The sequence below is a fragment of the Myotis daubentonii genome, chromosome 20 (assembly GCF_963259705.1).
Source record: "Myotis daubentonii chromosome 20, mMyoDau2.1, whole genome shotgun sequence".
NCBI classification, from domain to species: domain Eukaryota; kingdom Metazoa; phylum Chordata; class Mammalia; order Chiroptera; family Vespertilionidae; genus Myotis; species Myotis daubentonii.
The window spans coordinates 14,046,154-15,041,727 of NC_081859.1; the positions used below are offsets into that span (position 1 = coordinate 14,046,154).

At 46.7% G+C, this 995,574-nt stretch overlaps 8 protein-coding genes, 1 non-coding gene and 3 pseudogenes across 27 annotated transcripts in view; 9 read left to right on the top strand and 3 right to left on the bottom strand.

Annotated features, from left to right (window-relative positions):
* The window catches only part of KIF26B (kinesin family member 26B), a 366,533-nt gene extending 309,757 nt beyond the window's left edge, over window positions 1–56,776 (top strand). For both annotated transcript variants that reach the window (XM_059677744.1, XM_059677743.1), the window contains 10 exons: window positions 1,572–1,778; window positions 6,456–6,549; window positions 7,597–7,859; window positions 11,186–11,369; window positions 20,645–20,804; window positions 47,898–48,060; window positions 48,917–52,265; window positions 54,705–54,907; window positions 55,356–55,506; window positions 56,506–56,776. In XM_059677744.1, the coding sequence (XP_059533727.1) occupies window positions 1,572–1,778; window positions 6,456–6,549; window positions 7,597–7,859; window positions 11,186–11,369; window positions 20,645–20,804; window positions 47,898–48,060; window positions 48,917–52,265; window positions 54,705–54,907; window positions 55,356–55,506; window positions 56,506–56,654 (4,923 nt within the window). In that variant the 3' untranslated portion in view covers window positions 56,655–56,776. The remainder of the gene's footprint in view (window positions 1–1,571; window positions 1,779–6,455; window positions 6,550–7,596; window positions 7,860–11,185; window positions 11,370–20,644; window positions 20,805–47,897; window positions 48,061–48,916; window positions 52,266–54,704; window positions 54,908–55,355; window positions 55,507–56,505) is intronic.
* Window positions 56,777–78,995: 22,219 nt separating this feature from the next.
* SMYD3 (SET and MYND domain containing 3) lies at window positions 78,996–599,776 on the bottom strand. Of its 6 annotated transcripts, none has more exons than XM_059677624.1 (12): window positions 599,531–599,776; window positions 483,315–483,378; window positions 466,498–466,605; window positions 463,958–464,015; window positions 460,490–460,626; window positions 177,391–177,458; window positions 175,568–175,670; window positions 166,563–166,673; window positions 140,220–140,307; window positions 135,167–135,341; window positions 90,164–90,272; window positions 78,996–79,289 (listed from the first exon to the last, which is right to left on the bottom strand). In XM_059677624.1, exons 1-12 carry the CDS (start codon window positions 599,692–599,694, stop codon window positions 79,188–79,190), a joined length of 1,287 nt encoding a protein of 428 aa, XP_059533607.1. In that variant the 5' UTR covers window positions 599,695–599,776; the 3' UTR covers window positions 78,996–79,187. The 6 variants fall into 6 exon arrangements, with proteins under 6 accessions (XP_059533607.1, XP_059533608.1, XP_059533612.1 ...); XM_059677625.1 differs by having other exon boundaries at window positions 599,578–599,706; XM_059677629.1 differs by lacking the exons at window positions 460,490–460,626; window positions 463,958–464,015; window positions 466,498–466,605; window positions 483,315–483,378 and having other exon boundaries at window positions 599,531–599,552.
* Window positions 344,914–345,549, top strand: LOC132222588 (enhancer of rudimentary homolog; annotated as a pseudogene).
* On the top strand, window positions 514,591–515,676 carry LOC132222542 (V-type proton ATPase subunit G 1-like; annotated as a pseudogene).
* LOC132222365 (histone H3.3-like) lies at window positions 583,743–584,321 on the top strand. The gene has a single exon (XM_059677260.1). It carries the CDS (start codon window positions 583,868–583,870, stop codon window positions 584,276–584,278), a length of 411 nt encoding a protein of 136 aa, XP_059533243.1. The 5' UTR covers window positions 583,743–583,867; the 3' UTR covers window positions 584,279–584,321.
* A 6,108-nt stretch (window positions 599,777–605,884) lies between the features above and the next one.
* Window positions 605,885–628,516, bottom strand: TFB2M (transcription factor B2, mitochondrial). The gene is made up of 8 exons (XM_059677631.1): window positions 628,071–628,516; window positions 627,083–627,171; window positions 618,980–619,130; window positions 618,224–618,372; window positions 615,879–615,968; window positions 612,421–612,483; window positions 609,103–609,266; window positions 605,885–606,743 (listed from the first exon to the last, which is right to left on the bottom strand). Exons 1-8 carry the CDS (start codon window positions 628,375–628,377, stop codon window positions 606,566–606,568), a joined length of 1,191 nt encoding a protein of 396 aa, XP_059533614.1. The 5' UTR covers window positions 628,378–628,516; the 3' UTR covers window positions 605,885–606,565.
* Window positions 623,783–624,076, top strand: LOC132222624 (non-histone chromosomal protein HMG-17-like; annotated as a pseudogene).
* A 174-nt stretch (window positions 628,517–628,690) lies between the features above and the next one.
* CNST (consortin, connexin sorting protein) lies at window positions 628,691–709,902 on the top strand. Of its 2 annotated transcripts, XM_059677611.1 has the most exons (12): window positions 628,691–628,846; window positions 657,100–657,528; window positions 675,276–675,484; window positions 683,028–683,058; window positions 685,321–685,407; window positions 685,862–685,976; window positions 687,127–687,148; window positions 687,307–687,403; window positions 694,165–694,539; window positions 694,576–694,925; window positions 702,236–702,371; window positions 707,307–709,902. In XM_059677611.1, exons 2-12 carry the CDS (start codon window positions 657,150–657,152, stop codon window positions 707,510–707,512), a joined length of 2,007 nt encoding a protein of 668 aa, XP_059533594.1. In that variant the 5' UTR covers window positions 628,691–628,846; window positions 657,100–657,149; the 3' UTR covers window positions 707,513–709,902. The 2 variants fall into 2 exon arrangements, with proteins under 2 accessions (XP_059533594.1, XP_059533593.1); XM_059677610.1 differs by having other exon boundaries at window positions 694,165–694,925.
* Window positions 709,903–741,025: 31,123 nt separating this feature from the next.
* Window positions 741,026–769,096, top strand: SCCPDH (saccharopine dehydrogenase (putative)). Of its 5 annotated transcripts, XM_059677619.1 has the most exons (12): window positions 741,029–741,375; window positions 742,964–743,076; window positions 747,982–748,062; window positions 750,806–750,935; window positions 757,830–757,879; window positions 761,302–761,432; window positions 762,492–762,609; window positions 763,349–763,468; window positions 763,557–763,613; window positions 764,254–764,365; window positions 767,489–767,570; window positions 768,474–769,096. In XM_059677619.1, the coding sequence occupies exons 1-12, from the start codon at window positions 741,186–741,188 to the stop codon at window positions 768,577–768,579; spliced, it is 1,290 nt and encodes a 429-aa protein (XP_059533602.1). In that variant the 5' UTR covers window positions 741,029–741,185; the 3' UTR covers window positions 768,580–769,096. The 5 variants fall into 5 exon arrangements, with proteins under 5 accessions (XP_059533605.1, XP_059533606.1, XP_059533603.1 ...); XM_059677622.1 differs by lacking the exon at window positions 761,302–761,432 and having other exon boundaries at window positions 741,026–741,375; window positions 762,475–762,609; XM_059677620.1 differs by lacking the exon at window positions 763,557–763,613 and having other exon boundaries at window positions 741,027–741,375.
* A 31,680-nt stretch (window positions 769,097–800,776) lies between these two features.
* Window positions 800,777–875,320, bottom strand: AHCTF1 (AT-hook containing transcription factor 1). 8 transcript variants are annotated; one of them, XM_059677588.1, is made up of 36 exons: window positions 874,997–875,320; window positions 864,630–864,757; window positions 862,359–862,612; window positions 857,759–857,939; window positions 851,926–852,133; window positions 850,365–850,481; window positions 848,284–848,368; window positions 846,953–847,103; window positions 846,294–846,426; window positions 846,036–846,217; window positions 845,578–845,639; window positions 844,706–844,834; window positions 843,863–843,953; window positions 842,541–842,630; window positions 840,349–840,489; window positions 839,608–839,712; window positions 837,765–837,858; window positions 837,069–837,192; window positions 836,703–836,759; window positions 835,287–835,433; window positions 834,568–834,755; window positions 830,602–830,746; window positions 830,393–830,524; window positions 829,580–829,730; window positions 828,743–828,893; window positions 827,392–827,499; window positions 824,282–824,474; window positions 822,145–822,348; window positions 821,133–821,526; window positions 819,304–819,427; window positions 816,688–816,767; window positions 814,153–814,361; window positions 810,892–812,692; window positions 805,050–805,183; window positions 802,722–802,789; window positions 800,777–802,093 (listed from the first exon to the last, which is right to left on the bottom strand). In XM_059677588.1, exons 2-36 carry the CDS (start codon window positions 864,748–864,750, stop codon window positions 801,904–801,906), a joined length of 6,744 nt encoding a protein of 2,247 aa, XP_059533571.1. In that variant the 5' UTR covers window positions 864,751–864,757; window positions 874,997–875,320; the 3' UTR covers window positions 800,777–801,903. The 8 variants fall into 8 exon arrangements, 7 of the variants coding, with proteins under 7 accessions (XP_059533571.1, XP_059533570.1, XP_059533573.1 ...); XM_059677587.1 differs by lacking the exon at window positions 874,997–875,320 and adding an exon at window positions 874,613–874,633; XM_059677590.1 differs by lacking the exons at window positions 827,392–827,499; window positions 874,997–875,320 and adding an exon at window positions 874,613–874,633.
* LOC132222543 (bolA-like protein 2) lies at window positions 836,178–836,599 on the top strand. Its single transcript, XM_059677632.1, has one exon. The coding sequence runs from the start codon at window positions 836,247–836,249 to the stop codon at window positions 836,505–836,507; it is 261 nt and encodes an 86-aa protein (XP_059533615.1). The 5' UTR covers window positions 836,178–836,246; the 3' UTR covers window positions 836,508–836,599.
* Window positions 853,075–853,180, top strand: LOC132222705 (U6 spliceosomal RNA). Its single transcript, XR_009450277.1, has one exon. It is a non-coding gene; the product is annotated as a U6 spliceosomal RNA (small nuclear RNA).
* Window positions 875,321–995,574: the final 120,254 nt, after the last annotated feature.

The following is a 995,574-nucleotide window of genomic DNA, read 5'->3' on the forward strand; positions in this document are numbered from 1 at the left end:
AGCGCACACTCACGTGAGGACACCCGCATCCCGTCGCTGCTCCGGCCCCGGGGGAGGGAAGCAGGCCCCGGACGGGTGTCGGTGGCGAGTGTGCTCTGCAGGCCGGCTGCTCCGTCCCAGCAGGTGGAGGGCTCCTTACGATGTGGAGCCCCTCTGGCAGCCTCACTACTACTCTCCCCACCCGCCTCCGGCTGGTGGGTTCTGAGGAACCTTCTTTTTGGCCCTGACTTGCCTGGGAGACACGTTTCAGGAACTTAATAGACACGGAAGGCTTAAAGGTAATCCCAGGACTGCTGGGATGGAGGCAAAAATGATGCCAAGTGGACTTTCTGGTTAGGTGATCTGACCTTGCCTTGACCAGTTTCTACTAAGCTGTTTGTTAAAAAATTGGTGAACTTTGCCCGGCCAGCGTGGCTCAGTGGTTGAGCACCAACCTATGAACCAGGAGGTCACGGTTCGATTCCCAGTCAGGGCACGTGCCCGGGTTGTGGGCTCGATCCCCAGTGGGGGGTATGCAGGAGGCAGCCGATCGATGATTCTTTCTCATCATTGATGTTTCTCTATCTCTCTCCCCCTCTCCCTTCCTCTCTTTGAAATGAATGACAACATATTTAAAAAAATTAAAAATCGGTAAACTTAGACATCAGTGCACAGGCTCAGAATGGGCCCCATCCTGTCATAGAAATGGTCTGTCTGCCCTGCCACCTTAGGTATCGCGTGTCTTTGCAGCCCTCATGCCTAGGCTGGTGCCTGGCACATAGTAGGTGCTCAACACCGTTGGGCTGAACTGGCAGCATCATAACAGAGAGCTGGTCAGGGCGTCAGCGCTGTCCCTGTCCCAGGACCCGGGTCTCCAGAGCTGCGTGTGTGGCTTCAGCTCCACCCCGCTCAGCTCAGGCCCAGGGCAGGCGGGCGTTCCCATAGGCAGCACCTTTGGCCGTGGGGAGGGGGCCGGTCATGAGCCCTGGCGACGTCCATGTGCCGTTCCAGGCGTGGATCAGTCCCCCACCGAGATGTGCCTTTGTGCCCTGACGAGGCGACTTCCATGCGCTCACTTAATGGGACCCCAAATACCAGCTCAACAAACCTCTCCTCGCGGCTCCCTTGGAACACACGTCAAACGCTGCCATGAAAGGCCGGTCACTGCACAGGCCCTTAACGATGACACTAATCATGTGGGTTTTCCTCCGAGGCCCGACGCGCGGAGGCGAGGAGCAAATCGCGGCGCTCACTTTCATGTCCGGGCTCATTGATCTGTGCGCTTCGGGGACGACGCCAGCCCCGAGAGGTGGCGGTCGGGCTACCTTCTCTTCTACGTAATGGGGCCACCAGGGTGCCGCTCTTCCCGCTTCATATGAATAGGGGGGCAGAGAGCCTGCCGTGCCACTTCTGTAATAAAGCCCAGGGCACGCCGAGTAGGCCACCTGGCAACTGTAAAGGCACCTGTTCCCCCACGGCCCACGGAGACGCGTGCTGCGGTCATCGGGCACATCGTCATTTATCGCGTGAAGGGCCTGTGCGTGTTCCATGCACCTCAGTCCACGCCTGTCCCGTTCCCTGTTCCCTAACAGGTGAAGGTCATGCTGCGCATCTGCTCCACGCTGGCCCGCGACACCTCGGAGTCCAGCTCCTTCCTGAAGGTGGACCCCCGCAAGAAGCAGGTCACGCTGTACGACCCCCTGGCATGCGGAGGCCAAAGCGCCTTCCAAAAGAGGGGCAGCCAGGTGCCTCCCAAGATGTTCGCCTTTGACGCGGTTTTCCCACAGGACGCTTCTCAGGTGGGTGCGGACCCCCCTCTCTCTCCCCCCTCCCCCAGGGCCAGGCAGTGCCCAGTCAGTTCCCGGACCCATGTGCTGGAGGTGGCGCCCAGAGCGCCCTCCACCTACGAGAGCCCATGTGGGCTCCATTGGACAGTCGGTTCTTTTGAGTGACTGGAGTTACACTGTGGGCAGGACCACTGTGCCAGGATTTCAACAAGACAGATCTCTGGGGAGAAGGAGGGGCGAGCCAGCCAGTGGGTGCCACCCGGAAGCAGGTGGTGGTGGAGAGAGTTGGAAGTTTCAGAACCACGACCTGGAGACCTATTAGGACCCCGCTCCCGCCCCCACCTCTGGGAGTGGGTGTGTAAGAGGGGAAAAGCATTTCCGGGAGCTGGGTTAGATTTAGGCAGGGATCCTAGAAGCTATAGGAGACCGGTCTAAAGTCCTGACGGGGAACTGGAGCACAGGCAGGGAAACTGAGGCTGGCATGCAGTCCTGTGGCCTGGACCGTGGAGTGGACGGGGAAGAGGGGAGAAGAGGGGGTAGGGGTAGCTGTTGAACCAGTCAGCTACTGCTGCGTTACGAACCACCCTAAGATTCAGTGGCTTAAAGCGATAAGTGTTTACTACTGCTCATGAGTCGGTGGGTGCACTGAGCGTCCTCCTGCTCCCCGCTTGGCTCACTTGTGTGTCTGTGATCAGCTCTGCTGGGCTAGGCTGGATGCTGTCACATGCTTGGGGGGGCTCTGGAACGGCCTTGGCTGGTCACCTGGTCTCCCTCCACATCGTCTCGTCTTGGACTTACTCTCGTGGCCGTGGCATGGCCCCAGCCTGCAGCCCTTAGGCCCAGGTTCAGAACGCAAGCACCAGCTCTTGTGCGTGTCCCATGGGCCCAGGTTCGAGGGGTGGGGAAGAGACTCCGCCTCTTGATTGGAGGGGCTGCAAAGTCACATTGCCAGGGGCATGCGCGCACGGACGGGTCGGGAATTGTGGCCATTTTTGTTTATCGGCTCTGACTATAATCTTGGGAGCTCAGGGTGCCAGGATTCCCAGACCCACGCTCCTGGAGCCCATCCCGGCAGGAGCAGATGTCTGATGGGAGATTAGCTGCACCATCTGGGGCCGTTCTTGTGCAATGAGTTGGAGCAACTGAACCTTCTCGTAGAGACTGCACCCAGGCTGTAGGGATGCAGTGGCCTGCTGAGCCTACATTTTCACACCAGACACCTGCTCCTCCCTGATAAACGCCCAGCGCTGTCCAACACTTACACACGACAGTGTGCAGGAGGGGGGCCGATAGCCTCTAGCAGCGGGAACGTTCCAGCCGCCATTCGCACCCCCGTTACTTTCCTCTGCGTGCGTCTTGGTGCCGGAAGACGTGACGTCCACACGGGCGTCGGCGGGTGGCCCGCGCTGCGGGCTCCGTTCGTCCACACGCCGAGCCTGTGCTTTCCCCAAAGCGTTTGCCACGAAGAGACAACGTGCTCCGTGAAGAAGTTCTACGGTTTCCCGTCTTCTTTGCGTAGGTTGTGTTTTGTACCCCCCCCCGGACTCCCCCATCTAGACCCGACAGTGGGTCCAACAAATGCCCCACATATCATTTCATTAACGCAGTGAACACTTCCCAAGCAGATCTCCCCAAGTTGTAAGAATTCTAACGCAAACCCTGAACTCAGCTCGGACTACGAGTGCCCGTCAGATTCATTCCAGGGCAAGGAGGCGCCTTTCTTGCCAGCCTTTAATTACACTTCAAGCTCGGTTCAGAGCTCGTGTGCTCAATGGGACAGAGCATTCTCTTTAGATTCTTAATGTTTGCTAACATTGCCCACATTAGCATCGGTGACAGTTCGAAAAAATCCAGTGTCAAGAGTTTCCTCTAACTTGACCCACTCATCTTCCCAGAAGGCTCTGGTGTCGGAAGGGAGGCACTGGGACTCAGATCTGACGTCTTGTTCATGACCCCTTCCCTGCGCGGGCGTCTTTCCCAGCCCCTTCCCCTGGACCTCTGTGTGTCCTGCTCCCTCGGGGGTTTATCTGTGACCGCCTGTCACTTCACCCACGTTTCCCAGCAGCGTGTCCGTGGACAGTCACAGTGTCCCCATCTGAGGATGGAGACAGACCCGAAGTGCACCTCCTTCAGGCTGTGGTGGTTCGTGGAATTAATGCACAGGGGGGACTTAGAACCTAGTCAGTGCCCAGCACACGTGAGCTGTTGTTGCTATTCAGTCATCACTGTTGCCACTGACGTCGCGCTGCTGGCTGTGGCCAGCCCCAGCCTCCCGGGCGAGCGCCCTTCGAGCCCCCACAGCAGGGAAGCCGGGGTGCAGGAGGCGGGCTCTGCAGAGGCCTGGCTGTCGGCCTGTGGGTCTGCAGGGCCCTGAGCGGCCCAGACAGCGATGAATTGCGCTTTCTCTCCTCTCTAAGGACATTAGCTTTTTTCAAACAAAATATTTTAACTATTTTTGTGTTGATTTCCGAGAGAGGGAGATGGAGAGAAACATCCATGATGAGAGAGAATCATTGATCGGCTGCCTCCTGCAGGCCCCACACTGGGGATCCAGCCTGCAACCCAGGCCTGTGCCCTGACCAGGAATCGAATTATGACCTCTTGGTTCAAGGGTCAACGCTCAACCACTGAGCCACCCCGGCCGGGCAGGACACCAGCTTCTTGACGCTAAGCAGTGACAGAACCTTCTTGCTCCTGTTGCCTTTATTGGCATCCTGGGTCCTTCAGTGGCCGTGGCTGTCGCCAGCTGCCTGCAGCGGGGCAGCCCTGCTGGTCTGGCTTCGCGGAGGTGACCTAGTCCCTCTGGGTGGCTCAGAACAACAGAAATGCATTTCTCACGTTCGGGAGGCTGGAAGCCTGAGCTTAGAGTGTCTGGCCAGAGCCCCTTCCTGGTTCATAGACAGCGGCTGGCTGTGACCTCACAGGGTGGAAGGGACCCAGAGCCTGGGGCCTTCTCTCCTCATCCCATTCACGAGGCTCCACCCCATGACCTCATCGTCTCCCAGAGTGCCCGCCTCCTGACACCATCATAGGTGACTGGAGGGGACAGATCCAGGCCTGCAGGAGGGTGGGGGAGGGCTCCCCTGTGGGAGAGCAGGGCTGCCTGGGGCCTGGGCCCTCCCTGCTCTGGGATCAGGAGGGACGCCTGTGTCTCTCGGCCCCAGGAAAGCAGCCTGTGGCCCCAGGGGCTGCGGGCAGCTCCTAACAAACCCCAGGTGGACGGTCACCCGCCACACTCCTCGGTGGACACAGGGCAAGGACTCGGCCTGTCCTGTGCGTGGAGGCGTCTCCTGCCTCCTCTATGGCGCAGGCGACTCGCTGATGGCCCTGTGGTCCACACGCAGCCTGCGTGCTCCCTGCTGACCTCGCGTCCGTGCTGTTGATCTGGGGGACGGATGGGGGGGCTCTCAGCCTCCAGCCTCTGTCTCCCCCATGTCCCAGGAAGGCAGAGTCGCTCAGCCTCTGGCAAATTCCACCGAGATTCTACAGCCCCAGGCTCGCGGGGCCCAGGTCCCGGGGGTGTGATGGATCCTGGGGTCCCCACCCCGCGTCAGCCCCGTCCGGCCCTCCTCCCCTGGCAGTGCCCCCAGCCGGGCTGCTCTGGCGACACTGGGACAGTCCACAGCTGCTGGGGGTGTGGCTTTGCATTTTGGTCTGGGAGAGCAGGTTGCTTTCTGAACACTTGGTTCTCGGTGCCGCAGCGACCTGGCGCTGAACAGCCCATTCATTGCGAGGCCGCGGTTCCCGGATGCCACCGGAGGCCATGGCACTGGCTGCAGAGCCGCCTTTGGTTCGCACAGTCCCCGGATGCTCCCGATAGATCTGGCTCCGCGCTGAGATGGAGAGGAAGGCGGCGGGCGCAGTGAATCACTCTGTTCCCAGGCTGCTGTGAGCTCGGCCCGGCCAGGGCGTGTCCCGGGGCTCCTCTGTGGTCCCCAGAATGGACCGAGGCCCTAGGGTTGACAGGAGTGTTAGTGGGAAATGCACAGGGTCTTCAGGAGCCTGCCCCCCTGCTGCCCCCCCCCCCCGCCCCATCTCAGGATTAGCGTGTTTTATTTGTGGGGGCATTGTATACGTTGACCATATCGGTGCAGAAAGAAAGCAAAGAAGGATTGAGAAAGAGGAGGGAGATGGGGAGAGAACACAGACAGCACCAACCGCCTGCTTAGACTGGAATGGCAGTGATTCTCAAGGTCACCTTCCTGAAGTGGCGGGTCACCCTCCCCTCTAAAAGGCTGGCCCGGTTTATAAGGGGTGTGTGCGCGTGTGAACGTGAACGTGTGTGTGTGTGTGTGTGTGTGTGTGTGAGCGTGTGCATGTGTGTGTGTGTGTGAGCGTGTGTGTGTGTAAGGATGGATCTGCTTAGCAGAGAGCAAATGGAAAGTTTAAATGCCTCGTCCGGAGGCCAGAATAGCGGCAGGGGCGGGCGTGAGGTCCATGACGGCTCCTGTCCCCTCCGCGGCTCCTGCCTGGTCTGCAGGCAGCGCTGAGATGCACCGGGAGGGAGCAGAGGGACTCGCAGTGACTGCGTGTGACGCCCGCGGGATGGGCAGGAGGCACCGAGGGCTGAGCCTCTCCAGAACCTGTCAGCGTCCCATCCGGGAGGTCCGTGACCCCAGCCCGGGAGAGCCGGCTCCTTTACGTCCGCCAGCGAGGCCCACTCACCGCGCTCTCCTCCCGTGTCCGCAGGCGGAGGTGTGCGCTGGGACCGTGGCGGAGGTGATCCAGTCCGTGGTCAACGGGGCGGACGGCTGCGTGTTCTGCTTCGGCCACGCCAAGCTGGGTGAGTGCGGCTGAGCGCCCCGCGTGCTGCTCCTGGGGTCCCGTCACCCCGCTCCTCCTGCTGCCCCGTCCGGTCCTCAGGGGAGAGGAGAGGCTGTCCCCTGGGTGCCGAGTTACAGGACCCCGAACAAGCATCTCGCTTCCGAGATGAGATTTCCATTCTGCGTGGATCCCCGTCATCTGGGAAAGCCCTCGAGTTCGGGAGACGAGCAGGGGAGCCGTGGGTGTTCCCAGTGGCCCAGGTCAGGGTCACGCCCAGAAAGCCAGAGGACAACGTACCCGCCCTGAGCGGGGGGCACCGGGAGGGTGGGGGCTGGAGGTGGAGCCGACGTGACAGTCAGAGGAGCAGCTCCAAGCGGAGCCCAGGCCACGGCTGCCCCGTCGGCGGTTCTGGCGGCCTCGCTTCCCCCTCCAGCCCAGCACAGCCCGCCAGGCACCTGGGAGGGAGGCAGCTGAACGCCAAGCTGCCTCCTCCACCCTGACCCGTGGCCGCCGGCTCACAGGCCGCCCCTCAGGCTGGGGGTTAGTTAGAAGTGTCCCTTGGCCGAGATGCCGCCAGAGGCCCCGGTGCTGGAGGGCAGTGCAGCCGGAGCGGAGAGCCCCTTCCACCGCCCCCTTCTCTTCTCCATCTCTGGTCAGAGCCGTGACCAGGTTGAATGGGCTTTCCTCACGCTGTAAAGAGACGCAGGGCATTGAGCCTGCGGGGGGATGTAGTGTGAGGAGGTGGGCGGTGAGATGACGCACAGGAATAGCGAGGAGTCCCTGCCTCCCGCTCTGGGTCAGACAGTGCAGAGCTGGGGGGCCTGTGGCCTTGGGGTCCTCCTGGAGGTACCTGGTGACTCAGTCTCGTCCCCTGCCAGGGCTCTGCGGTCTTCACTGTAGCCGTTTCATCAGAAGCGCCAGGCAGTGGCCTTTTGTCACTGTCGCCAGTGCTGACTATCTCGTCCACCGTCATCTCTCTCCCTCCCCTCCCGCCTCCGTGCCTCCCCGGCACCCATCCTGAGACTGTGGTGACGCCTGGACACTCACACGCCATCTCCCCCCCCAGGCAAGTCCTACACCATGATCGGGAGAGACGACTCCACGCAGAGCCTGGGCATCATCCCCTGCGCCATCGCCTGGCTCTTCAAGCTCATCAACGAGCGCAAGGAGAAGACCGGCGCCCGCTTCTCCGTCCGCATCTCGGCCGTGGAGGTGTGGGGCAAGGAGGAGAAGCTGCGGGACCTGCTGTCCGAGGTGGCCACGGGCAGCCTGCAGGACGGCCAGTCCCCGGGCGTGTACCTGTGCGAGGACCCCATCTGCGGCACGCAGGTGACTGACAGCTCGGGGCCCGGGGCTCCGGGGGCTCTGCCCACCTCCGAGGCTGGGGCCGCCCAGGCGGACTCCCGGGTGCGGGAACAGGGCGGCTCACGCGTGTTTATGCCCACGTGGCCTGGAGCTTCACGGGCGCCAGCTGCGGGGCCGTCTGCTCGCCCCACCTAAATGTTTGTACCTCGGACCTAATTGACAGTGAGCAGGACTCACCACTGTGGTTGCATTTGGAGGAAATTGAATTTACATCCTTTACACCCCTTTCAGGCGGGGAGGGAAAAAGTGCCATCTTTCTTTTATTTAACAGCAAACGGAAATGTTTGCTGCTCTGCAGCCATGGCTGCGGCCACGGCGGGGCTGTTTACGGCTCTGTGCGGCCCTCCTGGCCCGGCTCGCCGCGGGCGAGTCCTGCTGCCGTCACACGCGTGACCGCGGTGCGGTTAGAACCGCGATGAGAGTGCTGGGACCGTGGGAGCCAGGAGAAGCTGCCGCGCTCTGTCAGGCTGCGCTCCTGTCCAGTGCTTCTCTCTTGCTGTTCGATGAGAGATGGCACAAGGCTGGGCAGCCTGACTCACGTCCAGGCACCATCCTCCAGGCTCCAGCAGTTGGCTCTCTTGCCTGGTCCTCCCCAATGCCTCCTTGTTCAGACAGGCGTTCAGGCGAAGGTTAGGACCCCCCTCCTCTCACCCAACCGCGTTCTTCCATTCCTGTTAGGAGTCCTCCATCCCCAAGCTCTTCATGACCCACAAGGCCCTACATGGACCTTCCTAGCATCATCTCTTACCTCCCCTCTCGCCGCTCGTAATGAATTACCTAGAAAGCGGTGGCTGCACACTTCAGTGGCCGATGAATCACTGGGGATCTTGTTACAAATGCAGACGCTGGTTCAGCAGGTCTGGATGGTTATGCCTCTCCCATGAGCTTCCCAATGATGCCCACACTTTCAGCAGCAGAGCTCCAAGGCACCAGCGTTGCTCCCTGTGACCCCAGGGCCTTTGCACGCTCTATTCCTTGTGCACGGATATCCCTCTCCCCTCCGCTCTTCATCTGGCGAACTCCTCATCCTTCAGGTTTCAGCTAGCTGTCGCTTCTTCCAGGAAGCCCTCCCAGATGCTTCTCCTGTCACTAGAACACGCGTAGCAGTTGTATTGTGATGGCCGGCAAGTTCTCGGCAACTCCCAGAGGGCGGGCACCACGTCTGACCAGGATTGGCCGCTCATAGTTGTAACAGATGCATCCGACGCCATTTGGATGGGGAACCTAATTAGGATGCAAACCAGTTGGTCGGGGAAGCTCTAATGCAGTGGTTCTCAAACGTGAGTCTTCATAGGAGCCCCCGGGGGACCTGTTAACACAGACACCTGGGCTCTGCCTGCAGCTTCCCCCAGTCAGTGGTCCTTGGTCAGAGCTCCAAAGTGTGGGTTTCTAGAGAGTTCCTGGTACTGTTGCTGGTCCAGGGACCCACTTTGAGGACCACCCTTCTGTAGCAGAGGACATGCTCAGATGGCACCTACCCGGCGCCTACGATGGAGATCAGCCCCCCTCCCCGCCCCACTCCTGCTCCAAGAATTACCTGCACCCTCAACTATGCTCTGGGGTCCACCCACTGTGCCTTAATGCAGGTCCCTGGAGGTGAAGGTACAGGTTAGCTGAAGGTGAAGAGAGAGACCAAAATGCTCTTTATGTTCACTCTTGGTGAGAAATCTTAAAGAGTCTTTGGCTTATTTTGTCAAACTGAGTACAAAACAACGAACACGACAGTCTCTCTTTGAAGCCTGAGGATGTTTATGGTCTCAGATTCCAGATAGCAGCCTCACAGTTCAGAGTGATAGGGATTGCTACCGTCAGAGCAGAACGTTTTCAGAATCTGTACCGACCCTAAGACATCTCCTGCAGATCATTTCTTTGGAAAAATCAGGAATAATGAATTTCCTTTTCTCTCCCCAGAAAGGGCGCCGTTGTTCTGTGGAGGGTTTACTGTGATTGCCAGGGCGTCCCGGGGCTCAGACACGTTGCCTACGATGCTGCCTTTAGCCCATTAATGAGGATGCCAAGCACATGGATTGAGTGACTGCAGATAAAAATAGACGCCCCTTAAATAGCGTAGAGGAGGCATCCAAGCATCCTGGGTGTTTTCATTCGTCTTCGACACTTACGTCTTGCTTATCACCGTGCCAGGAAATGTGGTCTAGAATTGGCTTTAATTAAACGGCTGAGGAAAACAGAGAGTTGAGCTAAGCTACCCAAGTTCTTCCTCTTCTCTGGGGCGCCGTGAGTAAATCACAGAAGCGGAATCACACTTCGAGGCCTGCCTGCCTGCAGCCATCTCACCTGTGAGGTCAGGCGCAGGCCCCTCTCCGGGGTTCCCTTAGGTCAGTGGTCGGCAAACTGCGGCTCGCGAGCCACATGCGGCTCTTTGGCCCCTTGACTGTGGCTCTTCCACAAAATACCGACTTCTGCGCATGGGCCACGAAGTTTCAATCACACTGTACGTGGGCGCCCGCCTGTGGTATTTGGTGGAAGAGCCACACTCAAGGGGCCAAAGAGCCGCATGTGGCTCGCGAGCCGCGGTTTGCCGACCACGGCCTTAGGTGAATGGACTCCCCCGCGTGTTGGTGGGCTGTCCTCTGGGGCCTTCTGCTCCCACTCAGATACACCCATTTGCTTTTTTATTTATTTTTGTTTTTTTTTATATTTTTATTGATTTCAGAGAGGAAGGGAGAGGGAGAGAGATAGAAACATCAATGATGAGAGAGACTCATTGGTTGGCTGCCTCCTGCATGCCACCCACTGGGGACTGAGCCCACAACCTGGGCATGTGCCCTTTACTGGAATCAAACCTGGGACCCTTCAGTCCACAGGCCGATGCTCTATCCACTGAGCCAAACCAGCTAGGGCTGCTTTTATATATATAATTATTGATTTTAGAAAGGAAGGAGAGAGAGAGAGAAAACCATTGATGAGCTGCCTCCTGCCCGCCCCACTGGGGATCGAGCCTGCAACCCGGGCATGTGCCCCAACCAGGAATCGAATGGTGACCTCCTGGTTCGCAGGTCGACGGTTGGGCCATCCACTTGCTTTTCACACCTGCTGTTTACAGATGCGACTTAAATTGTAAAATGGGGAAAAGCCCTCCAGTAAGTCTGCCCAACGGGAATCGTCAGCAATAAATGAATGAAGCTGAGAGCTGCACGTGTGTGTGGCCCGTGTTCTGGAAGGACTTGGGGCCGTGGACGGGCACGCAGCTTGGCTGTGCTGAGCAGACAGCCGTGGGAGGGCAGGCCGGTCCCCCGCACGGGCGTCAGCTCTTGGCTTGTGTCTTCCAGCTGCAGAACCAGAGCGAGCTGCGGGCGCCCACGGCCGAGAAGGCCGCCTTCTTCCTGGACGCCGCCCTGGCCGCACGCCGGGGCCACCGGCAGGACTGCGACGAGGACGACCTGCGCAACTCGCACATGCTCTTCACGCTGCACATCTACCAGTACCGCATGGAGAAGAGCGGGAAGGGCGGCAGTAAGTCCCTCCCCCGTGCCCCGGGCGGCCGTGACCTGGTCCACGCGGTCGGGTTCCCCAGCCCGGCGCCCCCTGGCCCCCCGTGTGATTCACGGTGGCTGTGAGTCCGGGCTGACGCCTACCTTTGACCTGGCCGAGGTGAAGGGTGCTCCTGGTGAAGAGAACTTGTGAGTGTCCCTGCCATGGGCGTGGAGAGAACAGAGTTAAAAGGCCAAGCAGCTGCTTCGTGGTATCGTTTCGCTCCCAAACCCTGAAGGTGCTCATCATAAAAGACCAGCGTTTGTCCGCCAGGCACCTGGCAGTGTGATTAATCGTGAGCTTGAGTCTGCTGTATGGCCTGGAAGGAAGCAGGTCCTGCTTTGTAAGTGGCCTGTGATCAGGCGATGGAATAGCCAGGCGATGGAATATTCTGGCTGCCCCCCTCCCCAGGCCCCGCCCCTCGTGGGGGTTCCCTGTGAGCCCCTCCGAGGTCCCTGTGGCAGCTGCAGGGCCAGGACCCGCCCGGGGGGAGGCTCAGGCCCTCGGGCTGTCTACAGTGCGCGCTGACCGTGGCCGTGCTCTGGCCTGTACTGCCAGGCGTGTCTGTCCAGGCTCCGTGGCTGGTGCCAGCCCTCCGCCCAGTTCCTCAGGGGGACCTGGGACCAGGGCAGGGCGGCCCGCTGCCTCACGGCAGGTGCGGGCCATGGCGGGGCTGGCGGCGGCAGCTTTCCCCGGCTCTCAGCGTCCGCCTCTGTAGGGCTTTCCCCAGGCAGCTGGGCCCAGTGCCCCCGGAAGGATTGACTCGGGTGCTTAATGCCAGTGGCCCTGCCTGAGGAGGCACCCTCGGGCTGGAAACGTGAGCTCAGTGACTAACACGGAGGCAGTCAACTCACCTGGTTGGAGTGGAGCCTGGAATTCAGACAGCCCCCTGGGATCTGGGGATGGGCTCCCCAACTCCTCCCAAGTCTCCTTGTTGCCCTGGGGGTAGCGCTAAGGGGTGCCTGTTGCCCCCACGTGGCAGCTCTTCCCTTCCCCCGTCTCAGCCTCTGTTGACCCAGTCGTTCCTCCTTTGTTCCTGCTCCTTGGTCGCTGTTTTAATTCCGCTTTGATGAGGCACGGTTTACACTCAGTAACACCCTTGCTGTGTGTCCTTGGTGATTTTGGGAAATCTGTGCGGTGGTGTGACCAGCACCGCTATTGAGATCTAGAGCAAAGCCCCCCACATCCAGCCCCCTGGGGTTCCTGTCGTCCGCCCCCTGTGCGGCCCCGGGCAACACAGATCTGATAGTTCTGCCTCCATCCGGAATGTCAGACACGTGGGATCGCGTGGCCCAGGGGTGGCCTGGGGTCTGGCTCTTTCATGGGGCTTCTGCGATCCATCCACGTTGTTGCCTGTACAGATCGTCCGCTTGTCCTTGCTGCCACTCACTCAGCTTTGACTGGGCCTGAGGTCGCGTCCCGTACCCGGGTCCCTGGGACTGAAGTCTCAGCGAGCGTGGGCCTGACCTGGGCTGGAGTCCCTTTCCCTGAGGCTGGTTTCGTGGCTCCGACCGACCATCAGCCTCAGCCCCCGACGCTGGCCGTCCCTTTCATTCATGCCCTGGGCACCGGGGGGTGGGCCATCGGGGTCTCTCTTGGCAACCAGCAGGGGTTGAGGGTCGGGGGGGGGGGTCGAGGAGAAAGGTCAGCTGGTGCGAGCAGGAATCTTTCAGGGAAATGCGTTCTCAAGGAGCTCGCACTGGGTACACCAGGGGTGGGGAGCCTTTCCTGCCCAGGGCCATGTGGGTGTTTATAACGTCATTCTCGGGCCAAACACAGTTATCAGCTTAAACATTAGCCTGCTGATTGGTCAGACATTGAGTTCACTCACCCAATGAGTTTGCAGCCTTATATGGCCCACAGGCAGATGTTCCCCACTCCTATGTACAGCAACTTTCTTTCTTTTTTCATATATATTTTTATTGATTTCAGAGAGGAAGAGAGAGGGAGAGAGAGATAGAAACATCAATGAAGAGAGAGAATCATTGATTAGCTGCCTCCCGCATGCCCCCCACTGGGGATCGAGCCCACAACCCAGGCATTGAACCGGGGACCTGTCAGTACGCAGGCCGACCCTCTATCCATTGAGCCAACCCGGCTCGGGCTAGAATCACTTTCTTAAAGAAGGAACCGACGAGAGATGAGGAGGGAGGTGAGAGGATCCAGACCTGAGCATCAGGACAGACCTTATCCTGACACTCAGAGCTGCTGTCAGTCCTGCCCTCGCTGCGCTTCTGGCCGGTGTCTCAGCCGCGTGCGCGTGGGAGTCTGAAAAGTGGTGATTTATTCTTTTAAGCTGTTGGTAATAATAATAATAATAATAATGGTCAGAGCCTGCAGTGAATCGGGGTCCTCTCAGCAAAGGGTGGCTCGCCAGAGGCCTGAGTCTCGGGCCAATGGCTGCCACACGCCCGAGGGGAGCACTCGGGGCGGGTCCCCTCCCGGGGGCTGCAGACCTCGCTGCGGCAGGTCTGCTGCTGGCTTCTCACCCTGTGCTGCCTGGTTCTGCTCTCAGTTCGGAATCAGAAAGTCGGGAGGACTCTTGAAAGCAAAGAAGCCGTTAATGAAATTATTTCAACTGTCAGAACTTAAAACTTGGCCTCCACAGAAGTGCCAGCTAGGACCTTCCCTAACCTGACAGTCCACCCTGTCAGCACTTACCCAACCGTGGGTGCTCGCTGAATACTTAACCTCTACCTCATCTTCTTCCTATTGATAAGCCGTGGGCGTGAGTTGCTCTTAAATAATAAATTCAGGGTAAAGGGAAAGGCACGGGCCGTTAATGGCTTCCCACACTTCTTCGGCGTTTCTAACCATGTGCAGGTGAGAACAAGGAAGGGGGGGGCCAGGCGCCCGTGGGCGAGCCCGGAGGCCCTGGAGGCGCCCCTGCCGGCCACGCGCCTGGCTGTGGGAAGGGGTCAGGCCAGAATGCACGCCCCCAGCCCAGGGCTCGTGGGACCTCTGTGCGTGGAATCCGTTTAACATGTAAGGAGGAGGTTTGGAGTGTTGGTCCAAATGGAAATGTCGTTTGCTTGTATGTAGGGAATAACCCCTGTCGGCCTGGCATTCGGACTCCGTGACGGGAACGGTTATTGATTCGCCACCTGCCCGGGGGCAGAGAGCCGTGGGTCGCTGTCCACTGGCCATGGGAAGCGGAGATGACGGGTTCAGCGAGGTCTCCGGGGCAAGGGCTAAGCCCCCGTGAGCACGCGCCTGCATCTTACACGCATGCGTGCGTGCTATACACACACGGACCCACACAGATCGACATGTGTTAGACGTGTCCAGTCAGGATGGGAAGGACAGTTCCATGTGGGCGTGCACTGCTCTGCAGATGCACTAGGTTACGCTTAGAATGTTTCCTGGTTTACAAAGTCTGTGGAGCATTAGTGGGACCGACTCTTCACCCGACATGGACCCCCCCACCCCCCGCTTTGCTAATCTGTCCAGGCTGCGGACCCCCTGGGAAGCCCAGCTCTGCCCTCAGAGTCTAAAGCAAGACGGTGCTAGTCACGCCTCCTGGGAGTATGTCCCTGGTCCAGAGACTTAGAGTCCAGATGACAAAGGTGCTGTTTGAAAGCCTCGCTTGGTTGAGCGACCGCAGCTTGCAAGCCACGTGGTCCAGGGCCAAGGGTGGCACCGTGTCTCCGACCCTTTCATTCCCCTCACTGCCCCCGGGAGCCTCCAGGCCAAGGGCTGGGCCTGCTGGGCCTCGGGCGGGGGTGTGTGCACGTGGGCACCCAGCTGTTGACAAGTCTGATCAGACGGTGTCCCAGACCTCAGCTTTGTTTTCACGCAGCCACTCCTTCCTCATGTGGCGGGAATGGCTGGCTCACTCGTGCCCTGTCCGGCTGTGCGTCGCTTGGGTGGTGGATGTGGGCGTGGGGCGAGATCTGGGAAAGAATGTGGCTTCCAAGGGAGGCACAGCCGGACCTGCTGTCCGTGCGGGAGGGACACCACACACGCAGGTTTGCCACCAGCTCTCACGGCCCCTTGGTCAGGAATGAAATGTCAGTTTTAAAAAAATACATATTTTTATTGATCACAGAGAGGAAGGGGGGGGGAAGAGAGAGAGAGAAACATCAATAAGGACAGAGAATCATTGATTGGCTGCCTCCTGCAGGCCCGACACTGGGGATTGAGCCCACAACCCGGGCCTGTGCCCTGACAGGGAATCGAACCCTGACCTCCTGGTTCCTAGGCTGAGCCTCGCCGGCCGGGTGAAGTGTCAGTTTTAGATTTTTAGGTTTCTGTAGTGCGATTGTCCTATTCCTCAGCCAGGAGACAGCATTGCAGACACTGCAGCCTGGAATCCCCACACTCGTCCACATGGCCTCCCGTCACCCTCAGGAGAGCGGCAAACCCTCGAACCTCGCACCCGGCACCAGCACAGAGCCGACTTCCGCACAAGGGACGCACGCTGAGCTGGTGTCGCCTCGGCCGCTCTCCTCTCGGACTCAGAATCCCTCCTCCTGTGCCCGGTCCCGGCTCCTTTCCTGTGGGCCAGGCTGCCCCGTCCCCTGGACCCCGATCCTGCCCCTTGGCCTCTCTGGGACCCGCCAATGGGGTCCCCATCAACCGTCTTTTCAGGCTTTCATCTTCCACCTCCCCTCCCAGCAAGGTCAGGGCTGCCTCCTTTTGGAAAGAAGGGAAGGGACGGTGACATCAACAATGAAAACAAGCAGCTTGTCTGTGTCTCACTCCCCCCTGAGCTGCCCCCTCCACGAAGCGCTGCAGACTCCCGGGCCATGCGCCATCTTTCTCCTCTGGTCCCGGGCCAGGCTGGGTGGAGCCGGAGCCTTCGTCCACCTTGCGGTTCAGTCATCTGTGGGCGCGTCTAAGTCTCCGGAGACTCCCCGTCCCCTGAGGACAGGACCTTTGTCCGCCTGCCCGTCCTCCACGGGCCTGCTGTGTGCCCGCACGTCAGCGCTCGGTCCTCACGGTAAATCGCAGGAGCGTGTGCGTGTTGTGAACAATGAGTGACTTTCTCTGTCGTCTAGTTCAGCTGCGTTTCTGAGAGAGAAGGACCAACCTGTCACCCTGTGATTCAGAGACACGCCCGTCTGCAGCACAGTCAGGAGCCGGGCAGTAATTGAGGGAATGAGTTTAAAAAGGGAAATCATATAAAATGGCCCATGCATGTCATCCACATGTGATTCCCACTTACGACACGGGCGCCGCAGGCAGCGGTCTCCGGTCCAGGGCGGGGCCTGCTCTCTGAGGTGCTTGTTCCGATTGAGGTCCTGCCCCTCGTAGACCACGATGCGCATCGTCTGGACCGCGCTTTACATTCATTCTAGGTGACTCGGGGACTTCAGATGCCCTGTGCAGCCAGCGGGAGAGAGACTTGCTCTAGATTCCTACCATGTTTTCCACTCTGTAATTTTCCATTCGCACCTATTTAGCATCTTTCTAAAAAACAACAGTTCATTTTTATCACATCTTTCCAAAGCGCTGGATTTAGTCTAGAAACATTAGTCTTCACATAATCTTGTTACTGCTTTTCATATTAGATAGAGGCCGGGTGCATGACATTTGTGCACTGGGGGGGGGGCGGGGGGGGGAGTCCCTCCACCCAGCCTGCACCCGCCTCTCGCAGTCCGGCAAGCCGGACATCCCCCAGGGTCCTTAGCGCTGCCGCAGAGGCAGGAGAGGCTCCCACCACCGCCGCTGTGCTCGCCGGCCGTGAGGGACCGCACTGACCACCAGGGGGCAGCTCCTGCATTGAGTGTCTGCCCCCGGTGGTCAGTGTGCGTCATAGCTACCTGTCGTTCCGCTGTTTGGTCGATGTGCATGTTAGCCTTTTGTTATATAGGATGATTGTATTCTATCTCTAATGCCAGTGAAAGAGCCATGATTAGACTTAGGGAGACGCCCCGCTGACCTAGAGCTCACTTGTGGGGGGAAGAAGTGCGCATGCTCAGTGGGGGACACGGCCTCAGCGAGCGGGGTCGCCGTGGAGAGCGCTGGTGCACCTGGCCAGGTGACAAGGTGGTGGTTCCCACACTTTGCCGCCATGAGAAGCGTGTGAGGAGCTGTTCAGTGACTCCCAGTGCCCGGGTCACACCTGGTCAGTCACACTGAAGGCGTGGGATGGGGGCCAGGCGTCCGGGTTATTCTTTTTTTTTTTTTTAAATATAAAGAGGCTAAGACTCCGTGTCTAATTCTAATAGCACTTCTTTTAAAAATATATGTTTTTATTGATTTCAGAGAGAAAGGGAGAGGGGGAGAGGAAGGGAGGGGCAGAGAGAGATAGAAACATCAATGATGAGAGAATCATGGATGGGCTGCCTCCTGCTCGCCCCACACTGGGAATGGAGCCCACAGCCCAGGCACGTGCCCTGACCTGGAATCGAACCATAACCTCCTGGTTCACAGGTCGAAGCCCAACCACTGAGCCACGCTGGCCGTGCCCTACGTGTTATTCTTAAAGGTTCCAAGGTGATGCCAATGGGGGGGCAGCAAAGGTTGAGAACCACTGGGTTAGGGGGAGGGAGGTAAAGGGTTAGGGGGAGGGAGGTAAAGGGTCCCATTGCTGTATAGACAGCTCTGGGCGTTCGTCTCACGCTCAGCATTCATCTTCTGTGCGACTCAGGCCATTTACGTAGCATCTGTGCGCCTCACCTTCCTCATCGGTACCCTGGAGCCGGTTCTGGCATGGCCGGTCGTTGTAGGGATTGAGTGACAGCAGGAGAATTTCGCGTTTCCTGGCACCTGCGGGCGGTCAGTGAGCCCCCGGGACAGTGGTGGGGGTGGGCAGGGTTGTAGGTTGCTCTGCGGGGCGAGTACAGCCGGTGAGGAATTTGGTTCGGCCAAAGACGACTTAAAATACCCACACTGGACGACAGACAGAGGGTTCCTCAGGGAAGACTGAGCTATGTTCCTGTCACCCGCACTGCGACCCCCAAATCGCAGAAGTCTGAGGAACCTGCCGCTAGGCGCCACCTGTTCCGTTCACGGCGCCCAGAGCTGCCCTCTCGGCCGCTATAGTGACGCGATTCTTGCTCACAGCGATGGCCCTCTCGCTCACCTCGCGCCTTCCAGTGGAAATGCCGCGTGTGAGGTTCAGACCCTGCGGTGGGTGGAGCCGCGCCCTTTCCCGTGTCGGCCTGGCCTGTCCGTCGAGTCATGCAGGTATAATTACCGGCGTTTCGTAACGTCCCTCAGCACAGCCCACACTGCGCATTTGTTCTCTGTTCACTGCCTGTGCGTCAGGCACTCGATTCCATTACCTCAGACGGCCCGTCTCTGCCCTTTAATCTGCAGTGCACGTGGGATAGCTGAGCTTCTCCTGTCTATATAATTACATTGCAAAACAGATGATATTTTGCTTTAAAAATAGCTATTTTCCTTGCGCGGTGCCGTGACCTGACCTGGCAGGATAGGAAATGGGATAAAGAGAAGGAGCATAGGGCATCTTCCCTTTGAAGGACGTGCTGCTGGACACACTGGGAGGTAAACAAAGCATCGCGTGCTGAGTGTGAAGCGTTCTCTGCCGTAGATGCGCCGGGTAGCGAGGGCCGGAGGGAACGCCTGCGGCCAGCATTCACCTCCTTCCCCTTCTCAGCGCGAGAGCTGGGAACTGAGGGGGGGTGGAGGGGGAGCCGAGGTTAGGGCTAGGACCCAGGTCCCCGGATGTCTTGCCCTGCAGCATGAACCCTCCCTCTCCAGTCAGCCCTGTCATGTGGCCCCACCTGCAGATCCAAGGATGCCCAGACACTGCACTACCCCCCCTCCCCCCGCCCTGCACATCCACCAGGACCCAGACGGCCACACCCACCCTGCGTCGGCTTTCTCTACCAACCGCGTCCCCCCTGCCCCCACCGGCCGGTGCCCACAGGAAGCTTCCATGCCACCTCTGCCGTGTCCGTGTCCCTTCCACACAGAGGAGGGGAAGGCGGTGGAAACAGGAAGCTATGGGCGTGGGCAGGTGGGAGGTGTGAGCTGGGCACCTGGACGGGTGGGGATGCAGAGGCCGAGGGAATGAGAGGGGGACGGGCGGGTGTATAATCTGGTAAGGTTTGTTAGATGTGTGCACCCACAAACCAGCACACAGCCCGGAGTGCACATACCCATCACCCCAAAGTCCCTGGGGCCTTTGCGGTCACTCCCTCCAGCTCCCCTCCCCTCTCCCTTCCCACCCGCGGGCACCCACTAACCGGCTTTAGCTCCTCTACATTCGTTTGCATTTCCCAGGATCTTACACGAATGGAATCTAATCTTTGAGTCTGTCCTCTGTGTGTTTCGTCACTTTGCATACTTACTTTGCGGTCATTCTGTGGCACTTGTCCGTAGTTCATTTATGTATATCTCTGAGGGACAGCCCATCGTCTAGGCCTGTGGTTGGCAAACCACAGCTCGCGAGCCACATGCGGCTCTTTGGCCCCTTGAGTGTGGCTCTTCCACAAAATACAATGTGCGGGTGCACGTACAGTATGATTGAAACTTCGTGGCCCATGCGCAGAAGTCGGTATTTTGTGGAAGAGCCACATTCAAGGGGCCAAAGAGCCGCATGTGGCTTGCGAGCCGCAGTTTGCCGGCCACGGGTCTAGGCAGATGGGCCACCGTTTGCCTGTCCACCTGCTGATGGACACTTGGGCTGTTTCACTAGTGGGTTCAGAGAGGATGTGTCCGGTCCCTGTCACTTCCTCTGGGCCTGGCGCAGAAGTACCTGTGGGCAAGTTTCTGAACTTTCCTAAACATCTGTGTTCTCATCTATGAAGAGGACGAGGGTGTCTGGCCTGCGGTCTTACCGCGGGAATCACAAGCGGCTGGCGCGTGGCAGACACTCGCTCACACGTGGGCTCTTCCTTCTGGGCACCGGCCTGGCCTCTGCCTGCTGTGACCCTGAGTTACACCCCGATGACCCGAGCTCCGGTCGGGGCCTCTGTGATGGCAACCAACGCAGATGGTCACCCCTGGGTCATTCAGGTTCCAACTCGATCAGTTCCAGGATCCTGCCGCCCACGGACACACCTGTTCTCCTTTCACTGGGAATTTCCTCCCTGCGGTCCCATCCAGCCCCACCCTCAGGCATTCCTAGGACAAATCGGTGCACGTTAGAGACCGGCGACGTGCTGGACGGAATGTCAGGGAACCATGGCGTCTGTCACCCGGCGGGATTTCGTTGCGTTTTCTACTAAACCTTCTGCGTTCTCTTCTCTTTTCCCAAAACCTCAGATTCCCCGAGGAGCTACCGAAGGACAGGGGAGTGTCTGCCAGGCCCTAACCCTTCTCTGGTCCTCTCTCCCCGACAGTGTCCGGGGGCCGCAGCCGCCTGCACCTCATCGACCTGGGCAGCTGCGTGAAAGCGCTCAGCAAGAACCGCGAGGGCGGCGCCGGGCTGTGCCTGTCCCTGTCCGCGCTGGGCAACGTCATCCTGGCCCTCGTCAACGGCAGCAAGCACGTCCCCTACAGGTAAGCGACGCTCCCGCGGACGGGGGGCCGGTGTGGTGCCAGGCGGGGGTGGTGCCGGGCCGGTGGATGGTCGGGACCGCGTGTTCAGTGCCAGAAACCAGCCTTCGCTGACAGCCGTGTGCCGCGTGATCCTCCAAGTTCAACCACAATGGGAATGCTGACGCCCACCCCGGCCTGGCTTTAGGCTGCTCAAGTCAGAGGGAACAGGAAGGCGCCTGAGTTGAGGTCTCCAGTCGCCACGGCCCTTGGTGGGTGTGTACCCGTCGCACGGATGTCCCTGTCTCATGGTGATGAGCAAGGGGCAGACGATGGGCCGGCCCACCCCTTAGGAGGAGGGCGGCCAGATTTAACCAAGGACACTACTGGCTGCCAAGTTAAGTTTCAGATAAACAGCAGATCACCTGTAGTATAATTGTGCTGCCCAGAATTGCAGGAGGTGTGTGGGAACCCTGCATTTTATCTAAGAACCCTACAGAGCAGAGCTTAGAGAGCTGGGGGACAACCACCCATCGTCTGTGCGAATGCGTTTCCCACTGTGAGGGCTCCTTCCCTCCTTCTGAACCTTCGCTCGGTGTGAACTGGGGTTGTAGCTGCACATCCCAGGATGTGTCTCGGGCTGATACAATGCGTGGGGAAGGTTTTGTAAGGTTCAGAACACCGCGACCAGTAACCAACGAGACTAACCGGGTGCCGTCCTCGTCTGTTTAAACGGAAATGACGCCTGCCTGACGTCGTTGCCATGAGGGTTAAGCAGATATACCTGGGGTCATGGTTTCCATCTGTAACAGCCTCCAACTGTGAGGTGCTGTGTGTGTGGGGGGGGGGGGGAGGTGGGCCAGGCAGCGTATTCCAATGACTGAGACCCGGGCCGTCCTCAAGTCCTCTCGCTCCTCTGCCCTGAGTAGAGGCCAGCACCGTCTCATTCCCACCAGGATCACGGTGGACTGGCAGGAGGAGCTTAACCGGCAATCTTGATTCTTGAAATTTGGAATCCTACTTGGATAAACCTAGAAATGGTTCCCCCAACCCTTTTCTATGAGAAAAAATCCAACTTGAAGGTTTATGAAGTTTCATCCAATATTATTTCTGCAGTTGAATATGTGCAACTTGTAATAAAGGGAGAGAGAGAGGGAAGGGAGGAGGGAGGGGGGAGGGAAGGAGGGAGGAAGGGAGGGAGGGGGAAAAGGAAGGCTGTTTGGTACTGTCCGGGTGGAGACCTTAGAAAGAGAGTTACCCTGGTTGGTTTCCCCGTCCATACAAATGGAAACGTGCCTGTTACTATGGTAACATAAATGATAATAATGCAGATAAAATTCCAGATACCACCCTAAGAGGTCACGGATTAAGTGTTTTACCTATTTCTCTCCCCCACTGTTTCTTCAGAGTGACATGATTTTATGAGTTCAGTAAGTATTTGTTGAATCGATGCTGGGAAGGATGGATGGATATGAGCCTATGCAGTCACTTTTACTTTTCAGCGGTTCTCAACCTGTGGGTCGCGACCCCTTTGGCGGTTGAACGACCCTTTCACAGGGGTCGCCTAAGACCATCCTGCAGATCAGATATTTACATGACGATTCATCACAGTAGCAACAGTACAGTTGTGAAGTAGCGACGAAAATAATGTTATGGTTGGGTCACAGCATGAGGAACTGTATTTAAAGGGCCAGAAGGTTGAGAACCACTGGCTTAGATGAAGGAAAAAACAAGCAGAGGCAATAAAAGGATTCCCATCCCCAAAGCCAGCACCAGAGCCGGTCCCCAGCGGGACCACCCACAGGTCTGTCCAGGCCAAACCAGCTGTGGCTGACGTCCTGTCTCTGCTGTCTTCAGACTCGGACATTTTGTTGTTGTTAATCCTCACAGGAGGGTATTTTCCCATTGAGTTTTAGAGAGAGTGGAAGGGAGAGGAGACACAGAGAGAGACATCGATGAGAGAGAGGCATCGATCGGTTGCTCCCTGCACGCGCCCTGACCAGGGTGGGGTATCGAGTCTGCAACCGAGGTAGGTGCCCTTGACCGGAATCGAACCCGGACCCTTCAGTCTGTGGGCCGCGGCTCTACCCACTGAGCACACCGGCCAGGGCAGACACGTGGGCATTTTCACCACCACCCGGTTCTCTCAAAATAGGGTTTTGGTCCCTTGGGGAGGTTAGGGGACAGACCCCGAGGACGCACAGCTGCCCTCAGGACACCTGAGCCCTGACGCAGCCCCTCCGTTGGGGATGGCTGCTCAGGGGGGAGGGGGAGGCGTGAACGTCTGTTTGCCTGTTTGCCGCCCGGTGCTTGCACTCTGGTTCTGGGCAACAGGCACTTCCACGCGTCAGGCCTGCGTGCCGCAGGAGGTCATGGAGGCTCCATCCCCCCGTGACCCTGCCGTGCTGCGTGGGCCCCAGGCGCTCGCCCACCGCGTCACGGCTGGGTATGCGGCCCCATGCGGGGCGCTCGGTGCCTCCTTTAGGCATGGCCTGTGGTCGAGACCCGGACCTGGTCCTGTCGGTTGGACTCAGTCGCTGCCTTCCTGCTGCCCCTTCTCCCTGGGGCCGGTCTCCCCGAGGAGCGGGTGGAGCCGGGCTGTGGGTGTCAGTCCTGGTGAGGAGTCGGGAGCCCAGGTCAGGAGCCCAGGTCATTTCTGGGGACGTAGCCGCCTCGGGGCCCAGCCGTCATCCACACCAGCCAGCAGCCTGGAAACGCACATTCAGGTCAGCGATGGTGGAGAAATGGCAGCTTTAACACGGAGGCGGCTTTTTACAGGGTTACGTTCTCCTTGCGGTGTGCGCAGTGCAGGCAGGACGGGCGGCCGGAGGGCAGGAGGGGCTGGGCGCGGGCAGCGCTGCGGACACACACATTCCCGTCCTCGCTCCGAGAGGTGCCTTCTCCCGGGGCCGGTTATTTTGATTTTTACAATTTTTATTTATTGATTTTTTAGAGAGAGAGGGGAAGGGAGAGAGAAACACCGATTTGTTGGGCCATTTATTTTTAAATATTTTTATTGATTTCAGAGAGGAAGGGAGAGGGCGAGAGAGAGAAAAACATCGATGATGAAAGAGAATCTTGACCGGCCGCCTCCTGCACGCCCCCCACTGGGGGTGGAGCCCGCAAACCAGGCCTGTGCCCTGACCGGGAGTCCATTGTGCCTTTCTGGTTCATAGGTCGACGCTCAACCACTGAGCCCGCCGGCCGGGCTGTGCCACTCCCTTTGCATCCATTAGTTGCCTCTGGCATGGGCCCTGACTGGCGATCGAACCCGCAACCTTGTCCTATGGGGACAACGCTCTGACCAACTGAGCTACCCGGCCCGGGTCCCGGTAGCCAGAGAGGGAGGTAGAGGGAGGAGCTCATGGTTGGCATCAGCCTCAATATGCAGCTCCCGGCTCGGTGGGAGTGAAAGGTGTGAGCCCCAGGACCTGATGTGTGTCATTTATGCTTAACATGGGGTCAAACAGATACTTTCCTGGAAAAATGAAAAGGAATATTCGTGCTTCAGATTTGCATAAGACGGCGGGTAAAGGAGAGAGCTCTGTATAAGGCGTGTGTGCGTGTGAGTGTGTGTGTGCACGCATGTGCGTGATGTGAGACACGCCCACACACGTAGGTGCATTTAGCGGCCTTTACATGCACACGGATGCTGTGTTATCTCGATTTACGGGGAGAGCGTCAATTTGGAACTATTTGCACAAGCTCCAGGTCCCAGTTTGTAGCATTCCCTGTTTAGAAATAAAATAACCAAAGTCTCCGGTTGCCAAGCAACAGCCTCAATGCTAATTCTCAGTGCGGCTGCTTCAAAAATACTCGTCTTTATACATTTTAATGGCCGTAAGGAAGGATGCGGAGGAAGTGGGTCCGGGCCGTTGTCCGGACACAGACAGCCCTGTGGTCCCTCCCTTCGTCCTCTGCCTCCATGCACTTCCTGCCCAGCAGCATCTCCACATTCAATCACGGAAAATCCCAGAGGCGGGCCTTGTTTCCCTGGGAGCGGCGCCCGTGAGGGGACTACGGGCACGACGTCTGCCAGCTCCATCACGGAGCCACCATGTCCTGGGAGAGACGGGCCGTCGGGGACCCGCTGGGGTCACCACCCGGGTCCTTCGCTGCTGGGTGGACACGCAGACCCCGCCCGCCACCCTTTCTGTGCCCGAGAGCCACGCTCTGGCCTCCGAATGGGAGCCGCTGCTGGGCCGCCCCCCTCACCGCTCGGCAGCCACCGCCTGCGCCAGTCCCTCTGGGCTCAGGGGCCGTCGGTTTGGGGCAGGAGCCTTCCTCCCTGGCCTTTCGCTTTCCAAGGTTTCTCCCTTGACTACCAGTCAAACGCTTCTCTGCAGATGCCGAACCGACCGGCAGATCGATACAGGAGTCTGGCTGGGACTCGAACCCCCGTCTGCTCAGTCCTGGCAGGTGGAGGGGGACCCCGGGGCTCAGGGGTGGGCAGGTGTCGGCAGAGCAGCCACTGACCTGGAGAGTCTCGGGGCGCAAGTGGAGGACTGTGTGTGACCGGCAGGGAGACAGACAGACGGACAGACAGCCCCCGGCTGTCCGTGCCCAGGTCACCTTCCCAGCTCCCAGCAGACCCTCTCCTCCCACGGGGAGAGGAAGCTAAAAGGGCGGGAGGAGGAGTGGGGCCTTTTTCTCTTGCTTCCAGGGGGCGCGGTTCCTGGTTCATAGACTTGCTGGGTCGTGGGGAGGAGGAGAATGTCGCCCCGATATCCACCGTCCACGTTCACCTGCGCTCCTGGCAGTTCGCACGGCGCAGCCAGGAGCTCGGACGGCGGCCGTCTCCCGCTGACCGCGAGCAGCACCGGAACCGCTCACGGTTGTGGCTCTCTCCCGGGGCAGGAGCTGTTCTGAGATCTTTATGGGCCTTTAACTTACTTAACAACGTGGGTCCTGTGATGCTCATCCTCGAGTTACAGATGGGGAAACTGAGGCAGGGGGGAGGGGCTTGTCCACGTGGACACAGCTAGGAAGTGCCATCCCCGTGTGTCTCGCGTCCTCACGCGGCGTCTGCAGGGTCATGGTGTGCAGTCAGCGTTTGCTGACACACATGAGGCAAGACCAGGTCCCAGTGTCTGCAAACCTTCCATGTGTGTCGCTGGCTGTGGGGAAGGGGGGCCACGGGGCGGCCGGCTGCGGCCGGGTGACATTCAGGGTGGTCTCCCCGTCTCCCCGCCTCTGTGATGGCTAGGCTGACGGTCTGGACACTGGCAGCGAGGACAGTGGGACTAAAATGGGGAGACAGAGGAGAACAAATCTCCCTCTCAGAACCTAAGCTGCTCACGGGGCTGGATCAGAAATGCCAGGGGGCCCGGCCGAGTGGCTCAGGGGTTGAGCGTCGACCTGCGAACCAGGAGGTGGTGGTTCGATTCCCGGTCAGGCCACATGCCAGGTTGCGGGCTCGATCCCCGGTGTGGGGCGAGCAGAAGGCAGCGATCATCGATGTTTCTCTCTCTCCCTCCCCCTCCCTCTCTGATATCAATAGGAACATCTAAAAAGAGAGACTAAATGAGAAAGTGAAAATCGCGGAGGCTCTTTGCTCAGAGCCTGTGTGCAGGGCCCGAGAGCAGGTGGGAGGCGGGACATGGGCTCCTGCGTTCAGGGGCTCTCGGGGGGGGGGGGGGTGCGGGGACCCACCAGGCTGAACCTCACCTTCTGGGCACCCCCAGCGGCCGACCTCAGCCACTCAGCTAGTTCCCGAGTCTCTTCTTTCTTCATTGCTGTCCCCTTCCTCACCTCAGACCTGGGAGTCTGTGGGGACCTTTCAGGCCCGCCCCCCCCCCCGGCCCCGGTTGGTGGGAAAAGCGTAGGGTACTCCGGGCTCCCCTGGGTGCGGCAGCAGCCCGGCCTCGCTGGGTGGGCCCAGCCCGGAAGGCTGGCCGTTCCCACAGCCTCCCGATAAGACGGGGTTCGGAGCCCCCTCCCTGCGCAGTGCCCAGCAGGCTCATGGAGGCATTCCTGAGAGAGGAGACGTCTGCCAGGAGAGCAGAGGCTATCGCCCGTCTGTGGCTGGACATTTGGCCGAGAACAAGGAAGTTCAGGGAGGGGTGGGCGGGAGGTGAGCGTGATGGCAGGGCTGTCAGAGGGGAGATAACGAGCTTCCAGGACATCTGCCCCCACCCCCAGGGCCGGGGTTCCCCCCCCCCGCCCCCCCCAAAGCGGCAGATAAGATAGTCGCCTGTCGCCGGGTGTGAGGAGGCTCTCCAGGCCGGGCTCCCACAGAAATGCGTGCGTCCAGCTGGTGGCTTTGCCCTGGACGGCGTGCTTAGTGGTTAGCGCGCCAGCCCTGGACTGACGGGTCTCGGGTTTGATTCCGGTCAAGGGCATGTACCTCCGTGGCAGGCTTGATCCTCGGGCCTGGTCAGGGCTCGTGTGCGAGGCCACCAGTCGATGTGGCTGTTTCTCCTTGGCCAAGCGAACAGGGTTCCTGTCCTGGAGGCGAGGCCTCGGCGGTTCTCACCAGGGACTCGTGTGCCTGATGCACAGACACCAAGGGCCCCCAGTGAGGCCGCCCATGGGCAGAGCGGGGCAGACGCTGCACCCCCAGTCCTATCTGCGTCCCCGCGGACTAGCGCTCGATTCAGGTACTTGAAGATACGACTTTTTCATGGTTTGGCCTTTAAGTGCAACCAGGTACGCCTGGCTCAGCAGGCAGGGCGAGGCCCGCGCTGACGCAGCCTGGGCCGGGCTGGGCTTGGGGAGAAGGTTCTCTTTCCCGTTGATTTTCACGGCTGACAGCCCTGATGGTGCGTTTCACCTTGTGCTTCAGCCCCAAGGGACACAGGCGTTCAGCTCGGCTATTCGAGGCGCGCGGTGCCGTCTGATCCGCCGGCGGCCCTGGCTGGGAGTGTGAGCGGCTGGTTTGTTGCAGGTCTGACAGAGGATAGCGAACGTATCCAGGAACTAATTTGGGAGACACACAGCAGAATGCCTGTTCCTTTACCGATTTGGTAATTCATTCCCTCACTCATTCATTCATTCATTCATTCATTCATTCATTCATTCATTCAAAAATGCTGCTGGGACGCCTGCGTGTGCTCACGGCCCTGGGGTGGAACAGAGAGTCACGCAGTCTGTCCCACTCTGGGAGGACTTGCCGTCCAGCGGAGATGCAGCCATGACAACCAAGTCTGACGCCTGGTGTCCCCAGGGCTGCCCACCCCGAGGACAGAGGCCCAGGGAAGGCTGGCCGCACGGAGCTGCTGATTCTGACACCTCTCCCCCTCCCCTCCGCTCCTGCTCCATCCCCGCTCGTCCGTGTTTCCCAGACGCCCACAGTCCATCCTTCAACCGCCGAGCCCTTCACAGCTGGCCCGCCATTGGCTAGGATGATGTAGCTCCTGGGCCAGGGGCAAGTCCGAGTCCGTGGCTGAGTGTTATCTTTGACGATAACCAATCATCGTCTCGCGAGTCCTGTTGCTACCAGAGGAGAACAGCCACGGGAGGGAGGGCTCTGGGGGAGGGAGGCCGGGGTCAGGGCGCCCGCGGGGCTCCGGCTGCTCCGGGAGAGCCTGCTTAGGCACAGCGAGGCCGCCGAGGGAGTGGTGTGTACAAATGAGTCGGGGCTTAATTCATTAAAAAACCGCCTTGAACGTTCATAGAGCGTTCGTGGGAGCATCCAGCCATAAACTCTCACCCGCTTCACAACTGGGTCGGGCTCAATTGAGCATTAATAGATTTTCGGGGCCATGCAAATGAGGTGCTAATTCATTTCACGTGTCATCGCACAATTGTCAAACAGTCCTATCCGTGCAGCAGCTACGTTGTTCCAAGTTGCCTAGCGTACCTAGTAATTCTCTAGCTGAAGCTGAGCTGGTTTTATTTGGGCTCAATAGAGAACTGAAGAGACGGAGACGCTGACGGTGAACGGGGTACCGGTTTGAAGAGCCGGGGGCTGTAGAGACTTTGCGACAGTCACGCCTTTGGGGCGACAACCCCAACAATCGCTGGTTTCGTTTGTCCTTATCACTCTTTCTCATCCTCCCAGTGAAGTCGGTCACAACTGTCGGGGGGTCCCGGTTTGAGTTAAGGAAGGGGTCGGAGGCCCCATTACCCGCATGCGTCTCCTGGCTGCGCCCTGACATCCGTGTTGAACAGGCCTGTCCTGAGGCCCAGAGAGGCCCTTCCCTCAAAGCCCTTCCCCGGCCTCATGTCTCCCAGGAACCCCGCCCTCCCCGAGCACGAACCCCCTCTCGAGGACTCACTGCGATTGCCCTGTGTATTGCGAGCATTTTAAAGCTCCTTCCCTGCCCTCTTTCCCACGGGAGAGCGAGCAGGAGAGCGCCGTAGCCGCTTCTGTTGTTTCTTCTGGGTGAAGCAGAGACTATTGTGGCTTCTTGCCCTCCACAGGGCGGCCAGGATGCCCTTTGAGAATGCAATCCCATGTCCCCTTCCCTACTCCCTGCAGGGGCGCGTTGTTGGTTACAGGACAGGGTTCAGACCCTTTCTGGGCCCCTGAAGCCCTTCAGAATGTAGGCCCCACCCACCGTCTGACCAGGAGACGGGGCCCAGCCTCCTGACCCCTCCCCGCTCACACCCCCCTGCTTGAAGGAGGTGCCACTCAGGCTGACGGTCATGGTGTGCTCCTCCGTGTCCTTCAGTGGTGGCGACCAGAACACGCGCCCCAGGGCTGTCCTGGCTCCCCGTGAGCGAGCGCCTTCCCGCTCCTCTTACATGTGTCAGCTGTGAACGTGTCGCAGATACAGATAGAGACGCCCTGCCCAGTGCTCACCTGCCCCCAGGTGAGCACCTGGGCATCTCAGTGCCTTCGAGACCTGGGGCTCCGCCTTCCCGGGGGCCACCTGCTGCTTGTGTGTTGACAGGCCCCTGGCTTGCTTTCCGGTTTTACCACCTACGTTTATGCCCGTGAAATACGTTGTCTAGTTTTGTCTGTTTTTGGCCTTTCGTAAAGGGAATCACACTCTCTTCCTGGCCCTTCTGTGACTTGCGTTTTAAAACCGATATTTCCTTTTTGACGCCAGATTGATGTTGATTAATTCCCATTGATCATCACTTCCCATTGTGGGGAGGTTATCACAGGTACTTGTTCTTCTGTTGACGAATTGCTAAGAGATTTTAAAAAACTGATTGTTGAATTCTGTCGAGCCCATTTCTGCATCTAATGAGATGATCACGTGGTTTCCCTCCTTCAGTCCTTCAGTACGGCGAATTGCAGTCATCAGTTTCCTAACATTAAAAACCCTCGCATTCCTGCCTGCTCACTGGTGTTCTTCACGGCTTCCTCCTCGAGCCGTTCCTGCTCTCCTTGCTCCTCTGCTGACTTTCCGCTCCAGCAAAGTCACTTCCCGGCTCTAACCCGTGTCGTTCTGCGGGGTTTATTGCAGCCACTGGTGTCAAATTCTGTTTATTTGTTCACTCACTTTCTCTCCCACAGTACGAGCTCGTCAGGATAACGACGGAGGCGTTTTCTTCAGGTGCCTTATTATCTTGCACTAATTTGAATCGAACCAACCTGCTCTAACGCTACGTCCTTAGGCGCAGATAGGAATCCGACATCCGCCTTCGCCTCTGTGATGGCAGCCTCAGGCCTGGAGGCACCTCTGGGCCAGGAGACCTGCTTTGTGGCTGTCAGAACCCCTTCCCAACGAGCACACCGGGCGCCCTTTCGTGGTGTAGGTGATGCAGGCGTTCTGGGGGCCTGTGGGTTCTGGGCTTCCCGCAGGAGGAATTCCCACCTGAGCCAGCGGAGCAAGTGAGAGTGAGTTACTGGTGAAGCAGGGAGGGGGGGAGAGGGGTCCACAGGCTGAGCAGCCCCTTCAGTGCAATTTGCTTCCTTTATTGAGGCTCCTTCGTTGGGGGAGGGGACAGGGCGTTCCTGGGGGGCGGGATACCAGAATCTCTCCGGGCAAGGGGCGGAGACTCTCAGAAGAGCTGCTGGCCGTTTTGTGTCCTCCTGTGGCTTCCCGTTTCCGATCACGGTGGCCGGGGCGTGTCGGTAGGTGCTCACCTATTACAGTGAGTGTACAGGGAGGCTGGGGTTGCCCGAGGCGGGCCAGCCACCATGTTGGATCGAGTGGGTCTCTGCCAGTTTTAAGCCATGAGTTCGCTGGGGGGTGGTCCTCCTTCCTGGTTCTGTAGCTTTTTTCAGTGGCAGCCATTTCGCCACGTGCCCATCTCAGTGTGGCGGGCGAGGCTCTGAGGTTCTAGTGTTACTTCCTGAATCAGATAGCAAATACGTCCGCTCTGCCGGGTTGTTATGACGATTCATCCAGCCCCTGTGAGGGGGGAATTCCAAACAGGAGGGTGCCAGGCACGTTGTAAAGTACGTTCTAGGGCAGTGGTTCTCAACCGTGGCTGCACATTAGAATCACCTGGGAATCGTTCTAAAATCCTGATTCCTGGGCCTCGTCCTCCGGAAATTCTGTTTCTTTGTGATGGGGTGGGGCCACAACATGAGTCACAAAGAAACAGAATTTCCGGAGGACGAGGCCCAGGAATCAGGATTTTAAAAAGATTCCCAGGTGATTCTAATGTGCAGCCAAGGTTGAGAACCACTGCTCTAGGGAGAGGTAAGGATTTCAGGAAGTGTCTGTGAAGGTGTTTCCTATGCAATAATAAATGGCGCTGGATACAGGCTGCAGGTCCTTATTTATCGCCGCGGCTCTCCAGGTGTCTAGGATCTGTTCGGAACCAGTAAGTCTTCACGTTCATTGAAGAGGGTTACTCACTCAGACTTCCTCGTGGTGACATGGCTGCTTGCAGGCTCCGGAGCTGGTGCCCGAGGGCTGGTGGGAGGAGGTCCCGGACCCCGTGTGTCTAAGGCGAGGCTGCCATGACCCATGTCCCCAGATGTGGGTGGCAGCCCCCCTCTCATAAGACCATCCATTCTGAGCTGCACCTGGAAGGCCACGCGCCCTGGTTCCCGGACACCCCGGCGAGGCAGGGAGGGCTCCGTCCGCTCACCGTGAACTTTCTTAATAAGCGAGATGGGGTCTCCCTTGGTGAAAGCCCAGGCGGCTTGCGGGCCCTCTCACTCCTGGTTCATTTAGCTCCCGTCCACTCCAGGGAAGCGGACACACCCACAGCCCAGCGCCCTCCCCACCGTGACGACCGAACTCTCAGAAAGGAAACCTCCCTGCCTGATTTCTTGCTGGGATCCTGGGAACCAGCGGGGCCCCTGCTTGACAATCTCCTTTGGAAAAGGGGAAAGGCCACCTTTCAAAATCATGCAATTTGACTCCCCAAACCCCAAGGTCCTTTCCTCACCAAAGTCACTGGTGTGACCTGTACTTTGTAAATAAGAGAAGCCGTGTGATGGTTCCTCTGAAAGCCTTTCCAACGGAGCCGGACCCTCCCCGGGTTCTGGCCTCCGCTCAGGGACCATCTCACAGGCCTGGGCCCCGTGCCCTGTTCACAGGCGGCAGGAGGAGCAGAGCAGCCGCTCTGGGAGGCGAGGGCCTTGCTGAGTGTGGGCCTCCCTCTTCGGCAGGGAGCCGGCGCACTGCTCAGCACTGCCTGCTCCCTTCTCCCAATGTCGCCTTTCTCTGCTGCGGCTGCCCCGTCTCCACACCCGTCCTCTCTAATCTCTCTCTCGTTTGCTAGTTATTTAGTCTGGAAAGTACATCTAGTGTCTGTGTTTCCAGCATGGCCAGGAGCAGAAAGTGGTCATTCCTGATATTGTTTTATTTCCTTAGACATCTTAGTTTACTTAAACAAGCCCATCGACTTCCTGCTGTTTATCTGTGATCTACGTAGGAACGTCTCCTGCCGCCCCGGCTGCCCGGCTGGGTCATTGTCGAGGTGCCCGTTTCTCCTGGCTTATTTCCGTGGGGCGTTCGCGCCTCACTGGACTTTCACGTGTGCGGTTCCGTGGGACCTGGGTGGCCAGGGCTTGCCTTCGTCTTCGCGTTTGCTCTGCCCGCTGCCTGGCATCTCCAGCAGCTGAGGGTCATCTGCATGACGTCCTCAGCCTGAAATACTTCGCACCACCCAGCTATTGAGAATGAAAGCTACAGACCTGCATTAATCTGGCCTGTGGTCCCAACTCTCGCGATAATTTCTGTCTTTTTTGCTCAGGGCTGAATTCCCAGACAGTTGTGTCTTGTAGACGTGAGTGGGAGGAGGTTGTGGAGGGGAATTTTCTCTTAAAACTCTCACGTTGGGCAGGCTGTGGGCTCTGTTTCCATGCCTTTTAAGGCTCCATGAAATTAAGCCAGATATTACCTGGTTTGGCAAATGTCTTCAGGGTAAGAGCAAGCCTCCGTGTTTTGCTGGCTTCTCTGAGTTGCCAATTCATTTATTTTTTTGGCCCCAGAATTCCTTACTCTCTTACGAGCCCAGCAATGCATTTAATAAGATTTGTGAGAATATCTTACCCACAATGTTTAATTGTACTTGGTGCTTAAAGGACTTCTTAGCTAAGGAGGCTACAGTATTGCTTTGTGCTACTTTTCTGTACTCATCCCTGTTCTAAATTATAACTAAGAGAACCACAGAATTTACTATCCAAACCTGGATACTTTTGAGAGTGAAAAGTGGTCATCAATATTATTAATTTTCTGAAATATTTTCTGACAAGTCCATTTATATGAGTGGACTTATAAAATAGTTCTGTTCAAAAATTACCTTCAAAAATAAAATAATTATTTTATTTTTTTTGGTTAATCCTCACCTGAGGATATTTTTCCATTGATTTTTAGAGAGAGTGGAAGGGAGGGAGACAGAGAGAGAGAAACATCGATGTGAGAGAGACACATCAATTGGTTGCCTCCTGGATGCACCCTAAACTGTGGCCAGGGCCTAACCCTGTACCCAAGGTACATGCCCTTGGCCAGAATCGAACCCGGGACCCTTTGGTCTGCGGGCCAACACGCTATTCACTGAGCAACTGGCCAGGGCAATAAAATAACTTCTTACAAAAAAATCCACATGCGTCAAAGTAAAACAATTAAAACTTTCTTTATACTGTTTGTTAGAACATTAGAACAAGTAGAATGATTTTTCTTGAGACGCCTTTGTGTGTTGTCATTGTTTTCACCACACCTGTACCCGGTACATGTGAATGGTATTTTCCTTAAGAAGAATTTCTTTCTATTATTGTCTTAGAGCCTCAGCATTTTCTTCTTCGTTTACCTAACTGCCTACCTGTGTATTTGTGTATGTGTACGTGCATGTGTGTTAACATACAAAATGATCTATTTCTCCTGATAGAATTAGCGTAGTCTGGTGGAAAATGATTTAGAATTTACGTGCGCCACAACCAACCGACGTTCATTTCAGTGGGACAGGTTTCTCAATTCATAAGACTGTTATGCGTTAAAGTTTCCAAAGACCAGCCCGGCTGGCGTGGCTCAGTGGTTGAGCGCCGACCTATGAACCAGGTGGTCACGGTTCGATTCCCGGTCATGTGTGTGCAGGAGGCAGCTGATCGATGATTCTCTCTCATCACTGATGTTTCTATCTCTCTCTCCCTCTCCCTTCCTCTCTGAAATCAATGAAAATATATTTTAAAAAAAGATTCCAAAGATCTTCCCCCAAGTCAGTTTCAGGAGCACAGTCGTGGAATTTCCCCTTTTCTCCTGTGGGTTTGTGTCTGACCCTCCCCCGTTGCCCCGGCCTCTGCAGGGTGCAGGTAGCTCTCCCTGTCGGCAGTTCTGTTCCGTTTAGGAACTGCAGCTCAGTTCAAGCTCTGGGGGCCGAGGTGTTTGTGTTTGACCTCATTCCGGGTTGGCAACTTCTTTGGAACGAAATGGACTCAAAATTTAGTTGGTTTCCAGCGCTCCAGTGCGTGTCTGCAGGCCACTCAGGCAGACGCATAAACCATGTCTTACAGTGAAAGCTGTCTGGCTTTGTTGACGGCTTCCTTCTCTGTGAAAAATCTAAAAAAACCAAAAGTTAAAGACTGTCATCTGTCGGCTTTTAATTTTATGTGATTTAAACTGGTTTTAAAGTCTCAAATATTTCTCAAACCCACTGGTGACAGACAGCGAGAGACCCGCTCACTCCCTGAGGGGCCTGGTTTTCATGTCCCGTGAGCTTCATCACAGAACGTCCGCGGCTCCGTCTCTCTCAGTCTGTGTAGACGGGGCAGATTTTGGCGACAGCTGGTATCTCTCGGGCAGAAATAGCTGCGTTTCGGCAGTTACGGAGCGTGTGTGCGGCCACCAACTCCCATGCGCTTCGGCACAAGTTTCTCCGTTGGGCGGGAACGCTGTGTCCGGAAGTGTGAGCCGTCCACGGCTCCTCTGCCTGTGCCGCTCAGCGAGACCGTGAAATAGACAGTGAGAGTCAGCCTACGTCTCCCCATCTTCTTTTTTTAAGTCTTCATAATAACACATTATTTTTAAAAGTGGAAGATTCAGGACAAAGTACATCAGACAGGATGCAGTATAACAGGCATAAACTGAGACCTTTCAGGGCAAAACATGACCTCTGCCTCGACAAACTGCAAGCCCTCGGCAGCCGGGCCGTGTCTCATTTGTGCTGGTAACCCCAGGGCTCGCAGCGGGCCCGCCTCTATCCTAGGTCCCTACCATCGCAGCGGGCCGCCTCTCTCCGAGGTCCCTAACATCGCAGCGGGCCCGCCTCTATCCGAGGTCCCTACCACGGCCTGTTGGGTGAGCCACCCACGTGGATGCTTGCTAGTGCGAAGGACAGAGGATGGGCGCCTTCTGGTTTTGCCATGAGGCCCTCCCAGGCCCCACCTCACAGGGAGTGGCTTTCGGACCATCTTTTCCTCACGCCGAAGGGACTGAGCTGGACCCCACAAACTGGCCGACAGCCCTCGGAACCCACACACCCGCTGGAACCAAACGGTTTGCACTGAAGACCTCCGGACCCACGTGGTCTCATGTGAGGAGCGCCGGTCGTCGCAGACGGCCCTGCCTGACGTGGCCACGGTGACTCACATGCCAACGGTTCTGCTTCCTCCTCTTTGGGGACCGTGGCTGCACAGGTGCCTGAAGGGGGCCTGGCAATGGCCTCGGCGTGAGTGTCCCTGTGATCTGTCCTTGAAGATTGTGGGCTGTGCACCCGAGTGGCCATGCGTGTCCTCCGGACACTCAGGGAGGCTGAAGGGGTGCCCGTATGTGGGGGAGACCGACCGAGCCTGGCCGCTGGCGCTGCTTCCAGCCCAAGGCAGTGGATCCGCCTTGGTTTCATTCTAACAATGGCTGCGATGAGGACGAAGAAAGGATGATGTTTGGGAAGCTACGGAGTTAGGAAGCTGGGAAAGACTTAAATGCCCATTAGGTGTGGGTTTAAATATTTACAGAAAGACACCCCCATTCCTAATTGGTGCGCCGTGCCACTGGCGGGATTTTGAGAAATTACAGTGAAGTACTTACAGGGGAAACCGTCATGAGGCTCTAAAACCAAACCACCGTCACCCAGGTGAGAAGTGAGTTTGGGATTGAACTTACCGCCGTAAAAGATGCGAACAAATGTGCCACAAGCCTATCTTTTTGTCAAACAAAATGAACCTCACTGGGAAGCAAGTCTTTCTTCATTTTTTTTTTTTTCCAGAAATGCATGATTCCTTCGTGTCCCTGCCCGTCACAGTTCCCTGGGCTCCGTTGTAAGTTATTAAACGAACAAAACGTGCCTTCGTGCGACATCTGCCCCCAGACTCGTACGAGTCACGGAACCCACTCTCTAACGTCACTGCCTTTAATTCTTTCTAGTCTCTAAACACCGGTCTTTGTGCCAAAAGCCAACCCGATCGGTGCCTTTGTGGAAGAGCGTGAAGTCATGTTTTTCAAACCACACGTGACGCCCAGAGGGCACGGAGCTGCCCTCATCACCCTCCTTGGAGTTGGTTACACGTGATTTCAAAAGAGGTTTATCCCCAGGCAGCGCAGGGCACGTGTGCTTAACAAGCGTCTTTTAAGGTTTCCCAGCTGCGGACTGGCTGGTGGTCAGCAAGTAATGACCACGCTGGACAAGCATCTTCAGCACTGAGAGCATCGGCAATCTGCGGTCACGCCATGGACAAGCCTACCACGGGAAAGCCAACAGGGGAAGGCCATGGGCCCCCGATGCTCGAAATGCTGGTTATAATCTAAAACTCTGCAAGTGTTACCAAAAGATGAAATGGTGCGTTTGGGCACGAAGGACACTATCAAGAGATTGAAAATCAGCCCTCAGACTGTGAGCTAATGTTTGCAAATCGTATATTGAATATATGATTCCTATCCAGGATATATGAAGAATTCCTACTGTTCAACAACTGCCAAATTCAGTTCAATTACAAAATGGACAAAGGCCCTGGCCAGTCTGGCTCAGTGGATAGAGCATTGGCCTGCGGACCAAACGGTCCCAGGTTCGATTCCAGTCAAGGGCATGGACCTTGGTTGCAGGGTCCTCCCTGGCCTGGGCCCTGGTCGGGGCTCATGCAGGCGGCAACCAATCAATGAGTCTCTCTCCCATCAATGTTTCTCTCTGTCTTTCCCTCTCTCTTCCACTCTCCCTAAAAATCAATGGGAAAATATCCTCGGGTGAGGATTAACAACAGAAAATGGACAAAGGACTTGAATAGACATTTCTCCAAAGAAGATGTACAAAATGGCTAATAATCACGTGAAAAGGGGCACCCCGTCGTGAGAGAAGTACCAATAAAACCACAGTGAAGACCACTTCCCAACGTTAGGAAGACTGTTGTAAAGAGAGAGAGAGGAAGTGTCGGCAAGGAGGTGGGACGCGGAGCCCTGTGCTTGGCGCTGAGAACGCCAGAGGCTCCGGCTGCGATGTGCAATCACGTGGCAGCGCCTCAAGCGCCGGACGAGAATCGCCGTGTTACCCAGCACCTCCCCTCCTGGGTGCCCACCCAAGACAACGAAAGCAGCACCTCGACCAGGTATGTGGGCACCCGCACTCACAGCAGCTGCCCTAGGACAGGGGTGGGTGGCTCAGTGCCGTGCCCTCAGGCAGGTGAATGGAAGACAGAAGGCGGCGTGTCCGCACCTGGAAAGTCACTCAGCGGAACCAAACACGGAACAGCGTTAAAACAGGGCATTTATGTTGTGCCTGTTTCCGACAATAAAGACGGGGAGGAAGGGCGGGTGATTTCCTGGGGCTTGGGTCCCTAGGAGTGGCTGGGACTGTTCCCTCGTTTTTCCTGGGCCCGTGGATCGCGCTGGGGGTGGGTGAGCTCCCACAGAGACATTTCCGGGAAGGGCCTTCGGGGCTGAGCGCCAGGGTGAACACAGGCAGGGGAGGCACGAGGCCGCCTCGGTCAAGGAGCCGCGAGGGGAGGTGCAGCTGGAGTCCCAGGTGCCTGAGCGATGTCGGTATTCTGCGGCTTCTCTCCCCTGCCCCCTCCCTGTGACCCCTCCCCCCAGGCTGCCCCGAACCCAGTCCAAGGCCACGAACTCACCTTTACTGTCACCCACGTGCAGGGGGAGGCCTCCCAGACCCAGTCAGTGAGGTAACGAGGGGGTCAGAGCCGTGGCCGTGCTGGTCGGCAGCCCATCGGGCGGCACCGAGGCGACGTCATGGTGAATAGCGGACTGGGTGGCGATGGTGCGTCCCCGGGCCTCTAGGACCGCGGTTTCCCCTAGGACCACGGCATTAGCCCCAGGGCCTTGGGAAGGACACTGGCTGGGGGCAGGGCCACGGCCGGAAGAGGGAGCATGAGTGGCTCGTCCTGACCTTGACAGTCAGACCCCGTGTTAAGCTCCACGTGGCTTAACTGACTTCAGAGAAAGGCCATCGCGCAGGGAGATGAGCTCGAGATCACAGGACGGGACACGGTTCGTCATCTCATCCGTCCAGCTGACGGGCCCTCTGTATCCCGCTGGCCTCGCCTGATACGCCAGTGATGTCTTCTCTCTGGAGATTGTCTCACACACGAGGGCGCCCCGGACACGGACACGCAGGCCGACTGAGCAGAGATCAGGACACGGTCACGTGGATGCAAATGAAGGGACTGCTCCAGCTCATCTCTGCATTTTCTCTGTTTTATTTTGAAAGAGAGAAAGCCTGGAATCGGCCAAATGGACCCTGGAGACTGGAATAGTCCCGATTGCAATGCAGCGTGAGCATCAATGCCGTTTAACCCCTTGTTAGCCTGTCCCTGGGACGTGGCGCCAGGCGGCTGGCCGAGTGTCTGGAGCGGGAGGAGAAATGCCCTCTTGTGCACCCGGCACCCAGGCTGCTCTGTCATCCTCAGGTTTTCCTTAGAGAGACGGTGGGAAAGTAGATGAGCCCCTTCCAGATGTTTTCCTGCCCTTTGTTTTGTAAACACATTTCTTTAGAAAGAACTTGACAGAAGCTTGCAGATTCCCAAAGCCCGACTCCACCGAGGTCTGATGTCACCTCGAAGGAGACCACAGACCGAGCTATGGAAGAGGCACCCTCAAGCCACATCAGTCCTGAGCTTCACCTGAAACAGACAGTAAAACTCACGGGAAAGCACAGGAATGTTCTACAAATACAAGTCGATCACTGCGGTGACACGGGGTAGGGGATGGGGGGAGGGCGAGAACTGAGAGAAGGCACTAGGCAAGAGGGTTTCATTATATCAAGCATTCCGCTTACGATCTTCACGTTCTTTCATCTGGAGAATTCTTCAAACACCCACAGGAAAGGACAGGAGTGAGCGGAAATCAGGGGGGAAGCTCTGGTTACCATGACAACATGGCTCCGGAGTCCATCTGTGTCCCCCACCGGTGCCCAGCTCCCTTTCGGGGTCCCGCAGCGACCTCCGACACTGGAACGAAAACAAGCTCTTAACCCTGAGGATGAGCTGAAGCTGAAGAGCAGCTAAGTTCCCAATAGCACAGTGAGCTGATCCTTACTCAGATACGCGTGCTGGGGAGGACGCACCATAATCAAGCTGCTTCCTTGTCCTCCCCCAGCAGAGCGCTCACAAACCACCAGGAAGGCGCTACGCCAGCGGTTCTCAACCTGTGGGTCGCGACCCCTTTGGCGGTCGAACGACCCTTTCACAGGGGCCGCCTAAGACCATCCTGCATATCAGATATTTACATGATGATTCATCACAGGAGCAACATGACAGCGATGAAGTAGCAACGAAAATAATGTTATGGTTGGGTCACCACCTGAGGAGCTGTGTTTCAAGGGCCAGAAGGTTGAGAACCGCTGCTCTAGGCGAAGCCGCAGGGCCAGGCGGGCGTCTGGCAGAGCGCCGTAAGTCCTGGCGATGGCTGGGGCCAGGTGAACGTGGAGAAGGAAGTGAGACTTCGGATAATGTGGCAAATGAAAGAGCAGTGTTCACATTGTAAACTGCATCCTGTCGAAAGTTATGACTGCTAACCTGGTCCTGCAGGTCGGCTAACGAACGCGCTAACCAATGAGCTAACCAACGAGCCTGCGTCTGTTACAGACCTGCCTGCAGGCTCAGTAAGCAGAGAGGGTCTGCTGCTAAATCATTAAACACCCTTTATAGCATCTCAGACGTCATTAGCATGTGCGATTTTTAGCATTCTATTCATTCAGGGGAAATGTATGTTTTTAACGCTTTCTGTTTGTCTGTGAGGTCTACTAATTCGCCTTCTAAGTTATTGGGGGTTTGTAGCTTTGTTTTTCATCAGTGATGACGTTCCTCACTCCTGATTATGTGAAACTAAGTAGAAATAAGTACAGGATCCCTTCCCTTCTTTCCTAGGACTAGTAAGTCATAAACTTTTCCAAAGTTACTGTAAAGAAAGTGCTGGGGTCCAACCCCAGCAGGTCCAGGGGTCCCCAAAGGTGTAGATGGAGTCGGCGAAGAAGGAATGACACGGAGACAGCGTTCAGTTGATCAGCAGCCTAGCCAGGATCTCCAGCGAAGTTCTGGTTAGGATCTCCAGCCAGGTTCTGTGTTCATGTTCTCATGCTAGGTTCTCCAGGTTCTCCAGCCAGGTTCTGTAGCCAGGTTCTGTCCAGGTTCTCCAGCCAGGTTCAGTCACCAGGTTCTAGTCAGGTTCTCTTGCCATGTTCTATCCAGGTTCTTCAGCCAGGTTCTGTATCTAGGTTCTGTCTCTAGGTTCTGTGGCCAGTTTCTGTCCAGGATCTTTTGCCATGTTCTCTCCAGCGAAGTTCTTCTGTCTCTAGGTTCTGTGTAGGTTCTGTGTCTAGGTTCTGTGTCCTGTTGTCTTGTTACATCTGTATTTATACCAGTTGATTCCAATCCTATCAATCTCTATTCCAAAGGTTAGGGTGTTTCTTATCTCCATTCCAGGGAGTAAAGATTATGTAGCTTAAGCATGATTGTTCGTAGTTAAAGTGATTAATTACCCGCCTGGCACTTAGTTAAGGGGTTTTATTCCCTCCCTAACTTCAGGGGAAAATTCCTACCTGGGGAAACAACCTTTCTCAGAGAGGTGACCTTGGTTAAAACACATAGTGCCAAGAAGGTGAGCAAACATATTAAGAACAGTATGCCATATATGCCAGGTCCCTTGAAACAGCAAGGATGGACCGGCTCCCAGCAAGAAAGGTCAGAATTAAAGATCAAGAAGCACAGCTCCTGCCTCAGGGCCTTAGGATCCTGTTGGAAGAGGAAGCTGTGGGCTCCTCCGCTCCCTCCTGCTTCTCACCAGCACCGCCCCAAGCTCAGGGTCACGGAGGCACCAGGTCTAGATAACCACGCGCGAGGAAGAAGGCAGCTGCTGTCTGTGTCAGGGGCACCTCCACATCCAAAGGGGGGCCGTTTGCTCCTCGGGGTCTGCAGTGAGAGAATATTACTGTGCATCGGTTATTGTTAGAGAACAGTAGGTACACTTGTCACTCTGAGTGGCGATGGTTTCGGGACCTCTCCAACAGGTGGGCTTGGTAGAGCAAGGCATGAGCTCACGCCAGGTGACGGGATGGCCGGCCACCAAGCTGGTCCTCCAGCCGGAGCGGGTGCGCTCTGCAGGTCCTCTTCTCAGCTCTCGTCTGCGGGGCGAACTCGTCATCTCGCACCCCGAACGCCAGTGTCGGCAGGGGCACCTCCGGCCCACCCGCCGGGCCCAGGAAACTGCTGTTGCCAAAGCTTACTCTCCAGGCCCGACAGAGTCTGTGCTTGTCTATCGAGGTTGCTGACAGCAGGCCCTCCCCTCCCAGCACCCCGAGGGGCCTGCCTGAGCTGCCGTGCAAGTGGGGCAGGAGCTGAAACTGGCCGCAAGCTCTTTCAGTTCAGGCGACTCCCGGGGAAGTGCCCATGGGACGGCTGGGCCAGGGCCAAGCTCTCGGTACCTCTCTACTACCAGAAACCAGATCACCTGTGCCTTCAACTGTTGGCGTCCTCGCAGGGGATTGCGAGGAAAAGGCCACTCCTGCCCCTCAGGTGGCTTCCCCGGAGGGAAGGTGTATAAAGTCTTCTCCCAAAGACGCGAATGTCCATGAAGCCATCATGACCGGGGCTCACCGAGTCCCGTACAAACACATAAGCCCAAGGGAAGTGGCTTTCCCCTGTGGAGCCATGGCTTTCAGTCTGTTGCGACTTAACAGTGTCACTTAGGGGCTTGCCTGGGACCCAGAAGGTAAGCCGGCTCAAGGATCGCCCTCACCCAGTGGACTGTGGCACCATGCGTCCTCGGCACAGCCTCTCTGATGGGCAAGGACCTGTGGGTGGTCCCACCTTGGCCAGAGCGCTGGGCCCAGGTGTGCTGGGCTTCAGGAGGTCACCGGTGGCCCTTCAGGTGCCAGTAGAAAAGGACGCTCGCAGACCAACAGCAAGTGAACGGGAAGGAGGTAGGAGGGAGGGTGCCAGGTGCCACTCGAGGAGCCAGAGACGATGTCAAGTTCGTGACTTTATCCCACCTCCCGTCTGTCTGCTTCTCCTCTCCTCTCCTGACGGCCAGCGGGTGGGGGCAGGGCCCGGGGCTTGGGGCTCAGGGCTGGGAACTCCTGCCCAGCATCTCGTCCCTGTGACGCTCCACGACGCACCCTGGCAGTTGATGGGTAGCGGGGCTGAGACGGGACGGTTCCTGGGATGCAGAGTGGCTTCACATCCTCCAGGACGTGAGGGGTACGGGGGTCACCTTGACATTTAATGTTAGTTGTCACCTTGACACCTGGGCATGTGTGCGCATGGTTACGGTTTCTATGTCTGCCTCAGGTCTTGCTGACCACAGGAGTTTTCCTCTTGCAAATTCTTCTGGAGCTGAGTTCGTTTCTGGGTTAACTCAGCTCCTTTGTTTCAGTGTATTAGGAACTGACTAAGGGGAGAGGCTGGCCTCTGCTTGTCGGTGTTTGTACTGAAGGGCACTGTGTCTGCTGTAAGTGGCAACCTTGGCGACCACCTTAGAGATGCGCTCCTCCAGGGAGAAGCAGGCCCTGGCGGAGGGGCTGTCCGTGGTGCTGAAGCAGGGCCGCCCTGGTGCTCCCCGCCCCGCGCTCGTCCTGCTGCAGGAGCCGTGGCTACCCCTGCTCATCTTCTCCCTCCAAGTCCGCCACCTCCTTTCTGGAGAAGTGGACTCAGCACTGTCATGAGAGGAATGGCCTCTTTCTTGTGGAATTACCTGGCCACCATGGCAGCCTGACCTCTTACGTCACGGCAGCCTGCCAGCTCAGCAGCTGCCCCTTTAGAAAGGAGGTGAGTTCCGTTGGGTGTTGTAGGGGCCTCAGCAGATAAAGGGTCTCCCTCCAGCCTTGGATCCTGCCGTGTGGGAGACCCTGGGCAGAAGACAGGACTGCCCGGTACCCCTGAGGCCTGGGTGTTCTCCAGCAGGGAGGAACAGTGACGGGGTGGGGGGACACCTCCAGCCTCAAGGCGTCTTTCCTTATCGTGTGCTGCGGTTTGAGCCCTGGCTGGTTGTGCTCAGTGGTTAGAGCACCAGCCCGCAGACTGAAGGATCGCAGGTTCCATTCCGGTCAAGGGCACGTACCTTAGTTGCAGGCTCGATCCCCAGCCCCAGTTGGGGTGCGTGCAGGAGGCAACCAGTCAATGTGTCTCTCACACCGATGTTTCTCTCTCTCTGTCTCCCCCTCCCTCCCACTCTCTCTAAAAATCAAGGGGAATATATATCCTCGGGTGAGGATTAACCACCACAACAAAACGTCATCCTGAAAAACTGTGCGGTAGGGTGGGAGGGAGGAATGTGTGCGGATAGAACGTGGCTGTTTGAAGAATGGCGCTGTTCTCCTGCCCCCAGCGTCTCTGCTCGGGCCCCTGCTGCCCTGCCCAGCCAGGACCCGCCCCCAGCCAGGACCTCCCCCAGCCCAGGTCTCTAAGTCCCTCCCCCAGCACGGCCAGTGGGGCTGGGAAACGGCAGCTCTGCACCCGTTCCCCTCCTCTGGCCTCACTCTTGGTGCAAAGGTGCGGACTGAGTTTGTGCTGACCGTTGCCCTAGAAGCTCTTTAAACCCTTCTATTTTCCCACAAAGACACCGAGTTAAACCTGCCCTTTGCAGCCTCCATCCCCCGCCCCGCCTTTCACCCCGTCCCCAGCGCCATCATCGGAGTTACAGGGTCAGGGTGATGAGGGGAACCGCACTTTATCGCCACCATCTCTCACTCCCGTGACGGTGTGTGCTCTGGAGTCTGGAGGCCCAGGTGAGCACGTTGCCAGCAGCTTCCCTGGCTTCCCGTGAGGGGAGCCAAGCTGCTGGTTGCCAAGCAACGCACATCCCTGGCTTCTTCCCGCAACGTGGACCTAAAACATGTCCTGGTTGCTCACGAATGGGGATCACGTGGGAAACACGGGGCAAACCGTTCGCTCTGACGGCATCGCCCGCTCTCTTCTGTCCTCGGTGTCTTCCCGAGAACGCACGGGGTCACGCGGGAAAAACGCACCCCTTACAGAGCTTGTCATGAGAAGCTTCATGGCGGCCGCGTCATGTCACTTACGGAGCCCGTGTGGCAAACCCGCCGACTCGCTAAGATGCATTTGTAACCCGAATCGCGACGCCTGTCGCTTCCCGCCTCTCACCAATGTGCGCGGTGCTGAGGCTGAGTTGCCGATGGGTGTGTTCCCAGCCGGGCTGGACGAGGCCTCGCACTGCCCTCTCACCCCCTTCGGCCTGGGAACAGCGTCCTCTTACAGTCTGTGCAGTGGTGCCCGTGTTCTGCATGTGTGAGCTTTCCGCTGGCGGTTTCCCTGTTTAAATTGCCCTCCCCCGCCCCCGCCCCATGTGGCCTGCGGTGCTGTGGAGAGTCCTGTCGGAAGAAGGCTGGGCGTGCCTTCCGGAGGACACCCCTGGTTACCGAAGCTCCCCCGTTCGCTGTTGGTGTGAATCTAATGTTCATGAACCAACAATGTGGTGCATCCGGGAAAAGGAAGAGGATTCGTGGATCTGGAGTCAGGCTGGAATGGAAAGTCTTAGGTTACATCTGAAGTGCACGATGGATGGGTCAGGCCGGGTGGCTCGGTTGGTTGGAGCGTCGTCCTGTACACCAAAAGGTTGTGGGTTCGATCCCCAGTCCAGATACGTGCAGGAGGCAATTGATCGGTGTTTCTTTCTCACATCAGTAAAAACATAACCCTCAGGTGAGGTTAAAAATAATAATACATTTAAGAATTAAAGTGCATGATGAAGCTGTGGGAAAGTGCTGGCGGTATCTGTAGGCTCACAGACGAGGACTGATTAAATAAGGAGGTGTAGCGGGCAGGATCGCTGTGAGCTGGAGGCCACAGGAACGTATGTCCTGCCCAGGGTCAGGCGGGTTACGCCCTCCTCAGCCAGTGTTTCGTGAGAAGGAAGTCAGTGCCTCTAATTCTTCTTTGTGAGAAATACCCATTCGATAATAAGGTGTCTTGAAACAGAAACACATATGCAGCCAGGTTACGTATTGACCCTGTGACCGAGGCCTCCGGGACCTCATCGTGTGTTCCCGGGAGCAGCGTGCCGTGTGCACCGATTCAGTGTTAGCAGAACTGCTGTCATGAGAACTGAGAACTGGCTGTATGTGCGCACAGCTGACCCCATGGACGCCGTCTCCACTGCCCCCCCCCAACCCCGCCCCAGGGCCCGTCACGGCTCAGCCAGGTACAGCGCCTCCGAGCCTGTCTGCCCGGAGCGGAGCAGGCGTGACTTCCCCTCGGTCATCAGCACTGCTGGTGGCTGTGAAAGGTGTTAGACGTTTGCCGCCAGGCCGGCTCCTCCTCTCCACACCTCATACTTTTCACTGAGTCTGGGCTCCTGTGACAACTACCACAGACGGGGTGGCTTCAACCACAGAAGTTTATTTTGCACATTCGGGGGTTTGGGTCCAAGTTCAAGGCACCGCAGGTTCAGGGTCTGGAGAGGTCCCACCTCGCGGTTCCTGGATGGCGTCTTGTTGCCATAACCTCACGAGGTGGGAGGAGTGAGGGGGCTTCTGGGGCCTCGTTCACAAGGGCACTAACCAGTTCATGGGGGCCCCACCCTCCTGACCTAGTCACCTCTCAGAGGCCCACCTCCTAACACCATCACGTGAATTTGGGGAGGACACACATTCAGCCCCTCTCCTTCCTCACTCTGTCACTGGTTATTTTGCTTGAAAGGAAACCCTGGTATATTTTTAAATTGCCCTGGAACTGAGCCCAGGTGAGCCCAGCAGCCCCGAACTGGCACCTGATTGGTCCCAGATGGAAAGGAAAAACGATTGTCCTCACACCGTCTCTCCTCCCCGAAGGCGGATGCAGGCCACGTGAGAAATGTCTTCCCATTTCCCAGGTCTCATCTCTGAGGACGGTGCCTGCGTCTCACACTGAGTCAGCCGAGTGGGCCCGTCCCCCTCAGGGAGCTGGGCAGGGGGGCTGACAGGGGCACTGAGGGGAGGACAAACCCCTCAGATGACGCTGTGAACACACACAGGAGTGTGAGCACACACGGTGTGAGCTGAGCGTGCACAGGGCTGTGAGATGAGTGTGCACAGGGCTGTGAGATGAGCGTGCAAAGGTCTGTGAGCTGAGCGTGCACAGGGACGTGAGCTGAGTGTGTACAGGGCGCCTGGGAAGTGGGCTGCCTCCCGAGGTGAGATGAGGCGGCAGCAGCTGAGCAGACCTGTGGCTGGAGATGTGAGCTGCCCTCTGGAAGCCAGGCAGGGAGGAGGGGGACAAGAACAGGGAGGAACCGGAGCCGCCTGCAGGCCCATGTTTAAGGATCCTGGAGACCGTGTAATCGCCTGGGCCCCGTCTCACGGCTCAGGGCCTGCCCCTCAGCCCCGCAGAGTCCCTGAGGAGGCTTTTCTAGGAAGCTCTGTGTTCTGTTGCTGACCGAGTGCTCGGGCTGTGTCTGTGTTTCGTCACTTTTAGGAACAGGAATTCCTTTATTACCACTCCGTGCAAATATGAGTTACATGACAACAGCAAGAAACAGGGTGCGACTCCACGGCAAAGGGCCTTTGTGTGTTTTATAGACACCCAGATCTTCAATGCAAGTTCCCAGCGGGGGGGCTGCCTTTTTTGGCAGGGGTGGCCCGTGAGCAGGGGTGGCCCGAGACAGGTGGCCCGTGAGCAGGGGTGGCCCGAGACAGGTGGCCCGAGACAGGTGGCCTGTGAGCAGGGGTGGCCCGAGACGGGTGGCCCGTGAGCAGGGGTGGGCCGTGAGCAGGGGTGGCCCGAGACGGGTGGCCCGTGAGCAGGGGTGGCCCGTGAGCAGGGGTGGCCCGAGACAGGTGGCCCGAGACAGGTGGCCTGTGAGCAGGGGTGGCCCGAGACGGGTGGCCCATGAGCAGGGGTGGGCCGAGACAGGTGGCCCGAGACGGGTGGCCCGTGAGCAGGGGTGGCCCGAGACGGGTGGCCCGTGAGCAGGGGTGGCCCGAGACGGGTGGCCCGTGAGCAGGGGTGGCCCGAGACAGGTGGCCCGAGACGGGTGGCCCGTGAGCAGGGGTGGGCCGTGAGCAGGGGTGGCCCGAGACAGGTGGCCTGTGAGCAGGGGTGGCCCATGAGCAGGGGTGGCCCGAGACGGGTGGCCCGTGAGCAGGGGTGGGCCGTGTGTGCAGCCAGCGGCGGCATCCCTGGCCACAGCCGTCCTCCCGCTCTGTTCCCAGGCCTCTGTGTGCCATCTGGGTACAGACACAGGGTGCCCGTCACGGCTGGGCGCAGGGGCCAGGGGAGGCGCTTGCATGAGCTCTGTCCTTGGGGTGAGAATCTCTTGCCCAGCTGCCAAGTGCGCAGAGCCTCGTGCTAGAGAGTGAGCTGACCAGTCCGCCATGAAAACCCACGGCCCCCAAGCGGCAGCCTGCAGAGGCCCGAGCCTGGGGGGCGCCCCTAACGCAGCCCCGTGCCCGCAGGGACAGCAAGCTCACCATGCTGCTGCGCGAGTCCCTGGGGAACGTCAACTGCCGCACCACCATGATCGCGCACATCTCGGCCGCCGCCGGCAGCTACGCCGAGACCTTGTCCACCATCCAGATCGCCTCCCGAGTCCTGAGGATGAAGAAGAAGAAAACAAAGGTGGGAGCTGGCGGGTGGGGGAGGGGTGTGGGAGCCGCTCGGAAAAACCAGCTCAGCAGCCTCCCCGCCCACCTGGGGCAGGAGCATCTGTCGCTCCTGGGCCCCACCGTCGCTGCCTTTTGGGGTCACCCAGCCCGGACCCCTGACTGGGGTGCACGTCCACATGGGAGGGATGGAAGGATTCACTCACAGCGGCTCCCATCGGCCTTGGTCCGACGGAGACCAAGACCGTGTCCCGTGTCCCTCAGTGGCTGGCCATGGACGACTGCTCATCCCTCGCTCAGGTGGCCCTCCCCTTGCGTGTCCAGGAGGCCTTTTCAGGCTGCTGGGCTCTGCCCTGTGGGGTCAGGGGTTGCTGGTTGGTGCTCAGAGTCCGCGACACACCCCTGGGCTCACCTGGCGAGGCAGAGGCCAAGTCAGCCAGCGGGGGCGTGAGACGACCGTGTGAGGAAGTGACCAATGGTGGTCGCTCTGATTCAGGGCCAGCTGGTGATGTGGGCTTTCCCCTCCTTTCTGTAGCCTTTCATAAATAATAACAAGCAAGTCTTTCAAGCCAGTGTTTCGTGGGACAAGGTGCCACAGTGACTGGGGGGCCAAGTTCATGAGCCCCCGCCCTGGGGAGCTCAGCCCGGCCCGGCTGGTCACCCCTTCAGGAGCGGACTCTGTCTTGTGTGCCACACACGGGCTGCCCTTGGCACAGGAGGTGCACTGGCCGGGCACAGCCAGGCAACTGCCCACATGCAGGGCAGCCAGCCCGCAGCCGGGAGCCTAGAGCCACCCGGCATCCCTGGGGGTCCCGGGGCGGCTCCTGGGGGGGCCCTGGGGCAGCCCATGCTGACTGTCCTCTCGCCCACAGTACACGTCGAGCTCGTCGGGGGGCGAGAGCTCCTGCGAGGAAGGCAGGATGCGCAGGCCGACGCAGCTGCGGCCCTTCCAGGCCAGGGCCGCCGGGGACCCCGACTTCCCCGTCCCGCAGCTGTCCAGCGACCCCGACTACTCGTCCAGCAGCGAGCAGTCCTGCGACACGGTCATCTACATCGGGCCCAGCGGCACGGCGCTCTCCGACAAGGAGCTCACGGACAACGAGGGCCCCCCCGACTTCGTGCCCATCGTGCCGGCCCTGCAGAAGCCCAGGGGTGACAGCCGGCCCCCCGAGGCCGGGGCGGCCGCGGCCCGCAAGCCCGAGAGGGACTGCCTCAAGTGCAACACGTTCGCGGAGCTGCAGGAGCGGCTGGACTGCATCGACGGCCGCGAGGAGCCCAGCCTTTTCCCGTTCCCGGAGCTGCCTGCCCAGGGCGGGGCGGAGCAGGCGGGCAAGGGCCCCCCGTTGAGCCCCGCCACCCGGGCCAGCCTGCTCTGTGAGTCTGACAAGGAAGACGCGGGGTCCGACGGCCAGCTGACCGACAGAGGAGGTGCCGACGCCCCGGCCTCCGGGACGCCCAGGGGTCACTCGCCTGTCCCGGCCGCCACCCCGGCCTCGCCCCGGAGCATCCCTGGCGGCACCAGCCAGCAGGGCGCCTCCCAGCTCGTGCGCAGCCCCAGCCTGCAGAGCAGCCGAGAGAGCCTGACCTCCTGCGGGTTCGTGGAAGGCAAGCCCCGGCCCCTGGGCTCCCCGCGGCTGGGCGTCGCCAGCCTGTCCAAGACGGCCGAGTACCGGCCGGCCAGCTCGCCCTCGCAGCGGTGCAAAGTCCACACCCAGAAGGGCGTCCTGCCGGGCCCCGCGCCCCCGTCCCCCCTGACCACGGACTCGGGCATGGTGTCCGGGGAGGCCCCGCCGCCCGAGGGGCGCACCCCCCCGGTGGGCATGAGCCCCCAGGTCCTGAAGAAGTCCCTGTCTGCCGGGAGCCAGGGCCCCCCCCACAGCCCCTCCGATGACACGCGCCAGGCGGCGTCTCCGGGCTCCAAGGGGGTCGTGAGCACCACGACGGTGACGGTGCAGCAGCCGCTGGAGCTGAACGGCGAGGACGAGCTGGTGTTCACGCTGGTGGAGGAGCTGACCATCAGCGGGGCCCTGGGCGGCCGCCCCGCCAGCATCATCAGCTTCAACAGCGACTGCTCGGTGCAGGCGCTGGCCTCGGGCTCGCGGCCCGTCAGCATCATCGGCAGCGTCAGCGAGGACCTGGAGCGCTGCCCGGGCGCGGCCCCCGTCTCCGAGGTCAGCATCACCCAGTTCCTGCCCCTCCCGACGCTGGGCCTGGAGGAGAAGGGCCGGGAGGCGGGCAGCCGGCGGTCCTCCATCAGCTCCTGGCTGAGCGAGACCAGCGCGGGCAGCGACGGCGAGCAGTCCTGCCACAGCTTCATCGCGCAGACCTGCTTCGGGCACGGGGAGGCGCTGGCGGACCCTCCGGCCTCGGAGCTCCTGGGCGGCGTCCAGAAGGCCGCCGTGTGCCGAGAGAAGCCGGGGGCGGGCCCCGACAGCGTGCTCATCCTGTCCGAGCTGGGGGAGGGCTCTCTCCCCCAAGCCACCGCCCCCCAAGGCTGCAAGGTCTCCACCCTGGGCAAGGCCATGGTCACCATCTCCAACACGGCACACCTGGGCGGCGGCGGAGGGTGCGTCCCCGTGAAGACCAACATCACCGTCTACCCCTGCATCGCCCTGAGCCCCCGGCGCGGCCCGGAGCCTGAGGCGATCGGCGCCACCGTCCCCAGGGCAGCCCCGCCCCAGGAGAGCAAGGAGGCCAGCACCAGGAAGGAGATGACGTTCGAGGACCCGTGGCTGAGACGAGAGGAGGAGGCCAAGAAAGAGACTGCGCCTCCCAGGGAGGACGGGGTGAGGTCCGAGGCGGCCACGGGCCCCGCACAGCCCGAGGCGGGAGCCGAGCGGGACCAGCCCAGGCAGACCAGCCCCGGCCACAGGCTGAGCGGCGACGTGGCCGCCTCCCCCGGGACCGACAGCGTCAGGAGGGTGGTGGACGGCTGTGAGACGGCCCAGCCCAGCGGGGCTGCCCAGAGCCCCGTGCCCCCCAGCAGGAGCCTGCAGTCCGGCAGCCTGCCCCGGGCTTTCCAGAAAGGCGGCCGGCAGGAGCTCGACGGCCTCTGCTCCCACTGCGCCCCCGAGACCAACGGCGTCGCTCTGGGCGGCCAGGCCTCCCGGGCGACCCTGGAGAGGAAGGTGGCGTCGCCCAAGCACAGCGTCCTGGCTCGGCCCAAAGGCACCCCGCCGCTGCCCCCCGTCCGCAAGTCCAGCTTGGACCAGAAGAACCGGGCCAGCCCCCAGCACAGCGCCGGCAGCAGCGGCACCAGCAGCCCCTCGAACCAGCCCCCACCCTTCCTGGCCAGCTTCCCGGACGAGCCGGGCGGCAGGACGAGCGCCAGCAGCAGCAGCAAGCTCTTCAGCGCCAAGCTCGAGCAGCTGGCCAGCAGGACCAACTCTCTGGGCCGGGCGACCGCCAGCCACTACGAATGCCTCTCGCTGGAGCGCGCCGAGAGCCTGGCCTCCATGAGCGCGCGGCTGCAGGCGGGCAAGGACAGCACCATGCCCCGCGCAGGCCGGAGCCTGGGCCGCAGCGCCGGGGCCTCGCCCACCCACCCCGGCCCCCCGCCCTCGGCCGGGGCCTCGCCCAAGGCCGGCCAGTCCAAGATCTCGGCCGTGAGCAAGCTGCTGCTGGCCAGCCCCAAAGCGCGCAGCCTGTCCACGCCCCCCACCAAGACGCTCAGCTTCTCCACCAAGTCCCTGCCCCAGTCCATGGGCCAGAGCTGCGCCCCGGCCGCCGGCGGGAGGCACATGTCCTGGTCCACGCAGTCGCTGAGCCGCAGCCGGGGCGCCGGCCTGGCCGCCAAGCTGCCGCTGCGGGCCGTGAACGGGCGCATCTCGGAGCTGCTCCAGGGCGGCGCGGGGCCCAGGGCCCTGCCATCGCGAGCCGGGCCCGAGGAGGAGCGCGCCGGGGTCCCCGAGGACAAGCTGGCGGCCGCGCCCCTGCTGCCCTCGCCCTACAGCAAGGTCACGCCACCCCGGAAGCCGCACCGCTGCAGCAGCGGCCACGGCAGCGACAACAGCAGCGTGCTGAGCGGGGAGCTGCCGCCCGCCATGGGCAAGACGGCGCTGTTCTACCACAGCGGGGGCAGCAGCGGCTACGAGAGCATGATGCGCGACAGCGAGGCCACGGGCAGCGCGTCCTCCGCCCAGGACTCCATGAGCGAGAACAGCAGCTCCGTGGGCGGGCGGTGCCGGAGCCTCAAGACCCCAAAGAAACGCTCCAATTCAGGTAGGCACCTGGGCCCGGTGTGCAGGGGGGCCATGGGGGCACAGGGGGCAATGGGAGGTGCAGGGCCGGACCCCATGCTGCCTGCCCTGCGGGTGGTGAGGGCGCCCAGGCAGGTGGCACCAACACCTGGTCTCCTCTTCCCCAAGCCTGTCCCCTGCCGGCCGCGCCTGGGACAGCATGGAGGGTTCACTGTGAATCAGACCTACTGTTGTGGCGTGACGAGCCCTCAAGGCTGTGACTGCCCCTGGGTCAGCAGCCTGGTGAAAGGCGGGAGCTGGGGCAACCAGAGGTGCCCCCTACACTCACCCCTGTGGGCACAGGCTGCCTGTCCCTCCCTGGCTCTCCCACCCAGCGCCCAGGCCCAGAGATGTGGCTGCTGGTGCCCCAGGGAGCAGTCGGAGCCGCTGCGCTCTGACCTGTGGCTGCAGAAGCTGATGTGGGGCTGGTGGCCCCGAGTCTCTGGGACTGGGGTGAGTCACTGTGTGCCATGGAACGTGCAGTCTGGTGGTCAGAGCCCTGCGTGGCGTTGGTCACGTGGCCGTGGGTGTGGGCACTGAGTGTGGGAGACGCTTTGTGCTGTCACTGGCCTGATGTGGTGGCGCGGCTCATGCTCCGTGCGATCACTCAGACGGACTCCTCTGTCCTCTTACCTCTGACGTCTGTGGTTCCTTCCCTCGCTGGGGCCTCATGCTTTTTGATTCGTGTCTTCCTAGCCCCACACCTGAGTCAGAGGGAAGATGGGGAGCTGAGGAGGGGGCTCTCGGGGCCCGGACCGACGAGCGTTCCCCAGTGCTGTGAGGCCTCGCGCCCAGGTGCCGTGTTCCCGACATTTGAATAAGAGGCCAAGTTTTCAGACTCCGCGTGGCTCTTCTGTCCGGACTCTGATGTTGAACATGTCAGACTTCTCCCGGGGCCGCGTGCTGCCGGGGAGAGAGCGGCTGTGAGCGGTCAGGGCCCCTCCGTGCATGTGGTCAGCCACCAGGGCTGTGGGGACTCAGTCCCTGTTGGGGAGCGGGCTTTCTCAGGTCAGATCTGGGCCATTTGAGGCAGCAACAGCTCACGCAGTTAGTGATCAGCCTGCACGCCTTCCCTACCTGCCCTCTGCGCTGGGCGGGCTGGGCAGATGAGCAGGGAGGGACGGAGGAGGAGGAACCCAGCAGCCGGAGGCTGGCTCAGGCTGTGGCCGGGCCCCACGCCGTTGGCGGCCGAACTGCTTCCCTTGACCTTCTGGCAACTGGAAGGCAGTGGTCGTTGGCAGAGACTGAGGTCTGCAGCGGGGGTGGCGCGTGCAGTAGCCCGAGAAGTCACATCCGTGCGGGACCCAGACCCAGGCCTGTGGTCAGTGCTCTCCCAGGAGGGCGCAGCCTGTGGCCCGTCCCGCCCTCTGGCACTCACAGTTCCTGGGGTCCCTGCCCCCCCAGCACACACCCCCTACACTAGGCTCCCAGTACCTGTGGGGGAGGCGAGAGGGCAGGGAGGCCCCGCAGTGGTTGGTGGGTGCCCCCAGTTCGTTCTCGGAATGGATTTACTGGTAACCGAATCCGAACCGCTCAGGAAGTCCAAGGTACCCGGGTGCACACGAGTGCCCTTTATGTTCAAGGTTATTTGGCACTAGAGGCCTGGTGCATGAATCTCAGGGGAGGGGTGGGGAGAGGGGGGCCCTCAGCCCACCTGCGCCCTCTCGCAGTCCAGGAGCCCTCGGGCATCCTTGGCGCTGCCCGGCTTCTGGCTGAGCGGCGCTCCCCCCTGTGGGAGCGCACTATGTTGAGCGTCTGCCCCCTGGTGGTCAGTGTGCGTCATAGCGACCAGTCGTTCCGCAGTTCAGTCAATTTGCATGTTTGCCTTTTATTATACAGGAGAGGGTTAGTTTCAGGTGATCAGACATTTACATAATTTACGAAGGGGTCCCCCTGTCTTCCAGTGCCACCTGGCAGCGCCCGCGGTTCTTGCCGTGTGATTGCGTGTGAGTGACTGCTCCTCACCTGCACTTGGCCTCCCTGGGCTGTTGTGTCACTGCACTTGCACTTCTAGCTCCTGCCCCGATGTTACCATCATCATTAGAGTGTTGCGGGGCCTCCCATCGCTCCACGGCCAAGCACCAGGCCTCTGACCCCTAGAACAACCCTGTTAACCCCACTGCAGCCCGTCCCAGCCCAGGTGCCCGGGGGGCGGGGCTGTGATGAGGCGCATGTGGGTGTGTGCGCATCTCAGGTGGGACGAGGTGGTTCTACGGTGAGGCGGGGCTCCCCCAGCCTCGGAGGCAAAGCCCAGCCCGTTCGAGGGGTCAGTGCTGAGTCGCTCAGTGAGGGGCGTCGGGGCGTTTCAGGCTCACCTCTGCCGCAGGTTCCGGGCCCTGGCACGGCCCCACCCCGTGCATCTCAGAGAATCTGCTTAAAAGATGGGAATTCACAAGATGAACTTTGGGCTCAACCCCTCCAGGTTCCCAGAGACGGAGGCTCATCCCCGCGCTGTCCCTGGACACGCCCTCGCCCGCGAGGAAGCCGGCCCCGGGCGCGGGGCTCCGCTGGGTGGACGGGCCCCTGCGCGGCGCCCAGAGGGGCCTCGGGGAGCCTTTCGAGATTAAAGTCTACGAGATCGACGACGTGGAGCGGCTGCAGCGGCGGCGGGGGGGCGGCGGCAAGGTGAGCGCCTCCTCCCCCCCGGCAGGTCCCTGGGGCAGGGATGGGGCAGCGCCCTTGGGGGGCTCGGGCCATGGGACTCCCCAGCCGGCTTCCCGGGGGTGGGGCTCAGTCCCAGCACAGGACCCGGGAGGGCTCCATGTTTCCAGGCTCCAGGGCTGGGAGGCCGTGGTGCTGGGGGCTTTTCTGGCTCCAGCTCCCAATGCAGCTGCTTTAAATGTAACAGATGCCTGTGGTGGCCCTGCCCGCGGTGGGGTGTCTGAGCTGAGAGTGGGCTCGGGTGTCCCCGGCCCCCCACATTCCCTGTGACCAGTCCTTTCCTCCTCCCCACTCACTTCTCCCCGCCACCTCCCGCCTCTCCCCCCACCTCTCCCCCCCACCTCCCTCCTCCCGCCTCTCCCCCCACCTCCCGCCTCTCCCCCCACCTCCCGCCTCTCCCCCACCTGCCCAGGAGGGCGTGGGCTTCAACGTCAAGCTGAGGACCCTGGAGCGCCGCCAGCAGAGGATCGCCGAGGTCCGGGCCAAGTATGAGTGGCTGATGCAGGAGCTGGAGGCGACCAAGCAGCACCTGATGCTGGACCCCGACCAGTGGCTCAGCGAGTGTAAGGCCCGGGTCGCAGGTCGCGATGTTATCCTCCTCATGAGAGTGTTGCCAGGCCTCCTGTCACCCCACGGCCAAGCACCAGGCCTCTGACCCCTAGGACGACCCTGATAACCTCACTGGAGCCGGGGTCGCCGCCGAACAGCCTGGCCTGTGAGCGGGGTGAGCCCGTGTCTAGTCCGAATCCCAGGGCCTCGGTGCCCATCCCATGGAGACGGTCGCCCCCTCATAGGGGGCGGGGGCAGCGGGGAGGGGGGTGAGCATCGCTCTTGCAAGATGACTGCTCTGGGTCTCAGTCCAGAGCCCCTGCCAATGAGGGTGCCCTCCTAGAAGGGCGCCCACACGGGCGGCATGGCACGCCTGCTCCCGGCCACAGAAGCACGCGGGCCTCTGGCCTGAAACTGACAAGGGTTACGGCTCCGCGCAGGGTAGAACCGCGGCCTGGGGAGCCCGCAGACCGTGCAGAAGCAAGACGAGCATTCTGAGCGAAACAGTCACACGCAGTGAGATTTCCCCTGGGCAGGCAGGCCAGGATGAGTGACACCTATAGCAAGTCTGTCTTTGAGGGACGGATTCCCTGGTCTCCTATGTATTTGTTCCCTTTACCACAAAATGAAGCCCAAATCTGGTCCCGAACGGCTGCACGGATCGGGGACCCAATGCGGGAAGACAGCGTGTGGGGCAAACGCATCTCTGCCCTTACAGCTCCTTTCCCGTGGCCTCCCAGTTCCACCCCAGCCCTCAGCCCCGGGCCTCCCCCTGCACACGCCACCCGCTCACCCGTGGGCCCTGCCCGTGGGGGAGGCACAGCGGGCAGAGTGTGGCCCCGAGGCTGAGGGAGGAAGGGGTCACAGGGGGTGGGGGAAGCAGCAAGGGGCAGAGCCAGTCCTCACCTGCTCGGGGGCAGCCGCATGCGAGGGCGGGGCCCACGGGAGGGGGACGGGTGCAGCTCCGACCGGGCCCTGCGGGCGCCTTTCCCACCAGCCTCTCTCGTTCGCAGTTGACCTGGAGCAGGTGTGGGAGCTGGATTCCCTGGAGTACCTGGAGGCGCTCGAGTGCGTGACGGAGCGGCTGGAGAGCCGCGTCAACTTCTGCAAGGCCCACCTCATGATGATCACCTGCTTCGACATCACCTCCCGGCGCCGGTGAAACCAACGCTGCCCCCTCACCCCGACCCCTGGGACCCGCAGCCAGGCCCACGCTCCAGGCCCCCAGGACCAGCAGCCAGGCCCACGCTGCAGGCCCCCGGGACCCGCAGCCAGGCCCGTGCTCGAGGCCCCTTGGGACCCGCAGCCAGGCCCCCGGGACCCGCAGCCAGGCCCCCGGGACCCACAGCCAGGCCCACGCTGCAGGCCCCCGGGACCCACAGCCAGGCCCATGCTTGAGGCCCCGTGCAGGTGGCGCTGAGCCCACGGAAGGAGGATGAAGGTTGGTGGCAAGTCTGCGGTGGCGTTGAGCAGTGCTGTTTCTGGAGGAGAGGTGCCAACACCGGACACACGTGGGAGGAGAGAACGATGGGAGGACAAGGGACGTGGAAGCCCCGTGAGACTGGAAAAGCACTTTGAGGAACTTTCTAGAACTTGTTTGTCCACAAGGACCGCTGGCAAAAGACCCCCCTCGGGCCCTGGGCTGCTGAGGAAGGGCAGGTGGGCGTGGGCTGCCGTGGAGGCCGAGACCACGCCGGATCGTCACCCCGACGACTGATTAAGTGCCTTGCAAATCTTCACTGTCAGCCACACACTCACGTCCCCCTCCGTTGTGCGCAGATGGTGCTAGTCAAGACGCAAACCACAAAACAGCGCGAAGCGAGCCGTCGGACTGTCCCCGCAGCTGCTCCGGGCGCTGCGCCCTGTTCCGACTTGTGTCTGAGTCACTGTGTGTAGAGCTGTTTCCTCGTCGGTGTTGCGTGTGAATAAATGTTACCCGTCTCTCACGGCTCTTCTGCTGAGGCCCCACGGCCCAGCCGCTGTTTCTCCCACAGAGGGGGTAGCGGCAGGGGGTCCAGGCGGGCACCTGAGCTGGAGCGATGAGAGGACAGGGCTTCCCTAAGGGGAGGGGCCTCTGCGCCAGCCCCGCGTGTCCTGGGGGCGGGGCGTGTCCACACCGCACCCCTCCACGTCCCGCATGTTCAGGTTCCGTTACCGATCGTCCGGGTGTTCAGGGCCCTGCAACATTCTCATGTCATTCCAAAGACTCTGGACTGGAAGCTTGAGCCCACACCAGCGCCATCGCCTCTGTGCTCTGGGTTTGTGCGTGGATCGGAGCCAGGAGTCTGCCGGTTCCGAGGCCTGCGGGGCGTGGATGCGCTCGGGGGGCGCCAGCCGTGCCGCTGGAGACTCGCAGGCTGGGGAACGGCTGGGCCGAGGGCGGTACGTCATGTGGTCTGGCCCTGCCAAGGCATGAGGGGTGAGTTAAATATTTGGCCAAGTCGAGCAGGCTGATTTTTAAGTTGATTTTTTTGTGTGGCCCACAGATGATGTGATAAGTATCTAAATGGTGGGGGAAAGGTTCCGCACCTCCGCCGGAGAGCAAGAAGGGACGGGGGGTTGCACACACGTCCTGCTGTCCAGAGTGCTGCTCAGACATCGCCGGCCCAGGTCCCCCGGCCCACAGCCCCTGCCGGGGTGCCCAAGCGTTCCCATCACATCTGAGCACAGCCCTTCGGGCAGACGGGCAGACAGGGCTTGGCTCCGGGAACTCAGCCTTGTTCTCAGATGAGGACACTCATCCTGCCACACTCCCTGAGGTTGTTACTGTGCCCATTTTAGCGAAGAGAACCGTGGCCCAGAGCGTGGGGGGACTGTCTCATGATACCAGCGGGGAGCAGGGCATCCCCTGCCTTCTGCTCGCTCCCCCTCCTGCCCTCGCCCACTGGGAGGTGCCAGGGTTTTGCAGAAATGTGTACCCTCCAGCTCAGCATACCTATGAGCCTGCTTCCTGCTCCCCAGCCCCCGCACCGGCCCGCAGCCCGGGCCCCGGGGAAGCCTGTGTGCTCCTCGTCCATGTGCCCCTGGGTACAGGTGCCCAGCCGCTCGGCCCCAGAAGCCGAGATCTGGGAGTTCTCAGTCCCTGATCTTCCTGCCGGACAGGGTTCCTCCAAACGGACATTTCCCCTTGTTTCCCAGGCGTCCGTCCCCTTGGGGGGCGGGTCTCCCCATCCCCTGGCCTCCCCACCTGCAGGCTCTGCCCACCTGGTCGCGGCATGTGGTGAGCCAGCCTGTCTGACAGCAACGTCGTGGAAGTGCCTGGGCCCCAGGGGACCCCAGTCTGGGTCTGAGTTTCTATGTGGCGCCCTTCGGTGGCGGTTTGAAAGGAGAGCCTCTCGCGGGGCACCCATGGTGAGGGGCCTGGTCTTCGCTGGGAACAAATCCAGGTCAGCAGGCAGCGCCCCTGGCCTTTCCCTGGGCACATCCCGGGTCCCTCGCTGGGCAGACGCCTCGGGCCTGGCACCTTGCCTGGAGGGTCACGTGGCGGAAACAGCACAGACTTCGCTCTTCCCAGATTTCCGCACCTGCCTCCTGCCACCCGGCCCGGTCTTCGTGGCCTCCGCGAGGTCAGAGGGTTGCGTGAACCAGGAGCTGCCTTCCGCCCGCCTGGCTGTCCCCGACGCCGCCCGTGAGCCGACCCCCAGGGCGCCGGGAGCAGGAGCAGCGGGTGGAGGCCGTTGTCGGTGCTGCCACCTCAGGGCACTGCGGCCGCCGTAGGATGTCCTGTGAACACGGACGAAACACGAATCTGGGCTGCGATGGTGTGTCCTGGCCCCACCTGTGCGTGGGCCACACAGAAGCCGGTCGGTCCTCAGGCCCGAGGAGCAAGGCTGGGGCTGGGGCAGGGGCTGGGGCTGCTCTGCAGCCGCTACAGTGACAGCGCGAGGCGGCCCCGCCTCCTTTCCGTCTGAGCCAGAGGGATGTCATCACCCACACGTGACAGGACAGAAACTGGGACTCGAAATGAGCACCTAGAGGCAGAGCCTGATCCCCTGCCTGAAACCCGCATTCGCAGCAGAACACGCTGGGATCCCAGAACCGAGCGCGATGCCGTCGCCCGGGAGTGAGGCCACGCGTTCACGATGGTGTTTCGTGCGGAGGCGACGTCGCTTTCTCCCGGGAAGCCTGTCCCCGACCGCGAGCTGCGTGTTCGATCTGGTCCTTGAATTCCCCCCACGTTCGTCTCCTCCAGGTTCATCTCCGGCTGCTGTTCCGGGCGCGGGGCCTTGTGTGAAGGCAGAGGTCGGCCCCATGTCGACAGGCTGGGAGGAGACCCAGGCCACGGCGCAGCGTGGGGACAGGAGGCAGGAATCGGCCGTCGTCATGTCAGCTGGAGCCGAAGGGTGTGCTCCGGCAGGTGGCCCTGGCCCCACGCGCCCGCACCGCCCAGGGCGGCGGCTCCAGCGTCGGACACGCAGGCACCGGTGCTGGTTCTGATTCCCCTTCACACTGAGCAAGAAGCCCGGCTTTGGGCTGCGGTTCTCACGCTGATCTGGGTTGGTTTACCCGTCACTTTTCTCTGGCGTTCGATGGGAAAGCAGCCGTCGGCCCGGGCAGCTGTCTGTCCTGGGCCACCCCAACCCCTCGCTTCCAAAATACCGATTAGTGAATGTTCTTCAGTTCCTTGCTCTAAGAGGGATCTTAGCCTGAGAGACATGACTGAAGAGGAGTCCTCTTCCCGCTGAGACCAGAGGGTTCACGGACTTCCTGGCCCTGCTTTCCTGCGGGACACTGGCCCAGCCTCGAGCGCATCCAGAGGGGTTTCCACGCGGTCAAAGGCCATGAAACGGCCAGGAAGAAGCACATGGAAAGTTCTGTCCCCGACCAGCTGATGCTGGATAAACTGTCTACGCCCCTGTCCCTGGAGCCTGTCCACGGCGGAGGGTGCAACTCTGCAAGCCGCACGGAGCCCCGTCTGCCCGAGGGCCGGCCCTGCCCGCTGTCCTCTGGGCCGGGTGGAGCAGCATAGGACACCGCGCTGCCAGGGCACTGAGGGCTCTGCCCTGGGGGACGGGCACGCACAGGAGGTGGAAGCAGTTTGCGTGCGTTGTCATAGCTCTTCCTCCTCCTCCAGCAAATCCGTCAACACCCATAAAAACCCACAAACTGCGTCGCTCGGCAGTCTTCCTGACAAACACATATTTTTTCTGTTATAAACGGCTTATCATTTCCAGATAAAAACACGGTTCCAATCCATGAGACGTGCTTACCATTCAAACTCATATTCTCCCGAAAAAGCTCTTTGAAGATTCTTAGAAGCTGCTTTAATCCACCTCGAAACAAACACATCTGCCTTTGGGCGGCCCAACTCAGAACCGATGGGGTCACAGTGGGGGGCAGGTGGAGCTGGAGGCGGTCAAGCCTTGCTTGCACGTAGCCGACACCCCCCCCCACCCCCCGTAGAGCCGTCCACGTCCACACGGAGGGGTGAGGCCCCGCGTGCGCCCCCTCGCGTGGACACAGAAATGACCTCCGCAGCGAAAAAGGGTCATTTCTTGCATCCTCCCTTCTGCTGCCCGACAACCCCTCGTCGCCTCCGACTAACGAGGCTGCAATTTACGTGTAAATCAGGATGTGGCTCCGGAGCGTCGCCTGCGACTTATCACCTACCTGTGCGTCAGGGTGGGCGCTGCCGTCTGCGCCTCCACGTCCGCATGTGTTCGGTGGGTCTGCGGGGGCTCTTCCCCTCCCTCTGGCGAGTCGGGGGCCGGGGAGGGAAGAGAAAGAAAGAAGCCAGGAGAACAGGGGTGAGGGCCCAGTCCTGCCAGCACAGGGCCAGCTCCAGGCTGAGCTGTTTCTATGTGAGCAGCTGACGGGGAAGGGGTACCTTCCTTCTGCGTTTGATGATGAGGGGCTTGGAAATCTGCCTCCGTGGGCCTGGGCGGGGGGCCGGGGGGCGGTGGAGAGGACCCGGCTGGTTCGAGGCTGAAATCTGAAAAACAATGGCACAGGGGTTCGGCTCCTGCGTTCCCCTAAGCCCGCCCGCTGCCCCTGAGGGGTGTGGAAAAGCAGCCTGGCTCCTTACTTGGGACACACAGCACCGCCTTTTCCTGGAGAAACCAAAGCACTTTAGTGAGTCTTACGGCCCGAAATGCGTGGGGGGTCCGGTCCCCTCCCCTGGCGGGAGCGGGAGGGCTGGGGTCCCTGGCTCATGGCAAGGCAGGTGAGCAGGAGGGACGCCTTGCGCTCGCGGAGTGAGGACACCTGCTGTGCAGCCTGGACGGGTCGCTGGACTGTGCTGAGCCTCGGGCTCCCCATGGAGGGTCGGGGTCCCGAGAGCTGCCCTCTGGGGTCGTGTGGAGAGAAGGCGGGTAGCGGAGGGGTAACGGGCTTTGAAGAAGTGGGAGCCGCGGCGGGAGACAGGGCGCTGAGTCAGCAGGTGGCCGTGCACCGCGGGGTTCCTGGCAGGACGGGCTCCAGCCTGCGTGCGTCTGGGGCTCCTCCACGAGCTGCTGCGGCACCAGGCGCGTGTCCGGTGACGCACCACACAGAGGCGCTGACGTGTGTGCATGGGGCGGGGCGGGTGCATGTGTGCGAAGGTCTGCGGCGTGGTGAGGAGGCAGGACAGGAGCCCGGCTCCGACCCAGTTCTGACCCTGGTCCTGTGGCTTTGGGGGGTGGCCTGACTTCCCTGGAACTCTCTGGTCTGTAAAACGGGACGTTGTGGTAAACGCCTCTGTGGCTCCTCCAGCTCCGTCACGTATGTACGTGTATGTAAATATGCTTCGCGTAGCCACGGGCCCGCTGGACGTTGGCGACAAGGCCTGCCCAAGTGCATTTATCGTGTCTGAAACAGAACATTCACCAAGTTCATGAAATCCTGTTGGCAAAGTCAATGGTTGTATTTAATGTCATTGTTTGAAATTCACTGTTTAACTGGATAAAAGATTGGTGCCGTTTTGAACATGGAGTTCTTAGCTTACGAGTGTTTGCTGTTAAAAATGTTTAATAAAGTTCATCTGTTAAAGTCAGAAATGCAGCGACTCTGTCGGTGGGCAGGGCCCGGCAGCCCGTTAGAAGGAGGCTGGTCTGCGCCTGGGCCTGCGCACGGCCGGGCGGCCAGTCAGCCGTCCCCACGGGCAGGCGACCGGAGGACCCCCTGCGCCGGGAGCGATGGTCGCGTAGACTGGGGCCGCGAGCCACGAGCTGCTGCCATTTCCGTGTAGACACTGTCTGCGGCATACGAGGTGCACAGTGCTGTCAAAGGAGACCCTGGTGTTTAAGAAGATCAAATGGTGCATTAAATGTTCACTTTCATTCTGCCGAGTCATGAATTCCTCCTTATCCAATGTCTGAGTGTGTGTGTGTGTGTGTGTCTGTGTGTGTGTGGGGGGGAGGGGGGTTGGCAGGGAGCAAGTCCAGACCAGGGAACAGGTGGTCTCAGGAGCAGTGCCCCCCAGGCCTCAGGCCCTCCTAGAAGAGGCCTGTCCAGTTCCCGGGGGGACGGGCCTCCCGCAAGTGCAGGAGCTCACGCGGGGGGGTGGCCATTCCGTGTCCAATAGAGTCAGGCCCTGGGCTGTGGTCACACAGGGCAAGTGTCAAACAGCGTGGTGTCGATGTGGTGAGAATATGTATCTATCCTTACCCCAGGAAATGTTTACTGATTTGGGGGGGGGGGGTGTCGGCGGGGCAGGGAGGGGGGGAGAGAGAGAAACATGGATGTGAGAAATATCAATCAGTTGCCTCCCATACATGCCCCGACTTGGGGTCGAACCGCAGCCTAGGGATGTGTCATGACTGGGAATCGAACCTGCAACCTTTTTGGTGCACAGACGACAGTCCACCAGCTGAGCCACTGGCCAGGGCTTCACTGTGGTGACATTCGTGTTGGCCTAGCGACACGCCCTCCGCCCATGTCTTAGGGGCCCCACGAGTAGAGGCAGCGCTCTGGGCCCGGACTCGCGGCCCTGTCCCCTCGGACTCTCGGCCCTGTCCCCTCGGCGCCGGTCTCAGCTGTGGCTCAGGTGGGAACGTGAAAGCAGATCGGAGGCGGGAGAGGCCTCGCTGCCTCCCGGACACGCTCCGCCCGCCCCCCACTGCCTGTCCCCGTAGCACGAGGCACTTTCCAAGGCGCTGGCAGCACATCCACCCCCTGACTCACAGCCCAGGACAGGGCCAGGGCCTCAGAGCAAACACGCCCTCCTCCTGGCCTGACCTGCCCAGGCCCCGCCCCCTCCTGCCCCCCAATCCTGGACAGGACCCTCCTGGGCTCTCCTTGAGCCACTGCAGCAGAAGCACAGGGTTTCCTGGAAATAATTCCTTCACCGAGGAGCAGTGGAGGCCCGCCTCCCTGGCCACACCCCGGGGGGGACATCCAGGCAGCAGCTGGAAGGGTCCCCACCCCCCCTCTCCCTTAGGAACAACCGTCCACATCTATGACCCGAGCTGTACTTGTCCCTTAAGCCACGAAGTTCTCAAAATTGTTAGTAGTATTATCTTTAGTCTTTTCACCCTTTCAATCCTGTCTTTGCCTCCGGGGGACATGGGCACCGCCCACGGGCACTCCCTCCAGCGGCCCCTGGGCATGCAGAGGACAGAACCTCGGCCGGTGACGCCGTCCCCACCCTCAGTGGCCGACCCGTCCCCGCTCCTGGTGAGGAGGTGTGCGAGCCTCCCGCGGCCGGCAGACCCGACGCCAGCACTTGCCGGGCTGCTTCTAGGACACCCGTGTGCGCTGCAGAGAACTGGGCTCAGGACACACGTGTGCGCTGCAGAGAACTGGGCTCAGGACACCCGTGTGCGCTGCAGAGAACTGGGCTCAGGACACCCGTGTGCGCTGCAGAGAACTGGGCTCAGGACACCCGTGTGCGCTGCAGAGAACTGGGCTCAGGACACACGTGTGTGCTGCAGAGAACTGGGCTCAGGGCACCCGTGTGCGCTGCAGAGAACTGGGCTCAGGACACCCGTGTGTGCTGCAGAGAACTGGGCTCAGGACACGCGTGTGCGCTGCAGAGAACTGGGCTCAGGACACGCGTGTGCGCTGCAGAGAACTGGGCTCAGGACACGCGTGTGTGCTGCAGAGAACTGGGCTCAGGGCCCGCTTGTCGGGGCTGCGTGCTCCTGGCACCATGGGGCCTTGTTCCTCTAGATCGCTGGCCTCGGGAACAGAGCGGGACCATTAGCTGAATGAACGCCTGACTGACTGACTGACTGACTGAATGACTGGATGAATGTGGGAGAAGAACAGGAACAGGAATCCTGCCAGGACCGCAGATTCCCGTAACGAAAGGGCTGAGGGTCTGCGCGGGCAGGTGCCCAGCTGGGCTGGAGCCCTAGTGCACAGGGGAGCAGGGGCGCCACGCCCCACGGGTCCAGCCCACGCCCTTGGCTTGTTACACACACAGCCACTGGCCGGCCTTGGCCTTCTGCCTCCGAAAGCATCTCTCTGTCCACGAGACGAGAAAGAGTCGTGTCCAAGCCCTTGGATTCCTCGCCGACAACCTAACGCCATCGCTGGACCAGCGGCCGCGAGCCCTCGCTCTGTCCCAGACCCTGCCGGCCGGAGACGAGGAGACAGACTCGGCCTCAAGAACTCAGGGACGTTGGCAAGACTGGCACCCGGACACCCCATGACCAACAGGCAAACACACTCCCCTGCGTGTAGGGTGAAGGCTTCTCCCCACAACCCCTTCCCTCTCACAGGGCCCTGGCCAGGCCTCACCTGCAGAACAGTCTCCCTGAGGCTGGAGGGCAAGGACGGGGAGGGACTGCAGCCTCGCCCCCATGGAACGCCTCCTCCCCCGCCCCCGTGGAGCCCCCTTCCCCTGGGCCCTCAGCGGGCCTTCCAGCCCTGGCCCAGGCTCTCTCTGCCTCTGCCGAGAGCTGGGGGGTAAGGCAGGTGGCCGAGGCTACGGGAGGGAGGGGACCCGGATGCCGCCGGGTGCTGGGCACAGCGCTGCTGCCCCGTCTGACACTCATCCCAGAGCCCTCGCTCAGCCACCGTCCTCCCCGCTTCGGCCCAGGCACCAGCGTGAGGTCACCTGCCTGCGCTCAGGAGAAAACTCAAAATAAAGGCTTTCCGCCAGACCCCTCCTCCCCCCGGGGCCTGGAGCCCTGGCCAGAAAAAGGCCTTTCCCCCCTTTTCAACCAGACTTTTGAAAAGCTGGAAATGGAAAATAAAGATGACCTTTAAATCTCACTCCAGGGAGGCCGCTCTTGTTATTTTACACACGCACACGCGCACACACACACGTGCCTCTACAAATCCCGGCCCCAGAACAAGCCCTGTGGAACCTGCTCTCCCCCTTAGCAGCCCCGGAGCGCACTGCTCCCCGCCCGTCACGCACCCCCGCGGCCTCTCACGGCTGCGGGAAGTCCGCCAGGTAGACAGGCCGTCACCGAGGCACTATTTACCCCCTGCTGTTGGACCTTAAAATTGTTTCCACTTTTCCGCTGTGATAAATTGCATTGTAGTAAACACGCTGCACATAAATCTCCTTTTTGCCCCGTGACAAGCCCCTCCGGAGAGTCCTGGCAGAAGCAGCTGTAACAGGAGGCATGAAGCCCGGAGGCACTTCCCGCGCCCAGCGGGGCCCCGCTCACCCGTCCGCCTGAGTAGCGGCCTCCCCTCTAACCCCATGGAGCCTCGCTCCCCTCACCCAGGCCCTCGGTCCCGCAAACAGAGCTGCGGAGCTCCAGGAGGATGGACACTCGCGTTCTGCACACCAGTCCTGTGTGTCATCATGTCAGAGGCGTGTGGTCCCGGGACACTCCGTGTTCTGAGCACTAGTCCCGTGCGTCTTCATGTCAGAGGCATGTGGTCCAGGGACACTCTGTGTTCTGAGCACCAGTCCCGTGTATCATGTCAGAGGCATGTGGTCCTGGGATGCTCTGTGTTCTGAGCACCGGTCCTGCGTGTCCTCATATTGGAGGCATGTGGTCCCAGGATTTGCGTTCTGCACACCTGGTACTGTATGTCATCATGTTGGAGGCGTGTGGTCCCGTGACACTCTGTGTTCTGAGCACCTGATCCTGTGTGTCCTCATGTTGGAGGTGTGTGCTCCTGGGACTCTCATGTTCTGAGCACCGGTCCTGTGTGTCTTCATGTTGGAAGCTTGTCATCCCATGACGCTCTGTGTTCTGCACACCTGGTCCTATGTGCCTTCATGTTGGAGGCATGTGGTCCTGGGACTCTTATGTTCTGAACACCGGTCCTATGTGTCAGCATGTCAGAAGCATGTGGTCCCGGGATGCTCTGTGTTCTGAGCACTAGTCCCGTGTGTCATCATGTCAGAGGTGTGTGGTCCCGGGATGCTCTGTGTTCTGCATACCAGCCCCGTGTGTCATTATGTCAGAAGCATGTGGTCCTGGGACGCTCCGTGTTCTGAGCACCGGTCCTGCGTGTCCTCATATTGGAGGCATGTGGTCCCAGGATTTGCGTTCTGCACACCTGGTACTGTATGTCATCATGTTGGAGGCGTGTGGTCCCGTGACACTCTGTGTTCTGAGCACCTGATCCTGTGTGTCCTCATGTTGGAGGTGTGTGCTCCTGGGACTCTCATGTTCTGAGCACCGGTCCTGTGTGTCTTCATGTTGGAAGCTTGTCATCCCATGACGCTCTGTGTTCTGCACACCTGGTCCTATGTGCCTTCATGTTGGAGGCATGTGGTCCTGGGACTCTTATGTTCTGAACACCGGTCCTATGTGTCAGCATGTCAGAAGCATGTGGTCCCGGGATGCTCTGTGTTCTGAGCACTAGTCCCGTGTGTCATCATGTCAGAGGTGTGTGGTCCCGGGATGCTCTGTGTTCTGCATACCAGCCCCGTGTGTCATTATGTCAGAAGCATGTGGTCCTGGGACGCTCCGTGTTCTGAGCACCGGTCCTGCGTGTCCTCATGTTGGAGGCATGTGGTCCCGGGACTTGCGTTCTGCACACCTGGTACTGTATGTCATCATGTTGGAGGCGTGTGGTCCCATGACACTCTGTGTTCTGAGCAGCTGATCCTGTGTGTCCTCATGTTGGAGGTGTGTGCTCCTGGGACTCTCGTGATCTGAGCACCGGTCCTGTGTGTCTTCATGTTGGAAGCTTGTCATCCCATGATGCTCTGTGTTCTGCACACCTGGTCCTATGTGCCTTCATGTTGGAGGCGTGTGGTCCTGGGACTCTTATGTTCTGAACACCGGTCCTGTGTGTCAGCATGTCAGAAGCGTGTGGTCCCAGGGTTAGGGCATGTCACCAGATGCCATCCTTAGGGCTGCCCCTGACCCTCAGCGCCGCCCCCATGAGGTGAGGGTGAGCTCTCACCTTTGGACCAGGAGGACCCACCCAGCGAGGGGGAGGCGAGGAGGGAGGCGAGGAGGGCATTTGACGGGACGGGCAGGAGGCCTGGCGGTTGTCACTCCCGCTTCATCGCACAGGTATTCACTGGCCACCACAGCCTGTCTGCTGCAGTGAGCGAGGCGGACACGGTCCAGACCTGATGGAGCTCACGGCCCACAAACCCTTCTGCAGGGCAGGCCCTGCCAGGCACCGCGGGCAGGTCCCAGTGGGCGGTGGCCCGCTGGACGGAAGGCTTGGCAGCTTGGAAAGATGCCCTCCCGTGAGCCCCTGACCCCCAAGCTCACCACCGTCACGGTCTCGCTCACTCTCCCTGACACGGCAAGTGCCCGTGTTCCTCTCCATCTGCCCCTGTTGGCCTGGGGCCTCCCCAAGGGCAGGCCCTGCTCCTCCCGCCCTGCTCAGCGCCTGCCACATCCTGCGGCAGATTTAGCCAAGGAGGACCCACCGTGAGCCGGGGTGGTGTCAGCAGCTGAGGCCACAGAGAGGAAGAGAGCGGATCGGGAGTTTTGGGGAGAGAAAGATAAACAAAGAAGCACTTATTTGAAGTGATAGGTTTCAGGGCGTCCGGCAGCGCAGAGGACGAAACGCTCGCAAGGTCAGGGGAAAGGGCAGAATGCTCCCGGGCCTCGGGGAGAGAGCGAAGGGCACTGGAACAGAGAAGCAGCATGAGCACAGGCAGGAGAGCGAGGGCCCCGGGCGTGGGGCGTGGCATGGCTGGAGGGCAGGAGGCCGGCAGGGGGACCTGCTGAAGAACTCGGCTGGCAGGCACAGGGTCAAGGCTGGCAAGGCGTTCGGCACTGGTGGGCAGGACCCCAGAGCTCTGCCCTTGCACCTCAGGGTGGAAAAAACGCCACCCGGACATAAAAGGACCAAATGCGTGTGTGGGAGTAACTCAGAGGCTATTCGTTTGGTCCCGAGGTCAGTGTATGGAGGTGATTTCTCCCAGGTCACAAAGCTTCTGGGAGAGACGACACGAGACGTCTCCTTTCTCCCTACCTCACCCCCCAGCCCGGGGATCGCCTGCATTTTCATCTTTGCAGAAAGAGCTTTCAATAACCCTTTGTTTTCCTAAGATGCTAATCAGTCCAGCTCACTTAGAATCTTCGCCTCCTTTATAGAAAACTCCCCGGCCTCAGTGCACATGACCCTAGTAATCAAAACAGCATGGCACTGGCATAAACAGACATATAGATCAATGGATCAGAATCGAGAGCCCAGAAACACGCCCATGCCTTTAGAGTCAATTAGCATCTGACAAAGGAGGCGAAAACATACAAAGACAGTCTAGTCAATAAGTGGTATTGGGGAAATTGGACCGAACATGCAAAGAAATTGAACTAGATCACCTCCTTACACCACGCAGAAGGATAGACGCGAAATGGATTAAAGACTTAACGTTAGCGTGGAAACCATAAAATTCCAGACAAAAGCATAGGCAGTAAAATCTCAGACATTTCTTGTAGCAATATTTCCTTTTTGATATCTCTCCTCAGGCAAGGGAAACAAAAGAAAAATAAGCAAATGGGACTATATCCACCTACAGTTTCTGCACAGCCAAGGACATAAACCATCAACAAGATGAAAAGACAGCCCATTGAATGGGAGGACATATTTGCCAATGATACATCTGATAAGGGGTTAATATCCAAAATTTATAAAGAATTTATAAAACTCAACACCAAAACAACAAACCATCCAATTAAAAAATGGGCAAAAGACCTGAATAGACACTTCTCCAAAGAGGACATATGAATGGCCAATAGACACATGAGAAGATGCTTAACATCACTAATCATCAGAGAAATGCTAAAGCCGTGGTTCCCAGTGTGGGGCACACACCCACAGGGGGGCAATTCGAGAATGAGTTATCAACAGTGAACTTTTTACATTTCTTACGGTCCTAGGGGTCTCATCTACAGTATATAAATATATAGTGTGCCATATTTATACATTTCCGTTCTCTATTATATGTTTTGAAATTTTATTTACTATTTTTTCATATCACTTCATATGATTATTATTTTTTTAACAATTTCTTAGTGATTTCTTCCTCAGCACTTCAACTGTCCTTTTGTTCTTTCATTTTTCTCTCTCATGGATGTCATGTTCTTTGGAAGCTGGTTTAGACCAAGTGAATGGCCTGGTAGGCTTCCTCCATGTGAATAGGAGTCACTTTTTGAATCATGAGACTTGGATGTCACAGGATTTTAGAGATGCTGAGGTGGGGCGTGGCCAAAAAAAAAGGCTGGGAACCACTGTGCTAAAGCCACCATGAGATATTAGCTCACACCGATCAGAATGGCCGTCATCCATAAATCAGCAAAGAACAGGTGCTGGAGAGAACGTGGAGGAAAGGGAGCCCTCATGCTCTGCTGGTGGGAATGCTGATGTATTCCCTGTGCGAAGCAGCAGGGAGTCGTCTCAAAAAATTAGACATGGGACCGCGTATGACCCAGCAATCCCGTTTCTGGGCACTTATCTGAAGAAACCCAGAACACGAATTCGAAAAAATACGTGTACTCCTATGCTCACTGCATCGTTATTTACCACAGCCAGGATCTGGAAGCAGCCCAAGTGTCCACCAGTAGATGAGTGGATAAAACAGCGATGGTACATTCACACCATGGAATACTACTCGGCCATAAAAAGGAAGGAAATCTTACCTTTGCAACAGCATGGATGGACCTGGAGAGCATTATGCTACGCTACATAAGCCTGTCAGAGAAAGACAAGTACCACATGGTTTCACTCATATGTGCAATTTAATGAACTGAACTACCAAACAAAATCTAGACCAGGGGTGGGCAAACTTTTTGACTCGAGGGCCACAATGGGTTCTTAAACTGGACCGGAGGGCCGGAACAAAAGCATGGATGGAGTGATTGTGTGAACTAATATAAATTCAAAGTAAACATCATTACATAAAAGGGTACGGTCTTTTTTTTCAATAGTTTTATTCATTTCAAACGGGCCGGATCCGGCCCGCGGGCCGTAGTTTGCCCACGGCTGATCTAGACAGACCCATAGATAGAAAGCAGGCAGACAGCTCTGGGGATTGGGGGATGAAGGGGGAGGGATTGAGCAAAAAATAAAAAAAAGAGAACTCATGGACATGGACGACAGTGTGGTGACGGGGGGCGGGTGTGGAGAGAGGTGGGTAGAGGTGGAAGAGGACGGAGAGCAGTGGTTTTCAACCTTGGCTGCACATTAGAATCACCTGGGAATCTTTTTAAAATCCTGATTTCTGGGCCTCATCCTCCGGAAATTCTGTTTCTTTGTTACTAATGTTGTGGCCTCACCCCATCACGAAGAAACAGAATTTCCGGAGGATGAGGCCCAGAAATCAGGATTTTAAAAAGATTCCCAGGTGATTCTAATGTGCAGCCAAGGTTGAGAACCACTGACATAGAGGGATAAATGGTGATGGAAAAATAAAATTAGATTAAAAAAAACCACCTCTTGGGAACTTTCTGGCATGTCAGCCACTTAATTTCAAATAGTCCAGAGAAACAATTTTTTTTGGCCTGTAACTGGAACTTTTCTGGAATACTGAGATTGTTTCTAAAAAATCCCAATAGGAGTAAGATTAACGTATTCGCTTGCTAGGGAGGCAATAACAAAATACCACAAACTGGGCGTCTTACACAACGGAAATGTATGTTCTCACAGTTCCGGAGGCTGGAGGTCCAAGGCCAGGGTGTCGCTGGGGTTGGATCCTCTGAGGCCTCTCTCCTTGGTTTGCAGACGGCCGCCTTCTTGCTGTCTCTTCGAACGGTCTCTTCTCTGTGGACGCGTGTCCCTGGTGTTTCCTGTGTGTCTAAATTTCCTCTTTTCCTAAGTACATCATATTAGGGCCCACCCTAACTCAATCACCTCTGTAAAGGCTCTTTCCAAATCAGAGTCCTATTCTGAGGAATTGGAGGGGGTTAGGACTTCAACATATGAAGTTGGGGGCAGGGACACAATTCAGCCCCTACAATTAATTTCCTCATTTTCCCATCTCCTCTCTCTTGCAAGCCAGTGATCTCCATCTTCCGGGGGTGAGCGACAGAGAGTCTGGCAAGGCCCACCCCTTGTCTTGAGCACCAGGCACGGGGTCACCCATCACTGCTGTTCATGCTCAGACGAGTCTTCACTATTAGACAGTAAGCTCCTGGTTGTGCACAACCGGCTCTGCTTCCTTCAACGCCTAGCACCGGGCTTTGGAGGGTAGAAATATTGTCAATGGTGAACGGGCTCAATCGTCACACACCAGGGAATCTGAAGTCTTTAAAGAAAAGCGGAGGAGCAAAGAAGTGGGTAAGAGTTAATCCTGTAGATTAGTTAGAAATGTATACTTTACGTATAGAAAGTCCTCACCCACAGAGGGAAGTCCCAGAGCAGGGCTGTCACACGTCTGTGGAATGTGGTAAGTCACTGTTCCCTCAAATCTCCTAAGAACCCAGTAACTGTCCAATATTTAATGTATGAAAAAAACGATTCAAATCTCCAGGTAATGTTTCTTCCCAGGCAAATCAATTTCTTATCTAATTCTTATTTTTATTTCACATGCGTGACTGCAAATGCATGTTCAGCCACGTGAACATCGATGTCAATATCTGGTCTCTACAGTAGATTCTCAAAAGGCAGGAACCTACGACCTGCCTCACCAGCCAGCATCGCACAGAACTGGGCGCACTGCCACGCCCAGGTGCCCTCAGACCCTGACACCCACCCCCGCAGGCCAGCATTCCAGCGCAGGGGCTTGCTACCTTTACCGGCTGTGCTTGGAGCTACCAGTCACTCTTCCTCAAACTCTGTGATCCCAGAGCACTGGTGTCTCACAGATAAGCAGGATAATGCCCACAGGAGAGAGGAAACAATCAGAGGGGGTGATGCTCTGGGGGGAAAAAGGGAAAGTCATTCCAATGCCCTCAGAGCAGGTCATGCTTCCTAACTCAGCTACGGCAAACCCCAACTCCTGCAAAAATAAGTCTGTCTTCATTACTCCTCAACCCAGCGTGTCTCGGTGATCGCAGAGCTCCTTTTTGAAAGGAGAAGACCAGAGCATGTGTCTTAATGACGCGTTCGTCCTGGTCCTGCTGAAACGGTGCATTAGTAACCGCATTTGATTGCATCGCAACCTGGCGCCCAGGCCCCTGCTGAGTGGTTACGGACCATTATTAATGCGCACCCCTTCAGGGGCTGTAATTTGGGACTCAATTTGCCATGAAATTGTCCTAAGTGTCACCTTAGTCATCGGAGACCATGTGACCCGTGATGCACATTGCGCTCAAAGATGGCACCTCTCAGAAATGAATGTCAAATTGTCCCCAGCAGTAAAGAGGAACCAGTCACCGTATGTGAAGTGCATGTCGCTGTGCCTCGCAGACAAAGACGGTGAAGTGGCGATGAGGTGCTCCACCCACAGGCCCGGGGCAGAGCCCTCCCCCACCAAGGCCCCAGGCTCCGCTCACACTGCTCAGCCCAGCACAGCCCCAGAGTGATTGCGATGGCGCTTTTCTTTTTGACCCCAAATCCATGTAGGTCCCAGCAGAGGACTTTTATTCTGATTCCAGATGGTAGAGGCAGTTTCCATGTCAAGTCTGATCAAACAGAAGCAGTTTGGCTGATCATTAGAATACAAATCAAGATTACAATGAGCTGCCACCTCACACCAGTCAGAATGGCTATTTTCACAAAGTCAACAAACAACAAGTGTTGGGGAGAACGTGGAGAGAAGGGAAGCCTTGTGCTCGGCTGGTGGGAGTGCAGACCAGAGTGGCCACTACGGAAACATCTGGAGGCTCCTCAGAAGCTAAAGCTAGAGCGGCCACACAGCCACCTGGGCTCTCCACGCCTCGGAAGGAGCCGGGGAGGAGGCAGATGCCGCTGTGGTTGGGCTGATTGGTCCCAACAGCAAACTGTCGCCAGACACCGGAGGAAGGAGGGCCTTCACTGAGCCCGGGGCATTCCCTGAAGAGCACTTAGTAGCTGTCTGTCTAGTTTAAACCGCGATCCAAAAAGGCAAGAACGCTCAGCACCCAGGCAGTTCAAGATTAAAATCCGAATCGTTCCACCAGGAAAAGGGCCTCCACCAGGCCAGATGCTGGCGGAAGACGAGGAGACCGCAGCCTGGCTGGGGAAGACGGAACTTTTGAATATCAACTCGACTCGTGAACTTAACAATCAGGAACCAAAGGGGAGGCTGGCCGTGCTCAACGTTACAGCCGGGCCCCGGGTTACCACGGAGCGGAGTTCTCATGACTTGTTTTAAAAACGTCATCCGAAGGCACGCAGGGCAACAGGTTAAAGCGAAGTCAGAAAACAAATGACAAACTGCGAGATTACATATGACAAATGGAAAATCTTCCTAATGTAGAAAAAACAAAGATGAAGAAGGACGTAACAAAGCCACAGAAAATGGACAGGGGACATGTAAAGGTAGTCCACGAACGGACAGACAGAGGGCCTTTCAACATCTGAAGACATCCAGCTTCACTCATAAGAGAAATGCCAATTTAAACTAGACTGCGATACTGTTTTTTATCAATGAACTCAGCAAAAAATCCAGAAGTTAAACAACCCCCTCTGTTGACAAGGCTGCGGGACACAGGCAGGCACTGCCACACCGCCCTCCTCCGGGCCAACATGGCCACACCTAATACAACGACATGCACACTGGCCCTCTGGCTCAGCAATTCCACTCCCGGGGAGTTACCCCGAAGATACAGCTCCCGCACTACGCAAACAGCCAGCAGCCAAAACACATCTGCACGAGGGTCTTCACTGTGTCATTGTTTGCAACAGCGAAATTTATATTGACGTTCGCCTAGCAGCATAAAGCAATAATGGGGCAAACCCTAAAGCTGAATAAAAACAGAAACAAACAGCCCTGACCGGTGTGGCTCAGTGGATAGAGCGTCGGCCTGCGGACTGAAGGGTCCCAGGTTCGATTCCGGTCAAGAGCATGTACCTTGGTTGCAGGCACATGCCCAGTAGGGGGTGTGCAGGAGGCAGCTGATCGATGTTTCTCTCTCGTCGATGTTTCTAACTCTCTTTCCCTCACCTTTCCTCTCTGTAAAAAATCAATAAAATATATTATTTAAAAAAACAACAGAAACAAATAAACCCAATTGGATATCAAATGGATTACATGTAATCACACAGAAAAGAACAACACAGGTCAGTCCCTTTTAAACATGGTACTCTGACAATACAACTTTTTTGCCTCAGAACCGAAAGCTCTGGAAAGGAATCCTAACTTTTACTGGGCAGGTAGTGGTTACAGTAGTAACGTCAAAGCTACTTTGTGTGTCTGGGGGAAGGACAACTATGGAAGGAGGAAGATGAGAAGCAACATGGAGGTTGTTGCCTTTTAATTGGTGGTATCGGTGTGAACTACTGATTTTAATAAGGCCTAGAAGCAATGACAGCCTCGTGGCAACAAGCAAACATAGTGCCCGGATCAGGGTGTCTCCCCGGGCTCCCGGGACCACGGCTGTTCCAATGTAAGGTGCCCCGGAGTGAAAGTGTTTCCAGCCGAAACCGGTTTGGCTCAGTGGATAGAGGGTCGGCCTGCGGACTGAAAGGTCCCGGGTTCGATTCCGGTCAAGGGCATGTACCTGGGTTGCGGGCACATCCCCAGTAGGAGATGTGCAGGAGGCGGCTGATCGATGTTTCTCTCTCATCGATGTTTCTAACTCTCTATCTCTCTCCCTTCTTCTCTGTAAAAAATCAATAAAATATATTTAAAAAAAAAAAAGTGTTTCCAAACTGACAGGAACACATAGGACACAGGACCCAACTTGAAAAGATCCTAACAGCCAAAGTAATAATAGTTATGGCTATGTACACATTTGAATGTTTTTGAAGAAAAAAGGAAGAGGCTAGCGCTAGACCTTTGCGAATGGATGGGTAGATTTACCGAGATGCAGAAGGAATTTGGTCGTCATGAACTCAACAAGGAGCCAATGAGGAAGAGGCTGTGAATCAGGAGATGAGGGGTGGGGGGCGGGGCGCAGAGCTGCTGGTGAGCTGGAGTGGGGGGCTCGCGTGGGGATCCCCTGAGCATACGACTCGGCAGTTCAAGACCGTCAGTGCCAGTCTGAAGACTGACCATGCGCAGGGTGGCCGTGGGGAGCCACTGTAAGTCTGGGAGCAGCGAGAGGGGAGCTGTAAGGGGAGGTGACGCAACAGGGATGTGGGGACCTGACTGGCGGCTCTGAGGAGGGGCAGGGAAGAGAGGGGCCCTGCTCCCCTGCAGCCAGATCGGGGAGGAGGTCTTGGCAGTGGCTGAGGAGTGAGGTGCTGGGGGCCTGCGAAGAGCCTGGGAATCGACAGGGAATAGAAAAAGGGCTGAAACGGTTAAAAGCACTTCCGAGGAGCAGGACAGCGCATTCGCTGAGGAGGAGGAGGGGGCGTCGGGGCGGTTCTGTGCTGCGGGGAGCGTGGAGGGTGAGCTGCACACGGGCCGGCGCTGGTGTTGAACAGCTGTCTGTGCGCCCACAGCGTCCTGGCGCTTACAGGTCCCACCAGGCCACGCGGCATCTCCCGCGGGGTGGCGTGGCTGGTCCATCGGCCACTCCGAGCTCCCCCAGACCTCAGGCCCCAGGAGGCTCGGTTTTCCTGACGCGTCCAGCAGTGACCACGTGCCCAGGGTTTCACACGCTCCACGCACAGGGCCCAGGACCCCTCCCCGGGGAGCCCGTGGCTGCCCCCTGGGTGGACCATCACTCCCAATCGGGCCAGAAGGATGTCAGGACAGAACGAGGAGCGGCGCCCACAGGGGCAGCCCTCTGGGCCTGCAGTGCAGCCTGACCGGGCGCCGCGGGGTGGGGCTGGCCCATCAGGGGAGGCCGTGCTGCCCGCGGTGAGCGGTCTCCCAGGCAGCTCCCTCCCGGCATAGGGCGGCACGGCTGTAAATTAGGCCCAGTGTGTTCATTTTCAGTTTAAATGTGTTCTCATCCCAGAGGAGCGACTGATGGCGTCAGGTTACTGATGTGAGAAGCGCCCGCCGCTGCGATGACTCTGGATTAATGAAACGGCCGGCGTGGAGGCTGGGGCGCAATAAATCGCCAGCCGCGGTGACACGCACGTTAAATCACGTCTCCTCCCCTCCCCAGGACCCTGCTGCAGGGCCGCCGGGAGATGTTTCCGCTGCTGACACGTCTGCTTTCTGTCGGATGCGGGGGCACCGGGGCCCCTCCCTCAGAAGGGCCCTTTCTCCGAAAGAGGAGGCGGCTGAGAGGGGTCCAAAGCCTGTCACGCCTTCTCCAGGAGGCACGGGGGCCGATCCCGTCATCCAGGTTCATCCCTGACTCTGGATTTCACCCAGAAAGCTGGCCAGCACACCTGGCAGGTGAGGCTACCCCGCCTCCTGTGAGGACTTCTCATTTCCTGACGGGGCTAAAACGAGGAACAGGACAACGGCCTCCCATGTATCGAAGGGCAGCAGGTCTGTGTTTCATCGGATGAAGGACCCAGGGAGCCACGGATGGGAGCTCCAGCACCCCGATGCTGAAGGCACACTGTTCGTCGGGAGATGTGTTTCTAGAAAGAAGGTCTATGGATTCCATCACATTCCCTAATGTTCCATGACGCCAGTGTCGCTTCAGAGCTGCGGTGGTGAGCTGCAGATGGCACACTCCCTCCTCCGCGGGTCCACGCTCTGGCCGGGGGACTGTGCGAGGGCGTGGCTGGCAGAGCCTGAGCCAAGCCAGACTCTCCCGCCGACCGCCGGCAGACCGCGCTGTGAATGGAGCTCATGCATGCTGTGCGGGCGTTGCTGGCCACGCATGGAAAGCCACGGACACAAGCGCTCTGCCCCACAGTGTGCGTCTGAGGACGAGGGGCAGGTCTGATTCAGCCTCTGGTTCCTTTGTCCTAAACACACAGTCACCTTCATATGCATTCGCGGAATTGTGGAGCTGGCCTGACAATCCAGGTCACCTGGTAAATCAGGAGGCACCCGCAGCACCTGGCCCCAGGCCTGTGTCCTTACTTATCAAATGGGCTTCTCCATCCCGCCCTCGCTGTGCTCCCGGGTTATTGGCACTGTGTGCCTGACGGTGCCCGGTCCCCGACGGGCCTGGTTCGAGAAGTGGCGAGGAGGCAGCGGGGCGAGCGCGTCGGCAAGCGGCCTGAGTGACCACCAGGTGAGCAGCCAGGAGACTGCTGCTTCCTGGCCGCTTCCTCGGCTGCAGAACGAGGCTGGCCTCTGGCCGACCCCACGCCCAGGTGCTGGCACTGGGCAGCCGCGTGGCTGGAGGACTCGCCACGCCCGTGAGGGCGGGGGGCCGGTGGAGGGGCCAGGAGGGGCCGCTCTGGGTTCTGCCATGAGCCCCCGATCTCGCTGCCTCGCTCTGTGCGTGAACAGTGAGGTGCGGGAGGCGGCTCGCTGAGAATCCCCACGCTGCAGGCAGGCGTCGGGTTCCTGTTGTGACTACAGACCCAGGGGCTGTTCCTCCGGCCGGCCGACGCCCAGTGCTGGCACTCGGCAGCCGCGTGGCTGGAGAGTGAGGGCTGTGGCTGTCGTCACGGCGTCCCGTCTCAGCAGAGGGAGTGAGCTGCTCGTGCAGTCACAGGCCCAGAAGAGAGTTTACCCTTTCCCGGGAGGAGGAGAGAAGGTTCTCTGTGCTTGTCTGCAGCCGAAGGCGGGAAAGCAGGCCACAGAATAGGAAGGCGAGGGGGACAGGGAAGAAAGAGGCGGGTTTGAGCTGGCAGGCTGGGACCCTGCTCCCTGCAGGGCAAGGGCGCTTCGTGCTGAGCACGTCACATGCTGGGACCACAGGCCTAGAAGTGGGGAAACTCATGAGAACGGGCGTGACACACACAGGCTTACAAAGTGCCGAGAATGCGAGAGCTCCCACAGAGCCACAGACACCAGGAAACACAGTCTCCTTGGCACTGGGACTCCCTCATCCTTTCTAGCAACTAACATGACCCCTTCCTGGGACTCAGGATGGAACGTCCTGTGTTGAGTCGCCTTTGGAAACGCGTCACGGACACAGAGCCCTGTAACACACACAGGGAAGACAACGCCTGAACACTGCTCCGGCCCAGAGGGACGGGCCTGCGGGGAGCAAGTGGGGGAAACGCCGATTCTTACTTATTACCCCGAAGCACATCCAGGAGAACGCTAACACTTATTCTGCTCTGCTTTCAACGTGACTTTCCATCATTAACGCCCAGTCTTAAATGTTACAATTACCTGTGAGTAAGCAAAGGAAACAATGACCAGGTGGCATTTGCAACCAAGTTTCTTGTGTTTATTATAATCGTGCTTCTCTACGGCTACTGATGCGTGCGGCCCGCACACCGCGTGTTGGCCTTGTTTACCTACACACACGGAGAGCGCTGCCGGCGGGAGGCCGCACAGCAGGCGTGCGGAGCGTGCGGCGCGGGAAGGCGGGGCAGGAGCCTCCTTCCTGCGGCCTCAGGATGCTCTGATGTTGGCGTCGCACTCTTCCAAGAGCAGAATCAGGTCTTCAATCAGCCTGTGCTCCCGGCCGTGCGTCACTCTCATGATATCGAACGCCTGAGGGACGAGAAAGGAGGTTAGATCCCTGAGCAGGCGGCCCCTGCCCACTCCTCATTGTAACCCTGGGACGCCAGGGCCTGGAGACCCCGCAGGCCCACAGCGGGCACGGCACCGGGGTTCTCCAAGCCAGAAGGCAGGGACCAGGTGCTTGGAAAGCAAACCCGCTAATCGGGTCACGCAGGGCCGCTATCCAGCCACGCTCCGGGGATTGGCAGTGCCAGGCTGCGTGAGCTGTGTGAGGTGTAAGAGGGGTGAGCACAATGACTAGGATGCAGATGAAGGATGAAATGCCATGCTCCCACCGCCTGCACAGAAAGTTCCACGTTTGCAGGCTGCATCGAGCCCTTGCCTACACGCACGGTGATAATGACGCACATGGCATTTTTCTGTTTTTGTTTTTTTTATGTCACATGACACATAGCACTGGCATCGCAACAATCCCTGCCTTTGCTGTCTGTGTTCAGTCCATCGCTGAATCGTGTCAACTCTACCTGCCACACCGTTCTGGAACCTGGGTGGGCCTGTGCCCATGTCAGCGAGAGCCCAAGGGAAGCGATGCCCCCGCGTTCCAAGGCCCTGCAGCCTCCGCCTGGCGCTGAGGAGGATGGGCCATGGGCAGGCACGGGCAGGGCTCTGGGGGACAGGCCTGCGTGACCATCTGTCCGGCCAGCCTGCCCCAGGCACCAGAGATGCAGACAGAGAAGCCACCAGCCAGAGAGCAGCCAGACCCCGGTCTGCCCGACAGCCACCCCAAATGAGTCGCTCCCACTGCGACCCGTTACCACTGTGACCCGTTCACACTCCTGCCCCACCAGCCGTGCGCTCACCTGGCGGGTGAGCCCTGCCGCATTGGGGCGTTTTGCTTTTGAGCAGTAAGAACCACAATACCCTCCAAACTGTTTTTGCAAGAAATAAACTGGAGACAAAAGTATCACCCTAACCTGCCCCAACGGGGGTGGGGCCAAAGGGACACCAGATCCACTGGGCTCCGTGCACGTGCCTCCGGGAGGCGGAGCGCGGCCCCTGGCACGCAGCACCGGCTCAGCCTCCGCTGAAAGTGCCATCAACCCAGAGCTTTGAGAGGCACCGATGCCCAGACCCCACTGGTGGCCGCTAACCCTGCTCCCTGGCGAGGCCTGGGCTCTGGCAGCCACGGTGCCCTCGGGGCTGGGAGCAGCTGACCCTGCGCCCCAACGGGGAGCAGCTGACCATGAGCCCCAACGGGGAGCAGCAGCTGTCTGTTTTCAGCTGATCTCAGGCAGCACAGCTGCCCCTTTACTGGCGGGCGGACATGCCCTCTGGCTTGCAGGCCCCATTCGCTCAGCCGCTCTTGGGAATTTCTGCGCCTTCAACATTTTCCGTTATGAGAAGAGGGGAGGAGAGGGGAGGAGAGACGAAGCCCCCCTCCACCCCCTGACCCTGGCCCCAGCAGGGAGGAGCCTGCTCCGGGAACCTGGCTGTAACCCCATGGGACCATCCGGCTGGAAACCCAGCAGGTGCGGGGACAGACCCTGGTGGTGGGATGTGCGCTGGTGACTCCCGCGGCTGCCCTGGGGGCGCACAGTGTCTGTGAGAAAGGCCAGGAGTGGGTGTCTGGACAGGGAGAGGAGGAGCTGGGAGCAGCCCCCACTCTGCAGGCAGCCAAGCTCTGTGAGACCCTCTGGGCTACAGATACAAACAGATGTGGGGTGCCACGCGGGGGACAGTGCTTATGTGTGACTCCTCCCTGCCCCTCCCCCAGGGCACCGCGGGCCCTCCATCGCCTGCGCATGAAGGTCCGAGGCAGAGGCCTGCATGAAAGCACGACGTGAAGGGCAGAGAAATCCCTTCCTGGGAAAGTCTCTCACTTGGAGTCATCCTGTGCCCTGCCTTCCGCCACAGAGGCCGGGACTCGTGACCTGGTGGGAAAGATGCGCAGGCCACAGGCACTGCCTGCAAAGCTCTTCGCAGGAAGAGTAAGAACCGCTCCCCTTCCCCCTCCCCCCCCTCCCACACACGCACAGGCAGGTCCGCCCCTCCACAGGCTGGTCCACCCCACCCTGCAGGCCGGCCAGTGACAGTCCTTCGCTCGCTGGCCGTCAGGCTGGTCTGTGTTTTCAACATTGTAGGCTCTCGTCTTCCTTCCAGCCACGTTTCACTCTCCCAAGCGCCAGGTTAGCCGTGGCTCCCAGGCCTTCCTGCACCAGAGGCGCAGACCTGCTCACCCCCAGCAGCGGGGCTTGGCTCAGCAGGAGGCTCCCTGCAGCCGCCTGGAGCTGCGGGCCAGGCTGGAGGGGAGCTGCAGGCTCCCAGGCCTCTTCCCCAGGAGGGGCCAGCACGACCCTCTGGTCCCCGTCCTCACGTTGGCCCAAGAGGCCAAGGAGGTGACTCACCTGGTGTTCCCTCCGTGACTGCTGTGCAGCCTCCCCTTCCAACGGCCCGCAGTGGCCACGGGGCGGGGCTGGGGTCCCCTGGGTGTGACGGAGACGCCCGAGAGGCCCTGGGCTTCCAGTAGCGATGCCGCTGTGGGTCCTGCCTTCTCCGTTGGGTGGTGACTGTGGTCCCGGAAGCAGGGATGGCCAGGACGCAAGCCCTGGATGAGTGTCGGGCCTGAGATGGTAAGACTACAAGATCACACCCACAGGGGCGGCTAGAGCAGGGGGAAGGGAGTGCCGCTGGGGCCGAGGACTAACGAAGAAGTCCCCACCGCTTGTGGGGAAGGTACACCTCCATGCAGGTGCCACGAGCAGACAAACACTGTCGTTCCCTCTGCGTGACGGGCCGGCGGGTAGGAGAGAAGGAGAGGAAGAGGTGGGTTTAGTGATGAGCAAAATGCGTCAGTGGCTGTCTTCTGGGTGTGAGAGACACGCGGCGTGGAGGGCACAGTGAGCTGGAACCCCTGCTGACGGAGCACCTCTGGCCTGGGGCCTGGCCGTCCTGGGGCCACAGCTCAGTGATGTCAGGAGAGAGCCTACATGGCCGCCAGCCCGGGGGGCTGTCCGTGAGGCCCCAGATCTTCATCCCGGGGGACAATGAGGGCCGATCTTCCCCCCAGATGAAGAGTTTACAAGAAACCCCTGGCCGCCCAGCACTGCTCCCTGGGGCTCTGTGTCCTCCTCGGCCTCCCACCTGCGCAGGCGCCCTGCAGAGAGGACGACGGTGGCTTCATTTCCTGCAGTCCTAAACAAACCCGATCAGGGGATGTAAAGCCGGCGCCGCCTGTGCGGGGAAAGCTATCTCTTTCCACGGAATTTTCTTTTCAGTGGGAGCAGTTAGGAGGACCTGCACGCCATCGGCCACAGAGGGCTCATCCGAGGCCCGGGAGGGGGCGCTGACTCCAGCGTCGCCGGGAAATGGCAGCCGAGATCGGCTGCGCATGACGGGCAGGGCGCACAAAGGGACACAGAAGCCCCTGACCTGATTTCAAGCTCATCACAGCTTCCTCTTTAAAAAAGTAATTTTAGAATTATGTCTGTATGTTAAGTAAAATGAATTAAATCAAATTATGATTTAACGTTGCAAACAATATAGCTTTCTTATTAATTTTTAATACAAATATATTAAGCTTATCCGGGATCTCATATGCTCTCCACTGGGAGCCTGGGGGGCCCAATAAATGGCTTCCTCAAGCCTGATTTAAATATGGATGCGAAGTCAGAGGGAGGAAATACATGCGCAATGAGACCCTCTGGAGTCAGATCACAAGAGGGAAAGGCACAAGCATGCTTTCTCATTCTGCCTGTCTCAGGATGAGAGTAGGAGGCAACGGGGGGACAAGGGGGTTGGGGTGGGGGTGGAGGGAGGGCAGGGGCACCCACAGTCCCACAGCCACTGAGCAGCTCCAGGCCACAACCAGCTCCTTACAGTGGCGGCAGAACCTAGAGCCTTCGCTGCACAGGGTGGGCCCTCAGGGAGATCTGGGACACGGGGACCGAATCCCAGCAGGACCCTGTGTGACAGGGAGAGGTGGGCTGGGGTGCCAGGGGTGGGAGGGGACCCAGGAAGGGGCTACAGGCCCATCCGTGCCTTCTCCTGGGGGGCTGTGCTGTGTTGCTGTGCTCAACTCATCCATCGATCCCGTGAATATGTCATGAGCCCCTGAGGAGCCCCGAGGAAGCCCTGTCTCCTCCCTGAGACTCAGTGTCCTCAACTGAGTAATGAAAATTAGACTCAAGAAATTCTAGGGGCCAACAGGTCCCAGACACAGAGCTGGGGGGCGTCCACGTGGCTTGTTTCCAAATATTGTTCCTGATTTCGGATTTAATTAGACTGTGGTCAGGAAATTCCCGTGAGTGACATGGATCCGTGCACGTGCGCGGAGACCTGCCTCTGGCCCAGAAGGTGGCCTGTTGGGGTCTGCGTTGGGGGCACCTGAGAAGAAGGTGATGGTGCTACGGTGGGCGGGGCTTACACACGTCAGCGAGGTCCTGCGGCGGATGGCGGTGTGAACTCTCCGACATCCTGCTGGTTTCCTGTCTAGTTCTGTCCATTGCGGACAGAGGGGTACGCGTGTCCCTGTTATAGCTGTACGGCCAGGCCGCTGTCCGATTCCCTTCCGTTCTGAGGGTTTTTCCCGACATTTTGCCACTGTTTGGTGCGGACACATCGACTGCTATGTCTTCTGGGGAGGCTGACCCTGTTTTCATCACATAACATCCTCTCTCTCTCCAGTGAAATGCTCTTTGCTCTGCACTGACGTTATCTGATATTCATGCGGCCACTCCAGCTCTCTTTGGATTACATTGTTCATCTCCTTTTCCATCCTTCCAACCTGCCCATATCACTTACATTTGAAGTGACTTTCCTATAGACAGCAGAGTTAGGACGTTAAAAAATCCATCCTCATCTCTTTCAATTGGTGCATCAGACAATTTACTCTTTTTATGAAGGCCACTTAATCATCATGCATACGTCGTTATTAACATGTGAGGGTTTACGTTTGCCATTTTGCTTTTGGTTCATTCTAGGTTTTTCTTTTCCGTGCATTTTCCTGTGGGTTACTTATGTTGTTGTTTTTTAAATTTATTTTTGTTTTGTTTTTTGGAATTCCATCTTATGTTGCTTTTGAATGTACTCCTTTGTTTAGCTTGTTTTAGGGGCTGCTCTAGGTCTGACATTATATATGCAGAACTTGCCACACTCTATGGTGTCATCGTTCTACCAGTTCAGAAACCTCTTTCCCGTCTGTCCTTCACCTGCCCTGTTTGGAAGAGAATCGTCCTCAATGCGTCCACTGTGTCCAGCTAAAGCCACAGCAGAGCGCGCTGTGACTTCTGCTCCATGAGTCAAACACAATCCAGGAAACTCAAGAGGAGAAGACAGCCCACTCACGTCCCCGGATTTCTGCACCCACGTTCTCTCCTCCTCCCTCATGTCCCGGGATTGCTCCCCTGATCATCTCATTTCCGCTCAGAGAATCCCTAGCATTCTCTTAGCACAGGCCTGCTGGCTACACGTCTCTTACTTTCCCCTCCTCTGTCAAGGCCTGCCTTTCCCTTCAGTCCTGAAGGATGTCTTTGCTGAGTGTAGGTTTGGGGTTAGCAGTTCTTTTCTTTCAGTCCTTGTAACAGGTGCCGTCTGTCTGGCCTCCACGGCTTCTGAACACCACTGCCCTTCAAACTGTCCTTCCCCTACAGGCAAGATGCCATTTTTCCTCCTGCTGCTTTAAGCCATTGCTTGTGTCTTCAGCGTTCAGAAGTCGGGCTGTGATGCATTGCAGGTGGATTCTTTGGTTTTCCTTGTTTGGGATTCACTCAGCTTCTTGAATCTGCAGTTTATTCTGGGAGTTGTCTACCATTCTTCCTTCCATAAAAAAGTCGCACTGCAGTGAAATCTACCCTGTGCATGTCCAGGACTTCTGCCTCACCCCGCGGAAGCTGTGCTCACTGGACAGTCACCCCGCCAGCCTCTGCCCCAGTCCCTCAGCGCAGTAGCCACTCTCCCACTCGCTGTCTCTCTGTGCTTGGCCAGGAGCTTCATGGAAGTGGAATCATCAACATGGGTCCTTCGTGTCTGGCTATTCCTTCACTTAGCACACGCTCACCCAGGTTGCAGTGTGTGTCAGGATTCCTTTCCTTTCTAGGCCGAATAACATTCCATCGACTGTACCTCACATTTCGCTTATCCATCCTCCATCCATGAGCATCTATGTCTGTGCTGAGCCTATTACTTCTGCATGTGTCTTGAGGCTGTTTGTACTTGCTCATTGAGGCCTTTTAGGATGGCTGCCTTCGAATCTTCGTCAGGTCCTCCTAATGCCTGTTATTTTGGAGTTGGCACATTATCAATTCTTTTTCTTTTTTTTTTCATTAAAACTGCCCCTTTCCGCCCTGATTCAGCAAATGTGTGTGTGTGTGTTTGTAGATTTTTCTCTGGTGAGTCAGCAGTTCTTGTCAGATTCTGAGACAAGAACATGACCACAGAGGCAAGCAGAGCGGCAGCAGGTCAGGAACAGGGACAAACTGCCTGCTCGAGGCCGCTCTGAGGGGCTGGAGACCGGGTGCTGCTGAGCCCACAGCGCCCAGCACGCTGCGCTCAGAGTCCCCGCAGGCGCTGGGATCCCGCTAACTGTGCAGGAGCAGGAGGGACAATGCCCAGGGCTGCGGCCTGTGCTCCCTGGTCAGGCCCAGGAGAGAGATCAACCTGGCCCGGGGAGGGGTGGCAGCAGGCAGAGCGCACAGGAAAGAAACAGGCTCACCAACGAGACAGCAGGACGGGACGCCTGCCCCGGAGGCCCAAGAGGTCAGATGGTGGCTGACAGAATCCTCCGAGAAATAAATGGGAAGAAGGGGAAGCAGAGCAGAGACAGGAGGAAGCGGGAGGGGGCCCTGCGAGGGGCCCAGGACGCCCCCAGCCGCAGTCACAGGCTCTCTGAGGTGGGGGGCGGGGGGCAGCGGAGGTCTACACCGGGGGCTGGGCCTAATGGAATCTGCCACACATCTCTGATTCTGCAGCTTTTCTGATCCTGTTCCAACCTTCAACCCAGCCTCTGGAACCCCAATTCAAGCTGTTTCGGCCCATTACTTCCAGAGTTTCGGAGACAAGAGAGAGTACCTACGGGTGCAGCCTAGAGAACATCGTGTCAAAGGGCAAATTATCTTCCCGTCTCCTCTCCGCTGACCTGAGCCCCGAGACGGCTCGGCGGGGCAGCTGTGAAGGACACACTGACCTTCAGGGTGCACGAGCTTGTGAGGAGAGGAGAGGGACGTGTTCGGGCCAAGCCCCTGCCAGCAAGCGGACCAAAGGCCTTGAGCAGACCTGGCCACCAACCAAATACAGCTGAAAACGTGGGGCGCAAAAGCCCTCCATTTAATCAAGTCCACTCCTGCTCGCACAGCCTGGCTGGACCTGCTGCGCCCGGGGCAGGCGTGTCTGTTCGCGGCAACAGGCGACGCACAGGTACATCGTGGGTCCCTGAGGAATTCCCGCTCACCTCGGGGAAACAGCCGTGTCCCTGTGAGCCGCGAGGGAGTGGGCACATAGCCTCGCAGTTTAAAAGGGGAAGGCCAGTGAGAGTGCCCGGGAGGGCTGGGATGTTAGCACCCCCTGTGCTCCCCCAGTGCTAAGCGACCAGGTCGCTGGAGATCATCAGAGTGAGAGTTTCTATAAGATAATAACCCGTTAGAGAACCAGGATGCTTGGAGCTTGTCAAAACGCACTCACAATAGCATACACAGTGAGGCCTTGACTTACGAGTGTCCCGACTAACAAGTTTTTCGAGATACGAGCCGTCTCTCGGCCGATTTTTTGCTTTGAGTTGCGAGCTAAAATTTGGGTTACGAGCCAGCTTCAGATACCCCACCGCTAGTTGGCGCAGCGAACGTCACAGTGAACGTCACATCAGCCCAGCATCACGTGTCTCACTCGTTCACTTTAAGATTTGACATACGAGTAATTTGAGTTACAAGCTCCGTCACGGAACGAATTAAACTCGTAAGTCAAGGCCCCACTGTACTATACTTCTCAAAGCAACACTATGGTATAGGTTGTATTCTTTCTTTCTTTCTCTCTCTTTTTTGGTTTTGGAGAGAATGGGGAGAGAGAGAGAGAGAAACATACCTCGCACATGGGGATCAAGCTTGCAACCGAGGTATGTGCCCTCGACCGGAATGGAACCTGGGACCCCTCAGTCTGTGGGCTGACGCTCTATCCACTGAGCTGAACTGGCTAGGACTGCTATTCTCATGTTTCAAATAAGAAAAATATATTCAAAGGGATTAAAAGACTTGCCTCAAGTCAGCAAACTAGTAAACCGAGTGCTCTCTCCACCACGCAGCACGCGGGGATGCGCGTTTGCCTTTTGGTGGATAATCAGTGACTCGTCAGAGGCAAACGGACGTCTGGGCTAAGGCCAACCCCGTCCTCCCGGCCGGCTCCCTGCTGCTGCCCCCAGACCTCCCACTGGGCAGCCAGCAGGTGCACGTGGGCTTATCTCCGGCGCCAGGAGCAGAAGCGGCCAAGCTGGTCACCAGGGGTGTCCTGGAGAGGGGAGGCAGCCTCACCAGGCCGCGAGGAGGACAGGACGGAACTGGGCACGAGGGGGTGAAGGCCAGTGAGCGTGCCCGGGAGGGCTGGGGTGCCAGCACCCCCTGGCCCATGTGCCCCCCCCCCCCAGTGAGCATCTGGACGTCGGTCGGGGCTCCTTCAAGTTCCATCTGCGCTGAGGCTGTTGGGTGCCTCCTGCACCAGCCGTGCACACACGGCTGCGATGGAGCCTCACAGGAGGGGAGAGATGCGAATACCGTCGGAGGCCTCTGGGGCGGCATCGGGAGCTCAGGAGCCCGAGGGGACCCGCACGCCGAGCCCCACCACAGACCCCCGTCTCCCTGGGCGAGTCTAGCGCGGAAGCCTAGGTTCCTGCCTGGAGTCACTGACCGGCTCACCTGTCTGACAACACTGATCTTATTCGGTTAACAGGAGCATTTAATCAACACAAGTTGCATCAAATGGAACAAACCAGACCAGCTCTGCCTCCGACTGACTTTAGCCGCAGCTCCTCATTCCCAGCGGGAGGGACGCTGCCTGGCCGCTGACCTCCCCGCGCCAGCCGTCACGGGGCCAGGCCGATGGCGCGTGTCTGAGCCGCAGGGCACTTCCCGTCCCCGTGAACATGAAGGAGCCTGTGACCACCTACAAACACCACTTGCTGGGCTGGGCACGCCCCACGCCTGGGAAATCTCCACATTATTTTTCTGTCAAAACTTGACAAAATAGACCCTGAAGAAGTATTTCTGTCTGAGCTGACTGGCCGGTAAGTGTCCGCCAGACCAGAAGGGAGGTTTTCCCTGAGACGGCGAGAGAGCGAGGCGGTCCCCGGTCGGGGCAAGGAGGGCAGACGGTTTAAAGGACGTAGGAGCGTGTGCCTTCGGAACCCGTGTGCCTCCTGCTGATCATGGCTGACTCCACTCAGGATCAGGCAGGCAGGCAGCAGCAACAGGCGCTGGGGCATCTCATGTTTGAGAATCCCTGGGGTGTCGTTTTTCTCATCTAAATGTGGTAACTGCCCCGTTATGGGACCGGCCTACCACCTGGACACCCCTGAGAGGTTAATGCAGAGCCGGACTACTCCCTGCAGACAAGGGCCCGGTGGCCCCGAAGACCCCACGCGAGGGTCCGGTGCTCCCTGTGCCACCAGACAGCAGGTCACTGCACGACAAGCCAGCCCGGCCGGATGGGCAGGTGGGCTCTCCCGTGGAGGCCGTGGTGTGGGTGGGAGGGGCTGTGCCTGGGTGGGAGGGGCTGTGCCTGGGTGGGAGGGGCTCTGCCTGGGTGGGAAGGCCAGCACAGCGGAGGCCTGGGCCTGGGGCAGGGGAGGCTCACTGGGCGGCGACGAACAAATGTCACTCTAACAACATGTGCCAACACTGACCCAGCTCCCATGTAGTTTCTGGGCACTTGTTAGCACTGCATTGACCGAACTCCCTCCCTCCCTCCCTCCTTCCCAAATCTCAACTCTCTCCTCCCTTCCTCCTCCAACAACAAGGACCGCTGCCTGAGCTCCAGGCACCTTGCATGGCATGGAGCTGGTGACAATGATGCCCGCAAGGACCTCAGCGTCCTGGGGGCTGTGGGCATCAGGTGCTCCCATGGGACACGCACTCTACGGGTAGAGTGAACAGAGCGGTAGGACCACAGGGAGAAGACAACATTGGAGCTGGGCCTTAAAGGAACAGCAGCGCTCGGCCTGGCCTGGGGTGGGTGCGGGCACAGTCACTTAAGGCAGAGGAAGTAGCTTCGCCAAGACTTCGTGTGGGCGGTTCAGGGTGTGGTAGCGCCAAGCGGCCCAGCGCACACTGGCTGTGCAGACAGGGAGGCCTGGAGGGGGAGGCTGCAGAGGGGACTGCAGACAGACGGCCGGTCAAGGGCTGGCCTGACAGGCAGCGGTTAATTATGGTCTTTGAACTTTACACCACAAGACAAAACCTAAAATTCAATGATCCTTCCACCACATTCAAATTTTCCAGTCTTCTCGGGTATTTCCCAACTATTGCTCCCGACCTAATAAATCTATCAGCAAGTCAAAGATCGGTGTCCCTTCTACTACACCCAGTTTGACTAGAAAAGGTGGTAGAAAGAGAGAAAGTGTGATTTAATTAGGCCTTTCTGATCGGACACTGGTGCTGAGGTGTGCAGCTGAAAGTGGGAGCTGGTTGATTTTACGTCAGCAGCTTAAATGCAACCATAACGGGCATGTTTATAGCACAGCCACCAGCAAACATCACAAAGATGTTGTTTTCAGAGCTGGTTGCCAGACATTTACGGGCACGTGTGTGTGTGCGCACATGTGTGAGTGTGTGCACGCAGACACATGGAAGGAGAGCTGCTGAAATTCACACGGCCTGGCCGCAGCCAGCAAAGGGCATCCGGGCAGAGGACGCGCGATGGGCACTCACCAGCCTCAGGTTCTTCATCGCCTGCGGGAACATGCCTTGATGCAACTGCAATTTGCCAACTTTCATTACCTGCACGCCTCTGACGGGGTGGCAGCCCGGGAAGAAGATCCTGGAAGAAACCACAGGGCACACGGTCAGCGGCTCCCTCCTCTGAAGCCAGCATCGCACAGGAGCCCACGTGAGCCGGAACCACGCAAGCCGGAACCACATGAATAGGGGCCACGCAGGGCGTGGCTGCTCAGGAGCCCCCGGAGGAAATGAGTGGCCCTGAGGGCACAGGCGCAGGGCGGCCTCCTGCCCCCAGGATGCTGTGCATTCGGAACAAAAGGCCTGTGCCGGGCGCCTCCCCAGTGAGCACCACATGCCCCTCACCCTCCACGCGCTCTGAAACCCAGCACCCGGCAGCGTGGACCAGCGGGGCCTCTGTAGGTATCTGTTCAGCGAATGAATGGACGTGTCCGGGCTCCCCATCTGGACGCCCCACACCCTCGTTTTCTGGAAGCCTTCGCACGCCAGGCTAGCGCTCCTCGCCACCCGCCTCTCTTGCAGGTCCGGGGTGTTGATTTTACCGCCCCCCCCGGGTCGCAGAGGCTGTGTGTGCCATGGCGCCCTGCATGTAGGGGAACTCGAGACACGCGTGACCTGTTTCACCCGTAACGAATAGAGAGCGTGTGGCCGTGCAGCAAGGACTGGAGATGCAGGGCCGTGTCTCAGACCCGACACTATTTCAGTCGGTTCAAAAGCATTTTTGTAACAGATTCAACAGAAGTGTGCAGTTTGGGCTCCTTTGCCCTCCCCACCCCCACCCCCACCCCCGCTATTTGTAGGGACTGTGCTCCCGCCACCGGTGCAGGGCCATCCTGGGGCTGGGGGCACACGGCAGCATATGCACATCAAGGCCCAATCACCCCACCAGACACCAGGCATCCATACAGTGGTTTAAAAATATTACAAAACCGGGTACGACTTAGGGCTCCGACGGGGCCCCCAATCAGTACATGGCCATGCTCAACATGCCAGCAGCCTGCATCGCCCCGTCACCAGACACGGACAGGTGACCCAGACTCATCACCGCACCGAGGGAAAAAGTGTTAGAAACTCGTTAAACCAGCGACTCTCCAGGTTGTTTCTCATAGAAAACCTGGGCTCCAGCCTCCACACACACAGCAGAAGACTCGCCACCAGCTGGGTTTCACTTCAGAGCCATTTGTGGGAAATACTTATCACAGTCTTCCGTCTTCTCTGTGCAAAATCACAGAAAATTGAGAAGTGGCGAATGACACTGTCTTCAGAACTCCTGTCACAGAGTAAGCCCGCTCTCAGGGCTGCTCCCTGAAGTCATTCCTGGCGTCCCACCACGTGGATAAAGGAATGTAATTTGCCAGCAGCACTGTGGGCGTTGGAGCAGGGTCTTTACAAAGCCTCATTCCATTGCTTCTCCAGATGGCACGGCGTGTCCCAGGGCAGAGCGGCCACCTTGCTCTGCGCTGGACAGTCAGTGCTTTGCAGTTGGAAGTGCACTGTTAACACCTGCAGATTACAGCTGCTCGGCCGGAGAGGGCTCACTCGCCTACGGGGGGAGGGCTCTCGCGGAGGCCCCGTGGCCTCAGTCTACTTGCAGCTGCCCTTACTGTGGGTCCCAGTTCCTGGGGGGCCATCTCCTCCACAGGGATTCACCCAGCCAGGCCCGTGCTGCACCGGCTCACAGCAAAGTGTTCTAGGAAGTACCATTTGTCTCCACTCGCGTCCATCTGGCCTGGGTCCTCTCCTCCAGGCTGAGGACCTCACCAGCGATTTTCCCAGGGGTGCCTCACAGCTGCTGCCCCCCATCCAGTGCAGTTCCCCCCAGGGTCCTGTTTTGTCCAATCAAAATGCCCACGCTCCGTTAGGAAAAGCCCGATCTCATCAAGGCATTAAAAGAAAGCAGCCGTGTGCGATTAAATGATAGCTGTGAGCGGCTGGTGATTTCAAGGAGGCATGTGCATGTTGCAGAAGAAATTCTTACTAATTCACGAGAATTTCTAATGGATAAAATTTAAAACAATGTGACTACGTGATGAGTTTTCATCGGTGGCGAGGAAAACTGTGGGGCACAAGTACCGCCCCGGCTTTAAGGGACCATGGTGGGCTGAGGTGCATGTGTGGGAGCTGACAGCTGAGCGCGGGGCAGCCACGGTCAGCCATGGGCTGGCCACACCCTCGGCCGGGCTCTGAAATGCCCATTACATTGCTCAGTCCGGGCAGCAAACGCGAGCTGTCTGGAGGTGCCCGAAACCACGTGACCAGACTCCAGCGCAGCCACAGCCAGAGGGAAGGTGCCCAGGCACCAGGAGGCGCGTCCTTCTCAGCGGTGGGTATGTGAGAGGATTGGATGCCATGAACCCTGAGTCGGCACCCCTCTCCTCCCTCCCACAGATCCTTCACGTGATCAGGCACCAGAGGACGCTGCTGGTCCTGCCTGTGGGAGTCAAGGGGTGAGAGGTGCTCCGCTTGCAACTGCCACAACGAGTGACAGGCTGTGTGGGGCAGGCGGGGTCACAGATCCCTGCTTCAGCCCCTCCCAGGTACAGATGACAGAACAGTCCAGAAAAGGTGCTCTCGGCCACGGATGGGCCTGTGCCATGGGCACGTGCTTACGCTATCTGTCAGGAACTGAGTGCCGGTTAAAGGTTAAAGCATGGCTCCTGCTAGAGATGTGTTCACAGGCAGCTCCCTACTGAGGCCAACGCCCATCACTGCTCCCTTAGGAACGCAGCGCTGCTGCGCAGAGGGCACGAGGCCTCGCTGTCCAAACCGAACAAGCTAGCACCGAACTGGAACTACCCGTAGTTTGCAACATGCAAGACACGGGTAAGCGAGAATTCCAATAAAAATAGAGCTCTCCATTTTACCTGTTTCCCCCAATTCCAACCCCAGTCAATGCCGATCACTGACTTCTCTTAGCTGCTCTCAAAATATTACTGGCCAGGACTTCCCTGCTCTGGGGTTCACATTTCCTGGCTGGAAAGCAAAGTTCCTTATATATTTTAATGAAAAAAATCACCGTCTTTGATGACATTCACTCTTGGGGAACACATAGGAGGAGAATCCATTTACATGCTAATTTGTTCATTTGTTCATTCATTCATCCATTCATTCACCCACATAGACATTCAACATTGACTGAGCACCTCTATGTGCCAAACACCACAGAGATGAAGTGGGGAGCGAGCCAGCAGCGGCTCCTGTCCCGGTGCAGCTCACATCCCTCTGGACGGGCCAGACGCAGAAGAGCATGAATAAGTCTGGAGCAACAGGGAGCTTCCTAGGGCCCATGGGGGTCCATGGCGGGGCCCACGCTACCTGCAGGGTCAGGAAACGTGTCCCAGAAGAGGAGACATTTCAGTTGGGGGCTGACAGGTGAGTAAAATCAGACACTCTGGGCAGAAGGGACAGTAGGTGCAAAGGTCCTGGGCACAAAACAACAGGAAGTACTTGAGTATGGTGCCCAGCCCAGCATGTCCTGGATGGAGTGAGGGTTATGACTGAGGTGCAGTGAGGAAGGATGCACACACCGCCCCACCCTCCAGATTGGCTGGAGCCGCCCAACCCTGTTACCCACACGTCACCCCTTACCCACACGTCACCACTCCTCACCCGCAGGGGTTCTGTATGAATGGCCGCCTCACCCCTGCCTCACCAGCAGGGACTCCATTAAAGGCTCTGAGCGCTGCGTGGGGAGTGGGATCGTGGAGAAAGCCCGTGATGCCGCCAGCACAGAGGTCAGCGAGCGCGAGTGGCCCCCCAAGTCCCTCCTGGGCGCCAAGCATCACTGGCAACACACATTACTGTGAGGGGCCGGGTTATCCCGCTCGGCCAGTGCCGCCGCGACACAGCACGTGGACACGCAGGAGTCCCAGGCCTGGGGCACCGATGCTGAGTCTCCGCCGGTACTGAGGGTTGTGTGCTGACTGTTGGGGTTCCCCACGAGCAGGGCTGCGGAGGAGGCGCTGCCCAACGGATTATCATTTTCTATCGCTAATGAGTTCATCCGTCCTTTAGGAAAGATAAGGAGAGGAGGAGGAGGAGGAGGAAGCGGAGGGAGGGAACAGGACATGAGTGTGGCTCCTAGAGCATCAGTGGGGTTTGCGCTGTAGAAGTTCAACTTATTAAACAGAAATGCTGGTCTTTCCCAGCCTCCAGTCAGACTGCTTCCGATACCAGAGGTCACGCGTGCTCGCAAGCTGCTGAAGAAGTGGCACGGAGCAGCTCGCGCAGGACAGCGGCGCCCTCCAGCCCTCTCTTCCTTCTCATCTCTCTCTGATCCCCGCCTGCCTCTCTCTTCTGAGCCACACCCTCCTCCCAGCATCAGCTCTCATGCTTTCGGATCAGTGCTCCCTGTCAGGACCCATGACGCAGAAGCATCTGATTAGATGCTGTTTAAACATTCTAATCGTAACCACCGTGTGTGTGTGTGTGTGTGTGTGTGTGTGTGTGTGTGAGTGGTATGTGTACATCTTTTCCCAAAGGCTGTTCTAAGGAATTCTGTTTACGTCACTGTTCTTGGCTTGCTCTCAAATACGGATGGAAGAGTGCTATGTGCATAGGGGCGTTACAACCCTCCCTCTCCCTCCAAGCATCCTCCCCTCCCCTGCCCTCTCTCACGGGAATATTTGTCGAGCACCTACAATTAGCCAGCTCTGTTCCAGGCGCTGGGTGCTGTTCCAGGTAAGTGTTACCTCAGTTAATCCTTAGAACAATGTGAGGTAAACATTATTATCTCCATTTTATATGAGAAAACTGCAGCTCATAGAAGTTAAATAAATGTCCTACGTCACACAGCTCGTGCAGTGCAAGACTGGGCCGTCTTTAACACAACATCTCTTTTATGGCCATTAGCCGTTAGCAGAGAGGAACTCCTCTGCAATCAGACTTGGTAAATGCATATGCCTAATTCTTCACCCGGAGCAGACTCCAAAAATCGGCTTACTAAAAATGACCAACAGGCAAGATCCTGACCCCTTTGGGGAAGAGTCCAGAGAAGGAATTCCTATCTCCACTTCTCAGCGAGCGTGGAATTTTGACGTTTCACTTGTTTTTCCTTTTGGGTACCAGGCTCACGAGGAAACAGCGTGAGTCTACAAAATGACCCGCAGCAGGACTGGGTACCTTGGTCTTTGTGGTGAGAAAGGGCGCGTGGAGAGGACTCTCCTTCTGTGATGTGCGTTGCCTACCACAAGCAAGTCTCTCAGCGAGCTCCCCGCTCTTCCGAGATCCATCTTTACTCTGTTCTTACTCGGGGAGGACAGTTTAGCTGCAGACAGAATTCCTTCCTGACAAGGATGCCCTCCACCCACTGGAGCTGTCACCGCACGTGCTCGGGCTCAGGGGCTGCTGAGGAGGGTTCTGTCGGCCTGACTGGAACCCGGCTCCCAGACCTCTGGTCCTGGGTGTTTGGAGTTCTTTGCTTGGTCCTCCTCAGATCTGGGGAGTATGCCTTGAATTAGAGGACCCATATCTTTGTAAAGTTCTGGCAAATTACAATTTTGCTGGCCATTTGCCCTATTCTTTTGTATAGAGCCTCTTATTAGAAGTTCATTGGAGCATCTCAAACGATCTTCGTGCCTCTTAGCGGCTTTTCCATATTTTTAAACATTTCTTTTTTCTCTCTGAGAGACTTCCTAACTACTGTCTCTAAGTTCAATACCTCTGTATTGGTTTCTTTTCAATGACTGTAGCTTTCACTTCCTGGATTTCTAACTGGTTCTCTGCCTAGGCTCCTGTCCCCCCTGCACCCCCAACCTGGTAGATGCTATTGTTCTCTTTAAGGACTTAAAATACATACAAACTTTTATTCTATAATTTTATTTCCATGTGGAGTGGATTTATCTTCTGACCATAGATTTCACTGGTTCTTTTTCTTGATGTTATGTTTCCTCATGTGTTTTAAAATTGTGGTTTGCAAGCTCATTTTCAGTGGAATGTCCTCTCTCATCTGTCTCTTCTCTGTCCCCGCCAGTGTCTGGGCCCGTCTCGTATACAGTCTTAGATGGCGTCTCAGGGATCCTACCCCCGTGACGGGAATAATGCACATCCAGGCACGGAGCCGGGGGAGGGGGGGTCTGGCTCGGTGCTGGTCAGGACTGGGTCTGGGTCCTGTACCTCCATACAGGCTTTACAGAGCCATCCTGCCAGGCACTGCTCAGCAGTCACTTCCATCAGGCCCCTGTCATAGTCAGGGCGGCCTCTCTCACTGACAAACAGCCCTGGATGTGAGCAGCAAGCCGGACCCCACTGCTGCCTCCGGAGAGCACACGTCTGGGACGAGCCGGGGGCGAGAGCCAGATCCGGCCCCTCTGCCTGCGTTGCCCAGAGCCGGGCAGTGGCTTCAGCTCCGGCGGCTTGCGTTTCCCTTCTTTTTCAGACCCACAGACGGGGCATCTCGCTCTCACCCTGGCTCCAGCTTTAAATGTTTCAGTTATGTTTTCTCTGTGGCTTAAAGCACAATCCGACAGTGCCATCTTTCCAAGACATTCCCTGACGGCCTTTGCAGGCTCATCACGTGCCACTGGCCCGTGTGCCCGGCACCTACCGTGGCATCTCCTCAGTTATCTGCCAACCACAGCTTCTCCCACCTGCGGGCCAGACACGCCGGGAGGAGGGCAGAGCACCGAGCTCTCCATGCTCCCCTCTCCCCGAACGCCCTCTCCGTCCTCACTCCCAGCCCCCTCAGTCCCCGCCGGCACATCTCAGCTCTGCTCAGAGTCCTGTTCTGACCCCCATCTCAGCAGCCCCCCCCTGAGCATTTATCATGGCACCCAGTTCGCTGTCTTCAGAGCCACGTGGCAAACAGCCACGCCATCGCCACGGCAGCAGCCACGGGCCGCTGTCTTTCCGGCAAAACTTCCCTGCACAGCTCACCTGACATCAGTGCTGCCCACAACACACAGGTCGGGAGCACAGGGGGACGACTCAGTGTGAGAGGAAGCGTACTTCTTGGGTTGGAAATTCTGATTTTCTTGTCAAAACGTAGATGATGGACTTACTCTGTGAGAGTTGGTAATCTGTTCAAGAAGCAAAGATTCTGGCGAAGACGGGACCAGGAAACGGGAGCCTGATCCCGGTCCTACTTGTGACTCTGGACAAAGTTGTTAACCCACTGGGACCGGACAGTCTCACCCGCACTGAGGAGCTGCAGCCAGATCACCCCTAGGACCCCGTCCAGCTCAGAAGCTCTGTGACCGGCACCTGCCCCGGCACACAGGTAGGCTGGCCTTTGGGATTTGTGGCCTCTCGGCCTCCCCGCCCCTCCCAGCAGTGGCAGACATGCGTTAAAAGCCTGAATGCTCAGGGCTCCCAGGGCTGGCAGAGAAGCTGTATGGCTTATAAAAACGTCTCCTCTCTCCTCATTATCTGATCCACGGACCCTAATTTAATGGTGAAATTCCGGAACGGCATGCCAGAACCTCCAGCTGCGACATGAAGGATGGTCATCCGGGCACCGCTCCGCTATGAATGGCTCGCCATATGCTCGAGCGCTCTGTCACGCGCCTCCGGCTGCTTCTACATCGCGCCGAGCGGGGAAGCGATGCCAGTAACAAAGCATCAACAGCAAAACAATCCCAAGCCACGCGAGGCTCTCAGACCCAGCTGCCGGGGCTGCTGCTTAGGCTGACCACGTGAACTCGCCAATCTAAAGGTCGAAAGTGGTCGTACCACTTGGGTCCTGTGGGGGGATCTGCAGGAAGGTCCCTGGCGGCTGGGGTGGCCCTACAGGTCTTCCTCCGAGTGCGGGGATGATACACAGAAGACAGATGTCGACCCAAACACCACACCTGGACACATGCAGGCCAAGTGGTCCTTATCTAACCACAGGACAACTATGGAACCTCCTGGAAGTACTAGGATTTGGTGAGGATTCTAAAAAACTGACTCATTTTTTCTAGAGCTAACGAAGATTGATGGAAAGATGACAAACTCACACAAACCCATCAGTTTAAAAAGTTTTCCAAAATTTGATGTGCCTGATGTGAAGCCAACACAAGAGAAGCAGGGGAAGAGGGGGAGGGAGACGAGGTCCTGTTGTGCCCTCTGAGTCCTGGAGCCAGCTGTGCCTGAAGCTGGAACTCCTGGACCTTCCAGTTACATGAGCCCATGGATTTCTTCCTATCGAAACACGCTCTGACACACACACACACACACACACACACACACACACACACTCATACACTCACACACACACACACACTCACACTCACACACACACACACTCACACACACACTCACACACTCACACACACACACACACACTCACACACACACACACACACACACACACACTCACACACACGGTGACAGTTATGCTATACGAACAAGCCTACGACGCTGGACAAACTGTCTTCAAATGCTCAACTGAAGCATGAGAGGCAGGACCCGTTTCCCATGAAAAATACCCAAAAGCTTAGGTTTCTAGTCTGATTCCCAAATCCAAGGCGTCGAGGTCCAGGCAGCTACAGAGATGAGCTGTTTATCTAAGATTCTGGGGGAAAAGAACGTGTTTCCCATCCAAAGAGGAGGGATGAAGGAGAACCTCCCCGTTCTCATAGATCTGTCCAGCGCGCTGGTGCCCAGCAGAGCTGAGGACGGAGGACTCAGCCAGTGCAGAACCACGTCCTCAGCATGTGAGCCAGCGGGAGCTTACTTGTCACAGGCAAGACCCGGAGGCCAGGTGAGTGCCGTAAAACTGCACCATCCGAGAGACAAGACTGAACTAAAATGATCACATGGTATTAGACTAAAATTACTAGAATCTTCTCCTGTTATTTCAATAGTAGAAACCTCAGACTTGGATTCAGTGTTTCCAATCGGCGCTGCCTGTTCTCCGAGCTGGTAGACAGTTGCTGACGGGCAATGCACAGAGCAGTGGCCATCTGCTCATCTGTGGCTCGAGTCTCCTGCCTACATTCTGCTCTTCTAATGGATCTGTTTGGGGCAAATAGAGATTGATTGTAATTTCCTGCCAAAATCTATGGCGTGGACAAAGGAGAAGTCGGAACCAAACAATATGTTGCTTTTTCCATATTTTTATCTGAAAATCAATATTCAGTGTTCACCGCCTCCGTGGCTGCAGACAACCGAAGGAACATTGCGTGCCATTCCCGACTCAGTGATGATGCATCGCGCATTATCCGGGAGTTAACGTGAGATGGAGTAGCTGCCGTCTTACCTGACAAATGTCTTCAGCACCCAGGCGCGGGCACAGTGCTTAAGGAACCTGCAGCTGGGATTTTAACCTCATTTACCGCCTGTGTGTGCAGCACAGCGCTGAGACAGAGGATAAAGAACCAGAAGGACTATCCTTCCCTGCCCCTCACTCACTGGCTCTGGGCGTTCCTTCCACCCGGCAGCCGTCTATCAGATGCTGAGTGCCCACCCCGTGCCCTGGAACAGCTCGCTGAGAGGGAGATGGTGGTGAATAAGACAGTCTTTCAAGTTGTTCAATGTCTTTGCTCTTCATAGAGCAGATCACAGAAAGGGAACGAGAAGAGGAGAAATCCTAGTCCAGGAGGTACTAGGAAGTATTCTAAAGGTACTCTGAGTGGGGAAATAAAATTAAATTCTAGCAAAACAGAGAATGCTATAAACATTACTATAAACATTGTAGTAATTATAGATCAATACTCTAAACATTAGCAGCTAGTGCTTGCTGAGTGCTTGCTTTGTGCCAGGCATCTTGCTAAGACTTATCTCCTTTGATCCTTATTACAATCCTACGAGACTGGCACTGCTAATCAACCCACTTCAGAGATGGGAAAATGGAGGCTCCTCTAGAGGAATGAAAAATCTCCAGTCTAGAACAAGGGGCCTCAGCGCGATGGAGCTGCAGCACAGACCTCGCGCTAATATGGCCCTAAACTTACACCCTCCGATGTGGGCCATGTGGTATTTCTCGAGACGAATTTTCAAAATGGGTTAAGAAAGAAAAGGAAAACAGTTAGAAATGGATCTGACTGATGGCAGGGCCGCTGCTACCAATCCAGAGGGAGGTGTGGTCCAGCCGTGGCTGCCGGAGGTGGGCCCCTCCCACTGGCATCCGAGTGCCTGGTGGCTGCGGGGAAGTGGGACGGGCTCTGCTCCACGGGCACCGCAGTGGGCAGCGGGCCCCGCCGTGTCCGGCCAGGGCCACTGAGCACAGAGACGCTGGAGCTGACCACTCTCTGTGGGGACACTGGCCTGAGATCAAAGTCAAGAAATGACTGACCAGCACAGCTCAAAATGCAACAAAGCGGGGGGGAAAGTAGGAGAGCACGGAAGAGGGAGAGAAAACATTTGGCAAAGGCCTAAAGGGCCAACCGAGGAAGCCTCCCGATTTCCAGCCACATGCTGACCCCTGGTTCCCTGGTGACAGCCCGGAACGCACCCTAAGTCGGTACTTGAGGGGAGCAAGCCCAGCAGTAGGTACAGGTCCCGGCACACAGCAGCGAGAGCAATGACAGGCAACTCAGAAACGGCCAGTTATTTCCTGGTCGCGAAGAAACCAAATGAAACTGAAATGCACCACTAACAACAGAATAATGCTTTACAGTCTCCCCTTCCCTCGCGGACACCCGTCGGTGGCTGCATCAGATCAAAGGCGCGTTATTAAATGTCTATAGACGAATCCCACAACTCTCAGGGGCCTGGGGTTCGTTCTTTCCCTGCAAAAACAGGCCCGATCGACACCGTGAGCAATTTAATTGCAGTTTAATTACCAGTTAGGCTGAATAGCATGAGATATGGGTGCCTTCAATTTTTAATAGTCATTATGATTCCCAGAGAATGTTGGAGGGGATAATTGATTCTCCTGGGAGTCTGCTCCTCTCCCACTATTGCCAAAATCAAAATGAAAACAGAACGAAATGTACAGGGCGACTCCGGTTCTCCCAGATCGGAACCCGGGCCGGCCCCAGCCATGTCGGCGGCCGTGCCGGCAGCTGCGCGGCACATTCGCGAGATATGCCAATACAAACAGGTTCCCGCAGTTGGGTTCTGGTACATTAACCAGATAAAGGCTCTTGGTCCGGGTGCTGCTTTCTTTCCTAGAATCAGATCCAAAGATGCCACACTTGTTTCTTTGTTTCTCAGCGCTGGGCACCGGGATAGACATGTGTGCCCCAAACACATATGCACGCACGCTCACACATGCACAGATACACACACATCCCCTGTCTGTTGTTTGTTTCTTTCTTTTTTTCTTTTTTAAACATCAATGATGGGAGAGAATCATTGATCACCTGCCTTCTGCACGCCCCCTACTGGGGAGCGAGCCCACAACCCGGGCATGTGCCCTTGACAGGAATTGAACCCGGGACCCTTCAGTCCGCAGGCCGACGCTCTATCTACTGAGCCAAACCCGCTAGGGCCCTGCCTGTTTCCATGATGATTCAAAAGCGTCGCTGCAGAGGGACCATGGGAACAATCTCACAAGTGTCCGCAAGGATGGCAATGAGAGGTCTTGGGGAGAATTCAGAAGGAACAGCAAGTGTAGCCTCTAGACCAGCGATGGCGAACCTTTTGAGCTCAGCGTGTCAGCATTTTGAAAAATCCTAACTTAACTCTGGTGCCGTGAAATTTTTTGATCTTTGGAACCATAGTAAAACAAAGACTTATATTTTTGATATTTATTTTATATATTTAAATGCCATTTAACAAAGAAAAATCAACCAAAAAAATGAGTTCGTGTGTCACCTCTGACACGCGTGTCATAGGTTCGCCATCACTGCTCTCGACGCTGTCACATGATCAGAGAACCGGATGACTCAGGCAGGAGCAGTCCCCGCGAGAGTTGGTGTTGGGGGGCGGGAGTTTGACCCCTTCTCCTCTCCGTCAAGCACACGCTGGCCTCCTAAGCTTCCCAAGCTTCTTGAGGGGTGGGGTGTGTGTGTGTGTGGGTGTGTGTGTGGGTGTGGGTGTGGGTGTGTGTGCGTGTGTGTGTGTGTGGGGGGGTGTGTGTGTGTGTGTCTCTCTCTCCATCCATCAGGCCTCAGCCTCCTCTTGGGGATGCTGTTGTGCCCCAGCACAGGATGGGGTCAAAACAAGACCTTTCCTGGGGTCCCCACACAGCAGGGAGCTCTGGACGGCCCTGCCCTACTGCTCACCACGCCCACACTCGCCACGCGTGCACTGAGTCTGAGCGATTACTGGGTCTGAGCGATCACTGGGTCTGAGCGATCAGGTGGTAACTGGACTATGATCTTGTCTGCCAGGCAAATGAGAGAAGGAAGCCCTAGCTGGTTTGGTTCAGTGGACAGAGCGTAGGCCCTTGGGCGGAAGGGTCCTGTGTTCAGTTCTGGTCGAGGGCACGCAACTCGGTTAAGGCTCGATCCCCGGCCCTGTTCGGGGTGCGTGAAGGAGGCAACCAAAGGACGTGTCTCTCTCACATCAATGTTTCTCTCTGTCTGTATCTCCCCCTCCCTTCCACTCTCTCTTAAAAAAAAAACCAATGGAAAATAACCCTGGGTGAGGATTATCAAAACTAATAATAATAATAATAATGATAATAATAATACGAAGAGGAAGAAACACTGTGCCGAGCATCTGCCACCTCCTCCTCTCCTCCCCCCCCCCCCAGCCCTCCGGAGCACACTGCACCCACATACCCGCACCCACACAGCGCCCCCTCTGGAGCACCCCGCACCCACACACCGCACCCACACAGCGCCCCCTCTGGATCACACCGCACCCACACACCGCACCCACACAGCGCCCCCTCTGGATCACACCGTACCCACACACCGCACCCACACACCGCACCCACACAGCGCCCCCTCTGGATCACACCGCACCCACACACCGCACCCACACAGCGCCCCCTCTGGAGCACACCGCACCCACACACCGCACCCACACACCGCACCCACACACCCGCACCCACACAGCGCCCCCTCTGGAGCACCCCGCACCCACACCCCGCACCCACACACCGCACCCACACAGCGCCCCCTCTGGAGCACCCCGCACCCACACACCGCACCCACACACAGCCCCCTCTGGAGCACACCACACCCACACACCCGCACCCACACACCGCACCCACACACCGCACCCACACAGCGCCCCCTCTGGATCACACCGCACCCACACACCGCACCCACACACCGCACCCACACAGCGCCCCCTCTGGATCACACCGCACCCACACACCGCACCCACACAGCGCCCCCTCTGGATCACACCGCACCCACACACCGCACCCACACACCCGCACCCACACAGCGCCCCCTCTGGAGCACCCCGCACCCACACACCGCACCCACACACCGCACCCACACACCGCACCCACACAGCGCCCCCTCTGGAGCACACCGCACCCACACACCGCACCCACACACCGCACCCACACACCCGCACCCACACAGCGCCCCCTCTGGAGCACCCCGCACCCACACACCGCACCCACACACCGCACCCACACAGCGCCCCCTCTGGAGCACCCCGCACCCACACACCGCACCCACACACCGCCCCCTCTGGAGCACACCACACCCACACAGCACCCACTCTGGATCACACCGCACCCACACACCCGCACCCACACACCCGCACCCACACACCGCACCCACACAGCGCCCCCTCTGGATCACACCGCAACCACACACCCGCACCCACACACCGCACCCACACACCGCACCCACACAGCGCCCCCTCTGGATCACACCGCACCCACACACCGCACCCACACAGCGCCCCCTCTGGATCACACCGCACCCACACACCGCACCCACACAGCGCCCCCTCTGGAGCACCCCGCACCCACACACCGCACCCACACACCGCACCCACACACCGCACCCACACAGCGCCCCCTCTGGAGCACCCCGCACCCACACACCGCACCCACACACCCGCACCCACACACCGCACCCACACACCGCACCCACACAGCGCCCCCTCTGGATCACACGGCACCCATACACCGCACCCACACGGCACCCCCTCTGGAGCACCCCGCACCCACACAGCGCCGGGCTGGGCTTGAGGACACTCATGTGTCTCCTCAGGGACCCAGTGGCCGGTCAGTGGCTCCCGTCCAGCCACGCGGGGCCCGGCCCACAGAGGGAGCAGCCAGGCCCTTTCCTGCTGAGCCCACGGGTGCCGCGGGGAAGGAAGAGGGTTCAACTTTGGGCACAGTACTTAGAGGGGCCCCTTCTTGGGGTGCCTGCTGCTGACGTCCATGGCGTGGCCGCTAGTCCCGCAGGCACAGTCTACTCGGGTTATGGAGGAAGAGGGGCCCCGCCAGGATTCGACTCTCCAGGTGACCAAGTGAAGACAATGAGGTTAGGAAGCGAGCAGAGCAGACATCCCAGCTCGGGACGCAGCCAGGAGGAGCCAGCCAGACCCACAGAGGCTGCCCCAGAGCCTGGGGTGCAGGGACAGCCCGCAGGAGAGGGGACGCTCAGCAGGAGAGGGGACACTCAGCAGGAGCCCTCTACACCTCGGCGACTCCCTGTCAGAGCGCGTGGGGTAGTCAGCCATGCGTCTGCATTACAGATGCGCGTTCACCGCCGCCCCCGCAGAGCCCCAGGGAAAGAGGCGCTGGGCGTCAGAGGGACCCAGGCGAGCACCTCTGGGCGCCGCCCCTCGCCCAACAGAGGCCATTCCCCGAGGGTGACAGGTCTCCCTGCGGCTGGGAGAGGCACACGCCTCCGTGGGGCCATGCCCGGGGTTCAGGCCGGGACTGCACAGCTCCCTGGCTGGGGCCGCGGAGCACCCTCCCCGACAGGCTGCAGGGGCTGCGCGGATGGTGGATGCGCGGACTGTTGTTCAGAGAACCCGGCACCGCGTGTCTAGAAGCCCAGCCGGACTCCTCCACTGAGACGCGCTCACTGCACAGCACCCGTCCCGGGAATGGCACCGGCCACGCGGGCATCCCCTCTATCTGCCCGTCCTCCTTCCCCTTCCAGAACCGTCACGGTCCTCATGCAGATGGGATGGGGCACATGACCACCTCCCTGTTATTCACCCAAAGGTGTCTCCACTTCAGCGTCTCCTCCTCGGCCAGCAGGCCGATGCGAGAACAGTGAGCCCTGCACGGCGCTGCTGATGGCGTGGTCTCCAGGAGCACCGAGGGGCTTCGGCCTGGGCCGCCCTTTGGGGTTTGAGGAGGTCGGGAGAGAGAGGGCCCTCCCAGCTGAGTGTCCAGCCTGGAGGAGCCTGGGACCAGCATCACAAGGCTGCCATTTAAATGACCGGATGGACAGGGAACTGGAGAAGGACCGGTTTCCAAAGAATTTCGCAACGGATGCCTGGACGAGGGCGGTGCTGAAGCTGAAGCCAGGCGGCCGGGAGCCTGAGGAAATGCAGGTGCCCATTGAGGCAGCAAAACAAAAACACTGGGGGTGGGGGGAGAGATCTCACAGAGACCAGGTCATCACATATCCCGGCCGAAGTCCCCAGTGCCCCTCACTCCTCGGCTTATTTCTCGCCCTCTGACAGGTGCACCCTCCAGTGCGCCAGGGCCTCCTGCCTCTGCAAAGAGAAGGGTCCCTCCCCCTCGGCGGCCAGATGTGTGAAGGCTGCATCTCAGCTATCACACGGGGGCCGTCCCTGGTGCACGCTCTACGGCCTGTCCCGCTTCCCGGAGGGATGCAAATGAGCACGGCGTGGCAGGTAAACAGGGCGCTAACAGCTCTTATTATAGATCACACACCTGCCAGCCATTCAAACAGTAGTTATCCGACTTGAAAGTGGAGCCAGAGACTCAGTGCCCCTTGAAGCAAGTAATTTGGAAGCAGAAGTTCGTGCAGACAGATGTGTTTAAAGCCTACTTCGGGATGCTGTAATTATCATCAAAAAGACAGATTCCATTAAATATCGGTTATGCTTTTAGGATCTGTCCTTCCAGACGCATCTGAAATGTTGGGAGTCGAAGGTTTCTCAACACTATACTTTTGACATTACTTCTTTAAAGGGCTGGGGCTTAGGGTCGTCGGAACTGGGAACCCATCTCCTTGGAGGTTTTAAGAGGAGTTAGTGACACAATTTGGCGGTTCCTGTCATTTTGCCTTTTCAGCCACAGGTCCAAGTCCAGCCCCTCCCCTTCCAGGTACAGAGCAAGCCGTGTTTGGAGAAAGCTGGCTTCCTAAATGTCAGCCAGCAACGCGAGAGCCCCACTCCAGCGACAAGCGACGGATCACCATCATTTCCTGAAGGTTAAGATCAGGTGACATGCGGCACAGTGCTCTGGGGATATTACTGCACTGATACTTCTGATGGACTCTTGAAGGTCAATGTTATCATCATTTTAAAAATGAAGGTTAAGCCTGGCAGGTGTTGCTCAGTGGTTGAGTGTTGTCCTGGTCAGGGCACATGCCTGGGTTGTGGGTTCGATCCCAAGTGGGTAGAACACAGGAGGCAGCCAATCAATGATTCTCTCTCATCACTGATCTCTCTCTCTCTCTTCTCCCTCCCTCCCTCCTGCTCTGAAATCAATAAAAAGAATTTTTTTAAAGGTTAAGTCCACTGAGAGGTTAACTAACTGCCTGAGGTCACCAGCTGGTCAATGGCAGAACTTGGAACGTGGGTGGCCTGGCTCCTAAGCCCCGGCTCTGTCTAGTCCGCTCTCCGAGGCTAGGAAATGCCCTTCTGTGCACAGGCTGCCTCGACACTGACTTTCTGTTTACAGAGAAACGGAATGCCTCCTGGAGGCAGGTGATAGCTATGTTGGGGGCTGGAGATGGACGTGAGCTCTGGGACACGAGTCAGCCCAGGACAGGATGTGGCCGCAGGCCCCTCCGTCAGACACGTGTGAGGGCAGGTCGCTGACCTCAATGGCGCTCTTCTCCTCCAGAAAGCCCCAAGGATGGATGAGAGGACTTTCACAAGTTCCTTTTAATTCCAAATGTCTGCGCCCCTCGGGGCCTGTGACTGCTTCCCCTGTGAGGCCGAGGCCAGGCCTGAGCTCAGGGGGCCTGCGCTGTCCCGTTCCCTCCGCAGGCGCCCGGCGCTGTCTGACGGACGGACGGGGCAGCCAGTGACCACAGGCCTGCTCGGAGGGAGGCTGTGCCGCACCCTCACTGACCTTATGACAGCACAGCACTGCGGGCAGGAAAGGTTCCAGGAAAGTGACCTCACAGGGAGAACTGGTCCTAAGTGCCCGCCTGGGCAGGTGGTGGGCAGCCTGCCCGCCTACAACTGCCTCGGTGAAAGCCTATCTGAGCCTCCAGCAAGCCCCACCGCTGTTCCTGTGCATCTAGGTTCACACACTGAGATGCCCTTTTCCAGGTCCCCGCCCCTTACCGTGTGGCCACCCTCAGGAGGGCACATCGTCTTCACTGCCCTACAGTCCCCCCTCCTTGCTCTTCCCACCTCATGGAACCTTCCGGTCCCTCCCTGGACTCCCAGTGCACAGAGGACACTCGAACATCCCCTTCCTGGAACATCCTTCTGTCTATTGCCATCCTGCATCCTCTGTTTGGCCCAAACAAACTAGTACAGAAATTCTCTACAGGTTTGGATGTTCTTATGTCGACAACACCTCCAGCCCAGTTCAACTCCGAGTGAGGGAGGCGTGCTTTCTGGGAAAACAAGCTGGGGGCAGGGCTGGGACCGAGGAACCCAGCAGAGAGCCTTCCCACTCATGGACGTGGATGGGAAACTCACCCAACCGTAGTAGAGAGAGAGAGAGAAGCTCACCCACAGGGCGGGGGAGAGAGAAGCGCTGTGAGCTCGTCTCTCTAACACGGCCCCCCTCCCTTCTTTCCATCTGACTCGCACTGGCCACACCCAGCACCTGACTCGGCCACCTTCCCCTGCAGGCCCACTCTCCTAAGCGCTGGGCCCGTGGGACCATGAGGTTCTGATCAGCATCCAATCCTCTTAGGAGGGAAGCCTCGGGTCTGTGGACCCCAGACACGGGGGCGGGCAAACTAGAGCAGCATCTAGGCCTCAGCGGTGGTTCAGTGCGGAGCCAGATGAGCCGCGAGCCGACAGAGCGATGCGGGGCTGACCTCAGGACCAGCGGCATGAGCAGCCACCTCTACCCTGACGCCGACCAATCAGGAGACCACGACCTTGACCTGACTCCCTTACTCACCACGATTATCCATTTCCCCTGATAGCCCATCCCCTACCACCCGTCCGGGCCAGGCCTTCGAGCCTTAGCTCACCTGTGGCTCCGGGCGTGGACCCATCCCAGAAAACAAACCCTTACTTCACTACACGATCCTTCTCGTGTCTCATTGGGCTTCGATGCGCGCGGGCAAACGAACCCCTTTATTCCGGTAACGGCACTACGTCATTTACGGGGATACAATCATCACTACCTCTTCTTCTTCTTTGGTGAAAACTACCGTGAATGAGTGACTGTCAGTGTCAGACCACGATGGTGAATTGGTGACACGCGAACTCATTTTTTAGGTTGATTTTTCTTTGTTGAACGGCATTTAAATATAAAAAATAAATATCAAAAATACAAGTTTTTGTTTTACTGTGGTTGCAAATATCAAAAAATTTCTATATGTGACACGGCACCGGAGTTAAGTTAGGGTTTTTCAAAATGCTGACAGGCCGAGCTCAAAAGGTTCGCCATCACTGGTCTAGACAGAGAGTTTGATTTGAGCCAGGAATAGGAGGTGAGGAGGGAGAGGAGGGTGCGGAGGGTGAGAGTCACACGGCTGCTGCTTTCCTTTGAAAAGGAAAAGTGCGAGGGTCAGCACGCAACCTGAGGGGCAAACCCCCTCGTCTGTGAACGCTGGCTCGGGTCAGAGTGAGGCGCTCGCCCTCTGAATGGGGGAGGCTGCCGTGCGGGTGGGGGACCCCACCTGTCAGCAGGCACGGGAGCCATGCCTGGCCCAGGGCTTGGGGAGACAGGGAGGAAGAGCCATGGCCTGAAAGGAGATGAGCAGCTGAGGTTCGGAAGGGCCAGCCCACGTCTAACTGAGCCAAGCTGGTGGGCAGTGGCTCTGCGTGTCCAAGGGCTTATTCACTGTGGTTTCCAGAGGCTCCGAGGGCCTCCCGGTGAGGCCAGGAGGTGGGAAGGCTCTGCCAACCACAGACGTGGGGCCGGTGGGAAGCTGCCCGAGAGAAAGGCAGACTCAGAGCGGAGACGCCAGCAGAGTCGGCCCTAAGAGTGCCTGCATCGGGGCTGCTCCACGGCCGCCTCTGTGCCTGGGACCCGCTGCTGTGACAGGAGCGGAGCTGTGAACTGGAGCTGCGTTCAGGTGTGTGGGTTTCCACACGGCTTACGTGGTTGTACATGTTTTAAAAACAGTATGACAGCGTGACTTGTAATCAGGAAAGAGGGGAATTAAACAGGCCGATTGGATTCCTTAAATGCTGTAGGCCAGTGGTTCTCCACCTTCCTAATGCCGCGACCCTTTAATACAGTTCCTCATGTGGTGGGGACCCCCAACCATAAAGTCATTTTCGTTGCTACTTCATAACTGTAATGTTGCTACTGTTATGAATCGTCATGTAAATATCTGATATGCAGGATGTATTTTCATTGTTACAAGTTGAACATAATGAAAGCATAGTGATTCATCACAAAAACAATATGTAATTATATATGTGTTTTCCGACGGTTTTAGGCGACGCCGGTGAAAGGGTCGTTCGATCCCCAAAGGGGTCGCGACCCACAGGTTGAGAACCGCTGCTGTAGGCGCTGCCACAAGGAACCTCAGTCACCGCTCTCGCACTTCCTGTCTCACCAAGGTGCACTCGGCCACTAGGTGGACCGCCAACTAGGGCTGGCACTGCCGTTCCGAGGACAAGAACCACCGCGACCCGGGGACCCTCCTGCTCGAACAGAAACAGTTGAAGGCCACTGCCAGCTGCGCCAACCATCCGGCCACCATCTTCACAGAAATGTCAGGAAATGAAGGCGGGAAACTGAGGGGCAGCAGCAAGGGCAAGGACAGATCCTATTCTTCTTTCTAAAAGAAGGTTCCTTCTCTCCCCCTCTGCTCAGCTACTGGAGGGGGGAGAGAGCTCGGTTAACGGCGCACGTGCTGCAAAGGCGTGTCCGTGGCGCTGAGCGTGGGCCCAGTGAGCCGGACGCTGCAGCGTTTCACGTCCACACCTGGTCTGACCTCCTGCCCGTGTGCCTGGCCTTGCTGAGGCCCTGAGCCTGTGCTGGCTCTGCTAGGAGCTCCCTAGGGGAAGCTCTGGACAGAATTTGGGATTCTAGCAGGTATGTTCTCCTCGGGTCCAGGCCCCGGGAATGAGCGTGTGCCGGGGACTCCATCACTCTCCTCACCGCGGCTCCCCAGACCTCCCCTGGCAATGGCCTCGGGTGAGTGCTGGGGAGGAAGCAGGGCAAACAGCTCCCAGAAGCCTCCAGGCTGGGGAGGGCCAGGCCGGACTGTGGTCTTGGTCCCCCTACATTTCCAGGCACAAGCCCCAGGGAACAGGACTTGAAGGCCAGCCAGGCAACTGTTGCTACAAACAGCGGGGTCTTCAGTGAGACACAGAAGCAGCTCTCACATCCTACCCGCCCCCCACCCCCACCTCCACGCTGCACAGGTGCCCACTGTGCCCACTGTGTGTGCGGCTCAGCGTTCCCCCGGCTGCCAGGTGCTCGAGCCCCGTTCTGGGATGTGCTCCAGCCCCCCCTCGAGTTATAAATAGCTCAGAACTTGGCCGCAGAAACCTGGGAGCCCAGCGCTGCTCCTTACCCACAGCTACAAGCAGCCACATCCCCCCAGAAAAGGCAGCACACACAGAGGGCACCACTGTTAGCCGATGGCACCAGGGCCAAGCCAGAGGCTGCTGCGCGCTCGGCAGGACGCCTCCCGCCACCCAGGGGGCGTGTGGGCCTCACTGCTGCCCCCAGCACCCCCTCTCCAGGTCACCAGCCCAGCAGTGCACGCTCCTTTTTCTCGAGGTGGAGCTTGGGGATAACGGCATCAGAATTGTGGGGGGCCAGTTACTCGTGGATGCCAGACCCACCGAGATGTCAGAGGGCGAGACTAGGGAGTCTGTGTTGAACCCCCAGTGATCCCGATGCACGTAGGTCTGAGCATCGCCCCCAAGTCCTGAGGCCCCATGTGGGCCTGATGGCGGCAGGAGCACCCTGTCCCTGCAGCCCCTCCTCCGTGGCCGCCGTGCTGTCCGCTCGGAGGTGGTGGAACGCCCTTCGTAGAGAAGGTGACAAAGGGCAGCTCCTTCAGCACGTCACAGGCTACGCCAGGGCCGCTGTGTTAGGCATCAGAACCCCAATCCCACGATAAGAGATCGCGTGCCCTAAAATCGCCGCCCAGCCTGCGGGTCACTGAGGAGGCCCCGGCCTAGGGCTGGGCGATCCCCAATCCTGTGACCCTCCTGCTCATGGAACTGCCCTCCGCGTGTCCATGGGGGCGGCCCACATGTTCACCCTCTGGGCACGTGCGCACGTGGAGGCCCCCGATTCCTTAAGAAGCGCCGCGCACATCCGTGGATGTCCTGGCCGCGCCCGGGGAGCAGGGAGGAGCCAGCGTGTCCACTGGGGCTCAGAGGGGACGAAGACTGGACCCAGGAGCTCCCGCCCCGAGGCAGCCTTTCCGAAATCCCGATCCCAGGAAATGGGGTTTCCTCCAAGGGGAGACAGCTGAGCTACTCGGGAGAAGAGAACGGCGTCTGTTTCAGCGCAGGGAGCAGGGTCACGCCCACAGGGAGCTCCTGGGGACACGGCGCGGGCCCTCCCTGGAGACAGACCCAGGGGAGTGGGCCGTGCAGGGCCGGCGGCCACGGAGCTCATGACACAGGATCCTCACATGTTCACGACGGAAACCTGAGCAACGCAGTCTTCAGCTGAGCCACTGCGAGGAGGGAACCCAACCCAAGGCCACCCCTACCAGGAGAGGGGGCGACCCCTACCAGGAGCGGAGGCCGCCCCTACCAGGAGCGGAGGCCGCCCCTACCAGGGGAGGCCTCTTCACCTCCGTGGGAGAAGCTGACCCAGGTGCCAGCAGCTGTGGCCTCACCCCGGGCTCAGCTGCCTGGCGGTTGCTATTGTTTGGTTGAAGCATCTTGCAGGAAGCTCACTTCCCGGTGAGCACCGGACCCACCCCATTCAGGACCCACCCCATTCTCTGCAGCGACCCCACTGACCGCCTGCCATGGCTGCCGAGCGGCTCCGCGGGGCTCCCCACCCGCCCCTTGAACTTGGCTCCCTTCCTCTCCATCTAAGACCTTTACACGTGCAGCATACAGCCCATTAGAAAACCCTCCGATGAAAGCCGCCTTCAAATCTGAGGACGGGGCTGGGGGAAAGTGAGCGCCTCAGAACGGGTTGGGGGGAGAGGGGCAGCCATGAAGAGGTGTCCCGCTGGTCCCTGCCAGTCAGGCGGGTGCACAGTGCTCAGAAGCTGGGAGCAGAGGGTCCCTCCTCCTCTGCCTCCCTCATTACCAAGGTTCCTGCCGCCTTCCAGGGCCCGGCAGGAGGGCCTGATGAAGGAGAGGGGCCTTTGGTGTGAGACACGGGGCGCCATGCTTTGGAGAATGGGAGGACGAGTCAGGGCAAAGCGAACAGTGAGCTGAAGGAAAAGCGTCTGGAGGATCCGACTCACAGCTTCCTCCTTTTCCAGCTTCTTTAGGACCATTCCGAACCCAGGTGGTCTCCCTCCCGCCCTCCCTCCCCCCCTCCCTCCCTGCCTCTTCTCTGAGCTTCCTTCCATGTGCTAGCGCTCCCTCCCGCGCTTGCTTACACGGCTCTGGAGCTCTCTCTCTCACATGTGTGTATGCGCGCGCGCACACACACACACACACACACACACACAGAAGTACGTCTTAGGAGTCCATGAAGTCAGGGGAGATGGGAGCCTGTGTCGTTTAAAACTCCAGCATCTGACCCAGGGCTGCCCGTGACTGCAGTTCCCTGGGCGCATGTCCACAGCCTCGCTAGCGTGGATCCGGTCGGCCACGTGGAGCTCTCATAGACGTGGGCCCCAGGAGCTCTCCTGTCCCCCCTAGGGGTGGCCTCTCCCGCTCTGCGGACTCCCTCTCTCTCTCCACGTCATTCACTCCCGTTGTGGGGTAACCTTTTGAGGCGCCTATGAGACAGGGGTTCTGTTCTGTCCGCGGAAGAGGGGACGGGCAACGTAGCAAGTGCCAAAGGGGAAGGAAGCTGGAGGAGCGCCGGCTCAGTGCCAGTCTCACTGCAGGACACACCCGGCACCGAGCCTCTGGCGGCCCCGCCTCCGCTCTCGCAGCCGCTACACGGGACAGCAGTGCCCTGGAGCCCGGAGCGGCCGGCATCGCCCAGCGGCAGCAGGACGTCGGCGGTCAGCACCCAGGGGCCCGAAGGCCAGGGCACGTTCTTCCTTACACGGCAGCTCCCTCTCCCACTGGGGACCACAGCCTCCTGGGAGCAGAGAAGGGAAGCAGGCCAGGCAGCTGGCAGTGCTCCTGAAGCGGTGAGGACGGGCTGCCCGCCAGGCGTGGCACGAGGGTCTCCTCACCGCCCCCTGCGCCCTGCACAGCGGCAGGAGGTCCGGGCACCAGCACCGCTCAGGCACGCGGCAGGGGAGGAGCTCCCCTGGCAGAACCTCTCGCCCATGCTGGCGCCACGAAAGGCTGTTGTAAGAACGAGTGGGAGGATGGATGGATGAGGGACAGACAAACAGGAGGCGCTGCTCTCTCAAGCACGGCGAGCGTTAACTGAGATTCTTAAAATATGTATATTTGTATTGATTTCAGAGAGGAAGGGAAGAGATAGAGACAGTGATGAGAGAGAATCATTGATCGGCTGCCCCCTGAATGTGCCCCCAATGGGGACTGAACCCGAAACCCAGGCCTGTGCCGACATCAAACTGTGACCTCCTGGTTCACAGGTGAACCACTGAACCACACTGGCCAGGCCTACCTGAGCATCTCTGAGGATAAAGACCCACCAGATGGTCAGCAGGGGCCTGGACCTGTCACCTGAGGGAGCCCAGAAAAGCCACCGAGACGTGGACACAGCTTTCCCTTCAGACAGAGAAACTGCCACCCCGGAGCCGCTTCCATTTCCCTACTCGCTCCGAGGCCTGCACGCCCACAGCAGCCCCGGCGACTCCTCCAAAAGGCTCCGCACCTTCCCAGCTGTCCTGCCCCCCCAGGCCCAGATCTGGGAGGAGAATGTACCGCTGCGGAGTCACGGATGAGACCTACCAGCGGCCGAGTCAGTCCGCTCAGGCTGCTGGGACAGCACGTCCTAACCTGGCAGCGTAGGCGCCAGGTGCTGCCCACGTTCTGGAGGCTGGAAGCACAGGACAAAGGCCCTGCCCGCTCACCTGCCCGCCTCACCAGCCGACCCCTTGGGGTGACCTGTGCGTGTGACTCTCACTCAGGCCAACGCCTCCTTTCCTCCAGGTCCAGATCAAGACGCACTTCTTTCCGACCAGCGCACGCTCCGCAGACACCCGTGTGCTGTGCTCTGCTCCGTGCTCTGCGAACGGAATCCAGGCGGGTGCACACTCACAGGCGCATGACCTATGGTCCTCAAGGAGGGCTGGCCGCTGCCCTTCCCTCCACACACCTGAGCGCGTCCTGCAGGCGTGGCCAGCACTGGGTGAGGCTTTTCACTGGACCCACCACAGGCCTACCCAATGCAAAAGCTGGGCGGGCCCTGAGGGCGCATCGGCCCCAACACCCGTTTTCCAGATGAGAAAGTGGGGCCCAGAGATGGGCAGTGACTTGTGTGATTTCAGAGCTTGTCAGTGAAGGCCGGGCCGGGAAGGGAGGGGGGTTAGGGTAAGCCAGTCTCCTGGCTGGTCCTCGCCAGCTGCTGGGGCACTGGGCCCATCGAACCAGGCACTTGAGGACAGCCAGCATCGCATGCGCCCTGAGGCCTTACGTGGGCACAGGAAAGACAGGTTAACCCCACATTCAGTCGTTGTAAGAAGATATGGACGCACCACTTCTTTATTTCTACAGGGAAAAGCAGATGAAAGGGAATACTGAACAGAAAGACATGAGAAAGGGCGGTGCAACCCCCAGTCCTTATCCAGGTATAAAGAGCGGAAAGGCAGGGCAGTCCTTAGGTCCCTCTTCCTCTGCCCCCCACACCCCAACATTGCTTGCTCTTAAGGAAGGCCAGGGAGAACACAATGCTCTCCAGGGTGAAGTGTGAAAATCCAGAGGGGAATTAACACGTATAACCTCAAAGTTCTTTTATAAATTAACTTCACTGAAGGGTCGCTGGGTCTTCAGTACCTTGGAAATGAAATCCACCTTCCAGAAAAAAGAGTCACCTAATTTGCAGGTTTGCTGCAGGTACAGCTACCCACGTGTCTCTTTCCACCACAAAGAAAGGAAATCGTCCATCCCTGTAGCATGTCATAGTTTATGGCACACTTGAAGATGTTTTTTTAAAAATACCTATCCTTATAAGAATCCTGGGAGATTGTATAATGGAGGTATTATTTATTCAATCAACAGTGGTGACTGAGGGCCTACTGTGTGCTGGCGCTATCCTCGGCCCTAGAAACACGAGATTAAACACAGCAGAGGAAGTGCCTGCTCGTCTGAGTTTATGTCCAGTGCGCCCTTTGCACAGGTGGGACAGCTGAGCCTGAGACCGGGGGTTGAGCAAGGGGCTGGGGTCGGGCCAGGGCTCACGCTGCAGCTGCAGCTCCTCCAGCCAGCTGCCGTGAGCAGGTGTTTTCTCTGAAGTCCAGCGTGTCCACATTCGACACCTGCCCCTCACCTGCGGACACAGCCCTGCCGAGTACTGGCCCCAACACAACCCAGAGTGACCGCCCCGAAAAGGCATCTGTTTTCCTCCCTTAAGAGAAGACAGGCAAGAACTGGATATCCACATGGGGTAGGGTTAGACCCCTACCTCATCCCACATAGAAAAATTAACCCCAAATGGGTTGAAGACCGAAATAGTTTAGCCTCTCAGAGATAAAACTCTTAGAAGAAAATGTCGGCATAAATCTTCATGGCTCTGTATTAGGCAATGGTTTCTTAGGTGGCATAAAAGCACAAGCAACAAAAACCACAAATAAATTGGACACCATTAAAATGAAAAACTTTTGTGCTACAAAAAAGTAAAAACATAACCCACAGACTGGAAGAAATACTGATCATATATGTGGTAAGGGACTTGTCTCTAGACGAAATAAGGAACTACTACAACTCAATAATGTAAAGACAAATGACTCAACTATGGGCGAAGGATGGAACAGAGGTTGCTCTAAAGAAGAAAAACAAATGGCAATAAAACTAATCAAGACCCCAGCGAGATGCCACTCCCCACTCACTAGGATGGCTAGAATCAAGCAGTGGTGGTGAGGGGGTGGGGGAATCGGAGCTCTCACGTATGACCGGTGGGGATGTGACCCTCCACACCCATGATGGAGAAGAGTCTGGCAGCTCCTCAGATGTTAAACACAGAGTTCCCACGCGCTCTAGCAATTCCAACCCTAGGTCTACACTTGAAATGAAAACACACGTCTACATAAAAATGTGTGCACAGTGTTCTTAGTCAAAAAGCAAAGAGCTCAAATGTCCATCAACCAAGTGTGTGAATGGATACATACATTTAGTATATCCTCATAATGGAATATTATTTTCCAATGGAAAGAAAAGGAGGACTGATGCCTGCTGCAGCATGGCGAGCCCTGAAACTAGGCGAGGTGAAGGGAGAGTCACAAAGGCCAGAGTGTGGATCCCTCTACATACAGAGTCCGGAACAGGCTGCGCTGGAAAGACAGAGGGCGGATGACTAGCTGCCTGGGGATGAATTGAGGCTGTTGGTGTGTGACTACTAATGGGTAAGGCGATTCTCTTAGTAATGAAAGTGTTCTAACATTCACTGCATGAAAAGATGGTTGCATAGTTCCGTAAGTACAGTGAAAGTACTGAGCGGTCCACTTTACGTGGGTGAAACGTGCAGTGTGTGAATGGCACCTCAGGGAGCCTGTGAGAAGGTGCTGCGGACCCGCATATGGAGACACCGAGAGGGAGTGAGCAAGGACCCACTCGCTCCGAGAGTAAGTGAGCCGCCCCTTTGGCCTGGGCACCAACTTGCCTTTAGCTTCTGTGAACCTACAGAGAACACTCCTCTGGGAAATTTCTGGGCCAGAACGTTTGTGGCAGAGAGAAATCAGCAAATACTGCCCAGACCACCATGGAAACAGGAGGCTCGCCGCCGACTGGCTTTCTGGCAACATCCAGCCACTGGCATAGTCACTGCTCCGACAGGGGCCCGTGTGTGCGGGCTCTCCGACCCCGCATCTGACACAGCCGTGCCTGTCTTTACCTGGAAGAGACAGAGAGGCTTTCTCCCTCCTCTCCCAACGCCGCCCGCCCTCAATGCCTGCTCTGAGTCCAGACTAGGCAGGCTGTCGCTCCCGGTGGGTGGCCTGGGAGCACCGCCCTGCCTCCCTCCCTGCCTGGGCCTGGTTTCTCTCAGCACGAAGAGCAGGCTCCCCGACCCGTCCAAATCCCACACTCTGCTAACCACACTTGAGCTGATCCCGAGTAAACATACTTGAACTTCACGAGTCGGGGCCCACGCCTGTGTGAGGGACACACTCCGCGATGTTCCAGGGGGGCCGCCCACGGTCACTGTTCCCCATGCTGACGGCTCTCTACCTTATGGCGCGAGTAAACGATTGTCCTTCCCAGAGAGCTACACACAGGCCCGCCAGCGACCAACGGGCGAGGGCAGCTCTCCGCACACAGCGACGGACTCCCGCCAGGACCCACGCAGGGCGAGGAGCCAAGTGCTTCCCTCCTGCACCTGGGTCCCCTGGGGAGCAGCCAGCGTCGCGGGGACATCTACCTTGTCAGCGGCCCGGCTCCTCGCAGACCCTCCAGCCCAGGCTGTTTTGGGGCGAAGCCTGCGCCCCCGTAACTTCCTTGCCCATTTCTTACTCAGCCTCAGCAGGGGCCAGCTCTGCCCACAGCCTCCTCCCAGGAGGGCCACTGACAACCCGACTTTCCGCCAACGGAAAGGTACCTGCGACCCCATGGCAAGGCCGCATCACTCACGCAAAGGCGCCCACGTGTGGACTCACTTGGTCGAAGCTGATTTCATGTTTTCTTGTTTCCCAGTGATTGAAGGTCAAGTCTGGGGCAGGGGGTTGGATTAATAGAGCTCTGGGGAGGGGAACAGCTGAAATGACACTTGAACCCTCACAGACCAGGGAACAGAAAGTGCCACCTCTTGTGTGTAGGGGGGGGCACCTTGGCACATCTACATCCTCTGAGGGGCCAGGCAGGTCATTCTGAGCAGGGCAGGGAGGAGGGGGAGGCAGGGAGGCACCGGCACACTCCTTCTCAGGGTCCCACCTGCGTGACCTTTAGCGTGAGGCCCCCTTAAAGCTTGTACTTTCCATGCTGCACCCCAGGCTCGGACCTGCTTCTGACTCCGACCCCGAGACTCCCTCTACGTCAGAAACACGAACGGTAAGGAGATGTGCTCCTAACTGTAGGACAGAGTGCACTGCAGAGGCGCTGGGCTGACCCGAGTGCCTCCTGTGGCCCTGCCTCTCGAGTCCGTTTGGTCACAGCGCCCTTCTCTCACGGAAGAGCCCTCCCTTCACCTAAACTTGCTAATACTCTGGGAAAACGAGCAGAGGGCCAGGCCCTGAATCTGCCCCTTGTCCAGCGCCGATCATGGCTGAGCTCCTTAGAAAGGCTGCCCTTCAGCCCCTGCGCCTCAGCCGGCTCTGTTGCGCCTAAATGGATTTCCCTGGCCTCTCACACGCCCTGGCGGCTGGGCCTGCAGGACTGTGAGCTGTCGACGGACGGGCTGACAGACCTCTGGGAGTGACCGACCCTCACGGCATCCAGGACTAAAAACTATCTGCAGGGGCCCAGCCCCAGACACTGCCCCCTGCTGGAATCAGAGCAGAACTGCTCCCTGGGCCACAGTGGAGGACAGGCTGCAGCCACGCCCCGCTCCTGCGCCCCAGGCCCCGCTAACCTTCCTGTCCCCTCACTGCCAGGACTCCCGCAGGACCCTAACAGAACGGGCCTCTCTCTGGTACAGGATCGCCACTGCCCTGCAGGCTGGCACGCCGCGGATTTAGGAAGAAATGACAGACACCCTCGCCCCCCTCCCATCACAGTGAGCGCCCCACGGAGCACCCTCCCAGGCCAGGAGGTCACACACATGCTGGGCATCACCGTGCCAGCCCACACAGGAGAGCCAGGGGCATCCGATGTCACGCAGACACAGGCTCTGCCTCGGCTACGGGCAAGGTCTGTCAGGACACGGTTACACTTTTCCTGCTAAGTGACAGGAGCACCGTGGGTCACACGCAGACACAGGCGCAGGGGCCGCTCGTCAAATGAGCAGCTCCACGGGGAGTCCTGGGGCTTCCCCAGGCCTGACAAGGTGACCTCAGATCAGTGAGAACGCAACTCATTTTATTTAAAAACATCTGTCATCTTTTATCAGGAGTGGCCTCGCAGAGAATGAGCGAGACTCCGAGTGGGTGAGTCGAGGCTCCTGGGGCAAGGCTCTTACTTCCTTTGAGCTCCCTTTTCTCACCAGTGAAACAGGGATAACAGCACCTACTTTTACTGTAACATTTTATTTCCATGCAGTTGACCTACAATATTATAGCAGCTTCAGATCCTGACAGTGTGAGACATTTACGTTTCTATGAAGCGTCACCCTGACAAGCCTAGTGCCCATCGATGGACAGGGGTGGCGTCAGAATCAGATGGATCACAAGTCTACGGCCTTCTAGCCAGCGCCTGGCACGGAGAAGGTGGCCGCTCCACATGGGACGCCCTTTCCCCACAGGCCTCCTCTTCACGGTGGGCGGTCTCATGGCTGACCCGTATGGCTGGCCCCAGCGTGGCCCTCCAACGCCACAGCACGGGCAGCCTCGGGAGCCATCTGGAGAGGCAGGAGGCCTTTCCAGGCTGTCCCTGGACTGCCCGGCATCGTCAGGAACACAGACCTTCAGGCCGAAGGGAGTCCACCTGAACCACCACCGTCACCGGGAGACTCAGGTGTCTCGCTCTCTTGGCATCATCAGGATGGACTTTCTCCGCCCCCCCCCCCCCAATCCTGTCCTCTCTCTGCCCGTCTGGCTGGTCAGCATGTATGCTGCTGTGGACAGGAACTAAGGGAGCAGCTAAAACGTGCTTTGCCACTGGAGGCATGTCCAGACTGACAGGGCAGGAGGAAAGAAGTAAAACCCAGGTGGGGTGTAGGACAGGGGGCCAGGTTAACAGGCACAGCGCTCGAGGCCTGAGACGGCCCACGGGCCACTGTCTGCTTGGCCTGGTGCTGCACGTGGCCATCAGGGCCCAGCACTGCAGCTCAGGGCTTCACTTCCTGTAAAACACACGTCCTCGGGGAAGTCGAGAGACGCCCATGGGACCCAGAGATCTGGGAGTGGGTTAGAAGGCTCTATGCCAGTGATGGCGAACCTTTGGAGCTCGGCGTGTCAGCATTTTGAAAAACCCTAACGTAACTCTGGTGCCGTGTCACAGATAGAAATTTTTTGATATTTGCAACCATAGTAAAACAAAAACTTACATTTTTGATATTTATTTTATATATTTAAATGCCATTGAACAAAGAAAAATCAACCAAAAAAATGAGTTTGCGTGTCACCTCTGACATGCGTGTCATAGGTTTGCCATCACTGCACTAATCCCTACATCACCTTCTGGGGAAGTGGCGTCCTCATCCGTTCTTCTCTCCCTGACCATGGCTGTACGTGGGCTCCTGTTGGGCACAGAGAGCTCTGTTTCCAATGGCTGGATCCGCTACGTGGGTTGCAGCACACCTGACACTGGCCAGGCTCTTTCGGCCAGAACCAGGAGGCCAGCTCCCAGGCAGCAGCCCCCTGCAGGTGGGCCAGCACCGGGGTCTCCACACACCGGGAGAAGACCCACAGGCAGAGACCGACCTGGCCGGCGTGGTTACCTTAAATCCTGCCGTGGCCAGGATGACACTATTTGGGTTAGATAGAAACAAAAGAAGGAGGTTTCAGAGGATGAGGTGATGGAGCCAGAGCCAGGGTTCAGGCCAGGAGAGCCAGCTCAAGTAGGGGTTGGGGGGGGTGTGTGAGGTGGGGAGGGGGAGCAAGGCTGACTCTGTATGCCTACCCTTCCCCTAGCCGCCCTGGACCGGCCACACACACACGCTACAGTGCTAGAGGCCGCTGTGGGAGGGGCCGGCCAAGGGAGACGTCTGTGTTTATGAAGGCTCATTCCAGGCCCAGGCAGCAGCCCCTGAAGGCGCAAACACTGCGGCAGGGTTTTACACGTCCCACCTGCGGCTGAGAATGGAGCGAACTGCAGTCCACGGACCATCCAGACATTCTGAGCTGCTGACAGATGGGGCTGGCCTTGCCGGGACTCACAGGCCTCGGTTTGTGCACATGCTCTTATAAGGAAGTGGACTCGGCGAGCATTCGCTCACTTCCAGCAGATGGGGGCGGGGTGGGGGGAGCTGGTACTGAGCTCACAGGATGCTCCGCTGCACTCAGGGAGGGCTCCACTCTGCGTCGGTACTGTCACCATGCGGATGAGAGCTCGACAAGGAAAAGCCAGGAGACACGTGCCCTGAGAGGGCCCTGTGAGCTCACCCCTGAAATGCACTTTGCTTCTAGTCAGCCATTTCCCCTCCCCGGAGCGATCAGACTTCGCTAGGGGTAAGTGTGATTTGTATGAATTTGTATTAACAGCCTGCAATGCGGCACCGTCACTGAGTAACCGGAAGGGGCGCAGCCACAGCCAGGGGCAGGGTCCCAGGCGTCTCCTGCAGGGACCCCTGGTCGGGTTCCTGGATGGTGGGCAAGTCCCAGGAGAGGAGCCTGAGCAGCTGGCGGAGTGGGGCCGTGGCTGTGTAAGCTGGGAGGGAAGTGTTCTACTGCTGTAAAGAGCAGGTGTCGGCGCTGCGTCTGGGTGACGCTCAGTCCAGTCCTACTGGGGGTCGGGGTGAAGGTCGGGCATAGGGCAGGGGGGAAGGGGGGAAGCACAGAAGATGGGAGCCTCTGTAACCTTTGCCTTTTTTAAGCATTTTTTTAAAGATAATTTTTATTGATTTTTAGAGAGAGGGAGAGAGGAACATTGATGTGAGAGTGGAACATTGATCGGCTACCTCATGCATAACTTCTAACAGGGATTGAGCCCACAAAATGGGCATGTGCCCTGACTGGGAATCGAACCGGCGACCCTTCAATGCATGGGAGGACGCCCAACCAACTGAGCCACACCAGCCAGGCTGTGCGCTTTGCCTTTTTGACCAGACCATGTTAAAACCCAAGAGAGTTTGGCTCCGATATTGCTACTGGATCGGTAAGTTCAGAATAAAAACATCCTAATAGGAACAAAACTCACCCTAGCCGGTTTAGCTTAGTGGACAGAGCGTTGGCCTCCAGACCAAAGGGTCCTGAGTTCGATTCTGGTTAAGGGCATGGTCCTTCGTGGCAGGCTCCTCCCCAGCCCGGGGCCCTGGTCAGGGCTTATGAAGGAGGCAACCAATCAATGTAATTCTCTCACATCGATGTTTCTCTCTGTCTCTCCCTCTCTCTTCCACTCTTCCTAAAAATCAATGGAAAAATATCCTCGGGTGAGGAGTAACAAAAAAAAAACAAAAAAAGAACAAAACTTCCCCCAAGCCGAGTTCTTCCTGGGCCTGGGGCTGGCAGGCCTGCCACACAGACCTGAGATGTTCCCAGGTTTCTGGTCTAACTCCGGCGAATCCAGCGCAATCCTCTCACGGCCGCCTGGGACCCTCTCCTCCCGGCAATGCTGGCCCAGATTTCCACTCAGAACACATACCCTGCGCCAGGGGACAGGCAAGCATGACATGCACTTCGCTAGGAGCTGAAAAGCATGGAGGGCGAGTTAATTTTCGAAGAAGAAAGCCGGCGGCGCTGTACGGGAGCGGATTCGCTCTGCGGGGCCGACATTGATTTTCCCGCGGGGAGAACCACCAGATGAGCTGGCAGTTGAAAACATGATCTCCGACTTTCCCCGCCTTTCCCCTCAGATCTTACACTTCATTTTAAGACCAGGAAACAGCATGAGATTAAAAGCCTCACCCGGAAGCAGAAGTGGAAAGGAGGGTCCTGGAGTTGCTTTGCTCAGAGAACACACTGATCGAAGGCTTTGCATAACCCAGTGCGAACGATGGGGGGGGGGGGCGAGGAGCGGGGCTCCCCTTGCTTGGTTCTTGTTGGACAGAGGCAGGCTGAGAGCTCAGGGGGGACAGAAACCCCCCACTTCCGGTCACCAGCAGGGCCGCCCTGGGCCCAGCCTTGCAGACACCCAGGTCCTGCCCCGCTTCCCTGGCTGGCGAGCCAGGCACAGGCCTGGGTCGGAAGCAGAAGCCACACGTCCTTCTGGGGCGGCGCGGGCAAGCAGGAGAAATCACTCAGGCAGGAAACGTGCTGCCACCCAGAAGGTGAGCTTGGGCAGGGCACGCAGCTCTGAGCCACACTCGCAGGGTTCTGCGCGGAGGCCACAGCTCTGCTCTTATGCAGAGGGGAGAGCTAAGCTCAGGCGCTCTGATGCCTGGCATTCCAGAACACAATTCGGTAGGCCTTAAGAAGAAAAAAAAAAAAAAGCAAAGCTGATAAATATGGAATTGGGAACGAGATTGCAGACCTGGCTCAGGCAGGTGGAGGGTCCGACAGGCTAAGCCTCATCAGCGCCATAGGAAATCCACGTTTGCACACCTGCCTATGTCAAATGAGATCAGAGCTGAGTACACAGAAGTGCTTTGTGAACTGTAAGGCATATGTAAACGTGTGGCACTGAGCCGCGTAAATACATAGCACCTACTGTGTGCCCCAAATCTCCCAGGCGCAGCTGTGAACAGGACATGTTCTCCACTCTCTCTCCGGCCCTCCTGCCGCCATCTCTGGAGGAGTGAGCCCTGAGTCCTGCTACAGGGGGAGCTCACCACAGGGATGGTCCCACTGCTCACCTGCGCCCCGCCCTCAGGGCTCTCCAAGGTCCTGATGCCCAGCCCTGGCTCTCAGGACCCTAGTGCTCTCCAGTCTCCACCTCTGCTCCCCTCCTTCCTGTCCGCTGTCTTCTTACCAGCTCCATTCAGAAACCCCCAGAGCGACAGGCCAGCCTTTTTTTTTTTAATCCTCACCAGACGGTATTTTTCCGCTGATTTTTAGAGAGAGTGGAAGAGAGAAGGAAAGACAGAGAACTATCGATGTGAGAGAAACACATGGACTGGATACCTCCTGTACAAGCCCCGACCAGGGCCCGGGCAGGAAGGAGCCTGCAGCTGAGGTGCATGCCCTTGACCAGAATTGAAGCCGGGACCCTTTGGTCCACAGGCCGATGCTCTATCCACTGAGCCAACCTGGCCAGGGCAAGCCAGCCTTTCTAATCGCTCATTTTCAAAAATGAATGGACAGTGGCTGCCTAGGGCAGGGGTGGGGATGGATGAAAAGATTAGGGGATAACAGCTAAGGGACTGTTCTCTAAGGGGAAGATGATAAAGAGGCTCTGAAATTCATTGTGATACTTGTACAACTCTGAATATACTAAAGCCACTGAATTGCAAACTTTAAAAGGGTAAATTATGTGGTGTGTGAATAATATCTGAATAAAGTTGTTAGATAATGTGGACAATCAAAAAGCATCTAAACTTCACGAGAAAATTATAGCAAGAAAAATACTAGAATCAATAAGCTGAAAAAATGAACTTAACGAAAACCTGGTTAATTCAAAAAATAGAAGAGAATTTTTTAAAAGACCAATTATCCATAGAGAGATTTGAGATATGTACAAAAAATAAGACTAGGGAGGACAAAAAAGGCATCATTCAAGTTCTTGTAAATTTAAAAACTAAAAATCTGCTGAAATACAAAAATTCGATTACAGATCTAGAAGATAAAGGATAACTAACGCTCAGAACTTAGAGCTAAAGGCCCAAGACATTGGAAACAGACGTTTCACATCTGACTACCCCAACTTTCAGAATCAAAGAACAGAGAAAATCAAATTAAAAAGGGGGAAATAAAGAAAAATTCCCCCCGAGATGAAAGAAGACCAGAGCCTTTCTAACGAAAGGGTCTGGCATGAATAAAAAGCACCTATGTGAGGACACAGCGCTGGGAACTCTCAGAATATCAAGGTGAGGAGCAGGGCCTGACCACAGGAAGAGATAGTGGGGGGTCGACAAAGAAACCCCAGTCCCACCGGCACCAGCAACAATGGGTCTCGGAAGGCAGGGTCCCAGGCTCCTAAATCGTCGCTGGAAATGACTTTGAATTGAGACTTTTATACCCCAGGTCTCCATCAAGAACGAGCGAGCTGAATCTCCATCTAAGGAAGTGGAACATCATCTGTCTGAAGTTGGCGTGGGAAGGAAAATAAATGTCAGCATATCGCTTGAAGTTGCACAGGAAGCCATTCAAAGAATTAAACAATCAGTTTTGTTCTTAATGGAAAGGGAGACGAGGGATAGAGAAAAGCGGATAGATGAGCTAAGTATGTTTTTTATAGCTAGGATAGGTCATTTTATTAGGTGACACAGAAGAAACACATATCTGAAAACACTGGGAGATATAAAAATAACGACTGGAAGTACGGAAAACAGAAACGGTTTTTAAAAGTTGCTGCTCGGAAGCAGGCCTGGAAGGGAGGAGGTGCTTTTCATTTTAAGAATGAGACGCAGGTTTTTTCAAGTTTTAAAAACAATAGTGTGGTCAAGGCCTGGGGAGCGGGGCGGAGGGGGGCCCATGGGGAGGGGGGGACATCTGTAATACCTACAAGGGAATACCCATACGACTGTCAGCTGATTTCTCAACAGAAACTTTGCAGGCCAGAAGGGAGTGGCAAGAAATATTCAAAGTGATGAATACCAAGAACCTACAACCAAGATTACTTTATCCAGCAAAGCTATCATTCAGAATTGAAGGTCAGATAAAGAGCTTCACAGATAAGGAAAAGCTAAAGGAGTTCATCACCACCAAACCAGGATTATATGAAATGCTGAAAGGTATCCTTTAAGAAGAGGAAGAGGAAGAAAAAGGTAAAGATACAAATTATGAACAACAAATATGCATCTATCAACAAGTGAATCTAAGAATCAAGTGAATAAATAATCTGATGAACAGAATGAACTGTTGATTATAATAGAATCAGGGACATAGAAAGGGAATGGACTGACTATTCTTGGGGGGGGGGGGAAAGGGGTGTGGGAGATGTGGGAAGAGACTGGACAATAATCGTGCACCTATGGATGAGGACAGTGGGTGGGGAGTGAGGGCGGAGGGTGGTGCGGGAACTGGGAGGAGGGGAGTTATGGGGGGGAAAAAAAAAGAGGAACAAATGTAATAATCTGAACAATAAAGATTTAATTAAAAAAAAATTAAAAAAAAATAAAAATAAAAACAATAGTGTGGTCAAGGCCTGGGGAGCGGGGCGGAGGGGGCCCACGGGGAGGGGGGACATCTGTAATACTTTCAACAATAAAGGTAACATTTTAAAATAAGGAAAGGCTCATACAGCAGGAAAAGCCTCTGATTGACGGGGCTTCTCAATCGCACAGAAGCCGAGAGAGCCCCGCCCGACGCCCAGCAGCTCCCCGAGGGGGGCTCCCTCCTCCGCGAGCCGGCACGTACAGTTGTTTGGGAAATTAATTTACTGAACACTCTGAGCGGGTTGGCAGAACAGAGACCAGCTTAACCTCGATGGAAGGCAAGTCAACTCATTGAAAGATCAATTTGATAAATTATTTGCTGATGTTAATAAATTTACCACCTTTTTTCCTTCAAGACTTATTACTCGTGATGGAGACGTTTCCGAAGCGCTAACACAGTGGTTCTCAACCTTCCTAATGCCGCGACCCTTTAATACAGTTCCCCGTGTGGTGGTGACCCCCAATTTCATTGTTACAGATTGAACATAATGAAAGCATCGTGATGAATCACAAAAACAATATGTAATTATTTATGTGTTTTCCGATGGTCTTAGGCGACCCCTGTGAAAGGGTCGTTCGACCCCTAAAGGGGTCGCAACCCACAGGTTGAGAACCGTTGCTAACAGGAAGGTGCAAGTGGCAGAAAGCACTAAATGTGCCGAAAGCCAGGGAAGCATCAAGTAAGCGGGTCATTTGCCACGCGTGAGGCTGTGCAGGCCGCCTCTGGTTCCTTGTGGATGCTTCTGAGTGTTCTTTCTAAACTTCACTTAAAATATCAAAATTTAGGTTTTTCTTTCCATAATTCCTCCAGTGGCCCATCAGCATTAATTTAGTATTTCTAGCAATTAAACATTTAAATGAAATGTAAATTCAAAAGCATCCCAAAGATATCAAAATTTTAAATTAATTTAAATTTAATTTAAATCCCAAATTCAAAATTAAGGCTAATAAGCTCTTTAGGAATTGGTGAAAGAACAGTCAAATGATTAAATGAAAAAAAAAAAGCATAGAAATCAAATGTAGCTGAGACCAGCCTGTCACAATGAAATGGGAATCCTTTATATATAGAGAGATATATATCTATCTCAAGATACATATTATCTTACTCCACTGCCTACTAAGTTATAGAACAAAATTACCAGCTCTGAAAGCTGTACTCATGCCTCAGGACCAGGCAGAGAGAGGGAAAGGTGTGTATCATCCGTAACTTAAGGATAGACAAGGAACCGAGAATTAGAGTGGAGTTGGTTTGTTTGTGTACTTTGTGGTTGAAATGGAAGAGGCATTAGAGGTTTTGAAACCCAGAATCTCAGCCAGAAGGGACAGTACGCCTCATTTGGACAAGCCTCCCAGCCAATAAAATATTAATTTTTATGAAATCCAATAAATGGTTATGTATTGCGTAAATACTTTCAACAATGGGGAATTCACTACTCTTCAAAACGGAATGGTCCATTTTCAGGTACTTGATTTGCTATAATGTCTCTTCCTAGTATCCTGGCCTGGACTGTGTCTTCCTTCTTATTCCAAGCCATACCTCCCGTCCCTCCCCCTCTAGCCACCAGGAGGGGGCCACTCCTGTCCAACGCCACAGCCCCAAGACCGGAAAACTCGCTGCAGGTCCCCTGCCCCGTCACAAAGTCTTTTCCTCTAGTCACCAGCCATTGCTCATGTAACGTGGCCTCCAGATTCCTCTCCTCCTGGTTGGTCACGCTCAGCTAGAAACTCTCTAGACATCGTGTGAGGGACACGTGTACCCAACCCCTTGATGTGGACACTATGCTGAAAATAACGGAAGTTGTGTTGGCTTTCTTGGCCACCACATGACACTCATCTCCCTCGACCCCCTATATGTGTCAGTTAGGATTCTTTATGTTGTATCAGCCAAGAAATCGAATTTGAATTGGCCGACAAAACGTGACATTTACCAGCCTGAGTGTTCATGTCACTCAACAGCACAGGGCGAGCTTAGATTCAAGCGATGCTTGAATGTGGCCAGAATCTCCCCATTCCTCACCTCTGCCTTCCAGTCTGGTCTCTCTTCTCTCTTTGTGGACCAAACAGCCTCAATCGGGAGCCACGGGAAAGGAGAAGGGAAGCCTGCTTTCTCAGTATCTCAGATGCAGATCCAGGAGTGGACCATCACTGGCCCCCGGGTCTGACTTGGCTCAGGTGGCCAGGAAAACTCGATTCTCTAGCTTGAGCTAATCAGGGTCCACCCTGTGGTCCATCCCAGACAAACCAGGGCCAGGACATCTGAGGTCCTTTTAGGAAAGACAATGGAGGAATTAACACTAATGGAGCGACCATCTTGTTGATATCAACCAATGTTTCAGTTAAGGAGATAACTTGGCAGTTTGATGTAGTCCCCCAAAGTATTAGTCCTCTCAGCTTTGCATCCCTGAAAATTTGAAATACGTAACTTCCATGTATCTACCTCCTGAGGCCTTTGATAAAAATGCTGACCTAGAACTCAAAAGACGGAACTCTGTGGCATCAGACCTGTACGTCCCGAAGGAGGCCACCGCTCCGTGAATGGCCAGGGCTAAAGGGGCCTTTAGAGTATGAATGAGCCTCACAGCCCCGCCCCCCTCAGCAGGAAGCGCGCCAGGAGGCAGGGTCAGGCCCGGGCGGAAGGCGGGTGCGCTCCCTCGGCAGCACTTCCCACGGTGCAGCCTCTGACCTCGCTCCTCAGTGCTGAAGCCGGAACAGGGCACATCCACCAGGACCGAAGCTCCTTCACGGAACATGTCACCTGCGCCAGGTACCCGGTCCTCACGCACCTGCTCCGCCTCAGGGAGCGCCTCCCGGCCGTGCACCCATCGTCCTCCTCAGCCCTGGACTTCGTCCTACCCAGCGCTGTGCTCCGGCCTGAGTGGGCCCCGCTGCTCCCTCTGAAGTTCTAGGACCTGCCCTTGTGGAATGGACTCCTGGTGTCCGCCCTGATGGTGCCCGATGGCCCAGGGCTACGGGCCCGTCCTCTCTCAGCCACAGTCTTAGTTATCAGCCCTGGGACTGTCTTCGCCACCTTCCCATCCTTTTCCTTCTGAAATCCTTACTGGACTCTTTCTGAGTGGAGTAGTGCAGTGGGCATCCATCTTTCTGGTTTGTCCAGCATCTCCCCTCCCCGAGCTTCCGTCCTGTCCCAAACCTGGGCTTGCAGTGGGGCTGCGAGCACGCATCTCCCCTGGGCCAGGCAGGGTGGACGTGAGGCCCAGAGAAGCAAAGATACCCGTTTAAAATGCACACTCCTAAACGGGCGCTCGGGGGAACTGAGCCTTGTCACAGAGCTGGAAACTGTGGATGGAGGCTGCTGGGAGGCACCCTCCACACTGTGGGGGAGGCTGTCCATGTGGGTACAGACGGGGCAGTGTAGATGGGGCAGTGTAGATGGGGAAGTGTAGACAAGGCAGTGTAGAGGAATGAGCAGGGCAGGGTGGGGCTGATGCCGGGCCGTGGGTCCGGGCAGAGAATGTGCACAAGCCAGAATGGCAGGTGTCCGAGGCCCCGATGGGAAACCATGGGTAACTACACCCGTGGCAGGTGCCACGGCAGAGGGGATGCCCTCTGGGCTTGGGGCCCTGAGCTCACGTGTGCGCCCCGAGAACAAGACCTTCCAGGCCAGAGCGCTGCCTTCCCGGGGTCTACAGTCATGGAAGGTCAGTGCAGGGATGGCCCCTGGGACGGGTGCTCCGGGAAGGAGTCGGGAGGCCATGCGTGGGCTGGAGGCTACGGGCTGAGTGTCCCTCGAGCCCGTGTGTGGAAGCCCTCACCCCAGCACCTAGGAATGTGGATGTTTTGGAGACAGGCCTCCGAGGAGGGAATGGCGGTCAGTGCGGTCCTCAGGGCGGCCCCAATAGGACTGGTGTCCTTGTAAGAAGACACTTGGAGGCACAGGAAACACCCGTGAGGGCACAGCCAGGCAGCGGCGGCCGTGCAAGCCCAGGGGAGGGGCCTCAAAGGAACCAAATGTGCTGGCACCTTGGTCTCAGCTCCCGCCTCCAGAACGGGAGGAAACAGACGGCGGTCAGAGCATGAGGCCTAGAGCCACCTGGAGAGTTCAGTTACGCACGGACTGCAGGAAACCAGGCTCCAGCAACTCCGTGGGGCTTCAAGGCAGTCGATTAAAGAATGAAGTCTTAACTCAACCCGTGAGCCCCAGGAGGGTCGCCAGCTCCAGCCGCACAGTGGGTGGTGCTAACCATAGGGCTGTCTGACACTGTGAACATGAAGGGAAACGCAGGGCAGGTCTACCAACCATGGAGTCATCCTGAGACGACACACTGTGCGTCCCTTATGCAGAACGAGGCGGACGCTGAGGACCTGCTTTGGACAGACGTCCACATTTGCTGTCAGGTGAAGAGGGGACAGAGAGTGACCCTGCTTCTTCCTCTCTGCCCACTAAGGAGAAGTCTCGTCTTCTCCCCCCATCGTCCCCCGCCCCCCACCCCTCCACTAGGCATATTTAACAGACGAGGCCTGGGACTGAGTGTCTCCCCAGGGCAGACAAGAAGGGAGACAGGAGGGAAAGGAAAGGAGGAGGAAGTGGGGAGCCCATGGGAACAGTTTTGAGCATAAAGAGTTGAGAGTGAGGGAAGGTGAGTCTCTGAGGGGTGAGGGTAGCTGGGAAAACAGTAAAGAACGGAGACGGTAAAGGACTATGGAGTGTACCTTGGATGGAGGCGGGTGATGTTCCCTGAAATCTCCAGGAAAGAAACTTGCCACGCCTATCTTCAGGGCGTGGGACAGGAGTTTGAAAGATGCAGGTTTTCACCTTTGTGTTCTTTGTGAAAATGTCCTTTTTAAAGAAAATATGTTTTCATTGATTTCAGAGAGAGGAAAGGAGAGGGAGCGAGAGAGAGAATCATGGATTGGCTGCCTCCTGAATGCCCCACACTGTGGATCGAGCTTGCAACCTGGGCATGTGCCCTGACCGGGACTTGAACTGTGAGCTCTTGGTTCATAGGCTGATGCTCAACCACTGAGCCACACCGGCCAGGCTTAAATATTCTTTCCTAGAAGCGTATACTATTCTTACAACAAGAATTAAGCTAAGAGAACATTATGATATACTGAAAGTCCCTGACAGCCTAAAAAAGCCTCCTAAAGAAAAGCAAGTTTAACTTGTATTCAACATAATTTAAATCAATTTTAAAACTATGTTCCATTTTATTTATGTATCTCTTTCCCTTTCTAAATGTATAGCCTACCTCTGTGATACCATGGGCCACAGGTGACCTCACTGCAATCTGTACTCCTGCCTGAGCAGGGACATGCTGCCAAGTTCTCAACCACCGACAGGCAAACTAACGTGGAACTCAATTCGTCCTGTGGTTAAGATCTGACTGAATATAAACTGGAAATAAATTATATGCAATATTTTAAGGTTACTTTCACTCCGCTTAACGTTTATAATGCTAAGGGGCAGAAGGCTATGCATACGCACCCACAGATACGCACACAGAAGAGATGTTATGAGCTGAGGACGACACATGTTGTACGTGAATGAATTCCTACCTGCTTCATGGAACAGAAAGAACTCGGTATGGTGCTGCGTCATAAAAGAACTTTACTGAGTGAAAGTAGATGACGGCGGAGCCAGGGAGCTGGGGCAGCAGGGGCTCTGGATGAAACTGGAACGTGGACACCGTCTCCTCCAAGGTCAGCGTTACAGCGTGGCCAAGGTCAGGAGCGATGAAGTCATCACCTGGCCTCACTGGTTGTTCAAACGGGGCATTAACATGCAAACCTGTCGGTGCAGGTGGCAATCCGGGCACCGCTGGGTAGCTCATGCCCAGGTAACTGCCCACGTCCTGGCTAACGGTAGCTGAGAGGCCCCGAGCATTAGCAGGGGACCACGTGGAAGGCCCACAGCGTGGATCCCCTCGTGTCCCCTGGGGCGAAGGCCCTGCCCCCTCCCAGATCCCCGCCTCTCCTGCTAAGTCTGTGAAAGGGCTCACAGGGCATCGGAGTCATCTGTTCCTCAGTGTCACTTGTGTCGGCGATAAAGGGAAGAGGCGCAAAGTGTGACAGCACCATCCTCTCGCTTCTCGTCACGTGGCTGGTTCAGGATGAGCGTGGCCCTTGCCTCCACTACACGGGGGCAAGCGAACGGCTCAGTGCCACTCACGTGAGGTGGCCCATGTGCACCGCGGAGAGACCTGTCACCCAGGGTCAGAGGAGAGCGCTCATGACAGGGACATGGTGACCTGCCACACACCGGGGCGAGGGGACCCACGGATCCAAACACTAGGGGCTCTGCGCTGGCGGCCTGGCCTTGCTCACAACAAGAGCCTTTATGTTCGACTCAAGGTTAAGTCAGTAACACATCCATTTAATGAGGGACAGTTCGCTCTTCAAAGAGCCTCCTCGGTAGAGAGGAGGAAACGATGACTCAACAATGTGCGCAGGAGAGGCACCCTCGAAGGCGGTGCCTTCTCGATGGAGGGTGGACCCACACAGCCTGTGCCAGAGGGGCCTGGGCATCAGAGGAAGGGGATGGAGCAGAAAGATGGGGCAGGCAGGGGAGGATGGGGCAGGCAGGGGAGGATGGGGCAGGCAGGGGAGATGGGGCAGGCAGGGGGGATGGGGTGGGAAGATGGGGCAGGAGGATGGGGCAGGCAGGGGGGATGGGGCAGGCAGGGGGGATGGGGCAGGCAGGAGGATGGGGCAGGCAGGGGGGATGGGGCAGGCAGGGGGGATGGGGCAGGCAGGAGGATGGGGCAGGCAGGGGGGATGGGGTGGGAAGATGGGGCAGGAGGATGGGGCAGGCAGGGGGGATGGGGCAGGCAGGGGGGATGGGGCAGGCAGGGGGGATGGGGTGGGAAGATGGGGCAGGAGGATGGGGCAGGCAGGGGAGGATGGGGCAGGCAGGGGGGATGGGGCAGGCAGGGGAGGATGGGGCAGGCAGGAGGATGGGGCAGGCAGGGGGGGATGGGGCAGGCAGGAGGATGGGGCAGGCAGGGGAGATGGGGCAGGCAGGGGGGTGGGGCAGGCAGGGGAGATGGGGCAGGCAGGGGGATGGGGCAGGCAGGGGAGATGGGGCAGGCTGGGGGATGGGGCAGGCAGGGGAGATGGGGCAGGCAGGGGGTGGAGGTGGGGGATGGATAGGTGGGGTCAGCGCCTTGGCCTCAGGAGGCCTAGGAGATAGGAGGCTCTTCTCAGTCTGCACCTCCTGGCTGGAACCCTCCCTCACCCAGCAGCCTACGGTGTGGCTCCGAGACCAAGCGCCAACCGCCCGCACCTGCCTCTCATTGCAACACTGAGGCTCCGAGAAGGAAGGCTTATCTCTGCATTCAATTCATATTTTCTGAAAACCCACAAGGTTCGAGCAGTGGCTGCACTGAGGGCCCTGGGAAAGCGCCGGCTGGGCCTCCAGGCCCTCTCTCACGAGTCTGATGAAAGCTGACTCACAGTCTGGATTCCAAAGCTGTTCCACCACCAGGAGTGAAGAAACCACCGACAGGCGTTCTGGAAACACCCACAGGGTCACCCTGGGGTCACGGCCAGCCCGGGGCCGCTGCCATCCACCTGGTGCTGGCTCCGCGCCACCCTCCCATTCCTCTGCCCGGACCGCGCTCCGGGCCTGCCCGGCTTCCCACGCTCTTCGCCTGAACTGACACCCTCGCTCCAGACCTGCCCTCGCCCTGCTGATCCTGGGAGCGTCCCCGCTCGCTCGGGTCTCCTGAGGCTCTTGCTCAGGCGGGGACAGGCCCCTGCAGCCTGGCCGCCTCCACCCTCCTTCACCTGCAGCCACCCCCCCACCCCCATCAGTGCTGCAGCTTTAGACCCGGATCCTCCGCTGCGAGCCCCCAGCCCTGACATCACGCTGCATGGTCTTCGGAGCTCCCCAGAATGTGCCCCTGCTCCCCATGGACCCCCCTCACCTCCCCCTGACAAACACACACTCCCCTGGTCCCAGATGCTCGGGGAGCCTTGTGAGCAGTGAGTGCCTGTGCTGTGCTGGAGATGGCACGCCAGCCTCACGTGATGGTATGCGGGTCCCTGCGCCCTTCCCCTCGGCTGCTCCCTCTCGGCTTCCGACCATGCTCTCAGCTCGCTGCACACCAGGCCCACGCCGCCGGCAGCGCCCTCTCAGCTCAGACTGCGCAGCCCCAGCGCCTCTGAGCTACAGGAGCACCTGGGACAGAGCACCCCCAGGCGGAAGCAGCGGGGGCCGGACACGAAACAGCTACCAACAGTGCCTTCCCTGCCGCAGCCCGCAGCAGGCTGTGGCCCTGCTCTCCCCTGGCATCTAGGGAGGTCATGAGGTCAAATGGTTAGCGTGAAGGCGCCCTGGGAACCAGAGAGCCCTGACGAGTGGGAGACGCATCACTGCCACCCACCAAACTGGGGGTCCCGCTCGCCTCGGTCAGCTGAGGCTAAGCCACCGCCTCCCCAGCCAGGCCTGGGCCCTGTGCTCCTCTGCCCACCCCCTCCCCGCCTGCCGGGCACTGCTTGCTGTCAATGTGAGCAGCACCCCATCATCTGCGGCCCCGCATCTAGAAGGCACCTCAGTGGTTCCCGCGCCACAAGGCTCGACACCCGGAAGGGCCTCACCAATGATGAACGAAGGACAAAGGAGTGAACAGAACAAGGCCCGACCGAGACGCAGATGGGCCTCGAGGGAAAGGGGCCATCGAATGGCTTCAGGGCGTCAAGCCTCTGGCCCAGCCACGCTGCCTCGACCTCCCCCTCAGCCCCAGCCTCACCTGTAGGGCTCCATGGTCCGGATGCCGTAGAACAGCGCCTCCTCCAGCAGCCCCAGGCTGATGCAGGCGTCCATGGCGCAGTCCAGCACCTTCAGCTGGTAGATGTTGATGTCGGGCAGCCGCTCCGAGTTGCTGCTGATGATGGCCTGGCACAGGGCCAGCACCTGCTCCCACTCTGTGATTAGCCTGAGTCAAGGAGGCATCGTCTTCACCAAGAAAACAAATGTCAAATGAGACTCCACAGGCTGGAGAGCTCGGGGGGGGGGGGGGGGGAGGACCCATTACTTTGCACAGAGGAGCTGGCGGAGAGCGCACACTTGAGACACAAAGCAGGCAGGTGCCCCCGGAGAAGTGCATTCTGCTCCACCAACAAACCCTCTCCCAGCCGCCGGTGCCCTGGGGATTAAGATTCCCAAAGAACCGTCCTCTGTTCATGTCCCTAGATGTGGTCTCTCTTGTCTCCATCGTGAAATGATGGGAACAACCGGGAACAGAACCTGCACGCTTTTGGAGCGCGGGATGCTGCCCTAACCGAGCCGCCCGCCAGGCCCGCCTGGTTCTCCCTCACGTGTGCGGTGAGCTGGAGGCCGCGGAGGGTGCTGGGAGGGGCAGGCCCTTCTCCCCCTCCCCCACCTTCAACGTGTGCAGCTCCCAATTCACCTGCTTTTATGTTGGGATTCCTGGGGTGAAAGGTTTGCCTTCCAGATGCTGCAGAAGTGGCGGAGCCTTTGACTGTGGATAAAGCTGGGTTCAGATCTAAGTAGGGGTTGCCATTGGCCTGATTTGAGGTTCAGCACATCTAATCTACGCACGCGGAGGTAGGCCAGGAATAAAAACGCCCGATGTCACTGAAAAATGAAAGACTGTATGCAAACATTTAAAAACCCTGATGTGTCCCACTGTGAACAGCAAGCTCTGGGCGCCAGCCACGTGGGGAAGTGTTCAGTGGGAGGCACCCAATACACCCGGCACCCACACCACTGCTCTCCCTCCCTTTACTGGGTCACGACCTCCGAGAGACGAGGCTGAAGGAACATGGTTCAGTGGACGGAGTCTGATTGAATGTCCTCCCCCCGCCGGCCCCTCCGCACCCCACACTATCAGTCTCTTCACCATCCAGTGCTCCCCTAGCCCCCCACCCCCAACTCTAAGCCTCGTCTCTGGGTCCGACCCAGCAAGGCCCGCCCTGGACAGAAGGCGGGCTCCCAGGCTCCTTCCTCCCTCCTTCCAGCAACATCGGCCTCCCTGGCATCCAGAGTCTCAGGGCATTGCTTCGCCAACCGCTGGCAGACACTTCCAATAAACCCATCAGCTGCTGCGATCGGGGGCACTAATCTCTCCGCTAACCCTCATGGGCAATACATGCTTCTCCCAGTGGGGGCCTCCCGGAGGTATAATCCTCGCCCCGAGGCCCACACACGGAGGCTGGCACACATCCCTTCCGTACGTCGCACTCTGTTTCAGGAGAGTCCCGGCTCGGGGAGCTGACTAGTCTCGGAAGAGGTGCACTGACTGAAGAGCGAGTTGGCGACTGTCCTTTGTGTTCGTCTGTGCGTGTTTCAGGTTTGCGGAGCGAGTCTCCGGAGGCTGGGCATCGAGGCAGCGTGCGATTCTGTAACAGATGCTGGGCTGACCTCTGTGGCTTTCATTCCAGGATCAGGCGTCCGTGCGAACGGGGACATGCCTGCCTCTTACACCACGCTCGACTTTTCTGTGGCAAGACTGCCCGGATTTGAACGGCGTGGGGTCTGACCCCTGTTATTTGCCTGTTCCGTTCTACGCGCTCCAACTCATTTTAGAGAGCTTGGAAGTTGACCAGCCTCAGAAGCGGAAGCCGGAGGAGATACGCTGCAGCCCCTGATAGGAACACATCTGCCTTCTCCCTGGCGAGCGGGAAGGAACCACGTGCCAATTCCCCTCGCAGCCCTGGCAACCGTCTCTTGGCAAACAGGCCAGCCTTCCCTGTAAACACCCCAGTGAGCAAAAAAAAGGAATAATTTTAACTAAGAGGCTTTTCCCCAGCCCGTGCCGATGTGTTTGCTCAAGTCCCTGGCGTGGGCTTGGTGTTGTCTCCGCTCCCGCTGCTCCCAGAGGCGCCCTGGACCCACACAGGCTGCCCAACAGCAGACCCTCCATGGACAGAGCAGACTCCCGTCCCCCTGAAAACCTTTAAATCGCCGAGGATTAGGGGGAACGAGAGAGGGGGGCAAAGTGGACCCATGTGGGAATTCCTCAGCTCCTTGAGACAAAGACGTGGACCACAGGGCTTCTACTCACCTGCTCATCTTACTCTACTGCTTAACCCCCACCCCCCGCCATCTCACTTATAAAGCCCACCTGCTCGCGTGGCCCTTAAAGCCTCTCCACATCCCTCCTCTCACCCTGAACAGCTGGTTGGTTCCTGGCAGCGGCTAGTGCGCCCACGGGCCTTCGCACAGGGCCCTCCCTCTGTGGGCTCCAAGCTAACCCCCCAGCACAGCTCAGCGTGGCCTCCTCTGTGACCCTGCTGTGACCTCCCACACTGACAATCCGTGGATGCCCCTGCCACATGCAGGCAGCCCTCAGGGAGCCTGCGGGTTGGGCCCAGACCACTGCAATAGGGTGAGCTGTAATCCCTTTGCAGGCAGAGGGTCCTGCCTCCAGTTTGTAAAAAATACACCACCTGTCGCCCCAGCTGGTTTGGCTCAGTGGATAGAGCGTGGCCCATGGCCTGAAAGGTCGCGAGTTTGATTCCAGTCAAGGGCATGTACCTGGGGTGCAGGCTCGATCCATGTGTGCAAGAGGCAACCAATCGATGTGTCTCTCTCTGTCTGGCCCCTCCCTTCCACTCTCTCTAAAAATCATGGAAACGTATCCTCAGGGGAGGGTTGACAACAACAAAAATACAACACCTGTGAAGTTCATAAAGCAAAGTGCAATAAAATGCGTGACACCTACATTTTACCTAAATACGTATTAATTTACGGACTTACTGACCCCGTGTGTGCGAGTGGTGATTCCAGGGTTGTGCCTTACTCCTGCCTGAACTGCAAGGTGGGTGACAGCCGGCAAGGCCCCCGGCAGTCACAGTCCAGTAAAGCCTCGTCCAGTCAGACTGAGCACTGCTGGGTGATCCATGGGCCCTAATTCCGCTGCTGGGCCCACGGAACAAGTCTGTTCTCTGCAGGGTAACAGCTCCTTGAGCCCAAGAATGGCTCTCTCGCTCACACATCTGCCTGTTTCCCAATATTCTGGTTCCACTCCTCAAAACTTATTTCAATTTTTCTATATCCCTCTTAATATGTCCTCGCCAAAACCGAGTAAAAAATTCCAGGTGTGATCAGACTACCACGATCACCTTTCTCATATTCTAGTCTTTTTTAAAAAACTATATACATATTTTATTGATTTTTTACAGAGAGGAAGGGAGAGGGATAGAGAGTTAGAAACATCAGTGAGAGAGAAACATCGATCAGCTGCCTCCTGCACAACCCCTACTGGGCATGTGCCCGCAACCAAGGTACATGCCTTTGACCAGAATCGAACCTGGGACCCTTCAGTCCGCAGGCCGACGCTTTATCCACTGAGCCAAACCAGTCAGGGCATCATTTTCTAGTCTTTAAGGCTACTAATGTGGCCCAAGATCACAGTGGTCTGTTGGGAAGTTAAATTATACTCTTACATTTTATTATATTTTGTTGTTTACTAAAACCCTCAAATTCTTCCCTCTGTTTCGCTGCTCATCTTTGTGTATATTTATACACCTCAACTTTTTTGCCCAAATAGGTTTTATATACACTCCTGTTGAATTTAAGCTGTTTATACTCAGGACTATTTCCAGCCTCTTCGAACACCTGATTCGGTCACCAGCCTCCCCGTCTACACAGTGGGGTTGTGAGTGGCCTGTGCTCTGTGTCTTCATTCACAGAACAGAATCAGAGGTGGGAGAGGACTGAGGTGGAGCAAGGCACCCAAGTGACAGTGGTCCAATTCGCATCATTTCTCCAGTGTAGCTGGTCAACCATTCGGTAAGGCGTCTGGTCATGCTAGCATCTAGCATACATTGCCTGGCCTTTTTTTTTTTTTTTCAATCTAAACTCCTTCCAAAATCTACAAACTCTACCAAAGTAAACCATGATTCTCTGGACTCACTTGCTCTTAATGAACCAAGCGGCATCCTGGGGATGGCAGCTTCCTTTTCCATTCCTTCAGTAACCAGTTCTAGATTCTTTACCAAAACCACACACACACATACACACACACACACACACACACACACACACATACACACAGGCATACACATCAAAAAAGCTTCGCTGGGCTATAGATTTCAGAAATTACTCTTTCTGAGTAAGTAATCTGAACAACAGGAACCTTGTGTGACGCCCTCTCCTGTCGTTGACAATTCTGTAAAGAACAGTGTCTGTAGAGCAGGACCCTCCGTTGCAGGTTGTCTTGGGGCCTGGGACGCATTTATGCAAAGCATCTGAAAGCCCGTTGGACTCTTTCCCATCAGCCGTGTCTCTTTCTTCTTACCCTGTGATTTCCCTTCGTCACGTTTTTTGCTCAAGTGAACTCTTCCACCGGAAGCGACCCCTCTGGGCCTCTGCCTCTGTCAATCCTGACCCCCGCGACACCTCCTGTGCAGTCTGGCCTCGGGGGAGCCTGCCCAGGTGCCCTCCTAAAGGGGTCTGTCCTTACACTGCACTTTGGCCCACGCCCTCCTGGTCCTCCCTGTTTGTGCCAAGAACGTTTACTGCACAGGAACTCCCACCGCCACGGTAGTCTTGCTGATTTGACATGAAGCTTCTAGATCTGAGGGTCAAGGGCACTGGAATGGAAGAATTTTAAGCTGCTCTTTCCTGGAGATGTAGGTTATGAGCGGAAGGGAACCCAGGAGTTGTACCTTTTACATATAAAGAGGCCACTACTTCCTGACCTGCTATTCCTGGACCAGGGAACAGGATAAAGCCCCCTGAGAAGGCAAACCCTGGCCTTGGCTTCACCCACATCCGGCTCCTACCCATACGGAAGCCATCCCAACAGCACACCCCAACCCACAGGGAAAGGATACTCCACTCTGCCTTCAGTTCTTCGATTTTTTTCAAGGATTCTTGAACTTCCTTCCACACTTTCTCATCACCAGTCAGCATATCAGCATCCTGCACAGGCCAAATTAAAAGAAGACAAATTACTCAATTGAAAAACGGGCCAAGGACCTAAACAGACACTTCTCCGAAGAAGATATTCAAATGGCCAATGAGCACATGAAACAATTCTCAAAGCATTAGCCATTAGGGAAACGCAAATGAAAACCACAATGAGGGGTCACTTTACACCCAGAAGAATGGCTGTAGTGAAAAATACAGAAAATAACCAGTGACGATGAGGCTGTGGAAAAACTGGAACTCCCAGGTGCTACTGAAAGGAATGGAAAATGGGGCAATCATGTTGAAAAACAGTCGGGCAGTTTCTCAAAAGATTAAGCATAGACTTGCCATAGCATTTAACAATTCCACTCCTTAGGCATATACCCAAGGGGAATGATAATATATGTTCACACACAAACTTGTGCGTAAGTGTTCATAGCAGCATTACTCATAAGAGCACAAAAGTGGATACAAGCCAAATGCTCATCAACTAATGAATGAATAAAATGTGGCACATCCATACGATGGACTATTAGTTGGCGATAAAGAAGTACTGATACATGCTGAAACATGGCCGAACCTTGCAAACACGCCTCCACATGAAAGAAGCCAGTCACAAAGGCCTACCTATTACATGGTTCCGCTCATATAAAATGTTCACAGTGGGCAAATCCACACACACAAAGTGGGTTAGTAATCGGCTAAGGTGGTGGGAGAGCTTGGAGAGAACTGGGGAGTAACGGCTAATGAGAACGGGGCTTACTTTGGGGGTGAAGGTAATGTCCTAAGATTCACTGTGATGATGGTTCCACAACGAATGCACTAAAAGCGATTAAACTGTACACTTTCATGCCTGAATGGTATGGTATGACACATAAATAGAAACACATCTCTATCTCTGTATCTAAAAGACAGGACGGGGGAGAGGGAGAAGAACCATTTGTTGGGAGACCTAGAGAGACACTGTAATCAATACGGAGCATCAGTCAAAATGCGGCCAGGGAAGGAAGACGAGTACAATCACACCCACGCCTGTGAACCAATTTTGACTTTTGCGAAAACTAAAAATCAATCAATCAATTGAAAAAAATTTACAAAGCAATTCAAGACAAAACTACAAGTTAATCTGCTAAAGGTCTGTCCTCCTGTTTAGCAAGCAGGCCCCTATTTTTCCTCTGTGTGCCCCCCATCTCCTGCCCCCCCGCAACACACACAGAGTCCCCAGCCATATGTGGCTGTGGCAACCACATTGGCAGCGGTAAACGCCAGATTCTGTCACCACAGCCAGTTTCTGTTGGAGAGATGCAGAGTGAAGCCGATCAAAGGGTAAGGAGCTCTCTCGGACCCCACTGAAAACCAGGCGTTCGAGATCCACACTGCTCCTCAATGGGTGTAGAGAGAAGAGCTTCCCAGGAAGTTGTATCAAATCACAACAGGTGGGGGCGATGGCGAGGCGAGGAGGGCAGCCGGTGCAAACTGTACACCTCTCCCTGCAGAGTGTCACTTGCCAGTAGGGTTGGTTATGAAATGACCCCTGTGAGAGCCATTGTCAGAGCAAGCCTCTGTTACTGCGGAAAGAAACGCATCTCTCAGGTGTGCCAGGGCAGAAAAAACGCGGGGACCACGGAGAAGCGCAGAAAAGAGGCCCCAGGACAGGGTGAGGCAGTGGCGTGCAGATGAGAACAGCGTGTGCTGGTGAGTATGCTCTGTAACAGGCTTTTGGGTCTCTATGTGTATATGCTGTGCATACGTGTGGTACAATAGGGTTGTTTTTAAAAGGCTCCGTACGAGCACGCTACATCTTTCAGAAAATTCAAGTTAAGTACCTAGCTTTCTGTAAATAGATGAGGGAAATAAAGTAAGTTCTTTTAAAAAAGCTAAATACCAATCTTCCTTCAAATACCTGCTCCGAGTCCATGTTCATCTCCACAAGCCCCCGTTCCATCGCCTCCCTCCAAAGCCCTTAGCAGCCTCCTGGCACCTCCCAGATGATGAAGTGCCTCATCTTACACCTGGACAGTCACAGCCGCTCACGACTCATTTTCCCATTTTATACGGCACGACTGGCAGCTCAAGTCAGTCTCTGGGCAAGCGTCTCACTTGTTGGACTCTGTGAAGCAGAATAACGGGCCCCCCTGCGTATCAGAAGATGTGCAGGTCCTGCTCCTGTGACGCCCAGAGCCTGACTGTGCCAGGTGACACGGCCAGGGAATCAAGTTGAAAGTGGGTTAAGGCTGCTCGTCAACTGACCTTAAGAGAAAGAGATGGTCCCGGACAGCCCAGTGGCCCCAGAGGAATCGCAAGGGCCCCTAAGGGCGGGAGGGGAGGAGAGGGGACCAGGTGCTGTGGTGTGAGGAGGGATCCTGTCATCACAGCCAGAATCTAACCTGCACCGCTGGCTTTGAAGAGGGAGGAAGGGACCCATGGACAGAGGAGGACTGGCCGCCTCCAGAGGCTGGAGAAGGCGAGGAGACGATTCCTCCAGGACCTTCACTTCAGCCCAGGGAGACCCACGTCAGGCTCCCGGCCTGCAGAACCGGACGATGAGGGACTTGCGCTCTTTTAAGCCACTGTTTGTGATAATGTGTTACCACAGCCAGAGGGAGCGAATGCAGACCCTCCATCCCTTCAGTGCTTCTGGCCACTGGAACCTGGCACATGCCCCTCCCTTTCTCTAAAATCAATCCATCTGACCACTCACCTTTTCAGTGAACACTTAGGAGTGCCCTGCAGGCACCGCTCTAGGCACTGAGCATAGAGCAGTAAAGCGATCAGACACGCGGTGCTCACACCGAAGAGGTAGGAGAGGTATGGAATGGCAGGGAACACACGCATGGAAAATATGTACTTGTCACGGGCAGAACAAATGAACAGGGAGAGAGGACCCCCTGGGTGGGAGTCCTGGCCTCAGGGAGGTCCGTTTTGAGCCAGTAGCCAGGGAAGGCCCCACTGAGAAGGTGACGGATGAGGAGAGATCTGAAGGGGGAGGAGGAGGAGGAGATACGAGTCCAGGGAGAGGGGGCAGCAGGTGCCACCGCGGGGAGGCAGGAGATGCCCAGCTGCTCCAGGAATACAAGGAGGCCGGCGCAATCGAGCTCCCGGGCTGTGCCTGTCCCATCTCCCCGATTTTATTATTTATTTTATATTTTTAATAGTTTGTTGATTGACTTTTACCGAAAGAAGAAAGGAGAGAGAGAGAAACATCAAGGTGAGAGGGCAATATTGACCAGTCGCCTCCTGTACTACACCCCCCGCACCCAACCCCGCCCCCCTGCACTGGATGGAGCCTGCAACCAGGCACATGCCCTGGACTGGGAATTGAACGGCAACCTCCTGGTGCAGGGGAGACACTGGGCCACTGAGCCACCCTGGCCAGGGCACATCTTCCCCATTTCAGAGCTAAACGAAGGTCTTCTTCTTCTTCTTTGTTCCCGCCTCTCCCAAATACCTCGCACAGAATCTTTTATGTCGCAAATGCTCAGATAACGGTCTGTAGGATGGACCTGAAGAAGGAAACTGACGTTTATTTGGTAATGATCTGGATGTCTCCTGTCTTTCAATGATTCCTCACAGCCTCCTGGTAATCAATATCTACAATCTACAAATGTGGCACAGACAGCCCTAAGCCATAGTAACTGCGGGGAGCAGCCTTCTGTCCCTAATTGCCATGCGTAAGACTCAAATCCACGTCTGACTCCAGGGCCTATGCTCTTCCCCGTGTCTTGATGTTTGATCTGAATCTGTTTTTCTCCTGGGCTGCTTAAAGGTGAAACTCATGTGTGGGAGGCAGTTAATTCAAAGTATCTTCAAGCCGTGGGTCCTACCATATTCCTCGCACTCGCACTTGGAAAAGGGCAGTCAAATGCTCCAGCATGGATCTCACATGGGGCTCTTGTATTCTCCCACCAAGCAGGGTGAGACTACGGGTCCAGGCAGAGCAGCTGAACTACCATCATCTCCACAGCAATCCCCACATAATCGGATCAGCTGTCCCTCGGGTTGCGCCATAGACTTTATTTACTTATCAGAAGAGCAGGCAAGCTTTGACAGTGCTTTCCGACATCCAGGAACAAGAGCTCTCGAGAGCTCTTCATCTCGGAGCTGGACAAAGCTCGATTCTCTGAGAGCTGGCTACTGACTCCCCGGAGGGTTCCCCGGTGGGGAAAGTCTACTCTCAGGTTCCCGGTTCACTCACGCACTCCCCCCTCCTGGCCCGCTCTGCTCCACTGGATTCCCACTTCCATTCACTTCTTTGGCTTCCTTCCCATGAATCCCTTTAGGACGCAGCCTCAAATGTGCCCTATCAGGAAACCCGCCCTCTCTCTGCCCTCTGGGCCACCACAGCCATCTGCCACCTGTCTCGTACATCAAGTGCCATTAATGATCGACTTTACCATCTCCCCAGCGCACCGCAGAGCTCCTGGAGGGACCATGACCTCATCGTCTCTGCATTCCCAGCGCCTACTCGGTAAATGTTGGTGACAGAGTGAATGAATGGAGAGAGAGCAGCGATCGTCTACCATCCCGGGGAGCAGTATTCTAAGAATAAGATACCTCAATTCCACAACAAGGAGGAGAATTCCAACCTAGGAAACAGAAGGTGGTTCTTTTCACACCACCCTTCCATCTCGCCTTGTTTCTACTACTGACTTCGACATCGTGATTACGTGAGAAAAGGGTGAGTCCCTATTGTCGCTGTCAGCATGCCCAAGGCCAGGACACTGGTGTGGGACCCAACTGGGACTCTCCCCAGCATGCCAAATCCCACTTCAGCTCAGCCTCTGAGAGCAGCATCGATGTTATTAGAGAGCGGGGTCTGCTGACTCTCCTGGCTCCTACCTCCAGCATCATCCTGAGCCTCCCGCTGCTCACCTGGCCCGCACATCCCTGCCCCGCACATCCCGCCCCGTCTCTCCCGGGACGAGTCAGTGAGGCCATCTATGTTCCCGGAGACACAGCTGATAAATCAGTTCTCTAGCATCACCCCCTTAACTGCGAGAAATAGGTACCAGATGATATGAGATCATCTCCCCACTACATCAAAGGGTGCCACTCAGCACAATTACATCCAATTGGGCAGGAGCGCTTCCTTGGGTTTCAGGTGCCAGTGGCTGCAGCGCATGGGAAACCTGTGTTGCTTCAATAGAACAAGGCAGGAGTCCGGCAAGCCTGGCTGAGCGTGTCTGGGGGAGTGACCACTGGCTCCGGCGGGTCAAACAGGAGACGCAGCCGTCACGCTGCATCTGGAACGCTCAGACAGATGTGTGCTCTTGGCGCGCAAGCGTTTGATGTTGAAACTCCCGCGCCGGACTGGCTTCAGATGGTTCGCATTAGGAAAGGGGATGCAATGTGCTTTGCAGCTTCCTGTTATCCAGGCCTCACGCAAACTCTAATTAGATTGGACTGGAGAGAGAGGAGCAGAGGACGGGAAATAAAATTATGAAATACTGAAAACTTTTCCAGTAATTCAATAATCCTTGTGTTTTAAAAGAAGAGTTTTTTTTCCCCCCCCTGTTTTGTTTTTAAAGCAGAATGAGGTTCAAGGACAGTGTGTGCACTTAGGAGAGAGATTAAGAATCTCTGAAATCAGAATCCCGAGGGAAACGGAGTTTAATTGCAGCGCCCTGATGGAGGGAATCTGGTTCGTGGAGAATGTTCTGGGACTAGTAGATGACACACAGCAGCATCTGAAATCTTCAGATTCACCGGAAACACCTCCGCTGGAACCAATTTCCACCTCCTCTGGCACAAACAACAGAAAGCCGCTCAGATGGAACTTGAGGGGAAAGAGGCTCATCCATGAAGTGGAAAAAGAGCGGTTAAAAATAGAGCATTCGCTATCATCCTATCAACCGCGAGGCAGTGCAGGAGCTGACGGACGCTGAAGACGGGAAAAGAAGGAATGTTCTCGACTCCAAGCAGCTCGGCGAGAACGATCTAATGAGAAATTAACAAGCTACTGAACACAGTCCTCAGGACTCAAGAAAAGGACACCAGAGTGAGGGCCATGCCGTGTGGGTGTGAGTTCCTGCTCCATCGCTACGGGACCCTGGCAGGGGATGGCCCCTCCTGAGGCTCAGGGACGATAATTCTCTGCGGAGACACACCTTCTAGCCTTTCCTGTCACCTTCTAGAAGTTCTACTGTACATGGCACAGCGGCCTGAGTGTTCCATCCCCCCCTGGAGACCAGGGCCACCAGGGGCCTGGCTAGTCTAACCCTAACGGAGGAGAGCCCAGGTGACCATGTAATGGGGGACCAGCGGCGCCACGCCCCATCTCTGCATCCCCCTCCCTCTGCCTGGAAGGCCGCCCTCCACTCAGTCCTCCAGACAACGACTCTCCATCCACGAAGAACCAGACCTAATGGCCGCCAACATCCGCAGGCACAGTCGTCCGTGCACTTCCCAGCGGGGCCCATGATGACGGCAGCGAGGCGCAGACTGTGATGAGGACGGGAGGACGCCACGCAGTGCGGTTACCGGGGCACGGCTCACCGCTGCAGCCCGATGTCACTCACTGCGCTTCACAGAGCGTGCGGCCTCAGTGCCATGGGTGCCGTGCACAGGAGGGTGCGGCAGGGTCTCAACTCTGTCCTCTAGGAGCTCGGAGCTCCAGCCTCCCCCCTCCCTGGCCCCTGAGCTGGCTGACCCCAGGAGAGAGGTCCCCTTCTTGGGTGGCAAGCCCTCTCAGCCAGCCAGTCACGCCAATGCCACTGAGGAGCAGCTGGGCAACGAGGAGCACCAAGTCCAGCCCAAGCAAGTGCTGCTCTAGGACGCCCCGCGGAGCCTCCAGCAGCGCCATTCCGTTTAACTGCCATTGAACTTGATGTTCCCACGGTCGCTGCCAGCATTTGCCAATGCCCATGAGCTTTACTTTGCAGGCAAAAGCAGGACCCTATGGCAACTACCAATCTGCACGAGGCCACGCAGGTTCAGGTGGGCTCTCAGGTCCACAGGACGCGGAAGGCGCGGGAACGTGCTCTTCAGGCTGCGCGGAAAGTGACCACGGCCTCGGTGGGGGCGGCTGGGGCATCTAGAACCACCAAGGCCGCTTCCAGCTGCAACCTCACGCCTCCCTCCCCCTGAGCGGGGCACTCCCAGCCCAGCGGCTCACGCCTCAGAGAGAGAAGCGCATTTGCTTAGATCAGCGGTTCTCAACCTGTGGGCTACGACCCCTTTGGCGGTCGAACGACCCTTTCACAGGGGTTGCCTAAGACCATCCTGCAGATCAGATATTTACATGACGATACATCACAGTAGCAACATTACAGTGATGAAGTAGCAAAGGAAATAATTTTATGGTTGGGTCACAACATGAGGAACTGCATTTAAAGGGCCAGAAGGTTGACAACCACTGGCTTAGATCAAGTCAAGTACATCTCAAGGACATTTTTAAATGGCATCCACACAGGGCTGTGGAGAGCCTGCCGCGTCAGAGGTGCACGCAGACACTGCCTCTCCTGCCACATGTGGGGGAGCCAGCAGGACCGGCTGGTAGACAAGGCAGATCACGGTGATGGGTGATGGGCGTTTAGGGAAGAGACACTCCCTGCCCTCCTCCCCACTGGAGATAAGTTCCCCAGAATCCTGACGAGGTTACAGAGCAGAAGGCTGCTGGCTCAGCCTGCACATTCTTCTCGCACTGTCCACAGACAATCATATGGCCGGCCAGCATGGCTCTGACCCTGTGTTCCCAGCTCCTAGCAGAGGCCCGCCAAGCTCACTGTGTAAACACCACAAGGTGGGAGGTTTGAGAAGGGGAAGATGCAAAGACTTCACAGGAAAAACGGTCCTCATGGCAACAGGCGTTAGGAGAAAGCACCCCCAAGTGTCAGGGCAGGTTTTGTTTTCAGAGAGACCTGAGCCACAGCCCTCGCCTGGCCTCCGTCCGACCGGCCACACCGCCGTATCTCCCATTCCTTCCCCAGGAAGAGCTGCTCCCACTCTCCTCGCACAGGGAAGAGGCTGGAACCGCAGCAGAACGATGAAGTCGGGTCTAAGGGGCAATAGCGAAGGTCAGAGAATCTGGACGTGGTTTCGGCAGAGACATTGAAAAATAGGATGAACCCAGCATGGGGGCCCCGTGCTCCTGGCGTGGGGGAGTGTGCGGAAGAGGGGGCTGCACCACCACCCCCAGCTCTGCCACTGGCCAGCTGGGACGCCTGGATGCTAACCGCCTCCTGGCTCAGCTTCCCCAGGTGAGAACTTGAGGAAGGTTGCCATGGAGACGGGAGCTAAGCATTCCACACCACCAGTCACCTGTGTATACGGTGCCTGGTGCGCATGAGAGGGACCTGAGCTTCTGGCAGGAGACTCTGGAGTTTGTGGGTGTGCAACCACCTTCGCTCTACCTGCAGCAGAGTTTCCTCGCGTCCAAAATCCCCCCCCCCCGCCCCCGGCAGAGCCGGGAGTGTGCAGGCTACCCAGCCAGTGCCGCTCTCTGCCAACCCGGAAGCGGACGATTATTTAATTCACCCGCTCTCGCTCCCATGTGTACGTACAGTGACTGTAGTGGGCAACGCTCCAAACTCAGTGAGCGTGGGGTCTGCTTATCGGCCGCAGCAAGCACATCAGGTTCTCTCACCTGCGGCCCCCAAGCGGGGGGACGGTGGGGGTGGGGTCCACACTCACTTTAGGTATCGAGTCCTGGACAGGAGTCTAGACGTGCTTTCACAGGGCGATCGATAAGGAAGCTATTTAATTACCTCGACGTCAGGACCTGTCCCTGCGCCTGGTGGGTGCCTTCCCTGAGCTCCCCCCCGTCTGCGGGGCTCGCCGGCTCCAGCTCACAGGTCCCCACTGCCTCCTGGCCAGGCGGCTCCGAGATGCTCCCACCACAGGCCAAACAGGCAGAAAGTTCAAAGGCGCACGTCCCGGGCTGAGGAGGAGGAGGAGGATTTTTAACGGCTCAGTCATATTTTCAAAAAGAAAGAGCCCGGAATTGCATTTGTCTCCCAGTGGAGAAAAGCCAGCGTTCCTCCATCTATTCGAAAACCATCCTGCGGTGAATCAATCCAGGCTGAGCTCCATTCCTGGAAGCTGGGGGCTGGGTCACCCCAGAGGGCGATCGCTGGGGGGCTGAGGGCCTGGCTGGAGGCTGCTCCTAAGGGCTGGGAGGGGCTGGAGGGGAGGGGACTGGATTCCATGGTTCAGCACTTTTTGCCCCACTTCACACTCCTGAGGGCCCCGCAGGAAAGCTCCGAACTCAGACCCTCTGCCTGGCGACTCTGCCCATGGCAGCGAGTGCCAGCTGAACGCAGGGCGAGCCCCCTACGCCCCCCACCAGCAAGCCCACGCCTGCACTTCATATTCCAGTGCACTCGGTCTGGCCCGCAGCCAGGGGACCTCTTTTCTAATGTCAGAGATAAAAGGCCTGGCCATGTCTGGCACGCTGCCCTCCTCCATTCTCCTGTAACCGTCTCATAAACCAAGTATGCATCGCTCTCACAGAGCCTTCCAGACGGAGGTCTGGTGGAGCCGCATAAACATTTCCAGATGATGGTCGAGGTGTCCCCACCGCGCAGGAGGAGAAGGGCGCACGGCGGGGGGGGGGGGGGGGGGCGAGCTCACGGAAGCCACGGGGAGAACTGGAAACATGCACGCAGTGTACACTCAGGGGCTCCCGCTGGTGGAGGCTGCTCACTGCGCCACGGCATCTTGCAGGAGGACCTGGCATGGTGGCAGCACCGAATCTCAAATCTGCCCCCAACAGCACCGGTATGGATCCTGTGCACTGATGTCTGATGGGTCCTTATCAAATCCCGGGTTCCAAAATGGCACCAGGGGCTGCAAGGTGGCACCGTCCTCTCTCCTCATGCACTTGCCCTGGAAATGCCATGATGCCGGCCGCAGAGGATTCATAAAGCCACTACCTCCTGACCAGCTTTCATCTGCTTCTTGAGTCCTATCCGGGGGACAAGAGTACACCTCTCCCCGATCACAACCTAATCCCGAGCCTTAAACACTGCCCGTTAACGTGCACTTCACTCTCTGACTTCCTAGAGGGCTGAGCAGTAAGAGTCCAGTACCAGTAAACGTGCAGCATCCACTAGACTAGGCGCGGGCCTTCCTTCTGCAAGTAAACAATGTGAGACTCTTCCTCACTCTGTCCAGCCGTAGAAAGAACTTCAGAGAGTGTGTTCAACATGAGAAAACCTGTCCTTATCCCCAGTGGGAGCTGAACTATTGGGGATATGCCCATGTTAAAGAACATGTCAGAGGCTTTAATTCACTCTGGGAGGCTACAGAGTGCAACTTCCTCCTCACCCTCGCAATAACGCACACACACACAGGTACCCAGACACGCCCACCCCCGCCCCACACCCCATCCATGCCAGGCGTGCCTTAGGGATACTGCAGTCTCCAACTCCCCTTCAAACCCAGCTTCTCTTCCCTGCTGGCAGGGCCTCACGCAGTGGGTATATATTTAGAGTCACCTGACAGCTGACTAACTATAGGCCCCACCTGGGCAAGCGACAGCAGCGTCTCTCGCAGGCGAGCAGGGGTCTGCATTCTTTACGATCGGCCCGGTTATTCTAACGCCCAGGCAGGACCAAAGCCCTGGCCTCTGCTGCCTCCTCATGCTTCCCATCTCTGTGACCGCACTGTCACTTTCCATGCCACACCGTTAAGATCTGCTGCAAGTTCCCAATGGGTGAGCCTTTCTCCTTTGTCTGCTGCGTCTACAATGGCACCACCCTGTTCTCCACTTTTGATTTATAACAGACACAAAGAGACCCAGTCCACAGCTATGAGTAACAATGTGCCCTTTAGACGTACGTCTTCAGTTCAACACCTGCCAACATTTCCCAGATGAACACTAGAGCGAGGCATTGATAAGGTGTGGAGAGGGGGAGAGAGAGAGAGAGAAAGAGAGAGAAAGAGAGAGAGAGAGAGAGAGCGCTCCTGGGTCTATGGCAGCACAGAGAGAGGGCCTTTGCCCAGCCTGGTTGAGGGAAGTGTCCTGGAGATGCCTGAGCTGGGAGGCTGGGGAGGTGTCAGCCAAGAGCAGGCACGCAGGAGGGACCAGGCTGGGAGCAGAGGGGCAGACGCGCAGGGCCTGGGAGGAGACAGAGCCATGTGGTCCTATTCCAAGTTCAGGAGGTGGCGGGAGGGTGGTGGCACCCCGGTCCACTATTGGCTCCTGGGTCTGCGTGGAGGCTATTTGTTCCAGGTGTGGGGTGTCTCACTCAGGGACCTCCTTCAGCATACGTCCACAGACCTGAAAACGCGAGGCTGGATTGCACAGTTAATGGAGGGAAAGGGGAGCAAGAAGAGGGTTAGAGATGCGATGGAGAGCAGCCTGGATGAGAAGGTGGATTTGGTCCCATGCATGCCCACTCCCTTAAGCATCAAGTCCTCTGGACAATGAGGATCTGATCAGCATCAGATAATCTTAGGAACAAAGCCGCTGGTCTATTGACCAGAGACAGAGTTTAGAGCTAACATCTAGGCCTCAGTTGTAGACTCAGAAAAGCAGCAAAACCAGACCAATCGACACCATGGCTGGCATCGGGACCGGATGCAATGACCAATGACCTCTTCTCCTGGCACGGACCAATCAGTAGACCATGACCCTGACCCTCTATGCTCATTTGATGAATCAGCATATTAAAGAAAATACCCGGAAAGCTGATGAATGTGCTCTTGACAGCCTCCCCTGAGAACGCCCCTAAAATCCCTGCCTTTAGAAAACAGAGAAAACCCTTAAGACAAAGAACCCAGAGTGCCCTCTCTGTCTAGAGCACACCTGCGCCTTCTCTCTTCAGGAATGCACCTTAACTTTCCTTCTCCCAAGTCAAAGGGTCCCCACAAGACTTGCAACCAGCGCAGCAGCAGGCAGTGGCAGCGTGTCCTGGGCCAACCCCCGAACCTCCAAGGGCCCTTCTTCTGCCTCTGGAACTTGTTTCCTGAGTCCACGCAGTCCAACTGGCTCGCTTCTCCTGCCTCTGAGATTCTCCTTGTAAGAGGCCACGGCAGCTCTCTGCACAGCCCCCGGAATCCTCTCTTCCAGTGTCCTTAAGCTTTGCATACTCAATACACTTCCTCTCGTGCTAGAGCTCTTGGCTCTGAATTCTTTCTCGGCTGAACTCAAGAACCGGGAGCCCTCATCGCTGGTAACAATAGCAAAGCATACTTAATCGAAAGGCTAGATGGCAGGAGCAGTGATGCTCCTGGGTAAAAGGACTGAGATGAGCTTATGGTAGCACGAGGACTCCATCAATGCAGGGACAAACTTTCCCAGAGCACAAACTTCATGAAAAAGGTGGGTGCGCTTCTCTAATTGCCCACATAGCAGCACTGTTACTGCTAGGGAGAGAGGCTTATCCCCAGTAAGTGCCTGTAATTGTTGATATTAGTGATTTTCCATTTAACCCTGCCTGTCCCATCTTTACGGTCTGAAATAACAAATGCAAAGAGGGTATAAACAAGCCCCTGAAGCTCTGCTGTTAACGTCAAAAACCCTTCTGCTCGTCATTTGGTAACTAGACACAAACCAAGAGCATTACGGAAAGTTTGTTTTTCCCAAACTCTACAGTGGTGTTCCGTTACCTCGGAAAGGGCCAGATAGCATCTCAGCAGGCTCTCCGCACCGCAACGGAGGGCACACTGAACACTTGACAGGAGTGTCTTGTTCAAGCCCCGAAACCACCCACAGAAAAACCTGAAGCCCAGGCCACCCCGAAATCACACGGCTATTCTCCACTTATTGTGGGGTGAAGAACAGGTCTACCAGCTTGCTTTCATTTTTAAACTCTCTCTTCCGACTTCCACTGTGTTGCTTAAAAAAATAATAAAAAATGAAAACAAACAAAAAATATTGGGACTGAAGTCAAGCAGTAAACTCTATTTCCTGTGCAATAATGTGTTTCTTCTTGGGGTGCTCACGCTAGAGGGCCTGGGGGGAAGTATGACTTCTTTCTGACCACTCCACACCCTGTGCCTCGCTGCCCCAAAGCAGCCTTTCTCCATAGACTCGGAAGAATCCCACGACATGTAGATGGGCCAATGCTGTAAGGATTTAAGCACAAACCTACTAGCTTAGCCTGTTCCCATTTTTGCCTGTTTTGCTTGCTTTTCAGGGGCTTCAGTTACCAGGTCTTCGCCTAGGCCAGTGGTCAGCAAACTCATTAGTCAACAGAGCCAAATGTCAACAGTACAATGATTGAAATTTCTTTTGAGAGCCAAATTTTTTAAACTTACACTATATAGGTAGGTACATTGTTATTAACTTAATTAGGGTCCTCCTAAGGCTTAGGAAGAGCCGCATGTGGCTCGCGAGCCACAGTTTGCCGACCATGGGCCTAGGCCTTTGGATACACAGCAGGTACTCAGCGAATGTCTGCCACATGACATCTGTCATTTCTGTTGGTTCTGCCACAGGAACCAACAGAAAAAGATAAACCTGACCCAAACCCAGAGTGGCTGATTTTTCAAAAAATCTATTTTTACAGGTAAAAGCATTTTTTAATGGTAAAACGTGTGAATTTCCTTAACCCCAAAGTATGGAACTGAGTCCAGGGATTTATCCAAGTCCAAGGGTCCCAGCACTTGAGGACGGAGGACAAGGAGGCGCCTGGGAAGGCGGGGATCAAGCAGGGGAACGGCCTCGTGCTCAGGAGGAGTCCAGAGGCCAGGACACCCACCCACAGCCTGCGGTGGACTCCCGAGCTCAGTGGAGACTCAGAAGCGCACGCCGGGCCTGGGTGCCCTTCTGGGCTGCGGCCCGTGCCTCTGAGCCTCCCTGACTCGTGAGCCTGGCTTCCGGTGGTGCCTCTCCTGCACTCAGAGGTTCTCCTTGGCCCTTCGGAAGCCTCGGGCCTGCTGGGCAGCGTGAAATAGAGCTCAGGCATGGCCCTGGCCGGGGCTCAGTGGAGCTCCGTTGGTTAGAGCATCGCCTGATACGCCAAGGATGCAGCTCCATCGTCAGGGCGCGTACAAGAATCAACCAATGAAGGCGGAAGTAAGTGGGACAACAAATCCATGTCTGTGTCTCTCTCTCTCTCTCTCTCTCTCTCTCTCTCTCTCTCTCTCTCTCTCTCTCTCTCTCGTCAATAATTTTTTAAAAGGCCCAGGAGAGCGTTGCTCTGGGTCTCTGTTGAGCTGAAAGACAATGGTATGAAATTGGGGAGGTTTGTACTCATGACTTTTACAATTATTTTCATTGACCTCATTCGTATCAGGAAGCAGTTGTAAGAAGTAGAGGTGCATTGATATGATGTCTAAGGAGGCTGTTTTGTTATCCCCACCGAGGAGCTCCCCCATGCTGAATGCGCCTAATTGTTCAGAAATAATTAACATGTTTTCACTTCAGTTGTAGAAAACTTAATTTATTAATTGGCTGCCACTTTATGTGTTCCATTTTAAGATATACAATAAATAAGGAAATTAGCCTAAGAAGGCATTGAAAAATGCCAAAATTGACTAAATTCTGAAACTAGCAAGATGATTCTACATTAAGAATTTATTGCATAGAGGGGTTTAATGACAAAGGTACAGACAACTGTTTTTATGGGCCTTAAGCTTCAGCTTTTGAATTTTAATTTTATAGACAGGACAGCATTATCAATGCTTTAATAATTAATTCCAGGATTCAATTTACTTATCTCAACAAGCCACAGAGAAAGCCCACATCGCCCCTTTCTTTGTGAGGTTCTCGGGGTCTGAAATGATTTGGGAATAACCGGGGGGGGGGGGGGGGAGAAGAGTTGCTGAATCTGCAAATGAAGCAACTCCCTTCCTAACTGCTGTTCCAAGTCCCAGAGGAAGTGATTCAGAGAACCCCCCGCGCTCCGCACCATGACTGTCAGCAGGAATGGCCAGCAGCCTCACCTTTCACTGGCGCACCCAGGAGCCGGCTGCAAGCAGAGGAGTGTCTGAAGCAAACCATTCGCCACACCCCCAGGTAATAACGGGACCCAACAGCGCCCATTCTAAGTGGGGGCGGGAGAGAGGCCCCACAGACACGCAGAAGCCGCTCTCGCCAAGCCCTCCTTCAGAGGTGACCGTGTGAGAACCACGCTGGTTTCACGGCTTGTTTCAGAATTGTTTAAAAATTGATTTCAGAGAGGAGGGAGGGAGGGAGAGGGAGAGAGAGAGAAACATCCCTGATGAGAGAATCATTGGCCAGCCGCCTCCTGCACGCCCCTACTGGGGATCCAGCCTGCAGCCCAGGACAGAACAGGGACCTCCTGGTTCATAGGCCGACACTCAGCCCCTGAGCCCACGGGCCGGCTTTTGGGATTTTGTGTTCTCCTTCCTTGTGGAGTAACAGTTTCTGACTGGTTTCTGCGCCTCCTGTTTTGTTTTTCTGGCTGTTGCTGGTCAAAAGCCCACCTTCGCTTTCTTCAGCGGCTTCCCTTCCCTCCCTGGCGAAATCCAGACTCTGCCAGCAGACCATCCCTCTCCCCATCACCAGCCCCACCGCCTGTGCCCCCAGGAACACGGAACCACATACAGTGCCCTCAGCACTCCACGCTCCACACCGCCTGTGCCCCCAGGAACACGGAACCACATACAGTGCCCTCAGCACTACACGCTCCACACCGCCTGTGCCCCCAGGAACACGGAACCACATACAGTGCCCTCAGCACTACACACTCCACACCGCCCATACTGCACAGGGGCCCAGTCTACAGCGCTCCCCCTGAAGCCAGCCCACTGACACTCCTGCACACGCAGCCTCTACATCTCAGGCCCAGTGCCTCCTCTGCCTGGGAGTCTTCCCTGACTGACTAGGCAGATATTTTCCTGCCTCTGCTCCCACTGCCCTGCAAGCCGGCGTCCATGAGGTAACTGTCACACTGAACTGCGTATCTGCTGTCCGTCTCTCCCTATCCCCCTCCGGACTTCGGGGACATCCTTCCTGTTGCCACTGCAGGGCCAGCTACAGGTGAGGCAGAGCCCTCCGCCGCCTCCGCTGCTGTCCCACCCCCACCCCCACCCCCACCCTCACCCCCATCCCTACCCCCACCCCCACCCCCACTCCCACCCCCACAGAGCGGGCCCACCCCACCAGGAGCCCTGAAGCTGCTGTGGCCTTCCAGAGGCCCCTGTTCAGGCTGAGGGCTGAGGGGTGCGGGCGGCCCTCCCTGCACGTCATGAATGAAGAGCAATGGTGAGGGAACTCGCCTGGTGTGGCCCCTGCATCTCACGTTTCTGCTTCACTGCGAGCAAGAGTCTGAGCGTGGTCTTGCTGGCAGAGCGGAACAATCCTACGTGGCCAACCCTACGGGAGGCAGCATCTCACGGAGAGAGCGTGAGCAGAGAGGGAGTGCGGGACGACCTCCACGCTGCCCGGGGTCGGGGCGGGAGAAACACCTCATGCCACGCTGGGCAGTGCCAGGCACGCTGCCTGTGCTGTCTCCTCAGCCTGAAGCCCGCCCAGCACAGCCCCCACCCCACACCCCTACAGAGAGCGCCCCCCACCCCCTCAGGACAGCAAGGGCAGGACCTGCAGGAGCGAACAGCAGCATGAGTAGTGACAACGGGCAGTCATGCACCCCAAAGTCTGGACCACGGTCAGCTCACTTCTCGGGAGGGAGAGCCAGGCTGAGAGAGGGGTACGCCCTGGAGAAAACAGGGGCGAAGAGCACCCACCACCCCACCCAGTGCCTGCTGGAGCCCAGAGAAGGCCCAAGAACCAGAGAGGGGAGGAGGCAGAGGTTACTGAACCCTGGAGCAGGAAGGTGAGGTGAGCAATTCAGGGGCCTGGTCAGCACGTGCCGGGACGGAGGACGCTGGGACTCCTGGGACCTTCCTGTAGGCCCTGTGCTCACGTCGTTCACTAGCAGTAACGGCTGCGTTCCTGAGTGCCTGCCACCTCCCAACCTACACGCACACAGCTAACGGCCCTCAGAGCAGCCTGGCCAGGTACAGGATACTCTCATTTCACAGGAGAACACCCCGCAGAGGGGGACGCTGCCAGCGTGGGCGGGTTAGTGAGCAGCAGAGTCGGGCTGTTTGACCCTTGCGTGCACTCTCCCACGGTACCGGCGGCCCTGCTGCCCCTCAGCCCTGGTCTCTGCTGGGCCCACCCTGTGACGGCAGATGGTCAGGACCAGGACCTCCATGTCCAATTCTGCACTTTCTATCCTATCCCTCTGTCATAGAGAAGACACCGATTCCACAAATGGCGCTCCATGGGCAGTCACCTGCAAAAAACTAACCTGTACCAAATACAGGAAGTTCAAAGCGGATCAAAGATCTAAATGCAAAGCCTAAAACTATAAAACCATTGACAGAAAACATGGAAGAAAAATCTTTATTCTCTTGGATTTGGCAAAGATTTCTTACACGTGGCATCAAAAGACCGATCCATAAGAAATAAATATTAAAAACTGTATTACATCAAACGTTAAAATGTCTGCTCTTAAAAGACTCTGTCAAGAAAATAAAGACAAGCCACAGATAGAGAAAAAAATATAGGCACATATCTGATGAAAGACTTGTACACATAAGAATAAAGAACCTTCAAAATGAAGAAAATACCGGATTTTTAAAATAGGCAAAGGATTTGAACAACTGTATCATCAAATAGGATATACAGATGGTACATTAAGCCCATGGAAAAAAATACATCAATATTCATTAGGAAATGCAAATTAAAACCACAATGTGATATCATCACACATCTATTGGAATGATAAAAAACAAACAAAACAAAAGCAAAACTGACAAAATCAAGGACATGGAGTAATTGGAATGCTCATTCATTGTCGTTAGGAATTCAAAATGGTACAGTCACTTCGGAAAACACGGCTAATTTTTCATAAAGTCAAGCACAGATTCGCCACACAACCCAGCAATTCTCCGACTCTTAGGTGAAATGAAAATTTATCTTCACACAAAAACCTGTATGTAAATGAATATTGATAACCACCAAAAACTGGAAAGGAACTAAATGTCCTTAATTGGTGAATGGATAAACAAACTGGGGATACAGAATACTGCCTGGCAACAAAGGGAACCAAACACCGAGATTACATATTCATAAAACCGTGGAAAAGAGAGCATGGCTGGATACCAAATGCATCACGCCAAGTGAAGGAAGACAGAGTCAAGTGAGTTTGGAGCAATTTCCATGGCATTCTGGAAAAGGTAAAGCGATAGGGACAGAAAGCAGAGCAGGGTTAGCGGGGCTGGAAGTGGGGGGTAGGGCTTGACTACACAGCGGTGGGAGGGAACTTGGGGGTGACAGGCTGTTGTGTGTCTTGGGGTGGTGGTTGCCGATGGCATGGATTTATCAAAGCTCACAGAACTGTACACTCAGGAGAGTAAATTTTACCAAATGCCAATTATATGTCAACATTTAAATAGTAAGATGGGGAAAGTGTATCTGTTATTTATAAAATTACTAGAGGCCCAGTGCATGAAATTCGTGCACTTGGGGGGGGGGTCCCTCAGCCTGGCCTGTGCCTTCTCGCACTCCGGGAGTCCTCAGGGAATGTTCGACTGCCGGCTTAGGCCCGCTCACCACATTAGCACTGCTGTGGAGCAGGACAGGCTCCCGCCACCGCCGCTACGCTTGCCAGCTGTGAGCCCGGCTTCTGGCTGAGCGGCACTCCCCCTGTGGGAGCACACTGACCACCAGGGGGCAGCTCCTGCGTTGAGTGTCTGCCCCCTGGTGGTCAGTGCGTGCCACAGCAACTGGGTGTTCCGCTGTTCAGTCGATTTGCCTATTAGCCTTTTATTATATAGGATAGAGACAGCGTAATGGAGGAGTTAAGAACATAGATGTGAAGCTAAAAGCCCCGTTAACTTATTCCACACCCTCAGAAGGCCGTAGAGATGAAACGAGAGGAGGCGTGTGAACCAGCAGAGATCACACAAGGGCCCCAAGCATTAGCGGGTGCTGTAACTTCCATTCCCTGAGGAAGGTCACCTCCGTCAGCTGCCCTTCCTGCACACTGCGCATGTGCTGGCTGGGAACTGCGCCTGGGACACGGGGAACACACTCGGCGCCCCGGCAGCTGCCTCACTGCATCCGTCCCAGCCAGAGCTTCTTGTAGACCAAAAGCCACAGGAAGGCGTTTTGTGCAAGAACAGAAAGGTGGTGAGGTGGAAGCCATGTCACCACGCAGCGTGCAAAGGCCCTCTTCTGACCCCTGGGCAGGACCTGAGGACCCACGCTTCGTATTCATAAATCCATGGGAGAGAGCATGGCTGGATACCAACTGCATCACGCCAAGTGAGGGAGTGTGGGAGCGGCTGCCTGTCCCGGGGAGAAGGCAGCACGGAAGCCCACATTCTGGGATGTGAACACAGAGCCCAGGGCGACACAAGGCTTCCCTGTTCCCGTCCCGGCCAACTTCGTGGCCCGTCCCAGCCCAGGAGCCTCCCCGGGGTTTGACGGCAACGCCACGGCCGGGAGGAGGTGTGAGGGGCGGCTACGAAGTCAGTAAGTCCCTTTCTCGCTTTGACATGAATGACGGCCAGCACTGTGCTCTCCCCAGGGAGACCCGCTCTTCTGGTTGTCGGGGAAGCAAGACATGGGGAACACGCAGTGATGTTCGGTTCTGACTATTAAAAGCTCCTCTCTCTCTCTCTCTCTCTCTCTCTCTCTCTCGCACAGAGGAGGGGGTTCTTCTCTCTCTCTCTCTCTCTCTCTCTCTCTCTCTCTCTCTCTCTCTCTCTCTCTCTCTCTTTCACAGAACAGGGGGGGTTCTTCAACCCCCTGCCAGATCGCCCTAATCTTCCTGAAGATAAGGGGATTGGGTTATGACGAAAAGTCCGGGCGCAGGAAACACATTCTGCCTCGATGGCTAAAACCTGATCCAGACAACAATCCAGAGCGGGCACAGCTCCCACCCCACCAGGAGGCGTTTCTGCGTACAATTAAGTTAACAAAACCGAGGAAGAGCAGAGACCAATCCTGGCTCACTGATGTCCTTTACGCAATTGCTCGTATTTCAAGTCGACTCGAGTTTCCATAAAAACCCTTTCTGGGCAGAGAACGCTCATTCCTTTGACTACGGCTTTAACTCAATGTGCTTTTACTCCTCCTTCAGAAATCACTGTTCCTTCCTTCGGCTCAATCCGCCTCCTGTGCCCAAGTTCACGGCTGACAGGCACGGCCTGGCTGAGGGGCAGCGCGTGTGGGAATGAGGGGAACTGAGGCAGCTCGCTCAGTGCTGGCCGCCCTCTCTCGGCAGGACCCCCGTTCCCTCTCCGCAGGACCCCAGTCCTCTCTCGGCAGGACGCTGGCTACCCCAGGGCCCGTCCTCTCTCAGGACTCGGGCTACCCGAGGCCCTGTCCTCTCTCAGGACGCTGGCTACCCCAGGGCCCGTCCTCTCTCGGCAGGACACGGGCTATCCCGGTGGTCCCTCGCTCACAGCATGCGGAGGCCTCAGCAGGATCAAAGAAAGGGAATTCCTTGTTACACCGGAGGGCCTGGGAAAAGAAACTGAAATAACTGCCAAAGACAACAGTGAACCCTGCGTGGGGGCAGTGGGCTTAGAGTCACAGCATCAGCGAATGGGAACTTACCAGGGCTCCCCCCGCCAGGGCCACTGACCACACAGTTTTCCGAGTGGCCCGTGGCTCAGCTCTCCCCACAGCAGGTCCCAGGTGGGGAAAGAAGGGACAGCTCCCTGCGCTCAGACAGGCCGGGCCCGGAGGAGCGGCACAGGAGCCTGGAGCGCTCGGAGAATCGGGTCGGTGCTTATCCGCACGTGTTCACTGGCTCCAAACACCTGAATCCTCACCTATGTACCTGCAAGCAAACCAGACTCCAGCCAAGATGCTGTCAGCTCAGACTTCGGAGTGCTCCCCCGGCTCCAGACCCGGAGCACTGTGACGTAAAATATAAAGAGGAACCAAAGTACTAATAGCTTTACGAGGCCAACATACCAGACACACATCTCCCTGGAGAGACGTGGAGCAGCGATGGGCAGCAGTGAGCTGAGCACTCAGGGCCTCAGGTCGGGGAGCGGAGTCGCAGTGTCAGGTCAGTTTCAAGGGTTACCGGGGACCGAAATGCTCCGCCGGAGAAAGGGGAGGAGGGGAGCTTGCAGCCTGAAGCCGTGGGTGAGGAGCTCCTGATTCTAAATCAGAGGCTGAGGACACCTGTTCCCTGAGCTGAGTGTTCACAGGGAGCTGTGGGCCTGGGAAGGCTGATGGCAGAGCAGAGCCAGGATGCCTGTGGAGAGCGGCTACAGTGTTTGGACAGGTTCAAGCCTCGGACTCATGAGAGGGCACGGTCCTCTCACGGCCACGTGCAAGTCCCAGCTTGGAGGCAGAGCCCTCCCAGCACAATGATAGCCAACAGCTACAGTTGTGAGCTTGAACCTATGGTCCGAACACGTGGCCCCATGTGCCTGAGTGATGTGGGCTTGGTGGAGTTCAGGTGCATGTAGTTGAGTAGATTCTAAACCAGGGTGGGCAAACTTTTTGACTCGAGGGCCACAATGAGTTCTTAAACTGGACCAGAGGGCCGGAACAAACGCATGGATGGAGTGTTTGTGTGAACTAATATAAATTCAAAGTAAACATCATTACATAAAAGGGTACAGTCATTTTTTCTTTAGTTTTATTCATTTCAAACAGGCCGGATCCGGCCCATGGGCCGTAGTTTGCCCATGGCTGTTCTAAACCCACGAGAATGTTGTAAACATCTTGACCACGCCCTTACTTTGCCTCGTGGAATCTGCTATAAAATAAAGACACGGCTTGGAGTCCATGGCGCTGTCGCTAGCTCTCCATCCGAGAGGGCGGCGTCCCACCCAGACCCAGCTTTTTCTCTTGTCTGTCTTTTCTCCATCCTTCACCGCCCCCTCTCAGGGTCATGAACTGGCTGAGGTGGTACGGGACATAAGGCGCCCAACGTGGGGCTGAGTATGCCATGGCCATGCCGGCTCCCCACAGATGCCCACCACTTAGTAACCGGACCTGGCGCAGCCTCCACAGCACTGGGACGCAGCAGGTGCCAACGCCACTGAGTCCAGTTCTGAGCTGGGCCTGACGGGCCTGGGAGAGGCAAGTACAAAGCTTCCAGCTGGAGGGATGAGCACAGGGAGAGAGAAAGGAACAAAACAAAACCCAAACGAGGCAAACATGAGCCTGCTGTCCCAAATGCTAACACACTCAGTGAAATGCAGCGCTAAGGAAGGTAACCAGCGAAAATCAACCAGCAGAGCATGGTCTGAGTCCAGTAAAATCAGCTACGGCGCTGACTGACCGATGTCAGAAAATAAACAACAGAGAGGCACGCGTTAGAGTGAACACAACGGTATCCAACAGAAACAGGTAAAAAGTGAATCCAAAATCCGGGAAATTAAAAAACAGTCATTATACAAACTCAATAGCGAAACCTTCCCTGGGACATGGTTTAAGGGAGCGTTATTTCTGGGAAACATGGAATAAACGCCAGAAGCCACGCGCTGACCACAGAGAGCAGGACGTGGGCAGGAGCAGAGCAAGGCTGCTAATTACGTTTCATTGGGTCCAGTACTTCGACTTTCAAACTGCACACGTGTATCACTTTAGTAACAATTAAAATAATAATAAAAAAACATGACAAATAACATGAATGTGGGGAGCCTTTTTCTGCCAGGGGCATGTGGATATTTATAACATCATTCTCGGGCCATACAACAGTACTTAAAAAAACGTTGGCCTGCTGCATTTGGTCAAACATTTACCTAACTCCCCCCTGACGCCTTGGCAGGGCCAGGCCAGGCGATTTTTCGGGCCTTATACGGCCCATAGGCCACACGTTCCTCACCCCTGTTCTAGTCTAAATTATATTCTTGGAATGAAGCAAACCATCAGTGAGATGAGAACTTAGATGACATCTTTCGTCACCCTTTTCGTTACTTCTTTCATGAAATTATAATTTGAAATTATGCCAAGCAGCCGCATGGAGGAATATTATGAAAATCGGCCATTTACGTTGCTGGGGAGTTCTGATAAGAATGTTGGCCATCAACCTCAGGGGACCCTGTGAGCCACGGGCCTCGGTGCCAGGAGCAGCCGTGCTCCGGCCGCGGACCGGGTGCGAGTTGTGGAACCGGTCTCTTAGCTTTGGCTGCTGGGAAGGCTGGAGCACATCGTGTGTGTAAAATCACATGGCGTGCACTCCGGGTACTAACCTGCTTTCAGCTGATTCATGGTCACTCTTATCTCACCATCATTACAAACTGTGCTGCTGCTGTAATACTACATGTGTGTGCCTGTCGGCCACTTTAGAATCTTTGGGGTGGGGAAAGGGGTAAAATTAGATACAACGGTTACATAAAGGAAGAGAAGAGCGAAGAGAAGAGAAAAAAGAAGTAAAGAGACCAGAAACCGAGGCAGCTGGATCACGGGGGCACGACTTTGGAGGACAGTGGATGCCAAGGTAAGAGCCAGACGCTGACCCTGAAGACTAGAGATACTGCTCCACGCTATAGACTTCTGGCGCGGAGAAGTGGCGTCTAAGAGAACATTATAAGCGGGCGAGATGGATGGAAGGGAAGAGACTGGGGGCCAGGTGACCAGTCAGGGACACTCCATCGAGGAGTGAGGCATCAGGGCTGTGGCTAAATTAAAAGGCACTGTTTTAACAGAAGGGTCAACCAGCTGTGCCAGGCTTTAGGAAGAAAGACTGTCATGGCAAGGAAGTATGGGTTTTTGGGTGTTTTTTTTTTTTTTTTTTTTGCAACAAAACATGTGACACCCAGAAAGCACATGACATATTACACACAACTTATGGAAAGACTCAATTCCATTGGGTCTGTCCTGCTTCTATTGCCTTGTATTTTGAGCTGGGTAGCCACAGGAGAAGCCAAATCATTCCAAAACCTTCTTTGGAGGTAAATTTGACTTTCCCCCAAAATTAAGCAGCTGCTGATTACAGATGACAACTCACCCACACACGTAAATCACACCCACTACTGAAAGCCTCCTGCCTCCCTGAAATAGGACACAAGGCAGAGCCGTCACATGCACACACAGGCACCTCATAAACGGAGGCCTAGACGAAGGTTCTAGGTTCCAAGAAAAGCAGACTCATAAGCCTGACAGTAAATTTGCTTCTGGCGGAACTTACTGTGAATTTACGATCGTTTGGGACTGCACGAGGCTGGATTTACTTCTGTTATGTTTTCAGAGCAAATCCACAGCAGGGCGATTCAGAAGGGAGATTTATACTGCTAATCAGAATAAAACTTTCATGGAAATAGAAACTTGCAATATAACTGATGAACTAACTGAAAGCAAGTTCACACTCTCATCTAAACACTCACCCCACTCACTGCCACTAGGAAACATTCAGAGAAACATGAGCTCACAGAGCTGGAGGGACCTTCCCTGAGACCATCAGCCTCATTCCCTCGTATTTGTCCTTCTCCATCCCACTCCCTTCACTTAGCATAATGCCCTCAAGGTCCGTCCATGTCATGGCAAGTGGCAAGGTTTGTTTGTAATGGCTGAATCACACACACACACACACACACACACACACACACACACACACACACTAACCTGCTTTCAGCTTATTCATGGTCACTCTTATCTCACAATCATTATACACACACACACACACACACACACACTAACCTGCTTTCAGCTTATTCATGGTCACTCTTATCTCACAATCATTATACACACACACACACACACACACACACTAACCTGCTTTCAGCTTATTCATGGTCACTCTTATCTCACAATCATTATACACACACACACACACACACACACACTAACCTGCTTTCAGCTTATTCATGGTCACTCTTATCTCACAATCATTATACACACACACACACACACACACACACACACACACACACCCTGTTAGTTCTCTTTCTCTGAAGCACCCTAATACAATATTAAACAAACTGTTAGTTCAGAGAGGAAGAGGATGGTCCCAGTGGGTGCGGTGGACACTGCCGATGGGCTAACCGAAAGCCATTCCCAGCCTCCTCCGCCCTTGTCTTCCTCGAGTATAAAGGCTGAACAGTGAACACCCAGTTTCCTCACCCCTTTCACAGCTAGAAGTCATCACGTGAGACAGTTCTGAACAATAAGACGCAGGTGGAAAGCCCTAGGAGGGTTTCCCTTTGTTCGCTGCCTTTTTAAAAATTAACTTTAGAAAGAGGAAGGGAGAGAGACAGAGAGAAACATCGATGAGAGGGAGATGTCGATTGGCTGCCTCCTTCACACCCCACGCTGGGGGATCCATCCCGCAACCTGGGCAGGTGCCCTGACCAGGAATCCAACCGTGACCTCCTGGTTCATAGGTCAACGCTCAACCACTGAGCCCCACCGGCCGGGCCGCTCTCTGCTTTTTATTGCCTCTTCTTTTCCATGTCCAGAGCTTGGACACACTGAGTAGGGGGGGGACAGCAGGCAGCCTGGGACCATGAGGACAAAAGGCACACGCTAGGGATGGCTGAGGAGCCAGACCGGAGGATGCTGGCCTGTGATGAGCTGGCTGAGAAGTTGCTCCTGTCTTGGGCTGTAGCTTCTCTGGAATTCTTGAGACAAATACACCTGCTAAAGTCAGTTATCTGCTTTTGGTAGCCAAGCCCTCTCCTAATATACCGTTCTAGCCAGATTTCAACCGTAACAATAAGCCAAAGTGAACATGCCCCCAATTGGAACAGAATACAGGCACACATTTGAGACACTTTTGAGGGTCTGCCATACAGATGTCACGGAAGAGGCACTGAATCCAAAGGCCTTCCCATCCCCAACCAAGGCTGTGGGTGGAAGCGAGCTCGCTGCCCGGCGTTCCAGGTGAGTCTGGGAGAAACCCAGGGCAGCCCCTGTGCTTCCCGCCGTGCCTGCGAGGGAGAAGGCTGACGCTAAGGAGATGGAATCCTGGGAAACTATTGGCAGTGGGTCCACCTTTTCCCACCTGATTCACTTATTTCTAAAAGTTCTTTTTAATAAGGAACAGATCATATTCACTGATTCCTACAGCATTAGAATGAGCTCATGGGCTTTCTCATGCAGTGAAACCAACACCTTCCCTCCATGAACGTCAACACCAGAGGCCACAGGAAGTTGTGGTACAGAGGAAAATACACTAGATTTCGTCAAAAGGTCTGGGTGTGAGACACGTTTAATGCCTACGTTCCCTCAGACTCGGTGCGCCATGGGTCCCTGCTGAGGTTAAACCTCGCATTGCTGGTGGGTGATAACAGTTCCAGTGAATGAAACATGGGCAGCCCTGCGCACTCCTGTATTTACATCTGTTTCCTACGATGCAATGCTTAGGTGCGGATCAATGACATAGAAGTAGAGTTCTCAGCAAGATCGCTGGATACCACCTGGAACATACCTTGTCCTGCGTCAGGCACCGGGCGCAGTCACAGTCGAAGCAGTACTGGTCCCTCAGCTGCTCCCGGCGCTCCGCACTGGTCATCAGCATGTCCAGGTAGCAGATGGTGAGCTGCGGGCCAGAGAGAAAAGGGGCCATGTGGCTGCTGTGCTCATTTCCTTTAACAAATGGCCATTATTATTGCTAATTATTAAAGTAAAACATACTTTTATTTTTATTTTTTAAAATCTTTATTGTTACAAGTATTACATGTCACATGATCTCCCTCATCTGTGGAATCTCATGAACAAAATAAACGGATAAACCGAGTGGATCCAGAGACATGGAAACATGGAACAGACGGCAGAATCTCAGAGGCAAGGCAGGCAGGAAGGGTGGGTGGGTGGGAGGTGATCAACCAAAGACCTTGTATGCATGTATGCATAACCCATAGACACAGACAGTGGGGTGGTGAAGGCTGGCGGGGTGGGGCAGGTTGGAGGGGGCGCATGGGGGTAAAACATATCTTTATCAGACACCAAAAAGCGTACGAGATAAGATACTACTCCGTGTCTCCACCGAAATAATCACGTGTAAAATTTTCTTGCAATCCCTTCCAATCTTATGTGGTGAGCACATATACTATTTTAAGGAACTGGGCTCATTAACTCTGGACACGTTTACCACTTACCTTTCATTCACTGGGCAGTAAAGTATCAAGAGCTGTTATATGTTCGGCGTCGCTAAGGTGTGTTTAATAAATCCTACAGTCATTGGTAGAGGAGCCAAGACAGCCCTGGCAACTAATGGGTGGCAGATGACGTGGCCAGATTGCTTACATCCCGTCAGCTGCACAGCGGCCTCGCGGAACTCAGGGGCGACCAGACTTGGTATCTCTGCAAGGAGGTGACTGTTTTCTTCCTGGTGACTCGAGGAATAAAGCATGAGGAGAACCTCATGTCAAGATGCAACCTCCGCTGCAGGCTCTTAAACTGACTTCCTGTGACCCTTCCAAACACAGCAACTGTGCCCTGTCTTGAAGGTGAAAGGTCATAGGAGAGAAGGCACACTCCAGGGGCTTCTCGGGTTTCTGTGTAGCCCCAGAGTCCACTTCAGGGTACAGGCCTTCAGGGAACATCATGATGCTGACACATTTCTCACCTGACATATCTCCTAGGTGCTGCAAGTCCAATTCAAAATATGCAGAATCCAACTGCTGACCCCCACCCCGACCCCCACCCGTGCATCTCAGCCGGCGCCTTCCCAACCTCTGCTGACAGCAACTCATCTTTGGTGTTATCCACCTGAAACCGCAGTGTCACCATGGACTTCTCTTTCCTTCACGCCCCATCGGGTCCGCCAGGAAGTTCTGTGGGCTCAACTCATCATTCTGCCGTTTCCAGTGCTGCCACCACCCCGGTCTGAGCCCCCACCCCTGCTCCTGTGAGATGCAAGTCTCACCGCTGGTCTCCGTGAGTCCCCTGGGCCCCTGCACCCCGTCCTCTGCTCCACGGCTCCCCCTTCGCTTAGACCAGTGGTTCTCAACCTTCCTGATGCCGCGGCCCTTTAATACAGCTCCTCATGTGGTGGTGACCCCCAATGTCATTGCTGCAGATTGAACATAATGAAAGCATAGTGATTAATCACAAAAACAATATGTAATTATAGATGTGCCTTCCGATGGTCTTAGGCGACCCCTGTGAAAGGGTCGTTTGACCCCCAAAGGGGTCGCGACCCACAGGTTGAGAACCGCTGGCTTAGAGCAAAGGTCAAGTTCTCTCAATGCGTCCCCACAGCTCCAGTGCGCTTCCTGTCAGATGCTGGGCATGGCATAAGGGAAGCTGACATTCACGAACGGCATAGCAATTATAAGAGAAACTTGCTGTGCCTCTCATATAAAATATTAGGCTTTTACTTTCTATGTTTATTTTAAATTTTATTTTTTGAGTAAGTCATTTCCCTGGAATTTCACAAAAATATTAGTCTGCAATGAATTAGGGAAAACACTGTCCTTCAGAACAGGTAGCGAGGGGAGCCGAGGCCTCAGTCCAGGTTGGTCCCTGTCTGAGCGCCTCTCTCCTCCTCATGCAGCCGGGTCTCCTCCGTCTCCACACCCGAAACTCCAGGCCTGTGTGCGCTGCTCCTCTGCCCTCCCCCCATCTACTACAGGCCCTCCCCCCCCATCCACTACGGGGCCCTGCACCCCATCCACTATGGGGTCCTCCCCCCATCCACTACCGGGCCTTGCACCCCCTCCACTATGGGGCCCTCCCCCCATCCACTATGGGGCCCTCTCCCTACCACCCCAGGGCCTCCCCCCGTCTACCACATACCCTCCCCCCATCTACTACATAACCTCCCCCATCCACTACGGCCCTCCCCCCCCATCCACTATGGGGCCCTACCCCCATCCACTACGGGCCCTCCCATATCTACTACAGGGGCCTCCCTCAACTCCTTTGAGTTTCAAACCTCACTTTCTCGCTGAGGTCTGACCAGAGCCCCTATTTAGAATAGCAGCCCAGTTCCGTGCGCCTGGAACTCCTACTCCCTGCTTACCCAGGTTTCTCTTACTCTAACATATATCAGCTTGTGGTATACTGTGTAAATGACCCCTTATTTGCTTTCACAGTCAGAAGGTAATTATAGGGGCTGCAGGGCAGGGGAAAGTGTAGGAGGAAGAAGGTGGGATTGCCTCCCCACACCACCCGGCCTGGACATCCCCGCACCTCCCGGCCTGGACCGCCTGGCACCGCCCGGCCTGGACCTCCCCGCACCGCCCGGCCTGGACCGCCTGGCACCGCCCGGCCTGGACATCCCCGCACCTCCCGGCCTGGACCTCCCCGCACAACCCGACCTGGACATCCCTGCACCACCCGGCCTGGACATCCCCGCACCTCCCAGCCTGGACCTCCCCGCACCGCCCGGCCTGGACCTCCCTGCACCGCCCGGCCTGGACCTCCCCGCACCGCCCGGCCTGGACCTCCCTGCACCACCCGGCCTGGACCTCCCCGCACCGCCCGGCCTGGACCGCCTGTCACCACCCGGCCTGGACCTCCCCGCACCGCCCGGCCTGGACCGCCTGTCACCACCCAGCCTGGACCTCCCCGCACCTCCCAGCCTGGACCTCCCCGCACCACCCGGCCTGGACCTCCCCGCACCGCCCGGCCTGGACCGCCTGTCACCGCCCGGCCTGGACCTCCCCGCACCGCCCGGCCTGGACCTCCCCGCACCGCCCGGCCTGGACCGCCTGTCACCGCCCGGCCTGGACCTCCCCGCACCGCCCGGCCTGGACCGCCTGTCACCGCCCGGCCTGGACCGCCTGTCACCGCCCGGCCTGGACCTCCCCGCACCGCCCAGCCTGGACCTCCCCGCACCGCCCAGCCTGGACCTCCCCGCACCGCCCGGCCTGGACCGCCTGTCACCGCCCGGCCTGGACCTCCCCGCACCGCCCGGCCTGGACCTCCCCGCACCGCCCAGCCTGGACCTCCCCGCACCGCCCGGCCTGGACCGCCTGTCACCGCCCGGCCTGGACCTCCCCGCACCGCCCGGCCTGGACCGCCTGTCACCGCCCGGCCTGGACCTCCCCGCACCGCCCAGCCTGGACCGCCTGTCACCGCCGGGCCTGGACCTCCCCGCACCGCCCGGCCTGGACCTCCCCGCACCGCCAAGCCTGGACCGCCTGTCACCGCCCGGCCTGGACCTCCCCGCACCGCCCAGCCTGGACCTCCCCGCACCGCCAAGCCTGGACCGCCTGTCACCGCCCGGCCTGGACCTCCCCGCACCGCCCAGCCTGGACCTCCCCGCACCGCCCAGCCTGGACCGCCTGTCACCGCCCGGCCTGGACCTCCCCGCACCGCCCGGCCTGGACCTCCCTGCACCTCCCGGCCTGGACCTCACCGCACGGCCCGGCCTGGACCTCCCCGCACCGCCCAGCCTGGACCTCCCCGCACCGCCCAGCCTGGACCTCACCGCACGGCCCGGCCTGGACCGCCTGTCACCGCCCAGCCTGGACCTCCCAAGCCCCTGCTAAGCTCTGTTCTGAGACCCCTGGCTCCTCGGGCCCAGCCCACAGCCACATGCGCTTTCCCCACATCTTTCTTCTGCCAGGGCTGCCTCTGGGTGCAAAGGCGAGCCAGGCGAGTGCCTCTCGTTCACAGAGAGCGCTGTGCCCCAGTTCCCATGACCACGTCTAAGCAACTTCAGAAGCAGCCTGTTCTGAGGCTAGGGCGGCGCACACCCGTCTTCCTCCCTCGGGCACAGGTCCTCGGTCTCCTCCAATGAGGTGAGGAGGTAGATGAGCTGATCTCTGCTCTCTCTTGGCTTTGCTCTAGGGCCCTAATTCTCAGCCCAGCCCCTGGCCCTCGGACCTCAGCCCGGCCTCAGATCAGACCAACGGCAGGGCTCACGGGGTGATTACGATGTGCCCAGTGCGAAGCCAACAAATCCGGGACTTGCCACGCCAGAGAATATGCTGACCCACGCACGACTTCGCTACAAGGGCCGGAGCTCCTGCGTGGTCGTGCCAGGCAGTGGCTGGGCAACAGGCGGCTAGTTATTTATTTCATTCAAGCCCAGGAAACAGACTCCTACAGCCTCCCTCACCATCTACCACGCACCACGCAGCACCCACCATCCACCACCCACCACCCACCACCCACCATCCACCAACCACCATCCACCACCCACCACCCAGAACTGCCTGGACCCATTACCAGACTGTGCAGCGGCTTTCTCCCCGGCTCCCTGCAGCCTCAGCCGCCCTTTTGCCTCTAAACTGCCTTGAGAGAGACCTTCCCAGTGCTCGCACCTGATCCGTCATTCATCCCCGGGAGATTTCCGATGGCTGCTCCCTGCCTCCGGGATGAAGGCACACAAGGGCCTCGCGGCTCACTGTCTGTCTGCCTTCCGGTCTCAGAGCTCCTCGTCCACCCTGGAGTCGGTCACCATCAGGTGCACTGACTGCCACACCCCGGACCATGTGCACGATGCCCGCCCGTGAGCACCAGGCGCCCCTGCCTCAGCCGCCAGGCCTTCTCCCCATCCGCTCAGAGCTCTCGCCCTGCAGGCTGGGCTCCAAGGCGCCTCTCCGTGAAGGCTGCCCGCTACCCGCCGTCCCTCCTTCGTGGCGTTGAGGTTCACAAACCCACGGTGTCAAAGCTGAAGGCCTCAAAGGCAGAAGCATCGTTACTCGTATTTGGGGAAATACGCAGCCAGGTTCCTTATTGGTAAGGACATCTGAGTCGTTTCATCAGCCAAAGATGAAAACCTTTCCCGACTCCCTGGCGCAGCTTTAATGGAGACTCTGCTCACGGAATGTGGGGCTCACTTGGCGGGAACCACGAGTCAGACTTGCCCAGGTCAGCAGACGGTTAATGGAACGGAACACAGTCACACGCAGCTGTGAACGCCACTGACCACGGCCTCCCGCTCCCGCAGCTCTCGTGGGAAGCGCAGTGCCATCCCGTGAGTGACCGCAGGAGGCACTGGCTGGGCACCGAATGCAGTGCTTCCCTGGAAACGTCCAGGCAAAGGGAACCGTCCCAGGAAGCCCAGCTTCCCATGAGGTGCAGCTGTGGGTACTTGCGGCCGCATTACAGGGAGACTGTTGTTGTTTCTGGAATGACACTACCAGTTATACACTGTTATGCTAATACTGGCTCTGAACTGAAAAAAGACCACCCCCCACTCCCCGGCCAGCAGGCCACTGCCTCACCCTGGAGGACTGCAGCATCCTGACCCTCGTTCTCCCAACCGCGCCCACACGGACAATGTCATCATGCAGCTGCTTTGCCCGCCCCTTCAGTGACGCTCCATCGCCGGCCCCTCCCTCCCGCAGACCTTCACTGAGGGCCTCCTGTCCACCAGGCACCAGCAGGGAAACTTCAGGTGCACCGAGCTCCTGGGCAAGGCTGCCCTGGGTTCCCCGGCCTGGGCCCCGCATGTGCCCTCGTCTGCTGGGCACAGCTGCACGCTCCAGCCCACCGACCTGACCTGCTTCCTGCTCCTGAGCTCGCCGTTCCGTCCCGGGCCTGCGTGTCTGTCTAGAACGCCTTCCCCGGCTTCGCCAACTTTAACTCCATGGAGCCTTAAGGGGCCAGGACTCGCCGCTCCGGAAGCCTTCCTTGACCACGCCCCCCTTTGCCCCTCACCCCACCTAGTGCCCTGCTCTGAACTTGCACAAAGCCCTGTGCACATTGACACGACTCTACTTCACATGTTCTATCCCGGTTTTCTGTTCTGCGTCCGTGTCCTCAATTGTGCCTTGTCGTGCTGAAGGCGAGGCTGGGCCCTACTCATCCTCGTGGTCCCGATGCCACCTGGGTGCCGCGGCCCGAAGGCATGCAGGGGTTCTGCTAAATGACTCAGCACATAAGCAAAGCTGACCGGGTGAGGAACCAGGGTCCTAACCCCAGCCTGTAGGCATGCAGGGGTTCTGCTAAATGACTCAGCACATAAGCAAAGCTGACTGGGTGAGGAACCAGGGTCCTAACCCCAGCACTTACAGTGAACCTGATGTTAGGGACACTAACTCGCTCAACTCCTGCAAAGCACAGTTCTCTCCATCACTAGGCTCCTGGGAATGCTGGCAGCTGATGACATAGTTGGCAACAGTGATAACCTCCTCAAACAGGAAGTCCCATAATGGTGGCCTGGACTGTCCACCTTTCTTCCCTAATGATTGTTCTAGAAGACTGTCTGAGAATAATGTGTTTCATAACCTGGCAAACCCTGGAGAGGCAGCCATCAGCCATCCAGCTTGTGAGCCTTAAACAAAACAAACTCACAACACAGCCCACTGAGCATCACAGTGAAAGTTTTTAAACAGAAAAGTGTTCACTTAGGTGCTGCTTAACAGGAAATGGCCCCAAGTGGCCAAAGGCGGGTTTCCGGGGAGAGAAACAAAGGGTGAGAAGCCTCCACGGTGACTTCCGGGCACCTTTCCCGCTCCTGTCTGGCTGAAACGTTCCCTCTCACACTGGGACGCCTGGCTCCCGTGTCACTTTCTTTCCAGGGCCCGCCCGCCCGCGGGTGCTGGCGGTTTCAAACCGGAGGCGGAGTGTGTTCACCTCTGGCTGTGCCTGTAGGACGCCTCACCCGTTCCCCAGCAGGTCCAGGCCGGGGAGCGTCCATGCCACAGACACGGCGCACTCCTCCCTCCCGGGCCTCAGGCTGGTGCTCACAGCCCCATAGCACATAGGAAACTGGCCGGCCCTGATGAGCAAGAAAGCTGCAATGCAGAGTTGAGGCTGAAATTACCAAATTTTCTAAATTTACCTGTTACCCAATTTAATGACAGCAAATATTTGCACAATGAAAAGGAATGACCCCTCCTCACCAGCCCCGGCACGCCTTGCCTCACGGTTCTCCTTCTCCCCTGCCTCTGCCCAGGAGTCAGCTTTAATGTGCAGGATGCATTCAGGGGTGGGGCGGCCTCAGGCATAACTGAGTGGACGCCAGCCTCCTTCAGTGATGCACAGTCCTGCACAGTCCACAGGTGTCCCCTGGATGCCCACCGGGCCCCCTGGAGAAGCACAGGCTTGTCCAGGGAGGGCTGAGGGGAGAACCTCGCCCTGTGGAGAAGCTGCTTGGACAAGTACCACCACGGGGAGAACCTCCGTGCCTGCAGGGCCTGATGCCGGCAGAGCCGCCTTGTGTCGGGTGAGAGGAAGGGGTGGTGCTTGTCTCTCCAGAGATGGAAGGAGAAGGGCATGAAACAGTAAAACAAACACCAAAAGATGAGGTGTGTTTGCGACTAAGTGAAAACCAACCAAGGAGAATGCCTGGCAGGCAAGCCTAGAAAACAAGATGTCAGAAAACGTCTCTGTTGTTTCTGAAAATGCCACTCATTTCTCACCTTGATAAGCAAACAGAATTTTGTTTAAAATTTAGTAAAACACCACCACCGTCAGCACCAGCACCATAATCATGATTATCAAGGACAGCAGCCATCCCTCAGAACCAAACGAAGTTGCTGACAATGGACAGCAGTTCCCTTTCTCAGCCGCCTTGAAGCCGTGTCCGGCCCCAGAAACAAATCTCAGCCCCCCTCCCCACCCTCCACCACTCCCTATTGCTGACAGAGCTCCCCAGGGCCTGGGCCTGAAGACAGGAAACTCACGAACGGCTTTGCAAGCGGCAGCTCATTCAGTGGAATATCAGTTTGGGGGTTCTTATCAGGCCAAATCCTTGTCTACATCAAATACTTGGGTTTCACTGGCTGAGGGCTGTATAGATGCAGTAAAGTCTTATGACCACTCTGCCTTCCATGCAATAAACATCCGCTTTAGCAGCTGGGAGGGGGGAAGGAGACTGGGTTCTCCGCCGCGTCCGTGTCCGTAACCCAGAGCTCAGGTGGAAGCTGCGCCAGCCCAGTGCCGGCGCGGGCAGCAGCCGGGAGCAGCCCATCCCAGACCCTGGCTTCTGAGCGGTTCCTCATCCGCAGGGGCTGCCTGGCCGGCCACACAGGGGAGGGTCAAGGCCAGGCCACTGCCCGAGGTCATGGCCCTGCTTCCCTTCGCACCTTTGCCTGAACAATCACCAGACAGGCCGATAGGTTTGTAAAGGCCCAATGACAACCTAAAGATTACAGCTGATCTGCTTTCTTTATACAAGTGAACGGGAGTCGCCATGGAGATGTGAGGCGTGGCCCTGAGATAAGCAAGCCCTGGGGGCGCACACCATGGAAGGATGAGGACCAACTGCAGAAACGTGAGGCATGAACTGTCGTGTGTGCAGGACACATGCCCTATCGCACACAGTGTGACACACACACACACACACACACACACACACACACACACACACACACACACACGGGACCATCCCCATCCAGGCAAACGGCGACTAAGAAAGTCAGCGGGGATATAACCTGGAGAGTAACGATGGGGAAGTCGGCGGGCTGCGGCGGCGTGTTCTCTCCTGGGCAGGACAACGAGAAGCTGTCCCTCGGGCGCCAGTGTCAGGGAAGGACCAGGCTGGGAGGGGTTTGGGGGGGAAAAGGCGTGAGAACCAGGGCTCCTTACCTCCTCTCCGGCCTGGATGTCTCGGACGGCGCGTAGGAGGAGGTGGGGCCCGTTGAACACGATCGAACAGTTGGGGTCACAGCTGTGATTGAGCAAAGACATACTGGAGGAAAGAAGAGAAAAAGGGGAGACCATCACAGCTCAGCAGAGTCCAACATCTACATGCAACCAATACAATTCACTTGGGGGAGGGGCGCAGGTGAGGCTCGGGGCCCAGGAGGGAGCCTGGGGGTCCTCACAGCAAGGCCGCCGGCCACTGCCTCGGAGCTGAAATCTCCCCGGACGGAGGCTAAGTGGGGAAGCTTGTTAACAAACACGTTTTCTGAGTCCTCTTTGGGGGTGGGCGGGGGTGGGGAGGAAGTGGTTGTCTCATTAGGTACCAGGCAGTGAGACAACCCGATATAAAGACGGAGAAGACAGATATGCAAGCACATCCCCCCTGAGACAGGTAATGGGACGCGGCTGTGTCCCTGCGGCCAGCACAGCTGACCTTCCCACGGGACCTCGTCTGTTCGGCCTGGAAGGAGCGGCCGCCTGGGCTGGGGTGTCGGAGCTCCAGGAGTAATAGGAGTCCTTCCTCCTCAACAGACGCTGCGGTCGTCTTGCTAACTGGACCCGGTGCCCTCTGGGCCTGGCAGTGATTTCATCTCCCTGCAGGTGGCTTTTTGTACCACCCGGGGAAGGGACTGGATTGAAGCTGCCTTCATATCTGACAACGCTTAGAACACCTGCCCGTGAGCCTTTTCATGTAGAAAGCCCTTTCTGAGCAGCTGAGCATGTTTATCAAGTTTGAACACGTGATCATTCTTACAAGGGGCACCCACAGGTAAAGAAACAACACGTGGAAGTGAGGTGACTGCCCCAGGACACAGCTAGTAGGTGGGACTGGACTTGAGCCAGGCGTCTGACCTCAGAGCACCTGGCTGCACCCCTCTGCTCTCCCAGGCCAGCGCCAATGGCCCTGCGGTCTGACACTTGTGAGATGTACGAGAAGAGGCGGGATTCTCAGGTTCACAATTAATTACAGTGACGAGGTTTGTATTTGGACCCTCATGGCGTGAAACTAGGAGTGACGGAGAGCGTGTGGGGGACAGGCTAGTGGCTCAGTGATAAAGGCCACCTCAGTGACGGCCAGCGTCCAGCCTCCTGGGGCCCTGGGCTCGAGTGAGCTGAGCCAAAGGAAGGAACGAATGGGCGGTGCGGCCAGGGGCCTGGTGAAATGACCCAGTGCTTCGGCCAGGAGGCTGGGGAGCGGGAGGGGACTAACCAACCTCATCCTGATGGGGTATTGGCACCCACAGCCCCACCTTCTAACCCAAGTTCCCCGGAAAGGAATTCAGGTCTGAGGGCTGCCTCTTGGCTAACACCACGGTGACTGTCAACCTTCTGTCGCCCACAGCACACGTAAACCGATTACTAAAATTCTGCGGCGCACCAAAACATCGATTTGCTGCCAATCTGACAAAAAAATAGGTATGATTTTGATGCAGCCACACTAGACGGTTATGGTTGTGTAAACTGTTGCCATTTTTAAATCTGAGAATCTAAGGGAAAAGAGGTCAGTGCCCCTGACTGGTCAGGTGTTGCATGTTCTAAAAATCCTTGAGGCAGACGGTTGAAAATCACTGCCACGGCATATAACGTGGGGTTACAGAGTTGTTTTCTTTAAACTTAACATTTTCCACTTTCTTGTAGATTACCGTCGGGTTTTAAGCCTGGCTCTCCAACTAGCTGCTGCAAGAGCCTTTCTACTGCCCCCCAAAGGCTGGGGGCCGGGGTTGGGGGGGATTAAAGTTGCTTCTCCTGGGAGGGAAATGCCATACCTGGGGTACAGGCCCACGCCGACTTCCTGCATCTCCGCGTTGCAGATGGTGAAGGAATTGCAGATCAACTGCAGAAACAAGGGGCACAGTCGGGTTAGCAGAGTCACCCAAGAAACTTCGCAGGCAAGAGAACGAACTTCTCAGAATAAACATGGGGCCTTTGAGTGGCAGCTTCGGGAAGGCCCACGCCAAACCCGGGTGCTCTTTCACCTGCGAAAGAACATACCTGGGCAGCACGTGAGAGCATGTCGGTGGGTAAGGACAGACATACCGACATCCTGTAAAAAGCCAGGCGTCAGCCAGCACCGGGCCTGGGATTCCGGGTGCCCTCTCCCGTCAAGTTAAATACGTTTTCTTAAGCTGATTTCAGAGGGCACGACCAGACATGGCGCAGCCGGTGGCTCCTGGGGGTCAACACCAGAAGCGGATGCCCTGACCAAGTTCAGACCGCCCAGGGCCACTGCTCCCGGCGCCCACGGAGGACAGCAGCCCCGAACCAGAACACGGGCCGCTGCACCCTGTCTTCCTTGCATTCGCCAAAGGGAATTACTTAGGAAGCTTGTGTACAAATTAAAAAATTACAGAAGGCTGAAAGGCACAGGGGCTTAGGGGGCTGGGAGGAAGGCCTCGCCGACGTGCGAGCGAGACTGGGCCAGCGCCACTGGGCTTGGAGGGCGCGGTCAGGGCTGGAGGCAGGTTCCTGTGAAAGGACGCAAAGTCTAAGAAAGCTCGGTCCTCGAGACTCTCCCTCTGCTCCGAAGAGCTTTTTATGAAATGCAGCGCAAGCTACACGATTTGGCATTTTTCCTCCGAAAGTCTGACAACGCTGCAGTTTCTAATCGGGAACTAAACTGGTGTACATACACATATTTTAAACACGCTCTGGCTAAACTGCTTTAAAGGCATCTGTTTCACATTAAGTTGAAACACTGTACTGCCTATACTTTTTTATGTATAAAATGGATGGTATAGAACAAAAAAATCCTGTGTTTTCTTTTGGAAACTTTAAACTTTTAAAAATGGGTATGATCTTTTTGGGGGGTGGGGTATGAATACTTTTTTTTTTTTTGTCTTGTTAATCCTCACCCGAGGACATTTTTTTTCCATTGATTTTTAGCAAAACCAGCCAGGGCTAATACATATTTTAAAAGTATAATCAGGAATTTTACTGAAGCAACCCACCAATGAAAAACCAGATCAAAGAGATCTAATTTGCAAACTTTCAAATCAAATGAAAATTGAATTTTTTTCTGAACTGTGAAGCAAATTCAAGGTTTTTACAAAATAAATTTATTCTGATGGAACTTTTTTTTTAAAGGGCTACCATGTTAACTGTCTCTTCCTCCAGGAACTTCACCTGATCCCCAGATGTAGCTGACTTTAAAAAAAATTATCTTTCTTGTTGAAAGTATTACAGATGCCCCTCCTCCCATTGGCCCTCCCCCCCTCCCGCCCCCCTCCCCAGGCCCTCACCTTTTAGAGCGTGTATCACACTGGACCATTACCCACCCGTTTCCTGGACACCATACACAGCTAGACTGTGAAATGCCCAGAAGGCAATGCTAGCGTTTCACTGACCACTGTTCCCGGGTCTCCCACTGTGCCCGGCACATGGAAGTGACCAGCACACATTTGTTCTGATAGATGGATGGTTGCATGGGTGTGACCCTCAATATGCCCAGGGGGTCATTACCCTGAACAGGATGAGAACAGAAACAGAACACAGGCACTGTGAGAGGGAGGGGACGCAGTTCTGTGCCAGGAGAAGGAGGAGAAGTTCACCTTCCATCTCTCTTGTCCTTGGGCACCAAGTCTCTGTATGTCCTGCTCATACCACCGCGCATCCTTCCTCTCCATCCTAGGTCAACTTTTTCACCTTCTTTTCCGTCAGTTCAGTGGGTGGGATGGCAATTTTATCCACCGGAAGAACACAAGGACTAGTTTGATTCTCTGCTTAAAATTCCCAGAGCCTCACACATTGGGCACAAAATAAATATTTGCACATGAAGAAATGAATGAATGAATCATGAGAGCCCCCATTTCTCTTGCATCTTTCCCTTTTATTCCTCACTTTCTTCCCTTCTTTTTCTTTCCCTATTTTCATTATTATCAACTTGCCACCCTCATCCCTCATTCTGAGTGGGACACTTTAGTTTTACTTCACAAATCCTAGGCAAGTTCCTCATTTGTATTATTCTGAGAGGAGTTATGTGCTAGCGTTCCTGCGCTAGTGAATAAAAATTTTAATTTACCTACTCTCACTTCCATTAAAAACACCGGTTCCACGCAGCACTATCTGAATTAAGGACACTGTACAGGGAATCCTTGTGGCAGATGTAGCTGAAGCAATGTGGACATGAGGGCGCTCTCGGGGTTTTCTCTTTTAAATGAGACGACAGGTAGACAAGTCTGTAGGTGCTCAGGTGAAAACGGGAAAATAATTGCTCTTTATACCAAGAAATGAAATAATGGAAACACAGCCCAGAAATAAAAGTTTGAACATTTTTTCAAGCTACTGTCTTTGTATACACAATTTTCCTAGAAAATTGCATAAGTTAAAGTTAATAAATGAATTTAGGAAAGTATATAAATGGGATTACAGTAGCCCTCAGTCCTTGGTTTTGCCTTTCAAGGTTTTGGTTATCCATGGTCCAGTGTAATCCAAAAATACTAAATGAGAAATTCCAGAAATCGACAATTCACATTTTAAATCTCGCACCTTCCTGCTCCATCCCGCTCCGTCCGCCCAGGCCCTGAATCACTTCTTTGTCCAGCGTCTCCAGCTGCATGCACACCCGCCCAGTGGTCTCCTAGTAGCCGCCTTGGTGATCAGATGGACTGTCAGGTGTCTCAGGCCACGTTCAAGTCGCCCTTATTTCACTACTCATGGCCCCAAAGCGAAAGAGGAGTGAGGCTGGCAATTTGGATATACCATAAAGTGCTTCTTTCAAGGGAAAAGGTGAAAGTCCTCAACTTACTAAGAAAGGAAAAAAAATTGGATGTTGTGGTTGCTAAGAACTACAGTAAGACCGATTCTTCTAGCCATTAAATTGTGAAAAGGCTAAAGAAATGCGTGCTAGCTTTGCAGTCACAACTCAAACCACAAAAATTGTGGCCACAGTGTGTGACAATTCTTAGTTGAGATGGAAAAGGCATTAAACTTTACAATAAGTATGTTTGTGTAGAGAAACCAAAACCTAGTATAACAGGACTCGGTACTGGCCCTGGTTTCGGGCATCCACTGGAGGTCTTGGAACCTACCAAGGGGGACTATTGTCTATAATAATAAAAGCGTAATCTGCTAATTAGACTGGACAGCCGAACAACATTCTGGATGTCATTCTGGACTAAGCCATGGCAGCGGGGGCTGAGGCAGAGGCAGTTAGGGGCGATCAGGCAGGCAGGTGAGTGTTTAGGAACAATCAGGCAGGCAAGCGAGCAGTTAGGGGTGATCAGGCAGGCAGGAGAGTAGTTAGGAATGATGAGGCAGACAGGCAGAGTGGTTAAGGGTGATCAGGCAGGCAGGTGAGTGGTTAGGGGTGATCAGGCAGGCAGGCAGAGTGGTTAGGGGTGATCAGGCAGGCAGGCAGAGTGGTTAGGGGTGATCAGGCAGGCAGGAGAGCAGTTAGGAATGATGAGGCAGGCAGGCAGAGTGGTTAGGGGCAATCAGGCAGGCAGGCAGAGTGGTTAGGGGTGATCAGGCAGGCAGGAGAGCAGTTAGGAATGATGAGGCAGGCAGGTGAGTGTTTAGGAACAATCAGGCAGGCAAGCGAGCAGTTAGGGGTGATCAGGCAGGCAGGAGAGTAGTTAGGAATGATGAGGCAGACAGGCAGAGTGGTTAAGGGTGATCAGGCAGGCAGGTGAGTGGTTAGGGGTGATCAGGCAGGCAGGCAGAGTGGTTAGGGGTGATCAGGCAGGCAGGCAGAGTGGTTAGGGGTGATCAGGCAGGCAGGAGAGCAGTTAGGAATGATGAGGCAGGCAGGCAGAGTGGTTAGGGGCAATCAGGCAGGCAGGCAGAGTGGTTAGGGGTGATCAGGCAGGCAGGGGAGCAGTTAGGAATGATGAGGCAGGCAGGCAGAGTGGTTAAGGGTGATCAGGCAGGCAGGTGAGTGGTTAGGAGCCAGCAGTCCCAGATTGTGAGAGGGATGTCCCACAGGGTTCGGGCCTAACCGGCAGTCAGACATCCCCCGAGGGGTCCCAGATTGCAAGAGGTTGCAAGCCGAGCTGAGGGGCCCCTTTCCCCCGTCCCCCCATGCATGAATTTTGTGCACCGTGATTCTAGTATTTAAAGAAAAAAGCAATTCTTTCTGAAAAGTAAGCTTGAATGTTACCTTTAAAATATTTCCCCTGCCAGGATATTAAAAAGTCATGTTTACTCTTCAAAATTTTTCCTTTGAGATCATCAAAAGCCTTTGTAACTCTGCAGCCCCTAGTAGGCTAGTACAAGGCCACTGAGCCTCTGTATTTTGTGAAAACAACTAAAGTGAAATTTAAAATATTCTATGAACAAATTCTTTCGTCATTTGGTTCAGATTCGAGGTCCAGAAGCTGAGGCTTGGGTTCTGAGGTTAAAATTCTCCTGTAATAACTAATACCAACACTCAAGGGGAATATTTCAGAGACTTGTTTTATATTCGTGTTTAAATTTCACACGCTCCTCTAATTTCCTGAACCAGAAGCCTTTTGTTGTAGCAGTAGGTAAACGGGAAGATCACCTCCCCCATTACCTTGAATGGCAAAGCTGAGCAGCCCTCAGAACGCTTACAGCCCGTTCAGAACAGGGTGAGTGGACACCAACAAAACACCGTCCCCTCCAGCCCCTCCCCCAGTCACTGGTGTTTACAAAGAGCCTGCTCTGTGAGCACGTGGCTTTAGCTGGCTTCTAGACTACTTCAAAGATTGCTTTGTATTTCAAATATATATATATATAAATTTTAAACCATAAAGAAGGGAACTCAGTTCCTGAACATAAACATAAAGTTTCCTCAAAGACCACCTGCATCTCCCTTACAACTTCTCTACTTAAAGCATAAGCAGAGGGACTGTTCTGGACACAGAACCTTGGACCTGTAGCTTATCAACTAAAGGGACTGAATGTACATTTTCAAAAGGGAACGTGCTACATTTAGGCTCGTTAAGCTCTGTGTATAGAAGGAAAGGATGTAGGGAGGGTTGGCAGGTATGAAAACCAAAAGGAGAGGTTTTCATTCAAAACTAGAGGCCCGATGCACAAAATTCGTGCAACGGTAGGCCTTCGTAGCCACGGCAGCTGCCTGGATCCTTCCCTCGCAGCCTCGGTGGCTGCCTGGATCCCAGGGCTGCAGCCCTGGCTCCGTCTGGAAGGACGTCCGGTCTAATTAGCATATTATGCTTTTATTATTATGGATAACTGCCCCTCCCCTGACTCCCAGAACTCATCACTCTCTAACTTGACGAGCACAGTGAGCATTTCAGTCAGGGTCTGTCATTCTCTTCTGGAGTACGACACTGTATTTAACACAGAATCGTTTCCCCAGCACCTTCGCATAAACCTTAAGAGATTCCAAATCTTACCTCCTGGTCTCTCCCGTGAGCATGGCACATACTCATCCACCTTCTATGACTCGAGTTGGGCCTGCCCTGACCCCGGCCCTCCTCTGCTCACTCATTTACCGTCTTTCCCGGCCCTACGACAAAGGTTTTGCAATCTCTGACCCAAGGGAGGATGGGAGCTCAGGACTGAAGAGGCAGCATTTCCCAAAGGATAGCCCACCTAGCCCAGGATTCGCACCAGTGTTTCTAGAAGGGTCACAGCAGCAAGGGTGGCTATGGCAGCCTTTCAATTTTTAAAAAATCAATAGCTAAAGCAATTCCTGTAACATGTTCTCCTTCTACCAGGAGTAGCAGGAGAGTCTCCGTGGGCACCGTGAGCGGCCTGAGGAGGTGGGCAGCCAACGGAGCTCCCCTCCCAGACCCCAGGGTCTGACGTAAACTTCCCAGGGTGGCTCAGATGCTATTTCTTTTGCAAACCGAATGGGCCACTGGTTAAAGGCAGTAAGCAAGGATGTGGGAAAATAAGGTTAAGGAGGAACATAAAAATGATAATTCTCTAACTCTCACTCAAGATGCTGCATATAATGACTTTTATGTGGTTGAAATTTGTGCCTCGCACCTCAAAATGTCTCTGGTAATTAGAAAATGTTAGAAAGTGAACACATGATGGGTATATAGTCTTCTTTTTAGCAGATGGCATGAAACTGTAAGTCTCCATCATATTATTTGGATGTGCCTGCACCTCGCCACCGAGAATCAGAAGGCGGAAATAATGACATCTGGGCTGGCCTGTTGCTTAGAGAGGAAATGGTGAGAACGGTAAACACCAGGTCACGAGAGCCATTGCTCTCTGAGGCCCAACCAGAATATTCATTTACAAATAATGGTTTAATTTAAATCAAACTAAACCATGTGCACAACTTGTTAAATGGGAACATTTAAAATCTCTCTTTATCTTATATGACTATTATTTAAGATTTTGCAAATGGCCTTTATGATACAAACTAAGTAAAAAATGAAGTAAAAAAGTAGACTTCTTTATTTTTATTGTCCCATTAGCAACATACTCTGGAATGCGTCCTCTAGACCCCGCCACCCCCCCCCACGGCCCCCCATATGTCTGTTTCCAGAGTGCCTGTCATAATTCACGCTGTGGTCACAGACAGGGCACACCACTCATGCAGAATGCTCAACGATCACCTGCCAAAGCTCAATCAATATCAGGGCCAACTTCATGAGTCAGGGACGAGGCACCATAGAAACGTGCTTCTGGTTTAAATCCTTCCCAAGGTCAAACGCCCGAATGTTAGCAGAGGATTCACAGAATGCAGCGCTATGAGGTCCCAGGCTTGCGTTCTACAAGCCACCCCCATGTCCATTTCTCTAAGGGCTCTGCCCGTGGCTGAGTTTATATCTTAAACCATCTTCCGTGATAATAGGAAGCAAAACAGAAACGATAGTGGCAAATCCGCCCACTGTTCTCTCCCCGAGGACACGGCCCGCCATTCCACCTCCTGACAAGTCATCTATGAAAAGGGCGCTCACTGCCCGTGCCTGTTCATCAGGGCCCGTTGTTGCTTTCCTCCCACTCCCGAGGCTCAGGGCCCTGGGATATTCCTACACGATTCCTTACAGGATCTGGCCTAGGTCTCCATAGCTCTGCCCGAGTCTTTAATTTCCTCGAGCCATGCGCCTATTCAAACAGTTTATCATCGCAAGGAACTGAACTGAACTGAACGTGTCACACTTAGAGGTTCTTTCGTTCAGCTTGACTCTCCAAAAGTGTTCTCTTAGGTTGGCAAACTGTGGCTCGCGAGCCACATGCGGCTCTTTGGCCTCTTGAGTGTGGCTCTTCCTAAGCCTTAGGAGTACCCTAATTAAGTTAATAACAATGTACCTACCTATATAAGTTTAAGTTTAAAAAATTTGGCTCCCGCCCTAACCGGTTTGGCTCAGTGGATAGAGCATCGGCCTGCGGACTCAGGGGTCCCAGGTTCGATTCCAGTCAAGGGCATGTACCTTGGTTGCGGGCACATATCCAGTGGGGAGTGTGCAGGAGGCAGCTGATCAATGTTTCTCTCTCATCGATGTTTCTAACTCTCTATCCCTCTCCCTTCCTCTCTGTAAAGAATCAATAAAATATATTTTTTTAAAAATTTGGCTCTCAAAAGACATTTCAATCGTTGTACTGTTGATATTTGGCTCTGTTGACTAATGAGTTTGCCGACCACGGTCTTAGGTGATCATCGAGTTTTATCATTCTCGCTCCACGTAACCAGTGCTGGTGCCCACCCCGGGCAGTGCCGGTACCCTCCCGCGTCAGGCTCCCAGTTCCAGCCTGAACTCCTAAATGGACTTTGCTGGCTGGCGTGTGTCCCTCACTGAGGCTGAACTGGACACAGCAGAGCATGGCTCCAGTCCTCTGTGCTTTTCCATCGAGCCAATGGAGCAAAGAAAACCACGGGAAAATGTTCCCGGTGAAAGAGGAAACTGAACACTAACCAACCGCTTCATGCAACCCACAAAGGAGAGAGAATTCCAGCGCGAGCTGAGGTCAGGGCCACCATGTGGACACTCAGGGCATGCTCGCTCCAGGGGACACCGTGGCTGGCCAGGGCCTGTCACTGGTCCCACCTGACATCTCCGGGAGAGAGACCCACCGCCTGCCTGTCACCGGTGCGCGGCAGGAGCCGGGAAGAAAGAACACCGGTCGGGCTAGAGTTCCAGCTCTGACGACAGCCCACGGGCACCAGGAAACTGGGCTCTGGGGTCGGACAGCCCCCCTGTGACCTCGCAATGTGCGTTCCTTTATTTTCAGAAATACAGAAGGAGGTAAAAGAGAAGAGAAACCCTGGCTCCCCACCCCCACCCCCCACCCCCGCCCCGCTTTCTCAGATGCTCACATCAGCCCTCCCGTGCCTCCAGCCACTCCACGGCCAGCTGCCACGTGAAGCAGACTGCGGGGTTTCCGCGCAGGGACAGCGCTGGATCACCTGTCCTCTCTTCTGGTGCTGCTTTAAACTAATCGCCACCATGACACATGAAGGGTTCCTCTTCCGCCTCTATCCTCACCAGCTTCCCGAGTTGGAAAGTAGCCTAAACTCCAGTTTCACAGAGATTCGAAAGGGAGGCCCCTCCCAGGTTCAGGCATTTCTGTGTATTATTCCAAGAGGGTAGAAATTCTACTTTATTCTTCCTCCCGCCCTGGCTCTGACACACCGAGTGTGCTCAAAACTGTTTGTTGAATGGACGAACAGGGACTGAGTATGTTTAACCTCAGGAACTTTGCCTGCCTTTGTGACTTCCACATACAATTGTTAATAAAGGCTACTGTTATTATGCAGCAAAAAACCATAAAAATAAAAGCTCTCGTAATGGTCTCCTCTCTCCCTCCTTTCCCTGTCCCCTCTCCATTCCTCCTACAGCCGACTCTCACTCAGTGCCCCACACAGTCCAGGCTCCGGAGCAAGACAAGTGTGAGGTGAGAGCCCGCCCTCAGTGACCGAGACCAGCAGGCGAGAGCGGCATCAGCCACGACACCCCACGCGAACCCAGCTGTGGCCAGAGGGTCCCTGCTAGGCGGGGGCGGTCAGGGCAGCCCCGGAGGGGGGGGGATGCCAGTGGGGTACCTGGAGTCTGAAACCCCATATTTAACTCACACTTCTCACTCCTTATGTGACATCGTGGGAAAATGCCCACCCAATCATAGATTCTGAAATGTGCGTCCTTAGGCTGAAGAAAGCCGGCATAGACTTAACACCTACACGCTCCACTTTGCCTCCCAATGGTTGAAGGTGATGACATCACAAAACTGAACAGAGTGAGAAGGACAGACACAGGGTTTGGCCACGGCCTGTGGGACGAAACACCCGCCATATGTCTCCCTCGGTTTAAAGGAAGACTCACAAACCTCAAAAACGCGCCCTGTTCTCAGTCCGCATGGCTGGAAGTGGGAGGAGGGGGAAAGAGGGCAGCGTTAAAGCGAAAATACTGCAATGCAATTGTTTTCTCCCAAGAACCAGACAGGAGACCCAGGAAGGGCCTGCGGTGGTGTGAGCCCGAGGAGCCGCCTGGGGGGTGAGGGGGGCCAGGCTGCTGGGAATCCACCTGCCCGCAGAGCTCTCCCCGCCACGCGCTGGGGCCACACCACACACCCACTGTCTCCCGCAGAGCCCAGCCTTCCCTGAGCCCCGAAGGTCCTGCAGGGAGGGGCCTCCATGTCCAAGGAGCCCCATTGTGAAGTGCTTCTCATCCCTGCTCTCGCCCGGGCCTCCCGCCCCCCACAAGGGCGCTGGCAGTCCCGTGGGGCATTTTCAGGACGAGGACAGGAAGGCTGGAGAAATCAGTACTCGATTCCTCGATGACATGTTCACCTGCCCCCCTCCCCCCTCCCCCCTCCCCCCCCTCCCCCTACATCAACGGCATTTGGTTTGTCAGAATAACCAAGAACGTTTGGTCCTGAAGGAATGAGACCCAGGAAAGACTGGAAGATGGGGCAGGAGGGGTGTCAAGTGAAAGGCAAGGTCAGGAACACAGCGATGTGCCCCGGGCCTTCAGAAACAGAGAGTCGTTCACTCATTTATTGAGGGTCTATTACAAGCATGGCAAACTCACGGCCCACAGGCTGCATGCCTCATTTATTGGCTCATGTTCTACTTTGAGTTTGACATGCTTGGTCTACTATATACCAGGCACAGTGCTAGCACTAGGAAGAAAGGAGGGAAAACGGACTCATCATTTTGCCTAGTGATCTAAGTGAGATAAGAAAGTAAAAAAGGTCATGTTTCTCTCTAATTCTGACAAATTTTAGCCAAAGATGATTTTCATGACTATCGGCCGTATTTCTCTAAGTCGCTGTCAGGATCCAGGCTGCGAGAGTGCGGGCCGCGCTCTCATCTGTCGGGTCAGCTGAGAGACGCACCTGACAGTGGATCAGCCACTCAACAGCGTTTATCATGATGCACACGTACTCTCCAGATCGAGGACATTTTCCCATTGATTTCCAGAGAGCGTGGAAGGGAGGAAGGGGAGAGCCAGAGAGAGAAACGATGTGACAGACACATCGATTGGATGCCTCCTGCATGTGCCCTCACCTGGGCTGCGGATCAAGCCTGCAAGGGAGGTACGAGCCCTTGACCGGAATCGAACCCGGACCCTTCAGTCCACAGGCCGACACACTATCCACTGAGCCAAACCGGCTAGGGCCAGATATCTTTTTAAAACTATTTTTCCTGACTATAGATGCGCCCTAGCAATTAAAAGTCAGATATGCTCCCTCCCTCCTTCGCATTGTTCTTTATAATGATCACTCTCAACGCCTCCACCCACAGGAAGCTTCGGAGCCCCTAATTTGTGAAACTCAGCAGTCACCCTACTGCTCGCTATCAGTCACGGCTTCCTTTCTGTGGGGTACACGCAGGTTTAATTAGTTATTTGTAATAAAAAGTAAAATTCCAAACGATTCTCTTTGCCTCCAGCCTTATTTTGCTCATCCTCTGTCCTCATTCCCCCCAACATCTAAATGCAAAACAGAACATACTCGCGGAAGGAATCAGGTTTTGATAATTACAGCAGCACAGCTGAATTGGCACATGTGAGGTTTCCAACTTTAAGTTCGGGAACAATGAAAAGCATAACAGTTCAAATAAGAATGAATCTGCTGTTTCTGAAAAAAATAATTGTATGTTATCAGTAAAAGAAATGTTGGTTTCAAAGAGAATAACACAGAACTACGCCTAAGTAAGGATTATTATTGCAAAGTCTAGTTGAAGGGGAAAAATAAACCAAAGCATTGTCGATAACAGATATGCCTAAAACACTGACAGCAAGGATCACGCTGGGAAACGGAGCAAAAATGAACTAGAAGGAAACAGGCATAAAGAGAAGGGGATTCAGGGAACAATGAGTTGACAACAAAAACGTTACAAAGTCCCACAGGAAAGAGAAGTTTGAGAACTACTCAATGTCAATATGTATTTGGATTGCTGTGAAGAAAATAAAAGATTGAAAAGAATTTTTAAAAAGACGTAATTGTTTTAGACGGCTTTCTGGTGATAATTCGGCCCACTGAGTCAGAAAGACCATCTTCAGAAGCCAATGAATGAAGAGGCAGCGGGCGGGTGAGCGGGAGAGCATGGGTAACGGGCACCATTGGCACTGCTGTCCTAACAAACCAGCTTGAGAAGACCGTGATGCCAGCTCCCAGATGCGCTGTTGCTGATCGATGAAAGGTGCCCCTCTCACCCTTGCCAGCTGACATGCACTACCATGTTCCAAGCACAGTGCGGACAGACCCGCTTTCCCTAAGCTACAGGCAGACACCGCCCGGGACATACACCCCAGCAGAGCTGTGCACACGCCTCCTAGACACCGAGCCTGAACCCCCCAAAGGCCCTCAATGCACAGAGTGTGTCCCCACAAAAGCCTCCCGATGCCTCCGCCCCCGGACTCGCGCAGGGTGGGTGCACACCTGCATGCCACATCAAATCCAAGGCCAGGACCTCCAGCTTCAGGAAGGCTCTGCATTCCTAACAGAAGGCAGTTAGAGCTGGAGCAGGTAGCAATTAGAGGCTGAGCGGGAGGCCCTAAGAATCTGAAACCAAGGACCCTGGTAGGCATGTAATCACGAAATCCCCAAACATCCCAGAACGTGATACAATAAACACCTTTGGGCAAAGTGTTGTTATTTCCTCAAAGAGGTTTTCAAGCCAGTTAGATATCTTCCATCACAACATAAACTATCATCAGCGCATCAGGAAAAAGGAACGAAGCAAGGTGAGATTTTCCTTTCTTCTCCCATAATGAAACTGACCACATAGGGACACCAGCCTTCGCATTGATATATGGACTCCAACGACACAAAGTCTTTAAATTAACTAAAACATTTTTCAGGATGTTACTCTAAGGAGAGAAGGTGCGGAAAGCAGATCTCAAAAGAAGTAGCTTACAAGTAGGATTCAATTTTTATTTTTTAATATTTTATTGATTTTTTTACAGAGAGGAAGGGAGAGGGATAGAGAGTTAGAAACATTGATAAGAGAGAAACACTGACCAGCTGCCTCCTGCACACCTCCTACCCTACTGGGGATGTGCCTGCAACCCAGGTACATGCCCTTGACAGGAATCGAACCTGGGACCCTTCAGTCCGCAGGCTGATGCTCCATCCACTGAGCCAAACCGATTAGAGCAGGATTCAGTTTTTAAAAATGAACAGCAGCAATAACAGAACCACTGCTCATACTTGGCAGGGTACGTTCACTGGTTAGTTTCCGCCTGTTCTTCATGGTGCTACCACCAAGGAAGCCTGGAGCTCAACACCAAGATGAAAATGTGTTTAGTGATTGTCCTTACTAAAGCACAACAGACCTGCAGATTTTCAACAATGATTTTGCTTGAAATAAAGAATTTTCTCTTTACCTCTTTTTGAACACAATAATCCTCTTTATCTTGAAGAATTAAAACCAAAATCGCGAATAGATGCAATATTTTGGGTGAAAAGACATTAACACGTAGTACCTTTACATATTAACTCACTGATGTAATCAAATCACAGGTAAGTTGTCAATATCCTAATCAATCAACACTGTAATTAGAAAAAGTATATTCAGCCTTAGTCTTTACATAATTTGCCCCGGGATAAATGTGTGTAGTGGTCAAATGCTGCTCATCTTTCCCAGAGAAGCGTTCTGAAGATGCTAGCCAAAATGCCGTTGGCAACTCCTTTACTAAGTTGCTTTCTATGTGGCAATAATAAACCAAGGGTCCATATCAAGATGAGACAGACTCAGGAGTCCATGTCGAACCCCAGCAAAAGGTAAGCTAAGGCAAGTGGCAGATTATTCCAAATTCAAGTAGCAACCAGGCCACATCTTGGTCACCTCTCACATTCATCCCTTTTTTCCCCATTTCCACCACTGTCACCTGTGATAGACCTTCAGGCTCTCATTTGAGACTTTCCAAGGTAAGTTCTCCTGCTACCCTCCCCCGACTTTTTCCAATCAACCCTTTAAATTTCCACAAGAGAAAGGCAAGCTCTACCCAGTGGTTGCTAAAGACACAATTCTTTCCCCTGATATTCAAGTGTCTGAACTCACCCCACCTTTCCAGTGCACCGAGCAGGCACTGTATGTTCCGGTTGCTCTGGCTTCTGTCGTTCTTGGGTCATGTCCTGGATTCATGTGGTTCTTATTCACCACATACGACATGGCTTTACTCATGTGAACTGTACAGAACACGGACATCTACACAACAGAAAGTGGATCAGTGGCCACGTGGGGCGGGGAAGGCTTTTTTCTTTTTTAGAGCACGTCAATTTTTTCCTTCGCCATGCATCTCCTCTATGCCCTCTCCTACCTCCACTCACCCCCCTTGGACTCAGGGTTTTATGTCTTTGTCCATAGTGCTTCCTCTTCAAAAGGACTTGGATCACTATGCGTGTTGCTCACAGTTTTATTCATTCTTCGAGATCCAGCTATCACGCCACCTCCTTCGAAAAGCTGTTGCATTAATCTTATTTCCATGTGCTCTCCAGCACTTATGCCTCCATAATACCGCCTCTCACCACCCTCTCCTTGGAATTACAGCTAATGGTGTGAAAACCAATCTCCACCGTTAGACTAACTGCCGACATCATCGAGTCACATCTCTTCAGCTCCCAGTGGCTCTTTCTTGCTTATAGGTCATTTCTTTTTCAAAAAAGCATCAGTTCCTTGAGGTCATGATCCATCGCTCCCTTTTAAAACCACTTTACATGAGGAGCTAAACATAAACACACTTAATGTAAATGTATTACACAGTAATATTCATAATGTATGTCGAGGTTCCATTTACCTTCCACCCGCTGAATACCCAGAAACCAGCTGTACCTTCGAGGATTAGGCGAAAGCACAACACACCATGTGCTCCCGCCATCACCCTCCCTCTCCGTCTGCCAGCGGTGAGCTCTACCTTAATTTTGTGTTTCTTATCCCCTTGTTTTTATACGAGTCTTATCCCATATGCATGTATTCCTAAACAGCATATTGTGTAGTCTTGTGTGCTTTTGGTTTCTTATAAATGGAATCAAACTATTTACTATGTTGCAAATTGCTCATGTTTATTTTGTCTTCTGGCTCGACATTCTGTTCCGAAGAGTCACATATGTTGATGCATGTAGCTCCACTGCACTCATTTCCACCACCTGAGAGAACCTCTTGCAAATGAGCCCGGGAGGCACAGAGGAGGATGTGTCCGTACAACATTGCCGTCAACGCAAACAACTGCGAATGACCCCAGTGTTCACTGTCATGCTAGGTTCTGTGCTTGCACCTACTAATGTATCTGACACGTAGTAGGCCCTCCATCAATATTTTAAATTAGGTAAATGAACAAGGAAAAACTGTAACTGACTCACCACTGCCTCCCCCCCCCCAAGCCCAGCACCTGCACAGATGCTCAGCAAACATCTGAGACATTTATCCGCCAACCCATTCAGCCCCAGGGCCAGCAGCGGACAGATACTCAGGTACACTGGCAGCTCAGGTCATCGGGGTTGAGACAAGTGAGAGAACAAAGTGGAAACTGATGTGGGGCAACCGCTAGGCAGACAGTGTTATGTTTGATGGCATTCACTCCGCCTGCTTACTTCTGAGTCCCTCCAAACTACAGGGGTTCACAAGTAGCCATACTCTCTCTCCATACCCCTCCCCCGCTCCACCCCTCCTCCTCCTCTATCTTTTCTTTGTTGCTCCCCCTCTTCCAGATCTGGGAGGCCTGGAAGGCTTCACAGATGGTGGTAAGAACTGACATTCTGATTCCCTTCTCTGCCTCCCCACCTCCAGCTCAGCCAATGATAACAACATTGTGTTGAGTGATGCTTTGCATCTCGCTATGTCACCACCTGAACACTGCGCGTCCACTCTAAGGCAGTACAGCTGCCTGCTTATTGCCTTTTTAACATAGTTGATGTCAGCTCTTCAGCAGAACCAGCCCCTAGAAAACTGATCCCCATCCTGGCATACCATTCGTCTCTTTCTCATTTTACTGGAACAGGAAGGAGTCCTCAAGATAACTCTGAGTGAAGATGCAGGGAAGACAAATTACCCCAAACCAAATGAGTATGTGTTTATCACAGGGCTAGCCAATTACTTTCAGAGGAACTGGTGGAGAAATAATGAAAAAGAACTAAATTCAAAGGTAAAGAAAAGACTGTCAACTACACACAAGTTTTTCCATGAAATTGAGTATTATTCACAAAAGTTCGTCTCCCTTTGACTCAACCTCATTGTTTTAGCATGGTCATAATTTAGACCAAACTATTTAGAACCCCCTCAAAAAAAGGGAGGGGGGGGAGAAGGCAGGAAAGAGGGAGGAAGGGAGGTAAGGAGAGAGGGAAGGATGAATAGAAGGAAGAAGGGGAGGAAGGAAAGAAGCCATTATTCTGACACAACAGACATAATAGATATACAAATAAAGCCTACATATCACCCTTTTGTTCATTCCTGTTTCCATAATTACATCTCCCCCTCTCCCTTTCCCATTGCTCCACTAGACTCACTCCCTCTCCTGCATTTCTCTTGGTAAGTATTCTCGGAAGGGATCCAGGAGTGGCCGGGCCCCTCTGCCTCACTCCGCCATTCCTCTGGACACGCCTTTTCCTGTCTAAGTTGAGCTGCCATCTCACTGCAAAGACTCCACCTCTCTGAACGCTCTGGGTCTTTCCTGGGGGCTATGTTCCCTCCATGTGCTTTACCTACCACACCAGGTGGCCTCTCCAAGGCTCACCACTCTCCGTCTAAGAAAGGCTTCCTGTTAGCGTTCCCAGCGTTTACTATGTTCTTATACAACACAGACACCTCAAGTCCTCTGTGTGTCCGCCTCATACCAACACTTTCTTCTCTATCCGGTGGCTCCCTTCTCTAAACAACAGTGTGCACAGGAAAAGAAATGAGTAAAATCGACACATCTGAGTGCACCGGACAGGATGACTTTTGAAAAAGTTAAAACAAATGAATGCAGGTAAAATCTGAGTCCAAAGGGAAATCGGTATAGACTTAGGAAATGCAACCAGCCGCCCTGTGGTGGACACGGTGCTCACGGATTTAACGCTTGCGTATCTGACTATGCCTGATGCCAAAGGCAGATGATGTGCAATCAGATGCAATTTTATCGAGAAGACATTGGAATCCTCTGTGCTGTAAGGATGGTGTCCACAGGAAAAGGTCCATTAAGAAATGGCTGTGATTCACAGCCTTTGGCTCTTTGCCATGAGGGCAGAAACTTGGGTCAAGTAGCAAAATATGTTTTTCTGCTTGAAAATGATCCTGACATGAAAACCAACTAATAGTGTTGGTGACAGAAGTGAATCAGTCTAAAGAGTAGCCAGAAATTCGCTTCATCAATTAATTCAATCCTGAATTTATAGAAGCATTACAAATCTGGATTACTTGGCTTTTTAAACTATATTTTACATTTTTCAGAGCGAGAGGGAAAGGGGTAATTATATGTTATATGGCATGTTTACATTTGGAAATGTGTAACTGTCTTGGGAGATATCCCTAACAATGCCAAAGACCCTCCTGTGAGGTATTTAGCTCTTTAAAATGGCAAAATAAAAAATATATACACTGCCCCCCTCCAAAATCAACTCAGTCTGTTGAAATTCTATCAGATATCTTTGAAAATCACTGAGGGAAGGCAGAATAAGATAAGGTTGAAATGTCTGTAAGTATCTATCTATATATATAAAAGCTTAATATGCAAAAATGTCCCTTTGGGAGTCTGACCAGGAGACCGGCAGTTAGATCGCTTGCTATGACGTGATGACCAGCAGGGGGCGGTGTGGAATGAAGGAAGGCCCTGGCTGGCAGCCAGAAGGCCCTGATCAGCCCTGATTGCCAGCCAGGCCTAGGGGCCCTACTTGTGCACAAATTTCATGCACCGGACCTCTAGTCTGAAAATAATTGAAGATAATCAGAAAACAGGGTTCATTGCCTCCTGAGTCGTTCAGGCACTAAACAGCGATGCTTCTCTCATTACCCTCTCCGCAGAGCTGTACATCTCATTCTGCTGATGACACCACCAAGTCAACCCTCATCTAGAAACATACTTTCAACCAGACAATTTTCTTAAGTTTCCCACTTTCCCCACATTCTCTGGCTAAGAGAAGCTATCTGGGTTGTCACTTCAATTTTAAAGGAAATGAGCCTTTAGACAATGCAGTTTATATCTTCAGCATTTTAGACCTAAATTTCCTTCTCACCCTCTCACTGGACAGTATCATCTTACATAAGACACAAAATTAGACACACAGCTGTAGACAGGCGAAGGAAGGACACACAAACACGTCTCTAATGAGCTCTCACACTGGCCCCTCAAACACAGGCACCATCCTTCTCTCCTACCTGTATTTCTAGAAGAGTTTATGTCCGTAATGGAAAATGTCAATGCTGCCATATAATTCCAGTGCCCCCCCTCCAGCTCTGAACAGTGCCCAGATGTTAGGAGGCATGGCCCACTGCAGGGTTCTTGCCGGAGTCCATTCATTGTCTTCACTACCTGAGTTTAGACAGAGCCCCCCAAAAGCTAGTAGCCTTTGAAGTCCTAGCAAAGGTCAGAACTGTGCACCACCCAGTTAATCTAGGAACCACCCAGTTAATTTAGGTAATAATAGTTGAAGCATCCCCCACTTAGTTCACTTAATTCCTTAGATACTTATGTAGATCCTTGTTGATTATTGTTAATCAGATACTCCCGGAAATCTATTGATGAGCTAATCAGATACTTTGTCTATTCCTGGAAATTGTCTGCTGATCTGTGTGTCATTGAAACCTCCTTACCCTAAGGGCTACTCCAGATCGATAAAAGATTGGAGCAGCCTGAGCATGGAGTTGCCGCCTGGTCCCCCAATATTGCAAAATTATCTCGTGTCTTTTTCTCTCATTTGTTGTGCGGCTCCTCTTTCAGATACCGAACCCTACTCCATGCAGAACGTGGAGGGAGTCTTACTCGACAGTTCTCACGCTGTGCTCTCAGGAACCCTTGGAGCCAAGGATAGAGGGGGTAACATTGGGAGAGGTCCCGTGTCTCCTAAACCCACTGTGCTATAATCATACTTATGAGAATGTTAGCTCCACAAAAGGATTTCTGTTTTGTTCACAGATATAACCCCAGGCTTAAAACAGGGCAGAGAGTGGGTAAGGTGCTTAGTAAAAACTGATTGAATGGCCAAACAGAAGAACGGATGAACTGTATGTTTACGACGGCTCGGGGCTGCCCTGGCTGACCTTCCAGCAGCCTCCGGGGGGGTGGGACAATGCTTATCCTCACTTTACAGAGGATGCCACGGAGCAGCTGGCTTCTGAGTCTCCCTCCTGAACACCGCGTGCCAGGGCACAGCTCCCGTCCCACACGGCCAGCAGCTCCTTCTCACCTGCTCTGCATGTGAGACTGCCCGGCACTTGACTAAGGAGGTGCTGCTGGGAGAGGAAGAAAGTGGCTGAAAGCCACTGACTTCACGGTGAGACCCAGCTAACAAATCTCACTTCTTGCTCCGCGTTTCCCACTGGCCTTGGGGCCTTCAGCAAGTGGCTTACTTTCTCCCTGCTTCCGGTCTTCGCCTCACTTTACCACTAATCTTGCGAGGTGACTGTACACGGGAAACGGTGGAGAACCTGATGCTGTCGGAGCGAGGGGCAGGGCCCGCTGGTCGCTCCGCTCCGAAAGCGCCCTGCCTCTGTGACTGCGGCCCTTGTGCAGGGCTGGCCACGTGTTATTTCATTCCTGAACAGCCTCCGCGATGGAACAAGCCATACGGCCTCCAGTTCAGCTGCCAGGCAGCCCGGCCAAGCTCCCATCAACATGTCAAGCAGAGGAGGGGAGGGGCGGGGAGGCAGAGCCTCACGGGGGCGGTGCTGAGCAGTGAAGAGAAAACAGGGACACAACTTCTCGGGCCAAGGTTTGACCCCAACAGCTGCAAAGCCCATCATCCCTGTGCTTCACTGTTGCTCGAAACATCCATAGAGGAGAAGCCACACCAGCCTTAATACATGATAATGCCTCTCCTGGGCTTACCAGTGGTATAATATTTTAAATATGTGACAAACCCAAACGCTACGGTTTCAGATCTTGTCAGAAATTGGGATTTTACTTGAAGCATGAAAGAGCTGAGGGGAGTTTCTCCAGCAAGAGCTGAGGGACCCAGAAACCCCGCTCGCCGTGGCTGCTGCTGGCAGCGTGTTCGGGAAAATGAGAATGTCCAAAGCCCTGTTTTAAAAACAGGATTAGACTCCTGGCGGCCAGGCCAGCAGGTCAGGAGTTTAGAAGTGGCCACTCCATCCTTCCAACCACTGAGAAGCTGGACACACGGAAAAAGCAACAGTTCTTCTTTGACCCATCCGAGAAGTGAGGTCCCAGAACAGATGGTGCCAAGGCCAGAGAGGAAGACACAGAATCAGAACCCAGGCAGCAGACCCCACGAGCTGACTCCTCCCCAGGAGGCAGTGCCGGGTGCCGGGGGAGGAAACCTCAACTGCAACTGATGCGTCCTTGGAGACTCCGTGTGCACAAGTCTGAGGGTTAAAAATTCCAGGGGACCCGGTCATAGGGGCCCCACACTTCTGTGAGCTTTACCTCCAAGAGCTCTCCCAGACCCTCGCAGTCAATATGGAGAAAGATCCTCTGTGCTTCCAACAGGAACCATTTCAAAAAATGCCCCAGAACTCTCTTCTTCATCACAAGGCCGGGCCCAGGAGAAACCATTCCACCAGAGCCGGTCCTGCTGGGTTTCAGCAGAACCTAACTGGCCCGAGGGAAGGGAGATGCCAGGCCCAGCCCCCCTCAGCCATCCTGTCCCCCTGAGGGGGAGTGGACTGAGCGCAGTGAAGGCAGCAGCCAGGGCGCCTGCTCCCAGAAGCCTGAGCCTCCTGGTGGGACTACAGGCCTCCAGCCCTCAGACCTCACCGCTGTGTCATCAAAAGCCTCTTTACAGCAGTTCCTTTCCCCACGACAGCATGCTCACCTTTCCACACAACACAAGACAGACTAAAAGGCAGGAGACAGTTTGAACAGACTGAACAAAACCAATGAGAGTCAGACATGGCAGCAACGTTGGAATTATCAGACAAGGGATTTAAAAATACCAATTAATATACTAAGGGCTTTAATAAAAAAATAGAGAACATAAGGAAAGGATGTGTAATGTAAGGCGCGAGATAAAAATTTTAAGAAAGAATCAAACAGGAATGATACAGACGGAAAGGAATTGAAGAATGCCTTTGATGGCTCATTAGCAGACCTGGCATAAATAAGGAAAGAAAAATTACCTGACCCTGAGGATATTACAACTGAAACTTCCAAGATGGAAAAACAAAAAGAAAAAAAGAGTTTTAAAAAAAACAGAACAGAATATCCAAGAACGTTGGGATAACTATAGAAGTGTATCGTACGTATAATTGGAATGTCAGGGGGAAATGAACGAGAGAAAGAAGCAGAAACAATATTTGAAGGAATAATGACTGAGAATTTCCCCCAAATTAGTATCAGACCCAAACCACAGCTCTAGGGAACTCAGAGAACATTAAGCAGAATAAATGCCCCAAAGAGCCCTCCACCACCAAAAACTATAGCTAGAAATATCAGATATGAATTTCAGAAAATCAAAGATAAACTAAGAATCTTGAACAAAGCCAGGGGAGTGGGGGAACCTTACCTATAGAGAAAGGATGAGAATTACACCCACCTTCTCCTCCCAGACCACGCGAACAGAAAGAAAGAGAGAAAACACTGTGAAGTTGAAGGAGAAAGTGCCAATCTAGAACTCTGTACCCTATGAAACTGCTCTTCAGAAGTGAAGGAGAAATAATTTTTTTTTCAGAAAAACAAAACAAAAAAAATGGTGAGTTTGTTGCCAGTACACTTGTTAAAATAAGTTCCTCAAAGGAAAGGGAAATGATATAAGTCAGAAATTTGTATCAACATGAAGAATGAACATCGGAGAAGGAACAAGTAAAGATAAAAGAAAAACTGTATTTTTCCTATTTTATTTCATCTAAGAAACAAAAGTTTCTTCAAAATAAAAATAGCAACAATTTATGAAATAATAAATGCTTATATATAAGTGAAATGAATGAGCAATTATACAATGGGCAGGATGGAGAAATTAGAATTATTATGTTACTATAAGGTACTCACACTACCAATGAAGTGGTATAGAACTATTTTGAAAGTGGACTTGAATCGGTTGTCAGTGTATACTGCAAAGTCTAGGGTACCCACACAAAAAAAGAGTTTAAAAAAGTGTAATTAATATGCTAAGGAAATGGAATCATGTGAAATGCAGCTTTATCCATAACTGCCCAAACCTGGAAGCAACCACGATGCCCCTCAGTAGGCGGATGGATCCGTGAGCTGTGGTACACCCAGACAAGTATTCAGTGCTAAACACGGATGAGCTACATCAAGCCGTGAACAGACATGGTGGAAGCTTAAATGCATAGTCTCTACTCCGTGAAGAGGCGAATGGGAAAGGCTACCTACTGCATGACTCCAGCAATCTAACATTCTAGCCAAGGCAAAATGATGGAGACAGTAGAACGTCGGTGATTGGGAGGGGTGAGCAGGGAGGGAAGGCTGACTAGGCAGAGCACGGGGGATGCTCCGCCAGTGCAACTACTCTGTACGATGCAGATGGTGGACACGGGTCATCGTACATCTGTCCAAACCCACAGAACACACACAGCCAACAGGGGACCCTAGCGATGTGTCAGTGCAGGTTCGCTGACGTAACAAATGGACGACTGTGGGGCGGATGTCTGTGCTGAGGGAGGCTGTGCTCTGTGGGGACGAGGTATGTGGGAACTCTCGGTGCTTTCCATACAATTGTGCTGTGAACCTAAAACTGCTCTAAGAAAATAAAGTTTATTAGTTTTAAACAAAGATGATTTTCAGGAGCATGTTAAACCAAACTTTGATAACCACTTTTCTCCTGTCTTCTTCATCATGATTATTTTTCTGCATTATTTGGCTATTTCTAGCATGAAAATAACATATACATGTTAAATCAAGTGTGAGAAACAGAGGGGAAAAAAGAGAAATAAATCGCTAAGAGTTCTCCAACAGGAATTAAAATTATAATGTACTAAAGGCCTGGTGCATGAAATTTGTGCACTCGGCGGGGGGGTCCCTCAGCCTGGCCTGCGCCCTCTCACAGTTCGGGAGCCCCCAGGGGATGTTCAACTGATGGCTTAGTCCTGCTCCCCGTGTGGAGTGGGCCCAAGCCGGCAGTCAGACATGCTTAGCGCTGTCGCCGCTGTGCTCACCAGCCATGAGCCCAGCTTCTGGCTGAGTGACACTCACCCTACCCTGTGGGAGCACACTGACCACCAGGGGGCAGCTCCTGCGTTGAGTGTCTGTCCCCTGGTGGTTAGTGTACGTCATCGCGACTGATTGGGCTGCCGTTTGGTTGATTTGCATATTAGCCTTTTTATTATATAGGATTTCCTTCCAGCATTTTTTCGAGGCACAGATTTCCTTTTAAAGTCCATTCTAATCAATAGAGAGTATAAACCTGGCTGGTAAAGATCTGGCCCTTGGAGAGACAGACTTTCGGAAAATCTCGTGCCTCTTTCCTCCCCACCCTCAACCTCTGCTGTGCCTGAGGTCAGGGTCCTCGCTCCAGAACCCGCAACTGAAGAGGAGGGAGCACCACCTGGTTGTAGGGTGTGGAGGGGAGGATCTTGCACAGTCTTTCAAACACTCCTCTCTTTCAAGCTCCCCACATCAACCCATCCCCCTCGGTACCTGGCTTCCTTCATTTCTGAGTCCTCCCCGAGTTCCACAGGCAATGAGCTTGCTTCTCATTAACCGCCACTGCTTGGGCACTTGGCTCTCACTTAGCTCTACCCTGTCCATGCAGCCTCAGAACTCCAATGGCTCAGTCCTTCAATGGCTAAGGTTAAAGACTCCTGACCTCATCAAAAATAGAATCTGGCCCAGCTGAGTGGCTCAGTGGTTGATCCAGTGGTTGATCATCAACCTATGAACCAGGAGGTCAAGGTTTGATTCCTGGTCAGGGCTCAATCCCAGTGGGGGGAGGGGGGGGGTTGCAGCAAGCAACTGAGCAATGTTTTTTTTCTTTCATCACTGATGTTTCTCTCTCTCTCCCTTTCCTTCTCCCTTCCTCTCTGAAATCAATAAAAATACAATTTTTTAAAAAGTAGGATCCGTGTATCTATTTCTCATTCTCTCTGTCATTGTAGAGTGATGGGCGATTTATGAGAAAGAAAGAGGCTGAAAGGTCTTTCCCACCCTGTAATTCTTATCCTTCCATGCTATTCTAGGACTATATTATCTGTATTATTACAGCTTTTCATGTCTTGCACTGTCTAGGGATATACACATTTCAAATATGACTGAATGCTTCTGAAAGACTTTTCTGTCTGGTTTTCATATTATGAGCAAGTTATTAGATACAATGAAATGCAAAGAAGTTCGGGATTCCAAACACCATTTTCACGTGCGGAGCTCCGTCCGTCAGTTCCTGACAAAGCCAGGCACGGAACTGGCGATCAGTGCCTGTGAGGGAGTAGGAACAGGCGGCTGGGAGAGGCCACCGCGGGGGTCACTGAGGCACCAGCGCTGACCCTGGAAGTCTGTTGTCTGAGAAGCGAGGAAGCGGTCTGGGCCCACTTCTGGGGTCTGTACCTCCTGTGACGTGTATCAGGCCATAAAAAAGGAAGCGTCTGTAACACAGGCCAGCTCATCCCCAGGGCTCCTGGCCGGCCTGCTTAGTGCGACACAGACTTCCCGGGGCCCTCGGGGCGGGAGCCTCGTGACTCAAGAGTTTCTTGTTCATTGAAGCACCAGGGATCAAAGGCCTACACAGAAGGGCAATGGAAGAGCATTAAATGCAAAGTAAACGCATCATTCCTGAAAAATTCCGTTTGTGACTCATTGGCCCAAGTAGCCCTGGGAGAAGCCAGGTTTCGGTGGAATGGCTGGGATAAAGCAGCAGGCAGGAGTGGCAGGAACTCGCGTTTTTGGGGTTCCACTAATGACTCCCTACTTCTAGGGAATCTTTAATTTTTGAGCATTTACTTAGTGGCTTAAGGGCGTTCCTTAACTTCCCCAAACCTTGCCTCCTTGACTAGTACAGTGCAGCACTCACTCACAGCTCTGAGGAAGAGCTGGACAAAGTTAATGGCTCCTGAAGCAAATGATTGAAAACCTAGATTTCTCCAATGATGCTATTTGTCCCTCAGTTTCTCTCACGCTACTCCCATCTACACGCTGCTGTCGGTGCAATCTCAGAACGCAGCTCTGGGCCCTTCCCCTTTCCCTCCCAAAGTGGCCTCCTGGGCTCAGAGGCTCCTGGCCTGGGCTCCCAGTCTCTTCATGATGCTCCCAGGTCTCCTCACTCCCTAAGCCTGCGACTTCCTCGCCTCTGTCCCTTCCCCCAGCTGTCTTCCCACTGAGATGTCCTTTTTAAACACTTTATTTTGCATATGTTTTTATTGATTTCAGAGAGAGGAAAGGAGAGGGAGAGAGAGAAACATCAAGAGAGAGAAACATGGATCAATGGGCTGCCTCCTGCATGCCCCCTACTGGGGATCAAGCCCACCCACAGGTGAACTCCTGGTGCGTGCGAAGATGCTCAACCAACTGAGCCACACCCAGCGGGCTCCTCAGATGCCCTTTATCAGACACCTGAAATGGCAAACATCCTTTAAAGTCCAAACACCATTTTTAAGGAGGAACAGTTGGAACTTTTCAACAAATTGATTCTGAATTTGCATCACATTGAAAAGGAACACTATCCAAAGCAGAGGGTTGAAGAAGCTCAAGGCCCCATCACTTTTGTTACCAAGATGCATTGTATAAACCAACCGCTGGGAGGCAAAGGCGGAGGGCACGGGCTTTGAAGTCAAATGCTTGTGGGTTTACGTATTGGCTCTGATTTCGGTTAATCCTAGGACAGGGGTGGGCAAACCTTTTGATTCGAGGGCCACAATGGGTTCTTAAACTGGACCGGAGGGCCGGGACAAAAGCATGGATGGAGTGTTTGTGTGAACTAATACATGTTAACACTGCTGCTGGTGAAGGAGCGGAGGGGAGAGCAAGAGAACCCTCCGCTCTTTCGGCTCCGCCGGCCGGATAGAACAGCCGAACGGGCCGGATCCGGCCCGTGGGCCGTAGTTTGCCCACGGCTGTCCTAGGACCCTGCTCAAGTTATTCAGCCTTTCTGAAACTGAGTTGCTCTGCTATGAGCAGATATAATGACACCCATGTCACTGTGTAGATGTGGACACAAAACACACGTGACCTATGTTTGATCAATAATCCTGGGCTGCCCATGGGTTCCTCTTCCTTAGGTGTGTCCCTTGCTCTTGCCCTTCAGGAATGGAGGGTGAGTTCCAAGGACTGGCGAAACTTGCTTCCACAGGCCGCTGAGGGACTGTCCCCTCTCCCCATCCCTGATCACAGAGCAGCTGACAAGATTCTGCATCATAAACCTGTGAGGTTTCCAGACTGGAGGGATTGCTACCATGTCCTGAGAACGCAACCTCCAAAACATGTGTAATTCCGATTGTTTTCTCTGTTAATTGTGTATTGCCCAGATAAAACTATTTAAACGAATGTATTTTCTCAAAAAGGTAAGTAGTAAGTACTTGTGAATTCTCTTTAAGTCAGAAGGGGAGGTAAAATAAAAATAACTGTTAGAACCCGGCTGGTGTGGCTCAGTGGTTGAGTGTTGATCTATGAACCAGGAGGTCATGGTTCGATTCCTAGTCAGGGCACATGCCCAGGGTTGCAGGCTCCATCCCCAGGAGGGGGCGTGCAGGAGGCAGCCAGTTGATGTTTCTCTCTCAAATCAATGTTTCTCTCTCTTCCTCTCCCTAAAATAAATAAAAACATATTAAAAAAACACACAACTCTGCTAGATTACTTATTTAAACTAGGAAACTGATGAATTTCTTGGATGAATTAAAATTAACATAGGGTCACTATGCGAATTCATCACAATAATGAGTTAATGACCAATCAGTGGATGAAACAACAATTTTTCGCCCGTATTAACGGGATCATCATCCTATATAATAAAAGCCTAATATGCTAAGTATCTGATTGACTGGTCGGCTGTTCAACCAATCAAAGCATAATATGCTAACGATATGCTAAGGCCGCTCAACCACTCACTACGACATACATTGACCACCAGGGGGCAGACTCTCTGACCGGTAGGTTAGCTTGCTGCTGGGGTCCAGCCAATCAGGACTGAGTGAGAAGGGTCAGACATGCCCAGGAGCCCTCCTGCGGTCCCTCCCCAGCTGGCCAACCTCCCGCATCCCTCCCCGGCCCCGATCATGCACCAGTGGTGTCCCTCGGCCTGGCCTGCGCCCTCTCACAATCCAGGACTCCTCAGGGGATGTCAGAGAGCCGGTTTCAGCCTGATCCCGCAGGCCAGGCCGAGGGACCCACTGGTGCATGAATTTGTGGTGCACCGGCCTCTCGTTAACAGTATAATGACCGAAGCCACTTCCTCCAACAACAGCAAGGACGGTAACTTCTGCCAGAACTTCCAGCGCACACGTGTCCAGGTTCCGCCAAGGACTCTGCTGCAGGGGAAACACGAAGCCAAGCTCTGCCGGATCGGCCGAGCCTCTCAGCCAGGGTGTCTGCCTGACCCTGGTTTCTGTGCTGAATGTGCATCCTGTCATAAATCAGTCAGCGCGAACCCAGAATCACACTCCATTCATTTATGTCACAGCACAGAACCCGGCAAGGGCAGGGGGTTTGAGGAAATCCAAACCCTGAGAAGGAAAAAGGGCAGGAGAACGCATTCCTCTGCTGGAGTAAACGGTGTCCATCAACTGCACAGAAATCCCTGAACGAGCACCTACAGCATCGCTGTGTGGGTTGCTGTTGTTTTTAAATCCTCACCCGAGGATCATTTTTCCATTGGTCTTTAGAGAGAGTGGAAGGGAGGGTGGGGAGCAGAGAGAGGGGGGAGAGGAGAAACATCGATGTGAGAGAGACACAGCGATTGGTTATGCTTACACCCACCCCAACTGGGGCAGGGCCAGAACCTGCAACCCAGGTATGTGCCCTTGAACGGGAATCAAACCCAAGACACGTAGTTACGCAGACTGATGCTCTCACCACTGAGCAACCAGTCATGGCACTTTGTGTGGTTTAAAGTTCAGACTGCATTAAGGAAAGAGCAGGTGACTTGCCTTTTTGTCACACCACTAGGTCTTCCTTCCTTCGGAAAGCTATTAGCAGTAATGGGAGATTTTATTACCTTTCAAAGTGTATGTAAGAGTCAAGTGTCTCTAAAAAGCATTATTTTGTTGGCATTTATCATAACGTCTATTAAAACAACATATATGAATGTCAGTGTTTCATTTGAATACCTTGTTGCACCTCAAATGGCTACTGTAGTTTCCGTTTACAGGATCTATTAACAGAACGCACACTCAGTCGGATTAGAAGGCGTTATTCCTCCCGTCACACAGCCATGAGGAAGCAGAGCCCAGCACAAGCCCAGGCCGTCTTGCCCCCGGGGTTCGGGCTCCTCATTACCAACCATTCATGCCCATCACCCAGCCGTGCTCAGCAAAGCCGGTTCCGTGAACAGCGGAGTGAACTCTTATAAATCTGAACATCCAGAGAAATCGGTACCTTCCATGTCCCTTAGCCTTCCTGGCTCTACTCCTCACCTCGGGCGCGTTCCCTCTCCTGTACTAATTCATGGGCTCCTCCAGGGCAAGAACCACGTTTTACCCGCTGCCGTGTCTCTCGTGGTGTCCAACGTAATGTAGGTGCTCAAAAAACACTGCCCATTGTGTGCTGGCGTTGAAGTTTGCAGTAAAAGTCCATGAAGTGGTCCAATAAAAAATAAGTGCAAGGGGTCCCCACGTATCATGTTAATCACTTACAGAGCTGGTTTAATCCCACAGGCATTCTGTGTGTTTCCAAATGCTGGCGTCTCATGGAGTGTAGTGTTCTACACTCATGGAGGGAGCGGAGGCGGAACTATCTCAGAAGCTTTGTCGCTGTCTGCCTGAAATCCCCCGAGCGGGCACTAAGTGTCGTCTAGCACTGCCGACCTTGGCTGGCCCGAGAGCCGCTGTGAGGAAAGTCGGAGCCGCCTTACTCTCCAAGAGTCTTATTTCTCATCAGACTGCCCTCTGCCCAGGCGTCCCAGTCTCCCCTCTCCTCTCATCACCTCCCCCTCTGCTAAACCGCATTCCAGCGCCAGGGCTGGGAGTCCTTCCCACCGCATCACTGCAACCTCCAACGCCCCTCCTGGAAACACCTGGGAGAGGGCCTAGCACTGCGGGCGGGACGGCCTCATCTGAGCGTCCATCCCCTCCCCACAGGCAGCATCTGAAGCGCGAGACGCCTGTAATAACTAGAGAGGCCCTTTATGGACTGTGGGCTTCTGCTCCATGAGAAGGTGGAAGCGTCTCAGTGGAAAGAACGGACACAGCTTCCTGCTGAAGGGAGCCCAGGTGACGGGAGCCCTGTCCCTCCCCCCTCCCTCCGCTGCCCCCGGGATGCCTGGCGTTATCGGGTCAGGCTACAGCCGCGGCACCTCAGGCATGTTTTGGAAATAACATTTTATTGATATGCAGCCCTGCCATTCAGTTATATATTGTCTATGGCTGCTTTTGGGCTCAAGGACAGATTCAAAGGCCAGAAGGGACGGAAAGCCTAGGGTATTACCTATCTGGTCTTTTACAGAAAAGTCAGGCACCATCACACGGCCACGCAGCACCACCTTGCAGCAGGAGCCGTCGGCTCCCACTCCACAGAGACCTGTGAATCCGCTAGAGGTTCGAACAGTGCAGCTGGGGTCGAGGGGGCCAGGGAGGAAAGGCGTCTATTATGGGCTCAATGACGTCATCAGAAAAGCTAAGTGAAGTTCCGAACCTACTGTACCTCAGAATGTGACCTACCTGGAAACAGGTCCTTGGGGATGTGATTAGAGGGGATGAGGTCACACTGGAGTAGGGGGGGCCCTGACCCAGCAGGACCGGGATGCTCTCAAGAAGGATGCAGAGGGGGAGGCACAGACTGGAGTGATGCATCTAGGAGCCAAGGACCCGAGGGCTGGCTGTCACCCTGAGCAAGAGAGGGTGGGGCAGCCCCTCCCTCAGCCCCACAGGAGGAGCGAACTGCAGACACCCTGCCTCAGCCTTCCCTTCTCCGCCGTGAAGGGACAGACACAGTGGTTGTTTCAGCCTCCCATTCAGAAGCACTTTGTGACAACAACGCCAGGAAACTGAGTGTCCAAATTCCGGTTTCTGGAAGCACCCGTGTGGCCAAACAATACATCTGTGGGCTGGACTCAGGCCCTGGCAGCCCGTCTGCCGCTCATTTCTGTGCTCACGACTCAGGGGCAGTCACGTTTTTGTTGAAAATCAAAAATGCTGTTACAAAACTTTTGATTTTAATTTTTGGACCAAAAAAAAAAAATACAACCTCCCGGACATCACACATCAGCATGTGCACCTCCTAAGAGCAGAAGGACCTCCCGGAGCCGGCAGCTAGAGGACGGTCCCACAGGCAGGCTGCTGGGTTGGCACGCCAGCCCCGCCGCTCACAGCTGTGGGCTGGGGCTCATGTGCCTCGGTTTCCTCATCATAAAGGGGAGTGGTGATGTGCCTTGCCTCTCAGATGAGTGGACAGGGCACGCTGGGAAGCCTTCTGAATTAGAGGAGGAAGAACTCGGCCACCAGCAATGAGGTCTCTATCCTAGGCTGTGTCATGTGATTGCATCTGACTGTGTACTGCTTTCTACTTGCTGTGCTGTGAGCTCCTGCAGGGCAGGGCCTGGTCTGGGCTGCTTTCCCTCCCTGCAGACATGTGATGGGCAGGCGGGCAGGAATGCACTGCGTCTGTTTGCCTCCTGTGACCGTCCGGCATGAGCAGAAGGCGCACAGAGTCCATGGAAGTCTCCCTGCCGAGGGCGCACTCTGCGCTGGACTGATCCGCTCGACCCAGCGGGAAGGGCAGCAGGCACGAAACACTTCATTCCAAGTTCAGGGGTTAGGCCCGAGTTTTCCTGTTTCCTTTCTGCTTCACACACACACACACACACACACACACACACACACACACGCGACATGTAGAACAAATCAGGGTGATACAGTTAGAAGATGGGTTCTACAGTCACTGCCTGGGTGTGTGCCCTGCTAAGGATTCTGGGAAAATCCATCAAACAATCCCAAGGACACGGCAAGCGCAGCAGCCAGTGACTCGGCTCTAACCAGCAAACGTGAGCAACGCACTTGGCTGCCCGCTGTGGGCTGGAGGGCGCCTCTCAACCTGGAAACAATCCCAGTCCAGGCCGCGAGCCACACGATCCCTGGCATGTGCTGGTCAAACTACAGCCCATGCTACATTAGCCACCTGTTTTGTAAATAAAGTTTTATTGATGCTCAGCCCTGCCCATTCAATTACATATTGTCTGTGACTGCTTTGTGCTCAAGGGCAGAGTAGAATAGTTATAGCAAAGCCCAGAAAGCCTAGAATACTTACCATCTGGTCCCTTACAGAAAAGTTGGCCAACCCTTCACTGGAACCATCGCAGCTCTGAGAGGACAGCAGCCTTGCCTGGCTGCTCAGCCCTCTGTCTCTGACACCTAGAACACCTGGCCGGCAGCAGGTGCTCCATAGACCTTGGGGTACAGACTGGCTATGCAGCCAAATACCTGTCCAGGTTCCATGACAGGCGGGACCAAAGCACACACATGCTAGTGGGACGCCCACCGGGCCAGGCCGCTGTCCAGAAGCTCCGCCCCCTCTGAGAGGCCAACCCATGAACATACTGGTGCTGCCATTAATGTCCTTGGTTGACTAACTCCCCAGGGGCCCTCTGTGAGCACCAGGCTGGATGGACAACCAGGACATAATCAGTATAAGAATTCAGTAATGCTGGGCTGTCAGGACAGATTAAACCCAGCTAAGAAGACCCCTTGTAACTCCCTTTTCGATGTATATACGTTTACGTTAGAAATGTTTTAAGGGAATAAACACTTGCAGAGAGGTTCCAATTTAAGGGTTTCCTTACACAGCTGAACCCAAAAACAGCTGTCAGAAGGCAAACATTTCTAAACACAAATGCTCAAGGTACTGAGCAAGAGAAAAGATCTTCAGATCTGAGAGAAAACCCCAATCCATCCTGCCATAACAAAAGCAAAGCGAGAAACAGGAAAGCCAGACGTTGCTGCGAAAGATCCTTCAGCGTGAATATTAAAAGCATGTGCACATTCTGGCTCCAACAGCATTGTTTATGGTTAGATTTAAAGTATGAAAGGGCCCTTCAACTTGGAAAATGATCACATGGAACTTGCTGCATGAAGAAAGAATCCAATATTAGTTTTCTTCCTCTTTTCCCCTCCCAGTCAGAGGACGATGCTGCCATGCAGGTCTTCCTGGGTTTGGCAGGAGACTCCCCGAGGCCTCCCTCAAGTCTGGTTTTGGGCACAAAAATCGTAGCTGGGACCTGGGCATTGTGGTGCCCTCCTTATGTGAGGTCTCAGAGCTGGGCCTTCCCTACATAGTCCAGGCATATTGCTCATTCACATTTTGGGGGAAATACCAAATGACCATCTTTAAAGGCAGTGGGTTTTAATTATAGTTATGATAAGATCATATTTAGATTTAAATAAAAGTGGCATTTATTGTCCCAGTTTCTGATCAAATATGAAACAATCAAAATGTCAGTCTGAGGCTGACCCAAGATAACAGTGAAAGGATTATTTATAAATGAAATACACTATCAAAGAAACCTCAATATAACAAGTTTTTAAGTTAATTAATTCCCCCCTAAGCCCACTTAATTCATATGCAATTCCTATCTCCCATAACAAAAAAATCCAGGTACTGGAGAAAATGAGTATGGTCTGTATAAATGTTTTTACATTATTAAACACATTTATTTTTTCCAAAGGATGAGCAAAAAGTCAAACAAGGATGGGCTCACTGGACTGCTCTGAGGAGTGTTCCAGGGTTTAGAGCAGTGGTTCTCAGCCTTCCTGATGCCACGACCCTTTAATACAGATCCTCATGTCGTGGGGACCCCCAACCATAACATTATTTTTGTTGCTACTTCATCACTGTAATTTTGCTACTGTTATGAATCATCATGTAAATGTCTGATATGCAGGATGTATTTTCATTGTTACAAATTGAACATAATTAAAGCATAGTGATCAATCACAAAAACCATATGTAATTATAAATGTGTTTTCCGATGGTCGTAGGTGATCCCTGTGAAAGGGTCGTTCGACCCCCAAAGGGGTCGTGACTCACAGGTTGAGAACCGCTGGTTTAGAGGAAGGTTGTTTTGTAGTCACACCATGAGAGATGTGGTCAAGCATTTCTTAGAAGAATCTTTAAAGCACGCGATGGCACAGGCCCCAGGATGGCCCCGCTCTCCTGCTACGAGCCAAGAACACCTGGCACTGGAAGGTCTAACCCACATACACCCCCTCGGGAATGGGTGTGGTGGATCTCTCCTTCCTTACACATCCCTTCCCTTGCCTTATCTCATTTTGCCACAGCCCACAGGACACTGCTCTAAGTTGTAACTTTTCAGCTTCTTTCACCCTTGAAGGATTGTGTGCCTCTACGGAATTAGTATAAATGCATTTTCATCGAAAGGAAAGAAAATAGGAAAAGAAAATTCATGACTAATTACCACAGATTCGTTATTTTTCTGTAAGACCTGGACATGCCCACATGCTGCTCCTCTGTCCAAGTCCTTCGGGAAACTGACATCGTAAAGTGAAGTGGACACCACCCCGTCATGGCCAGCTAAGAACCACGTCTGAGGAGGTCAAAGGCCAGCGAGCGCGGGCCCCTGGGACCCCGCCCAGATGCCTACAGTAGGTTTTTAAATTGTTTAATTTTTCTTCTTCAAATGCATGCTGCTCTTCTCTTCCTGGTTTCAGCCCTTCTGTGTGGGAGTGTTAGCCAAATCACAGCTGTAAATCTCTCCTATTGGTATGGTGGGTCCTTGCTCCATTTTTCTTTTGTTTTGGTTCCGAAGGATGTGATCTCAGCAACCTCCCCAAAGTGCCCAAACACAAGGACAATGGCCCCACTGAAAACACAAACCAAAGCCCCAAACATTCCAAGACTGAGTTTGGGTTCCAGGCAGTCAGGAACCAGCCAGTCAAACAGCTTGCCCCTGGCGAGACAGAGTCAGGAGAAAAAGAGTAGAATGAGAGAAGCAATGTGGGTGTATTTCAGCTTAAAACTAATTCTATTTTAGTCCAAGGAGAAGGTAACATTTCCCAAACCCAAACGTTTGCACGGTCTCGGTCAGCCCTGCTCTTAGCCCACGATCTGTCAGTACACAACTGCTTCCTGCTCTAAAAGACAAATCATGCGGCCGGAGCAAAGTCCATCAGCGTCAGGACCATCCACCACGAGCCTATGTGCACCTGAACCCGTGGAAATGCCTCCCCCGTGCAAGGTGTGTACACCCACCTGGTCTCTGGGTCCCCCCGCTCCGCTCCCTCCTGGACAGGAGTTCTCACACCTGCCTGTGCATCAGAACCACCGGGAGGGCTTGTGAAACGCTTCCGGCGGGCCCAAACCCCGAGTTTCTGACTCAGTGGATCTGAGGTGAGGCCTGATAATTACCTTTCCTAACACATTTCCAGGTGGTGCTGAAACTGCTGGTCCCAGACCAGACTTTGAGGAACTTTTCCAGGACCTGCTATATTGACTCCCCCCCTCCCCCATTCCAGATCCTAGAGCCTCTCCCTCCATATTGCTTCTTTCCCTACGCATATAAGCACATTCAGATTTCTTTCATCTTAAAATACAAATACACTAGTACATCTCCCTTGAGAATGGGCATGGTGCATTTCTCTCTCCTTCCTCACACATCCCAATTCTCATGAGAATGTTCTCCACCCACCACTTTCTTCCTTCCCACTCACTCCTTCCTGCTCTCAACCTGACATCTGCCCACCTGGTCCTGCATGAAGTAGGGCTTCCGGGTCAATGGATACTTCGTAGGTGCCTGTCTTCATCCTTCTGCTGAAACTGGCAATGCTCACCTGCCCAACAGCAGCCCTGCTCCCTCGGATTTGGTAACATCTCTCTATCCGGGGTCTCCTACCAGCTCGCCCACTGTCCCTCTTGGTCCCCTTTATATAGTGTCTGCTTTTCACCACCCCCTTAAGTGTTGGTAATCCTTAGGCCCTGTCTTTGGTCCTCTTCTCCCATCTCTCCCGAAATGTAAACTACCATCTATATCCTCATGACTCTCAAATCTAGGCCTCTCTCCCGAACTTCAAATACACAGAACAGTCACCAATTAGATCATTCTTTCTATTTCCCCAATAGGCACCTCAAAAATATCAATGTCTAAAAGTGAACCCATCACCTTTACCTCATTCCTGTTGCCCTGCTTTTATTGTCTAACAAAACGACTCTCCCAATTGCTCAGCCATGCAAACCAGCCCTAAGTCCCCGTATCTCATGCCCAATCATATCCCAAGTCTGCCCGATCCACCTGCTAGGCGTATCTCAGATCTGTCCCACTGTTCGCATCTCCATGGCCCTGTCCCAACTTAAGTCGCCATCATCTCCCCTGGACCTATGTGATGGCCACCACAGGTCTCCTCACTTGGAAGCCCTCCCCTTCTCAGCTCTCATTGCAGACACAATGATCTTTCCATCACCCCTGGGAATCCTCTTGGCAGAACTATTCAATGCCTCTCACTACCACTGAAATTAAGTTTTCAACTCTTTTGCACGGCATTCAGAGCATTCGATGTCTAACCTCATTTCTAGTCACCCTTCCATATATTTTGAGTTCTAGCATTAATGAGCTATTGAATTGCATCTTTGAACATGGAGTGTTCCCTCACATCTAGAAACTTCTGTATATTCAATGCCCTCTGCCTGGAAAACTATCCTGAAAACCCGGGTACAAGTATCTCTTCTTTCTAAAACCTTCCCTCGAACTCATAGACTCTTTCCTGCTCCCATTCCACCTGGCACCCGCCTCATTAAAGCAATGATCTGTTCTCAAGCCTATCCCAGTACTATACTGTGAGGTCCTCAGAAATAAATCTCTAAATGCTGAGAAAAACACCTGGCTCAAAGTATGAGCCCTACTAAAATGAATCTTTATTTTTTAAAATATATTTTTATTGATTTCAAAGAGGAAAGGAGAGGGAGAGAGAGAAACATCAATAATGAGAGAGAATCATGGATCGGCTGCCTCCTGCACAACCCCCCCCCCCCCAATGGGGATGGAGCCCACAACCCGGGCATGTGCCCTGACCAGGAATGGAACCATGAACTCCTGGTTCATAGGTCGATGCTCAACCACTGAGCCACACCAGGCAGCTAAGACGAATTTTTAAATAACTTATCAGTGAGTGACCCTAAAAACAAGGAAACACACTGCTGGCAGGGTCCCCTGAAATAGTAACTTTTAGGCAGCCAATGTAACCATTTATTTCACCCGAACTTGAACACATTAAATCTCTTGTCACTACATTTTTTCAAGGAACTGGGGAAGGAGATGTTGAATTCTCATTTCATCAGGTTTCCCCCTCCAGTCATTAGAAGAATGAGGGGGTCTGAAGGAAGCTGGTACTTGGGAATTTTCCATTTTCGGTAAATACCTGAGCTTGTTTTCTGGCATTTTAAACAAAGGCAGAGACCTCAAAATGCATCTGCTCTATGAAGCTGGGCTGGTGTTCCTGTGGCTGGGCCACGTTTCATAGACCATTACACCGGCCCTGAGTGAGCCCCACTGCTTTCAGCCTATGATGCCACCACAGACACGATTGTAGGAAATTCTCAGGCGAGTAGGAAATGGCTAATGACTGAGGGAACTAGCTGCACTGGGGCATGTGTGCCCCTGAGCAGCCCACCCACCTCTCCGCTCTCAGTTCTGCCAGAACAGGGGTGGCTCGCCCACCCTGGCAGCAAGGCCGCAGTAAAGCAGCTTCAGCAAAAGGAATGCACACCCCCCCCCGCCCCCCCGCCGTGCCCTGCAACGGGCTGGGCACACCTCCACCAGCTCCCAGAGCCCCGCCTCACAGAAGTTTTAAAGGAAACGGGCTCAGGTGGACACAGCCAATACACATGTATTTGGGGATCAAGAAACAAAATGAATACAACCAAATGGACATGTTTGCATTTTATGTCAATGCCAGCGCACATGTTAGGGGCAAGTTGCCTCTCCGCTGGAATGTGGACCTCATTTCAAATTAGTCGTCACTCGTAGCCGAATGGGGCAATGCTGACAGATCTCCACTAGATAAAACGGATCATCGCCGTCTTGGAAACAACCCACGATTATGATGAAACCAGCCTCCCAACACAGGTTAGGCCTGACGCCAAGATGAAGGCTGTCCAACAAAATCCTAAAGAGTCCAGATGTTCCTGCAATCATCCCCTGGTACATTTCCCAAGAGCACAGAGCTTCGACCTGATGGGAAATTCCGGCATGTTTACTATCCAGGGAGCGCACGCAGAGACTTCGCACAGACCACAGGGCGTGACAGTCCTACTGTCTGCTCATGCGGTCACACATCTAGGGTTTTGTGCTAACATCTACCCTCCCACCCCAATCCCCGTTCAGAAAGTGGAGAGAATCCCATTTTAAGAGAAAACTTAGAATGCTCCAAAAATTAGGGGTAAAAGACAGGGATCTAGAAAACACGTCATTATTAAAAACAGCTGAAGGAACCAGTAAGCTTAACAATTACTAATACCGGGTAATGCCATTGGCTCCTCTCTGCCAGCTTCGTGCAAGAATGTCACCTGTGTTTTCTTATTCCTCACAGCGATTGTTAAAATATAGCGGCCCTCACCATTCCCACTTTACAAATAAGGAAACTAAGCCTCAGGCTTATTAAGAAACTTGCCCAAGTTCTCTATATGACTGATGCACAAGGGAGAGGGGCTTTGGACTCAGTATTTCTGATTTCAAAGCTCCGGCCCTTAAGCACCACACAAGAACCCAATGGAGAAAATGGCCGAGGGGCTGTGACAGCCGTCAGCACAGGTGAAGAGCTGTAACACGACGAGAGAAGAGACTGGTTATGGTCTAAGGTAGGGGTTCCCAAAACCGGTTGTGCTAGAGCAGCGGTTCTCAACCTGTGGGTCACGACCCCTTTGGCGGTTGAACGACTCTTTCACAGGGGTCGCCTAAGACCATCCTGCAGATCAGATATTTACATGACGATTCATAACAGTGGCAACATTACAGTTACGAAGTCGCAACGAAAATAATGTTATGGTTGGGGGTCCCCACAACATGAGGAACTGTATTTAAAGGGCCAGAAGGTTGAGACACACTGTGCTAGAGACTCACCTCTGAAACTTAAAAAACAAAACAAAACAAAAAAACAAAAAATACACCATTTCCAAGATCCCACTACCAGATTCTGAGTGGCTGAGCTGGCATTGAGGCCAGGCCTGTGTGTGTATAATCTCCCCATGGGACTCAGTGCTCTGCTGGGCCTGGGGACCACCGCCCCAGACCTCAGAACCAGAACACGCACAGGAGGTAGCAGGAAGCAGGCTTCTCTTTACATTATTAAACAAACCAGCTCTACCCACTTCACTCGCTGTCACACACACACACACACACACACACCGGCCCTAACAAGCAGAGCCTCCCACACATGGCAGCCATGGCAGCCGCCACCTGCAAGGACATGGTGACCTAAAGGGGAGGAGCCTGGTCTCTGGGAACAGGGGCTGCGTTCACCCTGGTGTGGCCATTTCCTAGGCGTGGAGCCTCAGGCAAGTGATTTTCTCTCTGAGTCTATGTTTCCTCAGATGGAACTCCCAGTCGATTACTTACCCCGAAAAGCTCTTCGGAACTGGAGACAACTGGGTAAAATTCCAAGCACTGCCGTGGTTGTGAGGTGGGAGCTCCGTAGGGACACCCTCAGCTCTCAGGAGCACGTGGTACCTGCCCACCCGACGTGTCCACGCGCTGGGCTCCGGTAAGCGGACGGCAGGGGCTGTGTGATAGTATCCATCCCTCCCATTTCCTCCCCCCCCCCCCCCACGGAGGCGGCCGGCCACGTGAGGAATCGATTTCAATCCCGAGTCCGCAAGGGGCCTGATGGGCCTGGTCCAATCAGCCAGCACCTGCCCCCTCGCCTGAACCAGCCCGTCAGAGGGGCTGAGGGTGGAGGGGAGGCTGGGCAGGTGCCCTGATGAGCCGGTCAGAGGAACCCGAAGAGTTCCGTTGGAGCTGGAGGCGGGGGAGCACTTCTCCTCCCACTGTGGGCATGGCAGCGGGAGAGAGGACACCCGGCCGCCCTCTGGCCACCAAGAGCCTTTATCAACCTCCTGCGCAAGGCTGCCCTTCCTCCGTGTTTTGGAGATTTGTGCACCCATGCATTTCATTCCCTTTATTGTCCTGTTTGAACTGGGTGAGGTTGGTTTTCTATTACCGAGACTGACGCCTCCCAACTTAAGTAGAATCACCTGGAGGGAGTGTGAGCCGTGACCACTCAGATCATTCCTGACTTCCCGATCCCAGGACTTCTTAGGTTAGATAATTAGCGCCCATCTTAGAACCCACAGCATTAGGGAGACGGGTTTCTTCAGCCTGGAATGCCTGCCCCCCCCCCTCCTCAGCTCCCAGGGCCTCCTTAAAGGCCACCCCTGCTCCAAGGCCTTCCAGAGGAACCAGCGTGTCCGTCTCCTGCCCCCACAGGCTCCTTACGGCCCCTCGTACCCCTAACCTCACTGCATCCCCCCTGCCTGTCTCCCCCTAACAGGGCTGTGAGCGCCTTGAGGCACCTTCTCTATGCCGAGGCATCATTTGCTCACAGGCGAACTGTGCAGCAAGTAGCACAAAGCCAGCTTATTGTGCACACCCAGTGCCTAAGAGGGGCCAGGCATGCCCCACACGTGCAGGAAACTCCCACTGCCCCTCAGAGGCCGATGACGGCCAGGTGGATGCGCAGGAGGAAAACAGCGTGCGATGGGGACGGGTTTCCGTTGGGGAAGCTGAGAGGGCTCTGGGGCTGGATGGTGGCGATGGCTGCACAGCAATGTATGTGCAAGTACTTACTGCCACAGGGCTGGACGCTTCACGTGGTGAAAATGGGAAATTCTAGGCCTGTATCTTTTACCACAGTAAGAAAAACAGACATTACATTCAGGATCCGATAGCCCATCCGGAGGCTCAAGATGCAAAACCCACGTATTGATTGCATCACGTTGGATACTTAGACACTAGCTTAGCTCTCGGCCATGGAAAGGAGCCCAGGAGACCATGTCCATTCTGTCTGTCTGTCCTTGTCTTCTCCCGGCTGCTCTTGTCGTTACGTAAATAAAGATATCAGAATTGTTTTCTTCGCACTTTACCTCCCAAGTTACGTAAGCAGCAATTTTAAAGTGGCAGCTGCTGGCCAATCGTAAGCCAGGGAAACCTGCCCCCCATTCAGTGCTTCTTGGCCTAAACCTCAGTCGGCTCTGTGAGGTCATTCCCGACACCTCTCAGATGGCTCTGCATGCTCAGAGGTCAGAGACGGCCCCACAGATGGAAAGCAGTGGAGTCGGGGAGAGGGGCTGGGACTGGGGGGAAAGGGGCAGCAGAGCGAACGGGCGCCTGGCAGGCGGGTTCTCATTCCAGTGCTGGGTGATGCCTGGCTGACCCGAGGGATGCGGAAGGTCAGCTCTCTCCCGCCCTCGTCCTCCGGGGCAGGCCCTTTGTCATGGTCATCCAGGGGCCAGGGGCTCACGGCCACGGCTTGAGCTCCTTCCTCACCACGACACCCATCTTCCCGTTTGGAGTTATAGTTCCATGACGCGTTTCTGGCCTCGTTTCAGAAACAGGAAAGACCCTAGTCCTGCAATGAGGTTTTATGCTCTTAAATAAGAACACACGTTGTTTAATGCACCGACCGCTTCCCTTTATCCGTGAACAGGTCGCCACACTAGGCCACGAGTGAGAGAGAAGAAAGATGCAGAAATATTTTCTATCATCACCCGAGGATTTTTTTTTTATGTTGTTTTTTTAGAGAGAGAAAGAGAGAAAGAAACATGGATGTGAGAGGGAAACATCAATCGGTTTGCCTCCTGTACTTGCCCTGACCAGGGATCGAACCCGAAACCTTTTGGTGTATGGGACGACGCCCAACCCACTGAACCACACTGGCCAGGGCCAGAATATTTTTATAAAGAAAAAGGTATGGTAAAAAGGACACGGATAAAACCTAACCTTCATAAAAATTAAATTCTTTTAAAGTACAAATAAATAAAACAAACACAGCATTGACCTGGACATTGCTAAGGCTCACTTACTTAACAAACGATCGTGCCTGCTGCGTAATCCAACATCTCAGAGGCGGCCTGGTCCACCCCAGGCAACCTGAGCAGCTGTGATCACCACAAAGGAGTAAAAACAGGTCCAGGCTCTAGATCCACCATCTAGTCATCTACTGTCTGGATGACTTCAGCCCCTAGAACAAGCATTTCACACAAACCTGTTTATGCACCTGGAAAGTAGAGAGATCACCTCAGCTGGCCTGGCTCAGTGCTTGAGCATCGACCTATGAACCAGGAGGCCATGGTTCAATTCCTGGTCAGGGCACAAGCCCGGGTTGTGGGCCCCACCCCCAGTGTGGGGCGCGCAGGAGGCAGCTAATCAATGATTCTCTCTCATCATTAATATTTCTATCTCCCTCTCCCTTCCTCTCTAAAATCAAGAAAAAAATATTTTTTTTAAGTGGAGAGAAAAGTAACAGCCTCCTGGCTGTGCTGAGGATGAAACAGATCATTTATGCCAATACGAGTGGTAAATATTTGCAGAGTATACAAGCGTGAACTGAGGGGCCGGGTGATATTTTGAGACATTAATTGGTATTCTCTTCTTGGCATTGCCTTCTCCCTCCCATGGAGTAGACTCTACTCAGTGCTTCTCGGGGAGGGGAGCGGTGGGGAAGTCAGGGAGGCCTGGGGCCCCGAAGGAGCAGGGCCTGTGCCCCGATTCCTGATGCCATGGCCACCTGGCAGGACAGCTTCCCAGGGGAGGAGCTGGGCAGACAGAGCACGCACAGTGTCACAGGAGGCTCCTGAGTCCTGAGCGCGGAGGGAGCATCAGAGCCGCGAGGCCTGGGAGGGCTGGCAGAGACCCCAAGCCCCACCCTGCCGGCCTGGGGTGACCTCAGCACCTCCAGGGGGGGATTAAGTTTCCGCCACACGGGTGGAAAGGGGAACCAGAGCCAGGAACTGAGCAGCTTTATGGAATCCGTTGGAAGTGTTATTTCTCGCACACTGTAGCTTTTGGACTGAGATTTATACCTATTACAATGCCTAACTCTCCAACACCTAATATTTTCCTGGCAGTTAACAATGCTTAATGCACTGCCTGTTAATAAATTTTCCTGGTTTACTTTACAAATATACCCACATAAGCCATCTCTTCTGACCGAAAGGAACACACACACGCACTGTGCGGCTCTAACAGAAGGGCCACTGGCAGGATCTGAATTCCAGAGCGGTTTCCCGCAGGCTGCTGGGCGCAGAGGATGCCGGGGAAGACCCGTTGGCTGATGGATGACCAAGTCTTCAGAGCAGCTCCCAACGCCCCCACGCCCTCACCATCATGGCCCACCCCTGCCAACCGGCTGGCTGGGATCAGGAGTGGAACATGTTGTGACGAATGGGCCATTTCTCCCTGCTCTGCTAACAGGTTTGCAGGGAACAGAATCTCACGATATGGGCACCACTTTCAACACTTGAGAATGGAACAAACAGATGGGACAGGGCCTTGTCTACCTAGGGCTAGGCACATAGTAGGAATGTAATGCATCTCTGACATATGTTGACAGCCAGAAGACACAAGCCCTCGACCAGCAAGTACAAATGCAGCCAAGCCCAGGATTCCAGAGCCCAGCCCAGTCAAGGAAAGCATGCAGAGCGCGGGCTTGGCTGGCCTTCCAGGGTCCCCATCCCAACTGGGGACACCTCCAGAGACACACAAAGCTCAAAGCCTGTGGGAGGCGGGCCGTTTGGAGAGGAAAGAGCCACTCATCGGCCCTGGGTTTGACCTTCCTCCCACTCCCCCCATTGCTTCGCAAGAGGCCTCTGTCTTCGGATGAAGGAGTCTGTCCCGGATTCTGAAGCTCTGACGTGACCGACATTCCAGCGCAGCTCTGATTTATGAATGGGCCGAGACGACAGCCGTGTCTGTTCTGGGGGCTGTGCACGCGGACTGTTCTTCCACGCGTGCGTCACCGCCAGCAATGGCTCTCTGAGGGCTGCTGAGCTCGGCTCAGGGCATGGACTTAAATCAAAGAAATGACACACTGGCCTACAGGAGAAAACATGGAATGGATCTGCTTAACAATGCCAAATATGGAGAAACAAAAGGAACAAAAGGAGGAAGAAAGACTGGGCTGTTAAAAGACATCACGGAGCAACTGAGTCACCACATATTAAAGGCAACTGGGGCTATGACTTGGGTGTGGGTCCCTGGAGAGCTGATTTCATTGTGAGATCAGGGATGTCAGCATCCTTCTTTTATATATATATGTAAAAATTTTTTATTGATTTCAGAGAGGAAGAGAGAGGGAGAGGGAGAAACGTCAATGATGAGAATCACTGATCAGCTACCTCCTGCACGCCCTAACCTGGGGATCGAGCCCGAAACCCGGGCATGTGCCCTGACCGGGAATTGAACCATGACCTTCTGGTTCATAAGTCGATGCTCAACCACTGAGCCACACCGGCCATGCAGCATCTTTTTTTCGCTGCAATCTATTGAGCTTCTCCTCTGGGCATACTATGCTGTGACCCCCAGAAAACCCCCTGTCTCTTTAGGAAGCTTTTGCTGGACAGTAACAACCAACATGTCTGGTTAGCACTGCGCTTCCCTCTCACGTGGTCTCAGGCAACCTGAGCTGTGAATCAGCAGTGACAGGGATCGCTTTCCCTGAGAAAGATGTGACATGGCCGGCCAGGCGTGCTGCGTGAGGGCCTCTGTCCAGGTTGCTCAGCTATGGGAGTGGCGCCGCAGGAACAGGGCTGCGACCCACAGTCGTGACTCCCAGCCCTCCCCAGCCCTCAGATCACCCAGCAGCACCAGGGAGACAGGCCCGTTCCAGGCAGCTGGGAGTATGTGAGGACAGAGGAGGGAGCACAAGGTAAGGGTGGGGATGGAGGCCTTGCAAGTGAGGGAGGGACCAGAACCGCAGGGAGCAGCACCCGCCACTCTCAGGTGCCTCTCCCAGCCCTAGATTGGCCTGCAGGAGAACAGCTTTCTCTGGCAGGCGCTCCGACTGGGGGTCACGCGTAGGCGCTACTGCAATGCCCAGACAACCCAACCTCTCTCTGATCCCGGCGGAGAGGTGTGACAATAACACAGTGTGTAGACAAGGAAATCCAGAGTGTGGCGTTCCTCCAGGGAAAACGCTGTGCTGGGCCCGGGCCAGGGCTGCCAACACCTGTGAGCCAGTGAATTCCAGAATGTGCAGTCACCGGCTGGCTCCTCAGGCTCGGCTCCCTGCGCCTCATCACAGAGAGGTGAGGACCAGGGGGCACTTTCCCGCCAACAGCCTGCTCAGGCCACAGCCCACTCCTCTCCCAGTTGCCTTTGGGGGAGGGGAGGGAGAACACGGGGATCATTCATCTTCCGGAAAAACTACCGTGAAACTTCATTCTCTGGGCTCCCAGGGTTTTGAAACCTGATAGCTCCTATCAAAACATGGTTATGGTTGAACAAATGATTCTAAGTCAGTGACCTAGCTCATGTTCGACATAGGTTCATGTCTTCAAGTTTTATTATAAATGTTTCATTTTATTTAATACCTACTAGTATATTATATACAGATATAGAAATAGATACATTATGTGACAACCACAATAGGATACCGCATTGTACCCATTAGGATAGCTGTTATCAAAAAACTGAAAAAACAGCAACAGTTGGTGAGAACGTGGAGAAACGAGGGTCCTTACACTAGCACGTTGCTGGTGGGAGCGTAAAATAGCGTAACTGCCATAGGAAACAGTGTGGTGGTTCCTCAAATAACTAAACATAGAATTCCCATCGGAACCAACAAGTCCACTTCTTGGTGTATATCTAAAGGAATGAAAATCGGACCTAAAATAGTTACTCGTGCAAATAGGTATTTGGTACAATTAGATCCTTGGTCCAGCATTCACAGCGGCCAAGAGGTGGAAACAACCCACGGGCGTCCATGGAAACACAAATGCAACACACGCACACAATGGACTATTATTCAGCCATAAAAAGAAATGGAGTTCGGATACATGCTACAACATGGGTGAACCTTGAGGACATTATGCTAAGTGAAGAAGCCAGACACAAAAGAACAAATACTCTTATGATTCCACTTGATGATAGAGATACTTAGAGTAGATAAATTACTGAGACAGAAAGTGCATGGGAGGTGACCAGGGGCTGGAGGATGGGAGGATGGGGAGTGGAGCCTTGCTGCTTAATGGGGGTGGGGGGTGGGGGTTCTACTGGGGAAAGGAAATGTTTAGGGAGTGAGTGGTGGTGATGGCTGCACAGCATTATGAATGTAACTAATGCCACTACACCGTACATTCAAAAATAGTTAAGATGGTAAATTTTGTATTATTTATAGTTTACCACAATAAAAACAAGCAACCAAATATAAAACCAAAAGGAAAGGGAGAAAACATAAAAAATTTAAAAATAATGATATAAAGAGCATACTCAAGAAATCTGAAAAAGAGACTGTGATAATGTCACACTCTGTTGTCTGTAGGCTGAAGGGTCCCGGGTTCGATTCCGGTCAAGGGCATAAGTACCTCAGTTGCAGGCTCCTCCCCAGCTTGGGCCCTGGTCAGGGCTTGTGCAGAAGGCAACCAATTGATGTGTTTCTCTCTCACATTGACTTTTCTCTCTGTCTTTCCTTCTTTCTTCCACTCTCTCTAAAAATCAATGGAAAAATATCCTCAGGTGAGGATTTAAAAAAAAAAAATTTAAATAAGGTTTATTTCTAAAAGTAGAGAAACACAGGATAATGATAATAGTCACAGCAGGGCTGCATTAACTACAGGCACATGGCACTGATCTGTACCAGGAGCTGTTCTCAGGGCTGCACACATATTAACTCATGCTCTTCAGTCACCCTTTGATGTAGGTTCTATTATTATCCCATTTTTAAAGTTAATGAGTCTGAGACACCTAGAGGTTAAACAACTTGCCCAAGGTCACACAGCTAATAGGAGGCAGAGCCTGGATTTAAGCTCAGGAAGTCTGCACCGATAATCTATATTTTTAACAACTAAGTCACTTGCTGGTATAAAAGACATATGGGTGAGTTTTTTAAAAAAGGGAGCTTAAGGGTAGGGAAGTATAAAGAATTATAGGCTAATGAAAGTAAGAGACAGATAATGGCTAATGAGACCAACACAGTCCTCTCCTTTCAGAATCAAACATCACGGAGGATGCCCTGGTCTCTCGTCCACCCCCCCGCCCCCCCAATTCCCTCCAGGGAGACCAGCAACCATAAAGCGGAAAGAGCGCTGGACCTGAGGCCATGAAGTCAGGTTTTCAATCCTGCTCTCTCACGGATTGTACTCACTTATTCATTTACCCAGTATTTACTGACTCTATGCCCGGCCCAGGCAATGGGCTGGCTGGTCCATGGAACTGTTCTGCATCTGCTATCGCATGGAAATCATATGCTGGGCTGTGCCTGGCTCCCACCTACACTGGGTGACAGTTGACTGAAGACACCGTCTCTTGCTTCATTCCTCGGAATAAAGGTTCTTGATAGCGATCAGATACCTGCATCTCGGTGCTTGTTTTTCCAGGGAAGGCCCGGTGCCTGCCAGGCTGTGGGCAGATGTGCACAGACAGCTCCCCGGTTTCTCCTGCCCCTCCTTGTTTCCTACCCTCAGGCCAGACAGACGGTGACACGGGGTGGGACATGGGGATCAGTTCTTTCCCATTCTTCCCAGAAGAGGTAGGAAGAACAGAGGAGGGAGAAGAAAAGGAACCAGGATGTGAAGATGGAGATGAGATGTGACTTCTTTCCCTTCCCTCCCTGGGGGGCAGGAGGGCTGTGGTCTGTAGGGGCTTCTATTTCTCCCTAGGAGTAGTGAGTTAATTAAATGTTTGATCACATAGAGCAGGCCAATGTTTATGTTGATCACTCTGTATGGCCCGAGATCGATGTTCTGAACATCCACATGGCCCCTGGCAGGAAAAGGTTCCCCACTCCTGCTCTAGAATGTCCCATAGCACCAACCCCACTTCAGGACTGAAGATGACGGGGAACGTCTCCAAACCCCAGTCCAAAGGCCTCCTCCCTGTGCCCCTCCCGTGGCCACCACACACACACATTTGAGTGACAGTCCCTTCATCTGCGGCACAAACAAAGCAGTTATTACGGAGTTTCATTTCTAGAGTATTCACCAATTAAGACACCAAAGCCTGCACGTCTTACGCTGATCACTGGTTATCTCTGGGTTCGTCCTGCCCAGTGAGCTGGGAGATTCCAGAAGGCAGAGAACATACCTGATATAACAGTACCAGTGAATACTCGTTCATTTCCTACTTGGTTAATTTCCTGGAATGTTGGAAAACAGAAAGATTACATTCCTTTGAGAAAATATCCTACAGAGCGAATGTCTAGAGAACTTAGAGACTAGCTTATGTCACCTGTGTGAGCCTTTACTCTGGAGTCCTGTGTAACAACCTGATGGCCCCCCTTCACCCCGTCCTGCACCTTTGACAGAGGGAGCAAGGCTGATGCAAAGACACTCCTGAGCATGTGTACACCAGACGGAACCCTGTTCAGGACCACATCTGGCCAGGTCAAGGCAGCGCCTCGCAGCCCATCGCCCTGCCCTCACCGGAAAGTGTCGGTGTGATGGAAGGACACCTGACAGTGAGGAAGTTTCACTTCGACAGATGATGACTTGCACCAAAGAGAAAGATCTGCCAGGCGAGTCCTAACGTACCTGCCCCCCATGAGTCTGATTCCAATGAGCCCTTCCTCCTCGAGCCGACCCATCGCCAACCGGTCTTGAAAGTTCATACTTGCTCTAGGACTCCGAAAGGACCGTGCCTACCTCCATCTAGAAACCAAAGGCTATGAGGAGCTAATGTTTTGAAGTTGGGGACTTCTTACATTAGCCCCTCTTGTCAAAATCTGAGAAACATGCCTGTTGGAAACGTGGCTGGAAGAGGGGAAGAACATGCAATAATGCCACAAAGCACCGGCAGCCACGTTCTGGGAAGACTGAAAGCATTCTACATGTTTTCATGAAAAGCAGCAGGTGAGCCACCGAGACCAAGCCCGCAGCTGGTCCCACTGCCGCCTCAGACACAAACATCTCTGCTTACCACACACGCGGTCAGAGTGTGGTACACCCATCAAAGAGAAAAGATGCCAGAAGAGTCAGGGAGAGAAGAGTGGCATTACAGGAATAGGGGCTGGTGGGCAGGCCTCCGTCAGAGATATGCTACAACAGGGGAAAGAAATACCAAGTGGGGATGCGCAGACACACAGAACGGGTCCAGACCAGAAATGTGAAAACGTTCAGTTATACCCTGGGCTCTAATACACACTTCCTTAGGCCCTGGGGTATCCCAACAAAACGCAAAATTCTTATCTGCTTCCCAAGCCCATGGCGGGGCATCAGGCCCATACATGCTACCACAGCACCACCTAGTGGAGTGGTGGGCCCTGTAGTGGCCTACCCAGTACTGTCCAAGGCTAAGTCCATATTAAAACTATCCCAGGCAAAAAATATGGGGGACAAAATGTATTAGTAAGAAATATGTCCAATGTACGCTCACAGATTTCTACTTCCTATGGGTTATCTCCTCTCAAAACAAGCAGAGCATAACTTTACACTCCACACCCTGAAAGATCTACCCCCTCCACTTCTTAAATCAGCTCAGCTATTAAAATGTTTAAAAAAAAAAACCATTGCCCTTTAAAAGATGTTCCTTTTCTAGAAATATAAAAGTAACTTTCCTATTTTCCTAATTCTATATATTTTAAGCATCTCTTAACATTATGTAGAAAGATGTTGTGAAACATTTATGTTTATTATAGTATCTATACTAAAAAAAAAGGGTAACAGACATCTTCCAGACATCCTTCCAGACAAAGCCACAGTGGCGGGGGCCAAGGCAGAGACAGTTAGGGGCGACCAGGCCAGCAGGGGAGGGCAGTTAGGGGCGACCAGGCTGGCAGGGGAGGGCTGTTAGGGGCGACCTGGCCAGCAAACAGAGGCAGTTAGGGGCTATCAGGCAGGCAGGCAAGTGAGCAGTTAGGAGACAGTGGTCCTGGATTGCGAGAGGGATGTTGGCCTGCCGGTTTAGGCCCGATCCCTGTGGCAGTCAGACATCCCCCAAGGGGTCCCAGATTGGAGAGGGTGCAGGCCGGCCTGAGGGACACACACCCCATGCACGAATTTTGTGCACCAGGCCTCTAGTATAATATAAATATCACATGTATAGTCATTAAATACGAATGTACATTTTTGATGCTTTTCTTTCTCCACAGTTTCCTCATGAAATTCCTGTAGGAACAGTTACAAGAGTGTAAATTTCAGTGACTCTCTGTGAAACTGACTATACTGGGGAACTCAGGGCCCAGGACAGGGGCTCCAGTAGTCTAGGGTATGAGCTCTGGGAGGCAACATGGGGTGGGGGCAGGAGCACTTTCTTTGGTTCAGATCTCCACTGAAATCCAGGTGCTACCACCCCCCGAGTGACCTGGAACTTACTGAATTTCTCCAGCCTGTGCCATTCGCATCAGTAAAATGGGAACGCTAATATTAACTAACTACACTGGATTGTTGCGAGGTTTCACTAAAAGTAGGTATGCAGGCCTGACTAGTGTGGCTCCATGGTTGAGTGTCAACCTATGAACCAGGAGGTCACAGTTCAATTCCGGTCAGGGCACATGCCTGGGTTGCGGGCTCAATCTCCAGTGGAAGGCATGTAGGAGGCAGCCAATCAATGATTCTCTCTGATCATTGATGTTTCTCTCTCTCTCTCTCCCTCTCCCTTCTCTGAAATCATTATATATATATAAATACTAGTATATATATTTTTAAGTAGGGTATGCAAAATGGCCAGCACAGTGCTGACACTTAGGAAGTGCTGAGCATATATTAACCCTTTCCCCAAAGAGATCGAGAAGAAAAAGAACAATTCCCGTTTCCAGTCGAGCCACCAGAGTAAGCCACCTCATCTGTGATCTGTTTTCTAAAAATGCAAAGATGAGAGAGCAGTAGCCTCCCAAGATTCTGATACCCTCACCCCAGGTTCCAGCTGAAAGTCAACCAATCAGTGAGCCCGAGCGAGCGGATGGCGCTCCCCAGCCTGTACCTGGGAGAGGTCACAGCACACGGGACTTTCATTCCTGTCTTCCATAATCCTGTGGGCAAGGGGGCCGTAAAAGTGGTTCTGGTTTTCCTTATACTTCAAAGGAAGCAATTTAATGGCCATGAATTACAGTCCCTGATTACATTGTAACTATGAAACACAACTGTTCCAGTATGATTTCCAGCCTGGCTCCTCCACCAAAGGAACTTCAAGGAAAGAATTTAAACAAAATAACCTTTCCAGGCTTTCGTCCAGCTTCCTCGGCGGGAGGCGCTCCTTGCGAGCCCAAGGGTGCATGCGCACACGCAGGGTCACGTGGGGTTGGGGGCCTGGGCCAGGGTGCAGCAGAGTTGAGTCAGGGTGGGGGCAACCCATAAAATGAGGACCAAGGAAATACTGTTCCCTGGGGAGACCCATGGGATGACAGAAGTTCCAAAAAAGAAAAGGGAGGGGAGGGGGGATATAAAACATGTAAATGGAGGAAACACACAAATGTGGACTCTTCCTGTCTTTTACCATTTCCTAATTAGCCTGAGAGGGCAGGCCTGGAATCCCGTTGCCCTAGATCAGTGGTCGGCAAACTCATTCGTCAACAGAGCCAAATATCAACAGTACAACGATTGAAATTTCTTTTGAGAGCCAAATTTTTTAAACTTCAACTATATAGGTAGGTACATTGTTATTAGCTTAATTAGGGTACGCCTAAGGCTTAGGAAGAGCCGCACTCAAGGGGCCACAGAGCCGCATGTGGCCATGAAGTTTCAATCGCACTGTACGTGCGCACCTGCATGTGGTATTTTGTGGAAGAGCCACACTCAAGGGGCCGCAGTTTGCCGACCACGGCCCCAGGTCAGTGTTCTCAACCTTGGCTGCACATTAGAATCACTTAGGAATCTTTTTTAAATCCTGATTTATGGGCCTCATCCTCCAGAAATTCTGTTTCTTTGTTACTAATGTTGTGGCCCCACCCCATAACAAAGAAACAGAATTTCTGGAGGATGAGGCCCAGAAATCAGGATTTTAAAAAGATTCCCAGGTGATTCTAACGTGCAGCCAAGGTTGAGAACCACTGGTCTAGGGGGAGAGATGGAAGAGTCAGAGGAAGGAAAGGGGATAAGAAAAGAATGGAAGATGCTAATTCTGGGTATTTATCCAAAATAACTGAGATCAGAATCTCGAAGAGGTATTAGCACTCCTGTGTTCACCGTGGCAGTGCTCACAGTGGCCAAGGTGTGCAAACAATCTCCATGTCCAATGAAGGATGGAGGGGTTAAAAAATATGGTATGGCCCTAGCTGGTTTGGCTCAGTGGATAGAACATCAGCCTGTGGACTGAAGGGTCCCAGGTTCGATTCCAGTCAAGGGCACATGCCCGGGTTGTGGGCTTGATCCCCACAGTGAGGGACATGCAGGAGGCAATCAATGATTCTCTCATCACTGATGTTTCTATCTCTCTCTCCCTCTCCCTTCCTCTCTGAAATCAATAAAAATATATCTTAAAAAATATATGGTATGTTCATACAGTGGAATATTATTTGGCCTTAGAAAAAGAAGGAAATCCTGCAATAGTGACAACATGTATGAACCTTGAGGACATGCTAAGTGAAATAAGCCAGTCACAGAAGAACAAGTCCTGTAAGACCCCAGTTATATGAAATATCCTATATAATAAAAGCCTAATATGCTAAGTGTCCAACCATTCCTTCGACCATTCAACCAGTCACTATGATGCGCACTGACCACCAGGGGGCAGATGCTCCGACAGGTAGGTTAGCTTGCTGCTGGGGTCCGGCCGATCGTGACTGGGCAAGACGGGCCGGACACTCTCTGGAGCCCTCCTGCGGTCCCTCCCTGGCCAGCCAATATCCCGTGGTCCCTCCCCAGCCTCTAAAATATTTCTTCTAATTTCCTTTCAAAGTGCACGAACCCATTCATCGGGCCTCTAGAAAAGTCATAAAAGCAAAGGGTAGGATGGTGGTGTCAGGGCTGGGCAAAGGGCACTTGCTGATTAACGGATAAAGAATTTCAGTCGTGGAGGATGAGTATGTTCTAGAGATCTGCTGTGGATCAGTGGCCCAGAGATAACACTCTTGTATTGTGATTTAAAAATCTGTTCCTAGGCGCCCTGACTGGTTTCACTCAGTGGATAGAGCGTCAGCCTACGGACTCAAGGGTCCCAGGTTCAATTCTGGTCAGGGGCATGTGCCTTGGTTGCGGGCACATCGCCAGTGGGGGGTGTGCAGGAGGCAGCTGATCCATGTTTCTCTCTCATTGATGTTTCTAGCTCTCTATCCCTCTCCCTTCCTCTCTGTAAAAATCAATAAAATATACTTAAAAAATAAATAAAAAAATCTGTTCCTAGGTAAATATTATAGGTGTTCTTAGCACAATAACTTCTTTTAAAAAAGTAAAGGATGGAAGAAAAGGCAGAAAGGTAATACAAGATATACACTCCAGGGCAATTTGTACTCATAGAGGAAAAACAGGATTAAGGTCATTAGAAAGGAACCAAATTGAAATTTTGAAAAACAGTCAGTTAACAAGTTATTTATTCCAATGTGAGCGGTGATTTTAGATACACACACACACACACACAAGCAGTCATGGTCCGTTCCGTTCTGTGATGTATAACAAGGTGCCAACAGGAGCCACGACAGGTGGTGCCGCTGAGAGATGTGGTCCTAGGAGGCGGGTGTCTTTGGGGCTGAGGCCTAAGGAAGCCCTTGTTCCTCAGCCTTCCCTCACTTGCAGACAGGGCAGGAGAGGGAGGTGGAAACACCGGGCCCCTGACCCTTGCTGGTTCTGAGGAACCGCAGGCTCTGCTTAGCAGCCTGTCCACGCGTCCAGAGCAGGAGTGGAAGTCATCCTCACCCACGCGCTGGCGTGTGCTGGGAGCACATCACGGCCTTCGCCTGCCTGATGTTGAGGCTCCTGGTGCATTCTACAGCTACATACTAGTCAGTAAGACACAGATGGGGCCTCGGCGATGCCCACGCTCCCGGGAGCTGAGGACTGGCCGGAGTTTCTGAGGAGGCTGCCCTTTGCGCCCGCCCCCCCCCCCCCCCATCCCGCACCCCAGCCCTTTAACATTTCTGAGCTCAGAAGTCCACTGGGATCCTGGAGGGTGAGCGGCTGTATGACTCGTGTGAATGCCGCGACTATTGTTCAAATGTTGAAAGTAAGTGCTAGCAGCTGTGGTAGCAACAGTGCCTTGTGGCAGCCGCTGTCCCTCCTCCAGCATCGCGGGGAGGGAGCTGTGCGGGGAGGAGCCGAGACCCGGGAACAAAGCGGCAGTGTCTGCACACCACACGGAGGAGGTGCCCAGTCCTCTAGGTTGCTTTCTGGAGAGTGCCAAAGTCATTTGTCTGGAAAATCAGGGCCTCGCCTTTGCCCTCAGCATCCGTTAAGAAACGAAACCGCAGGCTGGACCTGCTGAGGCCTGCAGAGCTGGGAAAGCCCTGAGCCACCGCACCTCCCCAGCTCGCCTGGCGGAGCACAGGGGAGAAGAGTGCAGACCCAAGTCAGAGAGACCCGGGTTCAAGTCCAGCCACGCCGCCTGCAGGCAGTGTCACCCTGGGCAGATCACTCAGTCGGTTTCTCCTCCGGAGCTGAACACCAGGGAAGGCAGGGCTGCCAAGGCTGCCTGAAGCCTCCAGGTCAGCACTCAGTAAGGTTCGCTGTATAAACAATGGCAAAACCAGCAACAAATGCGCATGGGACCCTGGGCTGCAGTGTGATATTACACGCAAAGCACTTAAGTAAATGCTGACATGATGCTCACAATCTCAGGCCAGAGGCCACGCTGTAAACGCTGCGGATCCCTATGACGAGGGACACGCCACTCCCAGGACGTCTAGGGTGGGGCTGCGTGGTTTGGGTGCAGACGGGCCGAAGCTGGAGGACTCTGTTACCCACTCTTAAGAGTCTGCCCTTGCCAAAACCGGTTTGGCTCAGTGGATAGAGCGTCGGCTTGCGGACTGAAAGGTCCCAGGTTCGATTCCGGTCAAGGGCATGTACCTGGGTTGTGGGCACATCCCCAGTAGGAGATGTGCAGGAGGCAGCTGATCGATGCTTCTCTCTCATCGATGTTTCTAACTCTCTATCTCTCTCCCTTCCTCTCTGTAAAAAATCAATAAAATATATTTTAAAAAAAGGGTCTGCCCTGTCTGTCCCCCTTCTTGGGAGGTTCTGCAACCTTAACTTTAAAGCATTCTCATCTAGATTTGGAGTTTTCATGCATTTTGAAGTCATAAAAGTATTTATGATACATATTTTCACTTGGAACCTGGATAACTCTGTAACGTGCACCTGTGGATAGCATATATATATATATATATATGTATATATATATATATATATCCACATGAAAGGGTAGCAAGCAGGAGAGAATACTGGTTTGTATCTATAATGCAGAGGATAAAATGTTAGACTCCCAGTGAGACGATTTCCATTGCTGACATTGGCAGGAGTCTCAGCCTCTCTAACAGCTCTTAGTATTTTCATATTTAAAAATAAAAATAAAAGAAACATTAAAAATACCTTCAAATACTGATGTGACCCCAAAAGGATAACGAGACTGAAGGGGAAGATGCCGCTGAGAAGTGATGCTCTCCCACTTAAGGCCAGGATAGTGTACAAGTTTGTCATCAAGCTCCCTCGGTGTTATCCTCAATAAAAATAAGAGCTTGACATAATAATGAGGAGAATTTTTAAAATAACCATGGAAATGATATTTGTGAGTTTATAAGGCGCTTCCCTGCTTTCTCTGGATTTCGGATGGGAAAGGGAATACAGAATCCTACTTCCCATTTGGAGCAACACTTCGGTTGCAGTAAAAATGCATCAAATACATAAAAATGGACTTTTTAAGAAGTGACCTCTACTCTTGTCTTTTCAAGTAGCAGTTTTATTTGTAACTAGTCACATACAAATTACTTAACTATACACTAATATTGGTTAATAACTATTCCCTAATTCACAAATACATCATGAAACCAAAATTATTCCCAAGAAAAACCTCTTCGTAAATGAAGAAAGTACTGCCATTTCGCTTAGGCTTAACTCCAGGGTTGACAATGTCAAACTGGAGAATCTGTTTTATAAATTGGCTGCATACCTTAATTCCGCAGATGGATAATCGGGATGCAGCCAGCATTGTACTATTTCATCTCCCACCTGTTCCCCTCCCCCCAGTTACTGCCAGACCTCACACCAGTGCTGAAGCGCCCCTGTCCCCGTCCAGGGGAGTAAGACCTACAGCTCCGGCCTGGGGTGCTCACCGGTGAGCGCTGTGCTTAGCTTTGTCCCTGGACAGAAACGTCTGCCGAAGCAGCAACCAGATCACAGAGCCCAGCGCTGTCAGGAAGAGCCACCTAAACATGGTTTCAGAAACTACCTTTCTTGTTTTCATTTCCTATTATTTTGCTTAAAAAAATGAGTTCTTGCGGGAGAAATCTGAGGGCATTCTGGGCCATCAGTCAACTGAGTTACCTTTGCGATTCATAGTACGAACAGTCACGATGAAGAAAACTCAAATAGGAAAAAGAAGGGGAGATGGAGAGTGACCTCCCCATCTTTGAAACCCATCGTGAAGTTTTCTTAGGTTAAACAGGAGCTTATCCAGGCTTACGTGTGGGAGGGTTACGCTAACTGTCCCAAAGCATAGCCACTGGAAGGCATCCTATATGAACTGGCAAGTGCTTTATGGATAGAAACTCTGTGTCATCTATTTATATATTGTTTATTAAAGATAAAGGATATTAGGCTGCAGAGGGTTACGGCAATATGGTGCTTCCCCCCAACAGCTGTGTTTACCCCAGTTTATCTGTGAGTCTCCTAGGAAAACACGCGCCTTTCTCCCAGAATCAGGAGACCAGACGAGGGCCGAGAGGCCTTCTCGGCACCACAGATGATCCAGGGGAAGAAAAGCCTAGCCCTGCATTTGGACTAGAAATCCACATTGTGAGTTTAGATATCTAATAACGTATTAACAAGATAAAGTCCAAACGCGTACACATAATTAGAGGTCGGAGAAACCGCAAGACCTTCTGATCTGGTCTGACCGGAACTGCCCATTTTACAGGTGGGGAAATCAAGGCCCCAGGGGCTTATGTTGCCCAAGGTTGACAACCGGCCTCCGATGTCTTCTGCCCCGTCTACTACTTCACACTGTTTTACATTTTCTTTTACTCCCTGCCTGAGCTCTGGCTTTCTTGAGCTTAAAATGCCACAATGAACGCCAGGGGGTGGGTCAGTCCTCAGTAAGACAACATAAAGCTCGCTGGCCATGGGTTAGCAGGGTCAGAGAGCACCGCCGCTGGCCCAGGTGGAAGGGAAACTTAGAAAAGGGATGGGAGGAAGGGGGTGGAAGCCACGGGGCCATTGCTTATGCTCTGGGTGGGAAGCCCTACTCGCCAAGGCCCTGGCGCAAGCCCCTGCAAATTTAGAATATTAATAAACGGTCTAAAAAGCAGCCACCGGTTCGGCTGGCGTGGCACAGTGGCTGAGTGTCGACCTATGAACCAGGAGGTCATGGTTCGATTCCTGGTCAGGGCACATGCCTGGGTTGTGTGCTCGATCCCCAGTGTGGGGCGTGCAGGAGGCAGCCAATCAAAGATTCTCTATCATCATTGACGTTTCTCTCTCTTTCTCTCTCTCCCTTACTCACTGAGATCAATAAAAATATATTTTTAAAAAACACAGCCGCAGCCTCTGAGACTGGCCTCCAACGATGCTGTGCTCTCAGGTGACCTGTGTTGCCTCTGACACAGCTGCCCATCTCTCAACACGGAAGCCACTGGATTACACCCAGTAACTAGTCAGGGGCAGTGGTCTCCAGCGGGTAAGGTGGTTTGGTGGCTCACAGACTCCCTGAAACCGCCCTGGTCACCTACCATCGGTCAGGAATCCCTCCTCCTGCTGGTTCACATCCACTCTACTCCGTGAGCATAACCATTTGTACGCCATAAGCATCCATAGACGCCAGCAGCGGACCTTTTTTAATTAAATTCACAATCGTGGCAGGTAACTGGTTGACATCTGCTCTAATGCCCCGAGGGCTCGCCTCTCTCCCTACAGCAGGACTGACCACACAGTAACAGAGCAGCTTGTCCATACCCCAGCGAGTCCACACGCAGACAGCAGTACAAGCTGGTCTTGGCCGCCCCACCTGTGGATGAGCTGCTGCTGGGGGACAGCATGGGACACGGACAGCAGCTGGTCTCAAGCCCTTTCCTACCTGTTCATGGTAAGGAAGAGAAACTCCTCTTTTGTTTTGGTTTTGTTTCCGTGCAGGGGGGCTGGGGGAGGAGGAGAAGCAGTGGAAATGGAGAGCCCTGAGCTCCACGATGTGTAAGAAACTTTTGAAAATCACACACAACGTAAGCAGGAGCCAGTGTAGGATTTCAACCCGGTGACCGGCCGCCCTCTCGGCTGGGGAAGCACCTTTGACTCCCGCTTTGTAACAAACACAGGAGACGATGAGTAAGAGCTGGAGCCTCCCGGAGGGAGAAGAGGAAGCGCACCCCACATTTCCTCCTCGTCATCCTCTGGTTTGACAACCGGCGCTGACGGGCCGTTTTCCTGGCAAGAGACCATTGCAGTTTGTCATTTCACCTTCCGGGAGGCATTCACAGTTGGGGTACGCACCTCCATCAACAGCGTGCCATATGCTCCCGAGTGGGAACTGCAGACGCGCGGAGGGAGCCGGGACCTGTGTAATGGCAGCCTCACCACCGCCACCCCCCGTGCCCACGCCTCCCCACACCACCATCCACACAGGCCTGGGCTCCTCAGGCAGACGGCCCAGCGGGGAGACACGGGGGGAAATAGGTGGTCACACGTGTTCTGGTCCGGATACTATGCACACAGCTAACCCCCACCCACCCACCCGCCCGCCCGCACGCGGGCACGGGAAGGGCACATGTTAGGGATGCGGCTGAGAAATCTAGGACCTGAGAAATCTGTCATGTTTTTTAATTCACATCAAGAAAAAACCCTCTACAGGCCACTTTTCGCAAGCACTCTTCTGCACCGAAAGAGCATGTTTACTCTTTGGAAGAAACGAAGAGATACAGGAACTACATCTCCGCCAGGGAAACACAGGTTCAGGACTGCCTGCAAATGTGCCAGGAGACAGGCTACCCCTCCCAGGCCTTCTGTGTGCGTGAAATAGGGGAAAACTGTCATGTCACGACCTCTCATTCAACAGTTGGAACTCAGTGTTTTACCCACGCATATTTTATTAGGTAGCAGCAGTTACTATATGATTTCTAAACTATAACGTAAGTTATTGGTTTGATATTAATTTAATTTTGAATTTGTGGGTGGTTCTTCATTTACTAGGACAATTTAACAATGAAATCCTACCACAGCCTGAGATCAAAATGACTGCTGGGTAAGTCACAGACCGAGAGGGCGTGCAGGCCTGAGAGCCGGTATGCTGGCCGCAGGACTGGTGACGGGCCTGGGCGGCAGCGGTGAGGTAGGCGGAGGGAGGCCTGGGCCAGGGCAGCAGCGGTGAGGTGTGCGGAGGCCTGGGCGGCAGCGGTGAGGTGTGCGGAGGCCCGGGCGGCAGCGGTGAGGTGTATGGAGGCCCGGGCCAGGGCGGCAGCGGTGAGGTGGGCGGAGGCCGGCCCTGAAGCGTGGCTGCACCGCAGCTGGTGCTTCCTTGGCCTGTCTCAGCGTTGCCGCCTCAGATGCCCACATGCTGCCTTCTGAGGACAGAGAGATGGAAGCTCTGCCCAGTGGCCTGCTGGGGTGCAGTTTGTTTACAATTGCTTTTTAATATTTGCTCATAAATAGAGAAATTCGGAAAAAATTCAAAGTACAACACCTAGAATCCAAAGCCATTGGAGAGTGTGGCTTCCATGAGCAATGTTACAGGTGAGAGAAGTGTGTGTCCTAAGCAGGAAATCGGCGCGTAGCCCCGACGGCGCCTGGTGAGCAGGAGACAGTGCGCCTGTGCTTCCGGGGGGCCTGGGTTTCACGGAGCAGCAGGGACCTACCCCTGACTAGCTGGCAGCCAGTCCCATCACTAGCCTCTCGAAGCCCCACTTTCCTAGTGAGTGACATGAAAATATAACAGTCTTTGTGACTAGTTTAAGGGGATTGTTTCTTTATAGTGGATATTTAGTCAAAGCTACTTTCAGGCCCCGTGACCTTCAGTAGCTACCTTCTCACTTCCCAATAAAATCCCCAGGAAGATAGAGAATGCAGCCACGTTACTGTAAACTAAGGACCAGAAAAGATCCCACAAAAGATCCCCTTTAGGGGCAGCGCCCATGAGTGAGCGCTCCAGCCCCTCACTCCTGGCCAGTGTCCGCAAGGGAGACCCGGCCGCCCCAGCCGCCATCCCGCTCACCGGGCAGAGGGCATCCTGAACGCCTCACGGCCAGGCTGGTCTGCCTGGCAGGCACGGATTAGAAACAGAAAAGCGCTAACGTGGGCTCTGTGCCGTACGAGGGAAAGGGAACCTAAGTCTAAAGTCACAGAATCAGGCACACGTTCGAAAATGTCTGACACAGGACACAAGGCATCCCGTCCTCGGTGAGATGCAAGAAGGCGGAGGCTCTGTGGGAGGGGCAGGCGCCCGGCCAGCTGAGAAGACGGCAGAAGGAGGGGCACCGCTAGCTGGCTAAGGCCAAAGGGGGGTAAAAAAGACAAGGAAACTGAAATTACCTTCACGAACATAAACCACATCCTGAAAAGAAATCATGGGACATCGGGTCAGCCAATGTGAGGCCATTCAGAGCCACCCAGCCTTGATGGGCTTACACTACAAATGGTGGGGCAGGGGGATGCCTAGTCTTTTCATATTTTCATAAATAGTTAAAAACCCACTACATATACAGGTTTCTAATATGACTTGTCTACTTAACAATCCAAGCATTTCCCTAAAGCTTTTGTCTTTGTTTACATAGAATAGAATACCAGGGGTAAGTAGGATGTGAACAATTTTTTAATCTTTGTTGTTGAAAGTATTACAGATGTCCCTTTTCCCCCATTGACCGCCTCCAGCCGGCCCCTGCCCCCACCCCAGGCCCTCACCACCCTATTGTCTGTGTCCATGGGTTATGCATATATGCATACAAGGTCTTTGGTTGATCTCTTCACACCCACCCACTCTCCCCTGCCTTCCCTCCAAGATTCCGCACTTTGTAGGATATGAACATTTTTAAGGCTTTTGATACGCATCTTTCATTTGCTATCCAAAGGGTGCGTCAGCAAGATGTAAGACTACCAGCACTCCCACCATTAACTATTTATTCCTTTATTTTTATTTTTAATCTCAAACTGAGAGAAAAGTCGTGACGGTTGCAAGAACAGCACAATTTATCTTTTTCTGAGCCCTTTGAGAGTTAGTTGCCCCATCCTCTCCAAACTGTGTAATTCCTATCCTCAGCGACACTGCTTCCTACAATACAACCATGAGAGGTAGGAAATGAAGACAGACACCTTACTGCCATGCCATCCTGAGAGCCTACTTAAGGTTTGCCAATCATTTCATCATGACTTCCTAGAAAATGGATGCAGTTCAAAGCTTCTGTTTCCTTAACTTTCAAGATGGTGACACTTTTGAAGATGCGAGGCCAGTTATTTTGTATAATGTCCTTCAATTTGGGTTTGCTTGATGTTTCCTCGTAATTAGATTCAGGTTATGCATCTTTGGCAGGAATATCACAGTAATGACGCCGTGTTCTTCTCATTACATCCTATCAGGTGGTACAGAATTTCAATCAGTCTCATTACTGATGCGATTAGCTTTGATCACTTGGCTAAGGTGATGTGTGCCAGGCTTCTCCACTGTGAAGTTACTCACTTCCCCTTTGTAATTAACAAGTACTGGGAGGTGGGGGGAGTTACTCTGAGACTATGCCAATCTCCCATTCCTCATCAAATTCAGATCAATATGGGCTCATGAATTCCTATTTTATTCACTCAGTTATAACCTCTTATAACTGATGCTGTTGTTATTCTGTTGCTCCATTGCCTCACATTCGAGTCGGCTCCTATATCTTTTTGCTATCCCCGCCCCCCCCCCATGCTTCTTTGAGCACTTATTTACTTTATGGAACAACAAGAGAGAGTCCAGGTTCATCTTTCTCTGACCCAGCCCTCGAGTCAGCCATTTCCCCAAGGAGCACTTCGAAGAGGAGAGGGTATTGAGAAGCCAATACCTAACCCAGATACCAGTATCTAGGTGTCACTGTCCCCAGACCCTCTCAGGGCACAGAGCCAGGAAATGTGTGTGCGTAGCACACGTACACCAAGATGCACTTCTATGTCTGATTCTACTCTTCTCTCTTTTGAGTATCACGAGTTCACACCAGTATCTCCACACACAGCTCATGCCAGTGCCAGTTTCCTCCCTTGCCAAAGCAACAAGCCATGTCTCCGCTGCCTCCCCCACCGCCGTGCGTGCATGCACGCACGCACGCACGCACGCGCGCACACACACACACACACACACACACACTCTCCATCATGAACCTGGGGAGTCCTCCTCACTGCTGTGGACCGCTCGGCTCTCTCCCTCCCAGAGCCCTTCCCAACCAAGGCACTAATTGCTCCGCCTCCTCTAATGACTTCTGGACTGAATTGTAAAGAAACAGTAAGAAAAGAGACACTATCAATTTTACACATGAGTTTGAACATTTCACGTCCACCATTATATTTCTGTGGGAAGATTGTATGTTTTACCTATTTATCTAGGGGGATCTTGGTCAATTTCTTATTGGTTAGTTAAAGATCTTTGTGTGGTAAAGTGTACTGATTTTAAATATATACTAGTACTAGAAATACTAATATATACTTTAGTACTAACATACTAATAAATATTTTTAAAAGAAAGAACAGTATTAAAAATAAAACCTTTGTTTTTTTGAAATTCAGATCTTTGAAAGAAAATATTTATGGAGCAGAATAACATGAATAAATACAACAAGAGTCAATACTTCAGAAAAACTGGGGGGAAATAAATTTAACAAGATATACTAGAAAGAAAAAGACTTAAAAACACTCTTCTCTTCACACCCACAGCATGCAGCTTCTCGCTTAGAGCATCGATCCTGGCCTGCCAGAACAGTTTACCATCATTCTTACAAATTCTCAGAACCAGGGGGTTTCACCAGCTCCGCTGCCCAGTCCGAGCAATGTCTGTGTCCCAGGCCCATCTGAACATAACCCTATGCTTCTGTCAGATTTGACATCTACCTCGGCCGCCACTGCACAGGAATCTAGTGAGTGCTGAATCCAGTAAGACTTACCCACAGGCGAAGAGCCCAACACAGGCAGCTCTCCGCTGGCTCCCTTCTTCAGCACAACAGCTCTGACAGGCACCGCAGACAGAACGTCGTCTCAGAAGCAGATTCCAGAAAGTGATGAGCTTGGTTTTCATTCCCTGACGAGCTATGGGAATGTCCGTATTGAGGAGGACGCCCCTTGGGCTACCGAGGTTTGAAAAGGTCACCGATTCCGTAAACCCTGCGTTCCTCCTACAGGCACTAAGCCCAGCCTCACGTTCAAGCTTTCAACCACTCTCCTTTAAATGCTCTTGTATCTTTCCCGACTCATTACAAGAAAGCAGACCGATGAAATAATAATTATTAAATAACAGCAACATTTATAATCATCACCATGATAGTAGCTAACATTTATTGAATTGAGGGCTTACTATGTGCTAGGTACAATTCTAAATGCTTTATGTATGTTGACTCAATTCTATGACAACCTACAAAGCAGATACTGTTATTATAATTAATTATAAATTTTATGTTACAGATATAACTTAATACATTATAAATATTATAATAATAATTACCATTGTAATTAGTCCCACTTTACAGATAAGTAACTGAGGCCCGCCTTCTTCTAGGTCAGAACCTTGATTGAAATCAAAAAGCCTGGTTATAAAACCCATGGTCCTAACCATTTTTTTGCCTCTCAATTCCCACCCTCCTCAAAGCATTATGGTTTCTCTTTGAGGTTCTTTAAATTATGTGCTAAAAGAACGGCTACTTTTTGATGGGGGGAGGGGACTTGCTTCAACTTGTATATTGACTGGAGCAAACGATAACATTCATTACAGTCTGAAGCCCACAGCCCCTGTTTGCCAGGCCTCAGGGCCCGGGCAGGGGCCCGACTCACACAGAAAAGCTGTCAGTGCCAGTCTTTACAGGCTTGTTCATGTCAATGGCAAATTTGACTGCGAAAAGGAAGCTAAGGAGAATGTCACTGGCTTTGTTGCTATGATGAGCAACCACTCTCAATGCCAAGGGCAGAAAAGAAATGCGGGGCTATCACCAGGTAGTCGCCCAATTGTCCGAGGAAAGGAAAACCTGGAGGGCTCCCCTGCACCCCGATGGGAGCTCCTCTCCCTGTCCTCTGGTCAGGGGGTGGACAGGATGCGGCTGCTGTCCCTGTGCCTCCAGCAGGAGCTTCTGGGGAGATGGCGGAGCCTCGAGCTCCGTGCCAGGGGTGCAGGATGCCACTGCTTCCCTGGTGAGAAATGCTATGCTCATCTTGTCTAGTGCGCACGCTGTGTTCTGGTGCCTGTCCCAGCCGCACTGCCCCGAGGGCAGACTGGTCAGAGGTGGGAGTGTGTGAGCCAGTTCCACACTCCGAGCCAAAGCCCAGGGGTCTGGGTTCCTAAAGCCACTGCCTGGCCATCCAGACACCCAGACACCCAGACACCAGACACCCAGCCAGCATCAGGCTCTCCATGTAGGTATGAGGAACGGAAGAGGCATTGGAGATGCTTCTTGGAAGACAGAAAACTCTTACCAATCATCACATTATTGATCAGCCTCCGCACTCTCTGATGTAGCAATGAATCACTCTATTGATGAAAAGCCATTTTGGCTTCAAATGTCAAAAGGTATATATTGAAGAGATTCTTTTCACAAGCATCTGTGTACAAAGATGTTCATTATAGAAATACTAGAGGCCTGGTGCACAAATTACGTGCACAAGTAGGGTCCTTAGGCCTGACCAGCGATCAGGACCGATCTGTGGGGTGACCGGCGGAGTGATCTAGGGGCCCCTGCTGGCACCTGCCTTGGCTGGCCTGGGGCCTGTAGGCTGGGGCAGCTCCTCGATTGAGCGTCTGCTCCCTGGCGGTCAGTGCATATCATAGCGACGAGGTGTTCCACTGGCTGTTCTGCCATTCAGTTGATTTGCATATTAGGCTTTTATTATATAGGATTTGTTCTGATGGAAATGAGAGGCCAATGTGCATTCATAGGGGATCGGCTGCATGAGCTACAGTGCACACGTGGGTTCTGCTACATACTGACTGTGTGACCTCGGGCAAGTTACTTAACCTCTCTGAGTCTTGGTTCCCTCATATGTAGTTAAGGGTTTAATACAGCCCTAGCTGGCTTGGCTCAGTGGGTAGAGCGTCGGCCTGCGGACCAATGGGTCTCAGGTTCGATTACGGCCAAGGGCACATGCCTGGGTTGTGGGCTCAATCCCCAGTGGGGGGTGTGCAGGAGGCAGCCAATCAATGATTCTCTCTCATCATTGATGTTTCTATCTCTCTCTCTCCTTCTCCCTTCCTCTCTGAAATCAATAAAGAAATATAAAAAAGGGGGTTTAATACAATGCCTGACACAGAATAAGAATTCAATAAATGTTAGCAGCTATGATTATGCTATATCCCAATTATGCTGTGTATGTAACCTTTTAAAAAGATGAGATTGATCTATATCTGTTAGCACAGACAATGACGCTGAGTCACTGTTGAAGGGTAAAATGTAAGTTGCAGCTATGAATGAGTGTAAGTAACAACTCTGCATGTGTGCACATGCCTGTGCATGTATATGTGCGCATGCCTGAGGAAGGTCTGCAGGGGTACATATCGAATAGTTACCGGGGATCCCCTTGCTGTCAGGCCACCCACATCACATAGTGAAGAAGAATAATAACCTTCTTCCAAAATTTTCTCATCTAAATTTTCATTCTGTAACTACCTTCCTATTTCCCTTTTTACATCAGAATAGTAGGATATCATTTAGGAAGAATGAAGTCACTTGTCAGCCTGTGAATTTTTAAAGCAGCAATAAAGTACACCACTCTCCTTTTCTCACAACCCATATTTTGTGACTCTATTACTAGGGTCCTCATATACATGATCACACATATATAGGGTCACATAGACAAAGAAAGGCTGATTGGCAAGGTCATCATTACAACAGATCAGCCTCGGCAATCCTGGTAGGAATTACCCACCTGCCAAGAAAGAGTTTAATCTCACTAACTTCCGGAATCTTATTTATTATGTATCTATTTTATATTAAATATTTAGATCAGAAACTGCATGAAGTACTAACTGGAAATAAACAGGATTTCAGGTTAAAAAGATGTTAAGTTATGGAAGAAGCTGATTTCAAAAGCTTCACTGCTATGAGCATAAAATTGGGTCATTTTCATCCCAGCTTTACCATGGTCTGCAGGGACCGAACCAAAATCAGCCATTTTAATTCAGAAACAATATTTAGGCTGCAGAAAGCGGTGATAACCACCCTTTCCTGGTTGAAAATCCCCGGAATAGAAGGGATATTGCTGTAATGGCATAAATTACACAGCCTCTAAGTTACATGGAAAAGACCCTTTCACTCCTGCAGCAATGTGCAATTTTGTAGCTGCAATTTTCTCAAACTGCTTATAAAACCTTCTCCTTTGTATTGAAAAAAAAAACAAAAAAAAAGAAAGAAAAACACCAATAGCCCCATAGTAACCACCCAGGTAGCATCCCTCTAGCATCAGGAAGCATTAACAATGAGCTGTGGGTCAGGCACACAGATGAGCGGTCTCCTCCCGCAGGACAGCGTCCTGTCAAGATGTCACCAGGAACGACCCTTCGGCTGCAGGAGGGGCTGCCATTCCCCACAGTGCGTCTAATAACCATCAACGCCCTCGGATCTGCAGGACCTGCCACGATCTGATCAGCCCACACCTGGGACTGTCTCCCTACGCACTGGCTGCCCCCTATCTTTCCCCCCAACACAGCAATAATTAATGGGACCTGCCTTCCTAGCGATCGCCGGTCCCCAGCTGCCTGCCCAGCACTGAAGGCTGTCCCGGCTGCAGGATAAATGACAACCAGTTGGAAGAGGGATGGAGACCTATATCCACCGAGCCCTGGCTGTGCCCTTGATTCACTGGGCAAGCAGTTCTAGCCCTTCCATCTCTCAGCAAAGACGGGCCCCTAAAACGTGCTGCCATTGTATTAAATGCCAGGAGTCTTCATTCAATCACGCTGATCAGGGACTCTGGTGCCTTCTGCACTGATATTTGGTTTTGCTCTTTGAGATAAAAACACGTACCACAGACGACCATGGAATCGCTGCCTGTTTCAGTGACCCAAGGGCCGGTGGAAACAGCGGCCTCCGCTTCCCATTCCAAACATGCCACAGGTAAGGTGCATGCTGTGCTAGAGCCCTGACTGGAGAAGGCGTGGATTCAGGGAGTCAGACAGACTGACTTCAAGTCATAGCTCCATCACTAGATCTGTAATCCAGGGCAAGTCAACTTACTACTCTGAGCTTCAGTTTCCTATAATAATAATAATAATAATAATAATAATAATAATAATAATAATAATAAAAAAAATACTTAGCTCACCACAAGTTGTATGCAATCACTACCCAACCCAGCAATGCCCTCCTGAGGGTGGAAACGTATGTTCCCATAAAAGCCTGGACATGAATGTGTACAGCAACTTCATTTGTCACAGTCCCACCCTGGAATCGGCCCCTGTGTCCTTCAGTGGGTGAAGGATGGTACTTAGTAATCAACGAGGAAAAAATGACTGATGGAACAACAACCAGGAAGCAGAGCAGAGAATGGCGCTGAGTGAAAAAAGCCAATGTGAAGGGTTACACACCGTATGTTTCTATTTATACAACATTCTTGAAAGGATAAAAGTGTAGCAGTGGTGTACAGACTGGGGACTGTCTGGGCTCAGGAGCAAGTGGTGGGGAAAGGAAGTGGATGGAGCTATAAAAGGGCAACTGAGGGGTTGTGTGGTGATGGAAATGCTTGGTCTCTCGACTCTGTCAACATCAGCGTCTGGCCGTGATGCTGTGCTATAGTGGTGGGCAACAGTAGGTCTATAGTTGTAATACAAACAGGTATCGCAATAACAAATAATAACAGGAGAATAAACTCCGTGTTTCACGTACGCACGACTGTAACCCTACCTTTACCACCCCGGCATTTGTCACAAGGTGTCACACGGGAGGGAACCGGGCAAAGGGCACGGAGATCTCCATGCATTATTTATTCCCACTGCATGGGAATCTACAATCACCTCAAGATAAAAGGTTTAATTAAAAGAAATAAAAAGTTAATAACATGTCCGATCACTGCAAGAATTAAATAATTTATGGAGTTGAATACAAAAGTTATTAAATATGATACGGAAAACCACCTGGCAAGTCAGCTCCTGGCGACAACGGAGGCTGGCGAAACGTTCCGTTCTTTCCTCGGAAGTTGTACGTAGACAGATGTGTTCCGTGGGCTTCTGTTTGTGGTCAAATGAAAATGTAACTCCACGGAAAAGCGCTGATGATAGCACAGGCACTTCTTAGCCAATTTAGGTTTTTTTCATAAATCTGGGTTTGGGGGAAATTAGCACTCTTCCCCATGAAACAGCATCGGTGCACTTGCCATGGCACTGTGCGATTCAGATACCACCCACTCCTTCATCAAAAACGTGACTCGCGGGGCGGGCCGTAGTGGACTGCGATTCAGTTGGCCAAGAGCCACAGTCCAAAGAGGAAAGTCATGGCCAAAGATGAGTCAGTATGTTCTGTTATAGACACTGAAGGAAGAAATGAGAAGGATAAAACTTGGTGTCACGGGCTCAAGAGTTCAGACCTCGTTAGGAAAGAAAAAGCCTCACATGTGAAGAGCCAGAGAACAAGTAAGCGAGCGCAGAGCATCAGTGCAACTAACCTGAGGCAAGGAAGAGGTGCGCATGGGCTGGGGATGTGGGTGGGGGAGCGGGGAGGGGGCGCATGTCTACGCAGATGCTGACTCCGCACAGTACTGCTGCTGGGTACAGACCTTGAACTGAAGGGCCAACAGCCCTAGACTCTGCTGACGCTGCCAAGTAGCTCCACCTTTCCCAGAAGCCTCGGTCCCTGCTGCCTGATCCTTGCTGCACAAATTAGCTTTCATGAAACTCCTGGTTACAATACCAGCCAAGGAAGAGAAAATACACACGCAGGCACGCGCCCCAGCACGCACAGAGGATGAAGCATCACAGTCTTCTGTCCCCAAAATAAAGTCAGGAGCCAGAGGAAGAGGGGGTGCAGGTGGAAGAAAGTGTCAGGGGATAAATGGTGATAGAAAATAAAATAAACATCTTTTAAATAAAATAAAAATAGAAGTCTTCGGCAGAGTAAACAACATCCTCCCTTTCCCTTCTATCACTGTCTCAGGTTATATAATTGCCAGGTGGCCCTGTTTAAACTCTGTACATTAGGGCTGCCCTAATCTTTTTCATGCCAAAATTAAGAGGGTAAATGTGTCTTTATTTCCGTGACCAGAACCTGGCAACTGGCTATGTTATAGGTTGACACGTGCTCTCAGAATGGCATCTAGGTGCCATCTTGCCACAAGCCCTCCAACTGAAGCGCCCCCTGTACTGCGTTCCTGAGCTGAAGTGGAAGGATGAGGTCACCGCCCCCTCGACGGTCCGGGGCGACTCCCAAACCGCTCACCGAGCCAGCCTTTTGAGGGACTCCAACATCGGGGCGGCCCTGCCGCTGCATGAGGTGAGCTCCTGGCAGACAGTGCGTTCGCGGCACATTAATTGGAACGTCTTGTCACCGGGCAGCAGCATTTCGATTTCTCTGCGGACGCTTGTGAGCTACGCATGGAATCTGGCAGGTGTAAGAATCGCCTCTCTGATTGCCTATATTCCCAACCCACTCCCGCTGCCCATGTTCCTGCTGCAAAGCAATTACGGTCGAAAATCAGTTTGCAACATGCGCTCATCCATATTCAGTTCTTTCCACTTCGGGCAAGTATCGCCCAGAAAAAGACAAAAAATAAAAGGAGACAGATTTGAGAAATCCAGATTTGTTCCTATATGTTGATCCTCTGATTATCCAATTGTTTCCTTGTTGATAATCCACAACTTGCTCCATATCAAAATAAATATTCAAAAGACGGCTCCTAATAACTAACGCACGCATCTCTTCAGTGGGAAGGAGGGCGGACACATGCATAGAGAAGTTTCAGGCTGAATCAGCTGAAACCCAAGTGCTAGAGAACACTTAAAAAGAAGGGGTGGGCCCCGGCCGGGTCGTCAGTTTGTTACAGTGTCAGCCCAATAGCCAAGGTTGTGGGTGTGAGCCCTGGTGAGAGCACAGACAGGAAGCTGAGGGGGGCCCTGGACCAACAGGACCGGCTGGAAGCGGACTGAGGAGGAGGCGGAGCTTCGTCCCTGAAACCACTGGGCCAGAGCATCACACCTGCATCTGCCCACCGCCTCTCGGATCTTGTTAGGAAATTAGTAGGAGTCACAAGGGACTGAAATCTTGAGCTTCTCCTCGCTAAATTCTCAGATGAAAGCTATCTGCTTGCAACTACAACTAACTGGCCCACAGATTAGTCTTCATTTTCTCTATTTTTACACAGGTAATGCACGGACATGTTGAAATTTAAAATGTTCAAGAAGATGAAAATTTCTCACTGTCCCAGCCCTTCTCCAGAGATGTCTAATATTATCGTTTCATGGGTTTTCTATTTTATGCATATACAAGAAACTGTGTTTATGTATTCTTATCTCTAGTACTTCTTTTTACACAAATGGCTGTATACTATACTCCTTATTTTCATTTTCTCTGTACACTTAATGTAACTTAATTTCCTATGAGGACATAACGAGCTTCCTCATTCTGCTTTATGACTTTGTAGCACTCCATTGAATGGTTGCAGCCTAATTTATATAACTGGCCCCCAACTGACTCGTAGGTCATTGCTATTACTTTCATATTACTAATAAGCCTGCAGTGGGTAGCCTTACTCATATGTCACTTCCTGCATTTACTAAACTATCTGTAGGATAAAGCAGTAGACTTAGGATGGCTAAGGCAAAGGATACATGCATTTGTAATTTTGAGAGATAACGCGCGCGCGCACACACACACACACACACACACACACACAGCCTGTGAGACCCTTGCTAACACTGGTGCTACCAAACATCCTGTTCTTTTGCAGAGTGACTGGTAAAAAGTGGCCCTCAGTGCGGTTCCCATGTGCACTGCTCTTATTCTCAGTGAGGTGAGGAGTTTTCCATCTGTGTGCTCAGAGGCTGGCCCCTGAGGCCAGCATCAACGGGCTCCCTTGCCTGGTGGCCTCTGGTCAGTAAGGGGAGGCGCCAGCAGGAGGCTGGAAGGTGGGAGAAGAGGGAGGTCAGGGCATTTCTTTCCAATTCTGTCTCGTTCCAGGGCCATGTGGTCACAGAGACGCCATCCCTCCCTGATGGTGGCTCCAACTCTGAGCTATCCCAGTTCCTGGCTGCGCCTTCAGCCCCCGGATGGTGATGGCTTCCTGCTCTTGCTGGTCGCTGAGAGCCCCCCCGCCCTGGTCAGTTCCCTTAACCTGCCTCCTTCCTTTATGCCTCTTCACTTGAACCATTTGGGAGGAATCTGTTTGCTGTTGCTTTGTTTTGCTGAGACCCTCACATGCACACCTCCTGCCTAATTCTCTAATGGGTGGTTGCTCTTCGCCTCTTTATTTGTGGCTGTAGAAGCTCCTTATCCGTTAGAGCCAGGGTTAGCAAGCCTTCTCAGTAGAGGGTCAGACAGGAAGTCTTTCCAGCTTTGGGAGCCATGTGGTCTCTGTTGCAACTACTTGATTCAGCCACCAGCAGGTGAAAGCAGCCAGGAACAATATGCAAATGAGCGAGGGTGGCTGTGTGCTAAGAAAACTTGATTTGCAAAAACAGGCAGCAGGCCAGATGTGGCCTGGGGGCTGTGGTTGCTGACCCAGGCCTTAGGGAAATTATCCCTCCTCTGTGATATGAGCTGCAACATCTCTCTCCAGTTTGGGTTTTTTTGCTTTTCTTATAGGGGTTTCACCATGCAGAATTTTTAAAAATGGTATTTTAACATAGTGGAATTTATCTGCTATTTATGGCTTCAGGTTCAAGACTTAATTAGCTCAAGGCAGGAAAACTGTACCTTACGCTGAATCAGGAAGCCCATGCTACCACCACCACGTCTTACTTAGGGAACCAATTTTTCAAATAAAATCCTCCATGGCAGGTGGAAACACAAAACAGAGCGAACACGCTGGCTGAGGCCACAGGGCCTTCCCCCAGGTGCCTGAGGTACCTCCCAGGCACTGGGCTCTAGACCTTCGAAACCACTTCTATCCACGAACTCTAAAAACTCCAGAAACCAGAAAAGACTGTTCCAAATCATATCCACATAAAAATTGCAACAATTTTCCTTTCCATCAGGTAGAGAGCCAGACTGACTTGCCCACCCCAACGTCTTCCCGTCAGTGGTAATACGGTGACATCTGTGTTGTTGTCATTCAGGGATGCTGAGAAACTGGTTAGAGACCTCATGTCTCCATTTACTAATTGATTCGATAAACTTTACTAAGCACCCAAGGTGCAAGCAAACCATGTGGGATTAAAATGCTGAGAGCAATTGGTGACAGTTTAGTTCAGTGATTCCCAAAGTGGGCGCTACCGCCCCCTGGTGGGCGCTGCAGTGATCGGGGGGCGGTGATGGCCACAAGTGCATTTGTTTTAACTTTTGTTGTATTACCTTTCTATTCTGAGTTCAATAAATAGTTTCATAATTTCAAACTTCAATGTTTCTAATTTACACCTTTCTTTACTATATTTTACGAAAAAGGTAGAAACATTAATACATATATCTTTCTGTTTAATTGCTATTAAAATTTTTAAAAAAAATTAATTTCCAGGGGGCGCTGAGTAATATTTTTTCTGGAAAGAGGGCGGTAGGCCAAATAAGTTTGGGAACCACTGGTTTAGTTGAATCACAAGATGACGAACATCAGTTATCTGACAACAAACAGAGAACAACCTCAAAAGAAAGCTGTAGGTAGGGGTTTTCTCAGTTGCTTAGTCATTAGGATTGGAGGCAAGGTCAAAGCATCACCCCTTTCTTTGCCAATGACCTTTACTGTAGTTCAAAGACATAAACCAGGTCTGGAGTTCCCAACATCTTACCACAAGAGATTTGGGAAGAAAAGAGAGTGGCTGAGCCCACACTCCTTCCAGAACTAGAAATCTCACATTAATTCAAAGTAGACCAATAAATACAATACTCTAGACAGGGGTCCTCAAACTTTTTAAACAGGGGGCCAGTTCACTGTCCCTCAGACCGTTGGAGGGCCGGACTATAGTTCAAAAAAAGACTATGAACAAATTCCTATGCACACTGCGCATATCTTATTTTGAAGTAAAAAAACAAAACGGGAACAAATACAATATTTGTATTTGCATGTGGCCCGCGGGCCGCAGTTTGAGGACCCCTGCGAGTCTAGTATTTTGGTATATAATGGTTTTGTGCTGTTGTGGATTCTGCTGCATCTCACGCAATCTAAACATGATGGACATGCAGAGATTAAAATGGAAGAGAATCTATTTCGTTCCGGTGGAAAGGCTACCAGGAGGAAAACTTCCGGCACCGGGAGCCCAAATGCGCTTATTCGGAAGCCAGCTGCCCGCGCCTCATGGTCACAGAGCCAGGAAGGCTGTGGCTATCTTGTCTCTCACACAAACATGAACTTGGGTCTGGACTGGCTCGGACACAATGTTTTGCTTCTCGCAGATAGAAACCCCAGTAAACCCGTACTGCCCTCTGAACATGGCTTCCTGATAGGAATTTGCCAAATTAATTGACAATGCAGTTCACCGCCCCCCTCCCCCAAAAATGCAACTCCCAGAGACAGAAAGGACGTTTGTCAAGGTTCTCAGCTGGGCGTGTGTGAAACCAGCAGTTACAAGCTCTGCTTCCGAGACCCTCCTCAGGCCCGACAGGCTGAGTGGGGGGCAATCGAGGAAGAGGCCCAGGCTCCGGGGGCTCCCCTCTCCCCCCGCCCCCCCGCAGCCTCCACACAACCCTATGCAAAGGGCTGGGTGAGCTCCTGCATCCTTTCCAGGTGTGTTCAAACATCCTGACAACGTCTCTGCTAGCTGGTTCCCAATTTCTCTAGCGCGCTAATATTGTGTGGTCTACACATCACTGACTCTACTGCATCTTGACATTTGCTGCTTAGAATTTTGTCTGAAAATCATGTTAAATATTGCACAACCGGCAACGAACTGGGAGACAGATGGCTGTGCTTTCCTGTTCCTGACATAATTGCTGAGGAGCTACATGCTAGGAGCTACCTTCTGATTAAGATCCACCCATCATCCTGAGGGTGGGAAGATTCGGTGTTCCTCATCCTCTCCCCCAGTGGGGATTGCAAAATGGAAATAATACTAAACATCAAAGGACACATGTGGCACATGCCAAAATAAATGTCCCACAGATCTAGAGTTTCTAATTGTGAATTTCTGCTTAACTTGTTCAGAGTTGAATATTTGTGTGAGAGGAAAGTGTGTGTGTGTGTGTGTGAGTGTGTGTGTGTGTCAGCGTTGCTATCGCCTAAGCATGAATATAATAAGCCAAAAATCTGCCAGGCGGGTAATTCAGCAATAATTATTCTCTACAAAAAAAGTAACCTTAAAGATAGGGAGAACAAAATATACATAGCCAGAGTGATCACACACACTGGATATATTAGAAAAACCCTAATTTCTGGTTCTGGAACACAATTAGAGGTGTCAAGACCTTCTTTTCACCTGACTCATATGGACTTAAACCTAGCTCAATTCAGATGCTTTAACATTTTTATCAGAAATATGATAGCATGCCCTAACCAGTTTGGCTCAGTGGATAGAGCGTTGGCCTGCAGACTGAAGGGTCCCAGGTTCGATTCTGGTCAAGGGCATGTACCTTGGTTGCGGGCACATCCCCAGTAGGAGGTGTGCAGGAGGCAGCTGGTCGATGTTTCTCTCTCATGGATGTTTCTAACTCTCCATCCCTCTCCCTTCCTCTCTGTAAAAGATCAATAAAAATATTTTTTTTTTTAAAAAAAGAAATATGATGGCATCACATATACTTTAAGGATAACTTACATTCCTAGATAAAAACCACCGATAAGAACAGCTACTATTTCTCCAGCCCTTGGAGGTACTCTGAAACCCTTTCCTAACACGCTCCCCACAGAGCTCACTGTGGTGTGTGTTCACCTCATGGTGAGGGAACTGAGGGTCAGAGAGATCAAGGAATGCGTCACGGTCATATCACTGATAAGTGACACCTTGAAGATGTGACCCCAGGTCCAGCCGATCCCAACACCCATGTTCTTCCAACGACAACAAGCTGCGGAGACAGACGCTCCGCATGTCCTGGATGCACAGCTACAAAGGCCACGGACAGCCAGCGTCTCCCTCCGAGCGCTATCCGAGCGCAGGTCAGCCTCTGACTCTGACAGTCTTCAAGCTAATCAGTATCTAGGCCAGGGGTGGGCAAACTTTTTGACTCGAGGGCCACAGTGGGTTCTTAAACTGGACCGGGGGGGCTGGAACAAAAGCATGGATGGAGTGTTTGTGTGAGCTAATATAAATTCAAAGTAAACATCGTTACATAAAAGGGTACAGTCTTTTTTTTTTTTTTTAGTTTTATTCATTTCAAACGGGCCGGATCCGGCCCGCGGGCCGTAGTTTGCCCACGGCTGCCCTAGACGATGTTCCTCTGGATCCACAGGTATATGTTACATATTGTAATAACAGAGGAAAGTGAGATTATAAACAAATCAATATGGCAAGAAAATATTGGGGGGTCATGGAATATTTATAGAAAAATAATCATAATTCAAGCAGCACATATTCAGACTGTCCATAAATTCCTAAAGTCAGCCATGAGGAGCATGGCAGCTGCCCGTAGTGCACACTCCGCACAGCAGAACGTTCAATGGCAGGAGTGTGCTTTTTATGGCTATTTTCATATTAAAGATTTAACATAATGAATGAATCAATTCTAAAACAGGCACCTAGTATGACATCTTTTTTTCTTTTTTAAATATATTTTATTGATTTTTTTTTTTTTTTTTTTTTTTTACAGAGAGGAAGGGAGAGAGATAGAGAGTTAGAAACATCGATGAGAGAGAAACATCGATCAGCTGCCTCCAGCACATCTCCCACTGGGGATGTGCCCGCAACCCAGGTACATGCCCTTGACCGGAATCGAACCCGGGACCCTTCAGTCCACAGGCCGACGCTCTATCCACTGAGCCAAACCGGTTTTGGCCCTAGTATGACATCTTAAGTTCAAAGGTGCCCCCTTCCCCCCAGGGAGAAATTGAAGCTCTATTCTTCACTCCCATCTGCTGAGTCCTTTGCTTAGAGCCCCTCTTCCTCTCTCCTCTAGCAAGTTACCTCCTTCTTCATCTTCAGGGATAAGCCCAAGACTCACTTCCTGACGCCTTCCAGACTGCACTCTAGCACTGAGCCCTAGCCTGTCCTCCCCTGCACCTGCTATTTACCTTTATCAAGGCCTTGACCACATATGGCCCTGTCATCTCTTCTATTAGACTAAGCTCGGGCGATCCGCAGGGCTCTGCTCTGAGTAGATGCTTAATAAATGTATCCTGAGGGATAAATTAAAAAATCAGTCCTGGCCGCTTTGGCTCAGCAGACAGAGCGTTGGCCTGTGGACTGTAGGGTCCCGGGTTTGATTCCGGTCAAGGGCACGTACCTTGATTGCTGGCTTCTCCCGGGCCCTGGTAGGGGCGCACGCAGGAGGCAACCAATTGACGTGTTTCTCTCACATCAATCTTTCTCTCTGTTTTTCTGTCTCTCTTACACTCTCCCTAAAAATCAATGGAAAAATATACTCAGGAGAGAATTTAAAAAAAAATAAAAAATCAAATGGCCTGAATGGCCTAAAACAATTTCCAGAACATGATGGAAATTTTTTTCTGTCTTTTCAGCCATCTCACTACTTCTGTATCCTCACTCTTGCCTACATACAAATAAATACATGGCAACATATACACATAAGTATACAGACATGCAGACAATCAAACACATAGTCCTCATCATCGTTGTCATCTATTCTGTCTTCTTCTGGACTAACACTGTCTCACCCACAACTATTAACATCAAAATAAAATAGGCAAAAAGGAATCAAAAAATCTAAGAATTTCTGATAATCCACACAAAATTGTATAATCAACCGAAGTCCCACCATGCATTGTGGGATTAAACTAAACAAAGACTCATTGAGCACATACCACTATGTACAACAAAGCAATGAGGGCGCTCACATCTTCTGAACACAATATGCTTGCACAGTGTCACGTCCAGAAAGGCAAAGGCCCACAAAAGCAAAATTAACTCCTGCACATAATGAAAACATATCGTGGGATGAGACAAACACTCCCAAACAAGATGATTAGTTTAATGTGGGGGACGGCCTGAAACACAAGGACCAACTCAATGGGCCATGGGATGGCTCACAGCCTGGCAGATAATGGGACAAAAAATAAACACACATGTTCGCCTGCAGGGCATAGTTTGTGGAGAAAAATCAGTGCTGACTCGGAGTGGAATATCAGATGATGATTTGATAAACGCTGTTTACCTTTAAAATGTGATTAAACAGCATTTATACCAAGGATGCTTAAAATAATGGATAATGTATCCTCTGTGCAGTAAAGGGTAACACAGAACAATTGTCGGAGGGGAGAGATTTTCCCTGGCCGTTTCCCCAAGCTGGTGCAGTGTTTTACCCTTTCTCAGAAACACCGGGGCTGGAGTTCTGCCAGGGAAAGTCCTGAACTCCGGGGGTGGACTGAATAAGGGTGCTCACCACCGACTTCAGGGACAACCTGTTAGAATGCTCGGTTTAGGAATACGCAGGGATCATGAAAATGGGCGAGGAAGGGCCTCTCTTGGTGTGGCTTTCCCCCCGGATTTCAGTGAAGTCAGTCCTTCCACAGCCTCTTTCATCCAAGACTCGTATTTAAAAGGAAATAAATCACTGCACACAGTAATATGGATTCTAATTTTCTAATTCAAGAATTTTCTAAATAATTAAACACAGATCTAACTTGAATTTGATTCATGGTATATTTTTCTAAATTAGGGGAGTTCATTGTGCAATAAAAATTCATTACTTGGGTTCAGTTCTTGGTGCAAATTATAATGATTTATGGCTCAATTTATAGGAAATAGCTTAAATAAGTCCATGCCCATACATACAAAAATAACATGTTCCGAGTGAATACATAAGTATTCATCCTACAGTAAAAATCAGAACTTCATGTAAAATGTTTGAGGGGGGAAATTCGTGTAATATTTATATAAAAATAATCATAATTCAAGAAGCATATATTCAGACTGTCCATAAATTCCTAATTGCAAAGTCAGCCATGAGGAGTATGGCAGCTGCCAGGAGTGCACACTCCACACAGCAGAACATTCAATGGCAGGAGTTTGCTTTTTATGGGTATTTTCATATTAAAGATTTAACATGATGAATGAATCAATTCTAAAACAGGCACCTAGTATGACATCTTAAGTTCAAAGGTGCCCCCCTGACCTCCCAAGAAGATGTCCATTTTACCTTTGGAGAAGTGTACATAAGCCTGTTCATGACTGTGACAGTATAAAGAATCACACAGAAATGAATGGTTGGGTAGACATTACATAGGTACATGAAAACAAAACTAATGTAGAGATACCGCAGGCTCTAATCTCAAGTTTAGCAGAGAAGCAAGAGGTCAGGAGTCACTGAAAAATCAAGGAAATGGATTTCCAGCCTCTTCACCAGGCACGCGATTTGATGAGGAAGAACTCTCTGTTCTAACCAAGGCTGCCCAACAGGCCATGAGCCTCTGATGGAGAACGGTGTGCACACAAGTGAGGTCCATAAGTAAGTGCGTTAAAAACACTTTAAGAGGAAAGATGAAAAGTCCTTAAACACAATAAAGAACATTTAGCAAAATTCAACAGCAAACAGTGCTAAATGGAAAAAGTTAAAGCCGTTTTTACTCAAATGAGACCCCGACAAGCATGGCCGTCACCAAGTCCTGAAATGCTGCTCTGAAGGTTCTGGATGAGGACGGTCTTCCCTTGCAGATGATGATTGCATACTTTAAAAATCCAACTCTGACAAAAACACTTAAACTCATGAAAAAATTTACTAAGATGCACAGATGCAAGATAAATATACCAAAAAATCATGAACTTTCACTACACTAGAAATAAATAGCTAGATATTTAATAAAAATATTAAACAAAAAGTAGCCCTCCATACCATATGATGCAAGGGTAAATTTAACAACAAAAAATACAATCTATATAGAGAAATACCAATGAGGAATACAACTTAGTGTTAGCTAGAGAGCAAGTAGTGAATGCATTAATCCAACCAATGGGCAGCACTGCACAAAATGCATGGAGATTAGAGCCATAAACAAGCCAACACTCTTCACTTCAAAATGAAAGGTGAGCGCTTCGCCGTCATTAGACCCATTGTTATGTCTAGAATATTTGTAACTTTACCCAATTAAGAGGATCATCAGAAAGTCCAAGTCCCACTCCAGACAGTTTAGCTCAGTGGATAGAGTGCTGGCCTGCAGACTGAAGGATCCCAGGTTCGATTCTGGTCAAATGCACATGCCCAGGTTGCAGGCTTGATCCCCAGTGGGTAGGCGTGCAGGAGCCAGCCAATCAATGATATTCTCTCATCACTAATGTTTCTATCTTCTCTCCCTCTCCCTTCCTCTCTGAAATCAATAAAAATATATTACAAAAAAAAAAGTCTGAGTCCCATGCTGGTCTCCAGCCAGGTAGGCCCAATCCAACACACACACAAAATTATAGATATAATCTTAGCCAACTATGAATTCAAAGAACCTCAGTGTACAATATAATTGTTGAGTGAAGGCTAGATAAACTAAGAGGAGGACAGTGTGTGCAGGAGGCTGAGCAAACAGTGAGGGTCTCAAGACCAGGCCAGATGGGGTCTGCTGTTCATCGACACCAGGGCCGGAGCCTTTGTCCTGCCCACGGCCATGTGGATATTTATCACATCACTCGCGGGCCATACAAAATCATCAACTTAAAAATTAGCCTGCTGTATTTGGTCAAACATTTAATTATCTAACCCCTAATGCCTTGGCAGGGCCAGACCACATGACTTCTTGGGCCCTATATGGCCTGTGGGCCAGACGTTCCCCACCCCTGATCTAGAATAACCAAAGAGACTCTACCTGGAGGAGCAATCTCACCCCCTCTTAAGGAAGGAAGCAAAAGCGCATAAATGAGTAAGTGGTTCCAGGGTTGAGTCCAATGTACATCTACACAATGGAATACTACGCTGCGGTAAAAAAGAAGGAATTCTTGCCATTTGCTGTAGCATGTATGGAACTGGAGAGCATTATGCTAAGTGAAATAAGCCAGTCAGAGAAAGATAAATATCACATGATCTCACTCATTTGTGGAATATAGAGAACAACATAGACTGATGAACAGGGACAGATCCAGAGACGCAGAAACAGCGATCAGACTGTCAATCTCCGGAGGGAAAGTAGGGGAGGGCGGGGGTCAGGGGAAGAGATAAACCAAAGGACTTGTATGCATGCATATAAGCCAAACCAATGGACACGAACAACTGGGGGATGAGAGCATGGGGGGGGGAGGTTGGGGGTTAATTGGGGGGGGGGGGATGAGGACACATTTGTAATACCTTAACCAATAAAGAAATTAAAGATAAAAAAAAATCAAAAGGAACTCCTAGGCCAGACATGAAGAGGAAGAGCAGGAGTGAAAGGGTGTGGAGAAAGTAAGTTGAGTATTTTGTAAGCAGTTCCGAACTAAAACTGTGACTACTGAGAGGGTGCTGGAGGATTTCTGTCATAATGTGCCAGTCGCAGGAAGCGTCTGTGTGATTGTGCAGACAACCAAACTGGGAGAGAGCGACAGAAGTGCTGGTTTCATGGCTGAAAGACACCGGGCAAGGTCAACGTTCAAAAGAATATTAACCATCAAATTATATTTTAATATTGTGCCTTACTGAATAACAATTCAGGATTGCTTAGGACCAACCACAGTTAAACTGTAAATTATCCAGGTTGGGAAAAGCTATGCATGATAGTAGAATCACATGATTAGAGTGAAAAGAATGAGCAAATTCAAGGCCACAGACACACCTTGATGCAGAAAATATAAAATTGTGAAGACGCCCCAATTACAATTCTTTGGAAAGATGAGATTTTCTTAAGGACACCTTAATATCAATTTCTTTTTCATGAGACAGACTCGGGAGTCACCCAGAAGTCGGTCATCATATCTAAAACAAACTGAGCGAAAAAATACTCTCAAAATCTTTATGTAAAAATTAAGTAACCAAGGCAAACATGAGTCACTTTCCCTTTTCAAATCAATGTCCAGCTTAGATACTTTCTGACCTTAGAAAAAAATAGCAATTAAACTGAAAACCATAAAAGCTAATTTATTCTCTAGGACAAAAAAAATCACAGCAAGCAAAATTTCATCTCATTTGACCTAGATTATGCCAATTACTTCAGGCATTTTATTCCCCGTATGTACAGAGTGTTCACATGATACATAGGCTTCTAACGGGACTGAACAACATTCCCAACTGGTACTCTCTCCGGAACCGCACACTTCACTTATTAATCACTCTGAAAACTGTATGCTCACAAAACGTGAGCAAAATTTGGAAGCAAGAACTTTTCAAAAATAAATGACCCAACTAAATCAGACGGGCAGACTGGATTTTTTTTTTTCATCCGGCACTGCTGGATCACAAAATTTAAAAGACCCAGATGAGTCTGCATAAATCTAACTCATCATCTTTTTTATGAGAAGCCCAGCTCTAATGAAGTCCATAATGATCTGGATAAAATACATTTAATTAGATTATAAACTGCAACATAAAACAGCTGCACCATGCCTTTCAACATTCTCCTCTCTGAAGATCAGAGGGTTGAAGAGGGTTATAAAACAGCGCATTCATTTCTCTTGTCCTTCAGAAGGAGGAAGAAAGAACCATTGAGGACAACTAAAGTTCCAGGCAACTTTTACCAAGTGGAATCTAAGTCTGCCATGTTCTGGGGCCTCACATGCAGGGTATGGTGACGGTGTCAGGTGACCAACACCATATCGATGGGATGGCAACGATTGGACAACTTTGGGGAATTCTGTGGACTTCCTACGTGAGACTGATAATACAAGACTTATTTTCTGCTTGATGGTGTCTAGACGACATAGACAAGAGAGAAAAAAATCTAAGTTCATTAAAATGCATTTCAGAAATAATCCTGACATGACTTTATGATAACAAGGCCACTGTGAATCTGAGATGGAGGACTAAAGATCTATCTACCCATGGATGTAGCTATCCACTTAGTTCATACATAGGGTGTCCCTCCAAATGTACACATATACTTAGAATAATTATAAAGGCAGGCTTATTAAAATGCATTTCACATTAAAAAGGGCGTGCCTATATTGTCCAGTCTCCCCTTCCCTCCTTTCCTGTTAATAATAACCAGGTTATTAACAGTACCACTACGACACGGAAAAGCCTTGAAAACATCATGCTGAGTGAAATGTCAGACACAAAAGGATGAACATGATTCTGCTTACATGAAGGATGTGAAATGGGGAAATTCAGAGAAAGAAAATAGCTGAGAGGTTACAAGAGGCTGGGGGAACAGAGAGAACAAGGTATTGCTTTATGGGTACCGAGTTTCTGTTTGCGGCGATGAAAACCGTTGCAAGTGGTGATGTCTGCACAACATTGGGAATGTTATTAATGCAACTGAATGGTATGTTTAAAAATGATTAAAATGGCAAATTTCATGTTACGTATATTTTACTGCAACAAAAATAGTACACTTGGGAATGCCAATTCCCTATGCAGGATCAAAAGCCACATATAACTTTTGACTCCCCCAAAACTTAAGTTGTCCCTCGGTATCTGCAGGGCATTGGATCCAGGACCCTGCAGATCCCAAAGTCCATGGATGCTCAAGTCATCTACATAAAATGGTGCAGATCGATGCATGCAGTCGGCCGGCTCTCTGCATCCATGGTCTTCCAACCTTGGATCAAAAACAGTATAGGCATTTATTGTAAGAAAAAAAAAAAAAGTCAGTGCCTGTGGCAAGTGTGCTCAAGGGTTAGAGTGTCTGCCCATCGAAAGGTCACCGGTTCAGTTCCTGGTCAAGGCCTTGTACCTGGGTTGTGGGTTTGTATCCTGCCCCAGATTGGGGTGCATGTGGGAGGCAGCTAGTTGATGTGTGAGAGAGGCAACTAGTCTCTCTCACACTTCAATGTTTCTCTCTCCTTCCCTCCTTTCTACTCTCTCTGAAAAGCAATGGAAAAAATATCCTTAGGTGAGGATTAACACACGCACACAAGTCAGCATATAAGTGGACTACGCAGTTCAAACCCATGTTGTATAAAGAAAAATGTGGCACAGGGAATCTTTTGAGAGCAATGGAATATTAATCTGTTTAATTGGATGAGTTCTGACAGTTTCATACACCCGTGAAACCACAGTTACACTCAAGATACAGAACTTAATTGTATAAAATTATTGCTCAATAAAGTTGATAAGAGAAAAAAAGGCACCAACAAATTACCAAGAATCTAATTTACACCTCTCCTCCCTGCCGTCCTCTCCTTCATCCTGTGGGCCTACCAGGTTGCGCCTTGCCCTGGGAAGCAGGGGGGAAGGAGTCATTCATTTATTCCACAAATATGTTGGGAGCAGCCATGTGGTCTGTTACCGCAGTAACACTGAGTGCTGCAGGTTATGGTGAGGAAAGTAAGGTTTGGCATGATGAAGGATCTTGTCTAGGTCCCACCGAGAGGAACCGGTAGAGCTCACCTTGTAATGAGTGCGGTTCGACGTCCTCACACGTGTGCACTGCAAAAACCCTCTCCCTCCTGTGACCTCACCAGGCCTACATACCTGAGGGGAAGGATAAGGTGCAAAGCCACGGCAACCGTGTGTTATCCATCAAAACAACATGTGTGGAAAGCAGGTACTCCTGTTCACACGTAAGGACCTCGTATAAAAGAGTTCACAGCTCTGTCTTTGGCAACGTCTCCTTTCTCAACTCAACAGCCGCACGCTGAGGCTAAGGGCACGAGCCCAGACTCACTTCCCAGGCCCCAATCCTGGGCTGGGACCTGATGGCATCTCTTCTTGCCACAAAACTTCCAACTGCAAAACGGAGATGACAGCGGAGTCTACCCCACCAGGCTTTGTAAACTCTCAATACATATTAGCCTATTCTTCTTAAATCCCAACCGTACCACCTAGTACAGAGAGTATAAAGTTACATGCAAAAATGAAAAAGGAAAAGGTAGCTTCTTAGGGATGGTTTGGATTCGCTAGTGTCTCCTTCCTTCTTTCCTACCCTCCTTCCTTCCCTCTTTCCTCCCTTCCGTCGTCCTTTCCTCCCTCCCTCTCTCCCTCTCCTGTTCTTCTAAGAGAGTCTGCACGTGTAAAATGTATGATGGAAACAATAAATGATGGAAGCAAATCTCCATCAGTACCCCAAAGTAGCACACTATCTTATTAAAGAATAAACGATTCATTTCTCTTTGGCAGAACTGGGTCTTGCCCTACCTTTTTCTTTCTAGGGAAATAAAAATTTTACTCTTTCTCAAAAACTTAGAAATTACTTTTGAAAAGCCAGTAGGAGGACACTCAAGGAAGTCTTTTTTTTAAAAAATATATTTTATTGATTTTTTACAGAGAGGAAGGGAGAGAGATAGAGAGTTAGAAACATCGATGAGCGAGAAACATCGATCAACTGCCTCCTGCACATCTCCCACTGGGGATGTGCCCGCAACCCAGGTACATGCCCTTGACCGGAATCGAACCTGGGACCTTTCAGTCCGCAGGCCGACGCTCTATCCACTGAGCCAAACCGGTTTCGGCAAGGAAGTCTTTTGATAGCCAAGAATAACAGCTAACTGTCTGAAGGGCCACGTAAAAACATTTTGCAGTTCTATAGAAAAACAATAAAAAATTATTGGAAATTTTCAAAATCATACGGTATAGAAAAGGACTTTAAGTATAATAAAAATAATATATTTTATAATGTTTCTTATACTTAACAAAGGTACCCAATTGGCTGCTCAAATCCACATCTCTAATGGACTCCAAATCACTAGTGGTAAAAGCAAATGAGAAAGGGAAGCGATCCTTTGGGTATGATGTCATAGTCAAGCTAGGTGGTTACTAGGTTTCCAAACTAGCAGAGTTGGGGATACTAAGACAGTCACTTGCGGGGGGGGGGTGGGGGGGAGGTAGGGGCGGGAGAGAAAGACTAAACAAATTGAAATAATTGTAAATATTCTACCATAATAGAAAACCTTTTAAATTAGAAGTAGTTAAATTCATTGTTCTTAAAACTGAACTAATATTTGAGTATCTTGAAAATTTTGTGCTGAATTTAGGGTGCATCTCCAAAGTGACTACCACAACGTAAGTCCTAGCCCGCGGAAGGCTCTGAGTCTTCGGTGTAAACACACTGTGACACCAGAAGAGGGAAAAGGTGGCCTAAGTGATGGTAAACTGATGGTGTGTCCTTTTTAAATGAAGCACAATCTTCCCAATTTCATTGCTGGTCCTCTTGCCTGTGAACTAACGCAAGAACACTCAGGGTACTGGGTATGGAAATATTTCATTTCTGAGATGAATGCTATTTCATTTTTCAAAGGCAAATGTTCTACATTCCCAGGAAATGATAGCCTCTTTGAACACTGACCCTTATTCTTAAGCATAGAGAAGGCCTGTAAAAGATATAACCAGTTCCAAACATTCAATAAGGTTTTTAACAAGTATTTGCCGAATGACTTAATGAACATATGTTGAGAATTTTCGATTGTACTGTTAATTTTAAAATAGGCAATGTATAGTGGATAACTGAGTGCTAGCTCAAAATAACTCTAATAAAACAATATGAGAATTAAGTTGCAAAACTTACAGAATAACTTATCACTGCTCCTGTCCCCACACCTGCTACTCTTTATCTCTGTGCGGGGTGCCACTATATCCAGACAGAACTGTTAGGAGGGGCCCAAGACCACCCCCAGTTTTGACGATTCACAGAAGGGACTCACAGGCCTCAACACATAGTCGTGCTCAGGGCTATCTATGACGGATTCCAGTGAAATGAATCCAAACAAAATCAGCAAAGGGAAAAGCTTGAGGGGGAAGTCTGGGGGGGACCAAGTCCAGGCTATCAACGGTCCCTCCCAGCGGCATCACGCAGGAGGAGTTCTGAATACCGGTGACATGTTATCAGCCAGGGAAGCGTGGAGAGTCAGTGCCCAGGTTGTCACTGGGGGCTGGTCACACAGGCAGCCTCTGTCTTTTCACACTCCAGGAGGACAGCAGGTGCTCTGGCAGTGTCGGGCGTGATAACTGGCAAACTGATCAGGTTCGACAAATATTTACTGGCTGGCTGATGGAAAGGCACCAGGATAGCAGGGGTCTCCTGAGGTCAGACCCTCGCCTTCAGAGAGGACGAAACTCAGTTCTGTCACAGTCACAGACGCGGGTGGGCGTGCCACATCATTATCCTCCCTGCAGTGCCTTTGTTCAAAAGCTGACAGCAAACGTGACCTTCCTACCTCTTGTGACTGAGTAGGTCCTCACCACCTGCAACTGGTATACTAATCCCACTTCTGATATCAATTTACTTTCCTTACCTTCTTGTCCTGATCATTTCACAGACAATGCTTTTACCTTTTCTTTTTAACTTAAATTCTTTCTGGAAGAAGGCAGAATAAATAAATATGTAAACAGACCCAGAGATGTGGAAACACCATCCCATTTTTCTCTAGAGAAGGTAAGCCCTCCATGTTTCTCCCAACCCGTTCCCGCTGAATCCAAAGGACCATGAAGCACAGTCTACGGAAGGGAACATCCTCCTCTGGCTCCCTCGCTCAGCCATGCAATCCGTCAGCCTAAGAAAAGCACGCACAGGTGTGCCCACATTGTCCTCCCAGGACGCAGGCGCAGAGCTCAGAGCAGTGAGTCCAGATGTGCTCCTATTGCATCCACGTGCTACTGAAAGGCTATGGGTAAAAGGCGTTGGATAAACAGAATTAAGATTTAAATTTACCTGAGAGGCTCACTACTTAAAGAATCTGTGTCAAACAATAAGGTCGTTTGGAGGTGAGGGGGGTAATCACCCCCAAATCTATGCACTCTGTAATCCCAGGCGTATACACTGAGGCTATGTGAGAGTGCACTGGTAGAAACCCTCCTCAGGTTCTCCTGCTTAAACACAAGAGACTCAGTCTGCTTCATCACCTTAGGTACCTCCAGGGCAAACCAGCCAGAAATGCCTCATTTACTGGAACAGGTTATCACTGAATTCGCACCAGAAATGATTAGACCTCAGATGTGAGGATGTGCTCAAAGCCCTGCCCCAGTTTGACACCCGTTCCTGAGGACATCGTAAGGAGAACACTGTGCTGGGCCTTAAAGGGGCCTCAGGGTTAGCCAGTGCAGCTCCTGCCCTCCAGGAACCTCATGCTGCTCAGTGAGCAGCCGCGTTCTGCTCCCAGTGCCCTTTCCCATCATCACAAGGACATCCACCTCTTACTGACATCCTTTATTTCTTCTTTAACCCAAGTTTTTATTTTGTTTTATTTTTTCTCCTTTATATCTGTCTTTGCTTTAGAAACTTCTGGACAGGAGGTAATTTTCATTAATTTGCTTTATACAATTCCTAACAAATAACCTCAAAGAAAAGGGAACATAGAGGAAGGTGCACGCAGAGATGCCGAAAATCCTGAAGAAGATTGAAAGCTCATCACCATATAAATATCTAAATTAACTAATAAATATGATTAATTTGACTTTCTGGATGAAAACTGAATTAAAGATCTGAAATTTTAAAGCAATTCAGTTGAATTTATTGCAACAAAGACAGTAAGGCAACCTGGGTTAATTAATGATTGCTTAGTGGACATACTAGGAGACTTAATTTTAGTGAATTAATAGATTTGTAATTTGCTTCTCAACAACTGGAATATAAACAAGACACTTTAGAAAGCATCTGAAAACTTATTTCATGTAGGTTAAGAATCAGTTGTGCAATATTTATCAGTTGTGCAATACTATTATTTTTCAAATCATTTTTTACAAACAGTGAAAAGGTAAGTTTTGGCTAATTGAAGTCCAAAATTACCACAACGCCTAAATACGTACGACCAGTTTGAAACCCTGCTGCAAATGACCCTGACCATGAGCCATGGCTGGGATGAGAAAGAAGACAGTGCAGTTTAAGCTGCTCTGTAAAATTGGAGCTGAGCTGTTAATTCACAAGGAAATATTTTCTAGAACATCTGATGGATCAAGGCTTTAAAATCCTTGTTAAATGTTTAAAGTTGTCCTTATGCTGTGATCTGTCACACTGTATGTGTTTAACCTACTCACAGGTATTTATGCTAATCATTAGCTCCCACAGGGTGGGCAGGGCAGACTTTATCATCTTAAAGCACCAATGCATAGTCTTCTGGGTCAGAGACAAGTAAATCTTTTGGTATAATTGCATGTTGCTTTAAGTGCTGCTGTCTCCCTGCTGGGCAAAATGTTAAATATTTAAGGTTTACTATCTGGTGTGATAGTGCTTTTATAATTAAAGTCTGGGATGGGAGAGCAGAATGACAGAGGTTTGTACTTTTCTTTAGCAAGAATAACCTTTCTTTGAATTAGCACTTTTGGAGAGAGAGAGAGTCCATAATAACACAAGTTCTGGTGAGTAGGAGCTGGTGGAGGCCTTTGGTGTCACTATGAAGCCATTCGGACAGCATGGTTCCATGCCCATAGAGCCAGAACAATGCGAACCGAGTGTGTCACAAGATCATGATGATCATCAGCAAAAAATAAACGACACTCTATCGTCAGCCCTAAAACACAGCTCCAATACGGCAACGGTTTTACATATCTCCACATTTGTCTACATACCAGACAGCCAGTGGGGGAGAACAGTTGTGTTCTTAATTAGCACACTACTCTGAGCTGGGACTATCTGATTGGCAAGTAAGCCAAGCACTTACTCACCCATTCCTCCACCATGCACCCTCCCTCTATCATTTCCCCCTCCCCTAGCTCTGTGGCTACAGGAGAAAAAGCTAGCCAGCGTGGGGGCTGGGGAGGACATCTGGGTTTTATCACCTGGTGTCAGGATTTGAAAAGTCTCTTCAGATTCGAAATCTTAATATTGTTCTGCAGACTCGAGCCTCCTGGTACAAAGAGTCGACCCTCCCCCACTTGCCACACCCTCCCGTGGCCCAAAGAAAGCGGAGCTCAATTCCATAACGAAGGACAAACTGCTTCTGGCCCTGAGTCGAGCAAGCGACCTCATTTTCACTAGACACATAATCTGACAAATAATTAGACTTAAGTCTATTCTCTAATTTCATCTGAGTGAGAAACATATGCATACGGCAGCCCGGGAGAGGAACGGGAGCTGCAGGGGATGCTGTGTGTGTGCGCCGGGGCCAGGAGAGAGGCCGCTCCCCCAGCATCACAGGTGCAGCAAACCCACGGTGACAAAGGCCTCGCACTCCAGTGCCCGCCGAGCTGGCGCTGCTGGAAGAGGCCCTGGTCCTTGGCCAGAGCTGCCTGGGCGTGGGCGACGGGGACTGCGGAGGGTCTGTGAGAAGGAATTTGTGGTTTGCAACGGGCCAGTCAATTTTCAACTTAAGTGAATCCAATAGGGGTGACTGCTTAGAAAACCAATTAAGGCCAGTTCAGTGTTTCTTGGTGAATCAAGTGATTTTCATCTGGAGGTGTGGTTGGAGGGCAGAGCCTACTGAGACCCAGGATCACAAAGAAGTGTTTAGTGCGAAGAAATCAGTTCCAGATGATTTTGCTGCTGGGTCTTGTGTTTAAATCTAGACTATGAAGTCTAGACACTGGGAATTAAACTATAGGTCAGCAAGAAAAGAACACCCAAGCGGCGAAACGCTGTCCTGTCGTTACGCCTTCTTAAAATGAATACAATTTGCTGCCTTCAAGTCTATGTTTTATTAATTCCTTTTGCATAAAAAAATCTATTCCGATTACACAAAGAATTGAAAAAGAAGAGTCAAAAGAAAGAATAAAATGAAGTGAAGTATTTGCTGGTCATGCAATGCTCGGGAGGCGATGACTGGGAAGGGAGCTTGCAAGGATGTGGACGAGCAGAGCTAAGAGACAGAGCTGGCGTCCAGCTGCTTGCTACCTGAGTACCGTCAGCCAGTCAAACCCCAAGCCACAGTTCCCTCGTCCATCCACCAAAACGGCATTTGTTCCTGTTATACTAGTAAAAATCGCAATAATAAATGCCACTCTCTTCGTAACAAGTTAAACAAATTCTTATATAGAATCAGTATATGGCGCTGGGGAGGGAGCCGGTTTTGCTGGCAGAAAGCCACGCGTTTGTGGTCACCACCAGAACGACCATGCAGGGCTCCGGCAGGGAAAGGGCAATGCCTTACACGCCCGGTGCGCCCACGGGCTCTGACTAAAAAGGTGATCTCCCTACAGAAAATAAACCACCAAACCAACGTGGGAAGCAGAAGAATCACCCCACAGGGTATGTCTGCACATAAAACAAGGTAGTTCCCACTTGAAAATAAAGTGGTGGTGATCACCTACACAGAATGCCATTTGGATTTGTTATCCCCACTGTCCCTGAGGCCCAGAGATGACCATTAACTTCCCAAAGTCACACTGCAAGTCAGTCCGGCTCTGGACCTTATGTTCCTCATCATGACACTGTAGCTGCCTCATATTGTTTTGCCACAAAAAGAAAAGTTTTGAAACAGAAACGCCTAAGTCAAAATGTTTTCATTTATAATAAAAGACAACAAACTATGAGGATTTGCTACAGTTGTGCAAATTGCCTTCTGTTTAAGGAAAGCTTCATGCCAGATACCTTCAACTCAACATTAAAATCCACCACCTTTCACATAAAACAAAAGAATGCTGCCATGGTGATTATGCTCCTAAAATTAGATAAAAACCTTGAAAGCAGGTGTGTCTGCAGATGTTAATCTGCTAACCTACAATGATCGGTTATTTGTTTTTGCAAATAAACCGTACAAAGCATTTAAGAACAAAAATGTTGCCAGAAATGAAATATAGGACAAGTCCCTAAATGCATGTATTATTTTCATAATCACTATAAGCCAAACAAATAAACACAATCTCAAATCAAGAAACAAAGCCAACATAAAAGAGAAAGATGGCATTTTAATCCCAAAAGATAGCACCTCGCGCTTTTCATCACGCTGCTTTCAAACGCATCCCTGTCCAACTCCAATGTATGTAGAGCTGCTCTGTTGCTTCTGAACCAGAACTCAGCATTCTTGCCCGGCCAGTGTGGCTCAATGATTGAGCACTGACCTATGAACCACAAGGTCCCAGGTTTGATTCCCGGTTGGGGCCCATGCCCGGGTTGTGGGCTTGATCCCCAAAGTGGGACATGCATGCAGGAGGCAGCCAATCAATGATTCTCTCTTATCACTGATGTTTCTATCTCTTCCTCTACTTTCCTCTCTGAAGTAAATATATATCTATAATAATAAAAGTGTAATATGCTAATTAGACCAGAGGTCCTTCCAGACGTCCTTCCTTCCTGACAAGCTGCAGCAGGCAGGGCCGAGGCAGACGTGGCAGAGGCCCCCAGCCACGGCCGCAGGGGGCAGGGGCTGGGGCCAAGGCCCTTGCACAAATTTCGTGCATCGGGCCTCTAGTATACATATAAAAGAACTCAGCATTCTCTGCAGACTGACTCAGGCGCAGTATTCCCTCCCTACGCCAGCCACTGGAAGGCTGAATTCCGCTGAGTTAGCCCTTCCCAGGGATGCTCAGGTGGGTCGTGCGCTATGGCACTGCCTCAGGCACCACCAATCCTCACTACGTGTGGCCGCCGCTGTGAAGAGAAGGCAACCGCAGTGTCCGCACGCCTCCTTCGGTGAAGCAGGCCCACGGCGTGGGGGCCGCTCGTTAGGCCTGAATCTGTGCTCCGAGGAGGACCGTTCCGAGCGATGCTCAGGCCCTGCCCTTCCTACCCACTTCCGAGGCAGAGAGGCCGAGGCACCACCGAAGAGGCACGGAACCTGCACGGCGGGAACTGGCAAGTCCAAGTCCACGGTCATGGCATCTCTCTGGGGTCCTCTTCCTCCCTTCCTCCTCCTATTCTGGGGGCTGGACTAACACACGCACCTTACCTCTTTGTATAAGATGAGAAGAGATGCCACGAGTGAGTTTAATTCTCAACGAGGTACAAGAGAAAGCAGTATTTAATACTCACTGGGTCCAATAAACTTCCTTGGTGTTTAACCAGAAATACATCTGGGCATTTCTGTAGCCATCTGTAAAGACTTTACCGACACCCCCTTTATTCATTCTCATATTATCTTTTGAAAATGGCATCCAAAATGACAAAAGCTCCAGGCCATTGGAACCCAGAAGAGAAAGTCCTGTATCTCCTCCCCCAAATACCCAGGGTAAGCTCCAAGGGGGGCTACGCCTCACCCAGAGGGAATTCCTCCCCCAGGGTCTGTCAGGCTCTACTCAGAAAGCAGTTCCTCCAGAACCAAGTGAAGGAGGGGGGGGGGGGGGGGAGGCGGACAGGGAATGGGACGGTAATGATTGTGTGTAAATTCACAAAGGCAGCTCCTAATTGGTGACAAATCTGACTGTGGAATCAGTTTAATGGCATGTACTTTTTATTGCCTTCAAATGCACATCGTAAGCAGAACAAGCTACTGTTAGATAATGAAAAATAGATAAAAATTTATGTGTAATTGCTGCATTTTAAACTAGTGTTTGAAAGCTATTTATCTCTTAATTAGAAAAAATATTCTTTTAAGTTTTTAATTGGCAACCATAAATTTTAATTCTATTCTTGGCCCAATTATCACAAATTTCAAGTAAGTAGTCTCCAAAACAATGAGGCTTTACAGTTTAAATTAAGAATACCAGGGAAGGGTTTCCTAGGAGATTTCCACAGGATAAATGAACTGTAACTGCAAGAACACTGGAATACAGACAATCAAGTGTATGATCTGTATGATGTAAACATGGAAAGATATATAAGGCATATTAGTAAGTGAAAGCAAAGATGTTATAGATGCTATAGAGCCCCGAATAGACAATGGAATAGACAATGGGATGCTACAAAAATAAGAGAAACGGCTCGACCGGGCACTGCCGGCCTTGATGATGGGACTATGAAGTCGGAAAGGCAGGCAGCCCTCGCTGGTTTGGCTCAGTGGATAGAGCCTCGGGTCCTGGGCTGGACTCGGTCATGCAGGCTCGATCCCCAGTGCGGGCGTGCAGAAGGCAGCCAATCAATGATTCTCTCTCATCATTGATATTTCTATCTCTCTCTCCCTCTCCCTCTCCCTCTCCCTTCCTCTCTGAAATCACTAGAAGCCCCAGAAGTCAGAAAGCAGGTTCGCCCCCAGAGCCCCGGGAGGAACATCGTGCGGCTCCGTGATGTCTGCCCGCGGACTGTGACCTCCAGAACTGTCTGATGAAAATTCGTCCTGTGTGCGGCACAGAGCTTTGGGTAATCTGGCACAGCAACAACAGAAAACTAAAACTAAGACGTGCTGAGAGGAGAAAAAAGCCTGTCAACCCACGACTCTGTATCTAGCAAAATACTCTCCAAGAATGAAGGCAAAATAAAGACATTTTCCTATAAAGAAAATGAAGAGGATTCATAGCCTGCAGACCTGTAGCCTCCGAGAGTGAGGGCCGCAGGGGGCTCTCCAGGCTGAAGGGCAATGACGCCAGAGGGAGGGAGACGTGGGATTTCATGGGAGAAGACAGGCCACTGGACATGGTACGTGTGTGGGTAAACCTAAAAGACTTGCTTCTCCTCTGCATGTCCTCAAAATACATGGCTATTTAAGCAAAAACGTAAAACACTGAATTGTGAGATTTTTTTGAGGTATGCAAATATAACACATATAACACTAAAAAAGATAAATGCATTCTACATTTTACATGAAATAGTGAAATATTAACTCTAAGTAAACTGTAAAAACTGAAGTATGTGTATTGTAATCCCTAGGAAAACCACAAAACAGAATACGAACAGGTACAGCCAGAGAGCCAAAAGATAAAGACCCAATAAATTTTTTTCAACTAACCCAAAGAAGGCAAGAAAGGAGAAACATGAGAACAAAAGAACAAGACAGGACAAACAGGAAACACACAGTAAAATGGTGGCGCTGAAATTCAAATAACCACCGGAAATAAAGCGGCATTCCCCCAACAGGCTGCTATGGACTCAGCGTTCGTCTCTACAAAACGCATCCGCCGCGTCCCTGACCCCACTGTGATGATACCTGGAGGTGAGGCTTTGGGGAGGAAGTTAGGTCACGGATGGGATTCGTGTCTTCGTAAGAAGGGTTATGAGACGAGATGGGGCGAGCTCGGGGTGGTGGCAGTGACGGAGGGAAGGGGGGGATAGTAAAGGGTAAGGGGCCAAAACATGGTGACGGAAGATGATGTGCCTTTGGGTGGTGGGCACACAGTGCAACATACAGATCATGTGTCACAGAGATGGACACTTGAAACCTACCCAGTCCTATTAACCAATGTCACCCCAATACATACGATGAAAACTTTTTAACAAAAGAAGAGACAATGACCTCTTTCTCTGCCCTGTGAAGACACAGCGAGAGGCAGCAGCATGCAGCCCAGGCATGGCCCTCACCAGACACTGAATCTATTAGCGCCGAGAGGTGGGGCTTCTCAGGCTCCAGACTCAGGAAGAGAAATGTCTGTGGTGTGAGCCGCCCAGTCCAGCGTAGCTCACTAGAGGAGCCCCAGCTGACTAGACATAAGACGTGTTATTTGAAAAACGTGCTCTGCCATCCTGTAAGTCTGAGAAGCACTGGGATAAGCGAAGTTAAAGGCTTTTTCGAGCAGAACTTCGCATCCTTTAATACACAGTGCACACTGGGGCCCCCAGGGCTGACACAGTACATTTCCCAAGCACTGTACCTTGGTGCCATCACACGGGGAAGTTTCTCATGGAAAATACTTCTGGAAATGCTATTAAGGTGTCAGCCAGCAATTATCTCGTCGTTTCCTTGCCAATAGGTTCATTTGCATAAGTGGTGTGAGATGCACGGACAGATTTTAACATGTCCACAAACACATAAGTCAATTATGATGTTTTACTTTTCTGTTTCGTTCAATTAGAGAAGAATGAAAGCACAGAAAGAAGACACCAAAAGGCAAAAAACCCAAAGTCCAAACCCATCTGTAGCCTGGCTGTCTGCTCCATTCACAGTCCCCGTGAGGAAAGAGAAGCTGAAGCCAAGAGAAGAACCCGCAGGGTGGGGCTTCATCTGCTGCCCTTCAGCTCAGCCAGCAACGGGCAACCTTTTCCATCTCCGGCACATAAACTAATTCCTAAAGTTCTGCGGCACGCTAGCTGAAAATCGCTGAGCTCAGCAATGATTCTTCAGTGTTACCCACCCATCCACGCACACTGAAACATGCTGCCAATGGGAACACCCAACACACAGAGAAGTAAGTGCTCAGTTAGGTTTCAGGGTCTGTCCAATGCATCCCACTTTATCCAGGGCAGAATCAAGTTTAAGTCGATGCAATTCACGGGGCTTTTAAAAAAGTTCAAAATATTATACTTTACTGTATGGCTGATTAATATATAAACTAATAATATAAGAACATAATGGTATTGGTCAAAATATTTAAAAAATATGCCTAAGTTATGTCAGTCACTTGCCCTTTTTGGCTTATTTATTTGAGCTGCTTCCTCCAGCATCCTATTTTCATGGTCAAGCTAGGATAAATTATTCAGTCGTCTTCCCTTTGTTTGGGGTAAACACACACACACACACACACACACACACACACACACACACACACACATGCTTTGCTGCATAATAAGTCTATTATAAGTCACTTATTGCAGCACAGTATTTACTGCAGGACCATTTTTTGGCAGATATAGCTGAATACAAGGATGAATAAGATGGCCCTTATCCTTGAAGACTTAAGTAAAACATATAAGCTACACAGGCAAATAGATGTAACACAGGTGACTGTCATAGGAAAGCACAAAGGAGGAGACATTTTTCCAGGAGGAGCTGGTCCTTGAAGAGTATTTCGGAGGTGAGAGGAGGGTGGGAACCAAATCAGACAAAGGAGAGCAGGGAAGGGTAGCACATGTGGGGGGAAGGTGTGTAGCCGGTACGGCAGGAACACACAGGTGCCATAGGTGAAAGCTGTGAGAGAAAATTCTGAATATGTAAGTTTGGGTCCCGATGCCAAGCTGGAGAGCGTGGGCCTTACTTGACAGGCAGTGAGTTGCACTGGAGATTGTGTCGAACTCTGGGTTAGAAAGCTTCATCGTTTGCTAACAATATTGTTTGAGGATATATTTTGTGCCCAAGTCTGTGCTAACAAGTAGGAATACAAACCTGAGCCCCACCAAGTACCACCTCAAGAAGAAACAGGCTAGTGTGGGAGTTAAATGTGTAGAGATAAAGGGTTTTGTGTTTTTGTCCTAGAACAGTGGTTCTCAACCTTCTGGCCCTTTAAATACAGTTCCTCATGTTGTGGTGACCCCCAACCATAAAATTATTTTCGTTTCTACTTCATAACTATAATGTTGCTACTGTTATGAATTGTAATGTAAATATCTGATATGCAGGATGGTATTAGGCGACCCCTGTGAAAGGGTCGTTCGACCACCAAAGGGGTCGCGACCCACAGGTTGAGAACCGCTGGCCTACAGATACTTCATTCTGGAATTTCCCATCCTGTTGATTTGGACACTGATTAGGCAAATGTATGTATAATGTGTGCTCACTCTGCATTTGTAAGACAGTCAGACATTTGTATATATTTTTTGAAAAATATAGTTTGATGCCTTAAAGTTTTGATATACTTTCTCCATAGAAGTCTACAGAATATAGGGAAGGTAAATTGTTACTGCTCTATCAGTGGCAACAAAGAATGTTAATCGATTGCATTCTTCATTCTTCAGCAGGCTGACTATTGATCCCAGAGTGCTACTGTTGAATTATTTACCTTAAAAGTCTAGTAAATAATTACAAATTATCAGTGACTATCCATATTCTTTAGAGCATACTATTTTACCCCTAACGATGCGCATTAATATTTTATGATTAGAGTACCCAGAAGAATACATAAAAGAGAGTTCAAACTATTGCTAAATGCTGCATCTACCTGGGTTTTACTTTTAATGCAGCTTTGAACCTGCACATACTACAGAATATTGCATTTTCCTTTTTAAGAAACCACTGGATTTTAGCCTCCAGCAGAGGCACCGTGATGGTGTGGGTAGTAACTTTTAAGTACTTCAATACAGAATTCCCACAGGGTGATTTGTATGTTTTAGTGATTCCATGCACATCCTAATGGCGCTTGGTAATATTTCAAGTGCCCTAATGAGGGATTATTCCAGGAATGCTTAGTTATTACCTGACACGCCCTAATCGTTGCCAAGAAGCTAGAAGTAGCTACAAAAGACTTCAAATATCTTTGTCTTTGATCAACCTGAGAAGGTTGGTTAACTTGCATTATAGGTGATAGAAATGACTTTTCCTGGGTGGGATGATGGGCGTTTAAGATATGGGACTTCAAGAGCTCACAGGGTTTGGGAACAGGGTCTGAGGCTCTGGCGTGCCCAAGGCTGGAATAGCCGTAGGGTTCAAAGTCCTTGGTATAGGCCCAGATCCTGGACAGTTATTAATAGCTCCCCCTTTTGTTCTCAAAAGTATACTTGTTTGAATAGTAAGTGATGTGGACACCTTCCACTAGCATACTCTTCTTAAAGGCCCTATATTTCAAAGTATGATGGAACCCATATGGATTTTTGTCTACCAACTGCAACTAGGTTGTAGCTGAATCCTGAAGCTAAAGTACTACTCACCTGCTGCAAGGGAAGGGCTGCCTGTGAGGTGCCTGAAGGACAAAGACCTGGGGGCTTCAGAACGTCTACGGAGCAGGAGGTGTGCCCATGTGGGCGCCTGACAATGAATGTCCGGGTGTGTGCATGATCTAGTCGGAGACCTGCCTCATTACAACATACCCTGAACGTGCAGGTGACAAGACCCTCGTTCACCTCCAACCACTGGAGGCTACGGGCGCATTTCCACATAATCAGTATCGAGCTTCGTTAGGTCACTTTGCAACATGACATTCGCCACCACACAGATACGTCGAGAACATGGAAACCAAGCTGCACGGCCAAAACAGGGACACAGGGCTGCGCATTCACAGCAAAGCGCGGGGGAGGCAGGGAGCTGTCGGTCGCAGACAGCTGAGTGACGAGGACAAACACGATGAAGGGGGTGCCTTCAAACCTCCAGCTCTGGAAGCAAGTCAACTGCTGCGGTGGAAACCTTGACCCGGACAATTAGACTCAGAGCGGGAGTGAAATACAGCAGAACCACCAGACCGTGTGCAGCAGCTCCGCAAGGAGGTGGGGTTCCCACAGGGGCCCTGAGGGGCCTCTCCCGCCGCATTCGCCGAGGAGCATGGGATGGCAGTGCCAACAGCACCCTTTGCTCCTCTCTTTATTCTTGATGGTTATTACCTATAGGCATGAGGCCATTTGTACGGACGTGTTCTAGAGGGAAAGGTAATTCAGTACTTTTATACCTTTGAAGCAATACACAGAGAACCAAAAATTCCCCAGTTTCATCCACTTTCAATCACTGTTTGTTATGACAAGTACATTAATCTGTGTGCTGACGCAAGGTTTAATTTTACATAAATAAATATGAATGTGTGTGTATGAAATCAGTATGGGTGCTGCAGAACACAAAAAGAGGAATGATATAAATGTAACTTACTTTTAAAAAATAAAAGTCACCATAGATATAGCTGCAGAGGCATTATCATTGATTTTCTTTTAAGTAGATGTTGGTCACTGGGAACCACTAGACACAACTGAGAATTCATTCTGACGTCCAGTCTCTGGGGTGAGCCCAGCGATCGTTCATCAGAGGCCTGGGCAGTGATGACAAGACTGACAGGTTCTGACAGGCTGCTCTGGCCGGGGCCCAGGCAGCGCCCCAGAGCTGCAGGCCAGCCCACCGAGCCTGGGTCAGCACCTGGGAGAGAGGCCTGGCACCCCAAGCTCACAAGTCACCCGGCACTAAAACTAAGGTTAATGGGGTGAGGGCACGGGTGCGGTCCTCAGTGGCAAAATGTTTCCTACAAATTGAAAGGAAAAGTGGAGCATTTTCAAGCTCTTTCTGAGGAATACCTGTTCACCATAAAATGCACGAATTACTCTAACACACTTATGAAACACCTCATGTGTCTTTACAGCATCTGAGCAGGAAAGAGAGATCAAGAAAGATAAAGGTGCCCTGACTGGTTTGGCTCAGTGGATAGAGTGTTGGCCTGAGGACTCAAGGGTCCCAGGTTCGATTCTGGTCAAGGGTATATACCTTGGTTGCGGGCACATACCCAGTGGGGAGTGTGCAGGAGGCAGCTGATTGATGTTTCTCTCTCATCAATGTTTCTGACTCTCCATCCCTCTCCCTTTCTCTCTGTGGAGGATCGGTGGAATATATTTTTTAAAAAAAGAAAGATAAAGGGAAGAAGGAAGACTGTATTGAGCATGTACAACTATGAAGCATCATTAAAATGTCTTCTTTCATTTAATCTCCTTTTAAATTAGCTGGTTTTGTAACTTCTTCCCCAGACAGGCAGATATCATCTCCAGCTTAAAGAAGGGATCATTGGCAATATTTCTTGGAAAGCTAGGAACAATTTTTTCTTAACAGTGCTTTCTATACTGCACACAATGTCAATTTTGAGCATTTTTGCCAACTAGCCTGATCATATGAGCTCTTGAAAATTTCTTATGATGCATGTGTCTCTAACAAAGAAATAAATATCCAGCATCTTTGCCAGGATAAGCATAGTAACTGAATGAGAATGGAGATGTGTGCATGGCTCATGTGTACCTTCCATGCACCCAAACAGGCTTCTGACTGTTCAACCCCAGCCTCTGGGAGGAAGCTGTCCTGCACCCTGCAGAGGGCTGAGTGATAGAGCCGAGTGGACGCGAGATGGACCTCCACCACCTTCCCCCGCCCCACCCCCCGCCCCCCACCACAGCCATACACACACAGCAGCGTCTCATCCTCAAACTGCCCCGTTCCCAGGATGCTGTCCTGTCTGGGATCAGCACTTCTGGGGGGAGAGAGTGTTTGCACAGGACGCTGGGGGAAGGGTGGGCAGGGAGAAAAGGCCCAATTCCCAGTGGCTGGGACTCAAAAAATCAAACCCGTTTTCCTGTTCGTGTTCTCCCTTGGTCCTGTAGGAGCTGGCTTCGGAGAGCCCATCTTTCAGTTTGCCAGCACTGATGAATTATATTCCCATCACAGAAAAGGTGACATTTTCTCAAACCCAGGCTTAAACTGCTGCTCAATAAAACATTCAGGTTAAAAAAAAAAAAAAAGTAGAACAATTCTACGAAGACGTATATAAATGGCAAAACTGACCATATACAAGCTTTTGTACAGACACTCAGTGTGTTTTAAAGGGAGAAAAACCAGTTCTAGGAAAATATACTCATATAATCAAAATACAAGAACTCTTTTCTTGCTTTCCCTTGACAGTTTGCAGTTGGTCATTAAGTGGGTACTGGGGAAGCAGAGAGAATAGCATGCTCCTTCTAAACAAAACCCTGTCAGCCAGGACTAGAATCACTCTGGGCTGCCTTGGAAATGTGCTTTGCATTTGGCTGGTGTCTCCCCAGGGGTCAGGGGGAATACGCTGCTGACTTGTGCTCTGGCATTTCCGTTGCACAGTGGTGGCAGCTCTTCGAAAGTACAGACCTGAGTGGTTTGGACAAAGTCCTGCGTGTGCCTGCAGCTTCACCAGAAGGCCTACGACAGCGGTTCTCAACCTGTGGGTCGCGACCCCTTTGGGGGCCAAACGACCCTTTCACAGGGGTCGCCTAAGACCATTGGAAAACACATATATAATTATATATTGTGTTTTGATTAATCACTATGCTTTAATTATGTTCAATTTGTGACAATGAAATTGGGGGTCACCACAACATGAACTGTATTAAAGGGTCGCGGCATTAGGAAGGTTGAGAACCACTGGCCTACGAGTTCCTGGAAAAGCATGGGCTCAGAGAGTTAAACTTAGTGCCAACAGGCATGAGTAATTAGCTCCGTGCTAACTGCACCGGGAATGTCAATTTGGGGCTTCAAATGTTACTTTCATCTTTAGTCTCAAAGGATCTATAATAATAAAAGGGGAATATGCTAATTAGACCAGATGACCTGGATGAAGCTGGGGCTGTGAGGGCTGAGGCAGCCGCCATGGCTGTGAGGGCCAAGCCCCTTGCATGAATTTTGTGCATCGAGCCTCTAGTTTTCACATAAACATGACCCTTCATAACACCTGTAACATTTCTATTGGGCACGGAAGACAAACGAAGAAGAAAATGGTGTCTTAACCAAGTTATCACTGCTGTTTACCAGCAACGGTGGTAATGATACAGAAGCAGAGAAATCTGGATACTTCCTCCAATGATTTAATTAAACATGTTTTAAAAGCACACATGTCTTTTATTCATCTGTCCTAATTATGCATGTTATTCATTCAAATCTTACTTTAAGGGTAAAAAGTCTATTTAGATTAGAGGCCATGTATGTGGTACCTTACTTATAATAAAATGTAATTAATTAAAATGTATAACTATGGGATAAATCTTAGTTTTACGGGGTTGGGTTCATTTTTAATGTTTATTTTTCCCCAAAAAAGAAAATGCTGAAATAGTTTCAAAATTCTTGTATGGAACAGTGCAAACTTAAACTGCTGTTTAAAATTACCTACTACCTATCAGATCAAACAAACCAAAACCGAACAACCAGGAATAAACACATTTCCACTTCTTGGAAAAACAATCCTGTCCATTAAAAAGTTTCCAGCATTAGAAAATAGTATCTTTGAGCACTAATTTTCCAGTTTATTTTTCAAATTCCAACAGAAACGATATTAGCATGAAGATAAAATTCTAAGATGTTACCAAAGGACTCTGTGATTATTTGGGTATCTTAAAAATGGAAATACACTTATTGGTTCTTCCCCTTCCCTTCAAAGAAATGTTTAAAGGAGAAATACATCATCTATATAAGCTTCCGGTGTACTTAGCACACGTGTGGCGTGGCGTGTGCTCCAGCAGCAGGACCGGGGCCGACTGTGACAAACACCAGAACCACGTCACCATTGGGAAGGGAGGGCCCACCAAGGCGATTCCCACGGGGAGAGAGCGGCATTCTTACACGGAGACCTCTAGCTCCTCCCACCGTGGCAACTGCTTAGGACAGGGGTGGGGGATGTCCGCCCGTGGGACCTATGAGGCTGCAAAATCATTTGGCCCTGCCAAGGCCTTCGGGGTGAATTCACTAAATGTCTTTCCAAATACAGCAGGCTAATTTTAAGGTGATAATTTTGTATGGCCCGAGAATGATGTGATGAACAATCAAATGGCCCCTGGCAGAAAAAAGGTTCCCCACCCCTGGCTTAGGAGAACCAATAGGATCATGCAGTGGTCTAACTTCCATGTTATTTCTGGTCACAGGAAAATACTATCACAAAGGCTGGTGATCAGCTTCTACTGCAACCGACAGAGAACGAGAAAGGGCCCTCGCACGCCAGGCTCTGAGTGAGCCTGCGCTGCACCCACACACCATGTCCTTCAGTCCCACAGCAGGCCCTTGAGGGAGTGGACGCGAGCTGTCCTGGGTAGCCGTCAAGAGGTTACGTCACTCTCCTGAGCTTACATGGTAAGCAAGGACGCTGAGGATTGGAACACAGGCCTGTCCTGGCGTGCCTGCTCACTGCAAAGCTCTACAGCGTTTACACTTACATGACTCAGTCTGTAACATGTAGGGCTTCCCTCCACAACATGCTCCTCTGAGAGTGTCCCCTCCCACGGCCCCGACCTCCCACGCCCACAAAGAACTGTGGGCTGTACGAGTTCAAACAGCCGCCCTCCAGGGGCAAGCAGATACACAAAGGCCCAAACTACATTTTTTCCCAAAACAAACCTTCTTGGGCTATTTCTGGCAGTTCCTCAGGGAGTTACAGTTATTCACCACATGAGCTACATTTCTCCAAGTCTAACTAACCCTTCAGAAACACCAGAAATTTATACCCTAACAAACCTACTGCAGATCAAGGTTCCTGTTGTTTTCTTAAACCCGTACCCGAGGATAATTTTCCATTGATTTTTTTAGAGAGAGGGAAAGACAGAGAGAAATATTGATGTGAGAGAGAGAAAAACATTGATTGGTTGCCTCCTGCATGTGCGCTGACCAGGGCCCGGGCCGGGGAGGAGCCTGCAACCAAGGCAGGTGCCCTTGGCTGGAACCAAACCCGGGACCCTTCAGTCCGCAGGCTGGCGCTCTATCCACTGAGTCAAACCAGCTCAGGCCATGGCTCCTATTTTTCGCATCTAATCAGCACTCAAATCTACTGGCTGTGTCTCTCACATGCTCCTCTTGCCACATGCACTTCTCTGCACAAACCCAGATGCATGAGCTGGAGACTGTTGCATTGGTCGGACTCACCAGCAGAAGGCACAGGGAAGGGCAGTGTATGACACTGAAGTGACCAGTCTGGCCAATCAAGCCAATAACAAAGCCCTGGTGACCCAGCTCTGAAGGAGAAAGGACCTGAAACCACCACTTCAATCCCATTATTGTTCTCACACATCGGGACGATCATTAACACTCCTTTTAAACAAGCAACCCCTCCAGCGCCGGCAGTGGGTGCGAGTGGGGCTGGCACCAGCAGCAGGTGTGAGTGCCAGGCGGGACCACAGTGTGAGGAGCAAAGAATTTTTACTAACCACCAGAAGCTCATCCCAATGATAGCAACCGGCGCCCCACCTTGATCTGGCACCCCTGCTCACCTGCTCCATTATTCCGCTGTGGCCAATGCCCACCATGTTCCACACACGCCCCCTGGTGGTCAGCACACATTATAGGGACTGGTTGTTCGGTTGTTCTGCCATTCAGTCTATTTGCATATTAGCTTTTTAATATATAGGATATGCACTCATGCTTATTCCTCTTAGCTTGTGTCTAGAGCTTGCTTTCTTCCTCACCAAACTCGGAGCAGGCAGAACAGACTCTGTGAAACACCAAGCCCTTCACTGTCCCTGCCAGGGCAGCTTGGGCTTAGCAGAAGCTCGATGCAGACAGCCAGGGCGTTCGCTGGAAAAAGTAGCACTGAATAAACACAGAGACGAACTCTGTGAGGCCGCAGCACTTAGAAAATGTGACAGTGGGAAGAATGAAGATCTGAGGGCCAAATCCTCTAACCAGCAATGACCTTTGCTCCACTTACGAAAAACCTGGAACCTCGCTCCACTGTATTTATGGGAATATTTTTCAGATACTTTGATTAATGTGAGTACTCCAAGCAGGACCAGAAAGGCCCAACTAGAATACACCGCAGTCCTGAGCCCCAGTCTCCAAATGAGCTAATAAGAGCCAACTGGCTTAAGAAAACAATGTATAAAAACGATGCTAGAACCAGCTTTTGTTGAACAAAAGGATTCACGGCTCTTACAACTGTTTATCATCTTAATTCTACTTCCAATTACATGACCACAAGTGAAGTTTCTGAGAAGAGACACTTACAATAACTGCCAAATGATCCACCACTCTCTCAAAGGCAAGACAACAACGCTGTCTGCTGGGGCATGAGCACTGTTTATCCAAGTCTTTGATTTGTATGGGTTCATCCATTTCCTCAAACAAAATCCAGGAATCTAAAACGTTTCGTAAGTTCCAGGCAGAGATATACAAGTTAAAGTTGCCCCGGGAGCCAGTTAAATATGCTCCTATTACAAAGGATTCATTTCCTGAGTTCTTAAATATTGGGAAAGTGTATAAAATATGTGAAAAAGATAGTTTTTCAAACAAGGAAACTTCTCTCAGATCTCCCTATATTTTCTCCCCAGGGACAGGATTCACTTCAACCCTTTGCCTTTAAATTAACTGTTTTCCTAAATTGTACAAAGCACTGAGCAGAAGTGTGTGGTGTGTGTGTGTGTGTGTGTGTGTGTGTGTGTGTGTGTGTGTTAAACTATGTTGATTCCCTGCTGCAGCCTCACTCTGGATGAGCCCATCCTCTGAGGGGACAGCAAAGACAGAAAGTGCAGGGCGAGCAGCAGCTGCCTGGCGGTTCCAGCTCACAGGGGCCCCGGAAACTTCCTCACTCTCTCTGGGCCATGGTTCTCTCCAAAGGCCCTGCAGGGTTGCCAATGTGCATATGCAAACTGTACTAGCCTGACCAGGGTTATGGGAAAGGCAACAGGACTTCTGAGTTCTCACATATGTCCCCAAACCCTCATTCCTTTGTTCCAACCTTAAACCGACTGTATGCCATAAGCCCATAAGCGTCTGTAGACACTAAAAAATCATTTTTCGTGAGAATTTTCTATTGAAAATATTCAAGAACACCCGAATTGTGAGTAATATATTTATTTTTATAATATTCATTGCAAATTGATTTTTTAAATTAAATTCAAAATATCGTGATGTGTGGGGGTGCTTTCCGTTTTGGACAGGTGGCAGTTAACTGGTTAATTCAAAGTCCTTACCCTCCACCCCAATCCCACCCAAGTTCCCAAACATGACTTCCCACTGGGAGGGCTGTACCACTCTCTCCAGTCCTACTGGGAGTATCCCTCCTACTTCCTGCCCAGACCAGATGTGACCAACCACCTCCTGACCTATCACGTCAATATGAGAAGAGAAATATGTGGGGTCCGAGACCTCGACCATCTTGTTAGGTACCTGCATTGCCTGCCCTTCCTTACTGACAAGCCTGACTCCAGGCGGCATTCCTCAAGAATTGCTTTCTTTTGCAAGTACGCATCTGTGGTTGAAATTTGCTGGAGTCAGACATTTAGTTTCTATTACATTTTATAGACACCAGTTGGCATTAAATTTTACCTACTTGTCCATCATCCTTAAGGTTTTGTGGCAGCATTTGTTTCTTTTTGTTGCAATCTTGTTTTTCCTTCCTATGTCTACTTATTTAAATTACCATTAGACTTTTTTCATATTTTATTTCCATCCAAAAGATGAATAATATACAAATATGTGTCCTCAAAAAAAAAAAAAAAGCAATGGGGGGGGGGGGGCAGGACTACATCAGAACATGCACCCAAGCAGATAGTATAATTCAGTGCAAAGGTGTAAATAAGAACAGAAAGGGGGTGGGATTAGTTCTCGTCCATCTGCCTCCTGCATGCCAAAGTATATGTCAAATGTTTGGCCAATGTCAACCTAAGAGAGTCCTAGGTTAAAAGCCGTGTATAAATGACTTGGGTTTTTCCACGTAGTCAGCACATTCAACAAGCACCAACCACAGGCTGTCAGGGGCCCTTGTCCTATGAAAATGATTTTAAATTGCAAAATTTTTATTATAGTCAAGCTTCCAGAAACATTATTATATAAAGGCAGGTATGTCTATATGGGTGGGCACACACATGTTTTAATCAGTTGATCAAAACATAAACCCATACACATAAACCTTATACATGAGCACGTTAAAATATTGAGAAGTTCCAAAAATAATTAAAATACCGTCTTGACAAATTATTTTCAGGCCATCTCTGAACAAAGCAGAGTGGAATTTCAGCCAACCTCTTCCAACCAACCTCAATGTTTAAATAACACTAGAGATCCGCAACAATGTTCAACTAACAGATTTAATCTGTTTGGTGGGGGCCTGGTGAGCTGAGAACAAGTCATTCACATGCGGCGATGCTGGTGGAGACTTCTGTCAGCCTGTCATTCGGCCAACAGCCTAGAGTTAAACAAGGTGGCACCCAGGCTATGCTTCTCAAAAAGCCAGTAAACTATGTTCAAACTCTTCACTGACATGAGAAAGAATCCATGTGAATCTTTCATTGCTTTGTAAAGTATTCATTGCTCTGAAAAAGTGCTGATGGCAGCCTTAAATTTTGAAACAAGTACTTAAGACTTCAACAAAAAGCAGTTCTTATACTTGATATACTTGGACTTAATACGCAAGTTAGTGCCTCAAAAAATATTCAATTTCATATGTATTTTGACATAGTTATTCTGTCCCATGGCTGGCTGTGGAAAAAACAAGCAGCTTTCTCTAAGTTAGAAGTAAAGGGACAGCAAAATTCGACCAAGTCATCTCCCCTTCTGCTTCTCTGCGGCAACAAACCGATTTACGTGCAACACACTGTGCCATCAGGAGGCAACACAGCAATCACTGAAACTGGGCACTAAAAACCACCCCAATATCCAGAAAAATAAAGCTTTAAACTCAAAAAGATGGGAAGAAAATCTAAAACGGATTCTAGTTTGGTCTCAGGAGGGCTAAGAAAAACTATTGTCTGTGAAACACTGCTTCACTGACAATTGGAGGGGAAAGATAAATTCCAACAATTATGATGCTCATAATAATTTCATCTGCAGCAACATTCAGGAAGTTGATTAGATGATCCTAATGGGTAATTTCAAGTGAAAGGAAAAAAACACCCTTAGCATAATTTAATAAGATCTTCAGTCTGAAGCATATTCAAGAGTTTCATGAAAGACCTTCTCGTGGCCTTTTAATAGCTCTTTCCAATTCTAATTAACTTGTTGGATGCCAAGTCTCATTAACTCATCAGAGATCTGAAGCCGGCCCTCTCTGATTAAATCATGAAGTACCTGGGAACAGCACACGGCTTGGAAGTCTTTCTGGACAGGACGGCACAGATAAGCAGCCCGCGGTTCTCCGGCCAGTAGGAAAGGAAGTCAGAGTGGTAATTAGCAGTAACAATAAGATCTATCCATCTGTGCGATGCATTAGGTCCCTCTACCTAACCCATCACCCTTCCTAATGGTTTAACTGGGGCTAATGTTTAGATCCTATCCTCAGCAGGCAGGGCAGAAATGCTGAGAGATTTCATTTACATGAAAAAGCCAGGTTGCTACTGAAAAAAATCAGGAAGTGCCTGTCAACTGTGAGCTCCCTCTGCGCCAGTGTGAGGAGTTAGACCTGGGTCTGTGGCCTTCTCAGCACAGCCCGCACCACACCTGCCTCAGTCCCATCCACACTCAGTGCTCCCGCAGATCCACCTGCCCTTCGCTTCCCCGCCTCCCAGACTGCTGCTGCCCCTGAGGACTGGACAGCCTGGATCGGAGAACTGTAAGCACACCTAGGGGTCTGGTTCAAGGTTCGAGGTTGTCCCCACCCTCCCAAGGGCTATAAACAGGTTAGCCCTTGACCCCACGCCCGAAGCCAGTTCCAGCAGGTCAGCAGGGCTGAATCATCTGGAAATGGCTGAGGGCATTTCCCCAAACCTGAAAAGGATGCATGAAAATAACTGCTTACTGCCAGACAGCTCAGGGCATCTCAATCTGCATGTTATTGCCTCCTGCTGGCCAAGCACCTGAACAGCCGGAGCAGTTTCACCAATCTGACCATGGACTCTGTACACCTAACCCTGCCCTTCGGTGTGTCTATCTGCCTCGCCTTAGGACAATTTGTGTTAATAAAAAGCAAGGGGTCCTGAGACAGGAGAGAACTTGGTTTCTTTAGCCAAGCTCCTGGCAACAGCACACGGCTTGGGAAGTCTTTCTGGACAGGCCGGCACAGATAAGCAGCCCATGAATAGATGGATAGATTTTATTGTTACTGCTAATTACCACTCCAACTTCCTTTCCTATTGGCCAGAGAACCATGGGCTGCTTATCTGTGCCGGCCTGTCCAGAAAGACTTCCCAAACCGTGTGCTGTTCCCAGGTATTTCATGATTTAATCAGAGAGGGCCGGCTTCTTTAGCCAAGCTCCTCTGGCCCCCAAATGCCTTACAAAATTATGTTTCGTCTCTGGACTCTTGGTTAATCTACACACATTGCCTTCTCCAGATTCCTGAACCCTTCTAGATGCTGGATTAAGACCACTGGCAACCCCGCCCAGTGGACTATGAACAGTTAGCTACACCACATCCTTTGCTGGGTTTCATTTCTTGCATGTGTGAGTATCCTCAGACAGGGACCCTCTGAGACGGAAGAGGAACCCTCAGAGGGAGACCCACCGTGAACCCAACACCTCCTTTCCTTACAAAGTGACACAGACTCCCGAGAGTGTCTCGTCTCCATGCGCCTGCTTTTTCACGCAGGCTTACAGACATTATCCTGGGGAGAAACAAGCTTTGGGGGTAGAAAACAAAATAAAACAAAACAAGACCAAGAATAACCACCATTTAACTTACACTACAGGTCCTTACACTGAAGCAAAGAAACTAAAAAGTGTCCGTCCCTATAATGACGGTCATTAGTATGTGAAGTTCCGTCAACTATTGCTTGAGATGCTAGAGCTGGTTCTGATTAGAATTGTCCTTCTAATCACAGGTGGCCAAATAAAATGTATTTGACTGTGAAACAAAAATAACAGCAATGCTAGTATAACTCTCCATCTTCCAGTTAAATGCTAAAGTCAGCCAACTGGAACAAATATGACCGCGTCACTTTTGTATCGGTGGCATAGTGAAGACAGGGCATTATCCTTTACAAACTTTAAAATGTTACCAGACGGCCTATACACCCTGCCTCCTCCGGCACAGCAAGCAGCACAAAATGGCACTCCTTAAATCCCTGCCACTCCCACCCTCACAGCCTTCAAACTAGCAGGGAATACCCAATCACTTGTAGTATTTTTACCTTTCTCTAAATCATCACAAAGCACCTAAAATCCAAGTTTATAATTATAGTTTCATACTTTAAAAATATAGCTTGCATAAATTTTTAAAAATTTATTTAATTATACACTTAAAATGGTATTTTATGTATAAATTATGTTATCTTGTTCCTATTCTCAAATTATTTGTTTACATTTTTTTAAAAATATTTCCTCAAGTAAACAACTCAAAGACACAGTTCCCCCGTTTTCTCCTTTACACTTGACACTGCCTCATAGAGAAGCAAAAGAGAAACCCCAACCAGCCAGTTCCACTAAAACTGCCTTCCTCTGTCCTTGAGGCTAATTCCCTAAGTGAGGCCTACTTCCTATCTTTATGGTTGCTAGCAAACTTTATCTAAAGAATAAAGCAGGAGGGATGTGCTTGAAATGCTCGTGGTCCAGCCTGTGAAGACTCCTCCATGACCAGTTCAAACCATCTAGTCCGACCTATTGATAACCCACAGCCGTCCTCTCTGGCTTCAACTTCTCCACACCCCTCTGCGCAGGAGCACAAGCTACCGGCCAGCCTCTCCAAGTGTCTCGCATTGTGTTTAAAGCTGAACTTACCACCTTTCTCCCCGACATGGTTGTCCAGGCTCTTAGTGGTGGTCCCACCAGTTAGATAGTTCAAGTTGGCCTGGTATCATTGCCCACCCACTCCTTCCCTCTCTCTCACTTCCGGACCTGGGTCAATCTCTCTCTTGCCCATTTTCCTCCTAATTAGTTCTAATAGCAACTCCTTACACCAGTGGTTCTCAACCTTCCTCATACCGCGACCCTTTAATACAGTTCCTCATGTTGTGGTGACCCCCAATTTCATGGTTACAAATTGAACATAATTAAAGCATAGCGATTCATCACAAAAACAATATGCAATTATACATGTGTTTTCCGATGGTCTTAGGCGACCCCTGTGAAAGGGTCGCAACCCACAGGTTGAGAACCACTGCCTCAGACTATCCTGACATTGCTTATCTAGTTCAGATCCCAATCACTTCTTGGGCGAACTACTGTGGTGTCTCCCCAAGTCTGCCCTTTCAGGGTAAAACATACCCATTCTCCAACGGTGGCCAGCAAGATCTACTGGAACCTAAATTTGCTTAGTTAACTACTTGACTTAAATCTTTCACCCAACCAAGTAACTCTGGACCTTCAAGAATCTGGCCCCAGCCTGGACAGTGTGGTTCAGTGGTTGCACGTTAACCCTGCACCAGGAGGTTGCTGGTTTAATTCCTGGTGAAGGCACATGCCCAGGTTGCGGGCTTGATCCCCAGCAGGGGGCAGCAGCTGGATGCTGATGTTTCTAATTGATGTTTTTATCTACCTCTCCTTACTCTCTCTCTATAAAAATCAATAAAAACTTATTTAAAAAAAATAATAATCTGGCCCCAGCTTACCTCTCCCTCTAACCTCTACATTCCCCACTTCTAGGAAGGCCCCTCTCACTTCTTTTACTTAACATGTACTCATCTCTGAAAACTGCTCTCAAAATTCGTCTCCTCTGATATCTTTCACGGCCCCGCAGCCTTATCAGCAAGCTTAGCCATCTGTCCTGTGAGCATGCCTGCCCAGACCTACTGCCATGTCAGAGTCTGTCCTCCACAGTTAGCCTGTGAGCTCCTGAAGGCAGGACCTCGGTCCCCAGCTCATAATCCAGTGCTTCTCACACCGTCAGCCTTCAACAGATACTGAAGAATGAATGAATATGTGAAGTTCAGATGTGAGAGCTGAAGATGTGAATGATGAAATGGTAAGCCAAAGGTCCTCGCTGCTGTAATAAAAAGGCCCCATCACATTTCCCAAGGCAGATTTATGATTTTTAATTGTCTTAATGTCAATTTTTACTCTGAATGTATTTCTCACATTCCTGAAATAACTCCAATTATTTTAAAAACATCAAGGCCATTGAAATTCATCCTTCTAATCTCTGTCCTCTTTGATATCAAAATTATTTGTATCTTCATCCACAGGAAAATGTGTCCCTCTGTGATTTAGTTTCTCCATGTTAATGAGCTCCTGACCCTCACGTAGCCTCTCTCATCCTGCATTCCACTCACTCTTTCACTCACCTCAGTAATGGTCTTAGATTTAATACCGCCGCCTAAATCCCAAAGCCAGACCTTTATCGTCTCTCACGTAAACTATTTTCACAACCTCTCTTCCTTTAGCCTCTCTCCTTAATAATCCACTCTTTATACTATCTGAGCCCAACCACAAACCTGATCATGTCTCAAAACCTTCTCATGTGAAAAAGAAGCAGTTCAAATACCCTACGATTCTGCCCCGCCCTACACCTTTCTAACCTCACGTTCCTTGGGGCAATCTAGCATCACACCGATCGTTGCCCATCAATGATCACTTCGCTTCCTCCGGTCTGCCAACGCTCCCCAGTCCTGCTCATGCTGTTCCTTGGACTTTATCCTCTTGTCCATCGGAAAAGTCCCCACTCCCCTTCAAGCAGAGCCAGTCCAAACAAGCGCCTCCTCCATAAACCCTCCACCTGCCCCATCGCCATTCATGGCTACTCAAGCCTGGCCTGGCACACGGAACCATTAGCTCCCTCCCCTTTAAAACAGAAACTCCTCGAAAAAGGTCTGTGAATTATACATCCTGGACTATTCACTACCAAAGATAAAGCCTAAGGCAAAACAAGAGCTCCAAGGAAAGAAACGCTGGCTGGATTCGGCTGTCCTCATGGCCTAATGAACTCCCCTAGGCAGGGACAATCGTGTAGTCACGGCTGTGTTTCTCGGAGCACACAGCTCAGCTCCAAGATCAGGGCATGCTGGAAATAAAACAATGACCCACTTGGGAACAGAGATGCAGAATAGGTAAACGACCTCATGGGAAAAGTTTTGAAAACATAAATATTTCCAAACTGACTTAAGCACTTACATTATGAGTTATTTCTGGCATTAAAGACTAAAGCAGAGCTACTCAGAGTCTGCCACTGGCCAGGAACTCTGTCACGGGTCCACAGTGAGGTAAGAACTAAAATAAAGGGGGGGGGGGGGAGAGAAAGACTTCACAAACGTGACAAGCTCAGAGTCCAAGTGCACCACCAATGAATGGATTTGTCTCACTGAAAGAAGGTCTTGGCTGTTGGGGTCTTGATGAACCTATGTGACAAGTGGCACATGGGGCCAGAGCTGCAGGCTAGCTGTGGCTCAGTAGGACCTGACAGCCGCAGGCTACGCAGGCTAGCTGTGGCTCAGTAGGACCACATACCAGTCCATGGTGGATTAAAAAAAGAAAAGGGGGGAAAAAGTCTTTCACCAGAGACAGTCTGAAAAACACTAGCAAAGAGAATAATACAACCAACTCCCAGGCGCAAAAGCAATTTCTCCATATTTTCCTTCCATATCTGCTTGACATGTTCCTCCCCGTGACATGCAACATCACAGATACAGTGAAGCCACGTGTGTCCTGAGGCAACCCCGTGCCCTCCCCCTCCCTCTGCGGAGACAGTCCCCAGCGTGACAAACAGGCCACCTCACCCTGCTTGGTAGTGAGAGCTCTCCTGCGGAGGTTCGGTGCGATGCTTCCTTTCACCAAAAGACACGAATATTTAACTGTGGTGAATGTGAGATTATTTTGAAGACTCGGGCCTATTTAATATCATGTGAAAGCCCGTGTGGTGTCCCCTATCTGTGACCCTTCAGCCACGACTATCAGACCTGAACTCTGAGTAAAGGGCCATCTGCTACCTCACCCTTTAGAGGAAGAAAGGCCTTCTTAAAATGCCCATGACCCGAAAACAGGAATGAAGCAGCACGTTGGGAGGGCGCACGAGGAAAACGATTCCCACCGACTTCCACTAGGCCGCCAGGCTTTCTAAGAACATGGCTGGTGAGACCGAACTGCACAGTACGCCTATTTCAACATTACAGGCTGCCTTGGAGGGGACATGAGAGAGAAGAAACGTCTGCAATCACAGGCGCAAAGGATGGGCATTCATCAAATGGGCACCGTGATGCCAACATGCCTCCTGAAATTCAAAGCCCCTCCTTTCGGCATGACTGCCAACTCATTTCCAAAACATCGCTGCTAATCAAACTTGCTTGGCTGCCTCCCTATCGAAACTTAACAAAACTTCAATTTCAGCCTCACGAGCCCCGCAGCTGTAAATTAATTGAATAAAATTTATAAACATGATGCCGTGAGATGCAGCGCTGCCAGAGCCTTTTCCCGGCTCCGGGGCTGAGCTGCCTGGAGCCCAGTTTGTCTGACGTGAGTCCAGGGCCCCTGGACACCGTCCTAATCCAGCTCTCGGCCTTGAGCCTGTTCATGGACCATGGTCACCGAGTCCAGAAAATCAGTAAAGCACACATGGGCTTGGGCGCTCAGAGCTCCTCCTGGTGCTGCCTGCCGTCCACTGTGGCCAGGCACCCTCTGCAATGAGAGAGTCCTCCTCAGGAGGCCTCAGCAGCAGCAGGAGAAATCCCTGAGGTATTAGCGTGCAACAAAAGATCTCATTTAAGATTTCTATGGCCCTAGCCAAAGCCAGGAATTAAATGTTATGAAAGGTGAAATCGAGTATGCTTTGGTTTAATACAGTCTTCCCAAAACTGTTTCCTGAACGCGTCCATGGCACCAGGAGAGAGCAAAGTATCACGATTGTGAAACAGCGAGGAGAGTAAGCCTGGCTGTTCCCACGTCTGCCAATTGTACTGAGTGAGTCACCTAATCATGTTACATGTCCCTGCATCACACTGACAGAGGGAAGACAAAAGACTGTTATTCTCACAAAATGAGCAGTCCTAATATTCTGAGGTGCCATAATCCATTTATGATCTCCATGGTTCCCAGGAAGAACTGAAATGTCCCCTCTCTGGTTGGTTTTCATAGGACAACTAGCACCCTTCCAACCGAGGTCACGTCTGTCAGCCTCCGGCTCATCAGTCTATCAGCCTGTGGGGGCAGAGAACTACCTCGGAAGACTCGGGGCTGAAACCCCCGCTGACACCGCCCGCTGGGGGGGCTCTGCAGACTCCGTCAACACTGGGACACTGCTGTCCACGGAGAGCCAGTGCTCAGCAGGACTGGTGTGGATGCGCAGTAAGAGACAGTAATGCAAGAGGGCACACACAGCCTCTCAATCAAGACCGTTCGAAGTGTAAATACTGCATCTATCTTTTCCTTATTTAGAAAACGAACCAAAACATAGAGTCCACATGTCCCACTGCCGCTTGCTCTCTAAACATATGGCTTTGTACCTAAACCAAGTAAGTTCACAAAGAGTCTTTATAACTCACTCTCAGAAAAGATCAGAGTATCAGGTGTTTGACAGCTACAAAACCGATCCCCCTGCCCCTGTCCCTGCCCTACCACGCAAGAAATGGATAGAGTAAGTCCTTGTAATAAACACTCACTCTTCCCTCAGTAATTTTGGACAGGCCAGTGGGAAAATTAGCTAATTCAAACAAAGTCCATTAAGTAAATAAAATCCCAACACTTGTCTCTTTAGACAAAAAGCAGATGGAAACAATACAAAAGATTGTTAATGCTTTGGCAAACTAGTCATTCTTCCAAATACCATTTACAAAGCCCACCAGGCCTCCAGCTGTGACCATGCCACGGGAACCCACGAGGGCCATTTTCAGTGCATTTAACTCAAAACCAGAAACCTAAGAGTATTTTTTAAAAGCTCACAAATAAATAAATCCAGGAACGAATTATTGTTTATATCACAGAGCCCTAGATTCAAAGAGCCAAAGTTGAAGAAGAAAAATGTATGTGTATATATCCACTTCACTGTGTGATCTCCAAACAATGAAAACTTTAAAGAGTTGTCACCAAGGAAACAATCAAATCCAAGCCTGGCTAGTTTCAGGAAAATGGAAGACCAGAGTAGCTTACTTATACAATGAAAGTTATAACTGACTTTCAGAACTAGCTAGTCTTGCTTCTGATGAGAAACAAAAATCTTCTGGGGCAAAAGAAGAATGGAGAAGAGCCTTATGTATTCATCCATCTAAGTATTTACCAACCATCTACAGACCAAACACCGTGCCAGATGCGAGAAAACCAACGACTAAGTCAGCTAGTCCTTGACCTCAAGCGATTTCAGAGACCAGGGAAGTAGCGGGAGTTCCACCGGAGGCCTGGGAGCTGTGACAGGGGCCACAGGCTGTGCGTGCAGGCATCCCGGGAAGTACCCTTAGCTACAAGCTCAGCAGCGGGATCATGCCGCCCACAGTTAATGCTATGAACACGCGCCGTCTCCAGTGTTCCCCTCTTGTAAAACCCTTGCTTCGCTGAGTTCCAGACCAACCTCTAAAGGGCCATCCAAGGTGGTTCTGACATCACAGTCATGCCTGCTTCCCAACCGGCTTCTCCGTTTCCAGCGCCCACGCCTTTCGTTAGTTACCACTCAGCTGCTAAAATAAACGTGACAGCGTGGAACAGACTGACGAATGTCAGAGGGAAGGCGGGGAGGGGGGTGGGGGAGGTGGGGAGACATTAACTGGCCACCCACAGGCATACATGCGTAGCCCGTGGACACAGGAAACCGTGTGGCGAAGGCCTGGGAGGGGTGGGTGCAGGCTGGAGAGGGCCATCGGTAATGCTCCAAAGGGGCATCTGCAATACTTTCAACAATAACTTTAAAAAATTATAAAATAAAAATAAAATGATCTGACAAACAAGAATCTGATTTTACTCCCTTCCTTTAAAAACTCCACGAGTTCCTGTGGGGACAAGACGAAGGTCAAACTACCCGGGGCAGCTGGTGCGCGCTTTACTCCTGCAAGCTGTGACGGGCGCTCACCCTGCACCTGACACCAGCAGGCTGCCCACCTCCCTCAAGCATCACTGCTTGGCTCATGCCCTGGCTTCCCTCTCTTAGGAGGCCTTTTCCTCTCAGCCCAGGCAATTCTTTCTCGTTCTTCTAATGTGCTGTCTTCTGTGCAGTCTTCTTTGGCTCCAAGCAGACATACCCCTTGGCCCTGTGCAGCTGTAACGCTCTGTCCGTGTCAAAAACTGTATGCAGTATATGGGTGTAATTTTATTTATCTTTTCTCTTCCTGGAAAAAGACCATTTCTTAATCATCTCCCAGAACCCGGCATAGTGCACGACACAAAGAACATAACTGATAAAAATCTGATGAATGAACTAGGAGAACTACTAATCCGTCCTAAATACAAGTGTAATAAAGGCAAGTATTGCCTTTGAGGCCGGTACTGTACCATGCTACAAAGAGAAAATTATTCTGAGCCTGATAAAGAAGTATTGCTACAGCCCTAGAAACAGCCTGGGTGGAAGGATTTTTATAAATGATTCCTTATCATTCAACTGTACTGGCTACTAAGGCGGGGGGGGGGTCCCCCGCAGCAGGCACTCGGCAGCTGGCAATTCATTCGAGGTTCCAAGTCAGCTCAAGAGAAAATAACGCTGGTATCTGACAACCTTATTTTTAATCTTAAGGTCAGATTTTTAAAAAAAAAATAAATTCAATATGTCCTAAGAATCAGAAAAAAAAATTTTTTTTTAATCTCTCTCTTCAGCAGAAATCTCTGTATGCTCAAGAAACCCTTAACTGCCTGTTTGTTTCCAGGAAAGACATTAACCTGTATTTAAAAATTCAGGTTTCACCCAAAGCCTCAAGCACCCAGCTCACCAGAAAATGAGTGGAAGCCTCTGCGTCCTCACTTACTACCACCCACTGATGACAGACATCCTGGCCTCCAAGCTTGTTTGTTCACTCAGCGAATTCTGCCTGGGCTGCAGGCGCACAGGGGCTGCTCCGCTGGGGAGCAGAGACCCACCTCATGAGGATGCCAATTTGCCAGCTGGACGCGGGGAGGAAGCAGCAGGGACAAGCAAGGGCCCAGGAGCCAGCGCTCTTCTCACAGGCCCCCTGGACCCCCTCCCCACCCCGCCCACCATCGGCTTCAGGAAGGCAGATGCTCAGCATGCAGAGGAGGAGCTGCGGACACGGCTGGAGCACGCGCTGCAGCCACAACAGGCCACACGTCACACCGTTTCTCATTCAGCCACGTTCACCCGCTCCAGGGTAGGCAAACTCTCAGAAGTGGCAGACCTGAGCAACGGGTGAATGGAAAATGCAAATTACATGCCAGAGGGTAAGGGTCATGGGTCTACAGACGACCAACTCAGGTTCTGTATTGGCTTATTCTCCAGCTGGATGTGTGGCCTGGGGCAAGTCAGCTAACCATTGGGGAATTCGGTCTCTTCGTTTGTAAATTAAAAGTCCCATCAGATAATCTCTTAGGTTCGTTCTAGTTCTAAACGCCTATAATTCCATGTAAAGGATCTAAATTGTGGAAATTAAAATGTTAGAATGTTAGCTATTTTTCAAATACAAATTTAAGAACCCTTCATCAAAATGTTTCCTTTTTCATTTCCCATGAAATAAATCACTAAGTCCTTTCACAAAAAGAAACAAATATAAAATACAACAGACACGACATTAAGCCCTACTAAAGACCCCAACCCACCCACGGTATCTGAGCAGAGCACAGCGTTCGTATAAATGCCTGGGGCCTTCATATTCCCCTTAGCAGCTCATTAAGAAGTTTCATCCTCAAAAGAAGACAACTCACGCAATTATGGGTTTTTTTGGTGAAAAGAACCCAGGTAGTACCCCATGGATGATCTGTAGGGTCTCACAGTAACCAGTTCTGCCTGTGTCACACCCATTCAAGGTCTACTAAGTTCAACGCACTTTTGTTTTGACTGAGAATCCAATGATGAAGTCAACCCACGTGGGCCAAAGTGGCTAAAGAGCCACAACAGGGCAAGCCGGGGTGCTGTCCGGCCACAGAACCACGCCATGTCTAAGGCGACAGCATTCGGTGCAGCCTGGAGAATCTTTGTTTGCCTCACACTCTTCTTCTGGATATCTTTGCTCAAAAAGTTTGCATGACTATCGGTCCTCTATACGGGCTCCTCCACGTCAAGAGGGCTGGACTTCCTCATGCCGTTGCGTGTCTACAGAGCTCATGACTAAGCCGTGCTATCCTTACTTCTGGGCTCCTCTTGGCAAGGAGAGTGCCCAGGAGTCACCGAAACAGTGGCCCCCTCTCTGGTCCCCCACTGGTCCCCCAGCCAGCTCATGCAGTATCACGGCCACAGCCAGCTCTCTGGAGCGGACCAGTGACAGGTCTTTTACCCACAATACCAGGTGCGGTGAAAGTATAGTTAGCAATAGGACTGCTCAGTTAATGGCTAATACAAAAACTGCTTATGACCGACCTTCAGGAGCTGCTTAATGATCAGTTAATTTATACAAATTGCACTAAAATTAGTTTGGGGAAAATATTACTTGAGTTACACTATACTTACCTAGCAAAGGATTCTGTTGCTCTCGGTGAGGGATGTTTATCCTGGATCGAGTGGGCTGAATACTCTCTACACACTTTAAAATCATTAATTGCTAAGTCATTCTGGGATTGAGTTTTCATCATATGTTATAAGCACCCCCAAATTTACAATTAAAAGTTAATTCCTCAAAAGATAAGATAAAGTACCAGGCAGAAAAAGGAGCCAATCCCTATTTTCTTGTTGCAAAAATATGAGCTGTTTTCTCTACGATTTCTACTGAATGCTGTAAATAATTTTTCAATATTTGTCTATTTGGAAAGAAATTTAAAAGTGGCCAAATGCTCTAACAAAATTATGTTAATTTTTTGTTCTATTAGGATTGTACTTGGATTACTTTGATTTTCCCCCAACTAATTCTTTACTGAAGCCTCCTAAGTTAGCTTAATAATTAGGAATCTTTAAGAGAATGTAACTGACAATATACAGTGATTGTTCCCAAAGGTGGAAGCAGAGTGGGATGGCTAGTTTTTCTTCCTTTCCTCCTGTGCTACGTAAGGCAAGGATCCTGAGAAGTTTACGTCGTGAGTTATGTGTGCGTTGACCACTCAAGCTTTGAGAAGTAATATTTTGTTTCTTTTGGGATCAAAAGACAAAACAAAGAACATTCAAAGCTGGATATACTAATGTACTTTTTCAAATATACTTGCAAAAGAAACCTTTTATTTAATGCTGTCTTGGAGAACAGCAATGCTTCAATAATATATTTCTACAAAAATAATTCTCCATCTTAAAGCCCAGGAAAAGCACTAATGAAGACCAAACTTCCACAGCTGTTTTCTAATAGGAGAAATTTAATTAAAAGAAACAACCCTATTTTTCCATTAGAATTGTTGCTCAAGGGAATATGTCTCTTACAATTCAAGACTTAGAAATGCTCTCCATGTGTTAAACAGAATAAAACCCATCACCCATCTGAAAATTTATATAAACAAACAGCAAATTCTATTCAGGTGGCGACAAACTAAAAGAATTAATAAAAAGTATCACTGAGGAGATACAGTCAGTCTCAGGGAAAAGAAATGTTTGCAGTATTTTCTTTGTCCTTCGATGGTTTGTTGACAGATGAGAAAAGATGTAACTCTGTTTTCGCCAAGAAATTCGAAGGACAAAACAGCGCTGGAGTGGTATTGTTCTGCTTCTGTTAAAGTGATACCAGGAGTGAGAGAGGAAGTCTCCGGCTCCTGGAAGTCTCTTAATAGGAAAGCCATCGCTTCTTAGTTAAGCGAACACTTAGCTTCTCACTTTGTGAAGCACCTGGGGGACCTGTGTTTCACTGCTTATGAAACAGGCTTGTAACAAGGAAGTCAATAGGTTAAATTTGCCGCAATAGAAAACACCGCACCTAGGGCTTCAGCACAGATGGCAGCTGTACCTTCACCGGCTCCCTTGCCAAGGAAAATGCCGTATAACTTTACGACGCCTCTTTCACGTGTCAACCACTGAAAAGAAGCACCCGTGACCTGTTAAGCGCTAAACATTGCTTTTTACCTTAAACACAGAATATATCAAAATACCCCCAATGGCTTTCAGAGAGCCGTTAGCTATGTTGCTTTACGTCCTTAATCACAGAGAAAGAAACATAGGATATTAATGAGAAATAAAATAGCTTTCAAATATAGGGAATAACACTAGTTAGCCAGGCACATCAACGTGACTTAAGCCATCCTGTACAGCCAAACACTACTGCTTCAACTGATCAGGTAGCGTCTTTTTACGGTAAAGACCAGGTCCAAGCAGCCTGCCTGGACCTATTCTTTCAACAAAGAGGGAGAGAGAAAAACTTACGCGGGCAATATTTTAAAAATCAAACAACAAAAATGAGACCACTAGCTGACTCCAAAGCCAAAATTCAGTCAGAAGGCCTTAAGATCCCTTTGTTTCAGCAAGAAAGGAAATGGTTTTACTTAGAAACTGACTGAGCATCTGCTTTCCTATAAACACACAGATGATATCGTAGGAAGAATAGCCCCATCGAAAGCTGCACTGCATTAAGTAATCCACCCCGCATTTGCTTTTCAGATCTTAGAGGAACAACAAAACCCACAAATATTATAGCTCAACATCTTTGCAGCATCTGCAAAACTGAGCTAACGCTGACAAGTAGAAATCCAAACCGTGCTATTTTAATGTTTTCCCTAGTAATTCTTAGGTTTAAATAAATAAAAGATATTACTTTCAATTTTCATTTCCTTTTAATATATTTAAATTGTGCGACCCCTGCTCTCAGAAGGAAACAAACCAGGATGCTGGCGTTCCAAGTGGTTTCTCTGCTGCCCCCTTCTGCTTAAATAGGACATAGCAAGTTCCCAGATGTCAAAACTATCTCACAGCCAGGTGAACAGAAGGCAAAATCCAGACTGGCATCCAGACTAGATTATCTCATTTTTCAAAGGAGTTTTTCATTTTGCAACAGAAATCATCTCATGTGCACCCTGAAATATGACCCATGTAAACCCAGTGACGACAAGGGAAGCTCCCCACACACACTTATTCTGCTAAGTAGGAAGCATGTTGTCGTGCATGCAGCCACAACTCCATGCACATTTACAGTGAAAACATTACTGCTTTAAAACATGGGCTCCTTTATTCCTAAAAAACAATGAAATATTATTTCTCAGCGCCTGTCAAAAAATGTGCATATTCTCTCTATGACAAGACTTCTCTCTGCTAAGAACTTATAAGCTAACAGTTATAATGTTATGATCATTGATGTATTCACTATCACCGTAATGTAGGACAAACAATATAAATTCCTGGGAGGTGAATAACAGTAACTGTAATTCTGATAAGAACTTTTAAAGAAAAGGGAGTACAAGAACAGTAAGTGGTTCTGAAAATGCCTGTTATTATCAGTAACCAAGTATATAAACCCAAAGCACTATAAAATTTTACAAATGATTATTTTAAATATACTATAGAGGAGAAATTTAAGGGGAAAAGCTGAACAGAACTCTGCCTTCTAGTTTATTTTTCCAAAATTCAAATGTTAGACAAAAAACAAAAACAGAAGCAGAAGACATTGTAAGTGTTACTCAGAAGGCCATTCAAAGGGCAACAATGATCTTAAGAGCTGATGATGAAATTTTTTTCCAAGTAGAGGGTCCCCCACTAAATTAAGTCACAGGAAGTACAATTCAACTCTATCCTGCACCTCAAATACACTGACGACTCACGGAGACATGTAGAGCCTGTGTAAATCCCATCTGGAGCTATTCGTGCAGATAGCATGTGGACACGGCCCACCTCCAGCCAATGGTCACTCTGACTTATGCCTCCTGAAGAATGTCAGTGATGGGAAACACCAAAGACACAAATGAGAGGACCTGTCTCTGTTAATTTCATGCTGGTTTCAAACCCACCGCCCCCACCCTGCCCTGCAAACCCTCCATCCATCTCCAGGGAAATCCCTATAAATCCAAATCAAATGACATCCCTCTGGTGACAGAGAGAACCAGTTACTCTCAAAACGCGTTCTTTTCCTTAACAAGAGACCTTTACTTTTTTAAAAAAAGGTTGTTAAGCAGAAGTCTTGTGTGAAACGTCAGGGGAGCTCACTCCCACGCAGGAGGCAGGTGCCCTCTGGCTTTTCACCTTCCTGCCTTCTTCCTCAACCCAGAAGCAATGGCCGAGGCTGCAGCAGCCACTCTGAACCACCAGGACCTTAATGATGAAAGCCAGGGGCAGCGCGGCCACAGACAGACGGAGCCGAACCTCGGAGGGCTCTTCAGAGCTGCTAGTCCCGCCCAAACACCTGCCTCCCGGCGTCCTTTGTGTGGAAGGACAAACTCCTGTACCTGACCTCTGCGGTGGGTCTCTGTTTCTTGCAGCTAAAGGCCAGTTCTCACGAACACACTCACTCAGGAACGACTCTGTGTCACCCACCAGACATGCCAACCCTGCTGCCCTTCCGGCTTCACCTCCTGTCACACAGGACACCGCTTTTCCTGGGAATGCTACTCCCCATCATGCCCTACGTTTTCGTAGGTCAGGTCCTCTGCCTTCCCACCCACTGCCGCTCACTCAGCTCCCGGTCCGAATGTGTGGTCTTCTGGCCTCCCGTCCCCGGTCGAGGGTCTCTGTCCCTCTCCCGCCCTCCACCAGCATCCCATGCACAGCCCTAGCTGCTGGGCGTGAATCATCTGTTCCTGTGTCTGTCTGCTAAACCCGTGCTTTTGAGAGCGGGGAGTATGTCACGCTCATCTCCACTTGCTTAGCGTTTGGCACAGTGCCTGGTTCCTGTCCTGAACTGAATGGCCAATATTTTGATTGATAAAATAATGGGTCACAGGTCACCAAGCTTGAATGTGACTTGTTCTGTGAAGTCATTATCCTCCACCCAACCTCTCCCTCCTGTGTGCTTCCAGAACAGTCCGTGCATCCCGCTAAACGACGTTACTAGGTGAGCTGTTTACCCCTGGGCCTCCTGCTGGCCTGGGAGACCAGGAGGGCAGGTCACCATGAACTGGAAACCACTCCCACTGGGCCAAGGACACCCGCCTTGCTAATTACTGTTCACATTCACTGCAATCGTTTAAAAATGAAACGATACAAAATTCATCTAAAGACAGCTGTTAAACTCAACAGAGCTGACCTGAGACACAATGTGCTTTTGCGTCTCAAAATTTAATTTTCAGTTTATTCCCAGACAAGCAACTGTGTTGGTTACTTTTCTTTCATGTCTTAAAAGTACTAGCAGCTAATGCCAGGCTTTTAAAGGAGGATAAAGGCCTGCCCCGTAGGGCAGTGACTGCAGTGACTGCTGTAGGAAGCAGGGAGACTGTTCTGGAAACGGGCCCGGACATGATGGTCAGTGATGTCATTCTGGATCAAGAGCACAGGCATCTGGGGACAGCACCCAGGACGGGAGCCTAACAACCCAACATGATCCACCAACAGGTTTCTAGTGAAACAAAACACGACAAGCTCATCAAAACGTTCCGTGTGCAGAATAAAACTCCAGTTAGTGCAACCCTGTGTCCTCCGTTACAGTAACGTGTACCACTTCCCATGAGCTACAGTGCGATTTAAAAACATTTCCCATGTCAAGTGAAAAGCCCCTTTTATTTTCTCAAATTCAAAAATAAACCTACTTTGCAGGATGTTTTGGGAAGATGAATACCACAGAGCAAAAGAAAAGAAAGATGATTTTCACTATTTTATTGCGTCAAGTAGACACAGAATGAAGACCATGCCCATGTTTATCTCCACCACACGCATCCACACATGCTATGGCAGGGTACCCACGTATGACGACACTAAGAATTTTGAAAACGACTCCTTGCTGCCAAGTGAAACGTTGCTAAGGCTCCAAACACCTGTCATGTATTTCAAAGAGGATTCACTAAATATTAATCCTGTTACATGTTAATGAAATATCACCAATTGCCAAGTAGTTTTAAAAAATCTACCCACTCATTAAAGAAAACAATCACATACCTGCCTAACGGGCCTGTCTCCCTGAACTGCCAGCTGTTTCCACGGAGCCCTAGGCGGTTCTCCTCAGCCCCTCATAACACAGCGGGAGCTCGGGCAGCGTGTGGGGGGACTAGGCCCACTCAGCGGATGTCCTCACCAAGGGCACCAGGCACTCATGCCCCCCGCTACCCGGGACTATTTTTTATCTGCACCAAAAAGCACAATGTGGAGTGCAGCCAGTGTTCGCTTCCGGCAAATCCCACGGCTCCCACAGGAGGCATGCTTTTCCACGTGCAGGCCGTGGGATTTATTTACATTTGGGGAGTTTTACTTTGATTTCCAGGGACATCATCTCTCTAACACTCTGAGCACAATGACAGCGAAGGATTAAAGGGGAGATGAGAGACTGTCCTTTACAATGACTTCTCCTTTCTTACCCCACGCGCTCACCAAAAACTGAGTAACTCGAGTCCACGATGGAGTTGCAAACCACAGGAACCTGACATTCTGAAGGGCCAGACCCCTGCCAGCAACCCCTGGGCTGAAGGTACTAGAAGCTAGAGGCCACGCAGAGGAAAAGAGACCTCCATGAGGCAGGCGCTCCAGCCAAAGAGAAGGGCCCTCGGAGACGGCAGCCCGTCGCTCTGCGCTGTGAGATGCTGCATTTCCTGGAACTGAAGCTGCGTAACGTATACAAGGAAGATAAGCAAATGCAGCCGCTTTTAAAACGCGGAAGCTACTGACAATTGCATTACAGGCTCTGATTGTTTTATGTAGATAGATAGCATATTAAGTCCAAAAGACCAAATTAAAGCATCACACAGAAATGCATGCTGTCAAAGTTCCCAATCATTTTCCTGAGAAGTGTTTGATTTTACACAGGAACCATCAGGTACCCAAGCAACTACCAAAGTGGCAGCACCCCCAGAACAGAGGCTGGAACCAGTTCTCCATGCCATCAGCTCTCCCGTCCACGCTTCCTGCCCGCCGCCTCAGCGTCTCTGTCACCTCCTGTCGCTCTGTTCGTCTGCAAGTCTGTTCCATTTCCTTCCTTTTCAATCCTTCCCACTTAAGATCCTTTCCAGGATGGAATTTTTATTTGTCTCTGTATAGACCTCACTGCTGAGGCTTAATGCCTTACTTTGGTATAACAGTTAATAAATATTTGTTGGATCCATGATGAATGACCCCACTCCTCTCATTGCGAAAGCAGAATAAGTGAAACATAATCTTTTTTGAGGTACTTCAACCTGTATTCTAGTCTAGGACTGTAACTAACTGGCTATTTATTTGGGGCAAGTCACTAACCTTCCCAGGTTTCTATTTTTCCATCCGTTACATGTTCACAAGGTAACTCTAAAAACAAATTATTTCCAGCTCAAATCAATAATTCCATGAGGTTTTTACTGCCTTGCCTTCTTTATTTGCTTTAAGTTTCTTTAAAAATATATATATTTTCTGTGAGTTTTAGAAAAAGCTATATAAATTGAATCAGTGTCTAACAGTATTTGAAAGCACTTAATGAAATGGCATAAAATTCAAAAATGCTGGGCACAAATATGAAGGTGAAGTTGGAGCAGCGCCAGATTCCTACCACATATTGATCACCGACTGAGTGCACTGCACTGTGCTAGGCAGTGTAAGTGCACAAAATGCATAAGCCTATCCCCAGGGCTTTCAATCCAATGGCAGAGATGGATACTTAAAAGACGAACTATAATATAAGGCAGATGACATAAGTGCTGGAGAAGACAACAGTAGCGTACGTACGTTAAAGGGGAAAACAACAGGATTGATGGCGCAGGACAGACTATGTCTACGGTACACACAGGCCTCACCCCAGGCCACCCAAGACCCTGCAATGGAGCGTAATCTTCTACTTAAAACAAAATCTGATCATATTTCCCTGCATGGATTTCTGACGTGTCAACAATTATGGAACTTTATTCTAGTTGATAAAGATGCTGGTCACAGCATAGTTAAAGCCTTGAATATTTTTTGTTAGTATTCTATATATTGAAGTAGAATGAGCATCCCATTCCTCTCAATTAAAAAAGCCTGTATAATAAATATAATTTAAGTTTCTAGAATACAATTTTCACCTTTTTACTCTTATCTTAGGGAAATACTGACTCTTCACATCACATTAGAGACAGGGTCCCACCGTACCTATGTGGTAAATGTGATCGTCACACTGCATCTGACAGGCTTCTATGACAAAGAAACGAGGGCTTTCTAGAATCAAGTCTTTCAGACATCGCTTGCTTCTGGTATAGACAGACCAAAAAAGGAGTAATAACAAAAATAAAACAAATCTTCAAAAAACTAATATTAAGGGAGCTACCACTATGTATACAACACAATTGAAGAGTCAGAAGGAAAGAAATGTCCTGGTGGATTGGTGATATACTGGAAAAGACATGGTGGTAAAGCTAAGAGGAATAAGAGAAAGAGAAGAGCAGATGAGAAAGACGATGACCATGACCGGAAGTGGTGACAAATGTCAATATAGGGCCATGCAACTTGGAGGACAATAGAAGGGAACACCGCCAGTCAGTCAGTGAATCCCCATCAACAATAACAGAACAGTTCCATCATCAAAGAGGAGGTAAATGGAGTGGCAGCTACCTTTCCATTCGATCCCTGTTACACACAGTAGCCTGTGAAGAACGTAGATGCGTCTGAAGAAAAGGATGGGGAATGTGGAGAATCAGAAGCCACCTGACCACATGTCAGCATCCCCAGGAGCCACCAGCCAGCCATCTGGAAAGGGCCCGAGCAGAACAGTTCCAGAGCGCTGAGGGGACTCCCGGGTGCAGCGCGCTGCCAGCTGTCGGGGAGCACAGAGCAGCAGCTCACCTAGGACCCGAGTGGCACAGGAAGACAGAAGAGCCAGGAGTTCTCCGCCGGAGTGTTCTCCCCTGGGAGCCCTGGACGTTGTTAATGAGCCAGTGGCATTTGCTCGGCTGGGACCAGGCGTGCTGGACAGGGCGATCTTGGATAACAAAATTATCCTGCCTCCTGCAAGTCTTTCCAATGGACACCGTACGTTCTTGTAGATGAAAAAGTTCTGTTTATAATTTTCTAAATTTAGAGCCCAAATTCACTTTACAGATACAAAGCATTTCTTGCACATTTTAATATATGCTGAATTTTCAATGTTTGCAATTTTCTTGAATATACATAGAGGAAGAATTATACTTAGATTAGTTTGGACCTGTACCATTTTGGAAAATCATGTCACTGACTATGTTTAAATTACCAATACGAAACACCTGCAGCACCCTGCGTTTGCAGGTGGTGTATTTATGGTGATTCTAGTGTGCGTTTGTGCATACTTGTGCAGCCCTTATTTCAAGGTTTCAAACATAAAAAGCTTTGCCAACACTCGGTTGAATGTTGCTTTCCTTTTCTTTACTCCAAACTTCGTCATTACAAGCAGGTCCAAACATGTGATCACTACTGCCCTGGAATAGTTGCAAGCAAGTACTTACATAATGAAATCTGCTAAATGTTATCTTTATTTTTTATTTCTACCACAATTATAGCATTGTTTTAATTTTAAAATTAGATGTATAGGTAGTTATTTATCTATAAACTTCATTTCACAAATAAAGGGGGACACTGCAAGATATCCTATCTAATAAAAGAGAAAAATGGTAATTGGCGTACGACGATACCCTTTTCATTGGCTAATCAGGGCTATATGCAAATTAACTGCCAACTAAGATTGGCAGTTAACTGCCAACTAAGATTGGCAGCTAACTGCCAACTAAGATTGGCAGTTAACTGCCAACAAGATGGCGGCTAATTTGCATATGTAGGCACAATGCAGGGAGGTGAAAGGGAAAGCAGGAAGAAGCCCCCTGCCACTGACAGTGATCAGAAACCCAGGGGTTGCTAAGAGCTGGGGGGCAGGGCAAAGGCGGCCCTGGGGCCGCCTTTGCCCTGCCCCCAGCCATGATCGGAGAATCAGGTGCCTTTTCCGCCCTGGCCAGTGATAGCAGGAAGTAGGGGTGGAGCCAGCGATGGGAACTGGGCACGGTCGAAGCTGGCAGTCCCAGGAGCTAGGGGTCCCTTGCCTGGGCCTAAAGCGGAGCCCACGATCGCGGGGCTGCTACAGCTGCGGGTCCCCGCTGCCCGGGCCGGACGCCTAGGCCAGAGGCGTTAGGCCTGGGCAGGGGCGGAGCCTGCAACCGCAGGGAGCTGGGGGTCCCCTTCCCAGGCCTGACACCTCTGCAGGAGGCCTCAGGCCTGGTCAAGGGGCCGATCCGGTGATTGGTGATCGGAGGGTGATGAGGGTCAACTCCTCTGGCCGAGGCATCAGGCCGGGGCGGGGGGCTGAGCCGGGGATTGGGGGGATATGATGGTCCCCTTGCCCAGGCCTGAAGCCTGGGTCAGAGGCGTCAGGCTTGGGCGGGGGGTGGAGCAAGCGATCAGAGGGAGATGGGGGTCCCCTGCCCAGGCATGATTCCTGGGCCAGAGGCCTCAGGCCTGGGCGGGGGCCAGAGCCAGTGATTGGGGGGAGATGGGGGTCCCCTGTCCAAGCCTGACACCTCTGGCAGAGGCGTCAGGCCTGGGCAAGGGGCCGATCAGGCGATCGGAGGGTGATGGGGGTCTACGCCTCTGGCCAAGGCATCAGGCCTGGGCAAGGGGCAGAGCCAGCAATCGGAGGGGTCTGGGGGTCCCCTGCCCAGGCCTGACGCCTGGGCCAGAGGCATCAGGCCTGGGCTGGGGGCAGAACCAGTGATGGGGGGAAATGAGGGTTCCCTGCCCAGGCCTGACGCCTCTGTCTGAGGTGTCAGGCCTGGGCAAGGGGCCGATCCTGCGATTGGATGGTGATGGGGGTCAACGCCTGAGGGCTCCCAGTATGTGAGAGGGGGCAGGCTGGGCTGAGGGACACTCCCCCCCACACACACACACACCCAGTGCAAGAATTTCGTGCACCGGGCCCCTAGTGTTATAATAAAGATGGGGCACTGGATCCCATAGGGTTGGTAGCTACCACTTTAGCCACATCAGAACCCAGTGACAGCGTGGATGTTGTTATAGAGAAAGGCAAAGGCCAAAAGGACCAGACGTTGATGTTGTCATTGAAAAAGAAAATGTCATCTCCTTATCATGACTAGAAAAGGGACAGACTAACAGATTAGCCCGACCGGGATGTGAAGGGCAGCTGTTCTGCTCTCTCAGGGTCCCCGAAGCCAGGCTGCATAGAGCCCGCTGCTCTCCTTCCCAGGGTCCCCCAGGCCAGGCTGCATAGAGCCCGCCGCTCTCACTCCCAGGAAAGGCATGAGCTTTTCCATCAACAACTGCCACCACGATGAGCCCGGGATTTGAGACATCCTGCTACTTCGGTGTCGCCTTACTCCCTTGGGAAGCTCTGACACAAGACAGTTGGGAAATTCTCAATCTGCTGGACAATTCTCAATTTCCTGTTTTATTTTGTTTTTACGCAAGTAATTTCTAGACCAGTCTACTCTGCGAATTCACTGCAGTGGGGCAGGGGCATGAAGAGGGAGACCTGTTGGGGGAGGTGATGAGGTAGCCAAGTGGGTGGATATGTAGTTTATTATAATTTCTGCTAGAGGCCGGGTGCACGGATTTGTGCACAGGTGGGGTCCCTTGGCCTGGCCTGCGGGGATTGGGCTGAAATCAGCTCTCCAACATCCCCTGAGGGGTCCCAGATTGCGAGAGGGCGGTTCTCGGGTGACGCACCCCGGAATCGGGCTCCCTCCTCTCTGGTTCTGGGTGTGTCACCCGAGAACCGCAGCTGCCAAGTCACCACAGCTTGGTAGCTCCTGCATTGAGCGTCTGCCCCCAGGTGGTCAGTGTGCATCATAGCTACCGGTCAGCGGTCGCTTAGGCTTTTATATATATAGACTAAAGGCCCGGTGCAGGAAATTCGTGCATGGGGGGGGGGGTCCCCCCTCAGCCTGGCCTGCACCCTCTCTAATCCGGGACCCCTCGGGGGAGGTCCAACTGCCGGTTTAGGCCCAATCCTGCGGGTCAAGCCTAAACCAGCAGTCAGACATCCTTCTCACATCCAGGATCGCTGGCTCCTAACCACTCACCTGCCTGCCTGCCTCATCGCCCCTAACTGCTCCCCTGCTAGCCTGATTGCCCCTAAATGCCTCTGCCTTGGCCCAGCCACCATGGCTTTGTCCAGAAGGATGTCTGGAAGATGTCCAATCTAATTAGCTTATTACCCTTTTATTAGTATAGATTATTAGGGTTAAATTTTATTACTATTAAGTATTAATTTGTTGTTGTTATTATTAAGTTTCACTACATGTGGTAAGGGCAGAAATGTAAACACAAAGCACAACCCTTTTCAGTATAATTAATAATTTTAACAATCACATGCCTTCAAGTCTGTTCACATGTCATCTTCCCAAAAAGGCCTGAAGTGATTCCCTAATTAAAACTGCATTTACTGGGGAATCTTGCCCGCACAATCCTTATAATGATGCTCAATTTGGTCCCACAGCTCTGATCTATTTCTAGGATGCCAAATACCTTCTTTGTTATTGTTGTCCCAGGAACCTTTGCCTGTTTTGTGAACAGATCCTGGAGCAGAGTAGGTGACCAATACATATTTGTGGAAAGAAGGAATAATAGTGCCTACCATGGACTGAATGCTTATGTGCCAGAAACACTGTTAAGTGCTTTCCCTGAAAGATCTGATGTACTCCTTACTAAAGAAGCCTGTGAGGCAAAGATCATTCCTCTCCCCTTTACAGATGAGCAAACTGGACTTTAGAGAAGTTAAGAAAGTTGTTCAATATGGTGTGGTGAGGTGAAGCCAGTATCCCAGTCCAGCGCAGGCAGCCGGAGGCCTACCCCATGATCAGCACAGTCGGTGTGAGTAGAGCGTAGACATGCCCTCTGCCTTCAGGGGGTGAGGGTCTCTAGATTAGTCAGCCCCAACGTTGATCCCATTTTTGCTCACCTGAGCCCTCCGTAAAACATGCAAGATGAAAAATACTGTTATAATGCACCTGTATGTCTAACATCTCACTTTTGCAGTCACAAAAGCTTCAATAGGTAATTGTTGAATTATCACGTTTAAAACAAAGACTGCACATAAACATTCATTGAGACAAAGAGAAACTTATACATTGAATGCAGTGAAAATGGAAATTAGGAATAAGCAGAGAGTATGGTTGATCTCAATGTCCAAAAGTGACATTTTATGTTTTCTCATTCGGGGGCACTAACCTTTTGACATTTGGTGCTCAGCTCACAGCATGATCTGCTTCACAGTCACTATCCAAACGAGACCAGAGCGGACAATGCCAGTCTGCAGCGATGACTCTGCTGTTTACTCAAACCTGAATGAAGAGCTTGTGCACGTGAGAAAAGGGAGCTGTGTCCCGGGTCTCACTAGAGGTTACGGGGGAGGACACATCTCTTCACAGCGCAATTTCTCCATGGAGGCTGAGGAAGTTCTCCACACATTTCTTTCCCTTTTTTAAGACTGAAATGGAGATAACTTCACAGCACGTGTCAGCTGACAAGGTAAAGACTGTACTAACTAAATTCTTGACATATAAACAATCATGACCCAGAGCAGAAGAATGCTTCTTTGGTACGTCCATCGTTGAATTATCTCAAGTGTTCTTAAAGCCAAGTTCTGGTAAGTCAAAGACATAATTTTATCTCTGTCTACGTCCCATGTAAAAGCACAGAGAATAGAGTGATTAAGAGCATTAAGTGATGCCATAATTCCAGGATGAGTTTCTGGAATTCCAGAAAGAGAAAAAAAAAAAAGGAGTGTCCCCAAGAAAATAGGTCCTCCAGAAGCAGGTGACCACAGACAGTCACCCGCAGAGGGACCTGAGTGTTTTTGTTTTTCATCATACTTATGAGTGGATGGAGCTCATCACTTTGAGAAGCTACAATTTAGGATTAAGGCTTTAATGCTTAAAACAGATAAGTTATCACCAGAAGTACTTAGGCTTGTCCACCCTTTCATGGGGTCAGTTCCCAGATTTCCAAACCTTCAATGTTATGAACAGAAGGAGAGTTTTCTGAAATTGAGCTCCTATTCACAAATACTATCCCCAGTCAGTACCTCAGAAAAACTCAAATTTTACATTATAAAACAGATAACTCAGAGTGACTGCCTCCTGTAGAAGACCAATTCATGCTAAAAACTACTGATTCTTAGAGTGATTGCCCTTTTAAAATTCAAAACTGCATCACTCAAGGAAAATTACAACCCATATTTACTGCTTAAAAAGAGGCTAGAAACCTTAAGTGGAACAGTGTTGCTGGGTTTTTTTTGTTTTTTGTTTTGTTTTTTTCAAAAATCCAATTTTGTTCTCCCACATAACTGAGGATTTCCATCTCTTCCTAATCACAAAAAGAAAGGCTGTTTGGATTAACAGCAATAGTTACCTGCCACTCACTGCAGTTCGGATGTTCTGACCTTTCTGAAGGAGACCGGCTTTGCGTTTCCATATCTCCTGCATGAACTATTGCAAGGGATTGATAGTTGGGTTCCTGCCTTCGGGTCCCTTGACTTTCTAAGCTGTCGTTGGCACTATTAGCAGAATTATCTTCCTAAATCATCATACTCATGTTATTCTCCTGTTTCGAATCTTTAAATAGCTCCCTATTTACTACAGATTGAAGTTCAAACTTCATACCAGAGCATTCAAGAAACCCCACTATCAAAACTGGTCTCACCTTTCCAGTCCCCTGTATCACAACAAAGCTCAACACACCTAGGCTCCAAATGAGAGTACGCCAAGACCTGCCCGTGCGTTTGGGATGTTACTCACACGACTTCCTCAGTCCGTCCACTTGTCTGCCACTGAAATTTAACATCAACCTTATTCCACAGGTATTCTACCTTCTTCATGACAATGTTCTGGATCCTCATAGTCATTACTTGTTCCTTCCTTTGCATGCCCACCATCCAGGTTTTATCTCGATTCGTATTACAGGTGGTTTTATCATGATTAGCATTACAGATGGTTGCCTATACTGCCCTCTTTCCTGTTAAATGAGATGCTATCTTCTTTAACTTCAGATTACCAGAAATACCTAACAAACAACTCTGTAAATGGTGGTTGTGCATTAATGTTTGCTGAATAAAAGAATGACTGCATCATGCAATCGCCCAACCAATTAGTAAGAAGGAGAAAAGATAAAGCTCTAAGTCAAAGACAGGGCTTTGAGCACCTGCACTTACACACATCATCACCACAGGTTTTTCAGAATACAAGATAAACATGCCAAAATCAAGTAAATGTATGGATGTGTATGTTTGTATGCAAGAACACATAGACATGCACAACTTTTAATATCATTTATAATTTCTCAAAAATGAAATACTTAGTTATAAATCTAACAAACCATATATAGGCCTTATACAATGAAAACTACAAAATGCTGATGAAAGAAATCATAGCAGATCTAAAATAATGTTTTTGAATTGGAAGACTCAACATAGGAAAAATATAAATTCTCCTCATATTGACATACAGCTTTAATGTAATTACCGTCAAATTCCCAGCAAGAATTTTTGTAGACATACACAAGATTGATTTAAAATGTATTTGGAAAGGCCACGGAACTAGAATAGCTAAGACAGCCATGAAAAAGAATAAAGGGAGAAGTGCTGTTCTACCTGATTTAGGACATTACTTAGTTACAGGGATCCAATCTGTGTGAGGCTGGCAGAGGGCAGACACACAGATCAATGAAAGAGAGAGTCCAGAAATAATAAAATCTTCGGGATCTCAGACTCGGCAAAGAGCTCTTAGACTCAACACCCAAAGCACCTGATAAACTAAACTTCTTCAGATTAAAAATTGTTGCTCTTCAAAAAACTTAAGAGGATGAAAATACAAATTACAGACTAAGAGGAACTATTTTCAAACCATACATCTGATGAAGGAATAGAATTTAGAATGTATAAAGAACTCTCAAAACACAAGAGTTTGAACAACTGAACACTGATTTAATGCAGAATAGGTAACTTTCCCAAAACATGTCATTTAAATCGGCGTGTATGACATGACTGAGGGAAAGGCAGAACATCTGACCATTCTGCTCCTACTGAAAATGTCGATGGTCCCATTCCCACTACGAGGAAAGGGACAGAATGCTCTCCATAGCAAAGTTCCATGCAGTAGCGCCCCTTTATCTGTGAAACTAAAGCCTCTGATGGTACCAAACACTACACTAGTACATACTATGTCTTTTCCTATCCATAACATAGCTTCTCACTTAGCACTTTACAGCTTCTCGGTGGCACATCTGAGTTACCAGCATCACTGCTCTTGAGCTTCGGGGCCACTAGCAAGTAAAGTAAGGGTGACGTGAACACCAGCACTGAGCTACGTAGAGCTGGGAGACGCTGGACAAAGGGATGACCCATGTCTCAGGCAGGAGGCAGCAGGATGGCACCAAATGGTGCAACTCAGAACAGCACACAATTTAAAACGTTCAATTGTTTATTCCTGGGATTTTCCACGTAATATTTTTGGACCATGGGTAACTGAAGCCTGTGTAGAAAAACTGCAGCAAAGGGGGAACAACTGTACTTTACTAAATGAAGAAGCTAGAAAGAGCTCGTTTTGGTGGTTGTTGTTTTTAACAAAAGAGCAAAATAAATATCTTCAAATGGCCTGAATGTTATTAAACCTGCTACCTAATTATAACAGCTCACTCTCCTTTCAATAGTTTTAATTTTGTTTTATTAGTTGAGAATTTATAGGAAAAGAAGGGCCTGTTACAATGGCTTACTTCATCTAAAACCATGATTCTTGACTCGTCATTACTGTCAACTAATAATGGGCAGAGAAGTGTCTATATAGGGAGCAGCAGGAGAAAAAAAACCTTCCTAAAAAAATTAAAACTGTCTCTTTCATGAACATTAAAAAAAACACACAGCAAAGAGAGAGAGCACAAAAAACTTTAACTGCTATTAAAATAGCACTTGAAATAGTTGACTAGTTTAATAACAGCCACAGCTAAATTAGCAATTGACACTGCTGTGGCTATAATTATTATAATTAAAATTATACCCTAACTTCAGTTTTCATTTTAAACTCCATAATTAAACCACTGCCATCCATAGGCTATAACAGTACTTCAGAAGGAACATATTATTTTTATGATAAACTATTTGAAAAGGCATGGCATCTGGACCAGAGGAACCCATTTCCATGCACAGCCAAAGACAGCCTGGAGAATCACGAAAACTTTCAGATAAAATGACATTTTAATCTTCCTTTACAAACCCCATCTCCCACCTAGTTTCAGAAGCACGTCGGCACGCTTGGTCACTGGCTGTGTAACATTAGAAAGATGTTTTCATTTCCTTCTAGAAGGGGCATATGACTGACATTTCAAGAGGAATAGCCTTTATTAGAAAACTAGGGGCCCGGTGCACGAAATTCGTGCACTGGGTGGCGGGGGGGAGTGTCCCTCAGCCCAGCCTGCCCCCTCTCACATACTGGGAGCCCTCAGGTGTTGACCCCCATCACCCTCCAATCGCAGGATCAGCCCCTTGCCCAGGCCTGACGCCTCTGGCCTAGGCGTCCGGCCCGGGCAGCGGGGACCTGCAGTGGCAGCGGGGGGTGCCGCGATCGGTGGGCTCCACCCCTGCCCCTGCAGGACGCCTCTGGGTGAGGCGTCCAGCCCGGGCAGCGGGAACCCGCAGCTGCAGCGGCCCCACGATCGTGGGCTCCGCTTTAGGCCCAGGCAAGGGACCCCTAGCTCCCGGGACTGCCAGCTTCGACCGTGCCCAGCTTCCATCACTGGCTCCACCCCTACTTCCTGCTATCACTGGCCAGGGCGGAAAAGGCACCTGATTCTCTGATCATGGCTGGGGGGCAGGGCAAAGGCGGCCCCAGGGCCGCCTTTGCCCTGCCCCCCAGCTCTTAGCTCCCCCCTGGGTTTCCAATCACTGTCAGTGGCAGGGGGCTTCTTCCTGCTTTCCCTTTCGCCTCCCTGCATTGTGCCTACATATGCAAATTAACCGCCATCTTGTTGGCAGTTAACTGCCAATCTTAGTTGGCAGTTAATTTGCATATAGCCCTGATTAGCCAATGAAAAGGGTAGCTCGTACGCCAATTACCATTTTTCTCTTTTATTAGTGTTGATATTTTCATTATATAACCTCACATTACATCACCTCTAGGATTATATAATGCATTATTAAATATAAAGCTTTCCAAATCATTTTTGTTCACATATGCAAATAGGAAAGAGAACTAGATGAGAAAAAAGAAAAGGTTCTCAAATCTAGCCGTGCTCACTGATAGCAGCACTTGAGATAAGTTAGGTAAGAATCACGGATACTGGTTTCTCCATCATTCATGTCCTGGAATCCTCTCAAATATGGGAGGAGTTTCACTTGTTCCAAAACTACCCTCTCAACATAGTTCCAATAGATTGGAGGTAACAACCACATACATAAAGCTTAAAGCTCACGCCAACTTGATCGATTCATAGACATTCCTCAGTTTGTAGTTACGATCCTTCAATAGCATGAAAACCAGTGATCCGCGTGAAGAGCAGTTCTTCATTTTCAGTTTGACATCCATTATCAATTCCAGAAGCAGAGGTCCCTCAGCTCAGATCTGGAAGTTGAAAGGCAAGTTGTAGACACCTCCTGGAGGAGTGCAGGAGTCAGGACACATGGGTCTCCTGTCGCCTCCATTTCTGCTCTGAGTGAATGTTTCCTGTGTTATTTACTCAGCACTTGTAGAGAGGAAATACTGGCTGTGCGATGGCCAAGAAACGCTGCACAGGAGGGGTGGGAGGTAAGCAGGACCTTGAGAATACCTAGGAGCCAGAGGAAGATGATGGGAGGAAGGCGGCGGCGGGGTGCGGAGCACAGGCGTTGCACATTGGCAGAGTGAACATACCATCCAGGGGGCAATGTGAAGGTAAGGCATGCAGTTTATTGAATGAATAAGTGAGCGAATGAATGAATAAACAAATGAGCTCACCTACAGAGGGACCAATGACCAAATGAAATGATGAAGTATGTGAAGGAATGAGCTTGTGAAGGAATGAGGCTGATGAAAGGTAGGCTGGGACTCAGATGCAGATGGCCCTAAGAACTCGAATGAGTTGGAGTCCATCCTAAAAAGCAGGAGGGAAAAGGCAGCCCTTAGCCTTGTCCAAGCACAGTCTGCCCAACTGTGTGCACAGACCTGCCTGCAGCGAGGAGAGTTCACTGAAAGGTTCTATCGCTATGAAACCAGTGACTAAGGAGACTAACCGGGAAGCAGGAGGTAAAACAGGAGCAACGGAAGCCCTACTACAGGTACGACACCCTTATCCATTGTTTTTGATAACACACAGAGAGATAAGTACACGATAACTAAAACTCTGGAATTAATGAAAGGAGATTAATTCACAACCCAAGTTATTCACACTTGTAAGGTATGTAACTCAGTGATTTTTAGTATACACAACATTGTGTGACCATCACCACTACTTAATTCCAGAACATTCTATCACCCCAGAAACTCTTGCACCTATTCGCAGTCACTCCTCATCCCCCCTCCCTCCAGCCCATGAAATGAACAAGCGTTTCTGCTTTTCTGTGTCTCCCCAAAGTGCCTAGGTGGAGATTTGCTCACAGCAGAGTGGAAGGTGATTATTACTTTAGAAATACTGCCAAAGAAGACAACTGTTCAACCTACTGATGTAGCATTTTTACTTTCACTTGGTAAGTAGCAGTTTTCAGGGTTCATTAAGTTTTTTAAAGTGTCACTTGGCTTCCCAATTACAAAAGTTTAAGGTTTTTTCTCCCCTAAATGTAGTGGCCAGAGCAAAGGCCAGTCAAAGTAGATGGGGCAGAACTCATCACCCACTCCAGCAGCCACAGCCTTTGCGCATAATTGATTTTCCCTCCAAGCCACAGAGCGAAACGGAAGTTTTGTCCAAGAAAGCACAGGTATTTCTCTGCAGGTCCTGACAGACGGAAATAGTGGATTATAAGTTTGATTGATTTTTCTTCCATTTTAAGGTCAACTAAGAATGTACCTTCATTAAATTTTGTATATAATTCTGCTTTGGGGCTTGGTAGTTGTTATTTGGTATCTGGCAGCATATTTTAAAATAAGTAAATCTCCAAATGTATTGTTATCATGGTTTATTATTATCCTGAATTTTGGGGGGAAATCTCATGTGGTTTTATATGTTTACCTCACCCATCCCACACGCATATACATTCTTTTCCTCTCTGTAGTCTTTTACAAATGCATAGTAGCTTTATTTTAAAGGATATTCCTCAACTCAATGCCATAAAGCTAAACAAAAATGACATATGAGTTGCACTCGTGTCTCCCACTCTATGAATCTGGCCCAAGAGACGGACTTTACAAACAGGACAGATGTACAGTCTCGCCTGCACCCCGAGGACCAGCACATCTTCACACATATCCACACACCACTTACAGAAGACGCCAACAGTGAAACAATGGTTTTAATGATATTCAGCCCAAAGCACAACACATACAGAATGTGTTTTGGGCAGTCCACCCTGTCCTAGCAACTATATATATATTTTTTAATCTGCTTTCTTTTTTAAAAGTTAAAAATTTCCTAGAGTGCCTGAATCTCTTTGAACTGTTCTCTACCAACACGTGAAAAAAATCCTTCCTACAGTGTTCCAGCTTGCTGGGCACAATCTAATAATCCCTTTTACATCTCCTCTCACCAGCCCAGGACCTGGCAGGGCTGCGGGTGGCTGAGACAACAGAGAACCGGGGCAGGAGGGACCGGGGGGGGGGGGCCCTCACTGGCCCAGCAGCCACCAAGCCCCAGCCTGCGCCATTCAGAGGAGAAGGTTCCATCTTCTCCTGTCACAAAGCCTGGACCCCAGGGGATCTGCCATCAATAATTCATGAGCAGCAGAACACAGTGCAATCAATAAGAAGGAATGTCAAAACTCACAGCAGGTTCAAGAGGGCTGATTGGGTGCCATATTAATATCTGATTAAACTTTCGGGGAAAATTTAATTTTTCATAGACCACAGACCTAAAATTAACCTTTTAACCTTATGCTTATAAAGGATCTTTCTCAAGGGAACAAAAAATATTTTAAAACCACTTTTAACAAAAGCAGGAGGCTCAAATGAGTCAATACCTAGGAGCCTGGCCCGAGATCACACAGGAAACAGAATCGGAACTCAGCATACATCACACTCACCTAAACATTCTTCATCAGATTATGATACCTCACACTCACCTACAACATTCTTAGATTATTTTCATGACTTCAATGATCATTTTCAAGACTGTATGTAGGGGCTTTAAAACGTGCTCTTATTTTTCAACTGCCCATCCCATGTACATGTGAGAAAAGGATATGCAGTGCCCGCACCGATTCCTCCTTTCGAGTAATTCCCCTTGGCCATTAGTAGCCAAACGGTCAAACTGCAGGCCATACACATTAGAGCGGCTGAACTGAAACAGATTTGTTAAACAAAAATAATAAATTCTGATTTTATATATACCCATCTATGCCTTTCAGTTCAAAATTCTTATTATGTACCAGTGTTGAACAGACAATGTGAAAAGGTCAGCAATGGTAGCTTACAGAGGACCTTAAATATAGGCTAGTTTCCCCAGTTGTGTTTTATCCCAGCTGCTGCTTAAAGGAATTGAATTTTTCAACACACCCTGAGGGGAGAGGCCGCGGAATCTGCTAGAGAGTGAGGAGTAGCTAATCCAGGCTTTCTCCCTGCCGTGGAGAAGGCCCCGGCAGACACCACAGATACGGAAGCTTTACCTACACTCATTACTCAGTGAAGTGCTCCCCTCTCATTAAGCCCTGCTAGCTTCTTCCTTACTTATTGGTTGATCAGAACACAAATAAAACATAAGGATGGATAAATCATTCTGTAATTACATAAGGATATTATATAAAGCCAAGGCCTCTTTTAAAGAGGATGAGTGAAGAATAAACTTATGTACAAAATAAGAAGACACGCCAGCAAGGCCAGCGAGGTATCAGATTCTTCCTGAAATGCTTGGCTGGGCTCTGGGGATGGAGAGCCTGGACCGGAAATCCCAGCTCCACGGCTTTTGATGTGTATCATCTTGGGCAAGAAACTTTTCTCAGCCTCAGTTACCTCATCTGGAAAATTATTCATGGTACACATCTTGTTCAATTTTCTGTGAAGCTAAGGAAGAATATAACCCATGAAAGAGACTTACCGCATTTTCCAGCAAACAATATAAGCTCAATAAATGTTAGCCATTATTACAACTGTACCTGTAGCTGTACCACCAGCACCTAGTTTAACACGTTAAGCCCATGTCAGTCACTGGTGACTGACACTATACTTTCTGTCCGGAAGACAAAACAGGCTGGGCGCTTAACGTGTTAAACGTGAGACAGAACAGAGGCCTGGTGATGACAACGCCGCCTGCATCTGGCATCCTCAGTGAACTGCTCCACCGTGGATTATTTTACTGTTAGCTAGAGCGTGTGCTTTTAAGCATCTTTCAAAGAAAAGCCAAGCACTTAAAAGCACACACACGCTTTTCAAATGCATATACTGGTGCCTGGACTTCCAGGCTAGGAGTGTACAGAGGGGCTGCAGGGCACCTCGCAGGAGGGCTTGGGGTGGCCTGTCCGTTCCACTGCTAGGCTTTGCCTGAAGCTGGCGACTCTTCTGGGAAAACAAAATCTCAGAAAGATTCAGAGGAAACTAAATCTCCTAGGGTCACAGGTAGCTAATACAGGAGGGAAGGTGACTTGAACCCGTGTCTGGGGTTCACGTGTTCTGTCAAGTGCTCCATGCCCGGGTTCCGGTGAGCAATCGGTAGAAACGCACTCTCGGCAGCGAGTCCCTGTATGTTGTTCTTTTCTCGACATGTACAAGCACACGGTGGCCAGAACATCATGAAGACAGTTAAAAGTGAAGGAGACGGCGTGAGAGGGGCTCGCTGATCTTCCTTCTGACCGTTGGTGGTTTCTTCGTGGAGATAAACATGAGGACAGGAAGCTCTGTGCAGCTTACAGAGTCTGTGCAACTCACTCTCTTAATCATATAGGACCCACATGGAGTCATCAGAAAAGGAGTAACCACCACCTAGAAGTACAAAAACTCACCAACATGTGTTAACAGGCAAAAAAGTAAGCCTGTTGGAGTAATTTATTAAAGGAAATATAGCTGCAGTGCATTTGCTACACACACATTCTTAAATTAGACCAACAGTGTAGAGGATGGGGATTATGGGTAACTCATATATTCCTGCATGAAATACATTTCCCAAAGGGCTTAAAAACAGGTGCCTTTGTTAGTACGCTGAAACCTCTCCTTGTAGTCTGGTTACATAACAGCATTCCAAGTAAGATTCCTTTATACGACATTTTTAAAGAAAAACCGTCAGAGCGGCCCTATGTGAGCCGTCATAAATGTCAAATTAGTCAAGTCTACTGATTGCGACCCCAGCCCCTGCACGTCACAGGTGCCCTGGGCCCCCTCCCGTAAGTCAGCACCATTTACCTCCGCATCCAGAGGAACCTCTAACTCCCTGACCCCACCAAGGGCGGGCGCTAGGCTGAAGAGTGAAATGTGGATTTAAGGCTGAAAAGGTAACTCTGGCAACGTTTTTTGCACTTTCCAGTCAGGCATTTTCTTCCTCACAGAGCAGCACAGCTAAAAGCTGCGTCTAGAAGCTCCTGAAAGATTTATAACTTCAGCTGGAAGAAAAGCTGGCATTTTCTTTTCCATTCGCCAACTGTCCTCCTAAGCCACTCCTGCAGCCCAGCAAGGCTGGCCCCGCGATCCCTGCCCACAGCCTCCCTGCAGGCTGGCAGTGGGGTGGCCACGCCCGCAGAGCATCACTGAACATCTGAGCGGCATTGTTCCCTGCCAGCCCGAGGACTGCGGGCTCTCCTAGGGTGCCACCAGCCTTAAATTCTAACCCGGCCCCTTCTCAATGCAATTTCCCTCGGGGCATCATTAAAAAAATAATGAGTTTTTCTGTATGGGAAGCTCGTTTTTAGGTTTGCAGGAGGGTCAGTTTGATTACGCCATTATTATTAAACTACAGTGTTTAATAAAACTCAATTTCACCATACCACCCAAAACACTGCATCTAAAATGGGTTCATTGTAACCTAGAAGGAAGGGATAACAGACTTCCTTTTCAAACACGTATTGGGAAGCTGCTGCTGTATTCCTCCAATCATGTAAGAATGGACAGAGTGCTATACCCTCCGTAACAACAAACTTCAAGAATCTGCCTGTATCTTTTTCTCTTTTCTCCAGTCAGAGTTGTTGTTAATGACGGGAGTGTATCATCATGTATTAGCTGACACTGACTGGCAACCTATCCACTCCTTTTTCACTGGAACCATTTCACAGAACTATCCACAAAGGCAGACTTTGCATAACTAATAACCTTCACAGATAAGGAAACTTACAGATAAAAAACCAGTGGCCATAGTCACTGCGCTGTCCCCACTTCACTGAGTCCTGGGGACGCTCTCCCTGCCGTGTACAACATGGCTAACTCTGAGAGCACGAAGCTGGGGACCCGGGAGCCCAAAACTGACAAAGAAGCAATAAGGCCACCACCTCGCATAAGCATCACGTCACAGTACACACGACTGTGTGTCTCACAGAAAGCATTTCCAGAGACTTTCAGCAACCCAGCAGGTCCATTCAAAGAGGGGGCACGTGCCTCATAGAAACGAATGGGAATGTGGCGCTAGCCCAACATTACTGTCAAGGCCGTAGACACACACAGATACTTAACCTGCCTGAAGAGACTTGGAGTCCATCTCGAGAGCACAGCTATTATTCTGGTGACTGCGGTCAGCAGAGTGTGGGTGTGTGGTATGTGTGGAGGTGCGACGCCTGAACGTGGTCCGAGTTTTCTCTTTTAGGAAACAAAGCCCATGAATCTGCAAATTTACAAAATACTTTTAGGGAGGTCCACTGATTCTATACAATTTCAGGCTCCATGGAAGTAAAAGTTTGAAATAGAAATGTCAATGAAATAACTACTTGAAAGTGATTCCATTCTCAAGTCACTACATTTGCATCCACACACACTTCTCAGGAACTGGACGAAGTTCAGGCGGAGTTACCCTGCAGGCAGCAGGTTGGCTGCTTTGTGGGACTCCAATATGACGGGGTGCCGCTGAGAAAGCATCAAGCACAGCTGAATGGCCTGCGCTCTCAGTCACGGTCCCATGTATTAACGTGTGCAGTGGAGAGAACATGGGCTTGGAAATCAGATCTGAGTCTCAGTCTGAACCCCAGTCTGAACCCGCGACCTAGGCATGTGCCCTGACCAGGAATCCAACCCTCAACCTTCTGGTGGATGGGACGATGCTCCAGCAACTGAGCCGCACGGCCAGGGCTTGACCTTTCCTTAAGACCAAACTTTCCAGAGCCATCCAGCCGCTCAGGATTCAAGCTGCCAGGGGATCAAGGCGCAAAGAGGAGGTGCTTCTGGACTGCACTCGGTGGGGCACGTCCATGCAGGGGAACGGTAAGGGCGTAAGAAAGACCCCGGTCCAAACACACCCTCGTCTTCCCCCAAGTGCCAGCCTCCTTACACAGGGCTCAGCGGCTCTGCAACTAAGGAAGAGAGAGGAAACGCAAATGGCGTTCTCAGGACGGCAGCACCGGGCTTGCGGCAGGAGGAGGCACGAAGGACGGACAGGAGGCCTCCCTGCTCCTAACCTAGGGAAGGCTGGCGGGGCTCCACCCGCTCACGGGAGCCCATGGACACGGAGCCCACCAGCGGCTCTGGTGGCTTCTGGGACTCCGGCCGTTTTCTTGTTACCCTGCACCCCGGGATGACGGTCCTCAGCAGAGGACAACCTGCTCAAGATCATTCTAGATCCCCCCTCGCTTCCTCCTCGGTGGCACAAGCGCCCATGTGTTTGCAAAATCCCATTTGCTTCCACCCGAGTCCATCTGTTTGCTGATCAGGCGAAGCTGGAGTGCATGGCACGTCTCGCTGTAAACAAACTGCTCGGCACACCCCAGGGAAAGGCGGGATCCTGCTCTCCTAATTTCCCAGGCCGAGGGAGACGCCTGCAGGAACAGCAGTCGCTCCGATGATTTATTGCTGGAGAAAGGCCTGCGCCTCAGAGGATTCATGTAGGAGCTGCAGGTACAGCCTGCGGAGCAGCCCGCAGTCAGTGAGACAGGAGAGAAGAGCTGAAAGCAGCCTCCTGAAGGATAGGCCTCTATCCCGTGCTGAAAGCAGTGGGAGTCGGGACATGCTCTTTGGTGACAATTCCTCCCTATGACTTAGAGGCTGTGACTTAGAGGCTGTGACTTAGAGGACAAGATTAAAGGGCGCAGGAAGGATGGAGGGAAGAAGAAAAGATGGAGGAAGATCTGACAGGTACAAGCCCAGAAACGTTATGTGACTTCTTGTCCAAACCACAGAGTAAATGAGGGACGGGGCTGGATTAGAATTCAGGAGTCCTGACAGCATCACTGAACTGCTCCATCCCCACCAGGTCAGGCCCTGCCCCTCGCTCTTCTGTGATTGACATGCGATTTCTGTTTTGGTCCTGTGTTCACTAAGATGTTTCAATAGACCTTAAAGATAAGGTATCAGATTAACTAGGAAAAGGGGACTTTTTTTTTTGCCTTTCAGAAGGAAAATTTCAACTACTTTCACCAACAAAGGGATTAAATCTGTTCTAAGACAGAGCTGCATTAAAAATAATGAGGCATAGAGAAAAGCTTTTATTATTTTAATAAATTCAAGGGAAAGCTGGGAGCATTATTGAGATAAGGAATGTGTTTACTGTCTAATCCAATGTAAGCATGTTCTAAAAATTATTCTGCTTAGGAATTTTTCTGCTACATCAGACAAAATCCAAAATGTGCCAAGTAGACAAAATAGTAAAATTAATGTCAATCCTGAGTGCCTTTAAAACAGAGACCAGTATTGCCAGGACCATCTTTGAAAGTATCACCTAAAAGACACGAAGCTTCCGATAAAGCAAAGATAATCCATCTGTCTGCGATTTCACCCAAAGATTCATCAACTTACCATTTAACCCAGGCCCTAAGAAATGGATGATTCTCTGTATATTTTATCTGAATTAATCAATTATTTCTTGGTCTAAGGAATCCCATTTAACATGTCCAATCTTTTGCATTCACAGCTATGGAAAAAGAAACTCAGTTTTTGACTCACTTCACCAGGATTGATTCTAAAGAAGAAAACACCATAGTAACCTTTAGCATAAACATAAATTTGCAACATAAATGTTATATCTTTTAAGTCTCAGAAGAAAACATGAAAATCTTTTCTTTCTCAAACTGAATGCCCAAAGAAATAAATGTTACCCAAAGTAAAGTATAGCAGATAGAACACCTATAATAATATTCCCATCTTCTCAAAATATATCACATTTCTTGGCTATTAGGTTCTCACAGCCTTGACACATCAGGCTTATACATTAGTACTAATGGCTTTGATAAAGCAAAGGTAATTGCATTGCACCTATTTTCAGGATTTTGGTTTTTTTTACTATAACTCACTCATGCTGAACACATTATTTCAACAAAAAGAAGAAGTCAGCAATCTCAGGTGCAGCTTTAATTTCAGCAAGAGCACTGCACTAGTTATAATTAAACTTGGGAGAGAGCTCAATTCATCTTTTCACAGATTTGTAATTAAGTCCTCTCATTCCCAATTATTCCAAAATCTTGCCCCAGCTATAAATGATTATGCTGTATTTGACAACCCCTACAACCTCACTAAGAATGCAGTCTAGAATATAGAACATCAATTAGTCAAAACCTTTTCTACTCAAAGTTTCTAACAGATTATAGCATACATTTCTAAGTGAATATGAATATTAAATGTATGAGTGAATTGGTCATTAGGGAACAACTGTTCTAGGTCCTTCCATTATCATCTTAGTGTCCACAAACCGCTAATGCTGTTGTTCTGTGCTTCCCCTGGACTAAGGGAAACAGGCCGTCCCTGTCTCGTAAGTAGGCCTAGTAAGAAGGTATGATAAAGCCTTCTTTACCTCTCCTGGTTAAAATGATTTATGATGCATTACTATATTGCTAATTCTGGACACACTAATGTTTCTGTCCCCCAAAATACAAGAATAAACCATTTGGAAACACTGAGACCCCAAACAACGATTTCTCCTTTGCAGCCATGGAAAGGACAGACTGGCATTTTGTCCAAGAAAGTAAAGGCCTGACCCAACTATGAAAGACAATAGAGGTGGAGACACAGGGAAGAGGCCACAGACAGAACCAAACACCCTGTCCACGTTAGCACGGTGTTATACCCCCCAATGGCATATTTCCCCATCTAGTGCCCTACCAAGTAAAGAAGGATTAATAAGAAAAATTCCCCCAGTTTAGCACCCTGAAGGATACTGGAGGAAGAAGACTTGTTTAGAAGTGTGGCTCCAGGATGAAATGATAGTCTACAGAAGTTATTATTCATTAAATACACTTTGAGGAGGGAAAATAGCCCCAGGGCCCCCACATTCCATATGTCTCCCTACATGCAGAATGGAGTTTCTCTTAGGTAGTGAGCCTTTCTAACAAAGCAGGAAAAGTATGGGGTTGGAGGTCAAGCAGTTGAAAATCCTGGCTCTACTACTTATTAAATACTAGAGGCCCGGTGCACGAATTCGTGCATGGGTGGGCCCAGTCGGCCCACCCGGATCAGAGCTGATCAGGCCGGGCTGGCCAGGGGGAGGGGATGCAGGAGGTTGGCCAGCCAGCCCCGCCCCCAATCGGCTCACCCACCCCAACTGCCTGCGGCCCCTCCCCCTGGACAGCCCCGCCCTCTGCTCAAACTCCAGATGGAACTCCTGGTCTAGGGGACAATTTGCATATTAGCCTTTTATTATATAAAATAGAGCAATGAACAAGTAACTTCAACTTCTTACCTTTAGTTTTCCCATCTGTGAAATGGACATAATAAACCTGCCTTGAGTGACTTAATTAGATAAGCAAATACTTGGTTAGTTAATAAGAATTATCATCCATTTCAACCCTGGAAGCACTTTCAATACCACACAGAGGCACTGTGTGAAACTATGCTGTGTCTACCCAGGAACTGAAGCACAGCTAGCCATGTCTGGCATTCTAGTGGACATGACCTCAACGATCTTCCTGTGGAATCTTCTAGAGAAAGCAGTTATCCTAAAGGAAGAAATAGATGCTTACAAAGTTGGTCAAGAGGCAGTGGAGGAGTAAAGAGGAGAAGGAAGTTTCAACGTGATCACCCTGACTCCCAGCTCGGATGTGGGGGGTGAAACAACTAATGAGGAAGTGCTGTGGTTACTAACAATCACTGCTCCTGGGAGCACAAGACAGCACTACTTCCTCTGCAATGTTCAAAGCAAAACATACTCACCTGCGGTGCAGGATCAGCCTAGTGGCTGCTGGAGCAGAAAACAAACTGAGAGCCTGGGAGGTGGAACGGGGGCGGGGGGGGGGGGGGCTCCCTTGCTTGGTGAAGCCCACCTGGTGCAGGGAGAAAGGGCAGCGGAGGGTGCCTTGACCCTGGGCAGTGGGTGCTGCAGCTAGAGACGCGGAGGGGAGAGTGTGGGCAGCGAGGCACTGGACAGGACAGCCATGATGCCTTAGAACCGATTCCGAGGGCCTTAATTTGGGTTTGTGCAGAGAGAACATGGGAAGTACCATTTTGTTACTATTTTCGTACTAAAATCATGGAATCTGATAAAGCAAGACCTATGTGCCTTTAGACTAATGTCTAACTTGAGATTTAGATGCTTATTATGAGAAAAGTAGGGCGATGATGAAGAGAACCAATATTTCCACCCATTTACTATGTTTTAGGCACCGATTGAAGCTTTTTTTTTTCCATTTAATTCCTTGCAATTTCATTCTAAAGAACAGATTAACAATTTTATTTGATTAGATATACGTTTTCAATAAAGGCTGCTGAATGAAAGCACAGTTAATTTTTATAATCAGGCTACATTCTTTCACCAAAGAGATAAATTACCCTGAACACACATCAAGAACTCCTATTGATTCTTGGAAAACATTACTGCAGTTCTCAAAGCAGCTCTCAAAGACCCCTGAGAGGAACTGAGAAGTCATAATTCTCATAATAACACAAAGATTTTTCTGTCTTTCTCACCTCCATTATCTCCTGAGTGGACAAAGAATTTTCCAGAGGCTAAAAGTGGCTTAATATCACAAGAGACTAAATGCAAAAGTAGACAGAGAACTCAGTGGTCATCTATTAAGGCAACATGAAAGGGTCTTGCCAAGCTATAAAAGTTCCACTTTTCTCACTAATTTTTATTGTTTTTCTTAAATAGTTATTTTTCATAAATTTATATTAAATTTAGTGGATATATTTTAATTAATAACTACTTCAAATTTCTCAGTTTTAATGGTAACATGGTAAAGACTGATAAATATAAAAATACACTAAAAATATACTATCTAAAAATATATTCTTAGGGTCCTAAATGATTTTGAAGAATAAAGGAATCCTGACACCAAACGTTTGAGAATAATTTGTATGTTCCACAGTTCATCTTTGTCCTCCCAGTCCTCACTACAGGAAGGATATCAAAACATGCTATGAGCTCCACCCCAAGTCATGGTGACCTTGCCTGGAATGATGGGAAATCCAATTTTCTACAAAGATCAGGGAACACAGTCCCTTCTTGTGTTTCTCTGAGTTATGTAAAAAGCATTCTTAAAATTAACAAGTAGTTAGAAGGGTTGGAGGAGCTATAGATTTGCTGTTAACTTCTGGTGTGTGTGTGTGTGTGTGTGTGTGTGTGTGTGTGTGTGTGTGTGTGTTGCACTATAATTAGTGATGTTTTTCATTTGGCTTAATGCATGATCAATTTTTATAATAATTTTGTGACCATGTAAAAAACGAATGAACTCCTAAATATTCCCTATTCCAACCAGTCCCTCCTTGCTCAACAGAGACAATATTCCCCTGAATCTCACTGAGAATATTAATGAAATCAGTTTTAAAGATCCTTCTATTTCCTCAATTGCTCTGGAGTGACTCTGATAACTGACAAGTCCCTTCATAGGTGAGGTGACTTTAAAAAATTGGCCTGCCCAGCTGGCATAGCTCAGTGGTTCAATACCTATGAACCAGGAGGTCATGGTTGATTCCCGGTCAGGGCACATGCCCGGGTTGTGGGCTCGCTCCCCAGTGTGGGGCGTGCAGGAGGCAGCCGATCAATGATTCTCTCTCACCACTGATGTTCTATCTCTCTCTCCCTCACCCTTCCTCTCTGAAATAAAATACATATTTTTTTAATTGGCCTATCTCATTCTGTACTGATATGCCCCCAACAACCCATATAAGTCACTGTTCATTTGTCCCCAGGAGGCCTTCCCTGTTACAACCTGTGGCTGAAGAAGTCGGCCAATGAACTTTCACCCTGGGGAGTCTACAAGCCAGAAAGCTCTCCCTGCAGTCCACTGTGCAACAGACTACATGAGCCAAGGTATCGCTCACAGTCTGTATCTGCACTTCCCCACAGAGAGCTAGCAGTACCAGCACCTCTCCCTGTTAATGCCTGTATCCCGTCCCTGTCTTTTGACGGAACGGTTTTGCTGGCTCCAAAGCCTTTGCTGTGCTTTCCACTCTGATTCCATCTCTACTCACTTGAAAACTTATTCAGTGAACGACTTCTTTGGCAAAGTGTGATGTCAAGGAACCAAGGTTCTACCTGAGCAACCCCGTTCAGCTCCAGGTTCTGCTCCAGTGGGAAATCAGTTAGTGCTAGTAAAGCGATTCCAGTCTCAAGTCTTCAGAAGGAGGCCCAGGACACGCCTCAAGGCTACATGGCTGCCTCAGTGGTACCACAATGACCTTAAAAGCTACAGCCAATCGTCCTCCCAGCTAATCTTTCTTTTAACACAGTCTCAGACCCAATGTTTGCTCCTTTCCTTTCTTTTTAAACAAAACAGAAAAGTCCTTAACATTGCATAATTATCAAAGCAGTTACGCAGGAAGATTTCCCAAACCGGAAGCACCACACTCTGTGCAACAAGGAAAACAACACAAAGAAAGCTCTTGCTGCACTGCGTCTTCACACACTGATGTAAGACAGTGGTGACTCCCGGAGTTACTTTTCTTCACTCCAAAACGATTTCTCACTAAATGAGCCACGCATCTGACAAAGAGGTTGAAATAAACCAGAAATTTAATAGTAGAATAATAACAACAACAATAATAGTAATACTTCTGGCATCAGTCTAATATTGCTTTAAAAAAGAAAAGATTATGACTTGATCTTTAGCTTTTTCTGCACTGTAAATTCCAATTCTTTGAGGACATAAACAAAAAAGTACAAAATTTTCATCCCTTTTATTCCACAGTTTTCTTGTTTAACAACAAACAGCAACCCAGTAGAAATAGTCTACTGAAGGAAGACCCCTTGACCCAGAAATCTGAGAAATGGGTAAGAAAACAGTGAAAGAAAATAAACAACAACATGAAAAGGACTTGGAAAAATCTCATCACCAGGATGCTGTCAAGGCACAAGACAAGCAATTCACCACTCCATGAAATGACATTCTTTAAAAAGTTTAGATTCTAAACTTAAAGGAACTTTTAGAATTCCATTTGCTAATTCTCTAAAGGCTGCAACTCTAAGTTATTTGGAAGTTGAGAACACATTTTCCCATGTAAATAAGTTCTATATGATGGTTGTGATTCAAGGTGAACTCACAGAGACCTCCTTCTTTGATTCCTTCAATAAACATTAAACACCTGTGAGGCACTATGCCAAGAGTTAGTGATATAAAGTCGAGTAAGACCTAATTCTACCCAAAGGAGCGTAGAGACTAGTGAAGAAAACAGAATTAATGTTTAATGGTACAAGGTAGTGCTCTAAATGTTTTCTAGAACATTCATGAGATGTTTGAGGCAGCAAAGAAAAGGGGCACTAGAGTCAGACCTAGAAAGGGAGAGCCACAGAACACCACCCTACAGGGGTCGTGTTTGAGCTGAATTTGGAGAGCCAGTAAAAAATAGCTACTCTAAAAAGGCAGGAAAAAGAGATTGGATGGCTGATTGGATGATGGAGGTGGATGACATAAAGGAGCCTAGAAGAACTCAGGGGACTATTTGGTAACTGATTCAGGGAGAGAGGAATCAGAGGTGATGTGAGAGCAAAGATGAGATGTCCACATGCAGACCTCACAGAGTGTGACCCTTTGCCTCGCATCTGTTTGGAAGAGCAGGGGATTTCTATTTCTTCGCCAGTGAACCTGAGGAGTCATATGGGTGAGACCAAGGCCAGTGCTGCCCAGGGACCAGGGCAGTCCCAGGGGGCAGGGTTACCTGCAGTGTCCATCCCCCCACCCCGCAGAGTCCCTGCCTCCACATGTAGCCTCTGTCTGCAGCTTGTGCTTCAGCCCGCGCAGTGAAGGGGCCTCAGGCAGCTCCGCCAGCCAGTGTGCAGACGGGAACGCTGAGCAGAGAGGGAGTACCTTGCCTGAGAGCAGACAACAGGCAAATGGCCCTTTGCCCCAGGACCCGTGCTCTTCACGACACTGGTTTAAGAAAACGCAGCAAGCCCGGCTGGTGTGGCTCAGTGGTTGAGTATTGACCTGTGAAACAGGAGGTCAGAGTTCAATTTACAGTCAGGGTACATGCCCGGGTTGTGGGCTCGATCTCCAGTAGGGGGCCTGCAGGAGGTAGCCAATCAATGATTCTCTCTCATCACTGATGTTTCTATCTCTCCTTCCTTCCTCTCTGAAATCAATAAAAATATATTTAAAAAAAGAAACAGCAGCAATTCCTTTTCTTGCAGAAGCATGCTTTCCAAAGACAGGCTCCCAGCCTCACAGTCATTGAAACAGCTGGTTTCCATCCTCCAGGAAACGGATGCTACAAGGCATTCCTTCTCAAGTTGTGCCTTTTCATCTTATTCTGCCACATGGAAAAGGCCTACTTTTATACCCCAGGATTCCTCCTTAGCCCTTGCTGACGGGAGAGAGCCTCTCCTTGCACAACAGTAAGCTGTGCCTTCTTCTCACCGGTCGGCTTCCTTTTTTGTTCTGCGACCACCTGTTTTTCTGGTTAACTATACTAGAGACTAGCATAACCCTATCTACCCCAGTGAAGCTGCTTTGAGAAGCTGCAAACCAGGCCATAGATCACAGGGCTTCTGCATTCTCAAGTGCCACGTGCTCCCGACCACCGCATCAAGGATCTGGACTCATGGTTCAGGTGGGAGACAAATCTTATGAAGAAATATGTTGCCCGTGAGATTCCAATAGGTTGAAGGTTGCAGGACACCGAGATGCTTAAATCACTCTCGCCTATGGGCTCACTCTCCCCTGGTTATGCGCGCAGACTGGTGGAGAGTTGCAGGTGCCAACCAAGAGGTAAACAGACCTCTAAGTAAGCAAAGAGCGGGCGCACCAGCCGGGAAGCGCAGGCTTCAGGATGAATTATTAAAGCCGGCCCTGGCCCAGGCGCGGGTCTGACTGCTTTCTCAGTGAAGACATCTTATCCTGAACGCTGCCACTTTAACGGTAAAGCCAGACTCATTGCTCCCCATCACTGGTGACGAATGAAAGAGCTCGTGGTTGGTAAGTGATGCATCGACACTGAAACTGCACCGGGGACCGCGGGCCTTTGAAATGCTCCCTGGGAAGAAGAATGTCCTGCGCGCAAAGCAGCACATTTCCCCAGGACGCCGCTGAGCGGATGTGCAAGAGCGTTTCTCCTGGGACAGACAGGCCACCGCACGTGCCACCTTCACTCTGAGCAAACACTTTAGGACACGCAAACATACAAGGGTTAAAAGAGGAACTGGGACTTACTTCTGTTTCTTAGAAGGGTAACGTGCAAAATTTTGTATTTTCTTTTTTAATTCAAACTATTTATTGAAAAATAGGAAAAGCTAGAAGATGCTTAGAATTCCTAGCACAAAGTGTTCACTTTACTGATCTGAATACATAAATATATCACAAGCACAGAACATATAAAGATACAATCAATCTAATACCATCAATTTCACGTTAATTTGGTTTTCCTCTCTCCAATAAACCATTGATTAAATAAAAAAAGTTGTCTGTAATCCCAATAATACATTCTATATTCATTTAAGAAATATCTGCTGAGCATCTCAGTACTCTGTATCAGACACAATTCTCGGTGCAGATAGAACAGTGAATAAAGTACCCTCAGTCCTTATTCTAATGGAGTTTAATTCAACAGAAAGTGGGATGTACAGTACCAAGAAGCAATAAGGAAAGAGCAGTTCGGGGAACGTCAGTGATGTGCTGACAGCAGGGACGTCACGGGACCATGGAAGGAGGAGCTGCTTTAGTGGGATGAGCAGGGAAGGCCGCTGTGTGAAGGTCACTTTCAACTCAATCCCAAAGGATGAGAAGGAGCCAGCCAGACAAATTTATTTTTTAAATTTCCAGCGGCGGAGGAAGAACTTATGTAACAGTCAGAATTAAATGCAGCTGCTTACAACAGAACACCAAATAAAATGGTTTAGCCAAAGAGTATTCTTTTCCTCAGAGGGGCTCCACCACGCCCTGGGAACCCAAGCTCCTCAGACTGTTCCTTTGCCACCTCTGCTGTGTGGCTTTCTTCTTATGCTCAGCCAGAGGGCTGGGCAGTCAGTGAGAATTCTGGTGAGGAAGAACGGAGATCGGTGCAGGGCACAGGGCTCGGCCAGCCCAGCGGTCCCTTCATATTTGATCATATCATAGCAGCACTTTCCCGGGAGCCCGGCCCACGAACCTGAGCTAACAGCTTCCCTGAGCTCTGCCCCACAGCTACAGTAAAGCAGCTTGGAAAGCCGCGTGCTTTTGGTCAGCCCGGGCCTTTTGCAGCCCCCAAACCGGGAACTGCTAGTTAGAAGGTGTGACAAGCAGCTTCTGCTGAAGCGTAGACAGGGCAATGGAAGTGCCATGTCCCTGATACAACAGCAGGCTGAGCATGTAAAACAGAAGACTAGTGTGCAGGCGTGTGGGGGCCCCGAGAGCACGGCCTCGGGAAATGAGAGCCCTGGTGTGGAGGACGCCCCAGGTCCTAGAACCTGTGAGCTAGAGATGTGCTTTGTGTACATAACCTCAATGAAATCGCCCACAATCCCACTTTACCTCTATTTTACAAGTAACAAGCAAACTCTTAGGATAACTGACTCGCCCGAATTCACAAAGCCAGGAAGGAGAGGAGACCCAATCCTCACCTGGTTGACTGACTCCTAGTATCCACTCATAACCCCAGTCCTCTGCTGCTCTCTCCACTTCTCCGCTCAAACCATACGCCTCTGAATACTGAACGGACAGAACCCATGCTTCCAAATCCATTCTGGTTATCACCTACTGTCCTACTCAGTCACATTTATGAGAAGTACTTCTGATTTGTTCTAATATTTCCATTTCTTTGGAATTCTACACAGAGAGATTTCCATGGTTCTTTCCCTACCTAATATGTCTGGGAAGAAAAGAAGTTCTTAAAACAAAAACTGATGTATCTCTTGCTGCCGTTGAAGTTGGGGGTGGGGAGCTCCCCGAGTGGGAGTCAGTCCCCACCTGCTCCTCTCTCTGAGATAATGGCAGGGAGAAGAGAGGAGCTGGAATTGCAGCGCTCCTGCCAGCCTCGGTGCTGGGAACCACTAATGAGCTTCTGGATGTGCAAGGTGGGCCCCAGCCTAAGGATGCTCTGCACAATGAAGTGAAGGTAATTGCGTTTCCAGAGGAATCAAGAATAAAGAGCCTGGGAAATGGGGAAAGCAGGGAGCTGTGAGGCGGCTGCTGTCCAACCTCACAGTCCATCTGCCGGCCTCCAGCCCGTCCAAGTTCCCAGGAGGGGAGAGGCAGCCGCAGGAGGGCGCTGAGGTGCTCACGCCCAGGACAGGCAGAACTTAGAAATCCAGGGCGATGAAAGTGAGAAGGTGGGTCTGAAAGAACCCCGAGCCTGGCAGGGCTGGTCCGCTGCTCTCCCAGGCAGAGGCAGACTGAGGCGGGACTGTTTGCTTCCTGCTCTCCCCGAAGGCACTGCCAGGCATGCCGAGACCAGGACAATGGCCTCAGACAAGCCCCCTGTTCCAGCAGTTGATACAGGGGAGCCTCATTCGCTCTGGAGACCAGGACAATGGCCTCAGACAAGCCCTGTTCCAGCAGTTGATACAGGGGAGCCTCATTCTCTCCACTCACTCCTCACCAGCCCCCGGCACCTCAAAGCAGCGTCTCCTGCGAATGCCAGTGCAGGTGGCAGGGCACAGCTGGTGAAGTTCAAATGCAGGCTGCCAAGCATGGCCGACGGCTTTCCCTCCAGTGAAAAAGGTCTGCTTTCCCCAAGAGGCCTCCTCCCCGAGGCGCGGAGGCTCTCAGTGTCAACTTCAAACCCATTTCTGGTGCATTAAAGTGCTGACCGGCCCTGCCTGCGCTCCAGTCTCGCCCTGGCCTCTCCCAACAGGAGCCCTGGGCACCAATAAGACAGAGGTACTCTCTTCCTCTAGGTGCCATGCTGGTGAGATCCCCCCCACCCCCCTTCACACACACTGTTTCCTCCATTCCGCTCTCCTCTCTTCCACGCTTCACCTGCTGTGATAAAACCATCTTCTAGGACAGGGGTCCTCAAACTATGGCCCACGGGCCACATGCGGCCCGCTGAAAACATTTATCCGGCCCGCCGGGTGTTTTTGCCGCAGCTGGGCCCGCAGTGCGCATGTGTGGAATGTGCGCCGCACTCTCCAACTCTCTTCCTTTTCTCTGTCTCTGACTCCTCCTCTCAGGCTCGGGTATGATAGGACAAGTCACAAGCTTGCCTGTGCAGAGCCTGCTGCTGCCTGAGGACCCAGGTAAGAACAAGTTAGGATTTATTTTTTTTGAAGTTCGGAGGTCTATTTTTTTTTTATTTTGCAGTTAGTAGGGCCTTTTTTTTTTTTTTTGAAGTTAGGAGAGCCTTTTTTTGAAGTTTTGTTTTTTTACTTCAAAATAAGATATGTGCAGTGTGCATAGGAATTTGTTCATAGTTTTTTTGGTTTTTTTTTAAATATAGTCCAGCCCTCCAACGGTCTGAGGGACAGTGAACTGGCCCCCTGTTTAAAAAGTTTGAGCACCCCTGTTCTAGGAGGACTTCAAAAGGCAGTTCAGGCATCACTGCTCTCCAGAAGGCCGTCCCTCCCCCCACCCCCGCCTCCGCATCCACATCTGATTCGCATGGCCTCCTTACATCCCCTGTTGCCCTGAGTATCAGATGCTACTGAAATCATTAATGCACTTCCACGTCTTCCCAATACGTAGATGCACCCACAGAGCCTAGCACTGTGCCTACAACATAGTAATTGTTCAATAAATTCTTGACAATACATGTATGACCTAAAAGCTTTTCTTCCAAAGCCTAAAATGATCATCAAATACAGATCTGCCCAAAAAGAGTATATTTCAAATGACCATCAGGCAGGAATATGTTGTCACAAGTCCTGATTTTTTTTTTCCTTCAACACGTAGCCATGACTCTTCTGGCCCCTATCAAAGCTCATGTTACTCTTTCCCAGTTAAGCCAATGGTAGCATTCAAAACAAAAATATAAACGCTAATTGTGAAATGCAAATACTCCTTAAACTCAGCAAATATGCACCACAGCTTCATACATGAAGCATGGTGCTAGGCTCTGGGATACACTAGTGAGCAAAACTGCTACCCTAGAGGTAGGAAACCAATGAATGAATAAGACATTGAATTGTGATCTGTGCTTTAGGATGAGGAAGTGACAGGGTATTATGGAGAGTACAGCAGTCTAATTGGAGGACCTCCCCTCCAGGTTGGGGATGGGAGGTTTGTCAGCAGGAGAGTAGATTCCTTTTGGAAGTAGGAGTTTGCCAGCAACCGTGTGTGTGTGTGTGTGTGTGTGTGTGTGTGTGTGTGCGCGCGCGCACGTGCGCATGTGCACACATGAGTGCGTGTGTGCCTGCATGCATATGTGTGTGCATGCCTATGTGTGTACTGGGTAGGTGAGTGTGAAAAACGAGCATTACAAACAGAGAGAAGCCTGTGTGCGACCTAAAGGAGCTGGGGAGTTTTAGGAACAGAGAAGAGGCCAGTGTGGCGGGAACCTGAGTTCCCAGCACAGGTGAGTGAGGGGGAACGGGGCTGCATGTGACTTGGCTGGCCAAGCTACCTTAGTTCTCCTCGGTGAGCCTGTCAGAGAAGGACTGACGGACTGTACAGACGCCCCCTGTGGGAGCAATGTTTCTAAAGCGCAGAAGCGTCACAGTGACTAACACTGGACAGAAATGACCATCAGTTGGAGAGACAACATGGCCAAGTTGGCACTGAAGAAAGAATCTCACCTCCAGGACCCCAGGAGAGCGCTCCTGAACTAGTTAAGCTAATAAACATATGGCGGGGGGGAGGTTCTGGTCAAAGAAGTCTGTCAGAGCCGGGCACGAGCGACAGCTGGAATCTGCCTCGGAGACAGCCTGGCCGAAGCCACAGGGCACTGAACCCACTGCCACTCCCGGCACATTCATTCTTTCCAAACAAACAGTACGTGTGTGGATGCTGTTGGGCCATTTTAAATTACTTATTTTTTTTAAATATATTTTATTGATTTTCCACAGAGAGTAAGGGAGAGAGACAGAGAGCCAGAAACATCGATGAGAGAGAAACATCGATCAGCCGCCTCCTGCACATCCCCCACTGGGGAAGTGCCCGAAACCCAGGTACATGCCCTTGACCGGAATCGAACCTGGGACCCTTCAGTCTGCAGGCCGACGCTCTATCCACTGAGCCAAACCGGTTTCAGCCATTTTAAATTATTATCTCATCTTTACTAGTATAAGGATGTGCAAGTTCTGCTTGCGTTACCTGTGAATCCAAATTTATATAATGCGAGAAGTCCATTGTTTTCAGGCATTATTTAAAAATAACTAGCACTTCTTTTTTTAACATGTTTTTATTGATTTCAGGGAGGAAGGGAGAGGGAGAGAGAGAGAGAAAAACATCAATGATGAGAGAGAATCATTGGTCAGCTGCCTCCTGCAAGGCCCCCACTGGGGATCGAGCCCACAACCCTGGCATGTGCCCTTAACCAGAATCGAACCTGGGACCTTTCAGTTCGCAGGCCAAATAACTAGCACTTCTTAACAGCTGGAGGCAGCAAAAATCTGAACCTTGAGATCAGATTTCTCGGTTGGGATGCTAAGTTAGAGTCTCCTCCAACTTTCCAGCACAATATAATGTAAGGGTTATTCCAGATGCACAGATCATCAGTATGTGAGATTCCCATAAAAGGGTATAAACTATACCATATACCTCCATAATGAGCAACTCAGACTATTTAAGTGCATAATTACAACTTTTACAGCTTACACTGAAGATCTTATGTTACTAGGTATTTATTTTCTGCAAGAAAAATTATTTTCAGCTTAAATGGTAGGTGCAAGCAGCTTAGTCAAAATATATCCCAAGTGGCTTAGGGGCTGAGTGCGTAACCCTTCAGTTATGCCTCAATTACGTTTATCTTATGGTAGCTGCCTATTGCACAGTGAATCACCTTCATCTGTAGTGTTAAGCTGAGGCGTGAAATATTCATACTCCCTGAACACATTCATTATTTTTTGCCATTCTTTCATTTGGGAAGATCCTTGGAACATTAATGGTTGGAGAGATAACGGGTGCCATGTTCCGAATATTATAAATTGCTGTGACTTTTATACTCAATGAGCTTGGAAACTCAAAACCACAACTATAAAATGACAATGAAAATAGGGGTTCATGCTATACTTGCAGGCTGCTTGACATTTTCCAGCTTGCCCTGATTTTATAAAAGAAATGACCTTGAAAATAATTGCGAATATCAAGTGGTAAGGCTACAGCTCACTGAAATGCAGCAATATGTCCTGTGTCTTTATAACACTGCTAAGCTTCATGAAATAGAAACAGTTTCTTGATCTTTAACCAGTTTACATTTGTATTTTGTAGGCTTACACACATTCACTGTAAGGTCATTGTCATCTTCTTTACCTGTATCCCTCTGAACTTGGAAATGAAGGCAAGCAGGTCTCAGCCCACCAGACAGAGAAAAAGATCGGACTTTGCAAGAGGCATAAGGACCCGTCTGGTTGACAGTTTTTTCAGGCCGTGTTTAATTAGAGTGCTCTCAGTAAAAATACAAATTCAGATTAGCTATCTCTGCTCAGTGTTTATTAATTTAGATGCACTTGAAAAGGGAACATGTAAGCATCTTGATAAATAAATGTAGCTGCTGTCACTTTATTCAAGGAACAAATGTAACGTGAAAAAAATAGACGAGGAGATGGAAAGAAAGTACTTGTGACACCTGGATGCTCTCAGGCCCTCGGGCACAGCAGAGTGCGCTGCCTGCGCCAGTTCGGGGAAGGGCTCAGGGCAGGGACCCTCAGACCCACCTCAGGACCTCAGGGAGGAGGAGCGACTGACAGAAGGTCCTGGGAAAATCGGGACCTCCGCAATGGAAGACCACGTGTTCAGAGACCCAAGAAGAGATCCTCCTCATAAAAGGAACACTAGGGAGAAGGCACCCAGCGGACTTCAGTTCAAGTTCTCTGCTGTGTCTCCTCTTCTATGCCCCCCACCCCCCCGCCCCAGACCAGAGTCCATTCCTATCACAAAGTTCAAATGTGCACAAAGCTCAACAGCTGGTTTCCCCTGGCAGGTGCCCTTGTAAAGGGCTTGAGGGAGGGCGGTATGAAAATAAGGCTGCTCTCATGAAGTGAGGAACGCTCCAGGGACCTGGCATTTCCAAGCTCCATCAAGCCCAGCCTCAGGGAACCCAATTCTTTATGCTTTAATCCTTTCTTCTTTCTGTGCTAAAAATAGAAGGTGGAGGAAGGAGAGGAAGGGAGGGAGGGAGGGAGGGAGGGAGGGAGGGAGGGAGGGAGGGAGGGAGGGAGGGAGGGGATGGAATGCAAGGAAGGGAAGGAAGAAAGGAGGGAGTGAGGGAAGGAAGGGGAGGAAGAAGGGAGGGGAAGGGAAGGGAAAGGAAGGGAGGGGAAGGGAAGGGAAAGGAAGGGATGGGAGGGGAGGGGAGGGGAGGGGAGGGGAGGGGAGGGGAGGGGAGGGGAGGGGAGGGGAGGGGAGGAGAGGGAAGGGAAGGGAAGGGAAGGGAAGGGAAGGGAAGGGAAGGGAAGGGAAGGGAAGGGAAGGGAAGGGAAGGGAAGGGAAGGGAAGGGAAGGAGAGAGGGAAGAAGGGAGGGAGGGTTGATTCTTAGAAAAGAGTCTAACTTTCTACTTAACAAGGGAGGAGCAGCACTGGGACTGGGTGAATACTGAGCTCAGAACCGTGGTTCTCAGGAAGTGCATGAGGCGCACAGGGATGGGGAAAAGCAACTGAGGAGCCAGGCTCCTAGAGGATGGTCCTGGGGCCCGCTCCTTCGTTGTTCATTGAACGATGCCTACCAGGCCCCAGCCGCACTGTCCCTGCAGTGAAAGAGACGACAATCTCCCTGCTCACATGAGGTTATAGTCTTGTGATGGGTGACTAATAACAAAAATATTAATAAGAACTTTTACAGCTCGTTGCGGGAGTGATCCAGGGCTTATGGGAAATAACTATCCATCAGGCCATCCATTCACTCAGCAAAGACAGTGTATGCTGTGCACCAGGCTCTGTGCTAGCTGCTGGGAGGATACGATGGTGATTAAAACACTCAGCCACAAGGAGTTTGTCAGGGAGCCTATAGGAATGAATGAAGTCACTGGGAGAGAGTGCGGGGAGAACAAAGGGAGAGGTGAGGAGCCCATAAATATGCAGGTGCTGGTGTAGGAAGACGACCAGGCGAGGATGTGTCGCTGAGGCCAGGGGCCACCCACAGTCAGAGGACCGAGTCCTCACTGGGTTTAGCAACGTGAGGACTGGGTGACTTCATCATCTAGAGCAGTCTCCATTGACTTAAGCACCTGGACACCAGGTTACACTGGGCAGGTGCGCCAATGAGAAGGAAGGAAGGGAAGACTAGGAATGTAGACAATATTGCAGTTTTTACTGTAAAAGAAGAAATGTATTCAAACATAAATAGAAGAGGTTTTTCCTTCCTTCCTTCTTCCCGCCCTTCCCTCCCTTCCCTCCTTCCCTTCCCTCCCTCCTTTCCCTCCCTCCCTCCCTCCCTCCCTTCCTTCCTTCCTCTTTTCCTCCCTTCCTAAAATGACAAGACTTAAACACATTTAAAGGCAAAAAAGACTAAATAATGGAGACTAGATTAAAAAAAAAATAGAATGGGATCTAGAAAGCATGAGGAGACCTCCTTTCCACTGGGTATTGAGGGACACACGGAGGAAGGGAGAGCGAGAGAGAGAGATAGAAACATCAATGATGACAGGGAATCATTGATTGGCTGCCTCCTGCACGCCCCACAACTGGGATCGAGCCCGCAATCTGGGCCTGTGCCCTGACTGGAATCGAACCTGGGACCCTTCAGTCTGCAGGCCAATGCTCTATCCACTGAGCCAACCCAGCTAGAGTTCTTTTATTTTTTTAAAAAAGAAATAAGCTTTTCTGTCCACTCCTCAGGGACACCACGGTGATGACCGCAGGGTGTGTCTAAAGCTCCTGGCCAATGAGAAGAGACCCTGAGAACATCAAAGGCCACACTGACGGGGAAGAGCCTTCTCGGCCTGGGCCGACAGGCCGCACATGGGGATCCCCTCACCTTCATGAAGGAAAAAGGCTCAGGCTGTCTAGGCTCCTCCACAGCACTGCTCCTGCCCGTGTCAGCCATCTGTCCTGTATGCATGACCGAAGCCCATTCCGATCAGGAGAAACACCGCACGCTGCCCGGACCTGCGTGTGTCTGGTAACGCCCTTCGCACGGCTCACTGTGTGAAAGGCGTACCATCCCTCCGCTAACCCATCACACAGCCCTTTATTTACTGCGTGTCTCCTCCATCAACGCAGAGCCTTCGTGTTGTGTCTGTCCCGCTATCTATTCCTGGAGGTGGAGGGTGCCTGGAGGCTGGGAGCCCTGTCAATCACGGTGCTCTGTATGGTAAGTGCTCGCCAGAATGTCTGTCCGCGGTGGTGCTTGTCTAACTGGCTACTTGCCACAGAGCATGTAACCATGTTGTGCTGCCAGGGAGGCAGTGACTGTGGGCTACGTGACATGGGATCTCTTAGTTATTTTATTTTTTGTTGAGGTGACATTGACACAATAAATTAACCACTTAAAAATGAACAATTCAGTAGCATTTAGTGCATTCACAATGTTATTCAATCACCTCCTCTATCTTATTCCAAAACGTTTTCATCATCCCAGGAGGAAGCTTGTGCTCATTAAGCAGTCACTGCCCATTCTCCCTTCCCACAACCCCTGGCAACCACCAATCTGAGTGCTGTCTCTATGGATTTATCTACTTTGAGTATCTACATATATAAAAGCCTAAGTAACCATTAAGACCGGTCACTATGACGCCACACTGACCACCATGGGGTAGAAGCTCAATGCAGGAGCTGCCCCCTGGTGGCCAGTGCATCCCCAACCTCCTGTGGCCAGCCAACCTCCCATGGTCCCTCCCCTGGCCAGCCGGCCTCGATGGCTCCGTTGGGGACTGGGCAAGATAGCCCAGATTGGCCCCAATCACCAGCCAGGCCGAGAAATCCCACCCGTGCATGAATTCGTGCACTGGGCCTCTAGTTTCATATGAATAAAATCATAAAACATGCAACATCTTTTGTGTCTGGCTTCTTTTATTTAGCATGTTTTTGAGATTCCTCCATGTTGTGGCACATATCAGTCCCTCATTCGTTTTTATGGCTGAATAATATTCCATTGGCTATAACAATTAGTTTACCCATTCATCTATTAATGAACATGTGGGCTGTTTCTACCTTCTGACTAGTGTGCATAGGGCTGCTATCAACATGTGTGTGCAGCATTTGTTAAGTATAGGTTTTTCTGACACCACTCCATGGACCTCTGCTACTTTTAAAATTAGAAATATTTAAAACACTATAGTACTCTCTAAGGTCATGAAAATATTTTATATAGTGTGGGAGTGTGGGTTACATGAATATGAATTCTCAAACCTCAACAAATTATACCTAGGTCTATATATTTTATTGTTTATAAATTATAACTCAATTTTTTAAAAAGAGTATTACAGAGGAAAAATATAAGTGTGGTTCAAGAAGTAACAACCTATACTCCATGAAAAAGGTATATTGGTGATATAGATATAAATATGATTTTATTTATAAAATTTTTTTTTACAAAATGATATATTATTTATTTTGTGACATGACAACTATCCCTTTATTGCACCAAAAAAATTGAAGTTAAGTTTCAACATGATGTTTCCATAAGTTATGGTAATAAACTTAAAATGTTCTTGCAGATAAATGACATAAAACAAACAATAAGTATCCCTGACAGAAGGGTACCATTCAAGTAAAATAACTGCTTTGGTCTTTGAGATTTAGAAGAACAATCACCCATATGTTAAACAAACAGAAAGGGTCATGCTTTTAAATAAGCAATCTTTGCAGTAGGATAGAGGTACCCTAAACTTTAAAATTCTTTCACTACCTGGGGCTAAAGCACTTTAGCTAATCAATCCAGCTACTGGAGGGGAACCTCACTTCCCACCACAGATCCGGAGGCTTTAAAAACCATCCAGGGAGGCGGGCATTCCAGGGTGAGCACTCACTCAGTTTGTGGAAATAAACTATCTTTAGCCCCTTACAATCTTGCTGAACAACATTTGTTGGAGATACTTCTGGAAAATAGAGGGCAATTTACTGGCGTGTGTGATTGTCAAGTGGGAGAATATGTCAATCATCTAATTACCAGTTTTCCACTGAGGAGGGTTTTTAAACACACTGCAAATGAAACAGGCAAATTAGCCAGAATAAAACCCTTTTTCAAAATATGTAATTATTTCAAAGGAGTTTCCTATCTTAAATATGTTCTCCATGAAAAGCAATTTGTATTGACCCAAGAGACTACATATGGCACCGTCCATTGAGAATAGATATTTATGCAAAAGCAGCAAGTAATGGGAGGCAAGTCTGGTAGTCTAAGATCTTATACGAAATCATTAAGGATGTAATTTTTTAGTCCATTCCAGTAGCCTTCCCTATTCATTGCTTCCTCCAGACCCCAACACAACACTATCACTGGAAACCACAATGTACTTCTTACTGCTCACATGACACAAAGCATGAAGTTGCAAAATTAGAGATGAGTAATCAGCCTCCCTCTACTACACTGAGTACATTGTATAAAGGCCATTCTTACTTCCTCCCATCGCTGTCCAGATCCAAAAAGGGACAACATTTTGGGGCCATATTGGCTCTTCAGAGTCCTTGGCAGAAAAACTTTTTAAAACAGCACTGTTTAAATTGAACTGAAACTGTCACTAAAAAGTAGTATTTTGTTCTTTAGAACAGAAATAACATGCATGTCCAGCAATGAGAATAATACTTTTATTGGCCTTTTTTCAAAGACTAGAGTAGAAGCCCAGTGCATGAATTCGTGCATGGGTGAGGTCCAGCCAGCCTGCCCAGATTTGGGGGTGATTGGGCTGGGCCGGCCAGAGGGAGGGGATGCAGGAGGTTGGCCAGCTGGCCCGCCCCCGATGGAGGGGGGTGGCGGGCCAGCTGGGGGAGGGGCCATGGGGGGCAATTTGTATATTGGCCTTTTATTATATAGGATGCTGGTAAATGTAGGCTCCTCCCTGTAGGTGGTGAGGTCAGCCACTTGAGCTAAAGGAACACAAGTGTAAGGGACAAACATAATGTGTAAATCGCCCCAATTTAACCAAAGTTGGTGGAAATATATTTCTGTTTAAATGTAAAGGAAGAGAATTTTTTAGTTTCTTTTTAGGCTTACAATTTAAATATTATAGGAACCATTATTATTTATACTTGGCATGAGGGTATAAACATCTATGTTTATAATCCTGACTTGGTCAGATCTTTCCCTAACACCAGAGCCACCTATGTGTGATGTAAAGAAGAAGGGTGATGTAAACCCTCACACACTCTGCTAATGTGCTATTCTCTTTAGCCGAAAAGGGTTAGGGGTGTATTAAGGCCACCTGCTGGGTTACAAATGTATAACTTCACTGCTCTCTCAAATCAGATCCTATCACTCACAATACTCACACTTAAGAATCTGTAATGTAAAAAGAAAAAGAACAAAAATCATAACAACTCATTATTATCAAAGGCAGAGTTGTACCCAGAGTTGCCATGTCAATTGTCTAAATAAATTCTAGACTTAGTAGTCTACCTAATAAATAAAAACAATTCATCATCCCACTGCTAATGGCAGACTAGAAGCATCTTCCCAAACCTTGTTGAGTTTTAACTGCCACACTACTCACTGGAAAACAAAAGTAGCTGCATGCCTTTTTTTATTAGTCCTGTACGCAATTACTGTATAATTTTAAGGTTTTCCCGCTATCTTCTTTAAGCTTATCATTTCAGCAGTGCCATTAAAAACTACTAGATACTATGCCCAGCCAGCGTGGCTCAGTGGTTGAGCATCGACCTATGAACCAGGAGGTCATGGTTCAATTCTCGGGGTTGCAGGCTGGATCCCCAGTGGGGGTTGTGCAGGAGGCAGCTGATCAGTGATTCTATCTCATCATTGATGTTTCTACCTCTGTCTCCCTCTCTCTTTCTCTCTGAAATCAGTAAAGATATATTTTTTAAAAACAACTAAACACTATATATGAAAATTCTAGGCTAGCAACTGCATTGAGAAAGGCAGGTGTGTTCACTCTATACAGGAGCTCAAAAGCACAACATGAAATCAAGACCACAGAGGAGAGGAATTGTTCCTGGCAGAAGAGCATGAAAGGGCAGGAATGACATGGGATTCTTGAAAAGTGGGATCTGAAAAGGCTGCGAGCTGCTTTCCAAGTCAAGTCTAGTCCACAAAATGTTTTGTGACCAGATTGGTGCCCAAACCTTCTTAAAATATGGAAGAAAATGTAAAACAAAAACATATAGGGCCCTGAGGAGAAAGTAGATGATGGTGTAAATGGATAGAAAACTGTTCTATTTCTAAAGACTTAGATGAAAATGAGGCAATTCAAGGTCAGTCTCTCCACTGACATCAGTCTCACGCAGATTTTCTAAACACGCAGACCCTCGCATGGCAGGGTTAGGGAGAGAGCGCCCTCCTGCCGCCTGCTGTCAGAGGGGATGCTGCCTCTGCTTAGTGATGTTTATAAAAATGGCAGCAGTTTCCTATTTGAATGTTAATTACTGTTATGACACACAGGATAATTTAACTTGCTTCAGTAATTTATTCTTCCTTGTAATTAGATGTCGTAATTGGAAAATCTTCCCGAGTGTAACAACAGTTCGGAAGGTGAGATGGCAGGGGGCGGGAGCTTCCCCACAGGAGCTCAACCAGGAAGCTGTGGCTCCTGTTCAACTGGCAGTCACGTGGACGGCCCGTGCCAGCGATCAGAGATGGTCCTTCTGGAACCAAGCAGGTGGCACCTGCGACCTTTAAGAGCTGGATGATTGGAACGGAAGGTGAAGCCCCAGCAGATGGTTAGAGCTCCCCTGAGAAGAATATTAAAGACTAAACTTGAGTGAATCCAGGAAGGAGACCACAGGACCGCTGTCAGCCCCCTGGTCTTGCAAATATTTGCATACAGTTCAGAGACGCCATAGAGGAGTACAGGCCAAAAATAGCACTGGGTGTGACGGGCTCTACTTGTGTTACTTGGTTTATGGAAGCATTTTGGTGCTTGCCACGTCATGCGTACCCATAAATGTTCCCTAAAATAAGCAAACGAATGATTGCATAGACCAGTGGTTCTCAACCTTCCTAATGCCTCGACCCTTTAATACAGTTCCTCATGTTGTGGGGACCCCCAACCATAAAATTATTTTCGTTGCTACTTCATAACTGTAATTTTGCTACTGTTATGAATCGTAATGTAAATATCTGATATGCAGGATGTATTTTCATTGTTACAAATGGAACATAATTAAAGCATAGTGATTAATCACAAAAACAATATGTAATTATAGATGTGTTTTCCAATGGCCTTAGGCGACCCCTGTGAAAGGGTCGTTCGATCCCCAAAGGGGTCGCGACCCACAGGTTGAGAACCGCTGGCATAGACAAATGAGTGGGTGCATGCAGGACTTGGAAACAGTCAGTAAGCACTCACTATGGAACACATCAGGTCTGGCACTAAGGACTTGACGGCGCTTTTCCTCCTCTCCCAATTCCTTTCCGTTGTACCCAGAGCCTTAGTGCACATCTTTACCTAACCTCTTTGGGAAACATGCTATGACAGGTTATTTCAAACATACACATAAGTAGAGAGAATACCCACATGTACCCACCTTCCAGCTCTAGTAATGACGGCTAATTCCTCTTCCCTTACACCCTGTATTATTCACCTTCCTGCATTATGTTGACGCTAATCCCAGACATCATATCATTTCATCTGCCAATACTTACAGGGCTCATTTTTGTTTTAAAAAATGTCATAATTCCTAAAATATATTAACAAGGATTCCTTAATGTCATCAAATATTCAGGTAGTAAATCTTTCCTCTAACTGTATTACAATCTGAAAGGTCCAGGCGTTAGGATTAATTGATAGATCTCTTAAATCCTTTTAATCTACAGATTTCCCTCCCCATCTCTTTTTTCTTCAGTTGTTTTTCTTTTTGTCATTGAAATGAAGTGATTTATCCTGTACTGTTGTCCAGTCAACAATAGATTTTTAAAATTATTATCTCCATAACGTGTAATTCACACTGTTCCCTTGGCCTCTGTAACTGGTAGACAGAGAACGAGGCCAGATCAGGTTACAGTGTGAAATTTTGGCAAGAATATCTCAGAGGCTGGCTTCTTCGCCAGGAGACACACCATCCCAGATTGTCTGTGTGTGGTGCCGGCAGCCAGTGAGGCTCACCACTCAGATCCATGAACTCATCAGGAGTTGCAAAATAATGAATTCTGACTTTCTGAAATTTTCCTCATTTGTTAGCTAGATTATTTCTCTAAAGAGAGACTCTCTCGACAACTTCCGGCGGCTCCTCTCGCAGGGGTTGGCTGTTGGCGGCGATGTGGTTAAGCTCATGTGTGGCGGTGTGGCGGCGGCGGCTACAGCGAAAGAGTTTGGCGCGATGTCTCACACCATTTTGCTGGTACAGCCTACCAAGAGACCATAAGGCAGAACTTATGCTGATTATGAATCAGTGAATGAATGCATGGAAGGCGTTTGTAAAATGTATGAAGAACATCTGAAGAGAATGAATCCAACAGCCCCTCTATCACATATGCTATCAGCCAGTTGTTTGATTTTATTGATGATCTGGCGGACCTCAGCTGTCTTGTTTACCAAGCTGATACCCAGACATACCAGCCTTATAACAAAGATTGGACTAAAGAGAAGATCTACGTGCTCCTTCGTCGACAGGCCCAACAGGCCGGGAAATAGTTGTGTTGGAAGCATTTGGGGGTTGGGGGTGGGCTTGGAACACAGGTGTGTACAGCTGTCTGTAGTGAAGTTTTGTATTATAGTAATCCTGTTTCCATTTTGGTACATTCTAGCCAGGATTGAATGTGTTAGATGATATGTGAGGATCTTGTTCAATCTGAACTCCCATCACACCCTTTTTTTCTCTTTTTTTACTTAAACATTGTTATGATGACTTAGAAGTTTTTCTTTGTCAGTTAATGTTGACTCCAATCCTTCATATCTGCTTTATAACATTCACTGTACTAACCCTTCTTCAAGTGGGGGTGGAGGTTTGTGACACAGTTTCATTATGTGCTAAGATAAAGTCTTAGTGAAAAACAAATAAATGTTCTTTAGTTATAAGAGAGAGAGAGAGAGAGAGAGAGAGAGAGAGACTCTCTCATCAGATACTCAGCTAACCTGAGATACAATTTATAAAGGGAATTAAGGAAAATACTTGATTCTTTCCCTTTGTTCACCAGTATTCAAAATAATGAGCCGATTCCCTAATATCATCTAAAAAAGTGACCAATGAGGGTTTTATTTTTAACTCAGAAAATTCTCCACATCTGTGTCAGAAATCCAAAACTGCCCATCATCTAAGCATGACGGGGTTTGGCGGTGAGTGAAGATGTAATATACTTTAGAGTCAACCCTTCCTTCTCCTTAGGGCCTCTCCAGCAAGCAAACCCTTTTTCTGAATTTGAATATCCCCAAGTAGGAACATTCGAATAAACCAAAAACTCTGTGACCCTATTTAAGAATACCACCTAACTCCTTCCCTCAAAGTCACGGTGCTTGCCACCTGAAGGGCAGAAGAGAATGGCAGCGACCGCTGTACCGCTGTCCAGCACGGGGCTGCCTCTGCACTCCCACAGGGGACATGGACAGAGCAGGAGAGGCAAGAAGCCCTAAGGAGACATGATGGGCTTTGAAAGCAGCCAATACCACGCAGGGCACATATTCCACGGGAGCTGGTACATCATGCGGCTCCATTTGTTCCTAGGGATAAAATGACCACGTAAGCTATGAAAATTACTATCATCCATCTCTCCACCTGCATGCCCATCCTTCTTGAGAAGTGGGCGGAACTATGAGCCAACGTGGTGTGCAAACAAATGCTCTTGTGAACAGAGGGAAACTAGCTCCTAGAGGTTTAATTCCACTGAGAGAAACGGCAGCCCCATGCAGAGCAGCGCCACGTCCCACGTGCAGTGCATGGGAGGAATTAGGAAGCAACGCGATGAGTGAAGAAGTTTTCCTGCACTCCCCCTACATCCCACCTTGGGTCATATGCCCCGGTCTCCACTTCAGTGAAAAGGAGGGGTGTCCTTGAAATTACAGGCAGCTGTGATGGAAGACATCTGTCTACTTATAAAATTAATAAAACGTATTTCAGACTATCAACTGACATGCTCCCCTCCTCCCAAAGCTGAGACTGCCCAGCAGTGGCAATGCAGCTGACACCCTATTTGCCAATACAGGGCTCAGGAATCCAACGGCAACGTTATGAATTGTATCACTGCAGGAATGGCACTCCGGGCAGGCTCCACACACAAACAAAGGCAAGCGCGGAATTCTGTTCCCAGGGGGCAGATAGCTCCTTCATTGTATAATGTCATCTATGAGAGACAGAATTCAGGTTACTTAGTAAAGACACAGACCAGGGCAGTCAGCTTTGGGATCCATCCCCAATCTGAACTCAGGAGGATGGAAGACCCCGAATGCTGAGACATATTATCACTCCTGCTACTTGGTGCCAAACACCAGTGACGTAAATAACACATCTGCCAGATGCCCACACACACCCCAGAGCAGAGGAGCTGCTTTCCTGAATAAACTGCTCAAGCACCTGGCATCATCCTATCTTCACTTTACAGAGATAATTACCTCTGCTTATTTGGCAGGACCATTTTGAATGACAAAAAAAATTGTTTGAAATCTTCAAAGAAAGAGCACCATGTTAACCTAATTACGAAGAAAACAGAAGGAGAAACCTGAGCAAGCTGTGTCAAATCTGCCCAATTAATCGAATTTTACAAAGAGAGAGAGGGGGTGATCAAATTCTCTCTAAGACAGGGGAGCATCCGTTATCAGTGCCACCAACACTGTCTTTCTTACCAATTCCTCACGGAAATTAAAGCCTCCTCCCCCTCCTTGGCATCCCCCTCCTCCCACCTCCTTAGCTTCCCCAGGTTCTCCTCCAACCTCTTGGCTCCGTGGCCACCTTTACCTCCCCACTGTAGTCTCTCCCCTCGCCCTCCCACGGCCCCCGCACTGCGCTGACGGGGACCTCAGAATCCGCCTCACCGGGCTCCTGCCCAGTAAACGGGAAAGCTGAAGCCTGGGGCATGCAGAAAAAGCTCAGGTCACGTAGCCAATCACGGCACTTGCAAAGCTGGGCCCCAGACAGACACCTGACGCCCAGTACTGTGCTCTTCCCACTGCACCACACTACCTTCTCCCTGGGCCTATTCACCACTCTGACCCAAGAAATGGACTGAGGGACCGGTCACTTCATCTCATTATTTTCCCACCCTGTGAAGGTCTTAGAGTCAGTTAGAAAAACAAGGTAAAACTGATCACAGATATCAGACTAGGATCCTGCATGTGGAAGATACCCCCCAAGTTCAACGCTCTGCACGGCTAACCCAGCAGGTCCAGGGAGTGAGATTCGAGAGGCACCCACCGCACAGGGACCCTCTCGCAGTCGTCCCCCCTCCCCCCGCCCCCCAGGAGTCTCCCAGGGTCAAGCTTAGGCCTCTTATGCGAGAAACAGCTCTTGAATCTTTTTTTTTCTTTTTTTTTTAAATATATTTTATTGATTTTTTACAGAGAGGAAGGGAGAGAGATAGAGAGTTAGAAACATCAATGAGAGAGAAACATCGATCAGCTGCCTCCTGCACATCTCCTACTGGGGATACGCCCGCAACCCAGGTACATGCTCTTGACCGGAATCGAACCTGGGACCTTTCAGTGCGCAGGCCGACGCCCTATCCACTGAGCCAAACCGGTCTCGGCAGCTCTTGAATCTTAACTGCGACTGAAGCACACTCACTCTTCAGCTCCAGCTGAAAAGGCGGAATGCACCCGCCTGAGTGCAGAGGGCATGACTGGCACGGAGAATGCGGATACTTTTATCAACGCACATGGCTAAGTGTGTCCCCAGCCTTACCTTTAGCAAGTTAAATAATCTTAGCCCTTTAACCCTATCAATTATATTTTTGGCTTTTGTGTAAGGCTCCTTCAAATGGTCCATGCTGCTTTTTTGAAAGCTGGAGTCCAGAAACAAGGACAAGTAGATGAAGTCCTTAATATAAGAGAAATCCCATCAAGCAAAGTATTAGAAAATCTTATAAGCCTATGGAAAGCAACGAAAACTCTATGTAAATGAAGCAACATTCAACACAATAATATTTTCAGACAGACTAACTTGTAGACTTGAGGAATAACCAGAAACTAACGAGAAAACATCAAGTGAGCCTTAAAAACAGTTTCCAGAACAAACCCAAGCACAGTCCATTAGACATCGTTTAATTCGGCAGCTCTAACCATGTAGCTAAACAAGAGGAGGTTGGCCTAAGAGATAAAAGCCAGGGATGTCCAAGCTAAACCCCTTAAATATTGACAGAACAAACTTAAAAAGAAGGAAGGTGAGTGGGTTATGGAAAATATAAATAGGAATTCCATTTCCTACAATGTAAAGAAAAAAAATAATTAAATAAAAATCCTGACTGAGCTAGGAGAGTGTGTTTAGAAAAAGAAATAGTAGTTGGGTGTGTGCTCGAGGTGTAGAGTCTTGAAAATAATAAGGCTATTAAATTGCAAGCATCGGGGTAGTGGAGCACTCGCTCAAAAGATTATGAAAATTGAGCTTTCCAAAGTGAATTTGAAAAGGAAACAGGTAAAAGGAGGTCAGCTCAACACAGGCAAGGAGGAAGCATCTATTATTTGGCTGGCTGTTTTAAATTAATATCCTGGAACATTAGCAGGTTAAAGAGCTCTATAAAAATGACAGAGAGAGAAGCAAATGGGGTAGAAACAATAGTGTTTACACCTTAGTAATAGAAAGGTATTACAAGTAGGATTTACAAGGTGCTAACATGACATATATCAAAGTCAAAAGGCTAGCTTTAAAAAATGATGAGAAAGGCATTAGGCATGGAAGGAAAGCCAAGGACCTGAGAAACTCCATCTATGCACATAGCAGATTTTAAACCAGGGAAGCTACCCCAAGACCCATGAATGATCATGTTCTATTATTCCCCAGCCGGCAGAATTCCCACTGCATCCAACCAGTGAGAAGAATCGAAAACACTTGTCTTTTCTTTTTCTTTTTTAAACTGATTTTTAGAGAGAGAGGAAGGGAGAGGGAAAGAAACATCAATGTGAGAGAGAAACATCAATCAGCTGCCTCCTGCATGCCCCCTACTTTCTAGCCCACGACCCTGTCATGTGCCCTGAACGAGAATCAAAGCAGCAATCTTTCGGTTCATGGGGCAATGCCCAGCCAATTGAGCTGCACTGGCCAGGGCAACACTTGTCCTTTCTGAGATAGTTACATATGCTGAAAGATAACCGACATCTTCCAAGTTAGCACACACACACACACACACACACACACACACACACACACATCGGCTTGGCTGATGTCCTCAACACTGACCTGTCCTCCTCTGGGAATAGCACTCCTATCATCCCTCAATCTGTACCTTAGATGTAGGATTTCTATTTCTCAAAAGATCGCATCTTGTTAGGGACCGAATGTTTGTGTCACCCACAAAATTCGTATGTTAAAGCCTTACCTCCCAATATGAATATATTTAGAGAAGGTGCCTCAAAGGAAGTAATTAAGACTTAGTGAGGCCATAGCCCTGATCCAATAGGATTAGTGTCCTTATAAGAAGAGACACCAGAGAGCATGTTCTCTCTCTCTTCCTAGAGTACACAGGAGGACAAGCCACATGAGGACACAGCAAAACAGCAGCCCCATAGGAGTAAAAAGCAAAGTCCTCACCAAAAATCAAATTGGCTGGAACCTTGATCTTGGACTTGTAGGCCCCAGAACTCTGAGAAAATCAATGTCTGCTGTTTAGGCCAGGCGTCTACGGCATTTTGTTAGTGCAGTCTGAGCTAAGAACACCTGCTCTATCAGTGTTTAACAGTGATTTCCCGACTGGCAGGAATGAGAGTTTTGTCTAATGCTCTGTGAGTCTGGGTGATCTGAAATGCATTATGAATATAATAATGGTTTAACAACAACACTGACCATAACACCCACGATTTTCTATAAACACAGTTAGCATTTCAAGCTGAGATATCATTTTTACAGGCTAACAAATTTTTCTCCCTATTAAAAATCAGACTGTAGAATGTTCACCATTACTTCATGCACTACTAAAAATTGCCAATAGCAATTCAAGCACTATAACTCCTTTTTGAGAAATAGAAACACAACAAATGAAATATCTCCTGCAATGCTAGTTTATATACACAAGTGTGCTGAAAATACTACAAAGAATTTCTGTTGCAAGTTTTATACAAATAAGATACTTCAGTTCCATGATTATGTGCCAATTCACCTAAATATTAACAAATGTTGGACTGTTCACGCCAGGCTCAGAGAATATCAAGTCATAGTCACAGAATCACAAAATCATAGAAGCACAGATGAGGGCTCATTAAGGTCAACCTCACTTTTTTCCTTAACTGAGGAAAGCACAGCTCAGTAATATGAGCGCCTTACTCAAGGCAACATAAACAGATCCTTAATTCCCAGAACTGTGCTGTTCTCCTGTGATGGTAAGGAATAATGTTTTTGCAAGTAAAATGAATCTCAAAATACTCTGTTGAATATGCTATTAAAATACACATTCATCTAACAAGAAGAGACACATGAAAAGCAGGAGAGATAAAACTATCTTAAAGACTCAGGAGAGGCTAAGGGAGTGTTTTTAAGTGGATCTGTTCTGGGGATCATCTCAACGGCCTCCCGTGACGGGCCTCGATCACTTAACGCTGCCCGTCTCTGCAGAGCGGCGAGCAGAGAAGGGGCCGACGTACGGCCTCAGCTCATTGGCATTTGTACCCGGGCAGCATTCTGTGGTTTTAAGACAAACTGAAACTCCATCACGTGCTGCTTTTAAAGACCAAACGGCCAGAATAACACTCGCAGGCCCAGCCAAGGCAGGATGCAGCCAATTGTGTGTGCTTAGGAGAAAACGGAGCTCCGAAAGCAGTGGAATCCTTTCCTTCTTTCCTTCTCTTCACAAGATTTTCTAAAACAGAACTGACAAGGTAACAAACAAGGGGAACTGTGGAGCCAAGTTTAAAGTCGGGATCGGGTTCTTTGTGGAGCCTAATTTCCTTCTAGAAACCTACATTAAACACAACTCCCACCTGAGCAAGGGTCTCAAAGGACAGGTAAGATAGACTGACCCTCCAATGCACAGCTATGGAGACCAAAAGACCTGAATTCAAGCCCCAGCTCACGCATGCTGAGTGTGAGGCCTTGAACAAGTAGCATAGCCTCTCTGAACTGGTTTCCTCAAAGTAATACCTCATAAGGCTGATGTGAGGATTAAATAAAAGTGCACAGCCCTAACTGGTTTGGCTCAATGGATAGAGCGTCGGCCTGCGGACTGAAGGGTCCCAGATTTGATTCCGGTCGAGGGCATGTACCTTGGTTGCGGGCACATCCCCAGTAGGGGGTGTGCAGGAGGCAGATGAATCGATGTTTCTCTCTCATTGATGTTTCTAACTCTCTATCCCTCTCCTTCCTCTCTCTAAAAACTCAGTAAAATATATATATATTTTTTAAAAGTGCTCAGAAAGCAGGACACAGAGCCTGGCACAATCTCAAAAGCTTAACATAAACTTTTAAAAGAGTAGGCAGAGGGGAGGAGTAGCTGAAGCACAGAATGAGTTTCTAGCGTGAAATGCATTAATTTAAATTAATACTCAACAAGACTAAGTAAAACATACCAAAGTTTTCTCTCGCCTACCAAAACAAATAATAATAATAAATAATAATAGAAGATAGCCATGGTCATAATTTTCAACTTGTTCTTCAGTTATTATTTGTCTCTAACAACTTTTTGGAAGGATTATGGTGTTTCAAGGGTCCAAGGGCAAAGTAGAACCGGAGGGGGAAGGCAAGAGAAAACAGAGGTGGGGCTAGAACGAACAATCTCAGGGAGCGCAATGAGGTCTTCCTCATAATGCCAGCACAGAGCACCACGCGATACTCCACAGGTCAGCTCTCAATACGGGCGACCCTGGGTTTGAGGTAGCAATCCACCCACACCCCACACACTGAATACCCTGCCGGGTGCAGAGAAACTGTGGAGAGGGGAGGAAGCACTCCTCAAAGCTCATTCTGGATACCACTGTTTTGCACACGAGAGTGTACGTGGCTTGTTACCGACTAGAGAAACACAATCCACCAGTTCTCCATCTGCCATGGTCTGGTGTGTGGTTTTCAGATTCCGCGTCCTGGATCACTCATGATCCATCCTCATTGGCTGGACCCACAAATAACAGTTCTGCCTAAAACCATCACCACAAGTTAGAGTGAAAAAATGCCAGAACCCTAGGCTAGTGGGTAAAAAAAAATCAACGTCTTCCCTCATGATTAACCTTGGGAGGCTTTAACTGATTATATAAGCATTTTTGGTGTCTACAGAGGGAGGATGCATTTTTAGAACATCTTGAGGCACAAAAATCAGTTATCTATTTAAAAGAGAATAAAATTTAAACATATTGATTACATTTAAATAATGGTGGAAGGTGTATCTAAATATAAAAAATGGCTCTGAAAAGAATGAGACAATATTAATTGTTTAAAACCAAGAGAATTGGGGGGACCTGGAATATTGCCCTGAGCAAGAGGAGGCTGAGAGGTCTTCACGGGTCCTGTGTCTGTGCGACCACTCATTCCTGAATGTCTTCAAGCCTCAGCTTCCTCCTCTACATCTGCCCAGGACCCCACTGCGTTCTCGTGAGGATCAAATCTAGTAACGTAGCCATTCTTAAACCCTGGCTCTCCCACCAGCAGCATCAGCAGCCCGGGAACTTCCAAATGCACAGTCTCAAGCCCCGCCCAGACCTACTAAATCAGAAACTCCAGCAATCTGTAGCTCTGGTGCACCCTAAAGTTTGAGAGCCACTGCAAAAACATATGTAAAATTCATTTTTAAAATCTTAAGATGCTAAATAGAAAGTTGTTGTTATGGAAAAATTAAGAATGTTACATTTGTTTGAAGATTCTAAGAACTTTCACTTGCACATCATTGAATATAGACAAACCTGTGTATGCCCAGCTTCACAGTACATTTCTTTAGTAAATGTTACTATAAAATATCTGTAATTACAGCATCTATCAATGTTAAAATGTACTATTATTTAGTCATAACTTCAAAAGGACTGGGGAAAAAGAAATCAAATTAATAACCATTACATATTCTTTAAAAGTAAATATTAGGCTACATTGATTTAAACCCAGTTATTAGTAAATTAGAAGATAAATTTGAGATTAGCACCTCTGACTGTGTGCTAACCTCTCCTGAATGTCTGGCAAAGGTTTGGATTAAAAATTACATAAAATTGTTGCACCTGTGAAATAACACTGCAGTTTCCAGGAAGTTCATTTCCTCATGAGGTGCGACTCCCAGGGCAAGGGCAGAGTAAAGCTGATGTTACTGAGGTTTTGCTTCAGCCCAGGAGATAGGAAGGACAGTTGTGACTATGAAGTAAGCAACTGCTAATAACTTCATGTTTTTAAAAATATTTTAATGGAAATGTAAAATATATTTAAATGAGTACAATATCATGATCAAACAAAACACACAAAAAAGGAGGGGGTGGGGAGGGCTCTACCTGAAACAGAGTTCCATTTTAGAGTTAGGTTTCCTTTCCAGTCCAATAGCAGCACCGCAGAGGCCACAGGGGCTCTGTGACAATAGGCACATTTTCATAAACGCTTCAGCGCATCTGGACTCGACTCCAGTGCCCTGCCAGGCACACCATTCTGTCAGTGGCGCAGGCATACTCACCTCCTGCTTCTGAAACCCAAAATGGCCCAGAAGGCCCCAGACCTTGTGACGTAGAGCCCAAGAAAAAACACAGAGAGGAGAACAAAAGCTAAAACAACGTTCTACTAGCTCGCCTTCCTCTGATTTCACCCTCTGTGGTTCAGACTCCCAGCACTGGCACAGGACACCTCTCACCAGGCTACACTCCGCAGGTCACGGACACATCACACATGCCCGGATGGTTACAACAGGTGAGTGGCTCTCCCATGGAACTCAGCAGCGGGTTGGGAAGCTCTATACAAACTCTGATTGTGCTGCATCTTTCACCGAAGGACTCAGCGCTTATTGATATCAGCTGTTGCAGTGGCTGGCTGCCTGTGATCATCGGCTATCTTTTACCCGGAAAGAATGAGGAAGCCTTTCTCAGGGTAATTTACTAGCATACAGAGGACAGCACTGTCTGAAAAGCTAGAGAAAATAAAGGTTATTGTCACTCGTGTATTTTTAAAAGCTTCCCTAAAATATCACTGATATTTAAGACATTTACTTCCTATTATTTATAAACCAAGAGATTGCAGACCTAGTAGCTCCGTAAGCCTGGGAGGGGTGACCTGGGAGGGGTGACTTCCGTCCTGGACACAGCGACATGACCTCCTGGCTGTGTCCGGCCACCCTGTCCCGGCTGGTCAATGCTATGCAGCGCCCACAGTCACATAGTCTCCCAGTCACTCCTGGCACAGACGCTGAAGTGTGTCTTTAGTTTTCATTGTGTAACAAGCACAGTAAATGCCCAGCTTCCGACCTCCCTCCTGGCCTGTCTGTATCTGTAACTCTAACGCAGATGAAACTACTGGAAAGGCCCCTAAAGGAAAATCACACGGGCACTCCCCGGCACAGCCGGAAATCATGGCGTTGTTACACTCATCAGAAGTGACCCTGGAAAATCATACAGGCACATGTACTGAGACAAACATGCATTCTAAGGCAAGGGTGCAAGTTCTTACAAAGTGTGTGTTCCTTTTAAATCTTATTTTTGGCAATTCTTAACCGTAGCTACAACAGAACATTCTCCTTGGGGAAAAACAATTAAAACCATCCTATCATACTTTGGTTACTGACACTGAAAAGCAATAGGACTGCTCAGTAAGATGCTCAAGCAACTTAAAAAGTTAGTTAAAACTCTTACAGGGAGCCGAGCAGCAAAGACTCCCCAGCAGCAACAAGCTGAACGGGCATCCTCTCTCGGTTTCCATCCTCTAAGAAACCCGGCTCCTGGCACAAAGGCCGGTTCTAGGAAGAGACCAGGAAACACACAAGATGCGCCTGGAGCATCCTGCAGTGCGGGAGGTAGGAAGTGCTGAGAACGAACAAAAACCCCACAAAGATGGGAAGACAAAGGGCCATGGGAGCCAGCTGAACAAGCTCCCAGGAGTCAAAGCTAGAAGCTTCCAGCAACAACACAAACAGAGCAGCATCAGGTTAGCACCCAACGTGCAAAATAAACATCCGAGAGTCCATATGGATATAAATAGACGACCTAGTCAATTAATTAACTAGTTAGTGAGTCAATTAATCTTAGGGAGATGAGACAAATCTACGCATCAGAATCACATATAATTTATGTAAATACTATTCCTTCAAGGAGGTGGGTCAGAGCTCCTCACTGCTTCCGTGTGGGTGGCACATAGCAACTTCCTTTTAAGAGGACGGTATGGAAGAGGGGTGAGAATGGGTATGCAGTGGAGAAACTTCACAAACACTGCTCAGCCAGGAGATCAAGGTCACACCAACAATGTCATGTTGACAATGCATGCCTGTCACATGATGTGATGAAAATGGCACGTGACCTCTGTGGTCTTCCTCTTCAAAACCCCACACCCCACCCTAATCGTGAGAGAACTTCAGATAAACCTTAGTTTCTTTCTACTTATGGGACATTCTATGAAACACCTGACGAGTTCTCCTAAAAATTGCCAACATCCTCAAAAACCAGGTCTGAGAAACTGTCAGAGAGGAGCCTGAGGCCACAGGAGGACTGAGGGTAACATGGTACCTGGGTGGGATCCTGGTACAGAAAAGGCATCAGGTACAAAGAAAGGAATCTGAATAAAGTATGGACTTTAGTTAACAATAGTGCCTCAACATTAGTTCAATGACTGTACCAAAGGCAGCATGCTAATGTAAAGTGTTAGTAACAGGGAAAACTGCGTGCGAGACATGTATGAACTCTGAACTGTCTTCACAATGTTACTGTCAATCTAAGCTGTTCTAAAATTAAATGTTTATTTGTAAAATCTTTCCAATACTAAATCATATCACATGCCACTTTTGGTTTGTTGTAAAATATTCATTTGCTTGTTTGACGTTGTGATTATGGTGAAGAGTGTGGACTGGGATCAAACTGCTTGGATTTGAACCCAGTTCAACTGTCTCCATCGATTTTTAGTGGCTTTGTGCTTGGCCTGCGCACAGAATACAGCTCCCAGGACCCAACATGATTTCAGTGACCGTCAGCACAATCTCTGCTCTTCCAACAAGGAGAAACGAGATAAATAAGGCCCCATCAGCAAGGCCGCTATCACAGGGTAGCCATGTCTGGTGGTGACCAGGCCAATGTGCTGCTCTGAAGGGCACTGGGGTACGAAGCCTTCGGCAGCGTGGCCCCATTCCCAGTGAAGGCCGGCCCTCCGTCCCAAGAGCAGATGTAGCCGCGACGTGATTAATGCCTCTGTGAAGAGCAGGACTGATTTTCGGAGCTGTCAGCAGTTCCCCATGATGTGAACCCTGCCTGTGCATTGCTAATATTCAGATGAGGCTACTCAGACCTATTTTCTTTCCATCAGCAAAGAGTATAAGAAAAAGGTGCAAAATGAATTTAATGAAAATATCTGAAGATGCTTTTGATAACAAAATAGCCAGGGTTACAGAGTTATTTGTTGTGTGTTTTTAAAGCTTGCATGTAAAGCTTATAAGATTTACAACTTCTTCCCTACCAATAAATGCTTCTCACATGAATATTCATGCACAATTGCCGTGGCTTTTACCATCTAAGGTAGTCATTAAAGGCTTGTCATCTTGGTCCAACAATGCCTCTGGCACTTCTAAATTATTAAATCTTAGTCTACAGCTTTGAATGCTATAATAGCAACATAAAACAGAGAAATAAATTACCAGTATGAATAATCAAAGGTCACAATTTTCATCCAAAGCTCAAAACTTTCTAGTGTCACCTACTTTTTAATATAAAACTATTAAGACTTTTTTCTTGAACACACTGAATGAATAAAAAGATGACATTAAGTGAAATAAATGGAAAGACTGAGAGTAGTAGCTACACTTTAGATATACTATAAGTAGCTAAAGGGCAGAAGAGGTTTTAGAGTTGCATTGACTGTCACAGTGCCTAATACCAAGTTTAATTTGGGATTACGCCAGGCTGTGCTGCCCGGGAGCTACCCTGCCTGGACCGCAAACCCTCTGTGAAGCTACTGACTGGAGAGCCCAGGGTAGGAAACCTGTGCTGTCTCTTCTTTGAATGCACTGAGCACTGGATGTGCAAAGAAAAAGGTTATCAGTGAACAAATTACTGTATCTGCTGGTGAAATTACTCCCAATCAAGTGTGCGAGTCAGGGGACTTTGGGTGTAAGCAACACAAACAACCCCACTCATTTCCGGTGGGTGGTGGTGGTGGTGGTGGTGGAGGATGGTGATGATGATAGTGGTGGTGGTGGTAGTGGTGATGGTGGTGGTGGTGGTGGTGGTGGTGGTGGTGGTGGTGGTTGGTGGTTGGTGGTTAGTGGTGGTTGGTGGTGGTGGTGGTGGTAGTGGTGGTGGGTGGTGGATGGTGGTGATGGTGATAGTGATGGTGATGGTGATGGTTGTGGTGGTGGTGATGATGGTGGTAGTGGTTATGGTGGTTGGTAGTGGTGGTGGTTGGTAGTGGTGGTGGTTGCTGTTATTGTAGTTATTGTTGTAAGTGTGTACTCCAAGGGACCATAGCAGTTGCAAGGTTCTAAATAGCAGCAAGTACTGGATGGTCGTTCCCTCAGGACAGGATTCCACACATCTGCAGCATCATGCCACTTAGTTCAAGAGTCAGAAGAGCACATCTGATAGCTGGCTTGGGTTGTATGTTCACCAGGGGATCTTGATTGACCATTACAGTAGGCCTTTATCCAAGTTACAAAAGCCAATGTGGAAGGTGTGGATACTGGGCAGGCATGAGCATGGATGCCCACTATGATGTGGAAGAATGGGGATGGGAACAACCAAGTCATCTCCAGGATGTGGTGGGCATTTTGCTTTCTCATACATCTGACTCACTTCTCCAAACAACCTTGTGAGGTGGGTATTATAAGCCCCATTTTACTAGAGTTCAAATTGAAATGCAAGGAGTTTAAATTTCTTTGCTGAAGTCACATAGAATCAAGCCTAGGTTTTTCTCTTCTCTTCTACCTCCCAATGGAAATAGCAGTGAAACAGAAGTGTCAAGATGTGAAACAAATCCATTTATAGTTTCAGAAATGCATGTCTCTTGAAAACAACAATCTTAATGGTAAGGACTTCTTGGCCTTATGTTTTCACCTAATATACACAGAATCCTATTCATTCAATAAAAACATGTTATTTGCATATTTATAAGCCTGCAGTGTCCATGGCTAACGACGGAATATAGCAACACCAAGGTAACAAATCCAATTCTTAGAAACAAGGTAATGAATTTGCTCATCTTGACAATCTCAGAATGACACTCCAACTACTTGTGACAGGCATTATATTTGGCACTGGTGACAAGGGATCCCAGGTAGGAATACAAACATATCAACAGAAGCCACTAATCCCTAATGGCAAATCGTCAGCCCTATTAACAGCGGGCCAGGGAGCATTGTTCAAACCAGTGCAAGCCCAGCGTTTTCCACCACAGGGAACATGTGGGTTCGTCTCTAGATCAGCCCCAGCACACACAGGCAATTCCGTCCATTATTTGGGTCCGTGTCTGTAACCTGAGCAGATGATAGACGCGCTTTATGTGAAATATGTAATTAGGCCATCAGGAGCGTGGTGGTACCAGCTGCTCTGGCCCGCTGACCTAGAGGAAGAGAGAGCAGCAAAATGATGACAGCGCTCAGATGAAGCCCAGGAACGGAGACGGCTCATGAAACCATCAGCGGCTCTCACTCTGCCGCACTGCGGGTGGAGAACTGTCCGCTCAGCACAGCGATCCGCTCCTATCACTCACCGTCAGGCGCTGGGTTTATTAACAATCATTCTTACGTGATTTCTGCTAACACATACGGAGTAAAAGTTCTGGAAATGTGTACTTCAAAACAGTAATGATTGTTATTTCTACACGGTGAGCTTATGGATGAATTTTATTTTCTATTTCTTACCAGTATTTTCTACAATGTTCTTTCATGATTTAAAGTATTTTGAGTTAAAAAACTAATGACTTACACACGTCTTTGTATATAGTATCTGAGTCCTGAAACACTGCCATAGAAACCCGTTTTTCCTTACAAATGAGGAACTCTATCCTTTCGCATTTAAGCAATTTTTCATCTTTCATATGCGACCCGCCCGAGAGGCCTATGACTCCTCCTAATGTCTCAGTGCTCAGCTCCCCAGCCAGTCCTTAGCCTCCTGCTGTGGCCAGGCCCCGGCTGGGCAAAGAGCCTGCCTGCCTCCACCACACGGACTCCTTCCCCTCTTCCTCAAAGGCCTTCCAGAGACGCCCCCTTCCTCGAACCGTGACCTCTCTTCAGTCAGACTACCAGGATGTGGAGCACTGAATTCACACAGTCTCAGAAATGCAGGTCCTCCTAGAAAACAGCAGTTGATACAAGAACTTCTCGCCCTCAGGCACCTAACAAAATACAGGCTGACGCCTCCTCCACCCAATAAATGCATGAGACCTGCTTACACAGAAACCTGGGGTCTCCACGGCCAGTGACACGTATGTTGCTACCAAGGCAACAAATCAGCCCAACTGCTCCTCGACCTCCTCACACAGGAAATGGGTACCAAGAGCTCTCTCTTTTTCCCTTCGAGTTTCCAGAGCGGATCTCGGAGCCTGGGCTGTCTCCCTCTTCCTGATGATTCAGTTACATTAATTCAATAAACATCCAAGGAGCTCTGAGCCAGATGTGGACCAAGTACTGCAGACTTTTCTAGACAACCATCAGAGGTCCCTGCCCTCACAGAGCCAACAGTCTCGCTACTTCCATCATCCCCTCCTCCCGCCAGGGGCGCTGCCATCAAAGAACCACAGGTGGAACGCGTTAAACAGCATTTCTTTTCTCTCAGCTCTGGAGGCTGGAACTCGGAGGCCAAGGTGTTTGCAGGCGTGGTTTCCCCTGAGGCCTCTGCTTGGCTGGCAGGTGGTGGTCTTCCTGCCGGGGCCTCACACGGCCGCATGCCCTGCACATGCCCTGCCCTGCTGTCTCTCCCTCTTTCATAAGGACACCAGTCACACTGGGTTAGGACTTTACTCTAAAGGTCTCACTTTTAGTCAGTCGCCTCTTTTTAAGGCCTCACCTCCCAGTTCACACTGCGAGGTAACTGGGAGTTGAGACTTCAAATATAAATTTTGGAAGAACACAATCTGGCCCTCACACCCCCACCTCGCCCTCCTCTCCCCCTCAGGCTCTCGCTTAACCTTGGCTCTCCTCCCTCAGAAAGTCACACCCTCAAACCCTTTTCCTACCTAAACCCCAACAAGCTGCCCCAGCCCACATCCTCCCCTCTTCCATCGGGCTGCTCCCCTTCACTGCCAAGATGTGAAAACCCCAGAACTCAGAGTCTCCGGCCCGAATCAGAGGGGCAGACCGCCATGGGCAGGTGGAAACCCAGAGGGCGCCAGTCCCCTCGCATGGTGACCGGGGCCCAGGGCCGGCTAACTGCAGTCAGGTGTGAACACTGCTCTGACTTTCCAGAAAACCTAGAAACGTGCTGATGTAAAATGTCCCACGTTTTATATGACAGTAACAAAAACAGAAAATTCTAGGTGGGCCAAATAAATTGGGCCCACAATCTCCATTTTCCCTATTTATTTTCTCTAATTCTTTTCCTACCATTTCTCACCTTCCCCCTTTCCTACCTGCCATTCATTCCTCACATTCTGCAGTCAGGCTTCTCTGCACCAATGCCTCTCCCCGTCCGCCATGGAAACGGCTGTCACGGAAGTCCCCAGGGCTCACCTGTCACCCTCCCATCTTGAACAGGAGCGCCTTGAAGACAAATGGTGTGCATTTTATCTCTACGTTCCAAATGCTTAGCTCTGTGTCCACGTAGAGAGTGAGCTCAATAAATGATTGTGAATAAACTATTGGCTCCTCTCTTCAGAATGACCCAAATGCACTGAAGGAACTGTAAATCAAAGACTCCTCCCTTGAATGATTTGTAAAGGCTCACCACTTATTTATCCATCTGCTTCACAGTGTTAGCAAGATTCCTGACTATCATGTCATGTATACGTTCCTACGTGGAACAAGAGCTTAAATCCTCACTATTCTTCCAAATGGCAAAATTTAGCTTCTTAAAAGGAAAATTCTGATATCATTCTATCTCATTTATTCAAAAGGTCATTTATCTACATGCTTAACATTCTGAAATACAGTCAAGCAACAGGAGTTAAAAATTCCATAAGCATCAAAATAGGTGGGTAATGTTCATTCATTTCACTCATAAGTGAACCCTGCAGGCCTTCATTCAGCATTAACTGGCTTTTACTTTTCAAAGATAATTTTATTTGGAGGGTAAGTATATCTGGCCAGAACTATCTTCCACTGTATTAGCCCGGGAGCCAGCGACTCATCTCATGGCACATAAACTAATTACTAAAACTCAGTGCACACCCAAAATATATTTTGTGCCGATTTCACCAAAAAGCATAGATATAAATTTGATTAATTCACACCAGGTGATGATTACTGTGTTGGCTGTTGTTATTTTTTTATTTGACAGCCTAAGGGAAAAGAGGTCAGTGCCCGGGACTAAATAGTCAGCTACCGCACGTTTTAAAAAACTTGCGGCAACCTGGCTGAAAATCACTGCCCTAGGGTATCAGTGTGCTGTCTTTTGAGCACCCTCTGGACTAGACTGAATCACCCGCCCCTCCCCCCTCACATGTCACTTTGTTTGAATGGTCTAAGTGCTCCAGGAGGGTAGGATCTGTGAAAATTACAACGAGAGCACCTTGTACGTACTAGGAGGTGGTGACATCAGCAGACATCCAGCCCCCAATGTCCAGCCTCAGCACATCTCCCCCTGGAAAGTGGAGGTGCCACCGTGTACCCTCATCCAGCTCTGCCACTGTTCATCCCCGAGCATCAGGAATCGGATAAAATGGACTCACACCCCCAGCGCCGCTGCTGTGTGAAGCCAAGTTACTTCACTTCTCGGTCTGTTTCCTCAACTGAGGAAAACAGGGATCGTGTTAAATTACTAGTAAAACCTACAACATTTGAAAAACACATTCCATGTAAGCAACATGATGAGTTCCTAACATCCCATCCTTTCTTCACTTTAATTTCAAAAGAAAAACCAAAGCTCCCACATATTAGAGTTATAGTCCCAGCTAAAGTTTTCATATCAGACTTGGAAAGTCACCCTGGTGTGACAGTCAAGGTAAGAATCAGATTTGCTATTGAAAATCTTGCAGGAAGTAATAGTCTTTAACTATTCTTAGGATAATTTCAATTACATGCAGAAATAATAGGAAAAATAGAAAACTCCGAAAATATGTTTTCTAAACAACTGGAAACAATTTAAACCCAAAATGAATAAAAAGAAATAGTTATGGCAAAAAAACAACAACACATACCTAATTTTACTTGCCCCCCCACCCCTTATTTTTAATGTTGGGCCTTTCTAGGAATCTGAATTATGTCTCCTCTAGTGTTTAGCTACATTTTTTTAAAAATCAGAAAACTGTCATTGACCAAAACTACTAGAAAATAACTATCATAAATTGAAAAAAAAATCAGTCCAGATGATACATAATCAAACATCAAAATGGGGGTGGGGAGCAGAATCTAAATTGAAGTCAATATTCTACCATAAATCAACATGAAAATTTCTTGTAAGAAATAAAAAGCTCTAAATTATCATTTTGTTTTTAAGATTCTTTTTTTAATCTGTATTATGGAAAGTATGTCCCCCTTCCCCCCCATTAACCTCTCCCACCCCCCACCCCCCATGGGCCCTCAGGACCCTATTGTCTGTGCCTATGGGTTATGCATAAACGCATAGGAGTTCGTTAGTTGATCTCCCCCCTCCCCACCCCCTTCCTTCCCTCTGAGGTTGGACAGTCTGTTCCATGTTTCTATGTCTCTGGGTCTATTTTTGTAAAAGCACATGAATCCTGCGGGTACTCAAAGCAGCTGAATAAATTAGAAGGGTATCCGGGCGTACCTAGCACCACATACAAGGAGCAAATCGAGTTAGCATTAGGTGGAAAGTTCCAGTGGTACAGAAAGCCACACAAAACCAACAGAGGAAAACTGCACAGAACTCACATGGTTGAAAGGCTGAACGTGTAATTTTTCTCTTGCTACAAATGCAAAACAAGCAAAATCAATAACCAATTTTATTTCTAGGTTTTTATCACTGTAGTGCGTAAAGGCAATTTGAGGACCACCTGAACAGAGTTCTAACTCAGCATCTTCTCAGACAAGTGAATCTGTCGTTCTGACCAACACATAACTATTCATAGAGTGGCAAAGAGAGCACTTCACATTTAATGCTTTAATAAAACCCAGAAAAGGTTGGGAAAAGCTTAAAACCGTAGCTGCTTTAGAAAAATCATATTATATTTTAATAGAGTTTTAGAAACTTTATCATTCAACTGACTTAACAACCATAAAAGCCAAATTTAATGTAATATAATCCATGTTAATTTTTCAATTCAATTTTCAGAAATAGCAATTTGCCAAAAGTGCTGGCAGACACAGAAGAAACCAGATTGAGCTGCCCGAACATTTCATACTGGTCATTAGCAGGGAATGCGCTTCAAGGCCACAGCACCAAGGCAGGTTAGGATATCGGATCACCGCAAACAAGCATAAGGACAGTGGACATACACAGATGATGGGCACTGGGCACAAAAATTAGATTTCAAATAGTTGCCTTACCCAGGCTGCATGAAGAAGTGTTCACATGAAACATCACAAAATATGAATTTCTGGGTATAAGCCATTCATATGTTTCTCTTCCTTTTAAATTATTCTTCACCACCATTAGGTTCTCCTTGCCTTTTACCTGGGTGGACATTTCCCTTTCTTATTTCCCTTGCACCTTCTTTCACGTGACAGACTTTATAACTGGAAACTTACACCATTTGACCGCCTTCACCCATTTCACCCAAACCCCAATCCCGCCTCTGGCAACCACCAACCTGCTCTCTGTATCTATGCAGCTGTCACCTTTCATATTAATCTACTTAAGTATAAATTCCTGTTTTCAGTGCTATTAACAATGCTTGTACATTTAGGGAAGTTTTGAGGTATCTTTTTTTCCTTTTTTCTATTGATTTTAGAGAGGGAAAGACAGAGAGAGAGAAAAAAAGAGAGAGAAACCTCAATGCAAGAGAGAAGCATTGATCAGCCACCTCCCGCATGCACCCGACCAGGGGCCGAGTCTGCAATGTCCGGGCATGTGCCTGACCAGCAAGAGCCTGCCACCTCCCCGTGCACGAGATGACGCCCAACCACTGAGCCACACCGGCCATGGCAAGGCGTTTTTTAAACTACACAAGCATCGCATTAAAACCAGAAAACTGAACTTGAATAATTTATAGACTAAGAAACATAATTTTCCAGTTTTCTGAGATGAGTGATCAATAATTGCCCTGAACCTATTTGTTAAGTCAAAACCCCCATCTCACGTAAATCGAGCTGCAGCTGCGCGTCCCTCCGTGACCCTGACTCACAAAGAGCACAGGCCAGGATTCCCAGGTGACCTCCAGCGCAGCTCACTGAGCCACCTTTCCTCCAGGAGGCCAGCTGTAACAATAAGCCCAGCTATTGGGGAGCTGTCCTGTCTCATTAGAAAAATTATTATTTCCCTATACAGCTGTGACTTCTAAAGTCTCAAGAGACTCCAAGCATTCTTAAATGTAATATTGCCAATACCTTGGTATAATGGCTTTTTATCTAGATGAATATCTCTGTAGCAAGAAAATATAAAGAAAAATCAATTCAGTACACAAACACGCCAGTGCCAAGGAATTTTAACAAGCATCTAGTCTACGCAGATGATACATTTTTGTTCTGTGTCCCTCTGACATGAAATACTGCTGGAATGACAGTCACCCCTACCTAACAGCCATCTCCCGGCGTTCACTTTTTGTATCTGCAGAACTGCCTCAAGAGCCATTGTAACCCCAGCAAATTCAACGGGGGGTGTGAGAGGCCCAGGCCCTGTGAACGGGGTGGAGACTCCTGCATGGACTTCCTGTGGTCAAGTGTGTCACCAGGGAGGGGCTATGCCTGTCAGATGCACACAGATACCATTAAGCTCAGATGAATCTGAACCTGTGGCTAGTCCCTTTTTACTAACACTTCATTGATAATAGAGTTCAATATTCTGAATGGTTCATTTCCAAGGGATTACTGCACACTTCCCCAGGCCTCAGCCATTTATGTCTTTCAGCTTATCTGAGAGGTTCACTCATAACGCCTCAAATATCCGCTGCCTGTCATTTCTCAATACTGAGCTCCGGGATGCAAATGCACAGGCCCCACTGGAGCGGACGGAAATGAGTGTCTGCACCAGGATGCTCTCTGCCTCTTGCAGGCACTCGCGCTGCATTTGCTCTTGGGGACAAAATAAAAATGCATTGCTATTTAAGTGGAACCACTCAGGTGTTACAGGCACCTCTATCCCATCCAAGAATGCATTAGCCAAAACCAACTAAAGCTGCCTATGACTCATCATCATTCAAGCTGAATTAATAATATTACACAGCATGTGGGATGAGGGAAAGACAGTGCAGAGCAACATTAAAATCCCTTTCCTCTCAAGCATAATTCACTTTGATCTTTACTACTTGATTCAGCTAAAGGTCAAACCGTATACGATGGTTTAGATTCAGAAAGTATATTATTTCGCTGCTGAGTATGGTCTGAAATGAGGGCAACTAATTTAAAAATGGAAGCAATTTGGAAAATATAAATGTAATGAAAAATGTCTCCATTATAAAGCATATAAATTAAGTTCTATTGATTACTGTCAACATTTTCAACCTCCCTACTCGTACTGGTAATGCCTTTAGTGCAAGTTAATTTTCCTCCTATTGTGCTGTACACATTCAATGAGCATCATTCTGGTGAGGGACCAAGAACAAGGTCAGAAATGCTAGTGATGATAAATTGCAGGCCTTATTAACTTTTGAACAGTTTTAAATGTACAAGTCATCTATAAGTCACTTAGCTTGATAAGCGAATGGTTAACGAACTACATCAACTAATAAGAACCATGTGTTAGCCCAGCCAGCGTGGCTCAGGGGTTGAGCGTCGACCAATGAACCAGGAGGTCACTGTTCGATACTTGTTCAGGGCACATGCCCAGGTTGCGGGCTCGATCCCTAGTGTGGGGCATGCAGGAGGCAGCCGATCAATGAGCTCTCTCTTCATTAATGTTTCTATCTCTCTCTCCCTCTCAAATAAAAATATATATATTTTTTTAAACAACCATATGTTAGTCTATACTACTACAAGGTATGAGGGCAAGATCTTAAACATGGTCTAATTAAGACCAAAATTGAGATTTGGAGCATATATAACTGAAGAAAGAAGAATTATCTTATTAAAAGACTACATAAGCAATAATTACTCATTATTTTATGCAAACAATTTACTAGCACACAGGTTTTATTAAAGGATTAGCCAGATTCACAACTGACAGACCACTGAAAGGTTAGCAGCTTCAGGGTAAAACAAAGGTGACCAGTGAGCTCAAGTATTTGCTTCTTCGTTTGTTTTTAGTTTTCAGTGAAGGGCAGTTTAAAAATGTAGTCGTTGAGGTCTGCACTGCAGATTATTTGGGTCAAGGCTGTGTACTTTATGTACGTACCCCCATTTCTCACTCTTGGGTGAGTCACAAGCAGTGATGGGGGACTGTCCCTCAACATCCTCCATAGGGACATTCACAGAGCAAGTGCTGAAGGGAACCCAGGCTAGTGGAACCCTACTGACCCCAAGGCAGTGCTACCAGGGAGAGACGTAAGAATCAAGCAGGAAGAGGCACAGGCTGAACAAATAAACCCCAGCAAGTGGTTCCCATCCCTGAATGAAACTGGCACGTGATGACATCCTCATCACCCGTCTACGTCAGCTTCTCAGAGTGGTCCTCCTACACCCGGGTCAGAGCCACGCTGGGGGCCTGTTTAAATGCACATTCCTAAACTACCTCCCAGGCCTCGGAGCAGGACCACCAGGAATGGGGCAAGAGATCTTCTAACAAGCTGCCCAGGAGACTACCAAGCGCCCTAAAGCTTGAGCATGACAGCTTAGGAGGAGCCCTGGGCCATCTCCACCTGATGCAATGGCACCTCTGAGTCCCCACCATCACCTACAGTGCACATACCGGCAATGCCAGAGACACCAGACTGTTCAGAGCAGCACGGGGCCTTGATTATTGGCTAAATAACCATGTGAACGTAGGCCTGATTTAATGGATAGATGCATGAATGGGAAATTAATAGTATTTCTGAAATAAAAAAAGGAATTCTGGTTCCTTTCAAGTCAGCTCTATAAATCCATCCACGGCTCTCTAAAAACCCCCAAACTGCTCCAAATTTTTTCAGTCTACATATTTGAAACTATAATCTTAACTTCTCGAAGACTGATCACAGAAAATGGTGAGGCTGCCCGGCCGGTGTGACTCAGTGCTTGACCTATGAACCAGGACATCAAGCGTGTGCTCTGACTGGGAATCGAACTGTGACCTCCTGGTTCATTTATTTCAGAAATACTATTAATTTCCCATCATTGATGTTTCTATCTCTCTCTCCCTCTCCCTTCCTCTCTGAAATAAATAAAAATATTTAAAAAGAAAAAAAAAATGTGAGGAAAGAAGAAATGCAAGGCTCTCTTCTGATTTCTGGAAACATCCGAGCTGCACTGCTCCTACCCTGCACGGTGTGCTGGCTCATACCACCACTGTCCCTTGCACATCTGCTGGGAAAGCTGTTGCTTAGCAACAGCAATCAATGCTGTATTTCCTCTTTACCACTTTCCTGAAGATTGAGACACTGCTCCAATGTATTATTTTTAAATACCTTCTGTTTCACGGCTTGAACATGTTTGTTATTTTATATTATGAAAAAAACAATCAGGAACTAAATCAGCATAAGGATCCAAGAAGGAAGAGTGAGAAGAGGTCAGTACAGCAGGGTGCTTAGGGACTTGTTTGGTGAAAAGAAAATTCTTTGACAGCTCATTGACTTTATTTGCTCTACCCTTTCATTCTGCCATTTTAGAACTGATTTCTGCTACCTCATGGGAGATGAAAGCCATTAGCATGAATTATCATTCCCAATGCAAATCCACAAGGTACTGTTATAAAACACAAAAAGCAAATGATCTCCAGGAACTGGTTTAATACACACCTCACATCTCTGTTAAAGCTCATGTCTTCGTTACATTCCTGCTAACCACCAGCAGCATTTGCCAGTGTCTCTCCATTGAGAGTACAAGATAGGGTTCTTTCTGAAGGGCAGTGCTTACCAGCTCAATTACTTAGTACCTCTGGTATAACTTACCAGTACAAGCTGAAGTACATACAACGACACCATTTGGGAGAAGGGGATAAAAATTCTAAATACACCGATATGTCCTACAAATAAATAGAATCTTCACACAAAAGCAAGAATGAGAGCCAGGAACTTTATGTGGCACTTTCCAATAAAAAAGTTGATATTTTCTTAAAGCAGATATGTTAGTAAGGGGTGGAATCCATCTAGGTGGGTATTGCATTATAATTATTTCCCACTTTTATTGAGCACCTACTATATACAAATCTCTGTGGGCTGCATAAAGATGAGTAAAATGTGATCCTGTACAATCTTGTGGTAGAAACTGTCACATCAATAAGTAATACAGAAGAATATAGATAGAACCTCAGGTATCTGTTTAGTTACCACCAATGTCACAGTTCGTACAGATCAAGTCAGAGTCTAAAGCCTTTAGTTTTCATGACAGCAGACAGTGTTGATGAGGATGCAGTAGTCAGATAAAAATGGCATCATGCATTACTCAGGCATGTAAACTAAATCAACCTTTATGAAGATACTGGCAATATGTAACAAAAATATGCACATTTAAAATTCTGATATAGTAATTTATGTTTAAGGACCAACCCAGAAGTCAACAAATTAGCACGCTGCAGTAAATAAAGAAACACACACTCAACATGCCCCCAGTAAGTAGGGCTGAGATAGAAACTGTTTTAGACCATTGGGTCCTGCATAGAGATGGTTCCATTCTAGCCAACACTTTCCATAATGGTCACTGAGAATATTTAAAAACCTTCCAAAGACAGATACTGGGAATATTTAGGCTTAAAAATCAAGAAACAGAACCTTCTGATTACCAAGGAATGAAATAAATATCAAAGGGATGGAGAAAAGTCATTTTGCAGCTAAACTAGCTGAACTCCCAAAATTACATGCCTATGCTTATGTTAGCAGTACTACAAAAGTAGATAGATGGATAGATAGATAGATAGATAGATAGATAGATAGATAGATAGATAGATACAGATATATAGAGATATATAGAGATAAAATATAGAGATATAGAGATAGAGATATGCACACAGATCTTATTATCGAAGTCATTTTCCCACTATCTAGTAAGTTAAGATTCATAAATATACCTAACTTTCTTTATCTTTTTCCACACCTTTCCCTCTCTAAAGAATGCTTCTGCTGAGTTTCCATTTCTTATTCACTGGAATTAAAATGCAGTGATTCACTGGTTATTACGACAATAGCCACACAGTTGAGGAGAAGCTCATGATTATAATCTGCACCATCACTGACTCTAGGTCACCTGCTTAAATGGTGTTTGAAAAAGCACTTCATTTCCGATGGAGATCAGGACAGGGATAAAACACTTTCACAATCTCATCACGAAATACATCTTTGTTTACACGGTCGATGTGTATTGTCAGGGGGCAGGTGCAGGAAAATATAAAATATAAATATTTAAAATCCTACTGAGCTGCTTTGAAGTCAGTAGCAAAGAAAAATACAAACATGGTGCTTCATGTGTGTAGCTAAACACATAAATAACAGTGAAATCATCAAAAAGTACATCCATATTTCTTACTTGATGCTTATTATTATTCAACAGCAATAGATTTTTGTCATCCTGATCCATCTTAAAACTATGTCAAGCAACACTAAATTCATCAAGTCTTAAGCTCTAAAGAAACTGACTAGTACTGAGCAGCAACATTAGGTTACCTCTGCGTTTAAGAAGAAATCCTTACATGGCTGTCTTCTCCCCATGAAGTAGCTTGGACCCTCTTAGTCTTCAGCATTCTCTGTACTATGGTCATAAGCTGGGTTGACCAACAGCAGCACACAATAGGGGTCAGCAGAATTCAGCTGGCCAAAGTCAAGCCCATAAACAAACTGTTTTTTCTAGAAAGCCAAATGTCTTAAAGGATGCCCACAGGTGGAATCCTGGGTGAGATCAGCACACTTACCTGGCAAAACTGAAAGTGTGTTACTATCAATGAACTAAGCACCTTTGTGTCTTCCATTTGAGAGGTATAATTCTTTAAAAATGATATGAAAATATTTTTCAATTACATTACAGTACATCTTCACTTAACGTCATTGACAGGTTCTGTGACTTTAAGTGAAATGGCATATAATGAAACAAATTTTACCATAGGGCAGTTGACATAAATAGGAGTTAAGTTCCTGTGGTATCTCATCAACATTATAACATTATTCAAGGACCTGCTGCATAGTCCTCTCACTGCACACCCGAATGACCAGCAACTCACAAGGAAAGTGAATGGAGAGCAAAAGACAGAGCAGTGCCGGCTACTCGGAAGAACCAGGTCAAGAGCAGACTTCAGACAAGGCCAAACAACGTATTCCCAAGGCTGAGAGTGGTGAGGCACATCACCCAATAGCCCTGCTAACAAACATCCTTTAAAATGCATTATTTGTATTCTCATTTGGTGCGGGGGCGGGGGGGGGGGGGGGGGAGAAGAACTGGGAAATTTGAAAATTGTCTAGGTGACAGATAAAATATTAGAGAATTTTTATTCATTGTCTACAGCATGTTACAGTATTGTGGTTATAAAGGAGAATTTTCTTAATTTTAGAAGATTCACAGAAAAACACCCAGGGTCAAGTGTCATCATGTCTGCAAATGACTTCTAAATGGTATATACACACACACACACACACACACACACACACACACACGAACATACTAATAATTAAGGAATCTTCGTGGCAAACTTCATATCCTATCCTTCCTCTTTCCTGCATGAAAATGTTTATAATTTTAAAATATTAAGAAAACAAAAGCATATAAGTTCTATTAAAAGAGAAAATTGAAAAATAAATAAAAGTTATTCAGATGACAAAAGAGAAAAATATGCTTAGGTAATTACATCGGAGCAAAAGCAGTGACCCAGAGAGGTGAGTACACTCTCACGCCAGCTCTCAGAGCCTGGAGACACTTAGCCAATCGGGGGCCTGAGGTTTCACTTTGACAGCCACCGAGCACAGAGCTCCACTAGAGCCTGTGCTGGGGCCACGCGCAGACGCAGACTCTAAAACCAAACTCCAGAGCAGACCCGGATTCCCAAGGACTAGACCCTTAGAGTGAATCAGAATAAACCTATTCCACAGAAGGGACAGCAAGAACGCTGCCAACCTAGACCTTAGCACTGGAGAGGGAGGGATAACTTTTTCCAGAGAATTCATGAGCATAACTTGGCAACTGACCGAACTTGCTACTTAAATTCACACTGTATTTCTGGTCCAAAAAGCCTCAAGCACAGAAATTAACCGGAAGGAACCCGGGGCTGTTAATGCACTAGGTGGTCACCAGAACAAAAGGCAAATTCAGTCCAGCCGCCAAAGAATTTCAAAAGAGCATAAGCTTACAGTTTTTCGAAAATCATAATACAACAAGAAAACAGAGACTAGTGAGCAAAACGCAACAGAAATATCCAATAGCTGAATCAAACTCACAAAGATCTCAAAATTTGAATTGTCAGAATTTAAAATAAATGTTTAAAGAAATAGATTGGAAATATGAGGGGGAAAATTGTAATGTCTAAGCCAAATTAAACCTTCTAGAACTGCAAAATATAATTATAATTAAAAATTTGAAAACAATCCTTAAATCCTAACATGTCCTTGGCAAAGTCTGGAAACAATGCAAACTCTGATGCACAAATGGTTCAGTATAAATACAGTCTCCTTCGAAAACAATTTGACATTATCTAGTGAAGCTAAGATAAGCATAGTCATGGCCCAACAATTCCATTACAAGTTATATACCCTAGAAAAACTCCTGTACATGTTCAACAGGAGATAATTTCATGAATGTTCATGGCAGTGAAGTGTGTAATAGGTAAAAACGAAAGCAAATAAACTATGATATATTCACATAATAGAAAACTATGCAGCAGTGAAACTGAATGAGATACATCATGATGGATAAATCATAAAATACCGGGTCAAAATGGAACTAGAAAAAATAAGCAGCCTGGCTGATGTGGCTCAGTGAATGAGCATACACTCATGAACCAAGAGGTCACAGGTTCGATTCCCAGTCAGGGTAAATACTGGGTGGCAGGCTTGATCCCCAGTGTGTAGGAAGCAACAAATCAATGATTCTCTTTCATCATTGATGTTTCTATCTCTCTCTCCCTCTCCCTTTCTCTCTGAAATCAATAAAAATATAAAGCATAATCTGACTTCATTTATATACAGTTAAAAATAATAAAACTAATCTTACCTTTTGTAACAGACAGATCTAGAGAATATTATGCTAAGTGAAATGACCAGTTAGAGAAAGACAAATACCATACGATTCCACTTTTATGTGTAATCTAATGAGAAAATAAATAAACAACAAAGATAAAAACAGACCTATAGATACAGAAAACAGACTGATAGCTGTCAGAGGGGAGAGGGTTTGGGAGGCTGGGTGAAAAAGGTGTAGGGAATAAACCAAAACAAACAAACAAACAAACAAAAAAACACACCCTCATAGACACAGACAACAGTATGGCGATTACCAGAGGAAAAGGTGGATGGAGGTAGATGGAGGGCAAAGGGGGAATAAATGGTGACGGAAGGAGACTTGACTTTGAGTGGTGAACACACAATACAGTATACAGATGATTAATTATAGATGTATACTTGAAACATATATAATTTTATTAAACAATGTCACCCCAATCAACTCAATAAGATTTTAAAATAAAAAATATCTAAAACTAAACCAAATGTTGATTGCAATATGTATGTGGAGAAGTATAAAGAAAAGCCCGTGAAAGATAACACAAAATGTGAGGTAGTGTTTGCTTCACTGGGTAGACAGGGAGATGAGATAAAGGAGCAGTGAGGGACCTTCAGAAGTAGTGGCAATATTCTATCTCTTAGGCTGTTTGACTGCTATACAAAGTTTTGTTTACTGTTATATGTGCCTTATACTCATGTTATAAACATTTTTCCTATTTGTTCAATGATACAGATTTTTTAGCAAAATAAAACACAGTAATACGCATAAATGTCCTAGCCAAAAGCATAAAGGTTATACTAGTTCTGCAAGCAAGAAACATGCTTTAGAAAAAAGGAAACTAGCAACGCTCGGATGATCACAGCAAAACATCCATGTGCTACAAGAATATACCAGTGATGGGGAACTGACCATCTTCTCAAGTGGACCCCCTTCCTACAGAACACCAACAGTCTCCCTCGAATGCCTAGGAGTTGTCAGCCTATATGCAACCCAGGTTAAGGTTAAACTAACTAATTAGTGATTTTTTCCTCCCACTATTCTGTTCATTCAATTCCAACTCTAATGATATCTGTAGGTGCAATTTGTAGCATTTCTTTACTGTCCTAAACCCACTCTTCAATGTATATAATAAAAATCTTTGAGTTTTCCCAGAATGATGCTACCTCTTCCCACATTTCTTGACTGTGACATGACATATTCTGTGTTATATTGTCTCATCATAATTCACATTAGAGATGAATCTGCTATTTTGACTGTAATGTTTTGGCTACCAGCTGAACAGATGGATAGTTTTTCTTCAGTAGGAATATTTGCCAACAATCAGGAGGGTGTAAAACTCATTCTCAAAGAAACCCAAACATAACCACGAGGAGTCTAACAAACAATTAAAATATCCACTGTTGCAGATATAAGTCTTCACAGATCACAACATATATTTAGAAATCTTGGAATAAAATGACAGTTAATTAAAAGAACACATTGGCAATGTTAAATTAATGCTACTAATAATCATAAAAGAGCCTGGAATTTGTATAGGTATTGTGTGCATATTCATCTGGTTCTCATATTCTACAAGAAAAATATTGAGGCACTATTATGCTGACTTTACAACAGACAAAGACTAAGGATAAGGAGATGCCCACTTTATCATAGAAAATGGACTGATCTCAGAAGTCAGACCTGGAATTGGAGCTCTTCTGTGTCTCAACTACAAAAACTTGGAGCAAATAACTGAATTTTTCAGAGCCTCTATCCCCTCATTTGTAAACAGGAACAATGCTACTTAGTTACCAAGCAGTGGTGAAGGAGAACCAAGATGGCAGCGTATGCAAATGCCTGTACTCGCTCCTCCCACAACCACATCAAAATTACAACTAAAATACAGAACCATCACCCAGAAGCGCCAGAAAGCTGGATGAATGAAAGTCGAGCAACTAGAGAAGTAAAGGAGAGAGCACACTGAGACTGGTAGGAGGTGCAGAGGCGCCGAACAGGCTGGCCCAGCACCCACATGGGACGCTTTTTTAATCGGGAGGGAGATCACCTCTGTGGAGGCTGCCCCGGAGGAGCAAGGGGTCCCAGCCCCACACCAGACGCCCAGCCTGGGTCCCAGCACTGGCAAAAGAAGTCCCTAAGGGCAGTAGAACTATGGGCTGTAAAAACCAGTGAGGATTGGGGCTGAGTGACACACAGGCTGCTGGAGACCCAGCTGCTCCTTTTAAAAAGCTGGCACTAAGAACTGAATTTACAAGCTCCCACTTCCTCTGAACTCCAGTGCCGGGCAAGGCTCTGGGGGATCCAGACACATATGACTAGAAACTGGACTCTCTGACATCGAGGCAGGAACCCCTGGGCTGCTTTCTTCCAGACAGAAGTGCTCACAGCAGTCATTGTTCCCGTGTTGGGACCTCCCTGGTTGTAGGGCTGAATGGCAGCCATTTCTGTATGCTTGGCCCTGGTGATTCCCTGTGCCCCACCCCACCCAACTTACAATCCCACCCAAGCTGTGTCCAGCGGCTTTTGCATATGAATGGCCTGTCCTTTCTCAGGCTAAAAAACTGTCAAACAAGCTGCAGCTCGGTCAGGGAACCCCAAACCTATCAATCAAAGGCCCAAGACCTGGCACCAGCACCAGCCTGCGTTGCTTCACAGCTGGACCTCGTCTGGGCACTTCCAAACCTGATACAAAGGGGAGGAATCTGTAGATCCCTTTGTAGCTCCTGCTGGGTGGCCCCAGGCAGTGGCTGACTTTGAACCACCCTGGAGACCCAAGAGCCAGTGTACTCAGTGGTCAGTGTCAGACCATACCAGATTACAACTCTTCACATCCATAAGTGACACATTCAAGGGGCAGACTCAGGGAGCACCAAAGCCCCACTGAAGCAAGTCCTGCTCCATAAAGGTGTCTCCTGCACAACAGCTCTCCCAATGTAGTCGCAGCTGATCGTCACAGCCAATTGGCCTGGAGGTCAATTCCTGCCAGTGACACCAACAGCAATCAAGTCTCAACTACAACAAGACTGTGCACACAGACCACAAAGGAGTACACCTAGAGCAGTGATGGTGAACCTATGACACGTGTGTCAGAGGAGACACGCGAACTCATTTTTTTGGTTGATTTTTTCTTTGTTAAATGGCATTTAAATATATAAAATAAATATCAAAAATATAAGTCTTTGTTTTACTATGGCTGCAAATATCAAAAAATTTCTATATGTGACACGGCACCAGAGTTAAGTTAGGGTTTTTCAAAATGCTGACACACCGAACTCAAAAGGTTCGCCATCACTGACCTTGAGTGTCCACCTCAGGGGATAGGGGAAGCTGAGCCACTGGGCCCTATAGGACACCTACTACACAAGGACACTCTATCAACTCAAGGAGACTTAGCAGCTACCCAATACATAGAAACAAACACAGGGAAGCAGCCAAAATGCAGAGACAAAGAAACATATCACAAATGAAAGAAATGGAAAAAAACAAACTACTGGATACATTGAGAATCAAATCAATGATTTGAAATATGAGTAAGCAAAAAACACCCAACCAGAAAAGCAAGAAGAAAAAAGAATCCAAAAATATGAAGATAGTGTAAGGAGCCTCTGGGACAACTTTAAGTATAGCAGTATCTGAATTATGGGGGTGCCAGAAGAAGAGAGAGAGAGCAAGATATTGAAAACCTATTTGACAGAAAACTTCCCCTACTTGGTGAAAGAAATAGACTTACAAGTCCAGGAAGCACAGAGAACCTCAAACAAGAAGAACCCAAAGAGGACCACACCAAGACACATCATCATTAAAATGCCAAGGGCAAAAGACAAAGAGAGAATCTTAAAAGCAGCAAGAGAAAAACAATCAGTTACATACAAGGGAGTGCCCATACGACTGTCAGCTGATTTCTCAACAGAAACTATGCAGGCCAAAAGGGAGTGGCAAGAAATATTCAAAGTGATGAATAGCAAGAACCTACAACCAAGATTACTCTACCCAGCAAAGCTATCATTTAGAATTGAAGGTCACATAAAGAGTTTCACAGACAAGAAAACGATAAAGGAGTTCATCACCACCAAACCAGTATTATATGAAATGCTGAAGGGTATTCTTTAAGAAGAGGAAGAAGAAGAAAAAGATAAAGATAAAAAATATGAACAACAAAGTGGCAATAAATACATATCTGTCAACAAATAAATCTAAAAGTCAAATGAATAAAAAATCTGATGAACAGAATAAACCGGTGAACGGAATAAAATCAGAGGCATGAAAATGGAACAGACTAACGATTCTCAGAGGGAAGGGGAGTGGGAGGGCTGGAGGAAGAGATTAGACAAAGATCTTATATGCATGTATGCATTACCTATGGACACAGACAATAGGGTGGCGAGGGCATGGGGCATGGTGGGAACCGGGTGGAGGGGAACTATGGGGGGAAAAAAGAGGGACATCTGTAATAATCTCAACAATAAGGATTAGTTTAAAATAATAATAATACTTAGTTCCTGATGTTCCTCTGAGAATTACATAACATTTTTAAAAGTTCCTAACTAGAGTACCTATCAGAAAGTAGGTTCTTAATGAATATATCCTTCCCTAATTAATGAAGTCTCACTTGACAAGAGAAAAGTCAAAATGTTCATGTTTACTCTTTTCAAAAGGCGTCAGAGGTGACTGAGGTTTAGGGCAAAAGTTTACACCTGACACATCCATATAAACTACAGGTTGTCTTGAACTCAACATTCCACCATCACATTTCAGTGGCTTCTCAAACACATCCTGAAGGAACCAATAGACTCTAATGAACAGGTAATGAGTAGTTTAAAGGGACAGAGCCACCCTGTCATCATAATCGTGACTCATTTGATACCAATGTATATATGCTCTAATGTTGTTATGTGACATCTAATACGTGCAGGTATTTTCCACACAGTTAAGTAATTCACTCCATGTCACACAGCGATAGCCCAGGGCATCCATTCACAGATTCCTGCTTCCGATCCTGGCGACTTAGAGCTTCTTCCTGGAACTTGAAGCAAACGCCTCTCTGCCCAACTCCTCTGGTTCCTGACAAGGAAAGAGTCTCTTGTAGCCAGGGAAGAGGAGGAAGGTGGGCACAGGGAAGCCAAGGGCTGCAGACACGGATCCAACCACAACTGACTCATCAGGCAAAGAAGACAGAAGCGCTGGCAGGCAGTGACAGTGGGGCTGTCCCCAAGTCAACTACACGGCCTGGTTTCCCGTAAAAATCTCAGAAACCTTCCAATCTGCATGACTCCAGCTTCTTGTCCCCCATTTCCTGCTAGAGGGTGACATACAGCACCTCACAAAGTACTGATTTGCTCTTTTCCATATTTCCAAGAAATACTGAAAATGGAGTCACAGTGACTAGAGAGGACGCCCAGTAGCCCCTGCTTATCATTATGCCAGAGCTTTGGGACTCAAGCATGTGACCTAACAGTGTCACTTCAGTACGACGGCCCCTTCTACGTCCCCTTCTCCTCCATCCGTCTATCGTTTCCTCTTACCTGACAAGCACAGTTGATTGGAATTGTGCATTTTGAATGTCCCTTTAGAATAAAGAAGACTTCAGTAATTATAATCTACTGGAATTGCTAAATTCTATAATTTCACTCACATGAACTTAATCACACTATAACAATGAGTTTGACTTGTTTCCAAGTTTAATTTTGATTACAACCTGAATAGAACTAAAATTTTCTTTTGGCTGTAAAAACCTCTCATTTGTAAGAGGGGTTTAATCCTTTTATTTCCAAGAGAATTCATTCAAGCATCTTTCATTTAACACATGAGGGTTTTCTACATACTGCTACCACAGTGAACAAGACTGGCAAAACTGTCTTCATGCAGTAAAGAGATGATGAACAAGTAAACAAATAAGTGACCAACAAATGTAAGACAATGCTAAATGCTCCAGAGAGAATATAATATAATAGATTTAACTGGGTGCTCCTTTACATTGAGGACTCAAGAGCCCTGAGACCCAAGACCATTCTAAGCAGAAAAAAAACTAGCAATCACACAGAGTAGACACCATATTTTTCTGTGTATAATACGCCCCCATGTACAAGACACCCCCCACCTTTCCAACCCAAAATTAAGAAATCAATATTTTAAACATTTTGCTGGTTTTCCTCTCAAGGCCCTATTCTTTTTTGGCATCTTAAGGAGTTGTTCTTCCTGTTTTCTCCACCATCTGATCATACACTCAGTGGGAGGAGGTCCAAACTGTCTCTGCAGCTCTATTTCCATGCTCTTTTGCACAGATGATTACATTCAGTTTGAATTTTGCAGAGTAAGGCAATCGCTTACCGGTATTTATCTTTTTATTTTTTGGCATCTTTATGGGCTCAGAATGCTCCAGTCCCTGTTGCATCTGCGCACGCTTCACCTCCACCTCCAATTACGGCATCAGCTGATGTCAGTAACAATAAGGCTCATGATTGGGGGAAGCCTGTTTGATAAGGTATTGGCAGCTATGCACCTGCGCAGCTCTCTCTTCGGCTGAGTCCGTGTATAAGATGCCCCTTGATTTTCAGTCTAATGATTTTTTTAAAAAATAGCATTTTATACACGGAAAAATTCAGTATGTTAGCACTGAAGTAGCACAAGGAATTCACATCTTATTCAAAGTGTGGTAGGAATCAATAACAGGTGGGGAGGGCAGGTATGTCCTAATTTAAATTTTAAAAGGTCACTCTAGTTGCTACCTGGAAAGATTACTGAGGAGCAGGAAAGGAAGGAGAAAGACCACCCTATTGTTCCAGCAAGGTATGACGCTACTCTTATTACAGTGGTTAGAGGAAGAGGGAAAGGGGCAAAAACAGATCTTAGACATTTTGGAGGAAGTGTTAACAAGACTTACTGATGCATTGGAGATGGAGGGTAGTGATAGAAAAAATTAATCAGAAGTGATTATGAGATTTTTGCCCTGAGCTACTGAACAGAGGGTAACTCTAATTACTGAGGTGAGGAAGGTAGAGGAAAGGACAGTAGGTAGGAGAGGAAGTGGGAGAATCAGGAGTTCCTCTCTGGCGATGTTGAGTTTGAGCTTTTCAGATCTCCAGGTGGAATATCCAGTAGGAAGCTGGATACCCAAATCCAGAGTTCAGTATGGAGGTCAGCACGGGGGATAAAAATGTTGGAGTACACAGGCACACAAGAGGGCATTTAAAGCCATAGAACTACATGAGAATCCTTTAAGAAGAGAGTGTAATTAGAAAGAAAAGAGAAGAATGCCTAGGAGTGAGCCTTTGGGAATTCCAAAATTTAAAGGTTAATAAGAGAAGCAAAAGCCATCAAAAGATGTTGGAAAGAAATGGCTGTCCAGTGACAGAAAATCAAGGAGAGTGTGGGGTGCTGGGAGGCAGGATATGAGAGTCTGTTAAAGAAAAGGGAGCACGCCGAAACCGGTTTGGCTCAGTGGATAGAGCGTCGGCCTGCGGACTGAAAGGTCCCAGGTTCGATTCCAGTCAAGGGCATGTACCTTGGTTGCGGGCACATCCCTAGTAGGAAGTGTGCAGGAGGTGGCTGGTCGATGTTTCTCTCTCATCGATGTTTCTAACTCTCTATCTCTCTCCTTTCCTCTCTGTAAAAACTCAATAAAATATATATAAAACGAAAGAAAGAAAAGGGAGCAGCCAGTTGTGTGGAAGGCTGCTGAGAAGTCACGAGGACAGAGAGAAGACACTGAACCTGGCAAGATTAAAGGTCCTTGATGCCTCAGGAGTACAGCTTCAGTGAATTACGCGGGATGAAAATCCCATCAGAATGGGCTAAGAGTATGGGAGGCAAGGAAGAAAAGGTGAGAAGGAAGAGGTGATTAAGAAAAAGTCTTTTACAAAGTTTCACCATTTTGGCCCCAAACATTGTTCACTTCAGACCAGGCTCAAAGCAGGTCGCTCTCTCTTTAAGTAAGTGGTTGAGGTATTTGAATTTATCCACCCAACGTTTACCCATCAGAGTTACCTGAAAACAAGAGTTGGGTGTAGGGCTCCATGAATCTTCACTTCATGCTTCTGACAGGAAGGCAAAGAGAAAGAGAGGCTGATGCTCTGCATATCGGGAAAGCAGCAGAAATGACGAAATGAAGGCATCTGTGGCTCTTTTAAAAGGCAAGATCTCTTGCAGCAAAACACATCTTTCTTTGCTCTGACATCAGTGGGAGGAGAGGCTGTTCTCACCACCTGTTAGACACGGCTCTTTGTTTCCTTGTTAGGAGCAATAAGCGATTCATGTGATATTTAAAAATTGGGGCATTCTCCCCTGAAAGCATGGGCCACAATAGGGTCAAAGCAGAGACCTCCAACTAGACACAAAGTAAATATAAGTGCCTTTTAAAAAGCAGATATTGTTTGAATTATTTATTCTTCAGAGTGATTTAACTAATAACTACCAGCTTTTGTTTCCTAAAACGCATTTTCTCACAGGAGCTAGAAAAGAGGGGTTGATGCAGACCACCCCATAAACCCTAACCACATCAGAAAAAAAATAAGCATCTTTTTCACTACACATAAAAACACAGCAGCGCTACAAAGAACCTAAGTCAACAGGGTGTGTGTGTGTGTTTGTGTGCACGCGCACACATACACTCAAAACAAGTGAAAATAGAAGTTACTGGAAGAAACAGAACATATTTAATCCTTTCCCACTGTTTTCCTACTCAAGTAAACCTAATTCTAAAAAACATCTTTCATGAGTAAACTATATGCACCCACAACACAGATAACTCTTCGGCCCAGTATCTCTTGTATTCAGCCTCTCTACCTATAACATTGTTCTTCCAAATCTAATATTTTTCTATTTTCCAAATCTAATTTTCTTCCCAATCAAGTCTGAGCTTTGAGGATGGATTAGGATCAATGACATTTTTCATTTTTCTAAACAAGTGCAAATCAGCAGCATTTTGTATTAAATGACTGCAAGGATGGGCCTCCCTCATAGGACACAATTAAAGAGTTTTCACATTCTCTTGTGCCTGAAAATGGGAGAACTCTCATCATGAGTGGGATTGTCTGGTTCCAATAATGAACGCCAATCTATGTTGCAGCCACCTTTCACAAGAGAAGTCTCCGTGACATATTTGCTCCTTTTTACACTCTCCAGATCTCATTTTGTTCTAGAAAGTTTCCTCTTACCTGAAATAAACTTCCATGCATCTGTTCTTTGAAACTGAACTGAACGGGCAGCATCCCGATATCCATAAATGGTTTGGACACTGTTCTCCAAGACAGCAGGACTAAATGACTGAAAGTCCCTGTCACTCACCTCATCTCACTCCTAAATGCCTTTCCATTAACTTCTCAGAGGACCTTCTTTTCCACTGAGCACACTTGACGTCCATTTTTAAATTTCTCCAATTTACATGAAGACAAGTTAACAAGGGCGCCATGTACTACAGATTTATTTAGTCTACACAGGACTTAGGGTACATTTTCATCAATGATTGTTGCAAGGATAATTATAAATTATATGAAAACAAAACCCTCAGTGAGCAGTAGTATGGTTTGCTTAGATTCCACCATTTGATGCTGATTACACATGGCACTCACCTATGAGAAGTCTTTCATTCAAGTCATGGACTATAGCCCCAGTCGCCATTTGTGTTACCATTGATACTTACACATTTCCAATCTCTGACATGCCCAATTTATTTCAATTAGGAGCTATTTAGAGTGGAATTGGGAAACAGTGATTTCTAGTCCCTGAACAACTTCACTGTTCTGATTTTTTAAATCTATATTTGGAATAAAAAATAGAAACTCTGTTATAAGAATATCACACTAACCTTTTGATAAACTGGAAACTGCAAATACTACAAAAGAGCAACAAGATTAACTATATTTTATATGAAAAACACAAAGTATCTCATAACCATCGGTGAATTTTAATTAATTTAAACTGAAGTAGTTCTAATGCATGGGTGTATGTCTATAAATTTCTCATGATATTATCTTTCTCAGTTACTCAGCTCTCCAATTCAGACAAAACTATTTTTAATATGAGGTATATTTTGACTTAAACACTTTGCATTTCTAACTAATACATTTTATTCAAGAGAATGTTTCAAATGATGGATTCAGTATTCTCTGGCCCAGTGGTTTCCCTGGGTGTTGCTAAGCACACTATTTGATGTACCTGACTCGGATTTTCATTCATTCCTGAAAGCAGTCTCTCATTCTCTTAAACTATCAATCATTCTTACCCTTCTCTCACTCCAGCTAACATTCCACATTCAAAAAGGTGTTTTCACCGTTTTCTGCTTCTCTGATGTGCTGTGGACACATGCAGAGTATACTAAATAGGCCCCAGAACACAGCTTCTGGAGTCACTGGGCAGGTGACGTCAGCACCAGCAGTACACGGGTTTCATTAAATACATATCCCTACTCCAGGGACAGTGTAACACACAGAATGGAGCTGTGATATTTTTCGAGTGCTCAGACAAGCACCAGCATAATAATTCTAAACTCCACATTTAAAACTGGTTTTTGATAGTTATAAAATACACACATACATACACACACACACACACACACACACACACACACACACACTGGTATTCAGTGCTGCTTTAAGAAAGCACTGCTTTAAATGGGGGGGGGGGGAGGAGACACCAAAATAAGATCATAAGACATTTTAAAATATCCAAGGGATAATATCCCTTACATTTCAAAACCGCCTTCGTCATCCGGGCGCCAGTTGTTCATCAGATACAGCCCTTGCCACGCAAAAGCATGGCATGAATGACAATTACTGTTTTGGGTACAAATCTGCACAGATCACACACAAAAACCAATACCAGTTCACTTCCCATAGCAAATCAATTTTTCAAAATGAAGGGTACACTCAATGTTTATTTTGGGTTAAGAATGGAAAATCAAATGAAAGAGGAACACTGACATTAACATCCTTATGTCCCAGTTTAGTTTTTCCTTGGAAGAAATAAGCAGATTTTAATAAATTTAACCTAACTTTGCTATGGCAACAGTTGTATCACTTGAGATGGTACTCTAGAGAAACACAGTATTTCCTCTCTTCTCCTAACACTTTGATCTCCCCATACTTTATAGTTTTTAATGCAATCTATATATATTTTTTGCATATATATATGTATATATATACATACATACACACACACACACACACACACATATATATGCCTTGAGATTTAGGAGTGATTAGAACATTTATATTTATAATACATCCAATGTATGCCTTTTTCTGTGGAAGCTATTCTGTGACATGAAGCTGACTCAGTGGTTAGGGGGTTAATGAATGAAATGGATCACTGGACTGAAAATAAAAATCACTATTAAAAAGTGCTTCACCAAGAGAATTAGGCCCTACATAGTACTGTTACCACTGAGAATTCTCAACAGTAAAATAAAGCCTTGTAGTCCTGCATTTTCATTAGTTTTCCAGTAGCGCTGGATGCAGTGTGAATTACAATGAGGGACACAGCAATGGCTGCTCCCTTCAAGCACAGACACTACACAGAGGGAAGGCAGCCCTTCAGCTCGCACGGGACCTTATGGGCCGACCACCCCACTGTGGGTTTTAAATTTTAATGCCTTAAAACAGCCCATGGCAACAGCATATTGCAGTTATCTGTGCACGCTGATACGTGCTGAAGAGTGAGCCATGCTGCATTGTAAATGTCAATTTAAAAATACAGAATTCTATAAATCTGTTAAAACACGCAAGAAACCTTTGTAACTACACAAAATTTGGAATTAGAATTGTTTAAACTGTGTGTCTATTTAAACAAATGCAAACGTAACATAAAGAATGATAACCCAACAGTGGGTGGAAAATCCTGTTACTGCCTCTGAGACTATTTAGGTTCAAAAAGAGAAAGGGTGCCGAGAAGCACAGAGTACTGCAAAGTGACATTGAATCTGATCTTGCCACACAAACGCGTTTCACTTTGCATTAGGTTCCTATTTTCCTAGTTTTAAAAATAGTGGGTCTTTTGAACTACTAACTTGGAAACAAAAATACGTCAAACATCTCATTAACAAACCAGCTCTTCCGTGTAAGGCTGAGGCAGAAAGTGTGCGATGATAGGAAAAAACAAACAAACAAACAGAATTCACACTGTTTTTTATCCACTATACTTGGAAAGTTGCCGGGGTCCAACCCCAGTGGGTCCAGGGGTCCCCAAAGGTTTGGATGGAGTCGGCAAAGAAGGAAGGACATGGAGGCAGAGTTCAGTTGATCAGCAGCCTAGCCAGGATCTCTAGCCAGGATCTCCAGCCAAGTTCTGGTCTGGATCTCCAGAGAGGTTCTGCCCAGGTTCTCCAGTCAGGTTCAGTCACCAGGTTCTAGTCAGGCTCTCCTGCCAATCTCCGCAGTCAGGTTCAGTCCAGGATCCCCTGCCATGCTCTCTCGCCAGGCTCTGCCTCCAGGCTCCGAGGCCAGTCCTGGTCCAGGATCCTCCGGCATGCTCTCGCCAGCAAAGTTCTTCTGTCTCTAGAGAACGTTCTGTGTAGGTTCTGTGCCTAGGCTCTGTCTCTCTTGGTCCTGTCTTCCAAGCCCTGTCTCTGAAGTTCTGTCTTATAAGTTCTGTCTCTTGCTGTCTTGTTACATCTGTATTTATACCAGTTGATTCAATCCTATCAATCTCTATTACAAAGGTTAGGGCGTTTCTTATCTCCATTCCAGGGAGTAAAGATTATGTAGCTTAAGCATGATTGTTCGTAGTTAAAGTGATTAATTACCCGCCTGGCACTTAGTTGAGAGGTTTTATTCCCTCCCTAACTTCAGGGGAAAATCTCTACCTGGGGAAACAACCTTTCTCGGAGAGGTGACCTTGGTTAAAACACAGCGCCAAGAAGGTGAGCAAACATATTAAGAACCGTATGCCATATATGCCAGGTCCCTTGAAACAGCAAGGATGGACTGGCTCCCGGCAGAAAGTACCATAAGCTCTTCACTAGTTTCTAATCATCCTATATTTAATAGTTTCCAATTCACTAAAGTTGAAGAGTTATTCTCCATTTCTACTGGAATATGAGTAACACGTGCTCTCCAAGCGTGACAATAATTCTATTCCTATACACATTGCTAAACAGTGTTATTCCCTAAGGACACAGCATTAAAAACTACAATCCCTGCTCTCCAGTTACTTACAGTCGAGCCGGGACACATAACCACACGTAACTCTTCGGTGAATTAAACGCAGTGTGACTCGGGGTCTGGGGGAAATCACGTCTAGAGTGAGCCATCTCCAGTCCTGGGCAGTCAGGCTCCTGGCAATGCCACCTGCCATCAGAGCCTCCCTCTGCAGGGTTCTGGAGTCTCACACGGACCTACAACCTGTGCTTGGACTTCTCTTCCAGAGCAAATTCCTAGCCCCTAGGCAGGGCCGTGCTCAGGAAGGGTGTGTGGCGTCCCTGCAAGGGGCCACAAATCCTTACGAGCTCCGGCCTCTCTCTGCACTGCGTGTCCATCATGGAGCCGTGGGCCACTGAGCGGCTACTGCACACCTGAAGTATGCCTAGTACAACCGAGAAACGGATTTGTGTATTTCACTCGATGAGATTAAAGTTAAATAGCCACATGCTGCTAGTGGCTACGATATTAGATGCAAGTTATAAAACATTTCACCACCAGAGAGGTTTATTGGGCAGCCCCACTCCGTAAGCTAAACTAGAGGCTTATAACTGGATGGATGCATTCCTGAAAAATCTCAGGGTGGGTAAGATCTTGCACTGTGAGGGATTATAAGGCAGAACACTCAAAACCTATACAATATTGTAACCAGAGCCCTTAACAGAGAAAAAAAATGCTAGCATCATTAAAACAAGACATTAATTTCTTTTTTAATTTTATTTTATTGATTAAGGTATACTGCAGTAAATATACAACAGAACTTTTAAAGTAAAGGTAGCCTGAAAGAAGGGAGTTTGTAAGAAGGCATTTACATTGTTGAAATGCACCCAAACCAGCGCAGAACAGCAGGTGATGGGCCTCAGGATCAGGGCTGCGCTCCTCCTCACTCGCGGGGCTCTGACCCCAGGTGACTGCGCTTGGGGTTCAGCTGCTGTTAGTTGGGGACCAACACCATTAACATGCCAAGAAAAGTCACTTATAAACCAAGAGACTGTCCATCAACTCAATGCCACCCCTATTAGCAAGTGTAAGTGAATTCGTTCTTGTGATAGAAACATGACTAGGAACAGAACAGACTGCATTTGTCTCACAAGATGGGTGCCCCTGCAGGACCGGAATAAACTGGCCAGCGCCAGCTCAGGGGGGCCTGTCAAAAACCATGCTCACTGGCCAGGCTTCGCTCACATGCCACCTCCTTTCTTAAAGCCTTTCTCAGTCACTGCCACCGCCACCGTCCCCGGCATGCCAGGGGCACAGACTCATTTCTTCCTGAAGGTGCTTTTATTCACACTTTACATACAGTTTAACATGTGTTTGTCCTTATCATTGTTGTTGTTACTATTATTATTAGGGGTCGCTTAGGAGGGCTGGTAGAAATTTGGAGGAGGCTAAAATTCCCAAGCTTTGGTAACATGCCTACTGCGTGGATTTTAGTCCTGACTCTGCCACTTGCTTCCTGGCTGATCGTGAACAAGTCTTCCCCTTCTCTGGGCTTCAAACAATCTCATTCTTCAAATTATCTTTATTGAGTGTCATACCGTATTTTTCCGTGTATAAAACGCTATTTTTTTCTAAAACTGTTAAACTGAAAAGCCAGGGGCATCTTGGCATCTTATAAACAGAAGTCAGCTGAGGAGGGAGCCGCTCGGGTGCATAGCTGCCCATACCTTGCCAAACAGGCTTCCTCCAATTACGAGCCTTATTGTTACTGACATCAGCTCATGCCATAATTGGAGCTGGAGGTGGAGAGTGCGCAGATGCAACAGGGACTGGAGCATTCTGAGCCCATAAAGATGCCAAAAAATAAAAAGATAAATACCGGTAAGCGATGGCCTTACTCTGCAAAATTCAAACTGAATGCAATCAGCTGTGCAAAAGAGCATGGAAATAGAGCTGCAGAGACAGTTTGGACCTCCTCCCACTGAGTGTATGATCAGATGGTGGAGAAAACAGGAAGAACAATTCCTTAAGATGCCAAAAAAGAATAGGGCCTTGAGAGGAAAACCAGCAAAATGTTTAAAATATTGATTTCTTAATTTTGGGTTGGAAAAGTGGGGGGGGGGGGCATCTTATACACAGGAAAATATAGTAATTGCAAAAGTGATTTCAAAAAAGCCCCTATAAACTTTTAATCAAGTACAGAACTGAAAAAAAAAGAAGAGTAGTTATATAGGCTTTTACATTTTTTGCATGGATATATAAACATAAAACCATTTTAACCTAAATTATATCATGCCATCCATATCTTACAAAAAAATTAGTTTATTTTGCTCACTTAAAATCTTGATTTCTGTACACATATAAATATTCCTCATTTATGAAAGTGCCCAATCAAATTTTTAAGATTTTCTTAAAACTATAAAGTATAGGCACATATTTTTTAAGTATACAATGAAAAATTTCCTTTCTCCAATAGAACTCTCTCTGAAAAACAAAATATTTTTTAAAAATATATTTTTTTATTGATTTCAGAGAGGAAGAGAGAGATAGAAACATCAATGATAGAGAATCATTGAGCAGCTGCCTCCTGCACCCCGTTTTCTCCCCCTCCCCCCCACCCCCGCCTCACTGGGGATCAAGCTCTTGGACGGAATCAAACGCAGGACCCTTCAGTCTGCAGGCCGATGCTCTATCCACTGAGCCAAAACATCGAGGGGGGAAAAAAAAAATACTTTCAAAAAGTATTTTTTCATTTTTCTAATGGATATCATCATAATTTTAAATAATGTATTCCTATATTTCTTGATTTTTATAAAGTATTATTTTAAATCATCAGGGTTTATTTATAAACCATTAAATTTGTCTTCATAATTTGATCTCAGTCCTCTGCTTCCTCAAGAGTTGATTTTAGGAGACTAAAAACCAGTAGACAGCATTTATAACATTATAATTAAATAAATATTGTTAACCAAAGAACCATAGAACTATGGATAGACCCACCACAGAGGAAATGCCATCCTGTGTCTTTAAGTCTCTCCTGTTTGATCCCAAGAATCAAAGTCAAAAGGGTTCCATTTTTTTATTGCTGTTGCTTTGCGTCACTTTACCTACAACTCTTTCTTACATCTCAAGTGCTCCTTTTTCTGGAATTCCTTTATCATTTCATTGAAGTAACTTCCCAAACATTTCTTTTCCATATAGGAAGCTTGGGAAAAAGTAGCTTATATCCATGCATATTTGAATATATTTATATTTTATTGTTGCCTTCTTACTTAACAAATACTTTAGGCTACAGGAGAGTTTTCATTCAAAGTTATTTTCTCTCCAAACTTTGAAAGTCATGCTTCATTATCTACTAGAATCCAATGCGGCTTGTGAGAAATGTGGTTTTTGTCTAGTCTGATATCTTTTGTAACTTGTTTTCCTCTCGGAAGTATTAGGTATGTATGTATTTTTAATCCACGGAGATCTGAGAATTGGAAAAGCTGAGTATTAGATTTTTTTTTAGCTGACACAACACATAGTCTTCTCTATCTGAAGCTGGGGTGGCTTTTTCAGATTCGGGAAGAATTCTCCTATTTCATTGATTATTTCCATCGATGTTTTGACATTATCTGCTTCTGAAAATCCTAAAGATGTTGATCTTCCTACAGGTTAACCTTTTATTTCCCAAACTGTTCATTACTTAGTCTTTTTTCCCCCTACACATTCTGGGAGTTACTTTGAAAATCAGTCCTTTGGCTATATTTATTGCATTAGTTGGTCCATATACTAATTTTTTTTGTTTGTTTTTTAAATCATACTGTAATTCTTGGGAAAATTTGTAATTGTTTCAATATGGTTTTGATTTCTACTTGGAAAACTGCTAAAGAAAGAATTCTTAGTTCATAGAAAATGAACACAACAGATTGAGAAATAACACTTAAGAGGTTTTTTAATGTTTTTTCCTCTCTTAATTGGAGGTAAAAGATAATTTTTAAAGTGTAAAGCAAACCAATCTCCCAATCTAATGTGAAATATAACCTAAAATGTAGTCTGTCATCAATAAAAACTTTCGTACTCCATACATGCAGACTTTTGGACCGGCAAATTTAAAACGTGTGTTCAGGCAACCACAGATTCAACCAGCCACTGTGACAAATTTTGCCTAGCCCTGTGGTTTAGGAAAAGAATGGAGAGGAAAGGAAGGAGGGAAGGAGGGAAGGAGGGAAGGAGGGAAGGAGGGAAGGAGGGAAGGAGGGAAGGAAGATATACATGAAAAGCGTCCCTGCTCATTTAATTTCCATGTTTAAAAATATCTTATTTCATTGTCATCTCTTACACATGAGAAACACTAAAAATAATTTTCTCATTTTTTATTGAACTCTAAAATGCACTATAACAGGAGTTAGCTACTGAATCAGTACTCATCACTTTTCCTCCACTCCTAAGAGTCCAAGGACACTTATATGCAAATTCATTGTACTTTTCACTTTCTTGAGGGACCACATTTTGAGATGCATCTTGGGACTATTTATGTACATATTAGAAATTTAAATTCTGAGGTGCTGACTCACTTCATTAGAGAGAATGAAGCTTCTACCTAGAAATGTGAAGAAGTCCTGATTTTCTAGATCATTCCCCTCCATTCATTTTGGATAATGACACCTTATAAGTAGGATTTAATTCATGCAAAACAACAAACTGAAAGCAGCAGTGGTATATGCAATAATCTTTTTTTCACATTTTTAAATGCCTTATTATTAATGGCAAATAGCTTTAAAGCCATCCATGATATAAACCACAGCTAACTCAATTTGACATTGAAAGATGCTATCTTGGTTGGTAATGGCAAGTATAAAATATACAACATAAGAGCAGATCTTCTGTATATATAATCAAAATTTTTTATCTTCATAGTTTTGGTACTATAAAAAGGGATAGAAAGCACCTCTAATACTGCTTTTACTGGATTTTCCACAGTATTTTCTATAACCTACTATAAGTCTACTTTCACTAATGACAATAGCTTTCTGCAGAGAAAAATATATTTCAGTTGTAATACGAAGTGGGTTTATATGGACTCCATCTAAACATTATTCATGAAATATTCCAGACACGTACAAAAATGGCATCTCACTGATCTTCAAAATGCTGAGTTTCAAGTCTCTATAATTTTACTATCAGCCCAGGCAATGCATTCATCTCTTTTCGGCAGCCTGCCTTTCAGGCATCATTAATGTGTTAGATTTTCGTAAATTCTGCTTTGACCAAACAGGCCAAGGACTAGAACTCTGTAAAGTTCCTGATGGAATTAAGCAGCTACTAGCTTTTATTTTTCCTTTTGCTTTCATCTCCAAACAAAATGAAGTGTAAAGAATAAAAATTGAGCCCTGGCCGGTTTGCTCAGTGGATAGAGCTTGCAGACTGAAGGGTCCTGGGTTCAATTCCAGTCAAGAGCACATGCCCAGTTTGCAGGCTCGATCCCCAGTAGGGGTCATGCAGGAGACAGCCAATCAATGATTCTCTCTTATCATTGCTGTTTCTATCTCTCACTCTCCTTTCCTTTCTGAAGTCAATAAAAATATTTTTTTAAAAAAACGGTGTTCTTACCACAATAAAATAAATTTTTTAAAAAGAATAAAAATTGAGGACAACAATATTTGGGAACGTGCTGGGATATATAGTTTCTACTATATTAAGAAAGAAGCAGACACTCAACATGCTCAGGATAATATCTACCCCCAAAAGGGAGAGAGAAGTGAAATACATATTTTCTCAAATAAAAACAAAAGCTAAAACACCCCACCTAAATAATGGAGACTTTTATCTAACAAATTAAATCACAAAAGTTTGAAAAATTCTGTGGTTCTGAATAAGCCTACAACACTCGGTATCGTTCTTAGCTAAGGATCCGTTTCCCTGACTTAACATTCACTGCACACCAAGAACCACCAAGGGCCTGAATCCTCAAGACTACAAAAGTGATTTTTTTCATGCTCAATTTCTGCTATGAATACTCCAAACTGTATGAAAAGTTACCCCTAGATTTTTTATTCAATTCTATAAGTGCAAGTTTAACAAGAATGCAATCATATATAATATAGAAGGCCAAGGTCTCAGTCAATTGCTAACTTTGCCATGTTTTCCAGGATATTCATTAGCTTTGGGTGATGGTGATGATTATTTTTTAAATTTATTCATTTATTGTTTTTCATTTGCTTACTTAATCATATTTGTGCTCCAGTTTTTCCCATGAAGGACTTTAGAACACTTACATATGTAAAATCACATATGATGCATTAAAAATATCCAGGACAAGGAAAATATAATTAATTATAAAAAACCAAAACTATAAGAAATTCCAAAGCTCAAAGACATAGGATCTTAATTCATCAAGTACGTCATTCTGATAAATGAGATGTTGCCTGCTCCCAGACAATGACTCCACCTCCTTTCCAGCTGCTGGGAAACTCGGGGCAAAGGTCTACATTCAATTCTTACAACTTTCCTTTGTCAAAAAAGAAGTGTTTCCCCAACCTTTCCTTTCCCTTTTACTACCTGGCTCTGTCTTTGTCCTGGTGGCATGACCCTTGACCTCACTATGCCTTTCCTGTAAGTCAGAGAGAGGAATCTGAACACAGCACACCCCTGTTCCCAGGTCACCCCAAGGCTGTGTGTGAGCTGCTGTACCTCCGGGCACAGCCTGACAGGAGACGCTCAGTGACTGACAGGGAGGCTGGCAGGCGTGGAGACATGTAAAAAGGTCCTAAGTCCAGGTGCCAATGCCTTCACCCCAACCCCATCCCAGGGCCCCTTTTCTTGCTAGCTCCCTTTTCCTCAAATAGTGATGCAAATGCCCAGGGCTGGCTTCCTCTTTTTACTTGTGACTTTTTGCAAATATCGCGTCTTCAAGTCCCCTGAGTGTTTTCTTGCAGCTAGCACACGAGCAGTCCACTTCGTAGACCCCGAATGTGCCTTGGAATTCTAGGGCACAACCAAATCAATAAATGGTCATTGTCAGACTAATTCGATTCTCAGTTCAACCCACCGTTTATTGTTACCTCTTCAGAGCAAGGCACAATACAGGTCCGATGGGGTAGGCGGAGGGAAGAGAAGACACAGACGCAGAACGCTGAGTGCGTCCTGCAGAATAAAGAGTGCCCGATATGACGGGTGACGTGCTGGGGACGCAGGAGACTGCTGTGATTCTCACGCAGGGTCAGGAGAGGCAGCGCGGAGGAGGGCGACTACAGGCTGCACGGAGAAGATTTCGACTGGCAGAGAGGACAACAGCAGGAGCCCCATAAATACCGGGGTGATGGCTGAACAGCACCTCGCATGGGGAGGAGTCAGGTCGTAAGATACCTTGGTAATCAAATGCCCTTTCCTGGAAAGGTTGGCCCGTGCTCACTTCTGAGATACACAGCCCTGCTGACCGATGCCAAACCCAAACGGGGCCAATGAGCTTCCCATCCTCGGGCACAAGGATTTGCAACAGAGACACTCGGACACAGGAAACTGGCGGAGCAGTCACATCTGAGGTAGCGTGCTAAAGGAGGAGTTCTGCTTTGGCTCCCAAGGGATTCCTTTGATCTTATCAAATAATTCAGGGTCCAGTCATCCAGTTCTCCTTTCACTGAACCGAACCAGAGGTGGTTTCTATTTCAACACAACGTCTGTTAACTAACATACTACAGTGGGGAATGTTTGTGGCTGATTGTAAGGAGTGAAGTCATGTGGCGGGAACTGCTTAAGGCCTTGAACGTGGGCTCAAGATGGGCCATTAAGTCCAAAGGGCAGGACTAAGCACTGGTTTTCTGAGCTGTTTTAATGTAAGATGCATCCACAAACACAGGCCATTTGATTTAACTTAACCTTAAGTATCTATTTTGACTACATAAAAAATAAAATTAAATAAATAAACCTTGTATCTCTTTTTGACTGAAATTCAAGTGTGCCAGACTAGAGCAGTGCAATTCTGGAATGATCCCTGTCATACGGCACAGTGGGGAAGAGATGTTCAAATTTCCTTTCCCATTCATCTCCCCTTTTCATTTCCCTTCTTTTTCCTTTGCTCTTCTTTCCTTCCCTTCATGGGCTAAAACATCTTCTAAGTTTCAGTAAGGTTTCAAATTTAAAGGAATATGATGTTGCATCCTCCTATATCACTTCCTTAATTTATTTTCTATGTCAAGGATTTTTGTAAGTAAGAATTTTCTCTAGCCAGACATGCATTTGGAAATTTATACACACCAAGGTCCTATCTCATGAACTCGTTATGGGGACCATCCTGTAGAAAGAGAGAAATAATGGCCATCTCCCCCTCTGGTTATGTTCGCTTATCACAAAATCTATCATTTGTAACAAAGGTTTACTCCGGGGAAGTCTGTGGCCAGGAAGCATGGTTGACCCAAGCCACATGGAACCAACCACGGAGACAGCATGTGAAAAGGAGCAAGCGATTCAAGAGCTGATAAGGCCTGAGAGGTGACCAAAAAAAGGAAAGAACGAAAATGAAATTGAAGGGAGGTGACAGCCAAGTAACTATGTTCACTTGCCAATTTACACCCAAATGAGGAACGAGTCAAAGGTCCCACTTCATCCATGACAAGATACCTTGGTGATGAGCTTTGGGGCCAGACTGAAGTGAAGAACAACCTTTTTCAGTATGCAGGGAACAAACAGCTAAATAATTAGAGAACGGGAGGTTTCTGTTTAATAACCTAAGGGACCTAGGGCCTTCACCTTCTTAAGATCATGTCAGCACCTGTGGCCAGTGTGAATTACACACTAGCATAGTGTTCTCATTCAAGTTGGAGCGTTAATATTAATGAGATATTCTGACCCAAGAGAGAATTGTGACCTGAAACCAAAGTAATTTATTCCCCGACAACTTCAAGATATTAATTTTAAAAAGACAACATATCAGGGTGTGGTACTCACCTGAGCTGGAGTTCAGGTGGGGCCTAGACTGGGTAAATAGGTATTTTTAATTCTTTCTGATAAAATTACATGCCAAAAACCAGGCTGCCACCAGCAAAGAAGGAGATGCAACCAAGACCAAGGCCAACACTTCAATTAGCTAAGATGTGCACTTGAAGGAGCCCCATTGGTTCAGTGAGAAGAAACTGACTCCCTGATAACCATGGCACTAGATCCAAAAACGTACACTTCTAACTGATGTGCTCTTGCCTACAATTATGCCTGTCTACCCTTTTTATACAAAACACACTTAACATCAGAAAGATATTCAAACATTCAGTTAACCCTTGCACATTGTAGGGGTTAGGGGCGCCAACTCCTATGCAGGTGAAAATCCACGCATAACTTGAGTCGGCCCGCTGTAAAAACAGATTGAAAATACTATTTCCATATGCTGTTGGTTGACCAGCTGATGGACACAGAGGGCTGACAACATGCTTTCTGAAAAAAAGTCTTGTATACTAGTAAGTGGACTCACGCAGCTAAAAGCTGTATTGTTCAGAAAGCAACAGTACTTACCATGTATAATATATACGCTGAGTGGCCAGATTATTATGACCACCCCATCAGTACTTCGTTGGGCCACATTTTGCCTTCGATACTGCGGCGATTCTTCTTGGCATTGACTCCACGATATGTTGAAAGGTGATGCGAGGAATCTGACACCATGCCTGATGAATAGCACTGTTCAGTTCTGTGAGATTTGATGGTTGTGGAACCAGCTGCCTGATGGCTCTTTTAACTTCGTCCCACAAATGCTCCATTGGATTGAGATCTGGTGATTGTGGGGGCCACCTAAGCAAGGTAAAGTCTCCCTCATATTCTTGAAACCACTCCTGCACAATACGAGCACCATGGAATGGCGCATTGTCTTGTTGGAAGAAGTCATCTCCACTGGGATATGCCATCAACATGATAGGATGAACTTGATCAGCAACGATACTTAGGTATGTTCTGCTATTTAGACATTTGTAATGGTCTGGCCCTCTAGCAACTTCAGCGGGAAATTATAGCTAATTTGCCTACAAACATCAGGTGGTCATAATAAACTGGCTACTCAGTGTATATAAAACCCTAATATGCAAATAAACTGATCAAGGGAACAACCAAACAACCATTGCTATGAAATGCACTGACCACCAGGGGGCGTGCACAGAACATGGCTGGCATCGGCAGCAGGCGGCAGAACATGGAACACGGTGGGCATCCACCATGGCAGGATGGTGGAGCAGGTGAGCGGGGCTGCCAGACCAAGGGGGGGGTGCCGGTCGCTGTTATCGGGGCGAGCCTCTGGTGGCTACTGAAAATTCTTTGCTCCCGTGCACCACGGCCCAGCCGGTGCTCACACCTGCTGCTGGCACTGAAGCAGCCACTTGCACCCGCTGCTGGCACCTGGCACCGGCCCCGATCGCTCAGCACCATCAGCGAGGTCGAGTGGCAGCTGCAGGCCCCAATTGCCTTCTTGGCTTCTCCACTTCCCCCTGCTCCTGAGGGGCTGTTGGGGCCGGCAGCCGCCTCTCACACCCGCTGCCGGCACTGGCCCCCCTCACACCCGCAGCTGGCCCCAATCGCTCTGCACCATCAGATAGTGCGAGCGGGGCCGGCACTGTCAGCACATGGGAGCAACAGCAGCAGGAGCAGAGCTGCCAGCAGATAGGGGACCAGGGACCATGGCGGGAGGTGCCGGGCGGGGGCACAGAGGATGGGCCAAGACCTGCCCCTGTGCTCACCGCAGCCTCATGGCCCACAGTTCCTTTCAAGGGGCACAAATACGTGCACTGGGCCCCTAGTTTACAAATAAAGGACCATAGAGAATCTTAAGTATATTCTCTAGAGCAGCGGTTGCCAACCGGTGGTCTCCATACCACTGGTGGTCTGTGAGGTCCAAAAGGTTGGCAACCGCTGCTCTAGAGTTTCTTGTTTAATAGTATTCTTTATACTGAATAAGACTTATTAATATAAGCAGTAGCCATGGAAATGTGCTTATGATATTAAACTGGACATTGCCCTAGGTTTCAAATGCGATTCTACCTGGAGTATGAATACACATTTTTCTACTGGACATCCATTGAAGTCTTTGTGAGTAGCCAGGGCTCCTGTCATAGTGGGAAGGGCAACAATCCCAAGTAATGAAGTTTCCAAAGAGGAGGCATTATAAATGGAGAAGCCCAATAGAAACTTAGTATTATTTCAGAGCAAGTATAACTTATGTAGCCTGAACTGCTTACTATGTGTTATGTATGCATTTGTTATTATGAAAGGAGCTTGAAGGTTCATATTCATAAATGAAATATATTAAATGCAATAAGAGTAGCCATCTATTGGGTGCTTTATAATGTGCATTAATAGTACATCTATAATTTTATTTAATCCCCACAACAGCTTTATTTAGTTACTATTTTTAGCATCTTCATTTTACATATGTGGAAACTGAGGCACAGAGAAGATGTCCAAATAACAAAGTGTTTCTGCCAAAACTCAAACTGAACTTGCCTGAATCCAACATTTAGACTGTTGAATATGATTATATGATCTCAAATAAGGGCAAAGTCATCTAAATTCCAATTCTTCAGATAATTAAGATGTTTTTTGGTTTTTTGTTTTTATTATTAGTTAAGGTATTACAAATATGTCCTCATCCCCCCCATTAACCCCCAACCTCCCCCCCACACACGAACTCATGCTCCCATCCCCCTGTTGTCCATGTCCATTGGTTTGGCTTATATACATGTATACAAGTCCTTCGGTTGATCTCTTCCCCTTACCCCCGCCCTCCCCTACTTTCCTTCTGGGGATTGATAGCCTGATCGCTGTTTCTCAGTCTTTGGGTCTGTCCCTTTTCATCAGTCTATGTTGTTCTCTATAATCCACAAATGAGTGAGATCATGTGGTATTTATCTTTCTCTGACTGGCTTATTTCACTTAGCATAATGCTCTCCAGTTCCATCCATGCTGTTGCAAAAGGCAAGAGTTCCTTTTTTTTTACCGCAGCATAGTATTCCATTGTGTATATGTACCACAGTTTTCTAATCCACTCATCTGCTGATGGGCACCTAGGCTGTTTCCAAATCTTAGCTATGGTGAATTGTGCTGCTATGAACATAGGGGTGCATATATCCTTTCTGATTGGTGTTTCTGGTTTCTTGGGATATATTCCTAGTAGTGGGATCACTGGGTCAAATGGGAGTTCCATTTTTAGTCTTCTGAGGTAGCTCCATACTGTTCTCCACAGTGGCTGCACCAGTCTGCATTCCAACCAGCAGTGCAGAAGGGTTCCTTTTTCTCCACATCCTCTCCAACACTTGTTGTTTGTTGATTTGTTGATGATAGCCATTCTGACAGGTGTGAGATGATAACGCATTGTCGTTTTGATTTGCATCTCTCGTATAATTAGTGACTTTGAGCAGGTTTTCATATGTCTTTCGGCCTTCTGTATGTCCTCTTTTGAAAAATGTCTATCTAGGTCCGTTGCCCATTTTTTTATTGGATTGTTTATCTAATTAAGATGTTTTTAAGGAGAAAATAACATTCAGCATATTTGTTGGTTAGTTAGACACTAAAATACTCATTAAATGGATTCACAGACCAAATGCCATGTTGTAAACAGTTTCTTTGTCAGGCCTGAAGGGTATGCAGCTGTCCACTCACTTGGCACCCGATCTGAACCCAGGCTGCTACTCCCCTGCGTCAGTTATGTTGTATCACTTTGCACTAAGCCCCCAGGAACTGCACTGAAAAATTAGCCGCTCAGTATAACAAATTGCCAGGCACCGGATTCAAGCAGGTGATGGCATTTCAAGGTACACGCGCAGCTTGGGAGGAAATATCTCGGGCCCCAGATCTCAAACTTTATGTCTTGCAAGCACCATGTTAAAAACTCAAGTTTCATTTGTTTTTTATTAAACATGGGACCTTTTGTTTAACAAAATGCTTCTTAGGAAGACAAAAACACTTTTTTAAATTTTCTAGCTAAGAGTCACCTATTTTCTTCACAAAAATAAATTCTCCTAGTGGGTTACAGTGTTTGCTTTGAAAACTGTGGTGGTTGTCCTACAAGAATGCAGGTAGCACTCGAATCTAGATAATTATTGCCGGGTTTGGGTACCCTATGGGTAAGCACTGCCTGAGAGCTTTACTGTCCATCACAAAAATACCTCCCACCAATTTGCTGAAACCCAAAGTTGAAACTCTAGGAAGACAGTCATTCAGTTCACATAAGGGTTTGGGTCTCAATCGAAATAGTTAATGGGGAGCCAGGGTATCTCTTTTGAGAACAGATTTTGAAGTAAAAGATTAAGACAGTGAGTCACTGATGGGGTGTTTGGACATAAACTGTTTTACTGAACTGGAAAATAATCACAAGAAAGTGAGGCTGGGGCCAATAAGACAAAAACTGATGATTTAACAATTCTACCCAGCCTTTTTCTGCCCACATAATCAAATCATGCCCTCTAACCAATGCAGTACACACAGGGAAAGTCTGGTCACAAAACAGATGCTGGGCTCCAACACGCTGATTTTTGGATTTCAAAAAAATTTAACAAAATTTAAAATCCTCTGGTCTCATCCAAAAAGCTGCTCTTCTTTTCAAGTTGAAACTTATCCAAACACAGACACAATATTTTATTGGAAAGTAACTTTGAACAAATCAGTACACATAAACTAATTTATCTAGGTCTGGAAACTTAACTTCAATTCGTCCGCTAGTTTACAAAGGCTACCTCTTCTTTTATATATAAACTAGGGGCCGGGTGCACGAAATTCATGCACTGGGTGTGTGTGGGGGGGGGAGTGTCCCTCAGCCCAGCCTGCCCCCTCTCACATACTGGGAGCCCTCAGGCGTTGACCCCCATCACCCTCCAATCGCAGGATCGGCCTCTTGCCCAGGCCTGACGCCTCTGACAGAGGTGTCAGGCCTGGGCAGGGGACCCTCATTTCCCCCCATCACTGGTTCTGCCTCCAGCCCAGGCCTGATGCCTCTGGCCCAGGCATCAGGCCTGGGCAGGGGACCCCCAGACCCCTCCGATTGCTGGCTCTGCCCCTTGACCAGGCCTGATGCCTCAGCCAGAGGCATAGACCCCCATCACCCTCTGATCACCTGATCGGCCCCTTGCCCAGGCCTGACGCCTCCGCCAGAGATGTCAGGCTTGGACAGGGAACCCCCAATCTCCCCCCGATCACTGGCTCTGGCCCCCGCCCAGGCCTGAGGCCTCTGGCCCAGGAATCATGCCTGGGCAGGGGACCCCCATCTCCCTCTGATCGCTTGCTCCACCCCCCGCCCAAGCCTGATGCCTCTGACCCAGGCTTCAGGCCTGGGCAAGGGGACCATCATATCCCCCCAACCCCCAGCTCCCCCCCACCCAGGCCTGATGCCTCTGGCCAGAGGAGTTGACCCTCATCACCCTCCAATCACCAATCACCGGATCGGCCCCTTGACCAGGCCTGAGGCCTCCTGCAGAGGTGTCAGGCCTGGGCAGGGGACCCCCAGCTCCCCGCGGTTGCAGGCTCCGCCCCTGCCCAGGCCTAACGCCTCTGGCCTAGGCGTCCGGCCCAGACAGCGGGGACCCGCAGCTGCAGCGGCCCCGCGATCGTGGGCTCCGCTTTAGGCCCAGGCAAGGGACCCCTAGCTCCCGGGACTGCCAGCTTCGACCGTGCCCAGCTCCCATCGCTTGCTCCATCCCTACTTCCTGCTATCACTGGCCGGGGCGGCAAAGGCGCCTGATTCTCCGATCGTGGCTGGGGGGCAGGGCAAAGGCGGCCCCAGGGCCGCCTTTGCCCTGCCCCCCAGCTCTTAGCTCCCCCCTGGGTTTCCGATCACTGTCAGTGGCAGGGGGCTTCTTCCTGCTTTCCCTTTCGTCTCCCTGCATTGTGCCTACATATGCAAATTAACCGCCATCTTGTTGGCAGTTAACTGCCAATCTTAGTTGGCAGTTAACTGCCAATCATAGTTGGCAGTTAATTTGCATATAGCCCTGATTAGCCAATGAAAAGGGTATCGTCGTACACCAATTACCGTTTTTCTCTTTTATTAGTGTAGATTAGAGGCCCAGTGCATGAAAACGCATGCACTGGAGGGGGGTCCCTCAGCCCGGCCTGCCCCCCTCACAGTCTGGGAGCCCTCAGGAGCGGAAGGCGACCTGGTGATCAGGGGAAGGCGACACCCCATCACACCTCTGCTGCTGCCACTGCCAGCAGCACAAGCCTCGGCCGGCCCTGGTTACCTGAGCCTCGGGCAGCCCTGGGTGGCTGGGGGGCTGAGGGGACTGGGTGTCACCATCTTGTGGCTGTGGGCGCTGCCATCTTTGAGGGTGTGGCAGTCAATTAGCATATTCCCTCCTTATTGGCTGTGGACACCACCATTTTTGAGGGTGGGGCAGTCAATTTGCATATTCCCTCCTTATTGGCTGTGGGTGCCGCCATCTTGCGACAGCGTGAGGGTCGATTAGCATATTCCCTCTTTATTAGATAGGACTAGGGTCCCAGTGCACGGAATCATGCACAATGAAAGGAAATTAATTACAAGAAATATTTTAATATCGCTATTTGCATCTGGCTAATGAAAAGAAAATAGGATTCTACCCAGTCTCCTATCTACCTACTCCAGGACTTCTGTGAGGATCAACTGAGATGAGCCACAGGAAAATGCTTCACAGACTTTTAGTTAAACTGTGAAATGTTTGCACCTGGCTATAAAGCAAGTCAGGTCCCGGGGCTGAAGAAACTCCAAGGAGCTAGTTGCTAGGGAGAGGAAGCCAGGTGTTGCTATGTGACGTCATTACCCGGCGCCCACAGCGACCGTCTCTGCGCTGGGCTAGGCTGTGGGCCACATTTTGCGCGATGGGGTCTTGGCAGTGGTGGCTGCAATTTGGTGGGATGTCACTCCGGGATGGTGGCAGGGCCTGTGTCCTATTTGAGGGAAGCTGAGTGTTGGTTAGTCGGTGCCAGGTCTGTGGTGCTGTTTATTTTTAAAATGGGGGCCCAGTGCACAATTTCGTGCACCTTGAAAGGAATTGTGGGCTGCGAAACTGTGGTAGGCAGAGGGGCGGGTCTCAGCCCATCCTCGTCGATCTCGCCCAGCCCCTCCCACCACGGTCCCCGGTCCCCTGTCTGCCAGCAGCCCCACTCCCTCTGCCACTGCTCCCACATGCTGAGGGCGCCAGCCCCACTCACACCTACTGACAGCACAGAGTGACTGGGGCTGGTGCCAGCAGCGGGTGTGAGCGGCAACTGCTGCCCCGATCGCCCCTCAGAAACAGGGGGAGGTGGAGAAGCCCTCAGGGGTGATCAGGTCCAGCAGTAGTCACTCGCACCCGCTGATGGTGCTGAGTGATCGAGACTGGCGCCGGGCGCCACCTATAGGTGCAAGTGCCAGGCAGGTCGTGACGCACAGGAGCAAAGAATTTTCAGTAAGCACCAGAGGCTTGCCCCAATGACAGCGACCAGCACTCTGCCTTGGTCTGGAGCCCCCGCTCACCTGCTCCACCATCCTGCCGTGGTCAACACCCGCCATGTTCCGCACATGTCCCCTGGTGGTGAGCACACGTCACAGCAACCTATTGTTCAGTTGTTCCGCCTTTTGGTCTTTTTGAGTATTAGCCTTTTATTATATAGGATGGCCAGTGCACGTCATGACAGCTCTTGCATTGAGCGTCTCCCTCCTGGTGGTCAGTGTGCATAATAGCTGCTGTTTGGATGGACAGACACTTAGCATTTTATATAGAGAGATTTTTTTATTGATTTCAGAGAGGAAGGGAGAGGGAGAGAGAGAGAGAAACATCAATGACGAGACAGAATCATTGATCGGCTGCCTCCTGCACCTACACTGGGGCTCGAACCCGCAACCCAGGCATGTGCCCTGACCGGGAATCAAACCATGACCTCCTGGTTCATAGGTCAATGCCAATCACTGAGCGATGCCTGCAGGGCCAGACTGCCTCTTCTGCACGGTTTTTCTGATAAAGCTTAGCCTGGCCCTGGCCAGTGGATAGAGCGTCAGCCTGCAGATTGACGAGTCCCATGTTCAATTCCTGGTCAGTACACATACCCGGGTTGTGGGGTTGTGGGCTCGATCACCAGTAGGGGGCATGCAGGGGCAGCCAATCAATGATTCGCTCTCGTCATTGATGTTTCTATCTCTCTCTCCCCCTCCCTTCCTCTCTGAAATCAATAAAAATATAAAAAAAAAAAAGCTTAGGCTGCATCATATGATCAATTATTGATCAGCACTTAAACATTTCTTTTCCTAAGTCAAGCCTGCTCCCAAGCGTCCTGGTGCTCATGTTCTCGCCCTTTGCAGCCAGAACAGCAGACCTGCCATCCACTTCCTGTGAGCAAGCCATGTGGGCAATTTGGCCTCCATGTCCTCATCTGAAGAATGAGGAACCATCCACCTGACTAATGAACAAGGCGTGAACATTGTGAAGTGCAATAAAAACGTAAGATGCTAATGGCATTGTTAAATTCCACATATCGTGTAGAAAACACCTAAAAGTAACAAAAATATTCCAGATTTTAATTCATGAAAAAGTGCCCCCTAGAAAGAATATTTCTGAAAAAAAATGGTTCTATAAAAATCTGCATTTAAAGTCACATTTAAAAATCATATTGTAGCATGATAAAACAGTTTTTACCTAAAGCAACAACAAAACACAGCTTCTCTTTCCGCTTTAAAAAAAATTACATGTGTGTGAATGTTCATGTATTTCTAAAACCAGTTTTCCTTATCAGTTAATAAGATAAGGTCACATTAAGTCCCCTGCCTTGCCTTTCACAGTAATATCTGCTTTGGCAACTGTCTCTTAGATACGATGTTCATTAGCTCTCAAGTTAGTTCTCCCTCAGATAAGTGATCTCCTTTTATATTAAGCTTTGTCTCTTCTGCCGAGAGCAACTCCCCTACGTAGTCAAGTCTGCTTTATGCCAGCCTGCTCTCTAATCAAGTCACCTCTGGCATGATACTACGACGGAGCCTGTGAACCCGCACAAGTGCAGGCAGGGCTGAGTCAAATGGAATCCTTTCCCTCCTCCTTTCTGCATCAGCCACAGACTCCACTTTCCCCTTCTCTTTCTCTTTGAACACATGCCTGCAAAATCATCTCAGAAATCTTATTTTATAATCTGAAATTAACAAGTGGACTTCTCAACAGTCAAATGTTACCTCCTCCTCATTCTCCAGGCCAACAGTTCTCAACCTGTGGGTCAAGACCCCTTTGGGGGTCGAACAACCCTTTCACAGGGGTCGCCTAAGACCATCGGAAAACACATATATGATTACATATTGTTTTTGTGATTAATCACTATGCTTTAATTATGTTCAATTTGTAACAAGGAAATTGGGGGTCACCACAACATGAGGAACTGTATTAAAAAGTCGCGGCATTAGGAAGGTTGAGAACCACTGCTCCAAGCTAACACTCTTCTCTACACACTTGACAACACCATCCAATCCTTTCTCGCCCTATGTCTACCGTGACTCCTTTGAAATCTCACTTTCATAGTACAATACTCACATCTTCAACTGTGTCCTGACAAATTTGGTTGCCATGGTATATCTACTTAAAGAAAAGCAACCAACCTCAGAACACTATTTTCAGTGACTGCAGAACCGTAGCACACAATGCAGACAATTTTTCACATGAGGTAGGTGTGAAGACAGATAATATTCACAGTTCATAAGAGAATATTTTATTTTGAAAGAGAAATCTCCACCAGACCAAACACATAAGTTCACAGAGAGCTAGTAAGACATCATTACATTTATATTGCACCTCGAATAATCCCCAAGCAGCCCCCTGATAACATCAGAATTAGTCAATCAGGCTATAACTCTGCTGAAACGGGAGCAAAGCATCATGTGTCTACTGAGTCAGAAACTAAATTACAACCGAAGTTCCATCTCGTAATGCTATTTTCATGCATTTAGAATTCTACCAAACAAAACAAGATAAAAAGTAAGTCTGATACACATTTTTAAGATGACTATAAAACTCTGGACTGAAAAATACAATTCCCCTGAGCCAAACTTTAAAAGGGCAGCCATCTGATGCCAAAAGCAAAGACAACAAAAGCGAAAATAAACAAGTGGGGCTACACCAGACCGAAAAGCTTCAGCTCAGTGAAGGGAACTACCAACAACATGACAATGCAACCTGCGGAATGGGAGGATATGTATGCAAATCGTGCATCTTTTAAGGAGTTACTATCCAAAACACTATATAAAACACTCACACAACTCAATAGCAATAAACAAGCCTGAGAAAACAATGTGGCCAGAGGATCTGAATAGACATTCTGCCATAGAAAACATACAAATGGCTGACAGATACATGACACCACTAAGCACCAGGGAAATGCAAATCAAAAGCACAAGGAAATCCCATTCACACCTGTTAAAAATGGCTATTAGCAAACAGACAAGAAGTCTGTGTTGGTGAGAATGTGGGGAAAGGAACCCTGTGCAGCCACTGTGGAAAACAGAACGCAGGTTTCTAAGAACAAGTGATGAAACTACCATATAAGGCAGCATTGCCACTTGTAGGCTTTTATTTGACAAGAATGAAACACTAACTTGAGAAGACATGTGCGCCCTCGTGTGCAATGCAGCATCATTTACAACAGCCAGGTAGGTCAGAGGGTAACAAAAACGTGGTAGAGACATTAAGCAATTTGCCAGGTTAGACACACCACAGTTTCAGCTTTGGCCTTCCCTTCCATTAATAGCTGTTACTTTTTTCCTTATGTTGTCTTTATTGTTGAAGTATTACAACTGTTTCTTAAGTATTTTCTGTATGCACCAGGCCCTATCCTCACAAAATCGAATATTATTCAGCCATAAGAAAGAAGAAAATCTTGTCGTTTGCAACAACATGGACGGATGAGCTTTAAGGCATTATGTTAAGCAAAATAAGTCAGACAGAGAAAAATAAGTTCTGTGCCATCTCACATCTTTAAAAAATAAAACCAAGCTCATAGATAAAAAGAACAGATTGATGGTTGCCAGAAGCAGATAGTGGGGGAAGAAAGGGGGCATAGGTGAAGGAAGTCAAAGGTACAAACATCCAGTTATAAAATAAGCCAAGGGCTGATATGTGCAGCATGGTACCTGTAGCTAATAATACTGTATTGCATATTTGAAAGTTGCTAAGAGAATAAACCTTAAAAGTTCTTATAAGAAAAAAAAATTATAACTACGTGTGGTGATGGATGTGCCCTAGACTTATTGTGGTGGTCATTTCACCATATATAGCAATATTGAATCATTATGTTATACACTTGAAATTAATACATTATATGTCAGTTATACCTCAATCTCAATTTTTTTAAAAACAGCCATTGTTCAATAATAGTTAATAGTGTTAAGAGATCAATAAACTAAAATCAAAACCTGAAAGCCAGCCACCTAAGCTCTTCTAAAAATCAAATACACTGTACATAGAGGTTTGGAAAGTTGTTTCAGATGCGATTTCTTAATACACAGAACACTGAGAGGTGGAACCAACAGAAAAATTTGTGGTGAGGGGATAGGTAGGTAGGTTATTTGAGTTGGAGGCAGGGACTGTGCTGCTGGATTTGGTCTGGGGGTGGGGTTTGCATAGGAACAATCTTTGCTGATAATGGGAGGTACTAGTAACTGAGCTGACTTCAAATGGTAGCATCATCCTGGGGATATTTATAGGTAACACCTTCCATGAAATGCTATCATTTTGTGATTGGGGCTCATCTCAAGTGCAACAACATCCCCTTTGCATCCTTGCAGGTCCCTCACACAGTGTGCTATTCCAGTGGATTGTGAATGGCTCATCCTCCATCTGTTTCTCTGCACTACCGTAGGACTGATCACACACAGCATGGACAATGGTAACGGAAGATAACACGTATCGTTTGCAAAGTGCCAGGCACAATTCAAGGTACTGTATCAGAGAGAAGCTATTATTATACCCATTTTTCAGATAGAGAAACTGAAACACAGAGATTAATAACTTGCCCAAAGTCACACAGCTAGTGGTATAATCAAACCATACATATAACTGCATCAACTCTAAAATATAAAATAAATTTATTCTCTATTACAGACTTTGCTTTAATTCTACTCGAAGTAGTACATTCCTTTGTTTTGGATTCATTCCCTTTACCTAAAGCAGCTTTCTTTTCAGAATCGATTATAGTAAAATTTTGCTAATATGCTGAACTCATCACTGGGTGCAGAGCACCTGGCTCTAATGACACCTGCCATGGTTACTGTAGAGAATGCAGCATCTGAGATAGAGACATCTTTCCATAAATATTTCCTTCACAGAAGAAACAGAGATGTTTCCCAAGAACTTGTGGGTTTCAGTTATAGATTGTGTCTGAAATAGGTATATTCATACATGACATACATCAGCCGTGGACAAACTACGGCCCGCGGGCCGGATCCGGCCGGTTTGAAATGAATAAAACTAAAAAAAAAAGAAGACCGTACCCTTTTATGTAATGATGTTTACTTTGAATTTATATTAGTTCACACAAACACTCCATCCATGCTTTTGTTCCGGCCCTCTGGTCCAATTTAAGAACGCATTGTGGCCCTCGAGTCAAAAAGTTTGCCCACCCCTGACATACATATTTAAGTGTGCACTAGTAGAACAAAGCCTATTAATCTTCAGTAAATAAACACACAAAGTTCTGTTACTACACAGGGAAGTCATCAAGCAGACAATATTTTTCCCATTAAGCACTGAATCATTGTGACCTGTCAGAAGCATGAAATCAATTAATGTTTAATATTTAATACTGTGTGATGGCAATACTAAACCAAATGTGTATTTTAAATTTTATGTTAGTTGACATTTCAATTTTAACTCAAAAAGTATTTCTAAAAGGGTTGAAATGTGTGCCTGAGAAGTAGTGGTTTAAATTTAATAAATGTTTCTGGCTTTTTTTTAAATTGTTTTATTGCTTAAAGTATTACAAAGAGTATTACATATGTCTCCTTTTTTCCCCGCCCTTGACAATCCCCTGGCCTCCCCTACCCCCCAGTGTCTTCTGTCCATTGGTTATGCTTATATGCAAGCATACAAGTCCTTCGGTTGATCTCTTACCTGCCCCCCCATCCCCCAACCCTCCCCAGTCTTCCCGCTGTAGTTTGACAGTCTGTTCGAGGCTGCTCTGCCTCTGTATCTATTTTTGTTCATAAGTTTATAATGGTCTTTATTATCCATAAATGAGTGAGATCATGTGGTATTTTTCTTTTATTGACTGGCTTATTTCACTTAGCATAATGCTCTCCAGTTCCATCCATGCTGTTCCAAATGTTAAGAATTCCTTCTTTTTTACAGCAGCATAGTATTGCATCCTGTAGATGTACCAGTTTTCTAATCCATTCATCTGCTGATGGGTACTTAGGCTGTTTCCAGATCTTAGCTATGGTGAATTGTGCTGCTATGAACATAGGGGTGCATATATCCTTTCTGATTGGTGTTTCTGTTTTCTTGGGATATATTCCTAGAAGTGGGATCACTGGGTCAAATGGGAGTTCCATTTTTAACTTTTTGAGGAAACCCCATACTATCTTCCATAGTGGCTGCACCAGTCTGCATTCCCACCAGCAGTGCACGAGTGTTCCTTATTCTCCACATCCTCTCCAGCACTTGTCGTTTGTTGATTTGTTGATGATAGCCTGTTTCTGGCTTTTTAATGCCACCTGATAGTGATAGCATTTTACCCTTTAATAATGATTCAAATCCAATTTCACAAAATGTGGGTGTTTTAGCATTGAAGACATGACAATCTTCAAACAAACATTCAAAAATATAAAAAGGTCATCAGTGGGATTTAGATGATTTTATACAAATTAATCAGTTTAGAGCTCAAATTTTTCAGAAAATGGTTAACTCTGAAGATGCACAAAGCACATTATTATAAGATGGATTAACGTCAAAACTTTGCATCTATGATACTTCACACTAGCAATTTTCCACAGGAACAGCAACAGGGACTACACAGACCAGCTCCCAGGTGTCTGGCAGGAGAAACAACCATCCGTCTTCCTGTTACGAGTAAGTCAGAGAGAACAAGCCCTTTGGAATGAGCGACCTTCTGTAGAAATGGGCACGCAGCAGCCTGGTGGCATACACCTCACGCCCTTCTGGTACTGCTCAGCTTTATTTCTGAAGATTAGTCAGTTTTCAATTAGGAGAAATGATGCAATAAATCTGTTTATGAGAACCTTGTTGTGTGAAAATGAGTGAAAAATGAGCTGCTGAAATTTCAATGCCGACAGATTTCTTCCTGCGTCACAAGTTTTATCCAGTAAGATCATTCGGATGCTTCTGCTCACCGCCCATGACCTCATTACTATACAAGGGCATCTAGATGTAAGACTATTTGATGGCATTAGACAATAACTTCGTGGAGAGTTTCTTCTCATTGAACAAGAAGAGAATTAAGTATGAGTGCAGAAGCAGGGGAGTGTGTGGGTATGTTTGTGTATGTGTGTTTTCTTCTCAGACTTAAAAGCCCTTTGAATTATTAGTGAAGCTCAGATAATTTTAAAGCAAATACAGAGATCTGACAAGTAAAATCCAACTTCACAGTGAATGAGAATCCCCGGCTCTAAACCTTGAGAACAGGGATAAGAAGCTATTTACTAGAGGCCCGGTGCACGGATTCATGCACATTCAAATGAAATCAATTAGAAGGTGGTCAGCAGGTGGGACTGGGAAAGACGGGTTGGACACACCCTGAGCCAAGCTCTCGCGGTCACTCTCCGGCCAGCCACACCTGGGGCGGCACTAGGGCTTGAACAGGGTCTGCAAAGTGAGCGGGGTCCCTCCGGCAGGTGGGGTCCCTTGGCCTGGCCTGCGGGGATTGGGCCAAAACCGACAGTTGGACATCCCCCAAGGGGTTCCGGAGTGCAAGAGGGCACTCTGCAACGCTGCTGTCACACGGCAGTTCCTCCGTTGAGCACCTGCCCCCCTGGTAGTCAGTGCATGTCAGAGCTACCGGCCACTCAGCAGGTCACTTAGCCTTTTATATATATAGATTTTTTTCTATGTGACTGGCAATTATTAACCACCTAGTATGTGCCAGACACGATCCTGGGCTTTTTCTCATATTTTAACTCATTTAATCTTAACAATAATCCCTCTGGCATGGATTTTATTACCCTTTATTTCAGATGAAGAAACAAACTTAGAGACATTAATGAGCCCAGTCTAGACAGATCACAATTTCAACTCTGGCCTGCCTTTCAGTCAATGAGTGTTTCTTAAGTCAGTCTGCATGAGCAGGCCCTACCTCAGCACTGTCTGTACCCTCCATGTCGTTTCTCTTTTACTGCTCCACAGAGCCAGTCCCGGCCTTAACACAGTGCCTAGACCAGGGGTCCTCAAACTTTTTAAACAGGGGGCCAGTTCACTGTCCCTCAGACCGCTGGAGGGCCGGACTATAGTTTTAAAAAAAAACTATGAACAAATTCCTATGCACATTGTATATATCTTATTTTGAAGTAAAAAAAAAAAATGGGAACAAATACAATACTTGTATTTGCATGTGGCCCGCGGGCCGTAGTTTTAGGACCCCTGGCCTAGACCATCTCAGGTTCTCAATGAAGGTCCGTTGAATTATCTGGTTGAGCTATCTGCCTCTACAAAATAAACATTCAAATAGGTATTTGGATTCTATTGCTTAAAGCTCACAATTCCATGATGCAAGAATATAGGACCAGCAATCTTATCACTAGATGAAGAAAGTCAGTTTCTAACTGACAATTTGGAAGAAATAAAAACCCAGAGGAGAGTGACTTTAATCAAAGGTGCCTGTGATGAGAAATAAACCTAAGGAATGATCCTGCTAGCTTTTGTTTCTCCTGATTTGTGAAACATCAGCTCCTCACCAGCTAATTGCTTCTGCGCAGTTCTTTGCTGGCAATGACACAGACCGAGTCCTCCAGTCACCATATAGTACGGGTTTATATATAGTACAGATACACACACACACACACACACACATGCGTATATAAATGTATATGTATGTGTGTATATATATATGTATATGTATACATATATACATATATATACACACATATATATATATAAAATAAACTCTTGTTTCATGAACATAACCAGCAGAAAGAAACAAGAGATAGACTCAACAGAGCCTGCTTAAAGAACACATCTTTCAAAGATGATAGCTCTTGGAATATTTGCATGTCAGCAAGTCTCAATATAAACATGAAACAACAATGAAAGCCAGCAAATCAGCAGGAAGAATAAACATGTCAGACACATGGTGGCATTCCGTGAGCACCGCAGCTTAATAAATGAGCTCATTGTCCAGCGTGCATAAGCCTTCTCCTGTGGGGGCATTCTGATGAGCCAATGGATCAACAGAAATACTCCCACAGAGCTTGCTTTTTAAAGCAGGATTATGTGAAAGTACGTGAGAATTACTCCCATCCCTTTACATTGACAATCTTCCAGTTAATGAAAAAATGAATTTCCCCCCCAAGGTATTGGGTTTGAGAATTCTCTGTTCTTCATTAGCTAATCTTTCACAAATGTTTGCAACACATAAGGTCCACATACTTGCTATTTATTAAAAAAGCAGATGCCACCTACTCACCTCTTAAAATTGGAGCTTGTTTCTCAAGACATCACTAACTGTCAGTTCTGTGTCCTGAAAATGTGATTTCCACAGGGAATTACACAAATTCCCTTAACAACTCTTCCATGTAGCCCATCCTTAATAGACATCGAATTGCCTTTTTTGCTAACCATATATTAAAGCTTATGATCCCTAAAAAGCTCAGCATTTTTTTAAAGGAGAGGGAGAGAACTCTACCAGGAATGCCACGCCTTTCCCTTCCCATGCCATCTTCTTTCTCCATCGGGCAACGTTATAGTCATCCTGCAGGGAAGAGTTCAAATGTGTTTTCCCAGCCATCCTGACAGTTATCAGCTCCTTCTTCTGCATTCCCAAACGATTTTGTTAACACTACTATTAGAGTACTAATACATCTACTACAGTAAACTGTTTATATGTCAAGTAACAAAGTCTATGAAGAAAAAAACAACATTTATTTACCTGTATATGTCAAAAAAAAAACTGACACAGATTAGTTATTAAATAAGTTTTTGTTGGATAATTTTTTAATGTAACCCAAAATCCTCAGTAATAATTTTACTTTACTTAGGGCAAGTATATTATTAGCTTTTGAAACAGTAATGAGAAAAAGAAAATATATTTCTAAGGAGAAACTCAAAATGCAGCATAATCCCAAGTAAAAAATATAAATTGCAAAGAAAATATTTTCTTTTTCTCATTCATTTTCCATGGTTTGTTCATTCTTTTCCTTTAAATGGCACTTCAGGCAATTTTTAAATGAATAGTAATATGTAGTTTTAAGACTCTGACAAATGTATTTTCCCCAAGTTACAGAAAATGCACTTAGTACTAAATAATACAAAATTCACTTTCCAACTTTTTATCAGAATATTTGTCTGCCTTATAAATACAGAATAGAGCGAATATTAAAATAAATCTGCATAGCTACATACACACCAACCTAGAGATTGCTGAGTATATGTTTGATCAAAGAAAGAAGATGGACCACAATATCAGTGGTTCTCAACCTGTGGGTCTCGACCCCTGAAAATACAACCTGCATATCAGATATTTACATTACAATTCATAACAGTAACAAAATTACAGTTATGAAGTAGCAATGAAAATAATTTTATGGTTGGGGGTCACCAAACATGAGGAACTGTATTAACGGGTCGCGGCATTAGGAAGGTTGAGAACCACTGGATGATTTACAAAGCTAAAAACCACAGGTTAACATATGAATTACAGGTTTTTTGGTTGAAAAAATACATGTATATTCTGGATCTACTTCAAAAAATAGAAAAATATGATTAATGTTATTTGCTTACTAGAGGCCTGGTGCACGAAATTTGTGCACAGATGGGGTCCCTAGGCCTGGCTGGCGACCAGGGCTGATCAGGGCCAGGCCATTCAGGGCCAGGCCAGAGAGGAGGTGATGGTCGCCGGGCCTGACGCGGAAGGAAGGGATGCCGGATGCCAACGCCACCATCATTGGCGACCCGCCACTGTGCAGTTCCCGCCTCCCCCCCTCCTCTTTCCCTCACCACTGTGCCACCACCGTGGCAGGCAGGCAGTGGGCCAATCAGGGCCTGCCAGCCGGGGGGGGGGACGGGACACGGGAGGTTGGCCGCAGGCCCCGAGGAGGGAGCCAGACCTCAGTCCCCCTGAGAAAGGGGCAACATCTACCACCACCCAGCCCCAGTCCCTGACCCAGCCTGGGAGCCAGCCCTGATCAGGGCCTGCTGGCTGAGGGGAGGGACTGCAGTGGGGAGGGACTGCAGGAGCTTGGTCAGCTGGGGGAGGCTGGCTGTGGGAGTGCACTGACTACCAGGGGGCAGCTCCTGCCCTGGTGGTCAGTGCGCATCATAGCAACCGGTCATTCCAGTCACTTAGGCTTTTAGATAGATAGATAGATAGATAGATAGATAGATAGATAGATAGATAGATAGATAGATATAGATTCCCAGTCCACAGGCAAGTCCCTAAAATCTCATGAATAATGCTTTGGGAAAACATTTTCAAATTTTCATTTGAATATACTCCTTGCACTTCTCAAATGCCAGCAAACTGTGCCTGGTGTATATATACAGGAGCAGAGAGATCTTATCGAAGAACTCATATGTGTACATGAGAATGCTACCTCTCTTCCCTTGAAATCTCACTCATTCTTTGAGGACCAGCTCCAATGTCACAGGCTTTTAAGCATCCCTGACTCTCCTCACAATCTAAGTGAACATTATGTCTCTATATATCCCCCAACCATTTTTCCTATATCTCTTTTACATGCCTTGAGATATTCTCCCTGGGAAGTAACGCAAAGGCAGAGACCAACTTAGGTATCTGAGCATCGAGTTGCATGCTCAGCAATAACTGCCGAATTAAAAGCAGGCCTGTAGTCAACCCCGATTCCAGCTCCTCATTTTGACCGACTTCTATTCCCAGACCAAGCCTAAGGCCCTTCATCTTTGTTCTGTCTGCCCCTAAAGAAGCCAGGTCCTTTGTGTCCTTTCCTATGAGCACAGGAGAGGGCAAGCCTCACCTCGTTCCCCATTTCCAGGGTGGGGATGTGTAACATGACACACACTCAGGTTCTCTCCAGATAGCTTCTGGCTTTGGGGAGCTTCTGATTCCCTCATTGCTTCTGATTCCCTCATTGTTATCAAGGTATCAATGGTCAATTTGAGAATCATATCACTGTTAATAAAATGGTCCAAACTCCAATTAAGATCATCATGAACCTGATAACTTGGTTAATCTGAAGTAGCTGAAGAATAAAAATTTACAAGTTCTTTACTAAATCAGGATTGATAAAGACCAACAAGTATATGTGTCTGAACTGAATTAATAAATAAAATTTTCTCTTTGTCCATCGCACTAAAGGCCAGTTAATCCCACTGTATCCCACCGAACACCACTCTGAAGCATACGCTTCAAGGCCCACGGTTAAGTCCCATCTCCTTCATGACGCCTCACAGTTTCCTCTGTTTGTTCTTTAACTGATGTCACCCTTTCCAGATGTGCCACTATACTAAGTAGATATAAATTACTTATTCATATAATAGCCTATCTTAATAACTCAATAAATGTGAAAATGAATGACTTCTATATTATCCACTATAAGAATTAATTTAATATGGTGATGTTGACATTATTTTCTTACGTTCTAGATTAGGAAACTGAGGCTCAGGTGTTAACTATTTGCTGGTAAGTGGTGGAACCAGAATTAGAATCCAGATCTAATTTATAAATTCATATTATTTCTCCCATATAGAGGATGACTCTTGAATTTATTGTTAAGTATTATCCTTGAATGACATTTCTAATAGTGTTGGCTTAATGCTTCTAGCACATAATTGCCTATAAAATTGAATTCTGATATAAGCAGGGGCAGGGGAGCAAGGTTGAGATGGCAGTCACGGGCTCTCTGTGGGGTCAGAAAGAGACGCTTTGTGCTGTGTTCCCATGGGCTCTGCCTGACTCGCAGACTGCCTATATCTGTGGGGAGGCATTTTATTTCACAGGGTTTATGGGCTAGTCAATAAAAATTGATTGAACTTGGACTGGATAAAAGAACTCTAGGTCTGAATTAGTGAAAACCCAGAGTTATTTTTTAAAAGTCGCTATATTGCTTTCAATTATACATAATAATGTAGCTATTTTAAAGCTGGAAGTAAACATGCACATTTGGAGAATGGAATCAAAAGCATCCAGCAGCAGTGGCTGGAAGCAAGAGCCCGGGTGACGATACTAGGCCAAACGCTGATGTGCTCATATCAGTATTTGTTATTATATGACTATGTTCTTTCTAGAAAAGTCAAACATTGTAAGAAGCCCAGATGTGAAACTTAGAATAATAAAACGAAAGGAAGAATATATCAGCGGTTTGTAAAATTTAGATAATTCAGAAGTAAGTACTGGAATCACAGAAACTGTAAGAAAAAATAAATACATATTGTTTTAAGCCACAAAGTTTGTGGCACTTTGTTACAATAGAAAACTAATATAGACAGAGAAGGAAGTTCTTAAATGATTAAAAAAAAAACTTAATGTACCCGATTAAGCAGCTTTTTCAGGACACAAGTACCAGGCAGAGCGGCCTACCTGTTGTCCAGACCGTTTGGCCTCTTCCTGGTTCAACAAATAATGCTGCCCTGTGTCCCTTCCTGACACCCCCTGGAGAGTCCAGCATCTCCAGGCCCTACAGTGATACACACATGGACCACAGAGCCCACAACCATCCCTCAGAGCACTCAGGGAGCATGTCACCTACCGTCCTTTCCAGCAAATGCCTCTTCCCTGCTGGGGACATGCACTCTCTTGGCTCTAAGTGGCCCCAGTGGACATGGCTCACAACAACCCCAAAGAGCCACTAACATCAGGATGGGACGGGGCTGTAACCAGTTCTTAGGAGCATGGAGTCTATTCTACAACTAAAGAATTCGGTGCAAAACAAAGACAGGTTCTCAACTTCTATAATGCATTTATACTTAATAATATAATTAACACCTATAATTAAGAACTCAATAAATATGAAATTAAATGACTTTTATATTATCCACTATAAGATTTAATTTAATCCTCTTAATGTTGTGATGCTGATATTATATTCTTACTTTCTAGATCAGGAAAGTAAGGCTCAGTTGTTAGCTAATTGCTGGGAAGTGATGGAGCAGAATTAGAATCCAGATCTAACTTATAAATTCATATTTCTTCTCCTATACTACAGGATGACTCTTGAATTTATTCTGTCAACATTTCTAATAGTGTTGGCTTACTGTTTCTAGTACATTTATTGCCTATAAAATTGAATTTGATCTAAGCAGGGGACAGGGGAGCAAGGTTGAGACAGTAGAATTTTCAGAATAGTGATAAGGCAAATGCATAGTATGGAGAGAAAAAAAAACAGTGTGACATCTTGGAAAAAGAACAACATAAGAAGTGTGAAGTGCTCTGCCAACAACCCTGCCCATGACACATTGCACAGAAGCCTATAAAATGAGGGACTTATGACCCTTACGGTGTCTTCCAGATCTAATACTCTATCGTTCTCCAATCTTACCATATGATCCTTCTACTCAGTAATTATAGTAAGTGACCAGGAGCTACTATCTTGGGGAAAAAGTAAACTAAGGCATTAAGGAAACAACTACTCCACCCACTAAGAGTACTCACTCTCCGTAACCAAGGTTAAATGCAGGACTCTGACTTTTGGCACACATTGTATTCTTAGCATTTGGGAGCCTACTCTTATAAATGTCGACCCCATACATCTAGGTTGCAAAGGGCATTCAAATCCTCTAAGATAACCTCCAGCTATCATATACATATTTCTTTGTTATTTTACTTGAAGTTTAGTGCCCAGAAGTAATCATTTCATGTCCATTTTCTTATTATAAATATAATATTGACATTTGCTATTCAAGCTGTGATGAGCGTTATTTTATCTGTAGAGCCAGTTAGCAGAAAGATAGTCATAAATTAAAGTATTAACTTCTAAGTATATAAGATCAAATAAATGTGCATCATACTTCCTTCCAGGCTTCCTTTAGCCTACGTCAACGCAAAAACAGTCAGTGAGGAAATGAAGTTTCACTGAAAGTCCTTTGCTGTCATGTCAGAGAACAGAGAACCAAACCATCTACTTGCCACAGTTTATCTCTGTCACTAATAGCTTTTATCATCCATTGGAAATGGTTATAGATTTCTACCTAAATTTCAGGCAATTCTCTGCTATAGCTTGAAATAAAAAGGCTTACATTTGGGTGATACTATATTTCAGTTTCTATTATCATTCCACTTTAAGGAGAAGTAAAAAATGTATATATTGCCTTGAAACTTAAGCTGGTATTCAACTGACCCCTGCTGGCCTCATCTTTACTGTGTCTGCATTTATCAGATGCTTCAACATCCAAATGCATCTTATAGCTGACCCTGCATTTGATCAGTCTGCCGTGGCAAGAGCACGACTTGGGAGAAAGATGCTCAGTCCACTGCAAGTGGAAGAATGTCTTCCATCCTACGAGATTCAGCAATTATATTTCAAAGACCTTAGCAACTGAAATCACTCCAATGCTCCAGACATAGACGCCCACACTCAACCATGGCAAGGAAAGGAGTGCCAAGACATGAACAAACAGAATGCTATGCAAATACAGCTTAACACCAGTCGGCTGAAAACCAAATAAAAAAGGACTCCTACATCAGAGGATAATGACACACACAGGTGTTGGACTTTATTGAACCAGAAACCTAATAAGAAGAGGGAAGAAAGAAAAGGAGAAAGTCGTGAAAAGAAAGGGAATCATGAAAACAAGAAAGAAAATCATGAAAACAAATACAATGTAGAGACCCATAATTTCTGTTATGTCCCCAAAAGCTAATGTATTTTCCTTTTCCTACTTCCCCTTATTTTTCGCCATCTCTTTTCTTGTCACTTCAGACAGATGAAGATAAATGAAGTACAGTAGTTAAACTTCTTTGTTTGGATACAAATGATCTTTTGTATCAACATTATTGTTATGTAAGCACTTTTAATATTGCTTCTAGCAGATGAGACTTCTGCTTCAACATATGGTATGGAAAAAATGAGAAAAATGTATTCGTGATTAAAATAACTAAACAGTCAACAAAAACTGCCTAGCGGCCCTAGCCGATTTGGATCAGTGGATTGAGTGTCAGCCTGCGGACTCAAGGGTCCCGGGGTCGATTCCGGTCAAGGGCATGTACCTTGGTTGCGGGCACATCCCCAGTGGGGGGTGTGCAGGAGGCAGCTGATCGATGTTTCTCTCTCATCGATGTTTCTGACTCTCTATTCCTCTCCCTTTCTCTCTGTAAAAAATCAATAAAATATATACTTTAAAAAAAAAAAAACTGCCTAGCAACGATTATAAATGAATCTGGTTTGCTGTGGTTGATAACTATCTAAGGTGAAACTGATTATCTGATTTCTATCCCCAAAGAGAAATTAATAAACTCAGATTCTCAGGATTGTCCATACTTTCTATGTTGTCCCAATACACATCAAACCATCTCTGTAAAATCTTTCTTTCAGAGGGATTGAAGTTTAACCTTCTTTTCCCGTACCTTCCCGGGTATAGTAAGAACATGCAACAGGAGAAATGGGGTTCTTCTGCTCAACAATGGTCCCCGTAAAATCTAAAGCTACTGCCCAGCCACCATGGCTCAGTGGCTGAACATTGACCTATGAACCAGGAGGTCACAGTTCATTCCCGGTCACGCACAGGCCCGAGTTGCGGGCTCAGTCCCCAGTGTGGGGTGTGCAAGAGGAAGCCAATCAATGATTCTCTCTCATCACTGATGTTTCTTTTGTTTTTTGGTTTTTCATCATCATTGATGTTTCTATTTCTCTCTCTCCTTTCCTCTCTGAAATCAATAAAAATATATTTTTTAAAAAATCTAAAGCTTACTAAGGAGCATGTAGCCCCATGGAGAACTAAGTAGCGGTCAAGCTTCTGGACTCTGTGTTCAGACTGCTGGGTTCAGACTTAAATTATACAGCTGACATCTTGGGCAAGTCACCCACCTTTCTAAATCAAAGACAGTAAAACTTCTCGATTATAAAACTGCGCTGTCATATGCAAAGAGCTTTGTATACTACCTGGACCCTAAGTGTTCCATAACCATGAGCTACTCCCATTATTACAAGCCCTATGTGACTTCCCTCCTCAAGTCCTGCCCTCGATTCTCAATCTGAAGAGAAAACCTCCAAATCCTCACTGTAGCGAAGCTGGGTTTTAAACATGTTAAAGGAGCCCATCTCGCCTTCTCTCCTCCCTCTCCCTTCCCCGCCAATACGGGCACCGCGGGAAAGCTGCCCTTGCTCACACACAAATGAAGCTCCCATTCAGAGGTACTTGTACGCTTGTGTGTATCTTATTTTGGTAACCAAAGGTCTCAAATTAACCAATGTGGCCAAAATTTCAAATATCCTGCTCCATTTATCCCTTAATGATTTGCTTCTGTGGGATCAGAAAAATTATAATCTCCATACCTATAACATCAAAAACACAAGGTCATTTGTGCACAGAACGTACAGCACTCACAGAAATCCACCAGGATCCCTGCTTGCTGTGTCTTTAGAATTTATATCTCCCACTCCCCACACTACCTGGTCATAAACAAAGCCTGCAGCACATTCCAGATTTCGGAGCCCATGACAACTGCGACCGACACACGACCTTCAGACACACCATTCATAACAGCCCAGCTTGCAGTACATAATTAAGAAATAAGAAAAGATGTTTACATCAGATTAATTTTAAATGTTGACATTTTATGCATCAATATTAAAGTAAAATAGCAAACCAGGGGGTAGAAAAATTAAACACTGTCAACTGCTCTTGAAAAGAGACTTCAAATAGTATTTCTTAGAAATGAAATCTTGCTGGATGGGTGCAGTCCATGTCACCTGCAGCCTCAGGCCCTTCCTGGGAGCACCATGGGAGTGGAATCTGACATGCAAGGCTGTCAGACACTGCGTCTTTCGCTGTTAGAATAAGATTTCCCCGCAGACAAGCACTGTGGCAGTTCTGCATCAGCATCTGGGCTGGTGTCGCAAACCCAGAACAAAGAACGCAGCCAACTGAGAAGTCTTCCCTTCCCTTACCGTCTCTGCGGCACTTGCTCCGTTACCTTCCCAGGCTCACCTGGGCTACAAGGTGAACTCTCCCCGTACCATGAAACTCGAGCAACATTTCCATCTCTGAGGTTTTTCACTCTAAAGCAAAGTCTTCAACCCACAGAAAGCTTAATGGGGGACAATTACCAGCACTTTTTTTCTCAATCTGACAATCAAAAATGTCTCTTATAAGCAGATATTTTCCACAGTCTCAGGAAGTCCAAATTTATTTAAAACTTGCCATACAAATTATTTCCCTGAGTTTTTGCTCAATGTAAACTTTTGGGTATGACAAAAAAAACAACAAAAGTACTATACTCACATTCTGAGAATATGAGTACTTTTCTACCTACTCCCCTGATGTCTGAAAAAAAATCTTTATTTTAGAAATTTGTATGTAGTAAGAATTAACAAATATAACTGAATACAAGAGGCATTGTTTTTCTTCATCTCTATATATTCAGCACAGGCCCTGGCACATACCAGACACTCAATATTTACTGACTAAGGAGAGATTTGTTGCCTCTCAAATGTTTGATAACCTGACTTCTTGAATTCTAAATTCAAATCGAAAAATTTTCTCCCATTGACTTTCATTATAAAAGTGGAGTTGCATATCTTTAGAAATATTTGACCCTAATCATAACTTAGCAAAGTCAAGCACACTGATCTAAAAGAAGCCATCTCCTTGGTGACCAAAAGTGTGCTCCCCAGACTTTAAAGGGGTGTTTAAATGATATTCGGTGCTCAGGTGACTGGTCCTGGCTATAGGAGAAAAAGTGACACGGTGAAGTTAATTAGATCAGCATGTGTACAGCGAGGAAATTAGTCAAGGAAAGGAGCCAATGCTTTCAAGAAAGAGAATAAACATATGGTTAATTTCTTAAATTATAAACTGTGGGTATGATTTCTGTATAGGAAGTTTCTTCACAGATGAAGTGCACGTGCAAAAACAGTAACTTGTCCATCCTTAAAATTGGGCCCATAATAGAAACTTCAAGGGTTGACTCTAATTTTAAATACAACAAAAAATATTAGGTTGATAAAATTAAAAAAGAAAAAGATTTTAGAATATTGGCATTTTCCTACAGAAAATCATAGAAGGCCCAAGAAATCATTGGGTCTGGCCCTGCCGAGGCAACAGCAGGTGGGACTCAAAATTCAAAAAATCTAGGAGCTTTCTTTCATAGCGACATAAATGTATATCAACTGAAGTGTATCAAGCGAATGATGTTAGAAATATCCAAATGGCCCTTGGCAGGAAAAAGGTTCCCACCTCTCAGAGGGCGAGAGTCTCGGACACATCAACACACTGTCAAGGCCACAGCCATTTGGTGACCCCTCATCTCACTACTTTTCTTTCAAGTGTCTGCAGTTTAATTTTTCTAATACCAATAACAATACCATGACGGGCAAGACCGAAGGAATAAAAGCACATGAGCCTCAGAAAATGAAGAGAAAAACTCTATATTCCTCCTTCTCACTTGATTTCCTTTTCCTTTGCCAGGCAAAGGGAAAAAATCTAGCTTTACTCTTAAACACACATAACTACACATACAATTTTCATAATTCACCACCCTGACAATCATCATCAACTACTAGATCACCAAATACAAACCTGTTGAAAAATAGGTAATAATTAATAAATAAATTTTGGGGTACTTTTATCAGGCAATTTAAAACAGGCAATTTTCTACTCATTAAAATAATATATAACTTCCCCTAAACAAGACTATTTCTTACACCTTGTTATGGTACAATTAAACAAGATTTTACTTTAAATACAGCAGAAAATATGCAGGTAGATAACGTTGAAAAAGAAAAAGATTTGAGAATATTGGCATTTCTGTATCCTAAAGAAAACCGATAACTACATGATCAAGATGAACATCAGCTACAAATTATGTGTACAGCTTGCTAACAAATTAGGGAAAGATTCCCCTTTGGTTTCTTTTCTGACTACTTATAAAATAATATTCACACACAGATTTGCAATTCAAATTCGATGTCTTAAGAGTACATGCTGCAGATCACGCTCTGAGTAGGGAGAGTGAGCTAATGGTTGCATGGAAAGTACAATTTGCTGCTGGCTTTTAGCCAGAAACACAAGGCCAATGTTTAGAGACCAGGAGGCACCTAAGCAAGGCCAGTGCATCTGGACTTTTCAATTCCAGTTGTTGCTGTTTCATGTGGACCTCCAATAAAGGGCCAAATAAATGTGAAACTCACGCATTAAAAATTTTTGTTAAAAAAAAAACAGAAGACAAAAAGGAAGCAACTTAAAGGCCCTCTGAGAACATTTGTAACAGTGGTGACAAGAAGCCCTAGTGATTTAAACAGCACTAATAACCATATGGCTGGACCTATGTTCAGCTGTAATTTGCACATCAAGTATCGGCTTTTATTTTCATACTTGAGAAAACATGCCAACTATTCAGTATTTATGATCACAGTTAACTTGCAGAATGAGAAACCTAATTACAACAGAAAGGAGAAAATATTGGTCTTGGGAAAAATGAATTTGATTATCATACAGGTAGGCAGACAAGAGTCATTTCTACCTCCAAACAACCAATCCAGAAGGTCTGTATCTTAAACTTATTATAAGTGTCACATATTAAAACAGATATGATCGCTGCGTGGGCAAATATATTGCTAATAAAAATCCACTCCAACATACCAGGCACCCAGCACAGCACAGTATAATCTTTGTAGGCATAAGCTGCAGTAAGCCATGTGACACAGTAAAAGGCATGATATATTACAAGCTGCAAACTAAGTACTGCAAGCAGGCATTGTCAACCCATTGCTTGGCAGCATCCCGGGGTAAAAAGGTCACACGGAAATAGAAGTCTTTGTGACAGAAAGCAACTTAAGTTGCTGAGCAAATGGCAGAAGGCATTTCGGCAGGGAGTTCCAGGGATGTTGAAAAACGTAAGGAAAAAGGTCAACAGAAACCTTTTTCAAGAAAATAATTCCAGTTGGTATTAAGTGTTAGGACTGAAAACCGAGTGTGAGCGGAGCAAATCTGCAGCTGACACCACGGACCTCAAAGAACAGGCCCAACCACTGCACTGGGTGGGGGATGCCCGTCTCGCTTTCTGCATCTGGACTATAAAAGCGCTAAAGACAAGCTGGTCGGGTCTGACGCTGTTAACACCTGGTGGTAACTACCAGGCCGACTCACAGGTCCTCATCAAGAAGGGATGAGAATCCCTAAACTAGTCTTATCACCCGAGAGAAGAGTATGGGTCCTGACCTAATGGACAACCTCATCAGAGGGACCCTCATTGGCAGCCACTTCTGAGCTCGGCTGGTTGTGCAATTTGTACAACAAATCATTCCCTCCTTCTGCCTCATCCATATGCACTCTCTCTAGAGCCCCCGGGGCTTTTATAAATCTCATCTAATGAAAGTGTGCTCAATGTAAACATTTACTAAACTGTGATTTACTTTTAAGTCATTATCAGAAGGTGAGTTTAAAAGTAGGAAACTGTGACCTCAGAGTAGTATGATGTGCACGTTAGGACTTGCACACATGCTTCCATTTTTGGGACATGGGACACCTTGAGGGCCTCCTACCAGGAAATTCTGTAGCCTGCACAATGCAACACCAGTGGCAGAGGGTCAGTGTCTATTCCAGGACTCAAGGCTAATGCCTTTGCTCTCACCTTGTCAGAAATCTCACCTCATTACTAATAACCCTCTCTCCCACTTACCTTTAAATCTACATCCCCACTGGCCCCCAAGCTCAAATCTCTTTAAAACGACCAACCAACCAACCAAAAAATGGCATTCCCCTTCTAACTGCCGCCCCATTCATCTCTCCTTATTCGTGGGCAAATTTCTTAAGATCCAGCACTCATCACTCTGAGGTGCTCCAGCAAGGCTCACCAAAGGATGCATTATTTATTAACACTCCTCAGGCCTCATCTTAATTGACCTCTAGTTTGAAACTATTGAATTCCTTCTTAAATCTTTTTCTCCCTTGGTTTCTATGACGTTTTTCTCTACAGAATTTCCTCTGACTTCTCTCACTCTCAATCACCCTTGCTGGCTTCTCTCTCTCTCTCCCCCCCCCCCCCCCCCACCTAGCCTCTTAAACATTCCTATTCTACAGAGTTACATACATACTCCTGTTGTCTTCTTCATTTCCACCTACTCCCTGGATCATTTTATTTCCATTGCATCTGCTGTAATCTACACACTTTTGAATTTTAAAACCTCAATTTCCAACCCAAATGTCATTTGAGGTTCAGTCCCATACATCCAGCTCCATTCTCAATACATCCACGTGTTTGTCCCACAAGATCTCCACAAAACAGAATTCATGATCTACACGTGCAGCTCTCTCTCCTCTTTCTATCGTCCCCCTATTGTGAACGCCTCTTGCTGTATTCATTGTCTCTCTCACCAATCACTCCACAAGTTTGCCAAGTTACGAACATGGGCGTCCTCTTTGACCCCTTTCTCTCTACCGTCCCTACAGTGGGCAGTCTCCAAGCCTACCTTCTCAAAAAGTTCTCATTCCGTCCTTCCTCCCTTCTCACCGCCACTGATACCACTGCCTTAGTTCAGGACCATGGCACCTCTTGGTCTGATTACTGCAGGAGTCTGCTACTCTGTGTTACTCTCCCCCGCAACTATCCTCCAAACCTCTTGCAAAAGAGGTTTCTAAAGTGCACGTCTCACTCACCAAATCCTACGCCTCATGTCAAATTAAAAATCGGTCTCCTTCAGGATAAGGTCCAATCCCTGCCTCGCTTTAGTCCTATTTCTGACCAATTTCCTGCCTCCTGGAAATGTCAGGCCACACTGACCTGCTTAGCACTTTCCCCGAAGCAACATCTTTCTATCTTCAGTCTTGCTGCAAAGACTCTGCGACTCGGCTAAGAGGTCCTGTCTTCCCGAAGCCTTCCATGAGCTCTAAAAACAGGACCCCCACTATGGCTAATGGTACCATGGTTATCATATCTTTAAAAATGAACCAATAGTTAAGAATTTCTATACAAAGATTACAACCAAATGTAGTATTAGTGGCTAGCACAAAGGGCTCTCCGTAACTTGCATTCAAAGAATATAAGACGAACAAGTAATAATTTGGCTTGAAGTTTGCATATGGCATAAGGCTTATAGCACCTAAGGTGTCCATGTCCAACTGTATTTACTCAGAACTTCAGAGTAATATGTTTCTTGCTGTTTTTAAATGCTAATAAAGGGTCAAAGAATGGAACAGTGTCTAGGCCTTAATAAAAAGGTTATCTTGCCCTAGCTGGTTAGGCTCAGTGGATAGAGTGTCGGCTTGCAAACTAAAGGGTCCCAGGTTCGATTCTTGTCAAGGGCACATGCCTGGGTTGCAGGCTTGATCCCCAGTAGGGGGCATGCTGGAGGCAGCCGATCAATGATTCTCTCTCATCATTGATATTTCTCTTTCCCTCTCCTTTCCTCTCTGAAATCAATAAGTATATATTTAAAAATAATAATAATGTTATCTTGATGAAGTAAATGTTTAATAAAATATTATATACACTTGCAGAGATTCATGTACCTCTGACTATCCAAGGTGTCAACCAGCCGTCTTACTCATCTTTGCATGCCCAACTCCTTGACACACAGTATTCACTCAGTATAGTCTAATGAAAGCCTGATGAGTGAATAATTATAAAGAAAATTACAGAAACAACCACAGCCTACCCCATTGCAGAATTCGTGATTTCTAATTTCTTGACTAGTCCAGATTCAGCTTATCTACAAATGGTGAGTCTTACTAAGGGCAGACTACCATTTCCTGGAAGTATTCAGTTTAGTGTTCATTTATTCAACAAAAATCCAGTGCCTACTTTATGCCAGCTAAATGGTAGGTGCAACAATTAGTGGGGTAAGCACTAGCAATAGATATAGACAACTCTGGTTCCAAGTCCACCTAGACAATTGATAGTTGTGTGATCTGAGCAAACCAATTAAATGTTCTCTGCTTATAAATGTCCTCATGTAAGAAAACAATATATCTATTTCCCAGGGTTATTGTTAGGGTTAAATGAGATAATACATAATCCTAATAAAGGGTGGGGCAAAAGTAGGTTTACAGTTATTCCTATAGAAAATAATACAATAATCTATAATAATAAAAGCGTAATATACTAATTAGACCGAACAACCTTCTGGACAAAGCCCAAGGGAAGCTCGGGTCCGGGTCCCGGGTGCCAGAGGGAAGCCACTGCTGGCAGCCGAGGAAAGGAAGGCCTACTCTTGCACGAATTTCGTGCATCAGGCCTCTAGTTAATAAATAATAATACAAGAATAAACGCTGTGCTTCATATACTCACAACTGTAAACCTAATTTTGCTCTACCCTATATAGTGCATACATATTATTTATTCCTGTTATCTACTGTGAATAAAACCAGTAATAAATATCTTATGTGTTATTTTATTAAAACAATCCCATGAGACAAATAAGACAGGAACTGATATTCCAACTTACAATTTTTAAAACCAGTCCCAGGAAACCTAAGCAATTTTCCCAGGACTACTCATGCAGCTGGTAGGCGGCAAATTTCTTTGGTGTCAAATACAAGACTGTGATTCTCTTTACTTAGTGTCTCTTACAAATATCCCTGGCACCTAACTATAAAAGACCTACACCACAGGGAAAGTATAAGTGTTCCTAACATAGCAGCTGAGAGGTTTTAAGCAAACGAAGAGTTTAAATTGTTTTCTTACTAAAGAATAAAATTTTCTTATTGGGCACAGGGTAGTGCCAACTACAAGAGTCAGCATAAAGTTTTCATAGTCTGGGGAAGATTCCCAATGTCATATGTTTTGCTTGAACAAGAAATTCTAGTATTAAAAACTGTTGGGTTGCCAGGGTAACAATCTATTTGCAATCATGATGCTAGTGGTATTGTGTTCTATTTCTCTCAAGGAAAAGTAAACTAGATGTACCCCAGGAATTTAATAAAGGTATCTGCTTGACCAAAAGCCAAGATATGAGCGTTTTCAGACAATATGAAGGGATTTAAATATACAGCAGAAGACCCTCAGGTTATGAGACCAGTTCCATCAATAAAATTAAAAGATTCTGACCTTGACACCAATACAAGGCATAACCATATGATCGGGAAAACTCAATTCCCTGAGCAAGAAAAATAAATTGCTGAACAACTGAGATGAGAACCATGGAACAAGAAAGTCAGAATTCATCAAAAGGAGAACAAATCAATCCTCAAAGGAAGTATGAATTATAAAGACTCACAGAAAGCTCAAAGCTTTCATTTCAGTGTTTTGTTTTGTGTGTATGTGTGCAGGGGGAGGGGATGGAACTCTAGGGCATGCTTGGATGAGTTAACCTTCTTGTTTTACCTGGAAAATGTTAGAAGGGCACATTCACAATAGACTGATTATAAACAAAAAAGGAAGCAATTTATTGTTAGTAATTAGACTATTCTCAAATCTGGACACGCCCACTACTTATGTAGATAGGAACTATTTCTACACAATAAGACTCAGTCATGACTATGAAAATCATACAGACTTTCCTGTTAAGCTTTTCTTATATTTGTTTCTACAACTATCTAAGAAATGGCAACGTTTTCCTCACAAATTTAGCTGTGAAGAAATCATTTCTATCTGTAATGATTTTACAGAACAGCATATGCATGCTTTATGTCCTCAAAGACAACAGAATAAATATTGCACTCTCTCACTTTAACAATAAATTGGCTTTGTAAGAAAAGAACAACATTCATGAGAGGAGAAATTTTTTCCACACTGGCCAATTATTTCCTTAACATATACTGTCAGTGCGGATTTATACACAAATAACTTTATTTTAATGATATGTACTTATATTATATACCAAATATATATTTATGTCATATTATAACATATATTTCTACAAATGTATGTATTTATATATAAAGTTAACTAGTTTATTTTCTGAAATACATTCCTGAAAACGAAGTGTAATCAAATATTCTATGTAACAAGTCAAGCTTTCCTTCTATTTTCAATATAAAATTATAGAACTGTTCCCCACCCCCCCCCTAAAAGAATTGGCTGAAGATATTTTTTAAATCATAGTTAAGATTATAGTAAACCTCATAAAATCAAATATTGAAAATCTAAGATCACATAAAATCCCTTATGTGAAATAAACAATAGTAGCATTTATTTTTAAAATCAAAAACTTGAAATTACTGACTTGTACTGGGAAGCAGCAACCCATCTTTTCTTTTTTAAACCCAGCAGCATAAATAAATTTCTCAGCAAAAAATAGTTTCTCATGCATCAAATGTCAAAAATTCATTTATTTTTTCTGATGTATAAATACCATAGATCCACTGCATTGATAGGAAGGTGCAATAAATACATGTGGAATTAGCACTGTTTTTCATTAAATTAAAATATTTTCCTTCCAAGACTTCCATTTTAGTCCTAAGTATGTGTTATCTCCATTCATCCTTGTCTCACAGAACACTGATCTCCGTATTTTAGAAGCAGAATGCTTTACTTGTTGGCTCCTGTTAACAGAACATCTGAAATTTCATTGCCACTATTATTTATAAAATACAACTGCAGGAGAGTTTTCCAGTATGATGAATACTCCATCATATTTCATTTTTAAGAGACGCTTAATATGAAGAGGGAAGGACAGTACGGTTGTTCTTTTCCTTCTTTGGGAAAGACAATCAGCAATTACAGGCTTTTTCCCTTGTCTATTTAAACCTGCAGGTTCAGAGACAATTTTGTCAACAGCCAAAGAGAGATAAGAAGGAACTTCTAGCCCTAACCGGTTTGGCTCAGTGGATAGAGCGTCGGCCTGCGGACTTAAGGGTCCCAGGTTTGATTCCGGTCAAGGGCATGTACCTTGGTTGCGGGCACATCCCCAGTAGGAGGTGTGCAGGAGGCAGCTGATAGATGTTTCTCATAGATGTCTCTACCTCTCTATCCCTCTCCCTTCCTCTCTGTAAAAAATCAATAAAACATATTTTTTTTTTAGAAAAAAGAAGGAACTTCTAGAATGGCAAGGATTCATGAAAGTTCAGAACATGCTTACTGAGGTACAGCATGTGACAGCAGGGGGGAAAAAAGAGGGGAAATCTTCTACACTAATAAAAGATGGTAATTGGCGTACGACGATACCCTTTTCATTGGCTAATCAGGGCTATATGCAAATTAACTGCCAACTAAGATTGGCAGTTAACTGCCAACAAGATGGCGGTTAATTTGCATATGTAGGCACAATGCAGGGAGGCGAAAGGGAAAGCAGGAAGAAGCCCCCTGCCACTGACAGTGATTGGAAACCCAGGGGGGAGCTAAGAGTTGGGGGGCAGGGCAAAGGCGGCCATGATCGGAGAATCAGGTGCCTTTGCCGCCCTGGCCAGTGATAGCAGGAAGTAGGGGTGGAGCCAGCGATGGGAGCTGGGCATGGTCGAAGCTGGCAGTCCCGGGAGCTAGGGGTCCCTTGCCTGGGCCTAAAGCGGAGCCCACGATCGTGGGGCCGCTGCCACTGCAGGTCCCCGCTGCCCAGGCCGGACGCCTAGGCCAGAGGCGTCAGGCCTGGGCAAGGGTCTGATCCTGCGATTGGAGGGTGATGGGGGTCAACGCCTGAGGGCTCCCAGTATGTGAGAGGGGGCAGGCTGGGCTGAGGGACACTCCCCCCCCACACACACACACACACCCACACACACACACACACCCAGTGCACGAATTTCGTGCACCGGGCCCCTAGTAATATATAACTGAATAGTACTATCAAGCACAAAGCACTGAAAAAAATCTAAATATTGACTATTAATCTTTTTTCTGTAACCAAAAAGGATAGTAAATTTTACAAACTCAACTAATGCCTAATAAGTTGATTTAAATTCAAAGTACTTGAATGGGGAAAAAAAAAAAAAGCTGTTTACAGTATAGGAGGTTCTCCTGTGTTTGCAACACAATTTCAGATCCATAGGAGCTGCCACATTCGGTTCCAAGTATTCCTTCATGAGTTTGCTCTAAAAGCAAAAGATATGCCTCCACCAGGTTACAACTTTCTAGACCTATGACCTTAAAAATCAGCCTGTACAAAAAGTGATCATTAGGTACCGATGATGACTGGCCCATCAAGGGCATACGACATCCCATGTACATTACACTCTTCTGCACAAAGAAAAAGAAACAGCTCTACTTTAAAAGCCAGAGGACATGCCTAGGTCTGCTTAGAATTGTCATGGCCTCAAAAATGTCACAGGGAAGAGAGCCAGGCTCGAGGTTTCATCATGCAAAATGCCAAGACTTAAAACCCTAAAGAAACTAATAACTAAAGAAGTTAAATTTACAAAGACATTTTACTTACAACACTTACAAAATTGACAAGAATTAAAAATAGTAATATCTCATGCTAACAAGGTTCTAAGAAAACACTGCACTCATAGGTGGTGGTGGAGTGTGAATTCATACACAGGGTGGGGCAAAGTCATTTACAGTTGTGAGCACATGAAACAGTGTTTATTCTTGTATTACTATTTATTAATTAGTGTATTATTTTTCACATGAACAACTGTAAAATGACTTCTCCTCCACTCTATTTGGCAACATATATAAAAAGAAAAATCTACCTCAGTAATTTCATTTCTATTAATTTATCCAATGCAAACAACTGCTTTACTATGTAAAGATATATGTATACTAATGTTCCCTACAGTGGGAAAGCATTGGAAATAACTCAATAGAGTACTGGTTAATTAATTTTTAACGGTCCACACGGTGGAATAGTACACAGCCATTAAAAATCACATGTGGTGTGCCTGCGGTGTGTATGTGGGAGTGTGTATATTAAACATAGATACAGATGTGGCCCCAAATGTTAACAGTGGTGGTCTCTTCTTAAGAGGTGGAGTTTCAGGGGACTTGGATTTCTGCTCTGTACTTTTACAACTTCAATTTTTTATAATGCAGATACATTTTCAAAACACCTGAATAATTGTTTAAAATAAGGAATGAAATGTAATAGCACAGTTTAAAAATACATATTTGCATGTATTTAGACAACCGTTTTTGTTTGTGTGGAAGGATTCAAGGTTCTCAGAAATATGAAAGGTAATGTGTTGGCTATCACATTAGTAACAATAGTCTACTATTGTTATTACAGAAAAGATGAAAATTACACACTAAGTGTCTTCTTGGAACCCTAGGTGAGGAAATTAGTCCAGCAATTGTTTAATGAATTATCACAATGAAGATGGAGGGTGGCGAGGTGGGGTATAAATGGCAACGTATGAATCTGCGATCTTTTCAATGTCTCTGTTAAAACCCTGCGTTCTAAAGTCAAAGATACCTGGTTCAAGTCTGCACTGACTAGTTCTGTGACTTGGGCAGGTTGCTTCTCCTTTCCAAGCTTCAGTTTACCTCCTGCGATAGGGGGATAATAGTACTTACCCACAGAATTGTTGTGAAGATTTACAAGATAATATATGCAAAGCGCAGTGCCTGGCATACAGCCATTATTCAATGTTGGCTCTTGTTCTCAAAGCACACCAGTTGTTTTTTCATTAGGGATTACAAAGACCTCAGGAAATCAAAGCCGGAATGTTATTGCAAACAAATAAAAACAAGGGATGTTAACTTCAGGTGGGATAATAGAAAACACCGGACCTGTCAGTGGAGTTCATTCCCTTTCTGTAATAATGCTATCCATCCCAAGGATGGTTTTGGCTTTCCAGAGACCTAAGTCCTCTCTGATCATGTCGATACAGTATTAAAATAATGCCAGTTCCAAAATTACACATGGAAGCTTAATGAAGAACAAAACCCAAATCTGCATATTAAATATAAATGAGGACTTGAAAAGTCTTATGAACAAATAAGCTATAAAGAGTTAGTGAAAAAAGAACTAAAACTGTTCCCCATGATCACAGCACATACATTCCCACCATTCAACAGATTCCAATCAGCAAACATGTATGAAGCAACTCATTGTCCTCAAGAATCTCCAATTTTACTGCAGGAGCCAACATAAACCAACAAGCTCCCCAGAGCCTGACAAAGAGATAGTATACTTCCTGCTTTTCAGGTATGAGTACAAACAAGATGGTCACAAATTGAGATTCATTCAACTAGCAAGTTGAGGTGATGAAACTATACTTTAATAAGCTGCATGCACAAACTTTATACTATCTGTCAAGAGCTATTTTGTGGAAAATATTATGTTACGTGTTATGAGGGAACACAATAATATTCCTGGCATCTCCTAAGCTTTACAATCCAGCTGGGGAGCAACTCATACACATTGCGATGAGAATTCCCCAAGGGCAACTGATTTTTATCTTTGTATTCCCACCCCCTTGCTCAATGCCTGCAACTTCACTGGCACTAAATAAATGTCTGGCAAATAGGTGAACAAACAAATGACTGTAATATAAATCAGAATATTAGATGGCCAACTGATAACAGTATTAAAGGAGTTTGGCAAAGTTTAACAGCTTTTCCAATAGGTTAAGCAGGAAGATGAAGGCATATACTATTTTTGTCATTCAGTATTCATTCCCCATATTCCTCTGGTAACCATCTCTTCCCCGTTATTGGTGTCTCCCTGCTCTCTTGGAGCTAAAGCCAAGGTGGGCAGGTGACCTAGGCTGAGCAAATAGAAATACCACATCCCCTGGTTAAGACAAATGGTTCAAACATGCATACCTGACCCAATCCGGCTAATTATCTAGCTAATTAGATGGTCACAGCTAACCTTGAGAGTTTGCTTAAGTAACCAAGAAGACAGTTCTTTTTCATGCTTGATTTGAAGCCGAGAGGATAAAAACGTAGAGATTCTGACTATTGCCTTGTGTTTTGCCACCACATGGGAGAGCCCATCTGAGAAGGAAGGCGTCCCCTGGAAAGAGTCTAGCGATGGAGGAAGTTCAGGACCTAATGACATTGTTTGTCCTTCTGGAGTTAGCAATGCAAAAAGGAAGCACTTTTCAGTTCATAGCCAACAAATCTCCACACCCCCCCCCTTTTTTTTTGCTTCATTCAACATCACACTAGATTTCCTGTCATACAAGATGAAACCAGGATTCTTCCCTGAAGAATGTGGTAGGTTTTCAACAGGGAGGGGATTCCAGGTGGAAAGAACTGCCTAACAATAAAGTGGAGTAAAGAAGAGGAGACTACTCCAGTTACAATGATAGAAAAAAATCTGTAGCTCAAGTGTAAGCTTAGATTGAACCTGAGAGACTAGGTGGGGGTCGCTGAGGGGTTGGGCACAGCAAATTGGACTGCTCACACCTCACGAAAAGGAGTAGCTGCTGCCCAGCGCAAGCAAATTGTTGCCCTGTGGGAATTAACCCAGTGGAGCCACATCTCCTAATTTTTCAGCAAAAAGAATTAAATACGGACTTTAAAAAGTGTTGGAAAGAATATCAAAAATGAATTGATAGCAATGTACAGACCAAATAAACAAGTCTGCAGACAGGACCCGGCAGATAGCTGGGTTTATGACTCAGAGGTTACTCATATGACCACGAAAATAAATTCAAATCTGTTAGGAAAAGGGTAAACTCAAGTAAAGCTTTTCCAAACAACACAAGTGTGTGTATCCTCTAAGAAACGCTAATTGAAAAAAAAAAAATGGGAGAGAGAATTACAGATACACAGTAGATGTGAGGGAATGAATGGCTATGACAAAGAGTTCCTAACACAGACATAGTTGTTGAACAGATGAAAATAATTAGAATCTATGCTCTCAGGTTCTTTTATGTCTGTGACCAAGTGTCCCCTCATCTGTAAAATGCCACTAATAACAGTGCCTACTCTGTAGGGTTGTTGAGAGGAGTAAATGAATTGTGATACTTATCATGATTAGCAGAATTCTAAGATGGCTCACAAGATTGCTGTCTCCTGGTGTACACACTTGTATAAAATAAAGATGTGCTGTTTTAAGCCACTAAGTTTATAGTAATTTGTTAAACAGTAGAAAACTAATATGCTTAGAACACAGCCTGACACATAGGAAGTCCTCAATCAATATTAGCTATTAATATTACAGGATTCTATTAAACTATACATTCCGATGCATGTAAAATAGGATTTAGAATATAAAAATTCCGTTTGCTCACACCTTATTTGCTGGTACAGGTGTGTAAGGTGCATCTGGAATGTCAACCTGACTGGCTAAGGGATTTCCCGACAGCCAGCAACACTGCATCTCTGGGTGTGTCCATGAGGTGTCTCCAGAAGAGATTCTCACGGGACCCTGTACACTGAGTACAGGCATCACCTGCACCAACGCTGATGGTCATCCAATCCACAGCGGCCCTGACTAGAGCAAAGGGCAGGGGCGGGGGAATGTGCTCTCCCTGCCTGCGTGGAGACATCCGCCTTCTCCACCCTTGGACATCTGTGCTCCTGGCCCTGGGTCTTCAGACTCAGACCAGGACTTATACCATTGGCACCCCTATTCTCAGGCCATCAGCTCCCCTGTTTCTCAGGACCCCAGACTCAGACTGAATTACACCACGGGCTGTCCTGGTCCAGCTTATAGAAGCAGACTGTGGGAACTCTCAGCCTCCATAAACGCATAAGTTAATTCTTATAATAAATCTCTTTATATAAACATATGTTTTCTCTGGAGAACCCCATTGATATAAGGAACTAAGGCAGACAATTTATAAGAACACTTTTTATAATACATGTATGGAGAGTGATTTTTATAAAAGGAAAGTAATTATTGTGTTCATATATTACAGACTGGAATACAGTTGGAAATAAGTTCACGATATGCAATGACAGTCTACTAACTCAGTTATTGTTTAAAGCATACTGAACCAACAAATACTTGACATGGAACAAAGCATAATAATTTTACTGGTAAACGAAATCCCATATCACACACATAGTCTTAAGCAATGTTACTAATATATTTCAGATGATACTAGCAACTAAGAAAACAAACCATAATATAAAATATATTTGAATGAATTCCTATAGAGAACATACAAAAGAAATACTGTAGTAAAAATCTGTACAAAGCAGACAGCAAAATATAATAAATTTGAAAAAATTCTTATAGAGGTAAGCATAACACATGTAGAAATATGTTTCAGAATTTTAAAAACTAGTTCAAAGCATACAGAAAAAGAATCAATTTGAAAAATGCCACTGTAACGTGCATAGCATGCCATAAAAAGCATACGTTTCCCTGAATATTAGTATTGACAAGCACCTGAAAATATAATAAAAAGAGTTCAATGAATACATATGGAAAAAAATAGTGAGAAAAAAGTATAAAGATGTTTTATCTTCACCCTCAAAGCCAAGTAAATCACGATTCTAAGCCTGAAGAACCACATATCACAAACACTGCTGATTTGGGGGAAACTCTCTTGGTCCCCAGCATTCAACCACATCAGTCAGTCATCGCCATCCTGAAAACACAGGTTTACCCCGCCAGCCAGAAATAGAGTGTCTCTAGGAAAACTTTCATAAGCTGAAATGACATAAAGCATGACATAAAGCGAAAAAGCAATTTCCGCTCATTTATATGGGAATTTTTTTGAGTGTTCTCAGACCCAACATTCAATGCATGCACAAGGTCTTTATTTCATTCACCATGATCAAAACACTTAATTACGTCCAGTTTTACGCTAAGCACAACAACCTTACGAGCTCTCTTAGGGATGCCTTAGGACGCATCTTGCTAACGGGAGCACAAAAGCATGGAGATAACGCTCAGGTGCTCACGGACAGTTACAAGTTACGGCAGCTTGATGCTGAGACGCAGGGTGCAGTTCCTGCAGAAGGAGCTTGGCGGGACATTCTCGCAGCAAATGAGCGCTGATGACTATTTTTGCTTTTTGCCTTTGTTTCCATAAAAGCGAAAAGCCTCTTTGAATTTCCTTCCGTAAGGGAAAACAGGTACTAATGTTGGTCTTTCACAAAAGCAAAGTAGTATAACGCAAACTTTGGGAAAGTGGGGGAAACCTGTACAGTGGGGCCTTGACTTACACGTGTCCCGACTAATGAGTTTTTCGAGATACGAGCCGTCTCTCAGCCGATTTTTTGCTTTGAGTTGCGAGCTAAAATTCGGGTTACGAGCCAGCTTCAGATACCCCACAGCTAGTTGGCGCAGCGAATGTCACAGTGAACACCACAACATCAGCCCAGCATCACGTGTCTCACTCATTCACTTTAATGATTTGACATACGAGTAATTTGAGTTACGAGCTCCATCACGGAACGAATTAAACTCGTAAGTCAAGGCCCCACTGTATTACTTTAGAGCAGCGGTTCTCAACCTGTGGGTCGCGACCCCTTTGGGGGTTGAACAACCCTTTCACAGGGGTCGCCTAAGATCATCCTGCATATCAGATATTTACATTACGATTCATAACAGTAGGAACATTACAGTTATGAAGTAGCAACGAAAATAATGTTATGGTTGGGTCACAACATAAGGAACTGTATTTAAAGGGCCAGAAGGTTGAGAACCACTGCTTTAGAGTATGGTCACTAGAAATCTGTGACAATAAGCTACATTTAATTTTTTGCCAATGCCTCTGCTGCTTTTAGCCATCAGCTACAAATTAATAAATGTATATCTGAAATTATCGGTGAATAGCCTTGTGATACATCTCTGTGGCTTGAGGTAGTATAATGAACAACATAAATTGATGAACAAAAACAGATCCAGAGACAGAGAAGCATCGATCAGACCCTCAAACCTCAGAGGGAAGGTAGGCGAGGGTGGGGGTAAGGGAGAGATCAACCAAAGGACTTGTATGCATGCATATAAGCCTAACCAATGGACACGACACCAGGGGGGTGAGGGCGTGGGGGGGGGGGCGACAACGGAGGGATAAGAACACATATGTAATACCTTAATCAATAAAGAAAAAAATAATAAAATAAATAAATAAATAAAAACTACCAATGAGATTTGACACTTTCACCTTAGTTGGAATTTTTTATTTTCCTGGCTCCAGCACTCAGAGCAGCTTTGTCACAGCTCACCCAGAACCACTGGAAAGCAGCTGCCTGAGCCTGAATTCCTACAACAGGCACATACGATGTGGGTAAGGTGGGATACAGTTCTTTGGGGTAAGGAACATGTGTAACTTTACAGAGGTATCGATGCCTAGCATAGCTCTCTTTTCCTGAGGTTGCCTCAAGTTCATGTGAGAAGGTCTCTTACATCTCACAATAACTGCTGAGTCCAAACGGGTTCAGAGCTCATGTTCTGCAGAGCACAAACTTCATTTAGTGAAACAATGATGAAGGATTCTGTTTCACATTCAACTCTAAAATCTTACAAGATACAAAAATGCCTCAAGAAAAATGTTAAACTCAAACAACATATCAATGGGATCATAGAAAACTTCATTTCAGCCCATCTCAGCATAAGGGCTTCCTGTTATCTTCAATGGAACACAAACTGTACTTTTAACATAAAATATTGCGGGCTGTAGTAATTTCACAGTTTTATTACATTAGAAAAAATGTTCATGGTCAAATCAGAATGCTTCCATTTTATAATATGCAGATAAGGGCTACCTTCTCATAAATATGTTAAGAAATTAAAATTAAGGAAGGAGGACAAAGGAAATAAAGCTATTTGAAGAAGATAATTTGAAACAAGAGATAAGCTTCCATAGCCATATTTAAAAAGAAAATCCTAACTGAAGTTTGCCTTTTTATTAATTACCACAGAATTGTTAATTACAAAATCTAATATGAGGAATCAAAAAATACTTTAAGGTCTCTTTCTTTAAAAAGTAAACAAAATTAGTGTGTCCTATGATTTTCCCCCCAACTTACAATGCTCAACTTTTAATTCTTTTGACTCTCCAATGGTGGGAAATTGATAAGCATTCAGTAGAAAGCACATTTTGAATTTGGTCTTTTCCTGGGAAACAAGATGATTTTGCCCAACTGTAGGCTAATGTAGGTTTTCTGGGCACATTTAAGGTAGGCTGGACTAAAGAATGATGTTCAGTAGGTCAGGTGTATTGAATGTACTGAAGACTTCCCATATGTTCAACTTAACGATGGGTTTATCAGGACGTAGCCCCATCGTAAGTCAAGAAATATCTCCATTCTCTTCTCTTAATGAATGAGTATGGAATCTAACAGCCCAACTCTCTTCGTTAAAATGCTCCTGATCCCAACGGCAGCATTCAGCCATGACAAACCAAGTTACTATAGTTCTCATTCCCTGCAAGCTGATAAAGAGCTAAAGTGGGAAGGCGAGCAGGTACTCAAACCACTGACTTGGGGAACCCACTCGGTGGCACTGCAAATACATTTCTGCTCCTGCCTGCATTACAGAGCAAAGTGAAGGTTTACACAAATTTCTGCATTACGTAAGCAAAATGTATCTTCAAGCTTTACTTGACCTGTGCCATTATTTACCTTCAAAATATTCTTTAAAAACTTAAATTGAGACAGATACATTTTACTGTTTTAATGGTCATGAATAAACTATATTCCCTATACACTAATATAAACATTTATGGTCATTCAAAAAGCTCTCTATTGAAAACAGCAGAAGTTGGTTTCCATCTCCTACACCTCGCCTGCTGGTGAGTGACTAACAGCATGATGGAGCCACTAACAGGCAGAGTTTTTCACTGGATAATCAATTGAGTGAGTGCCTTAGTACAATGCTTAAGAGATCACACAACATAACATAAAAATAAACCTACACTTCCATTTACTAAGGTATAAAGTAATCCCAATATTAAATGTGCACACCACTTTTAATGTTAATATTGTAAAACTATGCTGTACAAAGGATTAACTAAAGCAAATGATTGCTCAGATGAGACCATTTGGACTCATCTTCCTCATTCCTACTGTTTTCATTATACAACACCACACAGTCACCAACTTTGCCAAATCCTAAATCACTGAGACTGGGTAGCCCCACATGAAATACTGCAAACTATACTGGCTGACTCTCAGACCAACGCACTAACACCAAATCAGACAGAAGTACTTCTGAGTTCAAATATGGTGGGGCAGGGGGTGATTTTATTCCCTAAGAATGAAAAAGAATAGCTCAGCTTTTCATTAGGAGCAATTCATTCTGAGAAACAACATCATTTTGGTAAAAATACCAAAAGCCTAATCACTCAGCTTCCATTCTAAAGTGTGTGTGGGGGGGAGGGGGGAGTCTTCATACTTTCAGGCCACAGGAAAAATAAAAATGGTGCCAGTGAATTTCTAGTTGCTAAAATTCACTGCTAGACATCTTTAAATATTAAAGGCTTTAAATAAGCATGTGAAGTGCTTTAACGTCTCTGAACTTTTACATGTTGGCCATCTCCTTTCTGAAACTCTTCCTTCATGGATCCCAAACAACCTGAGACCACAGCTCCTACTGTTTCTCTACATGTCTTTTTACAGATCCGCCTCAGTTTATTGTGAAAAATAGAAAACAAAAAGCACAATAAACAAATGAAAGCCTAGTGCTGAACTCCCCACTTGAAATGTTCTCGTGAGTGTTGCCACCAGGATCAGGAAGAGCAAATAGCATGTGGAGGCCTCGATAAGGAAGTGAGACTCACTGGATCAGCCTCAGGCAATGGAGTCAAGGAAAATCTTTTTTTCCCCCCATTGTGGGTTTTTTATTGAATTTATTGGGGTGATACTGGTTAATAACATTATATAGGTTTCAGGTGTATAATTCTGTAATACATCATCTGTATACTGTACGTTCACCTCACCAAATCAATTGCTCCTACCAAGAAATGGTCACATTCATTAACCATAAACCAGGAACAACAAAATCCTTGGATTGCTTCCTCCTTTGGCATCCAGAGTCATAGGAACCTAGTTCTTAGTTCTGGGGTCCCCAGTGGCCTATTTGGAAGAGTGACTCCTAAATTCTAGGAAATGAGCACTGACTTTCCACCCAGAATGCCTTTCCCTAAAGGCCCTCATCAAATGACGTCCCCACACAAACCTCCATCACAAGACTGTTCACCGTAGCTATCAGACTCTGCTGTAGAATATTCTGAGCACCTACGATGCATTGCGTTTGGCGTGCACAATTTTAAAAAAGAAAGAAAAGAATAAGGCACGGTGGTGCTTTCAAGGAACATTCGATATAATTATATTTAAGTTATTTATATTTGTTTTGTCTCCTACTAGACAGGGCAGAAAATATCCTTTTCCCACATAGTGCTGTGGACGGTCAATACACGTCTGTGCAGCGGAAGTTTACGAAGCTGGTTGTTTCTGACATGAAATATCTAAGTAAGAGTCCCACTGCTTGTTTGACCCTATTCCCCACTTTTCCGGTCGGCTCTGGAATAAAGGGGTCTTAAGGATGACAACTCAAACCAACCCCCCCCCATTCTTTATTGCCAATACATAACACTAAATATCACAGGGACACCAAGCATGCAGGGGTGAGGAGAGAATGCCCCCCTGGCTAATACATAATACTAAATATCACAGTGACACCCAGTGTGCAGGGGTGAAGAGAGAATGTCCCCCTGGCCGATACATAATACAAAGTATCACAGGGACACCCAGTGTGCAGGGGTGAGGAGAGAATGCCCCCCTGGCCGATACATAATACTAAATATCACAGGGACACCCAGCATGCAGGGCTGGGGAGAGAATGCCCCCCTGGCCGATACATAATACTAAATATCACAGGGACACCCAGTGTGCAGGGGTGAGGAGAGAATGTCCCCCTGGCCGATACATAATACTAAATATCACAGGGACACCCAGTGTGCAGGGGTGAGGAGAGAATGTCCCCCTTGGCCTATACAATAGCAATGTGGAGAGAAACTGCCCACCAAACTGACATATTCAAAACAGCAACAGAGTCTGATACTTACAAGGAAGAATGGTTCACGTTTAAAATTTATGATAGCACAAAGGCACTCTAGAATCTCATGTTCAATGCACTGAACAGAAAGCAGCTGTTAGACAAAGGACGATTAAATGACTTCAATGTGAGAGAATTAATCACACTTTCTTATACTTGGAATTCTGCTGCCACTGGAAAATAAGAATGAGGAGGACATGTCAACATTCTAAAAAGCAACAGAAAAATAAGCACCCAAACCATTACTGATCTAGAAAAATGTAAAGTTCTTATGTGTCTAAGATTTAAAAGCTTAGTTGCACCAAAAGGTTTTTTAAGGCATTAACTAGCTAATAGAATCAATAGAATATCAAAATTGTTTCTAAAATCAGTAAATCTTTATAAATTACTCAAAACTATTTAATGTTAACAGTATATTGGACTAAACTCTATATCTGGGCTTCCCGTTTCACTGGATAAGCTCAAATTCTAGTAAAACAATGTACTCAACAAAACACGTTGTCATGTTATAACATGAATGGGAAGACAAAGTATAAAATAAATGCAGATAAAAACAGAAGCACAGGCACCTGGATCATACTGCTCAACTCAGGCATCAGTACAGTGAACTGCCAATTTATCACAAAAGAAAAGAAATCAGCCCAAGTTCCAATATGTCAAATACGGCAGAACTGAACCGAATGCCTTCCTGGAGATAAACAGCAGTGTGAACACTATCCTTATCTCCTCACCTTGCCAGGGAGAAATTTCCAGCCCTCTATTTTGTTTCTCATGATCTGTGTCTGCTGCGGTCAATCTAAAAACCCGCTGACATTACTGGGCTTTGAAATTTTCCTTAGAAAAGACCAAGCTGGACTGTGGACTAGATATTTCAAGTAGAAATGGTCCCAGGGATCCTAACTAGGTTTTGGAAAAGAGGAAGCCATAGTGGCTTCATGGCCAAAAGGCTTAAAAAAGCCATACCCTAGCACTCTTCCTGTGAATTACAATGTAGCAAAGAGGATCCCACCCCATTCTAGAAATGGGCCCCAAGAATTCAGGGAAGTGGAGATGGCGGCATAGGTTAACGCCGGAGTTTGCTGCTTTGAACAACTACTTCAAAAGTGAAACCAAAAAACGGAAGGGACATCACCCAGAACCACAGGAACGCTGGCTGAGTGGAAGTCCTACAACTAGGAGGAAAGAGAAACGCACACGGACACTCAGAGGAGGTGCAGTGCTGAAGTCAAATTCTGAGGTGCGGAGTGCGCGCGCGGAGCGGGCTGGCGGCGGAGGGCGCAGTTGTTGTTTTCAATCGGGAGGGAGTCGCAGACTCTGAGCTCCAGATACAGGCGAGTCTTTAGGGACCCAGACTCAAACGGGAGAAGCGGGACTGTCTGGCTTCGGTCAGAGCGAGTGCAGCTTTCTCTCCCAGCTTTGCAGCAGGTGCCCATGGGGACAGGACTGAGAGCCGCCATAACTGCTCTCTCCGGCCCAACCTGTTGATCCTGTTTGACCCGCCCTGCCCAAGCCCTGCACAGAGGCATTTGCCGGATAGCCTCAGGCAAAGGCTAGATTAGCACCTCCCTAGAGGACAGAAGTTCTCTCACTGCTGACACAGCTGATTCTCATAGCCACTTGGCCTGGAGGTCAAACCCTCCCTGGAATTAGCTACAACAATCAAGATTTAACTATAAGACTGCGAACAAAGACCACTAGGGGGTGCACCAAGGAAGCATAACAAAATGCAGAGACAAAGAAACAGGACAAAATTGTCAAAGGAAGATATAGAGTTCAGAACCACACTTTTAAGGTCTCTCAAGAACTGTTTAGAAGCTGCCGATAAACTTAATGAGATCTACACGAAAACTAATAAGACCCTCGATCTTATATTGGGGAACCAACTAGAAATTAAGCATACACGGACTGAAATAATGAATATTATACAGACGCCCGACAGCAGACCAGAGGAGCACAAGAATCAAGTCAATGATTTGAAATGCGAGGAAGCAAAAAACATCCAACCGGAAAAGCAAAATGAAAAAAGAATCCAAAAATGCGAGGATAGTGTAAGGAGCCTCTGGGACAGCTTCAAGCGTACCAACATCAGAATTATAGGGGTGCCAGAAGATGAGAGAGAGCAAGATATTGAAAATCTATTTGAAGAAATAATGACAGAAAACTTCCCCCACCTGGTGAAAGAAATGGACTTACAGGTCCAAGAAGCTCGGAGAACCCCAAACAAAAGGAATCCAAAGAGGACCACACCAAGACACATCATAATTAAAATGCCAAGAGCAAAAGATAAAGAAAGAATCTTAAAAACAGCAAGAGAAAGAAACTCAGTTACCTACAAGGGAATACCCATACGACTGTCAGCTGATTTCTCAACAGAAACTTTGCAGGCCAGAAGGGAGTGGCAAGAAATATTCAAAGTGATGAACACCAAGAACCTACAACCAAGATTACTTTATCCAGCAAAGCTATCATTCAGAATTGAAGGTCAGATAAAGAGCTTCACAGATAAGGAAAAGCTAAAGGAGTTCATCACCACCAAACCAGGATTATATGAAATGCTGAAAGGTATCCTTTAAGAAGAGGAAGAGGAAGAAAAAGGTAAAGATACAAATTATGAACAACAAATATGCATCTATCAACAAGTGAATCTAAGAATCAAGTGAATAAATAATCTGATGAACAGAATGAACTGGTGATTATAATAGAATCAGGGACATAGAAAGGGAATGGACTGACTATTCTTGGGGGGGAAGGGGGTGTGGGAGATGTGGGAAGAGACTGGACAAAAATCGTGCACCTATGGATGAGGACAGTGGGTGGGGAGTGAGGGCGGAGGGTGGGGCGGGAACTGGGAGGAGGGGAGTTATGGGGGGGAAAAAAAAGAGGAACAAATGTAATAATCTGAACAATAAAGATTTAATTAAAAAAAAAAAAGAATTCAGGGAAGTGTATTAAAGAAATGACTGGCCCTGCAAAAGGGGGGGAGGGGTGCAGCTTAAACCATCATAAAGGGGACACGACATGTGGAAATCCAGGTTTTAAAGCAGAGCACTGAGCGTCCAAAATGAATCTTCCCCAGAAAAAGATTCATGATTGGACCCTGCTCATCGCCACATGTTCCTAGCTCACATGCCTGATCTATTACTTATAGAAATTAAATCACTAGCAAGACTTTTAGGAAAAAGTATACCGTACAAAACACCATTTAATCCCTATGTCATTATTTTGCTATAAAGATCATTAGCAGTAATTAGTAACTTGGCAGCTTTTCAGATCTGCTTGTTCAAAAACCACGAGTCCTTTCATTCTTCACAGAGGAGCAGGATGATCAGAGACTAAACTACCTAAAAAGAGAGAACGACATGATGGACTGGGAGGAAAGATTTCCAAAGTGCCTGAGCGAAGTGCTGCCAATCATCCCCGGCAGGTGTTCGAGTCTGATGGGCTGGAGCTCTGGGCCGCTCCCTTCGGTGATAAACTGGCCACTCAGGACACCAGCACCTGGCTGGAGGGACAAAATAATAGACGTGCCCAATCCCACAATTTTATCTGCATAAAGTTTACACCTCTCCTCTCATTCCTGCCACAACGGGACATGCCTAAGGGAGCTGAGAAAGGCTTCCTAGAAAAGGCGGCATTTGAAGTGAATCTTGAAAATTAAACAGAATTTGCCAGGAATGCCGGAAGGAACTGTGTTTGCCAAGGTTGGAATCGGGGAAGGAATCGTGGCGTTTCGGGAAGTGACAAATGACTAGGCTTTAGGGCACTTGAAATCCTACTCAACTAAGGCTGATAACTGAGACTCCATGTGTGAATGCTCACTCCCTGAGACATTACATAGTACTAGAGGCCCACTGCACAAATTCGTGCACCAGTGGGGGGTCCCTTGGCCTGGCCTGCAGGACCGGGCCAAAACCAGCTCTCTGACATCTCCCGAGGGGTCCTGGATTGTGAGAGGATGCAGGCCAGGCTGAGGGACCCCACTGGTGCATGAGAGGGGACAGGGAGGGATGAGGAAGGTTGGCCAGTGGGGGAGGGACCTCAGGAGGGCTCCAGGACGTGTCCTGCCCATTTCGCTCAGTCCCAATTGGCCAGACCCCAGCAGCAAGCTCACCTACCAGTTGGAGTGTCAGCCCCCTGGTGGTCAGTGCACATCATAGCGAGCGGTTGAGCAGCCTTAGCATATCATTAGCATATTACACTTTGATTAGTTGAATGGCCACCGGATGACCTGACACTTAGCATATGAGGCTTTTATTATATAGGATAACTGAAAACATGAAGTCGTTTTCAAAAGAACTTGTAAATACCAAAATCATCAAAGTCTAAACATTTTTTGTCATGTGGAAATACTTCTACTCCAATAAACTGAAGATAATTTCTAACTATAGAGCACAATGCCTTACTTCCACAAAACGCAGAGGATGTGCAGGCTTCTTTCTGCTGACTCTGAGGAGGTAAGAAGTGGCAAAGATCATCCAAACCTCACTGATAGGAGGAAAACACTGTCAGCACAAAGGAAGTATCTTTGTAGCAATCATCACTGTTCTGAAGGAAGGCTAGACGGCTGCCTGACAACCATTAGCAAACAGACATGGCTATCTTCCCGGAATGGATTTCCAAAATCTGATCACATCCTTGTAATTGTTTGATTCTCAAACCCAGCACTACTGATAAAGCAGAAGCCCACTCAATTACTGCTGATGATTATTACTCAAAGCTCAACTTCCTCTGCCAAATCAGATGACATACACAGAAACACGTCACGTTCGGATGAGCCAAAGGCACACGATGATTTCCACCTCCTTGCTCACACATTTACACACGTTTACACACACACATAAGCGCGAACGCGCGCCATAAACAGGTCTTGCTAATCCGTAATTCTCCTTGTGTGCTCTCAAATACATGGGCAGCTTTACAAATTGGCTAAAAAATTCCTTCCCTGTCAAAAGAATTCCCTACCCAGTGAAGGTACTTGCCCCGTCTACATTTAGTACTACTATCATAGCAACAATGCTTCAAGATTTGGAAGTCTGAAGAAACACGTTGACAATGGAATAATGTGAAGGAGTGAAAGCATAATAGAAGTGACAATGCAACAATGCAAAGGAGTAAAAGCATAGAGTCATTGAAACCCTGCAACTGGGTGCTGGCGAGACGATTACATCCTCTGGGTACTCAGTCCACCCAAGCCATCACCCAGCTCCAGGGGGGGTCTCAGGGATGAGCCTGCCGGTCCTCAAATGTCATATTTTAAAGTCTTGATTTTAAACAATAGGCAGTAGGAATCAAGTCATTTTGCGCAGTAGAGTCAAATGATCAGATCTGCTTTTTTAAATGTTGATATCTCTGGTGGCAGCATATAAAAACGGGTTAAAGTCCAAGGAAAGAGTGAGAGGCAATGAGATTAGGCAAAATTAAAAGGACCTGAATCAGGTCAGTGGCAAAAGATATAAAGAGAAAATAACAGAGTTAAGCGATACTTCCAAAACAGCATAAGCAGGGCAGGGAAGGAAGGCGAGAGGGAAGAATCAGAGACCCTGAGGGTCTGTGTGGCGGACTCAGGAGACTGGGATGCCAACAGAAAAGAGAGAAAAAGCGGAGAAGCAGCATGCCTTACTGAGGAGAAGGCAGAGTCTGAGTACTGCTCACGATGAATCCGCCAATGACGATTTTTATTACTGATTTTATTAGTAGAAAATATGGGGTTAGAGAAGAGAAGAGAGAGCAAGGCTGGAGATGAAGCTATGAGTACTGTCAGCAAACAGGCAGGCAAGTCAAGCCACAGCAGTAGGATACTGTCATTCAACAGGTTCAGAAAGAAGAACCAGTGAATGACCACTGTTAAACAAAATGGTAAGAAAGGCAGGACGAGAAATGGGCAGGTCACATCACGGAGCCAATTAAAAGATTTCTAAAGGCTGGATACCTTAACATCTGTCTATTTGAGGTTGAAACAGGTATTGTCCTATGGAAGCTTGGACAAGGGGAACACAAGAAAACACAGTCACCCACGATTACAGAAGATTTCTGAGGCCTCAAAACAACATCGTACCCACTTGAGCCTCTGGAAGGCTGTGAAGGACAAAACAGGTCCCAGGACATCAACCAGCAAGTCACAGGGGACGCCACAGATGCTGTGTTAGCTCTGTTATTTCAACAAAATCCTGCCCCCATGGAGGTGCAGAGGGTAGGAAAGGAAGTGCTATAATGAATATTCATTTGCCAATGTTGTCATCGATAAGGGTTTAATCTCCAACATTTACAGGGAACTCATACAACTTAACAAAAGGAAGAGAACCCAATCAAAAAGTGGGCAACGGGCCTAAATAGATACTTTTCGAAAGAGGACATAAGGAAGGCCAAGAGACATATGAAAACACTAGAGGCCCAGCGCACGAAATTCATGCACTGGAGGGGGGGCATCCCTCAGCCCAGCCTGTGCCCTCTCGCAGTCTGGGACCTCCTGCTCCTTACTGCCTGCCTGCTCGCTGCTCCTTACCACTCGGCTTGCTGCTCCTTAGTGCTGCCACGGAGGCGGGAGAGGCTCCCGACACCACTGCTGTACTCGCCAGCCATGAACCTGACTTCTGGCTGAACAGTGCTCCCCCTGTGGGAGCGCACTGACCACCAGGGGGCAGCTCCTGTGTTGAGCGTCTGCCCCCTGGTGGTCAGTGCACATCATAGCGACCAGTCGTTCCACCGTATGGTCGCTTAGGCTTTTATTATATAGATCCTCAAAGTCACTAATCATCCGAGAGATGCAAATCAAACGACAATGAGGTACCATCTCACACCTGTCAGAATGGCTATCATCAACAAATCAACAAACGACAAGTGCTGCCAAAGATGCGGAGAAAAAGGAACCCTCGTGCACTGCTGGTGGGAATGCAGACCAGTGCAGCCACTGTGAAGAACAATACGGAGTTTCCTCAAAAAACTAAAAATGGAACTCCCATTTGACCCAGTGATCCCACTTCTAGGAATATATCCCAAGAAACTAGAAACACCAATCAGAAAGGATATACGCACCCGTATGTTCATAGCAGCACAATTTACAATAGCTAAGATTTGGAAACAGCCTAAGTGCCCATCAGCAGATGAGTGGATTAGAAAACTGTGGTACATCTACACAATGGAATACTACGCTGCTGTAAAAAAGAAGGAATTCTTACCATTTGCATCAGCATGGATGGAACTGTAGAGCATTACGCTAAGTGAAATAAGCCAGTCAGAGAAAGATAAATATCACATGATCTCACTCATTTGTGGAATATAATGAACAATATAAACTGATGAACAAAAACAGATCCAGAGGCAGTGAAGCTTTGATCAGACTGTCAAACCTCAGAGAGAAGGTAGGGGAGGGGAGGGGTAAGGGGGAAAAGATCAACCAAAGGACTTGTATGCATGTATATAAGCCTAACCAATGGACACAGACACCAGGGGAGTGAGGGCATGGGGGGGGGGGGGGGTAGTGGGGAGGTAAGGACACATATGTATTACCTTAATCAATAAAGAAAAGCAATTAAATAAATAAAAATAAATAAAAAGATGGTAAATGGAAGCGAAGAAACAAACAACAACAAAGAATATTCTAATCCAGATCCTAATTCAACTGGTCCTAATGGAGCAACTCTGCATTAACAGCGCCTTGATAAATGCTTCATATAAGTATCAAAACTAAAACTAAATACTAACTAAAACTTGAAATAGGGCCCACAATTGCCAAGTTCAGTCACACAAAGTTCCAATACTTTTCTGCTACTTAACAATATGTTTCTAAATTATCTGCCTATGCCATTAACAGCAGGTATAAAATTTAAGGTCAAATAAATACCTATAAAGGATTTTCTTCTATATTGCATATATATTATTCCATTATAAAATGTCTTGATCTGTAAGTGCAATATTTATAGAATCACAGGGGAAAAAACAGATCCAACAATAGCCGGAAAACAAGACAGGCTCAAACTGAAGGCTCTTGAATAAATAATGACTTAATATTCAGTACTTCAAGGTTATGGAATCCAGATTTCAAAAAGCAGTTGGCTCCATTCAAATTCCATTTCAAGTGACATTATTTTCACACAGAATTGTGAGAGCAACAGTTCAGATTTATTTGATATGAAAAACCTACCCTCCTCCACCCATCCTACCAGCATTTTAGATTTGAATACATGCAGGAGAGAGGTGTGTAAACCATGACACACCACCTGTATGATGGGTAACAGGAATCCTAATTAACTAATGTAAAGCTTTGCCTACCGATACTTTTGTATTAGTGATAGAAATCTTATCAAATATTCTCATTTATCATACTCTGAATTTTGCTCCAGAGGCTTATAATAGCTCATAATTAGAGCTCCACTACAAAACTAACATAACACAGAATGCAGTTCGGAGGGAGGGGGGGAATCTGAATTCAAGAGAGCCAAGTTGAAGCTCTGGCTCCTTATTTAAAAACTGTGTGACCTTCAGCATCTCTTCATCTGCAGAAGAAAATAATAATAACTCAAAGGGCTATTGTAGGAAATAAATGTTATATTTGTTACAGTATTTTGTGAGTAAAAAATTAAATAAAATCGGGGTAGTGTAGTACTAGGAACCTTGTGATAAATCCCTGAATTGTCCCTTGATTGACTGATGTAAGACAAATGCCAGAGTTAATACCACTGACTTCCTGGCTGAGAATGGGAGCAGTAGAAGGAGTAGGAGATGAAACCACATCTGCCAAGTATATAATACCGCAGTCCTGTTTGTAGCTGAGTTATCTGATGGGAGGATGTACACAATCATTAAACACAGCCATACAGCATCTCTGAGATTAAAACTCATCATTACAGAGACAACCTAATCTAGTTTCAAATGCTGATAAGAGTAATTCTATAGTATTACTCTTATTATTCTTATAGTATTACTCTTATTCCATATTATTAAGTAACTTATTCTTAATTTTCTGGCTTTATACGGTTAACCTACTATATAAGAAATAGAAGACGGTGTGGGAAATGAGGAGATACTGGTCCAAGGGTACATACTTCCAGATGATAATTTCTGGGAATGTATTAGACAGCATCGTGATTAGAGCTAATGATACTGTACTATGTATTTAAAAGTTGCTAGATCTTAAATGTTCTCACCATTCATACACACAAAAAGAAATGTTATGCGATGGGATGAAGAGGTTAGCTAACCCTACAGTTAGAATCCTTTTGCAATATATATCAAATCAGCTGAAACCGGTTTGGCTCAGTGGATAGAGCATTGGCCTGCGGACTGAAGGGTCCTGGGTTCAATTCCGGTCAAGGGCATGTACCTGGGTTGCAGGCACATCCCCAGTAGGAGATGTGCAGGAGGCAGCTGATCGATGTTTCTCTCTCATCGATGTTTCTGACTATCTCTCTCCCTTCCTCTCTGTAAAAAATCAATAAAATATATTTAAAATATATATATATATATATATGTCAAATCAACATATTTTATACCTAAAACTTACACAATATTATGTGTCAATTTGCTGGGGTCCAACCCCAGCATGTCCAGGGGTCCCCAAAGGTGTGGACGGAGTCGGCAAAGAAGGAATGACACAGAGACAGCGTTCAGTTGATCAGCAGCCTAGCCAGGATCTCTAGCCAAGTTCTGGTCAGGATCTCCAGCGAAGTTCTGGTTGGTATCTCCAGCCAGGTTATGTGTCCATTTTCTCTTGCTAGGTTCTCCAGCCAGGTTCTCCAGCCAGGTTCTGTAGCCATGTTCCCTCGCTAGGTTCTCCAGCCAGGTTCTGTCCAGGTTCTCCAGCCAGGCTCAGTCACCAGGTTCTAGTCAGGTTCTCTTGCCATGTTCTATCCAGGTTCTGTTGCCAGGTTCTGTCTCTAGGTTCTTCAGCCAGGTTCTCTACCTAGGTTCTGTCTCTAGGTTCTGTGTCCTGTTGTCTTGTTACATCTGTATTTATACCAGTTGATTCCAATCCTATCAATTTCTATTGCAAAGGTTAGGGCGTTTCTTATCTCCATTCCAGGGAGTAAAGATTATGTAGCTTAAGTGTGATTATTTATAGTTAAAGTGATTAACTACCCGCCTGGCACTTAGTTAAGGGTTTTATCCCCTCCCTAACTTCAGGGAAAAATCCCTACCTGGGGAAACAACCTTTCTTGGAGAGGTGACCTTGGTTAAAACACATAGCACTAAGGGGAGCAAACATATTAAGAACAGTATGCTATATACGCCAGGTCCCTTGAAACATATGCTGTGCAGATGTTTCTTTCCTGCAGCGACTGTGTCAAGCAGCAAGGATGGACCGGCTTCCGGCATCAATTACATCTCAATGAAGCTGGAAAAGCATATACGGAATAGTGCCAAAAGTTGTTTGTAATATTAAGTTCTGTTTGCTTATCACGTTTTTACTTCAATTTAGAAGTTAGTTCTTGAACACCTGGGTATCAACTAACAGAAAGAGCATCAGAATGAGCTCAAAAGACCTAAATTTTGGCATTTTTCTTCTCACTAGGTGACTACATAACCATCTCTGAGCCACAACTGAAGCATCATGGGAAGAGGAGAAGGAGTGGGGAACAGATTCGTTTCTGTGATCTTTTCAGCCTAAAATTATATGGTTCTGCTCTGCTTAAGGAAGGAATTGGATACCGTGACTCCTCACAGTTTCCAATCTAAGTGGGAACAAAGGAAATAAAGACATATAACTAATAGAGACTATTCACACTTCCCAAATGATTGGCATAGAAAATACCAGCGACTACTGATTTTACAACAGGGAAAGGTCATCCTGGTTAGGTGGATTTCACCAAAGATTTGAGTTGAAACTTTAAGAATAAACAGAACTTGGACAAAGGATGGGGAAAAATATATTACAGACTTCCATATTATAACTACCAGGAATCCACAAACTCAAGCTATGCTTTATATCATTTGGCCCTACCTTATAGCCATGGCGACAACTCTTCTCATGGAGTTTAACCCGGAATGAAATTCTTTCAGGGACAGGTACCTCCAAGCTGTGCCTGAGCAGCCTGACAAACCGTTGAACCATTCTCATGATAAAGTCCTCCCAAACACAGAGCCATGATCAACTTGCTGATGTGACAAGGCTTTCTGCCCTTCCTTCATCAAACTTTATAAACGAGCACTTATCTAAATTATCTCTTTAAACACGTAGCATTAAGCACTGAAAATAAAAATTTCAATAACAACCGAGTCTTGCTGACAGTAGAGAGGCTATTTTCTCTCTGATCAGGACACACCTTTCTTTATCTGGCCTGCAGAAGCCATCTCCAAACTTGCCTGCTTGCCTTTATAATATACCAAATCTCCTTGTTTTCCACATCAAATAACAATGTCTAATTTCTGCTGTCAAAAAAATCACTCTCTGCCCATTACAAAATTTAACAAAGCAGCTAATCACAATATTTTATTACTATTAATATTACAGCCTTTAAACATTTTTTTGTGTGTGTCTCATGAGAGGGCCTCATTCACAACAGAAATAGTCAAGCCACAATGTAAAGTCTGAGGGCAATATCCTTAATCTAAGAAAATGATCTGAAAATCAAGCAAAAACTTTCTCAACCTGAGTTATATAGCCAAAATAATTCTACTAGAAAACTGTATCATTACATTTCATTTCAAGGCAAAATAACATATAACACCTGTAGTTAAAAAACAAAAACAAAAAAAAAAACACTAAAAACTAAAGATGATCATGTAAGACATTAATAAAGTATGTATTTTCTTCTTTTTATTTCTTCCTAATCCTTAGTGAAACACTATATGTTTTTTTACTATATCAATGAATTAAAACATTTTAAAGTTCTTGAATTAAATTTTCTTGGATTAAAAAAGAAAACTCAATAAACAATTATTGTGCACATAGTGTGCTTATTATAAATGTGATTGGCAACAAAAAACTGTAGAACTAACGGTTTGTTAGAAGGTAATGGATAAAATGTTTCCTATCCTTTTTTTAAGTTAGAAAATCTTCTGATAGCTGACAGCAGTTCTCAACCTGTGGGTGGCGACCCCTTTGGTGGTTGAACAACCTTTTCACAGGGATCGCCCAAGACCATCCTGCATATCAGATATTGACATTATGATTCATAACAATTGCAACATTACAGTTATGAAGTAGCAACGAAAATAATTTTATGGTTGGGTCACAACATGAGGAACTGTATTTAAAGGGCCAGAAGGTTGAGAACCACTGTGATAGCATATTCTATTTCCTACTGAACACAAAAAAGCCTCTGGCTTACAAACAATGATTTAAGGGTTGGCAAACAACAGCTCATCAGCTACATCTGACCCACCACCTCTTTCTGCACAGCCTACAGGCTAAGAATGCTTTCTTACATTTGTAAATAACTGGGAGAAAAATAAAAAGAAGGATATTTAAGCATAAGTGAAAATTATATATTAAAAAATAAATGTTCAGTGTCTATAAACCAAGTTTTATTGAAACACAGCCATACCCGTTCATTTATATATTATCCTTGGGAGCTTTGGGCTATCATGGCAGGGTTAAGACGTTGCCACAGAGACCATAAACAGCCCTCTCACTCACTGTGCATTATAAAGCACGTGATGAAGTAGTAACTGACTTTTTCCTGTTGGCCTACAAAGCCCAAAATATTGACTATATATGAACTTTTACAGAAAAGGTTTGCTACCGCGGAACAATTTAATCATCCATCATTTCCTAAAGAATTTAGAAAAATGGCACCCTCTGTGATTCTGAGCTATCAACTAACTTACTAAACTTTGTCAATTTTATCATGATAAAGATTTCTTTTTACACAGTCTTGTATACTTACAGAAGTGTATTAATTTTCAAAAGTATTTAATAAAGTGTACGCCATAAAACTGCAAAGGGACGGTTTTCATGCATTCCTTCATTCAGTTAACAATTAAGCACCTACTGCATACAGTGAAGATTGCTAGCAATTCAAAATAAACTGTCATTCCTGGCTCTAAGGAGGTCACATTCCAGTAGGGAGATGCAGTACTGGAGTAGAGGCTTTTGCCACTAAAGGGAAGGCCAAAGCAATGAAGGTAACCTCTACCTTTTCACAATGACATGTTGTCATTTAAAAACATCACCTCCATCTGAATTAATGGCAAGTTACACACTCAAATAGATAAGGCAACAAGGCTTAGCAAACACGTTTATCCATCAGTAGTTTTAATCAAAGCATTAGCCTTAAAGTAATTAACCTTGACCAACACAGGAATAAATAGAAATGCTGATTAAGAATTTACTAATTATCCTCCCAACTTCAGGAGTTAACTAGCATCTGGTCTTTAACTATATGACAAACATACACCAACTCATCATAGGTTATTTACACATAAATGAAGAGAAATACTAACTGAAAGGCAAGAGATGAAGAACATGATAAATAAACATCATCATTAAAAACACATGATTTGTTTTGTTTAGAAAGCCCAAGTGTCCTACAATTGTCACATAACTTAGAAGACCATTTGTGAGAAAATTGTCTCTTGAATCTACTCAGAGTTTCAATCTGCTGTAATGAAGGAAAAACATATAAATCATAAATGCATCAGCATTTCATAATTAGAATGCCGGGTTCCGTGTGCAGTTAAGTATCTTGGCTGTTTGCCTGCTTTACGTAAAACCAGAAGAGAGGTGCAACCCAAATCACTAAGTCTTCTAGCAGCTGCTGAGAGCAGACAAGAGAGACGCTCCCGCAGCAGCCACCTCCACGTACACAGATGCAGCTCCCGGTGACCGGAGGTTAGCAGTCCTGGGTGTCTGCTCGCTCTCAGAACTAAATATTTAATGGCATATTTCTCCTTAATAGAACCCAGGCACATCTGATCAGTCACTGGAATCACTTAGTAATGCAGTGAAAGTTATCATACTGCCTTTTCCCATCAAATTTGTAATTAGGTAATTCATCACTTTATTAATTCAAAAGATTGCTTTCTTTACTACTTTATAGCATGCTACAGTGGTGAAACCCAACTGAGCTGATCCACAAAAAGCTCTAAAATTTGGTCCTACATGAAACCCCTGAAGCCCTCAAGTGGCAAATACACACACACACCCCCGACCTTTCAAAACAATGAAGGTAATATTCTTCCCACAAATTAGCTACCACAACACGGAAGTAATAAAACACAAGCATATCCAGAATGAGAGAGCCAACAGAACTGAAATGTTAAATTAATAACTGAACATATCATGAACAACTTGTTCTTGCTTTTTACTGAGGTACCCCATCCTTCAGCAAATAAAAAAGGACAAAAACAGTTATTTAGTCATTTTTCCTCCATGTTGATATATATGCTCCACTAAAATTATGAGGTTATGGCAAAACATCATATAGATTATTTATTATCACTCTATGTCAAATGGCATGTACCACTCAAATGCAAGTATGTATCTCAATCAAAAATATTGTTACTCTTTCTTTTCATATTATAAATTAGCAAGATTCTTGATTCAATATATCCTCCATTGTTACTCTAGTGAAAAAAAAGTATAATCTCTTTTAATCTCCAATAAAAAAGAATTTACCACTAATAAAACTGAATGTAAAATTTAAGTATCACAGTACCAAAATAAAACACCTTCTAAAATCCTCACTTTCAAAGCTATACAATCACAGTGTTTATTGCAAAACCAGCTGCAACTCGTAGCATTAAAAATTAGAGTCTGGAGGTCACATATGTGCCCTAGAGAATAAAAACAACAGGCTATCGGGAGAATTCTTACTTTGTTTGAAAGGAAAAGGGAGGGAACACCTTCCCAAGTAGATGGGGAATTTCTTTTTTTTTTTTTTTTTTTTACTCATTTTTTTAAAATATACTTTTTATTGATTTCAGAGCAGAAGGGAGAGGGAGAGAGAGAGAGAAACATCAGTGATGAGAATCATTGATTGGTTGCCTCCTGCACACCCTCTACTGGGGATGGAGCCTACAACCCAGGCATGTGGTTTTCACTCCCCTGTCTACTCAGGAGGTATTGCTGAGGTAGGACAGCAGCCCTGAAAGATTCAGGGTGGGAGCTTCTTTGTTACATTTTTTTCTGAAGTTGTGCCATGCAGGCTCTGCCCATGAGGGCCTTGATTTAATATCCAGCACTGTATATTCCAGATGAGCCCAACCCCCTGTAAAGCCTATAGGTGGGTTCCCCCTCTTTAGCTATTTTTCCTTTGGAACAGTCTTCCTCTTTCTCCTCCTCCTTCCTTCTTCTTCCTCTTCCTACTCCTTTTTGGCCTTTGGGCAAAATTTGACTTTCCAATAGACCAAACCAGAATAATACTTCTTCAAACTCTTGAACATGAATCAATAAGATCCCTTGATGTGTTACAATTAAATCTCTTTTTGTCAGCTTCTTTAGATGGGGAATTTCTAATCAAACGACGCTGTGGCAGTTGTGCCGCTTTATGAGGTTAACGGGTACTTTGCTGGGCTCTGCAAACACCAACGATGACATGTTTCGTGATGAGGAGGTCACTTTTACTCTTGCTGCTTCCAATTTACGGTCTGTTTTTGAAACATTTTATGCAACTGGTTTATTTTCTGCTTTATTTTTCAGATCTTATCACATTTTGTGATAAAATCTACCAAATGCATTTTTAGAAAAGGAAGTTATAAGTTCAGAAAAAAATAATTAAGTACATTTTTCTACAACCTATATTCTGTGCATAGAAAATAAGCTCAAATCTAGGCCTACTGACATTAAGTTATAAATAACCATTACCAATTATCGATATAATAATTATCAATGTACACTCTGAGGGATGGACTAGAGAAATACTATACATTCCATGCCATTTCAGTGGATTATAGCAGGATAACTGAATAACTTTTATATTCAACTCCATCCTTTTAAGATGCATGTGTTAGAAACACTTTGTTCATCCATTTCCTACATGACATCCCAAGGAACTACTCTGAAATCATGGAGCTGTCATGAGTGCAGGACACAGTATATGATTTCTGCCCACAATAGCTATGGGCTGAAACCAAGTCAGTTACTAAGGGAAAGGTACTATATCCTGTTGGCAAAATTTCTTCTCAAACAAGATAGTCATTCTCAGCACTCCAGAGAAGCCAGCACTGGGCAAAACTGAGCAACCAATGGAGATTCTGGCTTCCAGTCAGTCGCAGGCGGCACTCTAGATCAGCAGTCACCAACCACTGGTGGTCCATGAGGTCCGAAAGGTTGGCGACCGCTGCTCTAGACGACAGCACGGAAGACATGTGACACTGCAGTCCTACAGCAGAATATGAATAAAGCCAGCAGTAGAGGGCAGGAGGAGCAGCGCGAGACACTTTAAGTACTTTTAGCTGTGAAGTGGATTTTATTATTATTCCCATTTACAGATGGGGAGATTGAGGTTGAGAGCATTTCAATGATTTGCCTGAGAAAACGATTTAACCACATAGCCCTGTGGAGAGTGGCTACAGTGTTTGGACAGGTTCAAGCCTCGGACCAATGAGAGGGCACGGTCCTCTCCTGGCAAAGCCACGTGCCAGTCCCAGCTTGGAGAGCAAAGCCCTCCCAGCACAATTACAGCCAAAGGCTATGGTTGAGAGCTTGACCTTATGGTCCAAACCTGTGGTCCCAGGTGGCTGAGTGATGTAGGCTGCAGGAGGTGTGGCAAGTGCTGCCAAAACAAAGCTTCACAGAGTTCAGATGCATGTAATTGAGTAGATTCGAAACCCAGGAGAATACTGTAAATATCTTGACCATGCCCTTACTTTGCCGCATGGGATCTGGCTATAAAATAAAGACTCAGGTTGCAGGCTGTGGCACGATCTCTCCATCTGAGAGCAGCATCCCACCTGGCCCCAGCTGGATTCTCTTGTCTGTCTTCTTTAATCCTTCACTGCCCACCATTCAGGTTCACCCTTGGCCGTGCTGAGCAGGGCCCAGTGCCCCATTCAAATGTATCCTCTCCGTTACTTTCTCCATTTTTAAGGTTTATATTATTCATATATACATTTCCTACATTTGTAGTAAATGTTTAGAACTCAATCAATACACTGAACCACTGCAATTGTCATGCCAAGATAAACCCATTTTGAAATATATCAGGACTTTGTGTTAGAAATAGAAGTAGAGGGGGAATATGGGATGAGAAGGAGGAGGGATGGCAGAGATGGAGACACACAGTTCTCTTCCCTAACAGTCTAGCAGAGCTGGCACACATGAATTTGGCCTCTATTTTTCATGAACATGTAAGTAACTGCATGTCTCCTGTGCTCTCACTAACAAGCATCTGCAATGCACCTCCCACCCTTTGGCCACCTTCATTCGTGTCAGCAGCAACCATCACGCTCCTCCTACCTCATATCTTTATTTCCATCCAGGCACACCTCGCCCTCCCCTCAAGTAACACAATCTAAAAATAAAAAACTGCTCTGCAAATGAACCTTCGAGCAAATCACTTCAGTCTATCCATCCAAACAGATGATCACCCACAGCACCCTCTCTACAGGAATTCTGGAGGTACTATTACCCTCACAAATTTTCTATTGACAAAATGCAAAAACAGCTTTTTAAACACCAATCTTTTATTCAAAAGTTCTAAGTATAACTGCTATGCACTCCACAGGTAGCAGCTACCTTTCAGATCTGCAGAGGAGATCAATCTTTTTCTCAGCTCCCCGCAGTCTCAGCCACTTTTCTAGACCACTGTCTGTAACTTTTCCCAGCACCATCCTCTCTCCTGGAATTCCAGCATCCACTTCTACTTCCTACGTGAAGTTCTCCTTGGTACCCTCTAGAAAAAGTTCTCACTCCTATGTCTCATGCTACTTAAATTTTACAGCCAGGCAACAAATTCGTAAGTGGAGAGGATATATTTATACAGCAAACTCCTACAATCTAAACCTCAAGTGCTCCCAGATAAGACATAGCTTAAAGGAGTTCATCACCACCAAACCAGTATTACAAGAAATGTTAAAGGGACTTCTTCAAGAAGAAAATTTTTAAAAAATCAAAAATATAAATAATAAAATGGCAATAACCACATACCTATGAATAATCACTTTACATGTAAATGTATTAAATGCTCCAATCAAAATACATAGGTGGCTGAATGGATAAGAAAATGAGACCTTTACATATGCTGCCTACAAGAGACTCACTTCAGAGAGGAACACTTAGACTGAAAGTAAAGGGATGGAAAAAGATAATTCATGAAAATGGAAACAAACAAACAAAAAGGCTGGGGTAGCAGTACTTACTCCAGACTTTAAAACAAAGACTATAACAAGAGACAAAGAAGGACCCAGCAATTCCACTTCTGGGTATTTATCTGAAGAAACCCAAAACACAAATTCCCAAAGACATACACATCCATATGTCCACTGCAGCCTTACTTACAATAGCTAGGAAACAACCTAAGTGCCCATCAGTCAATGTGCAGATGAAGAAGAAGTGGTGCATGTATACAATGGAATATTAGTCAACCAAAAAAATGAAATCTTGCCATCTGCAACAACATGAATGGACTTGGAGGGTATTATGCTAAGTGACATAAGTCAAACAAGACACAGACAACAGTATGGCGGACCAGATGCAAGGGGGGTAGGGGAGTAGTGAAGAGTAAAGGGGTTAAATATATGGTGACAAAAGAAGATCTGACTTTAGGTGATGGGCACACAATGCAATATACAGATGATGTATCATAGAATTGTACACTCGAAACCTATATAATCTTATTAACCGTTGTCACCCCAATAAATTTAATTTAAAAGCAGGCTGTATTACTGAAACACCATGACAAAACTAAATGAATACAATGGCAGAGTATGTCTTGAGAGCTGACAATGAACATACTTGCGTCATTAATAAGAATACTGAATAAAACATTAAAAGTAAATACCCCTTTTAATATAAGTAATACATTCTTTCATTCTCTACTCATTAAGGTAGGAGAGTGATATAAGACACGAAGTGTCCTGGATTTTCACGGATCAACAACAATATAAAGAGTGAAGGGCTGATGTAGAGCATTAGCAAAAATACCGAACGTCGCACTTACTTTTGCAAAGGCTTCGAAGATGTCAAAGGAAGGTGGCAGTTGAGAAACATCTTGTATTTCTTCTCTGATATAAAGTTGAAATGTCACTGCAAGTTGCCTGAGGCCCTCTTTCTTATCTTCAGTCAGTTTGTTAATATCTTTTTAAAAGAGAAAATAAATAGCACAATCACACAGTGAACTTTTAATGGATAATTTTCAGGTGTTCAAAGATAACTGTTAACTAGTATTTGCTGCCCTAGATTCCATTCTGACAGAGAGCAAACACATATCTTCTTTATTTTTTGCCAACTACAAATCACGATACATACATTAGCAGTTGGATTCTGCCAACGTTCATCTATAGCGTAAGATCAAACACTTATCAAAGCAAAATAAATACACGTACAGATGAAAAATATTAGAAACAAAATCAGTAAAGATGTGTTACCACATTTTCTACATCATCCTGTACACATGTTCAAACATGATAAATACTTATTAAATCAGTGAATGTAAGCAGACTTTTCTATGAAACAGTTTACAATAAGGTCATCTCCCAAGGGGCAGGGGGACAGAAAGTGAAAACTAAAAAGTTCAGCTGAAGCCCTAACCGGTTTGGCTCAGTGGGTAGAGCGTCGGCCTGTGGACTGAAGGGTCCCAGGTTCGATTCCAGTCAAGGGCATGTACCTGGGTTGCGGGCACATCCCCAGTAGGGGGTGTGCAGGAGGCAGCTGATCGATGTATCTCTCTCATTGATGTTTCTAACTCTCTATCCCTCTCTCTCCTCCTCTCTGTGAAAAATCAATAAAATATATTTTAAAAGTATATATATTTTTTAAAAATAAAAATAAAAAGTTCAGCTGAAGTTCAGAGTGGTAAAATTTGTCATCAGAAAGCACATCAACAAGAAAATATGGATCATCCAAAGAAATCTCAACTTCAAATCATTTCTCAGTTGAATAAACAAGGTATGGTGCTACTTCAACTGAAACAGAAGGAAGTTCTACAGCCAATATCAGTTGATGTATAACATCAAGGAGTGTTAAGGTTAAGAATGCACAATTCAATTAATAAAGTTCGAGAGAATTTCACTTAAGGCAGTGTGTACAACACTGCTAGTGAGCAAGGCTAATGTTAATAGTGAAACTCATTCCAAGAGATATTAATTACTTAGTAATAACATATCAAAAAAATGACTAATTAGTTCTCTGTTAAAACTTGAAAAGATACATCAGTTGAACTAGAGCATAACTCTGTTGCTCATGTCAGGTCTACATATTTTCTTTAAATTACTTGTTCAACAGAACAATTAATCCAGTTATTTCTTTTTCAAACCTGTGGGAAAACATATATAACATAAAATTTACCATCTTAACCATTTTTAACTATACAGTTCAGTAGTATCAAATACACTCACATTGTTATGCAAAATCACCACTTGCCTGGAGCCGGTCCATCCTTGCTGTTTCAAGGGACCTGGCATATATAGCATACGGTTCTTAATATGTTTGCTCCCCTTAGCGCTGTGTGTTTTAACCAAGGTCACCTCTCCGAGAAAGGTTGTTTCCCCAGGTAGGAATTTTTCCCTGAAGTCAGGGAGGGGATGAAACTCCTTAACTAAGTGCCAGGTGGGTAGTTAATCACTACAAACAATCATGCTTAAGCTACATAATCTTTACTCCCTGGAATGGAGATAAGAAACGCCCTAACCTTTGTAATAGAGATTGATAGGATTGAATCAACTGGTATAAATACAGATGTAACAAGACAGAAAGAGACAGAACTCAGGAGACAGGACTTAGAAGAGAGAACCTACACAGAACCTACACAGAACCTACAGACAGAAGGACTTCGCTGGAGAGAACATGGCAAAAGATCCTGGACTGAACCTGACTGCGGAGATTGGCAGGAGAGCCTGACTAGAACCTGGTGACCAAACCTGGCTAGAGATCTCAGACAGAACCTGGCTGGAGAACCTAGCGAGGGAACATGGCTACAGAACCTGGCTGGAGAACCTGGCTGGAGAACCTAGCAAGAGAACATGGACACAGAACTTGGCTGGAGATTGTGGCTAGAGATCCTGGCAAGGCTGCTGATCAAATGAACACTGCCCCCGTGTCATTCCTTCTTCGCCGACTCCGTCCACACCTTTGGGGACCCCTGGACCTGCTGGGGCTGGACCCCGGCATCACAGCAAGGATGGACCGGCTCCCGGCAACCACTATCCATCTCCATAATACTTTTCACCTTGTAAAACTGAAACTCTATACCCATTAAACAATAACTTCCCATTCATCCCTTCCCACTGCCCCTGAGAACCAGATTTTACTTTCTTTCTTCATGATCTGGAGTACTCTAAGTACTTCATATAAGTGGAATCATACAATATTTGTCTTTCCGAGATTACCTTATTTCACTTAGTATAACATCCTCAAGATTCATCCATGTTGTAGCATATGTCAGAATTCCTTTTTAAGGCTGAATAATATTCCATTGTGTATACATAACACATTTTGCTTATCTATTCATTCGTTGATAGACATTTGGTTGCTTCCAAGTTTTAGCTATTGTGACTAATACTGCTATAAATATAGATGAATAAATATTTGCTTTCAATTATTTTGAGTGTATAGCCAGAATCCAGGGACATATGGTCATTATAGTTTTAATTTTTTGAGGCACCTCCATACTGTTTGCCATAGCAGCCATACCATCCTACATTCCTACCGTTCCAATTCCTCTACATCCTTGCCAACATTTGTTTTCTCTTTTTTTCCCCCCCTATAGTTGTCATCCTAATGGGGTGGGATGATTATCTCACTGTAATTTTGATCTGCATCTACCTAATGATTGGTGATGCTTAAATAATAATGTATTATCACTGGCAAGTGGGATCCCATCACTATAAATCTGTACCAAATTCACTTCCAACACAAATCTTAAACTGTGTGGCCAATTTACTCTATGAGCTCTGGCTACTTTTGCGTTGAAGTCATTCGCAACCTCAATGAAGAGTGTCTGTGCCAATATGAAAGAAAAACAAACCCTACGTTTACTTAACATTCGGATCTGGAAAGCCTTTCACTGTTCCCAAGTAGCTCGGCCATCAGGAGAAGAACAATGCTCAATGCTGTTAGAGAGCCTAAGTCACCTGTGTTTCGACCAGTGAACCTCAATGTTCCCTGGACACCAGGGCCCCACCCTGTTCACATCAGTTTCCTGACATCAAAAAGAAAGCAAGAATGGGAAGAAGAGAGTAAGGGAGGGAGAAACAGAAGAAAAATTATTTTTTCAACTGGACTAGGGGTTACATTCCCTCACTGCCTAACCTGGCACTTTACAAACTCCTATATGGCCAAAGCTACCCAGAATAAATTAAATATGCTCATGTTAGATTTCCCTCACATAACAGAGAGACAAAAAAAACAAAGCAATTCATCATCTCAGGAAATAAATGACAGGATTTTTTTTATGCTGATAATCACTTACTTGATTCCAGATCATAAAATGAGTAAAGTTTCTCCGATTCAGAGGGGGTTTCTTCCATCTATGAAGTAAAGGCGGAAAACACCAAAACAATTTCAAGTTTTCCAATATATAAATAAATATGTTTGAGTATCTTTAGACATTTAATGAAAGTCTATTTAAAAAGTAAAATTCTATCCAGTATATTTCTTCTCTTCACCACGTTTTTACAGTTCAATAATTTAATCAGTAACAACCTAATAAAATAAAAGCTGTGACTTAACCACCAGCTTAATTTCCAAATGTAAAACTCTTTTACACGATTTCATACTTTTATTTTTTCCCCATTCTATCCATATAGTTTGTATCACTGTAAGAATCTTATTACAAATTATCATAAAAAAAGCAAAGATGGATCAATAAAAATAAGAATTTATTACACACTGTACAACCTTGGATAAGATGCTTAACCTTGAGTCAAGAGGAATCAATTTTGTTATCTGGAACATAAGAGTAATAACAGCAGCTGATTCACAGGACTGTTTTGGGTGTGAAATGAGGTATATCAGGTAAAGTGATTACCACAAGGCCTGGAGATAGAAAGTACTCTATGGAAAGTAACTATTTCACAACTAGAGGCCCGGTGCATGAAATCTGGGCACTTGGCGGGGGGAGGGGTGCCCCTCAGCCTAGCCTGTACCCTCTTGTAGTCCAGGAGCCCTTGGGGAATATCTGACTGACGGCTTAGGCCCGCTCCCAACCTAAGCTGTCATTCAGACATCCTTAGCACTACCATAGAGGCAAGAGAGGCTCCCGCCACCACCAATGTGCTCACCAGCCATGAGCCCAGCTTCTGGCTGAGTGGTGCTCCCCCTGTGGGAGTGCACTGACACCAGGGGGCAGCTCCTGCATTGAAGCTGTGCGCGTCACAGCGACCAGTAGTTCTGCTATAGGGCCAAAACGGCTCTCCAACATCCCGAGGGGTCCCAGATTGTGAGAGGGTGCAGTCCAGGCTGAAGGAACCCACCTGTGCATGTTCGGGGCTGGGGAGGGACACAGGAGGATGGCCAGCCATGGCGGGACCATGGGAGGGATCCAGGGCGTGTCCGGCCTGTCTCGCTCAGTCCCGATTGGCTAGACCCCAGCAGCAAGCTAACCTACCTGTCGGAGCGTCTGCCCCTTGGTGGTCAGTGCACGTCATAGTGACTGGTCGACCAGTCGACTGATCCATGGTGGTCAGTGCACATCATAGTGAGCAGTTGAGCGACATTAGCATATCATTAGCATATTATGCTTTGATTGGTTGAATGGACGACCAGATGAATGGACACTTAGCATATTAGGCTTTTATTATATAGGATTGCTTCCTTTTAGGTTTTGATTCAGTAGATCAGGGGTGGTGACTGAGAACTAGGACCTTCAGTGATTCTGAAGCAACCCATCTCTGCTCTAAAAGTAGTTGTCTATCTGTTTAATATTAATAAAGTAGAAAAAAGTTCACATTCAAATATAACAGTAATTAAACTTTTAATATCCAGTGGTTAAAGAAATGCATAATGATAAAAGTTGCTCTAAATTTATTAATGCTTTGAAATAAATTTGTAAGTTTTAACACAATGTACACATAGTAGTAAATATGTATGTTGCATAGTCAGTCCAAAGACAATGCCCATTTGGTATTGCAAATCCTTTTTTAAATTAAGATGTAACTGAAATATAACATTGCATTAGTTTTATGTATATAATCATATTTTTACATTCTTAAATACCCCTATAAAATTTCATAGCCAAAAAAAGTCCATACAAAACAGGAGAGAACAGAGCTGGAGCTTGCAATAACTTGAGAGATACTCATGCTAAAGGCTGACCCCAAAAATCTGGAAGGTGTCACCAGAGGGGGATGTCACAGAATCCACTAGTTGTTTTGGCAGAGCAAGGAAAAGAACTGAAGACACAATTTCACTGAATCTTGACTGTAAATAAAAAAAATAAGTACTCTTCCATGTAAGATTAATTATCATAAAATTAAAATCTCAGTTGAAGAGACAACAAGAATTATATACATACTCTGTGCATTAGTTCACAGTAGAAAAGTAATAAAGGCAACATAACAGATTCTACTAACATCTCATGTGACAAATACAGGACCTCCTGTCTCCAATCCCAGGAGATCACACCCAGGGCCTTCAAAGAGGGGCCGTGCACGTCATTACCACCACTGATGCTGTGATTGATAGGAAAACAGCAAGCTGTTGACTCAATATTCCACCCTGTAATATTCCACCTTCTACTGTCATATGGATTTAAATTCAGCCTTAAATAAGAATAATACATGTGTCCTGTCATCCCATCCAGGAAGAGGTCCCCAGGTTCAATTCCCCGTCAAGACACATGGCCTGGCTGCAGGCTCCATCCCAAATAGGGGCGTGCAGGAGGCAGCCAATCGATGTTTCTCTCCCTCTCTCAAATCAATAAAAACATATTTTTTTAAAGAATAATATATGCAAATGTGAGTGCTTTTGTTAAATTAAAAACCAAGAATATTTCACAAGTTCTCTACTCACAAGTTTGACAACAACTCTGCCCAGAAGTCGGACGGAATCGGGGGGATATCGGGGTTTGCAGCTTTTAAGGCATTTGCACTCCCGCTTGTGGTCTGGCCAAGCTTTCTTCTGTTAAGAGAAGAGTGGGGAGAGCATACAAGACATAAAATTTAACTTTCATTTGCACTGGTTTGGGAGTTATCAACATTAACTTCAACCGCCTAAATATCACTTCAAAATCGGAAATGAAAGCAATGTGCTCCACGATTCAGTCTTCACCACGTATGCAGTTACCCGGCTTGGGCACTGAGAGCTTCTGCTTCACCTCTGTCCTTTCATTCCCCCCTGCCCCCATTATTACCTGGCTGGTGGAGTCCGAACAAAGAATCATTACGACTTACTCAATAATTCATAAGATGGCCTTTTACAGATTAAACAGGATGCAATAATAGACAGTGACTTTGAATATAAAAAGAAAATACACTCCAAATTAGAAAACAAAACACATGGTTCAGGAAAATCAAAACAGAGCAGATAGCCTTCTGCATTTTCTGCTACTATAGTGAGCACAGACATATCAGGAGAGCTAACATCACAAAAAATATAAAACCTCTGTGTTTTTTAAGATAACATAGAAAAGGGGTTGTTAGCTAAAATGATCAAATGTTCTGTTTGCCCAGGAATGTCTTATTTATGTTGTCCTTATTAATAGTGCCCCTTTTCCTTCAGAAAATGTAGTGTGGGTGATAACAAGGGTCCTCAAACTTTTTAAACAGGGGGCCAGTTCACTGTCCCTCAGACCGTTGGAGGGCCGGACTATAGTTTAAAAAAAAACTATGAACAAATTCCTATGCACACTGCACATATCTTATTTTGAAGTAAAAAAACAAAATGGGAACAAATACAATATTTGTATTTGCATGTGGCCCGCGGGCCGTAGTTTGAGGACCCCTGAATTAGAAGGTCACTTAAGCCAGGATCCTAGCCATGTGCTGGTGTGGTTGAAGAGAAGAGACCAGTGAGCCAGTCACCAATCTTGCAACACTCGGGACGAGAGGGCTAAAGGGAAGGGCATTCTCTCTCCGAGTCTTGGATCAGAAATGCCACGGCTCCCCTTGTGGATTACATCCACATGAAAAGAAATGCCAGGCTACCTAATATTTAGCCCTGGTGGAGGAGAGACAGCTAGACCAAACGTCCAGTATGTCTTATTTTCCCAATGAGAGTTGGAAGTCCCATCACTGACATGCCCGATGCTCACAACACTTCTTATTTCAGAAATTGTATGTCTGCTTCCCAGCTTCTGGGCCTAAAAATCTCCTAGAAGGAACTCTCTCTTTTCCACTTGCAGCACAAACATGCAGCACAACCAAAAATTTCACAAAAGCTGCAGCTACTTTGAAACTGACTCCAATTCAAGCTCAAGCCAGCATTTTGCTCAGAAAGGCTACCCCTATCAAGTTGTTGGGGGAAGCCCTGTCTACTGCTACTTCCTTATAACCCCAGTCCTGGAGACATCGTTTCAAGGGGCACACCACTTCTGTCACCAACTCTACTCAGGGTTACCTCACTTCATTCCTTCATACCCACTATAGCAGTGATGGCGAACCTTTTGAGCTCGGCATGTCAGCATTTTGAAAAACCCTAACTTAACTCTGGTGCCATGTCACATATAGAAATTTTTTGATATTTGCAACCATAGTAAAACAAAGATGTATATTTTTCATATTTATTTTATATATTTAAATGCCATTTAACAAAGAAAAATCAACCAAAAAAATGAGTTCACGTGTCACCTCTTACATGCGTGTCATAGGTTCGCCATCACTGCACTATAGCAATGCTCTGAATGGGATGCTTGCAATCTTTTTTCTTAGTATGTATACTTCTCACTTCTAAACAAGACTGAGCTGCTTCAAAGTAAAGATGTATATAAAATAAGGTTGTGAAACTGGAAATAAAAAATGTTAAAATTACGAAAAAAGTACTATAGCATTTACTTCATATTCCACAGTGTGCCACACACATGACCAAGCAATTAAAAAAGATTTTATTTTCACAATAATCCAAAAGGTAGATCCTTATATTATAGATGAGGAAAGTGAAAGCTCGACAGCAGGGATCTAACTAATGAGCTACATAAACATGAAAGGGGAGAGTAAAAATCCTTAGTATGCTAAGCATGAGAGCTAAATAATTACTGTGCTGTGAGCCACATTTATTTGAGTTGCCTTACAGGCAAGGAAGAAAAAAAAAAAAGCATAATAGCTTATCTAATTCTCACTTGACAGAAAAGAAAAACGCATAGTTCCAAGCAGTAAAAACCAAGTAGTAAGTCACAGGAGGAACTCATTCTGAGAGAGCTAATCAACATACTGGACCATGTCTGCAACAATAGTTTACAACTACAATGGCCTTTCCTATGGCCACTTCTCATGTCAGTCCTCACTGACAGGCACCATATTAAAACATAACTCAGTGGGGGAAATGTTTCTATTGTGCAGGGGGCTAGTCCTGGAGTAGCAATTAGCAATTGCCAACATGTGTAAGATCCCTAAAAAATTATGGCTCCATTGTCAAATAAGATTGAAAACCACAACATAATAAAGACCCTGCTGGGAGATTCAAAATACTACGTTTAGCTCCCCAGAAGTTCCAAAAAGCTCTGCATTAAAGAAACTTGTATGTCTTAGTTAACAGAGCTCCCATGAAGGTAACTGCCATCCTGCGGAAGCTCAGCGGGTAGAGACTGACTCAGATAAACCACTGCGCTTCCTTTCCTCCATCTGGTCTTGGAATGAGCGTGGGTTCAGCCGTCAAATCAAATCTCACTGGGAGAAAGCCCGGCTGCTGATGCTGCTGGCGGCCGACTGGAGAGAGAACCCTAACTGTGGTGGGAAAGTTTCCGTTTGTGTTAGACGTCAAGAAGCCTGACCGGTGCCCTCAGTGGACAGGCTGTGTGGGCCGGAATGAGACACACGGGGCCGGGGGTCTCTGAGAGAGTGAGCTCCTTGAGCTCTGTTCAAAGCCGGAGGAACTGCCGGCTGAAAAAGGACCGCCCCTCCTAAAGGAAGGCTGAGATACAGCTTCTAATCAACGCTGAACTACAAAGGCTCACTCATTGCTCCTTTGGTAAAACCTCCAGCTTTGAGCAGCTCGGCCCACCAGGGTGAAGTAACTACAAAATGTGCCCCTAGGTAATGAACCAATTGATCTGTTAGATGGCATTTTTAAACATCCAAATGTTTGAGAATTCTTATCAAAAACAATTTAGGACTTTAGCATACTTAATACTGAGCTTTCATTTCTCAACAATAATTAGGAACTAGACATTATGTTTCTCAAGGCTATTCCTAGATCACTGGAAACATCCGACAACATATTTTTCTTCCCACTCACTGTGGCCAAGAAAGATACTCATTCTTTTCATCTAAAAGCCAAATCAGATCGATATAAATATTATATTATAAACAATCACATTACTTGAAATTGGTCTGTAATATAGTGTCAGCTTTACAGCCTACTCCATTTCTTACCATGATATTAAAATCCATGTTTTTACAACATTAATTGTTAGGACTTATTGTTCACCATCCCTTCTTAATAAGGCTTACTAACGGACACATACCAAGGAAAGACTTACAACAAAATCTTTGAAGTTACTGCATTTGACTTTGAATCAAAACCCCACAGTCACACAAAAACATTAGGCATCATCTTCACTCTACAAACTTTAACCTGGGTCTAGAATTCAATGGCACACTATAACAGAACATGAAATCTGCCAGTTTCTCAAACAACCTTCTTGATTTTACTTTTTCCTGTTTTCTTCCATTACTGCAAATACAGGATGTAATTAAGATTTTGTTCACAATACAGCTGTAATGTTTTTTGTTCTCGTAGTTCAAAATTAACAATGATGTACAATAAGCACAAGTTAGCATAAAAGATAAAGGAAATTAAAATATTGTGTTAAGAAACAAAGACAATGGGAAACAAGAGTTTAGGTGGAAAAGAAAAAATAAAAGACATTTATGACTCAATTCCATTTTACAGTAAACATGCATGACAAAAACAACTTCAGACTCTATATACAGGGTGGGGCAAAAGCAAGTTTACAGCTGTGCATATGTAAAACACAAAGCTTATTTTTGTATTATTTTTTATTAACTAGAGGCCCGGTGCACGAAATTCATGCACGGGGTAGGGAGCGGGTGTCAGGGGTACCTCAGCCCAGCCTGCACCCTCTCCCAATCTAGGACCCCTCGGGGGATGTCTGACTGCCAGTTTAGCATATTACACTTTTATTATTATTATTACTAGAGGCCTGGTGCACAAAAATTTGTGCACTCGGGGGGGAAGGGGGGTCCCTCAGCCCAGCCTGTGCCCTCTCGCAGTCTGTGACCCCTCGGGAGATAACTACCTGCTGGCTTAGGCCTGCTCCCGGGTGGCAGAGGGCAGGCCCAATCCCTAGGTGCAGCCCCTGGTCAGGCTCAGAGCAGGGCCGAATGGGGAGTTGGGGCACCGCCCTCTGTCATGCACAGAGCAGGGCGGATCGGGAGGTTGCGATACCACCCTCAGTCACGCTCAGGGTAGGGCCAATTCAGGGGTTCGGGCACCGCCCCCGTCACACTCAAGGCAGGGTCGATGGGGAGGTTGTGGCGCCACCCCCTGTCACACACAGAGCAGGGCCCATCAGGGGGGTTGGGGCTCCGTACCCTGTCACGCACAGAGCAGGGTGGATAAGGGGGTTGAGGAGCTCCGCCCGTCACTCACAGAGTAGGGCCTATAGGAGAGTTGGGGCACCGCCCCCTGTCACACACAGAGCAGGGCCCATGGGGGGGGGGGTTGGGGCGCCACCCTCTATCACCCACAGAGCAGGGCTGATCAGGGGGGTAGGGGCACCGCCACTGTCACACTCAGGGCAGGGCCGATGGGGAGGTTATGGCTCTGCCCCGTCACACACAGAGCAGGGCCCGTGGGGGGGAAGGGGGGGTTGGGGCACCGCACCCTGTCACACACAGAGCAGGGCCGATCAGGAGGTTGGGGCGCCGCACCCTGTCACACACAGAGCCGCAAGGCGATCAGGGGGTTGGGGAGCTCCCCCCTATCAGGCATAGAGCAGGGCTGATCAGGGGGTTTGGGCGCCTTGCCCTGTCAGGAACAGAGCAGGGCGGATAGGGAGGTTGTGGCCCCGCCCCCTGTCACACACAGAGCCACAGGGCGATCAGGGGGTTTGGGCACTGCCCCGTCACGCTGATTCTGGTGCTGGGAGGCATATTACCCTTTTACTATATAGGATAGAGGCCTGGTGCATGGGTGGGGGCTGGCTGGTTTGCCCTGAAGGGTGTCCTGGATCAGGGTGGGGGTCCCCACTGGGGTGCCTGGACAGCCTGGATGAGGGGATGATGGCTGTTTGCAGCTGGTCACACACCCTTCAGGGTGGGGGTCCCCACTGGGGTGCCTGGCCAGTCTGGGTGAGGGGCTGAGGGCTGTTTTCAGGCTGGAGGGTGACAGAAGCTCCCAACTGCTCCTTTTTTTTTTTTTTTTTTTTAAATTCTGGGCCAGTTAGCTCTGGCTCCACCTCAGAGGCCTCCGATGCTAAAAGCAGGTATCTGGTTTGTTTGGGTTCTATAATCGAAACACTGTATCAACTCCAGCTCTGAGATCCCTGCGGGCTGAAAGCAGGTTTCTGGGGTTTTGTTTAGCTTCTATATTTGTTACAATGTTTCAAACTGCAAACTCAGAGGCTGGCAAGGCAGGCGGGGAACATTGGTTTCCTCCGTCACTGAAGCAACCAAGTCTCATGTTCACTTCCAGCTGCCTGGCTGCCGGCCACCATCTTGACTGGAAGTTAATTTGCATATCGCCCTGATTAGCCAATGGGAAGGGTAGTGGTCTTATGCTAATTACCATGTTTCTCTTTTTTTAAATTAAATCTTTATTGTTCAGATTATTACATTTGTTCCTCTATTTTCGCCCCATAACTCCCCTCCTCCCAGTTCCCACCCCACCCTCCGCCCTCACTCCTCACCCACTGTCCTCATCCATAGGTGCACAATTTTTATCCAGTCTCTTCCTGCATCTCCCACACCCCTTTCCCCCCTAAGAATAGTCAGTCCATTCCCTTTCTATGTCCCTGATTCCATTATAATCACCAGTTCATTCTGTTCACCAGATTATTTATTCACTTGATTCTTAGATTCACTTGTTGATAGATGCATATTTGTTGTTCACAATTAGTATCTTTACCTTTCTCTTCTTCTTCCTCTTCTTAAGGGATACCTTTCAGCATTTCATATAATACTGGTTTGGTGGTGATGAACTCCTTTAGCTTTTCCTTATCTGTTAAGCTCTTTATCTGACCTTCAGTTCTGAATGATAGCTTTGCTGGGTAAAGTAATCTTGGTTGTAGGTTCTTGGTATTCATCACTTTGAATATTTCTTGCCACTCCCTTCTGGCCTTCAAAGTTTCTGTTGAGAAATCAGCTGACAGTCGTATGGGTATTCTCTTGTAGGTAACTGAGTTTCTTTCTCTTGCTGCTTTTAAGATTCTCTCTTTGTCTTTTGCTCTTGGCATTTTAATTATGATGTGTCTTGGTGTGGTCCTCTTTGGATTCCTTTGGTTTGGGGTTCTCTGTGCTTCTTGGACCTGTAAGTCTATTTCTTTCACCAGGTAGGAGAAGTTCTCTGTCATTATTTCTTCAAATAGGTTTTCAATATCTTGCTCTCTCTCATCTTCTGGCACCCCTATAATTCTGATGTTGGTACGCTTGAAGCTGTCCCAGAGGCTCCTTACACTATCTTCGTATTTTCGGATTCTTTTTTCATTTTGCTTTTCCGGTTAGGTGTTTTTTGCTTCTTCGCATTTCAAATCTTTGACGTGATTCTTGCGCTCCTCTGGTCTGCTATTGGGAGTCTGTATAATATTCTTTATTTCAGTCAGTGTATGCTTAATTTCTAGTTGGTTCTTTATCACAACATAAAGGGTCTCATTAGATTTCTTGAGGATCTCACTACATTTATCGGCAGTTTCTAGAAAATTATTGAAAGACCTTAAAAGTGTGGTTTTGAGCTCTATATCTTCCATTTCTGACATTTGCGTCTTGTTTCTTTGTCTCCGCATTTTTTTATGTTTTCTTGGTGCACCCCCTAGTGGTCTTTGTGCGCTGTCTTTTTGTAGTTAAGCCTTGATTGTTGTAGGTAATACTAGGGGGGATTTGACCTCCAGGCCAAGTGGCTGTGAGAATCAGCTGTGTCTGCAGTGGGAGAACTTCTGTCCTCTAGGGAGGTGCTATTCTAGCCTTTGCCTGAGGCTATCTGGCAAATGCCTCCGTGCAGGGCTTGGGCGGGGCGGGTCCCAGGGGATCAACAGGGTGGGCGGAGCAAGCAGTTATGGCTGCTCTCAGTCCCGTCCCCAGGGGCTCTGCCTCTGGGTCCCAGCAACCGCTGCAAACCTCAGAGAGAAAGCTGCCTTCGAGTTCCGACCGAAGCCAGACAGTCCCACTTCTCCCGTTTGAGTCTGGGTCCCTAGAGACTCGCCCGGATCTGGAGCTCAGAGTCTGAGACTCCCTCCGGATTGAAACAGACAACTGTGCCCTCAGCCGCCAGCCCGCTCCGCATGCACTCCGCACCTTAGTATTTTACTTCAGCACTGCGCCTCCTCTGAGTCTCGGTATGCTTTTCTCTTTCCTTCTAGTTGTAGAACTTCTACTCAGCCAGCCTTCCTGTGGTTCTGGATGATGTTCGTTCTGTCTTTTAGTTGTATTTTTGAAGTGGTTGTTCGAGGCAGCAAACTCCGGCGTTAACCTATGGCGCCATCTTGGTTTTTCTATTCTTACTCTGCCCATGTTTCTCTTTTATTAGATAGAATTAAACTGGCAGTCACACATCTCTCTCACAATCCAGGATCACTGGCTCCTAACCACTCGCCTGCCTGCCTTCCTGATCACCCCTAACCACTCTGCCTGCCTGCCTGATTGCCCCTAACCACTCGCCTGCCTGCCTCATTGCCCCTAACCACTTGCCTGCCTGCCTGATCGCCCCTAACCACTCACCTGCCTGCCTCATCGCCCCTAACCACTCTGCCTGCCTGGCTCATTGCCACTAACTGCTCACTTGCCTGCCTGATCGCCCCTAACTACTCTGCCTGCCTGCCTCATCGCCCCTAACTGATCACCTGCCTGCCTGATTGCCCCTAACCATTCTGCATGCCTGCCTGATCGCCCCTAACCACTCTGCCTGACAGCCTGATTGCCCCTAACTGCTCACCTGCCTGCCTGATCACTCCTAACCACCTCTGCCTCAGCCCTCTGCCCACCGCGGCGGCCTCCTCTGGCTTGCCCCCGCAGCTTCATCTGGAAGGTCATCCGGAAGGACATCCAGAAGGTCATTTGGCTGTCCGGTCTAATTAGCATATTCCACTTTTATTATTATAGATTATTGTATTATTTTCTATACTAACAACTGTAAACATACTTTTGTCCCACCCTGAATTTTCATATATTGTTACCGTATTTATATTGATTCAGAACATAAACTAACTAAACCAGTGCCTCCCAACAGGGATAATCCTGGGTTCTTTGGGAAATGTATGGGGTACTTTTTATAATGGTACTTGAGTGCATTGGGCACTTAGTGGCCAGGAACCAGAGATGCGGGACATCCTGTGCAGGGCAGTTCCAGACAATGCAGAGCTGTTCGAAATCCAGCATGACTTTTAAATATTCAATCAAACATTTATGCCTAGACATAACCTCCTTTCATATATATCAACAAAAAGCGGGGTTTTAACATAGTCTTATAGCACTGAATTTTCTAGGTAAATCAAGGAAAGACTGTTTTAAGAACCTTAGCTAAAGTTATTCAATATTTCATAAAAGCATACCACAAAGGCACCACCATTCATAGTGTTTGCATTATTAATAAAACACATTTTCTGATCTGCATTTTGTACTTCCCTTTTCACAGCGATCATACACATGTACATGACTTCTTAGTTGTCTTCTAGTCTAGTCATGCCTGAGCATTTACATACTAAAATACGCATTGTTTAATTATAAGTTATTTTCATTCTCTCTCTCCTTTATGTTCCACTTATGGAATTATACCGATACTGAACTCTGAAAATAGGTAACTATTAGATTATATTACCTATGAAATTTCATTTCAAGAGTGTAGAGAGTATAATAAAAATTATTACAGAGAGGTGGAATTGGGTCTGAGAGCAGAAAATCCCAGACCTAGAACAATGCTACACAGTTACACACACCACACACATACAGAAAAAATATTTTTTAAATACCAGGCCTAACCAGATATTCTAACCGATGAGATAGGAGCAGGTTCTGAATCACTTTCAATCACTGTGGAGCTTCTATCTGTAGCTAAGGCTGAAAAACCACTGAGCTAGACTAAACTAAAAAGGAGGTCATTCTATATGTTAAATAGACAAAACAACAAAACACTATTCTAAACTTATCACTGAACTATCACACTATGGCATTAACATCTTATAATGTTGAGGTGAGGAAGATGTTTCTAAACAGGACATAAAACCCAGAAACCATAAAAGAAAAGATGTACATATTAAACTACATAAAAAATAAATCACTTCTGTACATCAGAAGGAGAAAACCGAATACCATACACAAGATTGAAAGATATAATACAAACAAGAAAAACAAAATCTAAAACATATATGTAGACAATGCTAAAGGTATCTAAAATGCAAGGTCTTACAAAATAACTAAGAAAAGGATGAATATTTCAATTTTAAAAAGAGAAAGAAAGGTAAAGGACATGAATAAGAAAAGCATGCCTAAGAAGGAAAAAACGAACAAAAAATAGAAACCACACCAATGACCAAAGAAATGCTAGCAGAAATTGGATAACATAGGTGCCCACTAATTTAGCAAAGTTGAATGAAACTGACAACATTTAGGAATGTCTAGGCTATGTATAGGGAAGTGGGGACCATAACCTTATTGGTAGAATTGTAAGTTTCTCCTACTTTATGACGGGTTTTTGGTAATGAATATCAAAATTTTTAGTGTGCATATTGTTGACACAGAAATAACATTTATAATGCAATCAATCCAAACATTTTTTCCCTTTTTATTAAATTTATTGGGGTGACTCTGGTTAATCAAATTATACAGGTTTCAGGTGCACAATTCTTCAATACATCATCTGTACACCATATGGTATGTTCACCACCTCAAGTCATGATTTTAAGAATACTCATGGTAAATTTGTTTAACATACTGAAAAACTGGTAATAATTTTTCCAACTTTTCCTAAAAAAAATAAAAAAGGCTGTTTCTGCCTTTCTTCTTATATTTTCCCATACTGTTTGAATTTGTAAAAATATCATGTATCATATTTATAAGTAAAAGCAAATTATCCTATGTCTAGTAACTGTGATTTGGGGAGAAGCTTTTTATATGAAAGAAAAGGCAAAATTACTGTTTAATAAACACAACTTGTTAATGACTGTTTTGGAAAACCTATAATTCAAAGAATGGTTTACATGTTTTAATATTTAAAAATCACTTCAGTGAATTCTTTTGGTGATACCAATGAAATCTTTTATAATGTAAAGACTCAGTAAGCGGTTTTAACAATTTAGCTTTGTTTATGTTTGGTTTCCTTAAATAAGTGTACTACCAATTACATGCATTTTGCATGTAGCAGGTGTTCAATAGATCTCATAATTTATTCTAGAACTAGTACCATTTAGGAGGTGTAATTTTCTGTATACTTCCCATCAATTATTTGAAATTAAGGCCATCCAAAAAGTAAAAGGACAGTAAACCTTTTAACAATTATCTTTAAACAATGTGTCTTGACCTTGATTGCTTGATTACAAAAGGAGAGGATGATGTGATATTACACTAGAAACAGAAAATTTACTTCTCCCTTCTTACTCAAAACAACCTTTGCACATTCACCTAACATTCCCTCCCTCCTTGGATACAGCTCAATAACACACTTAAACACTGATAAACATTAGGTTTTGGTTGGAATAAAAACTCAATTTTGAGTAGTTTATTATTGTAGTGGGTGAGAAACGAGAAAGGTCAGCACATATTAAATCTGTTCGGGTAAGAAGAACATCTAATTCATGACCTGAGCACAGCAGCACATTTATTCAGTAAGAGGAGTGGACTCGATAACCCGTAAGGCAGCCTCCCAATAATTAAAATCTACAGTTTTGTAATATCCATCCCAACAAATACCTGAATGCATCAGAATACATTAGAAACCTACCCATGTTAGCTTTACATGGAAGTGAAAATTCGTAATGGTATTTTCCTCAGATGCTGGGTCACTAAGGATGGAGAAACTGGCTTAAAATACATTACAAATTATTTTAAGCCAGCTTATTCAACAATTCCACCTGTGATTAATAATTACCAATTATTAATAATTAATAACTGAACACCTATGTAAAAACGTGTCGTGATTTTTTTTCTCGCCATATCTGCAAGAATCACTCTATTCACAAGCAACAAGCTACAGAGGTTTCCTACGAGCAAAACTTAGGAGAGGTGAGTTGCCATGCAACTCATAGGGAAAAAGGACCCAACAGTTTTTCATTCACTTACAGACCACTTAATAGCAAGTAAATAATATCTCCTTCTTTATGCCTCAAATGTAATCCAACACTGAATTACAAGTTAACAGATAAAGACCTGAAAAGCTGGAATCTGGGAAACGGAAATGGGAAAGCTAAGCAGGCTGCCTAACAAGCCTTGCTGACTGACAGGTATTGATTAAAATCTTACATGAAATCTCCTTCGAGCATGCTGGAGACCTGGTGACAGACATGAGACGCATCGCCTTAAAAGCGACGGAAAGCTGTATCACATGTAGAGCGAGAGCACCTTCCCGCTAGCCTTACTCAAAGCAGACAGGTCGGGCCAAATATAAAGGGGTGAGGCGGCAGGATGGTCACAGGGCACGAAGTTGACGGAAGAGAAGAAACAAGAATCAATTAGTACTTCTTAGGAAAATGGTTAATTGAGAAGGCAAATAGTAAGAAAGAGCTTCACTGCCCCAAACTAAGTCAGCCATCATCTACTGCAGGGCACAGGTCCAATCCATTCTGCCAGTTGTTTTCATAAAGTTTTCCTGAAACAGCCACACTCAGTTTCACTCACTCATTTCTGACTCTGACAACAGAATTGAGTACTTATGACAAAAAATCTTATGGCCCACAAAGACTAAAATATTTATTATCCAGCCCTTCGACAGGAAGTTTGCCAACCACGCTGATCTGGTGAGAGACCACTTCAAGACGGAATGAGCTCAGTGATACATTTTATCTGGAAGGGCAAAATAAATCCCTCACGTCTGTGGACTTCTAATCTTATTTGAAAGAAACTTCCGTGCCAGATTAGTGTCCATGCCGGGTTCCAGCTGAACATGGCAGGTGAGGCGCGTGCCTTTCATCTCCCCAACACAAGTAACGACCAAGTGTTTAACTCCCAAAGTGAACTAGAAGGGCCATCAATGGCTGAGAGGGTTAACCTAGTTTCTGTAAGTCAGAACGTGGGGGCAGGAGGACAGACTGCAGACACAGGACGAAGAGGCCACCTCAGGGGGCAGCTGCCTTCAAAGTCTGGTGCTCAGGAGGAAGGAGGGCTGCAGATGGCGTCTCAAGGAATTATCAATATACAGGTGCTGACTGCAGGCACAGGAGTAATGGGGTCACTCGCCAGACAAATGGAGAATGAGAGCAGAAAATCTCAGATCCCCAGACATCTTTTAAAAATATCTTTTTATTGACTTCAGAGAGGAAGGGAGAGGGAGAAAGAAATAGAAACATCAATGATGAGAGAGAATCACTGACTGGCTGCCTCCTGCACATCCCCCACTGGGGATCAAGCTCACAACCCGGGCATGTGCCCTGACCGGGAATAGAACCATGACCTCCTGGTTCATAGGTCAATGCTCAACCACTGAGCCACGCCAGCCAGGCAATCCCCAAACATTTTTAGAAGTAAAAAATTTAAATATGATCAAGTAATTTTAACCTTAATACAGTATTACATATAAAGCCAACTTCTCCACAGAACACTCTGCATGCCCTAACAGTCTAAAGCCTGGCAGAGAGCTGTTTATGAAGTAAACAAAGGGCTTGTCTTTCTTCATTATCCCCACTTTGGTATGATATTCTAGAAATCAAGTCATTAAATCACTCTATTCGGTGCTTACTAGTATGGGATTCATCAAAAATGAATCAAATCATTCTACAACTAAGCATAAAATACAAACTCAAAAATATGATTCACATTCTTAAAGAGGCCTATAATTATCAACATAAAAGAGCCTCCCTCTGCTAATATAGTACTTTTTAAAGGCATATAAATTGCAATTTGATGCAATACCCAGATGCTTATTTTGCTCAGCAATTAATTCAATTAAAAATGTGCATATTATGAATCATATTAAATCCAGCCAAGATGAAATAATTTGAAAATTCATTTGAAATTTATTTACTTACTATCAATATTTCAAATTTTAATAATGCTGTTTTATAGGAAAACTTCACCTGCTCCTCCCCTTTGGTCTCATAATCATCTGTGATGCTCTGATCATGCTAATACAGAAATAAGACTGGCTCCCATACCTAACCCCTCTATACACATGATGCCTCATACAAAGGCATACACAGAGGAGTGCAAAGGCACTGATGAGAAAATACTTTTGCCAATATCAGAAACAGTGCTGTACACAGTGGTAAACATATCCCTGTATGTGTACACTATATCTGAAGCACAGACGAATAGATATCCACCACTCCCTACCCGCACACAGAGATCACCTCTGGAAGCAGAAGTAGAAATGGTGGAAAGAAGCTGGGGAAGACTTTTCCTTTTTACTGGGCATTATTTTATGTTGTGTTGATTTTTATAATGAAATTTATTCTTATATTTCTTAAGTTCAAAAACAAAAGGTGAAAACCGATTCCATCCTTGTGGGCACAAGGGACATTACACCCCGTAATACCTCAGTAGCCTCTCATAAACAACTCATTGATGGCATCGCCCCACACATCACATGCTCAGCTAGTGAACCAAAGTTATGTCCCCCTGGGGAAAACATATTATAGGTTTTATGCTACAAACTCACATCCTCTCTATCAATTTCCACTCCCAGTGCTTGTGCCTCCTGTTCATTACTGTTCATAGTTCAGTCTGTCAGTTTAATTTTGGGCTGCTTTGTAGGTATCCACAATAATTACAATATTTAATGCTGTTCCTTAAGGTTGAGCTAAACAGAGCAGTTTAAATGCATATGTTCTGGCCAATCTTTGACTCCCATCCCACCTCTTCACACTCCTCCACCCCCACACACATATAAGCGTATGCACTCACTGGTGTTATATAAGGTATCTTTCATCATACTAGGTCATTTCCCATTACCTTCTGCAGTATATCTGATGGCGACATTATTATTGATGCTACAGTAAACAGCTAATATATGTGGTAAAAATACATGGACTATCATGAATCAAAATGACATATCCACCCACCACACACCCTCTACTCATTCTAATCGGATAACGGGGGTTTTCTTCATTGTACTGCAAAAGGAGAAGGTAAGTTGGGGAAAAACATTCATGAAAATAGAGGGAAATCAAAGTAAAAATGTTTAGGCGATTAAGAACAGAAAGGAAGTGCATCTAAAACAGCGATTCTCAACCTGTGGGTCGCGACCCTTTTGGTGCCAAACACCCCTTTCACAGGGGTCACCTAAGACCATAGGAAACACATATATAATTACATATTATTTTGTGATTAATCACTATGTTTTAATTATGTTCAATTTGTAACAATGAAATTGGGGGTCACCACAACATGAGGAACTGTATTAAAGGGTCGCGGCATTAGGAAGGTTGAGAACCACTGATCTAAAAGATTTATGTCAAGTAAAATGTGAATTCATCAATTCTATATGTCATATTCTTAACCTGAAGTCCCCTGACACATGCAGCTCTGTTTCATATGAATAAAACAGCTAAAACATCACCATAAAACAGTCTTTCTAGAATTTATTTTGTAGAAAAAGCATGGGTTTGTTTTCATGTTTTCCTTTTGTTATTACTATTGCTAATTATCTTACCTAAATCTGGTATCTTTCTAACTCTGACAGAATTTTTGGTTTACAAAATGAGGTAAAAATAATTTAATTTTTTTCAGATTCCCTGTTTTTATTAGGAAGGTGTTATTTCTAACCTTTTATTTCTATGTATTTAGCTTTGTGTTCCTTGGGAATAGAGTGCATCCTTATTACAAAATAAAATAAGACAAAAATCCAGAAGATAAAGGAAAATACAAAAGAAATAATAACTAATTAGAATGTTAGAGCAAGAATAAAATTTAGGAATAGAAGAGAAATTAAAAGTCTAAATTCTAACTGCCTCAGTTCATTTCCCAAACTCCAGAGCTTACTAGCTCTAGGACATTTGGTAAGCTGCTTGCTATCCTATATCTAGTAAGTTTCCTTATTAATAATATGAGCATAATAATGGTGACCAACCCTCTCAATATTCCTGTAAAAGCAAACAGAATAAAACTGCGCCGGGTACATACCGATGTCTAAGGAATACGAGCTCTTACTAGTAGTACAGATTAGAAAGTTGAGGCCCAGAAGTTTAAGTGTTTTCTCCAGGATAATTTAACTAGCTACTGGCAGAGCTGTCATTAAAACGTGGGTCCACTGAGTTTTCTGTACATTTTTGGTTTCTTTTCCATTAAGACCATGCTGGAGAAATTACTTTCACGAGAGAAAGTGAAATCGCAGAAAGTCCCTCAGATAAGCATGGCCTAGATTTTAAAGAAGGAAAAGAAGAAGCTTGAGGGGGAGGTACATGTGCATACACAGAACAAACACACACAAACACACATACACACACACCCCACACAGCAAAATAAGAAGCAAAAAGGATGGGTGGAGGGTGGGAGCAAGTGACACAGATGGAAAACTTCCAATTAGACTTTTTATTATGACACAATTCATTAGAGCTTAATTACATTTATTACATAATCAATCAGAAGGTTAGAAGTAAAGGTCATGTTGAATGTTAATTACACATCCTTTAAAGAACTTCAAATATGTTAACAGCAGTACTTTCACAGACTGTCAGTTGTTATAAATTAACTCAAACTCTTGGAAGGCAATTTTCCATTATCTTTAAAAATTCAAAATGCATATATCCTTTTACTAATCAATACAACTGAGAAGAAGTTATCCTACAGATTAATTTGTGGAAGTGTGCAAAACTGTGCACAAAAGGATGCCCAGTACATTAGTGGCATTAGGGAACATGGGAAATGTTTAAGCATTCATTAATGGGAAAATTATGATTGTGGTGTATTCACAATGGAAAAAGTGGGATGATACCCAGAGTTCCTCCAGATACACTATTAAATGAAAAACAAAATCAAGGTAGACAGGAATTTGCCAAATAATCTTCATCTGTGTTTTTTTTAAATAAAGGATATAGATATATGAATATGTTACAAAGACACTTAACAGTAGTCATCTCTGGGAAACAGGATTGAGGCCAGGAAGACAAGAAGATGGAGAGGAGTAAAAATTTTATTTTATATAAATATAAATAAATAAATAAATACATATATATATATATATATATATATATATATATATATATCCTATATAACTTTTTACCATATGCATATGGTATTTTTAGACTAAAAGAAAATAAGGCAAAGATTGCGAAGAAACAGAAATAGGCCAACAGGCATAACGGAGGACAAACTGAGGTTCGAGAACTTGAAGATTCACTTATGGCTGAACATCCTTACCTGACACTTAGCACCACAGTATTTGGCAACTCGGCATTGAGAGCATCGCATCAACTTTTCCTTCCTGTGAAAATAAATAAATTTCACATGAGGAAATGAGAACCGTATCTGGTTGAAGACAGGAAACATAAAGCAACATATGGATGCCAGCGTGGTCTGCTCACTCCATCTGGTTGGTCCCTTAGGATTTAGATTTTTGCATTGATGAACATCTTTCACCTTCAGTGTGAGACACGTATATACGAATGTTCTTTTTTTATTGTGATAGAGTATGTGTAACATAAAATTTACCACTTTAACCATTTTTAAATACATACTTCAGTGTGTTTAAAAGATAATTCAAGGGCCAAAATGGAGTCGTTTAAGCTAGCCCCATCAAATGGAGACTTAATTACAGTTTCAGCTCCCCCAGAAATGGAATCTTTAACCAGTCAGTTAGGGACCTCCAGAGCAGCATAAGTTGGTCATCTTCCTGATAAAGCCCTGCCATTGCTTAGATCAGGGGTGGGGAACGTCTGGCCTGAGGGCCTTATAAGACCCAAGAAGTCATTTGGTCCTGCCAAGGCTCTAGGGCAGTGGTGGCGAACCTTTTGAGCTCGGCGTGTCAGCATTTTGAAAAACCCTAACCTAACTCTGGTGCCGAGTCACACATAGAAATTTTTTGATATTTGCAACCATAGTCAAACAAAGACTTATATTTTTGATATTTATTTTATATATTTAAATGCCATTTAACAAAGAAAAATCAACCAAAAAAATGAGTTCGCGTGTCACCTCTGACACGCGTGTCATAGGTTCGCCATCACTGCTCTAGGGTGAGTTAATTAACTGTTCGATCAAATATCGCAGGCTAATTTTTAAGTTGATAATTTGGTGTGGCCCGCAAATGATGTTATAAATATCCAAATGGCCCTTGGCAGAAAAAAGGTGCCTCACCCCCAGATTAGACCAACCATGAGCCTTTGAGCAATGACCGCTTTTCTCTTTGGGGCAATAGCATCTTGGTAAGGTTTCCGTGCAGAGAAAACACTTGGGCAGCAATGAGAGAGGAACAGAAGTAGCAGAAATATAGCACCAGATAGTCCCTGAAAACAATGTTACTTTTTAAAAGATCAACTTATCAATTCCAAATGAAAGACAAACCCACTTTTCTTTAAAAAAAAAAAAATCAGAAATGTACATGTCAAATAAAAATCAGAATTAATCAGTAGGCCTACAGAAAAAGGACCATATATTTTAGGTAGCTCCAACGGCTGAACCAGGAGATAGTAAATGGAATCAGGGAGGCGTAGATTGTGTCTGAAGGTAAAGAAGACCTTTCTGGCAGCAGCAACAACCCAAAAGTCAGTGAAGAGCCCTGAGAAGGGTGCGGGCCCCAGTCACTTTTCACATTCCAGGAGGATCTACCAGGCACGTCTGCTAGGCATGCAGTGCCTGCAGCAGAGGAGCATGAGGTGAGCTTCCTGCCAACACCAAAGTCATGTGGTTCTGTTTCTCCTGTGCAACCGACAAATGCCCCCTGAACCTGAAGATGACAGAGGCTGTGCACATCACAAGGCACACGGTAGTCCCACAGAAGCAGAGAAGTGATGAATACACAATCTTCACAGCTTGCAGAAACATCCTGTTTGCAAAGTGAGTGCAATAAGAGTCTGCAATTACTGAATGAAAAACAATCTGAAAAAGTAGGCTAGGAATGTTATTAGTAAGAGAAAAGTGAAAAAAAAATTACTTCTTTTTTCTCCCACCACTTGAGATAAATAGTAGTATTCCACCTCCAAATTGGATAAGAGATTAAAATTTTTTATACCAGAATAAATGGGATGTTTAGTTCTCCCCCTTAAAAAAAAAAAAAAAAGGGCTCCTTTGTCAGTTGGTCATACAGACCCTGCTCTGCTGATTCAGGCTGCTCAGTGCCCGGGGACAGCGGTTCAGGAACAAAACAAGCCCTCTCTTCCAGGCCTGGGACACAATCAGCTTCTCCAACAGCCGACGCCACTGACATGTGGAAAGGAAACAGGAACAGAGCAAAACTACGCTCTCCTCCAGGACACAAACTCAGGCTGTACGCGGTGCTAGAGGGAACCAGGGTCTCTACAAATGCGAAGAGATTGGCTGCCTCAATCCCAGCAATGGGGTGCTATTTACGGGAGTCTCTCTCTGTCCTTGTAATCAGGGGGGAGTATCCCCCTACTGGACACTCTGTCCTAAGACAGTATGGCCAGTGGCCAGGTGGAGGGAAAGAAGCTTTCTGGATAGAGTATAGAAAATGACTCTCCCATTTCCCCCAGATCTGGCACCGGCAGAACCCATGTTAAACGTCCCATAAACAAATGCTCCTACAACACACCCATATACAGTGTATTTATTGCACAGGCCTCTTTTCTAGCAAAGAGTCTTGATCCCCTGGATCTCCCAGTGTCCACTCACTCACTGTCGGCCAATTAGGGCCAAAGGCTCAGCCTGCACAGGGAAGCCTGGTGACCCCCCGGCCTCTGAAGCGCACTCTTGGGAATGGAGCCCGGCCCTGTCCGCCCAGAAGCAGCCCCAGAGACCCATGTGTCTTTGCAGCCTCCTCTTTCAGCGGAAGACCCCGCCCTCCAATCTTCTGCACACTTTCCTCCTTTAGTTTGTGGCTGATCCTTGTGCCCTTTGGAAAGAAATCTGAGCTTAAAAATAAAAAGACCAGAGTACATTAGGCAGAGTCTACACCACTTACAGTTACTAAAGGGAAGTGTTGACTTATGCGGTGTCTGATTTAGAACCCCATTTCTTCATACACATTTTAAGGAAGATTCTCAATAGAATTTCTATAAACATATTTTTCACACAATTAATACATAAGATGCTCTATGGTATATGAGGAATACTGAATGTCATGATGGGCAAAGTCTTAAGAATAAAGAGCTCCATTTTTTAATGGGAAAAGCCAAAATAACTGAATGAAATATGAATGAAATGTAAATACAATTTTTAAAACAAAGAGACCACAAAAATATTCCCTTAAAGAAATTTTACGTTTGTAAATACCGTTGACATTTCACAATCCTGATTCACTAGACATGTAACCGAGTACTTGGCTGTTCCCCATAAAAATTTCTGAAGCAAATGAAATTTTGCGCTATGAGAAAGAGATTATCCTCCAAAAATCATGTTATTCTATCCAATAGTAGTGCAATTACTTTTACTCCAACCAAATAAAATGTTCTGGAAAATGCTAAACATAATGTACTGCCTTTGGCATAAATATTCATGGCAATACAGTAAGGGGATCTTCCATTTTTGTTTGGAGATGATAATTATGTTGGTGTGGGCCCAAAGGCTTCTTTTTTAAATTAAAGAGATTCACATCCACCATCCACCCAACTATCGAATTGTTTTTAATACAAAGCACCAGATGTGGGCAAAATAAAACAGATTCACAACACAGGAAAGTAGAATTGGTGTGGATTCATTTTTCTATGTTCCCCATAGCTTTATTTCACATTTCTAATGTTTAAAGTACAAAACAAGAAAATGCAATGGTTAATATTTCAGGGAAAATGAACCTATAATTGACAGGCACCATGCCTTCCTTCCTGGGATAAACACCAGCAATTTAAACCCACATTAGCACTTAGCACCGCCAAGTATTGGAGCCAAGTTACTCAAGCAAGACAGACCATCTTACTTAGGCACTTCCCTTCCCACTGTCCTCAGTCCCCTGGATTAACGCTGCTGTCCTGTGGAGACTGTGCTACCTGATGGACACAAACTCCAGGTGCTAATTTGACAAACGTTCAGTGATGGGCCACCTTGGGGACATCACCCTATAAGGTCCTGGTAGTTGGCCTGGAGGAAGGCACCATGGTCACTACTTCTAAGAGCTCATGATGAAGAGGACAGGCCATCACACATCACATGCAGAATGAGCTACAATACGAAACCGAAGGTTTAGAGAAATGGCATAGACTGTGGGGCCTGAGTTCAGAAGAAGGAAAAGTCACTTTCTGATCAAGAGTGAATGGGAGAGGATGGTAGGGCCATTCTGGGGACAAAGAAAGTCCACACACCTAAAAAAATGGTTTAGCAGTTTAGAGTTCAAAGTCTGCAGCCCAACTGCTATAGACCAAATGTGTCCCCCAAAATTCACATATTAAATCCTAACCCCCAAAGGTAACAGTATTAGGAGAGGCCTTTGGTGGGGGGTGCTTAGGTCACGAGGGTGGAACCTTCAGGAATGATTAGTGTTCTTATAAAAGAGACCCACAGAGCTCCCTTATTCCTTCCACACGAGGACACGACAAAAAGACACCTGCTAGAAGCAGGAAGAAGGCCATCACCAGAATGTGACCATGCTGGCACCTTGATCATGGACTTCTCAGCTTCCAAAACGGTGACAAATAAACTCCTGTTGTTTAATAAGTTACTCAGTCTATGATATTTTGTTACAGCAGCCCCAATGGACTGAAACATCAAGGCTACTACTGCCTACCAGCAGTATCCTATCTAATAAAAGAGAAACATGGTAATTAGCGTACGACCGCTACCCTTCCCATTGGCTAATCAGGGAGATATGCAAATTAAATGCCAACTAAGATGGCGGTTAATTTCCATATGTAGGCACAATGCTGGGAGGCGAAAGGGAAAGAACGGACGAAGCCCCCTGTCACTGACAGTGATCCAAAACCCAGGGGGGAGCTAAGAGCCTTTGCCCTGCCCCCCAGCCGTGATCAGAGAACTGGGCGCCTTTGCCACCCCCGACCAGTGATCGCGGGAAGCAGGGGTGGAGCCCGCGATGGGAGCTGGGCAGGGGTGGAGCTGGCAGTCCGGGGAACTAGGGGGTCCCTTGCCCAGGCCTAAAGCCTTGGCCAAAGACATTAGGCCTGGGCAGGGGGTGGAGCCTGCAATCCGGGGAGCTGGGGATCCCCTGCACAGACCTAATGCCTTGGCCAGAGGCATTAGGCCTGGGCAGGGGCGGAGCCTGCAACCGCGGGGAGCTGGGGGTCCCCTGCCCAGGCCTAATGCCTTGGCCAGAAGCGTTAGGCCTGGGCAGGGGCAGAACCAGCCATCGCGGGCGGAGTCAGCGATCCTGGGCAGCTGGGGGTCCCCTGCCCAGGCCTAATGCCTTGGCCAGAGGCATTAGGTCTAGGCCAGGGCAGAGCAGGAAATCGTGGGGAGCTGGGGGTCTCCTGCCCAGGACTAATGCCTCCACCAGAGGCCTTAGGTCTGGGCAGTGGCGGTGCCAGAGATCGTGGGTAGCAGGGGCGGAGCCGGGGATGGTGGGAGCTGGGGGTCCCCTGCCTAGGCCTGATACCTCTACCGGAGGCCTCAGGCCTGGGCAAGGGGCCGATCCGGGGATCGGAGGGTGATGAGGGTCAACTCCTCTGGTAGAGGCATCAGGCCTGGGCGGGGGGCAGAGCCAGTGATGGGGGGAAATGAGGGTCCCCTGCCCAGGCCTGACGCCTCTAGCAGAGGCATCAGGCCTGGGCAAGGGGCCGATCCTGCAATTGGAGGGTGATGGAGGTCAATGCCTTTGGCCCAGGCATCAGGCCTGGGCGGGGGGGTGGAGCCGTCAATCGGAGGGGTGTGCAGGTCCCCTGCTCAGGCCTGATACCTGGGCCAGAGGCGTCAGGCCTGGGCGGGGGGCAGAGCCAGCTATGGGAGGGAGATGGGGGTCCCCTGCCCAGGCCTTACACCTCTGGCGGAGGCATCAGGCCTGGGCAAGGGGCCAATCTGGCAATCGGAGGGTGATGGGTGTCAATGCCTCTGGCCAAGGGGTCAGGCCTGGGCAAGGGTGGAGCCCGTGATCGGGGGAGATGGGGTTCCCCTGCCCAGGCCTTAAGCCTGGGCCAGAGGTGTCAAGCCTGGGGCGGGGGTGGGTGGGGTGCCAAGCCGCAGATTGGTGTGAACTACAGAGGAAGCACCTTTTCTGACCGCTCATTGGTTAAGCTCCCTATATGCCACTGGTAATATTCTTAGTAACTTGGGTAATAAGAATCCAAAACGGTGATCTAGGGTTTTTCACCACACTCCTGGTGAAAAAAATGAAGGTCTGCTGCTGGAGGGCTAAGAAATGTCATATCCTGCCCTAGCCACTTTGGCTCAGTGGATAATGCCTTGGCCTGCCAATGGCAGGGTCTGGGTTCAATTCTGACCAAGGGCATGTACCTAGGTTGCAGGCTCCTCCATGGCCGGGGCCCAGGTCAGGGCTCATGCAGGTGGCAACCAATCAAAGTGTTCCTCTCATTTTGATGTTTCTCTCTGTCTTTCCCTTTCTCTTTCACATTCTCTAAAAATCAATGGAAACATATCCTCAGGTGAGGATAAAAAAATAATAAAGAAATTATTATTATATGAAAGACACATCTTGAAAATGCCTAAAAAAAGTTGTCATTTTTTCATGGTGACAGGACTGGAGTCCCTGTTGATGAAAAAACCTTGCTGGCTGCGGTGACTGGCAGTGGCTGCAGCAGCGGGGTGATGGGGCTGGTGCCTTCCCCTGATCAGCCGGGTCACCTCCCACAAAGGGAGGCAAGAGTGTGGCTTAGGCCCGCTCCCCAAGGGAAACAGGGGAAAGACAGGTTGCTATGATGCACACTGACCACCAGGGGGCAGACACTCATGCAGGAGCTGCCCCCTGGTGGCCAGTGCACTCCCAAAGGGTAATCGCCACTCAGCCAAAAGCCGGACTCATGGCTGGCGAGTGCAGCAGCAGTGGTGGGAGTCTCTCCCACCTCCGTGGCAGCGCTAAGGACATCCCCCACAGGGCGCAGGCTGGGCTGAGTGATGCCCTTCCCCACCCCTCCACCCCCCAGTGCACAAATGTCCCTCAATTTTCTCCTTTGTAAAATGGGAATAAAGTGACTACTCATAAAACTGTTGGGTGGCAGGAGCCTCTCCTGCCTCCATGGCAGCGCTAAGGATGTCCAACTGCCAGCTTAGGCCGTTAGTCGGACATCCCCCAAGGACACCCAGACTGCGAGAGGGCGCAGGCCGGGCTGAGGGATCCGCCCCCACCCAGTGCACAAATTTCATGCACTGGGCCTCTAATATGAGATAATCTATGTAGCATTCCTGCTAACAGTGCCAAACAAAGACTTGAAACTGAATCTGCTGAGTACATTTTCACAGTGCTCAAGATAATTCTATTTTTGTCATATCTCAAAAGAGTTTCTTATGTACCTATTCCATGGTTGCTAAAAAAGCAAAACCCACATGGGCCACAAGCCTGGTCCCCTCCATCCAGGCCATCTTTTAAGACCCACATGTACTACTTGGCTCTAATTTCAAATTTTGACTAGCATCATAAGTGTTTTTCCTGCTCAATCTACATTCTCTGAAATTTCTATTACTGCTATTTTTAATTTGATTAGAATGATTAACTTTAAAATGGTCTGATTCAAGAATCTAAAAACGTTCATGAAAATTTCAAATGTGGAAATTAAAATCAAAGACTATTACATCTACACTAATAAAAGAGAAACATGGTAATTGGCATACGACCGCTACCCTTTTCATTGGCTAATCGGCGAGATATGCAAATTAACTGTCAGCCAAGATGGCGGCCGGCAGCCAGGCAGCTTGAAACTAACATGAGGCTTGCTTGCCTCAGTGATGGAGGATCGTTGGAGGAAACCAACGTTCCCCGCCTGCAGCTGCAGGCCTCTGAGCCTGGAGTTTGAAACATTGTTACAGATACCGCGGGGACTTCAGCCAGCAGATTGGCAACATTGTATGCAAAGGCCAGAAACCTACTTTCAGCGGAGGCCTAAGAGCTGGAGCCAAGCCTCAAGCTAAAGCTGGCCCAGAATAAAAAAAAAAAGAAAAAAGGAGCGGTTGGGAACTTCAGTCACTCCCAGCCTGAAAACAGCCCTCAGCCCCTCACCCAGGCTGGCCAGGCACCCCAGTGGGGACCCCCACCCTGATCCAGGACACCCTTCAGGGCAAACCAGTCGGCCCCACCCATGCACCAGGCCTCTACCCTATATAGTAAAAGGGTAATATGCCTCCCGGCACCCGGATCAGCGTGACAGGGAGCAGTGCCCAAACCCCCTGATCGCCCTGCAGCTCTGTGTGTCACAGGGGGCGGGGCCACAACCTCCCTATTCATCCTGCTCTGTTCATGACAGGGGAAGGCGCCCCAACACCCTGAGCAGCCCTGCTCTGTGCCTGATAGGGGGGAGCTCCCCAAACCCCCCCCCCCCACGGGCCCTGCTCTGTGCGTGACAGGGTACAGAGCCCCAATCCCCCTGATGGGCCCTGCTCTGTGTGTGACAGGGGGCAGCACCCCAACACCCAGATTGGTCCTGCTCTGTGCGTGACAGGGGGTGGTGCCGCAACCTCCCCATCGACCCTGCCTTGAGTGTGACAGGGGACGGTGCCCCAACCCCCCAATCAGCCCTACCCTGAGCGTGACTGAGCGTGGCATCACAACCTCCCAATCTCCCTGCTCTGTGCATAACGGGGCGGCGCCCCTACTCCCCAATCGGCCCTGCTCTGAGCCCGACCAGGGGCTGCACCTAGGGATTGGGCCTGCCCTCTGCCACCCGGGAGCAGGCCTAAGCCAGCAGGTCGTTATCTCCCAAGGGGTCCCACACTGCAAGAGGGCACAGGCCCGGCTGAGGGACCCCCCTCTTCGCCCCCCCGAGTGCACAAATTTTTGTGCACCGGGCCTCTAGTATTTAATAATATTAAAAGGCAATTATAACTTCTAACATTTTGTTTGCTTTTATGCAAGATAATATCTATTACAAATTAAAGAGAAAATTAACATTTTTACAAGAGCACATACTGAAACTTTCTCCATTATGTAATGTTTCTGTACAAAATTGGACATTGTGTGCTGTAGGCCGCTCTAATAATTGAAAGCGAGGGACCTACAGGAGCTTTTCAGGCAGAGCACCTGAGTGGACTGAAGAAAGCTGTGACCAAAATGAACTGCTAAAGAGGGATTTGTTCTAGCAACAACATCTGTGTTTCTCAGTAGGAAACCTCTTCAGCCTCATCTAGCAATTCAATTCTGATAAGTCTAAGAGACATACACAACTTCCCTAAGTCTTCTTGAAATCCAAAATTTAAAAAAATATATATGAGAAAGAATAAAAAAACTGATTTCTTCCCAAAGACTGAAATCAGATACCCTTTAAACATGTAAGTATTGCTAATATACAAATCACACAGCATATATAAAAAAATAAAAGTACCAAGGGTCATATTTCAAAGAAGGTACAAGAATATTTTATCAACATTTTCATCAATGTATTATAACCTAAGCCCTCAAAATAGCAGAGAATGCTCACCTTGATTTCAGTTCCAGAAAACACTATGTCACTATTCATGAATTATCTATCATGCTTTTTCTAGCTATAAAATGAAACTTAACAGCACCATGTTTCTATTTTAGTTTTAACAGTGAGAAAACCAAAGCCAAATTCACTTATTATAATGATCTGTTCATTTCAGCAGCCTGGAAGAATCTTTTCCTGCCTGCTTTAAAAATTTGCTGTTTTATAATTAAGCATATTACTTTGTTTAATCTTTAGCTATAAATTTCCTCAAGTCCTTTTGAAAGTAAGCAACAATAAAATCTCAAATAATTTATTCTCTCTTTTGGAGAACAAAATGACACTGTTTAATGAATAAATGTGCTGATTTAGTCCCAAAATAAAGAAAGCTTAGAAGACATAGAATTAAATGTTAAAGCTTCCAATGCACCATAATTAATTATAAATTCCTAACAATTTTTATAAAGAGTATGATCATTGGCTGACAGCCATGAAATGAGAGTTAACAGGGATGAGGGCAAGGTCTGCACGCCTGTGTGGTCCTACAGGAAACAGGTGATATGGCCAATACAAGGCTCGCTCACGCCCCATCAACCTCACACATTCTACTAATCAAACACCCATCTGAGTGTGAGAATATATTGTGGTAAAATGTAAACATCCCCCCAAAAAAACATTTTATGAGTGCCAGTCATTTGTAACATAGCATGAATGACTTTAATGAGATAATCATGTTGCTTTTCCCCAAATACTTAGTTGAGATTTTAGGAACAAAAATTTCTCTGCGAATAGATCTAGAAAGGGAGCAATTATTACCAGGGTGTTGAATGCACCAAAATGGAGGTTAGAAATGTACTTGGTAAAATTAAGTTTTTTCAATGGGTGAAAAAAAGACTGAAAAGAAAAATGTTGAAATTTTTCTTTGAGTGATATGAATTTTTCTTTGAGTGATTCCCCCCCCCCATTTTTTTCTTTTCTCCAATAACATTACTTTAATTCTACAGTCAAGCAAACATAAACCTGAAAAAAAAGGCAATATAGATTATTTAAGCCTTAAATTGTTTCTGGTCCAAGGCAGAGCACAAGAGAGACACCTACAGACAAACAGAAAGATCAGCGTTAATTATAATTTATCCCAATGTTTGGAATAGTAAACACAAATACATGTCTTGTTTAAAGAAAATTTAATTGGAGAGCCATTTGCCAATATACCCACATATGTAAAACCTCTTTGGGGTCCTTCAGTAATTTTTAAGTTCGAACTGAAACCAAATAATTTTGAAAATCACTAAAGATTTGGCAATGTAGCGGGATACAAAATTAACACCCAGAAATCTATGGCATTTTTATACACCAATAATGAACTCACAGAAAGAGGGGGGGGGGAGTCCCATTTACCATTGCAACAAAATAATTAAGATACCTAGGAATAAATTTAACCAAGGAGGTAAAGTACCTGTACTCAGAAAATTACAGGACGCTGAAAAAGAGATAGAGGAAGATATAAACAAATGGAAGAATATACCGTGTTCATGGATTGGTAGAATCAACATCATTAAAATGACTGTACTACCCAAAGCAATTTATAGATTCAATGCAATCCCCATTAAAATACCAACAGCATATTTCAAAGACCTAAAACAAACTCTCCAAAAATTCATCTGGAATTTAAAAAGACCCCGAACAGCTGCTGCAATCCTGAAACAAAAGAACAAAGTTGGAGGGATCACAATACCAGATATCAAGCTATACCACAAAGCCACTGTTCTCAAAACTGCCTGGTACTGGCACAAGAACAGACATATAGACCAATGGAATAGAAAAGAGAACCCAGAAATCGACCCAAACCATTATGCTCAATTAATATTTGACAAAGGCGACAAGAACGCACAATGGAATCAAGACAGTCTCTTCAATAAATGGTGTTGGGAAAATTGGACAGATACATGAAAAAAAATGAATCTAGACCACCAACTTACACCACACACAAAAATAAACTCAAAATGGATAAAGGACCTAAACGTAAGACAGGAAACCTAAAAATCTTAGAAGAAGCTATAGACAGCAAAATACAGTGGGGCCTTGACTTACAAGTTTAATTCATTCCGAGACCGAGCTCGTTAAGGAGCTTGTTAACTCAAATTACTCTGTCAACTCAATGCAAAAAATCAGCCGAGAGACAGCTGGTATCTCAAAAAACTCGTTAGTCGGGACACTCATAAGTCAAGGCCCCACCGTAGAAGACATTTGCTACAGCAATAACTTTACCCATACAGCTCCTAGGGCAATGGAAACTAAGGAGAAAATAAACAAATGGGACTAAATCAAAATAAAAAGCTTCTGCACAGCAAAAGAAACCATCAGCAAAACAACAAGAAAGCCCACTGCATGGGAGAACATATTTGCCAATGTTATCACCAATAAGGGTTTAATCTCCAAAATTTATAGGGAACTCATACAACTTAACAAAAGGAAGATAAACAATCCAATCAAAAAATGGGCAAAGGACCTAAATAGACACTTTTCGAAAGAGGACATACAGAAGGCCAAGAGATATATGAAAACATGCTCATAGTCACTAATCATCTGAGAGATGCAAATTAAAATGACAATGAGGTACCATCTCACACCTGTCAGAATGGCTATCATCAACAAATCCACAAACGACAAGTGCGAGGATGCAGAGAAAAAGGAACCCTCCTGCGCTGCTGATGGAAATGCAGGCTCGTGCAGCTACTGTGGAGAACAGTATGGAGTTTCCTCAAAAAATTAAAAATGGAACTCCCATTTGACCCAATAATCCCACTTCTAGGAATATATCCCAAGAAATCAGAAACACCAATCAGAAAAGATATATGCACCCTTATGTTCATAGCAGCACAATTTACAATAGCTAAGATTTGGAAATAGCCTAAGTGCCCATCAGCAGATGAGTGGATTAAAAAATGGTGGTATATATACACAATGAAATACTATGCTGCTATAAAAAAGAAGGAACTTTTACCATTTGCAACAGCATGGATGGACCTGGAGAGCATTATGCTAAGCAAAGTAAGCCAGTCGGAGAAAGATACACATCACAAGACCTCACTCATTTGTGGAATATAATGAACAACATAAACTGATGAACAAAAATAGAGCCAGAGTTATAGATGCAGAGAACATACCATCCAACCTAAGAGGGGAGGCAGGGGAGGGAGGAGGTAAGAGATCAACCAAAGGACCTGTAAGCATGTATATGGGCAGAACCAATGGGCATAGACAGTAAGGGGGTGAGGGCATGTGCTGGGGAGTGGGAGTGGCTGGAAAGAGTTCAATGGGGGGGAAAGGAGACTTATGCAATATTTTAAACAATGAAAAGTTTTTAAAAAGTTTTTGAATTCAGTAATTTTGAGGTTCTATTTATGTTGGTTATATCTATCAATATTTACTATAAAAGAGATTAAAACCAATAAATTTTAAATATTAATTCATTTAAAATCATAATCCATTACAAGTTGACATAATATATTTTACAGAAAATAATTATATTTTCCAAAACAAAAATGTTAGTGAGGAGAGTGGCACTGTTTTACATGATCACAAATCTCTGTAATATTTCTGGCTTAATAGAAGGCAGCTGGATTCTCATTTATGTTTTCTATTTCAATCTGTTGAATACTCGATGTCAAGTTGCTCCTGGGAAAGTCCACTGTATCTAGTGAGGGAATGAGGTTTTTAAGGCAAATAATGTCTTCCTATGATTACTGTGGAAGTTTCCACTTACAAAGCCCCTGCCAGAACCTTGGGGACCCCACTCTGACTTCTGCTGCTTCAGAGTACAAACTCCTGTAAGTGACAGTGCCGAGCTGCAGGAATGTGCACCTTGACCGTTTTACATGATGACAAATGGCTCCCCAAAGAGGCTAAAAACGTGGGAATTACACTCCCACAGCAGGGTAACGAGAATTCCCTCAAATCTGTATGTTGTTAACCCTTGATATTGTCGGTCACTTTACTTTTCTGCCACACTGGTATGTGTGAAAGGCTCTCTCACTGAACTTTTATTGGGCATTCTCCTAATGATAGTCAGAGTTTGAGAATCTTTTCAAGTTCATTCACCATGGTTTCTCCTGTATGAATTATCTATTCATATCATTTTCCCATTTTATACTGAGGTGTCTTTTTTTAAGAGATTAAGCTTATTGAACTTAATTTCTTGTTGACAACATGCTTTGTAATAATTTCTCACAGACTGTCTATATTTATTCCTTAACTATGCACTATAAGAGAATATAATACAGTATTAAACCACCAACATTGCAGCCATATAGCCTGGAATTGAATTCTAGTTTACCATTTAGTAGCTGTGTGATACAAAGCAACGTATAATCTCTCAAAGCTACTGAACTGAAGTGAAAATAGTAATAGCACTAACATTACTTGGCTGTAATGAGAATTAAATAAAACACGTAAAACTCTTAACATTGTGCTTAATTCATAGGAAGTGCTCAGTAAATATTAGTTCTTATTATCATCACTTTATTATTCATTTCAGAGATTTTTTTAATGGTAACCTCTCAAAAGAAGTTTCTAGATATCATTTAAAATACCGCAGTACTGAGTAAAAATATTCTAGAAATTCAGAATTTCCTAAATTTTTCTGTTATTTTCAAGTCCTTCATATATATAACTATAAAAAATATTTGATCAAACGTACAGTAACAGTACAAATTATTTACTGAAATATTCGTGGATGTAATTAAATGGTAATTACTTCTCAGATTAAAAGCAACAAACATGAATACAATAACAATGAAACTAGTGCTTTTGGAAAAACTGTTGCTTAGTCAACATGAGCTTTAAATGTTCTTAGCAAGGTAACACTCCCAGCCAAATAAATAAAAAACTTAGATATATCTCTACCTTATCGATGAAGAAAAAAAGAGTCAGAGAGAGTGCAGTGGTATTGAATACTTTTATTTTTCTACAGAGATCATAGGAAAGGCTGAGAACATCTTATCCTCAACTCTCACCTCCCCTCCACTCCTCAGGCCAGTAGTGAAAAGTCCTTCAACACAGGAGAGAAAGATAATTAACTCTTTCAAGGTAGGCTAACCCATTTTACTAAAAAGCAATCTCCCTGTTTAAAGCTCACTACAGTAATAATCTTTAGAAAATGGAAATTTGTAATTGATCAACCTTGGCTAAACTAAAAGAATCCCAACGGCAATGAATTATAATACCTATTTTCCAGCAGAGAAAACGAGAAATCAGTTTCTAAAATGACATTACTCAGATGTTTTTAAAATGATGTGATATTTTAAATGGTAAATTGTAATTATCTGTTTTCTAATATAAAGATCTTTTGAATGCCACATCCTTCCTATTGCTGCTCTTTATTTTACTGGGCCCATAAAATCACTGACCTTTTTGTCTCATGAACTGTGATAGGTTCTGGAGAAATAGGATCACTAAGACAGGTTTTGCTTTCAAGGATTGTTGATGCTATACCCAAAACAGAGCAGCAGCAATAGCAGTAATGCGTAGCAAGCACCTATTCTGTGTTGTCAGGACAGTGCTAGATACTTGTGAGAGAGTAGTAGATGGAGACTGGGAACCCTCAAACTGAGAAATCACATGTAATACTTACTGGTCGTCACAGGTTCTAGGTGAATACTGAGTGCATAGGTGAATGAGTCAGACAGCGTAGTCTAATGATAACATTTATAAGAAGACCCCTGTACAGCGAAATAATTGCCAAACCACAGCCAACCCTCATTCAGCACTGAGTACACCTTTCACAAATGTATCACTAGTCATAGAGGGAAGTGACCATAAGGACAAGTGCCAAAACTTTAGGCAGAGTATTAGCACCTTAATACATAAGCCAACACTATCACAACACATTTTTTCCTCCTAAATGACAAAGCATTAAAGTGGAAAGGGTATGTGAGAGAGCACCATCCAATTTGATCCAAGAAGAGATCCCAGATGCATATCACACCAGTGGCTGGTCTACACCCATCACGGGTAAGCATCTCACCTTTCTTCCTGCCCCTCTGCCCTGGAATCCCTGCTTGGTTAACTGACAAGTAACTCCTGTCAGCAAAACCCTGGTCCTCCTCTGAGGCCACAGCAAATCCCAACACCTCTGTTTCTACTACTCTGTCCTGCACCTCACAAGCATGTTACCTTCTATTCTGCTCTTGATAACTACAATGCACAATGAGACAGGTGAGAGTTATGGCAGAAAAAAATCTAGGTTAACAGAAGATAAAAACATTAAACAAAACTGAATTATCTGGAAAGTGGATGTGATGAGTGTCTGAAAGTAAACATCTTGAGGTGTCTGCAGGCATTTAACAGGAGAGCCTGATAAAGAAGGTGGAGTCAAAATGAGATGAGGGGGAATGGACAATGTATGGCTTGCTTTCACTATACAAGTATTTCATATAAAGTCTTTTCTTCTGGGTAAAATGGAAAATAAAATATACTATTTTGAAAACATTATAATATGGAAATACTCAAGGAAAATATGCTCATTTGCCAGCATTGTATCTTCTTTGCTGAGATGCCTGTTAAAATCTTTAGCCTATTTTTAATCAGGTTGGTTTCTTATTGATTTTTAAAAGTTCTTTGTTTATTTTGGATAACAGTCCTTTATCATGTGTGTCTTTTGCAAATATTTTCTCCTAGTATCTGGTTTGTCTTCTCATCCTCTTGACACTGTTTTTTGCAGAGCACAAGTTTTCCATTTTAATGAAGTCCAGCTTATCAAGTATATATTTCATTAATCGTGCCTACAGTGTTGTGGGTTTACTCCTAGGTTGTCTTCTAGGAAAGCATGTAATTTTTCCACGTGGATCCAGTTTTTTGCCTTTATTTTTATTTATTTCAGAGGAACAGAAAGCAAGAAAATGCTAATCAGTTATATTACTCCTCCCCAGCATAACATCCTAATAAATGTTACCCATTGCTGTTCAGGGAGAGGGTTACTCTGGCAGGCAAGTGATATTTTTTTATTGCTCTTATTAGTATTTTCCTAAAATATCAGTAACTCACATAACATAGGTGTGTAAATGATAAAACCAACAATCTCTACACATCTGAAACTGAGTTAAGTACTGATTTCCTTAAAGAAGGGAATACAAACAATTAGTTCTGACCAATGTATACTGAGGGAGACCTCCCACGCACCTCCTCCCCACAGCGAGAGGAAGTTTAGCCCCACTGTACACAAACCTGACTGCAGAGACGGGACCTGAGGTCAGAACCACACTGGCAGCCTGACACTGTAAACACTCAGCAAGGCCAGACAGCACCTGGAGGCCTACGTGGCAGAGGCCGGTCGTAACCATTCCCACCAGCCTTTGAGATCCTGCTCGGAACGTGACTGGTCACAGGCTTTTGAAACAGAGGTCAGAATTCATCAAAACCAGAAATCACCACTATCAGCCTGAACCCTATTGCTGTCAAGAGGCCGGACAAGAAACAGCAGCAGTCCAGTCACAAATTAGCGCTGCTTTATTAGTAAGAGGGACAGTTTTTCACTTGTTAGGTAGAACCGTCTGGACCAACCAGTCTTAACACCAAGAAAGGCATTCAAACTCCCTCCACTTTAAAACAAAACAGGCCCTAGCTGGTTTTGCTCAGTGGATAGAACGTCAGTCTGCGGACTATAGGGTCCTGGGTTCGATTCCAGTCAAGGGCACATGCCACGGTTGCGGGCTTGATCCTTAGTAGGGGGCTTGCAGGAGGCAGCCGATCAATGATTCTCTCTCATCATTGATGTTTCCATCTCTCTCTCCCTCTCCCTTCCTCTCTGAAATCAATAAAAATATTTTTAAAAGTATAATCCTTTAAAACAAAACAGAAGACTACCTTTCTACCACTATCCCCCAAGCAGATGATCTATAACCGAGTAGCCGGGCCCACCTCGGGTCCAAGATGGTGAACATGGAACCAGGGGTGGGTGGCAGTGGGGGGGGAGGGGGCCGGCTGCCTGGTAGCTGGGGAAGATGGCCCTGACTGCAGGCCAGGCCTAGGGACTGTACTCATGCACGAAGTTCGTGTGCCGGGCCTCTAGTAGTTAAAGTGCATTGGGCCTTTTATCACCTGGCTGATACAGTATTCCATAGCGGTTTATTTTTTAAACTACCTTAAGTTTTCATTTTCTTTTAAAATATATTTTAATTGATTTGAGAGAGAATCATTTATTGATTGCCTCCTGCACGCCCCACACTGGGGATCGAGCCTACAACTTGGGCACGGGAATCAAACCACAACCTCCTGGTTCATAAGTTGATGCTCAATCACAGAGAGAGAAACATTGATGTTAAAGAGACACATTGATTGGCTGTCTCCTACACACACCCTGACCAGGGCCAGAGATCAAGCCTACAACCGACATACATGCACTTAACCTTAATTGAACCCATGATCCTTCAGTCTAAGGGCCAATGCTCTATCCATTGAGCCAAGCCAGCTAGGGCTATAAGAATTTTTTCAAAGTAACCAAAGAGAACCATTAAAATGGAAAACACTGAGACTATTAGTCTTTAAAAAGGGGGTTTAATAATCACATAAAGTTTTAGAACTTCCCAGTAAGAATGTTTTGAAAAATGTCCCTCAGGGTGGCCTTCAGAGATCGGGCCCCAGCTCGTACCCCCAGCCTCGCAGCCCTGCAGCCCCATCTGGCACCCCGCCTTGGCCTGGTACCACCCCCTCACCTGCCCCACCATCCCACCTGCAGGGGGATCGATCTGGGCCAGGCATCCTGCCCGGCTCCCTCAGTGCCTGGGAACCAGGTGGCAGCCCCCCCCCCCCCGCCCAACCCCCCCCCCCCACTGCCGCTGGCCACCATCTGTGGGAGGATCAATCGGGACCCGGCCCCCTGGCTGGCTCCCTCAGCACCTGGGAGCTGGGTGGTGGCCCCACCCCCTGCTGGTCGCCATCTGCGGGGCAATTGGGCCCTGCTCACACCCGCCTTGGCCTGGTGCCGCCTGCTCACCTGCTCCACCATCCCACAGCATCAGGGACACCTGCCATGTTCCACACTGCCCCCTGGTGGTCAGCGCATATCATAGTGAGCAGTCAAATTCCCAGTCTCCCGGTCAAACTCCCAAAGGACTGCCCAAGGGAACAATTTGCATATTAGGCTTTTATTATATAGGATAATAGCCTAGTATAAGAATAACCTCTTTAAACAGTACATACTACCTTCATCATTTCTTTTTCCAACAGAATGGCAAAAAAATGAATTGCAATATTTTTATGGTAATCAGAAGAACATTAATTCAATCTATATAGGGTTAACATACCAAAATACAATACATAGCGAAATACAGATCTGGCTTATTCATCTTAATGAGTAAATTCAAGATAAGATTTTCTGATTGCATATTTTCCAAATTTATTAAATACCATAATAAAATGTGAAGCAAAACTGCTCAAAACCAGTTAAACTGAGTCTTGATCTGCTGAAATGATTAACAACAGCATCTTAAAGATAATCCCACATCTGAGCACGTGATAGCTCTGTGATTTCAGGGCACAAAGCCCTCTATCCATCAAACTAAATGGAAGGGTTAGAGAGGTTAATAGAGACAGAGTATCTGTAATAGACTCTGCATTTCATTCCCTCCTCAATATACTCCAATGGCCATTGAGCCACTTGTAATGTTCTTATGAATCAATGCTGCCTTCACACTCAGGCTGGAGGATAGAAGCCACTGTGTGAAGCAATAAAGCTCACCTTTGAAATCCCCCGCAAGCTGATCAGATGGTTAAATCTAGGCGAGGCTTCATAAACAAGTAAAGTGCAGGCACGGCTTTAATTAGAACCTCAGATGGCACCGCTAACCACCTAAATAAAACGGGACGAGCACAGCAGCCGCCCACAAAGAGCAATGCCAACTCCCCGCCTCTGTTTACCAACAAGGCTTTTCTCTCCTCAGCTGCACAACACGGGCTTTATGAGCTCTGGGCTAGCAGTAGCAGTCAATAATTCAAAGTCACAGAAATAAATTCTGAATATGAACTTACATTCTATTATGGGTTGTACTCGCAGCAGTCAAAAATGTTACAGATTGAAAAACCAAGCATTTGCTAGGCTGGCACCCATTCTATCCTAATTCTCATTAAAGAAAAAAACCTCATACTGCAAACTGCTGATAAATCAGGGTCAGCTTACTCTATTTACAGCTGATTAAGGGTGATCCTGGGACTCCATAGCTTTCCAGTTCCTCCATGACAGAAGGAAATTACTAGAAGAGTCAGAAGGACAGAGCTAGTTAGCTAAGTCACAGCCCAGGTCAGGATGTAGGGTCAGAACGATTTGTGTTGAAGAGCAACACGCAGGAGCCTCGAACACAAAGTTCCTTTTGTTCGGTTTCCTTCACTTGTCTGCCTTGAGCTCCAATTTCCCTGGTGCTGTCTACTTTGTTCTTTTAAGTGACAGAGAGTAACTGTAACCGCTTCCCACTGATACTTTCCTTCTCCTTACGGTCATATAACCCTGACTGTTCTGGTCAGTCCCTTGTATAGACAGCATAAGGGACTTAGGTCAGAAAAGCTCAGGCTGAACATTCTGCTCCATCTCTTCCTATGGCAAGATCTTGGAAAAGGTACTTTTCCTCTCCATATGCCCACTTCTTCACTTATTAAAGGGAGATGATAAAAGCTGCACGTGACTGTTATGAGAATTAAATCAGATGGCAGATGTGACAGTTCAGGTATCCCGTTCCTTCCCTTCCCCCTATTTTAAATGCATCCTATATTCCTGGTCCCTCTTCCTACTGGCCCTCCTTCTGAGATGTGGATAACCTATGCCCTATCCTTGCTCCTTTCAAATAATAATGCAATAGAAAGTGTAATCGACTGAAAGAACAATTAACTAGGAAACAATCCAGAAGCCCACTGACAGGAGGCTGGGTCTGTCCTATACAGTGGAATATCATATAGCAGTGGAAATAAATGGATTATACAGGCACATGCAATTACACAGATGCATCTTAAAAATGTAATGTTGAGTAAAAAATCCCACCAGACTATATTCAGCAATAATACCCTTTTATAAAGCTCAGAAGGAGGAAGAAATACATGATGTGTAAGCATAGATACTCTAAGCACTGAAACAGCTCAGATGCCGATTCAAGGTCAACATTTTCACATAAATTCATTCATGTTTGGATACACACCTGAATTGGAATGTATACTGTTACATACATGGACACACCAAACACAAACAATCCACTTCTGTTCTGAGCTGTTGATTTTTTTAAAAATAAATAAAGCCAACAACATATGCTACCCTTCATTTATCTACCTTGAATTCCAGTCACGATGATGGCTATGGATGGAAATTTTGTTTTCTATTATAAAAGTTCTCCACACACCATGGCAACCACAGCTGTTGAGGTCAGCAGCACTTAGTTCTTTCATGTTGAGGCCTCAGCTCAAGATCCCATCTGTGCTGACTTGAGGCTGAAGGGAATAAATTTCCTCCCGCCTGGAAACCGAAACATATGCTGCGATAATTAAAGGGTCCGGAGCTAGGGCAGCAGGCCCAGCCGTGCTGAAGCCGGAGACCTCTGAGCGCTCCCGGGGCTTCAGAAGGGGCACCACCAGCCAGACAAAGATGCTCCTGAAGAAGAAGCAGGTCCCGTGTCCTACGAGTGTTATTTCCATACCTTACGGCAGGCTCCGGCCCCTGTTCGAATGCACAGTGGCAGCTTTGCAAATCCAGGAGCCAGAAAAGGCAACAAAACAGCAGCAGTTAGATGCCCCTGCACGCACTTCCTGTTTGCATCCCTTTACTTACCTGGACCGGCTGTCCAATGCTAACCACATGTGGCTATTGATATTTAAACTAAAATTCAGTCACAGTTAAAATTAATTTCTGCCGTCACACTAACATTAGTGACTAACCACATTTCAGGTGCTCAACAGCAACACAGGGTTGGTGGCTGTTAACCATATTGGACAGAGCAAATATGTAATATTTCCATTATTACATTAAGCCAGTGGTTCTCAACCTCCCTAATGCTGCGACCCTTTAATACATCTCCTCATGCTGTGGTGACCCCCAACCATAAAATTATTTTCGTTGCTACTTCATCACTGTAATGTTGCTACTGTTATGAATCATCATGTAAATATCTGATATGCAGGATGTATTTTCATTGTTACAAACTGAACATAATTAAAGCATAGTGATTAATCACAAAAACAATATGTAATTATATACGTGTTTTCTGATGGTCTAAGGTGACCCCTGTGAAAGGGTCGTTCGACCCCCAAAGGGGTCGCGACCCACAGGTTGAGAACCTCTGCATTAAGCACTTTTGGACCATCCTGATCTAGACACCAACCCACTTCTTTTTTTTTTTTTCTTTTTTTTTTAAATATATTTTATTGATTTCTTACAGAGAGGAAGGGAGAGAGACAGAGAGTCAGAAACATCGATGAGGAGCTCCAGTGGCGCAATCGGTTAGCGCGCGGTACTTATAAGAAACATCGATGAGAGAGAAACATCGATCAGCTGCCTCCTGCACATCTACTGGGGATGTGCCCGCAACCCAGGTACATGCCCTTGACCGGAATCGAACCTGGGACCTTTCAGTCCGCAGGCCGACGCTCTATCCACTGAGCCAAACCGGTTCCGGCCCAACCCACTTCTAAAGCAGAACCCAAATCCCTACCAGGGTGCGGAACATAAAATCCTGAGTTGCCCAGAAATGGCAAGGGCACATCACCCAGCACATCTGACCTAAAACTGTTCCCAGGCGTGGAGGCTGTGGCTTCTCTCCAGCAGCAGTGGTTTCTTTATTTGCCCATTTCCTTGTTTAGTGTTGCCCAGGGATTAAAAGAATGGACTCCAGTTAGATGATTTGAGTCTCACTCTAAACTATGACAATGTGAGTTAATTCCTCAACCTGTCTCATTATTCCATATGTAAAAGTGGGGATAATAATAGTAACAACTTCATAGGTTTGTTTAAAAATTAAATAATACAATACTCGTGAAGCTATTAGTACCATACTTGGCACATATTAAGAGCTTTGTAATTATTACCTATTAATCATTATTATCCCTGCAAAAAGCAAGGTAAAGAAAAGAATAATGATGAACATTATCCATTAAAATTTATTTAGAACTCTGGTAAAGATTCCCTCTGAGAGAAAATAAAAATACATAATCTTTTTTCCCTAGCCGGTTTGGCTCAGTGAATAGAGTGTCGGCCTGCAGACTGAAAGGTCCCAGGTTCGATTCTGGTCAAGGGCATGTACCTTGGTTGCAGGCACATCCCCAGTGAGGGGTGTGCAGGAGGCAGCTGGTCGATGTTTCTCTCTCATCGATGTTTCTAACTCTCTATCCCTCTCCCTTCCTCTCTTTAAAAAATTAATAAAATATATTTTCAAAAAGAAGATACATCTTTTTAATTTTCTGCACTGTAAATTTATAATGTAATAAATCCCCTTCTCTCCTTTAGAAAGCCTGTCCTTGCCTGTTCACTATCCTCACAAGTCTCTCTTCCACAGTGTGCACAGTGCTATGTTTCAAGAATCTTCGCAACAAGCCCACGTGGTGGGTAACTCAATGAGCTGACCGATTTTCAGATGAGAAAACTGAGGCCTGAGTGATTAAAAAACTCATGTAAGTGGCGGGGAGTGACTGGGATGCGGGCAGTGTGGATCCAGAGTTCCCTCTATACACATAGGCAATGATGTCCCTATACGCTGACTTCTCCCTTCCAAAACAAATACTCCCACGCTACTTGTTAGGTAATAGCATTAGAAAGCTTATGTAACCGTGTGGCAATGTCAGGGCAGGGGAAGCCTCCTGGGATCTGGGTGTGCCTTCACTGTCTGTCTTCTGGAGCCCCCGGCTAATGTGGATGGGAATCAAGCTCTGCTTCTCAGAAGGGTTGGCACTGACCCCTGGGAAGTGTGGGAGGAAGTTGTGAGGGTGGTCTGGTTTCCACAATGAGTGGGAGTGTACCACAGACATTCACTCTGAAGGAGAGAAGGGTGTTTACTACACTGTATGTCACAACACCACACAGCTTTCAAATGTCCAACTAGGACATTAGGTCTAGAAGCAAATCCCTTTTACAAATAAACGAAAGTAATCTTTATATTCTTTTATTATATTTAATGTACGCTGAATTTTCTAGGATTGCAACTACTAAGTAAGACAAAGGAAATAGTACTATTTTTCTCCAAAAATTTACCAAGAGCTGTTCATCATTTCAGATAATCACCAACACCTCACTCCTCCGTCAGTCTCCATTAGAGCTGCACATTTACAGTAATTCTTCACATGAATTCTAGTAGTGCCGAACCATGTATATAGGTAACATACACTCTTTTATGACAGCTTTCCATTTTTTCTTCTTTATATTATCACTAGAGGCCCTGTGCATGAATTCATGCACAGGTGGGGTCCCTCAGCATGGCCTGCGGGGATTGGGCCGAAACTGGCAGTCCAATACCACCTGCCGCTCCTGCCTGCTGCTCCCGCTCATCCTGGCCCCACAGCACCTGCCACGAACTCGTGCCCAGTCAGTCCTGATCAGGAGAGGCTTGCACCACTGCAGTGGCACTCACCAGCTGTGAGCCCTGCATCTGGCACCCGTCCTGAAGGGGGGTGGAGGGACCGAGACACATCGGCCCTCCAGGGGGGTGGTGGGACGCCCTTGCTGGCCCCAGATCCGGATCTGTACCACTGACATTTGCACTGGTTTCGGAGCCACCTTATAACCTCTTTTATATTGTTTCTTCCTTGCAGAGTGTCTAGGGAGGGAAAATGGCCACGGTGCCCAAGGACAACTTGCAGGAGGGTGGCAGCACTATCGGGAACATGCTGGCAGAGCTGGTCTGGCAGTGCCTGGCCCATTCTCTGGAGATTGGACCTGCAGGACTACTGAGGTAGTGAGTGCTGCTGCCGGGCTGGTGGGCCTCCAGGGCAGGTTGGTCAGCTGAGCAGCACTCCCACTGTAGTAGAGCACTGACCACCAGGGGGCAGCTCCGGCATTGAGCCTCTTCCCCCTGTTGGTCAGTGTGTGTCAGAGCTTAGGCTTTTATATATATAGATTAGGGCATTATGTTGACATTTTGAAATTGTGTGCATAAGTAGTTATATTGGCTAAGAATTTTTCTTCAGGATTGTGTGTGTACATATATGTCTGTTTCAAAGACATACACATGCTCATAAAAAGAAGACATTGTGCCTTACAAGGTTGATGTTCTGTGGAAAAAACTGGTGGTCCACAGAATGAACTCATGTGACACCACTTTGCTGTTTTCTTTACAGTTCACATTTCACTGTACAGGAGAACCAGAGCTCCCCGTCCCCCAACGCCAGCTTTCTGAGTTTGTCCAGTATCGGTAAACAGAGGAAACACTGAAACCTGTGAGTTCTGGATCCTTCCTATCCTAAAGCCTAGCCTGGAGCAAGTCTTTGAGGAACGAATAGCAGCCACTATCCCTCTTCTTTCTAATATCACTACCTCACCCCTCAACTCCACTGAGTCAACTACCATTGTGAACACATCCCAAGAGGAGATAGAAAAGGACCAGGATCTTAGATGGATCACCATCAGATCATCTCCAACCTCTCAGCACCTTTACCCCTCAGGAAATAGAAGGGTTTTCCCCGATCCTTCCGGGAGCTCCTGCAGCGACCTCCCGGCAGGCTGCTGATGGTGCCATCAGCAAATCAAAGACGAAACACAGGAATCCCATCCTATCTCCCTGACCTAGGTGGCCTAGCTTTTGTTTCTTACCCTCACCGCTTCCAATGAAAACAAGTCTGCATTGCCTATTCTTTTACTTTCTAATTCTTCTTTAGATATAAAACTTTCAAGCTCTTTAATATTTAATCTCTTTTGAGTGCCTTCTATGTATTTCCTATATTTCAGCCAAAAAATAGGGCAGGCATTAAAAAACAGGTTCCAGCCCTAACCGGTTTGGCTCAGTGGATAGAACGTGGGGCTGCAGACTGAAAGGTCTCAGGTTCGATTCCAGTCAAGGACATGTACCTTGGTTGCGGGCACATCCCCAGTAGGGAGTGTGCAGGAGGCAGCTGATCGATGTTTCTCTCTCATCGATGTTTCTGACTCTCTGTCCCTCTCCCTTCCTCTCTGTAAAAAATCAATAAAATACATTTTTTAAAAAAACAGGTTCCAATAAAACTAAACTAAACATATTGAATGGCAGCTACTTAACAGGTGTCATAAAAGAATAGTAGCTCATTTTTTTTCTCAGGGAATGAAAGGGAGAGAGGACAACATAGTGGCAGTTTTAAATTCTGCTGTGTTCCAGATCGTCTCAATTGCCTGGTAAGGAAGGTTACCCACAATTCATAGTTGAAGAAATCAATACAGAGAAGTTAGACCGTTTGTTCAAGGTCGTGTATAAAAGACACCTCCACGCCCCACTGCTAGGTTATAAACCTTATCTACCTAATTCCATTACACCATGTTGACTCTAACATTACATTATTATAATTATCATAACTAGTGCTAACGACATACCAAAAACTGTGCTAAGTATCTCATTTAATCTTCATAATAATGTTATGAGGTAAGTACCCAAGTTAGCCCCATTTTACAAATAACAAAACTAGAGAAAATAAGTTAGGTTGCCCAAAGTCACCTAGTAAATAATGCAGCTTAGAAGCAAACCCAGGCAGTCACACTCCAGACCCATGTTCCTAACCACTAGGCTACACTCTCTGCCAGGACTAACACTCACTAGGCAAAAACTGAGTAAATAGCTAGTTTTCATCAGTAAAGGTTACTGATGAAATTACAATAGTCCTATTCCAAACAGAATGGTTTATTTATTTTAATAGTAGCTATCTTCATAAAGATGCATTAGCAAATCAAAGTGAGATTTTTTTAATCACCAAATTATTAAAACTCATAAAAACCATAACCATAACCATTAACCTTAAAAACTAAATATCCTCTTTTGATATGCTAATGTAAATACTGAACACTAAGCTATTAAAGAATAATTTTCTATAACTGCTATTTACAGGTGAAAAGGGAGAGGGGATATTTAATGGTGCAACAACAACAAAAAATGTCTCCTTATATCTGCCCAGTTGGAAATCCATTTTTCTCCTTGGACTCCAGGCACCACTAGCTGTAGAATACGCATAGAGAAGTGGCCCCCAAATGCAAAAGAGAGAGAGAGAATACCAAGTTCAGTTATCACACTCTGATTTATAAATGAAACCAGCAGTGAGATATGTAAAGGATTATTCACATATCAGAGAAAGAAAGCAAAAGCTCTCAATAAATTGATTTTTAATGGATTTAAAGCTTGTTCTTGGAAAATAACTAAGAACTTTTTCTGGTAAATTAAACCCTTATGCAAGGATCAGATATGCCAATTCAGTCAAGTGGGACACAGAGAAGAATCCAGACAAGAAGAGAACCATTCTCTTCTCCACGCAGGTTAACGTTTAGTACAAATTTGCGAGGAGAAGACCCAAAATGTGTGGTATGATGTAACTAGTTCCCACTGCCACCAGCCTGAAGGTTTTTAATGTAATTATTTCATCTGCATAATACCTATGCAGAAAAATACACGCACATATATTCTCACATATATTCACATATATACAAATATGTAAATGAAAATACATATCTGGATCAGGTAAACCATACCTGAATATTGGAGCCAGGATTCTGATACCCACAATGGGCAAATCCCCTTACAAAATGCTGTCTTAATTTAAAGCTGACTACTTAGGTTTAGGTGTATTTCATATTATACTAATGAGGACAATAGCCAAAACAGGATAATAAAACTAATAAATCCTTGGAACTGTTAAGACAGGTGTGTTCTTAGTAATGTTTGGCCAAGAAAATTCCCTGGCAGTTCTTAAGTGATCTCTCCTTCTCTAAACTCAGTATCGTCTCTTGGCTGAGGATTCCAATTCCACAGATGGGAGGAGAAAGGATGGTGCTGTGGTCCACCCTTCCCTTCCAATAGAACAGCAATATTAATAGAGAAGATGAATTTAGATCTCAGAGTGTTCCAGGCGGTTGTAATGCTTTCCATACTCGATTATTTGTAGTCCTCGCAACAACCTCACTACTAATCCCATTTGCTAATAAGGAAATTGACCTAGGGTTTACGAAGAGTCTCTGGTCATATCTGGTGGAACCCTGGCTCCCAGCAGTAAAAAAAGGCTTAGCTCACTTTTATTTTCACATATTTGGGTTTAGTTTAAGATTTCATTTGTGGGATGTGGGGGGTTCCACTATTTAAAATAAATATATTGAGCACCAATAGTCTACCTACTTCCTTTCATTATTATTACTTATCCTTTGATATCACTTTTATGCATTATTGATACACTATTTAATTCTGTTGTTGTTCAACTTCCTGCATGCTTGTGATAAACCTATTTATGTCTTGAGCTGCATCCATTCAGGTATAAACTCCCCACAAGTAAGTTTACTTGGCTGGAAGTTCCTTCTATTCTTTCTATCTCCCATGTGGCAGCCTTCACATATAAATTTTTCAACAAGTCAACTTGGTTTAACTGGGTGAATAAACCCATATTTTTTGTCCTGGGAAAAACAATTTGGTATAAAACATGCTGGTGACAATAATGAACAATCTTGAAAACTTCACATAAGCAGGAGTTCTGCCCTACCCTGCCCCAAATTTCTTATCCATACAGTGACACCTAACAAGAAAAATGTTTTAAGCTACAAAACTAGGAGAACATATGTTCCTTGCAGAGGGACCGCTAATGTGACTTGTGTGTTATAATTAAGTTTGTTTTGACATAGCATTCAAATTTGCATTCTTATTTGATTAATATACACCACCATTATTTTTTTGCAGATCACATGAAAAATGAGCCCCACATACAGGAAAACTTGCAAGAAATTACTATTCATCAGCATGAATCAACAAGCTCGCAGTTATAACAGTACCCACTGGGAAAAGTAACAAAAAGCTGTTACTAAGGTCACATAATATGAAAGAAAAAGGGGGAAAATAAAGAACTCATTTCTGCATTGCAAACCATACAAATGTTTCAAGAGAAAATTAGTATCACTATCCAAGATCTAAAACCAAGAGGTAAAGTTCTGATATTTATTACAACTTGGATGAACCTTGAAAACTTAAGGCTAAGTGAAGTAACCCACACATGAAATGACAATATGGTATGATTCCACTTATATGAAATATCTCACAACAGGCAAATGCAGAGAGTAGATTACAAGTTACCAGGGGCTGAGGGGAGGAGGAAAAGGGGATGTATTGCTTAATGGTTACAGAACTTTTGTTTGGGGTGATGAAAAATTTTTAGAAATAGACAGTGGTAATGACTGTACAACGTTGTAAATGTAATTAAGGACACTGAATTAATTGTATTTGAAATGGTTGGAGTGGCAAATTTTATGCTATATATATTTTACCTCAATTATAAAAACATAAAATTATTGATATGGAATTTTTAAACTTTTTCTTCAATGTTTGAATTAAGAAAGTAACTGATTTCACAACAGTGGACCAGGTGATGTGGCTAGCCCAGGCATACTCTCTGCCATGAGAGAGCCTTGCAGGGCATGTCTCGGGGTTTGCATGATGTTGGAGACCTGTGAGGTGGGTCAAGTGGTCAGAGGAATCTAAACATGAAGAGCTTCTGGCCTGGCCAGCGTGGCTTAGTTGGTTGAGTGTCGTCCCGTACACCAAAAAAGGTAGCCTGTTTGATTCCAATCAAGGCACACACACAAAATAAAAAATTAAATAAAAGTAAAAGTGAAGAATTTCTGAGAAATCGTGGGTGGAAATGTTAATAAGAAGGGTAATTACCATTAAAATTTTAGCATAGGTTGGGAAGAAAAGCTATCATGGAGAACAGCAAAAAATGGTTACGTGGAAGGACAACCAGCCATATTTGATGGGAATAAAGAAATTGATGAACTTGATCATTTTTTCTGGTCCAGGTTCTGAAGAATGCCTATTCTTATATGATAGAGTTTTTCAGGCAGTCCAGTTACTACTTGTCAAGTCATTCTTATAAAAGCATGATATCTTAGGTTGAAATAAACTCTAAACTCCTTAAATATCTTTCTGTCAGGCAAACAGCCTGTTTGAATGAGGGAAGGGGGAGGAGGAAAAAATGTGGTCAAAGAGTCTCAAAATTTCAGACCAGGCAGAGCCTATAGGCCTTGTAAAGACTTATCCACTGAAACTGCCTCAGAAGCAATGCAAACCAGAAGACAGTGGTACATCTTTAAAGTGCTTAGAGGCCAAAAAAAAGAAAAAAATTAAGTCAAAATTCCATAGCTAGCAAAAACATCATTTCAGACAAATGCAAAGAGAATTTGATACAAGCATACCTGAAACAAAAATTTTTCAAGAAAGCTAAAAGGAAAAAAATAACACATAAAATTTCAGATAAACACAAAGATGTGAAGAGCACTAGAAATGTTAAGTATGTGGGCAAATGAAAATAACTTTTTCACATTTTAAAGTTTTACTCAAAAGATAATTTACTATTTTTTAAGAATGACAATATACTGTGGTGTTTATAACATGTACAAGTAAAATTATGGAATAGCAAGAAATGGGAGGAGGAAAATGGAAGTATACTATGACAAGGTCCTTACATTATATGTTAAGTTTATAATATTATTTTAAAGTAGATTACAGTATGTTAGAGATAAATACTTTAAATCCTCTAGCAGCAACAACCAAAACTAAAACGTAACTAACAGGCCAACAGAAGAGATAAAATGGAACATTTAAAAATGCTCAAATCAAAGGAAAGTAGAAAAAGGAAGGACCGGGACAAGAGAAAACAGAAAATAAGTATATGTAATAAAACTTGGCAAGAAAATGCCTACCAAGCAATATATTTAGTCTGTGTCATTGTGTCTATTGGGAATAAAACTGAAAACTAACATCTTTACTAATGGATATAAATGCCTGCCTGCAGGTTTCACAGATGACTCACTGTAATATAGTCATTTTGCATCGCTCCTCTTTCAATCTGTCACAAAATACCTGTGCACAGTAAGAATATTTCAACAAGAGATATTTTTTAATTAGCCAACTGAATCTTCTCATTCAAATAAGCTTTTTGAAATACTAGGCATCATGAAATAAAAATAGCAGTTGGGGATTTATACAAAGAAAGTCAAGTGAACTACCAAGCTGAAACAGTTACTTGTAAAATCCTGAAACTGTGGTTCATAGAACCACTATATACCTTATACACTATAGAGCAGCGGTTCTCAACCTGTGGGTCGCGACCCCTTTGGGGGTCGAACGACCCTTTCACAGGGGTCACCTAAGACCATCGGAAAACGCATATATAATTACATATTGTTTTTGTGATTAATCACTGTGCTTTAATTATGTTCAATTTGTAACAATGAAAATACATCCTGCATATTAGATATTAACATTACGATTCATAACAGTAGCAAAATTACAGTTATGAAGTAGCAACGAAAATAATTTTATGGTTGGGGGTCACCACAACATGAGGAACTGTATTAAAGGGTTGGGGCATTAGGAAGGTTGAGAACCACTGCTATAGAGTTTCTTGATCAACATTAAAAAAGTTTTCACATTAACATATCCTTTTACAAAAAAATACAATTATGCTTCCTTATTTCATATTGTGACAATAGGGATCAGGTACCAAATATATTAGAATTTATAGGCAGAGGCTAAAGGAGTAAAAAAAATTTTGTTTGCTTTTTTAAAAATAAATAATTTCCACCCAGCTGGTGCAGCTCAGTGGTTGAGCATCAACCCATTAACCAGGAGGTAACGGTTCGATTCTCGGTCAGGGCACGTGCCCAGGGTTGCTGGCTCAATCCCCAATAGGGGGCCAGCAGAAGGCAGCCAATCAGTGATTCTCTCTCATCATTGATGTTTCTATCTCCCCCCCACCTCTCCCCCTCTCCCTTCCTCTCTGAAATCAATAAAGAAATATATTTTTAAAATTTTTTAAATAAATAATTGCCTTGAGAGTGGATTTAGGCCGCTCTCCTCTTGGGGGTCGCCGCCGCCATGGCTAGTCAGTCGCAGGGCATCCAGCAGTTGCTGCAGGCCGAGAAGCGGGCTGCCGAGAAGGTGTCCGAGGCCCACAAGTGAAAGAACCGGAGGCTGAAGCAGGCCAAAGAAGAGGCTCAGGCAGAAATTGAACAGCACCGCCTGCAGAGGGAGAAGGAATTCAAGGCCAAGGAAGCTGCGGCTCTGGGATCCCCCGGCAGTTGCAGCACTGAAATGGAGAAGGAAACCCAGGAGAAGATGCTCATCCTCCAGACCTACTTCCGGCAGAACAGGGATGAAGCCCTGGACAACCTCTTGGCCTTTGTGTGTGACATCCGGCCAGAAATCCATGAAAACCACCGCATAAGTGGATAGGGAAGAGAAAGAAGCACCTGTTCTATGGTTTGGCATCTTATATGCCTCCAGGGAATATGAAGCTTTTGCAAAGCTTGAGTGATAATCTTGTGAAAAGGCATGAAATTATTTCTGTGTACTGTATAGTAGGTCCTTTTGCTTTTGGGAGAACAGCAAATCTAGTTTCTTTCTATAAACTTAGAGTAGAGTTTATCCAAAGATTTCATCTTTTTACCTCATATTTCTTAGAAAGTTAATGAGTATACTTTGTCTGTTTTTCTATGCCTTTTAACTGAAGCAACATATAAATATATATAACAATACTGACTTTTTCTTTCTTAGACATGGTAAGAAACACTTTTTTTTTTTTTAAGAAAGAAAGGGATTAAATTAATTTTTTCCCTTAAGCTTTCTTGAAGGTCAGGGGCTTTATCTATGAAAAAGTAGTAAATAGTTGTTTGTAACCTGTGTAAAGCAGCAGCCAGCCTTAAAATACGAGTAGTCCTTTCTGGTGAAGGGTTAGAACAATGAATAGTAGTATAATTGTTTGGGCTGCTTTTAGTATTAATCCAAATTACTAGATGATAGAATTCAAGAACTTGTTACATGTTGTTACTTGGTGTACTGATAATCATTTAAAAGTAAAGACTTTGTCATGCAAAAATAAATAAAAATAAATAAAAATAAAAATAAAATAAATAAAAAAATAAATAATTGCCTTGTTATTATTACAATTTATCCTATTTGATTAAGTTTAATCGCCAAAATCCCCAGGCTCAATGTAAAAGTAGTCATCACACAAATAGCTAAGCTCCCTTTCCAAGAGCCAGCCCAGACTTCTGAGCAGGCATGGACAGAGCATATGTGGAGAGGCCCTGTGGTGGAGCAGCACGCCAAGTCTTTTCAACACAAAAGAAGCAAAACTGCTCCCTGACTCTTTAATCGTCTCACTCAGAGAAGACTATAATAGCTCTCCAAGTACAGAGATGTGGCAGCAACTAGACAACAAAGACCACGAGTTCACCCAGTCCCCAGTTTGACTTGAAACTGGAATACTGTCTACATGTCAACAGCACAGACCTGGAAAAGCACTGTCGCATAAGCTGCTGATCTGCTCAGCACTCACCATTCCCTAGGTACTCATGGCTCTCTACTGAAGGCCACAATATCGGGGAGAAACCAGGCACTAAAGCGGGACGGAGTTGTGGGATAAATACTCCAACTTCTTTGCCCTCAGGTCATATAACTCTGAGGATAACTTCACAACAGTCCCAACAGGATGGAGCTCCAGCTGCCAAAAGTGGTAGCCCACTCATTAACACACCTGAACAGGTTTCCTTCCACCCCGTTTCCTTCCCCACTCCCACGCCCTCTGAGATTCTCCCTGGGGTCATCTCCCACATAAACTACTGGCACTCAAATCCTTGATGACAACTTCATAGTGTTGCCATCCAGTCCTTGAACAAAGCAAAGGTTTTAAAAAGAGAATGCATATGGATACCGGCAGGTTCAGGGCATGCTGGTAGAAAGCCAAGTATTTTAGTTTCACTAAAGCAAAGGCATAAATTTATGTGGCACAGTGGAAAATGCAGCTAGAAATATACCTTTGGGCCAGAGCATTTGGTAGGCAAGAAGAGGCGCCAACTGCCAGAAAAGGGGGAGGAGGGGAGAATCCCTAAAAAGCTGTTTGGAGACACTGGGTTTAAAGGGCTTATGGGCCCTCTGAGTGATTTTTCTCACTTATTGGAACCAACCAGAAGCCAGCGAGGTCTGAGTTAGCAATCCAGAGGGAAAATCTGGGCTGGTTATCTGGGAGTCATCAGAACCAGATGATAGTGAAGCCACGAAAATAAAAGACATTTCAGCGAGAGGGTTTGTCAGATCTAAAAAAAAAAAAAAAGAAGGAACCTAGAGAAATAACCTAAGAACCAACACATTAGTGGAATGAACAGAAAGGAGCTCACAAAGAATAAGCAGCAGCAACCACGTAAGTGGGAAGAAAATCAGGAGATAGGAAGACAATGTTTAAGGAAAACAGAGAAGCTGGTACTGACACATTTCACAGCAAGATGGAATAAGAACCAAAACACACGCCTGAGATTTTAGGTTGTTGCTGACATAGCTGAAAGCAGTGTAAGGGGAGTGACGGGGGGATGGGGGTGGAGTACACACAGGGAGGGCAGAAAAGACCGCCCTGGAGGTGAGCTGGTGACCAGATGGACAGGGAGAGTCATCGGGTGGAAGGAAAGGAAACAGTACCTGCAGTGCTGGACTGGATCCAATTCCAAGATGTTAATTCTGAACCAAAAAAAAGCTGTAAAGCACACATAAAATCTTCAAATTTTACAAATGTAACTAAGTTGTTACTTTGAGCAAACTAATCTTTTATTTTAATTATAATGCTACATTTTTGAGAAAAACAAACCAATTAAAAATCAGGAAAATATGCTGCTCAGCGAAATTTGATGAAAAGGTTATGTCAATAGGGCCACGCCTTTGGTATGACCGCTTTCTAAAATAGCAAATTTATATAAATCGGCTACATAAATTACTTTCTAATTCTGACTTCAGGCAACCAAACTTCAATCTTAAACTTCATTTTTGCTCAGTTGTTCTTTGCTTAAAAAGGAATATTTTATGATAGAAGGCGCCATTAAAATTTTCAAAATTTCCTATACTTATTGGAATTGAGAAAATCAGTCAGTACCTTAAAACCGCATCTCTGGCTACACTGTGGGAGAAGAAAAACAGACAGAACAATATACCCGTATGTTTTTGCCCTCCCTGCAAATGCAACACAAGAATAATACAAAAGTTATGTCACACTCAGATTGGACTAACGTATAAAGTACTACTACCTCTTCTAGCACTGTCTCCAAGGACAATATCAGAACCAGTTATTATCAACCGCATGTATATAGAAGAACTATCAGTTATGTGATGCCCTATAAAAACAGACACACTTTCCAATTATATCCATTCATTCATTTTAATTGCTCTGGAGAGTGATTACATAGTTAACTTGGCTGTCTTTAAAAAATTAAGTTGCTTTCATGGAAGTATTGTAGATAGCTATCCCACCACACATCAATTAGAAAGTTAATCATTCTCCTTGTTCTCACCAAGAGATCTTAAAGGAGGTGGGGAGGTGGTAATGGTTGGTGATTCTGAAAAGTTAATTAGAGGGCATTGAGTAAGAGATCATCCAGGAAAAAAGTTTATCAAAAACTCAAAATATGTAAAGTAAAAAACTGCGAGAGAGTCTCTTTAATGAGTTTATTCCTGTTCACTTAAGAAGAAAAATGTCTCTTCACTGTGTGAGGTTCAATTTTCAAAATGTGTGAGACCTCACAATATGATAAAATGACTACTCTAGAATTTTTCTTAGAATATTTCAAAGAGACAAAAGGCAAACAAAATCATAATGTATGACTAACAAAGCTCAAAATTAGCTCAAATATGTTACAAATTAAACTATAAGTAAGAAAGTTTCACATAATGGAACCCATGATATTACCGATCAGCAAGTAACTCACGAGCTACAACCATAATAAAAATATATTACCCTCCTCGTAAAAGCATGAATAATAAAGCAATTTATGTCTATGAATGAGTACTCCATCTTAAATTGTAAACTCATTATGGTTTTATGTAGGCAAATGTGTCATCACTAGCATTTAGTATTAGAAGTGACTTTCAAAACATACACACAACCCCATCTTCCACTGTCTTACTGGCCTTCCTGTATGTCACTTTATTCAAACTGGATGCCATTCTTCCACTACCTTCCATAATCCTATGAGTAACACTTAGAAGACCAATTTAGGTTTCCCACACACATCTCCCAAGACAACTCAGCCCACACAATAAACTGGTATTGTGCCTTAGCTATATTTCACAACCTCATTTAATTAAGTAAGACCAAATGAAATAAGGCATATAAAAGTGGATTTTGCAGCCTGCCATCAGGAGACATTTAATAAAGGCTTGGAATCTGAAATCAGCACAACAAAACATTCAGAACTAGAAGTCTCACATTTAAAATCAAATTAGACCAATGTTAAGGCAATAGCATAAGGGCAAGTGGAACACATTAAGAATGGAGAGTGGGAAGGAGTAAAAGAATTTGACCTCACTGCATACTTGCAGGTGAAACTAGAGTAACGTAAAGATCGCCAGGTCTACCATCCTTGAGCTGTATTCCTTGCTCCTTCCACTGAAGGAAAAGAGAAGGGCACTCACTTGCTTGGTGTCAGCTGCCTAACTGATAGTAGACTATATTGTATTGTTATATTGTAAATCAGAAGACGCCTTAATCAATAAGCCAAATTTGTTTGGAGTCCTTTTCATTTCGCTAGCGCTAGCGGGCCCAAAGGAAATCTTGCTTCTCAAATTCTGGGGCACAATATGGTGGAAGTCTTCTTTATTTATACGTTTTTCAGCTGTCTTCCAAATTTGGAACAAGACTTTCGGACCTTCTGAGAAAAAGTCCTGTGTCCTGGGACAGGGCTGTGAGACCATCTCTCAAGGCCTGGCCTGGCGCCAGCACTGACAACTCTGTCTGGGGCATAGTTTATGGCCTCTCTGGAATGAGAGTAGTCTTATTTTTCCCTATTATTTAAGCAAGCAAACATTTACAGAAGCCGAAATGGCAGAGTTAAAATTTTAAACAGCAGTTTTTACCCAGGATGGAGTTTAGTATGCTTCAGTATTCCTACTCTGAAGGTGGCCTTCTAATTTACCACATTCCTGCTTTATGCCTTCATGGTCTTCATCACAAAACATTCCATAGTCATTTTTTATATAACTTTTCACTGTTTGTATTATCATAATTACCCCCAATATATATTTACTAATGTGATAAGAATCAAACCAAATCCTATCAACACTAATAAAAGAGAAAAATGGTAATTGGCGTACGAGCTACCCTTTTCATTGGCTAATCAGGGCTATATGCAAATTAACTGCCAACTGAGATGGCAGTTAACTGCGAACAAGATGGCGGTTAATTTGCATATGTAGGCACAATGCAGGGAGGCCAAAGGGAAAGCAGGAAGAAGCCCCCTGCCACTGACAGTGATCAGAAACCCAGGGGGGAGCTAAGAGCTGGGGGGCAAGGCAAAGGCGGCCCTGGGGCCGCCTTTGCCCTGCCCCCCCAGCCATGATCGGAGAATCAGGTGCCTTTTCCGCCCTGGCCAGTGATAGCAGGAAGTAGGGGTGGAGCCAGCGATGGGAGCTGGGCACCGGTCGAAGCTGGCAGTACCAGGAGCTAGGGGTCCCTTGCCTGGGCCTAAAGCGAAGCCCACGATCGTGGGGCCGCTGCAGCTGCGGGTCCCCGCTGCCCGGGCCGAACGCCTAGGCCAGAGGCATCAGGCCTGGGCAAGGGGCCGATCCTGCGATTGGAGGGTGATGGGGGTCAATGCCTGAGGGCTCCCAGTATGTGAGAGGGGGCAGGCTGGGCTGAGGGACACTCCCCCCACACACACACACCCAGTGCACGGGGATCAGCGGAGCCGCGAGGCCTCCCGGCACTGGCATCAGTGTGACAGGGGGCAGTGCCCAAACCCCCTGAACCCCCTGATCGCCCTGCGGCTCTGTGTGCGACAGGGGGCGGGGCCACAACCTCCCTATCCGCCCTGCTCTGTTCGGGACAGGGGAAGGCGCCCCAACCCCCTGATCAGCCCTGCTCTGTACCTGATAGGGGGGAGCTGCCCAACCCCCTGATCGCTCTGCGGCTCTGTGTGTGACAGGGTGCAGTGCCCCAACCCCCTGATCGGCCCTGCTCTGTGTGTGACAGGGTGTGGTGCCCCAACCCCCTCCCCCCCTCCGACCCCCCCCAACGGGTCCTGCTCTGTGTGTGACAGGGTAGAGCCATAACCTCCCCTTCGGCCCTGCCCTGAGTGTGAGAGTGGCGGCGCCCCAACCCCTCTGATGGGCTCTGCTCTGTGAGTGACAGGGGCCAGCGCCCCAACCCCCTGATTGGCCCTGCTCTGTGCGTGACAGGGGGTTGCACCGCAACCTCCCCATCGACCCTGCCTTGAGTGTGACAGGGGGCGGTGCCCCAATCCCCCAATCGGCCCTACCCTGAGCGTGACTGAGGGTGGCATCGCAACCTCCTGATCCTCCCTGCTCTGTGCATGACATGGGGCAGTGCCCCAACTCCCCAAATGGCCCTGCTCTGAGCCCGACCAGGGGCTGCACCTAGGGATTGGGCCTGCCCTCTGCCACCCGGGAGCAGGCCTAAGCCAGCAGGTCGTTATCTCCCGAGGGTTCCCAGACTGGGAGAGTGCACAGGCCGGGCTGAGGAGCCCCCCTCCCCCCCGAGTGCACAAATTTTTGTGCACCGGGCCTCTAGTATATAATAAAAGCGTAGTATGCAAATTGTCCCCTCAATTGGGAGTTAGTCCGGGAGTTTGACCAGGGGGCAGGGCCAGCCGGGGGAAGGGAGGGAGTACCCTGCCAATAGCCAGCAGCTGCCTGGGACCCTACCAGAGCACAAATTTCATGCACTGGGCCTCTAGTCTCAAGACAAATTGATGCTTCACTTTTGCCCCAAAACATCACTCTTTACCTAGGTCAAATGTATAAGCTTTGGTGAAATCTGGTTAACTGAAATTATTGATATATATATTAGAGGCCTGGTGCACAAAAATTTGTGCACTCTGGCTGGGGGGGAGGGTCCCTCAGCCCGGCCTGTGCCCTCTCACAGTCTGGGACCCCTCGGGGGTGACCACTTGCTGGCTTAGGCCTGCTCCCCAGGGGACTGGGCCTAAGATGGCAATCAGACATCCCTCTGGCAGCCCAACAGCCCTCGGGGGATGTCCACTTGCCAGTGGGGAGCAGGCCTAAACTGCAGTCGGACATCCTTAGCGCTGCTGAGGAGGCAGGAGAGGCTCCCACCACCACCCCTGTACTGGCAGCCATCAGCCTGGCTTGTGGCTGAGCAGAGCTCCCCCATTTGAGAGCACACTGACCACCAGAGGGCAGCTCCTGCATTGAGCGTCTGCCCCCTGGTGGTCAGTGTGTGTCATAGTGACCAGCCATTCTCAGTCTTTCTGCTGTTAGGGTGAGTTTGCATATTACCCTTTTACTATATAGGATAGAGGCCTGGTGCACGGGTGGGGGCAGGCTGGTTTGCCCGGAAGGGTGTCCCGGATCAGGGTGGGTGTCCCGCTTGGGTGCCTGGCCAGCCTGGATGAGGGGATGATGGCTGTTTGCAGCTGGTCACACCCTCTTCAGGGTGGGGGTCCCCACTGGGGTGCCTGGCCAGTCTGGGTGAGGGGCTGAGGGCCATTTTCAGGCTGGCGGGCGACTGAAGCTCCTAACCTCTCCTTTTTTTCTGTTTTTTTTTATTCTGGGATTTATTTACCTTCTGTGGCTGTCACTGGAGCTGAGAGCCAGCTTTAGCTCTGAGGCTGGCTCCAGCTTGAGGCCTCAGCTGCTGTAAGCAGGTATCTAGGGTTTGTTTGGCTTCTATAATTGCAACATTGTTGCAGTCCTGCTCACTCCAGGTCTGACGGCTGAAAGCAGGTATCTGGGGTTTGTTTGGCTTCTATAATTGCAACATTGTTTCTTAGAGTGCAGCTCAGAGCCTGGCAAGGCAGGCGGGGAACCTTGGCTTCCTCCATCACTGGAGCAAGCAAGCCTCCTGTTCACTTCAGCTGCCTGGCTGTCGGCCGCCATCTTGGTTGGCAGTTAATTTGCATATCTCCCTGATTAGCCAATGGGAAGCATGTCAGAGGTATGGTTAATTACCCTATTTGTCTTTTATTAGATTAGATACACACACACACACACAGAGTCCACAGGCTTCCTACGTTATTTTCTTATTCCATAAATAGTCCAGGGAATAAATAAAGCAAAGCAGCAGAATTTAAGTTTCTTTGGTAACAGTAGTGCGTTAAGCCAAGAGGTATTCTGAATAACTGTAATACTAGCTAATGTACATGCAGAACAAGACTTACCAATGGCTGCTCCTCCCTAAGTTAGGAAAAACGATTGGGGACTATGGAGAATTCCAAAATGGCTTTAATGGAGTGGGGTGCAGGGAGCAGAAGAGCAATGGTGCTCAGATTCTAGTAACAGGAGAATTCCCAGCAGAATTCGGGAAAGAGGAGAAAACATGCTCACTAAGACCACATGATTAAATGTCCCCCGACACTGGCTTCCACTGCAGAGTTCTCCATATTCTCCACATAAATGCAAGTTCATCAGGGAGAGACTTCCCTTAAAAATCTTTGTACCATGGGTCCTAGCACCTGTCACATAGCTGTTACTCAACATTTCGTGAATCACCAATGCAAATACCAGTAGGAATTAGGTGCCAAGTCTAAAAATTTTCTGATTCTGAAGGTTTTAGTAATAGCTACATGTTCAAATTTCCTTCATACCTACTTGAGAGATAAAATGTAAAGGCCCTACAATATTATGGGAGAAAATGTATTTATGAAACTTTCTCCCTTGTTTTAATAAAACTGTATCACAAGAGTAGGGGATGAAAAAGACCCTAATCTTCCTAAAATGAACGTGAAGTCACAGATTTCAATTGCCAGGGATTGGGATAGGAGCTTGTTTTCACAGACTATCTCAGGAATCAGACAAAAATGTTTTTTTTTTAATCCTTTTTTTCCCCTTTAGCTTTTTATTTTTAAATAATTTTAAACTTACAGCAAAGTTGCAGTAATGGTACAGAGAATTCCCACATACTCTTCACCCAGCTCCCCTAATATTAGTATCTTACTTAACCACACCATAATTACAAGAGCTAAGAAACACTGATGCAATATTATCAACAAATCTACAGACTTTACTAAGATGTCACCCAAGTGAATGTTTCCACTAACACCTTTGTTCTGTCCATGATTCTACAATGTACTTAGGTTTCCTGTCCCCTTAGTTTCTTCCTATCTGTGACAATCCCTAAACCCTTCCTTGTCTTTGCGACTTGATATTTTTGAAGAGGAATAATAGAGTATTTTGGGTCCATCTGATGGTTTCTCACACTGAGACTGAGGTTATGCATTTTGGCAAGAACATCAGGAGAAGATGTTCTCTTCCCTTAGTGAAGGGGTATCTGCCGATTTATTCACTATAAAGTTACTCTTTTCCCTAGTAACTAATACCTTGGCAGAGCTACTCCGAGATTCTGCATATATCCTGTTTATTCTCCGGCTTCCATCCACTAATTTTGGCATCCTCCCTGGACCTTGCCTGCAGTAATTATTCCTGTGGTGTTCTAACTGTGATTTTCCACTGCCCTCATGCCTCTGACATTTATAATTCAAAGTCTTCTGTATGCTACCTCTCCATTTATTTATTCCTTTCATTATGTACTTATATCAGTAAGGGCTTGTAGATATTTATTTTATTCTGCAAGTTACAATCCAGAACTATCATAGTATTTTATTGCCCTTTCAGGTTGCTCCTGTGCCTTTCCACATGCCTCAGTTCTTTTTAACAACTTCCTTCGTCCTGGCACCACAAGATGTTCCAGGTTCCTCTTCTATTTTCTCTAACCCAGTCCTAGAATCACCCACTTCGCCAAGGAACCCGCTTTCTTGTATTGGAGAATGACACTTAGAAAACAAGATCTAGGAACCAGTGTGCTCATTGCCATTGGGATATCCTTCCTTCCAGACCCTCTCAGCAGCCAGAAGTAGGAAACATATGCATATATACTAACCCATGCATATATACTAACCCATGCATACATATATATCTGTATCTATTTTTGTATCTATCTATGTACATATATTGCTAAAATATTCAGAATGAACTCGTACCAGTATTTCTAAGTGCAACGCAATACCATAGGGTTCATTCTAACCCAAGAGTGGGCAAACTTTTTGACTCGAGGGCCACAATGGGTTCTTAAACTGGACCGGAGGGCCGGAACAAAAGCATGGATGGAGTGTTTGTGTGAACTAATATAAATTCAAAGTAAATATTATTACATAAAAGGGTACGGTCTTTTTTTTTTTTTTTTTCAGTTTTATTCATTTCAAACGGGCCAGATCCAGCCCGCGGGCCGTAGTTTGCCCACGGCTGTTCTAGCCTGTCACCTTTCTCTACAAGAAGTTCCCTTGTAATTTCTCTGGCAGTCAGAAACCCAGCTCTTGTTATTTACTGTACCTATTTTTACAACCCTAGTAAATTTACAGTTTCAGAAGAACCCATCTTCCATGAAAATTTAGTGACTAAAGTACTTGTGCGCAACTCTTTTCTGTCCTCAGATTTACAGTTTTCAGTCAAAATACTATTTTCTAACATTCATTCTATTCATTCCCACTCCCTTCAATGAAGTTATGTCATTTTTTTTGTAATATAGTTAGATTCTTAGTAAATGTGTATTCCCCTTACATCCTGGTTGTTGGGTTTGTAATTTACATAGAGAAAGATTTACTCTGATGTATATACACTGAATGGCCAGATTATTATGACCAACTGACGTTTGTGGGCAAATTAGCTATAATTTCCTGCTGAAGTTGCTAGAGGGCCAGATCATTATAAACGTCTGAATAGCACAACATACCTAAGTATCGTTGCTGATCAGGTTCATCCTATCATGTTGATGGCGTATCCCAATGGAGATGGCTTCTTCCAACAAGACAACGTGCCATGCCACGGTGCTCGTATTGTGCAGGAGTGGTTTCAAGAACATGAGGGAGACTTTACCTTGCTTAGGTGGCCCCCACAATCACCAGATCTTAATCCAATTGAGCATTTGTGGGACGAAGTTAAAAGAGCCATCAGGCAGCTGGTTCCACAACCATCAAGTCTCACAGACCTGGACAGTGCTATTCATCAGGCAAGGTGTCAGATTCCTCGCACCACCTTTCAACATCTCATGGAGTCAATGCCAAGAAGAATCGCCACAGTATTGAAGGCAAAAGGTGGCCCAACAAAGTACTGATGGGGTGGTCATAATAATCTGGCCACTCAGTGTAGTTCTGTGGGTTTTAATAAATGGAGACGCATGTATCCACCACCACAGTCATGATACAGAGTAGCTACATATCCCCCAAACCCCCTCACGTTTGTCCCTTGTAACCAACTTCTTCCCCATCCCAATCTTGGTAACCCCTAATCTGTCCTCACCCCTACAGTTTTGCCTTTTCCCGTTTACAGTATTTCAATTGTGCTTATGGTAGATCTGCTCAGACTGCTCCATAGCTGTTAGGTGCTGTATTCTGTGTTTTTCCCCCTACTCTTTTTTCTCTTTTCACATTTTTTTATCTTTTCTGGTAATTTCTATTAACCAATTCTCAAGTTCAGTGATTCTTTCCTTGTGTCAGAACTATTGGTAAGCCCACCAAAGGCATTCTTTGTTTCTGCCATTTTTTCTCACTTTTAGCATTCTATTTAACTATTTTTTGTAGTTCCTATCCTTCGGTTAAAGCTACCCATCTAATTCATCATGCTGTCCACCTTTTTCATTAGAGCTTTTAATGCAGTAATCATGGTTATTTTAAATTCTCTACCAGATAGTTCCACTACCTGTGTCCTGTCTGAATCTGATCTGTTATTGCTTTGTCTGCTGGCCACGTGCTGGCCTTTTCGTTGCCTTTTTGTATGCCTCCCATTTTTGCTGTTGAACGCTGAACATCTTGTGGAGAAGCCGGGACTGAGATAACAGCTTTATGCCTAGAAACAGGCACACCTCTTCGTTGGCTAGGCCTTCAGGGTGGGTTTAAATTAATCGAGTCAGAAGCCAAGCTGAGCTTGACGTTCATGATGAGCATGTTACCCTCCAATCTCCTCTGCAGGTAACTTGTGACTGGAGTGGAGCCTGTTTGCCGAGGTTTCTTCTCAGTCGGCCACGTGCTCAGCTTTAGGTCTTCCCTTTGTGCCGCACCTGAGCGGCTCCCCTGGCATGGTCCCCCCCTCCCGGCGGTACTCCACTGTTACTTGCTACCTGATGTTTACCACTCTGGGGACAGGAGGCAAGAACTGGGTTTTCTGTTGTTCTGATTAAGCATCAACCTTAGACAGTCCCTGGGTCTCAGGGATGTGGCCTTCTCAACGCTCCTGCCCTTACCCAGCTGTGGTTCTGGACCCACACGAACACCCAGAGTGGGTCTGATTCTATTCCCCACGCTGGGGGCGAAGGGTGCTTACCAGGGCCCTGAAGGCACAGAGCTGTTCCCGCCCTTCGCCCTGCTTCCAGTCAGTAGAGGGCAGAGGGATGACAGGGAAACGGGTCCTGGCAGAATTTCTTGCTCCATCAGTAGCAGCCGCTCTTCTCCTCAAGCCCTCAACCAAAGGATGCTTTCTCATGAATCTCACCTGTCTTTTGGGGAACACTTAGTAGAGTCTGCAGAGAAAAGCCTGCAAGTAGCTATTCAACGCCCCTTACATGTGCAGCCTCCCTGGACATCCTATTCTCTTGCTAGCCACATTCAGCATCCACCCATCTCTCCAGCTATGCCAGCGAAATTCTCACCTGTGCCCAGGAAGCAAGTGCTCATGGCTCTCTGCAGGCACCTGTTTCTCCTTAGGCCTCCCGCTACAGGGTGCCCTGGGACCTAGGCTCTGATGGGTTCAAAAAGCAGTCATAAACTTGCAGCTTTCCAGGTTTTATTTGTTTGCTTTGTCTTGTTTTAAGGGTAGAAACAATGCTCTTTCTGCACCACAATTTTGTTTTTATGAATGCCTGAACTTGTCTGCTAAAAGATAAAACTATGAAATAAATGTAAAGCTTACTGAAAAGTCAACCTAAAAGCAACATTCCAAATTAAAATACTCTAATATAACTTTTAGTCTTAAAACCTAATTAGAGAGTTTTCGGCTGTTCATGAATGTGATTTTTTCCAGCTGTTGATATATCAAGAAAAGTCTCATTTCCTAACAATAAAACGAATTCAAAACTAAATTGCAATTATGCACTTAGACATAAACTACACCGAGAATTCAGCCTAATAAAAACACATACCAGCTGATAATGATTTCTTAAAAGTATTTAGTTTACATTTGACAGAATGCTTTCAGAACACCAATTACGTGTTCATAGCTCCCATAATTTTGTTTTACAAAATATTTCCTCAAATCTCTTGAGCGATTACCACAGGGTTAAAAGTTGTCCTAAGATCAAAGATCAAACAGAGTGGAAAAAATCCTGTAATTCGCTAGAGCAGCTACTGATCTTTTCCATCTGCTATGCAAAAAGGAGGTGTGTGTTAAATTTGAAAAGAGAAAACCTTTTAACTAAAAATGGCAGTAAACTGATTCTGGCACACATCCAGAAGCAATTTTTCTATATGAAATTCAAGTCCCTTTTGCAAAAATATAAACAATGTCAACAACAGAAAAATAAAATCGAGTCAGTAAAGTACTGTCTTTTATTTATATCTTTCTTCCTATAAATATATCACCTGATCAGATTTCTATTATAAAACCACACAGGAAACAATGTTTAACCATCAAGATAACTTTATAAGCACACGCTTATGAGTGAATGACGCGAGGCAGCTGCAGCGAGACCGCGGAGCTGCAGTTACCCCCGCCCTAGAGAAATGACTTTCCGGGCAAAGGCCAGCAACTCACAGGTCTCCCCTGGCCTTTCCTTCATGTAAAAACCTAGAAGCCCTGTCTACGTTCATCTTGGAAACAATCAAATTCCCAGAAGACAAGTAACATGGCACATTTTTTAGCAGAGGAAGCACTTCTTATCTCCTGAGACAAATGCTCATAGGCCTACCAACAATTACGGCCTTTAGTATCCATCAAAGTATTCTAGAACGAGGTCTGTTTCTCTCCTTGATGTGCCTTTACCGTCTCTCTCCTCTCACAATTATTGAACTATACACCCTAAAATGGGTGAATTTCATGATATATATATATATATTAATGAAGTTAAGGAAAATATTATTGGATCTTATGTTGAATCAATGAGTCTACAAATAATTCCCATTCTCTTTTCCACATACAACGGTACAGATAGGTCTCAAAAACAATGGAGGTGGAAATGGTCTTTTAAACAAATGGTACTGAGACAATGGATATACACATGCAAAAGAATGAATCTGAACACCCCCCCAACTCACCCCAGATATGAAAATTAACTCAAAATGGATCAAAGAACTAAATGGAAGAGCTAAAACCCTTAAAAGGAGCAGATATATAAATATTAGTGGCCTTGCATTAGGCAAAAGTTTCTTAAATATTATACCAAACACACAAATAACAACAACAAAAATAGGTAAGTTGGACTTCATCAAAATTAAAAGCTTTTGGACATCAAAGAATGCTATCAAGAAAGTGAAAAGACAACCCACAGAATGGGAGAGAATATTTTAAAAACCATGTATCTCAAAAAGGTCTAATTTCCAGAATATATAAAGAACTCTTACAAATCAATAATAAAGGGACAAACAACCCAATAAAAAAAACAAAGTATTTGAGCAATTCTCCAAATAAGAGGTAAAACGGCCAAGAAGCACATTAAAAAGGTGCTCAACATCATTTATCATTAGGGAAATGCAAAACAAAGCACCTACTAATATGGTTATAATAATTTTTTTTTAACAGAAACAAGTTTGGTTGAGGGTGTAGACAAATTGGAACCCTCATCATTACGGATATAAAATAGTGCAGCCACTGTGGAAAACAATTTGGCAGTTCTTTAAAAGATAGTTACTGTATGACCCAGCAATTCCACTCATAGATAGATAGATAGATAGACAGTTAGACAGATAGATAAAAGGCAAATAAAAGCATATGTCCACGCAAGAAATTGTTCATTAGTGTTCACAGAAACATTATTCATAATGGTCAGAAAGTGGACAAAACACACAAATGTCCACCAACTGATGAATGGATAAACAAAATGTGGTGATATATTCATACAATGGAATATTATTCAGCCATAAAAGGAGTGAATTCACAATGTATACTAATATAGAATCATTGTTATACACCTGAAACTAATATACACTGAGTGGCCAGATTATTATGACCACCCCATCAGTACTTTGTTGGGCCACCTTTTGCCTTCAATACTGCGGCGACTCTTGTTGAGTCTATGCCAAGAAGAATCGCCGCAGTATTGAAGGCAAAAGGTGGCCCAACAAAGTACTGATGGGGTGGTCATAATAATCTGGCCACTCAGCGTGCATCTACTATACCTCAACTTTTTAAAAAAGGAATGAAGTACTAATTCATGCTACAACATGGATGAATCTTGAAAATATTATGCTAAGTGAAAGAAGTCAGTCACAAATCCTTTGTGTTTGAGGTTTTTTTTACATTTCAGTTTGCATTCAATATTATCTTGTATTAATTTCAGATGTACAGCATAGTGGTTAAACAATCATCTACTTTATGAAGTGGCCACCCACCCCGACATTTCAGATACCACTGTGCACCATACCGTTATTACAATATTGTCGACTATATTCCCTGTGCTTTTCATCCCTGTGACTATTTTGTAACTAACAATTACTATTTCTAATGCCTTCACCTTTTTCACCCAGCCCCAGAACTTACCTCATTTCTGGCATCTCTTAGTCTATTCTCTGTATCTATGAATCTGTTTCTATTTTGTTTATTTTGTTCTTTAAATTCCACATGCAAGTGAAATCATATGGTGTTTGTCTTTCTCTACTTGGCTTATTTCACTTCACATAATACCCTCTAGGCCCACCGATGCTGCCATAAATGGTAAGATTTCATTCTTTTTATGGCTGAAAAATATTTCATTGTATATATGTACCACAGCCTTTTTATCCACTCGTATATATTGATAGGCGCATACATTCCTTTCATGTCTTGGTTATTGTAAATAATGCTACATTGAACAAAGGGGTGCATATATGCTTCAAATTACTGTTTTGGGTTTCTTCAGATATATATACCCAGAAGTGGAATTGCTGGGTCATAAGGCACTTCCATTTTTGTTTTAACTGATTTTTTTTTTTTTTTAGAGGGAGAGAGAGAGAAATATCAAAGTGAAAGCAAAACATTAATTGGCTACCTCCTACACATCCCCTATTGTGGATCAAGCCAGCAACCCAGGCATACGCCCTGACCTGGATCGAAACAGTGATCTCTTGGTTCATGGGTCGATGCTCAACAATGAGCCACGCTAGCCAGGCATCCATTTTTAATTTTTTTTAAAATAGTATTATTTTTTTAAATTTATTTTCTTGTTTAAAGTATTACAAATAGTAGTACATATGTCTCCTTTTTCTCCCCATTGACCTTCACCCAGCCTCCCCTACCCGCCGGCATATGCCCTCACCCCACCCTCCCAGTGTCTTGTGTCCATTGGTTATGCTTATATGCATGCATACAAGCCCTTCGATTAATCTCTTACCCACCCCCACCCAACACTCCCCAGCCTTCCCACTGTACTTTGACAGTCTGTTCGATGTTTCTTTGCCTCTGTATCTATCTTTTTGTTCATCAGATTGTAATGTTCTTTATTATCCATAAATGAGTGAGATCATGTGGTTTTTTTTTTTCACTGCCTGGCTTATTTCACTTAGCATAATGCTCTCCAGTTCCATCCATGCTGCTGCAAATGGTAAGAATTCCTTCTTTTTATAGCAGCGTAGTATTCCATTGTGTAGCGGTACCACCATTTTTAAATCCACTCATCTGCTGATGGGCATTTAGGCTGTTTCCAGATCTTAGCTATTGTAAATTGTGCTGCTATGAACATAGGGATGCATATATCCTTTCTGATTGGTGTTTCTGTTTTCTTGGGATATATTCCTAGAAGTGGTATTACTGGGTCAAATGGGAGTTCCATTTTTAAATTTTTGAGGAAATGCCATACTGTTTTCCACAGTAGGTGCACCAGTCTGCATTCCCACCAGCAGTGAAGGAGGGTTCCTTTTTCTCCGCATCCTTTCCAGCACTTGTCATTTGTTGATTTGTTGATGATAGCCATTCTGACAGGTGTGAGATAGTACCTCATTCGTGTTTTGATTTGTATCTCTCGGATAATTAGTGACTTTGAGCATGTTTAATTTTTTAAGGAACCCATACACTGCTTTCCACAGTGGCTACACCAATCTTCACTCCCACAAACAGTGCACTAGGGTTTTCTCTACATCCTCCCTAACATTTATTGAGTTTTTGAAGGGTATATTGTTGCTGTTGTTTTGGTTTTTTAGAGGGGCTTATTTTCTTATTCTAAACTTTTATCTTCAGACATAAAAAAACACCTTTTTGGCCCCGTGGCTTTATTCAGCAAATCACCTCCACAAATGACACATGGCAGTTTTGACATACTTCATGTAGGGCACACACAAAAACATCCTAATGTCTTAGACCCGCCACATGAGCACTGCCCAGTGAACTTCCTGCAACATGGGAAATGCTCTATAGCTGCACTGCCCAGTACAGGAGCACCTGCCATATGTGGCCACTGAACATGTAAAATGTAGATGTGTGCTTAAAGTGCTAAATTTTTTTTATTTCAATTAACTTAAATGAAATACCCACTTGAGGTTAGTAACTGTGATACTGGCCTGTGTAGCTCTAGGTAACTCCTAACATTTATCTCCTTTGCAGACCTCAAGCTGTGCTTCCGTTTTGTTAGTCAGAGGTACCTGGCTCACTGTGACTCCGACAGCCACAAGAAGCAAGCATCTCTGGATAGCTCTCCCTCACATTTGAAAACCATCTTTGGTTTCATTAGTATCAACAGACTAAAATAAATAAGTCTATAAATCTAAGACTAAAATAATTAAAACCCCCTAGAGAAGCCGCTAAAACAACAGCTCCCACTAATTACAAGCAGACAGGCTGTGGTATGTACATAGACAACAAAAGACCTTGTTCATGGGGGATTAATTGATAGCGAAGGCCTGACTATGTTAAGTATGGCTGTAAATCACTGCATCTAATAAGATCGTTCTGCAATAAAATTTCCAGAATGGTCGTTTTCCCATGGAATGAGAGTTAAGAAGCATTTGTCTAAATCAGTATTTGTCGAAGTATGTTTTAAGGAATAATAGCGCAGTATAAGTTAAGCAAGATGCCAAGAGTGCTCATGGTTAAGCTGGGGAAAAATGCTGGGCTGACCAAAAACAAAATGTCTTGGGAAGAGTTTTCCATATTTTTTAATAAGCTAATGTTCATTGTGAATCTCCAAGAGGGAGATTATGGAAAGTTTATGAAACCTACCTGACCAATAACTATGGAAAATAAAGGTCTAATCAGTATTTCTGAAATCTGCCTTGTTATGAGGATCAAATCACCACATGCAATCAAGTGCTTGTCGAATGCATGGATCTCAAGGCCTGGTGACTCTGATTCAATAGGTCTGGGGCAAGGAGTCCTTCCACAGGGAAGCCTAAGGGTTCAGAGCAAGGTAGGAAACACTGGACTAGTGCATTCAGAGGACCCAAAAAATCTGAAGCAATACATACACATAAAAACGTACACGGACCATCACACATGCATGCAACCATTTTCTGTTTGTTTAACTAAAACAACAGAAAATAGCCGAAACCGGTTTGGCTCAGTGGATAGAGCGTCGGCCTGCGGACTGAAAGGTCCCAGGTTCGATTCCGGTCAAGGGCATGTACCTGGGTTGCGGGCATATCCCCAGTAGGAGATGTGCAGGAGGCAGCTGATCGATGTTTGTCTCTCATCGATGTTTCTAACTCTCTATCTCTCTCCCTTCTTCTCTGTAAAAAATCAATAAAATATATTAGAAAATAAAACAATAGAAAATAACAAGCATTAACAAGGATGTGGAGAAACTGGAACCCTTACAGACTGTTGGTGGGAGAGTAAATTGGTACAGACACTTTGGAAAACAGTAAGGCAGTTCTTCAAAAACTTAAAAACAGAACTACCACATGATCCAGAAATTACATTTCTGAACATATTAACGAAGTAATTTGAAGCAGCGTCTTGAACAGATATTTGTACACCCATGTTCATAGCTGTACTATACACAATACCCAAATGGTGAAGGCAATCCAAGTGTCCATCTAAAAATGAGTGGATAAACAAAATGTTTGTATATAGAATGTAATATTATTCATTATAAAGGAAGGAAATTATGACACATGCTACAACAGGGATGAGCCTTGAGACATCACACTAAGGGGAAAAAGACAATCACACAAAAAAATTCTGTATGATTCCGTTTACAAGAGGCACCTAGAGTAGTCAAATTCACAAAGACAGAAAAGGGTGTGCAGTTATTTTTAATGAATACAAAGTTTCAGATTTGCAAAATGAAAACAACTCAAATGGATGGTGGTGATGGTTGCACAATCTGAATGTACTAAATGCCACTGAACTATATGCTTAAAATTTGTTAAGATGATAAATTTGAGGTTATATGTATTTTATTACAATTTTAAAAAGAAAAAAAGAAGAGATCAGAATTGTCTGGTTACATAGGAGAGATTAGTGCTACAGGCAGCCTAGAGCCTTGTGACTTATAGACCACTGTCATTACCACCACACCTTGCCTCTAAAGATAGACAGCCAGCTAGGTATGGTCTGAATAGGAAGTCACAGGTCTGGCATATCCTAGGTCTAAGAACATGCCACTTCTGTAGTTCTGCTAATTTGGAATTTATAATTATCCCAGGAAAAACCTCAGTTCACCCAAACGATCTAATTATGAAGAAAGTGTTTACTGATATACAGAATATATGTAACCTGCTTAAGAAATCAAATTTCTTTAGTACTTCCAGCATATTTATCATGTTTATAGTCTCAGAGTCCACAACTACCATTTCTTGAATCATATCATGGAAATAAAAAGAAACTGTTAGCCCTCCCAGCTTCTGGGGGGTCGCAGGTTCGATGCCTGGTCAAGGGCATGTGCCTGGACAATGTTTCTCTCTCTCTCCCTTCTCCCTCCCTTCCACTCTCTCTAGAAATCAATGAGGAACATATTCTCAGGTGAGGATTACCCAAAAAAAGGTTAACTTTTACCTTAAATTTAATATCTCCATACACGTTCTTTTTAAGTTATTCTAGCACCAATGCATATTTTCCCACTGTTACTATTGAGTCCAGTTTGTATTCTATCGAAGATACACTAACAAATGCTGGAAATGAAGCGGCTATGTTACATATTTTAAAATGTTTAATATCTTTACATGAAAACAGTGATTACTACTTTCTGCTTTTTATGTTAAATTTTGATAGAAATTTTATCACCATAAGATCAGTCAGGGTTTTATCTTCTTTTAATCCAAATGTAATACCGAAGAAATAAAAATTTGATTGACAGATCATTTAATATTACCTCAGACAGGTAAAAACCTAATTTAAATTTTTTTCAAAAAGTCAAAATAATTTTTTGAGAGAGGTTTATGATAATCAGCCATCCTATAATTCTGCATTTTTCCACCAGTATTATCAATGCGCCAAAAACAATGTCACCCACACATACCCTGCAAAGCAAACAGATCCTATCCCACAGCAACTGGGGGCTGGGAGGGGGTCCTCAATTCACCCTCTGGGTGAAAAATGTTAAACATTATTTCTCCAGACAGTTATGACAGTTTTCAGCAGCATTCAGTAAGAAAAAATAAATAAAAAAGCTGTCATTCAGAGAACAGTCATGTTTGTGAGGATTTTTTAAATTGTAAAATAACAGGAAAGTGGGGAGACAAGAAAATGATACCATCACACAAACCTTTGTTAAATTGATACCCACACAAAATATATATGCAGTTTGATTTTTCAAGATCTGGGATACCATTTTGTAATTAATTGACTTTTATCACTCAATAGGATTATTTGCCCCCATATCACTAAATTGCATTAAAAATAAACACATTAAAAGATACCTACCACATATCTACCACAAACACTAGACTTAGCACTTTCCATAAATTCTTTCATCCTCACACTCATTATACTAATGAACAGACTAGTGTTAATATCTATAATAATAAAAGGGTAATATGTTAATTAGACTGGACATCCTTCCTCATGAACCTGGGGCCAGAGGGAAGCCAGCGCAGATCCCAGGTGCCTGCGGGCAGCCCAAGGGAAGCCAGCGCGGGTCCCGGGTGCCGGAGGAAAGCCAGTGCTGGCAGCCAGGGGAAGGAAGGCCTACTCTTGCACAAATTTTCATGCATCGGGCCTCTAGTTTAATGATACTTAGGGTCACGGCCAAATAATCACGGTAGTACTTTTTTAAAAAATTACAAAGTCAAATTTATAGAAGCCTTTTTCAGGCAGAACCTAATGATGTAGGAACTCTCTCCTCAAATCAACAAGTACATGTCTATAAAAAAAAGAGTTTGGGGGGAGCAAAACTAAATTAAAAGAAGTATACAAACATATACAAGTCGAAATCTTGACTTTGATGTGACTAAAGGGAAAGTCTCGTTTTTCTCTGCTATAGAGGAGCAGAGAGGTAATTCAAACAAGCGGCAGCTTTCAGAGAAACCGTTCACAAACCCCCTTTCGTAGTTACAGGGATGGAGCTTCCATCAGTGACCATCCTCCTCAATGTGCCAGCATCCCCCTTCCTTTGTGTTTTCCTGGGAGACGGAGAAGTCCCTCTGTGAGTGGAACAATAACCCGGTGCCCAGAGTGTGAGGCTATCTATGCCTGTTGCCTGGCTGAAGGCCTTTGGGAATTATGCACACCTGTCCGTGGGGGAAACCTGGTCCTCCAATCTGGTCAGATTATGCAGAAGCAAATTACAGGTAGCCCTTCCAGTGGTTCTCAACCTGTGGGTCGTGACCATCGGAAAACACATATAGCATATCAGATATTTACATCACGATTCATAACTGTAGCAAAATTACAGTTTGAAGTAGCAATGAAAATAATTTTATGGTTGGGGGTCATCACAACATGAGGAACTGTATTAAAGGGTCGAGGCATTAGGAAGGTTGATAACCACTGCTTGTGTCTCTCCCCTTGACCTGCCATTCATAAGCACATACATAGATAAAGGAGAAGGAACATTTCCCCCAAGACACTGCAAGAGTTCACTAGAGAGACTTGTACAGAGCAATCATTGGAGGTAAACTTCGTTCTAAATGGTTCTTTCTTAAATCTCATTCATGGACTTTTACTTTATTAAAGTACCAAAATATGTTTCAAGGTCACTTCACCTGCAGGGCAAAGTCATGGTCTGTCCATAGGCTTAACCCTTATGCTATAATGCCACCTAGGGTGGGTCACATAGACTACAGAAGCTAACTGTATTTTCACTTAAGAATGAACTAAAGCTGAGTTTCCAAGCCACTCTCACTTGACTTTAAGCTATGAAATAAAATTTGAGAAGTAATTCATAGCTTGGGTGAGGATGCCTGAGTTAGTACACACAAAGCACTTACCACAGTACATAACAAACACTCTATAAATGTTAGCTGATACTATTATTAGGTGTTTTTTCACTTCTTTCTCTTTAGTGTCTTTGATGTTCGGATGCCCATCATTCAGTTAACCAGCATGAAATGTCTACCATGTGACAGGCTCTATGGAAAGCACTGAAGAGTCCCAGGCTCCCAAAACTTAGCTGAGGAATCCAAGGTATACACCACCATACACTCTATTAGATGGTAAGTGCCATAATACATAAGTGCTGTGGGAACTCAGTGGAAGTGGTGTTTGTGTCATACAGTGAAGGACCCTTTCCTCAGGCAAGGAGGGTAATGCACTAATCCATTAGAGCTAGAGCACAAGCGACAAAAATAATGGACCCTTAAGGAAAATTTTTCAGTTAGACTATTTAAAAGATTTAGTGAAAAGAAGTAAAAAGAGTAAAAGTGGTCACAGAAAAGGATAAATGCAAGAAGTAAGAGAGCACTGTATTGATATGGAACTGAATGAAGATCAGTTGGAGGTTAAGTTAAAACAATGTTTTTGAACTGGGGATTGAACAAGACCAGAGGTTCACAGCTTCCCCATGAAGACATGCAAAAGCTCACTGGTGAAGCAGAGCCATTAAGGCAAACTCAAAGCTTTTGTGAGATGAAGCAGGTATGGAAGATGATCCTGGGAGATAAACCCAGGCAGGAAGCTAACGCCTTGGGAAGGAAAGCTCATTCCCCAACTCCCTGCACCTGACAGTTACACCCACCCAACCAACCTCAGATGCCTTCTCTACCTCCCAGGATTCTTGCCATACAAATGCTCCACGGACCTGGCTTCAGAACTGAAGCTCTACTGTGCTAAATGTTCTTATTTAAATGAAAAATGTGTGGCAGCTCTGTCTATTTTGGGTTTTGTGTATTCCCTTACAGTTTTTTGGTTTTGTTTTTTTTTTGTTTTGTTTTTTTTACTCTCTCACTTCTTGCATTGAAATTGTGGTTCACATACACATATTTTGGCATAACTTCCTCTAATCTGCTCGCCACTCTTATTTACCAATCAATTTCACTGGTTTCACTGAGGAATAAGATTATAATAAATGCTAACTCTTTAATACCTTTGAGCATCACTAATACCTTTGAGTATTTGTCCTCCAATTGGACATTTCTCCATCTACTAAAGTATCTATCTATAATAATAAAAGTGTAATATGCAAATCGACCAAATGACGGAACAGCAGAATGACTGTCCGGACGACCTTCGGGACAACCACACTAGGACACACACTGGCGCCAGGCCAGCCAAGGTGGGTGCAATGCGATTGGTCGGGTTGTCCCACCATCACCCCGCAGAGGGAGGGCTCCACAATTGATCATCCCAAAGAGGGAGGCCCAGACCACCAGCCAGCGGGGTGATCAATGGGGGGAGGCTCCACGATCACCCCAAAGAGGGAGGCCCAGGCCACCCTCTGCACGGTGATCAATCGCAGAGCCCCGCGATCGATTGCCCCAAAGAGGGAGGTCTAGGCTACCAGGCTGGCATCACTGCGGGGGGGGGGGGGGGGGGGCGGGGAGCCTCCCTCTGAGGGGTGATTGATCTGGGGGCCCCACGATCGATCGTCCCACAGAGGGACTCCCAGGCCACTGGCCAGTGACACTGTGGTGGGTGTGCAGGGCCAGCCAGAGATCACTCAACAGAGGGGGGCCCAGGCCAGCCAAGCGATCACACCCCACAGATGGCAAGCAGTGGCAGCGGCAGGGGTGAGGCCAGCGGCCAGCAGCTGGGGGAAGGAAAGCCCCAATAGGCCAATTGCTGGCCAGGCCTAGGCACCCTACCCAAAGGGTCCCAGATTGCGAGAGGGCGCTGGCCAGGCTGAGGGACACCCCCCACATGCACAAATTTCAAGCACCAGGCCTCTAGTATATCCTATATAATAAAAGGGTAATATGCAAATTGATTCTAACAGCAGAAAGACTGGGAATCACTAGTCACTATGACACACACTGACCACCAGGGGGCAGACGCTCAATGCAGGAGCTGCCCTCTGGTGGTCAGTGTGCTCCCACAAGGGGAGTTCTGCTCAGACACAAGCCAGGCTGACGGCTGCCAGTACAGTGGTGGTGGTGGGAGCCTCTCCCGCCTCCTCAGCAGTGCTAAGGATGTCCGACATCCCCCGAGGGCTCCTGGGCTGCCAGAGGGATATCTGACTGCCAGCTTAGGCCCAATCCCCCAGGGAGCGGGCCTAAGCAAGCAGGTGATCATCCCCCAAGGGGTCCCAGACTGCAAGAGGGCACAGGCCAGGCTGAGGGACCCTCGCAAGTGCACAAATTTTTGTGCACCGGGCCTCTAGTATATATATAAAAGCCTAAGCGACCGGAATGCCGGAATGACTGTTCGTTATGACGCACACAGACCACTAGGGGGCAGACGCTCAATGCAGGAGCTGCCCCCTGGTGATCACTGTGCTCCCACAGCCAACCTCCCATGGCCAGCCAACCTTCCCTGGTCCTTCCCCCCATCCGGCAGGCCCCAGCCAGCAGCCAGCAGCTGGCAGGCAGGAAGGCTCCGGCCAGCAGCCAGAAGGCCCCAATCGGCCCTGACCACCGGCCAGGCCTAGGGACCCCATCCATGCACAAATTTCCTGCACCAGGCCTCTAGTAGTATAATATTCACCAACTTCTCCAATGGAACTTAATACACAGTCAGACATCAATAAACATTAGTTCAGCGGTTCTCAACCTGTGGGTCGCGACCGTTTTGCAGTCGAACGACCCTTTCACAGGGGTCGCCTAAGACCATCCTGCATATCAGATATTTACATGACGATTCCTAACAGTAGCAACATTACAATTATGAAGTAGCAACGAAAATAATTTTATGGTTGGGTCACAACATGAGGAACTGTACTTAAAGGGCCAGAAGGTTGAGAACCACTGCATTAGTTGAATTGGAATCTACTTACAAAGCTCTAGACCAGCTGTGGGCGGATCTGGCCTGTTTGAAATGAATAAAACTAAAAAAAAAAAAAAAAAAAAAAAGACCGTACCCTTTTATGTAATGATGTTTACTTTGAATTTATATTAGTTCACACAAACACTCCATCCATGCTTTTGTTCTGGCACTCCTGTCCAGTTTAAGAACCCATTGTGGCCCTCGAGTCAAAAAGTTTGCCCACCCCTGCTCTAGACCATAACTCCTCAAACAGCAATAGTCTCCTATAGAATCAGCACACATGTAACATTAAGAGGCAGTGTGTCAAGTAAATAATCTAATTTTAAAACACTTGGAAGAAATAAGTCCTAACTCCTTTCTCAAACAGGGATTCTAGGCAGCTTCGGGCAAGGGAGTGTTAGGCTGGTGTGGGAGTAAGATGGGCACAATGACCCAACACCATGTGCTTCAATTTGCCTCTGCACCTCCTAAAACAATCTTGCACTCTTCTGACATTTCAGGTTGACATCTTAAATTTAGTGGAGGCACAGGATATGATTTTCAGCATAATATTTATGTATATTATTTTTCCAACTTTATTAAAGCATAATTCACAAATAAAACTGTATGTTCAGGCCCTACAACAAGATGATTTAATATATTTTTACATTGTGAAATAATTATCTCAACAAAGCTAATTAAGCACATCCATTTCCTCACATAGTTATCTTCTTTTTTGTGATGAGAACATTTAAGATCTACTCTCTACAATACAGTATTAGTAACTATAGTCACCTCAAAACTTATACATATACATATACACACACACACACACACACACACACATATAAATAAAAGGCTAAGTGACCGACCATACGTCCGTCTGACCATCCAAATGACTGACTGGCCAGTACATATAACATGCACTGGCAATTTAAAAACAAGCATGTGCAATACATATAAAGCTCTCACTAGTGCCAATCTTGACAGAGTAAAAATATTCCTACCTGAACCCATTTTCTGTCATGGTCAAGTTATATGTTGCTTTCTCTCGAATATGAAGAGCGTGTGACATTAAAGTTAAAGTTGTAAATACTTCATCACAAGGGAAATTCATCAAGCACTCTGAAAGTGTTTTTACTCTTCATGTGGTATACAGGGAGATATTAGAATAAGTTTAATCAATTTATCAGTCATTGTTTTTATCAATGTTTTTATATTATGTTTTTGTTATTTTTTATCATGTTTTTGTTTTTATTTCATGTCTTTGTTGTTGTTATATCATGTTGTTATTATTTATTTATTAATCAATTTATATGTTATTTTCATATACATTTTACTAATTTTCTTTCATCTTTAACATTTCTATTATAGAGAAAGGGCAAATAGCAATATTAAAGTATTTCTTCTAATTAATTTCCTTTCAATGGGCAGAATCCATGCACCAGGCCACTAGATCTTCTTATAACTGAAAATGTTAACCAACATCTCCCCATTTCCTCTACCCCTCAGCCCCTGGCAACTACTGGTACCATTCTCTCCCTGGTTTTATGAGTTTATGGACTTAGATGTCACACATGAATGGTGCCATACAGTATTTGTCTTTCTCTCTCTGTGGCTTATTTGATTTAGCATAATGACCTCCAGGTTCAATGTAGTCTCAAATGGCAGAATTTCCTTCTTTTTCATGCTAAATAATATTTTAGTGTATTCACACACACACGAATAAATACCACATTTTATATGCATTTTAAATATATTATTGCTGCAACCCTGGAAGCTGTAGACTTCATTCATTTATGTAATGAAATATGTGCACCAAACAATCTAATTCCTAGCCTGTCCTCACTGTCAAATCAATAAACCAAATCAAACGTACTTTCTGTCACAAAAAGCCTGACTTCATTTTTCAATTCAAATAAATGTGCTAATCTGCCTTCTCTATAAACCTCCTCTATTCACCCAACAATCCAGTCCAATTCTATTTGTTACCAACATGAAGTAAGGCTCTGCCCCATCTAGGATCCTGACCAAAGCTCTCTGTATTTTGTTTTTTACAAATCCTCACTCAGGAGCTAAGAATTCTTAAAGGATTCCTTTACAGGGTAAACCGGACAGAGATTTTACTCCCTGAGGCAAAGATTGAAAGATTCACTCAAGGTGAGAACCAGGACTGACTGTCTGCCAGAGGGGAGAAAAGCAATTTGTGAATGAAAAGGTAGGAAAGGAGAATCAGCCACAAGTGCTCTCGGGCAGCCAATTTCAGGAAAGTAAATATGGACACTGACCATCTGAATACCATTACAGCTAGCTTTGCATGCAAAATCCCTGGAAAGTTTGCATGAAACCTCAGGCATGCACAAGCACATGTTCCAGTATGAAGACTACAAATCTAAGAAAGAGCTCCAGAGCTGAAGTCAAAATGGAAAGCCAGGCACCTACTGCAAGACCTGTCAATCCTCATGTCCTAAGCATGGAAGCGGAATCAAGATAGAGGGCAACGTGGTGAAAGCTCTGGGATCTGTAAGTTCAACCAGGGCCTGCGGAGCATGGGCTCTGGAGCCAGGAAGCCCAGGGTTCGGATTGTAGCTCTACCACTTAGGAACCAGGTGACCCTGAAAAAAGTCCTTTATCTCCTTGTGGTCACTTTTATTGAGATACAATTGACATATAACATTGTATAAGTTTAAGGTATACAACATAATGACTTAATATGTGTATATATTGGGAAATGATTGCCACAATAAGGCTAGTTAACACATCCATCACCTCACATAGTTACAATTTTAGTGTGTATGGTGAATACTTTTAAGATCTACTCTCTTAGGCCCTGGCCCATGTGCTCAGTTGGTTGGGCGTCATCTCTTGCACTGAAAGGTTGCAGACTATATTCCTGGTCAGGGCATATGCCAGGGTTTTCGGGCTCTATCCCTGGAAGGGGGCATGCAGGAGGCAGCGATCTATGTTTCGCTCTCACATCAATATTTCTCTCAATCTCTTCCTCTCCCTCTCTCTCTCCCTAAAACTAACTTTTACAACAACAGATCTACTCTCTTAGTAACTTTCAAATATATGATACAGTACTGTTAACTATAGTCATCATGCTACACATTGGATTAGATTTTGTGCCCTGCAACCCTACTGAGTCCGTTTATTAGTTCTAACAGTTTTTTAGTAGAGTCTTCAGTATTTTCTACGTAGAAATAAGATCATTCATCTGCAAACAGGGACAATTTTAACTTCCTCCTCTGTGGTTCATAAGCCTTTATTCTTTTCTTGCCTGATTGCTCTGGCAAGGACTTGCAATACTATGTTTGAATATTAGTGGTGAGAATGAGCATTTTCTTGTTCCTGATCTTAGAGGAAAAGCTTTCATCCTTTCATCATTGAGTTCAACCTACACTTATCAATAAGTGTGATATATCATAATGAATGAAAAATAATAGGTGCGGAAAATAATAGGTGCAGAATATGCATTTGATAAGATTGAACATCCACTCATATAAAAAATGCTCAACAAATTGGGTAAGGAAGGAATGTTCCTAAACATTTTTTTTGAAGGCCATATATGACAAGTCCTTTATCTCTTTAAGGCTCAGTGTCCTCATCTACAAGGCAGGAGTGAATGTGATGATATGATGATGATGATGATGACAATGACGACAAAGATGATGATATGAAAATAATGTTGTAAGTAACTGTGCTTCACTGAATTGTTATATGGATAATACATAAGATAACATGAGGCACTTAGCACAAAACCTAGCATGCAGTTAACATTCAATAAATGCTAACAGCCAGCAGTCTGAGCTGTGAGTAAGAAGAGGATTGTTAACAGCAACAAGTCAAGTCAGACAAAATGGAGACATGATTTTCAATGACAGGCCTGCCCCGTGTCTCTAAAATTGCCTTCCATGAATCTAACTCCAATCAGAGAACAGTTTAGGGAGAGCATAAGAATGTTCCCTTCTTACTATTACCCTAAGGGATAAACAGCACCAATAAGATCCTGCTATTTTTAAAGCCACTCTCAAATCTTTATCTGAATTTCAAATTGTGTTTAAGGTACCCAGAGTCACAGCATATGACAGAGTTACCAACAAAGAAAATGAACTGAAGAAAGCTGAGTTAGAAAACCCCTACAGGTGTTAAGACGTAGTCTTTTGCAAACCAAGAGATTAGGAATTTAATTTGTGCAAGAATGGGGGGACTTCCAGTCATTTGTCTGGGAGAGCTTAGTGCAGATAAGAACTTAATTTGCTTGAATGACCTAGACTTCATTCTGCAAACATTCTCACTTCTAAAATGGGCCTGGAGCTTTGCCTTTGAGTGGATATCCAAAAATTCTGGAAATGCAGGAATTAACTTAATGACTCAGAAAAGTGTAAGGCATGCCTGGCCAGTGTGGCTCAGTTGGCTTAGCACTGTTCCAGGCACCAAGAGGTCTCTGGTTTTAATCCTGGGCAGGGCACATGCCTGGGTTTCAGGCTCCATCACCAGTAGGGGGTGTGCAGGAGGCAGCCAATCAATGATTCTCTCTCATCAATGTTTCTCTCTCTCTCTCCCTCTCCCTTCCTCTCTCTATAAAATCAATAAAAACATATTTTTAAAAGGCATCACCAGACATGCTAAAACTGAACAACATAGGAACACATAACCAATGAACTGTCCCACAGATCAAGTTCATTAAAGATCACGAGCAGTGAATTCCATTTCAAACTTTTAAATTTTGCTAGAACTGGTCTGATTTATCTTTACCTCCCCATTTGTAAGGTAAATCATAAGATTCAGGATATAATTACACCAACTGCTTCTTAAAAACAAAGATCAAATACTGCGCTACTGAAGAGGGTACTATATTCTCCCAATGCTTTGTGGAGGCAGAACCCAAAATCATGGCCTATTTTTCTGCTGGACAAACTACGAAACAGAGTGCATCACCCACTACACACAGCAAATAGCAAGTAAGCAGAGAATCAAGGCATCACAACACTACTACACCCACACGATAATGTGCCTCCTCATTTGTACAAAAGAAAACTCTAGGAATAATTTTATCTACATAATAATAAAAGGTGTGACAATTGATTATATACAAACAACATAATCCTTCAAAGACTGTCAAAAAATTAAAAGGCTATATTATCTAATAAATTCTTTTATCTGGGAGAGAAAATGTACTAATCTTTAGTAAATGGAACTTTCACATTAGAGATATTATCTAAGAGGCACTGTTTTTCTAAACCCAATGAAGCTGGCTCTGTGAGCTTGTAATAAGAGCGCTGGCTATGAGAAGTTCCAATTCTAAAACTTCAATTATAACTTATCTATGATTTAGATTGGTACCATATGGGGATAAATTTTATGAACCTCTGTAAGTTGAAGCATCTGATCACACTGCATTATTAAAAGGAACTTTCTATTTCTGCAGTAACCCAGTAATTTAGAAATGGCATCCTAGCTAATTTTATCATAACTTAGAACAAGTTCTATACTTTAAGCTAAATAGCTTTCAAGAAGCAATTCCAAATCCTGTAAATGAAAATTAAAATATTAAATGCATTATCATGATAACATATACTAGTACTTTGGAAACCAGATTTGTCAGATAATGTATGATGTTTTTTGCCTTTTTTTAAAAAAACTGGGTGGGTGATTAAATAAATTAGAGTGTGCACTACCCTTTTTTGGTCCTATTAACTTTCTTAATGTCAACTAACAAAATGCAGTACGAAAAAAGAATATTTGTAAAATCAATACCATAACACAAATATTGATTGCATCAAAACAGAAAAATGATTGGTTATAAAAGCCAGAGGAAATTTTTAGTCTTATGACAAGAGGGAAATACTAGAAATGTTTGCTATTTGAAAACAAACCTAACCCCCGCCCCCCATATAGTTTCTCCCATAATACGAGAGAGAGTGGGAGGTAGAGAGAGAGAGAGAGAAAGAGAAAGAGAAATACGCATGTGTGCCTGGCCAACTCACAGGCCACATACCTGAAGTTGTTCACCTGTCTTTTAAGATGGATTCTCCCAATACAGGATGATTCGTTCCGATATTTCTTTTCAACCTTATCGTTTATGGAGATACCCACCACCAAAGGAGAGCTAGAAGGACATGTGCACATCATAAATCACAGTAGACAGGTCAGCTTCATGCTCAGTCAGTTCTTCATTCAATGTCCTTTCCCAGTTCAAGGCAGCCTCGTCTCCTCCTGGAATTAACTGCCATGTAATCATCACTTGCATTATTGATCTACTCTTTCACATACAGCTTTTTAAGAAAGCTGTTTTCATCCCACTTTTTTCAAATAAGAAAGTTGAGGGGGGAAATACAATGATCATAAATACAGCCTTCCCCCTAGATTCAACATTTGTTAACAATTTGCCATGTCTGCTTCACCTCTCTACAGATGCATACACATGTATGTTCTTTTTCTCATTCATTTGAAAGTTGCAGAAATCATAATTCATCCCTAAAGCCTTCAGATGTGATTCCTAAAAATAACATCTCTTATATGATCACACTATTACCCCACCCAATAAAATAAACAATAATTACATACTATTCTCTAGTATTCGGTCTGTGTTCAAATATCTCCAGTTGGTGAAAGAATGTTTGTTATAAATTCTCCCTTCAACCTGAATCCAATCTAAATTCATACATCACAACTGGTAATTAAATCTCCTTAGTTTCCTCCAGACTAGAGAATTGTGCCCCCCCCCCTTTCCTCCCTCTCCCCTTGTAAAACAATGGCTTTTTAAGAAGCCCAGAAAATTGCCTTATTGAATACCATGCATTTTGAACTTACGTGACTGTTTACCTCTAGGGGCCGTTTACCTTGTCTGTCTACCTGCCGTGTTTCCTAAAACCTTGAAGTTTGGTGCAGGCTCGATTACATTCAAGTTAAACATTTTTGCAAGAACACTTCAAAATGGTGATTTTCTATCATTCATCTATACCAGCGATTTTCAATCTTTTTCATCTCACAACACACAAATTAATTACTAAAATTCTGTAGCACACCAAAAAATATAATTTTTGCTGATCTGACAAAAAATAGGTAAAATTTTATTATTCAGTTACAATGGACAACTATAGTTGGCTGTTGTCATTTTTCATTTGACAATCTAAGGGAAGAGAGATCAGTACTACTGACTAAACAGTCAGACATTGTTTGTTTTAAAAATTCTTGCAGCACACCGATTGAAAATCGCTGGTCTATACCTATTAGAAGGCACCCTATATAATAAAAGCCTAATATGCAAACTGTCCCCTCGACCGGGAGTTCGACCAGGAGTTCAACCAGGAGTTCGACCACTCACTATGACGTGTGCTGACCACCATGGGGCAGTGCGGAACATGACACGTATTGGCGACACAGCACTGGCAGCGAGTGGCAGTGGAGGTGCTGCCGGCCCCAATGGGCCCCAATGAGAGCAGGACCGCAGCGGGATGGTGGAGCAAGTGAGCAAGCAAAGCCAGGCCAAGGAGAGCACAAGTGGGGCCTAATCGCTCCGCCAATCACCCCACAGACGGCAACCAGCAGCGTTGGGGGGGACAGGGCCACCGCCTGGTTCCCAGGCACTGAGGGAGCTGGGCAGGGGCCCAATCTCCCCACTGATCGCCCTGCAGATGGCAACCAGTGGCAGTAGCGGGGGTGGGGTTACCGCCTGGCTCCCAGGTGCTGAGGGAACTTGGTAGGGCCCAATCGCCCTGCCAATCGCCCTACAAACAGTGACCGGCGGCGGGGGGCATGGCTGCCGCCCAGCTCCCAGGCGCTGGGGGAGCCGGGTGGGGGCCCAATGACTCAAGCGGGAGGGGGCGCACAGGGGCCCGGGGGCCCAGGTGCTGCCCAGGGCCCAGAGCTCAGCTGGGACCTGCCCTTCCATGCCAGACACTGGTGCTTTGACCGCCGGCCAGGCCTAGGGACCGCATTTGTGCATGAATTTTGTGCATCTGGCCTCTAATCTATCTATATAAATGGCTAATAAGCTAAGTGTCCTTCCCACCTTCCGACCGGCTGCTATAACATGCACTGACCACCAGGGGGCAGATGCTCTATGCAGGAGCTGCTGTGATGCACACAGAGAAACGGCACCACGGATCTGGCGCCCAAAAAACAACACTTGGCTTCCCCCAAGTGGGACATAGGCCCCGCCACCACCCCTGAGTGACACCCCACCAAATCGCAGCAAACGCTGCCAAGACACCATGGCGCAAAATGCTGCCCACAGGCCAGCCCAGCCTGGAAACGGTCGCCGTGGGTGCCAGGTAATGCTGTCACATAGCAATGCCCGGCTTCCTCTCCCTAGCGACTACCCTCCTTGCAGTTTCTGCAGCCCAGGAATACAACTTGTTTTGTAGCCAGGTGGAAACACTTTACACTGTAACCAAATGTCTGTGACGTGTCTTCCTGTGCCTCATCTCATTTGATCCTCACAGAAGTCCTGGAGTAGGTAGATAGGAGACTTGGTGGAATCCTATTTTCTTTTCATGAGCCAGAAAATGGAAATTTAGAAAGTTTAGAAACTTGACCCGACTGAAAAGAAGAAATGGTGGACCTTGAAAATGACTTCAGGCCCTGACCTGTTTGGCTCAGTGGATAGAGCGTCGGCCTGCAGACTGAAGGATCCCAGGTTCGATTCCAGTCAAGGGCATGTACCTTGGTTGCGGGCACATTCCCGGTGGGGGGTGTGCAGGAGGCAGCTGGTCTAATTAAGCAAGTTTGTTCAATATCTATGAAAGGCTAAGTTGACTTGCGCATGCGTGATACATATAAAGCTCTCACTGGCACCAATCGCACGTGTGTGTTTCCATCTGTCATTGTCGATCGTGAATTTGGTTGACACTTATATTATAGAGAAAGGGCAAATAGCGATATTAAAACATTTCTTCTAATTAATTTCCTTTCAATGTCCCCCTTCCCCTGCCCCACTACCCTTTACAATGGACTAATGAATTTTTACTTATTCAAAATGTTTCAATCGATTAGAGTTATTATTCTTTCTTAATACTCAAAATGTCCCAAAAGTAATAATTAGGAGCTTCTTTAAAAAGTCATTTTTTAAAGTCCTCTCCTTTGTTAAAGGGTACTTCTCTACTGCAGAAAAATCACCAACTCATTCATTTAATAAATTCAAAAAAAATGTGCTAAGTATTTACCATGTGTCAGGTGCTTTTTTAGGTGTTGGGAATATACTAATGAACAACAGAGTCCCTACTATTATGGGTCTTACATTATAATTTCTGGAGATAAACAATAGACAGAGGGTTAATTATGAAATATATCAGAGGGTGGTAGGTGCTCAGAAGAAAAAGAAAGCAGTGTGGAGGATGTAGAACGATAGAGTTGATATTTTAGACAGGGGAGAGAAAGCCGTCTGATATGATGACATTGGGCAGAGACCCAAATGAATCTGAGGGAGAGCTTGTAGCATCTGGAAGGTGAGACCCATGCAATGGGAAGAGGGCCGAGACTGCTTGGAGTGTTTAATAAACAGCAACAAAGCAATGTGGCTGGAGTCCAGTGAGGTGAAGACAGTTGTAGGAGATGAGATCAGAGAAGAAGGGATCCTAACATTCTCAGATACTCAGTATGTAAATATGGCTTGCTTTTGTTTCGTATTTTTACCATAAGTAACAATTTTTCTAGCAGGTTGAATGGCTCTCAAAAAGATGTGAACATGTCCTCACCCCAGGAACTTATAAATGTGACCTTATTTGAAAAAGAATATTTGCAGATGTAATTAAGTTAAGGATCTCAAAATGAGATCACTCTGGATTACCTGGGAAAACCCTAAATCTAGTGACAGCTGTCCTTATAAGAAGAGGCAAAGATGCAGAGAGAAGAGAAGGCCAGGGGAAGATGGAGATAGAGATTGTAGCTATATAACCACAGGCCAAGGAACACCTCAAGCCCCTTATGAAACATTAGCAAAAGATAGACCTAAATAAATGAATCAGAAAATTCAATTAATATTAAGAAATAAAATTGATCAACAGATGCAAAGCAATCCAAATCAAAATCCTAGCAGTTAGTTTTACAGCAATTGACAAACTGATTCTAAAATTGATATGGAAAAGCAAAGGACCTAAAATAGCTAAAGCAATTTTATAAGGAACAAAGTTGGGGGACTCACATTACCTGATGTCAAGACTTACTATAAAGCTAGAGTAATCAAAACGGTATAGTGCTGACATAAAGACAGACACATACATCAATGAAGTGGAATACAGTGTCCAAAAACAGACTCTCATATACTGTCAACTGGTTTTCTACAAAGGTGCTATGGTATGAACAGTATGAACAGTAGGCCACATCATGTCCACCCAGAACTCAGAATGTGACCTTATCTGGAAATAGGTCAAGGTCATTAGTTGAGATTGTCATTAGTTGAGATGAAGTCATACTGGGTTAGGTGGGCCCTAAACACAATGATTGGTGTCCTTATAGGAAAAGAATACAGAGAGGACACACAGAGCCACCGACACACAGAGAGAAAGTCCTGTGACCACTGAGGCAGAGACTAGAGTCACGCAATTACAAGGCAAGAATGACACGGACTGACAGGAGTCACCAGAAGTTCAAGAGTCGAGGAAGAATTCTCCACTCCAGCCTTTACAGAAGTCCTGCCAACACCTCAACTTCAGACTGCTGGCCTCTGGAGCTGTGGGGGAAGAAATTTCCCTTTTAAGCCACCAAAGTTTAATTTGTTAAGACAGCCCTAGGGAAACAATACAGTTTTGCTATTGGTAGTGATGGGTTGGTTGGTTTTACTGAGTTAAAATGCACCTAACATAAAGTTCACCTGATCGTGGGTTTTATGGTCAGACTGGCCTAGATTCCACTCTGGTATCTTCCACTTCCTGTACCTACCAGAGCAAGTTGCCAATCAGAACCTCATTTTCTGACGTATAAAATGGGAATACAGTCTATGTGGCCTGTGATCATTAGGATTCCTTGAATTAAGCAGTGCTTCTCTACTTTGGTGTGCATCAGAGCCGCCGGAATCACTGGGTCTGGGGTGGGGCCTGACAATTTGCATTGCTAACATGCTGCTGCTCCTGGGACCACACTTTGAGAGCCAATGCACAGAGCTTGGGGGAAAAGGGGGCAAGGAGACCCTACTTTGGAACCAGAGAAACCTGGGTATCAAATTCTGACGCCTCTGGCTATGCTCCTAGACAAGTTTTATAACCTCCTTGAACACCGGTTTCCCAGTGAAGTTCTTGGCCAAGGGAACAACCGCCACCTACAGCTTAGGGCTGCCCTGAAAAGAGGTGATGACCACAGAGGCACCGTGCCTGCACAAAGTGAGTGACGCTAACTGCTTTGACTAGGCTATGGTTTTCATCACCGAAGCATTTAATCCTGCTAGTCAATAACCTATTACTATTAGGTTTGGAAGGGATTTTTTTGTTCTGCATGGTTTTACGTTATGTTGTCAGGAGTACAGAGCCAAGTCCCTCATCTTAGAAATTAAAGGATGTACTGTTCTGACTACTAGTGACCGAAAAACACCAAAACCAGTTCATGTAAAATCTCCTGGACAAAACTAAAGTACATCCAGGGCTCACATAGACTAAATTTGAACTGATAAATAACAACTCAAGAAACCAGATTACTATCTCAGGAAATGCTTGGCTTGATCATCTCCATTTTTCTCTCAACTGGCTTTCTCGGCTTACTCAGCCTGCTCATGGCCCTTAAAAATAGCCACCCCAAGATGACAATGATCTATATTTGATGGGGATTTGGGTTACACAAGTGTATGCATTTGTCAAAACTCATGTAATGGTACACTTAAGACACATATAAATCACTGTATGTTTTGTACTTCTCTTCATGTCTGTCTCCCTCATTGAATTGTGACATATCCGGGACAAAAAGGGAATCATAGTCAACTCTGAATACCCAACTACACGTAGCCCAATCTCAATAATGTTTCATTCTTAAACAAAGGAAGACAAAGTTAAGAATGTGCGAAATTTTACTCATTAAGATTCGTTCTGGAAAATGTGTTAAAAGTTTTCATTTTAACCAGTGACTACATTCTAGTGAATTAACATAAAGAGATTTAAATTTTACATATTATAACGAGAACTACATTTATAAGCAAACAATTCTTGTCTTAATTATGGTGCAAACTATTCTGGGGACATGACTCTACCACCACCTAGTGGAAACAAATGCATATTACCATGTTCGGGAACCGAGAAGACAAAGAAATCTCCAAAGGAAGTGCATGAGCAAACACATTCACCAGGCACCTGTTAAGTTCTAGAAACTGTGCCAGGTCCCACGAGGACGGGCATTGCTCATGCTTGTTTTGATCACTGCCTTACCACCAGAGTGACAGAGCACGCTGTTGGCTTTCAATAAAAATTTATTAGCTGATGGACTAGATTCTGGGGTTAAAAGGAGTCTGAGACGTGATCTTCAGGAAAGACATTCAGCCATCCAAAGCCAACAGAATTTTATCCTGACAATGGAGTATTGTTCAGCACTTAAAAAAATGAGCTATCAAGCCATGAAAAGACATGGAGAAATTTTAAATGCATGTCACTAAGTGAGAGAAGCCAATCTGAAAAGACTACATACTATATGATCCCAACTGCAAGGCATTCTGGAAAAGGCAACACTGTGGAGACAGTTCTGGGAAAGGAGAGATGACCAGGCAAAGCAGAGGATGTTTAGAGCAGTGAAACTATTCTGTGTGATACTATATTGGTGGATAGACGTCATTATACATTTGTCAAAACCCAATACCATGAATGAACCCCAATGTAAACTACAGACTTTGGGTGATAATGAGGTGTCAATGTAGGTTCACCGATTATGAGGAACGTACCCGCTCTGGTGGGGGGGGGGGGTGTAGATGAGGCTGTTCATGTGCATGGGGCATATGGGAACTCTGTACTTTCCACTCAATTTTGTTAAGAATCTAAAACTGCTCTTAACAAAAAAGTATGTTTTTTAAAAATCATAATTTTTATTCTGACTTTAGATATTCAAATAAGCAACCTCACATCTAATGAGTACACGAAAATATGATATTGCTTATTTTGTGTGATACTGATTCTAAACACCTGAGTAAATGCTCAATAAATGTTATTTCCCCAAACCAAGTAGCTACCACTAAGTAGCTATAAACAAGCCACTGTTCCACCTATAAAATTAAGATAGCTACATTAAAGTTCTTAGTTCCCTTCCTAATTTAACATTCTCTTAATTTTAAAAGAAATAATAGAATTTAAACTTTTCTAGGGTACAGAGAAAGAAGGAAAACTGTCAGATATTTACAGCATCACAAACACCAAAAAACACATTAAAAATTACTGTCAGATCTCACTTATAAATATTAATGTAAAAACTTTACAAGTAACACCAAAAAGAACTCAGAAGTGCTATACATGAAAGATAAGCTATGAGCACAAACTGTTCATTCTAATTTAGGAAGTTCACTAATATAAATAACCATATAAACAGGTCAAAAAAAAGTTAATGATCATCTATCAGAAAGCATATGACAAAATTTTAAACCATTTTTTACCTTTAATGCTTAGCAAAACAGCAATAGAGGATTGCTAATGTAATTTTAATATAATTGAAAAAACGCGAAATTTGTATCAGTCCATGACTTTCTAATGTTTTGTTTGAAACATTATTGAAACATTAAAACAACAGACATTAGAAGCATTTTAGAAACATTTTTGTTGATGTCTAGAAGAAATAAAGAAAGCTTGCCATTATTTTTTAATATTAATCTAGATTACAAAGCATCAAGATTTATGCATGGGCCTTAGGGTTTGCAAACTGGAAACACAACTAGGCAATACCCAGAGTGTTCCAAAGAAGGAAGAAAAGCTAAGAGTTTTTATAGTAAAAAGTACATTTTTGAGAAAAATCGGTCCTGTATTCTTAGCCTCTGGATTGATCCAAGATGGTGATCCTCTAGATGACTGGATAGGGGGTGTCAGGTGGTCTAGATACATGAACATTCTTTTGTTTGTCCTTCAGGGGGTAATCAGAGGGTTCTCTGGAGATTTGAGGTATATCTGGGCATTGATACAGGTCTAGAAAGTTCAAAAGTTTAAATTCCCAGGCTAGTTCAAACAAGAATAGAATCGTTTGCTCAGACCTCAATCTACTTGACTGTAGTAACTTAGCAGCTTGTCTATAGTGACTCTATTTCTTCACTCTATTTCTCACGAGAAAATTGTTCACATTACAAAAAGAGAAATCCTAAAAAAATATAGAGATATGCTTCCTAAAAAGTAAGGATCATTCAACTATGAAATGACTTAAGAAGGGAAACTGGGATCCTCTATAGGAAATATTTTTATAAGACAGATATGCACCCATAAAAAAAACTGTTATGCATTGAGATAGGGGCAAATGCTTTCATTGTGAAGGTTAGCCCATAACTCATCAGCCAGCTAAGAAACCAATCAACAATTTATAAAGTTCTTAACTATGTGCACAACTCTGTAGCAGCTATAATAAAGTGTAAGCTATGGATTCATCAGGAGAAATATGTATTACATGGTTTGGGAGATAAAATAAACACATGAAGAAAACACAAAACAATGTATAAAATTAATAAGGCAAACTAATAATGGAAGAATTTCTCTCTCTGCTTCTCAATATATGTTTCAGGAATAAGAATACAAGAAGTAGAAGTAGTCAATCAGAATAGAATTTTATTTCCTCCAAGTTTTAGAAGCTAAAAGGATTTGAAGCTTATTAAATATACACAGGTAAATAATCTATAGCAATGGTAATAACTAATCAGAGATTACTGAAAAACACCTAAAATCTCAAAGAAAACTCAGCAATATTTATACTCCCACTTCATTAAAGCATATTTACTAATTAATTTAACTAACCACTACTATACACACACCACTGTGCTAGGCTTCTACTGAATGAGCCAAAATGAAACAGGTAAAAATACTCAAAGAATTCTATACAGTACAAGAGGACTGGAAGCAAGTTCTGAGAGCAGCTCTTCAACAATGAAAGAACTGTCCCTGCCATTGTGGCTCAGTGATTGAGCGTCAACCTATAAACCCGGAGGTCACTGTTCTGGTCCCATCAGGGCATATGGCTGGGTTGTAGGCTCAATCCCCAGTGGGGGCGTGCAGAAGGCAGCCAATCAATGATTCTCTCTCCTCATTGATGTGTCTATCTCACCCTCTCTGTTCCTCTCTTAAATCAATAAAAATATATTTTAAAAAATGAAAAAACTGGGACTGAAAATCTTAAGTTTGCAACTTAAAGTAATCGCATTGAGCTATGTAGTCACCTCTGTTTATATTGCTAAAATAAAACCTACATCCCTAAGATAACCCACTTCTCAGTACCTCAAACTTATAATTGAGGAAGTGCAGGTGATCGTTCACAATTCAATTCAACGAATATTTACTGAGTTATAATACTATGCTCAGTGCCAGAAATGTGAAGTTAAATAACACATGGACCCAGTTTTTTGTTTTAAATACAGATAAAGTCAAATCCAAGACCTTGAACTGAAAGAGCTCATGTTACAGTTGTTCTCTTAGTTGGGGGAGAGGGTGGGATGTTTTGCCTTTAAAAAGTAAGGTTCCTTGAAACAGTCCTATTTTTCTAATCATTAACTACCTAACCAAGAGGCTAGAGAGCTGGAAAACTGCTACACTGTACTTGGAAGAAGTGAATGGAATATAAATTGGAAATAAAAATTAAATATCACTGAAACTATAATGCGGTACTGGTCCAATGTAAAACTGTATTGTCCTACATCGAGAAATTTTATTTATACAAAACTTATTACAGAAAGCAAAATATAATCAACTAATGTTCACTGCGCTATTACAAGTGCAAAGAGGTTTCCAACTAAGAAATGTGTTCTATTAAAAGCGTTAGGGACCCTAGTTTCCAAATCCTGTAGAGAAGACCGATGCTGGAGAAAGGCAGGTACAGCCATGAGGCAAAATGCTAGGAAGTGATAGAATGCCTCTTTACAATTTGCAGCGAGGTTATTACCCATGATAAATTGATAATCATTCATTAACTCCGAGAGCAATAGACAACTGGCAGGCTATTTCATGCCTCAAAGAATTTATGACAAAAATGACAGGTGACTTTGAATTCAGAAAATAAAATGGATTCTTGGAAACTGTTACTTGCATGCATTCTTCTTTTAAATAAACTTGGAGGCAGATATAGGTATTTGCTGCTGATAAGAAGTAAAGGTCATGATTTCTACATCAATGATAAATGGATTAATGTTTGCCAGTTGCATAAGCCTGCCAATCAACAATATACAAGTGAATTAGGCATCTAAGGCAGCGGTCACCAACTGGTGGTCCGTGAGGTCCGAAAGGTTGGCGACCGCTGACCTAAGGTATATCCTGATACATAATCCACTCTAGGTCATAAGAGGGAAGGAGTGTGCAAAATATACATCAAACGCCTAAGTTAAACAGGGCGCAATTAAGATTTAGGGGTTAGGTTTGCAGGCTTTCCTTGGCTGGCACCTCCTTGCCCCCACCACAATGTTGGTGTTTCCTAATTAGGGCTTTTGTCTGGTTCTATTTCCTTCCAATTCTCCATGTTCCCAAACTGATCTGCACCTAAGGGGTCAGCTATCACCTACCTTCCACTATCTCTAGGAAAACTTCTCCCTTGGACCAGTGATAGTCAACCCAGGCTGCATATCAGCATCACCTCGGTTGCTTTTAAAACATACCAATCAATCCCAGGTTAATTACATCAGAGTCTCTGAGTTTCCCCAAAGAACAGTCATGGTCCAGACCGCCTGCTCTTGTCGATCTATCACTGCAGCCCTCTCCTGGTCATCTCCTCCGGAACCCACAGGCACTCCCGCGTCTCTCCTCTCTGAGACACGCATCTACCGGCTCTGAGCTGGAGCCCGCTCCCCTCTTCCTTAACGGGCCCCAGGCATCAGGTGGTCGTTCCTCCTGGCTTCTACCCTGCTCCGCCCGTGCCCATGAAAGCATTCACCGCCGTCTATTTTAACTAACTGTGTGCATATCTATCTCCCCCATAAGACAGGGGTGGTTTTGTTTTTCATTTTAGTGTCTGAAGCATCCCCAATGGGTGGCACCAGAGTGTGAGTAAGAGCCAAAAGCCAAAGAGACTAACCAGATTTCTACAGTCAGGTCTAAGGAGTAACTACAAGGTTGGCAAACTGGAGACAAGGCTAAGGATGATTAACCGGTAGATATAGGATCAGAGTCACGAAGGAGGACACGGGAGAAGGGGCAATGGACCGGAAGCTCAGCTCATTTGCCTCCACCCTGTACACTGACTAAACCAGACTGGTTAAATCTGACCCTGCGTTGGAACAAACACACATTCCTGACGAGTCTATCTCCCCAAAGTACATAAACTGAAGTTTTTTCACCCTTACGGTTACCACACCTTTAGCCTTCATCATCTGTTGCCTAGACTTTTAAAACAGCATCTTGATTCATACCCATACTGCTCATCTCTTGCCACTCCAGGCTAGAACAGACCACAGTTACCTTTAAAAGAACAAATCTCGGAGAACCAAGATGGCGGCATAGGTTAACGCCTGAGTTTGCTGCTTTGAACAACTACTTCAAAAGTGAAACTAAAACACGGAACGGACATCACCCAGAACCACAGGAACGCTGGCTGAGTGGAAGTCCTACAACTAGGAGGAAAGAGAAACGCATACGGACACTCAGAGGAGGCGCAGTGCTGAAGTCAAATTCTGAGGTGCAGAGTGCGCGGAGCGGGCTGGAGGCGGAGGGCGCGGTTGTTGTTTTCAATCGGGAGGGAGTCGCAGACTCTGAGCACCAGATCCGGGCGAGTCTTTAGGGATCCAGACTCAAACGGGAGAAGCGGGACTGTCTGGCTTCGGCCAGAGCGAGTGCAGCTTTCTCTCCGAGCTTTGCAGCGGGTGCTGGGACTCAGAGAGGCAGAGCCCCTGGGGACAGGACTGAGAGCAGCCATAACTGCTCTCTCCGGCCCACCCTGTTGATCCTGTGTGACCCGCCCCGCCCAAGCCCTGCACAGAGGCATTTGCCGGATAGCCTCAGGCAAAGGCTAGATTAGCACCTCCCTAGGGGACAGAAGTTCTCTCACTGCTGACACAGCTGATTCTCATAGCCACTTGGCCTGGAGGTCAAACCCTCCCTGGGATTAGCTACAACAATCAAGATTTATCTATAAGACTGCGAACAAAGACCACTAGGGGGTGCACCAAGGAAGCATAACAAAATGCGGAGACAAAGAAACAGGACAAAATTGTCAATGGAAGAAATAGAGTTCAGAACCACACTTTTAAGGTCTCTCAAGAACTGTTTAGAAGCTGCCGATAAACTTAATGAGATCTACACGAAAACTAATAAGACCCTCGATCTTATATTGGGGAACCAACTAGAAATTAAGCACACACGGACTGAAATAACGAATATTATACAGACGCCCGACAGCAGACCAGAGGAGCGCAAGAATCAAGTCAATGATTTGAAATGCGAGGAAGCAAAAAACATCCAACCGGAAAAGCAAAATGAAAAAAGAATCCAAAAATGCGAGGATAGTGTAAGGAGCCTCTGGGACAGCTTCAAGCGTACCAACATCAGAATTATAGGGGTGCCAGAAGATGAGAGAGAGCAAGATATTGAAAACCTATTTGAAGAAATAATGACAGAAAACTTTCCCCACCTGGTCAAAGAAATGGACTTACAGGTCCAAGAAGCGCGAAGAACCCCAAACAAAAGGAATCCAAAGAGGACCACACCAAGACACATCATAATTAAAATGCCAAGAGCAAAAGATAAAGAGAGAATCTTAAAAACAGCAAGAGAAAGAAACTCAGTTACCTACAAGGGAATACCCATACGACCGTCAGCTGATTTCTCAACAGAAACTTTGCAGGCCAGAAGGGAGTGGCAAGAAATATTCAAAGTGATGAATACCAAGAACCTACAACCAAGATTACTTTATCCAGCAAAGCTATCATTCAGAATTGAAGGTCAGATAAAGAGCTTCACAGATAAGGAAAAGCTAAAGGAGTTCATCACCACCAAACCAGGATTATATGAAATGCTGAAAGGTATCCTTTAAGAAGAGGAAGAGGAAGAAAAAGGTAAAGATACAAATTATGAACAACAAATATGCATCTATCAACAAGTGAATCTAAGAACCAAGTGAATAAATAATCTGATGAACAGAATGAACTGTTGATTATAATAGAATCAGGGACATAGAAAGGGAATGGACTGACTATTCTTGGGGGGGAAAGGGGTGTGGGAGATTTGGGAAGAGACTGGACAAAAATCGTGCACCTATGGATGAGGACAGTGGGTGGGGAGTGAGGGCAGAGGGTGGGGCGGGAACTGGGAGGAGGGGAGTTATGGGGGGGAAAAAAAAGGAACAAATGTAATAATCTGAACAATAAAGATTTAATTAAATAAATAAATAAATAAATAAATAAATAAAAGAACAAATCTCTTCCCCTTACCCCTGCACTGGAAATTCTCACATAGCTCTTAGAGAATGAAGTCTACATTCTCTACCATGGCCTATCAGGCCTCTCAACCAGGCTCTATCCAATCCCTTGAGCTATTCCCCCACCATAATCAATACATTCACACCCAACAGCTCTCCATCAGTTCACAACTTGGGTCCTATACACAAGCTGTTCTTACAGTGAAAATACCCAATCCATTGCCCACACATGAGCCCAATTTTAGAGATCCCATAAAAACCAGCTCCAACACTACCCCCATTCATTTACTAATTCTTTTCAAAAGTCTTTTTGGGGTCCTACTATGTGACAGGCATTGGCATAAGCATTCCTATAGTACTTCATTCAAATGTGAGTTATGACAGTTAAAATGTTGTATTTAAAAACATTTGTGAATTTATCTTCCCCATCTGTCTATAAAGATAACAGCTATATATTCTGGTCCAGCTGTCTTGTTCTGACTTGGGCCCAAGAGGGGCCCAGGATGCCAGGCAATGTCTCGTGAAGACTCCCTTGGAGGCCCCTGGATCAGGCTACAAGGACTGTTATTAGAATAAAGGCCTAAGTCTACATGGAGAATACAAACAATGAACCAAAGTGAAGAAGGGTCAAAGCAAGCCTTCATCCCAGATGAGAAGGCTAGAGGTAAAAGTAACAAATACAGAAGGCAGAGATGAAGCTGAAGTATGGAAAAACTGAACTAACTAACACCATGAACACAGACTTGGTACACTTTTCTGGACCAGGACCATAACCTTCAAGGGATAAAACCATTTTAAATACATTATATTCATCTTTATAACAAGCCTACAACCTAACCTAGTACTAAGAACGCATGCTGCGAAAGTGTGCTGAATTAACATTTTTGCAAGCAATGATTACACATGTACTCGTGTGCACAATGTGTATTCATATGACCAGAAGGTAAAACAAAGCCATTGGAACACTAAATTTTAGCACAGGATATCAGAGATCTAATCTAAAACTAGGGAGTTGAGATAACACCTTGCATACAGTATACACCAAAAGACTAATTTATTCTGCCATATACAAGTTGCAGGCAAAACTAAAGGATGGACTGAAATTAGGACATAAATTGTCATGTGGACTGAGCAACAGAGGAAACCATTCTGCATTGGGGAGAAGGTAGGGAGACATCCAAGCAGAAAGAAGCAGATAACATACCTGGGCTCTTGAAGGCTTTCCAGTCCCTAGTCTGTATCCCTTCCCAAGTTGCAAGATACAGTCCTGCCCATCAGTTCTGAGATGCTCTAAATCCTTTTAATATATTCTTCATAGCTTAAGCTAGCTCAAGCTGATTTTTTGTTATCCAAAAACAAAAATCTTACACCAAACATAAATACCAGAAGTACATCCATGCCTACATCCAAGAACCTCACCTACTACCTTGATAACTATTTCATTTCTTACTTCTCTTTCCAACCACAACTCATTCAATAACATCCAGGAGCACCTCCTTCATGCCATGCGCTGTCAGCACCTGGTAACGAGAAGGTGATGAAGCCATGGTCTCTGTATTCCAGGTCAACATCTAGTGCAACACTTTTTCAAAATGTGAATCTTGATCAATTTGTAAAATCAACATCGTCAGTCCCAAAAAGCACTTTCTAAAATTTAAGATATCTATATAATAAAAGCCTAAGCGACCGTTATGGTGGAACGACCAGGACAACCGGTCGCTAGGATGCACACTGACCACCAGGGGGCAGACACTCAACGCAGGAGCTGCCCCCTGGTGGTCAGTGCACTCCCACAGGGGGAGCGCCACTCAGCCGGAAGCCGGGCTCATGGTTGATGAGCAGAGCGGCAGTGGCAGGAGCCTCTCCAGCCTCCGCAGCAGTGCTAAGGAGCAGCGAGCTGAGTGGTAAGGAGCAGCAAGCAGGCGGATGGTAAGGAGCAAGGGGTTCCAGACTGCAAGAGGGCGCAGGCCAGGCTGAGGGACCTCCCCTCCCATCCAGTGCACAAATTCCGTGCACCAGGCCTCTAGTAAGAGAATAAAAATAGAGTGCATCACAAGAGGCAAAAGTTAAATGTTGTTTTCTATAACTTTTGTTTCAGTTACGCGTGTGTGTTGGAAAGCAATACAGTATGTATTTCTTTTGTTTGTTAATCCTCACCTGAGGATACTTTTGTCATTGATTTTTAGAGAGAGTGGAAGGGAAGGGAGAGAGGCAGAGAGAGAGAAACATCAATGTGAGAGAGAAACATCGATTGGTTGCCTCCAACATGCTCCCCCGGATGGGACTGGGGATTGAACCTACAACCCAAGTACATGCTTTATTTAATAAAAATAATAATTTTAATTGGCATATCCTTAGATTGTGTTGATTTTACAAACTCTTGAAAACAGTTGTTTGCCTCAAGTAGATTAAACATTCCTTCTTCTTTAGACTTAATTAGCTAAGCAAATCTTTTTCTCTTTGCCTTCAACAAAGAAAGTTCAAATCAGCATGTCAGAATTATTAAAAACTCTTAATTAGCTCAGTAAAAATGTAATAAGTTCCTATCATACTAACAATGAATGCTGACCAGTCCAAACCCCAACGATCAACCTATAAGAGATGACAAGTTAGCCTGGAGAGAAGAAGACCATGCGACAAAAAACAGCTGTGTGCAAAAACGTCAAAGGCATATGATAACTCTAAATTGTTTAAGGTAACTTCTGAAAAGCATTAATTAGAGAGAATGTAAAAGAATACATCAAGTAAGCCTTGGGCATTTTCTGGTATTTCTTATATTTTCCAAGTGTCAAGAGTCTAAGAATCTTATTTCGCTACAAAAAAAACCAACTTAATTAAAACATACTTATTCTCTAATGTAAAGATTGTCAATCTCCGTCAGACAGTGGAAGTTATGATACTCTTGATTAGTCAACAAGAATATTTACTGAATGCCAGGGTATTATGCAGAACACCATAAATAATGTAAGATGTCATGAAATACTAATTGTTAAAATCCATCATAAAAACTTAGAGCAGGTTTAGTAGCAGAAAATGATCATGTCACAAGCATGTCTCTATAGAAAAATCTATTGTACAAAGCATGGCAGTCAAATTTCTATGTTTTTTTCAAAAACATGTATTTGCTGCTTATTCATTCATTCTATTAGGAAAAAGTATGTAACTAAAGGTTAAGAACAACATACATGATGTCCTGAGGACACACCATCACTTATGTAGTACTGGTGTAATGGGGCGACCCACGGAGACAACCACCAGGGACTCAGATCAAGATTTAGGAGCCTTTATTAAGCTGGCCAGCGACTACAGTTATAGCATCCTGCCGAAGCAGAGGCTGAACTCCGACTACAGGAGTTGCATTTTATTATTAAATTCTGTGCAGGCCCAGAGAAAAATGTGTCTTTCAAATTCTGGGCCCCCAATATGGAGGAAATTCTCTTTATTTATACTTTTTCCAGTCCTTTGTCTCCCAAATTTGGAATGAGACTTCCGGGCCTTCTGAGAGAGAAGGCCTGCGTGCTGGGAAGGGGCCATGAGACCAAATCTGAAGGCCTGGCAACTGTCTGGGTGTCAGCACTGACAACTCTGTCTGGGGTATAGTTGACAGCCTCTCTGGAATGGGAGTAGTCTTATTTTCCTTATTACTTAAGACAGAAGCCATACTATCAGGGTTAAAATTTCAAACAGCAGTTTTTATATAAGATGGATACTTCACTGGGGCTGGGGATGAATAATCCAACTCTCATCATGAGGAAAAATCAGGAAAACCCCTATTAGGAACATCCTATAAAATACCTAGTTTGAATTATTCAAAAAAGTATTAATGTTATGAAAGACTAAGAAAGGCTGAGGAACTATTCCAGATTAAAGAAGACTAAAAAGTCATGACAACTACATGTAACATGTGATCCTATACCAGTGATGGCAAACCTATGACACACGTGTCAGAGGTGACACACGAACTCATTTTTTTGGTTGATTTTTCTTTGTTAAATGGCATTTAAATATATAAAATAAATATCAAAAATATAAATCTTTGTTTTACTATGGTTGCAAATATCAAAAAAATTCTATATGTGACACGGCACCAGAGTTAAGTTAGGGTTTTTCAAAATGCTGACATGCCGAGCTCGAAAGGTTCGCTATCACTGTCCTATACTGATCTTGAACTGAAAAAAAATGCAAAAGAGGACATTCCTGGAATAATTGCCAACATTGGAAATAGAGGCTAAAGAGACAAGTACTGTGTGAATGTTAAGTTTCCTGGGTTTAAGTAAGTGTGCAGTGATGATGTAAGAGGACACCCTTGATCTTAGGAAAGGCATACTAGAGTAGTAAGGAGAGGGACACATGTGTAGTCTACTCTCAAATGGTTTAGAAAACAATAAAGTGTGTGTGTAGATAGAGATAAAAAATAAGCATAATAAAGCAAATATGGCAAAATGCTAAAATTTACTGAATTTGGGTAAAGGGCATATGAGAATTCTCTGTACTATTCCCCTTCCACTGTCTATAATTCTGAAATTATTTCAATATAAGGTGTCCCCCCCAAAAAAAGGTATTCACACTTTTAATAATTATTCATTCCAATGAATTAAATCTGAAAGGAAACATCAATTGAGCTATCAGGAAAAAAAAGTGTGTATACATTTTTTGAGACACCCTATATATAATGTTTTTACGTGGCTTGACCAATTTTAAAACATATTTAAAAATAAGAATGCAGTTATATTTCATCTTTAATATCAACGCTAATTAGAAAGCTAACAAAATATATTTTCCAATGGAAAAGATCTAAAAATCAACATAGATAAATATTTTATGAGAGGATTAAAGCATCAGCTAGCACAGAAATTATGCACTGATGCTCAGCTTATTTTTCCACTTGGATTTCATTTTGGGCTCATCAAGGATCCCCTGAGCAAGATTAAAACACTTTATCTCTTATCTATAAGTATATTATTACCTTTGAATGAAACGAAGTTCCATAAAAATATAGGAAGACTGCTCCTCGTCACCTGGGTGAAGAGCTGCTCAGGTACCAAACTGGCTCCTCCTCTTGTTCACCTTTGAAAGCTCCTCAGCAGGAAGCACAATCCAAACACAGAAAGTGGAAGGCATTCAGACCAACCTCCAGAAACAACAACCTCCCGAAGGTGCTACTTAGGATGTCTTAACCTGTGACTGATTCTATAAAAAATATGTAAGCACTCAACTAATACTTACTTTGAGTTTTTCAATGATTCCTAGTGTTTTTTGAGGTAATAAAAATATGGGAAGAATACAAACTAAAGGTTACTCAGCACAAACCACAAGAGCCTCAGAAAAGCACACGCCACATTTTACAACTGCACTCCCCTCGAACCCATACAGAAAAGGCCACATGCCATTACAATAATCAGAGGCTTTCACCCGTGGGAAGAAGAACCCAGAAAAGTGACAGGGAGCCCTTTCTGCAATTTAGTAAGTAGATATTCCTTCACAATAGATGGAAGCACTTTTTTAAAAAATGTTAATCAAATATATAGCATACTAGAGGCCTGGTACACGAAATTCATGCACTTGGAGACGGGAGGCAGGGAGGAGGGGGGATCTCTCAGCCCGAAATTGAAGAGGGCGCAGGCCAGGCCGAGGGACCCCACCGGTGCAGGTGCACAATCGGGGCCAGGGAGTGACCACAGGAGGGCTCCAGGGTGTGTCTGGCCCATCTCGCTCAGTCCCCAATTGGCCGGACCCCAGCAGCAAGCTAACCTACCGGTTGGAGCATCTGCCCCCTGGTGGTCAGTGCACATCATAGCGAGCAGTTGAGCAGCCTTAGCATATCATTAGAATATTACCCTTTGGTTGGTTGAATGGCTGACCAGACGACCAGACACTTAGCATATTTGACTTTTATTATATAGGATGGTTAAAAAGTCAAAGAGTACAAAATAGCAATCATATATAACCATTGCATTTTGAGGAACTTCTGGCAATTATTCCCAATTTTCTAATATACTTTTTCCACTAGTTCACTTATCACCTTTAAATACCTATAAGACATGACCTGTTAGGACACAATGCTGTAGTCAACTTATACTCCCCCTGAACACCCCCCTCCCTTCCTCTCAAAGGCTAATAATTTTAGTTGTCCTATTGGCTACTTTTAAGACATACTTCCAATTTTATTTTTGTTGTATCAACTGCAAAATATCTTGACTTCTCCTTCACAAAATAAGGTTATCAGAGCCTGTACCCGTTCTTCTACTGCTCCTCCCAACTGCTGTCAGCTGTGCTTTTCCCCCCATTATCAAGACTTAAGGTTCACATTCCATTATGTAGCCATAATTAAATAAGTCTGCATGCATTGTCTGTAGCAATGGTTTTTAAACTGCAATGTGCATCAGAATCATCGCCTGGAGAACTTGTTAAAACACAGACGGATGGGCCTCACCCAGTGAGTTTCTGATTCAGTACGTCAGGGGTGTGGCCTGAGACTTTGCATTTCTAACAAGTTCCCAAGTCCAGTGCACGTAGTTTTGATGGACCATTTCTTCTCTTAAAATACACACACACACACTAACCTCATCCAGACAGAGATACATGCACACATACACACTAAACACACATGCATGTATGTACATGGATACATTCATGTGTGTGTACATATATATGGCTGTGTGTGTGTGTGTGTGTGTGTGTGTGTGTACATGTGCATCTGCTTGGATGAGGTTGGCTGCAGTGAAAACAGAAATGTACAAATTCAAGTTACATCTGAAGAAATAGCAGACAGGACTTGATGTTTAACTGAAGGTAGAGAAACAGTTCCCTTTAAAGATTTACCCTGTTTTCAACAGCTTGATTATTGTTAAAGATTCATATGAGACTTTCTGGTCGATCTGGTCTTCTCTGATGAATCCTTTCACTCCCTCATTTAGTAGGCATCTTAACTTTTTAGTTAATCATTTTTCATGGTTTAGGTTCTGGCAATAAGGAAAACCACTAAACTAAGTCTAACTTGTTTTATATCTTGGAGATAAATAATAATTTAGCAGTTTGGGTTCCAAATATGTTTAGAGTAAATCTGATTTATTATGGCTTTATTTACTACATTTTTTTAACTTGGAAAAGTACCTTGACTCCTTATTACTTTTGCTGATGGGTATTCTGTTGATCTCAGAGGAGAAAAGTCTTTTATGACTAGCTCTATAAATTACCGCTCTAGGCTTATTTCAGAACCATTTTTCTAAAAACACTGTTTTACACATTCAGTCGCTCCTAGCTAGGAGTATTACTGACTTCCTAATGGGCCTTGTAGGGTTTGAAAAACATCTTTATGTACTCGATCGCCCCCCTCCCACAGCAGACAGACACTATGCTTATGGCTTTTATGACTGGTGACTGGGAAGCTGGACACACACGGCTCAATCCCTTTCGAGTTCTTTTTGGAGCAACTCCTCCATGTCCTAAGTTTTCGAGAAGCAGGTTCTGCCCTTCAGGGGAGCCTCTGATTGACTGTCCAGCATTGGCAAGCGACTACGTTTGCTTTAGCTGCCTAATCCTGTGGAAGCCAATTGCTGTCATATATCAACGCCATGTTTTCCAAATGCTCTATCACTAACAAAGCTGAAACTTTCATCTTCAAAACAAAACAAAACAAATCTATATGGCCACTCAAACTCATTAGACCTCAGGCCTAGCAGAAGTTACCAAAGACTTATTTTTAACCTAATGTGCTTGGGCCTAAGATTATATATTTCTAAAACCCACGACATTACACCAATGCTAATGGCCCACAGAACACACTTTTAGTAACACGATTCTGAACTACTTTGCTCTGTTGCCCAAGTAGCACTAAGAAGAGGGTAATATCTAAGGACCTAGAGGCCTAAGCAAAAATGCATTTATATCTAAATTCAAGTACTGAACTAAGTGCTGTTTTCAAGCTATGTGAAGAGTTTCAAACTACAATCAAGTTCAAGACCCACCTAAAATAAACTTGACTTGTGCAATGTCCTTTTTTCTATTCTCAGGACAAAAACCTATTTCTCCTTATTCCCATGCAAATATACAGAAGAAAAACAACTCTATTTTTCTTAAGGGTTGGGTGGGGGGAGTAGACAAGCTTTTCAACTTGGCATTTGACTGAAAATTACATGTAAAAACAGACACGTCATAAAGACTCAAAACTCTTTGACTATTCAATTCTCAAATATGCCACAAAAAGCTACAAAAGACAGCTTGTCTCTGGATTACTTCAGCTCAGCAACTTTTTAAAGGAGGGATTACATAAAGAAATTGTTCCAACTAGTCATACTTCTCTATTAAAAACAACATGCTTTAGGCCCTTACATTTAAAGACATCTCTGACGTGAATTGAAACTGATTTGTTTGTCTGAATCTAGACCAATCTTAAACTATGGTTAATTGCTAATATACTTCAACCTCATTTCTTTCTCAAAATCAATCTGTGTCTAAAAATAATCTTGTACAGTCTCTTTTGACTATTCAGTTTTCTTTGTGCATTCTATTTTTCTCTTTGTGTAATACTCAAATACAATCAAGAAATGTATAGATTTTGAAATTAAAATTTAGTCTTATTGACAAAATTAACTATAAAGCTTTATCCAACAGGTACCATTCTTTTTTTAAGTCCCATATTTTAAAATCATCTCTTAATATGAATATATGCTAATGTTCTTTTTGAAACCTAGAGAAACTACTTGAAGAAAAAGAAGGGAACTATTATTCATGGCCATACCTTCCCAAAATAGTCACAGGGTTGGCAATTAGGCAGACCTGATCTACAGTCGCCCTAATGACTATGTAACCAATGGGCAAGTTTACCTTAACTCACTCTGTCATAACCCTTTGCTTTGCATGTAGCAAACACTTAGTTACATAGATATTATTGCAATAGATATTAGAAAACCCTTTTTTTATAAAAGAGAAAATTAAAGGTCATGAAATTTACACAACTGCTGAGAGTAACATAATAACTAAAAAACGTAGAATAAGTCCAGCTCTATCTGACGCTAAAGCCCAGAGCTTCTCCTCTGACCTACATAGCACTGCCATTTCTAATGTGAAGCTATTGACTTCTTAACTGAGAAAAGTATTTCTCGCACACTAAGAATGGCTCTTTCTTTAATTTTAAAAAGCCTATACTGGCACTGTAACACAAAAGCAACCTACATCTAAGACAACCAATAATTAAGTATCAACTAGCTGCAGAAAAAACAATCTCAGTACAAGTCAACTCACGCATGCAGCTAAAGGCAAAGATTTTTTTTAAATATATTTTATTGATTTTTTTACAGAGAAGAAGGGAGAGAGAGAGTCAGAAACATCGATGAGAGAGAAACATCGATCAGCCACCTCCTACACACCTCCTACTGGGGATGTGCCCGCAACCAAGGTACATGCCCTTCACCGGAATCGAACCTGGGACTTTTCAGTCCGCAGGCTGAAGCTCTATCCACTGAGCCAAACGGGTTAGGGCGGCAAAGATGATTTTAAAAGAAATCAGTTTTTCATTCTAACAAATACCCACTGAAGACCTACTATGAGAACATGGTGCTGGGTACTAAGTTCTTTTCTACCAAATATTATGACTACACGTCAGGGCAACTTAAAACAAGAAAAATAAACTAACCTAAGCCACAAGAACAGTATCTAATAACTGATGCTTTAAATGACTGGAAATTTGATTTAACTGCATCTCAGGACAGGCACCCAAAAGTGTAGCTAAATACGAAGGATGCTCTGTATAAAAGTGTCAGTGTGTATGTGTGCATGCAAGTGCATACCTGTCCTCCATCCTGGAGGCAGTCCAGGCTCACAGTTCATAGCTTGGGCTTGATACACAGAGACCTGAGTTCAATATCCAACGCTGCCATTTAAAGCTGTGTGACTGTGGTCCAGAAACCTCTTCAAGACTCAGCCACCTCAACTGTCAAGTGGGGATAAAATAGCACTTCCTTTAAAACGCTATTCATTTAGCTCGCTTTCACTGAAGGTATTCCTTGCCATCTGGCACTGTGCTAAGCACTGTGAATTACATGTAAAAACAGTGCTTGGCGTGTGTTAAGAACAAAGCAGGGATTTTGTCTGTTTTGTTCCCCATTGCAGGCTCAGTATTTAGAACAGTGGCTAGCATGTAGAAGGCTTACAATATATATTGAATAAGTTCGGTGTCAGGTGGATCAGAAACTATCCCCTTCCTCACAACCCTTGCTTGGATTCAGCCTTCTTGCGCATATACATTTGTAAACACCACTAAAAGTTCAAGTCTCTTTTTTTTATTTTTATTGATTTCAGAGAGGAAGGGAGAGAGAGAGATAGAAACGTCAATGATGAGAGAACCATCAACTGCTGCCTCCTGCCATGGGGGGATCGAGCCCACAATCTGGGCATGTGCCCCTGGCCGGAATGGAACCTGGAACCCTTTAGTCCACAGGCCGATGCTCTATCTACTGAGCCAAACCAGCTAGGACTCAAGTCTCTTGGTTTTAATAATAGTTACAAGTGTAACTCCTGGGACCCCAAATGAGATTTTCTGTCACATATGTCTAAAGTACCTTTAACTGAACATTTTGTACAATAAAACATTAAGCATACACGGAATTAAAGTATAATGCACCCTCATGTACTCATCAACCAGCTTCAATAATAACCAATTTTTGCTGTATTAAAAAATGTTTCCCGCCCTAACCGGTTTGGCTCAGTGGATAGGGCATTGGCCTGCGGACTGAAAGGTCCCAGGTTCGAGTCCGGTCAAGGGCATGTACCTTGGTTGCGGGCACATCCCCAGTGGGAGGTGTGCAGGAGGCAGCTGATGGAAGTTTCTCTCTCATCGATTCTAACTCTCTGTCCCTCTCCCTTCCTCTCTGTAAAAAAATCAATAAAATATATTTTTTTAAAAAAATGTTTCCCAAACCATAACAAATTAAGACTAATAAACACCTATCTATTCACACATACCTACTAGTTGTTGGTCTAAGACAGTGGTTCTCAACCTTCCTAATGCCGCGACCCTTTAATACAGTTCCTCATGTTGTGGTGACCCCCAACCATAAAATTATTTCCGTTGCTACTTCATAACTGTGATTTTGCTACTGTTATGCATCGTAATGTAAATATCTGATATGCAGGATGTATTTTCATTGTTACAAATTGAACATAATTAAAATATAGTGATTAATCACAAAAACAATATGTAATTATATATGTGTTTTCCAATGGTCTTAGGCGACCCCTGTGAAAGAGTCATTCGACCCCCAAAGGGGTCGCGACCCACAGGTTGAGAACTGCTGGTCTAAGAGAAGAAAGAGGAATATTTAAGTTCTCTGACATAATTGTGGTTCTCACATCAGCTCTCTTATGAGATGACACTGCACAGCAAAAATCAATTTCATTAGCAATGAGCATTCAGAGAAAACAGTAATCAGTCCTCCCCTGCCCCCTTCTACTCTGCTATTTTGTGCCTTTCTGATAAAATGAAAGCATATCTCAATAGAATTCATGTAACCTTTTTGTCAAAAGATCTCTTTAGATCTCAATTTTTTAAGTAGCCAACAGAAAAATAGTGCTACACGTGAATTATGGATGTAATAAGTCTGTCTCAAATACCTTCAGGTCAATGTGCTATCTTACTTTTGAGGAGCTCAAAACTTGCAAAACTTCTATCATCAAAGTGATTCTCAGTTTGCCATGCGAGGTGACATGGCATTCCGGGTCAGGCCAGTGCATTTAATCTTTACACGAATGGTCTCACTTAAGGGTGTTGTATGTAAAGCCCATGGCAGGCCTCCTCACTGATCCAATCCTCAGTGTTGCATCTTATCACAGATGCTTCTTATCACTCTACTACAAGCCCGGTGCACCGATTCATGGGGGGCTGGGGGGGGTCCCTCAGCCTGGCCTGAGCCCTCTCACACTCCGGGACCCTTTGGGGGATGTCAGACTGCCGGTTTCAGCTGGATCCCTGCAGTCAGGCCGAAATCAGCAGTCCGACATCTCCTGAGGGACGTAGCAGTGCTTGAAGCAGCAGGCAGTCGGGGAGGAGCCGGGGCCGGGGGCCAGGTCCTCTCAGCCCCAATGTGCCCGCCACCGCTCAGTAGCACTGCTGTGGAGGCAGGAGAGGCTGGCGCCGCCACAGCTGCACTCGCCAGCCGTGAGCCCAGCTTCTGGCTGAGTAGTGCTCCCATTGTGGGAGCACGCTGACCACCAGGGGTCATTTCCTGCATTGAGCATCTACCTTCTGGTGGTCAGTGCGCGTCATAGCTACCAGTCGACCAGTTGAGTGGTCGACCAGTCACTTAGGCTTTTATATATATACTAGAGGCCCGGTGCACAAAAATTTGTGCACTTGGGGGGGGAGGAGGGTCCCTCAGCCCGGCCTGTGCCCTCTCGCAGTCTGGGACCCCTCAGGGGATGACCACCTGCTGGCTTAGGCCCGCTCCCCGGGGGACTGGGCCTAAGATGGCAATCAGACATCCCTCTGGCAGCCCAACAGCCCTTGGGGGATGTCCACTTGCCAGCGGGGAGCAGGCCTAAACTGCAGTCGGACATCCTTAGCGCTGCTGAGGAGGCAGGAGAGGCTCCCACCACCACCGCTGTACTGGCAGCCATCAGCCTGGCTTGTGGCTAAGCAGAGCTCCTCCCATGTGAGAGCGCCCTGACCACCAGAGGGCAGCTCCTGCATTGAGCGTCTGTCCCCTGGTGGTCAGTGTGTGTCATAGTGACCAGTCATTCCCAGTCCTTCTGCTGTTAGGGTGAGTTTGCATATTACCCTTTTACTATATAAGATAGAGGCCTGGTGCACAGGTGGGGGCCGGCTGGTTTGCCCTGAAGGGTGTCCCGGATCAGGGTGGGGGTCCCGCTTGGGTGCCTAGCCAGCCTGGATGAGGGGATGATGGCTATTTGCAGCTGGTCACACCCCCTTCAGTGTGGGGGTCCCCACTGGGGTGCCTGGCCAGTCTGGGTGAGGGGCTGAGGGCCGTTTTCAGGCTGGCGGGTGACTGATGCTCCCAACCTCTCCTTTTTTTCTTCTTTTTTTTTTTTTATTCTGGGATTTATTTACCTTCTATGGCTGTCACTGGAGCTGAGAGCCGGCTTTAGCTCTGAGGCTCGGCTCCAGCTCTGAGACCTCAGCTGCTGAAAGCAGGTATCTAGGCTTTGTTTAGCTTCTATAATTGAAACACTGTTGCAACTCCAGCTCTGAGGCCTGGCTGGCTGAAAGCAGGTTTCTGAGGATTGTTTAGCTTCTATAATTGCAACATAGTGGCTTAGAGTGCAGCTCAGAGCTGGGCGGCAGCAGGCGGGGAACCTTGACTTCCTCCATCACTGGAGCAAGCAAGCCTCCTGTTCACTTCAGCTGCCTGGCTGCCGGCCGCCATCTTGGTTGGCAGTTAATTTGCATATCACCCTGATTAGCCAATGGGAAGCGTGTCAGAGGTATGGTTAATTTCCATGTTAATTTCCATTAGATAGGGTAAATTGATTCACCCAGTAACTATATCCATCTTATACATAACCATCCATTTGGTACCAGCTGGTATTTTATCCCTCAGATTACTTTATAGCTACACTGGCCCAGAGAAGGCCAAGTACAAGCCTTCTGCTCACTCAGAGGCACAAGTGCCCATCCACACCCATCAGATGATGAACTCAATCTCAGTACAGCACTTTACCCTAAAGATGCATTCAACTCTTGAACAAAAGATAACTTTAGCCAATAGAGTTAATACATTGCAGACGGATCACAAGAATTCTCATGTTTTCTGTTCTAAGGCTTGTGGCCAGTCACGAGAATTATTTAAAAAGATATTAGCTTGTACCCTAACCGGTTTTGCTCAATGGATAGAGTGTCGGCCTGCGGACTCAGGGGTCCCAGGTTCAATTCCAGTACCTTGGTTGCGGGCACATACCCAGTAGGGAGTGTGCAGGAGGCAGCTGAAAGATGTTTCTCATGGATGTGTCTAACTCTCTATCCCTCTCCCTTCCTCTCTGTAAAAAAAATCAATAAAATATATATTTTTTAAAAAAGATATTAGCTTGTAAGAACATGTAATAAATAACTTCAAAATGCAATGGGTATTTAATTTTAAAATGTGCCTTTAACATTTATATAAAACGCGTTTTTTGTACTTGTTCAATAGAAACTTATCTGGCCACTGGGTAAAGCTAGCAATAAAACTACTGGTCCGCAATGTGTTAAGTTAACAAGTTCCATATGTTTTATAAAGACAATAACTTAGGACACAGTGAGAAACAAGTATGGATCCAAATTCAGGTGCAGGAACATCAAAGCCGTCTACTTCTCAGCAGGAGAAACATCCAGTACAATCCCGGAAAACTGCCGGTCAGGGACAAAGAGAAGAAAACATTGCACCGCAAGCAAGCATGGACCAGAGAACCTCTAAGATTCCCAAGAGTGTGCAGTTATATGTAGTTTCCCAATGGGATACACTAGCTATCCCAAATGACAGGGTTTTTCTAACTTAGCCCTATGTTCCTGCACTACCATGTTGATCCCGATGCCCTTCTCTTGAACCTAAACAAAGCCCAGCTGCACACGTAGGAAAGGATTTAGTGTTCACAGCAACAAACTGATTTTCTACTGCACCCAGGTGACTTTTTTTTAATGTTCCTTTTTAAGTTACCAAAGTTAAGGTAAGCAAGGGAGGATTTCCCCGGTGATGATATGTACCCTAGTTGATGTGCTTTAACATTAAACTAAGAATTAAACTGCTGATAAGTCATTGAAGTCTGGCATTCTTACAAAACATTCATATGAATTCAAGCAAGACATTAAAGAGCATTACCTAATGAGTCATACTAAAATGGCAATGAAAAGAACAACCATTAAGACTCCCAGAGCACCAGTGGATCACAAGTTATCACCACTCCCGGCCTGAAATGTCTTAAGACTAACATCAAACTACCAACCTGAGCCCCCACAGGTACCCTGTTCCTCCCTGAAATACTTAACACTTACCAAAGCACTGCTGTATGCAAATGCAGAGACTTCCTTCTCTACAACGAAACTGAAGGACTTCTTTGAAAGAACAGTCACTAAGTTATCGCTATTGCTGACCTAAAGGCTCAAGGGACCACTGGGAAAGGGGGCTGTGTAATTGTGTAATTATGTTCTCTCAGACAACTTTGACCCTCACATCAGCTTTCTTACAAGAGCAAGGAGCGATTAAGATGGCACAACATAGGAAAAATATTCAATGAACAGTCACAAAAAACACAGTAATTGGTACCTCTTTCTTTCTCTCTCCCCCCACCCTTTCATCTACTCTACTGTTTGGGGCTTTTCTGATAAAATAAAAGAACATTTCAATGCAGTCCATGTATATTTATGGCTAATTCCACATCATGTTTTATATTTTAGTAAGTCTGCCATTGTTTTTTTAACAATTTTAACAGATGCCATTCACAAAAAAAATGTAAACATACCAGAGAACAGAAATATACATAACTTTTAACTTAAATCTCTAAATTACTGGACTAGCTGCACATTACCAAAGAGGGTTTTATATTAAATCAACATTTTTTTCTAATCTGAAAGACATGTTATTTTATTATTGCCTTTACTGTATCACAGAATGTATAATTACTGTTAACATCTGACAAGTTTCCAATAGGAATTAAAAGTTAATTAGTAATACAGATTGCGGTCTCTGAATTCAGGTAGAATCAGCTACATAGCTTGGGCAACTTATAACCTATCTAAATTCATATATATACAGTTCATAAAGAGAAGTTCATATATATATGCCTAATATACAAATTGTCCCCTCAGGAGTTCGATCGCTCGCTATGATGTGCACTGACCACCAGAGGGCGGCGTGGAACAAAGGCAGGCTGTAATTGGCCCTGATCTCTGGCCAGGCCTAGGGACCCTACCATGCACAAATTTCATACACTGGACCTCTAGTCTATCTATAAAATCGGAATATGAAGAATGCTTATAGAGATCTCGAGAGATTTTGCAAGATTATATGAGATAAAGCACATTAGAGCCCTTGGCTTTGTTCCTGACACATAGCAAGTATCCCGTAAGTGTAAACTAACTATTGCCATCCTCCAAACTGATATTACTACTATCATCACTACGTACTTATCAAAACAAACAATATCCCACACATTGCAGTGGATGCCAGATACTTTACCATATTTTCTCATGTATTCATTTCTGCAACTCTGGAAGGTGGGTATATTATTTTTATTACTATTATTATTATTAATCACATTTTATCAATGAGTACAGGGGGAAATAATGTGGGCCAGAGTCGAGCCAGATTAGAAAGGACTATTATTTTATGTTTGGAGAGATAGGAGCCAGTCGTTAAGGGATATTTAAGGGAGACTAATATGGCAGCACCTCATAGACTGAAGTAGATGAGATCTATAAAAAGATATAATCAATCAGCTAAGAAACAGCCCTAGAAGGAGCCTCTCTGCCAGGGCCAGCCTGGCACCACCAGGAGCTGGCTGACACAGCGAGGCAGCGGTACCTTCCTGTTGCACATGAGCAATTCCACAGACCAACAATGTCAGACAAAGCCACTCTGGCCAGGATGAGTTAAGACAAAAACAAGACCTCTCTGTAATTAAGACACTCAATCATGGAATCACCCTCGCTTCTTGACACCAAGCAACCTAGAGCCAAGCCCTGCTTCCTGGAACCCTCCTTAAATCACCTTACACAAGCCAAATCCTCTAATAAATCCCTTCTAACATCCTCTGAGACACCCCACAATTCCCCATGGTGTGTGTGTTTTCACATTGCAATGAGGTAATAAACCCAACTTTGTTCAACTACAAGTGTGTCTTTGGCTGGAGGTCAGGGGCAGAAATGAGAGCCTGTACTAGGCTGGTGGTAGGAATGGAGGCAAAAAGAGACAGTTCCAGTTTTAAAAACAAACAAACAAAAAAAAAAAACAACTAGCAACAGACAATTAAAGGGAAAAAAATTGAGAATCATATACCACTTTGAAAGTGGATGACTGAAATATATAAACTTAGAGTGGATATGGTTAAATTAGCTTCTCTTTATGAACTGCATAAAAGATAAAGGAAGACACAAAATATTTAGTAGGCAATTTAGAGACTGAAAAATAATGATGTCTGGGCCCAGCTCCAACGATTCTCATTTAATAGATCTTGAGTGCAACCTGGGTATCAAGATGTTTAAAAGCTCCCCAGGTGATTCCAATGTGCAGCCAAAGTTGGGAATAACTATCTTCGAGAATGCCCAACAGACTCCTGGGGCAAAAAGCTAAAACGAAAGAGCTGGCCTGAAGACCAAACGGGATTCCTAGATATAGTGAAAGTAATGGAAATGATTAAGGAGTCAGTGCGGTTAACAAATGGTAGACGGAACCCAGACAGGACTGGTGAGATGGGTAGATGACAGGGAAACATGGTCAGCTGGTAAAGACAATATTCTGCATTAGCAAAATCTTCAAGCAGGAGACTTGCAATCCTCTGAGGCTGCCTCCACAATAACTCACCCACCACTGCCAATGGCTGTAACTGTGCAGCCTGTTTAACTGTGTACAAATGGAGGTGGACTCGGCTGAGCGCTTTTCTACCTGGTGTTCCCACACTGCCATCTAGTGGGTCAGGATGGCCAGGAGCTGATCTGAACTGGAAGTGAACTCGAGGTCTGCACTCATTTGGTTACAAGGCAGATAAACAGCCTAAATTCAAGGGCTTGATTCTTATGTTTTCCTGTTAGAGTAGAAGTCAGCCTTACCGTACAGGTCTTCTTATGGAGCTGAAGCAACTGCTCTAAAATTGGTAGTTGTGAGGCATAACATTTGGAATGTACTTAATGCCACTGAATTGAACACTTAAAAATGGGTAACATGGTAAATTTTGTTACTTTCTGTCACTTTAAAAGGGTGAATGGTATGGTACTGTCATGTGCCGCTTAACGACAGGGTAAGTTCTGAGAAATGCGTCATCAGGCGAGCTTGTTGATGTGCAAGCATCACAGTGCACTTACACAAACCTAGAGGGTACAGCCCACTACACACCTAGGCTGTTTGGTACAGCCTATTGCTACGAGGCTCAAGCCTGTACAGCATGTGACTGTACAAAACAACATGAAATTAAATCAGGACAAGAAAAAATGGTGCAATCAGGAGATGGAAACACGAGATGCGTGAGGCTGCTGCAGGCCAAAGAGGGTATTCTGTTTTACAGCAAACTATTTTTTATAAGTAGAATGAGTAGACTAAAATGACAGTAGAAAGTATGGCATAGTAAATACATAAACCAGCAACATAAATTGTTTATTATCATTATCAAATGTGATTTACTGCACATAACTGCATTTGCTATACTTTAATACGACTGGCATCCCAGTAGGATTGTTTACACTTCCATCACCACAAACATGTAAGAAATGCATTATATTAGGATGGCTATAACGTCACCAGGCAGTAGGAATTTTTCAGCTCCATTATAATATTATAGGACCACTGCTGTGGGTGTGATCAGTCCTTGACCAAAATGTCATTATGTGTCGATTATTTATGAATTATATCTCAATAAAACTGTTACAAGAAAGGAGACAGTGGCAGCAAATACAGATCTGATCTCAAGAACTGTGGAAAGTTTTAAAAAAGGATGTCATAAATCATTCAATCTCATTTCAAGCCCCCTTCATTACAAAAAAGGTAAATCGACGCTCAGAGAAACAAATTACTTACCCTGTTCACCTAGATAATGAAACCTAGGCCAAAAAAGGGAACTGTTAACTTATTAAAAAGCCTTCTCTTGTCTCCCAATCTTGAGAAGTGATTTTTCTTAAGCTTGGTGCTTAGCAGCACTATCTTTTGCTGCCCAATTTATTACCTGGTGATCTCAGCCACACCAATGACTTTAACTAGCAGCTGTATCACTGTTGTTCCAATAATTCGAGCTCAGAACGCTGCATTCATCCTTTCCTCCTCCTCACCCTATAATCAAGTCAACACATTGGGTAGACTCTTCTCTCACAAGGACTTGTTTTATATCCCAGGCCCTCCTCCACCTCTTACCTCAGGCCTTCACTACTGTACGACCAGAGTAAACCAGATCTTCTCTCAACTGTAATCCTCATCTCCAATCACAGAATTCATCCAAATCTGTGATGAATTAGTATTCTTTCACTAATCTTCTATAATTTTGTACATTTCATACTGCTACACAAAGATCATTTTATGGTCTCCTCAATACATATAAAGAATTTAAATCTTTAGCCTGACCATCAAGGCTTTCTGTATTCCAGAATCTATTCCAACTCTATCTCCTATAAGTTTCCACACAAACTCACTCCAATGTAGTCAAAATGGTCCACTATAGAATCTATATTCATTTCCCTATTAGTTATTCCCCCATAGGTATTATCTATGGCACTTACTTCTACTATTATGCCTTTGTCTTTTTTTTTTTTTCTTGCCCAAAGGTTCTCACCTCAGGGTACATACCATCATTACCTGTGGAGCTTTAAAAGGATCTTTAAGAATGTGGCCCAGACATCTGGATTATCTTCAAAATTCTATAGGCAAATTTGTAAAAGGGGTAAAAACCAATGATTCATAGACTTTAATAAAATCCTATATAATAAAGAGGTAATATGCAAATTGACCATCACTTCAACACACGAGATGGCCGGCAGGGGAGGGCAGTTGTGGACCATCAGGCGAGCAGGGGAGGGCAGTTGGGAGTTACCGGGAAGGCAGAGAAGGGAAGTTGGGGGTGACCAGGCCTGCAGGGGAGGACAGTTGGGGGGGACCCAGGCCTGCAGAGGAGGGCAGTTGTGAGGGACCAGGCCTGCAGGGAAAGGCAGTTAGGGGCAATCAGGCAGGCAAGGGAGCAGTTAGGCATCGATCAAGCTGGCAGGGGAGTGGTTAGGGAGTGATCACGCTGGCAGACAGAAGCAGTTAGGCAGGAGAGTGGTTGGGATTGTGAGAGGGATGTCCGACTGCCCATTTAGGCCCGATCCCACCGGGGTCGAGCCTAAAGCAGTAGTCAGACATCCCTCAAGGGGTCCCAGATTGGAGAGGGTACAGGCTGAGCTTAGGGACCCCCCCGCCCCAGTGCACAAATTTCATGCACCGGGCCTCTAGTGTTTTATAAAATGCTTAGGTTTTTAGCACCTTAACTGAGCATCTAATATTGCACAGTCAAAAAATAAAAATTTAAACGGCCCAGAAAAAATTTTATTTAAATATCCAAGCACTCTTTTTTGATCAACTGCACAACATAAATCTTTCTAATTAGCATCTACTTCCTAATAGGAGGTAAACACAGTAGCTGAAAAATGCTTAACAACAATTAAATTTTAATATACTCATCAAATTCATTTGTGAGAAACATCACAACCACTCAACTTAAAAATTAAACCTAATACATGCTTGTCCTATATGTGACAATCATGTAAATATGAACAGAGCATGAGAATATAAATGTCCAGTTTGAAACCCAACTTGCAGAATTATTTATGGATATCATGAGAAGCTGGAATGAACCCAGTTATGGCAATGCCACCTTAGCCCTTGAGCATAAAGATGCAGACCAGGGAGTCAATTAAGATAAAAAAGCAAGGGAGAAACCAAGATGGCGGCATAGGTAAACACCAGAAATTGCTGCCTCACACAACCACTTCAAAAATACAACTAAAAGACAAAACGGACATCATCCAGAACCACAGGAAGGCTGGCTGAGTGGAAATTCTACAACTAGAAGGAAAGAGAAAAGCACACTGAGACTCAGAGGAGGTACGCAAGTAAAGTGCAGAGGTACGGAGGTGCACACGGAAAGGGCTGGCAACTGAGGACGCGGCGCACGTGGAGAGGGCTGGCAGCTGAGGACACGGCACACATGGAGAGGGCTGGCAGCTGAGGACACGGTTGTCTTTTTCAATCGGGAGAGAGTCTCAAGCTCCCGACTGCTCTGAACTCCAGTTCTGGGTAAGTCTCTGGGGACCCAGACTCATACGGGGAGAAACTGGACTGTCCGGCATCGGGCAGAACTCGAGGGCGGCTTTCTCTTAGAGGTGCTTGCAGTGATTACCAGGACACTGAGACGCAGGGCCTCTTAGGGTAGGACAGGGGAGCAGCCATAGCTGCTTGCTCCACCCTGTTGATGGCCTGAGACCCCGCCCCACCCAAACTGTGCGCAGAGGCTTTTGCATATGAAAGGCCTGGCCCTTGCAACCTGAAAATTACCTAACAAACTGCAGCTGAATCAGAGAGACCCAGAACTTCCAAAAGAGGGTCTAAGGCCCCACAGCAGCGTGCATTGCTTCACAGCTGGGCCTCATCTGGGCACCTCCAAACCCCAAATAAAGAAGAGAAATCTTTCCATAACTCCTGATGGGTAGCCTCAGGCAGAGTCTAAATTAGCACCTCCTTAGAGATCCAAGAGCCAGTGTACCCAGTGGTCAGAGTGGGACCATCCAGATTACAACTCCTCAGATCTGTAAAGGACACACTCAGGGCAGACTCAGTGAGCACCAAAGCCCCACTGAAGCAAGTCTTGCCCCAGAAGAGTGTCTCCAGCTCAGAAGTTCTCCCACTGCAGACACAGCTGATTCCCACAGCCAACTGGCCTGGAGGTCAATTCCTCCCAGTGGTACCTACAACAATCAAGGCTTAACTACAACAAGATTGTGCACAAAGCCCACAAAGGGGTGCACCAAGAGTGTCCACCTCAGGTAATTGGGGAGGCTGAGCCACTGGGCCCTATAGGACACGTAGCACAGAAAGCCACTCTATCAACAAGGGAAGCATAAAAAATGCGGACACAAAGAAACAGGTCACAAATGACAGAAATGGAGGAAAGTAAACGACTGGATATAGAGTTCAAAACCACGTTTATAAGGTTTTTCAAGAATTTTATGGAAACTGCCGATAAATTTAGTGAGACCCTCAAGAAATCTAGTGAGACCCTCGAGGTTATGAAAAAGGACCAACTAGAAATTAAGCATGCACTGACTGAAATAAAGGATATTATGCAGAGTTCCAACAGCAACTAGAGGATCGCAAGAATCAAGTCAAAGATTTGAAATATGAAGAAGCAAAAATCACCCAACCGGAAAAACAGAAAGAAAAAAGAATCCAAAAATATGAAGATAGTGTAAGGAGCCTCTGGGAACTCTTCAAGCGTACCAACATCCGAATTATAGGAGTGCCAGAAGAAGAGAGAGAGCAAGATATTGAAAACCTATTTGAAGAAATAATGACAGAAAACTTCCCCTACCTGGTGAAAGAAATAGACTTACAAGTCCAGGAAGCGCAGAGAACCCCAACCAAAAGGAATCCAAAGAGGACCACACCAAGACACATCATAATTAAAATGCCAAGAGCAAAAGACAAAGAGAGAATCTTAAAAGCAGCAAGAGAAAAACAATCAGTTACCTACAAGGGAGTACCCATACAACTGTCAGCTGATTTCTCAACAGAAACTATGCAGGCCAGAAGGGAGTGGCAAGAAATATTCAAAGAGATGAATAGCAAGAACCTAAAACCTAGATTACTTTACCCAGCAAAGCTATCATTCAGAATTGAAGGTCAGATAAAGAGCTTCACAGATAAGGAAAAGCTAAAGGAGTTCATCACCACCAAACCAGGATTATATGAAATGCTGAAAGGTATCCTTTAAGAAGAGGAAGAAGAAGAAAAAGAGAAAGATACAAATTATGAACAACAAATACACATCTATCAACAAGTGAATCTGAAAATCAAGTGAATAAATAATCTGATGAACAGAATAAACTGGTGAATATAATATAATCAGGGGCATAGAAAGGGAGTGGACTGACTATTCTCGGGGGGGAAAGGGGTGTGGGGGGTGTGGGAAGAGACTGGACAAAAACTGTACACCTATGGATGAGAACAGTGGGTGGCGGGGGTAAGGGCAGAGGGTGGGGTGGGAACCGGGTGGAGGGGAGTTATGGGGGTAAAAAAGAGGAACAACTGTAATAATCTGAACAATAAAGATTTAATTTTTTAAAAAAAAGATAAAAAAGCAAGATAATAGTCGTTCACCCAAACTACACATTATAATAACCTGGAGAGCTTTTTTTTTTTTTTTTTAAATATATTTTATTGATTTCTTACAGAGAGGAAGGGAGAGAGACAGAGAGTCAGAAACATCGATGAGAGAGAAACATCGATCAGCTGCCTCCTGCACATCTCCTACTGGGGATATGCCCGCAACCCAGGTACATGCCCTTGACCGGAATCGAACCTGGGACCTTTCAGTCCGCAGGCCGACGCTCTATCCACTGAGCCAAACCGGTTTCGGCTTGGAGAGCTTTTAAAATTGCCATTCTCAAGCCACACTCTAAACTAATTAAATCAAAACCTCTGGGGTAGGACCCCTGAGTAGTTTTTAATTTTTTTAATATGTTTTTATTGATTTTAGAGAGAGGAAGGGAGAGGGAGACAGAAACATCAATGATGAGAGAGAATCATCAATCAACTCTCTCCTGCGTGCCCCACACTGGGGATCGAGCCCGCAACCCAGGCATGTGCCCTGACACTCAACCACTGAGCCACACCAGCCAGGCAGCCATGAGTATTTTTTAAAGTTCCCCAGGTGCTTCCCGTGTGTAGCCAATATTGGGAACTTCTCACAGAGAAATCTAAACATCAGAAATATTCAGAACAGAGAGAAAGAAAAACATGCCAGAAAAGAAGGTAAGTTGCTGTCTCTTATTCATTTGTGAGTGATTTTTGTACATTAAGGAAATGTGCTTTTATGTTGGAAATGTTTTCCTCAATTTCACAGCTTTTTCATTGTAAGACAATGACACTTTGACACACAGATGTATTAACGTTTATGAAGTTAAATCTGTCCATTTGTCGATCCATCTTTTCCTCCTTATGTGGTTTCTCTTTTTATTTTTACTTTAAAGGCTAACAACAGAGGACTTCTTGGCATGATTCTCAACCAAAGTCATGAATTAAGAAAGTAGAATTCTGAATGTCTTGTTTAAAATTAAACATGAATAGATCGTGTGTAAAATAGTAAACTGGCAACAAGTTAACATTAAAAAGGAAGCTTTCCTGATTTCACTATATATAAAAAAGTAAAAGAAAAGCGAAGCGGTTTGGTTGTTCGTTGGGGGGGTCCGTGCACCTAGCTCCTGGGCTGCGGCTCTTCCTCGGGCAGCAGGAGCGGCGTCACGGACTCTGAAGCGGCCTAAGACCTCGGCGTTGAGTGAAAGAAAATGACCCGAACCAAGCCGACTGCTCGCAAATCCGCGGGTGGGAAAGCGCCCCGCAAACAGCTGGCCACTGAAGCCGCCAGGAAAAGCGCCCCCTCCACCGGCGAGGTGATGAGGCCCCATCGCTACTGGCCCGGGATCGTTGCGCTTCGAGAAATCCGCCGTTACCAGAAATCGACCGAGCTTCTGATCCGGAAGCTGCCTTTCCAGAGGTTGGTGAGGGAGATCGCCCAGGATTTCAAAACTGACCTGAGTTTTCAAAGTGCAGCCATCGGTGCGCTGCAGGAGGCCTGCGAGGCGTACCTGGTGGGTTTATTTGAAGATACGAATCTGTGTGCCATCCACGCTAAGAGAGTCACCATCATGCCCAAAGACATCCGGTTGGCTCGCCGGATACGGGGAGAGAGAGCCTAAGGGAAGGCAGTTTTTACGGTGTTTTGTAGTAAATTCTGTAAAATACTTTGTTTTAATTTGTGGCTTATTTTGTAAGAAAGTGTTTATATATGTTGCATTTGTACTTAGGCCATTCCATCTTTCACTCAGGGTGAATGCGAAAAGTGACTGTTCACAGCCCTCAGTGATGTGAGCGCGTGCTCAGGAGTGACAAGGTGCTAATATGCAGAAGGGATGGGCGATATTTCTTGCTTCTCATGATGCATGTTTCTGTATGTTAATGACTTGTTGGGTAGTTATTAAAGTACTAGAATTGATAAATGTGTACAGGGTCCTTTTGCAATAAAATTGGTTATGACTTGAAAAAAAAGTAAAAGAATGGCTTTAGTTGTCAATTTTTACTTTAAAAATAAAATGTCATAATAGCCGGTTTTGCTCAGTGGTTAGAGTGTCGGCCAGAGGACTGAAGAGTCATGGGTTCGATTCCAGTCAAGGGCATGTCGTACCTCATTTGTAGGTTCAATTCTGTCCCCTGTAGGGGCCCAGCAGGAGGCAACCAATTGATGTGTCTCTCTCACATCGATGTTTCCCTCTCTCTGTCTCTTCCCCTCCATTCCACTCTTTCTAAAAATCAGTGGAAAGCCCTAGCCAGTTTGGCTCAGTGGATAGAGTGTCAGTCTGAGGACTGAAGGGTCCCGGCTTTGATTCCAGTCAAGGGCACATGCCCAGGTTTCGGGCTCGACCGGGTCGGGGGCTTGATCCCCAGTAGGGGGCATGATCCCCCAGTAGGGGTGTGTAGGAGGCAGTGGATCAATAATTCTCTCATCATTGCTGTTTCTATCTCTCTCTCCCTCTCCCTTCCTCTCTGAAATAAATAAATATATATTTTAAAATAAATTAATAAAAATCAATGGGAAAAAATATCCTCAAATGAGGATTAACAAAAATAAAATAAATGAAATGAAATAAAATGTCTTATGGTGCTTATCACATAGGTTATGTGCCTTTTCAGAACTGTTTATAAATATAATTGTGTTTCTGGAAAACAACCATTTGAGTTCTAAGATTAGAATGAGATATAATAAGATTATCCCACACAATGATGTTTAGTATTTCCATCCTACCAAGTAATTACTATAGCAAAAATTAGAGGGATAAAATCATGTGCACAAAATATTTCACAGTAATAAATCTCATTATAAGTAGATGAACAGGCTCAAGTTTTCCCCCTAGCTGGTCACAAATTCAAATGCGACCACCAGTTGCAGACATGAGTTGTGACTGTTAGTGTGAATAACATGGTCATTATTAGTAAGGCACTGGTATGAATTTGACCAGTGCTCTTTCATTATAGTGAGTTTTATTTATTTTTTAAATATATTTTTATTGATTACAGAGGAAGGGAGAGGGAGAGAGACAGAAACAATGATGAGAATCATTGATCAGCTGCCCCTGCAAGCCCCCACCAGGGACCGAGCCCTCAACCAGCATGCACCCTGGCTGGTTTGGCTCAGTGGATGGAGCATCGGACTGCGGGCTGAAGGGTCCCAATAACATGGTCATGACTAATAAGGCACTGATGTCAATTTGACCAGTGCTCTTTCATTATGGTGAGTTTTATAGAGATATTTATGACAAAATTTGACTTGTTTGCATTTTTATAGAATTCAAAACAAAAGTTATGATAAAAATCAGAGGTTGAGAACAGTTTGGAAAGGAGGTTCACTCTGAGATATTAAATGCTAATAGCTGAAAAGCAGTAACTATTCTGAAAAGTGTCTGCATGCTTTTCACACCATTGTCCACGAGAGGGAGCATCACATCCAGTTAAGATTCATGGGGAACTCTGACATGGAAATGGGAAATCAGGTAAAACTGGATTTGCAAAAATTTTAGATGTAGTATTTACAGAATTAGATGTAAAATCAAATTATAGGTTTCCCAAGAAAATCTCAAAGGAAATATCATCAAATAACTGTACAGGCCCGGCCAGTGTGGCTCAGGAGGTCATGGTTCCCAGGCAGGGCACATGCCCAGGTTGTGGGCTCCAGACCCAGTAAGGGGCAAGCAGGAGGCAGCCAATCAATGATTCTCATCATTGATATTTCTATCACTCCCTCCCTTTCGCTCTCCCTTCCTCTCTCTGAAATCAATGAAAATATTGTTTTAAAAATAACTGGGCTGCTGAGTACTGAAAGTTTAAAAGGACTTACAGAAATTAGTGTAATGTAAATACAAATTCTGCAGATATCTCTGAAATCATATACAGAAAAAATGTATGCTCTGGCTCAGTAAGTCTGCATTGATTACAAGCCCCCAGTTGATACTGATGCTGCTGATTCACAGACCACACTTGCTTAATTAAATTTCCAAACTTACATGTTTAATTCTTACATAAAATTAGGTAATTGGCTGGTAAGGAGAAAGACCCTAAACCAGTGATGGCGAACCTATGACACGCGTGTCAGAGGTGACACGCGAACTAATTTTTTTGGTTGATTTTTCTTTGTTAAATGGCATTTAAATATATAAAATAAATATGAAAAATATAAATCTTTGTTTTACTATGGTTGCAAATATCAAAAAATTTCTATATGTGACACGGCACCAGAGTTAAGTTAGGGTTTTTCAAAATGCTGGCACACCGAGCTCAAAAGGTTCACCATCACTGCCCTAAACCTTGAACTCCTAAATGCTGAGTAATTGCCTTCACCAGGAAAAGCACTCAGAAGAGGTCGGGCTCCCTTTGCCTGAAGAACCTACAACAGCCGCCCAATGGCAAGTGCCTTGCAGGGGACCACGGACCCTTCTCAGGAACCACCTCACCACCTCTCAGTGTTTCTAAACCTGTGATCAGACTCAAGTCCTGGCAGGCCCCAAAGGACAAAGCTAAAAGTGCAACCCTTGAGGAGGTGCATTACCGGCCAAAGGAACAACAGGATTCTGCCACTTTCTAGCAACAAAAACTCGGGGAACACCTAGGGCGTGGTCGGCAAACTGCGGCTCCACAAACCGCAGCTCGCAAGCCACATGCGGCTCTTTGGGCCCTTCAGTGTGGCTCTTCCACAAAATACCAGCTCTTCCACAAAATACAGTGGGGCCTTTTTACCGACTTCTGCGAATGGGCCATGAATTTTCAATCGCACTGTACAGGCGCACCCGCATGTGGTATTTTGTGGAAGAGCCACACTGAAGGGGCCAAAGAGCCGCATGTGGCTTGCGAGCCGCGGTTTGCCGACCACGGACCTAGGGGAGAGGATCCAGAAAGTGCTGGAGTGCTGGATTAGGGTGGAAGATAAGGCTGGATGAAGCTGAATCTATTGCACTGAGCAGAGATTGTGGAGTCAGCAGCTTGGCTCAAGCAGCTGGGAATGGCTTTAACACTTTGCTTGCCTGGTTGATTGAAAACTGGTGACCAACATTAAGTGAGGCTGAAATGTCAGAACCTCTTTGGTATTCTGAGGAAGGAGATAGCTGATGGATTAGTGAGATTAGAATACTGAGTGAATTTAATAAGTAAGACGGCTTAACCCACTCCTTAACCAAGTCCCTGGGAAGACCCCGAAAACATCCCATCCACCAAGCTATGAGAAAGGCACTCATGAGAGGAGCCCTGGCCTCCTGGAAGAGCTCTGTGTTGGCTTTTCTCCACAGACCAGACATAAAAGTGGCAACTCCTCCCATCAAACTGGGCTTCCTGGATTTAGTGGGGATGATGGGATCCCCTGGTGGCAGGGACCAACCAAGTGGCAGCACTGAAATCACCATAGACAAGGTGGATGTGGATGTGGCAGCCAAGACAGTACCTAGAAAGGACTGAAATGCAGAGATCCCTGACGCTGGCTGATGAATCTCAGTGTCCCTAGAGCTGAAGAGGTGAGCAGTCTACTGGAGTCTTACTTGATTAGTAATAGTGAAAAAGCTCCAGGTCTGGTAAACAGAAGTATGACTTCAATCACCAAAAATAAAGAGCTGTGGCCCCTCTACCAATTCTCAGATTTGGGCCACTTCACAGACTCAATCAGGTCCCCTTGAGGAGCAGCTCTACCACAGAGCCGCTCTCCCTCCTTAGCTTTCCAAAGGAGGTCTATAGCCATTTACGAGAATGACTCTGCACTCGGGAAGAGGACATAACCAAACGTTGGGGGAATTACTGGACATTGGTGCTGAACTTAAATTATTTTTTTAATTTATCTTTATTGTTGAAAGTATTACAGATGTCCCCTCCCCCCCATTAACTCCCCTCCACTTCACCCCACCCCACCCCCAACCTAAACCACACTATTGTCTGTGTCCATAAGATATATATAGATATATAGCTATATAGATATCCTATATAATAAAAGCGTAATATGCAAATTGACCAAACAGCAGAATAACTGGTCACTATGACGCACACTGACCACCAAGGGACAGACACTCAACACAGGAGCTGCCCCCTGGTGGTCAGTGCACTCCCACAGGGGGAGCGCCACTCACCCAGAAGCCCTGAGCTGGACTCACAGCTGGTGAGCGCAGCAGCAGTAGTGCTAAGGATGTCAACTGCCAGCTTAGGCCCACTCCATGGGGAGCAGATCTAAGTCGGCAGGCAGACATCCCCTGAGTGGTCCCAGACTGCGAGCGGGTGCAGGCCGGGATGAGGGACACCTCCCAAGTACACACATACACATATATATGTACTAGAGGCTTGGTGAATGAAAATGAAGAAAAAAAATCCTATTTAATAAAAGAGAAAAATGGTAATTGGCGTACGACGATACCCTTTTCATTGGCTAATCAGGGCTATATGCAAATTAACTGCCAACTATGATTGGCAGTTAACTGCCAACAAGATGGTGGTTAATTTGCATATGTAGGCACAATGCAGGGAGGCGAAAGGGAAAGCAGGAAGAAGCCCCCTGCCACTGACAGTGATCGGAAACCCAGGGGGGAGCTAAGAGCTGGGGGGCAGGGCAAAGGCGGCCATGATCGGAGAATCAGGTGCCTTTGCCGCCCTGGCCAGTGATAGCAGGAAGTAGGGGTGGAGCCAGCGATGGGAGCTGGGCACGGTCGAAGCTGGCAGTCCCGGGAGCTAGGGGTCCCTTGCCTGGGCCTAAAGCGGAGCCCACGATCGCGGGGCCGCTGCCACTGCAGGTCCCCGCTGCCCGGGCCGGACACCTAGGCCAGAGGCGTTAGGCCTGGGCAGGGGCGGAGCCTGCAACTGCGGGGAGCTGGGGGTCCCCTGCCCAGGCCTGACACCTCTGCCGGAGGCCTCAGGCCTGGTCAAGGGGCCGATCCGGTGATTGGTGATCGGAGGGTGATGAGGGTCAACTCCTCTGGCCGAGGCATCAGGCCTGGGTGGGGGGTGGAGCCGGGGATTGGGGGGATATGATGGTCCCCTTGCCCAGGCCTGAAGCCTGGGTCAGAGGCGTCAGGCTTGGGCGGGGGGTGGAGCAAGGGATCAGAGGGAGATGGGGGTCCCCTGCCCAGGCATGATTCCTGGGCCAGAGGCCTCAGGCATGGGCGGGGGCCAGAGCCAGTGATCGGAGGGAGATGGGGGTCCCCTGTCCAAGCCTGACACCTCTGGCGGAGGCGTCAGGCCTGGGCAAGGGGCCGATCAGGCAATCAGAGGGTGATGGGGGTCTACGCCTCTGGCCGAGGCATCAGGCCTGGGCAAGGGGCCGATCCTGCGATTGGAGGGTGATGGGGGTCAACACCTGAGGGCTCCCAGTATGTGAGAGGGGGCAGGCTGGGCTGAGGGACACTCCCCCCCACACACACACCCAGTGCACGAATTTCGTGCACCGGGCCCCTAGTATATATATATGTATACACACACACACACACACACACACACACACACTTTGGTTAATCTCTTCCTACCCGCCCCTTCCCCGCCTCTTGAAGACCCAAAATAGCATAGTGTTCCAAACTCTCAGAAACAGCTAATTGGAATGTGGGAGATTTAATGGGGCTGGGCTTAAGATTCATCCCGTAATGGGTCCAGGAGGTCTCCAAGTCCACCTTGTGGTTATTTTCTCCAGTCCCAGAATGCCCAGTTGGAATATACACCCTCAGCAACTGTTGAATCCCCTCCTGTGTTTCCTTCCCCATAGAGTAACGACTATCTATATATATATAAGGCTAATATGCAAATGTTCCCTCGGGAGTTCAACTGGGAGACTGGGAGTTCAATTGCTCACTATGACAGGCACTGACCACAAGGAGGCGGCGCAGAACAAAGGAAGGCCCCAGCCGGCAGCTGGAAGGCCCCAATTGGCCCTGATCGCTGGCCATGCCCAGGGATCCTATCTGTGCATGAATTTTGTGCACTGGGCTTCTATTCTATGTCTATAAAAGGCTAATATGCTAAGTGTCTGATCATCTGGGTAATGACTCACGTAGCAGTGCCTGGCTTCCTCTCCCTAGCAATGACTAGTCTCCTTGTGGTTTCTTCAGCCCAGGAACATAACTTGCTTTATAGCCAGGTGGAAACACTTTACACTGTAACCAAATGTCTGTGAAGCGTTTTCCCATGCCTCATCTCATTTGATCCTCACAGAAGTTCTAGAGTTAGGTAGATAGGAGACTCAGTGGAGTCCTATTTTCTTTTCATTACCCAGAAAACAGAGATTTAGAGAGTTTAGAACCTTGACCCAACTGAAAAGAAGTAAGAAATGGTGGACCTTGAAAATGACTTAAGGTTTTCTCACTGCACAGAATATAGTCAAACACTGCTGCAGTTCAATATTTTACCCTTTGTTCTCCCTGCGTGATCTACAATAATAATCTGCTTCGTGCTCATATTTACTGCTGACAATTACCTGAAAGAGAAGTTGGGGTGCTTCACTGGGCTGGAAAAAGTTTAGCTAAATCAGAAAGCAGGTCTAATTAAGCAAGTTTATTCTATATCTATAAAAGGCTAAGTTGACTTGCACATACGCGATACACATAAAGCTCTCACTGGCACCAATCGCACATGTGTGTATCCATCTGTCATTGATGATCGTGAATTTGGTTGACACTTCTGTTATAGAGAAAGGGTGAATAGCAATATTAAAATATTTCGTCTAATTAATTTTCTTTCAATGTGCATGAATTTGTGCACTGGGCCACTAGTTTATTATATTTCAAAACATATTTTCAAAACTTAATCAGTAAATTTTTATGCAGTGAAATCAATAGATATAACCATATAAATGAAACCTGTTTAGAGTCAAATATAACTTTTTTTAAAAAACCCTCCTATGAAATAGTTTTCAATAATTTTTAAGAATGTAAAGGGGTTCTGAAACTGAAAAGTTTGAAATCAGCTGCCTCAAATGACAGTGTATGTTAAGAGCAGTCAAACCACAGGCATTAGCCTGTTGTTTCGTCTCTTTCTGTGAAGGTCAGAGGCAACCCTTTAAGGAAAATCTCGGCCCTGTAGAAGATTTTCAGTAGGTCTCAGAGATGGTGGAACAGGTGGAGAAGGCAAATCCAAGTACGGGGTGGGGGGGAATGAGTGTCCCAATGAGAACAAATCAATGATCCCTCCATTAGTAAAGAGCCTGAAATTAAAACTGGATACCAGCTGGCTGGCTGGTCCCAAAGGTGTGTCGCCATTTGGGGACTCGAGATCCCTTACTACTGGCGGCACTCTGTACCAGTAGAAGCCACAATGGCCATGGTGAGGGGCAGTCTGCACTGCTGAGTTCCAGGCACCAGCCTCCATGCCAGTCCCCATGGAGCCCTCTGAACAAGCACCAGGCTTCTGAAGAACAACTTACTGCTATCCACACAAAGCAGGGCAGCCCCTCTGATTAAGAACGTCCTCTGCTGTGGCAGCCACCAAACGTTTTCAGGCTCCGGTCTCTCCCTTATAGCCCCTTCCCAAACCTCTTTGCAGAAGAAAAGGAAACAGGAATTATTACTTCCACTTAAAAAGAAAAGTGGAAAAAAAGAAAAGAGAAAAGTGGAAGTCATATCCTTCCCTTTATCTTATTCCAAGTCCTCCACCCTCGGGTAAACCATTAGCTGTTGCTGAAGAATCTGCAAATCGAGCCTTTGAGAGGATGTTCCCAGTCCTTCCAGCTTCCGCATGCACCCCTCCCCCTCCCCCGAAGGAGAGTCTAACACAGCAGCAGTTCATCTGCACCAGGTGCTCACATATTTCATGACATCATCTGTAAAACAACAGAATGACCTTCATCATTATGTGAACAGAGGTGATCGCCCCTGTCCCCACTTGGCTCTTTCCACAGAGCCCTAACACCCTGGGTTAGGAAGCCAATGAATTTGTTAAAACAGTTTATTCCAATGCCTAACATTCTTGGTAACTTCACTTACTGAGTGAAGTCATCTAACATCTAAGCCTCCCAGTTTCCTGATCATTTCAGCAATCTTTCTTATTCCCCATTTCAGCTGCTTTCTGTCATACCCTAAAACTTGTACCAGCACATGCACTGCTTCTAGAGCAAATATGTCAAGTCATCCCATTCTCGATCACTCCGCCACTTCACTGATGGCAGGAGGGTCTCTAATTCATTGATTCTACCCATTTCACTGTCCATCACCCACATCATAACCTCAGTCCTAGCTTAGAAATCATGGCCCATGATTACACCCTCTCTTGCCTACAATGTCAACTTCCTTTTCCCTTTATATTAATCTGTAAACCCAATTCTCACTGTCAAGCAGCAAACCATTGGGAGAGGAAAAAGCACCACCCTGCTGACTGCTCTCACTTTCAATAAATCAACACAACTATTCTCGGTAAGTTTTCAGGCTCAGGTCTCTGCTCTACAGCCTTTAAGTGGACCCTCGGCACTTCCCAGCAATCCTACTACATTTCACTAGGCAAGTCACTCTTCTCTCCTAGAGGAATACTTCAAACCTTCTCTTCCCTAAGACTGAGTCACTCAGCGACCACTTCCCAATTTGTCCCCATAGCTCTCAATCACTGTTGCTGCCTTCTCTGGAACCTCTTCTTACCCCAACAGGTGTTCCCTCCTGCCTCCACCCCAGGTTCAGTCCTTGGTCAGGATGGATTACATCACCTCACCAGCATTCTTTTTTGTCCTTTATTTCCTGGTAATACTTGCCTACATTGTAACTCAAATGTAGCTGCTTTATTTCCTACTAGGGGCCCAGTGCACGAATTCATGTACCTTGAAAGGAACTGTGGGCCACGAGGCTGCAGTAGGCACAGGGGCAGGACTTGGACCATCCTCCACACCCCTGCCCAGCCCCTCCCGCCATACCCACTTGGTCCCTGTCTGCTGGCAGCCCCCACTCCTGCAGCTGCCACTCCCACGTGCTGATGGCGCCTGCCCCGCTCACACCCCCTGACGCCACAGAGCTATTGGGGCTGGCACCAGCACCGGGTGCGAGCAGTGGCACCTGCACCGATCGCCCCTCAGGAGCAGGGGGAGTTGGAGAAGCCCTCAGGGTTGATCAGGGCTGGCAGCCACCACTCACACCTGCTGATGGTTCCGTGCAATCAGGACCAGTGTTGGGCACCAGCAGCAGGTGTGAGTGCCAGGTGGGACTGCAGTGCGCGGGAGCAAAGAATTTTCAGTAACCAACAGAGACTCGTCCCAATGACAGCGACCAGCGGCCCCACCTTGGTCTGGTGCTCCCGCTCACCTGCTCCACAATCCTGCTGTGGCCGACACCCGTCATGTTCCGTGCATGCCCCCTGGTGGTCAGTGCACGTCATAGTGACTGGTTGTTCGGTTGTTCAGTTGTTCTGCCATTTGGTCTATTTGCATATTAGCCTGTTATCATATAGGATAATTGGTCTAACCTATCTCATGAACATGGTATTTTTTCTATAATTAATCTAATTTCATCATGAACACTCACCCTAGTAAATAGCCAAAAACTTAAAATTTGCCAGATAATATCTCAGTCTCTTCTAGTTAACATTCAGACAGTTAAGTTTAACTCTTTACCAGAGCTGGTTTAAATCACTGCCTTCAGGTAAATGTTCCTCCAAATGGGGCTTACGGGACGTCGTTACGGTGGGGAGAAGAGCTTTGATCTCGGCGTCTCTGCGGATCGACACTGGCCTCTGCTCTAAGGACGAGTGGACTGGTGTCAGCCCACCTTCTGGGATGTCATGCTGGCTCCCGCCTCTGGTATCCATGATCCGGACCTTAGAGTCACACAGTCCTTTGCCATGACGCCTGCTGTTCCACAGGCCTCTGAGGGACTCCACATCCCTGACAGTGGTATGAAAGCATTTCAGAACCCCCCACCACCTCAGACTCATCTATCTATCACTTCCTTCTACCCTGCTCGGCTACAACCCCAGAGTTGGCACAGCACTCACCTACACAGTCATCTCCTCTCAAGATTCCAGATTGGGGCAACACCAAAGGCCGTCTGCTTGCACTGTCTCGTAAAAGCATGCACCATGCTCACCTCAACCCCAGAACTCTGGCCTGAGCAGATCAAAACACAAATTCCTCACAGTCTGCTTTCTCTACCTCTGCTCCCCCTTCTTCCTCTAACCTACCAGGGTTGAAAAAGATGGACTTTCCACTTCCATTTCACCCTCCTTCCTCCTGGAGGCACTAGGCCTCAAGTTGGCCTTAATAATGGGAGATGTCCTCTGTATCTTACAGAGCAAACTATCATTAGAGTTTCCCAGAGGAAGCTCTTGATATGGAAACTACAGGCAATTTGGAAGTTTAGAAAACCCAAAACAAACATACAGTGACTTAAAATTCCCCAATATATTACCCCTTCACAACTTCAACAACTACTCTCCTATGTGCTATGCCTCAGGCAGGATATACCAGACGCAGGTCACTACCTTGGAGAGTGGGGAGACTTACAAACAAAATAATTACCATGAAATGTTATGTGCTACAGTTACCAAAACAAGCAGATAACACAACCCCGCTGTCAACCTTTTGAACTCCTTCAAAGTAAAAATTGGTGCCACAGCAGAAAAATGATAATATAAATTATACCAGTAACAATCTGTCATTTAATCTTCTAATTTTCATATTTCATTTTCTGTTCCACTCAGATGGAAAACAATAAGCTAATCCTTAGTGACAGGGGAAAAGGGCAAGAAAAGCCATGAAGCAGGTTCAAATTTCTTTTCAATAAAAATAAATATGCAGGACTCATAGACACAGACAACAGTATAGTGATTACCAGAGGGAAAGGGGGGTGGGAGAGGTAGAAAGAGACTTGACTTGAGGTGGTGAACACAATATACAATATACAGATGATGTATTATAGAACTGTACACCTGAGATCTATATTTCAGTAACCAGCGTCATCCCAATAAATTCAATAAAAAAGTAGAAATAAATAAAAGAAATATGCAAGAACTAAAGCACAAATCAAAACACCCCACGGTCAAAGAAAATCAGATAGAATCTAATAGCAACAAATCACTGGGAGACTAATGAAGTAGTTACAATAAATACCTGTTCTTTTAAATTATGTATTTGGTTTCCCCCTCCCCCTCTCCATGGAACTATTGGTAATTGTTACAAGCTAATATTCTCATCCATTTCTTTTTTCTTTTTTTTTTTAAATATATTTTATTGATTTTTTTACAGAGAGGAAGGGAAAGGGATAGAGAGTTAGAAACATCGATGAGAGAGAAACATCGATCAGCTGCCTCCTGCACACCACCTACTGGGGATGTGCCCGCAGCCAAGGTACATGCCCTTGACTGGAATCGAACCTGGGACCCTTCAGTCCGCAGGCTGACGCTCTATCCACTGAGCAAAACCGGTTAGGGCCTCATCCATTTCTTAATTCAAAAGGAAGGCCGCAGAAGGGCAAGGACAGCCGCAGAAGGGCAACGCAGCCAGCGAGCAATTCTGCTAGACTTGCTACAAACTAAGAGCTTACTATGTGCCAGGCATTGGGGCTACAAAAGCTGCAAGATGTCATCTCTGTTCTCAAGAATTTCAAAACTGATGATGGATAAAGAAACAAATTTTACATACAAGGTGATAAGGAATACACCTTATAATGACAGGCTGTTAATAAGGTTATTAGAACTGCCCAAATCAATGCATTAAACTTTGATTTCTCGAACAGTATTTTCAGGCTGCAGTGATTCCCCACTAGGCCCTTCAGAAACACAACCACTGAAGAGGAAGTGTTCAACAGAACTCCTCCTGCCACAGCAGGTGTGCTAAATTCCTTTTTAGCACAAGTGAAGTATAGCCTAGCAATCCAAAAGAAGTGCAAAAAAGGTGCAAATATAATCTGTATGTGTACAGTACCAATAAATCAGTGTTCGATAGCCAGTATAAAAAAGCCATTTGTTGCCCTAACCGGTTTGGCTCAGTGGATAGAGCCTCGGCCTGCAGACTGAAGGGTCCCAGGTTTGATTCTGGTCAAGGGCATGTACCTTGGTTGCGGGCACATCCCTAGTGCGGAGTGTGCAGGAGGCAGCTGATTGTGATGTTTTTCTCTCATCGATGTTTCTAACTCTTTCTCCCTTCCTCTCTGTAAAAAGTCAATAAAATATATATATTTTTAAAAAGCCATTTGTTTGTTTTGGTTTGTTTTGTTTGGATGCTTGGCATTTACTTACATCTCTTCTCCTGTATTTAGGTTTGATGATTTTCCCACCATGTGAATATCGGTGGGAGGTGGAGCCTGTCTCCTTTCTTAAAAGCCAAGAAGCCCAGCTACTCACCTTCCCAACTTCCCTTGCAGCTGGGGTGCAGGCAGGGACCTACGCTCAGTCTAAGACTCCCACTGAGGACTCTGAATCAGAAGCTAGCACCACAAAGAGCATGGCTGAGAATGCACCTTTACAGCACTAGCAGAGGCGGTGGCGGCAAGAGCAGCAGCAGCCGGTCCAGGGCCTGGTGGTGGAGACACCTGCTGCAGAGCCCAGTATTACCCCACAGATCAGCAACGTAGTCCCCAGGCCCCGACCTCAACCACGTCCCAAGTGCAATTCTGACTGCAGCTTTCCTTGGTTCCTGCCCGTTTTTTCAGACTTTAGAGCAGTGGTTCTCAACCTTGGCTGCACATTAGAATCACCTGGGAATCTTTCTAAAATCCTGATTTCTGGGCCTCATCCTCCGGAAACTCTTTTTCTTTCTTACTAATGTTGTGGCCCCACCCCATAACAAAGAAACAGAATTTCCGGAGGATAGGGCCCAGAAATCAGGATTTTAAATAGATTCCCAGGTGATTCTAATGTGCAGCCAAGGTTGAGAACCACTGCTTTAGAGCAATGCTGAGAACGCCTCAGTATTTTTCCATGAAATTCCTTTCTTTCTTTTTTTTTTTTTTTTGCTTAAATCATTACAATTCTTCCTAATAAGAAAAATGAGTGACATACAGCAATAGTGAATATGATAAAATCAAGAAGCATCTCACCCACAAATGTTGGATTTTTGGTCAGTTTGGGAAAATGGGACAATGCCATGTGTTTTATGACTCAAGTCCAGCTCTGATAATTTATTGAGCAATTTGTCATCAAGTATTCTTTCCAAAACTTTTCTATTCCAACTATTATCTCCAAGATGACCCACATCTTTGTCAGCAAGTAATATGAGAGGATTTAAGAAACAGTAAGTTCTCTACTTTGGACTACATTCGAACTGTAGGTACAACCCCAAAGGATTTAAGGGGATGACGAGCCCAGCTTTCTCTAATTTGCTTGGCTGTCAATGTGGGGAACTTCAGCAAAAAGGCAAGTCTTGGAAGAAATGAATAGTTTGCAACCACAGAGTTTACAAAAATTTCAAATCATTCTCTCAACAGATTTTTTGTTGTTGCTGCTGCTGCTGCTGTTATGGTTACTTCAGGAAACAACAGATAAAATTGTTATTTGGTAACTTTAAAACACAAATTAAATTCCTCAATTATGAAACCAATAAAGACACAGTACAATTAATGGCCAAGCCCTAGCCGGTTTGCTCAGGGGATAGAGCCTCGGCCTGCGGACTGAAGGGTCTCGGGTTCGATTCCAGTCAGCGGTTCTCAACCTGTGGGTCGCGCGACCCCTTTGGCGGTCGAACGACCCTTTCACAGGGGTCGCCTAAGACCATCCTGCAGATCAGATATTTACATGACGATTCATAACAGTGGCAACATTAGTTACGAAGTAGCAACGAAAATAATTTTACGGTTGGGTCACCACATGAGGAACTGTATTTAAAGGGCCAGAAGGTTGAGAACCACTGGGTCAAGGGCATGTACCTACCTCTACCAATCAATGTGTTTCTCTCTGTCTCTCCCCCTCCCTTCCAGTCTCTCTAAAAATCAATGGGAAAATATCCTCGGGTGAGGGTTAAAAAATAAACACATAAAACTTAAAAACCTGGCTTTAAAAGTAAATAAGTAAAGAGATTACTGGCCAAGCAGCTGCTCTGAGCTTTGCACTCACCTCCGCACCGCTATTCACCCAGACGCCAGGCCAATGGGTCTGAACGAGCGGTGAGGGGCCATCCGGCCCGTCCGCAGCGGAGTCCTCCCCTGAGCGGCCAGCGGAGCGCAATGCCAGTCGCCGCTTGAACCCAGTGCCTGTGACTGTGCATATAGATTGCATATTTCCATAAATTGCCTTCGCATAACTCTGCGTCGGCCCGGCGCTCCCAGGCTTAGGAATCACTTTCGCACGAATTCTCACATCTACCTAGACTCGGACCTGGCGGCACGGCCTTTCAACGCCCGGCGCACGCGGAAACCTCGGTGACCGGCTCCCGCACACCGGGCTGCAGGTCTGGGTCAGCCCTTCCGACGCATGGACATCAATGCCGACTCCCGCCTCTGCTCCCCGAGCGCTCCTGAGAACTCCCCCATGCACCTGCAGGCACCAGAGGCTGGACCCCAGAAAGTGTCCCCTAAACACCCACGCGCCTCCGCCTCCTGCACCCAGGTCCTCCCCGAGCCTCTGCGGAGCCTGCCTTTGCCACCGCTGCTCCCCGCACCCCGAACCCGCACTCCGGCCCCGTACCCCCACCCCGGCCTCCGCACCCCGAACCCGCACCCCGCCGACTGTGCTTCCCACAGCCACGCTCAAGACGCTAGTCGCACAGGACACACACTTCTTGCTCCCCAGCGAGCTCACCCCGACCCAATGCTCCCCCTGAAGCCGGCTGCCCAGCTCCCCCAATTCCCGCCGCAGCCCTCGGCGGGTGGGCGTCAGAGCTGCTGGGACGGAGCCTGGGGTGCCTCCCACCCCCGCAAGGCAGCCCGAGGGGTGGCCGGCTGAGCCAGCCCGCCACGCGCGCCCCCGGGAACCGCACGAGAGGAGAAGTTCGGGGCTGGGCACCGCGGTGGGACCGGGTGGGCGAGGCGCTCCGTACGTACCCGAGGAGGCAGCGGTCGCAGACGACTCCACGGCTCCCCTTGCTCACGGTGTACGCCAAGGGGTCCGAGCGGAAGAGCAGCTCCCCCGGGCGCAGCGGCGCCAGAGCGCGCAGCCCGTTGCCCCTGTCGGCGGTGCTGAACTTTTCCACCTTCGGCGGCTCCATCCCTCGGCAGCTCCGCACCTCAGACGGCGGCGCGTCCGGCAGCCGGATCCTCGCGGGCGGTCGGGAGCCGCGCGCCTGCGCCCTGCGCGCACGCGTACGCCGCGGGGCGGGGCGGGGAGGGGCGGGGCGGGAGGCCTCCGAGCATGCGCAGACCGGTCCCGAGGCGGGCGGGCGGCGGAGCAAGCGGACCCGGCGTGCCATCACCGCTGGCAGGGCCGCAGGAGTCCCGGGCAACTCGCTGGGGAGAAGCGGCATTTTTCCCAGCAGTGCTTTCTTTTTTTTCTCTATTTTTTCTACCAGCAGTATTTTCTTGCAGACGGTTTCAATGCCGACGGAAAGTAGAGCAAACAACGCCATGAATAGCATTGTACCCTCCACCTACATCAAACAATTCTTGGCATTTTGCCATTTCAGCACCTTCTCCGTGTGTACGCAGATATGTGTGTATATGTGTGTATTGTTGTTGAACCACTTGAAAGTTGTGCTTTTGCTTCACTTGTAAGTTGCAGCCGGGCTGGCGTGGCTCAGTGTTGCGCGTTGACCTATGAACCAGGAGGTCACTGTTAGATTCACCTGCAGCGGTTGCGGGCTGGAGCCGCAGTGTGGGGCGTACAGGAGGCACCGGGTCAATGATTCTCTCTCATTGTTGATGTTTCTATCTCTCTCTCCCTCTCCCTTCCTCTCTGAAAGCAATAAAAATATATTTTTTAAAAAAAGATTTATGACTCCTTCTAGAACCCTTCACGGAGCATTTAAGCACTAAGCACAGGTCTATATATAAATGAATGAATGAATGAATGAATGAATGAATGAATGTGAGTTGCAGGCATCATAACTTTTCATAACTAATACTTTGCACCATATTTCGTGTGTGTGTGTGTGTGTGTGTGTGTGTGTGTGTGTGTGTGTAAAGTAGTAACATTCTTTTATTCGACAAATAATTACTGGGCACTCACTGTATGTCAGGCTCTCTGTGAGGCACTGGGAATATGATGAAAAAGAGGAAACAGATCCTGATCTCAAGGAGTCTCTAGTGGCAGAGGTGTGTGGAGTGTTGTTGCATATTTCAGAAGTTTGTTCCTTTGTGCCAGGTACTGTTCTGTAATTTGTTTTTTCATAAACTTGTTGGTTGTGCATAATATTTCATCATTAAATACTGTATTTCATTATTAAATACATAAACTTCATTATTAAATACATGCATTTCCTCAGAATAAGAACAATATCCTATAAAACTACAAAATCATTATCACATATTCTGTACTAGCAAGCAAAAACCATATTCCCTTTAAGATTAGCTTTTGTAACTTTTCTTTAAAAACCAGGATCCAATCAAAGGTACATTTTCTGTTTCATGACATTGACTTTTTTTACATTGACTCTTAAAGGGCCGAAGGTAGAATTCTAGTGGTGTTCTACAGTCTGTATTTGTCTGGTTGTTTTCTCATGGTGTTATTTAACTTGTCCCTCTAGTCCAGTGGTTCTCAACCTTCTGGCCCTTTAAATACAGCTCCTCATGTTGTGACCCAACCATAACCTCATTTTCGTTGCTACTTCATAACTGTCATGTTGCTACTGTTATGAATCGTCATGTAAATGTCTGATATGCAGGATGGTCTTAGGCGACCCCTGCGAAAGGGTCGTTCGACCGCCAAAGGGATCACGACCCACAGGTTGAGAACCGCTGCTGTAGTCCCTGTATTTCCTGTAAATGTTAGAGTCCAGAGGCTTGATTTGATTCATTTGTTTTTATTGATTTTTAGAGAGGGGAGGGGAGAGGGATAGAGATAGAAACTTCGATGAGAAACATCGATTGGCTGCCTCCTGCACGCCCCCGATTGGGGATTGAGCCTAAAACCTGGACATGTGCCCTGACCCAGAATGGAACCTGAGACCTCTTAGTTCATGGTCCACGTTCAACACTGAGCCACACCAGCCAGGGGAAGAAATTTCAAGAGAACTGGATGATGTTATGAGAGTTGATGACATATGGAGTAGAGATTTCAATACCACAAATCATATGGAAATCCTAGGTAGGATCCTGAAACTATCTTTCTCCAAGTCTTGGTAAATATTTGATGTTTCCAATGAAAATCCTTACTAACTGGCTTTACAATTAGCTTTCATCAAAAATCTAAACTGAATTTTAAAAATACAGAAAAATCAATGCTTTCTCACCCTATTTGTTCCATTATTTTTACATCCTTGCTTTTAATGAGAGCAGATTAAAAGCATGACGAACATAGAATGTTGTGCTCAATTTCCCATAAACTCTAATTGAAAGTTTAACACGCTTTTTATTAGCAAGAAGTAAATTAAGCAGTAGCTATAAATGTTTAATACAGAATTGCCCAGCAGTTTTAGTAATAAGCCAAATGAAATTTAATCAAGAATTACTGGATTGCCCTAACCGGTTTGGCTCAGTGGATAGAGCGTCGGCCTGCAGACTCAAGGGTCCCAGGTTCGATTCCGGTCAAGGGCATGTACCTTGGTTGCGGGCACATACCCAGTGGGGAGTGTGCAGGAGGCAGCTGATTGATGTTTCTCTCTCTTCGATGTTTCAAACTCTCTATCCCTCTCCTTTCCTCTCTGTAAAAAAAAAAAAAAAAAAAATCAATAAAATATATTAAAAAAAAAAAAAGAATTACTGGATTATTGTAAAAGTCTATCATGTCTCACCCTAACTGGTTTGGCTCAATGGATAGAGTGTCAACCTGCAGACCAAAGGGTCCCGAGTTCAATTCCTGTCAAGGGCACGTACCTCAGTTGCAGGCTCCTCCGCAACCCTGGCCCTGGTCAGGGCTCATGCAGGAGGCAACCAATCAATGTGTTTCTCTCACATCGATGTTTCTGTCTTTCCCTCTCTCTTCCAATCTCCCTAAAAATCAATGGAAAAATATCCTCGGGTGAGGATTAACAACAACAAGAGTCTATTGTGTCTCATCAGATAACTAGAATTGCTATTTCAAGACTTAGAATGGCATAAATAATATACTGACAGGGTATGAAAGAACACCGAAACAAGACCTTTCTTGTTTTTATTAATCCAAAGATCCATGCTTGTGGCTTGGAGGTCACTAACCCGTCATCACTTCAGGAGTGAATGTGCTAATTTTTAGTAATTAGATTGAGAAGAGTCCCTGTGGTAATGTAGGAATCGGAAGCTGTTGATGAGTGCCATTAAGATAGTATTTATATTAGGATTCTTGGTTGAAAGTGATAGAATTCCATCCAAAATTAATTTTAACAACAACAAAAAAATCGACTGGCTTCGGCATTTGCTTGGCTTTGGACATGTATATGGATGACTTCAGGTATGGTTGAAGCCAGGGACTCAAATGTTAGCAGAATGGTGTCTGCCTACTTCCTCGTGTTAGCTCCGCTTTCTCTGTGACTTCATTTTGCAGAAGATTTTCCCTGTATGGTGGACAAAGGAGATATTTTCCTCCTTATAAGAGATGCTCTTTTGATAATACCACAGGTAAGGCCACGTTGTTAAATCCTTTTCATTTTGCACATGCAAACCCAAGGCCCAGATAACCTGCTAAATGCCATTCTACAATTTAGTGATGAGAGAACAAATGGTAATATTCTATAACACACAACTTTTTTTGTTTACCCTACTGATATAGTACCAATCACCTCCTGAATTTACATACTGTATTCTTATAAATTCTAGAGAAAAACATCTACAGTATTTTCTTATTGCAAAGTTACTAATATTCCAAAAAACAAAGAACCTTAAATATCACTGGCTCTCCTGTTGTAATAATGCAAGGTCTTCACTCTCCTACAATCTTCGGTCACCATGATCTTACCTAGAGCTAATTGTATAGGCCAGTGGTCGGCAAACTCATCAGTCAACAGAGCCAAATATCAACAGTACTTCTTCAAAATAGACTCGCCCAGGCCGAAAACCGACCTCTGCGCATGGGCCACAAAGTTTCAATCACACTGTATGTGAGCCCGCACGTGGTATTTTGTGGAAGAGCCACACTCAAGGGGCCAAAGAGCCGCATGTGGCTCGCGAGCCGCAGTTTGCCGACCACGGGTATAGGCAGCTATTTCACTCTTCTAGTGAAAACTTTCTGTTCAGAGATACCCGACAATGTTCCCAATATTCCACTTGAACATTCTGCCAAGCTCTTCGGGTTTTGGGAGGTTCAAAAAGACCAGTGAGCATCTTTTATTCTCAGCCATCAGCAAAAATAAAAGGCCCTTTGGCAAAATCTTTTTAATTGCTTAACCTTGAAGTGCTTGGTACCAGACCTGGAACTTGTCATCACCAGGAATCACTCCACCTCTGGTATCTTTTTGTTTTAATGTATTTATTGATTTCAGAGAGAGGAAGAAATTAAAACATCAGTGATGAAGAGAGAATCATCAAGTGGCTGCTTCCTGCATGCCCCCTACTGGGGATCGAGCCTGAAACCCGGGAATCAAATGGTGATATCCTAGTTCATGGGTGGATGCTCAACCAGTGAGCCACACCAGCTGGGCTACCTCTAGTATCTTAATACCAGAGTCTTAATGACTTAAAACTGGCTTTCTAACACTTTTTATTTCAACCATTTCCTTCTTGTTACTTTCACATGCCATGACTCCTGTGTTAGTTTGGGTCTGCAGAGAAGCAGATGCTAAGACCAGATTAGACAGGTAAAAGGTTTTCAGAGAAGGGAGCAGAAGGCATGACGTACTTCAGGCTGTGACTGCAGGACTCTATGGGAGGAGAGAGAAGACTGGGTAGGAAGTTCTGGACCACATCAAAATTCCAAAAAAGGTTTAGCCAGTACAAGAGGGAGGGAGTCCTTGAGCCAGAGTTCTGTGTGTCACCAGACAGCTAGAAACTGTTTGCTATTTGGCATGAAACGTGGAATTAGGTCCACTACCTCAAGACTGACAGCTTTTCTTACGTGCCAGTTAGTGGCAGTCTTCACCATGCTTAATCACTGCCTGGGAACAGCCTGTAGGAGGTGCAGCCTGGGCACAAACACAGCGGTGGATTCAGTGGGGGAAGAAGCTGGAGACATCACTCAACTATGCTCCGACCAACAGACTTGGCCACGCCCTATTTCCATCCTACCTGAAGGACACTGACTATCAGACTAACTTCTCATGTGCACAGACCTACCGGCTAATCTTAATACATGACTTTTATTCATCTAATCATCCACATTCCCCATTGCTCCAGTCCTAAAATGACACAATAGTGTAGAATACCACTATAAATTTGGTTTCCATCCTTAGCTGGACGCTCTGTATTGTCCCTCCTTAACTCCCTTTCTTCCTTAACTCCCAGAGCAGTTCACAATTCTATCTTAAGTGCCCTCTTCTATTTGTCGGAAGTGACACTGCCTGATCTCTCTCAGAGCATATACCACTTGTAAGGCATTAGTTCATGTTTTGACCCCAACGTATGTTTATATTAGAGCCCATACTCAATACCTTTTATCTAGCTTGAGCAAAATGTGCTTCTCTGGGTTTTGGACCCTATTCAGCTTCCTAAAGGCCATCAGTTAATCCCTCTGAAATACATTTAAAATGTTTCTCAGCGGATGTTCTTCTAACCTAGTAACAAATTTAGGCTTAAAGCATAGGACTAGGAAAGAAACAGTGAGGGGAAGGCTGAATGACATTATGAAGATTAGGCAGATTGTGGAACAGCAGGAATTTTAAGAGAAAAAAGAGGATGTGGTTTCCAGCCAGATTGATTTGTAAACCAATGACAGTAGTAGAGAAGTTGGGGGAGAACTGGTTTGGCTAAGTGTTAAGAATATGCCCTACAAAGAGTTACTTAGTAATATGCCTTAAGTATTACGAAGTGTTATATATGTCTCAGCTAAAATAAAGTAGCTTCTTCAATGACCTAAGACAATATTCTTTTTTTAAAATATACTTTTTATTTATTTTAGAGGGGAAGGGAGAGGGAGAGAGATCTAAACATCAATGATGAGAGAGAATAATGGATTGGCTGCCTCCTGCACGCTCCCCACCGGGGAACAAGCCCACAACTCAGGCATGTGCCCTTGACGGGAATCGAACCCAGGACCTTTCAATTTGCAGGCCGAAGCTCTATCCACTGAGCCAAACGGGCTAGAGCTAAGAAAATATTCTTAATTTCATTTAGGTTCATGTAGTAAAGGTCTAACTTCAGATAAACTTTCTTGATGGAACAAAAATGCAAGAGACGTTTAGTAACAGACTGAATTATTTATTGACTGTACATTGACCATACATGACGGAATTTAAAGTGATTAAGTTAGGGTCAACTTTGTTTCATTTGAAACAACCAAAAGAAAAAAAAAATCACAAAATCTTTTTAAAAATATTTTAATTTCTAAAAAGAGTAAGCCATTTTAAAATGTAATTGCACAGTAGTATTTGTTAATCCTTTCAACAAACTGAAAAGTAAAACAAACTATTTAAATCAGTTTAATTTACTTTCCAATTTTAAAAATGAACACTGCCCCCGGAGGATGCAAAAACCAACAGTGAAAGTGGAATATTTAAAGTAATGCAACGTAAGTATTTAGCTAAAAGGATTTTTACATGTAAATTTCATCTGGCAATTCCATACAACTACCAGTATGTTGACAGTAGATAGGAATTTAAAACAAACAATTCTAAGCTGATTAAATCCACAATTAAGTGAAGTTTTCATTTTATTCAGTTGTAAATAAAATAGCAGCCACTGTTTTATCCACTAATGGTATCAACTTCAGAAGAAACTATCTGCTTTGTTTGTGAAAAACAAGAATAGTTACCTTCTGTTGAAACACTGTGAGCTTTAAAAACTTAGTTCTTTTTCAACTGTTTTATAATCTCCAAATAAAATAAACGGCTCCAGCTACTGTCTTGGCAGTCCGGTTTCCTATACGATTACATCTTCCATGAAGTCATCATATAGCCACTTACAGGTGTGATCTTTGGAACATTCTATAGTTTCAAAAAGGCATTTAAAGTCTGAAGGATACATGTCTATTATTTTTATTGTTTTATCTTGTCTTATTTTCTTCAATATGTCCATTGCATCAATTGGACTCAATGAACTGCAAAAAAAAAATTCAAAGTAAATTGTTAAATCTTTTTCATAACAATTGTCAGTTAATATAGTTAGAAGTGGCTTCCAAGCCCAATTTAAAATGCCTATCTTATTATATATAATTAATTTTATTTAAAGAGCTTGCATATAATATATAGCTTTAACTGTGTTTATTCCTAAAGTTTCATGGCAGATATAGGTGTTAACATATTCTAATCAATTCCTACACAAAATTCAAGTTTAAATTTAAAAAATCCTTTTCTACCTCTCTCATCCTTTAACTCTCTTTGCAAAAATATTCTTAACTCCATTTAGCTTCATGTAAAAACTCAGTAAGTTCAAACAGCAGAAACTGCTGTCTGGCAATTTCAAAGGGAATCTTTCACATTTTTATATAACAACTAGTGGCCCGGTGCATGAATTCGTTCACATTGAGAGGAAATTAATTAGAATAATTAGAAGAAATATTTTAATATCACTATTTGCCCTTACTCTATAATAGAAGTGTCAACCAAATTCACAATCAACAATGACAGATGGAAACACACGCATGCAATTGGCACCAGTGAGAGCTTTGTAGGTATCACGAATGTGCAAGTCAACTTAGCCTTTTATAGATATAGAATAAACTTGCTTAATTAGACCTGCTTCTGATTTAGCTAAACTTTTTCCAGCCCAGTGAAGCACCCCAACTTCTCTTTCAGGTAATTGTCTGCAACACAGCAGTAAATCCTTTTTCTAGCTAATGAAAAGACATAGGATTCCACCGAGTCTCCTATCTACCTACTTCAGGACTTCTGTGAGGATCAAATGAGATGAGGCACAGGAAAACGGCTCACAGATATCTGGTTAAAGTGTGAAATGTTTCCACCTGGCAATAAAGCAAGTCATGTTCTGGGCTGAAGAAGTTGCAAGGCTAGTTGTCACTAGGGAGAGGAAGCCAGGTGTTGCTATGGGAGGTCATTACCCGATGGTCAGACACTTAGCATATTAGCCTTTTATATATATAGACATATATAGATTACTGGCGAATAAATTATAAAGCAGAAAACTGCCTTAGGTAGTAGCCTATCAAGAAATCATCAGTGAGCCTCTGACAATAAGAACAACTGCAATGAAATATTTTGGTAGAAAATATTTCCAATACTTTTTCATTTTGAATGGAATCCTCATCACAGATGGAAATATGCTTTCAATTCAGAGATCTCAAAGGGAATTTTGAACATTTAGCACCACAGGTTACCATATTTGTTCCTTAATTTCATATATACATATCTATAATAACAAAAGCATAATATGCTAAGTAGACCGGACAGCAGCCTTCTGGATGACCTTCCGGACAGAGCCACAGCTGTGAGAGCCGAGGCAAGCCTCTGCAGCTGCAAGAACCGAGCCCCTTGCACGATTTTTGTGCATCGAGCCTCTAGTATATATATATTTGGTGAGTGAAGCTAGATGACTGACTTTATCCATTTGTTCCCCATTGATCCCCCTCCATCCCATCCCTCCATCCCCCCAAACAACCATTACCAGAAGGGGACAAGATAAAAAAATAGTGGATTATTTTTACTGGTCCACTGCCGTTTTTAATGTTTATTTTTACATAAGTTTTGTTCAACTAACAGCTCATTCAGTTACTGTACACATCTGCCCTATATAAAAATTATACTTATGTGGATACAAAGGAGATAATAACTCTTTTTACCAAGCTTTATGTAGAAACAAAAATTTTGGTTCAGGGCAGGAAAATCAGGGTGGTACAATGATCCATTCCTACTCTGGTTAGGAAACAGAACCAGTAAGAATAGGCAATGTAGCCCTAGCCGGTTTGGCTCAGTGGATAGAGCGTCGGGCTGTGGACCGAAGGGTCCCGGGTTCAATTCCAGTCAAGGGCACATGCCTGGGTTGGGGGCTCAATCCCCAGTACGGGGCACGCAGAAGACAGCTGATCAATGATTCTCTCATCATTGATGTTTCTACCTCTATCCACATCTCCCTTCCTCTCTGAAATCAATGAAAATATATTAAAAAAAAAGAACAGGCAATGCCAAGGTAGATGGTGGGTATTCTATCAATCATATCAACTTTCTCCATCCCAGCCAGTGGCAAGCAGCTACTTCTTCATGAAGGTTAATCCAAGAAGGAAAAAAATTAACTCAGGAGATTTCGTGGAAAATCTAATTATACTTTTCTCAAAATGCGTGCCAAGCAGGAGGAAGAATTTTGGAGAAACCGATGAGTGAAAACATGGTGCCTCATTCTGTTAATCAAGGTACACAAGATATAAAAATTGGACCTCTAACATGAAAGTATAATTCTCACATTAAATTGCTACTTTTACACTCGCTTTTATTATTCTTACTTACGTTAAGTGGTCGATTAGCTTGCCATGGCGCTTCAAAAAACACTGCTTTGTCATGTGAAAAAATACATCATAGTTAACAGATGTTAAATGTTCTGAAAATAAATCTTTATGAGGAGTCAACTGAATGAGACACAGGTTTTGTTGTGTTTGCTGTTCTAATGATTCCTGGAAAGGAGGGAAAATAAATTGGGTTAGTCATAAAATATTGCCAGAGCAAGACATTGTTCACTGACTCAATCAATCGCCACAGACCCTCAATGTCCCTGTATGTTCCTAGCAGCTGTGCCAAGAATGCAAGGCCCTAAGCGCTCTTTGTCTGGGCCGGTTCTCAAGGTTGTCTACAGTGAGCCACCGTGAGGGATGAGGCAACACCTCTCTCTGGGACAAAAGCAGGCTTGCTTCATGTTTGCCATAAAACAGGTGGGTTCCCTCAGCTCTATGTTGTTCCTCAGCTGCACTGCGAACCCTCTGCGTGCACACCATCCAACCATGCCACCTCACAGCCCCTGTGGGACTTGGAGCAAATGAAACCCTTTGTCTAATCCAGGAGTCTGTGTCTTTGGCCACCATTCATAAAGACGAACAGCTTATTGTAAATAGGGTAAAATCAATCCCAAACATGTAGTGAGTCTCTTCTGTATTTGAAGCACAACACCAGATCCTAAGAATAAGAAAATACTATTGACATATAATTTTTAATTGAATACTTTTTAAAAACATGGGGTTAACAAGCTGTGGTCCACAGCCTGCCTCTTTTTGTATAATCTGGAGCTAAAAATGGCTTTCACATTTGCAAAGGATGGTGTGGGTGTGTTTTCTTAAAAAGGCAAAAAACAGCCCTGACCGGTTTGGCTCAGTGGATAGAGCGTCGGCCTGCAGACTGAAAGGTCCCAGGTTCGATTCCAGTCAAGGGCATGTACCTTGGTTGCGGGCACATCCCCAGTAGGAGGCGGGCAGGAGGCAGCTGATCGATGTTTCTCTCTCATCGATGTTTCTAACTCTCTATCCCTCTCCCTTCCTCTCTGTAAAAAAATCAATAAAATATATTTTTTTTTAAAAGCAAAGAACACATGACAGAGACTATATGTGCCCTGAAAGCATAAAACTTTACCAACTTTATAGGAAAAGTTTGCCAACCTGCTCCAGTATACAATATTGCACTAATTAAAATGAAAACTATATATGACTTAATGTAAGTTTAAGACATATTTTTCTCCCTAAAATTATACCTCAGAAGGGAAGGATCCTTATATTTTTTTAGGAAATCTGATATATTAGGTGGTGATCACTTATTTACTTTATTTTAAATATACCTAAATATATATCCTATTTGTGGAAGACATATTAGCCCCCCGCCCCCAATTATAATCAATTCCAGCTTCTAGTTTGGATGGCTGCAGCTTAGGAATTGGCAGAAAGGAAGGCAATGAAATGCAAAATATTTCGTCATTATTGTTTTTGGTTTTTGTTTTTTTTGGTGCTCTTGACTGGAATTGAACCCGAGACCCTTCAGTCCACAGACTGATGCTCTTTCCACTAAGCCAAACCGGCTAGGGCATATTTAGTAATTATTAATTAGGAACAAAGATAACACAATTCAAAATATTATAAATTGTTGTTAAGTCTTTTGAAGATGACTTTAAAAAGCAACTGCATAGCTCAGTGGTTGAGCATCAACCTAGGAACCAGGAGGTCACAGTTTGATTCCCAGTTAGGGCACAAGCCTAAGTTGTTGGCGCAATCCCCTGTGGGGGGCATGTGGGAGGGAGCCATCAGTGATTCTCTCTCATCACTGATATGTCTATCGCTCTCTCCCTCTTCCTTCTTTTCTGAAATCAATTAAAAAATATACACACACACACACACACACATATTTTTTTAAAGCAATCTGCTAAATAGTTTTGGAGTTACAGATACACATTTACTTGATAAATGGGGAAGAAAAACTTACCTGATGTTAAATGAGTGCTTATTTGAAACTTAAAAAATGTCAACAAAGCATAAAAACGTGCAATCATTGTGTGAAATCTCAAATTGGGATAGAAATGAAGATGATGTGCTCTAAAAAACTTTAACTGTCTCCAAGTGTTTATGAACACACTGATATCAAACATACATGTGAAATACCTGAATAAAATTCCTTAATGAAACATAACATTTAGTTATTTCAGCTTCATCCCTAAAAGTTGATATACTTACTAGAGGCCCTATGCATGAAATTCGTGCAAGAGTAGGCCTTTCTTCCCCCGGCTGCCAGCACCGGCTTCGGACCCGGGCTTCCCTCACAGCCCCCGCTTTGTCCGGAAGGACGTCTGGTCTAATTAGCATATTACGCTTCTATTATTATAGAAGTTGGCAAAAAAACTCTCTTAGCTTTTGACCCTGTCATTGAGAAAGTGTCTCATATACAGGGTGTTCATTTTGGGGGCATTTGGATAAGTTCCTAATGGTCCCCAGCCAAAACATATTACTCCTATTAAATGATGCTTTTGAAGAGTGAAAGAGAAATGCTGGGTGGAGTTCAGTGGAAAAGGGAAAAAAGGGGGAAAAAATAAAAGATAACTAAAATCACAATGATCACTCAATTATCAGTCTTAATAATAAATTTCTAAATTGATAATTTTCCTTTTTCCCTTTAGTGGCAAGAGTGAAAAAATAATAAAGAATTTAGCAAATGGGAACTTCAGATTGAGTTGGTACACTGGGATGAAAGCATTATTAGCATTTATTCCTAACATGGACCTTTTTAATTGAGTTCAAAAATTGTTTTTGAAAAACTCCAGCTACTCTATTACAATTTCACTACAAGTACCTTGATATAAGCTAAATGGAAGATCGCTTTATAACATCATCACTTTGGTTCTTTAGAAAGGGGGGAAAAAACTAATAAAATAAAGCCCCACCTCCTGGGTTAGAAACAGATGTACCTGTTGGTAAATGCAACCATTACAAGCAGCAATATTACAAATGTCTGATTAATTAATAAGGTATAAAATTTTGTTTTTAGTTTACCAAATTAGATGAATAGTAAAATGATTACATTTTCCAAATTTGAGATGTAACTTCATTTCTAAAGAGATAAAAATGGAAGTCGGAGTCTGTGTAAGTCTATTACTCTGCTAGCATCCTCTGTATAAATAGCTGGAAAAAAAACAAATCTCTCCCAAAGTAATTTAAACTTATTAAAAGCAATAAGATATGTGTAAAGAACATTTCTGGATATTCTAAATGTAAATAAATACAGAATACCGGATAATCTTAAAGAGAACAAAGGATGTTCCACTTAGAGGGGAAGGGAAAGGCCTTCATTCATCCTTACCTTACTCTCTGGCTTTTCCCGCTGCCCACTTTGACTGCACATGTCAAATGACGACCAAGGTTCCTGGAGGGAGGTTAAACAAAAACATTTCTTTTACTGCTTTTGGTCAAAGTGCCTCAAATTATTGTTGCATTTAGAAATGTTTTTCCTAAACAACAGAATGAACCCTAATCACCAAACTAATTGGTTTAAAGAAAAATATGTAACAGTTAATGCACATACCTCTCTCCTTTTTTTTTTTATTTTGGATAAAGAAAAGGAGAATCAGTCCTGGCTGATGTGGCTCGGTTGGTTGGAGTGTGTCCTGCACACCACAGGTGGCATGTTCCATTCCCCAGGCACAGACCCCAGGTTGCAGGTTTGATCCCCAGTTGGGGCATCTGCCAGAGGCAACCAACTGATGTTTCTCTCTCATATCAATGTTTCTCTTTCTCTCTCCCACCCTCCCTCTCTCTAAGATCAATAAGAAAAAAATAATAAAGATACTTTAAAAAAAGAAAAAGGAAAATCAAAGGTCAATCACAATATTGGTAACTCTATTACCTATTTAGATAAAAGAAAGTTACCCTTAATATTATTACATAAATAGGTTCTCAAGTTATAATTTTTAATAACCAACAACATTTCTATATTAGAGTCACAATCAGTTTAGGTGTTATCAGGTCATATTATGGATATTTTTGTTCTACCTTAGTGGAAAAGCCTATTATTAAAACTCATCTGAATATGTTGGGACATGTTAGGACAGTGATGGCGAACCTTTTGAGCTCGGCGTGTCAGCATTTTGAAAAACCCTAACCTAACTCTGGTGCCGTGTCACATATAGAAATTTTTTGATCTTTGCAACCATAGTAAAACAAAGATTTATATTTTTGATATTTATTTTATATATTTAAATGCCATGTAACAAAGAAAATCAACCAAAAAAATGAGTTTGCGTGTCACCTCTGACACACGTGTCACAGATTCGCCATCACTGTGTTAGGAGATACACAAGATACTTCCGTCAATTTAAAAAAGATCACTTTTTTGTATCTAACTTTTGTACGTACGAATTCGTATGTGAAATAACTTTAAAAGATGACCCAACCAAAAATTTATAATAAAAAGATATATACACAAACAGATTAAATTCCAAAATAAGAGTGGTTTAAAACAGGATCTGACAAAGACTCAAAGACTAAAACTTACAAGACTGATTCAAAAGGGTGTTGTCAAAAAAGTGGCAATTGAAGTGGAAGGAAAATTCAATTGTTGCTCATGTGTAAGTTCTCGCCGTTCCCGGAATGTCACTACTGGGGGAAGGCAGGGCAGCGCAGCGTGCAGCGGGTCCCACAGTTCCCCCCACTCAGGCCCATTCACAGCACTGGGTACCGAGGAGGCCGCACCCCATCTACCAGGCCACAGGAGAGGAAACCTGAGTTCCACAACTGGCCCTCCGGTTGTAGATACACAATGGACAAATGCTTCAAGTGCTGGGTTCACAAAGACCTCTTCTCCTGGAGGTTACTCAGTGGCAAAACTCAACCTAGGGCCTCTGAAAAGAGATACTGCAGAACAAGAAAAGAAGGTATCCTGAAAGCTGGTCTTCAGGGAGCCTCGATGAAGAAACGAGTGGAAAGCCAAAGGAAGCGGCTGCGAGGAAAACCCACAGAATGAAAGGAGATACTCGGGGTAAGAAAGACTGTTAGAGGAACCAAGAACGCCATACCACGATGACAATACACAGTGCAGACAGAAAGCAGGGACAGCAATGGAGGCTAACCGTGAACCGATTTCTGGGAATATTGGAAAACAGTGAGAGCATGACTGATACAAAAGACAAGGAACAGAGATACAGCCTAAGAATCTCAGATGCTTTGGAGGAAAAAAAAGAATTGGAACCAAAGCTAAAATTCAAACGAAATAATCTTCTAACAACTAAGTATGCACACTAAAGGGCTTAATGTGTTCCTGGACAAAATCAATGAAGGGCCTCCACGAAGACACGCTGGAAAATTTAAAGATTAAACCACTATATCCTTAGAAGAACGAGGGCTCATAAAATATGTAAACATGTATCACATAAAAATACTTGCTGTACAATCTACTAACATAAAAAATGTGCAAATTATGGTGTGAAAGAAATAGCATTTATTAATTTTTCTTACACTCTAGACCCCAGCTATTAAATATGGTAGCCACTAGCCACAAGGGCCATTGAACACTTAGGATGAGTCGTTTGAATTGAGATGCTATAAAATACACACTGGATTTCAAAGACTTAGTACACATGTGCGTACGTACACACACACACACACACACACACACACACACACACACACACACAACGTAAATTATGTAATAAAAATTCTAAAATATTGATTACACACTAAAATGATATTTTTTAAAAAAATACATTTCTTTATTAATTTCAGAAAGGGAGAAGGAACAAGAGATAGAAACATCAATGATGAGAGAGAATCACTGATTGGCTGCCTCCTACACACCCCCTACTGGGGATCGAGCCCACAACCCAGGCATGTGCCCTTGGCCGGAATCAAACCTGGGACCCTTCAGTCCGCAGGCTGACACTCTATCCACTGAGCCAAGCCAGCTAGGGCTAAAATGATATTTTGAATTGAGGTTAAATAAAATATTTAAATTATTTACCTGTTTCTTTTTACTTGTTATAATGTGGCTACTAAAAAATGTAAACTTGCATGTGTGGCTCACATTATACAACTCTGATTTTGCCTAAGGAAGGAAACTAAAAAAACAATGGAGGCAGGGATGCTCTATAACGAAGTGTTACAGTAGCCATTAAAAACTTAAAAAGTTCAGTGACAAGGGAAAAAACTTTTAATTAAGTACTTGCTATTAAGTGGGGAAAAAAATAAGTTACAAAATAATATAATCTTCACTATATAAAGAAAACAAATCATAGAAAAAATAAGAGTAAAAATATGCCACAAATGTCAACAATAGTGACACCTGGATGGTAGAACTATAGTGATTATGTTTTATTCTTCTTTTGTTCTTTTACATGTCTTACAGTCTTAAAATGAACATATATTATTTTTATAGTAAAAGAAAAGAAATATTTCTGAGGAAAACAGGACAAAGTATATTCCACAGCCTGGCCGGTGTGGTTCGGTGGTTGAGCGTCTATCTACGAAATAAAAGGTCACTGGTTCAATTCCCATTCGGGGCATGCAAAAGGCAGCCAATCAATGATATTTCTCTCTGATCAATGTTTCTATCCCTCTCCCTTCCTCTCTTTCTAAAAATCAATAAAAACATACTAAAAAAAAAGTATATTCCACAGTTGGGAAAAATAAAAGTAATTTTGAATTTTTCTCCATTCACTGTTCACTAACATGTAAGCTCTCTGAAAGCAATCAAGCCCCCTGTTGAAATTTTTTTATTAGTGTCTTGTTTTTCCCCCCGCCTGTTGAAATTCAAAGGTCTCTACTCACCGTATGCAGAAGCTTCACATCATAAGCTACTTGCCAGAGCACACTTAATGCGTAGTACAGGTTAGGGTTCAGGGGGTTTGCCATCATCCTCTAGGAGGAGGAAAATAGAAGGTACTTGTTATACAAAACTATGATCAATCAAAACCAAATGTTGTCTTAATAGTAATACCTTAATAGTCTCTAGAAATTAAAGAAAAATAGAACATAAAATCTTAACTAACCATTTCAAAGAAGAGAAAGGCCTTTTAAATTTTCATATTGAACTATATCATCATGGACACTTAAAATAGAACACAATGCTGATTCCAAAATCTCACTAAAGAAAAAATACACAAAAATGTTTTGTGGAGAAGGACAGATATGTTAGAAATATGTGCCAGGTGGGCTATTAAATTTTGAGTCAAAATTGTTTAGATTGATACTTGAAAGATACCTCAGAGAGAGGAAACCTCGTGTGAAAAGACCATAGTAAAAGAAGCATCAGGACATTCTAGCCACAAAATGGAAACTGAAAAGGGATCTCCTATTTCTCTTCCTTTCATCCTTTCCTGTACACTGACACCCCTGCTCTCCCTGACCCCTACTCTCCTCCACAGACAGTCAGGGGTCAATAAATCATCCCTTCATTTCCAGCCCCACTATCCTAACCACAGCTGTTACATACAAACAAATATCTCCCATTACAGCGGAGTAAGAGATTGATAACAGGAGGCATTCTGGGCAGAAAAACATTATCAAGGCCTTCAGGAGGACCTATTATATGAGTGAATTAAAAGGAGATGTGGCTCAATGGATAGAGCGTCGGCCTGCGGACTCAAGGGTCCCAGGTTCGGTTCCGGTCAAGGGCATGTGCCTTGGTTGTGGGCACATCCCCAGTGGGAGATGTGCAGGAGGCGGCTGATCGATGTTTCTCTCTCATCGATGTTTCTAACTCTCTATCTCTCTCCCTTCCTCTCTGTAAAAAATCAATAAAATGTATTTAAAAAAAAAAATTAAAGGAGAGTCTAAAACTGTAAAAATTCCACACACAAAAACTGTCAGAATAAAGGAATTTGGCAAAGTTGAAGGATACAAAGTCAACACACAATAATCAGCAATACACACTACCCTAACAATAAACAATCTGAAAAGGAAATTAAGAAAACAATTCCACTGACACTGAAAACTACAAAACATTGCTGAAAAAATTTTAAAAAAACACACACAAATAAATGAAAAGACATTCTGTGTTAATGGCTTGAAAGACTTAATATTGATAAGATATCAATACTACAAATTAGACATCATCAAAATTATAAACTTTGGGACTAAATCAAATAACAATGTAAAAAGGTATCCCATAAAACAGGAGAAAATATATGCAAATCACATACCGCAGAAGGGATTAATATCAAGAGTATGTAAGTACTCCTAAAACTCAACAACCAAAAAATAGACAACCTGATAATTCCTCCAAACACAAATTATCGGTAACCACAAAAAAGATGTTCATCATAACTAATCATTTAGGAAAATGAAAATTCAAAACATCGATGAGATACCACTTTAAATCATTACAATGGGTATTATAAAAAAACAAACAGAAAACAAGGGTTGAATGTGGAGAAATTAGAACACTTGTGCATTGCTGACGGTGTATAAAATAGGGCAGCCACTATGAAAAACAGTATGGTGGCTGCTCAAAAAATTAAAAATAGAATTAGCATATGATTCAGCAATTTCACTGCTCAATATATACCCAAAATAATTGAAAGCAGGGACTCAAAGAAATATTTGCACACCGATGTTCACTGCAGCATTATTCACAATAAGCAAAAAGTGGAAGAAACCCACGTGTCCACTGACAGATGAATGGATGAACAAAGATGGTGTGTGTGTTCACATGGTGTGCGAACAATGGAATATTATTCAGTCTTAAAAAGGAATGAAATTCCAACAGATGCTACAACTTGAATGAACCCTAAGACATTACTTAGTGAAATAAATCAGACAAAAAGTGAAATATTGTACAATCCCAACTATATGAGGTACCTAGAATAGTCAAATTCAGAGACAATGTAGAATGATAGCTGGGGCTCACGGGAGGGGAAAATGTGGAGTTGGCGTTCAATGGGCACAGAGTTCCAATATGGAATGATGAACAAGTTCTGAGAAGACATAGGTGGTGGAACAGTTGTACCACAAGGTAACTGTACTTAATGCCACTGAATTGCACACTTAAAAATAGTTAAAATGGTAACATTTCTGTCATGAGCCCCAAATAAAATCATACAGATTAGGACTAGAGAAAAATTACAGAAGTCTTTTAAGATAAAATACTAGTCAAGTACTTCTTAGAAACCTACCTGGGATTCCAGTTCATTAAAAAAAAAATTTAGTTCTACTCGTCCATATCTATATATAGAAGTACAGGAATATATGTCATGTAAAACTTTCCAAATCATCTTTTTCTCATTTTTAGTTGGGAAGATTCCAACGACTTTCAAAGGGATACCTGTTAAGTATACAAGCAAAAATAATTGAATAAATTCTTAACACTATTTTCCTGTGATTACAGTTTATTGAGTCAAACTAAGTTAACAAACTATATAAATTTTATTTCAATTAAAACTAAGCCTCAACATGTCTCCATGATATGGAACTTGGCCTTGGCACAACTGCTCAGATTACTGTGTCTAGCTGAGGGTAAAGCAATAGTCAACCTAAGAGTCCTGGCCGGGATGGCTCAGTGTTAGAGCGTCAGCCTGCGAACCCAAAGGTCCCAGGTTCGATTCCGGTCAAGGGCACATACCTCAATTGCAGGCTGCTCCCAGGCCAGGGCCCTGGTCAGGGCACATGCATGAGGCAACCAATTGATATGTTACTCTCACATTGATATTTCTCTCTGTCTTTCCTGCTCTCTTCCACTCTCTCTAAAAAAAAAAAAAAAATCAATAGAAAAATATCCTCAGGTAAGGATGTTTTTAAAATCAGCTTAAGAGCATCTGAGCATAAACTGTACATTACATATTTGCAAACAAACCTCATCAACAAAGCAGGTACACTGCTAGAGATAGCTGGCAAATTATAAGGTATTTGGCTTAGTAAATTACAAAAATTACCTCTTGACCAGGGAAGTGTTTCTATTCCAAATTTTTTAAAAAGCAACTTTGAATTCACAACAGGTTTTATTACTCCAAAACTTCTAGGATCCAGTTTAAAGAAGTCACAGTGGAGCACGTGTAGTTTTCCACCCAGCTTTTTTCCTAGGGACTGAAGAGAAACATAAAATGTTAAGATATTTCAGTGTTATGCAATATTATCCTATACTAGAGGACCGGTGCATGAAATTCATGTGTGTGTGTGTGGGGGGGGGGGGGAGTAAGGGGAATGTCCCTCAGCCCGCCTGCACCCTCTCCAATCTGGGATCCCTCGTGGAATGTCCAAAACCTGCAGACATCTCTCGCATAATCCAGGACCACTGGCTCCTAACCACTCACCTGCTTGCCTGGCCACTCCTGCCAGCCTGGTCGCCCCCAACTGCCCTTCCCTGCCGGCCTGATTGCCCCCAACTGCCCTCCCCTGCTGGCCTGGTCACCCCCAACTGCCCTCCCGATGCCCTGGTCACCGCTAACCCCCTGCCAGCCTGATCTCACCCCTAACTGCTCTCCCCTGCTGACCTGATCATCCCTAACTGCCTCTGCCGTGGCCCCCACCAACATGGCTTTGTCCGGAATTTGGACGTCTGGACGATGGCCAGTCGACCCAGTCTAATTAGCATATTACCCTTTTATACTATCTAATAAAGGAGAAACACGGTAATTAGCCGTACCTCCGCTACCCTTCCCATTGGCTAATCAGGGTGATATGCAAATTAACTGCCAGCCAGGATGGCAGCCGGCAGCCAGGCAGCTTGAAGCGAACATGAGGCTTGCTTGCTTCAGTGATGGAGGAAGCCAACGTTCCCCACCTGCCACTGCCGGCCCCTGAGCTTGCAGTTTGAAACATTGGTACAAATATAGAAGCTAAACAAAACCCCAGAAACCTACTTTCAGCCAGCCTGGATCTCAGAGCTGGAGTTGAAACAGTGTTTCAATTATAGAATCCAAACAACCTAGATACCTGCTTTCAGCAGCCGAGGCCTCAGAGCTGGAGCCAAGCCTTGGAGCTAAAGCTGGCCCAGAATAAAAAAAAAAAAGAAAAAAAGGAACGATTGGGAGCTTCAGTCACCCGCCAGCCTGAAAACAGCCCTCAGCCCCTCACCCAGATTGGCCAGGCACCCCGGTGGGGACCCCCACCCTGAAAGGGGTGTGACCAGCTGAAAACATCCATCATCCCCTCACCCAGGCTGGCCAGGCACCCTAGTGGGGACCCCCACCCTGATCCAGGACACCCTTCAGGGCAAACCAGCCAGCCCCCACCCGTGCACCAGGCCTCTATCCTATATAGTAAAAGGGTAATATGCCTCCCAGCACCGGGATCAGCGTGACAGGGGGCAGCGCCCAAACCCCCTGATCGCCCTGCAGCTCTGTGTGTGACAGGGGGCGGGGCCACAACCTCCCTATCCGCCCTGCTCTGTTCGTGACAGGGGAAGGCGCCCCAACCCCCTGATCACCCTGTGGCTCTGTGTGTGAGAGGGTGCGGCGCTCCAACGCCGCACCCCCCCCCCACCGGCCCTGCTCTGTGTGTGACGGGATAGAGCCATAACCTCCCCATCGGCCCTGCCCTGAGTGTGACAGGGTGCGGCGCCCCAACTCCCCTATCGGACCTATTCTGTGAGTGACAGGGGGGAGCTCCCCAACCCCCTGATCGACCCTGCTCTGTGCGTGACAGGGTACGGAGCCCCAACCCCCGATTGGCCCTGCTCTGTGCGTGACAGGGGGTGGCGCCGCAACCTCCCCATCGACCCTGCCTTGAGTGTATGGGGGCGGTGCCCCAACCCCCCAATCAGCCCTACCCTGAGCGTGACTGAGGATGGCATCGCAACCTCCCGATCCGCCCTGCTCTGTGCATGACAGGGGGCGGTGCCCCAACTCCCCAATCGGCCCTGCTCTGAGCCCGACCAGGGGCTGCACCTAGGGATTGGGCCTGCCCTCTGCCCCCCGGGAGCAGGCCTAAGCCAGCAGGTCATTATCTCCGGAGGGGTCCCAGACTGCGAGAGGGCACAGGCCGGGCTGAGGGACCCCCGCCCCCCCAATGCACAAATTTTTGTGCACTGGGCCTCTAGTTAGATAATAAAAGGCTAATATGCAAATCAACAAATCAACCCAACTATCATTTTGCGTATTAGCCTTTTATTTGATAACAAAAGGCTAATATGCAAAACTGACCAACTGGGTAGTCACTGAACTCCCACAGGGGGGGCACCGCTCAGCCAGAAGCCCTGAGCTAGACTCACAGCTGGCGAGTGCAGTGGCAGCGGCAGGAGCCTCTCTCACCTGTGCAGCAATGCTAAGGATGTCCACCTGCTAGCTTAGGCCTGCTCCTGCAGGCCTAAGCCATCAGTCAGACATCCTCCAAGGGCTCCCGGACTGCGAGGGGGCACAGGCCAAGCTGAGGGACGCCCTGCCAAGTGCACGAATTTCATGCACCAGGCCTCTAGTTATTTATAATAATGCAAAGACCTACTTCAAAACATAATTTTTTTATTTTAATCCCCACTCTAGGATATTTTTCCATTGATTTTTAGAGAGTGGAAGAAAGGGGGAGAGACAGAGAGAAAGAGAAACATTGCTTGGTTGCCTTCCACACACGCCCCAACTAGGGCCAGCGTTTTGAGCCCGCAACAGAGGTACATGGCCTTGGCGTAATCAAACCCAGGACCCGTTAGTACAAGGGCTGATGCTCTATCCACAGAGCCAAACCAGCCAGGGCTCAAAAAACAATTCTTATAAGAAATATTACCACCTCAATGAAGATGCAAAGAAAACAGTACTACTATACCCTAACATTCAACAGAGTTCATACAAATGAATGCCTGAAAAATAATGTAAGTACAAGAAAAAAAACCACCTTCAACAAATTCTTACTTATTCTTACTTTATTGTAATAGCATCATTAGTTGTTCGAAAAGCTCCTTCACACTACTCTCTAATTCCTTAGTAGTGGCAGCCTGGAGCACAAGGGCAACGATTCTGAGCCCACAGCTAGGCTCAGAGAGCTGCAATCCATCTGCTACTCATGCAAAGATGTTTCACAGTCGAGAAAAACAAAAATATTAAAGTGAAAGGCAGATTATTCAAGAGAGTATTATTCCTTCTTTTCTTAAAGAGTTTAATTAGTCCTTCACCAAATGAACTTAGCTCATTGTGGAGGCCACTGTCCATTTGCCACTTAATTCTTCCTTTACTTTTTCTAGACAGAGGCAACTCTGGAAGGAACACTCCTTGTCCCCGGGGAGAGAGCCAATACACGTCAATCTTTACTGCCCTGACCTGCTCACCTTGCAGAAGCCTGGAGAACTTAGTAGTGAGAGCAAGGATTAGCTACAGACTCCACAAACTTCATCTGAAGTTACAAGTAATCAATTAGAAGAGGGCAATGTGCTTTGATATGCAGTTAGGTTCTCAGGCACAGAAACCTCTATTGGTATTTATCACTATCTCAATAAATTGGCAACTTAAAGTTATGAATTAAAAACCTAATTTTTCTTAAGCATTTGAGTTCAACCTATAAATATTATTCAACTTCTAAATCTAGTACATTTCACCCTGACCGGTTTGGCTCAATGGATAGAGCGTCAGCCTAGGGATTGAAGGGTCCCAGGTTCGATTCTGGTCAAGGGCATGTACCTTGGTTGCAGGCACATCCCCGGGTTGGGGGGGGGGGGGGTGTAGGAAGCGGCTGATCGATGTTTCTCTCTCATCGATGTTTCAAACTATCCCTCTCCCTTCCTCTCTGTAAAAAATCAATAAAATATATTTTAAAAAATAAATAAATCTAGTACATTTCAATGATTACTTTTCAGGGGGTCCCTGGGAAAAGACTTGTGGAAGGAATAAACTGGTGCTGGAGATCATATATGTTTGGCCATGTTAATTCTGAGATGCCTATTAGGCGATCCAAGTCGAGATGGGAGGTAGGAAGTCGCAGACCTAAAAGGGGAGGTCACTGACGTGGTCCAGGCTGAAGATATAAATTCGTATTTGGCTTGTTGAAGGTAATTAAAGCCAGGACTGCCGATGACATCGCCAGGGTCAAGTACACAGGACAAGAAGCTGAGACTAAGCCAAAAGGGAAGGAAGAAAACCAGAAGTGTGTGGCATTATGAAAAAGAGCATTCATATAATGCATACGTTAAAAACTAATTAAACACCAACAAATTATACTATATATAACAATAAAACAATCTCACAAATTACGCAAGTCATATTTTAATCTAATTAAGGAAAGATAATAAATTTTGGGTTGATGGTAATGTAAAAAGAATATATACTTTATGACTTTGTACATTTTTGGTTTTGTACCTGTCATTTACCATTCAATAATTCAAACACAAGAGTAGCCAAAACTCCAAAATAATTCAACTTGTATAACAGTGAAATCACATCTTAGAACTCTACTTGATTGCATTTAGAATTCAAAAATAGGAAGTAAAAAGAACAGGAAAGACAAATAACCTTTGACTTTCTACTGCTCATTACATTAGGCACTTTAGTTTACCTTATTTAAACTGCATCAAGATCCTTTCCAGGTGGGAATTAATGTCTCTATTTGTATACGGAAAAGCTAAGATTCAGTTTAACTTCCTTACTTGCCCAAGGGTCTGAGGCGGCAGTGCTAGGGCTGAGCTTCAGCCAGGTTTGAAAAGGCTGTGCCCTACCCCTGCTGAAATGAGGCAGTTTACCACGAAAGTTGATGTCTCTTCAACCGCAGTTTCCACAATTCAAACAGGATGTATCAGTGGTTCCCACCCTTTTGTGGCCATGCCCCACCTAAGCAAGAGAAAGGCTGAAGGGGATGCTAAAGGAGATAAAGCCAAGGTGAAGGACGAACCACAGAGAAGATCCGCCAGGTTATCAGCTCAACCTGCTCCTCCAGAGCCAGAGCCCAAGCCTAAAAAGGCCCCTGCAAAGAAGGGAGAGAAGGTACCGAAAGGGAAAAGGGGAAGCGATGCTGGCAAAGATGGGAATAGCCCCGCAGGAAATGGAGATGCCAAAACGGACCAGGCACAGAAAGCTGAAGGTGCCTGAGATGCCAAGTGAAGTGTGTGCATTTTCTATAACTCTGTAGTTCTGGGGACTGTACATTTTGAAATACTATTTTTTATCAAGTTTTATAAAAATGAAAAAAAAAGTGAACTATTCCTGTGAAGGAAGCCTAAAAGGCCATTAACTCGGTCTAAACCACGTTCCAAAGAACACGGCATACATGAAAGAGAAGAATGAAAGGACAGTTGAAGTACTGAGGAAGAAATCACTACGAAATTGTTAAAAATATATATATACTAGGGGCCCGGTGCACGAAATTCGTGCACTGGGTGTGTGTGGGGAGGGGAGTGTCCCTCAGCCCAGCCTGCCCCCTCTCACATACTGGGAGCCCTCAGGCATTGACCCCCATCACCCTCCAATCGCAGGATCGGCCCCTTGCCCAGGCCTGACGCCTCCGCCAGAGGTGTCAGGCTTGGACAGGGGACCCCCATCTTCCCCTGATCACTGGCTCTGGCCCCCGCCCAGGCCTGAGGCCTCTGACCCAGGCTTCAGGCCTGGGCAAGGGGACCATCATATCCCCCCAATCCCCGGCACCACCCCCCACCCAGGCCTGATGCCTCGGCCAGAGGAGTTGACCCTCATCACCCTCCGATCACCAATCACCGGACCGGCCCCTTCACCAGGCCTGAGGCCTCCGGCAGAGGTGTCAGGCCTGGGCAGGGGACCCCCAGCTCCCCGCGGTTGCAGGCTCCGCCCTTGCCCAGGCCTAACGCCTCTGGCTGAGGTGTCCGGCCCGGGCAGCGGGGACCCGCAGCTGCAGCGGCCCTGCGATCGTGGGCTTCGCTTTAGGCCCAGGCAAGGGACCCCTAGCTCCCGGGACTGCCAGCTTCGACCATGCCCAGCTCCCATCGCTGGCTCCACCCCTACTTCCTGCTATCACTGGCCAGGGCGGAAAAGGCACCTGATTCTCCGATCATGGCTGGGGGGCAGGGCAAAGGCGGCCCCAGGGCCGCCTTTGCCCTGCCCCCCAGCTCTTAGCTCCCCCCTGGGTTTCCGATCACTGTCAGTGGCAGAGGGCTTCTTCCTGCTTTCCCTTTCGCCTCCCTGCATTGTGCCTACATATGCAAATTAACCGCCATCTTGTTGGCAGTTAACTGCCAATCTTAGTTGGCAGTTAACTGCCAATCATAGTTGGCAGTTAATTTGCATATAGCCCTGATTAGCCAATGAAAAGGGTATCGTCGTACGCCAATTACCATTTTTCTCTTTTATTAGATAGGATGAAGTGATGTGAAAAAATAGCAAGTAAAGTTTCAAAACATAATAGAGAACTGAAATGCATAAATGTCACAATATATATTTATATACTGTAGATGAGGCCCCTAGAACCACAAGAAATGCAAAAAATTCACTGTTAATAACTCAGTCTCGAATTCCCCCTTGTGGGGCGTGTGCCCACACTGGGAACCACTGCACTATATCATGATTTATTATTATAGCACACAATCTGTAGCATGTGTATCTCCAGACATCCAGATAGGAAAACAAACCGTTCCTATTTGAAACATTGTTAATGTGGAGTCCCAAGCATTTCATCAGGGAAATGGGAAGGGGAGGAGCTTAGTTAGATAAAACTCCAGTCAAGCATCTTCCTTCCTTCCTTCTTTTCCTCCCTCCCTCCCTCCTTCCTTTCATTCTTCCTTTCCTTTCTCCCTCCTCCCTTCCTTCCACATCGACTGGTTACCTCCTGTGCCTTAGACCGGGAAGCAAACCCTCAACCCTTTGGTGTGCGGGCTGGCACTCTAACCACTGAGCTCACTGGCCAAGGCAAGCATCATCCTTTAAAATCCTTTCAGGTTTTAGGAACACACTTGAGAGCCTTTGGGAGGCTAGAAGTATTGTCTGCTAAGAGCACCATTTTAACATCTATGCAAAGGTTCTATTTAAATGGTTTCTTCTCTTTTATTCTGTCAAATTCATGAATTCACACAAAATTTTATTTCAATGGCTTTTCACTTCATCATAATGATGGTTAATAAGTTAGGGGCTGAGTTCAAGTTAGTGCTGAGAGGAGAAGCGACTGGCGATTTTTTTAAAAAAAGTAAAACCTTTACTGTAGCAAAAATTGATAAAAGCCTTTTATAAACGATCAAAATAAAAGCTATCCTATTTTTAATTTTCAAATTGAAATTATAGATGGCTATGTGTACTAAATCATATTTCATGATCTTGAATCTTTGAACAATTCATATTTTCTCTTCGTGTTTCTGAAATTCCAGCAGATTTTTAATCAATTAAATAGCCGGGCTAAAACCCTCAATTATTTTCAAAGCAACCTGTTATAGAATAACAAACATCTAATGCATACAGTTTTATTAATAAGAAAGCAGCTGGATGTGATAGCCATTTCACAATCTTTTGTTTTCATCCTACCACTTTTAGATTTCGAATGGTTTCAGGAAGTTGGCATAGAAAAGTATGTTTCCTAAACTGAATGTAGTGATTTGTAAAGGAGGGGGAGAAAGAAAAAAAAAAAAAACCAGGTTGACAATGATGCAAGAAATTTCCACTTTACAGTTATGTAATCCTGCCTACTACATAACAAAGAGAATTCACTGGAAAACCCAGTTGAAGAATGCCTTCACTCCATGCCACTGTATCTGACCATACCAAGTCTGTCTTGCCCCTGAACCTCTAAATCCAGAGTTAACACAGCCCCAGTCATTTGATCATAGCGCTCCAATTAGATTCTAAGCTCACAGGAAGCAGGAAGCACAGCATAGTCTAAAATGAGGAAACAAGCCTAGAAATACCAGTTACCAAGCTCTGTTCCAAGTCACCAAACTAGTCTCTAGCAGAGCGAGAGGCAGAACACAAGTCTCAGAGCCCCAACCTTTTAGCTCTTCAACAATCACTGATACTAGGTTGCAGTCACGGGGGACTACAGCCTATGTAAGGCCTGGCCCTAGAAGTCAGTCTACAATAATAAACTGTGTGCCTAAGTTTTCTTCCCTCAACTGCTGCAAGAGCAGTGGCTTGAACAATGTTATTTTTCAGAAACTAAAAATCTACTACCTCCAAATGTGGAATGAAAGTTTTGTCACTTTCAAGGGCAATCACTCTGGCACCTCTTTGAAGCAGTGCTCTCGTCAGGATTCCAGGACCTGGAATATCAACAGAACGAAAAGATTACTTACCAAGTTCAATTTCTTCCAATATTAAAGAAAGCAGTCGTTTTACATGTGTTACCTAATTTTAATCCTTACGTCCTTCCCAAAGGAGATGTTACACTCCTTACTGGGGGTTGGATGCAGTCCCTGGCCTCCGCCCTCACCAACGGCAAGTGGTGCTGCTTGGCTTTGAACCCATGCTGTCCGAGACTGCAAAACCTGCGCTCTAATCACCATGTTTCACTTCTCAAGAAAAAAAAGGGGGCGGGGGCGGGAGGAGGGCAAACAAAAAGGTTGCCTCCAGCCTACCATTTAACCATGAACTATCCTAAATAGAACTGATTCCTCAAGATAGAAAACGGAGCTTTAAAAGTTACTTTTTTAAAATATATACATATATTTTATTGATTTTTTACAGAGAGGAAGAGAGGAATAGAGAGTTAGAAACATCCATCGGCTGCCTCCTGCACACTCCCTACTGGGGATGTGCCCGCAACCAAGGTACATGCCCTTGGCCGGAATCGAACCCGGGACCTTTCAGTCCGCAGGCCGACGCTCTATCCACTGAGCCAAACCGGTTAGGGCAAAAGAAGTTACTTTTTAATAAGTCTATAAAGAGAGTGTTCTCTGCTAATGGTCTCTAGATCCACGGAAGGGTAAAATGAAGGTTTTGGGGGGACGGGGATTGCAAGTGTCTTGGGGAGACGGTGGAATCGACGAGCATGTTCTACCAAACCATTTTGGGACGTGCCAACTGCTCCAGAACCATTCCGGAGCAAGGCTGGCACTGACCGCACCGGAAGGGGCCCTGTGCTCCCGGCAGCCGCGGGCGGGCGGTGTAAGTTCGCAGAAGTGATGCACGTCCGAGAGGACAACGTCCACCACGGACTCACCTGGATTGATCTCCAGGATCAGGTCGCAGCCGTCGTTTCGCAGCAGGAACGGCACCATGGTCTCGGCCAGGTCCGGACTGAGTATGTAGCGCTTGGACTCGAGGCGGCTCTTGGACACCCCGGGGGGCAGCACTTTGAAACCCTCACTGGGCGCCAGCTTCGGCCGAAAGTCGGACAAACCACGGCGGTTCCTCGCCGGGACGCCCTTCCACCTCGCCGCTCCGGCCCTCCAAAGGCAAAGGCGGGCAGCACCGGGAAAGGCTGCCAGCGTCAGCCGCGGAGAGAGCCCCGCCATTGGGGCCCACATCCTTAAACTCCAGCGTCCGTCCCAATGTCACCCAGCGTCATTACAACAGCCGCCACCTCCGCCCCGGGAGCCCCACGTGCAGGCTCACCCCGCCGCCTGACTAGGCCGGGCAGCAGCAAACACTACAAACCACGCATGCGCACCACCTCTCCTGGCTCTTTCCTCACTTCCGCTTCCGGCCAGGGGCTGACGCTAGAGGACGGACCTTCCAGGCCGTGCACTCTATGGTCGTCCGCCCTCCGCGCGTCCTCTCTAGCCGCTCGCGCTCTATGCTCCGCGGTCGCGGCCGGCCCAGCCGGGAGGGGCGAGCCGAGGGAGGCGGGGCGGGAAGGCAAAGGTGTCTCCTCCACCCGAGCGGCGGGAGACCCGAGCGAGCCCGGTGACAGCTCGTCGGCCGCCATGTCAGCGAGAGGGGCTGGGAACAGCCCGGGCGCCCAGCGGTGGACCCCCTTTCGCCTCTGATTCCCAGGTGAGGAGAGGGAGAGCGGGATGCGGGGAGCCGGCGGCTCTCGGGGTGCAAAGCCTCCTGGAACCCCTCGCTCCTCCTCCCTGCGCCGCGCTCCTCGGGCTGAGCCGCCCTTGCCCTCCGGGTGAGGTGTAGCCCCGTCCCCCCCTTCCGCCCCCTCCCTGCTCCCCGGTGCGGTCTGCCCCTGCGCCTCGCGCCAATTTCTCCCTCCCGAGGGGACCCGCGGCGGAGCGGTCCCTTCCCGGGTCCCCGGGTCCCCGGTTCCCCGGAGGCTGCTCTGCGCGCCTGCTCCTTCCCATCTGCTGCCGCGCGGCCCCTGCCCGCCACCCGGGCTCGGCTCCCGCTTCCTACCTGCCCCCCGCCCCCCATCACTGTGGTTGTCAAGAGCCACCTGGTGTCCCCCTCCCCGCCTCCCGCGATAGTACCTTTCTTTTTAAATTTGCGTGTGGCAGAGATTTAAAGTTAAGATGGAAAAGGGATTAAGACTTAAAGGCTTAAAATTCCTCTCCGAGCTTAAAATGATGAGGACCGCAGGATGCTTATTTGGTTCCCCGGGTGAAGTTAGTCACGCCGTGGAATGCACTGTAAAAGACCAGCTCCAAACGCTAAAAATAGGGTGCCCTGCGGGACCCGCTGGCGTCGCCTGCCCCCTGGGCGGTGTGAGAGGACGCGATTCTTCGCGAGTGACTCCAGGGGGGAGGGCTGTGCCCACCAGGGCAGGGAAATGCAGCCACGCTAGCACTCCCTGCTTTAAAATATGTGCAATCCTTCCTGCTTACTGCATGGGGAGTGTGACTGAGCTTGGCATGTCAATGCACACGGAAAAGGTATCTGAGGAATGTATCATCTCACAAATAGAAGCCTGGAGATTATATTCAGCTGATGAATAGCAAATGGATAAATGGTTGACAGTCAACTATGACCTTTTTTGGACGATAAATTTGTTAGGACACCATGGAAAGTGTCTGATCAACAGTTGTGGAAGCCCTGGGGACCCATCGGTCTTAAATGCTTGAATTTTTTTTTTTTTTTTTTTTTTTTTTGGTACTGTATTCCCAGTGACAATTTTCTAGAAGTAACTTTGGCACCCTCTGAATACCGGAATACCATCCTTTACTACTGAGCTGTATTCCTCTCTCCCCTTAAAACATATTTTCATAGAGTCAGAAACACATTTCTATCCCTTCCACCACCACCATCACCCCCCACCCACCCCACTCCCGCTGAGCCCTGGAGGCCTAAATATTTTTAAATCAAAGCAGAATGATGTTTTATAATAGAGGAAGAAATAGTTCACGCATAGGAATGTGTTGTTGAATTTCTCACTTTAAAAAATACTTTTAGCCCGGCTGGCGTGGCTCAGTGGTAAGTGTCGACCTATGAACCAGGAGGTCAGGGTTCGATTCCCAGTCAGGGCATAAGCCCAGGTTTCAGGCTCAGTCCCTACTGTGGAGCATGCAGGAGGCAGCCAATCCATGATTCTCTCTAATCATTGATGTTTCTATCTCTCTCTCCCTCTCCCTTCCTCTCTGAAATCAATAAAAATGTATCTTTAAAACATACTTTTAAAAAACTGTGGGTTAAAAATACTTATTTTAAAATATGCTTTTTTTTTTGCCGAAACCGGTTTGGCTCAGTGGATAGAGCGTAGGCTTGCGGACTGAAAGGTCCCAGGTTCGATTCCGGTCAAGGGCATGTACCTGGGTTGCGGGCACATCCCCAGTGGGGAGTGTGCAGGAGGCAGCTGATCGATGTTTCTCTCTCATCGATGTTTCTAACTCTCTATCTCTCTCCCTTCCTCTCTGTAAAAAATCAATAAAATATATTTTAAAAAAAATAAAATATGCTTTTTTATTTTATTTTTTTTTAATCTGGAAATTGAACTTTTATTTTTTTTATTTATTTTTTTTATTGCTTAAAGTATTACAAAGGGTATTACATATGTATCCTTTTTTCCCCCCCCCCGCCCTTGACAGTCCCCTAGCCTCCTCTATCCCCCAGTGTCTTATGTGTAGACCAAAGGTAGCCCACTGGATCCTAGGGAAACTGTTGTAGTTATTTTCTTTAGGTTTTGAAAAAGAGAATAGGTTACGATAATTATTTCCATTTTTATGGTGTTGATGGCTTGTTTGTGGTTGAAGGTCTTTGAATAATAAAGAGATAGAATCGTGTGTGTTTTGTTTCTGAGTCCCGAGGTGCTGCAAATATCCTTCTCACTTTAAAGACGAACCTTATAATCAGCGCCTAAGCCTACTTTATGAGGAAAACTTGGTTTGTGTATTTACATCTTCCTTAAGAGGTGTGGTTTTTACATCCTGTGCTCTTTTTGCCTTTTTGAGGTAATCTTTCTTTCAAATGGAATCAGTGCAAAGTGATTCTGCTGATTATTCTTACAGTTTTCCTAAGTTATTCCTATTGCTCTCTCAATGTAATTGGTAGACCCAGGGAAATACTGCTCTTTCTGTTGGTTTTTTAAATGGCATTTGTAATTGGGAAATGCCAAATGATCTTGTTTGCTGTTATAATCTAGGCCCATGGTTGGCAAACTGCGGCTCCCGAGCCACGTGAGGCTCTTCCACAAAATACCACGTGCGGGCGCGTGTACAGTGCGATGAAAACTTCGTGGCCCATGCGCAGAAGTCGGTTTTCGGCCTGGGCAAGTCTATTTTGAAGAAGTACTGTTGATATTTGGCTCTGTTGATAAATGAGTTTGCGGACCACTGATCTAGGCTCTAGGTCTACAGTAGTTCTGTCCTTTGGAAAGCCACATAAGCAATTTAAAGTTTCCCAGTCAAAATAGCAAAGTAAAAAAGAAACAAGTGAAATTATTTTTAACTAGCATTTTGTTTAATCCTATATGTATATTATTTTAATGTCAAATTTTAAAAGTTACTAATGAGATAATTTTACATTCTTTTCATACTAAGTCTACAAAGTCTGCTGTGTATTTTGACTCACAGTCCGTCAAGTGCTCAGTAGCTACGTGTAGCGAGGCCCTCACTGGGCAGCACTAGCCCCAGGGTTACTGGGTGAGTCTGGAGCACATTGTAAAACCCTTTTCCTAACGTGCTGCCATGTTCAAACAGAAGCTTCTGTGCAGGAAAGGAGGTCCCAAGAAGTCTCTTCCTCTTTGGTGTTGACTGTGTTAACAAAGAGGAGGACACACAGGTGCCAGGTGCCTGGTCAGTGAGGCCGGAAGATGATAGGGCATGCAGTCACTTCCTGGGGTGTCCTGGTCGCATGTATTCACACCTGCCTGTCAACAATGTGTCAAGGCCCTCCCTCTGCTGGTCTGGCTCCTGTATCTATCGGTATTAAGTAGGAGAAGTTAAGGGCCTGCAGGAAGATTGAATTCCTTCTAAACAGGTGGAGTACCTACTATTGTAGACATATTCTGAATCTGTTTCAGGTATGGCTAAGAGTTTTGTGAATGTGCTTCTCCAAGTGATGGTGTTTCTTGTCAAGGAAAAGATAGATTATTTTTAGCGAAATGTAGAAAGGAAGAGGATATGTTTTTGGCTGGAAAACTCTGGGAACCTGAGTAGTAGCGAAAGAGTAGTAACACGTACGTGTGGTGGTTTAGGTAAATTTAAAAGGAAATCCGGTGGTTTTTATAGAAACCTACGGACTGATTGGCAAGTTTTTTGCAAGCGAGGTGCTGATTTGCATGGAACCTTCTCCTTTTTCAAAGCTGTCATAACGGAAAGATAACACCATCGGAGGAAAGGTAACCCTGCACCTCGCTGACCTCAATGGGGATCAGCAGGGACCAATCATGGGGCTTATCTTGATCTCTGTTCTCTAATAAACTTTCCTAAATGTTACTTTAGCTGCACTGTCTTACATCTCCATTTAATGTCAAAATTTATCTGAAGGCCTAATTAAGTTCAGTGTAATTTAATACAAAAAAACATGCCCCCTCCCCAACCTTTATAAAGAAATTAGGTATAAAGAAATTTTATATTACCTGGTCAGCAAACAAGACGCCCTCGGTAAAAATCTAGTCATGAGAGAGTTGGCAGTGTGTGGAGTATTAAAGGATCAAAGGCAGAAGGGACGGGGTAGTTACTGAATGTTGCTTGTTCCATGAGAAATACGGGTGTGTTGTGTAGGAGAATATAGTGTTGTATTTGAATCCAAATGGCTTTCCATTGACACCATTGTAGTTGGATAAGAGAATCCATTGTTTTGGTCCTACAAATTAGCCTTAGCAATTTTTTTAGTTATTTGAGGAAGAATAATTGATAGTCTGGCAGTTTTCCGTTTTGAGTTGTTGTTTTTTAAAGCTCTAATCCGATTTAAGTGTCCTCTGCAAGGGTGATGTTTTTATTGTGGAATTGTACACTGAGTATGTCTGTGTCTTCGTATTGTTATGGAGCATTCTCTCCAGTTTGGGGCCTTTAGGACCCACATGAACACAGGCTTCTCTTTACGTAGGAACATTCCCTTAGAGGAAATTATATTTCCTTTAACCAGAGAATACTTTTGGTTTCTATGCATTTGAAATAATTCATTTATAATATTCTTTTAAGAACGACATCATTAGTCAACTATACCTCCATAAATAATAAAAATCATGTCTGAACCATCTTGAACAAAAGAAATACATCATTTAAAAATTCTGAATCTTTTAAGAGCTTGAGAGTCCTTAAATTCTGACACACTTTGGAGAGTGTGCTCTTTAACATGTTTGGATGGAAACTTTTTGCCATTATACCACTCCTCCCTGCCATCCCCGAGGACTTCCTGTTTTCCAGCCTCATCAGCCATATAGGAAGGGCTGTGTGTGTGTGTGTGTGTGTGTGTGTGTGTGTGTGTGAAAATACTGGCAGATCATGATTATTTTTTTCCTTTTAAGAAGAATCCTGAAGCAGTAAATGACAAATGTAATCACCTTTGTTGACATTTGGGCATTTGACATTTTAATTGACAATACCTAGAAGATTTTAGTAATTAACAATATTTTGCAATTGTCACATCGATTAACTTCTCTCATGGGAATGCTTAGACTGTTTTTCCTGGAGAAGTAATGCCAGATTAAATAATTACATGGTTTTGCTATGTTAGCTGCATTTTGAAAGCCCAGTGGGTTAGGTGGCTGTGGTTTTCTAATTTAGTGATGGTAAACTAACATCTTAAAAATAATTTTTATATTATAGATCTTAAATAATTTACTTAAAATATGTGGACTCTATGGTAAAGCAAAAAATGCTGTTTCTGAATATTTGAGAGCATATCACTTATATATTTTTTTAAAATATATTTCTTTATTGGTTTCAGAGAGGAAGGGAGAAGGAGAGAGAGATGGAAACATCAGTGATGAGAGAGAATCATGGATCGGCTGCCTCCTGCATGCACACCACTGGAGATTGAGTCCGCAACCCAGGCATGTGCCCTTGGCCGGAATCGAACCTGGGACCCTCCAGTCCGCAGGCTGATGCTCTATCCACTGAGCCAAGCCGGCCAGGGCATATCACTTATATTTTGATTTAATGCATTCATTGTTTTTCTTGTTCACTATTTTCTATTCTATTGGTATTACCACTTTACAAAGAAATCTTTAAAAATAAGAATTTTGAGATGAACTGTAAGACATTGCTTAAGATTTTTCAATGAGGACTTATGTTTGTGAAAATGCATTCAATTTATTGAAACACCAATGAGTACCTTAGTTTTTTTCGTTTGTGAAGAATGAATACTTTATTTAAATCAGGTCTTCAAAGGATTCATACCAAGTAAATGAAAAGATTTCTTCCCTAAAGTTCAACTCAGATGAAAAGAGAAGTGGAAGTTGTAGAAACTATGCTAATTAGAAAATTATGAAATTTAATTTCCTGGAAAAGACTTTATTTATATCCATTTGTGACTTCTAGATCCAAATTCAGTCATCTGGCTTTATTTTCTTCAACAATTCACAACAGTTCTTTACAATTTTGTTGTGGGGTTCTTTGCTAGGCCAATTAGAGTTATATCTCTAGCACTGGACCAGCACTTCCAGAGCCAAAATTAGAAGCAATGTCATGTGATTGTCTTGTTTTAATCATATTATAAATGTGTTGTGACTACGGAGAGAAAAGATCATTTGTCTTAATAGTCTTACATTTGAAATTGATCAATAGGTCCTGTACCCACCAAAGATCATATTGTCACCAGAGGAAGATCTATCTCACATTAACCTAAAGTTAAAAAATAAAAGATACTAGATTCCACTAGGCTGTATTTAATAGTGTCTCTTTCTCTCATGTATGTTTTCTCTGGAGCATCTCCTCCACTGAAATAGAACATCTTTGGGAAGAAATCGTGTCCTACCAGCAATCTTCCAAAGCATTGGCTCTTATCCTCCTCTGGGATCACTTATTTTTATACAGGTTTATCTTTTTCTTAGAATTTCTAAACTTACATAAACTGCCTTCTCTGGAATATTTTTCTTCTCCCCAAACCCCATCAAAATATGTCTCTGGAATGACTAAATACAAGAAGGCATATTCGCAGAATTGTACACCAATCTCCCTTCCTGTACGTCTGTGAACTTTGTGTACTAGAGATTCGAATCAGTATATCACCGTTACGTCAGCTATCAGTATAAGGATTAATGTCATAAATGTTGAGATATTTTATTGTAGGAATGGAAACCAGTAGCTACCTATTTGACAAGAATAAAATACAATTTCTGGGATTAGCAGAGTTTTTAATTGGGGCCCCAAAACAGGTGTAAGGGACCTGTAAATCCCCTGAAGTGACATTTGTAACTTAGTGGTAGTATCTGGGTATTTTTCTGAGGAGGGGATTCCTAGCTTTCATTAAATTCTTAAAAACATTCCCCCAAAAAGATAGGAACTGCAGAATTAATTTGAATTTAAGTAGTTATAAATCTCCAACTCTTATAAGCGACTGTAGGCTTGTAAAGACCCCTTGATATAACTTCATCTTTAGTAGTTATTTTTTTTTTAAATATATTTTATTGATTTTTCACAGAGAGGAAGGGAGAGAGACAGAAAGCCAGAAACATCGATGAGAGAGAAACATCGATCAGCTGCCTCAGCTGCCTCCTGCACACCTCCCACCGGGGATGTGGCCGCAACCCAGGTACATGCCCCTGACCGGAATCGAACCTGGGACCCTTCAGTCCGCAGGCCGACGCTCTATCCACTGAGCCAAACCGGCCCCGGCGTTATTTTTTTACTTAAAGATAATTTGATAAATTACTTGATGAGAAAAGGAATAGTGATTCTTTAAAAAAAAATCTTCCTCAAATATCTTACCCTATATTTTTCATTCGTTTAGCATTTACTCTTTTTTTTATTTTTTTATTTTTTATTTCATAGAGGAAGGGAGACAGAGAGAGAGATAGAAACATCAATGATGAGAGAGAATCATTGATTGTCTGCCTCCTGCACACCCCACACCACAGATCAAGCCCGCAACCCGGGCATGTGCCCTGACCGGGAATCAAACTGTGACCTCCTGGTTCATAGGTCGACTGAGCCACAGTGGCCAGGCTGGCATTTACTCTTTATACTTCTTTAGTACCTTGTAGCACACTTTGGTTTGTTTCTGTTTTTATCATTTGTTTGCCCTCTGTGCATTTTACAGGTAGAGGATTAATGCTATGGTTGGATTTTTCCTGGAAGTGCAAAAAGTCGGCCACTTGGGATTAGGGTAAAGGAGACCTATGTTTGTAGGGATGCCCTACCCAATGAGAGGAATGGGTCCAGAGATAGCTTGATTCGGTAGACGTGCTCCCCGGTGAGATGGAAGAGGGCGAGCAAGTGAGTGCAGGAAGAAAGACTACCCTTACAGCAGATAGAGACATGCTTCTACTGAGATAAGAGGGGAAATACAGTTGTCCAACTAACACCTGGTAACCTCTTTTTACTTGTGGTCCAGGTGAGACTGCTGAGCTAGGGATGGGACGGGGGCTGGGGGCCACTGATAACGGTGTAGTGTAGCTTTGGAGGTTGTCTCCAAAGAATGATGTCTGGCCAGCATTGAGGCTCCTCTGAGGTTGGGTGGGCACTGCTTTTATGGAGTCACCAATCTGTGTCGCTGACATTTTCTTTAGCAGAGAAAGTGGTTAGGTTGATCTGCACTGGAGTGGGTGCAGTAGAAATATAAGAGGACTAAGGAGGTCGCTGGAGATGATGCCTGGATTCAGTGCTAGATAGGAAAGAAAGTAACACCAGGAGGAGGCGGAAGGAAGGAAGGAAGGAAGGAAGGAAGGAAGGAAGGAAGGAAGGAAGGAAGGAAGGAAGGAAGGAAGGAAGGAAGGAAGGAAGGAAAGAAATGTGGGGTATGGAGTTCTTGATGTGGTTGAACTGGCTGGCAGGAGGGGAAATGACTGGACGGAATTGAGAGTGAAAAGAACAGGGATTTAGGTAATGGGATAGTGGTTGTGGAATGTTGGAAATATTGATACTCATTCGAGATGAATAGATTGTTTTGTTGCTCAGAAGAAAGATAAGATTGTGGTGACACTAACGAGGCTATAAGAAGTCATTATAGATCTTTGCAACATGAAGAAATATTCATTCCACAAATATATCAAGTCACTGCTTATTATGTGAAACACAAAGGTAGTGTTTTCTGGAGAGTAATCTGCTTCTGATATGCAGGATGGATTAAAAGGGCTAAGGGAAGGGATGAGAGCCTTAATTAAAAGTAAACTCATTTTGAAATTTCATAACTTCTGATATGATAGAATTAATGGTTTTTACTCCTTTTTCAAAGGAAGAGTAGAAAGTAAGTTAACTCCTGGGTTAATTTTTTTAACTTAAAAATAGTGTAAACGTTATGTTTAATGGCATATGGATTATTATGTTCTTTATTCTGGTTGAATTCATAAGTTAATTTTAATTTACTGATAATTCATATAAATCTGCACGTTACAATGCACATATGTATGTACATATTACAACATCCATATACATTTTAGTGAAAATTTTGAAACAATGGTGGCTTGTGAATGGCTCTGAACCTAACATTAGTTCCTGTCAGCTTCATGGGTAATGTTTGAGCCCATAGGTGATCAGCATGGGAAATGCAGTGGAAATGAGCCCTTTCATCAAAACATTTGATGAAAAATACAAGTCCCAAATATATTTTTTAAATATATTTTTATTTCAGAGAGAAGGGAAAGGGAGCGATAGGAATATCAATGATGAGAATCATCTATCAGCTACCTCCGGCATACCCCACACTGGGAACTGAGCCTGCACCCCAGGCATATGCCCTGATGGGAATCGAACCTCGACTTCCGGTTCATGGGTTGATGCTCAATCACTGAGCCACATTGGCCAGACCCCAAATATATATATATATATATATATATATATATATATATATATATATATATATATATATGTAATTTTATCTCTTAATGTCACGAATGGCTTTATGTAGTTTTGTTCTATTTTTTTAAAAGGAAAGGAAATATACATGGAAAACGTTTCTCAGTGTAATTTATAGTTAAGTCGGTGTATTTGTAGAACTTTATTTCTTCCTCTGACCTTTTTGATTGAGGACTTGGTAATCATGTAGGGAAGGGTTGTGAAACACTTCCGACGGGTTTGTTTCTAGGATCTGTAGTGAGTTCCGCCATAGGGAGGCTCTGCTTTGTGCCCTGGAGAAGTGGATTTGTAGGAATTTCTATTTCTGTAGGTCGGCCATTTTCAGACTTTTTCATGTCGTGGCACATAAACTAATTACTAAAATTCTGCGGCACACCAAACATTTTTGGCTGATCTGACAAAAAAAAAAAAATTAGGTATGATTTTGATGCATTTACATCAGACAACTGTTGTGTTGACTGTTGTCATGTTTTCATTTGACAGTCTAAGGGGAAAGAGGTCAGTGCCCTGACTAATAGTGCACTAATAGCAGTGCACGTGTTAAAAAACCCTCGTGGCATGCCGGTTGAATATCACTGCTGTAGGTTATTGGCAGAGACAGCAGGTGACTCTTTGATGTTCTGAAATAGTTAGGGTCACTGCGGTGGTGAGCGCACAATATAATATACAGATGATATGTTACAGAATTGTACACCTAAAACCTTTATAATTGTATTAACCAATGTCACCCCAATAAATTCAGTAAAAATAAGTAAAAAATGATAATGGAAAAAATAAAATAGTTATTGTTCTAAGGCAGTGGTCGGCAAACTGCGGCTCGTGAGCCACATGCGGCTCTTTGGCCCCTTGAGTGTGGCTCTTCCACAAAATACCATGTGCAGGCGCACATGTACAGTGCGATTGAAACTTTGTGGCCTATGCGTAGAAGTCGGTATTTTGTGGAAGAGCCGCACTCAAGGGGCCAAAGAGCTGCATGTGGCTTGTGAGCCGCAGTTTGCCAACCACTGTTCTAAGGCGATGGATGTCCACTGAATGATGGATAAACACACTCTCTAAAAGAAAAAAACCCTACACATTTATTGCCTGAAATAATACATGTCAGAGTGATTGCCTGCCACAGTGTTTGGCACACGGAAGGCACTTAGTAAATGGTGGGTTTTGGTTTTAATTTGCTAAATCTTTGTATCCTATTTATTTCAATTATTTTCTTTTTAAAAGTAAATAATATTAATATTTACATTAACTCTTAGCATTCCTAGTGATTTTTAAGGAAACTCTATGTGTCCCTGATTAAATGCTTTTTAAAAAGTTATTTGAACAGAAACATTATGTTCAAACTAGAGGCCCAGTGCACAAAATTCGTGCACTTGGGGGCAGGGGAGGGGTCCCTCAGCCTGGCCTGTGCCCTCTCACAGTCCGGAAGCCCTGCAATCGATCGCCCCAAAGAGGTAGGCCCCATCCACCTGGCTGGGGCTCTATGATCAATTCCTGTGCAGATGGTGGCCTGTGCCTCCCTCTTTGGGGCGATCATGGTGCCTCCCCCACCCCACACTGTCGATCACCCCCCCTGGCCAGTGGTCTGGGCCTCACTCTTTGGAGTGATCAATTGTGGAGCCCCCCATCAATTGCCCTGCAGAGGGTAGCCTCGGCCTTCCTCTGCGGGGCGATTGTGGGGCGATGGCGGGGGCCACCTCGACCAATCGCACTGCACCCAGCTTGGCTGGCCTGGAGCCAGTGTGTGTCATACCATGATAGTCCAGAAGGTCATCCAGACAGTCGTTCTGCTGTTCAGTTGTTTGGCCAATTTGCATATTATGCTTTTATTATTATAGATATGCAAAATACAGAAAAGTGCAAAAAAGAAAATCCTTGTACTCCCATCAACCAAGAGCAAAAACTATTAACAGTGTTGGATATTTACTTTCAGTCTCTTCAGAGTGTGTGTGAACATCGTTGAGACCACAGTTATGATTTATTTTAGAGTCTGCTTCCCTCCTTTTATTATAGATTCATAATGTACATATTTTGTGGTTTTGTGACATTTGGGATACGAACTACCAGTTTTTCACTCACTGCCACCGTGACTTGGACAAACTATTTAGGCTTCTCATTCGTAAATGGGGGATAATACTTCTTAGGAGTTACTGGAGTTAACTGAGATAATGTATGCAGAAATATAGAGCTGTCCCAACAATAAAATAAGCCTTTGAAGTAATGCCTCCGTGCTCATCTGTGTGCATAGAGGGTTTCCCTTTTCTTTTCTGTATTCAGAATATCTCTGCCCTGACGGTGTGGCTCAGTTGTCTGGGTGCCCTCCCATGCACTGAGGGTTGCCTGTTGGATTTCCAGTCGGGCATATGCCTAGATTGTGGGCTGGAGCCCCGGTTGGGAGCATGCAGGAGGCAGCTGGTCACTATTTCTCTCTCATATCTCTCCCCCAACTCTTCTACTTCTCCCTCTCCCTTCCTCTCTCTAAAACAATCAATAAAAATCCTTTTTTAAAGAATATTTCTTATTCAGCATAAATCTTCAGAAATAAAGGTACTTGATCATCTTTCTTTAGTAAAAGAACATGCACTAACGACATCATTCAAGTGCAAATGTTTATGTGCTTAAAACATCTTCAGAATTGATCATTGTTCTGAAATAAAAATGTGAACAGGACAACAAGGTCCTGTTGTGCTCATGAGACGGTTTTTCATCCCAGCCTCAGCACGCCCATGCTCCCCCCTCCCCCCCACCCCCACCCCCACCCCAGAGCCTCTTCCCTGTCCTCCTTTACCTCCTTATTCTTTTTTAAAAAATATATTTAATGATTTCTTACAGAGAGGAATAGAGAGTTAGAAACATTGATGAGAGAGAAACATCCATCAGCTGCCTCCTGCACACTCCCTACTGGGGATGTGCTCGCAACCAAGGTACATGCCCTTGACCGGAGTCCAACCTGGGACCCTTGAGTCCGCAGGCCGACCTCTATCCCCTGAGCCAAACCGGCTAGGGCATTTACCTCCTTATTCTAATTCTCCTCCTGAGCCCTCTGGCTCTTCTCTGGGTCCGTTTTACTAACTCATGCTTCTGTTTTTGGAATTTGCTGACTTGTTTTATATTTAATCTTTCAATGACAAAAATACTCTTTGCTTTGGTGTTTCCGCTCTATTTCTGTTTCCTACCAGATAATACTTGTGGGTTTTTGCTGGTAAGTACATTTTAAACGTCATCTTAAGTCATGTAACCACTTTTTCTAAATATATTTCCTTAGTAAAAGGTCGTGGAAAAGAGCCTGTAGTTGGATTGAACAAGCACTTGTAAGCACTAGTGTGTGCCTGGCGCTCTGTGGGGTGAGGGCTGCAAAAGAAGCAACATGTCCTCTGGCTTCAGGCGCTTGGATTCTGCTCAGCAGGTGATATGCCCGCATGAAATACCTTGTGAGAGAGACTAGAGCAGCGGTTCTCAACCTGTGGGTCGCGACCCCTTTGGCGGTCGAACGACCCTTTCACAGGGGTCGCCTAAGACCATCCTGCATATCAGACATTTACATGACGATTCATCACAGTAGCAACATGACAGTGATGAAGTAGCAACGAAAATAATTTTATGGTTGGGTCACCACATGAGGAGCTGTATTTAAAGGGCCAGAAGGTTGAGAACCACTGGACTAGAGCAACAGATGGGCCCGGCGGGACAGTGTCCACCGGATACTCTAAAAGCTGCCGTGCTTATATCATTCTAAACCTAAGTCTTTGAAATGGTTTAGTGTAGGTTCTGTGTTAGCTATTGCCTCAAACTCTGATGGGACACTTCTCCGGCCAAATAATAAAGACTCTTGCAATTCCCTTTCCTCCTTCTCCTACTCTGGTCTCTCTCTTACCACCTACTACTGACAACTTGAAGAAAGCATCCGCCGGGGTTCTCGCCTCAGCACTGCTGACTCCCAGTCCCTGGGTCAAAGTCTCACCTTCCACATCGAGGCAGTCATCCAGGTTGTTCATTCTCCCTCCAGAGTCTCTCTCGTTTCTATTCCCACCGCTGTCCCCTGAGTCAGGATCCCACCCCTCATCTCTTCTAACCCTGCTTCTCCCTCTCGGCCTGTCATGCGCATCGCCATCGGTTACTGGGAGAGCACAGTTCTGATAAGCTGGCCCCTCACTCAGCAGCCCTCGGTCCCATCCCAGTCTGCTCAGATCACCGTCTCTGGTCCAGGGACAGGCCACCAGCTAGCTTACCTGCCTGCAGGTAACAAACACAGAAATCACAGAATCGAGGGTGTTCAGAAACTCCCATGACATTTCAACAGAGTAAGTTTTATTTGAATATAATAATTCAAAAAGCCGGGTGTTTTATATGCCTTTACCCTCCTTTCCTTTTTTTCTAGTAAACGATTCACGGCCTAGGCCAGCCGTGGGCAAACTACGGCCCGCGGGCCGGATCCGGCCCATTTGAAATGAATAAAACTAAAAAAAAAAAAAAAAGACCGTACCCTTTTATGTAATGATGTTTACTTTGAATTTATATTAATTCACACAAACACTCCGTCCATGCTTTTGTTCCAGCCCTCCGGTCCAGTTTAAGAACCCATTGTGGCCCTCGAGTCAAAAAGTTTGCCCACCCCTGGTCTAGGCCCTAGGGTAAGAGAAAACGTTGGTCCCCCACAGCAGGTCGCGGGAGAGTCACGGGGTTGAATTCCTCTGTCATCCTGATACAGCCCCGCTCAAGCTGTCAATCTCTCCCCTCACTGCTTTCCAGCAGCACTTCCTTTCCAAAGTCCAGCCACTCGCTGCTCTTACATCACACCCTGGGCTTGCTCACCTTGTTATTTTGCTCACGTTTGTTTCTTCTCTTGAAAGTTCAAGTAGAAGGGAAGGACCAGGCCACCTGAGGGCTGGGTCACACGGGGCTCCCCGTCCCGTCCTCTCTGTGCTGTGTCAGCCTCCCAGGTGACAGTGTGGACAGAGTTGAGGATGAACAAGGCAGCTCAGCAGCCTGAAGGTGCTGGAGCCGGCACTCGCTGCCTCATGTGCGACGTGCAGGGACAGGCTCCCCTGGCAGGCACAGCCCACCAGCTGGCGCGATGAGCAGGTGTGCATTTCAGCTGTGTTTCCTGGGAAAGGTGGATCGCTCTAGAATGGGTAACAACAGTGGGTGGCGGGCCTAATAACACTTGACTATCAATTCCTACATGACGCACTCGCCAGTTTGTTCAGTGGGTAGAGCATCGGCCTGCGGACTGAAGGGCCCCGGGTTCAGTCTGGGACCCTTCAGCACATGCCCAGGTTGCAGGCTCCATCCCCAGTAGGAGGCATACAGGAGGCAGCCAATCAATGATTTTCTCTCATCATTGATGTTTCAATCTCTCCCTCTTCCTTCCTCTCTGAAATCAATAAAAATATATTAAGAGAAATACCTTCATGAGTATTTGGTTTCTCTTACATGGTGTCAGATATGTGGTGCTCTTTGGTCCCTTCTTTCCTCCCTAGCGGTGGTTGGTGCATGTCTCCTCTGTTTACTGTTTCTATAGCTAACATGTCAAGCCGTTTGATTCTGTTCTTAGTTTCATCTCTCTTCCTTATTCGTTTCTACTATTTTCTGTAATAGAACTGAATATTCTTAAGTATGTACACATCACACCCTCCGTATAAGTGAAAGGTGTTTTCTTTTGAAATCCCAAATCACAGTTTTCTCTGTTGCAAAGTGTTTTTGGGGAGAAGGAAGGTAGGACAGGGTCTCTCGCCATTTCCTGTTAGAGCAGTGGCTCTCAACCTTCTGGCCCTTTACATACAGTTCCTCATGTGGTGGCCCAACCATAAAATTATTTTCGTTGCTACTTCATAACTGTAATGTTGCTACTGTTATGAATCGTCATGTAAATGTCTGATATGCAGGATGGTCTTAGGCGACCCCTGTGAAAGGGTCGTTCGACCGCCAAAGGGGTCGCGACCCACAGGTTGAGAATCGCTGTGTTAGAGGCTGGACTCCTCAGGGCAGTTTGTCTTGTTATGCCCAGATTTCAAGATCCCCCAAAGGACATCACCAGGGAGCACCGAGTCAGATGCAAAAGCATATAGTCTTTATTCCAGCCCGGGACTTGGTCCCTCTGCCTCCCCCTGACGCAGCGATAGGGTGCGAGAGGGCCCCGAGTCCCAAGAGAACAAAGAATTTATAGGGCTTGGGGTCGGGGGGTGGGGGCACACTCTGACCACTGATTTGGCCGGTTCCAGTTGGTTGAGTGAGGGCCGGGGGCTAGTGACGCAAGGGCAGGTTGCAGCTAGGGTCTGGTTACACAAAGACGGGGGGTGGCTAGCATACTTTTGGCCTTGGGCTAGTTTCCCCCACTTGCCCATTGGCCGAGATAAGGGCAGGCTGAGTAACTGATACATTCTGTGGCTTTTTCTTGGAAGAGGGGTTAGGGGCGCAGCTATCAGTCCTGTTCTTTCCTTTCAGTCTCATCTGCCTTGCTTCCCCCCCCCCCCCCCGCCCCCTTATCCAGTAGGTCCATCTTATTCAGAGTAGACAGCTGTGATTGATTGCATTAGTCAGGTTAGCTCAGCCTGGACTTCTGAGGTCAGAGTTCAGGCTCCACGTGGAGATTTATTTGCTTTGTTTCCTGTCCTCAAACTAGCCCTTTAATGCTGGCCAAATGTGTGCTTTTGATTTCAAATAGCCCTGGGGGAAACAAAGAGTTAGCATCTGCGTTGTGTAAATAGTTAAAAACCAGTATTCTGCATGTGGGGCAGGCGCATCCTGTTCCCATTCACAGGGCGACCTTATGTCTTTGTTTATCACGAAGAGGGAGGGACGTGGACAGGGAAAGGTGGCAGGAGAAAAAGCGCGAGTTTGCCTGGAGCTATGCTTTCTAAGTAGATAACAAGTGTTGCAGCTCACATAACAAGGCACTAGGAAGTGATAAATTGGTTTTATTTTAGACTTGAAGCAGTAAAAGACAAGTAGCAGAGAACTTGGGAACAAATAAGAGTCATCAAATGTTAAAGTTAGGGAGGAATCCTAGAGGGAACTTAGGTCCTAGGAAGTGAGATAATAAGAGAACTCAAGTTTTCTGATTTAAAATGTGGTGCTGCCCGGCCGGTGATGCTCAGTGGTTGAGCATCAACCTATGAACCAGGAGGTCACAGTTCCATTCCTGGTCAGGGCACATGCCCGGGTTGTGGGCTCAAGCCCCAGTAGGGGGCGTGCAGGAGGCAGCTGATCAATGATTCTCTCTCATCATTAATGTTTCTTTGTCTCGCTCCCTGTCCCTTCCTCTCTGAAATAAATTTAAAAATACATATATTTAAAATGCAGTGCTATCACTTTTTAAATAAAATTCTGGTATACATTTGAGGACAGTTACAACATAGAAGGGGATTTTCAGAATTCATTTTCCTTAAATGAAATAAACCAGAGGCAAGGATTTTGCAGACTGCATTCAGTTGCCCACATAAAGCCGGGAGTAAGAAGAATGCCAGAGCCGTGTAGAATAAAGAGCAGGAGAACAAATAAATGAAAATTGGTAGTGAGACCGACTGAGAACATTGCAGCATTTCTTTGTACTCACGGAGAAGGTTAGGGTAAAGAGTCTCCTTTTCGCTGCTACTGGGGACGGGGTGCAGCGGTAGGATAACTTGAAGACAGTGTCTATAGCCGAGTAGAGTGAGACTATGAATTCATAGTGGGGCTCACTTCAGCGGGCTCGCAGCAGCAGCCCCCCACATTCCACTGGCTGAACCTTCTCTGTGCTTCCCAAGCCCCTCCTTCGCACAGCCCACCAGCCCTCAGCAGATATCCTGCTCCCTGCTTCCCTGAAAGACATGCCATGAAATGGAAATGCCTCCAACTTCACCCCAATGCACTGCCCTTCCCCCCAGTCCTTTTGGCACAACGCAAAGTGCACCCCTTCTGGTTAAGGCTTGTCCCTCTGCCCGTGTCTTGGATGCCGTCCCACCTCCTCAGCCTTCGCACCATCATTTGTTTAGTGCTCTCTCTCCTCTCCTCCTTAACTTCTCCCTCCCAACTGCCCTCTCCTCTCCTCTCAGCATCCTCTGTCTCATCCTGAAAAGGGGAGAAACCTCATGGTGCTTAAGTGCTCTTTCTAATGTGTAACCCTAATCATGTCACTGATTAAAAACCTTCCAGGGAATTCCTGCTGCTACATTTAATGCTTCCCACCGATTCATGGTTTGGAGCTGTAGTTTTCTTACAGCCATTAGCCAACTTCTTTTAGTCTTGCTGTTTCTCCCTGCAAAGTATAGCACAGTGTGGATTCATTTGTTAGAAGTTAAATGCAGGGAAATTTTTTTCTCAGTTATTTTGAATGTAATTCATGTTATCCATTACTATTATTGAATTCAATGTTCTTTCTTTTTTTCTTAGTAACTGCACATAAACCATGGGGACTCAAGGATAGCACTTATGTATTAAACATCAAAGATGTTTGGAATAAACAAACAAGGTGTAAACAGCTGGGCCTTTAGTAATGTATCAGCTCTTAAGTTTCCCAGGACTGCTGATGCCGGCTCAGACACATAGGTGTGCGCTGTGTGAAAGGTGGCACTGGATTGTTATCTTACATACGCATTCATTCAGTTATAACAGACGGTTAGGGATGTAAGGTCTCATTCAGGCTAGTATTTGTTCTATCACAGGGGTGGGCAACCTTTTCGTGAGTGCGTGCCAAAACCAGCAAAATCTCTGACTCAAAATTCTCCTGCATGCCAACCCTAATTTTTTGAGAACATGTTACACCTACTTGATATTTCTTAAGGTGTACGTATGTGAAGAACCTTGAAGAAATAATAAAATTCATTCAAGCGACAAAAACACAGTATATGATGATGAAAAATACATTTATATTTTAATGTATACATGTTATGTAAAATTATTTATCTAAGATGCACCTACACTGAATTTATCTGAAAAATAAGAAAGCCGATATTAAGAAAAAAATTGTAAATGGAAGATTATAAGAGAGGGTTTTGCGTGCCAGCAAAAGTTACTGGCGTGCCATGTTTGGCACGCGTGCCAGGGGTTGCCCACCCCTGGTCTAGCACTAGTGCAAGGAAAACATACATAAGTTAGTGTAAGACAAGAAGCAGATCTTGCAGGTGAAGATTTGTTCATGAGAGTAAAGTGTGCTTAGCCAGGCCCAGTGCATATCAGTTACTGGGTTTAAAAAGTAGGAGATAGCGTTTAGGCAAGTTACTTTTTTTGCAACTCATTCAAATGAAGTTTTCTTAAATTGATTAAAGAGTTATCAGACATTTTGAATGATTTCAAAAATTATCTTATACTCATTTCTTTGTTGTAAAATCTTTAGGAAAGTAATAAATTTTACCCTTGAGTTCCATACCTGGGATATTTTCGATTATTGTATTTTTAGATCTAGAATATCCATTTGAGTTTTTAAGTCACATCTAGTGATTAGATGAAAAAGCAAAATAAACTATTTGCTTTTGCCACTATATTATCAGTTTAGTTCTCTTCTGAAATTTTCTCTCCGGTTCACTGAAGCCCTTGAACATTTTAATAATAGTTACTTTAAAGTTCTCCAATATATGGATCTCCTGTGCATCTCTTTGTTAACTACTTTTCCTCCCAGATTTTTGTCACACCTCGATCCCCTGTATGCCTGGTTATCTTGTACTGTATGTTGGGCATTACAGATGGAAACCTTGGGAGATAGTTGGAGCCACTATTGGATTCCTTCTTCCAGAGAGAGTTTATTTGTGTTGCCAGCAGGCAGCCAAGTTAGTGCCGATCGCCTTAATTCAGCCCGAGCTGGAGATGATCCGCTGGGGTTAGAACTCCTGGAGGGCTGGTCTGTTTCAGGCTCACCTGGTCTCAGGGGACCTGGAGGGGGGGTGGGGGGGGCGGGGGAGGCGGGGGAGGCTTTTCAGGTCCCACTTGAAAGCACAGGCTTCCCTCGCTCAGTGGGCATCGAATCGCTCTGTACGTGAAAGCTCTGCCCAGCCTTTCTGACGTCCACATTGAAGCTTTCCTCCAGCTTTGCTAGTCGCTATCCTCCGGAGGGTTTGTCTGGAATGAGATAGCCTGCCCTTGCCAGAAGTAGAACTCTCATCCTGTGTTCGTGGTCATTTTTACACGTGTATTCGAATATGCACCTGGATTAGTACAGCGGGTGTGCCTGTAATTTATGAGCAAATACACATGCAGTAGGGGTTCGTGGAATCAGTCGCTTTGCTCATTTGGCACACTGTCAAGGTTTGGAGACTTGCACTGTATTTCCCCTGCTTTAGCTGCGATGTTTGTTCTGCAAATACCTGTGATCTGCCTACTAGAAATTATTATTTGTGGACGAGGGGCTGTGTTCAATATCCAATGATGATTTCTAATAGGGATGTTATATGGATTAATGTATAAACCTAAAAAATGAGTTCTTCACATGGTAGGAGTACAGCAAATAAGTAGTCTGATTGGTGGGTTTTATTGTATTTTGTCTCAACCTATTTTCTAAACTCTGTATCTGGAAAACATTTCAGAATACTAGAAATTGTGTTGCTGTCTCCTTAAAGCTAGCAATTTGGTGTTTACAAAATATACATCTGAGAATGGTTGATTTTTTTTTTAAATTATTATAAAAGTGATTATAGTGGTTTAGGACGTAGGCTCAAGAGAGAGGTTTTTTGAATTTGAATTCTGACTCTGCCATGTACTAGCTATGTGACCTTGGCCTATTTATTTAATCTTTCTGTTCCTCCCCTGTAATGTGAATATAATTATAGAACTACTTTGTAGGACCTGTGTGAAGATTACGTTTTATAGATAAATACTTAGTAAGTGTTCAATAACTGTCTAACAAACTATGTTTCTCTTGCCATTATATTAGCAAAAATTTTCCTTTCGAAATAAAATGTATAGTTTCATGTGTATATTTAATTACTAAAGTGTAGATAGATTGCTTTATATCACTAGTTGTGTAGCAAAATGCGCAAAGTTTAAAAATTAGTAAGACAGTTTCCATGAAGATATGTAGCAGATATGTAGCAGGAAACATAATTTTTGTTTTAAAAGAGATGGTTTTGGTCTGAAGCAAAAAGTATTTTCAAGTTCTTGGATCCTGCCGGTGGCTTCAAAGTATGGTTGTAATAGGTTTTATTACAAAGAAGCATTCAAAACCAAATAAACACAACTTCTGTGTGATTCCATTTTTGTATGTAGTGTTACCTCTGTGAGACTAAAGGAAAGGCTCACAGACAATTTCATAAGTTATGATTTGCCCATCCTTTATCTTCAAGTTATCTAGAAGTCAGTTTCTAGGAACATTTTAAACCATGAATCTAATCACCCTGAACTAGGCAAACTTTCTAATTAATGAGCGAGTGGAAGAAGTTAGAAGTTATTGCTAAAAATGCTTTTTGCATGTCCGAAGGTGTCCTTGAGCTCATACTGTTCTGTAGATTGGCTTCTATTTTGTATCTTTAAATAAAACGTGTAGATGTCTGTGTAAGAGAGGGAGGCGAGGAGAGAGATGACTGTCTTTGCACCGCGTGGATACCCACGGTGCGGCTTTGACCTGTCGTTTCCATGTGTGTGTTAGACTTTTATTTCAAGGGCTCTGGGGATGAGTAAGCTATCTTGAACTGAGCCCCGTTTTGAAAGGGAGGACTGAGGAAAATGCAACAAGTTATGCTTCCTTTCTCTCAAGCTGGCTGCCCAAGGTTGTTCGGGGCTTAGGAGTCACATAGTCTCAGTTATTTTTTCATATCTGAAAAGAAACATTTGACTATAATTAATCATTTATTTTTGTTTTTCCTTTTATGTTCCTGTAGTTTTGTTATATATTTTTTCACATTTCTATCCTCTTTCTAGCCTATGGCACCACTTTTCTATGACCTTTCTTTTTTCTACATGAAGAATGAATTTCTTATAACCAAACTTTTATTCTTAATAAGGAAATATTAAAACAATCTGGTTTACTTCTGCACTGCATCATCTCAGAAAGAATAGTGTATGTCTGTTTTCTTATTCTAATTACTATGCTATATTCATGAAATTCCAGAAATATTTTGAGCATGGAGAAGCACCAAAAACTGGGAATGCATGTTCCTGTGGTTTCCATCCTGAAAATAGGATATACAGACGTATTTAAAAACGTAACTTAGAAGCATATAGTGCTTATTTCCTTTAGTATTGACCTTGTTTAATTATAGTAACATTAATGTCTGTAGCCAGGAAATGCCTACCGCACAGCTTACATTAGCAAGAGAGAATCCGGACTGGAGTGAATCATCCTGAGCCGCAACTGTGGCTCAGGTGGCACTGTCGAGGCAATGTCCTGGGGAGCAGCATTTTCCAGCGGAATGGAATGTGAGCCTCATGGGGAATTTGGTTTTCTAGTAACCATGTCTTAAAAGTTTTTAAAGGTGAAATGACACACGTGCTCCCTCTGGGGAACACGCCCCCATCCTTCCTTTCCCCCTTTTCCTCTGCCCCCACCCCCACCCCCAGCTCCTTACCTTTGCTTTTCTCTCTGCTAAGCTCCAGGAGCCCTCCTTCTGCCTCTGTGACTTGTTTCCTGAGCCCACGCAGCCCAGCTGGCTCACTTCTTCTACCTCTGTAACTCTCTAAATAAACTTTCTCTATAAGTTGATTAAATAAATAAATAAAAAGTGAAATTCAATGCCAGCCAGTTTGGCTCAGTGGATAGAGCGTTGGCCTGTGGATGAAGGCTCTTGGTTTTGATTCCAGTCAAGGGCACATGCCTGGGTTGCAGGCTCAATCTCCACTGGGGGGCTTGCAGGAGGCAGCCAGTCAATGATTATCTCTCATCATTGATGTTTCTATCTCTCCCTCTCCTTTCCGCTCTGAAATCAATAAAAAAAATCCTATCTAAAAAAAAAAAAAAAAAATCCTATCTAATAAAAGAGTAATATGCAAATTGACCATCGCTCCAATACAAAGATGGCCGCCCCCATGTAGACACAAGATGGCCTGCAGGGGAGGGCAGTTAGGGGTGACCAAGCTGGCTGGCAAGGGAGGGAAGTTAAGGGTGACTGGGCCAGCAGGGGAGGGCAGTTGGGGGTGACTGGGCCGGCAGGGGAGCAGTTAGGCATTGATTAGGCTGGCAAGGGAGTGGTTAGGAGGTGATCAGGCTGGCAGGCAGAAGCAATTAGGGGCAATCAGGCAGGCAGGCAGGCGAGCAGTTGGGAACCTGTAGTCCTGGATTGTTAGAGGGATGTCCAACTGCCCGTTTAGTCCCGATCCTGGGGTGGGATCGGGACTAAACAGGCAGTCGGACATCCCACGATGGGTCCCAGATTGGAGAGGGTGCAGGCTGGGCTGAGGCACCCTCCACACACACACACAAATTTTGTGCACCAGGCCTCTAGTATATATGTATAAAAAGTGACATTCATTTTAATGATAGGGTGTATTTAAATAGATCAACATCATTTTAATATTAATAAATATAAACCCAGTACTATATGGGTGTGGTGACTTTCTTCCTCAATTCTGAGTTGACTGTGAGTAGCCAAATTTGAATTTAGGGTTGCCCCACCTGCATGACTCACAGTTCATGGGCTTGATCCCGGGGGGTAGGGGGGATGGGGGGGGCATGCATGTGGCAGTCGATCAATGATTGTCTCTCATTATTGATGCTTCTGTCTCTTTCCCCTTCTCCCTTCCTCTCTGAAATCAATAAAAATATATATATTTAAAAAGTTTTTGAATTTAGGATTAGTAGAATACCTAATTGATCTGGTTACTGTCTTCCTCTAAATTTATTTGTTTTGACTAGAAATTATCAAAGTTAAACTTGGGGGTCCCATGTTAATGCTTAAGAACTTCAGCTTCTTTCAAAAGTAAAAATATAGCATTTAGGCCTAATTTGTATGAATTACAGAAACATGGCACACATACCTCCTTAAAGCATTTTAATAAAGTCATTGAGTAATGTTATATATTTAACTATTCCATTCTTTTTAGATTTTAGTAACACCTGATGTTTGTACTCTCATCAGATGTCTCAAAAGTGAAGTCAAGTCAACCTGGAGTTGAGGTTATATTTCTAAGAAAATGTAGATTTCCTTCTGTTAGCCTGTCACACTGTATTGTTTATGTAAAGCTTCTTCGAAGTGTTGTGGTTTTCAGGTTTTTATAAGCCTCACTTCAGCATGTTTGCCTGGCATTCTTCAGCGGTACAGAGTCAACATGTCAAATAACTTCACGCAGTGGACATATTTGGAATGCGATTCTGCCGCAGGAGCTGGGAGCTTGAGCCAGACGCACTGTCATGCTTTCAAAAGGCAAAATCGGCCGGAATCAGTGCAGTGACTGCGTGTGGCTGTTCCTTTCCTGAGAACTGGTTACCGACATAGGGACTCTCACAGAATAGACGTACAGTTTAGATACGGCAAAGAGCCTTGAATGTTCCATCAGCTGTGCCTCTGGCTCCAGGCCCTGCGCAGCGCTAGCATAATGCTCAGCCCTGTGTGTCAGCTGGGTCTCCTTCTCCTGGAGACCTTCCCTTGCCCGAGTGCTTTCTCATGGTGAGATACAGGTGCACGAACATCAACATTGTGATGTATCATATTTTTCATATGTCTTCATCGTATTTTATACATTTTTTAAAAGGCTGATAAAAATACTGTTGGTCTAGCATTGAGGGAGAGGGAAAGAGGAGAGAGAAGAGTCAAAAATAACATCTGTAACTGTTTCCAAAAGCAGTAGGACTACAGTGATTACAAGTCCCCTTAAGAAAGTTATCCTGCCGGGACCGGTTTGGCTCAGTGGATAGAGTGTGGGCCTGTGGACTGAAAGGTGCCAGGTTCGATTCCGGTCAAGGGCATGTACCTTGGTTGCGTCACATCCCCAGTGGGGGGTGTGCAGGAGGCAGCTGATTGATGTTTCTCTCTCATCGATGTTTCTCACTTTCTATCTCTCTCCTTTCCTCTCTGTAAAAAATCAATAAAATATATTAAGAAAAAGAAAGAAAATTATTCTATTGTTTAAATTAAAATATTCTAGTTGAAGTGCGTCAGCAATGTAGACAGAAGCCAAATACTGTGTGATCGGTCCCTTTACCTCTCCGAGGAGGTGGACGGGAATCCACGTGCCTGACTTTTTCCTTTTCAGAGAGAAACAGTAGAAAATTGGTTCCCTTACTCCTTCATGTATCTGTAAGAACAAGGCCCAAGACTAGCCATTGTGAAAATAAAAATTACCTGTGGCTGGGTTATGGGCATCCAGATGCTTACATCTAGGAGGACGCATAGCGAAAATATACCATGTAGGACAGTATTTGGGGAGGACTCTATGTGGTGGTACAGACTGCCATAGAGCAGCGGCCGCCAACCTTTCGGACCTCACGGACCGCCGTGGTTTGTGGACCACCTGCTGGTGACCGCTGCTGAGGGTATGCTATGTATGGGCCTTTTGGAAGGGAGAGGTCAGGGTAAGCAAATTGGATTGACTTTTCAGCCAGGACTTGAAGAATTGGTAGGTGTCTTGTAAGAATAATTATAAGACATTCATGCTGTGGAAAGACCATAAGAGTCAGTATTAAAAAGTAGTTTACAGCCCTGGTCGGGTTGGTTCAGTGGATCGAGTGTCGGCCTGCGGACTGAAGGGTCCCAGGTTCGATTCCAGTCAAGGGCACATGCCCGGGTTGCAGACTCAATCCCCAGTGGGGGGCGTGCAGGAGGCAGCCAATCAATGATTCTCTCTCATCATTGATGTTTCTATCTCTCTCTCCCTCTCCCTTTCTCTCTGAAATCAATAAAAATATTGTTTTTAAGTAGTAAAGTTACCTTTTGAGAATTAAACTAATTGTCATTACAAACTAATAGGCAACATGTCTTGAGGCCCAAAGGAAGGAACACCTACGCTACTGGTAATAGTTACTGAAATAGCATATCAGGGTGTCCCCCAAAAAATGTATACACACTTTGAATAATTATAAAGGCAGTGTTTATTGAAATACATTTCATTTTCAAAATGTAATAGAATCTACAGACATAGTGTGTTTGCATTTTGGGGGGACACCTGCATATAGCTTTAAATCATTGTCAACAGGAAAAGGCAGGCCATGTAGGAAATGGTGCATTATGTGGACCCAGCCCTTCCCAGGGAAAGAGAAGACTTCCAGGAACTTGACCTTGGTCATCAGATGTGTGTCCCCTGCTGTCGGGTGGAGATTCTTCACTGGGGCGTACCTCACTGGAGTGAGGTACTCTCAGTTACAGATTTCTCCCCGTTGTCCGTAGGGCATAATGACAAGAACGTGGCCTCAAGATCAGAACTCGTTCAAATTTCATGCCTCAACGTGCGAGCCGAGTGATTCTTGACAAGATACGATGCTTGTCTCTGCATGGGTACAATGGGGCTAAAACCATCTGTCCGCTAAGGAACCGTGAGGATTGAATGAAAGCATTGATCTGAAGCTTCACTCAGGGCCTCGCACGACACTCAGCGAAGCTGTGAATATGATCTGTAATGTATACCCACCAAGAGCCTTAACCACTAATTTCTCGATATCTGAATCATCGCAAACAGGGTGTGCAGGTCAGACGCTTGAGCATTCCAGGAACGAAATCAGATACCCCGTCACAAAGCAGTGCTTCCCAACATCCTCAAACGGTGCTGGTAGCCTGAGTCCGTCATCAAGAACCTAAGCGTTCCTGGGAGGACAGGAAGCGCCGTTTCTGAACCCGCCGTGGGGCAGAGGCTGAGACCTGCACAACCTGCGCGAGTGACCTCCAGTGCTGAATGCCAACCTGGAGAGTCTGTGCAAGTAATGACAGCCCACTTCCATTCAGCATTTACTGGGGGCCAGGCACCCTGCTAAGTGCTCTGCCTGCCGTGTTGTGTGAGCCTCAAAAATGACACTTCAGGGCAGGCTTTAAAATTCTCCTCTCTAAGGAGAAAAGTGAAGCTTGGAGGTGCTCGGTAACGAGGTCACACCGCTGTTAAGGGCAGAGCCAGAATTTGAGCCTCAGCCTGCCGCTGCTCTCAGCCATGACGCTCCGTGCACCAGGGTCAGCCCGGGAAGTCCTGGTTTCAGACCCAGTTCCGCTTCCCTCCAGGAACGTGACCTGAAGCGAGGGGTTGTTGCCTCTCGGGCCTCAGAGCCTCCATCTGGAGCCCAGAGTGAATGCGGCCCATGTAACGGGCTTGTTCGGAGGATTGGGACGACGGCATGTGAAGTACCGGCACAGTCTCTAACGCACAGAAGTGACTCGACACGACAGGATGGCTACTATTTGGGGCTCTCTAGACGGTTTTCTACTTCCCACTGTCCCCCTTAGCCTGTGACTTCCGTGTCACTTGCAGGTAAAAGTAAAACCTTTATGCTTTTCAACTGCAAATACATGGAGGCTATGGCTTGTTTCTTTAAATTATAAAATAATCGAGGCGATTACCAGTTTTAAGGTCTGACATTTGTCCTACATAGCCACATAAATTTCACTGTTTTTATTGTGAGAAAATGTAAATAACATAAAACATGCCATTTTAACAATTTTTAAGTCTACAATCCTGTGTCATCAATTATACACTGTCATGCAGCCATCACCATTCTCATTTCCAGGTCTTTCCATCACCGTAAGCAAAGCCTCTGTTACCTTTTAACAGTAACCCCCTCTATTTAGAATTTCTTTTAGTTCTACACTAAGTTATTCTAGTCAAATCAAATCATCTTACTTTTTACATCACATACCTATCCGTTGAAGATAAGTAGTATATGTTTTAAGGAAGATGATACCAGTCAGATTTGGATATTTTTATGTTTGCCAAGCAGTACTGTTATGTCTAAATCAAAGTATTCCAGTTGCAAAATATGTTGAAAGCATATGATACAACCAGGGTAGAGTTGATGATATAGTTTATACTTCCTTTTCATATTTTTAAAGAATTGTACTTTACATGTCTAAAGAGTAAGCATTTCTGTTTATTAATTAGAAGAATTTAAAAAGTTCTATTATTGAGGGGTGGGTTTTTTTTTTTCAGAATTACTGGAATATTATATTTTATTCAAACCCAAAATCATATTTGGCATGAAATAAAACTAAATCTGGCTGACACCATTTCCCTTAAAATGTAATGTACTTTTTGATAAGAGTGGATAAAACGTCACGCTCCGTGCACCAGGGTCAGCCCGGGAAGTCCTGGTTTCAGATCCAGTTCCACTTCCCTCCAGAAACATGATCTGGGGCTTGTAATCCATTTTGTAGATCTTCAAAATGTTAGCAGGATCCTCGAAACAGATATAACTTTAAACTAAATAGGCTAGAGTTAATCATGGTGTTCTCTTTCTTATTCTTAATTGTATAAAAGGAGTTTGCTAACAATTGTACTTTTTTAGGGCTTATTTTCAGAATGTGAAAGATGTAATGAGAATAGTATAAATATATGCTACCTGAATTTTTCCCCACATGCCTTTTTTAATTTATTTTAAATAGATATAAATGGTTTCATTTGCAAATATTGCTGGTGTTTGGCCAGACAAGGACTTAAACAACTAGCTTTCACTTGTCCGGTTAAGTGTCCAGTTATAGCATGAGTGGTCGATTTTAGCAGATAACCTCATCTAACCAGTAATTTCTTTCATTGAGGCAACAGTCCCAACATGATGCACATTAGAATGTCCTAGAGAACTAAAAATACACCGTCTCTGGGCTTGAGCCACAGAGACTCTGGTCTGATAGATTTACGATAGACTTTACTCGCGTGTTTATTTGTAATAAACATCAGCCAGGGTTGAGAACCACTGTGTCCACACGAGAAGGGGGAGGGCGGGGAGCAGGGACTGCGAGTGGGCGAGAGGGGGCGGGAGTGAGTGCCAGGCATTTCCCACGCCTCCCTGTGTAAGTCAGGCAACCCCAGAGAAGAGGAAAGGAGGCTCCCTGGTAGATCCAGAATTTAGAAAATAAAGCAGCGTTTCTCTTTTTGTCATTGCAGACATGGAAGGACTTTAATGAAACTCACAGGACTCAACAAAAGATGCTCTAATGGATGACAGTGAACCGCCTGCAGGTGAACTTCAGATAGAACCACAAGATGGGCGTCATCCTGGTGGCGGTGTGGAAAGTGTAGGGTCCCGCTTGCCTTCTGCATCGGACGAAAATGAAAATCGACTTGACGGGTGTGGGCATGACCGCCTGACCAGCAGTGACGGTGCCATGGGCAACCCTGCAGCGTCCGAGCAGGACAGTCTCAACAACAACGCGGGCTGCACACCCAGCTGTGAGGCGGCCGCCAGTGAGACCTCAGAAAACACTGCTTGCGAAGGCCCCAAGGAGGAACAGGACTTCTCGGGAAAGGACGAAAACGTACCTGGAAAGGAAAGCCCAAGAACCAAGACAGGCACGGCCAGGAAGGTCCCACCAGGTATTGTTTTTAATTACTGCTGTGCCACTCCTTGAAAACACATCTTCTTCCCGCCCACACTGTATCGGCCCTGCCTCTCGCTTGACTTCTCTCAGTATAGTCCGGAGCTAGTTCTACAGGCGCACAAACAGACCCAGCTGCGTGGTGTGCGGGCGTGTGCCGTGTCTGCGCAGCGTCCCACCGTGTGGGTGTCCCATCCTTTGTTTAACCATTTCTGTATGGCTACTCCCAGTATGCTCTGTAATAAATGTGCTGAAATTGACATTCTTTATACATGTTTTCACACTAGATGCTTTAAATACAGGGTATCCCCAAAAACTGTGTACACACTTTGAATAATTATTAATCCCAATGGGTTAAATCTGAAAAGCAAGAAACATCAATTGATCTAAAAATATTAAAGTGTGTATACATTTGGGGGTGGGGAGAGAGATGCCCTGAATATAGAGTCCTCTCTTCCTTTATAAATTAGACCCTTTTCTGCCAAAATTAGCCTCAAAAATTTTCTTCTGTCATCACTGTGGCTTTGATCTCTAACCTGTGAGTTTATGAGCTTGTATAGTCTTACTCTCTATAAAATCTTTCCAACTCACTCAGTGGGTGAATATATACATTAACATATAATGTTGAATAAGACATCAAGCTTTAATTATCTATAATCACTTTGGTTACAAAGTAATTCAGAGCATAACTTATTCGGCATGTGGTTTGGGGATTAAAATTTGGAAGTAGGGACTATTTTGCCTGGATGACAGGCAGCCCTGGGAAAAGGCAGCCTTTGGCTATTTTGTATCAGAAGCGGGACGGGGGCGGGGCGGGGTGGGTGGGTGGAGGGTTCTGGGGCATCCCCCGCTGGGACTCCTTGGTCAGCGCCACTCCCAGGCCAGCCGCCTGCATCCGGCTCTGCACGGAGTGCACTGCCTCCTCTCACCCGCTGCTCTCTTCTGCGTCTGTGGCTGATTTGCCATAGTCTGTTTTTTATTGTTTTGTTTGTTTGTTTGTTTTTAATATATTTTATTGATTTTTTTATAGAGAGGAAAGGAGAGGGATAGAGAGTTAGAAACATCGATGAGAGATCGATCAGCTGCCTCCTGCACACTCCCTACTGGGGATGTGTCCGCAACCAAGGTACATGCCCTTGACCAGAATTGAACCTGGGACCCTTCAGTCCGCAGGCTGTATCCACTGAGCCAAACCAGTTAGGGCCAGTATTTTTTAATTTGGAGTAAAAAATGAAAGTTTCCATTTTCTACAAATCAATCCTTATTTATTCTATAAGGTAACTTGATAACTTCTTAATGCAGCTCATGATTTGACTTTCCAGTTAATTGATCCCTTTGTCTTTGCTTTTCCTTAGTAGTCTTAACGCAAATTAAAATAAATTTGATAAGCAATATGAAAGCGTTTTCTTACAAGACCTACATTAGCTATGATATATACAGTACTACTTATATAAATTGATTTATTCTTTATAATTCAAGGGAAGCTTGACTGTACCTCTCTAATCCAATCTTGTGATATTTTTAAGAACTGAGATCTAGTTGCATATGTAGCAGGGTCAGTCATAGCTTCACGATTATGACTCCTTTTACGGTATTCCTCCCTTCCATCGCCTTATCCCAGTTTTCCTAGGTGGGATTGTATAATTTAAAGTTGCTTAGTACTTACTACCAGTGAGAAGGTATGTGAAGAATTACTACCCCCTAATGCACTTGAAATAATATGTTTATAAAACCTGGGAATAGTCTTTATAAAGATTATGTTAAGCTTATTTTTTTGCATCTAATATAAAATGAGTATAAGAGTGTAAGAAGCCGAATTAAGAGTTGTAAAACCTAAGTTGAATCTTACTTCTGGTTCTAGGTCACTTGGTGAGACCTATTTGCTCTGCACTTCACCTTTCTCCTTTGTATAATGATGATGTTCATATATGTGTATCTACAACATGCCTTTCTGAGCAGTGAGTAGATTTCTGAATAGAAATGGTTTGTCTACACTCGGTTAAAGTTTGGTGATTTACCTCTGGCTTATCTGTAGAGTTTTTACATGTAAAGGGTACGTTTTCATTTGTACTTTAAGTTTTCTTAAAGGAAGGTAAGTCTAGGTGGGCAAAAGAATTTTAAACTGAATGAAAAGCTATTTTTGAGGGTAGAATTATCTCTTTCTGACCCGAAAGGGGCCTAAGGTGGGAAGCTTTAGGACTACCTGGGTGCTTGCCTGTGTACCCTGAGATCCCTGAGGCCCGTGCTCTCAGTCCGTGTTCAGTCACAGTCACAGTGACGGTTTCTCCCTACGACTCTCGTTAGCCTGTTCCTCCCCGTCTCCACCACACGGTCCCGGTTCCGCAGCAGCGGCTTTAGCTGGAGTCCTGCCCAGGACCCTGCGTGTGTCTCCCGCCCTGCCTTTCCATAAGCCCCGCTGTGTGGGAACTAACACTGCAGACATTCATGCTGGGCAGGGCAGACGTGCTCTCCTCTTTACTGGGAAGCCTTAACATCCCAGACAGGTACAGTTCCAAAATTCTACAGATGAGTATTTTTCTAATAACAGAATAGTTTCTAAAATGTGACTTTCAATCCCAAACCAGGAATGAGCTGCTTGTCGGTAAGTGCTCTTTCAGTACTCTTTAAGAAACATACATTAAGGTAAACTCACTCCTGTGCTCCCTGACCTAGCTTAATTTGTAGTACTTTTTCATGTACCCCAAGGCTAGTATTGTTCAAAAAAAAAATAGAGCAATAGTATTACGATACATGATTATTTATCGATTTCCTGGAGGCAGCATTTCTATAAACCTGCTAAACCTTGAACTTGGCCTCATCTAAGTCCAGTTGTCATTATGGTGAGGGCTTCTTTTTTCTTTTTTCTTTTTAAAATATATTTTATTGATTTTTTACAGAGAAGAAGGGAGAGGGATAGAGAGTTAGAAACATCGATGAGAGAGAAACATCGATCAGCCGCCTCCTGCACACCCCCTACTAGGGATGTGCCTGCAACCGAGGTACATGCCCTTGACCGGAACCGAACCCGGGACCCTTCAGTCCCCAGGCCAACGCTCTATCCACTGAGCAAAACCGGCCAGGGCAGGGCTTATTTTTTCTTTAAGAGGATTTAATCCCCTTGATTAGTCAACTAAGCAGGGTTACAGGCTGCGTTACAACAAGTTTTCGCTGGCATCGTTTTAGGTAAATAATATTTCAAAAATTAATGGAAATGAGCCTATAACTATTTAACAGCCTTATTGAGATATACTAGTAATTCCCACCTAAATTGTACAGTACAAGTCAATGATGTGTAGCTCTTCAATAGCTGTGCAGCCATTACCACAGTCAATTTTAGGACATTTTTATTGCCACACAGAAACCCCATGCCTATTAGAGTTGCTCTCCCTTTCCCCCTTAGCCGTCCCAACTCTAGGCAACCACTCACCCACTTTCTTTCTCTATAGACTTGCCTGCTCTGGGCATTTCACATCAATGGAATCGTACAGTGGATGGTCCTTTATGACTGGCTTCTTTCACTTAGCACAGTATTTTCGGATTCACCCATGTTGTAGCATGTGTCAGTACTTTGTTCCTCCCGAGATCAACTAATACTCCATTGCATGGGTATCTCACATTTCATGTACCTGTTTGTCAGCTGCTGGGTATTCTGGCTGTTTCTACTTTGTTTTTTAAATATGTTTTTATTGATTTCAGAGAGAGAGAGAGAGAGAGAAACATCAATAATGAGAGGGAATCATTGAGTGGCTGCCTCCTGCACGCCCCACACTGGGAATCTAGCTCACCACCTGGGCATGCGCCCTGACCAGGAATCGAACTGTGCCCTCCTGGTTTGTAGGTCGATGCTCAACCACTGAACCACGCCAGCCGGGCTGTTTCTACTTTTTAGCTATTATGAATAATGCTCCTGTGAACATTTGCATACAGGTTTTTGTGTGGACATATGTTTTCCTTTTGAGGGGTTTTATATGCACAGGAGTGGAATTGCTGGATCATAAAGTAACTGTTTAACTTTTTGAGGATCTGGCAAACTATTTCCTGAAGTGGCTACACCATTTCACACGCTCACCAGCAATATATGAGGGTTATAGTTTCTCCACATTTCTCCAGGACTTGGTAATATCGGACTCTTTTTATTAAAGCCAGAGTTGTTTTTACTTAGAAGTAATTCACATGCCATAAATTCACTTTTTTATAAAGTGGTTTTAGTACATTCAAAGTTCTATAACCACCGAATTCTAGAACATTTTATTCCCCCCAAAAAAGAAACTCCCCATTTTCCCCTGTCAACAACTGGGGCATAAATTTCGAATAGTTGTGAGATACAAGTTTAGATTAAGTTTCTGATGGTTGCCATAACAACTTCAGTTATTTACTCAGCCAGTCGCCATAGTTTCTAAACATTTGACAAAACAGCTCAGCAACTGGCAGGAAGCCAGAGGCGGCAGCAGATGCACATTGAGAAAGACCCTTCCAGACGGACTTTGCCACCCTGCAGTGCCCAGACTTGTTCCACTGGAGGCCTTCACAGCGTGGCCGCTGGGAGGTGACAGAGAGGCCCGAGAGCTGGGAAGGCAGCTCTTGAGATGGTCTGTGTCCTGCAGTCAGGCTGTGCAGTGAGAACAAAGACTTGGGTTTTGGATGTTGGCTCTGCCTGTTCCTGTGTGACCCTAGAAAAGCAGTACCTCCGTTCCCGGAGCCTCCTGCCTTGTCTGTGGCAAGGCCGATCCCACCGGTCTTGTCCTTGAAGGAGCAATCCTGACTGTGAAGCACCTGTGGAGTTCCCAGCGTAAAGTAGGGGCTTCTAACTGGCAGCTGTCGTTGTGTGTGTCACCCGGTGAGTTTGAAGTGGCATGAGTAGGAGCAGCATTCAGCAAAATCAAGACATTTGTTTAATTTGACTCTAAATCCATCTCACCTCTTTTGTCCATATGTTTCTTCTGGGATCTTGGTAACACTCTCTTTCTAGATTCACCTGTCCCTGCCCCTCTCCCTGCTAATGTGCATTCCTAAAAACATGTTCCGTGCCTTCCTCATCATGCCTGCTGGCAGGTTGACTGGCATGGATCCTTAAGGCACATTTGCATTTTACATATCTGGCTTTGACCATGGAACCTTTTATTGAAAAGAGCCTGGAGCGTATTCTAGAAGTGCTTTCTCAGATGCACTGTGTATTTACACAATCTAAATATTGAGTATAGGGTACTCAGACTTAGTGTATCCCAACTCACTGAGCCTTCCATGTGAGAGCAGAAAATAAATAATGGTCTTTGAGTTCAAGACAGTGTGGCTGGAGGCAGAGCGCTTAATGACTAAGGTCAGCTTATAGATGGGTGTGCCGTGGACATTACGAAACTTAATGTTCAGCCATTAATTTACGAGGAGCCAGGTTGAGAGCAGTGAGGTCACTTTCCTTAGGTCACAGGGCAGTTTGCCTGCAGCCGGCGCTCTAACCACAGACCTATGCCGCTGCGCTGAAGGCTGAGGCCACCGCCTGAGGGCACAGGAGGATCACGTACCACACATGCCACGTGGAGCAATGGTGAGTGTGCCCTGATTACGTGAGATGCCCTTTGACCCCACGTCAGGTCCCAAGGAAGTTGGCTAATTTTCAGATTTACCTCATAATACTAGTTCCGGGAAAGGAGGGAATGTTTCCCTTTAACCACTCACACGCATTTAGCCAAGGGTTGCAGATATTTAAATGGTGAGCACTCCTCTATTTTCATGAGACTAAGTAGGAGCTTAGGGGTGACATGTAGGGGACAGAGGAGTAAGCCGCAGAGGAACTACATGAACCAGGTATCAACATTTATTTCTGCTCCCTCCTCCAAAAGTATGGACAAGCTGCGCATCAGCATGAGCGAGGAAGATGGATTGAGGAATTCAGGGTGCAGTGGCTCAAGGAATCATAACCTGAAATCACAGACAGAAAGGCATTCAGTTCCGGTTTTTATTGCAGTGAAATATGTACATAAATGTGCCAGGTTAAGTGTACAGTTCAGTGGTATTAATTACATGTTGTATAATCATCACCACTATCTATTTCCAGAGTTTTTATCACCCTAAACAGACTCTGTCAGCATTAAGCAATAACTCCCCATCCTTCCGCCCCTTGCACCCAGTAACCTCTGTTCTATTTCCCGTCTCTGTTTATGTGCCTGTTCTAGATACTTCATGTAGGTGGAAGCATATGAGACGTGTCCTTTGGCAACTGGCTTTTTCACTTAGCGCAATGCCTTCAGGACCATCCGTGTTGCAGCATGCATTCTGTTGTATGAACAAGCCACCTTCTATATGTGCAGTCCTCTGTTGGTGGATATTCAGGTTGTTTCCACCTTTCGGCTGAATGTGAATAGTGCTGCTGTGAATACTGGCATATATGTATCTGTTTGGCTGTGTGTATTCCTGGAAATAAGCCTATTTGGTGTGTATGTAATGGAATTGCTGGGTCAGTGCAGTAGTTGAACATGGGGCTGGAAGAGGAGAGGAGAGGCAGTTAGTGCTCAGTGGGTGCAGAGTTTCTGTTTGGAGTGAGAAAGAGTCTGGAAATGGATCGTGGTGAGGTCTGCACAACAGGGTGAGTGTCACTAAGATCACTGAATTGTACACTTCAAAATGATTGAAATGGTTAGGTTTTATGTTGTGTTTTAAAAATCATCATAAAAAATGATAGGAGTTTCAAACTCAGTGATAAGGACACAGAGAACTAAGTTGATGATAGCTTACTGAGTTTTAAAACAGAAGCTCCTGCACATTTATTGAGCATTTTCTGTGTACCAGCCACTGTGATACATGTTTTCTATGGGACATCATATTTAATCTTCTCCACAGCCTTATTATTTGTGGCCTTGCACTGGTGTGTGCACATTTGAAGAAGCAGTGTTTACAGAATGGCTTGGGCAGGGAAAATCTTTCTCCAGTCAGCCTGCCCAGAGGTTCTGGCTGGGCCATTGGTGGTGCTCATGGGCTGGCTTGCTGCTAGACTCCTTAGACGGGCAACTCTGGTGCCTGGGTCAGTAGGTGGGGAGGCTTGGTGCTTTGATCCGCAGTGGCCAGCCTGGTGCCTAGGTCTACTGGGGCAGGCCCAGTGCCTGATCCTACATTGGGACTTGGGGAGAGCCCGGAGCCTGGGTCCTTGACAGCCAACCAGGGGACCGCTGGGGTGGGGCTGATGAATTGGTCCATGAGGGTCCGCCTGGAGCTGGAGTGAGTTTGGAGCATGGGGCCATGATCGCCAGCCTGGATGCTGCAGGGCTCAGCCTGGCCCCGGAGGAAGGCCAGGAGCCAGACTCTGTCAGAGCTCTCCTGGAGGCTGGGCCATGGGGGTCACCCTGTCTACATTTCTTAAATACCGGAATCACCATGGAGATTTTGAATGTTTGAGATGGTCAGATCTAGGAGGGACCTGAGATCTCATCTAGGCAATCCCTTTATCTTAAAGATGAGGAAACTATACTATCCTATCTAATAAAAGAGAAACATGGTAATTGGCATACAACCGCTACCCTTCCCATTGGCTAATCAGGGAGATATGCAAATTAGCTGCCAGCCAAGATGGCAGCCGGCAGCCAGGCAGCTTGAAACTAACATGAGGCTTGCTTCCTTCAGTGACGGAGGACTGCAACGTTCCCCGCCTGCTTTGCGGGCCTCTGAGCCTGCAGTTTAAGAAACATTGTAACAAATATAGAAGCTAAACAAAACCCCAGAAACCTGCTTTCAGCGAGCCCGGGATCTCAGAGCTGGAGTTATACAGTGTTTCGATTATAGAACCGAAACAAACCAGATACCTTCTTTCAGTAGCAGAAGCCTCAGAGCTGGAGCCAGAGCTAAAGCTGGCCCAGAATTTTAAAAAAAAGAAAAAAAGGAGTAGTTGGGAGCTTCAGTCGGCCTGAAAACAGCCCTCAGCCCCTCACCCAGACTGGCCAGGCACCCCAGTGGGGACCCCCACCCTGAAGGGGGTGTGACCAGCTGCAAACAGCCATCATCCCCTCACCCAGGCTGGCCAGGCACCCCAGTGGGGACCCCCACCCTGAAGGGGGTGTGACCAGCTGCAAACAGCCATCATCCCCTCACCCAGGCTGGCCAGGCACCCCAGTGGGGACCCCCACCTTGATCCAGGACACCCTTCAGGGCAAACCAGCCAGCCCCACCCATGCACCAGGCCTCTATCCTATATAGTAAAAGGGTAATATGCCTCCCAGCACTGGGATCAGCGGAGCTGAGAGGCCTCCCGGCACCCGGATCAGCGTGACAGGGGGCAGCGCCCAAACCCCCTGATCGCCCTGCAGCTCTGTGTGTGACAGGGTGTGGCGCCTCAACCCCCTGATCAGCCCTGCTCTGTGTGTAACAGGGTGCGGCGCCCCAATCCCCCCACACACACACGGGCCCTGCTCTGTGTGTGACAGGGTAGAGCCATAACCTCCCCATCAGCCCTGCCCTGAGTGTGACAGTGGCAGCGCCCCAACCACCTGATCGGCCCTGCTCTGTGGGTGATAGAAGGCGGCTCCCCCTGCCATGGGCCCTGCTCTGTGTGTGATGGAGTAGAGCCATAACCTCCCCATCGGCCCTGCCCTGAGTGTGACAGTGGCGGCACCCCAACCCCCTGATCCACCCTGCCCTGAGTGTGACGGGGGCGGTGCCCCACCCCCCCATTGGCCCTACTCTGTGAGTGACAGGGGGGAGCTCCTCAACCCCCTGATCCGCCCTGCTCTGTGCATGACAGGGGGGATCTCCCCAACCCCTTGATTGACCCTGCTCTGTGCGTGACAGGGTACGGAGCCCCAACCCCCCTGATGGGCCCTGCTCTGTGTGACGGGGCAGCGCCCCAACCCCCTGATTGGCCCTGCTTTGTGCATGACAGGGTATGGAGCCCCAACCCCCCTAATGGGCCCTGCTCTGTGCGTGACAGGGGGTGGCGCTGCAACCTCCCCATCGACCCTGCCTTGAGTGTGACGGGGCGGTGCCCCAACCCCCCAGTTGGCCCTACCCTGAGCGTGACTGAGGGTGGCATCGCAACCTCCCAATCTGCCTTGCTCTGTGCATGACAAGGGAAGGTGCCCCAACTCCCCAATCGGCCCTGCTCTGAGCCCGACCAGGGGCTGCACCTAGGGATTGGGCCTGCCCTCTGCCACCCGGGAGCAGGCCTAAGCCAGCAGGTCGTTATCTCCCGAGGGGTCCCAGACTGCGAGAGGGCACAGGCCGGGCTAAGGGACCCCCCCTCCCCCCCGAGTGCACAAATTTTTGTGCACCGGGCCTCTAGTCCATATATATAAAAGCCTAAGTGTCTGTCTGACTATCTGACCAGTAGCTATGATGCGCACTGACCACCAGAGGGCAGACGCTCAACACAGGAGCTGCCAAGACACACACTGGCCATTTAAAAATAAACGGCACCGGGGAGAAACTAAGATGGCGGCATAGATAAACACCGGGAAATTGTCGCCTCACACAACAATTGAAGAATGCCGCAAGGGTCAGAGCAAACATCGTCCAGAACAACAGGAAGGCTGGCTGAGTGTAATTTCTACAACTAGAAGAAAGGAGGGGCACGCTGAGAGCCAGCGGAGCTGCGGAGGTGAAGTGCAGAGGTGCGGAGGTGAAGTGCAGAGGTACGGCGGCGGCTCGCGCGCGCGGAAAGGGGGTGGCGCCTGAGAACGCGGCTGTCTTTTTGAATCACAAGCTCCCGACTGCTCTGAACTCCGGTTCCAGCAGGTCTCTGGGGACCCAGGGCTCATACGGGGAGAGGCTGGTCTGTCAGGAGGCAGCGGGCGAACTTGAGGGCGGCTTTCCCTCAGAGGTGCTTGCAGCCATTACCGGGACACTGAGACGCGCGACTCCGGGCGCGGAGAATCACCGTAGCTGCTTTCACCACCCTTTGACTCCCTGAGACCCCGCCCCACCCAGGCTGCGGCAGAGGCTTTTGCGAATGTACCTAACTACAGCCCAGCCAGGCAGACCCGGAACTTCCAAGAGAAGGCCCAAGGCCCCGCAGCGGCTTGCATTGCTTCACAGCTGAGCCTCTTCGTGGCTCCTGCTGTGTGGCCTCAGGCAGGGGCTGAATTAGCACCTCCTTAGATCCAGGAGCCACTGTACCCAGTGGTCAGAGGGGGACCATTCTCCCACTCCAGACACAGCTGATTCCCACAGCCAATTGGCCTGGAGGTCAATTCCCCCCAGTGATCCTACAACAACCAAGGCACCAAGAGTGCACCAAGAGTGTCTACCCCAGGTAACTGGGGAGGCTGAGCCACTGGGCCCTACAGGACACCTGGCGCGCAGGGCCACTCTATCAACACAGGGAAGCAGCCAAAATGCGGAGACAAAGAAAGAGGTCACAAATGGCAGAAACGGAGGAAAGCAAACGACTGGATATAGAGTTCAAGGCCACGTTTATAAGGTTTTTCAAGAATTTTATGGAAACCGCCGATAAATTTAATGAATCCCTCAAGGAGTATAGTGAGACCATGGAGGACATGAAAAAGGACCAACTAGAAATTAAGCATACACTGACTGAAATAAAGAATAATTTACAGAGATCCAACAGCAGACAAGAGGATCCCAAGAATCAAGTCAAAGATTTGAAATACAAAGAAACAAAAAATACCCAACCAAAAAAGAAAAGAGATTCAAAAAATATGAAGATAGTGTAAGGAACCTCTGGGACAACTTCAAGTGTACCAACATCAGAATTATAGGGGTACCAGAAGGAGAGAGAGGGCAAGATATTGAAAACCTTTTTGAAGAAATAATGACAGAAAACTTCCCCTACCTGGTGAAAGAAATGGACTTACAAGTCCAGGAAGCGCAGAGAACCCCAAACAAAAGGAATCCAAAGAGGACCACACCAAGACACATCATAATTAAAATGCCAAGAGCAAAAGATAAAGAGAGAATCTTAAAAGCAGCAAGAGAAAGACAGTCAGTTACCTACAAGGGAGTACCCATTCGACTGTCAGCTGATTTCTCAACAGAAACTATGCAGGCCAGAAGAGAGTGGCAAGAAATATTCAAAGTGATGAATAGCAAGAACCTGCAACCAAGATTACTTTATCCAGCAAAGCTATCATTCAGAATGGAAGGTCAGATAAAGAGCTTCACGGATAAGAAAAAGCTAAAGGAGTTCATCACCACCAAACCAGCATTATATGAAATGCTGAAAGGTATTCTTTAAGAAGAGGAAGAAGAAAAAGGAACTCTTACCATTTGCCACAGCATGGATGGAGCTGGAGAGCGGATAAATACCACAGGATCTCACTCATTTGTGGAATATAATGAACAACATAAACTGATGAACAAGGACTGATCCAGAGACGGAGAGGCATTGATTGGACTGTCGGGACTTGGAGGGAAGGTAGGGGAGGGTGGGGGCAAGGGGGAAAGATCAACCAAAGGACTTATATGCAAGCATATAGGCCTAACCAATGGACACGGACAACGGGGGGGTGAGGGGATGAGCGGGGGGGGGGGGGGTAGAGGGTACACATATGTAATATCTTAATCAATAAAAAATATTAAAAAAAATAAAAATAAAAAATAAACGGCACCACTGACCTGGTGCCGACAAACTAACACTCAGCTTCCCCCAAGTGGATCACAGGCCCCGCAACACCCCACCACTTTGCAGCCAATGCTGCCAAGACCCCATGGTGCAAAATGCGGCCCCCAGCGGAGCCCAGAAACGGTTGCTGTGGGCGCCGGGTAATGATGCCACAAAGCAACGCCCAGCTTCCTCTCCCTATCGACTAGCACCCTTTGAGTTTCTTCAGTCCAGGAACCCAACTTGCTTTATAGCCAGGTGCAAACATTTCACAGTTTAACCAAATGTTTGTGAAGGCTTTTTCCCATGCCTCATCTCATTTGATCCTCACAGAAGTCCTAGAGTAGATAGGAGATTTGATAGAATCCTGTTTTCTTTTCATTAGCAAGATGTGAACAGTGATATTAAAATATTTCTTCTAAACAATTTCCTTTCAATGTGCGCCAATCCATGCATCGGGACACTAGTAGAGAATAAAAAGTCTACTCCAAGGTCACTTAGAAAATAGTGGCAGAACTGAAGCCTCTCGCTCGGATCCCAGTGCTGTTTGATCTACCCTACTCTGTCCCAGCAAGGAATGTTATCTCAACAGATAGGGTGATTTTATTTAAGTCATCTCTGATGCTAATGATTGTCAAGCCCTGATAGCTTATTCTTTTGTGGTCTGAGTCTTACAAGTTTCCCTCTCCTGTTAACCCATCTGGAATGACCCGTCTGAGCTTAGCTCATATTTTTCAACTCCTCCCTACACTTAATGATTAAAGTCCTATATTCTTTCTAATTGTTCACATCAGCCTTTGTTGCTCTTGGAATCCTTCGATTTCTGTATGCTTTTGGAACTTCTGTTGGTTATTCCTCTTAAAATTTCTTTTGTTGCTACATAATTTTATATTTGTATTGATTTCAAAGAGGAAGGGAGAGGGATAGAGAGGTAGAAACATCAATGATGAGAGAATCATTGATCGGCTGCCTCCTGCACACCCCTTACTGGGGATGGAGCCCGCAACCCAGGCATGCGCACTGACCAGGAATCGAACCATGACCTCCTGGTTCATACCACTGAGCCATTCCGGCCGGGCACTACATAATCTTATTTACCAGTACATTGCTTATTTATAAATTGTACTTATGTGTAAGTACAATTATTAATTATTAAAATAACTTAGAGACAAAATAGATTTAGCAGGAATCATGACCATTATGAATCTACTAGTGTTCAGAGCACAGATTCATGCACATTGAAAGTAAATTAATTAGAAGAAATATTTTAATATTGCTATTTGCCCTTTCTCTATAATAGAAGTGTCAACCAAATTCATGACAGATAGAAAGACACATGTGTGATTGGCGCCAGTGAGAGCTTTCTATGTATTGTGCATGCACGAGTCAACTTAGCCTTTTATAGATGTAGAATAAACTTGCTTAATTAGACCTGCTTTCTGATGTAGCTAAACTTTTTCCAGCCCAGTAAAGCACCCCAACTTCTCGTTCAGGTAATTGTCAGCAGCACAGCAGCAAATATCAACATGAAGCAGATTATTATTGTAGATCACACAGGGAGAACAAAGGGTAAAATATTTAACTGCAGCAGTGTTTGACTATATTCTGAAGTTATTTTCAAGGTCCACCATTTCTTTCTTCTTTTCAGTTGGGTCAGGTTTCTAAACTTTCTAAATCTCCGTTTTCTGGCTTATGAAAAGAAAATAGGATTCTGCCGAGTCTCCTGTCTACCTGCTCCAGGACTTCTGTGAGGATCAAATGAGATGAGGCACGGGAACACGCTTCACAGACATTTGGTTAAAGTGTAAAATCTTTGCACCTGGCTATAAAGCAATTCGGGTTCCTGGGCTGAAGAAACTCCAAGGAGGTTCTGATAAAACACTAGGGAGAGGAAGCCGAGTGCTGCTACGTGACATCATTACCCGGCGCCCATAGCGACTGTTTCCAGGCTGGGCTGGGCTATGGGCCACATTTTGTGCCATGGGGTCTTGGCAGTGTTGGCTACGATTTGGTAGGGTGTCGCTCAGGGTGGTGGCAAGGCCTGTGACCCACTTGGGGGAAGCCAAGTGTTGGTTTGTCGGCGCCAGGTCTGCGGTGCTGTTTCTTTTTAAATGGCCAGTGAGCATCATGGCAGCTCCTGTGTTGAGCGTCTGCCCCCTGGTGGTCAGTGTGCATCATAGCCACCAGTCAGACAGTCAGGTGGACACTTTTATATATATACACTAGGGGCCCGGTGCACGAAATTCGTGCACTGGGTGTGTGTGTGCGTAGGGGAGTGTCCCTCAGCCCAGCCTGCCCCCTCTCACATACTGGGAGCCCTCAGGCGTTGACCCCCATCACCCTCCAATCGCAGGATCGGCCCCTTGCCCAGGCCTGACGCCTCTGACAGAGGCATCAGGCCTGGGCAGGGGACCCTCATTTCCCCCCATCACTGGTTCTGCCCCCAGCCCAGGCCTGATGCCTCGGCCAGAGGCGTAGACCCCCATCACCCTCCGATCGCCTGATCGGCCCCTTGCCCAGGCCTGACGCCTCCGCCAGAGGTGTCAGGCTTGGACAGGGGACCCCCATCTCCCTCCGATCACTGGCTCTGGCCCCCGCCCAGGCCTGAGGCCTCTGGCCCAGGAATCATGCCTGGGCAGGGGACCCCCATCTCCCTCTGATCACTTGCTCCACCCCCCGCCCAAGCCTGACGCCTCTGACCCAGGCTTCAGGCCTGGACAAGGGGACCATCATATCCCACCAATCCCCGGCTCCACCCCCCACCCAGGCCTGATGCCTCGGCCAGAGGAGTTGACCCTCATCACCCTCCGATCACCAATCACCGGATCGGCCCCTTGACCAGGCCTGAGGCCTCTGGTTGCAGGCTCCGCCCCTGCCCAGCCTAACGCCTCTGGCCTAGGCGTCCGGCCCGGGCAGCAGGGACCTGCAGTGGCAGCGGGGGGCGCCGCGATCGTGCGGGCTCCGCCCCTGCCCCTGCAGGACGCCTCTGGCTGAGACGTCCAGCCCGGGCAGCGGGGACCCACAGCTGCAGCGGCCCCGCGATCGTGGGCTTTGCTTTAGGCCCAGGCAAGGGACCCCTAGCTCCTGGGACTGCCAGCTTTGACCGTGCCCAGCTCCCATCGCTGGCTCCACCCCTACTTCCTGCTATCACTGGCCAGGGCGGCAAAGGCGCCTGATTCTCCGATCATGGCTCTTAGCTCCCCCTTGGGTTTCCGATCACTGTCAGTGGCAGGGGGCTTCTTCCTGCTTTCCCTTTCGCCTCCCTGCATTGTGCCTACATATGCAAATTAACCGCCATCTTGTTGGCAGTTAACTGCCAATCTTAGTTGGCAGTTAATTTGCATATAGCCCTGATTAGCCAATGAAAAGGGTAGCTCGTACGCCAATTACCATTTTTCTCTTTTATTAGTGTTGATAGAGGCCCAGAGCACAAAAATTTGTGCACTCGGGGGGGTCCCTCAGTCCAGCCTGTGCCCTCTGGCAGTCTGGGACCCTTCGGGGGATGTCCACCTGCTGGCTTAGGCCCGCTCCCTGGGGGAATTGGGCCTAAGCTGGCAGTCAGACATCCCTCTGGCAGCCCAGGAGCCCTCGGGGGATGTCCACTTGCCAGCGGGGATCAGGTCTAAGCTGCAGTCAGACATTCTTAGCACTGCTGAGGAGGCGGGAGGGGCTCCCACCACAAACCGCTGTGCTGGCAGCTGGCAGCCTGGCTTGTGGCTGAGCAGATCTCCCCCTGTGGGAGTGCACTGACCACCAGGGGGCAGCTCCTGCATTGAGCGTCTGCCCCCTGGTGGTCAGTGTATGTCATAGTGACCAGTGATTCCCAGTCGTTCTGCTGTTAGGGTCAATTTGCATATTACCCTTTTATTATATAGGATAGAGGCCTGGTGCACAGGTGGGGGCTGGCTGGTTTGCCCTGAAGGGTATCCCAGATCAGGGTGGGGGTCCCGCTGGGGTGCCTGGCCAGCCTGGGTGAGGGGATGATGGCCCAGGCTGGCCATGCCCGCGGGCTGGAAGCAGGTGTCTGGGGTTTATTCACTGTCTATAATTGAAACTTTGTAGCCTTGAGCAGAGCTCAGGGCCAGCCAGGGCAGGCAGGAAGCTTGGCTTCCTCCATCTCCAGGGCAACAACCCAAGCCTCCTGCTCGCTCCCCGTGGCCGCTGCCATCTTTGTGACGGTGTGAGGGAGTGATGGTTAATTTGCATATTACTCTTTTATTGGATAGGATACTATCTAAATAACTGAGATAATCCATTTCCATTATTCAGAACCCTTTTTTTTTTTACCTCCTTGAGATAAGGTACTCATAAATTCTGTGCCTTTTTTTAAAACTTGGAAAATTCTGTCTTTAACTCCATTTTACTGAATATGAGTATTATAAAATTTCAACATTTTTTTCAAAGAAGAAACATGAAGTAGTATTTGATAACTATGGGAAGAACTAAATCAAGAGAAGTGTAGAATATGGCAGGCTAACCTTATTTCAGTCTCTATGAGATTAAATATTTTAAACAAAGTTGTATGGCAAGGGAAGAGGGAAATAAAACAGTACTTCTCTTAATATCTTTGTAGTTTTCTGTGGAAAGCTAGTAACAACCATGTGGTTTAAAAATTAGCACACAGACAAATCACTCATGTTTTCATGAAAACTGTCCCTGCAGAATGGCAGGCCATCACTGCACCTGTACTTCCAGAAGCCAGTGACATAAACTTTATAAAAGAGAAGTTACAACAATATAAGAAATCACTACGGATAATTTTGTTTTTTCAAAAGCACATTACTGGAATTTTAGTGCTGAGCCACTGCTGGATACAAGGGGTATAATGTGGTACATAAACTAATCCTGTGCTGCAGGAGTTGTGACCCACTAAAGATGAGGCCGGACACCAGTTACTATAATGCAGCCGGATAGAGGACTCAGAAGAAAATACGTTTACTTCAGGCTCCTGCTATAGGGCAATACATCGATTTTGTTAGGGGAGAACATAAGTAGGCGTGGATGAGAGGAAAATGTTCCAACTGTTGGCATCTCTAAGTGCTCTAAGTGCCTTATTAGGGAGATGAAGAATTGATCGGTCTGGTCAGACAGTGGGTTTATTTAGAAGGCAGTAGAAATCCTAGCCGATTTGGCTCAGTAGATAGAGCCTCGGCCTGTGGACTGAAGGGTCCCAGATTCGATTCTGGTCAAGGACACAGACCTTGGTTGCAGGCTGGATCCCTGGCCCTGATTGGGGCACATAAGGGAGGCAAACAACCGATAGGTCTCTCTCACATCCATGTTTCTCTCTCTGTCTCTCCCTCTCACTTCCTCTCTCTCAGAAAATCAGTGGAAAAATATCCTCCGGTGAAGATTAACAACAACAAAAAATAGAAGGCAGTAGAAGACAGGGCTCTGGACACCATCTGGAGGGCTGGGGATTGCATCCTCAGTCGTGGTGAACGCACTAAACTGCTGGGAAAGATCCTGTATGAGGCCGACCAGCTGATGGTCTGGACAGTCAGATAGTCTATCAATTTGAATATGAAAATTGGAACTGATACTGAGAATTTAGTGATGGTTGACATTATAATGTATAATGATTAAGTTTTTAAAATTTTGTGCATCATTTCAGGAGCTGTGGGCCAAGCATTTAATTTATTTGTGACTTTTTTATTTTTAGAAGTTTGTATTACTTAACTTTTTTACTAGGAAAAATGTTTCTGTGGCCATTCGCTCTGGCATCTGAATTGGTACTGCTCTTCGGGGATCCAGAAGTAGTTCCAAAGTTACCAGGCCAGAGTTTGAGGAGGGAAGCTTAACCCTTCAGCCAGCAGTTTCACATCATAAACACATTTATCTTCCGTTCAGTTCTGTTTTATTTTGGGCAGGCGAGGACTTCAAATTACATACAGTTATTCCATTTCTTTCTTTGGGAGAATCAAGTTTTCGGTCAGGTTTCAACCTGCATAAACCTTCACACTTCTATTTAGATCTATTCTTATTAATACTTTTAGTTATAATTCTGCAAAAATGGTTTATGTGTGTGCTAATAGAAGCAGTCACATGTCGGCACAATCTAAATCAGGCCAGTAACTGTGTTTTCTGGGGGTTTTCACGTATTTAGTCTTATTTGAAAATTGTATCGTGAGCAGGCATCATTGTTTCAGGGTGCCCCGCCATGGTGGGAACTTATCCTAACATAGGACTTTGTTTACTTCTTCCAGGACTTTCCTCGGGGGATTCCATACCGTTAATGCAAGAAGATGTGCTGAGTGCAGACGCACCATGTGCTGTTGGTGAGGAAGAGTCAGCCGAAGGCAATGCTAACGACCAACCAGAAGCCCCGACACTGGCTTTGCAGTCTCTGTTCTCACTGATCCGCGGTGAGGTGGAGCAGTTGGACTCGAGAGCACTTCCCCTTTGCCTCCATCAGGTACTGGTTAAACCCTTCCTCTTCCTAAAATCCTGGGGCCACTGTCAGCCATGACCCGAATCCAGTCCTGTAGTTGACTCCACCCCACCTGTCCTCGGTGAGCCCACGAGAAGGGACCTGGGCACGTGGCTGGTGGGAAATTTAATATTACTTAATAGTGGCCACTGAGTGGACATGGATACTCAGTCAATAGTTCCAATAACCGCTAGCTTCTTTTACTTAGGGGATGAAGTGTTCGCAAATTAGAGTCCATGTAGCAAGCACTTAGTGAGCACCAGATAGGTGCCAAAAACAATGCCAGGGACGAGGGAAGCAAGGTTAGCTACAGGTGTAGCCTTAAGAGAGCCCCTGTGGAAGAGGAGAAGCAGCTGTGTGGGTAAATAATTGTGGACATCCGAATTCAGTGTTGGCGTAGACAGGTGTTTAAGCCTAAAATGTGTGGTTAATTTTGTCCCGTAGATATTACAGACGTGCAGGATATGTAGGCCAAGCATGTCAAACTCAAAGGCTAACACAGGCCAAATAAACGAGGCATGCGGCCGTGGGCCGTGAGTTTGACATGCTTGATGTAGGCACTTTGGGAGAACAAAGTGAGGGGGTGCAGGAAGAGAGGTCACAGTGGGGTATATCGCTGGAGATTAACATGGAAAAGAGATGGGAAATGAAATTGGGTGGCTGGTGGCACTGAGGCTTTTAGGGACTGGGGGTGTATAATTAGGGGAGTGCCAGAATCAAATTTGAATTTTAGAAATATAGCTCTTCTGATGATGGGAGGGTAAATTAGGAGATGGAGAGCCTGGAGATCCGGAGGCCTTTAGGACAGTGATAAGGGAGCTTTCTTTCTTACACAAAAGCTAATTCAGAAAAAAAAAAATAACATATTTATGAGCTATGTTTTATTTTCCCTTAAAATGAAAATAACTGGTACAGGGGAATGGAAAAAGCTTGGCCTTTTTCTTCATTTACTTCTGTTGCATTTTAACTTTTGCAATGAGTAGTAAGTAATTTTTGACTTTTAAAAAGTAAAATATAAAATAGCTTTTGCCCCAAGGCAGGAAAATGTATCCTATATAATAAAGAGCTAATATGCTAATGGTCATGACTCCGCCACGCTGTAACGACCGATCAGCAGGAGGCTGCGTGTGAAGCAGGTGCAGGTGGGCAGGGCTGCATGCTCGGCAAGGCACACATGGGTGGGCGTGGACTTGACGCTGTGTCCCTGCCTGGCACCAGCCAGGGACTTGATGCTGCATCCGGCCAGGTCTGGGTCTCTTCCCTTTTAATGTGCATGAATTCCATGCACCGGGCCACTAGTATTCTTATAAATTTATATTGCCTCCTTTGTGAACCTGAAGAATGCCTTTGAGAAAATGGGTGCTGCTTTTTGATTCTAAAACCTTCAGACTTGTCTGGTCAGTGTAGCTCAATGGTTGAGTGTCAACCCAGGAACCAAGAGGTCATGGGTTCGATTCCCTATCAGGGCACAAGGCCAGATTGTGGGCACGGTCTCCAGTGTGGGGCATATGGGAGGCAGCCGATCAATGATGTTCCTCTCTCATTGATATTCTATCTCTCTATCACTCTCCCTTCCTCTCTAAAAATCCATAAAAAACATATTTGAAACCTTCTAGCGTGTCCTAGTTGAGAAGCAGCTTTCTCATCTTTCAGCCTTCTTTGTATTTGTACAGTAGAGACTTTGCAGAAGGTCGTCACACTTGTTGTTACTTCATCCTCCAAACAACATAGGGGGGTAAGGATTAGCATCAGCTGTTTGCAAGAGGGAACGCAGGCTCCTTTACAAAGCAAGTTTCTTATCATTCTGGGCTGGAATTGGTCTATTCCATTCATTGCATCTGTTTTTGTAACAACTTGGATGAAATTTGAATCTGGGCTATTTATTAAGTTACATTGTTTAATCACATCTCATTTCTTGAGGTTGACAGTATAACTATAAGTTAGGGAGGAGAGTGTCCTTGTTCTTGGGAAACCGCATGCAAGTATTTTGGAGTGATGTATTTAGGAATTGCTTTGAATAATGCCAGCAACTTACTCAAGATTTTTCCATTGGAAAAAAAGATACGTAAGAGAGAAAGCAAATTTGGCAAAATGCCAACAATCAACGAATCTAGGTGAAAGATACATGGCTGTTGATTTTCCTATTCTTTGAACTCTTCTGAAGAGTTTCAATAAAAAAAAAAAGAGGGGAAAGGACGTTTGGAGTAGGTGGAAATAACAAATGTGGTCAGATCTTTTCAAGGAGTTTATGTCACTGGGGTGCTGTTACATTAAAGGAGAGAAAAATGCACTTAGCAATTGGCAGGCGATCCTACAGCCGAAGCAGATCTAGTCGAAAATCACATTTTCGGCAGGAAGATGGTAATGATCATGATCAGGCCTGAAGATTATTTAATTTTTAATATCTCAAAGGAAAATTCTGCCCTCGTTCCCAGGAACATACCAGCGAGCTGAACCCTGTAGGTTACGCTTCTGCAGTATCTCAGCCTCGTCTCTCCCGGCAAAGGAGCTGGGCACGTACAGTGGGCTTGAGAAGTACGGGCTTTGGCTCTGCCTCTGACATGCTAAGTGCCTTTAGTTCCTTCTGGGAAATTGTGGAGCAAGTGAGATAATGCATGTAAAAGCACTTAATGTAGTGCTTGGAACACAGTAAAAGTCAAATAAATATTAAGCATCACTCTATTCTCACTGTCATGGATTCAAAAATTGCTGTTAGAAATGAGGCCGGGATCAGCAAAGCCATGCTGAAGATGCAGCCATTGAGCCATCAGGGCAGCAGAAGCAGCCGACGGTCCGCAGCCCAAGAAGACAAAACGTCCTCCTCCCTCCCAAGGGAGGCACAAGTCGGGGCGAGACGAGGTGACGTTATTCATTTCAGTCATTCCCAGCACCTCGCCCTGTGCCTTTCGCCTGGACTCACCAGCTGTTGACATTTTACCAAATTTTTGCCCTCTCCCCCCACATATTTTCCATGGAAGCACTTTTCCCCACATCCAAACCCGGTCAGCAAGTCCTGCAGATCTACTTCAAAATATGTCCAGAATCTGATCTCCTCGTGCCTCCTTCATTGCTACCATCTCAGTACAAGACACTGTCGAATCTCATCGTATTCTTGCAGTAAACGCCTCACTGAGGAGACCTCTCTGCTTACTTCCATTTAGTTTTTTCCCTCCGTACAGCAGTCACTGTGATCCAGATGAAATGTAAGTCAGATCATGTTACCCCTCTGCTCAGAGCCCTCCAGTCCTCGCTTCTCATGTAGAGTGGAAGCCAGAATTCTAACCATGGCCCGCAAGGCCCTTCATGATCAGGCTACTTCCTCTTCGACCTTCATTCCTAAAACTCTCCTTCTCATTCACTCCTTCCCAGGAGTGAGGTGGAGGGAATCTCCAGTGAACAGAGATTCTAAGATGAACCCTGAAGTTCATCCAAGTTCAATCCTAATATCTACCAAGAAGGAGAGGGTAATTAGTCAGTCCTGTGTGGAGAGACTTTTATACTATTTTCCTGTTTTGGAATACTTGATGTGTCTGAATATACTGAAAGAAGATTTAGGCTCTTAGTAGAGTATTTGGGGTTATTCAAGTGAGAAGTGCATGGAAAACTATGCCCAGACAAAAGGAAAGGTAAGAAAAAAGTAGCTCCAGGAAAAAGTAAGTTTTTAGGAAAGGAGAAATAATAATAGTTTGGCCCATAAAAGGTAAGCATTAAGTATTTGTCTACCCATTGCTACAATATAACAACATGGGTTGCTGAATATGTATGAGAAAATAGTATATGTGTTTGTGGGATTGAGGTAGAGGAGAATCAAGAGTCAATATTCGCCTTCTACTAAAACTGAAAAATTATGAAACAGCAAAATAAGCATAATGTTTAGAGACATAGAAGTTAAAAAAAAATAAGAAGAAAAAAAAACAGGTAAAAGAAATCTAAGTGCTTGCCCCTGAAGGAAGAAAGGAATATAGAGCAAGAAGGTGGGGCTTTCTTAACACACCTTCGAGAGCTATTAACTCCTGGAACCATGTACAGTCATAATTTTGATAAAAATAAGAACTAAAGGGTGACATTTGTAATTTAACATAAGGTGAGAAGAGCATCTAGGTTAAGGCAGTGACAGTAGAAACAGAGAGGGATGACTTTGAAATCTTGCAAAGGAAGAATCACTAGGGCTTGGTGCAGACAGCAAGAAGGCGTGAGAGAGGAGTCCGAGGCAACTCTAAGATGTGCAGTTTGGAGGAACGGTACGTTCCATTAATAGAAATTGGGGATTAAAGAGGGAGAGTTAACTTGGGGATGGTTATTATTTTTAAAGTGCTACCATGTGGCATATCCCTAAAGGCCATTGGAAATATGACTGCAGTTACTTTAGACATTACTTTTAACTCTTGGGACTCGTAACAGACTCCATTTGAAAATTCTGGTTCTGGGGTAAGAGTAATGTTTCATACACCGACTTAGTGAACATGACTGCGGTTAGCTTTAAGGTGTGACTGAAGTCTGAGCCCGGGAGTGAGAGGAAGGACACCACTGCTGTGGTCTCCGTCCAGTGAGCTTTTACTGAAAAGCATCGGACTCAGGCAGGAAGTGCCTCCCTGGGACCCTGAAGCCCCTCTGTGAGGCTCTGGCCGAGAGCTACACCTTCCTAGGTCCCTCCTTGTTGTCCTGGCAGGTAGAAGCCAGAACCAGAACACCTTACAACTTCTACCCTCCCCAAGTGACTTTCAACGTCCCTCTTCACCTGATTCTACTCTGCAGCTTGCACTCCTGGTTCAGACTCACATTCAAACACCACTTTCAGCACTTGCTGGTATGTGCTAGGCACTGTGCTAAGTACGCACTTGCAATCCTACAGCAGCTCTGTCTCATAGAGTTGTAGATATTATTGTCATACTAGAAGCCCAATGCACGAAATGTGTGCAGATGGGGGGGGTCTCCTCAGCCCAGCCTGCATCCTTTCCAATCCAGGACCCCTCGAGGGATGTCCGACTGCCAGTTTAAGCCCAATGATTGGGCCTAAACTGGCAGTCGGACGTCCCTCTCACAATCCGGAACCACTGGCTCCTAACTGCTCACCTGCCTGCCTGCCTGATTGTCCCTAACTGCCCCCACTGCCAGCCTGGTCACCCCTAAATGCCTCTGCCTGCCAGCCTGATCGCCCCTAATTGCCCCCCATGCCGGCCTGGTCACCCCCAACTGCTCCCCCCAGCCGGCCTGGTTGCCCCTTACTGCCCCCCCTGCTGGCCTGGTCGCCCCCAACTGCCCTCCCCTGCCAGCCTGGTCACACCTCACTGCCCCCCGTGCCAGCCTGGTCACCCCTCACTGCCCCCCTTCCGGCGTGGTCACCCCCAACTGCCCCCCTGCCGGCCTGGTCGCTCCCAACTGCCCCCGCCACCCTGGTCGCCCCACGCAGCCTGCTGTTCAGTCGCTTGGTCGTCCCTCACTAACCCCCCTGCCGGCCTGGCCGCCCCACAACAGCCTGCTGTTCAGTCATTACTGTTACTGTGATGGTGTCCTGGACAATTTGCCTATTCCTCTATTATTAGCATAGATTTGAGACATGAAATGACATATCCAAGGTCACAGCTGGTAATGGCAGAGCTGGACTGACTACAGTGCAGTCACGTTATTCACCTCTGATCCCCACGTTCTCCCCGATTTAGACACATGGGACCTCAGAGAAAAATCACACCTTCTCTTGCCCTGCTGGGCTCGGCAGGTTAGGCTTTCAGAGGGGAAGCACCCTGTGTATTTGTTTTTCAAGCTGTCCTTTCACCCGGAAAGACCTCTTGCTTTAGAGGCATGGGTTTTCATGAGTCTGTCTTCATGGTTGCTTTTGTGGTATTGGAACTGCCAGAAACCTGAAAGCTAACTGAAATCTATGTTTCTCTAGTGCCAGGAAATGTGGGTCAGGATAGGTATGGGCTCCATCAATACTTAAGCAAGAGCGATTTATACACAACTATGCCAGTGATGCACAAGTGCACAAAGGCCAGGAGAGTCGCTCTGAAGAGCAGACAGCAGTCCTGATGGGCAACCATGTCCCATGTCACGAATGACGGGGAAATCTGTGCCGTGCCATAGATTTTTCACTGGGAGTTTGTGGATGAAATGTGGTCACTGATCTCTATTGGGTGTAACGCAGGGTGTGCGGGACCTGCTAACACGCCAGCTCATGAGAACCGTATGCAGTGACATCCGTCATGTTGGCAGCTTGAAGTCGGCCATGATGGCAGGATTGACATCACAAAAATGAGCAAACACTGGCAATCAGGGCTCTCCCCAACACTCTGCAGCCGATTATTAAACGTTTGGTTGCAGTATATGGAATTCTCATTTGAAGGCAAAAAAATGGTTGAATATTGACAATTTGATATGGTTCAAACTAGCACTGTGATAGCATACTATTAGTACAATGAGCTGATCAAAGACATGCAGGATCTTGGAAATCAATTGTTCCTTTGTAAAGTCCTAAGAGTAGAAAATAAGTATGGAATCAAACTTCAGGTTGAACTAAATATTCACAGAAAGATGACTCTCTATTGCTCATGGGAGAGGGTTATGTGTATAGAATACATTTTAAGTTAGGTAAATATTTTCCTTTAAAAGCACCGTGTTTCCACTGTGGGATCTGGAGAAACCACTCCTTTTCACTGTTGGTTTATAGGCTTGACAGCTAGCCTATTGCTGTTGACCTTGGCAGCTACCTGGAGCATGGAGGTGCAGCTGCAATGAGACATTGTGTTAAAAGTGTAAAGTGCTTATAGGAAACATCCCAAATACAACAACAGTTTAGGCAGGTATTTCTCAAAAAATATTGTTTTATGGTTCTGTTTATAAATAAAGGTCTAAATAAAAGATTTAAGTTTTTAGAATCCAAGACTGTTTAAATTTAAAGGTGCCTTAGAATTAATATGGTAACTGACAGGCCTCACCGGGGACCAGACCCTGGCGCTCTGGACACTCCATCCAGTGCCCTTTACACTGTGCAGCACTGTGTGTAGCTTCCAGGCCTCATTGCTCAACTCCGAGCTCGTGGCCGCCTTTTCTGTAATCAGAACAACAAACGTGAGTGTCCCCTGAGGTGGTTTGTGAAGCAGAAATGAAAGAAATGGGGTTGTGAGGTCTCATGTGATGTGACATATGTCAACTTTTTAATTGACAGTAAACAAAGTCATTCTTTTACGCATGTCATATCTTTTTAAGCCTCTGAAGTATTTTCCTCATTCTTTAGAGTTCTTACTTGTAAACTCTAATGAATCAGTGAAGTTTGTTTTGGCTGGAAATAGAATAGAAAGAATGAGTTTGTATAAAGACCAAAGAATGTCCTGTTTGCTTTGCTTGATATAAGTGACTTCAGCAGTGTGTTCTGTGCCTGCAGTCAGATTTCTCCTGAACTGGTAAATGTAGCTAAATAGTTCTCTTAGTTTGATATTATTAAAGGCTTTCAGCGTTTCAAGGTTGTGATTTCTTCCAAATTTGTCATTTCATCCGAATATTAACTTAATGTCTTGTTTTTTATTTTTAACAGATAGCAGAGTCCTATTTCCAGGAGGAGGACTGTATCCTTTTCTTAATTACAGGAAGGAATTCATAGAACTTTTAGAAAACTGTACATTTTAAAAACTTGAGTTTTACATACAAGAAAATGTATAGATATGTTATTTTTAATAAGCTTTAATAGTTGCATGCACCCATGTAATCACCTCATAAAGCAAGCTGTGGGGACTCTCTGTCACTCCAGAAAATTCTCTAGGACTAACTCAGTAAATGAGCCCTAATTTTTTTAAGTATATTTTTTATTAATTTCAGAGAGGAAGGAGAAAGAGATAAAGAAACATCAAGGATGAGAGAGAATCCTTAATCAGCTGCCTCCTACATGCCTCACACTGGTGATCGAGCCTGCAACCTGGGCATGTGCCCTGACTGGGAATCGAACCGTGACCTCCTGGTTCATAGGCCAGCGCTCAATCACACCGGCCAGGCAGTTCTAATTTTACCAGAATCTAAGTATTTGTGTGTTTTGGGGGGGTGGGGGGGTAGGGGGAGGAGGAGAAGCACATTGCTGAAAAATATAATTTAAAAATCCATTGGATTTTCTTCCTTTTGAATTAAGCAGAGTTACAAGTCAACTAGTATTTATATAATAGAGCCTGGCAAGCATATTGCACATAGTAGATCTCGCAACTGTCACACACACATCTGCAAAGGAAAGATTTCATTTTTCATTCATAATAAACAGAATAAACATTGTCAAGTGAGATTGTATGTTAAATGTTATATGGGAAAGATTCTTCCCTCAGTTTTCCAATTCCCCTTTTTAAAAACCACTCTTCTTTTTGAGGGATGGCCCAGTATGTACTCTCTGGAAAGGCTGTATCAGAAACATCTGTTTTCCCCATTCGTGCAGTTTTCCCTCCTAACCTGGTTGACTTCCACCACACCTCTGAGCAGATTGAGGGATAGGCAGTTGCCCCTGAACTCTACCAAGCCAGCTGGTAACACTGTCAGACAGTCACAGTTTATCACAGAGTCCGTAGAAAATCCACTTGTGACGGAAATGAAGCTAGAACACTTGTTTTTTTAACTAGAGTTGAGTATGGTGTAGTGCAGGGTTGACCGGCATCAACATCTCTGGGAGTTTCTTAGAAATGCAAGTTCATGGGCCTTAGAATCAGAACTGGCGATCAGACCCATGAACCTGTATTTCAGCAAATTTTTCAGATTATGTTCAGTTAAGGCAGCGGTTCTCAACCTGTGGGTCGCGACCCCTTTGGCGGTCGAACGACTCTTTCACAGGGGTCACCTAAGACCATCCTGCATATCAGATATTCACATGATGATTCATAACAGTAGCAACATGACAGTTATGAAGTTGCAACAAAAATAATATTATGGTTGGGTCACAACATGAGGAACTGTATTTAAAGGGCCAGAAGGTTGAGAACCACTGAGTTAAGTAAAAAAATCCGTAGACTGTAAGTCATGGGCAGAGGAAAGCTGACGGACTTGTCCCAGCTTCTCCCTGGCCTAGTTTATGACCCCTGGCATAGTTTTAAGGCTACAAATACGAAGCAGACCTCTGCGTGATCTTGAGAAGGACACAAAACTAGACAGTGAGCGTTCCTCGTCCTTCCTCCTGGCTCGGCATCTAGGACATGGCCCAAAGGAAGGCAGACAGTTGGGCAGCTCACCACGACCTCATGTGATGCTAACTGTGTGATGCAGATGGAGATGGCAGAAGTGTATCAGAAAATCTGCTGAATTTCACATAATTATGAAAATTAATGTGGCAGGTTAGTTAAATTTTTACGGAAGATTCCTATGTTTGGCTCTGTCCTCGCTTAGGCAGGTAACCCTTTGGTTTTGTGAGAGAAAAGCATTCAGTGAGAAGTCAAGGGAAATCAGAAACAGGTTGACAGGCGAGAGGGTAGCAGTTGCTCGACAGAAAGTAATTTAAGGAGAGGAAAGAGGGAAACAGATTCCAGGATTCCGTGGGAGTCCCGTTTCCAATTAAATTACATTTAATTGACGGCTAGCGATAGATTAGCAAACAGGCATTCCTGAGCATTAAAATTTTCTTTTAGTTTCTACTGTTGGCCGATAGAATGGAGCCCACATAGCTATTGCATAATATGCTGCATTAAAATGTACCCACTTCAAAACCAAGAAACCTTACTTATGTTTAAACTAAAAAATATTTAGAGTCCTCTTATTTTTTTGATAAGCTTCAAGTTTCACACTTTATATAGGACATTATTCTTCAACTATGTGGCTAAATGTAAATAGCCTGGATTTCTATTTTCCTCAAGTTTTCTCTTCAGATGAGAAAGCAATGAAATTCATTCAGCTTGAACGACTATATCATGAACGATTGCTTGCCAATCTTTCTGCTATTCAAGAACAATGGGGTGAGTACAGACTAGCAGAACGTGGAATTATCAGCAGTTTAACAAGTTGCTATCTAAGAAGTTAACGCGTTTGACTGGGTTTTGTAAATCAGGAAAGAAATGTTTCTACATCACGTTGCTTTTGCAGAGAAAGTAGCATTTTCACCACAAGCAATGTCATTGTGAGAAAATCTCTCTTTGTATTTTGTTCTTCATATCAGTGCCACGCAGGGAACTCCTGCCACTGTTTGCATTTCTTCTGATCTCTTTGTATGTCCTACTGGCTCATTTAGTCTCCGAGATAGTATTGACTTACATTGAGAAGTAATCACTTAGCTGTTTCTAACGATATTAACTTATGGGTTTTTGGAGAAGACCATTTTGCATGCTGATCTTTATAAGTGTGCCAGTTAATTATTTTCCCTCCTAAATATGATTTGTAATAGTCAGTGACTAACAAATATTTTAAAATTAGAAACAAAATGGAAAACTGTACAGCCACGTGCAGCCACGTCTCCAAGGAATTCAGAAAAGGGGTTTAATGGTGAAGATTTTGAACGGCTTACCAAATTTTGTGAAACACATCAAGAGTAAGTATTTCAGTGTTTGGTTAGAATGAGCTTGGATTAGAATATTGAAGAACCATTGTAGCATTGAATATTTGAATACAAGATCCATTTCTGTATTTGTTTTGTTAATGCTTTCAACTGGAGAAATTAAACTGGGTAAAATAAAATGATTAGGTTTCTTTCTCAGCTTTTATCTGTTTCTTACACCAAGCTCAGTGAAAGGTCAACTTTACGGAGGTTCAAAGTACTTTTTAATTAGAAATTTTTATTGTTGAAAGTATTACATGTGTTCCCCTTTTCTTAACTAGAAATTTTTAAATACAACTTCTACTTTTTATCTCTTATTGGTTAAGAGATTAGGCAATTCAGATGGAAAAATTGTGTATTAGGACTGTTGGCCAATATTTGTAAATTATAGTAAAAAACATATTTTTTAGAGAGTAGTCTGTTAATGGAAACAAATACAATACAATATTTAACCAAAATAATGCAGAAGTGAAATTACATTTACCAGATAATTTTTAATTGCTTGATTTTTATCGAAGAATTGGATCTTTAAAGCTAAATTACAGTAATAATAAAGTATTTACATATGTTTTTAATTCGTATTGTAAGACTTAGAATTCAAAAGCTGAGGGGCATGGACATGATTAAACTGGTGCAGAATGAGTCTAGATTCGGAAGTAATAACTTATTCAGCTCTCATGGTGACAGTTTCCTTGTGTTGGTCATTTTGAACCTTTGAAACCAAATATTATGGGATTTTGCACTATAACCTAATCTCTTAGCCTGTTAAATATGTTACCTTTCAACTTCCCAGAGTTTTAAATTAATGGAATTTTTAAAAGCAAATCAGAGATTTGTTTCGAAATATTCAGTACAGACACTTTCCCTGTCCTTCGCATGGAACTAGTTTTTTTCCTGCATCTCAGCATTTGTAGTTTATTTGGGAGGCTTTGGTAGTAATTAGTCTTGGAGGAGATGAGCACGCTGTCACCGCCTCTGCGCCGTGAGAGCCAGCGCTGCTGTCCGCAGTGGGAATGTTCGGTGCTAATGTCAGAACCCTGAGGAGCTGTAACTTTTTTACAGCATTTCAGTGACATTTGTTTGGAAGCATATTACCGCTGTCATTTTTGTTTAACTCTTTCTTTTCTCTCTTCTTTCCCTACAGTCCTCTTTTATCCAAATCTAAGGTAAGGGATTGTTTCTTTGGAAGTATTTAGAGGGGAAATGTTGTGTCATGCGTCTATAGTATGAACTCTTGTAGGAAATAAGTGTCTTTCACCTTTCCATGTTACTGCGATCGTTTCCCCAACTGTGTCTTTTTGTCTTGTTCTGTGTTTCACTGTAGACAGCAGCTGCGGAGACGGCCCTGGGGGGGGAGAGCTTTGCGCAGTCAGCGGTGTCGGAGGGTCCCCAGGGAACCGGAGCTGCAGCCGAGGAGCCGGGTATGTGTTGAAGGGAGAGGACCCAGAGCCACTGCCCCTAACAGTGTTTTACAGGTGCTGTGTCCGAATTGCTGTTACATCTGAAATGCTGTGTTGACTTTTTTAAAAAATGTATTTTATTGATTTTTTACAGAGAGGAAGGGAGAGGGATAAAGAGTTAGAAACATCGATGAGAGAGAAACATTGATCAGCTGCTTCCTGCACACCTCCTACTGGGGATGTGCCTGCAACCAAGGTTCATGCCCTCGACCAGAATCGAACCTGGGACCCTTCAGTCCACAGGACTGAAGCTCTATCCACTGAGCCAAACCGGTTAGGGCTGTGTTGAGTTTTATTTTTGCACAAACTGTTCCTAGACAAATAGCAAAGTGAGATTTTTTTATATTATGTAAGTCTATTTTTTAGATATCTAGTGGTAGAAATTATAAAATCTAAATTCTTATAAAAACATAGTTATTTCCATGTTTTCAGCACATGGCTAAAACACAGTATGACAAGATTGTACAAAAATGCTCTGAAATAGAATCGGTTTGGGTGTGTTCAGACATCCTTTTCTGTTTAAAAACCAACCGTTATTACATAGACTTAACCAAAAACTTGTTCTGTGTATCTGACTATTTAGAAGTTATTGATAACTTACCCATGGCATTGATTCCCTTCCCTTTTACGTTGACTAACATGGTGTACTTCAACTTGCATATATATTTCAGAAGCACTTGTGATACATTTTGTATCACTTTGTGACTTACGTCAAAAGTTAAAGATTTTTAGAAACTGTTTTTTACATTAGTAATGTATGTTCATCATAAAAAACTTTAGGAAATAAAGATAAATGAATACATTTAGGGTGTTTATTTTTCCTGATGTATGAGTTTTAGTTCTAATTTATATCCCTGGGATTTACTTTCCTGAGCCTGATATTAAACAGCAGCATCAGGTGTTTGGACTGAGTTGCCTGAGAGATAAAATGATAATGATGCTGCCTGCAATTCAATTCTCCTTTTTCTTTTTATAAAGTCCTTTTTCGTCCCCTACATCTCACTTTATCTCTGTTATTTTTATGAGGCAAGTTAAAGATAGTGCCTTAGGTCAATCCTAGTATATTCTGTTCTTCCCGTCTCTTCTGTTCTATTTTTATATTGGAAACCAGAGTAAAATGAGCCTCATAAAAATCTCAAAGAGGGAGGAAGTCGCAACATGGCTGCCTGGTTGGGCATGGCCGTGTCTCCGCGTGGCGCACATGGGACTGCTCTCACGGCTGAGTGACTGAGTGTGGCACTGGGGACTGGTTACGTGCCCGGCACTAGCCAAGTACTTACAGCTTGGCCTCAGCTGTGAGATGTGTTCCCAATGGGAAAGCTGAGACACCACGTGGAAGGCACTTGCTTGATCCTTTGATTCACTCCTAGGACGTGGGTCCTCTGGTTTCTCACTAAAGGGCAGCGTGCCCTGCCAGGTCAGTGCCTGGGTTACAGAGACTCCACGGTGCACATCCCGGGTGTGGGCTAAATCCGCTGCAAGAAATCTGGCCAAGTCTGATGAAACAATGTCTTTTAAAGAGAAATGTCAAATCTCCCAGAATTAGTCTTCTCAGTTTGGTTATTCTGTGAATAAATACAAAGAACTGTAAGAATATGAGAAAAAGAAATGAGAAAGCACTACTTTAAATGATTTGAATATAATACATTATTCTTGTTTTACTTCATATTCCTCGTTTCTAATAATGAAAGACATGTAATACAATCTAGACTTTCCTCTTTCCTTTTCTTTCTCTGCATTCCTTCTTCTGTAATAGGTAACTTGCTGTTTTTGGGCGGTGGTTAAAGACGTTTCTACAGCCAGTTTCTCTTCCCTTTTCTGTTGACTAACGTAGGGTTAAGAGTTTAGAACAGTACCAGGGCCGCAGTAAGAAGTCAGCGTGTTCTCACTGCTCTCATACTCCTCTTCCTCCTCCACAGGCTGTCACTGCCCCCTGATAGCAGTGTTCTGTCAGTGTTCTCCACGTATCACTCATCGCCACTTTTCTAATTAATCTCCCATTAGTAAGTCTTCAGGTAATTTGCATAGTATTTTGTATTTTCAAAGTACTTTTATGTATATTATTTCATCTGTTCCTCTTAACAATCAATGTAAGGTCTGCTGAATCATTTGAAGAAATCAAGGAAGTGAAGTGACTTATGCAAGGACAGAACTAATTAGAACCCAAAGCCAAAACAGTTTTCTGACCCTGTGGTCCATCATTTTTATTAACATATTTTTATTGATTTTTCGTCATATTTTATATGTAGAAATAATGTTACCTACGTTATAAGAAATGATAACAAAGTGAAGGCCTATGAACCTAATACCCAATTAAGGACTAAATTATTGTCAACCCTGAGGGTTGGGGAAAATCCTGAACTTCAGATTTATCATTCCCTTCCCATTTTTTAATCAGCTTTATTGACATACAATTTCCATGCAGTAAATGTACCTGTTTTAAGTGTGTAATTTGATGAGTTTTGACAAACCTGTGCACTCATGTGACCACTACCCCAGGTAAGATAAGAACATACATGTTTGCCCTGGCCGGTTTTGCTCAGTGGATAGAGCGTCGGCCTATGAACTGAAAGTTCCCAGATTCGATTCCAGCCAAGGGCACACACCTGTGTTGCGTGCTCGATTCCCAGTAGGGGGCGTGCAGGAGGCAGCCAATCAATGATTCTCTCTCATCATTGATGTTTCTCTCTCTCTCCCTTCCTGTCTGAAATCAATAAAAATATATTTTAAAAAGGACATACATGTTTCCCCTCTATAGCCAGTCCCTCCCACCTCTAGTGCCAGGCAGCCAGTACTTTTCTGTCATAGATGAGTTTTCCCTGTTTTGGAATGTAATATAAATAAAATTGCTCAGCGTATGTTTTGGATAGTCACCCATATTATTGTATGCATCATTAGTTCATTTTCGTTGCTGAGCGGCATTTTTTTCTTTTTGTACGATACCACAATTTGTTTATCCATTCACTTGTTGATAGCCATTCAGATTCTTTCTAGTCTGGGGATGTTATGAATAAAACTGCTAGGATGTCACTCTGTGGATGTATGCTTTTTTTTCTCTGGGTAAATAATTGAGGCTGAAATTGCTGGGTCACAGGGAAGGCACCTGTTTAACTTTATAAGAAATTGCCAGGCAGTGTCTTAGTGTGGTTGTGCCATTTTGTACCCAGCACGCCTTATATGAGAATTTCAGCTGCTTCACATCCTTGCTGACATTGAACGTTGTCAGTCTTTTATATTTCAGTCATTTTAGCAGATAAGAAATTATGTCATTGTGGCTTTCACTTGCTTTCCCCTGATGACTGGGCATATACATTTTTAATTTTTAATTAACTTCTGTAGAAGATATACTAATTTATACTATTATCAACATTTCGGATTTAGTTTAAGTATGTGTTTTACTCTAAAATATTTACTGTGAAAATTCTCTTTTTCAAGCCTGATACCACTCAAATGTTCATGCATAATGTTAACTAATGAGATCTGCAGAACATATAAGGCATAAGTGTTAATTCATAAATGCTTTAGGTCCCATACCATGAAATATTTGGAGGGGGGAGGTCCCTAAAGAGAACATTGGGAAATAGGCTATGAAAGAATAACTTAAAGGCATGTACAGAGCATGTGTAGGAACTTAGGCTAAGTCTGACTTCTCATTTTAGAGCTATCTCTTTAATTCATTGTTTATGAAGTGTCTGCTGTGCACTCAGCTCTTACTCCATTTTTATTCATCAGAGGAGGCTTTTTGTTTGTGTGTTTGGTTTTTAGTGAATGTGAAGTTAGTGCAATGGGGGGGGGGCGGTAGCAAACTGAGCTCACTAGATTTTCGGGTTCAAAAGTGCCAATTAACAGAAATTCATGTTCATGTTAACAGAAGCATTAACAAGAATAAGTTTTATATTATAACATACAGAAAATATTTTGGGTCAAGCATGTGGATCAAACACATCCCCCCCCCTTTTCCTGGAACACCATTAAAACATCAGACAGGGATTCTTAAAAGAGAAACCGCAGGACAAACTGGCAAGGACATAGCAGCAGATGTGACATCCAGGAAAACTGGGAGCTGGAGAGTAGATGGATGGTTGGCAGCTGGCTAAGCACCAGAGAAAGCTGTGGCTACAGAGAAAATGCTGGGTCCTGTCTGGAAGGTTAGGATTGGGAGCACTGAGGACACCTCTGAAGTCAATGATATAATGATATAAGGCCCTAGAGCGCCGGCCTAGGGACTGAAGGGCCCCAGGTTCGATTCTGGCCAAGGGCACATGCCCGGGTTGTGGGCTCCATCCCCAGTAGAGGATGTGCAGGAGGCAGCCAATCAAGGATTCTCTCTCATTGATGTTTCTCTGTCTCTCTCCCTCTCCCTTCTCTGAGATAAATAAAAATACATAAAAAATAAAGTCAAGGACGTAGGGTTGGACTGAAAACAGGAGGTTGGGCTGGAAGGCGAGTCAAGAAGCACTGAGACCTTTGTGTTCCCTCTGCTAAGCAGAGGCTGCAGGGCTACTTGTTGGAGAACATGACAGAGGAGTTGTGGGCTCAGGGGTTAGGCACAGCTCAAGGAAGGGCTATTATGTAGAAAATGAGGATTTAGTGAAAATCTTATAGACTGAGTGGTGAGACCTGTAGCCTACTTTCTGCGTTTAGCATTTAAATATGTGGCAGCCAAATCTCTTTTTTCCCTCTCTGGGAAATGAGCTACTAGTCTAGGAGATAAAACCTCCAGAAACCACGGTAAGGGCCTCCCAATGAATGGCCCCCCCACTTCGCCCCACATTGCGGCCGACTCCTGGGGAAGGCTCGCCTTGAACCACGGGGCTCTTGTTGTCTTGTTTAAGAAAACCTCAAATAGCCCTGACCGGTTTTGAATATTATCGCAGAGATTAGAGGAAATATTGTATAAATGAAAGCAAAAGGAAATGTTTTTTTTAATATTTTTTATTTATTTTAGAGAGAGAGGAAGGGAGAGGGAGATAGGGAAACATCCATCAGCTGCCTCCTGCACTGGGAACCAAGCCCACAAGCCGGGCGTGTGCCCTGACCTGGAATCCCACTGGTGACCTTTTGGTGCACAGGACGATGCTCAACCAACTGAGCCACCCAGCCAGGCAGGATGCTGTTTTGTTGTTGTTGTTGTTTTAATTTTTATTGACTTCAGAGAGGGAGGGAGGGAGAGAGAGAAACATCAATAATGAGAGAGAATCATCGATCAGCTGCCTCCTGCACGCCCCATACTGGGTATCAAGCCCACACCCCCGGCAGGTGCCCTTGACCAGAATCGAACCCAGGACCCTTCAGTCTGCAGGCCGATGGTCTATCCACTGAGCCAAACTGGCTAGGGAAAGATGATGGTGTTTTTTTTAAGAAGCATTCAGAGAATTAAACATCTATAGAAATGTAGAAGTATGATAGCCAATAGCCAATATCAAAAATTAATTAGAAGAATTAAAGGGTGAAATTGAGGCAGTGTGCCAAAAAGCTGATCCAAAAACAAAGAGATGACAGAAGAGGTTGAGGTGATCAGTCCATGGGGCCCAAGATCCTACTTCAGGCATTTGAAAGGTAGAATGGAAGGGGCAGGGACTGCCATCAAAGAAATAATGCAAGGGCATTTCCCAGAATTGAGGTCGTGAGTTTCGGATCGAAAGTCCTACCAATGCCCTAGCCCATGTTGCTCAGTGGATAGAGCATCAGCCTGCAGACCAAATGGTCCCGGGTTTGATTCTGGTACAGGGCACATGCCCGAGTTGTGAGCTCTATCCCCATTAGGGGCATGCAGGAGGCAGCCGATCCTTGATTTTCATTGATGTTTCTCTCTCTCTCTCTCCCTCTCCTTTCTTCTTTGAAATCAACATATACATTTAAAAATAAATAAATAAAAATTAAAAAGAAAGTCCCACCAAGTACCCAACACAAAGAACAAAAAACTTTGTGAAGTTTCAGGACAACCAGATGGAAAGAAAAAGAATCTGAATCCTCCAGGAAGGACATGTAGGTGAAAGGGGCTGGTATTCAGATGGTTAAGAAACGACATTCCTTCTGGGAGGCGGACACAGCGCAGCAGTGCCTTCCTTCAGAATCGGAGGGAAATAGCTGACCGAGAAAACTTGACCCATGTTTCAGGGGCTAAGGAATAAAGGCTTTCCGATGTGAGGAATCCTAAAAAGGTTACCGGCCAGGGACCTTTTCCTAGGAAATGCTCCCCCGGAGAGAATAACGGAAGAGGAGACCTGGGATCCAGAAACCAAGGTTTCCAACATGGAGCCTGGGGATTCCCAGGACCAGGGGTGTCAGGGCACCTGCGTGGCACTCCTGGACGCAGCCCCAGGTCAGGCCTCAGGAGGAGGCTTGGAAACTGGGAGACTCCCTGTTGCCATGGTTGTACATGGGTCAGAGCTGAGAGAGACATAAGGAGAGATTTTTTTAATGAAGTCATGGGTCAGTCATCAACACCAAGGAAAGTCGAGTGCGAATGGGAAACACGCCTCGTGGTCCACCGTGCGGGTCAGTGCGCGCACCATGGACAAGGCCAAGGAGGGGGACATCTGAACCCCTGAACCCTGCGTTGCCCCGCGGGTGGACGTGCAGTGGGCAGCGGGGGAGGTAGTGTCTCCCCGCGGAGGGTGGCAGCATTGTTGTGTCGCACGTGAGTCCCATGTCCGCTCTCTGCCCTCCTGTACCAAGTGTCTCGAATGTTAAAACAACTTGTTTTTCTTCGTCTTCAGAGCGTGGAACTTGCCCTGGCATGGAGCCAAGCGGAGAGAGCCAGCGGAGGGAGGAGACCCCGGGGAGCGGGCCGGGCTGTGGCCAGACGGCCAGGCGGGCGGCTCCGCCGCGCCCTCCGGCAGCTGCGGGCCAGGACCGCGCCGAGGAGGAGCCGCTGGGCAGCGCCGCCGCCGCCCCGGAGCTCCCCGCCCCGGCCTCCCAGGCAGCCGGCACGCCCGGGCCGCTCGCCCCCGAGAGCGCAGGGGAGGATGGCCACCGCCCGCAGCCGGCTCCCCCGGAGGCCCGCGGATCTGAAGACTCCCCGGCGCCCCCCTCCAGCGAGGCAGTGACGGGGCCGGAGCAGGCACCCCCTGCACCTGGGGGTCACCCTGCACCTGGGGGTCACCCTGCACCTGGGGTTCACCCTGCACAGGCTCCCAGGAGGGACCTCCAGTTGCCACTGCCAGATGCTTCTGCAGACCCCCCTGCGCACCGGGAGCTGAAGGAGCCGCCGCCGCAGCCCGAGGGGCGTCTGGCCCCCGAGGGGCGGGGCGACCCGGACCCGCGGGTCAGCCGGGAGGCGGAGGACTACCTGAGCAGCCTCCTGGCGGGGTGCCTGCGGGGCGCCGAGGACTCCCCCTCCGGCGAGGAGGACGACCCCGACCTCCTCCCGGACCTGTCCCCCGACGAGGCCTCCTACAGCCTCCAGGACGACCCGCCCTCCCCCTCGGACGGCAGCCTGTCGCTGGATGACCTGGCGAGAAGGATCGAGGTCGCGGAGGTGAGCGCCCGCCCCGGGATGGGAGCGGGGAGATGGGAGCGGGTGTGCCGCGCACTGTGCGCGCTGCGGCCCCTTTGTAAGGCCCCCCTGGGCTCGGCATGCGGGGGTCCCGGTGTCGGAAACGGCTCCCTGCGAGGAGTGTCGCTTCTTTCCGTCGTGTTTGTGCTCCCGGAGGTACTCGTGTTGTGCCCCTGCGGCTCATCCGCAGGCCGCGGAGGGTGGTGCAGAGATGAGTCACTTCCGTGGAAGGAGGTCTCGTTTTTCTTCTCCATCTCAGATGGAATAGAGTGCACTCTCTGTTCCTTCCTCTTACTGATGTGACTAATTCTCTGAAACAGTGTAACAGGGAGGAAACGGCCTACATGCAGTGAGACTGGAGATGCTGGGTGGGCTTTCAAGCCTTAACTTGGACGCTGAGTGTTCTCTTTCGCACGGTATTGATTTACAAGTTCAAGGTTTGCACAAACGATACTTGTACTTGACAAAGACAATTATTATAAATAACGGAAAGTGTTAAACTTCCTCTAATCATTAATGACTCTAATCAAAACCATAAAGAAAAAAGAAAAGAGGGGAAAAGGAAGAGGGGATGAGAATCAAGATGCCATTCTCCTTTTTTGATTTTAAAATTCAGGAAAAAGAGAAGATCTTCCTAAGGCTCTTCGTGTGGCAGGTGCTGGGGGGCAGTGGGGGGAGGTGCTGGGGGCAATGGGGGAGGTGCTGGGGCAGTGGGGGGAGGTGCTGGGGGCAATGGGGGAGGTGCTGGGGCAGTGGGAGCAGGTGCTGGGGGCAGTGAGGGCTGTGGGAGGAGGTGTTGGTGGCAGTGGGGGAAGGTGCTGGGGGAGGTGGGGGAGGTGCAGGGGGGAGAAATGCTGGGGGAAGTGGGGAGCAGATGTTGGGGGCAGTGGGAGCAATGGGGGGAGGTGCTGGGGCAGTGAGGAAAGGTGCTGGGAGCTGTGGGAGGAGGTGCTGGGGGTATTGGGGCGGGAGGAGCCAAACCGCCTAGGAAAGACAACTTTTAATCTGAAAGAAGGCAAAATATGTTCCCACCTTCCGTCTAAATTGACATTTACTTAGATGTCTCAAATCTACCTGTTTCACAGACACAAAATAGGGGAAGACATAGCCTGAAATTTTCTGTTGGGGAGAAAGATGACAGCCCAGAGCTGCTGTTAGTTGTTGTCTTAAAGAAGCCATTGAAATAGGGTCACTTCTGTGGAGTATAGATCACTGGGGTCAGGGAAGTTAAGTGGCGTTAAGACTAGTCACCGTGAGATGCCCGAAGGTGGGGGCTGGGACTAGCAGTAGAGTTCATGAAATCGTGTGGGTGCCTGTTCTGTGGATCTCAGACAAAGGAAGGTCTTAGGCACAGTGGTCCTGGCTGTCCTGCCCAGAATGGCCCTTTCGAGGGGGCGGGGTCCGGCTCCCTGACAGCAGGAAAGGCGGTCCTCCGGTAACAGGGAGGGTTCACTGGAGACAGTGGACCCGGGACTTAGGTGAGTGGCCACAGCGCCCCAGGTGTAACCCCAGACTGTGTCTCTTCCTCGTGCAGACGCCTCCTCTTGGCCTGTCTTTCTCAGCTGCCCTCTACCTGCTCTGGTTCACGGGTGCTCCTCTGGGTTGGCAGTCTCTGGCCCAGCTCCTTTTCTTTTCCACTTTAACCTTCTGTTCATTTACATCTTTCCTGCCTCTTCCTGGACTTGTGCAGCAGCTGCCTAAACTGGCCCATACTCCTGTCATCTTCTCCCCGCCATGGTCTTCTGTTAGCTCTGTATAAACCTGGGGTCTCCAGCTGATGCCCCCAGGGGCCAGGCAGGCAATAAACATGAATGAAACGACTTAGTTGTAGCGTGAAAAGGAGAAGGTTCCCACCCTTGTCTAGGGTATCCGGCTTCATAAAACACTGCAGATGCAGCAGCACCCCGCGGGTCCCGGCCTCGCACACACTGTCAGTTTAAACGGCTCTGCCATATTGTTTGCCTGTCATTCTCTTCCCTCAGCACCTTTCCGCTGCAGGGTAAAGGCTGTGCTACACGGCTCGGTATTCAGACGTGGTCATCGCGCCCACTCTGCCTTCCCAGCATCTCCTCCTGCTCCTCTGTTCTCAGCCTGGACTGGAGTCAGTGGGCCTCCTCGCAGCCTCCCAGGTGCACCTGGCGTGCTGTCACCTCTGACCTTTACCTCTGTGTCGCTCTGCTCCGTGATGTGAACTCCTTCCTTTCATACATTTAATTCCCCAACGCTCAGGATCTAGGTCGTGCCCTTTCAGCATGTAGAGGGCCAAGCGCAGTGCCGGCTCATGATCAGTTCTCAGTAAATGCCAACGGCTGCCATCATTCCCTGATCACTGAAGTCCATAATGTTTATTCTCTTCACACTGTGCCTCTGAACTTCAGACGAGGGAGTGGCTTCAGCACCATTCCTCCTAAAGTCCTAGCTGTAACCTTTTCTTTCTTTTTTTTTTAAATATATTGTATTGATTTTTTACAGAGAGGAAGGGAGAGGGATAGAGAACTAGAAACATCGATGAGAGAGAAACATCAATCAGCTGCCTCCTGCACACTCCCTACTGGGGATGGGCCCGCAACCAAGGTACATGTCCCTGACCGGAATCGAACCTGGGACCCTTGAGTCCGCAGCCTGACGCTCTATCCACTGAGCCAACCGGTTCGGGCTGTAACCTTTTCTTGTAGTTATAGGACACACATGCGCACGCGTGTGCATGCACACACACACACACACACACAGAGTCTGCACTAAATTGCAGAAGGGTAGGATCCTATTGAATACTTTTTTGTGTTCTCAACAAAGCAGACTTTACAGACTAAATAGCAGCCACCTCTACACAGTAAGACTTTTTTTTTAATCTTTTACTGAGTTCACTTTGAAAAATAAATAACTTGAAGGGGGAAAGCTATTTGTCTGTATGTAAATTGCTTATCTATGTATGTATTCATTTACTCAGCGTATTTATTGAGCACCTACTACCTCTGCCTCGTCCTCTTCCCCTTTGGTAACCACCATACTGGTTTCTCCTTCAATGAGTTTTTGTTTGTTCTGTTCATTCCTTTGTTGCTTTCTGTGTATAACCCACAGATGAGCTAAATAATATGATTCTTGGCCTTTTTCGCCACAAAAGAAATACTGCCATCTGTGACAACATGGATGCATCTTGAGAGTGTGTATCATGCTGAGCAGTAGGTCAGACAGAATAAGCAAAGTTCTAATCGTCATTAAAAGTAAGATCTTCTTCACATTAGGAAGATGGCAGGAGGTTTCATCTTGAGTTTGGTTCAAACTCTGCCAGTCGCTGCTGCAACAAGTTGAAGCATGTCATCTGGGCTCTCTAAGCTTGCCTTCGTCACCTGCAGAGGGGACTGCTAATGCTGTATTAGAGTCATAAGGATTAAATGTGACATATTATGTAAATGTCTTTATATGACGTATAGTTTCACTAAATTATAGGTTAATTTTTATTTTTATTGATTTTACAGAGAAAGGTAGAGGGAGAGAGAGGGAGAAACATCAATGATGAGAGAGAATCATTGATCGGCTGCCTCCTGCACGCCTCACACTGGGGATAGAACCGGCAACCTGGGCATGTGCCCTTGACCGGAATCAAACCTAGGACCCTTCAGTCTGCAGGCCGACGCTCTGTCCACTGAGCCAAACCAGCTAAAGCAACAGCCCATTTCTAAAGGAGCAGGCAGAGGACTCACAGGTTCCCTCAGTGCAGAATAATAGTGGTAAACTTCACATGTGCTCCTGCAGTGAGATTACTGGCACTGAGGCTAATGTTCGTAATGGGCTAATATGACTTAGGAATGTTAATTCTCGAGTTAGTCGGAACCCAAACATGTGTTCGTGTTCAAAATTTACCAGCCTTGAGGTGCTGGTCTGAGTAAAGCCTACCTCATTAAAAGGATATTATTTGGCATCTACTTTCTTCAGTTTTGTGAGGAGGCAGTTCTAACACCAAGATCTCTGAATGTTTACTTTGTCACAATAGGATTTACTGTACCCATAGAATTGCAAGATAATTTTGTTTTTACAACATTTTCGTTCTTTAAATGCTATTTAAGATGATCATTGATGTTTGAGGGGAAGTGCAGAAGAACTATTTATTAGCAAATGTAGAGGATGAGGCCGGAAGAATGTGTTGTTATTGTTGAATTCTGCATTTATTCATAGAGTACCACCAGTGACAATTACATTAATTACAGCTTGCACTAAAAAAAAGCTATGCTTTTAGTTCAGAATGGAAGGAAGGGCTTGGTATATTTTGTTTGGGTGGCAAAGAAATTTGGTGATTCAAGTGGAAATCCAAATTTAGTTTATAAAGGTTTATTTTGTTGAGATTTAAAAATTCTTAACCTCTTATATCAACATTATGGTAAAAGGGGGCATAGAAATGTTTGTGGGTTTTTTTAGAGGAGTTTGGAGGAGACACATTTCCATGTGCCCTAAATCAACAGGCATCCTGCTTACAGAAATGCTGGGCAGTCCTTTGAGTGACACCCCAAACTAATATTGAGACCTTGTTTTTGGCTTCCTTGCTACCAGAGAATTAAGGAAAAATCTAGCAAAATCGTGTCTTAAACTCTGACTGCCTTGGTGTGGGCAGTAGGAATATCTGTCCTTGGAGAAGGTTCTGAGACCTCGGCCTAAAACTCTTGCCAGAACAGCAAGGCCCACACCTACCTGTCTCCTAAGAGTTTCCTCCTTGGTTTGCATCTCCCTGTTCTCCATCCATAGACTAAAGGGCCGAGGGCAGTTAGAAATGACACAGAGAGAACCTGGAGAAGAGCCCTGAGCAACACCGAAAGGCAGAAATGGAAAAGACCTCACTGTACTTCAGACAACAGGCTTTGGTGGGAAAGAAAATGTAGGTGCCCGGCCGGCGTGGCTCAGTGGTTAAGCATCGACCTATGAACCAGAAGGTCACAGTTCGATTCCCAGTCAGGGCACAGGCCCGGATTGCCGGCTTGATCCCCAGTGTGGGGTGTGCAGGAGGCAGCCGATCAATGATTCTCTCTCATCATTGATGTTTCTCTCTCTCTCCCTCTCCCTTCCTCTCTGACATCAATAAAAGTATATTTGAAAAATAAAAAGAAAATGTAGGGTGTATTAGATTTTTAATCAAGAATTAAGGGTTGGTGGGGGAGAGTGTCCAAATATTGGCCCATCCCACCCAACTGTCATTTCTCCTATTTGACCTCTTCCCTCTTTAAAAAAGTTCCAGTGTTCATTGCCACCCGTAGTGAATGAGGTGGGGCCACTTGGGCATGACATTCAGAGTCAGACGACCCAGAGGAGCCCCAGCAGGGCCAAGCACTGCTGCGCTGGGACTGGCCGGTCCGACTTGGAGGCACATCCTGTGTCTTTCCAGATGATTTCCACAGTCCTGCTCATTCTTTCGACATTCCTTCATTCATATTCACAGTGTCTTTTGCTTTATGGCGTGAATTTACGGATTCAAAGTTCCTATCACAAAGGTATACAGTTAGCATGATGCCACTCCAGGCTCATCTCGGATTGTTTATTCTGAGTAATTAAGCAACTTGAAAACGCCTGTGGAATGTGCAGTCACTGCTGGTAAATGTACGGCTTTATTTTGTGGAGAAAATAGTCTATGAAAACCGCATTCTTTTTACATTTACTAAAAGCAGAAACGTCATCGGTAGTAGTGATGCACTCATTGAGTTAATTTCCGTTCTCCTTCTCTTGCTCTGAAGGAAGCCATTAGGACTTACTTCCCTCTCCGTTTCCGCGGGAGCTGGTCAAACCACTTTTCTGTGTTGTTGGAAGGGGCTCTTCACGTTGCTTTCTAAAGCGAGATTGGAAAGGCTGCCTCTTGCATATTTGTACTTACCATGTTAATGTCACCAAAGTCCTTTAGTTTTCTCACAAAGACGTCATCTGAAATACATATTTCCTGTAAAAAGAATAAATTGCTAACATCGATTTTTTTTTTTTTTTGAGATAATGGATTCTGTAGGCCCGTGTTCAGGAAAGCCCCGTAGAGGACTGTAATGAGTTGTTTGGCCCTAAAAGCCTAGAGTTATAAAAAGAACTGATAGCATCTGTAATGTGTATGCATAGCACATTATCGGGCTGGAACAGGAGCTCATATTAGTGTGTTATGCCATCGATCAGCTAAATGGCAGGACAAGCTTGCAGACCTCACTCACAGGGATCTGATGCCAGCCAGCCGCTGACCTCTGCAGTGTTAGGCCCACAATGCCCACCTATGCCATCACCCACAGCTGCCCAGGCAGGCGGCTGGCAGGCTACCCTCTGTGAACCAGCCTGCTGCGTAGGGGACCTTGACAAGGCCTCCTGCTTCCCGGCCTGGCTCCACCAAGGATCCTTCCTCATCCTCCCTGAACTTCAGAGCCTGTCACTCCTAAATGGCGAAGGTTTTGGTTTTGTCTTTGTTCCCAAGTAAGGGGTTGGGTGGAGGCAGGAGAAAGGAATCCCAAGTGCAAACCAGAGGAAACAGGGGACGGGGCTGGTGGGAGATGCTAGACAGCAGCCTTTTTTGAAAGGTCAAATAGTAACTATTTTAGACTTTGGGGTCTGTTGCAGCTACTCAGTTCTGCCATGGTGGCCCAGAAGCAGCTGTAGGTGAACGGGCTGTGTCCCAATTGACTTTCATTGCATTCCAATACGCGGAGGGCCTTTGGCCATGGTTTGCCATCCTGTGCACACTACCAAGTAACAAGCCCCGAGTAGCTGGCCCTGGAGGAGTCTGGGAGAGAATCCTTAGAATTCTCTGAGCATCGAGCATTCCTTAGCAAATGCGTCATTTCCCAGAGGAAAGGAGGGCTGCACCCATTGTGATGTTGAAAGTGGGTATCCAATACATCTTAGGTCTCACGTGTTCATTTCTTGGAAATTACCGACAAATGAAGAAAGCAGTGGTAGATGCTCAGCCTCTGTTATAAAGCAAAACCCAGCACCAATGACTAAGCAACGAGGGATCGTAAGTGCCATTTTCCAGGGTACTGAGCAGGGAGGGGGAGCTCCGAGGCCAGGGGAAGGGGCCTGGGCTGGCCTCAGCCCGCTGCCCCTGTGCTGCCTGGCCCTGAGCCAGTTCGCAGCTTCAGAGAAGCCGAGTCAGACATGCTTGGCCGTCATCAGCGTGGAACCAGACATATTCTGTTGGATTTTGACGATGAACTGTGATTTGAAATCCGCGATGGAAATTCAGATGCCCATTGAATTGGATCAGCCTTGTTGCTGTCACGTGTAAAATGCCATGGATGTTCCCATCCGGGTTTAACAAGTGGTTCCTGTCACCCTGCCAGGTTGCTCCCGCTGCGGGACTGGTCTCCATATTGAAGAAGAGGAACGACGCTGTGGGCGGCCACCCTGCCCCGATGCAGCAGAAGCCGCCCAAGCGGAGGGTGCGGTTCCAGGAGATGGACGACAACCTGGACCAGGGTGGGTACCGCTCAGCCTGTGCCTGACACGGGGCCCTCCCCGTGTTTGCCGAGAGTGAGTCAGTGCCCGAGGGAAGGTGACGGGATTTGTAAAGGAAATGTGGACGCAGTTGTTTTATCTTCTAGAACAGCGGTTCTCAACCTGTGGGTCGCGACCCCTTTGGCGGTCGAACGACCCTTTCACAGGGGTCGCCTAAGACCGTCCTGCATATCAGATATTTACATGACGATTCATCACAGGAGCAACCTCACAGTGATGAAGTAGCAACGAAAATAATGTTATGGTTGGATCACAACATGAGGAACTGTATTTAAAGGGCCAGAAGGTTGAGAACCACTGTAGAAAGAAGCAGAGAACTGAGCTGTCGTCGGTTCTTAAAAGATTCCTAGGCTCAAATCAGTGAACAGGTTGCAAAATTCAACTCCTGGCCTCCTGAACCCACAGGCAGTGCTCGGTGTTCAGAGCTCATTTCCATTTCCTTGTTTAGGGTTTCGTTGGGTTTTAGTGAGTCTGCTATTTCTGTCCGCTTTTCAGCAGCAGTTAATTGTCCTATCTCCTGTGTGTGGGAAACATTTATGGATTACAAGTTTATTCTCTTCGGTGATTTCTTGACTCCATAGAAGGAAGTGTCTCGAAGGGCAGCAGTTTAGCACGGTGCTATTGTTGGACTTTCCTCCGGGGCCACCAGGTAGTTGCTAGGGTTTCCCTAAGGCAAACAAGAGTGAGTGGAAAGATAGCCAAATACCTGTGTGTGTCCTTCTCCTGTTTATAAAACAACAGTGTGTGTGAGCATGTAGATATACTTGCTAAGTATGGCATAAAGTGATGGAGGTTTCTAGATTTCCACAATTAGGAGCCTTGGAAATAATCTGTTCCTACCCCTCATTTTATTTTATTTTATTTTATTTTATTTTTTTTTACATATTGTTTTTGTGATTTTTTTTAATTAAATCTTTATTGTTCAGAATATTACATTTGTTCCTCTTTTTCCCCCTTTTTTCCCCTCTTTTTTTGACTTGATTCTTGCGCTCCTCTGGTCCGCTGTTGGGTGTCTGTATAATATTCTTTATTTCAGTCAGTGTATGCTTAATTTCTAGTTGGTTCTTTATCACAACATCGAGGGTCTCATTAGATTTCTTGTAGATCTCATCAAGTTTATCGGCAGTTTCCAGAAAATTATTTTTTTCTCTTTTTTTTTTTAATTATATCTTTATTGTTCAGATTATTACATTTGTTCCTCTTTTTTTTTTCCCCCCCATAACTCCCCTCCTCCCAGTTCCCGCCCCACCCTCCGCCCTCACTCCCCACCCACTGTCCTCATCCATAGGTGCACGATTTTTCTCCAGACTCTTCCCACATCTCCCACCCCCCTTTCCCCCCCAAGAATAGTCAGTCCATTCCCTTTCTATGTCCCTGATTCTATTATAATCACCAGTTCATTCTGTTCATCAGATTATTTATTCACTTGATTCTTAGATTCACTTGTTGATAGATGCATATTTGTTGTTCATAATTTGTATCTTTACCTTTTTCTTCCTCTTCCTCTTCTTAAAGGATACCTTTCAGCATTTCATATAATCCTGGTTTGGTGGTGATGAACTCCTTTAGCTTTTCCTTATCTGTGAAGCTCTTTATCTGACCTTCAATTCTGAATGATAGCTTTGCTGGATAAAGTAATCTTGGTTGTAGGTTCTTGGTATTCATCACTTTGAATATTTCTTGCCACTCCCTTCTGGCCTGCAAAGTTTCTGTTGAGAAATCAGCTGACAGTCGTATGGGTATTCCCTTGTAGGTAACTGAGTTTCTTTCTCTTGCTGTTTTTAAGATTCTCTCTTTATCTTTTGCTCTTGGCATTTTAATTATGATGTGTCTTGGTGTGGTCCTCTTTGGATTCCTTTTGTTTGGGGTTCTCCGCGCTTCTTGGACCTGTAAGTCCATTTCTTTCACCAGGTGGGGGAAGTTTTCTGTCATTATTTCTTCAAATAGGTTTTCAATATCTTGCTCTCTCTCATCTTCTGGCACCCCTATAATTCTGATGTTGGTACGCTTGAAGCTGTCCCAGAGGCTCCTTACACTATCCTCGCATTTTTGGATTCTTTTTTCATTTTGCTTTTCCGGTTGGATGTTTTTTGCTTCCTCGCATTTCAAATCATTGACTTGATTCTTGCGCTCCTCTGGTCTGCTGTCGGGCGTCTGTATAATATTCGTTATTTCAGTCCGTGTATGCTTAATTTCTAGTTGGTTCCCCAATATAAGATCGAGGGTCTTATTAGTTTTCGTGTAGATCTCATTAAGTTTATCGGCAGCTTCTAAACAGTTCTTGAGAGACCTTAAAAGTGTGATTCTGAACTCTATATCTTCCTTTGACAATTTTGTCCTGTTTCTTTGTCTCCGCATTTTGTTATGCTTCCTTGGTGCACCCCCTAGTGGTCTTTCCCACCCCTCATTTTAGCTCTGCACCTTGCTCGTAACTCTCACTTTCTCCTCCAGATAAAATGCGTAATTCTTGTTTGCTCTCATGGGCCCTGAATGGTCCCGCTCACCAGAGGAACCCTGGGTTCAGAGCTGACATTCCTGTTTCACTTAGTGGCCCTCTCATCTTAGACCAGCAGCCACATGTGCCTCTGCACAGTGTTTCAACACATAGATAAAGAAAATACATGTTTATAGGTAAACTATTTATATGACTATGAAGGAAAATATGGAAAGATACATAGATTATTAACATAAATAAGGTGATGGTAGGGATTCATGCCAAAAGAAGAAAAGATGGTAAAAATACTGACCTGACACAACACACACACACAAGACTGATGTGATCTGTATTTGTATAAAATGAATTTCCATATCTGCTATATATATAAAACCCTAATATGCAAATCAACCAAATGGTGGAACAACTCATTGCTATGACATGCACTGACCACCAGGGGGCAAAGACTCGACACAGGAGCTGCCCTGAGTCCACAGGCCCCGACCAGCAGCAGCAGCGGCACCAGGCCAGCCAAGGTGGGTGCCAGTGGGGGCCCCCTAGTCACCCCGCCAGTCACCCTGCAGATCAGCCCTGATCACCAGCCAGACCTAGGGACTCTACCCTTGCACGAATTTCATGCACCAGGCCTCTAGTATGCATATAAAGTATTAAATCTATTTAACTACTAAAATCTATTAAACTATAAATTGGTAAGTCACAGAACAATATGATAACAATCTATTTAAGTAAAAGTCCTGAAACCCTCTGTGTTTGATCTGGAAGGATACACACCAAAATCACCAGTGTTTGCCTCTGGGACAGGGGTGTGATTGGGTAAGAGAGAAAGGAAGAGTCCCTTACACTCAGGTGTTTGAATTTTCACAGGAATAATATATCCACATATGACTGTAAAATCCTCTCAAAGTAATATGCTAATGATGAGAAAACTCAGACAGTAATGAAAAGAGTATAAGTTCTTTTTTCATTGGTTTACCCCGAATATTGAAAGAAGTTTCTTATTATCCTTTTGAGACACATTCTGTATATGCATCTGCAAATGTGCATACAGTATAGACACAATGACACACACATCTTTTTTTTTAACACAAGTGGGTTCATTATGTACTATTATGTCACTTAATTTATCGATCTTGGACATCGTCCTATGAAAGAACATATTAATTTACTTCATACAATTGCATAGTATTCCATTATATGAATGTCCCACACTTTAACTGCTCCATTGTAACTGAAACGATTAAGTTCTCCTCAACTTTTTGTTGTACACCCATGCCTGTAAATATGATACAGTGTGCTGTGCGGATTTGTAGGCTAATTCCTGGAAGTGATGTGCTGGGCTAAATGACCTGAGGCAGCCTGGTCTACACCTGTTGTCCCAGCATTGTCTTCAGTTAACATTCCTTTTCACTCTCAAAAGTGCCCCAATATGGCCCTAGCTGGTTTAGCTCAGTGGATAGAGCGTCAGCTTGTGGACTGAAGAGTCCCGAGTTTGATTCTGGTCAAGGGGGTTGAGGGCTCAATTCCCAGTAGGGGGCATGCAGGAGGCAGTCAATCAGTGATACTCTCTCATCAAGGATACACCATCATGCTGATTATAAAACTTTTTAGTCCTTTCTAAATATTTTTAAATTTTCCTTTAATAATGAATTATCATGAAGATGGCCTATATTTCCTCAATATAGAAAGACTGACATGGGCATTTCCATTAAAATCAAACCTGCAAGGCTGGCCTGCTTGGGTGGCTCAGTGGTTGAGCATGGACCCAGGAACCAGGAGGTCACTGTTCGATTTCCGGTCAGTGGGGGCATGCAGGAGGCAGCCAATCAATGATTCTCTCTCATCATTGATGTTTCTGTCTCTCTCCCCTGTCCCTCTCTGAAATCAATAAAAATATTTTTTAAACTGCCTGAGTTATTACGCAAAATACAAAGAAATCACTGTCTTAGCCAGAACTTCACTATTCCACTAAACAATAAGAATGAAATTGAGTATTAAGATGCGAGAGTGATCCCTCCCAAAGTCGTTTTTTATTGTTTAATGCCAAATTGACGTTGCTTTAAGGTGAGGTGGTCCCATGATGCGAGCGCCAAGATACTGTAATAGTGAGGCTATAATGTGTATCTAAATACACATGTGAGCACATGAAGCAGCACTGCCTTTCGCGTTCCTTCTTTGTTCATGGGAGTGATCACATTCATGGTGAAGGGGAGCTGCTTTCACACTGGGCGCGGACAGGCTGCGGGAGCGCGGACAGGCACAGGAGCGTGACCTGTATGGCAGCTAATCAGCAGGGCCCTGCAGAGCGGAGGCGCCTGGCTTGGCGTCCGAGCCTCTGTCCCCAGAGGACTATTAGGAACGCCTGGCTCTTCATCGGAGCAGGCCGTGGGCGCGCGGATTTCCCGTTTGTGCCACTGAACCGCCCTCTGTTCTCCCGTTTGCAGATGAAGCTGGGAGTGGCTCCTGCATTTTACTGGTCTTGCTGTGCGTCGCCACGGTTCTGCTCAGCGTGGGAGGAACCGCCCTGTACTGCGCTTTCGGGGACCTGGAGTCGCCCGTGTGCACGGACTTCGCCGACAACGTGGACTTCTACTACACGAAGCTGCTGCGGGGCGTGGCGGAGCTGAAGCACTGGGTCCGCCTCTCCTAGCGCAGCAGCGGCCGCACCGCACTGGGCAGAGGGCCAAGGGGAACTCACTCTCTAGGCGGCTCTGATTTGGGGGGGTGGTGTACCGCGCCCCGCCCCGTGAGGAGCCGTGGACGTCAGCAACAGCAGCTTCAGCAGGCGGCCCAGGGAGACTGGCACCATCGCACGTGGAGCAGCGGGGACCTGCGCGTCGTGGGGGCAGGAATGGCCTGGCCAGCCTCCTCCCGGCCGCCTCCGCGGGCCGCTGCGCTGCGTTAAACGGGAGTGTTGCAGCCACGCGTCCTTAGCTTCCTGTCAAGCTGACACTTAATGACACTTGGTTTCCACTAGTTGGTCCAAAGACGTCGCTTCCAGCCATCACGCAATAAGTGTGGGTGATCGAAAGGAGGTACCGTTGTGTCCATGTCTCTTTTCAGTTGGCCTGGAGCGCTGTGTAAGCGAGGCTTTGCGCGTCATTTACACGTTCTGGTCTCCGTTCGTGGAATGGTTGGGTGCACATGCGTGTTTGCGTGGGTGCGTGCATGTGTTTCAGTTAATCATGAGCAAATACCCAACGCAAAATAACAAAAAAATTACCTTTATTCTTTTAACTTGACTATAGATGTGCAGGCACAAATCTTTAGAGCAGGTTTCACTGTGGAACCGAGGAGATGTAGAGATGTTGGCCCTGGAAGGAGGAGCTGTGACAGATCTGCGACAATTAACTTGATTAACAAGCCAGGAATTAACTAGAGACCTGGAAGTAACGTTCAAGAGCTCCCTCTGAGCCTCAGGCAGGCCGTTTCAGATGGATTCGAGGCCTGGTGGAGTATGCTGAATGCTGGACTCAATTCAGCAAACGCTTACTGAGCACCGCTTAGGTTCTGAGTCTAAGAACTGAAATACAAAGATAATGAGATACCAGTTCCTGCTCTAGAGGTTTTCACTCTGGCCTTGTGTTAAAAAGATACTTTGGCAAATGAAAGTAACTCACCATACAACTCAGTGTTAGCAGGTCATGCATTCAGAGGTTTGAACGTGCATTCATGTCACAGGCTCGAGTTAGTCCTTTTACGGGGTCATTAAGCAGAAAGTCAATCATGTCTTAAACAAACAAATGTCTGAATTTTGTTTAAATCTGTCAGTTCTGTGGCACTTCCTTTTCTGAGGTCGAAGCCTTGCTGTGGCTTTTTATAACATAGGCAGCATTTTAAAAGAATCAGAACATGAATTATAGTTTTTTAGCAAGTGATCATTACTTCATGTTTTTCTGTCAGAATCACGTGAAAGAAAAAGGGAGAAGTTACTTCCTAGTTGTTACTGGCTGGTACAGTACCCCTTCATGTTCTGCTTATTTATTTAGATTATGTGAATTTTGAAGGGCTTTTTATATGTGTTGAAAGTGTGTTTTTGAGCATGCATTCAGTTTTCGCAATGTAGATATTTAATTACTGTGGACTTAGTATTTTGATTTCCTATAAATTCAATGTCTCATGTTTTTAGGCTTGTTTCTTTTTAAATTGATGTTTGATTTTCACTCATAATACTGTTTGACTTGTCTCATGTCACCATAAACTAATATTTTCAAGGATTATAGATCAAAGATATTTATTTAGAAGTATACAAGATACTGAAATTTAGATTCCTTATACTTAAGGCTGATTTTATTAGAAGGTTATTTTAATGTTCTATTATAAATTTTAAGAATTTGTATTCAAACTGTATGTAAAATATGTAAATGTCAACGGTACTATGTTAGATGGTTCTATAAAAGACATTCACCAAGTCTGCTGTGAGGGGTGCCCCCGTCATGGACAACCCTCTTCCGTTTCACCCTCTTGGTTCCTAGTTATGAGAATTTCTGAGTCTGATTTCTGACGGTTTTATGTGAAGATAAATGAAGCCTTCCTCCTGCTCTCCCCTTGAGTCGCTATGGAAGTCCCACGTACCCCGAGTGTCTCATTTGCCTGGAGGCGCCAGGACCTCCACTCCACACCGAAGGTTTCCTGGAAACCTTGACGCTGAGCGGAGAGGACTGAGGTGACACCTGGGTCCTCGGGGGTCCAGTTGAGTCTCAGAGGAACCAGGTGTGTCCTCACGCTTCCCGGGGGTGGGGAGGCGAGCTCAGGAGCTCAGTGTGGTGATGTCTTGACTTAAAATGGGCATGAAAATCGCGACTGGAACAAGTAGGGCACCGCTTAAAACGTGATAGTCATTCATTGCATGAAGTGGAGTAATCCCATCTGGTGGTGAAAGCATTGTGATCGCACAGGTGAAACATTCATCCAGCTTTACCCTGATGTTATCTTTCCTGCCATGTGAAAGTTCCGACAACTGCTTGTAACTACTCTTCCTTCAGAACTGTATTGGAGGGTGACCGGTCAAGCTTGTAATTTAAAATCTTCACCAACAAAGTGTCTCGGAGCGTTTCTTTGGGCCCGGGGGTGCTGGGAAACACTGCTTCAAAGTAAAATCCTTCAGAAGTTGGCCTGGCTTCACAGGAGATAGCGGTCTGTTTCGGGAAGTCCAGTAGGTCCGCTCCTAAGGGCTCCTGCTCTCAAAGGCCCTCCCGGTCTGCCTGGCATGGTAGCTCTAGAAATCCATTCCTTTTCAAATAAAGAAGTAATCCATTCCTTTAGATTTAAAAATCCGAGTCCTCAGGAGGTTTCCTTTACGCTGTGACTGTGTGTATCACGCGGAGAGGACTTGAAGGGAGGATATGGGGGAAAGGGGTAGGAACCGAGAGGTAAAGAGAGAAGGTGGGACAGAACAAGCCCTTTAGCTATTAACCTGTTCGGCTAAAGCTGGCTTTGTGGCATTTACTCCCACTCCATAGAGAGACTGAATGTTTGTCTTCCCATTCACATGACATGTAATTATATTGGGGTTCATTTCTGTTGGCTCAATGTTAACCCACCCTTGTGTCCTTTCTGCAGCGTCATAGAGTTTTCACATTATTCCTCTGGTGCTTAATCAGTGAGCACACAGTCCCTCCAGTCCAGGTCTTTAACTCCAAAATCCAGTACTGGGCCCATTCTATCATGTTGCCTCATCCTCAGAAAGAGTTAGTGACCTGGGGTCTGGGGTCTGTCTGGTACTGTCTGCTATTCTAACAACTTCAAAGAGAATTATTATTGAGCCTCATGTCCTAGCTACAGAGCTGAAAACTTCCCTAAGGAATTCTAGTAAAAGGTAGACATCGCTGAGTTCAGGCACCGAGAGGAGAGGTGTGGGAGCCCGTGGCCATCTCTCCCCCTGGTTCTGAGGAGCGTTACCCCCGACTCATGGGTTCACATGGCAAGAAACCCATTGTGTGTTGAAAATGCATTTGACACTGCACTCCAGCAGCGATTTTCAACCTTGTTCACCTCACAGCACACATAAATAAATAATTACTAAAATTTGTCAGCACACCAAAGAACATATTTCTTGATGATTTGACACAAAAAAGGTACAATTTTTATTGATTTACAAAAATACATATAATATTAGTAATTACCCTTTTTGCTCCAAAGTGACTTTTTAAAAAATCTGGTGCCTCTACTTGTATATAAGGGTTTCTGGTACCAAGAATTAACCAATCAGACACAGCCTTATTATGCGAAGTGTCCAAAAAGATTCAACTCTTATTAAATGATCTATATATTTATGGTTCAATGCAAGGTAGTCACACCTGGACAGCTATTGTTGTGCTGGCTGCTGTCATTTTTTTGTTTGACAATCTAATGGAACAGAGTCGGTGCCCTGGCTGAAGAGTGAGGCATTGCATGTGTTAAAAACTGGCTCCTGGTTGCAAAGCGCTGCACTGGAGTATCAGCTGTTTACCCTGGGGATCGTGTGGCCGACGGGAGCTGTGGCTGGCTGCCCCTGCCCAGCACCAGGAGGGAGTATCATAGGGAGGGCATATCACTAACCCGAGAAAAGATCAAATTCAAAATCTGAAGTACAGTTTCTCTGCCGGGGTCCAACCCCAGCAGGTCCAGGGGTTCCCAAAGGCGTAGATGGAGTCGGCGAAGAAGGAATGACACGGAGACAGCGTTCAATTGATCAGCAGCTAGCCAGGATCTCCAGCCAAGTTCTGGTCTCGATCTCCAGAGAGGTTCTGCTTAGGATCTCCAGAGAGGTTCTGTCCAGGTTCTCCAGTCAGGTTCAGTCACCAGGTTCTAGTCAGGCTCTCCTGCCAATCTCCGCAGTCAGGTTCAGTCCAGGATCCCCTGCCATGCTCTCTCGCCAGGCTCCGCCTCCAGGCTCCGAGGCCAGTCCCTGTCCAGGATCCTCCGGCATGCTCTCTCCAGCGAAGTTCTTCTGTCTCTAGAGAACGTTCTGTGTAGGTTCTGTGCCTAGGCTCTGTCTCTCTTGGTCCTGTCTTCCAAGCCCTGTGACTTGCTGTCTTGTTACATCTGTATTTATACCAGTTCATTCAATCCTATCAATCTCTATTACAAAGGTTAGGGCGTTTCTTATCTCCATTCCAGGGAGTAAAGATTATGTAGTTTAAGCATGATTGTTTGTAGTTAAAGTGATTAATTACCCGCCTGGCACTTAGTTGAGGGGTTTTATTCCCTCCCTAACTTCAGGGGAAAATCGCTACTTGGGGAAATAACCTTTCTCAGAGAGGAGACCTTGGTTAAAACACATAGTGCCAAGAAGGTGAGCAAACATTTTAAGAACAGTATGCCATATATGCCAGGTCCCTTGAAACAGCAAGCATGGACCGGCTCCCGGCATTTCTCCTGAACGGGTGTCACTTTCACACCATCATAAAGTCAAAAACATCTAAATCTAACCATCGTAAGTCGGAGACCATCTGTATATAATACCAAAGAATTACAAGAACGCTGCCAAAGCTAATAAATGAATTCAGTGAGGTTGTAGGGTACAAGATCAACACACGAAAATCAGTTGTGTTTCTAAACAGCAACTAACATTCTGGAAGGGAAATTGAGGCAATTTCATTCACAACAGAATCTCAAAGAATAAATTTAACCAAGGAGAAGACTTGTACACTGACAACTACAAGAATTGCTGAGAGAAATTAAAGAATATCTAAATGAATGGAAATCGATCCTGTGTTTGCGGATAGGAAGACAATCCACAGTGGGGCAAAAGTGGGTTAACAGTCATGAGTACTCAAAACACAAGCCTTTGTTCTTATATTATTTTTCATTAGTTATTGTCTTATTTTCCATATGAACAATTGTAAACCTACTCTTGTCTCTCCCTGTATAGTTAAAATGTCAGTACTCCTCGGAGACCTCTAGATTCAAGCAGTCCCTATCAAAATCCCAACACCCTTTTTTTACTTTCTACAGAAATGAAAAAACTGATTATCAAATTTATATGGCATTGCAAGGGGACCCAAATAGCCAAAATAGTCTTGGGGGGAAAAAAGCCATATATGGAGGACTTACATTTCTCCATCTCAAACCTTACTACAAAGCTACAGTAATCAAAACAGAATGACACTAACATCAAGACAAGATATATAAAAGGGATACAATTGAGAGTCCACAGTTAAACTCATTGTCTTTGGCTGGTCGATTTTTGATGAGAGTGCAAAAGAATGAAATTGGACCCCTGCCTCATACCATATACAAAAATTAATGCAAAATGGATGGATGAGCCTGGCTGCTGTGGCCTACTGCTTGAGCATCGACCTATGAATCAGGAGGCCAGGGTTCAATTCCCAGTCAGGGCACATGCCTGGTTGCAGGCTGGATCCCCAGTGTGGGGCATGCAGGAAGCAACCAATCAATGATTCTCTCTCATCATTGATGTTTCTATCTCTCCCACTCCCTTCCTCTCTGAAATCAATAAAAATAAATATACTACCCTGGCTGGTGTGCTCAGTGGTTAGAGCATCGGCCTGTGCACTACAGGGCCTTGAGTTAGATTCCCAGTCACAGGTATGTACCTGGGTTTTGATTTGCTCCCCAGTCCCAGTTGGGGCACGTGGGGCAACCAGTCGATGTCTCTCTCACATCGATGTTTCTGTCTCTAACTCTCCCCCTACCTCCTTCCCATCCCTCTGAAAAAGCAATAGGAAAAAAAATACCTTCAGGTGAGGATTAACGAAAAAAAATTATTTTAAATAATTTTTTTTTAAGTATGAACTACAGTAAACCCATAAAACTCTTAGAAAACATAAGGGTAAATCTTCATGACTATGCATTTGGCAATAGATTCTTAGATAAGACACCAAAAACACAAGCCACAAATGAAAAAAATAGGTAAATTGGGTTTCATCAAAACTTTTTAAAAATTTGGGTATCAAAGGAAACTATCAGGAAAATGAAAAGACAACTAATAGAATGGGAGAAAAAATTTGCAAATTAAACATCTGATAAGGCTTTAATAGCCAGAATATATAAAGAACTTCTAGAAGTCAATAAAAAGAAAACCCAATGCAAAAATGTGCAGAGGACTTGAATACACATATCTCCAAGAAGATATGCAAAGTTTTGAAAATATAATATGGTGGTGATAGTTGCACAACATTATGAATGTACTTAATGCCATTGAATTGTACACTTAAAATGGTTAAAGTGGCAACTTTTACGTTACACATATTTCAGCACATACATCTACATCCATACAAAAAACTGACACTCCCAAGTGTTGGTGAGTCTGGGGAACAACCAAATTCTCATGGGCAACTAGTGAGACAGCACTTTGGGAAAGAGAAATAGCTTGTCCGTTTCTTATAAATGTAACTGCCCACCTGCTGCGTGACCAGCAATCCCCCACCTCGCTTTATCCACAGCAGCCAGGAAATGGAAGCACCCCACTCCCTTCCTTATCACCATAGAAGCCTATTTAACTGTAAAAAAGAACAAACTATGGATACACAAGTGACATAAATGAATCTCAAAACAATCATTCTCAGGGAAAGAAACCAGGAAGAAAGAGTATAATGTATGTTTCCATTTATAAAAAACGTTAGAAAATGTCAACCCATTCATAGTGACAGAAACAGGCCCGTGGTCCCCTGAGCAGCAAAGGATGGTGGGAAGATGGTCATGGGTGACTTTTGGCATTGATGGAAATGTATTTTGAATGCAGGCATATTTCATGGGTAGACACATCTTTCAAAATGCATTGAGTTGGACACTTTATATAAATGCAGCTGTATACATAAATGATACCTCAATAAAATTGTTGTTTTTAAAAAGTAAGTTCAGCCCTTGCCTGTTTGGCTCAGTGGATAGAGTGTCGGCCTGCGAACTGAAAGGTCCCAGGTTCGATTCCGGTCAAGGGCACATGCCCAGGTTGTGGGCTTGATCCCCAGTGGGGGACTTACAGGAGGCAGCCGATCCATGATTCTCTCTCATCATGGATGTTTCTATCTCTCTCTCCCTCTTCCTTCCTCTCTGAAATCAATGAAATTAATTAATTCTAATAAAAGAGAAACATGCAAATTGACCGTACCTTCGCTATGTCCCAAGCCACACCCACCAGCCAATCAGAGCAACTATATGCAAATTAACCCAACCAATATGGCGGCCAGCAGCCACAGAGCTGGAGCAAGCAGGAGGCTTGGTTGCCCCGGCGATGGAGGAAGCCAAGCTTCCCGCCTGCCCTGGCCGGCTGTGGCCTCTGCTAAAGGCAACAAAGATTCAATTATAGAAGATAAATAAATCCCAACCGGTTTGCCTCAGTGGATAGAGCGTCTGCCTGTGGACTCACGGGTCCCAGGTTCGATTCCGGTCAAGGGCATGTACCTTGGTTGCAGGCACATACCCAGTAGGAAGTGTGCAGGAGACAGCTGATGGATGTTTCTCTCTCATCGATGTTTCTAACTCTCTATCCCTCTCCCTTCCTCTCTGTAAAAAATCAATAAAATATATTGTAAAAAAATAATCCCAGATACCTGCTTCCAGCCAGCCTCCACTGGGAGCTTGGGTGGCTGGGGGCCATGGCCAGCCTGCAAACAGCCATCAGCCCCTCACCCAGGCTGGCCTGCCACCCCAGGGGACCCCCACCCTGAAGGGGGTGTGGCCAGCCTGAAAACGGCCCTCACCCAGGCTGGCCAGGCACCCCAGTGGGCACCCCTACCCTGATGGGGCTGTGGCCAGCCTGAAAACAGCCATCAGCCCCTCACCCAGGCTGGCCAGACACCCCAGCAGGACCTCCCACCTTGAAAGGGGTGTGGCCAGCCTGAAAATGGCCCTCAGCCCCTCACCCAGGCTAGCCAGGCAACCCAGTGGAGACCCCCACCCTGAAGGGGCTGTGTTCAGCCTGCAAACAGTCACCAGCCTCTCACCCAGGCTGGCCACACCCTCATGGGGTTAGGGTCCCTGCTGGGGGTCTTGGCCAGCCTGCAAACAGCCATCAGCCCCTCACCCAGGCTGGCCAGGTACCCTAGGGGGGACCCCCACCCTGAAGGGGCTATGGCCAGCCTGAAAACAGCCATCAGCCCCTCACCCAGGGTGGCCAGGCACCCCAGCGGGACCCCCACCCTGATCCGGGACACACTTCAGGGCAAACCAGCTGGTCCCCACCCATGCACCAGGCCTCTATCCTATATAATAAAAGGGTAATATGCAAATTGACCCTAACAGCAAAACAACTGGGAATGACTGGTCACTATGACACACACTGACCACCAGGGGGCAGACACTCAATGCAGGAGCTGCGCCCTGGTGCTTAGTGAGCTCCCACAGGGGGAGCTCTGCTCAGCCACAAGCCAGGCTGACGACTGCCAGCACAGCAGTGATGGCAGGAGCCTCTCCTGCCTCCTCAGCAGCGCTAAGGATGTCCGACTGCAGCTTAGGCCTGGTCCCTGCTGGCAAGTGGACATCCCCCGAGGGCTCCTGGGCTGCTAGAGGGATGTCTGACTGCCAGCTTAGGCTCGATCCCCCAGGGAGTGGGCCTAAGCAAGCAGATGGACATCCCCCAAGGGGTCCCAGACTGTGAGAGGGCACAGGCCGGGCTGAGGGACTGCCCCCCCCCCCAGTGCACAAATTTTTGTGCACCGGGCCTCTAATATATATATATATTTTCAGCTTGTAACTTCATAGCATCTCAAGGTGTTGTGAGGGGAGGAGGAATCCCTAATGTGCATCAGAACACCTTATTCCCTTTCACTGTTGTTGCTTATCAGAATAGAAAAAACTGTTTGGTGACCTCCAACTACCACCCTCATTTGTACAGGCCCTAACTGCTCAACTAGCTATTGGACGGTGTTGCAGTAAATAACCTGGTTCAAAACGCCTTGATTTCAGCTCTAATCCTGTTCACAGCGTTTTCATCCCTCCAGATCCTTCTGAAATGGTGAGATGGTGTTTTAAAACTATGCTTTTTTTTTTTTTCCACGCAATGCAGCGGTCCAAATTCCAAAGTCAATCTAATTATAGATATTCTGTAAGGACAACCTGATCTCCCGCTGGCAGGAATGCATCGATCAAAAGTGAGGCTTTGTGATTTTATTGCTTTTCCTAATTGCCGCGGATCACGGGTCAGGAAGGAGGTCGCACGCAGGGAGCAGGGAAGGCCCACATCGCTCACTGGAGTGACGACGGCCCATAAACGGCTGGCTCTTACTTCCCGAGTACAGGATGGGGGTGGGTGAGATCTGAACCAGCCAAGCAAAGAGGAAGAAAATCCTTGCCTAAGCTTCTGGTCTGGGTAGGAATTTGGTCCAAAAGTGACTGTAAATATAGCCAATTTGCTTTTTCCCTCCGATTTCATTTTTTCCTGATTGGAAAAATGAAATGATTGGGGGAGGAATCGCAGTTTGGTGGACGCTGGAGAGAAGACTCGGGTGTAGGATTGTTTGGTCGGACACAGAGCCACAGAGAGGAGCCCGGAGTGGGAGCCCGGTGGTGACTGAGGGCGTGAGCCAGCCGCCCAGCCTTCTCCCGAGACTTCGGTCTCCCGTCTGTGTAATTTCTAAGCAGTGGTTCTCAACCTTCTGGCCCTTTAAATACAGTTCCTCATGTTGTGACCCAACCATAACCTCATTTTCGTTGCTACTTCATCACTGTCATGTTGCTACTGTGATGAATCGTCATGTAAATGTCTGATCTGCAGGATGGTCTTAGGCGACCCCTGTGAAAGGGTCGTTCGACCGCCAAAGGGGTGGCAACCCACAGGTTGAGAACCACTGTAAGGTAACTGTAAAGGTCACATCCAAACGCGCTCTGCCGCCCATCGTTGAGAAAAGGCAGTTCGCCGCCAGCATTTGGTGGTCACGGCCACGGTTGGACTGGGCTGCGTGGGAGTCCCCTGGAGCTGTGTGAGGAGGCAAGAGGGGGAATAACTAGTTGAGTCATAGCCTCTAAGCTCCCACTGTGCCCAAAGCACCTTCTTGAGGAAGCGGCTGCCCCCGGGTTCCTGTATGAGGCGACTTGGGGAAGGGGCTAGTCCCTGCACGTCAGGAGAAAACAGCTCCACTGCAGACCTTGTGTAGGCATCGCCTGGCATCCGTGGTCGGCAAACTGCAGCTTGCGAACCACATGCGGCTCTTTGGCCCCTTGAGGGTGGCTCTTCCTAAGCCTTAGGAGTACCCTAATTAAGTTAAAAACAACGTACCTATCTATATAGTTTTAGTTTACAAAATTTGGCTCTCAAAAGAAATTTCAATCGTTGTACTGTTGATATTTGGCTGTTGACTAATGAGTTTGCCGACCACTGGCCTGGCTGCTTAAAAGCATGTTTTCTGAGTCCGGCTGGTGGTGCTCAGTGGTTAGGTGTCAACCCATGAACCAAGAGATCACCGTTCCAATACCCAGTCAGGGCACCCGCCAGATTGTGGGCTCCATATCCAGGAGGGGGCGTGCAGAAGGCAGCCAATCAACATCTCTCTCTCTCTCTCTCTCTCTCTCTCTCTCTCTCTCTCTCTCTTCCTGCTTCTCTCTTTAAAATAAATAAAAACATATTTTTAAAACGTTAGAATCCTGTTCTCTTAGACGTATTAGGTCAGTGTAGACACTGTCCAGTTTGCTGTGTCAGAAATGAAGCTGGGACCCGGGGGTTCAGTGACTTCTTCAGGTCAAGATCAGCAGAGCTGGTGATGGCTTTTCTCTTCTAAACAAGAAGCTGGAATAGCCTTAGGCTTTCCTCCTGGGGCTGCTGCTGCGCCTCCTCTCACTGCTCTGTTGGCACCTGCAACCCTGGACCCGGGACCACTGCTACTCTGTCTCACCCAGGGAACGGCGGCTCGCACCTGCCAGCCACGGGCGCGCTGGGCAGCGGTGAGGAGCCACGCTGTGCCTGTGCCAGGGTTTCTGGAGGATCCAGTAGGTTCCCTGGCTGACCCCGTGTACACACGTGATGCCTGGGGTCCAGATAAATGACAGCATGCCCTGTCACTGCGCGAGACACACTTACACTAAAAAAAGCTTGTTTATCTGAAGTTCACATGTAACTGGATAGCATATACTTTTCTTGCTAAGTATAGGCTATCGTGTGGCTCAGCCACTGGGGATGGGGGGACCAGGGGGAGAGGGGCCACGGGGAGAGAAGCTGAGGGGGTTAGACGCCGGGAACTCTGGGAGCAGTTCAGCCCCCTCTGCGTTTCCCAGCATCCGCACTGTCTGGCGTTGGTAACCCAAGGCTAGCAACAGCACTGTGCGAGGGGCAGCTGTGGCCAGAATGGTTGGCATCCGTGTACTCAGCCCTCTGAGTCTCACCCTGGCCAGTGTTAATCAGTGGTTGGAGCGTCACCCTGTGGACTGAAGGGTCCCGGGTTCGATTCCGGTCAAGGGCATGTACCTTGGCTGTGGGCACATCCCCAGTGTGGGGTGTGCAGGAGGCAGCTGATCGATGTTTCTCTCTCATCGATGTTTCTAACTCTCTATCCCTCTCCCTTCCTCTCTATAAAAAAAATCAATAAATATATATTTAAAAAAATAAAATCAATGAAAACATATCCTCCAGTGAGGATTTTTTTTTTAAATATATTTTTATTGATTTCAGAGAGAGGAAGAGAGAGAGAGAGGGAGATAGAAACATCAATGATGAGAGAGAATCACTGATCGGCTGCCTCCTGTACACCCCACACTGGGGATCGAGCTGCAACCCAGACATGTGCCCTGACCAGGAATCGAACTGGCGATTTCTTGGTTCACATGTTGATGCTCAACCATTGAGCCACACTGGCCAGGCAGGTGAGGATTTTTTGAAAAATAAATAAAAACTCTGAATCTCTAGAATTTAAAATGTGTTTAATCTTTCACAAAAGTGAGAATATAATCAGCTTAGAACGTAATGCAAAAATCGAATTCCGTGCTTCCCCATGTGCTGTGTGTCCTGTGTCCATCGCACTCAAGATCCAAATGCATGAGCGTGTGTGTGCTCTTGGGTTTCCGAGGGCACCAGCCACGGCACCGACATGAGCTGTGGCCTCGACGCCCCTGCTTGGTCAGCGCGTAGGTCAGCTTGCTTGTATCCAGGCCTTGCTCCAGGTGTAAGACTGCCGGCTGGACCTCGCCCGAAACTAAATTACTCACTTCCTCCTCTTGTGATAAAAGATGGCTCTTTAGTTGGTGGGTGTTCCTGGGCTAGGCTTTTGGTGGGCACTGCTTCTCCCCAGCAACCGCTACCCCTCTGCCTTCTTTTTTTCCACCCAGGACCAGCTCCTCCGGCTGAGAGCTCCTGCCTTCTCTGTCTGACCTTCAGGATGATTCATCGTAAACAGAAGTGCATTCGCATTATCCGTGGCCCAGTCCCTCCAGCCCCTTCCTGTCTGCGCAGAGTGAGAAACTGGCAAAGGGCAGGAGGAGGCGGGTCGGGAGCGGCGGGCGGGGCCTGCGGAGCCATGGCGGGCGGGCAGGGGCCAGGCGCCTCTGCACACTGAGCTGCCTGTCCTGGGACATCCCTGCCCGGCCTCCCTGGCCACTGCACACTCTAGCACGGGACACAGGAAGTGCCATGTCTGCCTGCACAGCCGCAGAGCATCCTGGATGTGTCAGAGGAAAAAGCAATAAAGCATCATGGACTCTTAGATACCTGCACATTGATGAGTGTGCGCATATAAATTCTTTTCCCATATAGCTAGTTGCTACTCTGTCTAGCAAGGCATAAGTACTACAGGGATCAATCATTTAAGTCACAATAAATACTAGTGGAAAACATTGAAATGGTGAAAAAGCAAAAAGCACAAAATGCAGGCCTGAGAGAGGGTAGGGTCTGGGGGAGGCGAGAGGCCCCCACAATTCCCTTCCCCAGAGGCCGTTCCCTGGGGAACCTTCCCCGCAGCCTTTCTGTGACCTCTCAGTGCTGAGCGTTGTCTTAGCTACAAGAGCGGAATGCGCAGGCAGCCACTGCCTTTGCTCTGGGCTTGCTATGGAACGCAGACCCTTCCCACTCTTCCCTCTTTAACACTTCCAGCTCCCATTTCTAATGGGGTTGCCTTTCACCGAGGTTACATTTCAACTAGACGCCTGGTGCATGAAATTCGTGCACTGGTCGGGTCCCTAGGCCTGACCAGAAATCAGGGCTGTCAGGTTCCCCACCTCCCGGCCTTCCCGCCTCCTCCTTCCCTCAGTTCCTCAGTGCCCTGCCACCACTGCCGCTAATCACCCACCATGTTCTGGGCTGCCCCCTGGTGGTCAGCACACATCATAGCGAGCAATTGAACTCCCGTTCTCCCAGCCGAACTCCCAAGGGGACACTTTGCATATTAGCCTTTTATATATATAGACTAGAGGCCCAGTGCATAAAATTCATGCATGGGGTGGGGGGGGGGCGGTGTCCCTCAGCCCAGCCTGCACCCTTTCTAATGTGGGACCCCTCAAGGGATGTCTGACTTCCCATTTAGGCCAGATCCTGGTGTGGGATCTGGCCTAAAAGGGCAGTCGGACATCCCTCTCACAATCCAGGACTGCTGGCTCCCAACCACTTGCCTGCCTGCCTGTCTGATTGCCCCTAACCACTCCCCTGCCAGCCTGATTGATGCCTAACTGCTCCCCTGCTGGCCCGATTGCCCCTAACTGCCCTGAAAAATACATCCTGCATATCAGATATTTACATGACGATTCATAACAGTAGCAAAATTACAGTTATGAAGTAGCAACGAAAATAATTTTATGGTTGGGGGTCACCACAACATGAGGAACTGTATGAAAGGGTTGCGGCCTTAGGAAGGTTGAGAACCGCTGTCCTAAAGCAACGCCTCTCTGGGCACTGAAATGGGAAGAATGTGGAGGGTGACTTGGGGATGCTGGGAGTCCTGGTGTCCCAGGTGCCACACCCTCAGCTGCCCCAGGAGGGGGCTTGGAAAGCAGGTCTGTCCCCAGATGTCACCAAGATGAGAGGTGACAAAACAGAGAGACTCCTAATGCCATCTTTTTTTTTTTTTCATCTCTACCTTGGCATGTTTTTTAAAATATGTTTTTATTGATTTCAGAGAGAGGAAGGGAGAGGGAGAGAAAGAGAGAAAAATATCAATGATGAGAGAGAATCATTGATCGGCTGCCTCCTGCATGCCCCCACTGGGGATTGAGTCTGCACCCCAGGCATGGGCCCTGACAGGAGCTGAACCGTGACCTGGTTCATGGGTTGACACTCCACCACTGAGCCACGCCACCAGACCCTAATGCCGTCTTGAATGTCCCGGGGCAGCCTTAGTCCTCGCCCCGATATAAGCTAACAAATAACCCCCGCCCCACCTCCCTTTTTCATACCCAACCTTGGTGGTCTTCAGACCCCAAATCGAGCATTTTCTAGACTTCTCCAGAACCGGTTCTGGATGCCGCATTAGAGCCTGCGTAGCCGAGAAGAGAAACGGGACCATTCCCAACCCAGCAAAGGCAGGGCTTCCAGGCCTGCTCGCCCAGCTCCGAAACAGCTGCTATTTATAAAAGGCTCACGTCCGAGGAACTTCCAGCTCTGCTCTCTGCGCTGGGAGCTCAGATGCCGCACCTCTGCCGGTTTCCATGACGACCCTCGCAGCTGGGATAATCCCAAACAAAAGCCAGCGGACTTGGCGATTTACCTTTATTTTGTGGTCAGATCATCCCTAATTTAAAAAAAAAAAAAAAAAAAAAGCTCAGCCCCTTTCACTGCTGTCTCTCTCGCACCTTCCGTTTTCCCTCCAAGTGGATGGATTGACAAGAGGCCGGGAGGGGTCCCCCGCCCCCTCCTGACCTGGGTTCGCCCTCCAGATGCTTTCCTTCCCACGGCGGCTGCAGGACTCGGTGACTTAGTTCCCGAGACACAAGTTGGGCTGTAGCGATCCCGAGGACAGTGGCTCGAAATAGCCGTGTGTTTGTTTCATAAACACGCTCTGCGGCCGGCTCGCATGTATTTATTTTTTTTTCCCAAAGAAGAGACTCCTAAGACCAGCATCTGGGTCACAGGCCGTGGCTTCAGGGTTGGGGCAGAGGACACAGGGGTTGTCTGTCTCCCAGGAAAACCAAGTTTAGCCCCTGAATCCCTGGCTGACCCTCTTCCCATCGTCCTGTTGTTCTCTCTGCTCCCCGGGAAGGGGACCCCCGGGAACGCTGCACCCCATGATGGCAGCCTCGCTGGAGGCTCCGCGCGCGGGGATGGTCCCCTTCTCGCTCCTCGCCTGAAACCAGCCTTTTCCAGACAGACGCTCACATGGAAACTCGAGGTGCGGAGGGTTTTCCATGGAACTTACGACAGGACAGTGTGTCGCCAGGAGCGGGGAGGAGGAGGCGCACCACCCTGCTCAGCACAGGGTCTGTTTCATCCCGGGCTCAGTGTGTATGCGCTTCTTGACCGAAGGGAGAGGGCCAGCTTGGACTGGGGGCCTGTGATGTGTCAGGCACTCCGGGAGGTGCTGGCAGGCGTGTCAGGTTACTTGGGAGGCAGGACAGCAGAAGAGCCATGAGCCGGAGCTCTCCTGTCAGACAGACCTGGCGTTAAATGCTATTTTTTCTCACTTATTAGCTGTGTGACACTCAGCTTGTTGCTTAACCTCTCTGAACCTGTTTCCTTACCTGGAGGATGGGAGAAATAATAAGGTACCTCCTGAAACTGTTATGGCGACTAAGTGAGGTAATGCATATAAAGCCCACTGCTGGTACTCAGGGGACATTGAATAAAGGTCTGCTATTATTTTTTTTTAAATATATTTTATTGATTTTTACAGAGGGGAAGGGAGAGGGATAGAGAGTCAGAAACATTGATGCGAGGGAAACATTGATCAGCTGCCTCCTGCACACTCCCTACTGGGGATGTGCCCGCAACCAAGGTACATGCCCTTGACCGGAATCGAACCTGGGACCCTTGAGTCCGCAGGCCGTCGCTCTATCCACTGAGCAAAACCAGTTAGGGCTGCTATTATTATTTTTATTGATTTTAGAGAGAGAGGGAAGGAGAGAAGAAAAGAGAGGAAGAGAGAGAGGGAGGGAGGGAGAGAAAGAGAGAGAGAGAAAGAGAGAGATATCAATGTGAAAGAGAAGCATCAATCGGTTTCCTCCTGTATGTGCCCCGATCAGGGACCAAACCCCCAACCTGGGTATGTGCCCTGACTGGGAATCGAACCCGCAACCCTCCCACCAACTGAGCCACACCGGCCGGGGCAAGGTTAGCTGCTATTGTTGCTGCTGTTGTTGTTAGCGGTAGTGGCCACAGCATCACTCTGTGACCCCAAGAGCACCTTCTATGATAGGACGTCATTACAGAGAAAGTTCAAGTTCTGAAAGAAAAGCCAGAATTCCTAAACCTGAACACAGGGGCTCCTCGGATGTTGGCCGGATCAGTGAGCGTGCCAGCGCCTGAGAATCCCTGCCACTTGGCACGGAGGTTTGTTGATTCTGTGCTTACCGAGCGCCGGGCACCGCGCTAGGCAACGCGATCCGGGACCTTATGAAGTTGTTGTGGAGACGAGACCCACAAACAGAGCACTTGTGAGCCATCCGCGCGGAGACAGTGTTAGACTGCGTTTCTGGCGGAAGGGCTGGCCGAGTTAAGGAGGGAAAGCAGCTGTCACTGAGCACCCACTGTGTCCTAGGCCCAGGGTTTAAAGTGTCGTGTTATTTAAGTTTTCATCCATCCTGGGAGGTAGAGCTTATGTCCCATATTAGAGACGAAGAAACTCGGACTCAGTGAGATCGCTGACTTCCAAGGACACACAGTGAGTAAGTGGCTGAGCCAGAACTTGAACCCAGGTCTCCAGGCTCTCAAACCTGGCAGACTATCTCCTCCCAAATGATAGCAAACATCCTCACCCATCTGCTAGAAGAGGAAACGGGCAGTCGGAGATATTACGTCACTTGTCCCAAAAAAAGCAGCCTGCTGAGCTGGATTTAAAGGCGGGTCTGGCCTGGCCGGTGTTGCTCAGTGGTTGAGCATTGACCTAGGAACCAGGAGGTCACGGTTGGATTCCAGTCAGGGCACCTGTCTGGGTTTCAGGCTGGATCCCCAGTAGGGGGCATGCAGGAGGCAGCCGATTAATGATTCTCTCATCATTCATTGAAGTTTCTGTCTCCCTCTTCCTTCCTCTCTGAAATCAATAAAAAATATATATGTATTTTTAAATAAATAGCCCTAGCTATTTTGGCTCAGTGGATAGAGTGTCGGCCTGTGGACCGAAGGATCCAGGGGTGGATTCCGGTCAAGGGCATGTACCTCGGTTGCAGGCTCCTCCCCACCCGGGCCCTGGTTGGGACCCGTGCAGGCGGCAATCAATCGATGTGTTTCTCTCACATTGATATTTCTCTGTCTTTCCCTCTCTCTTCCACTCTCTCTATAAAAAATCAATGGGCCTTAGCTGGTTTGGCTCAGTGGATAGAGCATCGCCCTGCGGACTGAAGGGTCCCAGGTTTGATTCCAGTCAAGGGCATGTACCGTGGTTGCGGGCACATCCCCAGTAGGGGGTGTGCAGGAGGCAGCTGATCGATGTTTCTAACTCTCTGTCCCTCTCCCTTCCTCTCTGTAAAAAATCAATAAAATATATTTAAAAAAAATAAAAATAAAATAAAAAATTAAAAAATCAATGGAAAAATATCCTCGGGTGAGGAAATAAATAAATAAATAAATAAATAAATAAATAAATAAATAAATAAATACGGGTCTGCCCATCTGCTGATCTCAGCGTTCCCTTCCCACCTGCCAGCCGACCTGGGCACCTTTCGCTGCACCACAGGAGGGCAAACGCGTGTGACGCTTCCGGAGAAGTGGCATCCTGGCTGTGCCCTCACTCGGTGAAGGATGTGGGGTCCACACAGTGGCGCCCACGGGCCTCCGAAGGACAGCCAGGCCCCCCGGTTACAGAGGCGAAGCTCAGGCCACTCTGGTCGCCGTCACCTGCAAGCCCCTGGGTGTGCCCACCTGCCTGCACAGCCTGCTCCCTCCCGAAGACCTTCCCCCGCGCTCCGCTCCCCGCCTCCAGCTCCACTCGTGGGCCTGGTAGCTCCTCGGAACGCATTTGTGAGTGGCCAGCGGGTACTATTAATCACTAACTAACACCAGTTTCCACTTCTTGGCTCCTGGTAGCGCTCAGCAGATGTTCGTTTGCAGAGACGGAAAAAACCGATGGTTAAACCGGGACGCTGATGCACAGACAGCCGGGCAGGGATGTGCGGGGCATTAGGCGCGCTGGGCCGCCTCTCAGCAGCGCCCCCTGGTGGGTTCCACATGGAACTTCATGAGCTGGGCTCAGGGTGCTTGTCTTGGGGTGAGGGGCTGGGGTGGGGTGGGGTGGGGTGCAGAGCTGCTGCTTGGCAACCCCCTCCCAGGGCCTTGTCTACTCTACGGAGGTGCCCAGCCTCACCCCTGCCTACAGGGAACGTTGAGAACCCTGTGAAAAACCGGATGGACACCATACAACCAGGACATTTACTGTCAGAGAAACATGAGCTCTGGGAGCTGTTTCCATCAGCTGATTACGGCAGACACCTCCACGTGTGTCCTCTGAGGTGAGGAAAGGTGATCAGGCACACACAGCGATGGCCCCGTCCCTCACCTGCCTCGTCTCCTTGGTCTCCTTCGGGAATTAGAGGGGAGGAGGCCCCTGAGGCTGGGGGTGCTGCCGGCTGTGCCTGAGGCTGGGGGTGCTGCTGGTGGGGACACGGGGTGGGCTCCCTGACTGGGGCTCTGGGGTCACGTGGCGCCCCCGCCGGTCCACCGGGGACGGTGGGGCCTCAGACTCTGCCCCCCACCTGGTGAGGCTGCTGGCTGCACTTCGTTCAGTTTCCCGGGGCCACAGGCTGTGCCCCAAAGTTGGGCGGGGCCACGGGTGGGGCTTCTTAATCAGGAGGCCATGGGCTCGGCTCCACCTGGGGCAGGATTGCTGGCTGGACCCCGTGGGCCGGTGGGGCCGCCTCTGTACCCCACAGGTGGGTGGGGCTGGAGACAGGCCCAGAGGTCAGGCAGGGTCACTGTCTGGGCTCCCTGCTCAGTGGGGCCAGAGGTTATGCTGGGCAGTTGGCAAGGCTACTGGCTTGCATGCTGCCTGATGGGCCGTAGGTTGTGCTCTGTGGCCTCGCTTCCCCAAGGGTGAGATGGGGGGGTGAGGGGGGCCTGTAGGGGGCCAGAGGGTGAGAGGGGCTGTGTGTTTGCTTCCTGGCCTGAGTGAGGCCCTAGACCAGTGATGGCGAACCTTTTGAGCTCGGCGTGTCAGCATTTTGAAAAACCCTAACTTGCCAAAACCGGCTTGGCTCAGTGGATAGAGCGTCGGCCTGCGGACTGAGAGGTCCCAGGTTCGATTCCGGTCAAGGGCATGTGCCTTGGTTGCGGGCACATCCCCAGTGGGAGATGTGCAGGAGGCAGCTGATCGATGTTTCTCTCTCATCGATGTTTCTAACTCTCTATCTCTCTCCCTTCCTCTCTGTAAAAAATCAATAAAATATATTTAAAAAAAAAAAAAGAAAAACCCTAACTTAACTCTGGTGCCGTGTCACATATAGAAACTTTTTGATCTTTGCAACCATAGTAAAACAAAGACTTATATTTTTGATATTTATTTTATACATTTAAATGCCATTTAACAAAGAAACATCAACCAAAAAAATGAGTTTGTGTGTCACGTCTGACACGCGTGTCATAGGTTCGCCATCACTGCCCTAGAACAAGCTCCAGAGCCGTGTGGCCTCACATGAGACGGGACTTCCCACCTAGCTCCCTGCCCAAAGGGGCCACTGGCGGCTCAGCAGGTGGGCAGGGCTGCTGGCTGGGACGTCAGCTAGAGGGGCACCCGGCACCGGCACGTTGAGAGCAGACACTGTGAGCCTCGCCTCCTTCTCCAGCTCCATCTGACCCTCCGTGACCCCCATGAGTGAGGCTGAGGGAGCCTGGGGAACTGTCCCCCACCCTGGGCTCTGCTTTCCCCACTTGAGAAACCATAGGCCCTGAGGGGCCCTCCGTCTGGGCTGTGCTGGCTGCAGCGGGGTGTGAGGGAGGGGGGTTGTGGTCAGAGTGTGGCTGCCCCCCTTCCCCTTCTAATGGGTCCTTCTCGGGCTCTGTGGTCCAGGGGGCCTCCGCCTCCCTCTGGGGTCTGGGATTTCACGGCGGCGTCTTGGAAAATGGCACCGCTGCTATTGTGCTCATGTGGGGAGTGGAAGTGGTGACCAACCTATGTCCCTGTCCTGCTGACATCTCTCCTCCTCCTGTTTAGTCTTCTCCTTACTTAGTTCATATTAATAAATGGATGTTTGGGTCTAATTTGAATGATTGGGTCTCAGGATAACTGGTCAGTGTGTGTTTGATGGTGGCTTACCCAGATCTTGCCAATCACATCTGTTTCCCTGCCTTGGTGCTGAGGAGTGGGGCTGGACAGATGGACAATGTGCAGGACACTGGTCTGGTAGCCGCGTCCACACGGAGAACGGCACGTACTATTGTTAAGCCCGTGTGCCCCTGGCCAGGCATTTAGCCCTCGTTCTCACCCCCTCATGACCGCGGACACACTCAGGCTGGATCAGGGGTGGGGAACGTGGGGACCGTGGGCCATATAAGGCCTGAGGAATCATTGGGTCTGGCCCTGCCAAGGCAACCACCGGGGGGACTCAAAATTCAACGAATCCAGGAGCTTTTCCATAGCAACATAGACTTATATTAAGTGAATTATGGGAAGCGAATGATGTTATAAACATCCCAGTGGCCCTTGGCAGGAAAAAGGTCCCCCACCCCTGAGCTGGCTCATGAGCAAATGTTTCTCTACTGGCCCCTTTAGCCTCCCCATTGCTCAGGCCACCGTGGGGGGCACGGGGCAGCCCCGCTCCCCTCCCCTCTCCTCTCCACCTCCCCCCCCACGGCACGCCCACGCCTCCCGCAGGCCGGGCACTCCCAGCTCGCTCTGACCCTGGGCACCGGCATGGCATCAAGAAGACAGCCTCTCCGGTGATGCCAGTGATTGCTGGATATTAGTGAGTGCTTTTACGAGGCTTCACACGCTGGGAGACTTCCCCACCCCCCACGCCCCCAACTCCTCCCCCCGCGCCCCCCCCCTCCCGCCCCCCGCCCACACACACCCGGGGCAGTTTGGACAGGGCAGGCCACCCTTGCGCCATAACTGTTTCTGCTGCTCTGAAAGCGCTGGTTTTGTGGGTATGAGAACGCTCTCGGAAGGGAGGGAGACAGGGCTGGGTGTCTCCGAGTGACTCCCCTAGGATTGCAAGGCGGCGTGCCCGAGGCTGCGGTGTGCCCGACACTCCTTACAGCCAGAAAGGGGGGGGGGGGGGCGCGTCATCAGGAGAAGGGGTGCTTTCATCCTGGGGCACACGTGCCAGTCAAACAGGCAGCCTTGGGCAAGAGGAACCCAAGCGCGCCCCCTAGCGCCCGCCCCACCAGGTCTGCAGTCATGGGAAATCCAGGCCCGTTTCTCCAGAAGGCGGGAGCCAGAGACCAAAGGCTGGAAATAAAACTCAGAGAGGGCGGTGTGCACACAGAGGTCAGAGTGTCCGTACCACAAGGCCATCTGATCGTTAAAGGAGATATTTCCTTTAAAAAAAAAATATATATATATATATGTATATATATATATATATATATATATATATATATATATATATATATATTTATTGATTTCAAAGAGAAAGGGAGAGGGAAATAGAATCATCAATAATGAGAGAGAATCATTGATTGGCTGCCTCCTGCATGCCCCCTACTGGGGATGGAGCCCACAACCCAGGCATGTGCCCTTGGCTAGAATCGAACCTGGGACCCTTCAGTCCTCAGGCTGATGCTCTATCCACTGAGCCAAGCCGGCTAGGGTAAAATATTTACTTTTTGTTGGAGAGCTTTGTGTTCATAAAACCAAAGTGGCAATTAGCTCATTTACTTCTATTATGGGACACACTTGCCAATGTATTTATCACTTTGTTTGCTAAGTTGCATCATCTTTATTTGTTGTATTTGTTTTGTTTTATATTTTTATTGACTTCAGAGAGAGGAAGGGAGAGGGAGAGAAGCATCAATGATGAGAGAGAATCATTGATCGGCTGCCTCCTGCACGCCCCTATTGGGGATCAAACCTGCAACCCGGGCATGTGCCCTGATGGGGAATGAAATCGTGACCTCCTGGCTCTTAGGTCCACGCTCAACAACTGAGCCACGCTGGGGGGCGTATCATCTTTATTTGTGATTGTAGGATATTTGTTATTTGAAATGCCCCAGTTTGCAGTAATGGTTGGGTTTTTTTTCCTTAAAGAAAAGGTTAGGAAAGATCTTGGAGAAAACAATGTTATTGGGTTCAGGGAAAGGGTAGAAAAATGCCGCAACCTGCACGGCTAGGGTTCAGGATCTGAAGAAGTGGCCCACGCACAAATGAAAACACTAGACAAGAAATATGAAGAATTAAGGGGTAGGGGCCAGGTGGAGACCTCTCTCTAGGAGAGGCCCACGAAAACCTGGCCTTGCCTGCTTTTTTTTTTTTTTTTTTTTTTTTAATATATTTTATTGATTTTTTACAGAGAGGAAGGGAGAGAGATAGAGAGTCAGAAACATCGATGGGAGAGAAACATCGATCAGCTGCCTCCTGCACATCTCCTACTGGGGATGTGCCCGCAACCCAGGTACATGCCCTTGACCGGAATCGAACCTGGGACCCCTCAGTCCGCAGGCCGACGCTCTATTCACTGAGCCAAACCGGTTTCGGCTTGTCTGCTTTTTATTCAATTTTAAATACACATTTGCCCTCAGTAAAGCAAGGCAAACCGGTAGCAGACAGACAGTCTCAAAGGTCAGTAAAGATCAGTCAGGTTCAGTAAACACTTACTTTGAGGCTATTAGGTCAGGAAATGGCTTCGAGCCACCGCTGTCTCTACAGAACAATGGTGCTTAGGTCCATCGGCCTTCCGCGTTACCTGATGCACTCTCATGATAGTATCCACAGTGGATGGCTTCCCGCAGAAAAAGTTAATAAAAACTATTTTGGAAATGAAGTTTACATTTGTGCATGTGCCCAAAGGAGAGAGAGAGAGAGAGAGAGAGAGAGAGAGAGAGAGAGAGAGAGAACAGATCAGCAGAACCCACCATTTCCTGGAGCGTTCAGAGAACCTGGCTACAGGTACGTCCCATGGGGCCATGGCAAACCCGGGTCTGGATGAGACCACAGCGGGGTTCCCCTTGTGTCTGTTATATTCTTGGAGGGCGGAAATGAGAGTCGCCGTCAGCAACCCAAACACAGCTCCCCGATGCCCCGGTCACCTCCTGCGTGGAGAGGCGACGCACACGTGCAGGAAACAGATGGCAAAACCAGAAGGAGTGTCTGACAGCCACGCGTGGTCGTGTAACCAGCCGGAGGCAACATGGCTAACTATGTCTCATTAGCTGTTACATATTACTCCTCCCGACTCATTTTGAGAATATCTTAATTTTCACAACAAATTAACCAGATTAGGAGAAATAAACTACGATAGTTGGGGTGCAAAGATGTTAGACTTTTGATGCCAATATGTATCCTGGATTATTCTGAAGTCATCCTGTTATGGGGGAACCAGGATAGCCCTTTCCCCACGGAGTGCTGGGGTGGGTTTCTCACGCAATCTGGAGAAATAGAATTTTCCGAGACTCGCACAGGAAGAGGAGTGGTTTTTATTTGCGTGGAATTGCATGCCTGGGTTTCCAAAGTCCCGTTCCCCTTGACCCAGTACTGGAAGAAATGCAACTGGGCTTTCAGTGGATCCAAACGCAGAGCCGTGTCCAGCAAAGGCTTCCTTCCATGGTGCAGCCGGGGCCAGCTCAGCATCAGGCTAGTTGCATGCAGCCCATTAGCCCACCGTGTGTGTGTGGAGGGGGGGGGGGGGGTGGCGGGCGGGGAATGCCAGGGGAGCAGGAGCAGGAAGGCCTCCCAGCCAGGAGTCAACCGAGAGAGCAAAAGAGAAGCCAAAAGCGCCAAGAGAGCCATCTCCTTTGTCAGGGAGTTAAGTATTTCAAACTTCCCGTGCTTGCGCTGGCCAGGCCCGTCCTGGCCAATGTGTGACTGACAGCAAGCGTCTTCCCTAGTCGCCCAATTTTATGGGCACACACCTGTTCTCCCCCGTCCAGTCCTCCCCCAGCCATTGGGGGGGAATGGACTGGTGGCTCCCTGGTGAGCACACAGCTCTAGCTTCCTGGGGAAGCTGCCCGAATGACATGCCTAACTATCCAGCCTTCCCTTTGCTTCTTTCCTGTTATTTATAACCAGGTTCATTACAACGGTATCAACCCCAGACAGCATATTATTTTATCAGCACTGGTGCCAGGCCAGGCCCTTACGTATGCTCTCAAGACCTCCAACACCTGGGGCTTTTTGCAAAGACTGCGAAAGGTCCTGAAGTATAATCCATATTTGGGGGACAAAGACACCAAAAGGGGATAAAAGAGGGGCTCCCACCATATTGGTTTGCTCAGATTTTGGAGGTGACTCTGCTGAGACCGCCGGCGTAATAAAGCTGTGAACTCCATTTCTCTAAGCGTCGCTTGGGTTTCTTCGGTCTTCTACAACACCTGGGTGCAGAATTCAGTTCCTTATGGTTGTAGGACTGCGGTCTCCTAGTTCCTTGCTGGCTGTCAGCTCCTGTCCTTAAGCCAGCAACCACACTTTGAACCTTTCTTGTGATTGGAATCTTTGGCTTCTCCCTTCTCTGATGTAAAGGTCTCATGTAATTAGGTCAGGACCACTTGGATGATGTCTCTATCTTAAAGTCAACCGAGACCTTCATGGCATCTGCAGAATCGCTCTTGCCGCATTAGGTAACATGCGCACAGCAGTGGCAGCCCATCCTATTCGCAGGCTCTGCCCACACGTAAGGGAGGAGTGTCATGCACCGGGCCTCTAGTATACATGAGGCTCGAGAGAAAAAGTGAGAGAATGTAATAATTTGTTAATGGAGAAGGTATATGGGTGTTCATTGCGTTACTGTTTTTCAGTAGGTTTAAAATTTTCCAGAAATAAACATTGGGGGGAAAAAGAATATAATGCAAAAAATATTGCAATGATATGATTTTTCCCTCTTGCTAAAACATTTAATTAAAAAATAGTTCTTCTTGTGGCCCAGTAGCCGGTTGAGCCTGTGCACCAAAGGCTTGCTGATCGTTTATTCTTCACATGCAAACTCTCCCTCCAAAGGCTCAGTGCAAGAGCCAGGGTCTCCCACCACCTCTCTGCCCTCATTTCCTTCTCTCCTCCAGGCCGCCTCCTCCCGCCACACCCGCCTCCTTGCTGTTTCTCAAGCACCATCGCAGCCTTGCCTCCCACACTCCTGGCTCGGTTCTCTCTCTCTCTCTCTCTCTCTCTCTCTCTCTCTCTCTCTCTCTCTCTCTCGTAGCTTCCTGCTCAGACGTCACCGTGTCCCTGAGCCCTTCCCTGCCACCACCCTATTCAGCGCAGTAAGCCTTGCCGCTCCGCATCCTGGCGCTCTGTCCCCAGCCCACTGTGCTTCCCCCCGAACCCCATTCCTGCCTAAATGAAAACTTCACTAGGACACAGTCTGTTGTGTTCAATTTCTTTTTAAATATATTTTTATTGATTTCAGAGAGGAAGGGAGAGGAAGAGAGATATAGAAACATTTAATGATGAGAGAGAACCATTGATTGGCTGCCTTCTGCAAGTCCCTTACTATCGAGTAAGACTCCCTCCACGTTCTACGTGGAGTAGGGTTCGGTATCTGAAAGAGGAGCCGCACAACAAATGAGAGAAAAAGACATGAGATAATTTTGCAATATTGGGGGACCAGGCGGCAAGTCCCGAAGGACTTCCTCCGTGCTCAGGCCTCACCAAGCTTTTATTGATCTGGGATGCACCCATAGCATAGCCCTTAGGCAGGTGACCCCCTGCAACAGGCAGACTAGCCCATCAGCAAGGATTTACATAATTGCCGGGAGCCGGTCCATCCTTGCTGTTTCAAGGGACCTGGCATATATGGCATACGGTTCTTAATATGTTTGCTCACCTTCTTGGCGCTGTGTTTTAACCAAGGTCACCTCTCCGAGAAAGGTTGAATCCCCAGGTAGGGATTTTCCCCTGAAGTTAAGGAGGGAATAAAACCTCTTAACTAAGTGCCAGGCGGGTAATTAATCATTTTAACTATGAACAATCGTGCTTAAACTACATAATCTTTACTCCCTGGAATGGAGATAAGAAACGCCCTAACCTTTGGAATAGAGATTGATAGGATTGGAATCAACTGGTATAAATACAGATGCAACAAGACAACAACAGACAGAATTCAGAAGACAGGAAGAGACAGAACTTAGAACACAGAACTCAGGAGACAGAATTCAGAACACAGAACCTACACAGAACGTTCTCTAGAGACAGAAGAACTTCGCTGGAGAGAACATGGCAAAAGATCCTGGACTGAACCTGACTACAGAAATTGGCAAGAGAACCTGACTAGAACCTGGTGACTGAGCCTGGCTGGAGAGCCTGGACGGAGCCTGGCTGGAGAGCCTAGCGAGGGAACATGGCCACAGAACTTCCCTGGAGATCCAAAGCAGAACCTCTCTGGAGATCCAGACCAGAACTTGGCTGGAGATCCTGGCTGGAGATCCTGGCTAAGCTGCTGATCAACTGAATGCTGTCTCCGTGTCATTCCTTCTTCGCCAACTCCGTCCACACCTTTGGGGACCCCTGGACCCGCTGGGGCTGGACCCCGGCACATAATAATAAATGGGGGAGCAGTTTCAGCTACCACTGTCTGGACAAACAGAGGTGGCGCCTAGCTCTGAGCTTTGGGAGGGCTTCAAAGGCACCCAGCCTTGGGGGGGGGGGGGTTCTCTGTCTATGCTTATCCGATAGTGAAGGCAATAAACAGTTTCCCACACCTTACTGGGGAATCCAGCCCACAACCCAGGCATGTGCCCCTGACGGGAATCGAACCCAGGACCCTTCCGTCCACAGGCCGATGCTCTATCCACTGAGCCAAACCAGCTAGGGCTGTTGTGTTCGGTTTTTCCCTTGGTGCCTAAAACAGTGCTTGGCACATAGTAGGTGCTCAATATATTTTGAAAAAAAATATATGAAATAAGTATATAAATTGATATGTAAATAAATATAAAAAGTAAATATTAAAATATTTTTGAAATTTTAAAAAAGAGCTTTGGCATACAGTGGGTACGCAATACTCTTTAAAATATATATTTTTATTGATTTCAGAGAGGAAAGGAGTGGGAGAGAGAGATAAAAATGTCAATGATGAAAGAGAATCATTGATCGGCTGCCTCCTGCACAGCCCACACTGGAAGATTGAGCCTGCAACCTGGGCATGTGCCCTGACCGGGCATCGAACCGTGACCTTCTGGTTCATAGGTCGATGCTCAACCACTGAGCCATGCTGGCCAGGCGCGAGTTAGGTATTGAGGTCAGATCTGTTCAGGCAAGAAGAGCTAGAAAGGCATTTTGCTCAGAAGGAGGAATATGGGCATAAGCACGCAGGCATGGAATCGCATTGTGAGGTGGGGACCCGCAAGCCTTTCGATGTGATTAAATAATGAAGCATGAGGAGGAAGGGGGAGGGCAGAGAGCTGGCATTGTATACAGGGGCCGGCCAGATCGGGGACACCGGTGTACACCCAATAGGGGTTCTAAAACAGCCCAGAGTCCCTTGTCAAGTGAGTAGGAGTCATGCAAGGATGAAGGCAAGGGTTGTGTTGACATTTTTAATGTGCCCAGCACCTGGCTTGGGGCTTGCAAATGCCCAATACATGACCTCTGTATTGAAATACTTTGGCACTTTCAGAGGAGGGTTCTGGTGGGTGCTGTACCTACCAAGTGTACAGTGTTCATCCTGTTCTCTCGCTTTTCTCTTGAGTCGGTCTCCTGTGACGGTGGGTTCTCAGAGTGTGGTCTTGGACCAGAACGTCAGCATTACCTGGGGCTTTGGTAGAAACGCAGAATTTCAGACCCTCCCCCCTCCCCCTTTCCCCCCCTCCCCCCTCCCCGTAAACCCATCGAAACAGAAACTCTGGGGGTGGGGCCCCACAATCTGTGTTTCAGCAACACCCCCAGGGGCTCCTGATGCAGGATGAAGTTGGAGGATCATGGTCTGTAAGTGTGGCCACTTCAGTAGCGCCGTGCATGCCCACCTGGAGAAGTTTTTGAACTGGTATCTGTATATTGTCTATTGAGAATCATTAGGCTTTTAGGCACCAGCAAGCAAATTGTTGAGATTGTTAATCACGATTTTATGTGATGATTGTTAATGAGGACAGTTCATTGTTAATGAGGACAGTTCCAGTTTTCCCTGTTCCTTGATTTGCCATCTATCTTTGCAAACCTGTTTGCTCATCTTTCCCGTTCATGACCAGCACCCCGGTGAGAACTAAATGCCCCAGATGACAGCTTAGCTCTCCCAAGTGGTGCTGGGGCATCATGAGGGTACCCGGGTATCCGGAGGCTAGGAAACGTAATGGATTTGATTCAAACATGCTCCCTGTGAGTGAAACCAACTGTATTAGTCAGGGTTCCAGAGATCCAGAACCAATAGGGTCGGGGTGGGGAGAAAGAGAGAGAGAGAGTGAGAGAGCGAGCATCTGAAAAGAGGACATTCAGAAAGCCAAGAGACATATGAAAACATGCTCAAAGTCACTAATCATCCGAGAAATGCAAATCAAAACAACAATGAGGTACCACCTCACACCTGTCAGACTGGCTATCATCAACAAATCAACAAACGACAAGTGCTGGAGAGGATGCGGAGAAAAAGGAACCCTCGTGCACTGCTGGTGGGAATGCAGACTGGTGCAGCCACTGTGGAGAACAGTATGGAGTTTCCTCAAAAAACTAAAAATGGAACTCCCATTTGACCCAGTGATCCCACTACTAGGAATATATCCCAAGAAACCAGAAACACCAATCAGAAAGGATATATGCACCCCTTTGTTCATAGCAGCACAATTCACCATAGCTAAGATCTGGAAACAGCCTAAGTACCCATCAGCAGATGAATGGATTAGAAAACCGTGGTACACACAATGGAATACTATGCTGCTGTAAAAAAAAAAAAAAAAAAAAAAAAAAAGGAACTCTTACCATTTGTGACAGCATGGATGGAACTGGAGAGCAATATGCTAAGTGAAATAAGCCAGTCAATGAAAGAAAAACACCACATGATCTCACTCATTTATGGATAATTAAGACCATTATAAACTGATGAGCAAAAATAGATACAGAGGCAGAGCAACCTCAAACAGACTGTCAAACTACAGCGGGAAGGCTGGGGAGGGTTGGGGGATGGGAGGGGGGGTGAGAGATCAACCGAAGGACTTGTATGCATGCATATAAGCATAACCAATGGACGCAAGACACTGGGGGGCATGGGAAGCCAGGGGAGGGTCAAGGGGAGGGAAAAAAAGGACACATATGTAATACTTTAAGCAATAAAACAATTTTAAAAGAGAGAGAGAGAGAGAGAGAGAGAGCATCTGCAGGGCAGGCCACTGGCTAGAGACCAGGGAAACGTTGATGTTGCAGTCTTGAGCCCAAAGGCAGTCTGGAGGCAGAACTCCTCCCCCAGGACTTCAGTCTTTTCTCCAAAGGCCTTCAACTGATTAGATGAGGCTCACCCACAGGATGGAGGGAAGTTTGCTTTACTGAAACTCTGCTGGGTTAAATATTTTCCAGAAAGTGATTTCAGCCCTAGGCGGTTTGGCTCAGGGGATAGAGCATCCGCCTGTGGATGGAAGGGTTCTGGGTTCGGTTCCGGTCAAGTGCACATGCCCTGGTTGCGGGCTCAGTTCCCAGTGTGGGGCGTGCAGGAGGCAGCCGATCACTGATTGCCTCTCATCATTGATGTTTCTATCTCTCTCTCCCTCTTCCTTCCTCTCTGAAATCAAAGCATATTAAAAAAAAAAAGATACAGAAAAATCTAGGAATTTTTCTAGATTTAAATGTTGGAATTACAAAAAACAATTTTTTTTCACAGCAACTTGCACACGTGTGTTTGGCCAAATCTGGATACCATCGCCTATCCAGCTGACATATAAAGTGAACCATCACACCAGCAAACCATTGGGAGACCGAAGTTTCCCATACTGGTTTTTCCACTCTGAACAACACCTAAGTGTTTACTTGAGGTGTCGGGCAGCCAAGAACATATTCTGGTTCAGAGATATGCCAGCCTGATAAGCTCCCGATGAGCCTGACTTCTGTTCCCAGCTGGGCTGAAACCAGAGTCAGGGCACTTATAATGAAGATGAGTGTGTGGGTTTACCAATACCTCATCACTCCTGTCTGCTAAGCATTAGCAAGGCTTGGGTGGTCAAAGTGATTCTCAGCTGAGGTGATTGTGCTCCCATGCCCACCCCTGGGGACATTCTGGAGACAATTTCAGTTGCGGGGGCGGGCGGGGGAGGCGGGGAGGGAAAGAGGGCAGGGCGCTGCTATTTGCATCTAGTGGGTGAGTATTCCAATTCAGGACAGCCTCCGGCCAACACACAATTGTCTGGCTCTAAGTATCAATGGTGCCGAGGTTGAGAAACCCTGATACTGTATAGACTTAAGGGCAAAGTAGAAACTTAATAAACAAAGTAAAGAGCTGGAGCTCTAGCCTCCTTAATCATTTTATTTGCATCTACATTTCTCTCTCCAATACATGATATCAATAGTATATGCCCGTTTAAGGGTTATTTTGAATCTGAGTAAATTTTGTTGTTTGCCAAGTTCCCAACTAAAGAAGAATAAAATTTCTCTGTACCTACTGCTTGAAGAGACAGCTGGAAGGAAGTGGGGAGAGAGAGAGAGAGAGAGAGAGAGAGAGAGAGAGAGAGAGAGAGAGAAACCCCGTTTCTGTTAAACAGAAGACAAGCACAAACACATGATTGCGATCAGAACCTGAGACATCACTTCTAATGTGATGGGGTCCTCAAACTTTTTAAACAGGGGTCCAGGTCACTGTCCCTCAGACCGTTGGAGGGCCGGACTATAGTTTTAAAAAAAACTATGAACAAATTCCTATGCACACTGCACATATCTTATTTTGAAGTAAAAAAACAAAACGGGAACAAATACAATATTTGTATTTGCATGTGGCCCGGGGGCCGTAGTTTGAGGACCCCTGGCCTTAGGCCATAATTTTGTTTGACTCCAACTCCCTGCTTACTCAACACCAGGCCTTCCCAGCTGAGCAAGGCTGAGAAAAACACCCGTGGCCAACCAGTCTTGCTTTAAATTTATGATCGCTCATCTCAGGAGGGTGGGCACGTCTATCCCTGGGCCATCCATCATTGGTCCTCCCACCCTCCTAACTGACCCCTGAAAGGGCGTGGGCTATGCCCTCCATCTTACCCCGGATCCTCCATGTTGGGGCAGCCACCATGTGCTCAGGAAAGTACCTTCTTCCCAGAAGCCGGGATTTCTTTAAACTAACCAATGACAATCAAGGGACATGCTCGCCATAGATATGACCACATCCTGTGTAACAAGACCCGACTTGCGCCTGGCCAATCGGCAGGGCCCACAGTCAGCTCCCCCTCCCCTCACTCCACCCCCTATTAAAACCCTGTTTTTCCCACAGTGGGGGCATTCTGCTTCCGGTCGCTCCGAAGGCCAGGAGGCAGGGTCGAGTTAGCTAGCTCAATACAGGACCCTCTGCTTTTGCATCGGACTGGCTCCCTGGCGTGGTTTTTTGGGGATCTTGAAATCTGGGCATAACAACCCCTTCATTCTTGATTCTGTTTCCTCAAGCCTCAGGCTTGCTTAGAGGCGTAGCTTCCTACTTCACTGCAGAAAGTTACACAATCAGAAGGGAACTGGCACGAGTTCTCAGGGCTACACCTATGCGTCTCCCTGCACTGATGCCCAAATGCTCTGACTTCCCCCTAATATCATCGACACACTGTCCAGGAGCCATGTGTGCACTGCCCTGCCCTGTCTTTTACTTAAGGCTATCCCTCCAGCACCTTCCCCTTTCCTCCCTAGTCATCAATATTCTCTCTCTCTCTCTCTCTCTCTCTCTCTCTCTCTCTCTCTCTCCTGGATAATTTGCATCAGTAAACAAGCACCAAAAGAAACACATTTCTCTTGATGTCCTTTCTTCTTCCAACTTTTGCCCCTTTTCTCTTTTCCCCTTCATAATAAAACTGCTTGAGTTCACTCTGTAAGATGCTGGCTTCCTCTATTTTACGAAAACTGCCTTGTGAAGATCCCCCAGACCCACCACGTTGAGGCATGAAGCACAGAGACTGGTAAGAGACTGGGTATGGGGAGATGGGCCCAGGTCGGAGTATTTTGCAACGTTCATTGTGCTAAGACCACGAGTTCTAAAATTCTGTAGCACCCGAGGGAATTTCCGACTTGTACTAGCTGCTTTCCCCGTCAACAGAAACTGCTGGCTTCCCTTCACAGGAGCCGTGACCGCCTTACATTTCCTAGGGCAGGTCATGCGCACACCTGCTGGCGGCCTAATGGACCCAGAGTGCATTTCCGGAGCCACCATTCATTTCACTTTGCCGCTCAAATGGCAGGACTCTTCCGGGAATTATTTCCCCTCCCCCGCGCCGGAGCTTCAACGTTAACAACGGGGTCACCGACCACGAAGAGGGGTCTCCGAGGGGTCTGACCACGGGGCTCGGGTCTGACCACGGGGCTCGCTGCACTGCGCCGCCGCCGCGGAGTCAGGGCCTGGGCAGGGCTGGGATGATCCGTGGAGACCCCACACCCTGACATCACTTGTCCCACGTGCTTCGAAACCAAAACGGTGTCTTGGTGGGGGCAGTCCCCTCCAATCACCAGGTTTTCTCGAACTCTTTATATTGATTTCAGAGAGGAAGGGAGAGGGAGGGAGAGAGAAACATTGATGGGAGAGAATCAATGATCCGCTGCCTCCTGCACGCCCCACACTGGGTGGAGCCCGCAACCCAGAATCGAACCGTGACCTCCGGGTTCATAGGTCGATGCTGGGGGGCACAAGCCCTTTCCTTTGCGCACCCCCTCCTGCGACAAACATAACGGGCTCGGGCCAAAGCCGCCTCCTCGGGGCGCCCTCTCCCCCCCCCCCCCAACCCTCCCACAGGTCTGAGCTGAGCTGGGCCATCGACAGGACGTAGGCCGCCGTCCGCTCCTGCCAGGCCTGGAAGCGGATTGGTGGGGAAGGCGTGGGAGGGGCGTGGCCTGTGAGCTACGGGGGCGGGGCCTGTGCGCGGCGGGGCGGGGCCTGTGCGCGGCGGGGCGGGGCCTGTGCGCGGCGGGGCGGGGCCTGTGCGCGGCGGCGCTCGAGGGGCGTCGGGAGCGCGGCGCGCAGGCGAAGGCGGCGGCGGCGGCGGCGGCCCGGGGAGGCGGTTGCTGCGCGCGGGACTCCGGTCGCTGTCTGAGGCGCAGGCGCCGGGACTCAGCCCGCCTCGGGCCGCGGCTCGCTGTGCGCTCGTCATGGCGGTCAGGCAGCGGCCTTTCCACCTGGTGGTGTTCGGTGCCTCTGGCTTCACCGGCCAGTTCGTGACCGAGGAGGTGGCCCGGGAGCAGATGGACCCGGAGGGGAGCTCCCGCCTGGCCTGGGCCGTGGCGGGCCGCTGCCGGGAGAAGCTGCAGCGAGTGCTGGAGAGGGCGGCCCAGAAACTGGGTAAAGGGGGCGGGCGACGCGGCCGGCGCCCCTCCTCCCGGCCCCGGGCTCCCCCTCCTCCCGGCCCGGGGCTCCCCCTCCTCCCGGCCCCGGGCTCCCCCTCCTCCCGGCCCGGGGCTCCCCCTCCCCCCGGCCCCGGGCTCCCCCTCCTCCCGGCCCCGGGCTCCCCCTCCTCCCGGCCCCGGGCTCCCCCTCCTCCCGGCCCCGGGCTCCCCCTCCTCCCGGCCCCGGGCTCCCCCTCCTCCCGGCCCGGGGCTCCCCCTCCCCCGCTGAGAAGCGGGTTTCTCTCCCCCTTTGGTTGTCCCAGGGCTTGGGGAGCCCCAGGCGGAGGGCCGGGACTTGGGTTTTCCTCCCGCCCCGTCGCCCTGAGCGGAGGCTCCGGCCGGCGTCTTCCAGGTTGTCCGCTCCTCGCCGGCCGTGGAGGGGGAGAGCCCGTGCCGCCGGCGCCCGCGGGGGCCTTTGTTTGTTTTGCTCTGAGGGCCTCCCGGGGCCGCCGGCCGCCCAGGCCCTGCAGCGGTTCTCAACCTGTGGGTCGCGACCCCTTTGGCGGTCGAACGACCCCTGAGGGTCGCCTAAGACCATCCTGCATATCAGATATTTGCATGACGATTCATAACAGCAACATTAGAGTTATGAAGTAGCAACGAAAATAACTTTATGGTTGGGTCACAACCTGAGGAACTGTATTTAAAGGGCCAGAAGGTTGAGAACCTCTGAGGGCCGGGGGTGCAGCCGGGGGAGCGAGGGGCGGACCCCAGACCCCGGGCGGGGGCATTCATCTAGGACTCGGGGGCTTTAAGTTAGGCTTCGCCGCCCTTGCCTCCTGAGCTCTGGGTGTCCGGCATCCTGCCGTCCAGCTTTCATCTCACTTCTTTTATATTTTGTTACTGATTTCCGAGAGGGAGAGGAACAGCAAGGACGAGAGAGGATCACCCATCGGCCGCCTCCTGCACGCTCCAGCCCCCCCCCATGGAGCCCACAAACCGGGCACGTGCCCCCGCTGGGAACTGGACCCTGACCTCCTGGTCCAGGGTCCCCACTCAGCCACGGAGCCCCCCCACCTCCGTCCTTACCGTCCTGGTGGGGGTGTAGCGTGGGGTTTGCCCGTGGTCACTTCCGGAAGATGCCATCCTGCAGCTCTTCCTGCTGCTGCCCAGCTGGTGTGGCTCAGTGGTTTCGTCTCTGATGTTTCCCTCCCTCGCCCTTCCTCTCCGAAATCAGTAAAATAAATAGCTGTTGAGATTTTTTTTTAAAATAATAATACTTGGCAGAGGGGATGTCAGAATAATCTATTCAGTATACGGATGGTCGTAAAATCGTCATTTTACACAGGATAGTCGTCATTTACCCTTTACTTGTGTTAGATTTCTTTTTTGTTTTTTTAAGTCATGTTTTCAGTCACCGTTAGCATTAACTGCATTTTTCTCACAGCTTTTTCCTTTTCCTTTTTTTTTTTTTATTACCTGGCTAAAAACAGCTTTATCTTTTGTTTGAAGGGGAGGGTTAGCTTTCAGGATTTTGCTGTCAGTGATGCCTATAAGAAGATCTGGAGGATCTGATGCTGGATCGGGTTTATTTCTGATTTCAGGAAGACCGACGCTACCCTCTGAAGTTGGGATAATAATTTGTGACATCACTACTCCAGGCTCACTGGACGAAATGGCCAGACAGGCAACCATTGTCCTCAACTGTGTAGGACCAGTGAGTACTCAGCCCTCCTTTGTATTCGAACAGAGAACCTATTCACTGAGAGCAGCGTCTGTCCCAGCGGCATCTGCCGTGTCATATCCCAGAGGGTCCCGAGGGGGGGCCGTCACCCTTTATGGGGCGTTTTCACTTTGGTGATCAGCAGACAGACAGGACCAAAATCTCCTGAGACCGGCCAGCCCTCTGACTCAAGGAACTGTCTGCTGGGTTGTTTTGTTGGTTGGTTGTTACAGCTATCATTGGCAATCTTTTTTCCCCCCCCCTTTACTGTATGCTCCGTAAGTAAAAAATGTTGGAGCATGTTCTCCTACTATACTTTTTATTTATTATAAATTATTTTTCTGCATTACTATACAAATATTAGTTAAAAACATGTATAAAAATAGAGATTGAAAAAACTCATTCATTTGTTCAGGATTTATTGAATGCTTTTTATACAGGGGTGGGCAAAAGTAGGTTTACGGTCATTAATAAAGTAGGTTTACAAATTAACAATGCAAGAATAAACCCTGTGTTTAATGTACTCACAGCTATAAACCTATTGCCTGCCCCTGAATGTAAATGCATTAGTCTAGGTACCTGCAGCATAATGGTGAACAAAATAGAATCTCACAGAACTTACAATCCAGTGGGAGAGACAGAAAAATAAGGTTATCATGGTAGGTAGTGATAAATGCTTTGAAGAAAAATAAAGCTGAATAAGGAGATGAAGAGATGGGCAATCAGTGTCTATTGGATGGTCAGGGAAGATCTCTGAGTAATTGACATTTGCCTGGAGACCTGAGAGCTGAGGAAGTTAGCCATGTGAGTGTTTGAGGGGAGGTGTTCCGAGCAAGCCACGCACAGGGTGGAGTGTGAGGGGTGGCCGAGTTTAGAGTATATTTTAGAGTAGAGCCACCAGCTTTTGCTCTTGTACTAACTGGGTGTGAAAGGAGCACTTGGCTTGTGGAATGGTGTGTGTTGGGGACCCTGGCTGATCTGAGGAAGCCATCGCAATTAGCAGAACCCTGGAGCACCACGCATCTAGAAAATCATTTATAACTTAAAAAATGAAAGCAGGAAGGTTTGTCATCACATAAAAATGTAATTAAGACAGTGCTCATAGAAATCAAGACACTAACATTTTGATAGGTCTATGAGAGGTTTATGCAAATGTGAGGCAGTATTATTATCACACACAGTGATGCAATGTTTTGATGAGCTTTTAGGGTTATAAGTATGCATGATGCTCTATGTAACATGTTCTGGAGTAAAGCTATTCTACTCAGCTTATCTTTATTTTTTTTTTTTTTACAAGCTCTCTGTACTGTCTCAGAAGTTAGAAAACAAGTCATAATTCCTAGAATCTAATTTCCTGTTGACAGGTTATTTCCTTCCCCCGACTGCCGCCCCCGCTGCCCCCCGCCCCCCCCCCCCCCCCCCGAGAAAAAACAAATGATGGTCAAGTTTGCCAACCAGCATGAGGCACGGGAGGTCCAGTGCAGAGCCTCCTGGCCGCTCAGTTGATAGGCACTTTGGAACCAGCCCACAGAATTCTAAACTCTCCCATTTGTAGCATGTCTGAAAAATTACACACGGAGCACAAAGTTTGATAAAAATATATTTAAAACAAGCAGGAAAAAAATAGTTTGGGCCTTGAGGATAACTTTCATCATTCTTTTCACCAAGTAGAGTTAAAATTATACAGATCATGATTTCAAGTATCAACTTATAAAATGTGATAAATCAGAAAGCAAACAAGAGGACTCTTTTATTTTTTCAGAAAAATATATTTGCATTCAAATGTTCATATAAAAAGCATAAATTTTAAAAAGTTAAAATAATGTATTTAAGTTGTTTATTTAGATTTATCTCATTCTTTTTTTTTTTTAAATTAAATCTTTATTGTTCAGATTATTACATTTGTTCCTCTTTTTTCCCCCCATAACTCCCCTCCTCCTAGTTCCCGCCCCACCCTCCGCCCTCACTCCCCACCCACTGTCCTCATCCATAGGTGCACGATTTTTGTCCAGTCTCTTCCCGAATCTCCCACACCCCTTTCCCCCCCAAGAATAGTCAGTCCATTCCCTTTCTATGTCCCTGATTCTATTATAATCACCAGTTCATTCTGTTCATCAGATTATTTATTCACTTGATTCTTAGATTCACTTGTTGATAAATGCATATTTGTTGTTCATAATTTGTATCTTTACCTTTTTCTTCCTTTTCCTCTTCTTAAAGGATACCTTTCAGCATTTCATATAATCCTGGTTTGGTGGTGATGAGTTCCTTTAGCTTTTCCTTATCTGTGAAGCTCTTTATCTGACCTTCAATTCTGAATGATAGCTTTGCTGGATAAAGTAATCTTGGTTGTAGGTTCTTGGTATTCATCAGTTTGAATATTTCTTGCCATTCCCTTCTGGCCTGCAAAGTTTCTGTTGAGAAATCAGCTGACAGTCGTATGGGTATTCCCTTGTAGGTAACTGGGTTTCTTTCTCTTGCTGCTTTTAAGATTCTCTCTTTGTCTTTTGCTCTTGGCATTTTAATTATGATGTGTCTTGGTGTGGTCCTCTTTGGATTCCTTTTGTTTGGGGTTCTCCACGCTTCTTGGACCTGTAAGTCCATTTCTTTCACCAGGTGGGGGAAGTTTTCTGTCATTATTTCTTCAAATAGGTTTTCAATATCTTGCTCTCTCTCATCTTCTGGCACCCCTATAATTCTGATGTTGGTACGCTTGAAGCTGTCCCAGAGGCTCCTTACACTATCCTCGCATTTTTGGATTCTTTTTTCGTTTTGCTTTTCCCGTTGGGTGTTTTTTGCTTCCTCGCATTTCAAATCATTGACTTGATTCTTGCGCTCCTCTGGTCTGCTGTCGGGAGTCTGTATAATATTCGTTATTTCATTCCGTGTATGCTTAATTTCTAGTTGGTTCCCCAATATAACATCGAGGGTCTCATTAGATTTCTTGTAGATCTCATTAAGTTTATCGGCGGCTTCTAAACAGTTCTTGAGAGACCTTAAAAGTGTGGTTCTGAACTCTATATCTTCCATTGACAATTTTGTCCTGTTTCTTTGTCTCCGCATTTTGTTATGCTTCCTTGGTGCACCCCCTAGTGGTCTTTGTTCGCAGTCTTATAGTTAAACCTTGATTGTTGTAGCTAATCCCAGGGAGGGTTTGACCTCCAGGCCAAGTGGCTATGAGAATCAGCTGTGTCAGCAGTGAGAGAACTTCTGTCCTCTAGGGAGGTGCTAATCTAGCCTTTGCCTGAGGCTATCTGGCAAATGCCTCTGTGCAGGGCTTGGGTGGGGCGGGTCGCACAGGATCAACAGGGTGGGCTGGAGAGAGCAGTTATGGCGGCTCTCAGTCCTGTCCCCAGGGGCTCTGCCTCTCTGAGTCCCAGCACCCGCTGCAAAGCTGGGAGAGAAAGCTGCACTCGCTCTGACCGAAGCCAGACAGTCCCGCTTCTCCCGTTTGAGTCTGGGTCCCTAAAGACTCGCCTGTATCTGGAGCTCAGAGTCTGCGACTCCCTCCCGATTGAAAACGCCATCCGCGCCCTCCGCGCCCTCCGCACCTCAGAATTTGACTGCAGCACTGCGCCTCCTCTGAGTGTCTGTATGTGTTTCTCTTTCCTCCTAGTTGTAGGACTTCCACTCAGCCAGCGTTCCTGTGGTTCTGGGTGATGTCCCTTCCGTCTTTTAGTTTCACTTTTGAAGTAGTTGTTCAAAGCGGCAAACTCCGGCATTAACCTATGCCGCCATCCTAGATTTATCTCATTCTTAACTATCTTAGGTTCTCTAGTCCTTTGCTTGAATTACTCTCTTATATACACCTCCCGCCAGTGCCTTTGCCCTTTCCTCCCCAGTGCTCTGGAAAAAACCCGGTCCTGGTTATTCCGGATCTCTGCTTACTGTACCTGAGTGACCCAGCGTGGCTGGGAAAAGATGCCAACTGGTCCCACTTGAAATGCGTGACCTAAACCTCAGCACCTCCAGCAATTCTGCTCCATTCCTAGGCTGTTATTCTTTCTCCTACTCTTTGAAGCAGCAGTTTTTTGTTTTGTTCTGTTTTTTGTTAATCCACATCCAAGGATATTTTTCCATTGATTCTTAGAGAAAGTGGAAGGAAGTGGGAGGGACAGAGAGAGAAACATCGATGTGAGAGAGACACATTGATTGGTTGCCTCCTGCATGCTGGGGATTGAGCCTGCACCTGAAATACATGCCCTCTACTAGAATCTAACCCAGGACCCTTCTTTAGTCTGAGGGCCTGATGCTCTATCCATTGAGACAAATCGGCTAGGACCGAAGCAGCAGTTGTATAACTTTTTCCTCACACTTTAGCATCCTGTCCCTTTTTCCTCACTGTTTTCTGGTGATTTTAAAAACTATTTTATTGAATTTATTGGGGTGACATTGCTTAATAAAATCATGTGTTTTAAGTGTACAATTCTATAATACATCATCTGTGTATTTTACTGTGTTCACCACCCAAAATCAAGTCTCCTTCTGTCACCATTTATCCCCCACTTTACCCTCTTCTGCCTCCTCCACCCTCCCTTTCCTGATGGTAATCACCATATTGTTGTCTGTGTCTATGAGTTTGGAGGTTTGTTGTTGTTGATTTTTACTATGAAAATGGAAGCTGTCGGAACAGATGACATTCGGTGTTGATAGCATGGCAATCAGGGTCCTTCCTGATATGGCCCAAGTGTTTCTAGACTCATCACTTACATTCCCCTCGACTACCTGTGATTCGGGTATCCTGAACAGCCCCCTTTCTTACACCTTTGCATATCTTTCGGCTACTTTATTAATATTTGATTTCTTAATAATCAAGACTGTACTTCCAAACAGAATGGTATTTCATTCACTTAAGTTTCCTAAGTAAGAGTAAATTGTTGGTTTTCTCTATTCCCCCAGTACCGATTTTATGGAGAACCCGTAGTAAAAGCATGTATTGAAAATGGAACTAGCTGCATTGACATCTCTGGAGAACCTCAGGTATGTAAACTGAAACAAACCCACCAGAATTAATAGCCTAATTTTCTGTTAAGGTGGGAGCTATCTAATGCCATTTGGCAGACATTCTAGAAGGTGGTGACTCCTCCTTGGTGTTGAGAGATGGTGCTCCATTGCAGCTTCCAGGAGGGCATGGTGGTGAGGTTTAGCTTCAGTTTGCTGGGACTTTTTCCTGCCCTATGATCTGAATTAATTAAAATAGCTCTGAAAAATTCTTGGAATCTTATTTGGTATCTTTCATTATAAATTCCCTTTTTAAACTCAGACACCTTTACAACATTACAGAAAAATAAATGTAAAATCCCCTCAACCTAAAAACCTTAAATCATATTCATTGAATGCTTGCTACATGCCTGACAATGTGCTAAATAAACATCACATGTAACTTTTTACCATTCTTAGAAAGTAAGTATCATCTTTTTCCCTGTTTTATAGATGAGAAAATTAAACCTTAGGAAGGTTAAGTAACTTGTTCAGAGTCATGCAACTAGTAAGTAGAAAAACTAGGATTTGAATTGAGGTTTGCCTGACTGCAGGAAGTGATGTGTTCATAGCACTAAGCTACTTTAAAACTGTAACTCCTTTAAACTGTAACCTCTAGTCTTCTGATTACTACCATCAGTGTGCCAATATAGTACCTACTTAAAGTTTATTGATTGTTAATGTATATTGGAAAATACCAGGAAAGTATAAATTACCAAAGTTTATTCATGAAGAGGTAGGAAACACAAATGAAACAAAAGCAATTCCTATATTATTTAAAATATTCCAGAGCAAAGAAAATGGTGAAAAACTTGTTATCTCATAAGCTACCATAAAAGTAATATAAAAACCTAATAAAGATCCAGACATATAAAGAACTCTAAGTCATAATAAAAATTTAAATAATCTAATTAAAATGGGCAAAAGGATGAGAAGAGACAGATTTGTGCAGAAGAATTCCAAATAGCATGGCTCAGTGGTTGGACGTTGGTATGATCTAGGAGGTCATGGTTCTGGGCACATGCCCGGGTTGTGGGCTTGATCCCCAGTAGGGGGTATGCAGGGGGCAGCTGATAGATGATTCTCATCATTGATGTTACTCCCTCTCCCTTCCTCTCTCTGCAATCAATAAAAACATATAATTTTTAAAATTCCAAATACTTTATGTAGCTACTCTGCCCTCGGGAATTATGGGGGCATAATTCCTTGCTCCTAAGTGTGGGCCTTATAGTCACTTCCTTCCAAAGAATACAGTATGGAAAGGAGGGGGATAAATGAATAACATTACAGTGGACAAACCTGAAAAACACTTCCTCAGCTAGGTATTCAAGGTCAACATCAACAGTGATAAACTATTGATAGGATGTACTTTTGATATGATGTCATGACATGGCACCCTATACCCCATGGTCTTCCTTTCAAAAACCTATAACTCCAATCTCATCATGAGAAAAACTTGCAATAAATTCCAGTAGAGGGGCATTCTACAAAGTACCTGATCGATACTCTTCAAAACAGTCCAGTTCTTTTTTTTTTAATATATTTTATTGATTTTTCACAGAGAGGAAGGGAGTGAGATAGAGAGCTAGAAACATCGATGAGAGAGAAACATCGATCAGCTGCCTCCTGCACATCCTCCACCGGGAATGTGCCCGCAACCCAGGTACATGCCCTTGACCGGAATCGAACCCGGGACCTCTCAGTCCACAGGCCAACGCTCTATCCACTGAGCCAAACCGGTTTCGGCAAAAAACAGTCCAGTTCTTAAAAAACAGTCTGTCACAGTCAAAAGAAGCTTAAGGGGCATAACAGTAAATGTAATGTGTTATCCTGGCTGGAGTCCTGGAACAGAAAAACAACTTTAGGTAAAAGCTAAAGAATCTGAATGAAGTATGGACTTTGGTTAATGATAATGTATCAATTTTGCTTTATCAATTGTAACAAATAATGTAAAAGATGTACTGATAGCAGAAACTGAGTGGGTGGTATTTGGGAACTCTCCTACTTAACGTTTCTGTAAATCTAAAACTTTTTTAAAAATCAAGTTATTTTTATTTTATTTTATTTCTTTATTTTTAAAATATATTTTTATTTATTTCAGAGAGGAAGGGAGAGGGAGAGGAAGAGGGAGATAGAAACATCAATGATGGGAGAGAATCATTGATTGGCTGCCTTCTGCACTCTCCCTACTGGGGATTGAGTCAGCAACCTGGGCATGTGTCCTTGACTGGAATTGAACCTGGGACCCTTCAGTTCGCAGGCTGATGCTCTATCCACTGAGCCAAACCTGCTAGGGCTCAAGTAATTTTTAAAAACAGGCAAAGGGTTTGAATAGACATTGTTTCCTTCTCACATTCCCTCCTTTCCTGCCACTATTTTTCTATTATATGTATGCATGCATAGATAAGATCTGTAATGATGTTCATCTCAGTAATGTGATTTGGTGTAACTTTTTTTGCTTTCTTTATATTTTTTTGTGTTAATATGTGTTTTTATAAGAGGTATTACTTTTGCATTTACAAGTCATTCTGAAAAAGTAATAGTTTTAAGATCAGCATCTGGCACATGTGGTAAATGTTTGCTAAATAAATGAAAAACATGTTGACAGTTAATATTTCTCCACAGAGCCATATTGGTTAGCATTTTCAGAGGTTAGTTCTTTTGTCTTTAAAGGTAATCACTTAATAATGGTCGAGATGTTTCTATATAGCTCTGACTCAGACCTTTTGTCCTCAATTTTTAGTTTCTTGAACTAATGTATTGGAAGTATCATCAGAAAGCTGCAGAAAAAGGGGTTTATATCATTGGAAGCAGCGGCTTTGACTCCATTCCAGCAGATATGGGAGTAATATATACCAGCAATAAAATTAATGGTAATTATTAATTCACAATAGTTGAATTTAACAGTAGAAAGCCTTCATGTTTGCAGTTAATGATGAACTAAAATCTGGTTGATTGAGAAAAGAAATATCTATAAATGGGTAATGTTAAAACGCACACTTTGTCTTTAATATAGCTATGCTTATTATAAAATACTATTGACACTATCATTTTGTTTTTTAAGATATGGATAGTAGTGGAAGTGTTCTAAAGTGAAGAATTATCCATTCTCTCAATTTCTTTATGGTTACAGCTGTAGAATTTCTAGGAAAAAAATTTGGCAGCCATTATAAATTCAAATTTGCTTTGTTTAGGAATTAACACATTTTAAGTTATGATTTATATAGATATTATAGTTAAAGGTTTTAATTTTTTTAACCAACAAAGCTAGAAAGCATTGAACAAAGTTTTTGATATCTTTTTTTACCCCATTTATAAACTAGAGGCAATAATTCAAGAATAGAAAACATCATCAGTAGTTTGGTAAAACATGGAAATTACTAATATCATGCATATTTTAGAAGTATTCATTTAGAGAATGACCTAAAAAGAGAATTCCAGCACCACACAAACTGTTCTAGAGCTTAGAAAGATGAAAAGTGTTTCAGTTTATATTTAAACCTTAACTCTGAAACAAAGCCCAGCAAAGATAGCACACATAAAAAAAAAGAAAGCTAAAATCAATCTTGCTTGTGAAACAGGTTATAAAAAGAAAATGCTAAATAAAATTTTAATAAACATCGAGTGACATTTTATTTTATTTTATTTTATTAAATCTTTATTGTTCAGATTATTACAGTTGTTTCTCTTTTTTCCCCCCATAGTTCCCCTCCACCTGGTTCCCACCCCACCCTCTGCCCTTACAACCCCCCCACTGTCCTCATCCATAGGTGTACGATTTTTGTCCAGTCTCTTCCCGCACCCCCCACACTCCCCCCCCCCAAGAATAGTCAGTCCACTCCCTTTCTATGCCCCTGATTCTATTATAATCACCAGTTTATTCTGTTCATCAGATCATTTATTCACTTGATTTTCAGATTCACTTGTTGATAAATGTGTATTTGTTGTTCATAATTTGTATCTTTACCTTTTTCTTCTTCTTCCTCTTCTTAAAGGATACCTTTCAGCATTTCATATAATACTGGTTTGGTGGTGATGAACTCCTTTTGCTTTTTCTTATCTGTGAAGCTCTTTATCTGACCTTCAATTCTGAATGATAGCTTTGCTGGGTAAAGTAATCTTGGTTGTAGGTTCTTGCTATTCATCACTTTGAATATTTCTTGCCACTCCCTTCTGGCCTGCATAGTTTCTGTTGAGAAATCAGCTGACAGTCGTATGGGTACTCCCTTGTAGGTAACTGCCTGTTTTTCTCTTGCTGCTTTTAAGATTCTCTCTTTGTCTTTTGCTCTTGGCATTTTAATTATGATGTGTCTTGGTGTGGTCCTCTGTGGATTCCTTTTGGTTGGGGTTCTCTGCGCTTCCTGGACTTGTAAGTCTATATTTCTTTCACCAGGTAGGGGAAGTTTTCTGTCATTATATCTTCAAATAGGTTTTCAGTGTCTTGCCCTCTCTCTTCTTCTGGTACCCCCATAATTCGGATGTTGGTGCGCTTGAAGTTGTCCCAGAGGCTCCTTACACTATCTTCGTATTTTCGGATTCTTTTTTCTTTCTGTTTTTCCGGTTGGGTGTTTTTTGCTTCTTCGTATTTCAAATCTTTGACTTGATTCTTGCGATCCTCTAGTCTGTTGTTGGAACTCTGTATAATATTCTTTATTTCAGTCAGTGTGTGCTTAATTTCTAGTGGGTCCTTTATCACAACATCGAGGGTATCACTAGATTTCTTGAGGGTCTCACTAAATTTATCGGCGGTTTCTAGAAAATTCTTGAAAAACCTTATAAGTGTGGTTTTGAACTCTATATTCTGTAGTTTGCTTTCCTCCATTTCTGTCATTTGTGACCTGTTTTTTTGTCTTTGCATTTTGGCTGCTTCCCTGTGTTGATAAGTGGCTTTCTGTGCTAGGTGTCCTATAGGGCCCAGTGGCTTAGCCTCCCCAATTACGTGAGGTGGACACTCTTGGTGCACCCCTTTGTGGGCTTTGTGCACAGTCTTGTTGTAGTTAAGCCTTGATTGTTGTAGGTATCACTGGGAGGAATTGACCTCCAGGCCAGTTTTCTGTGAGAATCAGCTGTGTCTACAGTGGGAGAACTTCTGTGCTGGAGACACCCTTCTGGGGCAAGACTTGCTTCAGTGGGGCTTTGGTGCTCACTGAGTCTGCCCCCTGAGTGTGTCCCTTATGGATCTGAGGAGTTGTAATCTGGATGGTCCCACTCTGACCACTGGGTACACTGGCTCTTGGATCACTAAGGAGGTGCTAATTTAGCTCTGCCTGAGGCTACCCAGCAGGAGCTATGGAGAGATCTGCAGATTCCTCTTCTTTGCTTGGGGTTTGGAGGTGCCCAGATGAGGCCCAGCTGTGAAGCAATGCAAGTTGCTGTGGGGCCTTGGGCCTTCTTTTGGATGTTCTGGGTCTTTCTGACCCAGCTGCAGTTTGTTAGGTAATTTTAGATCTCAAAGGGCCAGGGCATTCATATGCAAAAGCCTCTGCGCACAGCTTGATTGGGGCGGGGTCTCAGGGAATCAACAGGGAGGAGCAAACAGCTATAGCTGATCCTCAGCCCTGCCCTAAGAGGCCCCACGTCTCAGTGTCCTAGTAATCGCTGCAAGCACCTCTGAGAGAAAGCCGCCCTGGAGTTCCGCCTGCTGCCAAACAGTCCAGTTTCTCCCTGTATGAGTCTGGGTCCCCAGAGACTCGCCCGGAACTGGAGTTCAGAGCAGTTGGGAGCTTGAGACTCCCTCCCAATTGAAAAAGACAACCGTGTCCTCAGTTGCCAGCCCTTTCCGTATGCGCCTCCGTACCTCTGCACTTTACTTCCACACCTCTTCTGAGTCTCAGTGTGCTTTTCTCTTTCCTTCTAGTTGTAGAATTTCCACTCAGCCAGCCTTCCTGTGGTTCTGGATGATGTCCGTTTTGTCTTTTAGTTGTATTTTTTTTAAAATATATTTTATTGATTTTTTACAGAGAGGAAGGGAGAGAGATGGAGAGTTAGAAACATCGATGGGAGAGAAACATCGATCAGCTGCCTCCTGCACATCTCCTACTGGGGATGTGCCCGCAACCCAGGTACATGCCCTTGGCCGGAATCGAACCTGGGAGCTTTCAGTCCGCAGGCCGACGCTGTATCCACTGAGCCAAACCGGTTTCGGCTAGTTGTATTTTTTATTTTTTTTTTATTTTTTTATTTTTTTTATTTTATTTTATTTTATTTTATTTTTAATTAAATCTTTATTGTTCAGATTATTACATTTGTTCCTTTTTTTTTCCCCCCATAACTCCCCTCCTCCCAGTTCCTGCCCCACCCTCCGCCCTCACTCCCCACCCACTGTCCTCATCCATAGGTGCACGATTTTTGTCCAGTCTCTTCCCACATCTCCCACACCCCTTTCCCCCCAAGAATAGTCAGTCCATTCCCTTTCTATGTCCCTGATTCTATTATAATCAACAGTTCATTCTGTTCATCAGATTATTTATTCGCTTGATTCTTAGATTCACTTGTTGATAGATGCATATTTGTTGTTCATAATTTGTATCTTTACCTTTTTCTTCCTCTTCCTCTTCTTAAAGGATACCTTTCAGCATTTCATATAATCCTGGTTTGGTGGTGATGAACTCCTTTAGCTTTTCCTTATCTGTGAAGCTCTTTATCTGACCTTCAATTCTGAATGATAGCTTTGCTGGATAAAGTAATCTTGGTTGTAGGTTCTTGCTATTCATCACTTTGAATATTTCTTGCCACTCCCTTCTGGCCTGCAAAGTTTCTGTTGAGAAATCAGCTGACAGTCGTATGGGTATTCCCTTGTAGGTAACTGAGTTTCTTTCTCTTGCTGTTTTTAAGATTCTCTCTTTATCTTTTGCTCTTGGCATTTTAATTATGATGTGTCTTGGTGTGGTTCTCTTTGGATTCCTTTTGTTTGGGGTTCTCCGAGCTTCTTGGACCTGTAAGTCCATTTCTTTCACCAGGTGGGGGAAGTTTTCTGTCATTATTTCTTCAAATAGGTTTTCAATATCTTGGTCTCTCTCATCTTCTGGCACCCCTATAATTCTGATGTTGGTACGCTTGAAGCTGTCCCAGAGGCTCCTTACACTATCCTCGCATTTTTGGATTCTTTTTTCATTTTGCTTTTCCGGTTGGATGTTTTTTGCTTCCTCGCATTTCAAATCATTGACTTGATTCTTGCGCTCCTCTGGTCTGCTGTCGGGCGTCTGTATAATATTCGTTATTTCAGTCTGTGTGTGCTTAATTTCTAGTTGGTTCCCCAATATACGATCCAGGGTCTTATTAGTTTTCGTGTAGATCTCATTAAGTTTATCGGCAGCTTCTAAACAGTTGTTGAGAGACCTTAAAAGTGTGGTTCTGAACTCTATTTCTTCCATTGGCAATTTTGTCCTGTTTCTTTGTCTCCGCATTTTGTTATGCTTCCTTGGTGCACCCCCTAGTGGTCTTTGTTCGCAGTCTTATAGATAAATCTTGATTGTTGTAGCTAATTCCAGGGAGGGTTTGACCTCCAGGCCAAGTGGCTATGAGAATCAGCTGTGTCAGCAGTGAGAGAACTTCTGTCCTCTAGGGAGGTGCTAATCTAGCCTTTGCCTGAGGCTATCCGGCAAATGCCTTTGCCTGAGGCTATCCGGCAAATGCCTCTGTGCAGGGCTTGGGCGGGGCGGGTCGCACAGGATCAACAGGGTGGGCCGGAGAGAGCAGTTATGGCGGCTCTCAGTCCTGTCCCAAGGGGCTCTGCCTCTCTGAGTCCCGGCACCCGCTGCAAAGCTCGGAGAGAAAGCTGCACTCGCTCTGACCGAAGCCAGACAGTCCCACTTCTCCCGTTTGAGTCTGGGTCCCTAAAGACTCGCCCGGATCTGGTGCTCAGAGTCTGCGACTCCCTCCCGATTGAAAACAACAACCGCGCCCTCCGCCGCCAGCCCGCTCCGCGCACTCCGCACCTCAGAATTTGACTTCAGCACTGCGCCTCCTCTGAGTGTCCGTATGCGTTTCTCTTTCCTCCTAGTTGTAGGACTTCCACTCAGCCAGCGTTCGTTCCTGTGGTTCTGGGTGATGTCCCTTCCGTTTTTTGGTTTCACTTTTGAAGTAGTTGTTCAAAGCAGCAAACTCTGGCGTTAACCTATGCCGCCATCTTGGTTCTTAGTTGTATTTTTTAAGTGGTTGTGTGAGGCAGCAATTTCAGGTGTTTACCTATGCTGCCATCTTAGTTTCAGCTCTCGAGTGACATTTTAGAAGAATAATATATCAAGATAGAGATTTATTAGAAAGTTACATAATCATCACATCAGAGTATCAGTGGTGAAAGCTATATGTCCATCTCAATAACTGATTAGAAAATTCATGTCATGTACTGATTATAGTTTTAGAAATTGAAGAATAGAATAATTTCTTAACATAATAAATGTCAGAGAGCAATAGCCAACCTCATACTTAATGATGCAACACTGGAACCATTCCCAATAAAAAAGAAAAACATGAATTGAACATCTTTAAAATATTTAGTCTTTCAATCCATACACCAGGTATGTCTGTATTGTTTTTTAAGTCTATAAAGTTTAGATGTTTTCTTCATGATAATCCTGCATATATCTTATTGAGGTTATTCCCAAATATTTAAAAGTTTTTGTTATTTTAAATAGGTCTTTTTTTTTCTTTTTAAGGGAGAGCTAATACTTTAAGGTGTGTGTAAAAACTTTTTTTCAGATACTAAAAGCTAGGAGTCAGAATTTTAACAATTATCCCAGCTGATTTTTGATGCAGGTCGTCCACATTTTATGGCATACAGCTTTACTGGTCCATTTTCTTTCCTAGGACGGATTAGATCACCGAGCCACATATTTAGGCTACGTTCTCCTAACAGCCCTTCCAGTCATCTCTGCTGTGATATCCCTTAATGATCTGTTCTTGGTTTTTGCCAGAGGTCAGACTACTGACATTTATGTGGCTATAATTCTCTCCTGCTGTCGCATCATCATTGATGACATGGTTCATTACTTTCTCAGTGGCATGTGGTACTCGGTAGTTTTCTAAGTACCATGTTTTAATTTTTTCTTGGAATTAAACCTAGGAACACTGTCTCCTATGAAATTGATATTTCATTTTTATCATATTTTGAGATTCAGCCCATTATGCTTTTCTTTTGTCTTACTGCTCTGGAGAATTTCAAAGATTAATTAAATACTTAATCACTGTGCCTATACATTAGTTCTCATGGTTACTATAATTGATTTCTCCCCTTTTTTCTGGTTTTGGTTTTCTATATTTACTTTATACTTATATTTTTATTCCATTTTAAAAGTCTTTAAGTATTTTATAAGTCATCACAAAGGCCATTTTGATAGGTTTTCTGTACATTAATTGTATGTTGCTATTGATAAGTATTCTTAAAAGCTGTCATATTGGAAAACCAAATAATTTCCATAGATGTACATTTCAGAACTATGTCCTGCTGGCCTTCTAGGATGAGTGAGCTAAATTGTTGCCTTATTGGGAGATTTTTAGTGTCAGTTTGAATACTAGCAAATATTTTGTCAGTACTCGCAGATAGAGTTTATGCCAAACTACTCTTTGTGACAATTTACCTGGTTCAGCTGCCTTTTAACTCTGTTTACAATAACATAGTAAAACTGTTACCAGTATTGATTTTCTGACTATATCAGCTGTAGGCTTAGTAAAAGCAGTCCCTAAATGAATTAGAATCGTTCATTGTTACTGTCTTGGCAAAATAGATTTTATTTGATTTTACATTGACCATTTTTCTACTCTTGTAGGTACTTTGACTGCGGTGGAAAGTTTCCTGACTATAAATTCAGGACCTGAGGTTAGTTTTCCTCTTTGTCAAGTGCTTTCTAAGTTAAAAAACATTTTGGAAATGATACATGCTTCTTAAAAAAATATTTAAATTAATTGAATTATACATATATTTGTACTTTTTAGTGTATGAAAGTCTCTGTGTTTAATTTTAAAAAATAAAGATACTAGATTGCCGAGAATTCCTTTGACCTAAGAATAGAATTTATTTTTAAAACAACTGCACAATTTGTTATATTAGAATGAATTCCCGTGATCCTAACTAACGTTTCTATGGTGGTTCTGCAATAAATTGGTGGTTGTCAGCCAAGACAGTTATCACCTTAGTGCATAGTCAGTGCATTTTATTATGTGCCTAACGGGGTTAGGTGCTTTTGTGGCCAAACAAGAAATGCATGATATAAATACATTTACAGTCTATTTCGGAACATAAGATAGTTGCCATTCTGGGAAGAGACCATGTTTGTGATAGTACTTTATTTTCAGTGGTGTCTAACGAGGCTTCCTAAGTATTTGTTCATTCCGCCCTGGCCATGTAGCTCAGTTGGTTAGATACACCAAGGTTGCAGGCTTTTATATGTATAGACTAGGGGCCCAGTGCATGAATTTGTGCACCTTGAAAGGAACTGTGGTGGGTACAGGGGCTGGTCTCAGCCCATCCTCTGCGCCCTCACCCGACCCCTCCTGCCGTAACCCCTGGTCCCCTGTCTGCCGGCAGCCCTGCTCCAGCCACCGCCACCCCCACACGCTGACAGCGCTGGCCCTGCTGCAGTGCGGAGCAGTTGGGGCCGGGCCAGCAGAGGGTGCGAGTGGGTGCGGCGGGGGCAGCTGCCAGCCTGATTGCCCCTTAGGAGCAGGGGGAGGTGGAGAAGCCCTGAGGGGTGATCGGGGCCAGCAGCTACCACTCGCACCCGCTGACTGCGCTGAGCGATCAGGGCCAGCGCTGGGCACTGGCAGCGGGTGAGAGCAGCAGCTCCGCCGCTGGCAATGGGTGTGAGTGCTGGGTGGGACTGCGGCGTGCGGGAGCAAAGAATTTTCAGTAACTACCAGAGGCTCGCCCCAATGACAGTGACCAGAGCCCTGCCCCGTCTTGGTCTGGTGCCCCCGCTCACCTGCTCCACCATCCTGCTGTGGCCAGTGCCCTTCATGTTCTGCGCATGCCCCGTGGTGGTCAGTGCACATCATAGCAACCGGTTGTTCCGCAGTTCGGTCTACTTGCATATTGGCATTTTATTATATAGGGTACTGATGGGCACTTGGGCTGTTTCCAAATCTCAGCTATTGTAAATAACACTGCTATGAACATAGGGGTGCATATATTCGTTCTGATTGGTGTTTGAGGGCTTTAGGATATATTCTCAAGCAGGATTGCTGGCTCAAATGGAAGTTCCATTTTTAATTTTTTGAGGAAACTCCATACTGTGTACTAGGGTTCCTTTTTCTCCACATCCTTGCCAGCACTCTTCATCTGTTGAGTTGTTAATGATAGCCATTCTGACAGGTGTGAGGTCATTTCTTATTGTAGTTTTAATTTCCATTTCTCTGATGATTAGTGACTTGGGACATTTTTTCATGTGCCTCTTGGCCACTTGTCTGTCCTCTTTGAAGAATTGTCTATTCACGTCTTCTGCCCATTTTTTCATTGGATTGTTTGTCTTCCTTTTGTTGAGTTGTATGAGTACTTTGTAATTTTTTTATATTAACCCCTTATCAGCTGTATTGTTGGCAAATGTGTTCTCCCACACAGTGGGTTCCCTTTTCGTTTCGATGGTGGTTTCTTTTGCTGTGCAGAAGCATTTTATTTTGATGTAGTCTCATTTGTTTATTTTCTCCTTAGTTTCCTTTGCCCTAGGATATATATTGGCAAAAATTCTGCTACATGAGATGTCTGATATTTTACTGCCTATGTTTTCTTCTAAGATTTTATGGTTTCATGCCTTAAATTTCAGTCTTTTATCCATTTTGAATTTATTCTTGTGTATAGCATAAGTTGGTGGTCCAGTTTCATCTTTTTGCCTGTGTCTCTCCAGTTTTCCCGACACCATTTGTTGAAGAGGCTGTCTTTACTCCATTGTATGTTCTTGCCTCCTTTGTCAAATATGATTTGACCGTAATGGTGTGGGTCAATTTCTGCGGTCTCTGTTCTGATCCATTGGCCTATATGCCTGTTTTTGTGCCAGTTCCAGGCTGTTTTGGTTATAATGGCTTTGCGGTATAGTTTGATATCTGGTATTGTGATTCTTTGCCTTTCATTGTTATCAAAGCTAAGATATTAAAAACCTGACTCTTCTGATGGTGTTATTGTCTCCCTTATTCTGCTTATTAGCAATCAACAGTATCTGCACATCTGCCTCGCCGATATTCCTCCTTCTTTTTAAAAAATATTTTATTGATTTTTTACAGAGAGGAAGGGAGAGGGATAGAGAGTTAGAAACATTGATCAGCTGCCTCCTGCACACCTCTTACTGGGCATGTGCCCGTAACCAAGGTACATGCACTCGACCGGAATCGAACCTGGGACCCTTCAGTCCTCAGGCCGGCGCTCTATCCACTGAGCCAATATCAGTTAGGGCCGATATTCCTCTTTCAAAGTCTTGTGACAAAGTTGGTTTTGAATGTTTCTAAATGACTTTATTCATTCAGACAAAGTAAACAACATATAAGGCAGGACATAATACAGTTATGCACAATCAAAATTATAAATTAAGTTTAAAATATTTACATAATAGAGAATTAAAAGGCCCACCTAGATGTTCGGTGAAGAAGGTTCAGCACTGGGATGGTGAGTTCCAGGATTGCTTCTTCGCCTGTGCTCTCCTTTCTGCCACTCATGTCTTCTTTTTTTAATAACTTAAAAAATATTTTTTTATTGGTTTTAGAGAGGAAAGGAGAGGGAGAGAGTGATAGAAACATCAATGCTGAGAGAAAAATCATTGATCCACTGCCTCCTGCACATCCCCTACTGGGGATCGAGCCCACAACCCGGGCATGTGCCCTGACTGGGAATTGAACCAGGACCTCCTGGTTCATAGGTCGACGCTCAACCACTGAGCCACATCGGCCAGGCTATATGTTGAAATTTTAAGGAATCAACATAAGGATATGGATTAGCGAGGCTAATTTTGAAGGAATATGGTCAGTTGAGTGAAAATTATGAAGTGAACTGCAATGGCTAATTGAAAAGAGCATAAATAATGGTAGAAGGGAATAAGAAAGGGCATTTGTTGGTATAAATATTGAATGTGACCAAAATAATGAGTGATTGCTGCCTAGCTGGTCATGAAAATTCATCTCAAAATGATCAAATAATGGATTATGCCTTGCATAAATAGAGGTGAACTGTTGTTTGTTCCTATTATATCTTATTTGGTTTTACATTTTAATAATTACGTCTTAAGACATGTATCTTTAACTCTTTAATTATTTTATTAGGGGTTGTGCATTCATGATGGTACCTGGAAGTCAGCAGTTTATGGTTTTGGAAATCAGAATCAATTGAAAAAACTACGAAATCAGTCAAATCTGAAACCTGTCCCAATTGTTGGTGCAAAATTAAAAAGAAGGTATATTAGTTCAAAAATCTATTTTTTAGTATATCTAGTCTAACTGTTTTGTGTTGATCTGGCTATTAATAAAGTATGCTACTAAGAAAAGCCTGCAGACTAGTTTGTAGTAAGTCCAGAATTATTCTCAAAGATAAATAAAATATAATTAATACCTTACCCTAAGCTTAAGTATGTCATCTCTATATATAAAAACCTAATATGCAAAGTGCCCCCTTGGGAGTTCTACCAATCCGGAGTTTGATCACTCGCTATGACGTGCGCTGACCACCATGGGGCAGCACAGAACAAAGGGAGTCCCTGGCCTGCAGCCAGCAGCCCCTAGGGACCCTACCCGTGCAGAATTTGGTGCACTGGGCCTCTAGTGTACAACAATACATTTGGCCCTGGCCGGTTTGCTCGCAGTTGTTAGAGCGCCAGCCCTTGGACTAAGGATGGCAGGTTTGATTCCTGGTCAAGGGTACATACCTGTGTTGCAGGCTCAATCCCTGGGGGCGCATGGAGGAGGCAACCAACCAATGTTTCTCTCTCCCCCGCCTCCTTCCCTTCCAGCCTCTAAATATCAATGGGGAAAATATCATGAGGTTTAATTAATAAATAAATAAAATAATACATTTATACCCTTGGGGAAAAGTTTTTGACTTTTCACTATTGATATGAAAATTAAACATCAACTAAATTTTGTACAGTAAAACTATCAACTTAAAGTGTGATAATCTTATGTACTAGTAACTTAATCAACATGTGAATAGCACTCAGAGTTTGGCTGTTGAAATGAGTGTTCTTTTTGCCATTGTCCTGTGAAATTGATGGGGTGAAACATAGTTAAACTACACGTATTAAGTGCCCACGGCGAAAAATACCCCTCTGTCCACCAGGCTCCTGTTTGGGTGCAGGTGTCGAGAATAAAGGACAAATACTGAAATGTTAATTAGAGCAGATCTGCCATCTTCGTTGTTATTACTGCCTTGAGAAAAGTTAAAATAGTTATTCAGAAATGTACCAGTTGCAATGGCGGTCACTGTTACTGGAGAGAATGCAGCTGGCTCTGTCTTGCAGGTGGCCAGTCTCCTACTGCAGAGAACTCAGCAGTTACTCCATTCCTTTCCTGGGAGCGGATGTGTCTGTTGTGAAGCGAACTCAGCGTTACTTGCATGAAAATTTAGATCAATCACCTGTAAGTCTATATGATTTATTTTTTAATAAAGAGCATTCTATGTTTGTTATAGTTTCCCTACAGTTTAATTAGGATTTTTATGTTTATAAAGCAAAAAAAGAAATAGCTAGATAATGTGTGTTTTGTTTCTGGAAGTTTACAGAGTCAGTAGTTAGTGTAGAGCATTTTGCATGTTATGGGGGTGGTAATGGCCTCACCCCATTGTTCATATCTGGCCTATTGAACACTTGAATGGAACACAACAGCAGCAAGTTCAATGCAGGAAGTTCTGGTTCATAAACCCGACCGTCTGCTGCTGGAGTTCTTTCTGTGCCGGTGGAGATGTCTGGGTTCTCTTCTTCTCTCCTTGCTGCCTCTGAGTATCACCCTGCTCCTGTTTCTGAGGGAAGCACACAATTGCTCCATCTGCTGAGACTTGAAGAGGCCACTATCTCAAGTGAAAAGATCAGAGTATTTTCTTATAGAAGAGCTTATAACTGTAGTCTGTGCTCTATCAGGTATAATTGCTAAGTTCGGTATGTGATTGAACTTTCTATATATGGATCATGTGGAAGCTAATTAGTATTTGCAATGATTTCTTTTAAAAATATGCTCCCGATGTCTGGTTTCTGAACAGGCTTTCAGAGCATAACATAGTCATAAGGTGGGAATGGCTTTTGTTCACATTTATGACTTCAGAGCATGTTCTAAGAGCCGACATTATAACTAGAGTCACGTTCGGACTTCCGTTCTCATCTAGGTCCAGTATGCTGCTTACGTCACTGTGGGAGGCATCACCTCTGTTATTAAGCTGATGTTTGCAGGACTTTTCTTTTTATTGTTTGTGAAGTTTGGCATTGGAAGGCAGCTTCTCATAAGAGTAAGTGGTCTATTTATGAAATTAGACGTACAAGCATTTCCATGAGTTTAAAATAGTTCACTGAGGGCTGTTGTTTTTCCTCCTTTAGTTTCCATGGCTCTTCTCCTTTGGTTATTTTTCAAAACAAGGTCCAACACAAAAACAGGTAACTCTTTCTTTTGTGGTCAGGTCTCTAACATAATATTTTTCCTTCTTTGTTTTTACTTTTCCTCAGTGCAGTGAAAATCACAGCTAAGACTTGATGGAGCACTTGCTATGCATCAGACACCCTTTACATTCTTCACATAAATTAGATTACTTAATCTTCTCAAACACCTCTAGAAGTGGGTATCATCTCCATCTTTACATCTCTGAGTGGAACAATCATAAATTACTTGCAGCCTACTTTTGTCTTGGCACCTCAGATACCTAAAACCAGATTATCATATTCTATCAACCTAAAATAAAAAGTACTTGCAGCTTTTGCCCTAAAAATGCCTATTTCAGCAGCGCTATCCTGTAAGCCACAAGATAAGACTCATCTATATCTCCTCCTCGTTCTTAGTCACCTCCGCCCTCCCCCCCCACCCCCCCTCCCCCCCAGCATCACACACTTCAAAACTTCCATCCTCAAAGAATTAATGTTTGCTCCATGCTTAAAGGATAACAGCATGTTCTGGCAGATAGAAAGTTGATGTTTTTATCAATTGAAAATCTCTCATGTGAAGTAGAATAATAGGTTAGATTGTGCTCAGGGGAAATTACATATTTCTTAAATAAACATTTGTTTGGTTTCTTTTTCTCAGATTGATGCTGCCTCATTTACAATGACATTTTTTGGTCAAGGATACAGCCACGGCTGTCCTATTGAGGATAAGAAGCCCAATATCAGAGTTTGTACTCAGGTGAAAGGACCAGGTATTTCACATATGACTTAAGGATACTTGGGAATTTTATACTATGTTAAATATAAGGTGGTATGCTATTCTTTTCAAAACATAATTATTTTAGAAATATATTTGCACAAATTAAGTATTACTGATAAATGATTCTGTCAAAAGAAGGATTGAAATTATTGGTATAATCCAGTTTTTTTTGTTTTGTTTATTTATTTTTTATTTTATTAAATCTTTATTGTTCAGATTATTACATTTGTTCCTCTTCCCCCCCCCCCATAACTCCCCTCTTTCCAGTTCCCACCCCACCCTCCGCCCTCACTCCCCACCCACTGTCCTCATCCATAGGTGCACGATTTTTGTCCAGTCTCTTCCTGCGTCTCCCACACCCCTTACCCCCCCAAGAATAGTCAGTCCATTCCCTTTCTATGTCCCTGATTCTATTATAATCACCAGTTCATTCTGTTCATCAGATTATTTATTCACTTGATTCTTAGATTCACTTGTTGATAGATGCATATTTGTTGTTCATAATTTGTATCTTTACCTTTTTCTTCCTCTTCCTCTTCTTAAAGGATACCTTTCAGCATTTCATATAATACTGGTTTGGTGGTGATGAACTCCTTTAGCTTTTCCTTATCTGTGAAGCTCTTTATTTGACCTTCAATTCTGAATGATAGCTTTGCTGGATAAAGTAATCTTGGTTGTAGGTTCTTGGCATTCATCACTTTGAATATTTCTTGCCACTCCCTTCTGGCCTGCAAAGTTTCTGTTGAGAAATCAGCTGACGGTCATATGGGTATTCCCTTGTAGGTAACTGAGTTTCTTTCTCTTGCTGCTTTTAAGATATTCTCTCTTTGTCTTTTGCTCTTGGCATTTTAATTATGATGTGTCTTGGTGTGGTCCTCTTTGGATTCCTTTTGTTTGGGGTTCTCTGCGCTTCCTGGACTTGTAAGTCTTATTTCTTTCACCAGGTGGGGGAAGTTTTCTGTCATTATTTCTTCAAATAGGTTTTCAATATATTGGTCTCTCTCATCTTCTGGCACCCCTATAATTCTGATGTTGGTACGCTTGAAGCTGTCCCAGAGGCTCCTTACACTATCTTCGTATTTTCGGATTCTTTTTTCATTTTGCTTTTCCGGTTGGGTGTTTTTTGCTTCTTCGCATTTCAAATCTTTGACTTGATTCTTGCACTCCTCTGATCTACTGTTGGGAGTCTGTATAATATTCTTCATTTCAGTCAGTGTATGCTTAATTTCTAGTTGGTTCTTTATCATAACATCGAGGGTCTCATTAGATTTATTGTAGATCTCATTAAGTTTATTGGCGGCTTCTAGACAGTTCTTGAGAGACCTTAAAAGTGTGGTTCTGAACTCTATATCTTCCATTGACAATTTTGTCCTGTTTCTTTGTCTCCGCATTTTTTTATGCTTTCTTGGTGCACCCCCTAGTGGTCTTTGTGCGCAGTCTTGTTGTAGTTAAGCCTTGATTGTTGTAAATACTGGGGGGATTTGACCTCCAGGCCAACTGGCTGTGAGAGTCAGCTGTGTCTGCAGTGGGAAAACTTCTGTCCTCTGTGGAGGCGCTAATCTAGCGTTTGCCTGAGGCTATCCAGCAAATGGCTCTGTGCAGGGCTTGGGCGGGGCGGGTTGCAGGGGATCCACAGGGCGGGCGGAGGGAGTAGTTATGGCTGCTCTCAGTCCCGTCCCCAGAGGCTATGCCTCTCAGAGCCCCAGCAACCGCTGCAAACCTCGGAGAGAAAGCTGCCCTCGCGTTCTGACCGATGCCAGACAGTCCCGCTTCCCCCGTTTGAGTCTGGGTCCCTAGAGACTCGCCCAGAACTGGAGCTCAGGGCCTGAGCCTCCCTCCCAGTTGAAAACGACAACCACGCCCTCAGCCCGCTCCGTGCACACCTCCGCACCTTTATATTTTCCGCACTGTGCCTCCTCTGAGTCTCGGTATGCTGTTCTCTTTCCTTCTAGTTGAAAAATTTCCCCTCAGCCAGCTTTCCTGTGGTTCTAGGTGATGTCCGTTCCATCTTTTAGTTGTATTTTTGAAGTGGTTGTGCGAGGCAGCATTCTCCGGTGTTTACCTATGCCGCCATCTTGGTTCCTCTCCAGTTTTATTAGTGTATCTCCCCCTCTGTTTTTCTTTTTCAGGATGATTCAGTAATCTGCATGGCAGGTTTTAATATTAAAAAGAGAAGGGGCTGGTTGATATCTGTTTGGTCCAAGGCTTCTTTGGACTTTGTAATTACCAATTACCCTGATATTGTTTATAAAATGGGTGTATACATGTGCATTTTTCTGGGGAGGGTAAAAACTTTTGTAAGGTTGTTAAAAGTAAGTATCATCCAAAAAAGTTCTAGAAATTTTCCTGTAAATTTTAGATAACTATACAGATAGTCCCACTTATGAATCATAGTATAATTGTAAGTCTAGTTACTGTCATCCCCGATAGGTTACAAGAGGCTCGTTTTGCAGTTTTAATCAAGCAAGAGGGAAAGATGTCTTTGTATCTTGCCCTTTATTCAGATTCCCGTCTGGGTCACTGAGATAAGTTGACTGTGTTTTTATTACCTGACAGGAGTGTAAACACTAATGCCCCAGCTGGTTACAGTGACTTCTTCTTGAAGTGAGACTTCCCTTAAGTTACTCGGGGTTTGTTTTTTAAGAAATTGAGTCCTTTTTTAAGTGAAGTGTAGTGCATTCATAGAGAAACAAGAAATCCTAGGATCATTGGCTTTGATTATTATCTAGAGGCAGTGCAATGTAGGGGTAAGAGCTACCTGAGTGCAATTCTGGCTCAGCCACTGCCTGTCTTTGTGAGTTTGGACTAGTCACTTAACCTGTCTGTGCCTCAGTTTCCTCATCGTAAAATGGGGACAAAAATAGAGCTCACCTTAGCACTATTGCTGAGGAGAGATCAAATGAGTTTGGTAAATTTAAAGCACTTAATACAGTTCCTAATACTTCGTTAGGTACTATGTAAATATTAATTATTATTTTTGTTATTGAGTGGACAAAGTGTTTATTGAGATAATTCTGTATACCTAGAGTTAGATCTAAAACCTCCTATTTGATTTTCGAGTGTTTTGAATGCATATTTTATGAAAACTTTTTCTTTGTTCAACTGTTTTCTGCAGAGGCTGGCTATATAGCTACCCCCATAGCCATGGTCCAGGCAGCCATGACCCTTCTAAATGATGTCTCTAATCTTCCTAGCGTGTAAGTCTGGTTTTCTTCTAATTTGAGGGTCGCTTTTTCATGTTATGTTTTAGCTTATTTTGATTAGATTTTCATGCATTGGGTCTGCACATAAGTGTTTACAGTTCCTTTGATACAGAGCTAGAGGTAAATTAAACTTGTGAGAAGGAAAATCCCTTATGGACCTCTGGAAACAATGCAGAGGTAATGGAGAGGAGACAGAGATGTTTGAGGGCCGATGAAGGTGACTTCAGTTCCCTGAGAGCACTGACACCAGCGTGATTGATTCCTGGCGCCCTGGTGAGATGATTATCAAGGGGACTGTCTACTGGAGCATTTAGCTGTTACCTAAAAGTAGGCCAGCTTCACAAAGGAACATAGGCCCTCAGGCTCAGAAGTAAATAAGTAGGACCCGAAACCTGTTATGTTAAGTCATAAACAGAAAAATTATATAGCATGAAACCTAATTAAATTTTTTCAAATAGGTGTATACCCTTTGAATATATTTAGCATTTACATTTCAAGAAACATTTTTTCATTCGGTTTCAGTCCTCTTTATGCTTTATTAATCATTGATTACCTAAATTTATTCCACCCAGGTCTTTATTTATCCTCCTGGTCAGAGGGCTGCCTCTAAGCGGGTGGTTCCCCTGTGGGTGGCCCTCAGTGTGCCCCGCGCACACTGTGTTGGGGAACAGTCGCACTAGTCTCTGGACTGGGCACCAGCTTCCCCCTGATTACTAGCTGCTTGCTTATTGGCTGGTTTTAGGAATGAACCCAAGTGAGCCCAGAACAGCATCAAAAGAATCAGGTTTCCGTGAGCTGTGCAGGGATTTGATAGCTCGTCCTCGGCAAGTCACTCCGCTCCAGCAGAGGGAGGGCCGGGCCTGCTTGGCTCACTGTGGTCTCATTGTTGTCTTCCAGGGGCGGCGTCTTCACACCCGGAGCCGCTTTTGCCAAAACAAAATTGATTGACAGACTCAACAAACGAGGCCTGGAATTTAGTGTCATTAGCAGCTCGGAAGTCTAAACAATTGAAGATTTTTCTGAAGTCATAAAGTGCATGAATTAACAGCTTTTTTATTTGAAATTCTTCTGTGAGCCTGTCTGGCTCTATGTGGAAAAGATTACCAAATCTAAAATATGTACACATTAAAAGCAGGAATTATACTAGCTTGCCCTAAATTTCAAATCTTACCTGATTTTGTGATTTTATTGCTTGTGAGAGAGAACTAATATTTGACTGACTTTTTCATTGAAGAATTCATGGTCAATTTTTATAAGTGAGCTGGCAGATCAGAGGGTGGGACTGTCTTATCTGTGTTGCTAACAGATCCCTTAAGGAGGCACCCAGGCTGGTTGAGGCCTCGCTGCTGATTTCCTTGCCATGACATTGGGTGGATCTTACTTTCTAGTGAGTTTCTCTACCCATGTGTGGCCCTTTGCCAAGTGAAACTGTACCTCGTTACTTTAGCGTAGTTTTCACCCGTCTACACAGATTGATTTGGGACTTACCCAAGTTGCATAATAAAGGATTGTCAATTGAATGGTGGTTTTGTGTTTGGCTGATACTTGGGTAGTGGTAGAAATGTGCTTCCTATGTACAGCCTTTCCCATAAGCCCCTGCCCCGCGCGTCCCCCAACCCCCACCCGAGTTTCAGTGTCATCCTATTTGATTTCCCTGGCTCTCTGTTTTAGAGAGCAAGAGTTGGGGTTGTCACCTCTGCTTCCTTCCTGGTTTCTTATGCAAATTGAACCATTCCCCAGACAGTCCTGCATGTTAAGGCAGCAGGTCGCATGATCAGGAATGCAGTCCCTAAGCCAAGCCCCAGCTTACAGCGGCCTGGGCACGCCTCAGGTATGTAACCTTCAAAGCCTCAGAGCGGGGAAATAATGTGCCAAACCCGGAATGATGGCGAGAATTAAGTGAGCTGTTAGGTGTTTAGCGCTTGGGTAAATGCCTAGGCACAGAGGAAGTGCGCCAAGTCTCGGAAGGCTTCTGTCCAGCCTCTCCCAGGCCACTCAGTGCCTGTCAGTCCTCCGCTGAGACCCATCGGTGAATTCTTTGTGGAATCGATTGCCTGCAGAGCCCTGGCTGGTTGGAGGTCGTCCCATACACCAAATGTGGCGCATCTGATTGTGTGTGGAGTGGGGTGGAGAACCAGTGCCCCGCCCAGAGGCGCCGTAGCACATTACAGGCAGCAGAGGATCGCGGGGACCGAGCCAGGGTGGCTTTTAGAGGGGGAACTAAGGCGATGGGAGCCAGGTGATGAAACCCGTCCCTGCCTCGCTCCCTGTGGTGTCAGACCGCAGGCCCTGTGGCTGGGAACCCATGCCATCCCCGGCAGGACGGGAGGCTGCGGGACAGGCTGGAGGCCCGCAGGCCTGGCACAGTCTCCCTGCCTGGAGGTGCGTTTCACCCGAGCCAGCAGCCCCTGGGCAGAGCTGCTGGCAAGAAACTTCAAGCTGGCAGCGTCCCGGTGTAGAAAACCCTCCTCAGCCCTGGCTTGCTCCTGAACTTGCCTGTCATGTGTGACTGACAGTCATATGCAGCTGTCTGCTCCCAGGAGCTGCTGTGGCAGCCCATCCATGTGGCCTGAGAGTGAACATTGACACGATCCAACACCAGAGGTGCCACTGTCTGCACCTGGGCCCCCCGCTGCTCCCAACAGCCTGTCTTTTAACCTTCAACCTCCCCCACCACCACCACCCCTAGAAACGACCAGAAGTTACCACCGCCTTTCAGTGGCTCGGAGGAACCGAAGAAGTGGGTCTCGTGGGGAAAGGTCACTGGCACTTTTAAAGGTAAAAATGGACAACCTTGAAGATGACAGACAGTAAGGTTCATCTCAGGGCTGACTCCCCAGATGGGGGTCCTACCTGAGACCTGCTCTGGGGGGTGGGGTGAGCCAGCCTCAGACATGCTGCTGCAGACTGAATGTCTGCACCCCCAAGTTCACATGTTGGCACTTCACCCACATGAGATGGCGGTAGGAGGGGGGCCTTTGGGAGGTGATGTCATGAGGTTGGGGCCTCGTGAATGGAATTAGTGTCCTTACGGCTCCATTGGTGAGCATCGTCCTGTGCACCGAAGGTTGCTGGAGTGATTTCCGGTCAGGGCACGTCCCTGGGTTGCAGGTTTGATCCCCGGTTGGGGCACACAGAGAAAGCAACCAAGGCAACTGATTAATGTTTCTCACTCACATCAATGTTTCTCTCTCTCTCTTCCTCTAATCATGCCTTCGGGTGAGGATTAAAAAAAGAGAGAGAGAAGTCGTCTTATGGCCTAAGAAGAGGGTTCTCAGCTGACACTGACCTGCTGGCACCTTGATCTTGGACGTCCCAGCCGCCAGACCTGTGAGAAGTGTGTGTTGTCTAGGCCACTCAGCCTTTGGTATTTTGAAGTTGGGGCTCGGTAGTGGCTCCTCCTCAGGTTGCTCCCTGTGGGCTCACAGCCTGGGGGCCAGTTAAACTCCAGGGGGGACCTCGGTGGCCCCAGGGCCTGGCAGAAACCAGTGTAAAACCCCTTGAACAGGACAGCGAGTACCAGGTGTTCGCTATAGAACATGAACATAGACATTAAGTCTAAAAAAAGGTTTTTAAAAATTGATCTTTATCTAGACAGTGTTGGCCACTTTAGGGCAATGAGGACAGTTAAGCCCAGAGAAGTCTCGGTCAAGCAGATCATCCATGACTGACCGTCCACGCATGGCCAGCCCTCCAGGGCACATCTCTACAGACGCCCTGCAAAGAGGGTCGTGTGTGCGGATTCGGGAGGGAGCAGCCCCCCAAGGTCACCTGATAACTAGGGGCACATCCGCTGAAGATGGGCTAAGGGGTGAGCATTCAGCTGGAGGGCTGCTCCACACACCTCACCCACACGGGCCACCACAGAGCCCACTCCCTCATTCAGGCGAGGGGTGGACGGTCAGCAGAGTTGTGAGCCTTTTCTGGATTCTTAATGGAAGTGCATTTTCTCTGTTTCAGAGTGGCAGCTCTCACATGTACACACCCATGTGCGCACACACTTGCACACACACTCACATGCACACGCATGCATACAACGCGCACACAAACACACGTGTGCACACACACATGCAGACACACACATGCACGTGGACACTTGTCAGGTAAACTTTCAGGCCACCTTCCGGTCCCAAGGCCTTGGGTCATATTAAAAATAGTGCTCAGCCCCAGGGTTAGGGAAGCTCCTGGGACTGGGTGCTGCATGGGAGGGCCCAGGAGGGGCATGCGGGGAGGGGTCCCCCAGAATCTCAGCGCACACGCGGCACCTCGCCCCACGTGGGTCTCCGTGGGCTGTCGCTGTTTAAACCCCCGTGGAGGCTCACGGCACCCCCAGGGGCGGCCTCACCTCCCAAGTCCTCTGGGGGTCACCTTCCTCATGACCTCCTTCTGAAGGTCGTAGCTCCTGGAGCCTGATGAGGCTAAATTCTTCACTCTCAATGCCATTTCCAAATGCTGTGGCTTCGTCTCGGTGGTGACGGCACCCCGCAAATGGCCACCTTGCTTTGCTGAGTGGGGTGACTGTCACCTTCCCATCCAGACTTGTGAAGGAGGCCTGCTCATCTGAGATTCTAAAAAGACCAGAGTTTGTCTAAGTGGCCAATGAAATTACGATTTAAGAAACGTTGAGGTCATTCCTTGTCCCTTGTGCACTTAGTAAGATCCCCAGCTGCTGTCGAGGGGCCCGGGGCATTGGTGGGACCCGTAGGTGGCGGCGGAGAGGGGTGCAGAGGGGCCCAGGCACTCGCTCTGAGCCAGGAGACAACCAAGCAATTCTTACGTTAACACAGTGGTCTTCAACCTTCCTAATGCCACGACCCTTTAATACAGTTCCTCATATTGTGGTGACCCCCAACCATAAAATTATTTCCATTGCTACTTCATAACTGTAATTTTGCTAGTTATGAACCGTCATGTAAATATCTGATATGCAGGATGTATTTTCATTGTTACAAATTGAACATAATAAAGCACAGTGATTCATCACAAAAACAACATGTAATTATATATGTGTTTTCCGATGGTCTTAGGCGACCCCTGTGAAAGGGTCGTTTGACCCCCAAAGGGGTCGCGACCCACAGGTTGAGAACCACTGCGTTAACAGAACCAATCCCGCTGAGACCGCTGGTGCGAGGAGCCAGGAGGTAGGCCCGGGTCATGGCTGAGTCCTCCGAACACCCAGGCACCTGAGGGAGGGAATGAAACAAAGGTGCTTCAGAAGAGACGCCTGGCCAGGTGACCAGGAGAGAGCCCAGTGTCCCGGGACGTTTAGATCTGTGTCTGAGCCTTCGCTATGCAAACCCAGACACTCTATGTTATAGGATTGGGGGCTGGGTATCGGGGTCAGATTACCTGCCCCCGCAGTTCGTCGGAGTGCCCTGAATGGCCAGCTTGCTGTTCTGGAATGTTCTGGGTGTTGAGATGCATGCCCACCCACAGCCCCTGTTTGCTTGGGGCCCAGGGGTCCTGCGGGCCGGGAGTTCAGCCGCTCACAGGCCTGTGTGCTGGACAAGGGGTCCTCACGGGAAGAGGTCTGCAAAGAGCTGAGGGAGCCCCGGCAGGATCAGGAGACGGGGCTGGAGGCTGGCGCTGCAGGTGAGCAGGTGCCCACTGCCCCAGTCAGGACTGCTCTGGCTCGGGGGGCTGGGGTCTGTGGGGGATGGTCAGTAGGCCTTTCTGAGGGAGCCAATCAAGCCTATTGGCTAGAAATCGGGGGGCAGTCCAGGACACAGTGGGCTTGAAAGGAGGAGAGGGAGCCTCGAGCCACAGAGGTGGGAGGCAGCTCTGAGCTGATGGAACCTGCCCCAGGGCTCCATGGGGGCCACCGGGGGTCCTGAGGGCGTCCTTGGGGAGGGGCCACCTCAGCCTCTGGCCGCCGGTCAGGGCTGCGAGCACAGAAGCACAGACCAGAGGGGACCGTGAGTCCTGCAGTCCTTTCATTGTCCCTTTCCCGGCCAGACCTGCTGTTGTCTATTCGGGAAGAATGATACAGTCTTCCCAGCCGGTGTTGCTCAGTGGTTGAGCGTTGACCTATGAACCAGGAAGTCAGGGTTCAATTCCCGGTCAGGGCACATGCCCAGATTGCGGGCTCGATTCCCAGCGTGGGGAGTGCAGAGGCAGCCGATCAATGATTCCCTGTCATAGTTGATGTTTCTATCTCTCTCTCCCTCTCCCTTCCTCTCTGAAATCAATAAAAATGTATTTTTTAAAAAAAAGAGTAAAAAGGGCCCTAACCGGTTTGGCTCAGTGGATAGAGCATCGGCCTGCGGACTGAAAGGTCCCAGGTTCGATTCCGGTCAAGGGCATGTACGTTGGTTGCGGGCACATCCCCAGTAGGGAGTGTGTAGCAGGCAGCTGATCGATGTTTCTCTCTCATCGATGTTTCTAACTCTCTACCCCTCTCCCTTCCTCTCTGCAAAAAATCAATAAAATATATATATTTTTTAAAAAAGTAAAAAGGGTAGAAACTCCTCCCGTTTCACAGTCCACGCAGAACAGGAACTCCTGTGTTCTTGCCCTCTGACCCTGCTGACCCTGAGAGCTAAGAGTGGAAAACCCAGCTCCCCGTATGTGGACTGCTGCTTTACCGTGTCGTGCCCACACCCCTAGACTCCTTGGACCCTAACTTAACCTGGCCTCCTGACGCCACCCCACACTCCCCGCTTCACTCCCACCGCCCGAGGCCCACTCTACTCTGGGCTGTGAGCCTCCCACCACTCCGGAGCCTTCACCATGGAGAAGGTCTGGCCCACGACTTTGGGATTTGTCCTGAGCCCGTGGCTTTGGGGCGAGGTCATGGCGGGGGGGTGGGGGGGGGTGCGGGGGGTGTTGATAGAGGAGAGAGGGTATCTCCCCGACCCATGTCGGAAACTCTCACCACAGCCCGTTTAGGATCTGGTACTGGCAGCGAACGCCAGGGGAGAGAGCAGGGCTCAGGGGCACAGCACGTGGTCCCAGAAGACAACTCACTTTCCTCAAATGCTCCCCAAACTCGGACCACCAGCCACCTGGGACCCAGTCCTCAGCCTCGCTTGCCCACTCCAGCAAGGCCTCGGCCTCCTGCCCTGCCCTCCCTCCCCTCCCCTAACTGTGCCGAGAATAATTGTGTAAATCACAGGTCACAGGTCACCCATTCCCTGGAAACCCTCGCCCCCATCATCCACCTGACGGACAGCTGCGCAGACCACGTGGGTATCCGCCCGGGCGAGGCTGTGCTCCAGGTGCGGGCCGGAGCTCACCTGGGCCCTGGCCACCTGGAGCCGCGGCCATGCCTGCGCCTGCGCCTGCGGGTGCGCCCAGGGCAGCCACGGGGCAGGCAAGCCCGCGGGGGGGGGGGGGGGTCGGGGGGGCATTTAAACAGCAGCGGGGGCGGTGGCCGGAGTGGAGGCCCGGGCTGCACGGACCGCGAGGATGAAGTCCCCGGTAAGTTCTGCAGTTCCGGAGCGTTTCACTCGGAAAAGCGGGGGCCCATCGGGGGAGGCGCGCGCTCCGTGCGCTCCGTGCGCGTTGCCGGGTGGACGTGTCCGTTGCGGGCAGGCTCCGGGGCGGGTTCGGGAGGAGGGGCGCGTCTGCGGTCCCGGGTCTGCTGGGCCTGGCGGCGGGTTGGATGCTGCCCCGAGGCCAGGCCTGTCCAGCGCCTGAGGGCGCGGAGGTCGATGGAGAGAAGCCTGGGCGCGGCGAGCACCGACTGGAGTGGGTCCGCGCCTGGTCGGGAGGAAGTCTTCGTGGGCGGGACGCGGGCACAGAGGGGGCGGGGGGCGCGGCAGGACTGTGTCGGGGTCGTGGCTCTGTAGCTACCAGGCGTCGCTCTGGATCCCGGACCCCGCGGGAGCGGCCCGGGCACCGAGGCGCCGGCCTGCGCGGGGCGAGCGGCTTTGGGCTCAGGGGCGCGGTGGGCGCTCGCACCAGGTTCACCTGTTTTCCTTTTGGCTCTTGACGCACCGCTTTCCACGCTGCTCGCGGGACGAGCCGGTGTGACCGGGGCTCAGGCCCGCCGCCCGGGCCTCACTCGCCGCTGCGGGCGGCCCTGGCCCCGGCCCGAGCAGGTGAGGCCCCTGCGGCCGCGGGCGGAGCCATCGCGGAACACGAGGCGCAACAGGATACGGTGACGGTGACGGTGACGGTGACGGTGACGGTGACGAGGCGAGTAGTCCCGGTAGAAGCAATGGCCTCAAAATCAAAATGGCAACAAAATAGACTAAAACGGCCACTTTAAAGGGCAGGGCCTTATTTCTTACAACTGCATGGGGGTCTACATTCATCTCCAAATGGTGGTTGTTTTTTTCCAAAGTCAGGGCCCGATGTCCTGGCCAAGGCCGCGGGCGCCCTCTGGGTGCCGGCTGGGATCCGCGTTGACCCCTGCCTCAGTTTACCTGCGGTTCCGGAGTTTCCCGTCCGAGCAGCAGCCTCTGTTCTCTGCCCCGATCCCCTCGTCAGTCCGCAGAGGTGACCAAACTGGGTCCGGACCGTTTCAGCCCTTGTAGGTGCGAGAGGAGCACACGCTGCCGCCCCCTGTGCCCGGGCATCACTGCTCTCCCAGGTCCCAGGGGCCTTCGCCCCGACGGCAGATGCCAGCCGCTTGGCAGGAGGTTGGCGTCCCGAGAGAGGCCTGTGGGTCCCAGCAGGGAACCTTCGCTCCAACCCAGGCCCGCAGCCGGGGCCAGGCCGGGCGGGGGCAGGTCTGCCAGTCTGACCCCCGCAGCCTGACTTGAACACATGACCCTGCACCCGCTTGGCCGCGTTCAGCGCCGAGAGGTGGGAGTCTTTGCTGAGACGCCCGGTGGCCGCTCTCCCGGGCGCACATCTGGCATCCAGTGGATTCCCAGCCCTGAGACGACAGTCACTTCGCATGGGCCCGTGTTCCCTGCTGACAGTGGGCTGTGCCCCGTGGGGAGCCCGAGAGCGCAGGAGGGAGCGGAGGCCGGGGGCGGGAGAGGAGCAGGAGGGCTGTGTGGAGGCAGTGCCGGGCCCGGTGGGGGGCTGGGCGGGGAGGGGGGGGGTGGAGGGATGATGTTACAACCCCAGAGGCCGCATCCCCGAAGGAAGGGCCGGAGGGCGGAGGGCGTTGCCCGCTGGTCCTGCTGGTCCCGCCCCGGCAGCCGGGGCAGCAGAGCCTCAGTGGGGACCTGCAGGACCTTCCCCCCAGGCGGCCTGGCCAGAGCGCTGACCGGAAGGAAATGCGAAACACGTGAACACGTGTGTCAGGGACATGTCCTCCTCCCAGCAATGCAGGTAAATAACCAAACCAGACCTGTGTCAGGAAGGACCCCTCCTGGGCGTCAGCAGAGGGGTCCCCTCCCTCCCTGACCCCACAGACCCGGGGCGTGACTAAGCCACATCGGGTCGTGGGGACGCCTTCTGAGAAGGCGGTGAAGGGGGACCAGCCCTGGCTCCCTCCCCAGGCGAACCCGAGAGAGCAGAGCTGAGCACAGACACCCTGACCCTGCGAGGAGCCCCCATGGGCCTGCGGGCTGTCGTGGATTTGGGCCGAGAGAAGGGTTGGGATCTGGGAACAGGGTGGCAGTGTGCGGCAGGTGGGGAGCAGGGCGAGGTCCTCTTCCTGCCGTCAGAACAGCCCATGAAGCTAGAACCCCATAGACTACACCCCAGAGGAGAGAAGCACACTCCCTCCACCCGGTGCACACCCGACCCAGGGGCCACACAGCCAGCGGGGCTGGCGTTGGGGGTGTGTGTGTGTGTGTGTGTGTGTGTGTGTGTGTGTGTGTGTGTAGGGCGTCGGGGGCGGGAGGGAATGCCATGTGTGAGAAATAACCACGGAGAGAGGAAATCTGAGGAACTAACCCAGCAGGTTCGGACAAGAAACAAAACTGGGAGTCTGCCGTCAGCAGAAAACCATGAAGGAACTGCTAAAGCATGTACATGAGCCAGAGGAAGTGGTCTTAGCAGCTCTGAGATTTAGGGAGTGAGTAGCTTTCAGAACAGTCCGGGGGGCGGGGGCGGGGGGGGGGTAAATGTAAACGGACACTGTACACAGTGGTAATAGTACCTTTTGGGTTAAAGTAGAATCGAATTAAGTTACATATCAGCAGTTACACATGTAGGAGGAGGGTCTGTATTATTCGGGAGGAGGATAAAGTATTTATTGTATCTGGTCTTGGACCAACCGATCAGAGCCGAGGAACAGGCCAGCGTGTGCCGAGTTTTGGTGGTTGGCAGAGGCCGCACAGCAGGCCACGGGGGAAGGAGGGACGGTCAGCTGACGTCGCTGGGAAATCGGGTCGTCTGTGAGGAACCGATGAGGACGAGAATGTGCGCCTCACACGCCGAAACCAGCTCCGGGTGGACGGGAACTTCAGTGTGTATAGCAGGTGTCCGTCTGGCTCTGATTTTCATAAAGAAAACAAAAAATGCCAAGCGTACGCCACAGCCATCATATCAGTTAGGCAGAGCTAGTCTTTGGTGACAAAGGTCAGAGTCTTTGGAGTAAAAGTTAGGAGCGGATATGAGGGAACTTTCTGGATGTTGAAAATGTCCTAAATCTTGTTTCCCCCCTTCTTTTACTCGGCTTTTATTTATAAAAAATCCTTTTATATTTCATTCTTGTTCTATAACTATTTGACATATTTACCAGTTTCTAAAATGAAATCTACAAAATAAGATGTATTCAAAGAAGTGAACGTTTTATCCCCGACTCTTTTTTTTTTTAAATATATTTTATTGATTTTTTACAGAGAGGAAGGGAGAAGGATAGAGAGCTAGAAACATTGATGAGAGAGAAACATCAACCAGCTGCTTCCTGCACACTCCCCACTGGGAATGTGCCCACAACCAAGGTACATGCCCTTGACCAGAATCGAACCCAGGACCCTTGAGTCCACAGGCCGATGCTCTATCCACTGAGCCAAACCGGTCAGGACTATCTCTGACTCTTTACCTTGTTCAGTCTCTCCCTCCTAACGAATGAAAGTTTTAATTTATCTAGTTTTTATTCTATCTTGCCATGTTTGTTTCTTACTTATTTTTATTTTATTTTTTCAAGTACAGTTTATATTCAGCATTTTCATTAGTTTCAAGTGTGTGCAGCGTAGAGGTGAGACAGTCATGCATTTACAAAGTGATCTGCCCCATATTTCAAGTACCAACTGGGCATCACACGGAGTTATTACAGTACTAGAGGCCTGGTGCACGACATTTGCGCAGTGTGTGTGTGTATGTGTGTGGGGGGGGTCCCTCAGCCCGGCCTGTGTCCTCTCGCAGTCCGGGACCCCTGAGGGGTCCTTAGCACTCCACCACCCCCACTGTGCCCGCCAGCTGTGAGCCCAGCTTCTGGCTGAGCGGCATTCCCCCTGTGGGAGCGCACTTACCACCAGGAGGCAGCTCCTGCACTGGGCATCTGCCCTCTGGTGGTCAGTGCACATCACAGCGACCGGTTGTTCTGCCGATCGGTCGATTTGCATATTAGCCTTTTATCATATGGGATGATTGACCCTATTCCTTATATCCCCGTGACTGTACTTCTCAATCCCCTCACCCTCCCACCCAGCCCCCTGTGCACCTCCTCCTGGCAGTCATCGATTGTTCTCTGTATCTGTGAGTCTCTTCGGTTCTGTTTGTTCATTTATATTCGCCTTTAGATTCCACACGTAAGAAAAATCATACGGCATTTGTCTTTGTCTGCATTTCACTTCACATGAAATACCCTCTGAGTCCATCGATGCCGTCCCAGATGATGTAGGTATTCTTTCTGGCTGAGCAGTGTCCCATTGTATATATACATACACCACTGCTTTTTTATCCGCTCGCCTACCGACGGGCACTGGGGCTGCTTCCGTAGCTTGGCCATTGTAAGCACCACTGCAATGCACATAGGGATGCGTATGCTTGTTGAATCAGTGTTTTCGGTTTCTTTGGATATGTACCAGGGACGGGAATTGCTAGGTCACAAAGCTGTTCCATTCTAATTTTTTTTTTAAATATATTTTATTGATTTTTCACAGAGAAGAAGGGAGAGAGACAGAGAGTTAGAAACATCGATGAGAGAGAAACATCGATCAGCTGCCTCCTGCACATCTCCTACTGGGGATGTGCCCGCAACCCAGGCACATGCCCTTGACCGGAATCGAACCCGGGACCCCCCAGTCCGCAGGCCGACGCTCCATCCACTCAGCCAAACTGGTTTCGGCCATTCTAACTTTTTGAGGAACCTTTATACTGTTTTCCATGGAGGCTGCACCAATTTGCATTCCCACACAGTGCACGGGGGTTCTCTTCCCTCCACTTCCTCGCCCACACTTGTTTGTTGACTTAAGAAATATTCCGTATCTTGATCTGGGTGGTAATAACATAGGTATACACTTATACATTCATTAAACTGAACATTTAACATTTCTGCACTTTATGTGATTTATACCTTAACTTAAAAAAGCAAGATCCAGCCCTGACCGGTGTGGCTCAGCAGATAGAGCGTTGGCCTGCGGACAGAAGGGTCCCAGTTCCATTGAGTTTGATTCAGGTCAAGGGCATGTACCTTGGTTGCAGGCTCCTCCCCGGCTGGGGCCCTGGTCAGGCGCGTGCAGGTGGCAAACAATCGATGTTTTTCCTCTCACATGGATGTTTCTCTGTCTTTCCCTCTCTCTCCCACTCTCCCTAAAAATCAATGGAAAAATCTCCTCGGGTGAGGATTAACAAAAACACACCAAGATCCAGAAGACAATATAATAATTTATATTCCTTTTGGTGAAGTTAAACAATGAGTGCTACTAAATGATGTTATTCAGATTCACAGGTGACAAAACACGAAAGGATGAAGGGAAGACGGCGGTTCCCTCCAGGGGCAGCAGGGAAGGGAACACCAGCTACCTCTCGGGTGGGCGGTGGGCTTATTAGTGTCGTTTTATGGAAAAGCAATGAGCTAGTTTAAAATACAATATACAGGAGGACCGGCCAATGATGGCGGCGAGTCGTAGTCCGAGCCTTAGGATTAACCGACTTTTTACGTCTGAGGTCCTTTTGATGGCACAAATAAATGCCTGGCCGCTGGTTACTTACCTGATGACATTCCCTACGTTGGTCAAACTCGGGTTCACGCGGGACCCTTCCCTCAGTCTGTCTCCTTCGGATGCTGAGGGTGCCTGCTCTCGCTTCCTGCCAAGCCCACCAGGGTGGTGCTGCTTGTTTGGTGAGGCCCCTGTCCAGCAGGTCAGCCAGTTCACACTTCGACATGCTTTTTCCTAATTGTATTTCACACTCAAAAAAGACATAACGTTTACAAACTACGCTGGCATGGCTCAGTGGTTGGACATCCACCCATGAACCAGGAGGTCACAGTTAGATTCCCGGTCAGGTCAGGGCACATGCCCGGGTTGCGGGCTTGATCCCCAGCGGGGGCCGTGCAGGAGGCAGCCGATCAGTGATTCTCTCTCATCATGGATGCTTCTCTCTTCCCGTCTCCTTTCCTCTCTGAAATCAGTAAAAATAAGGTTTATCTGGATGGAATGAAGTGTGGGGGCCAGGAGACCAGGGCAGTTCCTGGCACCAGGACCCTCCAGGCTGTACCTGGGGGTGAAAAGTGATGCTGATCACACCGTCACCACTCGCCAGGCCGCTGTGAGCAGCTCTGAGCCTGCCTCTCGTTGGCACTCCCTTATCCAGCTTCCCTGCTGCCAGAGAGATCTCATCCCCAGCTTTTCTAACCCCCCAGTCTGATTACCGTTTTCCCATAGAAAGCCCTCCATCGGTTCTCCACCGCCTTCTGGACAAAGGCCCCGCGCTCCCCACCCTCCCCCATGCACCCGAGCCTGGCTGCTCAGGGCAGTCCTGCTCCCCTGAATGCCGACACCTTCAGATCGTCCTGGACTTGCTCCTACGGATTCTGCTGCCTAAATGCCCCTATTTGTAGCCCCCACCCTCCCACCGCTTCACCAAACCCATAAACCTCGCCACAGGCCCAGCCTAGCGCCTCTGCTGCAGCCGCCAGCCACTGGCAGCCTCAGGGTCTCCCGTCTGCGCCTCTCTTTCCCATTCGTGCAGCACGTGTGTTGCTGGGGGTAGGGGGGTGTCTGGCGGCCTCTAGGGCAGAGGGAGCAGGGAGGCTGTTACCTGCCGAGGAAGGATAGATGGAGGGATAGATGGGCTGTCTGGAAGGAGGACAGCTCTCTGTGGCTGAGCACAGGATGAGTGGCGACAGGGACAGGTGTCAGACTAGAGGGCTCCGTGTTCTCTGCATGAAGGTGAGGGCCCCTGGGCCTGGCAGGCTGCAGAGCCCTCCGATCTGGTGTCGCTGTCACCTGCTGGTTGTCAGTTCCCAGCATCCTGAACGGAACCTGCATGGACAGCGCAGAAAGCGCATCAAGGTTCTTTGAAACTGTCACCTTTGGGGGAAAAAAGTGATCTGGAAACAATATAAATGCCCAGCAAAGGGAAAAGCTAACATTGAGTTTAGCAAAACTCTCTTTCACATGCAATGAGATTCTCAAATAATTTTAATGATATAGAAAAAAATTCTTTTTTTAATATATATTTTTATTAATTTTAGAGAGAAAGGGAGAGGGGGAGAGAGCTAAACATCAATGATGAGAGAGAATTATTGATCGGCTGCCTCCTGCTCACCCCACACTGGGGATCGAGCCCGCAACCCGGGCCTGTGCCTGACCAGGAATTGAACTGTGACCTCCTGGTTCATAGGTTGATGCTCAACCACTGAGCCATGCCAGCTGGGCTGTCTTTTCATTTTGTTGATGGTTTCCTGGCTGTGCAAAACCTTTTTAGTTTGATGTAATCTCATTTGTTTATTTTTTTCTTTTGTTGTCCTTGCCTGAGGAGATATATCAGAAGAAATATCGCTAAGAGAAATGTCCGAGATTTTACTGCCTATGTTTTCTTCTAGGAGTTTTATGGTTTTGAGTCTTACATTTAAGTCTTTAGTCCATTTTGAGTTTGTTCTTGTGTATGGTGTAAGAAGATGGTCTCATTCATTTTTTGCACGTATCTGTCCAATTTTCCCGGCACCTTTTATCGAATCGACTGTACTCCATTGTATGCTCTTGCCTCCTTTGTCGTATGTTAATTATTGACCATATAGACGTGGGTTTATTTCTTAGTTCTCTATTCTGTTCCACTTTTCTATGTGTTTGTTTTTATGCCAGTAGCATGCTGTTTTGATTACTTATAACTTCATAGGTGGCATGATCCCGCCAACTTCATTCTTTATTCTCAAAATTGCTGTGGCAATTTAGGGTCTTTTGTGGTCCATATAAATTTATGGATTATTTGTTCTAGTTCTGTGAAGAACACCATTGGTATTTTGATAGGGATTGCATTGAATCTATAAATTGCTTTGCGTAGTATGGACATTTCAATGATTTTAATTCTTCCAATCCATGAGCATGGTATATACTTCCACTTATTTACATCTTCTTCAATTTATTTCCTCAGTGTCTTGTAATTTTCCAAGTACAGGTCTTTTACCTCCTTGGTTACATTTACTGCTGGTATTTTTAAAATAAATTTTTATTGATTTCAGAGGGGAAGGGAGAGGGAGAGAGAGATAGAAACATCAATGATGAGAGAGAATCATTGACCGGCTGCCTCCTGCACGCCCCCTACTGGTATTCAAGCCCAATCAAGGGATAGGAGTCAAACCCAAGACCCTTCAGTCTGCAGGCCGATGCTCTATCCACTGAGCCAAACTAGCCAGGGCTTTCTAGGTATTTTTTTATGTAATTATAAATGGGATTTTTTTTTTTAGTTTTTCTTTCTGATAGTTCATTATTGGTGTATAAAAATGCAATCAATTTCTGGACATTTTGTATCTCGCTTCTTTACAGAATTCATTTATCGGTTCTAGTAGTTTATTGGGGGATATCTTTAGGGTTCTCTATAAATAGTATCATGTCATCTGCCAATAAGGACAGTTTTACTTCTTCTTTTCCAATTTGGATGCCTTTTATTTATTCTTCTTGTGTAGAAAGGAGGCATTATTACTTGGTTCAACAGTGAGCTATATCCCACAGCTGACATTTTAAACACTGTTGATTTAACCAAATTTTATAATAAGGCAGGGATATGGGGGGGAGCGTTGTGGGGAGAGGTTATTGTCATAAATCAAACTATCTTGTTATTTGCTTCTTTCCCAGAAATAAAAATTATAAAATTTATATGAAGGTATGGATTGTAACCCTTTCAAGCAATTGTGGGCACCGGAGTCGGTGTCCCCCCGCTTTTTAAAAAACGGTGCACATGTTGTATATGTGTTGGAGAAATGCTTTAGAACCAGTAGGTCTTACGGAAAAAAAAAAGAAGAACAGAGGTCAGCAGCAGAGGAATTAGTGTAGGAACTTTGTGATGTGTGATGTTATTGTTCGGATTGAAGGATAAAGAGAGCCGACTGGTGTGGCTCAGTGGTTGAGCGCCGACCTATGAACCAGGAAGTCACGGCTCAATTCCCAGTCAAGGGCACATGCCCGGGTTGCAGGCTTGATCCCCAGTAGGGGACGTGCAGGAGGCAGCTGATCAATGATTCTCTCTCATCATTGATGTTTCTCTCTCTCTCTTCCCCTCTGAAATCAATAAAAATAAATTTAACACACAAAAAAAGAGAAAGTAGCCTTAACCGGTTTGGCTCAGTGGATAGAGTGTCGGCCTGCGGACTGAAGGGTCCCAGGTTCGATTCCGGTCAAGGGCACGTACCTTGGTTGTGGGCACGTACCTTGGTTGCGGGCACATCCCCAGTGGGGAGTGTGCAGGAGGCAGCTGATGGATGTTTCTCTCTCATCGATGTTTCTAACTCTCTATCTCTCTCCCTTCCTCTCTGTAAAAAATCAATAAAATATATATAAAGAAAAAAAAGAGAAAGTAGAAAACGCTTTGACCGGTCTCTGCCCCCTGGCACCTTGAAGTTTCCGTAGACTTGCTGAATTTGAAGGAACAGCGCGTGCCTAGGCGAGGCTGTGACATTTGCTATCGATGGGGACACCAGCTGGTGGTCCCTGGCGGGTGTTTTCCAAATCGACAAAAGCCTTCCGGGTTTCCAGCCCCCTGCCCTGGTTCTACCACAGCCTCGCAGCCATATTTCAAGTAGGTTGCGTGCTGCTAATTAAGGTGGAATCAGCCAGACCAGAACGGTGACTGGGTGTCCTGGGGCCGTGGGAAGCCCGCACTGAACCTGACCCTGTGGTCTTCCTGCTCCTGGACCACGGATCTCCAGCTAGCTAGTAATGTGCACCCTTTTTTAAAAAGGGGGGGGGGCGGGGACACAGACGCCAGTGCCCACGACTGATTGAAAGGGAGGATGTGGTCTGACTCTTTCATTGCCTGGAATTCCAGCAGGAGTTCTCTGACTGGAGGCTGTTTCAAGAGTACATTCTTTCACTTTCCATGTCAATAAAATAGTGAGCATCACTTGCTCCATTTGTTACAATCTATACCTTCATATAACTTATATAATTTTTATTTCTGGGAAAGAAGCAAATACCAAGATAGTATGATTTAGGACAATGACCAATTTTCTTTTCTTTTTTTAAAATATATTTTATTGATTTTTTACAGAGAGGAAGGGAGAGGGATAGAGAGTTAGAAACATCAATGAGAGAGAAACATCGATCAGCTGCCTCCTGCACGTCTCCCCACTGGGGATGTGCCCGCAACCAAGGTACATGCCCTTGACCGGAATCAAACCTGGGACCCTTGAGTCCGCAGGCCAATGCTCTATCCACTGAGCCAAACCAGTTAGGGCACCAATTTTCTTATATAATTCATTTCACATGAGAAAGGAATAAAAATTATAGACAATTAAAGGGTTAAGGAGGCTCCAGGCCTAAAGTGTGGAATTTGACCGGTGTTTTTCCAAACATGATAACCACACTCGTAGCAGGAAAACAAGGTATTTCTATAACAGATACTTATTCTACCTTGTGAGCTAGTGGCTAAAACTAAGGAGTGGTTACTAAGCTTAGTAAAATCACTAGGTTTGCTATCTTTTCTTTGTGCTATATGTAGATTTTGGGAAATGTTTTATGACCAATTTCTATGGATTAAAACTTTAAGCAATACAGAATTTTATTAAAATCTTATAGAATAGAATCATTGTATAAATTGTGTTAGCTGTACAGTTTTTCCATATAGTTTTCCATTGCAATATCTTTTGCACATCAGCTATTTGTATATTTGGCTTATCCTATCTAATAAAGAGGGAATATGCTAATTGACCCTCATGCCATCGCAAAGATGGCAGCGCCCAGTCCTCTCAGCCCTGCCGGGGCGGCAGGCATGCAGCAAGACCGGACCTGCCCCCAGGCCGGCCTGGCCACTCCACATGCCTGCCTCCAGAGATCCCCAGTCCCCTCGGCCCCCCAACTGCCCAGGGCCACCTGAGGTACAGGCAAACCTCAAATGGCAGCTGCCCAGCTGCCCAGGGCTGCCCGAGGCTCAGGTAACCAGGGCCGGCCGAGGCTTGCGCTGCTGGCAGTGGCAGCAGCAGAGGTGTGATGGGGCATCGCCTTCCCCTGACCTGAGGGCTCCCGGACTGTGAGAGGGAGCAGGCCGGGCTGAGGGACCCCCCTCCACTGCATGAATTTTCATGTACCGGGCCTCTGGTATTAATATAAGCCATGAAGTCTTAGAACCATACTGCTAATTTCTTCCTACTCGCCATCCCATAATCAACTATATGAAACACTTTCCCTCACCATAGTACATGAAACAACAATTCTGCTGCGTCTTAATAGATGGTCATCATCTTTGCAGCCGTGAAAAAGAAGGCTCTCTTACCCTCTGAGACAGCATGGAGGGACCTGGAGAGTATCATGCTAAGTGACATAAGCCAGTCAGAGAAAGACAAGTGTCACATGGGATCACTCGTATGTGGAATCTAATGAACAAAATAAACTGGTGAACAAAATAGACCCAGAGACATGGGAGCATGGAACAGACTAAGGACTTACATGCATATGTGCATATTGTCTGGACACAGACAGGAGTGTGGTGAAGGCCTGGGGAGGGGTGGAAGCAGGGTGGAGGGGTCACTGGGGTGAAAGAAGGGGACATCGGTAATACTTCCAACAGTAAAGATAAATTTTAAAAATAGGTGGTCGTCCTCTCGGAATGAGAGGGAGTGCAGATCCCTCTTCAAGATGGCGATTTGTTTTCTGGATCAGCAGCCATCATAAGTTGGACTGCAGGATCATACGGTCGTTCTCTTTTTAACTCTTTGAGGACCTTCATACTGTTTTCCATTGTGGCTGCACCAATGTACATCCCACCAACAGTGCCCAAGGGCTCCCTACTGCTTCTTCATGTCTTGGCCAAACTTGTTTCTTGTCTCTCTGAGGACAGCCATTCTAACGGGCGTGAGGCGACATCTCATGGTGGCTTGACTTGCATTTCCCTGATGATTGGTGAGGGTGAGCCCCTTTTCATACTCCTGCTTGTATGCCTCTTTGGGGGGAAATGTCTATACAGCGCCTCTGATAATTTTTAAATTTGATTTTTTGCTGCTGAGTTGTATGAGGGTTTTTACAATATAGTTTGGAGATTAACCCTCTGTCAGAGAGATGATTTGCAAATGTTTCCCTCCCATTCCCCACGTTGCCCTTCATTTTCTTGACAGTTTCCTTCATGTGCACGAGTTGTCGTTCTTGATTTCATGTCCCACTTGTTTGTTTTTGCTTTTGGTGTCAAATCCAAGTGGCATTGTCAAGATCGGTGTTGTTTGAGGAGCTGCCTACTGTGCTGCTCCCGGGAGCCTGTGGGTTCAGTCTCACGTCCAAGTCTTGGGTCCACTTCCAGGTAATCTTTGCGAGCAGAGTACAGTAGGGTCCCGTTTCATTCTTTTGCACGTGACTGTCCAGTTTTCCCAGCGCCATTTACTGAAAAGACTCTCCCCATGGCATGTTTTTGGCTTCTTTGTTGTAAGTTAATGTGTGGGTTTGTTTCTGGGCTCTGTTCTGTTCCACTGACCCATGTGTCCATCTTCATGCTCACAGCCTACGTCTTGGTTACCGTCGCGTCCTCTCCAACACTGTCGCTTCTTGTGTTTTTAATGATGATCATTCTAATAGGTGCGAGGTGATGTCTCACTGTGGTTTTGATATGCATTTCCCTAGTAATTAGTCATGTTAAACACTTTTTCATGTACCTGTTGGCCATCTGAATGTCTTGGAAATGTCTTTGGAAAAATGTTCAGATCCTCGTCCGTTTTGTAAGCAGTTGTTTGTTTGTTATTGAGATGTATGCATTCTTTATTTATTTTGGATACGAATCCCCCATCAAATGCATCATTTGCAAATACCTATTCCCATTCAGTAGGCTGCCTTTTCACTGTGTTGATAGTACAGAAGCCTTTTAGTTTGACGTGGTCCCATTGCTTATTTTTTCCTTTGTTTCCCTTGGAGTTGGCATTGAGTCCATAAAAACATGACCAAGAATGATGCCAAGGAGGCATATTTTATGGTTTCAGGTCTTGTGTTCAGGTCTTTAATCCATTCTTAATTTTGTGTCTGGAGTACGATTGTGGTCTGGTCTTCTTCTGCACATGGCTCTCTGGTTTTCCCAGCGCCACTGAGTGAAGAGACTTCTCTTTCTCCGTTTCATGTGCTTGGCTCCTTGCCTCACAGTAGTTGTCCGTGTGTGTGGATTATTCCTGGGCTCTCCATTTTGCTCTCTGTTCCATTTCTGTTTTATTTTTCCCCAATACCATACTGTTTTGGTTACTATCGCTTTGTCGCATAACTTGAATTCAGGTATGTGATCCCTCTGGCTTTGTCCTTAGGTTGCTTTTGTAGACCCATACACATTTGAGGAGTTTTGTTCTATCCCTGGGAAAGTGCAGTTGAGATTTCGAGGTGGATTGCATTGAATCTGTAGGTTGCTTTTGTAGACCCATACACATTTGAGGAGTTTTTGTTCTATCCCTGGGAAAGTGCAGTTGAGATTTTGAGGTGGATTGCATTGAATCTGTAGGTTGCTTTTGCAGACCCGTACACATTTGAGGAGTTTTTGTTCTATCCCTGGGAAAGTGCAGTTGAGATTTTGAGGTGGATTGCATTGAATCTGTAGGTTGCTTTAGGTAACATGGATATTTCGACCACGTTAATTCTTCAATCCATGAGCACTGGATATCTTTCCATTTCTCTGTGTCTTCTTCAGTATCTTTCAACAAAGTGCTCTAGTTTTCAGTGTTTAGGTCTTTTACTTCCGTGGTTAAATGTAACCTAGTATTTTGTTGTTGTTGTAGTTGTGAATAGGATTGTTTTAATTTTTCTTTCTGATTTTTCATCTTAGTGTATAGAAACACGACATATACTTGTGTATTGCTTTTGCACTCTGCAATTTTAGTATGTTTATTATTTCTCATAGGTTTTGGTGGAGTTTTTAGGATTTCCTATATATAAAATATGTCATCCGTAAGTAGCTACAGCTTTACTCTTTCCTTTGGAATTTAGATGCCTTTTATTTCTTTTTCTGGCCTGATGGCTCCGGCTAGGACTTCCACTTCCATGTTGAATAAGATTGGACATCCTTGTCTTGTTCCTGATTTTAGAGGAAAAGCTTTCATTCTTCCCCATTGACTGTGACGCTAGCTGAGGGGTTACCATGTACGGGTGGCCCTCACTATGCTGAGACGCTTTCCGGACCCGTCTTGTTGAGAGTTCTGTCACGAATGGATGTTGAGTCTTGCCAAGTGCTATTCTGCATGTCTTGTCAATTCCTCAGGGTTTGTTTTTACATAGAAATCATGTCATACGCAAATAGATTTCCTTTTCTTTCTAATCTGCACGCCACTTGTTTCCTATGAACTGCCTTATTGCCCTGGCCAGCACCTACAGTAAATGTTGTAGCGAAATAGTGAGATGGACCTCCTTGCCTCATCCCCAATCTGAAGGGACACATTCAGTGTTTCACCATCCAAAGTGATGTTACCTATTTCAGGAAAGTTCTATTTCTAGAAAGCTCCCTCCTGTTTCAAATATGCTGAGAGTTTTAGTGATGATTGGGTGTTGAATTTTGTCAAATACTTTTTTTTTTTCATCTGACTATGTATTTTTTTTCTTTTTTATATATATATATTTTTTATTGATTAAGATATTACATATGTGTCCTTGTCCCCACGTTACCCTCTAACCACCCCCCCCCCCCCGCTCATGCCCTCACCCCCCCGTTGTCCGTGTCCATTGGTTAGGCCTATATGCTTGCATATAAGTCCTTTGGTTGATCTTTCCCCCTTACCCCTACCCTCCCCTACCTTCCCTCCAAGGCCCGACAGTCCAATCAATGCCTCTCCGTCTCTGGATCAGCCCTTGTTCATCAGTTTATGTTGTTCATTATATTCCACAAATGAGTGAGATCCTGTGGTATTTATCCGCTCTCCAGTTCCATCCATGCTGTGGCAAATGGTAAGAGTTCCTTTTTCTTCTTCCTCTTCTTAAAGAATACCTTTCAGCATTTCATATAATGCTGGTTTGGTGGTGATGAACTCCTTTAGCTTTTCCTTATCCGTGAAGCTCTTTATCTGACCTTCAATTCTGAATGATAGCTTTGCTGGATAAAGTAATCCTGGTTGCAGGTTCTTGCTATTCATCACTTTGAATATTTCTTGCCACTCTCTTCTGGCCTGCATGGTTTCTGTTGAGAAATCAGCTGACAGTCGTATGGGTACTCCCTTGTAGGTAACTGACTGTCTTTCTCTTGCTGCTTTTAAGATTCTCTCTTTATCTTTTGCTCTTGGCATTTTAATTATGATGTGTCTTGGTGTGGTCCTCTTTGGATTCCTTTTGTTTGGGGTTCTCTGCGCTTCCTGGACTTGTAAGTCCATTTCTTTCACCAGGTAGGGGAAGTTTTCTGTCATTATTTCTTCAAAAAGGTTTTCAATATCTTGCCCTCTCTCTTCTTCTGGTACCCCTATAATTCTGATGTTGGTACGCTTGAAGTTGTCCCAGAGGTTCCTTACACTATCTTCATATTTTTGGAATCTCTTTTCTTTTTTCTTTTTCGTTTGGGTATTTTTTGTTTCTTTGTATTTCAAATCTTTGACTTGATTCTTGGGATCCTCTTGTCTGCTGTTGGATCTCTGTAAATTATTCTTTATTTCAGTCAGTGTATGCTTAATTTCTAGTTGGTCCTTTTTCATGTCCTCCATGGTCTCACTATACTTATTGAGGGATTCATTAAATTTATCGGTGGTTTCCATAAAATTCTTGAAAAACCTTATAAACGTGGCCTTGAACTCTATATCCAGTCGTTTGCTTTCCTCCATTTCTGCCATTTGTGACCTGTTTCTTTGTCTCCGCATTTTGGCTGCTTCCCTGTGTTGATAGAGTGGCCCTGCGTGCCAGGTGTCCTGTAGGGCCCAGTGGCTAGCCTCCCCAGTTACCTGAGGTGGACACTCTTGGTGCACTCTTGGTGCCTTGGTTGTTGTAGGTATACCTGGGAGGAATTGACCTCCAGGCCAATTGGCGGTGAGAATCAGCTGTGTCTATAGTGGGAGAACTTCTGTGCTGAAGACACCCTTATGGGGCAAGACTTGCTTCAGTGGGGCTTTGGTGCTCACTGAGTCTGCCCCCTGAGTGTGTCCCTTATGGATCTGAGGAGTTGTAATCTGGATGGTCCCAATCTGACCACTGGGTACACTGGCTCTTGGATCATTAAGGAGGTGCTAATTTAGCCTCTGCCTGAGGCTACCCAGCAGGAGCTATGGAGAGATCTGCAGGTTCCTCTTCCTTGTTTGGGTTTTGGAGGTGCCCAGATGAGACCCAGCTGTGAAGCAATGCAAGCTGCTGTGGGGCCTTGGGCCTTCTTTTGGATGTTCTGGGTCTTTCTGACCCAGCTGCAGTTTGTTAGGTAATTTTAGATCTCAAAGGGCCAGGGCATTCATATGCAAAAGCCTCTGCACACAGCTTGTGTTGGGCGGGGTCTCAGGGAATCAACAGGGAGGAACAAACAGCTATAGCTGATCCTCAGTCCTACCCTAAGAGGCCCTGCATCTCAGTGTCCTGGTAATCGCCGCAAGCACCCCCAAGAGAAAGCCGCTCTCGAGTTCCGCCCGCTGCCAGACAGTCCAGTTTCTCCCCGTATGAGTCCTGGGTCCCCAGAGACTCGCCTGAAACTGGAGTTCAGAGCAGTCGGGAGCTTGTGTCTCCCTCTTGATTGAAAAAGACAACCGTGTCCTCAGTTGCCAGCCCTTTCCAAGTGCGCCTCTGTACCTCTGCACTTTACTTCCACACCTCTTCTGAGTCTCAGTGTGCTTTTTTTTTTTTTTTAAACATATTTTTATTGATTTTTTACAGAGAGGAAGGGAGAGAGATAGAGAGTCAGAAACATCGATGAGAGAGAAACATCAATCAGCCGCCTCCTGCACATCCCCCACTGGGGATGTGCCCGCAACCCAGGTACATGCCCTTGACCGGAATCGAACCCGGGACCTTTCAGTCCGCAGGCCGACGCCCTATCCACTGAGCCAAACCGGTTTCGGCCTCAGTGTGCTTTTCTCTTTCCTTCTAGTTGTAGAATTTCCACTCAGCCAGCCTTCCTGTGGTTCTGGATGATGTCTGTTTTGTCTTTTAGTTGCATTTTTGAAGTGGTTGTGCGAGGCAGCAATTTCCGGTGTTTACCTATGCCACCATCTTGGTATCTCCGAAAAGTCTATTCTTTTAAAAAAAAGAAAAGTTGGGCAACGGACCTAAATAGACACTTTTTGAAAGAAGATATACATAAGGCTGAGAGACATATGAAAACATGCTCAAAGTCACTAATCATCCGAGAGATGCAAATCAAAACAACAATGAGGTACCATCTCACACCTGTCAGACTGGCTATCATCAACAAATCAACAAACAACAAGTCCTGGCGAGGATGCGGAGAAAAGGGAACCCTCGTTCACTGCTGGTGGGAATGCAGACTGATGTAGCCACTGTGGAGGACAGTATGGAGTTTCCTCAAAAAACTAAAAATGGAGCTCCCATTTGACCCAGTGATCCAACTTCTAGGAATATACCCCAAGAAACCAGAAACACCAATCAGAAAGGATATATGCACCCATATGTTCACAGCAGCACAATTCACCATAGCTAAGATCTGGAAACAGCCTAAGTGCTCATCAGCAGATGAGTGGATTAAAAAACTGTTGTACATCTACACAATGGAATACTATGCTGCTGTAAAAAGGAAGGAACTCCTACCATTTGCAACAGCATGGATGGACCTGGAGAGCATTATGCTGAGTGAAATAAGCCAGTCAGAGAAAGATACATATCACATGTTCTCACTCATTTATGGATAATAATGAACAACATAAACTGATGAACAAAAACAGATGTAGAGACAGAGAAGCATCAATCAGATGCTCAAAACTCAGAGGGATGGTAGAGGAGGGTGGGGGTGAGGGGGAGAGATCAACCAAAGGACTTGTATGTATGCATATAAGCATAAGCGATGGCTGTGGACAACAGGGGCTGAGGGTGAGGGCAGGACTGGGGGGATGAGAGGACATTGGGGGGATAAGGACACATTTGTAATATCTTAATCAATAAAGGGAAAATAAATTTAAAAAAAAAGAAAATCAGAGAACTTGCAGAGGGTGTGTGCTTTAGGACATTGAAGGCCAACATGGATTTCAACAAGAGAATTAGAGGAATGAATTTCCTGTGGGAGGAATAATATGATTAATAGCACAGAGGTAGGAAAGCCATGTGTTCAGAATATGATGTGCAAGAAGCTATTGCTTTATTTTTCCATTGTCTTTACAATAAATTTGGAGAAATTGTCCAAAAAATATTGTTGAATTCTATTTGCTAAAATATTGTTAATTTTGTGTTTATGTTCATGAAGAATACAGATGTATAGTGTTTCTGTAATATCTTTGGCTGGTTTTCTTATAATACTGGCCTCAGAAAATGAATGTTACTTCTTCTATCATATGCAAGGTTGTTTGTTTTGTTTTAAAAGCATCTGGTTCTAGTGTTTCTTTCTTTGTGAGAAGTTTTTAACTATAAATTCAATTTCTTTAATAGATATAGAACTACTCGGTTCTATATCCCTTTCTGTGTGAACTGAAGTAGCTTGTGTTTATTTCATCTGTATTGTTGAATTTATTGGCATATTGTTCATAATATTTTCTTTTTAATTTATTTAATAGCTGCAATGTCTCTTTCATTTCTCATCTTGGTACTTTAAATCTTTTTTCTTGATCATTTTGGCTAGAGATTTGTCAATTTTATTTTTTTCAAACCACTTTTGAGTTTATTGATTTTTTATTTTACTGTCCTACATTACTGCTCTAATCATTCATATTTCTATCTCTGCTCATTTTGTGTTTAATTTGCTCTTTTTCTAAATTCTTAGGTGGAAACCTAGAATGTTGATTTGAGCTTTTTCTCTAATATAATCATTTCATGCTATAATATTTCTGTACGCCTTCCTTCCTTCCTTCCCTCCTTTCTTTTTTTCTTTCTGACCTGTAAATGTCAGATTTATTTAGGTCTTTGGGGGGAACCTCTGTCCCCACACCTATAATCATCCCCAGAGTAACCATCTCTAGTGCCCATGGCCCGTCATCGCGCCTGTCATGCCCGTCTTAGTAATGGCCCCGCCTCCTCTGTAGTCATCACCCTGCGGGACCCACTACCAAACCCTCTCCTGCCACTGCCTGCCCTGGAGTCATAGGCTCTGTCATAGGCTCTGCTGCCCGTCATTCCAGTGATCCCGCCCCCGAGTCCACAGCCCCCGGAGGCCCATCGGGGTGTCTATTTCATTCCATTGTGGTCGGAGAACATACTTTGTACGGCTCTCGCCGCACAGTTATGGAGCCTCGTTTATGATCGGGATACAGGCCTCATAAAGTGCCTGGCTCGCTGGAGAAGGCTGTGTAGTTCTGTGGTTGGGTGGGGGCCGCATTTAGAATGCCAGTGTCAGGTGCTGCCGCTGCTCTGGTCTTCTGTAATAGTACTGATTATTGTTATCTGTTCTCTCCAAAACTCGGGAGCGATGAAAGCGTCAACAATAGTAGATGGTCTACTTCTCCTTCCATTTCTATCGGTTTCTGCTTCATGTGGTTTGAAGTTCTGCTATTGGGTACATCCTTTTAGGATGGTCTAAGTCTTCTTCATGAATCGATCACTTTGCTATGAAATATCCCTGGTTCTGAAGTCTGCTTTGGGTGATGTAAATATGGCCTCTCTCATTTTCTAAGTGTTTCCATGATGGGCATCTATTTATAGTTGAATGGGGTTTCTGTACAGATATGGTTAGATTCTGCTTTTCCTATCAAGTCTGATAACCTCTGCTTTTAATGGACATTTTATTTACACTTGCTATAACAGTTGACATGGCTGGCATTAAATCTACCATCTTGCTATTTATACTTATTCCATCTGTCTCTCCCCCCTCTGCCATGTTTTGGATTATTTCATAATTCAATTTCCCCACAATTGACTTACTAGTTATGCTTCTGTGTGATATTTTTTTATGGTTGCACTGGGGTGGCGGTGCTTAGTGCATTCCAGGGCCCATGAGATCTTTTCAGGGTTTGTGAAGTCGAAGCTATTTGACCGAGGGTGTTTTTAGGGATGAATCTTTGGGCTGAGTTTTGAAAGACAAGTAGGCAGGAGAGAACGGAGGAAAAATTGAGGGGGCGTGAAGTGGGCATCACTGATGGATGGGACAGTCACACGTCACAGAATGAACAAGGCAGGACAGAAAATGTTGAAGAAACGATTGCCTTCGCTAAGTTTGATGGGAATTACAAATCCACTGTCCAAGAAGCGTGATGAGCTCCGTCCAAATTGACAGGACCACCCTCCTTCATCCTGCACTGACTGTGACCTCAGAACCTGTAACGTTGAATGACGTGTTTGCCCATCTCCCCATATAGAAGTGTGAGCGACTTTAAGGTGGAATCGTGTGCAGCACAATAAATATTAGATAAAACCAAGCTTCTCACAAGTTTTGCTTATTTTGTCAGAGAGGCAAAGTATAACGGACTTGACTGACACCACTACATTGGGAAATCAACGGGTTCGAGTGCCTAGCTGCACGTCTGGACCTTGTGCTTAGCATGAAAAAAGAATACATTTTTAAACCACACTCTCAAATGGAAGTGTGTATTGCAGCAGGCTTGCATCAAAAATTAGTGTATTGTTATACTGTTCACCCTTCATTTAAAAAACACACCCTCCCATTGAAATTGTGTTTTAAAGCAATTTACCTGCCTGCAAGTTTACTATCGGGTCAGCTGAAGTCAACACACCACCTTGATCCACGTGGAAGCCATTGTGAGACCAGCATGCCAGGTCAAAGGTCAGAGTCTCCCGTGTTTGGGATTCTGAGGGTTGTGGAGGGTGGTAGTGGCCCTGGAACGTGTGGAAATCACGCATGTGCCCCAGCGTTCTCTCTCTCTAGTCAAACCACACATTCCGAGTCAGCCACCATAGCTCTGGTCTTCCACGCTGTTTTGCAGGTCTTGATGCCTTGGGAGAAATTAAGCTGGGAACTTACCATCCATTCATTTTATTCTGTGTTATGCTGGTGGCTGTTAGGACAGGCCGCTGCTCTCACATCCCTCAGAATGTGAGGCTTCCTCTGGTCAGTTTCTGAGAACAGCCTGCCCAACACCCAGCCACGCGAATGGCCGACACCCAGCCACGCGAATGGCCGACACCCAGCCATGCGAATGGCCGACACCCAGCCACGCGAATGGCCGACACCCAGCTATGCGAACGGAGAGCCCACCTCCAGCGTTACAGCGTCAGGAGCTCCCACTGCCCCCTCCCCAATACAAACGGTGAAATTAGTGCAAAAGCAACCATTTAAGCCTCCGGAAACCATCCTAAGGCCAACAGCCAGGGAGGAAGCATGTGCTCAGCGAGTCGATCAGGACTCCTCAGGAAGCAGCTTCTCCCCCCCCCCCCCTTCCCCGTCCCTTCCCCAGGGCAGGTGGGGCTCCCTTCCCCGACCCTCACGGAGGGCTCTTCCTGGGAGGGGCGGGACAGCAGCGTTTCTCGTCCTGCCCTCACCTACCTGCTGCTGAGGCCAAGTCCTGGGAGAGAGTCGGGGTGAGAGTCGGGGGTTCCTTGTCTGCCCAGCTCCCTCTGCTCCGGCTGCAGCACTGAGAAGGTTGTGAGGGAAAGTAACCGGGTGAAGTTAGAGGCCCTGCAGTTTGCCCAGGGCGGGGAGGAGGGACAAGAGAGCTGGGAGGAACCTCACTGGAGTCAGAGAAAAATGTCAGATGTGGATCTCAAACACGATTCCCCCAGAGGAACCAGAACTGGGCTAATGTGTGCTGTGCGCTCCAGGGCGTTGTTGGAAGAGCTGTTGGTCACACGTCGGCAGCTGAGCCGCTGGGAGTGACCAGGAGTGTACAGGAGCCCGCAGGACATGGCCACAGAACTAGAGAACCAGGAGGAAGGAGGAAGGGAAGGGCGATAAGGGGATACTATGAACCGAGTAACATCAACTTAGATGAAATGACAAACTCTTAGAAAAACACAAATTACTGAAACTGATTTAAAAATAGACAATCTGAACATATAAAGTGAAGAAGTTGAATAGTAATTAAAAACTCAAAGAAAAGCCTAGTTAGCTTGACTGAATTCTACCAAAAAATTAAAGTAATTCTTCATAAACTTTACTAAAAAAGTAGAAGTGGGAACACTAACCAACTTACTTTTATGAAGGCAGTATTACAGACAGTCCTGGGGTTACGTGACTCAATGTACGTCGTTTTGTGGTTATGTCGCCATCTCCCATTTATTTATAAAAAAACTTCGTCATTTTGACGTATGTACATATGCGCTTTATGTTTTTTATTACTCATTTACCACAAGTAAAGGTCAGGAATTGTTATCTTTTAAATTTTTTTACTGCTTCACTTCATTCCTGCTGTGTCTGTACCCCATGTGAGTGACGTAGGTGCTTATGTAGGTGGGTTCCGACTTGCGGCGAAAATCGAGTTGCGTTGCCGTAGGAAAGGATCTCCGATGTAACCAGAGGACTTACTCTATTACCTTGGTATCAAATCCAGAGACGTTACAACAAAATACAGGCCAATGTCTCTTACGAATATGGATGCAGGAATACTCAGCAAATCAACAAACTGAATCCAGCAACATATAAAAAGAATTAACACTATGACCAAGTGGGATTTATCCTAGAGACCCTAGTTGGGCTTAACATGCAAGAGTGACTATATCGTGTTTTTATTTTCTGTATTTTATGATGTTTTGACATCCTGGGGCATAGACACTGCCCCTCAAGGGCTAATGAATTCCTAGAGATAGAAACAGTCTCTGACACCTTCCTGCACCCAACCAGTCCTGGGTGTCCTCACAGTGACCATGTGACACATGGTATCAAGACTGGAAACCATGACAACGTCATGGATGGAACTGGAGAGCATTATGCTAAGTGAAATAAGCCAGTCAATAAAGGAAAAATACCACATGATCTCACTCATTCGTGGACAATAGAGACCATTATAAACTTTTGAACAATCATAGATACAGAGGCAGAGCTGCCTCAAACAGATTGTCAAACTGCAGCGGGAAGGCCGGGGAGGGTTGGGGGGCAGGAGGTAGGGGGGTAAGAGATCAACTAAAGGTCTTGTATGCATGCATATAAGCATAACCAATGGACATAAGACACTGGGTGATAGGGGAGGCTAGGGGACTGTCTAGGGCGGGGGGATAAAATGGATACATATGTAATACCCTTTGTAATACTTTAAGCAATAATAAAAAAAAAAAAACCATAAAAAAAAAAAAAAAAAAGACTGGAAACCAGAAGCCACCTCTCCTCTCAACAGGTGCAGAAAACACATTTGACAAAATACAACACTTTTCATGATTGTCAACAAATTAGGACTAGGATGAAACAATCTGATAAAGGCCACCTATAGACACACTCATAACTAGTATCATACTTAATGGTCAAGACTGAATAGGACCCCAAGGGTCAGGAAGAGGGCAGAGATTTCTACTCTTGACACTTTTATTCAATATTGTATTGGAGGCTCTAGCCAGGGCACTGGCATGCAGAGAAAGGAAGTAAAATACCTCTATTTGCAGATGACATCATCTTGAATAAGGAAAGTCCTAGAGGACCCACTAAACACATCAGAATAAATGAGTAGAGTGGGGTTGCAAGATACAAGATTGATATACAAAAACCAACTGTAATTACACTCAAAATGAACAATCTGAAACTAAAACCCAGAAAACTGTTCTAACAGTATCCAAAAGAAAAGACTTCGGCATAGAGACAGACCAATCAATGGTTGCTTAGGGCTGGGGGAATAAGGATGATAGCCAGAGGGCACCCCCTTTTTTTGAGGTGATAAAATGTTCTACAATGTACTGTTGTAATCTATGTCCATGAACATACTAGTAAACACTGTACACTTCAGGTGAGAGATTTGCATGAAATGCGAGTTATATCTCAGACCCTTGAAGAGATTATGATGAAAAAACCACCTCTAACAGCTGATATTAAGAGTACTTGTCAGGCACTGTGCTCACTGATTTATACACTATTTCATCTCATTTTTATAACAATCTGTGACGTATCCATTTTGCACTTAAGGAAACAGGCTCAGAAATCTTAAAATCTTGCTCAAGGCTACAAGGTGGGTAAGGGAGAAAGTCAGGTTTTGAATTCATGTTCCTCTGACTTCAAAAGCTGAGAATGTAGTGCCTCTTATAACAAAGTCTCAAAAAGTTGGTTCTCTGATCCCACAATGGAGATAGACTTTGTATGAAGTTAGGAAGTAGGCAGAGTCCTGGTCGCCTCGGAAAGCTGTCCAGGTGTGATCGCTAACCACCTACCCTCAAATCATCTCCAGTTCCTCCTTGTCGAGCCTTGCTACTATTCTAGCTTACACTCATCCACTTGGGCGGTGGACTTGAATGAGGTGCCATCTTTTTGAAGAGGGTCTTAAAGACTAAATATGTAACTGTCTGTCTGCTTCTACACCCTTTGGTTTAAACTTGCGGCTCCTCTAGTGACACTGAGAGCCAGTGAGAAGTAAGCCCCGAGATAGCTGCTGTCAGTGTGTTGGTTGGTTAGGGTATAACACCACTGTACTTCCTTTTGGGGGGACATTTAATTCACTGACCACACGTCAGCTCTTGGACATTTTTAGTTACCTAATTACATACCTGGTACAAGCTGGAAATGTGCAGATGTCTCGTACTAGTCTTGCTGGACCAGGGGAGAGGAGCAGCTTGCACAAGTGGGAAAGGCCTCTGTAAGGTCAGTACGTTCTATCCCGTTCGGGATCCGTTCCTGCCAACAAGCCTGGGGGGCGGAGCGGGGTCTCAGCAAACCCTCCTCCAAATCTCATTTTCCCCTGTGCTCATCTCCAATGCTCTGGCTCTAGGAAATCGAGATCTGTCGAGGCACAACTCCACCCGACCTTTCTCTGGGTGCCGAGACTGACGATCTACCTGAGCACCACGTGCGCCTGCTGCACATAAATCAGACATAAAGCTGCCAGCTACTGGGAACAAAGGGTTTCCCTCCAAAGCCTGTCTCCAGTGCAGTGTTCACCCACAGACTGTCAAGTTTGCTAAATGGGTTGACTGTTCAGAATTACTGCAAATAGCTAATGCACTGGTAATCCAAGACAACTATTGCTACAAGGTCTTAGAATGAGTCTAACCCATATTTTATGCTAAAATGTAGCAAGTTTTTACAAAAAGTTACAAAAATACATTTATACATAAATGCCTCTATAAAACAGTTCATTCAGATTTGGCAATTTGTTTGCTTATGGTCTACTGTTGAGGGAAAAAAATATGTTTATTACCGATAGACACATGTCTATATTTACCAAACTGCATGGCTTTAAAAATTATTAACTTGACAGTACATTTCTCTTGTCAATTTTTTTATTGTGCTACTTGTGCAAAGGATGAAAAGGATGAAATTGTTTACTGAATTATTTAGATCTTTAAATTACTCATTTAACAAGTTCATTTAAATAAGTTTACTATTCCATAAATGACAAGCAGCTTAAATACAAGTTTGATAACTAAAATTTTAAAAATAAAATATAAGTCATAGTCAAATTTCTGACAAGGCAAGGGAACATTGATCACTAAGTGACTAAAAGGCCGCACGCGCACGGCTACTTCCACAGTCAGTACTTGGTGTAGGCATTTGCATCATCCTCTCATTATTCGTATTGCCATTTGGTAGAAAAATAATATAGAAAGCACACTCCTTACACTTAACATTGAAAGTTTAGCCAACAAAAGCAGTTTGCTTCTAGACAATCAATTATTAATGGTCCATCCATTACACACTATCCATTACCTCTTATAAATTATTTTACAACACGTACTTATGATGAATTTTATAGCCTACACCAAGTATCACCACGTAATTGCACAGTCATACAACAGAGAACAGTGTTGTTTTTCTTTTCCTTTCCCACATCTACTCACACACTTTCCCATCCTCACTGGTCTGTGCCTGAGGTCCTGTCCTGTGAGAATCTGCCAGTTTAAAAACCTGAATATTAAGGGATTTCTGTGATTCAGTAGCAAGCTCCTTCAAAGCAATAATAAAATTTCTCAGACTTCACGTTCTATCAATATTAGCTGCATACAAGGTACAATGTCATGAGAGATTTTTTTTACATCCCCTGCTTCTCAAACCCTTTTAAGAAGTTGCTAGTGAGCAGTGAACCGGTCAATCTAACCTGGATAATTAGTCTCTGAATAATTTAGAGACTTTAAAAATAATAGCCTTTAAGCCTGCTGAACAAGAAATACCAACATTACATTTAACCAATGCATTACTTAGAAAGTTACTCATCTGAGGTAGAATACATAAAATTTGTTAAACTACAAAAAAGTGGCAAAATTACATGCCCATAATTCAACTTGAACATAGCAACCACACCCCCCCCCAATACTTTATTAGAAATCTTAATCACAGAAGCAAAAGTGCATAAATTATAAAACAGCAACTTAAAAAACTTAGCAGTTCAGTTGTCCTCATTTTATGATTGGTTTAATACTTCTAACTGTAGAGAAAGACAATGGGCCCAATGCCTGCTAGCGTATAAAATCATCACTAAAACAAATTCCTCTCAAAAATCTAACCGACACAAACTCCTATGAAGTGTGTACTTTATTTAACATTCTAATATAAGCCATATTTACATATTATATAAATGTCTGAAGTCTTCATATAAAATAGGGATAAAATGCCTCCACTAAAAGAATCATACTCCATGTGGAGTGATTTTACTTATGGAAGACCTTCTGTTTACAAAAATTTACAATTTATATAAATTATGTCTTCCAAATTAGGTGATTTTTAATAATCCACATAATTCTGGTGACTTTACAAACAGGTGTACAATAAAACTTGAAAACAGTTACAGCATTTTTCTGCGGACAATTTGTTTTGGGAAGGAAGACGGTCTCTTCCTGTTCCTCCCCGGAGCTTTCCCCGTCTCCTCGATGGTTCTCCTCGGCTTGCTCCTCACCCTCTCAGCTGGGGTTGCCAAGGGAGAAATGAGCTTAATCTCCACGGGAGGAGGTGACCAACTGTCTTTCTCTGTGGTTCTGAAAAGAAGATATCATTCCAGTAAGAATAAAAACACCATAATATAAACCACAACTGGCTTCTCAATACAGAAGAAACCTTAGGGATGACCTTTTCCTGGTGCTTTCATTTCATAAGAGAAGCGAAGTGAAGCTTTAACTCGTATAAGCTAATTAGAGGCAGAGTTCAAGTGTCACATGACAGAAATTTCTCTTTTTAATCTGAGTATTCAAAAGCATCACTACTGCATGTTCTTTACACAGCATAAATAAAATACCATGTAACAAATATATCTGAAATGGAGTAATTTCCCCATGGGTAAAGTTACATAGCTATTGGTGAAATAATCACAGGATCTTTATTTACTTTTTACTAATAGCCATCTATTTTTACTAACGAAAATGTAAAACATCTCACTCCCATGCAAAATCAAAGACTCACTGGTATTAAACTGCTTCTTAAGGGGACGAGTGGCTTTCACACGACAAAGAAAGCCACCGTGAAGTCAAACAGCTGCAAGGAGCCAGCGCTTGTAAACGCCCTAAGAATGACCCGTCTAATGAGCGTGACTTCCTAGTTTAAACCGACTCTCCTCACATCCCATATTAAGGAGCAGAACATAAAACCACAGCACAGGAAAGGCCGTACTTGCTTGCTTGTTTTGTTTTTCCAGTCCTCATTCTTTTCACTCTTTGCTGCCCCACAGCATCATCTTCCTAAGAGTTGAAATTTTAAAAAGTCAAATCTTTAGTAGTTAAACATTCGAAATCTAAATTTAAAAAGTTATTTACTAAATCAAGGAATATAGTCAAACAGTCCTAATGAATTCAAACTTAGCAAGTCTCATACAAACTCACTAGAGGCCCGGTGCACGAAATTCATGCACTGGGCAGGGGGAGGGGGGGAGGCCCTCAGCCCGGCCTGCATCCTCTTGCGGTCTGGGAGCCCTCAGGGAGGCTCCCGCCACCACCACTGCGCTTGCCAGCCATGGGCCCAGCTTCTGGCTGAGCGGCACTTCCCCTGTGGGAGCGCACTGACCACCAGGGGGCAGCTCCTGTGTTGGGCGTCTGCCCCCTGGTGGTCAGTGCATGTCATAGTGGCTGATTTGCATATTAGCCTTTTATTATATAGGATTTTTAAAAAACTATCATCTTTTTTTTAAAATATATTTTATTGATTTTTTACAGAGAGGAAGGGAGAGAGATAGAGAGTTAGAAACATCGATGAGAGAGAAACATTGATCAGCTGCCTCCTGCACATATCCTACTGGGGATATGCCCGCAACCCAGGTACATGCCCTTGACCGGAATCAAACCTGGGACCTTTCAGTCCGCAGGCCGACGCTCTATCCACTGAGCCAAACCGGTTTTGGCAAACTATCATCTAAGAATGCTTTTTATCCCTCATCCTCACACACAATTACCCGCCTGCCCAGTTTCATGTTTTGAATGTTTCCATTGTTCACTGCCCTTTTGTTCCCAATGTCTGTCCAAAGCCAGACTCTCATCATCTCATAAGAACTGGGCCACCGGAGACCATTTTTTCCTCACCACAATTCATTTTTCATAGAAACAACTTAAAATATGCACAGGGCTAGCCTGGCCAGCATGGCTTGGTGGTTGAGTGTGGACCTATGAACCAAAAGGTCATGGTTTGATTCCCAGTCAGGGCACATGCCCAGGTTGAGGGCTCACTCCCCAGTGTGGGGTGTGCTGGAGGTAGCCCATTCGTGCTTCTCTCTCATCATTGATGTTTCTATCTCTCTCCCTTCCTCTCTGAAATCAATAAAAATATATATTTTTAAATGCACACCCCCCCCCCCCCAATAGCTATTTGTTAATGTGCAAACGGATTCTCCCAGTGCCCTGTCACGCTTCATGCCTTTGCCACCTGCTGTTCTCTCAGCCAAGAATGCTTGTCCCCTTTACCTTCTCTCCACTGGGGCATTTGGGTAGAAGTGACTCATCATGCTAGAAAATAATTGTGCTTTTGCCTCTTCAATTAAACTGAACTCCTGAGAGACAAGGAATTTGCCTGAATTATTTCTGTCTAAGTCTGTCCTTGCACGGTAGCTGGATAACGGCAGATAATTAATAAAAATGCTTATGAATTTATATTGGCAAATGTAAGGGTCTCATACTCAAATCCCTGAAATATGCGTGTTTTAGGGTTGTGTGTAATTAGGTGAGGAACCACCTCTGAAACACTGTCTCCAAGTGTGGTCTGTGTATGACATGCCAGGGGTTCAGGGACTTACACTTTTAAAATAAACACATCCAGGTAATTCTGATGAGACACTAAAATTTAAAACCTTTCCCCTAATTGGTAATTCAAACTGCAGCTGCCAGTGATATACCACAATCTTTCTTAAATGTAGGGTCTCAAAGTGTACACAAGGCAATTTTGGGATGTTAATAAAAATGTATGCTCTTTTTAATTTTATTTTATTTTTAAATATATTTTATTGATTTTTCACAAAGAGGAAGGGAGAGGGATAAAGAGTTAGAAACATTGATCAGCTGCCTCCTGTACACCCTATACTGGGGATGTGCCCACAACCAAGGTACATGCCTGTGACTGGAATCAAACCTGAGACCCTTGAGTCCGCAGGCCGACGCTCTATCCGGTTAGGGTGAATGTATGCTCTTTTTTAAAAAAAAGTTTATTTAGCTCTAACCAGTTTGGCTCAGTGGATAGAGCCTCAGCCTGCAGCCTGAAGGGTCCCAGGTTCGATTCCGGTCAAGAGCATGTACCTTGGTTGCGGGCATATCCCCAGTAGGGGGTGTGCAGGAGGCAGCTGATTGATGTTTCTCTCTCATCAATGTTTCTAACCCTCTATCCCTCCCCCTTCCTCTATGTAAAAAATCAATAAAATATGTTAAAAAAAATTTAAAAAGTTTATTTAAAAGCCATTGCTAAAAAAAAAGAAAAGGGCAGGCTTAAACAAGCATACGGATAAAATCGTACACTTCTTACCAGTTCCTGCACAAGCTGGGGTGTCTGAGACACGTTCTTCCGCCTGGTCCTCAGAGCAGGAGGCGAGAGGACAAATGGGGAAGATAAGTCTGAGATTAATTCTTTCAGCTGTTCAGGAGCTTCTACTTTTATAGCTAAAGAAAGGCAGAAAAAACAACACTGTAACTATTTCACTTTATATAAACATATACTTTTTTGGTAAAAACTTGAAGTAAGTATGGACATTAGACAGATATAAACATGGCCAAACAGAAAACACTAGTACCATAACTTAGTACCCAGAGAGAAATGAGAGTAAAAATCCCACCATCATTTAGATAATTAATGTTCAGGAATAGTTAACGCTGCAAACTAAATGCCATAATGTGAAAACAGGGTGTAACGCAGACACATAATAGTATTACACTAGCTTTCATCCTTACGGCTCCTCACACATTCCGAGGCGGGAAACATCATTCTTATACGTAACCTGGGCTAGTTTGCTTCATTAATTCCTACTGTTCCAGACACAAGGTTTTTATTTACAAAAGTCATTACATTTACAAAGAAGAATTCAAACCTTTCCTTCCAGCTCATTCTCAGTTAATTGTTCTAGTCAAGGGGAAGAACAGAGAAGTCCACATCATAAAAGGAAAAGGCAAGCAGAGAGAAGACATTTTAAAAGCTGATAGGAAGCTATTCCACAGTAAGATAAAAATGATTTAATTAAGAATTGGTTTAGAGGAGAACCAAGATGGCGGCATAGGTTAACGCCGGAGTTTGCTGCTTTGAACAACTACTTCAAAAGTGAAACTAAAACACGGAACGGACATCACCCAGAACCACAGGAATGCTGGCTGAGTGGAAGTCCTAGGAGGAAAGAGAAACGCATACGGACACTCAGAGGAGGCGCAGTGCTGAAGTTAAATTCTGAGGTGCGGAGTGCGCGGAGCGGGCTGGCGGCGGAGGGCGCGGTTGGCGTTTTCAATCGGGAGGGAGTCGCAGACTCTGAGCTCCAGATACAGGCGAGTCTTTAGGGACCCAGACTCAAACGGGAGAAGTGGGACTGTCTGGCTTCGGTCAGAGCCAGTTTAGCTTTCTCTCCCAGCTTTGCAGAGGGGGCTGGGACTCAGAGAGGCAGAGCCCCTGGGGACAGGACTGAGAGCCGCCATAACTGCTCTCTCCGGCCCACCCTGTTGATCCTGTGCGACCCGCCCTGCCCAAGCCCTGCACAGAGGCATTTGCTGGATAGCCTCAGGCAAAGGCTAGATTAGCACCTCCCTAGAGGACAGAAGTTCTCTCACTGCTGACACAGCTGATTCTCATAGCCACTTGGCCTGGAGGTCAAACCCTCCCTGGGATTAGCTACAACAATCAAGGTTTAACTAAAAGACTGCGAACAAAGACCACTACGGGGTGCACCAAGGAAGCATAACAAAATGCGGAGACAAAGAAACAGGACAAAATTGTCAATGGAAGATATAGAGTTCAGAACCACACTTTTAAGGTCTCTCAAGAACTGTTTAGAAGCCGCCGATAAACTTAATGAGATCTACAAGAAATCTAATGAGACCCTCGATGTTATATTGGGGAACCAACTAGAAATTAAGCATACACGGAATGAAATAACGAATATTATACAGACTCCGACAGCAGACCAGAGGAGCGCAAGAATCAAGTCAATGATTTGAAATGCGAGGAAGCAAAAAACATCCAACCGGAAAAGCAAAACGAAAAAAGAATCCAAAAATACGAGGATAGTGTAAGGAGCCTCTGGGACAGCTTCAAGCGTACCAACATCAGAATTATAGGGGTGCCAGAAGATGAGAGAGAGCAAGATATTGAAAACCTATTTGAAGAAATAATGACAGAAAACTTCCCCCACCTGGTGAAAGAAATGGACTTACAGGTCCAAGAAGCGCGGAGAACCCCAAACAAAAGGAATCCAAAGAGGACCACACCAAGACACATCATAATTAAAATGCCAAGAGCAAAAGACAAAGAGAGAATCTTAAAAGCAGCAAGAGAAGGAAACTCAGTTACCTACAAGGGAGTACCCATACGACTGTCAGCTGATTTCTCAACAGAAACTTTGCAGGCCAGAAGGGAGTGGCAAGAAATATTCAAAGTGATGAATACCAAGAACCTACAACCAAGATTACTTTATCCAGCAAAGCTATCATTCAGAATTGAAGGTCAGATAAAGAGCTTCACAGATAAGGAAAAGCTAAAGGAATTCATCACCACCAAACCAGGATTATATGAAATGCTGAAAGGTATCCTTTAAGAAGAGGAAGAGGAAGAAAAAGGTAAAGATACAAATTATGTACAACAAATATGCATCTATCAACAAGTGAATCTAAGAATCAAGTGAATAAATAATCTGATGAACAGAATGAACTGGTGATTATAATAGAATCAGGGACATAGAAAGGGAATGGACTGACTATTCTTGCGGGGGAAAGGGGTGTGGGAGATTCGGGAAGAGACTGGACAAAAATCATGCACCTATGGATGAGGACAGTGGGTGGGGAGTGAGGGCGGAGGGTGGGGCAGGAACTGGGAGGAGTTATGGAGGGGAAAAAAGAGGAACAAATGTAATAATCTGAACAATAAAGATTTAATTAAAAAAAAAACCTGAAAAAAAAGAATTGGTTTAGAATATGTAATTAAAAACATCTATCAGACTGAGTCTCAGATTCTGCTTTTTAACCATAGGGTTTCCATAGTAACGGCAATTAGCAATGTAACTGTGCAAGTGGCATGGTGTCGCTTAGCCAGTCTGCCATAACGAAAGCCCAGCTTTGGACTTACTAGCTGTGGGGCCAAAGTTAAGTTACTGAGACTTTTCTGTGCCTCAGTTTCCATAAAGTTACTTGTGAAGATTAAAAACAATGTGTGGCATTCGGTAAGTGCTTTATAGATGCTTGCTTTTGTTATAATATTTTAGGAATATAATTAACAAATCCTCGAAATAAAATTATCAGATTATATACTTTAATGTTACTTCATTTACTGGGATAATCAAGAGTTCTATAAGATGTCAAATTCTGCTCTCTGTAGTACAAGTGTTCCCACCAAGGCTGGCTCAGATAATTCTGGAACATTTTTTAAAAAATAATTTTAAAAATATACTTTTATTTTTTTAAAATATATTTTTAATAATTTGAGAGAGGAAGGGAGAGGGAGAAAGGGATAGAAACATCAACGATGAGATTCATTGACCAGCTGCCTCCTGCACGCCCCACTCTGGGGGATTGAGCCTGAAACCTAGGCATGTGCCCTGACCGGGAATTGAACCATGACCTCCTGGTTCATAGGTCGATGTTCAACCACTGAGCCATGCTGGTTGGGCATAAAATATACTTTTATTGATTTCAGAAAAGAAGGGAGTGGGAGAGAGAGGTAGAAACGTCAATGATGAGAGAATCACTGATGGACTGCCTCCTGCATGTCCCCCCACTGGGGACAGAGCCCGAACCTGGCATGTGCCCTGACCAGGAATTGAACCTCTTGGTTCATAGGTAGGATGCTCAACCACTAAGCTATGCAAGCCAGGCAATCCTGGACCATGAAAACAATTGGCTCTCACCAGCCAGGAGTCTGCCCCAAGACACCACTACTTACTACCTGGGTGATGGGGCGCTCAGTCTTACTAAACTTCAGTTTCCTCAAATACTTAAGTGGGTTTTAGTGAGAATCCAATTGATAAAATGTATCCCCTACTATGGCCTCAGGCATAAAACAGATCCTTCTTAAATATCAGATGAGTAATGAAAATTGGAGAAAATGTATTGAAATGTCAAGTTTCGCATTGTTTTAGCTATAAGACACATCTAAATAAAATTCTTTGACAGGTTTCACTAGAGTGCAGCCTCCAGCGTTCAACTGTAACCTAAATTAATTTCTAATCTAATATTTCTGTATTCACTCTTCTCTGAACCTCCTATCCCTCCCTAAAGGAGCTTTAAAAATATAATTAAACAGGCACAGGGGAGAGAGATGTTCTTAAGAGTCTAGAAACTACTCTCTCAGGTCCAAGCAGAGCGGAGACTGCACCCAAGGGTGTAACTGCTAAGTCCTGAGTACTCACACGCGCCCTGTAGCGAGGAAACAAGGTTCAGCAAGGCCCAGCACCTTTCTGCCTCACTGGGCCGGGGCAGAAACGAGAGACCCCGGCCCGGATTCCTCATCTGTCACTGAATCATCTCGTCCTACCGGCACCTGGTGATGGTACTGGACTGACTACCAGGAGACCCGGAAACTCAAACACCTAACAGGAGATGGTTAAGCAGCCTGTGGCACATGAGGGAGATGAAATGCCGCACATGGACTCTATCACTGTGTATGAAACCAAACCAAAAAAATACAAAAACCATGTTCGCTCAGGGTTTAGAGAAGAGTATCTGAAAATACTCATGAAATAGGTGGGAAAGGAAGCAAAACATACACATACGCCATAGTTTATTGTTTTTTAAAAAAAGAAAAGACATGTATATATATCTACACACACATCAGTGACTGAAAGGATATTTAAGAAAATGTGAGCAGTGGGTAGTGGTACTCTAGGTGGCTACATTTAAATTCTAATTTTCTATGGCAGGTATGTATTATTTTTATTACAGAATATGATAGAAGATGACTATGTAAAGATAACAAAAGATCAGAGTTATTAATATATTTGCCATACTATACCAAAATAACTTGCAATTTTTGTTTGTCACGAGTAAAGTATGAAAGAATTATGTTAATATTCTGCTATCACGCTCACTGCTGTATTTTTTTCATTTTAACTTGAACATAGCAGCCTTGATAAGTTAGCTAAACTCTCACATTTTGTCCTTTCATTCTCCTCCATGCAAAATATATGCATAACCACATTTTCATAACACCATGAAGAAACTGCCAGAATTAAAAATTAACATAATTTGGGGAGGAGGACCTGCTACAGCTTCAAATCATTTTTAGGACTAATAGGCAACTCCATGGCAAAGGGCCATTTCCTGGACTCAGGCTATAGAAATGTAACGAATGAGTGCATAAATACAATTTTTTAGAACAGTCTCATTTCTCAAAAATTCAAATATTTAAAGCAGTTTTTGCAAACTGAATGCTGAAGGTATGAGTTTGCAGATTTCTAAATGGCTTATCTTCCTCTTGGCCTTCCTCACGGCATCAGGAAACCATGATAGGGTGTTCACTGATGTTAAAAATACAGGCAGCCGTTTAAAAAAGTTTAATAAAACAAGAAACTGAAATTAAGTTACTTCGCTTATAAGACCAGAATAAAGAGAAATGATTTTGTTCTAAAAAATTAAACCCAAGTCAAGTGAGCTATAGGATTTAAAAGGTTATGATGAACCAGAAAATTCTTACATCTGAAAATAAACTTTAAAATAGAAAATCTTTAAATTTTACTATTAAAAGATCAAAATTGTTGTTTTGGAAGGAGAGGGATTCCCTGTAACCACAAATCATCTTTAGAAGAAATAATCAGCCCTAGCTGGTTTAGCTCAGTGGATAGAGCCTGCAGACCAAAGGGGGTCCCAGGTTCGATTCCAGTCAAGGGCATGTACCTTGGTTGCAGGCTCTTCCCTGGCCTGGGCCAGAGGCAACCAATCGGTGTGTCTCTCTCATTGATGTTTCTCCTCTGTCTTTCCCCCTCTCTTCCACTCTCCCTGAAAATCAATGGAAAAATATCCTCAGGTGAGGATTAACAAAACAAAACCAAAACCAAAAAACAAACAAACAAAAACCCCCAAAAATCAATTACAGTCTGTATCAACTCAAATCATGCTTAAAACAATTTGAAACTGAAGACTGCATAAAATGAAAATTATACTTTGAATAGAAATAAACATACCTTTATCTTTCCTTGAAACCTTTGACACAGGAGTAAATAAAGACTCATTTTCTGGTGCAGAAAAGTCTGGCAGTAAAATGGCCTTGCTAGACCTAGTCCTTGTGCTCCGGGAAAACGGAGTCACAGGAGTTTTGGCAAGTAATTTTTCTTCTTGGTCCTTGGGTTCCTTCTGCGCCATGTCTTCATCTATGTTTTTTTCAGGTATTGAGCGTAATGAACGTTTTTGGCTTTGATTTTCAATCCTTTTTGTAATCTTTTTCTTAGAACTCATCACTGTAACAAGTTCCTCATTTGGCACTAAAACTGATTTATCTAAAGTTGGTCTTCCAACCTCAGTATTTTCACTTTTAGCTGGGGTGTTTCTCGCAGATCTCTTCTGAACTTTGCTCTTCTTGGGACTGTTCTCTTCCTTAACAGCCTCGGGTCCTACATCTAGTGATGGATTAATTTTCCTTGGTCTACCCCGTTTCCTAGGTGTAGCAGGTATATCACCTTCTGTTTGAAGAGTCAAAGGAGATGAATCAAGTTTAGAGTCTTCTCTAACACCTGATGCCTTAATGTCTCTCTTTGTAACCCTTTTACTCCCTTGGACAGGCCGCTGCTGTTCACCGAACTTCCCATCTTGCTCGTGTCCTGTATTTTCAGAAGTCTCTAAATTAGCAGGTCTCAATCTTTTGTTACTTATGCGAGGACTTGCTTCTTTACTGGTTTTTAGGTCATTTACAATGTCAACACTTTCCTGAGTTTCTACAGATTTTTTCACTCTTTTAGGAGTCTTTTTTGTAACAGATAAAAGCTTAACTTCTTTTCTAAGAGAAGTTTCTGTGGTTGCTGGTTCCAACAACTGAGATCTTGAACTTCTTAATACCCGACCTGGAGTAACCTGTAATTCTTGTTCCGCAGAATTAAGACTCTCTGATGTGTCTTTCTTTCTCCTTCCTCTCTTAGGCGTAAGAGCATGCTGAGGTACTGGCTGGGTCTGAGATGCTTCTCTGACACTAGGAGAGGCGCTTTCCGAAGCCTCCAACGTTTCTTTTGTTTTCCTGGTTTTCTTTCTAACCGAGAGCCCTGGCGTCTCAGGAGCAGCATCTGACTCTCCCTGTTGCACTGACTTCACATCCAGGCTCTGGGTCCGTTGTCGTCTGGTACGAGGTCTGGATGGTGTCATGTCACTAACTTGGCTAACATTCATAGTCACTGTACTTGCTTCCTGAGCAGTCTTTAATGTAGATTTGACGGACTTGGTGGAACTCCTTACCTTTTGGCTTATTAAAGGTATGTTTTCATGAATGGATTGTTCCATCGTATCTGAAGTAATGTCTTTACTTCTTGTGTCTTTAATTACATCTGGTACATTTTCTGCTACTGCTGCTTTAATTGGTTCAGGCACATTCGGTAAGGCCTCTGTCTTTTGGGACTCCTGCTCATTAGGTATGACAGATGGCAAGTTTGCACCATGTCCATGGCCATCGTTTTCCCCAGTGTGTACATGTTTTGAATCAGTTACTGTGTTAGCTGCTTTAGCTAGCACATTAGATGCTGCAGAATCACCTGTCTCAGCTTCCTCTTCACCTTCCAATATCAAGGTGAAGTTGCTCTGAGCCACAAAAAGTTCCCCGTCTACTTCAGCAATGTCACCACACTCAGCAGCGTCCTTATTATCAGGCAAGTCACAGAACTGTTGCTCTATGGTCTCAAAATTATACTGAAGCTTAAGAGTTCCTGAGGGATACTCATTGAATGAAAGATTCTTAGCCTCTTGTCCTGAGTCTTGAACTTCAAGCTTTTCATTTTCAATTACCTAAAATGAATTAAAAATAAGAGACTGGTTAAAGAATTTATATATATATATTTATTTAAACTTAATACATAATGTTTTTAAATGACCATTTCACCCTTGATGTATGAATTTTAAATATAAACTACTTTTGACATGGCATCTACTTATGGATTTACTTTATAAAATACCCACTTAAGCAATCAGACTTTCTTAGTCAAAATAACTAGACAGTAAAAGATCTTGAGATTCTGATTGGAATTAAAGTAGACACCCACATTTCCCTGGCTAAAAAAGACAGTTTTAATTAACAAAACCTTGAAATTATTATGATGCTAATAATTGTGAGAAGAATTAAGGACTTACTCTGTTCTCACCCAAGAAAAAATTAATTGGAGAAAAAGAAATAACCCCCAAACTGTGTTTTAATGATAATCCCCAAATTACCTAGCTATCCACACTTCTCAACAGCATGATCCCCATAAGGTTGAAGAAGAGTTCACCTACATAAGCTCCCTTGGGCTAGACTCAATCCTCTTCCCTTTGCTGGGGCTGCATAAACCATGAAATTCCTAAGGCTTTCAAGTTCAGTCCCTCTCCTGCAAGGGTTTGGTGGAAGAAGGAATGGTCCTTGCATTTACCTTTTGGTAAGGGAAGGGGAGAAAAAGGAGGAGGTAGAAAGTAACAGAGAGATCTCCTGACCAAGAGGTAGAACATTACCACCCACCTAGACAATGACATTCCCCATTCCCCAAACATTCAATGAGATGACAGACTGGAAATACGCAGAAATGAGGATGCCCACTAACACCATGCCCACGAGTTTTTAGCCTCTCAGCTAAAAGAACAGGGACTTTGTCCATCTATTTCACAGTGAATGTGGACAACCATGACATTTTATGAGTTAAGAAACTTTCCAAATACTGTACAACCAAATTTCTATAAATAATTAAAATAGTTGCTTTTCTCCCTTCTTAAATTCAATTATCATATAAAAGTTGCCTGTCAATAATAGGAGAGAATTGGAATTTTTAGAAACCAAAGGTCATATTAAGTACCAAGAAAAAAATAAATCCTTCCTGGAGTATATCTGTCAATTCTCCCATAAGTACACATGGGGAAAACAATCTATTTAACTATATTCAATTATTTTCAAATATATGCTCTGAATAGTTTCAGTGTCATACTTGTCTTTGGAGTAGCCAGGATGTGCTTTCTTATGGCTAAAAGGACTTCCATTTGAACCAGATACTAAGCAAAAATTAAACTGTTAAAACAGCCTTTTGGTTTTGGTTCAGAAAAATAATTTCTTACTTAAAGGATGTATTCTTTTATAGGCCACAAAATATCTTGAAACACCTATCTTTATAAAGAGGTTTTTATATAACAATCAAATAAATGAATACATTAGGTTAGAACTATGGCTTAAAACCTAACTCAAAACAGAAAGACCGACAGAGAATTAAAAAATTAAAATTTTTTACATGAACTTTTTGAGTATCAGGAGAATCGTCAGAAATTGGAGGCTTTTCTTCTGGTAAGTCAACACTTTCTTTTAGTGCATCAACTTCTATTTCATGATCTTCTTCTAAATTCACTGCTATTTCCTGGTCAAGCCTATGTTCAGAGATAACAGGACTTTCAGAGGTAACGAGCCCAGAGCTTCCGCTATCACCAACGACATCGGCCATAGCTGAAAGAAAAATGAGAGTTCATCTTTCATGTTTTAAACTGAAAAAATAATATATACACTATTTGGGAAGTAAACAGAGGGAAAAGGCTACCCTGCACTTCAGAATATTTCCTTGAAAAACTTTTATACTGCTAAAACTGATATACAAGGATTTACATGTTAATCCTGTTTCTTTAGTATCTCATTACTCAGTTTAAACAATATATGTGCTGCCTGACTGGTGTGGCTTGGTGGTTGAGCGTCGACCTATGAACCAGGAGGTCACCATCGTTAAATTCCTGGTCAGGGCATATGCCCAGTTTGTGGGCTTGATCCCCAGTGTGGGGCGTGCAGTGTGTGATCAATGATTCTCTCTCCTCATTGATGTCTCTCTCTCTCCTTCTCCCTTCCTCTCTGAAATCAATAAAAATATATATTAAAAAAATACATGTGGCCCTACCAGGTTCGATTCCAGTCAAGGGCATGTACGCTGGTTGCAGGCACATCCCCAGTAGGGAATGTGCAGGAGGCAGCTGATCAATGTTTCTCTCTCATCGATGTTTCTAACTCTCCATCCCTCTCCCTTCCTCTCTGTAAAAAATCAATAAAATATATTTTTAAAAAAATCACTGTTTTTTCTCAACTGGAATATAATTTTTGTACTTATTGTAAAACATCAATATGATAAATGCTTTGAGGAGCTCAGATGTTTCTTATTAAATTAATCTGAAAATTATACTCACCAGTTTAGATAACCAGCTATTCTTGTTGAGTAATTATAGAATTGAGGGATATGAAATCTGGGCTTTAACCAAGCTGTGAAAAGGACTACATAGATATCTTTCTTTTAGCAGAAGGCACCCAAATGGCGACAAATATACTTCACCACTTAAAAAATAGTAACTTGGGGGTGGGAAGCTCATTAAAAATAAATTCTTCCTTATTCTTTCACCTTCCTCTTTGCCAAAATTTTGTCATTAGTGCATGCAAGCCATATTTGGATTTGGTGTTTGTGAATGATACCAAATTCTAAATTAAAAAATCAGTTAGTGTAGCCCTGGCCAGTGTTCTCAGTGGTTAGAGTGCTGCCACATGCAATGAAGGGTCTCGGGTTCAATTCTCAGTCAAGGGCATGTACCTGGGTTGCAGGTTCATTCCCACCTTGGTCTGGTGTGGGAAGCAACCATTTGATGTGTCTCTCACATCGATTTTTCTCTCTCTCCCTTCCTCCCACTCTCTCTGAAAAGCAATGGAAAAAATATCCTTGGGTGAGGATAAACAACCACAACAAAAACAACCAACCAGGAAAAAGCATTTTACACATTTCACAGATAATGGGTTAATATACAAAGACTGCTTATAAAAAAGGAAAAAGTTTTTCACCAGTTTGGCAAAGAGGAATGGGAAAATACATTGCATGCTTCTTTCTATGCACGCTACCTTCTAATCATCAGTGTCTGAAAGCATAAACAACCAAATATTAAAAATCTGTGCCTACTCCTTGACTTGGCAGATCCATGTTTAGGAATCTACCCAACAGAAACACTGATATATAATGTGCAAACATATACACACAAGAATATTCGTTGCAGAAATGAAACAACTAAACAAAAATGGTGATCAGCTCAAATGTTCAACAATAAGTAATTAGTTAAGCATACCAGAGAATATCCGTATTACCACATATATTATAAAGACAAGATTAATCTAAACTAATGACAACGAAAACTGTCTTAAGCATATTAAGTGGAAAAAATTTGCTTTTAAAAAAGTGTTAATTATAACAGATACCATTTACTGAGCTTTTATTAACATTTAAAGTTATTAATATTTTACAGACAGACAATGGATAGCCCAGTCTTATACACTGTAAGTGCAGAACTGAGTTATGAACCCAAGCAATCTGGTTCAAGTCTCTGTACTCTTTAGCGATCATATTCATCTCTCCTTCCTCTTTCAACATGTGGGGGGAAATATGCATATGGAAAAAAATTTCAGGAAAAAGGAAGCTGCCTTATGCAGATATGAGTCCCAGAAGATTAAGAAGCAGGTATGCAGTCTGGCTGGGTGTGGATTGGTAACTTAGATTGCTCTTCTTTGATGTTTTGAAGGAAAACAGTCCACAAAAAGCATTCTAAGATTTCCACTGTTAGAATCATAGAGTGCATTACAAGCAACCCACGGTTTTCATAGCTGATACACCTTCAGACACCATACACACCAGAGATTAAAAATTGAGATAAACAAATCTGGATAACAGATTCATTGGTTCTAAGAATAGATCCCTTTATCAAAACACCAAAATGAAATAATTCTAAGTCAAAATAATACAAACATTTATCGTTACCTGCTCTAATTGTAGAGGTGCAGGTTTCAACTGATACTTCGTCTGAAATTGGTACCTTGGACTTCGGGGTGAGGGTTTTCCTTTAGAAAAAGAAATATATATTTGACTGTGAGAAGATCCCATTTGCTCTAATATGCTTTAAATCCTACTCCCTTTCCTATTTGTCATATTGCTGATAAAAACCAAGGTTCAGAGAAATTAGTAAGTTCACTCTGAACTTCTATAAAATTTATGTGATTTATGCTATTATTTGTTTCTCCCACTTTCCAATATTTCACTTTATTGGCAATAATGACATGGCCTTAAATTACAAGCAAAATGATTTTAAAATGTTGCTCGGAACAAATTGCACTTACACCAATTTTTACTTACTGGTGGCCATGTTTTCCAAATAAATCTGTCAAATATTATGGGACATTTCCTCTACACTCAGGAGAAGGAGGTTCAGTATTTTAATGCTAAGATTAAGGAATAACTCAGAATGGAAAACTAATGGGATCCGCATTATTTACTCCACTTCATAAAATTAAGTTTTGGAAATATGCTGACAGTGATCCTTCCTATTCCGAGCTGGCCTCCCCTGCAAACCCAACTAAAGCATGCTGATTTTTAAAAACGGGAAAGTGCTGGGGTCCAACCCCAGCAGGTCCAGGGTTTCCCGAAGGTGTGGACGAGTTGGCGAAGAAGGAATGACACGGAGACAGCGTTCAGTTGATCAGCAGCCTAGCCAGGTTCTGTAGCCAGGATCTCCAGCCAAGTTCTGTGTCTAGGTTCTGTTTTTTTATTGTCTTGTTACATCTGTATTTATACCAGTTGATTTTAATCCTATCAATCTCTATTCCAAAGGTTAGGGCATTTCTTATCTCCATTCCAGGGAGTAAAGATTATGTAGCTTAAACGTGATTGTTCATAGTTAAAGTGATTAAGTACCCGCCTGGCACTTAAGGGGTTTTATTCCCTCCCTAACTTCAGGGAAAAATCCCTACCTGGGGAAACAACCTTTCTCGGAGAGGTGACCTTGGTTAAAACACATAGCGCCAAGAAGGGGAGCAAACATATTAAGAACAGTATGTCATATACGCCAGGTCCCTTGAAACATATGCTGTGCAGATGTTTCTTCCCTGCAGTGACTGTGTCAAGCAGCAAGGGTGGACCGGCTTCTGGTAGGAAAGACACAATTATTAAAATAAATTACGCATTTATTTATAGTTACATTTGTATACTTACCTCAATCACAATGTTTATAGTAAGAATAAGAACCAACAACTAAATTTGTTTGTTTAAAAAGGAACTAGCCTGCCAAGAATGAGAATATTCACCTAGCTCACTGGAGACTAAAGTTTCTTTTTTTAAACATTTTTTTTCTTTATTAAGGTATTACATATGTGTCCTTCTCCCCCCAGTACCCCTCCCCACCCCACCCACTCATACCCTCACCCCCCTGGTAAGACTAAAGTTTCTTATCATGTGAATGCTCTTTGTTTTGTGATTGTTATCCATCAAACCCATTTGCAAGAAATATTAGTTTTCATTAAATTAAAAAAATATTTGAATTAATAAAACAATCTGGATAATCCTTTCATATTGTTTTCTCCCACTTTTTGCATGAAGGCTTGGCAAAGATCCCAGCTGATCAGGGTTTCTTGTTTCAGAAAAGAAGCACATGATTGAGTTGAATGTGTGAGAGGCAAGGCCACCGTTATGATGCTGATCTCTGTGAGTGCTTTCTGAAGTCACTCTTAGGACTTACAAAGCCATTTATAATGTTGTAAGTTATGTTTTATGTGGTTAAGCTTAGTAAATGTTACTACCTTTTCCACCCCATTTTCTTAAAAAAATTGATTTTGAGAGAGAAAACATTTATTTGTTATTCTACTTATTTATGCACTCATTGGTTGATTCTTGTATATGCCCTGACCGGGCTCGAACCTGCAACTTTGCGTATCGGTATGAGGCTCTTACCAACTGAGCTACTAGACCAGAGCTTCATACTACTTCTTAGTAATTGAAACTGCAACATTTTTGGAATCCTGTACAATGGTGTCACTGTTGTTATTAGTGCTGATGTGCAATGTGTCCAGTCTTGCAATGAAATAAGGAGCTGTGTCATAAGCTGAATCAATTCACTGATTAGTTCAGCTAACTTTCAACAAAGAAAGTGGTGTACACATGTATATATATGTATGTATATGTGTGTTTGTGTGTGTGTGTGTATATATATATTTATATATCTGTGTATATTAATCCTCACCTAAATGGTATGTTTATTGATTTTAGAGAGAAAGAGAGAGAAACATAGATCGGTTGCCTCCCATACATGCCCCAACGGGGGAAACTCTTGGTCTTCCACAAAAATAGGACCACCAAAGACTATGAGTTCTACCTCAACCCATCAAGTATGTCTCTATATATTCAGGAAATGTTGAGTATTGTTCTAAGTTTTTATAAAACTACTAAATAGCACACAATTGTACAAATGAACTTCTTTCATAACAGAAAACATTACCAAATATAGAAATGTCAAAAATGTAAGTAAGAGTTGACCTATGCATAGACTGTTTTACTGGTTCAGTTTCATTTAACATGAATATGTGAAATTTTCCCAGACACACTTACCTTTCATGGGTTAATGGCACACAAAGAGAAGCGTCAGCCCCTTGAATAGGGCTTGAGTGATTTAATACTGAAACTGCTTCTTCTGCAACTAAGACAGCCTTTGTTTCTCCATCTTCTAAAGGGCCTGTAAACCACACAGTTAAGAATATTTACAATTATCTGTGTTGATGTTTTGCAATTACTCATGGTCTGGGACTCTACTTTTCAACAAGTTGTCAGGTCTGCTCTCTGTATGTATAGCTCACTCCTTTGACATTAGACTACCAACAACAGTTCCTTCTAATTCTGTGTCTAGCCCAAGAGCTTCCTCACCCCCTTTAATCTACCATTTCTCACTTTTGTCTTAACAGCCACTGCTACAAGTGTTTTAGATGCAATTCACTTAATCCTCAATATTTAAAGTGGCAGTACTATTATCCCCATTTTAAAGATGAAAAAACAAGCATATAGTTATACTGCTTATCCCAGATCACAAACCTAGTTAAGTTACTGAGCTAAGAGCCTAATACTTACCTTTCAAATTATTTTGGTGGAATACATATGTAAACTTCCAGACATATGCTGTTTATGAAAAAACAATACTAAATCCTGAGAGCAACTAATAAAGGCTTGTTTATTAAAGACATCACAGCCTGGCCAGTGTGGCTCAGTGGTTGAGCATCAACCCATGAACAGTTTAATTCCCAGTCAGGGCACATGCCAGGGTTGTGGGCTCAATCCTCAATAGGAGGCATGCAGGAGGCAGTCCATCGATGATTCCCTCTCATCACTGATGTTTCTATCTCTCTCTCCCTTCCTCTCTCTGAAATCAATAAACACATAGTGGAAAAAAAGGACATCATAGCCCAAACTTCATTGGACTCAGAAACCTTAGTTCAGCTCAGGCAGGAAATATTTCCCAAAAGAAATCACTATGACCCAGATTTTCATAAAAGTACCTGGTTTTACAGATTTAAAAGTAGGAGTTACCTTTAAAGAAGCTTGATAAAACTGTGCAGGGTTCAGAAACAAAAAGAAAACAAGTTTCTTGTCCACCAAGGCTGCCCTTCCCCTCTCTGGTGGCCCCCGGCTTATCACTATCAAACCACAAGTGCTTGTTCGTTTTCACAGCCCCTAGGCTCTAAATGACATGGGAGCAGATGCCCATGTCCACTTTCCTCACCTCAACAACACCCAGCACACACACACTTGTTGCACATACATTAGGGGCTTACAATTTTTTTTTGATAGATGACTATAATAATAAAAGCATAATATGCTAATTAGACCGACGTCCTTCCGGACGAAGCCAGAGCTACGAGGGAAGCACGGTCCCGGGTGCCAGAGGGAAGCCGATGACGGCAGCCGGGGGAAGAAAGGCCTACGCTTGCACGAATTTTGTGCATGGGGCCTCTAGTAAGGACAATAAATTCACAGGCCGTTGTACATTTATTTTGATCATCCAGTGATTATTTTGGAGGTAGGGATGGAGAAAGAGTAGAAAGAGCTTCCTGGTTCTAGAGCAGCTTTTTAGATTTGCTGGATAAGTTAAAAATGATTAATAGCAATTTCATCTAAAGTAATCTTATTTCTCATAGCTATAAGGCCTTAAGTCAAACTGAGAGTTAACATTTCTTCCTTAAACATTACTGTTCTTCTCCCCTTCCCCCCAAAAAGGAACACAAGTACTTCTCCCCTCACCTCTCATACCTATTGTAAGTGGAAAGAATAAGATGTGTTTATTGTGTCATGTCATTACCTAACCCCGATGCTTTTTTATCGTGAAAAAAATTCTATTACAAATGAGGGACATCAATAGCCATTTTGAATACTTGGAAATGAGTTCTTACCTGTTGGTTTCTCCAGGTCTAGAGGAGTTACTGATTCACACACATCTTTATCATTGTCCTTCTCAGTCGTTTCAGCTGGCTTAGTCATTAGTCCAGTGGAAGCACTGGCTGGCTTAACAGCCATGACATGTTCAAACTCTCCTGGCGATGGGGCATCTTGGTACTCCAGTGACTCGGTGGAAACATTGCTGTTTACTTTGCTCACATCCAGTTTCTCCAAACTCTGTGAAGGTGTGTTTTCTGACCTCACGTCCATTTCTTGAGGGCCCATTTCAGGGCCATTCAGGGAAAAAGAGGTCTTATCTTTGTTCGCCAGCCACTCCGTGTCTCCTGGAATTCCACATTTGTAGAAAGGTCTGGTCACAAATGCTTTTGTTTTGCTATCATCTGCAGCCTGTTAAGTAAAAGGTTTTGAAACATAATTTTACTAGTAAAAATCAGTCAATTCAAAGCTATTAGTGCCAATCATTACCCACCCTTTCCATCTTAATCAAAACTCATGTATTCTAAATCCATTCTCTTCAGATACATGATTGAAGTTTAATGATTGTTAATGTTTCTCTAATTAAAAATCAGTATTTCCAAGACTTTAACAGGCAAGATGACAATAATCATCAATTGGGTTCCTATTAACAACCCACAGTGGAATTCTGAAGATATATCCTCCTAAACAGACAATCGATTAGGAACTTAATAAGAGAAGCAAAACAATACAGGTTAAAAAACAAACGAACATGGGCTAAAAATTAGGTCTTGGTTCTAGTCCCATTTCTGACACCAAATAGCTATTTGTCAGCTATTTATTTGGTGCTTCGTAAGCCCTACTTTTTCCGCCTGTAAATGATGGGTTTGGCTTCGGCAATATCCTAATTTCTTTCTGAACTAATATTTTCTGATTTCATGACTATCTGCAAGATTGTATACAAAAATCTATAGTGGTATTATTAAAATGATATATCTAACTTTTTACTTGTGGGAACTGTCTTTTTGTTTCAAATATTATCAAACTTACTCCAGAAGTCCATTTTGTGGTCATGCCGTCTTCCATGAATGAAATTCTAGTTTCTTTAAGTCGTAATGGAGGAGTAAGAGACCTTCCAGGTGACTGAGAGGGAGACCCTAAAGGTGTTGACCGAAGACCAGACCTTAGGATGGATTGAGGAGTGAACTCGGCAAATCCAGAGGAAGTAATTGACATGGCCAAAGTTTTAGCTTTCTATGACAAAGAGTAAATGGAAATCCACCATTAGTGTCTATAATAGGCAGATACATAAGGATAGATAGGGTCAACCGAATCACAATGGTGGCCAAATTCCCATCTCAAGTAAACACATAATAAGTTTTATTATAGATTACTGGAAAGAAAATGTAAAATTCTATTCAGAACATTCTATATGTAAGACTACAAAACATAAAAGTGCATCCATAGTCATTCTAAAGGCCTTGGTTGTTCCAAGTATAAAGTCAACTTAAAAATAAAGTGCATAGATCAGAGAAATTATTTTACTATTGTTTAGAAAAATTTATACTTTAAAATATATTTTTATTTCAGAAATGGAGAGGGAGAGAGAGATAGAAACACCAATGATGAGAGCTAATCATTGATTGGCCGCCTCCTGCACACCCCCTACTGGAGATCCAGCCAGCAACTTGGGCAGGTGCCCTTGACCAGAATCAAACCCGGGACCCCTTTAGTCTGCAGTCTGATGCTCTATCCACTGTGCCAAACTGGCTAGGACTGTTTAGAAAACTTTAGATCAGCGATTCTCAACCTGTGAGTCAAGACCCCTTTGACAGTTGAACGACACTTTCACAGGGGTTGCCTAAGACCATCCTGCATATTAGATATTTACATTACAATTCATAACAGTAGCAACATTACAGTTATGAAGTAGCAATGAAAATAATTTTATGGTTGGGTCACAACATGAGGAACCGTATTTAAAGGGCTAGAAGGTTGAGAACTACTGCTTTAGATAAAAGAAATAGTATCAATGAACAGAACTTAGCTTAATTATAGCAATCTAATCTAAATTAATGAGACTGAATTAAGAATCCAACAGTACCTAAATTATTTATAAAAATTATAATGAATAAAAATAATTAGCATAGAAAATATTTACTAGAAATAATCCCTTCACTTAACTTCTCTAAAGAGCTAGTGAACAAATTATCCCCAATTAAATCTGTTACAAGATTATATTGATTTTTTTTTCTAGACTGTTTTTGGCAGCAGGGACAAAATTATCTTCATTTTATTTCATTTAAACCTAGCTGCAGACAGTATAAAATTTGATTGTTTTTTTTGAAGAAAAAATGTTAGAAATACTGTACTGGATATTAAATATCAGGAATTTAATAGTCTTAGTAATCCTTTTCAACTTACTTTAGGATAAGCATTTACCAAAGTATCTTTTACTCAATTTGAAAAATAAAGAAATTCCCTGGTTCATTACATTGCTAGATATCAAGGAACAAACAAAAAAAGAAAAAGAAAAAAGAGAGAGAGAAAAGATCCTAGGATTAGATCTAGAACACTGGACAAGGAGCTAGGGGATAAGATATGTAAACACATTTTGACAAGATGAAGGTAAAAGATCACTGTTATCAGTCATCATACGCTTAGTTTTGTGGTTTCTCAGCTAGTAATTTGTCAGAGAGGATGGAGGCAACTTAAAGACAGATATCTATTAGTAGAAAAAAGTAACGTTTATAGTTGCATTGAAGGAGCCAGAGAATTAAAATTAATAAATCTAATAACTAAAAAGCATTTGATGGAATAATAGCAAAAGGGAATAAGAAATAGAATTTAAAAACTAAGAAAGTAAACCCAAGAATGTGAAGGAATTTTTCGAATACAGGGAAATTTATAAGGATCACAAAGAGCCTTTCAGGACAACAATATAATAACTGTTAACCTTGAGTATAGAGCCATTTAAGCACAAAGGGTAAATTCAGCAAATTCTATTAAGAAGATGTAAAAGTAAAGAAAACATTTTGGAAAGATATCCACAAAAAGAAAAAGAGGGAAATAAAGGCTTAAATCATCAATCATTCAGAAATATCAGTTATAAATAGCTATTTCTCCCTGCTACCTAAAAATAACAACTTTCTAGCTTCACTAGGAATGCTAGGTATGGAATACTCACCTTCACGACAACAGGAGTTTCAAGTAAATGTAATTCTGAAGCCCTGGAGGTATTCTGATGTGATCCTTTTATTGGTGAACTTACTGACGATGAACTAGGTGTTAGGTACAAAGGATATCTGGTGGGGGTTTGCTGAATAAACCCCAAACACTGAGAAAGCTGGGGAACAGGATGCACAACCAAATCCAGCAGTCTGTAATCAGAGTACATACATGAGTAGAAAAACCCTGTAACTTGTTTATTGAGTTATACTAAGGAAACGACAGAATTTAGTAACCCATTTAATTACTCAGGCTTTTACATTCACTGGTAAATATGATAAACTGCATTAAATATAAATTCAGTCAAGTACATTAACGATGCACGCTTAAAATGTCAGAGTATTGATTCAGAAGCAAAATAGAGAATTAAGAATTCTACATAATTGATCTAAAAAAAGGGAGTTCTAGTCCTCCTTCCTCCCTTTTTTACCAGTGTTTACTAAGCCCCCACGATTTGCCAGGTATTTATTTTTTCAAATGAAGATGAACTGCTAATGATTTAAAATATTAAAATATATATAAAAAAATAGGGCAATACTACCCAGCAACCTATTTGCTACAATTCATTTCACCTACTTATAATGTACATAATGAATCCTGGCTTATTCTACCTTTATGGTTCTCATCACAATAAAGACTAGACTGACCAACAAAAAAAGAGTTTTTACTCTCCCAAGTGCCTGTTGCTCCACAGCGAACCACTGGGAAGGGCAGCAGGTTTTGGAGCCCAGAAATGAACAGGACCAGCTGCTCCGCCTTCCTGTCCCGTCTCACACGTGCTCTTCACTATGGAGGGCAGACCACAGAGGCAGCCGGTGCTCGGGGCCTACCACCCACTGCGGGCGTACTTACAAGAGGCATTGTTCTTTTTTTTTTTCTTTTCTGTTTTTTTTTTGGGGTGTTTTTTTAAAATATGTTTATTGCATTCAGAGAGGAAGGGGGGTGGGGGGAGAGAGACAGACATCCATGATGAGAGAATCATTGATTGGCTGCCTCCCGCATGGCCCCTACTGGGGATCGAGCCCACACCCGGGCATGTGCCCTGACCGGAATCGAATCTGGGACCCTTTGGTCTACAGGCTGATGCTCTATCCAGTGAGCCAAACCGGCCAGGCAAGAAGCATTTTTCTTAATACATGGTCTCTCTACTTGTTATTTTATACTAACACAGCTTGGAGATTTCCATTAAACAATAATATGTAAATCAGGTCGCTTGACATTTTTTTCTTACTTCATTTGTATTCAAATTCTGTATCTGTAAACTATTTACTCACTTTTACATTGAGCTACCCCCAAATAAATTTTTTGTTAATCCTCACCCGAGGATATTTTTTCCATTGTTTTTTGGAGAGTGGGAGGGAGGGATGGAGGGAGAGGGAGAAACAGCAACTGGTTGTATCCCACACACCCCCAACCAGGGTGAAGAAAGAACCTGCGATGAAGGTATGTGCCCTTGACCATTGGCACACTGGACAGGGCCCAAATAGATATTTTGTAAAATGCTTTGCACTGTGCTAACACTTATGTTTTAGATGCCTATTTAGGAATGATTGCTTTTCAAAAGCAGGGCTTATGCGACAAATGGCACCAGCACCTGCCTAAGTAAAAGCCAAATTCATATATTACCAAGAGTTATACTAAAAAAACATGTTCCAGTTATACTATAACACTATCAAAAAAACTATTTTTCAATTAAGTTTTCTAAAGAAAATGTCAATTATTGCATTAAGTCTTAGGATTTCCTCAACTTTTTGACCATGATCCAAATAAGTAATGCATTTTAGGTCATACACAAAATATCCTATCTAATAAAAGAGAAAAATGGTAATTGGCGTACGACGATACCCTTTTCATTGGCTAATCAGGGCTATATGCAAATTAACTGCCAACTATGATTGGCAGTTAACTGCCAACAAGATGGCGGTTAATTTGCATATGTAGGCACAATGCAGGGAGGCGAAAGGGAAAGCAGGAAGAAGCCCCCTGCCACTGACAGTGATCGGATACCCAGGGGGGAGCTAAGAGCTGGGGGGCAGGGCAAAGGCGGCCCTGGGGCCGCCTTTGCCCTGCCCCCCAGCCATGATTGGAGAATCAGGTGCCTTTGCCGCCCTGGCCAGTGATAGCAGGAAGTAGGGGTGGAGCCAGCAATGGGAGCTGGGCACGGTCGAAGCTGGCAGTCCCGGGAGCTAGGGGTCCCTTACCTGGGCCTAAAGTGAAGCCCATGATCGCGGGGCCGCTGCAGCTGCGGGTCCCCGCTGCCCGGGCCGGACGCCTAGGCCAGAGGTGTTAGGCGTGGGCAGGGGCGGAGCCTGCAACCACGGGGAGCTGGGGGTCCCCTGCCCAGGCCTGACACCTCTGCCGGAGGCCTCAGGCCTGGTGAAGGGGCCGATCCGATGATTGGTGATCGGAGGGTGATGAGGGTCAACTCCTCTGGCCGAGGCATCAGGCCTGGGTGGGGGGCGGAGCCGGGGATTGGGGGGATATGATGGTCCCCTTGCCCAGGCCTGAAGCCTGGGTCAGAGGCATCAGGCTTGGGCGGGGGGTGGAGCAAGCGATCAGAGGGAGATGGGGGTCCCCTGCCCAGGCATGATTCCTGGGCCAGAGGCCTCAGGCCTGAGTGGGGGCCAGAACCAGTGATCGGGGGGAGATGGTGGTCCCCTGTCCAAGCCTGACACCTCTGGCGGAGGCGTCAGGCCTGGGCAAGGGGCCGATCAGGCGATCGGAGGGTGATGGGGGTCTACGCCTCTGGCCGAGGCATCAGGCCTGGACAAGGGGCCAATCCTGCGATTGGAGGGTGATGGGGGTCAACGCCTGAGGGCTCCCAGTATGTGAGAGGGGGCAGGCTGGGCTGAGGGACACTCCCCTCCCCACACACACCCAGTGCACGAATTTCGTGCACCGGGCCCCTAGTAAATTACATAAAATAACACTTAGCAACCAATCTCTCACATCAATGTTTCTCTCTGTCTCTCGCCCTCCCTTTAACTCTTTCTAAAAATTAATGGAAAAGTAAGTATCTTTGGATGAGGATTAACAAAAGGAAAAAGAAAAGATTTAATAAATTCTTACCTAGAAACTTTTTGTGATGCTTTTAAAATTGGTGTTCCAACAAATGCCCCAGGCAGTTCTGAATCTGGGAGAGAACACACTACAGGAGATGGTCCTTCTATTCTAGGGCTACAAAGAAAATAAAAATGTAGCTTTTGATTATGTATTACAAGGAACATTAAATTAAAAATGCTGTAAAAAGGTAGGATTAGATGGGAGAGGACGGCTTTTGTTTTTTACTCTGTACATTTCTGTTTATTTTGTTTGACTATATTCTGTGCAGTGAGAAAACCTGAAGTCATTTTCAAGGTCCACCATTTCTTACTCCTTTTCAGTTGGGTCAAGTTTCTAAGCTTTCTAAATCTCCGTTTTCCGGTTAATGAAAAAAAAAAAAAAGGATTCCACCAAGTCTCCTATCTACCCACTCCAGGACTTCTGTGAGGATCAAATGAGATGAGGCAAAGGAAAACGCTTCAAACATTTGGTTAAAGTGTAAAATGTTTGCACCTGGCTATAAAGCAAGTTGTGTTCCTGGCCTGAAGAAACTCCAAGGCAGTGGTTCTCAACCTTCCTGATGCCGCGGCCCTTTCATACAGTTCCTCATGTTGTGGGGACCCCCAACCATAACATTATTTTCGTTGCTACTTCATCACTGTAATGTTGCTACTGTTATGAATCGTCATGTAAATATCTGATATGCGGGATGTATTTTCATTGTTACAAATTGAACATAATTAAAGCATAGTCATTAATCACAAGAACAATATGTAATTATGTGTTTTCCGATGGCCTTAGGCGACCCCTGTGAAAGGGTCCTTCGACCCCCAAAGGGTCGCGACCCACAGGTTGAGAACCGCTGCTCCAAGAAGTCACTAGGGATAGGAAACCAGGTGTTGCTATGTGATGTCATTACCCAGCGCACACAGCGACCATTTCCGGACCAGGCTGTGGGCAGCATTTTGCGTCATGCAGTCTTGGCAGTGTCGGCTGCGATTTGGTGGGCTGTGGCTCCAGGGTGGTGATGGGGCCTGTGTCCCACTTGGGGGAAGTTGAGTGTTGTTTTTTGGCACCAGGTCTGCAGTGCTGTTTATTTTTAAATGGCCAGTGAGTGCTATGGCAGCTCCTGCATTGAGCTTCTGCCCCTGTTGGTCAGTGTGCGTCATAGCTACTGGTCGGACAGACACTTAGGCTTTTATGTATAGACAAATAAGTATATATATACCAATGAACATACATTTTTCTTATAACAAAGTAGCCAATAGCAAGAGTTTTTCCTTTTTACATACAATAATAAGCTCCAAGGCTGCTTATGAATGCTGTTGATATCCAGGAAAGGTTAACAAGTAACATGACTATAGAAAGTAAAACATACCTGTTGTAGGCTAAGGTGCTATTTTTAGGTTCATCACTTTTCCAAACCTCTCCGACTTTAGATAACACGTTATGGATGAAAGTAGACCTTGTTAACACAGTCCCTATTACAGCTCGCTTTGGAACTGCTGATAATGGTTTGGGCTGAGAAACTGTAAAATGAAAAATTTAGAATTCAATTTAATCTCTAACACCAGGACTTTAATAGAAGACTAATATAAAAGAGTGACTGGAAAAACATATCACAAGAGTTTGGTTAAAACTGCATTTGTTTTAATAACATCTATGTAGAAATTTATTTATTTGGGCTTTTAGAAGACGGTGAAAGTTACATGTTTTCTAAAAGTTGGACAAGAGCCTTCAAATGAAATAAAAAAGTTCTTTCATTCTTTGGTACATTACTAAGTAAATTATAAAAATGCCCAAGAAAGCTTTAAACTTTTTTTTTTAAACATATTTTTATTGATTTCAGAGAGGAAGGGAGAGGGAGAGAGAGATAGAAACATCAATGATGAGAGAGAATCATTGACTGGCTGCCTCTTGCTTGCCCCCTACTGGGGATTGAGCTCGTAACCCAGGCATGTGCCCTTGACTGGAATCGAACCCAGGACCCTTCAGTACCAAGGCCAATTGCTCTATCCACTGAGCCAAACCAGCTAGGGCGAGCTTTAAACTTCTTGGGGTAGAATGGCCAATTTAAAAAAAAAAAAAAAAGGTACCACTGTGATGATTGAAAGCAAAAGCAAGCTAAAATATAAGATAGGGATGGTTGCAGAAGGCAATCACTCAATTTCTTCTCTAACTCAATGCTTTATGACGTTTTTCAATGAAATCTTACCTTTTCGAATAACTGATAATGTTGGCACACGGTAAGGCTTAGCTCGTTCCATGGCTAATTTTCGATGGACTCTCGGAAGAACTTTTCCATACTGATCTAATATAGAATTTCGTGCCACAGATCTCTCCCGCAAGTGAGGATCACGATCATTCTATTGAACATATCATAACTAGTAAAAATTAATCTTCAAACATGTTAGGAGCTATGTTTATACATTTACCTTTAAAATATAACAATGCCTTCTTCCAAACCAAGGGACCTCACATACACACCTAATTACTCTATCAAACCTCACCCATCAAAAGTCTCTCCTATCCAGTCTTGATTTCTTCACAACTAAAGAACACCAGTTGTCACTAAGTTTCTACCCGTATCAGTAACATGTACTTGTTACTCCACACAGACCTTTGTACGCCCTCGCAAAGAGACGTTATCATTTTACACGTGAGGAACCCAAGGCAGAGAGAGGATGTTCCAAGCACAGAGCAAATTCAGAACTGGTCTGACTCCTGAAGTCCAGGCTCTGTGCACTATGTAATTTCTATTACTGACCTCTACCTCATCCTCTCCTTTTCCCTAAGTGAAATGATTAGTCTGGCAAGATCACAGACAGATATTTAAATAGAAATGGAGTATAAAAGAGAATTAGGTAAATAATAATACCCTATTCCTAATCTGCTATAGAAAGAAGAGGATTCTCCAAACTCAAATTCATATAAAGCTCAGTGGTTGGTTACCAAACTACAAACTCTTAGATAACAAAGTCACTAATTTTTCTTCTTTCCTTATCCCCCATAACAAGTTTAACTATACCGTAAGATTAATCTTCAGATTTTGGTTCAGCTTCAAGGCAGGGATGTAATTGGCACGCTGTAAATGGTGAACTAAAAGTAACTCATGATTCTGAACACTGGTGCTGGACTGCAAAAACCTCACCAAACACTCCTAGGAAGAACAGAACACATTTGTAAGCTACTAACACATCCTGAATTCCTGACGCGTTTGTATTGGTAAGTCATTACCTGCTCAGTGTCTGTAAATGGTAGCTTCAGTAAGTCCTCCATTAAGCCCATTTCCTGACAGCCTTTATATGTGTGCTCTAGTAACTCCTCTATATTCGATCTACTGGAATGGTATCGCAGTAAACTCCAGGCCTCAATCATGCACCTGCAATCAGTATTTATCAAAGTTTCATTTTAGAAAAGCTATTTAAAGTGTTCAAAACAAGTAATTCACCTAAAGATTCTCAAAGATACTCCATACATGTAATTGAAGAGAACTTAATTTTACTGAATACTAATCACTGCATTAAAAAGTTGGGTAATATCAACAGGCATTTTTAAAGACTCAATTTTATGCTGTTCTATATTATTATATAAGTGTAAAATAATAGGAAAGCAAAATAAGTACACAGAAGGCCAAGAGGATAAAAAACTAATGTGATCTAAACAGAACTGAAAAATTAGCATGATGTGACAGAAAAGCCAGGCTCTTAAGGAACTGACTGCTTGCATGAGAAAGAAGAGTAGAAAAGAAAATAAGCAAAGATGGAAACAAGAAGATGGTGTTTACGGGGAGCTGAAGGGTTTAGCATAGTAACAGAAGATTTGGGCTGATCTGCAGCAAGATCTGACTAGAGGACTTGGACCAAATCAGACATTTTAGACAGCATGAGGGACAATGAGCTGTGGGCAATAGGTCATTAAATGAAGCAGTGTTTCTCATTATACACTGTGAAGAAAAGAAAAAAAAAAAGCTTAACACAGTGTAGTGATTACAATGTTAAATTAACCAATAAATAAAGCCAATAAATGTTTATATATTTATTAAATAATAACATGTCTTGAAAGATATACACCAAAACTGAGAATGATTAATCTGGCATGTAGAATTTTTGAGGGCCTGATAACTTTCAAGGCTAAAGAGGGATAGCATAAAAAATGGCAAACAGACAGGAACATCAAGGAAATGATTATCTTAAAAACCCACATCATCATTTCAAATTCTAAGTCAATAGGTAATTTTTACTGTAGTGGGTTAATAAAAAAGATTTAGCTATAGTTTTTATTGAAATAATAACAAATACTGAAATAAAGACTAGTAAATAAATGACATATATAAGAAATATAGAGTATGTGAACCAAGTTAAGGCAATTAATGTTCATAATGAAATAAATCTGAGGAAATTTTGAGTGGTCCTTTGTTTTTATTTCTGAACTTTATTGTATAGGACACAATGTTGCTAGATTTTTTGGATACTGGAAGCTTTATTATACTTAAGAGAAATAAGTTTTAAAATTACATAATGTTTGTTATGGCTAAAGAAGAGAAAATGAGAATCTTAGCAACTCAGAGAAACATACTATGGCTGAATTCAAAGGACAATGGAATAAAAAAGAAAAACCAGCAGCCTTCAAAGGCGTTTTCTTTTTTTTTTTTTTAAATATATTTTATTGATTTTTTACAGAGAGGAAGGGAGAGAGATAGAGAGTCAGAAACATCGATGAGAGAGAAACATCGACCAGCCGCCTCCTGCACACCCCCTACTGGGGATGTGCCCGCAACCCAGGTACATGCCCTTGACTGGAATCGAACCTGGGACCTTTCAGTCCGCAGGCCGACGCTCTATCCACTGAGCCAAACCGGTTTCGGCCTTCAAAGGCGTTTTCTAACGTCCCAACATCTGCACTTTGATGTGAGCATTAGTGATCAATTACCACCTCTTTAAAGTCACTAACATTAATGAGAGAAGCTTACATGCAACTGAGAAAAATGTACATGCTGCTTGTCAACCCAGTGTTAGAATCCTTTACCCATTTACTTTTAAATACATACATATATATATTATTGTTAGAGAGAGGGAAAGAGAGAGATAGAAACATCGATGAGAAACATCACCTATTGACTGCCTCCTGCACGTCCCCTGCTGGGGAATCAAGCCTGCAGCCCCGGTATGTGCTCTGACCAGGATTCAAACCAGTGACCTCTTGGTTCATGGGTGGAGGCTGAATGAGTGAGCAATACCAGCCAGACTACCCATTATTAAATATCTGTCACTTTTAACTTTTTATATTTGCTCTAGACAATTTCTTAGCTAGCCACAACAACTTTTAAAAAAATGATTTTTAGAGAGAGAGAAACGTTTTTTGTTTTCTTTCTTGCGCAGGGCCCATACTAATCTTCTCTTTTAGTATATTTGCTGCCAAAGCGAGCACTCACTGTTGGTCTCTTGTATGTGTGCTGACTGGGGACTGAACCCACAACCTTGGCATATGGGTGCGACACCAACTGAGTGACCCGCCAGGGCCTAGTCCAGTGATGGCGAACCTATGACACCTCATTTTTTTGGTTGACTTTTCTTTGTTAAATGGCATTTAAATATATAAAACAAATATCAAAAATATGTCTTTGTTTTACTATGGTTGCAAATATCAAAAAATTTCTATATGTGACACAGCACCAGAGTTAAGTTAGGGTTTTTCAAAATGCTGACACGCCGAGCTCAAAAGGTTCGCCATCACTGGCCTAGTCAAACACTTTTGCTCACCTAAATTATTTCCACAAACACTTCCTAATTCATTATTTTGAGTACACTATAAGTTTCTACATGTCTAGCCAATCTATTATTAAACTGCAAAAGTTTTCTTCTGATTCAGCCCTCACCCCTCTGAAATACATTCTGTTTAACCAAATGGAACAAAGAAAACTTAACTTTCGGAGTGGTGACACTAACATGCTGCTTGGGGGTGAGTAAAATGACCAATTTATAAAAACATAAAAATGACCAAACACCCAGCTGGAGTGGTTCAGTGGGTGAGCATCGTGCTGTGCACTGAAAGGCTGATGGTTTGATTCCATCAGGGCACACACCCGGGCTGCAGTGGGGGCACATATGAAAGGCAACCAGCTGATGTTTCTCTCTCACATCAGAGTTTCTCTCTCTCTCTTTCTAAGCATGTCCTTGGGGAAAAATTCTTAAAAAGAAGAAAAACGACCAACCAAAAAGATAGAAACAAAACACACAATACGAGTTGTATAAAATAAAGTTACAATTTGGTAAGAAATTTCAGTTCCAAGCAATTTCCCCAACTAATTTAGTTAATAAGAAAACCCAATAACCAGACGATCACATTTTCAACCATGTCATTTAACTTGTCACCATTAATATATACGGTAAATGTATCATGCTGATACATTAAACACGAGAGAACATTAAAAAACTGCCAAGGGAAGAAAAAAAGAATAGAAAGATATTACCTGCTCAAATCTTGTTAAAGTATTAAGATGTGTAACCTGAAACTTTCTTAAATTATTTAAACAGATGCTTCAAGACTTCCTTTCTATAACAATGCAATGGCAAATATCAAAAGCAAAGCACTGCAATACCTAACAACCAATATTACCGAAATACTGGAGTACCATCATTGGGATATATCTCAAAGAATAGAATTATCACCCTGGCCGGGTAGCTCAGTTAACCAGAGCAACGTCCCCATATGCCAAGGTTGTGGGTGCCATCCCCTGTCAGGACACATAGAGGAATCAACCAATGTATGCATAAATGGAACAACAAAGTGATGCTTCTCTCTCCCCCTTCCTCTCACTCAAAGCATAAACAAACAAACAAACAAACAAACAAACAGTAACCAACTCAAGATGATTTTATTCTTCCTCGATACTTCTGGCTCCTTTTCAGTATACTCAGGCATTAACTATCCATGCAGGAGACTACCAATATTATCAATTAGCAACAGATATAATTTTAAACCTCAGTTTGGTTTCCTCTTTTACTCAAGGTACTTACTATTTATGTTATTCTAGATAAAAGATGTTTTACATTTTTCTTAAGCTTGAAAGATGAAGAATTGTAAGAATACTATGTAATACAATAAAAGCGAAATATATATTGCTACTACATACTTCATCAATACCATTACATTAACAGTTAAGATCAAAAGTTTGATTATCCTTTCAAAGTATGTACTTACCTATTAAAAAGCAAAACAGTGATGTGAAGGATAATATCACTATCACTGGACACTGTTGGCTTCATTGTCTGAATATATCTGAGGGCTTGTCTGTGCTCGCCCTGACTCATAAAGGCTTGAATAATCTTTGAATGCTGCCATGAGAAAGGTTTTGCAGTAGCTGGATGAAACAGAAGATCCAAACCATTCTGCAAAAATGACATGGAAACTGGTAAACACAAATACAGGCTTTGCATTCATAGAAAGTGGCACACCTTTAAAAAGACAGGCAATACTAAAGCCACAAAAATCAAGATAAAACCAGTGTAAATGTCAACCTACGGTATACTTTATTTTCAATAAAAGCCTTATCAAAAACCTCATGCTTGAGACCTCATTATACAATTATAAATTATACAAAATCTTTCCATCACCAACTTCACATATCAATGCTAAATCCTGCCTCTGTGGTTCCCCCAACACACTAAACAGATTTCTAACCTAACAATCACCATATCTGCACTATTAGTAATTGTTACCTATTTGTTTCCTTCTTTAAGCAGTGAGACACCTGGAGATTTATCTTTGTATTCTTACTGCCTAAGGTAGTGAAGGCATTATTTGAACTGACTCCTTACATTACCTCTAGAAATAGATTCAATCATATCTTTCATATAAATTTTAATCATTATTTTAATAGTTTACAAAAGCTTTAATTCTAAGTGAACTAACAGACTCACCTCATAGTCATTATGATCGATCAGCCAAAATCCTTGAATAAGTTTAACCTGGTCCCAAGAAATGGCAAAGGCAGTTGGAAATGATTCAATTGAAGTATCTGTTTTGTTTGGAAATGAATACATAATATCAAGCAGCAAATAAATGGTCTTTTAAAAAGTGGGTTAAGGACAATAAACAAAAACTTCTACCTATATATTTATAATAGGTAGCAACAGAATATAGCAGGAATGATTCTTGAAAGACTTTAGTTTTTGAAAACCACTATGAATGCCCAGCGAGGGGAAGTGGTTTTATTAGATGTGGGTACAGGCAATCCCACACCAGCTTCCTTCATTCTCAATAGGAAGCACCACCACAAAAGAGAAGAACTAATGCGTACTTGCGTCATGAAGTCAGTAGCTAAGCAAATTTAGGAAACAAAGCTATAGACAAATTCCAGTCCGCCAGCCAAACTTGGCAGCTTAAGCAAATGCATCAAGTGTCTTATAAACTATAAATAGAACTACACGTTTTCAGATTAATAACTGACATTAGGACAAAAACCTTACTGCAACGACCACAGGGCTCAACACAATGTCTAAGGTAATAAATATTAAACTACCTTAAATGTATTCATATTCAGTACATAAGTTAACCTATTTGAAAATGACTCCTTGCCAGTAATGTTTTAGAACTGCTGCTCTTAACTTGGGTAGTGTCTCAGACACATTTGAGAGTCTGATAAAAGCACTGGACCCTATCCCTACAAAACTAAACATAAAACAAACGTTTGCATAATTTCAGGTTAACCACAGACCACCAACCCACAGATCCTGGGTTAAGAAACCTTCCTTTTAGGAACGCCTCAGCAAGGGCGGAAGTAGAGGCCTCCGCAGAAGTGGCAGCAGTGAGGGTGGAAGCAGCATGGCCCGCATGGGATCTGGGGTTCTGCCTGCACCGGGCCGCCCCCGCCGGCCGCCATGGAAGTCAGCGCTGAGCACCTGCGGGAGAAGCTGCGACGGGACCTGCAGGCAGAGCACGTGGAGGCGGAGGACAGGACTCCCAACCGTTGGGTGTCCAGCTTCCAAGTCCTGTTGGTGTCGGCCAAGTTCGAGGGGAAGCCGCTGCTCCAGAGACACGGGCTGGTGAACACGTGTCTAGCAGAAGAGCTCCCGCATATCCATGCCTTTGAGCAGAAAACCCTGACCCCAGAGCAGTGGGCCCCTGAGCGGCAGAAATAAGAGACCAGCACCTGCACAGCCATTAAATTATGAGTCAGGGCAAAAAAAAAAAAAAAAAAAAAAAGAAAGAAAGAAACCTTCCTTTTAAAAAAATTCAAATGTGAAATTGAGACTGGATTAGATTGCGTATTGGTTCCTACTATTCTGAAATTTTGTGATATAGGTGAATTATTTAATAAAAATTTTAAAGGATACAATAAAATGTTTGCTTGTTTCAGAAACGTTGTCTAGTAGGTATATGTCAAGTAGTGCCTATAAAAGAGATAAAAAATTCAGTCCATTTTATATATCTACTAGAGGCCCGATGCATGAAATTTGTGCAAGAGTAGGCCTTCCTTCCCCCAGCTGCCGGCACCGGCTTCCCTCTGGCACCCGAGACCTGGGCTTCCCTCGCCGGAGGGCGTCCAGTCTAATGAACGTATTACACTTTTATTATTATAGATTTATTCACACTCCTTGTTTTTCCCCAAGACTGTGCCAGGTGTGACAACTCAGTTAAGCAAACCTCCCTCCCCACAACTTTGTGAACTCTTAAGCGATACAATGTTACTGCAAACCTACATGCAAACTAGGAGGAGGATATTTTCCCGTGCCTCCTTCATCTCGTTTCCACAACTTCTCAACTCGATCTCCTAACTGAGAAACCATTCCATCGATCATCAAATAGTCAGAGTTCCATTTCCCACTGCAATAAGGCAACATTAAAGATTATTTAACATTAGTGGTAATTGTTATTATCAAGACAATAGCATTAAATTCTTAAAAGCAATGATCCCAATTATCAAAGGGAGAAGAGTTGGAAGCAGGAAGGGGGGGGAGAAGAAATAAGGGGGAAAAAACAAAGTCGTCCAAGTGCTGAAATGCAGCTGTTAATGGAAAGAATGTAAAATAACTAACTGGTGACCTATTTTAAGCTTTTTAGACAAATAGCAGCTTCCAGTTTTTTTCCTTCCTGAATAAGAATTCTCAGAAAAAAACACGTTTAAAATTATAGAATCTCCTCTAATTATGAATGGTGGTAAATAGCTTTCTTTAGGAAATAACAAATAGCTATACTCAAGTTCTAAAGTAAAAGTGTGACCATCAGGCCAAGGCAAACATTACAAATAAAACAGTAATGTTGGTAACAAATTCTGAGAATTCCACCCATTTAATCATTTTATAACAGGATGAATGCTGTTCTACCTCAGAAGGCGTTCTGACTTCCTACAGGAGAAATGTCTAACATGTTGCTGGAAGGTTCTGGATGTACTATACCTTGATAAAAGCTCACACTTCTGCCGACGACTGGTGTAGTAGCTCTGAATTACAGGGTAGTTGTAGCATAACCTTGACAACTGCACAGCATCATCTAGATTGTTTTTTTAAGAGTTGGAAAAAAAGCTAGTAATATTTCCAAAATATCCCGACAATACTTAGGTTACTCACATTGATATTTTACTATCAACACTAATAAAAGAGAAAAATGGTAATTAGCGTACGACGATACCCTTTTCATTGGCTAATCAGGGCTATATGCAAGTTAACTGCCAAGATTGGCAGTTAACTGCCAACTAAGATGGCGGTTAATTTGCATATGTAGGCACAATGCAGGGAGGCGAAAGGGAAAGCAGGAAGAAGCCCCCTGCCACTGACTGATCGGAAACCCAGGGGGGAGCTAAGAGCTGGGGGGTAGGGCAAAGGCGGCCTTGGGGCCGCCTTTGCCCTGCCCCCCAGCCATGATCGGAGAATCAGGTGCCTTTTCGGCCCTGGCCAGTGAGAGCAGGAAGTAGGGGTGGAGCCAGCAATGGGAGCTGGGCACGGTCGAAGCTGGCAGTCCCAGGAGTTAGGGGCCCCTTGCCTGGGCCTAAAGTGAAGCCCACGATCAGGGAGCCGCTGCAGCTGTGGGTCCCCGCTGCCCGGGCCGGAGGCCTCAGCCAGAGGCATCCTGCAGGGGCAGGGGCGGAGCCCGCGCAATCGCGGCACCCCCCCCCTCCCCCCCCCGGCTGCCACTGCAGGTCCCCGCTGCCCGGGCCGGACGCCTAGGCCAGAGGCGTCAGGCCTGGGCAAGGGGCCGATCCTGCGATTGGAGGGTGATGGGGGTCAACGCCTGAGGGCTCCCAGTATGTGAGAGGGGGCAGGCTGGGCTGAGGGACACTCCCCCCCCCCACACACCCAGTGCACGAATTTCATGCACCGGGCCCCTAGTAATTTTAAATTATTGTTTAATTTGTAGGCTTCCTAAACTTTAGTAATATACCCACCCCTTTATTAATAGATGCACAAATGAGGAAACCAAGTCTCACATAAACACCTGTAACAATAAGGATGCTAAGAGAATTATGAAAGAACAGATTAACAGCAATTATGGACAGTGAGAGAAGCAAGCTTAAATGAAATCTAATGCGAGTCCTGGAAATGCAAGAAGTTAATAAGCTCTGGAAGTGTATTTTAAACAAATACAGCAAAAGTCAAATTCTCTAATTCTTGATATTGGCATCAATCATTAGATAAAACAGGGCGGGGAATGTCCGGCCTGCAGGCTATATGAGACCTGCGAAATTATTAGGTCTGGCCCTGCCAGGGTATTAGAGGTGAGTTAATTAAATGTTTGACCAAATATAGCAGGTTAATTTTTAAGTTGATAATTCTGTATGCCCATGAATGATATTATAAATATCCACATGGCCCTTGGCAGGAAAAGGTTCCCCACCTGAGATAAAAAGAAGGTATTTAAATGATGGTAAATATTTGTTAATAACCATATTAAAAGAACTCTTAAAATAAAAAGACTGACAAATTAGATTATAAGATGTGTAAGTTCTATGGACCTAAATTATAGCTGGTGATACTGAATCAACTTTCAGAAGCCATAATATTCTTTAAAATATTCTTTCCTTCAAAATGTTCTTTAACCCAATAAACACGTATGGAAAACCTGTGTATCAGGCATGGGGTGAGGTACTGAAGATAAACAGAAAGAATGTAAACAAAGAAAGAATAAAAGAAACATAAGTGAGGTGGTAGAAGAAAGAAAACCCAAAACATTAGAACACAACCACAAAATTATCAAGATTTAAGAATGTTTCAATTAATATTTATAGATAAGTAAATATTTTACCTAAGCCCTCTGGTAAAAGCCCAGAATGACAGAACCAGAGAACCATTTGTGCATACTGACAGATGAGCTGGGAAACCACACATTTATTGGTTAAGTTCATACGGCCTGTAAAGAAGAGTTAAACATCAGTTGTTTAAACTTCAACCACAAATGAAAAATCAAGACACTAATTCAAAAACTAATTAATTCTTTGGTAATTTTTAACAGTAAGTTAAAACTTAGGTTGAACAAATAACTCACTAAAGTAGACATTTTAGGTATGTTTCTATCTCAGCCACACTTCCATTTACCTAATTTCAGAAGTCAAGTTTATACACTGCTACAAACTATACAGTATCATTAATATACCATAGGTTGTTCATATCAGACCTTTAAATAAAACTGACTGTTTTGTTTAAACGGCAAAACAGCAGAAAACATTACAATGACCTCTGTGAATAAAAACTTATGTATAATTTAAAAATTTGAAATTCTACTATAAATATGCTACCTTAAAAGCCATTAGGTTTAAATCCAGAATTTGCCACTTATTTAAGCATGGGCTCATGATACACCTAATAGCATTATGTAGCTTTTCATAAAAAGAAAAAAAAAAAAACCCACAAAAAAAAACCAAAACAGCATTTGAGAAATAATGGCCTTTTTGCACAATGATCCATCTAAGACAGGAAATTTATTCTTTTAAGAAGTCAATAAGTAAAATTTAACAAAACGCTCATTTATATACGATAAACAGCACACCTCTTTCCGTGATCTCCTGTGCCTCTGTTGCAAAACAGCTTAAGACTGTATTAAGATTGCTAAGAAGCAAATGGCATTGTTGAATAGACTGTATAGTCTGTGGATCAACGAAACGACACGAACCATCAAATAATGGTGTACCTTTCAAAGATAAAATATACAATCAGTTTCAACACAATAAATCTCAAATAAACTCACAACTGAGAACTTTCTCTCATTCCTACTGACCACAGAATCATTCTATACTTTATGAGATTTATAAAGACGAGCTTGAAATGGCAAACACCCTCAAGGAACCTAGAAGGGATAGACACAATAACTTTTTTTTAAATGTAGAATGAGGTAAGTAGAAAAGTTGATACAGATTCAATTTCAGATTCACTAAAAATCAGTATATTCATTATTCTCCTTCAAATAAATATTCTATGTCAGAAATGTTACGTACCATATTGTTCTGTAATTAATAAGAACTTTCTTCCACCTCCAGTCTTTAAAAAGTTAGACATTAAGATTCCGATAAAGACTTACTACAATAAAACTGCAGGCATGTCATAATTCATTGTAGACTCAGTTGTCCTTTAATTTTGAATTAAAGGTTGAATTTACAAATCCTTTGGGGCGGGGGAGTGTTTTAGTTGCTATTGGTTACATCTTTTGATAAGATTTAATCGCATTAACATTTAATTGTATTTTACTATATAATGTGTAATATTTGATATATCATTTAAAAAAATATCTGAATTCTAAAACCGTTCTTCCTCAAATCAAATTATTTGCTTTACGCCCTGGCTGGATAGCTCAATTGTTGTTGGGTAAAGCATTGTTGCAACATGCCAAAGTTTTGGTTCCGATCCCCAGTCCAGGCATATAAAAGAATCAACCAATGACTGTATAAATAAGCGGAACAACAAATCAATCTCTCTCCCTCCCAGCTCTAAAAATCAGTTAAAAAAACCCCCACAAAACTTGAAAAAATATATTTGCTTTACCTCTAACACATTTAGTATACTTATTTTTTAATTATTTTATCTAAAAAATAAATCTTTATTAACCATTAATGAAGCTCAAGGCAGTAACAATGGCTGAGCTATTACCAAGTTATTACCAAGTTCAACCCTGAAACACCATGTGATGCTAAAATAATAAAGACACAGAATTTTATAAACTGAGTTGAAGTTTTTCTTTTACATAACTTACATTATCAATCCTGAAAACATTTTCTCCTGAAAAGAGTATATTTTTATCCTTACTCTGAATTATCAGATTACTGAAATATTTAAAAAATAAATTTTTAATCCATGTTTACAGTTTTATGAGTATGCCCTAAAAATACAATAGAACCCCATGTCTTCTTGTACAACTTTGATTTAAAAATTCTATTAAGAATAAATTTTGAAAAATCCATTTGTTCACTCATCATAATAGAATTAACATATACTTCTAAATAAACTTTTTTAAAAATATATATATTTTATTGATTTTAGAGAGGAATGGAGAGAGGGAGAGAGAAACATCAATGATGAGAGAGAATCATCGATTGGCTGCCTCCTGCATGCCCCCCACTGGAGATCGAGCCCGCAACCCAGGCATGTGCCCCTGGCCGGAATCGAACCCGGGACCCCTCAGTCCGCAGGCCAACGCTCTATCCATTGAGCCAAACCAGCTAGGGCAATAAACTTTAATTTTACTTTCACGTACAGAGCAATCATTTCTGCACTAATTGGGCATAATGGGTTTTTAATATTCACAGGATACCTCAAAACTCAAAGTGCACAACTGTCAAGAAGGAAAATGATCTGGAATGCCTGATAATGACAATTGTTAGAAAACAGATGATGAGCTTTTACCCTATTTAGTTTCATTATGCTCATAAATACTTTAAACAGAAAATGAGTAAGTAGAGCAGTTTCTGAGGTTAGCTCGCATATTCTCCTTAATCATAAGCAATTTTGTAAATTAAACTCTGAAGATCAAAAGATGCACAAGATGTAATTCTTAAACTTGCCAATATGGACAAAATATGTTGCCAGTTTAACAATCTGTTGCAAAATCTTCATCAAAAAATAATTTTGTCACTCTAAACTAAAAACAAAGTTTTCTTCTGGGCCTTAAGAATTTATAATGTCAAGATGATTAAAATTATTGTTACGTACTTAAAAAGTAAATGATTAATTTTTTAATAGAGTACTTACATAGTCTGTCAAATTCCTCTTTTGTGAGAACCACTTTATTCCATGTCCATTCAAGAACAAAGCGCAAATTAGCAGCAGAATTTGGTTGTTCTAATTTGTAAATATAAAAGAAAAAATAAAGAATGATTATTAATTAGAAACAAAAAAGGACTAACTTTTTAGTGGAGAAACCTGACAGAAACCACCCTTACCAAGTGAGCAAGATAAAAATCAACAATAGAGAGAAACTGGTATCATGTATCCTTCTCAGAGCAGTACATTATGTGAAAATTGTAAAATCTGAATCCAATCCTGAGGAAAGATCAATAAACCAAACTGAAAAGCAATCTACAAAATAACAGGGTTATATTCTTTAAAAAAGACATGAAAACTGCCCTTGCCGGGTGGCTTAGATAGTTGGAGTGTCCTCCGGTACATCAAAAGGTTGGGGTACGATTCCCAGTCAGGCATGTACAGGAGGCAACTGATTGATGTTCTCTTTCACATCCATGTTTCTCTCTCTCCCCTCCTCTTAAAAAAAAAAAAAAAAAAAAAAAAAAAAAGTCAATTAAACATGCCCTCAGGTGAAGATTAAAAAAGCAACAAAGCACACACACACACACACACACACACACACATCTCCTGCAATTCTTAATAAAATAAATAGGAAGACATGAAAATCAAATACAGTATGTACATATTCTGGATTTTCCCTGCCCAAGAATGCTACAAAGGACCTTATAGGGACAATTAGTGAGATTCCAATGTCTGCAGATTAGATAATGGCATGTTATCAATATTAACTTTCATGATTTTTATAGTTGCAAAGTGGGTTTTTAATCGAGTGTCCTTGTTCTTAGAAGGAAATAATATTTAATTATTTATGGGTAAAGGAACACGATGTCTTCAACTTATTCTCAAATGTGTGTAGAGTGAGAGCGATACACACAACCTGGATAAGTCTCCAAAGAATTTTGCTGAGTGAGAGAGTCAATCCCAGAAGGTTGCATACTGTGTGATTCCATTTATGAGCATTTTTTAAATGACAAAATTACAAAGAATAGATTAGTGATTGTCAGGGGTTAGGGATGTGGCTATAAAAGGGCAACATGGGGGATCCTGATTTGATGTAGAAGTTTGCCAGATTTTATCATTGGGGTGGCGGTTGGGGGTAGGGGGGTAAAGAGTACACAGGATCTCTCTATATTATGTCTTATAATCGTGTAACTATATGCGAATCTACAAATAGCTCCAAATGAAGTTTAACTAACCACCCCCACAAACAGCGAGTTGATAATTTTAAAAATACAAAAGTAACTTTCCATTAAAAATGACAATCTTACCATCCAGTATCCACCTCCTGATATATCCAGTCAAAAGTCCCAGGGAACTTGTGTGGATTGCTGCTGACAATACAGCTTTTAATTGTTCTTCCTACACCATGCATACAAAAAGTAGGAAATTAAATAAGAAAGGATATGTGATCACAGAATCAGAGGTAGAAGCTCTAGTTCAGAATACAAAATTTTAAAGGCTTAAAAATTATTATGACTCACTAGGATGGCTATATAAAAAAGACAGACAATAATGAGCATTGGTGATGTGGAAAAACTGGAATCCTCACACACTGCTGGTGGAAATATAAAATGACAAAGCCCACTTTGGAAAACAATCTGGTAATTCCTCACAATCAAAATTACCATATGACCCAGCAATTCCACACCGAGGTACACATGCAAGAGAAATGAAAACACATGACTACACAAGAACTCTATATGAAGCAGCATTATTCCTGATAGCCAAAGACTGTCCATCACCTGAAGAATGAATTTCAAAATGAGGTATACTTGGTACAGTGAAATACTAGCCAGCCATAAAATGGAATGAAGTACTGATACATGCTACAAGATAAATGAACCTTGAAAACATTGTGCTAAGTGAAAGAAGCCAGTCACAAAATACCATATTATTAAGATTCAATTTATAGCCCGGCCAGTGTGGCTCAGTGATTGAATGTCAACCTACGAACCAGGTCATGATTCAATTCCTGGTCAGGGCAAATGCCCAGGTTGCAGGCTTGATGCCCAGTAGGGAACATATAGGAGGCAATGATCGATGTTTCTCTCTCTTCTCAAAAATCAATAAAAACATATCCTTGGGTGAGGATTAAGCAAAAATCATCTCACCTGACTTAAACTGGAAGGCTGCATATCAATAAGTCTTGGTGAGAGAAGGCCAGCCATAAGACATCGATTATAACTATCAGAAATAACTTCATTGATAAATGGTCCTGATTTCTTTAAAAAAGTCAAAGTCTGAAACAGATTGATCAATAAGATATCAATTAATCAAATAACCAAATTTAAGAATACATAATAAACTCATTACCCCACTCGTAGACTTAACATTTTGAATAAAGCTAAAAACATTGAAATGGAAATTGTGGAAGACTACATTTTTGTACTTCTTTCAAGGAAAAGAGTTTATAGGTTCTTGAGCTAAATCAATGTTTCATAATTGTAAATATTGTAGCTTACATGTTTTTATGAAAGGTACCCATTACTTTCTCTAAAGCTGATAGGCTCGATGACAGCTCTTTATGAACACACACACACACACAACACCCGGCAGTTAATTCCTCTGGGTCTAATATACAAAAGGCCTGATATGAAGTATAAATATGGCATTCATCTACACCTGTGTGATTATCAGTTAAAAGGTTTGTCACTTGATGTTTTCCTAGAAAAGGATTTTTCAACAGACAGTCATCATCCGCTCTGTGCCAGGCACTGTACCACTGTGCTAGGTACCTCTTTTCATTATTTATTCAAAAGCTTTCTGGAGAAAGGAGAATTCAGAGAAAGGATAAAAAGGGACAGGTAAGACAATGACCTACTTTGATCTTTTCCTTGGGGTCAAGTAGCTAACATCCACAGAAAGCTGCTAAAAACATTCCGATACGTCTCATTAACCTAGTAGAAGCTACCATCAAGTTTAAATCCATGATCTGACTTGAGTTCAATAAGAAACACTGTCCACATTGCCAGCTGTTACCTACCTCCTTCTGAAAGCCAGTACAAGTTATATGAACAACTCCTGAGTTTAACAAACAAGTGGCATCTAAAAAAAAGATTTTAAAAATCCACTTATTATATTTGAAATGGCATTGATAACAACAGAATTTCTCTAAAAAGATTGCTAGCCAAGGTATCAAATTATTATATACAATAAATTTTAAAATATTTTTCCAAGTATTTCCAAACTTTATCAAAAATGATACCCAACTTTATCACAAATGCATCTTTTCTAGCAAATTCAAAACTGTGATAATTTCTTTATAGACTATGTAAGTATTAAATTTCTCATGTACATGTATATTTTCTAAGCTATCCATATATTAGCTGACAATGAGATATGAATAGATAATACTATGCACATATGTTAAACATAAATACACACACACATGTACTCTTGCATGTTATTTTTCTCAAAAGGTAATGTTAAGGAAATACATACCGAAGTTATAGGAACTTGGGTTAAAAAACTGCTCAGGAGGCGAGTATGAAGGAGCAAGTCCTCGACTTAAACTTCTCTCGTGGACTAATATATCCAAGATGTAATGTGGAGAAGTCATATTTACAACAGAATCCAGCGACCACAATGCAAAATAAGAGCAATTATGTAGAGATTCTCCCGATCTAAAAGGAAATTTTACTAAATTATTCACTGGACTGCTACAGATACAAATACCAAACGAAAGAGAGAGACGCATACCTTAATGAATCTGGCATTTGTGCATGATACCAACGATTTATGTCAAAAATCCCCAAATATATAGAAGGCTTTCCTTGTCCATATATGTTCACTTGCCAGGTGAAGATTGAAACGCTAGTGTCAGGAGACAGAGCTAAAAGGAAAAGATAATTTTAAAAACGAGAATAATCTCAAAGTAAAATCCCCCACATAAAACTATAACAAGATCTTTCTCATAAAATCCATATTTGATTTAATTTGCCAAAACACACTTCTATCATGCATTTTATAAGTAGAGATTTACTCACCTTTATCTTAACTGTATTTATATTTCAAGAACACCTTATTAAAAACTCATCAGAAAAGTTATATTCTGGCTTATTTTCAGTTGTCACCTTGGCAACTTTGAGGTATTGGAGGTAGAAAATAGAAAATTATCTGAATGAATATCTCCCAAGAATTGTGCATAGCTAGTACCTGAGAATATCAATACCTAAAGTGGATGCCTTTAGGTCTTAGAGCTGAATTCTTTAAAGGAACTTTGGTTGAGAAGGACTGATCTACTAGTAAATGCATAAGTCGAACAACAAATCGGTTACTTTCTCTCTAAAATCGATTAAAAAAATATATAAACCTTAAGTCAAGCATTCACATGCCATATAAGAGAATTTTAAACTAACCTTCACTCATGCCTTCCTCCCTGTCACCATGAGATCGAAATTTCTCTATACTCTGGCATCCCAACAGTTTGGTATTACTAGTCTGTCCCCTCAAAGGAAACATGCCACATGTGAGGTCCAGTGTATATCTTTCTTCACAGTACTCCAACCCCTGAAAAATAAAGTGTACAAAATCCTTATCTTCATAGGATTCTAAGCAAAAAGTCATTCTAAAATTAAATGTTTTCTAAATTTAAAGATTTTTCACAAAGAAAACAAAAAAAAAGTTAAACCCTGAAAGTATCACTGAAAGCTCTAAAATTTCATATAGCATAAAATATTTATCAAATAAAAGGCTAGTTTTAGTCTCTCGAAAGTAATTACCAATAAAATTTTTGAAGCTGTTAATCAAACATGGGAACCTTCATGTACTACTGGTTGGAGTGTAAATTGGACTAACTACTGAAGTTATATATACACATACTCTAGGCCAGCAAACCTACTCTTGTATGCGCAATGAAAATTTTGCTCTTAAAGAGGTCTTTGCTCATCAATCCCTTTAAGAATCTGAGAAAAGCTGTGAAACTTTCCCCGCAAATGCATCATCAGTGGAATGCCACACATCATTCAGGTACCCGTCCCTATACCCTCAAACACTAGGTCCAAAAAGCCTGTTCTGGAGAATGGAATGTGAGGGTTGACCAAACATGGCTATTAGCAGCACCCCACTATTTCCTCAAGAATTCAGCCACAAAAATAGTCCTACGAGAGGCTAGCTGCATTGACGCTCCTATACAATTGTCAGGGACAAGACTGTTTACACAGCCACCCCATGGTTTACTGCTTGATGTTACAGCAGGGATGGGAAACGTCTGGCCCGTGGGTCATCTAAGGCCCTGAAACCATTTGGTCTGGCTCTGCAAAGGCATTAGGGATGAGTGAATTAAATGTTTGCCCAAATATAGCAGGCCAGTTTTTAAGCTGATAATTTTGTATTGCCCTCAAATGATGTTATAAATATCTAAATGGCCCCGGGCAGAAAAAGGTTCCCCACCTCTGTGTTAAGAGCATCAATGTGGGGTTATTTTTCCTGGGTACCCTTTAGGCTACAAGCTTTAGTTCTGTCCAATTCCCTCATTTCAGAGGCAAGTGATGCCTGGAGTGCTAATAGAGCCACCTTGGTAAAGCAGCTGGTGTCCTAATCCCTAATGTAATACTTTTTCCATTATACTGTGAATACAGTACTAACTTAAATATAAGAATAACTTTTTAATAAGATAATGTCTTAAAAGACAAAATACGTGATCAATGAACAAAATGGTAATACGAAGCCATATTACCATTACATTTACCTCGTATAAGATTTGTCCTGATGGCAAACACTTTCTATCCCCAAAGGCCAGTTGAAGCAGATGCAAACTCAGCACATCCCCTTCACTGAAAGAGAGATCAGCATGTTTTTTTGTGTTTCTCCTAAGAAATACTAACAATCATATAATTACACTAAGCATCTCTTACTGTCCAAATCAGTTCAGTCTGAATACAATATTGAGTCTGTATGATAAAACTACGGTCACTGTGCCTGGACAGTGTGGCTCAGTGGTTGAACATCAACCTACGAACCAGGAGGTCACAGGTTGAGTTCTGATCAGGACACATGCCTGGGTTGCGGGCTCTATCCCCAGTAGAGGGCATGCAGAAGCTAGCTGATCAATGATTCTTTCTCATTGTGGATGTTTCTATCTCTATCTCCCTTCCTCTCTGAATCAATGAACATATATTTAAAAAAAAAAAAAAGAAAGGAACTGCCATTTGACCCAACCATCCCACTTCCAGGAATATATCCTAAGAATTCTGAAACACCAATCAGAAAGAATATTTGCACCTCTATGTTCATAGCAGCATTGTTTACAATAGCTAAGATCTGGAAACAGCCTAAGTGCCTATCAGTAGATGAGTGGAACAAAAAAGCTGTGGTACATTTACACAATGGAATATGATGTGGCTATAAAAAAAGAAGGAACTCTTACCCTTTGTGTCAGCATGGATGGACCTGGAGAGCATTATGCTAAGTGAAATAAGCCAGTCAGAGAAAGACAAATACATGCTCTCAGTTATACGTAGAATCTAATGAACAAAATAGGTCCAGAGGCATGGATGCATGGAACAGAATGACATATCTCAGAGGGGAAGGGTATGGAGGGGAAGGGAAGAGATTAGCCAAAGAACATATATGCACATATGCACAGCTCGTGGACACAGACAATAGTGTGGGAAGGCCTGCTGTGGGGCAGAGGCTGAGTGGAGAGGGGCAAAGGGGGAGGAAAGGGAGCATCTGTAATACTGCCAATGATAAAAATAAACATAATGCCCTCTCATTCCTGACCACACAAAGCCTTCACAAGGCCCATTTCTCAATGCTATTGGCCCACATTACACTCAGATGAATGGAAATACGAATTTGATCCAAATGAGGGGCATCTCAATAGATATCTCTGTATTTTCTCCAGGATTGACAAATTTGAAAAATGGCAAATCATTTTTTCATTCATTGCCTTGTTACTACAATGTAAGGTTAAGAGAAAACCTCAAATGTGAGGACATCGAAAACAAAAACCCAAATTGTCTACAACGCAGGTACATAAAATCTAAGGTAGAACAGGACTTGGAAAGAGAAAGTACTGGGGTCAGTGAGTTATCAAGATCATGGCATTTATACCACAAACTTTAATTTCACTGATCATCAAAGAAAGAACTAAATACCTAAGAAAAAAAAGTTATCCTAAAAATATACTAGAAAACAGAGTAGGGATAAATAAAAATGAGAGAGGCATACAAAACAAAGAGGAAAAAGGAATGAGATTATAAAGAGAAAAGATGTTCTTACAAGAGAACACAGAAAGCCATAAAAATTGCCTCTAGTAATAATAGGTTGCCTGCTCATCTGAATTGGCTTACACTTTGAAATAACATTGAAACAAATCAAGCAAGCACAATTTCTTCTCACTGATATATGAGAATTACTTAAACTTCTAGAAATAATCATTTAACTTTTTTTTGAAGTATATTTTTATTTATTTCAGAGGGAAAAGGAGAGGGAGAGAAATAGAAACATCAACGATGAAAGAGAATCATTGATTGGCTGCCTCCCGCATGCCCCACACTGGGGATCGAGCCCACAACCTGGGCATGTGCCCTTCATCAGAACTGAACCTGGGACCCTTCGGTCCACAGGCTGACACTCTATCCACTGAGCCAAAATAGCTAGGGCTCATTTACCTTTTTTAATCATTTCAACTATCACTATTTCACTGAATTATGCTGCTTTTCACTAAAAAGAGACAACACAGTACAAAGTTAAAGCTTTCCAAAGAAATTAAATGCTGCTCCATTTTTGATAAATATTTTTGAAAAACACATGTGTCACACTTACCTGTCTTGTGTGGACTGAACAGCCCACAAGTAACAGCAATTACGAGGATCATTCTCAGGTTCTTGAAAAGTAACAGCATGTACGGGAACCCGTCCACTTTCCAACTGTGTGCAGTATCTGTGAGAGGCACACAAATTAGTACACTTCATACTTTTCAATTCTAACTATGTTAAAGAAGGTGCCTCGATATAAGAATTTGAGTTAGAGCAACTACTGTTCATACAACCATCTTCAAAAATACACAGGAGCCCTGGCCCGTATGGCTCAGTGGATAGAGCATTGGCCTGCAGACTGAAGGGTCCCAGGTTTGATTCTGGTTGGGGGCACATGCCCAGGTTGTGGGCCCGATCCCCAGTGGTGGGTGTGCAGGAGTGGCCAATGTTGTGCTCAGGGGTTAGAGCATCAATCTGTGCACCCAAGGGTTGCAGGTTTGATTCCCCTTTAAGGGCACATACCTGGGTTACAGGTTTGATCCCCACCCTATTGGGTCAGGTGCAGGAGGCAATCAATGTGTCTTTCTCACATCGATGTCTATCTCTCTCTCCTCTCCCCCTCCCTCCCACTCTTTCAAAAAAAAAAAAATCAATGGGAAAATATCCTCAGGTGAGGATTAACAACAAAAAACACACAGGGTACAAGACATCAAGACAATGAGCATGAAAAAAAAAAAAGACAACGAGTATGGCATCCATCCCCCCAGGTAGAACTGGGAAGGGTTAAAATTAATAAAGCACAGAATACATGTATGTGTGAACTAGTCCTTCTAGTACATATAAATACATGCCACTATGTACTGCTCCCCAATAAGAGGTACCCTCAAGAGATCAAATACTGCCACAAGACTCCATTTCTTCAGCTGCAGGGATTTAAGCATCAGTTCCACTATGTTTGCTACCTCCCTCAATAAAGGAGTACTTCCCTCAATAAAGGGTTAATTCCTTAACAATTTTAACACCATAAAAGTATCAATATAACTATATTTGGACAAAGTTTTGCACAGCATAACAATTTTAAAACATAGCATTTTAGAACTGATTTTTTAAAAAGCCTTTGCTTTTCTGTCTACTGGGAACAACTACTTTACACATATTTATACATCCTGTATAACAAAAGGCTAATATGCATACTGTCCCCTTGACTGGGAGTTTGACCAGGGGGCGAGCCCAGCTGGCAAACCTCCCATGTCCCCTCTCCCGGGCCAGCCCAGCCCAATGGGCCCTGATTCGTGCACCGGGCCTCTAGTATGGTTATTAAGAAAGATACTTATGAAAAAATTCATACAATATAAATATCTTTAGAGTCATGCTTTATTAGCAAATTTAACACAATAACTGAAATGCCATTTAAAATATACACTGAAAGAATCAACCTAAACTCATGTGCTAAGCCATTTCTTTATTATATCATCATGATTTAATACAATAAAAAATTATTCATAGTCACTCAATCATTAATTTATCCTACCATTTTCCCCTTAAGCTAATTTTTACATATTAATAGGGTACAAGTTATATTCAGAAAGAAACTGCCAAAAATCAAATCAGAAAAAAGTTATCCTTACTCTCTTTTCATGCTTTTCATATTCCAGAGTGCTAGGTAGCCATCAGAAAAACCTACTGCAAGATGATTGGTCCTGTTAATGTAACTAAGAGTTGAAACTGCTGTTCCCGATGGGCTGACTAATTGGAAACACAGATGGCGTCCTTCTCCTATTGCACGTTCTCTGAGGTGTGGTACTTCGGCTGGAATACCAGATATAACTTCAAGGTCTAAAAAAAAAAAGTGAGATAAACGAACTATGAACAGCATAAAAACAAATGTGTCGCCCATTATTCAAGCAGAAATTGAAGACTACTGGGGTAGATAGAAAGAGGAAGGATCATGCGGTCATCATCTGACCTCCCTGATCACTAAATGTGAAACAAGGTGCCATGTGCCTCCTGATGTGATACAGCATGAAGTACTCAGCATTTATGACATATCCTTGCCAAATGTTAAGTCTGAATCTAATCAGAGAGAGCTTAGATTTTTCAGAAAATATAATATGTAAATGATACCACATGAAACACACAGATAATTTCAAATGTGGAGTATTACACCAGGTAACCTCTTCAGCAAGTCACTGGATAGAGAGGATTGCTCTACCTTCAAGGAAACATGAGAGATGTCAAGTGAAATGTGTGGACCTTGTCTGTGTCCTGATTCAAACAATCTAATTGCAAAAAGGTGCTTTAGAGACAATCACAGAAATCTGATTATTCAACTATTTACCAATAATTTCAACCTTTTTCATCTCATAACACACACAAATATGTTTTTTGCTGATCTGGAAATAAAAGGCATAATTTCATTCATTCACACTGAATGGCTATCATCCTGTTGGCTGTTGTCATTTTTTATTTGATAATCTAAGGGAAAAAAGGTCAGTGCCCCTGACTAAATAGTCAGGTATTGCATATTTTAAAAATCCTTACAGCACACCAGTTGAAAATCACTAAACTAAACCAAAGAATTAATTAATATGTTGTTAAGAATGGTAATGACATCATGATTATGTAGTAAAATAACCATTATTTGCTTTGAATTAATGCAGAGGAAATGAGAGAAAGGAGTGTGAAAGAAAATGGATGCATATAAAGTAAATTTTGAAAACTAACTTGAATTATTCCCTCAATGTTGTTATGAAGGGGTTACAAAATCATATTCCACTGTGCTTGCTTCAGCAGCACATATACTAAAATTGGAACAATACAGAGAAGATTAGCATGGCCCTGCGCAAGAATGACACGCAAATTTGTGAAGCGTTCCATATTAAAAAAAAAAAAAAATCATATCCCACTGTTCTAGAAGTTACCCTCTTGATCCCTACTGTTTCTGATTATTTTTTCAGAGAATAGTGATTAAATGTTGCCAAAATATAATATTTCATATAATAAAATACTGTAAACTTATTCAAGAAAATAAGGTAGACTCTACATGTACTGATGTGACAGAATATGTAAAAAATACCATTAGGTTTGGAAGAATTGCAGAACAGTATTTATGGTATGATAAACGTTAGGAATTTCATTTTCTTTATGTGTATTTCAATAAAGTCTAAATAGTTGTAACCACAAATTACATTTTTAAACAAAAATATCAATTTTGCATTGAACCCCAACACTCAATTTTGTGTGTGTGTGCTATAAAATTCAATGGCTTAATAATTGTCATAATTGAGATATGGTTCTAACCTCTGATCACAATGCAGTTCAAATATAAAACTATTCTTGTGCTAAATTCAACTACTGAATGTTGCTTTCTAAAATAAAACATGTTTTAACTCTGCCCAGCCAGGCGTGGCGCAGTGGTTGAGTGTTGACCTATGACCAGAAAGTAATAGTTCAATTTCCAGTCAGGGCATATGCTGGGTCACTGGCTGTATCCCCATTGGGGGACCATGTCAGAGGCAGCCAATCAATGATTCTCAAGACTGATGTATCTCTCTCTCTCTCCCTCCCTTCCTCCCTGAAATTAATAATAAAAAAATATATATATATTTTTTTAAAAGATGTTTTAACTCTATTTTGATCTGAAGTTTTAATTATGATACAAGCATTTTAATTAGCCTTACAGCTATCTACACTAATAAAAGAGAAACATGGTAATTGGTGTATGACCGCTACCCTTCCCATTGGCGAATCCCCCTGTCACTCACAGAGTAGGGCCGAGATATGCAAATTAACTGGCAGCCAAGATGGCGGCCGGCAGCCAGGCAGCTGATGCGAACAGGGAGGCTTGTTTGCTTCAATGACGGAGAACTCCAACGTTCTCCCCCGTTCCCCTCTGACTTGCCGGCCTCTCAGCTGCAACTCTAAGCAACTATGTTGCAAATAAAGAAGCTAAAAAAACCCCCAGAAACCTGCTTTACTCAGCTGAGCTTCAGCCAGCCGGACCGCAACATTGTATCAAATACAGACAGTAAACAAAGGCCAGAAACCTGTTTTCAGCAGCCGAGGCCTCAGAGCTAAAGCTGGCCCAGAATAAAAAAGAAAAAGAAAAAAAGGAGCGGTTGGGAGCTTCAGTCCCAGCCTGAAAACAGCCCTCAGCCCCTCAGCCAGACTGGCCAGGCACCCCAGTGGGGACCCCCACCCTGATCCAGGGCACCCTTCAGGGCAAACCAGCCAGCCCCACCCATGCACCAGGCCTCTATCCTACATAGTAAAAGAGTAATATGCCTCCCAGCACCGGGATCAGCAGAGCCGAGAGGCCTCCCGGCACTGGGATCAGTGTGACAGGGGGCAGCGCCCAAACCCCCTGATCGCCCTGCAGCTCTGTGTGTGACAGGGGGCGGGGCCCCAACCCCCACAGGCCCCCACTCTGTGTGTGACGGGGTAGAGCCATAACCTCCCCACTGGCCCTGCCCTGAGTATGAGAGTGGCGGCGCCCCAACCCCGATCGGCCCTGCTCTGTGTGTGACAGGGTGCGGCGCCCCAAATCCCCCCCCCGCCCCCCCCACGGGCCCTGCTCTGTGTGTGACAGGGTAGAGTCATAACCTCCCCATCTGCCCTGCCCTGAGTGTGACAGGGGGCGGTGCCCCAACTCCCCTATTGGCCCTACTCTGTGAGTGACAGGGGGGAGCTCCTCAACCCCCTGATGGGCCCTGCTCTGTGCATGACAGGGGGGAGCTCCCCAACCCCCTGATGGGCCCTGCTCTGTGCGTGACAGGGTACGGAGCCCCAACCCCCCAATCGGCCCTACCCTGAGCGTGACTGAGGGTGGCATCGCAACCTCCCAATCTGCCCTGCTCTGTGCATGACAGGGGAAGGCGCCCCAACTCCCCAATTGGCCCTGCTCTGAGCCCGACCAGGGGCTGCACCTTGGGATTGGGCCTGCCCTCTGCCACCCCCGGGAGCAGGCCTAAGCCAGCAGGTCGTTATCTCCCGAGGGGTCCCAGACTGCGAGAGGGCACAGGCCGGGCTGAGGGACCCCCCCCTTCCCCCAAGTGCACAAATTTTTCTGCACCGGGCCTCTAGTATCATATAAAAAACACACTCCAGAACAAAACTTCAAGACTATTTAATTCCTTTATCAATTTTCTATGAAGAGCAGTTGAACCATTTCTAATATTCTACAAACTCATTTTTACTTACTGATTTTTTGCTAATCAATTCTTTTCATTTAAACTTATTTTGCAGATTTAAATTTAGCTTTAATGGTTAAGTTATTCAGTCAATTTCTGGTCAAATTTTTCCTGCTTGCAGTTTTATTATATACTGACAATTTTTATTAGTTACACTCATAAACTGGGATAAAATAGTGATAAAACAGTTTGTTATCTATTTCTACTTCTTAGCTGTCCATAAAAGAAGAGATCTGGCCCTAGCCAGTTTGGCTCAGTGGACCGATTGTCTGCCTGAGGTCTGAAGGGTCCCGTCTCAATTCCAGACGAGGGCATATGCCCAGGTTGCAGGCTCCATCCCCACTAGCGAGCGTGCAGGAGGCAGCGGGTCAATGATTCTCTCTCTTTATTGATGTTTCTCTCTCTCTCCCTCTCTGAAATCAATAAAAATATATTTTAAAAAAAGAACAGATCTGCGATATTACAGTATGCTTTAAACATCAAGACGGTGCCCAGCTGTTGTGGCTCAGTGGATGAGTGTCGACCTATGGACCAGGAGGTCACACACAGTTGATTCCTAGTCTGGACACATGTGCAGGTTGCAGGCTCAATCCCCAGTAGGGGGCATGAAGGAGGCAGCCAATCAATGATTCTCTTTGATCACTAATGTTTCTATCTCTATCTCTGAAATCAATAAAAAATAAAATTCAAGGTCCTCAAAGGTCAAATGGTCCTTTTGTGAGAAACATCGATAGGTTGCTTCCAGTATGCACCTGACACAGATGGAACCCCAATCTATGTACATGCCATGACCAGGACAGGCATTGAACCAGCAACCTTTTGGTGCAGTGTACAGGCTAATGCTCTAACCAACTGAGCCACCTGGCCATACCACAGGTGTTTGTTTTTCTGTGTTATTTTTGTTATTGTTAATCCTCAACCTAGAACCACTGACTTCTACAGCAGTGGTTCTCAACCTTGGCTGCACATTAGAATCACCTGGGAATCTTTTTAGAATCCTGATTTCTGGGCCTCATCCTCTGGAAATTCTGTTTGCTATTAATGTTGTGGCCTCACCCCATAACGAAGAAACAGAATTTCCGGAGGATGAGGCCCAGAAATCAGGATTTTAAAAAGATTCCCAGGTGATTCTAATGTGCAGCCAAGGTTGAGAACCATTGTTCTAGGGTAAAAGGGAGGCAGAAAGGCAGAGGGAGAGAAAGGGAGAGGGTGGGAAAGGGAGGGAGGGAAGGAAAGAGAGAGGTATCAATGGGAGATAAACACATTGGTTGCCTCCTGAACATGCCCAACCAAGACCAGAGATCGAACCCATGTATGTGCCCTTGACTGGAAATCGAACCCACTACCCTCTGGTGTGCAGGCCAAAGCTCTAACCATTGATCACACCAGTAAGGGCAGGGCCACACATTTTTAAAAAGTTTTTAAGTTACTTCCCCTCCCTACATAAGCCAATCAAGAGTCCCATAAATTTAAAAAATGAAAAAAATACCAAAAACAATGAATAAGGTGTAAATTTATTAATATAAGCATTAATATTAAATAGAAAAAACTGCCTCTCTTCACTTTTTTATTTTTATTTGAGTAGCATTAGTTCTATTATGGGATGTTATTTTGTAAGGTATAACTTTCAATCACTGTTATTTCCTAGTGAATTATTTGTGTTTTGTCTTACCATAGGAACATAAACAGCATGCCAAAACACTGTTAGATCCTACATGGATAAAAATAAAATCTTGATGAAGTTCAACATTTTATACCTTTAGTTCTTGTCTGACATTTACTTGATATTATTCAAGTATATATCTGAAAATAAATCAATATCCCTATCTCTTTCACTTTTTTAAAAAAAATGTATTTTTATTGATTTCAGAGAGGAAGGGAGAGAGAAAGATGGAAACATCAATGATGAGAGACTCAATGATCGGCTGCCTCCTCCACACCCGGCACTGGGGATGGAGCCCATACCGGGCATGTGCCCTTGATATCAAACAGCGACGTCCTGGTTCACAGATTGAGGCTCAATCACCGAACCACATGGGCTGGGCCTTCTCTTTCAATAACTCTTTAGTATATGAACAGTTCATCAACAAAATAGACTAAAATGCAAAAGCTATCAACAGTGCCCAAAACATTAAAACAATAGGTTCAAACAATGAAAGAAACAAAGATACATAAAGAAGTCTCTATAGACATTTTTTTTACTTTGAAAAACTCAATCCCTTATATCAAAATATTCTGGTGCTCAATTTTTGGTTTCAAGCAAAGAAATTACCTGATGCCTCCACTTCATTCTGACTGCACGATAAGTCATCAAGACATAGGTCAATAAGAAGGATCTGTCCAACATTAGTTGCCACAGCTGCCACCCCAAAAAGCCACCGCAAACTTGGGTGCAAATGCTGAGTGCTTGCACTGGCTCCTCCATGATTAATTATAGGTTCAATAGCTATTACCTAGAAAGGAGAATATATGATTTGCTTTTCTTATACAAGGTGAGAAAATGCAATTAAAACATGATAACTTCTGAGGTTAAGGCAGGTTACTAGGTTTAATAGACATTTTCAAACAAAATAAAAAATCTGCATCTGATACTTGTGAATATGAATTACATAATTAAATCTTTCAATATAATAGGGATTATACCATTATTTCAATATATAAAAAATCATGCAGCTGAAGTAACTGATGTGCTAATTGGTTCATTTAATGTTCACTATAACACTTTGACACTGGGTATAATTATACCTGTTTAAAGATGCTAGGAAAGGTTAGCTGAATTATTCAAGTCACACATTCATTAAACATAAAATTCAAATCTAGATTTGTCTCACTTTAAAGCTGTTAACCAGCCCTAACCGGTTTGGCTCAGTGGATAGAGCATCGGCCTGCGGACTCAGGGGTCCCAGGTTCGATTCCAGTCAAAGGCATGTAACTTGGTTGCGGGAACATCCCCAGTGGGGAGTGTGCAAGAGGCAGCTGGTCGATGTTTCTCTCTCATCGATGTTTCTAACTCTCTATCCTCTCTGTAAAGAATCAATAAAATATATTTTAAAAAAAAAAAAGCTGTTAACCAGCTACTCTATGATTATATAGCTTCTTTTCTTAAGAGTAAAAATAAATTCCAGAAAATTTTACTGTTTACTTGTATTTTGTTTTGTTTTTTAAAATAAAGTCCTATTTATGCCTTTACACAGTAAGATGTGTTATGGTCTTTAAATGGGTTATATTATGCCCAGCTAGTAGAGCATCAACCTATGAACCAAGGTCACAGTTAGATTCCAAGGTCACAGTTAGATTCCTGGTTAGGGCACATGCCTAGGTTGCAGGCTCAATCCCCAGTAGGGGGAGTTCAAGAGCCAGGTGATCAATGAGTCATCATTGATGTTTCTCTCCCTCTCCCTTTCTCTCTGAAATCAATAAAAATATATATGGCCCTAACCAGTCTGGCTTAGTGGATAGAGCATCGGCCTGCGGACTGAAGGGTCCCAGGTTTGATTCCGGTCAAGGGCATGTACCTTGGTTGCGGGCACATCCCCAATTGGGAGTGTGCAGGAGGCAGCTGAATCGATGTTTTTCTCTTGTCGATGTTTCTAACTCTATCCCTCTCCCTTCCTCTGTGTGAAAAATAAATTATATATAATGGACTTCACACCAAGTTTTAGCAGTGAATGAATCACTGGCATTTAACAAGGACTGAAATTACTTAAAGAAAATCATACTGTAGCTACATTATAGAATTGTATCCCCTACCCCTTCATTCACAAGTTAAATCTTAAATATCTGTACCTCATAGTCCATATTTTATTTTATACTTAGCTTTCCTTCTGTTTCCTATTAATTCACAGATATTAATTGGGCATGATATATGACACAGTGCTATTTGGTGATTTCTACTATAATACTGACTAAAATTACTAGAAAAAAAGAGAAAATTTGTTAATGATATAATGCATTAATATAGTATCAAAGTTAAGTCTATAATTTTTTACCAGAGACAGAAGCCTGGCTCTACTATATTTCATTAGCACACAAAACATTCCGTAGTGTTTCTAATTCTAAAAGCTGTAATTTCATGGACTATCTTCCTTTTCTACATCAGGAAGCGTATTTTCTTCCATTTCCTCAGCGAAGGGTAAGGAATCTGTCACAGCTTTTATTCCTCATATAAATGCTATATAAGTAATCAGTAATGCTACCTTATTTAATTTTAAACTTTTGGGTGTTTTTTTAATATATTGATTTTAGAGAGAGAGAGAGACAAAGGGAAAGAGACAGAGAGAAAGGGATGGAGAAACATTGATTTGTTGTTCCATTTATTTATGCATCTGTGTCCTCAACCGGATTGAACCCTCAACCTTGGTGCATCGGGATGATGTTCTAACCAAAGAGCTACACGGCCTGGGCTTAATTTTAAAACAAGGCAGTTAAAAAGCAAAGAAATTTAAGAGGGGTTACTATGCCTTACCTCCCCCCTGCCCCAAAACAGCTATTTGACTGACCTTTAGAAGTTACCTATCACTACTCTCCCAATCTTTTCCTTCTCCTATAGTCTCTCTTCCATGTGATAGCAGCCATCCACCCAACTGAATATCAGGAACTTAGGTACGTTCCTTCTAAAATACTCTTATCCAAATAATCAACACGTCCTGACCATGTTACCTCCTGATTATTTACTAAAGCTGTCCCACCTTCTCTGTTTCTCCTGTCATTTCCTTGGTTCAGTTCATCATCCATTATTTACCTGAACTATCCCAATCCAAAGAGCCTTTTACACTGGAGTTCTGCTTTAAACTTAAAATGACTTCACCACAGACTTCAGGAGGAAGCCCCTAATTGCAAACAAGGCCATTCACATCTCCATCTTCACCATTCCTAGCTCCCACTTCCTACTTCTGCTCTCCCCCCAGCTATCTAGTCTAGATACATAAAAGGCTAATATGCAAAGTGTCCCCTCGGGAGTTGGACTAGGAGTTCAATCGCTCGCTATGACGTGCGCTGATCACCAGGGGGTGGCACAGAACGAAGGAAGCCCCAATCGGCCCTTACCGCCCGCCAGGCCTAGGGACCCTACCTGTGCACGAATTTCATGCACCGGTCTCTATTCTAAATAAGCCTTTTTTCCAAATGTTCCATATACTGTGACTTTTTACATTCTGGTCCCTTTGCCTGAAATGTCCAACCTTTTTGAGTTAAAATTATTCAGGTGTTCTCCATGTTCTAAATGGTTGAATTTATGAAAGTGCTTATTATATTTATGCTTTAATCTTATCATCACCTTCTACTAGACTACAAGATTTCAGACAGCACGAACCAAGTTCAATTCATCTATTTGTCCTCAAAATCTAGCAAATAGCTTAATTTATAGTAAGCACTCAATATATGTTTTGCTAAGTTAATTCTGCCTTAGAATCATCATCACTGGCAAGTACATATATAACATCATCAATTACTGCAGACCCTGCACATTGGCCTACAACAGTGATGGCGAACCTTTTGAGCTCGGTGTGTCTGCATTTTGAAAAACCCTAACTTAACTCTGGTGCCGTGTCACCTAGAGAAATTTTTTGATATTTGCAACCATAGTAAAACAGAGGCTTATCTTTTTGATATTTATTTTATATATTTAAATGTCATTTAACAAAGAAAAATCAACCAAAAAAATGAGTTCACGTGTCACCTCTGACACACGTGTCATAGGTTCGCCATCACTGGCCTAACAGGGTCAGTTTCCTCAACTGTAAAAACATATTTTGTCATTAAGTTCCCTTTTAACTTTAAAAATTATTCTATGACTATATACATTACATATACATACACACATTTTTATGTATATCTCAGTGTATACTTTTTTCACACCAGGTATAGGAAGAATTCTATTTGTGGATGTGTGTGTGCATTTGTTAAGTTTCTACAGGTTTTCATCATGTATGAAACCTGCTAACAAACCAAATTCAAAGTACTTCTATAATTAGTACTGGGAAAAAATATCTGGCATATGGAGGGCATATAGATACTACAGTTAAGAAATGGTGACTATATATGAGTCCACTATTTAAATATATTCCTCAAATCTTAAATAATAACAAAGACATGTTTTCCATATTGCTCCAAGACTATGTAGTTGACTCTTGAACAACACAGGTTTGAACCACACAGATCCATTTACACATGGATTTTAATACTATAAATGTATTTTCTCTTTCTTATGACTCTTTTTTCTCTAGCTTACACTATTGTAAGAATACAGTATATAATACAAGTAATATACAAAGTAGGTGTTAATTGTATCAGTAAGGCTTCTAGTCAACGGTAGGCTATTAAGTTTTGGGGAGGCAAAAGTTATGCACAGCCCTAACCGGTCTGGCTCAGTCGATGAAGCGTCGGCCTGCGGGCTGAAGGGTCCCAGATTCGATTCCGGTCAAAGGCATGTACCTTGGTTGCGGGCACATCCCCAGTTGGGGGTGTGCAGGAGGCAGCTGGTCGATGTTTCTCTCTCATTGATGTTTCTAACTCTCTATCCCTCTCCCTTCCTCTCTGTGAAAAATCAATAAAATATATTTTTTAAAAAAAGTTATGCACAGATTTTCACCTGTGCGGGGGGGGGGGGGGGGGGGGGCGCGGGAGGGGGAATCAGTGCCCCTAACCGCTGCATTGTTCAAGGGTCAACTGTAGTCTCAAAAAACCAGGGGGAAAAAGCCAAAGTAATAAATATGTTTATAAACTTTTTTATTTTGAACTCTTAAATGAAAACTAGCATACTTCCATAAAAGTGAACCAATTAGAAGTACACTGAGTAAACGCACCGTTGTCACTGTAATCAGCAGGGGCTCAGTTTTGAAACAAGATGTCCACACATCTTACACTGTACCTACCCTTCCAGGAAGAACGACTGCTTTAACCACTCGGGATATGCCCAGGTCATAGAGACAGAGGACACTCCCTTCTGCATCTTCCAGTCCAATCAGCAATCCGCTTCTCTTCTGCCAAGAGAACTCTTTCACAGCGAGGATGATAGGTGACTCGTCACTCAGTCCGCTGAATCTATACGCAGACAACCGCTCTCCTGTTATAGAGTGCACTACCTCAAGCTGTGGGCCACAAGTCAAGTAAGCAAGTCCATTTTTCCCTGGAAGAAAAAAAGCAAACATGTTGCTTATTTTAATATTGTATGTGTACAACAAAACTAAAAATTTTTACATACATAATCTATATATATAGAAAAGCCTAATATGCCAATTGTCCCCACAGGAGTTCAACTGGGAGACCGATCGCTTGCCATGACGTGCACTGACTACCAGGGGGTGGCGCAGAACGAAGGAAGGCCCCAGCCGGCAGCCAGCAGCTGGGGAAGGGAGGCCCCGCTCAGCAGCCAGAAGACCCCAATTGGCCCCGATTGCCAGCCAGGCGTAGGCACCCTACCCATGCACTGGGCTTCTAGTATGATAATAATAAATAACCAGTAAAGGTACCATGCTATGCAATTAAATGCATTATCTCATTGACTCCTTGTTGAACCTCAATACAGAGAAAAGGCAACTAAACTTTCATACAGTGAAATAATTTGCCCAAAGACGAACAGCTAAATACAGAGCAGAAGTAGATCCCATTTAAGTCCAAAGCTCATATTTTAACTACATTATAACTTAAGAGTTAAACTAGGTGTTCTAAAATATAACATGTGACTCTATTCCAGAAGAATTCAAAATCTAACTGAGAAGACAAGACTTAAGTAGCATAACAAAAGGCAGTATCTATCAGAAGCCCTTCTAGTCATGTGTGGATTTTACTCTTCATGCAATTTAAAGTAACTAGAGCAGCAGTGGGCAAACTACGGCCCGCGGGCCGGATCCGGCCCGTTTGAAATGAATAAAACTAAAAAAAAAAAAAAAAAAAAAAAGACCGTACCCTTTTATGTAATGATGTTTCCTTTGAATTTATATTAGTTCACACAAACACTCCATCCATGCTTTTGTTCCGGCCCTCCGGTCCAGTTTAAGAACCCATTGTGGCCCTCGAGTCAAAAAGTTTGCCCACCCCTGTGCTAGATGGACGGTGGTAACTTTTATTACTAAATTTTTTATGTCTCTCATGCATCTAAGTAGATAGATAGTTGGATATACTAGATTATAGCTGAGGGGAGGCTAAATAGTTTAAGGAAGCACAGTGGGGACATAGAAGGCATGGGTTCAAAGCTCATATTTACCACCTGCTATCTAATAACTTAGAACAGGTCACTTCTTATTTGATTCTCAGCTACACAGAGTAGTAATTACTTAGAAAAGTCTACTATTTACCTCAGTGAAAAGTTGTTACAGTAAGTACTGTTCAAGAGAATAGCACTGTAAATAGCTAAATGACCAATACAAATGTTTCGCTTCTCTTTCTCCTAGGAAGGAGGGCTGTGATATTCACTTTCTGAAAAGTCTTCTGCAGCCCTGGCCAGTGCAGCTCAGCTGGCTGAGCGCTGTCCCATGCACTGAAAAGTCACCGGTTCCATTCCCAGTCAGGGCACACACTCAGGTTGTAGGCTTGATTCCCGGCAGGAGGCAGCCAATAGATGTTTCTCTCTCTCCCTTCCTGTCTCTAAAATCAATAAAATCATTTTTAAAAAAGTATTCTGTAGTGTCTTTCACTAAGCTGAAATTCATAATATAATGGCTTTTTTGGTGTGATTTTCTGTATTATATAATCCAAACCATATATATTAAGATCTTGTTCAGATTAATGGAATTACAAAACTAATATTTTGTCTCCCACAGGGCCCTAAAATTCAGAATTGCTTTATTCATAAGACTGTTTAGGTTCTAATCCAAGCTCACCAAAAAAACTTACTAATTATAAAGAAAAACCAGCTGTGTATTATTTCTACTTTCCAAATGTAGATACTCAATACTAAAAGATATTAAATATGCAGTGTTTTTAATGAAGAAAAATAAACTACACTCCCTCCCGAGTCACTGAAAATGTGTTCCAGAGTATGTAGATACTACTATATGAGTAGTCCCAGATGTTATGTATTTACTTAAGACCACTCTAACCAGGATATGCTTTTTTCTCATCCATATTAAAGAAACTGCAATAGATACTTATTACTTATCTTACAAATCAATCAAATTTGCAAATTTTCAGCAACATTACTTTACCTGCAGCAAACTTTCCACGAAGTACGGATTCTAATGTGATTTCATCTTCTCCCAGGGCTTCGATAGTTACTTCTGGGAACTGCAGAAGACCGCTCGTCACTTGTGCTGTTAAGTCTTGCATACTTTCACTGTAAATGTTTCAAAAAGATATTTCCATGATATTTCTATCATAATACACTTGTTTATCTCTAACCAGGAAAAAAGAAAAGCCATCAAAAATAAAAAACCTAAAACTGAAGTATGATTATAAAAAATACGTATTAATGTGCTTCTGGATCTGAGGTATTCTCTCCTAAGAAAATATTTCCCAAACAGACTTAGCAGAATAAAGATTCATTAAGCCAGATATCCCAAGGACATATATGAGTCCCTAGATTCTTTGAAAACTGGTTCAATGCCATTAATCTTATTGCCTGACTCTCAAAGAATACTTCACACACACACAAAAATACTAATATACATTTTAGAAAAATACTGCTATGATAAAAGGGGGGAAAGTCCGAGAGAAAAAAAAGTCCCAATCCACAGTAACTTAAGAAATTGAGTTTGGCACACCTTTAACTAGATAGAAAAAAATCTAAAATTATGTTTCATTACCATATATATAGAAGACTAGATTCCCTGAATGACCCTTCCATTGTGAACAACCAAATATAATGGTTAAAATGTAAAAGTATCTTTTCCAATGATTACTGCGTTGGAAAAGCCAAAAGGGAAGAGACCTAGGTATTTTGTAAGGCAAGTAAGCTGCCTGGCTGTGAGGCTGGCCCATCCTGGTGATCCTGATGTTGCTTTCAGCACTCCGAGGTCCAGAGGGGAAGAAGATAAAGCTTTGGGCCAACGGAGCCGGAGCCAATAAGCCAAGAAGAGCCTCCCCACCCACCACTCTACATTACACTCCACAAGACCCTATCATCAGCATAAAGATTAGCGAGAGAAACATCCATTGTGCAGGACAAGGAGAAATAAAGTTGCCTGTTTTGACCTTGGCAACAAGTCTCTACTCAGAAAATTTCCCGTCACACAAATCAGTGGCCAGAATTCAAACCATGTTGTAAGGAAGTACTCAGGTGAAGAATTTCTTACAAAGTGTTCTCAGGTTGGTAACGTTCCAAGCAACCTCCAGAAACCACCACATTTTCTCTGGAATCTTCAGAGTTCTCAAAGTTTCAACAAAAAGGGGCTCACAGTCAAAATAACAGAATAATGATATGATCAACAGCTGGCAAAATAAGTCTGCAAAGACTTCAGACAGTGAAATAACCAGAACACAAGCATGTTTAATATGCTTAAAGAAACCAGAGATTTAGCTTGCGAGTGAGAAAGAAACTAAAAATTAAAGAGCCCTGGCCAGGTGGCTCAGTTGGTTGGAGCTTCATCCCATGCTTCTGGTTTGACTCCGTCAGGGCACGTACCTAGATTGCAGGTTGATCCCTGATTGGGGCCTGTGCAGGAGTCAACCAATCAATGTTTCTTTCTCACCTCCCTCTCTCTAAAAATCAATGGGAAAATATCAGCAGGTGAGGATTAACAACAACAAAACAGTGTAAGTCTTTTTATTATCCAAAACAAATCCTAAAGTATAATCTAATAAAAGGGTAATATGCAAATTAACCATCATGCCATCACAAAGATGGAGACACCCATAGTGTCACACGCCGCAGAGGGAGGGAGGGCATCTCAGCAGGCAGCATGCCACAGCCCAGTGGACACAACGCAGGGGCGCCTCTGTGCGTGAGCTGCAGAGGAAACACCTTTTCTGACTGCTCATTGGCTAAGCTCCCTGTATGCCGCCACTCGCAGTGTTCTTGGTAACTTAGGTTATGAAAATCCAAGAAGGTGATCTAGGGTTTTTCCACCACACTCCTGGAGGAAAAAAACTAAGGTCCACTGCTGGAGGGGATAAGAAATGTCATATCCTGCCCTAGCTGGTTTGGCCCAGTGGATAGAGCCTCGGCGTGCCGACCGCAGGGTCCAGATTTGATTCTGACCAAGGGCATGTACCTAGGTTGCAGGCTCCTCCCTTGCCGGGGCTCAGGTCAGGGCTCATGCAGGAGACAGCTAATTGAAGTGTCCCTCTCACATCGATGTTTCTGTCTTTCCCTCTCTCTTCCAAGCTCTCTAAAAATCAATGGAAACATATCCTCAGGTGAGGATTAAAAAAAAGAACAGAAAGAAATGTCATATCCTATGAAAGAGACATCTTGAAAATGCCTAAAGAAAGTTGTCATTTTTTCCTGATGAAGGGAGTGGAGTCCGTGTTGATGAATACTTTGGTGGCTGCGGCAGCCGGCAGTGGCAGCAGCAGCGGGGTGATGGGGTTGGTGCTTCCCCCTAATCAGCCCAGTCACCTCCCGCAGAGGGAGGCCAGATTGTGGCTTAGGCCTGCTCCCCACAGGCCTAAGCCGTCAGTAGGACATCTCCTGAGGGCTTCCAGTCTGTGAGAGGGGGCAGGCTGGGCTGAAAGACGCCCCCCCCCCGCCCAGTTCACGAATTTCGTGCACTAGGCCTCTAGTTGAATATAAATTAATTAGGTTATAATTACTATAATATAGTAAATGGAAAATAGTGACCATTAGCTTCAAGTGCAACATCTCATATTTATAGGAGGATCCTAAGCTTAAGCCTTAGTTGCTGAAAGCATTATAATTTACACAAATTGATCACATTCCTCTCTCCTAAGTATCTTAGTACAGAGGAAAACCTTAGGAAGGGCCACCATCACCGATATTATGTTTCCTCCGCTGACAGCCTTCTATAGCCTTGATAAAGTGAGTGTAATGGTAAACTGAAGTTAATATATTTTCCTATTAAACTTAAAACCAGCCCTAGCTGGTTTGGCTCAGTGGATAGAGCATGGGCCTATGGTCTGAAGGGTCCCAGATTTGATTCTGGTAAAGGGCACATGCCTCAGTTGCAGCTGGATCCCCAGCCCTGATAGGGGCACATGGTGGAGGCAACCAATCGATGTGTCTCTCTCACACTGATGTTTCTCTCTCTCTGTCTCTCCCTTCCCTTCCACTCTCTAAAAATCAATGGAAAAATATCCTCGGGTGAGGATTAACAAATAAAATGAAATAAAAGACAATAAACTTAAAACCAAAGTCATTTATCTAGAGCTAAAACCTTCAGAATTCCATGTGGTAGCTCTCCTCAAAATGTATTCAGTGAAGTGTTCATGGGCATTTAGCAAAAAAGTTTTATGATCATTGCAATTCAATCAGGGTCATCCCAACATAATTTTTAAGACTTTCACAAGGTGATTCCAAAGTTCGTCTGAATGAATAATGCACAATGATCAATTATTTGAAAACAAAATTTTCTTTCTGAGGCTGGATGTGTTGTCTATTACTGTTATATTATTTTTAATATAAAGCAAAGATTATGATGTGGAAGTACTGGCTGAGTTACAGTATATTTTTAAATTGTAATTTCTACTGCAGATATACCCCGCCCCTCCCCCCCCCCCCCACACACACACTTTAAAAAACAGGACAGAGAAAAAACAACCCTGTAGGTTGCTTAGTGTAAAAAAAAAAAAAAACACATACACACACACACACACACAAAATCAGGACAGAGTATATGAAAACAAGTTCAGACAATGGACAAAAGGTAGCACAGGATAGTGGGCCCTTAGGGAAGTAAAACAAACCAGATAACCTCTAGGGCTGTGCATAGAATGTCCAGGTCACAGAGCACAGTGGGGAACCCAAATACAGCCCAAGGGTCTAAACTGAGAAGAGAGTTGAGAATGCCAGGAAGCCAAAGGTAGCTAGAATTCTCAGGCAGAGTACTGCAGTACAATTGGCCATACAAAGAACTCCAGAATTCCGCAGTGGTTTCCCCTGAATCTTCACATGATCAATGTAAGCATGTAAGGAAACTACCAGAGGCCAAGGAATGAATCATTGGAAAACTAAAGGAGAAACAACCCCTAGAGCTTACACAGGGCCAGGAATAGCTCCATAGTGGAAAAACCTCATAATACATGGGGCACGCAGTAGAGTACTCAGAAAGGCATTGATTTCTTCAGTAATAGGGAGAAAAATTAGCCCTTGTCTAGAAAGGCTCAATAAAGCAAGCCTCAAAAGAATCAAAGTCTTTCCAACTAACTTATTTGGAACTACACTCAAGACTATATAAAGGAATGCAAAAATATTCAGTATTTAAGAAAGCAAAATTTACAATGTTTGCCATCCAACCTAAAATCATCAGACACCTGGCCTGGTAACTTAGTTGATTCGAGCATCGTCCTGATATGACAAGTTTTGGGGTTCCATTCCCAGTCAGGGCACATATAAGAATCAACCAATGAAGGCATGAATAAGTGGAGGAACTTATTCTCTCCCTATCCCTCTCCTTTTCTCTCTCTAAAATCAACTAAACAACAACAAAAAAGTTATAAAAAATATCAACAGGCACCCTAGCTGGCTTGGCTTAGTGGACAGAGTGTCAGCCTGCGGACTGAAGGGTCCTGGGTTCGATTCCAGTCAGGGCACATGCCCGGGTTGCAGGCTCGATCCTCAGAAGGGGGCGTGCAGGAGGCAGCCGGTCAATGATTCTCTCATCATTGGTGTTTCTGTCTCTCTCTCCCTCTCCCTTCCTCTCTGAAATCAATAAAAATACATTATATATATATACTCAATATCATCAGGCAAGCAAAGCGGCAGGAAAAGGACTCATAGTAAGCAGGGAAAAACAGCTAACAGAAGCAGACCTAAAAATGACAGAAGTTAGAATGAGTCAATGAGGAAATTAAATCAGTTATTCTAGCCTTTAGTACAAGTTGATAGAGGAAGTATGAGCATGTTAAGGAGAGATCTGGGAGATGTAAGACTAAATCAAATTTCTAAAGATGACAAATTCATTGTGTGGTATTAATAGATTAGACATAGGAAGCAGCAGTAAATGTAAACACCCACAGTAAATAACTGTCTAAAATGAAGCAGAGAAAGAAAGCTGGGCCAGGAGGGAAAGGACAGAGCTAAGGCACAACCGCCAGTGCCCTGATATTTGTAACAGAGATCTCCCAAAGGAGACAACAGATATATTTGAAAAATGGCCAAATTTTCCCCTAATTTGATGACAACTATAATCCCACAAATCCAAAAAGGTCAGTAAACCTCAAAAGCACAAGAAACATGAAAAAACTCCACCAAAATACAGAGAAGATCTTAAAAGTAGCACCTCACTCAAAGAAACAAAGATAACAATGACGGGAGACTTATTAAACAATGTAAGCAATATGACAGTGAAACATTAAGTTCCAAAAGAAAACGCTTTTATGACGTGCCAGCATTGGCAACCTCTAGAACATGCTGGCAACCTCTAGAACAGCGGTTCTCAACCTGTGGGTTGCGACCCCTTTGGGGGTCGAACGACCCTTTCACAGGGGTTGCCTAAGACCATCGGAAAACACATATATAAATTTAATCACTATGCTTTCATTATGTTCAATTTGTAACAATGAAAATACATCCTGCATATCAGATATTTACATGACGATTCATAACAGTAGCAACATGACAGTTATGAAGTAGCAACGAAAAAAATGTTATGGTTGGGGGTCCCCACAACACGAGGAACTGTATTAAAGGGTCGCGGCATCAGGAAGGTTGAAAACCGCTGCTCTAGAAGGTAACTTACAAAGTTTCAACTCCTCCTCAAAACCTAGACAGGCACAGCAGAACACCGTGCTGGCTGTCCCAGGTAAATACTGTTTTCTTGACGAAGCACATGGATCGTGTCACTCCCCTTCTCGAACCCTTCAACGACTCCCTGCTGCACATTACAGTTAACACCTTCACCCACAGGCAAGCAAGGCTCTCCACAATCGGGAAGTCCCAGACTACTTTGCAGCACTGTCTCCTCAAACCACTGAACTTCCTTCATGAGTTGGCCACTGCCTAGCACTTTCATTCTTTTATTTCTGCTGTCTCTCCTTACACCTCCATCTCCAAGCCCATCATTCACAGACTAGATTCCCCAATGAGATCTGGGTAGATCCACCCTTTCATATTTAATTTCATCTCTAAGATCACCCCTTTCGAAAACCTTTGTGTTAATAATGCTAAATATAATTTTTAAAAACTCATTACTTGTGCTTGCCTGTCTTCCCCACTATACTGATTTTCTGAAAGGCAAAAATCAGCTCTAGCTGGTTTGGCTCAGTGGATAGAGCATCGGCCTGTGAACTGAAGGGTCCCAGGTTCGAGTCTAGTCAAGGGCACATGCCTGGGTTGCAGCCTTGATCCCCAGTAGGGGGCATGCAGGAGGTGGCCAATCCGTGATTCTCATCACTGATGTTTCTATCTCTCTCTCCCTCTCCCTTCCTCTCTGAAATCAATAAAAATATTTTTAAAAGGCAAAAATCATATCTTATTCCTGTGAATTCCAGAGGGTCACAATGACTTGCAACTAACAGGTCCTACATATGTGGTAAAGTAGGATAGCAAGATATTAGCAGGGCAGGAATAAACAAGTTAAACAATAAATTCCAATTTACTTAAAACACACTCAATATTCTTAAAACCCAGCAAGAAACAACCAATTTAAAAATGGCCAAAGACCTTAAACAGACACCTCCATAAAGTACATAGACAGCAAATAAGCACATGAAAAGATGCTGCACGTCGTATGTCATGACATGAGGGGAACACAAATGAAAACATGGCGAAGTCACAGATGCCTCTCTCCAGGTCCAGCGAAGGGAGCAGCCTCAGGCCTTTGGCAATGGCCTGCCTTTAGCATGTGCAGAAATAGAAGCAGACCTGCAGGCTGAAGCTTAAAAGTAATGAATAAAGCCCTGAAATTAATTAAAGGTGCTGGCTGCGATAAAATTTCTGTAAGTGGGACAGTCAAAGCCTGGTCTGAGGCTGCCCGGGCCCTCAGAAGGCGGCACTCCCGTAGCACTGCCAGCTGCCCGGGCCTGAAGTGGGTATTTCTCACGCATCTGCGTGTGAGACACACAGCTGAAGTGCTTGCCTCAAGCAAGTGAAACAATTCCACTCCTGCAGGCTGTGCTCTCCCAGCGGTGCCAGAAGGATCAGCATGGCCTCCGTTGCTAATTGCTAACTAACTAACTAACTAACTAACTAACTAACTAACGTCTATGAAGTAACCCCCCAAAGGAGACTCATTCAGAGTCCTTTCAACTTTATCTTCAAAAGTAGCCAATTAATTCAAGTGACAGTGAGTTTATCCCAGAAAATCTTGGGCAATTAGTGAAATTAGGGTATAACTAAGAATATTCAGAACACCACAGCTTAGGTGATCTGGGTATTATTCCTGTACTGGTTCGATTCAGTGATTATAAATGAAAGGAAATTAACATGTATATGTTCTTTTGTAGAAAACAGGTGCCCAGACTAGAAAACATATTTGAGTGGAATTCTTAAGTCAATGTAAAAAAACACTACATACCTGAATTCACCTATTATTTTGGCCAAAATACCGAAAACTGACAACAGCAAATGCTGTGAAGATGTGGAGCCACAGGAATTCTCATTCGTTGCTAGTGGGAATACAAAATGGTACCTCCGCTTTGGAAGACAGTTTGGCAGTTTCTTACAAAACTAAACATATTCTTACCATATGATCCAACAATCACACTCGTTGGTACTTATCCAAAGGAACTGAAAACATGACTACACAATAACCTGAACATGGATATATAGAACAGCTTTACTCATAATTATTAAAACCTGGAAACAACCCACATGTCCTTCAGGAAGTGAATGGAGAAACAGTGGGGTAATCCATACAGTAAGTGTTCAGTGCTTCAAAAAAAAAAAAAAAAAAAAAAAAGCTGTCAAGCCATGAAAAGACATGGAGGATGTTTAAATGCATATTACTAAGTGAAAGAAGCCCATCTAAAGGTTACATACTGCATGATTCCAACTATATGACATTATGAACAAGCCAAAACTGTGCACGCAGTAAAATGACCAGCAGTTGCGAGGGGTTAGCAGAGAGGGAGGGATGACGAGGCAGCACACAGGATTTCCAGGGCAGTGAAACTGCTTTGAGTAATACTGTAAAGGTGGATGCCTGCCATTATATGTTTGTCCAAGCCCACAGAACGCACAACCCTCATGCAAACCACGGACTTTGGATGATAATGATGCCTCAGTGTAGGTTCTCCAGCTGTTCTGACTGGTGGGGGTTGCTGACGGTGGGGGAAGCTACGCATGAGTGGAAATCTATGTACCTTCTACTCAATTTTGCTGTGAACCTAAAACTGCTCTAAAAAAACTCAATATTGGGCCTGACTGGCATGACTCAGTGGTTGAGCATCAACCTATATGAATCAGGAGGTCACAGTTCCATTCCCAGCCAGGGCACCTGCTGGGGCTGCAGACTCATCCCTAGTGGGGGGCGTGCAGGAGGCAGCCAATGGATGATTCCCTCTCATCACTGATGGTTTTTTTTCTCTCTTTCCCTCTCTCTGAAATCAATAAAAGTAAATAAATAACTCAATATTGGGTCCAACTTATTTTTAAGTACACTACATTTTCAGTATTAAGCAAAACAAAATTTGCAAAATTACTAGGAAAAATATTAATACAGAATACCATGTCATCTCTGTGTGAAATACACACCATCAAAAGCAGCTGAATTCTACAACCGAAAATAAAACCAGTTGTTCTTCTGGTTGTTCAATACTGCAATATACACTGGGCAAACGAGTCTGTAAAGCATTTTGTACACATTTTTCCTTCTGACTCAAAAAGACAATCATGATTTAAATGTAAACAGTGGAACCCAGAAACTTCTAACCTTTCAGCGTTTGATCTTTCAAACAACTCAAACATTTGTTTATCACCAACGACTTTTAACACATTGTGTTGGGAAAGGAATGCAGGGGCAAAAAGATCCCCCCTCCCCCCCCCCCCCTCCAGGAGTTACACGCGGACGGAGTAGATACATACCCACTAAGATCCCAGACGGTCCAAACGCTACAATCCAGGCACCTACGCGGTGCGAGCCCGGGAGAAGGGGGGTGACGGGAGTGGAAGGGGGCGCAGAAAAGATGGCATTCGCACCAACAAGGACTGGGAATGTGAGAACTTGCAAGGGGCAGAGGTTCACTCCAGGCGGAAAGACACGAGCAAAGGCACATCCAAGTGCATCTTGGAGAAAAGGGGCCCAGCACTGGGGATGGCTCCGGAGCAGCCGAAGCTCAAGACCCGTGACCACCGAGGTGGACGAGCAGCCCGTGGAGGCCGCGGACCTGCCCCAACCCAAGGGCAGTCAGACCCCGCTCCCAACGCGGGGCTCCTGAGAACGTGCACGGTTAGGACAGAAACAAACAATATTTGGTTCCTTTTGAGTCCTCACGTGTCTGGTGCAAAAGTGCCGTGTAAAAACCTTCAAAACACCGTTTCTGAAAAATATTCATAGCTGTGTTGCGAACTGGTGACACTTTGGTCCAGGGTTACTGGAAAACGGGCATTAAATCCCCAGTCCGGAGAGCATTAGCATTAAAACCTATAGCACAGCTCACTGCCTGGGGCTCGGCTGGTCGTCCCTGTTTAAACCCCGGAATCAGGGAACCACCCTCATCTCTTCCCCCCACAGATCCAACCAACGCAAGTTCACCAAAGAGGGGGCTTCCAGGCTCCTGGCTCTTGGGGTAATTTGTGGATAAACTAGAGACATTTTATTATAAAGGACCCAGGGTCTCCCAAACAGTTCTCCAACTATTTAAAAAAAAAAAAAGAACAGCTACCCAATATGAATAAATTTCATTGATTTTGAGAACAGATTACTTCCTCCCCACCCCCGATCCCCCCCCCCAAAACACACAGACAACCGGTAAGAAAAGTAACCGACTTCCAGCTGGGGCGCCGGGGGTGCGTGCAACCCCCCAGGTGCCCGGTCAGGCTCCCGCGCAGGCGGGACGGCACGCCCGGGGGACCCGGGAGCGGGGCGGACGCCGCCCCTTTGAGATCGCGGGGCGCCCTCCCCGCCGGACTCACCGGAGCCACAGCGAGAAGTCCGCGTAGCAGGCGCCGGGGTAGCCGCCGACCACAGCGCCCGGCGACGGCCCCCGGGGGAGGCCCGCCATGCTCCCGGCCGCACGGGAGACCGTGAGCCAGGCCGACGGGAGGCCGCTCCGCCGCCATGTGCCGCCGCGCCTGGTTATGTAACCCGCCCCGCTACGCGCCGCAACCGCCAACGGAACCCCCGGCCCGGCCCGCGAGCCGGGTCCGGCCGCTCACTGGGCGCGTGAATGCCAGGCCTCGGCCCGGCACGCGGGGGCGCCGCGAGGCGGGAGCAGCCGGGCGGCCGCACGGGCCCAGGCCGCGCAGACCCGCCCTCCGCCGCGGGAGCCCACGGCCTTCCTCCCCGCCCCTCCCTACCTGACGGCGGGGGGCCCGGCCGCCGCGGCCGCGGGTCCGATGGGGCGCGAGGCGAGTCGAGGCGCAAGCTCCTCCCGCGCGGTCCGTCACAGCATCTCCCGGGAGACACGGTCGCCACAGGCGGGAGCGCACGCCTCCGCCGCGCGGGCCTCCGGCCGCCCCGGAGCGCACGCCTGGCCGCCGGGTGCTCAGCGACCGGAACGCCGACGCGGCTCGGGATCCTCGCCCGCGCGACTCTGCCGCCTCCGCTCCGACAGCGCCTGCCGGGCTCTGCGCCTTTCCCGGGGCGGGCGGGCCGAGTCCCACACGCCCGGGAGGGGAGGGAAGGGGGAGGGCCGACGGGGAGGGGAGGGGGAAGCAGATCGCGGCGCGGGGACCGCAGCTCTCGCGAGTGTTCCGGCCTCGCGCGCCGGCGCCGCGGGAATTTTTAAACTCCCGCGTGAAAGAAGGTGGGGAAGACCAGGAAGGGAAGGGAAGCCGCAGGGTCTGGGAAAGGCCGTCGTTTGCATAAAAACAGGATCTCCCCGCCTTCGCTGAGCTGAGGGGAAGAAAGACTACGACTCCCACAATGCCTTGCCAGCCAAATTGCGGGGGCGGCTGGACTCGTGGGCCCGGAGCGCAGTCGGGAATGGTAGTCTTCCTCTGAGGTCCGGCGGGGCGCCTCTGTGGCGGGAGGGTCGCTGCATTATCGTGGGGCCACGCTTGCTGGCGGACAAGAGATCATCTTTGCCCTCCTGGCAACCCCGTTTGCCCTCAGTGTTTTTCGTTCTCTCTGCTCCTACTTTTGGTGCTAAAAGTGAGCACCAGACTAATGGGGGAACCTTTTTCCTTCCTCCTATCCTATCTAATAAAAGGCTACTATGCAAATTGACCGATCAGAATGCCCCCAATGGCCCCCATCTGGCCGTGGCCAGTTGGACCCCACCAGTGCACGAATTCATGCACTGGGCCTCTAAAATATATATCTTTACATCCTCGTGGGCGTTCTTGGCAACAGGTGCTCACAAAGCCTGCTGTTTTTCAAAATTTTACCCTATGGCCTAGCCTAGCCAGTTTGCCTCAGTGGTTAGAGCGCCAGCCTGTGGACTGAAGGGTCCCAGGTTCAATTCAGGTCAAGGGCACCTGCCCGGGTGTGGGCTCAGTCCCCAGTAGGGGGCGTGCAGGAGGCAGCCCATCAGTGATGCTCATCATTGATGTTTCTCTCCCTCTCCCTTTCTCTCTGAAGTCAATAGAAATATATATATTTTAAAAAATGTTTTTTTACCCTAAATCAGTGTTATCTTTTGGGTCACCCTTGAGTTTCATTATGGAGTTGTTTTAATTATTATTTGTTTTAGTATCTTTGAAACTAGTAGTTCCAGCACCAAACACATTTCAAAAAAATAGATGTGGAATCTGTCCCTAATAGTAAGTACCAAGTAAAAGGATTATAATGTGAGGATTCAAGCAGGCCGATGTTGTTCTTTTTGTCCTTAGGGGGTGGAGAGAGATAGAAGGAGATACAGGGGAGATAAATGGTGATGGAGGGAGATTTGACTTGGGGTGGTGAACACAGTGCAATACACCATGATGTATTTTAGAATTGTACTCATGAAACCTAGATAATTTTATTAACCAAGGTCACCCAATAAATTCAATAAAAAAAAAATGTTGATCCAGCTCTAGCTGGTTTGGCTCAGTGGATAGAGCATTGGCCTTCGGAATAAAGGGTCCCGGGTTCAATTCTGGTCAAGGGCACATGCCTGGGTTTCGGGCTTGATCCCCAGTAGGGGGCATGCAGGAGGGAGCTGATCAATGATTCTCTCTCCCTCTCTCTTTCTCTCCAAAATAAAAAATACTAATATATATATTTTTTAAAAATAAAATAAGGCTGCCTTTTAGAAATGTAATTTCTTTTTTTCTATATTTCTGTTTATTGGCAGTAATCTCTAAACGTACCGTATTTGGTTGCAAAAGGTACTGGACTAAGTTGTAGCAGAGAAGGAGGTGAAAGAGGTTTGGGGAGTTTGCCTTGATTCTAAGTCAGTGATGGCGAACCTATGACACGCGAACTCATTTTTTTGGTTGATTTTTCTTTGTTAAATGGCATTTAAATATATAAAATAAATATCAAAAATGTAAGTCTTTGTTTTACTATGGTTGCAAAGATCAAAACATTTCTATATGTGACACGGCACCAGAGTTAAATAAGGGTTTTTCAAAATGCTGACATGCCGAGCTCAAAAGGTTCGCCATCACTGTTCTAAGTGGACCTCTTCAACAGAGAACCCCCCCTCCGTCAAATGTGCTGATTTATGTCCTTGCCTCGCTCCTCACTCCGCACTTTCTTTCTTTGGCACCGTTGCGTGCTCCATCCATGAGCACTGAACTTCTTGTTAGTCCAAAGCAGGCGTGGGCAAACTTTTTGACTCGAGGGCCACAATGGGTTCTTAAACTGGACCAGAGGGCCGGAACAAAAGCATGGATGGAGTGTTTGTGTGAACTAATATAAATTCAAAGTAAACATCATTACATAAAAGGGTACGATCTTTTTTTTTTTTTTAGTTTTATTCATTTTAAATGGGCTGTAGTTTGCCCACGGCTGGTCCAAAGACTCTCAACTCAAGTGTGTTGCTAGTGAGCTGTGTGACATTAGAAAAATTAAGTGACCTCTCTGGGCTAAAGTTATCAGATCAGTAGTGTAAGAGTAACTGGATTAGAGGATCTACTGATTCATTAGGTTTTGTTAACTTTGATCTAAGGGCCCTGCCAGTTGTAAAATGCAAAAATCCATCTCATCATATTTAAATCCAGATTCATCAACTTTCTAAATGATCTTCCAGATTTTAATCATTCCTTTCAACATTACCAATGGATCGGTTTCTGTATGATTGTCTATAATCTGGATGAACCCTACCTTTCCTATTTAATTTTCCTACATCGTTCCTGGAAATCATTTCTTCATTCCCCTCCAAACATGGCTTTGCTTTTCGGTGTCTCCCAGCCTCCTCTCCCTGATCTAACTCTTCATATGCCTCAGGATCCAGCCCAAGTCTCTCTTCTCTCCCACATTCTCCCTTCAATGTCAGCCCACATTAATCACTCAGAACTCGCTCTGAAAATATGCTGTTATTTTATGTCTGTTCCCCCTTTGCCTCTGACTCCCTACACCCACCCACCACCCCCCATCTCGCAGCTACACTGAGAGCACAGGCTGTATCTTATGCTTCTTAGAATGCTTTCCTCATAACTGCTAGTTTTTCACTTTAATTGCTATGTAAACTGAATTTCCACTCTGAAGTGCTCATTCAGTCCTCTTTCCCCTTTTCAGTCATTTAAGCGTATGCCAAATTATTTTCGTTACTTTCAAGAGACGCTAATAATGTTAAGTGTAAAAAACATCTGGGCTTGACGGCAAACGAGTCTGGGGAAGAGCTGATTCAATAAACTTAAACCTCTCTTTTCTGTCCTACTTCACTGCCTGGAACGTGTTTGGCAGCCCCCAGTCACTTGCCTGTGGTGCGAGCCCATTTAGGCCTGTGCGGCCTCTTGCCCCGTGGCTGTCCCACACACAGGACGACCTTTGGCAAACACGGCTTCAGAGCTTTTCTTTTCTGGAGGAATATTGTGTCGTAAAAAGAATACGGTCTTCTGGAGCCAGGCAAACTTGGGCTTTCATTTTTTTTCATTCCGTTCTAGCAACATGACTTTTATCAAATGACTTCACTCCCTGTGCCTGTTTTCTCGCTGAAAAACAAAGGATGCTACTACTTACTTCCCATGCAGAGCTGCTGAAGAGATTAAAGGGATGTGCCCAGCTCAGGCCTTCGTTCCCTTCCTACCTGTGTGACAGTTGGGCTTTGGTAAAAGGCCCAGAAAATGATAATGACGAGGAGCCTCCTTCCGGGCGCGAGGCTACGGCTGGTGGAAGCCGGTGAGGCTGGACCCCGAGGAGATGAAACAGAAGATGTGCGAGGATGTGATCTCCATACGGAACTTCCTCATCTATGGAGCCCTGCTGCGAGTCACGCCTTTTATCTTAAAGAAATCGGACGGCATATCAAGATTGGACATTACATGTGGATGCGTGATATGAAGAACCTGGTTACAGTTTCTACTCTGCAAATGAACAGGCCCAGACCGATATCAGAGGCTCTGCTTGAATGGACATACAATTTCTACTTGTTAAGAACAAGTAGCTGACCTTCGTAGCTAAAACAGAAAACTACTTGGGAAACATGGAAACACGTTTCTTTTTTCTTTTTTTAAAAAAATATATTTTATTGATTTTTTACAGAGAGGAAGGGAGAGGGATAGAGAGTTAGAAACATCAATGAGGGAGAAGCATGGATCAGCTGCCTCCTGCACGCCCCCTATTGGGGATGTGCCCACAACCAAGATACATGCCCTTGATGGGAATCGAACCTGGGACCCTTCAGTCCACAGGCCGACGCTCTATTCACTGAGCCAAACCAGTTAGGGCGAAACACGTTTCTTATGCCTGTCATACTCAGCCTCCATGAATGTTGGTATAACTGTAAATAATGTCAAACTCCATTTTCTAGCAATTCTTAATTATATAAGGGAGTTATGTCTGCAGTGGCCCTGTCTTGTCAGTCATTTCTAGGGACCTTTTTACTTCTGTCAGGAATATACTGAAGAGCTCCTTACGACTAGTTATGTTTTATGGAAGCCAGCACACATCCACAACAACATTTAAGCACAGGACCATTAGTCTATATTTTTAATAAATGTACTAATAAAATTAAAAAAATGATAATGACTAGTGTGGACCCTTGTGCTTCTATCAGTATTGTTTATTCTAGAGCAGCAGTTCTCAACCCGTGGGTCGCGACCCCTTTGGGGGTTGAACGACCCTTTCACAGGGGCCACCTAAGACCATCAGAAAACACATAGATAATTACATATTGTTTTTGTGATGAATCACGATGCTTTCATTATGTTCAATTTGTAACAATGAAAATACATCCTGCATATCAGATATTTACATGACGATTCATAACAGTAGCAACATTATAGTTAGGAAGTAGCCACGAAAATAATTTTATGGTTGGGGGTCCCCACAACATGAGGAACTGTATGAAAGGGTCGCGGCCTTAGGAAGGTTGAGAACCACGGTTCTAGGGTATGCTGAATTTCATTCTGGACATTCCACTTAGGACATCCTCCTTAACATCTTGCTTCAATTTTCAGACATTTCTTGGTAAAAATTAATGCCACATCACCTCCGCTTTTTTCTAATCAAATCTGATGAATCTACCTGAAGTTTATTCAAATCCCTACCAGAGACCAAAGAACAAGTTAAGATCCGGAAAAGCAAAAAGGGAAACATCCCATTTATAATTTTAACCATGTAGGATATTGTTTGACTAATAGTTTGAAATGCTTCGAAAACTTAAAGCACCATGCAGACGTCACAGTTAATACAGGCCATGCGGGCGTTACGGGATTAAAATATATTCACAAGAAAAAAATAAGTCTGAGAAAACCACCCAACAAACCAGGCACAAAACATGGTTCATAGGAGCGACCTCTTCCCTCCCTGGAATATCAGATTCAACTGTTTCCATTTCTCTCTCTCTCCACCTCGGAGAGCCCGCTTTCCTTGCCTGGTTTCCTTGGAGGCAGAGAGCGGCAGGCAGGTGAGAGAGCAATATACTTGCCACTCCCGTCGCGGAAAGAAACGTGTAACTATTACTCTGGAATCCAGTTTAACAATGCTCTAAGGCAGTGGTTCTCAACCTTGGCTGCCCATGAGAATCACCTGGGAATCTTTCTAAAATCCTGATTTCTGGGCCCCATCCTCCGGAAATTCTGTTTCTTTGTGATGGGGTGGGGCCACCGCATGAGTCACAAAGACACAGAATTTCCGGGGGACGAGGCCCAGGAATCAGGATTTTAGGAAGATGCCCAGGCGATTCTCACGGGCAGCCCAGGCTGAGAACCGCTGCTCTAAGGCAAGCATGCATCCTGAGAAACTAAAGCTTCAACATTTAAAAAATGCAGAATTTCAAGATCCATCCTATTAATGGTGTTCTTTGGGGTTAAGCAATAGTGAAATCATAACCAGGATAGTTTCAGTTAAAATATACAGATTTTTAAAGTGACTTTGGTGCCCCCAGCTCAGATGGGTGGAGCAGAGTTCGGATGTGCCAAGGTTGCTGGTTGATCTTTGGCCAGAGCACCTCCAAGAAGCAACCAGTGGCCCTGGCCAGTTTGGCTCAGTAGATAGAGCATTGGCCTGTGGTGTGAGGGGGCCCGGGTTCGATCCCAGTCAAGGGCACATGCCCGGGTTGTGGGCTCGACCCCCAGTAGGGGGCGTGCAGGAGGCAGCCAATCAACGGTTCTCTCTCGTCATTGATGCTTTTATCTCTCTCTCCCCCTCTCTCTTCCTCTCTGAAATCAATTCAAAAAAAAAAAAAGCAACCAATGAATACATGAATAGGTGGGACAACAAATCGATGTTTCTTTCTCCCTCTCTCTCTAAAAATCAATAACTAAAAAAATTTTTAAAATTTAAAAAGTAACATTGGAAGAGGAAGATGTAAGAGAAAGGAACAGGTAGTAAGGAAAGTAATTTTTAAGAAGACATGACCTGTGGTACCATGTTTAAGACAAATATTACCTTCAGAGAAGGAAAGAAAATGTGGCTTTTTGGGGCACCATTCATAGGAAAACAATTTTCAATGAATAAAAACTATAATTTAATGACAGAAAAATATTTATATTACTTTTTAAAAAACTATAGGTTTGATTTCATGTTTATTTATTTATTTATTGGTTAATCCTTACCTGAGGATATTTTTCCCACTGATTTTTAGAGAGAGAGAGGAAGGGAGAGGGAGAGTGAGATAGAAACATCAATGATGAGAGACAACCATTGATCCGCAGCCTCCTGCACGCCCTAGACTAGGGATTGAGCCCTGTGCCCTGACTGGGAATGGAACCATGACCTCCTGGTTCATAGGGCAACGCTCAACCACTGAGCCACGCCGGCCAGGCTGTTTATCTTTTTAAAATCAAAACAAATAAAATCCATCCCAAAAATGTTTTTGGCAAATCATTTGACAAGCTGTTTATCCATCTGTAAAGTGAGGTGTTTGGCCTAGACCAGTGGTTCTCAACCTTCCTAATGTCGCGACCCTTTCATACAGTTCCTCATGTTGTGGTGACCCCCAACCATAAAATTATTTTCGTGGCTACTTCATAACTGTAATTTTGCTACTGTTATGAATCGTCATGTAAATATCTGATATGCAGGATGTATTTTCATGGTTACAAATTGAACATAATGAAAGCATCGTGGTTCATCACAAAAACAATATGTAATTATCTATGTGTTTTCTGATGGTCTAAGGCGACCCCTGTGAAAGGGTCATTCAGCTCCCAGAGGGGTCGCGACCGACAGGTTGAGAACCGCTGCCCTAGAGCATTCTTCTGAAAATGAGTTTAAATGTAGGTCTTTAGGGTTTAGATGTGAATTATTTGTTAGCAGGCCACATAATTGCTGTTTAGTGAAGAAAACAATACAGAACTTTAACGAAACCAAAATTACATCCTTGAGATTCTAATAATTCTCAGGTAGAGAGTACTTTTCAGTATAGTTTACTTTGTTTCCGTTCCCTATTAATTTATTTGTTCACTCATTAAATATTCATTAAGTGGTTTTAATTAGCTATTCATTATTCAAGGCATCGGGGATACAAAGCTTGATAAGACCAATATCTGTGTCCCTCAGCAATGCAATCAAAACACCATAGTTACGGCCCTGGCCCGTTTGGCTCAGTGGCTAGGGGGTTGGCCTGTGGTCGGAAGGGTCCCGGGTTCGATGTCGGTCAGAGCACATGCCCAGGTTGTGGGCTCGGTCCCCGGTGAGGAGCCTGTGGGAGACAGCCAATCGATGATTCTCTCTCATCATGGATGTTTCTCCCTCTCTCTTCCTCTCTGAAATCAATAAACATATATTTTTTAAAAAATCATAGTTACATTAAAATTACTTTTTTGTTTGAGATTTTTTTTTTTTTATAAAGGCTTCTTTAAAATCAAAGAAAGCTACAACTTTTTCTTAAATATCTTACTGGTCATTACAATAACACTCAGTGTCCCAGCCAGTCATAGAATATTCTAGTTTCACATTCTGGTTTGGATCAAGACATTTATTTAGCACAACCGGTTGGGTCACAGACTCAGTTCCCACCCGTTGAACAAAAGGCACTTTTAAAGGAGGCCTGTCACTTTATGTTTGGAGTGGTTTTGAATGAAAGCTCTATAACAGCGGTTCTCAACCTGTGGGTCGCGACCCCTTTGGCAGTCGAATGACCCTTTCACAGGGGTCGCCTAAGACCATGCTGCATAACAGATATTTACATGACGATTCATAACAGTAGCAACATGACAGTGATGAAGTAGCAACGAAAATAATTGTATGGTTGGGTCACAACATGAGGAACTGTATTTAAAGGGCCAGAAGGTTGAGAACCACTGCGCTATAATCTCTTATGTTCTTATGATTCTACATGTTCTTATTTTAAAGGGTCTAATTTTAAAGTTAGGTAACTACCTTTCAATACCTTTGTCACAGATTATGGACATGAACGTTTAATACACTCTGCAAATTTAAGATATTAAATATGATACAGTGCTTTGGTTAAAATTGTGAATAGCAGTCCTGGCCAGTGTGGCTCAATGGTAGAGCATCGGCCTGCGCTCTGAAGGGTCTCCGGTTTGATTCCCAGTCACATCGATGTTTCCCTCTGTGTCTCTCTTCCTCTCTCCCCCTCCCTCCCTTCCACTCTTTCTAAAAGTCAATGGGAAAAATATCCTCTGGTGAAGATTAACAAAACAAAACAAAATAAAAGAATGAATAAAAAACATATCCTTGCTACACATGTTCCCACAACACTTTGTGTGTGTATCTTTGAACACACTAATCAGTTATGCAATCTTTTAATCTTATATCAGAGAAACATACATTGCCTCATTAATGAAGCAGCTTTTGGAATATAAACACTTGATAAATCCTTTTTTTTTTTTAAATATATTTTATTGATTTTTTACAGAGAGGAAGGGAGAGAGATAGAGAGTTAGAAACATCGATGAGAGAGAAACATCGATCAGCTGCCTCCTGCACACTCCCCACTGGGGATGTGCCCGCAACCCAGGTACATGCCCTTGATCGGAATCGAACCTGGGACCTTTCAGTCCGCAAGCAGACGCTCTATCCACTGAGCCAAACCGGTTTCGGCCACTTGATAAATCTTTAGTAAATAAGTAAGTGGAGAGCGGCTACAGCGTTTGGACAGGTTCAAGCCTCGGACCAGGGCACGGTCCTCGCGTGGCAAAGCCAGGTCCCAGCTTGGAGGGCAAAGCTCTCCCAGCATCATTATAGCCAAAGGCTAGACAGTGGGGCCTTGACTTACGAGTGTCCCAACTAACGAGTTTTTTGAGATACCGCTGTCTCTCCGCCGATTTTTTGCATTGAGTTGATAGAGTAATTTGAGTTAACTAGCTCCTTATTGAGCTCGGTCTTGGAACGAATTAAACTCATAAGTCAAGGCCCCACTGTAGTTGTGAGCTTGACCCTATGGTCCGAACCTGTGGTCCCAGGTGGCTCAGTGATGTGGGCTGTGGAGGTGCGGCAAGTGCTGCCAAAACCAACCTTGACAGAGTTCTCAGGTGCATGTAATTAAGTAGATTCAGAGAGAACGTTGACCACGCCCTTGCTTTGCCTCGTGGGATCTGACTATAAAATAAAGACTCGGCTTGCAGGCTGTGGCTCTGTCTCTCCATCCGAGAACAGTGTCCCTCCTGGCCCCAGCTGGATTCTCTTGTCTGTTTTCTTTAATCCATCACTGCCCCTCCTCAGGTTCACCCTTGGCCGTGCTGAGCACGGTTCAGGTAAGGCTGATAGCTCCTCTGCAGGCGGACAGAGGAAACCTTAACATCCAAAAAGGAGGGTGGGGAGGGACACAGCAGTGAAGGATTATTGTCTTGCAGGTTACAGTGTCCAAAGATTAGAAAACAAGGCCAACACCCTTTCAGTTGGAAGATGATGAGGATTTCAGAGTAAAATGCACCCTCTGATACTGTAAGACTCAGCTGGAGTGGTGTGGCAGGAACGTTAGAGACCGGAGTGATGTGTTAGAAACAACTTGGCCGACGAGGGTACGATTCCCGCTGACTCGAAAACCACTTGTTACAGGGAAGGAGTCTCCATCAGCCAGTGACGGCTGCAGGCAGCGTCCCTAAGGACCAAGTGCTTTGGTTAAAGTTATGTAATTGGAATAATTTCTTTCCTTCGGCTGGCACACGTCCCACTGCCTACGGTCAAACTCCTGGAGGAGAGCAGATCTGAAACAGGAGCGCCCAACTCCTGTCAGCCTTCAACTGCCCCCAGATCCTCGCCACAGTCAGAAACAGCCTGAGTGAGCCACATCCATCCTAAACCAGCCTCAACGCACGCAGTGGAGTCACACACACACACACACACACACACACCACACATGCACACACTCACACACACACTCACACACACACATGCACGCTCACATATACACACGCATGCTCACACACACACTCTCTCTCACACATGCACACTCACACACACACATTCACACACATGCATACTCACACACACATGCACGCTCACATATTCACACGCATGCTCACACACACACTCTCTCTCACACATGCACACTCACACACACACATTCACACACATGCACACTCACACACACATGCACGCTCACATATTCACACACATGCTCACACACACACTCACACACACACATGCACGCTCACATATACACACGCATGCTCACACACACACACACACATGCACACACACAGACCCAGCATGTGGTTCAAAGCAGATTCCGCCTGAGAATTGCCCGACCATGTAAAACACTTTGGGCGGCTTCCTGTGAAGACTGCAAGCCTCAGGCTCCTCATTTGTGGTGGCAGTTATGTGTGAACGCACGGAGGAAACTTTAAACTTCTACCGAATATGTGCCACTGCCAATACGTGGTTGAACATCGGAGGTTATTTACGCTGTGTAAATAAGAGCAATATGTGTTAGTATGGGACATACTTCGCCACCGTTTTGGATGGATTGTTCTCCAGAAATATCAGGCTACTGATCAATGATTCTCTCTCATCATTGATGTTCTTCTCTCTCTCCCTCTCCTTCCCTCTCTGAAGTCAATAAAAATCTATTTTTAAGTATCAGGCTATCTTTCATCACTGTTTTAAGATTTTCCTTTTAAATTGTTGGTCATTGATTTTTAATGTTAACCCACCTAATATATAATTTCGTGTATAAATCATAGATGGTCACAGGGGGCCCTTAGAAATGACCTAATCCTGTTTGCTTCAATAGATTGTTGCTCAAAGCCCTGTTTTGTTTTGGCAAACCTAGATAAACAGCCCCCCGGGGTTCTTACGTCCCTGTCTCCCATTTTCTTCAACGAGAAGAAAATGAATGACCCTTTTTGACACATCTGTAAACAAAGTAAATAAAACCTATTCTCCTTCTCACTTTAAAACAGCAACATGGGTAATTAGGAAACAAAACAGAGTTGAACTGTGAAAGAGAAACAGAACATTTCCAGCTTAATGAACCAGAAAAAAAATTTTTTACACCAAAATCACTGCCGTCATCTGCAGTGCTGGCAGCGGTTAACGGAAGGCACTGCAGACAAGGGCGTTAATGAACCATGTTGCACGTGGCTGAGAAGCCGGCTTCTTCAAACAGGGAAGGGCTCAAGGCTCCATTACAGCATCTGCTACCCTGTATTCTGGTGACCTTTTATGTTATCTCCCTGACTACGTTGTCAGCTTTTTAAGGCAAAAACAATGTCTCTGGCCCTACCTGGTTTGGCTCAGTGGGTGGAGCCTTGGTCCTAGGTTCGATGTCGGTCAGGGCACATGCCCAGGTTGTGGGCTTGATCCCCAGTGGGGGGCGTGCAGGGGGCAGCCAATCAATGCTTATCTCTCATCACTGATGTTTCCATCTCTCTCTCTCCCTCCTTCTCTGGAATCAATAAAAATATATTTAAAAAAACCAAACAAACAATGTCTTTGTCATCTTTTCCCCATAACTGCTCAGCAAAGTATCTAGCATCTAGTAGGTCTTCACTTTTTAAAAAATGAATGTGTGAATGAATTCACTTTCTCTTCTATTCGTGGACTTGGGGAACAAGACAAGAAAAAAGATAAAGAGGTATCTGTCAAGAAAAACAAATAAAGGGACTCTCCCTTCATTATCAGTTAGAAATACTGGGGATCTATACGGTTTGGTATTGGGAAAGTGCAACAGTCCAGCCTGGGCTGGAACCCTGTCTCCATCACTCATTGCCTGTGTGACCATGCGTGACCTACTTGATCTTGCTAAGCCAGTGCTTCTCCCGGGTGTGATATGTCATTTTTAAAAAATATATATTTTTTATTGATTTCAGAGAGGAAGGGAGAGGGAGAGAGAAAGAAACATCAATGATGAGAGAGAATCATTCATCAGCTGCCTCCCGCATGTCCCCTACTGGGGATTGAACCCGCAACCCAGGCGTGTACCCTTGACTGGAATCGAACCTGGGACCCTTCAGTCTGCAGACTGACGCTCTATCCACCGAGCCAAACTAGCTAGGGCTGTCATTGCTTTTGTCTGTCGGAATTGCACAATGCAGCACGAACAGCAAACTCTTCCAGCAAGTATAAAACCAGCAGTCTCACAGAAGGCAGAGGAGGCAAGCGGCCAAGGGCGTTGCACCTGCCACTCACTCCACCCCTCTGAAGGCTCCCAGCCTTGCCTCGCGGAGCATCTGTCTACGCTGTACATTGGGATAATAGTGCCTACCTGTAGAGTTGTTATGAGAACTACATTGCATATCCTACATACAACACAACAGTGCCAAACATATAGCCGGTGTTCAATGAAATATGCATTTTCTTCCTTCATTTTCACCAGCTTTGAGGCCACCTTCCAGAATATTACCGTAATATTCAGGGAAACAGTAACCAAATGCAAACGTTTCTAAAGGTAACGGCAACTCCAAAACTCCAGGAAATAATTCAAGATGAGAGTAATGAAGCAGAAGGACCTCTGCTGGTAGAAATTAAAATAGGAATACCATCTGATGGGAATTTTTTTTTTTTAATTAATTCTGTGAGAAGCGAATAAATTTGAGGTCTGGCTCAAACCATTCATGTAGGAAGTAGTGTGTCTTGGAGAGAGCTCTCTCTCTCTTACCTGGCAGGTGTGGCTCAGAGGTTGAGAGTCCATCCATGGACCAGAAGGTCAAGGTTCAATTCCCAGTCGGGGTACATGCCCAAGTCTCAGGCTCTATCCCCAGTGGGGGGGGGGAGGGGGGCGTGCAGGAGGCAGCTGATCCCTGATTCTCTCTCATCATTGATGTTCCTCTCTCTCCCTCTCCCTACCACTCTCTGAAATCAATAATTTTTTTTAAAAAAGCACATAACACATATTAAAGAGTTCTCTCTCTTGAACCATGTTCTTTCCTTCCTTCCTGATCTGCATGCTCTTGTTCTGAATGTTCCCCAAAGTGACTGACCCTCCCCACTTCCTCAAAGGTCCCTCACCTCCCCCTGCCTTCTTGCTATTGAGTTTGTGGTCAGAGTGACTGTTCATATCTTTTCCACGTTGCGAACAAACGGGAAAGACTAATCATGACTCGATTCTATAATACAACCATCAATTCCATGCTAACAATCGTGTGTATGTCTGTTAATGTAAGTGCCAGGAAGGTGCATTTCATAACAGTTAAATGTACAGGGCATCTAAACGATTCAGTTTCGGAATTTATTGCTTAAGTACTATTTCTTTAACTCACGTCACAAGGAGAAATGGACTTTGGGTTTTATTTTTTTTAAGTGTCCCCCATTTTACAGAAAAACAAACATCTTTTGGTACTAAGGTCCTAGGCTACATTTCAGTTCCTAGAAGTGGTGAGCGAATGAGCTGCTGACTGACTAACTCCGCGGGAAATTCCGGCTCTTTGCTTTCAGAAGACAGTGTGGCCCACCACTTTCCCCAGCCACTTCCTGCTTTTGCGCCATTTTCTTATTTGTGATCGCTGAGGAGAAAAACAACATTGCTGCTTGCTCATCATCGAGGACACTGTTTGAATCCATAACTGAGGTGGATGCTCGAATGGGTTCCTAATCACTCAAGAGACCCGGACTTGCTACCCGTTGTGATTTCACGTAATCCTTTAAGCGTGATGCTGCCCAGACGGAAACAGAGGGAAGTTGCAGGGACTTGCAAAGGCGATCAGCATGGTATTGCTCAAGTGGCTCTGTCCCTTCCCAGCTGAGTAGCTCTAACCCTAACCCTAACCCTAACCCTAACCCTAACCCTAACCCTAACCCTAACCCCAGCCCTAACTGCTCCCCGTCTCGGTCTGCACTCTCACAACACAAAAAGATAGCAGTGTTTTCCTACAGGGTTATTGTGAAAATTAAATGACCTAACGGGTAGAAAATGCTCTGGCCCCGGTACTAGGGCCCAGCAAGTGCTAGTTGCTCTCATGACCACTTCACGTTTACGACGATACGCCTCGTTTCTCCAAATCCACACCCCCCTGTTCGCTACCATTCACTTCCCAGACACTGAATAACTGCACGAACTAATACGCGTAACACAAATAAACTTATTTTTCTTGTTCTCCAAAAGTGAATGGATGGTTAGTAGTAAACCAAGAGTTTGCGCTACTCATCCTCCTGTTGCAGGGCGGGCGCGATTCCCGTTGCAGGAATAGTGTGCTCGTCACACAAGGTATTGTCATGCAGGGGGCCTTCGTGGAGGCACTCAGACAGCCTGGCTCAGCCGTGGGCTCCTTCTGTCAGTCAGTCAGTCCCTCCAGCCCAGTCACTTGTGGTGGAAACAATTGGCTGGACTCCTGGCCTCTGTTATGGGTTGAACTGTGTCCTCCCTAAAGAATAGGCTGAGGCTGCAAGCCCAGTGCCTCAGGACATGACCTTATATGGAAACAGGGTCATCGCCGATGTAAGGAACGTTCACCCTGTCCTGGGCGGGGCCGTGATTCAGGCTGACTGTCATCCTTGGAAGAAGGAAAGAGACTCAGACGGAGAGGGACGATACCTGCGTGACGACAGAGGCAGAGACTGGAGCGATGCTTCCACCAGCCGAGGAGCGCCGGAAGCTGCGAGGCAAGGAGCATGTCAAACTCAAAGGCTGACACGGCCGAGTAAACAAGGTGTGAGTGTCTGTGGGCCGCAAAAAAGCAACACAGATCTGTGTTGTCACAGAATTGGCTTCCACGCAGAGCGTCCTTCCTGTGGGGCCTGCTGGGCGCCGGGGAGCCAGGTGCTTGCAAAGGTGAGCCAGCCCTGGGGACTAGAAAGGGATGGAAGGAGGGAGCCAGGCCTCCTCAGAGGGGTTTCCCTGGCAACCCCACTTAAAGTGCACCCCCCCCCCCACTCTATCCTCTCACCCTGCCTTTTCTTCATGGCACCGGCTAACCTGGTTTATCTGTTTGTTTACTGTCTGGCCTCCCCAGTACCACCCTCACCTCCAGAATGGAAGCTCCCTGAGATCTAGGACCACAGGTAAAATTATACACAATTTCCTTTGGGGCCCCTGCACCTTATACGGGTGACTCTTAAAAAATCTTCTCTTGCGTCACCCTGTATATCACAAGTCTGTTTTGCCTTTTTAATCAGACAGCGGGTATTAAAAGCAACACATTTTCTCTAAAGTTTTGTTTACTGTTTGAGTCCCTGGCATATTCTAGATTCTCAATGAATATTTGCTGAATGAATGGTTGACTAAGTGATCTTATGTTTCTTTTCTTCTCTATGTCTTTTTCTTATTCATCTTTTTCTTTCTACAGCGTTCAGTAACTTCTTTTTGGAAATTATTACTTCTCAGCCACGCTGGAGAAAGTCTGGGGAAGGATGTGGCCAGGCCTGGGCCACACTTTAGAAGAGGGTGTCCCCACCACCATTCTCCACGGGTTCTCAGTAGCTGGGTATTAGCACTTTCCTAGAGTTGGGGTTCAATACTGGGTTTACTCGACTGCACTAAACGTTTCCTTATCATGTGCTCAGACCCCAGCCTCCTTGGGAGAGCAACATAAGAGGACAATGGCAGATTCCGGTATTTTAAAATGGATGAATGTGACATTGCTAGCTGTAGTTTTAGTTATTGACTAGTGGCCCAGTGCACGAATTTGTGCACATTGAAAGGAAAAGAAATAATTAGAAGAAATATTTTAATATTGCTATTCGCCCTTTCTCTATAATAGAAGTGTCAACCAAATTCACAATCAACAATGACAGATCGAAACACATGCGTGAGATTGGTGCCAGTGAGAGCTTTATATGTATTGCACATGCGGGAGTCAACTTAGCCTTTTATATGTGTAGAATAAACTTGCTTGATTAGACCTGCTTTCTGATTTAGCTAAACTTTTTCCAGCCCAGTGAGGCACCCCAACTTCTCTTTCAGATAATTGTGAGCAACACAGCAGTAAATATCAACACCAAGCAGATTATTATTGTAGATCACACAGGGAGAACAAAGGGTAAAATATTGAACTGCAGCAGTGTTTGACTATATTCTGTGCAGTGAGAAAACCTAAAGTCATTTTCAAGGTCCACCATTTCTTACTTCTTTTCAGTCAGGTCAAGTTTCCAAGCTTTCTAAATCTCCGTTTTCTGGCTCATGAAAAGAAAATAGGATTCCACCGAGTCTCCTATGTACCTACTCCAGGACTTCTGTGAGGATCAAATGAGATGAGGCATGGGAACACGCTTCACAGACATTTGGTTAAAGTGTAAAATGTTTCCACCTGGCTGTAAAGCAAGCCGTGTTGCTGGGCTGAAGAAAGTGCAAGGAGGCTAGTCACCAGGGAGAGGAAGCAGGGTTTGCTATGTGACATCATTACCCTGACAGACACTTAGCATATTAGCCTTTTATATATATTGATATGTTCTAAGTCATCAAAATTCTAAGTTTGTGCATAGATGCTGATTGTTATTGTTGTTTTTTAATATATTTTTTATTGATTTCAGAGAGGAAGGGAGAGGGAGAGAAAGATACAAACATCAACGATGAGAGAGGACCATTGATTGGCTGCCTCCTGCATGCCACCCACTGGGGGTCAAGCCTGCAACCTGGGCATGTGTCCTGACCAGGAAAAAAACCATGACCTCCTGGTTCACAGGTTGATGCTCAACCACTGAGCCACACCGACCGGGCGACGCTGATTGTTTATTTTAAGAACGTCCTCAGTAATAAAAACAAAGAAATCTAAAGGGCAAGTGTAGCACATGGGACTCTGCTAAGACCCTAAGAAGTCCTGAGAGGCTGGCCATTCAGTGCCAGCATAGACCCCGAAGTCCTCCCTCTGTTATGCCACCCTTAGAACAGCTGACCCTGAGCACAGGGGCACTCGCCTGTGAATGAACAAATGACTGCAGCTGGCCAGGCCCCTTGCAGCCAGGCTAGCCCTGCAGTAACAGAAGGAGCTTGTCCTCATTTCCCGAGAGCCAACAGCACTCAGAACTGTTCAACTGGGAGAATAAAATCCCCGCGTGTGGGCCACACTCCTCGACCACGTTGCCCAGCTGCTCAAAGCCAAGGCTGGAAGCGGGCCATGCCTGTCAGCGGTGCCAGGGAAAGCCTCCAGCAGGACCTGCGTCTTAGCCTCGCCCAGTGCGGCCCACGCTGCTGGAGGAGACTCACTACCTTCCCGGCGCCTGACCGTGACCTCCGGGCTGACCATCTCCCCGACACAAAGGCTATCTTACTGCTCCAGCCCTCGCAGGACCTCAAGGCACTCAAGTCAAGAACGTCACGGTGAGGAAGAAAGATGAGGATAACGCGAGGTTCCCAGCACCTTAGCGAACGTGCAGGGTTTCAAAGTTGGGCTTCTACATGGGGAAACCACATGTGTCTAGACTAGAGCAGTGGTTCTCAACCTTCTGGCCCTTTAAATACAGTTCCTCAGGTGGTGACCCAACCATAACATTATTTTCGTTTCTACGTCATCACTGTCATGTTGCTACTGTGATGAATCGTCATGTAAATACCTGATATGGAGGATGGTCTTAGGCGACCCCTGTGAAAGGGTCGTTCGACCGCCAAAGGGGTCGCGACCCACAAGTTGAGAACCGCTGGTCTAGAGCCTTAGGTTTCATGAACACGCCTCTGAGATGATCACTGATGAGATGAAATCATCTGTGACACTGGGACTGGATGAGACGGCCAAGGCCCCTTTCCGTGCTCGGCTCTGTGAGGCTCTCCACCTCTGTATTCGAATACAGGCTTCTTGCTTAATAGGTAGGCAGAAAAATAATCACCAAGAGAGTCACAATGAGCAAATGCAAGCAGACCTTGTTTTTTGTTTGTTTGTTTGTTTAAAATATATTTTTACTGATTTCAGAGAGGAAGGGAGAAGGAGAGAGAGAGAGAAACATCAATGAGTGGCTGCTTCCGCACACCCCACACTGGGGATCAGAGCCTGCAACCCGGGCATGTGCCCTTGACCAGAATCAAACCTGGGACCCTTGAGTCCACAGGCCAACGTTCTTTCCACTGAGCCAAACTGGCTAGGGCAGCATACCTGTTTTTTTTTTTTTTTAATATAGTTTATTGATTTCTTACAGAGAGGAAAAGGGAGTTAGAAACATCGATGAGAGAGAAACATTGATCAGCTGCCTCCTGCACACTCCCCACAAGGTACATGCCTTTGACCGGGATCGAACCTGGGACCCTTGAGTTCACAGGCCGATGCTCTGTCCATTGAGCCAAACCGGTTAGGGCAGCATACCTGGTTTTTATGGAGCTTCACAGACGTTGCATTTTGTACAAATTGAAGGCAAGACCCTCGAAAATGGTTATAACTTGCTTTATTGTGGTGGTCTGGACCTGAACCCGCATTATGTGACAAAATGCACACACATGATTTTATTTAATTAGAAGTAGAAGATCCTCTCTGTACAGTGTTTTCATATACTCTCCACGCGCAGATTGTCATTCCACTCAGCACTGCTCATCTCTCCCTTTGAGTTTGCCACTTATGCAGAACAGAAATCATTTCGTTTTAACCCAAACCCACTTTATTTTGTATAGAGGAGTGTTTTTTCAAGAGTTGCTTCAGTCCTTGAACCTGAAATGATAATTCCCTCTATTTACATAGCACTGTCAACTTCCAAAGCCTGCTCTTCTCTATTACCTGTCTAGAACATGAGTGTGTCTCCTAGAACAGTGTCCAGCACACAGTAGGTATCCAATAAATATCAGTCGAAATGAATGGAATACCCAGCCTGTGTGGCTCAGTGGTTGAGTGTTGACCTATGAACCAGGAAGTCACGGTTTGATTCCCGGTCAGGGCTCATGCCCAGGTTTCGGGCTCAATCCTCTGTGTGGGCTGTACAGGAGGCAGCCAATCCATGATTCTCTGTCATCATTGATGTTTCTATCTTTCTCTCCCTCTCCCTTCCTCTCTGAAATCAATAATAATAATTAAAAAATATCCTATATAATAAAGAGCTAATATGCAAATGGTTGTCATGCCCTCATACCCTTGCACCCTCGTGCCCTTGCACTGGGGCTAGGGGACCTGAGGCTGCACCCTCCGCCCAGTGGGGCTTGATGGGGGTGGGGCCAGCCAGGTCTGAGTCTCACACAATTTCGAGGTACACACGGGTGGGCAGGGACTTGACTCTGAGTCCTGCAGCGTGCCCCAGACTCTGACAGGAGGGAGATTTTTTCATATACATTTTACTAATTTTCTTTCATTTCTGACACTTTAGCAATATTAAAATATTTCCTCTAATTAATTCCCTTTTAATGTGCTCAAATTTCGTGCACCAGGCCACTAGTATGTACAAAAAAGAAATGAATGAATGTGAAGCCCCCAATAACCGAATCTACATGGGGAGGGATTGGGTGTTCTTTGAACTACTCTTTCAGATTTTTCATGGAAAGTTGGAGAGAAAAGGCAATGGAAGAAACCACAGGGGGAAATAACGGCTGGGCACTATATGAAAATGTGAATCCTCTTTAGCTGCTGTCAGTTTGGGTGGGAGGACTATCTTGCACTACTTTCATATTTTTCTAAATTTTCCACATGAGCAGATATTACATTTCTAGTAAAACATGTTAAAATCTAAACCACGAGGTGACTCTCCAGTGCCATTCTGGAAGCACAGGGTGGCGAGTCGTATTTCCCCAAGATGACTGCACCCGTATATTACCCCGTCCTCCTGCTTGTCTGACAGTGAGACGGACGCTTCTCACACAGAACAGGGGTCCTCCCTCAGCCTCTGGGCAGAGGCGGTGGCTGCCCGAGCATTGGAGGTTGGGAGTAAGCCACAACCTACGTGACCCTGGAGGCTAGGTCATCAAAAGGATACAAGCTGCCTCTCTTTCTCCCTCTCTTGGGACACTTGGCACGCGGCTGCACCTTGTTAGGAAACCCGGCCCACACGGGTGGCTTCTGGCCCCAGCCTGGCTCAAGCCCAACTACGGTGGCAGCAAGCGAGGAGATGGCCCTTCGATGACACCAGCCCCAGCCTGGAGGCTCGCAGCTGAGGCCCTGGGCATTGTGGCTCAGAACCCAGCCCTCCCTCCGGGGCCTGTTCTCAGTTTTGACCACAGAAACCACAGGCAATAACACATGATGTCATGTCGGATTGTTGTGCATCGAGCCACCATGTTTTAAGGGTACTTTGTTATGCAACCCTAGTAACAGAGCCGGACAGTGAAGCCCTGTGAGGTGGAAAGCATGTCTGTTATTGGTTTAGAAAACCGAGTGTCAGTCACGGGGGCGAAGAATCGAAACGCCTTGTGAATTATCGTTCATCTCCCGGGTCATCAGCTAATCAGACACAGTCTCTCTTCAGAAAGAGGCATTTAGAGCAGCGGTTCTCAACCTGTGGGTCGCGACCCCTTTGGGGGTCGGACGACCCTTTCACAGGGGTCGCGAAGACCATCAGGAAACACATATATAATGACATATTGTTTTTGTGATCAATCACGATGCTTTCATTATGTTCGATTTGTAACAATGAAAATACATCCTGCATATCAGATATTTACATGACGATTCATAACACTAGCAACATTACAGTGATGAAGTAGCAACGAAAATAATTTTATGGTTGGGGGTCCCCACAACACGAGGAGCTGTATTAAAGGGTCGCGGCATGAGGAAGGTTGAGAACCACTGATTTAGATGTTTCACGTGAATGTCTGGTCACTGCAGAGAAGCCTAGGAAAGGCATTTAGAACTTGGCATACGGAGGCTGCCCTTTGTGCCTGCCCCGTGACACAGCTCTGTGCCAACGACCTGGGCAGGTGGAGGCAGGATGTGGTCGGTTCTCCCCCCAAGGACCTGCTGAAGACAGACAGCAGGATGGACTACTTCCCTGGGCAGAAAACGCATTCCGGCGTTTGATTCATTATCTCTATGGCAACGGTGTCAGTGTTCACAGCAATGGTTAGGTATTTGGGGACATTGTTGTCCTTGCGAAATAAACAATGTCAACTCAAGTGGATCCCTGTTGACATATCAGTTCATATGTTCACCAGTGTCCTCGTTGGCGCCAGCCAGGTTGCGTCGAAAAGCCCAGCTTTGAAAGGTCTGCCTTCCTTCCAGAAGTCTTTCCACAAGAAGCTGCATGAAAAACATGTAATTGTTTTCTTTTCCTGTGGGACTTCGCACATTTTGCCATGTCATCGTTTAAGGGAGCGTAATCATATGGTAGTCCTTCCTCTTTCCTGTCCAGACAAAGAAATTGTAAACATGTCAGTAAAAACGGAACCACACTTTTATCTGAAACACTCGCATATTTAGAGAGTGAACAACATTGACACCCTGAAATTTCTCAATGATCCGGACGCTGCATCCATGTGGGGTGCTATGGTTGCCGATTTGTAAAAGATGATCTGTCTGTCTGTCTGTCTGTCTATCTATTATCTATCTAGAGTTTTTTGCAGGGGCCTGCTGCTTTCTCCAATGCTTTGCATATAAGAAAAGATAAGTTTGTACTGCGCAGTAGCATAGAATAGCTACCCATCTTCCAAAGAACAGTGCAAGTAATTGCAAAAGAAAAAAGATCCACGAAGATCTTTTGAGCTCAAATGTTCCTATTTCATTTATGATTTTCTAAATGTTCATCTTGAAGGTGATGGTGCTGACGTGGTTCACTGATTGACGCTCATAGTAGGGTCAGTTGGTGGCCAAGAAAATGACCTACTTCAAACCAGAGGATAAAAGTCGTCAGGGTATATACTTAACTTAAAATTGCCATCGTTGGCATTATCCTTAAAGAAGAAATTATACCCGTGTCATTCTTCTCATTAGGTGGAACACTTCATTAGAAGTTTTATGTGTTAAAAGCCGTCTCCAGCTGCAGTAGCCTGTAATCTGCTTATTCCATTCATATGGCAACCTTGCACTGCTACCGATCGTTTTATGTGCATGGAGGTACCTAATAAAAGCTCTGTAAATAAGTGAATAATATTCCACCTTCCTATGGTGAATCCCTTTAAATTCCAACCCCCATCATTGCCACTCCCTCACTATTGCTGGGCAATTAGAAAAGCAAATGACCACTACACGCACCCGTGTTGCTGTGTGTGCTACCAGCCACGTGGCCAAGCTACCCACTGGGCACTGCAGAGCCACACCGGGGACACGCTCCTACCCTCCCCCGGCGGCCTGCTCCACAGGCCCTGGCTTTGACCTCGGCAACTTTCCCACTGGGTTCTGCTGACCCTGGGTGCCCTCTGGAGGTCAAGGACAGGTATAACCTCCAGCCGAAGCCCCAGGAAATGGAAGTGGGTGACTATGTTCTCCCCCTCTCCCTGCAGCGTAGACACAACATCATTCACTCTAAAACCTGGAGCAAGGCCCTGACGGGTTTGGCTCAGTGGATAGAGCATCGGCCTGCGGACTGAAAGGTCCCAGGTTCGATTCCGGTCAAGGGCATGTACCTTGGTTGTAGGGAGTGTGCAGGAGGCAGCTGATCGATGTTTCTCTCTCATCGATGTTTCTAACTCTCTATCCCTCTCCTTCTCCCTTCCTCTCTGTAAAAAATCAAAAAAATATATTAAGAAACAAAAACAAACCTGGAGCAAGTACTTCAAGATTTCAGAGGTCATCGGACCAGTGGCTTAACTGTGATGGTGTCTCTCCACTACCTTCCCTGTTCTCTGTTCCATGCGCCCCCTGGGCCATTAGCCTCCTCTCCCCGGCTCAGTGACCGACTAGGGGACTGTCCACCAGGAGGGTGTCCCTTCTTCCACATGAGAGGTCCACAGGCCCCTCCCGTTCACCCCACAAACACTTATTCAGGCTTCACTCGTGCCGGTTACCATGCGAGGCATGGGCGATGCAATGCTGAGTTTATGGGCTCCGTGGGGAGGAGGCATTAATGAACTGATGCACACATATGCGATTAAACTGAGATGAAAAGCATGAGCAATTTTAGAGCAGAAGGACCTGTGACCTGCAGTCCGGGAAGGCTTCCCTGAAGAAGTGGCGTCTGAGCTGCCATCCGCGGGGGCTGGGGTTAGCGAGATTGAGGGTGTCATCAGGGAGACTGTGCCCAACAGAAGCTGGAGAAGCAAGTTCTGAAGCAAGAAAGAGCTTGTCTCACATGGGGGTTGAAAGAAGATTTGTGTGGTGCAGCCACTGTGGAGAACAGTGTGGAGTTTCCTCAAAAAATTAAATATGGAGCTGCCATTTGACCCAGTGACCCCACTTCTAGGACTATATCCCAAGAAACCCAAAGCACCACTCAGAAAGAATGTCAGCACCCCTATGTTCCTAGCAGCACAATTTACAATAGCTAAGATCTGGAAACAGCCCCAGTGCCCATCCGTAGACGAGTGGATAAAAAGGCTGTGGTACATTTACACCGTGGAGTACTATGCAGCAGCAAAAAAGAAGGATCTCCTGCCCTTTGAGACAGCATGGAGGGACCTGGAGAGTATCATGCTAAGTGAAACAAGCCAGTCAGAGAAAGACAAGTATCACATGATCGCACTCACATGTGGAATCTAAGTAACAAAATAAACTGATGAACGGAGTGGATCAGAGACACGGAAGCATGGAACAGAGTGCGGATCTCAGAGGGAAGGCAGGGGAAGGTGGGTGGGTGGGAGATAATCAACTAAAGACCTTGTATTTATATGTGCATAACCCCTGGACACAGACAATAGGGTGGTGAAGGCCTGGGGTGGGGAGGGGGAGACGGGGCGGGCTGGAGAGGGTCAATGGGGGGAAAAGGGAGACATATGTAATACTTTCAACAACAAAAAAGAAAAAAGGGGAAAAAAATATCCTCGGGTGAGGATTAACAAAGAAAAAGAAAGAAAGAGGATTTGTGTGGATGCGAGAGTGAGGAGGAGAGGACACAGGTAGAGGCGGGGGAGCTTGGTCTGAACCCTGCCTGACTCTAAGCAGGCTGCTTTGAATTAAAAGAAAGAAAAAATATGTAGGGAGGGGCCGGGGTTTGAGGGTGGTTTGGACCAGGCGACAAGGAGGTGGAACTAGAGAGAAGTGGGTGGATCTCAGGAGTATTTGGGGTTGGAATTGGGAGAGCTTGGTGCTGCACGGAAGGTGGAGAGTATGTCGGGATCCTGGCTCGCACCCCTCTCTCTCTCTTGCATTCCCAGAAAGTCGCCCATGACTTTGGTCTTCCACCCTAACCACAGCCTCATCCAGGACGGATGTGTCTCCTGCCTCCCAGGATCCCTGCGGGAGTGAACGCTCCAGCCGGGGAGGCCTGCAGTTCCCGCAGCCGCCGGCAGGTGGCGCCGTGTCTGTGCCCTGAACTCGGTTTCTTCGCAGCCTGGGGTGTTGCCTCCACATTCCAATTCCCAGAAAAGACTTCTCTCTCCCCCCGCCTTTCTGAGCGGCCTCCGTGGAGGGTGTGGCTTCACCAGGGAGCTTTTCATGTGGGGCCAACGCCTGAGCTGACCGCCGTTCTGTGGCCGGGCCTCTATTTTCGGCTGCGGTGGTGGTGACACTGTGCGGGCTTCTGTCATCACCATGGCCCGCCTTCCCCGGGCTCTCGGGCGGCGCTGATAGGGCCGAGCAGGCCATTTCTGCTCCCTTCCTCTTGCTCCAGTCTGGGCAGCAAGGTCTCAGGTCAGCAGAGGCTTCTCCGTTATGTCGGGGGGATGAGGAAAGCCCAGGGACCGTCTCCCCCAGAGTCGGACGGTGGGTGTGGGTGCAGGGAAGTGGGTTAGGATGAGTGGGACCAGCGAGGGGCAGGCGGCTCTGGAAGCTGGCGGGCACAGGTCAAAATACCCCCGATGATGTAAGTGAAAGGACGGTCCCCCCCCCCAGATATATGCACACACTGTGAACGATTATAAAGGCGGTGTTTATCAAATACATTTCATTTTCAAAATGGAGCCCTCCGCTGTTAATGTGTATACATTTGGGGGGCCCCCTTTATCACTCTTTGGGTAAGAAAAGAGAGAGATGGGGGCTGAGTGGCAGGTGAGAACGGGGGCGGAGGCAGATGACAAGTATAAAGAACAAAGACCCAGCAGGGGACACAGTACGTTGAAGGTCAATTTAGGGGAGACGTTGCCGGGAGGAACACAAGTTGGAATTCAGCAGCCTCTTACCCGTGCTGGGGTCCGGTGTAAGGCCCAGGGCCCAGTGTGAGGCCCGTGGCCGGTGTGAGGCCCGTGGCCGGTGTGAGGCCCGTGGCCGGTGTAAGGTCCTTGGCCGGTGTGAGGTCCGTGGCCGGTGTGAGGCCCGTGGCCGGTGTGAGGCCCGTGGCCGCTGTGAGGTCCGTGGCCGGTGTGAGGCCCGTGGCCGGTGTAAGGTCCGTGGCTGGTGTGAGGCCCGTGGCCGGTGTGAGGCCCATGGCCGGTGTGAGGCCCGTGGCCGCTGTAAGGCCCGTGTCTGGTGTAAGGCCCGTGGCCGGTGTAAGGCCCATGGCTGGTGTAAGGCGTGGCCACACGTGACAGCACGTCCAGGCTTCACCTCCCACTGTTCAGGTTTTTGGTCACCGACAGACCACCGTGCGAAGGCTTCACTCTGCAGGGTGACTCCCAAGCACCCGCCCCCCATCGGTGCTCTCCTCGGCCCACTCTGCACCCTTCTCTCTTGTTCCCCACCTTCCTGTTTCTGCTCCTTCCCCCTCCTGACCTCTGACCCTCAGAGCGCAGTCAGAACTGGTGGGTCCCCGTCTCAGGACCCCGGTCTCTCCTGAGCTCATCCCATCTCCTCAGCCTCTGACCGAGTCCCTGGAGGGTCACAGGTTGATCTCGTAGCTTTATTGATATTATTTTATCATATGTTAATGTACATTATGTATTTGATTATTACTAATATTATTTTATCCTAATGCTCTAATCAGTTCAATTCACCAGTATGTGATGAGGATTTCCATGCGAATGGCCCATCCGTCACTTAATTCAAACACATATACTCTGGGGGGTTAACACATTTGTCTGTCATCGATCATTTGCTCCCCATTTTAACTGTGAGTGCTGGTGCTCCTGGGCCGCCCCTCACTGGTCTCATATAACAGTTCTAGACTTGGGTGCCTTGGACGGAGCTGCCTGAGTCAGTTGGCAGATGTGCCCCAGGCTTGCCTCTGGTCACCGGATGCCATGTGCTCTGGCCACCTTGAATAACCTTGAGCAACTTCTCTGGTGCATCGTTCTGTACCACACACCGACATCCCTGCGTGTTGCCTCCCTTGCTTAAGATATTTCTCGAGCCCTAACCGGTTTGGCTCAGTGGATAGAGCGTCAGTCTGTGGACTGAAAGGTCCCAGGTTCGATTCCAGTCAAGGGCATGTACCTTGGTTGTGGGCACATCCCCAGTAGGGGGTGTGCAGGAGGCAGCTGATCGATGTTTCTCTCCCATCAATGTTTCTAACTCTCTGTCCCTCTCCCTTCCTCTCTGTAAAAAAATCAACAAAATATGTTTTTTAAAAAAGATATTTCTCGAGCTGTTTTCATCTGGCCAATCGTTGGCCCTTAAGTAGGACTCAGGCTGTCCTCTCTTCCAAGAAGCCGCCCTTGACCACCCAGACAGGCCCTGAATATGTGCCAAACTCAGTACGAGACGCTAGGGATCCAAAGATAGATTACCATCCAGAGCCTAAAAGTGCCCACAGGCTGGGGGAGAGGGCAGTGTGGGGAGAGCGATGGTGAGCCAGCCCAGGGGGCGGTGGGAGCCCTGGGAGGAGCGCCCAGCCCCGTTCAGGGAGGGAAGGGACCCAGAGACGGTTGGGCAAGAGGGGAAGCCGGAGAGGGGAAGGATGCACCAGACCTAGAATTCCTGGTGAGAGGAATTGTAATTATTTCTCACTGGAGCATAATTAAGCATAATTAGTCATTCAGTATGAGCTCAAATGACAAGGTCAGGAAGTGATAAGGCATAAGGCTTGAACCAGAAGATTTTATAACCAGATCATAAGGGGCCAGGCCATCGAACTTGCCACTCTCAAGACCTGGGGCTTTATTCTGAGACACTGGGGAGGCCCCTGAAGGGTTTTAAACAGGGGAAGGAGCTGGAATCATCAAACTGGAATTGACGAGAACAGCCAGGTCTCCAGCTGTGGTCCTTGGGGGCTGGTGGTGGTGTTTGCCAGGACAGGGAACACCAGGGGCATCAGGTTTGGGGGGAAAGATTCGTTTGGGGCAAGTTGAGTTCAAGGTTCTCTGGGATGAAGAAGTCCAGTAGGCAGCTGGCCATGCAAGACCAGAGTTGGTAAAAGCCATCTGAATCTCACAACCATTAAGACGGCTAATTAAAACAAAGCAAAACAAAAAAAAAAAATAGAAAATAACAAGTGTTGGCGAAGATGTAGGGAAATTGGGACCCTTATGTACTGTTGGTGAGAATATAAAATTATGTAGCTACTGTGGCAAACAGTATGACAGTTCCTCCAAATGTTAAAAGTAGAACGGTAGTCCTAGCTGGTTTGGCTCAATGGATGGAGCCTCGCCCCGCAGACCAAGGGTTTTGGGTTTGATTCTGGTCAAGGGCACATACCTCGGTTTCAGGCTTGACCCCTGGCCCCGGTTGGGGTGCATGTGGGAGGCAACCAATGGATGTGTCATTCTCACATCGATATTCCTCTCTCTCTCTCTCTGTTTCTCCCCCTCCCTTCCACTCTCTAAAAGTCAATGGAAAAATATCCTCAGGTGAGGAATAACAAAATAATAAATAAATAATGTAAACAATGGAACTGTAATGCAATCCAGCAATCCCACTTCTGGGTCCAAAGAACTGAAAGCAGGGTCTTATTACATACCCATGTTCATAGCAGCATTATTCACAACAGCCAACGGGTGGAAGCAATGCCAGCACCCGCGGGTGGATGAGTGGATAAGCAAAATGAGCTGTGTATGTGCAGTGGAATATAACAGCCTTCAAAAGGCAGGCAATTCTGGCCCATGCTACATCATGGGTGAACCTTGAGGACATTATGTTAAGTGATAAAAGTCAGTAACAAAAAGAGAAACGCTATATGATGCCACTTACTCTAGGAGGTGCCTAGAGTAGTCAGGCTCACAGAGACAGGAAGGAGGATGGTGGCTGCCAGGGGCTGGGGTGGGAGGAGTTACTGCCTAACCGGTGTTTCAAGTTTACAAGAGGACAGAGCGTTCTGGAGCTGGGCAGTGGCGATGGTTACATAACAATGTGAATGTATTTAGAGTCACTAAACTGTACCCTAAAAATGGTTGTGAACCCGTCCGGTGTGGCTCAGCCATTGAGTATCGACCTAAGAACCAAGGGGTCACCGGTTCAATTCCTGGTCAGGGCACATGCCCGGGTTGCAGGCTCAATCCCTGTGCAGGAGGCAGCCGATCAACGATATTCCTTTCTCACTGATGTTTCTATCTCTCTCCCTCTCCCTTCCTCTCTTCTCTAAAAATCAATAAAATATATATTTAAAATAAAATAAAAATGGTTGTGACACTTTGTAAAGTACATGACTGTCTAACCATTATGCTGCACATCGGACACTAATACAAAATCATATTGAATGTAAACTGTAATTGGAAAAAAAAGAGAGAAAATAGAAGTCTCCTTTAAGAGACATTGTTGTGATAAAAAGAACCCAAAAGTGGTTATGCTGGTACACTTACGTTTTGTGTATTTCATCACCATTTTTTAAAAAGCCATTTGAGCCACAGATGGCGATGTGGGAATCTTTAGCTGAAGCTGTGACCCATCTGGGGGCAGAATAAGGAGGGAAGCCGTCACCGCAGGCTTGGCAGGAAAAAAGCAAGATGCGAAGGGGCCTGAGAAGCAGCAGCCGGAAGCACAGGAGGGACAACAGGGAGGAGAGGGATGTGGGTGTGGCGGGAGGAGGGAAGGCGTTGGGCTCAGAAGCTGCAGAGCCACCATGAATGGGAAGGTCTCAAAGGAATCCTGAATTGAGCAGCAAAGAGAGCGTTTGCGACCCAGGTGAAGGCAGCTTCAGGGGAGAAGCTGGGGGGGAGGGGGCGGGGCGTAGAATCCAGGCCCCCGGGGGAGTGGGGGTGAGCGAGGAGGGGAGAGAGGAGCCGTCCTGGAAGCCCAGCTGCAGATGGAGGCGACAGGTGCGCTGGAGACACACTGGCTGTCATCAGGTGATGACAAGATCGTCAGCCCTGCAACTTGCTCTGATTTCATGCTCAGCCAGCATCCCCCTGCGTGTATCCAGATTTCGCTGCCACAGGAACATCTGGCCCAACAGCCAGATCGCTCTGACTTAAGAAATTGGCACCCTTGCCCGGCTGGCGTGGCTCAGCAGTTGAGCATTGACCTATGAACCAGGAGGTCACAATTCCATTCCCGGTCAGGGCACAGGCCCGGGTTGTGAGCTCCATCCCCAGTAGGGGGTGTGCAGGAGGCAGCCAATCAGTGATTCTCTCTCATCACCGATGTTTCTCTCTCTCTTTGAAATCAATACATTTTTATACAAAAGAAATTGGCACCCTGGTCACTACACCCTCCTCTCAAGAACTTGATTAATGAAGGACACTTGCTAGAAACCAAAGCAACTCGGACAAGATCCAGTGTTGGGAAGGGCGCGGCTCAGGAGCTCGACCTGCGTGGAGGTCTCTACGTGTCCACGCTGCGTCTCCCTCCAGGCCTTTCCAGCGCCGCCCTCTCTGCCTGAACTCGGCCCCTCTGACACACACATGACTTGGTTTTAGTGCCACGCAGGCTCCTTTGAGACTCGGTTTGGATTTCATGTCTCAGAAAGCCTTCCCAGACCCTTCCCCTCTGGCCCCTCCTCTGTGCACCCTTCACGGGATCCCGTGCTCATGAAAGACTGTTTGTCCCATTGTATGGTGGCGATTTCCTTGTCTCCCCGCCCCCCAGCAGAACCAGAGAGCTTCTGGTGTTTGTAGTCCTTGTTCCAGCATACTGTAGGTGCTCATTAAGTGTGTATAGAATCTATTCTAATAATAGCCTAGGTCAGTGGTCGGCAAACACATTCGTCAACAGAGCCACATATCAACAGTACAACAATTGAAATTTCTTTTGAGAGTCACATTTTTTAAACTTAAACTATATAGGTAGGTACATTCAACTTTAAATTCAACTTTAAATTCACGGTTTTCGTCTTCCGTTTTTCTTTGCTTCTTTGTAGCCATCTCAAACAGGGCACCTAAAAAATGTTTCATTTTATAATAATAAAGCCACCAACACAAAAGAATTACAATTCTTAAATTGATGACAAAAGTACCTGTAGGATTTGCAGCTGGTTGGAAAAATAGAGGTAACTTTTTGCTTCGAGTAGGTACTTTTGTCACCCGCGCACGATTTGCGGACGTGACTAGCACTAACCACTGCACATGAGACTGCGGACTGACCGGCTCACTCAACTCGTGCATGAATCACGCCCCTCCCCCGCTCTGCGGACCCGGTGGCCCGCTTGCGCTGCGTCTCCCGACCGACCGACTGACCGACTGACACCACCCCCCCACTTCTTCTAACAGCACTTCTTCAAAATAGACTCACCCAGGCCGAAAACCGACTTCTGCGCATGGGCCACGAAGTTTCAATCACACTGTAGTGCGCGCCCGCACGTGGTATTTTGTGGAAGAGCCACACTCTCAAGGGGCCAAAGAGCCGCATGTGGCTTGTGAGCCGCGGTTTGCCGACCACTGGCCTACATGGTCGTCACGCCCTCATGCCATCACAATCCCACAATCCATCACCAGGAGGCTGCATGCACAGTGGGCACGTGTAGGTGGGAGGGGACTTGATGCTGCATGGGCAGCATGGAGGTGGGACCCCCGGCTTCAGCCTACCTCTTTGGGGCAATCCATCGAGGAGCCCGGGATGGGTGGGTGGGGCCTACCTCTTTGGGGCAATCAATCACGGAGCGGGCACAGGCCAGGCTGAGGGACCCCCCCCCCCAGTGCACGAATTTTGTGCACCAGGCCTCTAGCCAATGAATAAACGGCAAAGAAAGATTAGGTCGAAACTGCCTAGCGAGTAACAGGACAGGAAACCCATTCTCAGAAAGCAGTGTTTATTGAATGTTTGCTGGGCAGGCACCTGCTCTGACAGGTGGACAAGCAGATACGAACCTTATCCTTGATGAGCGTGTGATGGGACCCCTGCGAGCACACCCTCCGCGTCTGAAAGAGGAATGGTAGTCACATCTGGCCTCCGTGCTCTCAAATCGTTTGCTCGTACGTGAAGCAGGCACATTGTGCACGATGAATCTGTCGAGTAGATGAATGGGCCTTTATTATTGAACTTATAATACGATTTTCTAGTTTTTATGTGTGATTTTCTCCTCTAGATTGTGAGCTCCTGGCAGTCAGGGCCTGGGTCTCATGCGCGTTTGTTAATGGAATCTAGCACAGAGCTTTCCCCATAGCAGGTGTCAAAGAGTTTATTGACTGAACGAATACATTTCTAATTGAGATATGAACAAGGCACCCCCCCACACACACACACAGGTATTCCATGTGCTGCTTTCGCTGAACCCCAGGACTATTTTTCCCACAGGAAACCAGGTGGAAAAACCATTTCTTGTCACTGGTTTTTAATTAGCTCGAATGCTTCTGCAGGTTTCCTTGACAGTGGGCTCTGGCCGCAGCCGAAAGGCTTCCATGGCGCTGATGAGCTTCTGAAGGATGCGGGAAGAAACACCACGTGTGCGTGTGTGTGCGTGCGTGTGTGTGTGTGCCTGTGCGTGTGCGTGTGGTGGGTGGGGAGTGGGTGCACTTGGCCCTCACTGAGCTGTGAGGGCATGTAGCATTTCTCTGGCTGCGGGACCGCACTGTGCACCTGGAGTGGGGCTGCAGGGAGGTGAGCTGAGGCTGCCAGCTGGGCTGCATGATTAACTTTGTAAAATTCGCCAACGATGACGTTCAATTGACCAATAGGTACCCAGTGGATGCTGAGTCTGGATGTCCCTCCCCGCTGGTCCTCTTGTACAGCCACAAGACCCCCCGCCCCCTCCTGCAGGGGAAGTGGGTTTGGCTAAACTAAAGCAAGGACGAGGCCCTCAGGTGGGGTGCAAGGGGAGGGGGAGTATTTTAATACATATTTTCCCTTCTTGGATGGAATGAGGGCCGCCTTCAGTGCCACAGGTGATCTCACATGGAGGTTCTACATGTGGCCACAGGGCCTGCCATGGAGGCTGCAGAACTGGTGGGAGTGGAGCAAAGATGACAGTCCCTCCCGCTTGCTCCCTGGCCAGCTCATCAGCATGCGACTTTGACCTTTTTGGCGACAAACCTTCAACTAGATATAGATATAGATATAGATATAGATATAGATATAGATATAGATATAGATATAGATATGTAGATAGATAGATAGATAGATAGATAGATAGATAGATAGATTTCAGAGAGGAAAGGAGAGGAAGAGAGAGATAGAAACATCAATGATGAGAGGGAATCATTGATCGGCTGCTTACTCCACGCCCCAGATTGGGGATTGAGTCCACAACCTGGGCATGAATCGAACCCAGGACCCTTCAGTCCACAGACCGACACTCTATCCACTGAGCCAAACCAGCGGGGGCGGGCCCTCCAACCTTGACGCTTCCATCCTCTCCCCACCCTGGGATCCAGCCCCAGTGGTCCATGAACCTCCCTGCAGCACCTGCTCTTCCACCCCCTGGCTCTGCGGGTGACACCAGACTCCGTCCAGGTGAGCCCGGGAGGGGAGTGGCCTTGGTGAGGGTTCTCTCTGCGAGGGCCTTTGGCTCCAATTCCATAACCAGAGATGGGAAAGCCCATGTTTTCATGATCTCTAGCCTGACTTCTCTGGGAGGGAGGTTTGTCCAAAAGCATGTTGTGTTTACTCCCAAGGAAAAGAGCTGGCTTCCTCTTCAGCTAGTTCTCTGCTGTTTATTATTTGTAAATTCCAACTCTCCCGCCTCCGGCGAGGCAAACACACAAGTTATTATCAGTAGCTACGCAAGCCTCAGAGTCACATTGTTTTCCGATCAAAGAGTGAGGATATTATTTGTTAAAAAACACACAACAGCAAACTTTCAGAAATACTTAGCTTGTTTCTCCCTGTTCTCTCTGCTCCCCTCTGTTCTCCTACCTGCTCCCAGCTCATTGCTATATGCAATTATTTCACAGCATTTAAAAAACCTGCCTTTTAACTTTGACACAGTGTTAAGTCACTAATGCGAGGTGGTGGGAATGTGGGTTTTAGTTAAAGTGCTATGTAGACTTTTCTGGACCTTTTCTGTTTGTCAGGAAAAAAGAAAGCCTCTAAAATACACGCTTTGTGCGTTCTTTCCTGTGGCTCCGCTGTGGCTCCGCCGCTATCTCGGCCCCCAGCCTGCTAGCAGGCCTCCCTGCTTCCTCCGAGCCTGCGATCTCCATGTCCCAGCCCGCGTTTCCCACCCAACGGCCGCTGCTTGCCAGCCATTCTTGCTGGACCTGGAAGGGAACCACTGATCCTCAAGATTAAAAAGCAAAATAGGGAGCGACCGCGTCCCTGGGGACAGCTCTATTGTGGATTGCCAGCTCTGCTCCAGTTCCCAGGCAGAGTCACCCGGCCGAGGCGGTGGCAGACCTGCTGGCGCTGCCCCGGGGTCTGGACCCCGATGACATCGCTTGACCCTTGGGGGAGCCCGGGTGTAGGACCACACAGTGATGGTTCCGGAGCTGCGGGTTTTCGCTGGACTTGGTCACACGCTCCGGTGCAATCTGTTAACCAGCAGACTGCATTCCTCATGGTTCTTCGGTGTGTGGTCCTCAAGCTCACGTGTGCATCAGAATCACCCGAGAAGTCGTGAAAGCACAGATTTCTGTACCCACGCCGGGGTTTCCGATTCAGTGGGATTTGCGGGGGGAGGGGGGGCGGAGAGAGGGGGGGCAAGAATGTGTATTTCTCACAAGCCCTTCAGTGATGCTGATGCTATTGAGTTCTTTAAAGTTCTCTGCGGCTCCCCCTTAGAGCACCTGCTGACAACACGTAGGGAACGACTCGGTGAGAGGATATGGCGGTGGTTTGCTCTTCTCTGTGTGCGACATGGAGGCCAGGAGAGGAAGAGATGTTCAGGTCTGTGCTTCTAGGTGTGGTTCTAGCTTAGCAGCATGCTGTCTGGGTTCCTCTGGGCTCCAAAAATTCGGAAGGGGGGCTGATTGGGAAGGGGGGTGATTGGGAAGGGGTCTGATTGGGAAGGGGGGTGATTGGGAAGGGGGGCTGATTGGGAAGGGGGGTGATTGGGAAGGGGTCTGATTGGGAAGGGGGGTGATTGGGAAGGGGGGCTGATTGGGAAGGGGGCTGATTGGGAAGGGGGGGTGATTGGGAAGGGGGGTGATTGGAAAGGGGGCTGATTGGGAAGGGGGGTGATTGGGAAGGGGGGTGATTGTGAAGGGGGCTGATTGTGAAGGGGGCTGATTGGGAAGGGGGTGATTGGGAAGGGGGGTGATTGTGAAGGGGGCTGATTGTGAAGGGGGCTGATTGTGAAGGGGGTGATTGTGAAGGGGGGTGATTGGGAAGGGGGCTGATTGTGAAGGGGGCTGATTGGGAAGGGGCTGATTGGGAAGGGGGGTGATTGGGAAGGGGGCTGATTGGGAAGGGGGCTGATTGGGAAGGGGGTGATTGGGAAGGGGGCTGATTGGGAAGGGGGCTGATTGGGAAGGGGGCTGATTGGGAAGGGGAGGTGATTGGGAAGGGGGGTGATTGGGAAGGGGGGTGATTGGGAAGGGGGGTGATTGGGAAGGGGGTGATTGGGAAGGGGGGTGATTGGGAAGGGGGTGATTGGGAAGGGGGGTGATTGGGAAGGAGGCTGATTGGGAAGGGGGGCTGATTGGGAAGGGGGGTGATTGGGAAGGGGGTGATTGGGAAGGGGGGTGATTGGGAAGGGGGGTGATTGGGAAGGGGGTGATTGGGAAGGGGGGCTGATTGGGAAGGAGGCTGATTGGGAAGGGGGGCTGATTGGGAAGGAGGCTGATTGGGAAGGAGGCTGATTGGGAAGGGGGGTGATTGGGAAGGGGGGTGATTGGGAAGGGGTGATTGGGAAGGGGGGCTGATTGGGAAGGAGGCTGATTGGGAAGGGGGTGATTGGGAAGGGGGGTGATTGGGAAGGGGGCTGATTGGGAAGGGGGATGATTGGGAAGGGGGATGATTGGGAAGGGGGTGATTGGGAAGGGGGATGATTGGGAAGGGGGGTGATTGGGAAGGGGGATGATTGGGAAGGGGGGTGATTGGGAAGGGGGGTGATTGGGAAGGGGGATGATTGGGAAGGGGGGTGATTGGGAAGGGGGGTGATTGGGAAGGGGGATGATTGGGAAGGGGGTGATTGGGAAGGGGGGTGATTGTGAAGGGGGCTGATTGTGAAGGGGGCTGATTGGGAAGGGGGTGATTGGGAAGGGGGGTGATTGTGAAGGGGGCTGATTGTGAAGGGGGCTGATTGTGAAGGGGGTGATTGGGAAGGGGGGTGATTGGGAAGGGGGCTGATTGTGAAGGGGGCTGATTGGGAAGGGGGTGATTGGGAAGGGGGGTGATTGGGAAGGGGGCTGATTGGGAAGGGGGCTGATTGGGAAGGGGGTGATTGGGAAGGGGGGTGATTGGGAAGGGGGCTGATTGGGAAGGGGGCTGATTGGGAAGGGGGCTGATTGGGAAGGGGAGGTGATTGGGAAGGGGGGTGATTGGGAAGGGGGGTGATTGGGAAGGGGGGTGATTGGGAAGGGGGTGATTGGGAAGGGGGGTGATTGGGAAGGGGGTGATTGGGAAGGGGGGTGATTGGGAAGGAGGCTGATTGGGAAGGGGGGCTGATTGGGAAGGGGGGTGATTGGGAAGGGGGTGATTGGGAAGGGGGTGATTGGGAAGGGGGGTGATTGGGAAGGGGGGTGATTGGGAAGGGGGTGATTGGGAAGGGGGGCTGATTGGGAAGGAGGCTGATTGGGAAGGGGGGCTGATTGGGAAGGAGGCTGATTGGGAAGGAGGCTGATTGGGAAGGGGGGTGATTGGGAAGGGGGGTGATTGGGAAGGGGGTGATTGGGAAGGGGGGCTGATTGGGAAGGAGGCTGATTGGGAAGGGGGTGATTGGGAAGGGGGGTGATTGGGAAGGGGGCTGATTGGGAAGGGGGATGATTGGGAAGGGGGATAATTGGGAAGGGGGTGATTGGGAAGGGGGATGATTGGGAAGGGGGGTGATTGGGAAGGGGGATGATTGGGAAGGGGGGTGATTGGGAAGGGGGGTGATTGGGAAGGGGGATGATTGGGAAGGGGGATGATTGGGAAGGGGGGTGATTGGGAAGGGGGTGATTGGGAAGGAGGGTGATTGGGAAGGGGACTGATTGGGAAGGGGGGTGATTGGGAAGGGGGGTGATTGGGAGGGGGGTGATTGGGAAGGGGGACTGATTGGGAAGGGGGGTGATTGGGAAGGGGGACTGATTGGGAAGGGGGGTGATTGGGATGGGACACACCCACGTGGGTCTCAACCCAGAAAGGGTTTTCTCTGGTCTCATGGTGACCCCTGCCTCTTCCCCCCGTCGGAATCCACTTGCAACATGCATGTCTAGGTTGTGAGTTTACTAATGATGTTTCTCAAGATTTCACAGCATGACTGGTGTTCGAAGCCATGTTTCAGGGGATCCTGATTCTAAGGATCCATCCTGCTTACGATTCCCATGGCATTTTGTCCCACACAAGCTGGTGGGGTACCTGGTTATCATCTGTCTGTGCCAGCCACCCAGCCCCAAGGAGGACCCCTCTCTGGGGGTCTGCAGCAAATCTTGATGCACTGTGGACCAACGAGCTGTGCCCCCAAAATTCTTGGGGTTCTGGCTGTCTTCTGATGTGATTAGAGTTGAGTTATTGGTGACGCGGACCTGCTCAGGAAATGGAAAAATCCCTGATATGTGTGTCCTGTGTGTTTGGAGAAAGGGGAGAGCATGGGGGGGGGGGTGGAGTTGGGGAGGGGCAGTCTATTTTCATTGCTCAGTAAATTTCCTTAAACAATCTTCACTTCCAACATTGAACACGGGGCGGAAAATCCCCAAGTAAATTTTAATAATCTAAAATCTTGACTAGCAGGAACAGAGGTCAAAGGGTTGGTAATATGCTATCGTTTTCTTAAATAGCAAAAAACTTAATTTTCTCTCTGGGACTTTATTTTTAGAACAGTGGATAGTCTCTGCATAAGGTTATGGTTTAATTTTTTTTTAGCCTTTTCTCTATATTCTACAAATCCTTCTGTTGTTACTCAATTCTCATTTATAGGAAAGCTTAAAATTCTATCTTAAATAATGATTTCTCTTAGCTTTCACACGTCTGGGGTGTTTTAGAAATCTTTCTGTCCTTCCCGCTGCTGATACACTCTTTTTTCAGATAGTCCAATTGAACTTCATGACTTTCTCTCTACCAGGGAACTTGGATCTGGGGCCATTTTTTTAAAAAAATATATTTTATTGATTTTTTGCAGAGAAGAAGGGAGAGGGATAGAGAGCCAGAAACATCGATGAGAGAGATGGATCAGCTGCCTCCTGCACGCCCCCCAGTGGGGATGTGCCCGCAGCCAAAGTACATGCCCTTGACCGGAATCGAACCTGGGACCCCTGAGTCCGCAGGCCGACGCTCTATCCACTGAACCAAACCGGTTCGGCTGGGGCCATTTTTTTTATGAACTATGGGGACCACTTGGTGACTTATCTGGAGGGATAGAGCGAGACATTATAACTATTTGCTATGAAAAAAAAAAGTTAAGAGTAGTCAGTGGTCCCTGGACTAGCTTGCATTTATGTTTTAATGCACCTTGCCATTAGATGGTAGTATAGTGATATACATAACAGTCTTTCTTCCCCCGCTTAAGCTCAGAAAGGTTTCAGTTGGCCTAGTGGAACCATTAGGTTATCGTCAGCCGCAACAAGGTAGTTTGAGGCTGGGATCTCTGTTGTGAGAGTTCATGGAGAGTCAGCCTGGGGGCAAGGCTGTAAGCCAAATGCTTTCGGTTATAGGAAGCCCTGTTACCTCCAGATCTGGGATCACGATTGCCCACAAAAGGCGGCTGCCACCAATCCTATGCCGATTTGGGGTGCAGTACAAGGAGAGGTTTTATTCAGGCGAACAGTATGCAAGTCAAGGACACACAGCCTATGGAGAAAGCCAAAAGTATGCCCCTCTGAGGCAGAGGTGAAGCTGGCTTCTATAGAGAAGAATGCCTGCCCCCAGTTCCTGATCGGTTCATTTCTATGCAAATAAGAACTCCAAATCCTCACAGATGGATCCAAAGAGCACTGTCCTGATCAGTCAGAATGGAGCCCTGTGATTGGTCAGCCAAATGCAAATGAGGCTGTAGCTGTGCAGCTCTGATTGGACGGGGGAAGTCTCAGTCCTAGCTCTCTGATTTCCACCCTAGGAGCTTTCCTAGAAGGGTTGACTCAGTGGACAGGAGGCAGTGCAGGAGGCTGGGCAGCCCAGCCTGTGGCCTTTTCCTGAAATTTAATGGGCACACGAAGTCCCATGTAGCAGCAGCTCCTAGACTCTGATTATGAATATGGGCTCAATTAACCACAAGGAGTCTTTCTTGACGGGTATATTCCTTACTGGGAAAGGTACCATTTAAGCCTAAGAATGCAGGGGGGGGGGGGGGGGGGAGGGGTGATTGGAGGTGTTGATCTGAGCCTCATTCCTATTTTCTAAATTTGGATGTTGAAATATATAAGTTATCACTACTCTCTAATAGAGAGGCTGTTTACCCAACATTCAAAGCAAATGCATTTCTTTTTAAAAAATATATATATATTTTATTGGTTTTTTTACAGAGAGGGAGAGGGATAGAGAGTTAGAAACATCGATGAAAGAGAAACATGGATCAGCTGCCTCCTGCACACCTCCCACTGGGGATGTGCCCGCAACCAAGGTACATGCCCTTGAACGGAATCAAACCTGGGACCTTTCGGTCCGCAGGCCGACGCTCTATCCACTGAGCCAAACCAGATAGGGCTCAAATGCATTTCTTTAAAAGAGAATTTAATCCCCCCTTCCTGATGCCTCTACTCTCCTAAGTTGATGTTCAGTAAACAACAAGCAGGGCTGGTGTTCGGCCACCTCTCCGCACATCATTTGTGACCTGGGAAAGAAACGGCTCCTCTCAGGCTCTGTCCCTCCGCGGTTTCCAGAGCCCCCTGCCCTTTGACAGGGGTGTCCTTCGGTCCTGCGGTGAGTCCGGGGGTGTCAGCAGGGACTCTGTGCCCCAAGAGGACAAAAGGAAACCAGGTCAAGGGGACTTGCCTGGAAATTTAAATAAACATTTTTTAAGGATTGCAAATCTGACTTCATTTCTAACATAATTGAAAGACTCCCTAACAGTATTAGAAAGTTAATGGGGCGATACGGGCTGGTAGAAAAAGAACAAATCCAATGAGACCTAATTTCAGGAAAGGTAATGAGTCCGCGAAGAAAACGTACCTGGAGAAATAAAGAACACGGAGTGGAACTGGCTTGGAAAAGCTGTCCTACCGCAGGAATCGAGGTGATGTCTTCTCCAGTGGGTCTCAGGGGTCGGGGATGTGCTGACGCAGTCCACCTGGGGGGCGGGGGCGGGCTCTGTTTCCTCCCCCCCCAGCTCCTCCATGCTCCTCGAGGAGCCTGGACGCACTGGGTCACTGCCACGGGCTGCTGTGCTGAGGAGCTACAGGCTCTCTCTGTCCCCTACCCTCTCCAGGGAACATCATCACTGCACAGGCAGGAACTGGCCCTTCACACCCTGAGCCTTGTCCTTGGAATCTCACCCATCCTTGCACTGGGATGTGAAGCCCGATGAGCAATAACCTAGACTGGATGCCTACCGGGGGCAGGCGACAAAGGTCCTCCCGGCCTGGCCAGCTCCCAGGAAGGCGTCCCCCACCCCCGACGGCTACTGAAGCCCCCTGCTTCCGGCTTGTGCAGTGGCCTTCACTGCCCGAGGTTCTGCTGCCTGCAGAGGCCAGAGGGTTGAGCACAGCTATGGGGCTGGACTGCATGTTTCTTGCTTCTGGGCACCGGCGAGAGCTGAGACCCGCCTGGGCCTGCAGATGGGAAGCCACCTGGCCTGCGGGGACCACTCCAGCCCCCAGCTGTGTCCCACTCTGAGGAATCAGGCCACTCCTCTCCCCCACGTTTTGGTAAATTACTTTTTCTAGAAAACAGGTGCTTCCTCAGGCCCTGAGAACGGACTCTATTGTCCTCCCCTCCGCACAGCTCGGCTGGCCACGCCCAGGAATACTTCTGCGTGCAGGGCAAGCCCCAGATGGAGAGGATATGCAGCAGGGAGATTTATTGCGTTTGCAATCGCATGCGCGGCTGGGACGCTGGTAAGTGTGTAATAACAAGCTCCGGGCGGGGAAGGAGAGAAGGCCCCGGCCTGTATGTAGCACTGGTTCATTCCCATGGTGTAAATACTCTCACTGTGGCTGGCTTCAGGGTCCTGCTGTGACATCACGGAGCCTGGGCGTTGGGAAAAGATGCGCACGGCTTTCCCACGCAGACACGAGCCGGTCGTGTCCAAATCCCACCGCTGCTTCTGTGGCAAGAGGGGCAGACATGGCTATTTTCACTTTGTAGATGACAACGCTGGGTGCCCCGCAGGTGCTGGGTTCGACAGGACAGCCCGTCAGGCCCCAGAATGACGGTCTTGGTCTCGGCAGTTGGTTCGGTCCATGTCCTTTCATTATAATGTTGATGAGGTGCCTCACAAACTGGAATTTGTTTTCCTTACATGTTGTTTCGCGTACAGGCACAGAACCTATCCCTGTATTAAGTAAGGGCTCACTGTGCATTTATGTGAGGCATGTGTGTTGTAACTCGGGCCATATGTAGGATCTCAAAGGCAATATCTGAAAGTTGTTTTTTTACAATCCTTAAGAGCTCTCACCCAGGAAGGGGTAGGGAAGGATCAGGAAAACAGACAGAGGGGAGTTGGTGAGGAAAGTTGTCATTGGACGCCCTCCCTCAGAGGGGTGCGGGGCTGGGGTGGAGGGCGGTCCTCTTTGGCATCAGGTCTTGCAAGAGAGGAAGTCTCGTTGGGAGAACCCCTGAGAAAGCTACAGCAGCCTTGGCAGTGGGAATAGGTAGAGAGAGAGGAAACAGACTCCCTTTAGGAAAGAACTGCCCTCCCACGGAGAGCAGGGACCAACCAGTGAGGGTCTGTGACAGAGAGCGCAGGCCATGAGACACTCTAACTCTGGTCCGAGGTGGCCTGAGACGGAGTGGGGTTGCAGGGGTCATACAGGGAGAATCTGTGCTGGGGGAGCAGCCCAGGAGGATGGCATCAGGTGCCGAAATGAGGCTGAAACAAAAAATAACAGACCCAGCCCAGCTGGTGTGGCTCAGTGGTTGAGCATCGACCTATGAACCAGGAGGTCACAGTTTGATTCCCGGTCAGGGCACATGCCCGGGTTGCAGGCTCAATCCCCAGTGGGGGGCGTGCAGGAGGCAGCCGACCAATGATTCTCTCTCATCAATGATGTTTTTATATTTCTCTCCCTCTCCCTTCCTCTTTGAGATCAATAAGAAATATTTGTAAAAATTAAGTCGCCTTTGGGTAACCTCTCACGAGGGGAGCTGGTACGATGTGCGGATTTGGTGGTTAACAGTGGGCCCGCGCGTGGGACCAGCCCGATCGGCGGTTCTCAGGGGCAGGGTTACTTCGAGGACTCAAATTGTGGTTAAGGCTGAATTTAAAACTGCATCTCTTCATTTGCAGACAGAGTGATGGCCTGAGTCAAATCCCATGGGACAGCTTCCCCTCCCATGTGTCGTCTGTGCAAAACCTTCCCAGCCCCTCCCATGACTCCCCCAGCCCAGTCTCCCCAGGAGCCAACACGGAAATGGACCACCCGACCAGGTTGCATCGTGTGATCGCCCAGTCCAGAGAGTCAGGATGAGGCAGCGCTGTGCTTGCAGGTGGGCTCCGGATCCGTTTGGGAAGTTCGCCCCCCGGGATCCGTGTTGGCACCTTGGGGGGGGGGGGGAGTCTGGATGGAAGATGTGACCGGAAGCGGAAGGAACAAGCAGCAGCCACACAGGTTCTGCCAGGCTCCCAGCAGCAGAAATCTTAGCTTCGGTGTCTTGTCTGCAGCACAGTCCAGGAGTCAGAATTTTTGCCCCTCCCAGGCGGTGGGATGCTTGCACAGCGCATGTGCGTGTGTGCGTGTGTGCGTGTGTGTGTGTGTGTGTGTGTGTGTGTGTGTGTGTGGCTGTCTGTGCGCTGCCACCACCGCCGCCACCGCCGCCACCGGCTGCAGCTGGTGTTGATGGCGCAGGAGCGCTGAGTCACTGGCTGTTCCGTGGCCCTTACATCACCTCCCATTGTCCTTTCTTCCTTTGGAGGCTGCTCAGGGCCCGTCCATTGTGTTTGTCGTGTTGTTGTTTTGCACTTGGGCCTCTCCCTGTAGGAAGCAGGGGTGTAGAAGCCGAGAGGCGCTGGGGCTTCTGGACAAAGCCGTCCAGAGGGACAGCTGTCGCTGGCTGCCGAGAGCACCTGGCACCCAGGCTCCTGCGGGGAGGGGCCAAGAGTGGGGAGGGGGGAGGGGGCCGGGGGCCGCAGGGCAGGGCGGCTCCGGCTCCCTTTCCTGCAGCTCCCTGCTGGGCGGGTTTGAACTGGAGCTAAGGAGTTTAACAATCGCTTTATGACCTTCTGAATCCAGCGTTCATGCCCCGTGGTAGCCGGTGTAACAGGTGGCGCTAATTACTGCGTGACAGCAGTTCTTGGTGCGTGGCTTACAAATGTGTTGCAATGACATTTGTGACCCAACCAGCTTATCACTTTATTGGGAAAAAGATGGTCTTGGTTATAAATATATCTATTTATCATGGAAGAATTGGGAGATGGGGGGGGGGCCAGAAAAATATAAAGGAGAAAATAAAAATTATCCATCACCCAGGAATGAGCACTATTAACATTGTGATGCATAATTTCCCAACATTCTTATATATCAGCTGACATGCACATACATGTTCCATAATTGAACCCACATTGTGCGTTTTATTTAACAGAGAAATAGTCTGTGAATATACTCTGATGTCATTAGGTCATATCCCAGTCGTTGCTGCCATTAGCGCCGTATGGGCGAAGAGCTGAGGCTGTATCTGCATCTTAGTTGCTGTCACTTCATTTCTGTTTCTAGGACATTTCTCTCGCCCAGGCAGCTTCTTGCGTAGGGCCCGCCCCCTCCCCTCTGCAAGGTCTTTAAAGCGTTTCCTCAGGCGGCCATCCCGCCACCTCTTCTGCCCCTGCCTCCTGAGGACCCGTATGTGCATCCGCCTGGGTCAGGGATTCTTAAACTTGCGGGCGCATCAGAACCATCTGGGAGGCTCAGGAGAGGGTGCTGGGGCCCCGGCTGGTGTGGCTCAGTGGGTAGAGCGTTGGCCTGCAGGCTGAAGGGTCTCGGGTTCGATTCAGGTCGGGGGCACATGCCCACGTGGCAGGCTCGGTCCCCAGTAGGGAGTGTGCAGGAGGCAGCAGATCAATGATTCTCATCAGGGTTGTTTCTCTCTCTCCCTTCCTCTCTGAAATCAATTTAAAAATTAAAAAAAAAAAGAGAGGGTGCTGGGCTCCATGCCCACCCCGGGGTTCAGATTCAGCGGGGTCAGCAGGGTGGTGGGCAAGCCCCAGGGGCCGTTCGCTATGAACCGCTGGCGGGAGGGGTGGGTGAGCGGTTTGGTGACTCCGCGCTCTCCCCAGCAGTCCTTGGCTCCTGGCGCTGGTCCCTTAGGGCACTGGCCTGTCTCCGGTGCCTTGCTTGGCACCTGCCATGTCCCGCGAGGTGTGGCTACAGAGCACAGGCACGTTTTCCTCCTGAAATGCGGGCATCTCCGTGTTGGGCGAGGCCCCGGGCCGCCTGAGCGTGGACGCCAGAGCAGTTTGCCCTTCGCTGTCGCCGCGGCACACGCTCCCAGAGAGCTGGCTCCGGAGGAAATGCCCAGATGTCCAGGCTGTTTGTTGGAGGAAATGACACATTATCCTCTTCCCAGCATCTGGCAGGTCCTAAAGGAGCCGGCCCTGGTGATAGATACGGTGGCTTCTAGAAGCATGTCTTCTTCCCCGGGAGAGGGGGCGCGGAGGAGGAGGACAGAGTCTATTTTTGGTGTCGGCCCAAGGGGACGCCTGGAGGAGCAGGGGGAGCAGGGTCACCAGCAAGCTGTTCTGCTCTGGGGGCTGAGAACTCGCTTCCTTCCTGCCCGGCCCTGCGCCACAGTCTCTGCCCGAAGTTTCAAATCTTCCACAGAGAGCTGGAAAGATATTGACATGCCCCCCCCCTGGGCCGGCATGGCGGGACGCTAGGGCAGATGGGCTGATGACGGGAGGGGGGGGGGGTTGGCAGCGCTGGGGGTGTTGATGAGCAGCAGAGGCGAGAAGGGCTCTGTGGGCTCCGTGGCTGTCAGCATGGGCAAGGCTGGTTCCCAGGAGGCAGCGGCATCTGGCCGCTCCTGGGCTGGGAGATGCACGGATTTCTTTCCAGCCCCAAGGAAGCAAAATGCAGAAAGAATAGGAGAGGGGGAAGGGGGGCAGGGGGGTGCCTAGCTTTTACAGAATCATTGATGTCACACAGGTGGGAGCAGCAAAGCCTTGAACTCAACCTGAGGCTCGAGAAGTGGTGTCTTGGACCAACCCCTCGTCAGCTGCTGGACCAATGGAGCAACGAGGATTTGGCCGAGAGAAGCACGCTGTAGTCAATGAGCCCAGGCCTGGGAGTGGGTGTCGAGGGGCGGGGAGGGCGCCTCTGCCTCCGGGTCTGAGGGCACCGGCTGTGCCAGGCCTTGGTTTTGCTCCAGCCCCGGGCCCTCTGGTGAAAGCATCCTGGGAATTCGGCCTGCAAACAGAAAGGGCATTTCCTTGTGTGGGTTTCCTGTTTAGGTCTGTGGAGAAACCCAGAGGCTCGCTGGGCCTCATAAATCCTCCGCATGACGGAGGGCGATGCTCTGGCCGGATGCCCTGGGAAACTGCACGAGAATGGAAGTGGGAGCAGAGCGCATTCCCTCCCGGATCGGGTGGGCGTCGGCGTCATGGTTTGGGGCCTGTAAACAGAGGGGGCTGGGTGAGAGGCCATCACCAAGGTTCCTCCGCTCTGACTTTCTCAGATTTCGCTCCCCCCACCCCCCAAGGGTGCCCGGGAGCCTGATCTCTCAGCTCAGCATTGGGGTCTGCCGGGCAGCCCAGCAAACGGTCGCAGGATGAACGTCTCAGGCAAAAACAGGAAGTTGACCTAGAAAATCTGTTAGGCTCCTTCGCAGAAGGAGGGCACTTTTGAAATCTGGTAATTCCCAGACTTTCCTAAACACTTAGTTTATTCCAGAAAGGACAGACCCCGGGCTGGGCCGTGTTGCGGGAGCCTCGGGCTGCGCTTTGGCACCAAGCAGGCTCACAGCGCCAGCCCCACGGTGGTGGGTAAGGTGTGTGTCCGGCGACGCCCCCCACGGCAGGGTTCCTTTTCACTTCCTGTCCCTCTCAGTGTCAGGGGCGTCAAATGGACAATCAGACGTGTTGGTTGAATGGAGGGAGCCCTGTTCTCATACTCATTCTGTGGCGGATCCCCCTGGGGAGTCGGACGGACGTCAGGTTAGCTGGGGACACGAAGGAGCAAACAGGATTTCTTGTGTCAACGGTGCTCTGTTCCACTGAGGACATTCTCATTGTCTGAAACTACACTTCCTGTGTTCTTCTGTTTTCTCCGTTGTCCTTGTTGGCTTGATGAATTTTATTTTAAGAGCTACAGTGTCGTTATGTTCGCTTTTGTGTTTTAAAAAAATATATATATTTTATTGATTTCAAAGAGGAAGGGAGAGGGAGAGAGAGATAGAAACATCAATGATGAGAGAGAATCATTGATCGGCTGCCTCCTGCGCGTCTCCTACTGGGGATCGAGCCCACCACTGGGGCATGTGCCCTGACCGGGATCGAACCCAGGACCCTTGAGTCTGCAGGCTGACACTCTATCCACTGAGACAAACCAGCCAGGGCTTCTTTGTTGCTGTTGTCATCGGGGACTATCCTTTTTAGGGGCAGTACTACAGTGATGTTGAGTAACATGAAGTTAATCTCGCTCGCCTGGCCATGCAGTGTCCTCGGACGTGAATTGGATTTTCCACTTGAATGTGGGTAAACCGTTCATGCAGCAACATTTCTCAAGACCCGACTGCTCCCTTAGACGCCAGCGTTGCTCCATTCTCAGTTCTCCCACGTGTGAATTGTGATGTTTGTGTCTAAATGTCACTCCCTCGAACACGGCCTTGCACATGAATGAATCAGCAAGGGAAACATTGCTTCCAAGGCCCCATTCTTCCCCACATTTTGCTTCTGTGGATCCGAAATAGACTCTCTTCTTTCCTCTGCTGGTCCTGGGCTGACTCATCAAGAAGGAAGTGTGAAGGTGGGGCCTGTGACGTTCTAAACTCTCCGGGTCAGCGCTCCTGAGAACGCGGGCCTGGGAACGTGTGCACAGGGGAGCTCTGTAGTCAGATACGTTTGGAAAATGCTGTTCTCTTTGAGAGTCACATTGCACTCTCATGTGTTAAAAGCTCTGAAAATATTATGAAAAAAACACACCAAAAAACAACCCAAAACGTGTCCAACTTTAACTCAGCATTTCCCAACCTTTATGACCAAGAAAAATCTCTTTTCCTATTATATCTTTAGCAGCTGTTAATAAATGAAGGGGTGCCCTAACAGGATGGCTAAATGGTTAGAATGTCAGTCTATGGACTGAAGGGTCCCGGGTTCAGTGCCGGTCAAGGGCAGGTACCTCGGTTGCAGGCTTGATGCCCGGCCCCAGTCAGGGTGCTTGCAGGAGGCAACCAGTTAATGTGTTTCTCTTGCATCGATGTTTCTCTCTGTGTAGCTCCCCCTTCCATTCTTCCGCTAAAAAAAAAAAAATCAATGGAAAAAATATCCTCAGGTGAGGATTAACCACAAAATAATAATAATAAAAGTAAAATGAAGGGCTAAGCATTTAAAGAAATGCTCCCTGTAGCAAAAAACAAAACAAAAAACAAACAAAAATAAAACCCAAAAAACAAAACACCATCCTATGTTTAGCATCTAGGGATATAGCTCTATCTATCTATCCATCTATCTATATATTTCTGTATCTATCTATTTTGACCTAGAGCAGTGATGGTGAACCTATGACACGTGTGTCAGAGGTGACACACAAACTCATTTTTTTGGTTGATTTTTCTTTGTTAAATGGCATTTAAATATATAAAATAAATATCAGAAATATAAGTCTTTGTTTTACTATGGTTGCAAATATCAAAACATTTCTATATGTGACAGGGCACCAGAGTTAAGTTAGGGTTTTTCAAAATGCTGACACGCCGAGCTCAAAAGGTTCGCCACCACTGGCCTAGTGTAACAGAGATGTTCCTGCTCTTTTCAGAATGTTAATAAGCAATAGACTAGGATGATCATACTATGAAAACATTTTCACAGAAAAATATTAGACACCAAAATTTCAGTGTGGCTATCGGTGGCTGGTAGAATGGGAGGTAGATTTTTTTCTTTTTTCTATTTTTGTTTCCCCTCATATCTTCCACAATGAGCAGGAATTATTTCTACACTTGGGGTGAAAAAACACACAACACAAACTTTATTTAAAAAAAGAATCAACATGTAAGGTTCTTTTCATAAGTTCGTAAGTGAGCACATCCACCTCCCTGCAGACAGGGCAGAGGCATCCTCCCACTTCAGGCCATTTGTCCCATTTGCCGGGGTTCCATGGCACTTGTCCTCTAAGGTCCTCGTGTCTGTCCTGGAAGTGTGTGAGCTCTTTCAGGTTTAAGAGAAAGGAAAGCAGTTCACACGTGGTGGGAGGGTCAACCCGTGGGAAGTTGAATGGCCCAATCAGGCCTGCCTGGTTGTTCCTGGACCACGTGTCCAACAGGACAGGTGGGCATACCAGTCGGAGTCCTTGGTTGTGAGCAACAAAGATCTCTGCTAGGTGGCTGGAGTGGAAGGTGGGTGTATTGGAAGCTCCCAGTGGGACGTCTAGGGAGCCAGGTGTTGGAAATGAAGACAAATCAAGGGAGGCAAGGCACGGCCAGATCCTGCCGCAGGGATGGTCTTCTGAGGACGCTGCCACTGGTGCTGTGGCCGCTGGACACTTGTCACAGGCTGCTGGCCCTGCCGCCCCTGCCGCCCGTGCTGCTGGGCACTCATTCCCCCACAGCCCGTCAAAGGACCCCTGCCTCGTCCCAGACCTCGTGCCCAGAGGGACCTCTGATAGGCTGGGCCAAGGTGATGTGCTAGTTTCCTAGTTGCCGGGGCAACGGTAGGACGCCTCTGCCCTCTTTGGCTTCTGAGTAGGACGTGGAGTCCTGCCTTCCCTCTACTCTGGGGTCCCACCCAAAGGGAGAGGACGTTTAAAGGCTGCGTAAGAAGTAAGAAGAAGGAAGATGCACAACATTTCGGTGTCTGTTAGCGGGCGCGAGGGCCTCAGAGAGGCAGGGGCAAACGGGGGCCAGCACGTTCCGACGTGAGCTCCCCTCTCGGGGCTGCAGAGAGCGTGGTTTTCTTTCCGCCTGGGCTCCTGAGATGGGAAAGCTTCCACCAGACTTCTGCATCCGTTGGTAGAATATCTGCTCCTCAGAATAACTGACCTCTCCTAACAGAAACCACACTAAATAATAGAACCAGAATCGCCGTTTTTCAGAGGAATTAGGAGGCAACTATAGAATTCCCACCTGACTGCCAGGCTAGCGTCTGTTGCTTGCTGTGTCTGTCAGCCCCATGGGTTGTCTGTCGGGCACTGACCCAGAAAATGAAGGAATAACAAAGCATTAGAAAGATTTTCTTCTTCGCTCAAGAACTTACAGCTTAGGGAAACCTGTTAAATAGATTGGTATTACCTCAGAGAAAGGCCCTGTGAGTGCAGGGAACGGGAAAGGAGCGGGAAGTCTTTTATTGACTTCCTTACTCGGGAACGTAGCTTTCTGCTTGCAAATGTCCACATGTCGGGGTTGAGTCCAGAGACCAAGAGACGAGGTGCAAGGAGAGAGGCAGGGCTGCCGTGGGTGCTGGCAGATTCTTCGACGCCAGACACAGACCACAGCTGGATTGTGCAGGAGAAGCTGGTGGGGTTGCCATGCGGAGTGTGGAGCCTGTGGAGTGAGACTAGAAATCAGTGATTACAAAATGAGAAAAGTCCCTCTGTTTTGGAACTAATATGGATATGTTGACCTCAAAGTAAGTGGGGTATAATTTGAGAACCTCAAGAAGTTGACTTTATGTAATATCTATGTTATTATAATTTTTATAGTGAGTTGCTTCTCTCTTGCTTCTAAATGGTCAGGACACTTGAACAGCTTCCATGGTTAATTGGATCTTTGGGGGTTTGTCAATATTTCCATAGGGAAGGAGTTTCCAAGCTCAGATGATCAGACTCGTCATTCTGACAGGAACCAGGAATATACCTCGGAAGTGCAAACAAGAAAACAAGTTCATGCATTTAAAAAAAATATGTTCTTATTGATTTTAGAGAGAGGAAGGGAGAGGGATAGAGAAATAGGATCATCTGCCTCCTGCATGCCCCCTACTGGGGATCAAGCCCACAACCAGGGCATGTGCCCTGACTGGGAATCGAACCGGTGACCTCTTGGTTCATGGGTTGATGCTCAACCACTGAGCAACACCAGCTGGGCACGAGTCCACTCTTTTCTTTGGGTAGAATGCATTCTTGCACATTTAACTATTTTAATACTCCTAGGAATGCGTCCTAGGAAAGCAGATCTCTGGGAATGTGAGCACGTGCTACCCTGAGACAGTGTAGCTACGTGCAGATAGTCAGTCACCTGGACTGAATCCCCACCTAGAACCAAATTTCACTGATATGCTTAAGATTTACTCGTCAGCATGAAAGAACGTTTAGCTCAGTGGTTCTCAACCTTGGCTGCACATTAGAATCACCTGGGAATCTTGTTAAAAGCCTGATTTCTGGGCCTCATCTTCCGGAAATTGTTTCTTTGTTACTAATGATGAGGCCCAGAAATCAGGCTTTTAACAAGATTCCCAGGTGATTCTAATGTGCAGCCAAGGTTGAGAACCACTGGTCTAAGGGGTCATGAAAACTGAAGACACGAATAAGAACTCAAGGGCTCACTTGGCATTGGAGGTCCACTCATTCCTAGGGATGTTGAGATAAGCCTCATGAAGCCCATTCTATAACCCCAGCATTTTTCCAGGGGAATCTTTCAAGGACAAAGGTTACAAAAGGCTAGACTGAGGGATTAGGGTGGAGGGGATGTGCTACTTTTCACTGTAGAGGCTGAGGTGGTAGGTAGAATGGATTGGAATTTCTAGTATCCGAGGTAAGGGCAGTGTAATTTCACCTTTGGATTGTCCCTGGGTGACTGGTCAATGAACAGTGAGCATAAGATCTCAAGGAAGAGCTTGATATGGCAAAACGGATATAGACCAGGGAGGCGGGCGGCAGTACCACGGCTCCTGCTCTGCGTAGCACTCCTACCTCCCGCTTGGGCTCCGGAAATGAGTTTAGACACAGAGCGAACCTCTTATTTCTCGGTTGTGTTAAAGGATGGCGTCTATAACCAGAGCCATTCTAGAGGAGGACTCGCTGGACTGACAGAAATAGCAGAGTTTTGTGAGCCTTGCGGGCGTCCTGAGTTGCAGGACCGGCTGGAGAAGAGAGTTTAAAAGAAGTTGCGGTCGTGCAGGAATTTTTAAAAGACGAGGATACCTTCCCTTCCCAACTTAGGCCCTTCTGCTAATTGACGGTGACATCATCGTGTCCTTAAAACATCAAACATGAGAGCCAAGTGATAATCAGCAGTGTCTTCGGCAACAGCCACACGTGAAATATAGACGATGATATCACTGCTGACTCGATATAATTACACCCTTTCATGTCAGTCTTATCTTTCTTGTTCTAGGCCTTCAAAGCACGTGACAGGCAGGATTTGGTTGTTTTCCCCAAAGCTCTGTCAGGTGCGTTATTACTTTCATCTAGTGAGGACGTGGACAGCGTCTCTGGGAATTATTTGTCCGAAGCCCCGTTGGCAATAAGAGTAACTGAAAAGAAAGTGACTGGAGTCATAATTTAAAAAACAGAACTTCCTGTTGAGGCAACTTCAGGTCACAATACTGGGATATTTCTAATTTCAGACATTCTTGGAGCACAGGGCATACGGGGTTATTTCCCTTTATTTGTGGGTATACAGGAGGGAATAGGGTAGCAGATACTTCAAGTAAAACAATTCAACTGGTGGTGCGTTCAAGTGTTCAGCATCTACAAGGAGCTTCATATATATCTTCTTTCCACGATGGCAGTGGCATCCCCAGACATAGCTCCATAAAGGAGGGCCAAAAACAAAATCTGGAACACAAATGTGACTCTATAGCATTTTTTTGCTGTAGGAGATACTTATATTATAGTGAGGAAGATATTTAGAGTTGTGAAGGTCTGAGCTGGAGTACTGGTTGATGAGTGATTTTTGAGCAAGTCTCTTAACACCTCTGGGTCTCTCTCTCTCTCTCTCTCTCTCTCTCTCTCTCTCTCTCTCATTCTCTCCTTTTGTCTGAAAGTTGGGCACACTATTCACCTTGACCTATAGCTATGAGGCTAAAAGGAGCTCATACATGTGAAGTGCTGTATGCACAGCAAAATGCTATCGAAAAACAAGGTATTATAAAGGTCGAACCACTAAGGTTAGAGGCCCTAATACAGGTTATATTTTCTTCCAATGGGATCTATTTGCAGTGGGTCATCGTGCCAGAGCATGCTTTAAATCTGTAAAATATCATCTCCCTGGAAAATCAAGAGAAAAGAAAATGAAGAGAGGAACGTAGGCCCGGGGCTGCAGGTATATCAAAATTTAAGGAATGTGCCAAGTATGAGCGCGAGTCTACGTGGTGGAATTCAAGCACATACACACCGTAGGGGGCAGGAAGCTTGGAAAATAGAGCCGCCTTGCGCCTTCTGGAATGTGGACCCTCTGTTCAGGTCTACGAGGTAAAGAATTCCATCGGAAGTATTTTTTAAAATTAACTGTGGCCAGAACTTAGCTGTGGGTAGGCCAGATTCCATCTGGCAACGTGATTGCGTCTCCAACCCAGATATGTGCATACTATAACCCAAGCGCAAACCCACAAGATTTGAACTCCTAACCTTTAAAATGCAAGCCAGCTACGTTGTCCACCAGGCATCCAGTTCTTGTTCACTGGGACAGGGAGTGCTCGTGAGAGAGAGCCCCGCTTATTGCATGACCCTAGAAGAAGAATACCGAGAAACCCAGAGGAATATCCATTTTAAATAGCGTCTGCGGTACCAAAGGGATTCTGGGGCTCTGAGTCAGCCCCTTAGCTCACGCAAAGTTTACAGGCTCCCAGCGTTAAATGAAAGTCAGATCGGAATGTACGGCTTCTATTTCTCTGTAATGACATGGTGTGAGGAGGAGAGCGGTTGTCCTGGCTACCCCTCGAACACCAGTGCACTTGCAGTGGTTGGTTTGGTTTACAAAACTACCCAAAACAGACTCAAGGCCCACTGCCCTCTCTGCCAGGAGGTTGACCCACATAAGCCGTTTATCCAAGGACTAGAATTAAAATCAATAATCATTCTTTTTTAAAAAATATATATTTTTTATTGATTTCAGAGAAGAAGGGAGAGAGAGAGAGAAACATCAATGATGAGAGAGAATCATTGATCGGCTGCCTCCTGCACGCCCTCTACTGGGGATCAAGCCCACAACCCAGGCATGTGCCCTGACCGGGAATCAAACCATGACCTCCTGGTTCATAGGTTGACACTCAACCACTGAGCCACACCAGCTGGTCAATAATCATTCTTTTTATTCAGCATGTGTTAGCCTCTTCTCAAAGTAGTCAGAAAATGGACTTCAGCACTCCGTTCTTTCTCAGAAGTAATTTAGCGATAATATAAGAAAATCAATTTCCTAAAATATAATCTTAGACTTTGGCCCTACCTACAAGTTGGAAGAATTTTGTAATGAAAGAAAGAAAGAAACAAGAGAAATGTGTCGGTACCTCATATCTGACTATGAAAAATCCACATACTATAACCTGAAAAGGAAAAATAAACATAGGTCTTGAAATTCTGTGGCAAAAAGGAATGAAAATGTTCTTTAAAAAAAAAAACCACCAAAAACCCCTGAACTTTATTCTCTGCAGGTTTGAAGGCACACTTTGCCAAAACCTGCTTTTTGGAAACTTCCCCCTAGACCTGGCTCCCACCAGCAGGGCTGGCTGCAGGAGAAGGGCTGGGAGGCCTGTGGTTTGGAATGTGTGAATGTTAAAATCAGACATTGTTCCCTTTTCTTTGTAACAACAACAAGTCTTTGGTTTCGGCTAGACACGTGCTAGGCTTGCCAGTCCTGCCTTGTCTCTCTCTCTCTCTCTTTTTTAAAATATATTTTTATGGATTTCAGAGAGGAAGGGAAAGGGAAAGGGAGAAGGAGATAGAAGCATCCATGAGGAGAGCGAGTCATTGATCGCCTGCCTCCTGCACACTCTACACTAAGGATGGAGCCCGCAACCGGGCATGTGCCCTGACCGGGGATCAAACTGTGACCTCCCAGGTCATAGGCCGACGCTCAACCACTGAGCCACACCAGCCAGGCCATGCCTTGTTTCTTTTCTTGCTACAGGTCAGGACTCTTGAGTGGGCCTTGATGCTATCAGTTCACGCTCCCCTTTCTCATCGGACCCTGGAGAAGCTAACAGGCACTGTTTCCTGTTGAAACGAAGAAGAAATGGCCGAGTGAGTGTGAAACGACTTGCGAAGGCCACACAGGAAGCGGGGTCCCGGGTTGGAACGTGGAATGTCCATGTGCTCCCCTGTCTGTAGGCCTGGCCCCTAAGCTAAGCTTTTCTAAGACACTGATGCCCACAGGTGATGCTGATCCGCAAGGCGAGATGTTAGCCTGGGAGCCGGCAGTGTCCCGTGACCAGAGGTGGAGTATTTACAGCCTGCCGGGGCAGTTACAGTGTAAAATAGTTTTACCAGGGCTTATTCTAATGTGTAACGCGTAATCCACGTTATAGAACAAGGGTAATATCCAACCTAGTCCTTCCAACCTGCAGAGAATGAAGTTCAGGGGTTTTTGGTGTGTTTTTTTTTTTAAAGAACATTTTCATTCCTTTTTGCCACAGAATTTCAAGACCTATGTTTTGCTAAACAAGCAACAAATATAAAATATTTTAAAGGGACTGTGTTTCATGTCATAGATCTTATGTCACACACTTCAGAACAAGACCCAAGCCCTAGCCAGTTTGGCTCGGTGGATAGAGCGTCGGCCTGCGGACTGAAGGGTCCCAGGTCCGATTCTGGTCAAGGGCATGTACCTTGGTTGCGGGCTCTTCCCCAGTAAGGGGTTGAGCAGGAGGCAGCTGATTGATATTTCTAATTATCTCTCTCCCTTCCTCTCTGTAAAAAAATCAATAAAATATATATTTTAAAAAAAAGAACAAGACCCAGGAAAAAACAGAGTCCATGATTTTTATATCATGGGAATACTACTATACAAAAATCATGGACTCTGTTCTTTCCTGTGCCTTGTTTTTAAGTATGTGACATATCCTATATAATAAAAGGTTAATATACAAATCGATCAAACAGCAGAACAACCAGTCACTATGACTCGCACTGATCACCAGGGGGCAGACGCTCAACGCAGGAGCTGCCCCCTGGTGGTCAGTGCGCTCCCACGGGAGAGCGCCACTCAGCCAGAAGCTGGGCACACGGCTGGCAAGCGCAGTGGCAGTGGCAGGAGCCTCTCCCACCTCCGCTGCAGCACTAAGTATGTCCGCCTGCCATCTTAGGGGAGTGGGCCTAAGCAGGCAGTCAGACATCCCCCGAGGGGTCCTGGACTGTGAGAGGGCGCAGGCCGGGCTGAGGGACCCCTCCCCGCCCCGCTCCAGTAGTCTCATAGTAGGGACATAGGTAGTGTGTGTAACCTACCATATTACACAGCGGCTGCTGCAAATGAAAAAGCTGCCCCCCTAAAAAGGGCATGTGCAGAGGTCGCTTTCACTGGACCCCGGAGGTAAGCAGGTCTCCTTACGTGTCAGTGACACACGGAGCCACGCAGGAGGAAATCGGGCCTGGGCATCGCTAGACCCAGAGAGCACGCTGAAGAGTGACTTACAGAGCGACGAGAGCCGAGAGGCTGAGGGTTCTCTGAACTTAGTGCAACGTGCTTCCTGAGACCAGGGAGACGTATCGACAGAGGAGGCCACGGGATGTGGGACAGAGTGGGACCCAGGAAAGGACCAGTAGGTGACAAAGAACCAGGGGCACAATAACTAGATTACAAAATGGGCCAATCATTTGAACAGGCACCTCACCCAAGAAGTGATGCAAACGGGAAACAGGCACAGGCTCAGGCGTTCCGAATCATATTTCATCAGGGAAATGCAAAGTAAAACCTCCGTGACTCACTGCTGCACACCTATGACAGCAGCCGGAGCCAGAGCACTGCCCGGTCTCCTCCATGGCTGGTGAGGTGCAACGTGGTGCGGCCACTCTGCAAGGCCGATCGATGGCTTCTTACAAAACGAAGCAGCTCTGACCATCGGGTCCAGCCATCATGGTCCTGGGCGTTTACCCACACAAACCTGCCCACAGAGGTCGAGAGCCCCTGTACTCATCTCTGTTGAAACCTGGAAGCGAGCAAGATGTCCTTCCGAAGGGAGGACTTTTCATCCTAATCAATAACTTAATATTAACCAGCGTAAGCGGTGGTACAGCCAGACAGTGGCAGATTCTGCGGCACTAAAAAGAAATGAGCTACCAAGCCATGAAAAGGCATGGAGGACCATCAAATGCTTATTACTAAGTGGAAGAAGCCGATCTGAAAAGGCTACCTACTGTACCCATCCCATGGCATTCTGGGACAGGCATCACCATGGAGACGGGGACAATGGTCCGTGGTGGCCAGCGGCTGCGGGGAGGGAGGAGTGACTCGGCAGAGCAGAGGGTTGGTTCCCAGGGCAGTGGAATTATTCAATGTGATACTATAACGGTGGATACGTGTCATTACACATTTGTCAAACCCAAAGACTGTTGGACATTCAGAGCAAACCCTAATGTAACTACGGAGTTGAATGATAACGAGGTGTCACTGTAGGTTCATTAATTGTAACAGATGTTCACGGAGGTGGGGATGTTGATAATGGGGGAGATTGTGCATGTGTGGACTCCGGGGTCTATGGGAAATCTCTGTACTTTCTGCTCCGTTTTGCTAAGGCCTATAACTGATCTAAAAAATACAGCCCAGCCCTAGCTGGTTTGGCTCAGTGGATAGAGCATCGGCCTGCGGACTGAAGGGTCCAGGGTTCAATTCCAGTCAAGGGCACATGCCTGGGTTGCAGGCTCGATCCCCAGTAGGGGGCATGCAGGAGGCAGCCAATCAATGATTCTCATCATTGATGTTTCTATTTCTCTCTCCCTCTCCTTTTCTCTCTGAAATCAATAAACATATATATATATATAAATAAAGTCCATTTAAAAAATAAATTAAAAAGAAAAGAAAAGAGAGATGGACAAAACCCCTGCCCTAATGGAGTATATTTACTAGCATGTATTTATCTTTAAAAGAATTCATAAGCACTCTTAAAATACTTGTTAAAAAGTTGATTCTAAAACTTGGGAAGGCCAGACAGGGAGTCTCCTTATGAACAGTGCCTAAATGCAGCCTGTCTCGCCCTGGCCAGTGGCTCAGTGGTTAGAGCACCCGCCTTCAAACCGAAGGGTCTCGGGTTTGACTCAGGTCAAGGGCAAGTACCTGAGTTGCAGGTTCCCCGCCGCGGTTGGGGCACAGGCAGAAGACAACCCATTGATGTGGCTCTCTCACATAGATGTTTCTCTCTCTCCTCCCCCACCTGCCCCCTGTCCCTTCCACTCTCTCTAAAAATCAATGGAAAAATATCCCCCACTGAGGATTAATAAAATAATAATAAATACATAAACAGATGCAGCCTGTCTCTGCCCAGGTGCACCATGCTCACAGTGCAGTGGCCTTCATCCACAATTCAAGTGAGAGTAGGGATGGGATAGATATCTCAGAATCTTTGCACCAGCAGCGTCTTAAAAGAGGTTAAGTACAAACACATTGTCTCACAAATAAAAATACTGAGAGGCTCAAAGGAATTAAGTAAGTTAAGGGTGGAGTAATTCAGCGGTAGACTGTGTTTTCAATGTGCCGTCCCACAAACACCCTGAGACGTACTCGATATCCGTGCCCCTGCTTTACAGTTGACGAAAATAAGAGGCAAAGAAATTTGCTCAAGTTCACACAGCAAGTTTAATGGCAGAGTCAGCTCTTAACTCCAGCTCTAACTTCTAGGCTGAACTTCCTTCCTCCTTGAACAGTTGTCAGCATAAAAACACATTTACTTGGTGACAGTAGTATTTGATCATTTGTTTTGAATTTTAGTCATCTTATTAGCAACTTAATATTAAGCACCTTAATAGAATGGAAGTTCATCCTTTCCCTGGGTTTTCTCCGCTTCCCTCTCAGGATAAGATATCCCAACTTTAGACTGCTATAAGGGTGTTGTCACCAAAAGAAATACGAATATTTCTATTCAGTCACAGCATTCTAAAAGCTTTAATGTCAGCAGCCACTCCTATCTTCCCTTTATACACATCCAAAATGTAAAACCTAAGAAGGTTTATCTGAAAATCTGATGCTTCGTTCATTCATTTATTTATTACTTCTTCCAACAATAGTCAGTGAGCACTTAGTGTGGACTTGGCCTTGGTTATTCAATGAGCACACAGTCATGGTCCTGGCACCAGGGAAAGATGGACATGAAATAAGCAGATTGATACTTAAGATTACAAGGATCCGAGACGAGAAAGAATGTGTGTGTGAAGAACCTAAAACAGCGTGTGTGGCCGGAGTATAGTAAATGAGGGGGAAAGTGGTAAAAAATGAGATTGGAGAATTAAACCGAAATCTGATCATGCAGGCCATGTCAGGATGTTTTGTTTTCTCTTAAATGTAACGGGAAACCAACGGAGGGTTTAAAGTGTGTTTGAAAGATCTCCCGGGGCCCCTGTGGGGAGCACGAGAGGAAGGGGCGAGAGCAGAGGAGGGGATGTGCTTAGGATTCCAGTGCAGTGGTCCGTCCAAGAGACGATGGGGCCTTGGAGGTGCAGAGAGAAAGACAGCTTTGAGAAATATGTTGAGAGTGCAATCAGTAGGACGGTATTTGGTAATGGGTTGCCTCTTATGAGCCAAGGGACGAGGGTTTGCAAGGTGACTCCTCGGTCTGTGGCTTTAGCAAATGAACAGATGGCAGTTGCATTTATTTAGATAAGGAAGATGGGAGGAGGAGGATGGAGCGTTCAGATTTGGACAAGTTACGTTTGAGTTGCCTCTGAGATATCCGAGTAGGCAGTTGTATATACAAGCCTGGAGCCCAGCATCCAGGTCTGTGCTGGAGATAAAAATATGGGCGTTAACAGTGTTTTGTGATATTGAAAGCTAAGGGGCTTGGTGAGATCACCCAGGGGGGATGTAGAGAGAGCGGGCAACAGGCTTCAGGCAAGGGACAGAGAGGAGGGGAGCTGGCGGGGAGGCTTACCTTAGCCTGAGCAGAGGAGGGGGCGAGGATGGCATGGCTGATGGGAAGGGAGAAAGAGAGAGAGAGAGAGAGAGAGAGAGAGAGAGAGAGAGAGAGAGAGAGAGAACGTCAATAATGGTGCAAGCAACTGTGCTGGACGCCGCTGAGAGCCCAGGCTGAGGTCTGGAAAATATCCATTGGATTTGGCATTATCATAGCAGTGTGCTGAAGCTTACTGTTATCCACCTAAAAAACCTATTATGGGCATCTCCTCCCAATTCTGTGTTTAGTGATGGACACATTCATAGTGCGAAATCAGCCCCAGTGGGAGTATTTACACCATGGAAGTTGGCAAACACTACAAATTGGTTTTTCTTTTCTTGGAGAGCTGGCTGTTAAACATGTCATTGGCAATGTGACTCCATTTGTAATAAAATGAAGGGGGAAAACGGGCTTCTTTGCTCTCTCCGGTCCCATCGGAAAGTCTTTAGAACATTTTTCATGAAAATGAATGCTCTTCAAAGAAACCAGCCGAGTATCTGAATTTCCTTTGAAGTGGGCTTCTACCTTTGCCACTGGACTCCCTAAAGTCTTAGCCTTTTAGTCACTAACCTTCCCCAATTTAATGCAGACCAACAGGAAAAATATTCAGTGTGGTCACATGAATAATTTCTTCCAACTCTAAGATGCTATAATTCTGAGTTGGCGGCAAGAAATTCCAGGAAGCATAAGCAGTAAACCACATTTCATTTACTTCTGGGTTTATTTACTTGGTAAAAAAAAAAAAAAAAAATCATTAGAAGATTCCAGAATTCAGGGACTCAGAAATGACATTTCCCCATTTTGCCTTTTTATTTAAAAAACAAATGCTGGCTATTTTTATGAAAATGTAGACTACAAAATTAACTGGAAAGTAGCATGTTTGAAATTTTCAACCTCATGATAACGGAATGAGATTATTTGGTAACCAAGCTAATAATTAGATAATCAGGTGCTAAGATAAAATAATTTAAAGAACTATGCTTTTGATGTTACTTTAGTTGAGACGTATGTTCACAGACTGATTCCTGTTCTTGTCTAAAAGTGAACTGAAGATTGAACTGAATGCATCGCAGTCTTCAGTTTACTGAAGAAATTGGCGTACAAACCTGGTTCAGACGGCTCTGAAAGCTGGTTCTTTGACACGTCTTCACTCCGCACAGCAATAACAAGTGAAATGTATCAGCTTAAAAATTAAGTAAACTCTCTGTGGCCCAGAATTGGGACAGAAATACAAAGCTATGAGCTCAGCGGAAGCCACAGGCTTGCTGGGCTCTGGGTCTGGAACCAGGCAATATTATCTAGAGCTTGGCTCTTCCAGGGAAAATGAAAATAAAAGCGTTCCATGCGGAGACGGAGGCTGAAGCCAGGCTCACAGCTTGCAGCCAGAGGCAGAGGCAGGCTCCTCCTATCCCTGAAAGGAAGCTGAAATAGATGCCATTCCTGCCTGGGGCTACAGCCCTCAGCAAACTGTGGACTCAAGGAGGTGGGGGACGTGGACATAGACTTGGGACTGGGAAGGAGAGCAGTCCATTGCCTGGGTGGGTGCCTGGATCTGTGTTGTCCTCATTATCACAGTGGCTGGATCTCTGACGCTCTCTGGGCCCAGGGAGCCAAGTGCAGAATGAAAGCCATCACAAAACCACTAAACTGGGAGGGCCGAGCGCACTGGGCGGAGCAGGGAGAAGAGAGGGACAGAGACAGAGGGAAAGAGAGCCCAGTCTCAAAATGGGCCCCTCAACCAAAATCCAAGGCTGGAGAGGCAGCCAACAGAACAAAAACATAAGAGCGTACATTTATTCCTGTCGATTTGAAATTAATGTTATGGAGCCATCTTAGAAAAGGTCTACTATGCTTATGGAATAGATTGACAGAGGTCAGAGTGGAGTGTGGGGGGGTGGGGACTAGTTGAAAGAAGGTGAAGAGATTAGCCAAAGAAGATATATGCAGAGCCCATGGACACAGACAACAAACAGTGTGGCGATGGCCAGAGGTGGGGGAGGGGGGACATGGGGAGGGGGGAGGGGGGAGGGGGGACATGGGGGACATCTGTAATAGTGCCAACAATAAAAGAGAACAAGAAAAGCTCTACCATGTTTAGAATGCTCAAAGAGATAAAGGAAGGAAGAGCTTCCATGAAAAAAAAAAAAAAAGAGCAAGACATTATGAGGAAAAAATGCCAGCATAAATAAAATCAGAAGGTATGGATACTGAAAAGAATACATAGAAATCTTGGAAATGAAAAATTGAGTCGTTGCCCTAGCAGTCAGTGGCCGGCAAACTCATTAGTCAACAGAGCCAAATATCAACAGTACAACGATTGAAATTTCTTTTGAGAGCCAAATTTTGTAAACTTAAACTATATAGGTAGGTACATTGTTATTAACTTAATTAGGGTACTCCTAAGGCTTAGGAAGAGCCACACTCAAGGGGCCAAAGAGCCGCATGTGGCTCGCAAGCCACAGTTTGCCGACCACGGCCCTAGCTGGTTTGAATCAGTGCATAGAGTGTCGACCTGCGGACTGAAGGGTCCTAGGTTCGATTCCAGTCAAGGGCGCTTGCCCGGGTTTGTGGTCTTGGTCCCCAGTGTGGGGCGTGCAGGAGGCAGTCAATGAATGATTGCCTCTCATCATTGATGTTTCTATCTCTCCCTCTCCCTTCCTCTCTGAAATCAATAAAAATCTCTTAAAAAATAAAATAAAAGTTGTTGAGACTTACTTTAAAACAAAGAAAAGAAAAGATTAGTGAACTGAAGAGGATACTAAGATTTCACTGAGGAAACAGGACAGAGAGACAAGAGATTAAAAGAAAATGTGGCCCGGCCGGTGTGGCTCAGTGGTTGCGCATCAGCTATGGACCAGGAGGCCACGGTTCTATTCCCAGTCAGGGCACATGCCCAGGTTGCAGGCTCGATCCCCAGTGTGGGGCATGCAGGAGGCAGCCAATCAATGATTCTCTCTCATCATTGATGTTTCTATCTCTCCCTCTCCCTTCCTCTCTGAAATCAATAAAAATAGCCCTAGCCTGTTTGGCTCAGTGGATAGAGCGTCGGCCTGCGGACTCAAGGGTCCCAGGTTTGATTCCGGTCAAGGGCATGTACCTCGGTTGCGGGCACATCCCCAGTGGAGGGTGTGCAGAAGGCAGCTGATCAATGTTTCTCTCTCATCGATGTTTCTAGCTCTCTATCCCTCTCCCTTCCTCTCTGTAAAAAATCAATAAAATATATATTTTTTAAAAATCAATAAAAATATATTTTAAAAAAACAAAAACTAAAAGGCACATTTCAGAGCCTTAGCTACTGATGTCATTCAATAAGCTTACGTTTGTTACATTGGTTTCCCAATTTTAAAAAAAAAAGTCACAAATAAACAATATTTGGAATCATGTAGAGGACACAACCACGATACCGAGCATTTACAAAATCACCATCATTGCCCCATGAAAAAGTACTATGAATAACTCTGGGCCAACCAATCTGAAAACTTAGATTACATGGAGAGTTTTCTTTAAAATATGTATTAATAATTTAATGCAGAAGTTGAAGGCACCATCTGATATGTGAGTGCTTATAGCAGTCTTCCACTTTGGTTTTTCTTGTTTTGTTTTGTGTGTGTGTGTTTTTAATTCTCACCCGAGGATATTTTTCCCATGGGTTTTTTAGGAAGAGTGGAAGAGACAGGGAAGGTCAGAGAGAAACATCGATGTGAGAGAAACACATCTATTGGTTGCTTCCTGCACATGCCCTGACCAAGGCCCCTTGGTCTACAGGCTGACGCTCTAGCCACTGAGTCAAACTGGCTAGGGCCAGTCTTTCACTTTGAATTGATCTCAACTAGATGTTAAATTCTATCTTCTGGAGTTCATGTTTTAGAAAAATAAAACAAAAGAAGAAAAGAACATGCAATTGAATCATAGATCTTTTCAAACAAAGCTAGTTCCGCTCACTCAATTTTGGTGCCTAATAATTCACCTCAGCTGGTTAATTTCATACAGTAGATCTATGGCCATAGATCCGCGTAGAAAAAGCGAGAGTCCGGACTGAAGGGCTCTCGCACAAATATGGGTATGGATTTTAGCCATGTATTTATGATACATTTATTTTTTATAGCAAGTTCTATAAATCTTGGCAAGAGTAGCACTTCAATCTATTTTAAAAACTTGGATGCGTAGATGATCACATAATATCTCTATTTATAAAAGCTATGCCTCTCTCTTTGGCTTATACTGGACCCTATTTTCAGGTTTTTAGATGAAGAGTAACAGACTGAGAAATGTGTCATTAGTCGGGAGCCCTGGGGTTAGAAAAACAATTTCTAGGAACGTTTAATGTTAACCATGAAATAAATATTTTCATATATTTGTCTACACAGAGCACATATTTTTACCTGCTCTAATCTTTCTGTGTGGATATAAATATGTATATGCCAGAAATGGTCATGGAACTACTGACAGATGCTTCAGTACAGCTGGAAATGGAAATATTTCTCTCTATAGATTCGTATTCACTCTAGAGATAGAGATCTACAAACCTGCTGAGCTGGAATTCCACTTACGCACGGTTTTCTGTCCGCTTCTTCGCAAGAGACGCCACATTCCACATCTGATCTACATTTTATTTTAACTACCATGGTCTTGGCTTTGCTCTTGTCAGCTTGACCCTTTCTCAGCCTGTTCAATAGTGACTTCTCAACTAAAGATGCTGACTTGCCTTTCTTCTCCTTTCAGAGTGACCTGTAATTTTATTTATTGTTTCCCGAGTGTGGCTGTCATTCATATTTTCCACAAATGATAGACTTTCGCCAGCAGGGACCAAACTAGCAGAGTCATTCTCCAGTTCTACTTAAAAACCATATTTAAACACAAACATAACTGCTTCCATTCTTTCTGCTTGACCTCTCATATTTGATCTAAACTATCAAGACTTTACCAGATGAAACCACAAAAGACTCTGAATGGCCAAAGCAATCCTAAGAAAGAACAAAGCTGGGGCATCATGCTTCCTGGCTGCAAACGACACTACAAAACTATAGGAATCAAAACAGTATGGCATTGGCATAAAAACAGTACATAGATTAATGGGACACAAGTGAAAGCCCAGAAATAAATCCTAACATGTATGATCAATTAATATTCTGACAAGGGAGCCGAGGATATTCAATGGGAAGGGATAGTCTCTTCAGTGAATGGTGTTGTGGAAAACTGGTTAACCACATGCAAAAGAATGAAATTGAACCCCTATCGTATATCCTGGACAAAAATTAACTCAAAATAGGCTAAAGACTTAAACATAAGACCTGAAACCATAAAACTCCTAGAAGAAAGCATAGGAAAAAAGCTCCTTAACATTGGTCTTGGCAATGATTTCTTTAAGTATGACACCAAAAGCAACGAAAGCAAAAATTAACAAGTGGGACTACATCAAACTAAAAAGCCCTGCATAGCAAAAGAAACAAGCAACAAAATGAAAAAGCAACTTATGGAATAGAAGAAAATATCTACAAACTATACATCTAACAAGGGGTTGATATCCAAAATTTATGAAGAACTCATACAACTCAATAGCTCCCCCCCCAAAAAAAAATCATATTAAAAAATGGGCAGAGGAAAGGAATAGATGTTTTTCCAAAGAATACCTACAGATGGCCAACAGGTACATGAAATGTTGTTTGACATAACTAATCATCAGGGAAATGCAAATCAAAACCACAATGAGGTATCGCCTCACGCCTGTTAGAATGGCTATCCTTAGAAAGACAAGTGATAACTAGTGTTGGAAAGAATGTGGAGAAAAGGGAAGCCTTGTGCACTGCTGGTGGGAATGTAAATGGTGCAGCCACTATGGAAAACAGTGTGGAGGTTTCTCAAATAATTAAAAATAGAAGTACGATGCCCAGCAGGCGTGGCTCGGTGGTTAAGCATTGACCTATGAACCGGGAGGTCACAGTTGGATTCCCAGTCAGGGCACATGCCCAGGGTTGCAGGCTCGATCCCCAGTAGGGGGCGTGTAGGAAGCAGCCAATCAATGATTGTCTCTCATCATTGATGTTTCTATCTCTCCCTCTTCCTTCCTCTCTAAAAGCAATAAATATATATATTTTTAAAAATAGAAGTACCACATGATCCAGTACTTTCCACTTCTGGATGTGTAGCCAAAGGAAATGAAAACAGGATCTCAAAGAAATATCTGCACCCCCATGTTCATTGTAGCATTATTCACAATAGCTAGGACATGGAAACAACCTAAGTGTCTTTCAACAGATGAATGGATAAAGAAGATATCAAATATATATATATATACATATATATATATAGTATTGGACCGGTGCACAAAATTTGTGCACATTAAAAGGAAATTAATTAGAGGAAATACTTTAATATTGCTATTTGCCCTTTCTCTATAATGGAAGAATTGATTTGTCCCCATCTGACACTGGCCTCCCATTTAAAGTCAAGTCCTGGGCATGGGTATCCAGCTCCCTCCTCCCTCCTGTCAGAGTCTGGGCCAGTGTCTGCGGGGACGCAGCGTCAAGCCCCCCCAGCGCCATGAGACCCAGAGCCACTTTCCCGCCCACCCGCTCACACCTTGCCCACCCGCACGCATCTCCCTACACACGCAGCCCTATCCAACCGTGTGTGCCTTGAAACCACACGAGACCCAGACCCACTGGTGCCCATGGGGACGCAGCGTCAAACCCCCACTGGTGCCACGCAGGACTCCCCCAAGTCCTGGAGTCCCACCCCGGGGGCTGGCACCACGTGGGACTCCTCTGATGAACCTCCTGGTCAAGTCCCCGCAGGCGCCCACGGGGATGCAGTGTCAAGTCCCTGCCCACCCCCGTATGCCTTGCTGCGCACAAAGTCTCCTGGTGATCAGTCATTATGGCGTGACAGCGTGACGACCAAGGGCTGTTTATAATATAGGATATGTGTGTGTGTGTGTGTGTGTGTGCATATGTATATATATTTCAGACATGAGGAAGAAGGAAATCATAGAAGCAGAGAGTGGAATGGTAGTTACCAGGGCTGGGGAGTTGGGAATGGGGAGATGTTGGTTAAAGGGTATGAACTTCCAGTTATAAGATGAGTATGTTCTGGGGATCTCATGTACAGCATGGTTATAGTGAGTAATCCTGTATTGTGTACTTGACAGTTGCTAAGAGAGTAGATTTTAAGAGTTCTCACCACAAAAAAAGAAGGTTATCATGTGATGTGATGGAGGTGTTAGCTACAGCGGTGGTAGTAGTCATTTTGCAGTACATAAGCCTATCAAATCAATACATTGCATGTGCACCCTCAACATACACAACGGTATATGTTGATTAAGCTGGGTGGGGAAAGACATTACCGAAATCTAGCTTTTGTTTTTGTGATGGTGCCTTTCATTTTTGAAACCAAAATTGTGGGGGTTGTCTTAAAATTACGTAATGTCCAAGAACAAGTTAGAACATAGGTGTATTGCGGTTGTACTTGAAGTTTTTGGTGTGGTTTTTAGGATCAGTCCATTTTATTGAGGGCCTTCAGGGAAGCGCTGGGAGGACAATGAGATCTGACAGCCTCGGCCCGGCCTGATCTCCAAGCTTCACAGGGCAGAAAGTGTGCTAGGGTTTCATTAGACGTTCGATTTCCCGCACACACCCTCTAGCTCCGTGCCTTGGCTGGCACTGGTCACTCCATCTGGGAACTGATTTCTCCTTTGCTTCTCTTACTCAATTGATAAAGAAAACGAGGCCTGGAACCTGACTTACCCAGGTCACGCCGTCCTCAGAGATTTTTCTACCACATTCCCCGTGTCCCTGCAAGGTTCTGCTGCAATAATGCCTTATTTCAGAAGCATTCTTGAAACCTTCAAATAGAAACCCATCCCTTGTTTAAACTGCTGTGGTTGTACCCCCGTTAGGGTACATGTCATTCGTTTTGTATTGTGGCTATTTGTGTACACATTGCACTCCCCCCTCCACCCCCCGCAACCCGGCCCCTGCCCCGGTGGTAAGTTTGCTGAGGACTGACATCTGCTTCATTCACGTTTGTGTCTTTCCTATCACCTCGTCTTGTACTGAAGCACCATCTTATATAAAAACTGCTGTTTGGAATTTTAACCCTGCTATTTGGCTTCTGTAAATGCTTGCTGGCTTAAATAATAAGGAAAATAAGACTACTCCCATTTCAGAGAGGCCATTAAACCTTCCCCAGACGAAGTTATCAGGGCTGGCACCAGGCCAAGCCTTTGGTTGAGGTCTCAAAGCCCCAGCACATAGGAGCTCTTTAAGAACTTGCAAAGGGGCCCGGAACAGAACCCCACATTTGGGAGACAAAGAGGGTAAAATGGTATAAATACAGGAAACTTCCTGTGTGACTTCGCCCAGAATTTGAGAGACATTTTCCTCTGGGCCCGCGCGTAATAATAATTGTAACTCCATCTCTCTAAGCGTTGCTTGGTTCTTCTCCGGTTTTCTGTAACAGTATTAGTAGGTGCTCAATGTACGTTTCAAGTTAATTAAACCCCTTTTGGGTTTTGGACTCCTGGTGGCCACAGGAAGTCTAGAGAGACCAATGGGCTTGGGAATTCTTTCCTGCTTGGCTCCGCTGCCTCTTTTTTTACACTTTCGTGGTTCTAGACCCGCACTGTCCAGGACAACTTTCCGCAGTGATGGACACATTTCATAGCTGCACTGCCCAACATGGTCCCACTAGCCACATCTGGCCATTGAGCATTTGAATCTGGTGAGACTGAAGATCTAAATTTTTAATTTTATTTAATTTTAATTAATTTATATAGTAACAAGTGGCTACCAGATTGAACTGAACAGTTCCAGATTATCTTGACACCCCATTTTTATAAATCTACTTGTCTTGTCCCTTTGAACTTGGTTATACAACTACCGGCTTAGTGGGAAATGGTATTGTTGTCCTCCAGGCTCCAAGCTTCCAGCTTCCACACTTGGTCTTCCTTTTTCTTCACGTCCCCTCCCAGGAAAAAGATGAAACACATAAAGCTTTTCCTAAACACTCCAGTCTCCACTGACCTTGCTTGACTCAGATTCTAAGTGTCTGTGAAGTATAAGTTACTAGAGTCCGGTGCACAGCATGCATGCACTGGGGGGAGGGGGGTCCCCTCAGCCCGGCCTGCACCCTCTTGCAGTCTGGGACCCGTCGGGGGATGTCCAACTGCCGGCTTAGGCCCGTTCCCTGTGAAGTGGGCCTAAGCTGGCAGTCGGACATCCCCCGAGGGGTCCTTAACGCTGCTGTGGAGGCGGGAGAGGCTCCCAGTACCGCTGCTATACTCACCAGCTGTGAGCCCGGTTTTTGGCTGAGTGTCACTCCCCCTGTGGGAGCGCACTGACCACCAGGGGGCAGCTCCTGCGTTGAGCGTCTGGCCCCTGGTGGTCAGTGCACGTCATAGCGACTGGTCGTTCCACCATTTGGTTGATTTGCATATTAGGGTTTTTTTTATATAGGATAATACTTACTGGTAGATGGTATGTTATGTTGTTTGTTGCTGTTTTGAATCCTTACTATTTCCTACGCAGATTATGAATTGCTTGAGTGCAAGGGCCATGCATTCCAGATCTTCTGGTGCCTATCATGGTTCTAATTATATTGCAATGTTCCATAAATATCAATCGATTGGTTGGTTGAAGGTAGAGAAAAGGAATCTAGTATGAGCAAAAAGGACAGCATCTGAGATGTAAGGGAGGGAGCATGTTGATATCTTAAGATTTACTTAGCACCTTAAAAACTAAAGGACGTTTAGAAATTATTTCTCTTATTTCCCATCATGGCTTTGCATATGCCCCTTAGGAATATTTCCAGTCATCTAAGGGACTCAATGCTAAACCTTTTTTTCTGAGTACCTATGTGGCAAAAACTATGTCATCCATGTTGAATGTACTCCTTCCTGATAGGGTCTTCTAGCAAAGGAACTTCCGAATGACATTTCTGGGTTTCACTTAGAGAGTTTACGGGAAATTGAGAGGCTGTTAGATGCCCAAAGCAGCACTTTTGGCGGAACCAGGATTAGAATTTGGCTGCATGTTTGTTCCAAACCGCACCTGGAAGGGAGGCTCTTGCACGTGTACAATGCAGTCCTTCTTTGGCGGATAAGGAAATGCAGGCAAAGGCCCTGGCGTTGTGTCCAAGTCTATGAAAGAACGTGGGGTCCCCTCCCCCTCTTTCTGAAACACCCAAATTACACTTTAGCAAGATTGGGCTCCTGCAGGAGTCTAGCTCCTGGCACAATTCCTGCTGACCACACCCTGTGTGAGACCACAGTGAGTCTTTTAAGGGGCTTTGGCAAGAGGACTTGGTAAATGAATGATGGTTGCTGAGCTTAAAGGCCCAACCCTGGAATTCTCTCTCCTGCAGAGCCGAGCGCTGCCTGCCTGCCCAGGCTCCGACCACGAGCACACGATGCCCACATTATGAAAAGAAAACGAGGAGCCAGAGGGCGTTGTCCTTGTGGAACAAGAATTTCAGCCGGCAATGGTTACTCACATCTTTTCCAGCTATTCTGACATGTGTTATATAAGAAACCCAATTCCAAGACAAAACAAAAAATAAAAGGCTTCTGACTCCCAAAGGGCAAACACAGAGCAAATGAGATCTGACTTTTCCTTTTAACTTCTTATTTACATAGGATGGATTTGTTTAAGCAATATATATATATATATTTTTTTACTTCCATCAAGCTACAAGCCTAGTATGTTCTTCCCCTCACTATCTATTGTTCATTTTTATTTCTGCTAATTTCCATATGCCCCAAATATGTTTTCAATTTGCAGGAAATACTTATGAATCATATGCACGCATGCATATATACAATAAATCACTTTTATAGGACCAATCAAATCTGGCATTCTTTCGTAGCGCGCAGTAGGGTTCACATTTTCAAGGTCTTGGCCCAGTTTTGAGCTCACAAACGAGGTGGGTCAAAGGTCCCGTGTACAGGCCTTTGACCAGATACATCTAGACTTAGACTGAGGACCATGGAGAAAACAGCTTCTGTCTCATCCCCATTTATATCAGGACTAACAAAAATATGCACTTGGTAGTCTGTGCCTACCCTGCCCAGGGTAGAAACAACAAAGGTGGCATTGATCTGGTGCCTGGTGGTGGTGTGGTGATGATATAAAAATACCGTCAAAATGCCGATGAATCTGAAACTCTACTTCCATGTCTGACTTCTCTTCTGAACTCCAAGGTCTTGCATATCATTTCTACTTGAGTGTCTAATAGTCTTCTCAAACTTAACTCTTGACTCCAGACCCCGGACACCTGTTCTGACCCCAGTCATTCCCATTTCTGTTAACAGCATCATCATTCACCTGGTTGGTCCTTCTGTGAGTTTTGGCGAATGTATATCGTCCTGTAAACACTGGCACAATGAGAGTATAGAACAGCTCCATTGCCCTAAAACATACCCTTGTACTATTTTGTAGTCAATCCTTCCTCCTTCCTCCAGCCCCTAGCAGTCGCTGATCTACTTTCTGTCCCTGTAGTTTGGCCTCTTCCAGCATGTTATATAAACAAATCTCACAGTGTGTAGCCTCTCTGGTCCTTTCACGGATCAGAGTTTATTTGAGATTCATTCATGTCACAGTGTGTTTCAAGAATTCATTCTTTTTTAAAAACATTTCATCATTTTTATTTCTTTTTTGTTTGTTTTTGTTAATCCTCACCCGAGGATATTTTTCCATTAATTTTTTTTAGAGAGAATGGAAGAGAGAGGGAAAGACAGAGAGAAACATTGATGTGAGGAAAACACATCGATTGGTTGCCTCCTGCAGGAGCCCCGACCAGGACCCAGGCCGGGGAGGAGCCTGCAACCAAGGTACATGCCCTTGGCCAGAATCGAACCCGGGACCCTTCCCTCCGCAGGCTGATGCTCTATCCACTGAGCCAAACCCGCTAGGGCGAGAGTTCATTCTTTTTATTGCTCAGTAATATTCCATGGTATGTACGGATGGATGTACCACTGTTTGTGGATCCATTCACCCATTGAAGGGCATTTAGGTGGTTTCCAGTTTGGGGTGGTTATAAATAGAGCTGCTCTAAACATTCAAATACGTATTTTTGAGTGAATACAGATTTTCATTTCTCTTTGGGCAAATACTCAGCCGTGGCATGGCGGAGGTGTATGGTAAGTCTATGCTAAACTTCATAAGGATCTGCCAAACTGTGTTAAATATCCACACACCCTCTTTAGTGAAGAGTTCAAGTCTTTTGCTGTCTTCTAATTGCATTGTTTGTTTTCTAACTGTTGAATTTAGAAAGGTGTTGTAATAGTCTGAATGTAAGTCTTCTGCTGGATATGTAATTTGAAAATATTTTCTCTGTCTATGCCTTGCCTTTACAACAAACAAAGCAAAACTATTTTTATTTTATTTTTTATAATATATTTTATTGATTTTTTACAGAGAGGAAGGGAGAGAGATAGAGAGCCAGAAACATCGATGAGAGAGAAACATCGATCAGCTGCCTCCTGCACATCCCCCACTGGGGGTGTGCCTGCAACCAAGGTACATGCCCTTGACTGGAATCGAACCCGGGACCTTTCAGTCCACAGGCCGACGCTCTATCCACTGAGCCAAACCGGTTTCGGCAGCAAAACTATTTTTAAAGCAATTTTAGATTCATAACAAAATTGAGCAGAAGAATCAGAGATTTCCCATATCCTCCCAGCCCTAACACATGCACAGGCTCCCCCGTATCAACACCCCCCACCAGAGTGGAATATTTGTTACACTTGATGAACCTACACAGACATGCCACTCACAGTCCATAGTCTACCTTAGGGTTCACCCTTGGAGCTGTGCATCCTATAGTTTTGGACAGATGTATTATGACATCTTTATCTTGTTTCTGATCTTAATGAAAAAACTTTGCATTTCTCACCGTTAAGTATTTTTTATCTGTAGGGTTTTTTGTAGATTTTTTTTATCAAGTTGAGGAAGTTCCCCTCTATTCCTAGTTTACTGGGAGTTTTTATATGAACGGGTGTTATATTTTGACAAATGCTTTTTCTGCATCTATTGATACGATTATGTGATTTTTCCTTGTTAGCCTGTTGCTATAATAGATTGCATAATTGATTTTCAAATGTAGAACCAGCCTTGCACACCTGGGTAAATCTCACTTGTGGTACCTAATTTTTTTATGTACTGTTAAATTGAATTTGCTAATATTTTGTTAAGGATTTTTTACATCTACGTTCATGAGAGATATTGGTCTGTAGTTTTCTTATAATCCTATATAATAGAAGGCTAATATGCAAATTGTCCCCTTGACCGGGAGTTCGACCAGGAGGAGGGGCCAGCAGGACCCCACCTGTGCATGAATTCGTGCACTGGGCCCCTAGTGTTTTTGTAATGATTTTAGTATTAGGGAAACGCTGGCCTCATCAGAATGAGTTTGTAGGTATTCCCTCTGTCTCTTGCTTCTGAAAGAGATGATAGAGAACTGGAATAATGTATTCCTTAAATGTTTGGTAGAATTCACCGGTGAACCAATCGGGACCTGGTGTTTTCTGGTTTTGGAAAGTTATTAAATATTGACTGAAGTTCTTTTAAAAATATAGATCTATTTTTTTAAATAAATTTTTATTTATTTCAGAGAGGAAGGAAGAGAGAGTGAGAGAGAAACATCAATGATGAGAGAGAATCATTGATCGGCTGCCTCCTGCACACCCCAACCTGGGGATGGAGCCTGCAACTCGGGCATGTGCCCTGACTGGGACTCTAACCATGACCTCCTGGTTCATAGGTTGATGCTCAACCACTGAGCCACACTGGCAGGCTAGTTCTTAGGCCTTTAGGGGGGTTGTGCCTCTTGAACTTCACAAGTGCTGGTCGTTTCCCTCCCTCCCCCTACGATGAGACAGGATGGCCAGAAGAGGGTAGAGTTAGGTATTTCCCTTCTCCACGGTCAGTGGGGCTGTGATAGTACCCAGCCGGTTAGGCTAGGCTCTCCTTACACCTCCGGGGGATCCTGAGTTAGACCTTGTTAAGGAGAACAGATTGCTCTGTGTTATTTCAAAATTTCTTTTTCCCTCCCCCGCCAGAAGCACAAGGAGATTTTTCTCTGCGATTCACTGAGCACCTGGTTAAGCTCCTGGAGGCAAAGCTCACAAAAATGCGGGGTCCTCCCTATGGCTGGGTCTCCCTGGAGTTTTTATCTCCCAGACTTGTTCGCACGGAGCCTCGGTAATTTGACAATTACAGTTCGGGTTGCTCCATCTGGCACTGGCTCCCCGGGAGGTTCGGCTCACGGGTTCCTGCGCCAGTTGGTTGTGATCCTCTGCATTCATCCGTCGGTCTCTCCAATTCTGTGGGCAGCAGTTTGCCCCGTGACCTGACTTTTCTCAGGGATCTAAGAAGAGGGGTTGCTTTTTCAGTGTGTTCAGCTTTCTCCTTGTTGTTCGGATAGCGTGGCGACTTTTCACGCTCCTTCCATGTGGAACTGTCTTTTCATTCTCTAAACAGCGTTTCCCAGAGAACAGCTTTCTTTAATTTTTATGAAGTCCAATTTTTCTTTTTTTTAAAAAAAAATATATGTTTTTTATTGATTTTAGAGAGAAAGGAAGGGAGAGAGAGGCTGAAACACCAATGAGAGAGAAGCATCGATGGGCTGCCTCCTGCACATGCCCTACTGGGAAGTGGGCCTGCAACCTGGGCATGTGCCTTGATTGGGAATCAAACTTGCGACCTCGATGCTCAACCATCTGAGCCACACCGACCAGGGCAAAGTCCAGTGTTTGAACATATTCTCTTATGTGTCACGCTTTTGTATATTGTATGTAAGGGATCTTTGCCTAATTCAAGGTCACAAGGATATCCATCTCTTTTCTTCAAGGAAAGTGATCTTTTTATATCACTCCCTGGCTTAAAACTCTCCAAGGGTTTCCCTCCCATTTAGATAAAATCTAAACTCCTAGTCCTGGTTTAGGGATCTCACTTTCGGCTGCTTCTTTGATGGCAATCTTGTGTCCTTCTCTCCCTGGTCAGTCTCTCCAGCCACTTTTGCTTTCCTGCTGCTCCCTTTACCTTCTTTGGAAGCCTTGTTCTTGCTGTCACCTCTGCCTGCATTACTCCCCTCAGAGGTCACGACTCACTCCTCAACCCTTGGGCGTCTGCTCAGTACCACCTCCTAGGGCAGCGGTTCTCAACCTGTGGGTCACGACCCCTTCGGGGGTCGAACGACCCTTTCACAGGGGTCGCCTAAGACCATCGCAAAACACATATATAATTACATATTGTTTTTGTGATGAATCACTATGCTTTAATGATGTTCAATGTGTAACAATGAAAAATACATCCTGCATATCAGATATTTACATGACGATTCATAACAGTAGCAACATTACAGTTATGAAGTAGCAACGAAAATAATTTTATGGTTGGGGGTCACCACAACATGAGGAGCTGTGTTAAAGGGTCGTGGCATCAGGAAGGTTGAGAACCACTGTCCTAGGGAGTCTCAATCGGACCGGGCTATCTAAAATAGGACCCTCTTGCACTTGTGATCCTGTTATCTATCTTCATTTTATTTTTTTTATTTTTATTTTTTTAAAATATATTTTATTGATTTTTTACAGAGAGGAAGGGAGAGAGATAGAGAGTTAGAAACATAGATGAGAGAGAAACACCGATCAGCTGCCTCCTGCACGCCCCCCATGGGGGATGTGCCCGCAACCCAGGTACATGCCCTTGACCAGAATCGAACCTGGGACCCTTCAGTCCGCAGGCCGATGGTATATCCACTGAGCCAAACCGGTTTCGGCTCTTCATTTTATTTTTAATGTGTTTTTTAAAATTGATTTTAGAGAGAGAGAGAGAAGAAGGGAGAGGGGAGGACGAGGAGGAGGAGAAAAGGAGAAGGAGGGGAAGAAAAAGAGAAAACAATTAGCTGCTTCCGGCATCCCACATCCTGCTGGGGATCGAGCCATAAACCCTGGCAGGTGTCCTGACCAGGAATCAAACCAGCCACTGTTTGGTGCATGGGACTGTGCCCGACCAACTGAGCCACACTGGCCAGGTTTCTCTTCATTTCTTCATAACATTTATCACTTTCCGGAATTTATCACTTGTTTGTTTTGGTGTTTTCTTTTTCTTATTTGCACCTTAAATTTAAGTTCTTAGAGAGCAAGGGGTTTTCTGTGTTATTTACTACTGTATTCCCCAAGATGCTCAATAAATATATATTGGAAAAAAAATGAATTACATGTTGCTCTAAATGGCACCTAACATACTGGGAAACTCCCAGGAGGAATCTTAGGGTGAGGGAGAGAGTACAGTTGGGACAGGGTGGGGCTTGTTTGGAAGCAAGAGAAGAATGGGAGGTTTCAGTGGGACTGTTTGCAGAGAGGAAGCCTGCTGAGCACGGCTGTAGCCAGTTCCAAAGAATGGTGACCCGTGCATGACTTCATCACCAGCAAGAGGCCAGAGTGGATCTTCAGACATTGCCTTCTAGGGCAAGATTTCTCTCAGGACCTTGACCTTCGTGTCATTTTAGGAGACCTCCTGAGCTTCAAATTTTATTGCCTCCAATTTAATTATTAACAGGAACAGCATCTTTCAATCCATAATTAAGATAAAAAGTTTAAAATAGTGTTGGCATAAGAATAGACATATAACTCAACAGATAACATTGAGAGACCACAAATACACTCTAACATTTATGGACAGTGGGTTTGGAAGGAATACCAAGACAATTTAGTGGAGAAAGAATAGTTCTTTTCACAAAGTGTGCTGGGACAACTGGATATTCACATGCAAAAGAATGAAGTTGGACCCTACCTCACGCCATTCACAAAAATGAACTGAAAATGGATCATAGAATTAAATGTAAGATCTAACAATACACAACTCTTAGAGGAAAATAGAGTGGTACATCTTTATGACCTTGGATTTTTCAATATGATACTAAAACACAGTGACAAAAGAAAAATATATGTAAGTCAAACTTCATCAAAATTAAAAACCCTTGTGCTTCAAAAAACACCATCAAGAAAGTGAAAAAAAAATCCACAGAGAGAAAATTTTTGTAAATTATATATCTGATAAGAAACATATTCAGTATATTCAGTAAAGAACTCTTACAACCCAACAATAAAAAGATCCATAATACAGTTTGAAAATGGGCAAAGGATTTGAATAGACACTTGTCCCCAAAAGATATACGCAGGCCAACAAGCACAGGAAAAGATGCTAAAAATGGTTAGTTAGTAGAGGAATACAAATCAAAACCACAAGGAAATATCACTTCACACCCACCAAGATGGCTATAAGCAGAAAGAAAGACAATAACGTGTCAGTGAGGATTTAAAGCAATTAGAACCCTCATATATTGCTGGTGGGAATGTGAAATAGTGCAGATACTTTGAAAAACACTTTGGTGGTTCCTTCCAAAGGTTAAACATAGAGTTACCATACGACCCAGCAATTCCACCCTCAGGGTAATCACCCAAGAGAAATTAAAACACAGGTCCACACAAAAACTTCTATATGAATATTTAAAGTACCATCTACACTAATAAAAGAGAAAGATGCAAATTAACCATCACTCTGCCATTCTGCTACACCCACAAGCCACGCTCACCAGCCAATCAGGAGCAAATTAACCCAATCAGGAGCAAATTAACCCAACTAAGATGGTGGTGGCCACGGAGCTGGAACGAGCAGGAGGCTTGGGTTGCCCCCGGCGATGGAGGAAGGCAAGCTTCCCGCCTGCCCTGGCCAGCTCTGGACTCCGCTCAAGGCTACAAAGTTTCAATTATAGAAGATAAATAAATCCCAGATACCTGCTTCCGGCCACCCTGGCCTCTGCTCAAGGAAGCTCTGAAAAAAAAAAAGGAAAAGAGCCGAAACCGGTTTGGCTCAGTGGATAGAGCATCGGCCTGTGGACTGAAAGGTCCCAGGTTCGATTCCAGTCAAGGGCATGTATCTGGGTTGCGGGCACATCCCTGGTGGGAGATGTGCAGGAGGCAGCTGATGGATGTTTCTCTCTCATTGATGTTTCTGACTCTCTATCTCTCTCCCTTCCTCTCTGTAAAAAATCAATAAAATATATTTTTTTTAAAAAAAAAGGAAAAGAAAAGAAAAAAAGGAGAGGATGGGAGCTTGGTTCGCTGGGGGGCGTGGCCAGCCTGAAAATGGCCCTCAGCCCCTCACCCAGGCTGGCCAGGCACCTCAGTAGGGACCTCCACCCTGAAGAGGGTGTGGCCAGCCTGAAAACAGCCTTCAGACCCACACCCAGGCTGACCAGGCAGGACCCCCACCCTGATCTGGGACACCCTTCAGGGCAAACCAGCTGTCCCTCACCCATGCACCAGGCCTTTATCCTATATAATAAAAGGGTAATATGAAAATTGACCCTAACAGCAGAAAGACTGGGAATGACTGGTCACTATGACACACACTGACCACCAGGGGGCAGACGCTCAGTGCAGGAGCTGCCCCCTGGTGGTCAGTGCGCTCCCACAGGGGGAGCTCTGCTCAGCCACAAACCAGGCTGCCTGCTGCCAGCACAGCGGTGGTGGTGGTGGGAGCCTCTCCTGCCTTCTCAGCAGCGCTAAGGATGTCTGACTGCAGCTTAGGCCTGCTCCCTGCTGGCAAGTGGACATTGCCTGAGGGCTCCTGGGCTGCCAGAGGGATGTCTGACTGCCAGCTTAGGCCTGATCCCCTGGGGAGCTGGCTTAAGCCAGCAGGTGGACATCCCTCGAGGGGTCCCAGACTGTGAGAGGGCACAGGCTGGGCTGAGGGACCCCCCTACCGAGTGCACAAATTTTTGTGCACCAGGCCTCTAGTTTTTCATAATAGCCAAAGTGTGGCAATAACTCAAATGGTCATCAACTGATGTTTGAATAAACAAATGTGGTATATTCATACAATGGGACATTATTCAGCCATAAAAAGGAATGAAATATTGATACACACATGGATGAGTCTTGAAAACATTATGCTAAGTGAATAAAACAGTCACAAAAGACCATATGTCATTCCATTTATAGGAAACATCCAGTCTAGGCACATTTATATAGAAAGTAGATCAGTTGTTGCCTAGGGCTGGGGGTGGGGGTAAAAGAAGGGTCATAGTTGGGGAGGGGATAGCTAAAGGGTATGAGGTTATTTCTGAGGGGACAAAAATGTCTAAAATTAGATCGTGGTGATGATTGCACAACTCCATGAACTTACTAAAAAGCCGTTAAATTATATACGTTACAGGAATGAATCATATGGTATGTGATGTAGATCTCGGTAAAGCTGTTAAGAGTTTTCAATTAGAAATACTTGGTTTTATTGTCACACACACACCCCCACCCCCCACCCCACCACCCTTTACTGATCAGCCTCTATGGCAGCCGTGGGCAAACTACGGCCCGCAGGCCGGATCCGGCCCGTTTGAAATGAATAAAACTATTGAAAAAAAAGACCGTACCCTTTTATGTAATGATGTTTACTTTGAATTTATATTAGTTCACACAAACACTCCATCCATGCTTTTGTTCCGGCCCTCCGGTCCAGTTTAAGAACCCATTGTGGCCCTCGAGTCAAAAAGTTTGCCCCTGGTCTATGGGCTGCAGATGCCAAAACAGATAAAAGCCAGTGCTGCCCTTGAGCATCTTAACTCGCAGTGAAGTGAAGAATTCCAACACGGAAGAGAACCTGAAATTCAAGCAAAGTGCCCCGGAGGCAGAACAGGTTCCCTGCCCCAGGTGTCAGAGAAGGCTTTCCGAGGGGCGATGCTCGAACTGAGATCTGGGGGACCAGTAGGAGTTCCCAGACAATGACAGAAGCATGGGGGCGACAAGGGGATCCCAGGCTCAGAGAACAGTGTATGTGACGACACAAAGTCACAGGAGGGCCTGCAGGTTGGAGGAAGAGCAAATTCATTTGGCCAGAAGGTGCCTAGGTTGGGAGTGGTGAGAGATTAGGCCAATGATAAGCAAAGCTCTATGCCACTTTAAGAAACCCCAGCTTCACCTTACAGGCAAGGGGAGCCAAACAAGAGAGACAACCAGCTTCTTGGAGGGAAGGTGACTCTTCACACGGAGCAGATGGAGCTGAGCAGGCCGAGGCTGGGGCTGGGAAATGGTTCAGAGACTTGCCTCTGAGATGACAAGGAATGGTGGCTTGGTTGCCCTCAAGAACAACTTCTGAGCTGGATTCACAGAATTGTAGAGTGGATTTATTCAATGAAAGAGAGAGAGTGGAAGATCGGCTGGTGTGGCTCAGTGGTTGAGCATCAACCTATGAACCAGGAGGTCATGGTTCAATTCCCGATCAGGGCACACGCCCAGGTTGTGGGCTCCATCCCCTGTGTGGGCTGTGCAGGAGGCAGCCAATCTATGATTTTCTCTCATCATTGATGTTTCTCTCTCTCTCACACACTCTCTCTCTCTAATAAAAAATATATTAAACAAACCAAAAAGAGAGAGAGAGAGGAAAAGGAGAAAAAGAAGGAGGAGGAGGAGGAGGAGGAGGAGGAGGAGGAGGAGGAGGAGGAGGAGGAGGAGGAGGAACAAGAGGAGGAGGGGGAGGGAGAGTAGGAAGAGGAGGAGGAGGAGGAGAAGGAGAAGAGGAAGAAGAAGTCCCAGATGGCCCTGGAGTTTAACCCTAGAGGCACAATGGCTGGAGACACAAATCACAAGGACAGTGGTGCCTGTAGGTGGGAGAGCAGGTCTGGCTGGAGGACGCAGAGTTCCGGGTGGAACGTGCTATGCTTCAGGTGCCTGAGGGCATCCAGGCAGAGTGTCCCGGTGGTTGGAAATCTGTGTCTGGGACCGAGACACAGGTCTGGAGGTCTTAAGCCTACAGATGGAAGCCGAAGCCTGAAGGAGAGGAGTCATCCAGGGAAAGTGCAGGGGCAGGCAAAGGAGGTTTACAGTGGCACGTGGCATTCTTTTGCGTTAGTAAAGCCATTGTGCTAATCATAACCTGCACATTTTTTCCGTACAAGCAACGGCAAACCTACGCTTGTCCACCTTTGCATATAAAGTCAAAGCAAGAGGGGCCTATGTGTGCGACCCCATTAAGATGCAGGTGGATGAGAAAAGCTGGCGAAAAGAGACAGAGGAGGGACCGGCTGAGACAGGAGGGAAGGGTGATGAAGTAGGGTTTGGAGCATCCCTAAGGAGAGAAAGGAGGGAGAAAGTAAGAGTCAGGAAGCTGAAAACATACATAAAAAGTGTTTAAGCCCTGGTCGGTGTGGCTCAGTTGGTTGGGCATTGCTGGTTAGATTCTGCGTCAGGGCACATGACCGGGTTGCAGGCTCGATCCTGGTACAAGAGGCAGTCGATCAATGTTTCTCTCTTCCTCTCCCTTCCTCTCTCTAAAAATCAATTAAAAATCTTTAAAATTTTTTTAAAATATATATTTTTATTGATTTCAGAGAGGAAGGGAGAGGGAGAGATAGAAACATTGATGATGAGAGAGAATCATTGATTGGCTGCCTCCTACACGTTCCTTACTGGGGATCCAGGCTGCAATCTGGGCATGTGCCCTTGACCGGAATCAAACCTGGAACCTTCAGTCCACAGGCTGATGCTCTATCCATTGAGCCAAACCTAGGGCTAGGGCTTTTTAAGTTTTTAAGAATGCTGTAAGGAATAAAAATGCCATGGAAAGTTACGGAACCTCTCTGACTTTATAAAAAAATTTATTTAGGAAAAGAATTATAACACAGACATTGAAATACGTTCAAGTATCCTTGTCGTTGTTGTTAACGTTCATCTAATTGTTTCTTTACTCCTTTCGCTGCTGCCCTTTTCTTCCTGCAAACCCCTCTGCACTTGGGGGACTGGCTTTCATTACCTTTAATTATGCACAGCCCGGAGGCAGATGCCGCCCGGGCCGGCGTGCGGTCTCGGCAGCCACACGTATGGGCTAAACCGCACCAGATGACATGTGGCAGCACTGCTCCATGTGCTTCCTGAAGACCAACGTGCCAACCCGCTTAGGAAAAAGCTTCATTTCCAGGAGACTAATTAATTACAGGATCAATACAGCGTCGTTTGGGGATGAAATAAAAGAAGTGGCTCTTGGTGGCTTGGCTTAGACTTAAACACAAACCTGCTGCCTGACCTTGTCCAAGTCATTGTTACTTTTCTTCTAGCCTCAAGCTCCTTATCTAGCAAGTTCAGTGGTGAGATAAGAATCAGTGTGTCTGGAACTTTCCTGATGACAAGCATCTCCTCCTGGGTTCTTGTTAAATATATAAATCCCAGGCCCCGCCCAGGCCCACTGGATCAGAGTCTCTGGGGTCGGAGCACAGGAAGCTGTGTAGGTTTTTGTTTGTTTTTGTTAATCCTCATCCGAGGATATTTTTCCATTGGTTTTTATGGAGAGTGGAAGAGAGAGGGAAAGACAGAAAGAAACATCGATGTGAGAGAAACACGTAGATTGGTTGCCTCCTGCCTTAGCCCCGACCAGGCCCGGGCCGGGGAGGAGCCTGCAACTGTTGTGTGTGCCCTTGACTGGGACTCAAACCCGGGGCCCTCTATCCACTGAACCAAACCGGCTAGGGTTTTCCATTGATTTATAGAGAGAATGTAAGGAGGAAAGAGAGAGAAACATTGACGTGAGAGAGACACATGGATTAGTTAGTTGCCTTGGGGATCGCCTGGGGCCAGGGAGGTACATGCCCTTGTCTGGAATCGAACCCAGGACCCTTCAGTCCTCTGGCTGAGGCTCTATCCACTGAGCCAAACCAGCTAGGGCGAAGCCTGGGTGTTTAATTGCTCTCTCCAGTCCCATCCAGCCCAGATTCCATCTTTCTCTGATGCTGGTTTACATTAGGGGAGAGGCCTGAGTGCATTGGCCCTTAAGCCCCACCCAAGTATCACTGCTGAGAGTGTTCCTGGAGGTGGTGGGTAGAAACATGGAAAAGGGTGCTGTTTATATGTCAGCCTTTTACACGCATGTAGCACCTCAGCCTAGCTCCTCATTGCCATCGCCTCCCCAGCCCCCCCAACCTCAGACACGCCCCCTTTGGGGAAGGGGGCGCTGTGCCGGCAGGAGGGAGGGACTTCTAAGGTAATGAGGACTGTATTCTAAATGATGGTGTTGTGCTTTGAAAACACAGTGATGTCATTCAGTCTTCTCTTCCAGGGAGACGGGCTGTGTTTTTGGCGTTTCAGTCCATTTAGAAGGTGTCACTCATTGGGGTCTCCCAAAGGCCCCATTCAGAAGAGCGGCTTTGAGTAGCCACTCGAGTGCCATGAAGCCATTCAAATGGGCATCATTTCCACTCCGTCTGAGCCTTCCATCGGGGTGGACAAACATGTCAAAGGGCAGACAAACAGAGCTGCACACCATCAGGAGACACGGAACCAGAGGCCCTGCCCAGCCAATTAACATGATTCGAAATACCGACATTCTGAACAGGAACTAGTACTTGCTCTTCTGTTCTGGGTGGAGGGGGTTGGAGCCAGCCATGGGGTACAGGGTTCACTGCCCTGTGCCAACCCAGAATGGATGATTTCCACCCCAGCCCTTCACCCTGCCTCCAAATTTGGGATTTTTTTTTTAAATATATTTTATTGATTTTTCACAGAGAGGAAGGGAGAGAGATAGAGAGATAGAAACATCGATGGGAGAGAAACATCGATCAGCCGCCTCCTGCACATCCCCCATTGGGGATGTGCCCGCAACCCAGGTACATGCCCTTGACCGGAATCGAACCTGGGACCCCTCAGTCCGCAGGCCGACGCTCTATCCACTGAGCCAAACCAGTTTCGGCAAAATTTGGGATTTTAAATGTATTCATCAGCACTTATTAAATTTTTCTTTTTTTCTAGGCGTTACACACTGGGGATACAAAAACGAAGCCACCTTCCTGCCTTGGGGGTGGGGGGTGGGGCTTGGCAATGACAAAAAATTGGGAAAATGTAAGAACTTTTCCTAAGAAAATGTTGGGGACCTTTCTTATGCATTTGAAAGAACCCAACTCCAACTAAGCATGCCCATGTTTATGCCACTAATTTAAAATCAACTTGGCCTCCAGGTTTTCCCCAGGACCAGCTCAAAGCCCAGCCTGGCTGATTCCAAGGGAATTGCTATAATTGTCTTATTGTAAATTAATTAGATTTTTTTTGTGGGTCAGATGAGTTGATCTCATTTTGACTCGAAGCTGGTTTTTTTCCTCCTGTTGCTATTGTAGGAAGCAGCAGGCCTAAACGGATCAGCCCTGAGGCTTGGATCCATGTGGATAGCTGATGTTTCTCCTTAAAGCGTGTCTGGACGGGAGAATCTGGATGCAGTTCTGTCGGCAGCGTCAAACGCAAACCTGCCCTCTGTCTGTGTTCATCTTCTCTGGCGGTGGAGGCCATCTAGTAACAGCTGAGCCTCCTGCCCACTGGTTCCTCAGACGAGCTGCTCTGAAAACAGTGAATGAGCCGAGGGCAGAAAAAGTGGGCCCGGAGTCCTCAAAACATCCCAGAGGACGCGACAGCTACCCCAAGCTAACATCTTGCTGCCATCCCCTTGTGCGCACGGCAAGCAGCTGCCTACTGGAGTTGGATGTAGTTGGTCCGGGGCATAATATAAATTTTTTCCACATGTTGGCTGAACCGTTATGGGCTTATAATTTGATTTTCTGAAATGTAATTTGGTTTCACTTGCTGCCTTAATTCTAGATTAGCCTCACTGCAAGCAATAAGTTGGGTCTTACCCCAGCCTTGTCCAAAGTCTCCCCCAACCCCTCCAACGTGGGTGAGATATTACTTTTCAGAGCTCCCAATATACCCTTTGCTTTTCACCATTCCTGCTTTTTCCTTATTGTTTTATAACCGTAATTATCTTTATTCCTCTGAGTCCTCTACTAGGTGTGAGCTCTGGAGGACAGCAGTGCTGTATTGTTTATCTCTTCCTTGCTTGGCAGATGGCAGATGTTTAACAAATGCTTTTTAAATAAGTGATTAGCCCGGCCGGTGTGGCTCATGAGCATCGGCCCATGAACCAGGAGGTCACGGGTTTGATTCCTAGTCAGGGCGCATGCCCAGGTTGCCAGCTCCATCCCCAGTAGGGGGCGTGCAGGAGGCAGCCGATCAATGGTTCTGTCTCATCATTGATGTTTCTATCTCTCTCTCCCTTCCTCTCTCTGAAATCAATAAAAACATATTTTTTTAAAATAAAATAAATAAATGATTAAATACCTGGACACATGAATGAGTGAGTGCGTGAGTGAATGAATGAATGAATGAATGAATGATGCAGGGGTAAATACATCAGCAGGCACAGGGGAATTTAGTGTTTCTGTTGTGGTGCTAAAAAAACCCTCTCTAGGGGCAACCGATGATTAGCTGTGGGTGTGAAAAGTGATTTAGATCCCATATTGCCTGTGGTGCTCAATCTGAAAAACAGACATACCAGCTACGTTGGTTATGAAGTGAGATCCTGTGTGAGGAATCCTATTTTGGAGCGATGAGTTCTGGAGAAGGCAGAGTGAAGGGAAGACAGGCTAGGACACAGAGTCAAACAGGGGTTCCGGCAGAGCAGGGAGCATATTGGGGGTCTCCCTTTGCCCACTGGAGTTGAGACTGGGGTTGAGAGGGTGGGGCTGAGGCCTGGGGGGGCAGTGTGAGGGTCTCAGGGAGAGGCAGGGGTCTGGGAGTGGCGGAGCCTTCTGGATCAGGAACTTTTGGTTCCCAGGCGCTGGCTAGGCCATTGGAAAATCAGTGAGTGGTTAGGGGCTGGGACCTCCGCTCTGGTCTATGCTGGTGCTGGTGCCGGGGGGACCGTCACAGCGGCAACCAGGCCGTGCAGAGCTGCTGCCTGCCTGCTGCCCTCCGGCCAGGAGGCGACACGCGCCTCTCATCCTCTGCCCCAGTGAACGCAGCAGTTTCAATCCACTGAACTGAGGGAAAGGGAGTGTCTGAGCCTGGGATCTAGCGTCTGAGGCAGCAGTTATGAGGGATTGAATTCCCTGCTTTACTTACTTCCTAATGCCGAAATTTGGCAAACGGTTTCCTTTTGCCACAGGATGAGGAACGCTTGTGTTAAGAATAGAACGTAGCCCTAGCCGGTTTGGCTCAGTGGATAGAGTGTCGGCCTGTGAACTGAAAGGTCCCAAGTTTGATTCCGGTCAGGGGCACATGCCGGGGTTGAGGGCTCAATGCCCAGCTGGAGACTTGCAGGAGGCAGCCGATCAATGATTCTCATCGTGGATGTTTCTATCTCTCTCTCCCTCTGCCTTCCTCTCTGAAATCAATAATATATATATATATATATATATATATATATATATATATATATATATATATATATATTTTAAAGAAGAAAAAAGAATAGAATCTACATACGGGTGCGCGCGCGCGCGCGCGCACACACACACACACACACACACACAGTCTCTGCTGTCAGGCTGCTTACAGCTGAAACAATGATTCTGACTAACAAGGCACGCAATAGGCAAAGAGCAAATATTTGACTCCGGAACAAACTCTGAATATGTTCTGGTCAAGTCCAACCAGAAGGAGGTGGTCCCAGTGTGTGAAACTAATGCTGAAGGGAGACCTAGGATCATGGCAGGGATTTTATCCAAAAAGCAAATTATCAGGGCAAGTGAAAGCAGGCGCGAGGAGTTGTGGCGCCGCGCTGGGGCCTGCCTGTGCACGGCTAAAGCGTCATTTAACACCGACCGACTGTGTTTTCTTGTTGCAGAGTAGCTGCTGGTCTTTGCTCGATGACTGCCTGCGTTTCTGTTTTAGATATAAAACCGGGAGCTTCCCTGCTGTCGCCTGTTCAGAGGCGGCCGACTGCTGAGTGGCATCGTGGCGGGAGGTCGGAGGTCCGGTTTAGCCAGGGGCTGCCGGTCCTCCGGATCCGGATCCGTGGTCCTTAGACCCTGGCGACCTCAGATGGCGCATCCCTCCTGCCCCTTTTCCTGGTGAATGTGACGCCGCGCGATTCCGGGCTCAGCCTGCTCTGCAGTCCCCTTACTGCGCGCTGCTCAGAAGCCACAGGGTTTGCTGCGGAGGCCTTGGCCCTGGGGCAGGGAAAACGGTCTTATTTCCTTCCATTTCTAATGCCAGGGCCTGGGCTGGTGGAAGGGTTACGCGGCCCAATGTTATTTCCTTCTGCGCTAAGGCTGCAGGCTGTGTGGTGCTGGGTGGAGGGTGGAGGGTGGAGGGTGGGGTACAGGGAAGCTGCCAAGTGAATAAAGCCTTTGATCCTGTGTCATGTGACATTCCAAGCCAGATATGGTAATGCTATTAAAATCCCCAAACAGTGCTTATCAGGGATTCCTTATCAATCAAGGACACCCTCAGGGGTTAGCTCGTCATCAGGAATTTATTTATTTTTATTTATTTTTTAAATAATATTTTATTGATTTTTTTTACAGAGAGGAAGGGAGAGGGATAGAGAGTTAGAAACATCGATGAGAGAGAAACATCGATCAGCTGCCTCCTGCACATCTCCTACAGGGGATGTGCCCGCAACCAAGGTACATGTCCTTGATAGGAATCGAACCCGGGACCCTTCAGTCCACAGGCCGACGCTCTATCCACTGAGCCAAACCGGTTACGGCCATGCTGAAATCTTTAGGGGTCAGAAATATAGACTCAAGGGGCCGTAAGATTAAGGAGTCACAAACCCAGGAGGAGACGTGCTTCCATGTCAGAGTGGACCACAAGGCAGATGAGGTAGCGACGGAGTCTTATAGTTAAAACAGTTTAGCCCGGCCGGTGTGGCTCAGTGGTTGAGCGTCGACCCAGGAACCAGGAGGTCACCGGTTCCATTCCCAGCCAGGGAACGTGCCCAGGTGGCGAGCTCTATCCCCAGTGGGGGTTGTGCAGGAAGCAACTGATCAATGTTTCTCTCTCATCGGTGTTTCTATCTTTCTATCCCTCTCCCATCCTATCTCTCTAAAAAAATCAATAAAAACATTTAAAAAATAGCAAGTTAAAACAGTTGATCGTGACTCAAGGCTCATTTAAAGGGAGCGTCCATACAAAGGCAAGGAGGCATCATCTCTCCATGGTGCGTTGGATGATTAGCACGGGGAGTTCATTTCTTTATGGTCCCACTTTTTTTTTTTTTTTAAATTAAATCTTTATTGTTCAGATTATTACATTTGTTCCTTTTTTTCCCCCCATAACTCCCCTCCTCCCAGTTCCCGCCCCACCCTCCGCCCTCACTCCCCACCCACTGTCCTCATCCATAGGTGCACGATTTTTGTCCAGTCTCTTCCCACATCTCCCACACCCCTTTCCCCCCCAAGAATAGTCAGTCCATTCCCTTTCTATGTCCCTGATTCTATTATAATCAACAGTTCATTCTGTTCATCAGATTATTTATTCACTTGATTCTTAGATTCACTTGTTGATAGATGCATATTTGTTGTTCATAATTTGTATCTTTACCTTTTTCTTCCTCTTCCTCTTCTTAAAGGATACCTTTCAGCATTTCATATAATCCTGGTTTGGTGGTGATGAACTCCTTTAGCTTTTCCTTATCTGTGAAGCTCTTTATCTGACCTTCAATTCTGAATGATAGCTTTGCTGGATAAAGTAATCTTGGTTGTAGGTTCTTGGCATTCATCACTTTGAATATTTCTTGCCACTCCCTTCTGGCCTGCAAAGTTTCTGTTGAGAAATCAGCTGACAGTCGTATGGGTATTCCCTTGTAGGTAACTGAGTTTCTTTCTCTTGCTGTTTTTAAGATTCTCTCTTTATCTTTTGCTCTTGGCATTTTAATGATGATGTGTCTTGGTGTGGTCCTCTTTGGATTCCTTTTGTTTGGGGTTCTCCGCGCTTCTTGGACCTGTAAGTCCATTTCTTTCACCAGGTGGGGGAAGTTTTCTGTCATTATTTCTTCAACTAGGTTTTCAATATCTTGCTCTCTCTCATCTTCTGGCACCCCTATAATTCTGATGTTGGTACGCTTGAAGCTGTCCCAGAGGCTCCTTACACTATCCTCGCATTTTTGGATTCTTTTTTCATTTTGCTTTTCCGGTTGGATGTTTTTTGCTTCCTTGCATTTCAAATCATTGACTTGATTCTTGCGCTCCTCTGGTCTGCTGTTGGGCGTCTGTATAATATTCGTTATTTCAGTCTGTGTGTGCTTAATTTCTAGTTGGTTCCCCAATATAAGATCGAGGGTCTTATTAGTTTTCGTGTAGATCTCATTAAGTTTATCGGCAGCTTCTAAACAGTTCTTGAGAGACCTTAAAAGTGTGGTTCTGAACTCTATATCTTCCATTGACAATTTTGTCCTGTTTCTTTGTCTCCGCATTTTGTTATGCTTCCTTGGTGCACCCCCTAGTGGTCTTTGTTCGCAGTCTTATAGATAAATCTTGATTGTTGTAGCTAATTCCAGGGAGGGTTTGACCTCCAGGCCAAGTGGCTATGAGAAGCAGCTGTGTCAGCAGTGAGAGAACTTCTGTCCTCTAGGGAGGTGCTAATCTAGCCTTTGCCTGAGGCTATCCGGCAAATGGTTCTGCGCTGGGCTTGGGCGGGGCGGGTCGCACAGGATCAACAGGGTGGGCCGGAGAGAGCAGTTATGGCGGCTCTCAGTCCTGTCCCAAGGGGCTCTGCCTCTCTGAGTCCCAGCACCCGCTGCAAAGCTCAGAGAGAAAGCTGCACTCGCTCTGACCAAAGCCAGACAGTCCCGCTTCTCCCGTTTGAGTCTGGGTCCCTAAAGACTCGCCCGGATCTGGTGCTCAGAGTCTGCGACTCCCTCCCGATTGAAAACAACAACCGCGCCCTCGGCCGCCAGCCCGCTCCTCGCACTCCGCACCTCAGAATTTGACTTCAGCACTGCGCCTCCTCTGAGTGTCCGTATGCGTTTCTCTTTCCTCCTAGTTGTAGGACTTCCACTCAGCCAGCGTTCCTGTGGTTCTGGGTGATGTCCCTTCCGTTTTTTGGTTTCACTTTTCAAGTAGTTGTTCAACGCAGCAAACTCTGGCGTTAACCTATGCCGCCATCTTGGTTCTCTCTATGGTCCCACTTTTAAAAGAGCAAAAATTCTCGAGAAGTACAATAATGGCGATGACAGGAATGACAAACAGAAGAGAGAGGGGAGTAACCTCTCTTCAGCCCTGCTGTGTGTCTAGTACAGGGGAGGGCATCATGGGATCCTCAGCGCTATTTTGGGGTCTCGTCCGCAGGACCAAGTTTTACAACTTTGGAACTCAGTTTTACTGAATAATGAAAAAAAAAAAATAGGTAAGCTGATGGGCTAAAATTAGCCACTCATTATTCGCGAAGCACTGCTCTCCCAGGTGCTCCTGGAGTTGCCCTACTTTTCTTTGTCCCTGGCTGGAGAGACCATCTATCTTTCTAAACAACTGTGGAATCACAGCAGCACGTTCTTGGCTACGGCTCCTCACTAAAATGCTAAGCTATAAATAAGGTAGGTAGGAGAGCTGAGGTTCTGGCCACTATTTCTGACAAGTGGGCTCTCCCGGGATCACAGCGTTTGAGCTCCGTGGGGCGGCGGAGCTGGTCGGGGTGAGGGCTGCCTCTTCTGGTGTCCACAGAGCCCCGGGGTTCCTTCCACCACACCCCCTCTGACACTTTCCTATTGTGCTTTCCTCTGCGTACGTTTCTGCTTCAGGCCGGGGACTCCGAGTTTCAATGTGCACCAAGTTGCCTGGGAATCTTGTTAAAATCCAGATTCTGGCTCAGGAGGTTTGGGGAGGGGCAGAGAGCATGCTTCTGGAAGGTTCCTGGGAGAAGGCAATGCTGCTGTCCTGTGGGGTGCGCTATCTATCAACTCCCATGGCTGGGAAGGGGGCTTTGTACCTTTTTTTAAATTCCTATTGAAGCGCGACAGACATTCAGATGTGTGGACAAATCACCACAGTTCAATCTATTCCCCCAAAGTGAACACACTTGTGGGATCAGCCCCCAGGTCAAAAATGAGAACGTTGCCAAGCACCCCAGGAGCCTCCTCGCGCCCATCCAGTCTGCTTCCCCAGGAGGAATCTGACCTTTCACTAGCTGTCGCCTACAACACCCCAATGGACACACTTGTACGTGCCCCTCATTCATGTGCACATGTGTTTCTCCAGGCAAATACCTAGCCCCATTCTGATTTTTTTAAAATATATTTTTATTGATTTCAGAGAGGAAGGGAGTGGGAGAGAGAGAGAGAAACATCAATGATGAGAGAGAATCATTGATCAGCTGCCTCCTGCACGCCCCACACTGGGGCTCGAGCCTGAAACCAGGGCATGTGCCCTGACCAAGAATCCAGCAGTGACCTCCTCCTGCTTCAGAGGTCAACACTCAACCATTGAACCACACAGGGGGGGGGACCCATTCTGATTTTTTTTAACATATCTTTATTGACTTCAGAGAGGAAGGGAGAGGGAGAGAGAGATAGAAACATCAATGATGAGAGAGAATCATTGATCGGCTGCCTCCTGCACGCCCCACACTGGGGACTGAGCCCACAACCCGGGTAGGTGCCCTTGACCGGAATTGAACCCAGGACCCTTCAGTCCACAGTCCAACACTCTATGCACTGAGCTACACCAGCCAGGGTGACATTCTGATTTTAATGGTAGATACACGAGTGCTTTGTGTCTATATTAGGACAGAGCAGTTCGCTCTTGGGATGGCTCTTGTCTAAGAAATCAAGGACTGACGAATGATTGATAAATGCTGCTAATAGCCTTAGCTTGCTTTTGCATTGTTTTCTTGTTGAGCTAAAACAGAAACACTGCGTTCAGGGCCCCTCCCAGGCCTGACGTTTGTTTGTTCATTACATAAAATTGAAATTTAGAAACTGTGGCCCTGTTATTTGTTGAGAAGAAATAGGCTTGGAGTTTTGGAGAAATTTCCAGTATACTAGTTTGTAACATGGGGAGTATTTTCTGGAAATGGGATGGACAAACCTCTGTCTACGTTCTGAGGGGAAATACCCCCTCCTGTTGATTAGGGATAATAATTTGGCAAGGGCTGGGGTTCATAAGTCAAGATAGTGTCTGGTCAATTCTGATGACCGAACACCTCTGGGATTTTCCAATTGGGTAGCTGACCAGCTCTCAGGATAGACTTAGGATGTGGGTCTCTATAATCCATAGGGATACACCCTCAGCCCAGGACAGCGCAGCTGACAATAACCTCTCCTCTAGTTAAAGCATGACTCATGCTCTGATAATTCTATTAACAAAGATTTGCAATGGACTCCCTGTCCCAGGAGCTAATTTCACCGTGATCTAACTGTAGCCATTAAAACCTTCATTGGAGTCTGTTATCATCTGATTCTTTGAGGTAATCGATATTATAAGTATATAAATGTAATGTGCCTATAGTTGATTTCTGTATATGATATTATTTGTTACTTCGCCAGCTTGCTTTGGAGAGATTCGGTTTTTTGTATGATTGTTGGTGTGTTTTTTGTCAGCCTCTAATTGTGATTGAACAAGAGGCGGAGGGTAGGTTCAGTCAGTTAAATTCAGCCAGTTTCCCTGGAGATATGACCCAATCTAAATTCCCTAAATAATTTCTAAAAAAAACCTGCAGCCTTGGCAGAACCACCGCAAACTTTGATGTCCAAGTGCCCCTAAATTAAGATCTTCGCTGGTGGATATTTAAAAACACATAACATTCAGAAGCCCAGCAGTTGGTTCCAGACATCCGAGGGATCAGCGTGCAGATTAGTAAAATGACATGTGGCTACATTAAGGGCATATTAATTCGGCGTTGTCGGGACGCTGGATTGGGGTCATGAAAACAGTTCCTTCCTGCGTGTATGGTCACCTAGGAAAGCTGCTTCTGTTACTAAATGCACGTCGAGTCCATCATTGTAAACGGCCCACTGAGCACACATTATGTCCGGTGGCCTGGCTGGCACCACGGACATGGAGCTAACGCTGAGGCCAGCAATCCCTGCCCAGGTGTGAGCCGCAGTCCACCTGGGCCACAGGCATATAAGCAAACCTTGGCACCTGGGTGAGAACCTTTAAGACACTGTATCCTATTTGCGTTAACAGCGAGCAACCCAGACGTAAACACCCACATGAAGAAGGCACATCCTCTAACGTAGGAACGTTCCTAGAAGGCACATGGTGACCCCAAGGAAGATTAATCAGCGCAGCCTGGGGTGGGGTGGAAAGGCCAGATCGGGAATCTTCACGGGGGGTGGGGGTGGGGGGGAAGGTATATCGCTGTTGTGGGATGCTGGGGGATAAGGCCCCGCCCCACCCCCAAGATGTCCACATCCTCATCCCCCAAATATGTGAACTATGTAAGTGCCCAAAGGGACTCTGCAGATGGGATTGAGTTAAAGACCCTGAGATGAGCTTATCCATGGGTCCCTATGAGAGGGAGGCAGGAAGATCAGACTCAGACAGAGACGGAGGTGGGAGGGATGCCATTGTGAGGAAGGAGCCACAGCCAAGGATGCAGGCCGCCTCCCAGGATGGGAGAAAGGCAAGGGGGTTGGGGGGTCCTGCCTTGGAGCCTCCAGAAATGACCGGCCTGCCGACACCTTCCGACAGCCTAATAGGACTGACTTTAGGTTGGTTTGAAGCCATAAGTTTGTGGAAATTGGTTACAGCAGCAACAGGGAAAAGGGCACTGGTTCACGGTCACTCTCTCCAGCAGGGGCACCTGTGCTTGCAGTGCACACGCAGAGCGCGCAGCCAGTCCCAGCCTCTCCCTCCCTCCTGTTCTTCCTCTTCCCTTCGCTGATCTCTGTCCTACTTCCGTCACCCGCTCCCTCGGCCGCAGCCTGGACTAGCTGATAACGGCAAGCCCTCTAGAACACTCACTTTCAAGACTCTCACTCTGACCACCACTTCCCATTTCCCCGGCGCTCTCTCCCGTACCCGGATCCCAGTCATCCTTCAACCCCACTGCTCCTGCCACCTGCTCACCGTCCTCACCCCCGATGTCCTTGTTCCCTCCGAACTCAATAGCATCCCCTGGCCCACCCTCTGGCCTCCCTGGCCTCTCGCTCACCCTGACACGGTCTTTAACTCCGTCCCATCTGCTTGCCCAAACCTCGGTCCTCTTTATACCCAATTGTCTGCCTGCACTTGGACAACTGAATGCGACTGAAGTAAAACACACAACCGTGCTGTTGGTCTCCATTTAAACTCAAGTAGCCCTAGAGCTGCCGGCTTAGCCTACTTCTCATCCACAGTCCGCTCCTGCACTCACACCTTTCCCCTCTCCCCAGCCAGCACCCTGCCCGCCCCCTCACTCCCACCTTGCTCCAGTTTTAGGAGGACTCCTATGTTCTCCTCCCACCACTGTTTCCCACTCCCCCATCTTCCTGCATTGCTACCCACACACCGGCTCTCACTTCCCGTGGGTGATTCTGGATGCGCTGTCTGCGTTCCTGCCTCCAGCCAGCTTCTCCCGTACCTTCTAGTTCGCACCTCTCTCCCCTGCTCGAGAACGTGACATCGTTTCCCTCATCTCAAGGTCATTACTTTTCCCTTTGGTTTTTGGCTCATCCCCAAGCTATCTATTCAAAGCTCCCTGAAAGCATGGTCTGCTTTTGTTTTCTCTGCTCTCTCTCCTTCCATCCGCCCATGAACCTGCTCCAATAGCGTTCTCTTTGCCACCGTCCTGCTGACATGGCTCTTACTGTGGGGTCAATGACACCCAGTTGCTAAGCCCAAGGGTAAGGCCCATGTCCCCTCACCGCTCAGAGCACGTGACGCTATGATTGCACCTACTTTCTTGAAACATTTTTTTTCACTTTGGTTTCTGGGACTCTCCCCTTTTTTTTTTTTTTTTTAAGTATATTTGTATTGATTTCAGAGAGGAAGGGAGGGGAGAGAGAGAGAAACAGCAATGAAGAGAATCATTGGTCGGCTGCCTCCTGCACGCCTTTACTGGGGGTCAGGCCTGCAACCTGGGCCTGTGCTCTGACAGGGAATCGAACCGGCGACCTCTCTGTGCATGGGACACACTGAACCAGCTGAACCACAGCAGCCAGGGCGGGCGAGAGCATCTTGAGCCCCCAGACCCTCCTGATGAAGGAAGCCTCTTCTCTCCCGAGGCCCCTCAGAGCTCTCACGTGAGCAGTGGTCTCATGGATGATGCTCCCTTCACCTCCTCCCTGCTGGCCAATGTGACCTGGCAGGAAACAGGAGGGCTCACCTAGGGGGTTTGGGCCAAGGAGGGCAGGCTCTGAGGCTGGCCCAGTAGGAATCCACTGATAGGAGAATGTCCTATACGTAAGAGTTCCATTCCTGGCGAGGACGTCCATATCAGGCCTCATACGTGCTGGGGTTGCTCCATCCAAAGGGAACATGGTGACGACGGCAGGGAATGAGGCGGCGGTGCTGGAGCTGTCCTGCGGAGTGCTGAAGGAGCTCAGGAGGCTGAAGGAGATGGTGCCGTAAGGATGGGCTTATTACGTGACACAGAACCCATTCCTGACCTTGAGGCCTAAGGAATGTCGCCTCCTCGGAAGCAATGAGCACGTGCTAAGGAGTGGGACACCAGCATTCCCGAGAAGCCCAGTGCTGGTCCTCCATGAGCAGAAGTCCCCTAGGACAGTGGTCGGCAAACTCATCAGTCAACAGAGCCAAATATCAACAGTACTTCTTCAAAATAGACTCGCCCAGGCCGAAAACCGACTTCTGCGCGTGGGCCACGAAGTTTCATTCTCACTGTACGTGCGCCCACACGTGGTATTTTGTGGAAGAGCCACACTCAAGGGGCCAAAGAGCCGCATGTGGTTCAAGAGCCGCAGTTTGCCGACCACAGCCCTAGGAGGTTCTGCCATGGCACTGGGCTCTCCAGTATCGGTGGGGGTGAGGGAATTCTGGAATAGCAGCGCCCAGGTGGTGGCACTAACATTCACGGGCATGGTGGATGTGAGAGAAGCAGGCGGCAGTGTCAGAATCTCAAACGGAATGTCTCCTTCTGCAAAGTTTTGTGACAAAACTTTGGACTCTTTATGGCAAATAAATAGCCCATCGTGATCCGAGGGAGGCACGATAGATGGGCAGCGAACTCAGATGTTACTCCACTTATATAACCAGACAAACGCGAGAGCTTGGTGAGCACAAGGCTAATGTCAACTGCAGAAGTGGAAAATGGTGACCTCTCACCCAGTTTCCATATCGGCGGCGGTCTCACCTCCAAAGGCCATCGCGATTGGAGGGTAGGCAAGGTCCCCTGGAGAACGGACCTGCAGTGCCCCGACAGGGATCTGCGGTGGTTATTCCCCCATTCCTTTTTCTCTAGGGCCCTGTGCTCAGGTGCCAGAGAGGTAAATAGAGGGAAAAGGGGAAGACTGGGCCTTTGAGGGCGACTGGATATAAGGGACTCAAAACACCCGCCTCCCTCCTCCCCCTAGTTATAGCGGAAACCTATGAAGCCAAGTGATCAATGGATTCCTGCCCAAGTCCGTCTGACGGTGGGTCCAGTGAGTCTGCACACCCCCTGTGGCTACTGTCTCAGGCCCCACGTGCATGATGGAGATGGATATACTGAATTGCAAGCTGAACCTGACACAGGGTACCTGGTCTACGGAGTAGGAGCTGTTGGGGTTGGAAGAGCCCAGTGGAGGTTCTTAAAACTCCTCTCCTCCCGCCAAGAGAGTAAGCCAGCAGCTCCAGGAGCACCGAGGAGACGGGCAACGGGCTGCAAGGGCAGCAGCCTCCATCACGTCCCATGCAGCCCTGGGGCCCTTGTGAAAACCAGGTGGATCTAGGCAGGTGGTGGCTGGGGCTCCCCAGGTGCACCTGTTGTGCCTGATGCTGCGTCTTCACTGAAGGGCGTTAGCATAGTCGCTGGTACCCGGATGCAACTATTGACGTGTTGAATGTGCTCTTCCTTATCGCCACCAGGAAAGAGAAGAACAATCCTGCTTGCATTTACTGGGCCGCAGCATACGCACCGTCCCTGCCTTGACACCAGGGAGGCTGCGTTGACTCTTCTTTCTCCGACAACGTAGCCCACAGGGACCTTGACCATTTCCATCCCCTGTGGAAGCAGAACACCAGGCTGATCTCCTGAAACAATGGCAGCCGCTCCTTTTGACCCGGAACGCAGGAATTGATGCGAACTTTGGGTGCCGTCGTGTCAAGGGACGGGAGATAATCACCACCAGGACTCACAGATGCGAGGCCTGACAATTTACAGCAATCTATTAGGCACTGATATTTTTGTAATCCACTCATAATAGACATTAAGCGGGAAAGCAAGAGGTTGTGAGAGAGCAGTCTGTAATAACCTCAGAGGTTATTACAGACTGCTCTCTCACAACCAAGGACTGAGAGGAGAGGCAGCAGAAAACCTCAGACAGGAGACTTGTTGTTTTGTGCATAATTTCCTAGGAGGAATCTGCCTTCTTGTTGCCACCAGCAGGACACCCACATGGCACGGGTTCCTTAGAAGTAGACAAATCGCCAATGCTATCGTTGGGAGAAACAAGCAAAAAATAAAAAGATGCATAAAACTGTAATGGGGTGTAAGCAGGCGTGAACACGGGCATCGTGGGAAGGAGGAGGACGCTGGAGGCAGCACTGGGAGGCGGGAGCCCAGGGAAGCAGTGTGCTGAGGGAGGGAGTCGGGGAGACAGCAGCACAGAGTGAAGCAGTGCAGCTGGGCGGAGAGCCAGCAGGTGTGGATGAGACGCAGGCATGGGAAGGAGGGAGCCGCCGGGTCCTGAAAAGCTGGAGTGAAAGGATGGGGTGGGGTGGGCGAGGGGAATCAATGAGTCTGTGCCAAGCTGAGGGATAGAAAAGACTGATGGAATTCAAAAAATTACCAGTGCCTTTCCCCAGTACAAAATCAATTGTGTTTAGGAAAGAAAATCACAAAGTTCTCCTAAAAACTGTTGGCGAAAGTAAGTTTTGCCCTGGCAGGTTTTGCTCAGTGGTTAGAGCACCGCCGGCCCGTGGACTGAAGGGTCTTAGGGTCGATTCCGGTCAAGGGCACGTACCTCATTTGCAGGCTTGATCCCTGGCCCCGGTCTGGATGCGTGTGGGAGGGAACTAATCAATGTTTCTCTCTCTCTCTCTCTCTCTCTCTCTCTCTCTCTCTCTCTCTCTCTCTCTCTTTCTCTCCTGCTCCCTTCCACTCTTTCTAAGACTCAATGGAAAAAATATCCTTGGATGATGATTAACAACAATAACAAAAGAGAGGAACTTTCATCACTTCTTTTTAGAAAAATTATGCTTGTTCATTTTAAACATTTCGTAAAATATAAATTAGTAAAATAAAGCACACCCATAACTCTACCACTCAGAGATTAATACCGTTCATATTTTGATGTTTACTATCCAGAGGTTTTGTGAGCACGTATTTTATTTTAATAAAAATAGGATCAAGCTGGGCAAGACCATTTCTTCTACATATGCATTCTTTTCATCTGTGAGAAGAACCATCGTGCTCACCTCAAGTCACATTCAGTTTCTAAAAGGAACGCAGTGAACGATAGAGCATCTCTTCTGGGGTTATTTTTTTTTAACGTGGGTCCCCATCCTATTTTCTTCTTCTGGAATGTGCTCTATCGCTGTCTGAAGCCAGGGCCAGGGCAGGCTCAGCCTGGCGTCCATTTCCCTCTGCACAGCCCCACCGCCTCCCTCTGGTGACGTTATCAGTAGCTGCTTCAGCTGACCCACATATCTAACTTATTTTTATGGAGCCTTTTTCTGGAACAAAACAAAAAAAAAATGTTCTGGGACGCGGCCCACAAGAAAAGGAAGTGCTCTCAGGCTGGAGAATGGCAGGGCAGACACCGCCCGCCTCACGTGGCTCTGCCGCGGGGGGTCTGTGTTTACTGCCTGTGCCTTCAACCCCGGGCCTCTCGAAGCCTGGAAAGAGGACTTGCAGAGACATCGAGGAGGCCCGGTAATAAATGGGCGTATACATACCGACCCAAAGTCATCTTGCCTCCTCCCTAACCATGAGATCTGGGGCAGGTTACTTACATTCTCTGAGCCTCGGTCTCCTTCCAACAGCTAATACCTCTGCCGGAAAATAGTGGCCGGACTGAATATGGCCAAATGGGTAAAGAACAGGCGTTTCTGTGATCCGTGCAGAAATGGCTCCTTGTGCAAACTCGCACACTAAAGGTGAGCGCGTCTATGGGGACGACGGGGTTGGGGTAGGTTGCTCAAAACGTATGCAACTTTATAACTAAAGCACTGACCATAGCAATACCCTCCTCATAAAATACTATCACAGTTAAACATCTCCCATAAAAAGAAATATTCAGTAAATATGAGTCTTGCCTTTAAGAAAAGGCGGTGGCTGCTTGATGGAAGAAGGAAGGGTGAAAGGGGGTGCTGCCCAGTGGAGGAGATGAGGGCAAAATGCACCAGGACCAGGAAAATTCCCAGTGAGCACTTCCAAGGGGAAGAGGGGGTGGATGGGCACCATGTCCAGTGCTGGGTTCCTTTCTGACTCCCTTGGTTTTTTAAGCTTATTAAGTAGCATGCACTGAACTGTAACATATTAAGTGTGCACTGAGCTGCAAATTACTGACATGCTGGGGAAAGTCACATGAATCAAAGCAATCTCGATTATATTCATATCCCTCTACTTACTATCCGTGTATGAATTCACTTGCGTTGCATATAGAGACTCTAGAGCAGCGGTTCTCAACCTGTGGGTCGCGACCCCTTTGTGGGGGTCAAACGACCCTTTCACAGGGGTCGCCTAAATACATCCTGCATATCAGATATTTACATGACGAGTCATCACAGTAGCAACATGACAGTTATGAAGTAGCAACGAAAATAATTGTATGGTTGGGTCACAACATGAGGAACTGTATTAAAGGGTCGCGGCATTAGGAAGGTTGAGAACCACTGCTAAGCAAAACAGACTGTGGCTGGCTCATGGTAAACACTCTTGAATGATTGGGAAATCATCTTCATCACTATTATCATACTCATCGCCAAAATGCTCGTCACATGTGCTAATCCTCCCTGCTCAGAACTTCCGAATAGAGCAGAAAGTTAACAAACAGCCCTGGCTGGTTTGGCTCAGTGGATAGAGCTTCGGACTGGGGACTAAAGGGTTCCAGGTTTGATTCCGGTCAAGGCCACATGCCCAGGTTGACGGCTGGATCCCCAGTTGGGGGTGTGCAGGAGGCAGCCAATCAATGGTTCTCTCTCATCATTGCTATTTCTATCTATTCCTCCCCCTTCCTCTCTGAAATCAATAAAACATATTTTTAAAAAGAAGAAAGTTAACACACAGAACCAGCACACATCAGATCACAAGGAGAACCCACCCTAAAGCGAGATTCTACCCGGCCTGAGGCCTGTGCGTGTTCCTCCGAAAACAAGATCTGGTTCCAGCATGTGGGTGGTTTGAGTTCCAGTTCATCGTAACACGTGAGAGTAGAACCAGGTGGCTTTGGGGCCATCGCTCTGGATCTGGATTTACCATTTCTGTTTATGGCAAAATGGTACTGGTGGCCTTACGTCGTGTTCACATGGACAAAAGAAGGAGGCCCTTCTGATTTTATTTGTGCCAACTATCTACTACCATGGGATTGTAGTGAGGGTAGACCAAGTCTAACCCCTTTGTCCACAAAGCTTCAGACTTAATATGCGTTGGGAAAGGTCATGGAAAAATCGAGAGTTCATGTTTCACCAAGATTTGGCCTTTACAGAAGAGCCACGAGTGTTTCTTGGCTTTTATAACAGCCTTCTGTCCTGCTTCCTCGTTTGACAGAAGTTTGTGGGAAGAGGCAATAATGATTTGAAGAATTAAACAGCAATACTTCATGTAGGTTCTCTTCAAATATTAATACGAGCCTCAGTCTCAGAATTCACTTGGTGCCACATCAACTCGACTCAAGTTTGGCTGATATAAACCCTTCCCCGAGGCTGTCCTGGAGAGCCACAATGGCCCAATGGGTGGAAGGTACATAGGGTTGAAAAGACAAAGCCTAGAACGGTGCTTGTTTTTATAAAACTGTCCATACATGCTATGTTATGAATTTAGACATTCAAGAACCAGGAAATTCCAGAGTTAAGGTTCTTATGTTGATTCAGCTATACAGCACATTTAAGATGTTTGTTATATGTCCTAAAAAAACACAAACCATGAGGTGATATGATATTGTAAAACATTCAAAGGGCGAACAGAAAGAACCAACTTATGGCTGAAAAGTTCAAATGAATATTGCAATGAAAATCTTTGGAATTCCTTAGGCTTTGATGATATATGTTCTAATACATATGCTTCATCACTATGTATTTTTTCTGGGTTAGGTAGAAGGTGTATGAAAAGAAAAAAAAATTGTCATTTTGCTGAAGTCAAATCCCTAAATTACAGTTTTTTGAATCAGGAAGCCTTCAGTCAAAGTTCTTGCAAAAACCCATAAAATGTTCAATTTAGGGCTTCTTCTTAAATACATTCTTTAAATCTTCATGACTTTAGATTGGCTTGATTTTCCCCCCTTCCTCCATTGGGAGTACATTCCTGCCAAGTTGGAAGTTCCTAACAATCATTTTTCTGAATGACATAAATGCCAAAAAATCTCAACCGTCTGTCTGCAATAGAAAAAATTATATTTCTTTCTCCGTCGTTTTACTGCAGGCTCATGAAGCTATTTTTATAAACCTCTATTTTTTTTCATGTGGGGGGAAAGTTCAGTCCAAATATGTAGACTTAAACCCCAAAGTAAATTTCTCTAGGAAGGTCTTCAGTGAGTGAGTGACTATAGTATAGTCCAGCCGTGGGCAAACTACGGCCCGCGGGCCGGATCCGGCCCATTTGAAATGAATAAAACTAAAAAATAAAAAGACCGTACCCTCTTATGTAACGATGTTTACTTTGAATTTATATTAGTTCATACAAACACTCCATCCATGCTTTTGTTCTGACCCTCCGGTCCAGTTTAAGAACCCATTGTGGCCCTCGAGTCAAAAAGTTTGCCCACCCCTGGTATAGTCTCAAATAGTACGCTTAATGTCATTACTTAAATACAAGAACTGTTTTTGGCTGCACTTGAGTGACTTGGTCAAGGTGACGGCACTTCCTTTTCCCAAAGTAAAATCGACAGTAGAGTATGAGGTCGACTACGGCACCTTATCTGTCTGCCCAGCAAGGCTTCCCGTTGCTTTTCTCTGGTTAACGTGTCCTGCCCTCGAGACCTTCCCTGGAGCCTGGGGTGGGACAGCTGTCCCCTGAGGTCAGGTGTGAAGGGATAGGAAGGTGTGTGTGTGAGTGGGAGGGAGGGGGCGGCCACCTTCTCCACCCGCAGCAGAAACCTGTCCTCAGTAGAAGAGGATGAAATCAAGCAGAACCGGAGGGAAATGAGCAGCATGTGGGTGGAGGGTGTTGGCTGGGGCCAGGGTGAGCTCCGTGTGAGCATGAAGGAGAGAGGCATGCCTTCTCTTCCTTCCAGTCCCGGGAGCCCAGGTCTGGTGGGTCCGGGCCGACCCCTCTGACCCTATGAGGAGCCTCATTGTCCTGAGCCTCATGAACTAGGATATTCCTTACTCTGCTAAAGCTAACGTTATAGTTAGATTTCCTTTTTATTTTATTTTTATTGTTCATCCTCACCTGAGGATATTTTTTTTCTATTGATTTTTAGAGAGACTGGAAGGGAAAGAGGGAGGGAGAGAAACATCGATGTGAGATACACTGATTAGTTGCTTCCTGCACGCGCCCCACCAGGCCAGGATTGAACCTGTAACCCAGGTATGTGCCCTTGACCAGGAATCGAACCCATGACCCTTCAGTGTGCAGGCCAACGCTCTAACCACTGAGCAACTCGCCACGGCTTATTATGATTCTTTTACATTTATTTTAGGTCGGAGCAAGAGAACAAAGGAACTTTCCATCTGGTTCTTCCGAATAATGGGGAAGCGGAGGAAACGGTGTTCCTGCCCCGAAGTCAGGCCTGCTCAGCACAGCAAGCCCCACACCGCATTCCATGCCGACGGGGAAACACGCATGGCCGTCGTCTGTGAATTCTGTAGTAAATCAGTAAACACGAATTCAGCGCCGAGTCCAGGTTGCTAATAAAGCATCTTGTTATGTCCTCACTCCCTAAACACAATGCAACAAATCTATAAATTGTACGCCTGTATAACTAGAGCCAGGGTTTATAATGTCCTGAAAGTTTAACTTGGGGAGACGATCCATTTTACCAGCACTAGGATCTCAGTGCTGAGGCGATTGCCAAATAGCTAAGTCTAGTGGTTAGTCCACTAGAAATACATTGTGTGTGTGTGGGGGGTGTGGGTGTGTGGGGGGAATCCTTTCTTCTCTCTTTTAATTTTTGAAAAAGAACAAATTGTGTCGAACAAATGTGATAATGAAAATGTTCTAGCTCTGCTGGGCATTGTAATATTTTCATTGTGGGGCAACCACCTCCCAGGATTCTGTCTTTGTGTGTCTGTTTTTGAGTAACACACCCACACTCATACACAGCTGGTAGAACGAGGACAGACACACCAGCTGTTGCTGTTGTTACACATTAGCTGTCACCTCTGAGTAACCATTTTTAAGAACCCTTTCTTAAAGACAAGCCTCGGTAGGAATCCTTTAATAAAGAAATGAGACAATACAGGTTATTTTAGTCATGTTTTGAGGCTTCGAAAATGTAGCCATGCTCTATTGGTGTTAAGACACTTTTTAAAAAGAAACGAATGACAATGAAATAAATATCAATATTGCATGGTTTGGAAATTGTACAAATAAATATATATACTCTACTAGTGACCCGTTGTGTGAAATTGCGTGCGACTCAGGACCTCCCTCACCCCCCAACCCCTCCCCCCCCTCGAGCCATGGGACAGCCCCAAGTCCTGGAGTGCCGCCCCTATGCCCTTCCTCCAGGACGCACGGAGCCGTGGAAACCCCGGCAGAAGCTGCGTGGAGCAGCTCCCATCCCCGCCCCCGCTGCCCCGCCCCCGCTGCCCCACCACCACTGCGCGCACCACCATCTTGTGACGGTGTTACAGCGTGAGGGTCAATTTGCATATCACCTCTTTATTATTTGGACAGATCTGTCCTTGCAAGACTTTGGGAAAATCTCAGATTCCTCAGCTCAGCGTTCTCGTCTGCAAAATGCAGAGACTGGACTGGGCGTTCTCTGCGTTCTTTTCAGAGATAACGTTATCGAGCCTTATGGTTGCGGAGAGCATCGTGACTCACAGTTTCCTCTCAGCACATCGCCGTTTACTGAGGAGTCGAATCCTTCAGGAGTTGAATCATTCCATGCCTGTATTGAGGAAGCAGAGCCACCGAGGAAATGAGCAGTACATGACTAGATTTCTCAGGGAAAGGCTGCTTCATAAAAGGAGAAGACTTTTCAGTGTGTCAGGGTTGTGGGCATGTGGGAGACGTAGAAGAAGGAAGGCTGATGCAACCCCTTACTCACGGGCCTTCTCTCCTCCCCAGAGCAGCATGTCACGGTGTTTCTCAGGGATTCCCACACCGTGCTCTGTGGTAGCTTCATTAGGTAACTTTTACCTGTGGGTAAAGGGAAATCAAAGGAGAAAGTAATGTTTCCAGGTTTAAATCAGATTTAAAAACTTGAAATTTAGGGGGAGGCTTATGATCCTCTGAACATACTGTAGAATTAAAGTGTAGAGAGTGAATATTAGCCATTTCCTTTCCTATAAACATGAAAACGAAATGACTTTAACGGCAATAAGGGTTGGGAAACATCTCTATAACCACTATTTACAAAAGCCAACTCACTTCGACTGCTGCTGAAAATCAAAAAACAAACTCAGAATCACAAACGAAACTTGGTTCGGTTCGCTATGAATCAGCACAGTTTGTGTGAACACAATTAAAATGAGGGAGGGACTGTGCGTCAGTACATAGAAGATATTAAAGATTTTGTACAAAGGAGAATCTCTATATATGAAGTCAGAATTTCCTGGTTTGAAAGGGATTAACCAAACTCAATAGAAGAAAAGCCAAAGAAAACATACACTTCATCTGTGGATAAAATAAAAAATGCTTAAATTTCCCTTGATGATGGCATAAGGCTACAGGACAATCCGGTCCTTGCAAGGATCAGTTCTCACATATTCAGTTCATAATGAAAACACAGGCTCTGTTGAGCCTGCTGGCATACTCCACAGCAGACAAAGGAAATACATCCTTTGGCAACTTCTGGCTCACCATCCAGAGTCTGATGTTTGCTATATTTAATAAAACAGTGAAGCTTGATATTGCATGTCTACTGAGCAGAAATATCCCAAGAATGCCCAGAGAGAAAATAAATAAGAATATGACTGCAGTAGAGAAACTGAAACAAATGTGAAGACAGAGGACCATCAAAGTAGAAAAAAAGCAGAGTAGTTTCACATACTAAACATTTTTTTAAAATATATTTTATTGATTTTTTACAGAGAGGAAGGGAGAGAGGTAGAGAGTCAGAAACATCGATGAGAGAGAAATATCGATCAGCCGCCTCCTGCACATCCCCCACCAGGGAAGTGCCCACAACCCAGGTACATGCCCTGGACCAGAATCGAACCCGGGACCTTTCAGTCCGCAGGCTGACGCTCTATCCACTGAGCCAAACCGGTTTTGGCCATACTAAACATTTTAAGTGACTGGGAATTAATTATATGTTGGTATTAATTTGGAAGATCATACATCCATAAATCTATACTATAACCAAGAGTCTTGGATATCTTAAAAGGCGAAAGATTTATGCGATCTGAAGAGAAACCAGAGTATGGATATCTTAAAATAGATTATTAAAATGTGCTTGGATACATATTTAGAAACAGATTAATGCAATTATTGTAGCTATAGCTACTGTTTCAAGAAACCCTAGAGTTTGAACATGCCAAGCAAGGCTAGGAAAAGGGACTGCACAGGCAGAAGGAGTGTCAACAGACTGTGCCTGTAGCATATTGGATGGTCAGTAAAATGGAATTTGGAATGGGGCTCTGTAGGCTTCTTTCCACACTTGACAGCACTTAAATCTATTATCTTTATGTCTGCCCAAAGAATATAGTTGTATTAACTGTTTTATTTTCTGTATCCTTTTTTTTTTAAAACAAGCAAAGTTTATTTTCAGAAGTCACAGAGGTAGAAAAAGTGAGCCAGCTAGGCTGTGTGGGCTCAGGAAACAAGTTCCAGAGGGCCCTTGGAGCTTAGGAGAGAGAGCAAAGGGACACGCCTTGAGGGAAGAAGAGGGGGAAAGAGCCCTGACCGGTTTGGCTCAGTGGATAGACTCTTAGAGCGTCGGCCTGCGGACTGAAGGGTCCCGTGTTTGATTCCAGTCAAGGGCATGTACCTTGGTGGCGGGCACATCCCCAGTAGGGGGTGTGCAGGAGGCAGCTGATCAATGTTTCTCTCTCATTGATGTTTCTAACTCTCTATCCCTCTCCCATCCTCTCTGTAAAAAATCAATAAAATATATTTTTTTTAAAAAAAGGGGGAAAGGTGTGGGTATGCTGGGATGGGGGGCGGGGGGAGGAAGAGGGAGAGAGAGACTATTTTCTGTCTGGGGGAACTGCCCCTCCCAGGGTTAACTAATTCCGAGAGATAACAAATAACTTGCCTGCCAGCAAACCTTACTCCCCAGGCCTCTACAATCCTCAGTCTGCCTTATCCTGGCTGCATGTCTTCACTTAGACCTTCAGTGATGCAGTGACTACCATATTACAGTGGACTATTTTGGATGGCCCAGCAACCCTTCCTATTCCTTTGGAATGTGAGAAATTAGTTCTCCCTCCCCAAATTTGTCCTTGGTTAGGGGCCATGCTTTTCTCTGTCCCGTGGATGAGCATGCAGTGAAACCAGGCGAGCTAGGCAGTTTCCCTGAAATGTGGTTCTTGCATCGTCTTACACAAGGATCAAAAATGTTAGCGCTAAAAAAAGAAAAAGAAAAAAAAATGTTAGAGCTGCCTGGTTGGCGTGGCTCAGTGGTGAGCGTCGACCTATGAACCAGGAGGCCATGGTTTGATTCTTGATCAGGGCTCGTGCTCAGGTTGCCAGCTCGATCCCCAGTGTGTGGCATGCAGGAGGCAGCCGATCAATGATTCTCTCATCATTGATGTTTCTCTCTCTCTCTGCCTCTCCCTTCCTCTCTGAAATCAATAAAAATATATATATAAAAAATATTGGGGAGAGAACCAAGATGGCAGCATAGGTTAACGCCGGAGTTTGCTGCTTTGAACAACTACTTCAAAAGTGAAACCAAAAAACGGAAGGGACATCACCCAGAACCACAGGAACGCTGGCTGAGTGGAAGTCCTACAACTAGGAGGAAAGAGAAACGCACACGGACACTCAGAGGAGGCGCAGTGCTGAAGTCAAATTCTGAGGTGCGGAGTGCGAGGAGCGGGCTGGCGGCGGAGGGCGCGGATGGCGTTTTCAATCGGGAGGGAGTCGCAGACTCTGAGCTCCAGATACAGGCGAGTCTTTAGGGACCCAGACTCAAACGGGAGAAGCGGGACTGTCTGGCTTCGGTCAGAGCGAGTGCAGCTTTCTCTCCCAGCTTTGCAGCGGGTGCTGGGACTCAGAGAGGCAGAGCCCCTGGGGACAGGACTGAGAGCCGCCATAACTGCTCTCTCCGGCCCACCCTGTTGATCCTGTGCGACCCGCCCCGCCCAAGCCCTGCACAGAGGCATTTGCCGGATAGCCTCAGGCAAAGGCTAGATTAGCACCTCCCTAGAGGACAGAAGTTCTCTCACTGCTGACACAGCTGATTCTCATAGCCACTTGGCCTGGAGGTCAAACCCTCCCTGGAATTAGCTACAACAATCAAGATTTAACTATAAGACTGCGAACAAAGACCACTAGGGGGTGCACCAAGGAAGCATAACAAAATGTGGAGACAAAGAAACAGGACAAAATTGTCAAGGAAGATATAGAGTTCAGAACCACACTTTTAAGGTCTCTCAAGAACTGTTTAGAAGCTGCCGATAAACTTAATGAGATCTACACAAAAACTAATAAGACCCTCGATCTTATATTGGGGAACCAACTAGAAATTAAGCATACACGGACTGAAATAACGAATATTATACAGACGCCCGACAGCAGACCAGAGGAGCGCAAGAATCAAGTCAATGATTTGAAATGCGAGGAAGCAAAAAACATCCAACCGGAAAAGCAAAATGAAAAAAGAATCCAAAAATGCGAGGACAGTGTAAGGAGCCTCTGGGACAGCTTCAAGCGTACCAACATCAGAATTATAGGGGTGCCAGAAGATGAGAGAGAGCAAGATATTGAAAACCTATTTGAAGAAATAATGACAGAAAACTTCCCCCACCTGGTGAAAGAAATGGACTTACAGGTCCAAGAAGCACGGAGAACCCCAAACAAAAGGAATCCAAAGAGGACCACACCAAGACACATCATAATTAAAATGCCAGGAGCAAAAGATAAAGAGAGAATCTTAAAAACAGCAAGAGAAAGAAACTCAGTTACCTACAAGGGAATACCCATACGACTGTCAGCTGATTTCTCAACAGAAACTTTGCAGGCCAGAAGGGAGTGGCAAGAAATATTCAAAGTGATGAATACCAAGAACCTACAACCAAGATTACTTTATCCAGCAAAGCTATCATTCAGAATTGAAGGTCAGATAAAGAGCTTCACAGATAAGGAAAAGCTAAAGGAGTTCATCACCACCAAACCAGGATTATATGAAATGCTGAAAGGTATCCTTTAAGAAGAGGAAGAGGAAGAAAAAGGTAAAGATACAAATTATGAACAACAAATATGCATCTATCAACAAGTGAATCTAAGAATCAAGTGAATAAATAATCTGATGAACAGAATGAACTGGTGATTATAATAGAATCAGGGACATAGAAAGGGAATGGACTGACTATTCTTGGGGGGGAACGGGGTGTGGGAGATGTGGGAAGAGACTGGACAAAAATCGTGCACCTATGGATGAGGACAGTGGGTGGGGAGTGAGGGCGGAGGGTGGGGCGGGAACTGGGAGGAGGGGAGTTATGGGGGGAAAAAAAAGAGGAACAAATGTAATAATCTGAACAATAAAGATTTAATTTTAAAAAAATATATATTGGTGCTGATTTATCCTGTCATTGGCACCTGGAAGAAATGGCCATTAGTTCTTCCTGCCTAGATGTTACAGCTCTCCCTGGGGTTCTGTCTTTCCTTTGATTCGTGAGCTATTTCATAAGCGTCCAGCAAAGTTCTTAAATTAGAGCTGGTTTCTGAGCTTGCCACCACAAAATCCCAACCCATACTCGTGAATACTGTGTGTAGAAATATTTTAGACAAACTTGACCGTTCACATAAATCAGCGGTTCTCAACCTGTGGGTCGCCACCCCTTTGGGGGTCGAACGACCCTTTCACAGGGGTCGCCTAAGACCATCCTGCACATATCAGACATTTACATGACGATTCATCACAGTAGCAACATGACAGTGATGAAGTAGCAACGAAAATAATGTTATGGTTGGGGGTCACCACAACCATAAAGGGTCGCGGCATCAGGAAGGTTGAGAACCGCTGGAAAAGCACCGTGACCCCTGAAAGTTCAGGATGTGCTTGGAGAGTTTGTGCGTGAAAGCATTCTGTTCGACGTTTATTGGTATTTCGAATGGGCTTCTGGTCTTCGCTCTGGTCTTCTCCACCCCGCCCTTTAAGTTCACACCACAGGCCAGGCTTTGATGTAGACATTCAGGTTTAAGGACAACGTGTTGGACACTCTGTTTCCGTGGATGGAATCCGTGTGCTGAGCTAGAGTGCCTGGTATACAAGGGTGGGCTCCCTGTGGACCCTTCCCTCTAGGAAGTTAGAGAGCGAGATAAAGCCTGCTTCTCCTTCCTCAGAGTAGAAGCTCGGCCAGGCTCTCCTTTCTCCCTGAAGGGTGAGGCAGCCGGCGTCCATGAACACTCTGTGTCTTTTCCTCGCCACCCTGTCTGTTTGTCCCTTGGATCTGTTGCCTCCCATCTGGTGGATGTGGCTGCCCATGCAGAGGAGGGAACATCTGAGACTCAAGTTCGGGTTCAGGCTTCCAGTGGAGAAACACGAAGTAGCCGTGGGGCCCGCTTAGGGCTGAGGCTATTCAGGTGTCACTTGAGGACTTTGCTAGAAGTTGGGACCAGAGCTCCAACCAGTGATAGGGTACCTTGCTCTATCTTTTGAATCTCATGAATAAGAACAGAATTGGGGTGTTCCTGGCTTCCTAGCCGGTATCATTGTTACTGTCACAGCCTTCAGCTCCGTCAGCACACATTGAGGTGCCTATCACAGCTGTCATTCATCTAGGTGGGTGGTGTCTATGCCATACTGGTTGTACTTTTGATATTTTGAATATCATCTCTTACATCCTTGATACCATACCCAATGCCTCTGAAACACCATGTTTATATGTGATAGGTGGCAAAAAAAAATTGGTCACAATTGTTCAAATTTCCCTGTTCTACACTCTTTTCAAAAATATATATTTTTATTGATTTCAGAAAGAAAGGGTGAGGGAGAGAGATAGAAACATCAGTGATGAGAGAGAATCATTGATAGGCTGCCTCCTGCACGCCCCACACTGGGGATCGAGCCCACAACCAGGATACGTGCCCTGACCAGGAATCAAACTGTGACCTCCTTCCTGGTTCATAGGTCGACGCTCAACCACTGAGCCACGCTGGCTGGGCTCTACACTCTATCATGTGTCTTCTTCCCACCCTCTGGAACCTAGGCTGGGCGTGTGGTTTCGCTTTGGCCAATATCATGTGGCAGAAGCGATGGTGAGCCAATTCCAACCATAGGCTTTCGGAGGCCTGGTATGTTTCTCCCCTATTGGGACTCCTGCCTGTGCCACGGGGACGAGTCCAGGCTAGCCTGCGGGAGAGCGCGAGACTGTGTGGCCCGGAGCCGAGCCAGCCCAGTTGTCCCAGCTGAGGCCCTAGACGTGTGAAAGCTCACCCAGGATGACAAAGCGGATCTGCAGCCGCAGATGCATGAAGGCGCCTCGCAGAACCGCAAACCAGAGCCTGCACTCCTGGCTCTAGTATCATGCGCTATAGACATGGTCGTGTTAAGCCACATTTTTTTAAAGATATTATGTATTTTTATTTATTTATTATGATTATTATTTTCGTTAATCCTCACTGGATGATATTATTCCCATTGATTTTAGAGAGAGTGGAACGGAGGGGGAGAAGGGGGCAGGGCAAGAGGGAGAGAAGAGAGAGAGAGAGAGAGAGAGAGAGAGAGAGAGAGAGAAACATCGATGGGAGAGAGCTACATCAATTGGTTGCCTCCTACCAGGGTGGGGAGCTGCAATCCAGGTATGTGCCTTTGACTGGAATCGAACCCTTCAGTTCTCGGGCTGACGCTCTAACCACTGAGAAGGCTGGCCAGGGCCATGATTTTGAAGTGGTTTGTTACGCAACAACAGCAATTGCTAACTGGTACAATATATAATTTATTATTCACAATAAAAGTAGGCTTACCAAGCAATAAAGATACTGTGAAAAGCATTGACATCCTTATCACTGGGATCTCTAAGCAGAGGCCTTGTGGGTGCTGGGCTGGGCCTGTGAAATGATCCTGGGGAGAATTTTCCATTTCACCATCTGCAGATGCTGCGTCATGATAGCTTTATTCCTCTGTTGTCCCACATGCAGATCAACACGTCTAAAGACGTGTTGTTCTGTTCTTCCCTTTTGCGGCCACCGTAGAAGCGCCAGCCGTCAAAATGAAGTTCAGTCCCTTTTGTGACTTCTGACCGGAGCAAGAACCATGAAAGGCATTTCAATGCACCTTCCCACGTTCAGAGGAAGATGATGTCTCCTCTTCCCAAGGAGCTGAGACAGAAGTACAGTGTTCGATCCAGGCCCATCCGAAAGGATGATGAAGCTCAGGTTGTCTGAGGACATTGCAAAGGGCAGCAAACGGGCAAAGTAGCCCGTTTTACAGGAAGGTATATGCCACTGAACGAGTGTAACGGGAGGAAGCTAAGGGCACAACTGTCCATGGGGGCGTTCACCCCAGCAGGGCGGTGATCACTAGACTACAGCTGGACAAAGACGCACACAGATCCTTGAACGTAAAGCCAAATCTCGCCAAGTAGGAAAGAAAAAGGGAAAGTACAAGCGAGACACCATTGAGAAGATGCAGGAATAAAGTAATATTATATACAACTTTCATTACAAACTTCAAATGAAAAAAAATAAAAGACATGTTGTTCTTTTCCCATAAGTAAAACTTTTGTACATTAGCATTACAATTTCCCAATTTAATCAGATATCTGTGAGTACAGACTCAAGAAAGCCAACGGGTCATGTGATGAAAGTAGAATAGACGTGATAGATTCTGAAACATGAGCATCGACTTCTAAGTCACGGCCATGGCTTTATTTCGTCCCACTTTTGCTGCGAGAGTGGGATGATATCAAGTAAATTCCTTATGCTTTTGACTTTTAGATTCATAATTAGCAAAACAGGCACAGTATTCCGTGTCCATTTGAGACTTGGTATAAGCTAATCACAAATCCCTTCTAAAGAGCTGAGAACACGGGGTAGGTTAAAGGTACATACAAAGTACTGTCCCATAAGGAGAATAGCTTAGTAAATATATCACCTAAGACATAAAAATCCCCCAATAAAAGTATCATTGAAGAAATAATCTGGTGAGAACAAAAATGATCACACTGAATCAATGGTAAGATATTAACAATGGAAAAATGGAAACTTATGGCTACACAGAAGCCTGAAGAGAAATATGAGTTACTAAAACTTACGAAAGAATAGATGTAAGAGAGGGGCACTGACAGGGCACCCAGCATGGCTAACAGCTATGAGTCAGGCTTCTAGACAGATTTGCTTAGTCACCCAGTACATAGTAACCTTTTTTTTCTGAAATAAAATGAATGGTTTGTCCATGCCACCAAATTTCATGACATATGTGTACTTCACCTATATAAATATTTATATTCTGATAATTAAAACATATTTAATTATGAAAACCACAAAATAAAATGTACTCTCTTAACCGTTTTTGAAGTGCACAGCTCAGTAGTCGTGAGTATATCCACATGACATTCTGGTGATTTTTAAAGATTTAATGACAGATGAAATTTTACAAAAGCAGGAGTATCAGGAAAGCATGTTAAAGCCTCTGGGTGCGTACATGGGTTGCTGGGCCAACGTGTGGCCAAGCCGTGACTCTTATTTTGTAGGAGGGCTGTCCCTGGGAATGTTTACGCAGAGGCTGCTTGACTTCTGAATTGGGTAAGATAATGATTTTTCCAGTTCAGAAATCCCAGTGCTGCTGCTTTGAGTCCTGTTCACGCGTTCCATGATTACTTATTCAGCTCCACGTCCGGGCCGGCACACTCGTGCGATGTCGAATGAGAGTGTCCAATGGGACCAGGAGGCCTCAGACTATCTTACTGTCAGGGGCTCCCTTTTACAACCTGGCCTCGCTCTGGCAGATGGAACTGTTAAGCTGGTGAGGGTTCTCTTTGTTCTGTCACCGTGGACTTTGGTATCCGACAGACTGGGTCCCAGTTCCAGCTGTCACTTCCTTTTGCCACCTGTTTCCTCATCGGGTGTAATAACGCTGCCTAAGTCACAGGGGTGTTGTGAGGATCAAAGAGCGAGGCGAGAAACATGTTCAGGGCAGACTCCCCGCTGAAAGTTTGCTTGGATTTTTCCATTCTCACTGCCCTTAGGGAGTGTCCCATGCACAGGCCTTGTCTTCATCCTTCTACCTGTCACCGACTGTCAGGAAAAAGTACATACCTGGCATTCTCTTTTTTCGGCCCTGGCTCTTCTCGGTAAGATAGTTCATCTAGATCTAGATCAGTGGTTCTCAGCCTCCTGGTCCTTTAAATACAGTTCCTCATGTTGTGACCCAACCATAAAATTATTTTCGTTGCTACTTCATCACTGTAATTTTGCTACTGTGATGAATCGTCATGTAAATATCTGATCTGCAGGATGGTCTTAGGTGACCCCTGTGAGAGGGTCGTTTGACCGCCAAAGGGGTCGCGACCCACAGGTTGAGAACCACTGATCTAGATGAATGTGTGAACAAGTCTAATTTCATGTTACTTGTCTCAAGTAATGCCCTTAACAGGAGCTTCCTTCCTTGAAAGGACCCCCACCCCCACCCCCACCCCCACCTGCAATTGAGACTTATATAGCTAATAAATATTTTAATCTCACTTATTATTATGAGAAGTTAAGGAGGAAGAAGGCAGTGGAAAGGTAAGGGGGGGAAAAAAGGGGACAGCGAGATGGAAGAAGGCTAGAAAGGAGAAAGCATGCGAAAGGGGGAAGGAAGGTAGGCAGAGGACAAGGAGGAGGGAGATAAACAGAAACGGCTCTGGAGAGATATATCAGCAGAGACTGGAGTGAGGCTAAGGCAGAAACAGGGGGAGATAGTGAGAGAAAGTTGGGGAGAGGATCGCCTGTGTTCTCAAATGTCACGGAGACGGGAGCGCTCAATATATAAGCGGAATGAGAATGTGGAGAAAGAGTTAGCAGGAGCCTCGGCCTATCACCACCTGTTGTTCTTCGTGCTGAGGGAGTTGTACTCTTCTAAGGACTTTCCTTCCAACGGCTAAGTTGCTTTTAAACCAAGGCTCATGGCGCCACATTTATTACTTAACCTTCAGAGGTTCCCCTGAACGGGATCGCCCAGCAGCCAACGAAGGGAGAAGCATTATTTGCATTTTATCTCCAGGGTACAAAGCACTGAGTGTCCATGCACTAGTGGTCAGGTCAAGCCAAGCTTTAGATTGCATCCGCCTGTGAAAGATGTCCCCCAACTTGACCTTAACCCAAGCAATGGTCCGACCGTTGAAGTTGTCAGGCATCAAGGTAGGGTGGTGAGGGAGGTGGTTGAGGCAGTGGCATCAGTCCATGGCTGTTTTAGTCCTAACCAGATGCCAGCTGCGATGACCCTCAGACTCCACTCCATATAGGCCATGAGCAGGGCAAGCCTGGCCTTCCTGGCACCCTGACAGCTCTGACCATTAGGTCACACGATCTTGAAATAGGCCCTCGTTCCTACACCTTGGGTCTTGTGGGCCCAGAGTAGCATTTAGCTCCCAGACACCTTGGAGAGCTTCTGCCTGACCCTATTCTACCTGCTCAGCTTGGATGTCAGGCTTCGCATCTTGGCTTGGGTTTCTGTTCCAATTCCCTGCTGGAGCCAGAGTTCTTCCTTTGTTGGCTGGGACGTGGAACCTCGCATGGGTCCTGCCTCTGTGTCCTCTTCCCACATCTTTTGGGAACCAGTGCCCCCCTAACCCAGAAGGACCGTCACCTATACTCCTCGCACCCACCTGCCACCATCACTGCCTCCTCCCAGAAGTGGCCCCGCCCACCCATCCTCATGGAATTGGCCACTTGAGTATGAGTCGCCCTCCTCAGAGTCACTTAGCCATGCGTGGGTTTGCTTGTCTGTTTCTCTGTCCCTTCCCAGGGGCGCCTGGTTCTGCTGGCCTGGCTTGCTTCTCCCACAGCACTGATGTGGCCTTTTTGTTTCTCCCTATCTGGAAAAACTCCCTCTGTCTGCTCTGTTCTGTGAGTAATCCAAAGTTTACCAAAAGGTATACTCTGATTCAGCTTTTCTGGGGAATTTCTCTGCTTCGTCTCCTCCTACCAGCCAACCTTCCTCTTCCAATTAGAAGGACATTAACAATAATGCCCTAGCTGGTTTGGTTCAGTGGACAGAGTGTCCAGCTTGCAGACTGAAGGGTCTCAGGTTCGATTCCGGTCAAGGGCACATGCCGGGTTGTGGGCTCGATCCCCAATGGGGGGGACGTGCAGGAGGCTACCAATCAATGATTCTCTCACATCATTGATGTTTCTATCTCTCTCTCCCTCTCCCTTCCTCTCTGAAATCAATAAAATATAAAAAAATATTGTAATACCATTGCTTACAATTCATAAGTATATCTTTGGGGATTAATACAATGAAAGTCGAACATCATCCACTTATACTTTTTACACTGTTCCTGATATAGACTGTGGGCTTGGTTAATGACTATTGAGTGAATGAATGAATGAATGAACTTAATAATGGTTTAAAAATTAGGGGTGGTTGCTAATACTTGGGAATGGTCAGCTAATACTTTTGTGAGATGGTTAACCCTACTTTCAGTACAAAGTATTAGTAAGGACAAAGCAGTAGTTTTATCACCGCCTAGATCCGTGGTCGGCAAACTGCGGCTCGCGAGCCACATGCGGCTCTTTGGCCCCCAGAGAGTGGCTCTTCCACAAAATACCACGTGCGGGCGCGTGTACAGTGCGATTGAAACTTTGTGGCCTGTGCCCAGAAGTCAAAGTCAGTTTTCGGCCTGGGCGAGTCTATTTTAAAGAAGTGCTGTTGATATTTGGCTCTGTTGACTAATGAGTTTGCCGACCACTGGCCTAGATAATTTATTTTTTATTTTTTTTTATTTTTTTAATTAAATCTTTATTGTTCAGATTATTACATTTGTTCCTCTTTTTTTTCCCCCCCATAACTCCCCTCCTCCCAGTTCCCGCCCCACCCTCCGCCCTCACTCCCCACCCACTGTCCTCATCCATAGGTGCACGATTTTTGTCCAGTCTCTTCCCACATCTCCCACACCCTTTCCCCCCCCAAGAATAGTCAGTCCATTCCCTTTCTATGTCCCTGATTCTATTATAATCAACAGTTCATTCTGTTCATCAGATTATTAATTCACTTGATTCTTAGATTCACTTGTTGATAGATGCATATTTGTTGTTCATAATGTGTATCTTTACCTTTTTCTTCCTCTTCCTCTTCTTAAAGGATACCGTTCAGCATTTCATATAATCCTGGTTTGGTGGTGATGAACTCCTTTAGCTTTTCCTTATCTGTGAAGCTCTTTATCTGACCTTCAATTCTGAATGATAGCTTTGCTGGATAAAGTAATCTTGGTTGTAGGTTCTTGGTATTCATCACTTTGAATATTTCTTGCCACTCCCTTCTGGCCTGCAAAGTTTCTGTTGAGAAATCAGCTGACAGTCGTATGGGTATTCCCTTGTAGGTAACTGAGTTTCTTTCTCTTGCTGCTTTTAAGATTCTCTCTTTATCTTTTGCTCTTGGCATTTTAATTATGATGTGTCTTGGTGTGGTTCTCTTTGGATTCCTTTTGTTTGGGGTTCTCCGCGCTTCTTGGACCTGTAAGTCCATTTCTTTCACCAGGTGGGGGAAGTTTTCTGTCATTATTTCTTCAAATAGGTTTTCAATATCTTGCTCTCTCTCATCTTCTGGCACCCCTATAATTCTGATGTTGGTACGCTTGAAGCTGTCCCAGAGGCTCCTTACACTATCCTCGCATTTTTGGATTCTTTTTTCATTTTGCTTTTCCGGTTGGATGTTTTTTGCTTCCTCGCATTTCAAATCATTGACTTGATTCTTGCGCTCCTCTGGTCTGCTGTCGGGCGTCTGTATAATATTTGTTATTTCAGTCCGTGTATGCTTAATTTCTCGTTGGTTCCCCAATATAAGATCGAGGGTCTTATTAGTTTTCGTGTAGATCTCATTAAGTTTATCGGCAGCTTCTAAACAGTTCTTGAGAGACCTTAAAAGTGTGGTTCTGAACTCTATATCTTCCATTGACAATTTTGTCCTGTTTCTTTGTCTCCGCATTTTGTTATGCTTCCTTGGTGCACCCCCTAGTGGTCTTTGTTCGCAGTCTTATAGTTCAATCTTGATTGTTGTAGCTAATTCCAGGGAGGGTTTGACCTCCAGGCCAAGTGGCTATGAGAATCAGCTGTGTCAGCAGTGAGAGAACTTCTGTCCTCTAGGGAGGTGCTAATCTAGCCTTTGCCTGAGGCTATCCGGCAAATGCCTCTGTGCAGGGCTTGGGCGGGGTGGGTCGCACAGGATCAACAGGGTGGGCCGGAGAGAGCAGTTATGGCGGCTCTCAGTCCTGTTCCCAGGGGCTCTGCCTCTCTGGGTCCCAGCACCCGCTGCAAAGCTGGGAGAGAAAGCTGCACTCGCTCTGACCGAAGCCAGACAGTCCCGCTTCTCCCGTTTGAGTCTGGGTCCCTAAAGACTCGCCCGGATCTGGTGCTCAGAGTCTGCGACTCCCTCCCGATTGAAAACGCCAACCGCACCCTCCGCCGCCAGCCCGCTCCGCGCACTCCGCACCTCAGAATTTGACTTCACCACTGCGCCTCCTCTGAGTGTCCGTGTGCGTTTCTCTTTCCTCCTAGTTGTAGGACTTCCACTCAGCCAGCGTTCCTGTGGTTCTGGGTGATGTCCGTTCCGTGTTTTAGTTTCACTTTTGAAGTAGTTGTTCAAAGCAGCAAACTCCGGCGTTAACCTATGCCGCCATCTTGGTTCTATATTCCCGATAATTTATTTTTAAGAGAACGTACTTTTCCAGTCATACCTGGTACCTTGCACTGTGGTTAGTCATTAAATAGTCATGCCCTTCTCATAAGGCAGGGTGAGCAAAAGGACATGGTGGTTCTTCATTGCTGTGAAAACAGTCCACCGGCCGTCAATTGTTCATATAGGGTAACATGTTATCATTAGGAGAAATAAGGATCTGAAGAACAGGCGTGTCTAATGTTACAGAAAAGGAAACATGCTTAATTTGCCTCTTCTAACATCATTCCGTAATATCACTCCTGGCTTTTTATCCTGACCTGTGCCATGCTAGCATGTGAAGAAGTGGTTGGAATGAGTCCCAGGTTTTAGTACTTAGAGCTTTTCCATTGTTTCTTCTGCATGATTTTTTGCTTGTAGTTTATAATGTTGGGGCCTTTCTTATTTGAGGAAAGCCCTTCTGATAGCTCAGATTTAGTTTTCTTGAATTTTCATTTCCCTTATTCTCACGAATGCCTGGGGTGCTCCAGCAACCATCCTACTTGTGGATTTGTGTCTTGATACTTTTTATTGCCATTATTATTGTCATATTTTTTTTTTTTACGGTAAGGAACATTGCTGACAGTGCCTGATTTCATTCGGCCTCTCCCTGCTGATGCTGCGATCCTCTGGGTCACCGAGAGGTCACCGTCTGTTCGCAGACATGATCGCTGGCTCCGCCATCTGACTGTGGTTTAATTAGTCCCCACGCTGGTGCGGACGCACTGACTCTTATTGCTGAGTGGCACCTGGTGGGTGCATCTGTTCTGGTCCCCTCACCTTCTGGCAGGTGGATTCCACACTACTCAGGAGAGATGGCTGTTGCAATTGAATTGAAATGATCATTTTTTAAGTTCTAAAGAGATGAAAACTGCACAAGATCTCTTAGTGTCTGATTTACCAACCTGATCATTAAGATTTTCTCTTTTTGTCTACATGAAATATCCCATTTTAATAAAACTGTCCAGGTGGGGGTAAGGGGGAGAGATCAACCAAAGGACTTGTATGCATGCATATAAGCCTAACCAATGGACACAGACAACAGGGGGACGACGGCATGAGTTGCGGGGGGGGGGGGGCAATGGGGCGATAAGGACACATATGTAATACCTTAATCAATAAAGAAAAATAAATAAAATTGTTCTTCTCTCTGGTTTTGCTCTTTATCTGGAAAACAATTGACCCAAACTCCTGTCTTCTATGCTTAAAGGTTATAATGAAGTCATTTTAGTTTTCCCTTCATTTGGTTAGACAATAGGGCTTAGTCTAATTACTAATCAGTTAATTGCCATTGGTTTCTCTTAGTTTGCTCTGAGGTAGGTTAGCAAAGGATTTCAGCACGCAGGCTTCAGAGCGAGTCTCGCCTGGGTTGAAATATCAGCTTCATAATCTTGGTGAAGTTACTTGATCTCTCTACTCCTTAGTTTTTCTATATGAAAATGTTACAAACCGAGTGTTTGTGTCCTCACACAATCCATGCGGTGAAATTCTAAACCACAATGTGATGGTGTTAGGAGGTGGGACCTGTAGGAGGTGATTGCATTGTGAGGATGGAGCCCTCACAAATGAGATTGGTGCCCTTGTAAGAAGAGATGGGAGGGCTCGCTTCCTCTCCCTCTGCTTTCTGCCCTGTGAAGAGATCAACCAAAGGACTTGTATGCATGCATATAAGCATAACCAATAGACAGAGACACGGGGGGGGGGGGGGGGAGGGTATAAATGGGAGTGGGGGGGGGGCAAAGGGATATGGACACATATGTAATACCTTAATCAATTAAAAAAAAAAAGATACTATGAGAAGAAAGGCCGTCTGCAAACCAGGAAGGGAGCCCTGACCAGGAAGCAGATCAGCCAGCACCTCGATCTACACCTCCCCAACCTTCATAACTGTGAGAAATAAATGTTTGCTGTTTAAGCCACCCAGTACGTCTGTGGTAATTGGCTACAGCAGCTGAGCTGAAGAAGACGGGAAATAATTCTAGTCTCTTCGTTGTAGGGTTGTTAAGGAGTTTCAGTGAATCCTCTTAGGACTGAGTTTGGTGCTTGACTTAAAAGTTTGCTCAGTTAATGTTAGCTGTTGTCTGCTACTTGATGGCCATTGAGTAACAAACGACATTGCTATCACGCCCCATTTTCCCCAAACTAAATGATTTATCTAAAGTTTCTTCTCTCACGTTTAAATTGTGCAGACAAACCATCCACCTTTCTTGGAGAAAAATGTCTTTGTTGCTCTATGCTTTAGGAATTGGTGGGGTTGTTCTGTTAGGATAATAGGGTTCTGGAGACCACCTTCTTGGGGGCACTTGATGTAACTGTCATGAAGGAGTTCTTGGAGAGCTGGTAGCACTACTATCTCCTTAGGAACAAATATCCTATCAGGCAGCTCAACAGGAAAAAGCCCCTTGCTTCCTCTTGGTTAGGAAGAGAGCAGTGCCCGCTCCCAGGTCTCTGAGGGAGTTTCCATGATATAGACAAATTCCCAGAGCAAGTAGAGCCTGGTCTCTTCATAAATGCCATGTGAAAGCTACAGCATTTCTACTTTCATGGAGAGCTTGCATTTTAGCGGAGAGACTCAGGCAATAAACAAACATTCAAGGGAACTACAACCAAAAAACCTAAAGCCATATCGTCCGTGCTATGTAACAGCAGGATAAATGGATAGAGAATGGCAGGATGGAGGGCTGCCGTTTATAAGAGCTTGTCCAGGAAATGCCTCTCTGATGAAGTGACTCTCTGATGCCGAGACTTGAATGGGGTGGGGGATGTGCTCTGTGGATGTATGGTGGCAGAATGTTCCAGACAGAAGGAATGGCAAATTGCCAAGACTGAGCAGGAGTGTGTAGTGTTTGAAAAGGGGCACAGGAGAGAGTGTGGGTAGGAGATGAAATCGGAGAGGTGGATCTTCAGGGGCCAGTTTATGGAGGGCCTTTGAGGCTATTGCAGGATTTTGCTTTTTATTCCAAGTATAATGGGAGGCAATTGGAGGGTTCTGAGCCTGGGATGTGAAGGCAGCAGTGGGTGGTGAGAAGTGGTCACATCTATTTTGGTTGGTTGGAACCCCTGCCATTATAGTTATTAGCTATTTAGAATTTTACCCCTGCTTTTATGGTAGAATGGGCAGTGTTTGCTAATAGAGAGAGGGAAGAGTTTGGGTTAATACCAAGGAGCTAGGTCAATGAAGGTGCCAGTTACTGGAATGGAGAACTCTGGGCAAGGCTCATGGATTCTTTTGTTTTGGAGGGTTGGGTTAAAGACTTCTATTTTGAACACATTGCCGTTAAGCAAGCATCAAGTAGGCAGTTAGAAAGATAAGTCTGGAATCTGGGGGAAAGGTTCAGATAAAAAACATAAATTTGGAAGTGGTTAAA

Bases quoted from the DNA above. Each gene is read 5' to 3' on its own strand.
- LOC132222365 (XM_059677260.1), top strand. From the start codon at position 583,868: ATGACCCGAACCAAGCCGACTGCTCGCAAATCCGCGGGTGGGAAAGCG.
- SMYD3 (XM_059677624.1), bottom strand. From the start codon at position 599,694: ATGGAGCCGCCGAAGGTGGAAAAGTTCAGCACCGCCGACAGGGGCAAC. The intron at 483,379-599,530 runs GTACGTACGGAG...TTATTTTCACAG, and splicing joins TGCGACCGCTGCCTCCTCGG to GAAGGAAAAGTTGATGCGAT. The intron at 177,459-460,489 runs GTAAGTGCGACG...TTGTTTCTGCAG, and splicing joins TCTTCGAAGCCTTTGCAAAA to TTGATCTGCAATTCCTTCAC.
- TFB2M (XM_059677631.1), bottom strand. From the start codon at position 628,377: ATGTGGGCCCCAATGGCGGGGCTCTCTCCGCGGCTGACGCTGGCAGCC. The intron at 615,969-618,223 runs GTAGGTTTCTAA...TCCTCCTCCTAG, and splicing joins TTAATGAACTGGAATCCCAG to AGGATGATGGCAAACCCCCT. The intron at 606,744-609,102 runs GTAAGTAAGAAT...TTTTTTTTGCAG, and splicing joins AAGCTAATCGACCACTTAAC to TTCATTGAGTCCAATTGATG.
- CNST (XM_059677610.1), top strand. From the start codon at position 657,150: ATGGATGACAGTGAACCGCCTGCAGGTGAACTTCAGATAGAACCACAA. The intron at 683,059-685,320 runs GTATCCTTTTCT...TTTTCTCTTCAG, and splicing joins CTATTTCCAGGAGGAGGACT to ATGAGAAAGCAATGAAATTC. The intron at 687,404-694,164 runs GTATGTGTTGAA...CTTCGTCTTCAG, and splicing joins AGCTGCAGCCGAGGAGCCGG to AGCGTGGAACTTGCCCTGGC.
- SCCPDH (XM_059677619.1), top strand. From the start codon at position 741,186: ATGGCGGTCAGGCAGCGGCCTTTCCACCTGGTGGTGTTCGGTGCCTCT. The intron at 757,880-761,301 runs GTTAGTTTTCCT...TTATTTTATTAG, and splicing joins CTATAAATTCAGGACCTGAG to GGGTTGTGCATTCATGATGG. The intron at 763,614-764,253 runs GTAACTCTTTCT...TCTTTTTCTCAG, and splicing joins AAGGTCCAACACAAAAACAG to ATTGATGCTGCCTCATTTAC.
- LOC132222543 (XM_059677632.1), top strand. From the start codon at position 836,247: ATGGAAGTCAGCGCTGAGCACCTGCGGGAGAAGCTGCGACGGGACCTG.
- AHCTF1 (XM_059677588.1), bottom strand. From the start codon at position 864,750: ATGCAAGACTTAACAGCACAAGTGACGAGCGGTCTTCTGCAGTTCCCA. The intron at 844,835-845,577 runs GTAGGTAACAGC...AATCTGTTTCAG, and splicing joins GTACTGGCTTTCAGAAGGAG to ACTTTGACTTTTTTAAAGAA. The intron at 819,428-821,132 runs GTAAGAACTCAT...TGTGGTTTACAG, and splicing joins AGACCTGGAGAAACCAACAG to GCCCTTTAGAAGATGGAGAA.